The sequence below is a fragment of the Penicillium soppii genome, assembly GCF_028829465.1.
Source record: "Penicillium soppii strain IBT 18220 chromosome Unknown utg000002l, whole genome shotgun sequence".
Taxonomy (NCBI): domain Eukaryota; kingdom Fungi; phylum Ascomycota; class Eurotiomycetes; order Eurotiales; family Aspergillaceae; genus Penicillium; species Penicillium soppii.
In genome coordinates, this window is record NW_026643232.1 from 702908 (window position 1) to 1792474 (window position 1089567).

Genomic DNA, 1089567 nt, shown 5'->3' on the forward strand with positions numbered 1-1089567 from the left:
TAATGAATAGACCACTAAGCAAGATTTGAAAATCCGTGATTTATTCAACGCCATTCCAAAGCATTGCTTTCGGTCATCTTATTTTGTCTCATTCAGCTACTTACTGAGGAATATTCTGGGTTCTGTAGCCCTAGCAGCTTTGGCAATACTCGCATTCCCCTACATCCACAACAGCTATCTATATGCAATATCATGGTGTCTCTATGGGTTCACACAGGGTCTGTTTGGTACAGGCTTATGGATATTAGGCCATGAATGCGGTCATGGTGCACTTTTCCCAAGCCAAAAACTGAATGATATAGTCGGGTGGTTTCTACATTCGGTTCTATTTACCCCGTACTTATCATGGAAGTCAACCCATCGCCAACATCATATATATGCGAACCATATGGGAAGAGATCGCCATCATGTCCCAGACCGTCGTGATATCTATGCTGCCAAGCTTGGAGTCGACCACAGCGCCTTGGAAGAACTGACATCTGATGCTCCTGGAATCACCATGTTCCACCTACTCACTCAACAACTTCTTGGGTGGCCTTTGTACCTTATGTTCAATCTGACTTCGGGATCAGAAAGTACGCAGTCAAAGAAGCCTAGACGATGGTGGCAGAACAGCCATTTTGACCCCAAAAGTCCATTGTTTAGCGCCAGTGATTTCTCATCCGTGGTGATATCAGATATTGGTATAGGTTTGACTGCTGCTGCACTCTGGCATTTGGGACAAATTTTTGGGTCTAAAATCGTGATATTACTATACATTGGCCCATGGCTCTGGGTGAACCACTGGATAGGTAAGCTAATGATTGAGCGTAGAGTCATATTAAATCGACACTACTAAGAACGTTTAGTTGCTATCACATATCTACAACATACTCACCCGTCGCTTCCGAAATATGAGCGAAATTCATGGACTTTCCTTAAAGGTTCTCTTGCCACAGTTGATCGTGACTTTGGCTGGGCGGGCAGGTTCTTTTTCCACAATGTTGTTGATTACCATGTCATTCACCACCTTTTTCCGTAAGAGGAACCTCTGCTCCATGCCTTTTATGGTCTCACTAACGGATGGCTGCTGTGCACTTTTTAGTCAAATTCCTTTTTATCACACAGAAAAAGCCACGAATGCTATTATTCCTCTCTTGGGGTCTCAATATCACCAAGAGAAAGACTCTTCCTTCCTCAAAGATCTTTGGAAGACATTCATTGAATGCCAATGGGTGCAACCTGAGGAAGGGGGACCCGATGGAGAGTTAAAGTTCCAAAAGGGACCGTCTCCTTCTGCAAAACATATGATTCGCAAGTTACAAGGCGTAATATGAAATGTGGAGCCGATTCATTCAGGGTAAGAGTATTGAATACTGATGAATTTTGTTGAGATATTTTTCTGGATTTCATGAGGTGGTGGGATTTTATAAGTAAGAACAATAAGACCAGAATATCAGATCTAAGTGCATAGAAACCTGAGTTATCTGATACTTGGAGATAGAGGTCAGTTTAGTGCAGATGAAAATAATATGACCTACTGCATCGACAATCCACGCAATGCATATTAGCTTCATCGATCCTTCTGATTGAATACCATTTTATGGAGTGCTTCAAGTGTAACTAGAAAATTTGTCGGATGGAATCAGGAACTAACTAGCATTGACAGTAACTGAGGATTTCAAATCACGTAGGTTGTGTTACAGAGTTGGAGGAGTATTTTTGCACCTCGCCAAACGCGGATTCGCTTGAATTTTCGCTTCTATTGAGACTGATGGCCAATCGACACTATTTGACGTATTCGGTAAGTAAGCGACGCAGCCCGGAATCCGACAGTAAGTGCGATATTTTCTACATTTTTATCTCAACAACAATAGCGTATTATCCTGTTTTATTGCTGATCGATAACTATTTATAAGGCTTGTGAATATTCTATATCAATTGGAAAGCTGCATCGTTATGGTATCGAAAACCGCCTTGCTCGGAACTAGGAATATATTATATTTCTGCTTAACCATTAGATTATGAAAATTCTTGAAAGTTGACGGAAACCAGTGACCAATATTGTATGTGTCCCAGGATGGTAACATCAAACTCTCTATATACTAAAATTATGAAATTGACAATTTTGTAGGACATGCTGACAAAGAGTAATATGCACTTTTATGTGGGGTGTCTGATATTGGTGTCGTAAGATATTCTGGGTAAATACCCAGAAATCCACATGCAGATCCACCATATTTCTGACAAAAGTACCCAAGGAAGCTAGATATTACCTAAAAGATAGTATGCTACAAGGGAAAGCCCTTACTGTTGAATTGCTGCCGGTTCGAAGTATAGATAATAAAGTATGTAATGGAGTTTGTACAGTCGTTCTCGAAATCGGCTTGACAGATACACTCTTGATCACTCTTTTCCGACCCCACTACCAAGGCCTAGCGCAGATCAATTATTGAGCGGGCCTCATCAAATTGATGGACATCATTAAAGGCAACAAGTATGATACCGTATCCAGGTATATAGATTACGGAACGCTTACGAGAATAAAGTGGAATTCTATAATGGGGCTCTGTAAATCATGCAGGAGGTTGCCTAGCAACTAGTTCCTGGACTTTCTGCTAGGTGACTTTTGCGATATCCGTCAATTTGCTAATGAAGCTTTAGAACAAACAAGTTCGCGAACTTCGAATCGAATCTGCCAAAAGTTCGACTCGATATTTGTGCGGAGCGGTACGTGAAATTGGCCTCAGAAAGGGTTTCATGTGGTTGAGAGGTGATGGATTCGCCATATGCCATAGTGGGAATTGTCGCATAAAAAAAACGCCTGTTTTCGTGACCGCTAGGCCAAAAAGGTGCACACCTCCTTAGCTAGGCTTAAGTAAGGTGTATTTACGCGTATTCTTGCTTTGACGGAATTTTCTTTCATCTGATGCATTTGTAAAAAATGGTTGGGTGAACTTCACTTTCACAAGTGATCATAGAAATAGTTATGCTGACAAAATAATCAAGGACGCCCTGCTAATATAATATTATATTTGCCCTGCAGACTCAAAGACTAGAGATTTCCGTTAGCTTTATATACGTACAACTGGCAGCAGGGATGCCCAAGGAGAGCTACCATCATCCACCTTGCATAATATGATGTCGGTGAGCCAGTGTACGTCTGCCTTATATGACCCCAAAACCTTGGTCATGAACATGTGAGTCACCACTGCAGGATATGCTTCCAAATACCAAAGATTCCATGCCATGAAATCTCTATCTACAGGGTTGAAGTCCAATCTTGATTGTTTAGCTCCAGCGCCTGAGCAAGATATAAATGTGTGGTCTCCCGCAGTTGCTTAACTCTAAATTCTCCAACAACAGCCCTTCGAGGACAATACACCTTTTCTACAAACCCCCAATGCCCACCATGCGGACGTTTGAGCCATATGTCTTGACACCGTTGGATCATTTATTACCACCAGCGCACATGTTTACTTTCTTTACATTCGAGCTTGAACGTCCCTCAGAAAGCATTCAAATTCTGCAAGAAGCTCTCTCGCGGTTGCTGGTAGCCCTTCCATTCTTGAGCGGCAATGTAGCCATGTCAAGCCAAATAAAAGACAAAGTGAACCTGCAAGAGGTAAGACCAGCAGATGGACCAACAATGCTTCAGTTCCCAATGCTTCAAGTTCAGCATCACCGAAATAAAGTTTGTGCCATCGACTGGGATGCGATCTTCAACCAAAATTACATTCCACTCCCTCTTGTGATGTCATCTTCATTGCCAATTCCAGTGGCCCGATTCCAAGCCAATGTTATGAAAGATGCAGTTGTCGTTTGTATGGCCTCCCACCACATGGCGATGGATGGTCTCGGCGCCATGGCCGTATTAGAATCATTGGCAGCGTGCTGTCGAAATGCTGCACCCATTACCAGCATGATTCTTCAAGCGGAGGTAAGGAAGCAGATTGCGGCAGCAACGAGCGCTAAGCCTGTAGACCATCACGATGGGTATGGTCAGCCACCTCACCTTACCGCAATCCCTATTAGTCGCAATTTCACCTTATCTGCGGAAAAAATACGCAAACTCAAAGAGACCTGCAATTCCATCATCCTTGGGGGAGCTGAAGACAAAGCTTACCCTACCTTGTCCAGCAATGACATAGTTACGGCCTTGATATGGATATGCGTGATGCGAGCACGCCAAGCAAACTCAATGCTTGTTCCAGGAAAATTGACTTCGTCATTGAACCTAGGAGTTAGTGTACGCACGATTCTACAGCCTGGGATTCCGAAGAGCTACATTGGAAACGCTGTTCTCGTGGCCCCATGCTCATTTCCACTGAAGGCAATGGAAGGTCGGGGCAAATATTGGGCCCAAGACTTGTGCCTCTTATGTGATGTTGCGCAAGCAGTAAGAAGTGAAGTCCAAGCTATCACAAATGAGCATGTTCGCAAAATTGTGTCTCACATCACCCAGTCGAGCAACTGGGGGTCCTTCCAGATACAGTATCCTGACTTGGTAGTCAGCAATCTTCGCCAATCTGATATCTATCAATGGGACTTTGGGTCTGTTCTGGGAAGAGTATCCAACGTAGACATCCCTGATCCTCGTTTTGATGGCTTGTGTTGGATCAGACCGGCCAATCCAATCCTTACGTCAAATCCACAGGCCGGTAGGGATCAATCACCTCCTTGGGACTTAAGAGTGGTACTAGAGGAATCTGTCATGCAATGCCTACAGGAGGAATCTTTCTTTCGTTGGATGCAATCCTCGCTGCCTACTCCTGAGAGCATTGTTTCAAGCCAGAGCCCCGAAAATTTTACGATGTATGGGGGAGGGTCAAAGTTATGAAGGTTTTCTGAGATGGGCGTTGATTCTTGACGGTCTGCTCTTGACGGCCTGCTCTTGACGGCGGAGGGACATTAATATAAAGATACTTGGACTCTTCACTGGTATTGATTCCTTGAGCGTCTCTGATTAAATTGAATAGAGAATGTGTTTAGCAATGTGCGAATCTCTGTTTCGCCGCAACCTTTGTTTTTTATAGATTGCATGATAGTGCATATTTACTTCTTTTTCTAGATTATTCGTATACGTGATTTATACCTCTTTATTACCCCTAAGATACTTATAGAGTAGGCGAACCGGGCTCTTGTATATACTAGTTTAAATTATAAAGTTAGTAAGATATAGGCGTATCGTTTCGAGAAAAGACTCCTACTATACCTTATATTAGGCCTTATAATATAAAGAACGAAGGATAAGAAACGTCTTAAAGTAGAAGATATAGGATACTTATAGTATAAGTATAGTTAGCTTACTAACGTACTTAAAGCTCTTCGATTATATTTAATTTATGACTTCGATAAATACGGCTTTTAACCCGGCTAAGGAAGGGCTCGGTGTTACGGACATGCCAGTCACCAATCACAGGTGGGGACTGCGACCTACAGAAGGGCCACCGAGAGCTAACCGATCAGTATGTCTAAGACCCCGTTACGAGGGTCTTGGGACTTAGGTGGATTCGGGCAATAGAATGGAGAAAGCAGTAGACAGGTTCAATGCTGAACTAATCGCTGGAGTCCAAGACTCCAGCCCCTGAACTGTTTATATACAAATGTGGGGTCATGTGAGGTCATGAGCCCTCGCATTGCGGGTCTCAGCCCTGGGTCCAGTTCGCACCTGCGAACTGGCCATCTCGCAGTCTCACATAGACTGCGAGATATAGATCGTCAGACCTGCTTAGTACTTGGGTCCTGATAGTGACTTAGATGATAGATAAATCAATTAGCTCTCGGTAGCCTATTAGTAGTTACGGTCTCTATATATGATTAATGACTAGTATGTCCGTAATATTACCTCCCCCTCTCCTAGGAGTTTCGTCCCCGAGACTTATAAAGCTACGGTTTCCCCCTTAGGTAGGTGATGTTTTTTCCTTTTCCTAATATTGTTTTCTTACTATACCCGTTTCTAACGAAGTGCGTAAAAGGAATAGATTACGTTAATATAATACTATTCTATCGGCGGGTTCGGTTATCGATACTCCGTATGAATATTATTCTAATAACTTTCTTAATTATATAATAGATTTAAAAAGCTAAAATTATACGGAGTGTACTCGTCGTAGTCGGAAATATATGAAACGTTTCTATAACGATCGCGAGTGGGAGTCGTTAGAGCGGGATCGCTAAAAGGTGGCGTAGGAGTTAGAGTAAGCCTAAAAACAATAGCTTAAGTATTCTTAACAAATAAATTAAGCGATATCAAAAATACTTCGCCTTTAGAAACATTAACAGTTTCTAAAAGATCGTAGTGTTACGCACAGCTAACTGGTCACAGTTATGTTAGATAGAATCGGGAGATACTTCTCTGATTTCCTGCAGACTTCCAACCTCAACGATCTGTCTCTTAACCTTACCGTTGCCTAGCAGGCCTTACTGTGGGATGAGTCCTGTCGAGGGTATCGAGGAACGATGCCAGGTAGTGCGCCGAATAGATCTATACCGGAGTATTGGTCTATTCGTAGTGTGTGTCAAGTTATAATCAAGTAGGAGTCTCAAAGGTATTCAAAAGTAACAATGTATGAATGAAGACGAAGAACTAAACTAGATACATGAAATGAGTGTCCTTATATATCCCTGAGTTCTTCCTGAGTAGAAGTGTAGATGGTAGATAAGTAGATCGTAGATACTCTTCTACCGTCGACTGTTCTACTGCTTGCATGATCACGTGAGGCTAACCGTCTCATGGTGTATTGTGGTAGTATTAGAGACGGTGAGTCGGAGGCCGGAAATGGCCTTCTCGCGGTAAGCCCTGGTTGTTTGCGAGTATAGTTCGTAATTACCAACAGGGGGCTAGAAACGGCTCCCAAGTCGAAGTATTTCTCTGACTCGTACTAGGGATGTCCCAGTATAGGATCTTACACGTGATCTGCATAACAGATTGATCGATTGGCTCTCGGTGGCCCATCTGTAGGTCGCAGTCCCCACCTGTGATTGGTGACTGGTATGTCCGTAACACGTAGTAGTTAGATATTAAATTATAACTCCGTGGTTATAGAGTAGTTAGATGCTAAGGATCCTCTTAATATTAAGGATCTTATTAAGCTAGATCGCCTCGCCGATAAGCGCGACACTTAGATTCTTACCGCTACGTTAGAGAATCCTACTTTAACCTAGATATTTAGTCCCTTATCCCCTTCCGTCTTAGAGGGGATAGACTTGTCTTTCCTGACTAGCGATTTGTTACGGACATACTAGTCACTAATCACATGTGGAGACCGCAGATCGGAATCTCACTTTGCTGCACCATGGAGATATGTGATAGGGTAAATGGTTGCATGATGGCATGATGGTTTCTAGATACTACTTAACCGATTGTAATTCTCCAGCTACCCCTTGCTTAGTTGTCCAGCAATATGGTACCCGAACCGAGTCTGCTCCAGCGAGAGTATCAATTGAGTCCCCTTTCAGAAAAATGTGTGTGACGTGGGTCTATCCTACGCAGGGTCCACCTTGATGTATGGCTCATCATAATGCGAAGAAAAAGCAAGAAATATACATGCATGGTTTTTCCTTCATCAGGCAGACCACCTGTGGGTGCTGTATATAATTAGCAAATTCGATCACCCTGACATTATGCAAATGATTGTCATCCTAGTCTTGCGTTGCGTCTGGCTCAAGGAGATAATCAATATTGCTTTTGTGTACGGACACCTCAGCTATATGCAAGATTGTAATTGGGCCATAAAGATCTGCATACAGCCACCAAAAGCTACACGGCGCTCTTGTGCCCCCTATTCTCAGCCCATCAAGCCACTCCACCACATCCCCTGTAGGCCTGCTACACATATTTCATCGATAAGATCACCCCACATAATCCCTTGCTTCTATCGAAAGAATATGACTATCGGAAGAGCATGACTGGAGACAGTTTTCTATTCAATCGATTTTAATCGACGGTGCCACTACATCAGCTAGCCTTGAGAAAGTTTCTCGGGGGCGGATGGTACATTGCTCAGCGATATTCACAGGCCTGTTGACAGATTTCCATCGATAGCTGTTGGGTCCCGATACTTCAGCCAGGAATTGCTTCTGCCGCAACTTGGATCCTAATTTGTATCTCCAAAATAACTCAACAAGACGAGATGAGAATACTGTGTCTTCATGGCTACGGGACAAGCCCCAATGTCATGAAATACCAGATGTCAGCCTTGATGAAACTATGCGATTCTAGCTGGAATTTCTACTATCTGGCAGGGAACTTAAACTGCCCAGTAACTCCAGGTGAGTGGATTGTTTCCAAATTCTTCTGAGTCATGTTGTGTTAATATTAACAAAATCATATTTATTGTAGGTTTCGCACCCGCCATTCCTGGCCCCTACCTCTGCTACTCAGCAGAATTTGATCCTGTCAGCATGAGGGCCGCTCATGCTTTGGTCAAAGAGACCTTGGCCAGCCAAGGACCCTTCGACGGAGTGTTTGGCTTTAGCCAAGGGGCCGCGGTACTACTTGCTTACCTGCTCGAGCAGAGGGCCATATATCCAGGAAAGCGTCTTCCCGTTCGATTTGGGATTTTCTGCTCGCCGGTAACATTAATTGCGACAGACCCAGCTTACTACGGATCCGTGCTTGGCCCGCTCTCTCTGGAGGATGAGAACCGTCTTCGATCCGCTCGAGATGACCAGCTTGAACAACTCACAGGATCGGCCCGAGTTGCGATCAAAGCGCTAGTCGGGGTCCTTGATGCAGTGGAGCCAGTCACCCGTCGACCACGTACAAGCTTTCTAAATCGCCCGCCTTTAGAAGTCCCGTGCGTGCTAGACCCAGCTCTTTTCAAGGCACGTCTACCTATTCCAACCCTTCATGTTCGCGGGAGAAATGATCCGCCGGCGTTAAGAGATTGCTCATTGTCGGGCGAGTCTTTTTGTCTCCCAAAGTGGCGACGAACTTTCGAGCATAGTGCCATACATGATTTTCCACGTTCTATGGCAGAGATGAAGGAGATGGTGTCTGCCATGAGATCGGTGATTGAAAGTAGTCAACAATCGAAGTTATAACAACCATCAGTCTCACATTCGCAAGCAATATAGATATTCTGGTAATCTCAGCATATTATTTTGTCGCCTTTTGTTGTGATTTTCTAGTCAAAGAAGGTTAAAGCTGCTTGGCTCGTTTACATCGAAATGAATTAAATACTCCGGTATTTCCACATTGAGGGTTCACAATTGCGCAAATTGCATAATTCAAAGGAAACCACTGCCGGCAGTGGTTCAGAGCTGGGATGAAATCTTGCTCTGAGCCTCTGACCAATTAAACATTGAACAACCATTCCAGTGGTGATTCACGGGTTTCTCATTGGGCCACCTGAGGTCAGCTGGGTGATACGTTCCCCTAATCTTCTGAACAATCAAACACGATACTGTTGCTACTGGTCCCAGATCCCTGATCTCCTGTGTGACTTTTTAAGCCAAACTATTTACATGAAGTGAAAAGCAGCGAAGTCGGTAAAAACAAACTCTAATCATTTGCATGATTTAGCGCTATTTTGCACTCGCTCTACGTATTTTCGCATAGCCCTAGCGAGCATCACGATTCGGAGGGCATTGAATCCTGCACTCGCTAAGGCTGTGGAAGGGAGTACCTGGGAAAAATTCACGAATCCAACAACAGGACGAAGAAAGACGGCTTTCCCGAAGAGTCCGGCAGATCAAGAACGCTTCGGAGTTAGATGGGACCTCGGGGTTAGATGGGACTACGATAGAGGGGTGACCGATGCGGATATAGTTTACCACAAGTTCCAGATGCAGGCGAACAGTGGAAGAGTCCCCTCTGCAATCAAAAGTTGGAGAGAAAGTCATGGCGGAACGCACGGTCTCATGGCCACTGCCTTAGTTGAAAAGGACGGTACGAAGGAATTCTATGCACATTGATCATGATTCGCCGCCTCCTTTGCATTTTGTCGTCTGCGTTGGAAAGATAGGTCTTGATTGGAAAGCGAAAGCAATTTAAGGGACATTCGTCCGGATGTGTTGCGATACAAGTAATATTCTCCGCTGCTTGGATATGCTCAGAATCAGGGCAGTCATGGTCGCTCAGGATAGCGGGATCGATGGCTTCATTGCCTGGAAGGTCTCCAGTCCGGATCTGGTTTCCAGAATTGACAGCTTAAGGGTGCTGACTAGCAAGAACGGCAGAGTCTAAGTCGCACGGCCCGAAACCGGGTGATCGATGCTCAGCACCCTGACAAACACTATCGGGTTTTATTGACACGACTGATATCGAGAACAGGAGCCTCAGATATGTCCTTCAGTCAAGGGGGCGGATATTGACTTCTAGGATAAAAAATTACAGTGGCATCGATGTCCATAGCCTGCAGGGTTCTACGTAGGGATGGTAAAAGAGTTGGCAAGGGAGATCCTCTAGAGAGAGAATCCTACCTACAGGGCAGTTAAATCATGACAATGCCCTTGACAAAGTAGAATAAGTACAGTTCTTGGCAGATATTTAGGTTATAATGACGTCTACCAACATGGTTTAGTGCAGAATATGCATCACATGCGCCAAAGAAATTTCGTCGCTTCCCGCAACCCATGCATTGTGTAAAATACTACCTGCGCAGTCTACGCTTTTTTTATTGTGTTAATATCTTTAATACCCTCTTGAGAACAACCGGTGAAAGCTATTTACAAGCTGTGCCAAAAAGACAGATGAAGAGGGTCAGTTTAAGAGAGGGCGCGAATAGGCGGAAGACGGGTATGTTCGGGGACTTCTTATTGATATTGACACTGATGAGGCTAGACAAATTTGACCGGATGGTAAGCTTGCCGTTAATCTGGTAGATCAACTCATGTCCCAAATAGAATATCTTATGTCAGTACTCGCTGCAGGGCAAGTCATACCAAATGTGCTGAAATACACCCTCGTTGTGGTCGGTGTAAAAGATTGAGTCTCGAATGTGAGCGGGGTGATTTCATCATTCCATCGAGTTGGAGTGCCCCGACTCCGAGGACAGCTGCCCCGATATAAGATCGCCCAAGCCCTGCATCTGCTTGGGAAATGTTCAACAATTCGGTCACTCCGCTCCGCAATGTGGACTTACCCAGGCCACAACTATCACCTGCTGCGCCATCGTCTATTGACGCCGAAAAGGTTCATTTGATTCAAGAAGATCAACATGGCATTGGAACATGGGTGGGCCTATTCGATGACGATTTGAAATTCCAAAAGACTCTCGTGAAATGGGCTCTTGAATCTCTAATGCTGATGAATGCAATTTGTGCCCTTACGGCGAGACAAATGAGCATTGTTAGTCGTGGAGCAATATGGAAGTCTGCTACAGTTCGCTACTACGGAGAGAGCCTTCATCAATTGATCAAAACGCTGCAGGGTCGATCATATTTTCCAGACGACACGCTTGCGACGACCGTTTTGCTGAGCAGTTATGAGCTACTCTTTGCCCCAGGTCTGGATCACCTTCGTCATGTATATAGCTCTTTGACCCTGATAAGGACTCACACATGTAAAGCCGGCTCAAAAGGAGTTGTGGGAGCGGCTTTTTGGGTATATGTATGTCGCGCTGTTTATGGTGCAGGAACATCCCACAATGCTTCCGCCGGAGGAATGGGTTGTGTTTTGGGCCAATCAGGAGACGGTGGAGGACAGGTTGGGAAATAAAATCATTTGGATCTTGACTTAAGTCATAGCCTACACATTCAAGAGAGCAGACGATCCCGCTGCCCAATCATTATCCTATGACAGAACCAGCGTGGCTAATGAGCTCGATGCTTGGTTTGAGTCCCTACCCGCGTCATTTAGTGGGACAGCATTTGGGGAACTTTCTCAAGCGGGGTTCTGAGGTTTTGCCAATACAGCCCGTAACTCTAGATTGTAAATTTTGATTGACATCTTCGCGCTCCGTGTCGACCTCATCTAAGGAACCCACAGGTGGGGAAGACGAGGAGGCCAAATTTTGTGTACAGCCACTATCGGTAAAGGCTGAATCATCCTAAGCTCAACGTTAATAAGTATGAGCAGGCTCCCTATAGAACCTTAAGTATCACGGGAAATTTCTATCACTTGAAGTATACTGCATCCCTCCTGTCCGGACTTACGAATGGTCTGTACAACTCCCGGAGACAAGCTATCGGCGGACTCCTTCGGGTGATGAATTAACATTTTGGTATCTGTAAAAGTATTGAGGATGGTCCAATTATACCTGATTGCCTCCGATTCCACTTTTTGTGAGGGTTTTATCGAAATAGGCCGTTAATCTTGATGAAAGAAGCAGCTATAGTTACGCATTTTCGCCTTTACTGAACGCTTGAGCAACTTTATCAAGCAAAATCTCAGAAGAATCGATTTTCTCTTTGGTTTGTCTAAGTATGAACTTTCTCCTTCGATCTTGATTTTGGTCAAACACACATACAGTACCTACTTTGACATATTTCACACATGGCTGATCTCCTTGGCAGTAGATATTGCCTTCACGATTTGCTCTCTTCAAGTCATGCATCTTAATTCACCTTTGATCTCTTTTTCTTGTAAGCTTGACATGCGGTAGTGCGCCTCCTTAGCTGAGGTGACGGGGTTAACGTTGCTCGTTGCTCGTCCTTGTCAGCCAGAGTAGGGGCGTGAAGCTGTCTATGGCCTGCTGTGTCCATGACTGTACTCTTTCCAATAGAGCAAGATATGAGAGAGCAATAAGCTATTTCGTTAAAGAAGTGACCACCAGTGAACCCTCACTGTTGCATGTTCTTGATTTTGATTAACTTATGAAATTGTCCTTGCCCTCCTTCGTCCAAGAATTAGGACTCGATATTTAACAAAATAGCATCTCTCCATTCCCGACGTAAAAAGCGATCATATTTACATAAAGAGACTCGTGAGCAAGTCCCTCTATGATCATAGGTCAGATCCTCATTGTTTTACAGCTGCTTTTCCCAATCGATTTCCAATGGGGTCCGAGGGCCATTTGGGGGTGCGTTCTATCCCAGTGTTACTGTACCATCTAGTCAGCGACAGTCCCTGTCGCTTTTCTGAAAGAAGAGACCCATAACAAGCAAAACGATGGGCAGCAAAAGCAGGGTATCAAGCTAGTGCAATAAAGTTAATCATAGAATGCAATGGTTTTTTTACACGCAGACGACCAACCGATCGTCATCGCCGCAGAGAATGGACACACGGCACTCGTTAAATTGTTTCTAGAGCACAGCTTCTCGAACGATAGTACCGAAAAGGAAAATGAAGATGAAGCCGTCATCTTTAGAAAAGCAGTAACGAATGGATGGCTCTTGGTGGCCCGACGGAGGTTGCGGCCCCTTAGTTTTTTGAGGTCCAAAACAGATAAAACTTTTTCACATTTGAACGAAGGGTGGCTTTTTCGAAAAAAGAAAATAAATCAGTTTTACATAAATTTTACATAAAATTCAACTAAACATCATTATTGACCAATAAATTAATTCACTCATATTGACAATCTACTACCTACTGTATTCGCCTTCGCAGAAATAGATTCGTGGCAGAATAAATGTTGCAATATTCAGGATCAAGTCGCTTTGTTTAAGACACAAAAAAAATTGATTCATTTAATCGGATTAAAGTCGCAAACGCCATCATAGATTCTATGAAGGGAAGACTCAACCAGGTGCCCCGGTTTATCAATATTTGAGAAAAGAAAAAACGACGTCGCTGAGACAGGAGCTAGAAAATGCGTATTGTAGAATATCCATCTGTTCGAGCTTCAAATCCTTAGGGGAACAGGGATTTAGACGACTGCTTTACCAGTTTAAATGAATGGTCACGAAAATAGACCGATCTAACCGCAATTAAATTATAAAATCGTAGGGAGATGAAATTAATGGTTCACCATTAACGCGACAAGTGTGAGGAAAATTGGCGGGCGGTGAAACTGTGACCGATTGTTCAGTCAACCAGGCATCTTATAGAGGGCGTGCAAAAGTGGTGGTTGAAGTACAGTACAAGTTTGGCTTCTATATGATTTGCACTCTTTTGCTTTTTCCCAGCGCCACTCTCGGGAGCTAGTCTATTATGGGCTTAGGCCATTGTCTTAGTATTTTACCGTCGTTTGTGACGGGGCAATACAATGACACTGTATAAAATCTGTTCTATGAACATCCTTCTTTCGAGAAAGTTCGCTGCAAACCAGGCAAACTGTAACCGAACTGTGCCAAGAACATTCAGCAAGGCGTCTTCTTCCCTCCTCAGGATCCTTTCTGAGACGGGATCGGTAACAGAATGTGTAATATGCCTTTCGAGACTAGCATTCAAAAGTGGCGCTAAGAAAGAGCGAAAGAGTGTAAATCTTATAGCAGTCTCCCTTTCTGATTGGTATATAGGAAAATCCGCGAAACCCCTACGTAAACATGCATAGTGCTGTGCAACCCTCAGTCCCGCACGGTGCGGGCCAGCAAGCAGCCGATTCAAAAAAAAAACATGTATCAATCAACACCTCACACGCGAACGTATTCTGCGCCCCCTCCCGAACCCCCGATTTCGCATGCATTTAGTGTGATATGTCCAAAGTAGCGATCTATTTCTGTTCATTCATATGTGAAGGGGACTAATGCCAAGAGAAGGAAGATGAGGAGGCGAGAGATAGAAAGAAAAAAGAGAAAGCATCTGGTTACATCTTTTACGACGCCTTGCGGTATGTTCACTCACCTGCCTTCTCTCCTTCCACTTCCTTTCCCTTCCTGGAACAATGATATATATATATATATATATATATTTGTAGGCTTTATCGCCTTTAATGATTGATACTGTTACACATACGCACACATTGCTTCATGCAGATGACTGACTGGACCTTCGCCTTTTGAGCACTAACTTAGGAAATGAAGTCCACATTGACTGTGAATAGATTGTGGATGGTGGATAAATAGATTGATGTGATATTATAATGAAGTATCAATGAGCCAGTTATCAGACGAGGAAGGCTACCGCCTTCCTTCCCTTTATAATTATTGCATCTAGTTGAATTGCCATAGCTTGCACCAAAGGAGAAGTTTGCCGTGGAAATTTTCTCCTTAGACGTGATATTTAGACCTAGGTAATAGATACTCTAATCTCATTTTTGAATTACACTCACACCATTTTATCTATATAGATGAATCTGAATGTGATAAAAAGATCGATTTCGGGCGAACAATTTGGTCTCCACTACGTACTGTACCAGCTCAAGTGTCGACATCCCATGGCGATTAACGATATCAGATACTGCGGGCGTATGCCCGAGATGGTATGTACTGTTTTTTATCGAATGCTCTGAAGCTTCGCTGATAGGTTCGTCTTTGGGGGGCTTGTTGGGCAGCTTCTCCTGCCTTGGCTGAGCTGGAGTATATGTAGAGTATGAACAATGCGTCCTTTCACCACTTCGACCAAATAGAACAAATGCGTTCAGAAGCCAGATTAATATCGGCAAAATTGTAATCAGCCCCTTGCTCCAAGGCCGGGAGCGGATATAATTCGTAGTAAGGGGCGGGAGACACAAATAGGAATCACATTGATTGACTGTATGTTCCTGTTACACATCAGAAACCGCCCGAATCAATAAAACCCAGGTCTATTGTAACCGCGGCTCCAAGACGGACCTCAATTTTTTTTCACGGCTGGGCCCTCGAAACACGTTCAATCTGCCCTGATGGTGATGACGAGCATGATATAATGATACATCACTTTGTTGAAGCAAGAGACTTGAGAGCAAGATACATCCGGTGCGATACCTTGCAGGACCAGGGGGTTGATGTCCACCAATGATGAGAACACGCTGGTCTTCGTGCAGCATAGAAGGGCCGTAGGATTTCAGTTCCAGATCTACCAGCCATATCAGTACCGGTTCTCTTTCTTATCTGATACATTCACAACGACGTGATTTCGGTCTAAGTTGCGGATAGAAAGGGGGCCATCGGTGCACCTACACAAATATCTCTCTCGAGCTTTCTCCTTGATCTTTTTTAGTAGTAACATTTCCCGTGACACAATATGACCATCACTCAGAAACGCTGGCGTCGGCTAAATGTGGGCATCGTGGGGGGAGGAATCGGTACCGTCTTTCCGTCTCCGCCTTTTTAAGCTAAACACAGCCTCTAAATAGTAACGATACCAGGTGGCCTGGCAGCGGCCATCTCCCTTCGTCGTGCCGGGCACACAGTCACCGTGTATGAGAGAGCAAACTCTACGCGAGACGCAGGAGCATCTATCAGCTGCCCTGCCAACGGTTCCAAATGGCTCGCGCAGTGGGGGGTGAATATCAGCCGTGGGGAGCCCGTCCGCATACTGAAACAGATTCGACGCGATCTCGAGACCGGCGAGGTGGTTGATGTGTTGAATCTGTCCAGCTATGCAGATCTATGGGGATATGTAAGAGATCCTCAAGATTAAAATCTATCGCCACGCCCGCTAAATTTCGGACCGCCGGCGACCCAGGACTACTATAACTTCTACCGGGTTGATATGCACCGAATGCTCCATGAAACCGCCACTGTCATCCACGGGAAAGGAGAACCAGTTGCAGTCAAAATGAACCATGTCTCCGAGGCCGTCGACCTTGAAACCGGCTGGATCACCTTCAGCCATGAAGCGCCAGTTCGGCATGACCTTGTCATTGGTGCCGACGGAGTCGGAGCAAGTCATCGACCATCTCTTGTGAAAGATAATATGAACCCACACTGACAATATCCATTAGTCCTGCGTCCGGCGCTCACTCGGAATCGAACCGAATCGCATCAGAGCGACCTCCTCCTGCATCCACTGCGTGATAAACACTTCCGACGTGCACCGACTTGGATTGCCAGAGATGGCACGCAGCGATGCCCTTGAATACTGGGGGCAAGGGCTGCACAAGATCGTCTATTCGGCGTGTCGCGGGGGCAGCGTGCAGTCATTCTATCTCTTCTTTCCACTGTCGAGTGGGGACAGGGAGGAGGATGCTGAGACCTGGCTCGATGGGGGCACCGCTGAACAGGCCCTGCGACCATATCCGACTTTGGACCCGAAGCTCCGCACGATCCTCACTCATTCTGTAGACATCCGGCCCTGGCGTTTGTTTGAACATTCACCGTATGCCACCTGGCAGCAGGGCTGCACGTGCATCATGGGCGATGCCGCCCATCCCATGCTGCCGGACCAGAGTCAAGGCGCGTGCCAGGCCATTGAGGATGCAGCCGCCCTAGGGATCATCTTTTCGTTGGAGTATACATTTACCGATGACATCAGAGCCGGGCTCCAGCTGTATGAACAGATACGCAAGCCCAGAGCGAGCAAAGTTCAAGCGGCAAGCGCCCGGGCTCGCAAGAACCTCTCGGAGCGGATTGGCTTCTCGAGTAAAATGGATAGTTCGCTGTACCGGGTGTCAGATGAGAGCCAGAAGCTAACCATTGAGGAAATCAACAGGTTTGTTGTCGGTTTCATTTGTGGGGGTGCGTTTGGTCCATCTCAGCTGACAAAACGTTCAGGTACAGTATGCAAGAACATATCGCATCCCAAGTGGACCCGGCATATCGCAGCCTTGGGCCGGTTCCTAAAAATTATTCGTGACCTCATTCGCAACTTCAATGCACTATAGATCAAGCATCTTTTTACACGGGCCATGGACCTGGACGAAGACTGTTTGGACGGTGGGCAATATATGTCTCTGGCAGGTGTAAAATGCAACAACCACCTGTGAAAAACATAGAAACCTACCTTAGAACAACGTGGACTAGTCGGTTGCTACATTCAGCGGGAATTTGTATTTGTAATGGTGACTCTGTCTTTGTAAGACACGTTGTTTGATGATGGTCATGAGCCGAAGGAGGTGATTGGTAGGTGTGCCATGCCATAGGACACACCACCATAACATGTGTTTCCATGACAATATAGTATTCGGCTTGCTTGCTCATCATCAATTTGCGAAATGATATCTATATCGAGGTTGGCGTAGCACCAGAGTTGTCATATCACAAGCAGGATCCACATCGTGGTTATCAACAGAAGTTCAATAGTGCCTAGCTAGAAGCATCGCTATGCTAAAGTAAGTGCAAACTAAGGATGCCAACTTCAAATGCTGTAATTTTTCCAATATTCTCCATTGCATGTATACATGATCACTGCAGTACCCGGTGTTATCTATAGCCCATAAAACTCCACAGTTTCTAGCAACTGCATCATTTATACTGACCCAACGGTTCCGCTACAAAAATAAAATCACTCCGGAGGCCTGATTCCAAGAATGGAGACTTGGCTGCGGCATAACCAGACCTTCTTTAGCACGAGACCAGGGTCTTCCAAAGGGCTCGCTCCCTTGGCCTCCAACGCGCAGTGCATTGGGGATGCGATGGCACAAACGTAGAAAACTTTGTGGACACTTCAAATGATGAAATTGATGATTTATAGCGATACCAGCATCGTTTTGCAGTTGCAGCGGGTCATGTGAGCATGGTATAATACACTTTGCGTACAATAACAGTCCTTAATGCGTAGCATCGCAATATAGATGACTAAAGAAAAATTTCAGGATTCTAGATTTTTATTCCCGCAATCGCAGTGTTTGTATACGCCGTTGAGTAGCTGCAGGGTTTCCACATGATGGCCTGTAAGCTACATATGAGATAATATTACACTTCCTTGAAATCCACTACGGAATTAATGTAGTCGATTGCAAATCTTCTTGTCATGAATGTTGACCGCTATTTCAGAAGACTAATAGGGGTGCATTCTCTTCTTTGCTTGTCAACTCCTCCTGTGATACATCACGTTAGTATTGTCGCAGCAGAGGCTAGGCAGCAAACACCGATAGAGATCTTGGCGCTTGAAGAGAATTGCATCCTGTCTAGCCTGTATCAGCCACATTAATAGTGTTGGAATCTTTATGGGTGGTATTACCATGTTTACCTGGATGACATTACTTCTGCATGTAGGAGTCATAGCACATTTTTGTAGTCAAAAGGTATTCTCCACAAACAGTTCTGATTCGCCTCGCTGGTGGGCAGTCTGCATCCAAGCAAAAAAGAGTAGTCCAACTGGACTTGCAGTTTGAAACAGGATCTAGAGTAGGAGGAGACTGAATAATAGAAGTTAGATGACCTATATACTGTATCACTCCTAGATGAGATAAGCATGGTTCTTGGTGTTGTTCCGAGCCCGTCTGCAACCCTCCCCACTAATGTACGAAAACCCATTTCTTTGAGTCAAGGTGAAGGAGAATTATCTGGATATATTTAGATGGATTTTCAATGTGGTCATCCGACTTTGGACAATGATACATAATGGGTCCTTGGCGGGCGGCCCAAAGGACATCGGCTCCTGGCTATGCAGAAGTCTATACCTGATCATATTGCTTACGTCCAAGCTTGGAAAATTGGGTTCAGTGTACAAGGAGGATCGGAATCAGTTTCACCATTTACACACAGAGATTCTTTCTCGAACCCTGTCCCAGAACACACTATACCTGTTACAGTTACGCTGCCCTTGAACCCCTTTCTTGGCAGTATTCTAGTACAGTCGTCGATAATAGCTTAAAAATAGCTTTTGTATCAGACTCGTATGGTCTCCAGGATTTCTAGAACATTGAGCATGCAAACAGGCCTAACAGACGGATGCCTGCTCATTTGGAGACCCGGCAGGAATTCGAATCCTTAATCTGCCAACCACTTGCACTCGAGTGACAACTGCGGACAGTCGACTTGTTTAGAGTTAGTACTAGCGGGTAATTTTTCTTTGCTTATTATAATAAGCTAAGCCTCCTCATAGGGGACTAGCATTTGCTGAACTGAATGATCTTGATCATGCTAACGTTAAATCCGTTTGAGCCTTGAACGATGACGATGACTGCTAATTCGTATCCTAATGACCGTGATTATTGGCTGTTAAGTGAGTGAATATCTCACCGGTCGATCAAGCTACACATGATGCAGCTTGAAGGTGCGGAAGGTGTATAAAGGCGTTAATATAGACTTTAACGTAATCCACTACCGAGCTGAACACCTGAAAACACCATACTAAATGCGATAAATTACGTCTTAATATCTCAATATCAGTGGCCTATAGGGACTTTTATATATATGGTCCGCTGTAGGCTTACCCGTCGCTGGCTTACTCACTTGGACGATAGTGAAATGTATGTCGCTGTTGTATCCGATATCATTTGGCGGTGGAGGGTGCTTGATCTAAGGCCATTCATATTGTGACGATGTCGTTGGAAGTGCTTCGTATATTTAATTGCGGAGTATCTAAAGAATACACCAGCTGTATCGATCCCGATACTTTCGAACCTTATGATCCAGTTTTTCTTTGGATACTTGTTTCAACAAGAACAGGAGTGGCAATCTTCTTTCCAATATTGGAAGATCGATGCAGACAATCAATGATTCGAAGATACTCAAATGAAGAGAGGTACAGAGAGTGTGTGTAATTCATTTTAGTCTGACCCCTAACAGAGCGGTTATTCATGCTACAGCGTCTTGGAGATCAGAGTCTAAAGCCGCGTCTGATGCCGATTCGGTCAAAGTAGTGAGCTATTGGTCACAAATAAACCGCGAAGAGCTAGGTATGAAGAAAGGACATAGAAGAGAGCGGTGCCTCTGGAGACATAGCGAACGCATTTGCCGTATCGATCAGGCTTTTTGCCAGCAATCCAGCTTGTTCCGAGTCCATGATTCTGTTTGATGTGAGAACTTGAACCTGCAATTTTCCTTTCCCTGGAATAGCCCGGATCAAAAGCTGATCCTGTAAATCGATCCGACCCATGGCAAAAGAATCCGAAATAATGCCACCTCCCTTTAAAGGCAGGGAACTATTATCACCCTCACCTAGGTGGTTCAAGATGCATCCTAATTTGGTATCCGAAGGCCAATCCGTACTCTTGGCAAGTATGTCGGAAAACTCGATGTGACAAAATTGCTGAGATTGTGCGTATTGGTCGCGTAACAGCCTGCACAAGTCGATGACCGACCAGACCTGCGCGAGGCGAGCTCGAAGTGGGTTGTGATTGATACAGGGCCCGAGAATTGTATGTACCCGAGGCAATGGAATGGCACGCGTATTCGTCACCACTCCAAACACAACATCGTCCTTCTTGGTCAAACTAGCCAAGACGAAGGAGAAAGCTGCGTTAATCAACGTGGGGATTGTGATATCCTCCAAGGCGCTGGGGAGGTCTCCGAACGCGATCTCGTGGATATCCGCGGAAACTTGATTTGCTTGCAGATCTGAACATGGAAGCATTGTCATCACTGAGCCTTGCAGATAGTCCTTCCAAAAGTTAAATGCACATTTGGAGCGGTTGCTAGCACAGAAATACACGTAGTCAGGAAAGGTTGCACAAACTGGGCCAGAGTGAATGTCTTGGTTGTAAGCAGTCACAAGATCGCGAAGAATAATTGGCCTCGATGAGCCATCATACTGGGCATGTGATAGCCGGACAGTGAAGATGTGTTCTGTCTCTGACCGCGAGATAAGTGTGAATTTAACTAGCGGCTCGCCCGATAGGACATCCTTGTTCGAATCGACCTTACAGATGGACCTCCAAACCGGCTCGAGAGATTCCTTGGTGTGAATATAACGCAATGGAACATTGATGGACTTTAAAACAACCTGGAACAGCTTGCCCTGGTTTTTGATGAAAACTGTGCGCATGATAGAATGGGTCTGTACGATGGAATGACAAGCTAAGCGTAGCCGATCGAGGTCAACTATCCCTTGAATTGAGAAGGAAAGGCAGCTTAGAGACCACTGGGTCAAAAAAAAAAATGAGAATTTGTGACAGGCATGATATCAAGTTTTGTGTCGTTGGTAAGAGTGCGCGGTCGTGAGTTTAAGAGAACAGACTTTTGTTGAGGATCCAGAAGCGAGAAGGGTTTGACGTTCGTGCTCGCCTCGACGTTCTCGCTTTTGACAAGGACTGCAGCCAGAGTACTCAACTGTCGTAGCGCAAAGATATACGAGACAGATAGGTCTAAGCCTTGAGACCTTGCTAAAATGGCAAGGTGCATTGCCGAAATTGAGTCGCCGCCCAGGCGGAAGAAGCTGTCGTCCGCACCAATTGAGTCAGGCGTGATTTGCAGGACCTGTGCCCATAGTTGCTGGAGCGTCCGCTCCGCGGCTGTGGTTGGTCGGCGCTTGGTTGGCGTAGGGCTACAGTAGGCCTGGGTCCCAGCTCGGGTAAGAGTGGCCGCGCGATCGCGGAGCCGGCTACGATCAGTCTTGCCGTTGGCGGTCAGAGGCACAGCCACCAGGGGCAGGAACACCGCCGGCACCATGTACGCCGGCACAGAGTCGTGGAGTGTAAACTCAGCGGCCAGGACTGCCGCGTGGAAGGCGTCGGTGGGCGCCGCCAGTATGTCATTGATGTCGTCCGCCCTGTCATCCTCGTTACACTTGTCTTCCTTGGTCTGGTTGTCGACGGAGACGAAAGCCACCAGCATCGGCGCCCGCCCAGCCTCCACCGGCGTCACGACATCTGCCACCACTTCGCGTGCGCCCGGGAAGCTCCGGCGCGTGTGGTGCTCGACCTCTCCCAGCTCGATGCGCTGGCCGCGGAGCTTGACCTGCGTGTCCTTGCGCTCCACAAACCGCAGTGACCCATCCGTTGCGTACTGAACCAGGTCTCCTGTCTTGTATAGCCGTCCGATGCTGCTGCCGCTCCGGAATTGTTGCAGCCAGGCTGGAGGCGCGACAAACGCTGCCGCCGTCCGTTGCGGGTCATTCAGGTACCCGCGCCCGACGATTGGGCCCTCGATCAGCAGCTCGCCCACCGCCCCGATCGGCACTAGCCGTTCGTGGTCCGCCGGGTCCACCACCCAGCAGACGCAGCCGGCCCCATAGCCAATATTCTGTGGGTCAGACCCGGCCTTAATATCTGTTCGGAGTGTACTAATCACCGAGCATTCTGCTGGCCCATAAGAGTTGATAAGTCGAACGCGGGAACTCCATTTCTGAATATCTGCCCTTGTCATGGGCTCTCCGATGAGAGCCAAGACTTGGAGTTCAGATCGCGTTTGTAGCAGTAACAGTCTTCCCACGGACGGAGTAAGGTGAGTCCAATTACTCCGATATGTATGTAATGTCTGAGATAGGTCGCTGTTACATTCATTGGCGGATGGCACACATATACAGGCACCGGTGAGAAGGGTGGTGAGTGTATCAGATATGCTGACATCGAAGCTATAGGAAGCAAATTGGAGGATCCTAGACTGCGAAGTCACACCGAGACGTGTGCTATGTGCGCGAGCGCTCGAACAAAACGCAGCATGGTGGACCACCACGCCCTTCGGGCTGCCCGTGGAACCCGAGGTGAAGACAGCGTAGAGGGCATTGTCCGGGGCCACAGCAGATCCCGTCCAGGTTTGGGTAGGGCTACGCCACGCCGGCACATCGTCGCCCACCACGACCACCACCGCCGCTAGCTCAGCCGCCAGTACGCGGTTCGCCGCCGAGGACACTACCAGCGGCGCCGAGATGGTCCGGCACACTGCTTCTAGCCGCGCCCAGGGGTGTGATGGGTCCAGCAGCACGAACGCTCCGCCAGCCTTCATCACCCCGAACATCGCCACTGTCGTCCACCGCGACTTCTCGAAGCACAGAGGCACAAACACCTCGGGCCCCACCCCGCGCTCGGCCAGGTGCGCGGCCAGTGTCGATGACAGCGCGTCCAGCTCGCCATAGGTAAAATCGCCGTCCCAGGCGCAGACGGCGGGCGCGGCGGGCTGCACGCGGCACCGCTCCTCCACCAGCGTGTGCACGCACCGGTCCACCCGCGCCGGCACCGAGCCATTCCACTGCGCCAGCTGCCTCAGATCCTCCTGACTCACCCCGCACATATCCTTGACCATCAGGGGTGGCGAGCTCTCCGCACACATCTGCCGTAGCACGTGCTCCAGCTGCTGCGCCATCCGCTGCACCTGCAGTCTCTCCACCACCTGGCTATCGAAGCTGATCCGTAGCTTTATGCCTTCCGCTCCTAGCTGGCATTCCGCTAGTATCGCATACGTGTTGAATGCATTCAGCCCTCCATCACTATCCTTTCCAGCGTCATTTCTAGCTCGGAATAGCTTGTTGCTCTCTGGATCATTATCCCGCGCGGCAGGCTGCACCACAACGAGAGTTTGGAACTGACTTGCTTGCTCTATGTCAGGTCTGATCCGCCGGATATGCTGTAGTCCGGTCTGCTCGTATTGCATCATACCAACAGCCTGGGTCTGTACCTGTCGCAGTAAATCCAGCACGCCCATCTCCCAGTTGAGCTTGACCCGTATGGGCACTGTTGCGATAGTGGGACCTGCCATACGCTCTACGCCTGGAACTGGTACTTGCCGTCCGGTCACCGTGGCTCCAAAGATCACATCCGATGAATTCGTGTATTGGCCTTGCAAAATCGCCCATGCCGCTCGGACTGTCGTCGATGCGGTAATATCGCTCCGTGGCCACTGCAGGCCCGTGATTGGATGCTGTAGCGCGTCATCCGCCTGGGGATGGTAATCGGGCGATGGTAGACTAGGGAATGGCACCGCCTCGGACCCGCCGAGTTGACCCTGCCAGTACTCGCAGGTACCGCCGCTGCTCTGTAGGATATGTTTGATGAATCCCTGGAACGGAACTAGGTGGTCTCGGGTATGGCCGTAGTATGCCTGTTCCACTTGTTTGAGCACTAGTGGCATCGTCCACCCATCAAAGAGTGCATGGTGTACTGTCCACACCAGCAGGCGCTGGTCGCTGCAGGTGTGTATTATCGCAAATCGGGTAAGGGGCGCCCCCAACCCCATAGGTTCCTGTTTATCCGCTTTTAAATAAGTTCCGAGGTCCTCGCAGGCTGTGAACGAGCCCTGTCCTGCAATCACAACCTGGACCAGCCCTTGTCCCTCCAGATTTACGATCCTTGTCCGCAAAATCGGCATCGTCGCAACAACCTCCCTCCAAGATTGTTTCAAGCGCTCGGTTTCGATGTCGATCCGAATCTGAAACAAAATCTGGCTGGCATAAGCACCGGATCGCTTGGCTGTCATGGCAAGCATCCCTTCCTGCAGCGGCGTGCATGGGAAGACATCATCCACTAGGTCTGTGTCCACCCCACACTGGGCCGCTGCTTGGGCCCGAGCAAAACCTACGTCGATCCTCGGCTGCAGGAGAGAGAACGGCACAGGACTCTCTTCGACATAGCTTTCTGCCTTGACAACATGTGCCATCTGGCTGAGGCGCGGCGTGTTGAGGACGTCGGCCACGCTCAGTGAAAGACCCTCCTCCCGGGCAGCCGCAACGAGATGCACGGCAGCAATGGAGTCGCCGCCGAGGCGGAAGAAGCTGTCATCGGCCCGGACTCTGTCGGCCGGCAGGTTGAGCACGTGGACCCACAGCCCCTGCAATCGCTTCTCCATTCCTGTTGCTGGTTCCCGGAGTGCACCACGGCACGGCTGCATCTCTATCACCTGCTCCAGAGTCAGCGCCCTGCCCATCTCACGGAGCCGCCTCCGATCCGTCTTTCCCGTCGCCGTCATTGGGATTGTGTCCACCGCAAGGTATGCGCTCGGTACCATGTACCGCGGTACCTGCTCCATCAACCGTTCCTCTACACCTTCCGTCCATCTGTCCAGTGTCGCTCGCACACGCTCTGGGCTCTCGTTCGCTCCTTCGCCGATTGCAAGATATGCCATCAGCATCGGGTGGTTGCTGCCACGCGGCGTCACCACCTCAGCCACAACTAGCGGACTGGTGTCACCTACCAGGCTCTGCTGGACATGATGCTCAACCTCGCCTAGTTCCACCCGTTGGCCGCGAATCTTGACCTGCGTGTCCTTTCGCCCGACCAATGTAAGGCTGCCATCCACGTGGAACTGGACCAGATCACCCGTCTTGTACATTCGACCATCACGTCTTGACGGTTTGCTGTACCTCTCACAAAACGCTGAGAACCAATTCGGAGCCTCAATGAAAGCTTCGGTGGTCTTTTTTGCATCATTCAGATAACCTCGTGCTAGAATTGGTCCTTCCACAAGCAACTCTCCAACGGCGCCTAGCGGTACCAGCTTGTGGTGATTGTCCGGCTCAACGACCCATCCAACACTTCCCGTCATCTTGCCTATCAGTTGTGGGCTGGAGAGTGTTCCCATGTTTTGAGTGGCGGCACAGCACACAGTCTCGGCGGAGCCATACGCTATAGTCACTTGAACATGGTCTGGCCACGCTGTGATGTCGTTCCTTACTGGCGTCTCCCCCGAAAGAATAACATTTTTCAAGTTTGACATGTCGTCGTGCCGCACTTTTCTTAAGACGGAGGGCGTAAAAGCGGCCCAGTTGGCTCTAAACCTGCGTACTGCGGCAGCGATGTTGTCACGACAATCGGAGTCTGACGGAACACAAACACATCCACCAACCATCAAAGTCGTGACCATTTGCACAATGCCAACAGCGAACGCGTACGATGCGAGCTGTAGGACGCGGGAATCTTTGTTAAGCTGTGCAGCGTTGCTATGAGCCAAGGCGTTGGTGCAATATGCCGAATGCTCAACCACAACGACTTTAGGTATTCCCGTAGATCCAGAAGTAAAGCTGGCATAAATAGCGTGATGAGGCTGCGCGAGGGTTGTGGCTCTATAATCATGTAGGTTGCACGATGAAAAGATTCCCACGGTACTGCTCAGCACAACCACAGTGTCCGCCAGCTCTTTACTGCGACTCTCGTTTGTCGGAGAAGACAGGACAAGCGTGGCCTTCACGGCAGCACATAACTCTTTCAACCGCAGTAGCGGCTGGCTAGGATCCAACAGCATAAAAGCCCCGCCGGCTTTCATAACCGCCACCATTGCCACCGTCGTCCACCGCGACTTCTCGAAGCACAGCGGCACAAATACTTCGGGCCCCACGCCGCGCTCGGTCAGGCGTGCTGCCAGCGCTGACGAAAGCGCGTCCAGCTCAGCGTACGTGAAGTTTCCGTCCCACGCGCACACGGCAGGTGCATCAGGCTGAGCCCGGCACCACTCCGTGATCAGCTCGTGCACGCACCGGTCTACCTTCTCCGGCACCACGCGGTTCCATTCCTCCAGCTTAAGCATGTCGGCCTTGCTAAGCAGGCACACTTCATCCACCTTCTTCTTTCCCAGGGGGAAAACTCTAACCTCTTCTTCGTTCTTCTTGTCAAGCACCCCGAGATTTTTCAGGCCATCGCCAGTGGTTCCTTGCGTCATCACACACGTGCCATTTGTCATAGTAGCATCAAGTACCGGGGAGACACACAACTTATTTGCAACTTTAACGGTGCTTAGTGAATACTCTTCTTCTCGAAATGGGTGGGCACTACCTTGAATACCAAGTTTACCCGTCATTTTACGATTTATTTGTCTTCTTTGCAATCGGTTGTTGCCAGTATTGAAGATCTGATAGTAGGAAATAGTTAATGGCGAAAAGTCTTGCGCGAGATTATTAAACTCCCCACCCTTTTGACCGCTATTTCTGTTGCCAGGATCACCATCCGATATTCTAAGGAACATACGCCTACTACAGAAATGGCACCCCTCGCCTCATGCAATGCATCCCCGTGAAGCAACGTGCCGACAGTGCATAATATTAACCGCCATACCCTTTCCATACCTTCACCAAATCAGCATTACGGTGATTTTCGTAAAATGGTGACTTAGCTGCAGAAGACTGCAATGAGGTGATTAATGAATCTAGGTGCCGGGCTTGGGTATCAAGTTTCCACGATACTTTACTTGTGATGCAATGGTCATTGTCTATTATTAGGTAGGCTCAGGGGTGTCACTGTACACACAAGAGCCCCTCCGTGCTCCCATTCTACTCATCTACATACCAATATCCCAACAGAAAGCGAAGATCCTCAAGCTAAAAATATGGACTCAGCAGGAGCCCCGTAAGTTTCGAGTTCCGATGCTTCATGGTGAGATCAAAATCCATAAACAATTCCGTCAATCTCCAGTAAGGATGACATATTTGATCAGGATTTGCTGCAAACGGATCTCAATTCGGCGCAAAAGCAAGTCGCATATCGGGCCGAATCACTAAGCTGCTTACCCCGGAGATTGAGTCGGAATTTCCAGGAGGCATTGAGTTCTTGCACCCCGATGCGCCTGTGATTCTCGAACACCCAATTGGACTCGGGGTAAACAGCGAGGACAGCAAAGAAAATATGGAAAGTGAAAGACAACAAATTCTACCCCTGGCCTATGAAGAGGAGAGTTTTAATTTTCTTGGCTGATGGTACGGTCAGGATAACGTGAGTCGGTACAGGGGTATTGAGGCCTCGCTCTCCTATTTGGCCACGTACATCCACGGGAGACCTATTCATGGCATCCTTGGACTTTCACAGGGGGGCGCCGTAGCGGGGATGGTTTCGTCGCTGCTTAAATGCAGCGACAACCCCGAAAAGATTGCTGCCATCCGTGTGCAAGGTCTTCCCGTGGACGATTTCCTAATAGCTTCCTGCTCGGAAGCCTTTGAGGTGCTGCATTGGCATTGTGGGATACCTGGGCACAGTGAAGTACTACGGGAGTCTCTACCAGTGGCCAATACAGACACCGAGTATTCACACACTGGCTAGCATGGACGCCGTCGTTGAGCACTATGAGACCATGAAACTGGCTGAGAGTTTCTCTTCATACGAAATTGTCCAATATCACGGTTCTCACTTCTGTCCTAGGGATTGTGTCACTGTAGAGGCCCTGGCTGACTTTGTGCTGAGAAACTGTTGTGGGAGTTCCGCTGCGCCTGTGCTATCTCAATCCGTCAATATGTGTGAAGATAAAGATTGGAGTGATTATGAGCGAAGCGACTCTGGGCCGAGTCATTAGAGAGGAAATTATTCTGTACGATCCGATAAGTCTGCAGCAAATTCAACAATCTGGAGACGGCACAGAAAGACTTATGTTACCCAGGGCCGATGCACACCAGCTAGACCCCACAGACCCATTCCGGCATTTGCTTAGTCCCATCTGCAGCCATGAAACTAGGCAATTTACCTAAGAGAGTATCTGGATCTGGTATTAGATCGGGCATTTGTCAGCATCTTGAGTTGACTGGTGCTATGGAAAATTATCCTTTTCTTATCATTCTTTGTGTTGCTTTTTACTTCGTTTTTTTGGAATTCAACTAATCAGTCTATATATTCGCTCATCAACGCATTCGGTTATTTTTCATTTTTTCAATTCAGTTGTTTTGTTGGTTACAATGTGCGTTCGTATTTCCAGATAATTCTGGCGGAAATAATACTGTCATGCAAGTTCTGCTAATGCGTGACTGTTAGGCAATCATATGGAAGTACCGAGTACTGTAATAAAATTTTTAAATTATAAGATGATATAATAATAGCCTTTCAAGCACGATTATCAGCATTGTACGTTGTTCAATCAGATAGCCTTGCCTAATCTTCTCTTCAAGTGTGGCCTTTCTCGGACCGTCCGATGTTTCACATCCCACGGCAGACCATATTTTTTCCAGTAGACTTACAACCCTTCTCTCAAAGGGCGCAGATGTCAAAGTCCAAAACCCGTGGTCTTTAGACGTGATCCGACGATCGATTTATTCGTGGGAATATCTAGGCGTGTGCTGAAACCGTGGTCTTTCCTACGATAGACCTGATCCGACGATACAATACTCCGAGGTGGAGAAAGGAGTCTCAGAGAACCCACATCTTGGATCCTTACTTAGCGCTTGCTTTATTATTGCCTCCATAATATTTACCTAGATAATTTTAGCCTTATGAATAAGTATGACAAGGCTAATATTGTATCTTTGTAAATTTAAAGCTCGCCAATTTTCAAAGATAGCTAAGATTACGGTGCCATCAGTCGCGACATTAATGCACTTTCAAAAATTTCAGGTCTTTTTGTTGTGCAATTAATCAATGCACCTCGGTTAGCCATTTCAACAGATCCATCGAATCCTATACAGAAGGTAGCTTGGTACGCCAATTAAGCACTACATTTTTGTATGCTATTCGACCGACTCACTCACTTTTGGCAGAACGGCCGTTAAATTTTTGATCGAATTTCTGAGTCTTCAAGACGTTATGGATCAATAGATTCAATACAGTACATATAGCACGATGGTTAAATCAACGACAACACGTCTAGTTTCGGCGCAACACAATATTAAAATAGTCGTGGCAATAAGTTGCCGCTCTCGTGCCGTGACCTAAAGGCCTGATGAATTTCCACGCATTACCTGCTAGTTGCGTCGCTTCAGATATTCACCCACGAATTGAAACAGCATGGTAGCTTTTGTCTAGTTCTTCGCCACGCTTTTAGCTCAAAAAGCTGTGGCCTACTACATGTTCAAAACCGCCATTACACTTTTGCGCTTTTGCGCTTTTTGCACTTTCATAACGTTTGACATTCTTTGAAAGCTACTCTCTAGCCAACGAGTCTACGAATATAAGAGGACCCACTTCCTTATTTCTTAACTCTACTTTCCAGCAAATCTGATTCTAGAGTCCCAAGGCATATTTCAGGCTACAAACTAGCAGATGGCGAGTACAGGCCCTCTTTCAAATAGCTCTTCTTCGAAAAGAAAATCAATGCGTCAGAAACAAGGTCGTCGCAAATCCAATTTGATGAAAAAGGCACGCAAATGTAGTAGGATATGTGAAGCAGACGTCTGCGTCGGGATTCGCCTTCGGGAAACGGGCCAAGTTTTTATCCTATCGGCGGATGTCTCGGGATTTTGGGGATTTCTTAGGTTACAACTATGAGAGAGGGCATTATGGGTTTTATGACTGAGGTCACATAGGGGCAACTGCCCAATTATCATTAGCAGAACATCAATATTTTTATCCTTAGCATAGCCGTGAGAAATCTATCAACTTAACCAACCCATTCGTACTGTTTCATATTTATTGACCTTCTCGTTCCTGTTTCATAGTGAACTGCTCGCTGAGAAAGAACAAGAGCGTCTGTGTCGCTGAACAAGAGTGTCGAGAAGTAGTCAGATTCGGAGGGTAGATCGGGGGGTCCGGTCGAGGGTTTAGATTGGCTCAGGTTATAGCTAGGAATCCACGTCAGGCCAGCATCGTCTCCCTTAGATATTTTGGTGGTTCTAGAGCGGGGCTACTAAGACTGATAGCGAGAACTCTTGTATACGCTAATAGTCGAGACTTGTTTAGAAGCGGGTGTTAAATAAATAGCCAATAAAGTTCTAATCTATAGTAACGCCTCTATTAAGATTATTATCGCCGGTCAGAGAAAGACTAATCAGTCTAATTAAACCTTTTACGTCGAGAGAGTCGATCTAGGAGGCTTATAAGCTGTCTACCGGGTCGAAGCCGGGTTATTTTACCGAGTACGCAACTACTGAGGTAATCGAGGCCGCACGCTAAGCTTTAGTAGGAGCTATTATTACCGAACGTTCTAGTGACGAAGGCGTTATATCGGCTAAGCCATCTCTAGTGACTTCCCTATCGAGGCGGTTACCTAATACCGACTATAGATAAGAACAACAGAATTATCAACTTTTATCTACTTACCTATTAAAAGACCTTATTTCCTTACTACCTACAGCATTTAGTGAACTTTCGGCTAGTCTTCGTGACACCTATTCCGAAGAGTATATCGTATACTTAGGGATTATCGGGTAACGGGACGATAGAAAGATATAACCATCATTAGATTTATTATTAAAGAAAGAGATTAATCTGGTCACAGTTATGTTGGATAGAGCCGGGAGATACTTCTCTGATTTCCTGCAGACTTCCAACCTTAACGATCTGTCTCTCAGCCTTACCGTTGCCTAACAGGCCTTACTGCGGTGCGGGTCCTTTCGAGGGTATCTAGGAACGATACCAGGTAGTGCGCCGAATAGATCTATACCGAAGTATTGGTCTAGACGTAGTGGTTGTCAAGTTATAATCAAGTAAAGAGTCTCTGAAGTTCCAAAGGTATTTATAAGTAATAATGTGTAATTGAAGACGAAGAACTAAACTAGATACATGAAATGAGTGTCCTTATATATCCCTGAGTTCTTCCTGAGTAGAAGTGTAGATGGTAGATGAGTAGATCGTGGGTACTCTTCTACCGTCGACTGTTCTACTACTTGCATGATCACGTGAGGCTAACCGTGTCCTAGTGTATTGCGGTAGTATTAGAGACGGTGAGTCGGAGGCCGGAAATGGCCTTCTCGCGGTAAGCCCTGGTTGTGTGCTAGTATAGTTCGTGATTACCAACAGGGGGCCAGAAACAGCTCCCAAGTCGAAGTATCTCTCTGACTCGCACTGGGGATGTCCCAGTATAGGATGTTGCACGTGATCTGCATAACAGATTGATCGATTGGCTCTCGGTGGCCCATCTGTAGGTCGCAGTCCCCACCTGTGATTGGTGACTGGCATGTCCGTAACATTTATACACTAAGTAAGTAAATAGAAATTCGAAAGAAGATTGAAGAAAAGAGAAAAGTAGCTTTGATTTGATATCAAATATAAAGCAAACAAAATAATAATAAGAGATCTATTCTCAAATTTCTATTCACTCTTAAAAATGTACGTACTCCCTTCGAAAATAGATATATATTTCAAGCACTTTATATTTCAAAGATACCTAAATTGATTTTAAATCACGATAATATCATAAATATTGATATTTATTAGTAATTAATATAATTTAAAGCGCTTCAACCTTCGATTTATGTTAATTTCATAAAATTTCCTACTTATTTTGGCGATAGTATAGCAATGTTCAGTTGATAAACCTGAACATATGTAAAAAGACAGTCATTTATTATGATGATTCAGCAGCTTTATGAACGCTAAGACTGGTATTTTGTGTAATAATGGGCTTTCGTGGGGGCCTAGTGGGGGCCCACGATGGGCCGGGGGTTGGGCTTTGGGCCCGGGGTCCAGGCCCAAATTTGGGCTTTGCGGAAGCCTAGGAAATAGTGCCGCTTCAAACTCTACGCCCTCCTAGGGTTAGTAAGATGCAGAAATTCGTCCTTTTCATTATATCAGGGATGCCACAGAGAATAGAAAATGTAAGAGATACTTACTTTTGCTATGCTTTCCGCGGTTGTGTCTTCCTTACTTTTTTGCTGACAAAATGATGGAAGAGAAGACAGAACCGTATAGGATAATATCCCTAAGTCAATTCTAAGTAGCAATAATGCCAGTCCCAGCTCCCACCTTGCGTGTATTCCCGCAAATTTTCAGCTCCTCGAGGGGCCGCCAGCCATTCACTGCGCCAATCCTCTCCAATGGCCGAAGCAGGTAAAAGGCAACTCCAAGGGAGTTCCAAATGGCGAGTCGGCGAAAGCGTACCGCCAACGACGCAGAATTTTGGGGCGATATACTTGATACGATGCAAATTCTGGACTAAGTAATTAGCCTTAATTATTAGAATTAAACACAGGCCTACTGAAAATTGGCTACGCATTGATTAAGAGCAATCATTCGATGTGGCATGGAAAGTGGAAGCTCCATTGGCTCTTATCACATTATAGACATACCCTAGTCACCAAGAGAACTAAAGCATGTTGACTTGTGCGCTTGCCAGATTCGCACAACCACCGACGCGTGCTAATGTCATGTCAGACAAGGGTTGCTTTATGCGGTGCTTGCTTGTAGTTACAGGACAAGAGAATCACCATCCCCTTCGATTATATAGGTCTATCAGATGAGCGACATCGTCATCTAAAGGACTCATTCGGCTTCAACTGTAATTGCCGCATCTACTCCAGGAAGCCTAATGAAGTGCAACAGAGTGGCCTGCGAGGCCGCTCAATTCAACGCCTCGATACTGCGATCCGTAATAGGCTCCAGGTCATGCGTATCCCTAAGGACTGCCTCAAATACTGCGAAGTCCGTCTCCAGATTCTTAAAGAAGAGTATGTAAGTAGTCTAGGGGGCCAATCTTGCTAGGCTCTACTATCATGCTTTCCAGATCATTATCGTGCATAGCGATCAGGCGCGGGCTGTTGCTTTTGCGGAGCGGTCGTATAGAGCATGAGTGGCGTGTGAGGGAGATGATAACCAGGAAACAAAAAGGATCCCGAAACTATTGGACGATTCAACAAGACATGCAAATTTTAAATTATCAAGGAAATAGAAGTGTCTAAAGAACTAGATGCCTCGAGGGTTAGGCTCGGATGAATTTGAAAAGTGGTTGTGGAGGCAGGGCAAATAGACGATTGTACAGCTCCTAAGTCGCATTGTTCTATATGCCGATATAAGGAAGTTATTTTTGGGTAGCTACAAGTGAAGAGGACTGCGGGATTACGCGAACATGTGGTTAGAAACGGTCGTTCGTTGCGCAGAAGAGGAGTTTAATCGATTAGTACCGGGATTTTATCGATGTTTAACTTAAGTAGGTTCACTCAAAACCCTTACCAACCCGACGGTGCTGATGCGCCAAACTTTCGTAGGTTGGCTCCATTCCTAGCGATGGTTGCAAGTCGAAGGTGGTAAGAAGGCTATCACAGGACTGAGTAGATTAGTGAATTAATTCTTAGAATAGCAGGAGAATCAGGGGAGGGCGAGAAAGCTCTCGAATTAACTAAGAATCAACTAGAAGCCCGGGATAAATATTAAGCTGTCGAGAGAAAATATATGGTCCAACTGGTTCCTGCAACGCACTATAACTCAAATTTGGCGAAATGACAATTTTGTCACTATGAAATCTTTATTCAACATATACATACAGGCATAAGATAGTGAACATACTGAATAGACAGGAAGAAAAGTAAGAGCTAGTCCTAGATATCACCACAGCCAAAAGAGCCAACTCTTGTCAGTGATGAAGTGCATTGGCCTAAGAGAGTCAGAGAGGACTAAATCGAAAATACTGCTAAATATCAGATGTGTTATTTCGCATAATATCTAACATATTAGAAGTGTCCAGCAAGGCCAGTTACATGTATATCATGATATCAATTAGCATGAGTTCGCTCAGGAGACAAATACTTCGATTTGTCATCCTTTTTCAGATAACTTACATATTGAAGATATAAGATAGAATAAGATAATCAAAATTTTAGATTGAAAGTGATGTTAAATTTTATAGATCGACTAGCCAGGCTGTCCGTACACCAAAGTATGTTACAACTAATGTAATTTCCCTTTCCTATGTCCAACAAAATTCAAATTACTCACCATAGTTGATTTCTATCCTATGAAAAAAGAGTATTAGACAAATACTAGACAAATACTAAACGAATCACTCACATGAACGATTCTGTGAGCTGAAGTGGGTTTCCCGAGCTCCGTTCACCGCCATCGCCACAAGGTGGCTTGTGTGCTTCTCCTCACCTTCTCCAGGGCTTTCTCTGAGAGAAACCCATCAACGTTACCTCGCTCCTCATCTTTTTCTTGACTCTACAAATTACCCATCACCACTTCGATCCCTTTTCTGCCGTTTCGTTTAAACCTTGACTAATGAACGACTCATCACCGCTCTGAACCAAGACCACACAACCTTTTAAGCCGTCATGGCGCGACGGTACGAGATCGATGAGCTATTATGGCTCCGCGGCTCGCCCCTCATCGCAAAACCTTCCGGTCTGCCTCCAATTGAAGAATGGATGTATGTTGACTCCACCATCTCTAATTGCTTCGTTGTCCCGCATTATCAATGGAGACTGACCGCATCACTTAGGCCTCAACCCGATCCCACAACCACACAACGCAAACAACAAACCCCCCGTGACCCTACAAACCCATCTGAACCTGGCACAGCCAGAAGGTCCAGTATATTTGAAGCCAAGCATATCCCCCGTGGATCCAATTCTGGTACAGTTCTCCTCTTCCGTCGATCACTAGATCTGACATTCTGAGTGATTCAATTCGGAATTTGCTGATAGTGGTTACTGGTAACTATAGAGGACATTGTGCTTGGACCTCCGAAAACTGCCTTTGCCTCATCTCGCATCGGCGGTAAAGGGTCATTCGATTCGACCGACCGAACCCCGCAGCCAACCGGCTCAGATGAAACGAAGAACGACCGATTCAACTTCCGAGATAAGTTTTTGAAGGACAGGGATCCTAATGATAAGGACTTGGAGCGACGCGAGGGCAAACCGGTGCCGCTGAATGGTCGGCGTATCGAGAAAGAAGATTGGAATGCCGGGCGCCCCCGTCGCACATTCGGCCCTGATGATCAGGAGCGAAAACCTAGACGAAATGGTGAATTTGACCGATGGGAAAACAAAGAAGGACCTCGCGACCCCAATGCGGAACGTGGACTCCAAAACAAAGAGGGCCGATTCCCCGCTCGGAAAGAGGGACCACCACGGTCCAAATTTGAAGGAAGCTGGTTCCGCGATGAGCACGGCCAGGACGGCGTAGAGGCCGATGATGATAAACCAGCGCCGCGCAACCGAGAATGGCGCCAGAACCAACCCAGACATGGTACCGAGCGTGAGTGGAACAGGGGTGCCAAATTTGAACAGGATCCCGAATGGATGGATGCCAACGACCGAGACGAGCCACGACGAGCACATACACAGGAAGACTTTGAGCGCTGGAAAGAGCGCATGAAGGCTGGATCTGGGACTGGCTCTGCGCAAACTACGGCACCTGCCGAAGACAAGAGAGAAGCCCCTGTGGAAGAGCAAAAGCCTGAGACTCGCCGTACCGACGGTGAGATCTTCAGCAGCTCTGGCACCCAGTTCATGTCAGACAATTCAATGGATCGATTCTTTGGCATGCTGGGTGATTCCAAGCCTCAGACCCAGACGCCAGAGGTCAGCACACCAAACCCAGTCGATCCAACTCCAAAGCAGGACCCATTCCCATTCTCTGGCAAGCCAGGAAAATCTTCTCGCTTCGCAGGCTTGTTCAGCCCCATGCCAGAGAGTCCTGCCAGAGAACCTGAACCTCTTCCCTATCTCAATGCGCAGCCCCCACCCCAGCACCAACCTCAGCATCAACCTCAGCATCCGCCTCAGCCTCAGCACCAGCATCAACCCCCGCCGATTCCCGAGGGTCTTCCCTTCCCATCCCACAGTGCCGATCAAGAAGGATTCCAGCGCATTTTGCAGATGCTTGGTGGACAGCGGTCGCAAAATGGGACGCCCAATGAGGCAGCTTTGCCCCAGCAACAACGTCCTTCGATGATGATGCAAGCAGATCAGCGCGCTTTGTCATCACCCTCTAGGGAGCCCCCTCATCGACCGGAATATATGGGTCTAGGGCCCGAGAATCCGATGGCCCACCCTGGCGTTAAGGATCAGTCAATGGACAGAGCAAACTTGCTCCGTTTAATGCAGCAAGTTCGCGTCGGCCCATCACCGGGCGGTAACCCACAATCTCCCGGTGCCGGCATTGCTCCTCCTCCGGGATTGATGCCAGAAGGCATGCCTCGTCCTCCACCAGGGCTTTCCGCTCAGAAGACACCCGCTTTCCTCGATGATCCCGCTATCGCGAACATGCAGCGACCAGATAATGAACAGCTCCGTCGCCGGCCAGGTAATGGCCCACCTATGGGATACTTCGACGACATGCCTTTCCCTCAGGGCAATCAAGGTCCCATGACCCCAGGTGGGCCTATGACACCGGGCGGTTCTCGGCCCCCGCAAGGCCCGAACCAACCTCACATGCCCCTTCAGAGACCTCCGGGTCTGGAGCATCTGCCTCCTCCCGGTTGGACGGGCCAACCTGTGCACCAACAAGGCAATGTACAGAGCCCTATGGGTCCTCCGCCCGGAATCTCCGCCCCGGGTCGTGGCATGAACCCCAATTTCCCTCCCGGCATGCTCCCAATGCCCGGCAACCCACCTCCCACCAACGAGCGCCAACCCTTCCCTCGTGGCCCTCCAGGCATGATTCCTCCTCATCAGGTTTTCATGAACGGGAACGGCCCTCCCCCCGGATTCGCTCCTATGCTTCCCATGCCCCCCAATCCCGAGGCTATGATGGGTCTCGGCCCGGGTGCTCAGGGTCCCTTTGGCCCAGGCAATCATGGCCCCCAAGGTCCACCTTCCTCCCGCCACCTTCTAGAAATGTTCGGCCAGCCCAACGGTGATCCACGCGGTGGCATGGTTGGCCCCGGTCAGTTCAGATAATCGGAGATTGAAAGCGAAACTTTCGTGTTCTCGGCATTTGCAATTTATCACTGCCCAATGACCGTTTATGATTATCTACGCAACTTCTGGTGGTCTTGATGTATAGGGGCCGATCTCCGTTCTCATCCATGTCACAATGCCGCTTTCTTGAGAGATCAAAATACCCTCTTCCTTTTTATACGTCCGTGCTTCCCTTTTTCCAATGTACTTGCTGCCCTTTCGGCACACCCGTGTTCGATAACCGCTGTACGCTGCGTTCGGCCTTATGCTGGGATTTTGCTGCATTTCTCACCGGGCCTTTCTTTTTTTCCTTTCTTACGGTGTGAAGTCTCTCAAGAGGTGGTGCATTGTGCATCTGGTTCTGGATTTGGTTTTGAATCGGTATATCCGTAACATGGGGATGAGGATATGTATCGATGGCGTCGATGGATTCCGCTTGCCTCTGTGATTTTGCCCTGAGTCACTGCCATCAACTGTGGACTGGTGACTCTATGATTGTCCATACTTGGCTTGTGGTTCTCAAATACATCCATTACTTGGTCGAAATCATGATCGTCGTAAATTTAATGACTCCTTTGCTCAATTTACGCTACCTCTCGCTGGTCTTTGTCTAGTAGTCAAATATCTTGCATGCCCCTGTGTTGGCCGTCTTGTTTATCCAATTAAATTAGCTCACTTATTCAGACATGGCTCTCGTTTACCTGACAGATGATGTACGCAATTTAAATCTGCCATCTATAGCTGTGATTGGTGGATGTGACTGATGAGGCAAAGTTATGAGTGGTGGAGAGGACGAGCCGACTTTGTTTCAACCAATTGGCAAATCTTCTGAACTATTGTATTTCTCGCGCACAATAATCCTAGAGATAAACCGTAGACATTGATAATATCTACGCATGTTATGGAAGCTTGGAAATACGTACGAGGGCCTCATGTCACATGAAGTCGTCAGAATCACGTCGCTTGTCAATCAATGTCTTGTGTGTTTTATTAGCCTAGGATATTCTTTCATATAGTCTTGTGGACAAGATCACTTTGCATTTAGTCAAGTGATGAAGAAAGCCACCGAAAATTGGTCTACAAAGGAACATACATAGGTAGCCATACATTCTCTGGCCTGTACTTGTATCAATCTCACATCTGTGACATTTCTAAACACTACATGTGCAATCAAAAACTCAATGACCAAGCTCCCAATACAGATTCAGTCAGGCAAAAAAATTATTCACTCAGCGCGCTGTAACATCCCTTCGTAGTATTAAAGAGATAATCCGTTTTTGCAGATTGTATATCCGATCTAGTCTCAAAAGAACGTACATCAAAGTGCATCTAGAATTCTCCGCAAAAAATACCCTACCTTAATATAAGAGCGAGCATTTTCGATATTTAGTATCTAAACTAATCCTATCTATGCAATCTTCCTAAAATCGTTGTTTACATGACGACTCACGCGCCACGTGATGCACCACGTGATGGGAGCTTGCCCCAATTCCATCCATATATGACGCCCAAAACAACCACAACCTGTTAGTGTGGAGATGTTCATATGAAACACAGATCGAACATCTTAATTAGCCTGCTTGATATGCTCGATATTTGCTCGCACTCTTGTCTCAGTATCCTCTACGCCAGAAGCACAATCTAACTCGTTAATAGCCGCCAAGTGGAGGAGTAGAACCAAGTGCAAATCGATACGACTCATCGTAATTATCGTATGACGATGCGAATTGTAATGCTCATTAACACGCCGTAATATGAAGTGCAGTAGTCCATTTGACTGAAGACCTGCGCCTCCTCGTTTCGAACTTGACCTCGTCGTCGCCCCGCCAAACCGCTTTGCGTACTTCATACCGAATCATCGCAAACAACCAGCCTTCGAGCGTTGGCAAACGGTGTACTGTCAATCCTCTGGGTCGTTTTATCTGTTTTATCCAAATCTACCAGGCAAGTCTCATTTTTTTCATCCTGTCCGCCTTGATGGGCGTTGATTGCATCTCGTTCTAACAATCTTGGTACACAGCCTTCGACCCTGGTAGATTCCCAATTCCAATCTCCCTGGTAACAGTCGAGTTAAATAAAAGGTTTGAAGGTTAATGAGTAACATTGTGTCGAGATGGAGGGCGATAAGAAGGATTTTTGGCTCCCGGTCAACCACGATAATGTGAGTATATGTATTTGCATCTATATGTATTTGGTACAAGTCTAACGCTTTTTACTACGCAGGACGCGCAAGATTCATCTGATGGAAGTACCAACGACTTCGCGCCTTCCCTTGTCAAGCCAATTACCCAAGAAGGCTGGGTTTCTAAAGATCCTGCTGATCATGTGGATGGTCTTGCCGGCACTGAGGAAACCTCAACTGTTCAGTCCGACTCTCTTCCTTCTGTGCGCTCTTCAGCCCACACCCCAACCTTCCACCCTTCTCCAATTCGTCCACCAGTCCGGCATTCTCTTATCGAGTTGCTCTGTGAAGAAGATCCATACCACCTAGGAATCGATTCCGACGACGCGCTGGCCAGAATGCCTTATAACAGGCCGCGTCGTCCGATGAGAGATTCTCAGCACGAGCAGGAAAACTTGCATCCCGCCGTTTCCTCTCTTTCCTCGTCGACTCTGTCTACCACGAGTGAGACCATCCCGTTACCGGAAAGCAATGCGTCAAGCAACGTCAATGCAAACCAGGGTACGTCAGCTTTTGATTTGATATTTGCGTCCTTCCCAACGATTGACTAAATAATTCCTCCCAATCTAGAAAATATGAGAGAAGTTGAAGACACCAACAACAAGGGAATATTCCATGGCGCTTTTCCCGTGACTGAGCAAGACTTGATGGAGCTGCCTACTAGCCCGTCTTACACCGGCAATCGAGTTTGGGGCCGATCCAACCGTCCCGGTAGCTTCGAATTCACCATCTATGAAGACCCACCGAAGGAAGACGCTATCCTCAGCGTGCCTTGCCCTCTTGCTGAAGGCTTCCACTCCGTGGAGGAGGACAAGGAGAACCTGTTGGTTAGTCCTTTCGAGCACGTCTCTTCCTCCTCGGATGAGGAAGTCCAGCCATTTATCAACTGGACCGAGAGCGCCCATCGTCCCCGTGATGCCTTTGGCGGCCCATTCGAGTACACGAGCCTTCCAAGAACCAATCATACCTTTCTTGACACCGAGGGTGTTTACTTCCGCCGTGGCCGACACGTCCTGGCGCCCCTCGCGATCCCAGATGCCGAGGATTATGGCAACGAAGATACTCGTGTGGGTAACACTGAGTTCCGGGCTACCGAAGAGTTTGGGGAGAGTGACCAAACTGTCGAGGAGCAGATTTAATAAGAGAGGAGAGTGTCCCATTCTTTGGTCTCTGGTTCTCTTATTGCTGCGGCGATACGATTCATTTCTTCGCTCGGTCTTTATGGAGATTCTTTCAACTTCTTCAAGGTTCACGACATGTACGATTAGATGAATACCGTCAATGAACTTTTCAACTTAATGAAAACCGGTACTTTTCACTTTTTCTTTCTTGTTTTTAGGGAAAAAAAATAGTAAGAAGAGACACTTGCTCGGGGATACAGTCCTTTATAAAGAGGTTATCGCGATAGAGATAGTGGAAATACCCCTATTTATTTAGTATAGCTGTCGCTCTCGCTGTCGCTGTCGATATAACTTATATAGAATAGACTAGTATATGCTCTTGATAAAAGTCCCTACTATGCCTCGATCCGTTAATTATTAACAATCTTACCGTATAGGTAACAGTCGTTGATCTTCACCGTTAGGTCTGCTATTTTGCGAAGCTTATATTGTGTATTAGTAAGAAGCCTAGTCTTAGTGCCTCGATTAGACCGGATCTTCCTTAGTTAAACCCCTCTATTATCCGTAAAGGCTTTTAAGCACTGACTCAAAACGCTAATCGAAGTGCGAGCACTTAGCCCGATATATACCTAAATAATATATCGAGAGTAGCTATTAATTGTAGTATAGATCTCTATACTAAAAGGTTCAAGCTTTATATGCCTATTAATATACTAAACATTATTCAGTCCCGGTGATACGTAATTGATTCGTGGTCTCCGTTGATGTCAGGACCCAAGTACTAAGCAGGTCTGACGATATATATCTCGCAGTCTGTGTGAGACTGCGAGATGGCCAGTTCGCACCTGCGAACTAGACCCAGGGCTGAGACCCGCAATGCGAGGGCTCATGACCTCACATGACCCCACATTTGTATATAAACAGTTCAGAGGCTGGAGTCTTGGACTCCAGCGATTAGTTCAGCATTGAACCTGTCTACTGCTTTCTCCATTCTATTGCCCGAATCCACCTAAGTCCCAAGACCCTCGTAACGGGGTCTCACAGTTGACTAGGGAGTCGACCGTTAATAGCATTAGGACGAAGGAGTCGATAGACGTTAGCGATTTGCTTCCTATTAATAAATTAAAAGATATAATATTAGCACTATAGAAGAATATATAGTAGGCTTTAGTACTTAGTGTAAAATAATCCTATTATACGGAGATAACGGTAAAGAGTTAGGCGGCCAAAGTCCTTAATATCGCTAATAATATTCTCACTAATAAGGATAGCTTTAATATCATAGACCTGTTACTGTCGCTTAAAAGGTGAAAGACGCATCTTGATCTTATGATCCTCCCGGATTCTACGCACAGTGCATATTAAAGAAGGTGTACCATCTTTATTAAGGATCGCGAGAATCTTACTTATGTTATAAACAGGCAGAAGCTCTAGGACTCGATCCTGTATATCGAATCGCCGGGTAAAGGTAGAGGTAGGAGTAGGATATGTAGAGTGCCATTCTCGGAGGCGATTCTTCAGGCCTGACCGGCTGATTTTAATGTGGTGTTTGTCTTGTAAGAGGGTGCGAATAGCTTTATGTGTGATTTTTTCAGAGAGAAGAGTAAGAATATCGTCTTTATAAGGGTTTAAATCGATGAATGGAGGCATTTAATGATTAGGAATAGCTTCATATCAATGATGAGAGATGGGAATAGCTTCATTTACAATACATGGTATGGAGCGGTCAAAAAGGCGGTCTGAGATCAGGCACCATAGTGAAGCCTCAGGCATAAATACTGGGAATATATTACATTTGACCCGAGGACCCTATGCACCTTCGTAAACTGTCTGTAAGACCGTTACCGGAGTTCCGAATCTGACTTCCGAGGTGACTAATTACACCAGCAATTTCGAGGTCGTCATGACGTGGTCGCATTCGCTTGGCCACATATATTCCTACTTTGACAAGCTGGTAATCACTACTCAACCTTCAATGTCTCCCCGTCTTATACCCAAGTCAGGCAACGCTCCCAACGTCCGTCGCGACGCTAAAGAGACCTATAACACTCTTAAACGTGGAGGAGTTGTCATCATCCCAACTGATGTCGGCTACGCACTCTTGACCAGCACACAGGCGGGAATCCAGCGGATTTTCTCAGCCAAAGACCGCCGGGAGGGCCACAACATAGGCATCATCGGGACATACAAACAACATCGAGATATTCATGTGCTCTCCGAGGCCAAGTTTGAGATGACACGGGTCCTGACAGAAGATATGGCGATGATAGTCGGGATAATTGCCAAATACGATACCGAAAACCTTCACCCGCGTTTGGCAACACTCGATCCCGCTACGCTATCCCAGGTCACCAAGGGTGATACGGTCAGTATCGCAGTTCCTGAAGGTCCATTTCTGCGGGAGCTCGGTCACCTTTGCGATGAGGACCCCGAGGGCATGTTAACATTCGGAACTTCGGCCAATTTGACCGGCCAGGGGCAACGATTCCGAGTTGAAGATATTGAGCCGAGGGTGATTGACGCGATAGACTTGGTGGTGGATTACGGTCTACAGAAATGGCAGGCGTATAGGCGCGGTGGCGTAAATTTCGATGCAGAGAACATGAAGGTGCTGCGGAGGGGAGCCGGATACGAGGTCTTTCGCGACAGAATGCTAAGATGGTTTCCTCATTTACTGGAGGAGGCCGGTGTAAGCATTGAGGAGGATCCGGAATACAAAACTAGCGAGCCAGGATTTTATGCGAAATAAATCAAAGTCTTCCGCAGTTTGATGCTGCACATGAAGCTTCCTCTGCTCTTTTTGAGATTCGTAGTATTCGTCGACAGCTCTTCAAAATGATGTATGATTAATTGCAACGTAAAAATTTTGCCTACTAGACATTAGATTGAAGATATGCCGAGCTGGAGCATAATGTACCAGTACTAGTACCAATCACTGGAGCTGGCAGTGGGATAAAAAAGCAGTCAATAATCTATAGAGGTAATTATACCGAAAGAAAAGAAAAAGGAAAGGCTGAAGCCTTGATGAAATATCAAATCTAGCGGAGACCAGTGGACGCGGACGGCTTCAGTCTCGAAGGGAGATGATCTTCCTGACAGGCCGTGCCAACTTTGAATCTTCTATATGTCGAAGTGGTATGCAGCAAGCGCGGTTGAAACCATGGCCTGTTGTGCGGATCCAATATAGCCAATAAAGGGACTGGCCTTGCGGTGTGTTGGTTAGTCCGCATATGGGCTCCAAGAACGCAGTTTTCTGCCGTACTATATCATAATAATTAGCAAATAATTATACACCAAGTTTAACCCAACGGAAAGCAGTCCTAGCAGCATACTCACTCGTTGCAAAATGAAAGGTAAGGGCACCATGGCAACAGAAATGAAGCCCAGTATGCTCGAGGCCCATCCAATTCCAAGTGAATTTAACATGCGTGGTGCAGCCAGCGGCAGTGCTCCTCCAAACGAGCTTCGGAAGAAGGTGTTACCGGCAAATACGCTTGCCACATAGCGCGGATAGGATTCGCCTAGGTAATTGAGGATGGATTGAAAAGTGAGGTAGAAGCCCGGCGCAAAGAATGCTGTTCCAACGACCGGGACGATCCAGTGTACGCTGTATCCAGGAGGTGAGTATTCTCCTGCTAGAATCAATTGACTCAAGTGGCTAGCTTACCTTGCTCGGGATGTCCATGCAAAGATGAAAAGACAAATTGGAATACAAACAGCTCCTACTTGCCCTGGGACCAGGCGAGCCTCTGGCTCGACAACGACACTCACATTTGCCAATCGTGGCTGGTAGGAAAAGTATAACCATAGAACGTATGCAATGACCGAAACCGCTGCTCCAACGAGGATACCGAAGAAGGCAACTGAAGGGGAATCGTTGTTAGCACAGTCTTTTGTGCAAAAGTCAGCCGAGGGAAACTCACGACCTTGCTGGATTGCAGTGAAATGATAAATGCCGTCAAAGACTATATGATCACTCTGTCAGTATAACGTGGGCAAAATGCATCGAGGAGAGCTTATCCTACCGAATGGGAAGAACTCAAACCAAAGGTACAGGACACCGTAAACTAGCATCGTATGCATGTTAACAAATAGAATGACTGGGTCCAGGAAGGCAAGTTTAAGATCGTTGCCCATGTCCTTGACAATGCGCACAGCGAGATTTTCGCTTGGTGATTGGATTTCAGCTTCACTCTGGTAGGCAAGATTGCCCGTCTGCGCGCGAAGACGTTCTGCTCGCCGTAGAAGGATATTCGAGGATAATGTCTCAGGTAAAAAGAAGAAAATAGATACGGTCGTGAAAGCAGTGATGCCGGAAAGGAGCCAGAGCGTTGCTCTCCAGGAGTTCCAACGCTTTCTGTCCGATAATTGTTAGTGTCATGTAGTATTCAGCAATCAATAAGACCGATGACAAACATTACAAGGGTTCCAAAAATCTGTTTTTGTCAAGATTAGTAAGAAGCCACGAATGTCTAGATGGATGTGGACTGGCATACCGGTCCCACAATAGGCCCACAAACTCCACTGACTGCGTACAATGCAATTGCGTAGGGGACCTCAGTTGGCTTGTAAATTTCCATCAGCGAGGCGCCACCGACGCTAATAGGTGTGCTTCCGATGAAGCCACCCAAAAAGCGCAGTACTAAAACGGTTTGTAAATTTTTTGCCAGAGCCGTTCCGATGTTGAATAAGCAAAAAGCAAGGCAGCCAAGGACATATACCGGCGAACGCCCGAGTGTTGGCAGGCTCGACAGAGGAGAAAGCTGGCGAATATGCATGGTTAGTACGATACTTGTACTGATGGTCTTCTGGAAGCGCAGACATACAATTAGAGGACCGATTCCGTACGCAATAACAAAGAGCGATAGCCCCAATGTGCCCTCGGCAGTGGTAGCTCCAAATGTTTCCTCGATACCCTCGATACTCGGCGTAAAGATAGCCGATGCTGCATAGAAGCTGAAGTTCAAGAGCATTACATTGAGCCCAGCGACCGTCCTTGCCAGCGTGGGCCAGTTTCGAGGGATATCTGGATCATCAGGGCCAACGAAGCCTACTATGATCCGCCGCTGGGGGTCTGGGGTGGGGAGGTCTTCATCTTTGAGGGTTTTAGATCCATTGTAAGAGAAAAATCGGCCCTTCGACGTATAGTTGAGCATCCGACCGAATAGGCTGTCACGAAGCAAAATGTTCAGGCTTTCCATGATCTAAGTTTGATAGGGGCACTATACTCGCTCTTTCTGAGGGGGTCGATGGTATTAAATATATAGGAAAGTGCGTCGAAGCCGGTTACGACGTCGAGGAATTTGCTGCTTCGGGTAGCGGATTCGGGATACCGGAATTCCGCGCAGAGCGACGTGGTACGAAAGCACGCTGCTCAGAAACTGCCTGAGGCTAGGCTGCCAGACAAAGACTTGGGCAGCAAACGAATTTTCGATACAAAATGTATCAATAGTATAACACTGCGAATCGTATTACTATATGCTGAACAACTAAAGATATAGCCATAATAATTCCCCCGGACCTACACAATACTCTACGCATTATGTTTGATTTCGGAGTTCCGAGCTTGCACCCCGATGTTTGGTGGCGCTAGCATGACGTCTCTCCGAGGCGATCGGAGTTGATGACCAGATGGAATACTTTTCCGAGAACTGTATAAATATGCCTTCTTGAGTTTGCCATCCGCTCATCAGCTAAATAATATATTGACTGTGCGATACAGCGAGCCAAGGCCACGCTAACAACGCCCAGAAAGAACCCTCGTCCTTCATGCAAAAAGCCTGCAGCAGCTGTGCGAGGTCCAAAGTCTGGTGCAGTCTAGAAAATTCGGGATGTTCGCGGTGCAGATTGACAGACCGAAATTGCGTTTATGAGACGATGGCTTCAGCATTGGAGCAATAGGGTATATCCTCCTTCTCTAATTAAAATTATTTACAATAACGAGGGCAAATTTTATAATAGGCTTGAATGGGAGACCTACAGCCGAGAGTCTCTCTAATAGACTCTCTACGGAACCCAAATACAACTGTAACACCGCCTAGAGTGGCTCCAAACTCTTAAGCCAACCAGATCTCTATATTTCTTCTACCTGATTGATCTACAAATGATCGCTTATGCTATCCTTAATCAAGTTTATAACGCGGACGTCTATCGTGACGGATAGAAGGAAATCACTGTCCGAATGTCTAGACACGAAATAAAATATGATCTATGGCTACGCGACCTTAAAAGGCCATATAATTTTATAACCGTAAATGGCATATTTCGAGCGGAAGCGCTATCTTAGGACCAGTTGTCTCTTGCTTTAAACTACTTTAGCTCAAAAATCATCCTGCATAAGCCCTGCTAGGCTCCCTTAAGATTACGGGACGCTGAAAATCAACTTCCACCGTCCATTTATCGCTAAAAAGGGGCTTTGTCTTGTTTGCGCGCTGCTTTAGCGGTAATATCTATATTGCCCGAGAAGCCTAACATAGAGTGGCTATACAGAATGAGGCCGTGGTTAAACATTTTGGATTTTATAGTATAGGTAGTTGCTGTGCTTCTTGTTCATATTACTATGACAGGCTCCTGGGAAAGGACCACCGTTGGCCCTAATTGCCCAGAGAATAAGACGGGGGGATCTTTGGAGCCCATAATCACCGAAACCTTCGCCGGACTTAAAAAGGCCATGTGTTGGCTTGTGGCAAAGGCCAATAAGTATTGCAGCGATTAACGTGCCCTTAACATTTGCACAAAGGTCGTTTATCAGTTTAACCCAACTAATAGCTAGGGCCTTACTGATGGGCATTACCTTCCACGGCCAAACATCGAAGGCGGGGCTTCTGCTAGCTTACATTCTTTGTTTCTAATCTTAACAAAACAATGTTCAAGTACTGAATGGGGCTCTGATAGGGAGAAGTATAAGTCTGCAGGAGAGGAAACACCTTTATTGTCACTAGACCCGATGTTATTGGCTACCTCCTACCTTGATCTGAACATGATATGATTAAGACGCAAAGAATCTGAAGAGGTAGCCTCAAACACGAAAATACTATTAGGTTGCGGCTTCGACGTGAAAGAACTCTCCACATGTTGCGAAATAATTACGATTCATAAGTCTCAAAGATAATACTGAATACAGCATTTGAAACCCGTTTTGTCTCGCTCTGATAGACCCATGTCGAGGCAGTTTATGGTGCATCTACCTTTTTTTGTTATCATGTTTTGTCTCGAGTTTTTGGGATAAATCAGTCTCGTTTCGCCAATATACTACGAGCTCCACGACTGACTACATCATATGGCTAAGCGTAAGGAATGTTTTGCAGATCTGACTAAAGATATTGCAAGTGCTGTTGGTGGGAGTATCAAGAAATATATCAAGTACTATACTTTTATGGATGCCTCATCTATACTATACTGGACTAGTCTTGGATCCTTGCAAATACAGAGAACCGATCCTCGGTCAAAGTATGGTAAACATAAGCGGTGCTGGCTTTCACGCCTTTCACAGTGGTGTTTTGAGATGGGGAAAGGAAGAGTGGTTGCCGGACTGTTTAGGCACAAGTCCGCTACAAGTTGTCTTGCTTACAACGAAATTTCTGGAAGGAGAGATTTTAGGATATCTATAGAACAGATTATATATGGTGTTTATTATATAGTGCTGTCACAGACGACAAGTAAATTACTTAGGATCATGTGTTAAGTCGTATGCTTGATAAATACAAAGAAAGAGCTTCAATACCCCACGTTTTAATTTGATCGGTGATTTTTTGCTTCCTAGAGTGATTAAACGACCTTCCGCAATCCGTAAACTGTCAATCTATTTCTACATCAACATACAGCCCCCTTTTCCAGGTTTGTAGGGCTTTCAAAAAAAATGTTCAGCCATCCAGTGGGGCTACGCTCCTCTTCTGCTTGCTTTCGCTGTTCTTCTCTCAACGCCTGCTGTTCTTATGCATGTCTTCTCTCTTCCTCCGCCTGCGTCCGACGCCTTATTTCCCTTTCAAAAAGTTCCTTGTAATCTGGTAAGCTGCTTTGGTCCATGCCTTTCGCAACAGAAAATTTCGGGAATGTTGAAAATGGTTTTGGCTGCGCTCCATCGAGAAGAGTTTCCGAAGAGGTCCCGATATTGTTTCCTCGAAGATTCACGGTGGCTTTGATAGCGGTGTGCGGATAGCATGTGGCAGAATTGTCATTCGTTGCAACCCCGCTGCCGGAATGTCATCGATCCCAGTTCGAAACCCCGGTGCTTACTTTCTCTACCTTCACCTGTTCCAAAGTGGGACTTATTCTGAGGCGCAGAAAGAAAAAGATCAAATGGTCGGTTTTTTTCTATTAAAACAATCCAACCCAATTACAGAAAAAATGATAAAACATTGAATTTATAAATCGAACGTTTCAATTTCCAATTGTTTGTTAAAAACGTCCCGAGAAAAAATGTAGCCAAGACAAGACCAAAGAGTTGTGACTGCAACAACGCGCTATGAGAAAAAATCAATATGGGAGGGGAGGGACACGTCAGCGATTCAGGGGCGTGCAGGATATTCAGGTGCAGAATAGTGGCGTTCAGGGCATTCAGGTGAATGGGCTGAACGGGCTGAAGAATAGGGCGGCAAGAAAGGATTTCCCAACGAATCCAAAAAAACGGGTGAACAAAAACATACAACAGTGAGGATTCGCTGGTGGTCACCCACCCAACTACTAACTCACCGGCGTGTGGCTTAAGTACGGCTGAGCGGACGGGAAGCCCTGTTTTCCACACCCTATGGTCGTATGTGCTAGAATATTCGTTAAATACAATGATAGCCAATTTGGCAGTTATAAACGTGTGAATGGGGTTGATAATCTTGGACTTGGAACTCGTCGATGCATCGTATTTGTCAAAGGTGGTACTGTCCTGAATTATAGAAATATATATTGATTCTCTTGTCAGTGTCGAGATAGCAATACCTATAGTCCACGGAGTTTATAGGTGTTTATTGACCTACTCCTATAATCACTAGCAAAAAGTGCCGATTTTAGGCGATAGGAGTGGGTAACTACTTATTGACGGGGCGTGTATGTGTGTACATGACATAACGTTATATTTAGGAGTGTTTCAAGACTACTTTGATGTGATTCATGTGACGAGTTTATGAGTTAACTATCTTTTAGCCGTTCTGTAAGGAACAGGGCTGCGAAAAAGAGACTAGGCATCAACCGGAACTCATATCAAGACGCTTGGAAGAACAATTGGAAAGGAAAAAGAAGACACTACAAACGCAGCTAGCAAAGACCCATAAGCCAACTATGAATTGACCAACAAATTGAATATAATAGTCAGTAAATATCATTCAAGTCCTATCAAACAAAGACACAACTAAACGGATATCATCACTCATAACCCCTTGCTCCATGTATGTAAACCATTGAAAATGCCCAAGGTAGTCCAGCCCGAAAGACAGACGAAAGAGAAAAAACAACAATGACCGACTCGAACCAACCACATCACATGTCATCGATGTTGCAGTTGGGATGCAAAACGTAAAGAATCTTGTTATCTTGCTGGACCTCTCCGGAGCCTTCTGTGAGACCGCTTCCGGAAATACGGAGAACAATGTTGTCCTGTGGATTTTTGTTAGTAATAATGTAAAGAAATATGCTCGTACTTAGAGGTAACATACCTTGGTCATGGTTTTCAGCACCATCTTTGCAAGCTTACGCTCACGAACGTAATCATCTTCGTTGTCAAGCTCGCCTTCGATCTGCTCCAGATACCAGAGGATAAGATCTTCCTGCTCGACACCCTCGGCTGAGGTCTTTTCATCCTCAATCAAGCGCCTGACAAGGTGGTTCAGGACGCTGTGGTATTTGTCGTATGTGACCTTAATCTTATTGCCTTCACGCTTTCTGCCAGCGGGCGCAGGATCTTCAGCGTCACCCATCCGGTCGTCTCCCTCAGCATCGTCGTTAGCCATAGCCTGGTCCTCTTCGGTTTCAGGAACAGGACCCTCCTCGTCAATCTCAACATCGTCCTTCTCCACAGTCACGATACTCTGGCGGAGAAGATTGAATGCCTCGATGACAAATTTGGGAATAACTTCCTCAACACAGTTCGCCTTGGCTACGGCCTCGGACAGACGAATCAACGACTCCAGCTGACGGACGGTGATACGATATGAAGAACGGCCAATACCGCCCTGGGCATCGTTAGAACGCAGCTCCTTATACTTCTCGACCAGAAGAGTTTTGGCCTCCTCGGTGAAAACGGGGCGGAAGGTGCGAGCGAACCGAATGTAGCGCTGCAGCTGTTCCGTTGTGAGCTCTGGCTTAACGGCCTCATCGCGGTTCATGTGCACGTTGACAATGTGCTCTGCCAAACTGCGGTCGACAGACTCCTTGGGGTCATCGCGAATGACGAAAAAGACATCGAAACGACTCATGATGGGAGCGCTGAAGTTGAGGTTATTGCGGAGTGTTTGCTTCGGGTCGTAGCGGCCATTCACAGGGTTTGCGGCTGCAAGAATGGATGCACGGGCATTCAGGGTGGTGTGAATACCAGCCTTGGCAATGGAAATCGTCTGCTGTTCCATAGCTTCGTGAATGGCGACTTGATCGGCGATGTCCATCTTGTCAAACTCGTCGATGGCACAGATACCACCACCATTTGCAAGCATGAGAGCACCGGCTTCAATGGTGAACTCGCCTGTCTCGGGGTCCTTCACCACCGACGCGGTCAAACCAGCTGCGGAGGAAGCTTTTCCACTGGTGTAGACTGCACGAGGGTGCAGAGAGCAAATGTACTTCAAGAACTGACTCTTACTGGTTGAGGGGTCACCAACAATACAGATGTTGATATCACCACGCAACTTCAGGCTCTCTGCCGAGGTGGACTTGCCAACACCACCAATCAACTGCAGCAAGAGACCCTTCTTGATCTGTTCATGGCCATAGATCATGGGTGCGATGGAATCGACAAGCCGGGAATAGATGTAATCAGAGTGCACTAATTGCTTCAGGTCCTGAACCTCAGCTGGGGTGAGACTCTGGAGGAACGCCTCCTGAGCCGAGTCATCGCCACTATCCTCCTCCTGGTTCTGGTTCAAAGATGCCAGGATGTTATTCGACTGGCCGCTAAGCTGTTGTTCGGGCTTCTGGCCAGGGGTCGTTGTGTCTGGGGTTACCATGCAAGAGAGGAACGCTAATCGATAGGCCAAATCGCGCACACCCAAAGACTTCAAGCCAGTGACTCCAGCAGAGCCGACCTCGGTGCCTCGGAAGGAGTTGTTGTCGCGGACAGCTTCGGGGCGCACACCGGGAAGACCCAGTTGACTGACATCAGGAACGACAATCAAGGTACCAGTGAACACGCAACGCTCACCGGCCTTGGCGCGGTCAACCATCTCACCGCGCAGGATCACATCCATTGTGCGGGGCATGCTACCAGTTGGGATCTCGTGCGATGATTCTTGAAGTTTGATCTTTTGCCAATCGATGAATGTACTCTTGCCGATATCAAGACGCCACCCGACACGGTTGCCGCAGTTTTTGTTGGGGCACTCCGCGGGCTCTGTGTATTTGAACGTCTGCTCGACATTCGGGACCACAGTCTTGCAGCCCTCGCAGATGAAGGTTCCGAGCGACAATTCTGGGCGAACTTCGGAAGTTCTTGTCACGGTTCCGGAGACAGACAGCAATTTTCCGATCTGGTTGGTCCGAAGTTGTCGAAGTCTGGAAACCAAAGGAAGGTTATAGAATGCAAGCGCAAATAGCTTGTCTGTTTGCTGGTGACGGGTCTTTTCGCGGATATGGCGGTCCAGATCGGGGTTGTCGGTAGCGCTACCATATGCTGAAGCAGTGGAGGTAGCTGCTTCCGATGTGTTGGATGTCAATCTGTGGGAGACGAAATATTCCGGTTCGTACTTGGCGATAAGGTTGTGCAGCGCGGTGGTAAGGAAGGGGAGGAATCGGTAGTATTGAGTGGCAACAGCGTCTGCGAGAATAGGATTTCTCCAGGCTGCAAGGTGTGTAAAATCAACGTAAAGAGTCGACAACTCAAATTTTTTCATTCCCTTGATCTGAGCGATATAATACCTATCACTAAGAACCTCTCCGGAAGAAATGGGTGCAGAAGACGATGGTTCATCCATGTATTCCTCAAGCATGTCTTCAAATGCGCTCCGGACTTGCTCTCCTGCATCATCGACCACTTGCGGGGGGCCAGGGGTATACGGGTTTCGCAGACGGCTAATTGTCGAGCTTCCTCCCGTTACCATTTGGTCATCAGCGTAGGCATTCATATCACTCATGGGCCCATTGCTCTCAGAACGTCGAGAACTAGGGAGCTGATCGGATCGCAGGTTCTCATGAGCGGGCCCTGAGCCCAATTCGGACTGAATCACGGCATCAAAAAGGGAAGACATTGCAGAGTTTGAACGGCCTTAAGGTGGCCAATTAACTGGGGTTTCAAGCTCTCAAGAGAAAAAAAGGAATGTGGAGAGTAATATGATGCAGAGTACTCCGTACCCAAGTGGGATTGCTATCTTAGTTTTTCGTGGGTCTTTCAGGTCTCCTTGGGCAACGCGACGCGAACGCGTTCTTCGGTGAAGATATAATCCGATTCCGAGTACTGGGACGCGTTAAGTGGTTTATTATGTAATGTATTATGTCATCGTATGTTTGTAAGCCGGGGAGCATGACACGCTAGTCCAATCTAGGTAATTGGTCGAGTTCTGAGGCTCCACCACGTTTGACCAATCAAGGTGCAAGTAAACACTTCGATTCCGACTTAAACGCAATTTGTGAATAGGTAAAACCTTCAACTTTAGCGTATTGTTGTTCAACACAGCCCCTCACTTTGGGATATTTACATATTTGTTTCAAAGGTAGGGAATGTCCTATTCTAAAGAGACGAAAACATATGAATTTGACCTGTTTACTCTTTTTCTTTTTTAAAAAAGAAGAAAGTTACTTTGCGAGAGTCTGGGCTAATATGATATATAGGTTTTTCGACGCTATCACTATTTGTCTTTCGGTGAGTGAAATGGAGAGAGAGTCTGCGTGGCATATGTTTTGAGGCCCAACCCAAAATGATATAGTGATGCCTATATATGTACATGCAACGTGCGTACATATGTATATGTTACATACGTGCATAATGTACCCAAATTACGATTATGATGCATTTAACTGGATCGCTCATACTGGAGTCAGTGAGCTTTTAGGTTATAGATTTTCCATGTAAAGGCCTTCTATGGATATATCCCTGTGAAATGGGTTGGAGAGATCAGAAATAATGAATTTAAGCAGTAGTATACTATTTACCTAGTTGGGCATACTGCATGGCAAAAACGGGAAGTCTGTCCCCTCTTACACCCTAAAAAAAACATCTAAGAACACATACACTACGATATCGTCCAATAATTGTATTCAAAGTCATTAATTACCGAAATTATCGAGTGGATTCATTAGATCAGGGTTACAAGCCTGATACTTGGCGCTTATATAATGGAATGGTCCTCCCCGGGCTGCCCGGATTCCTCTTGAAACTCCCATTATTTCCTCTCGGGGACTTATATCCTCGCAATGCATCTGCATCTATAATTAATCGATTTGTTGTCCTCTGTGCTGACCTATCACATCACTTCCTTGCGATGGTTTTATTCAAATCCAGAGTCCTTGGCTGGAGGAATCTCGGTGATCGGGGGCTCTGACTCTGATTGCTACATCTATCTGCTCGACATGTCTGAGAACGAACGTCAGCTAGTATCTTCACTGACCAAGCCATGCGCTGTCCCTCTGACGGGCTCGTCACATGCGGATACTTCGGGTACGCTCCCACAATCTTTGTCAAGCTAACATCTGCACCTTTCATGTACAAAGCAGCTAAACTCTGCCATCATTTAGTACCTGTTGATGATGGCCCTCAACCTTCTAAACCCGCAAAGCCCGCAAAGCGGCGCCGCGCCGCCGAATCAAAGAATAAAGCGCCGAAGAATCAACACTTCTATTTTGTTGATCAGAACTCCTCTTCCAAGGAAAAGCGAGCCCATGTGATGCGCCATCATGTACAAGAGAAAATGAAACAGCGTAAAATGACGCGCGGGCGTGTTTCCGCTGCGCCTGGGGTGGGAATTGCCCAGGATATTCAACCGGGTCCATCTTTGGTAGCCACGCAACCCGCCTCCAATATGGAGACTTCGGTATGGGAATCACTCCTTCTAGTAATGGACCTCGGCCCACAGTCACGATTGAGGCTGCCCCGTAGAGTTCACTACTGGAATTCTGAATTTTGAATGCTGATTATGACATGGACTGCAGCTCCAAATCAGGTTCTCAAATATGAAGCCACAGCCTCACCCTTCGCTATCGCAACATATTGGCTCGCCAATCACAATACTCGATGCATCTAGGAAAGATCCGTTCTATAGTTTGCCAATTGACTACGACACTCGGGACGTCGAATTGGCCGACCACTGGAGGAACAAATTGACCTACTGGTCCGGACAGAACTTCCACGTTAAAAATCAAATCTTCCGCACGGCCATGAGCCACCCTCTCGCATTCAAGGCAGTGGTTTTATCCTACTGTGCGCGATGGGAAGCACATCTACACGACATGTCCGACACTTACGAGATTCAACGCCATGTCGTGAGAGCGGCGCAACTCATCGAAGAGGCCACCGCCGGCATCGCGCTAGTCAAGCCGGACGACCTCATAATGGCACTAGGCGGATTGGCCCTGCAGGAAGAACGATTCGGAAACAAACACCAGGCCCATGTCTATGTTGACCAGGCCGTCCAATTCATGCGCCCGCGAACAGGATTCAATCGATCGGTCGAAACATTCATCCACTACGTCCGATACCTCATGGTGCCCCAAGTCCGATCCTTTTCCCGAGCTGAACAACAATGGCTCCTCACCTTCCTCCGCGGCGCCAGAGACCTCATGCGCCAACACAGCGACCCAAACTACCTCCTCAAGGCACCCCACCGTCGCAAAGCCTTCGCCATGGAATGTCCCCTCTTCTCCCTCCTGTCCAGCGGTCCCCGACCCTCCCAAGTCCCACAAGAGTCGCGCGTCTACGTCGTGGGCCACTCGCAGACCCAAGAGCTCAGCCGAACTGCCTCCCTCATCTATATCACCACGGTACTATGGGATCACCAAAGATCGCCCAGTCAAACCGACCGATACCTTCAGCATCTCTGCGCTATGGTGAAACTGCATCATCTTGATCGGGACCCAGCTTGCGAAACTCTACTGTGGTTGTTATTGGAGGAAGATCATGATTTTGATTTACAAGATCCTCGGCGGGGATGGTCCACGGGAGATTTGCTTAAAGCGCATCAACAGCTCCGACCAGACCTTCAATTTAATTTTAACGAGATTCTTATGAGTTTTCTGGCATTTCAAACGCCTATTCGTGGGATTGAGGCTTTTGAAGAGGAGCTTTTGCATGGTTCGCCTTGTCCATAGTGAGATATATGAAATATTTCAAACAATATATATATGCATTCACGATATCATCATCCGGTCAATATATATCAAGAGAACTACTCAAACTACATACGCTATGCAATCCAACCTTGGAATGTATATATCCAGATATGTCTTAGCTCACGTCTTGGCAGGACCTAAGTACCAGGAATGTAATCGTCATTGAATCTTCCAGTGGAGACAAACCCAGGTTCCAACGAATTGAACAAAATTGATGTCAGGTGGAAAAACCCAAATCAATGATTCGTACGTTTGCGGTCAATTCACAGCCCTAACCACAGTGGATGGACCGAGGGCGGATTACCGACCACATGTAACTCCGAAGTACCTGCCCACCGAAATCGACACACGACCTACACACCAGGTACCCACGCCCACCGGAACCACAATAAGATCGCCGATCGCCATAAAGCGCCTGACTACGTGTAGCTCGGAATTCGTCCAGGGTTACGATCCTGCATCTTTCTTTGATTGGATCGATCAATCACTATCTGTGGCTCTTTGTGGCTCGTGCTATAGCTCCGTCTCACAGTCTCACACAAATTAATATTGTTCTCGTATAGCTCTCTATCTGTGGCGCAGAAATGGGGGAAAACCCCTGCACTTCGTGTGCGTTGTACATTTGAATCTAATTGAATAGAATATACTATGTGAATAATATCTCAAGTGGCGAATCTTATCTAGGCGCTTGCAACGCAAGACTCTCGAACTTTGTTGTTGAATGTAAATCTCGGCTCAGATCCTAGTCAATAGCGCAGCCCACTAGTAGAATTAGCGGGCCCATTGGGTGTATTGACTTTGGATATGTAGTTTGTCGAGACTGATTTGACGATCTCTCGGGATTTGGCATGCGCGTACTTGCATGATAGCACGTTCAATGTTTTACTATTGATTCTTAACTTTTGAACAAAGGAGAAAAAAAGAAGAAAAAAGTAATGTGAAAGACCTCGTGTAGAAAAAAAAGAGGGCTTGGGATCAGTTACCTCATGTGGAGACATAATTTAGAGTACCCCTGGATTCTCCAAGGGCCAGAAAACTGAGAAATATGGTGTGTTTCATCCCGAGTATGTGCGACAGCAACAACATTGTACGATATTAGACTATATTGGACCATATTGGACAATATTTTATGATGGGGAGAAGTTTGTTGTTTCTCAACATCCCTTGCGCAAATCAACACCCCTGCTCACTGAACGTCATGATCGTCGGATAGAGTAGCCCCGGGAGTGTAGAAGTGGCTGGGTGTGGCGGTGGTCGGCCTTCTCCGTTTCAGCTCCTTTTTTGGTTGTTTTTCTTGCCATGTGAAGATCCAATTTCACCGGAAGAGAACTGATGGAGTCATCGATTGTGAGAGAACCAAGGAACTTCCGAGGAACCAGAGGAACCAGAGGAACCCAGCCGATCGGAGTGTTGTATATCTGTGAACCATTGTTGGTAAGAGTCTGGACCGAAGATTGACTGGAGGAGCTTATGGTAAGTGGATTAGTTCTTTATTAGGGGACTGACCAAACAAGGAGTGACGCTAGAGTAATTAGGTCGTCAGTAGTACAACTTCTTGTGCTTGAATTTTTTTAAAAGAAAAAATGTGGGAAATTCAGAAAAAAGCCAATTACCTGAACCAAAAGTAATTAAACCGAGAAAAAAAAGAGAAAATGATGATCCAATTACGTATGGACTGAGATCGTAGATCGTGGTAGCCCCTCTCTTTTTCCTTTAAGCTTCTTTTTTCTCTTCTCCTCTTCTCTTCTCCCCTTCTCAATAATAACGAGGGGACATTCACCCCCAACGACTAATTGTTGGAATATATCAATTTGGAAAATACATACTGCATTAGCAGGCTCTCATCACAATGGTGTTCGAAAAACACCCTCTGGTCGCGCGAGCGGTAAGCTCCCTGAATCTTCAAATGGTTGTTTACATACTGACAAGAAACAGAGCGACGACAACAACTCGCCTTCGCTGTCCAGCTTGCTCACCGTCCTGATCCCCTCTTTTGTCATTGCAGCGGTAATGGTGCTTGCCTTCATCATCCTGCGTAAGCGTTTCCGCAGAATGTATATGCCCCGAACCTACATTGGATACCTCAAGCCCTGGCAACGTACCCCCGACTCGCCCACCGGCGCATGGAACTGGATCAAGGCCATGTACAAACTTCCCGATACTTACGTCCTGCAACACCACTCAATGGATGCCTACCTGCTGCTGCGCTTCCTGAAGCTCTGCTCCGTCATTTTGTTCGTCGGCTGCTGTATCACTTTCCCCATCCTGTGGCCGGTCAATGCTACCGGTGGTGGTGGTCAGGTGCAGCTGAACTTGCTGAGTATCTCCAATATCGCCAAGACCCAGTACGCTCGCTACTTTGCGCATTGCTTCGTCGCTTGGATCTTTGTCTCCTTCGTCTTCTTTATGATCACCCGTGAACACCTCTTCTACATCAACCTGCGCCAGGCATACCTCTTCTCGCCTGCCTATGCTAGCCGCATCTCTTCCCGCACCGTGCTCTTCACCGCGGTCACTCCCGATCTGCTCGAGAAGGAGAAGGTTCGCACCATGTTCGGTCGCGACAAGGTCAAGAACGTCTGGATTGCGACTGATACCAAGGAACTCGAGGAGAAGGTTAAAGAGCGCGATAGTGCCGCGATGAAGCTCGAGGGTGCCGAGACCAAGCTTATCGTCATGGCTAACAAGGCGCGCAACAAGGCGCTGAAGAAGCAGGGTTCGGCTGAGAACCCCGAGACCGACATTGGTGATGGTCAATTCGATGACGAGTCTGGCTCTGTCGCTGCTCGCTGGGTCGAGGCTAAGAAGCGTCCTACCCACCGTCTGAAGATGCTTATTGGCAAGAAGGTCGACACTATCAACTGGGCCCGTTCTGAGATTGAGCGTCTTACTCCCGAGATCGCGGAACTGCAGGCCAAGCACCGCGCCGGTGAGACTAAGCTCGTGTCCTCTATCTTCGTCGAGTTCTACCGTCAGTCCGATGCCCAGTCTTCTTTCCAGTCTGTGGCACACAACCTGCCTCTCCACATGAGCCCTCGCTACATCGGTCTTGACCCCACTCAGGTTATCTGGGCCAACCTTCGCATCAAGTGGTGGGAGCGCCTCGGTCGCCATGCTGCCACCATCGGTTTCATTTGTGCTCTGATCATCTTCTGGGCCATTCCCACCGCTGTCGTCGGTGCCATCTCCAACATTGACTCCTTGACCGACAGGGTTCACTTCCTGAGGTTTATTGACTCCGTTCCTAGCTGGATTAAGGGTGTCATCACCGGTCTTTTGCCCACCGTCCTGATGTCTGTCCTGATAGCCTTGGTGCCTATCATCATGCGTCTGATGGCCAAGTGGGGTGGCGCGCCTAGCTTGGCTGCCGTTGAATTGACCGTGCAGAACTGGTTCTTCGCTTTCCAGGTCATTCAGGTTTTCCTGGTTGTCACACTCGCTTCCGCAGCTACCAGTGTCGTTACTAAAATCATTTCGAACCCTTCTTCGGCTGCTTCCCTGCTCGCCGAGAAGATTCCTCTCGCGTCTAATTTCTACATTTCCTATATCATTCTACAGGGTCTGTCTTTCAGCGCCGGTGCTCTTCTCCAAATTGCCGGTCTTATTGTTGGAAAGATCCTTGGTACACTCTTCGATACCACTCCCCGTAAGATGTACAAACGCTGGTCGAGCTTGGCCGGTCTCGGCTGGGGAACTGTTTACCCTGTGTTCACGCTGTTGACTGTTGTCGGTAAGTTGATACCGAACCAGACATTCGCCTCATCATTCTAACGTCTTCTAGCCATTACCTACTCTTGCATTGCGCCCCTCGTCATGGGCTTTGGTACCATTGGTCTCTACCTGTTCTACTTCGCCTACCGGTACAATGTGCTGTACGTGTCCAACGCCACCATTGACACCCAGGGTAGATGCTACACCCGTGGTTTGCAGCACCTCACTGTCGGCTGCTACCTCTCCATCGTCTGTCTGATCGGCCTATTCGCCATCGGCTCCGGCGCCGACCAGATCGCCGTCGGCCCCTTGGTCCTGATGATCATCTTCCTGGTCTTCGTTATCCTGTACCACATCTCGTTGAACAGTGCCATGGAGCCCCTCCTCAACTACCTTCCCAAGAACCTCGAAGCCGAAGAGGAAGCCCTCCTGGCTGCCGAGCGCAACAGCCTCTCCAAGTCCCCCTCCGACGATCTCTCTGCCCCTACTGGCTCCACCGTCGCCCCCCGCGATAGCGGTGTGAACATGGACAACGGCGTCGACTCCGCGGAGAAGGGGCTGACCGCTTCCCCCGCCGAGCCCAAGCCCAACTTCCTCACCAAGTTCCTCCGTCCAGACAAGTACGCCAGCTACCACCACCTGCGCAAGCTCGTCCCCTCCGCCGACCCAACCACCTACGTGGCCGAGACCGAGCGCGACGCCTACTGCCATCCCGCCATCACCTCGGAGCCCCCACTCCTCTGGATCCCGCGCGACCCGCTCGGCGTGTCCTCTCAGGAAATCGCACACACCTCGCGCGTTATCTCCATCACCGACGAGGACGCCTATCTCGACGAGAATTGCAAGATCAAATGGAACGAAGAGAAGGGCGAGCCCCCCATCTACGAGGAGAAGCCCGCTTACTAGACTCGCACGCGTCGCTTTGGTCTACCTCTACTGTGATACCCGGTCGGGCGGTCTGCTCGGCTCCGATATGGGCTTTTGTCAGGATCAGAGCTCTGACTTAATTGCTCTGGTTCGATCTTAGTTTCCTTTCTATAATTTTAAATGTAATTGGTGGTTTATGCTCACGCGTCATGTCGTTATGTATGCGAGGATTTTGACCATGAATTTGGAATCTGGCCTTTTTTTTTTAACCATACACGATTTGTTATGTATTATATTTTGGGTTGTGAACAGATGAATTTATCATTCGCCTTTGACTTCGTTTGACGCTGTGTTGTAGCTGTAGTCTGGTGCTTTCTATCAATGTTCATGTACGGAGTAAATTGGTACCAGTCCCAACCTTAGAACAGTGCAGTCCAGTCTTTACCGCTTTCGCTGTTTGATATAAATCATGGCTGCAGCGAGATAGCAAAGTAGCAGGTGTTCCTCTGACACTCGTAGCACAGCCTCCGCGGATTGCTCTTTCAAGATGTGACGTGATCTGTTCAACTGGCATCATCAAGCGAAGAAGATCCACCACTGCAGGGGCGCGGGCATCATTCAATCCCACGTGTCTTGCCTCACATGTGATCTGGGTGGACCTCAGTAAGCTCTGCATTGATGGTCCAATGTTTTGCGGCTCGCTGGGAAGTATTAGGTTTTCTGCGGGAGGTCAATTTTGTGATGACCTATCTAGACACAGTACACGGTCAAAGCAGGTTGGCTGAGCCGCGAGCGTGCAGCAAAGCTCTTTGTACTGTCGCCAGATTGCAGTATCTTTTCCAAAGCTCTGCGAATGAGTTCGCGCGTTGGCTCATTGGCTTTCAGAAGCCAGTCAGGTCCTAAAGAAGGTAGTAGACGGCATATACGTCCAAGATAGAGACGACTGTATAACATTAATGGTGCGGTCATGAGAATAATTCTTACAAAGACACATTTGATGCAAAAATCACCGTGATGTATTGTCTGGTCATCAAAGAGTAGGGTTTCATAACCCGATGGACTACGAATGTAGTGATAGCTAAGGAACCTTGGAAAAGAGTCAGAAATTGGTTCAAGAAGGCCTTTTCCATAATGCCATCTATGTATGCATCATCAAAGCACGTTGATAAATCTCACAAATAAGCTAGGGCCCCGGGCTCAATTCCAAATATCAGAGTGGAAGATGGACCTCTATCCAAATTGAAAGATAAATTCCAAATGCCGATGATCATAATGACAAATTATCAAATTATCGAGGAGAACATGGAACAAGATAGGGATGAAATTATTTAATGAGATGAAGCATAATGCTCAAGGGAATATGCATCCGAAGCTAGAGAACATATAATCAAACATACACTCTGTCTTTATTTACGTTTACGCGGGTCCTAAAATACGCGTAAATAATGAACTCCTTGAAATACACATATGGTACGCACAAACTATCGTTCGTTCCACCACAAGCTTTTATTCCAAGTTTGCTTTATGTTTTCTAAACCTTCACATTGAAGTTTATATGTACAACATACACTTTAAATATCATCCAGATCGAGATACGAGGTTCGTACCTTTTCTTACCTAGGTACATTATTGATCATATGTTCGATTTGTAAATCCCCCTGAAAATAACCGTACAATATTGCAGTCGTCATCTGCAATAACGGAAAAGAACATAACCCATGTAAAGACCTATTTAGCATGCTATCCTGGTCATTACCGGCAGACACAGGCCCACCGTCATGAATCGGGGGATTGTGGCTTGCATCCCTTGACACCTGTCAATTCTAGTTAGCGGGGGTGGGGTCATCAATGTTATAAATTACTTTTAATTACATGTATTTTCGCTTTGTTTTGTTATTGGTTTTTTATTCTCGGCACATACAATGTACTATAATTTTCTAAGTATAATTCTTTAAGTAGTAAGTACAAACGACGCAGTGATAGTAATTATATCGTATAAGTCACATACATTTAACTACATCTAGTTATACTATATCTAGTCTGCGCTTGGCCTGAAGACAAAGTGCCATTTCTACATACATATTTGTACGTTGTACTCCGCACATTATAGAAAAAAGGAAAAATATTGAGAGAATTCTCCGCAAAAACAAAGGAAGCAAAAGACTCCACCGGTATCCAAGGGAACGTTAGGCTGGTAATTATTCCATTTTCAGTGGTCACTTGACTAACTCATATTTAATCTATTTCAAGTTCTAGTGCTTCCTACAACACAATAATGGAACATTAGGTCAAGATTGCCATATGGTAATAACACTAAAGCTGAGACACCTAGTTTATAGCCGCACCGCCTACGTAATGGAGTAAAAAAGTACAAGCGTAGTCTCCAGCCATTTCAACAACCCTGCATAAGTGGAGAGCCACACTATGAAAATCCTGATCGACCGAATACACTATTGTAGGTCTAGATCTAGGCCATGCCACTGTCACGTTTGCTCCATGGCCGATCTGCCCGCAAGTTGCACGGCGCACCTCGCGCTGTGGCGAAAATAGAAAAAAAGAAACCATGCTTCGTGTTGGACATATATGCACGTCGTACCACATGGGGGTGTGTGCCCTCTGCATGAGCAGGACACGTACCAGCATAGCCAAATCTACTTACTCCGATAGAAGGGTTGCCTACGCGGCCTTGCAGGGCTGCCCACAAGAGAGTTCTGTTTTTGCGAGATGCCTCTTTACTACAGCGTATATCCCCGAGGCAGGGTCAAGCGTTTAGTTGATTAGGAAGGTTGGGTATCAATCGTTCAATGATGGCTGCCGTAAAGACTCCACAGCGGAAAGTCTATGAGCTTGGCGAATTATCGAAGGATTTGATTCGAAACGAGACGGGAACTGCAACGGTTGTACCTTTGGGGGCCGACTCTAGGCGGTTTACAGGGAAGCTGAACACCAATGAGAAAAAAATGAGAATATATTGTACAATATTATAGAAGACATTACGGATGTCGGGGCCATTACGCCTCCATGGAAGTCTCAAAGACTACTGCATCCATTGAGTAAGCTCAAGTCAAATTTCAGAATATTTACTGCGAATGAGGGAAACCCCGCAGAACAAAAAGAAAGGAGAAAATAAACACGCCAATGCCAACGCCGTGCTCTACTTCGGATGAGTCATGAGCTGATGCAAGAGACAGACAGGATATAGATCTCCCAAACAAGATAGAACAAAAATGAGATCAAAGATGGTGTTCGGTGTAGACAGCGCAACAGAAAAAGAAAGGAAATGAGTGGCGGATTGTATACATCCGAAACCGTAAATCGATCACAACGAACTATGCAAGGCAGAAAGGCCGAAAGAAAATGGTATCCCCAACTAATCAAGGTATGAACAATGCTTTTGCTGGAAGTGTTTCAAAACGCTGAATCGCTAAGAGGTCAAGTACTGGCAATGTTTACACTCGGATCCGCGAGGACCGGAATGCAGAGAGGTCGATGGACTCGGCCGATAGAGATGAGTTGTCATCGACTTCGATGGTGCCCGCAATGGTGGTGGTTGGCTTGTTAGCAATGGCAGCCACTCTAGCGAGTCGCGCCGCGGACGGCGTAGGGGGAGGTTTGAGAGGTCCGTCGTCCGCTGTCCCATTCTGTTGCTGTTGCTCGTGCTCTTCCTGCTGTTTCTTTTCTGCGTTGAGACGGTCGACCTCGTTGATAGTGGCTTCGAGCAGCATTTTAAATTTCTCTTCTACGCCGTCCAGTTCGGTGCCACAGTCGCCTGATCGGAGAACCTGGTAGGCTGCTGTTTCGCAAAGCGCATGTGCAAGCTCTAATTGTTTGTCGGCAAAATCAGAAGGGGAATCCTGGCGGAGTGGGCTGGTCCCTGTGACGCCGACAACTCCGGATGTGGTGCGAGTGCTTCGGACGACAGAGAGTGGCGATGCTTGACCGCCTATGCCCTTATTCAATAAACCAGCGCGCAATCCCGTTCGTGGCATCATTGCCATTTTCGCACGTCGAAGATTGTTCCTTGCCATTCCGATATCCCGTACAATTTCCTCGAGCGACTTCTGTGTATGGCCATCATAATCGATAATGACATTGTGTCGTGTGCTAACAAACGCGTATTCTTCATGTGAGTCGACTGACGGGGCTTCATCCGAGCTGCGCTTACGACCAGAGCGTTGACCTTGCTCGGACGCGTGCGCTGTCTCCACCGTTGTGGGATCTGGACTGGGGCTTTTGCGTTGTGCGATCGGGACAAGGTCGTCGGCGTGAACGGAAGCAATGGAGCTGTTCTTTCGTCGGCGGGGCTTGAAATTTGCGTGGCGTCTGTAGGCTTCGGTGTAATCGTTGTGTTTCTTGTGGGTGTGTGTGGCGAGATCGGAAACGCGACTAATCCATGCGGGAAGGTTGTCTTTCAAGTGGGTGAATGCCCCGAGTGCATCCATTGATGCCGAGGCCATAATAACAGAAGAGTTTCGAGTCCTCCTGGATTATCACTGTTCCACTGGGCTCAAAAATGATAAATTCCTGGAGATTACAAGTTGCTATTTATCAAGTGTTCTTGTTCGTTTTCGTCGTAAAATCGTAAGTTTGGTCAAGAGCGCAAGGGTCGGTAGGTGTCAAAAAGGATGCGGTTTTCAGTACCCCGGAGGAGAGACAGGATTTGATCTTGATTAACCCCTCAAAAAGCTTTATGATCTGCAAAAGAGGCAAGTGACGGTGAAGCAGAGAGTATTGGGAGGGGAAAGTGACAAGGAGAGAATAATATGAACATTTGGAGAATTAAAGAAAGATCGAGAATATGAGAAATGCCCTGGTACATGTAAATACACGTACACTACCCGTATGGTACTTTATTCGTTACCAATTTGTATGGCCCTAGGCCGTTTCAGTACGGGAAAGAAAGGGCTGCCCCTGATCTATTTGATATTTGGATTCTCATTCTCGCACATCCCAAGGCTAACTGCATCTATTATCCAAATAGTTAGTTAAGTGTATATTAATTATTGTATCAGAAGTTGAGTACTCGAGAAGCGGTGAACTGGTTTGCATGTGTCATGTTATGCAAGTCTAAGATAGTAAGGATACGGATTTATACTTTAGCTCTACGGGGTTATTCCTTGGGTGTGTGCACCTGCGGGCATCGTCCCTAAGATGTGATGATCTTGAAAATCTTCGGATAGTAAGTTCTCAACATCCTCAAGATCCATTTCCAAGTTCTTTGGGAAAGTGGAAGTAAAGTATCCCGGCAATCGTGTGTGCGACCGAATCCTATAGAACGCAAGAACATTTGGGGAGTACAGAGTACGATATACTTGGCTACGGTATCCTGATAATGTACTCCGTACAATGTAGAAAATGAAAACCACCGAGACTAACTAGGTAGATCCCTATAGAATCATAATGAAGCATATAGTCTAAGCGGGTACCTTTCCTAAGAGAGGCATGACACGTAACGGTCGCTTTTTATCCTTGTAATACGATCGGGGACCAAAAACCGGGGACTCGGGGATCAAGGGGACCTCAAATCCACTAGAGAAATGTGAAATGCATATTGATAGACAAGAATGGGGACCTGATACTAACTTAGGATCCCGGAAGGACCGGGATAGCCCGTGGTTGGGGCCCGAGGTCCCGCGGTGGCCCCCCGCCGCGATGGGTGAACCTGATTGGCTGATCGCATTAGATCGATTGTGTATTCTTAACCTTGGCGGTATCGTAAACTTCTTTGAATGCACATTGGCTAATACTGAGGTATTGTACTGCGTACTTCAACTATATTGTGTATCTATATCAAATCACTATATATGTATCATATTGATTTTAGATAGAAGCTGGCAAAGACGGATACGTATGACCTTTTGGACAGAATTATCTTTGAGTCAATATGCTATTTTAGCCGTAATCCATATATCCAACGTACTCCGAAGAATTCTATGGATCTCTTCAAAGTTGGTCTTGATAAACTTTAGAAGCTCTATGTTTACTTGATTTTAGATGCTAAAAGATGAATTGAGAAACAACCAATGATATATCAAAGAACCTGTTGAATCAATGTCTTAAAACGACCGCTTAATTAGTATTCACAGGAAGAGATTCCGATCCTTGTATCGATATCAAAATAAGCGACGAAGGAATGCCCAGCATGGCTTTATTCGAAAGAAACCGCATACCCACATAATCTAGTGATTCAGACTGGATCCAATGGGCCATTGTCATAATTTACATCAGTGACAAGGAAAGAAAAATTGGAAAAGAACCATGAATTAGGCGTTGAAGAACGCTGCTATGTAAACAACGAGATAACTCCATGGATGACCAGGCACGTGCAAGGATCTCACGTGATGGTGCAGCTTGGTCAAAATCATTCCCATTATCCGATACCAAATTCCTCCGTATGAGCAAGTGAACCCTCCATTTTCAATGAACTAAAAACCCCAAGTACCAGAGCCGAAAGAAGAGCTAGAACAAAGCACTGCGGCGTAGGTATGAATATTGAACCTAACGACCAGAAGTCCAAGCCTCAATCCAGCCATTGACAGCGCGTTGAACGGCCTTGGCAGATGTCATGGTAGCACGGTGAGCCTGCTGGCTAGCTCGGAAGTTCATATCAAACTCCTGGAGACGAGTCTGTAGCTCGCGGGCAAAAACCTTGTGGACGGACAACGCAGAGGCAGCTTCCATGGGGTCGGTGGGGAGCTCTGGGATTTCAAGGATTGGGTTGGGGACGATGGTCTTGAAAGGACGGCCTCGCTTGGGGCGCTTCACGACGATGGGCTTCTCTTCCTCCTCGTCGGACTGGGATGCTAGGGATCGAAAGGAGGACAGCTCGTCACTGGAGTCAGCCGGAACGGGGCTATCAACCTCCTGTTTTGATAAGTCAGCTAGATGAGAGTGCACGGTGAGGGTGGGTTATGTTATTTTCAACTCACCTCGCTGTCGTTAGCAACCCGGCGTCGACCTTTGGGGGCAGGAGCCTTTGGCTGAGACTGAGACTCAGTGGTGGCGTCGGTCTCCTCCAGACGGTGTGGGCAACGCTTCTTCTTCAACTTGCAAGGTTTGCAAGCGGGGCGTCCGTCGGGCATCTCGTCTTCAGAAGACACTGATTGTGTCTGATCAGTAAGAGTACTAAAATGTCTTGAGTGACAATCAGGATTCAGGAGACACACTTTGGCTTTTGAGCTCAGTTGTTTAAGAGTGGGTTGTTGTGAATACGCGTATATTGTCGCCGTATTGTCGCGATTGTTGTGAAGATAGAAAAAATACGCGAGGAAGTGATGGACAAAAAGAAGCCGGGATTGCTACCAACCTTGGGGAGAGGAGACGCAAATACACAGCTTTTGCCTGCTACCCCAAGATCCTTCTTTGTATACCCACTGGCTCCTAAAGACTATTATGTTAATCTAGGTCTAGGGAGTTTGAATATATGCATGATTTCCACATGAGAATGAGAGCTGTCCAGATGAATATTGATATACTAGAACAGCACAGCGAGAAAATAGATCACGGCCACACCTCAATCTCATTCCACAAATCAGTGCCATCATCCCTGTCTCCTGCAAGTTTCCAATTTCTTCTCTTGCAATTCTCTTGATCTGTCAGATCTAGTTCCTCGACTTCTTCGGGACGAATGATGACCACACGGAAGTTAGCTCGGGCCACGGGATCGTGGAGATCTGTGACCTTTTGGCCCAACTTCAGATCTGGGTTATTGGGGTAATCAGACCTAGACTGTCCAGGTGGAGGATTCCGGAAAGAACCTACAGTTTTCAGTCAGCATAAGTTTTTGAAATTGCACACAGGCAAGCAAGACAGCAGTAAGTCTCATAAGACCGCACCAAATTGGGGGATACTAACCTCTTGCAACGGGAGAGTGGTTTGCAAAGTACTTTGTGACTGCTTTTTCCCACGTCCATTTCGAGATATCACTCTCATCGCCTTTCAACCTCAAAGCCCTTTGAACCTCCGCTCGGGAGTTTCCTTCTTCTGCGTCTTCTCCCTGTGGATTTCCAATTGCATAAGCTGTCCCCTTGATGCGCCATTGGGTCATCACATCCTTCAGCCAGAACATGGCCTCGATGGCATGCCCAGAAGATTCTAACTGAGGAAGCTTTTCCATTCGAACATCAGTCGTAAAAGTGAGCATATCACTCTCGAAAATTGATGGATTGGCACCACCCTCAACCTGCTGATCCATAGCTTCTTGTCCCTTGGGATGGAGTTCAAGCTCCGGGAAGAAGCCACGGCAACCGCAGGTCCGTAAGCGAGGCACAGGGCGTTGCTGAGCGTCGTAGCCAATTGTTGCGATTGTAAACTCATAGCCTGGTGTTTGCTTGAGATGTGAGTCAAGTCGATCACGCCATGGGGCGCGCTGGGCCTTCTCAGATGACACGCTCATTGTTGCGGCTCCTACTGAGATGGATGAGCTCAAAGAACGTGTGGAAAAGCCACTGTTTGCTCTGATTGAGGTGAGTCGCTGGAGCGCCACTTGTAGTGAGGTTTGGTTGACAGTAAAGGGAGCTGACATATATCACTACAAAGACGATGTCTTTAATACCTATTAACAAGAACAAATGGAGTAGAAATAGAGATAAGCGTAAAAAGAAGAATTGACATGGACCGCGGTTGGTGACATCAGTAGTGGCCCGTGCGCTTTTAGGGTCCTGCAATTGCCAAATCAGATCCTTACTAAGGAGTGTTTTTCTACAGCAATCGCAATGCATCAAATTCAAAGAACATGCATGCGGAAATGGCAGATTAGTTTGCGGCTGCTCGGAGTACCTAGTTCACCTATCAACCGGTTAATTTCCTCGACCTATTGTGATCCAACGAATAATGCAGCCAGACAGTACGCGACAGCACCAAATGCCCCCTGCAAGATTCCACCTAGTCAGCTGGAAGCAAAAAAACATCATTTAGGATGGGAGATAATTCAAGCCCAGGTTGAGCCATATTTCAACCACAATTGGAGGTTTGCGAGCGAGAGTAAGAGAAAGGGATTCCTTGCGCTTGGATTGTCACGCGCCTTCAGCAACTTTTTTCCATTGACACTCGATGACCGGATTGGAGTCACATGCAAGATGCTGTACTTGTCACTGCTGATCGATGGTAAGTGTTTATGTTGAGGGCGTCGGCATGGGCAATTATTGACGATTGAGATAGACCAACTGGAGAAAATGAGCTTTGCGCAAATGCTAGCTTATCGACACCGAGCCATGGAAATTGCTTTTGGAACAGTGAACCCAGATATGAGTGTCAGCCATGAATGGATGCTTTATGATACATTGCAAACCATGCGCATCAAAGATGAGGTTTTGGCAATGGATGTTACTCAAGGATTTTGTCAGCTGCTGAAGGCTATGACATCCCAGGAGCGAGGCTCAATATCAACTCTCGGTTCATATCTCGAATTCAGGGAGGTAGACGTTGGGAGAACGTAAGTGACTTTGTCTCACAATTGGACTTATTTGGACAACGAGAGAAAGCTAATCGCCAATTCAGATTCTACACTGCTCTCATGAGATTTGGCGCCAAGTTTCATCTCACTGAAGGCCAGTTGGTAAAAACACAAAGTTTGGAAAGTACCGCGTTTCGTCACGTCAGTGTCATAAATGATATATATAGCTGGGAGCGGGAATGGAAAGTATCACAAACCGACCAGACCGATGGAGCTCGACCATTCTCGGCTGTTTATATCCTCTCGACGGAGACAGGCCTGCCATTTTCAGCTTGCAAACGATTGCTATATAGCTACTGCCGGGAGTTGGAGCTTGTTTTCAAGCAGGCCGTGCATGAGATTCGACACGACAGCTCTAGTGACTTGACACCCGAATTTGAAAAGTACCTTCAGGGCTTGGAGTACTTCATGAGTGGCATTGAGACATGGAGTCAGTGGACTCCTCGATATCGCCAGTGATGTTACCCATTAGAACTATCTGAATCACACCCCACCTAGAACACCTGGCGACATTATTCAGTATCACCGTATCGTCATACCACAATGCCCTTTGTCCTGATAACTTTCAGCTTATTTGCGGAAGCTCGTACTCTTTAAACTCCATGGTGGTAGATGAGAATGGAGTTGTGTGAGGTTGATCAGTGTCATGAAATAATCGGAAATCCCAAAAGGAGTGGAGGAAATAGTAGATATGAGCCTCCAGAGAGACAAATAACAGTCAAACTTCAGTGCAGCGAACAAGAGTACGTGCCTGACTTGAACAGACAATGGCCAGACTAACGTACTAAAGAATAGTCGATAAAAAAAGAAAAATGGTATTTGAACAAAATACAAGACAGTAGCTCACAAATATATATAACAATCAAGAAGTTTCATCAGAGCTGGATGCAGCAGCAGCCTGAACCTCATTTTGCTTCCTGGTCTGCTTGATGCCAGACATTCCATAGACAGTAATGAAAGCCATACCCAAGAAAGCAGAAACACAAGAGAACACCATGGCAACAATACCCTTGGCAGTGAAACCAGCAGGCAACCAATTCACCTGCTTGTTTTGACCGGTGAGATCAAGATAATCAGTATTTCCCGCAGCATTACCCTCATATTTCACACCCGCAGCATCACAAACATCATAATGACTCTCTGGAATCGACAATCGCTCCTGGATTTGCTCAGGGGCTTCGATCAAGGTCAAGGCCAGACCTTGCGACAAATGCCAGTCAATATGACAATGGAAGAGCCAAACACCTGGGGTGTCGGCAACAAAGCGGACAACAAAGTAGCCCTGCGGCGGGAGGACCAGGGTATCTCGTCTGGCTGGGTACTCGGGGAAACTGGAATGGTTCGATGGGTCATATGTGACAGGGTCACCGTCGGCGTAGTCATAAAAGTGCTCTCCGTATGAGGGGAATCGTTCAATGACCTGGAACTGGTGACCATGGAGATGGAATGGGTGGGATCCTGTATCTCCGTTGTTGAGGACAATGTCTACAACCTGATTGTGACCGAGAACGAAGGGGTGTGTATATTCTCCGTAGACTTCGGCGTTTGTGGAGAGATTGCCGGACGAGAGTACAGAATAGAGAGTGGGGACCTTGGGCTTTGTGTAAGAGATGTTGTTAAAGAAAGCGTAACTGGCGCCGTTGCCAAGGTTGTCCATGATGACTGTGAGATCAATTGTCATATCGGCATCTGGTAGAAGGGGTTTCTTGTCGTATGGTACGAGAGTGAAATCGTCATATGGAGTGAGGTCTGAAGCGACATCCACTGTCATGATGGCTTGGGGATGGGATGCAGCGGCATTGTATTCTAGCCAGTTGGTGTTGTTAAGCTGAAGGTTTGCTGGAATTGTATCGAGAAGAACGGAATCGGCGACCGTCACGATAGGATAGTTCTTCTCTGTCGAGTTTTTCATCGTCACGAGAATTGAATAGCGCTGCGCAACGGCAATATAGAGGATGTCGGCCTCAGTAGGCTCCGTATACACCCCGTCAATCTCAACGATGCGGAATGTATGATCTTCAATATAGAAATATTGTGCGACGAAGGCTCCAATATTAATCAACCGGAATAGATAAGTTTTGCCTGCTTCCACGGGGATACTACTGTTCATGGTATCGTTGAAGAGGAAAGACTGGGGAATAGGTTCCGCACCAGTTGGATTGGCGAGGTTGATGAATGACGGCGCAATGTCCTCCATAAGTTCATGGTACCAATCACTCATAGTTAACGTGTACTCGTCATCGTACATGTCGTTAAAGTATGAGTTGCTATCATGCACAATCAAGGCCTGGCGGTATCCATCCGGGTAGCAATAATCGGTATGACAGTGGTACCAGTAGGTTCCATTTTGGTTCACGGTAAAATTGTACGTGAATGAAGCACCCGGTGGAATTGGGCATTGGGTCACCATTGACGGTCCGTCCATATCGTTCGTTCCATTTTGGTACATACCATGCCAGTGAATTGAGGTGGACTTGTCACCCAGAGCATTGTAGGTGTTGACAATGAGCTGATCACCCTTGTCAACCTCAATCACAGGCAATGGCCATTGCCCATTGATGCCGACCACCTTTCTTTCCGCCAGGCCATCGGGGTTTGCATTTACCCATGTGACATTGAAATCAAGGGTGACGGTTTTGGCCTGGCAAGATTGAACGAAAAAGCACAGAAATGCGAGTCGCAGAATCAGACTCGGCGTCAGATTCCTCATTTTGAAGAGTTCAGGTTCTGAGGAATGAACAATTGAACAAGCGACAAGGCGAGTGAGAAAAATTGCTTGCCATATGCTTGGCGGTTAGACTGCAAGAAGATTGATAATTTTTTTGAAAAAGAGAAAAAAAAAGACACCACGGTAACTCCCGAGTCTGACCACACACCGTGATAAGATTATCGATCTTACCATACGGTGGGTGGAGACAGGGAAGCGCCACGAAACTTTAGCCATGGGTTGGGCCTCTTATGAAAAAGTCCAGCTGTGTAAAGTGGAGTGACTTTCCGTTGGAATGCTGGACGGGAGAATACAGCAGCCTGGGGCGGCTAGCATAAGAGTGATATGCAGCCAACGGGTCTACAATAATTCCCAGCCTTCCTTTCAGGGCCTTCCGATGCGGAGCAAAAACATATGTTGTATGTGTTAGGGAAAATTTAGCCGAGAGGTGATCCCTAGTGCGAGTAAAAAATAAAAACACGAGGGATAATCTGATCCCACATGAGATGTTGATTGGATAATATCCAAATCAATTAAGCTTTGCTAAGACATGCGCTAAATGGTCATCCATGGATTACTTCGTATTATTTTAGCGCTAGTGATTGGCTCACCAGACAGACCCTTGTTTGTTAAAAATACAACGTTTTGCAAACCTGGTATTATTCACATTGTTTCAAATTGTCATCTTTAATAATTCCCATGCTATTCTAAAGTTGAAATTTTTTTCTCGAGGTCACTGTACTGCCCATATATTCTTATACAAATGTCCAATATTCTCCAAAAGACAGATCTTCCTTAAGTCGGCATCCACTGTAACAATCAAGCTTCCGCCGGCTTGACAACAGTAGAAACGCCAGCCCCAGCACTTTTCTCATTCGCTGTAACAGTGTGATCAATGGCCCCGCTAGCCTGAGCAGTGTCAGGCTCTTCAAGAGGGCGACGTAGGACAAATGCCCTAGTTCTCGCTTTGTAGTTTGCAACCTTGCGCATCACAGGATCGATGACTGGGAGAGCTCCACGGCGCTCGCGGTAGAACATCAACCCATAACCAACCATAACACAGATCCAGTATAGGTTGTAAGAGATCACAGAGCCATATGTGGCGGAGTTTGTCCATCCAAGCAAGGCATTGAAGATACCCCAGCCTCCACCGCCACCAATTTCAGGATTGCAGCAGTTAACATGCCATACGCTTTGCTCTATGTTGTAAGAACCCGCACCAGAACCAGTCTCGGAAGCATCGCCTCCGATCCTCTTGTTCCACGCATTGTTCTGAAAGTACCAAACGCCGCGCGAGAATAGACCACCCGCAACGAGGTACAGGAAGCATGTGGAAATAATCAGGAAAATTTGCATCGAAGTCTCTCGACCACCCCTTCAAAGAATGGTTAGACATTAAGCTCTTGTACTGAACAGGTCGAAGGGAAGGGGGAAGGGGGGGGGGGGAAACGTTACCGGTAAATCAGATATCCGACCAAAAATCCAGCTGCAAGACCACAGACCACAGCCAAAGGGAACGAGGTAGCAGGCAGGCCTAGTCCAACACCACCAACATAAACGACAGCTTCCAAGCCTTCGCGCAGCACTGTCACAAAAGGCAGGATGAACATGACGTATTTCTCAAGCCACCTCTTTACCCGGCCTTTGCGCGATTCATTGGGGTTATTTTGATGCGCAAGGGCCTTGGCCAACTTGAGACGCCACTTTTCTTGCAGTTTGGAAACACGCAGGAGAGCGGCGCCCATGATAGTGATTATCAACGAGGCAATAATACCAAGGACACCCTCCCAGATATCCTCCGTACTGGAGAAAGTATCAGTGCCGAGGCCATAGAAAGCACCGATCATGCCACCGCCGACTGCAAGACAGAGCACGAGTCCCGCTGCACACCCTGCCCAGACCTGTTGAATTGTTAGCAGGCAAATTGGCAACGGAACCAAGCATGTTGCATACTTGTCGCACAAGCCTTTTATGGGTAGCGCGATCCTCCTCTGCGCCTAGAGTCTGCTTCAAGAATGCGAGCAAAACAGACACGACGACTGTTGTCTCCAGACATTCTCGAAAACAGATAAAGAACACTGAAATTGTCGCATTGGTCTCAGAATTGATCCTTCAATGGAAGCAAAGGACAAACCCACCTGTAACAGCAAAGACCGGATTATTGCCCATATTGACGACCAGCACCTAGGTTACTGAACAAGTGAAGATAACTTCCGAAAAAGAAAAGTGAACAAAGTGGGAAAATCGATAAATGGAAATGCATTGTATTGAAAATTACTAGCGGTATCCACTGTCGCTATCTGATCAAACCATGTCCGGAAATTCGAACGCGAAAAAGTGCCGATTCCCCTCCGACACGGGATGCAAATTTTCCTTTTCCTTTCCTTTTCCTTTTGTGTGGAGATACGCTATGGATATCGCAGCTGAGCAATATAAAGTAAAATAACGATGATCACCCAGCGTATCGGATTAATCGTGGGATAACAGGGAGTGTGCCCAATTGCCGAACATGGACTGGACTGTGCAGGAAACACAAGCGTGCGGTGCGCTTTTAGCGCCTTGAAAATCCTTCCCCGCTGGAACTGGCCATTGATGATCTTATAGGCTCCCACGTGTTAAGAGTGGACTGATGTTGGATCCTCATTTTCCTTTTTGCACTGCCTCCAGGAGCTTTCTTTTTGGAAATCAATAGAGACTTGCAGGAAGTAAATTTCAAGTAAGTAAAAGCAGTCAAAATATTATCTGATTGATAATCTTCACGGGATTATGGGACCAATTAAGGCTAATGAACCTAATTAGGAAGCTTAGATTAATAACTCAATATGGAAGGTGGCAATTGGTTACTTCTTCTAAACAACATTGACCTGAGACACTGTAAGACAGTGACTCAGAGTTTTGGTCTCCATGACCAAAATATTAAAAATTATATACATACTGAAAGGGCACTTATTCTCCAGATTCTTCCGACTTCATCTTTTCAGACTGACTTTCGGCTCGATAGCCCTTGAAAGTATAGATAGCGCTGAGGAACATTCCCAGCCCACCAAGCCCAATGGCCATATATAAGGCACCCCTGTATCCTTTCAAAATATCGTCTGGCGTAGTGCCGCCATTGTTGACATGAACCTCCACCGTTCCGGCAAATCCCAAGCTCAGCGAGATGCTGTAGTTGACGATGGTAGTCACCAGTGATGCACCGACACCTTGATGTTTCCGCTCAACCGCATTTGAAAGCCTCAGAGTAGCCGCCGGGAACGACATATCCATACCCCAAGGGATCACCAGCAAGCAAACGAATGTGAGCGCCCAGTAAGTCTGCTGCACAGGTGCGATGGCCATCAAGACATTGCCTAGCGTGAACGCACTCATCGACAGTACCATGATCCATCCAGGACGCATGTGACTCATCAGCCATCCAGTAACAACACATGCGATGATTCCCATCGGCCCAACAGGGACGAACTCGGCAGATGCTAGGAGAGGTGTCGCCTGTCGAAATTTCTCCTCAAATCGCCAGAAGTAGTATATCCAGATTCCAAATGAGCCCCAACCACAGGCAACACAGCCAAGGACAAAGGAAACGTCGCGACTGAAGGCGTGGAATGGGATGAGAGGGTGCTCGGCGACACGGAATTCAACGTAAAAGAACGCAGCAATCAGCAAAACACCGATGATCAGAATTACATAAACGTATGGCTCACTCCACCCCACGATGGGTGCTTGGTTCCATGCTACGTTCACGAGAACCAGCCCACCAATCCCGCAAAATCCACCAAGCGCATCGAGTGCTTTGAGCAGACCCAAGAAAGTCTTCTCAGAGTGAGTATTATGATGGATGGATGGAATGACAGCAAGACCTAGTGCAGCGCAACCAAGAGAGATCAGAGCTTGTGACCAGTATGTCCAGGGCCACCAAGCTAACTGGGAGAAGAGTGCGCCAAAGACGGTCCCTAAAAGGGCGCTATTGGGTGCGGCGGCACCAAAGATGGCGAAGATCATATTCTTTCGCTTGCCGGGATGGTAGGTTGCTCCGAGTAGCGCGAGTGCGTTTGGTAGCAGCATCGCACCACCGATGCCCTGAAGAACTCGCGCAAAAATGAACAAAATATGATTTGAGTAGACACTGAGCCCGGCAACCAGAGACCAGAGCGAGAGCCAACAGAATCCGGAGATGAACATCAGTCGATATCCGAAAAGATCACCGCATCGTCCAGACACCAAGATAAATGTGCCCACGGTAAGAGAGTATCCGGCCATAAACCAGCTGAGAACACCTGGATCGTTGATTCCAAAACTATCGCCAACAATATCTAGTGGCGAAAGGCATACTCCAATATTGGTTTGAGTCATGAATTGACCCATGCAGACAACGGCAACGAAAAGGACCTCTTGAACAGTTGAAAAGGTCGAAGCAAGTGATTGCGCCGACTCAACCGGCTTCAGATTATTGCTTTCTTCCATGCTGAATTAACTGATCCCCTTCCTCCCCAAGTCTTCAGAAAAGGAGTGAATTATGAGGAGGAGAAATTTTGAAATATCGGTAGTTCTTCAACTCATGGCCCGCTAGGGCCAAGAAGGTTGTGATTCTCAGTGGCGGAAGATGAAAAATACCTGGCAGCTAATTGTTTGTTTGGCCCGTAAAAAAACAGATTGAGGACCGTTTTGTGGGCCTCATTGTCGGTTTGGTCCACCGAGTCAGCATCCTTGGTCGGCCTCGGAGTGTGAACAAGACTTGAATGCTGGTCTGTGAGATGTCATTTTGGCAATTATTGTACTTCAGACTATACATAGAAGGTCAGTTATTCCAAGAATAACTTTCTTTGCAAATGAAAAACGTTCCAGAGCAAAGTATCATTGTCTCAATAATGTACCTGGAATCTTTCTAAAAGTCTTTATCCGAAACTTCGGATATCCGGATATACGCTCCTAGCACCAAAATGAGATATCCGCCAATTTCTGTTTCTGTCCACAATGTAGTGCTTGATCTACAATAGAGAAGTAGAATGATGTACAAGATAGTGAACTGTTTATTTGGTTCGAAAAAATGGTCTGTACGAGCAAAGATTTATATTTTTGAAGTCGAACAGCCAATCTTCAAAATAGTGAGAAATCTTGGATACTTTGATCTCAAATGGTCTTCCTACAGGTCTGGATTCATCAAAAAGGATAGAAAACCTTGAACCGAGAAGAAGGAGGCTGCTACGTGGCGCCAAAGAAAAAAAACACACCCCTGTCTACTCCATCGTGGGAGTATCGATTCAAAATTTAAACGTATCACAATCCCGAATGGCCGCCTTATTGACGACTCAGAATACTGACCATGACCTCGCGAAGCTTCGAAGCACACTGAATCTCATCACGGAGTACTACCTCGCATCTCCAAGCGACAAAGCGATCAGGTCGTACAAGAACACATCCAGTTTCATCTACGCCCCGAACGCGGGCCCAGTCAAAGTAGACGTCTTCATAGTCCTGTCGGAATCCAATAGAGTAGGCCTTGATATCCATGCCCAGACCAGAGCTGACTTTGGTGGCTGCCGATTTCCAAGCTTCACCACCAATACCCGTCAGAATGGTGAACGTTCCATGTCCAGCCAGATCAATGCTTGAGATACGCTCCACTGGGACAGCATCATTGAGCCAGACATGAGGTAGGCGGCATCCGGGATATGTACTCCGTGTCAAATAGAGATCGGCATCTTGGGCGACAACTTCGGGGCTGTAAAATGGTTCCTTTTCATCTGCGGTGTATATTGCGGAACTTTGATAATACTGGCCCATCTCTGTACCAAGAGCGTGATACTCGTGCTCTGTCTCTTCGATGGCAGCTTGTAGTCTGCTGCGACGAGCACGACCTTTCTCAGTTGGTAGAGTCAACTCGTGCAGAGCTTCCATTCTCAGTTCTGGGGTCGAAAGTAATACTCCCAGTGCTTCCCATACGGGGCCATGGTGACGGAACGAGGAGTTTGCGCGCGTGACAACACCACGACCGACGGGTTGACGTTCGTCTGTGTAAGTTTCCAGAATAGAAGACGACGCATATCCTAGATAGTGGATTAGCTGTGCTTTGTCCAGTATCAAATAGCTTCACTCACCTTTCAGGACATGGGCAACCTTCCATGCCAGGTTATAGGCATCCTGGATGCATGTGTTGGAGCCAAGACCGTTAGATGGTGGATGTCGGTGAACAGCATCTCCCAGACAAAATCTAGAACAGGGTGAGCTTGGTACACAAAGACGAGAATCATGTCTTACACTCTGCCCTTGGAGAACTTCTTCGCAACCACATCATTGATTCGCCATTTCGACACTCCCAGAATCTCAGTAGAGATCGAATCGTCTCCAATAAATTCTTTCATCCGTTGCTCCCACTGCTCATTGGAAGGATTGGTTTCCAACTCTTTCCCTCGTTCAGGAAGGACAATAAAAAGCCACTCGTCCCAAGGCCTAACCATTCTTGCTATACATGCCCAACCAAAGAGGGGGTGCTCCTTGTCTGGCTGTAGCAACCAGTGAAGATTACCGGTACGATATCGCATGTAACTGGATAGGTCTGCCTTGAGGTGCACGTTGTAAGCGACACCTTGGTCAGGCCGGACATCTAATGGAAGCTCTAATTGACGGAAGACTTCACTGCGAGCACCATCTGCACCAAACAAATACTTCGAGCGGATCTGATATAAAGCACCCGAAATGTTGTCTTTTAATGTTGATAGAACGCCTTCCTCATCTTGCGTGAAGCTAACAAAGGTGGTATCGAAGCGGCAATTGAAGCCGTTGAGTGTTGCGTTACGCACAAGGATCGGCTCGAGGAGAGTTTGAGGGAGGTCCACAGGATCGCAGGGGCTGGCGGTTTCGTAGTCTCCCTATTGATCCGCGTCAGATCTTGCTGCACCATTCTTTAGATTCAAATTTGTTACCTTTCTCTTTGGATCATGTCCCCATGAATGAATTCTTGCATATTCCTCTCCTGCCATACTATACGCCCACCGAGTATGCATCATGTTCATGCCATTGGTGGCAAGACGGTTGCATTCCACATCCAGACCCAAGTCGCGGAGACACTCTTTGGTTCAAACTGTTAGAGTGCAATTTGGCAATGATCATAAACAATAGAACTAACCCATAGCAGCCATATTTGTGATGTGAGCTCTCGGGGTATCTGCATTAGTTGGTGATGCGCTGATCATAACTCCACGAATTCCTTTGATCTTGTCAGCACCCTTTCCCAAGGACCTCTCAGATCGAGCATACCATAGTTGGCAAGAAAAGCTGCTAAAGCTGCACCGGCTGGTCCAGTGCCAACAATAAGTACGTCAATTGAAGTGACGGGCACCGTATGACCGCTATCACTGTTGGCCAAATGATATATCGCCATTGTCAAAATGAAATATTGGGAACTAAACAAGAGTTGGTTATTATCTGGAAATAACACAGAGTAAATGCCATACGCTTTCCAAATTAAATTGAACGCGACCGAGACTCGGAGCTTTTACTATGTGGGTAGGAAGGGGCCCACTGGTTTTATGTTTGTTACGAAGTTAATTAGGTTTCAAAACAAAGCACTGACGGCTCAGAAGACTCAAGGTGCAGGGGCCTCAATCTCCATAAAATATTGGAGTTGCAGAATTTTTACTATTCAATTTGAGTCGGATCTTTGAATTGATTAACCCGTGTGCCAACGTGTCCGATATCCTAAAAGCGCATTTCTTCGGGTGATTAGGATCGCCACTGGCGGCGAAGCTTAGATCGTCCATCTTATCAGATGAAGCCAGCGGGTACTCACTTCGGTTAAGCAATATTAAATTGATTTAATCACGCATGTAGCCTACCCTACGTATGCCTTCCTGCCCCTCCAAGGTTTCCACCTCCGCTCCGCTGACTCACCCTTCATGATATTCATCAGCTTCCACGATCTACACACACTATACTCTCAATTATCGCACCACTAACCCATTATCCCCACCTTTATGATGTCGTTGTCGGCAAACTGATCTAAAATTTGGTAACTCTATCCTGTAGCTTGACGTGTATCCTTGTGTAACAGATGGTCTATGAACGATGGGTGTACTTTAAAAATGCTTATATTCAAATATTCCACCCCAGACCCTAACTCTAAATAGGCCATTGAAAACCAGCCTATCTTCCTCTCAACTTAACATTCTCATTTCGAAAGCAATGTTTGATTCCAAAATTGGCCTTATCATCGCCCAGCGTACCCACTCCGAGAAGGTGTGTACAATGTATCTCGATAATGAAGACAATGCTCACATGCTGACGATCTAAAGCCTTCTTCAGCTACGTCGCCGCCATCTAGCCCGATAGACACCAAGGACACCGAGTCCCACAAATTTCCATCGACTGAAAGGCTTCCGGAGCGACCACATGCAGTTTCCGCATTGAAAATGCCCCAGGTCATCTTCCCAGACATATTCAAAGCGGGTGGTATTACGGGGTTGAGACAGCATGACTAGAGACAAGCAAGCATTGGAATACGGGAATGTCCATGCTATGAATTATGACAGAGAGATATCCATGTATATAGTGCGAACAGAAAGCTTTAGGCTTAAGAAATTAATCGAAGTTAAAGTGATAGAAGTTGAAGTGATTGAACAAGAAAATGCTAAGCAATAGTGGCACTCTAGTAGTATCTTGTACCCCCGCATCGTTCAGTCTCCCAAAACCCACCAAAACCCTTTTTTCGAGAAGCCGTCGGATTATTCCGATGTATCATTATATAAGATTGATCTGTCCCGTGTATTGCAAAGAAATTATGCCTAGGAAGTGATCAGCGTGAAGACATTGTCTAGTGACGTAGGTATATGTTTGACCTTTGACTAAAATTGCACATCTTCTCACAGGGGAGACTGCAGTTTGCCGAATCTCACTTTGTACAATGTGATAGGTTCATTGAGAAAGGCGCGTCGGAATACTATATAATTGGGCCGCCAATCGCGATATTCATGGGTTCAGGCCTCCAAACAAGCTTTGAAAAAACCTTGAGGGGAATTGAATTCTCAGGTACCCATATCCACAAGCTGACGCCACTCGGGAGAGTTATCTCCAGTACAATATCGAATGCAGCAATGATGGACCTAAGAAATACGCCTCGGAGAACAAGGAAGAACCTTATTCTCCACGACGGGATATTTATCTTATCTGATCAAAGGGAAAAACCCTGTAATATTGTAACCAGAACATCCTGCGAAATTTTGCCATTTATGTAAGTAAAATAGGTCAGAATAATTGCAAGTCAATATCCACTTGTCTCCTTAAGGGTTTCTTGGCAATGCACAGCCTATTGTCGCGGGTATATCACTGACAGCTAAAAATAATGGACTTCGTCCCTATTCTAGAACCCGGTGAACACGGAGTCCGACTTTCCCTGCATGTTAGCTTATACTCTAGGCATGCCGAGTGTAGAGAGATACGGGATCTCCGGCAATTTTCCCATCCCGACAAAGATCGGCATGCCATTATTAAGCGTAACGGTGTTTTAAATTAATTTTTGTTCCTGACTAAAGATGTGTAAGATGTATTTGCGGATCATCGTGGTGAGATATAAGACTGCTAAGATGTGCCAATGTTACTCTTTAGATCCACTTCCAAAGGGTCTTCTATCCCATTTGGTTAATTCACCCCGTTTGGGTCCTTGGCTGTTCTATCCGATGTCGGTACAATCCGGATGTCCGTAGTTAATTCGTTTATGATTGTCGTCTTTTAATTTAAAGTGGATTAGAAATAAACTCACGGTATACTTTGAGGTGCTATTATTCCATTACTGTCTATCACGTATACTACCTTTTGGGAATAGTCAGGTCTGACAAACTGTTTCGTCAGGCTCCCTGAAACGAAAAGGAAGGTGGATCATGATGCTTGGAAATCTCAGACTATGTGACCCAAACGAAAAGTATAAAGCATTCTGTGTAGCGTTGCGAAAATCCCCTCGACCTCAGTAATATATCCATCGGGTTGCCCAAGTTTTGGAGCCTCCTCATAAAAACGAAATTATATTCACCATGCGCAACCTCATCGGACTTGCTCTGCTTCCCCTAGCAGCTGCAGTCCCTCATGCTCGCCGCTCGGACTCAAACTATGACTACATCATTGTTGGCGGTGGTACCAGTGGTTTGGTCGTCGCCAACCGACTATCCGAGCAAGAGAACATCAATGTTCTTGTCATCGAAGCCGGCGGTTCTGTATACAATAACCCGAATGTGACTGACACTCTGGGATATGGCAAGGCCTTTGGCACCGAAATTGACTGGGCCTACAAGACAACGGACCAAAAATATGGTGGTGGATACGCGCAAACGGTGCGTGCTGGAAAGGCACTCGGAGGAACATCCACCATCAACGGCATGGTGTACCTCCGTGCCCAGACTGCCCAGATCGACGCTTGGGAGACTGTCGGCAACAAGGGCTGGAACTGGAAGAACTTGTTCCCTTATTTCAAGAAGGGCGAGCAATTCCAAGATCCCGACCAGTACTCTTTCCTGGATGGATCCGGTGTCACCTATGATCCCGCCTACCACGGCTTCACTGGCCCCTTGAAGGTTGGCTGGTCTTCAACACAGTTGAATGATGGTCTTGCTCAGAAGATGAATGCTACATACCAGAACCTCGATGTTCCAGTTCAGTTTAACGAGGACCCCAACGGTGGAAATATGATCGGATACAGTCTTTACCCCAAGACGGTCGACTCGGTGTTGAACATTCGTGAGGATGCTGCTCGCGCCTATTATTATCCTTACCAGAACCGGACCAACCTCCATGTCTGGCTCAACACCCACGCCAACAAGCTGACTTGGAAGGATGGTGAAAATGTCACTGCTGATGGCGTCGAGGTCACCCTCTCCAATGGTACTACCACCGTCGTGAAGGCTTCTCGTGAAGTGATCCTCGCCGCTGGCGCACTGAAGTCACCCGTTCTCCTTGAACTTTCCGGGGTTGGAAACCCAGAGTAAGTAAACTTTGAAGTTTATCAACGGATACAACCAGCCTAATGATTATTTTCCAATCAGCATTCTCTCCAAGTACGGAATCGACACCAAGCTCAATATCCCAACCGTGGGCGAGAACCTCCAGGACCAAATGAACAACGGACTCCAGTTTGACTCAAAGACAAGCTACAACATGAGCGCCGACTACGTCTCATATCCTTCAGCGGCCCAGCTCTTCCCTAACCACACTGCTGTCGGAAAGGCTCTCCTCCACAAGCTCCCCGCCTACGCAGCCCAGGTCGCCTCTGCCAACGGTAACATCACCAAGGCGCGTGACATACAACGGTTCTTCAAGATCCAGTGGGATCTCATTTTCAAGGCTGGAATCCCTGTTGCCGAGGTTTTGCTCGAGCCCTCTGGAAACACCTATGACATCGAGTACTGGGGCTCTGTTCCTTTCTCTCGCGGAAACGTTCATCTATCCTCTGCCGATCCCACGGATGCGGCGATCATTGACCCCAAGTACTTCATGCTGGACTTTGACCTCCACGCCCAGGTCCAGGCTGCACGCTTCATTCGTCAGATCTTCAAGACCGAGCCTTTTGCTGATATGGCTGGTGCTGAGACTAGCCCTGGCTTGTCTACTATTGCTGCTACTGCTGGTGATGAAGGATGGTCTGACTTCATCAAGAACAACTGTAAGTTTCTTGCCTCTTTGTCTTTTGGTTGAAATGACTTCCCTTGAAAAGATCCGAATGTTAATATTTAACCAGACCGTTCCAACTTCCACCCCATCAGCACAACTGCTATGATGCCCAAGGAAGTCGGTGGCGTCGTCGACACCTCCCTCAAGGTTTACGGAACCACGAACGTCCGTGTTGTCGATGCTTCCATTATCCCCTTCCAGGTCTGCGGTCACCTCCAGAGCACGATCTACGCGGTCGCTGAGCGTGCGGCCGACATTATCAAGGGTCAGCTGTAATGTGACAAAAGCTATAACAGAGAATACCTAGGTAGCACGTGCTCATTTATGTAAAAACTATCACTTCAGGCTTTTCTCCTGTAGGTACTAAATCCATTATCTGAGGTTTTACATAGATTTTAGTCAACTTGAGGGCTTTTAATTTATTTCATGAGCATCAATGAATTATAGAAAGGGAATATGCAAATTATGCTGGTCGGCACTCGGTACCTGGGGAGTAAGGAACGTTTACTAAGAAAGGCGGGATGACCATTCCATTATACGAGATATATTGTGTGGTAGATTCAATCAATGTGGCGACAATCCATGGATGAGGCAAAAAGCTCTTAATGATCACGAGCACCCAGTACCAACCAGACCACATGATATCATGAGTTTTTTAGTAGGTCAACTTTATATATAGTGCTTCCGTCAACGAGAGGCCAGTCCTCCCAAAGACATCACGGAATATTCACGAACCACTCGGGTCAATTTATTCGGGTAATTTGAACTCCACAATGTCAGACTTCTTCCGCAGAGCATCCGATGCGCTCAATCACCGCGAGCGTCAAGACTCGACGGCCTCGACGAGCTCGACGGATGCACCGACCTCCCCCAACGCAGCAAAGCCTCCCAGCCAAGAGCCGATGAAAAAGTCTGAGTCTGCTCCGGCTGGCTCCCAGACCAAAGACAGCCTTTTTGGCACAGCAACTAGTATGATCGTACCGTTCCTATCATGGAACATCCGAATCGGATATACACTAACAAGACTGTATAGATGATCTTGACCAGCTGAAGCATCGCCGCCATTGGAGCTGGGGAAAACAACAGGAAAAAGGCGCCGAAACAAAACAGCAGCCTAGCCAAGGGTTGAGAGATAATGACTGGATTTTTGGATCGTAGGAAAATGCTCATACTGAGCGGACTGACCGGGGAGATGATGGGTATGAATTTGACTTTGCTTTCTTTTTGGCACAAACAAGTTTTGATCTTAGTACTCTAGTGAAAATTGTAATTTACTAAGGGATTGAACATACTCAATGTAGAGGAAAGTCGTAAAAAAGTAATCCAATAGGCTAGAGGTGAAATATCAGTGAACCTGGCTGTCACGTTAGTGCTTCCTCCATACGAACTTTATACAACTTCTATCTCTCGTTTTAGCAGCCTTTCCTTTTTGGAACTTTTCTACCATCTCTTGGAGTATAGCAGCTTGCTATCCCCCAAGGATGTTACACTAGAATATTTTGAATCACTAAGGACGAAATGTGAAATGTTGTGGGACAAATGAGCCGCGGGACGAGGTCATCGGAAGTGGCATGGAAGTCTTGTGGACCGGCTTAACGTACCCTCTCCTCAGGGTAAGAAGACATCTCCTCAAGAAACGCCGCTCCGAACAAAGACCACGCGAAGCATACGACCAGGCCTCCTCATCAGGGCTCGCTGCTGTCTCAACAACCAAGTCTCGTTGAGTGCCTATTTTGTGGGCGATAGTCAAAGTTGATAACATTTACTCAAAAAGGCGGGTGGGAATACAACCTCTGCGGACCGACTGTACGTAAGAATGACTCGACGATCGCCCAGTCGCATCAATTTTTCGTATGCTCATTAAACACTGCCCAGTGATCCATTACCAAGTAAATGTTTCTTCAATGAGACTCGTCCCACCCCGTGCCCAATTATACCTTATTTTTATCTCTCTCCCCTGTCCATACTGAGGAGTAAAAGAGCTGAGCCGAGCATCTTCACCTATGTCCGAGCACGTATAACGAACGCCAGGTTGGATACCAGCTGCTGCTTCCTCAATTGCAGCAATTCGTCTCGTCACACGCCCAGCAAGTTCCGAATCCCACAACCCTTCGCGACGCTGACAAGTGGAAAGTATATCGATGGCTCGATGCCTGATAGAGGAATCCCGACATCGGGTCGCACATAGGAACAACGGTGTGACGATCCCAAGGGATATCGAGAATGTCGACACCAGTGTCTTAGACGGCCTAGGACGAAGAGTCGGCAGAGATGACCCCGCCTTGTCCATCAACGGGGGAGTTGGATCTCGTGAAAGGGAGCCGGAATCCGTTTTAGGAGATGGTGGAAGACCAAGAAAATCCGAAACAAAAGAGATCATCAGTGCGAAATCGTCCAGGTGCTGGTCCCACGAGAGTTCGGAATGCGGCAACTCTAGCCGTAGCGTGATAGAGATGAGCACCTTCCAAATTTTGAGGATGAGAACGCTATGTGGCTGTTCGCTATGTTCTGCGCCTCCGGCATCAAGCCAGGATTCAAAAACGAGGATCCATGCTTCTAGATCAGCGCGCACTTGAAAATGTTTTTCTTGGAGATGCTGGATGTGAGCGATAAATTCAAATTCCTGGCCATCGAGCTGTTCCCTGAGCGCTTCGCATGTATTTTCAAAGCGAGTGAATTTGTTGTAGAGGAGTTCAAGCCAAGTTTCCATTTCCTCAATATTTGACGGCGGATGAAAGGGGCTGAAGGCCGGAGTATGAAATGACGAAAAGAACACCGGTCGCAACTCATCAGCGAAGGAGACTTCTCCTTCTATTTCCAGGATTTGACTCTCTAACATGGCAAAGAGCAGTGCCACGGTCTCTCGAGGCATGTATCTCGGGAAATTTTGACCAGTTGCCAGCATTTGCTGCTGCTTGATGATTCTCAAACCCGAAGTTCCATGCTGCACGGCAGATCTGTAGTGTCCCTGAAGACACTCGAAGCAATAAAATAGAATGCAAGCAATTAAAAAAGTGTCGTTTGCCTGAGGGGAATGCTGAGAATCGATTGCTACCAACTTTCGAATCGCTTTATTATAATGTTGCAGAGTAAATCGTGTTTGCTCGCGGGTTGTCAACAACCCTTTATCGTTGTGCACGAAAGAGCGATGCAGAGAGCCAATTGCCACGGCTATAGTTCGGATAATCGGTTCATGGTATGCTGCTTGTAAAAGATATAGCCCGATATCTCTTCCGAAGCAAAGTGTGGTATGAAGCTGGAAGAATTCCAGCGATCGATATTCCGGCTCTTGTATAAATTGGTCTGACTGCGGCATCTTCCACATTTGCATTGGCTGTGAAATACCAGGGAGGTGATGAACCATCTGTAAATCTTGCGAGTCGGATTTCACAGGATCGACATAGTCGCATTTTCGACCGGTGGAGTGGCATTTCTGACAGGTAGGTTTTGCCTCGTCGCATTTGACTCTGCGGATTCTATAGAGCTAGCTGATCAGTTATCCGAAATGGCTCAGACCCAGGGAACAACACTGGAACACTGAAGAAGGTGACGTACCTGCAGGTCAAGCACCCGCTCCGGGATCGTCCTCGTGAGATACGGCGGTTGGGGCCGATCATGCCGAGAGAAATCAGGATTTTGCTTTTTGACAAAAGAGCTCGTTCCCAGCTTGGTGGAGTCGAGGCTCAAGGTGAGAAAAATAGAGTCACACGGCCCAGTAAGCTGTTGCCTCAGCTGCTGGCACTAATCCATTTCTGATTAGCGTATACGAGGGGACTTCTTTGACTGGTGATAGATGATTTTGTCTTCATCAACAAGCCGGATTCAATTTTGTTTCTTTTTTTAACTTCATCAGCTTTAATTTCCTTGGTGGAGTTGGCGCTGTTTTGCCGCTTTGCGTATGATTTATTTGGGATAGTATATACGAATGAACCAGTTGACAACAGTTCCGTTCTTGGCCCCCACGACCGAAACTGAAGGACAAAGAATGTGGGTAGGTGTCAAGGTGGAAATCGTGATGTGATACACCTTATCATAAGTACGGAGTAAGGAGGTATGTATTGGTAGCCTAGCGGTGAAATCTGATTCATCTGCCCACAGCGGAGAACTTGCTTAAGAAGAAATATAAAAAAATCGAGAGTCCCCCAAATTCTTGTGCAATAGTCTCAAGAATCTTGAAACCTTCGAAAATGTTGCCCAGATCTTGTCTTATCGCCCTTGGGCTTGCGCCCGTGTATTTAGCCTCGCCCCTACAGGTTCCTTCGCATATCGATTTAGTCCAACGTGCGACCTCAGGATTCAAAGCCAAACCTGGCACGGAAACTATATTCCCATCAGATGTGAGTCAATCCTCACCGTCAAAGCCGATTGTACTCATCCGAAGTTAGAACTTTTGGTTCGGTTCTTTCAATGTTGGAAAATCCAAGAACCTCACGTTGTTGATTGATACGGGCTCTGCCGATTTGATTATCAATTCCGGTCTTTACAAGCCAGGACCTCAATCCGTCAACACCAACAACACCTTTAGCAATACCTACGGCTCGACTAATAGTGATGGATCCGGAAGTGGAACGGCAAGCGCAATCAATTAACAAAAGCTGAGATGGAACAAGCCCAGCTAAAGAAATCTTAACAGGTCACGGGCGGCATATACAATGACACTGTCAAGTTTGGCTTGTTGAGTGCACACCAAACAATTGGTTCAGCTAATCCACAAGCGGACGGGTCAGACCTGATCCCTGGTGATGGAATCATTGGATTCGGAGATAACTCCCTGGCTAGCCTTGACGGTGCTTCGCCCTTTTTCCATTCTCTGTGCGCCCAGCACAAAGTATCAGAGTGTCGATTTGGCCTTGTACTGGGATGCGATAGAGGCACTCAAGTATTAGGAAGACTTGACAAATCGCTCTTTGAAGGAGAGCTCACCACGACATCTATTGTACAGGAGTGGATCATCTTTGCCGATTTGGCTTTCAACGGAAATGTGTTCAGAAAAGATGTGCTAGTTGAACTAGATTCTGGAACTGGAACTATTATTGCGTGAGTCTGTCAGAATTCCACAAACCAGATATGCACTATAAACTAACACTACATCAGACCTGTTGCCGAAGTTGTCGCTGTATTTGAGGAGATGAAGATGCAATATGTTGTGCAGAAATCTGGAGATGTCACCAGTGTCAAAGGTTACTTCCCATGCGACCAACCGCCATCCTTGGGGTTCAGCATTCCGTCTCAGTCGAACGTAACTGCTGCTGCAAAGGAGCACTCGAATTTGATCAGCCACAAGTCTTCAACTTTCAATATTCCACATGACCAATGGATTGCTGCAGACAATGGAAACAACAATTGCACTGCCGTCTTGTCTGGAACAAGCGAGATCAAATATCCTGGCCTGTGGGTGGTTGGCCAACGTGAGTTATCTCCTTCGGAACCTCTTTGGCTGTGCTGTGGCTAACAATTTCTAGCATTCTTCCATGATATCTACATCGATCACAACATCGCCAATCAAACTGTTGGATTTGCAAAAGCTCGGTCTTGATAAATATTAGCTAAAGATTGTAAATATAGCCAATTACGCTAGATCCGTGCAGTACAAGGAAGGGTCACTGTATTAATATACCTAAGTGCATGCTATTTGTCGCTCATCATTTACCAATGCATGTTTACCACACATATCGGAACTCTCTATCTTGCTTGTCCGTTAGATCAGTTTGTGGTAATCCATTCTCATCCAGCTCCACATGCTGGTCCACGCCAATTGAACCCGAGTTTGCTGCCTGCTCATCACGCTGTTTGTTATCCCACATGCATAAGAGACGGAACAGAATCACGACAACGAAAAGAAGACACCATGTCACAATAGATGTGATCACACCTTCTGTATAGCGAGGACTATGAGTCCACAGCTGAGGTGAGGCAATACAGGCAGCACAGTAGCCAATGAAAAACATGCCGTTGACTACAGCACGCTTGGTGTTTCCTTTAAAGTTCGATGCTGCTAGCGAAAGGAGGATTGTCATCGTTGCGGTGATACAAGAAGCCTATCAATTTTTGTTAGCAAAAATAAAAAATCAAGGTACAGCGGACAGAAACACACTAGCCACGACGCAACAATAAGCCCCCATTGAGCAGTCACATCCAACTTCATCAGAAAAACGGTTCCAATCAGAGGCGGAATAATTAGAGCCAGAACAATCAGAATCCGCTGATTTGGGAAGATATATACGAGACCTGCTCCGATCCATAGCAATGCAATTTGCACAGCCCCCGATGGAGCCGTGTACAGCATCGTCTCGAGCTTAGTATACCCGATCGATTTGATAACAAGGGAAGCAAAAGTCAAAACAGGTGACTGCATGCAGACTAAAACACCAAACCAAAAGACAACCCACGCTTTGGGGTCCATGAGTGCCTCTTTGAGTTGGGAAATGGAGAAAGAAGTCTTATCACCGCCATCGCGGTCCTGAGCCATGCGTAATGATAGAACCTCTCTCTCGCGAGCGTTGAGAAACCATGCATCCTTCGGCCCATTAGGCATGAGAACGAAGAATCCCACGCCCGCAGCGACGGTTATAGCACCACAAATGATGAACAACACACGCCAGGGGGCGATGGAAAGTGATGTATTCTTGCCAATGCCATACATCAAGAAACAACCGATGACCTGGGCTAGGCCGTTCATGGAAATCCACAACGCAGTGCGGACATTGTGCTCTTTCTTTCGATACCATATGCTTGTTATTGTCACGAAGGCTGGTGAGACGGCCCCTTCACTGAATCCGAGAAGGAATCGCACCGCAGCGAACCCGGCAAAGTTCTGTGGTGCTGCTAAACACATACAAATGATGCCCCAAACAATTCTATATTGGGAATGTTAGCATGAAGCGAACGAGACAGATCTTGTGGGGGAGAAAAACTTACACAGTCGCACCGACAAACTTTGTCAGTGGAAGTCGACTCATCAGATAGATGAAGGGGTATTCGGAAACAAGTTGGCCAACGTAGAAGATCGAGCTTGACCATGAGTACTGCGAACTGGTCATGTTCAGATCTTCAATTAGACCGAAGACACCAGCGTAGCTTAGACTTTGCTTGTCGAGATATTGTAGGAAGAAGACAAAGCACATCTGGTGGCCAACATCATCAGCTATTATTGAATTGTAAGAAAGACATGATGTGAGCTACTCACAAAAGGCAAGATGACCATATCAATTTTGCGTAACACCGCTTTTTCTTCCTCTGCAGTGTAACTGCCTCTAACTTCTAGCATCTCGCCGCTCAGTGTATCGGCATTGTCGCTACTTGCGACATTTTCCTTTAAGATATCCATAAATAAAGGTGGCTGTGATCCTCACCCCTTGATATCTCAATTTTGAGACTAGTCGAGATCTTCGATCGATCTTAGACCGACTCTTCACAAGATGATAAACAGCAATTGATGCAATGCAAAGTGTAGTTCATAGGAAGAAGAAGTACGAAACAACACCATTGACCCCGGATTTCCCGTCAAATATAAAAAGAGGATCCTTATCTCCAACTAATCCGGAAAAGATCACCATGCGGAGTCGACGTCGGACCGATGATGTCGGCAATCTGTCGTCCAACTTGCCGACAATTTCGAGATACGATAATCCCCGCATATTGCTTCTTTTTGGGCATACTTAAACAGCCCAGGTGGTGTATCTTGGCTGATCAACATTGCTTCCCTCATTTTTCTCTATCTCATTACTTCACGATGTCAAACCTTCCCGGTTCGGATATCAAGCCATGGACCCGCCCCGCACCGAAGGGATACAAGTTCATTAAAGCGAACATTGTCGATGTCACATCTGGCACAATTAAAGAAAATTCGACTTTGCTTATTGTGGAAGGCAAAATCGCCTATGTCGGCCCAGAATCATCAGCACCAGCTTCACCAACAGGACTAGAAACCGTGGACTGCCAAGGCAAATACCTGAGTCCGGGCCTGTTCGACGCCCACGTCCATTTATGTGCAGTCCCAGGCTTTAGCGACTTATCTAAAGCTTTTGGAAATCCAAACGATGTGCATCTCTTGCGCCAACCCTATACCGCTTCACAGATGTTACACCGTGGCTTCACCAGCATCCGCGACTGCGGCGGTGCACAGCTCGCTCTGAAAGAGGCAATCGAAGACGGTGTGTTTCCCGGTCCACGAGTCTTTATCTCCGGCCATGCATTATCTCAATTTGGAGGCCATGGTGATCTTCGCGGGCCGCACGAGCCTACGGAATGCTGTGGTGGTACTCACAGCAACAACCATCTCGGTCGGATGTGTAACGGTGTGCCAGAATGTATGGCGGCTGTGCGAGAGGAGATCCGTTGCGGTGCTGATTTCATTAAAATCATGGGCTCGGGCGGGGTCGCATCTCCCACTGATAAACTCGAACATCTCCAGTTCACATCTGCTGAGATCCAAGCTATGGTTGAATGCGCGGATAACGCGGGCACTTTCGTTACTGCACATGCATACACCGTCAAGGCTATTCGGCATTGCATTGATAATGGTGTGCGCGGTATAGAGCATGGCAACTTTGTGGACCCGCCCACGGCCAAGCTCATGGCTGAGAAGGGCGTATACTTGACTCCGACGCTTATCACTTATGCGCAGATGGCGTCTGAGAAATGGAAGAATTTCCTCCCTATTGAGTCGCAGATTAAGAATACAACCGTGCTCAAGTCTGGTCTTGAAGCTCTGCGGATTGCGTCTGAGGCGGGTGTCACGATGTGCTATGGGTCTGATTTGCTTGGTCCGCTGGGATCTGCGCAAACTCATGAGTTCGCCTTGCGCGCGCAAGTTTTGACTTCGCTTGAGGTTTTGCGAAGCGCAACCATTAACCCGGCCAAGATGATGGGCTGTGTGAGTGAGCTTGGGCAGATTAAGGAGGGATTCAGGGCTGATGTCGTAGTTTTGAATAAGAATCCGCTTGAGGATGTGACTGTCTTTGACAGGCCTGATGAGCATGTCCTAGGGGTAATGAAAGACGGTCGCATTTACAAGAGCCGATGGCTCGATTTGGTTGAAGACGGGCATATTCCTGTGAAAGTACAATGATATTATGATATTAGGGATTGCATTGCATGCCGGTTGGTGTTTGTGTGTGTTGCTCAATTGAAGATATATCGACTTACCAATGAAGATAAATGAGTCGCAACCTTTCAATTTTTACTGCACCTTCACCTAAATATGTGTCTACCTCTTCCTGCTCTTCTTTTCTCCCATTGCCCTCCTCTGGAACTGGAGTATAGCATTTTGGAAGCTTGTTGTTGGCTGTGAGATAATCTCCTATAATGCCGGTAGGAAGTTGTACAAACGGGTGAGAACCACCTCGGATCTTGATAAAATATAGCAATTACCAAGGTATGCTTGCCTAGAGGATTGCGACCTTATGCGAGGTTATCAATTTCTAAAGTTGTACCAAGACAAATATATCCCTGTCATGTCTGTCGCTCGGCACGTCACATCCTCGCATCCAGGATTGGGGGGTTTGTATCATTTCTTTGATCTCCTAATAGATAGATAATATGTGGTCATAGCTAGCGGTCATTCGCCTCCGGAATCTATTTGTTTGCGATTTTCTGCAAGTGAAACCAGGGACGTACAAACAGCTAGAGAATCAGGCTCGTTAGCGCCATAACAAGAGTAGTAAAAGACGGGTTGGTGCATAATCGCCAAGGTACCTCCCACGACCAATACTATCATGAATTAAGAGCTGACAGTGAAGCCAGACTTTGCAGACAGAGTACACCCGAAGAGAGAAGACTCAGAACACACATCGCCCAGAGCAAAACAACAATGATACAACAAAGAGAAGGAGAGAGGTCGAAACAAAACATATTTTCTTAAGAATGTTAAGGTATCAGGACCGTGGGAGTTCATCATATCATGTCATGTAATCCCAGAGAAATCCAGTAAATCAAGCCCAGTCAAGCCCATAAGAAAGGTCGGGTCATCACTCTGTAGTACTAAAGAAAAGTCATCTTCGGGGTATGCAATGTCTTGTGCGATAGGCAAGGAGTGTGAGAGCAGATTTTCTTCCAACCCAAACTGTTCATTCGCAGTGCGCCAACTGGACATGGTTTCGATATTCGCTGCAGCTGATTGTAGACAGGTCTGTGATGATGGTATATCGTTCTCCGCCCTACTAACTTCCCCGGGGACTGGCAATTGCTCTTGTATATGGTAGCGTTCTTGATTAGTGAACCATTCAGCCCACCGATTATAATCAGAGACGGAGACCGAGGTCGAGGGTTGAAGTTCTCGGGGTTCAGTCACAATAGGAGCAGCCTGATGAAGCTTATCCCTAGCCTCCTCCGTGATTGTTTGGACCGCTTCGACAAATGTGACTCCCATTTTCGCTGTCGTGTTTCCGATCGCCATATTTCGGAGACAGGCCAATCCAAAGGCTACCCGGGCAGTGTATCCGGAATCACGATCCGTGATTCCAGATACCAGTGTCACGATGGTTGCGATGCTGCACCCCTGGAAGTCTGTGAAGGAAAAACGAGCGATCATCTGGTTGCGTGTCACTGTTTCAAAAAGAAAGAGGATTTTTCTGGCCGCTTTCGCGCAAGATCGGGATTGTCTTAGAACAACCTGGCTCGGCTCGGGTAGTTGCGACATGGGATCGATGTGTCTTTGGAGATTTGTTCGAGCAACGGTGACAAGGGCCACCTTGCCCATGGTTATCCATGCATAATAATAATTGAGATAGAGATGAAAGATCGAACGGTATCTTGAATCCTTGGGGTCCATGCTATCAATCTTGAAGTCGACGGGCAGAGCCTTTTTCCATTCCTGAAGATCGGATTCCCAGCTTTCGAATCGAGAATCCTCTTCCCATTCAGAGGAATTTTTTCTAGGAGAAATCCATACAAGTCAATAAATCTGTGTTCAAAGGCGAAATAGCTTCACTTACCCCGACTCGGCTATTTGATCCAAAATCTTGATCAACTGGGTGTAGGCCATCTGAAACTGAATATTGTTGTATCTTTGTCGGCAATCTAACACCGGTAGGGGTGATGGATGTGCCGTCTTTATTATATCAATGCTGATAGATCGAGGTCTGTTGAGCTTGATGGTGGTACATCTGACTCGATCAGCCATATTGACATCCAAATGGCAGTGTTCTCGCCCCTACCTTTCAAGGGTATAGATTGACCACCAGAGCCGACGCCGGATCTCGTTTTCTTTTTCATCAACTGTTCCGTCATCTGAAATTAAATGAAGGTCGAAAGCTAGTGCTTTCCGCAGAGCCAGACCCATATAGACATATGACGACCCAATTGCATTTGCTGGCATCAGATATACACCTAGTAAGAAGGGGGCTTGAATAGATCGAAGACACGATCGGTCAATTATATCTGGGATAAGGGTTTTCGCGTGAGTATAGAAAACCCGACCCAGGTCATCAGTGTCACGGTTCAAGTTAACAGCGGATCCCTCTGGTCTTTCTAAAGCTGTCCATTGACTCCCTAGGGCGAAGGTCGCGAGTAAAAGACAGACAAAGCCAAAATCAAATCTCAGGGGGCAGTTGACATCTTTGTAGAACTGATCAATCTCTGTTAAAATTTGATCTTGGTCGAAGTAAAAGAATAAATCTGTTGCATGCTTTATGAAGACGGAAAGCAGAAAGTCGGCTATGGAACGCGGGGGAAATGCTTCTATCGCTGCATTCAACCGTGCAATCTCCGATGGTTGAATAGCTTTCGGGCGGGTCAAATGCTTTGATGTGTTACCTCACGTGCCCTCATCATGTGCCGGGTGTGGCTTACTGCTTGCATGGCGACCATGTTCCTTTCTTCGTGGGCAGTGTTTGGATCTAGCGAGAAAGCCTCTCGGAGACCAGACAGGATGTTTGGCCACGGAGTCTTTTTTGACTGGCCCGCAACGACATGCTCTGCGAGTCTTTGCGATAAAACCGATGCTGGCGAGAGTAATCCATCATGATTTATAAGGTCATCTCGTGGGTTAGGCACTCGGTGATTGATTGTAGCTGACAGACCAGATCCGGGGATATTACCAGGAGTTGTTGAAGAATATGACTCTGCAGGTGGAATAGAAAGCTCTCTATCTCTTGTTAACATGAACATGATGCATGCTTCGTGTGGATCATTCGTCTACCTTTCAAATTTGCAGACCAAGTTGCCAGACAAGCACCGCAGGCAATTTCCGGGGGTTGACTCCACACACTTGCTTTTTCTTGCCTTGCAGCGATCGCATCTGGGGTACTTGTTAGTGGGAACTTCAACTGCCGAACGGATGATGCATACGCGCGCGCTGCCCTTTTGCGATTCGCGTCGGCAACCCGTCTTCTTCGACGACGTGTCGCGGCTGAGTCCATTGAAGCTAGATAGTAGACGGCAACATGTCTTGCTATACCTAGATATGGTCGTGACCAGCGTAGAGGAGTGACAAGGACTAAATGACATATTCCCGACGACGGCTAAATGGCTCGGTAGTGTGTTATCTTTTACCCCACACTCGACCGTGACAAACTTAAAGTTGTCAAACATGCTGGTATGTATAGTAAATACATATGTGCAAATGTCGCAAGCATTCTGTACGTGGAATCGCAGATGGTGGATTTCATGCGCTTTCTCAAGCCTGACTTAAACGTTGAAAGAGTTGGGAATTTGTGAAACTTGTGCAGAGGTTCATGAGTCAGACCCCAAAAAGGAAAGAAACACGGATACGAGTACGCGTATCCAGGTTGGTGCCCCTGACACTACTAACTGAATCAAAGCTGCAGATCTGATATGCTTTCCTTCGTACTCGCGTTCTTTACTGTATCTTCCGCTTCATCCGATCCAAATATAACTTGATCTTGGCCACAGTCTAGGGCCATGGAAATGAGCATCATATTCGACTCCTTAATTAGCCTGGGTTGCAATACAAAAGCAACACCTGCCGCCGTGTCCCAAGTGTTGATGAAAAATCGATAAACTCAGATATATTTATCGAACACCGCAAGATGCGTTGGACGTTTTCTGTTTTCACTGGCGCAATTGCCCTTTCCTTAACTGGAAGCTCTCCAGCACCCCCGGAGCCAGAACAAATTGAGGTGGTTGAATTGCCTCTACCACCAGTCGCCCCAAGCAACGAAATCGGCGCATGTACAATCTCAATCAATCCACAACGCACTGGCTGCATTTGCAAAGCCTCAAGTTTTTTCCAAGCTGGCGACTTTTCTCCAGATGGAAACCATATTGCGTTGACTGTGGAATTTGTCGGTGCTCCATCAGCACCAGATCCTGCCAGCATATACACCGGCGAGCAGCTGATTCTTGTGAAGACAGACGGCACAAACTTCACGACTGGGACCCCTGGAAATGCTTAAGCTGCGGTGTACCCCCGGAGAACGCACAATCTCTCGATGTTACGAGAGACTACCCCCATTTTGCTAGAAATGGCCATCAGGCACTTTGGGGCCACAATATACTGGATTGCAGTGGTATTCCTTTGGTGAGTGACCGGTGTACGCCCAACCTAACACATATCTACCCGATATACTGGCCAACTTCTATCAACAAATCGGGTTCGCCACGGGAGATGCGTATGCATCCTGATGATACCCACATGGGCTGGAACTCCTTCACTTCCGGCGGACAAAACACTTTCTACGGCAGACTGCAGTTTAATGAAAGCCCAAAGAGTGGGACACTCCGTGTCCCACGATATGACCTGGTGGATGTGAACCTCCTGATGAAGCCAAACGGAACTGCGCCAATTATGGTGGAAGGATCTGAGTTAAAATTGCATGATCAGGCTATCACAATTGGAGAACTGCGAGGATTCAGCGGTGCTGGCGATGAGATCTTGTATCTTGGCACGACACGTGAGGCGAATAACATTGATCTATTTGCTGTGCATATCATTACTGGTGTCGTCCGTCGTCTCACCAGTCATCCCGAGTACGCTGATCCGATATCATTTTCGCACGATAACCAATGGTTCGTGACTATGGACACCAGAGGATCGAACCGCCAAATGTGGATGTCGGGACTGCGTCACATACCCCCATTGATCGATATCGTCGCTACCACTGCTGCTGCATCGACGCGTAACAATGGTGCCCGGCGCTTCTTTCAACCTATATTGATTGACCGTTACGGTGATCGCGGGGACTATTTTGGCCAGCGGGTAAATTATGAAGGCGATGGTACCGACGGTAGTGTCAATGATGACAACTGGAATGGCAAGGCCGATCCTGCATTTTCGCCCGACGGTACTCGCATCGTTTATTGGCAAAGTTTGGTCGTTTCCCCTGCATGCGGAGGAGATAACCTTCTGCCTTGTCCACATTCCACGGCCCAAGGGGGGCGAACTTATCGGGTGATGTTGGCCCGTCTTCCCAATCGCAACTCCACTGCTCCAGCCCCAGTCTTGAATGCCCCAGACATAATTCCATGGGCGACTCCATTCCCGCTTGAGGCAACCGTTCCGACTCCCTACAGTCTACCGGCTGGGAACTTTACGTTACAGGGAGAAGCGAGTGGGTTTGCCATGGTTGGATTGATCAAAGATTCCGCCCTCGGTACTTTCAAAACTGTCAATGTCAATTATTCCAACTTTTCCGATGATGGGATGCACTTCATCAATGGCTATGAGTCTGTGACTGTCACAATACCAGTCTCAAACCCCTGGCTCAACCATCTCGACTGGTACTCTGATATTGTGCAAACTGGAGAGGAAAAGGGAACCAAGAAAACTGGTCCCGGAGGCTTCCACCTGACCATCAATGCCATGGAGAATCTGTTCGAGGCAAATGGGACGCTGACTACGATTGTAAATGGTGTAACCTATGACCAACCCCTTAATGGAGCTTGAATTGAGGGATACGTGGGTATATTGATAGACCTGAAAGACATGCCTCCTGTTCATATGCCAACTTTTAAGAACTTCAATTATCTCAAAGAGTACGGGATTGGCCTGACAAAAGTGAATGAAAAGACTTTGATAAGCACTGCTAGACTTTTGAGGCCTGATGTACACATGAGTTTATTGCACAATCAGCCCATGGGAGAGTAGTATTCCCCATCACTATCCTTTAGAATTCCATTCATTCCCGTGAAATCCTTATACCACAGCCAGAACTGGTCTTGCTCCTCCAGCTTCAAATTAAAAAACTGCCCTTGAAGTCGCTCCTCCGCATCGGCTCGCAATCCAAGTAGCTCTCGTTCTTCCTTGCGATTTTCTATTATCAGCCAGTTCAGAGTGGACCCGAAAACCAATCCATTTATCGTCGCGACGATACCACGTACTCGGGCGAGCTTTCGATGAGCGCTTTCGGTCTCGTAAAGTGAGATCTGGGCATTCTCATACTCTTCAGAGACATCCCCCAGAAGGTCCAAAGGTACCATTATCTTTAGGTAGTACTCAAGATCTTCTCCATAATGGACCATCATACTCCGCTGTTCTTCTTGTGATAACGTTTTGAAGACAGTTCGGGCTTCTTCTGTAGCTTTCAAACATGCCACTTTTTGGTCTTGGTAGCCCTGTTCAACGGTATTGACCGCGTTTTGTATCTCCATAGGCTTCTCTGTGAGATCTGGAAACGAGTCCAAGAATTCGACGGTTGTTTTGAATGTGTTCACAGTATGAATGGCGGCTCTCAGGCTGTCCAGGGTCTGACGAATCTCCCAAGAGAGAGTCAGCTCTTCCTCGGTGAGCGAGGGCGGTTCTGAGGATGATCGTAAGGGTAGCTTTGACGATATCTCCGAGTGGGGCTTTGAGGATGTGACTGATATAGAGTCATCCTGAGATAGCGAGAATGGTTCGTATTCCGGGGAGGACGTTTCGTGGTCTTCGTTCGGCTGGTTGGAAGAGTTGTTAGTCCTATTAATAAATTTGGAGAGACAGATGGATTAGCAACCTCCATCGTTTGTTAATGTGAACTCAAAAGCGGCAATATAAAGTTCATGGATGAGGAGATGAAGCATCAAGTTCTTTTCTGAAAGGAAACTGTTTTCAAGTTGCCATGATGTTTTCACGGTGTTGAGATGATATCCTGCCGATAGGAGAGAAACTTGAAACCAAAGAAGTACAAGAGATAGGCCTCTCCAAGAGCCTCTTCAAGAATTAGTTTTCTTCATATACCATTTTGTATAATCTGAATATCAAGGTCATCAAGTAATAACTTTGTAGGTCCAATCTAACTATATCCTGCTTGTCAATTCTGGTTTTGATCACCTTTCTATGTACTTTCTCAAGACTTTTGCAATTTTCCCATTTGTATCTCTTTCCTGATGGGCTTTCCAGGTTGTTCCCATCTACGCAGAGCCCATAATCTGGAACAGTTCATTATCCTGTGAAATAAACTGCCATACTCAATTTTGGATGGTTCCAGACACATCAGGAACTATGTATTTACCTCTCTTTTGATATGGTTGATCCCAGCCTAAGATCATTAAGATATATCGTAAACATGTAAACATGTAAACATGTAGACATGTAGACATGTAGACATGGTGGTACTCCTGCGCCTGTGGTCTGTGCGCTGTTGCCTCAGTACTATGTAAAAATATCGTCATTCTTCTAAAACCTCTTTAGTTTCTATTTTCCTTTTGTTTCATCATTTGTCAACTCTCAACTACAAAGGCGAAAAATGGGGTCAGTTCATTCATTGATTATGATCTCTACATCACTGACACCTCACAGGTACACCCACTACTGGAGTCTCGGTGACTGGGATTCCCCCAAATGGCAGGAGGCATGGCCTCTACTCGTCGATGACGTTCCCAAGATTATCAGAGCAGCCAACGTTGACCTTAGCGGCCCAACCGATGACCCGGACGTTATGACACCTGTGCTCGTGGATATCGAAAAGGGAATCCATCTCAACGGAGTAGAATATGATTCCTATGAGTCTTTCATAATCTCCAAAAAAGATACCGGTGAGTTTAATTTCTGCAAGACGGCAAGACGGCCCTATGATATTGTCGTCACATGCATTCTTTTGAGAGCCTGGATGCTGGCGCCAGATGATTTCCGTCCCAGGCGAGTTTCATCCCCGTTTAAATGCACGTGAAAGTCAATTTTAACAGCTTACAGCTCCGATGGTGATACGGAGGAGTGGGGCCCGGCGCGTGACCTTCATAAAAGCCTTTGGCCTGAGGATTATGTCGATGAGCCTTGGACAAAAGAAGATGCAGAGTGAAGACACAAAGGAGAAGTTGGCCTAAGCACCTCAAGACTTTAACTTGCTATTAAGTCACTTTTCTATATTTCTAAAGCTTGGCTATCTACACGCCAGGATTAAACACTCTAACGCACATCGGATCGATTAGTTCTTATCATTGCTTAGCTTCAATCCACATCGTCCAACACAAAGGAATGTCTATAAATGATCTCCAGCTCCAGCTCAACTGTCCCAAATAGCCCCAAACGCAGGGATGCCCTTCCTTTCTAGCTCCCCAACGACTAAACGGGTCACGGTCTCATTTGAGATAATCACCACAGCTTCCGCTTCTATCTCTTTCAACACATCACAAGCAAGCTGGACCAAGTCAGGACGACCTTTTTCTCTCGTGTCCCATACTAAAGCATTAGGATCTGCTTCATAGACAGAGTCCATAATACCCTGGCCGAATGTTTCTTTCGGGGTCGGGGTCGACCAAATCAACCGCAGTTGATTGGAGGGTATGTGTCCTAACAGCGGACCAATGCCCGACCCCGTTCCAATGAGAACCACGCTTCGAAACAGCGAAGCAACTCGCATAACGCCCATAGCTAAACCCCTGTCAGAAACTCGTATTGGAGGGCTCATCTGAAAAAAGAAGCTTACTTGGAACACCTCGAACCCATAATTTAGTCGGAGGCTTGCTAATTTGACGACTAGTCCAGTCACCTGCCCGAGACACTATGACCGAACAGCCTTTGGTATGCTGTTCTTTGCTAGTTGCAGCTGGTATCGTCGCGAAAGAATGCCACTCTAGCAATGGCCGCTCGGAGACCCTGAGAAAGCCTCCTCGGACGGCATTTGTGTATTGAAAGTGCAACCGTATCGCATGTTGAGAGAGAATTTCAGTGTCGACAGGTACTCGCTTGAGGTATACCCAAGAAGCGGCGATGCTGACAGTAATTATAAGAAGAAGCCACAGATCTGGAGAACGGACGGAAGCATCTCCTAGCGACGTGTGAGGAGCCTTCTTGTCTTTTATCGATAATATGACCTGGGTCCACACAAGAACAAGTACAGTCCAACCAAACAGACGGTGGACTACCTCAAATGAGTTGTGATATATTTTGCGGAATTTCGGGTGTGCAGACACAATCATTGCAAGAAGCATGAAAAGTGCAATCGCAGAGAGACATATGGTTGCAATTGAGGGAACAAATGGCAGGGAACCGGTCAATTTTTCCCTCAAACTGTAGGCAAATGATCCAGCAAACCAGCACACAGCTGCTGTTGCACAGCCCGAATGGATCCCACCCAGGTGATACACTTGAGCCATTCGGCGTCTGATGGGCAGTGGCCAAGACAGAGGAACGGAGCAGCAAACAGTGTAAATCAAGTTGACCACAAAGTCTTGCCGTATTACAACTGCGATCGTCAAATTGATCAATGCAATCGTTGTCAACCATTTCCGGTCGATGGCTGGAATCGCTAGAATCACAACCAGGATAGCGATGTTTATAAGCCAAATTATAGAGAATAGTCTGCGGTAGACAATCCAAATCCGGTATCGTAATTCTTGAAATACACGGGTGAATAATGGCTGAACCGCCGAGGTAGCTTGCTTTGATTCAGACATGAGGAATAGATATCCAGATCGCATTAAAATGTCGATAGTGCCTTTCTTGCTTTGCCCGCATCGTTGTTGCTTTATATTCTGACATTCAATTCAGTATATTCTGGTTTATCTTCAGACTCTGCAAGGAATATCTGGTTCGGTAACCCGTCGGCGATTTACAAGAAAGGTGTGGTAGCCCTAACTAGATCCAGAATAAGCCTAAGCCACCTCATGCAAGAAAAACATGGTAGTCACCCGGTTATCTCCTCTAAATAAATGTCACAATAAACAGTCAATGTGCAACATCATGTTTCAAATATAATACAATTGTCAAAAAGTATCGAACAGTATGATGTCGAACCTAAATACCAACTAGGGGGCCTTGGTGAACAAACAAGGCCTCCTATGTGCAAACCCATTCAATTTTCATACAATTCTGAGCTAAGATAATTGAGGTGACAATGCAGCGCTTGGCAGAGAATAAGTGAGCTAAGGAATTTGCAATCTCCACTTAATTATTTTTTAATATGTGGTGAGGCTTGCTCTAGTGCACATCAGCATGAACGTTAGATGTAAGTATGAAGCCTTAAGGCTCCTGGGATTGCTTGAAATTAGACTTCACTAAGCAGACTACAGTCATCTAGCTTTTGAGTCATAGGCTCATCTTTGCTAATGATTAGACATTGAGCATCAAACGTCTATCGTAGTTGTAAAAGCTGTGCTTGAAAAGTGTCTTTCTATCTCTGCATAACAACCCCTGTAGTTGTTATCTTGACCAAGAGATGATCTTCATATCACGTCTGTTATTGACGGAGCCCCGGTACGGGCCGTTATGAAGCCAGCCCCTAGGCTTTTGAAGATATGAGGATATCTCGGCAAATACCAAATTCTAGTTTCGGATAACACCACCTTGTTCTTGACATTTGACTGGCGGTTGTGAGACTATATAAAGTAGAAACCTTATTTTTGCACATTTTAGGCAATGCAAGATACCAGATCAACATATTTTCGACCACCGACTTTCACATGAATTGATTAATCGTGTGAATTATAGCCTGCCATGACGATACTACGGCGAAACCCAACTAGTGCTTATGATCAACTTGGAATACGCATAATGGCGTTCAATTTAGTCACTTGTTCTACCGAGGCCACCTGGAAGTGTATCTGTAAGGCGATCCCTTGTGATTATGGCGTACAGCGAGCCTTTCGGTGGCCTTACGGGTTGCTTTGAACTCAGTAGCATGAACTATTCACAGATTCAATCACAGCTTACTCAAGCATTGAGATGCTCAGAGAAACATAAACATCCCGGCTACATGGTGTCTCAAGGATATACCGCTATAAATCTACAATGGACATTCAGTTAAGAAGGGTCTTCAAAGACCGAGATAAAGACGTATTGAGAACGGATAAGATATCATCGTATCTTCATATCGCCAGAAGTTATGATTGGAAGTGTCTTCTTTTGCGCCTTTTTATGCACTTTCACGTGAACCAGAGCCTAGGTCTCATTTCATACAGTTTGAATTCTTCTTATAGACATAAGCGTAAATTTGCATACGAACTCAATGATGTAGTAAGAGATTCCCATTCCGATTCGATCGCGGCGACCAACATCACAACATAGCATCACCTTCGAGTAGACTATAGCTGAGCCTTGGCAAATTGAATGGCCACTGAACTTGGGTTCCGAGTTCCTTAAAGACTCCTGTTTTAGACCGTGCGATCGGGGCGGAGAAGAATAAAGTGCCATGAATTCCTATCCGTGCTGACTCCCTACACATAAGTATCTAGCGAATGTGCTCGCCTCTTGCGTTCTTGGTTTATTGCTTTATATGTTAATGAGTATTCAAGTTATAAGTTAAGTCACAACCACTTACCCATATATGCGAGGCATTGTAGCACTCCCGTACTCAGCGTTGCGGCGCTCTTCGCTTCAACCATGGCCATATTTGAGGCATGGTTATTATGTTGACCATACCACAGAGATTAATCAACAACTCCCTCGATAACAACGAGCTCAGTATCCAAAGTCCATCCAAGTCTCATTGAGAACTTATATTGTAAATGGAATGGCTTTACCGTACTGATTGAGGATGTTAAGGGAGAGAAACTCATGTAGATGAAATGTGATAATACGTAGTGATGAGAGATGAACCTAATGGTGATATTCAGAATAATTTGATGCGGACGGACGAAGGAAAGAGGAAAGAAAGAGAGAGAGGAAAACCTTGAAACCCAATTAGACTTCGAATTTCCTTGGATTGTCTTCAATTGTTTCTCACTTCTGCTTTAGAATTGCTTTAATTGATCGAATCATTATTCATGACTGAATAGTAATAGATTTGAACGCTAGTTGTTTTGCCACAGCAAGGCATGGCAGAGATGTATATTGACAGCGGTCTATAATAGGGCTATAATTAGGTATGAGCTAGCATCTATACACCTTCGTAGACAAGCCCTTAAGAAAGTATCACCCAGCTGAAACACCCTCCTCTTCCAGAATTATTTGATTATCTTCAGATTCTCTATATACAAACCACCCAGGTTCCACAAAGGACCTTCCAACTTATGCGAACGGTATTTAGTAAACCTTGAAGCCACCAGGCATCAAAGTCTGGAAAACCGCATGAGGATCATACTTCTGCGCAACATCGATGAGCTTCTGGTGGTTTTTCGCGCCATAGCCAGGGAAGATAGACTGGAATCCAGCAGCGTCGCCCATGTAGTTAAAAGCGTCGTATAGACCCGCCTTCTGGGTAGCGTTGTTGATCTTGTAGGTGGTGTTCTCCAACCATTCAGCGACAATGTCATCATAGGCGGATCCAATCCACTCAACAACCTCGGCATAGCACAGGTACACCTGCGACGAGTCAAGACCCAGGGCGTTTCCGCCGCGAGCCTCGGAGGCCTTCATCCAGTCTGCGCCGATGGGCTGCCAGTCGAGCTGGATGGTGGAGATGTTGGCGGTGGGAACTTGCGAGTACAGTTTGGGGAGCTCGTTGAAGAAAGTTTGGTTGATGATGGTGATACCCTCCATGAGCTCCTTATAGGTTGTGCCCTTGACGGTGCCGGCGACGAAGACATCGCTGTCATTGGTTAGCAATGGAACGGACGATTCAGAGCCTATAATCTTACTTAATTCCGTCGATGACCATTGTACCGGTCTCGGTAGTAAACTCGCTGACAGTCTTGAAGTCAAGAGTGCTGCTGATAGCCGGGATATCGGTGAACGGCTTGAAGATCTCGGGGTAGCTAGTGTTGTCACTGTCGTAGAACAGGATTACCGAGGCGAGGGTAGTTTCACCGGGCACGAGGGCCGGCACGACGTGAGTCTTGGGGTCGTAGATATCCGATGCGTAAGTAGCAGCGGCCTAACAAATGGGTTAGTAAAAAATAATGGTCATTGACAGGGATATTTTCATACAGCCAGGAATTGGTCGATGTACTCGGCGGACACGGTATGAGTACCGGCCCAGACCTTGGGCGACTTGATGGTCTCCAGATCAAACCGGGTGACGATACCAAAGTTGCTGCTTCCACCCTTCAGAGCCCAGAACAGATCCGGGTTGCTGGTCTTGTTGGCTTCAACAATCGAGCCATCGGCCAGAACAACCTCGTAATTAACAACGGTATCACAACCGAAGCCGACCTGGTTGCCGTAGAAGTTGACACCACCAGCCAGGAGCAATCCCGGAACACCGACGGGACCGAGACGGCCACCAGCTGCGGAAAGTCCGAACCCCTGCAAGTATGTGTAGACATCGGCCCATCTAGACAAAAGTAAGTAAAGCGAATCATCGCCAGTGCAATAAACCCAAAACGAACCGGTGAGAAGGACCAACAGACAGAAGCGAACGATCTGTGTTCAGTTCCAAAGTCGTCAAATTAGACATCACAATCAAAACACCATCATTGATATTGTTTGATCCCTGCGACCGTCAGCATCAAATTGAAATAACTATTGCCCAAACCTACCCGAATACCCATATGTCCACCACCCCGAACGGCAAACTCCGCACCTGCACCAACCAACGCCTTAATACCATTCGCCAGCTGCGCACTAGACTGAGGCCGGAATACACAACCCGGAGCCATCAGCTCGGTGTTAGACCAAAAGTTCGCTGCCTCATACTTGTACACACTACTGCTCTTGAAAAACAGCGAATCCCCAAGGGGCGCGCGCAGCGCTTGGCAGCCTGCCGAGACGTTCGGTGATGCTGTGCCGGCCGGAGCCGAAAACGAGGCTGTTGATGCAGCGGCAGCGCTGGCTAGAGAGAGTACAGATGTAACACGCATTGTGTTGTACAAATTCACCCTTGGTACGTTCAAGGGAAGGGTAAAACGTGAGGGAGAGCTTCTCTTTTTACCCGGATCATCGGATCTCTTCACGGGGTAGAACCTTGATTTGGGATGTTTCGCGTGGTTCTGAAGCTTTTTTAGCTTCTTTAGCCTCTCTAGCTCATTCTTCAGTCGAATGCCGGTGCTAGAGGTCTGAATCATGTAGCCTGGTGGGTCTCACCCACTTGGCGCGATTTATTGTGGACACTCTGCGGAAATTGGGATAACCGTTCGCTTGCACAGCATTGCATGGAACCACTGAAGAGAGTGAATTAGTTGCAGATCATGGCTCATTTGAAATGATGTGTTTCAAAGGGCGTTTATACATTTTCTGAAGAGGCTGAAGATGTGGGTGCATGATCCAGGGGAAGTCAACGTACTGTAGGATTCGTAGTCGGTCCCACCGCAGCCCTCGGACTATGCCGAATGTAAACAATGCCAATTATTGGGTTGAGTGTTGTTCTGAACTAACCTGATGAATTCCTTGATTAATTTGTTATTGACTGATTCTGGTCTAGAATAGAATTAGTTGACTAGTGTTTACTTCTACTCTGTACTAATTCTTGAGTCTCACTGAATACATTCTTATGTTCATACTTCGTTTAATATTTATGCGGACTAGTTTGCCCGTACCTTTTTGCTCGATACGTTTTCTATATCGAACTCTACTGTCCGGATGATTCCATCCTCTTTCCCTAAGCTCGGTCCAGTGGACAATATGTGTTCTTCACTTTCGTTGTCCGGAGCTTTACTGTGGGTGGTCAGCGTCGCAGAGTATTGGTTATTGCTGCGTCCCGTGAAATCCGGTCGGCTGCTATGAGGGTACGACCCAAGCTGATGACCATATTTACGAGACTTGGAAGTGTTGTCCGAGGAAGAAAGACCCAGTAGACGAGGGAAGTATCGTCGAACAAATGGTCTGATGGCAGTTACGCAGCCGCCGAAGATGCCCAGATTCAACTCAATGGCACACCACATTAGGGCATTAGTAGTTGCCCCTATTAACCAGTTAGTAATAGCTTGCAGGTGAGAGTTTTAGCTCTCTTACATGTAAGATCGGGGCTGGTCAAAAGGGTGTAGAGGGATGCGAGCCGAATGCAGCTCACAACTCCAACGCTGAGTCCTGACGTCAGTACTTCGAGTCCAGATGGCTGAGAAACATCAGTATCACTCACAAGCAGCCCATAGCTAATATGGCGCTCACGGCAATTTTCTGTCGCATGGGCATTTGCAATCTCCGCAGCCATGGTCTGTTAAAGCAAATTAGCGGTGTAGGACTCATCCAACTTGTTGCAACATACATCGGAACAATAACCGTAGCAAAATCGGTGAAGATTCCCAGTCCAGCGTTCGCAAAGTAAAACACCGGTCGATTCATGCAGTGTCCAGTCGTAATGTTCGCATCCCACGACTTTGCAACTGGTGTGCAGCTGAAAATATTGGCGAGGACACTAGCCAAGCTGTATCCCACGGCGATAAACACAATGGCCCAGACGGCCATGTGGAAGTTCCGGCTCGGGAAAATACGAAGGTAGAATACAAGGACGGAACATTTGGTGAAGCCCGTCGCGGCGCAGTAAACTATGGCGGAGACGAGGTTCATCTATACGAGTTTGGGATTAGTTAACTATACAAGGGAGATGTTCGAGCCTTAGTTACAAACCTTTGCGAACATTGGCGACAGATATGTCGCTGGAACATCCCACATGTGTTTCCCAAGACCCCAATTGAGCACTAATGATATGTGTCAGCGAATTCACGGTCTTTTAGAGATTGGGCGTAGCTTACTGTTCAAAGTAACAGCAGTGAGAACGCATGATAGAAGCTATGTTGATAGACAGAATGTCAATAATGGGTCCAGATAAAGATGATCGAACAGTACAATAGACCTACGAGGGCAAATATCATCAAATCTAAAACTAGTCAGCGCGGCCATCCCTTGATTCGCGACATCCACTCACAATCATCAAAACGAAAGCTCCGGACAATGAATAACCGAGTCCATGTCCTCACAGCTAACGCAATAACAGCTAATGGCAGGAATACACAATTAACAACCAAAAATCTGGTGCCAATATAGGGCGGGTCGACGAAGTTGGATGTCTGACCCGCCGGCGGCGGCATGGCCGGCACAATGGAAGAAGCCATAACGCTCGGAATGATCCATCCGTTCCACGAATCCAAGTGGAAACGGGGTATATATAAGAAAGCAAGATGACAGTGACAGGAAAAGGAGAACGGACAGCTCCGAAACGTCAATTCAACCAAAAATCAAGTGCATTCCAAGGTTTTTGGAATTGCTTGCTTTACATCGAGGATCTTCAAATTTGTTCTCCATACACTTGGTGGGGTCTGCATCCACATTTGAGGGCGTGCGTTCTACAACTCGTCCTAGATCTGCGTCGATTGGTCTGTTCACCGTTCTTATTGAACTTACAATAATGTACTATGATACATTGAGGACTCAATATGATCTTCAGGGCCAAAACGGTAGAAGAGAAACTGTAATTTGCCGACTGGGAGCCCATGTCCGTCCAATGAACAATGAACAATCTAATGCCAATATCTTCTGCATTTGAACATAATCAAAGTTCATATACAAAGCGGAGACAGTAGCGGACTTCACTCTCCGTGTGGTTTAGTAAATTTAGTGAATTTAGTCAACTGGAGCCCCTCGTTCATGCCAAAGAAACAACCACGACAAGTCTCGATCTGCAGCCCTAAATTGGTAGGGATCTTCGGCTCGATAAACAGATTTGTTTCGTCTGAAGTCTAGCTAAACCCAATTGCCCATAAAACCAGATCCCTAAAACCAGATCCCTAAAGCCAGATCCCTATAACCACTAGGGCATTAGCTCTCGCTTCCGGACTCAATCCGTTCTTGTTTCACTGGGTTTGATGGACAACTGCATTGGAGTTGAGATCGAAATTGTAGTCTACATTTTCATGTGTTCCTGGCTATGCAAGGGGCTAGCAGATTGCAGGTTGAATTACAAGGCAATAGATCACACGATACCTGCCTACATATACGGAGTACATTGTTCTATACAACACAAGCGCACCTCCGCTCCGCTGAGTTCCGCTTTCCGGTATCTCAGCCTGCGAAGGCTTGGTGAATATATAACTAGTCAATAATTAATTATTGAAGTAGATAGACACGCCAAGTAATATGATTTACATACTATTGTCGTCTAATATGTAAATGAATTACTCAATGTTTCATAATTAGCAGATTCCTACGGAGTACACTAGTGACCCTTTGAAGCGACTAGCAACCCGGAAATCCCGTATTGTAGACTTCAACAAATTCAATAATGTACGTATAGTATATACATTTATAATTGACATCTTCTGACGCCACCCTTGAAATAGTTGATCGACATCCTACGGTATTCTCTATTTGATACCTTCTAGAAATTGCCAAGTGATCCTTTCTCCCCGGTTCACTAGCGCGGAGGCGCTTGTCAATCGTTATATCCTATACGATGTGAGACCCATGGATCGCGAATTAGCCCTGTCCACCGAGGTCTAAGCAGACCGTCCATCGCCAAACTATGGGGGTGGCGCTGGAGTAGGCCTAAAGCAGAAATTGGGCACTCGAGCATAATGGCTGGGTCACGAATTTGCCTACCCGAATCAAAATGTCAGTTATCCAGAAGAGCTACGGCGCATGTTCAGAACACATTGTAGAGATAATATTTATTTGATTCGATATGCTCGAGTCTCTGGGATTCTCCCAAGCCAGCATATGCAAAACCCTCGCTGAACCCCAGGAATTGAAGCCAGGTATATGAGATCGGACCAGAAAAAAAAACCATAATCTAACCCTCATGAGAAGAAACCAAACGCATGTGTTCATTCCACAAGGGCTCACATCTGCATTTCCTGATCGCCATCCGCATCGCCAATCGCACCACCGGGTATCCGTCCCTCATTAAGCTCCTTCTCCAACCTTGTAATCTCCTGCAGACTCTTCGCTTCGCGAATCATTTTCTCCACGCGCTTGCGCTCGGCATCGGTTAATTGTACACGAATGCCCTTTTCGGCGGGGGCGGATGCAGCAGCTGAGACGTCGAAGGTGCTCGATTTCACGCCTAAGATCTTAGATGCGAGGGAGGAGGGCTCTTCAATAGTGCCAAAGAGTTCGGCAGCTTTGGCGCGCTCGGCGTCTTTCACTTTTTGGTAGTCAAGGAACCGGACTGAGGGGATGCGCCAGATGACCCAGTAACGGTAGTTCTGGAGAATATATATATTAGTTTAGGATATTCGTGGTGGGAGCTCGTCTAGGTGTACCACGCACCTCTTTCCGTGTCACAGGGTTCTCTAGCAGGCTCAGGTGTGTCAGACGGTCGAGGTTGCGCAGCGGATCCAGATCCGCTAGCTCGGACAGGTTGTTCGCTGTCAAGACAAGGTTCTTCAGACCTGGAATTGACGTTGCGAGTGTAGGTTGAATGTGAGTGATGCGGTTGCGGGCTAGGAGGAGAGTGCGGAGGCGGGGGAAGAAGGGGAAGTTTCCTAGAGAGGAAAGGTCGTTGTCGGTGAAGTCGATTGCATCTTGATCCTGAAAGCTATTAGAATGACCGCACAATTGAGGTGGAGCTTCCTTCCATGGGTTCGGCTGGATCAAACGTGGTCCGATCCATCTCAGTATCAGAACAGTACTTACTTTGGCAATACCCAAGTTCTCAATTGCGGGGATTTTGTGCCCTATTCACGCCAAAAGACGATATCAATCCAGCCCCCGTAAATTGTAGTATCTGTCCTTTTCAGGCAGGTGTTTAGTACGCACCTCGGAGATCCAGCTCGCGGTCTGTGAGAGGATTAATGTATGATAGCGAATTTTGGATGAGATCGACGGTCAGACGCATTGTGGCGGTCGCGGCTGTTGCCGAGGTTTAGAGGTCGAGTGATAATGTGCGATTTATTGCGACGGCATAGGCGGACAATTGATAATGATTGAATTGTGCGACAAGCTTCGGAATGAATAACGAATGGATCGGAAGCTGGTCGCGCCAGTTTCTCATTGCTATCGAAGCCCTTTTTGCCAAAGCGGTGAGTAATATATCACGTGTCTTTGAGCCTGATTTAGGTGGCATCAACATGAACCACCTGAATACGCCTGGGAGTTCTCATGGTGTACTAATTATTACAGTGCAAGGGACGTAGCAGTCTTGAGTCATAATTAATCTATATTCAGGAATAGAATCTCAACCCCTAATGGTACACAGCTCATTATGTTTAAACAACCGCCTCAGATCGAAAGCACCGCGCAACTAAATCAAAAAGGTACTCCAGAGCACAGGGTCGAAATATGATATGAAGAATCGAAATCAAAGTGCCACGAAACCAGCATCGTAGAAATGACGAGAACTCCCTTTATGAAAACAGGACAAAACCCGACGATCCAGCGTATGTCAAATGAAACTCCCAAGATGCGATGCGTGAATGATTATGCATTAATTCGGAACGGGAGCGTTAGTCGTCGGCGAGGGGTGTCATGCTAGGTGATTTTTGGTGGAGGGATCTTGTCGGACTGCCCGCTCGAGATCGTCGACCGTTGGTGGTGGGTCCTAGAGCAACTGGGGCCAGATGGTCCCTGCTCTCAGTCCTGACTACCAGGCCTGCTCGATCCATTGCTATGCCCGAGCCTCCACCACTGATCCCAAGGCCAATCGTCCCAGTCGAACTGTTGTCTAACGCGTATTTGAAGCTTGGAGTGTTGCTGTTGCTTCCCCAGCTGGATGCTCGCTTCGGGGGTCCCAGTCTGGCTGAGTCGGCTTCAGAGAGCCGTCCGCCATCTTCGCTTCCGTCAGAATCAGTCACACCAAGTTCGAAGTCTTGGGCACCGTCCTCGAGGACACGCTCATAGGAGGGAGCACTGCGGCTGAGGAACGGTAACATCGCCTTGAGTCCCTTTCTTTTCTTCGGATGGTTGGGGTGCGATGGTCCACCGCGGCGTAGCGCATTACCGACCCGGTTGAAAATACGTGAACGGCGGCTGCGTCCACATAAGAAGAATCCGACCATGACAATAATCAGCATGAAGAGGATGAATCCTGGGACCCGACGCGGCGAGTCACCGTCGAATAGCGCATCATGCCAATGTTCGCTGTGGAAGCCGTCAGAGTCCGGCAGAAGCTGGACACTAGGGAATTGGAAGTCGTTGGGAACACCGGGAACATTGCTACCAAAGCCCACCGGAAGGGCCTCTTCAACTTCCAAAGGCACCTGGGAAGATGCATACAAGACGATCTTGCCCAGGGTCCAGCTCACTTCAGTCGAGTCAATCTTGTTGACTGCCTGGAAGGCGTCCAGATATCCCTTCTCTTTTCCGTGAGCCAGTACTTCTTTAGTGCCATTGTGCGAGGAGCTTGTTGTATCCTCCAGTCCCACACGAGGTACTCCAATCCCATCATGTAGCATGTTGATGATCCATGATGCCTTGAAGCAAACTTCGTAGGCCTTTTGTTGATCAACTTTCTTTCCCCACTTTTGTGCTTCGAGACCATGCTCGATGGAGTCCCAGTCTTGTGAACAAAACAACTGAACTCGTTCTTGGTAGGTGTTGAAATCGTAAGCCTTATCCTTGAATCCCATTTCGAAAATTTCGTGAGTGGTGTGCCAGTACTCGCTGATTCCGATAAAGTGGTTCACATCAAAGTCGATAGCTGGAACATGCATTCCGTGTAACAGACACGGCTCATCTGCACACGGAGCGTCCTTGTCCAGCAAAGGGTACGTTTGACGCAAACATTCGTCGAATTTGCCTGTTCCAAGTAGATAAGGATCCGCCTCGCTTTGCAATGCCATCTCCTTTCCATCCAGAGTAGTGCGCAATCCACTGGGAAGACAGGGGTCAGGTAATTCTAAAATTCCCGGTCCTGTGGCAGTCTGCAAAGCTTCCAGGTAGCGTCTCCGGGCTTCATGCACGCCAAACTCCAACCACGAAGTGACAAACACCCTGTGCTCCTGAGCGGATCCATCAATATTGCGCAATCGTAGCAATTTGAGGTCATTGGCGTGTTTCTCTGTCTCGGTAGAATTCGGGGCGAATGCAATCTGAGCAGATGCGCCACCCATATCGAGAAACCCGTAGGTGTGGTGTCCCTTCCCATGGTCATGTTTCTCCGGTGCGTCAAAAGCCCCCATCAAATAGTTGGTCGCAATCCATCCGTAAAGTCCTTCGGTCACACCCGGAATCACCTGAATATGCACACCGCAGTCGGGAAGCAGGAAATCCGTATTGTCGCGGGCATATGAGCAGATCTTGTCAAGTAGTACTTGTCGCTCGAGGTTTCCTACCAGTCGCATACCCGCAGTCGCGAGGAGAAAGATGGGGGTATCCTTGGCGTCTTCGGCGGGGATGATTCCCTTGGCATGTTCCAAAAGTTCGGCAAGATGATCAGTTCCAACCAATTCGGGCTTGTCGGCGAACGAAGATACACCTTTTTCGCAGATAGATTAGCGGCCGATGCTTGGGGTGGCATTGGCAGGAGCAGGGCTCACCTGGGCGTATCTTCTTGGTCCATTCTTCCTTCGTTTTAACCTCCGGTAGTGATTTCAACTCCTCCGCGTCGGCTTTCTTCCGTGCAGCGGCATTTCGTAGCCATCGATAAACGTGTACGCGAGTCCCCTACACAGTTAGTGGGATGATCGGAGCATGCGCAGTTACATCGACATACAGACGAGCCTGCGTCCAGGACGACACCATAACGCCCTAATGGGGGAGGTTAGTTGTGGAATTGCCGGGGAGTGGGACCACATACATTTGCCCATTGGACTCGATTTGATTATTCGCTATGCGCAGATCATGACAAACTGGTTTAAAAGGAAGCAGATAGCAGAGGACAATGTCCTTGTCAATTATCGGAGCGCAAACAAAAAAGCTGTAAAACGAATGACAGGAAGCAACGAAGTCTTAAAAGAGAGGAGAGAGAGGAGAGAGGGCCAAGAGAGATAAGGGAGACCCAGAAACGGGCTGACGCGACGGCTTCGGGGCGATACCAAGCGTAACAAACAATACGAGGCCGTTGAGTGGCAAAAATGGCTCTAGATCTTATCCGCATTAGGACAAGAGTGGTAATTTTACCGTATGTGACAGATATCGTTTTTTTTGCTTTACTTTTTTTTTCCAAATGCCAACTGCGTACTCCGTACACAGTACATTTAGTTAACTATAATTAGTTACCTAGTAATTATACTTATATGTATGTTTATATGGAGTCACTTGAATTCAAAAACGATTCAAATCTATAGGTATACACTATTTGAAATACACAACTTATTCGCCCTGCATATAAGTAACAGGTCTCACTGCAGTGGTTCCACCTTTAAATTCTTATATTCTCAACCTACATTTTCCTACACATTATTGTATATTGTACCTACATATGTAGACCTATATGTAGGTCTTTGTTACATATATTGTATTCTATACAATCTATACAATATTATACTACAATCATACCCTCCGACGTCTAGGAATGTATACACGCTAATTGTCTTAGCGAGAGGGGCCGGGCATAAAGCGTACGTCAGCTACGGCCTCAAGGGCCGACTGGCTGCGTCACTTTGTTCCAGGGTCTGACAGGGGTCCATTCTACCATATATACATGTTGAGATATTATTATTTCTTCAGGATTTTTTTGGGTTTTATTTGGGGTACGTATGCTGTATATCGGTACGGAGTAGATCTTTACAATAATATTGCATACAATATTGAATATAGTACGTTCATACAGAGTACAGCCGTCGAGATCGGCAATTGACAAAGATAGTGTAATTCCAACGGGTTTCACCCGAGATGTTGGTAATTCCCTTGTCTGATGTGAGACAGAGTCCGGAGTAAAAGGTCACATATAGTCATAAGGCTGTGACCCAATTGTTCAATTCAAGCCTATCTCTTGACTTCCCCAGCCACCGTAGGAACATCCGAGACACTCGCATCAGCGGGTGATGACCCATAGAGATCGCCAAGCAGCGCCCGCTCTCCAATCCGTTCATCAATAAACTGCGAGCGATCTAGACCAACCATTTCCGCCTCCTCGTGCACGCGCAGCTGCATGCCCGGGATAAACTTCAAAATGTAAAGCAAAATACACGATACCGTGAAAGAGTATACCGAAATCGCACACACCTCCGCCAATTGTTTCCCAACTTGGATCCCGTTGCCGTCAATGCCCCCCGTAGCCTTTGTTGTGCCGTCCAACGCTGCAATAGACCCCGACGCAAAAATTCCTGTTAGAAAGGCCCCCACCATTCCACCAATACCGTGCAGCTTAAATACATCCATACCCTCATCGATGTGGAGCCACTCGTTGATGTCTTGTAGGAGTGCACAAATGACGCTGGTTATGAACCCTATTACTGCAGCCAGCCAGACCGACACGAAACCTGCTGCTGGGGTGATCCCAACTAGCCCGGCGATTGCGCCTTCGCAGGCTCCGACCACGGAGAACTTGCCGCGATGCTTGATGCAGTCGACTAGTACCCATCCGAGCACTCCTGTGCAGGCTGCAGTATTGGTGTTGAATGCTGCTAGCATTGCACGTACACTGGCGTTGAGAGCCGAGCCGCCCTAGAAAAGAAAAGGTTAGACTAAATCCAACAGGGGAACAAGTCACATACATTGAAGCCAAACCATCCAAACCAGATCAATACAGTCCCCAGGAAAACCAAGGTCGTGTTATGAGGCTTTGGGTGGGAAGGTTGATCAATATTCTTTCGCTTCCCCAGCACAAAAGCATAAGCCAAAGCGGACCATCCAGACGCGATATGGACTGGGCCACCGCCGGCGAAATCCAATGAGGGAAGGTTATACAGCCATCCGTTGCTGTTCCATGTCCAACAGGCCAGCGGACAATAAACAACGGTCGCCCAACAGAAACTAAAAATCAGCGAGGGAATCATGTTGCCTCGTTCGAAGGCTCCGCCCACCACAATCATAACCTAACATTTGTCAATTTTATTCCACAAGACGAGTTGTGTCGCTTACCGTGCACGCGCAGAACAAAAGTTGATAAAAACAAAACACGATCTCAGGCAAATTATCGGATCCAGGAGATGGCGCCGCCATCACGTCTTTCAACCCAAAGTTCTTCAGCGTTCCGATGAATGGACTGGCATCTCGCGCATAGGCTAGTGAATAGCCCCAGAACATCCACTGGACTGTTGTTCTAGATAGCTTGTCAGTGCGATGCTTAACTATTAAGAGGCTGAACATACACAGCCACGACCATAAAGGACTGGAAGAGCAACGCTAATGCGGATTTCCTTCTCGCAAGACCACTGTACAAAAGACCGATGCCGGGAATGATTAGCCACACTATGAAACCGCAGAAGACGATGTAGACATAGTTCCACTCCACGCCGGCGTATTGGGCGTTGACGTCGACTTTGAGTGGATCACCGCCTGATGGGGTAGATGCATTGTATACTGGCTGTAACTATGTTAGAAATGTGTGGGTGTGTTGTCGATTTGGTCAGTATACTTACGGCATCGGCCATGGTGATAGCCTAGAGAAATTTGTTTCATAGATTCATAGCTTCGGTCCACTTCATATATCTACTCTAGGTCGTGGTGGGCCTCATAATAGCTAACGGGACTACCAAGACTCTTATCTTTATTCTGACAAAAGCCAAGAGCTAGGGCAGTAAACCTATACGAAGACTTCTTGTCAAGAAAATATAATGAACGCCTATATTATGACTATATTGACTGCCAGAGTCATGATAGGAGAGCTTGCTCGGATCCGATAAGAATCAATGTTGTCTCACTATCCAATGGCATTCCGTGTTGAAGTTGACCCCGGATCTTACATCCATCTACGGTTTAGGCTGTGAACTAGTACATACATGTATGTATCCATCTACTTCTTGGCATCATTTGGTTAGCCCCCGTACAATGTACCCATATTGATAACTAATTAATAGCGAAGATATTCACCACCTTCCGATCGTCCATAGACTTAACGCATTGAAAGCGAAATCGCTCAATATCTTCCGCTGGCAAATTAAGGCCCAAACCTTTGCTTGACAAGCCAGGTGGTCCTCAGAGAATCCCTTTGTATCACCGCGGATGTTCTTCATCATCGCCTCAGTCGCACCCGTACATTTCCACACATCCCCACTTGTCTCGGTGCATTGCAGTCCTTTGGTTCATCTAACCACACCGACCGCCTCATCCACACCCGCATCCACCATCAGATGACAGGTCATCCACATATCCTCCGTATTCGAGTCTTTTTCATTTGCCTTCTTGATGTACTAAACCAGGTAGCGAGTCTTGTCCCTATTCTTTGGCTGCGGCCTCTGCTTAGGCTTGGGTGCCACGGGCTTGGGTTTCACGGGCTTGGGTTTCACGGGCCCGTCCCTCGAACAGCTCTCGGTTTTCATGTCGTATTTCACCAGTTGGCCCATGAAATCTCCGATGCAGGCCACCTTGAACATTGATACAGATCCTTTGCACTGCAGTTAGGTCCGATCACACTCTTGGGACAGTGAAGCGGTCGCAGCTTTGAGAGCTGCATCCTTTCCAATCGCTTGGGGTGCAATCTCCCTCACAGTCGGACCCGAAAGGCTGTTTCTTCGCTTCCAGGAAAAATTTTTTAAATCCATCGCTGGTGTTGGATTGGTCGCTGCCAGTGGTGTAGAAGTTGACATAACCGGGATATCCAACTCACTGCAGCAGGAGACTGTTCATATATCGTATATATACCTTTCGTCTTCGTCCCATTATTTCCTGCTCAGAATTTTTTACCCCTGACATCACAATAATCGTCAAATAAGGGCCATGATCCAGAAGCTGAAGTTCATATTGGTGAAAGTGATGTAGTACAAGGAGCAATTAGATCTGCAGCCCTATATGGGATCATCGATGATGTAAGGGGTCTCGGTTCTCGGATCGGGCCTTGATACATATCAGTCACCTAGCTCCACATCCCCTTGTACTACCCTAAAACTTCTTTCAATTCCACAGCCATTGAAGACACTGGGAACATTATGCCACATCCGAAACATGATGCATAGCTCATCCTTACATGGTCGATGGTCAATATCGAAAGACGGAGATACGTCGATAACTCACAATATACGTCATATATTGTTCTTTCCAGACTGTCTAGGTACCTTCATATACTAATTCACCTTCCACTGGTGTTTGTACTAGGAAGGAGTACTCCGTACCACAGTCGTCCTACTCCCTACTACATGAAACATTCACATAAAGCTCCTGGATATATAGCCAAAAGTTTTGAAAAATTTCTCGGGAGGTCATTACTTAAAAGCAACACGCATACATATTGGACACGTGTATGTTATGGATGTTGGAAGACATTAGATTCTTAAACTCTAATCACATGTTTTCCATAGGAACAAACCTAGGAACAAACCTTAGAACCCGCCAGAATCCATGGATGTGATTATGATCTTACAAGGTACCCTTAGAATTTATATATATCTCTCTTCTCACTTAGCTCTCACTTAACTAGTGAGATCATAGCTATATATTAACAATATGACCAAAGCGGAGACATTAATGCGGGGTGAATCTGAGACATGCGATAATGGTTTGTTTTTACCTCGAGGTACCGCTTACTTTAATTACCCTTTATATAGATTCACTTTGTCAGCCCTGGAATAGTTATTCTTAGTATAAGCAATTAGCTGTAAGCCGTCTCTCCTCCCTAAGTAGGTTTTCCGAGCTGTACTAACTCCTTTATTCCGTCCAAGAATACCCAAGCATTCACGAAAATGTGTTTCTAAACCCCCACTACCCACAGATAAACCTATCCTTTGTAGATGCAGAGAAATAAAAATAACAGAAGCATTAGCCTTGATCCGTGTGGATCGCGGTCACATCAGTAAATCCCGAAGCAGTGGCTGTGCAGATCACCAAAGAACTGAAGTCACTGGCGGGGTTTGGTGGATCAGAAATGGAGTACTCCGTCACTACTCCAGATTCAAGGTCTTTTGGAGAGGTCAATGCTGAAATTCTCTTCGAATTCATTGGGGCTCCGTTTCATTCTCATGCTTTCAGCCCTATAGATCTTCAGCCGTCTTGGAGGCTTAGTAGGATAAGAATAGAAATTGGATCGTTGTGGCTGGGCTGGGGGCGGTTATATTGTCGGCCATGTTGGCAATGCAAGTAATGCATGCAATGTTAATCAAGGACATAATTCACAGCCACAAGGGCAAGTTGAAACACTGTTTTTAGATTTTGAAATGAGCCTCGTCCGTACATGCATACATAGTCCTTATTTTTAAGTCTAGCGTAGATGCATTAAGGTTGTAGATGGAGTAAGAAAAAGATCATACCATGATTACTGAGGCTAAACTTGAAGCTGACTATTGTGGAACCATTTTCACATCCCTGACTAGTCCTCTAATTTCATTAAAATCACTCAAATCATTCCTGTTATTTATCACATTAATTTCATTCTAATTTGGATGTGCATATGAATATTCCAAGTGGGTGCGCCCGGCGCTTGTTCACTTCCCCTTCCCGACAACTCTTCGCTAATACTTTTTGATCGTCGGTCTTTCCCCCCCCCAATCTTTTTTATTTTCTTACACTTCTCTAATCTTTCCCATTAATTCATTTAAATAGGTCTTCAGCCTAATATATAGTACTGGAGGTACAACTATTTTGTTTAAAGAAAGGAGACACCCCCCCCCCACATCTAACTCAATGAGTACCTGATCGACCCTACCTATCAAAGTCTCGGACCTTTGGTTTTGTGTTCGCGGGGAGGCTCAACAACGAACACACGAACATGTCGCCCACTTCGAGCGTTCAGAGGCACGCTCTTCCATGTGCCCCGGATCCCTATCTCTCAACTACATCTGATCCAGAAGAACTTTCCTTTCAAGCCAGCGCGATTCGTCTTACACCTGTCGGAAGTCCACACAGTAGGCCGGGTTCATCCCCTCACGCTATTGACCCCACAGTTCAGCCGAGCTATTTGGACCTCAACACGTGTACCTCCCCTCTCTCCGAGCGAGTTTTTATTAAACCAGAGGATATCGAGCTGGGCAATCCGAGCAGGTGGAGAGATGACAGCTATTCATCACACAAGAGTGAGGCCAGTGCGACTGTTGATCCCATTTGGTCTTCACCCATGGCGCCAAGCGCCTTCCCGTGGCACGGAATGAGCTCCGAAAATCCAAATTCATCCTCTACATTGACAGGCCTGGAGTCCCATGGTAATCACGTGCCAACCGTTCATAATGTAGAACCATCCCGATTTGCGCCTTCAGTCCAGGAGTCGGACGTGCTGAATTCAGGTGAAACTAGAGGGAGAAGCCCAGTTATCAAATTTACCAAGTTCTCTCGAGGCGATTCCCCCAACGAACGCAACATACACCAAAAGCGAATCAGTCAGTCATCGGGACATTTACTTGTGGACCCCGACGAGTCGGGAGACGACCATGATGGCCGATCAACCTCACCGGCGCCCTTGAAACGATCCAATGACGGCACGTGGCCTGAAGATTCATCCAAACACCACCCATCGGGCATTGAACCGGGTTCCCGCGATGATCAATACGTGCCAAGTCCGAACGACATCCACCTCCACAGAGTAAAAGAAGAGAGAGATGGGGACATCAAATCCTGGTCTGTCTGTGTGAGTGAAGCTAACAGTGACGCGGGAGGCTCGCCTAGGCCCCCGCGCCCTCGGCTACATGTCCCGAGGAGAGTGCGAGCAAGAAGCACTGGAGATAATCCCCTGGCACGAGAGGATTATTTCACCCTCAACTCTCACACTGGAGACCGATCGTATCCTGGACCGGGTATCTTGGTCTATGAAAGCAGTGACAGCCTGAGCGAAGACGAAGAGAGTATCGGCACATATTCGGACGAGACGTCAGCGGAGGTTGACGATCCTGAAAGATATGATCGCAGCACACCTGAAGTTTACTCATCGTTCTCGCCAACCAAAGCAGATGAGAGTATCCGTCTGTATCCCTGGCATGATCCCCCACGCGACCCAACACCCAGATCGCACGCCATGCAGCCGGATAGCTCCACCGACGCTATGATAGCCTTTGAGAGGCGCGTACGAGACCTCGAGACGGCGTCTCTCGCAGCAACAGTCGATAACAACAGCATTTTCAATGTGACCACTTCCCTCGAGAACTTCTCTTTGGACAGCAGGGATCAACCGAGAAAGCGAACGAGTCTTCTCAGGCGTCCTTTCCTGCAAGCTTCTTCGATGTTGAAGCGGCAAGCGTCCGACTTGTCGATCGGTCATGGCAGCACTTACCCTGGACTTCAGCGCGATACCGAGGACCCCCAGGTGAAACAAAGTCACTCACCGCGTAACCCATTCTCGAACCGTCGCCATTCGCGATCGCCAAGCTTGAGCAACGCGCTGATGGCAATGACTAGTCAGATAGCCAGTGTTGGTGGTAGCCAGCCTGTCCGAGCAGTCCCGCCTGCACCATCTCCACCAGAGCGGAGTTCTACGAAGCTCCACCAGTTCACCGGCCGAGGTCGAAGCAGAAGCGAAATCCCTCGACCAAGTAGCCCGGGCCTGATCAACCTGATGACTGCCCACGGGGGACCACCAGTTCCAAATATTTCGTCTCCTCGTGCCAGTCACGAGGCGGCTCAGACACCTACCAGTACACTTCTAGACCCGAATACCGGAGGACCGGAGGACGAGCATGACATTGACATGAGCGACATGAAAGGGGTGGCCATGGATTTCCCTGCCATCCAGAGTCTCCCCGTTCCAACTTTTGAAGGGTTCAGATCACAGATCATGCAAATGAACCCCAGGCTGGAACCGGCTCTTATTCACCGTCTCGCAAATGAGCAAGATCGCCGATACAGACTTCTGGTTGGCTTGCAACAGCACCACGCACACGCGGCTGCCAACCGGTCGTGTAAATCTGCAGATTTCTGTTTTGCTCAGGGTGGCCAAGAATCATTATTGCAGGACCCCACGGCCTCGGCCGAGACCGAGGCCGCACAGATTCAGTTCCGCGTGAGCAACTTCACCGACGGCCACGAGCAAGTATATGCGATCGGGGAGGATGCGGGAACCGCGGCTCAATTTCCCCCTGGAGTCCCCTCTCCGCCAGTCAAACGTCTCCCCGCCCGCTTCGAATGTCCGATCTGTTTCCAAGTGAAATCGTTTAAGAAACCATCCGACTGGTCTAAGCATGTCCAGGAAGATGTGCAACCTTTCACCTGCACATTCCCCAATTGTAATGAGCCCAAGTCCTTCAAGCGTAAAGCAGACTGGGTGAGACATGAGAATGAGAGACATCGACACTTGGAGTGGTGGACCTGTGCATTCCACGAGTGCAATCATATTTGCTATCGTAAAGACAACTTCGTGCAACATTTGGTTCGAGAACACAAAATGCCCGAACCAAACAACAAGAAAAAAGGCAGTACGACCGAAGAGAGGCCGAGTAGCCGAAGGGAGCAAGACCTTGAGCGATTATGGCAAATGGTCGAAGAATGTCGGCATGAGACTGACCGATCCCCCCAATCAGAGCCGTGTCGCTTCTGCGGGAATGTCTGTAACGAGTGGAGAAAGTTGTCAGTCCACCTTGGCAAGCACCTGGAACAGCTAGCCATGCCTGTCCTCCGATTATCAAAACCTAGTGCCCCGATCCCTGTCGTCCCTGTCAACAATCTAGTGGGGCGATCGGCAACACCCCTCGCTCCATACTCAACACACGAAACGTCTCTGCAGCCGCAGTATGCGCCTCCAAACGTTAGCAACCCCCTCAACCCGCTTGACTACTCCATCTCTGGCACCGAACTTTCTATGGAACCAGACTCTATGTCAGAAGAGTCCCTTGATTATCGGTATCTTGGTTTCCAGGGTCCACATCCGGCTCAGGAGCAGGCCCAGACCCAGACCCATCCCCTGCATCAAAACTCGACATATCCACCGCTTTTTAACGCCGTTCCGCGCCCGAGTTCCCCGGAATTGAGTGCTATTCACTCATATCCTGTTCCTCAATTTCGGGTCTTCCCCGCGGACTACTACCAGCCCGTGGAGGCGAATATTCCTTACACAGCCACTTATTCTTCTGGATAATTCTCGGTTCATTAGCCCTCTTTTGTCTTTCTTATTTATTTTCCCTTGCTTATTCCCCCCTTTCTTTTTGCATCAGCTTTCATCGCAATAGATGGCGCAATGTTGGAGAGTTATGCGAGACCACTTATTTAGCTATGATACAACACATTCTCATTTTGGCCCCATTTTCTGTACTGCGTAATTTACCAATACATTTTGCGGGATTTCCGTGTTCTCTCAAGCACAGCGTGCTAAATGTGCATGGCATATGAGAGATCAGATTATGTTTTGACTTTACCTTTTCCGTACTAGTGTCCCGGGCTAGGATCACACGGTTCCACGGTTCGTACTATCAACTCGAACTATAAGAACTCGATTATTTTTCCGTATACTCCCTCCAAGATAGTAACTTGAAACTTGAAACTTGAAACTTGAGATTGGAGGACCTTTAATCAAACATGTCTAATTCCGAAACGTGATAGATCTCGTATAACGTGCACATTTCATCCCTTGCACCATGCCGATCGTCTACTGTCATAGCCAGATCCATAAGTCCTTGCTTCCGCCTCCCTTTTGGAATATTGTCATGCATGCCTCGTGCAGGAACGGCTTAGCTGTGTGATTGTGATACGTGTGTGCGTGGTAAGAACCTGAACCCGGGTGATGAGATCGGGGATCCGGGAGGTGGGGGTGATCTACTTTTGGTGGTTCTTTCTTGTAAGACCATACCGTACAATATTTGATGATCTTGATCACTAGTCAATATTCGCGCAGCACTGATATCGTCATAATTATCATATTTTGAATCCCTGTTACTGCAATATGGTGGTCGAATAAAGCATTAAGCATCAACCGTAAAGCATATTTATGGGGGCTGTGCAATCAAGGGATGACATGTTGCATTCCACGCTTACAACGCTTACACGCGAGGGCACGCGAGGGTGAACTTAGTCTCTTGCGCTTTTAGTATAATGTATTCCATTTTTATAATTATGCCTCGCATTCTAACCCTTGACTCGCTATCGCGTGGTGAAGTCGGCTCGGGGCGAAGTGGAGCTTGCGTGTCTCTCGCGTGTGGTGCTTTTTTGTGCGTGCGTAGGTTTTGGCATTTGCATTACGTTGTAAGCTGTTCAATTCTTTAATAATGCCCCTCCCGCTGATTCTGAGGTGTGTGCGTTTCACTACTTTTGACTTTCTTTACTTCACTCATTATGGAGGTTCGTTAACTAGTGCTTACCAACTTCCCACTAATAGAAACCAAGTCTAACTCCACCAGGACCCTCAAGATTGGACTGACTCCACTGATGTCCTTCAAGGCATCATGTTTCATGATAATGATGTCAAATCTTCCTTTGAAGGAAATATAGATTTGCAACTTGGCTCTCTCGACCCTTCCAACTCCTTCTGGTCTTCAAATCAATATTATTCATACTCCCGAACAAGCGATCAAGATGCTTGGAATCCGTTGCTGGTCACTGGTGTTCCTACCTCGTCGATTCCGCATATGAGCATGCCCGTACCCGACCAAGACTGCTGCTACTCTCAACATCACTATAGCGAACCCTCCGAAAATGGCAGCCAATATGTGGACAACTACCACTCTGCCGACTCGGGTTATGGAGGAGCCAGCTGTGCGACACAGTCGGTCGTCACTTCTAGCTATGGTGTTGAGTCGAGCCCACATAAGGATGCGTCGGAGGCCACTTGCGATCCTCACTTCGGCTCCGGGTCCTCGTATACGTCCGAATTTGTCGGGTCGCCGTCTATGTATGACACATCTGTGCGGTGTGATCATGCTACGTGCTCTTGGGTTGGTAAATGTCCTTCGGATAAGAGGTATGTTCTTTGATTTCTTTGTTGGAGGTGACTGCAAAAGACTGACATTTGCAGGAAACACGAGGCCCGTCATCGCAAGCTTTTCGTATGCGATGAGCCGAATTGCCCGCGCAAAGAAGGGTTCGGAACTATCAATGACCTCGCTCGTCATAAGAAGTGTGTACACAACAAGGAACCGGAGCGCGGTCCCAAGATGATGTACATGTGTTTTGGAACAAACTGCCCGCGTCCAAACAAGCGGTGGCCACGCTTGGATAACTTCAAGCAACATCTGAACCGAATGCATCACGACGAAGATGGAGGCTCACTATTAAAGATGTGAGTTCACTATGTGTACTCAGTCCTGGGAAATACTAATCCGCAAGCAGGTCTATGGACTGGTATGAGAAGGTCATCGGTCGATCCGGACAGAACTTCGACGACCACACCTCGCACGATGAATCGGTATTCGAAACACAGGAAGACATGGCCACTGTTCACCCAAGCATCGAGCTCGAGCCAGAGAATCTCATGTCCCAACAAAGAACCGATATCTTCACATTTGGCACTATCACACCCACACCCACACCTCAATACAGCACCTCAGCGCCAGGCTCCGATGCATCTCAATTTCCAGCTTTTGGCTCATTGGGTCTAACAGAGCAGGAGGCCTCGACGGACCGCAGCGCAAAGCCAGAAGGATCCATCACAGATGCAGCCGACAACCTGATCAATGCCATGACGAAAATGATGCACAACCGCGGGCGGAAGTCAACTCAAAATTTGGATGAGGGCATTGATCTCGATTCAGATGCTCACCTCTCCCAACCCCAACGCCAAATGCTACAAAAGGTCCTCTCGGTCGCTCTAGAGCGCCTGTCCGACGATAATGAATCCACCCACGACCCAAGCGAAAAGCAAGGCTGGTTCCAATGCGACGCATGTCCAAAGCGAACCCGATTGCGCTGCGAAATGAAGTAAGCCATCCATCCACCACTCTCTCAAGTATCACTCCTAACGTATAACAGAAAACATCAGAAACGCCACGAACGTCCTTACGGCTGCACCTTTCCCCACTGCGCAAAGTCCTTCGGCAGCAAAGCCGACTGGAAGCGTCACGAGAGTTCCCAGCATCTCGCCGTCCCCAGCTGGCTCTGCACGGTCCACGATCCGCGCAAAGGAGCAAATTGCGAGCGCCTCTTTTACCGGCCGGAAGTATATACCCAGCACGTGCGACAACATGGAATACCAGAATATCAAGTTATCGCTTCGGTGACGAATAATCGGCTTGATTTGGCTGGCCAGTCAGATTTCTGGTGCGGGTTTTGTAATCGTCGGATTCCATTGAGTCATGGGCCCGCGGCTTCGGATGAACGGTTCAATCATATTGATATTGAGCATTTCAAGAAAGGGGAGAGGGGACAGGATTGGTCTTCGCCTTTGCTTGAGATGGATTGCGGGGAATTGGACCGCAAGGCTCCTGGGCGAAAGCGCAAATTTGCGGCTGCATGACGGGTTGGACTATTATAGAGCTCCTTTGCATGGTTTTTGGATAGCGATTTTCTTCCCTTGCGATTGCAGGTTGATCTTATTATACGGGGCTTTGACGAACATAATATACAGGTTTTCTTTTTTTTTCCCCTTTATTTCTTAGTCTCGGTAATTTCCCGAACCTCTTTCTCTAGCACGGCAACTTTCTCTGGGAAGACATTAGTAAAGTTGATAACAAATTGAATTCATCCTTTTAGTTCTCACCATTCTTCTCCACCTTGGTCTCGTCCATCTCCAATTTCAACCAGGTCCAATAAAGGACTTGGTAGACGAACACGCCGCCCAGGAAGACCTTGGCAAAGGGGCCGGCGAAGGATCGATATTGGTTCATCTAATCAATTAGCAAATTTGAATTTTACAGAGCGAAGATTAAGTTATAGATTTACCCCTTCCTTGTAGGCACTTGGCTTTGCAGATGAAGATGTGTTGAATGTGGCTGTGGAGGCGAAGGAGCGCCGGGTGATGGGTGCCCGGATAGACTGAAGAGATACCATTGCCGGTGTAAACCGACGAACTGATTGTGAAAACATGATTATTTTGAATTGCTGTATAACTTGCTGAAGTTGATCAAAAGAAGAAACCAAAGGGTGATTGATGTCGAACTTCGCGGTCCATTTCGGGTATAGCGTACTTGGCATTGATGCCTGGGGTGTCTATTGCTCTCTTGTCATACTGAGATGTTTTTGTATACTTGGCCAGATACATTGGCAGTATGTCATGCTATCCTTGATCAATTGCGTAATGGATCAAATTCCGATTCTTGTACTATGTATTCATTGTGTTTATCAAAAAAAAAACTATGGGCACTCTTCGGAATCTCGGAAATCCCCACATTCAGTAGTAGATAAGCATATCTAGGTAGATTATCACACGAACATGGTTATCTATTACTAGTGGAATTCATGTGTGAATGGCTTGTGGCAAACCGGGCATCGGAATACTCAGTTGGAGACAATGGCATAAATATGGAGGTAAGTTGTCGTTAACTTACGCTGTTTGATTCCGGCCTATTCCAGCATTGGTTCATACAACTTGCAATGGACAGCAACGCCAAGAAGAAGACTGAAAATGTCAGCCTATCTGCCTATCAGGATGAAGGCGAAGGCGATGTCAGTGAGCTATTGCTGAAGGTAAATTAGTGATGGATCATCAAGAAGCAAATATCTTGATCTGACCGTCCCCCGCGAGCAGCAAAACTACTCGCCTTTGACAATATTGTCAATGGCTGCAGTACTGATGGCAACATGGGAAGCATTGTCAAGGTAGGATATTCACAGATCGTTACACCGAATAGTGCCGATGCTGATCCAACGGTGGATAGTACAATGGTGTCGGGGCTGGTTAGCGGAGGACCAGTATCTCTATTCTATGGATTTATCGGTAAGTTTGAAGACTCTTCGGCTTTGGCCTATTTTAACTTTGCTCCACAGTCGCTTTCATCGGCTCTGTATCGACAGCGGCATCGTTGGGCGAAATGACCTCAATGTTAGTAGTATACTATAGTGCTGTTCCATCGAAAGGCCAGGGTATCATCAACTAAATGTCTTAGGTACCCTACTGCCGGTGGACAGTATCACTTTATTGCAAAACTTGCTCCGACCGGTTGGCAATATGTACTCAGCTGGTTTACAGGCTGGATAGGTATGATTGAACATATTTCTGCAGGTTGAAAGATAGATACCACATTTCGGTTGAGCTAACTACTGCGTTAAACCCTAGGAACCTTTGGCTGGGTCGCATTTACAGCCAGTGCCCCCTTTTTAGCAGCAACCATGGTCCAAGGCCTTATAACCCTAAATGTCGAATCTTATATTTCCCACCGTTGGCACGGAACATTGATATACTGGGCCCTTCTGCTAGCGTCAAGCGGGATGAACATTTGGGGGACTAGACTGATGGCTCTGGTTGAGAACGCTTCTCTCATCATCCACGTGGTCGCTTTTGCTGTGATCTTCGTGGTGATGTGGGTTTGTTCCCCGAGCAAGCACACTACAAGTTTTGTTTTCACTCTGTTCCAGAATAACTCCGGGTGGGAAAGTGATGGCGTGTCATGGAGTATCGGGATGCTTTCAAGTTGCTATGTTCTAGCTGGTAAGTAACCGTCATGCTTCGATGGAATGCGCGTTGACTTGGCGATAAGGATACGATGGTGCGATCCATCTGTGCGAGGAAGTGCGGACGCCAGAGATTTCTGTTCCTTGGTGTATGCTAGGCTCGCTTGGAATCAACGGTATCTTGGGTTTCGCCTTTCTTTTGGCAATCCTCTTTTGCATGGGAGATATGGATGCCGCACTCAACTCCACTACCGGATTCCCGATTATTGAGATCTTTCACAGTATCACCGGTAGTTCTGCTGCTGCCACCGCTATGACCTGTACTCTCATTCTCACGGCAGGATTGGCTACAATTCCGCTAATGGCATCTACATCCCGAATGCTTTGGTGCTTGGCTCGAGACAAAGGTCGGTCTTTTTTTTCTTCATACGTATGATGCATTCTGCTTACCGTGATCATAAACATATGCAGCCTTTCCCTTCTCAAATCTACTTTCAAGAGTAAGCGAAAGAGACAGAGTCCCAATATGGTCTGTGGCAGTTGTTTCGGCCTTCCTCGTCATTCTCGGTTTGGTCAACATTGGCTCAACTACGGCTTTCAACGCGATTCTCTCCCTGGCCGTATTCGGACTTCATATTTCTTATTTACTCCCGGTTGGATTTATGCTATGGCGCCGTTTGTGTACACCGGAAGTTTTGAGCTATGGGCCATGGAGGCTTAAGGGATTTGGTGTGATTGCCAACACTATCTCTGTTGTTTATTTGTGTTTTACGTGCATTTTCATGCTTTTCCCATCATACCAACCCGTTACAGCCATGAACATGAACTACGCATCTCTGATCTTTGGAGCAGTTCTGATTTTCAGTTTGATTTACTGGGCCTGGAAAGGTCGCAAGGTATACAAAGGGCCAATTATGGAGAACTCCCTCTAGGTGGAAAAGAATTGGAAGTAATATGCTGCACGTGGCTGTGTGATGTACTCTTGACAATCAACGCACAAGCGCGGAGTGATTTGATTCGAATTTTTGCCAGACTAAGATACAGATTTAGTTGGATGCAAGGGCTTTCAGTTTTCACTTTCCTATGACTGTCGCTTGTCTTGAAATTTAACAACAAAGACAACAAAACCAATCAAGTAAGAGACTTAATCATGCTTCAAAATTTTTGAAAGGAGGCGGTCGCACGCAGTAAGACTAGACGGGACTTTAACTCTTTCTCCAAGATATACGACTATCCATTGACATAAGGTCTCACTGAATACAAGTCTTTGCGAAGTAAAAAATTCTAGATCTGAAGGCTCTTCATCACGCACTATAGAAAACTGCATCTAATCAGTCACAATAATCAGAGCTTCTGCAGCTACATAACGCTCCTAACATTGCATCTTTACTTTACAAGCTATTGTAAAAAGAACACTTGAAGCTCACAAATATACTCAAGTCCTAAAATACACCCGTCGCCCTTTCTGATGCTGGACAGCGAAAAAAGAAGAAAGCTTGCGTCTAATCGGTCATCACAACAAGAGCTTGCCCAGATTGCAGAACAGCCAGAGCTCAGCATTTTAGACAGCACATTTCCTGTTTCTGCCGAAGAAGCTTCAACGTCCCAGATGTCATCGAGCCGACAGTCCCTTCAGCAGCCGCCACACGAGAAAATGTTCAAGAAGCACGAGAAGAATGATGCAGAACAAAATTCTCTAGTTGAATGCTGGCTGGTGGGGAAAGAGTAGGGAAATGGCCGAAACAATGGCAGAATGGGAGGATGTGAATTCGAAAATGAAATTATGAAATACTAATCATTCTCATACAATACTATGGTTCTCTGAATGGTATCGACAGCAATTCAAAGAAGCATGGAAATTTACATAGGGTTGTAGAGGAGTGGAAAAACAAATAGGTATAACTCATTTTCATAAAGGGCGGCAGCAATGTCAGGGCAATTCACTACATAGATACCAATTTTCGGGTCTAGAAGCAAACAATTTTGGTGTTGATTATGGGTATTCTCGTTGCTGAAGCGTTCAATCCGATATATATCAAGATATAAAAGCCCACGTTCATTCCAAGATTATAGATAAGATCGGCCCCACGCGCCACGCTGAGTCAGCGGCACATGATATCAGGTTCAAAGTGCCAAAGGAAAAAAAGGAACGGCGAAACCGCGAGAGGCCAAAAATAACAAAGTGCCTTATTCTCGTCTTCTTCATGTCCCTGATCGCTCTTTAACGTCGACTGTCATCCCAACGTTCTATTCATATTTTGCCCCCTCTGTCGCTGTTTTGAGCAGAATTGGGGTTTAAAAATGACAAAAATGATCGATTCAATAATTTTTCAAGGTCAACAAATCCTTTCAATAGCTCTGATTCATGGGGAACATTATTGACGTGAATGGAGAGAATGGGGTATTGAAGCAATTCAATGAGTGGCCCGTGCGCTTTGTTGACTAATGGGGGGCCAGCCACACAGTGGCTGATGCATTCAGATGAGCGCGAGTCCTTTGCCGCCCTTCTTCACCTGAAAAGAGACTGAAAGACATTGAAACATTCGAGGTCCCCATCGTTTGCTACATTTGTCAATTGCTCTTTGTACGTTGGTCTGGGTTGATTGCCCTTTGTCTTTGTTTTCCCACGCGTTCCCGAGTCCGTGAGACCTTTCCATCTCTGATTGCGCTCCACCGTGCCGTCTCCGCTAACCTATTGATCAGCAATTGTCCGGAGGCTTCAAAGTCATTATTGTGTTAGGCAGTCTATTTTTCTTTGATCGGGTGGTCCAGCAGTTGCTGGCAACAACTGAGCCATTTGTAAGTGTTGACCCTGCCCGCATCACGCATCCCAAGGTTCATCTTTTTCTGCCTCTTTGTCTCTTGCTTCCTATCTCGGTCTCTGCTGTCATTCAATTATCCTTCACTGTGGCTCTCATGATGGATTTCTTGTGCTAACTGTACCATTCTGAAGTGATCCCCCTATCAACCAACACTGCGCCATGGCTCGTAGTTCAAAACGCACCCTTGAGGAGGTCGTGAACAAGTCCGACTCCGATGACGAGGACTACAACGATCGCGCCCATTACTCACGTTCGACCGGCCGGAAGTCCAAGTCAAGCCCCAAGAAAAAGTCGCGCCCGCCCGCCAAGAAGAGACGACGCGATTCTGACGACGGTCTCACCTCTGATGAGGAAGAGTTATCCGAAGATCTGTCTTTTGACGAGGCGGAAGAAGATTCGAGCGATCCTGATGTCCCACGAAATGCTAGAGGAACGCGTCGGCGAACCACTCAAAGCCACCGACCAACATACGAGGAACCCGATTCGGAGGAGGTACTCGAGGATGACGCCGAGGAGGCTCAAGCTACGCCTCCACGCAAGAGCAATGTCCTCAGGTTGAGATTGCCGCGTGGTGCTTTGCAACAACCAGCGCAATACCTGGAATACAAAAAACGTGTAACCCGCGGCACGCGTGACGCCTCAGAAGACATCTACGCCCTCACCAACTCTGGTCGTCACGTGGAAACCGTCCAGCGAGGTACAGTTAGCCCAGAAGCTGATATGCCATTGCGCCGCGCTTCCCGGACTGGCCGTCTGGCTAAGCGTACAGTGATCGACGAAGAAGATGAAGATGAAGAAGCCGAAGCCGAAGCCGAAGAGGTTATCAACGAAACTACTTTGAAGGATTCAATGGAGGCCGTGGATAGCGATCTACTCCATGGCGGCGAAGGCGATACATTGCAGATAAACGATGCTGAGCATGACTTGGTGGACGAGGAAATGGCTTACGAAGAAGTTGTCGTCCCCGAATCGGAAAACGGCGATGCAAGAAACAGCCATACTGAACCAACCGATGAAGCCCCAACTTCCCGGCTTCGAGGCAGATCCCTCCAGGCGCAATCTCACGAAGAAGTCACTGAAGACACAGAGGCAAATGAAGAAGCTCAATTACGTAGATCTAGCCGAAAACAGCCATCTCGGAGCTCTCAACGCAAAACCAATAATGAGGAAAGTGATTTTGAACCGGAGGAAGAGGCATCGAATGATGAAGAAGAGGACTCAGATCCCGAACAACATGAATCTCCCCGCAAACAGAGCCGAAATCGCGAAGAAGCCGAAGATAGCTCTACCAGCCGCCGCCCTGGCCTGCGCAAAAGGAACTTCCAATCCCGCGCCCCCTCCGAAGAAGCAGATGAGATCGCCGAAGAACTGGAAGACCTTCGCCCTGGTCGTCGTGCCCGTCGTCGTGCCAACCAACCGGTTGTGTACGAGAAGCCACGTCGCAACCGGAAAGATGTTGATTATCGCATTATTCGACCCGAACTACAGCCTAACGAAGACTCTGACCACGAAGTGGTTGGCTCTCCATCACGCCGAGGTCGCGGAGGTGGAGGTTGGCAACGTACTTTATTTTCAACCACTGGTCCATTCGGTGGTGGTGGAAATTCGGCAATCCTCGGTGGTCCTGGTGGCCCCGCTGCAGCCGGAGGAGTGGACAGCGATAGCAGTGATGATGAAGGCATGCAACAACCAACCCGCACTGGTCTTGGTCCCAATGGTGCAGTTGCTGCTACACACAACCAGTCGGCCGACACGGCTCAGGCCGCATCTGGCACGCCTGCCAACCTAGGCAAGTTCAATAACAAGCAGGCTTTGGCCGATGCAGATCCCCTGGGGGTGGACATGAATGTCAACTTTGACCATGTCGGTGGTTTGCAAGGACACATTGACCAATTGAAAGAAATGGTGTCATTGCCTTTGCTATACCCGGAGATCTTCCAAAGATTCAAGATAACGCCTCCTCGCGGTGTCCTGTTCCACGGTCCCCCTGGTACTGGTAAGACCCTCATGGCTCGCGCTTTGGCGAACAGCGTTAGTTCGGAAGGACGAAAGGTCACCTTCTACATGAGAAAGGGCGCGGATGCACTGAGCAAATGGGTCGGTGAGGCCGAGCGACAACTTCGACTTCTTTTTGAAGAAGCCCGCAAGAACCAGCCTAGTATCATCTTCTTTGATGAGATTGATGGTAAGTTAGACTCCTCTGAATATGTCGTCTTTTCCATCACTAATAAATTATGTTAGGACTGGCACCGGTAAGATCCAGTAAACAGGAACAGATCCATGCCTCGATCGTCTCAACCCTTCTTGCGTTGATGGATGGCATGGATGGCCGAGGTCAAGTTGTTGTGATTGGTGCTACCAATCGACCCGACTCTGTAGACCCTGCTCTTCGTCGCCCTGGCCGTTTCGACCGTGAATTCTACTTCGCACTGCCCAACCTTGAGGCCCGACGGGCTATTCTTGACATCCACACTAAAGAATGGGATCCTCCGCTCCCAGGAACTATCAAGGATCAGCTCGCGGATATGACAAAGGGCTATGGCGGTGCCGATTTGCGAGCGCTTTGCACAGAAGCTGCAATCAATGCCGTGCAGCGAAGATACCCTCAAATCTACAAATCCGACCAAAAACTCATTATTGACCCCAAGACAATCGATGTTGCCCCCAAAGACTTCATGCTGGCAATCAAAAAAATGGTGCCTTCTTCAGAGCGGTCTACCTCATCTGGTGCGACTGCGCTCCCTCCAAACATCGAACCTCTCCTCCGCCAGCCATTATCTGAAATCAAGTCTTTGCTATCACAAATTCTGCCCCAGCGAAAGAAGCTTACTGCTCTTGAGGAAGCTCAATTTGAAGAGCCAAACGATGGTGAAAGTTTCAGCCGAGAGCTCCTTTTGCAGGAGTTTGATCGTTCACGTGTGTTCCGACCCCGGTTGTTGCTCCGCGGCTCTCACGGCATGGGTCAACAATATCTCGCAGCCGCCTTGTTGCATGTTTTTGAGGGTCTGCACGTGCAAGCATTCGATCTGCCCACCTTGTTGAGTGACTCCACTCGCTCACCCGAGGCCGCTGTCATTCAGCTCTTCACAGAGGTCAAGAGACACAAGCCAAGCGTGATTTACATTCCAAACATCCATTTATGGTCTCAAACAGTCGGACCTGCTGTGATTTCTACCTTTATGGGTCTTCTGCGGTCCGTGCCACCTTCTGACCCTGTTCTCTTGCTCGGAATTCTTGAATCGCAACAAGAGGAGGTTGACGAGGTTTTGTTGAAGAACATGTTTGGATTCTCCAAGAGGAACTTGTTTGATCTACCTGCTCCGAGCCATGAGGCACGACATGAATTCTTCGCAAAAATCATTGAATTCGTCAAAACTCCCCCGAAAGGATTCCCTAACCCAGACAACCGCAAACTTCGTCAATTGGAAGAATTGGAAGTTGCACCCCCGCCTCCCAAGCCTGAGGTTACACTCACCAAGGAGGAACTGAAGGCTCAGAAACGCAAGGATTATCACACCTTGAATCTTCTGAAAATCCGAATTCAACCCATTATGGATCAGGTCAAGAAGTACAAGCGGTTCAGGTCGGGTGTAATTGACGAAGCTCAAATTCGGTACTTGTGGGAAGAGGACAATCCTGATATCATAACCAGCGATCTTCCCCCAGACCAACAAAACATGTTCCGGCCTTATGAGAAAGCGCTTGACAAACACGGTGTGCTGGGTCTTCGTGAAACCTCGACTGGAAAATTCTTCTACAACCTGGAGATTGTGACGATTGAAAAACGTCTCTCAAATGGGTATTACAAACGTCCCATCGACTTTGTGGCGGACATCAAGCGCATGGTCAAAGACAATCGCCAAACCGGTGATCATGAACGCACCCTGCGGTCCAATGAGCTTCTCTCTAATGTGGAGGTTGACATTGCCGGTATTGTTGCAGCTGATCCAGCTCTTATGGCAGAATGCGAACAGGTCTACTTGCGTGAGTTAGAACGCGAGAAAGAGGCAGCAGAGCGTGCTGCACGTGCCCATGAAGAGCGCGTCCAAGAGGAGCGTGCTGAAGAGGAACGTGCCCAGGAAGGAGATGGAGCTGTTTCTGTTCCCGTTCCTGGGTCTACGGATGCACTGCAAAACAACACCGAACAGAATCCAAGTGGCCCAGATCATGCTGTTGATTTATTCCCTGCCAATGGTAATGAGGTTGATGAAAAGAAATCCATATCTCGCCCTTCGACACCTACGAACCAATCGAACTTGAGTTTCGTCAATGGTGTTCATAAAGCCGGTAGCTCAGATACCAAACAGCCTGGTTCCCATGCTGCCGGTGTGAGCAACGGAACAAATGGTGAAGCAGGAGACGGAGACGCCGATGGCGATATCTTCATGTCCAATTCTGATGATCACTCGGGTAGCAAGGACACACAGGGTAGCTCATTCGGACCATCCGCGCAACCAAAGCCTCCATACTCTCACACTGCACCTTCGCAGCAGGTTCGCCGAGAATCTGGGCTCTCTAGCTTCTCTCAGCGAGGCCCCATGACTCCAATGGCTCCTGGTTCCCAGCCTGCCGATTACACCAACGAAGCATCCACTACTCAGACGACTTCTGACAAAAAGTCCTCGGAGCATCTGTCAAATCAACAATATAACACCCAAAGTCCTCATGTCGCAAGAATTGAATTCCCCGACCTCACCTTATACCCAGACCGTGTGACCCAAGAAGACCACTTGCCTGATACTCAACCAAGCCAGAATTCTCCCCGACTCCGGGACAACGCAGACACTCAGGAGAACAGCCTCCTCAATGGCAGCCAATCGCAAGCAAAGCCGCAACCTCCGCTGTTCGATGCGCCGAACTTGTCAGCGGGCAATTCTATCAATCTGCAACCAATCGTCCAAGAAGAACCCCATGAGCCATTCGTCCTTGATCTCGATGTTGTTGAGCGGCTACATGAACAGCTCACCTTGTCGACCAGTGGTTTCTCCGTGGAGCAATTGGAACAGGTCAACACCAATCTAATGGATTACGTGTGGCACATGCGTGGAGAATGGAACCGAACGGTTGTTGCTGACGGTCTTGGAAAAACCTACAATGATGTCCTCGAAGATATGCAGGCGATGCAGGAGATCGGACCCATCAGTCAAACAACCAAGGACATACTAGCCAATCTGAGCTTCTTCCCTTGACAGCTTAAAAGTGGTTTTTCCCTTCTATACCTCTCTTTTTTTCCCTCCCTTTTATTACTCTGTCAATATGTTGACGTGAACTCAATATTCCCCTTTGATCGATGGTTTCCTTTGTGGCGAGATGGATGGATGGAGCAATATGTCTACTACCCAATTTTTTATTGTTTTTTTCTTTCTTTCTTGTTTGTATGATTTCAGTAAGCGCTTCATTTGCAATGTATGTAGACTACGAAAATAATGGTCACAAAGTTCCTCTCTTGAATATTTTGAATATTTTCTAAGTACATATGTAGTTAGGTATTGTAGAAGTCCATCGACAATTCTCATTTCTTGGCTAAACTATTAATGTAACTGCAAGATCCCATATATAAAAAGAGCGAAGAAGTCGAAAGTCGAAAAAAGAAGTATAAATAAGGAAAGGGAAACATGTGACGTGACCCACTAAAACACCCTGGCCTTTCGAGCTTGACCCGCGACTCTCTTTCGCCCTTCCACATACACCACCACATTATACCTTTTAGAATTGGGGATTGCTTTGAATATTGGAATTAGACCTTTATTCAATATCTCCCTAATCCTTATACCAAAAAAAATACAAAAAACAAAAACAACGACAGAATGTTCGACGTAGACTGGCTCAGTCTCGCCGTCCCACTCGCCTATCTAGGCATCCTCTTGGGATCACTCGCCACATTTTCCTCTCTCTACCGCAAGCGCAAGGCCCGTACGTGAATAGCTCTGCGCCTTTTTGAAAGGCTCAATCTTCTCCCTTCCCCTGAACATTGATACCGCATCAGCGTGTCCAATTGCCAATCTTGAAGACTAACGCATCATTCTGAACTTCTATAGAGAAGGCCGCGTCCCTGGAACCATGGTTCCCCGCCCATATTCAGCGCGATATCTACTTCTCTCTCATGCACCTTGAACCAACATCCACACAAGAAAAGAAGGCCCCCGCCATCCCCGACTCCATCTTCAAGGCTGCTCTCCTCCGTCGCGCAGCAGAGGACATCCGTCGCATCATGGCCCTTCGCAGCCAAAAGCAGGCTCTTTCTACATTACTGCAGCGTGGTAGTGTGGGCGATGATTTGTGGCAGCGATTCCAGCGTGCGGAGAAGGAAATGGAAGATGAGGTTAAAGATGTTGTTTCCGAGGTATGATTCTGTCCGGCAGAATGTGAGTCATTGAACATACTAACTTTAAAAAGGCAAATGCCTACGTCGCCGGTTGGGGCCAGACCATCTTCCAGTCCGCTAACGAGATGATGAACAACGATATTTACCGCAAGCGCATGGAAGAGCAAGCTTCAAAGGTGGCCGAGGAACGCAAGTGGTGGGACAAGAAGAAGTCCAGCATTCAGGAGGGTTTCATGAAGGAGTTGGAGGGAAATTCTTCCACAGCGACTAAGACTACCTCTGCTTCAACGACTACTAAGGACTTCGATAGTGCGCCCACGACCTCTGCTGCCCCTGGGGCTTCTGTCCAGGGGAGTGATGACGATGCGGTTCTCGTTGAGGCTGAGACTTCGCCCAATACACCTGCTTCTCCGCCGAGTGCGAAGAAAAAGAAGGGCAAGAGCAAGAAATAGAGGTATTGTTTTGTACTTTTTATTTGAGTTTTGGAACACGTCTGCGAGGTTTGAGATATGGGTCTTGCATTACGAGGAATTACTTTATTATATACCATTTCATCTTCTTGCCTCGGTGTTTGAAATATCATGGGTTTCCTTTTTTTCTTTTTCCATCTGTCGTGGATAAAGTAGAGTAAAGTATGTAATTGGATATAATAATATACATAGCTCCAGTTTTGAGCGTGAAACAAAGCCCTAAACGCCGTTCATGCTTTCAGACTGTCACAACACAAATCAATGTGACAGACATGATTAATTACAGAAGCTTGCTATCGTGCAACCCCAAAGGTGACCCCAAGTCGATCTGCTGAGACAACATCTCCTTCGCCGCGACCTCGAGTTTACCCTCGATTTGGGCAGGGTCCAAGTCATCTGTTTTGCTCAACACAACACGTAGTAGGCTGGCCATGATCTCCATTTGATATTGCTTCATTTCATCTGGATCCAACTGCTCAATACTCAATCCCTGCACGCGCAGGCTTTCGGCTTTGCGGTCACTCAGCAGCTTCAGCAAACGGGTAACTTGGCCGATATTCTCCTTGCTTCGCGGGGTGGAAGACAAGCGGCGGAGACGCCGCTTCGGGGTATCGGCTGGTACACCAGCCAGGCGCGCAACCTGAAGCACGATCATGCGGACCGTGGTTTCGTCAGGTGCAAAACCAAAGACGGATCGCATTGAGTGGATGGCGACGAGTGTGCCAGAGACGTCTTTCGAGAGACAGAAGCATCTTACAATCTGGTCATATAGATTCTTGGACATCTGTTCTTGTGTGGCTTTCTGGTTGGCGGGGGATAACTTCGAGTACCAGGACATCATGTTGGCATATAATTGCCGTGCGGATGGGAAACCAATGTCAAAGGCAGTGCGCCCGCGATCGAATTGGATTTTGGCGCAGTCCCAAAGGCAGGCATATGTTTCCAAGTCGGGCCGGATGGCGACAGACATGTTCTGATATTTGGACCAGAGGGCTCGCACATTTTGTTTTCGGAGTTCGGCGAATAGAAGATGGTTCATGAAGTAGGAATTGGGTCTAATCTGGGCATCTCCAAGGCATTTGACCAGGTATTTGACCATGTCATCATCGCCGCGGCGTGTATAATGTAGAAGGAGAATGGAAAATGTCTCGATGCTTGCAGGTGGAACATCTCTCTGCATGAAACGAGGCATTCGGGATTCTGCCTCATGTGTAACTTGAAGCTTGGGAGAAATCTCGGTTGGTTGGAAACGCTTCCATACTGCATCGATGCGGTGTTGGATCATGGCCCATGCGAGGCGCTCTGCCTTATCGCGCGCAAGTTTGTTTCCTTCGCGGAGCCAGCCCGCAATGAGTCCATTCAAGTGCTTGCTATCCGGCTTGACACCGCGCTCATACATGAGCTCAATGACTAGCGCGGCAGAGTCGACTTCACCCATACCAATAAGCTTCTTCATCCAGCTGGCATAGAAGAACCGGTTCTGGAACCGACGAGGTAAGACCTTAAGTGCAGACAATGAAACTTTGTTTACAGCATGTTCGTCAATGCTCGATGCGTGAAGGTTCCCCGCCAGGCCGAGGGCAGCTTTGTACAAAGCAGTAGAATCATTGGCCGGGTCTTGTCCTGTCACCATCATATCTTTGAAGATTGCAACAGCAGTATCCAATCGGCCCGCCGTAAGAAGGCCAATGCTGACCTGGTCGTAATCTTCCATGGTCATTTCTGAGCCCAAGAATATCTTCAATTGCAGATAAAGGGCCCAGGCTTTTACTTCGGCCTCCTTCCCGGCCAACCTTCCCCATGCTATGATGACTGGGATAAGCACCCGCGGTTGGCGGGTCCGGTCGTTTGCCAGAAAGGCCAGGGCAATATCCTGCGCTCTCTGCGGGTTGTTATCCGCGGCAAACAACCTCACTCCAAGTTTCCAGTATTCTTCTAAGTCCTCTTTCTTTTGAGAGAGCTCGGCCTGGTATGCCTCCCATTGCTCCAAGGCAAGGCTGGTGGCACTGGCGTCATGTAGAGATGCGATATAAAATAAGATTTGGGGCGTAGTGAGTTCTTGTCCGAGTGATTTGGCATCTTGGACTAGAATTTGCAGATGCGTTGATCGTAGAGCCTGATCAGACTCTCCAATTGCTTGCGTATTCCACAACGCTTCCAGTGCCCTCTCGGGCATAATGGTCAAAAAGTCAGGAACGGTCTGCTTGCACCTTCGGTACCATTTCCACAAATCTTGTCGAGACCGCTCGTCGGACATCTTCTCTTGGAATTGTCGTAAAGAATTGTTGAATTTGAGAGCATATGGGTGTAGATCTGCGCCCGCCTTCCTCGCTGCGGCAGACCGTTTTGCTGTGATCATTCTCCTTTGTTTGACGCCATCCTCCCAGTTCTCTTGTTCCATCGCGAGGCCTTCGAATTCTTCCCGTAGCATATCATCAAGCTCTTTGTCGAAAACCTGATCCAACCCAGGTTGGTCCTCGGGATCGGGATTTTCCTCGTCGAACTTTCGAAGAGCTTCTAAAGCAATTTTCCTATCCTCCTCTGGCAGACTCTTGATGAAGGGGCTGTTGGGAGCGAAAGGCCCCTCCTCCAAAACCTTCAATTCCTCCTCAAGCTTCGTAAGCTCTTTTTCGACCCCCTCTCGCTCTTCGTTATCCTCGGCCTCAGGGTCAACCTTCCGCCTTTTTTTGCTGTCGAGCGATTCCTGTTCGTAGAATGTCACTTTGTCGTTGGGTCCGCCATAATCAAGACGCCGCGGAGGTGCGGCGGAAAAGGCCCGGCGTGGAGCGCGTGTCGCAGGGCTGCGGGCGACATGCTGACACCATCGGGCTCCTTGAATAGCCTGGCGCAGCATGAAGTCTATAATCAATCGGTCATTGAACTCGAAAGAGCAGAAGTGGTGATGAAGTGCAGAAGTTGAGATTCGGAAGAGAACCAATTACCGCCTGATTGGGTTTAGCGTGTATCGCGCTTCCGCCCTTGAAGTCATCCCCAGTTGCGACAAGTTTCTCTTTTACAAAGCAACATGGACCAAATTGGGTTTGATGGTGCCTTGGGCTTGTCGAATGACAAGTCTCAGAATTTGGTACGTCTTAGGATCCTGAACTGCAGTGCCGCGCTAACAAAATTTCCCAGGGTGCTTACGTCTACCAACCACCAAAACACGGAAAAGCAGCAGGCGAGCGACCCTCAAAGCGTCGCAAAGTTTCCTCGGGGGCCACCTTGGACGAGAAACGAAATGCACAACGTTTTGTATTGCTTTTAGACGGAGAAGAGAATTCCGAGTCTGTTCAATTGCGATACAATACCTATAAGAAGCTATGGTCAAAGCAGGAGAACAAGATCCAGGTCAGTTGGTCAAATGAAGGAAACTCATGGTACTCAGAGACTTACATAGTCTCCAGGCTATTCTTGAGGATGTTGATGCTGGAGTTTTGACAGACGTCTTGTCCTTTGTTAGAGAAACCTCACCTCAGACGTATGTTCATATTCCAAACGAAACCCACGAATGCATGCTAACGGGGAGTACAGTTGCAATGGATGCATCCCCACGGCGTTGGTTACGGTTGGGTCCAATGTGTCTTCACTTAGCAGACTGCTATCACGGCTTAATGACCAATTGATATCGACAGAAGAGGGCAGTGTGGTGGTACTGGAATCAGGTGATGCTCCTAACTTGAAAACAACATTGAAGAACATCATCCGGGCTACCGTCACCAATACGGATGGCAATGACGGCTACCAAAAGTTCCTCACAGACCGTGCCGTAAGTTTTCATATCACGAAACTCGCGTCAGCTCAATAATTAATTAATAACGAATAGGGACCTCGACTACTCGGTTATGATCTTGACCTTCTCCACGACTATGTACAAAGAAAGGGGACTAAGAAACTGGTTCTCGCTCTTCGGGATTCCGAAGCTTTTGATCCTGGACTTTTGACGGACCTATTGTCCCTCTTCAAGTACGATTGGCATTCACATCCCACTATAATTTTTCTTGCTGACTCTTCACTAGATCATGGCTCGATCGCATCCCATTCACTGTCTTGCTTGGTATTTCAACCTCGGTGGAGCTCTTCGAAGGTAGACTGCCTCGCTCGTGTGTTGCTTTATTACGAGGAAAGCATTTTGAGGTCCAAGAGGCCGGAAACTGCGTGGACCGGATATATGAGTCTCTACAAACTGACACAAATACCCAATTATGGCTGGGTCGCAATATTACCAGCACTCTCTTCGAAAACACAAGCGATTATTTCCAAAGTCCGGAGGCATTTAGTCGCATGGTCAAGGTATGAGCCTTTTCAACTGGCATCCAACCTCAATATTCTAACATGTACAGTATTCGTACATGTCTCATTTCTTCGCAAACCCTCTGGCGGTATTATTTGCCAACCCGGCTCCTACGGCTCTCACTCAAAGCAAGCTTTGTGAAGCCATCAGAAATTTGCCCTCATTCCGAATGTAAGCATATCCAAATCTTGACTCAATACGCACCAGCTGATACTCCCTCAGGTTCTGTGAGGATCTAGTGGAAGAAGGATCTGGCAAGCAAGTACGAGACATGATTGAAAATGACGAATATCTGATCCAACAAACGATCAAGTCCGTCGATGCCGGCCAGCAAATAATGCGAAAACTCTTTCAAACAGTTCGTGTCGTACATGCCTGTCTTCAATATACACAAACTGGGAAGAAGATCAATGTGTCTGACCTTTCTGTGCGTGCGCTCTGTGGTGAGCTCTACGAGTCCAATGTTATGGAAGAAATGATGGCCACTACGAAGACGTTGGACTCCGACAAACTGCTTGAACTCATTTCGCGTTTGCGCCAGATTATACACAGCCCAGAAGCAGAGCAAATCCTGCAAGATCTCGGAACTCTATTGGAATCATCCCCAGATTCTGGTCCGCTGCGCAGTGGATACAATATTAATAGCACTGTCACCAAAACCACTGTGGTTCAACAGCGTATCCAGCTAACCAAGGGGATAGCTGAACAATCGGAACAGGACTTTGAATACACCACGATTGTTGACCGACTGGTTGCGCTTCTGCAAGAACATCTGACGGAAACTTTGATCAACCCCCAAGATTTGTTCCTACACGAGGCCTTCTTGTTTGATTTGAGGAGTCCATTGAAGGAAACATTTGGTCCTCGCCCCCGCTTTGCAATCGAACGTGCGCTTGCCACTCCGTTTGACTACCTGCTTTCCTCGACGATTGACACTACCACCAAAGTTTCAGCCAAACAGCCTGCCACGGCGATTCTATATCAACTATATCTCGATTCAGGCGCCATGGTGAACGTTCATGATCTCTGGCAGGCTTTCCTTGGCGTGTTCGAAACCGATCAGGGTAAATCCTGCGATGACCGAGTTGTGATGTCTTTGTTCTATAGTGCTCTCTCAGAGCTCAAGGCATTTGGTGTAGTCAAGAACAGTCGGAAGAAGACTGATCATTTGGCTAAATGTGCGTGGATGGGACTCTAGTTCGACATTGGCATCCAAATAGAATTCATGGCATATCATATTTCTGAAATAGGGGTATCACGGACATAAAAATACAAGCTAGTTGGAGTTGATTGAGTCTGCAGAGAATCCCAGCGTCTCGCAGACACGCAAAGATTTCAGTTCTCAATCAATAGGTCGCTGAATGATGTCGTCGCTGCCAATCGGCTGTCCACTATCGCTAAAGACCATAGCTTCTCTCCTTCGTCGGCGCTGTGCTTGATCTTCAGCACTTCCTTCTTGCGGTCGACGGGGACTTCGACCAAATGTACCTCCTGCCTCATCTGCATCTACCATCCATATATCACTGTCGGCATCATCATCATCCTCCTCGTCATGGTCATTTTCTTCTATCATGCTGCCCATCAACCCATGCTTGCGCAACTGCTTGACCCCATCCGGATGTGAGGAAAGTATGCTGAATATCGAACTCATGACTGCATCATCTGACCACCAGGTTTTCATGAGAATCACCACGTCCCGTCGGCGAGAAGGCTCGGCCAACGCACATGGGAAAGGATACCTGCAGAGCCACCGGCTGATGATCCCCGCTTCCAACGCATCGGGTACGTTCTCCGGCAACAATAGGTTCAAGATATTGAGCGCCTTTTTTTCTCCCATAGGTCTTGTCTTTGGTAGGATGGGCGAGTTTGTCGTTGTGGTCTTTTCAACATGTTCTTCTAGGAAATTGCAGAGGCAATTGATTAGAGCGGTAAAGGTGGGAAGGTCGGCAAGTCGCCCACAAATCGAAGTACGAGTGACTGTAAAGCTTTAGAATCACTCAAATAGTTCCCAGATAGGCAAGCTTAATGACATACGGGCTCGATTGGACACTAGAAAGTTCAATGCATTCAAAGCTCGAGCTTGTTGGACTTTGTTTCTGGATGCCAGTTCCTCCAAGAGCAAGTCACGAGTGTCTCCCTTGGTGGATCTTTCTGAAATAATGCGCAAGGCCCTGAAAGATATTAGTCGATTTGATAACGAGATTGGGATGATGTTTTTATAGCGTACGCAGCCCGGAGGTCATGGCTCGTGCTTTGAGAAAGCTTTAAGAGTGTATTTAAATTGAGAGCTTCGTGGCGTGTTAGCAGGGCGACGCATATGCGACAGATTTTCTCACACCTTCTTCTGTCCCTTCGCTAATGATCTTGTCTTCCTTTTCAACATGTTTGATTTCTGTCAGATCAACGACTTGACGGAGGTCTGTAGCGATGCCACGGACGGCGAAGAATAATGAGATACCTGTGAGAGTCAATATCGTGTAACTAAATCAATCCAAAGCGAATAAATTCCATACCTAGGCAGAGCCATAGCACACCGTCCCCAGAGAAGGGAGCCATGGTGATTGAGGAAGTTGGAGATGCGGAGAACACAACCGGCAGAATCTTAATCGGCGCAAGCCGCGGAGGCGGTGAACCTAATTTTTTTGATGAGAATCACGACAGGGAAAAAACTACTACCAACTCTCAAATCCAAGACCACACAATGCCACCTTCTCAGCTAAAGCAGCTGAAGGCCTCACTCCGTGATAACGGAGTGCTTGGTCCCCAGAAGTCCAAGAAAGAAAAACGCCAAAATGCAAAAACCGGCGTCGGTGCGAAGAATCGCAACCAGCGTGAGGTCGCCTTGCAAGCCATTCGCGATCGATTCAACCCGTTCGAGATCAAATCAATCAACAAATCGAGCAAGTTCGATGTCACAACTCGAGATGGAAACACAACTGCTGGAGGGGGTGCTCGTCCAGGTGTTACCAAATCTTTAGGTGAAGAAAGAGTATGCCGATCTAACTCCCTCAAGCGCTGTAGGCATAAATCTGACTCTATTTTGTTTAGCGCCGCGCCACTCTTTTGAAAGAGATGAACAGTCGCAACAAGATCGGCGGTCTTGTCGATCGCCGATTCGGTGAAAACGATCCCACCATGACTCCCGAGGAACGGGCCGCCGAGAGATTTGCTCGCGAGAGCCAGCGCAAGATGCGCAAGGAATCCATGTTCAACCTCGAGGACGACGAGGAAGAGATGCAGCTTACTCACATGGGTCAGTCTTTGACGTTTGACGGGCCCAACCAAGATGACTTCGATGCGGGAGACTTGGAGGAAGAGCAATCCGACGATGAGGCCTCGCGCAAGCGGAAGCGATTCCCCGACGGAGAGGAAGGTCAGGACGAAGACCAGGAAGACTTCATCGACTATGAGGATGGAGAAGAGCAACCGGGGCGCAAGAAGACCAAGGCCGAGGTCATGAAGGAAGTCATTGCCAAGTCCAAATTCTACAAGGCAGAGCGACAACAGCTGAAGGACGATGATGAAGATTTGCGAGAGGCGCTTGATAAGGAACTTCCCGATCTCTTTGACGCCCTGCGCGGCATGAAGGCTCCTTCTAAGGCAGAGGCCCCCAAGCAAGACTTCTCGGAGATGAACCCAGAGCGAGCTGCCATGCTGGAGCAGTCGCAAAATAAGGATCCAGAGAAGGAGTACGACCAGCGCCTCAGACAGATGACATTCGATCAGCGATCAAAGCCCACGGATCGCACCAAGACCGAAGAGGAGAAGGCGGAGGAAGAGGCTGAGCGACTCAAAAAGCTGGAGAGCGACCGTCTCCGCAGAATGCGCGGAGAGCAACTCACTGACGACGAGGATGAAAATATGGACATGGATGAACTTCCGGAAGATGACGACGAGTCAGAGATCGACGATGCTACGCATTTCGGCCTTCCGGCCTTCTCTGCTGATCCTCGTCCGGAAATGGCTGTTGAAGATGAGGATGATTTCATCATTGATGACGATCTGGTCGAAACAAATTCCAATGCCAGTCTCGAAATTGGCGAGAGTGACATTGAGGAAGACTCATCAGACGACGAGTCTGAAGGGCCAGATGGAGAGGACGAGCTCATTAACGGCATGACGCTACCAACAGATGCTTTCGCTACTGCTTCGACTGCTATTGAAGTCAACAAGGAATCGAACGGAAAGCTCGCGTTCACCTATCCTTGTCCCAAGGACCATGACAGCTTCCTGGCTATCGTTAAAAACGTGCCTGTCGAGGAAATCCCCACAGTCATTCAACGCATTCGTGCCCTGCACCACCCTCGCCTCAAGCCCGGCAACAAGGACAAGCTTGGTCGATTCGCTGAGGTACTTGTTGAGCATGTCTCCTACATGGCGAACGAGGATGAACAACCTCCATTTGCCATCCTTGAAAACATCATCCGTCACATCCATTCTTTGGCTAAGATGCATCCTTTGAACGTGACCATCGCGTGTCGAGCCCGCCTTCGTGAAATTGGCAAGGAACGTCCACTCAACCTTCTTCCTGGCGACCTCATTCTGCTTACCGCTGTCTCAACCATCTTCCCTACATCCGATCACTTCCACTCAACGGTCACACCCGCCCATCTCTGCCTAGCTCGATACCTGGGCCAGTGCTCTATAACCTCCCTCGTAGATCTTGCGCATGGTGCATACGCGTCCAGTCTGTGCCTCCAATACCAGACCATCTCCAAGAGATACATGCCCGAGTTTATCAACTATACTCTGAATGCGATCTCCAACCTGGCCCCAACAGAGATTGCCACCAAGTCCGGAGCCTTCCCTTACAGGAAGTCACAGGAATCCGTACAGCTTGTGTCCTCCAAAAAGGCCACACCCCGCAAGCTGCAATTCCGTGATTTGACCACCTCTTCCTCCGATCATCAGGCCCAGGAAGACCTCAAGATCTCCCTCCTAAACACCTTCGTGTCCCTCCTCGGTTCCGCATCCGACACCTGGGCCGAGAAATCCGCCTTCATCGAGATCTTCACGCCAGTTCGCACTGTCCTAAAACAGCTCCGCTCATCTCTCAAGAGCAAGGTCTACGCGGCAACCCGCGACATCATCCAAAGCGTCTTGAACAAGATCGATGCCCAGCTCGCACAAGCACGTCTCGTCCGCCGCCCTCTCTTCCTGCACAACCACAAACCCCTCGCAATCAAGACGGCCATCCCTAAATTCGAGGAGAACTTCAACCCGGACAAGCACTACGACCCGGATCGCGAGCGCGCCGAGTCCAACCGTCTCAAGAAAGAGTTCAAGCGCGAGAAGAAGGGCGCTATGCGCGAGCTCCGCAAGGATGCCAGCTTTATTGCTCGCGAGAAATTGCGCGAGAAGAAAGAGCGCGATGCAGAGTACGAGACCAAGTACCGTCGTCTCGTTGCAGAGATCCAGAGCCAGGAGGGCCGTGCTGCAAACGAATACGAGCGCGCGCGTGGCAGGAAGTAAGCTGGGGGTTTTGTTCTTTTATATATCACACTTTGCACATTTGGGCTGGTATATACTTCATTTATCTGGCGTAAGGCTGGGAATAAAAGTCATGTTCGTGAGATAATATATCATCGGTTGGTCCCGTAGAAGCAGATCTTGCAGAGGCTACGTAGGGGTTCTTTCATAATTAAGGCGTGGGACATGTCCACGCAAGTTAAGGGACCATTGCTTGTAGCTTATGATCGCCATATATGCTACTAGACACCTAAGCGCTACTGCTTTAAATCCACACCAATCGAAGTCAAATAACGACAACGAACGCGCTGTTCCTGCGAAACAGACTCCATCTTAGTCTCACCCGTGCGGAAGAAAATTCGACGATAAGCATCGGCGCCCTGCCCCCAAGTCTTCCATTCCGGACTCGACCCAAGACGACGTGTATTCGGATCCAGCGATACAATGAAACTTGTCCAGTAAGCCTGCATCACTGGAACGATAGCCGCATTAGTAGTATAGTACGAGGCTGGAGCACCGCCGCCGGTATTCTCAGGGCCCCAGATTGAGTTCACTTCGACTGTGTGATACGTGCCACACCCCGAGGCTTCGTTGGCCTGATCTTGGACTGCATAGTGGTAGTTCCAGCTTGAAATACCGGCTGCAGCATAGATGGAGGATAGGTCAATTCCAGGACAGATGTAGCGTATCTCGCCGTATGCTGTGCTTGCAGGACGCCAATAGGGGCCTGCGTCGGGAAATGCCATTGTTTGGTTTGGAGTGAGATAGATGCTGTTGATTTTGGATAATTGAGCTTGAGTGATGAATGGAAATTGGTTCTGGATGAATCTATCGGCTGCGTCGACGCTGGCGACACTTTTGGTAACGAACTTGGTTCCTTCGTTTGTGTCGTCACCGAAGATCACTGGTACTTTGATGAACTTGCCTTCGTGAAAGAGCCTGTATGTGTAGTCGGGCACCAGATCTTCGTCAATTGTTGGGCCGTAGAGAAATAGTGGTGGGCCTTTTGCCCCTGGGTAGGGTCGGTTGATGTTCTTCCTTTGTAAGGCACTGACATCCAGGTTCCGCAGGCAAGTGAGTGTATCTTGGCTGTTGCTGCATCCAGTGGCAGTCACCAGCTCATTGTATCCAAATTGAGCTTCAGTTACGTTTAGCATCAAGCCAAAGCTTTGGGATTCGGCGGCTGCCGCGACAAAGAGACCTTCGTCTTTGCCTCCGTATGCTGATAGCATGAGAGTTATCGAGGCAGCACCTGCGCTATCACCACCAATGACAACATGGTCGGGATTTCCACCAAACTAGAGAGCAGTGTCAAACAAATGTTCAGAGAACTGATTAGAATATGGGCTCGGGCAAGTGAAGAGTGACAACTCGACCTACCTTGCTGATGTGCTTATGAACCCACTCAAGTGCCTTGCGCTGATCTTTCAACCCATTGTTTAGACTTGCTCTGGTCTCAATTTCCTTTCCTGCGAGGAAGCCGTACGGCCCTACCCGGTAGTTGAAAGTGACCACCACGATATTGTCTCCCGACGCCTTGATCAAGCCAGTGCCATTATAGTTAGCATTCGAGTTCTGTGCAAAGCCCCCTCCCTGGATCCAAAAGAAAACTGGCAGTTTCTTTGAGCCTGCTGCGCCCGCGGGGGCAAAGACATCTAGGAACAGACAGTCCTCCGAGGTCCCTGAAGGGACGGTCAGGTCTTCGCTCGCTGCTGTAGGAATGCAAATATTTCTATGCTATAGCAGAATCAGCAAAGGTTCTTCTCTCACTTGACTAATTCATGTATACCTGGTTTGCCTGTTGAACTCCTTGTACAGGCAGAGGATCGTGAGGCGCCGCAAACCGCAACGGTCCTATGGGAGGAGCAGCATAGCGCATGCCTAGCCACTGTGTGACTCCAGATAATGTACGACCCTCATAGCTAGTGTAGCCAAGGTTAACTGTAGAAGCCGATGCTAGGGATAGCAAAGAAAAAAATGACCAGAAAATAGCCATAGTGACCTAGGTCCGATTCTGAACCGGTCGACTCCATGACTTTAAAAGGGACTTCGGGCCTAGAAGAAGACCCGATCCCTGTCAAACAAAAGTTACGGTGACAACGCAGATGTCTCATGGCGACAAAGCTGATCGTTACTGTAAGCTGACGGTTGCAGGCAATAAAATTGGATAGGTGCATATGATTGCATACGATTGATGTTTGTAAACAGTAAGCAGTAAGGGAGAGAGTGGGGGCGGTTTCCCCGCAAAACCCTAATTCGGCTTTTTTCTCTGTCCGCCTTCGGCCTTACTGTTCTCCTTCTCTCTTCTTTTGCTTCTGGACCTTTGACCCTTGTCTAGACCATTCTTAATCTTGGTAATCATGTCTTCCGATGAGGATGATTACATGAATATGGTCATCGAGGAACCAACTCAAAAAGAAACTTTTACACAAAAAAAGCGCCGTGAGCAACGAGAGGTACTGTCCCCATTCTACCAAACACTGTCATATTGCTTTCAGCACAGATCTCAATACACCCGGCCTCCAGCCCCTAGCTAATCATACTATTTCCCAAAAGGCCGAAGCCCGAGGTCGAGTCCTTTCCAAAGCAGAACGCGCCGCCCAAGAAGCCGCCCGCCGCGATGAAGCTCTCGCAACCAGCACCCTCAACCCAACCAACAAGGGATTCCAAATGATGGCCAAGCTAGGCTTCAAACCCGGCGAAGCACTAGGCAAACGCACACCCGTCACCGACACCGACACCGACACCGAATCCAAAATACGCTCCGAGCCCCTCAACCTCATCTTTAAAGAGAACCGCGGCGGAATTGGTCTGGACACGGAGAAAAAGCGCAAAATACGCGAGGAGGCTGAAGAGGCTTCGAAGAAGATTAAGTACGAGGAGGGAACGTATCGCGATCGTGTGCGCGAGGAGCGGGAATTAAAACGGACGGAGGCGCAAGTGCGCGCTGCGCAGAAGGTTGCTGAGCGGTTGGATGCCGAGGAAGAGACTGAGGCCATGGAAAATTCGGACGAGTCTTCTAAACCTGATGGTGCAGACGGATCGGCGAAGCGCAAGCCGGTTAAACTCACGTCACAAGTCAATATTCTTTACCGTGGTCTTGTTCGCGAGCGCGAAAAGCATGATAATGACCGGCAAGCGCGCCACGCTATGCAATCCTCGTTGCCGTCGTCTTTCTTCCCGAAAGCGAATTTACCGGAATACGATGACCCAACTCTGGAACGGGATGATAAGAAGGCTCTAGGACAACTTGATCAGCACACATCGGCGCTGGAGATCGAGCTCGAAGAAGAAGATGAAGAGCTTGATGCATTCAATGCGCTTGATCCATCTGAGCGGCTGCACAAGCTGGTTTTGTATTTACGCGAGAAACATCGGTACTGTTTCTGGTGTAAGTACGCTTATGAGTCGGCGGAGGAGTTGGAGGGATGTCCCGGTCTTACGGAGGAAGATCACGATTGATCTAGGTATCTTATGTTACGAGAATCGATGATGAAATCGCAAAAGGTATATCTTCATTATAAACATTCAGCTTGGGGTCCTCCGGTTAAAACCATAATATACACGAGGTCCTTGGTATCATAAAACAAATCACTAACAATCGCAACAGGAATCAATGTGTATGTCAAATGCACATACTCAAAAAGCAGAAACAGAACAAAACGATGCTTAGAGGCAGCTATGCAGATATGCATAGATGTATATGTCGTATACATTCTCAAGCAACCCGATCCACAAGCTCCTCCACCGAGCGATTCTTGCACTTCTGCAACATCTGATAACACCCCTCACAAACCCGCAGACAACAGAACACGCACCGATGCCGAATCTCGGTGTCAAACTTCTGACAGGTCATGCACGGCATTGGGCACCACGTGTTCTGCGCCACCGGCATCGCGCGGTGCTCCTGGTAGCAGGTCAAGTGAATCTTGTTCAGCTCCGGTGCGACAGGTTCAACCTCCGGCAGGACAAAGGGGGACGGTGCCTCCTCACGCGCAGATGGGATCTGGGGTGGATCCGCGCTATCCGGGGTTGGGATGAAATCTTCCAATTGAGGACTTGGATCGTTCACAATTTGAGGCACAGTTTGAGGCACTGGTGCGGGGGAAGACTCCAATGGCGGGGATGGTTCCTGGACTCTCAGATCGGGCTGAGAGATCTTGGAGCGCATTCCTCTTGTTCGGGGGGAGGGCGCGGAAGCTGGGGCTGGGGCGGGCACGGGAACGGGAACCCGCTGGACTGGGCGCCTCTCTGGGACATCATGAATTGGGGGAAAGTAGGGGTTGTCTGTGAGTTGGGATGGAGCTGGAATTGCGGGGAGGCCTTGGGGAGGCGCGGGGAGTTCCTTGTTTGGCGGTGGTGGGAGCTTTGGTAGTGGGACTGGTTTGACGGTTGGGGTTGAATCGTCGGGCACAGATTCCGTGGATTTCTTGCTGTGGAAAGAGAATTGTGATTTGGCTGCAGATGACTTCATTGCTGTCAGGGATGGGACGCGAAGGCCGCGGGGGCGCTTCTCCGAGTCAAAAATTGCCATTTTTGTTTTTTTTTGTTTTTTGTTTTTCGTGAATATGTGGTTTGTATATAAGATAACGACGCCACCGATTAGGGCTATATGAGAATCAGAGATAGTCCCTAACAAGAATCGAGAATAATAGAGGGCAGGCAAATATAATCAAGAGAGAGAGAAGAAGAAGAACAAGAAAAGAAAGAGATGAGATGAAAAGAAAAGAAAGAGATGAGATGAAAAGAAAAGAGAGAAAAAAGTCGACACCGATGCGGACCAATGTTAATCTCCAGATGCAGCAGGTTTCGCTGTTTAGATTATTATCCACTATCGCTTTCCTAGGTACGAGTTCGTACCTAATGAGAGGTATAGCTATCTAGTAAATATCTCTGATGTTTGCAGTGAATATTCTATTAAATCATACGAGTCGATCTTACATTCCGATGTGTTCAGCGGCGTAGAATAATATGATTGTCGAAGTGTTCACCTTCAATTAAAACTCATATCTTGTTTCAGCCTTCAGTGGGGGCGTAAGAAGGCGCTAAGGAAAATAGATCTATCCATATTCATTTCTTATCCTTGGAAGATGATAATTTAGTTATTTCTGTGTAACCAATGATTTCTTATGTATGTGTGTATGTGTTTCTGATGTGAATGAAATACCCCCTGAACCCGGAATCGGACTCACAACATTCTTGCGTTCTGTGATCCTGATTTCTCTACAATAATCTAAAATTACTTACTCCGTAGCAGGAGCATGTATCGAAAATGAAAATCGACCTCCGTCTTCAGCCATTGAGTATCTAGTGGCTTGATGTCGATCTCGAGTTCTCAATGTCATCATTCACCCCTATACGGCCGATCCTTCTACTTTGTACAACAAAGTACGCGTTGTACAAAGTACGGAGTACTATCATGCGATGTACAACTCCAACAAATATGGTAGACAAATACTTTTAGGGTATATTTTAACTGATAAGCAAATATTTTGTCCATTCAGCGATCCTCAGAGACAGGTATGTACGACCTGCGTTCTCGCGCAGCCTATAACGAATGGTCAGTGCTTGGTCTGCAACCTACAATATTGTACTACAACCACTCTTGTAGCCTGATCAACCTACCTCAACATATCGCTCAATCCAAGGCTTGCAGGCAGCCCAAGCCAATAATCCTCCCGTAGCAAATATAAATATAAACACTACCGCCTCATCCTTCCGCGAGTCTCGTTCTATTTTGGTCAGCGCATGCCTTCAATTCGTCCGAAACACATGACACATACGGAAGCAGGTGGTATACACATCGTCCTCTTTCGCACCCTTACACGTCGGCAGCTCATAGTCTAGACAGAACTTGCGATTGCAGTCATTGCAGCTGAGCGATCGGTACTTTTGCGCGCGCTTGATGTATTCATCCGTGTGTTCAAGCTCCGAGCTCGCAAAGGTTCGTTCGTAGAAGTGGAGGACGTGTTCGATTCCACTGGAAGTTTCGGATTTGCTTGGATTGAGGGGGATAATGGTACTATTGGAGAAACAGGTGCATTTGCAGAAGGAGGTGGGTGCTATTTGGGTCTTGGGTTAGCTATGCGAAGTGGTTTGGATTCGCGTTTGTTGCACTTACTCGATGCCACGGTCAGTGATGTGAGTGATAAAAAGGTAAAGAGTAGCAGCAACAGCTGCATACTGCGCTGAAAGGACCAGGCTGGAGACATCCTGGGTTTAGCTGTTAACGAGACGGGCTTTCATCTCGATGGCTTGGATGACGAAGCCCGGTCACATGACTGATATGCAAAGTCGCGACATTGTATACAAATTGATGAGTAGAAGTATTTTGGAATACGTACATATATAAAGAATATTGACAGGTGCCACCGTTGACATTGTTCCTCTACATGATCAACCTTGGAAGAAGTTTCAAATTACATGTATTTGCTGGTGTTGATGTTGTATGTAAACCCAGAGGTTCATATGTCCACGGGTATAGGCTATGCTGGATATTAAGATAGATACAAGACTCAACGTTTACATTCATGACCTTCCCTTCAATCCCTTCTTGCGGTTATCTCTTTGTCTCTGTTCCTTGGCCGCATCACGTCGTCTCTTCTTCCATGCGCGATTGTTCTCACCCCGATTCTCCCAGAACCACTGGGCGAATTCGGTTTCGTCTTTCTCCCCGCCGATACGAGTTTTAGCTACAGGACTGTCGATAGAACTTTCATCTGAGTCTTCGATCTCGTTGAACTTGGTGTGGCGGATGGCACCGGCAGTGTCCGGGGTGGGAGCTGCACTGCGCTGGCCTCGATTTTGGAGATCGTTCTTAGTGAATGGAGTGAACGGTGTCTGCGGCTCAGCGAGCTCCTCATCCTCTGACTCGATGTCATTGCCGAAGAAGCTGAAACCTGCCTCGGTTTCAGGTGCTGGCTGGTTTTCCAAAGCTGTTGGAGCAGCACGCTTGAAAAGAGCTTCCAGAGGATGGACTTCCTTGGCAAGCAAGTTCCCCGCCTCTGCGGCCTCGGTTGTTGCCTCGTTGGAGTCTGATTGAATTGACTCGGCTTCGGCTTCGCTGGTCTCCGGGGCCTTTGCAGATTCTTCTTGGGGAGCTTGCGGAGTGACATCCTCCTCATCGGAAGATTCAGATGAATCATCGGCGCCTTGAGGCGTTTCATCTGCTTCACTCTCCGAGTCACTGCTATCCTCGGCAGATGATCCACTTGACGAGGTATAATCTTCAGACTCCGAGGATTCCTCTGGGGTCTTCTCTTTTCGGGAGCGGTTCTTCTTGTCTGTGGACTTGGTGGCTCGGTACTTCTCTTTGGCACCTGCGACCTGTCCAGGCTGCTTATTAGACTTTTTGATCTTGTCGCTTGCGGCTTCTCTCAAGTTGCCGTCGGCATCTACCCAGCCTTTCCCTTCTTCAAATGTAGCCGTAGGCGGTGCGCTCTCTTCGGCAGTACGAAGGAAGCTGGGCTGGGTCACATTTTTGGTAAACTCATGGATGACATTATCCTTTGGTGACTTCTTCTTCTTAGCCTTCTTATCATCGGATGCTGCCTCAGATGCTCGGTTGGGTGGGATCGTTGCTCGGAACAGGCATTCGGATTTGTCGGTGTACTTGGACTTGGGCTGCAATTTCTCCTCTTTGTCCTTTTTAGATTTCTTCTCCAACTTCTTTTCCGATTTGCGTCTTTCCTGCTTGGCCTCACTGGACTCGGTCCAGCCTCTCTTCACTTTTCGGTCTGAGGGCAGCTCGAAGCCCTCCAGTACTCCATCCTCCGACTCTTCCTTCTTGGACTTCTTGGACTTCTTGGACTTCTTTTTGGTGCTAGAAGAGACCTCGGGAATCACGTCCTCCTCCTCTCGGTGTCTCTTCTGAGGGCGGGCAGCCTCAACCTTGAACTTCTTGCCCTTAAGCATTGAACCATTCAGCTTCTTCTTGATCTTTTCGGCTTCCATATTCGGCAAGGTTACGTATCCGTAACTGTTCTCTGGGAAAGTGGCGATTTCGTGGAACGAGATGTCCGTGGCTACGTTGCGAATAGATGCAGGTAGCACAGATGGAAGGATGTCTGGGGTGAGAGGTGAAATATGGAGTCTGGTTGTTTCGGTTGCTTCAGTCATTGCTGAGGAATTTTTCGTGTGAGCATGTGACTATCAACGATGCATGGTGCAAAATGAGAAAAACAAATGTATCGAGTTCGAGGTAAAAATAATCCAACAATTTCCACTCTTCTCCAACTTTTTTTTTGGCAAAAATAATTGTACAGACCGCGTTGTGCCACCGCCTTCTGTAAGTGGAAGTCTACCACGATCGAATATTGGCCTTGTTGCCTTGTTGCCTTGTTGCCTCATGATATTGCTACATAGTACATATGTACATACTTCTTCCGTTATTTCTTATAAGCTTCTTTCCATAATTCAATTTTTAATACTTCAATAGCTGCAATCTTTTAACTTTTGATAATATAGCTACAACGTATATATCCAAGTTGTACAATAATATAGAAAATAGGATCGAGATCTTCATAACAGCCCTACACTATAGGAGTACGTAGTTTAGCAATTACTCCGTAGTGGAGTCCTTGTTCCCTGGTATGACTTGACCATGACGATGGATCAATCTGATCTCTACCGAGCTATAGTCTAATATATTGCGGTGTTACCATGATAATATACCAAGATATCAGTCCTTTTGAAATAAAAAGTTCTGCCTATATTCAGTTCTTAACCCTGTTTAATTTGTTATATGCATGCCTAGACCACTAAGGCTGTGTGGATACTAAATCTGTCAATCTATGTAAATCTCCAAGTTTCCAAGTACTACGGAGTAGATGCTGGTCCAATAAGAATATATAATTTGAACGAAAGAAGAAGAAGAAAATAAACCGATTAGCACATATATCTATATATATATTTAGTTACTCACATAGTAGGTGTAGTAAATATTGATAATCCGCCACATCCGTCTCGGCTTCATGGTTTTCCCTCCACCGATCTCTCACTTCCCCAGTTACTCCGGACAGATCGCAACCCCCGCTCCTTAACTCTCCCTCCACACCTTAGCCTTTTCTCTTTTTTTTTTGACTTTTGATAATTCTTTTATCCCATCTGCATTCCCCCCACACCATACCCCCCTTGGGGGCCCTTGCCGCATCCTTTCGGAGTTACCGTGCGTCCCGCGATAACCGGACATTCGCCCATCTCCTCATCCCCTCTTTTATGATCACAACATGGGAAACTCCCAAACCAAAGAGTCGCGTTCAGCGGATCCACGTCGCCGAAGTCATCAATTGTCTCCCGGTGCTTCCGATGCCTCCAGTCGACCGTACCAGGGCTCTCGATCGGCAAGAGGCAGTCGCCCCGATCTTTCGATCTTGGGAATCGGCAGCAGTCATGATCGCGATGTGGCCACACTGGAACATAGGCGGGAGACAAAGCAGGAACGCGAGGCTCGTCGATTGGAGAAGGAGCGAGTTGCCCGCCTCAAGGAGAGAGAGCGCAGTATGAGGGATGAGCATGTTGATGGAGGTTACCTGGTCACACAGGGCGTCTACGTGGGGACAGAAGACTACAGTAAGGCTGTAGTGCGGCAATTGATGGTAGACACACCCCGGGAAACCTCTCGATGCGAAATGGCCTCGGCTAACAGGTGATTAGATTGAACGCCGACTGGCTCCTTTCTGGCGAGGTCTAGATGATTTCTCGGAGTCATGGGCCGAACATCAGCTTATGGCCGCCGCGCGAGGGATGCCTATTCCTCAACCCGACGAAATCCCGCCCGAGTTGGAGTACAAATTGCCCAAGACCGGGGACAAAGCGCCTGTCGATACAGCAAACATTCAGCATCTGACGGTGCCGATCGGGTCCAGATCGCAATCCTTTAATTCAGACGCTTCTCAAAACTCCAACCCGCCTCAGTCGCTGCCTTCCACATCGCCAATCGCATCTGGGACATCCACCTCCCCTTTTTTCCGAACCAGAGCGAAGACATTAGCGGCTCTGACCACTTCATCCAAGCATAATTCACAAACAGATCTATCTTCGCGGGAAATACAGCTTCCAAAAGACCCATTTGTTAATGGCCAACCCATTGAAGTTAACTTGTACAAAGACGCAAGTGAATGTCCCATCTGTTTCCTCTACTACCCCCGTACCTCAACCGCACACGATGCTGTGACCAACCTATCTGTTCTGAGTGCTTCGTTCAGATCAAGCGTCCGGACCCGCACCCTCCGGAGCATGGAGAACCCGACGCGAATGCTCCGGTCGAAGGCGAGCAGACAGAAGCCACCGAATCGCAATTGGTCTCCGAGCCCTCTGCTTGTCCCTTCTGTGTCCAGCCCGAGTTCGGAGTTACGTACGCACCGCCCACGTTCCGCCGGGGCCTGACTTACGCAGTTGACCTCGGTGCCCGACTTTCACCCAATTTCACCTCTCCTGTATCATCCACGTCATCCTTGGCGTCTGCCTCTGCCGTGCCTGGTCGCCGGCGTGCCACGTCATTATCTGCCACTGATCCAACGGTCGTCACGACCGACAAGATTCGGCCCGATTGGGCCACCAAGTTGTCGAATGCCCGAGCTCACGCGGCACGTCGATCGGCGGCGGCAACGGCCTTGCACACTGCGGCCTACCTAATCAACCCTGCATCTGGTAGTGACTCACGAGGTTTTGGTATTGGGCGGCGTGGAATGCGCAGAGCCACTGGTGGGGAAAGCGGCCGGACCGCGTCACCCGCTCTGAATGCCTTGGCTTTCTTGACCGAGCGCACCGGTGTTGATCGAACACCTCCCCGGGGAACAGGACAGGACAACGATTCTGCGTCTGCCGAAGAGAGCTCGGGTAACTTGACAGCTCCGCGCTCGAGCTCGAGGCGCAATCGAATTGATGATCTCGAGGAAATGATGATGATGGAAGCTATCCGGCTGAGCTTGGCTAGTGAGGATGAGCGCCTCAAACGGGAGGAGAAGGAAGCGCGGAAAGAGGCTAAGAAGAGGGAGAAGGAGAAAGAGAAGGAGGCCAAGAAGGCGGATAAAGTGGCTCGCAAGACTGGCTTGTATAGCAATAACGCTAGTACCTCCGCCTTGGATGTCCCTGGCGAGCCCAGTTTAGGTAAAGTGGTAAGTAGCTCATCCTCCGTCATTGGCGAGGATCCAGTTGGAGAAGAACTCGCTGCTGGCAGCAAAGGCAAGGGAGTCGACCGTGCGCCTTCGACTCCTGAGCACTCGGGCTCCAATAACCTTGACCCTGCATCTGCCGCGACTCCGGCTGATCAATCCGAGCTACTACGACCATCTCACCTACGACACGTCTCTAGTGCGTCTTCGTCTTTCTCATCCCTCATGGAAACCACTCCCGAGGAGCGTACAGGTCACTCGGTAGAAGGTAGCACCAACTCTGAACCAATGTTCAATTTCCGCAGTCTGGCTGCCGTGATTGGAGACGAAGAGAAGGGGGATGATTCTGTGGAGCACGTCGAGGATACTTCGAACAAACCTCAGCCTGAGGGATCCTCGAGCGCTGCGCCATCAGTTCATCAGCCTTCTATAGACGCCCCTGAAACAACGCCTGTCATTGAATCTCATACCGAGGCACACGATGCTGCAGGTAGTCTACCAAAGGAACTCGAAACTCGCTCTGTGGAAATCCCCAGTTCTCCCACACATCCGGGCGCTGCTTGATACGCTCCCTTTGCTTTACTGTTTTTTCTTTTTTCTTTTCGTTTGTTTAAATATGATCCGGAGCGCATAGCAGTGGATTAGCCGGCGCAGGAGGCTGTTGGGGTATGGCATTTGCTTTTTGTTTGTTTTGCTCGGACTAGCATCATTTGATAGAAATCCTTAAACACGCTTATCACCACATCGGGATTTATACGTTGTATGTACTCCGTACCTGGTGGGGTTTTTACTTTCGAGCTAAGGTAGCTAGTGCATCCATAAACGGCGCTTCTATGGCTTGTGATTGGCCAAGAATAGTTTAAGGACGGTGGGGACTAGAACTCGGCTTGTCCGTTATAACTATTTGTGTTGTAATTGTTATTACGTAGTAGTTGCGCTGTTACTACATACATACATGTATCTAGTAATCTCAGTATCCAGATACTCTTTGTTGACAAGCGCAAAGGGCCCAAAAACAGGCCACAAAACAATTATAAAAAGGCACGGAAACAAAAGGCTGCCAGAAATACATCTGGTAAATCTAATGTTTTTATATGTTGTAATTGTATAACAATCTCTACCCTTTTCTGGCTCTTAGGGTACCTAGGTATTGACCAGTTATATGTATGTATCCTGTTCGCCACCCGAAGAGTTTTAAGGGGACTGTGCCTGACCCACCCCTAACGGTTATTTGAATAACATATGGAATAATATCAAGAACAATCATTTATATATCACTAATATCTAATACTATGTGTGGTAAACAATATGCAATAGCCCCTACATTGTTTTCGTTGAAAATAAAAGTGTGATGTATATAGGAATGTAGAAAAAGTAGACGGTTAGGGTAAGGTTTTGCCCGTTCTTGGTTGTGAATAATGGAAAGAAAAAAAAACTAACCTCTTCTTCTAAGGTTCCCTTTCTCACCTTCTTCTCCTTCACTTCTTTCATTTCCAAGTATCTTGAAATTGTCCAGATTCTTTTAATTCTCCGGGGAAAACCCCCCTCCCCACCTTCAATACATCTCGTCGCGGCAATACTCTATCTCGCTACTCTCACGGTCCATATAGCTTCGCAGTGGGAACCCCACTCCACACTGCGGGCGGCTGCCGTAAGATCATTGCTATTTCTTCAGAACAATGGTATTAACACAGCAGAGATCCCCATCCCCCGATAGTTTCCCCACAGTCCAGCTCTTCCTCCTAGGTATGTTTATCCGTCTTCCTCCGTTCCCGGTCAAGTCCACCACTAACCCAGAATAGCAATATGTCGTGTCGCAGAGCCAATCGCCTTGACATCCATCTTTCCATACTCCTGGGTGATGGTTAAGGACTTCCACATGGGTGATGGCAATGCCTCTTTCTATGCTGGTATCTTGATTTCGGCCTTTTCACTTGCTGAGGCTCTCACGGGTATGTTCTGGGGTGGGCTTTCGGATCGTTTGGGTCGAAAACCTGTCCTCATCTCTGGATGCATCGGCACGATGCTTTCTTTAATCATGGTTGGGCTGGCCCCGAACTTTTGGGTTGCGCTCGCTGGTCGCGCCCTTGGAGGTGCTTTGAATGGCAACATCGGGGTTATCCAGACCATGGTCGGCGAGCTTGTCAAGCGACCGGAACATGAACGTGAGTTTTGGGTACTTTTTCTTGGCTTGGGGTTGGGGCTAACTTTCTATTGTAGCTCGGGCGTACACTATCATGCCTTTTGTTTGGTCAATTGGGACAATTATCGGGCCTGGTGATTATATTCTTCTCAGTTTGATGTCATTATTGGTGCTAACTTGCTACAGCTATTGGAGGTTTACTTGCAAAGCCAGTTGAGAGCTATCCTTCGCTGTTCCCAGCAGATGGTATCTTTGGAAAATTTCCTTACCTTCTGCCCAATCTTGTATGCTCTGTCTTGCTTATTTTTAGCATCAGTGGCAGTTGGCTGTTCTTGCAAGAAACTCATCCAGACATGCAACCTGGTGAGGCTCATGGATATTTTGACCACGCCGCCGAACAACCTCTCCTCGTCACCTCCGGTGCAACCGCCAACGCGACTGTAGACCTTCGGGCGGAGTCTTACGGGACCTTCAATCAGGTTCATTTGCACAATGATGAGAATTGGAATGTACAAGCTGATGGATCCTCGCCTTCGTGGAAGACGTTGCCAAAGCCCAAGGCTTTCACTGGACAAGTCGTCATGCTTGTACTGGCATTGACCATCTTCACGTATCACTCAATGACATACGACCATCTACTACCTATTTTCTTGCAGGACAAGAATGCCCATGGTTCAGGTTCGCTTACCTCGGTCTTCGATATCCCAGGTGGAGTTGGTCTCTCCACTCGGACGGTGGGTGTGATCATGTCAACAGACGGCATCATTGCCCTCATGATTCAGAGCATCGTATTCCCCGTGCTGGCACATTACCTGGGGATATGGCGACTTTTCGTTGCCGTCACAGTCCTTCATCCAATCGCATACTTCATGGTACCTTTTTTAGTCTTCCTACCGGGCCAATTCGTCTATGGTGGTATCTACGCTTGTTTAATAACTCGCAACATTCTATCCATCATCGACTATCCCGTCCTCTTGATCCTCATCAAGCAAGCCAGTCCCTCGGACTCTGTCATGGGCAAAATCAACGGCCTTGCTGCTTCCGCGGGAGCCGCTGCTCGTACTTTTGCCCCTCCAATTGCGGGTTTTCTGTACAGCACTGGGTCAGAAATGGGCTGTACTGCCATCGCATGGTGGGGAAGTACTCTTGTCGCTTTAATTGGGGCTTTGCAGCTGTGGTTCATTCGGCGTAACCGTCATTCGTCGGCGACTGTGCACCCCGCAGAGCCTTTTCATTATTTTGCTCTTCCAGAACAGCCACATGATGATGTCGTTCATATCATCGTCCACAATCTCGATGATTCATGCGAACAACCAGCAGCTTTGCGATGAAAGCCAGAGTTTCCCCCCCCCCCCCCTGGCCACTGTATCTAGATTCCAATTAGACTAATCTATTGGATGGCTCAGAGCCTTCTTGTATAAAGCATATATATTGTTATGGAGCGCATTATATCGAAAGCTTCTGGTTAGTAAACAATGATCACAAGATCATATTACAATATTGTACTCCGTATATAGTGTCGTCCCTTGCGATTAGAATTGATATAGTTTGTATGCACCTTTCCCAATCGGGATTAGCTTTGTTTACCCGTCAACACGGCAACTCGAAAATTGACGACAGGATTATTCTTTTATTATACACAAGCACCCGTGATTGAGGTTACTCGAGTTTTGAAGAGGATATAAACCTCTACCTCTGCCCACTGTTGTCCTTCGTTTACTTTCATCATGTCAAATCCTCTCTCGCCCCTCTCATCCTCCTACCAGAACGCGCGCGCTCAATCACAAATGGCGAACTCCTCGCCATTCCTACACAAGACTGCGGACCAAGTGGAAATTTCTAATACTTCAAGCCCATTAAAGAGAGAATGGACTAGTCACAACGCGCCCAACCCGAATGCCTATGATGAAAACGAAAATTACTACCCTAACGAACCTGACAACGAGAACTTGCATGAGAATGACGATATCAACGATGCCGAATCATATCAAGGCGGTGCCAGTTCGCCGTTCCAGTACGAGGGACGTGAGGACACTGCCAATTTCCAAAATTTACGCCAGATGCAACAGACGTCCCATTCATACCCACAACTCGAACCACTAGACGAGGAGAGCCCTGCAAGCTCTCCATTCCGACCGAATGCTGCAGAAGATACAGTGGGTTTTCAGAGGTTACGCGAGGTAGATCCCATGTCGCCTGGCTTGGATAAGCGGCTGGCTCTGGAGGAGCCAATGAGTTCCCCATTCCGCCCTCATGCTGCCGAGGATACAATGGACTTGCACAATATGCAAGATGAGCCACAGTCATCGCCTCTGGCACGCCCGCAGCTTCACTCATTGCAGGAGGAGAGTCCGCAAAGTTCTCCATTCCGCCCTCATGCCCGAGAAGAGTCCGGGGATTTCCAAAAGCTGCGTGAGGTGCAGCCAATGTCGCCTGGTTTGGGGAAGCGATTGACTTTGAATGATCCTGAAAGTTCCCCGTTCCGTCCTGATGCCCGTGATGAGACGGTTGACTTCGATCGTTTGCGAGAGATGCAGAACCAATCGCCAATTCATGAAGCGCAGCTGGCCAGTTCGCCTTTCCGCCATCAAGCTCGAAAGGCGCCATTTGAATCCCCAGAACCACTCGAGATGCAGGAAGACTCACTGGTAGCTCCCAAACAATCATCTCCTGCTGTGGTTCCGAGCTCGTCTCTCCGACCTGAGGCACCAGAGGAAGGGGACTACCCGGAACAGGACGATGTGCAACCAGAGCTATTGAAAGCACCTGAATATTCTTCCCCTGTTCCAGCTCATTCATCCTTCCGGTCAAGCACCAAGGTATCAGACAATTTTGATTCGCCCAAGCCACGTGAGAAGCAACAAACACCACCGGCAGAATCTCACTACTCTTCTCCTGTCCCAGAACCTGTGTCGACATTCCAACCGAGCCCAAAGGAGCATAATCTTGATATCCAAAAGACACGTCGAATTTCGCGCGTATCGCTTGGGCTAAATGCTCAGCGTCCTGTGGCCACAACTCCCCGGAAAAGGTCTTACGACCAAACCCCTCAGGACCAGGAGGATGATCTGCAGGTGCATACGAGTCACAAGAAAGGCATGATGAGCCGGCCAGAGGCACCGGCTATTCACATTGATGCCGAAGAAGAATCTAGTGTCGTCCACGACCAGAGCATGCTTTCTGCTTTGAGTGCTGCGCAGGACCGGTCAGCGATTGGCCATAGCATGATGGAGGACAGACGCAACGAGGGAATGAGCACAGTGGTGCATGAAGATGGTGACAAAGAGAATGTTTCCCGCGAATCAAACGAAAACTCGATGGTTGACGACTCAATTGATGACACTTGCTTGAGCACTTTCTCTGCCGTGCCGGACATGACCACCTTTGCGAAGCTCCGCGCTCAGTCGCCGATGAAGTCAACCCGAAATTCCATCGCGCCCAGGCCTGCCGTGGATGGCAATCGACGTGGTGCTGAGCCGACCACTCCAGGGACAGGGCGCAGAGCCCACAGAGCAAGCGCCTACTTGGAAGGGAACTCGCCTGCAGGATCACCCACTCCAAGACCTCGAGGCCCCCGAGACATGGTCAACCCGGTTGACTCTGCCAACTTGCTTGATTTCAGTGATTCAATGAACTTCCACCCACGCCAATCTATGCAGAGTAATCGTTTCTCTCCCTCGCGGCGCTCGCCTATGCGGTCTGCTCGCCAGTCCATTCGATCTCCTGGGAAGATGTCTTCGCTGTTGGACTTTGACATCCCACCTGCTCCAACCCCTCGATCCATCCCCACAGTCACACCACGTGAATTGGAGTCATTGAAGTCTGGCTTCATGTCGGAAATCTCCTCGCTCAAAGCCACTCTCAGTGGGAAAGAGGCTGAGGTTGCCAGCTTGAAGCAGGCAGTAACTGACGCGGAGAGACGTGTTGGTGAAGCTTTGGAAGAGGTGCGCAACGAAGCCGCTGGCAGAGAAGTGCTAGAGATGGAACAAGCTGAATGGGTCCGTCGGGGCAAGGAAATGGAAGCCGATTTGCTGTCTCTCCGAACTGAAATGGTCGATGGAGAGCGCGAGCGGGATCGCCTGTCTTGGAGGGCCGAAGAAGCCGAAAAGGGCAAGGAGAGGTTGAAAGGCAAAATCGTCGAGCTTGAAAGCCAGCTTTCTGCTGCCCGTGCTGCTGCATCATCCACTAGCAATGCTGCTGCATCTCATTCTTCCTCCCATTCGGCTGAAAATACTGCCCGAGAGGTTCAGGATGCGGTTGAAAAGGTGGCTCGGGAACTACACACCCTCTACAAGGGCAAGCATGAGACCAAGGTCGCCGCTCTGAAGAAGAGCTACGAGACTCGCTGGGAGAAGCGCCTGCGCGAGTCCGAGAAGAAGCTCGCTGCTGTCCGTGAAGAAAACGAGCATCTCCGCCTTGAACGCGACGCTGCCCATTCTGATTCGATGGCCGGCGGCAACACCACTCTCTTTGCTCGCGAAAACGAACAGCACGAGGCTGAGAAGCGTGTCATGGAAGCTCAGATTACAGGCATGCAGAAAGAGATGGCTTCACTCAAAGAAGACACCGAGCGCATTCGTTCAGAGCTTGAGTCCGAACGTGCAGAGAAGGGCGAGCTTGTTGCTGCCGTGGATGAATGGCTAGCCATGCAGCAGCCTCCGGCTGCACCTCAGCGAGAGCGCGAGGCATCTGTTGCTTCCTCAATGCATGACCACGTCGAAGACCCTCGGCCGTCTCGTGAAGCCACTCCCGATGGCTTCCGTCACAGTGTGACTCGTTCTGGCTCGGGAAACATTCGTCCCCCTGCTACTGCTGAGAAGCGGATTCCTCGGTTCGGTGCTCCCGGACATTCGCGTGGTAACAGTGGCGGCAAATCTGGTATTGCGATGCCTACTCCTGGTAGAGGAATTATGGGATCGATTGAGAGGATGGGTCGTGGGGGTGTTTAGTTTGGATTCACTGAGTTTCTGGTTATGTTCTGGGCTTTGTTCTGGGTTTTGATTCCCCTACAGTTATGATCTCTGTCTACCCTTTTATGATGTTTATGTCTTTATTAACATTGCAGAGATGAAATGTAATGATTTGCATGTCTTTTGGTTGTTGTTGTTGTTTTTTTGCTTCTCGGTACATACAAATTCATTAGGTCTATATAACTATTGACATCTCCACGTCTTGGACTCACTTTGCTTAAGTTTATATATGTACAACCATGTACAACGCATCCCCGATATGAATCCCTGCGTCCTCTGAGCTACTTCCTTTTCCTTTTACTTGATTAGTTCTATCTATGAATTCGCTGGCTTTTGAAATTTACACAAATGTAGGTAGTAGGGGTCAGCATATATAGTGTCCATATGTATTGGGTTGATCAGAAGTGGCAAACTAGAAGCCGAGTGTGTTCCGTAGCCCCGGTCAAACCCCAATACCGAAAGATATATACGGAGAAAAACCATAAATCGGGATTCGCCATGCCGATTTGCCGCTGGAGCCCCCTGCTCTGGTTGTGGTCACGCGCGTCGGCAGTATGAGGGATTTATTGCGTTAGGACCTACCAAGGTCTTAGTTATATATGTACTCCGTACATATCTATTTTATTCCTTATTAGCGCACCATTCGAGCTTAGGAGGGGTATATGGAGGGGTTCTACGCCATGACCTCTGTCTAGTGTTTGAGAAAAGTGTCGTCGCGGTTAAGCTACGACATTGAACTAGGTGAGTTCTGTCAAGTCTAGGCTTAGTCTAGTCTAGGGGCTTCTTCCCAGACTCGGCTTTCCCCCGGATTTACAAGAAAATAAAGAAAGGAAAAAAAAAACGTGGGGGGAATATGCCGGACTGCCGTCTTGGTACCCCATTTTCTGCTGCTTCTTGCTTTCTATTTGATTTGTACGATGACAGAGATCTGTCTCGAGTTGTATTGAATCTCGAGTCATTCATTTCCTTCCATGTCCGAGAGTGGGGGTCACACTCCGCTATCCTGCAGCTGTCTGACAATCTGTGTAGGTAACAATATCATCACTCATTTTGCATTTGCATAATCAAGTTTGGAAAATACAGGTTGACGCTCTGATTTCGATTTTCGAGTGTTCAAGGGGTATCCGATTTATATACTACGTCTATGTATGCATACATATGTGGATATATATAAGTAGACATGAACAAGGAGATTTATAGCGTCAGAGAGCAATGTGAGATTGATCTGCTTTATATGATACCCTTGACAAGTCTACCGTATTATCTGTTCTCTAACTATTGCATACACACTGAAGTACGTATGCACAATATGGTAACTATCCGAAAATTGATCCGACTCGGATGCTAGAGTCGGCAATTGATGTCATTTTCGAAATCTGATATTATCGTCCTACCTAGATATCTCAATATCTTCGTCTGAGTCGTGAGATCTCAATTGATCGGCTCAATCTCTTCAGTTCCAATTTTGCATAATTCCCCAGGTAATTTGGAAAGTTCTACCCCGGAATTCTGGGCGTTTTGGTACGGAACATTCCGGGGCAAAGGAGAAGTCCGGTAATGAGAATACACTATGATTACCCCGTTACAGCATATTACACTGTTAGGTACAGGATTGAAAACATATACGTTGTATAATGCAACGAAAGGGATTGGAGTCCCACAACGATCCGCTCTGAATCTCGTGAGAAGCTGAATTCTTTGAGGCATTTATGGAGATGGCGTCATCTCTTCTACTGATAATGTACAATGATCATTATGAGTAGATAAGATATAGCCAACTACAGATGTACATATATATGACTCGTATATGCACATGCCAGTAGAAGTGCAGCAGTCAGAAATTGTACATGTGAAAACATCAACATTCTTCCGGATATCGGCAATTCGCACGTGAGGTTCGGCAGGCCGGATTGATTTCTGCGGGATATAATTTTAATGCATTGTCTGGACCGTTCAGGGGCCGCATTTCCGGATTTTCTTTTATGGTTTGTGGGGAGGAGTCGAGGAGTCGAGGATGCGAGCATTAATTCGTATTCCGCTTATACTGTGTATACCATGGTAGGACGGCGACTAGTCCGATATTCAAATCTAGTATATACATTTGAATATACGTTGTATTTATGCGCTGCTAAATGCTATTTGATTATATCCATAGTTGTGGTTTGTGGTTTGTGAATATTCCACCCCCAAGCCTGGACTCGTATTAATAATGTAAATAATAGACTGGAACAAGAATTGCAACGCGCACAGGGCCGGAGCCTTTAGGGCCAATTACATGTAGTGTTATTATAGCCGTTATGCAATTACACCACGAAGTACGGAGTACAACTAGCAGAATAATGCAATCTGATTTCATCTCTGCAAACGGCAATGGATGTTTCTTTAGTAGGGTTGGATCCACGGATCTGCCTTGCATCTATAAAGTCATTTGCACATACTTGTTTTCATAAGTAACAATACTGTCGTGTATGAACTGAAAGAAGAGCACAAAAAAGAAAGACATCCACTCACGCTGATCACATTATTCATCTACCAACGTAGACAGCGCCCAAAGAGGTAAGTTTACGGGCTCCGCTCTTCGGAGACTGGAGAAAGTCTCCAGTTTTTTCCGCTAAAAACCACAAGTCTGGAACCGTCGAGAGTGTGGGAAAATAAATCCTGGCATTTCGTCCCCCTTGTCCCCTTTTTTGTTTCGATTCGACCCGCATTTTAGGATCTTCATGAGGGTTTGCACTTTGGGATACTTTTTTCTTTTCTGACTCTTTTTACTCTTTATTTCATATTTCTCGCCGGTGTTTTTCGGGGTTTGGGGCCCACTCTGATATAAGTAAGAAGTAATAATGTTGAGAATAATATTCAAAAGGTAAGCAATTAAATAATAAAGAGAACTTTCAAGTACTGATTATAGAATCCAACTTAAAACCCCAACAATTCTCCCTATGCTTTGCGTTGAATACAGTTTAGGGCTTGGCATTAGCATATAGCCGTCTGGAGAGTAAACGGAGTACTACTTACTAGACGCGTGACTACATACCACGGCAATATAATATAGACGATTCTATAACCTATGAATTAACATAACTGACACGATATCACTAAGTTCTAGTTATTCTAGAATTCACATGAAAATGTCTCTCTCCCTCTCTTCTACGGAGTACTAACTACATGAGTACTATAAGATGTAACGTGACCGGGCCGAGGGAACAGCACGGGGCCGGAGAACTAAGCCATTTTGGGATTAAATGACGTTATGTTCTTTTACTTACTTTTTTTTTAATTCAGGTATGGTCATTATAACCGTATTCTATGGTATAGTCTGTGTAATTTGTGTAATGTGGAGGTGTAATTTATTTCCCCCATCTTAAAACAACGTATATTCGATTCATTGGTTGAAATTGAAGAACTAATGGAGTACACACGAGAAACTCTGGGGCATACTTAAAACCTTCACTTCCCCCCAAAGCGCGCGAGTCCTTCTTTCTGTGAAAATACGAAAATCTAAAAAAGATCTTTCTCTCTCTCCACTCCTGTTTCGTTTTTGTTCAACTCGCACGTGCGTTCACACGTTGTGGTATTATCGACTCACATGCCATAAATCGATTCACATACATTCTCTCCCACAATGACCGATACCGAATCTGGGAAACGAAAGGCCTCAAGTGCTGGAATATCCGGCAATAGCCGTCCCGTGAAAAGGCGTGCCTCTAAAGCTTGCTGCTGCTGTCGCGCCCGTAAAGTGCGCTGCGATGTCGTGGAGAATGGTTCCCCATGCACCAATTGTCGATTAGACCAAGTCGAATGTGTGGTGACGGAGAGTAAACGCAGAAAGTGCGTATGAATCTAGGTGGATATTCCGTAAAATAAGAAATAAAACTGACATGGTGCAGGAAATCTCGCGTCGAGGTAGAGAATCACTCCGAATCCCCCGAGGCTTCAGAGGAGAACCATTTCCATGGCCGACTCAGTGACCTTTCGGGGTTGGCTGATTTTGTGCCAACTTCTCCATCACAGGCCTCGGTGGATTTGGATCAGGGCCAACATATGCCTCATTTGCTGTGTGAGTCAACTAGCAATTGAGTCTCGAGTACGAAGTGTGCAATGTGGCAATGTGGCTAATGATATACAGACCAAAATCAGGCTTCACGAATCGGCTCCGATGACCGCTATCGACGCCGCATGGCCTCAAACCCAGCAGTTCCCGCCTCCATGCCCTTGGCCAATGTCACCTCGCAGATTCAGCAACTATTAGATCCCAACTTTGGCAATCCCCGAGCCAGTGGCTTTCTCCCAGATTACATCCGGGGACTGCCTGCACGACTGCAAAAAGAGGATATCGACTATTTGGCTGTCAAGGGTGCCTTGACGATTCCCGATGCTACCCTGCGCAACGAACTGCTCAAGAGTTATATCCACTATGTTCACACATACATGCCCCTGCTTGACTTGGAAGAGTTCTTGCAGACCATAGTCCAGAATGATGGTATTCACCGAATCAGTCTGTTGCTGTTCCAGGCGGTCATGTTCGCCGGTGTGGCTTTCATCGATATGGAACATCTACAGGCCGCGGGCTACCAAACCCGCAAGGCGGCCCGGAAAGTCTTCTTCCAGCGTGCCCGTCTTCTGTATGACTTTGACTACGAGGTGGATCGCATCTCCTTGGTGCAGTCCCTTTTGCTCATGACCTACTGGTACGAGACCCCCGATGACCAGAAGGACACCTGGCATTGGATGGGTGTCAGTTTGTCTTTGGCCCACACTATCGGTCTGCACCGGGATCCCGGAAACTCGCGGATGGACGTGCGTCGTCAACAGATGTGGAAACGCATCTGGTGGAGCACCTATACCCGTGACCGACTGATTGCCCTCGGTATGCGTCGACCCATGCGTGTCAAGGATGACGACTGTGACGTGCCCATGCTGAGTCTTGAGGACTTTGAATTTCGCCCTTTCTCGCCAGAGATTGTGGCCATGGTGGGCAATTCGGAGATCCTACAGAATGTCAGCCACCAGCGTGAGCTGGCGTTGATGTTTATCGAAAAGGCCAAGCTCTGTCTCTGCGTCAGCCACGTCCTGTCGGCCCAGTACTCAGTTTTGAGCCACAAATTCGGCGGCACCATGGAAACAACCATGATGCTCGTTCCAAAGAAATCAACCGCAGAAACATTCGAGGTCCGAAGCTGTGACCAAGAGCTGGAGGACTGGCTGGCCAACCTCCCCCTCGAAACCCAATACACAGCATCGAACGGTTCCAAACTTTCCGAGGCAGACGAGGTTCTTCACTCCCACCGTGCCCTTTTAAAGATGGTCTACCTCACCACCTCAAGCGCCCTGCACCGCCCCCAGGTTCTCCCCGCAGTCCCCTATCCCTCAACAGACGCCGAACTCCAAGATATCTCCCGCAACAAGGTCCGATTCGCCGCAGTTGAAATCACTGCCATTGCGCAGGATCTTCACTGCCTAGACCTCACCCGCTACTACCCAACAACTGGCGTCACAGTCCTCCTTCCAGCAGTCATCATCCACCTCCTCGACATCAAATCAACAGACCCAAGCATCCGCATGACAAGCCTCCAACGCTTCTATCAATGCATGCGAATCCTCCAACGTCTCCGCGAAATTTACGCCTCTGCAGACTTTGCCACCTCCTTCCTTGAAGCAGCCATCCGAAAAGCTGGCATCCAACTCACCGTCTCTCCCCAAGACGTCTCCCGTCCCCGCACATCGACTACAGACTTCGAAAAACCAACCCGCCATACCCTCACACCCCCACCCGATTCTCTCGCCCAAAAGATCCCTGACCTCACCTATCCTCAAAATGCCCCTGTCGCGCGCTCATCAGACCTCTTCGCCTCGACACCGCCTCAATCCGATGGAAGTGAGAATGGAAGCACGAATAATCTCAACCCGGTGAAGGATGCTTTCGCCATGCCTTCGGAGATGAGTCTGACCGAGCTTATGGATCTGGCGAATGATGCCGAGGTCACGCAGAATGATTTCGATGCCTTGATTAATTTTGATGATCCCGCGAACAATGATTTCTTTGAAGAGCAGAATGCAGAGAAGTTCGATTTCGGCGACAATGTCAATATGCTGTTTGATTCAGAGCCTAAGGTGGTGGATTTCGCTTTGGATCATGCCGAGCTGAAGGTTTCGGAATGAATCAGCGATGGACATTTTGCGGTCTCTCTTTCTGAGACCGATATTGACATGATTAATGATTGGCGTTCTCGAGCCCGGTATATGTGAGGCACAATGGCCTACCTAAAATTCGTGCATGTACAAGGTTCTTTTTTCTTCTTTGTTATATACAGTACATATTTATAATGATGATGATTATGACTGCGGATTTTGTTCCTCCATGAAAATAGGGTCCCAGAAATTGGTCGGCAGCGATATATCTAGGAAATCCCCAAACAGTGTGTCTATATCTGCGAATCCGTCCTGCATATCCAGGTCCAGTGGTGCAGGTAGTGTATCTAGTGGAATTTCAGGCGGTGGCACTACTCCATGGCTGTCAGTGCAATGTCTCTTGGCTGGAAAGGAGTCATCGTGAGGTGCGTCGTGGATTGTCTCCAATTCTGATGCACTGTCAACCTGTTTGGGAGGCTCGTTTCGTGGACGCGAGGGGCGATCTCCAGATGTCTGTGGCTGACCTTGGATCTGGTGCAGTGCTTTTTGTCCGAGTCGGGCCATTGCTTCGGCCGAGTACCAGTATGTGCTTAGATTTTCTAACAGTGAGCAGCATGCTTCGAGGCTAGCTTTTGCTCGATCGAGGTGCGTGATGAGTTTGCTTGAGCGGAGTTGGCGATACGAGACACCCATTGAGAGGGTGATTGAATATGGTACGATTGGGAGGGGTGGGAGGTCATCTGCGCATTCTGATGCAACGAGGGAATGGATGCGGACGGCGGCTAGTCCTTGTCTGACGGATGATAGTCTGCTGCTGTCGATGTTCTCGGTTGGTTTATACCGACAGGAAAGGATAGCAACAGAATGATAATATAGTTCCAAGAAACCTGTCCGCTGTCAGTCTATATTTCATTCATAGAAGTGCTGAAAACCTTACCTAGAGTAGAAAAGTCTAGGTCTTCCTGTGTGTCTTCCCCTACGATATCTTCAAATGCAGGGAATCCCTCTTCCCAACCACTGGTAGGATCCGCGGCGGGCCGATAAAAAGATATCACAGTCGCCAGTAAGTCCGAAATAGCGAGCCATACCTCGAACGCACCTCGTGATCTTTGAGCGTTGACGTTAGGTTTCACAACCCCGATATCACGGTCGGCAAAGAGAACTGGCCGGCCGCCAATACTTGCATGCATCTTGTCTAATGTCCATAGACACCAGAATAACTTGGTCAGGGAATCTGTGGATGATTGGTTTGGGCGTCCGAGGTGCAATCCTACTGTCTGAGCTTGATGTATAGCTTGACAAAGGTGTAGAGATGCCGCCTCGGCACCTTCATATCCCTCACAGTGCAAAGACATCAAAGCAAGAATGCGGATCCGCGTCAATCGATCTGGCTCCAGCTCTGCATCCATGGCGACAACGAGTTCTTTGTAAATCTCAGAACAGAATTGGCGCGATCGTAGAAGTGGGCCGTACGGCACCAATGTTAAATATGGACTGGCTGCACGGGTCTTTGCGGCAGCGAGACACATGGCTTTTTCAAGGAATACAGATACCGAGCCATCGACTTGTTCCTGGATGAATCTTTGATCCACTATTGGTATGATGTGATTGACCTTGCTGAAGTAGATAGCAATCAAAGGCTCGCGCGTGGACGAGGGTAACTGTTGGCACGCCTGCATCCCAGCAGAAAATCGCTGCTGAAGCAATGACCTAGTATCCTGTCCATCGTTGACTGCTTTTGGCGCATTGGATGTAAATTCTGTGGGTTGTCCTATGTTCGCCCTCCGCGGCTTCACCTTTTGCGCGGCAGGAGAGTTGATCCAGAGCCCAATGCGATCCCGCAGAGGGTTTCCCGTTGGCTCATTCAATCTTTCCCGGATCAAAGACTCTGGATTGAGGTCTCCCACAAATCGCTCTGTGGCAGGGACGGACGATGAAGCTGGGTTATCAGTTGCCGTCCGTGCTCGGTCTAAGCGTGAGGAGGGAGGTTGACGACTCTGGCTTTCTCTGGGTCTGGGCTGAGAGATACTATAGCCATTTTCTTGGGGTAGCTGTTGGTGCGGGTCATTGGAAGGATCCCATTTGGGAATCAGATGTCGGCATCGTTTCTGCTGCGGTTAGAGAGAGATCTTAAAGAACGCTCCACTACTCGCACCTTTGATCGCTGGCAAGTGGGACAAGCTCGTACAGCTCGAGTACGACTCCGCGACTGAGGTATATCTGGTAGCCAAGTTAACTCCATATCAAAGAACCGAAGTGGTTTTAAACAGACAAGGAAATAATTGAAGAGAAGCGGAGTGGAATATGTTCTTATCGATAAGGAGCTCCGCGTTGCATGCATGCAAAACCTTACCTACACATGTACGGATTACATATTACTGTATACCTCCGAGCACTTTTTCTTGGGGTCTTTTTCTTGGGGTCTTTTTCTTGGGGTCTTTTTGATTTCTCTTCAACATGTTTCCTGGAATTCAACTACCTAAATACTAACTATTCAGAAAGTGTTCAATCGCACATACAAAACAAAATATAATTCGCTGGAACCAAGTACCCCCCGAAAACTCCTTTTGACTTGCAATCTAAACCGGACTCGAGCAAGCCTCGGCCTCCACGAGAGCTTCAATGGCATCATCGTCATCGAACTCATCAACCGCCTCAGCTTTGACCTCATCCTTTGCAGATTGGGATTCAATTAGCGCCTGGTTGGCTGAGGCGTTCGAATTCTCCTTGTCGGAAATACAAGCCACTGCAGCCTTTTTACTCGGTACTAAACTCCAATCAATGATTTGGTCTTCTCCATAACGCGAAGCAAGCCAGTTGTTGCATTTCTTGAAGTGTCCATTTTGGAACTAAATGTATAATTAGTAATCTTTCGGATATGATCAAAAGAGGTTGACCTACAAATCCATGATGCGCACTGAGAGGACTGGGATGCACGGATTGCAAGATGCAGTGCTTTTCCTTGTTGATTTTTGCAACTCTCATCCCGGCAGGCCGGCCCCAGGCAAGGAACACCACGCCATTGGTTCGAACTCGAGCCACGAGATCAATGACCTTCTGTGTGAATTTCTCCCAGCCCTTGTTGGAATGACTATTTGCCTGGTGGGCGCGAACAGTAAGGCATGTATTTAGCATGAGAACACCGCGCTCAGCCCAAGGGATCAGTAGTCCTCCCTTATCGGGTGGCGCCTCGAAATCGGGATAATCGACCTTGATGCCCTTGTAGATGTTGACCAATGATGGTGGGGCTCGTACGGGAGCACGGACAGAGAAGCACAGCCCATGAGCTTGGTTGTGATTGTGGTAGGGATCTTGGCCGATGATGACCACTTTAACGCTGTGCAAAGGTGTGTGTCGGGACCTGATATGGATCAGCACCATGGCAGTCATATGGAGAATCAAGCTTACCAGGAGTAGACATCCTCCTCAGGTGGAAAGACCTTGACATTGGTGTCTTTTTCCTTCTTCAAAAATCGTTTCAAATTCAAAAAATCGGTGGTCACCACTTCGTCCTTCAGATGAGCTAGCCAGCTCTCGTCCAGAGTATCGATTTCTAATTGGAGCAGCTCCTTCTGTTCTGGTGTCAAGGAAGCCACCCATTTCTCCTTATTGAAGTTGCTTGGTCGTGGGGTTGCGGTACGTCCTGACTCTGTGTTGACGGGCTTAGGCTGGGGAGCTCCAAAGAATGCGGTGATGCTTCCACCTTTGGGCTTTTTTGCGTCCGGTGCAGAGACATGCTCAGATTTTCGCTTGACGCTAGGAGACGCCATGATGAAGTTGAGAAAAAAAAGTAGAGAGAAATAATAAGAAAGAAGTAATACGAGAAAGGGTGCCCAGATGGAATTGGCCACAAGTTGCCCCGGAAGTTGAGTCTTCGCGATAAGAGAGATTCGACGCGTCACAACGCGTGAATCCGCGAAGAATCAACTTTGATAAATTTACAAATGTATGTAAGTATTATAACTATAGTACGGAGTACAGAGTAGAATATTATTCGACGATTTCATATACAGTATCATGTAAGTTAGCTATTTATTACTCATTGATTTATCTGGAAATCGGATTTTACGGCTGAAATATAGATCAATTTCGAGTAATGAATACATCTCACATCGAGTTACATATTAAGAAAAAAGACCTTGACAAGCTTAAAGCTCATCGTGACCGTCAACGTTGTCAGCATCCTCAGTGGCCTTAGGAGCAGGGGACGAAGTAATGTCACCACCCTCCTCGGGCTTCTTAGCGCCGTTAGCAAGACCATCAATCTGGTACTTGCCGTTCTCCTTAATGAAGGTAACAAGATCCTCAACGGTACGAGAACCAGCGTACTCAATAGGGGAATCCTTAGCACCAGCGGGGTAGATCTTGATGGTGGGGAAGCCAGTGATGGAATCGGGCACATCGTTGGCAGTGGCGTCGACCTTGGCGACGGTGACTTTCTCGTTGAACTCGGGAACGTCGGCGTACAGAGCAGCGAGCTCCTCGTACTTGGGGGCAAGAGACTTGCAGTGTCCACACCAAGGAGCGTAGAACTCAACCAGGACATCCTTCTCATTGTCAATGACAACCTCCTGGAAGTTGCGGCCGACAATGACGGTGACAGGGCCTTCTTGGGTCTCGGGAATAGGCTCAGACTTGACACTGGGTTCAACTTTGCCCTCAAGGACGTTCTTGATGAATTTGCCGATCTCCTTGGCATCAACCTTCTTGGTCTGATCGTAGGGGTACTTAGCGTTCTTGGTAACGTCTTGGATAGCGAAAGCGGGGAAGTTCTCGGGTTCGAGGTTCAGGTTACCGGCGTGGGCACCAAAGAGCTTAGCATCGAGAGTGACGATGTTGATGTCTCCACGGTGCTTCTCAGCGATAGGGCGGAAGTCAGCAGCGAACTGCTCACGCTCCTCTGGGGTCTCGGCAAAAATGTAAGCCAGGGGGATACCGGCCTAAGTATCAAAGTCAGTTTATGTTCTCTCTAGGGTATACAAAAGACGGGGAAGAGCTAGGACATACCGCCATGTACTTGGAGTAGGTCTCGGGACCGAGCTCGCCAACAAGAGGAGTGCTAGCGGTTTTGACCCAGTTGAGGATGGCCTCATCCTCAAGCTTGCCATCGTAAATAGCCTTCTTCTCGTCGAAGTCCTTGTAGAGAACGATGGAAGGTTGCTTAACACCTTCAGTCTTAGCAAGAGCAGCGTCGTTGGATGCGGCGAAAAGGAAGTTGTCACGCTGGGACTCGGCGAAGGAAGTAAAGCTCTCGTTGGCGGTCTTGTCATCGGAGGCGACGTAGCCAATGATCACAATCTTGTCCAGGGCTTTGAATTCCTCCAGGTTCTCCTCGTTCACGCTTGAGACGGCGGGCATTGACTGCTTGGTCATGTATGAGACGATTCTATCGAAAAAGCGCGCGGTCAGTCTTCATATAATGCATCATGAGGAAATGCACTTCTCGACTTACGCGTCCGTCTTACGGGCACCGGCGTAGGGCTTGTGAGAATCGGGGCCACGGAAAACCTTGAGGGTAGGGTAGCCATCAACCTCGTAGGTACGGCATAGATCCTCCTCTACGGTACAGTCAATCTTAGCCAAGGGAATATCCTTGGCCTTGAGCTCGGTGGCAGCCTCCTCATACTTGGGGGCAAGAGCCTTGCAGTGACCGCACCAAGGCGCGTAGAACTCAGCGAGCACCAAAGGGTGCTCCTTGACGAAGTCGTCAAAGGTATCGGTTGTCAATGTGACGACATTGGCATCGGCGTCGGCAACTTCAGCGGGCTCTGAAGCATGGACAGCCGCAGTAGCCCCGAGAAGGCTTAGTACTAGGGGAGCGAAAGACCTCATAATGGCGATATGTCTATAATAAATTTATAAAAAAGTGGATGAGCTCAAATACTCCGAATGTTTTCAATTCAACAAAATTGTGAGGAGGATCTTACCAATATGTAGGAGGATGATGAAAAAGACCAAACTCCAGAAGGGAATGTTATTTATGTTTTAAAGGGAAGAGGACAGTTTGTTCAGAGCTGAGAGTGGAGCTTCAATATGACTGGGCTATGCAGGGTTACGAAAGGGCGGTTCCTTAGGTACCCGTGGTAAAGTACCCAGTACCTCCACTAACTGCTATTTTATGGGGAACGTTTGAGTTGTTGGCACCTTCAACCCTTGTCATCAAGGAAGAGATGTGCCCTTTTTATGTACATATGTATGCACTATATAGCCCCTGGGTCTGCTTTGGGTACGGACATCTTTTCTATTTTGTATTGGGTTACACACTTCGAATTGTTGACAAGTGGCCTTTGATTCTTGGCGGATTGGAGTTATTTATAATCATATGCATTCCCAGTGCATCATTCCAATATTACTTCTGCAAATATCAAAAGGAGTCAAGTCTAATGCACAGGTAAAGTAAGTACAAGCTAAGTAGGTAGCAACAAAAGCAATTATTCAGACATATCACAAACAAATCACTCTTGAGTTGGTTCGGAGGTCTGAACAGAAATGGCCCCATAATCAGATGATCTCTCGGAGATGCCATCCAATTCAGCCCCGAGCGCTAAAGCATCTCTTTTCCCACGATCAACATTCACTGAAAGCATGAGTGGCAATGGCACGATAATCAAGATAGCCAGAAACCCAAAAGCGGGTCGAATTTCTCCATATCGATCGGTGATGGAACCGACAATGGCTGGTCCAAAAATGCTGGACCCTTTGTCGGTAATTGCGTAGAGTGCATAAAAGGCCGCTTCGTAACCGGGAGGAATGAGTTCTCCGAAGAAACTTCGACAGTATGACGACAGCCCGCCCATAACAAGGCCATAAACTGCTCCCAAAGGATACATTTCCCAAGGTTGGTGAAGACCAAGTCCTGCACGTTGCACAGCCGGAATAAATCCCAGAAGACCATACAACGGAATGAGCTCAAAGAGGATAATACACGCAATGATGGTCTGTGAAGCTCGTAATTCGAAGTAATTCGACACGTAGCTCCAAGAGAATGCACCAAATACCCCTGCAAGCATGACAATCACATTGATCAGTCCCAGGGCTGCTGGCTTCATGTCCAGTTGGGTTTTTGCGAATAGTACAGCAGTACCGCTGACGGTTGCAATCCCATCACTTAGGAGAAACCATGCGGCAAGAAAGATCGCGATATCTTTCAAACGTCGGGCCCGCATCACAGTCTTGCCGAGCGATTTCCAGGCGTAAGCCATGTATGCAACCCATGAATGGAGCGGTTTACCGTCACTTCCTAACAAAGGCGGGCCGGGCCGAGTGCGCAGCCACAAGGCGGCCGGGATAGTAAACATAAACCACCATAGTCCGATCAAGAAAAGCACAAAACGTAATGAGAACGTTGGGGGGCGCACGACCACAACAACCAAAATGGAAAGCACCTGTAGAATCACCGCACCGATATAACCTATGCCGATGCCATTGGACGAGATTCTGGTGGAAAGTTTGAGTTCTAGAGAAGTATTCGCAGTGGATGCTTCTGATGCTTTGCTTCCTGGTCTCAGTAGTGGGGTAGATTCATCCAGTTGTGTTTGGTCAATGTTACCAGCCGAAGAAGACAGAATGTCTTCACTGGAGGCGGTCGCAACATCACTTGGAGGCGTCGCCTCTTCTCTCCCCTTAACCAAGGATGGATGATGGCGAACCAAAACAGGTAGGAACGAATTCAGAAGGACGAAAGACGCACCAAAGCAAGTATTTGAAATAATTGCAAGGAGTCCACCTAGCAGGTATAATTTGGGGACAATAGTCAAGAACAACATTGTTGCAATTGAACCAACGAGGGCAAAAATGACCAAAAGTTTCTTGCGATAAGTTCCATGGTCAGCGGCACCTGACATTGAAATGATCAGGATTGCTTGGACCAAGACACTCAATGAAAAGGTGTATAAAGCAAAGCTTGCTGTGTTAATCTCAGCACCGAGAAAGTAGATGATACACTGGCCACTATCCGACATTTGAGGGAGATACTCTGATCCATGTGTGTCTGGTGGCAGAGAGGGACTCCAGGTCGCGCTGCATGGCGTTGTCTTGTCTGATAGTAGAACACCTCGATCTCGAGCCATTTGTTCCAATGTGATGGGAAGAAAGGAACCTATCCCAGGTTAGATATGTAATGATCAGAGTATAGGCAATATTGAGAAGGAATCAAATCAAAAAGTCCCGAAGAAGTCCCATAAAAAGAGGCACAGAAATTCTGTAAAAAAACACTTACCCATGGCACATACTACAAAAACCTCAGCAGCCCAGCCATAGCAATACCAACCAGCCAGCTCCTTCTTGCTGGTCGGCCTGGTGTCCTCGCCAGGATATTGAGGGAGAGACTCAACATTATGGGTACTCATGGTATCCCAGACTCATGGTCATAGGTAAATCCAATTCATCAAATACAAAGTAGAACTCAAGGTATAAACTTGGGAAGGTTGTGATGTGCAAATATTCAAAGAAAGAGAAGTGAAGTCATGAGAGCTCAGGTATGTAAGATCCCAAGACCCAGTACATGGTATGAGCTCCGTTTGAAGTACTGGGACCTCTATGCTAAGGAAATTTTGTATTGTAATAGATGTATCAATACTTTCAGTAATTACGTTTTTTTTGATACCAATACAAGTCACGGGATAGGTGTGTTAAGGCATCAAGGCCTCAAAGGCGGTAGGTCAATGCATGCAAGCGCATCGCGCTTTCAATCATCATTTTTTGGGCTTGAGATTATTGACTGGCAGTCTACTCGCCTTTATTCTCTCCTCTACAAGAACCTAATTATCTAGTGGATCTAACTTCACCTTTCAATCATTTGCTTAGAGACTTCTTCGTTCTTTTCTTCCCAGATTGTTTCGCCTCGTTCCTCGCATTGCGACAACCCTGCTATCACCAAAATATCTAGATTCCCGACCACGACCCCTCCTTAAAGCCAGTCGCTAGTTTGATAACGATCAAATCCTGTGATTTCCGAGTGTTTCATTGCCCAACCCAACCTGATTACACATCGCCCCGAGCCTCGACCAACCGTTGAAGGCCCATCCGAGTTCTAAGCAGTGCGCCAAGCTCCACCGATTATGAGCGAGGCCCTCTATTCACACGGCCCGTGAATCGAATGGCAACGCCTTGAGATCCTACTCATTGCCTCATTTTTGATCTTGGCTTCCCTTCCTATTCCAGTGCCGACTGGACCGATCCTGGAACAGCGCCTGTGTCGCTTGTTCTGCGCCGTGCATAGGGCCAAGGAGGGGAAAGCTTCCACAAAGCAATCACATTGCAGTAGGTTGTGCGTAAAGAAATGCCCGGTGTCATTATGGACAATGTCAACGTCGAGGAATCTATCCGGCGACCAGGCCATGGTGATACCAGAAACGGCGCATCCAATACTTTTGAAAATGCCGACAAATCTGGTCATAATCCTGGCATGAACGGATCGACACACGTGAACGGCACATTGCAACATACACAGACACTTTCAGATAAGGCAGGGGACATCATGCCAGCGGCACCATTCGAACTACCACATATCACCCAAGGGTTCTTTCCGTTCGGTACACTGGTCAATCGCTCGGTGCAGCAATGCTGGATTGAACTTTCGGAAGTCATCACAGAACTGGCTGCTATAGAAGTGCCAACAGCCAATGGAAAACCGGGCGGCAACCAGTCAGCGGAGAATTTACACAAGAAATCACGACTTTTGGAATTTGCCCATGACAAGAGAGCTGAATTCATCAAACTCCTTGTTCTCTCACAATGGAGCAGACAGGCTGCAGATGTGAGCAGACTCATTGATATCCAGGGGTTCATTCGCACCCGGCATCAGTCATACGATTCTGCTCTCCAGTACGTTGGCGAGGTGAAAAGAGACCTTGTTCGAGCACAGGTCGCCAACCCGGACTTGAAAACGGCCCTGGAGGTTCTTTCAAAAGGACGGGTAGCCTCATTGCCGGATGTAAGCACACTCATACTCCCTTTCATTTCCAAAATGCTAACATTCTAAACAGCTTGGCTACAAACCCCCTACTCCACTGACAGCACGGGCGACTCTCAAGAAGTTGCTAAAACTCAACCGAATCATCAGCGTGCGACTGGTATTGCATGATTCAGTACCATCTCCACTGCGCAATTATCGCGTCCATGATGGCCGGGTCACATTCACAATTCCTGGCGAATTTGAACTTGACCTTTCTGTCGCAGAGGAGTCAAGCGCATCCCAGTTCTTCTTTGTGGATATTCGCTTTCTTTTTACTCCATCATCGCCTATTCCAAAAGGTCGAATCTTCAATGAACTTGACGGCAAAATCAACGAGGTACTCCGGGCCGATGGTTTGATGGGCTGTTTCCATTTCCTGCATGGACTTGTTCTTACAAACAAAATCAACATCTTGTTCAAGCAAGCTACAGAGCTTGCACGGGGTCTCTGGGCGAACGCGTTGCATATCGAACTACTACATCGAACACTCGTCGTCCAGTATTGGCCTCAAAGATCGGGACCCAAGAGCTGGCTTGAGATTGGAATAAAGAGTGGCCATCGCACTAGCGGTTCTAATGATTCAAAGTCCGGAATCTCTCATCTCGGCTTCCGATGGGTCCGCGACGGCCAGCAAGTCAGCAGCGATTCCATTAAGTTCAACTCAAATGACCTCTCCATGGAGCGTATCCTCAGAAGCGCCATTGCATTACACACATCCCATCTTATCTCTACCGCATTCGCCACCCTCAAAAAGCACCTTCTTTTCTCCACCCACACACTATCGCTACAAGCTCAATTATCATCCACTGAGCCTGGAGATTGTCGCCTTGACGTTCAACTCACAGCCTCGCGTTCTCTTAGAGTTTCCATAGAACCTATGTCTGGCTCCATTACCCTATGTGGGGTGCCAAACATGTTGGAGCGTCTTGACGGCGATCGAACTGTTTTCAAATCGACGATAGAAGAGATTTTATCTCGCGTCTCCCGATTGCGTTGTCTTACCGCAGTGGATGAGATCGAATCCGCTACAAGAGCTCTTGGCCTCGAGCCCGTGAGCCAGAGAGTACTCGGGACTGACCCTCGAAGGTTATTCCCTCCTGGTGTAGTGCGGACCGCATTGTTCACCCATCGTCTTTGGAACAAACACTGGGTTGCTGCAGCGACAAGCAGTATGGATGGTGACCACTGGTGGCTTGTTCAACTTCGGCCACTTCAGTCGGCTAAGGAAGCGAAGGCGGCGCCATTGCATCACATTGGCAATGACAACCCGAATCTTCCGCGAGCCCATATCGTTAGTGAAAGTCTGGTTCCCCCAAAGACACGACTCGACTTCACGACTTGCGCGACACTGGTTGATGGGCTCACCGGAATACTGGCAATGCATGCCAACGCACGCTATCTGGCGGACCTATCGAACATTCATTTCTGGCCATCGTTGAAGGAATTGCACTTGGAACCAAATATGACAGTCCCTGAACTCTTGTTCAACTACAATTCGTCCATATTACCCTCTGCCTTTCGGGTGGCGCAACCCTCCGGGGTGAATACAAAGCCACGGTTCAAAGAGATGGTTCGACTTGTGTTCCATGGAATTGACCGCCAAAGCCACTCTGCTATAATAGTGGCACGTGGTACCTTCAAAGTTCGCATGAAATGTTTGGCCTCGCTTGTCTCAAAGACGGACCCTTCATTGATCATTGAAGACAGCGGTACTGGTTTTGCACTTCGTTTGCTTGTTCCAGCTGGACATTCCGTCATTGTTTCCGTCTTTGAGCGCTTGCAACGACTCGAGTGTGTTCTTTCTATCTTCGAACCTTTGATAAGGAAGGGAATGGAGGCTCGATCTTTGTCTCTGTCTCAGGTTGCCTTTTTATACGGGCCCGACAAACAATACTCTGCTTCTTTCGATATTGGGGTCCGAGGCCCTTCCTTGTCTGATTACGTTGACGTTACTGGTGCCGTCTCAAAAACTAAGCCCATTTTCCAGCTGGACTTGGGCATCAAGTTCGACAGCTCCAGTCCTCATCGCCGGATCCAAGAGGCCCTGAGCGTGAACTTGAACAATCCATCCTCTGGAACGGGCGTTGATAAGACACTCGGACTCTTGAATATCACGCTTCCCTTGTTGCGTTCTTTGGATCAAATCACTGATCCTTCGAGTTCCATGCATCGGTCCATTGTGCACATCACCGTGCGCAAACCGACTGAATACCAGCTTCACTATCCCCGACTGAAGTCTCGCTTCCAGTTGAACTTAACATTGCATCAAGATATGTGGATCTGGGTATTGAAGGATTCCAACAGTATGGACCAGCCAGGTCGTAACCAGGTCATTACTGCAACAAGAGAGAAAATATACCAATCCAGAGGTGAGGGTTGGCAAGGCCTTGCAGACGGCGCAAAAGCGAGTTCCACTAAGATAGGAAACCTCATCCTCGTGTTGCATGAGTGCATGAATGCTCCCAATCTTGAACTTGAGAAAGTCGAAGCGAAACCCGAACAATTTTCAGAACAAACTCGCATCAAAGGCGCGACATCAGCCCCTTCACGGCAACCCATTGGACTGGGAAATACCGATGTCATCACGATTGACTAAATACAAATGATGTCTGCCTCAACAGAGCTCAATATCCATTGTATTCCCTTTCCCACTTTAATGCAAGAGTAACTACAATGTTCTCTTCACGATGTATTCTTAGACTTTGAAATGACACGGCATTTAAATGTATTTGTGTTCATGATGCGTGAGAATTATTAAATCGTTCATACAAGTAAATTAACAACGCTCTTCCCTGATCTTTCCCCGGTTGCGTAGCACATCGTATTCAATCCACCTAGCCATCGGGGCACCACCTTCGGGGAGCAGACGTCCAGGGTTCATGACATGGCAGCCTTCATATGTTATGCAGAAAGGTGCAGCCTCAGGATCTGCAAGCACCAGCGCGGTTGGTAATGGGTACAATTGTAAAGCGGAGGCATGATCCCACAAGATGGGCCGCAATGGCAAAGGGAATGGAGAAACCGTCCCTTGATCCAAAAGTGTCTTAACGAGTCTGCGAGCCATTGATGCGCCAGACAACGCAGCGACCTTGGTACCTTCTTCTTGACCCAAGTCATCTATTTGGCTATCGCCGGTACCGAAAGCACCGGCAGCACTGCCGGATGGTTCCTGCATTGTGACATCTGGGTCCTCGTTGTCGAGGGTAGTGTTTACAGCGCTGCGTCTTAGTCTTGCCGACATATCATCGCGGAACACAGCGATGTCATGCACAGGCCCAAACCATGAGAGGCGTGCCGGATTCGATGTCCAGATTGCATCGCCGGCCGGTTCCGTATCATGGGCTCCAAGCTCTGAGTTCGCTGTTGCAAATGCACGTTTGACTCGAGAGGTAAACAAATCTGGAATCGGTTGTCGTGGGACTGTTGAGGCTGCACCGGCAGAGAAGGCCGAGGCCCATGGATCATTGTCACCTGGCACAAAGACAAAAGTCGAGTGTTGGAGCAATGCTGGGAAGTCCGATAGCACGAGCGCCAACGAATCGAAATATTCCTTGTATTCAATACTTCCGGCTCGACCACCTCCGCTGATGACAGCTCTCTGCACGAAGTTGCCGAGCAACACAAAGGCTTGTGGGCGTTCGGGAAGAGCGAGATCATTGTAGATACTGAAGACCTTTTTCAAGGCGTCCAATGTCTTCATGTTGTCCAAATTGATCTCACTCATGACTGCGACTTTGAGTCTAATTGATGTTTCGGGGGTTTCAGGATCATTTCGTAGACTTTTTTCCTGGATTCTTCTCATCCGCGCACCTTGAGCACGCTCACTTCCTAATCCGAGAAAGTCGACCCAGCCGAAGCCACCACTGGAGCTCATTTGTCCACTGCCTTGGCGGTTGCTTGTTCCTAATGAGATATCCCGTCGTTCACATGGAGGTCCACAAATTGATATACCCACAAATTGGCCACCAATTGCACCTCCAATGCCTGTGTTTCCTCCTAACGCAGCACCTTTGACCATTTCTTCCTCTTCGTAGATACCATCGACAAGCACGATCATACCTGGCGCAAACCATGCGCCATCTTCGGGTATCATTCGAGCATGACTCAAGTCCAATGCCACACTTCCAGTCAAGTCTACAAGGGACAATTCCCCGGTATGGGAGATTGAAAGCAACCCGAGGAGTAGATGTGAGGTTCCTGTTCTACCCAGCAAATTGGCAATTGGCGTTAATTTATAGGATTGTCGATGTGCAAGATTGGACGATGAACGCTGCAATGAGGGTACACCAGCGGTACCCAATGAGCTCTGGAAGGACTCATTGCGTAGCAATCGCTGATAGACGAGATTGTAGCGGTCTCGGAAGAGTGCAGTCTTGTGAGCTGGGGACGGGAACAAAGATGGCTTGGACTGGACGACCTCAAAGTACTTCTTGTCGACATTGTACGTCAAGCGTGGGAGATCAAACGCATTAATTACTTTGAGCCAATTTCTGGGATGAAGTGACAATTGCGCATCTTCTTCTTCGGTTCTTCCTGGTTTTGCAAAGGACCCCGAGGAATCGGTTGTTTCCATCGGCCCATCATACATGCCAAGAGCTGATGGCTTTGAACCATCCTTACCAGCGATGACCCTTCCACCAATCATACTTCCCTCAAGAGTCTGCAGTATCGTCTTCAGAGATGCGCCTTTTCCTTCCTCGACAATCACCCCTCCGCCGGCTCTTTTCCATATCTTGGCTATTTCGTCGAGAACTCGCTCTGCTAGGCCCTCCTCGCGCCATCCCGAGCCACAGTTTTTTCCCACAAACACAGCAAGTGTTTGAAGTGCCGAGGACGATATTGTGAGGTTATGTTTGCGGGTGAAGGTTCGAAAGGCCACTGGACGCAGTGTTGACGGAGGGAGTAAGATTGGTAGAATGGAAGTTTTAGAAGGCGCATTTCCCTTTGGCAATCGAAATGGACGCGCTGGTGTTCCAAATGCAGGTGAAGATGAAGGTATTGCGTCCTTGAACCGATCTGGATGTCGCGGTGTCGAGTCCATCTTGTAGATTTCCAATGACAGAAAATCCTGATTGACTGAAATAGGTGGAAATTCGGGGCTTTTGTAAGATTAAGAATCCTCAAAATACTTGAAACTCTTCAAAATCCACCAAAAATGGTGAGAATCGAGTTAATGAAGAGGGTTGAAGTTCAGAAATCAATTAAATTCGAGACGCGTGACGCGCGCCGCGCCGGAGCTAAGCTGCTGCTTCTTCGCCTTCGTCTTCTCTTTTTCTTTTTCTTCCATTCCGATTCACTTCACTCTTCTCTATACTCTGTACTCTCTTTTCTATTTAATTTGACTTCAATTTTCTACTCTTGTCCTACAATCTTTTTCTTTCTCTCTCCAACACAATGGCCGAAACAGATATTCAATCCCCCGAACTCTCGGAGCAGGAAAAGCGAACCGAACTCAAAGACTTGATTGAACGCGCCGCTGCAAAAGATGCGACCAAAGATCATGACTCTGCTTCTGAGCTCTATTCCCAAGCTACCGAGCTTCAAGCCGAACTGAACGGTGAATTATCCCCAGAAAATGCCGATTTGCTCTACGCCTACGGAAAATCACTCTACAATGTCGCAGTGAGCAAGAGCGATGTCCTTGGCTCCAAGGTAGCCGGTGAGCCGGAGTCTGGTACCGCTTCCTCGACAAATTCTTCTTCCGCCAAGTCGAAATCCGCAAGCGGCGGCCTTGTCAAAGGCGCCATTGCAAACTCGGCGCAAACTTCATCTAAGCACGCAAAGAAAGAATCAGAGCCTACAGGATCGAAACCATTGTTCCAATTTACGGGTGATGAGAACTTTGTCGACTCCGAGTCTGAGGATGAAGAGACTGGCGACCAAGACGAAGACGAGGATGAAGATGATGATTTCGCTAATGCTTTTGAGGTCTTGGATTTGGCTCGGGTTCTGTATCTCAAAAAATTGGAGGCTGCAGAAGAAATTGACGGTGGTAAAGGAAAATCCACAGAAGTATCTACAGACACAAAGCACCTTATGGAGCGACTCGCAGATACACATGATCTTCAAGCCGAAATTTCACTGGAGGCAGAGAGATTCAGCGATGCAGTTGCTGATTTGAGAACTGTTCTTGAATTGAGAAACTCGCTATATTCTCTTGAGGATCCCTCAGTCGCTGAGTGCCATTACAAGCTCTCCCTCGCCTTGGAATTTGCATCCGTCCAGCAAGGTGACGAAGAAAATGATAAGAAGCCCAAGGTTAATGAGGAGATGAGAAAAGAGGCTGCTACCGAAATGGAACGTGCTATTGAAAGTTGCAAGATCCGAATGGCTCAAGAAGAAAAGAAGCTCGAGGCTGAAAAAGATGAGGATGAGGATAAGGCAAATGCGACAAAAAGAAAGATCGCAAACGTGAAAGAAATCGTCACTGACATGGAGCAACGGGTAATTTACCTCCGTGGATAGTATTTTGGGTTATTCTCAGGGCTCTTTGCTAACGTGAATTGCAGCTTGCTGACCTCCGCCGGCCACCTGTCTCGATCGAACAAAATGACCAGTCCAACGAAGCTATGTTGAAGGGAGTCCTGGGTCAGATCATCGGCCAGTCGGCAATGGATCAGAAAGCTCAACTTGACGCAGCCAGCAAGGGAGCTACAGATCTATCTGCATTTGTCAAGCGCAAGCCCGCAAAAGACCCAGCTCAAAAGGCTGAGACGACCTCCAAACGACCTGCCGAAGAAGAACATGCTACGGAGAGTGGCTCGAAACGGTCTCGCACCGACCATGCGTCCTCTTGAAAATGATGACTCGGGGCTTCTTCTTTTATACATCCCAACCCCCATTTAGTACGGGTAATACTAGAATATCTATGAAATCAATTCCGCGCATTTTGCCGGTTGGTTTGACAGTTTTAATATTGTGATTTGTGATTGACTGGTTGACTGCTATGGTAGTAAAGTTGTATGCAATGGATGGCACAACGGCGAGGTATCATAATTAATAAAAGGGTATCATTTCATGTCATGCAATAGCCTCGTTCCAGAACCTCCTCAAAAGATTGATCATCTCATGAGATGCCGAAAATGGCAGGTCGGCGTTCAATCTTGCGATTCCTTCGTCTCGCAGCAAGCCCGGGGCTCCAAATACCAGCAAACAAGTCCTCGCATTCATCTTCGTCATGGCTGTCAAATTCCACGTTTGCTGAGCCTGGCTCGGGCCGTTCAGATTGTTGTTCAGCTTCCACAGACGAGGGGACATCGGGCGGAGACTCCCAGCATGAAGAAGTGGTGATCTTCTTTGTTTCAAGAATAAACTTGCCGACCTTGTACCGCTGTGATTCTTCCTCGGCTGCGACGTACTTCCAGCCTAGTACATTGTCACAAAATGTGCAGCTCACATCACTGACCGTATGTGCACCTGTAACGAGCTGGCGAGGTACCGGGCGTTGTAGTATGGTATTAGGTAGTGTGGTTATAGGCGATGATGATGCGCTAACCGATACGGCAGTGGCTACGGGCTCTGCTGAGACTAAATATGCACGGCCATGACGACCTGTAAACCCTTTGCTGATGATTTGAGAAGTCAAGCAAAGGTGCGATGCGCAGCCAGCGCAGCGCAGATAGGAGGTATGACCGTCAAGGTACTTTGATGAGTCCGTTGAAAGCCCCGCATCTCGTTTGGGAAAGAGGGACGGAATTAGGAACTTGGGAAACTGAAGGGATTTGCTTTCTTTGGACATTGTAAGAGGTGCTCTCAGTGATGCAGATCAAGCAGAAACTATAAATTAGACAGAGAAGGAAAGAAATCCTGCAAGTCAGACAAGGGATGATATAAGTGAGGTCATAAGCTTATCTTATCTTATCCAATCTGTCAATGTTTTTTTTTGTTCCTCGGGATAGTTACTTGTTTCTTGACTTCGAAAACCACCTGGGCATTCTAGATTATCTAGAAGATCTCTCTCATATGTGAATGTTGAAAAAAGATTATTCAATTTGAAATAATACTAGAATAGAAGCGGATCAAACACATCCCATGACTCCTGAACCCATTTGATATTGACGGTCACTAGACTTCAGCGACCAAGAAAAGCCATTCATTGCTTAAGCAGCCTTGATCACTGTTGGACATCCATGGCTCTAGAGTGGTGAGACTAAACCCACACCAACCGAGGCTTCGGACAAGCTCCATTTCATCGGCGCGCTGGGAGCGAGTGACACAGGCAACGATTTGGGAACACCCAAATGTCGCAATCTCGGCCAATTCGAATAGTGCGATTAGGCTGAAAGAAGGTCAGCGATTCGGCTAAGCCAAACTGGGAGAGTGCCTAGCATCAAAAGGGGGAAGAAGCCCTTGAGGGTGTCCAAGGGAATACAAGTGAGTTTACATACCCGGATTTAAGGCCGTCCAGCGCAGGGTCCTCGAAGAAGACAAACAAAGTCCGCTCCTTGTTGTTTTCCACCACAAATCCACGATAAATAGCATCTCCAGAATAGTCCCATACTTCGATCCATTGTTGAATACGACCATGCTGTCCGGTTTGATTTGGCTGAATGTTTCGGAACGCACCCATTCCCAGCGACTCCTGTTGCACGAAACTCCCCTCACCAAGGAAAATCATGGACAGTTTGTCACAGAAGAGTCTCTCACACTCTTCCGGAATGGTATGCGTTGCCTCCCCCTTGTACTCTGGCCATTGATTTTCGGGCCAGGTTCGCTCACCGGGAGCGGGGATATCGTGGGGAGGTCTTATTAGAGACGATTTAGGCCCCGAAGGGACCTCAGGGATACCACTGTACTCCTACAAGGCAAAATTAGAGAGATTATTCAATAGATTCGGTGGAATTACATACCGGCACCCAGGGTAGTGTAGTAGTGGAAGCCGTGGACCTTGGCGGTCGACGACTCCACACTGTAGCAAGTGGCGAGGGCAGTCTGGGATTCTTGGTCGAGAAACCGCTGCATTTGATTGGAATTACTACTGTGGTTATTCATGTATTTCGCCATGATAGTCGATCGTTTCGGATAATTGTGGGGATGACGAATTAAAGATCACAAAGGTTAAAGGTCAAGGGATTGAAGTGGGTCGAGTGTTGAGATTAAAAAGTAGCGAAGACACGATGAAGACGATGATGGAATATATTGAGAAGTAGAAATCGAAGTGCTGTGGTCTGATTGTTGGGCAACGAAAGCCCGAGGGGGGACGAGCGTCTTCGTTTTTCTGACCGTCAGTCACCTGACCATCTCTCTATACACTTTACTTCACACCGTCTCTTTGCATTATTTGGAGATTATACTATTTACATTTACATATTCGATTATGTGAATATATCTAATGATTGATTACATATACATGTATATACATATACATATACAATATACATATATAACTGTGATAGCTACTGTCGACCTCTCATGTTCATATTTACACCTGGGCAACAGTTTAGACATGTGTAGTCACAACCGGCGCCTACTAAATAAAATGTTTTTTTTTGATACTGTTGATTGCAACTAATAATATTACACACCTGTGATAGTAGAAAGAGATTGATGTAAGATAATAAGATGTGTCGAAGAAAGCCGCTTTAAATCATATGCATATTCACAAGGTCCTTGAGGACTACAACGCCAGATAATCCCTAAACACTCAAAGTTCTCGATAATCACTGGGTCGAACTCTTCTGTTTCTTGCTTGGTGACGTTGGGGATTCACGGGCTGTCGGAAATAGGGGGAATCTTCTTCTCTGGAGTAAGGGGTACTGAAAGTGGTTCGTTGTTGGTTGGAAAAATTATTCATCCCAGGCTGCCCTTGGAATCCATTCTGCATTGGGAACATCATCGATGGATCACCATTGAACATATTGGGGAATCCGTTGGTCATTCCACTGCCCTGGTCGAACATCCCAGCTTGTAGAGGGTTGAAGGGCATGTTCATTGGGTTCCATCCCGGACCCATGCTATTGGGGAACCCATTGGGAGCTGCCATGGCCATTGGGTTCATGAACCCCATAGCATCATTGCCAAATCCAGGACCGGAGAAAGGCATCATGGGCATACCCTGCATTGGTCCAAAACCATTGAAAGGCATCTCGGAATTGAAGTTGGCTGGGGCGGCCGGAGTGCCATCTTTGGCAATATTGTCTTGGTCTGGAGTGTCGGTTTGCTCGTCGGCCTTTTGTTTCTTTGCCACATTACCGGGCTCTGAGCCGCTTTCATCTTGATTAGCCGGTTCATCCTCAGCGGGTCGCTTCTTCGATTGCGTGGGCAGATTCTCTTGGGATTGATTGGCTGGGCTCTGTTCTTTGTTCACTGGGACTTTGGGCTCTGATTCAGAGGTTTCTGGCACAGGCGTGCCATCCAGCCCGCTGGGGTTCTTTTCCTTTTCCTTTTTGGCTTCCGCCTTCTCGGCTTCATATACCTTAATTTTGGAAGCAGATTCATCATCCGGGGTAAGGTTATCCAGTAAAACACCCTCTGTGGAACATCCAGGGCAAACAAAGTCACTTTCAATCAGAGCATTGGAAATACAATCATTGCAATACGTCCGCTGGCAACACGGTGTCTTTGTTGGCTCTAGGAACATCCTCTTGTCAATTGGGCATTCCAAACCTCGAGCTTGTAACGCCTTGCTCTCCTCAGCAGCAGCTGCTTCGGCCGCCGCGGCCGCCGATGCCTTGGCCTTTTCTTGGTACAACTCCCAGGCTGCCTTATCCGGTTTTGCAATAACAAAGTCACCATCAGCATTCACCATGACACCTGTGTTCCTTGAATCTTCGGTAGAGCCATCGGGCGCCAAGGATTCCGGTTTGTCGACTTTGGTTTGGAGTGAACGTGGAATACCAGTTGATCGCTTCACTCTGTATTTGCCATCGAACTTGGGGTCATTGTTCGTTGGGCATGCTTGAATCCAATGACCTATGAGCGAATGTTAGCGTTCTGAGCCAGTAATGAAATCACCGAACTGTACATACCCTTTTCCCGGCAACGATAGCAGAGATATCCGGGTGGCGGCGGATGATCGGGTACATTGACAGGTTTGCCCCTGCCACGGCCAAACGGCACGGGTGTTGCGCTAGATGAAGTCAGTATCTTCTCCGACAATATCAGACACAGGGACAGGGTCCTCTTACTTTGCCATTTCTTGCTGTTGTTCCTGCCATTGACTCGCCTGCAGGTTGAAGAGGGCATTGATCTTCTCTTCTTCTGTCTGCGCATTGTTGAGTTCGAGGACATTGTTGTTCACCGATTGTCCAGTCCCGGGCAGCACTCTGGTCGTCGAGGTTTCGTTGCGGGGGGCAATACGGGCATTGATTGGCATCTTGCCTGAGACATAACGAGCGGCACCGCCCTTGCCAGGGCGCGCGGCGGGCAATCTGCGAGCAATCACCGATGTGGACCGAGGGATAATGGTGGTGTCATCGTCGTATTCTGTTGGACAAATGTCGGAATTAGTTTATTTGTACCGCGAAGGAAACATGTTAAAATCAAGCAACGTACCCTCTCTAGTGTCTTCATTGTAGATTGATAGCTCAAAGTCACTCCCATCGCCCAATCTACTTTGGCTGATAATCTCTCTTTTGAGTTCAAAGACCGAAATACCAGTGCCATCAAAGGTGACCCTTGAGGGCTCTTTCTGGGACTTGAATTTGAAATGAACAGATGAAGACATTGTATTCAATATGGGGTGCAACAAAGATGGTCGTATTTGTATGGAGACCCGAGTTTAGGAGGCACCGCCGCCGTGTACAATGAGCAATAAGGGGGAAACAGAGAGAAGAGGAAGGCTTGGAACGGAGTGAATTGGGTGTAATCACCAGTCACAGCGGAGACAAAAAGGGTCAAGCAACAGATAATACCTGTTTGGGCGACCAAGAAAGAAAGATATTTTAAAAAGGATAGACCAGTTGTCTATCGACTGGGGATGGTGAGGACAATAGTATGAATGAAATCTTTTGAATGCTGAATGCTGAGTGTTCAGGTCACTGCATACAAATGTAGCTCAAAGAAATGATGAATACGATGGGTCGAAGAAGCACTGGGGTTGGAAGAAAAAAGGTGGTATTCAAGAGATTTGATGGTCTGCCCTGTCCTTCAAGTGATTCGCAGAGCCACCCTAGCACCCTGACATGCAATCGGATCTGTCCAGATATCCTTAGCAGAAAACAACTCCAGTTATGAAGAGACCTGTTAGAGGTGAGCAGTTTAGTTTTGGAACCGACGGGTTATCGCTGGTCGTTCGGGTCTGGATATGATCACGCGCGTGATAATGAGTTCAAAGGATGAAAGGGAAAAAAAGTAGAAGCAAAAGAGAGAAAAGCTAGTCATCAATGGATCGTAGCAGGAAACAGAAACCAGGCAGAAATGGGGTAATGAGAAATGAGTCCGCACGTTGGACCGTTGACCGTTGACTACGGGGAGAGGAGGAGGCGAAGTGGCAAGTGAGGAAAAGTCAGATGATCTAATTAATCTACACCGCCTTTGACACCGCTTTGGGTAAGGTCATTTAAACTATGTGCCTGATAATTCAGGCCTGTATTTATTGAGTGTGCTTTGTAACTATAGACAGAAAACCTTATATAACTATATATCTCACTATTGGAGCTTCGACTTTTGTTGCTTCAACCATTTAGTTTGTGAATGTCCCCCGTGACCTCATTCATATAAGAAGAAGAAAAAAATACATAAGAATGGGGGGAAAATGTCTACCAGAAAATAACACAAGCCTTCTATTTGGTCAGTCCTTCAAATTTCAGCCTCAAATTGACGAACCAAGAATCCCTCTGTCTTGAGATGGTCCTTCACCTGAGTCACAGTATATTCACCACGGTGGAACTGGAACATAGTCAGTGTGTCTGATATCAAAAAGGCAAGGAGATAAAACTTACCATTCCTGCTCCCAATGCTGCATCAGTCGTGGTCTTGTTGAAAACTTCGGCAAAGTGCGCTGGCACACCAGCTCCACTTGAAGCAATGACTGGAATCTTGATCGCGGCTTTGACGTCGTTGATCAACTCTAAATCAAATCCACTGTTGCTTCCATCCTTATCAATGCAATTCAAAAGAATTTCACCGGCACCCATGGCCTCGACGGCACGAACGAGTTGCCAGACATCAATGTCGCGGGTTTCACGGCCACCCATTACGGTACATTGGTACCAGCAGTAGCTTTGGCCGTTTGCGTTGGGGAACTGAGTCTTGAACGTGTGGTGGTGGGTATCCTCTGGCTTATCCACATAGACCCGCTTTGGATCAACGCTCACTACAACAGCCTGCTTGCCATAGGCCTGTGATATCGTCTCAATGGCAGTTTTGCCACTCAGTTTCTCGCCGGCATTGTAATAATCCTCAGCGGCAAAGACAGAGTCAGACCCAACGCTGACTTTGTCAGCTCCGGACTTGAAATACATCGTTGCCACATCTAATGCAGGAATGCGGGTGCCGTCGGTGTCAACAGTGTCTTTGATTCCACCACCAATTGTCAAAGGCACAAAGACTGTTTTGGATGTTTGTCGCAGAATCTCGAGCATTGGAGTGTCGGCGACTGGGCAGTTTCGGAAAGAGGTGATGTTCAAAAATGTCACTTCATCCGCCCCTTGTTCATAGTATTTCTTAGCCATCTCAACCGGCTTTCCAAGATTGCGAACATTTCCACCGGCGTCTCCGCTCTTCTCGCGGACATCGTATTGGTCGCCCTTTGTGACAACCAAGTCACCGGAGTCATTTGTCCGAACGTCAAGGCAGGCAATAACTCGGCGAGTGAGTCCATTTTCTTTGCCGGAAGCAAGATCCCCCGAAAGAGACTGGAACTGATCGCCGTCCAAAAATGCACGGATGGCCCGCAGTCCGGCGACACCACTCTTCTCTGGGTGGAATTGTGCACCAAAGACGTTACCCCGACTGATAGCGCCAATGAACTCTTCCTCCCCATATGTTGCTGTGGCTACGGACCAGCCGTCCTTCTCCAAGGCTCCCGGTGTGTATGGGGCCGCATAGGAGTGGACGTAATAATACTTGCTGGTCGGCCGCAATCCAAAGAAGCTTGTATCGGATTCAGTATTTATCGCGGAGTTCCATCCAATATGAGGTACACTCTTCGAGGTGTCGTTGAACTTCTGAATGCGCATGGGGATGACGCCGAGTCCAAGGACATCCGAATCCTCATCTGAGCCCTGGAAAAGGGCTTGTAGACCAACGCAAATTCCCATGAAGGGCTTTCCGGCCTTTATGTGCTGTCTGATGGGCTCCAAAAACCCTCCTTTGTCCAATTGGGAAAGGCAGTGGCCGAAGTGGCCCACGCCGGGAAGGATCAGTTTCTATAATGTCAGTGTTAGCACCGCCGTGCCAATAAGCAAGGTATGGTCGAGTTGGCGCTAGACAATTGACTTACGTCTGCGTTTATCACATCCTCTGGAGATCTAATCCATTCGACCTCATATCCGACTTGATTGATCGCATTGACCAGTGAACGAATGTTCCCCGCAACGTAATCTAGCAAGTGCACAGTAGGCATGGCGTTCAAAATTCGGGCCAAGAAGCACCGGTGATTTCAGCGATCAGTTTTGAATTCAAACAGCCAGCACAAAGAAGAAACGAAGGCATTCAAAGATTCACGGAGGGGGGTTCCTTGAAGGCCCCGCCAAAAACCACGGGCTGAGTCATAACTTCTGTTTTTCTGCCAGACAAAAGAAGGTACTTTTGAGATACCTACTTCACAGTATTGGAGTGCACTATAAGTTAGGTTTCTCTAGGTAACTAACCACTTATAAGGTAAGTGAGTCATGTATAGAAAAATGTCAGCTACAAACATTGACAGTGATATGTTCCTTGGATGTCTACATATGCACTTGATTAAATTGCTTCGAATTAGAGTATGATTATGCTGGATAAGAACATAGGTTTGAATAGTGCTGCAAATCGAGAGTATACTACGTTCATCGACATCAAGTCGCTATGTTTTTTTTTAAAAAAAAAACTCTGGGCTGTTTACCTTCATTTGTAGAGGGAATACATATTTATTGCGACAAAATTGAACGTAAGATTATATTTTCTCAAATCAATGCAGTTCTTACATGGATTGTCGTTCTTCTGTCATGGATAGAATGCTTGTTAGTCTTGGGGCTCGGCTGGGTTCTCAGATGCCTGGAGGTAAATAAGTCCATTTGAAGGCTGCATGTCTATGGTCAGTAATGCACACAATGGAATGGGTGAGACAAAAGAATAATTAGCTACCGGGTGGAATTGTCGTAGTCGTACGCCTGCCTCTTGCAGAATAGCAGCACTCTGTTGGAAAAGTTAGGCACTAGAGCTCTCAATACAGACATGTATTGACTTACATCGCTGTCCATGTTGTATCCTTGTGAATAGACAACCTCTGAGATGCCGACCTGAGCGATCTTAACAGTGCATGTCAAGCAAGGACATCTGCAATAGATTAGACTTTGTCTAATGCGCAGTTCTAGAATGTAATGGCGTGATCTTACGTGTCACAGTAGAGGATTGCTCCTTCTCGAATCCGCTCTCGACCTGCTTCCAACAAGGCATTCTCTTCCGCGTGAAGGCAAAGGCAGGTTGAAAGGCCGACTCCGCCTCCGTCTCCGCGATTGCATCGTGGGCCTGTATTTTATTGAGTCAGCAAGTGAACAACTGTATCGTTTGCATTGGTTGGCTCTGGTTAATATCGTACAGCCACCTTGATTGCAGTTCTGGAGATGTCGTGGTGTGCCATTATACCCTGTGCTGATGACACGGCTCTCTCGGACAAGAACACATCCCACTCTTCTTTTCATGCAGTTGCTTCTCTGGGCGGCAAGGGAGGCTAGTTGCATAAAATACTGGTCCCAAGTAGGCCTGAGCCGTTGTTCATCCGCCAGATTGAGTGTCTTCAGAGCTGAGTGTAGCTCTTCGAGAGACGATGAGGGGTTGAACAGGCGAACCTGAGCTTTGTCGGTCAAGTAGACACGTCCAATATCCTTGTTATATAGATTATTGTCATTCCACTGGACGAATTTCTCAAGGTCGGGCGGATCTAGTTGTCTTCGCCAGCATCTTTTTGAGGAAACAATCAGTCCTTGTGGTTCAGGTATCATTTTATCTTGTATGTTTTATCACGAACCTGTCGGCAAATCGCTTCCACCGGAGGCTGACTGGGGCGTCAACACTCACTAGAAGAAAGAAGGGACGCAGAAGGAATCGATCCAGGGTAGTCGCATCTGCAATGTCTGTGGTGATCCAGCGTTCTTGCCATCTTTTGGTGGTGAAATCAAGCAGACTGTCGGCATTTTGAAACGTAAACTCTGAAGATTGAGATTCTACTTTCTTTCTGATCTCTGAGGCTTGCAGCAGTAGGTCATCTCCCGAGTCAGTAGACCGAGAGTGATGTTTGCCCGTGAGTTCAAGGAGCTGGAATCCTTGATGTTGAATCAGATACTCGGCAATGGCATGTTTGCCGGCGCAAATTCCTAGACAATATTAGTTTGTTTCACTCAGTTGAGGTGACCTGCTGACCTCCACATAAACCGATGAGCATTTCCGGTTTTAGCTATATGGGTGAGTGGAAAATGTGTAGAGAAGAAGCCGAAGTCAGTGGGGCAATTAATATCTTATCGCTCCTCCGTACCGCGCTGCCTGATAGACCCAAAACATTGGGCTGTTATAGTACTTTTTGATATGTCGAGATCCTTGTATTTTTTTCGAATCAGTGCTATGTACTCCGTAGATCATATACTAATCATTAAAATTAGTAACTAAGTTGGACTTCTACCCATTCTTCATACCCAAATCACGAGGATATGGATCTATACGATAGTCATTGTCAGGTGCTACAGAACTAACACGAGAAGTGTACATGTGAACAAAAAAAATAAAATGTAATGATTATAAATTAAATTCGAATATGAATCATTTGTCTAGATATGTATACATAAACAGAACTAAAGATGTAGTTAATTATATATGTGAGGATAGAAAAGACGGATAAATACCTAACTAAACATTACCCATCACACCCCCTCCCCGCCCTTCGTGACATCAGGCCTTACCTACTTACCTCTTCCAAATATCTTCACTTTGATCTCAAGATGCAATACACACCATTCGCTTCTGATATTGAACTGCCCTTCTATACCTCCTTGGCTTCACACAAGATTAATCATGATAAGTTGGATGACTCTGCTCGGGCCGTTCTAGGTCTATATGAGATCCGTCCCTCTGACCCCGAAGCTGCATCATGTCGAATCCAAATTCATGGAAATGCCCTCACTGGCAGCGAGTAAGATTAGTATCATCCCAAAAATTCCCACAGTGTTAATAAATCCTAGTGCACCAGCCAGCTACTATAGAGCAGAAGGAATGATTAAGAATGTCAATACTATCGAAGAATATCGAAACTTGAACAGATCTAAGATGCTCCACCAGGCTGCACAAACGGTAAAAAAAAAATAATATGTCAGTCTTTCTGGAATAAAATGGCTAATTTTTCCTCAGGTCTGGGATGCTATCCATGATGGAACGATATTCTCATGTCCCTCCCTGCTCTCCAGTTTCTTGATTGTATCTTTTGCCGATTTGAAGAAATACAAGTTTCAATACTGGTTTGCATTTCCAGCAATACATTCAGATCCTTCTTGGACTCCAGTTCAGGGTACCAATCAAATATCTGAATCAGACCAAAGCCAACAAAATGACAACGTCAAAGGGACACACCTATCCCCAGACGAGAGCACTGCCCTGGTTGATGCTGTGAAGACATGGTCATATACCGTGGATCAGCGGCAGCGAGGGTTCTTTCTAGCTCGCAAGGTAAGAAAAAGTCCTGGAAGCAGATCCTTAGTCAACTACGCGGCCAAGGGAACCCAAACACAGGCTAGTACATCAGAGAGCGACTGGCAAATAGCATCCCTCTCTGAATATGAGAACGGGTTCTTCCGAAATGTGGCTTCCGAGAACCGATTTATCTGTTTTGCAGACCCATCGAATTATGAACAGGCCCCAGGGTGGATGCTACGGAATCTACTAGTTTTGGTCAAGCAGCGATGGGGCCTCGAGCGAGTGCAAATTCTGCGTTACCGCGATATCCATTCAAGCCGTGATCAGGGCCGCAGTGTAGTCTTCCAGCTGGAGTCAAGATCACAGCCTCAGATCCCCAAATTACCTCCAAACCAAGGGCCACTGCCGAAGGTCACTGGCTGGGAGCGCAATCCAGCCGGAAAACTATCAGGAAGGATTGTCAACTTGACGGAGTATATGGATCCTCAAAGGCATGCCACATCGACACCTGCAGACTTTTTACAAACTAACCTTTCTTGCAGATTAGCAGACCAATCAGTTGATCTTAACCTCAAACTCATTAAATGGCGCATTAGCCCAACGCTCAACCTCGAGAAAATCAAGAACACCAAATGTCTATTGCTCGGAGCTGGTACTTTGGGGAGTTACGTTTCCCGGAACCTACTGGTTTGTTTACCTCAGCACTCTATAAGGACCATTTCTAACCACCTTTCTTGTAGGGATGGGGCGTGCGGAATATCACTTTTGTGGACAACGGGACCGTTTCATTCTCCAATCCTGTCCGACAACCACTATTCACTTTCGAGGATTGTTTGAATGGCGGAACTCAGAAGGCACATCGGGCATCGGAAGCCCTGACCCAGATTTACCCGGGCGTACAGACAGCAGGCCATGCGTTCTCTGTGCCTATGGCGGGTCATCCCATCGTGGATGAAGCAGCGACAAAGGCGGATTTCGAAAAACTGAAAAAGCTGGTTGATGAACACGATGCTATTTTCCTTCTCATGGACACCCGAGAATCAAGATGGTTGCCCACTGTTATGGGTAAAGCAGCCGGGAAGATTGTGATGAACGCAGCCCTAGGATTTGATACATTTGTGGTGATGCGCCATGGTATCAACGAAGATGAACATGTTCCAGCCGAGCTTGGGTGCTATTTTTGCAACGATGTTGTAGCACCGGCCAATGTAAGGACATAATCATACCAAGGACTTATATGTACAGAACTAACTGCAGGGTATAGTCTATCAAGGATCAAACTCTCGACCAACAGTGCACAGTCACCCGTCCTGGAGTGGCTCCTATCGCTTCTGCACTTTTGGTGGAGCTGTTTGTGTCGCTTCTTCAGCACCCCCAAGGCGCCGCAGCACCGGCCCCTATAACCCGAAGTGTCGATCGTGATGAGCATCCTCTGGGAGTCGTTCCCCACCAAATCCGCGGTTTCCTCTCCACGTTTGAAAATTTATCTGTCGCCGGGAAGAGTTATCCAAGCTGCAGTGCATGCTCGGAGAGAGTGGTAGGAACGTATCGTGAACAGGGTTGGGACTTCGTAAAAAGAGCCCTCAATGAACAGGGCTATGTCGAAGAATTGAGTGGACTTAAAGAGGTCAGTGAATTGCCCGGAAGCCCGAGTCCACAATTCCTTGTGACACTGACACACACGTTAGGTCCACGAGAAGGCGGAAGCAGCTCTCGCAAGCATCGATTGGGAAGAAGGATCCGACAATGAAGAGATCGAAATACTTTGACCAACATGCTTCAACTTTCCGTGATATGCCTCAGATTTTAGGGCTTTCGCTCCAAGCCAACGAAAAACGACTCCTTGGATTCCTATTAATCGCTTTAGTCATTGGGAGTTTTGGAAGTTTGGATAAGCAAACTGTACACTGCGAGATGACTCAGGCTTTAATCGATGAACCTTTTTGAATAACCCTTTGAGTTGCATCTCTAGCTCTTTATCCTCGGCGCCTTGGTAGAACTTGCAGATGAAATGGCCGCCTGTCTTGAGGACATCCGAGCTAAAGCGCAAAGCCGCGTTGCAGAGATCCTTTGTAGAGTCAGAAGTATTCAAATCAATTGCAAGTGGGAGGAAATCGTACCATACTTCCAGCATGGTCCCTAAAACTAACACCGCTGGTGTTCATCATCCTGTTATAAGGAGCACTTAGACTTCGTTTCCAAAAACCGGACGTCTGGTGCCAGGGAGCAGACATATCACTGAGAACAACATCCACCGTTCTTTCAAGTATTTTATCATCCTCTTTATCCTTCCCTGCGATTTTGATCGTGCTCTCGGGATCTGTATTCGACTCCAGCAAGCTGGTATTGGTGTCACCTAACAGGCCGGGTTGGCGCGGCCTGCCTCTGTCCGGGGTGCGGAGGAAGTCCCGGATGTACGTTTGGATTTCGGGTGCGAGGAAATTGCCCTGGATCGTAGACACTCCTTTCGGGGGTTGAGCTGGGATAATATCGACACCGAGAACTCGACCATGGGGTTGGGTACGATTTGCAGCAACCTACTTCAACGATTAATTCGAGTACAATTTAGGGGGCAAATTCAAAACCCAGCAGAGAGAAAAAGAATCGACAACACACCTGCGACCATGATCCCGGAGCATAACCCTAAAATGCAAGTTAATATATTCAATCACTGATCCCTGGGTCAAGAAGAAGACTGTACCAAGTCAACCACTGTCTGCCCACCCTTGAATATCCGATATTTTTCATCGATCTACCAAAATGGCAATATAAGAGTGAGATTCATTGAAACAGTGCCACCCATGATATAACTACCTGCAACAATTTGAAAGCAGCTCGACTTTTGAGGCCTTGCACAGCTGCCTCTTTGGTGAACTGATCCTTTTGCTGTCGAGCTTGCCAGCGCTTGGATGAGGCCTGTCTTACTTGACCAAATGCTTGTAGATAGGCAGTCCGATAAAATCGAAGTGAAGGTAAGGGAAGCATGGTCAAATAAAGTGAGTGACTTGACATGTGCTGAAAATACCAGTAGCTATAATAGCTTTGAGCTTTTGAATTTCTGCCGGCAAAATTGAAACACCGCTGAAACCCCAAGTCGGACAACTCTTATCAGTTCTACTACATCTCTACACTTTTTCTTACTGCTTACGTACATACATGTAAATAACATACATTATGGATGTATGCAAGTGTAATTTAGGTACAATCTAGCAACAAATCTAGGGATAGATCTGTTGAAACCCCCAGAGACAAAGCGATAACCTCAAGTGTATTGCATTTTAACCCAATCTAAAATCAGAGTCTTTTGCGATCTCGCTTCAATGGAGAGAATCCCATAGGTGCACCAAACCCAAGTGCACTAGCCGAAGCAATAGGCTTCTGCAAACCACTACCGAGGGCAAGTTTTCGTCCAAGCTTCTTGTTTTGGCGAGGTTCTTCTTCTTCTTGTTCTTCATCTGCCTCAAACAAGCTACGGTCCCGCTGACCACCAAGTTTGCGTTTCTTTGGTTTGCCTTGGTCGTGTTCAGCAAAATGGTCATAGAGTTCCTCAGCCTCAGGGGATTCCATGCCATAGCGGTTGATGGTTTTTTTGGCCTCTTTTGGTGCCGAGCCCACTGCAGCCCCCTCGTGGGCCTTGGGTTTGGGTTTGGTGCTTTTTGCAATCGGATTGCGCTCTTGGGTTGGAGAGATCTGACGCCGTAAAGCTGAACCAAACCGTTTTGGTTCGACGATCTTGCTCCCCCTGGGAAATGCCTCAAGAGGGGTATGGGCATCGTCACCCATCACTGAGCTCATTGGGGAATCCGATGGTGCACCTGTGCGGTTGAGGAAAGGTGTAATAGAAAATGCCGATTTATCACCAGGCAAGGCTGAATCTCTCTTTAACTTTCCTTGCACACGGACAGCCCCAGGAGTTGCAATCTCCAGGCCAGAATGATCACTGGACCCAGGCCTTTTAAGCGGGACAGTTCGCGAACCGGCTTCAGACCCATTCATAGCATATGTTTTCACACTAGCGCTCTGGAGTCCAGCTTGAGCTTTCTGTAGCTCGGCTTTGGTTGCACGCAATTGCTTGCTGAGCGATTCGACCTTCCCTTCAAGGATTGTCTGATGACGATCCCAGTCTGAGTTTTGTTGGTGACTGTCTCGGTCTTGTTGCTGTTTCGCGTGTGATTCTGCTAGCTGGGTTTGCAATTTTTCAACTCGGGCAGAAAGCTTGGTAAGCTCTGTTGTTTGCTGTTCAAATTTGGCTTGTGTCCGATGGTTGGAAAGCTTTTCATTTTCAAGCTCACTCCCTAGGGTGTTAAGTTCCCCAACTAGAAATTCGTTTTGCTCTTCTAGCTTATGTTTTTCGGCCACGATGGTCCGATATGAAACGTCTTGAGTCTTGAGTCGCTCAACTTCCGACTGAAGAGCAGTAAAATCCCGAGAGAGTTGGGCCTTCTCTGCCAGAACAGTATTGTAGCTAGTCGAATGACTCTTCCGTGCTAAGAGCTCTTCCTATAGCAAGTCAATATAAGGGGCTTCGATACAATCTTACAAAGATCGAGGACCTACTTTCAGTCGACTGATCTCATTCAAGGAGGTTTGTGCTTCTGACTCCAAGCGATCAATTTCTTGACAAGCGTCCTGAAGTTGAATACATGCTTCAGAATCAGCCCTTGAGAATCCCAACAGGTGTCCATTTGACTCCTCTAGTTGCAAGCGGAGGGCCTCATTTTCAAATTGCAGGAACAGGTGCTCCATGCGTCGCAGGCGATCTCTCTCGCCATCCAGAAGACGCGCTGAGTCCGAGAGAGTCTTCTCATACTGCTTCTCTAGACGAGCAGTCCTCATTGCCATTTCAGACTGTTCGATCAAGTCAGCAAAGAATCCACAATCAATTTGGCAGAGCCACTTACATCCATGGCGGATGCCTCTTGGTCCATAGCCATGATAACGTCCAAAATCAGACAACAATAATGAGGGAAGGTAATATGTTGAGAATTAAGTAATGTGGGGTTAAAGAAGAAGAGATAAAATATAGTTGATACGCCTTTCAAAAGTATACTAAGTATACAAAGTGTATAAAGTGTACAGGATGTACAGATATAATGAATTATCGTCGCCAAACGACGCGTCGGTGTTTGGGAGATATGAGATTAGGTAAGCCTGCGATTACGTTGTACGTTGATAGTGGACACCTGGACTCATTGCTACCAACGTATTCAATCCTAATCTTCAATTGCAACCAATTGGACTTTTAATCGATTGAAGTTCCTTTTGAAAGCTGTCCAGCTCCTTGTTTTGCCAACATGAAGCTCTGGACGGCCCTCTTTTTCTTATTCTCGGTCGTGTGCAGTGTCTTGTCTGCATCAACTCCGGACAAGTTTGCCAAATACCAAAGCTTGTCTCGTTCAGGACCTGTTGATCTGGACAGCGCTTCTTATGAAGATCTGACGTCTACACCCCGCGACTACTATGCCGTGGTTATTTTGACCGCCACCGATTCCCGCTTCGGCTGCCTTCTCTGTCGTGACTTCGAACCTGAATGGGATCTGATTGCACGGAGCTGGAATAAGGGTCCCAAACAAGATGAGCTCAAAGTGATTTTTGGTACACTTGATTTCGATAATGGCAAGGCTGTTTTCCAGAAGGTAGGCATTGTTGTTACCCAAGCGGAGCTAGAAAACATTGACTTACCCCCGAATAGCTTATGCTTCAAACTGCACCTGTTTTACTTGTGTTCCCTCCTACTATCGGTCCATTTGCCAAGGTTGACGGCAATCCCATACGATTTGATTTCACTGGGTAAGTCCTCGAGTTCTCAAGCAAGGTCCTTTTGGCGCATTACGCAAAGCACCCCTCACTGACATATCGACTGCAACAGCCCGATCTCAGCTGATCAAGTCTACTCGTGGATCGGACGCAACCTCCCCGATGGTCCCAAGCCTGAACTTGTTCGACCGGTCAACTACATGCGGATTGTGTCAGGCATCACCATTCTGATGGCTGCTGTGACTGCATTCGCGGTGCTGTCTCCTTACTTGCTGCCAATTCTCCAAAACCGAAATCTCTGGGCTGCAATTAGCTTGATCGCTATTCTTCTGTTCACCAGTGGTCAGATGTTTAACCACATCCGCAAGGTTCCTTATGTCGCTGGTGACGGCCATGGTGGCATTAGCTACTTTGCGGGTGGGTTCCAAAACCAATTTGGAATGGAGACTCAAATTGTGGCTGCTATCTGTAAGTGTTGATTGCGAGGCCTGTCCCTATTGGACCTCGAAACCTGTACCGTTTGTCCCATCCTAACATCTCTTTCTCTCCACAGATGCCGTTCTTTCTTTTGCGACTATTGCACTCGCAGTGAAGGTTCCTCGAATGGAAGATGTCAAGGGTCAACAGCTGGCTGTCTTGATCTGGGCGACCGTCCTTTTTGCTACATACAGCTTCCTCCTCAGTGTCTTCAAAACCAAGAACGGTGGTTATCCGTTCTACTTGCCCCCGTTTTAAACACGATTGAATCGATAGTTTTGTAGGGGCAAGTAGGGGCAAGTAGGGGCAACAAATTATTTGATCAACATTCAAGTTTGTGTGTCTAGATCTCTGTATATGATGAAACAGAACACGCCATTTTCTCCTCAGCAGGAAAATCTTGAGCAATGGTGATTATACCATGGAATTCAAAATCACCATTGGAGTTTGAATACAAAATTCATTCAGACTAAATGTATTCAGGTCTCCTGAAGCCATGTAAAAATGATATGATAGTCCAAATGAAAGAACACGTAAGCAAGTACAGGGCACCTTCGAGGGCAAAAGAAAATTGTAGAAAGCCTGAACTCTTTACATGTATATATTAACATTCTTGAAATTCAATTATATTTGATTAACACTGAATTTATTGAAGTTCTTCGAATATCAAAGACGTTGTCTTTTGGTGTTATCTGATCTGCTAACTCCCGAAAGTCCCTACCCGCCAACGCCAACGTTAAACTACACCTTCTCCTCAGCTGGATTTATAGCCCTTTGCTTGGACTTGTTTTCAACATGGTCAAACTTGGCGATGCCCGTATGGGCAAGATTCTGGCATCGTCAGCCACAGGCACAAGCTTCCTGATTATGATTCAATTGGCTTCCAGGATCTTCACATTTGCTTCAAACCAATTGATCCTGCGCACCCTTTCACCGGTCGTGCTAGGAATAGCGGCACAGCTTGAGCTCTTTCAGGTTTCAATACTGTATTTTTCAAGAGAAAGCATCCGAATGGCCATCCAAAGACAGCCAATTTCACCGGCATCAGAACAGCCGTCTGATGAAACAGATGATGCGACAAAAGAAACGCAATCAGTATCATCTCAGGCAGTGGTGAATGTTTCTTACTTGGGCCTCGTTCTTGGGGTTCCTGCGAGTCTCATGTTCACTATGATGTACCAACGACTAGCTCCCGGGGAGGCATCAAAGACCGCTTTCTTTAATTATAGTGTGATGATCACCGGGGCAGCATCCTTGTTGGAGCTAAGTATTGAGCCTTTCTTTGCAATCGTGCAGCAACACATGCTGTATGAGAAACGTGCCGCGGTTGAGATGCCAGCGGCATTTCTGAGAAGTGCTGTCACATCCTCTGTCTTCATATATGCCTCTCAGGTCAATTATCACCTCGGGGTGTTACCTTTTGCCCTCGGTCACCTCAGCTACTCGCTTGCTCTCATTTGTGGCTACTCCTGGGCCTTACTGAAAGGCTCTAAGCTAGAAGGATTTTCTTTCTTATTGGTGCGTGTAAAAGCCAGGTAAGCTGTAAACTGTCAATTCGCCATATAACGTGCTTGGCATACTAACGAGTCGCAGCAATCCATCCAACTATTTTCTGGGATTATTCTCACGCCAAGTAACGTCACTTGCTATCAATGTCTTTTTCCAGTCCCTAGTGAAACATCTACTCACTCAAGGCGATACCATGATGCTAGCTGCCCTCTCTGGACTAGAAGACCAGGGTATATATTCCCTTGCATCAAATTATGGCGGTCTCATCGCTCGCATCATATTCCAACCCTTGGAAGAAAGCAGCCGGAACTTGTTTTCAGCTCTGCTGAGTCCAGATGAAAACGGAAACCTGAATGACATTCATGTTCGCACCACCAAGGGTCACCTCATTGACATCTTACGTGCCTACCAGTTGCTCTCTGTATTAATCTTCCCGTTGGGTCCGATCATGGTACCCCAGTTGTTGCATATTCTTGGAGGTCGTCAATGGGCTTCTCCAAAGGTTGGGGACCTGCTCTCCGTTTATTGCTATTATATCCCATTCTTGGCCTTCAATGGAATCACCGAAGCCTTCGTGTCATCTGCTGCTAGCCCGCAACAGATACGCAAGCAAACGGTTTGGATGGGAGTTTTTTCTGCCTGTTATGCCTTGGCAGCCTATATGTTCCTGGAGGTGGGAAACCTAGGCGCCTATGGACTAGTTCTCGCCAACATTGTGAACATGATCGTTCGGACAATTTGGAGTTACGGTTTCATCAAGGAATATCTCCACCGGAATGGGTGCAGTTTCTACACGAGCGAGGTGGCCATTCAACCAGCTAGCTTCACCCTCTGTGCTGCGGCAAGCGTGCTCATGAGTGGGCATGGATTTGGCAGCCAGAATTTAGGGATCATTCAAGCATGTGCTTTGAGTGCAAGCTACGGCCTTTTAATGTGAGTGTTTGTTCTTCTGATACATCGCTTTTTGATTGTTATTAACGCCTAACCAAACCAATAGAGTCTACATAGAAAAAGAGTATCTGATGGGCCAACTGACAAGGCTTCGTCATATATTATCCAGGGCCAAAGATAAAGTGGACAAGTCGGATTAGACGAATCAATCGTCAAATGTGATCTTTGTTGCCTTTGCATCCAGATCAACATCCTTGAAGAAGGCACCGTAGGCGTCGTGCTGCTTCTTCTTGACGGTGGTACCAAACTTCAATAGATCCTCTGGCACATCTTGCTTAGCGGCCTTGAGCACATTGATCAATCTGTTTTGTATTAGTACTTTGTCATGATATAAAGAGTAAAGATCAGTCACGTACCCGCCAGACAGTCCTTTGTCTGTTTCAGTAAACATGGTAATGGCATGACCCTCGGCACCAGCACGTCCAGTTCTTCCAATACGATGCACGTAATCCTCGACGGTAAGAGGGAAGGTAACGTTAATTACCAACATCACAGCTGGAATATCAAGACCACGCGCAGCCACATCGGTCGCAACAAGAACAGTCGCGGCTCCCTTTTTGAAGGCGTCAAGATTGCGGAATCTATCTGACTGATTCAAGTCACCGTGGATACCAGCAACTTTGAAGCCCTTGTTTCGGATAAGATTCTCGATTCTCATAGCCTCCTTCTTGTAGAGACAGAAAACCAAAACCTTCTCGGGATTCTGACCCCGCTGGGACTTGCTGAGAAGCTGGATAAGTCGGCCCTCCTTCTCTCTGGGGTCCATGACTTCAACGACTTGCTTGATCCTGGTGTTGGCTCGGGGATCGGCAGATGGATCTCCGCCAATGGTGACAGTCACCGGTGATTTCATGAAGGTTGCCGCAAGGTCACGAACGGACCGAGGCCATGTAGCCGTAAACATGACAGTCTGTCTTCTGGAGACTGGCATTGGCTTGACAATGTCCTTGATGTCCTGCTCAAATCCTTTGTCAAGCATGCGATCCGCCTCATCCAATACAAGGTAATTGACCTTGCCAAGATCGATGGAACCATCATTTTGAAGATCCTTGAGACGTCCAGGTGTGGCAACCACAATAGCTGCCTTTTGAAGGGCACGACGCTGCTCATCCTTTCCAACACCTCCGTAAATACATGTGACCTGGGTCTTCTCGGTACCACCGAATTTGACAAGCTGATCATAGATCTGCATCGCAAGCTCGCGGGTTGGGGAGATAATCACGGCCTTCGGCTGACAAGGCTTCTTGCTTGAATTGGAATCAAGCAATTTCTTGAGGCATGGCAAACCAAAGCCCAAGGTCTTGCCACTTCCAGTCTCTGCAATACCGATAACGTCACGGCCAGCAAAAAGAAGGGGCCAAGTAGTGGATTGAATCGGCGTGGGCGCGGGGAAGGCCTTCAATTCAGCGTACAGACCATCCAGGCTATCGTTGCCTTCGGGGAGGTGATCAAACGAAAGGAGTGGGCGGAAATTAGGTGCATCGGGCGAAGGATCGGTGACTTTGATCACATTGGCAGCCAGGAAAGTATCGATTTCAGACTGAGGCAATTGGGTGAGAGCAGGAGATTCAGAGTAGGATGTCTTCTCCGCCTTTTCTTCCTTGGTTTTGGAAGCTTTCGGTGGCTTTTCGGACTTCGACTTTTTGGTCGGCCTCTGCTCAGCTGACTCGTGACTTCGTTTTCCCATGATGAACTGTAAAGAAATAAATCAATTGGGAGACGAAAGAAAATTTTGAACCAAGGTAAATAAATCCCTAAAGCTCAAAAGGAATCGCAAATTCTCTGCTCAAGATTGTTCCAGCCCCAAAAAACGATAAAAAAAAAAAAAAAAGCAGGCCGGGGTATTATTGCCAGAAAACTCCGCCTCCGGTATCTGACCGCCTCACAGAAGTGTATGATCTACCGACTACTCCGTACATCTATACATCTATACATCTATGAACGACATACCTTTGAGTACACACAAGACTGGTGTTTGAAATGAACATATGGAGACTAACGGCATCAAATTTTACATTCAAACGTCAACTAGAAACTCCAGCATGAGATAATAGATCGTCTTGAACAAAAGAAAACAACATAAAAGGTACAGTTGAACGTTGTTGCAAGGTTCCTAGTACAGTTAGATATGATAAAGATAGCACCGGACTCCAAAGGTTCCGTTCATGTTTTTCTACTGGAGGTTGTAGGAGTTGATGAGATTGGTGAGGCGAGAAGCTTCTTCCGAGTAATTTATCGGTTGGCAAGATGAGACCTGGTAGCGCACACTATATCGCAAAATGTTAGCATGAGGTTCGCCCCAATTCGAACATCTGTTAATCTTACCGTTGTTGATCACCGAAGTTGTCAATCTTAGCTCGACACCTAAAGCTCCAGGTTTGACAATTGGCTCCTTGGAAGACTTCACCGACAGCAGCTTGATCGTCTTCGCGGAGTTGCATCAGCTGATCGGCGGTTGTACCCATGATAGTTCTTCCAGTGTCATCAAAGCAGCTCAGCCAAAGCTGGCCAGTATGATCACTGACACTTATAGGCATGATGAAACGATATTCCGGCTTGGGATGGGTCTTGTCGCACATTTCGCATCGCCATTGACCAGGATCAATTTCAGTGACTTTCTTGTTGCAATTCTCAGAAAGACAGGCTGGATAGCACCAGGTGGAATCTTGTTTGATGTAGATCACGGTTGCTTTGAGAGAGAAGTAATCGGGCTTCTCAGACATGCCAAGCTGTTCTTCCCGGACCTGTGCGATAGTTTTGAATTGATCATTCTTGGTGGAAGAGTTGGTTGCGCCTGACAATGAAGCGTGGGACGTGAAGTTCTCCGACCTGCCTTGGGCATCATACCAGCCTCTGAGTTTGTGAGCCTCACCAATATCAGGGTCAACGGTCATTGAGCCCGAGCTCAAAAGACTCAGGCTCCTTCCACCAAAGTCAGAAACCTTGACTCCCTTGAAAGCAACGACGGACTCGGGCGCCACGTTGAAGTTATTCGCAGTGGCACCCCAAATTGTCAAACGGACAGAGAATCCTGTGTTGTCGACCAGGGTGATTTCGCGCTTGTCATAAGGTTTTCCTGTGCTTTTAGATGTAATCTGGGATGTCTCCCCAACATCCTTCAGCACGCCAATAACATCAGTGGTCGTGTCTTTCTCGACAGTTTGTAAATCAGCAACAGTGGTGAAGTTGAAACGGATTTGAGGGACATCGTTTTGCTCCTCGGCCTGTCATGACGTGTGAGCGATACTTTCAACGCGAAGGTGACATGAGATACGGGTTCGAAATGAGTTGATATAATCAACAAAGGGGGGAACAAACCTTCTGGACGATGGTATCTCTCTCAAAAGTGAGCTCGTAGTCGTTGTTGAGGTTTGAGAATTGCTTCTTGGCAATTTGAACGCGACAGGGACTCGAAATGTAATAAACACTGCCCTCTTGGAAGAGCTCATAGAGCATATCACACTGTTCATTGAAGCCAGTTGCACGAATTTCACCGCTGTCATCCAATAAGTTTACACTGAACAGTTTACCTTCACCATTCTTGTTGTGCCATGTTTTTATCTGCGACTTGTTCGTGCATCTCGCTTTCATCGTCCATTTGTTGGAATAAGGGGAGATGGCTTCGATCGGATAAATTGTGGCATGAGCGGAGGTAGGCGCACGAGTAGGCATTGGCTGAGCTCGACTTGTTGGCCCAACTTGTGGGCTTTCCATCTTGGAGCCATAAAACCCATTGCTGGAGATCGTTGTAGATTGAGCAGCTTCCTCTTCTCTAGCTTTGACTTCAAGTGGCTTGGGTTCGCCAATTTTTTCGGCCTCGCCCAGTTCCTTTAGAACTTCAAGCTCCAAGATGATGAGAATGCTGTGATGGATTAGTATAAGGCTAGCTCAACTGATAGAAGATATCCATCTTACTTCTTGCCCTTGACAGAATTTGATTGAAAAGACTTGAGTCGCACAAAGCAACCCTTGCGGAGAGACCCATCTACCACCAAAGGATTGGCCTCTTGAAGTAAAACGTCAGTAAACACGAACTATTATAAGAAAGGTATAAGTTAAAGCGAGCATACTAGTAGCAAGCATTGTTTGAACATAGTTTGCAATATCACTGAACACGGCTCGATACCGATCTGCTTGCCCTGGTTGAGCTGGCAAAGCCTTGATCTGGACACATTGAACAATCGGCTCCCGCACTTGAGGTTTGCTTTGATCAAAAATGGCACTGTTCAAAGCATTGTCAATTTATGCCTTATCAGGACAAATATCGTCCAGGGTGGAGGTGACGGGACAGAGGGACATACCTAAGAGCACCAATAGTGACTTGAGACGCGGCTTCGGAAGCCATGATATTATGACTTGTATGTGGAGAAGAAAGGAACAAGGGAATGCAATGAAATTCTGTCTTCTTTGAAAGAAAAGAACGAAGTTGATAAGATAACACGAGATGGAGAGACGTGAAGCTAGAGTCCAAGTCAACTCCAAAGTGGGATATCAGAAAGCTCACGACGCGTGTTGAGAAAAATGACGCGTTAATTGGCCAACGACGTCACATGACTTCACACCCAATATTGATAAGAGGCGGGGACTGCGGGCAAAAAACGCGATTAGAGCACGTGTAGGCGGTGAGGGGTCATTTTCCAAGCTTCTTGAGATCATCTATCTCGCTCTCTGTTGTTGTTGTTGTTTCTCCATCTTTACTTTCAATCGAATATTTTCCACCGCTTTGAGATACCGACAACAAATTACAATTCCCTTGGTGTTTTCCTGAGTCCCCGAGGTTTACTTCCACTCAACATGGCCTCTTGTATTCACTCCGGTGCCGCGGGTACGTGACATCACTACTGAAAAGTCATGAATAAAATAAGCTAATGAGTGTTGCCACTTAGATCTGATACCACCTGGATCATCCCAAGCTGTCTATCGAGAAGATTGTACTCAGTGCTTCGATTCCATTGTATGCCCGCCTTGATTTTTATATTACCCCACATTTGGTCTGACTTTGGCTTCTGAAGGATAACGATGCTGGTCTGAATGTTTGCCTTCATTGTTTTAATGGTGGGTGCGCAGGAGATAGAGACCATGCCCTACTTCATTACAAACGGTTTGGTCACTCATTGGCGCTGAACATCCGAAGAACACCGAAGAAAGTGCAGGTACGATCTCAGATCCTTTATCAAGATGACAGTCACTTTTGCTAATCAGCTCTATTATAGCGCGATGAGCCTCCACCAAAAATATCCAAACTTGCAATTGCTGCTGAAACAGATGAGGATAGATATGATGTTGCTACGTCGGTGGTATGCTATGCGTGCTCTCAGGACAATGTTGACAAAAACAATGGCAACCTCGCTGCAATCATCGAAGGTGTCATGACGGCAATGACTTTCTCGAAAAAGGAGGAAGTCAAAGCTTGGGAGCAAGAGTTTGTTCCTTGCGAGCATACCCTCTGTCTCGTTCAACAGGACGTTGTGCAAGCTGCCTCCTCAGGTATCAGTTCCGTGTAGATTCAACCCATGTCGACGCTAACAGATAATCACAGATTCGGGTCATTGCACGGAATGTGACCTGACAGAGAACCTCTGGCTATGTCTAGAATGCGGGAACAAGGGCTGTGGGCGAAGCCAATTTGGTGGAAGCCAGGGCAACTCACACGGCCTTACTCATGCAGACTCAACTTCACATGCCGTTGCTGTTAAGCTCGGCTCTATCACAGCGGAGGGTTCCGCTGACGTTTACTGCTACAAGTGCAACGAGGAGAGGGTGGATCCAGAGCTGGCCGCGCATCTTGCCCATTGGGGAATATACCTGGCCGGACGTGAGAAGACGGAAAAGAGCTTGATGGAGATGCAAGTTGAACACAATCTTAAATGGGAATTTTCTATGAAAACCGAAGACGGTCGAGAGCTGACCCCAATCTTTGGGCCTGGTTTAACGGGCCTGGCCAATCTTGGAAACAGCTGTTATCTCTCCAGTGTCATGCAGAGCATCTTTTCTGTTGCCGCATTTCGAAATCGATACTACCATCCGTCGGAAGAGCCACCACTATGCCAGGCTCCAGCGCAAGATCTTGAGACTCAATTACGCAAGCTCGCAGATGGGTTACTCTCTGGTCGATACTCTCAACCTGATTCCCGTACCGTTTCGTCTGTGGATGCAACGGAAGTCGCTCACCAGAAAGGGCTGGCACCAGCAATGTTCAAATATCTTGTTGGTCAAGGTCATGAAGAGTTTGCAACAATGAGACAGCAGGACGCATTTGAATTTCTTCTCCATTTGTTCAAATCTGTGAGCTTATCCACACATTCAAATGGGCAATCCAACCCGGTACATGACTTCCGCTTCCAAGTTGAGCAGCGTCTACAATGTTTGCATTGCAAGAAAGTACGTTATAGGGTGGATGAGCAAGACAACATCTCGGTAGCAGTTCCCGCGCGCCCTGTTACTACTTCTGATGAAACAGGGACTCCGTATAAGTCTGTAACTCTCTCCGAGTGCCTTGACATCTTTACTTCGCCGGAGATTGTTGAGTTGACCTGTCCGGGCTGTGGAACTCAGGATGGATTCTCGAAACGGTCGTTCTTCAAAACTTTGCCACAGGAGTTGGTGGTCAATGCTCGCCGCTTTGAGCTTGTGAACTGGGTTCCCACGAAACTGGATATTCCTGTGTTGGTTGACGACAAGGAACTCGATTTCAGCTCTTACCTTGCCGGTGAGCGCGATCCAAGTGAGGAACAACTTCCGGAGGTTGAGGAATCCACTGCTTTCGTCCCGAATGCGGAAGCCCTCGATCAGCTTTTGGGCATGGGCTTCCCTTCTACGAGATGCCAAAAGGCTCTCCATGCCACTGGTAACATGGATTCGGAAACTGCCATGAATTGGCTATTTGCCCATATGGAAGACCCAGATATCGATGAACCACTGGTCTTGTCTCAGCCAGGGAATGGATCGGGTGTCACTGAACAGGATCCGATAAAGATTGATCAGCTCGGAGATATGGGCATCGAACCTTCTCGTGCCCGGCGAGCGTTGGCTGCAACTGACGGAGATGTCAATCGCGCATTGGATTGGGTTTTCAGTCATCCCGATGAGGAGGTTCACCCAAGTGCTGACGAACACACTGCACAACCGCGAGGTGACACAGTTGGGCTTACCAACACGCCAGCTCGGTATCAGTTACGGTCAATTGTGTGCCACAAGGGCACTTCGGTTCATGCAGGGTAAGTCGGTTTACATGTATTCATTTGAGTTACACTAACAAACATTAGACATTATGTTGCCTTGGTTCGCAAACCGTTGCCGGGTCAAGATGAGCTCTCGTGGGTGATGTTCAACGATGAAAAAGTCGTTAAGTTTGAGGATGCTGAAGCGATGAAGAAGACCGCATATCTTTATTTCTTTTCACGGGTCTAGAAGGCAATTTCATTCCTGCGGTCTCAAATATTAGCATACAATGAGAAAAAGATATGTTTCTATGATAATGTAACCTGATCCCCTCTCTTGTCAGCTTATGGCTAAGCTCGACTTCTGAGTAACACTGCATATAGCCCTAAAACACACATGGATGTTTCCCCAACACCATGTGTCTTACGTGGGACTCCGAGATCCAGTCAATGTTCCCAGACAGTTCGCAGAAAGTTTGAAGTTCAAAAACACGATACTAGGGCTTAGCACCACAACATCAGGTGATAGAGGCGTAAACATGCCCATTTTTGTATATATAATGTGTTAAGTCCTCACATCAGAGAATCTTTCCTCTTTCTTGGTCTCGTTCTATTTCGTTCTATCTCTATTCTAACACTTTGATCTACGGTTATCAGTATGCTTGTACCTATTCTCCTATGTATCATGTCTGTCTTGGGGCAGAAAACTGAAATACCTAAGTTTGCTTCATCTTCTATGGCCGTCGCATCTAGTCAACTGGATCAACTTGCCCAGCACGCACTTGATGTGACAAAAATCATGATTGACCACTCCCAGGGGAACTGTACTCTGGAAAGTCTGCAGGTTCGACGTGACTGGAGAGCCTTCTCTACAAGTCAAAAGAAAGCATACCTTGAATCTGTCCTATGCCTGCAAGCACTGCCCGCTCGTACGCCTTTAGATTTGGCTCCAGGGGTTAGGAGTCGATATGATGACTTTGTGGCCACTCATATCAACCAAACCCTCATGATTCACCGCACGGTAAGGAATTATGATGCAATGTCAATCGAATATTCTGACTTTGTATATATTATACAGGGAACATTCCTGGGCTGGCATCGATACTTTATTCATGAATTCCACGCTGCTCTGCGAGATGAGTGTGGCTATATTGGTGACTACCCGTGAGTTGAGTGTCTCAGCCAGATAACATCCTACTGAACCATTATAGCTATTGGGATTGGGGTGCTGATGCCAGTTCCATGGAAAAATCAGAAGTTTTTGATGGCAGTGACACCTCTTTATCTGGAAATGGAGTTTTTATTCCAAATCAGTTAGATATCAAGGTACTCACAGGAAACTATACGCCTTCGGTATTTCCAACTGGTTCAGGTGGAGGCTGTGTCACGAGTGGCCCATTTAAGAATTACGTCGTCAATATGGGACCTTCATTTCTATCTACACCGGGTGGTAATGTAACTGGCATGTCAAATCCCCTCGACTATAACCCGCGTTGTTTTACGCGAGACCTGACCACCAGCATTTTACAACAATTCAATAACTACACATCGATTGTCCATTTGATCCTTAACAATCATAATGTTTGGGATTTTCAAACGGACCTACAAGGATTACCTGGAACGGGGCTTTTGGGCGTTCATGGCGGCGGTCATTACGCCATGGGTGGTGATCCTGGTCGTGACGCTGATGTGAGCCCGGGGGATCCTGGCTTCTGGCATCACCATGGAATGATAGATCGAGTCTGGTGGATATGGCAATCTCTTGACCTTAGAACACGGCAGTACGCAATTTCCGGAACTGGTACGTTCTTGAACCAGCCTGCCTCTCCAAACACCACCCTGGAAACTGTGATTGATATTGGACATGCCAATTCCGGTCCTATCGCCATGGGAGACCTAATGAGTACCATAGAGGGGCCATTCTGCTATGTGTATATATAAATCTAGTTCTATTCCATGTGGTTCTCACCTATAATCATTACCTACTAGCTTTGCGTGTCTCATCTTTTTTGAATGTATGGAATCACCATCTAGGCCTACAAGTCATTTGTCTAAGTAATGATGATGGCCAATTTTCCTTCACGCACTCCTCTGATAGCTCAGCTGGAAGAGCGCCAGACTGTAATTGACGTTGTCATCTGGATGTCCCTGGTTCGATCCCGGGTCAGAGGAATTTTTACTTTTTGTGCAATTAATTTTTGGCTTTCGTAACAATGAAAACTAATGTCCATGTAAGATCGTTTTGGCTTACATGTGAAAGACTTGGTTTTGCTGCTAAAATCAACTAAGGTTTGAACTTGCTGCAAGGCATTCTCGGGCGATCGATATTTTGGGGCAATCGAATTTATATGATCTTGGCATAGGATAGAAACCGGAGGACCCCTTTATTGGCTTTTGAACTTGCACATTTTGATAACCAAACTGAATAAATATAACAAGACGGTTCTATCTCTAGATAATTTTTTATATAGAAAATATCATCATAATAATAATAGGAGTATAGGGATATAGGAATAATTTTAATAGATAAAGTGAATTGTTAATTACTCCCCCCAAAAAGCCTCAGAACACGCACTCCCTACCTGAAAATTCCAGCACCAATATTACCGCCTTCCATAAGTCTGACCGCTTTCCTGGCCGCTTTCTTCATCATGTCTGTAAAATAATATACGTAAGGGTACCTACCTCCTTTCACTATGTGAATTTCTAACAAATTTATGTACCTTAACGCACTACCTTTTGGCACATAGTAAAGACGAAAATTGAAAAAAAAAACTTATAACTAAGCCCAATTTTCAACTCAATAAGACAATCTTGGTTTGCACTGTTAAATCTCGCCTTTCTTCATTACTTCCTACATCATTTCTTTCGCATTCTGTCTGCAATTCCAACCCTATTTACCACGAAATGGCCTCCCTAGTGTTACGCACAGCTAACTGTACACATTTATGTTAGATAGAATGGGGCGATACTTCTCTTATCGTTCTATGAACTTCTGTCCTCAAGGATCTGTCTCTTAACCTTTCCGTTATATAGTAGGCCTTACTGCGAGATAACTCCTTTCGAGGGTATCGAGAAACGATGCTAGGTAGTGTGCCGAATGGATCTATACCTTTCAGAGTTATAACAAAGAATAAAATTTAGGAAGGAAATCAGAATAATAAATGAAGTTAGAATAAAGATCGAAGGTAGTTAAAAATCTTTTTAAAGAAGGATTCTAGTAGTAATATCTTTTTTTGTAAAAGTTTGATTATCAAAATCATGATTATAGGTTTTTTCATCCTTCTTTTATATTAGAATATATAGCAACTAAATGTTTACTATCAATCCCTAGTTTTAAATAGTGGCGAATATATGGGTACATAATTATTACTAGAGTTTTTATTATTGATATCGGTATATAAACATCTATCCTTACTATTATAATAACGGCAAATAAACACCGACTATTAATTATTGCTATTCAGAAAAATAGCGAATAAATATTTTGTTATTATAAAATAGTAATATCAAAAAATAGTGATACCGCAAGATAGTGATACTATAAAATAGTATTATCCTATTTTTTACTATTATTTAGATTGGTTATATATTATTTAGGTATTTTTTTTTGTAGTGGAAAATCCATTCAATAGTACACCAATTATATCTCGGATACCGGGTCAGTTGACCCTTGGTAGTATATAGTGGAAACTCTGGTATGACAATCGATCAGATTGTCATAAGTGGTCCTTTTTTTCCAATGCGCCATTGAGAATATTCCTTGTTTGATAATTAATTCCAGGGCCTTGGTTTCCCGTACATTCTTAAACTCGCTGACTCTATAAATTTAGTGTGTTTTATATGTAAAGTAGATAGAATTTTAGTTAAAAAGTCTGCTTATTTAGTATAAGTAAGAATATAAATTAGTTCGATTACATTATTTAGAATAGCTTCTGTTATAGAATAGTTGTCACGAAGAATTCAGGATCAATGATCCTGAACCGATTCTGCCGTGTTCCACCGCCTTTTGTAATTCGTGTTTTACATCGTTTGATTTGATGCCTTAGGCATCGCTACCTTAATTGTTTCAGCGTATTGTTTCTTTCTCTCTTTCTTTCTTTCTTTCCCCATGTTTAGTATTCTAGTTGAATGCACTCTTTTTCATCAAGACTTGGCTCGTAACATAAGTGAGCTATTTTGGTATATTTGGTTCTTCTATAGAATTCAGGATTTTTACCTATTTTTTTAGCAGATAGATTATCTACTAATGTTTTAGGAAGATTAGGGGTATAATTTAATTTTACTTGATTATTCAAATATGTAAAATGGCTTTCTAGATATAAAGCTTCTTTAGTCGCTTCTCTAAGCGCTATATATCTTGCCTTCTATATTGCTTAAACTACTTTTTTTTATAGCTGACTATTCTAGAAAATTTTATTATTAATCCCTATATCAGAGAGTAGGCTAAAAATATATCTAGATATAGAGGTTTAGTATCTAAATCATTTGCCTAATCGGAATCATAGTATCCCTTTAGGAATAAAATATCTCCGGAGCAGTTATAAAATAAGCCTAGCTTTTCTATATTTTATAAAGAGTATTATAATTCTTAATGTCTAGACTACTTATATATGTAAAGTAAGAAGTTACTATAAAAATTATACCTAGTCTAGTTTTTGATAATAGATATCATAAGGAGCTAGTTTCCTATTGAAATTTATTAATATTATTATAAGAAGGGTTAACATTGTTCTGATATAATCTAATTCTAGGTTCTACTAAGATTCTCTAAGGCTTTGATTTATTTTTATTATATAGCTATTAAAATTATTTAGAATCTATTCTATATAATATAATTAATTTTTAAACAGATTTTAAATTTTTTAATAATAATCTTATTTCTTAGAAATATTAATACCGGGCCCATCTCTTTTATTTTAATATTGGCCCTTAATTTACCTATCACATCCTTTATGTAGATAACATCTAAATAGATAACTAGAGTATTATTAATATCATACATTAGAATAGACTATATTTCTTCTTTTATATAAACGCCTTTTTTTCTTAAACGTATCTTCCTATTATAGGGGTAATATTATTTAGAATGTTTTATATAATATAGATTTGCAAATTTTCCAATTATCTAACCTGTTCTAGGTATGCTTTATACTATAGTTATATTTGAAATCTAATTATTATCTATCTCTTTATTAGGATTTTATATATTAGATTTTAAATTTATAAAATTTATTTTCGTAAATAGATATATCTCTAGACTACAAAGCATTCTTTGTATTAAGGTCCTATATTTCATAGCATTTAGCGTCATTATATGCTATTAGTATGCCTTTTTTTGTCTTAGATTAAGTTTTAATTTTATAGGTATCTATAATAGAAGGTAACTAATCACTATATTTTATTAGCATTTAGGAAAGATTTCTTAAAATATATAATTTTAACAGAGTTAAATTTCAAAGATTATGATAAATAGTATATAAATATATATAAAAGCTTTTAAAGCTTTATTTAAAGATAACCAGGAGTTTTAGATTCAATTAAAACAGCCCATACTCAATTTATTAAAGTTGAGTCAATTCTTTTAATGAGACTATTTAGTTCCGTGGTATAGGTAGGACTATATTTATATTTTATTCGTGTATTTATATTATTTTCTATCTAGTTTTTGATCTTTTAGAGCAATTATAAGCTTCGCTTTGATAATTTAATAGGAATACCTAGATAAATTAAGTCCTTTTATCTAAAAAGGTAATACAATATCTTTTATAAATGTATATATTTAGTAAAAGACCCCCTAAATTACTATAAATTCTTTCTAATTTATCGAATTCTTATAAATTAGAGCTTTCTTTACTAGTCTATATCTTATTGTATATAAAAGGCATAATTTATAATAAACAATAAATAATCAACATTCCTCTTTATTAATTTTAATATTAAATTCTCCTTTTAAATTAATTTTTAAAGGCTTATAAAAATATACACTAGGCGCTTATACTATTGTTTGACATATAAATTCTCTATTTTATTAGTGAGGAAGATTAGATTTTTATTTTTATCTTCTTATAAAGATAAGAATTTAGTAATGTATAAGTTATCTTTCATTTTTATAATTCTAAAAGTATTACACTTTCTTTTATAAGAACAGTAGTAGTATAGTAATTTCATCTAATTTATTAAAACTTAATAGATTTATTCCTAGTTCTAGAATATAATAAACATTCTCTAAAAGTTAATTAAAGCTAGTATTAGTTTTTATTAAAATATTTCCTCTGAGTTTTATAGCTAATTAATTAATTCTTATTTTACTTTTATTATTAGAGTTTTTATATTAATGAAAATAAATTATATAATAGTAGCTACTATATTTAATAAAAGTACAAATATTAAACCTAAATAATAGTTCTTTTCGAGAATTAAATCTGTTTTTTAATTACTAATATTTATTTTATAATCTAGTATAAGGATATATACTTCTTTAACGTTATTGAAATCATCGTTTAGTAATTTCCTAAAACTAGGGAGATTTATATCCTATTTATTTTTGAGTTTTCTTAATAAGATTAATATATTTTCTCTCTTTTTAGTTATATTTTTAGGCTTAACTTATTTAATCTTATAGCCTTTTATATTTATTGAATATTTTTCCCGACGGCGATATTACTAGCCCTTGGGGTCTTTACCTTAGAATAAGAACTTGCATTAATTAGTTAAATAAGTAGATAATTTCTAATTCATATAATATACCAATTTAAATGGTTTCTTTTTTTAGTTGTTCTTTATCTTAGATTTAATGATAAATAGTCTATTCTTAGGAACCTAAGAGTTCCCCAATAATTAGTCTCTATACTATTTATATAATACACTTATTCCTAAAATATCTTCGTCTTACCTAATTAATAGCCCCTCTCTTATAAACACTAAAAAGCCCTTATACTTTATAATTCCAATTTTTCATCTTTAACTACCTAATATTAAAGATACCTCTTAGAGGAACGATAACAATACGCTCATTAGTCGCTTAGGAATCCCTTACGTATTAACCTTCATTATTAAGTGCCTTTCTTATTACAGTTTAAGATAACGGAACCCCTTTAGACGGCTCCGAAACCCTTATAGCTTAAATTAATAACTATCTCGCTGAGGTTAAGCGCCTCGAAAAACTTTACCCCTTAAAAATTTAAAAAAAGGTGCTCGAAGACTTTGTCTAATATATAACTAATAACCCGATGGCGAATTATTAGTAACGCTTCTCTTCCATATTATTAGATTAAAAGTAATATAATAAGGAGATTAGGGTTGAAGTATCTACCTTGAAGGCCTATTATAATATATAATGACGATAAGCTTAGCTTTATGATCTATAAGATATATTCGCGGGTATATTTAATAAATATAGATTGAAGGATAATATAAATAGACTTATTTTAACAAAATATCCTTAAGCTTAGATAAGGTCTAAAGTAAAAACTTCTGAAATAAAGCTATAATCGAAATCTAAATATAAAACTATATTTAAATTAATAAAGATTTAGTATAAATCTATAAAACCGATAGTAAAACGATAATATATTCCTAGTAATTTAGATTAGGTATTTTATCTATAGATTAATAGACTATTAGAATATAGATTATTTATAGACTTCTTATAAAGTATGATTAATAATAACTAAATCGGATAAAGGTAAAAGGTTAGCGTAAAATCTAAAACGCCGACCCTTTAAGATTAAATTAGAATTATTATTTATCTATATATTAAGATCTTTATATATAATAATATGAAAACGTATATAGATCTTAATAATAGCGCCGAAGTTAACCTTACTAATTATTAGTTCGCTTAAAAATCTAGATTTTATTAAGTATTATTTATTAATATAATTATTTTAACTATTAATGAAAGATTAACGCTTATATATAAAGTCTAAGTAGTCCCTATCATAATACAGACTTAAATGGAACTACATAAGTGATACCTTTTAAAGGTATCACTTAGTTATTAAACATAATCCTTATCTTAATCGAAGCCTTTTTATAGCGAAAAGTTAATATATTTATTATATTTAATTATTTAATTTATTAAGAACTATAGAAACTACGCGTATATTTATATAATAATAAGACTTGAAAAGAAATATAGCTTCTGGGTAATAATCAAAGAGACCCCGCTTAAAGTAAGTGGCTATTTAGCGAATTATAAGAATACTAAGATCCTTCCTTTATAAAATTTAATAGATTATATAATTAAGTTAAAAGATAGTAAATCTTATTATATAGCCTAATTTATCCTTTATTTTAGATAGACCTTTAAGAGTTATATAGTCTTATTTAGATAAGAATCTCGAAAATATTTAGATTTAACCTTTAAAAAGCCTTATAAAGGTCTTTATTTTATTTATACTAAAGAAGGATAGTAGTCTATATCTTTATATAGATTATTAAGGTCTTAAAAAGATCTTAGTAAAAAACTAACACCCTCTTTTTTCATTCTAGAGAATCTTAATTAACTTATTAACGCAAATTTCTTCAATAAGATTAATATATAAGATATATATTATTGAATCCGAATTTACGAAAGCGAAGAGTAAAAGACCGCTTTTTGTACTTAATATAGTTATTTCGAATATATAATATTATGATTTGCTTAACTAATATATTAGTATTTTTTTGAAACTATGGTTATATAACATTAAAAACAATTCTTAATATTATTTATATAGCGTACCTTAATAATACTTTAATCTTCTTATTAGATCGCGAATCTTATACTAAATAGATCTATTATTAAGAAAAAAAGAAAAAGTCGGAACTTATAATATCTAAGGATAACGTTTCGATAAATAAATAATAACATATTGATATGATTATTTTATTAAAGATCTTAAAGAGTTTATTATAATATCTAAATTTTCCTTAGATTCTATAATTTTTATTAACGTTTTATTTAAGTATATAATCTAATTTTATCATTACTAATTTCTCTTCTTTAAGGAAGTAAGAATAATAAAAAACTTGGAAATATTATTCATTTAAATAAAGATATATAAGTATTTTATTAGTTTCTTAATACTTCGACTTATAAAGATATATTCATATTTAATTAAATGTATTAAATTTAAGTATAGCTAAAATACTATCTTAATAAGATAACAATAAGAAATAGCGTCTTATAGTCTTTTAAAAAAAATCAATAAAGCTAAACTTAACTACTTAATATTAGATTAAGAGCCTTTCGCTATTATTAACTTAAGTAATAAAGACATTACTTATATAATAACTAAAGTTTGAGAAAAAGTGTAAAATGATTATTATTCCTAACTTTATTTAAGTTTATTTTTAAGTACTATATAAGAAAGACTAATCTGATAAATAGCCTATTAAAGAAACTAAATATTGGTTAGGTTGCGCTTATAGCTAAGCTTATAGCCCTAATTCAGAAGTATTTCGCTAATAAATTAGAGGCGTAAATCTAATAAATCGTTATAATACGAAGAAATACTAATTAAAAAGAGCTTATAACTAAAATCACGAATATCAATTAAGATAAGCTTATAGCTAAGGATAATAAGCCTAAGACGCCGAAGCTTATAAAGAAAAAGAGAGATAGCTATCAAGTATCTTTATATTATTAAATACTATATTATTGAGCGTTAAAAGAGAGAGAGAAACACTATTAAGCTTTTTTATATTGTTAAGTATTTTTTACATAGTTTTACCCCTAAGTCTTTAAAAAAGACGTTATAATAGTTCGTATTACTAAAAAATGATCTAAGTCAGTAAGAGGTTAAATACGCCTATATAGTTTAAAAAAGTCTATAGATTAGACCTTATAGTAAAATTAAAGTCCTTAATTAGATATTTATAAGATAAAGATCTAAAAATACACTAATACATCTCCGACGTAAGAACAGAGTAGCGTAAAAGCTATAGATAATTCATAGACTAAGAAGGTCTTTTAAGATACTAAGATTATTTGTATATCTTTATAAGAAATAACTTATATTAAAAATTATTAAATACATATTATAATAACCCCTTTATAGGATATTTTAGCCGAACTTATATTACTAGGCTAGTAAAACCTAAATCCTATTAGGTTAATTTATAAAAAGATATTAACTAATTATATTAAATTAGATGTGTTATATTAAAATATTATTATATTAAGATATTAACTATATAATAAGCTAAAATCGTTATTAAAACCTTAGTAATTTTTTAGCGATTTATTAATAGATTTTATTACTTATTTGTTATAAATAATTTATAAAGGTAAAATCGTAGATATTATGTTGGTTATTATAAGTCGATTCTTAGAATACGTAGTATTCTTACTTATATTATCTATAATTAAGACTATCTAGCTAACTAAGTTATTTTATAAAGCGATTAAGCTTTAGCTTAGAATACTAAATAGTATGATATCGGATCAAGAATCGATCTTTATTAATAAGTTTTAGTTAAAACTATCTTATTATTTTTATTTTAAACTTAGATCTTTAATAGCGTTTTATCTATAAACTAGGTATTAGAAAGCTACTTTCGATGCTTTTTTTAATATGAAATAAATAAGTTAGCCTATACTCTTATTGATAATATAGTTTATTTTTAGAATTAGTATAAATTTTACAATAAGGATAACGCTTTTCCAAGTATTATAAACTAGATTTTTGATTATATACTAAGGATAGTACTCTAAAAAGCTTTACGAACTCCACTAAAGACTATATAAAATATAATAAAAAGTAAGCGGATTAGAAGCGAAATAGTTTAGAAAGGGACAATTAGTCGTACTTTCAATTAGAAACGTCCGACTTGAATCCTTCTTAAAGAAGCTTATGCTTAATATTATTAGATCTTTTAGAACCTTTAATAAAATCGGATGATAAGCTTATAGGCTAATATTAATTGAATAATATATATAAATTTATAATATCTTTTTAGTATCTTTACTTAAAGAATAATATTAACGGAGTAATAGTAAAATATTATTTACACTAGAGTTAGAAGATAATAATAAGTAAGAGATTAAAAAGACTCGCGATAAAAAGAAGTTCTAAAATAAACTATATTACCTAGTAAAACAAAAAGAGTAGCCTTCTAAACATAATTAATAAGTCTTTACTTAGAATATAAAGAATATAAGAGGAATAATTTCTAAGTTTTCAAAGTATAAGAACAAGTTAAGTAATTAAAGACTATTCTAAAAGGTATTAATATAATTCTAAAATATTATAAAAATATAATAAGACTATTAGCTTACCTTAATAAAAAGGCTATCTTTATAACTCAGACAAAAAACAAAAAGAAAATCAATCTTCAAAAAGATAATGAAGCGCTAAAGGATTAATAGTTAGATAAAGTAGTCCTTAATAAGGAAATATTTTATAACCTTAGTATTAAGTCCGTTAAGTTAATAGTTAGAAAGGTTATTATACTTATCTTAATCTATAATAATAGTATAAACATAAGTATAGAAGGTACGGATAGCGAAGGCCTAAATATAGTAATTATCATCAAAAAGACGCATACTAAAATACGTAAAACTTTTAGGGGAAAGACGGTAAAGCGCTATTATATTAATAGTGACGGGAGTAAAAGAGTTAATAATTTATAATAATAATTTATAATAGCTTTATAAGTTATATATAGATAGTTTAGGGGCTAGAGTCTTAGACTCTAGCGATTAGTTTAGCATTAAACCGTATTACCACTTTCCTTTATTCTATTTCCCGAATCTACCTAAGTCTCTAAGACCCTTATAATAAGGTATTATAGTTCTAATCGCTTAGACACTCTAGATTTACCTAATAGAAGGACCTTCGTAACTATATCGTATCCTTTCTATACCAGCTTTTAGGTAAGAAGCTATAACTTAAGCCTAACTATTAATGAAGATGACGTCTTATTAATCGATATTAATATACCTACCTAATAAGGTAGACCTACGTAGTATAATACTTCCTTAAAGGAAGATACCGCGTACGATATGATAGATATAGAGGTCGATTACGAGAATCTAACCTTAGAAGAGCTTAAGAGGGAGCTTATTATAAAAGAAGTAAAAAAAAAGAAATAAGAGATTATCTAAAAACTTAAAGGATTAAATAATCTCTTATAGGAGAGGATTATAATAAGAACCTTAATTTCAAGACTCTTATATTATAATATATTAAGGCTAACTAGATTTACGTATCTTATAAGGATACTTATACTAAGATATTTTATAACCGCTCGACCTAAGAATATAATATATTCTAAAATAGATCATACAAACTACCTCTATACCTACCTTATTTGGTTTATATACTTACTATATAAGGCACTTATAGCTTTATGGTACCTTTTAGATAATAGACATAATAAGTAATAACCTTATATTAAGAAGCTTACTTACTAGCCTATTTAAGAAGAATTCTAAGACTTTTATTTACGTTTTATTAAGAATCTTAAAAGTATTTATCGCGAGATTATATAAAATTACTATTAAGTTTACTAAAAGCTGACCTAAAGTATTCGTAAATTTATAATATAGCTAAATAGTATTCATCAAAACTTATAAGTATTCTTTATAATATATATCCTTACACAGGTGTTATTAGTCAAAATATAAGAATAAGTATAATCTAAGTTCTTAAAATACTTAAGATAGTTAGAAACCTATAATAATTATAATATATATCTTTATCTTATTGAATTATAAACTCCCAAAAGAAAGTAAATAATAGAAAATAATATAACTAAGTCCAAAGGTATAAACAATACTAATCTTTGTTCGCGAATTATTAATAATAATTTAGATATCTATTAAAATTATTAACAGAAAAGACATTATATATATAACTATCTAAATCCTTACTTATAGACTAGAGTCTGAAGATAAAAGTAGTTAAGACTAATATATAAGTTTGCTATAGTATTAAGCTTGAAAATAAAAAGGCGAAGTAAATAGGCCTTTAAGTATAAGATTAAAGTATTAACTTATAATAGAACTAAACTTATTAAAGCGTTAATTAATAATAAAGCTTAGCGAAGCTTCGTTTACTAACATTAAGCTAAATAAAACTACGAAGATAGTACTATACACCCTTAACTTACTATAATAATAAATAGAATAACCTCTAGTTATATAATGCATATAATCTTAAGCTGAGATATATAATAGTATAAATATAATACGAAACTATAAATTAAACCATAAGACTATTAATATATTGGGCTTCGATATAATCATTAATATAGACTAATTGATGGATATTAATCTAAAGATCATTAATAAACACCTACCTAATATTATTATACTTTATATTAAAGAATAAAAAGGATAACTATAACCGCCTATATAATAGATATCTTCTTTGAAATAAATATATTAATAGTATATCCTCGTTACCTCACTAAAAAGAAGTCGATTCTATTCTTTACCATAATAATTAGTAAAAAAGCGCTTTTTATATAATATATAGAGTTCGAGGATATAGTTAATCTCATAAACGTAGAATAACTACCCAAGAATATAATAAATTATAATTATTTAATTATTATCCAAGAAATATATATCCTTTATATAAGCTAATTTACCTTTTATCTATAAAAGAGCTTATAATCCTAAGAGGATATATAGATAAATATTTATAACAAGGCTAGATTAGGCTTTCTTAGAGTTTAGCTAAAGTACTTATTATCTTTATTTTAAAGAAAGATAACTTACTTTAATTATATATTGATTACTAAGGGTTAAATAAACTAATAATAAAGAATTATTTAACTAGTATTCTTGATTAGCGTAATGATAGATTATCTTATAGGTATAAAGATCTATATATATCTAGATCTCAAGGACTTTTATTATCGGATTTATATTCGCGAAAGTAATAAGTAGAAAATAACGTTTAGTACTTATTATAAATATTTCAAATATATAATTATACTATTTAGGCTAGCTAACGTACTTACGACCTTTTAGTTATATATTAATTATATCCTAAATAACTTACTTAAATTTATTATATTATTTATCTTAATAAGATTCTTATATATTTATAGATTAAAGAAGAGTATGCTTAATATATGAAAATAATACTAAAAAAGCTCCATACGTTCAAAGTATATATGTTGTATAAAGTTTATTAATTTCCTACGATTTATAATATCGCCTAAGAGGGTAGCTATAGAACTTATACGTATTTAAAATATTCTAAAATAACTAGAGCTAAAGTCTATTTTTAATATATAGGTATTTCTAAGTTTTAAGAATTTCTATTAGAATTTATCGAAGGATATTCGCTTATTATAGCGTTATTATCTATATTGATTAAGAAAACTAAAGATATAAAAGGCTTGAATAAGCGTATATAAGGATTTTAGTTAAAACTAAAGGTAAAAAAAGCCTTTAAAGAGCTAAAGCGGCGCTTGACGTACGTATTTATCTTTGTATACTTTGATCTTAATAAGTTAATTCGAATTAAACTTAATATTTTAGGATTCGTAATTATAGGGATAATAAGCTAATAAGACTATAAAGGTCGTTAATATCTTATTATATATTTCTTAAGGAAGATATTAAGGACGGAAATTTACTATAAAACGTACGATTTAGAGTTAGTTATAATCATTAAATTATTTAAGTATTAAAGATACTATTTAAAATAGAGTAAGTTTTTTATTATAGTATTATTTAACTATACTAACCTATACTATCCTATAACGATAAAAAAGTTAAATAAGCGTTAGGTAAGATAGGTTGAAAATTAGTAGTCTTTAATTTTATAATCAAATATCACTTAGATAATAATAACCTTATAGATACGCTAAGTCGTCGATCAGACTATATATTTAAAGGAAAGGGAGTTTTTAGAAAGCTTACTACTACCGATATTATAAGAGAAGCTATCAAGTAGCCTAAAGAAAGAATCTGTTAAGAATATAATTATGATTATAATGTTAATGTAGAAGGGATAGCTAAAGGTATACTTAGTAACTAGTATTATTAGATTATTATTACGTACGTTATAATTGAACACGGATATATATATAAACATTTTAACAATAAGGACTATAAAGAGAGAATCCTTATAGGCCTGATAGAACTATTATTGTAATACTATAACCTAAAGGTACGTATATAAAAAATTATAGCGATAAAGGGGGCAAAGGTAATAACCTTACTAACCTAGGCTTATTATTATAGATAAGACTTCTTAAATATAATAAGAATACGTTTTAATAATATCATTATAGTTTAAGACATTATTTATAAACCATTAGAATATTATAAATCTATTAAGCGAATCTAATAGAAACCTTACTAGATATCTAACTTAATAAAGAACCTTACTTTAGTTATTTATTATAAGTAAATTTGATTTCTAATAGTCTATGTCAAAACGTAGTCTATTACTTAGTTTCTTAACTATTAAGATTAAAGAAATAAATAACACTAAACTTAGTATAATAAAACTTTTATTAAGGTTTATTATAGTATATCTATTTCTTTACTTTTTATAATTTGTAAGTAAAAGTTTATATAATAAATAATACTTTGGCTATACTTTTACTTTAAGTATAATATTATAATCAATACCTTTTTAGTATAAAGATAATAGTTTATCTAATTTTCTTTTTAAGAAAACTTCTACTAATTCTTAATATTTTATAAATAATATAGTTTAAATCTTATATATCTTTAGATCTAATAATAATAATAATAATAATATAATATTAAGGATATAATATTTTTAGTCAGCGATATAAGGACTTCAATATATTTATCAAAATAAATCTCATTTGTAATCTTTAATATATTATAATACTAATGAAACTAACATCTATTAGATAATTAAGTTTAGATATATTTAATAATAGTAGGTTATCATTTATTAGGTTTTTCTATTATTGCTTATCTAAATTTTTTATTAACAAAAGATTAATACAAGAATTAATATCTTGTTTAAATAACTATTTTATTAATTTTTATTCACTTAATATATATTAGTAACACGTATTATAATAAGCTTCTTAAATATAGTAATTAAAGTAAAAAGGGAAACTTATTTATATATTTCTTTGATTAAGGTTTGTTTATGTAGCTGAATTATTTAATAATAGCGATAATTATGCATAATATTATATTATACTAATTATAATCGTCTAAGTATTAAGTCATAACTTCTAAGGTTTATTATTGCTAATATTAATACTTATTTATAGATATATCTTTTAAAATATTTTAAAAGAATAATTATATAAGTAAGAGGCCTAGCTAGCTTAATATTAAATCTATATATTAAGTATTATCTTTTTATTATCTGAAATTATAGATCTTATCGTTAGTATAATAAAGCTATTAAGACTATATTAATAAAAACTAAATTATTTACTTTAGTATTATATAATACTAAAATACAAAGAATATTTACTGATTATTAGCTTTATATTAAACACTAAACTATTATATAGACTTTTAAATATCTTTTGTAAATTTAAGATATAAGATAAGACTTCTTTTCTACTTAAAAGGGAGACTTTGCCTAGATAAGTATTTTTCTTAAATCTTAATTTTTTAAATTCTTTTAACTTAATGATATGAAACGTAAGATTATAAATAAGAAGAATTTAAATAACTATTATGATAATTTACTAGATCTATCTTTTTAAGATAATTATAGATTATATAGCCTTACTTTTTTTATAGTTAAAATAATATCTTTTTTTTATATTTTTTCTAAAAAAAAATAATGAGGTAAATCTTAGGTTTTTCTTAATTTAAGTTATAGAGAATAAATTTATTAATGATAAGATAAGGTTATTTTTAAAACTTAGAATTTATACTTAATTATTAGATTAAGATTCTTATTGGACGTGAATATTATAAGATAAGCTAGTATAAATTTAGATAAATTTATTAAAATTTATTATATTCTAATTTTTTTTAGAGTATTACCTAGGTTTACAATAAACATAAAGTATAAGATAAAGATCTTACTTATAGTTTTTAATTAGAATATATCCTTTTATAATAAGCTATATAAAGCTATCTAGAAAATTAATCAAGCTCTTCTTTAATATTTTTTTAGGTATATAAGAATATCATCTATATTAATATAATAAGTAACTAACTTAGGATTTATTTATGATATAATATCTAGTTATATCTTTCTTTTATAATAGCTTTAGATATATATTATTTATTAGATTTAATTAAAAAGTCTATACTAATAAATAGCTCTTATTAGATTATTATTTACTAAGTTTCGGACTAAATTTCTTTATTATCATTTAATATAAGAGAATTAAATATCAATCGCTTTTTAAGTATAAGAAATTATGGTTATAGCCGTTATAATTGGTATACTATATTAATAGTTTCTTAAGTATAATAATAACTATATTATCTGATTTTTAGTATTTATTAATATTTTTTCTTTATCTTTCATAATCAGTAAGTAATCGCTTCTTAATATTCTTTATTAGCCTATTATCGGACTATAATACTTTCTTTAACTCTTTAATTAATAGTATTCTTCTGAGTTTCTAACTTATTATATTTAGCTTTAAGCTCTTTATACTTTTAAACAATTATTTCGAAATACTCATATATATCTTATAAATAAGGATATTATATATAATTAATAAGTCTAGATATAAATAAACTAGACTATTGCTAATACTTTAGCTTTATCCTTATATTAGTGTTAATCAGTCGGAGGAAGGAAGGTTCAGTTAATTTAGACTGTATATAGTCGTTTCTTTTTTATTATTACTATTAGCGCGGCTTATTTACTAGTTATAAGTTACGCGGGAGTCTTCTTCTTTAGATTGGCTATTCTTACTACTAATCAGTAGGGTTATATCGATCTATTTACTTCGGTTCGGAGGTCTTAGCTCTACGATACTAAGAAACGGGAATTAGGGGTAAGCGGGACTAAAACTAATTATAATAATAGTTTATATAGTCGTGTTACTTACTAAGATATTGTAGTGACATTTAGTAGCATATTATAGCTAAATTTATCTGTATACTACACTAAGCCCTATTAGGTTATTACATAATAGCCATATATACCTTATATTTTAAAGGGTAATCCTACGTCCCTGTTTCTATAGTAATAAGAGCACCTACGTTTCATCAACAATACTACTACTAATTCTACCACTAATTCCCTATATTTAGCCTCTATTTTACTATATCCTAAGCAGGCTATTAGGGTATTACGGGCGGCCTCGTAAGCATCTTAGGTAGGGGGGTAAGGGGGGTATCGTAGGCATCGGCGGCATCAGCGGTAAGGGGGTAGGGTAAGAAGCTACGTAGGATAAAGGGCTAAGAAGATTAGGCTAGGCGCTTAGGCTAGGCGCTTAGGCTAAAAAGGAGAAGAACGGACGAGATAACTATTATTATAAGGATTACTAAGAAATAGGAACGCACGATTACCATTTAGAATATAAGGTATATCTAGCTATTATATCATAGCTTAATAAGGTACTAATTAGTATACCAATAAATCTAACCTATGTTATAGGCTAAATCTTAAAAAAAGAGGGTATATTTAACTAAAATACTAGATATAGGGAAAAAAAGAAAGAAGAAGAAAGAAATAACGCGCTAAAATAATTAAGATAGTGATGCCTAAGGCATCTAATTAAATAATATAAACTATATTCCTTCGAAGGGCGGTATAATACGGCAGAACCGGTTCCGGATCATTAATCCTAATTCCTCCGAGATAGGTATCTTATAAGATAAGAAATTATATATTCTTTAAATAATTGTTATCTATAATAACTTATTATTACAAACTTGATATAGAGTTTTATCACTATTTATTAACAATACTATTATATAAGAGAGTAAGTATATTTATTGAATAATATAAGATAATATACTTATTTTTTAGTATAGTTCAAATTTTAAAATAATCTAATAAAATTGGGTACTAATTTCTTCTTATACTTAGACTATAAGTTATTAACAATATAATAAGTTCTTCGACTCTTTATAATATAGGTTAATGATATTAATTATAATAGTTTATTTATAACTTAGTAGCTTTTTATCTTAAATCATTAGAGCTTCGCGTTTAGTAACTTTTTTTTAGTATATCCAAATATTAGGATTATACATATTATGAAATTCTTTACATTATTTATTATAATTAAATTAGCTATTTATAATAATAATAACTTTCGGTCGAGGTTTTCACTAATCAAGTGTTATAAGTAAGCTTCTAAAGTTTAATTTGTTCTTTCTATTTATTGGTTTAGGAATAAAATGCTATCTAAAATTTATTCTTAATATCTAATAAATAATATAGTCTTAACTAAAATCTATTATAGTTAGAACCAAGGTAAAAAGCAAAAGAATAGTTTATAATAACTGAGGTAATATTTATAATCTACCTTTTTTAGATCAATATAAGTAATTTAGTAATAAAATCTATAAATAATTCGGTAAAGGACTAATATAGATATATATAGAAGCGATTAAAGTTTCTTATATAGTTTATTAATAAATTATATATTACTTTCTAATTCGGATCTAACACGCTTATTTCTTAGTATATAGACTCTTAATTCTTTTCTTATAACTTATAATTCTATATAAGTGATCGAGTCGTCGAATGTAACCATTAGGCGGTTTCCAGGTCTACGGGTATAGCCTTAAACCGACTATAAACTTATCTCTATTAATTTAAATACCTTATTTATCAAATTTAAACAGCTTTACCTTCTATATTAATATAACAAATATTATAAATCTATTCCTAAGGCCTCGTATTATTATAATCTAACCTAATTACCCCTTTATTATTAACTTCTCTATCTTTAATTACACTTGAAATTACTTCCTCCCGCTAGGCCTTCTTAAAACGGTTAAGTACTTATAGTCTTTATTAGTCAGTAGGTTTATTAACACGCTTTCTATGATATTTAACCAAATAAGGGCCTATCTATTTAAGCCTTCGCTTAGATTTATAGATATTAAACTACTTTCTACGTTGTGAAATATATATATTATTGTCCGTGAGTTAAGCCTTTATTTTTCGCGAATACTAGACTACCCGCCAATATCTAAGAAAGGCTTTCTTATATATTCGGTAGAATTATCGAGTTTTTTTTATATATTTTATAACCTTAGTACTTATGTTTCTTAGCTATTATACGGTCGTTAACAGGGCATTAAGTAATAAGCTTAATGATAATAGTAGTATAATTCCGGAATTAATATAATAAATAATAAATATAGGTATATTAGATAGATTATTATTATCAGTCGAAAGGCCTAGTTTTATTGAGCCTTTATTAGAATTTATAAGCCAAAGACCGGTTTCTCAGAATCTATATCGAATAGTACGTATAATTAATACTAATATTCGTATATTATATATTTCCGCGAGAAAGTTAGCCTTTAACTATATGTTATTACCTTAGAAAAGCCTCTTTATTAATATACTTCTTATATTAATACTTTAGCACTTAAGAGGGTGTACTATTCAATAATTCGTAACTATATATTATATATAAGATAAAATAAAAAGGAAAAATTCGTTTTCTTTTAAAAGATTTAATAAAATTATAGATTAGATTTAAACTATAATTATCGATAGAAATTCGTCTAAGACCTAATTTTAAGTGAAATTAATTATCTTATCGGTCTAATTATGTAGGGTTAGCTATATATAGTATAGTCGCTTAGTAAATTGGTATTAATAAACTAACTTTCTATATAGAATTAACCCTTAACTAGGAACTAAGGTAGTATAACCTAACTATTAGCTAAGATAGATTTAATACTAATAAGCGACTTATATAATTATCTATTAATATTATTTTTAGTATTTTCTTCGGCTAAAATAATATTCTAGGCCTTCCTTTCGCTAATTCGAAACCTAGTCTCGTCGAAACTATATAAGTTCTTCGGAGTAATTCTATAGGTTATAAACGTAATTTAAAGGCGATAATATTAGAAAGATAATATAAATAGGCTTATAGACCTTATACTATATTTTTTCTATTAGCTTTGTATTAATAGTTTTAAGACGTAGAGATAGACGGGCGATCAATCGTACGCCTAGTTCTTTTCTTAGGTTCTAAGACGGTTTATAACGTTCGATAATTTATAGAGTAGTAACTTAAATACACCTTACGGTTAAGGGAGAGAAGGCCTAATCTAATGTATTAATCTATAGAATTAATACTTTCTCTTACTTAGGTTCTACCCGGTCCGTGCTGCGACCCAATGCCACAGTGTAATACAATTTTTATCCAACGCAGTCAATATTTTTGCATTTTTCTCACCCCCCTTCAGCTCAATACTTACAAAATTAAAACCATATATACTACCACAACAGACCTGCCTCTGTATCAAAAATCACACCATTCGCACGGGGTGATAGGGTAGGAGATCCATTCTCATTGATCGTGGGTAAACCCCGTTTCTTACGCCGTTTATTTTCAGCGGCCATCTCTTTAGATTCGCGCGCTCGGATCATTCTACCAGCATCGCCAGCAATCATAGGGCCCCCTATATTAATCTGCCGTTTGGTTATTCGAGCATTTGATTCTTTATGGCGGCGTAACAGAGTCGAATTGTCCAATTGTAACTGATCCGTAAGCTAGGTCGCTTGCCGCGCAGTCTGGCATAATCGCTTCGCACGCTTTTTAATTCGTGAATAAAGCTCATCGTCTAGTAATTCGATATCGGCTTCAAGCTTCTGTGTTACTTTCCAGGTCCGAAGGGCTCCTTTAGGCGGGGAATTGGTGATTGAAGACGGAAATTCCATCAGTATCCACTTGATCGAATATTATCAAGTCATCCCCTTGATTGATTTTTTTCCCAGCGGGAGCAACATAATAGAGGGATTAAATGGTACGATGCCACATTTTTGAAACCCAGATCGAACAATTCGTGGAGTAATGGCGCTGCGAATATGTTGGATCTCGCGGAAAAAGAAAAATTCCACTTTACGCTCGACACTTCCACCCCCTTGAACAACCTTATTATTGTGACTTTTAAAAAAGCTTTTGAGGGTCTGAAACGGCGAAGAATCTAATGGCTGCGATAGATGTGTCGTATGCGGAATAAAGAAGTATGGAATGATGTTATTATCGGTTGCAGTCTTGATGAACTCCGGTGTGTAATGCGAATGATGATTATCCATAATCAATAAGCGTTTTTGACCCCTTTGAACTCGAAATTGCGATGCCTTTTCAAATCCTCGAAGCTATTGAACCCCAATCTTATCAGTGGTATAGCCAGTAGGTGTTGTAGCGATTGTGTACTCCGGTGGAAGATTAGTCGTTTTGTACCAATTTTTCATATAAAATTTCCCTTTAACTAAATACCACGGCGACATCTTCCAACCATCGGCTGCAATACATTCAATAACAGTAATAGATTCAGAAATGCCTCTATTTGGTGTGTATGCAGTTGGACTTTTTGATAACACTCGTTGTGGCTTGCCCTGTCCAATTTGATACTCGGTCTCATCCATGTTATAGATTTGTTCAGGTGTAAGTTTATTCGCAGTAACGAACACCTCAAAGCGATCATACCAAGCTGTAATTAAGCTTATATCTTCGGCGGCCATTCTTTTTGATTCTTTAGGCTTTTGTACAATCCAATTAAGGCTGTGTTGTGGCGGAATCCGGCGTAGAAAATGGTAGATCCAGTTTTTGTTTAATGGGGTGGTTCGCGATGGATCGCGCGAGACTAACATTGAATTTGCAACATGTTGAATAGTCTTCGCAGTTGGTGGACACCCGGCATCGTCTAGCACAGTGATATAGCTAAGTAATGCTTCTTCTTGATCTTTATCAAGTGCTCTGGCTGTTGAGATACGGCTTTTGCGAGATGTGCGACCGTGGGGTCGTCCATACAGTATACTATATGAAACGTCGAATTCCTGGGCTAGAGGTTTGATTTTGGGCTTTCCGCGGTCATGATAAGCCTGAATAGCCAATTATAATTGTATCTCCAAATTATTGGGTTTATCCGGCATGGTGGTAGGTAATGGTGAATAGTTGAAGAAGGTGTGTTGGATAAAAATTGTATTACACTGTGGATTGTATTACACTGTGGCGACCCAACAACCCCCAGGGGGGTTGGGTCGCAGCACGGACCGGGTAGTACTTTATTATTCGGAGTACGCTTATTTAAGACTTAGAACCTTTAAGACGGCTCGCTCCTTAGTATATAATATAATATATTGAATTACTAAGCGATCGCTTTAACGTTAGGTTTCTTAGTAGTACGGTATAGTATTAAAGTATTAGTGATACGGTCTTCTAATTATCAAGGTATAATATAAAGAAATAGGGGTATATCTAATTTAGTTTTCTTACTAATAGGTTAGATCTTTATAATTTTAGTATTATCGAAGTTAGCCTTAAAACTAAATCCTTTATATAGATCTTATTTATTAATATATTTTAATGAATAATTTATATTAGTATCTTAATAAGTATGACGATTATTATTAATCAGTATATCTAGGTCTTCGATCTAATTAAGGCTCTTAGTATCTTAATAAATTAATTAATCTTAAATTATAATTAATAGCTCTGTCTTAGTTAAAACTACCGTAGGATTTAGTATTTACGATGATTTATTTTTAAGGTTAATTTTTCCCGACTTATATATAATAATAATATTATATAAAGTAAGATATATATATATACTATTATATTAATTAATTATTTAGCTTATATTGAAATATAAAAGTATATAGATGCGCGTAATCTCTCAATACGTTAAGAAGATAATAACTATAGACATCTTATATTAGATTATAATAAATTTTTAATTATACTTTTATTTGATATGGTTATCTCTAATCGAAATAGGTCCTTAAGGTTAGCATATTCTAAATATCTTAATAAACTTGCTAATGAGAAGGCTCTTTTTGGCCTTAATATATTATCATTTACGTTAAATTTAAAACGTTTAGGTTTTCGATTATTTTAACTATTCTTTAATATCTATATAAACGGCTATATAATTTTTAAATAGTTTTTCAATAAAATATTAATTAAAATTATAAAATCCTAGAAATACTTTTTATAATACGTAATAGGTTCTCATCAATCTGAGATAGCTTTTATTTTACTCTTATTTATTCTAGCGCCTTCTTTATTCACGCCTTCTTTATTCATAAACTATTTATATAATCTCTTATTTTATTTTGAATTAAAGTCTTAAATTTTTATAATTAAAAATATCTTAATATAGCTTACTTTAGATAGAATAATATTTTCTAAAGTCCCTTAATCTTTATTTCTTCTAAATAATTATATATATTCAGTACACAAGTTAAGATATATATATAAGCTTTATTTACCGCCTTGTTGGCGATTTAATAAAAATATAGTAATTTAGATTTTTTAGCTTTAGATTATCATTCTAAGCTTTTAAGATAAGGATAATATTTATGTAGGATGGTTTAGGAAAGAAATAAAAGAATTTTAGTAAGGTCTCGGTTAATCCTTATATAAGGACGTTTAAAGGATGTTTTAATTTTTGATTAAGAGATAGGCTCTTAAATAAAGCTTTAATAAGCTTATACTAAATAGTAGATAACCTGTTTATTATATCTACCTGTATATTAAATATAATTATAGTATCTTATAATTAATTTATTTAGTATACTTATATAAATCTTTATCCTTACGCCGCTTACGATCTCTTTAGGGACGTGCTTAATTTAGTATAATAAGTAATAGATATAGTACTAAGTTAATATCTAAGTCCTTAGCGGCCTCTTAGTCTATATTAATTTCTTTTACTTTATTTAAGTTATTACCGTCTTTGTCCTCGCTAATTACCTTAAGTATATACTTGGGATATCCCGCCTCCTTTACTTTATTATCTTTAGTCCTTTGGTCCTAACTTAAGGTAGCCTTAGGTTAGAAATCCTCTTTAGTCTAATATTAAATCTTAGATTATTTCTTCATTTAATAAGCCTTATCAATAATAGTCGATATCGCGAGTAATACTAAATAAGCGCTTAATACCCGCGTTAGTAACTAGAATTTAGTAACTAGAATAAAAAGATATCTTATACGATTATTATAAGTATTAGAAATCTATACTTATCCTTCTTTTAGAAATAATATAAGTTTATTACGCTTCGTTCTATATATAATTAGTGTAGTTAATTTATAATTATTATTATCTAAATATACTAATATTAAGATATCCTTTAAATTCTTTTTATTACTCAATCTTTACTTATAGTAATAGCTTTATTTAATCCTCTTTAAAAAAGCTTATTATTATATCTATATTATAAAAGAAGGAATTCATCTTTATAAGTAGTTACTTTTTAGGCTTAAGTCTAAAGTAATCTTTTAAATAATTTGAAATTTGAAATGCCTCCTCGTCGGTAAAAAGATCTTTTATATATATTATACTAAAAGGAATCTATATTATCAACTTTACTTATTTACTTTAGTCTTTCAAAGAACTTAAGCTTATATTAAGGTATAAAAATTTTGTTAATTACATATAAGCTATTATATACCTACTTAGTTACTTTATAGTATATTGAGAGTTTCTTATTTTTAGGTGTAAGAGCCTTAAGTATAGCTTTTTTTAAAGTACTTTCTTACTCCGAAGTTAGGCGTAAGCCTATCCAAAACAAGTAAATAATCGATTATAAATCTAGAATATATTATACATATTGTTTATTACCTTAATGTTCAATAAGCTAATTATCTATTTATAAGATAGCTTTATAATATAGAGTAGATGTTTGATTTACCGTTATTCGCTTTTACTAAGCTAGAATTCTAAGCGTTAATACTTTACGTAATATTTTTAATAGCTAACTAAAAGGCGATTAATATATCAAAGTATAAATAGTTATTCTAAAGAAAATATAAGTAATTTAAGGATAAGGTTTCTTATAATGTAGGAATTAACTATATTTTATCATAATCTTTATTGAATTTCTACTTTTAAATAATATATAAAAAATAACGTATAGCACCTATATATATATAAATAGATATTTTACTTAACTAATTCCTTCTAATACTTTATTTAAATCTCTTTTATACTTATAAGCTACTACAACCTAGTATATAAAGTTTTTTTACTAAAATTTAATACTTTTAAGTATAAATTTAAATTATTTATTAAATCTATTATAGACTATATTATATAAAAAAACCATATTATTAGATAACAAAAGTAAGGAGACCCATACGCCTATAAATTATAGTATTTTATCTAATTACTTTATAGTTTTATATAGCTGAAATAGGGAATCAAGAGTATAATTATACTAGCGTAGGACTATATAGGAGTCCTATAACTCTTATAGGACTCTTATAGGACTCTTATAGGACTACTAGGGTAACAGGACCGGATTTCCTTTAGTCCTATAGGAGTGAGTAAGGTCTAATTAATTATTTTCTTACGTCTTACGAATCTATAAGTATATATCCTCCTTAATTCCACTTCTAACGGCTAAGATCTTTACACTTTTAGCGTAATCGAAGTTAGCCTTATTACTAAGCTTTCTATATAGATCCTTTTATTTAACTTATCTTAATAAATAGTCTATACCGGCGTCCTGATAAGTACTATATAAACGAACTTAACTACATAATAAACCTTCCGTCTTCTATTCTATATAGCGCTCAACCTTAACTAAAGTTCTTAGCTCCTTCTTTAATATTTAATCTTAAAGTGTAATATAGAAGTCTATAAATTCGCGTAATCCGTTAATACTTTGATAAGATATTAACTTTTATCTAAATCATAAGACTAATACTAAAAAGAACAGATAATTATATATAACCTTTAGAAATTATATAATTTAACTGTACTAAAAAGAATTTCCGGAACTAGAACGATAGAGGATAATACAGAACTCTTATATTAGGCTAAGATATAATTCTAGTTATACCTTTATTTAATATATCTATTTCTAATCAAACTAGGCTTTTAAGAATAAAATATCTCAATAGACTTATTAATTAAAAGGCTCTTCAAGTGTAATAGATAGCTTATTCTAATAGTACACTAAGTATATCTCGGATGCCGGGTTAGGTGACCCTGAGTAGTATATTATAGGAACTCTAGTATAATAATCTAATCGATTATTGTTAGTAGTCTTTTTAGTAAATGCGCTATTAAGAGTATTCCTTATCTAATAATTAAGTCTAAAGCCTTAGTTACCCTTACATTTAGTCGTTAATACGCTACCCTTCCGTTTTAACGATAATTAAAACTTCTAGGGTTTCGACTATTATCAATATCCTTTAATGTTAATATAAGCGGCTATATAATCTATAATCACACTTTTACAAAACGTTAAATAAAATTTATTAAATCCTAGGAACCCTTCAAATGATAGTACATAGTAGATTCTTCTTGATCCTAAAAACTTTAAGTTATTATAATAGAATATAATAGAATAAATATATACTTGGATAGTTTAATATCGAGCTTAGCCTTTCTAGATTATTTCAATATAAAGTATAGTATCTTTATATAAGTCTTTTAATTAAAAAAAGACTAAGATATTATTTAGATATACTATATATGTAATATTAATTAGTCCATTGAGTATATTATATATATAGCTTTATAATATGACTAGGCATTTAATAATTTAAATAATCTAGCTATATATATAAAATATTTATAATAAATTCTAAAATTAGGTTTATATTTGTTTATTTTCTTTGAACATAAATCTAATATAATAATAATAAGCTGTCTTTGATATTAAACTTATAGAAAATAATTTTTATCCCTTCTTTTTTAATCTCCTATAATTTTATAATGGTTAGGAACCGACTTCGTGATATTTAGCGAACTAAATCATATAATAATACTGAAAAGGCTAAAAATCGTACTACTTCAATGGCTAGACCAAACGTCTAGCTAAAGATTGTTTTGATTTTAAAAGTAAGATATTAAATATAGGATCTTTATAAAGTTATAAGCCCTTTTATAAAACGTTCTTATCAAATAATATATTAATAGCTCGCTAATAAGATTCCTAAGTTATTAAAATATACTACCTTAAGCTTTTTTTAAAAAGGATAAGAAAGACTAAGATACTAACAATAATAAGCGAATATAAGATAGGACCGAATTAAACCTAAAATATAAGTCTAATGATACAAATAATAATAGTAAAAGATATATTAAAAAATCTTTACGCTAAAGTTAAAGACGTATTACCTCAGGCCGCATCTATAAAGGAGGATCTTATAATATATAGTAAGATAACTTTAGGAAGTCTCTAAAACGTAAAAGAGATAAGAAAGATAACTTTAATATTAATTATTTTCGGTATTAAGAAAAAAGGGCATTATATAAATGAATACCCTAAAAATGACGAAACTATTATGTTATCTATCTAATAATTAAGAAAGATAAAGATTAATAGGTTTATTAATAATAATGATGATATAAAGAAAGAAAAGGGGTCTAAACAGATATTCTTAATACTCTGACTCTATATCTCTTCAGTAATAGTATTATGGGCCTTTTATATATTAGTACGTTATAGCGATATTTAGACACATATAGATTTAAATACTACCGTGGAGATAGATATAATATATAGGTCGTTTACTACTTAATATAAGCTTATTAAAGTTTAAATAAAAGCTTATCCCTTAAAGTTAGTTATATTGATAAAATACCTCCGAACCTATAGTTTTTATTAAGTACCTCTTACTATTACTAATCCCTAAGGGATTATAATATCCTTTAATTTTAATTATATTGAGATCAATCAAGACCTTACTAAAAGTCCTATACTTCTTTCCTAAACTATATCAAACGAATTGAATATTATTATTTATCCTAAGACCTTTAGAATAATAGTTTAGAGCTAATAAGTTTAAACTACTTAATCCCTATAAATTTACCAAAAAGCCGAGAGATTAGGGGTTTATTTAAAATCCGATCAAAATATTAGAATATATGTAGTTTCTTAATAGAAATAAGGAATAAGAAGCCCTAGAAAATAAAATTCTGTCTAAATTCAAGGCGTATCGGGATATTTTTAATTATAAAAAAAGGACTATGAGACTATATAGCCTTATTTATCTAACTTTTAAAAGTGAGCTTAAAGAGCTATATACTTAGTTAGCTAATAATATAAAAAAAAGCGAATTTAACTATTCAAGTCTAATTCTCTTTGTCGTGATGAAAAATAATAGTCTTTATATATATAGACTATAAAAGAATAAACTAGACCTTAGAAATATACTTATAATATTTCATTAGTAAGAACCTCGAATAACAATACATATTATTATTAGTAGCTATATGTACTTACAATAAATAGAAATGATATTATGATAAATATGAGCCTGTTTTAGACCCTTTTTGAGTATAATCCTAATTTTTAAATACACTTAAATAGCGTTACTAAACGCGAAGTTCTAATTTATCACTAAATATAGATAAGAAAAACCCTAAAAGCTATAAGACAAGCATTAGGAATATTGATAAACAGATACTAAGTTATAGAATAAATATAATAACGAAGGCTATTAGCCTATATTATTCAAAGTTAGAGATTTTATTATATTGTCTACTAAGTAAGAAATTAATATCAAAGTTTACTAGTCTTTTCAAATTTTAAACTACGTTAGAAATAGGCGTATTATCTTATATTATCTAATAAATATACTCCTTTGTATGATACACTCCTTATCTTACTCTTATAAAAAATAGAATAATATTATTAACATTCAATATTGAATACTTATACTAAAGCTTAAAACGATGATAAATAATAAATCAAAAAAGTTTAGAATAACTAATTTATCCAGAACTATACCTTTATTCTTAAATAATAAAGAAAAAATGACCTTAGAAAGCTGATATATTGGTATAAAGAAAATACAAAGGTATTGTTTAATTCTACAGAATTACTCCGAAGTTAGGTTAATAATAAAACTATTAACTGAGGAGGCTAAGAAAAAGTATGTATTTTCCTTTAAATATTATTAATAGCTTAAGAAAAGCGCGCGATCTTTCTTATAGATAATACTGTTTACCTATGTCATTGAGGGAATATAGAACTTAGGTTTATATTTAGCTATTTAAGACATATAATTAATGATCTTATTAGCTTATAAGGAACATTATTAATAAAATATCTAAGAATAAAAGTAGCTCTTTCTTAGTTTATATTAAGCTTTATAAAAGTTACTAAGAGGAAAAAAAGTATAAGATAGGAATGGGGGTAGTTAATAAAATAAGAAAGAAGTAGTGGTATTTTTTTAATAGTTTTAGAGTTAAAAATTCATCATCACAAGTTTTTTCAATCTTCTTTCATATTAAAATAGCGGCAAGTAAATATTGATCATCCATTCTTATTATTTAAAATAGTGCCGAATAAATATTTTATCATAAAGTAATGATATCGTATTATTAAATATTATTGTATATATATGTATAATCAAACATGATAAGCTTAGCTATGTTAATTTTAGTATCACTCTGATAACTTAGAAAAAGCATTTATAATATTATGAATCTGTTCTGTTAAGTAGCGTAGGAAATATCTTCAAAATTAGCGAGCTATATAAGAATAGTAAATCGCTTAAACTAAAATTTAATAAAACCAATATAAACTTTCAAAAAGAGTTAGTAAAAAGCTAAATCTAAAGAATAAGCGAAATATAACTGAATATAAACATTTTTATACTTGAAATAATCTATATTTCTATAAGACTAATTAATAACTTATTTATACTAGGAGGTAAATAAACCTAAGAAACTGATCAACCTATATATAGTAAACTAATTAGTAACATATATATATATATAAAAGTAACTATTATACGATATCTTAATACAAATAATCAGTAGTAAAATTTGATAGTAGTACTTAGGAGCGACTTAAGCCCGATTTAGAGTAGACTTGGTGTGATTCCGCTCAAAAGTAAAACTAAGCGAGGATATCAATATAATAATATTAACGCGATTTAAGAGAATCAGACGCGTTATTAAAAGTATTGATAAGTGAAATAATAATAAAAATTGGTAATAAAACGACTATAAGTCGTTTCAGTTTCTCTAAAAAAAATCGTAGAATTAAAAAATAATAATAGCTATGTAGTCTTTTGCTAATTAAACTAAATAATTGAAACCTACCTTATCACTCAAATATTAATCGTAAAGATTAATTTGAGAATTATTGATAAAGTGTAGATATAAAATAAAAAAAGGAAGATAATAAAAAAAGTTTTTTTGTTAAAGAAGTGAGAAATGAAGAAACAAAGAAAAGCCCTTAATAACTTTGATGGTCTTTATTATCCTCAAGTAATCATTATTTCTAAGTACGTTACCCTTAGCTTTTAGATAATCCTAAGGGAATAATCTATTATAAAGTACTTATTATTCGTTTATTATATATTTATAAATCTCAAACAAATTAGTCTTTACCTAAGTCTATACAATATATCTTAGGTTGTTAATATAAAGATAACGGGCTTACTCCACCTTTAAGTCTCATTAAATCACTAAACATATAATAAAATAAGTCCAAAGAAAGCGATTTAGATTATTTTATTAATATCGATAAATTAATTTTCAATTAAGTTCTTTCCTCCTTTTCTTAGCTTATTATCGGAATTAAAATAAAATGCATATAACTTAGAATAAATTAGTCTATATCGATTAACTATATAAGTATTCTAATAAGTAATATACGTATGATACATACGCTCGAAAATATAATCTAAGCGTAGTATAGCCTTACTTATTGTAAAGAGAATAATAATTTTAATTGAGGAAATCTTGATTAAATCTAGAGTTATCTAAGAGCTTAAAATTATTATTTTAAAACTTTTTCATTTATTTAAATGCCTTACACAGATTAGAAATATTATTAGCTATATATTTCAAAGAGGATTATAATTATCCTTTTACTTTATATATTACTTATCTAATACTGATACTTTATCAATAAGTCGGTAATTAATCTTTATCGTAAAGTAAAGACCCGCTTTTATAAGAAAAGTAAAGACCCGCGTTTATAAGAAAATGTAGTATAGCATATCGAAGGTAAGGTATATATTATTAAAAATATTTTAAAACTATAATATAAAAGAAGTACGTTAAGTCTGTTTTAGTTAATAATGATATTATAGAATAGTGATACCATAAAATATTATTACCTCCCTACTTATTGTAAACTAGCAGACTTTTTAACTAAAAGTCTGCCTAAAAAGTCTGCCTACTGTAGAATAGATTATATTTATAAAACTAGCGAGTTTAAAAATCAGACCTAAATAATATACAACTAACCTAAACAATAAAATGATATTTAGGTTGAGGGGGGATATTATATTTGATTATATATATATATTGTTTATCTATTAATATATATAAATAAAGACAATAATATAAAATAATTATGTTTCAAATAGTTTCTCTTATAAATAGTAAGCTATTTTAATATATTTGATTCTTATATAGAATTCAGGATTTTTACCTACCTTTTTAGTAGATAGATTATCTATTGATATTTTAGGGATGTTGGAGGTATAGTTCAATTTTACTTTGTTATTTGAATATTAAGTAAAAAAGCTATCTAGATATAAAGCTTCTTTAGTCGCTTCTCTTATCGGTATATATTTAGCTTCTATACTGCTTAATACTATTACTTTTTATAGCCAACTGTTCTGGGAAATTATATTATCAATCCCTATATCAGAAGATGGGCTATATCTATATCTATATATAGATTTTCTACTATCTAGATTATTTGACCAATCGGAATCATAGTATCCCTTAGGAATAAATAATCTCCGGAATAGTTATTAAATAAGCTTAGCTTTTCTATATTTAATAAGTATTTCTTTATGTTATCAAGAGCATCAAATCGCTTAATATCTAGATTACTTATATATCTAGAGTGATAAATTACTATAAAAGTTATATCTAGTCTAGTTTGGAATACTAGATATTACAAGGAGCTAATTTCGTTTTGAATTTCATTTACGTTATTATAATAAGCTTTAGATTTATTCTTTTATATTTTATAATTCGAGGTTCTCCTAGGGTTTTTTAAAACTAAAACTTATTGTTATTGTAGATGTTAAAATTACTTTTTTTCTATGTATTTGAACTAATTTATAAACAGATATTTATCTTTAATAACAAGTTTATTTGATAGAAATATTAAGACTGGGCCTATTTCTTATATTTTGATATTAGTCCCTAACTTATATATTGAATACATTATATAAATAGTATCGGAATAGACAACTAAAATATCATCAATGAATAAAGTAAAATATATTATATTTCTTCGTTTATTCAAATGCTTTTGTCACATAGTAGTACACTAAAACCGAATTTATATAAGGCTTTGTTTTAGATAATCAATCGCATTTTTTAATAGTAGCAACTATTAGTATCATTATATAATTCTATTTCTTTATCAGCGTAAATGAATGAATTTCTAATATTATTGTCACGTAGAATTCACGATCATGGATCGTGAACTAGTTCTACCTTCTCCTACCGCCCTTTATAGAACGTGGTTTGTATTATTTGATTGATTAATACCTTAAGCATCACTATCTTAATTATTTTAGTGCATTATTTCTTTCTTCTTCCTCTTTCCTTCTTTCCCTATGTTCAGTATTCTGGTTAAATGCATTATTTTTTTATCAAGACTTAGCTCGTAATATTATTTTCGTAAAACGATCTCTCTTTAGACTATAAAGTAGTCTTTATATTGAGGTCCTATGTTTTATGGTATCTATCTTTATTATATTCTATTGCTATACCTTTCTTTTGGGTTCTAGTTTAGTTCTATAAGTAATCAAATAATAAAATGTAGCTAGTCCTTACATTTTAATATTATTAAGAGAGAGTTTCTTATAATTATATAGAGTCTCAAAATTTAAGATCTATAAGGAGTCTTACTATATAGAAATATAGAAGCTTTTAAAGCTTCTTACTATAGATAAACGGGAGTTTTAGATATAATAATTAGCCTTTGCCTTATTTATTAGAGTTAAGTAAATTCTCTTAATTAAATAATCTAATTTATTAGTATATATAGGTAGGACTTGAATTTATTCAAAATACTATATTTTATTAATGCTATTTTAAAGTAGTTATACGTCTCGCTTTTCTTATTTAATAAGAATACCTAGATCATTATATTTAACATATAACAATAAATAATAAGATAATACTATTTTTTAATAATAGATTATCTATTCGGCACTATTTTAAATACTAAGGTTTATAGTAAATTTTTATTCGTTATATCTTCCTTCTAATATAAAAGAAGGGTAAAAAAACTCATGTATTAAGAATTAACCTTAAAACTATTCATAAAAAATACTATTATTAAAAATTGTTCTTTAGAAGAATTCTAAGCTACCTTCTTACTTTATTAATTATTCCTATTCCCTTCCTATACTTATGTTTTTTTGTAACTATCTCTATAGGTAAATCGAGTCATTTTATCTAGAAGGGTAATATAAAATTATCTATAATATTAATCGGGTCGTCGAACGCGGCCACCAGGCGGTGTCCGGGTTCCCGGGCGTAATCTCAACCCGGGCGTAATCTCAACCCGGGCGTAATCTCAACCCGGGCGTAATCTCACTTTTCTCCATTCCACCTTCTTCATTGATTCACTACACCCCCAATTCTCTATATCATGTCTCAAGAATTAGAAGAACGTATCTCCAATGCCTTATCAGCATGCTCTGCTACCCAGAGACCTAACGTTTCAGCGATCGCCCGGGAATTTGGCATTACATCTAGCATACTGAGGGGCCGCCTCAAAGGTCATAAGTCTAGAAACGATCGCATCCCAACCAACAAAGCATTAGACCCCGAGCAAGAGAAGGCATTAATTCTATGGATTGATACCTTAGACCAGGCCTATTCTCCCCCGACCGCAGGGCAAATTTAGGCTGCTGCTCTACAAATTGTTCGACGTCATGAACCCGCCCGCACGCTCGGAAAAAACTGGGCGTACGACTTTATCGCCCGTCTACCTTCACGCTTTGAGACTATTAAGCAAAAGCCGATGGAAAAAGCACGATACGAAGTCTGTGAACCTGGTTATATTGTTTCTTGGTACGATCGCCTACAAATTACGCTCAAAACCTACGGAATTGCACAGAAGAATCTATATAATTTCGACGAAACTGGGTTTCGAATTGGCGAAGGCAAGGCCCAGAACGTTATTTCAGCCCGGGGAAATTCCAAAAATAATACCGGCGGACAAGCTGAATCCCTTACTGGTATCGAATGCGTCTCGGCCGATGGTTGGGTTATGCCACCGTGGTTTTTAGTTAAGGGTCAATTCCATATGGAGAGTTGGTTTATCAACACTAACTTACCCGACGACTATACTATATGGCCAACCCCGAACGGCTGGACCGATGAGATTATTAGTTTTGCCTGGATTCAGGTCTTCGACGAATTTACATCGTTCCGTGTTAAAAAAGGGGAATATCGTCTTCTTTTAATGGATAATCATAGTTCACACTTGACCTATGATTTCATTGAATTTTGTTGGAGAAAACGAATTATCCCCTATTGTTTTATCCCACACACAACACATGGCTGCCAACCGCTCGATGATACACCATTTCAAGTGCTAAAGCATTATTATAAGAAGTATAATAATGAGGAAGCCTTTTGGGGTGGTGATGCGCGGTCAAAGGCAAATTTCTTCGCGGGAATCCACGATGTCCGGACGTCGGCACTTACAACGCGCACTATTCGACATGGATTCCGCGAAACTGGTATTTGGCCTGTGGATTCTAATAAAGGCCTCACAAAACTTGGTATTTCGACCGAGGATAATGATCTACCTATGATGCCCAGTTTTATTATTCATAATATTACTTCCGGAACTACACCACCACCACTATCAAGCTCATTGCCTAATACCCCGCCCGAGACAGTACAAAAATTGAGAAAGGCAAGCACTAAGGTTATAAAGCATATTCAAAATGACTCGACAATCTCCCCGAAGGTGCGACAAAGCCTCTCTTAGATACTAGCGGGTGGCCTCGTTCTCGCTGAGGTCGGGGCTCAGTTTGCGGAAGACAACGTGCGAATTCTACGGCGCAAGAAGCGGTCTGATACGGCTAAGACTAAGCGAAGGCTTCCGGAAATAGGCCCTCGTTTGGTTAAGGATCGTAAAAAGCACATAAATGACCGGGTTGATAAAGAAAGGCTACAATCATTCAATCGTTCGAAGAAAGCCTGGCGGGATGCAGCTATTTTAAAAGCAATTGCCGACGGAGAAATCGAGGATATAGGGCAAATTGAGTCAGATCATGATGAAGAGAGGCCTCGGGAATGGATTGATGATCTTTATTGTATTGATTTGGAAGGTGATGCTATTTAAATTCAATGAATTATTTGGTGGAATGGAGAAAAGTGAGATTACGCCCGGGTTGAGATTACGCCCGGGAACCCGGACACCGCCAGGTGGCCGCGTTCGACGACCCGATTATATATTTAGTAAAGGGCCCCCTGAATTACTATAAATCCTTTCTATTTTCTTAAAATCTTATATGTTAGAGCTTTCTTTATTAATATATCTATTGTATTTAGATAAAAAGCATACTTTATAGATTAAAATTTCTTATAATTAATTATCTCTTAATTTTAATATTAAAGTATGTTTTATTGGAATAAATTTTAAAAGTTTATAAGAAATATACACTAGGTGCTTGAACTATTATTTTATATATAAACTCTTTATTTCATTAGTTAGGAAGATTTTATTTTCATTTCTATCTTCTTATAGAGATAAGAATTTCGTAATATATAAGTTATTTTTCATAATTAAAATCAATCTAAATTTATATAATTCTAATGTATTACTTTTTCTATTAGAAACGTAGTCACGGTATTTTTATCTAATTTATTAATAATTAATAGATTTATTCTTAAATCTAGAATATAACAAACATTTTCTAAAAGGAAAATAAATCTATTATTAGTTTTATTAAAACCTTTCTTTTAAGTTTTATATTTAAATTAATTAATCTTTATATTAAATAAAATAAAATAAAATGTAAATTATATAAATAGTAGCTACTATATCTAATATAAATTTAAATATTCAACCTAAATAATAGTTCTTTTCGAGGATTAAAACTATTTTTTATCTATAATATTAATTTCATACTTTATTATAGGGACATACACTTCTTTAGCGATATTAAAACCATCATTTAATAATTTCCTAAAATTAGGGAGAATTATATCCTCTTTACTTTAATTTTCTTACTATAAAAAATTAATATATTTTCTCTCTTTTTAGTTATATTATTAGGCTTAATTTTTAATCTTGTAGCCTTTTAGTTTTATTAAATATTCTTCCCGATGGCGAGGCTTCTAGCCCTTAGGGTCTTTGCCTTGAAATAATAACTAGAATTTACTAGTTAAGTAGGTAGATAATTTTTAATTTATATAATATACCGATTCAAATGGTTTCTTTTTTTTAGATATTCTCTATTTTAGATTTAAAAAAATAAGTTTATTGCCCTTAATACCCCAAGTTTCATTAATCAGACTTAACAACAGAGTCTCTATAATGTATGATTTCGGATCTCTCCGAAGAGATTAGACGATATTTTTATATTAATTTTTTTAATTTGTCATTAAGGCATTTAGTACCTATGAAATAACTGATGATTTTAGTAGAATTATTTCCTTACTACAGAAATTATCATTAAGGGTATTAACTTCATTTGAATATCACCTATGGTCTAAAATCATATTAGGACGTGTCTAAGAATTCTTTAAAAATTAAAAATTTTATTACAAATCCCTTTACACCTGGTGATAAGACTCTTCGAGTGTTTTTTACACTAGCTTAGTACTTTTAATATCTTTAATAAATAGTAATAAGCTATTATTATATATTAGCTAAATCATAAAGAGAGCCCTATTATCCTTTATACTAGTAATGGGAAAATTACCAAGAGTAGCGATTAATTCTTCCTTTATTAAGATAGCCTTTACTCTTATTACCTGAGTAGAGTAATTTTGCTACGTAACTTTGGAATTTATACTCTTTTAAGAAAGGCTATAATGCTATATACTTTAGAATCAAAGGATATACTAAGTTGTAATTCAGCGGTCCGGTAGGGATCGATGTTCATACTATTTTAGTATAGAAAGAACTCTCAATCATTCTATATGAAACATTAAACCTAGATATATGCAGAGTATTTTAATTATATCAATAGACGTTTTGTGTATATATATTCTTTTTCTACATAAATCTTTTTATGTATAAGTACATATATGTTTTGTGTAACATATATTAATAACTCGAGACTGACCTCGGGCTCATAATCTATCAGAGCTATAAAGAGGAATGATGAGCATAGGAAGGGAATAGGAATAGTTAATAAAGTAAGAAGGTAGTTGAGAATTTTATTTTAAAGAAGAATTCTTAGTAATGGTATCTTATGGATAGTGAAAGTGTTATTGTTATTATTATTATTATAAGATTTTTTACCCTTCTTTTATATTAAAATATGTGGCGAAAAAATATTTTGTTATTATAAAACAGTGATATCATAAACTACTATTATCCCATTATTTATTATTATGTATATAGCTAAATATGATAATCTTATAGGTAGGTCGGTAGTAACATACAGGTCGACTTTTTTCTTCTTTTATCACTTAGGGGTAGTCGTCTCTAGGGCTTTCCGGTAGTGTCTAACGATTCGAATTGGAAGATTAATATATATCAAAGGGCTGGCTAGTATACTATTTATATTAATCTTAAAGAAAGGAACTATCTAACGTAGGGTTCACTATAAAAACCCTAGCTATAGGTCACGCGATAGCACGTGATATCTAATGAGCTTTGGCCCGTGATAAGACCTTTATTATATGAATATCCGAATTGTAAAAATTGATATAGGAACTTCTAATAATAAAGAACATTTAGGCAAAATCCTGAATAAAAATCTATTTTAGTAGTGGCAGGAGAATTTTCAAAAGTAGGGGGTTGACTTACAACTTGAAATAAGGGAATAGCTTCATTGATTTTAGGGGGTAAGGGGATTTATAATGAGGGGGAGTGCATAAATCAAAGTGGGGGGACCATTAGAGATTATGCACTACGGACTTTTAGGCGTCTATAGAAGATCACATGATGGAGAGATTTCATGTCTAAATCTATTTGAATAGGGCAAGGGTAAGGTCAAGGTGCTTGTATAATTTGAGAGGGTGCGTTTTATAATTCTGTAAAATGCAATCCCATTCAAATCTACTATATATCATAGTTCAATTTCCATGATAATAATCTCCGTAGTTTCAAATTTGATAAAATTGACTTGTTCTGATAAGAACCTTGGTCCATAGATAGAAATAAGTCACCTTGAATTATTCATTCCCTCTGATAGCTCAGCTGGAAGAGCGCCAGACTGTAATTGAGTTTGTCATCTGGATGTCCCTGGTTCGATCCCGGGTCAGAGGAATTTTTGCTTTTCTTTTATGCACCATATATTATGATTGACAGGGTAGATAGCAGGTAGAACCATGCTCGGGAAAATGATAGAGAAATAAAATATTGAATACATAATGGGAGAGAACTAGTCGATATGAGCCCGTGAGTGGCGTAAGTAACCAGATCGTTCGTTGTTGGTCTTATGTCACACAACATGCATTGTGTAACTAAAGATGGAGCACCTAGTCGTTTAAAGCACTAAGGGATGGCCTATTTAGCCAGTCATTACTTTCGGAACGGCGTAAGAATAGGTTCTCCGGTGCCAGATAGGGCGCACCGACCTACATAGCAAAGTCGACGCTAGGAAGAGCTGCAACAGGAATAAGAATCAATTAATCAACTAGGTATTATGAAAACATGACGATAATGGTCAATAATATAAACAGAAAGATACCAAAACTGATAATAAAAAGTTGTTCCTACCTGGATTTTATAGTAGCAACTAATTCGAGGTGTTTTCTTGTATAGGACTTTTACTACAATCTTACTTATCAAAACTTATATTGTGTTTTTGGGCAAAGTATTTCCTCTATGTTATATTCAAGATTTCAATTGAGAGCGGACAGAAACTCAAGGTCTAGTTTTGATTTAGACAAGGGAGAATATAATCCTAAGACTTGATCGTATTATTTAAACTACACCGCAGGCTTGAGCACGGCACCGAGCGTAAACGTACTTTATATTTATATCCTGTTTACTACCAAGTCGGTTACCTGACTACCATATATTTCTCTATCAATCTTGGCATATGTACATCCCTTTAGGTGGTCTCATGAAAAGTGGCGCCTTTCTCCTCAATTTGTGAGACATCGGCACTGTTACTCGAGTTGCTAGGTTTAGTCTCGTCAACAGCACCAAATCCATACTGAATGGCGACACGTTCAACGTCTTCATCCGAAAGATATGGTAGCTCCCTGGCCGCACGTACGTAGCCAATGTTCTCTGAAAATCCTTTGGCAAAAATTAAATCGATTTCTTCGAGAGATCGACGGGCAGTCTCGGGGTAGAAGAAATAGATGACGGGCAAGAAACAAGCATTCATAGCCGCAAAAAAGAGGTATGTTCCCCACTTGATATTGGAGATCATGATTGGGGTAACCATGACGATCAAGAAATTGAAAAGCCAATTGGAACAAGTTGAAAGTGCGTTGGCCTTGGCACGGGTCTTGATCGGGCTGATTTCAGCAGGGTATAGCCTAAGAAAGAAAGAAAAGGAAACGATGAGCATCCAGTATGCAGCAAGCATTATCACGATAAGCGCAGGGCCAGTATCACTTACCAGGGCAGAGGTAACCAAGTTGCACCGAAACTAGCAATGTAGGTGAAAAGACCGAAGGCAGCACCTTTAGCAGGACCAGGCTTGTCAGGAACCAAGCAAGCGAATGTAATCAGCATTGAGACCATTTGACCAACGGTTCCGTAAAGAAATAGTTTGCGGCGACCGACTCTCTCAATCAAGAACCAGGAAGCGGTGGCAAAGATGGAGTATACAATCATGTTCACACCGCCGAGAATTGACGGAAGCTTTCCATCTAGCTTAATTGAGTCTCGGAACAAAATGGGTAGGTAATAGATGACAGCGTTGCATCCCCCAATCTGCTGCATCAATTGGGATGAAGCACCGAGAAGCATTCGACGGAAGTGCTGAGTCTTTCCACCAGTGAAGACGGCAGACATCGGGGTGGTCTTACCCATCTGACCAGAGGCACGGATGGAATCCATGATAATATTCTTTTGTAGAATTACATCATGGGAGTCGATCTCGGCACCCAATAGTGCAGCGATGACCTTCTCACCCTCTTCGTGACGCTCACGAGTGAACAGCCAACGAGGAGACTCGGGGAGAAGAAGCATACCGACAATAATGAACACGCCAAAGACGCACTGGAAGGCAATGGGGAAACGCCAAATCACGTCGGGTGGACCGTAAGAGGCACCAAAGTCGATCCAGTAGGCAATGAGGGTACCAAAGGCAATCGTACCGCCCTCGATACAGATTAAGAGACCGCGGTTTGAGGTTCGGGAGCATTCTGGACATCGTACATTAGTAGTTGGATCATTGGAATTCTGATAACAATACCTACCGGCCTGATAGGTTGGAATCGTGGATGTATTCATTCCATTGCCCACCCCGGTGACGATACGGCCAATAGTAAACTGCGCAAGAGGTTGCTTGCCGGCATAAGAGGTAACTTGAACAATCACACCAAGAATCATGATGATAGCTCCACTGATGATACCCCTGCGACGACCGAGCCAATCACCCCAAATGAGCATGAAGATAGCACCAAACAGACAACCTATAATTTTTCAATTAGCACTCTTCTCGAGACTGGTGTTTGCAAATATTAACCGACCAATTTCATACAAGGCAGTAACAGTACCCTGCATCGTTGAGTTACCTCTCAGCTCAGTCAGGACATCAGTAAAATCCGGAGCGTCAATGATACTACTCATCACACCCTCTATCAAAGATCTGGTCAGTGTCAGGCTCCCAGGCCACATGTGGAGTACATACGATCATAACCAAACAGCAAAAAGCCCATCGTTGCAGTTGTGGTGACTGCACGCGACAGCAGCTTGCCGGACATGCCGGCAAAGGTAGGAACAACCATGTTTTGAAGACTCAGAGTGAGAATGGATTACATCTATTGTCTCGGTCTGGAACCGGGTTATAGGTATTCGAAAATCGGATGGAATATAGGTGAGAATCCCCCGTAGCCACGTATAAGAAAAGAAAAGGTTCCAGAATCAGGGGCATAACAGTTATATACGACTTTCTGGGACCATTTGGGGGGGGGGCCTCATGCTGGGGTGTTTTTAAAACAAATAAAATGCCCGAAAATGTTTAAAAAATAAGAAAAACAGATAAGTCTTCAGCCACAGTAGAAGAGGAAAGTAAACCGTTCGAACACTAATCTTACTTGCGGGGAACTAGCTTATTGGTTCAATGTTTAGACTACATGAGAGTAAAGTAAGACTAGGCACGACTAAGTAGGACTAAGTAAGCCTCAACAAGCCAGGGCTAAGCCGAATCCAAGAGTATTGGCAATTGCTTTTTTTTTCCCTTCTTCTTTCGTTCCTTTTTTGTCTTGGAAACTAAAAGTCAAATTTTTTTTCTTTCTGGAAAATATAGAGATTGTACCATTGGACTCCCATCGTGCTGTGTATGTGGTGTACGTTCATGGGCAGTGTGGAGTATTTCCTACCTAATGTAACACTGTTTTATCCTACATATGTAGGTAAATTCAAGACAATCCAATTCTGGGGAAAGAATCCCCGGATTTATGGGTTTTTACCTCTTCCATGAGATCTCGTCAGTCATTGCGACTTGCTAAAAAGGGCCAACTAAGGGATTCGGCTTGGCAAATGTCCTTCGAACATTGGCTTGTGATATTGAGGTTCAAAGGGAAACTCAGCCGGCATTAATTGCACATGTGTGTAAGATTTTACCTCGAAATTCACCCGCAGTGGGTCGATCCCGCGTCTGGGGGCTGCATGATGTAGTATTGCGGCCATCCACTTAAAAAACGAGCTATTTCTACTTTGGGGGTGTGTGTTGTTCTTTTTTGTAAAGGAAATAGTAATTTCGGCGAAACTGGCCGATTTTTCCCGTTAGTGTTTAGTGATTTGCCTGTATAGGTAGACACAGATTGAGAGCACACGGCTACACCTAATACCAGTAGAGTCATTTAGTATGCTCTACATATTTTTTTTTTGTCTTTTCTACTATCCTTCTACTTGATCATAATATCTCGGGTAAGAACTATAACCACATACATACACATGTATGTATGTAGTCCATTCTAAATTTTCAATCTGATAGATCTGCAGATCGACAGGAGATCGGATATATTCCCCATATACTAGCTAACTAGAGTTGGAATCGCCTTACGACCATCGTTTGAAATACCGTTATCCGATTTTCTCACACCCCTCGGGCATTGACGAAATGAAACTTAATGGCCAGTGCCATATAATGTAGGCAACAGGCCCTAATCACAGCTCCCAAACTCCCCAGACCCCAAGCCACAGCTTTAGAGAAAACAACCTTAGAACAGACCCCAGAACACGTAAGCACCTTAAAATCTGTACATGATCGTTCGAGTCGAAAGTCTGGCCTCTGGCCTTTCTTGGGAAGATTGGCACCGCGGAACATGGTCCATCAGTCTGTAATTCTTTTTCTTCTTAATAGAAGGAACAGATCCGGCTGATGGGTGAAAGAGGACAATGGGAGTAGCTAGAGAATCACATGATACACATGCTACGTTTGGATGACCACCCCTTTGCGTCCTATCGCTTCTTCTAAATGAAATCCAAAAACGAACCGGTAAAGGTCTCGGAGCCAGGAGTACTGGCCATGATGTAGCATAGCTTGACAAGCATGAGCAACATCGATGGCTCCAACCCGGGCCTGCAAGCCAACATTCCTGAATGACGACGGATCGGAGGCCACCACCTTCTTAAAGTTCTTTAACAAGGACGCTTGCCATGACAAGGAGCCAAACGCATCTGAAGGGAGGGATTTCACAAATGACAAAAGACTCTGATTCCCCCCTCGTTGGAAGCCACTGTCCATAGCGGCTCTAATAATCAAAATCTTTAGCCGGGTGAGGTTAGGATCCTCTGAGATGGTGGTCACAGTATTAGCCGACGAAGCCGTGTGTCCCGATGATAGAGAATTTTCTGATATACTAGAGGCGTTGGATGACCACCTATTGTGAGATTTCAGGCGTCCTTTGTCATACCCTGTTAGAAAGATATTGGGGACGAGACCTTCGTCGGGTGAGATGTTTGCCGTATCTTCGAATATAGTCGTGGGTGTTTCGGGCAGCCCGAGTTGGCTCAATGGGTCATCACCGAAATCCATCTCTGATTGCTGAGACGCTTGATAAAATGCCTGCGAGAATGTGGGTTGACTAGGTCGTGGTGTTCCGCGGTCCGAATTGCGCAGGTTATGCTGTGTCCATCCTTCACGGAACAGATCACAAAGCTCCCAGCATGCTTGAACTGCAGATCCCAACAATCCTTCATCCAGGAGTGTCCCCTCTTTTTTACTCTGGCGAATACTGAATAGCATCTCGGCTAACGTCCAGCACGCACTCACAAGAGAGTCTATCTCCGTGATGCAGGTTCGTTGCTTCATAAGCCGGTGACACAATGTGATATAGAAATCCAAGGTTCGTTCGCGAAAAGCATCTGGAAGATTTCGATCGTACGTATTGTACAGATGATTGTTTAATTCGAAACTCACTCGTAGGACCGAGTCAGAGACGTCAGTGTCACGAATTCGGGCTTCAAAGAGCGCCTGGCAGAAGTCCCGACAGAGATCCAGAGTTGGGTGAACCTGGGTAGCATAGTCATCATCGCGCGTATCATAAAGCTTTCGGCAGAGTCTCCAACAAGATCTCCATGCATCCTCTTGCATGTCATCACTGTGAGATTTGTGAAGGCGTTCCCGATGGATATAGCTGAGATTAGCGAGTGTATTGCATAGGGTCCAGCATTCGTCCAGAGCATCCTTCAGAGCCTTAATTTCGGCTTCTTTACTGGTCAACGCTGGCATGGGGTCAGTCTCGTCAGCACAGAATCATGATTGATTGAATATACCTTCAGGAATATCTTGAGAGCGGTTAGCAAGGACAGGCACAGATTACGGCGTGACCTAGGGAATCAAATATACCTTCTAAGCTGCTTGAGCGAGTGCGTCGCTCAAATTCCTCGAATTCATGTCTGGTTTGTGCACGAGGCGTTGCTCGCTCAGAAAAATCACTGGCCAAGCTGAGTGATGTCTTCAACGGAGGAGGTGATATTGGACTTTTGCCAAACTGGATGGAAACATTAGCGAAAATTGTCACAAAGAGTTGGAGTCAATTTACATTTGTTGTGCTTGTAGTTACGCTTATTGAATCAACCTGCTCATCTGAGCTAATTGACGGCGACTGTGATTCCTCTATTCCTTCCAAAGTGGGCTGCATTGGTGCCTTTTGAATACATCAGTCAATGTGCGACAATAGCTGAAATGGAACCCGTACAAAATCTCCAAAACCGGGCGGAGCATGTATCACCGACTGGGGTTCGTCTTCATCCGATTTTGTACCAAGTCCAATGTGATTTGGGTGAGAGGTTTGAATCTGTATCATTGTTAGACGGAAGAGCTTCTTCAAGATTAAAGAGAGAGGGAGATGAATACTGTAAGTCCTGACGGGGATGTTCCCACAGGTATTTGGGAGCTATGCTCGATGGAGTCCGTCTCTCCCAGTTTGTTTTCATTTTGGGTCAAGTTATCAATCTCCGAGAAGGGGGGGTCCTCATCGTCCTCGTTCCCCTCATTCCCCTCCTTCCCCTCGTTTATCGATCCGTGCAGGGACCTGTTGTCATCAGTCAAATTATTATTAAATCCATATTCATTCACATACATCGATAGGTAAGCTGGATTTGTAGAGTCGCGGAATGGTAGAACAGACACCGGTGACCTGACGGCCATGGCCAGAATTTATATAGGGAAATAGAGCTTAAATGGGCATTGAGGGAGGGAAAATAACAAAGATGGAGAAAAGAGAGTGAGTCTTGGAGCTGAGCCCCCGGGGCTGGTCCTTATGCTTACCTAGCGTATACTACACGTGATACATACATACATGTACATATGTAAGTATACCAGGACTATGGTTCGAATCAAGGTACATATGCTAGCAGTTTGTGAGGCTGTGATGGTTGAATACACTTATTCGAATTCCAAGGATATTCTCTATCCTTCTGATATATAAATAGATAGTTATCCTCATTTTCAAAAGTGAAGTGATTGTATTCGTTTCCATTGCATCAATAACCTCTGATTGGTTGTCAAAGACAGAAGCGCTTTTGTCCCCCATGCGGTATAGTCCTATTTAGCTCCACATGATGTGAGTGGTCAACGGAGGTTTGGAATGCATGTTCATCACGGCGCCTAAGCTCGGTTATCGAATGTGTTTTTTTTAGAGAGGGTTTGGACTTGTGTTCCCCCTTGATCGGCGCCTAATACTAGATGTTATATGAACCCGAACAGCGCATGCGCATATCAATTGAGTTAGGAATATCTCTACTTTTGGTATGTCGCAGACGTGTCGCAGACATGCTACAGATATAGAACTGCAGAGTTTGAGAATGTGTTTTAAATGCTGAGTGCATTTTACCAAGAGAAATTTACCAATGTATTATATCAATGGATTTCCTAGCGCCAGAATGCGAATCGGAACTACATTGACGGTAAAGCAGTATCGAAGTCGAGTAACCTGAACCTCAACATAGACTGACATACAATCATTGAATGAACAGACAACCCGGTATTGCCAGAATTAGACTACGAAGGGAGTGGGCGTGGCCCCCATATGCGGGGATCAGACCGTAAGCTGTTGTGGGTAAATTTCATTGAATATAAGGAATATCAAAACGCAAATGCCTCCCTTGACGCCATATCCCAGTGTGTGTGGAGTGCAACGCCACCCTAAATGCATATCCCAGAACCAACAAAGGGGTTTGGGAATCTTTGTTCATCTCAGCCTGCGTCGCCTGTCGCATCAAAAGCCAATGCACCGGAGGGGAATTCCAAGGCCATCAAATCTGGAGCTCGGCCAAGATTAACGTTTGACGAACATGTCTAAGCTTGAGGGGGTTTTTTTGGTTCGTATTCTCTTGCAAACACATCCAACTTGCCGTTGATGTCCCTGAACGACACAGTGGACAGAGCGGGTCAGAAGGTTCCGACTCGAGCATGGAGAGAAAATTGGAGATTTGAATTAAGTCCTCAGAGAAAAGGTTCGGTTGAGGTCGGTGACAGGTTGACTCGATTAAGAATATTGGTTGGCTTATACTTGAGCCTTGGAGCGGTCTTTCTCGGCGGAATTGTAGCTGTGTGATATCAGCAACCAATGACCGACATAATAAATTGAAAAGTGGGAGAATAGTCTCTTGAACATACCGAAGGAGCTTCTCAATCAAATCAACATGGGTCATGATCATTCGCCGACAGCAGTAGCGTCTGCAGCCAAGCTGGTCCATAGCGTCACTAAGAGTAGATTTGGTTAGCTAGGACTTGCTGTAACAGTTCAATTGCTACCATACCCGTCAGCCACACCATCGTCCAAAAGCTGCAGGTAACGTTCCCAGAGGTCACCGACGACCTACACACGTTCAGTAATCATACATCACATATTGAGAACGGTAGCTTACCTTGCCGCAGGAGAAACAACGAACTGGAATAATCATGTCGGCGGTTCAAACTAGCAGATAACTCTGAGAGAAAGAGCGAGAAATGATCAAACGGCAAAGGTTAATGGAGTGAAATGATGTCGGCTTTGAACCAGACTTTTTTTCCCGTGAACATCGCAAAGTCCGATCTAACCCAATTAGGCAAAATGCGATTTTCTGCCACTAATCCCCGCCTGGATTTTGCCTTGGGAAAAAAAAAGTAGTATCCGCCATGAAGATCCCCAGAGTTCAAGTGTCTGCAACTATTCACCAATTTTGCAAGTTATGACTGTCTGAACTGCATCATCTACAAGTATACCACTCCTCTTTACTCTTGCACCTGATTCATCCGCAAAAATGGCGGCCAGTCAGTCTGCACGACAGCAAAAACGATCCCGGCTCAGTGATGCGACTTCCGAGAAGCCTGCCAGAGCGAACGACGAGCGTTCCAAGAGGCGCCGAGTGTCCGGAGCTAATGAGCAGAACCAACCCATCGAATCTACCAAGGCAGTGACGGTCTCCAGCAGCCATGTCCAAACTCAAGATGCTGAGACCAAGCAAAAAAACCCCGCGCCATGGTCATTCTCTCGCCCCATTGGCGGTCGTTACACCAACTTGGATCCTATTCTGACTCAGGATGAAACGTGAGAACTATCCTTTTAGCCCGACAAGGTCACTGCTGACCCTTCCATCCCATTACAGATCTCTCTTGGTTGGACTTGACACGGCAGTTCAAGTAATCGCAACTTCAACCTCTCGAATTTCACGTACCTTGCAATTGGAGACCGGCCAAAAAATCATCGGGTTTAGCATTTGCCCACAAGACCAAGATAACCTCTATATCTTCACTTCCATAGGCTCCATCAGCAAGTGGAACTGGAGCACCGGAAAGCGGATTGCGCGCTGGGAAACCACTTGCACAACCATTTCGACAAGCTTAGCTTCCATTGGCAAGGAAGAAACCCGATCTTCCTTGTGCTTTTCCATTCTTGCGCCCAAGGGTGGGAAACGACAAATTTCAGTCGGCGCTCTGGGAGACAAGAAAACCCAAGGTACTACCATTCTCGAGACCACCCAGAAGCTCAATTTCGTCAAGGTGACCAGCAATGGTCGTGTGGTCCTGGCAAGCGATGGAAAACATATGTTTATGGGCACTACCCACGGCGCGGAACTTGAAAATCTCGAGACTGTTCAGTACACCTGGCGCGAGGTGGTCCTTCCTACTCAGGCTGCATGCTTTGACATCCAGGGCTCAGACTCGATTGACCTGGCAGTAGGAACAACCAGTGGCTATATACTGGTCTATCAGAATGTTTTGGATACCCTCTTTGGCAAGGATAGCAGCGACAAAAAGTCATCGCCTAGGAAACTGCACTGGCACAGAGAAGCCTGTAACACTTTGCGTTGGTCTAAAGATGGTATATATACACCCGCATGAACAAGACTTTGAGAGAATATCGCTGATCAATTTGTCAGGAAACTATATCATTTCAGGTGGTAACGAGTCAGTCATGGTTCTGTGGCAATTGGACACTGGCCGCAAGTCTTTCCTCCCCCATCTTTCTTCCCCGATCTGCAACCTTGTTGTCTCTGCAAGCGGCAGTTCCTATGTGGTCAAGTTGGCCGACAACTCAGTCATGGTTTTGTCGACGAGAGAGTTGCAGCCTCTTAGCTCCATCACAGGGTTGCAGCTTTCCCCAGATGCCGGGGCTTCTGTGGATCCCACGAAAGGATCTGTCGTGGCAAAGTTGCACCCGCAACAACCCGAGCGACTGATTGTCTCTGTCCCAGCCTCTCACCAATTTACTCAAGCCCAGCATGGCTCTCAGCCTGCAAATGCGGCTGTGCTTCAGACATATGACATTCGCGCCAACTCCAACATCTCCCGTCAAGCTCTTGCCCGCACCAATGCGACCACACTGACCATTAGCCCGGAAGGAACTCATGTCATCGCACCTGATGTCAAGCATCTGGATATTGTTCATGACGCCAAGTGGTTGGCCACAGTTGATTCCTGGGCCCCACACCCTCAGGATGTGGAGGCCCTTGACCGCAAGGCCGCCGCTCTTCATCCCGAGGTTTTCTTGAAGTTCTGGAAGTGGGATGCTTCGTCAGATACATGGGAACTCGTTACACGTGTTGACGGTCCTCATTTCGCCGCGAACCACCACTCAGCTGTTCTTGGCCTGGCGTCCCGTCCAGGAGCTCACGAGTTTGCAACCCTTGGTGCAGACTCGACCCTTCGCTTCTGGTGTCCGACTGTGAAACACCGCAGTGGCTTGAAGGCCAAGGATCAACCAGAGCAACCCATGAACACATGGAAGTGCCGTGGCATCGTTGATCTCAAGGGTTGTCTCGATACTACCCAAGATTCGCCATTGAAGTCGGCTTGTATGACTTTCTCCGAGGATGGCTCGGTACTTGCTGTTTGTCTGCCATCGACATCGGCTGCAAATGATGGCCTTGTTCTGTTGATCGATGCACGAGCTTGCGCCGTGCATTATCGACGAACCGGCGTTTTCCTGGGCAATCCCTGCTCTACAAGTTTCTTAGGAAGCCACTTGATCGTCGCTTCTACTCACTCTATTGCTGCCTGGAACACAGTTGATGATGTCGTCCGGACTATCCAGTCATCTGACTCCGTCGATTCGCATGGTACTGGAAACTCGATGATTGCCGTGAATGCTAGAACTAAATCATTGGCCATCACATCGGCTACGGCGCACAAGAAGAAGAACAAGGCTCGATTTGAAATCAAGATTTACGACGTCCCGTCCTTTGAAGTTGTTTTCCAAGAATCTCTCAAGAGCGCACCGGTTTCACTGCTCGCTGATGTTTATTCTGGCGATTACATCGTCATTGATACCGCAGCCACTGTCCAGCGACTTGGCTGCCTGGACAAGGCATCCCAGAAGAGCCAGAACAACCAGTCCCGTGATGTGACCGGCCAGATTGACAGTGGTTTATCGACTCTTTTCTCTCGGGGAGCAGAGAGGCAACATATTCAAGCTGACGATGTGACTGAATCATCATCCCAAACCAAGGGACTGGCTAGTGTTTTCGGTGACACTCCTTCTTTCTCTTTGCCTGCCATCGGGGTCCTTTTCAGGAACGTGGTTCAAACCCTCAGCAGCAAATAAGTTATGCAGGCAGGGTTCAGGATGTTTCTCTTTTGGTGCACGGGTGTAGCGGTTGGGAATTGTTTGTATTTTTTAAACATTGGACATTGTGAACAGCGAACAATGTATACATATATGTATGTATATGGTTACCTCGGTATACCAAAAATATCACGATTTTATCATTCAACTCAGTCCGTATCTCAACTCTACTTCATCTCTTACTCTACACCCAAGTACGAGAGTAATGATGTTCGATTTTGATACAATAGGTTTCATCAAAATAATGAACAAGGCTATGAAAATTAAGGTAACACGTCGAACCAGTATCAGATCTGGTTCAAGAAAAAGACAAGCAACGCCTTCCTTCCGTGCACGTGGGTCAAGTATGCATCCAATTCGTGATCTTCGTCAATTGAGAACGGGATCTCATGCCCGTCATCATTCCTATCAATACCCTCAATTCTGGCAATGATCGAGTATGGATACCTGGCTCCGATCAACTGCCGGAGCTCTTCCACCGTCCGCGTCGCTAACTTCTCGAGCCAAGGTTTTGTTGTCTCCTGCGATTGACTCGAAGGACCAAGCTGGAAGTATACAGGGGTGTTTAACAACCCCGAACTGAGCATCGGGTCCACATATTCAAATGCATTGCTAGTGTTGTGGTGAGGGTTGGTTGAGAAAGATGGATCATTAGCAGCTTGAAGTAGAGAAGGATCGATTTGCATATCCCCAATCTCATTGGCTGTGATGGGCGCACTAGCCAGCGCCTGAGAGGCTAGCGTGCTGATTCCATTGCTGATCTCATTACCCAACATGTTGCCCATAGAGGTGCTAGTGGGGGTTGGATTGCGAGATTCAGCACGTGCTGAGGATCTCTTGCGTGCCGGATCACGCTTAGTTTGATCATCTCGGAGTCTCTTCATGACATCGCGGCACAATACTTCCAAGGCCTTCAGTTTGTTGGCGTGATCCGGATTAGCCTGCCCGGGAGCTAGGATTCGCTGGAGCAGCTCCGAGTTCGCAATCCACTGATCCTTCAACTCACGCCAGTGATCGTCTCCGGCCTCTAATTTGCTCGTGAAATGATCCAGCTTCAATGTGTCATAGAACGCATTACGAATCTGTCGACTTTCCTCAGGATTGATTCCTAAGGCATTCTTTGCTTCTGCGATGGTCATCCGTCTCTCCAGCGTCCGCATGCGTTTAGTGACATCGGTACACACGACATCGAGCGCGAGTGCCTTCGCGTCACGTTGGGCAGGATCAATGCCAAAGACCTGCTGAAGGTGAGGGGATTCTTGAATCAATTTGTCCTTCGCAGCTTGCCATCTCTCCGGGCCAGCTGCCGTTTTCTTGATAAACCCAGCTTCTTCGCAGATTCGCTGGAAATGATCTCTGGTCTGACGGTACATGGTGTTGTCGAGGTTGAGATACTGTTTACTCTCATCGATAGTTGTCTCCGAGGGAAAGCGTGGAGGCCCCGGAGGGTCAGCTGGTAATCCGGCCCAGCCTCGAGTGCGACGACGACGTTTTCGAGACGCCCAACGCTCTGCACTTTCGGTCTTGAGGCGGTCCAGCCGCTCTTGTCGTTTTGCGATGACTTCGGGTGATAGAGCGGGGGACTCGGAGGTCGGCCGCTCAGAATTAGGCTCAGTTTGGAGGGTGTCCGGATCGTCAAGTGCGCTTTCGACCTTATAGACTTCCTGCTGCAAGGCTAGGAGTCCTTCATCTTCGGGGTTGACTGCCTGGGCCTCAGCGTTCGGGTGTGACTTCATTCCATTGGGGACTCGCAGCAGCCAACGATTCTTCGCGCGCACACGCATCAATTCTCTCTCTTTAATCTCAAAGCCTTCCTCGTTCAAGATACGAAGCATATCCCGCTGGCTTGTGTTCTTCTCCCAAAGGTGTTTCACACGTACGACGAGGTCAGCATTTTTGTGTGCTGGGTTTTGTTTTGACGGGAATTCCCATCGCTTGAACTGAGTCTGAAAAGCGCGTTTACTACAAAGGTGAGATCAATTGGTGACCAACAAATAAAAGTTCGCGTATAAGAGTAAACCCGTACCTAGGCGCGAACTGATAGGCGGTTCGCATATATTCCATGATTTCTTCCAAGGGCTTCTTCTCCTGGATGTACATCTGGTAGCAGATTTCCCGCTTCCCAGCCCAATCGTACACCATGGTGGGCGCTCCCTCCGCAGAGGTGCGTAGGAGAAATAATAGATTGGAGAAAAGTGTGGAGCTTATCAGATGGGGGTTATCGTCTATTGTCGCTGCTGTGCGCCGTAGAGGAGAAAAGAGAGACTGCGAAAAGTGACAGGTGTGCAATTTGGTCACGTGTGATAAGTGGGTAGCTATACAAAGGGGTTTATCTACATCCATGAATGTATGTCATGTATTCTCTACTCCATCCCTTCTGTACATCCTCTACATTTCAAGGGTTGATATGATATTGGGATAATTGTATGTTTCAATTCATAAAGTCACTTAACATTGTGGGATCCAGGTCACCACATTTCTCATTTCCATGCATCAAATGCTCTGGGAAATGCCCATGTCTCCATCTCTAGGAGAGTCATCGACCTGCGATTCCCTAGAGAAAATAAAACGCATGCGCTGCAAGAGCAACAGTCCGTACGCCGTGTATCAAGCCCATATCGAGCGATGTTCCCATAAAAGTGCATAAAAACTCCCATATCAAATGATAAGTGGAACCATCAAATCGCTCGCTCATTGGTATGAACCGGAAAGGGGAAAAAAGGGAAAAAAGAGGGAGAACATAAGAAAAAACACAAGGAAAAAAAAGACGAAAGGTTGAAATTCAATGCTTTCGGATCTTTCGCTTCAGTTTGAAAATCCGAGTACGAAGCCATGTCATGAAAAGCACCCATGTGCTTTTGGATTGTGACTTCCATGAGACGGAAGGTTTCTCACTCTCATGTACAGTGGATCTTCGGGGCTTCTCGGAAATATCTTCTCTGGAATTCACAACGGGAGATTCGGGGCTCTCCGAGGTGTGTCGCTTCAAGCGGCGTCGACTACCTCTCTCTTCGGCTTTGAGTTGTTGCTTTTCCAGTCGTCGGTTCTTGGCGGCTTCTTTCTCCTCAAATGCCTGGCGGGCTGCTTGTACAGTGGCCGCACGAGAGATTGGATCGGTACTTGTCCGAGTTCGGGATCGGAACACAAAATCGAGAGAAGTTCGGGACATTGGAGATGTAGTACCATCCATATCCCGCGAGTATCCAAAGGAAGGCCGGCTGGTCACGTTCGTCTGCGAAATTGACGGGAGACGCGTGAACGAATCATCTTGAATTTGCAATGACAGTCGAGGTGGTGCTTGGACTGAAGAAGCATACGATTCTGGCAAGTCGGCGGGTTCTGACTCGGGGGTCTCATCAAGCTCCTCGCTATCGTTCGACTCTTGATAGGACTGGCCGAGTGGTGGAGTGTATGCTCGGGGGGTTTGTCGCATAGGGTGCACATACTGTGACCCAGGCTTACCTCCACTGGAACCTGAGCCATTCGAGAATTGAGAGGTTCCACTGGTGGATCGATTGTGCAGACCGGAAGGCGTCCTTTTGTATGTGACACCGGTCAAGGACCCGCTGTGTGCCCGTTCCCGCTCGAAGTTCATGTATATGCCTAATCCTTCTTGCTCCGTCGAAGAACGATTGAGATCAATGGAGGTGGAGGGCGCATCATCTCGAGACATTTTCCGCAGGATAGGTTTGATATGGACTTTCGGCTTGCCATATTTGCTCTTATAAGATCGAGAGTCGAGACCTTCTGAGGAGGTGTTTTGGTCGGAAGCACTCATCAACTGATGTGATTCAGCATTCGCGGTATGTTCAGTTTCGGTTGATGCATCGTGGGCGAAGCTTGAGGCCATGGAGCCACGCTTTCGGCGGTGGACAGGGGAATGCGAATTGTCGGAAACATCAGGAAAAGGGATTTTTTGGTCTGGGTTTTGAGACGGAAAGATATTGTAGGAGGCAGTCCGTCGACCTTCCATGTTGGGTCGCGCCTTCTGGGGACGCTGGAGCGAACCAGTTTCACCGGTGAGTCGGTTTCTCGAAACCGGTAAAACCGACTCACGGGAGTTTTCAACTTCCGCGTGAGCCATGGTCGAAACCACTCAAGCTCAATGTAGCAAATGCTCTTTAGTTGTAGATCGCGTGATGCATGGCTGTCAATGATTTTTAGCGCGGAGAGAAGAAGATCTGCAAGATTGGCGCAGATCTAGTAAGGCGTACGGAGTAGAAATCGGTGGACTCAGGTGATTTGAGGCAAGTCTTTCGAGAGGAAGAGGGGAGAGAACATCAGCGGGGGAAAGACGCAAAGACTCTCAGATAAGCGCTTATGCGCAAAAGTGAGCAATGAACCGATCTTACTTTAGCATATCGGGGGCTAGAATAACCGATGCTATAAGAAGAAAAAGCGTAGATTTCAGAGAATGAAGACTTTCTTTTTATTTTCTTAGAAAAAAAGAAAGAAATCGTTTGTACTCTAGTAATCTTTATGAGGAGAGAGAAAAGAGCGAGAAAGAAAAAAAGGGGACGGCGGTGAAGTCGGAGATATACGGATCGAGACCGCATGCGGCTTTTGTTGATTCTATACGGAGTACTCCTTTTTCTTCTCTCTCCTTTTCTTTTGCTATACATAATTGCCCACTTGACTCCTATTCCACTCCTATTCCCAATTTCACTCCTATGTTCTCTGATTGATTTCCTATTTATATCTCGTCATCTCCTATTCTCCTATTTCGCACTATTTCTTCTTCAATCTCATTTTAATATCTATAGTGGAAATTAATAGCTCACTATACTTCTAATCCCCTATCTCTCCTGACTGGTTCCTACTTTCTTTTTTTCTTTCTATTAGATATATCTCATACCATTAAACAATTATGCACATGAACATGCATATGTATAAATTCGTACATCATACATGTAATTCGCCAAGACAGCGCCAAGTAAAGCTGAAAAGCCAAGAGCGCGTATCAAATCCCCCACCTTGACTTGTTGTTTGACACATGTACATAGTGGGGGTTTGACATCTTCATCGGTTCCTCTTTTTCTTCGCTTCCATCCTTGGGACTTTGAGGTTATATTGTACTTATTCTTCGTTATGGGTCTGTCTCTACAGAACCTAGGGTTATCCCTATTGATCCTGGTCGTTTTCTCTGGCCAGGTACATGCTTTTGGTGCTGGGAACATCGCATCTCTTTCCAAGCTGGAAGGTCAAAATTGGCGTCATGGCGATATCGAAGATACTCTTTTGGCTCTTTTTTTGGCCAGAGTGGCTGGTGGTAAGAAGTTTGGCAAGCTGGATGTGAAGCGTGTTTACTTCGGCAACTGGTTGCGTGATTATAGTCAGGCTGTTGATGTCGGTACTGTTAAGTATGTCAGTGCGGAGGCTATCCGTATCCTGATTTGGGTGCTTGGCTTCATGAGCTTTGGGTAAGATGTTCGAGTAGGCTTGTTGTCTGGTATGTATTCACTAAGACTCTTTTGAAGATACGGCACCAAAGAATTCGAAGTCACAACCGAACGTCTGGGATGTTACCAACCTACCGAGCATATCGATAATCCACTAGGATACGCTGAGGGTGAGGATGCACGGAACTATGACCACCGACTGCGTGGTCCCGTCGACGAAGAGCAAGAGCTTTCTATTGACCCGCGTACTGGTATGAAGTCCATTCCATGATTGAGTGAACGTGAGAATGGCCGTATTAATTTTTCGATTCGTGGTATCCAGGCTTGAAGCATTACATCGCAACGGAGGATATGGGTATCGACACCTCGGCTGCACTCATTCGTCGTGTTCTTGGCCGCTCAATTAGACTTGGCCGCCAATATGGCCGGTCCGGAAACAAAGACGATTTCTATGAAGCTCTTCGACTCCTGGGCACTGGTCTGCACTGTCTGGAAGACTATGCTGCTCACTCGAACTACACGGAACTCAGTCTGATTGAACTTGGAGAGCATGATGTATTCCCTCATGTTGGACGTGACACCAAAGTGGAAGTTGAGGGCGCCGGAGAGGTCTACCCGATTGTGACCGGTACCTTTGGCGGTGTTGACTTCTTCCATTCTGTGCTTGGAGAGTTGTCTGATAAGACAATGCAGTCCGAACTGCAGTCGTTGGAAAACGCCATCACCGAATCCGACAACCAGGACGCTTCCGAGAGCTTTCTGCAAAACCTACTGAGCAAGATCCCAGAGGGACTGCTGGGTGACAGCAATGACCAGACTGACAAAATGGATGACTTCAAGTCTAAGGCTGATGATGCTAGACATGAAAGCCAGGAGGTCAACCCGCGTGAACCCGAGGAGTGGACTATGTACCTGAACAATGTTCAGAGGCAGATCTACCCTGTCCTTGAGTGGCACGACAACCTTCTGAAAAGAATCAATGAAGCCATCGAAAAGATCCCAGTCTTGCCAGATCTGATTGAGCAGCTTCAGGACCAGATCACTGTCTTCGTTTTTTCTATCCTGGCTCCTTATGTTCTTCCCATCATCAAACAGGTCAAGTCCGAACTGGAAACAGGCTCTTCCGAGGTGATCCAGAGCAGCCGAGAGCAGCAGCACGTCGTGTTCAACGACGATAGCTGCTCTAATCCGACCCACTCCATGCTCTCCAAGGACCACTTCTCCAACATTTTGAACGAGCCAGCTGGCCGCATTGCCTCTGAGGTTGTCAAGTGGTCTGTCCCTCAACTCATGCAATGCTGGGACCACGAGGATGCCGATGTCGACCGAACCCTCGACAGAATCATCTCTGGTGTCTTCCACCATCCGGCTCTGCGCGAGAATGGCCGTGACGGCGCCTCCGATATCCGTCAAACCATGTTCTCCACAGTTGAGAAGTGGTGGAGGGAGAAGGACGACGAGGAGCGCGACATCCTCCGCGACCAACTTAGCCGCGATGGTGTTCTGGAAGGCCGGAACCACAAGGATGGAGTGCAGGACTGCGGACACGGATGTGGCAAACCCCTTGCTCTTCCCAAGGCCCAAGGCAGCTCCGGAGGCCAAAACTCCGGGAACTCCGCCATCGAGAACATCGCCTCTGAGGCCATGGGAGGAGGAGCGTTGGGTGGTCTGCTCGGCGGACTTGTGGGAGGCATGGGTTCCATGCTTCTCAACAACGACAGCTCGAGGCCTGATCGGCAGAGTCCAGAGCCCCAGCGCTACGAAAGCAGTTATGACCACCAGAGCCGTCCCCAATATGACGGCCAGCAATATGGAGGGGACTCGTACGGTCAAGTGCAGCCTCCTCGCCCCAGTGGATATGGCTATCAGGGTGGATCAGGCTATGAAGCGCCCCCTGTTCACCATGAAGAGTACCGTCCTACCCCGGGTGGATACGAGTATCAAAGCGAAACAACATGGGGTCAGCCTCCTCCCCGTCGTGATGAATACTCTGGCTATGCGCCCCCGGCAGAGAACTTCCAACGCCAGGAGTACTATTCAAGCCACTCGGAAAGTCAGGGCTACTACCAGGAGGAACAACGAGAGACCTATCAGTCTGGCCACTCTGAATATCAGCACACGCAGCGCGTTGAATACGGAGGACCACCTCCCCCCAGAGATTTCGGATATGGTGGACCTCCACCCCGTCAAGAGTTTGAAGAGTAAGCTAATTTGCATTATCTGGTATGGGCCAATTTGGATATTGACGATATATACAGCGAGTCCTCTGGCTATGGAAGACGCCAACCTGGCTACAATGAATTCGAAAACTCCGGCGGCTATAGGGCCCACGAGGAATATGGTCAGCGTGCTGAGGGCGGGGATGGATACCAACGATATGATGAAGAGCGCTCGGGCTCTCGAAGTGGCAGCGAGGAGCGTCACCGACGACACCACCACCATCATCACCACCATGAACGGTCTGGATCGGACTCGGATTAGGTAGCCCCAGGATCAATTCACCTCTAGAGTTTTGGACTAAGAGTCGCGGTGCATTAGGTGGATGAAGACATCTACCATTCCTTGACTTCTCCAGCTGCCGGCTGCTCGGTGCGGACAACCTTGTCGCAGTTGAGGAGGCGGAGGGGATCAAGGGCCAACTTCAGCTAAAATGCAGACATGGTGTTAGCGTTTGTGCTTTATGGGTGTAGGCAAAGTAGATCTTAGTTCAGGACAAGGGGGGCATGAAGACTTACCCGGCGCATAGTATCCACTGTAGATTCACCCAATTCGTGTTCAAGGTAGTCTCGCTTGACAAGACCAACACCGTGCTCACCAGTGACAGTGCCCTCCATCTCAACAGCGCGCTTCACCATACGGTGGACAACGCCCTCTGCCTTTTTCTTCTCGTTGTCATTGAATAGAATAATTGCTAGATTTTGTTAGAAACTGTCGAACACATCGATGTACCTCAATTCCATTTAGCTTACCGTGGAAGTTTCCATCTCCAACGTGGCCACAAATGCCAGCCAACAAGCCATTCTTGGTCATATCATCTTTAGTGGCCTCCATAATATCAGGCAGCTTGCTTATCGGGACGGCCACATCGGTCGTCCAGACGTGGTCATCCGGGGTTCTCTTCATTGCCATGACACTCCACAGTGCCTGCTTGCGGGCACTCCAGAGTTCGGTCATTTCCTCTTCACCGCGGGCAAACTCGAAAGACTTGCCCGAGGTGTTAGAGACAATCTTTTGCACCATGCTAATCTGCTCCTTGATACCAGCGGCTGTTCCGGTGAACTTGAAGAACAGGGTAGGAGACTCTTTCCACTGGCGGCTAGTAGTCTTACTAGCATTGATACACTTCATCTGGATATCATCCAGAATCTCAACACCAGCGACAGGAATACCAGCCTCAACCACGTTGGTCACACACTCAGCTGCGTGTTGAATGGACTCAAAGCTGGCCACTGCCACATTCTGACTCTTAGGCTTGACGGTCAGCTTCAGAGTGGCCTCCGTTACCAGACCAAGCGTGCCTTCACTTCCAATGAAGAGTTTAGTGAGATCATAACCAGCACTGGACTTACGAGGCCGTTGCCGAGTCTTGATCACGGTACCATCAGCAAGAACAACAGTGAGCGAGAGCACCCACTCGCGCATAGTTCCGTAGCGGTAGGCGTTGGTTCCCGAGCATCCAGTTCCAACCATACCACCGATCATTGCACCAGGACCCGGGTCAGGCGGGAAGAAGAGTCCATCCTGGCCAATCACTTCATTCAAATCCTCCCATCCAACAGCCGGCTGGACAACGACATCCAAGTCTCGCTTATGAAGCTGCAAAATCTTATCCATCCGGCGGAAATCGATACAAACTCCACCTCTCGTGGAAGCAAAGTGACCCTCTAGACTCGTTCCGCCAGAGTACGGAGTCACAGGAATCACCCGCTGGTGGCAGACCTTCATAATCTGCGAGACTTCCTCGGTCGAAGACGGGTAGACAATCAAGAAGGGCTTCTCGCCCTCCTTGGCCGAATAAGAAGACCAATCCGAGCCCGAATGCAAGGCCAAATCACCTGCGGCAGTCGAAACATTCTCCTTGCCTATTATCTCGACGAAATCCGCCCACGCCGCCTGCAGATTGGAAGGAGTGACATTGTGTTTGGGAGCATCAATTTCAGAAAGAGGCGTTGTTGAGGAAGAAGGGAGAGCAGCTGGCTTCAAGGATCCGAGGTAGTAGGCACCTGTTGAGAAGAAAACGAGAGCTATCACTCGTCGTTAACTCGAGAACAGAACGATAGCAAAATTTGTTTCACGTACCGAATACTAGAGCCGCGGAACGACCAGCGGGAGATTGGGTCTGTAATTGCGCGAATTTCTCTTGCTCAGCGCGCTCGCGCTTCAGACGCTGTTGGGTGCTTTCGTAGAGTTGACTTTTGAATGACTGGTTTTCTTTGGGTTTGGTTGCTGATGCACTGAATTGGCGGGTGCGAATGGGTACCGATCGAGTTCGGAGATTGCGCACTAATGCGAGCGCATTTAATCGGACCATATTGTGTTAATGGTGAAGGTCACGATGTCGAGCATTATCCTCGTAGCATCTAGAGCATTTGGTGAGAGGTCGGACCGAGCCCCGGGCTTGGCGGTCTATTACATACTCACAATGATATCAATGATAACTACGGCGTACATATGCAGTTACATACATACGCATGTGTACATATTTTTGAATGCAATTATCATGCACAGCCATGTAGTTATATGTATATATTAACTATTTTCAATTGAGCTTTTCGGTTGATATCTTGGATTTAGATCAACACTTACACATATAGTATATATTGTAGACAGTCTCAAATAATATATTGTACTATACTACACCATAGTTAATAACTATAATGTGAAACCGAGTACATGTACAACCAACTATAGTGAGCTAAGAACTAATTATGGTCACTTGACAAGGTCACATGGCCCATTTTGCCTCTTACGTTCATCGCGAGGAAAGATAATCCCGCGAGACGAGAACACTTTTAGTCGAGAACTTGACCGGTTAATATCTGCGGCTAAAAGACCGATCCACATTCACATACAGTGGAACACTTCATATTCTTGCGGAGCTATCGGTGTGCGCTGTCGGTTCATTCAATTCAATTCTTCCGGGGTATATTGCTATATAACTATCTGGTCCTACCCGCTCAAAAAAGACTGCGATCGATTATTCTTCTGTTTATCATTACTACTGTCATCGTACTTCTATATCTCATATCCCCCGCATTGCTCTCCCCGGACTTAAATTGCCCCTCCATATACGATGTCCACAGCTCAGGTGGGATTCACCGTCTGCACACAGGGAGAAGATAACAATCTAACATGAACCAGAACCTCTCCTTCGTCCTCGAGGGCATTCACAAGGTCAAATTTGAAGATCGACCAGTGCCCGAAATCCAAAACCCCCACGATGTGATCATCAACGTCAAGTTCACCGGTATCTGCGGCAGTGATGTATGTATGTGCATTTCGCATCAACAACGGATGAGAAAGACTAACCATTACCAGGTTCACTACTGGGAACACGGTGCCATTGGTAACTTCATCGTCAAAGACCCCATGGTCCTCGGACACGAATCAGCAGGTATCATTAGCAAAGTTGGATCAGCCGTCAAGAGCCTGAAGGTCGGCGACCGAGTCGCCATGGAGCCCGGTATCTCATGCCGTCGCTGCGAACCCTGCAAGGCTGGCAAGTACAACCTTTGCGAAAACATGCAGTTCGCCGCCACCCCACCCTACGACGGAACCCTCGCCAAGTACTACGTTCTGCCCGAAGACTTTTGCTACAAGCTGCCCGAGAACCTCACTTTGCAGGAGGGTGCCTTGATGGAGCCGCTCAGCGTTGCAGTGCATATTGTCCGCCAGGCTGGTGTCACTCCCGGGCAGTCGGTGGTCGTCTTCGGCGCTGGCCCCGTTGGCCTGCTGTGCTGTGCGGTCGCGACTGCATTCGGCGCCTCCAAGGTCATTGCGGTGGATATCCAGCAGCAACGTCTGGACTTTGCAAAGGAATATGCCACCACCTCCACTTTTATGCCCGGCAAGGTCAGCGCAATTGAGAATGCCGAGCGCCTGAGGTCTGAGAATGGTCTGAGCGCTGGCGCTGATGTGGCGATTGATGCTTCGGGTGCCGAGCCCTCGGTGCACACCGGCATTCACGTCCTCCGCAACGGAGGTACCTATGTCCAGGGTGGCATGGGTCGCAGCGAGATCCAGTTCCCCATCATGGCGGCTTGCTCCAAGGAGTTGAACATCAAGGGTAGCTTCCGCTATGGAAGTGGAGACTACAAGCTTGCTGTGAACTTGGTGGCATCTGGCAAGGTGGATGTGAAGAAGCTGATCACTGGCACAGTCAAGTTCGAGGAGGCTGAGGAGGCCTTCACGCAAGTTAAGGCTGGCAAGGGAATCAAGACTCTGATTGCTGGCATTGATGAGTAAATGTGTAAACCATGTTAGGGGCGTTGTGTGAATTAGCAGAGAGAATCAAAAGTTTTCAAATAATGTCTAGAATGATTAGATACTCGCATGAAAGATGTCAATGGGTATCGTGCAGAGTAAACGAAAGACCAAAATAACAACAGAAATAAAAGCAAAAAAACAAAATAAAGCATCGCCTGAAAGCAAAATCGACATGATACTAACAACACCCTTGATTCCTGTGGCTGCCAGAGCCCAAGCGGAAGACATCCTCCCATTCTCTCATCCCACTCTTCCACCCATGGCCCGAGGGAGGTTTTCCTTTTCGCTTTCTTCTCAGCGGCACAGAATTCTCATCCAATGTTGCCCGACTCCTCACACTGGAAGCATCACTCCCATGATAGAGTCCCCCATCACCATACTGAATCCCACTCTGCGGATCATCAGGATCGATCTCCCCGAGCTCGATCTTGGTCAAGATAATCCGCGCCAGGCGATTAAAGACCTCTTCCACCCCATCACCGGTCAAAGCACTAATCTCAACCGCAACGGGTATGTTCGACATCGCAGCCCACTGTGACGTCTCCTCGACACTCACCTCCCGCCCCTCCGATCCACGCGTAGCAGTCAGCCTCGTCCCAACCAAGTGACTCGACCGAATAGACCCATTTGCATCCCATGGTATAGAAGACTGCAAACTCGAAGCGCTGGATGGGGTCGGCGGCGGTTGTTCCTCGTCATCCGCTGCCAGGTCAGCTTTATTACCCGCCAGGATCACGGATAGGTTCGGCGAAGCGAGAGCGCGCGCATCCATCAGGAAGGTCGGGAGGGAAGAGAATGAGGCGTAGGAGGCGACGTCATAGATCAGGATTGCGCCTGCTGCGCCGCGATAGTAGGATCTCGACACGGAGCGGAAACGCTCAGTACCTGCTGTGTCCCAAAGCTGGAGTTTGATTCTTCGACGACGGGAGCCGGTGCCTAGTTTAACGATACGGGAGGCGAATTCCACACCGATGGTTTGGGAGGAAAGGACGCGCCCTAGGAGGAATTAATGAGGGTTGGAGAAAGGGTCGGGGAGGGGAGTCGTACATTCTTCCTTTACGAATCGGTGTAGCACACAAGACCTGAGAAGTCAGCAAATGTGTACATTTGCATCCTGTGAGCCGAGAGACTTGAATGACTCACTTTCCAGCACCACTGGGTCCTAGGAGGATGATTTTGGCCAAGTAGTCGTACATACTCCCCAACTCCTGGCGGTTGTTAGATTGGGTTCTTTGAATGGGTACATTATTGTGGTTTGCTTTGGATACCTGGTCTGGAGCTGAGGAGATGGAAGAGGCATTTGAAAGTCCTCTTTGTCGTGGCATAATAATTGATGCACCTTGGGGGTGATTCCCCAAGGTGAAGGGAAAAAGAAGACGTTAGGTGCCCGACCGAGTGTTTCCCACTATTTACTTACTATCAACACACTAATGAACTACCAGAAGTCTAACTACTACAATCTTTTATTTCACTTCACTTATTTTGAATCATTACTCCGTACAGTCCCTTCGATTGTCATTTCCAAAATCTCCATCGTCATCGACTCTCGCGAAGATCGACTTCCTCGCTTACCCTAAGCGCTTGAGGCGCAGGAACTGAGCCTCAACAAAGAAAAAGAACTAGCTACATTCTAGTGGGACCAACAAACCAACATTGGTCAAGGCTGGCATGACTAGCAAGGCTCAATAGACACGACTCACTGAAGTGGGTAATTTGATGGGCTAATACGGAGTATAGCGAGGCGATATAAGCCTTGTTCTAGTGAGGCGAAGCATACCTGTGCCCTGTTGGCGGTTGAAATTATGGCCTTTTAGAGTAATAATATTCATGATATTCATGATACTTATGATACAAAGTAGCGCGTAAAGACAAAAGGAGGACCAATAGTTATACCTTGTATTGTATGACCAGCTGCAGACTCCACACATATGTATCAATTTACACCAGTAGATGTCAGTGGTCAGAATTGATTTGAACAGGGATCTATACATTTGTTTATGATAAGCTATGGAGTAAAGGCACATACATATAACTAACTACCTCAGTACCGATGTTTGTGTTATACTCCTATACTACTAGTTATAATGCCTCGAAGTAATGAGCCTTCGTATTCGCTCAGACCGCCAAAAGGGGGTCCAAGGGTCCCGGTTATTTGGTGAAAACGCCTGTGTTAGGTTTCTTGTTTCTTATTTCTCGTGTTATTTCTCGTTTTGGGTTGGAATTTTTCTATTTCGGCTTCTTTCATTTCTTTGAACTTCTTTACTGTGAACTATTTAGGGGCGCCGCTGTCCTTTGATGAGTCGGAGCCAAGACTATTCAACTATTTCGTCATTGAAACTCTTTAGCCGACAACTTCCTCACTTTTTGCCTCTCTCTCGCCCTCTCTCTATACACCTTTTCAGACTCCTTCAGCATACAAAGCAGAATGAAATTCACGTGGGCGACAACGCTCTTATTACTCTCTACCAGAGTCACTGCCTTGACGATTCCCCAGTATGAGCTCGCCGAAAACACAGACATCACGGAACGAGATGTCGTGTTCCCAGAGTCCACAGATACCTCTGGCTACTGGGAATTTGTGAAGAAACTCGGAAAACGCCGAGGGGGCGGCGGCGGCGGCCGTGGTGGCAGCTCTGGTGGTAGCTCTGGTGGTAGCTCTGGAAGTAGCTCTGGAAGTAGCTCTGGAAGTAGCTCTGGTGGTAGCTCTGGTGGCAGCTCTGGAGGCCGCAGCGGATCTAGCAGCTCCAGCGGCTCCAGCGGTTCCAGCAGCTCCTCCAGTTCCGGCAGTAATAGAGGCGGCACTACCAGCTCCGGCTCCGGCACACGCGCCAGCTACGGCGGAGGCAGGTATTATGCCGGCGGTGCAACAGTCCCCTATTCAGCTGGCTCCAAGTCTAAAACCGGCATCGCTCCCTACGTGATAGGAGGTGCTGCCCTGGCCTTTTTCCCTGGGATCTGGTTGTACAGCGTCTATGCTTACCCCTACGCCCACAACTACTACTACTACAACCAAAACGCCCATAAGAATGAGTCCTACCCGGTCGTGTGTGTCTGTCAGGAACACTCGGAGTGTGGATGCGACGATAACAACAATAGCACCTACTACGAGTCTCTGTTCAATGGCACTGAGCCTAAGAACTCGAGTGTGGTGCGTGTGGTGAAGGAGAATGGCACCGAGACCATTTACATCAACGGTACCCTGCCTAATGGCACCACTGCTGCAGGTGGCTCAACCTCTGCCGCACCTGGCTCCTTTGTCACAACGCTGCAGCATGCGACTGGGTTCTGGGTGCCTGTTGCTCTAATGGTGACCGCCGTTTGGGGGGTTGGATTCTAATCGATACCCTTTGATTTTGCTGTTGCTTTATGTCGGGTACCTTGGCTCAGACCTGGCTTGTGAATGTGAGCTTCAATGAGATGACACGAGATGATTGGATTGGTGTTTTGCTACTTTAATACCCCGATTTGGGGCCTTGCCCTGTATATATACTATGTCTTTAACTAGCTATCTATGTCCAGTGAAATGGATTTGCTTAATTCATAACCAAAATATAAAACAAGTCTACTAGAGGTCAAATAGAATAATATCAGGTAAGTATAAATCTATAAAGAAACAACAGAATTGAAGAGATCGAATCCACATTCCTACAGGTTGCTGTGGTGAGATGGTGAAGGGAGATTACGTAGGCATCTGACAGCTAGCGTGGTCCTTTTCATTTCCGAAACTTACGATAATTCGAACTTCTCTCTCGCAACTCATTCACTCACTCTCTCCTGTTTATCAAACAGTGTCGCTCTTTTTTATTCCTCCAGACACGGGCTGTCCTTCATTTCTTAGCTCCATTCACTCTTTTCAGTTAGAAAAACAAACGAACCCGGTTTCAATTTTACACAAACAAACCCCAACCATCAACAATCAGAATGCAGATCAAAGCTCTTCTGTTCCTCTCGGCCTTTGCGCCTGTCGCATTCGGTGCTGTCGCAGCTGAAGCTGCCACCACCCCAGCCAGCACCAAGACCCTAACTCTTGTGCCCTCCGGCTACACTCCTCCCCCTTCGTCAACCCCGACACCCACCTCGACACCCACGCCGACCTCCACCTCCACTGTGACTCCCACCTCCACCTCAACTCCCTCATCTACCTGGACTCCCAAGTCCACCAGCACTCCTCTCTCCAGTGCAACTCTGTCAAAGGTCGCCAGCACCTCGACTCCTCTCATCAAGGCCACTAGCGTCATTGTCGCTACTGAGACCGCCGAGACCGGCACAGCCACTTCCACTCCTACTACCGGTGCTGCCGCTCACCAACTCCCTGGTGCCATGGCTGGTGTCTTCGCCATTGCGGGTCTCCTTTTGATCTAAACTCGTTAAGTTCTGACTGAGTTCTGACCGAGTGAATGGAGCTATTTTGGTCTTGACGATCTCGATCTCGACATTTGTCGCATTCCAGTCTTGCTGGGCCAACCATCTAGCATGGTTTTTGGACCTTTCCCAGGTCTTCTTTTTGGGATTTCTTTTCTTCTTACATATTCCTTTTCCACCGTACCGCTTTTTAAGCTTCTACTTTTATTTTATTTTTTTGGTTACGGTGACCTTGACCTTGACGTGTCCGATTTGATGCCTATACCCTTTTTCTTTCGATATTCCCTTTTTGATGTCATCCAAGCATTTCTCTTTTGAATGCTTTCTATCTTGGTTGACGGTTTCTTTCTTTGCATTGGTGCATGCATCGTTGCCCTTGGATGTCATACTACTGTTATTTGACGAGTGTAGGACTTACGAGTTTACAATTTCAACATAATTCACTGGCTATGATTCTTTTCTTTGTAAAAGGATAGGATAAATAACTTGAAGAGAGGACTGAAATGTTCATATCTACTACAGCGGCCCTCTGACAGGAACCGGAAATCAATATCGTACAGAACGGAGAGCGAACTACCTACTCCTCTTTGATGAAACTCGCCTCATATCTATAATCATAGTTAGCACAGTCCAAGAATCAAGACTGAGGAGAGAAACAAAAACATACCTCTTTCCACGGAAAGCCCACAATCCCCAGTTTCCACACGAAACATCGTGAGGATCCTGATCGTTCAAATCCCACCGCAAACTGCGGAAGATATTCTCACCGGGCTCAAGAAGCACATCAAACTCACCCCCACACTTCTCATGAACCCAGTTGATATCCCTCTCAAGATCCCACTGCGTATATCCTGTACACAGAATAGGCACCTTAGTCTCCAACAACTGCGGCAACGTCTCCTCCCACTCATGCGAGCTAGCTGGGTGTCCCAGTCCGGGATGGAACAGCATAAAGCAATCCAGGTAAGGATCAAACGGCCCAAAGTACTGCGCCTTGTTCATGGTATGGAAGTAATCCACATAAGTAGTGATCTTCATCTGTCCACCGAGACGGTCCTCGACAATTCCGCCGAAAGGATTCTCGGGTGTGCGCTCTGGAAGCGGGTACTCGCCGTCCCGATTCGCCATACTCTCCGGCCCGATGAAGATCAGGTGCAGGAGAGCGCGCGGGTACATGTATTGGAGTTGGAGCCAGACGTCGCGGGGAAGCGAGGACTCAGCGCGGGCGCCGAGGATGAAGATTCGCACTGGGGGCGCTTTCAGGCGGAGACCTTTGATGTCTGTGCTTTCACCTGCTTTCGGGGGGTGCAGGGAGTAGCGAAGGGCTAATAATGTTAGTTGATTCGGGGAAGCCTGTTTGGAACTTGAAACCTACCACTCAGACTCTTTAATCCTTCCGCCGTAAGACGACCGCCGGAGCGGACACTGTACGGGCTCAACTCGTGCAGGACACTGCCGATAGTCTGCGGGTAAGTGAGCATGCGAGTAACCTGGCGCATGGAGCGATCGTCGTTGATAGCCTCGAATTCACGGGTGTACAGGTACGTATCCCAGTTGGTCATGTTGATGACAAAATTATCATCCTGAGGACCGGGGTAATTGAACTCCGGGAAGAAGCGACCAGAATGCAAGTCATGGTCATCCTCATTGATCTGGCGAAGGGTATCACAGATCTCCAGGTGGGCCTCGAAGTCATCCATCCAGTGGCCCTCGGAGCAGTAGACGGGAACACCGCAGTCAGGACACTCGAAATGCGAATGAGCCGGGGGAGCTGCGTCCACAGCATCCTTTCTGGCTTCGGGGTCATGCGGTGAGACCGGGGCGCGAGTCTGCTGGTGGCTTGGGTGTGGACAGAAAGCATTTTGCTTGATGAACTCGGCACGTTGGCGAATAGCTGGCGAGGGTGAGTCCGTGAAAGAGTGGAACAGGTTGGTTGGTTTCAGGGCCACGCGGGTGTTGACGGAGGGGCCTGTTGCTGTGTGCGCTGCTCGCTGGAGAGGCGAGGGTTTAGGGACACAGCAGGATTGTCCGTGGACGTGTTTCTGCTTGGCTTCGGTGCTGGAGGCTAGTGATTTGCGTTGCGTACCGAAGCTTCGGATTAGAGGGGGCATTGCTCTCCGGCGGGTGAGACTCTGGAGGCGAGCTTGGGGCGCTGAGGCCCTGGCTCCCTGTCGGAGGACCTGGAGGCACTGGACACAGGTGTATCCTGCCATTGCGATATCAATTGGGATGTGGAGGGGAATGAATCAGACCACGGAATTGTTCTGGAGATGTTTTGCGGCACGTGACTGATAAGATCACTGAGATTATCAAGTGTTCGGCTTCAAATTATTCTACAACTATCACATAGTTATGTAGACCATGAATCTATTGGCCTATCGATTCCTACACTCCAATTTATATCACTTAACCGGGATGGATTGTTAAAAAATTATGCAAAGTGGATTCACCACAAAAACTCTTGTACAAAAAGGCATGGCAAAATGCTTCGTGAAATGAAATATGCAAACTTATTCTTCCTCCTTTTTCTTCTATCAGAAGATATCCTCTGATTTGCTCCAATCTTTCGCATCTCGCGACTCCCAGTACTTTCCATTATGGGCCCAGAATTCCTCACCAGTGACAGCACACTTGTCACGAGTGAACCATTGCGGCGAGTAGATTTCGCCGTTGGTGTCACGATCTCTGCGCTTAGAACGCTGTTTCTCTTCAACGCGGTGCTTCTCATCAGCAGCGAGTGTGTATTCACCATCTTCCATGGCACGCTGATCGGGTCGCAGTCTGGTATCCGTGGGAGGTAACCATTCCTTCAAGCCGTCGGGCAGAGCGTTAAGGGTGATGACGAAGGGGGTCAAATTGAAAGGAATGCCGGTAGGACGTTCATGAGCTTGCCAGACCAGGAATGTCTTGGCGGACTCAGGGTCTTGACCGGAGACCGGCGCCTCGAAGCCGGGGGTGTGACGGGCGTAGATCTTGTCGTTCCAGCGGCCACCAATACTCCATTTCGGGGAGCCTTCGCTGTCGACGACCTTACCTGTCACCTGGTAGGCGGATGAGGCTTTCCAGCCTCGCGGCTTGAAGTCGAGATAGCAGACTTCGCCGGTGGTCCAGTTCTTGATTTCCATCAAACCATAATTGTCTACGGTAGGGTTACCAGTGATGATACCGATGACAGACGAGGTAACCTTCTTCCAAGTGTAGAGTTCTTCGCCACCAGAGGAAGGGCGCAGCTTTAGGAACCATGTACCCAGCAGGTTGATGTCGAATGATTTGCCGTAGAATTTGGACTTGAGAGAAGATTCGCCCTGAAATAAAAACGATTAGCTATTGTACAGAGAGAAGCCTGAAAGCAATCGAACTTACCCAGTAGTCCCATTTAGGCGACTCAGCCCACGCCGCACCAATAGGTGGGTGGTGGCTGACCTGTTCCACAAAGAATCGGTACCCCTTGTCTGGGCGCACGTACTCAAAGGTCTCACCCAAAAGAGGATTGAAAGGCTTAGCCACACGACCGATGGTCGAGGCATACTCACTTGCGGCGTACGAGGCGACATATACCAGACGTTCCATTGAATCGGTCCGATCGGCAGCGATATCAAGGAGATCGGTGTACTCAAGATCTTCGGCCACACGTTGAAGAAGCGAGGTCGGTTCGTTGAAGGACACCGGAAGGGTCATCTTCGTCATATCCTTTCCGATCATGGATTTCAGAATACCCTGGCAAAGTTAGCAATGAAAAAGAGACAAGTGAGCAAACAGATATTTACCCATAGGGAAATCTTGGGCCGGTCGTCGGCGTCCATCTTAAGTCGCTGCCTCACTGGCTCCTCGTAGCCCTTGAAGGAGGGTGAAATGATGGTAGACTTGACAGCTCGGAGCTCAGCACTTTCATCTCTCGGTTCTGCCGTCTTATTGTCTTCAAATTTATTGAAGTCCTCCACCTCAATTTCACCAGCATCAATGGCATCGAAGAATTCCTCTCCATCCGACTCTGAATCACAAAGGCTGCTGATTTTAGAATAGGTGGATGGGTTGCGACTGAGAGCCGGCTTTGTGGATGGCTGTTGAACAAGCTGCTCTGTTCCGTCACCAGTCTCAGGAGCCTCGATTCCAGTTTGGCTGGCTTCCAGGCTCTGGTTCTCTGTTGGCGCTTGAGATGGCCCAGCACCGATGGAGCGACTACTTCCAGTTGCACTCTCCAAGGCCTCCTTGAGAGCCTTCTTGGTTCGCTTCCGTTTCTCCTCAGATTCGCCCATCTTGGATTGCAGTTCCTCATGCTCGCGAGCCACACGGGCCATGCTCTCTTCCCACATCTGGCGAATTGACTCTTCTCTTCCAAGACGAGATTGCCAATAAGAGTCTCGGTCTCGTGAGATCTTGAGCAGGTTCTGCACCAGACCCTTAAGACTGCTGACTGCAGCTTCATAGGCGCCCAGGGCTTGCTCGAGGGCCGGATCCGCGATAGTCATTTCGGGATTCTTGGCTTTCTCGTTTTGCAAAGAGGCAGCGACATTTGCAAGGAGATCCAACTGGAGCTTCGCAGACTGAGCGGTGATATTCATAGCATCCTTATCAGTGGCAGGTATTTCGTTTTCATGACTTGAACCATAGTCGACAAATTCATCTTCTTCGCCCTCTCCATCGGGCGCAGTCGTCACTTGACTAATTACTCGATTCATGTCGTTAGGGGTACTACTCGGGTCATAGGAACCGCCATATGCGGAGCTGTCCTCGTCTCCAGTTGGTATATCAAGAGTGGTGCGGGATGCATATGTGCTCAGCCTTGTGCCAGAGCTGCTGGCACCACCCAGAGATGGGGGAGCCAGGCCCTTGGTGCTGAGCCTGTGAGAAAGTCCAGATTCTGATGGCGTATCCGCAGGACGTCCTTCTGTTTGATCGATCTTAGCCTGACGGAGCACTTCTGCGTTCTTTGACCGTTGCCTCTCTTCTTCCTTGGCTTCGTCCTTGGACCACTGGATAGCATTGTTGAGCGACCAGAACCACCGCTTAGCCTCCACAACATGGTTGGCTTTGAGATGGTACTTGACAGATGATTTGCCGTGGATTTCAAAGCGCGTTTTGTCCTGAGCATCCATGTTAAGTCTAGCAATTTTCATGTTGATCGCTCCGCGACAGGCAGATCCTGCATCGTCTGTGGCAATCGTCAGTAGGATTACATGGAGATAAAATCCATCTGAGCTTACCTTGGTGCTTGTAATAACTCAAAACTCCATCTTCCAAGACAAACCAGCGCAGCTTGTACCCAGTAGTATAATTGGTCCACTTCTTGAGATACCCTCTCATTTCACGGGCATCCTTGCCGGCCAAAGGCGCATCACCAATCGACACGCGGCCGGAAAGTCCTTGAGCATTGCTATTACCAAGAATAGCCTTCTCCTGGATTCCACGCTGAGCAATAGCAGCAGCGGGAGATCTCTTTAAGAGAGCCCGGATCTTGTCATCTTTAGTAACATCCTGTGGAAGCTTCCCTTTCTTATCGCGACGGAAAGGATCTGCGCCATGCGTCAAAAGAATCTCAATAAGCTGCGCATCTTTATTTCTTGCTCCCTCATGAAGAAGGGTACCCCCAGACTGGGAGGTCGTCTGGTCGGTGACAAGCTCGTAGCTATTCACGTCCATAATCCCCTCGACGCGGGGCTCTTCCAATAAAGCCTCCAAGTTTTTGTAATCCGCGTTCGAGATCAGGTTCTGGATTTCCTGATTCTTGCTATCGATGAAGAGGGACCGCGCAAGCTGAAGCTGTTGGAAGATTTCAGGGGTACGGGCCATATCGAGCGCCGTCTGGCCGCGATAGTTGACAATAGAATCATTGATAGACGGCCTGTTCAGCAATTCGCGAACCAACGGACCCCGACCCAGCTGGGCCGCAATGTGCAGTGGCGTATTTCCATCCCGGTCCCGTGAGTTGATGTCTTCTTCCTCCGCGGCCGACAGTACATATTCGACGATCTGGGGCTCGGCACACTGCAGCGCCAGGTGGAGGATGGTCGTGCCGCTGAGGGCACTTGCGCCCTGCGGGTTATTAGTGTCCTTTATAGCCTTGGAGATGGCGGTGGTATCCCCGCTGCGCAGGATCTCGAAAAGACGAAAGGTGCGGACGGACTGTTCAAGCGACATGCTGCCAGTCTCCATTTGGGAGAGAGAAGGCAGTTCGCCCAGTGTATCCATGTTCTCAGTGTGTTCCTCGATGACTGGGGGTGGGCTCGGGTCTTGGGTTTGTTTGCGACGGTTGAGGCGGCTGCTGCTGCTGCGGGCGTGTCTCAAGGAGGTTCCATTCGAGGAGGCGGCCGAGCTGTTATCGTTGTCGTCTTCTTTGTCCTCGGTTTTAGACTTATCGCGGTGGAGGAGGGAAAGTGCTATGGCACTTTTAGAGCGTTTGTGCCTGAATGATGATGGCATATTAGTATGGTCATTCACATGTGAATACGCCCACGGTCCGTGGGCAAATCAAGCCAAGTCTCGAATACAAGATTGTAGACACTGGGTAACCGAAGAAGCAGGAATATCCAGGGCATATAAGCCACTGACGAAGAAGGTGCAGTTCCCTTTCCCAAATGCCACAGTCATGGCGCAACTTGAACCATGGGTTCAATTGTTATAGACTCACCCTTCTGGTCGATCCGACATTCTGATGCCTCAGTACCAGTACTCTTGTGTGTATTAATTCTGTACTCTGTACTCCGCACTCAAGTTAGAACTTGCTCAGAACTTGTGTTCAGAACTGTTCGAAAAAGGTGGGAAGAATTTGGGGAGGTCCTCGGGCCTTCTTTGGGGGGCAAATGATGATGATCTCCGCCTTGGCGAGGGTTCGATCGATCGCGATAATTTTTGGTGACGCAGGGAGTCAGTTCAAACATAATGGTGTAATACATGCCTTTGCAAGCAAAGGTCAGACCTGTTAAGGTCATCTAGATCTATGATACAGCAATATACAAATGGGGCGTTATCTATCTAGTCTCTCCACTGACCAGAACCACAACACTACCCAATTGACGTTTCAAGTCCTCCTTGCCAACATCGTGGGTGTCTTCAACTTCACCCCACATGTTGGTCTGCCAGGTCACCTCCAAGCTCGACGCCTCAGCTGCCTCTTCGATACCAAACTTCTTCGTCCCAGGTCGTTGAATGTGACGGAAGTTCTCACTCCACTCCACCAACAGCCGAACTGCGATAAGAAGACTCTTGGAAGCAAGGATTCCGCGCTCAAGGCCAGCCAAGTCATGTGCCGACAGCTCAGAGACCCAGGTGCAGATGCTATCCTTAGTGGCCTTGGGCTGAGATAGGGGCAGGATACTCTGAGTGTCCAAGATAGGAATGATCTCGAGACCAGGCCAGACCTTTGTAGACAAGTGGCTCATGATATTCTGGGCGATTCTCGTCTGAATCTCGCGCAGAGTCTCAGTGGGTGTTCCGTCGGACTTTCGATCCAAGGCGTGGACTTCCCGCTCCGGTTCCCAGCAGAGTAGAGTGTCGGTGTCCAAGTAGCGCATGGCAGTCTTGATAATCTGGTCTCGGGTGGTAGTGTCGCCCTTGGCATCTTCGAGAGCGATATCTGTGGCGCGGGCGGCGAGGGAGGTCATGGGGATGAGATGGCTTTTGAGGGCCTGCTGGGCGGAGGTCATCACGTCCCATTCCAATGCGACGGCATGGGCGAGGTGAGGCTTTGTAGAGGGGATGGATAGAATGTCTTTGGTGGGTGTTCTCACGGGTCGCTTGTCAAGCAGGACCTGGTATTCACCTGGATGACCCGGATACGAATTAGCTCATTTTGTTATCTCCAAAAGGCAAAGCTTTAACAAGAGCGGCAGTCAACCCTCAATCCAATCATACCTTCCTTTCCGTGTACATGAACATCCTTCCAAAAGCGCTTCTTGAGCGCATCGGTGAGCTTGGGGGTGGTTCGTGGTAATTCAGCCTCGGAAGCTGTAGAGTTTACGTCTTTTGACTCTGAGGGCTGCTTGGACTCTGGTGCAACGGGGGCCTTGGGAGGAGGGCCTTGGGCAGTGATGGGGTGCGCAACCGCGGATCTGAAGGGAGATGAATGAATGTGTCGACATAGTGAGACGGAGCGACGGGAGAGCTGCGGTAGTGCAGCACGGAAAGACATTGCTTAGTGTTTTCGTAGCAGTATGTATTATGAAAAAGAGGGAAGCAAAACAAGAAAAGAAAGATGGAAGATGGTGGTTCCTGGATGCAGCACAATTAATTGTTGAACCTGGAACTTTTTGGCCGAATGTCTTGGCTCGGCCCCCATGCGCCACATCGATTTGTTCTTATCGACACGATATAATTCTATAGATCTACTTTACTTGACTATAATTTATTTGCAGATCAAATTGCATTGACTCTCGCTTTTTCCCTCCTTCTTTTCTTTTCTTGCAATTGAAGCCCTGTCCTTGTTTTAGGCCGAATCCTCTGCACTATTGCATCACACCAGAAGGATTATTGCTTAAGCATGTTGAACGTATCCCTGATATTGCGTGAATTCCAATCAATTAGCGATTATCTGCATTTTGGAAACAATGAAAACATTAAAACCAACAAAGCCTCGATCAAAATACCGCCCTTGCATCTAAAAGACTTTCAAAACAAACCCAGGGGAATCAAACCAAGTGAATTCAAGAGACGCAAAGAACAAAACGAGCAAAACGACGATATCCGCCCATGCTTTGTAATTTACAATAAGAAAGAGGAAATGGCCTCGATTAAGGCTGGTCATTGACCGGATCACAAAAAAAAAGAAAAAGGAAGAAAAGAAAAAAACACGCCAAAAGGTCGAATCTGTCGGTATGGTTGGTATTGGGATCTCAAGATTCACAATTGCAGTATCAATATACCACTTGAATCACACAAAGGCACATCTATAAAATAGAGGATTGTCGTCACGGCATTTCATCATGAATATAAGCCAGTCAAATCAATGGACGGCAGAGTCCTGTTCCCAGGACTGTGGTAGCGAGACCACCGGGTTTAACTCATTTAATGAGATATTGGGGGTAATACGGTTGCTTCATTCGATCAGCATCCGTTCGCTTCTTCATACGCTCGGCGTCATAATCGTCAGCGCCGTCACGGCTACCCCATGTGGTCTAGAAAGAAAAGTCAGCGCAGCTCTCGGACTTGAAAAGTAGAAGGCAACCATATCGAAAGAGAAATCGAGATAAAAAAAACGTAAAAAAAAGGGAAAGGTTCGCACGGAACAATAGTGGGTAACGGGCTGTAAGAAGAAGAAATCGAGATCAAAGCGTTGTGATGCTGGATTCTCATAGGTAAAAGAGGAAAATACGGGGGAAGGAGGGGCTGCGCTTGGATGCACATGCATTGGACCCGCAGATAAGAAATCAAAATTGGGAAAACGAGTAGAAGAGAAAGAAGACGAAGGAGAGGAAGAAGATGAGATTGAATACATACCACATTCAATGTCATAACGGCATACATCTTAATTGCCCCGTGGAAATATCCAAATAGAATCGATACTGGCAGCAACAGTACATCCACGGGATATCGAAGATAATGTCCCAACAGCTTAATCCACTTGCTGGTAAAGATCCAAATGTAAAGGGCAGTCATGGAATGATCATGTAGAGATTCTCCCCACGATCCAGTAGCCTTGTGGCACAACCAAACAAGTAGCAAGTCACCCAGCAGAGCCGGTGGTGACAAGGTGGTCAAATGAACCGCATAGGCACTCCAAGGCTGACGACTAGGTAAGAAAAAGAAAATGTTAGCCGCTGCAGATGGATTTCTTTTTGTGTGTCTTTCTGTCTTGGTTTCCTAATTAGGCCTGAAGCCTATAAAATTCGGACCCAATCAAAGGTTGACTTTTTGATCCGATCAAAAAGCCGAAGCATGAAGACGTGTGGGGGAATAGACAACAGAGGCCAATAGCCTAATAGACCAATCGGACAGAGCAAAGAAAGAAACCAAAGAAATTGTTGCACTTACTACCAAATGTGCTTCTCGTGAAACATGGAAGTCAGATTACTCCGCCAATTGCTTCTCGACCAGCGGGCGCATTGCTTCAAGAACCGAGGGTTATCCTCCAAAGTAGTCAGTACCTCCGCCTCCGGGTGGTACTGCATATAAGTTTCCCAACCATGCGAAACCATCCAGCGAGTGATAAAGTTATCATCGTCGGCGTTAAGTTGGTACTTCCTAAACCACCATTCCTCATTGGTGAAAGCGTACGTGAAGCCCTCGTCCTGTAGAATTCGCGTGCGATACGCAACCGTCCGTCCCGACATGCAGGGAAGTCCACCGTCGATATGGGTCGTTGCGCCGCAGTCGAAGTTGCGACGTTCCAGGTACAGTGCACCAAGGAAGCCCCAGAGTCGCTGTGAGAGGGACAGTTCAACGGCACGACGCAGTCGCTGGCAGGTGACTACACCGCCATATTTCTCGTCCTTTTCGAAGGGGGCCAGAATCCAAGGGAGGAGAGTCCGAGGCCAACTCACGTCGTCATCGGCTAGAAGCGTGATGGCGGTTCGGACCTCGGGAATAGCTCGGGTCATTTGACGACGCTTATTGGGGTGCATGACTGTGAAGAGACGGATTCGGGACTTAAATGCTGGCATCGCACTTAACATTTGTTCGGCCTTCTTGCGATTGGCCTCGATGGTCACCAGGAGCAATTCGAAGGGTTTATTGTCGAGAATTGTCCGTATCGTCTCCACCAGTTCATCACCACAGCCATCTAACGATGGGATAATCACGGTAACGTCTTGGGATGTCAATTTGGGGTTTTCTGGAGGTGGAATTGGTTTGAATGTCCAAAAGGAGAAGAGGTTCAGCACGAGGCGGGTGTAGCGATAGACACTTTTTGATTCAGTTAGCTCTCCACGAGGTCAATTCACCCTCATTCCCAATACTAACAAGAGTGCGATGAATGCTCGCAGAAACGGGAATGCCATGATTGGATTTGGTTTTTTATTATATAACTCTCAATTCCCCTAACTCGTTTTATACCCCAGTTTGTTCAATTGGGTTCCCGGAGCTATTGCTTCGGGATTTTTCAAGGGTAAAAACGAATGTCAAGGAGGCAAAGCTTCCAATCCAAGGGGAAAAAAGGAAAGAAAGGAAAAAAGAAAAGAAAAGGTAATTCGATCTGATTGAAGGGAACGAGAGGTTAAAGTAGGAAGAGAGAAAAGGCAGCACATGCGAACTAAAAAAAAATATATACCTAGATTGTAATATAAAAAAGAATTAATATCAAAAATCATAATAAAAAAAAACAGATATAAAAATGAAGAAAAATGAAAATAAAAAATGAAAATAAAAAAAACCACCAGCAAGCTCTCCATTGTCGTTTCGAGAGTGCTGCATGGTAGTTTTGCCTCGTGCGTCAGAGACCCTGGATCTAGATGAAGGTCAGTCGTAAAGTGGAGAGCGGGATTAGCAGCGGCCCATGCTGATGATTATGACTAGTATATATGGTATGGTATTGAATGGATATTCTCTATTTTCTATTCTGTCTTCTCACTGCTATAGTTTACACATATTCATTGACATTCGATATGTTGAATTCATTCGCCAGGTGATAGGTATACATCTATGTGTGTAGATTAATATGTGCTTACACAGTAGCTATCTTGGGTATGCAATGCCGATGAGGGAATACAATGCCGATGGAGGCAACTAGGGGTTTGCGTATCGCGTAGGAGTTCTCGTTAGGTTGGATCATTTTCTTGTTTTTGAAAAAATCTACTTTTACTTTTACCTGTGCTTAGAATGTTAAAGATAATATTATTACTATATAATATTACTATATGATACATTCTACGAGACCACGGGCAAATTTAGGTTGAGAGGAGCAGCGATAGATACCTGCTGACAAGGTTCTTCGAAGCGATAAATGCTTCGGGGGATACTTCGGTTGCAGGTACTATGCATCTACCTTATACTAGATTCGTACTGTATTAGAGCGTTATGCTGACTATAATCCATGTCAATGTGCATATAAATACAAAGCCTTCCTATATTGTATTTATATTATTATCTCCGGCAAAAAAAGGCAGGAGAACATATCCGATCATGCACGCGAGGATAGTTCCATTACTGGTGCCCGGGCAAACCGGCCGTTAGCCGAACGTGTGGCTAGCCTGCCTGGCCTAGGTATTTTGGTATGCTTTGTTTTCTGAGACATTGATGTTCATATTAATGTTCATATGTATTTTGATACGAAGGCATATTATCCATTTCCATCAGCTTCTATATATGCTTTTCTATTATCTTCCTGTCGCTTTGGATTCATCCTAGCTAATGATTTGTGGAACAAATGATTGCGACACACTTTGCAGCCCACACTCTTTAGCGTGCAAAAGTACGTGAAATAAATGAAACTCTTATTAATTCTGCGAATATCAAATCATGCACATTGGTCGGAAGAAACTACCTGTAACTTGACGGTTAGTCAGAATCTAGTAGTCCCGTACCCGATGGTACAGACCATAACGGTAGGGTATTATACTAGTCATACAAGGTACGTTAGTCTACTCCATACCAACATTTATCCTAACCAAGAAACCGAGTAATCCTAGTGGCGATCAAGTGTAACAGCTTAGGTGGGGCAGACAATAATGCGATAATAGATTGCCTGATCGCGCGCGGTTAGAGGTGGCGTGCGAATGTAAATCCCGATCACGAGTCATTCAGGAATGTAGATCAAAGCGTTTGGATGATATGCTAGGGAAGGCAGTTATTGGATTTTACGATTTGTCTCGCTATATCCTAGTACCTTGTATACTAGTATACTGATTACTGACTATAAATGCCGCCTATAGCTACATACGTACCTCTATACATATGTACGGAGTACATGTGGGTATAAATAGTCGGCATATATCTATATTCAGAGCCTAGACACCACAGACTATGTCGTCTACTCTTTTCAGACATCTACAGCCAACAGGGGTCATGATTGGTAAGGGCCATTTATCATCTTCCTTTCAGAGAACCGGCGCCAGCGTCGCTTTGGCGTCTAAGTATCTCCATTTATCCAGGCATACACTCATTAGTAATGCGCTAAGTACCATATAGTATCTCACTCCCTCTATATGTATGTGTATGTATACTAGTCGCATACTAACAGGATACAGTTTTAGGTGGAGCACGGCTGAAGTATCCATGGGAATGCAGCTGCAGAAGGCCGAATGTGGATATTTGACCTGAACTCACATACAACGGACGCGACGAGGGTACTCCGTCGGTACTTTAACCTTTTTACAATATTGCTCCTCTACCTACATTTGTATCTCTATTATTGGTATACTATCATCTTACATGGAGCTTAGACCGTGAGTCCTCACATTTACCCATACATCCATTTCTCTCTTATGATACGATTTGCCGGCCGATTCGACCGGATCACGTCTTGGGGTGAAACGGACGCGTTATCTCGGGCTGCACGGACTTCCAGGGCCCATAACCCGCTTGCTCCACCGAGACCAGGAATGGGCGGAGTTTTGTCTTTTTGTCTTTGAAAGAAACAAGGACAGTGCGCTCAGAGGGCATGTGTTCAGAATCAAAAGGATTATACACCCAAACTCGGTTACTGGCTATATTCACCGGGAAAGTGGAATGGAAGTGGAGCGACAATTTAAAACACTGATGTGGACGGAGTGGATAGATACTCCCCCCAGTCCACACAAATGCAGTCGAACAATACTAACCATCAAATATCAGAGAAACTGGTTGGGGGCCAAACGGGAATCGTCTGTCACGGGAAAAAGGGGCGATGACATGCAGGTCGATCCAGTTCCCCTCTTCGAATGAAAACTCACTACCCATATTAATTGTATGTAGTATTCCACTAGTGACGGAGTATATAGTACACTAAGATCAAAAAGGATTCATTTGCATTTATTAAGCCATCCTTTCTATTGCCTTTTTCAGTCAACAGAAATACAGATCGGCCGCTCTAACTTTGGGTGGATCCCACAAAGGTACACTTCAGACAAACCTATCGTTATACTACGGAGTCCAATATGATTCTTGGCTGATCAGGGTGAAATCACATTACCAGAGTGCATTGCATACACTGCACAATATAGGCAATTATGATCCTCCAGCCGCCACGGGAAAGGTCAGCGTACACGTTGTCCACATCCACTTGATCCACCATCAATGCACGATCTGGCAACGGCTGCAACGACCATGTATAGTATCCAATGGACCGAGTACAGACGTATACTCCTGAGTACAGAAACTACCTAAAGGACTGTGAATATCCCAGATGGGTAAAGGTATTACTCTAGCCGCTCTCTGATGGGTTAGTTGCAGCACAGGGCTTTGGTGGCTTGGCTTCTACTGCAACCATCGCTGGTAGCCTCGGGATAATCACCGAGTTCTCCACTTCGACGGGTGCGTAATTCCGATACTGTATTGATATTTATTTTTCTATTCTGTATCGGAAAACCGAGAAGCGGCTTCTCCATTTAGAGAATGTATAACCAGATCGTGCTGTGGGAGGTAGAGCAACGTTGGAATGAGCCCTGGAGTGATGACTTTCCAACCAATTCCTATAGGAATGACAAAACCTGATTCAAATGACTCGGGCCTCTCCTGCGGCTCTAACAGCTTCCAACAATACGAACTTGTAGGTAGACGCATCGCTTACGGGCTTATAGCATCTAAAAAAAGGAGCTACTGAGCGCAGGCTTATCTGGTACTTTCATGGCTTGCCGTCAGTGCGTTTTCGGTGCATCCGAGGCAATGAATCTGTCCTTTTGGTTAGCCTTCTTTCTCTTTCGTTCTTTCTTAGCAGAGACGGATATTACCCGTGAGAATGTCAGTCCGAGAACAATCCATGCCAATACGCCCCCAATATCCATAAAACTCGAAACACGTACGTTGTTCATATGCATCACGACCAACATTGCAATGCTCTCGGCGCAGCCTGACGTCAACGCAAACCGATTCTCGCACGTTCATGCACTTCATGCACTTCGGGGTAGACGGAACCCTACGGAAAAAGGCAGAGGTCCAACCAGAACTGTAGCAACCGTCGTCGCAGCGGAAATGCATCTCGTGCTTCCCCCCGGGCCACTAATGCACTGCAGTTACTAGGCATAGGGTGGATGCGGCCGAAAACGGATGTGCCAAATTATACCTTTTCTAGAACCCCATGCTCGTGCTACTCGTTTACGCCATGCATGTGCCTCCGTGGACTCAGGCTTTCGCCGTTGAAATAGGCTGTGCCGTGTATAGTTACAACGTAGTATTCTCATAGTGTCTTTCGAATTTCGAATTCTAGTTTTCAATTTCTGGCGTCTTGGCTTTATATGCCTTTTTAGGGGTTATGGTGATAGAACAAAGCCCTAGTTATACCCGAAGGACATGTGAATACAAAAGATACTTGATATCACCCATCTTTCATGGCCAGTTCGATATCTACATAAGTGACCTTCGATTTATTTCAATATTGAAGAGTTCAGAGCACGAAAAAGCAAACATAAAAGCTATACTACCAAGCCACCCATCAACATGAAACATAAACTCAGCCCTATCACATATCGACTTGGAAATTTGATATGAAGTCAACCCGCATTCAAACAAGCCTATTGGGGCCTCCAGAGCCAACCTGCAGGGTCAAAACAAGCCTCAAATTTGACGCCACCGAACAGCCCAACTGCCGCATAGAGGTCATAGTCCCCTTCCAATCCCTCGACACCCCCATCTTCCCCATCGACCTCCTCATGCAGGTTCCACCCAGACTGTTCAACACCTTGTCGAGTAAAGAAGACATCCACGTTACATTTATCTTTGTTGCTATAGCCAATCTCAAACCTCATCCCAATTCCAACCGTCTCCCCGACCTGAATCGGACGCGTAAAGTCCTTACCCCCATAGGAATCATTTACAAAGCGACACCCATCATCTGAAAACACCCCCAAACCCCCACGCTCCCAACCAGGCGATCTCCAACTCGGATAAGGCTGCGCAACAAACCCAAGCGAAATGCCCGCTGGATCCCCTCCAAGCCCACCCCGCAACTCCTCCACCTTAACCTCAAAGTAAATAGTCTTCTTGACCTCAGTCACTAGCGGTGAATCCTTCATAGCAAAGTAAACAGGTAACTGCGACAGAACCACACAGTCCGTGTTCGCGTCATGGCTACGTGCTTTCCAGCGGCCGCACGAGACCGCCTGGACCTCGCCGTTCAGCTCGCGCGGGTGCACAGGGCGTAGGTCGTGAATTTGGACGCTGTGGTAGACTGCATCTGAGGGTATGGTGGGGAGCCAGAGGGGAATTTGATTGCAGAAGTCGTGGGCGCGCTCGGCGTCGTCTGCGGAGGCATTCCCCGTGCCAGAGGTTAGATAGCCGGTTATTGGGGGTGGGGGAAGTGGGTTGTGTCTGGGACGGCCTCTTGCCAGTTGTGGTATGGGGGTGGTTGTCCTTGTCCCGAATGTAATGATTCTGATGCGTCATAACTTGGCGGGAGATCTTGGGTCATGATGGACTGACGCGTTTTTGTTTTATGTTGTGATACCCCGGTTTTTTGTTAGATAGTGGATCGCAGATGGTTTGATTGCTGGTGTCTGGTGTGAAGTGAAGTGACTCGAAGTAAGTGTAAGCATGATGGAAGTTAGAGCACTGGCAGTTCAGCCTTGGCAATTAGCCGCTTGGTTTCAGATGCACGATACATTTGGAATTTGACTATATTTTGATTTGATTCGAGAGTTGGACCTGAATCTTATTAGCATGGAAGTATTTGTTTTGATCTATAGATCTACAGCTCTGATATGCTTATATGTACACATATATGTATAGGAGTATATAACTACATATGTAGTGATGCCCACAGTAAACACATCACAAACCTAAGAATAGGAAAATATGCAGGTTTCAGTCGCAACTGTTCACTTAGTGGCGGATTTTGGAATTCGCTTCAATTCTCGACTGTTTCTGTGTTCGCTTTTGCTTTTTCTTTGCTTTTTGACACTTCATTCAGGCCTTTGGGCTTTTTTGTCCTTCGCTTTCAATTCTTTTTTTCCTTCACGCTTTATATGCTCAATGTTTCACGATTTACCCACTGGACTACAATAGAGTCGAGTCCAATGCCATTCGCTTGATCTCAGCTCTACCTTGCATTCGTTTATTTCATCTTTCTTCATCTCACATTCGTTAAGCACTGGGTCGCATATTAATTTTTCCAAATGTCGGTCGATCCGCCCCGCAGACGACGTCGATCCTCGATTTCTGAGCACATTCAACGAGTGTTCAAGTCCGATGTATGTGCACCCATCCCCCTTTCATAAGGAGCTTGAAGTAATCCTCGAAGAAACGAAATACCCAGTTATATGGCGAATTCATTCCTCCAATCCCTGTCGTGGCCCGGGAGGCTCCAGGTCAGGGGGCGGATAATTCCAATACGAGGCACTCCTTATACAATGAGAGCCCCAGCTCAGTTTCCTACTCTCCCATGAACTCACGTTTACCCTCCACTGGTACACCCGGCTCTAGTCTATCGGTTGCGCCCAGGCCCGTGGGAGAGGACACCCCCACAAAAATGACATCCTTAGCAGGCCACGAGGCTGAGATTAAATCTCTAACGCCGGGCAAAACGCACAAAAAAGAGAAGCGGGTGACTAGGCGGCTGGAGGCCGAGAGAAAAGAGCTCGAGAAGCGTTTGCTCGCACTCGAGGATGCCCAGAGCAAGACTGACCCCAGAGCCCATGAAAGGGACTCGCGCCGTCTTACCAAGAAACAGCCGGTGAGCACCTCGAGTAGATCCTCCAGCGCGAATGCGGAGCGACCCAAGTCGTCAAGTGGATTTTCCTCCATCTTCAGGCGCTCGCGTCGCAATTCAGCTTCGAGCGACTTCGACTTTCAATCCGCCGAATTCAACAAGCTTCGAACAGACACAAACCCGCCATCGTTGCCTTTGACTCTACCTGAAAGGTTTGGGACAGCCATCACCAGGGAGCTCCAATCCAAGCATGGTACGGCACTGAACCTATCTGCTACCAGCAAGATGGCCAACCCGGCGCAGAGTCGTCTACTCCATGCTACGGCCAAGTCCGATGATCTCCGCGAGAACTGGAAGATGGCTGAAGCTTGGAAGGCAAAGGATGGCCGGGAGGGGCATCGATCGGTGTCTGAACAGCTGAGTGGTCGGTCCACGATAATCGCTCGAAATAGCGAGACAGCAACCAGCTCAGCCACGGATGATCTGGACCGCGAGCTATTTTCGGCTGCTCTCAAGCATGACAGGAAAAGCCTCCCTGCGCCAGAACTTTCTTATGATCGTGTGAATCGTGACCGCGCCACCAGGGCTACTAGTATGCCGATCTCGCAAAACCAGGCTGGCTTTTATCAATCGTTCAATCCTGAGTCAACCCCAAGTCTTACCACACGTCAACCGGAGGTAGCCGCTTCAGAACCCCCAGGTAGTGTGATCATTTCGCCTGTCGCCAGGACTTGCCAGCCGCTCAACCCAACTCATTCGAGCCCGACAGGCAATCTTGCTAGAAGAAGCCGAGTGGACCCCTACCCACGAACATATAAGTCATCTCCTCTTGCATTGAACCCTGCAGTCGAGCATGGGTTGGCCCAAAAGGATAAGGAAACCAATATTTCCAAGCCATTGACGTTGCATAACCCCAACCAACAAACCCAATTGCAATCTCAATCATCTGCTCTACCTCATGCTGAAGATCGAGGAAGAAGCCGACTGCCCGTTGCATCGTCGAATGGCGCTCCGCGGACTTCGAGCCGGTTCAAAGAAAACTTCCAAGATTCGCCTAAACTCGAGCCACCCGAGATCCCTGTCAAGAGCGATCGACGAAGCCAAGAGAACTGGAGAACTTCGACCATGTCTACCGATACGCTCAGGGACACCCCATCATCTTCACTCCAAGTGGGAGTCCGATCTCCTTTCCACGCCGGCAGCACATCGCCGGACGCACGGAGCAGCCGAACATCCAGAGACATGTCTGATTCCACATACGCTGTTCCTCAGCGGTCTCCCCAGCGAGCCCCCCGCGCTTCACAGGACACACCAGGCAACATACGAGGACCGGGAGGATTTATCCCCAGCCACAGCCACAGCCGCACCCCATCCCACAACTCTTCTCACGACGGCCAATCCAACTACGACACCGCTGACGAAGAAACACCTGAATCTCCAAGTTTCCCACGTGAACCAATGCCACCATCAAACCCCAACCCTTCACCCCTGGAAGCGCCCATCCAAGAACCGGAACTTCCCATCAGCCGACCCATGCAACCCAACCTCCCTGACCAAACCCGCAACCCAATAACCATTCTCAAGCGGCGCTCCCAAAAATCAAAATCAAGCCGCAAACCCCCCATCGCCAAAATCTTCGTTATCTGCTGCCGCTGCAAATACTGGCATGACCTCCCCTCAGAAGTCTACGCGCGTCTCGCCTACCCCGAGCGCCTCAATGAATCCAAACCCAGCCCGCGGAGGAACAACGACCGCAAACCTGCTGGCTCCCGATCCTTGTCCTTCGGCCAGCTCCCAGCTGCGCATGCTGCGCATGGCTCGGACGGACTGGATCTCCGGCCTGCGCCACTTTTGCCGAGGAAGGTTTCTTGTTGTTGGTGTGGTCATAACATGAGTCGGACTTGTTGTGAGGGTTGGACTGCTGTTGTTGAGCTGCGGGAGCGACATCATTGATTTGAGTCTGATTCTATTGGTCGGTGGTTATGAATACAGATCGACTTGGTTGATATGATGTTATGAGTATTTTTTTGAGCTTTGGATATCATTCATAGCTGATTTTTGTTGAATGAAATGTAACGAGTATCATGTCATACCAAATGTTCTCCATCATTATCGGGTAGAATGATCTCTCTTGCCTCTCGATACCAATTATTATATCCCTATTTCTCCCTCTTAGAGATGTGTTGAGAGTTGTATAGTTCCAATTTCCACCATCTAGGGCTCCCAGGCCTGGAAAGTGGCTGACTAAGATTACACGGGACCCTCTAATATTTTTCTTCGAAATATTTTTCTTCTTCCTTTTCCACTTTCACCTCTTTGGACATTCACAGCACACAGAATCTTAATGTTGGATTCTTGTTTTCAAAATCAAAACCAGGGCTTTGGGCCATACTAACAACAGTCATCGATACAAATCCCCCTCCTTCGCAACTTCGCAATCCAGCTGTCCCGGTCCAATTGGATACACTCAAGGGCTCTCCTCGGAGAACAGTCACCACAGCGCCGCGTCTTGTGGCCGTGACCGACTGGAGCTGGATTGTGAGTCGGGTTCTCTTCGGGGTTCTCGTGTTTTATACAAGTTGCCAGAGCAATAAAGGGCCTTCATAGTTCATGTTATACTTGCTCGAGTCTTTCCTTCGGGAATTTCACTTTGTCTACGAGAGCATGACTCCTTGCGCACTACATTCTCTTATATATTTATATATATACATACATTGTGTATATGAATCGAAATCTATTCAACGTACAATATGTTCAGACTCACAGCTTACTCTTCGCCTCTCCAATGACATTCACAACCACCTTGCCCCAAGTCTCTCTGCCACCAAGGGCCTTCAAAGCCCGAGGCACACTCTCCAAACCAACAAAGTTCTCATCCTTGAACGCCGTACCCTTAAATTTGCCCTGACGAACAAGATCAAAGATCCCGCCCCAAACCTCCCCAACAGTCTCCGTCTCAAACTTCGCATATTGCCCCCAATGCAAGCCGACAATACTCACATTCTTAAGCAGCACCCGATTCAACGCAACCTTCTCAATCTTGCCAGCCGCAAACCCAATAACCAGCAACCGCGCATTCCACGCAACACACTTCAAACTCGCCTCAATCATCCCAACGGGATCATAAACGATATCCACTCCAGCAGCACCATTTCCCGTCCTCTTCTCCTTACACAGCTTCTTGACAATCTCAGGCCAATTCTTATCCCCATAATCAACCACATAATCCGCCCCGAACTCCTTGGCAACCTCCCTTTTCCTCTCCGTCCCAGCAGTAGCAATAACAGTCGCCCCCATAGCCTTAGCAATCTGCACAGCAGCAAGCCCCACTCCACCCGCAGCAGCATGCACAAGAACCCAATCACCAGCCTTAACCCCAGCACGGGTAACAAGGCCACCGTAAGAGGTGGGCGCGGTAACGAACAACCCAGCCGCATCTTCGAAGCTCCATCCCTGCGGCACGGGGAGCAGGGTCTGTTCAGCGGCTAGGACGTGCGTAGCGTAGGCGCCCTGTGTTGCGCCGAAGACGCGGTCACCGACTTTGAAGCGCGGGTTGGGCGTGCTGGGGGTTGCAGTGATTGTGCCTGCAAACTCGGCGCCGCCGATCCATGGGAGGGGCGGTTGGTGTTGGTATTTGCCTTGGATTTGGAGGATGTCGAAGAAGTTTGTGCCCGCGGAGTGGATCTCGATGAGGTATTTGTCGGCTGGCGGGGTTGGGGTTGGGACTTCGGTTACTTTTAGGTCCATGGGGCCCTAGGATTGGGTTAGTTTGGGATTCTGGAAGGTGGTTGTGTAGGGGTCGTACTTTGACGTATTCGGTGATTTGGACGGCACGCATTTTGGCGGATGGGGGTGTCGGTAGATGTAACGAAGGAAGTGGAAATGGAATTATGATAGACTCAAGAATCAATTAAGCAATTCGAGGAACGTCAACAGTGTCAAGACTAACGAGTGAAAGTGGAAGATGAACAGCTATATGAGGTTTCCCCGCAAGATGCCGAGGTTCCTTTTCGGATAACTCAATGCTTGGCGAACACTGAGGATTAGGTACATACATCGTTATGTATGTTGTAGTCTACAAATCTATGTTATCTAAATATCTGTGTTTCAAAATATAGTAAAGCCTGCATGGTTCTATAAAGTACAGATTATCAAATTGAAGATATCAATATATACAGTTTCCTTTTCATCCAGACTCCCCCAAAAAGCAAACACCGGGTATGACAAACAAAACAACCACCCATATTTCACACAAAATCAAAAGGTATCACAGGTATTTATAGTATATAGAAACAAGAAAAGAGAGAAAAGAAAAATGGGAGGCTTAATAGCCAATGCCAGGAGGTTTCTGATCATAGTTATGACCCATATAAGGCATGATAGGAGCACACATCACAGGACGAGAACCAGACTGAGTTGAAGAAGACACCATAGGATGCATCTTCCTGTCTTCCCGACCAGGAACCGGATGACCATGCATGTCATATTGCAAGGACATAGCCCGACGCCAGTTCTTGTCATAATGGTACTCTCCGTCTGGGTAAGGGTACTGAGTCTGGTAACCCTGTCCAAGAGGAAGGTAACCATTGATTGAAGGGTTCATGGGAGCAGCGGACCCCTGCACACCAGAAGGAGGGGTGATGGCCTCAAAAGGCAACGAGTACCACTGAGCCGGGTTGAGGCCGTAATCAGCGGAGACGGAGCGAGGGGGCCAGGCGATGCCGGCAGTTGTCGTGCCGGGGCTGGGGAGACAGGATTCTGGTGAAAGTGGGTAGGCGGAATTGCTGTATGGGGCTACTGAGGAAGTGTTGAGAATGAGACCTTCACCGACGGGAGAGGTGTGACCAGGTTGCTCGAAAGAGGTGGTTGTTGGGCTTTGGTCTGGGTAGATGGAGCGGTCTGCGGCGACGACGTGCTCGCCGGAGGGACTTGGGGTGAGTTGTTGGACCATTGGGGAAGACCATTTCCTGTCTTCTGGAAGGCCGTAGATGGATTGAACGGGCCAGTCGTGACGGGGTTCTCTTTGCAATGAAGGGAGTGGTCTTTGGATTGAAGGCTTTCGCTTCATGTCTTCTGGCTCGTCGCTTGAAGAAGCGTGGCTCTTCTTTCTACTTTGACGAGATGGCTTTGTTACTCGCCATTTCTTCAGTCTGCTTCGTAGTTGGGTTTCACTGTCTAGGTGTTAGTTCAAGATCAATATGTCCGATATCGATATTCCCATCAACTCACCTTGGGTTGAAATCATCGGAACGAATCTGTTTGATGACCTGTTTCAATGGCCATTCTTCTTCCATATACAACTTTGCGATCAAGGCTTTCTTCTTTTCCCATACGTCTGATGAGATGGAAGTCTTCATATCCAGATAATATTGGGACTGTATGATACAGTGCCAGACCGTTTCAAGACAAGGGTAGGTAGAGTCGATGTATGATAGAATCAACTATCCAATGTATGATTAGAAGCAAGAAGGAAAATCAGAAGACAGGAATCGGGCGAGACCAGTTATAAGTAAAGAATAAGAGAGTGGAGAATAGATAGTTGCAGTGAGAAGAGAGAGAGAGAGCGAACAGGTCCGGGGAGGAGGGTAAATTATAATAAGAGTTGTTTAATCCGGACTATCTCCATTGTCCACCACTCATTTCCTCCACTTCCACCTTTTCCCACCTTTCCACTTTCCACCGCCTAGCGTGGCGTCCGTCGATCATGAACGAGATTTGCAGCGATGGAGAGATACTTTGGAAAAAGTGGATATAATTTGGCGATCCTCTCAGTCATTTTTTACTCCAAGTGGATCTCCAATTGACACTTGGGTGGAATAACGCTACAATCTGCCAACAGGTCTCACTATTCCAAGTCCAGTGCTTGGCGCAGACAAAGCACATTGGATTGGATTGATCACCTCTGAGTCTGTATGACAGCTTATCGTTTCTTGCGTTGCTTTCTTCTTTCGTTGCTTTTTTGGTTGTTGCTCTGTTGCTCGCTCTACACAATAATTTCCAACTAACCCCAATTATAGTTGTAACATATCATCGGTCTTTCTTCCTTGACTGGAATTATATCCTTTCCGGTTCAGGTCCAACCAAACCCGGAAGGAACCCGGGCCCAACACGACAGTCATACGGAAACACATGGCTTATGCAGTTAGAGTGATTTCCTTTGCATAGGGTCCAGCCTAGCCCTAGCCTTACCCATACAACCGTTTTCCGAACCAGATAAGCCGGATGTGTGGACTCCTCTCGTCCGCGGAGGTACAGATCTCTCTCTATGGCCGCCGATCCTGCTCGGGGATTGAGGGGATGAGGCGGTTCCTTCACCGGACATCTTCCCAAAAGAAGCAGAACCGTTGAGAATTCCAAACTCTTTCCAATGGAGAAAGAGAAAACCACATGTGTAAATTGCGATCACATCATGTGGCCATCTAACACTATCGACCGAGGCGCCCAAATGGCTGGGATTAGAAAAACACACCTTTTATTATTATTATTATTATTTTCTTTTTCTTTTTCTTTTTCTTTTTCTTTTCTTTTTCTTGTCTCCAGACCCAGACCGGAGCAAGGACCATCTAGGATTAGGACCCAGGACATAGGACCACAAGGCACCGAGACCGAACTGAATCCGCTAAGGCAGATGGTGTTTGAGCTAGTGATGGCCTCCTCTTGGCTCAAACCAATAATATCAACCCCCGTGGAGAACCAGTTCGTGTGAGCGCCAACCGATCTCGCAAATTGATCGCCAACGATCTGCCCGGGTCCTCAATAGTGGATATTATCAAACTCCACGGTTGATTTCCGGAGACACTCCCTAACGTGTCTGGTTTTAGTACTCCGTACGGAGTCTACAATATTGTATGGAGTAGCAATATGGTACAATCATATTTTCCCTACAATGCACGGTCCCGCAATTGTCCATGTCCTTGCACCTTTTCTCCACGAGCCTCTGCCAATCACTCCTCCACAAAATGTGTTTCGCCCTGCATATGTCACATCTTTTTTGAAACTGCAGAACGTGCCAATTGCCTTGTTTTTTTTTTACAGTATTTTGTGAATTTTCGGCTTTGGCTCTAGGATCTGAGATATCTTCATCTGAACGCATGAACCATGGGTGACAATCTTCACGCCACTTTGCGGGAAATGAGAATTTGGAGAAATGCCGACCTCGCACGTTTTTTGATCTATTGAATTTCTATGTAAGTGTCATTTCCTGGTTGTGGATCCGAAAATTATCTCTTTGTTTTTATTTCGAACTGATTAATTAATATTTTATGACCCGGGCGGGTTGACCTTTGAAAGCTGAACCTGAGACAGGGATGGCATTCGACTTCTACATCCGCGTGCCTCTGGTGAAGCTTAGTTCCCTTGACATCTTATTAACATGTATACAGCCGCCACAAAGAAACAGCTATGATTTGGAATGGACAAGGTCTCTACTCCGTACTGAGGTCTTTCATGAGTCAGTTCTGGCCCATGCTCGAAGAAAATATGGAGTCGTTATTCTCCATATCAACTTGACCATCATTTATATTTTTATTTGCTTTTCTTCCACTCATTTGGCATATCTCCGACCCTGACGATTTTCAAAGTTTACTTTATTAAAAGAATTCGAAAAACCTGGTCAATCAGCGATCCCGGCGGCTCGACCCGGAAAACAGAGCATCATCATGTCCAGTCTACGGAGTAAAGGCTAGAGAGATCTCCGGATCACCATGGCTCTACTGCAACTCATGGAGATTGGCCGAAAACAAAGCTTAATAGCCCGGGCATTTCACCAAATTGGGTATACATTCTGCAACAAGCCCAACAAGAGCTAAATACCGAACTATTCCAAGTCGAGTGGCACAATTGGAGATCAGTGGAGAACTGTGACTCCAACAACCAAATCATCGCCCAGATCCGGCGATTGCTCGGTGACATTGGTGCATCCCCCTCATGTCTTCCCCATACACTACCAAGACGAACCACTCGTAGCGTCTGTTGCCTTTCCCTATCCGTCCTGGCGTGAGATCATGTGCGATTCTGTCGTATACTCGTCGTATCCTCAGTCGGAGCGCGCTCGGCGGTCTCCCGATCTCCACCTCGCGTGGCTCCAGGCTCACAGGCCAGTTAGTCTCCTGCTCGGAGCCAAGTTGCCGAGGTAGTGGGAATTGGGTTTTGGGGGAGATCGACCCGGGCCACGGGTCTCATTGGAGACATTTCCAGTGAAGAATAGGGGAAAGCCTCCCGAGAGGATCGACCGCCATCATGATTGTCCTCAACTTGATACATTGGACCTCCGTGGGTGCATATTTCTGACCGTTTCAATGTCAAAGTTAAGTTTATTGGGGGTTTTACCATGTATCTTCTTGTCCTTCGATTTGTTGAATTTCCTGTGGATTTCTTGAATTCGAGACATTCTATCTGTACCTCCATGTACACACTCTTGATAGATTCAAGTACATGCGAACCATGCTAACCATACTAATCCTAAGTACTACGGAGTACTAACTCTATACTAACCAACAGAGGGATCGGTACTATCAATCGGCATCTAAATTAAAATCGTCACGTTGCACCAGATACGAGTTCCACCTCTCTGCACTCCACATTAATCTATTCTCAGAGCCTAGTGTTTCCGAATTCTCAACAATAACAGGTACAACGTAAAAATAATGTCAAAACACCTGCAGTTCTCGCCATGGAAAAGACCGTGCCGTTAGCTGAAGATCAAGGGTCTATTTTCCGACTTGCTCGAAGATAACTAAGATCCACAGGAATGAGCAAAAGAGTATAATCTCCGAGGTTAAGTTTAAAGTACGAAACTATTGGATACTAAATATTGTATATTGCATACTGCATACTGCATTTGTCAATTGAATAACGGTGGACAGAATTAGGACTAGTTACTCCATAGTTGCCTAGGGTAGAACTAGAGTGAGCACCTTAACCATAATAGGTAATGGTACTCCAAAGCCGAGAAAGTATAAATATGGCCTTCGAGTGTTCGGATGTCGTTTCGGCTGTTTATTCCTTCTCCACAATGGCTCTTTGACCTCTTAATATACTGGAAATAGACTATAGGTTATAGGTTGGGGTCGGGAATTAGGGTTGACGTAGGGTTGGGGTAGACTCAAGAGAGAATTAGTTACTATACATTGTAGGAGATAGATTGTATGACACAGAAACAGAAAAGAACAGAACAGAACACAGTAAGAATAAAACGGCTTAATTCGAACATTATACTAATACATTGTACCCTGAAACTCTCGGAATCAAGGGGTATATTTGGAAACTGAAGGATTGGAGAATGATGAAACGGTTGTGGAGTCACCTCGTGATCTCAACGCCTCCTCTTAAGATGATGCTCCTTACCCTTTTTGGATTTCTTCTTGCTTTTATCTGGGGGTAGAACCAGGGGCTCATCCTTCATGTTCCACTCCATGAATCGCAACAAATAGTCATCGATGTGACCAGGCTCGTCCACGTGTTCTGGAATTGCCGAACTGCCCCCTGGAGTTTCGGCCGGTGCAGGGGTCTCACGGGAGGCGCTATGTTCTTCGAAGTCGCCATCGTCAGCATGCTCTTGTTCCTTCTGTGCGTTTTTCGCTGCATCCAGATCCTCTTTGTCCTCGGCTGCCTCGAACACACGGGTACCGCCTCCGACCCGATTGCCGAGGACACGGTCCATGGCCGCACTCGCCTCGTCTTGGCCATCACGCTCGTCGCTTTCCGCGATGGCTTCGGTGTCCAATTTGGTAAAGTAGTCCGTGGTGAATTCACCTTCTTGGATGATGACGTCGTCAAGCATGCGCTTTTGATTGGCCTTGCGGAGGATGTTGGATTCAATGGTATACTCCGAGACGAAACGGTAGATGTGCACGTCGCGGGTCTGGCCGATACGATGGCAACGGTCTTGACATTGTTTGTCCATAGCCGGGTTCCAGTCCAAATCGTAGAAGATGACGGTGTCAGCGCCCGTAAGATTGATTCCCAGACCACCGGATCGACTCGATAAGATGAACGCCAGGATACGGGGATCGCTGTTGAATCGCTCTGTGAGCATCTGGCGCGCCTCGACCTTTGTAGTACCGTCAAGGCGGAGATAGCGGTGGCCGTGGATATTGAGGAACTGTTCCAGGATATCCAGCATCTTGGTCATCTGAGTGAAAATCAAGGCTCGATGACCACCGGCTTTGAGGTCACGCAGGAGTTTGTCCAGGCGCTGGAGTTTGCCGCAGTCGTATTGAAGTAGTCTCTTATCTGGGAACGCGATCGAGAGACGCATCCGCGCTTCGTGGAAGGGGTCGTATGGTTGGTCTCGGCGAGTATTCGTCAAGAGCCTGGTTTCAACAGGAGTCAAGGCGGCTTCATTCATGCCCGCAGCAACAGCAGCAGGTGTGACGCAGGCGAATCGCTGAACATAGCCGTCCATTTCAAGGCCACGTTCGTCGATGGTCAAAATCATTGAGGCGAGGACCGAGGAGCGGCTGGACAACCAGTCAGCCATTGAGCGCTTCCGCAAGGGTGCGTTGGATAGCGCGTGTTCCTTGGTCCCTGCTCTGATGAACTCGATCAAACTGCTTCCGTATACCGGTCGGCGCCCGTGGCGCTTGGATTCAAAGTAGAGACAACGCTCTAACTCTGCCATGCGTCTTTTCCGGCAAGCATTCTCCAAGGATTCCATGATGGTTGTCATATTTGATCCATCAAAGTCCATGTCCCAGTTAGTGCGGTTGTACTGGCGTTCTCGGAGTTTCTTGAACGGTCCAATGGCCATGAGTCTGATACTGTCGTCGGCCAGCCGGCGTGAGATATCTTCTCGCGACACCGGTGCGAGATTGAGGAAATCCAAATCGATCTTGGTGAGAGGGTGTTCGAAGAGTAGTCTCCGTCGGACGAGAGATTCTTTGACATTGAAGTCCATGGGCACAGACCGAGGCATTGCAAAGGAGGTGGAGATAGGGCGGGTTTCGAAGAGATCAGGATGGTTGCACACTTTTCGAAGCTGCATGAGACAGTGAATAATGGAAAGAAAGTTTCCGGACGCGAGCGTCTCCTTGGTTTGAGCCATTGACATGAACCCATCGTAGAGATATCGCTGTCGCTTGGAAAGCCTACAATAGACCACATGTTCGTATTTTCCAGGCATTTGCTTTTCGACGTCGGCCTTGAGTCGACGAAGGAGATACGGACGAAGCACGGTATGAAGCTTGGTGATCACACCCTTGGCCTCTTCGTCCATGGTCTCTCTGCCATGCTCCAGGATTTGCTCAACGGGACGTCTGAACCATTCGGAGAAGTCCTTTAGATCAGCGAACCCTTCAACACCACCACTTTGACCGTCTGATGGCATCAAAAAGAACAGAAGAGACCACAGTTCAGTGAGGTTGTTTTGGAGAGGGGTACCTGTGAGCAGAAGTCGAGCACGGGACTTGAAGGTGAGGAGAGCTTGCCACCTCTGTGAGCGGAAATTCTTGATGTTGTGAGCTTCGTCGAGAATCATGTACTGCCAGTTCCTTCGCTTGAGAGACTGTTGATCCTGAAGCACCAGCTGATACGATGTGATCAACACGTTCCAGGCGTTATCATCCGTCCAGCCGCGGCGTTTCTGCTTGCGTTCTTCTTGGTTACCATAGTAAGTCATGATCTTGAAGCCCGGGCACCATTTCTTGAATTCCATTTCCCAGTTGAGTATGACACTGGTGGGAACGACTACCAGATGCGGGCCCCAGATACCATGATCCACGGCAAGATGAGCGAGGAGAGCGATTGTCTGAATCGTTTTACCTAATCCCATCTCATCCGCCAAGATGCCGTTGATGTGATTATTGTAGAGACCAGCAAGCCAATCCAATCCGTAGTGTTGATATTCACGCAGCGTGCCACGCAGAAGGTGTGGTACTCGCGTCTGGAGACCGAGTGCAGGCGAGTGGCTTATTTGCAATGCCTTATCGATGGCAGGCTCGAGTGAAGATACTGACTCGGGCTCGGATGGTTTGGTTGCGAAGGTTCCTGGTGAGGCCTCGCTAGAAAGTTCTCCAGTTGGTCGAGTTTCATGGACATGATCGATCTCCATGGCCTCGGGTTCATCAACATTGTGTTCGACAGCGGTAGGAGTAGCCTCTGCCAGCTCTAATTCGGTGGGCTCATCTTCCATTGGAGTATCAACAGCGGATGTTTCGGCAGTGGGAATTTCAACGATAGGCGTCTCTCCGCCAGTGGCAGGGGAGGCTTCAGAAGCATCAGCGGCCTGCAAAGGCGTGCCCTCTGCTGAAGTACCCTCACTGGCAGTTCGTCCAATTGGAACAAGAGAAACTTCATCCGGATCTTCGAAGTCAATGTCATCCTCGCCCTCTGATGTGGACTTGACCTCTGCATCGCCATGTTCGTGATCAATGCCTTCAGCTTCGTCACCCTGTTCACCATCCTTTGGCACGGATATATCCTTCTTGGAGAAGAAACCCATCAAGCCTCTGTCTTCGCCCTCGTCATCCGACCCATCCTCTTCTTCGCTTGACTCTTCCTCCTCTTCGTCACTATCGCCCATATCGTCGTCCATATCTGTGGATGCATCGCTATCGTCCATCAGAACAGAATCCACATCGTCCAGTTGATTATCATCGGGGGTAGCATGTGAATCGATATCATCAAGAGCAACTTCTGGGTCCATGGCTTCATCAGGGTTAGTTATGGCATCACTGCCAGAAACCACAGACATTCGGTCGGTATAATCTTCGGTCGGGAGGTTGGCATACTTCAGCCGGAGCTCTTCCTCAGTCAGTTTTGCATCGTCATCCACATTGGTCTCGTCGTCGGTCGCGGATTCAGAACCTGACATGTTGCTCTCGTCTTCTTCGTCTGAGCCCGATTCAGAGCCGGATTCAAGGTCATCATCGCTTGTCCCTTGCGCGTCGCTAGGAACTTCGCCGAGGATTTCGGCCCTGCGCTTCTCAAAAAGCATGGTAGACTTTGTGATAGCACGATCAAGAGCTTTCTGGTCTTCCACTTTCCGCTCCTCCTCCCAGCGAGCTAGACGGCTCCGATCGATGTCCGCACGGGTCAGGTCGAACATTTTCTGAAGATCTTTGGATAGCTGCTTGCGCTTCCCTCGCATTTCCTCCTGTTGTTCACGAAGAATATCCTCAGGATCCTTGTGACGTTTGCGATACGCGTCGGCGCACCATTGTGCGAATAGTTTGGCCGTTTGTCGGTGTCGCTTGTGTTCCTTATCGAGGAGCTTCTGGAAGTAGAGCGCGTGGGCTACTAAATGGTCTTGATGCGAGTATTGTGGAGGCGGTTCCTCTTGCTGGTCGGTGATATATGCAGAACAAACTTGAGAGCTCAGAGGTCCACCGGGCTCTGCGGCAGCCATGACCTCCTGCCGTTTGCGCGCTTCCGCAATAGCATCATCTTGCGACAGTATATTCGTGCTATCATCTTGGTACACCCATTCCCTGAATGATGTATGTTTCTTTTGTGGTATGTGGCCGGGGTGTCGGATGGGAAGGACAGGTCTCGTGATTTTGAGGCGCAATCGAGGAACTTTGAGTGAGCCTTGTTCAGGTCCCTCGTCATCCAGGTTGGAATTTTTAGTGTCCGCATTGGCCTCTGGTGATACATTTGCAAGGGAATGGCGATCGCGGAGTGTGCGGGAACCGGTGCCGTTGGTGTTGGGGGATGGGCGAGGGAGGGTAGCGGAACTGCGAGATCGCGCGCGTGAATGACTTGGTTTAGATACTGGTGTCTGTAAGATGCGCTGGGACTTGCTGGCCCCAGTTCGGGATGGGGGCGCTCTGGGCGATCCATTCGCCGTAGACTTTCCACCTAACTTCCCATTGACATCGGCGCGTGACTGCGTCACCGATAGCGGCGAGGATGTGGCCGGCTTAGTTCCATCCCGAGCAGACTTGCCAAGGTTCTTGTTCTGAGCCCCTCGTGTGTGCCTTTTATCCGACGCGGGATGCAGTTCGATGGGAACCGCGTTTGTCCGCGAAGACCTGCGCTTGCCTTCTGAAAGGAATGATGTCGGCCCCTCAAAGCCAGCATTCTTCCAAGGTGGGGATGGTGGTCGAGGAGTTGATCGTTGCGATGAGGACTCTGTTAGTCTTCGCTTCTTGGATGGTGGCTCGTCAGGTTGGGCAGTTTCAACATCTTTCGGTTCGGCAGGGAGAGAATCGCGGGGAGAATCCGATGGTTCTGCGTCAACAGATCCGTTTAGGGGAATCGAATTTGGCGCCGGTGATACGTCTTCATCTTGGGATGATGGGCCGTTGGGGCTGCCGTTTTGCATGACTTGTAGCCGCAGACGACAGGGGCCGTCAATGGCAGGTGACCCCAGTTATCCCAATAATGGCGCAATGAAAATAAAAAAATTTAGCATCAGCGAATAGGGCAAATTGAATAGAGGCACCACCAGAAGTTTGGCATGCTTATCGGCGTTGTGTGGGGATGAGGACGGAAAAACAACGGAGATGATGAGAATACGTGGAGAGTGGTTTTTTCGTCCGGGCGAGCGCTTTGAGTCGCGACCCGCGCGTGGTTGCCTGATCCCGTGACTTTAAGCCTGAGGCCACCATTCAAACCTCGTTCATCATCATCGATATTCAAACCCCCTCTACCCAATTGGCTGTCTTGCTTTACTTTGACACTCTTTTGTACCTTGTCTTTCAGCACAATCGTGAGTCCACCCTCTAGCTCCACTATACCTCTAGTTTGTTACCCGCAGTATTTTTGACGTCCAATTCCTTTCAGATGCTGGCTCAGCGGATCTTGGCCCGGCGCCTGCCCCAGGTTGCCTCTCGAGCAATTGCTCCTCGTGCAGCTTTCTCCCAGATGCCAGCCCTCCGCGCTGCTGAGATTGATGATCCTCTACAGGTATAGCATCTATATGGCATATATGTCACATTTCCGCTTGACGACGGTATCTAATTCCCGACACAGAACAACAACTACCCCAACCCTCCCGCCGTGAAGCGAGCCCACAGAGATCCCCATGGAGGCTGGTGGGATGCGCAAGAGAAGCGCAACTTCGGCGAGCCTGTGCACGAGGATAACGAAATTCTCGGTGTGTTCAGTCCCGAGCAATACACCCATGTCTCGGCTGGCAAGGGTTTCTTCCACCTTGGATGCTTCGTTGTGGCTTTCCTCGGTCTGGTTGGCGTTGTCAGCCTTAACTACCCTGACAAGCCTAGTGTCCCCAAGACCTATGCCGACGGTTTGGAGAAGGAACTGGGAGGTCCCAATGCTTTGCCGGTATGTATTACTTCTATATAAGGGGAGCCTTTAATAAGTGCCCTTACACAAGAAATGAGCTGACCATCCGTTTTAGGCTCGTAAGTCCGGTGAGGATAAGTGGTGATTGACATCTGGTTTCTTTTTGTTGTTGTGTAAATACCAGTACGATTTTTTATCTTCGGCGTCCTTTGGCTGGTCGATTCACCGACAGCCCCGTGTTTCATCAAAGAAAAACCCGATTGCATGCTCGGAATGAATTTGGATTAAAAACTACCATTGTCTTTGTAGGTTTTGTTACATTTTCCAATGTGATGTGCCGCATCTTTACATACACGTGTGTATGTATGGAAAGTCAACTTCTTTGATGCATAGTAAAACCCTTCCACCTTCAAGGTTGAAATGGACAAAGGGCACCTTGTCACAGGTCTGTCTCGGTCTTTGGATATATTCTGTCAACGATATACTACATTCATGGGGTCAACAAATAGCTGCCCAACCCTTGCAGCTTTTGTCAATCGGACGATCACCTCGGTAGTGTGTTTATCTCCTATGAATACAGGGAGAAACAAGGATCAGATCTCCTTTAGACAAACAATATGAAATCCTCCTTTAAAAATACCAGTTGTAGAAGTAAATCGGGTAAATGGGATGTACATCTATCTACATACATAATTACAACACTACAGATGTACATATATAAATAACATTGTTTTGAATGGGCGCCTACGTCAGTTGGTTCGCTATCTTTTTTTGTTTCACCCTCCCCCCCCTCTCCCTTCCCTACAACAATTCGTCCCTCAAGCTTTGTGACAGGCTTTTTCTATTTACTTTGGATCGAAAGAATCATAATTTTTGAACAGGCATTCTATTTCCTCCGTTGTGGGTGGTGGTCTGCAACTCCCTTAATGGTCCCGCATTCCGCTATCTTTTGACACGATTTGAATTCAACACACCCATGTCGACGGCATCTACTCAGTCCCGAGGAGTAAACCGACGGATTAACAGTATTCAGAATGAAGGCCGCCATTCGCGCAACGCCTCCGCATCGCGGCGCCGTCCTCTGAGTGCCAACGTGGCATACAGCCATGCCCTCCGAGTCGCCTATCTTGCCTATCTCCTTAACCCTCGCTCTCGTCGCATCCAAAATGCCCCCGTCGCGCCGGCGCGACCAAAACGGTCATCTACCTCGATCCATGATTTGATGAGCGACTTCTCGTTAGTCAGGGACTCCAAAAGCACAAGGGTTCCCCATGGATTCGTCTCCGAGCTGGAGAAGCGGTTGACCGCCGTGTTGATGGGAAAGGAGAAGAGGAAGGAATATCAAGACCATCTGGTGGTGCGAACATTCGCTGTCTTCCTCAATGTGTTGAAAGAGGACTCTTTCCGCAAGCGCATGGAGAAAGACCGGCGAGCTGAAGACTTACTCCTGATTTTCTACTCCAATGCGATCAAAGAGCTAGGAAAGGGCAAGGAACATGACGATGATAGCTGGAAACTCATGGTGGATCGACACGTTGCACTATTTGTCCGACTCCTGGCACTTACACTGAAAGACCACGACTGGTCTAAGGACCGCCCCGAGTTGGCTAATCGATTAACGGTATTGGAAAACAAACTTCTCTTGCAAGATAAAGACCTTATGGAAACGAATGGACCTGCGTCTGCGACGGAATTCCCTGCTTCATTGAGCTATAAAGTTAAGGACATGCCCCTGGTGCAACATGTGGCCAAAGTATTTGGCATGACAAACTCCGAAGCGCAATCCGAGATCGATAAGCAAAAGTCCGTCTGGACCGAGCAGGCTGCTTTGAAGGATCTGAAAACATACCAAGCACACCTGAGTCTTCAGACCCACAAGACACTGTCAAGGGCCGACTTTGAGTCTGACGAGGGGTACGAGGCTTGGAAAAAGAGCGAGAGTCCTGACCTCTCCCAAATGATACTCGCCATCATACAATCAAATCCTGAGCTCGCCAAAAGCACCCCGGGATCTCTTCCTCAATTCAACCCGAATGAGAACCCCGACTTGTCGAGAACAATCTCCGGCCGGACTGATAGGACTTCTTATGCCAGTGACCAATCTGTTGACCTTAGTGGTCTTTCTCTAGGAGACTCGGATGAATCTGATACCTACACCTTCATACCGTCTGACCCCAGGTCTGTGTACCGATACATTCTGTCCCAAACCTTGAGCCATGATCTGCGAGACCGAGAAATTGAAGCTACACAGGCGACGTCTGATGTCCCTTCAACCATGCTGTTATCGAAACAGTCTTCTGAATTGCTAAATGAAATTTGTCTCCGCTGGCGGATTCCCACCTTCTCCCGGGTCGTGCTTTTCCTTGAGGTGGCACAGACTAAATTTGTTGACAATGAAATTGATCTTGATACTGTCGGCTCAGCATTTACTTTTGTGAAGGAAATGCCTCAAGGCGAGAACCGCAAGCGCAGTAGCTTTGTGGCATCTTCGGTGTTTGATCGACAACGATGGACTGTTCAAGATCTTCAAACAATGCAAATGCTTTTGTCCAAACTTCATGAAGCTTTGTTGCGAGAGCTGTACGAGGCCATGATGGATTGTTTTGAGGCCAAGCCACGGCCCCTTGGACCAGTCATGTACATTCTCGAATCCCACGTTCGGGCAGATCCAAACTATATCGAAGACCCCGAGGACGTCGATCGATTCAGCACATATGTGCAAGAAGGACTCGCTCAAAAAGCGACAACCAAGTATCAAACACTTCTTGGCCAGTTAATCCCAGTTGACTCGGAGTCTTGGGAGGCCGATCATGTCATTCAGCTCGGAGATGCGATCTCAAAGCTTGCACTGAAAATCCAGAAACGATACCGGAATAATCCAGAAATTATGGGTGTAAACCCGTACACCACGTTGTGTTCCAATGTACTTCCCTTGTTTGCTGAGGATGCACATGAGATGGTGATAAGGATCCTAGAACAAGCCAAGGTTCGGGGCGAGGAGATTCCTATTGAAGATGGCTTCGATCTATATAAGAAGCTTGCTACTGTCAGACGTTTGTTCCATAATACCCACGAAGATGCTCAATTCCCGTTCCACGTGGAGAGTTTACTCCAAGAATTCGTCTGGCGTTGGCTTCGTCTGACTGACCGCAAGGTCATGGAATGGGTCAGCCAAGCTACTAGACAGGATGCGTTCTCCGTTCGTGCCGACGACGTGGACCTTGCACCTGAAGATGATCGACACAGTGTGTCGGTGATTGATATATTCCGATCCTTCAACCAGGTAGTTGAAAACCTGGCGGGACTTGAATGGGACGACGATTTCCAGTACGCGAAATTCATGACGCACCTCTCTAACTCAATCGGTAAAGGAGTGGCGACATACTGTGACTCTTTGGAGAAGATGTTTGCCCGAGAGATGGATCGTCTCACTCCCGAACAAGAGGCGGCATTGAATCAAACCACGCAGGAAAAATGGATGCAATTCGCCAAGGATACCTGGACGAATAAGGACAAGATCGAGCCCTTCCAGTTCTCATCCGAAGTATGTATGACCGTTCCACCTGTCAATGACCACATCTAATATTTCTGCAGTCCTTGGTGAAATTGAACAATATCGAGTACGCCCTCGTCCAACTTGACAAGCTTGAGAACGACATCAATGTCGACGGGTGCGCCGAGGTTATAGCGAGAAACACTCCCCCGCAGCTCAAGAAAGTCCGCAAGTCTACTACTTATGTTTTCACAATCAAGATCGTCGAGGCAGAAGACTTGAAAGCATGCGACATTGGTGGTGGCAGCGATCCGTACGTTGTTTTAACGGACGAATATCAAAAGCGTATTGCCAAAACCCGCACTATTTACAATAATCTTAATCCTCGGTGGGAAGATGCAGTGGATCTCACAACCCAAGGTCCTTTGAATATCATCGCTACTATCTGGGATTGGGATGCAGTGGGCGATCATGACTACGTTGGCCGTACGTCGATTAAATTGGATCCAGTTCACTTCAGCGATTTCTTGCCTAGGGAATATTGGCTAGACCTGGATACCCAAGGCCGGCTTTTGCTCCGAGTTAGCATGGAAGGCGAGCGGGATGACATCCAGTTCTACTTCGGTAAGGCTTTCCGTACACTCAAGCGAACCGAGAGGGACATGACTCGCAAGATCACAGAGAAACTTTCAGCATACATCAATCATTGTTTGTCTCGTCGAACATTGAAATCTCTGCTCTCTCGGGGCATCAGTATGTCCACCGTGTCGAGTTTCTTGAATCGCAACCGAGCCCCGGCAGCTCCCTCTGGTCCCACCTCGGCCGATGTCGAGAATGCACTCACACCTCTGTTCAACTACTTCAACGACAACTTTGCCATCATGAACAAGACACTCACCCCAGAAGCCATGAAGATGGTGATGGCTCGTCTATGGAAGGAAGTTCTCGCTACCATCGAGAGCCTGCTCGTCCCACCCCTGTCCGACAAGCCCTCCCACCAAAAGCCTCTCACCATCCAAGAAGTGGACATCGTATCACGCTGGCTCGTGCTACTCCTCAACTTCTTCCACGCGGTTGACGACGAAACCGGCGAAGCCAACGGCGTTCCAATCGACATCCTGAAATCACCTAAATACCATGAAATCCAGTCTCTGAATTTCTTCTACTTCGAACCAACAGAGAACCTCATCCGTACCTCAGAGCGCATGGCCTCCGCAACCGTCAACCGCCAACAAGCAGCCCGCAACCGCACTTCCGCGCCCACCCTCGGCGCCACAGGTCCCGGCAGTCTCGGTCTTCCTGCTGCTCGTCGCGCCAAGAGTATCATGCTCTCCCGCAACTTGGGCACCATGAAAAAAGCCAAGGAAGAAAAGCGACGAGAAGCACAGGCCGATCCGAACGATGATATGATCTTGCGCATTCTCCGTATGCGTCCTGAAGCGGCTGGTTACCTGCGCGATCGCAGCAGACAGAAGGAAAGACTTGCTGCGGCCGCTGCGGCCGATGCTATTGTGAAACAGAGTTTGATGGCCGGTGCAGGAAGCCGCATGAGCGGTATGATCCCTCGTGTCCGGTGAACCGATATAACTGTCTAAGCCATTGTGACTTTTTTTCATTTCTATACAACCATTGATGTTTTCGTTCTATCTTGCATTTTGTCTCACGCGTGAACTTGACCTTATGATTCCCAATTTGGCATCTATTTGTATTGCATGCGGAACTGGAAATACTCTTAATCAAGGACGAAACCCACTTGTACGTAACATGAACTCGTATGGATTTTATTTTTTATTTATTCTGTATACTTCCTGATTTGTAGATTTGATTGTGTATATCATCACAATCAAATTTACTCAAGAGCAATACACTCAATCTCAACAGGCACACCCTTAGGCAGCTGGTGAACAGCAACACAGCTACGAGCAGGCTTGTGAACGAAGAACTTCTCGTAGGTGGCGTTCATTTCAGCGAAGTTGGCCATATCAGTGAGGAAGACCTAGAATCAACATTAGCCATTCAGTTCTCTAGATCTCAAATCATCGTGATCTTTCGCAGGTCACGACTTACGTTAACCTTGACGATCTTCGACACGCTGGAGCCAGCGGCGGTCAGAATAGCCTCAATGTTGTTGCAGCAGATCTGGGTCTTCTCGCCGATGGTGCCCTCGATCAGGGTGGCGGAGGCATCAGCGGGGATCTGGCCGGAGACGAAGATCTGACCATTGGCACGGATGGCCTGGGACTGTGGATTGTTAGTCTTCCTTTACATGTATGTGTTTCGTGTATTTGGGTGCGGGGCATCTCTGGGAGATGAGGTGGGGACCCTGGAGGGGGCGAGGGACGTACGTAAGGGCCGGCAGCTATTAGAGCAAGAGGTTAGCAATGATCTATGATATGTAATGGTTGATTGTGATTGAGATTGAGAAGGTAGTGTTTGGAAAGGGAATTGGGTGGAAATTGAGTAGTGTATAGGTAGACAATAGCTGGACTTACGAGGGCAAGCATCCTTAGCGGAGATGATGGACATGTTGGCAGACATTATGGGGAATTGAGGTCTAAGAAGAGGACGGGTAGGAATAGCAAGAGTTCGAGAAAGAGACAAGAGACGAGAAGTAGTTCGCAACATCGGGGAAGAAGAAGAAGATATAAGGGTCGCGATAATGAAGTGCCCCGCTCTGCAAGTTTCCCTCGGAGAGCGTCGATGCTCCCCGATGAAGTAGTAATTTTACTTTATGACAACAGACCTACAGTACCTACTCCGTACATATGTAGCTAATGATGTTGATAGTACTCGTGTATTTGTATTTATTCAAAACTTTGTTGATGGTAGTATTAATTGCTTATCCAATTGTGCTAAATTTCAAGTCGTGTCGTCGTAATCATTAAGCGCCTTCCAGGAACATATTATTATACAAAGATTCCTCAAGAACCTGTATTCCCCATGTTCAGGTTTCCCAAATTCCCGATCTGCTGCATCAAGCTGGCTACTTGCTCGGGGGAGTATCCGAAGAATACAGGTCCATTGAAGGTGACGGTGGAAGGATTAGAGAATGTCGAAGAGACACCGGGTTTGGTGTTTGGATCCTCGCTCCCAGCAGTCGGGGCAATTGGAGCATCCTTGGCAGTTTGATCCCGAGACCCCTCTTTAGGCCAATCACTTGGAATTTCGGACTCTGGCTTCGGAGCTGCCTTTTTGTCATGACCGAACGGACAACCGGGTTTCTCTGGTGTGGTCTCTGGTGTGATCTTCGGCGCAGCCTTTTCCTCCTTGGGCCAATCCTTCGGCCAGTTCCCGCTCCATTGTGTTGTGGGCTCGGGCTTGAGAGCTTGTGCCTTTGGTTTATCGTGGCCGAAAGGACAACCGCCGGTGGGTTTTGCGGGAGCGGCATTGGGTTTCGGTTTGTCGGTTGGATGGTCAGGGGATATGGGACCAGACGCCGATCTGGAGAACGGGGCTGATGCGGGAGGTAGGTCTGTGACAGGGACTGAGATGCCCCAAGGCCGGCTCGGGGATTCGCCCACGCGGACCTCGCGAAGGGGACGGTCAAAGTGACTCTGGCGGTTATCGTCTTCGTTCAGAATGTCATCCTTGTTCTCAACGATAGGCGTGGTCGGGTCGACATTTTCAGCCCATTTCTCAACACCGACACGCTGGGTAGACACTGAGTTTGATGACTTGCCTTCACCATTTTGGCAGTCCGGTAGGAAGGCTTGGTGCTTGACACCCAGGCCGGCGATCATGCTAGTCAAGCCGCCGTATTTCGCGTCGAGGTGTCGCATATTTTGAGGATTCTTCTGGTAGCGATTGACGCAGATGGCATGACTCCGGGGGATCTCGTGTTTGTGTCGTTCGACGTATTCGGCGATTTCTTCCGGAGAGTGTTGATCCAGGAATCGTATCGGGCATCTCGAGACGGGGCATGCTCCTTTGGAGGATGGGGCGGATGGCGTGTGGCTGGAGCGTCGTTCGTCCAACTCGGCCTTGATGGGATCCAGATGTTCATGACCGCAGGCGTCTTCGATCTGGACCTTTGGGGCAGAGTTTTTCCCACTTGGGACCTCACTTCCATTTTGGCTTCGCATTTTATTCGGTTTGGAGAATGGACAATGTAGACTTCCCTGGGTGCCATTCGTAGTGAAGTCCTTCTCCAGCGTAACTGCTGGAACCGGTGCTTGCGCGAGGATGCACGAGGAGGATATTTGGGAAAGACCATCCTGAGAACGGAGTAAAGACTTACAGCCTTTCACCCCGTCCTTGATGGCCGAGAAAGTATTTTCGTCTACATTTTGATGTGCAACGAGGGTTTTGATTACATCCATGGAATTCAGCGGTTGTTCATCAATTTGAGGTTTGCTGTGTACGAGGCCCTGGCGATATTCCTCCTGCTGCGCGAGCAGTTGAGATTGAATTTCCAGTGCACGAGGTCTATCTTGGGGAGGCAAAGTTTCTATCACGTCTTTGTACTGCAAGATGTTTAGTTAGCAACGATCATCTTGTAAATTGCATATAAATCGCAAGGCAGTCAAAGGTCTCATTCAGATAATACATGTTAATCCGTCATTGCCACAATGTGGCTCCTGATCTAGAGCTTTTCGTCGTCATGCGAGACCCAGATGCGGAAGCAAACAAAAAAAAGAAAAACAAGGAATGTTCTTACCTCCTTGAAGACAGTATCCATGTGCTGAAACAGCTCATTTTGTCTGTGAGTCAGCCGGAACACGGTTAGTAGTAAGGCATCGAAGGCTTTGCCCACAGCCTCGAGCTGATCATTGTGCAGATCCGGCTGCATCTCGGCAATCGCGGCAGGTGACATAAAGTTATTACAAGATATCAGAAAACATTCATCTGAGGAAGAGGCCTACAGAGAGGCACAAACTTCATAAACTTGACAGGTTGAGAAAAGAAAAAACAGGTCGCTTTATACGGAACAGCGGATCATCGGAAAAAACGGAAAAACTGTGAAGCGAGGTGGCCTGTGCTGGATCATGTGAGAGACTAGTCTGTTTTGGGTTTATTGGGCCGAGAACGTGTTATGCATTACCTAGATCTACCTTTTTTATTATTGAACTATGTACCTATATGCAGGTACATGCATGTATTGTGGTAATATAGCAAGGGATTCTCGGAAGATATGATAATATGTGGGCACATCTTCTATGAGCGTAACTTTCAATTTGACACAACTGTTTCCTGTCTTTCCTGCTCACCTACGAAGAACAGGGCGTTCGATTCGTCACTTGCACCCACATGTTTGAGATCGCGAAAAGCCCAAGGTAGTTCTGCACATCCCAGGGATGCGTCGGGTTGATAAACGCCAAGTCGAAGTTGCGCAAGAGCTGTATGTGGTGAGAAACAAGACGATATTAGACATGCTATGTTTTTTTCCTCCTACTCACCTCAAATACCAACTTTCCAATCTCAATTTGAGCAACAACCTTGCCTAAACATTGGAATTTTCCGTGACCAAACATAAGGTCGCTGGTCCGAACCATTTCAGCCAGCATGGCACGATCCGATGTGAGCCAGCGCTCGGGTCGGAACGCGTCTGCATCCTTACCATAAACTTTCTCGCTCCGGTGCATACCATACGCCGAGTACCCGATACTGGCGCCACCTGGTAGGAATACGCTCTCACCGTCGACGACAAGAGTGTCGCCACCTGCCGGGACATCGCGCGAGAAGATGTTTGCAACGGGGGGACAGACCCGTAGACCTTCTCGGATTACAGCCTGAAGATACGGGAGCTGCTTAGCCTGCGCGGCAGTAATCAGGCCTTCGCCGGCACTTGAAACCTCGCCACGGCGCACGGCCTCGTCGATCTCGCGTTGCAGCTTGAGGTAGACGCGTGGATTCGTCAGGATGTGCAGAAGGATACCACGAATAGCAGCCGAGGTAGTGTCAGAGCCTGCAAGGATCTGTTCTAGGGCCTCGGTGCGCAGCTCATCATCATGCAAGCCATGACGTATGAAAGAGGCCAGCATATCGGATCGTTCGTCGGTGGAGCTCGCAGCGCGCTCGTCGACAAGATGGAAGCAGGCGTTCATCATCCTACCGAAGCCGTTGTTGTCTTTCGGGGAGGGTGCAATAAACCTACCGACAAACGGCGCCTGAGCGAGCCAGCTGAAGCCCAAGGCGAGAGCGGTATTGGCCATTTCAAGTCCCTCCTCGGTCGATTGGAGATAGTTTTCCACGTCATGGTCACTTTGTAGCATACCGAATGCCTTGCCGAGACCAACGCTGCTGATTACGTCGAGGGTAAAATACTGAACCTTCTTTGATAGGTCCATTGGTACGACTTGATCTGAGGAGACATATTTGGACCGGACGAGAGTCAGCAACTCTTGAACTCGCTCATCTATAGTACCCTCGAGGTTGGGATTCTCCCGCCCGGAATACTTTATGAAAGATCACTGGTTCAGACGTTGCCATGAATGAATGGAAAGGAAGTCGGAGAGAAAGAAAAAACGGCTGTCATACCCCTGGAGCCATCTGCTTCCTCCGTTGCTCGTGTTTTGCATTGTCCGTCTGACTAAAGACATTATCTTTCCGATACTCGATCCGCGTGGCGTTGTAGTACCAATCGGAGCGTTTATAGCCAGGCTTGTTGTTTACATGCATCCATACATCGGGGGAGGACGTAATGAGCACACCGGGAGCTACACGGGCGATAGGACCTAAGTCGAGCCGAGACCGTTAGCTGTAGCTACACCTTCGTAGAGGTTCAAGGCACAAAGCACTCTCAGTGCCTGCTAAGATGCGCACCATGTTTATTGTTGACTTCTGCATACCACTCGTGGCAATTTCCCCGAAGTATCGCTATGCTATGAGGCCAGTTTGAGATGCCAGTCCATGAAGGACCTCGAAATTTCCTCAATTTTGCATAAACTGTGGTTATCCTGAAGATATAGAGGGCCAGCAGACCACAGATGAGTGTCACACCCTGTCCGTATAAGGTATCTACGCCCATGGTGAAAGAAACAAGATTTGATCGATGAAGAACCAGATTAGAAGTTCCCAAGGCCCTCACTTCTCTGGATATTTTATCTTGGGGGAGTGCGGGGTGCTACGTAATATCTTACTTCCATAATACTATTGGACGTGAGACACGCATGGGGGAGTGGGGAGAGCCTGGTTGAGTTGCATATGTTGACAATTGGTATTGTTTGCCTGTCAGACTGACGCCCTAAAGTCCCTGGGAATTCCCAGGGCTAAGTGGAAGCAAAAAAAAAGAGCTCGTATTTGTTCAATACGCTGCAGTCCCGTCACATCCACGATGTTTTGAGGACACCAATCATCCCTATAACTATGTCACTTAATATGAGGTAGGATTTTGAGGAGGCTCACATTGCATATAATATTCCCTGTGTGACTTAAAGGGCGAAATGTAGGATTAAATCGAAGATTTATATTTTGTACAATCCCGAGAGAGATAAAATGATCCAATTAGTACCCCCCGTCCTTCGGTCCATTATTCCAGCCAATCAAAGCTGAATTGAAGAATGGTCAAGTCGAAGTAGAGAAGAAGTGTATGCGCAAGAGATGCCTCGAGGTCTAAGTTTGGCCCGGAGTTATTTTACATACGTATGTTCCCAGGTGGCCAATCCGTCCAAAATGGTACTTGAAAGATTCCGGAAAAGTGGCGAGATTCCAGTATCCCGCTTTCCGGCCAGAGTAGAATTTATGTGCGTCATTTTCGGCATTAGTTTCGTGGCGATCTTCAAGTCAAGTTACATGCTATCAGGTTCCAAGCAAGATTAAGAAATTTATTCTATATAGTATACAGCAGTACATTGTTCAGTACATACGACCATAGGGTGTGGAAAACAGGGCTTCCCGTCCGCTCAGCCGTACTTAAGCCACACGCCGGTGAGTTAGTAGTTGGGTGGGTGACCACCAGCGAATCCTCACTGTTGTATGTTTTTTTTCAAGTGAATTTACGTTTTGTTTGCTATCGTGAAAATATACACTATGTATAGAACTAACTAGCTGCGAAGGATCATCAGAACTCCGCAGTACGGCATACGAGCTTCGTTAATGGCCTAGCGGATGGCTTTACTTAGCGCAATATTCAGGATCTAGAGAGCATTCCCAGATTGTATAAATGTAACGCCTCCTGCTTGCCCACGTCTAGCACCGTATATGAAATATTCTCACTGGACATAAGCTTCAGACAGCTAGTGAGGCCGTTTCGGCGCTTCTGTGTGCCGTTATGGGACCCGCTAGCTTGGGAATTAAGTAGCAGTAGCAGAGGATTCGCATCCACCAGATTGGATATAGAGCATGAGGCTGGGGGAAAGAAGAGGGGGGAAGAGGAAAGTGGTGACTTGCTAAAACGGGAAGTATATAAACTAGTGGGTCCACCTGAACAGTAAGTAGAATCTTTTACGGAGCTATACAAATCAGTACCATATGGATAGATGATATTTCTAGAGGTGATATCCCACATAGGTAGGACGTATGACTATACTCGATAACGCTAGCAGTATTATGTGCCTAGGTGTACTTAATCTATTGGAAATTTCTCTCTCACTTTATTTCTTACTTATCCTTCCACTTACCTCCCGATGTCTCACTTACTGCTTACTTCATCTCTTAGTTAGCTCTCACTTTATTTTCATTTCACCATCTAGATTTTCATATGGTGTCACTGGGATCTACGTTATCTGACTGGAAGCCTTCTACTTCAAACACACCTAACAGACCATGCACAACCATCTCTATTCCGGACATAGTTTCGAGGGTTGTTTCTGACCCTAGAACGAAATCGGTGGATAAAAATCCTGCATGCAGAGTTGGCCGTAGAAGAAATACTAGCGGAGCTAGCAGAGCTACATGTAAAAGGCAGGTAGGCTTGTAGAGTTGAGTGGAAATTCGCTCATCAGACGCTCAGACTAAGTGATCAACATGCCACAATAAGTGACTTCAATTAACCAGGTGGGTGTAGATGTCATCGTCTGGAGGAAATTGGGCGCGGAAGATTTAGCCACCACATAGCTAGTCCAAGGCATTTACATTACCCAGCCGGATGAGGTGGGCGCATAAGAATCGCTAGCATAATTGCTTGAAGGCCAGACAAAGCGAGAGAGACCTTTTGGTGGGCTGACTATGGAGTTACAATGCATGGGTAATGGCAAGGCTAATAGGTCTTTTAGCAATCACACTTCCGAAACAGCTTTCGTGCGAGGGACACTGTTTGCGCAGACACCAACAACCGCCCCCTTTCCCCCGGTGGTTATAACTTCCGACCACAATACCTAAATCCGGAAGCCGCTCCCCCTTCCAGCCAGCTCACATAATGCAACCGAACCCATTACAGACGCTACATTGGCGATTCTAGCCCTGCGGCCGAGATCGGAGATGGTGGCCTATACTCTCCTTGAGATGGTCGGTGTACCTGTCACATCCGGGATTCTTAGATCATGGTCGAATCAATCAGGCGATTGATTCAAGCATTGGCCTCTTACTGTTCTCTTTCTATCTGTTCCCGGTCGTATCTCTTTCTGTTGCGGGTAATGTGATTCAATGGTTGAGGTAATGTTTTGGGGTTGATCAAGTGGATTACCATGAGCAAATATATATCACACGCATAACGGTGAGACTTACGCCACAACCATTTGTTTGACATTGAAATAGAAACCAGGGTGACTAGTAAAAAGAAAGCACCTTCAAGACCACTCATTAAAACTGATGTATCAAGCTTCGACTATAACTAAACTCGATATACAGGCGACGGGTAATATTTTTGGTTTATAAAGCATTATTGGCTGAACTTTTCTAACAGCCCAGGCCGGGCTAGCTCAATCGGTAGAGCGTAAGACTCTTAATCTTAAGGCTGCGGGTTCGACCCCCGCGTTCGGCTCTTCCTAAAAACCAACAGGTCTTTAAGATTACTTTTTTTTTGCTGTTTATTTTTGCTCAAGCAATTGATAATATCATAGGTTCTACAGCGAAACTATCATGGAAAACAAGTTGTGAGCTGTATTGTTTTTTCTGCTGTGTTTGTTCTTTTCCAAACGAGGGGTAGGATTACGGACCACTCTCTCGGTATCTGCACAACAGACATCCTGGTCTGCAGTAAGTACCCTGAACGTTTCAATAAAGCCACTCTAATGAGTTTCAGATCACGGAGTGGGATAAGATATCCCATTGGTCCGGCCTCCAGTGCCCAGTGTGACTATTGGCTGTACGTGTCAAGGGTATATATGTGGTCTGACCCAGCATATCGAATATTCCCGGTCTGGATGCAGTGAGTCATTTATGTTACACCAGTACCTCACATACCGAGAAATCAAAGCTTGGAAAGATCCAGACTTTCTTACACAAAGGAAGGTGAACGAGTCGGATGGAGTTGATGACCCTGATTCGTGTACCCTGAGAGGACTGAGCGCTAATCACTTCGCAGATCATGACGAACCCGCAGCGGGTCAGATACACAGTTTACTAGTTTGATATACTACGATTATTCCGTAACTAGATACTTAGATACTTAAGTCAGATACTAGGTGTTCTAGATTATGCATTGCGTGATACGCCTGTAATTTATAGTAACGCCATGAATGTGACCGTAGGATACAGTATACTTATCATGAATTGTGTAGATTTATATATAGTACTTTATAGAATATCAATATGAATATGATCAGAGATATCATTCTATAAATACCCACCTACATAGCATACATATACATATCAAGGTCCAGATAAGCATGAAATAAAGTAAAATAAAGATCTAGACCTATATTACCCCCGGGGGCCATTACCGTAAAATTGTAGTAGGTAAATATAGAGGGGCAAAATCACTATCTTATCGAAAACCCTAGCGTAATTTTCAACTTTCAATTTTCCCCTCGACGGGTTTTTTTTTTTTTTTTGTCTTTTTTAGTTTTCTACTTCTTCTACCCATTTCCCCTCTTCTCTCCCTCCTTCTCTCTCATCATGTCCTCCACCCTTCCAGATGCCTCCCCAGTTGCCGAAAAGGCCGGACAGCCCGGAAATCACGATGCCGCCAGCACCGCCGAACTCGCCAGTCTTAAGGTAAAGCTGCGCGGTGCCCTGCGCCAATTCCCGGACTTCCCCTCTCCGGGAATTTTGTTCGAGGATATTATGCCCATCTTCGCCGATCACACTCTGCATGAGGCCCTCATTCGCTCCCTGGAGCTGCACATTCTCGCCAACCACGGTGGCCAGAAGCCCGATGTCATTGTCGGCCTTGAGGCTCGTGGCTTCCTGATGGGTCCCAGCCTGGCCCTGCGTCTCGGTGCCAGCTTCGTTCCCGTGCGCAAGCAGGGCAAGCTTCCCGGTCCTTGCGAGACCGTTGGCTACGAGAAGGAGTACGGCCAGGACTTCTTCCAGATGCAGGCTGACTCCATCAAGCCCGGCCAGAAGGTCCTTATCATTGACGACATTATCGCTACTGGTATGTGACGAGCATTGATATCCAACACACATATACAAGAACAAGTACTGATTTCGATAGGTGGCTCTGCCTACGCTGGTGCTGAGCTCATCCAGAAGATGGGCGGCGAACTTATGGGCTTCATCTTCCTCCTCGAGCTTGAGTTCCTCCACGGCCGCGACAAGCTCCCCGCCCCCGTCTACACTCTCCTTTCCGGCCAGGCCTAATTTATACCACTGCCCAAAAAAACCCCCCCACCTCTTTCTGCGATCACAACCGGTAATAATGACCAAAAGCCCGACCCCGATCCTGCGGTGCGCATCTCGGACCCAATCGAACCTACTCGACTCGAGATTCAACGGAGCATGCTTGGAGCCTTGTTTCGCTGGTCGACGGCACCCGCCTCAGTTGGCTGGACCAAAGCTGCCCAGATTATCATCCTATATAGAATAGCTTCTTCAAATACAACTGATACGTGAATAGAACAATGACTTACACGTAGTTCTTCAAACTTTTACCAGTCTAATCTGTCTACCCGAGGTATACGTATGTATGCAACAGCTATTCCTCAGGGATGAATTTCCTTATAACCTCGTCTACCCAGCTTTGCGGCATCCCCAGCTCCACAGACTCCCGAATCCCCCGATTCATCCGCGCAATATACTCAAACTTGGGCTTAGACACCGTAACGCAGTTCTCATCAACATAAACCAAAACTTTCACTTCCCCATGCTCCCCATCATCCAACCACTTCACCACCTCCGCCTCAACAAACCACTTATTATAGCTCCCATCCCCCTGCTCCCTCGGCCGAACATCAACATCAACAAACCGCCCATCCGCATCCCCGGCATGCGTATCAATCCCCTCATACCCATCCAGAATTCTCTCATCCGCAATAACCATCTCATAAAGAACCCCATAAACCGCATCTTCAACCCCCGAAACCGGGATCTGTGGCGCAGCATCATCCTGACCGGGAACCCGCAGTCCAGCCGGCGGCAGGACATTCGCATATCCCGCTTCGCAGATTAGCCAGCGCCAGTGGGAGAGTTTGGCTATTGCAAGGGGTTTGCTGGATGAAGGGTCTGTAATGCAGCGCATGGCCATCTGCGCTGGGGAGAGGTTCGAGCCATAGGCGAAGTAGAGGTATTTTGGTCTTGTAGTTGGGGTGGTTGTTGGTGCGGGGATTGGGGAAGTTGCGGTGTGTCTTTCTGTTTCTGCTTCGTAGCTGGCTGGGGCTGGGCCTGTAGATGGGGTTAAGGAGATGTTTGGCATTGTTGGATTGAGGGTTGTTGTTATTGGATATTGGAGATTTTATATTGGCGATGGAGAAGGAAGAGGAAGAAGAGGAGGTGGAGGAGTATAAATAGTGGGATGCGAACTAGAGTGCGGAGTATAATAGGCTCGAGCTCTTTGCGTTCCTGGAATGAGTAATATTTCGAAATGCACTCTACTATGCTATACTATACTGATCCTATACTATACCATAGGAATATAGGAATATAGAAATACATTCCTCTAATATCTTAAATTTCAATCTTTGATAATAAGATACTACCGTTAAATTGTACACAAAAACAAGAAACAAAAACCAACAACAACAACGCACGTCATCGATGTAGGAGATTGCATATCAAATAAGAGTCACTTTAGTAATGTTGGAATACTATGACTGAGTTCGGCTGACCTCCGAAACCCTAAAGAGAGGCGGCTTGACTTGATGACTTCTCTCATCTGCCCCTTCATTTCCACCTTCATTTTTAACTATTTTGATCACTGGCAAAATGATCATAAAAGGGCGCAAACAAAAGCAAAAGATCCTTCAAACTTATGATCTCCCTAAGATACTCAAGTTCCCAGCAGAGATACTTGACTTCATCTTCGACAATCTCACAGCGGTAGACCAACTTTGTTTCGCATTAACCAGCAAGCGTCTATACGCCCATTTAACCTCCAAAAATAGGCACCAGTCTCTCCCTAAATTCCCCAGGAAGGGCCGTCGCCCCTGGCTGATTGTAAAGGCCAAGGTTGAAGAACAAGACAGGACGAAGCTCCTCCGCCGCCTAGAAGATAAGCGTTGGAAACTATGTCTTGAATGCTCTAAGCTACATCCAAATTCGGCCTGGAAACGCCCAAAAAAGAGAAAGCAGGATTGTGCTCATTGCGCTAAGCCCCTGGTGAATCGATGTATGCCATACGAAAGCCTCGTTGATTTGTGCCCTTGTACGAGCATCGCATTGAGCCACCGAGAACACGTACTCGATATGATCCAGAACTACAAAAGCGCCACGAGCACTGACAGATATGCGAAGCGATTACCCGGATTCATTTACAAAAGGCCCACACAGTGTTTAAACCATAAATGTAAATTCACCAGGCACGGTACGACCGTGATAACTCAAATCGAGCTCTATAATCTCAACAAAAACACTGTCCGGGACAAAGATTCGCTTCGAGTGTCCAATTTTTACGTGGTTGACTTTACAGAGAGTGAAGTTGCGATGAGACGTTGCCCAAACAAGGATGCCATTAAATGGCTTGAAGAATTCTTTGGCGAGTCTCATTCGTTGAATGGCTTCATGGACTGGACCAAGTGGTACAATAGATGGAGGTGGGTTGAAGTGACCGAGAAAAACCTCCATTCCGTCAAAATCAGGGTGGTCAGGAATCTGGGGTCTTGTAGATGGGGGTCTTCTAAACAGCCGCCTCATATAAGGCCAATATTAGAGATATTGTAATGGCCGTAAAATGGCTGTTCTCAGTTCGTACTGGTCAGAGGTTTCAATCACCACCACCCTTGCTTTTCCTGACGGCGTTAAAAATAATCAATTATCGAGATATTTGTTATCAACATCGTTTTTTTTCTCCTTTTTAAGTCGAAGTCAGATCTTCTCATCAAATGTTATACAAAATGAAGCAAGAGACAGAGCGTGTGATCGATGTAGGGAATTGCTCTTTGAATATGAGCTACTTTGATGTCAATTTTCTCAGATGCGTTTCTATCTGTAGAGCTCATCATAAGTTGCTCGTACTATAGACCTGGACTTTGCCATGATGTCAGTGCTAAAGAGCATAGGGTCTGATTGATTATGGGAAACCTCCGACGCCCTAGGTAGGAGCGGCTCAGAGCCCGATGACTTAACCGCCATAAATACATATGTATTTATTGCAGTTCCTAATGCACTTCAATTCCCCTTGAATTTGCTCAGTTTACCTTCAAATATCTGGCATTTCCGTTGAGAAATAAACGCAACGATTCAGCAACCTCACAAATATCACAAACATGAATGAGACAGCTGAGCTTCATAAGATCCCTGGGCCATACAAAATCCCAACAGAGATACTAGACCTCATATGCAATAGCCTCATAACTCCAGATGACGTTTGCCTTGCACTGACCAACAAAGGTCTTTACGCTCATTTCAAGTCCCTACTCAAGACCAAAAACCTGACTTTCAAGGAACTTCTACCACGAGGCAATTGCTTGTCGCTGGGCAATCGATTCTGGCTGCGCAAATTCCATGAGGAAAGTTACTTCAGGGATAGGCTACTTTATCGCCTGCAAGATTCACGTTGGAGATACTGCGCTGATTGTTCTATGCTCCACCCACCTTCGGCTTGGATCTGTCCAGCACAGAAGGACTCTGCCAATTGGGTGCAAGGGAAACAATGTGCGCCATATGCAGGCTTTATTGATGGTTGCGTTTATTCGTACACCAATTTGACCACCCGAGAGCGTCTAATCGATGTCCTTTGCAAGTCAGCAGAGACCGGGAGAACCCACGAAGATCTCTGAAGTATCAGCTCAAAAATCGGTATAGTTATTTCAAACGGCGTTTATATCACGAATGCAGCCAGGATGGTCCGGGTACGACCTTCAAAGCCTGAACCGAGGTTTTAATTTCCGTGAAAGAGCTAACTACCTTGAAGGAGCGGGGCGGTTATTCACTTAGAATGCACAACAGCTATGATTTCGATTTCCCATAAAAGGAAGATCTAGACACAGCGCTCGATTATGCGGACGAATGTAACTCCAGATTCTTTCGAGATGTTTGCCCGTTCAACTGTCTCCCGGCTGGGTACGACGAGGGTTATCACTACTCTGCGGTTGGAGGATACACAAGTGCCACCATTTCACTCGTCTCAGAATTGGGGTTTGGCGTATGGCCCAATAGAAAGAACACTCCCGATCGCGATTGAGCTGCTGTGTGCCCCAGCCACAACTTTGCTATTAAATGTGATGACCATGACCCTCACTCTTGCTATATGAACACAATGTCGAATCAAACAAGCGGGCCTCTTGCTGTTCCTTTTTAAGAATGTATAGCTTAGCTATATTCTTATTATTCTGGCTATCCCTACCTTCTATCACAAGTCTCTGAATGACAGCAGTTGTAGTATAATCAAATACACCCAATTCCTCAACAAGAGAGATAAATCAACTGCAAGAAACAATTGTATCAAAGCCTGCCTACTCCGGGACAAATTAGCGACTGAACCAATCAAATCCAGCATTCCCTGCGTTCTCCATATATTTACTCCATAATAACTAATATTGGGAGACCCAATGTCATATCGCTTTCGCATAATATACACAATCGAAATCTCCTTCTACACATATTCTCATTGTGCGAAAACCCCCAAACCACAGTGTGATCTATATCCAAGATGGGCCCCAACGAGAGACAAGACCATGGGATAGAAACATTATCAATCGACTCCCCAACCCACATCGCCCTCGAATACCCCGAAGGCGGCCTAGCCGCGTGGATCGTGGTCGCCGGCGCATCAATGATGCTAGCCTGCACATTCGGCATGATGAGCACAGTGGGGGTGCTGCAATCGCACTGGGAAACGCACCAGCTAGAAGGCTACAGCTCAAGCACAATAGGATGGATACCGTCTGTTTTCATATTCCTGAACCTAGTGCTAGGCCTACAGATCGGGCCGATGTTTGATCGGTACGGGCCGCGATGGATTATGCTCGTTGGCTCTGTCCTCTATACGCTCTCTATATTTCTTCTTGGGTCTTGTGAGAAGTATTACCAGTTTATGCTATGCTTAGGTGTGCTTGGGGGAGGGGGCAGTGCGCTTGTTTCGACGCCTGGCATGGCGATTTTGTCGCATTGGTTTTGTCGATGACGGGGCACTGCTACCGGGGTCGCTATGGCGGGGTCGAGTCTGGGGGGGATTACTTTTCCTTTGATTTTGAGGGCTGCGCTGAAGGGGCTGGGGTGGGGGTGGGCATTGAGGATTCTAGGGTTTATCTTCTTGGTTTTTTTTTCTATCGGAAACGTTTGTGTTAGGAGTCGGTTACCTATGAAGCGGAGAAAGGGGATTGTTGATGTGCGGTGTTTTGGGGATTCGAGGTTTATCTGGACTACTGTCGGTGCTTTCTGTATGTGATACTTGAGCAAATACCGTTGGATGAATGAATGGATGCTCACATTCGTACAGTCAGTGAGATTGTGCTATTTACATCATTGGGGTTGATACCGACATATGCATTATCTCAAGGCTTTGGTTCCGAGACTGGTGTTTACCTCTTGGTGGTGTTGAATGCGTGAGTCTATACCTACTCTCTCTTCTCTGTCTTTCAATGCTAACACAGCTCAGCGGATCTGCCTTTGGTCGATGGCTCTCAGGAACAGCTTCCGACTACTGGGGACGCTTCAACACCATGACTGTAATGATGGCGATAACCACGATGTTCATCTTTATTCTGTGGTATCCCTTTGGCCATTACATCGGTGTCCTTTATCCTTTCGCATTCCTTCTTGGGTTTGGAACTGGAAGCATCCTCAGCTTAACTCCCGTCTGCGTCGGTCAAATCTGTAGAACTGAAGAATTCGGGCAATGGTTTGGAATGTGTTATTTTGTTGCCAGTTTTGGGTAAGTCGTGTCGTGCTGTATTATATCCTGGTGATTGAACACATCTGACACTTGGATAGTACTTTGATTGGAATTCCTATTGGCGGACAACTACTCCAGGTAGCTGGGCCTTCCAGGTTGGTTGCTTTTCTTGGTGGTATACTCGGGCTGGCCTTTACGAGCTTTGTTGTGGCTCGTTGGGCATGTTTGGAGTATCACTGGAATTGGCAGGTGAAAATTTGGGCCAAAAACAGAAACTGCTCACTATTTTTCTCAAAAGCGTTGTGGTTCAGTGTATATAAACCTCTTGAGAGTGAAAGAGGGTTACCCCGGATTCATAGTTCCAACCGATTGACGATCACTATTTTTCGGTGATCAAAGACCGAAATACTCCACTCCACACTCAGGAACATCAAGTCCACATTGAAGACATCATCGAATGGATTGAATTGCGGGGTGAAACTCATACCGGAAACCGAATTCCGCATTGGGAAATATATCAACTTCAACTCAAGCAACAAGATCTAGATTCCAACAATGCTCTACAAAATGGCGTCCAACAAACTAGCAATCTCCAGTATCTCCATCAGCCAATACCCAGGCCATCTATTAGACCATCGGATCCGTGCCGCCGCAGCAGGCGGCTTCGCCGGCATCGAAATCGTCTACAACGACCTAGCAACCTACGGCCAAGCCCAAAACATCCCAATCCAAACCGCAGCCCAAAAGATCCGCAGCCTCTGCCAAACACTGGACTTCAAAGTCCTCTCCCTAGCCCCCTTTGAAAACTATGAAGGCGCATCAAGCCCCCTATCCCAAAGACTCGCCCTAGCGCAGCACTGGATGGACATCGCCCGCATCCTGGAAGCACCCTACCTCCAAGTCCCCTCGATCTTCGCTAGCGACTGCAGCCGCGACGAAACCATCATCGTCAGCGACCTCCAGCGTCTCGCGGACCTCGGCGCCTCAGCCAAACCAACCATCTCAATCGCCTACGAAGCCCTATCCTGGGGCGTGAACTGCTCGACATGGGAATCCGCGCTAGATCTAGTGAATCGTGTCGACCGGCCGAATTTCGGACTCTGCATGGACACGTTCCACGAAGGGACGCGGATCTGGGGCGACAATGCCTCGCCGAACGGTAAGCAGATGGACGCGGATTTACGGCTGCGGGAGTCTCTTGCGCGGTTTGTGCGCGATTGTCCTGTCGAGAAGATCTTCTATGTGCAGCTTTCTGATGCGGAGCGGTTCGATCCGCCTTATTCGGCTGAACATCCGTGGGCGGTGGTCGGGGAGGCGAAGGAGTTTACGTGGTCGCGACATGCGCGACCTTTTCCGCTTGAGCGGGAGTTGGGTGGGTATTTGCCTGTTGCGCAGATTGCTCGGGCGTGGATTGTTGAGAAGGGGTTTAGGGGGTGGGTTTCTATGGAGGTTTTTGATCGGGCGATGAGGGATGGGAGTGTTACTCCTGAGGCTGCGGCGAGGAGGGGCGTTGAGTCTTGGAAGAAGCTTCAGGTTGAGATGGGGGATCGGTCGAGGTTGTAGAGTAGAGCTCTGCTAGATATAATATAGGTTCTAGATGATGAAATGAAATGAACATGAATTGATGAATGCGAAGTTTCTTGACTATATTCAAGTCTAGACTTATGTACAGCAAAAGACTCGAACATGATGAGTATTGTTCCAAAGGGTATATATTATGAAAATCAAACAATATGCAGATTCGTGATGGGGACACCACGCGAACGCATCGTATATCGTCTCTTGACTCCGATACCGCCGGCATGACGGAGGAGCTGGTATGTCTCGTCGCCACCGCCAACCATCACCATGCTAATGAGATAGTTGCGTGGGATTCCACTGGCAGTCATCTGGGCCTCGTCTAGGTGGGGGCGGATGAGGGTGGACTCGGCCCGAACAGCAGCGAGAGAAGACCGAGTGCCCTGTGGTTCTGTGTTGGGCATGTCGTTGTCGTATGAAACCACAACTATTAACTTCAGCGCGTTGCGCGTTGGCCGGTATGCGGGGATATTGCGGAGTTTTTCGGAGAAGGTGCATCCGCCGCGTTTTATGACGAGGACCTCGTGGTGCTGGGCGATTTCGCGCGGGAAGCTCTCATTGCAGAGGTCATCTGCGAAGTATATATTTGACCATGTGAGAGGTTTGGTGGATTGGCTGCCGAATAGCGATGTGGTGATGGCCTCTTCAATATCGGGTAGCATGGCGGATCCAACACCTGTGGAGATGGCGGCGGGGAGACTCAGACGCAGTGGAGCTGGTTCAGTCGGTTCGTCGCGGAGTAAAGACGAGACCGAGTTAACCAGAGACGACAGCATGGCTTTTACAGTTGAGTCTGGGGAGTCGATTGCGGCATCAACAGCGGAGGCGGGTCTGTGGCCGACGGAGTCTGGCGATTGCGGATACTCTGTTTGAGATTGTTCATCTCGCGGAGGAGCCGAAGCATTACGTCGGCGAGAGGGCTCTGGGAGAACGTCAATGACGAGGTCAAGCATGGTATTGTCGCGAACACGGGTGAAGTTCGGATCATACGGATCGACGACATCAAAGGTGATCTGGCGAGAGAGATATACCTTCTCATCTTTGCCCAACGGCACATTGTTGATCACTTGTACCCGGTATCCGTCTTCTTCCTCCCCGGTCGTGGGCGTCGGATCTCCTAGTCTTACATCCTGCACCATACTCAGACGAAGTCCTCCGATGGTTTTGACAAGGATCCCGTCTCGCACTCGCTCCAGTGCTCCTGGTCCTAGGTTGACACCGCCTGGGAGCGATGGGAATGAGATGTCAAGCGTGGGTCGAACAGCCATGGGGGCACTGGTGGCATTATATGGCACCAGCTGCGGAGGTAACGTCCATGGGTAAAATGTGTAGTTCGTTGGGGACGAAAGATCGGCCACAAAGACGCTTTGATGTTCGGGCGAGCCTTTCAGAATGGGACCCTGGGTTGCTTTGCGATCAGGCATCAGTTCCAAACGTGCCAATGTGGCAGCGTGGAAAATATCTGAGCGGGACGCAGTCGAGGATACACCGAAGAACAGCGGGGGTGTGATTTGACATACCCCCGGTGGGATGCGCTGTTCGTTGGACGGCGAGCGCTGGCGAGGCGGCGATGTTTTCTTTTTTGGGATTATGAGAGGGTGACCTTCAGTATTGAAAACCCACGGGGCATCGATCTTGTTGAGCGGGTGATTCTGGTCGAACAAAAGATAGAGGTATTTGGCTGTTTCACCGGTAAAAAAGCTCTCCATGCGATCAATCAGCTCACCAGTCAAAACATTCCGAATTCCAGCCCAGCCACACTTGGTCCAGCATCGTCGCTTGAGGTCGCTGAGAACCATTTCTCCAACATGCAGATACCAGGGATCTTGAGTTGCGCGATAAATATAGTAGTTGGACTCAATGAACTCTGGCCGGCCTCCATACCACGGCATACCATTGTCAATGTCACCAGTAGCCACGTTCCACCGCTCAGGGATGCCCGAGTAGCGGGTCCAGATGGCAGTAGGCAGCAGATGGATCTGGATTGCCTCTTCCACCTTTCCATCCAAGGCGAGGACACCTGGATAGAAGGCGCTCAAGCTATCGATCCAGAATGCTCTCGTGGCACCGGTGACCACATCACCCACAATGAGATGGGGATGCTGATATCCCTCACCTCGGAAAAGATGGCGATTGATAGCCGTGTGCGATTCTTCCCAGACCTGCCGGAAGGCCTCAGAAGTGTGCTGGTAGTCCGTCAAAGGCACTTGTGCATAATGAGAGTCCATTGCCGCCCAGGGGCTTTCAAGATCAAAAGGCACACGCTCCCCTTCAGAAAGGAGGACGGGAACCTTGACAGCATATTCGTAGAAACTGTCAATGCCCGCGCCTATTCCAGTCCATGGACCAACCCAATTGCCAGACTCCACATTGATACCGAATCCAAGTAATCCGATGTCACTCCGGCGGTCCCAGACTGCCCAGAAAGCTCTTTTACCGAGGTCTTCGTACCGCCCATCCCCAGTCAATCGACTGAGAACGGTCAGTTCGAGAACCAGACTGCCCGCACCGGCACTGCAGTTCTCTGCCGGTTCGCTCGACGAAGATTTATCTTTGCGCTTATTCTCCCCTCTTCGGGCATTGGCGTTCAACGGCGCATTCTCATAAAAAGGTATTCCGTGACGCAAATTAACCCTAGGGTAGGGAAGGCCGGTCTCCGTGTAGAAGGCAGGAAGCAAGCGATGTGCCAGGTCAACGGCCAGTCGAAGCAGTTGACCATCATATATAAAGCCATTCTTCCACGGAATGCCATGATCCTCCTTTCCAAAATTGGTTTTGTCCCACGCGCTTGCGAAAGCCGTTTCTCGTTCCGCGGGCTCGTATCCAGTGATAGGCAATTCGCCAACGGCAAAAAGATGGGCGCTTAGCAATCCACCTAAACCAAATTAGTATGAGACATAGTATAGTCATAACCCGCCCCTGGTGGAAGTGAACAATAGAAAAACATACCGAGTCCCCGAATCACAGTCTCAAATAACTGGACTTTGCTATCCAAATCAAATCCCCTAGATCTCTCGCCCTGACCAGCAGGGCCATCGGATCCATCACCATAAAGCCTAACGAAGTCCTGAATGCCATCCTGAAACTGGGCCAGTGCCCGCTCGCCGCTATCGGGACTCGAAGAGAGAATTGCCAACGTCGACAAACTGTCAATCAAAGTCAAGGAGTAATTCCCCAGCACGTCGTTATTTTCGGGGTTTTTCTCGTCGCGCACGAGGGGGCCGCAGGTCAGCGCGCGCAGTTCGTCTTCGGGGAACGCGTAGTGGAGGTAATTATCGAAGCCATGGAAGAACATGCGCTCTGTTTCTTGTCTGAGCAGCATTAGCACACATTATCATATAAATGTAATAATAGGTACTGGGCAAGGTACATACCTGAGTTCGTTGACTTGACTGTCTCGCATGCCATGGGCAAGGGTTAGCCATAGCGAGAGGAGGATGGCCCAGAGTACCATCGTCCCGGAGAGGTTGAACATTAGGCTCCGTGGACTTCATGGACTTCACGGAGCGATAATCAGCGTAGGGTCATGAATGGGCGCCGACTGGCAGGAACCTTGCAGCCCTCGGGAATGTAGAAACGAGGTGGAGATGGGAGATTCGGCCAGATAAGCCCTTTTTTTTTGCCGCTGATTGCATCATACGGTCTTTTGTTTTTTATGTGGCATATTGTATATTTATTTTCAGTTATTGTTCTAGTCGATTTTGTATTTGAATCAAGAATCTACAAATTCCAATAAAGATCAATGAAATTCAAATTCATTTTAGCAAAGAGCGTAGTGGAGTAATCATAGATGGCTTACAATCTGATTAGACCTGGGCATATTGATAGAAAACAAAACGCCCAGCGAGCTTTAGAATTAGAAAACGATATAGCAGACCTTGTACCCCAATCTGCAAACCGCGAAAACAATGGACACACCCCTCGATTTGTGAATAGTTCAGCTATTGTATTGAAATATCCTGCTGCTGCGGCAGCAATATGCTGAAACCCAGTATCATGGGCTTTCGAGTTCACTTCGGCAGGGGAGTCTTCTCCTCAAACACGGTAGGCATTGGTGGAAGAATGACTGTGACAGGCACATCCCTGATGATATCGCAACCTCGACCGAGCTTCGTTCCACGTCGTTCGGCTTGTTTTGCTTTCCAATCACCTCGAATGGCGCGCCAGAAGCAATAAATTTGAACACAAAGCAAAAGAGCCGAAAGCAGAGCGAGTGTAAAGCTCACGGTAGTAGGGGACTGCATGTATTTGTCTGCCAGGAGTTAGCAAAGAGGGTCTAAAGAAACAGATATTGGAAGTGATTTACTGGTTTCGTTGATCATCCAGGCAAGCACAGCGCAGTGGTAAACGCGTGGCGTCCATGTTTCCCCCTGTGGTCGAACGTTCGGGCGCAGCTTGATGCGTCGAAAGATGGCTGTGTTATCATTGATGAATTCGACCTCAGAGTTATAAGGAACACCAAAGGCAATCTTTGGACAAGTAGACATGTTCGGTTATTCCAAAAAAGTTGATGACATGCAAGGTTGGCACTTGAAAACTTGGAGCTAGTACAAGAAGCGAAGAAGTGAAGAAGCGAAGAGTTGAAAAGGTGAAGAGGTGATGTAAAGTATAAAGGGAAGAATGAAAGAAGTCAGAATTGCGCCTTCCAATCTTGAGAACTTCACAAGTGTTCCCAAAGTATCTTCACACCCGTCGAGGCAACATAGTGAAATCAAGGACACCAAAGTCAAGAGATGGGATGGATTTAGTGCGTAGGAGATGGCCTAAAGAGAGAATAAATTGATTAGTCTTCAGTTCCTTCGGGTGTTGGAAAGTCGATGTCTTGGATATGAAGTAGTTCGCTGCTCAACTTTCACGGTTGAAAGAGACCAAATAAAGTGAAAAAAGTCCCGAATACAAAAGAGAAAGGCTTGGACAGCGTACCTGGATATGACATGTTGCTAGACTTGCCTTCGCGGGATGTATTTTGATTCCCCTAGACGCACCACGGCAGCTATATTGATTGGCAATGAACACGGGGTAAATAGTCATCATAACGTACCAGGCAGTGGGGGAAAAGCTTCGACCTCATCCCACATCATTGTACCAACATCTTCCTCGTTTATAGCCCGATATTCAAGTATCTGCGTGCTCTCGGGAACAAAATCATGACCGGCGCTATCCATGAGCTTCTTGGGCCTCGAGCCGCAAAGCGTTTGAAACAAAGAGATCTCTGAGTTGCGAGATATTCGCAACGCGCAGAAAAGCTCCAATACGAAGAAGAAAAGCCAAATAGCGATGAAACCATTGGCTGAGCCGGTGGGGAGTTTGATACCCCCAGCATATATGAAGTAAAGCCCTATTGGAATTAGCAACGAGTGAAAATCATGGCAAGCCCAGTAGACATACAACAAGAACCGATAGAGGCGTTAATGGTTGAAACGATGTGGAAGCATTGTTCCCATATCTTCCATGGCGGCTTTTGATGGGGAACCAGTCGGCCACTTGTATATTTGACGACGTTATTACCGACCTTTTCATCTTGGTAATAGGCAATTTTGATGGAGGATGCCATAGCGAATTGACGACACCAAAGAGAGACGATGATAACTGAGTGGCTTGGTGATGGTCCTGAGGGGGTGCAGTTGATTCGGAAAGGAAAGTTCGATGTCGTGGATGTGACATGGCTCAAAAGTCAAGAGTTTGGAAACAACGGGTATATTCTATCCAAAGGACTATACACCAACATAGTAAGTATGCAGCAACCCCAGAAAGAGCATAGGAATATGGCAAGTGACTCAGTTCTCGACTCACAGGAAGGAATGCAGTCAGAGGTGCTTAGCCTAAAATGATGCTTTTATCTAGCATAATGCTGTACCTCTGAATGAACCATCTCTTCTCCTTCCTCTTTTATCCCCGTTACAAAGGGGGTACCAAATCTGTAAGAGAATAGTGCTCGTCGAAAGCAAAAAAACTGGAAGTAAGAGCACAGCTCCTGCGTTGCAAATTTCTTAGTGTACAATTCATTCCATATGTGGGATAAGGCACAGCTCAGAGGATACTCCGACTGTTAGCTATATATTTTTTTTTCTCGAGACCAAGCTAATCGAGTGACTTGGTATGTCAGGTTTGAAAAGATGAAATTGACGCCCGCTTATCTTCATTATAACATTATTATTTATGCTCACTTGCCCAGCTCTCCAAGCATCAGGTTCCTATCAGATGAGCAAGAAACAACTGTGAACATGGTTAGATATGGTTGTTTTCTATCAGAGGGGATAAACTCACTGATTGGCTCATCGTTGGGGGAGAAGCGGACGTCATTGACAGTTCCCTTGTGCCCGGGAAGCTTGTACAGCAATTTCGCAGTCTTAGCATCCCAGACAACCACACTTCGATCACCGCTGCCTGCGGCAATCTTCTCACCCTTGGGATCCCAACTGGCGCGGATGAGGTTCTTCTCCAGGCCGACAGGAGCGCCATCGAAGGTTTTCACTTGTCGGTTAGTCGGTGCGAAAGGACGGATGTCCCATGTGCGAACGGTCGAGTCGTGTGAGTTGGACAACAGAGTTTGTGAGTCGGGAGAAATTTGTAGAGATGTGACCGTATCTGTGTGACCGGTCATGGAGTAGACAATGGCCTTCTTGCGAAGATCCCACGCGTGGATAGTGTTATCAATACCGCCGCTGTAAATTTCGTTACCTGCCTCGGACAAGGCTACTGCGGTGATGGGGAGCTCAGTCTGAAGGTAGTCCAGAGCATCCTTCTGCCGAGGGTCCCAAATACCAATGTAGCCGTCATCACTACCACTGACCAGCAGTTCCTGGCCTCGTTTGCTGATATCAAGACAGTTGATAATCTCTTCGTGACCCACGTGACGGCGCACTCGCTCTCCGGTTTCAACGTCCCAGCTTCCCAGCGTCATATCTGCGGAGGCGGAGAACAAAGCCCGCGAATCGCGCGACCATTGAAGGTCCAGCACGGCGCCTCGGTGGCCGTTCAATTGGCCGTAGTTTTCGCATTGTCCGTATGTGTTCCAAAGTACTATTTGCGGCCTTGATCAGCAGGTATTCGAGGCCGTTTTCATGAAAGGTCAGACATACAAATTGAACGGTCCATGGAACCAGATGCAATGTGCTGGGCAGTGGGATCAAACCGAGTTGCAAAGATTTCACCGGAATGTCCTGGTAGAGCCTCAATGTTAGCGCGTGTATAGAAATTGATTGGCGATAGCATCTCACCTGTGAGCTCCATGATGGGAGCATCTAGCCCACTTGTACGAGGGACCTGCGAGATCAAGTTAGCGACTGTTAATCACATCAAAAATCTCGAGCTTGATGTGTCCCATTGGCGCATACAGATTGAATCAGAGCTCCATTCTGCGCGGAGCCTTTGACCAGAGCGGTTCCTCCATTAACGGCATCGGCCTTGTTTCGCTTGACCACAAGCTCGTGGGAGGACCCGAAGGCATCGGTGGCAGGGCGCTTTTCTCCAGACATGATCAAAGCAGGCGCGCGGAGAGATTGTAAAAAGGATTGGGTGTTGACCAATCGCGACTTCGAGCGAAAGTGGTGGAGAGCAAAAGTTGGCGAGAGCTACGGGAAGAACGATAATCCCACTCTCGGCGGTGAGTGGATTGTTTGTACAGTCAACTCCAACAATCAACTGACTCCCCGCAATCACTGATCAACTGTTGAGTTATCGTATTTGCTTGTGCTTTTCTGCAAGCTATTTCGTTCTTGAGTGTTATCACCAAAAAGCTCTCTCGGAGCCGGATCTTACAATGTCGTCAAACAAAACCTCAAGGATAGGAGAAGAGTAGGTTCGGGCATCTTAGCTTATGAACTTTATGCTAACTTATAACTTTCCTGCAGAATTTGGAAGTCAGTTAACCCAAGCATCCTATCACTGGAATTGAGAGGCTATTGTCAATTGACCTGGCTGTGTTGCCATCCTCGAACCGAAACTAACCAACGCCTTTCACCTGCATAGAACAAGAGTCGATAAAGTCAATGCGGAATTGGTCACATTAACCTACGGAACGATCGTTGCGCAATTATGCCAAGATTACGACAGCAACTACCAGGATGTCAACAAGCAGTTGGACAAGATGGGATACAACATCGGAATGCGATTGATTGAAGACTTCCTAGCGAAGTCAGGCGTTGGTCGATGCGCCAATTTCCGAGACACCGCCGATATGATTGCCAAGGTGGGTGTGGCTCTATACGAATATAAGGGGCTCTATGACTGACATTCCGCAGGTTGGCTTTAAGATTTTCCTAAACGTCACCCCAACGGTGACGAATTGGACCAGTGACAACACCCAGTTCTCTCTTATCTTCGAAGACAACCCTCTAGCCGACTTTGTGGAGCTTCCAGATGATGGGCGGGCCCAAGATGAGCTCTGGTTCTCCAATATTCTATGCGGCGTTCTCCGCGGATCACTGGAGATGGTAAGTTCCCCGATCAATTGAGTTAGGCTCCCTTGTTCTGGGTCCGATCACTAACCCGGATTCCAGGTTCAAATGCAGATCGAGGCACACTTTGTTAGTGACGTACTGCGCGGAGACGATACTACCGAGATGCGGGTCTCACTCGTACGATATATCGAAGATGAGATGCCACCAGAGGAAGAGTGATATGCGCATTGACTACATGATTGGCGTTTTGGTGGTTATTTATTTTTTTTCCAGGGGAATCAACTTTTTTCTCACTTGTAGGTAATTAGTCTTTATGATGTATCCTCGCGCTGAACCACGCGATTTATTACTGGCATACAATAAGTTCTCCATAAGCACAAATTTGATTTCTAGATCAGGGATCTATCTAGTTACTTACATATGTAGGCAATAATATTCGGGAGTTACCTGCTTAGTTGATGATCATTCCATATACAATGTAAATTGAGATTGTATATAAATTGCATGATTATCCTTTTTTATACACGTAGATCTCGGCGACACTGCCGGAGTTTGGTCTGTATGGTAATAACAGAACATGTATTGCCTTTGGACTGTATAGCTCAGTCATGTATATATCATTGTAGTGACTAGCTTAATCTATAGAAAAAGCGGTTAAGGGAACATCCACAGAACAGTATTTAGTATGTATTGTAAATTACAAACATTCATACCAAGTCTGTACCACTATCTCCGCCCCTCAACTTCTTGACATATCAAATTTCCTCTTCGCCTCTTCCCATCTCTTTTTTTCCTTTTTTTACCCCCTCAGCTGTTTCAAGACTTGCTGCACTCCAATTGATCCTCCTATCGATTTGTTTTATCCCCTGGGATCGTTCGATCTTCTACTCAGTGGAAAAAAAAAAGGTAGTGGCTTTACCCTACTTTTTAGACTCCCGCTGGGATCCATCGCAGGGCCCATCACAGGTATCATATCAGACTTTCCCTTGTCTCTTCGTTTTTCTCAACATCTTTTCTTTCTTTATAAATGTTTTTACTTGACTTTTCTTTCTCTAATATTTCTCTCAGTCTTGTTTCCCTTTTTTTGTTGCAAATTCTCATATTCAATGGTTATCAGATCGGTGCATTCCCAGAAATACGCTTGACAGCGCCATCCCCAGCCCCAACTTCGGATCTAGTTGATCCGCTCCGAACAAGCGATTCTCCCGCAGAGCGCAGCGCCTGTCGCCGTACAGTCCCTCCCCCGGCTCCCTCTCACTGAATCCGTCCTCTTTTACTGTGAGATCCACATCTCTTGGACTCCCCTATCCTATTCCTAATCTGTTCGTTTGCCCCCTTGTCTTTGGGTATTTTTGTTCCTCTCTTTCTTTGTATAACTTTGCCTGGTGTTCTCCTGTGATTCTGCCCGATCGGGTGTCTGGCGCCGCCCTCCCCCCCCATACCAACCACCTCACTTGTGCGCTATTTCCGCCTCCTTGTACATCCTGTCATCGTCACCATTTAGACTGCGCACCTTTTCCATTACACTTGATCGTTGTTGAATCTTCTGGCAAGTGCTCACCAATTTCTCCAGCCAGAGACGTCGAGCGCACTTCTGCGCCTCCGAGCCTCGATCCTCTCGTTTTCCATCCCGTCGCGTTTTTAAAAAACGCCGCCAGTGAATCCAAAATTCCCATCGCCTGCCGTCTCATCTGGCAAATATACAACCGGTCGGGTTGCGCAGTCACGCACACGCGTCACTGAGCCTTCTATAAACCGGAAGCGTCGTCACCGGTTCATTCCAGTATATTTTCCCTCGCGTTGCATCTATAACCCCGCGTTAAGGCTTCATAGCCTGAAACGGTGGTCGCGCGTCGGAAGCTACACAGATTAGATTTGAACACCTCACGATACAGGCAAGGGTGGCTGCAGTTCCACCGTTCGCCATGAACCAGATGAATGCCGGGATGAACCCGGGGGTTGGGGGCCCTGTCGGTGGAGTTCCAATGATGAACAATGGATCTACGGCTTCTCGTAACGACAGTGCTATGACCAACCCTGAACTCATGATCAACAATCTCAACACGTATATCTATGATTACTTTTTGAAGCGTGGCTACCACGACTGCGCTCGCGCACTCGTGCAGGATGAATCCGTCAAACTCAACACGGATCCCAGCCCTAAGACAAGTCCCGGAAGTCGACGTGATGATGTCAATGGCATGGATACCGACGGCATGATGACTGATGGAAAGGATGAGAAGATGAAGATCCCCCATGATCTCCCTCGCCCAAATCTTCCTAATGAAATTCCATCTTCATTTCTGCTTGATTGGTTCAGCCTCTTTTGGGATTTCTTTTGGGCCCAACGCAAGAAGACAAATGGCGGTGATATCAGGCAATACCTCCAGCACAACCAGGTGCGTGAACGCTTCGTCCCATCAAGGGCGCAGACCAACGACTAATTATGGTGCTTTTTAGCAATTCATGCGTATGCGAGAACAGCAGCATAACCAGTTCATGCGCCAGCAACCCATGATGCCGGCCGCCCAAATGAACCAGTTGCGGAGGCAGAATGGCATGGTGCCTCCTAACCTGCAGAAAACAGTGCTGCAGAATAACACCCCTGGGCTGTATGCTACATTTGAATATTCTTTCCCATGCGGAATCTAGGATAGGGGTGGACATGCTAATGGGTTTGTCTATAGTACGCCACAACAACAACAGATGGCACAGTTCCAAAAGACCCAGCAGATGCAAATGATGCAACAGTTGCAACGCGAGCAATCTGAAATGGACATGGGCGGACATCGCCCACAGTCACCAGCATCTGCAGACAATGCCCCTTCGCCGTCGAAACGCCCTCGCCTTGAAGGCGCTGCCAACGGGCAGCAGCTGGCACCGAACGGACGCGGACAAGGACAAGGAATGCCCGGACAACCCCATCAGGCGATGATGATGCAGAATGGCATGCAGGGACGGATGAGCCAGGCGCAGCAGTTCCAGCAGCTCCAGCAGTCGGGACAAGCGCAACAGAAATCTATGCAGGTATATGCTCAAAACTTGGCCCTTCATCACTCTCGCTCAGCATCGAATTCCCAGGGTATCCCGAATGGTGGTATGATGAATCCCGGTGTTATGGCCAACCAGGCAGATCTGGTGCCGATGCCCGATGGCCAAGGAATGTACCCCCTACCTGGCGGTCCTGAGTACTACAATGCTGCCAACGGTCAGATGAACCAGGTCCGACCCGGTGGTATGCAGACTCCTGGACCTCAGCAAGGTAATCATGCTCTTCAAGATTATCAAATGCAGCTTATGCTGCTTGAACAGCAGAATAAGCGGCGTTTGATGATGGCCCGTCAAGAGCAGGACACCATGTCCCGCGGTGAGGGCCAGATGCCTGGACCAGGTATGCCTGGCGCTTCCCCAGGCAGCAGAACGGGTACATCTCCCATCCCCGACCAAATGAAACGTGGTACGCCCAAGATGAACCAAACTGGACTTCCCGGATCGCCTAGTGCCGGCGACATGTCCCAGCGCGGATCACCTGGATCCATGAACCTTAACGGTGGGCCAATGCCTCCGGAGATGGCTGCTCAATTCTTCTCTGGCCCCCCCAACATGCGACCCCCCAGTTCTAACCCTGCCTTCACTGGACCTCAAATGGGCCAACCGATTCCGGCCAACGCCGGCCAGCGTATGCCTAGTGGGCAATGGCAGCCAGGACAACCGCAGATGGCTCCGCAGCATTCGCCTGCGAACCAGACACAAGCTGGAACTCCGCAAGAACGAAGCGCGATGCCTCCGCCCTCGGCGCCAACTGCAGGCCCCAACGCTGGCCGCGGCCAGCCAGCATCCCCCAGACGGCTGGCAACGCGCCACCAACGCCCAACCAGACTAACAAGCCTGCTCCAAAGGGCAAAAAGGACGCCAAGGATACTCGCAAGGTTTGCATTAACCCCGATGTTGCTTATGCAATGCAAGTTTGCTGACTTCATACTAAGCGACCTACCAAGAAGGCCGCCGCCGCAGCTGCCGCAGCAGGCGCCACTCCATCCACCGAGGCCGCAGATATGGCGACTCCATCGACTCCCGTCACACCCCACGCTCCCGCCAACGCCTTCAAGAATGGAGCCAATGGAGCGAACGGGCCTGTACAAGCTCAGTCCCAGGCACCAGGTCCTCAGACTATGGTCCCGCCCTCTGACCCGAGCCAGCAACCCTTTACCGACCTCAGCATCCCCGATGTATGTCATGTCTTCTATCTTGTATCTGTTGTTTTCACACATACTGACCTTCTACAGGCTTCCGCTTTCAACCTTGACTTCAGCGCACTGGAAAACCCAGACATTCTGGAGAACTTCGACTTTGACACGTTCCTCAACACGGACGCCGATGCCACGGGCTTCGGATTCGACCCTAGTATATCTTACTCGGCCGACGGTGTTGAGACAGGAGCCGGCGACGGCCTGTGAACGTGTAAAAGTCTTAACGGTCCTTCAGGTGCTTCACCTCCGATATACCCTTGTTTGTACATTTGATCATTGCTCTAGTGCGTTTTCGCGGATACTCGACCTGTTCTGTTTTTCTCTCCCTGGATCTGTGTGTTTTCTCTTTTCGCGCATGTGGTTGAGATAGGCGTTGGGTGTACCTCACATCTCCCATTCCCTTTTGCTCGTCCTGTCCATCTCTCCCTGGGACTTGGACCGAGACTTTCTGTATTCGAAATTAGTGCACTGTGACCTACGAGTTTTCTTGGCTTTTTTTCTTTTCCTTTCTTTCTATTATTACTATTATTACTTGTGGATGTGGTTACTTAATTCCTTGCCTTGTCTGCATGGGCAGTTGATACTCAGTATGAAGTCCAGTTGCCTACGATCCAGTGCACTTTCTTTCTTTGATATCTTTTTTTTCTTTCCTTTTCTGTCCACTCTGCTCTCTTTTTCGACTTACAAATGCCGGCCGTTTCCTTTTTTTCTCTTTTGTCTACCAGCTTTTTGCTGGTCTTTGCTGTGATTTTCTTTCATTTGCACTATTGGATCATGGATCTCGGATCAGACCTTGGGAATTGAGGTATAAAAGGGGAGAAATGAACCATGAATCTTGCTTGGTGTTTGGATTTGGATATTCCCCTAGCAGACTAGGAGTTCGACGTCGTTATGCTTATGGTCTCATATGATCGGATTCATATTTCAATTCAAGTAATTCACGTCATTCAAGTCGATTGTAGTTTGTATTCTGATATTATTGTATTTTATTGCCCTGGTTCACCCTTTGCTATTTTTTCTCAAGCTTGGTGCTTTCGATCCATTTGCGACTCACTTCTCTTTCTTCTTCTTCCCCTTGAGTGTAATATCCTGTAGAGACCTCTCTGAGCGTTTCATGAGTGCTGAGATAACCTTCCAAGTCAACACCTACTGTTGTGTGTAGAAAGTCTGGAAAAAGTAGGGTTAAGGCTACTAGCTGTATCATTAGTAGACTGCCACGTGCTAACACCCTAAAGCGAGACCAGCAAGATACCTCGAAGGATATCTAGCAACATGGAAAAAGACATGAAAAAAGGCAGATGGCATGATGCTTGGAAGGACTCGCAGTTCTATATCACCATTTGCCTAATAGATCAGGCTTTCAATTATCTTCTTCGGTGTACGGCATCCTTCCATCTTTCTTATTTGCTCATTGTTTCCAAGGCTTCTCCGTCTCTTCCATCTACCTATCTGACGTGACTGCCACAAAACATGGCAAGGTCAAACACAGACAATGCTTTTTTTCTGGCGCGCTTCCTCCAATCCACCACGAGCCTGGCATCGACTGCGAGAGCCTGACACTCCTTTCTTAGTCGAGCCTACAGAAACAAGATATCTGGAGCAGCTGATCTTTCGCAAAAACCTTGTTTCTTCAAATGAGCCGTCAAATTTGGAAGATACTGAAGAGGAACTGCATGGTGAACCGGGCGATCTGAGCCCCCCAACAACACACCAAAGCAAAGCGGCGTCGGATCAGTTGACGCCCTGTCAGGTTTGCCATCCATTCTTGGCACTTCTACGGCTTTCTTGCCTAGTTTAGTTCCGTTCTATTTACTCCTAACAGCTCGCCGTTAAAACCTGTTAGGCCTTGTCCAGTCATGAAGAAAATACATTTCTTACATCCATGGAAACAGACAGATAGAAGAAATGCGTAGAATATGTATAGGAGGATGACAATAGAGCGACATTAAAGGATGTTGCCAGACTTCCTAGACGCGATATACTCTCAGTTCTACATGATGCACGCATATCGCGGATATCAGTTAATGGGAAGAACCAGAAATCAATGAAAGGAGACTCAGATTGAACAAGCATGCTATGAGGGTACGACCGATTCAGTCAGAAAATCACCATACCACGCCCAAAGCGCTCAATCTCCGGAACTCCATAATAAATGAAAATATCAACTGCACAACGAGATCAAACTCAAGCAGAAGAGCAATTTGGCAAGATTCAAATAACGAAATCTCAGCACAAGACCGACTCTTTCAAGAGAAAGATTAATAAGAAAGGACCCCGGATGGCCGACTCTGGCGATCCAAACAATCCTTCGTCTCACCTTCGATGCGATGTAGCCCACTCAGCTGGTCCTTGTACGTCTTATCAGAGACGTTAGCATCCTCCTTGGCCATCCTGAGCATATGCAGAATGACATGCTTGACGGCGATCTCTTCGGCGATCTCAGGATCGGGGTTCTCGACGTCAGTGAGCTTGATTGGGCTTGCGCGGCTGAGGTATGGGTGACTACTGTCGAATTTGGCGAACATCTGGTAGACGTGAGGGTGGTTGCCGGGTTTCTTTTCACGGATGACTCTGGGGTAGTTTGCTCCCAGGACGTCGCAGATTTCTATATGGTTTGTTAGGGATGAGGGTTTTGGGGAGGGTTTTGGCTTACTCTCCATGATCCGACGGAACGATGCGCGAGTACTCAGCAAATTGAGCTCATTTTCCACACTCTTCAACTTTGCCAAAGGGTCTTCGGTTGGCTTTTCGGTCTCACGGAGTGGTGCCAGTCGACTGTTCGCCAATGGAATCATGTTCGAAGCGCGGGCGACGAAAGGAGGCGGACTTGGAGGGGGCAGGCGATTTGCGGGCTGGGGCTGGGGATGAGACTGGGTTTGGGGCTTTGGATGATACTGATGCTGATTCTGATTTTGATTCTCGGCTTCCCGTTGTCGCAAGTTTGCATTGAACCTTTTTCTAGCTCGCTTAGACATCACAGGTGGAGGAACGGATTTGGTCACGCCTGCATACCCACGAGCTGCCTTCTTCGGCTGGAGGGGCTTTCCCGAGCGCAGAATCTGGGTACACTGCTTCTGAATTGATTCCTGTACCGGCTTTGGCGTGCTAGCTGTGACAGTAGTCGAAAAGATTGCAGAAACAACAGGGAAAGAGCCAGGGAGAACATCCTCTGACTCGATCACCATCAGCTGATACAGTGCGGTGTGCGCAGCGGTATTCTGCGCCTCTCCCAGACTACGGCATTCTCGGACAGTGCGGAAAAGCTTGTCTTTGACGGAGGTGTCACAGTGCCAAAGATTTCCGTTACTGCTGGGTCGGTACAGAGGCTGAGGCCAGGCTCGCTCCATGCAGTAGTCTAGATGCTTAATTAGCCCCAGCTCTGGTCTCATGGAGAATTACAGCAGCCAGGCCAGTAGCAAAATCAATAGAAAGGCAAAGAGATATACACAAAACAAAACTTGGAAAAAAGATCACTCACCATTCAGCATCCAGATCCAATTCCAATCAGGAGTCGTGGGCCCATCAATAGGCTGGGGAGGAACCAGCCACTCAGGATTAGTTTTTGAGATCATCTCCAAAGCCCGACGACATGCAGCGATGTTTGCTTCGGCAACGGAGCTTTGAGACGGGGCAATGACCACAGTGTGGCCCCATAGAGTGAGCTTGACCCCGATCTTTGTTAAATTCTCGCCATCACGTTTGAAGATAAACTCAGGCCTCAAACGAGCCATGATAGAGAGGACATGAAAGATGAACAGCACCTGGTGGCTCGAAAGCAGCTCCACGGCAATCTTTTCCATCTTCAACTAAGAATCAGTACGTATCAGTCCAATTCACACAAGAACGACCAGGATTAGAACCACAAGCTGGTACTAAATAGGCACCATACATGGCCATCACTTACAGGCTCAGAAGAACTCCCTGGGCTTTGGGTGTTGACTTTACTCAGCGAGTCATCGATACTGCTGTATCTGTTTGGATCCACGGCCTCACCAGGTTCCAACAGGTCGAGAGGTGGATTACCCAAGAAAACCTGGGAAAATCCTCCATTGTTGGAGGAGCCTTTGGAACTGCCAAAATTGGTTTGCTCGCGAACATCCGAAAGAGATGCCGAGTAGGGTGCAAATTGGCTCCAAACTTTTGCTGACAAGTCAGAGTCATTTCCACCCGCGACAACATTCCCCAAAGGGGCAGGAGAACATTTCTCAGGCTTCACCTCGCTCTTAGAAGCGGGGAGATGCCTAAGGAAAGGCACAGCAGGTACAATCCGCCGGCCTTTTCCTGCAATAGGCAGACCAAATGGATTCCTCTCGCGCGTAGGCTCTGAGCCCTCATATCCCTGACCTGAATACTGAGGGCCTTGACATGGGGCGGCGGGCAAGCCATGTATTACCTGCATACCAAAAGCAGACTTCTTCCTGGGCTCAGATTGGAAGTTTTCGGCTTCTGATGTAGTAGCAAAACCAAAAATAGGCTTCTTGGGGAGGTTAGGGGTAGCAGCACCAGGGACAAGCCCTGAAGTGCTGCAAGTAACAGCAGGACCAGGAATGGTCTGCTCGTTCACGTTAATGGGCTGCTGCTGAACATTATCCACGACAGTGTTGCTTAAACCATGTTCAATGGCCCAAGGTTGACCATCTTGACTTTCAGGCCAAACATAGCCGCCAGTAGCAGAAAGTCCAGGCGGAGGTACACGAGGAATCGGCTGCTGGTTCAATTTTTGGCTTGTTGAAGCAAAGCTATCCCCAACAGTGAGACTGGTCAAATCTTTGTCTTCGCCGAGGAGCTGGCTCGTAGCTTGGCGACTGGGCAACGGCTGATTGGGGCTCAAAACACGTTGCTGGGCAGCAGGAAAACCGGACGGGACTTGTCCAGCACCGAAAGGCTGCTGGTACGGCCCTGCGAAGGAATGTAGATGTGGGAACTGGCTGAGATCCCGCTGATACTTGCACACTTGATCGCCCTGGACATGGGTCAAGGGAGATCCACTGGTAATAGTCGAAGAAGACACCGCCTGCTGAAGAGGCGAAGAAGAAACATCGCCTCTCATGGGGACATCGGCCGAAGACTGCTGGGCCGTGGGCTGCTGACTCGAACCCTGATAATGCATAGACAACAATTGACCACTCTGGTCATATACCAAAGTAGAATCACGATCAAGATCCATGCTAGACAGCTGCTGACCCAAAGGAACAGCAGTCTGACTCTGGCTAGGGCTAGGCGAAAGCAAGAAGCTGGGGCCTGACACCGGCTGCCGAGAATCCTCATTTCCAGCAGCGTGATTAGGATCCATCACATACACGATTTCATAAGTCTGACCAGTATACTGCTGGCTGAAGGCCTGCTGATCCTGAACAACATAAGGAGAAGGCTGGATATAATCCGGGGCCTGGGAAAATCCAGCAGACCAGTTGTTCTGGTTATCAGCCATGCGGCCCATCAAGAGGTTCAGACCAGGCAGCGGTGCACTCTGAGGCATGACACGCATGGCATCCTGACCAAGCGGCTGCACAGAAGCAGCTCGCTGATGGCCAAGGTGCTGATTGAAGGGTTGGGCCGTGTTGGGGTCACAAGCATCCGAGAGACCAGACATGAGCTGGTGGCTCGGGGTATCGGGAGCCATGGCAGACTGAGAAGGGTGTTGGCTTCGGAGATGAGGATTTTCAGGAAGAGCAGGTTGGATGATGGGGACGTCAACAGTAGCAGGGAAAGTTGCAAACTGCTGGGTTGGTTGATGCTCGACTGCCTCGGTGATATCTCCATCTGTCTCTACTGCCAAACCGCTGGGAGCTGTCACGCTAGTAGGTAAAGTTGAACTTGACACGTCCACAGACGAACCCGAAATAGTTGTTGGGTCCGTAGTGGGCAAGGACACAACATTTGACGACATTGTCATAGATAGAAAATGAGATGCAGGAACAAAGAACACGCTAAATACGCAGAATATTGAGGGGTGGGAAGAGGAGGAAGAAAAAAGAAGAGAAAAGAGTTGGGATGGGGGAAATAATAAACAACGTGAAGCTTTTCAAATGGGGAAGGAACCCTACAACCTACAATTGCTTTGAAGTACACATACACACATTTTATTTACGATGGGTACTTAATCGTTCGGGCCTCATTCCAAGATTACATATGTAACTACTTCAATCTACTACATTCAAGATGACTGTCCAACGTGGAGAAAAATGCAATTCGAGCCATCCATTGTGATAAGAGATATTAGAAGTGGAAGCAATGATAAGTATACAGTTGCGAAGCTGGGTCTGTTCGCCGTTTACAACTCTTCATTCAACCTGAATCTCCTCCTGAATTTCCTTCTCGGTCTCTTTTCGAATCTCCTTCTGACCCTCCTTCTGGTTGTCATCTTGGACCACCTTGAGAACTTCCTTGCTAGTCCGTCGCTTTGGATTCTTCTTGGACTCCTTGCTGTGCTTCTTTTCAGAATTTGTTTTGCCATCCTTGTCGGAGTTTAGAGACAACAAACTAATGCTAGATCCCGAGACGTCTCGAGTATCAGGCTGACTAGGCTGTGAGCCATCCGTAAAACCTGAGGTTCGTCGAGACCGGACGTATCTTGCAACCCGCGCCTCGGCAGCCGCCGATGGCTTTGGGGGAGGCATGATAACAGAAGGGGTATGAGAGGGTGCTCTGGTTCCAACCGTCGGTGCAGCTTTGGTGGGGGTCAGAGATTGAATCAGCTGATTGTACTGTTCATCATCCATGCAAGCAGTGATGCTGGGTTGTCTGCTGTGCTCGAAGCTGAACCCAGTCATACTAGAAACAGGACGACTGCTGCTCGAGTTTGAGACATAATCAGGCATTGGAACATCTTCACGTGAGGGTCGGGCACCCCGTTGGCGCCATGCTGCATCATCAACGAAGGAATCCATTCCGGCCTCCATGATGTATACATCCTGCGGCTCCCATCGGGGCTCTTGAGTATAATTCCATTGTGTTGCAGGGATGGGAAAGCCACGATGAGGGGCCCAGGCATTGTAGGCTGATAAAGAACTACCACTGAAAGTGGCGGTGTTGCTGCTCGACGGGCTGGTTGGATAGGCTGCAATGGTTGCGACATGAAAATCAGGTCTTATCTTGCTCGGCGAGTGACCATGGTCATCATATTCCTTTGACATCCCGTAGGGTGATATCGCCGTCATATAACGTGGGACATTCGGCACTGGCAACCACATCTTATGGTTAGGCCACGCGATTTCGGAGTGCTCAAGAGCATCTGATAATTGAGTTAGCAATACAACTATATAAGCCACCCCTCATTCTCCCTCTCTCTGTTTCTTTCTTTCTTTTCTTCTTTCTTTCTTCTGTCTTGCTTGAATGGCAAACTTACGTATAGGGGCATGTTGGAAAGAAAACGCAAGGACATCCCTGTAGCGTTCAAAAGGAGGTGAGCGGTTTGGACGAGAAAATCCTTCTGCAATGAGAACTCGAATTCGGCCCTTGTGATCTCCTGCATCCCAAGTCCTCTGTTGAAGTATTTCGCTGTGAAAATGCGGGAAGTGGAGGGAGTCCGGATTGCCTTCTCGATTGAAATCTGGCCATGTCAGCTTTGGATATGAAGAAAGAGAGAGTATCTCATACGAATACTCAAGTCTGTCGAAGGAGTCAGTATAATCGGATCAATTTCAAAAGCGATAACCACTCACCTATGATTTGCGGCCAACCTACTCTTTGTGAGTAAATCTTGCCACTGCAAAATGTTAATTCAAGCCCACAATATCAAATGTAAAGCAGGATAAGCTCACGCAGAAAAGACACCATCAATATAGACACGAGCCTCAAAAAGGACAGTGTCTTCCGGTCCCATATTGTTTTCGATCTGGATGCTAGGACGTGGAATCTCCCAGCTGTGTACAGAGACTTGAAAAGGGCTGTCAGGGGGTTGACTCGGAATGAAGGCCGTCAGTGTCGGTAGCTGATTGAAAACGCCCTCATGATATACATTAGGGCCCAAATGAACGGCATGCAAAAAGGGGGCATGCTTGTCTTTCGTCACGAAGCACTGAGTCTTGAACTCCTGAATAGGGACCTTAGATTCCGCAGGAAACAAAAGGACGTCCCAGTTTCGGTACCGCATATTGAACGTGAAGAGGTGCAAAATTGAAAACAGTATGAGACACTTAGTTGTCACCCGGCTGGAAGGTGCATCTATTTCGGGCAGGAACATCGTGAACAAAGAAGGAACTACACAAGTCTAACGTCACTTTGGCCTCACTTTGGCGTTACTTGAAGAAATTTTACGCGATCAAGATAGTGAGAGGCTATAAAAGAGTATTAAGAGAGACTTGAAACAGACCGGTAAAAAGGGATGAGTAGGAAGGAAACTGTGTATAGAGAACATATAGAGAACGCATAGAGAACGCAATAGAAGATGATAATGCAACCCTCTAAAGAGCTTTTATCAGATACAAATACATTAAAAGATATACAAAAAGATAGCTAGAAAGATGTCTTTTTCTAAAAAATACATGGTCAGGTAGATGACAATGAAATGACGCTCTAGACCTAAAATAGCCCTAATTCTTCACACTTTACGCATGCAATATCCAACCGGGATCAACATGAGTGAAGATCACAGAAAGAAAGATCCGTCTTCAATCAAGTGTCAAATGGAGCAGATGCATTCCAATCTAAAGACTACACATGATGCCTAACCCAACCCCAAACTACAACATCTAACATCGAATCGGAACCAGCCACAAGACGATGAAGAAGGAAAATAAATAGTAAAGACCCACTAGCCGAACGCCAGCCGTACAAGAATGCAGCGACATTATTGCAGACCAGAAAGCTTTCAACGCTGAGGCGCACGAAACAGGGTGTTGTACAAGCGGAGGTCGTTCTAACAAACAAAGGGGGATCAAACAAAAAAAAAAAACATTCCTCGAAGCGAACATAATTCAATTTAGCTGCTTGAAGAAAAAAAGAAAAAAAAAGTGACACAAAGGAAATAAGGTGTAGCGTAGGGAAATGGAACTTTTCGCAGAATGCCTGCCCAAGGAGTATAAGGGAAAAGAAGCGCATGAACAATTCGGACTTCCGTTACACGCAGACAAAGACCCAGGGCGGAGAAAAAAATTCCGATAGCATAAGGGCAGAGTAGACATCGAAAAATAGTTAAAAAAGGGAGGATACGAAAGAGCGCAAAGAGGGATAAAAAAGAGAAAGAGATACATAAGAACAAGACAGATTGAAAGGGGAGAAAGCTCAGATCTTGCTAAGGTAATAGCGCTCACGTAAAAAGGAAATGCGTAGCACAGGAGACAAATGCTCATCAAGAGCTATAGCCTTGGCAGAAACCAGGGGAATCACGGATATGACACAATAGACCCATTGTTGGAATGACGCAGACAACTCCTGGTGGTGCTTTCAATCAAAGGAAACGCTTACTGGAGAGTAGTCAGCCGACCGCCTGCTTCAAATTTGATCCGGGATCGGGCTGCCAGGGTGGTGGTGATCGCTCACCTTCATAGGGGCAAAACCGCCATACCCGTGGGCCGGGGGCATGCCCATGGAGGGGTACATGGGAGGAGGCGGGGGAGCAGGGCGGTAAGGGCTGCCGGCGGGGCCGGAGTTGTTCTGGGAGCGACCCCAGGACAGACGAACGCGGGAGTTACCGATGGGGTAGCCCTGCATCTGGTTGATGGCCATCTCGGCGGCGTGGCGCTGGACGAACTGGACGAAACCGCAACCCTTTCCAGGGGGAATCTTGACGTAGGTGATTTCTCCGAAGCCCTGGAAGAACGAACGGAGCTCATCCTCGGTGACGTAGCCGGAAAGGCCACCGACGAACACAGTGGTGTTGTTGGGGTCGGTAAACTGGTTCATGGGCTGGGGAGCACCGTAGAAGGGCATGGGAGGGCCACCCATGGGAGGGTACATGCCAGCGGGGCCGGGCATACCCATGCCACCGCCGTTGCCGCCAACACCGGGACCCTTGTTCTTAGGGGTAGCGGTGGAGATGCGCATGGGGCGGTTGCCGCAGTAGACACCCTGCATCTCGGTGAGAGCACGCTGCTGGTCGTTCTCATCGGAGAAGCGAACGAAGCCGTAACCGCGGGACATGCCGGAGATGGGGTCGGTCATGATCTTGGCGGACTTGCACGAGGGGAAGCGGCTCTGGAAGAGGGAGACGAGAACGTATTCGTTAACCTCAGGGCCGAGGTCACCAACGAAGATGGAGTACTCGGGGCCACGGTCATCACGGCTGGAGAACAGAAGTCTTATTAGTACTATAACGAGACAAAACAAAAAACAAAGGCCATCAAGGATAACCCAAAGTTATAGCTTACCTGCGATCAGCCAGACCGCCGCCGGTAGCCCAGTTGAGCTTGAAGACACGGTTGGTGTTGGGCATAGGAGTGCCGTTCAGGGAAAGGGCCTTGGCAGCGGCGGCAGGGGAGGCGAAGTCGACGAAGCAGTAGCCAGCATTGCTCCTACTACCAACATTAGAAACAATCTTCCAAGCGATAATTCACGCCAAAGAAAAAGACCAAACAAGGACAGTGTCTTACCCAGAGAACTTGTCACGGATCATCTTGACGTTGACCTGCTCACCCATCTGGAACCAAAGGTTGCGGATGAAGTTCTCATCAATCCAGGGCTCGAGCTCACCCATCCAGAGGGTGGTCTTGCCATCGGCGCCCTGCTGGGGACCGGAGGCGGAGTTGGCATCACCAGGGACGGGGCCCTGGAACTGAGCGGCGGAGGGATCAGCCTGGCCAGTCATGTTGGTGTCAACGGGAGCCGGAGCGCCAGCGGCGGCGGGGTCCTGTTGAGGGAAGTTTTCGAAGTTGTTGTAAGACATTGCAAAGCTCAAAGTTCGAAAGTCGACGTAAGAATATAGAAAGGCTGAACGACTAGAACTTTCGTGGAGTCGTTAAAGAAAGACCGGCGTGAGATCAAGTTCGTAACGAAGCCAGGCAAAGACGTTAAAGCTTGCTAAATAAATAACGGATTAGAACTTTTTTGAAGCGAAAATGTAAAAGGCGAACCGAGATATACGCAGCGAAAGCGAAAGTGATTGATCAAACGAAGCGAAGCAAATGAGAACAAAAAGTGAATGGGGAGACCAAGCGATTGCTTTTGCGCAAATAGGAATTTCAGCCTCAAGCCGGGAATCGGGAATCGCCAAGACCAGAGCTTCGGGTAGCAACGAGAGAAGCGAATATTGAAAAGTGGATCAAACGGAGACGGAGGACGAAGAGAATATGGAATTTGCGCGCGACGAAAATGGCTCATTTCCATTTGGTGGATCATGCGCCGGCCGTTTCCGTCTTCAAAGTCCAAATGCGACCGCCCAATCCGTCCATTCCCATATCCATATCGAGGCGCGACCGGTAGAAAATCGAGACACCAAAGCACTGGTCAAGGCGAAGTCGAGTATAATCATAGAGGCATAAAATCATGTAAAGAAGCGAGAGATGATATGTTGCACTTCGAGTGTTCCCAGGGTTTTGCGCGGTATAATGATGAAAGAGGCTGATAATGCGAAATAGCAGAACTCACCTAGATATGATGATATCTAACGAAAAACTGGAAATGCGCGAGGCAAACAAAAAAAGTATTGCAACAAGGGAAAGCAGAACTCCCAACAAGAAAAAATCGAAACCGAAATCTTATCCGAACAATAAGGAAAAGAGAGGGGAAGTAGAGGGGAAGAAGAAAATGAAGAATTGAAATCTCATGAGGGAGGGGAAGTGGGAAACGAGTTACGTGACCAGGTATGGTGGTATTGGTATTTCGGGTATTGGTATTTTTACAAGTAATATAAGATTACCCAACGTTATTTGTTTTTATATTGTCCATAGCTATATAACTTGCATGGTTATGTAGTTATCGTATGAGTTAATAGTAACTAATAGTATGAATAGCAGTATAGTAGTCATGTATTTAGGCAGGTAGTAACAATAACCACCCAATTTATTTCTAACCTACTGCACCTTACCTCGAACTTAATCCCTTTTAAGCCCCATGTAAGTACATGTTGATATATTGCTTAATACCCCCGGAATTCCTGTCAAATGCACTGCATCAATATGCGGGGCTTGCTGGATTCTCCGTCCAGGATCCCGGGAAGCCCGGGAGATTCAGCTGATACATCACGTATAAGACCGAGGTAGAGTTGCCGATCGATTAAATCCTTCCGCTCGATCCGCATGCGAACATACAACATATGTACAAACAAGATCAAGGGAAACAAAAACAGTAGTGGTAGTAACTACGGTAAAAACATACAATATTGTTCAACAAGGGGCACGGAAAGCCCCAACGCATGAAATCTGCAAGGACCTGTCGCTGTCCTCGCAATGTGACTTGTCCAGGTGGACCTTCTTATCGTCATATGCTGAGGTAATTTCCGCCTGAGTCTGGCTGAAGTCTTGGTGAATCGTTTGTTTACAATTGGATGTGATTCTGTATATTCAACGCTGCCTAGATGTAGATGAGATACATATACTATAGAGATGTTCCACATAAATGCGCATATAAACTACATACACAGTTACTCTGTACATGTGTAACTATAACTAGCTATAGCTACATGTAGTATAAATCACTTTCCTCCATATGTACGTATCATCAGAGCCAAGGAACGCACCCAAGCACAGAACCATGGAACTCACATTACAGTAATCTATATGTAATTTTCCATACCCTCTCCCCTGCATCCCATCTACTAGCTGCAGCCCTGGGCTCAAGCTCTTTTCAAAGCAAGGTTGTTCAATGTAAATATACAAGCAAGGATCCTTCACACCTTATTCCAAAGACAGGCTACATCTGCCGACATTCCAGGAAATTTTGGTTACACAATACGTCACCCGCCTACCTACATATACGCATAAAACAAAGAACGAAGAAAAAAATTCCAGAACCATGGAAGAGTAATAGTTTGCCTATTGGTCGGGTTTGCTGGGCCGCTCGTATTGAAATTACCATTACCATCTGGAGGTGCTTGGCGGGTGATGTACACGGTACGCGACGCGTTTTTACTTACTTTATACTGTTGAAGCTGGTTACTATATTATACTTTATGTCTATATGGACATAATGAATGTACTATAAATATATTCAAGGTCAGTTTACAACGTATATTGTATACAATGTTGTAGGGGTTTGCAAGGGATGTTGGAGGTCTGATATCATATGGATCTAAGAAATAAGCTAATTCAGCCCTTGCATAGTGAGACACGGGAATTGTAAGAGGGCCAGGGTCCTTGTACATCGCAAGCTACAATGTATCTGGGGTATTATAGTTCATAACTAGTACATATAGTCTGTATGCTTTGTTAAGATTAAATGTAGGGCATACCCTCAGCTCCAGTCCCAGACCCAGTTCCAGTAAGTATGAATAACCATCCAGTAATCAATGTAATATAAATCCCAACCACGGCAGCACACTATATAATAAAGAACCAACATATAAAACCTCCCAGAAACAAGATCTTTCCTAGATTGTATTGTTCAGGATTCAAGTGGAAAGTCAAAGCACTCCAGTAGTCACTTCAGAGCTACGACTGGCTCATTCACCTGAGCGAGGCTGAGCACCAGACACAAACAGTCCCCACTTTCAGGGCTCACATCCACTTAGTTCGCTCAGTTCTGTCCACACAGAATCCCAAAGCGCTTTGTGACTGTTACCTGAATTCAAGGTACGGGCACGCTTACTGTATACTCCATTACAAACCTCAGCTCTGCATGTCTTTGCTCCACATCTAATTTTTTTTCCCTTCGGGCTTTGCGAGGGTTCTAGAGAAGTTTCTAGAATGTTTCATATATTTTTTTAGAATTCATTACAATCTCAATGTAGATTAAAAATTGTATGCAAACTGGTGTGTCCACCGTGTGGGTGCTATTATGTCACTGCCTAAATCTAAGTCCGATGGCCTAAGCGTTTTTGCTGCATACTAAAGATAAGTGCATTCTAAAAATATCATAGATCCATCTTCCTTTTTACATTGTACTTCTAACATTGTACATACATAGTCAACGTCGAATCTCAAGATACTTCAAGAACAAACAAAACAAATGAAAAAAAAGCCTAACAACTAAACTCCACCTCAACATTATCCTGCTCAGCAAGCAACATAAGACACTTCTCATAAACCTTCGTAGCCTCCAACATCCAGGGCTCATTAAATTCATACACTTCCTCCTCATCCCCATCAAACCCAGCAGAAGTACTACTCGAAGACCCCAAACACGAAAAAACCCGATACCTGGTGCTCTCCGCCAAACTCCGAATCCGAACTTTCTGCGTCTCCGTGGCAAGAGACTGGCCAAGCACTGCACCCGGCAGCGCAGCCCCGGTAATCGGGTGCGTACCGGTGCACAAAGCGGCAAATATACTGTCCAGCTTGTGCAGGATTGAGAGGGTCGGTTGAACCGAGAAGGGGAACGAGGGAAGGGAGGACTCAATTAGTCCGGCTAGGGTTATGAGGGCTTCTGTTTGGATTGCCGCTGTGGATGTTAACTCGCCTGATAGACATAGAGACTAAACGTGCGGGGAACGCTTATGAGGGGGATCCATGTATGCGCTTACGTGTAGCAGATACCCAAAGCATATCAATTAGATCCTCCACGTCAGCTGCTAGCTGGGCGAAGGACTCGTATCTGCGCTGGGCGTGGGGCGTATCGGGTGCGTCCATGCCCATGTCGGATTTCATTTTGCGGTAGTTGACTCGTTCGAGTCCTGTGCTTATCTGACCGCGGAGTTGGGTTTCTTCGTCTGAGCCTGAGGGGATGGGCGAGGCTCGTTGAGGTGGAAGTGAGAGGGTCGGTGTCCATGTTGGTGGGCGGAGAACAATGGGAATGTCCGCATCTGCATCTGCATCTGTGTCTGCGTGGGCGATTGGGACATCTTCGAATTCCACGTTGGAGTCGGAGTCCGAGTCGGAGTTTGGTTCTTTGATCTTGCCTGGGGCCATTTTGGGTTTGACTTTGAGCTTGTTTGTGTTGAAGGGGATCTGATGGTTCGGTATAGTTGGAATTAATTCAATATTGATTTGGGGGGGTTGATATTTTTGATGCTTTTGATGATGTTCTGGAAGACGTGTAGCTTATGCGCAAGACGTGAACTTGCAAAATATATAACGAAAGCTTTTGTCTCAGGCCGTGTGATGATGCGATTTTTCCCTAGGATAGTTTCCATATGTTACCCCAAGCAGTTCTAGGGTTCCCCCATCTTAAATATTTGCATAGATCCGTACATACGTTGTATATAGATGGACTTGATTTTCCGTGGCGGGTGGGGTTTTCCTATTCGAGCTGCCGCCGCTTTATTAAGGGCGCTCAGACTCACGCTCTCAGAGTAGATATCAGCACGAGCTCAAACCAGTCACGTGAATGATGACTGATACTTTGTACTGTAGATGCTCTTGGGCGCTTACTGAGTACTCGATGGTACTTTATGACTAATCAGTGGACAACTCTAGACAACCTCTAAACATCTACCTAAGAGGGTGATAAGTACCTGGTAGACCTTGACATGTCCCGTGGGGCTCCCGCCACAGGACTCCCCTGTCACTACGGAGTAGATTTTGGTCCCATGAAAGTGGGTCTGGCAGGACTGTGGGAGTTTCTTTGCAGCTTAACAATGCAAACACTAGCTAACTCGTGACTTAAAAGAGGCAAGCGATATTTAGGAAGTGCGAAACTAGAGCGACCGCCAGAAATATTTAAACGATCCTATTTTCCTCTTCATGTTGGGAGCTACATGCAGGATGGATAGAAATCAGTTTCACCGAAGTGTTCATTCAGAATAATCTGCTCCATTGAATCTTCAATGAAACTTGCGGCGGCTCTCAAAGCTTGGTGCACTGAATGTGATACACAGCCAAAATGTTGCGAACAACCCCATTGAGATACTGAGCGGTACTGAAGCATTTTGAAGATCGCCATGGTGCCCCCATTTGAATAACCACGCGAAAAAAAAGTAAAATGACGGTACCAAGGAAGCGAAGCTCCATAATAGCAACATCCGGGTCGATCGCTTCTCGATAATGTAAAGGCCCCAGAAGATCTCGTGTGAAGGGTCTCGTTCCTCTAGAGTGCTATCACGCTTTGGAAGCCTTTGAGTGACAAAAACGTCATCGAATGGCTCATCCCATGACGATGTAGTCGAGAACCTCTTGGCAATTCTTCGAAGGATCCTGAAATACCAAGTATAGGATTCAAACCAGTGTTCAAACTGATGTGGATCAACAGGTGGTTCAGGGTGGATAGGTCTTGGGAAGAAATGATATGATGATTGCTGTGTATCAGGGTACTCCGGACACAAAGGAGTGTATGCAGCCTGGGAAAACCTTTCAAACTATAAAGGTATATATTTAGTTGTTTCGAACAAGATACGTATAAGACGCCGACCGCTTGACGTACCTTAAAGAACTCACAGTGGGAATACCTATAGACACTAAAGCAATTTGAGAAGAATCCTCGATGACGATAATACGTGGCCCTGACCCAAGAAAAAAAGGCTTTGTCGGTCATGGATTTTGTTGTTGTCTGAGCTAGACGATAATAGGAGCTTCTCAGTAGTGAAGAGTGTAATGTGACAAGGAAGACATGAAGATCTGGGTTGTTTCTCTCCCAAGACTTGGCTTTGAGATTTGGACCCATCGGCATATGAGCTGGACCTTGACCCAGAATATGGCTCTGCTTGGCCGGTCCTTGGCGGGAATCCCCTGGGGCTGCTGCATTGGGTGGTTGGGAATCAGGCGCTATCTGGTTTTGGCCCCCTTGTGAGATATATGACGGGGCAAGTTTCTTCCCAGAAGCGCCCGTGACTGTTTTTGCGAAGGATAGAGGGACTTCAGCCCATCTAGACCTGCCGCAAGTCTAGTTGTAAAGAAAGGTCAAACTCAGTGGCAGAAAGTTATGGGTTTGGTTCATCAACTTACACAATTCCAATGTAAACGAGCTTCGCCCCTCGCCAGGGGGCGCATGTATGGAGCTAGTGGCCACCAGTCCCATGTCTCTCCCGTAAACCTCTCCCACCTGCCTTTGATTTTGTTTACTGCGGAGGACGTGTCTTGCAAACTGAAAGAAATTCGATCAGGAGTGATATGTTGCAGTTCGCTAACTATCGCCTCGAGGTTCTGGAGCTGCTTTTGTGTGAAGGCTCCAGATCCACGCTGCTTTGAAATCCAGCGCATCATGATGGAGCGGAATGAAGGGAAAACAAAATCAAAAAATTCTCTTTCCATGGTTGGGAACGCGGTCGTTCTGAACAAAAATTCCTCAACAATATGAAAGTTATCTCCAATCGTCTGGTCTTGAGCTTCTTGTTCATCCAGTCCATCAAGGCTCGAATACTCATCCGAGTCGGACTCGGCCCGTTCAACACCTCGAGGTTCGGGTAAAGGATTGGCGCTTGAGCGCTCCTCTGAAGTTTGCTGGTTGGAGGCGAGCCCGACCTGATTTCGCTGTGACTTGAAGTACTCGTCTATCCTAGCCTTCGCGGTTTCCTGCGAAAGCTGGCTAAGGTTAGATTCCTTGAGTCCAGAAGGGCCAACGATCTCAGGGCTTTGCAATATTCGGCTTGCAATGTGGAATGATGCTCGTTGCACAAATTGAATGACATTCATATGGTCTTTTGCTTGTGTCTCTCGACCCAAATGAGATGAAAAAAGCCGGAGAAGTTTCGTTAGGTTTCTGTGAACCTTGGCTCTTGGATATCGCTTCTCCAGGAGCGCAGATTTGCAGAGTTCTTGAAAATGGGTATTTCTTAACAGTGAGGCAGAAAGTATATCCACACCACTGATAAATATTGGTTGATCGAACGATGAATTGGAAGAGGCACCGCCGGCAAGCGAGAAAGTAGTAATGATGGATCCTGAATCTGAAAGGTCCGAGTCTGAGTCTTCGTAGTCGGATGTCTTATTCGAAGTTCTCTTTTGGGAGAATTTACCAAGGAGGTCAATCGCTTTTGTTGTGTCTGGGTGTCGTTCTCCAAATATTTTCACTCGAATTTGTTTCACCTTTCTCTCAAGGTTTTCAGCCTCCTCCCGCTGGCCCTTATCAAAAAGAAGCAACGCCAGATCTTCCATGCTATTCAGCGTGTCAGGATGCTCCGGACCCAGGGTTCTCTGACGAGCATGCATGACCATCAGTTGCATTTGTTCGGCATCATCGATCTTGCCTTGACTTCTGTGGTTAACTGCCAGAGCATTCATGTTCGAAAGCACACTTGGGTGATCTGGTCCGAGTACTTCCCGGCCCATTTGAAGAGTTTCAGTCAACAACGATTCAGCGTCCTTCCACCGGGATTGGTCAAAGAAGATTGAAGCCAAATTTCCCATAGCGAAAAGCGTGTCTGGATGCTTTCTGCCAAGTTGTATTGTCTGAGATTCTGTGACTTGCAGCAGAATTTCCACCGCCTCGTTCAGTCTCCCCTGGTCTTTGTAGATCAATGCTAGATCGTTCTGGGACATAAGCACATCCGGATGCATAGGCCCCAATATTCTCTGACTTTTCTCAAGCACGCGCAGTTGTAAGGCTTCAGCCTCGCCCCAACGACCTTGGTTGCGATATACTGCTGCCAAGTTGGCCATACTGTTCAAGGTATCGGGGTGATCCAGGCCCAATACTTTCTCGTGAGACTTCAGAACTTGTTTTTGAAGTGCTTCTGCTTCGCTCCATCGACCTTGGTTTCGATAGTCTGATGCAAGGTTATTCATGCTACCGAGGGTATTCTGATGCTCCCGCCCTTGGAGATGCTGGTATGTCTCAAGGACCTGTACGGACAAGGATTCAGCTTCTGCCAGACGGCCTTGGTTGCGGTAGACCGAAGCGAGATTATTCATGCTAGTCAAAGTGTCTGCGTGCTCTCGTCCTAACAAACGAATGCGGATATCAAGGACATCCTTTCCCAATATCTCCGCATCGTGCCATCTTCCCTGGTTCCAGTATGTTGTTGCGAGGTTACTCATGCTGGTAAGAGTATCTGGATGATTGGGGCCAAGCACCTTCCTTCGGATCTCGAGCACTCGAGAGTGTAGCAATGCCGCTTCCTGCCACCGACCTTGGTTCCAGTGTGTTAAAGCTAGATTACTTAAACTCGTCACGGTATCCAAGTGCTCTTCACCAAGGATTCGCTCTTGTATCTTGAGTACTTTCAAATTCAGTAGCTCTGCCTCCTGCCATCGGCCTTGATACCAGTAGGTCAAGGCCAGATAGGTTGTCACTTTGAGCATGACGGGATGCTCCTCTCCAAGTAGGTGGCTATAATCCGATACCAGTCGCTTCGCTAGCTCCTCTGCTTTATTCCATTGACTCTCAAGTATATACGCTCGAGTGATTGTCATCGCGGAGTCCATAGTCTCCAGGTCATCTGAGCCCAGTAATTCCACCCTCGCCTCGAATGCTTTCTCGGCCATCTGCCTCATATCTACCGTACTCCCAATCATGCTTGAATACAGGGCCCCTTTCTGAAGAAGTGTAGCCCACTTTAGCCGAGATGAGTCGATGGTAGGACGCTGGGACATTGCCACTTTCACATGGGGAAATAAGGATTGCGATTTCTCCCAGCTGTCGAAGTCTTCTAGTGAGAATTCGCGGCACAAATTGTCGATAAATTTCGTCTTCCAAATCTCAGACTGGTTTTGGTTTCTAAGCCAGGTCTTCACTGCAAGTTGAATCAACCTGTGCATGGTAAATATTTTACCGCTTGCCTGAATTGAAACGAGTGAGTAATCTCGTAGTAAAAACAGATCTTTCTCGAATGACCAGTAATAAAGGTCATGATCATCTGAATCACTGTCTTTCCTAGTTTCAAAACTGCTCTGATTTTCGTCGGATTGACTTCGGAGCAAGTTTTCGGTGAATCCATCCGGGTCAAAAAAGCTCATCAGAGACAATAGTTCCACAGCCGATGGGGCTATCTGTTGTAGATAGTCAAAGGTGATTTGCCATGTCGTTAAGACTGATTTACTTTGATCCCAGTCACGGTGCAAAAAGCCAGCTTCTTGACTAAGTAGTTCGGTCTGTTCGTGCTCGCTTTTCTGGAAAAGTTCTAGATACTTCGATATGCTCATCAGAGGTGATTGAGTCCGAATGTAGCTAGCGGCTTGAGCGATTGCAAGTGGATGATGGCCTAATTGTTGTAAAAGAATTATGGCTTCTTCATCTTTTGTCTTTGAGCCTAGCATGTTTTTTAGGAGAGTATGTGCCGCTGATTGTTTCATTTCTCCGATTAGAATGATATTGCGATACTCTGTAGTCCTCAATGCCGCGCGCATGCTGCGTGTAGTTATAATGATCGATCCATAATCACTAGAAGGAATGTATGCTTCAAGCGGCGTTTTTGAAGCGTCGAATTCATCGACCACATTATCCTCTTGGTTTTTTCCCGATAAAGGGTAGAGGGTATCGTCGTCAACATTGTCCAAAACGAGGATCCATCTCTCCTGTTTGTCGCTGATCCAGTCGTGTACTAATTTAAAGATATTTGCATCAGGGTCAGCGCGGTGGGGAATCCTGTTGTAACCGGCAAGTTCCCGATAGCTCTGTTGAAAACGGGCTGCGCTGCTCGCATGGACCCAGAACACCGATGTGTCTGGCGATTGATCTCGGACTCGATAGCAGTACTCAAGAGCAACCTGTGTCTTTCTTCTCGGTATTAGCGGTTCAAAGCCGGAACTTATTTCGAATACCGAACCTACCCAATACCTCCCAACCCAACAAGTGCTGTTCGAGATCCTGGCGTGGAAAGCTTCTGGATTTGATCCAAGATTTCCTCGTCGGCGACGAAGTTGGAATTACGGCTAAAAGGAACCATATAAAATTGTCTGAGAGCTCCTTCGGATACCTCTTGATCTGGTAAATCTTAATCAACGCAGACGAGTTTGGTGCTCATCTTTTCAACCTACCTCGGAAAGAGTTCAAAATCGTCCCATGATTGACACCAACCTGGAATCCAGAATTGGCACCTCCGAATGAGATAAATGAGCTATCGGAGGCCATTTTATTATGTGTTAGCTACACAAACTGTGGTGTTGGAGTTGCTTGTATAGAGACACGGGGTGGCTCCGGCTCAGCCCACCTCCAGGTGAACTCAGCCCCTCAGCTCTTCATCAGGTGACTTGAATGTGCCTAGTCATTTAGTCACAGGAATACACTCAAGTTTGCTACTTGCAGATTGTCCTTCCAATTGTAAGTATTCTTCTTTGATCTTATGAATCGGCAATTAGAGGCAATCATACTGCCGGGACAAAAATCCCAGTATGAGACATCATTATCAAACAAGCCTCTTTCATCACCCAGTGGTACTCTCTAAGATAGTCTACAGGTGTATTTGAATTTTGGTGTCTTAGCTAGGCCCCTGGTAACTCATAGCAGCCTTGGTATCGACACTACAAATATTGGGCAGGGCAGAGGAAGCATCCGGTCTCACTCCGTCGACTGTACGCTCACCTTCTTCGGCCCAGGTATCAAGGCGCTGAAGCTCCAATGAACTCAAGATTACCCAGGTACAGCAACCTCGCAGTGAGGATCGAAAAAGAAACCAAAAGGTTCAGATATTAAGTCATCAGATAAATAGATACAATATTCCTAAAGGCTAAGCTCAACGCAACTACTGAGCAGCGTCACAACCACAGTAATCAAACCCAGCGACGTCGCAACAGGGGCCTCGACAACCCCAGTGTGCTTCTTCTCATCCTTCCCACAGTATACAGTCTGATTTACAGTGTGATCATTCTGATCTGAGAAAACCCATGTCCCAGCAGTCCAGTCATCCTGGTGATACGGACAAAATCATACCGTAGGACATCATCATCATAAGTATAGTGGAGGGCAACGGCAGCTCGAGCCATAAAGTCACCAATAAAAAATGCTGTCGCTTGGCTGTGTGCAGAGACCAAAAGATCAGTGTTTCGGAGTCAGCAGCCATATCCAAAAACGTATCACCATAGCCAAGCTGAGCGGCCAGCCCGACCCCCGGTCGCGCGACCGTAAAGCGGCGCTCACCTAGGAAACTGCTAGCAGTAACGCGTGACATAGTCTACGTAGCTTCATTGGTATTCATGAGCAGGCTATAACAATTGGTGGGGTTTCTCGAAGCCCCGTCAACGATAGCGGGTAATTAGCTCAGATGATTGGATATTTGGACAGAGTGGGTGGGTCTCCGCACCAATAATGCCGTAGTCGGGGATCAGCAAGGCGCGGGCCCGTCACGTTGAAGTTCTTTACGAACTGGTTGAGGTTGAAAGTAAAGAGGCCGATGCAGCGCGGAGTATCTGATATACACTTTGCTGTTATTGAAACCCTTCTCTCGCACGGTAGCAGTGACATGATATCTCCATTCGCAATAACAAAGGGCAAACACTGCTATACCCTACCGGTGGTACGAAGCAAGCTGAAATTGGTTTACCGTAGGATATTCTGTAGAAAAATTCTTACTTTTGACGATTGAGTGGTCTTCGATGTAATATCCGCCCTTGGGTTTCTGCGGCTGTTGTTGAACCATGACACGATTCGATCGAGCCATAGGCCCTTGTTCTGATGACTGTAGTGCAAAACTTGCTGTTATCACTGGAGGCGGCATGTCTGCGCATATTGTGCAGCCAGTGTTGTCATAGCCATGTTGACTAAGCACTACTTGCCAGTCGAGCCTTTCGGCCATTGACCAATATTCCTCACTGCTGTACATAAAAGCATTGGGTTTTTTTCAGACAGAAACATGGCTTAGGATAGAATACGGTATAGTTAAGAGACAGATCGTTGATAATTGGCAGTCTGCGGGACATCTGAGAAGTATCTCCCGGTTTTAGCTAACCTAGCGACGACCCCTTAGTCGTGCATAACATATAGAGCCCTGACTAGAATAATCTTTCTTTTAAAAGGAAATATAATTTCAAATATAGCTTACTTAATTCGTTTGATTTCTACTCTGAGCCTACTCTGTGAGCGAGTCAGTGTGTTCAGAGGCGTGCTCAATTTAACTCTGATATCAAAAAGCAGCAAGAAGTGAGCACTAAAATGGAAGAAGAAAGGTCTCGAGAGCTAGCCATTCTCCGGTACATATGTAGACATTGAAGCAACTTAAGTGCTAGAGGTGGGATGTCATGCCAAGCCTTGGTCTGTGCGGAGACATAAACGTCTACAAGCTTCAATACATCTATACATTAATTGTGTACATTTATAGCTACATGTACATATATGACTACATGAAATAAGTATATACTGAATCAAGAATTGATATTTAGCTATCATGTATGTATTCATCTAATCGATTATTAGCAAATGCGAAACTAACAAGCGCGATAACAATTTCAACAAGATCTCCAATTCAGAAGGTGAGAAGATTGTAGTAATGCTGGTGGTTGCAGACATGGCAGACAGCGAACGAAGCGCGTCTTACTACTATGGCCCCAGCGTGCTCATCAGGGAGACAAAGCCAAAGAAGAAGGAAAAGAAAAAAAAGACAAAGACCAACTCACATGTACATTGGACGCCACGGTCCTTTTATCCTGCACCCAAAACGCCACGCTCCATACAAAAGCTCACTCAGGCTATCAAAAAAGTCAGCAAATCCCAAGAAACCAAGAACCCGAGAAACCGAAAACTCACCCGAATCTTGCCCCTCCGAGCCTTAATATCCGCCAACTTCTTCTTATCCTCATCGAACCTCTTAAGCAACCGATTCTGCCTCTCCTTTCTCTTCTCCCTAGACTGGAATCGATAAAAGTCCTCAAGACCCTCCCTCTTCTTCTTCTCCTTCTCAACGAGCTCACGCAACTCCTCCTCCCTAGCAACAGAGTTCAACTTCGGCCCATGCTGCACAGTAACGAAACCATCCTCATCCGGCTCCGCAAAGCGCTTATGATCTTCGCGCTTGCGCGCCTCCGAAACAGCACTGAAGGTAGTCATGAACTCGTTCACGGCGCGGAGCAGCGTCCCACGCTCGGGGTACTGCAAGCGCTCGTGAGCGACGTATCTGTTTAAACCGAGCGCGGGGATCCGGTTAGCAGGCAGGTTCTCTGCCCAGACGATGGAGGAGCCGCGCTTGGCGGCCTTGGCGGATGCTTTTAGGCTGGAGTCCATGCTGGCTTTGTCGGCGAAGATGACGATGGCGTGGGCGCCGCTCTTTTGCAGTTTGCGGTCCCAGGTTGAGGGAAGGGAGATGGATTCGAGGTGGTGCTCGAATTCGTCGGCTGTTACGCGCTTGCGCTTCTTTTTCGAGGTGTTGGTTTCTGTGCTTGTTGCTGCTGTGCGCTTTTTGGTCGGGACATCTTCGAATTGGACGCGCTCGACGCGGCCGGCAGATAGTTGCGTGCCGAATAGGTGGCGGATGTGGGCTTCTGTTGTGTCGATTGGGATGTTGACGATGAAGAGGGAGCGGGTGGAATCTGGGTCTGGGATTCGGGGCTCGTGGGGGCGGATGTAGAGGTAGTGGGTGGCGGGTTTGGGGAATAGGGGTGTTGTGGGGAGCTGCACCGGTAGGGTGGTGTACCCTGGTACCTCCACTGATTCTCCCTTCATTTTGAATATGAGGTTGATGCTGGATTGTTGCGTTGATTGAGCTGAACTTTTTCTGCGGTTTTTTTCTTGGCATGGAATTTTGCCGGTTTGCCAGAGCGGCGGTCCAGGCGGTGACCCTTCACTTAGGGCTTCTACATCCATTGCAACGACTCGACTTTCAAATGGCATCTTAACAATATAATTTAGAATATGAGCTGTAATATACTTGACTTATTAATGAAGTTTCCCATCCAGCTTTCATCGATATAGAAATTCTTGGAAATCGTCGTCACAACCAATTCAGTCACCATACCTCTCCAGCTTCAAACCTTGTCAGGATCATTGATACCACCATTGGTAATGACATAGATAGCCTCACGCTCAGCACAGTCTTTCAAAAGTCAGTACAGCAGCACACACCAAAGCAAAGCAACATACCTGGCGAATCCTGAATCTTCGCAACCCGCTCATCACCACGGCCCTTCCTCAGCAGCACACGAGTAGTCGAGGCATGTGCAAGAACATGACCACCAACAGGCTTGCGCCCATCAGCACCAGCAAAAAGCGCACTAGCGCCAGGGTCACTCTGAACCTGATTTGTCTGCAAAGGCAAAACATAAGTCCCCATGCCAACACACAAGGACACCATTGACACTCACTATCAAGACACAAACATTGAACTCTTCGCGAATCAGCAAAAGCCTGAACCCAAGAGCAAAACACAACAAAATCTCACCTTCAGCCATATGCGCCAACCTCATAAGAAACTGATTCAATTTTTGCTGCCGATCCGCCAACTCGCCACGCCCACTGTAATCCACCCGAAAACAATTCATAATGCTATCAATAATGAGCAAACGGAACTCGCCGCCAGCGAACTCACGACTGAGTGAGTTCAGCAGTTCGAGCTGGTGCTCGCTGTTGAGGGCGCGCGCATATGCAATGTTCTCCTGCGCGGTATCGGGATCTATGCCGAATCGCTCTGCTATCTGGGCGATGCGCTCGGGGCGGAAAGTTCCTTCTGTGTCGATGTAGGCTACCTTACTGTCTGCGCCGCCGAGGTCGCGGGGTAGCTGGGCTATCACAGACATGGTGTGGCTGAGTTGGGTTTTGCCGCAGCGGAATTCGCCGTAGACTTCGCTTATGGACATGCTTTGGAAGCCGCTGGGTTTGTTAGAGTGTGTTGGTATTGGGGGTTTGAGATATTGGGGGAACGGAGGAGAGGGAGAGGAAGGTACGGTACCCGTTGAGAATTGAGTCGAACTGTTTACTTCCTGTAGAGATGCGGACTACTTTTTTGCGTTGGTGGTGGAGTTCCATGGCGGTGATGAAGCCTGTCGCTGATGGGAGGCATTTCTGGATTGCTTCTTTTACTTTTTCGACTTTGACTTCGCTGAAGCCTTTGATTTTGAGGAGGGTTTTACGGGTTGCGCCGTGGACGGACTGGTGAGTTGTTAGATATGATGCATGGCAGGACAGGATGAGTACTGACGGCAACGGTGTGGAAGCCATTGGCTTTCAGCTTGGTGATATCAGCTGCATTGATGCCATGGGCTTGAATGCTGTCGATTTCTACGATGAAGGCCTGCTGATGGTCAGATGGGTGTCAAGTCATCAGTCTTGGGTGTGGAGGGAACTTGTACATCTTCATCGTTGAACTCCTCACTTCCCATCGAGCCTGGCATTTTGACTGAAATGGAATGATTATGGTGAGATGAATGATGGAAAGGAAAGACGAACAAAAGGTGGGAGAACTCGACGTGTTTGAAGTCACGGGTTCAGACAACACCAGGACAAGTCTCTGTTCTATAAATCAAACACAATCTACGCAAAGAAAATAAATAAATAGGTGAAATGTCTTTTTTGGACTCTCGAAATACTTACTCTCCACGACTCTTCCCATCACACATTGCAACGATCTCCCTCTCAACTCATCTCAGCCACTGCATCATCTCTTGGGAAACCCGCAATCAAGAGTCAACCGACATAACCAGAAGATGAGAATAGACAACAGACGCCAATCGTAAGAGTGGGTGAAAAAAACAAAAATTCAGGAAACTTTTTCTGTTTCATACATAGGGGTGATAAAATAAAGGAAAAAAACACGCAGCTGTTTTTGTCGCCGGACCAAAAACCCTTCCTAACGAGGGCGTGATTCAAATATATGCAAAGGAAGAGGAGAGAAAGGGCCCAAATCGAGGTTTAGGGGGAAGAATGACCATGCAGATTCAAAAATTCCCATTATAGGGCAAATATATGGAGAGTTCAAGAGACCTATGCGGCAGCAGTTGTAGGAGCCGCAGCAGGGGCAGGAGCAGGCACAGCCTCCTCAACAGCCACAGCAGCGACAGGGACAGGCGCAGCAACGGGCGCGTCCTCAGTCTCGGCAGCGGCAACAGCCACGGCAGCCGGGGCAGGAACGGGAGCACCCTCGTTGGTGGGGCACTCGCGGGAGATGTGGCCCGCCTGAGCACACTTGTAACAGACCTTACCAGCAGAGCTGAGCGGGCCGCCGTTGGGAGCGGTGCAGTCGCGAGAGATGTGACCGAGCTTGCCGCAGGCGTAGCACTTCATGGCCTGAGCCTGGCAGTCACGGGCGAAGTGGTTGGGGCCGCCGCACTTGTAGCAGGTCGCGGCGCGGGGGTAGCCCTGGAAGCCACCGCGGAAACCGCCTTGGAAGCCACCACGGCCGCCGCGGGTAGCGGCGGGGCCGGTGGGAGCTCCGGTTCCGGCGCCGGGGGCAGTAGCGGCGGCGGGATTGGTGCAGTTGCGCTGGGATTTGTTAAAGTGGGTTTTTGCTATGCTGGAGGGCGCGAACTTACGGCAAGGTGGCCGGGTTGGCTGCAGTTGTAGCAGCGGCCGTTGGATCCGCCGTTCAGGCGGAGGGTGGGGCAGTCAGCCTGGACGTGACCGACACCCTGGCAGTTGTAGCACTGCTTGGCTGGGTGGTGTTAGTTCTGTGTTTGTGGTGGTTGGTGTTGAGAATCGCTTACTCTCGGTGGTACGGGGAAGAGGGCAGGCGCTGGACTCGTGGCCTGGACGCGTTAGGAGCTTGTTTTTAGTTCGAGATCGGACATGGGCATACCGGGCTGCTTGCCTGTGAGGTCAAAGGTATTAACAATTGGTGCGTATGAAGTGTGGAGGGGATTTTCACATACAGTTGTAGCAGAGACGCTCGGTGGAAGAGCAGACCTCTAGGATCCGGGTTAATTTTTGCGCGGCAATGCCATTCATTCTACTAACCAGCATAGTGGCCAATAGTACCACACTTGTAGCATGCACGACGAGACAGCATCATCTTGGCGGTATTCTATGGCGAGTCAGTCGGTGCCGAGGTCATGGTATATAGCTCCGATAAGCCACGTCTTCTTCCCCTCCATTGCGATCGAGGAGGGCAACTCGGATGGAAATAATTGTGGTCAAGTTGCTTGCGCATGCCAATTTCACATATCCACCAGTCCCAGTATATCCATATCCCAAGCTTATCGGGTTGCGATGCGATCTCAAATTTTCAGCGGAAGGAGGGGGAAAAGACGTGTAGATCGGCATTGCCGGCGGGGAAGCACGAGGTCGAAAAGCGAAAACGAATGAAAAACTCACGCTCACAATAACTTCTTCAAAAATGTCAAAGTTCTCTATCCAATATAAATATGCACCTTGTTAGTGAGAATCTCTTTTGGAGGGGATGTTGAAACAGCCCACTTTTGGGAAAATCGAAAAGTGGGACACACAAAGAACAGAATAAAAAAAAGCCACAGGAACAACAGGAATGTTCAACTCACTCAACAACTTCGAATCTCTATCTCTCTCAACCGTCAACAACTCCTAAAGAATTCTCGAAACGAAGAAAGGAAAAGTGGAAAAAGAACTGCAAACTCGTCAAACGCTTGACAGCTTAGCTCCCGGGCTTTTCCGTATTGCGTAAGGTTGCTGATTCATTTATTTACTTTGTATACTTAACAATGCATATAGCAGTGTATATAGCAGTGTATATAACAAGGGATATAGGATTCTATATTATATACTCTATACCGTGAGAAGAAATTCCCGCCCTACATTCTACAGAAGATCCATTCCTAAACCAAAAAGAAAACTATATTCATTTCATCGTTCCAAAAAAGACCTTTTCTATTCTACTCCTCTCGTTCCAGAATAGCAGGTGCTTTAATTTCTCTCCCCTTGAGGAATTCCAAGTTTTCACCACCCTGTAAAACAGTTAGTATCAAAAGTATCGTTAGAATCAAAAGAGAAAGACATACGTAGCTAATGAGAGGTGAAACCTCAACACCCTTCGCCTCACCCTCAGTAATGACAATACCACCCGCAGCCTCCACCCAGCGTTGACCCTGCGCCATAATATCATCACGGCTAGTATCCGGGTCATCCTCGCCGGTACCACGAGCATTCTTTAAGGGCGAGAACTCATCCTCGCGACGAACCTCAATACTGGCAAACTTGTCCAGCGGCGTCATAGGGAAAACGTCGAAAACGAACTGCTCCAGCTTCACACCATTAGGCTTCTCGGGCTTAACGAATTCACCCGTCTCAGCATCTGTGAAGGGAATCTTCTTGCGAGCAACGTGGTGAGGAAGCTGGTGTGCCCAGTTCTCAATCGACTCCAAGAATCGGAAGGAGTAGTAGTGGTTGACGATGTTGGCAGCGCGGTACATGAGCACATCGGGCTGCTTGGGGTCCTTTGCCTCGGCAGTCGCGGTGTCGATCTCGGAGTACTCGACGACATCGGGCTTTCCGTTCTTGAGCAGGATCAAACCGACAGACTCGGTGGCGTTACGCTTGCGCACGACCTTGGTCGCGATGTCGACGTCCTTAGAGGCCGAGAAACCAATGAAGACCGGGTCGGCGACCTTCACGAGACAGTTGTCCACGCCGTAGAGGTGGATGTGCTGAATGCCGCGCTTGCGCATGTCCTCGCGGACGCCAGAGACAACGAGGGCCTGGTAAATACCGCCGTTTCCGTCCGGGGCGACGGCAGCCTTGGCCTTGGTCTCGAGCAGGATCTTGCCATCGTTGGAGATGCAGGGGAGAACGCCCTGTTCGAAGATCATAACGTTGGCCTTGGCCAGGCCGAAGTAGTTGTTCTTTTCGAAGAACTCTTCTGTGGGCTTGCGAGTAGGGCCGCTGGTCATGATGTACCAGGGAATGATGGTGCTGCCACCGGCCATGGACTGCAGCTTTGCGATGCGCTGGGCCTGCAATTGGAAGAGGGACTTCTCGCTGAGAAGCCCGATGTCGAAGCAGCCCTTAGGGGCGGAGCTGCCGAGACGAGTTCCCTGGCCGCCGGCCATGAGGACGACGGCGACCTTGTTCTCGGCGACGAGCTTCAGACCTTCGTCGTTCCATTTTTGGATGTCGGCGGCGCTGGAGTCGATGATGGATGCTGTGGCGGATTCGGGGAGAGGCTCGAGAACTACGGGACCGGTTGAAGCGGGGGGAGGGTTGAGGGCTTTGTCGGCCAACTCATTAATGCGGGCGGGATTGAAGTTGGAGAGCTGGTGGAAGAGTTGAGATTTTTCGATGGTGGTCAATTCCTCGGCAAAGGCGAAGACATGGCCTTGTCCGGCCTCGTTGTACTTCTGTACTAGTGATTGGAACTCTTCGGTTGAAGGTTCACGAGGAACCTCTGGGGTTGTGCCTTGAAGTTTTCCGAGAACGTTGGAAACGGCATCTTTAATAACACCAGCCATTGTGAATGTGAATTATAGGATGAAAGTAGAATTGAGGGGGAAAGTGGCGGAGAAAAGTAAATAAATGGGGGTGAAGCTCGAGCTGAGTAAGTACTCACCGTAGAACACCTCACACTAAAAACACTATTTATCTGTAACCCACAGTTATTTTTAGTCACTTTTTTTAGACAGGTTTCAAGATCTACATACTATATAACAATAATGTAGGCGAATTATAGCGAGCGCCATGAAAACGAAAGTGACTAACGAATTGCCGAGTGAGACCTACTGGAACTAGTGGCGGGGCTTTCCAAGGGGCGAAGTACAATATTGTACAATACTACCTATGTAGGTGTGACTACGTTGGAGGTCTACATTGTGTTTACAATTTATATGCAATATGTTATGTCATCAATTGGTGTTATGCTTGAGTAGTCATGGATGCCTTGTTTAAATATGATGGTACATCGGCTTTTGACTGGGTATATCCTAGTATCTCCGATCATCACGGTAATCTCGTTCTCGGTCTCGGTCTCTCCGTGAATCTCTGCGGGGACTGCGACTATAAGAACGACGACGGTATCGATCATCATTTCGCCTGGGGCTTCGACTCCCTCTGTCGCGACGGGACCCACGATTTCGATCTGAGGATTCACGTGGAGGGTTGACCGGAGCATCCTTCTTCTTGTTTTTGTCAAATACCATCCTGTATCTGGCGTCATCTTCGTCCACAGGAGCGTCGACAACCTCTCGGTACTGGCGTTTCTCTTCCAGATCATCAACACCACCGAAACCACCTCTCGGTCGGCGCTTGGTGACAGCTGAGTTGCGCCAGGATTCGGATAGCTTAGAAACCTATGGATGAATTAGCATGTATGGGTCTCTATGCGTCGCGATGGACTTACACTCTGTGAGAAATCCACATGAATGCGGTGGTCATCAAGTAGAACACCCTGCATCTTGAAGTAGGCCTGTTCACAGTCCTTTTGTTGGTCGAACTCGATAAAGGCATATTGTAGACTCTCATTGGTACGCTTGTCTCGAATGACCTCGCAAGACAAGATCTTCCCAAACCGACTGAAGATCAAATTCAGATCGTCATCTAGTAGAGATGAGCAAAAGTCCACACAGCACATGGGGAACATGACATACCTTGTGTGACCGGGTTCAATTTGCAAACGAAAAGGATATTCTCTGGCGGCCTGACATCGGCAAAAGGCAGATCCCCCACCATCTCCAATGTCAAGGCCTGCGCGCGAGCCTCCCGTTCTCGTCGTAGCTTGTCCATCGCTTCTTCGTCCATATTGTCATCCAGGTCCTCATCGTCCGCAATCCTGACAGTCGCCAATTGCGCCTTGGAAGGCATGGGGCTTTCCGCGGGCTCAATCAATGTGGGCGGGTCATCGAAAGGGTCATCCAGGACAATTGTGTGACGAATTCGGATATCCTTCAACGGTCGACCGCGATCATCGATGAAAGATTCATTGATTTTATCCAAGACCTCGAAGCCCTCGACCACCTTACCAAAGATCGCAGCCTTCCCATCCAGATAATCCAGATTCTCTCCTAGTGTGATAATGAATTGACTAGCCGCCAGTCGTTGGTCGGGATCATTCGTAGCAGGAACCGTTGCCATGCTCACGGTGCCACGCTCCAAGTGTTTCAATTTCCGCGGCACCTCGATCGGGAAAGTCCTCTTGGAGGGTCCGTCCAACAGACCCCATACTGATGATCCTCCATCACTTTCCGGGGCGTCAGGACCGAGTGGGTCTCCGGTTTGGAAGGTAAAATTCTTTTGAACGCTGTGAATGGGCGAAAAATTGTAATACTTGAGCTTGCACAGCTTCAAGAAGCTATAGCAAACAAATTAGTTTCAGTTTCAGCACCGCCAACCAAGTGACAGCCACTTACTTGTTACACGCTTTGGGCGCGTCTTCGACCAACAGGTCTATGACAATGTCGCCTAGGGATGTTTCTAAAAGCGCGCTCATTGGAGAAGTTGATTGGTTCAGAAATTAAGAAGTTGAAGGAGGAAACGGAATGAGGAGAGGTTGTTCGGAGCTTTGACCAATCACCACCTACCGGGAGCGCCAGCCGGAGAAGAACTAACTGAGCCTCTTGCAGTTTCATCTTTTCTATCTCTTGTCTCTGTTCTCTTTCTTTGCTTTTCTTTGCGTTTCTTTTCTTTCTTTGCTTTTGCTTGTTATTCTCCTATTTTTATTCTTTCTGCATAGGAGGATTTTAACATGATCGACCTTGTACAACGATAACTTACCAATCGAGCGGCATATCTTCCGAGTGTCCCCGTTGGATACATTACGTTCTTGAGATCGACGTGCAGCGGATCTTATTAAGGGCCTTGATCGACCCTGGGATTGAGCTGTTTGTGCTTATATCCCTCACCGGTTTATGCACTAAGCAGGCTCTACCAAAAGAATCGGGATTTTCAACCTCTTGGCATTGTCTCTGGTTTACTTTTCCCAGTTTTCCTTCTTGTGTTGACTCTGATTTGACTTCTACCTTGAGCTCTGAAATCAGTATGACATCCACGTTCACGGTCCTCTCCTCCTCCAGTCTATGACCTGTTTCACGGCAGAAACGTTGGAAACGGCCGGCCTCCTGCAGGATTTTAACGGGTATCATGACACTGGCAAGAGCCACACATACACACGTGGGAGGGACAATAAGCAAGCCTCTCAAGTCTGCTTCTTACGCCTCTTGAAGGTCAGCCCTAGACTTCTTCTCTTCAGTCCAACAGGGGGGTTGCCTCCGTATCGCCTGCAACAAGGGCCAGTCTCAATCCCAATATGTTCCTGGCGAGTCAAAAAAAGTCTGCTTAAATTGGTCATGAATCTCAACTTTTACTTCCCCCCGAATGTCGTGCATCGTCAAACCCTTGGCGTGGAGACGATACTTCCAGGCTCAGAATGTTATTTGACACTAGGTAATCTCAGAGCTCTCTTTTATTTTGCTCGTGTCCTGACACAGCTAGTGTACAGTGACCTTTTATAATTTCTCTGATACTAACCGACTACCATATACTGCCATACTACCAAACTATCATACTATTATACGATATCTTACTACCATGTTTCTATACTCTCACCTTCTAGCCTCCTAACTCACTAACACTAACACCATTCCTTATCCCATCACGTATCCAATGTCATGTAACGCGAAACCAATGAACCTTGCAAGTATCCCAGAAGTTCATGCATCTCCATGGTCATCTCTATATTCCCCTTTTTAGCTTTGGGCGTCGATCGTGATCGAGATCCTCTACACCAAGTGAGTACAAAATAGATTCATCTCATTTAGACACCTATCCACTTTGGCCAAGTACCCACGTCTGCTTCATTTTAGTGCGAATTGCTTTTTTTCCTATTTCCACTTCAATCCAGTTGCGCTGGCGCTAAAGACCCTTGTTGTCGATCACTCTTTTTTACAATCATTGATCCCTGCGGTAATCAATAATTTTTTTTCCTTGTTCTTCTAGAGCTTGGTTCGGAGGAGGCTCGCTCGTGCTCGTGCTCGTCAAAGTGACAGGTGTCAGGCTTTTTCTTGTTTTTTTTTTAAAGCTGAAAATTCTCCATTGAGACATTTGAGCGTTCGTTGTCTTTTATTATGTTTAATTTGGTGTTTAATTCTTCTTTCTTTTTTTTTCTTCCCATTGCCCTCTATTTACTCTGGAGATCAGGGCGTTTGCCAGAGAAAATACCCTAGGTATATACCTCCAGATATATACATCTAGGCCTCAGAAGGCCTTTGGTAAGTTCCCTCGACAATGACCAAGTTCAGAACTGTTTGATGCAGATGCAGCCACACCAATCGGTTGAACTATTGAAGCAAACATTTTCCAGGCCTTCATCGGATGTCGGTTATTCTCCCCCGCCGGATCTGCAAACAGTACACGGCAGTTGCCCGTTTTGCCATTATTCTGGATTTCCAAGGGTTGTGTGGGCCTTCTGACTAGGAAGATCTCTTGATATGTATGTTTTTCTCTGGGGGAGGTCGTGAGTGATGACCCTGAACTGATTGTGCCCTAACTCGTTTATTGCCACAATACAGTGTCAAATCAACTGAAACATTGCCCTCCGGAGCACTCTTCTATGGCAATTCGTGTGACGTTACGTTGTGAAACCTCATTTGATAAAAGGCCTACTAAGGTCTTTCATCATACTATGGCATCTGAACCGGAACAGTGCATATCATTTCCCCTTGAATAAAAATCGGAAATATACGAAACGGTTAAAAAGAATTTAGAGCATTTTCCAGGAAAAAGAAACAATTGGTACTTTTGACGTATATGTCTTCATCTGAAGCCTCTAGAAAAATAAACAGGGGCATACATAGTCGATCACACCGATTGTTACCAAAATATGGCTTAAATCTAGCCCTATCTCCCAGAGACATCTTTCTCCTTTCTCCTTTCTCATTTATAGCACGGTGAACTTCCGTTTTATCTTTCACATTCTTTGAAAATACTTTCTATAGTTCACCATGGATCATTCCTATGACAGTTTGGACATGGATGTCCGGAACGATAACCTCTCTGCTCGTTCAATGCGCGTGGTCAAGCAAGAGCGCACTGTTGTCATTGACCGGGATGAAAAGTCCCGGAAACAGAGAAAGAGAGCTCTAGTTGCAGTAAGGTGACCTTGATATAAAGTATTGAAACCCTCCAGCCTCTGACTTCACCTAGTGCAATCGATGCCGGAAAAGAAAGATCAAGTGCAACGGTGATCTCAACACCGGCCTGGCCTGTACAAGCTGCCGTACTGTGGGAGCTACCGAATGCCAGTACTCAAGAGTAAGCCCCTCAACCTCCTACCTCATTATCACTTCCAATCTAATTTACCACGCAGGTCAACTCTCTATCTCCGGAAGAGGTAGCAAGATGCTTCGTAAAATCAACAAACGGGAGATCAACCCTTCTCTCCATGGGCTCTCCTCAAATACGGGCTCCATACCAACGAGAAGAGTACGACATGGATCATTCCCAGTCCAACTTCTCACGACAACCCGTCATGGACTCTCTGAACTATGATGATCAATCATCAACCTATCCCCATCCATCAAACTACCTGCTCTCCAACAACCCAGCAGACTACCCATGGGCCAACCGCTGGGATCCAGCCCTAAGACCCGCAACCAGCGAGTTCTTCGAAGAGCCCATGCCCCAAGCCTACAACTTCGTCCTACCCCAATCCCAACCCCAGGCCCAAGTCCAAGTCCCCCAAGTCATCTCAACCGACGCACCAACAACCTACCCGGACACAGACCGCACCCTTCCAACCCCAACATCCCGCCCAAGCCCCCCAGACCTCCTCATGACCGACACCAAACCCTTCTGGCCCCGCTACCCAGAAAGAATGCCCTATCAACAAACTCAGCCCCAACCGCACTCGCAACCACGCATCAAATCCGACGACCCAGACCTAGTCTTCAACTACATCCCGATGGCAACAACCGACGAGCCAACCCCCATCCCAGCACCAACCCCCTACCTCGAGGAACTAGACTACAGCACTGACCGGCGCTACCGCGACGCAGGGCAGCGCGTGCTGGCCCTCTCATCAGACTGCACCCCAGACGTGTACGGGTACAGCAGCGGGCGGAAGAACGAGCGCGCAACCCTCATGAACGGCCTTGCGTATACGCGCGTCCGACATCCGGACTCGTATTCTTTTTTGCCGGATTCCATGGCTGACTATGGGCGTCTTGATGTGCATCGTGCGCCTACTTTGCCGCTCGGTCATCAGGACGCTTACTGATTGCGTTGGCTTTGCTTGCTTGGGTTGGGTTTGCTCCTGTTGGTTGGTTCTTTCATACAAAAGAGATACCCGAATGGTTCTTATGTCTGCCCTTCTGTAATGGATTGTTTTTTTGCCTGTTTATCTTGCTTCTTGCTTTGCTTTGCTTTTCTATTGTTTTTCTATTGTTTTTCTGCGATTCTGCCTTCTGCTTCAAATAATCCAAATCCCATGGGAAGGTTGTCTGGTATAACGTGGTCCATCCTGTCATACTGGTCTTGCCATAATCCCCTAATACTCCAATATATGTGGTGATTTATATCTATTTCGTGTCTTCCAATATTGGCTTGTTTTGTTTTTTTGATCATGTTTTAGTCGTTGGTGGGAAAGCTTTTCTGTTTTCGTTTACTGCCGAGAGACTCCTGTGATATCTTGTGTCCGCAACATATATCTAGGCGACGTTGGGCTCTTTGGTTTTGTGTAGTATGTGGAAGGTCATTATCTTGTGTTTCCTATTCTTATCACATTTGCGCCGTCGCTATATCTGAAGTGGTGCCTGATAATATATTGACTAATCATCATTACTGTCCTTGCAATATTCGATATATCGATGTAGTGTTAGAGCAGCCACGAGACCTCTTAAATCATCAACCCCAGTACCCTGTAGAATGGTCACGAACACCATGTGTCCGATGCATCCAGCGAGTGTCCTGCCTAATAGGGAAATATATGACGCATCACCCAGACACGTCGACGCCTACCACCCTACCATCTCAATTACCCTGCAAGTAAATCTCACAGTAGCAGAGCACCAGGTGACCCAAAGGCACATGTCGATATGTGACAGCTTTGAACTCGGACAATCAAAACCAATTAAACAAAGGAATAGAATATAATGATGAATATGTTTAGGTTGTGTGATTGTAAAACCCGTCACACGATCGAAGACAATGTGCCTGCATCTCTCACGCGGATTGCAGACCTCGGAGTCTTTCGATGGTGTTACCTATATGTTCGTTGGATTGCCGATATAGTTCTTTGCTATGGCGGATCGTATCTTCGAGTGCAATTGGTGCATCGGATGTTCTGAATCGACCCGGGTGGTACAGGGTGCTTCCGGGAAATGAGATCGACTTTGGCGGAGAGTTCGTATCAATGCTTGTATAGGTACCTAGTTAGTTGGTTGTGAGGTGGTTGATTGTACGGGGTTGATGGGAGAAGTCGATCAGCACGAACAAGCAGTATAGACGATCTGGATCGCTACATAACTATTATGCATGCATGGGATAGTGGACACTTCACGCAAGCCACATATCAAATGTACAAAGGTCCTAGACTACTTCCCGTCTACAGGAGAATCACCTACAGAGCCCGAGTGAAGAGAAACAAGTAAAATGTAATTTCATCCCGGGCAAACAGCCGAAGCCCGGATTCTCATAACCCTGTGGAAACCGATGACCCCCAAAAAAATACACACAAAGAACCTCGACACAGACGCCCTGCTTACTGACGGGTCATCTGGCCTTTTTTTTTTCTCAACGGGAATCACCGGCATCAGGAACAGGAAGAAAAGAGTTTCCACGATCTTCACCAATCAACGGGCATCATTTTGGGTTTTAGTCTGATGTTCGCTGAAAAGGAAGATAAACCACCCCCACACACGACCGACCGCACCTGTCTCCATATAGAAGCTATAGAAGCCAGGCGGGAAACTCCAGAGCCAAAGCCGCAACCATCCTCGCCAATCGTATCAGTCCATGATTCGTGCGAGAGATTGATGACACGCTTAATCCTTGCTCTTCTTGGGGCCCTTGACCTTGGCGACACCGCGGAACTTCTTGGAGCGGTTCTTCCGTTGCTTGCCTGTAAAAGAGGATTATGATTAGTGGGGGTGCTTCGGGAATTGAATTGACGGTGATGGTGGCACATACGCTGCTGGCGGGAAGCCTTCTCGATCTTGGAGGCGGCACCGATGCGAACGAGACGGTAGTGGGGCTCGAACTTCTTGAGGGCCTCGGCGGAGTCGTAGACGAGGGCAAAGCCGGTGCTCTTACCGCCACCGTACTGTGTGCGGAAACCGAAGACGGAGACCTGGTCCTTGTTGGACTTGTACAGGTCGGCCAACTTCTCACGGAGCTCGTCCTTGGAGACGTTGGGGCGGTTGGGGTGGAGGACGTCCCTAGATTCGCGAAAATATGTCAGATCGATGTTTTCTGGTTGTTGATATGGTTTCTGTGTGCGTTGTGTGTATTCCGATTGTGGCTTCTTTTTTTTTTTTTCTTTCTCGAGGGTGTGTCGTCCGATTTCAATATGCGCGCACTCGATATGTATTTTCCACCACACACAGATTCCAAGGGGAAAAATTCAGGGGGTTCTTACACGACCATCTGCTTGCGGGCAAGCAGAGGGTTGCGGATGAACTTGCGAGTCCGCAGAGTGACGGGAGTGTCGGCCATTTTGGTGTGTGCGTTGGATGGAGGAAGTGTCGACGGGGTCACTGAGGATGTCCAACTTTCAATTTTCGTGTGGTGTGGGCTCGGCTAGGGGAGACGCTAGCCTGTTTGGGAAAGTTTGCCATGATGCCTCAGGCAATGACTAAGTCCGCCTTTCTGCCTGAGGTTGTTAGCGGTTACTCAGCGCTGATTATGTCACTTCTGACTCATCTCCCCACTCTCCAATGATATCGCATTGATCTGCAATATAATTTTGATTCTATGCTTCATTTTCGATGTTTGAATATGAATTCCATTCATAAATTAGCAGCTCAGTACTTCCAACTGGTGGAACTACACCATCTGGATATCCCGCCAGGCTCAGTGCTTGTCCAACCAGATGTACAAACAGCATTATACGAGTACATGTTCGACGAAACTATCTTTCCCATTCCACCAAACAGCTACCGAAGCCGAGTTCTGAAACAGATTATCTCACGAATCGAGGAATCAATCACTGACCCAGAGCAGGATGTATGCAAACCCCAAGATCAATCATTCCTATTCCAACCCCAATTCCTAACACTAATCATGACATCCATGCAAAATATGCAAAAACCCCCAATTATACCTGATCTAATACATAATCCAGGAATTAAACGACAATCTCATGGAGTGCTGGAGCACCCTACTTTCCCAGCCAAAACCCTCATCTCTTGAACAAGCCCAACAACTCTCTTTAGTAAAATATACAGCACCCAACAAGCCCACGCTCACAGTAACGACCTCCGAATCACGAGGTCTTATTCTCTCCGGCGGCACGACGGGCAACCGAACCTGGGAAGCAGCGCTGCATCTCGGCTCATTTCTTGCCTCTGAGGCCGGCGAGACACTGCGCGGCAAGAGGGTTATCGAGCTCGGCGCTGGGACGGGATTCCTTGCTCTTTTCTGTGCGCGCCATCTTGGTGTTGAGAGTGTTGTTGTTACGGACCGGGAGCCCTTCTTGATTGATAATATTCGTGCTTGTGTGCGGTATAATCTCGATGGGAGAGAGGGCATTCCAATCTACCCGGCTGTTTGGGAGTGGGGAACGCCGTTGGAAAGGACTGGGGAGCTAGATGGTGTTGCTGGTGACGGGTTGAAATTTGATATTGCGCTTGGAGCTGATTTGGTGGGTTTTTTGGTGGGCGATTGAATGGTGCATTTGCTGATATTTCCAGATCTATGATTCCGATCTCGTTCCCTTGTTGCTGTCTACTGTGCGGGATCTTTTCGAGAATTATGGTGTTCAGCAATTTATCATTGCTGCGACGTTGCGCAACGAGGATACGTTCCGGACTTTCTTGAATGGATGTGGTGAGTATCTTTTGCGGATGGATTGAGTGCCTCGCTGACTTGACAGAAACAAACACTTTCGCCGTTGAGACTCTTCCCTTCGAGTCTACACCTTCAAAAGACCAAACAGGGTTCTTCCACTCGACCAGCATTCCAATCAGGACATATCGGATCTCGCGGACAAAATAAGCACACACCAATGTCTACGTTACGAGGTAACGAGTATGAATATAGAGCATGATAGAAAAGGATTGACAATATTGATTGATATTGCAACATTTGACCAAAGTACACTCTTCTACGAAGTTTGGCGACATTCTAAATACCACTCAATTTAGTTTCATTTCTCCGCAGGTCTTTTTGAGGACTAGCTCAACATTTTTGGCCATTTGATTATGTATTTATAGCAGCAGAGTAGCCTCAATATTACTACAGTGTATTGACTTTGATATAAGCTGCTTCCAATATTTGAGACTCAATTCAATGTCTAAATCAAAGCTAATTGTTTGACGAGACAAATATGATATTGGAATACTCATGAAGCATCAAGTCTAGCGACCAACAACCAAAAAAAGAAAGAGAGTATCAGCTAGACAAGTCGAGCAAAGCAAAGACAAATCCATGGGTATCAAGTTCGCAATCGCACACGCCATCGAAACCGAGACCGAGACCAGAAAATGCAATCAAAACGTAATACCAGAATGCAAGGTATGAAAAAGGGGAGTAAATGCAAGAGCAAGATGAGTGTACGCTAAAAGAAAAACAGCAGAGAATCTGCATCTGCATCCAACGCAAAGAATCTAGCTACTATTCGGCCAAACTCTCCCGCAGCAAATCCTCATCTAGTCCTGTCGGATGGAGAGAAACCGGCGCAGCAGGTGGCGGTCGCAAGCCCATTATCGGGCCTTTCTGGTTCACGCCTGGGTATCTGAAGCGGAGAGCCAGAGGGTCTGGTTTGAGAACGGGGGTCGTTGTAGAAGGGGAAGAGGCGACAGATGTATTGGGCGAGTCTGCTGGATCATGTGGGTCACCGGAGACAGGTGCCATGCCCCACCTGCCTAGGACCCAGCCTCCGACGCGGCGGCCTAATGTGGCTTTGCGGCCTGTGGTTGTTGAGGCTGTGCTGGTGCTGTCTGAGGATACGACGGAGGCCGTATCAGATTTGGTTCCTACGGCCATCGAAGCGAGGAGTGATTGGGATGTGTATGTTGAGCTTGTGGCGCGGTCTGCTTGGATGGAGGGGGCGGAGATGATTGGGGGTGTTGAGACTAATTCGACGCTGGGGGATAGAATGCGTCGAGGGATTTTCATGCCGGGGTGCCAGTCGCCCATTCGCAGGTGGCGGGTTTGGGGCGTGTGGATGTCCATCCCTGCAACGGAGAGTAAACTGTCGTGTGAAGAGGATCTGCGTATTCCTGAGGGCTGTACGTGCATGTTACAAATGTCATCGTCGGGGACTGGGCGAGGGGCCTGTACGGATGTGTCAAAGTAGGCCACAGATGGCGATGACTCGGATTCTTCTGGGATGGCGGGTTGTCTATTATTGTCGCCTGGATTGTGGAAATCTCGGCTGTAGATATCATCTTCGAAAGGCATAGACTCGGGATCGTTATCATCAAAGCCACCCATCGGACGGAAAGACATATCAAGACCCTTCAAGTTCCGTACTCCCATCAAAGGAGAGGAAAACACAGTACTTTCGGGGCTGGTAGGTTGCGAGAATTCAGAACAACGTTCAACGCGGTCAAATATTGACGATGGTCGAAACGCGGACTGTGGAGAGCTTGCCAGTGAGTCTGGCGCATGTGATTGTAATGACCAGCGGCGGGACGATTGAGGTGGGATGGAGACAGAAGTGTGGGACAGGATAGTTGACATCGATGAACCGGAAGACTGAGAACGATGGAGGACTCTTCGAGGCGACTGGGATCGGACGGCAGAGTGCATTGCAACCGGGCTTCCCAGAGCAGGACGGCGTTTCTTGACACGGCGATTCAGCGGAGCTTTCTCTTTCTTTGCAGCTTGCGTTGGTGTATGGTAGTGGTGGTGTATATGGAATTCCTGGGACACGCGGCGTTCTTCTTTTGCTTCAAGCTCCTCGCTCAGAGTTGTGGAAGACCTGGGCTGCGCATTTTCTTCATCGACGCCGGCCAGCGGCTGATGAGACATGACCTGTTCCCGTAGATTTTTCACTTCTTCGTTCGAGTTGTCAAGTAATTCGCGTAGCTCTATGATCCCAACTTGCAGATTGGCGTTGTCCTGTAGTATATCCTTGACAAAGCGGGACACCACGTTGGTGCCACCAGCGTTGCGATTTAATTCGGAGGCTGCAGCGGCGCCCTTGAGACGCCCAGCTGCATTATCCAGCTCGCGCTCGACGGCCCTCTTCCGCTCCATGCGCTCTACCAGCTCGGTATGTCGTTCGCTCTCTTCGCGTGCTTCTTTTTCGATGCGGTCGACTTGATCATGAAGGTCACGCACGTTGCACTCTGCTTGCCTCCACCGCTGGAGGGCCGATTTCTCGTCTTCGCGCGCGGAAGTAAGGCTTTCCTGGAGTTTCGACTGCTCGGTCTCCATGAGAGCTAACTGCGCCTCAAGCTCTGCAGCGCGCGTCGCAGCCACCGTCAATCTTCGCAGCTCACACTCGGTGCTTTCTAACGTGTTGGTGAGGGACTTGACATGGTCGTCAGACTCGGCGACGGCTCTATTGAGGGCGTCGAGTTGCTCCAACAAGCTGCGATTTTCTTCGATAATGCGCGCGTTTTCCGCCTGCACTTCTTTCTTTTCGCGCTCTAGATCGTCAATGCTGGTGACCAAGCGGTGACGGTCCTCTTCCGCCTCAGCCATGTAACTTTCATGACGATGGAGCAAGGCCTGTAAAGAAAAAGTCAGCGAGGACGGCCCCAAACATCCTGCCTCGGCAGTATAATCGTGAAAGGTAGCCATGACGGACGCCAACGCAATGTGAAAGAATGGGAGATCGATATTTGGCGGCCATGAGAGTATGAAATTAAGACTGATACACTGACGTGCGCAGTCTGAAAGGAACAAATTAAAAACAACAAAAAGTAAACCACAAAAGAGGAATCAAAGTAGTGTTTGTGAGGAATGACGGAAATGATATATCAGATATCAAACATGCATGGCTGAGCTGAGCAGAGGAGCTGGCGGCTAGTCCTACCCAACCAAACTGCATCGCAAAAATTGGGCTGATATTTAATGATACGTACCTGACCGAGTCTTGCCGCTGTCTCAAGATCTTTTTCCAGACCCTCAAGCGCTATATTGTTATGCTCAAGCAAAGCGCAATCATTGCGGCCACAGCAGCAACGAAGGGTGGTAGAAGTGCTTGAATAGGTCGGAATGCTGAGAGCTCCCGAGCTATGCGGGTGGGAATCCATGCTGAGAATGTGCCCCTTAGGAGCTAGGTGTGGAGAGAAAGCTCTCAATCATCAGAGAAGCCCACAGGTCAAGTAACACGGGGGATGCATCTGCAGGTTGTCTTTTTTGGAGAGCGGAGATGCCCAACTTCGCTGGCGGAGATGAATAAGCAGTTCCTGGATTATGTAAGGCAGCATAAGGTTTGACGGCTCCACGGTTTCACAGACGCTGAGCCCTATGTGGAATTCGGCATGGTACGTTGGATATAAGAGTCTACGTGATTATCGTGAGATTCAAACGGACTCGATGTCTACTTGGGCACATACTAGGGATAAAGCGATGAAGATGTGCCTCTGGCATACTGCCAAGACTCGCCCCACTGTACCTCCACCTATCAGGTAAAAATTCAATACACTTTGGATCGTGGGACGGATAGACCAATGATATATAACGGCTATGGTCGAGATGCAATGAAAGGAAAATACGGTGACTTAGTTCCTGCAGGGGATAGAAATATCGGTATATTGCTTTTGTGAATACCAAATTACTATACTCGAAATATGAGATCCGGATACACCACAATCCAAATGAGATCAAACACGAAGGCAACGTCTTACTACATAGAACCTAGCCTGGTATATCACTTTGACTCATCTATTATATATAGAATTATTTGAACAAACTCTTTGAAACCTGTTGACCAACTAAATAGGTAGCAGCTAATAGTATCTTCGAGCAGACCTAACCTAGTCAACCGGTGAAACCCCAACACTCTTTCTTACCAACTAATACTCCAAATAACCAACAAACCATACCTGTTTCATACAGAACCAATTCACATGATTCAAATCCCCCTGTTTTTTATATGGTCTTGGAAATGAGACCAAGAACAGAATCCAGGGAATTATTAAAAAGAACAAAAGGGTCCAAGGAACAACGTAACACTCGAAATCCAATCGAGTTTGAATGCAACCTAATGCTCGATAAAAGATACGAAGAACCACACGTGACAAGACCAAGACAGCAAGTGAGGAAATCAAAAACCCACCACAGACAGCGACTTGGCCCAGAAATGAACAACAAAGAGGAATAAGAAAAGAAAAAGAAAAAGCCCAAGCCAAGCGCCCATCAAAGCAAAACATCATTCCGCACATTAATGAACGCCCCAGCGCCGCCGTCTTCACTGATTTCATTAACCAACACCTCTGTCTGCTGGTATAACCTTTCCAACGCCGCAGCAGAGGACTTGCCCAACGACACTGTAACCGCAACCATTAGCACCAAATCAACCACCAAGGGAAAAAAAAGAAACATACCCAGAATCGCCGAGTTCAACTCCTCAGCCACAGCCACCCGCCCCTTCGTTTCAAGATAATGCCCATTAACTGATTTCTTGGGATCCGGATACGCGACGAGCGAGAAGATATCATCGAGTAGTTTCTTATCGCCACCGTTCTCATCATTAGGATAATCGGCGCGTAGCTGCTGGCCGTACTGCACGGCTTCTGTAAGCAGGGCGTTGAAAGCAGATGAGTCAGTGTCGTCGTCGAGTTCCATCTCGTGATCGAAGACGGCGTGTTCGTTGGAGTGTGCTGATGATGGACGATTACTGAGTTCGTTAGAGCGACGCATCATTTCGAGGAATTTGCGGCAGCGCAGCTTGAAGTGGATCTGGGGATTTTCGTCGAGTACGTTTGTGTAGTAGGCTTTTGTGTGTTTGAGCGCTTTGTCGATGTCGCCGTCTAGGATTGCGGAGCGGATTTCTGGGGTTGTTAAGTTTCTCTCTATAGGTATGAGGTATGGATGAGGCGAAGGGGACGTACTGTTCCTGTTGATGGCTTCGTGGTCTTCTTCTACTTCATATTTCTTTAATGGCTCGTTGCGGCCGTTTTGTAGAGCCATAGTTTCTGTGGCGACTTCTTCGGCAAAGGCACGTGCTGTCTCTACGTAGCCGTCGTGGGCGAGGAACTGAGCCACTAGTTCTTGTAGGAGGGTTGATTCGTCCAGTGGTGGTTGGAGATTCGTTGTTGATGTGGCATTAATCTCATTTTGGATGGCCAGTCTCTCTTGCTGGTGGAGATTAGTATAATTCGCTGAAACTGGGGTTGTCCACCACATACCCTGACCATGCTATCGATATCAAAAACGAAAGGCTCCTGTCCAAAGTTCGCTTTGAGATGTACGGGTGGCAATTTCTTCATTCCTACAGAAGGATAAAGCTTCACGTTTCGCAGTTCGTGGAACGCATTCCCTGTTCTCGTCAGCTTCATTCACGTCCCCCATAGTCCGAGACATACCCAAGAAAATGCCGTTCTTAGTGAAGAACGCGGACCCCGTAGAAAAGTTCACTCCACAGCCCACGGTATCACCAACCCCAAAAGTCGGTCCATACGCCCGTCCTTGGCCCTGACTCTCTCCGAAAAACGACTTCCCGTCATCCCCATGATAAGCCCAGGATTCCTGCTCCCAGCCGGGAAGCCTTTCTACAGACGCCTTTGGACTGGAGAATCCAATACCGATCATCCTGCGCTACGTCAGCGAAATCCAACCACCCAGAACAGACAGACCACATACCCTTCCTTCGGCTTAGACTCAACTTTGACTTCAAAGTAGTAGATCCCACACTGCGGCGGCATGGGGTGGTCCGCGCGTAAAGCAGCAGCCTCATGGTCATGCTTGTGAACGGGACCGGTGTACCGCACATCGAAATTATCATTACTCAATTCCAAGCCGGCGTATTTGTCCGCGACGCTCCACTGGCTGGGCAGCGGGGAGAGGGGATCCGCGACAGGCGGTTCCTTCTCTATGATATCGTAAGTCATGCCTCGGTGCGACGGGGCCATGCGAGGGAGATGAACATTGCTTGAGGAAGCGGACAGAGGCGGGTTTGCATCCTTTGTTTGTTTCGCTCCGTGGGCGGACTCGAGGCGGGCGATGTAGCGGGAGTTGCGGAGGTAGGAGGGGATCAGGAATGGGGGGTCGATGAGGGCTGGGATGTCAGATTGGAGGAATCCGGCATATTTGCGGGAATAGGGCGGCAGGGATTCTTCCGTGTTTCTCCAGGCGGAGTTCATTTGCATGTCGGCATCCACGCTGAATGGAGTCCTTGGGACTCCGTGTGGGTAGAGGGAGTTGAGGTTGGAGAGGGAAAATGCGTTGCCGGAAACTACTGAGGCGTAGGAGGAGCGTCGTGGGATGGAGGAGATGGGGTATGGAGCTCGAGCTCCACCGGATGGGGGAAAGGATCGCTCATGGTCGTTCGCGGGTCGCCCCCCAAATTATCAGCCACGTTCCGGTCTTTTTGGAGTCTTCCGTTTTCGGGTATGTCTGTGTAATAGGTAAGTAAATTTGATATTGGTAGAAAAAGGTTAAGTGCGCATCGATATCGACGGGAACATGCGTGGAATTAAGCAAGGATCAGTAGAGGTGCGTGGATGAGAGTTATGCGAGTGCGTGTGAATACACGAGGGCAAATGCAAGAAAACAACGGGTGATCGAGTTGTCGCAAGTGGTACTCCGTAAAACAGATCAGATCAAAGAAAACAGAAAGTTGTCTGATCGCGACAAAGAACAGGAAACATATAGCGGGGAAGAAGTGAGAAGTATACATAGTCCATGTACTTAGGTCTAAGTGTACATAGACAAGGTATATGTCACGAGCCCCTCTTGCTTCGGACAAGACAAGGCCTTTGTCTACATATGTTGGCTATATTTTATCCTAATATAGGCCTGGAGATATGTTCCCATGGCATGACATGTTAGCATGTCCATTGCCCTATGATGTATCCGCATATACAAATCTCGAACAGATTAGAAGAAAAAAGGACGCTCATCCGAGCAAACATTTCAGATACCACCAAAAATTATGATACAAACCCCCGATCCCAGCCAGCGCCAAACCCATAAACCCATAAAATCTATGATACAAAAAACTCAAGCCATAATCGCCGGCGACGAAGGCTCAATCAGCGCAGGGGTCACATCCCCATCCCCACTCTTCTCACTGGGCACAGCACTGCTAAGCTCCGGTAGCATCTTGCTCTCACTGGAATCCATATCCTTGGACAAACCCGGGGTGCGCCATGAAGGCAGCTGCCACATGATCCCGGTGAAGCTGCGGAGCTGTAGGGGCTTGCGTTCCCATTTGCGGCATGCGGCACCAGTGCGGTCGAGGGCGCGCAGACCCGCGTTTATGGCGCCGGTGTTGGCTTTTGGTCCAAGGCGCTGGGCGGCGGGGAGTTTGTCGCCTTCTTCACTGGTGGGGTGTTAGCTGTGATCAACAGGTGGGGGATTGAGTTTGATTGAGAGTAGAATGGAGATTGGGGTTGGAATTGCTTACAGCTTGGGCTTCTTCTTGGGACCTGGTCGTCCGCGCGACTTGGAGTCTGTTTGACCGTTTGGGCGCTTGTTGCCTGGTTTGGGGCCCGGGACCCCTTTCCGACGCGGTGTGTCGCCTGGTGTTGCCCCCGTGGCGGGAGTGGAATTTGCGTCGTCGGAGCCGTTGTCGGCAGATGATGGGCGAACTTGGTGGTCGGAGGAGGCTGGCGACGAGCGGTCTTTTTGTTCTGGGGTTTGGACGAACTGGGCGAGGGAGCTGGATGATAGCTTGAGGACGATTGTCAAGGAGGAATTCTTTCCTCGGCGACTATTTGGTGTACTAGCAGGCATGATGTAGTAATATTAAAGAAGTTTGTTAAATGTCACGACCGTAGCCTGTTTCCCCGTCAGGGTTGTTGATGGGATGTGGTTGATGAAGAGATCATAGTATGAGGGATGGGGGGAAGAGAAAAGTGAAATGGAAGGGGGGGCGAAGTAAAAGAGGGCGTCGTGGATCCCATGGTTTTTTTTAATTCGAAAAGAATGAAGCACAGGGGGTCATTCAGTGAAAAAGGGCATTTCTCTTTCCTTCGGTTTGGTAAGGACTTTTCGTATTTTACCATCAACAACTACTTGTATGGAGTATCATACACGGGGTTATGACCATACCTATACTTCTTTTTCTTCTCCTCTATCACTCTTGACTAGTGATGGTCTTAATTCTATCTGTATATGTTATTCATCATATCGATCTCAATAGTCGAAAGTCTCATCGTCAAGAAGCGATCTTCAACGGTACAAAGTTTCTTACTCGATGGATCTCATTCTAAACCCGCTGTGTCCCGAAAATCGCTCAAACTGACCGCATGATGTCTCGCACTCTTACCAATTACACTGGACACTAACTGTGAAATGACGCCAAAAAAGTCACCACGGTGGAAGTCCTGCCATACCCAAATTACGCACGACGTACATACGTATACACACGTATCTCCTACAATTTACCCGCTTGACCGGGGACACAACCACTTCACCCGCCAAGCTCCGTTAGTCATTCTGTTCAATCTTGGAACGCTCGGAAGGTTTAGGGCTGGAAGTTAAGGGAAACATTACCGAGTCTACAATGGTACAAAATGCCGAGAATGGCCCTTGCGTCTACTCGCTGTTCCTCTTGAAATTCGGTGAATTGTATGGCGCCAAGTTTCACGTCCACGTTTTGTTGGACAGATTTTGGTTCGACCTCGAGCTCTTTGTCGTCTGATTTCCACTTGGGCACATCCCAGCAAAATAGCGAAACATACATATGCAGCCAATGAAGCTTCGACCGAGGCCTCTCGATTATCGAGCGTCTTCGAATAATCGACTAACCCCATGATATCACCATGCAGTTCAAAAGGAGCTCAAGACCCAGGTCTTGGGATCTGTCCCCACCCACGGCGCCTACTCGGGGATCTACAGTGAGCCACATTATGCCCTCAAAAGGCCGTCATTATCAACAAAGCAATGGACCCTTGACTTCGAGACTATATTCTCAGGCGCACAGAAATCGAAGCCACATCGAGTAAGGACATGTTTGAACGGACGAATACAAGAAGAGTAGTTCACATGCGCATGACTGTCCAAGGATTGACCTCAGCTTCGTCGAGGACTCGCGATATTCGCACCGAGTATAGCAGCCCCGCGAAAATTACATGTTGGTCTCATATCAACGAATGCTTGATACTTGGTATACAAGTTCAATGTAAGTATATGGATTGATGTAGCTCTCTCTCCTTTTCTCATAGCCCCCATCCGCTTGTGTAGCTTTCACTCCAATCATCGATAGCAATATATGTCTTCATGCTCTCACTATGGACCGGAAAGATGTCATACGCTCGATAACGGACGTTGCCTCTGCGTCTCAACCTTAACGTATCATCTCATGGTCATCGACACATCGTTGTCCTTGTCGCTGGCTGTCTCTCATCTTCTATACCTAGTAGCATCTATCACAACCAACACAATACTAGCGTCTTCTTGCATCTGATGGTCTCACGGTAGCACTCATTTTAGGTCCATGAAGAATTCGCGTAGAAGACAGCGACTTGGACTATCCCGAACGGATAAGCTCATTCACTCCACGAATAGCCTCACAGTATTCCCACTGCACTGGCTCATCTATCTACTGTATGATTAGGTGAGCACGTGCCTCAAATGTTTTATCCCGGATGTTGTGTCACGACTTGAAACCCGGCACGCTGAACGACTGGAATCTGCAAAATTTTTCGTCCCCGACACCCACCGCACCTCAAATCTCGAAACAAACGAATCATTTCTTCATGCAAACTTGGCCGTGATGATCGACTGCGTGGAAGACGAAGCTGCACTGGACTTGAACGCTGTTGGTATGGTCTCCAGGGAGTTCGAGGCCGAGAAGAAACAGCTTTGCGCTTGGCTAAGGTATCTAGGGACATATTGGTCGTTGGATCCGTCTTTGGCGTTGCCTACGGGACTACGGGTTCGTCTACGGTTGGATGCCTGCAGGCTTGCACTGGGATATGTGGTGCCTGAGTTAGGACTGACGGACTCGAAGACAGCACGCATTCTCCCCAAGACACTGGAATATCTGCTTCTCTAGTATGCCCCAGAGCTTGACGGCAAAGAAAACCTCATGTAGATAGTCTTGAGGCGTTGGGAATCAAGAAGACTGGCCTACATTTCGATCGTGGACTTTCTAAGCTCAATGTGCTGATGCTTCAATACGGAATGCGCGTATCTGGTGGCAATGGACTTTTCAAGCTGTGCTGCTACTATTTTATCAGGGTGCTGACTCTAAACTACATCTCCGAAAGTCTTGGGGGAACCTTCCAATTGTTGGCGGGGTGATGCAGTGGCCATGAGGAAGGTACTCTGGAAGTCACTGTTCTAGTGATCTGTAAGAGTCAAGACATGGGAGTACTTTCCTTCCCATTCAGAAAACAACCTGGAGCTCCCAAACCTATAAATAGCCCCTTCTTCTCCTTTCTTCTCTTCTTCTCTTCTTCCTTCTTACATCTCCCCAACTTCGTCATCTTTGTTCATCCTAACTTCCATCAGCCTCTTGGTGGTTTATCCACTTCATGCTTGACCAACTTCATCATGGTTCATCAACATCATGTCTCACCACACATTGACAAGCACGTCCCATCAACAACATGGTGCCTGATCAACATCATGTTGTCTGATCAACGTTGTTACGTCTCAACAACACATTTCATTCGTCTTTCATGACATTCTCTTTGCTGTCAACATCATCATAGCACATCAAATTGATAGCTGACCTACGTTATGTCTAGTCTACTTCATATTTCCTCAACATCACGTCTCAATAACACGTTGACACCACGTCTTATCAACAACATGGTGTCTGATCAACGCCATGTTGTTGATAAGACTTGTTCTGACGAAGCTTGCTGACAGACCAAATTGTGACCGTGGCGGGTTCTCTGAACTTCAGGACAATCGGCACAGTTTGGCAATCTTCCACCGATTCGATACCCACAACCATAATCCCATTGCAACCAACTGTGACCGTGGCGGGTTCGATAACCTCAGCACAATCGGCATAATGGGCTCTGAGGTGGGAGGATTCATGGGAGGGTTGATGGGGATGAAATTCCGACTGCAGAGGGTTTGAAGCTTTATGGGTTTTGTCAAAGTGTGAGGCATTGTTCCTTGTATCAGTGGCAATTTTTATGAGACCGGATTCCTTCAATACCTTCTTTAAGCTTCCCAGTTTAACAACTAGTAGAGTAACCAAGCCGTAAGGGTCGATTGTACAAGAGTATAGAATTTCATGTGGGCTCATAGCGTTCAACAGAAAACCGGATCGTTATCAACAATAATATACATTTCTACTCAACTCAATAGTATTTTAAGTAGTCTATCAGTCATGCTTGTTCTCAGCCTTCCGTAGTTCCATGACATTTGCCACAGCCTGCTGTACCACAGGACTAGACCTCACTCCAGCGAGGATCAGCCCTTCCTTCATACCCCTTCGGAGGGTCGAGACACTCTCACGGTCACCGCGGAAAGGAGCCAGTCCCATCTGCATGATTCTAGTGGCCTCGGCATCAGTGGCGCGGCTCAACTGCACCAACTGGCCCATTTTCTGCATGGTCTGCGGAGAGATTTTATCTCCAGTTCCAGTCGCAGCTGTTTTGGCGGAGGGAGGGGCAGCCTGCGAGATGAAGATGTGCAGCATGATCGATGCGCGGCGGGCAAGTGTCAGGATCTGAAAGGGGAGGAGATAAAAAGAGTTTTTGGGGAGGTAGGCTTGTATTATGTCAGGGAGGTAAGTGGTTGGCATGAATACTGCTTGGGGGTGTGTGATCAGGCCCAGTTCGAGGGTGAGGAGGGCGCCGAATGTGATAAATCGCCACTGGATCAATGTTAGATTTGGAAATTGGAAATCTGAGTTTGGTGGTTGTACTCACGTAGCGTCCCCAATTCGCCCACCACAGCCAGTTCAGGAGCATCATCGTGACAAATCCGCCGATATACTGTGGCACAATTGACTTGGTTAATGAGGTCATCAAGTAATCGCGCATGGTCTTCTGCTCGCCCCAGTTGAGCATATCTGTTCCAAATCTATCATATGCGAAGCGCTTCACTGGATCCACCAGTGTCTCCTGGGCCCGTCGAATGTACAAGAAGTAAGACTCGGCGCCGCTGTCGATTCCGACTTTGTCAGGATGGTATTGGGCAGCAAGTCTGCGGAACCGCGACTTGATTGCTCGTTCATCGGCGAATGGTGACACGCCTAGCGCTTGGTAATAGTCACCCGCCAGCTGGACTTGGTAGAATGTCTCATAGAGCGTGTAGAGGAGGTAACTGGTGATCACGAAAATAAAGATGCGGCGGCGATGACGCTCATACCGTTCTGACTGAGGTGCTGGCTTTGGGTCCCCTGCACGTATGGTCATACCATAATAGACACTTTGAAGGAAAGACGTGGCATACTATGCTTTGTATATTAGCTCCGGTTCCGTTGTTGACTTTGTAACAGTGCACACTCACGTTAGGAAGAACGGCCCACCCAATAAAGGGCAACAGTGATGATGCCATTGTAAATACTCAGATTCCCCTGAATCCCAAAATCACCATATCAAACAAAAGATCAAAGGAAGCGCCGAGTGTTCGACCCCAAAATAGTAGTCTGGGGCCATCTGGCGCCCACCGACACCGCTCATCCGACCGCCTTCCCAAAATGGTATACCAAAAGCCAAAAGAAAAAAAAAGAAAAAAGTTCTCGACTTCAAGAAGCACTCAATCCCTCCACATCGAACGCTCCGTGGAGCGCCCAATTGCGACAATGGCAGTCGATGCAATGGATATCGACGCCCTGCCCCTGCGCACCGCAGAAGCAGAGCGCAAGCGCAAATCCAAGACAACCGCCTCATCACCAACAAAAAAGCGCAAGCAAGCTGCTACTGCTACTGCAACTGCTGCTGCTCCTGTTACCCCGGAGTCTCCCTTTTCCCTTAAAAAAGCAACCCTCTACCTCCCTCTCTCGCCAATCTCGATCTCCCCAACTCATGCCCTAGCCTCTCTGCTAGCAGAGCACCTCTCCCCCCTCCTGCTCACCTACTACCCACCACTGAAAGGCGTGGTGATGGCGTACTCCAACGCCTCAATCTCAAGCAAGCCGCCCTCACCCACGTCCACACCATCCGAGAACCCGCAGCCTCTCACCCTCGCCAGGACAGCCGACGAGTACGGCGTGCTATACGTCTACCTGACTGCTACATTCCTGGTCTTCAAGCCGGAGCGCGGCCAGATCCTCGACGGCTGGGTCAACGTTCAGTCCGATGGTTTCCTCGGCGCGGTAGTCTTCAACTTGTTCTCCGTTGGCATTGAGCGCAAGCGCCTGCCGTCGAACTGGAAGTGGGTTCCTCCTGGTGAGGAGGCCGAGGCTACGGCCACGGACGAGGACTCCGCGTCCGATAAGGATATGGCGGATTTCGACGCCGAGAAGGAGGGCTTCCAGCCTGCTGCGCTGGATGAGGAGGAGATGCCGCTCGAGGGCGAGGAGGAGGAGTCTGCGCATTCAGGCTATTTCCAGTCTGTTTCGGGCCATCGGGTGCGCGGCTCCGTGCGCTTCCGTGTTGTCGATGTCGATGTTATTCCTGGGTCTGAGAGGGATCGTGGGTTCCTCAGTATTGAGGGAACTATGTTGGGTGATGAGGAGGAGGCGCGGCTGAGCGAGGCCGAGCGACAGGGACAGTCTCTGCCGCATTCGTACTTTGATGAGCCAGTGAATGCTTCCATTCCTGTGGCTGTGTCGGCCGTTGAGGCGGTCGAGGAGCCTGAGACTGTCGACGTGCACGTTGAGAGTCCGAAGAAGGAGAAGAAGGTGAAGAAAGAAAAGAAGGACAAATCCGAGAAGAAGGAGAAGAAGTCCAAGTCTTCCAAAAAGAAGGAATAAACCGCTCTATGAGCCCTGATATCTGATATATCATATCACTGTTGACTACATCTGGGGCGTTCAGGTTCTACTTTTTTCTTTTCCATGTGTATATGCCAATTGAACATTCAACTTCATACCAAACTCAATCGCTACCTAGATCAATCCAAAAATTCATAACCAACAATCAAACAATCTTAACATCCAAAACATTCCCCCCAGCAACAACCTCCTTCTTCCCCAACATCCGCCCAGCCCTCATCAACTCCGCACTCTGCACCATGACCGGATCCACCCCCATAGTAGCAACAGCAACAACCGTCTCCCCCTCCGTATAATACGCAACAAACTTACCCTCTCCCTTCTCCTGCAAAACAACATCATCAAAGGACCCGGCATACCCACAATACCGCAGCTGCGCCCCAAGCGCCGACCAAAACACAGGGATGAACCGCTTAGGAGCAACCTTGATGCCGCGGTGCGCATAGACTATCGCGCGCGCAGCAGCCCGCCCAGCATTCTGCGCTACGTTCCAGTGCTCGATGCGAACGGGGGATCCGTTGCCACCGGGTCCGTGGTACGGGTATGTTGCGATGTCGCCGACGGCGTAGACGGAGTCGAGGCCTTTCACGGCGAAGTGCTCGTCTGTTGCTACCGAGGCGTCTTTTTCAAGGGTTACCGACTTGTTTTGTTTAAGGTAGTCGGTTGCTGGGCGGACGCCGACGCCTAGGACGACGAGGTCGGCTGGTAGGGCTGTGCCGTCTTTTAGGTGAACGGAGCCGACAGATGAGGAGTCTTTGCCTGGGGAGGCGTGGCTGACGCTTGCGGAGAGCTTGAACTGGATGCCGTTTTTGGCGAGGTTGGATTGGAAGATGCGGCCGACTTGGGGGCCCATTACTCGTTCCATGGGGGCGGATTCCATGCCTACTATTGTGACGTTGTGGTCTTTTGAGAGGGCGTTGCCGACTTCCATTCCTATGAAGGAACTGCCGATTACGACGATGTTCTTTTTGTCTTTTGCGGCGGCGAGGATGGCCTGCACGTCTTGGATTGTGCGTAGGGTGAAGATGTTAGATAGTTCGCCTTTGAAGCCTGGGAGGGGCAGGGTGCGTGGGATGCCGCCTGTTGCGAGGACAAGCTTAGTGTAGGTGATTTTCTTGCCGGAAGCGGTAGTGATGGATTTGGTTGGGAAGTCCACGGCTGTTACTTCATCTGTTAAGGTCTCGATGGAGGCTGAGTGGTACCATTCTCGGGGACGCCATTGGATTTTGGCGGGATCTGTGATGAGTGCTTTGGAGAGCTTAGTTCGGTCGATGATCAGATCGGGTTCCTTGGAGATTATGGTGATTTGGCCGGGGTATTTGAGTTCGCGGAGGGCTTGGACGAGGCCCAGGGTTCCGCTTCCGCTGTTTGGAGTTAGTGAGGGTTGATATGTATGGTTGTAAGGCAGTGAAAAAGAGCTGATAGAGCAACAGGCAAGTAAAATGTTGCGGTATGAAGTGTAGGCATCAAGAAGGGATATCATAGGACAGCCAGGAGCATATAAACCCTTATAGGTATAGCAGGGCATATATCAAAGTGCACAACCAGGTGTACATCAGGACGTTTGATATGAACTTACCCGCCAACAACCACCACCCTCTCATCCGGCTTCTCCACGCTGCATTTGTCGACGGGATTCCGCTGTCCGGACTTGATATCTTCTTCTTTGGCATTGATGTAGACAGCACCGTCTCGCTCGAAGAGCTCGTACTTGTTTAGGGCGTTGGGAGCGGGTGCGTCTTCAACGTCGCCAGTTGATATGTTGAAGCAGGCTGGATATAGCATTAGCTTCTTCTTCTGATTTCAATATTGGAGGTTCCGTTTCATGACAACAGCGACATTAAAATGAATAAACACTAACCTCCATGCCAGGGACAAGTAATCCTGCCCTCGGCCGTAACGACGCCATTCTTCAGTGGCGCACCATAATGCGTGCAGCGCGGACTGATGGCGTGGACTTTATCGTTTGCATTGACGAGGAGGACTTTTCCTTCTTCTATGCCTTCGACCTCGACCTCAATTTTGTCGAGGGGGGAGAGGGCTGATAGAGAGGTGATATCTTTTAGTTTGTATTCCTGGGCCATTTTTGATGATGTTGATAGATAACTGGGGGATACTGGGATTGAAGATGGAGATACTGGAGGTGAGAATGAAGAACGAAAAAGAGAAGCAGGTAAAATGGTTCTGGAGCGGGGAATAAGTGATGACGAGATGCAGCGTAGAGGGTTGCTACACCGACTCAATTGAGTTGGGTTCAGGCGCAGCTTGTTCATGGGGAGATTGGGATATATTTGCTGGGGAATTTTGAATGTAGCTGTACAATATACTGATCTCTTTTTGCTTTAAATGATTGAATTGAGTGGACTGGCTGAACTGATCGAAGGGATTGTTGAAGGAATGTCTGGAGTATACAAATGACATCACTCAGCCAATTCCACCAATCAACTGTTGGATTTTGTCACCAAATCTTGATCGACTCTATACAAAAAGTACTTGGGTACTTAGGCCCTTGAGAGATGTTATTTACTGACACATATGGATGAATCTAAGAATGAAGAAAAGAATGAAGAATTTATATTGATATTCACCGAAATATCCAAAAGAATGTGTTCCTAACGCCATCGCTTCATATGTAGATGTCCGATAGCTAATAAAATGTACATCAGAACTTTCTTGAACTACGTCGCTTCTTCCTTTGAGACTGCGAAGGACTAACGCTGACCCCCACCATCTTCTGGACTTTGCTTGTCGAAGCACGCAAAGGACCAGATCGAGGAGAGTTCTTGTCGGCTCCAAAAAGGGCAGACTTGGCGCGCCGAGACGGAGTCGAAGTGTGTTCTGGCTCGGGGCTGCCCACTGGGCTGGTGGTCAGATCAATCACTGCTGATGCTTGGGAAGCTGGGATCTGGGAGGTAGGGAGTTGTGGTCTGGAGTTGTGGTCGACGGATTCGCGCGCTCGCTTTGATTTTTTGGAGCGGGTAGAGGCGGCAGGGGAGAAGAAGTCGACGAGGTGGGTGCCGTCTGTGGTTGCGGGGTCTTTCTGGGCGCTTGTTGGTGGTTGCGGAGAGGGCGAAGGCGAGGAAGAGGGTGAGTTGGAACCGGATTTCTCGGAGGCCGACGCTGAGTGTGACGAGTGATTGTCCCCATTGCTGTGTTCTGACTCCGGCTCCAGCTCCGGGGATCCTCCAGAGGCCCCATCATCATCGCTGATAGCGAGCAAACGATCTGGATCAGACTCTCCGTTTCCGAGTCTGCTGAGGAGATCCGTCCACGACTCCGACCGGGACGAGCTTGTCGGGGCGGTGTTGCGCTTCTCCTTCTTGGATTCCTTCTTAGCGGGCTGTGATCCAGATGCGCCGTCGCCGCGAATCGTCGAAAGAAGTGAGCCAGATTGGGGGCCACTCCCGCCGGATTCAGGGGGCGGAAGACTTTCCACGACTTGACGCTCGTGGTGGTCAGGGGTTTCACCAGCATCGTCGAAGGATTGGTTGGCCGACGTATAAGAAAGCATGGAAGGGCCTTCGTCGTGGTTTATCACTACGGATGGGGTTTCGCCTCCGACGAGAGTATGGCCCTCAAGGTTGTTTTCTTGGTTGGGGCCTGGAGTGCGTTGCTGCCAGGACCGCGCGGAGTGAAAGCCCGTGAAAGTAGGGGATGGAATGGGAGGTGTGACACTTCGTTCCGCGGATCCAATCTGGACCTGTATCTGCGGCACTGGTGCAGGGCCGATGGAATCACGAGGAGACTCAAGATGGCTGACTTCATTTCCGATGGTGACAAAAGTGGTTTCATCAAGGTCCATCTCTGGCGCAGGCTGGACGTTCGGTACGGATTCCTCGACTACGGAGACACTTAGAAATAGTAAGTATGGATCAAAAACCAAAGTTTATTTCACTGACATGCTGCTACCTTCTCGAGTTTTTTGCTCGTCGCCTGATGCAGGTTGAAGAAGCTTTGGGTCGCTTATTTCCGCAAACGCAAGCTCACGGTATCCATCGTCCTCTTCTTCGTCATTCGCTAGATCGGGTACTTCGAACTTGCTGAACTGACGGAGCTCATCGTCCCCCCTAGCCGATAATTGCTTTCGGTCTCGCTTTGCTAGTAGTACATTAACCACACCGTGCTCTTTGACAGACCGCACTTCTGCCACTCTGTACTCGGACATCTGAGGCTGCCAGTTCGTAGCTTTGGACATGTCAAGTTGGCGGAAAGCAATGATTGCTCCGACCTTTAGTTCGCTCTCACTCAAATCAGGAACAGAGCCCATATCACTGGGCGGAAGAGGCAGATCATCGGTGGCATTGGCAGTTGGCTCAGGTTCGGGGCCTTCGTCGTAATTGAGTTGACCCTCACCTTCAGCCTCGCCTGCATAGTGGCCTTGATAATAGGGATCGGCGGCGGCTTCGTAATAGCCTTGATCATCTCCTTGGTAATAATCATCACCATACCAATTTCCGTTCTCGTCGTATCCCTCCTCCTCTTCCGCCTCCTCATTGTTGTAGACTTGGATCCGTTGCTTTCTCTTCCGCTTCTTGCTGGTGCCCTTTTTCTCGCGAATCAAAGCGTTAGCTTCCTTGTCCCAGCGTTGAACGAAGGGATAAGGAGGTGCGGTCAATTCAATCTCAGGATAGACACACTCGACGGCACGAATGACTAGCTTGTTCATCCAATCGCCACCATCGTCAGATTCATCTTCGGCCTCGTCCATCTGATCGGGCTCTTCATGGGCAACCTGCGAAACGTGCTTTTTGGGCCCACACGCACTGGCTTTGGCAGCCAGCTTTCGGCGAGTTTCCTCTTCGTCCTCCTTGGTCTTCGGAGTTCGCATACCAAGAGAGCCAAACAGCATGCGCCTTGAGCTGGCGACATCCAACGTCCGTCGGTGAGAAGCTTCTTTGGAAGATTCCTTCTCTGGTTGCTCCTCCTCAGGCACTTTATCTGCAGGAGATTCAGCAGCAGATTTGCGAGGCGGGTGGTTTTCCTTCTCTGATGTTTCGTCTACATCAACACCATTGCCCATCGCGAGAGCATGGAGCAGCTTCTGTCGTTTGGCTTCGAACTCTTTCTGCTCCTGTTCCTTCTTGTCTTTCTTTTGCTGCTTGGCAGACTTCTCGGATGACTGCCCTGGTTGCTCTGATTGAATAGGCACTTCCAAGTTGAAGGATTGTTCAGGGTTGAACCAGCCATTATTCTTCTGTTCCCATGCGCGGAGCGCATCGAAGTCCGCTTCATCAGGGAGAGCGCCGAGCTCCTTTAATTTGGAAAGACGACGGCGCATTTTGAGGCGGTTGTTGCTTTTCTTAGTACGGATAGATCCAGCACCAGGTGCGCTGATAACAGACGGTGGCTGGGTCTTTGGAGCAGGCGGAGCTTCGTCTTCGGACTCGGAATCAGAAGAATCAGAAGAATCAGAGCTATCAGAGCTATCAGAACTGGCATCTGAGTCGGAAGAAACAGCCTCCTTAGCCGGCTCCACCTCGCTCGAAGAGGCATCATCGGAGTCGGAATCAGAGTCACTCTCCGAGGCAGAGGAATCTGATGAGGAAGAATCAGAAGATTGCGCAATGCTCTCTCCAGCCTGAAGCTCAGGGACACCTTCTTCTCCTTTATTGAATCTCACGGCCTTTGAAGTCCTCGGAGAGTCATCTGCCCGAGACCGCTTGCTAGAAAGCGAAGACGCAGCCGCAAGTGATCCTTTGGAGGTTGGTCGCTTGCCTATAGAAGCAGCGCGTAGTGGATGTCCAGTAGAATTCCGAGTCTGACTCCGAATATCCACAAACTGGGATGGTTCTTCGAAATCCTCCTTGAGAGCTTGGAGCTCGCTCTCCAGCTCATTCTCATCCACCTCCATGTCCGAAACATCTCCTTCGCTTTCAGACTCGAGGTGATTAATGGGATGGCGAATCACAGTTCCCATGGACTCTTCATGCTCAGCCGGCATGATGGAAAGCTCTTTTCCGAACCCGGTTTCTGGAGGCGGCATCCATTCTCCGTCGCCTTCTTCATCGACAGGCGCGTCGAGGGCATCTTCAGCTGTAAAATCCGGACCCCGCTCCCAGCCCGAAAAAACAGTGCGCCGTTTCTTTCTGGGCGGGATTGTAATTGCCGGTCGTGTAGATGTCGTCCTTTTCAAGAATGGTGAACCAAATGCCACACCGTCGATCAGATGCTTGCCTTCGGCGGTGATTTGGTGACGACCACAGAGTCGTCTGGTGCGAAGATCTGCCAGCTGGAGGGCACGGATACTATATTCAGCAACGGTCAGCAATCCACATCTACTAGCACAATATCTAGAGATACATACACGACTTCATCGCCATCCCGAAGCAACCCATCAACTTCCATGAAATGCAAGCATTCCGAGCCGGCAACCTCAACGACATAGTCTTCCAATCCCCACTGCCCACTAAGCTCCGCATCAAAGACCTGAGGCTCAGTTTCTAGCGGGACAACCTCATTGACATCCTCGAGCAGTTGCGCGACGGTGTATCCACCATTCGAGAAGGCGATATTGGGGGCCCGCGACGATGCGACAGCGGCTGCTGATGCCGGGCGATGAGCGCCATATTCGCCTGCTGACACTGCCGCGGTTGTCCAGAGGATTCGCGTGACCGGCAGGCCGTGTCGCGAGATAACAAGGTGGAGACGCATGTTGGCCAGTCGTGAATCAAATCATTGACGCGGTCGAGTTTTCTTCGAGCTTTGAGATTTCACGGTGGGGGGTTGGACATGTGTTTGCTTTGGAATATGTGGTAGTGGGTATACGTCGGTCGGATGAAATATAGTAGCCAAGAGTGAGTGTTATGGCCAGTGCCATGCGCGGGGTTTGGACTGCGTGAAAAAGAACTGAGAAGCTCAATTCGTGGAGAGTGCGCTAGTCTCTTTTCGGATTAGTGTTCTTCCTATAGTAGATCCCCTATGCCTGTTTCGATCTACGCTCGTCCGAGGTGTAAACAAACGCGTAGATTCTACATGATTGGTGCAAATATCATAAATATGTCATATGAAAGGTTTAGAGATTGGAAAAAGTGAGGTTATCAAGAATCTTGGTGAGATTTGTGGAACTTTGGATCCACACACTTGTACTACGGAGTAGAGATACCAAGTTGGAGCATAATGTAAAGAATAAGAGTGTAAAAATAAATATTCTTAGACCAACGCCTCAAATTATGCAATTCAATAATGAATAAAGCTATTTCCAATATAGGAATTTGATGGGTATCGAATATGGCAGCAATGAAGCAGTTCCATGGACATGCTATATGCCATAATATCCACAGGAGCATAATAAGCTGCAATGCAATTCACAACCCGTCGTTAGACGTGAAAAATGACCAAGGAAAAGATTAAGAAAAGGACCATGATCAATGACCGCGATTAGCCGGACTGCCTGGTACAGGTTTCCGATTCGGAACACCCAGATTCATAGGCCGAGAATTACTCCCGGAAGCCTGACGCTGCGCGGCCGGAGGAGCCTGAGAGCTAGTGACGGGCTCGTACTGCGGTGGACTTTCATCGTCAACGGGATTGTGCGAAATCTTCATCATGCTTCCTGGTCGTAGCACCGGGGACTCCGAGCGAGGCGAAGGGGATTCTGGCGGCGTGGTAGGTAACATATCGAAGGACTCCGAGGAAGCGCGGTTATTGCGACGGCGGGGCGCCGAAGATCCCTCTGCCGCGGGCCCGTCACCCTGCTGGGCTGCGGACTTGGCATCAGTTCCAGATTCCATGGGATGGGAGGCGTCTGGTGGGTGATACTCGCGGCGGGGCCCGTCTACTGGGCTTAGATGGTCTGCCATGGCATCCTCGTAGCTGGGCGGGGCCTCCTCAGTGTCGTAAGCGTCACCTGAGTTGACGGGGACGGGCTCGCCGCTGGGTCGGGGTGGCATGGGTGGTCGGATGTTTTCGTTTTCTGCTGGAATGCTGGCTTCGGGTTTTAGTTTGCCTGGGTGGAGGGATGCTGCGGCCATTGCGTCTAGGAGGGCCTGTGGGGGTGCGATTCCTGAGAACACCTTGACTGGCATTCGGAGGGGAAGAACGATGAGTTGGGGCTGTGGTTCGGTTAGCCAAAGGGTAGGTTATAAGGATAAATAGACACATACCTTCATCTCTCGGGTATTCCCATGTGTCAGACCTACGCGGACCTCCAGCTCGTAAGATCTTTCGATGTTACATGTTTCAAAAGAAGGTGCCACCGAGTTAGGTAGGGGATACCGATTCCAGAGGCCTGGGTCAATAGTCCAATCAGTGCCTATGGGATCTTCGGGCTTGCCTAACGGTATATTCATGTTGCTGCGACTCATAACAACCCAGGAGCCGCTTTCGGTGCGCGTGAGATCTTGGGCCAAAATTTTGGTGTAAGAAATTAGCTCCACCTGTAACATTTGAAGGAAGATGATGTCGGGTCCGTTGTTCAGTCTTTTAGCAAGGAGACGAAGCGGAACGGGTTCATTGCAAGTGAGAATAGACGGGTTTGGAAGTCGAGCATCGACGGATACTCTGGGAGGCTCTGCTGTGGGGTGGTCAGATGCCCGTGAGAATAAACTTTTCTTCTTGGGCCCAGCCTGAATTTTAGAGAATTGGTGCTGTCGCCTGGCGTAGGTTTCCTCGTTGGGGTTTCCAATCCTTGGCGGTTCAATCGGGAGAAATTTTAGAGGCACAATCTGCATTCGGTCAGTTGTTGAGTCGGAACATAGACCGTCATACCACGTACAGATCTGATGTTTTCTTTGTAAAATTGTGGCCGAATAACGGTGGCCTTGACGAAGTATTTGATATCTGCTTCGCCTGGGAATCCACTCAACGATGGCGGGAGGGTCTTTCTGACATGTCGGTTGGTGTCTTTGGCTACTTCGACTTTCAACCCAGAGAAGTTTAGATTGGTGAGCATGCTGTTGGTGCTGTTGCATGAATTATTAAAGGGGAACTATTAGAACACCGTTAATATATTTGCAATAACCATAGCAAATTAGTGATAGCTACCTTGAATTGAAATGGATATTCGTAACTCCCTGCCGCAAAAGTATATGAAGGTGCAGGAGACCCATTCTGCATCACACCCGGCGTGGGAAAGACGGTAGCAACCTTGTAGAGTATCTGGAAATTCCATTAACCAATGCTCCAACCAACCATAGCCACCCGTCCAAAGCATTGGGATATCCTCTCACCTTGTGAACCTCAAGCTCGGTCCTCTTTTTATCCGAGTGCACATTCTGGGGGTTCTTAGGCCCAGATAGACGAGTGCGACTCTCACACTCCAATTTGACCTGGATCCCCCCGATAGCCGCTTCAGTCGGGAGCTGAAGCACCACCTTTCCCGTCAAAAAGTCCAAGTTTGTGTAATGGGTATGGCGGCTGTCCAAAACGATATTTGCGGACATGGCGGCGGAGCGCCCGAGCCCTGGCGGGGCTTCTTTGAGCTAACAGTTGAATTTTAGGGTGGAATGCGGTCGCGTGATATCTGGAAAAGAACGCGACAACGATCAGGTTCTCGAAAAGGGCGGATCAAGAGGTTGGTGGGTGAGAGAAGTTGAGGTGGGGGAAGCAGATTATATTATAAGATCCCGGAATGACGTTGTGAGCGTTCGTAGATCAAGTGATCGCCAAGCAACGTTTTAACTATCAATCAATATGCATGTTCGAAAGGATGTAGGAATATAAAACATATTTTATTAAAACTTGAATCAGTTACATGCTGCGCCTCAATAAGATCACAGCCACAATGTCTTTTTTTCCATGGAAAAAAGGGTCTCGGTCTCGGTGTTTGAACTCTACTAGTATAACGGTTGAATACTCTTCCCCCTACACTCATGATATAGCTACATACAACTTGAATTGGCAAAAAAAATCCTAGATATATTGGCCTATCTCTTACAAAGTGTCAAAGACGAGAATATATACATGCAAATACATTGCCCTTCGTACAACATAAAACGAATTAGAAAGTGACTTGAAACTCCAGGCACCAGAATTCCGACAGAGCCGGATTCCGCGACCCACAGGGCTGAGAAAAATCCAAATATATCCACTTCGCGGTTAGTTCTCAGAGGCCCTCTTTGGCCAACATGTCTAGGTATGTCAGTCTATGTTGTAGTTTCGGGTGATCCAACACAACCCTGACACATACCTGCAATGTCCAAATAAAAAGCGATGGCGTTAAACCTGCAAAAGGATCAGCCTAGCCCTTGGAAATACAATATTCCATGATGCTTACTTCCGTTTGTTACCTGTTATCTCCCCAGCTAGCCACTTGAGTCGATTGGTCCAGTTGATTAGGTCGAGATGGCTCACGCCCATCAAGGTTCCTTTGTATCCTGCTTCACCTCCCCAGCGACTGCTGGCAACACTGACTAGGCCGTCATTTGGGCCTTCGTACTGTTCGAGGATTCGATGGGATAGTCGGAATGCGGAGAAGAAACTTGGTTGGACTGCTGCACCGTAGGAAAAATATCTGGCGGGTTAGTAGTGGAGAATAAGAGGGTGGAGATGAATTTACCTGACGTCTTCCACGTCTGGGGTATTCGGGTTGAAGCTTTCAATCATATATTTGCGAGTTAATTGTGAGAATGCGCCTGTCTCAACTCTCATTCGATTCAGGGCGTAGTAGATCTGCGGTAGGACATCGGCTGTAACGAGGTAGGTTAGACTTTCACCTAGCAATAGTCGGGAAGTCTTGACGAACCCCCAATTTGATCAAATACATAGTCCGCCACAGATGAGCCTGTCATATAGTCAGCAAGAAATTCAATACAAGCAGAGATATGTCAGACCTCGATGCGGTGTTGCAATAGTAGTCAATGACAAAACTTTGAATTTCTCTGGTCTAATGCGACTAATCATGTATCGCGAATCAAGACCACTTGACTCGTTATTAGCGTGAGTCCGAGCGTTTTTTTTTTCTTTTTCGATATTCGACAGGTTGGCTCACCCCTATTAAAAATAAGCATTGACACCGTAAATCGATTGAGAATTCTCACCATGCTATGTCTGCAAATCAGTTAGAAAATGAAGAAAACTCCAATCAGATAGGAACATACGCAATAATATTAACATCCTTTCCTCGTGCGCCCGCTTCGATATCTCGAGCTAGTTCTTTTGCTCGATCCTCGATGGTACCAGAAGGGGGAACTGTAGCTATAATAACTTCGATCCCCCGTGCCATCAAAGCTTCTTTGATACCACGCCAGTACTGAACACCCGGAAGATACGGGCCCCCAAGGCGCAATTCGTCGAACCCGAGTAAACCATGGGCGAGAACGACAGGGTGTTTGGGAGCAGCTGATCGCGGGTTAGCAACAATCAATGGAGACTCGGTGAAAAGAGCATACAATAGTGATCCCGGACAATTGAGTATTCATCGCGAATGACTCTCCCATGGTCCTCTAGTCGCGGCTCGAGGAGGGGTCTGAATCTGCATGATGATACATGATATCCTCTGCTTATAACGCGGTATGTGGGCAGACTGTATGGTGAGCACGCTATTGAAATTTTTAATGCGTTTGACGCAGGTATCCCATAATTCATCGTCGTCGAGGGTTGTCAATTGAGCGCCAGGGCCCGTCGCGGAATGACGCAACAGGAAAACAGGTGTGGACGCCTCAGGCAGAAACGAACTATATAACTAACAATTGGACACATACATATGTTGCCTCTACTGCTTCTCTCTTCAAGTTGGTGCATGTTAGGCGCTTGGCAACTGAATCACTTCAATTTTCATGTACTATAGAGGGGCAAACCTTGATTTTATGTGTAAACTTTTCAAAAATGGCGATGTATATTCAGTCAGTCAGCCACAGGTGTGTATACAAAGAGCTGGAGCAACTAACTTTTAGATCTCAAGCAAACATAGATTCTGAACTACTTCCAGCATCTATACCTATGGATTAGATTCACTATATTGCTTACTGCAAGACGTTACCAGTGTCAAATTCGCGACGTCCATCGGGATGAATCCAATACCAATAGCCACCTGAGCTCTTCTGAGGCTTTGGAACCACCCTAATGATATTAATAACATCATCGAGACTAATGGCATGATGATCCCGCTTGAAATCCCAGAACATGTGTTTCCACCCATCCGGATGCTTAACAGTTATCTTAATACCTGGGGTGCGCCGGGAAAAGAACATATTAGTATCTGTAAAGAGAAGAGTATTATTGGCTATAACCATACATTTTTTCTCGTATCTCGTAAGGACAACCTCGTAGTCTACAGGTTAGGATGACTACTTTTTTTTTGCTTTTTTCTTTTTCTTTTCCCTTCAAGAATGAAAACAAATAGCCGGTGGCCGTCGATACTCAAGGCCCCAATCCGACCCATTGCGCATCGTAGTGGAGGCTACAATTTGCGCTCGATCATAGTGAACCTTCATCCAGCCCACATCTTGCTGCGTACACCCGTATAATGGCTCGTACCCATCATCATCTTCTTCCCATTCAACAAGCTCCGGCACCCACCGCCTATTGATCATCACCACAAACCCAGTCGTATTTAACTCATTCAATTGCTTCTCCGGTATCTCTAACACAGACTGTACCGCTTCCTCGTTAGCTATGATACAAAGCCGATATCGGGCTCCATACGCCCATTCTGCGCGCTCATACGTCACCCCTTGCTCCGTCTCACAGGCCGTCATCGCCCACTCCTTAAAAGCGTCTCGTATCTGAGCGGGTGTCGCTCCGTCAAACCGACTCTTATCATCCATCACCGTAGGACGGAACGAATCCCACATGTCGAGACCTTCGTAGTATTCTAGTGTCTCGCGGACCTGGCCGAGGAACCGGCGGAGGAACTCTTCCCAGTCCGACTCGCTTGTATAAGTGGTTCGGTAGATCACGATACCCCAGTACCAGAACCCGTCGTCTCGCATATTTCTCTCGATGAGGTCGGCTTCGTTAAAGTTGACTAGGTACCCTGGGGTTCTTTTGGAATCTTCGATAACCATGGTTGGTGATGTAGACGAAAATGACCGAACGAGTAATTGAATTTGAAGCGGAAGATTTTGTTGGAGCCTTCTTTTAATGCCGGGTCGTGCTGCTGTGTTATGCCGTGATGCGAGAGTGTGATATCCGGTGGTAGATAAAGGTAAGGAGGCGATGCTTGAAAGGCTCCTGGGGGCGCTAGATTGATATGTTGGGCTTTTCAGGAGGCTTCTGACTCGGGCGGAGATTAGTGACGACATTGCATGATTTTTAGCCGTTGTAAGAATTAATCAAGATGCAGTAACCGAGAAAATCGCGGTTCAGATTTAGATTGTTATACTGGCCTTACTGCCTGACTGCCTTAGGGTTTCACTTTGATCTGCGAAACAAAGATTCGAACCATCATCGGTCTAGGCCTTGTATCGTAAATACCGGACATTTGTATTATCCTTTGGTTCATATACTCCACCTAGGGTATGATGTGTGGTCTGAAGGGACGGGGCCAGGGATAGTGTGTAGGCCATGGCTTGTGCAGAGCACTAACGGGAGTGCTGCAGCCTTAGGGGCACTCTAGTGCGATGTCAATGGTTCACTGTCATTCATTTGCTTGTAGATTGGGGACATAATCCATGACTCACATGTTCCGGTGGCCAAGACTAGGGACGAAGAGACGGCAAAGGGTGGTGGCTCTTGCGCTCGTGCACTGTGGTCGAATTTTCTCGGTTCTGTCAAATCGCATCGTCTTCAGGGTCAGTGAGACAGGTCAGGCTAAGATTCACATATCTCGACGTGGATATTCGCGCTTTGTTGGGTTACACATAGGGGCTGTATAGCAGATCAGCTCAGTCGGCTGCTGTGGCGGAGACCCTGTCGCACAAACACTTGGACCAGCCAGCCTAAGTCTTGTCTCTTGGTCGGCTGGCTGGTTGGCACAGTGAACGGGGAACAATATCTTTACAGAGATTTGATTTTTCGGTGGGACTATGGTCTCGGATGCTAAAATTTTGTTTGATGCTTGGTTACCCCTTGAATCTCGACATGTAACATGCTTGACAGGGCTTAGGGGGTTCGAACACGGGCTGAGGATAATTACGCCGACGGAGCAGCGTATGCACCGTGAGACGCAGAAGTTCCCTCTGCATTGGGGCTAACATGTCGGTGATAGCTTCGAATATACCGAGGTAATCTAGACGATATATAAGCGAGAAAGAACGGATGTAATGGTTATTGATAATCGGAGAAATCGGCGTCTCTGTACCTCTAATGGCACGCAAGGCAGACATTCTCTTACTACAACAAGAGAAGTAGTCAAGCTCAAACTAGTGTTCCAAGTGGCGCGGCAAGGTGTACGTACCAACCAACAGTGCCACAGTACAACATGACTTCAATGACTCGGGGTTTCTGGGGTTCTACTTATCTCCAGAATATTGGCGCCTGATCAGAGAGAAAGTTGGATCAGCATGCGACTCCGATTTGCGCAGATGAACTCGATCTAGTTCCAGCGGTATGTTAGTGTGATCTGTTTCGAAGGATCTTTTGAATAAGCCGAATATGAAAGCCTATAATTGGTTGTGCCAAGTATGGATGTGATGAGCAGAGAGGCTGGAATCATTCAGTGTGATAAGTAGCCTTGAGAAACACGGCCAGCTTCAAGCAATAGCCGGAGGAACAATAAAACCAGGAAGCAGAATATTCCACAAAAGTATAGGGAATGCACCCTATAGCACCAAGAGGTTCGATGAAGCAAAAAGAATTGATATTGTCCGTAAAATGGATATCGATGAACAGCACGCAAGCGCATCATCCCGCAAGCAAAGAAAAGATGTACTGGAATATCTAAATTATGCCTTAATCTTCTCAGGCACCTCGGGCTTCACGTCGGTCGTCACACGGATCAGCTCGTCCACCACCTTGTCGCCGTGCGACTTGCCAGCTTCCTTGATTTCCTGGAGCTTGACATCGGCTTCCTTGTTGGATTCGCCTTCGGCGACCTTGTACCCGCTCGAGTGCTAGCAGAACCGATAATTAGCACCGCATTCATGCTTGCAATGACCTTGCAGTTGTGTCTCACCTCGCCCTCGAACTTCTTGTACTCCTCTTCCTTCTGCTTCTTGTAATCCTCGATTTCTTTCTGAGCCTCTGACTTGGCGTCTCTTATGCGCTTGGTGCGGTCTGCATCGTTGCGAAATTAGTTCAACCAGCGAATAATGATTGGGTCCGAATAGCGTACATTCTCTGGCTGAACGTGGTGTGACGTATTAGTACCTATTTATAACGACAACGACGAGGGTGCAAGTAGATCAATCATACCTTGCTGCACAATCTTTTGAGCCTCTCTCTCGGCCTAGCAAATTCATGGTAAATATCTCCCCACGCTCAGGATACAACTAACACCTACATCGAGGAGGGTCTGAATGCCCGCGGAGTTCTGAGCCGACTGTTGTTGACCGTTAGCAGCTAGCCACCAATTCCAAGAGATATCACCCACCATATTTTCTGGAGACCTCTCAGCTGTAGGAAAAGGAAAGAGGAGAAATGAGGCTGACAGGGACGATTTAACGGCTAGTCTGGAGCTCCGAGTCCAGGTCGATCGGAGCCACGCATCGCCCCCCAGAGCGGTGGGGGTTCTGCCATCCCCACCGCCCGATCGATAAACTGATAATCCCCGACTCGTTTTCAACGTCTATTCAATCTTTGTTTGTGGCCATTATTTGCTGAAGATTTGTGCTGAGACGTGATATTTCCTCTCCTGCCATGTCTCGCGCATCGAAATTCACATTGGCAGCCACCGGCCTCGGCACAATGGGCATCGTCTGGTTCGTCCACTGGGCGCAAGAAGCAGACAGGGCGGTATGACACGACTTCAATTCTGTTCTGTTGGATTTTACTGACTTTGCGTCCTACAGGCTATGCACAAAGGCGTCGAACGAGACATGGAGAAGCAGCGTATCCGACTAGAGCGCCAGGCCGAGTTCGAAATGCAAAAGGCCCTCGAGCAGGAGTACCTCAAGCTCCAAACCGTACACAGCACGACCGGTGATCCAAGCACAGCCGGCCAGAAAACGAGTCCGGGGTCATGAGGCAACATATAGAGCATGGGGTCGCGCTGTGTCTTTCTGCGCGGTCTGTTCCGCATTTGTCTGAGTTCGCCTAGAATCTACCGGGAATGGTTACGACGAGCCGGTCGGCGATGCATGGGTGCCAGGAGTTTAACTTGTTTGATTATGCATGCGTTGTTGTACAAATATTCCGAAATGAGGTGTATTATATACCCGATCTGTACTATAACTTGAATTCACCTAACTCTCTACTACTATAAGTGATGTTCCTGTTCGAAAACCTCAGAATTGTGCTATATCATTGCAAATATGCAAAATTTTTAGGTATTCCAAGTCTCCAAAACGAAACAGGCATTCTTATATGAATTTGGACTCTAAAGTGGGGTCAAATATATATAGCAGATCAATGTAGGATGGATTGTAGATGAAACACGCGACGACAGGATCTCTAAACACATTAACAAATGCAGACTTGATGTTTTCTATTTTCGAATCCGTGAATTGAATCTGGTTGGCTGGCAACTAAATGTGTTGTGGTTGATATTCCGAAAACGGCAACATTCCCAATGCGGAAGTATGAATTCATACAACACCAACCTTATTAACTCTAAATCAGAAAATATCTTAGCTGTTCAACTGCCGAGAAACCTTTTCTCTCCATACCCTCACGTACGATGAAAAGACCAGCACCTACACGGTGATGCTGGCCATGATACCACACCCGATGACCTTCAAGCAGCGGCCCTTACACAATATCCTGATAGTGTTATCAGTGATATGTTTCGTTTGGGTCACCTTGAAATCCTACCAAATCTTCTCTCATCCAGAGCCAGACTACCCACCCAGCAACAAGCTGCAGCGAATCGCCAAAGTATCCATGCTCTATGGAGAAACGAACCATATGTACGAGAGAGCATTGCAGAGCCATGCACGCCACGGAAAAAGATGGGGATACCCTATGCATGTCCTGCGAGAGGATATTTCAGTTGGATTTTGGAATAAACCGAGTTATCTCATATCCTTGGTGATCAACGAGCTGGCCAAGCCAGCGGGCGAGAGGATGGAATGGTTGATGTATGTATTGTGCCCTTGTCTGAAGGAACTCCACTAACTGGACCAGGTGGGTGGATGCAGATTCTATAATCTTGAACAACGATATTCCCGTGGAAGTCTTTCTTCCCCCGTCCGATCTCAAAGATATCCACTTGGTGGCAGCCCAGGACCAAAACGGCCTCAACACAGGAATAATGTTCCTGCATGTCCACCCGTGGACGATTAGCTTTCTTACCGAGACCATGGGATACCCATTATATCTCCCCAGCATTGACCTTGGTCGATCCGCCGACCAAGAAGGCATGAGGCGGGTTCTTAACAAGACAACTGGGGGACCAAACGGACGGGGATATGCTGATGGAGTCGCTTATCTGCCCAGACCATGGATCAATACCTATGAATGGGACTGGGCGTATGAAGGCAAGAAAGGAGATTTGCTTGTCCATTTCCCTGGTCTGGAGGAGCGGCGGTGGCCGCACATGGCCAAGTGGTTGGATATTGTTGAGATGACGCCTCATGAGTGGGACATGCCACTTGCAGAGACTGGCTATCCAAACAGAACTGCCGCGTATTGGTCGCAATTGCGGAATGCGAAAGAGGGTATCAAGTTGGCTGAGAAGAAAATGCAGTCTGGGGAAACTGTATCTGAAGATACAAAGGTGGCAGTCAATGCTCTCAAACACGCATTGCGGGAGGAGTCAGATAATATGGATCTGATTCAAGAGCGACTGCAAGGTCTTAATGTTTTGGTGGGTAGGATATAGTACATGTAGATTTTTATATTCAATGCCAGAAGAACCGTTCAAGATTCAACAATGTCGAGATCATGTGAATTAGGCACAATCAAGTTCGTGTATGAAGACTCTTACCCATAGTTCTCTACCGTATTATCTGCCCAGGTTTATCCATGGTTTCATATTTCTAGATCTCGCATGAAGCCCTAAGACGAAATAACTAGGTAATTCTGGGATGGACCTCATCAACATGATGTCATGTTTGTTGACTTCCCCATACTAAGATCCTATTGATTCTGAATGTAAATCATTCAAAATACTAGGTTTGTCCCGCTTACGCCGTCGCTGCCAGAAAGCTAATTACCGAAATTTCTTCATCCCTATTGTTCCTTTGTTGCTACCATATGGAATAGGGTATACTTTGGTCGCGTGGATCCTCACTAGGGTTGAGCATACACCGCAGTAAGAGCCAATTTAAAGCAAAAGCCTATATAAGCGCTGACAGATGTAGTAAACACCCCGGATGGACTTTTCAAAAGACTTCAACATCCCCAACGGTTCATAGTCTGTTCGACTCTTACATTCAGGTCATCACGTACACCAATTTTTTTTTCGGTTGCACAGGGAACTGATTTTGGCTTCCAAAACTGTTGAGGCTCACTGAGCCTCTGGGGAAAATAATTCTCATTCTTGATGCCGACAGTCGATCCCGCGATGGACCGAAGGGTATTTCAAGCAAAGTCCCGCTGAATGTGAACGAACTCCACCCAGAAACAAGCGGTAGACTGAATCATTCCATGTATGATACGTTTCTACCCACATTGTATGCTTTGCTTCAAGCTTATACTAACAATTGTAGCAATAATCCACGGCTACGACTATCGACTAGTCCAAAATCCCAAGACCATCTGACAATTCGGAACATGGACAAAAGTGACCGCGAGAAAGAAAGCCCTGGAGCATTACGAATACGTTGTATTCCTAGAAGCAGACGCCATGATCTTGTACCCGAATCTCGCCATGGAATGGCTATTCAGCTACTGGGATATCACCTCAGATACTCTACTCGCCCGAGCGCTCGACTCAGATGACCCGCACAATCGCGATTGGAACGGCGATACGATGCTGAACACTGGCTTAATGATTGCTCAAGAAAGCCCTCGTGCCCGCGAACTGTTCGAGGCGTGGGAATCTTGTCCCAATGAGACAAGATATCCAAGCTGTGCCAAGTGTAGTGGCGAATGGATCATTTTCGGTATGACTTTGATAGATCCGAGGATATTAAGATTTGCCTTGTGCTGAGGCGAATGGGTGTCCTGAGGTCGCGACTACAGGGTGGGTTGGGGAGTTGATTAGGCATTATTGGGGGAATAAGAAGTCGTTGACGGCTACTGCGGGAGATGTTGTGCAGTACTTTTTGCCGCAGTTGCATGGGCTTTTCTATCAGAATTTGGAGACAGTTGTGGTTAATATGACTGAAGGTGATTTTGTATGACAATTTTTGAGAAATTTGCTCTATTACTTTACGATCTAAACGGAGAGAACTCCATTTGATACATTATTTCATCCCTATGCTTTCCAGCTTCCATCCATATCGTCAATAAGTAAAGAAATGGTTTTTTGTCTCAACAGCAGATGCTCATTTATTTAATATGTGTAAATTATGGTCAGTTTGAATGATCAGCTGAGCTGAAAAAGAGGAGAACGTCTAACAAGCATGAATCCCTACTGTAGTACTAATGTTAGCCCCATATCAAACGTACCCAATCCAACTGAGATCGGTTAGTATCGGAGGCCGGTAGCATTCCGGCCTCCGAACGCTAGGAAAGTCAAAAATGTGCTTATCAGCCAATCAGAAAGCGGGATCATCAAGATACAGTCTTGGCAACACATGGAGTATAGAGCATACATCATGACTTGAACACACCCTTTGGGCATTTATCCGTAATAGATGGCCACTAAATGGTCAATCTCTTCGTTATAAGCATTTTTAGTACCATGTGTAGCATCTTCCACCGTATATTTCCAACAAATACCAGTCGAAGGACATAAGCCGCCTTTTAGAGCCGCTGCTGTATTAGGCCTAGCGTCACCCCGTGACCGCCGTCTGCCCTCTCTCACTGGGCAGTTGTATACTTCATCTGGAAAGAAAGATGGAAGGTAAAATATCGTGTTTTGCTCAAATCTGCCCATATAATGTGCTAGAATGAGCTCAGGATACGAATGGAGCCTATTTACTTCCTGCAGCATCGGACGTCACCCGTTCCACGCTATCTCTATCTCTTTCGTAATGGTGGACTTGAGGCCGGAATTGTTACCGGCCTCAAAGTATTATAAGAATCTGCTCCTCACCCGCCCAAATCCCACAAGATCCAAGTCTCTTCTCATCTTTTACAGTCTTCTGACTTCTTCCTACGCTTTTTTTACCCAATATTTCCACTCTATTGGTTCTTGACTTAGTCTTTGGCTTTTGTCCTTTGACTTCTACCTCTACATAGTAGCACCTGCCCATACTTCACTTCCCTTCATTGCTTATTCTATAATATACCAAAGGGTCTTTGCCTTTCACTCATACATCCTTCATTGCACTTCATCATGACCCGAACCCAAGTCCAGTACCCTTCCCCTGCTACCCTGAAGCGGTTCCCTCACATCCATGATGAACCCTCAGCTCTCTCCCACTCTCTTGACCCCTTCACCATCACCACTAAGACAGGTTTCCTGCCTTATGAGACTGCTCCCACTGAGCTCCCAGAGGCCTTCAGTGCCCTGTTGTCCCTTGTGAACCGTCTCCCCGTCGTCAAGATTGATGGCACCCCCGGCCTACTGGCTACCTATGAGCTTGGCCCGGCTGTAGAGGCTGAGCTCACTGACCTCACCCACGAGGTCGAGAAACTGGTCCTAGCCGATGGCACTTATGACCGCTTCACTATCGCTGCTGTCTTCCGTGACTATACCTTCCTGGCCTCGTCCTACTTGCTCGAGCCTTGCTGGGAGCACTGGAACAAGGATCCCGAAGGTGGCTATGGGCTTGGTCGTGATGTGCTGCCTATCTCCATTGCCCGTCCTATGTACCGCTGTGCTGAAATGTAAGTTTCATTTCTTCATCCTTCTTCTCTTACTTGGTCAAGTATATAACCTTGTCACATTACAACAAATAGCTGACCAACTCCAGTCTGAACCTCCCGCCTTTCATGTCTTATGCTGCTTCTTATGCTTTGTTCAACTATACCGTTGCCGACCCTGCCAAGGGTCTCAGTGAGTACTCGAACCTTCGTCTGATCCGATCCTTCGAAAGGGGTCTTGACCCCAAGAGCTCCGAGGCTGGCTTTATCCTGACCCATGTTGACATGGTTAAGGAGACTGGCCCTCTCATTGCCGGTGCTTTGAAGGTTGTCGACTCTCTTGAGCAGCATGGCTCTCGCCAGGAAATCAATGATGGATTCCGCGAGATCTTGAAGTCGATGGAGAAGATCGAGGCTTCTATGGAAGGTAAGCCACCAGAATTTGCACCATCACTATCCCATATACCGCCCAGTATCGGAGAATTGAGAGAATACCCACTAACAATATGATAGATATGTGGGGCAACTCCAAGCCATCGGAGTACCTCTCATTCCGCGTCTTCATCTTCGGAATTACCAACCAGTCCATGTTCCCCAACGGTGTAGTTTATGAAGGCTGCGAAGACAACAAGCCCCTGCACTTCCGTGGCGAGAGTGGTGCCAACGACAGCATCGTAAGCAGTTTTCTCCCAAACCTTTAAAGCAAACCACCACTAACACCCTCAGATTCCCCTTCTTGATCATCTCTGCGAAATTCCCATGCCCGAAACCCCCCTCACCAAAATTCTCCACGAATTCCGCGCCTACCGCCCTCTTCCCCACCGCGAGTTCCTCACCTACATCCGGGAGAAGTCCGAAGAAATCGGCGTTCAGAAATACGCCGTCTCAGACTCCGAGACTGCAGTCCTCTTCCTGCGAACTCTCAACCACATCCGCAGCTTCCGCTGGCGCCACTGGCTCTTTGCCCGTGAATACATCATTCGTCGCACCCCCCACCCCACCGCTACCGGTGGCAGCCCCATCGTTACTGTAAGTCAATATATCAACAGTGCCAATCTGGAACTCAAGACACTAATGAATATTTGCAGTGGTTGCCCAACCAGCTCTCAGCTGTCATGGAGCTTATGGTTAAGATCTATGACGAGCATCTCGCGCCCAAAGAAGGTACCGCTGTTAGAGGCAACGAAGACCTCATTGCCTCGCACAGGAAACAGGTTGAGCCTATGATGGAACTTGTTCGGGATCAGAAGGAGAAGCTTGCTAGGGAGGTGGAGCGGTGGTGCCAGGAGCGTGGTGTTTAAATAGTGCGCTTTCATATTTGATTCTTGTTTTGCATTGTTTAGATTGCGAAATTTCACTTTTGTTTCAACTCGGCCGCTCGGGACGAGTGATCTTATTTTGATGTGAGTTCTTGTAGTACTGTGTAGCAAGCTTCGGGTGATTAAATACCTCTTATCTTCTGTTCTCGTGTGTGTAACTATACTGATTCCCGAAGCTCTCATGTTATCTGAGTGCCGATCCAAAGCGAGGTGTCACCGTTCTAAGATTACGCACCGAAGTACTTGTGTCAGTTCAGCTCTGCTTATACGCAATCCTGATTTTCAAGACAATAGTAATGGCGCATTAATGTATTTTTGTGACAGTCTCAGTCCGCTCTACGTACCCGAAGTGATCAGATCTTCTATCCCTCGACTGATCACTCCTCGATCTTGTTGCATTTCCCTTCCATATAAAGCCAAAGCAAATCAAAAGTAAAGCCCGTTGCAAGGTTAGTTCACCGCCAGGATCGGACTTCCTAATATGTACCGGACAATGCCTGGCACTCGAAACCTTTCCCCTTCCCATTTAGTGCCCACGTCTTGACACTTGTTGGTCTTAGAGCAAAATTGAGCACGCCTCTGAACACTTTGACCAGCCCACAGATCATTACATAAGTTCATCAAGCATCATCTGATTGCCATATGATCGACCTAATTCGCTCACAGAGTAAGGTCAGAGTAGAGGTTAACTGAAATGAGTAAGCTACATCAATAAAATGCAGTATGGTAGTTTTATAATGTGCACTCTATTTTTCTAAACCGCCCCGCCCCTATAATTCTATTGAAAAAGACTTGCATCGTTAAAGTGACAGTTCGCTATAATGATCTCTTCCTATTTAAATAGTAAATAATAGTGTAACCTGTTAACCTATCTTCTAGTCCAACCTTTACTCCTAGGATTCCTTCGTTTATTAGCCTCCAATATCCTAATAAAGCTTTGAACTTATACTAGAGCGAGTACGAGTAGTCGGGTTTATATGATATCTCTAGGCTCCTAGTAAATAGGTTTGTTTGACATGGGTTATCAAAACCTGCGCTTTAGACGCCTCGAAGCATAAACAAGGACGCTGGCATCCTGTGCAGCACGTGATGCCGCCCATCTTCTAATAGGGACTATTGTACAGGATAATTCCCTATGAGGAATAAAAGAGGGGAAAGGCCGCACCCTATTTATCTTAGCATTCCTAATTTCAGTTCTGGGTTCATGGTCTCTTGCAAAACATGGTCTCTTGCAAAAGTTTCATCTGAGTGACTTTTGCCCGAGATTTAATACTCCTGAAAGAAAAATGTTCCAGTCACATTTCTTTGAACCATATGTTCTGACACCATTAGACCATTCAACTGCGCCAGTTCATTTCTCGTTCTTTGTTAGTTTTCTCTGCCAAGATCCCACCCTGGGATTATCAGTATTGGAAAAAGGTGTCCAACGCCTAATTACTCTGCTTCCATTTTTATTAGGCAACCTTGTTCAATCCCTTCAATTAAAGGGCACAAAGAATGTCTTCGAGGTGCAGCCGACAGATCCATCCCATTTGAGCAAGCTACCCATGCTCAAGATAAAGCAGCATGCGCAGTGTATCTCACCCTATAATGTTGATATGAACACCCGTGCTTTATCATCCGATGATCTTTTCAATTCTCACTATATACCTCTCCCATTTTGTATACCTGCCTCCGAACCGCAGCCGCTTTTACGACTACAGGCGAATCTTATGGCCGATGGCATTATTCTCTGTCTGTCCTTCCATCACTTTGCCATTGATGGGCTTGGAATATCATCACTTATGCAGGCTCTTTCTGAATGCTGCCGCAATCCTGACCAACCGCCTGAAATATTGTCGACTTCTCCGGAAAGTGAGGCGCAAAGCAGGACGAGAATATTTCAGAGCACAAATGAAAGTCGCCTGGCCATGTACGACGTCTATGGGTCCTACATTTGGAAGGCAGCACCAAGCTCTGACCTTAGCGCCCCAATCAGCCGCCGCTTTTGCCTCGACGCTGAAAAGATCAGAAGGCTTCGAGAAGCCTGTACTACAACCATTAATGCCGGAAATTACCAGGCGCACCGAACTAATCCGTCGAGCCCTGAACATGATGCTAACTGGCAAGGCTTTTCCAACAATGAGGTCGTAACAGCTTTGATCTGGCTTTGCGGAATGCGTGCACGGTCTCGTGCGACATCGATAGAAAAGGATAGGTCTTCATTGGCTGACCGAAATTCTTCTCTCTTGTTTGCGGTTGATGTTCGTGGGATTCTCAACATTCCAAGTACATATATGGGCAATGCAGTTGTCACTCCTACAGCCACGTACGATTTTAAAGGTACCGAGTTAGGTGCGGTAGACCCTTTGGTGTTCGATTCAAACACTAGTGACTTGCACGAATTTGACCCAAACGACATTACTCTTCTTACCAACCTTGCTCTATCAGTCCAAACAACATTCCAGTCTGTCAACCCCAACTATGTCCAGAATGTTATTTCGCATATTATGGCGAGTAAAGATTGGCACCTTCCAGCCAAGCCTGGGGACTTGTCAGTCAGTAGCTTGCGTCGCGTACGGGTATATGATATGGATTTTGGCCCATGTTTGGGTTCCCCTTGTGACTTTGATGTACCGGATAACAGAACGGGTGGACTTAGCTGGATTACACCTCCACGTTCTGACTCTAGTGCTCGCTTAATGGGCTATCCAAGTCGGGGATTCTGGGAGGTTCGACTTTCACTAAACCCAGTTGCAATGAATTCCTTCATAAGCGACAGGCTTTGGCGGCAGGCCACCTTGGAGATAGCTACTGCAGAATAGACTTTATCCCAAACAAGTGAAAGAAGTTGACGATGAGATCTGTTATAGTGGTATACATATACATGGCCTTTTGTTCAGGAAATAAAAATGGGGAGTGAGCTCTTGCAGGAGCCTAATTAAAGTCATGTGTATTATCTAGATTTTATGGCAATATCCTGTAACGGAGCCTAGAAGAGTCTGGGTACAGTGGCGACCGTTATTGCCTTCCATGCGAGGATCATAGGGATAATTTTCCAGACCTTAATTACATCGGCAGACTTTCCGCAGTTGACATGTACTATGCGGAACAAGTACTTCCGTAATTTACCATATCAGTTACAGTGACGGTCCATAAGTTTCAGCACGCCTGTTCTGCTGGCCTAATTTGACCAACCAAAAGCCTAAATCTTTGAGCGGTATGACTGTCCAAGTAGGCGGTGTGATTATATAGAAAGGCGGTAGCTTAGAGAGTGCTGAAACTTATGTACCGTCATCATACACCTAACCTACTCCGCATTGATCTCCGCATTAACCTTTCTCAGTGTTGATGTCATAGTACCCCGAAACTGAAGGGCGGGTGTAAATAAAATGGGTTGTGGTAAAAAAAAGTTAAATGTGCTTTCACCCACCTAAATTAACAAGGGGGTTCCTAAATCTAGCCTTTGCAAAGTCTTCTACATTTAGGTACATAGTTAAATCTGAAGATATTATGCAAAGCACGGAAGTTGCAGGTATATCGGGCGAGAGTCTGTTCCTAGTTACCCTCTTTTGACGCTGCAGTCATGGGAAATATAAAGAAAATACGACCGTGTTCGCTGTGATCGCCGTATGGGACTTCTTTAAAAGTAAACTTTCCTATTACATGTGATAAAATTGGCAAGTATGCACTGATTCTTTAGTTCTTGCTGTTCGTACTTATCTTACTACCCCATCGCGGAGGCATAGGCAGTATTACTGGATGATTGAAATCGGGGTCAAGAATAGTAATAGTTGATTGTTCCAATTTTCATTAACGACAACAGGGTTTTAGTTCACTTTTATAATGCCTTAGGACTCCAGGCAACACCTAGACGAGATCCCACTTCATATTGGGTCCCTTATCGCTATTTCCCACTATAACAATTAAGCGTGATTAGTGTAGCAGAAAATGGTATTAAGAGGGCCAGTCTGTTCAGTTGCATTAGCTAGCCATCTAAGAAGAAATGCGAGAGGGGCAAAGCGTACTTGAGTATTAGAAGCTGAGCAGCATATGCCGTGAGGCTGAGAAGAAGCCGCGTTGCAGCTTTCAGTGAGAGAAATTTCCTCTGCGAATGTGGGGTAAGTAACCAACACCCTAGCATTCAAGAAATGATCCAACTTACTACACCCTAGACCGTACACAAAAAGATACAGGTTAGGCAGAATTTCTTTATCCGGGACTTCTTCCACAGAACAGCAGAATTGTCTGCCACCAGGTGAACAGGATCTTTTCTGCAACACACCCGCAGATGTCACGCTTGCCATAGTGCTTGTAAGAGTGAGAATTGTTAGCAGAGCTTTGTACTGCATATTGAAAGATGATTTTAAAAAGAATTTATGATCAATATGTTACAATTTCAACATTTGAATGAGAGGGCAATCTAAATGCGCATTATAAGTTAATGAAGAACGAATTAAAGTTTAAGTAATTTAGCTCTCTAGGTCATAAGCTTAACACAATGTTCGATGCGAACGGAAAAGCAATCGCCAAGTAGAGATTAGGTTCACATTATCTTCGGAAGCTAGACCAGGCCAGACCAGGCCAGACTGACAATAGCACTTACCTACGTTTTACGTAGACTGACTTAAGTATATATAGGAAATAGGGCAAAGTACTCCATTATTGGGGTCTTTAGCAGCGGATATAATCAGACTGAACAGAAGATAGGTCAATCGCATTTGGAACGCCTATCGTATATTTTCCATGCTCCGTGCATAACCATACTTGGATGATAGCTGAAAGTTGATCGGGTGATGAGTGACGAAAATATGTGATCATTACCTACTGCTCAAGCATGATTGCAATGTAATGACGCGCATTTTGGAACAGCAAACTAGCCTGTTATTGAGGTAAATTTGTGGCCTGGTCGGCGGGTCTTCCTCTTTTTCTTAAAAAATAAGGACTATTCTTTTATAATATGATAGCATTCATGACTACGTGGGCTATACTGATGCTCAGGAGAGTAGAGAACTTACATGACGCAGATCGTGTGGATATATCCAGTCATTAGATAGCTCCTTGCGTCAGCTTATAACCAATCTTAGATGACATTACAATCCTCTATATTGCTTGGATTCTAAGTCTGGTGTACTGTGCTCTATGATCCCGGCATGGAAGGCGATGTCGAACGCCACTGTACAGTACTTTCGGAAATCGGGGTCACCACCTACATTATTGGATCGTCAACCAAACCCTATCGGCAATACCACTAGTGCTGATTGATTTTATTTCCGGACGAATAATGTTCCTGGACATACTTCGTTCAGTACTCTGATGTGAGTTGCGTAACGTCAATTTGGCACACCGGCCAAGCTTGATATTTGATACTCATGAGGAATGCAGGGAAGACCAATGGAAGTGAATGTATTCCCAATGATGAAACTTTGGGAAAAGAACATAGGGATAGTCTCCAGTGGATGAGATAGATGGATAGATCGCTCCTTCTCTCTCCGTCCACAATTTAATATTTCATTCTTCATAGTTCATTGCCCATTGTATGATATTCATAAAAGGCCCCGGTGAGGTACTTGCAAATTGCTCGTCGTAGGATGACACTCCATCTAGCTCGTTATCCTCACTGCATTTTCCACACATGGAGATTAAACATCATGAGATTTTATATGATTGGAATATATTTAGTATAGATCATCTACCGACTTGAAAGGTGCTTCCGGTCTGGTATATGAAGAAGCAGAAACCGCACTGGTATTTAGTGGGTAGAGAAAGCGTTAGAACTTGTTTCTATTGCAGTTTGAGAGCTCGACTTTAACATTATTCTGTGCCCATTTTGGCCCCTTAGCATGCATTGATATCAAATCAACGCTCGGCGTTCACGTCGGCACCTCGATCTAGTAGCATTTGAACCACCTCTCTGTGACCCTCGCTTGACGCGGCTTGAAGTGCATTGCCATAGACTCTACCCTGGGTGCTCACATCGGCACCTTGATTTAACAGTGTTTGGACCACCTCTTTGTGACCTCCGGATGATGCCGCTTGCAGTGCGTTGCTATAGAGTCCACCTTGGGCGTTCACATCGAGATCTTGATATAACATCATTTGAACCACCTCTTTGTCGCCTCCAAGTGATGCGGCTTGAAGTGCATTGCCATACTCTCCACCCCGATGCGGTTCGGAGAGCCCGACTCGTGCTTGATACAGTTATTGGGCAACATAGACTCCCATCCTTTGAGGACATGTTCAACCTACCTTTCACAATGGCATTTGTGAAAGAAGTGCTCCGATGGCGACCGGTAGTTACTGCGGGAGCTCTTCATCTGGCTGAGCAAGGTGATGAATACATGAGATATCACATTCCGATAGCCTCTGTTGTTGTTGCAAAGCACTGGTCGCTGGATCTTGATGATGATGATGATGATATGTTTGAAGATGCCAACTCATTTAGTCCAGAGCGGTAGATCCATAATGCCAATCTACCACTAAGCGCCTTTAGGTTTGGGCGGAGAGTTTGTGTAGGCAAGTACCTTACTATGAATTCTCTTAGCATGGTTATCGCTAGGTTGCTGTGGGCATATAACATTATGCCCGAGAAAAGTGGTAATGGAATTGAGTCGGTGGATCCAATTAGGATGAAGCAATTTGGCCTGATATCAAGGCCAATGCCACTCACATGTTATTTCAGGTATGGTCACCCAGCGCAGAGGGGGTGATACGAAATATAGGAGCGAGTTTCCTGGAGGCACCTGATGAGGTTATGAATCGTATCCAAGCCAGGGTCGCTGGTGCTAAATTTATCTAGCTGCTGAGCCTGATTTACTGTATTATTGCCTAACAGTCCCCTTTGTTCTGCTGATTAGAACAAGAACAAATTCCTGCCCCGAGCAGTTAATTCAGAATATAGCTCAATACCGCAACAGATTCAAGCCCCTATGATACTCAAGTACCCTGACCGCTGTGCCAGCGGAAAAATTTGCAAGCCGGATTGTATAAAATATAATATAAATGCCTGTAGCATTCTGTTGCAATCACATGAGCTATGGCGACGCAAAATTAAACCGCATGTTGAGCTCTCTTATTGTATCTGGATTCAATTACTGGCATGGTATCCATTAGATATGTATACGTCGACATTATTTTATCATTACTTAGCAGTGAGCTCCAGATACCTCTCTATATAATAGTGTGCGTGTATCCAATGAATTAACCCGCCTGCTCATTCTTCCCGAACTCGCTCTTGGAATTAATTGTCCGTGAAATATTCCACAGGCCAAGTATGTGTTTAAGGAATACTCGGGAATGCCCCCGAGCGGCTCACCCAGCCCAAAGGGTGGTAAAATGAGACCAGACCTTGGTGTGCTTCAAGCTAGGGCGCTGTTCCGACCAAAAATCCTGCCGGTGCTAGATATTCCGGCGTAATCCGAGTCCTCTTGGGCTTCGGTGACTTCTGCTGTGCCATCCGAGATGCACTCAATTTCTGTTTCGCGTTGTGCAACAAGCCAACAAACTTTGCTTGGAATATTCCTTCATATATGAAAAGCTGAGGTGGTAAATACATATTGAAGACCACTAGCGATGATAATATGCCAATATATAAATAGGCTACAAGACAATTTATACAGACCCGTGAGACAAACGTTTCAGCCGAAAGTCATCCATACCACAATGAATCTCATCTGGCTCATTGCAGTTTCACATTCGATGGTCAACGCTGTCTTGGCTTGAGTCCGTGACCGGGGCTCCCAGTGTGGTCATATGATCATCCGTCGTGGTATATTGATGTATAGGAAGACCTAGAGTGTTTTTTAGCGGTACCAACAAAGCCTAGATGACAGTGATTATTGAGTCCAGTTGTTGAAAAAAGCGGAAATAGAGACCGGACGACAAGGACTAAATCCCACAAGGGATCTATTCTACTGTTGGAGTAATGGCCAGGTCAGATTCGAAAAGCATTGTCCTGGTCGATGCTCGTGCTAAAACAAAATCTCACTATCTAGGATGAAACGGAGTCACAGTAATTACTCGAAGAGTTCAAGGAGATGGTCGAGGTGCTTATGTTTCTTGCCACTCCGCTCTTGATCAAATACCTAAGCCAGTAATTGGACAGATGGTCAGATGAATGATGACGGATAATGACAGAAGGTTGCAGAGCATAAGTATGCTTCGGAATAATAATGCAGTGTAACATTATGGTCATAGTTCCAAGCTTGTAAGGAGAATTGGTAAATAGTTAATAAGATATTAACTACCAAGTCTTCCCTGTCTACACCTTTATTTTCACTATTCCTACCAGTTCAAATTTTTTTCTTCAGAATATAGACTATTCTATCCTACCCTACAACACTCTTACTAGTATATTTCTTGTTCACATTTGAACAGAGTCCTACGTTGTTTCTCTATTCATCGAGCCTTTTGTCTGCTCAAGGTGACTATCAATAGAAACATGACAGGTATCTACAAGCAGACAGAGGAAATTCTTCGAACTTGGTTACATAATGTTGGATTTGACCTTCAGCAGGCAGTCCGACCATTTCACACAAAACTTTACGCAGAGCTCGAAGAGTGGATCATTTCTCAGGATCTCCAGGAGCACCAATTGAGCCGCATTTGGATGCTCTTGCCAGCATCTACCAGCGCCGCAGACAAGTGGTATCCTCAAGCTAGTTACCAGTTGAAACGATATATTGCACTCTTCACCACTTTTCTTCTCTATGTGGACGATAAAGCAGAACAGGACCTTGAACATATCCTGCCCGATCTTCAGAGAGTTTCATCTGGTGCCTGCAATGGACTCCATGCTCTCAAGTGTGATGATACTGTTTTCAATATGTGGTTAGAGCTCGTTGCTACTGAAACCGGAACTTTCTATGGCTCATATTCAACTGGGGTCATCACCAAAGGCCTAGTCGACTTCATGCTGGGGAATACTGTTGAATCAAATGTTGCTGCAGGCCTGAAGGTTCCAGCAAAGTTTGGACAACGAGGATCCAAATTTGTACGTGACAAAACCGGAGCTGGGGAAGTTTACGCCCATTTTATATTTCCTGAGCACCTTGCAGAAGAAAATCGGCACTTGCCGACCTATGTGCCCTTCATCGCATGTATGCTTGACATCATTGATGATGTAAATGATATTCTATCGTTCTTTAAGGAGTCCGTGGTTGGAACTGAGATGAACACAAATATCATGAACAGAGCTCGTACCTCATGTTGCAGTCCTCATGATGTACTAAAGCAAATTTGCAGCGAAACAGTTGAGGCTATGCATGTTGTCAGTCATGCATTTGAAGAAAAAGGTGTTGTTGGGAAGCTTTGGAAGGATTTTATCAATGGCTATATTATGTGGCACATTTGTGAGGACCGGTATCGGCTGAAGGAAATTGGACTCGCAATGAGACTTGGACAAGACAGGGTCTAGTGTTATTGAATAGTTCATTGATCATACAAATATGCCAGATTGTATTAGAGCAGTGGATTTGATGTTATAAGTTATCAATTTCTTGTTCCTTTTTCCTCGATATAGTTCTCTATTAGTCGTATGCCTCCACAAAATATATCCTCTCCTACATACCGGAATGATTGAATGAAATACTGGGAAGTGAGCTTTTAATTCGCGTTGTATAGCAGAGAATTATTTGGATGTGAACAATACTAGCCACTTATTGAACCATTTTGTGCGATGTGTAGCGTGTGAGCGCTAATATTCCCCAAATCTCTATAGGCACCGAAAAGTTTAGCAACGCATTCGGTCCCGGAATGACCTCTAAATCACCGCTCGCTCCGTTAAAGGACGGTTCTCCGGAATCCGCGAATACGAAAGAGCTCCGAGATCCAAGGTTTTGAACGCACCGTACACAATCAACTCTGCCACAGCGCGACCACAAGCCGGTGCCTGTTGACTTCCATGCCCAGAAAAGCCGACACAAAAGTGAAAGTTTTTCACAGTATCGTGTGCTCCAACGATGGCATTGTGGTCGAACGTGTTGAACTCGTAATGGCCCATCCAGGAATCAGTAACCCGTGCGGTATTGAACTGAGGAATTCGGCGAGTAATGATTGGCAAGACCTTCTCATCCCAAGCATTTTCCGCAAAACTGAAATCATCGACATCCACCGCGACGTCAGGACCAATTGGTGGGCAACCAACGAGATAATCTTTTGATCCGTAAGACCGGAGATGGACGCCCGTAGGATCAATAGTTAGAGGGAGATCTTGAGGCAGTGGGTCGTCAACTGAGAAGATATAAGTATAGCGTCTTCGAGCCTCAATTGGTAACTCGATGCCCGCCAGCCTTGAAACTTGGGCAGCGCGAGTACCGGCAGCGTTGACGACGGTGTTGACTGAGATACTCTCGCCACTGCGTAGCTTGACACTCTGAATTCGGGGTCCGTCTGTAACCATCTCGACGACTTCGTTGTTGATGTAGTCGACGCCGCTTTCCTGCGCCGACTTTCGCATCCATTCAACCATACCAATAGCATTGAAGGCCCCTTCATCTTTGGTGTTCAAGCTTCCAGCATCGAGGTCACCAGTGAAGAAAAATGGATATTTCCGCTTGACATCCTCCGCAGAGATAATTTCGGTTCCTGCACCACAACCAGCCTGGAGCTGTTGGTCCTTTTGGAGAACCTCTGTGAATGACTGGGAATCAGACAGGTAAAGATAGCCGAAGTTTCGAATCGGGTCGTCTGGCACACACGGATCGTAACCAAAGTTGGATCCATATCGCTTGACAAATGCAGCAGCATACTGGGCGATTTCCACATTGATCTTGGTAGCAAACTGCTGCCGCATACAATTGTTGCTTGCTTTTGTTGCAGAGAACTGCAATGATGGGTCACGCTCAACGACGAGGATGGAGCCGTGGAAGCCCGCATTGGTTTGTAAGTGCCAGGCAATAGACGAGCCACTGGTAGCACCCCCGACAATAACCACATCATAGTGACCAAGGCGTGGTGTTGTTGGAAATTTTGTTGAGAATTTTGGGGTCGACATCGTTGTCAATTATACGTTGCTGAGGGAGGCTAATAAAAGAGAAGAGCGTACAGAGTATCTATCACATTCCTGACCAATGCGAGATTTCCGCGCTTTATATATTGCTCTTCAACATCATTCATGGTTTATTTTCTCCTCAGCCCCGACAAATGGAGCCAACTTCCTCTTCCGGGTCCCCCATTGCCTCATTAATTTTCCAAGATAGTATTTCAAGGTGTATGTGTTTACGTCAAAATTGGGGGTATAAGATTCCTTTTGGAGTGGGTGGGTACTATCCGCTTTTCTGGGCTCCACTCGACTTCGGCTTATCAATCCTTTATTTAGGAAAGGCAGGATATAGCGATTACATAAGAGAAGCCGACTCGATGATGATCTACCTAACCTATCATAGGGGACTATCAATCCATAATTTGAAAAAAAAAGCAGGATATACCGATTACATAAGAGAAGCCGTTTCGACGGCAACCTACAGTCAGTGGACATGAGTAATTACAACCCCAGCCGAGCTAGGTGGGGCCAAAGGGATATAATTACTTATGTCCAGTCACTATATCATAATCTATTATAAGGGACTGGTATAAGAATCCGTGTTTCTTTCGATCGAACATTTTCTGGTTGTGCTTCTCTCTATATTGATTTTGTCTTGAGCTGTTTTAACGTTGGAGAAGAACTTACCGAAAACATGACTCGCATTTTCATGTATGAGCCCCGCTAGACTTAACACTCAAATGAGCGTTCATGGACAATTATACTTACGCGCTCTGAAGAACAGGTGTTTCTGGCTACATTGGCGGCGATGTTCTCAACGGTATCATTAAAGCGCGACTTGCTTCAAGAGTTGTGGCTTTAGTGCGAAATGAGTCTCGTGCAGCACGAATTACTGAAAAATACCCATCTATCACCCCGTTGATTGGTGACTTGGATTCTATTACTGCAATTCAAAATGAGGTCTCCCGGGCCGATGTTGTCCTCCGTAAGTTGCGCGAGACTTTTACATTGAGCGCGGTATTTAGATTGTACTAACTATGAACAATAGATCTGGCTAGCTCCAACCATATTCCTAGTGCGAGAGCTATTGTAGACGGTCTTTCGAAAACGCAGCGACAAAACCCAGGTACCAAATCCGAAATGCATCCTCAACACACTAAAGTCTAACATCAGTTAGTTTGGATTCAGATTTCCGGGGCTAGTCTTCTTTCTGGGCCCGAGATCGTGGATAACAGCTTTGGCGAAGCCCGCTCTAAGGTTTATAACGACCTAGCAGGAATTTCTGAAGTCCGAGATATCATCAACTCTTCCCCCAAAAGGGTTGTAGACCAGCTTGTTACCAGCCTGTCTACCAGTCAACCTTCCGTCCGGACAGCGATTGTATATGGGCCTATGATTTACGGCTTGGGAAGGGGCCCTGTCAACCAACGAAGCATCCAAATCCCGGACTTAGCAAAGGCAACTTTGAAGCATGGGCAAGGCCTCCACGTCGGGAGGGGCCTGAGCACTTGGAGCCATGTTCATATCTCAGACATCACGCGTCTGATCGTGTCGCTGGTCTCAAAGGCTTCCTGTGTGACCGATCAACCACTGTGGAATGAGAACGGAATCTATTTCCCCGAGGCGGGAGGAATGGTAGGCCACTAAGAGCGTATGCTGACATACAAAGCACTTGGCTAACCTCTGCTGTCATTCTTCGATTAGCCGTATCGTGATATTGCGAAGAAGATGTCCTCTTTTGCTTATTCGAAGGGACTCATTAAGTCGCCCCATACCCGGGAAATCGATGCTGAGACAGCAGACCGGCTCACTGCGCACGGTTCTGTTCTTTGGGGTACAAATGCTCGAATATCAGGCGATCGCGCCCGTCAGTTGCTCGGGTGGAGCCCTCAGGGCCCGAGTCTGGAGGAGGAGATTCGACGAGCGATACTGGCGGAGGAAGCTGTCTCTGGCGATGAGTTCTCGAAAATGCTGGCATGATCTCATGAATGTGAGATAGAAATTTGGGGGTATTTGTATAAATTGATATGCTACTAGGTCAAGCGCCATGGGTCTTGATCGTAAGCAATCCAATTGTATTGATTCGGTTATTGGTCTTTATCAAGTGTGCTAGCTGGTCAAATTGTTTGGCCCACTATCCATAAATGATTGAGCTCAGAAGCATGAAAGCCTCTTTGATGCTATCGCCGTAAGCTTTTATCAGGAAATTCATTAAGTAGAAGGTGGGAATTTGGCTCTTCGCGCTCAGGAATACTGCGAGGAGAGTTGGTAGTGGGGATGCTGAATTTCGTCGATACAAGTGCCGCATAGCTCTCATCACAACAGTAAGTTAAAATGACAGAGTTCTCATTACCATTGGTTGTACTATACATTAGGAACCAGGGTAGTGACAGGAATTGCCCCCGTATGACTAATCGTTCTGCCCTGCCCTTTTGGGACCTTCCCGGTTTCCCTCTTGACCATCGTCTCATTTAGGCCACTCAACGACGAATGGCTGAACCATGATACCACGCATTCGCAGTTTCACAGGCTGCGGCACGTGCCGATCTCGACATTTGAAATGCGATGAGACTCGTCCCGGTTGCCAGATGTGTCTCACACTAGATGTGCCCTGTCCTGGTTACCAAGGTCAGCTGAAATGGATCCAGTATGCTCACTTACAGTCGGAATCGCAACAGAAGGAGGAACCTCAGGAACGTGTGTTTCGGCGTCCGTTATTCGCACGTAGGTTTTCTTTCCAGCCTTGCGCGGAATTGCATGTAACAAGAACGACAGAGAAGGAACAAAAATTAATGGCTCAAATGACCGTCAAAAGTCTTCGAAGCCAGACTGCGAATGAGGCCCTTGAAATATTGAATCGAGAAATCAGTTCCCAAAATACCGACTCGTCGGAGAGCTTGTTTCAGGGTCCCTTCGGTGTTTTTAATGTCACACTAGATAAGGCCCCGCCAAACGACTTCACGGAATCCAGCCCGCGTCCAGCAAGGCCCCAAAAGCCGCAGCCAGCAGTGCCATGGCAATCTCCAGAGGCAACACCGGTTAATGAGGCACGACCTGATCTTTGGACGCCGGAGTCTTCTATCTCTAGTTCTCATAATCATGCCTTGGTTTCCTCGCCAAATGAAAGCTCCAATCCGGGAATCGGGACCTTGGTTCATTTCAGTAACTATCAAGAGGACAGTGCTTCTTATCCACCTTCTCTGGGAAATATTCCCTCCCCAATCTTACCGTTTTCGCCTTTTGTACCACCCGCTTCCCACGTCATTCCGGAACGAGCACCGCAGCTTTTGCGTTATTTCAAAAATCAAATTGTCTCGCTTTCGTTCCCTCTCAAGGGCAGCAAAAAATGTCCTTGGCAGAATATTCATCTCCCCAGAGCTGAGAAAGTGTATGCGGAACTTTTACTTCATCAAACTGCTAGCAACACAGGCTTGTCTTTGTTCTATTCTCTCCTGGCTGCCAGTTGTCTCCATATTTCTTCGAAAAACGACACTACCTTAGATTGGGACAAGCTCGGAAAGCAATACAAGCAGATTTCCAGGCATCATCTCGAGCTTAGCATCCAACAAGAGATAGCCTCGGACACGCGAGTAAAATATAAGGAGTTACTAATGGCTTTATTATCAACAGTGATGCTCGAGGTGCCATCGACCCAAATTCCTGGCATGCCACTGGCTTTTGATGCTAATATTCTGTGTATCAGATCACCTGTGGAAATTATACCGATTCCCAGAATCTTTTGGTAGAATCGGAATGCCTAATTCGGAAAAGAGGCCTACCAAAAGTTCACCAATCCCTCAAAGTTCGCACTCTCCATCACGTCTACACTTATATACGCATAATGGCCGAAAGCACATGTGGCTGTGCTCTTCTGGATATATGTCCTGCACGACCCAGCACCAGGCTCGTCTCTAACGAAGCGGCCTTTCATTCCTTGCGAAGTTTCCGTGTGGCAGATGATAGCGCGATATCTGATCTAAATGCATCTGTGGAAAAGGCCCTCGATATTGGATATAATGACATTCATTTGGAGGTACTGGGGGTCTGGAAAGATTCCCTCTTCCAAGAGATTTACGGCCTGCCAGAGTCTTTGGTGGGTCTTTTATCCCAGACCATCCGTTTAGCAAATGAACAAGAGCTGCTACATCGCGATACGAGCCCTGACCTTGATATTGTCATGACCCTGAGCGAAAGGACGAAGATTCTGGAGTATCAGGTTCTCTCTTGGAAGCGAGATATGGAAATTCCAGGTACTCAAGAAGCCAGTTCGTCGACGTCGGGTCGTGAACACGCGAAGGCAAGATCAGGCTACTACTTGAGTTTAGCTGTGCATCAGGGTCTGATTCTGTTTTACTATCGACGAATGCACAACATCAATGCTTTGATTCTTCAGGACACAGTCCTAAAGGTGCTTGACTTTATCAAGAAAAGCGAGGAGTCTGCCATGGCAGATGAACATTACAGAGCCTCTCTACTTTGGCCCGCCTTCATTGCAGCATGCGAAGCCTTGGATCCGAATTTGCAGCGAAGTCTACTCGATTGGATTACTTCTACTGGGCTTCGTACTTCCATTTCCGCATTTATCGCCGCTGCCAATGTTGTTCAGCGGGTGTGGAAAATGCGACAAGAGAGGATGGACTACACAATAAGCTGGTTCAATGTCATGGATCATGATCGCTGTCCGATCATTGCTGTCTGATACCCTTTGTCTCATTATTATCTCCAATATGTAAATGCCCACCATACATGGTACATGATATAATTTCCACATGGATAAAAATGACTGATTTAACTTCGCAGGATAGTCACGTTCTGCTGGATCAATTTCTAGGAGCCAGGAAAGGCAATTCGAAGCTTACATACCACATGAAAGTAAATTCTTGAGACTCAAACATAGTATCAGTTCTAGACACCACATCCAGAGACTCATGGCGAAATTCAGATGTAATAACCGATGTATATGAACCAAAACGGTATGTAGGTTGCTATAGCTGCAGAAGTTCTGAACAAAATCAGATATGTACTTCATGCTATGGTCCCAGGCAAGTGCTCAGCGAGTTCGAGCTTGCTCAAAAGCGACTTTTACTCATGCTGAGGTGGGGATAGAGGGCGTTTCCGCGGCACTGAACTTACCCACTCAATAGCCGCGGGAACTCCAGCTGAAGTAGATTGCTGAAGAGACAACTTAAAAGAATCAATAATAAACCATAAATGAAGATCTCACAAGCACGCCTATCAAAGTCTTCTCGCTCTCAATCATCAAACAGAGCAACTCTATTCAACCATGGCTGACGAAGATCTTGTTCGCCTTGAAATCAACGGCATTTTTGCCCTCATCACGCTGAACAACCCAACAAAGTTCAACGCCTTGACACAGAGTCTGTATTACCGCCTTGCAAACTTGCTTCGAGAGGCCGAAGAAAACCCAGAGGTCTATGTTACTGTCTTGATCGGTGAAGGCCCCTTCTTCTCGGCGTAAGTTCTCTTCCCCTTGGCGCGAAAAGATGGAAGGTGCGAAGAGATGCTGATGCAGATTCAAGAGGGGCTGACCTCAAAGGGAGACCCCCATCTATGGAGGAGACTTTATCTCGCCATTACTGGCTTCCCAAATTGGTTAACAACAACGTTGATGTGGCGAGAGCGCCCTACAGCCATTCGAAGATCCTGGTCACTGCGCTGAACGGGCCTGTTATTGGACTTTCTGCAGCCTTGATATCTCACTCGGACTTTATCTACGCGGTATCCGATGCTTATTTGATGACTCCTTTCACCTCTCTCGGCCTTGTTGCCGAAGGCGGCTCCAGTGTTGCATTTGTGCAGCGAATGGGTCAGGGCAAGGCAAACGAAGCACTCCTTCTTCCAGCGAACGATTTCGAGTGCGTGGTCCGCTGGAAAGTCAGGCTAAAGAGCTGTCCGCTCTTGCTTTCTATATAGATCGAGGTCTTGCATACATCCCTGCGGAGCATAGTGGGTACGAGTTGCTAGACGCAAGTGCTTATACCATTTTGGATTTTGCTCGGCGGATATTCAGGCCACAAATCACCCTAAAGAATTGGCATGTCTCAGAACAGCGAACTTCTGTTGCAAACAATGCCAGGGCTTCTAGTGAGGGGCAAGAATGAAAATGGTATTCTCATTGCCAGCATGACCCAGCAAACTATTCTGCGTCCTAAAACTGGGTTTGTACCGCGGATCTGATTGTCAATTTTATTCGCAAATACAAGCCTCATCCTTCTGGTCCGATTAGACATCCGCTTAGGTCAGCCTAGTTGAGCATACGCCTTTTATTTCAAGCCATGCTTGAGTTTATGTGTCTTGGCCGTTCATCCCTGTTTACCCACTAGTCTCTGGTTCCCCATGTCTCTTGTCTCTCTCTTTCGGTCTCTCTTTCTAGAATACGTGTCTGGTTCTCTCGATATTCATTAAAAGGCTGCCGCAATTCTTTGCAAAGGCCTGGCACCTCCGTGTATTGCCCCGAAGGTCCCAGGGCTGTTTTTGAAACACACTTGGTCCTTTTCTGTTATTCTGAAATGCATAGGACCTATATAATTATCTTTGATACTAAGTCTAGTACATATGACCACAGGGTATGGAGAACAGGGCTTCCGTTCGCTCAGCCGTACTTAAGCCACACGCCGGCAAGTAATAGTTAGATGTGTGACCACCAGCGAATCTTTACTGTTGTATGTTTTTACTTTAAATCTTTGTTTTCAGTTTTTGTAAATCATCTCAGGTGTTCCAGAACGGAGCGAAGCAAGGGAACGGACGCGAATATTGGCAAAAGAAATTTGATGAGCTCACATGACCCAAGTGCCTCAGTGTTTATCAGCGCGTCCCTTTCTTTCTCTCTTTTTTCCTGCACAGCCAACCTCGTTCCTTCCCGGGGGGTTTGTCCAGCTGCCAGACCTCGGGAGGAGCTACCATCAATATCCAATGCGCAGGACGCCCCACAGTCCTCTATGTCCAATTAGGATGTATGTCGTCCAGAAAATTGATTAATGATTGTTGATTATAAAGATTGGATCTGCTACTAATTCATGGAGATTTCCGTCTAGTACGAAAATGAACTCAGCAATGGGTCAGGATGGTGAATTGCACTAACACAGAGGCAGCAGCTAGAGTCTAAACAAAACAAAGTCCTCCATTTGCATTCACCGTGCTTCCCGTCGACCAGCGACTGCCCTCCTCAGACAAGAAAGCAACAATTTGCGCAATGTCATCAACCTCAGCGATCCTCGCCCCAGCAGGAATTTCTTTCATCTTCGTCTCCCACTCATCAAGAACCTCTTGCTCGGTGTCTCGTAACCACATATCCGTCTTGACCGGCCCAGGGTTAACGCAGTTTACAGTAGCCCCATATTTCTGTCCCAATTCCTGCGCCCAAACTTTGGTCACTCCTTCCAATGCCGCCTTAGTTGCGCAATATGCCGTGCTGTACGAGCCTCCCATACGTGCAATGACGCTGGAGATGTTGACGATACGAGGTGCCGTCCCGAAGTGCGGTACCGCTTCCTTGACCAGGAATGTTGGGAACCGCAGATTGCAGTCGAGGATCTTGTCCCATAGCTCGTATGTTAGGTCGCATAATAGGGAGTCGTCGCCGGCGCCGGCGTTGTTGATAATAATGTCGATGTGACTCCAAGCTTCAACGGCTTTAGCGACGATTCGCCGAGGGGAATCACGGTCACTGCCACTGGCTTGCACACCTTCTGCTTCGACGCCGAGTTCTTTCAGCTGGTTGATGACTGATGTCGCTTGTGTGCTGGACTGGTTGTATGTGATGAGCACGTTCGCGCCGCGCTTGGCCAGTTCGAGGGCGACTCCGGCTCCGATACCGCGGGATCCGCCGGTGACGATTGCAACGCGGCCTTGAAGAGACTTTAAAGTTGAGCTCATTTTTAAAATAGAAAAGAGATTGATTCCTTGCGCTGGCTCGGATGAACTTGAGGGTTGGAGACGTGATATATATGAGCAAACAAGAGATCGAGACGATCGAATCAATGGTAAGAATAAATATTTAATCAAGGACTTCGTATATTATTTGGAGATCGGCCCTCATATAACTTTGATGCTTAGATGTTATCGCAGCATTCCCAGCGTTATAGTTCTCGAATAAAGGGGCTCGCTGTGGATTACTTCTCACATGCAGCCTCCGCGCAGAATACGGTTGTCCTCGAGCCCCACCTTCAAATGTCCGCCACTCTGGCTCGAATCTGATAGACAGGCGATAGGTAAGTACTCTGCATCGAGCACGGGTTGGATATACGTCATTTGATCATGTCTTCTTGATGATTTTGTCGCTGTTAACTTCCAATCCTATGATCTTATCTAAAGTTGGAAATGGCGAACTTGACACTATCCACTGCTGCTGGCTGCTCGGAATATCAGGATATCCTGGCCAAATTTCAGAGATTGCATCCAAGTCTAGGTCGCTGTCAATTTCCAATGCATAGTATGCGCCAAATGATTCGATGCCGCTTGGGCCTTCTAAGGTTTGAACTTGTTTGATCTATTCGCGACATGCTAGACCCTGGATAGAATCATCAAGATATAAGGAGGTTCATGGTCCCATTTTGACAATGAAAAAAATCCAATCACTCTTGGAATTTTGAATCTACTTTCTTCATCTTCCACCAATCACCAAGCACATTTTATTTGCGCCTCAACCATGACTGTCGAGACCAGACTATTAGTTCCGGTGGTGAAGGCCACGGCATCAGTTGACGAGATCGTCGCCAACCTCAAACTGGCCGGAGGTGTGATTATTCGCAATGCAGTGGGACAGGCAGCGCTCGACCAGATTGAGTAAGCAAGACCCTTCCCCAATTTTATTGAGAACACAAACTAACCTATCAAAGGGTTGACGTACGCCCCGGTCTCGAGCAGGACACAGCATGGAGCGGCTCATTCTTTCCATCCCAAACCCGACGGACAACTGCGGCGCTTCAAAAGTCCCCAACCTATGCGCGCGAAATTGTCATGCACCCACTGTTCCAAGGGGCATCGAACCGTATGCTGACGGAAAAACAATGGTTCTGGTCTGGAAACGAAAAGCAATGGACCGTCTCCCGTCCCCAGCTCTCGAACACGATCGTCTTCAGTATCGGCGCCGGCGCATCGGCACAGCCTCTGCATCGCGACGACTCAATCCACCAGCGATATGCTCATTTCGCAGATGTGTATCCGTCCGGTCGCGAAGGCAATTTGCGGGACAGCAGCATTGGATTTTTTGTCGCCGGTAAGAAAGTGAACAAAGCCAATGGCGCCACCCGTTTCATCCCTGGAAGTCATCTGTGGGATCAGAACACCCCACCAAACGAGGATCTTTGCGAGTTTGCGGAGATGGAGCGCGGAGATGCGTTCATGATGCTTGCTTCTTGTTTCCATGGCGGGTCGGCGAATACCACTACTGATGAGGAGAGGCTTATTTTCTCAACTTTCATGACAAAGGGATATTTGAGGCAAGAGGAGAACATGTATCTTTCTGTGGATATGGATGTCATGAAGAAATATCCCGTCGATATTCAGAAGATTGCTGGATATAGTTTGAGTGAGCCTTTCCTCGGATGGGTGGACTCGACTGATCCCAGAAAACTTTTGGATCCCAGTATTCCCGACAACACCGATATGTGGACTGGAGCGGAGGAGCCTGCTGATCCTTGGATTTAGTTGTAGCTTACTGTGTAGTTTTTGCTTCATGAAATACGGCAGATTTTAATCTGTTTCTCGTTTCTCGTCATTTTTAGTTCATTTAATTTCGGATTTCCCCATTTACTGTTCATTCGTAAATCTAAAAGTTCTTCACCTGCCAGTGGGTAAATACTCTGTCTTTAAATTGCATCGGATGGGAAGGAACCCTTCAAATCTTTACCTGGAAAATAACTTCATGGGCTCTTTCATTCTATGTACACTACCATCCTAGATTCATATTCGAAGTCCACCAAAAAAAGAGCGTAGGCATAATGAAGTGAGCAAGATATTAACAGTGGTCGTTATTTAGCTGGATAGTTTTAGCCTGCTAGGAAGTTTACGTTTGAATTATCGTTTGATGACACCTGGGTTTTCGGGTATACCGAAGAGATAAGTTTCAACCTCTTTGTATGGATCTTGAAACATGAAACTCAGTTTTCGCATGTATCAACCAATTGATTCCGCTGATCAAAAGGACAACAGCACAAGCGAGGACCGCCCAATTCATGTTATCCATCGTCACTGGGAGATATAAAGGAAAGCAAAGCCAGACGAACACAAAAATGATCCATACGACCGAGATCAGATTTAACGCTGTACCAAGCGCCTTTCCCAAATTGAAATAATGAGGCCTTTCAAAGGCCGATCGTTTGCTCATCAGAGAGCAAGCAATTGGAATGGCGTAGGAGAAAAAGATGCAGAGAACGGCGGATCCCAAAATTGCATTCAGTGCTGTTGCAGAGCCGAGTTCAAGAAGACCAATCAGAGAGCAGGCAACGACAGAGAAAATTATGCTGTTGATTGGTAGTTGCGACGAGTCACTGATCCTAGCCATGAATTTGGAGAAAGGAACACCGCCTTCACGCGCTAGAGACCACCAAATTCGGGTGAACGTCGTCAACAACGTGATGCTGGCGCAGGCAAAACAAATAATGAAAATCAGGGTTCCGATGATGGAAAGCGGAAGCGAGTGGAGGGAGTCAACCATCAGCTGGACGATGGGTTGGCCACCCAGGGGATCCAGGAGATTTGCGGGGTTCGTAATGCAAAACATGTAAACCAAGATCATCGGTAGTCCAGCAATAGTACTGGCCACTGCGCTGATGAACATGACTTGTGGAACCTGCCGGGAAGGTTCGGACATTTCTTCAGCCATATGTGCGGCACTGTCGAACCCGTTGATGGCTGTGAGGCCCGGTAGCAGACCGATGAAGAACACGACCGCATTCGATGACCAACCGGTTTGGTTCACGAAGTCCTTGAATACGTATTCGCTCGTTTGTTTGGGACTTGACCGAACAAGTAGCAGGACAAGGATGAACAGGCTGCCGAGGTTGATGTAGACCACCAGGCCTTGCAGAAATAGAGGATACCATTTGAAGAATACCGTGTTCGGCAACAGGGCCCAAAGGCCAATAGCAAAATAACACATATAGTAGTGCCATGCCAGAGGAGTAAAGTGGGAATGGCAGATTTGGACTAATGCGAATATCAACTCAGAGGTGATGAGGAAGGTGGCTGCTGTCCAGAAGAAGTATCCAGCCGCTGTTAGCCAGCCGACGAGGTAACTGAGGCCACGAGCATATCGCTGGGGTGCCAATTGGGACGTCCAGTATAACTGGCCTGCAAATAATCCGTCAAAAGGCCGAAAAAGGTGTCAAGAAAATATGAGTATCTAGTTACCTGAGGAGTGCGGGAACACAGCAGCAAGTTCTGCTAAGGAAGCACAGATACACAAATTGAAGATAACAGAAACGACGTATCCAAAGAAGTATACTGGACTACCACCAACGCCAACACTGACTGAAAGATAGGTCCCAATCGCCAAGGGCACTGATGTAACAGAAAACGAGATTCCTAGTGCGCTCCAGAGATGGAATGACTTTTGAAGTCCGACGGCCTGGACATCACCGATACCGATCTCATGGCCAGAATCATCTTCTGCGCTGGTGCTTAAAGTCTTCATATCATGTTCCCCTTTCCCAGAGATGTCGGACATATTAAAATCGATCAATGGCGAACTAAACAGAGAAACATCATAATCATCATATTGCTCGAGCCGAACAACAGTTATATACAAGCCAGATTTCTCCTATCGGGTCTAGATTTGGAGAAAGACTATAATTCAACTGAGTTTGTACCTATCTGTAACAGGCATGAGCTTGGAGATACGATAATTGCCACAGATGTGAGATGTGAAGATGTGAGGAGGATAAGTGGTGTTTAATCTTGAGGAAGACCCTCCTTATCTTTTGATAGCAGATAAGCGACCTGACAGGCTGAGAGTCAAGGAATGGCGAATCGCGATAGTCAATTGCACCAGTCAAAACCCACCAATAACCTGGATAGGATTCAGGAAACTCATAGCGAGATGTGGGGCGGTGATGAATCATCAAACAAATTGGTATTCGCGTTAACTTACGAGCCGCTTATGGTTTAGTTCCCGGTTAATCCCCGACGATAAGGCTCCACTAGGTTCTACCCGGCCTTCGCCATTTGATTGTCTCTTTGTCACTTGCCATCTGGAATCCAATATCATGCCCCGACGAAGGCCTAGGGAAGCTGTCAAGCGATCAAAGACTTTCACAGGCTGCTGGACTTGCCGATCCCGAGGAGTTAAATGCGGTGAGGAGAAACCGGTCTGTGCCAGATGCAGTAAAGGGTCCTTCCATTGTGAGGGCTATGGAGTTAAGCTCGTTTGGCCAGATGAATACAGCAATAATCCCTCGGGCGCCCAGAGGCGCTTGTTCACCCAATTGCAGAAGACCAGTGGACCCACCCTCAGTGAGCTAGAACTTGATATCTCTCTCTCGACGTTGGATGCAGCGATTGTCGTCGATCAAGAGCAAGATGGCCTTTTCTCGGTTTTTAGGCTGCCATCCTCCGAAGCAGATGATTTTCAGGAGATCTCAATATCACGCAGTGAAACTTCACGATATTGTGTTGATGGTGGGTTCTCCAATCAGTCCGTCGTGGAAAATGGGAGTTCGCTCTTTGCAGCCTCGTCTTCTAAAGACTCATCGATCTCAACCATACTGGAGGAATCAGGTGAAGATGATGTTGTGCACTATAATAAAGACGAAAACTTGGATGTTCCGATTTATAGATGCCGTTCTCCATCCCGTTCGCAGCACAATATGGCATTTCATTGGGAACCCTGGGTGGAAGATGCTATGGATCCTTTTGGGCCACTGGAATATTTCACACCTCTCAATGACCCGGGACCCCGAGAAGAACGAGAGTTAATGCATTACTGGGTGACGCATCTGAGCGATCTTATGATATCAGCGGGCTTGGCAGACAATCCTTACCGTACCGTCTGGATTCCCATGGCTCTGGAATCCACGGCAGGCAAAGATATCTTGCTTGAGAACTCCGCTCTTCTTCATGCAATCTATGCGTTGTCGGCCTTCAACAAATTCCAGCGCGTAGGCTCCAGTAGCCTGCCTTACTCCATCAGCGCCATCAAACACTATCAATTGAGTCTCGAGTATCTCCGACAGGCATCAATGCAGCAACGCGAAGCGCAGCTGGAAGTTGTGCTGGCTACCATCAGTGCTCTATCACTCATGGAGGTTATCAATGGCAACTTCTCATTCTGGCGCAAACATCTAAAAGGTGGCCGTGCATGGCTTCGGTCCATTGAGCGAGGGAAATGGACTCGTTTGCAAAAGTCGGCGACTTATCAATTCTTCCTGTGTGCTGAAGCTATTGGATCCTTCCTTCCAAGGGCTGCCGAGAATGCGCCCTTGGAAAATATCTATGCATGTGCCGTTGGCGACTCAGACTACGTCCATGATTCAACCTTTGGTGTTACGAACATTTCTCTAGACGTAGACTACGTTCTTGATCGATACTTCGGTATTACGAAACCAATTTTGGAGGCCATCACACATATTAATCATATTCTCGCATCTCCCTACCGTCCCTCTAAGACCGAACTGGAAGGACTTGAGATTAAAATTCTGCTCAACAGACCGATATCTATATCGAACAGACGAGCAAACTTTGATCCCGAAAGCCAGGCACTTGTGGATTACAAAATGATGTTCTATTATGCCTGCCATATTCATTTCAAACACAACCTACTGCATACCACTTCGGAGGACCTCCAAGGGATAGTACGTCACTCTCTCTTACATTTACAAAACATCGAAATCCACGAAACAACCTATGGGTGCTGTGGGATTTTATGGCCAATCTTTTTGATCGCCTGCGAATCTGACGAACGCAAGTCGCGCAACGCATTCCTTAGATGGTTTTCCACGAAGGCGAGATTGGGCATTGGAAGTCTGGCCTTGGCTTTGGCTGTAGTTATTGAAGTTTGGCGCAGGAGGGATGCCGCAAGGTCCCGTGATCATGGCAGCTGCTTTGTGAGCTGGGAGAAAGTTATGGCAGAAATGGGATTGGATTTGTTTATTATTTAGACATTCACCATACTGTTTCATTCCGATGAATATATATATGTGCAGCACGAACTCCATTGAAAGAGCTATCTATTCCCACCACAATCAACTATTTCAGCTCAATTTTACAGCCCCATATAGTCACCAATCTCCTTGTAATCAATCTGCCACAGCCCTGGACTTCCTTTAGGATATTGACTTCGGAACCCGATCATTTTCTGTGCTCGTGGGCTCATTTCCTTCACTAGTTCCATCTGGACTAAAAACGGATAAGCCTCTTCCGGTGTTAGATAACCCGGTTGAAAAGTGAAAGCAAGGCCTCGACGTTTGATATCCACCGATCGATTAGCGCCACCACCATGAACCACTTTCCCAGAGATCAAAAGTACATCACCCGCCTTCATCTCTGCTGGGATGGTCATCTCGGGCGTTCCACGGTTGTTGAAGTCAGACCAGTGGTTGCTGCCAGGTATGACTCTCGTAGCCCCGTTCTCCTCGGTGAAATCCGAAAGCGCAATTAAAAAGTTGAGGGAGACCTCCGGACCCGTGGGTCCCATGGCGATGAAAGGGTGAGTGTTTTCCAAATCGCGATGGAGAGGTTGCGCGTCATTTCCGGGACTGATCTCAATCACCTGCGCAGTGCTCATCCAATAGCTTTGGGACTCCTCCCAGAAGGCTCGCTCGGCAATGACATGCACCAATTCGCTATCTAGTAGCGTATCGCGGAATGTTTGGCTTATCGTCACAAGATTGGTGATTCGTTTGGTCTTCGCGCCGTGGAATTTTGAGATGAATTCATCGCTGTGTGTTGAACCAAAGTTCGCTTCCGCCACCGCGGCGTCGATTTCGTTGTTCAGACCCTGGAGTTGATCCAGGGTCATGAAGTTTTCAATGATGACTCCCCCATCGGCTTTGATAATTGCTAATATTTGCTCAGAGCTGCTAGTGTTTGGTACTCTTTGTAATGATGGAGTCTGGCTGGTGTTCGACATGACGTGAAATACGTTCTTTGAAGGACCGGGAATGAGAAATATGGGAATGAAATGTTTTGGTTTTGTGGAAAGGACGCGTTTGTCCTTTTATCATGCGTTTTGCTTAAGCAGTAATTGACAGCGAGGATCACTTTTCTTCTTTATGCTGTACAACGCTGTCAACCGGTTACTTAATCGATTCTTTTAAGGTGTACTACTATTACTATCGAATGTGAATACATTAAGGCGGCGGATAATGGACAAGATTTTGATTGGCTCCCGAGAAATTCATATTGATGCCACTGGGCTCCACCGGACCCACATGAATGGAAGGCGAGGGCGAGCCCCAAGTAGATCCATCCAGGTGTATTGATCACGGTATCTAGATAATGGTTACTAATAAATACTGATAGTGCCAATCGTGAATTTCAAGGCTGGCAGAGCATCTTTAGCCTAGATTATGCACAAGCCTTTATTTGAAATCTAATTTCTAGTTTTTGCTAGCTTGAACGAATGTCCACCAATCCTCTTGATAATCACTCAAAATTTGATATTGCCTTTTGAAAATTCTCCCCTCAGCATACATCCCCCTTTCAAAATCGCCATGCGTATCGCAATAGCCGGTGCCGGCGACCTAGCCAAATACCTCGTCGAAGAGCTCCTTGCCGCCTCCCATGAAGTCGTCGTGCTAAGCCGAAGCTTAAAACCCTGGTTCGAACGCCGTGACATCTCTTTCCGCCCAACCGACTACTCCGTCCCATCGTTGGTCGTAGCTCTAGAAGACTGCGACGGTTTGATCTCCGCGCTACTCGACTACTCGCTAGGCAGCGTCATCGCCCACCTCGCCCTCTTGGAAGCCTGTCAGAAAAGCCCAAAATGCAAGCGCTTTATGCCTTCCGAATACGGTGGTAACGTCGATCTCTACCCCGAGTCACCAGAGTTTTACTACGCCAACCATGAGCCCGTGCGGCAGGCGTTACGCGCCCAGAAGGATGTCATGTGGACTCTTTTCAATATGGGCTGGTTATCTGACTATTTTGTGTCGGCGGGCTCGCGGTATATCAAGGATATTGGTGATTTCCACCCCGTCAACTTTGAGACGGGCGTGATGACCATCCCGGGAACGGGCGAGGAGTCGATTTCTTTCACTGCCGCGCGTGATGCGGCGGCGGCGATGGCGCGCCTGATTGACCAAGATAATTGGGAGGCGACTACCTTTGTATGCGGCGAAACGACCACTTGGAACGGCGTTGCAAAGTTGCTGGCCAGGCACGGAAGGGACTTGAAGGTCCGTTATGTATCCCTTGATAGTCTGCAGGATTGCATCAAGCACGGCCGATCGGGTGACGATGATGTCATTGCGGCGCAATATGCCGAGTTCTCTTTGACTGGTGGAGCTATCTTGCCGCAGGAAAAGGTAGAACGTCAAAAGGAGCAATATTTCAAGGGCGTGAAGATTCGATCAGTGGAGGAAGTGGTACTGGCAGCAGAACAGAGCCCGTGGACTATTGTCTAGGGATGTGCGATATGTTCGATTGTACTTAGAATCAGATATTCAATCAAAATTGCATTATACCTACATAATTCAATCAATTGATGGTATAAAGGTAAATAATGCACATTGGTTCCGAATTGGCATCTCCCCCTAGTCATCTCGCAATAAAGCAGTATCGACTTAGATTTCTGGGTGCGACGCTCAATAAGGAATGAGTCCTCTGCTTATTTACGATTTGTTTTTCACCTCCGCAGTGTCCAATATCCTAGGCCAAAGTTCGGCCGATAAGCCAGAGGATTAGCAATCAAAATTCGTGTCACTAGATTAAAAATTGAGAAAGGAATTCGGGTAGCTCGCTATGGCTTTCCCATGCTGGATCTCTTCTCAGGCTTAAAATCCACAACAAAGTGCTTCGACCTGTATATAAAACCTCCGACGAAGACCGTTAAAGTAAGATCGCAAGACATACCATAAATCTAGTCCCTAAGATCGCGTATCATTCCCTCTGAAAAACTCCAGCCATCGTGCATCGATCAATCTTCCCTCCCGCAACCAAGAAAATGTCCGAGGAATACAAATCCCCCCTCAACGCTCACGGCATTAGATGCTTCAATTCAGCCGGCATGGGCACAAAGCTTTCATCCCTCTTGCACATTTCCTCCGCAGTCGTTCTTCCGCCAAATACCCGCCAGGTCGTGACATCTGGTCAGACCGGCATGCGCGAAGACCTCAGCTACCCGTCTTCGCTAGTCGAGCAGTTTGACCTAGCCTTCGCAAATGTGGAGGCATCTCTCGCTGCCGCCGGTGTGCAGGATGGGTTTTATGCTGTTTACCAGATGACATCGTATCATGTTGGGGGTTTGAGTGGTGGTGAGGTGGACGAGGCTATGGAGTTCGTGGTACAGAAGTACTTCGGCAAAAATCGGCCTGCTTGGACTGGGGTTGGGGTGACCGAGCTATATGGAGAAGCGAAGGTTGAAATTACAGCCTATGCTACGCTGGTGGATTGAGAGTGCTGGGAATTCTTTCGGGGAAGATTTTGTGAATTACTCATTGTTCGCTGTGGTGACTCGTGGCCCAATGATGCCCTCGTAGGGTGAGTTACATTGGTCGCGCAGGCCCAAAGGCTTTTCGTTAAATTTCTTTACTTGGCTTCTTGGTAAAAAGTGCTATATAACCTTAATCAATAGATCATCCAATATATACGACCATGGGGTGTGGAGAACAGGGCTTCCTGTCCGCGCAGCCGTATTGAAACCATACGCTGGGTGACCACATTGGAATCCTGACTAATGTATGTTTTTTCTTTCACCGTAGTAGCGCCTCGTTGAAGTGCTTGACAATTTGAAACAATCGTGAAAACCAACTGCCGCACTCATTCGGCGGCCGCGATCTTTCAGTCATTGCCCACGTAGAGCGTGGCCTTTAGGTAGTATCAAAAGATATCGTGGTCTTTTGGATGTTGTAAGATCGAATCTAAATCATGGCGCTTTCGTAGAATTTGCAACTATTTGGCTCTCGCTGCTACAGAACCCTTGGTTCGTTGCACCACTACTGGTGTCAACCAAGAAACTCGGGTGAGGCTTGGAAAAGTCGAGTGGGGCACTAACCGGGCCTTACATTTTTTACTAAAAAATACCAGACACTCCAAAGGAGGGTCCGACACCCAAACCAACATACTACCCAATAAAAACTTTCACCAATTTCAACTTACCATCTTCAACCAACAATATCTATATCACCATGCCTAAAGACAACGCCAAAATTGAAATCCAAATTGCTAAGGCAATGGATATTCTATCACAGTAATCTAAGCCTAATATCTCTAAAACTGCGCGTGAATTCAACGTATCTTACAACCGGCTTCGGAATCGCTGGGCAGGTGGAAAATCCCTATTTCAACGACAACCCAATGGTTGCAAGCTCAATTCTGCACAAGAATCTGCTTTATGCCAGTTCATTGATTACTTCGATAAAGCGGGCGCTGCGATAAACCAGTCACAAATCGCAATTGCAGCGAATTCAATTCTCGAAGAACCGCATACCGATCCCGCAATCCCACCACCTAAGATCGGCGAGCACTGGACTCGCCGGTTCTTAAAACGCAATCCTCAATATTACCGACGTCGCCGACGAGCCCTCGATATCGAACGAAGCCGAGCGATGGATAAAGGGGTTGTGGAAAAGTGGTTCGATAAATATACCCGGATCGTCAAGGAAAATGGCATTTTACCCGGCGATATCTACAATTTTGAAGAGACTGGCTTTCAAATTGGTGTTGGTAAAGATCAATGGATTATTACCCGAGAACCGAAGCGCAAAATATTCAACGGTTCTGTCACAAATCGTGAATCCGTAACGGTTATTAAAGCAGTTTCGGCGGATGGTTTTGTCTGTCTACCACTTATCATTTTAAGTAGTAAACAGATGATGCTACGATGGTTTGAGGCTATTCAAACTATTAAATACCTCGCTTTATCCGATTCTGGATATATGACCGATGTTTTAGCATTCCAATGGATTCAAAAATTCCATGAATGGACATTTCGTCAAACTCAGGGTGTTAAGCGACTAGTTTTATGCGACCGATTTGGATCGCATTTTACACGACAATTCGGTGAATTTTGTGAGAATAATGACATCATTCTTTTCTTTTATTGCCGTATTCAAGCCACTTCCTACAGCCTCTCGATGTCGGTGTATTTAGTGCTTATTAACATTGGCATAGTGAGGCTGTCGAATCTGCGACAATAACTGGATGTCAAAAGTTCACTAAAGATGAAATATTTCATACGATAACCTCGATCCGGGAAAAAACCTTTCGTCTACGTACAATCAAACTCGGCTTTAGATTAACAGGTCTTTGGCCAATTAATTCTAAATTAATTACTGAGGATTTGGTTGACTACGATCCTTACCAACGACCACGGCCATCAACACCAGCAACCAATAGCTCAGTCTATACAGACTTCAGCACCCCCAAAACCACTGAGAAAGTGCAAAAATTAAGCTTAGCGCTTAAAGAGAGTGAAGTCCATTCCGCCCGCTACAAAAACGCACTTGCAAAGATCACAAAAAGTGCTGAAATGCACACTGCTTTAGTGCATGCATTACAGTCCAAATTAGATACGTCTTCAGCTATCATGGCTGCCCGCCACGCAAGAGATAATGTTAGCCGGGCGAGGGCTCATACTAGTGACATTGTTAATGCTAGTGGAATGAGAAGTACTTAATATAAAGCATTTAAATGGACTGAGGCTGAGGATATTTCCAAACGGAAGCGGAAATGGGCTAAGGTCAACACACAGATCAGAAGGCATGGACGCATGCAAAAAAAATGGGGGCGGGTCGTGGCTATTGAATCTATGTAATTTAATAGATTTTGTATTTAATTCTTATTCTAAATGAAGTTCCTTGATATATATGGTTGAAATGGGGGTTTAAATTAGATATGGTGGATCATTTTCAGTTTGGGTAGTATGTTGGTTTGGGTGTCGGACCCTGCAAAGGAGGGTCTGGTATTTTTTTAATAAAAAGTGTAAGGCCCGGTAAGTTTATGCTCTCGTGCCCTCTTCGCCGCACGATCTAGTTATATCCGAGCGTCAAACCTTGTATACGGAATTCCCCCAGTTATATCGATCTCGGAGATACCCCATACCCCTTTTGCGTCTCTCGTAAACCTATATCCTTTGATTACCCCGGTGGCGGGAATCAGGAAGTTTTCATTCGTTCGTCGTCGGATAACCAAGACTCCCGAGGGGTATTCCCGACACTACGATCTTCTACTATACGCTGTAACAACGGGGAATCCACTCGAGGCAAAGACCCCCTCCCTCACTACCTATTTTCCCCACCCCCAACCCCAACTTCAGGGAGTTCACGTCAGCTGCCTTGAGTAGTGGATAAGAATTATTTCCTGCGAGGATTTACGGATCTAATGGGCTTCTCACTCAATAGGTTCACTGTATGAATGTTAGAGAATTGTGGCAAAAGTGAGGTTCTATATCCGACAAAATGATTGACATAGGAGTCCCCGTCATCTTTGGTCGAAAGGCGCTTTTTCCTGGATCCAGATCTTTGAGAGCAGCTTGGTGGGGCTGTTCCTATATACGAGAGACAATCTGATACTTGCCGTGTCTGGAATGCTTGCCTGGCTGATACGGGGGAATCCCGACAAACCTGGCTATGAACCAGTAGCCGTGAACGCAAAGCGTCAACCTGCGATAGTACACGGTAATATATGTTTGATCATACCCGTGAGACCGCAATTGCCATGGCATACCTCTGGGGCTGCTTAGGTATTTATATCTTCTTGCTTGTCCGACTAGTAGCCAAAAGAAATTCCAGGACTCAACGGCTCTGCTTGCCTTTTTCTTTCTTGCCTTATCTCACAAATCCAATCTTTCAAGACAGCCAAGCATAAACAAACATGAACGGTACAGCTCGTGCTTCGAAGGGCATCATCACGCCGTTGGATGCGCAGCCGGTAGAAGAGGGAATGGCACCACGAACCAGATGTATCGTTGAAGAACGATCTGTGGATGAAGTTCGTCCTCTAAGGATTGTCATCATCGGAGCTGGCATTTCTGGAATCCTCGCGTGCATTCGGCTTATGCAGAGAATCCCAAATCTGCAACTCTGCATTTATGACAAGAACCCCGACATTGGGGGAACTTGGTTTGAGAACCGTTATCCCGGATGCGCCTGTGGCATGTATCCCCCTCCGATCACTATATGGATACTTTCTCACTGGCAGCGGTGGCACACAGATATCCCAGCTCATACCTACCAAGCCTCTTTCGAGCCCAATAAGGAATGGTCAACCTTCTACGCCAAGTCTCCTGAGATCCACAAGTACTGGACGCGCGTAGTCGAAAAATATGGATGCAGAAAGTATATGAAATTGAAGCACCGTGTGGCCAATGCTATTTGGGATGAAAGTATCTCAAAGTGGAAACTACAAGTGAGTGGATTCTTGCCAGGTCAGGAGTGAAATGTTGACTTGTCTATTTATAGATTGAAGCTATCGATACGGGCTCCGTGTTGAACGATCAGTGCGAGGTTGTGATTCAGGCAACGGGTGCCTTGAATGATTGGAAGTGGCCGCAGATCCCCGGGCTTCATGACTTCAAGGGTAAACTGATGCACAGTGCATCTTGGGACGAAAGTTATGACTACAAAGTATGCACTTGAATATACACATTGTCTGATGGCGACAAATAACATTCTATATAGGATCAGCGAGTCGCAGTCATTGGAAACGGATCAAGCGGCATCCAGATTGTCCCTGGAATCTTGCCCGATGTGCAACATATAGATCACTATGTTCGCAGCCGCACTTGGGTGTCTCCCTCTTTTGCACGGAAGCATATTGAAAGACGTGGTAACGGATTAGAGAACTGTGAGTATAACTAATAGGCGCCTCTAGACTTATTCTTCTAACCACGAACGTATAGTCACTTTCAGCCAAGCGGACATTGAACTTTTCAAACGGGATCACGAATCATATCAGAAATTCCGCAAAGGTAATTCGCAAACCGCATTTCCTATATGTGTTTTGCCTAACACAGTTACAGAGGTCGAGCTAGAGCTGCAATCTGTCCACGGATCTACTATCGAAGGCACGGAGATGCAAATTCGCGCCAGAGAGGAATTTGTGAAGAACATGAAACGACGACTTATAGCGAAACCGGAGCTGATCGATGATCTCATTCCTTCCTTCCCGCCTGCGTGTCGTCGCCTGACCCCAGGGCCCGGTTACTTGGAGGCATTGACAAATGATAAGGTCGATGTCGTCACGTCAAGCATAATGAAAATTGACGAAACCGGTATTATCACCACAGATGGACAGCACAAACCTGTGGATGTCATTATCTGCGCAACTGGGTTCGATACCTCTTATACTCCCCGGTTCAAGGTGAAGGGGCGGGAAGGACTCACGTTGGCTGAGCATTGGAACGAAACGCCCAAGACCTACCTGTCAATTGCTACTGATGGATTTCCAAATTACTTTATATGTTTGGGGCCCAACGCCGGGCTAGGTGAGGGCAATCTTTTGACTCTGATTGAGAAAGAGGTGGATTATTTTACAGAATGCGTACGCAAGATTCAGCGCGACAATATACGCGCAATGAGTGTGCGACCTGATGCTGTCAGTCGCTTCACTCAGTTCTGCGATCAATATTTCTCGCGGACCGTGTTCAGCAGCAAGTGCCGCAGTTGGTATAAGGGCGGGACTGAAGATGGCCGCGTTATAGCCCTCTGGCCTGGTAGGTGATGTATTTATGTTGTAACTTCCTTTACTGCACTAGCTGACCGGTTTAGGATCATCATTGCACTCGATGGCTGTGTTTGAGCACCCCCGCTGGGAAGACTTTGAGTACGAGTACGTTGGAGACAGCCCCATGGGCTGGCTCGGAGATGGGTGGACGGAGAATGAGAAGTACAACAAAATCAATGTTGATTATCTAGATGATGAGCAGATTGACTTTCCACAGCCGATCAAGGCTGTCTAGAAGGGGCTTAATTAATTTGTTCATTTCCTCGGAGGCAAAAGACGAAAAAGACGAAAAAGTAAAATACCCATCGTATATTACCATATGAATACCGGATATACACGAAGTTTACAAGTCTCCACCGTAAAAGACGACACCCGGCCAATACCCAAGGCATTTTCTTTTCCCCTCCCACCCTACTACCCCGGATTTTTATCGTTCCCGTCCATCATGAATCTAGATAAACACATACGGTGCGAAATATGCCAGCAAGGCTTCACGCGCAGTGATCACTTGAAAAGGCACTATCTGCGCCGTATGCAAACCACCCTGCCTACTCCTGTTTCAAAATTAACCCTCGTTCAGATACTGGTAAGAAGCCATACTTCTGTATATTTTGCAATAAAGCCTTTGCGCGATGGTGAGCTTGAAATCTGGGCCCCCGTACACTCGATTTTATCCTGATATTTACTCTACAGTGATGGTCTTCGCAACCACTATCCAGATTGCGCCAAACGTGGAGAAAACCAGATCCCTGAAAATCGACAGAGAGGCAGAAAGCGACACGCTTGCCAATCGGTAAGGGTTATAGCCTAGGGCATCTAGGAATCAGAATATGCTAACGGGCTCACTGCATGCAGTGTACCTTGTTAAAACTTCGTTGCGACGGGAAGCATCCATGCGACTCGTGTGACAAGAAAGGTATAGATTGTAATAACAACAGAGCCTCATACCCGGAGAATCCCACTTCTCCAATTGGTATGGGCCAATCCAGGCTGCGTTACGAAAAATCCACTGCCAAAGTAGGGTCGTCGTTAATGAGCCAAGAGCCTTACAACCAACCATCAGACCGCGGGTCAGTAAAATTCTTACTCGACGGCGGGACAGACAGCTTCACAGAGAAATTCAGACACCCCCCCCGTGATGACCGGACCCGGGGAATGGCATATCATTACCAGACAGTTCTGCGGAATGAGGAGCTTAAGAGCATCCTTCAGCATGTTGGAAGCAAAAGTCCGGACCACACCTTATTGTGTGTAGATTCCAGTGTTTCTGAACTACCCCAAGTTGCATTTTTCGACTTATTGAATGACCCTTTCGGCAGTGGATACTCAGAAGATTTGTATGTTAGTGGAAATGGTGTTCACTCACAATTATCTGAGCAAGGTCCCGATCTCTCTGCACTTTGGGGAGATATAATTCTTGAACCTGAGCCGCCATTCGTGTTGGCCTTGATTGAAGCTATCTTGGCACAAGGTTGGACCGTTTTAAAAGACGCTAAATCCCAGAAAGACCTCTCCACCAACCTTACATTTCTCCTGACAAGCGCACGTATCCGGAAGTTCATCGCTCTTTATTTCAAATACTGGCATCCAAGCTGCCCGATGGTGCACGAGCCTACCTTCAAGCCTGAAACAACATCTGTGCCGTTATTAGCTTCTATGGTCTTTATGGGGGCGATGTATACCATTGACCAGAAGGAAGTCCATGCTGCAAAGAGAGTGATCGATTTCGTGGAGCTTTATATCTTTTCTAATGATATCTTCTCACCGGAGAGTGGGATTGAGGCTATGTTCTCCGGCAACAGGTGCTACGAGGATGAAGTGGACGATTGGGTCAAATTCCAAAACTTCCAGGCAGGACTATTGATTACTGTGGTACAATACTGGGCAGGGAGTTGGGTCTCTCGAGACCGTGCGATAGAGGCCCGATTTAGTGAGATTGTCAAGGTAAGTGTACATACCCATTCCCTCATCGATATAGCGAGACTAACAGTATTGGACTAGGTTGCTCGGGGGATTGACCTAGTTAAATCTCGACACCAACCTCCAGACTATGTCTCGGAGGATTTGTGGATCAAAAAAGAATGCCGTATCCGGTTCGTAGTTAACAGTTTTTGAGAGAGCTTGCCCAACTGACATCCAACAGAACCATTGCGATTGTATCTTTGCTTGATTGCGCGTTTTCCTTCTACCAAAATTACCCCTGTCGTCTAACAGCTGCCGAGATGGAATTCGAACTTCCTTGCGAACAATCAGTTTTCCAGGCGGAGTATCCATTCGCCGAGCCTCATTTTCGATTTTCGCGCAACATCACGGTTCTCAGGGCTTTCCAGGGCCTTTTCATTGATAATAATCAAAGGGGTTCTCCGCAGCGTTCTCCCGACACTATCCATATAGACTTGACAACATTGGACATGTTCATTTTGATTCACTGTATGGTCCCCCTGCAATCCTTCTTGGCTTTTCCTTTTTCGCTAACCCTTCCATATAGTACTATACGTCTTTATTAACATGAATATGTCTCCCTTGGGCCCATTCGCACACCAAACCCATTATGACCGGAATGTGCAGGCTAGTAGGAGTGACGGTTCGGGCATAAGTCTCAATTCAAGTGACTCGGTTCTCGACGCGATCCGTAAAGCTTTGTCCCGCTGGCGTGATAATTGGGTTACACTTCATAGCCAAGTTTCTCATGACGAATGGAACTCGTTGGGCTTCTACAAGAATGGATACAATTTCTGGCTTGTCTCGCAGCTGTTGATCACAAAAAGCGACGCCGTTGATGTGGTCATGCACATGAGCGTAAAATGTGACGACAAATTAAAGGAGCTAAGTGTACTATTGCTTGATGAAGAGGAATGAAAATGAGGAGCGAATTTTCAACCAATAATCAGCTGTCCACCTCTATCAGAAGCCCTCCGCCTTCTGAGATAGTTACTATATAGTTACTATAGGTTGATTAAGAATTGGCATAAATTAATTTATAAAGGAGGTGCAGTACGCCTGTAGCGATCATAATGCATATATCCGATAAATCGGGGTTTTCCCAATAAAATTGCCGGATTCTGCAATTCCCCGAAAGCGAACCTTCGGCTCTCGGACCGGACATACCCCATGATGATTGATCGATAGGAACTGACTACCAGGGGCTATCTTCGCTCCGATATTACACAAGAATGTTAAATTTCTCCTGCTGTGAGTGCCGAGAGAAAAGCCGTCATTTATGTCATAGATCAAAGAAATTTGCAATGATCTAAGCTCATGGAGCCAGGACCGGTGTATAAAATGGCTCTAATTACACTTATATTATTTCGACTGCTTGACTGGATTTAGTAAACTTCTTATCTTCGACGAATTCACTACAAAGGAAATGGAACCCCAGTCGGATGCTTTCCACCCACAGGATATAGAGCAATCCAGGCCCTCACAAGCCTGCACTGCTGATATGCCCGACGAGAAGGAGAGAAACCTCGTCGACTGGGATGGCCCCAATGACCCGAAGAATCCTCACAACTGGCCCAATTGGAAGAAAGCCCTGTGCACAATCTCCATGGGTACATTAAATTTCTGTGTGACCTTCTCTTCCAGTGTGATGACTTCAACTGTCAAGCCATTGTCGGAGCTGTTCGATGTCTCAGAAACCGTTGCGACCCTTGCGACCTCCCTCTTCGTCTTGGTAAGTTTCCACCACATCCACGGTGGCCCATCCCTCTGCCACCATCCAGCTGACGAAATGGAATATAGGGGTTTGCTGTTGGGCCCATAGTATGGGGACCGCTGTCTGAACATTTCGGACGTCGGACTCCTATGCTCTTCGGCTTTTTTGGATTCGCTGTATTTCAAATCCCGGTTGCCGTCGCGCAGAATTTATACACCATCATGATCTGTCGTTTTTTTGGTTGCCTGTTTGGCTCGGCCACCCTTGCTATCGGGGGTGGCGCCCTAGCGGATTTCTGGGCTCCTGTGGATAGAGGGGTAGCTGTATGCGTCGTATTTGCAGCTACTTTTGGTGGTCCAGTTGCCGGCCCCATCGTTGGTGGCTTCATCACGCAGTCATTTCTTGGATGGCGGTGGACACAATGGATTACTCTCATTATGAGTGCATTCTTTGGGATTTTGGCCAACTTCCTGATTCCGGAAACCGCGGCTCCCATTCTCTTACAATCCCGAGCAAGAAAAATCCGCCACAGCACTCAAAATTGGGCCATGCATTCAAAAAGTGAAGAGGCATCGATCACTATGAGTACCATAGCCTATAATGTTGGCATTCGGCCGATTATCATGTGCGCCCAAGAGCCGATTCTGTTGTTGGTGAACATCTATATTGCACTCGTCTACGGTATCCTTTACCTCTTCTTTGAGGCATTTCCGGTCTCGTTTGAGGAGCAACGCGGTTGGAATCTGGGTGTGAGTGCGCTCCCTTTCCTTGGCATTCTCATCGGTGTCCTTCTCGGGGTTACTTTCATTATAACCTACACCAAGACACGGTTTGCGCGCAGTTTTAAGCAGCACGGCAAAGTCATTCCAGAAGAGCGTCTTCTACCTATGATCGTCGGTGGAGTCATGCTACCCATTGGTCTATTTTGGTTTGCGTGGACATCTTCCCCGCATATTAACTGGATACCACAAGTCATCTCAACTATTCCAATCGGTATGGGGCTGATGATGATCTTCCTGCAAGGACTGACTTATATCATTGATGTGTATCTATGGTATGCTAACTCCGCTCTTGTGTCCAATACAATCATGCGGTCTCTGATTGGTGCTGGGTTTCCCTTGTTCGCGACGGGGATGTTTCACAACTTGGGTGTGCCATGGGCATCTAGTCTACTAGCGTTTTTATGCATAGCGTTGGTTCCAGTGCCCGTTGTGTTCTTTATTTATGGGGCCCGGATTCGGAACCTTTCGAAATTCAGTACTGCTACGTAAAGACAACTGGGAACCTTCGAAGCTGCTTCAAATATACCACTCTTTTATCAATTAACTCATTATGGTTTTTCGAATGATGAAGCTTCTCGGCTTTGATCGCTTGCGCATGTTAGTGGTATTGCAGATTGCCTGAGAACATTTACCCAATGGGCCAAACAAAACGGAAGTGGGGTGCCGTCATTCAACTACTCCCGAGACGTCTGTTGCTTGACTCCCGGATAACGATCGTGAGGAATCGACCGTCTTTTAACTTTGCCTAGATGCTATGCCCCCCAGAAACTTGACAGTACTTGGGAACATACTCAGTAAATGGCGGAAGGCCATAGATCATCTCCAGAGAAACTGCTTGGAGACGACCCAATCGAAAAGTGCGTACAAGGAAGCTATTTTGTATTCGATCTGCTCTTCTTTTAGTTATGCAGTCGAATGTTTCATCTTTCGCCGTTAAGTTATCTCATCTATCTTGTCCCCTATCTAGTCAAAGCCAGCCCTGACTCGAGAAGGCGGGCAAGGAATTATAACCGAACAAAACTGATAGGAGGAGACTCAAGTTATCTAAGGATCTCTATATTTTCTTTATTTTAGGAACTCTTAGAGAGTTTTTCAGGATTCAGCCATCGAATCATAGATGATATATAAGTGTATACTAGAATTACCGTTGACATTGAAACCTTGCGACTTCTGTGGGGTATTCCCGAGCTCGTCGACCAGGAACATGTATAGAAATTGTATGACACATAGGACTCTGATGCCGAGAGGAAGTGCTGTGTAGGCCTGATAGGTAAAGGTCACAGAGAGCTTAAGCGTTCGCTGGACTGACTTTTCCATCTTCTGTCCTAGATTTAGGCCTTTGAAATAATGCCACACAGCGACGTCCATTTGATGGTCCTTGATGAAAGGGCTGCTGCTGTCAAACTTGATGTCTTCAAGAAAGATTCTAATCACAGATTTCACTTGGTCAGTCTGAGGCATTCCTTTGATAACACCAGTCTCATTGTTGCCAGCGGACTTGGTTCGAAGACCATGATAGGAAAGATTACTCTCCGCGTGGATAGGGTCCATTTCAATTGAAAGTAGACAGATACCCGAGAATCGAGGCGAAAGGAAGTTGATGGTAAGAGGTGTTCTGCGACAATCTGCTGAAAGACAGCAACTTATACTACTTCTTGCATTCTTCTTTTTTCGCACCTCCTTTTGCAATATAGGGGATACAAAGTCAGCCATGACGTTGTTGCAAAACTCATCACATGTAATGCAAGTTGTGCATAATTCCCTAGCTGTTGCGAGGTCCATTCACTATGATGTCTCATACCTTTTTTGGGGCAGTTTTGCAGAAAAGCCTATCGCAAATTCGAAGCCTGAAAAATGGGCAAGCATGAAAACTGCCGAGGTTATCGGACTCTTCCGCTCCACTTAAGATCAGCCAGCCTCCATATGAGCAATACTGCCATGCTCGCTCCCATTCGCTCTTGGCCCCCTTGTGGTTGCCCCCTTGTGGCTGCCTTCTTCAGACTGGCCTGTTTGGCTTTAGGGTCGTACGGATTTACCTGCACATATCTGCATGTTTCACCTCTATGATTGCTCCATTTCCTGCACTTGGTCTATCTAATTGCCGCAGTGAATCTGTTGTATGTTGCCACCGATGCCTCCACTGACTCGTGTTCCTCGGTATACTCCCCTGCCCCAATAACATCTGACCACCGTGGTGCCCCGCTTCTCTATTACAAGTTTGCCCCCTTGGCTTGACATGCGCTCCTGGGTTGCGCTGCCGTATTCAAATGTCCGTTCCCTCACCCGATCTACGCTGTGCCGGTTGTCAATCTGCACGGGATTTAAATTCCTCTAATTTCTCAACCTCTTCTATTTTGGCAGTGAAAAGACTTGTCTGCTAGGGCTGACGGTCTGTTGTTTTGATTGCAGGTCTAGGTAGAAGTTAGAAAAAGCAGTACTACTATTGGGCAATTGGAATTTCAAAGTCTGATTCTACAATATTCCCTGCTTTCCATTTTGTATTGTTGTCATAATCACAGAACTCAATATCAATGTAGGGACATTTGATCTTAGTGCATTTCCCTTGCTAGATTTTCGCTTGTGTTAGGTAGGTAACTTGTCCAGAGTGTGATACAAAGCAATATTGCAAGGAACCACTCACTAAAAAAGTAGACTAGGCTAAAATTCATTCTAAACCGACTACCCTGCCCGGAGACGGGTCCACTCGCGACCAGTGCACAAATACATCTCTATGCAAGCACTGATATACGTACTGACATCAAAGGGGGCATATCAAATACAGCAATTGACAAACTATATGTCATATAACACACGTTCCAGCACATAGATATATCATAGGATGACGTTTACTTATTTGGTATTTGACGCTAATACTGCATGCATATGTTTGGTCCTTATGACGGTATAGGGTTGGGCAGCAAAAGCATACCACATCGAAGCTACGAGGTAAGTTTCGAGACCCACGTACATGATTATATCAATTGCGCATTAGTCGTGATGTCCTGAAAGAAGCTACTTTGCTGAGCAAAACAATTATTGCATTATACGTTCTTCTGAATCATCAACTCAACACTAGATTTACCTAGCAGATCACATCCTTTTACGCCAAGTTTTACAATCATGACGCAGTGAGCGAAATATGTCTTAGGCCGAGGTGTTGGAGAATCAGTTAGGTGAGCTTGATCCTATATAATTAGACCTATCTGTGCCTTTAAGTGCCCCCCACCGCCTTCGGGATGGGGGTGCACCACACCGGAAACCCGATTTCGAAGCCATTCATCTTCTTGAATTTATTCCCACCCACCATCATGCCAAAAGCACCTAAAATAGACGAATTCCGTGTAATTGAGGCCTGCGAAGCCGCCCAGCGCGAACAAAAACCGAATCTTGCGAAGATCGCGCGGGAATATGGCGTTTCGTATGAGATACTGCGCGGTCGCGTTCGCCGGGGACAACAGGCTCGTAACGCCTATACACCTCAGAATAAAGCCCTTAATGAGTATCAGGAGAAAACTTTAGTCCAATAGATTGTCCGTATGCGTGATTTACATCTCCCCGTTACCCTAAGATGCTCACGGAGTGAGCGAACCGGGCTCTCGTGCGTGCTGGTTCAAATCATGAAGTCAGTAAGATGTGGGCGTATCGTTTCGAGAAAAGACTCCCAGCACACCTTGTGTTAGGCCCTGTGATACAGAGAACAAAGGATAAGAAACGTCTTAAAGCAAAGGATGTAGGATACCTACAGCACTGGTATAATCAGCTTGCGAATATACTTAAAGGTCTCCCATCACACTTGATCTATAACTTTAACGAATATGGCTTCTAACCTGGCTAGGGAAAGGCTCGAAAGGCTATTAGGACGAAGGGAAGATGCCCTGATCTCGCTAAGTTCGATCATGCTAAGAATATCACGGCGATCGAGTGTATCGCTGCTGATAGGTGGATCATGGAGCCGCTAATCATCTTCAAAGGCGAGAAGTTCATGGAAAGTTAGTATAACCACCCTAATCTACCACACTTTTGGACGGCTGTATCTCCGAAGGGATATATCAACGACTTTCTTACTATTGGATGGCTTCAAAAATTTCATAAAGCTATAAAAGAGCGGGTAAAAAAGGGTGAAAAACGTGTGTTAATATTCGATAGTCATAAGTCCCATAAGACCGTCGAATTTCTTCTGCAACTCTGCGAGGATTTCAATATTATTCCTTTTTGCTTTCGGCCTTATATAACCTATATCTGCCAGCCTCTTGATAGTAAGCCTTTTCTTACTTATAAACAACATTTTCGTACGCAAAATAACCTCATCTCTCAGTGGGGCGGGATCCCCGCGGGGAAGGCGGATTTCCTTAAGGATATCGTGAGTGTCCGAAACAAGACCTTCAACCAAAGAATTATCCGCAATTCTTTAAAATAGCGTGGTATATACCCTCCAAATAGCGATGCTATTATTCAAAAACTTCAAGATGCACTTCCACCGATACCAGATCTCTTCGTGCCCGATCTTCGTGCATATAGTGAATCAACACCTCCCCTAAATATCTCTTCTTCCAGAGTGGAAAACACCCCTTCAAGGAGTGCCTAAGACCTCGAGAAGAATCAAAAAAAGCTTTCGAAGGTATTTACTACAGCGGGCCTCACACTGAAGCTCAAACGAGGCCTACAACGTGCGTTCTACCATCATAAACGTACGGCAGAAGAGCTTGCGATGATGAGCGATACAGTCAGTCGAATAAGAGAGATATAGGCCCCTCGAAGGCAAAAAACCACTAAGAGAGAGATTCGTAAGATCTGAGACTCTGGTATACTCATTAAAAAAGATGCCAATCTATCAATGAAGGCTAGAAGAGAGAAAGAAGCTATACAAGAGAAGAAGAGATTGCAGAAGCAGTGGACAAAATTGTACGGCCAACCGCCACCAAAGTCACCTACTAGGGAGAGAACTATATTGCCAGATACAGTGATGGCAGCGCAGCAGGGAGGGGAGTCTTTTTGGATAGATACTCAGGATGAAAAGCAGTAGTTAATGTGAATGGCTTCAAAATTGGGTTTCTGGTGTGAATTGGATTTCCGGTGTGGTGCACCCCCATCCCGAAGGCGGTGGGGGGGGCACTGGAAGGCACAGATATGGTAGACTGTTCGAAACTATGAGAATATTACGGGAGCTACATAGAAAACATGTCATTTTATTCTCAACGAGAATTCCCAACAGGCAGTGTACGGCCGTTAGAATGATGTCTCTGATCACACGTTCTGGAGATGCTTAAATTGAGTGCATGCGTTTAAAGCTTTTCGTCATGATTGCATAGCTGGTACAGCCAGAAAAGACGGTAGGTTGACTAGCGACCAGGTTCACTTTGATTTCTAGGTAGCTACAAAACAAATTGTCGTGCGTATTGTCTGTATGCAGTCCGCCACTCCGGCTCAGCTAACGGGGGAGTGTCTCCCATCTTCTCTTTCAGCCGCGCCACATATGTCGTGATTTCTCCTCAGCTTGGCAGGAAATTCCTCAATGGGACAGGTAGAGCAAGCTACATAACGATTATCATACTTCAGCTTCGGCAGCTTGTCTAAACATTCGTACGTTCTGGGCGAGCCTAGCCTTCTCATGATCGCTAAATGGCGATATTAGCTTCATATAACTAACATTAACCAGTAGCACTGTTACAATTTTACTAAGACGTACGAGAATCCTGACTACTCAGAAGTCTGATGAACGGCTTCCTTTCTTGCTGGGATTGTCTGTGGTTTTTTGCGATAGCCTATCACTACTTTCAACACCATTCTTACAACTGTTAGGATCATCTTTAGGCAAATCTTTCTACGTTCTTAATAAATTCGGACATACATCTTCGTACATGGATCTGGCCAAACGGCTGGCCATGCACTACTACTAGTACTCCGGTGAGTCTACACTTAAGAAGTTCTAAGAACACAAGCGTCACTGACCGAACCGAATAGGTAGGCTCTATCGTGCCACCTATCGTGCTAACCCTAGTAAGTTTGGTATAGAAATGGGTTTATAAGTCAATTTTAGTCAATTGTACATAAATTACTCTTGTCGTTTATTCTCTGGCCGACACAACCGCTGTAATTTCTAATGAGCCGGTTGTGTTTACGGTAGAAGAGTTATAACCCTGCGACTTAAAACAGCAGAAGGATAACATGTAGATAGTGCTTAATCTAACAATAGTAGCAATGAGATTCTCTCTCTTCTTCATGATGATGCTGATAAGTGATCAAACTTTATAAACAATTTTGGGGTTATGTCTATTCTTATCTATGGTTTTCGCCGGGATCCGTTGGTTACCAGCATATGAAAGCATCTTTTCTTTTATGATACAACGCGATACCTACGTACCTAGAGCTGCTACGTCTTAAACCCTTCCCCCTCTAATTGCCATACCTTAACTCTTCGGAAAGACGGTAGTCATCACTACTGCCGTGCTATTCGCTATCACTAGCGCAATCTTAAGTGGGATAGGAGCAAGTGATCGGGATGCTTGTATCAATATCAAGATAACCAGCATCTTTGGGACTATCTATATAGGGATTGGTGTTTTTCTGGCCGCTTTCGCCAGTTATCCTCTATGATAACATGTGTTTAGCCGGCGTTAAGTGTCAATGACATCACATCCTAATTGATTGCCTAGAGTTAGAGAGAACCAAACCGCTTACGGCATTGGCTTTCGAAGCAGTCTCGCATCCGATACCTCCAATCATCTCCCAAATGCCAGCAACCGTTATCGCGAAAATAGCTCGTTTCGAATGAGAGATTCCTCGTATCGAACGAAAAACAAGAGTATATCAGCAACAAGCGTGGAGCAGAAGGTTAAGAGACCACGTCGGGGTTCGAGGTTATCGAGATGGCATTCGCAATGATTCTTCCAGGAATCTACGTCAAGAAAGAGTTCGGCGTAAAGGTAGCAAAATTGAACAAAGCTGCGCTGCACACGTCGATGGGCGCGCTTATCGTTCTTGTAGCGCTGCTGCTATTGTGCACCATTCAGGGACTTTCTTCGATACTGTAGAATATTTTTGGCTCTTGCAGTGCAATGCTGTCATTTTGTCAATATTCAAAACTCTCCAGGTACACTCACTCTAGTATAGACTTATTGCATATTGAACAGCGGCCTTTCTCGGGGGGGCATGCCGGGATAATGAATAACACGTTCTGTCGACTTGCAAATAGAAACTGAACAAATTTACTTACAGTCGATCTTGTTTGCAACGCCTCCTCGAATTTCATGCACACGCAACTGGTCTTTGAATCCGTCGCGCCGGGCCAAGCTAGTGAAGTTATGGTGCAATGAGGAGAAGGTCAATGCCTTTGTTGATTTGGGTCCTTGAGAAGTGACCATCCTAAAGAATTGAAGATCCTTCGCAGCTTCATTCCATTCAAGGGTCCATAATTCTCTTCCATTAGGTGTCTTTGTGGCTAGAACTTCTGCCACAGTAGGTTTCCATTCAATGGTACCGTCCACGATCCCATAAACGATTGCCCACAAAACGAAATTCATTCCAAGAACCGGATGCTCCCTGATCCAATTCTTTGGCTTCTGCTTTCTATGTTAGCTTTTCCAAATAGTACAATCCTAGCTCTCAAGGCTCACAAGCTAGTATCGTCTCGATAACGCCAGTATTCCTAGAATTCAGGATCAATTGTCACCCAACGCATTAGAAACCTCTTTTCTTTGCTCCATTTGAGATGAAATGGAAGGTGATTATAATAATTGGTCAGTCATTGATTTAATAAGGGATTGTAATCATCTAAGTACAAACCCTATAAAATAAGCATTCATTCGAGTCGCGATAAGCACTTGATTCGATGACAGCCCCTGCGCTTGCAGCCGAGCTGGAAAAGAATGAGAGAGCTTTCGGTCTGCACGCGTGCTCTCTCATGTAAATAATCGTGACAGTCATCCACAAGCAGGTGTTGAAGCAGGTAATCTATGTCCTTTCTGTTGACCAGGAACCGCGCTCTAGGCTTAGTAGGGAACTTGTATTTCACTGTCAGGTTAGTGGTCAATTCGTCAGGTATCTAGTCCCCCTTCCATTCTTATAGATATCCGGAGGAAGGATAGGGTATATATTGCTTATGTTGATTCGAACATAACATTCGCACATATCTATATAACTAATAGATTGAAAATTTCGAATGGTTGTTCCTAATTTGTACAAAAGAGTATAAGAAGTGGATTTCATTGGTCTTCTCACAACCTCCACTAGCAGGCAATCTAGCCAGTCAATTATCATGTGTCTAATTGACTAGAGTAACACGAACGGCGATCGCGCGACCTGTATGATTATCACCCCGATTCTCACCCCTTCTATTACGCACTCACCCTTCTCACCCTTGGTCGCGCGACCGCAAAGCGGCGACCGGTTGTTTCCCCACTAGGCTAGACCAAATGATTGGCCCGCATGGCCATTCAGCGTGTGGCTTAAGTACAGCTGAGCGGACGGGAAGCCCTGTTTTCCACACCCTATGGTCGTATGTGCTAGATTCAGTGTGGAAGGAAACTATGAACTATTAGCGGCTGGAAGGTTGAGTGCGCTATATAGGGTGACGATATAGCTATACCCGGAAACTCCAAGTATCCGACCTTCTGCGAATGAATTCCAAAGGCTGCTCAAATGGCTCAGTGATAGATATGGATATCTTAAGATTTATGTCACGGAGAACAGAACTACTGTTTTGGATGAGAGTTATATGGAGCTGGAGCTGGATGAGTTGCTCAATGATGAGTCTGGGGTGCAGTATCTCCGGGATGATATTGGTGCTATGGCTGATGAGTATACCTTGGACTCGGGCATTGGGTCGTACGTACCGGGTAGGCCAAGACGTTCAGCTACCGCGACAATGATCAATGTGTGTGCGGCGCGCAAGAAACAGTCACCCACGTGCTGGTGGACTGCCTAAATCTGAGGGAGATTCGACGGAAGTTAAGGAATGAAGCTGGGGACGCGTTTAACAGCGTATCGAGTCTTCCGGGAGGCTTAACAGAAGGTGAAAGAGGTAACCCAGACACCGTCTCACGGGTCAGGACAGTCCAGGCCGTGCTGGACTTCGCCGAAGCGTCACAACGATTTCGCAGTCGCGCGCCGCTAGGGCAGCCTAACAATGGGAGCGGCAATAAGACCACGGCAGGCCTTGACGAGCCCCTAAGTTCGTTTCCAGGAAGTGGGTCATTCTCTATGTACGTACTGTGCAACAAAATACTAGGCATTTGAACGAGACTGTTTAAATCTACCCCATGAAGGGAGTATCTCTGCACCTATCTACAGTCTGAAGGACAACAAGCGAGGGCCCTATGAAGATTCTCCAACTTTTTGCAGTGGGTATTTACCCACTGCGGCCCTAATGAGATTGGCGTATGAAACTGATCAGATGATGCCTCCGGCGGTTAGCCTTGAGGACCTCATATAACAACATGTACATGGTTATGTATAGTTGCGGTAGCCTGTATATCGCTTTTCATTGCAAGAGGTCAGAATGGAAGACAACACACGTACTCACTTCCTGTACTGATAACAAGACCAGCCTCACCATAGAATGCGATCTTAGCGACTTCCTAAAAAACTGCCAATACTTTTCTCAGGCAAGCAGGAACTGAGCTTTTCATCGGGAATTTATCTAGTGGTCAGAACACGACTCGGTGACAGAGTATGAGTATTGTAGATCATCACCTAGTTGTTCCACGGTGGCAAGATGAACAAGGCAAGTTTAAAGGCCTTGAGCGGAAAAAAGGATAGGTAATCGTTGAGCCTTTGAACATTTTCTATATGTCATTGAGCACTTTGGGGTGCTTGTCTGTAAAAAAAATTAAAAAAAGCTGTACGTCCTGTACGCCACCTCCTGCCACGTCCCACACAGTGCCCCGCTCCAAGACAGGAATATTCTGTTTCGAGCCCCTACTTCCGTTAGCACGCTTACAACAATATATTTTCTGTCATAAGCGACCCATAGAGGAGCTAATTAAAGGTGGTCATCACGTCTAGTGTCTTAGCTCTTATCGGCTAATCTTGCCCGTGCTCTGTAAAAGGTAAATGGTTAATTTTCCTTGTCTCAGTTGTCACCGAGAGTCATGGATAGCTAACTATGCCATTGGCTAGTGCTGATCAGATGGTTGATTCAAAATTGACTTGATGGGATGGGACGTATCATTGCTAACTCAGCCGATATCAATGGCCGGGATTTTATCCTAATTCTTACCTATATTAGAGATCGATTTTCTATATAAGCCTGGTGTCCCCAATGCTCAGCCAAATCCACCCACTACAAACCGTCCGAAAGACTTAGGTCAATATACACATTTGGAACTACAAAAAGTCTGTTTTCTATGCTTGTCTAGTTATCGAAATCAGCTAACATGAAGTAAGAAACGAAAATCTATCTATATACAGACATGAAGCTTTTAGGGAACCTAGCCCTGTTCGTTTGCCTCACGGCAGGTGTCAGTGCCCTCCCAAAACCTTACGATAAATCGACTGATACCGTCCCCACCCACGACTGGAAGCGCGGCGATGAATCGATTGATACTGTCCCCACCCATGACTGGAAGCGCGGCGATGAATCGACTGATACTGTCCCTACCCACGACTGGAAGCGCGGCGATGAATCAACTGATACTGTCCCCACCCATGACTGGAAGCGCGGCGATGAATCAACTGATACTGTCCCCACCCATGACTGGAAGCGCGGCGATGAATCGACTGATACTGTCCCTACCCACGACTGGAAGCGCGGCGATGAATCAACTGATACTGTCCCTACCCACGACTGGAAGCGCGGCGATGAATCGACTGATACTGTCCCCACCCATGACTGGAAGCGCGGCGATGAATCGACTGATACTGTCCCCACCCACGATTGGAAGCGCGGAAACTAATTGAACAATGCCGCTAGCTGTGTAGCCTTTGACTATTATACAATGGGAACCGAGAGATGGGATCTTGTCTAGCTATTTTGCTAATCAATCATGAAGATCAAATGCTCATCCCTTCTCCTTATAAGTGATGATCAGACAGCATATAAGGCCTGTGACGGATTAAACTGACAGTAGTCCCTCGACAAACTATTACATAACTACTTCGTCTCGCTAGTTAGCTCACTCTGTCTTTATTCATACCTATAATAAGCTCTCGGTTCGCTTAGGCTCTATGACCATGAACGTAGAATTTTTATGGCAATCAGGGTCATGACTAGTTACAAAATTTGAGTCCTTACACAGGGGTGATTGGGCAAAGTTGCACAAAAGAGAATTTCCATTTCTCCGAGCAGCCTTGGACTTCGCGACGGCCAGGTGTTGTTGCGGTGATTAAGTAAAGACATGGTTTCAAATACTTCTCGCGCGCAGCACGTTGATTGGCGGGAGGTAACAGGCATTATTTCGAATAATGCGAGGTATGATATTTTGATTGGGGATCTCGATACAATGTATGGTCGCCATATCACTGTGATCACCTGAAAGTGCCTATCACATTCGAAATATGTCTCCAACTCTTGTCTCCGGTCGCCCGGTAAGCTTCGTTCGTTCCGAAATTAGTAAGTTGCAATAAAATGAGAAACCACTTCGGATCAAACATTGATCCAGACAAGTATGACAAAATCCTTCTCATGGGCGATGACAACATTTTCAACTTGGCAATATTGCCTGTGTGGATGAGCCCAGCAAGGGCTGGCAACAGAGAGGTTGCAATAATCTCGAAGTGATACATCGACTTGATAAGCCGGCTCGAAGACCTTTTCTTTGTTACTGTTCTGCTTGATGCGGTGCAGGTGATATGTGAAAATTTGCTGAGCCTGAGCCCTGGATCATACGAAGCGCATGTAAGAAATGAGGATATAGCAGTTGCTGCACTTTACATGTTCAAGGCAAGGAGGTGTTGAGGGGATTGAATATTCAAGCCAGGGCGAAGACGTCAAAAATGTTGATGAGTCAGATCAACCTTGGTCACTATTATACCAGCTCATTTTGTCTTGATCTCTTGACGGCTGAGACGGGTATTGAAATAATCACCGAATCGCCGATCGACCCGACAGTGTATGATGGTCCTGGGATCGAGCCAGCCCCCGGATATAGAGAATCTGGAGAATGAGGGAATAGACTATTCGAGCCTCACAACTCTGCATATCTCATGGATTCCAGGGCCATAGGAATCGAGAGTTTATACGGCCTTAACGCCTGGAATTCACACGATACGCAGTTTTGTGAGGCGCGAACAGCTTCATCAGGACCTTAATGTGGCTTCCGCACGGGCGGCTAACAACCATTGTTTCGTATTCTGATTAGCAGACATATATAATCGAGTTTTTACCAGCAAAACATAGCTAAGCAACAAGCGTTATCTCGTTAATGCTTCGAAAAATTACGTCCACTTCTTCTACGGCAATAAGAAATACGCTCGTGCCATATAAGTGATATGGGCCGGGTTTTGGTCGTTCATCTTCGTCACAAATATGTCGAATCTATCCTCTTTCTGCCGCTCAGTATACTCGAAGCCACGATCATACGAGCAACATCCACAGGAAGGCGTACAGTGACCAGCGCCTTTCACCCTTTCTGTTTCATTATGGCGACGCCGACAGCATCCACACTGTCGAGCATAGCAACCGCCTCTCTTCACACAATCGTCGATGAGGTCCTTTCGTAGATACCAGGCAGGATTTCGGCGCAACACATTATATGATTTTTCCAACGGTCCAAGTAGAAGATCATTTTCGGCCAGGTAAAGCTCGTACTCAGCGTCACTGTATTTTCGCAGTAGGCCCTTGAGCTCGGTCTCGCATTGCGCTTTGGCCTTTTGGTCGGCAAGCTTTCTCGACACTTTGGCTTTTTCCTAAAGATATTCCTCTTGTTGGACAATTTCTCGAAGACGATATTCGGCCTTGATGATGTTCACAAAGACATTGGTTTTGATGACGTCTTTTCTGCCATATCGAAGTTCATGTGATTCCCAGTAAGCAATTGGCGAGTAATCCTTGACGGGTTCTAATTGTTTTTTAGAACATTTTGTAAACTAAGTTCTCGTTGAAGAGTGTGATGATTGAAGGATTAAGAAGTCAAGAAGAACCTTAGAAGATACAAACATGGATATGATTACGATAATGTCCGTCATAGAGAACCAACTATGACAGGACAAGAGCCGCGTCCGAATCGAGTATACTTCCGATTAATATATGTAAGTAGTAAGTCAATCTCACAGTTCTAATAGATCAGCTTTTACAATATGTGCAGTATATACAAATTCCAATCACAGCTTCGCCTGATCAGGCCCATTCTCGAGAACATAGCGATACCTCGCCTTTCCATCATGCATGTCCCCAAGGGCAGCATTGACATCTCTCATATCTCTCCTCTCAACCCAAGGCAAAACTCTCTTTTCAGCAGCAACCCTCAACATATCGCGAATATCCGCCGGAGACCCAATATTCGACCCCGTCACCTTGACACTCTTCTGAATAAGACTCCAAGCCATAAGCGGCGGCAACGCATCCTCCGGCGCCCCAACCTGCACAAATGTCCCATCCCGCTTCAATAACCGCAAATACTCCGCAAAAGGCATATCATGCGCAGAAACAGTGCAAAGTATCACATCAAGCGTTCGCGAGTTCTTCTTCGCCCACCCCTTCTCCCCAGTCGCAATAAACCCATCAGCCCCGAGCCCCCCAACAGCATCACCCTTCTTTCCCGAAGACCGCGAAATTGCAACAACCCGATCAGCACCAAGCGCCTTCGCAAAGAGTATCCCCATATGCCCTAACCCCCCAATTCCAATAACGCCGACGCTCTTCCCAGGCCCCACGCCGTATTTCCGCAGCGGCGCAAAAACAGTAACGCCCCCACAAAGCAGCGGCGCCGCCTGCGCAGACGGCAAACTCTCCGGAATCAAGAAAACGAAATGGCCCGGTCCCCGCCACGTCTCCGCGAACCCACCGAATGACTTCGACCGCGCACTATCCAAATACCGCCCGTTATACGTGCCCGTCATGCGCGCGCAGTAGCTCTCCTGTCCGTCTGCGCAGGCCTCGCAGTCAGCTTGCAGACAGGATCCGCTCTGTGCGCCGACACCGACGCGGTCGCCGACTTTGATCTTCTCTGGGTTGAGCGTGCGCTGGCCGATGCGCGTTGCTATGCCGATGATCTCGTGCCCCACGACGCAGGGATAGTCTGTTGGGCCCCAGCCTGAGCGAAGGGTGTGGATGTCGGTGCCGCAGATGCCGCAGTGGGTGATGCGGATTTCAACGTCGGATTCTGTCCACGGTTTCGGTGTGAAGGTTGTGTAGGTGAGGGGGGATTTGGAGTTGTGGGCGACCCATCCTTTGAAGGGCTGTGCCATTTTGGGGGATTGAATTGATTGTGAGCTTTTTGCGATTTGGTATTTGGAGCAATTGGTGTAGAGGAACAATTTTAAATACGATGTTCAATTGAGTGGACTTTCCATATGATGCGGAGAAGCCGAGAGAAAGTTACCGAGGTCCGTTTCGAGGTTCTTAGCTCCGAAGTTCATGATAAATTTTGAAAACCAACTCCGTATTTACATATTATGTACATTATTATGGGGTATCAATTGATCACCGGGCCTTGCCCATCAACTCGTCAAGCTCATCAGTAGTAAGTGTACTTCTGCGCCGGTTGGGCGGCCTGGACGCCTTCTCTGGACGACTTCTCTTGCGCGATTCGCGCTCTTTGCGCTCGTTCTGAGCTGCCCGTGCTTCGTCTTCGGCCGCTGCTAGCTTTTGGTGTACGCTTAATGATTCCTTGTTGGACAAAGAATGGGTTAGTCTGCGGGTTTTCTTGGGGGATCGTCATCGTGGCATACCTGGGGATCTTCTTTTGTTTCGGTCTTTCGCCTCGGGGGTTTGCGGGTAATAGTCTCTGTCTTGGAGGTCTTGATATCAAGGGTTTCGTCGCCAACATTCTCCACAGCTGGTGAGCCTTGGAGACCTGGAGTGAATGAAACCTTCCGGGGACGCTTTGACATTGGGTTATCACTGCGTTCTCTCAGCGCGCGATCGGATCTCCCGGGTACTTTGCGAATTTTGGACCTTGTCTGGGGATTGATGACTTCAGGCTCTTGTGCCTTCGGATCGGCATCACTGTTATTGTCCTCTTCATCCTGGTCTTCGAGGATTGTTGGAATGGAGTTGGACTCCTCGCTTTGCATGCTCACATCCTCGCCGGGGTTGATACTGAGATCGAGGTTCATGCCACGCTTCAACTCTTCCGCTTGGATGGAGTCTCCGCCGTGTGCAAGGCGCTGCTGCCAGCCACCCATCAGAGTGACTGCTTGCTTCCACCGACTTTCCATCTTCACCCAACCTTCCCGCAGTCGCTTGATCTCTTCGTCTCTCACCTCGACTTCTTCAAGGGGGACAAATGAGGGGTTAGTGAGCAATGTCCGGAGATGATCCAGCACGGCTTCCATGTGAATTGATAATTCTTCACAAGAAGTTGGCAACGAAGTGACCGGCCCCGACTTCTGCGCCACACTTGCAGCCATGACCGCCTGTTCGGTCTCATTTGTATTTTCTGCCTGCGGCAATCCCTGCAAATCCTTCAAAGTATGAACAGTGTTTCGCGCAAGCTCAATCAATGTATCATTCTCGTCACTAAGATTCTGACACAACTCCGTCAAAAAGTCCGTTGTCTCCTGCTTCAAGCTATATCCAGGATCATTGATTCGGTCTCCTCCACTGGCCATGAGTCGTGATCGGTCCGCCGCAGGGTTGATGTTGATAGTCGTGACACTCAAGCCTTCGCGCTTGCCTCGTTGTCTGTCAGCCAGATGGGATTTGAGCTTCTGCATTTCCAAATCGCGTTTACGAATATCGTTGGCGCATTGCGCGCGAACTTGTTGCACTGTACTTTTCATGCGCTGGATTTGTTCTTTGAATCCACGAATGCTCGCTTCAGCGCTGGACATATTCGATTTCAGGGTGCGCTCTTGCGCCTCTGCAAGAGCCACCGAGCGTGTCAATTCGGATGTTTTCGTTTTTAGTTTCCCCTACACGAGTAAAACGCGATTAGCGCGGCGCCAAGTTCGTTTTCAATAGCACATACAATCTCCGCAGTTTGCTCCGTCTCGGTAGCCTGCAGCATCCGAATAGTCGAGGACAAGCTTTCGCGGTGTTCGGCTTCGCGCTGCAAATTGTTAGTCCCAAGCCCAGTCGCATCGCAGCACATAGTACGCACGTCTCGTCTCAACACCAAATCGTTGACCAAGTTGATCACACGAGCCATTGTTCCATCGATTCCTCCATCTTCATTTTCGGGGTCTGCAAAGTCGATCGCGCGACCACCTTTCAGCAGACCCCTGGCAAGCAGTATATTATTAACATAGGTCGAAGCTGCCTGCAGATTTTGCGACTCCATGGCGACAATGGAGGTTTACGATGGTCAACTCCAAATACCCGATGGGGAAGAAAGTAAACACGGGAGGTACGGAATGCCGGTTGTGCCAGGTATGCAGGACGGTGAGAAGAGGGGGTGAGGTTCTGCCGGTTTTACTGCGGAGTTTGTTGCTATAAATGCGCGGGAAACTGACTCGACTTGTCTTTATGCCGAATTGTTTACGGAATGAGTTGTTTGAGCAAAAGTCGTCTTAAAGAGAGAATAGCACTCTGAACCTGCATCTTGACGGATTTCGATGGCTTGCTCAATTGTGCATATGGCGCAGAGACGTAGTGCGTGGTGATATATACTACACCGTGGAGCTAAACCATCACCCAATCCACAGGTTGAATCTGTCCCTTGCGTGGCTATAACCGTCTCATCTCCACTCCACTCCGCATGTCTTCGCCAACTGTCCAGACAACTATTCTGCACTATGGCGTCAAGGTTAAATCCGCGTGTAATGCGCGGACCAATGTCCAAAAAAAAGGTGAATACAGAGGAAGTCGCGAGATTACAACGAGCTGGCCAAAATGCCTACAAAGCGGGCAATCTTCAAGCCGCCATTGAATCCTTCACTCAGGTACGCTCTAGCTTGTTTATGTCGCCGTGAATCAGATTGACCATCTCAATCTAGGCATTGACTGAGAACAATGAGGATATTGGTGTTCTCGACAATCGAGCTGCTACTTATTGCGGACTGAAGCAGTATAGCCAGGCGCGAGCTGATGCTAGAAATATGGTGAAGCTTGCACCTAACGATGATCGTGTGAGTATCGATTTCAATGCAGTTTGCGCTTGAAAACTATGCTACCTTTTACATGCCTTGCACTCGCCATTTTTCCTCCCCGAAGTTTCCCACTGACTGGACCAAGGGGTATCTACGCCTCGCAAAGGTGTTATGTCTTGATGGCAGCTTCGACAAGGCTCGAGATATCTACGAGTACGCTCTTCAGAAGCTTCCAGCTGGCCACAAAGGTCGTGATGTAAGTGCTTTTCTCTCTGTTGATTTGCCGTAAATACCCTCACTTGACGATTATCCTGCTTTTACATTATGGTCTCAGTATCAAGAACCTGATGTTTCCTCTGTCGCTTCTGCTGCTGCTACTTCCCTGTTTCCTATATTCGCTCGCTCGCATTATCTCACTCCACAGTCATGGACACCCTGACACGTACCTCACTGACTTCACCAAGCTCATCTCTCAGCTTCTGAAGAGACTTCGAGACAAGCTAGCGGGAGGAACTCGGCGCGACCCATTCACAGCCTTGCCCCTTGAAATAGCCCATCTAACCCTTGGGCTGTTTACCTTTAAGCAGATCGCGTGCGTAAACTTTATTTTGAGATTGGAATGTAGCTAACTATTGTGGCAGAGCAATCTTGCGTGTCTCAAAAGGATGGAATAAATTTCTTACCGAACTCTCTAACCTATGGATGCATGTTGATCTTACAGGAGCCAGATCTCGCGTACCTTGGACGTCTGTTCGGAGCTATATTCATCGATCGCGAGTGCAATTGACCGCTGCAACAATTGTGAATATTGTTCCATCATCTACGCCCAAGGTACTTGATATGTTGAGCAGATGTCCCAAACTTGAAAATCTGGCGTTGATGGCCGCCCACGAGCAGCCCCCCGATTTCTATGCCAAGATAATAGAGTTCCGGCATTTGAAGAGTATCACTTGCGGACCAGATATCATGTTATCTCATGGTTGTGTCGGCGGCATTCTCTCCAAGCTTCCTCGGCTCGAAAAGGCTGCATTCTACCATGTTTGGGATTCTCCCTCAAGGGCGGACCGGGCTGAGTCCTGGCCTTTAAATCATCCGAATATCAAGAGTCTTGTGATCGGATCTTCGCAAGAAGATCGGACTGGCCTCACTTTCCCACTTGTCGTTCCGGGCCTTGGTGGAGTAAGCTTCCTTGATTCTGCTCTTTATTTCCCTGCTGACAACTCTATCCAGACAACTGATCATTCATATCCTAACTTAGAGGAGCTGCGCCTCATATGGAACCCAGCCCGATCATGCTCCTACCGCTTCAACCCAGTGCAGGACGGCGAGACTCTCCCACCATTGCGCATACTAGAGCTGCGAGGCGCCGCAGTCCAACAAAATTTCTACACTATTCTCCCGACCACCCTTGAAACTCTCCGCTTCTTTTCAGGCTCTATCGAAAACGCTCTAGTTGGAGGCTTCGGTGGGAATTTTCTCACACCGAGTGGGAATGAACTACCGAACTTGAGCACTCTCATCTTCAACGATACGCCCTGGGTCAACCTCAACACCTTATCAGTCTTCCTTCTCCAATCCAAAGCCCCACTCCGATCCCTCCATGTCAACCTCTGCCACAACATAAAGGGCCAGGAGTTTCTCAAAATAATCTCCGATCCAGAGAAAGCAAACCCCGAACTTGCAAATATCACTGACTTGGGTGTTGCTTGTATGACCGATATAGATGACACCAGTGTTGGGCATCTGTGGGCTACTCTGCCGCATCTGACAGTCCTTGATTTGTCTCAGACTAAGATTACGGGTTGCACTGTCCGTATGCTTGCAGATACACGGAACGAGGATGCTGCTTCTGCAAAGCTTGAAGTTCTCACAATCAAGGGTTGTGATGGTGTTTCTCGTGATGCGATCGATTATGGCCGGAACATGGGACTCAAGATCTTGACTTGAGTGCATCATCAGCACTGTGGTATTTCTAGCTCGGTGCTGGAATTCACTTGTACGATAACGAATAGCATGAAAATTCTTGAAACATACCTGTCTTGACTTGATTAGAACGATACTTCTTGGAGATGCTCGAACAGAAAGCGACTGATATCAATGTTATTGCATGGCTTGGTCTTTGACCCCTCGTACAAGATGCCTCACATGCTGTGTTCCAATCTTTCGATAGCACAACCGTCTGGTCCACCAATTATTCCAAACTGCTCAAGAAAAAGCACCGCAAGTACCTGTACCTGAAGTGGTCTATTCCTGGGTGGATGGAAATCGCTCATTCTTGGTGTTGAAAAGAGTCCCAGGTACAACGCTGAGAGACGCTTGGGGAACTATGTCTGCTACCCAGCAAGATTCTATCTTAGAGGAGGTTGTTCATATGTGCGATATACTTGCTTCTATCACTTCGGAGCGACTCCAGAATGTATATGGAGGTCCAGTGTTGGAACCTTACCTTGCTCACTCGGAAAGAGATTCATTGGAGCTGCTGAGTGTGTGTGAGAGCAAGAAATATTTCTTTCGCGAGGATCTTCATCAGAACCCGGAGATTGAAGAGCGGTTCCATCTCTATCATTCTGATCTAGGGCCAGGAAACATAATTGTTTCGAATTCGAAGCTGTCGGCGATCATCGACTGGGAGTGCGCTGGATTTTACCCACGTTTCTGGATCTCAACCAAACCTTCTGTCTCTCCGGGACTGAACTTTCATCCACCAATTTCAGGTATTGATGAGACTGAATGGAGAAAAAGACTCAGGATGAGACTTGAAGAATCATGGAATGGAGGAGGACAAAGTCTAGATAGTGAATCAAGGAAAGTTCTTGTATGCTCAGGAATGTTTTGAGCGTTGCCTGCGTGATGGTGACCCCAGTTATCGCCATATTCAATTTCACCTTGTTGACATCTACTGTCAGTTGGGATGTGCCGAGTTGGCGAAAGATCTGCTCCTAGATGACGTGGAACGGCTGAGGCACACGCAAAGCCAGCAATTGAAAGTATTCAGGCGTCTGGTACTCCCGATAACCGAGGTTCACATCAATTTGAGACAGCTGAACGCTGCAAGATACACCTTGGAGGAGGTACTCCAGGTTTACAAGAGCATGAAGCACCTTGATGTGACTGACAAACTGGGCCATGTTCGCACGATGATTAGCCTAGCACGAGTGGATTGGTATAGAGGCATGTACTCAGATGCTGACGAAAGGCTCAAGCGTGTAACAGCGCTCGTTGAGAGTTATTCAACATTCATCACCCTCTTTCACTCTGTTGTGAAGAGAGCCCTGGATAGTGACATCCTCTCAAAGGTATCACGTGGCTATTTCATGGCAGGAAACGGAACGTATTGTCTCAAAGAAATTTCCTCCAGTGCCTGAACGTGTGTTTCTAGCTATAATAGGGAACTCTCTTCAGTTCCCTTCGGTCTCAATAATTCTCAATGCACCGCTCACTAAATGCAAGCTTCCTGTTATCAAAGCGTGTGCCAACGTAGAAGTTCGACCAATTATACGAGCCCTCTCCAGGGCACCTTCAATTGTCTCTTCAATATATACCGTACTACTAGGTCTGTATGCTCTCCAAGCACAGGCGTACACTTGTAACTTTTCCACTGAAGATCGGGCCTTGAAATTTCTGTCTAGGACAAGATCAGCACACTATCTATGTTTTTCACGTGATCTTTTGACATGCATACCGATCATTGCCTGCCTGTCCTTTCTTTCAGCGTACGTAGTGAATATCATGTGCTCTATTTCGAGACCTTCACTATCGAGGGATTCCTTAATAATGCGTAAAAGTTCCATGCCATCACGGTCTGAAAAATGGCTGAAGATGACCGTTCTCAAGGGGTGAATGTTGAGACTATCGACATAAGCACCATGCTATCGCGGAGTATCTGTAGGTGATTACTCCTACCTTTGTGATTCGCTCATCTCAGCAAACCACGATACCGCAGTGGGTAGCCCTAATTTGTTGTGAGCACCGTCAAGGAACCAGCTGTGATTGCCTTCTTCTATCTGCTGGTAGCGGCCAGGCCAATCAAACTTTTCAATGCCAAGGTCAATAAATTTACTCAGGTTCGTCAATCTATCGGGCTCCCTGAGTGATATCCATGTCTGGGCTACTGCTTTGGCAAGTGAGCAATTTTCCTTCTGAAATCTCGTTACTTGCAGTGATGAATCAGGTTCAACAAATAACAGCGTCACATCTTTCTCGTTTGCACGTTGTTCAAGCACCTTAGCAACATTTAAATCTTGGGGTGATGAGATAGCCGGACAACGAGGCTTGAATATCCCCGCCTTGTGCCAAGCGATGTTTTCAATAGTGGGTCCGAGGAGTTTGACATGGTCTTCTGCAATTCGAGTCACCGCTGTCACGACGGGCGATGATACGACATTCGTCGCATCGAACTCGCCACCCATGTGTGGCTCATAGACTGCAACGTCAACCTTTTCCTTGAAAAAGACATGGAAAGAAAGAAGGGTCAAAAGCTGGAGGTATCGGGGGATATCCGTGTCGGCACTAGCCTCACGTGGTAGTTTATACCATATTTCGAAAAAAGCATTCGCAAAGGCGTCTTCCTCTATCGGCTTGCCATTGATCCGAATTCTCTCACGGATGCTGAGAAGATGTGGTGAGGTATAGAGTCCCACCTTGCACCCGGAGCTCTGGAGTATGGATGAGATATATGCGCAGGTGCTTCCTTTCCCATTGGTGCCGGCTACATGTATGGCGTTTAACGTCCCTAGGTGGGTTTGCTGGTGCTATGTTAGAAGCTGCACTTCTTGGTGATATTTGGCCTTGCCATACAGAATAACCAAGTCATCCCAACCATTTTTTCATATCGTCCGAGCCTCTCATTTGCTCCAGACTCGGCTGCGCACTGGCACGTCTGGAATTGAGAAGCTCGATAGCATCCTGCGACATTTACAAGGTGTGACATCACAAGTCGATGGATAAACTCACTTTATACTGCATGGTCATCATAGTGATCATCACTCGAGGACATAGATATGTTCGTGCGATGCGGGGTTGCGGGTTGAATGTCACCTGATCTACATCCTCCACAAGCTCACATACTCCGTAAGCTCTTACAAGAGCAAATTAATTTGGAAGACATGGAGAGATCCGTCCAATGTTTAACAAGCACAAAGGCTAAGCAAAAAATGAAAAAAATTGAAACTGGGGCCCACTATTTGCCGAGTTACTAGATACTATTTCACTTAAATTCTCAGGAGGAGCTGTTCCTGTAATAGGCAATAGTTTCGGCACCAAGAAATCCTTTGTTGGCTGATTCCCTATCAGCACCATCAATTGTTTCTCCTTATCTAAGAGGGGAGACGTTGCCTCGCTTGGGCTGTGTGGTTGCTCTGTTTTCTTTTGGCGGAGCCGCTCCCTGAATTCTGAAGCATCTCTCAACCTTTGGAGGAGACTCCCAGTCGGTCCATGATCCAGCGTCTGTGCTGTTTGAAACTGAAGTAAATTGCCAAATCGAAGAACTAGATTTGTCAACAAAAGTAGGAATAACAACATAACGAGAAAGAAGTCTATAGAGAGTACTTCACCACGTATGCATGCGCGTCTCCAATCCCGAATTCGCCAAATCGGCAACGAGCGAACACTCCGGACTCTTACGAAGCGTCTCACATCCCACAAACATCTCTGTCAGGGTAGCAAGATCCGGGTTCCGATTTGTTATGTTTTCAATCGCCGCTCGGAGAGCATTGCACAATACCACCACATCCTGAACTCCATTGTTGAATCCGAGCTTGAGATGGGTTGTGAATTTATGACAGGAATCTCCGACAAGCACGATCCGCCCTAGACTCCAGTGTTTCAAGATGCCCTCTTCTAGATGTGTCAGACCGGCTGCTGACATGTTCGGTCAGACATCTTTGACTTTCATAGTGCGGTTCAGTTGGAAATCTGCGAATTCTTTAGCTAGTCTCTCAACTTCGATCTCTGTATACCGAGTGCTTTCGATGGTCGACACCGACAGTTTGTCATATAAAGTGAACGTAAGATTTTCCCGATTTTCCCGAGGACTCGATGTCTTACCCTTGGCAAGGCGGGGAAGCTGGTGGGAATGTGCATGTGCCATAGAGCAGTCTGAGGGTGGACATTTATAGCTGTTCTGGATCCCATTCGCGTTGCGGATCCTCTTTCAGTGCGATGTCACGCATTAAATGCCGAGTTCTGCTGTTTCCGCCGACTGCGTCTATGGCCGTAGACCCCTGATAGATACTCCCGTCGGTGCATCTGACTGTAACGCCGTCATCGGTACTTTCTATGCTATCCAGTCCTTTGCCAGTGAGGACTTTTGATCTAGCAGCATCAGGTAGACTTTTGTACATGGCTTCGACGAGCTCAGCTCAATAGAAGATGACGGGTTATTAATCCTGACTACTTTGGTCATATGAAAGAGGTGAAAAAGTCATCCGATATCAACTTACCTCTCTTTGGTCTTGCTGTAACTTGGACTTTCATTGAATGTAATTCCGTCTTTGGTAAACAACAACTGATCGTCAAGTTCGGTTCCTAATGGAAGTAAAGACTCTAGAAAACCGAGCTGATGCATGACCCTAACTGTCTGAGGGTAAACTACAATACTGGCACCTTCATCCTCAACAATTGAAAATCTGCACTCTAGAAGAAGGAAGTCGATATTGGCGCGGTGGAGCGCATGAGGTGCGATGAGACCAATTGGACCTCCGCCCACAACAATGACCTTGAAATTACTGTCCATAATAGCAAACCGGTGCTTGTTGGTTGTGACACGAGAAATGATTGGTAACTACAAAGAAAGAACTGGTTGCAGCTCATCGGTTCATCAGATCATGCCCATGCTAACCTTTACTAGGCTAGTGCTTATCCGATGTGAAGCTGGAGTGCCACGAAGAATCGCTTTGTCCTCTACGACAACGTTTTTTTGGAAACTAGAGCCGCATCGACTGGGCCAATTATACCGACACACAGTGTAATCTGACCTGTCATTATTATAAGTAGAGGTTGCAGAGCATCAACTAGATTCATTGTTGATCGACGCGAGGGTTCTGCGTCTGATCCTTGATTGCTTGCGGTTTTCGATGACGGGAAGGCGACTTAAATTTAGCTATATGCCCCATAAAATACTTTATGTATACTAATAGGTTCAACTGTCCGGGCTCTGTGTTTTTGCGTGTAACCTCACGCGGAAATGCAATTTTGCAGCCTAGTCGTCTCTGGAGGACGGAAGCCCGGCGGCTTACGATATTGAGGCTCCGAATGTTACAATCACACCCAATCGGCGGCCCTTGTACATGTTACGCATAGCACGGACCGAGAATCCGAAGGGGCCATTCATAGCTCGTGTATATTTGATGCGGCAATTAGACATTTGTTGGTATTGTTTCATTTCTTTGCCTTGAAAACCATTGCAAATGAACCCTAAAGGTTTTCCAAAGACTCTCGAAGTGCAATAATAAAGCAGCAGAGGAACAGCTCTATTGTGGCATAAATTATAGCTACATAGGCGTGCCGATGCGATTAGATCTAGAACAAAATAGGTAGCATCTTGAACGTTAGGCACACCATTTCCGCGTTTCAATACCACCTGGTTGTGATTATGGGGGTCTTTTGGCATCACCTTTTGATAAATAGAGAAATAGCACTCGCTCCAAGCGGTGGTTGTGTTGGAAACTTCAGTCTCAACTCTAAGGCTATGTATCACCTATCTTTCTTTCACCTGACCTTCTTACCAAACTGTTCTGTTATTTCCCAGACTTGGTGGCAGACTTTCTCCCACCGCTACAAGCTACCATAAAGCCCATTGTCATGGTAATTCCCTCCGTCAGCGGGGTTTTGTAACTAAATGCATGATTTGCAAGGCCTCACGGCATTGGGACCAAATAATGATGGATCAACTCTTCGCCTCACAAGGTGATACAGCCCATCCCCAACCCTTTGACAGCAATATTAATCACAGTGTTCCCAGATCACTAGTCACTCGTGCACATGTTTGTGGCAGGTGAGACGATCGGAATAGAAGGAACCAATCAGTTACCATCCGGTTCAGTTGAGACGAGGAGTTGACCTTTTTCCTCTTTCGTTCTCCAAGATATCTAAGTGAGGGAAACCTAGGGTATAAGACAGAGAGATTGACTTCCTACAAGAGAACCATTCAATTTCAACTAGCCTCGCCTCAACAGCTAAGCTCCAAGCCTTAACACTCTATTCTTGACTTTATTGTTGTAAGAGTGACTCCCGTGTTCTGCTCTGTGAAATGAGTTATCTAGCTAAGACAATGACAGTTAAGCAAGCAAAAATGAACTGGACATATATTGTTGGAGTCATTAGTGTGGCTCTGACTGCTTTGGCTAACCCACTACCTCAAATTGAGTCAGGCAGTAAGTCTGATGTGTCAAACTATGTTTGGAATATTTATTAATCGTATATATCATAGACAGTATCGGAAGTGGTAACACCTGCGTTTCAAATGGTGGCAGTACCAATTGCTATTGAAAGGACACCAGTGTCGTCAGGCATGATAGAGGGTTCTCGAAGCCCTCATTTAACGGAGGTATCAACTGTGGAAACGTCAAAATACAGCTTCAAGATAGCGACGTGGGTCGTACGCAGTCCCATAGCGTTACTACCAATCAATGTGGAGGTCCCATCCTGAAGCAGTTCATATCCCATTCATTACATATATAGGATTTGGTCGTAGTAGTAATCACATGAACAGGAGAATATTTGTCCGAGTAATATAACATATTTTGATGGGTATCTAACTGCAAGGCGGGCACTATATTGGTTTTATCTGAAAACCCTAAAAGTGTTTCTGCTAGCATTGATCTTTGACTTACCTACCACAGTATTCCGGCGACGAGATTAACCATCAGTGGGTCAATTTTAGCTTGACTGAGATTAGGAAGCACTGCTCACTGCTGGGGTTCTTATGTTCCAATTGATCGCTCGATTTATGCTGGTATACCATCTCCACTGTTGGTAATAATATGATCAATTTAGACACTATTGAAACAGTGGTGACCTGAAGCAAGCTTCTGCTGCAGCTAAGCTGCAATAGTGGCCAGATCAGTTGCATTACTGCCCTTCGTGGACCATGTTTTCCTCACCGAAAAGACAAATATAGCACGAAACTGGGGCAAATTGGCAAACGAAGAAACCTATAACTACCTTTACCGATGAGCTCTAGCTTGCAGAATAGGCAAAGTTACCTTTCGGATAAGTGGTACTTGTCTTGTCAAGGCTCAATCGCTTATGAATGGTGCTGGATGGGGAGACGTGGATACAAATATATTTATAAGCAATATAATGAAGAATAACAGAGCTTATCCTCTTCGTCTCGATAGGAATCAATAGTACTGCGAGCTATTCACTCGCCTTTTGGTACCCACAAACTGGTCCACATCTACTGTGTGGTCCAATCAAGCGATCTTCGTTCCGTCCGGCTTCCGCGACTTTCCCGGTCTCCTCGGTAGAATCGAACTGTGAAGATCTCTTTTCAGGCTACTTATCATTACCTAGAGACTCCTCTGTATACAAGATAGCTAGTGCAATACAGTTTATGAAACGAACCCACATGCTTTCCCGCTTGTCCTGAAACATCCTGAAACAAGAATTCTATTCTATATTAATGTATTTTGCACCGAGAAGAATAGTGATTAGACTGGTTTCAGACATTCTCTCTTCATCAGGGTGCTTATAAGTTGAATTTAGGATGAAGGATCATACTTGAACCTTTTCTGATGATCGCTCTTTTCATTCTGTCTTGCTTGCATTCTTTTTTTTACGGTAACTGACGTTGAAGTGTTTTGAGTCCAATTGCGATTATGAATATCCAATTCAGCTGCATTTATTTAAAACTTAATAGAAAATAAAGCAAAAAGACATTAAAACAAAAAAGCGCGAAGCAGAGATGTATGCCAATGCTGATGTTTCTTTGCTTCATCATATTACAACCCAAATTGTGATGTCCTCCATTTCACCTTGTTTTCACGGTGTCTCTCTCAATATCAAAGTCTTTTGGAGGCGCAAAGGCATTGCCTTTTTCTCCCAGCATGGCGTGAAATGGACATCCGTTAGCCTCTTTCTTGTGTCGTTTGATGAACCAGGGCGCAAAGGCAGAGTCAAGGGTCCGATAACCGGAGATTTCCTGCTTTTTCTCAACCTTCGACATCTTCTCCTGCTGCTGCCAATAGGATTCAGTTGGGTCTGGCAAAACCGTCTTCAGAAACCAGAGGAAGGTGCCAAAAACCAGAGTAATGAGGTAACTCAACAAGGGATTAACGGGCTCAATGCGACAAGCTTGCAAGGTCGTAGGCAAGGATAGGCAGATGGGGATTGCACGGCCGAGCCAGCGCAAGCCGGGCGGGAAGAATCGAAAAGCGAATTGGTCAAAGCAACCTTCTGCAACCAGATTCGCACGTTCAGGTGCTATCCCCATGCTGGACTCGATTTTCTCGTTGTACTTCTCAATCTCATCCCAGCTGTCAGGGAAGCTGTGAATCGCCTTCCCTCCGCAATGGAAGAGCTTGGCCATCTCTCTCCAAAAGATAGCCGCGGCCACTTTCTGCTTCTCGCTAAAGCCGGGTAGACCGAGTCGAAGGTTCAACCGGTGCATGGTTGTTGCGGTATAGGTCAGGGTATATATATAATCATCATTATGCTCAAAATCTCCCGGGAATTGTTTATTGTAGTAGACATGGATATCGTTGATGTGATCTACCGACTTCTTCGTAATCGGAGAATGGGGCCCATACCACCACCAGATTGCGTTGTTGTTGGCCGTCTGTTCGACTCGTTGGGTGGCTTTGTAGACAATCTTTCCGCCATCTGACCGCCAGACTGCGCGGGATCCTTGCTCAGTGGCGATGAAATTTGGGAAGGTGATTGCGTAAACCAAATTCAGCAGAAAAGGTGTCAGCCCGTAGCCAGCAGAGAGCCGCCAGATTTCCTCGTAGTCTTTCTCTGGGTCCAAAGATTCAATTCTCTGCTGGATCCATTTGCGAGGCTTTTGTTGTTCGACGGCCATGTTCGAAAGCTGATCATTTACACAATATGATGATATCTTGGAAAAAGGCTTGTCAGAGTAGAATTTAGATTGCTGGCTGTTTCTTCCAGGGAGGGGGTTTTATTTGGCAAGATGGATCGAATTAACTAATTCCACTGCAGTAGATTATCAATATTTACTTCCACGAAGCGGATCTTCCATGGCCGCCACTTCCGCTTAGTCATGGTGCCAGAGAAAACAGTCCGTATCACCCAGCCCGAAAATTTGTTTTCAACACGTATGGTGGACTATCTAACGAGATCACCAGTGAACTGTAGATAGCAATTTTGGTGAGATCTGCCTGCGTTGCTCCGCTGAGGAAGAGGTCGTCTATATGACTAACTAGTCGGCAAGATTGATCGTCTGTCGGGGCTCCACTCAGCTTGATGATAGCGGCTTAGTCAGCGGAACCAATTCTAACAAGTCTGCACTGAGCCGGGAGCCCTACCCGCTCTCTCTCCCGGTCAACCCTTTTCACAGCGGAGTTCTAGATTCCCCTGTTAACTTGTGTCCTTTGATGGTGGCAATCGATTGATGAGGTGGGCCTCAAATGTTTTGATGCCACGCAATCATAGTGGGCCTTATCCGTAGTCTGCACTGAAGGTCATGAATAAATCGTGTGATAGGACGCTAGCATCATCTTTAGGTATGAAGCGCTATAGCCTAGCCATTCTATAAGATTTATTAATGAAGTAAAGAGACACCTTTATCTACTGTTATACCCGGTCCCTTCAAAGGTCGGCTACGACGCCCAGAAGTCGAAAGAAACCCAATGAAATCCAATCCATCTCTCGCAATGAGCTTGATTGGTTTGTTTATACTAGTAGTTTTCCTCACCAACTGCCGAGTCGGACTGCCGAGTCGGACTGCCGGGTCGGACTGCCGAGTCGGAGAGAAATTTGATAATAGGAGTCTTGGAATAAGGTGTCACGAGTATTTCGGCGTTGTGATTCCTACAACTTATTCAAAAGGGGTCATGTAAGTTGAAGCTTAGATCCCAATTATTCATGGATAATCACGTCATTCCCCGACCTAGGGACTTCGTGGCTTACTGCAAATAATTCATCAAGATGATTTTGGCGTTAAGCGAATGATGGACGATCCTGCTTCGTTCTATGGTCGTTGTGGAATTAATTTTCGCTTGTGACCTGAGTTTAAGTGTCATTGCTTCTAGGTGTTCTAGAACATGACATTGTTGAGCTGAGTTGGAAAAATTTGCTTTATGTCAAACATAACAGGCCATGAATGAAGAATCAATCGTATGATTCGTAGGTCTACAGTATAAAAGAGATATCTCAAAATTGAGTGGTTGGCTCGGCCAAGGCCCATGATGGGTACTCCTTCCCTGTCCACATTTCGTCTACACATTCATCACCTCGATCGTATCATGCTTGTGATGCTTTCTCCGTAATCTTATCATGGCTGCGGTCGTTGAGTGTGTTCGTTTATCGTGAAATATTCAACCTCCGAGGTGCCCGCTTGTCGCTATTCAGACTTTACTCCAATTGTTGAAACACGTCCCTGCTTGGGCTGCCTGGTTCCAATTCCCGCTCGTGCGCCAAAGTCAAATTGCGCCAATTATCAAGCCGCCGATGCTGTGATACCTTCTTATGTTGTTCCTTGCTTTGGGCTGTCAGTACCCTTGCATACTTTCAGTCTTGAGGGGATATTGCATACCAGTACAAGGCCGCCAGAGAGAGAGCGGTGTGCATGGAATCAGTACCCATCCCAGCTAGGTTAAAGCTGCATTTGCGAAACCCTTGCTACACAAGAGCCAATCAATCGGCATAGAAGTATTTGATGTCGAGTGTATTAGATAAATTATAGAGGCAAAGTATGAAAGAAAAGGTGCATTACATATCAACTACAGCTACTGCAAAGCTTATTTGGAAATTGACTTATGTGATGACACCGATTATTTATTTCCATCTCCATGCGGGTTCATTTGAGTTCTTGTGCCTCCTAACCGGCTCTTTACTTTCTGAATTACGAACATTAAAGACCCTCGCATAGCACATGGCTAGTTTACCTAAGACGCCAGTAGGACCGGCTCAACCCGGCAATTTAGAACCTACCTAGCCGCGCTAGAAAGCGCCTTAAAGCATACACCAATGCAAGGGCTATATCTATCTGATATGAAAAAAGCGTTCGTATTTGTATCTTCGAGAAGATGACCTAGTGCGGGTGACTATTTGTGTTACCTCGAAGGCGATTAGTAGGTCTGTTTGCATTTTCTTTCACCGCAGACATACTACGGTTGGATCTCTCAGAATCGATCCATATCTCTCTGCAAATTTGCCTCAACTTGAGTATGAATGAGGGACAAATCAACCCTGCGCAGAGAGTAATACATATCAGATCCGAACAAGCGCCAACAGAAACACAGAAAGAGAACATGAACGATGATGCCATGCATTTCAATGAATCTGATGCCCCTGAGCTACAAAAGATTCGTCAGGTAGTCCAAGAAGCCATCATACTCGCTGGTAGTGCGACTGCTGTCTTATTGCAAGTAGCTGAACCTGGCGTTGCCAAAGGGGTTGATCGACACAGCAATTTTGCACATCGACCATTGAACCGCCTTCGTACCAGCGTGACATACATCTACTGCATGACATTTGGCACCCCAGAGGAGAAAAAGTCTATCATAGAGTTGGTCCATCGTGCTCATGCTACAGTAAAAGGACGGAGTTACTCTGCCGATGATCCAAAGCTCCAATTATGGGTGGCTGCAACGCTCTATGCAGTGAGCATCGAGCTTTATCAGCAGGTCTTCGGCTTCATGGACGACATGACCGCCGAGACAACCTATAAAGAGTACTGGATACTTGCAGAATCTCTTCGTGTCCCTTTGGGAATGTGCCCGCTGATAGTAAGGCATTCTGGGCGTATTGGGACCACCAGCTTGCAACAATGCAGATTACTGATCACGCCAGGAGTGTTGCTCAAGACCTCCTTTACAATACCAAAGCCCCCCTTCAAATCCGTGTTGTCCTCCCTCTGGTACGCCTGGCAACTGTCCAGATGCTACCTGCGAGGATTCGCGAAGCCTACGGGCTGAAATCAAATAAGCTTCGAAGGGGTGCATATCGAGTCATTGTGGTGCTCACTAAATTTATTTATCCTTATCTTCCTGAGACTATGCGTACTTACCCCATGCGTTACTACTTGGGGGAAATGCGGCAGCGCCTTCAGAAGGAGGTTTAACACTCACGCGTCAAGATACCCTTGGCACCAAGCATCTAAACAATAATGACTTAGCCTAACTTGGCAATCTTGTAAAACGACATTGTCTTTGAGTGGTGATTATTACCGTCCATTGGAATGAATATTAAGCCGGTACGAGCCGAGAAACGAAGTGTGTCTGCCTGAGGGGTAAACTGTTTCAAATTCTACTATAGCCCAAACTTGTCCACCATCGAAGACACGGAATATGTGGCGTGCTGTAGCTCGAAGTATGACATAATACTATTTATCGAATAGTATCCCTGAAATTACTTGGTGAAAGAAGAGCCAATTTGGGAGAAGTTGCATTGTGCCGGTCGATGAAAACAAACATCCAACAACGCAATCACGGCCTATCTGTAGTTCAAGGCCAAGTGCAAAAGTTGCTTTGCTCATTCAGGTGTCTGATTTAGAGCTTGAGTATATCTATATGCCCACTAGATTTGAGGTTTAAGTTTTGGTCTCCAAAGTCTTTTATGTCACCTTGTGTTCTTTCTCGCCGAAGGAGATGAGATACCCTGTTCTTTCTTCACACAGTTCAGATGTATCAGTCCTAAAGTGGAATGAAAGAAATCTCTTTATGACCATTATTAAACAAACCCGCAGCTTTGGAAACAAACTTCTCAGCACGGTTCAAGGCATCCAAATCCTGATATCGCCAATGGACTTGAGCTGAACATCTGAGATAGAAGTTTCCAGGGGCGACAGCTGATATTGAGAAAGAGGTAATTAGAGTTGATACATATGGCTGATATATATGGCTGAGCCGACACATGATGAGATGAAAAATACAGGAGAATATCGCTGAAAGAAACGACCATCTGGATGCAAAACGACATGACTGGGGTTGCATATGCTTCCATCGCCAATAGAGCCAGTCTGTAACCATTTTCTGTCACGTGAACCCAGTCGCACCGGCGTCTTGAAAACGAAGGTTATTCCCATAGCCACCATTCACTGATCGCCTTGTCTTCTCCCTCAGAACAAGCGCAGTGATGAGAGCCATCAAAACGAAGCTGTCCCCAAAATCAGCATAGAGAAGCAATGCGCCATCCGGCTTCAGCCTGGCGCCACCAGGCAAGAAAGATGCGATGACCTCGTTTGCCTCATTGACCAGCTTGTGGCTCCCAAGAGGTCCAAAATTATCATTCAACTCGGTATTCTTCCAAGCAAATGTTCGCATCTGGCGATCGACTTCCATCTGGAAGACATGGCGCGTTGCCATGAAACCCTTCTTGCTTAGCTTAGCCGAGGTCACCGTTTTGGGAAGATCGGGATCTCCCAGGATTATTTGAATATTGGATGAAAAGCTGATGTATTTGCCGGACCCTACGATCGGACTGTCTGCGCTATCTCCGGCGTAGAAGGTGAGGTAAGGCTTGTCTGGCGTGGAACTTGTATTTGTCACATGGTAGAGCGTGGTGCCGTCCAGCACTACTTGGTATTCAGCGTTCCAGGAGCCGCCGGTGATGGTATATTCAGTCGCGCTTGGTAATTTATTTGAGAACTCCATCTTTATTGTGGGCTGAGTTTGAAATGTTTATACGTCGATGTGCAATTGGTGTCCAGCTGGGTGTAAAAGGTTCTGTTCCCCTTATATGTTCAGAGAGCGAGGCAGTGCTACCACATGGTGCGGACGTGGGCGCCCCCGCATAATAAACACAGTATTTGTTGGGCTGTGTCCTATCCGCCCCCACACAGCCCTGTACCTCGTATCCCCGACCTCGGGATCAAGCCACATCTGTTCCTAACCCATTTAGCAATAGCAATTCTACGCGATTTTATTGTGCAACCTAGTATTGCAAGAATGACTGGAAGGGCATAAAATGGTCATTTGTGTTGCTCTCAGTACACAACGAGTCTAAGACCGTGTGTCAGATATGGTGGACAGCACTGTGTTATTTATTTAAGGAAATTTAATGTACTGATACTACTTATACAAGAACATTAATATTCCGGGGCTGATCCTATTATGGATTAGCAGATCTTGGAAGTGGGGCTGGAAAATCAATTTAAGAGTGTAGGTGGTCGCACCAGTTTCGAGACGAACTGTACTCCACAGTCCAAATGCAGACCACAGTCTTTGACAGGGCTTGTGCCTTAGAGCTTCTGCAATTTAACAATCCTTTCCTTGAGGAAAAGGGAATTTCTACACACTCATGGACCAACTTTCCCAACCCTGTCAACTTCACTCCACTCCTTAGGGTGTGGGACAAGAACTCGGGTAGTCACCCAGATTCGTCGAATAGAATGCTGGCTCGCCTGCCCCGACAACGATTGGGCTCGCGAGAGAGCCGAGAAAGGTCACTAGCCACACATGCTGACTATCAGAAATGGAACCCGACGCCCTTCATATCATTCACTACATCAGTATCTGGTCTGCAAATATTTCTGTCTAGGAGAAAGGGGGCAAGCTTCCCTAGAACACTTACCGTTATCAACCCAAATGTCCGCATTGCCAGCGGCCTACCCATGCTCGAAATGGAGTCAGAATTGATATATTATGAAGTACCTGACCCATATCAGAAGGCATATTCGTATTATAAAGATGAACATCTTTGTCTCTGGGAGATTACGCCTGAGGAGATTATAGGTTACATAGACTGGGACCTTCTCATCGAGAACGCTGATTGATACGAAGACGAAATATTACCTGCTTTCAAAGAGCATAACGATGACTTCTTACGCAGGAGTCAGACTGAGGCGACCTTTAACATGTCAACACTACAAAGTGCTTTGCCCAGAACAATCTCTGTCTCAGTCAACAGACACGAAATCGATAGGTCAGACTTGAACTATTCTAACAACTCATTATCTATTTGAAAATTGGGATTCTTCAGGTGAGGAGGATTGGCAGATTGGAAGTGAGACTTACTGGGACACGGACGATGAAGCGGAGGAGAACAATGCAATCGATGATATGTATAAGATTCTGGAAGGCGACTGGTGAAAGATGGCCGGGCTAGAGCAAGCAATGCTCTGTTCCGGACAAGAAAGGCGATAACGGTCGCCGTTACAAGTATAGTATTTGTGTTCTATGGTACCAGACATTGAGAACCGGTTCAAGTTCTGTAGGCTTGTTGTCTCTTTAAAGCCGAGTGTCGAAATTAACCTCTAGCACTCTCTTTCTTTGCGCCTACTGTGTCGATACACCATGCAAGCAAAATATTAAACCCTTGATCAGGATCCACTTGGTAGTAACTCCCGTTACGTTTGAAAAAGCTTTTCAGCTCAGCAAAAAGCTCCTCGATCAGATTCCACTCAGGTGAGTAAGGAGGCATATATACTATGAACGAGACTACACTCTTGAAGAAGGCGTGATGAAAAAGCTAGGCTGACAAATTCTGGATTTTACTCGGACTTTTGCGAATAGAACTAACAGTCTACTCATCTCGAAGATCAATTAAGTTCAAGCCCCAGCACCCATATCGTTCTATAATGGCCCTGAATGCAGAATCTCGCAAACATCCTATTGCGGTTGGCTGTTTTGCTGGGGGGTAGATAAAGACTTTCGACATAATAGATTACCCGTCTTGCCGCTTAACCAGATCAGCATTACGACGGAAATAAGCAATTCTCGAAGCAAGGTCATCATCTAGTTTGGAGGCTGTGACAATTTTACCATGAATCAAGTCCGCAGAAGTGTATATAAAGACCTTTCCACTGCTTAGGTAGCGGGCCTAAGCATTCAACCATGCCACTCACAACTCCGCCCTCGAGAAATGTAGGAAATGGACGAATTCTTAGGTAGAGCAAAAATAAAATAGCTATATAGTTCTTTATATCACAAGCAAAGCCTAGTTCTTTTCTATGAAGTCGATCTAAAGGGCAATAATGCATCGGTGGGTATCCATGTTCAGTAGTGACCTCGGTTGCCAATTTTCTGAGCTAACCCAACGTCACAGCGATAGTATCCTTCTATGCGAAGGTCTTTCGGAAATTTGATAGCGCTCATACGCTCGCCCTTTTTCCAGAGATCGATAAATGGCATTCTTTGCTTCAACGGCCGACCAAATAATTCACACTTAGTGCTTCTGCTAATTCCATTGATAGGAGGAAATATGACACGAACCGGATTAACAGCCGATCGCCAAAGTAGTTGCAGATTCAACAAAAAGAGAGGGATTAATCGGTCGATATTCAGCAGGTAACCACATGAGGTTGAATCCTGTCATAGGTTATCCAGGAACAGTCAGAACTTAAGCCATACCGATATTGTTCTGGCGAGGATGACGAAGAGTAAGAAGTGGATGGGACATAAATACAGAATATGGAAGACAGATGAAACGGAATATCTTCGAGGGTAAACACCAGTCAGAATGTTGGGGTTATTATCACCAGGTTGCTGCGATCCAAGATGGATGTTCCAAGGTTATGTGTAAAATGTGCGACCATGTTCTGAGCCACCCCACAGACCGCCACCGTGGAACATCGCCTATGAATAAACAGTATTCATCAGGAGTGAATTGTCGGAGACTAGTGCCTCGCGGGCAAGATATCAAGTGTCTATTACGCAATGGGGTATATTTTACATGTGCCAACGTTTGAAATTGAAAATTACTGAGAAAAAGGATTCTGCCCGTACCGTATCAACCCCACCTACTTTTAACCGGGTCTCTTTGTCTCTCTGTCTTTTCCCCAATCTCTCTCTTTCCCTAATTATTCTTAACTTCCCTATTTCGCCCCATACCTTTCATAAATTACGCTATGGATCCTGAGCTTAAATCAAATATCAGATTCTTTCAGCATGACAGACCGTGAGATTCTCCATACCTGTCCATTGTTCCATATTAACAAATCTCCTAGTCCAAACACGCCCAGACTTTCCATGGAGGTTGAGCCCACAATCCCAGTTATGTCTCTAGCTAAACCGGGAGGGTTCATCATCACTATCCGTCGGGCAGAGGATGACTGTGACAAGCCTTGTATCTTCCGCTGGAACTTCCTGTGTGATGGATGGGGTCCTTCTGGCTTCGTGCTCTTCCAACACACGCCAGATGGTCTAAAAAGGGTTGAGATAGTGCCTAAGCCGCCACCTCCCTAGACTGTCAAGCTTACAGGATATCAAGCTGAGATGGAAGAACTTCAACCTGGCCAAACTCTCAGAAGAAATATAGGCGCCCCGGATTCCTTTCTGGACCATATGGTCGCTGGCGAGAGATATGAGCTATTCTGGCCCGGGGCTAAATATGCCTTGTGGGCTTGGGGGACCTTACGTGAGAATTGGGATCAAGAAATTGGGGTTAACTCGGGGCTACCCCCTGTTGTTATCCCGGGGGGACCCTACTGCTCTTTTCCCTGCGTAGAGGTGGAAGAAACTCCGGAGCCTGAGCCGTACGACGACCCTCGGGTAGAGAAATCGGAACGAATGTAAGTAACCCTCTAATATGATTTGCGTCTTTATCCTAACTGAAACACTTCTTATAGCTTTGGAACCCCTTACATAAGTGTGTTTCTAGAAGGCCCATCGGAAATGTCTAAAACGGAAATTTTTTTTATTACAGTAAAGATCACCTATAATGGTCTGACGAATGAGGAACACGAGGCTATCTATACTGATCCAAAGCCGATCATCATACACGATTACCCTTTTACTCATGATCATTTTCGACTTCAACGCCGCTGCCTTGATTACGATGCGTTGAAGAATTCTGACGAGGATCCTACACAGTGGAAGACTTATTTTGACGACGAAAGAAATCCGGGTTGGAGGATTGTAGATGAGCCCGACATTGAGGTCAACGTCACGGATCCCCAATTTTTCCGCAGCCTAAAACCAGGGGAAACTTTTGTCAAAAACCATTCCTTTAACTTTCTCGACTTGCATCCCCATACAGTGGTCGGCGACACATATCGATATCGGTACTGGGGTGGCTGCGTTGACTGGTGGATTTGGGGTGATCGCGAAGAGCATGCGAATACAGTAGTGAAATTACCATGTTGGCTGCATGATTATGTCGTCGACCCCGCTGATAATGATGGAAGGCCGGTTATAATGATCCCGTCATCCAATTTTGTCGAATTTACTGTTGTTGATTGACACGAATGGGTTCTCTTTGGTTCAAGTCTTGACCTCAAACTTAGGAACCGGGATAGACATGTATTCGAAATGTACTTTTTTTAATGATGGAAAAAAATTTCGTAATGTACAAGCATCCGGCGTCGACTTCACAGGGCCTCATATTCTACAGTAATTTTCAAATTCAAATGTGAGCTAAAAGCTAAAATCAAAATGTGGTATATGTATCACCCCAAAAGCGGCTGTCTTTCTACCTCCTCCGCAGATTTAATCTGTCGCATAGATAACCATAACAAAATTCCTTGCCCCAGAGCAAAGAATGCATCGTTGACAGCGACAAACCCAACCATGCGGTACCATGCATTGATTATCAGAATGATCGGGTGTCCACCATCTAGGTATAGATCCCATGGAACAGAGACTCTAGGAACCCAGGAAACGGCTGAGAGAGTGAAAGCCGCTGTTTGAAGCTTTAGTCCAGTCAGACTTTGAGTTTGCAACGGCATACGGGCTTGCCTGAATATTCCTATAACAAGTGGTATAGTCGTAAAAAATGGCAGAAGTATAATACTATGAAGGCCCTGGAAGAGAGCGATTGGGTCTCGCTCATGCTCAAGGCAGTTTGGATGGTGTGGAGGACAAAAGATGTCAGACACTGCATCTGTTATGACAGGGACCATGGATATAATGAGAAAGCCGAAATAACTGACTACCGTCAAAGCCTTACGAAGGCGACTAGTAGGTCTATAGTAGAGGTTAAGACCTAATCTGGAAATTTTGGTCAGTCTCTGGTCTCTTTACAATTACTAGAAAGTGCAATGTTTTAAGCTCACAGGATATTCCATAATACCCATACACCCACACTTGGACAAAATTAACCCAGTCAAGTGCATTACATGGATGGTGAGTCCAGTAGCTTGTCTCAATAGGGAGATTGATAGTGTAAAACAAGACCAAAAGTAGATGCTCTGTAGAACAAATGACATAATAAAGTAGGTAGAGCAATGAAATGTCTCTAGTACCCTTATTGAGCCAAGTGTGGTGTATGTGAGGAGCGAAGGCGGTAAAGACCAAAACAAGGATAATGCTGTTTGCTTATTATGGTTTCTGGAAAATCTATAGTTCTAGCTTCAGAGAGGAATACTCACAAGCTAATAGTGGCTAATAGCATACTGTGCGATCATAATTAGGACTTAGGAGGGATAAGGTGAGTGAATGAGATATAATGAAATATAGGAGGGACGTGGAAAGTGAAGGGAGGCGCAGGACGAGGTGCTAAAAGAAAGTAAATCAACAAGTAGCTCGGATAAAGAGCCGACTATTCTCTAGCGAGAGTAGGAATATCAGTTTTTTCTAATGGCATGCTTTCGAATAGCAGTACGGAGTACCGATTATGGTATGTAACCCGTTGCCAAGACATACTAGCAAGATTCAGAAAGGCTTTATGTGGTCCAAGGTCGCCGCATCGTTACATTCGTCTTATCGGTAATAGAACCAAGCAAGCGGCTAGGAGATTAGACATGAGCTTGAGGGCAACTATGGTTCAGTCTACTTCAAATCTCTAATAGACCCATTCGCTTAAGAGGAGCCTATAATACACGGCAAAAAAATAAACTTTAGCTAGGGCCGAAAATCATCGTCGCCATTTGCCGAGATCTACTAGTTCAGTAGTTCAGTAAAGGAACCAGGGACTAATTTATCCCACTATCGCCGGGCACGATACGACTAAATCGAGTGAAGAAAGCAGAGATTTTAACATCCGGTATAGAGATAATAATGAGTCATAACGGCCCTCAACCAAGTTAGACAATCGCTGAGCGTCTCCAGCCTTATAAAGATCCACCTTCGTTGGTTTTTCTTCTCTTTTCTTTCTTTCTTCGCCTAAGCACCTCAAACGGTTAAGTCTATGGAGTCCCGATCTAAGACAAGACTATACACATTTGTCCTTAGTGCCCAAACAATCACAGTCGGGCCGCGCAAGGGCCGCGCCGGCATCAACCGTAGTGGGCCGCTAAACTCTCCCGGGCTAGTTCCACCCGCTCTTATGGCCCCTGCCCTAGAAAATCCACGGTCTGCTGATTACTGTTAGTGTCCCTTAATTGTGTCGTCTCATGATAACTTCGCTTATGGTTTGCCCCGCCGATGCTCACTTAGCTGTCAAGCTATCACGATTTAATAGAATAATTGGACAGAAATGTATCTAGTATGTGTCTTTATACCGTTTGTTATAAACCTATAGGAAGGCAGACAATACCAATAGCTATATTGAATCCTGCAATAAAAAGCAACATCTAGGTATAGATATCAGTCCACGGGTGTACTCAATTTCTCGAATTCACCGTATGGTACCTAGTTATTGATCATATCCGGAGGAATAGGGCTCCCTGGAACTACTTGACGCTAGAATGAATGTTACCATCTAGTCCAATTTCGAGACTACTAGAAATACTACCTCATATACTGTAACTTCCGCTCTACATATCTAGTGTCGGAATATAAGCGAGGCTATAGCTCTTTACGGCAAGGTAGACTTGTATAGCGGAAAATTTCCACCTACTCCAAATGTCCTGCCCCGTTGGTGTGAGGCGATTAGGGCTTGATCCAAAAATTATAAAAGCACTGTAGTTATTTCGTAGCGGTCTTTTCCATTACTTTCCCTTCACCCACAATTGCCACAGTCCATGAAAAATGGAATCTTCAGATATGATGATATGTTGAGATTGATGCAGGATCTATCGTTGTCAACTCTCGTATAGTACTCAACCAATTGGAGATATCAATGACTCTGTATTGTATTACCCCTAGTTCACGCTATTTATTGTTGGATTGGTGCAGATAGTTGTTTCTCTCTCGCTCTATCTCTCTCTTTTTCCTTCTCTCCTCTGTCCGCGATACAATATTTATATCTTCATATTCCATTGCCCCTTTATGATCTCCATGACTTTGAAACCTTTGGGATATATTTACAAAATCCTATGACAGCGTTCACTGTCTTCACACACGAGGCAGAATCAGGCTTACCTCTTTTTCCTTCCACAGGACCTCCTCACAGGGTGGATATGTTCCCAAATAGATCGCCTACCCTCGCTTGAAGCTCTCGTCTCAACCCTCTCAGATTCGTACAATCCAACAAAACGTGAGTGAGTGATGCTATCTCGCTCACCGCAGACGCAGAGGTCATCCTTGCAGAAGCAGAACACCTTCGCATAGGTGGCTAATCAGCAGTGTCCCGTCCGCATTTGTGTCAGCAAATAGGCTCGATTCATCTCTAGCAGTCCATAAAGCCGCCTCGTGTCAACGAAATACTGAAGATAGGGAAAAGAAGGAAAGAGAGAGAGAAGAAGAGCTCCCAGAACTATCTACACCCCACTCAACCTGACAAATCAGGCATTCCTGTATCCACGAAATCCCTTATAAGCATGTACTTGGGTCTGGACAAATATCGAATGCATTTTATTAGGATCTCCACCAGGGAGCACTGTGCGATGTATTGGGTTACGAGTGAAAAACATAAGATAATTCCTTGAGCCACAAAATGTGTATTTGCATTGTATTCAGACTAATCACTGGTTCTTAGTGGGAGGTATCTACGTGGAGTTATCTACGGATTGTGGGGTCTATTCCGAATTATCTACCATATGCACATACAGTATGCATGAAGGCAAAGTGAAATTGGAGGATCTCTTTTGCAGGCTATAGGCCATGTCGTATTTCTCCCTAATGTAGCACCTAGTATTCATCTTCTCTGATCTCATCAGCCAGTCTCGCAGCAGCTATTTGAGCACTTCTAACTTGTTTGGAGTCATCGTAGTAGGCTAGAATGATCCATTCGTTTGCTTTAGCAAGCCAGATCCCGCTCTGGCGCTCGCTCTAGTAATGTGTTTTTTAGTCTGTAGCAATACCTGGGAGCACCCATATCGAAAGCTTTACCTGTTTATTCCCACAGATAGAGTTTTCGTCAGCGCTGACGTTGATATACTTAACACCGTTTACCAAAAAGACCCCTGTTGGGGTGGATTTGGGGCTCTTGAAGAGAGATATAATATCCATAGACTGTCCATCCTTGATCCGTTTGTCTCATAAGTCACAGTGGACCAAAAAAGGACCCATATTAGTAGTGAAGTCAACATACACTATAACAAGGTGTCATAGCCTCAATTACGTCGTCCTTGGCACCTATCAAGGCAGAATGTGTTGCATCACCATTGGAAATAAAAGTAGAGCAGCGGTGGGTAATTAGTACTCAAGAACTGATGCGCAATAGGTAGGGGAAACGGTATGTCTCCACCAAGTAACCTATGGCTAATGTTAGGTGTTTCTAAAGGGTAATCTGGCTTATATGACTTACTCTGCCAGTCCATGATAAGCAAATGACTACTGAATGTTGTTTAGGAAGCGCTGTTGATAGATAATATTCTTTGGGACTATTCAGCTTCTGAAATCCTTTGTCGCTTTATACCCGTGTGAAGCTACAGCGAATCATCTCCCATGGGATTTGTGAAATTATCCTGAAATCCGCAGCTACAGGATTTAGTGTCACTCTCCACTCTTTGCAAGATCCGGCCTTACTGTGAGACAGGAAAATGCCGATCTTGCTTTTACATGCATAAACCAGATGCGTATCCCTCTCCTTAGCGCCCAATAAGAGTTTAGAGCATAGCGGTGAAGATTCCGTGATTAGTTGTAGATTACAGAGTACACTTCCTGGCCTTGAGGCGATATAAAATGTATACTAGGGATGAACAATAAACTTATACCAGATAGCTTACAATCACTACTAGTAAGTAGTCTTGAAGCGATTGAGGCACAGACATTAAGATTTGCCACCCATCGATTGTACGACTGATCGAGATCGAGCAAGTTGGCAAGGTACAAAGGTATATGTAACTCCTTCGTAGATATGTATCAATAAGAGTGATAAAGTAAGAATCTGAATGATATTTGATACCTCGAAACGTCTATCCACTGTTTATTTGCAATTCCTCTGTGATGTTGAAAACCCTATAAATTGCCAGAACCAGGCTAAATCAAGCACAAAATTTTCATACATTCTCATGGATTAGGCCCAGATAGGATTCTGACAAGAGGACTAGTATTGCTTGTAGTAAGTGGTGCCTCAGGCCTACTTCTGCCTCAGGCTCTGCTTACACACCAGAGCCTAGAAACCTCAGGGGATCAAAACCACAACAATCATGTATCTAGTTTCTTCTTCTTCGTGCCAGTGAAAGTCATCGTTTGCTGTATTCAGTTCTGTAAGTGGTCATCTTCTCTACTCGTCCAGTTGAATATCATACCAATCCGTGCATTTCCAGTGAACTAGGTGGAACAGGAGGTGTCCCACGGTCGGGTGGTGTCGTCTGGTCGTAGGGCACGATCAGTGGAAACGCATCGATTGCGACCAGTGGAGCGATTCTCGCGCAGCAACCATATAGGCTGGAACATTAAACACCCCTGATCTCTGTTACATATCTTCGAGTAAGATCAAGATCTGAAGGAACAGACATAATGCCGTCGTTACTTGACCTCCCCTTGGAGCTCCTAGTGCAAATTGTTGAAGAAACGATCCCGGTGGATTTTGAAGCGACAGCCCTGTCCTGTAGAACTCTGTTTGCTGCCAGCACCCCCTTCCGAGTGCAATATGCTACGCGAAGGAAACGCTTTCGGAACTTCTCATTTTCGCGAATTGTTCAACGAACTCCAGAAGGGGCAGAGGTATCCGACTCAGACGAATGTTGGGATGAAGTTACCCAAGCAACAGGCAACCGGATCTTGACTACGCGAGGGTTGTTGGAATATATCGCGTTGGATCCCTCTGTGGCGCAATACATACAATCCATTGACCTGAGAAACCACTGGGATATAGAGGAAGACGAGGAGATGATAGAATCGCTGCATGCCGAGGTACCTGAGACTTTAAAGAGTTTGGTGCGTACATCGCCCTTCATTGAAGTCTTTTCAGGGACCCCGGAGGATTGGATTGAAAAAATCCGATTGTCAGAAGTACATGCAGATGTCTTTCTTCTGACGCTGCTATCGCAAGTACAAAAGCTGAATTTGCACTCACGTTGGGATGAACTAGATCGTTTGAACAACGTCAGAAGTCTGGCCAACCAACAACTGTGGCCGGTACTCGACATGATTACGGACCGGGCCAATCGTGTCAAGGAATTTCCTAATGCGCCATTGTCTATGCTCTCCGTCGTGCAGCCATCCCGTGATAACGGCTACGATGAGAGATCCCCATTGACACCATATGTACCATTCCTCAAAATCGATTCCGTCTGCGAAGCCACGTTGACGAGCTGCATCTTCATAGATGATGGGTATACTGGATACGCGTTTGACCCGTCGGTGATTTTATGCGCCGGCAAAAACTTGCGAAAACTGACTTTGGAGTCATGTATCGCTGGCCCGAAGGAGCTATCGCAATTACTCTCGTCAATTCCGAACCTGGAGATCTTTGAGTTCTCTCATGAGACTAAGTGGCATGGCTGTGGTCATAACTGGAATGCTGGTGCATTCCTAGATACAGTGCAGGATGCCTGCGGAAGGACGCTCAAGGAATTGTCGGTCACAATATCCACTCTGTATGGTGGTGATTTAGGAGCCACTCTAGTGGATATGACTTGGTTCCAAAAATTGGCTGTGCTCGAATTAGACATCGATATGCTGTGTGGTCCTGCATATGATCCGTCGATGAGAGATTTGGAAGCGGACGAACTTGATGGCAGTCCAGCCTGGCCCAAATTAAGTGACATGTTGCCAGCAACCATTGAAAGGCTCAACTTGTGTCTTAACACATTTAGTGATGATCATCTGAAGTGTATCACTCATTTGGTTGAGGGCCTTCCAGATGCTCGGGTCAAGAAGCTGCCCCGTTTAGAGAAGTTGAGCATTTCTGTGCGGATGGATTTCAGCCCGACGATTCCGGACGTGGCACTTGAGTCTTTAAATGTTGCGAAGAGAAGTGGTTTCTCAATACTGCGGCTGGGTACATCCATTACTCTTCTATAGATGTCATTTTTGTGAATTATTAGACGATAGATGATGTGGCTATCGCCATAACCTTTCAATATGCTAGCCACCCTTGAATCAAGCTTTGGGCAAATAAATAAATTGAGCAGCTCATTCTTACTGAGATGACTAAGATAAGAATTTCGGTCCCATCATGCTGGAGTTGGAAACAAAGAAGCAAAGATATACAACACCATGTTTGATGTTGTGGTCACCTAGCGCCCACAGATCGGGCGTAGGCGGCTTGCCGCTCTAATCAGCCCTCTTCAGGGCATTCCGGGTGGACCTTCTTCCACCTGAATGTTGTTCACTGGTATATTCAGCCCGCACAGCAAAAGATAGATTTTCCCATTTTGAATGAAAAAGCTACTAGTACCCTTTCTTTCTTTTTCTTCCCTTTCTATTCCCATATCCCTGCTTCATCAAGAAAGCATGATACTCACTAAACATGATCCAATATTACGTGAGTAATGTGGTGGATTTTGGGGAGTAGAGTAAAGATGAAATCTAGCGGGCGGTGCTTCTATGAATAGAATCTGTTTATGGGGACTAATCTTTTTTAAAAAATAAGTCACATCTATAAGAGTAGAGAAGTGGCTCAATTGTGATCCTGTCACTAGATTTATCAATTAAACCTGTAGGCCATACCCCACCAGATTTGAGGATATACAGGTCTTTTCTTGAGTGGATTTCTAAGGGAATGATTAGCTAGACTGAAGAAAAGCCTATAGTCAAGATAATTTAGGGCCTCTTTAGGCAATTTGCCACTGGAATAAATAGACAAAGAAACTTTGAATTCCTCGAAGCCAGCTAGAATGCTTTTAGTTAATAAAGTATATATAACTGCTTTTATATAGATATTAGGGCTAATAATTCCTAGTATATTGTGGGAGAACTAAAGTTAAAGATCTCTCTCTGAACTAAGTAGTTGAATGAAGATAGTAGTATATCTGTCATGGACCAGTAGCTGGGAAGACCGGAGAGCCGGGTCAGAAGGCCAGACGGTAGAGGAACGATGAGGCCTAAGGCCTTGAACGTATGTGTCAGAGGCAGACTAGACCGGATCAGGGCTGGCGCAGGTGCTGCGCTCACTTATAGCTTTCTTGTTGTTGTTTTTTGTTCCTCTTCTTCTCTTTTCCCTAGATTCCATATCTTGATCAAGTGAACCTTTTTCTTCTGACCCTGATTCTCTCGTCCCAGTTGCCTGGAATGCCATGTGTGTTTGCTGCAAGCTGGGAGAGAGACAGGGCGGTGAGCTTCTCACATGTATGCAATATCATTATAGTGAAAGCCAACTTTCTCATATATTCAAGGACAATGGTGCGCTATGAAGTGCAATCTCGTAGGTGATGTATAGCTCCTACATATTGTAAGGGGAGATAAAAAGACTGGAAGCGTGACGATCTAAGTAGCACCTGACTTGAGAGACCCAAACTCTTTATACTTATCTATTCCTAGTGACGCGACTGAAGTAACTCCGCGAGCTGCTTTTCTAGGTGCTTTTTCACTCTCGTGACTTTCCTATCTCGCCTCGGAAGCCACGGTCATTTTTATGAAGGCGCTCAAAGCCATGTTCGCTAATCATAATGGGTTGCTTCGTGATAAAAGAAACCATTTCAAAGTCAAATTCGAAATTGATTTGAATTCATTCAACTACTTCTGAGATATGAACAAGGAAGCACGAGTGAATTGAAGTCAATAAACCATTAAAAGAGAAGGCAAAAAGTCTGGACACACGCAGAATAACACGAATAAGAATGCTATAAGAAAATATTGATCAAAGGAGTGGACGAGACCCATAGAGTCTCAAGCTTTAGCCAAAGCCTTCAAGCACGGACCTAAAATCGAGTCATGTTAGCAAGCGTTTGTCAATATTCTACAAGTTCATCGCCCCCTTACATTAGGATCGGAGCCTCTTGTAGAAATCAGAATTGCGGGTCGTGATGAGAGCATCCAGATTCGCCTCTTTGAATTCGTTTACAACAGGGGTGGAAAGGGACTTGGCAGAAAACTCCATGGCAGGGGCAAGGTTTTCAGTGACACTCACCTCCAGAGCAGAACCGGGGTTGTAAGCCGCATTAATATCAGCAAAGGATCGTTGCTTTCTGACGAGCGCTGGTGGCGGCGAGAGACCATCGTTTTTCGAAGATAATCCCGCAATCTTCTTACCCAAGGCATCTGCCGCGATCGGCAAAAGAGTGCTGATCACCTTCGGGGCGGCCTTGGACACGGCACTCCCAATGACCTGGACCATAGACTTGATGCCGTCGAAGAACCCTTCGGGGCCAAACAGTGACTCCGTCTGGGACTGAGAGGCGCGGTCAAAGTCATTCTTGTCAAGCTTCATGACGGCGCGCAGGGCAGCCTCGGCTATAACAGCCCGCTTGGTGAGCAAGGTGGCAGCAACCAGATCATCTTTGTCCTCAGGCTGGGTTTGGGACACACTTTCCTCCCCAGATGGTGCCAATGCGTTGTTCAGAAGCTGCAAACCGATCTTGGCACCCTTGAGAGCGAAAGGTGCTGCCTTCGTCACGGCCTTGCCAATGAAAGATCCAAGTCCATCGAAGAAACCTTCCTCGCCATCGACAGGTCTGGTTGCTTCCAGCAGACCTTCGACAAATGGAGCTTGAATCGCATCAACAGCTGACACAGATTCTGTTTCATTTCTGATACCCCTGCGAGCGCTAAGCTTCACATTGTCGCTCTTCCTCATGTAGTCCTGGGTGACAGCAATTCTCAGGGCGGAATCCTTCAGCAAAGGAGTCATCTTGGGGGCAAGGTTGGTGACATGCGGAGCCAGCTCGGAGTAAGTAACTTGCATGTCGCGGAGGAGTTTCTCTGTCAGCTCCGGGTCTTGGATTCTGAGGACAGACTGCAGTGTTGCCTCGGCGAGAACAGCACGCTCCGTTGCTCCCTGGGTTGCTTGTGGGATGCTCACGGTAGTAGACTCGGCGCCAGCGGCATTGGCGACAGCCGACAGGGCAGCACCAGCAACAGCGGAGAGGGGCCCACCGAGAGGCCCGAGCAGAGGAGAGGCAATTGGGAGAGCGACTTTTCCTACCCGAGCAACAACACCAACGACAGACTTGAGAGCATCGAAGAAGCCCTCCTCTCCTTCAACTACGAGATCTGGGGACGGGGCTTCACGACCTGGGAGAGTGGGAGCTGCGGTGGTGGTAGACAGAGCGTTGGGCTTGACAAGGTTGACGCCCGCAATAGATGTGACCGTTGGATAGGATGTAGTCAAGGCCGAGATGTAGGCGTTGTAGTCATTCCCGTACTGACCTCCGATGGGGCTGGCAGAATTCTTGTCAGCTCCACCGTAGCAGTGGGCTCCAATAGACACCTGAGGGGTCTTCTTGCGGAGAACAGGAGATCCAGACTGGCCTATATTTACCCAAAGAGTTTCGTCAGTTAGCTATTCTTACCAAAGAGGTTGTAGCATCACAAGTCATGAACTTACCACCAAAGGTAGAAAGGCGGTATTGCAGCATCTTCAAAGCGTTATCTTCCAGGTTGTACTTGATGTCCTGGAACAACTCATACATCTGAGCGCCAATTTCATCAATCCCATCGCTATCCTCGAGGTGCATATCACCCGGATATCCAACAACACCGATCATCTCGGCTCCCTTCATCGGAGTTGGCGCAAATGAAAAAGTGCGAAGGTTGCCGGTGAATGGTGCATCAAGCTGCACAAAGGCAACGTCGCGATGACGGTTGTCTCGGCTATCGATCCACTCGCCAGTGGTCACGATCTTCTTCGCAAATCGAGTCTGCACAGACGAATCTTTCAAGGAGTCGCGACCATTATATCCAATGTGGCACTGCATGATGCTAACTCGGCCAAATCCTTGTCCATCGTTTCCGGCGTGGTCGTAAACACAGTGTCCAGCAGTCACGAGGATGTCCGGGCGGATAAGCCAGCCAGTACCCATGGATGCCATCTCAGCTCCGGGAGGCATACCCTCGTAGGACATTTCCAGCTTGACAATGGCTAATGGTAGAGTGTGAGCTCTCACATAATTTATACCCATGGCACGGTATGATACTCACAGCGATACTTCCCGCCATCCTTGTAATCAGTTTGATCAACCCTGGCCCGGTGGTCAGGCTGGAAGACAGCTTCGGGGTTTCCTCCGCCCGGGAGTAAGATGATACTCTCAGTCGGGGGAGCCTTTCCTGTTTCTAAGGTCCAGGTCGCGGCTAGGCCAGCATATTGAGAAGGAGCTGCCATTGTGGTGACTGTTGAGCTGAGATGAAGTTATAAGTAATAATTTGAAGACAGAGGGGATTGCTTGGGTTTGTTTGAGTGTTGATGATGATAGAACCAGACATGAAGGAGTAGGGCTTTTTATACCTATCTTATTCTGGAGACCTGACTTTGTCAAGTGCCATCTCGATCCTCGATCGGCTAAACTGGCCAACAATTCGTCCTTTTTCGGCCAAGTTTGACTTCACAAAAGTAGTCATATGCCCAGTCTCATTCTCAGCTCGTCACATTCGGCCCTGTTGCACCGACTCGGTGACACCGACTGGATCATTCCCCGCTAGCTTGTTTGAAAGAGTAATGTGAACTTGGTGCACTTCAAATGATGAGCTCATCAGTGGAGAATTGGACCAAAAAGCCGAACTAAAGAATTCATCAAGGCTTTGAGATGTCTCGTAGATAACAGAAACAACCAATGACAAGGATACGGTGCCATATGCACACAATAAAGAATCCCCGGATGATCGATTCGCCAGAGGGGTACACCGAAACCATCGGATTCTGTGCAAAACAGCTAGTAGAAGCGAACAAACGTGCAATATACATGTACTTTGGCCTTAGTCTAGGGTCCATATGTCAGGTACAGGGACCGTGCGAACAGTTCACAGCTCGCCGTAAGCCCACATGTGCTCTGTTCAACATTGGAACCCATGTGGTGTGACTAGTAATGGCGCCAATAGCTCAGTTCTGGGCCCTGTCATCTGCGGGGCTTATTCTTCAGGAAGGGCAGCCGACCGAGGATCCAGTGGGGTACGGAGAATTCCGATTGTGGGGTGTGAAGAACAGAACAAATGACAAACTATATTTTGCCGGTTAGTCTTGCCGATGATTGCTATTCGGGCCTAGTGTCGTCCATTGATGAACTTTGCAGAATGAATTTGTGAGAGAAAACCAATGAGCGCTTGAGCTCATAGGGGAAACGACGACATATTTAACAACAACAATTTGTATCGTTCTATCTAAATTGCGTTCGGGTAACATACTAATAGACAATGCAAGGTACGGCTCCTTAGCAAATTGGCACTGCGCACAGTCCTTGCTTTTTGATCGTAGAAGCCACATAGTCGACAGGGCCAAGAACACCCTCAGGCAGCCTCAGTCACCACAGTTGTGAGACTTTCCACGGTTATATTGTCAAGTTTGGCAAAAAAACACCGGACGGATCGGGCCGTTTCAAGCCACGAACCAATCGGCAATCATTGCCATGTTCCACTCCACTAGAGTCTAGATATTCATGCTGCAGGTCAATCAACCGGATAGCTCGTTGGGGTAATTATATCCTGAGTGGTCTCTCACAACAAAAGATATAGCCCCTATCGACTGGATATCGCTTCTGGTCGGCCTCTTCCTTAGCAGATCAGACTTTTATGTCCTGAATGTTGAAAATTTCGTTCTTCTGATAAATTTGCACCCAGGGAAATTAGCCAAGATAGGGATATCGATATAAGCTTGTTTCATATTATTGGCGATACACTGGTCTGGGAAGCAAGCCTCAAATCTATTGAAGAACGCCATAGTAGATAGAAAGCCAGTGTAAAGTAGATTAGAAATAGTTAAGATCCTAATTTAAATGGGACGTTGGATTGCGGGATGCTACGGTACTTCAACCCTGGATGGAATCGAATGTAGGTTGTCGTGATAGATGTCCACTCAATCAGCGTACTGACAGAACTCAAGTTCCTGATCCAGAAGACCTCGGCCGAGCTGGGCTTGGCACGCCTACATATCTTCTTTACACGTTCACTCGAGCCTTTTAGAGAGTATATAATATAGGGAGATCGCTCTAGAAGACGACTAGCTAATGAATCAACCAGGTTTTGTAAGGGTATCTGATTGCAATTTCACTTTATGTCTTGACAGATCTGGTGGGTACGTTAACGTCATGAAGATTCTGAACCTCTTGGGTGCGCTCCTCCCGACGCTCCCAACGATAGACCAACAGACAAAAAGAAAACATAGGTTGAGGAAGAACAGAAAGTAAATATGTAAATAGCACGTGTTAGCTACACAGACGACGCGACAGCATTTGAGATATAGAAAGTGAAAGGCGAGAAGAGAAAATATGAAAGTGATGGTATGAGTTTATCAGTCAAAATAATCAAAGAGAAGAAGCCAGTTATATCAATCACTAGGTGAAAATATAAATCAAGCTAACATGAGCAGATGTTTGTAGAATCCAAGCTTTTGCATGAGTCGCTCTGGAAGGCCAAGATAAAGGTAAGCTTTCCATTGTTGCTGAGTCAACCTGAAGGGAGAATTTGGAAGAGTTTTCGGGTCCATCTCTTATCCCAATTTAGAAAAGTGTTAGCGGTAATGAGTGTAGAAAACGTAAGAGGGTAAAGGATATGAGGGCAATTGGAGAAGATTGTAGGCAGAATACAAGATAGTCAACAGAGACTTTGGCCGCTCGATTAGCTAACACTACAGTGACTGGACATAAGTAATTGCACCCACCTTGCCCCACCTGGTTCACCACCAACACTGCCTTCCCTAAACGCGTAGCATAAAAGCTGACTTTTCGTGAAAAGGGAAGTATCAAGTCCTTCTGAGATCTCTAAAACTACTGCTTTTACTACATCTTACCTTCTTTCCCCCTCGATATGCCACGTTCGAAACAGCTCAGTTAAATATTTTAGTATTTTGACTAACAATTTATGATTGAAAATCCTGAACCGCCAATCGCTAGTACGCCAATTATGCTCAGTTTAGTGGGTCGTATACGTAGTCGCATTTATAATTACGTAGCGTACTTCAGATGAGGCAACCTTCTCGGTATAACTGTTCACCTACATAGCATATACCAGTGACCACACCTTCTGTGCGAAGTGCATAGAAAATTCTGACATTCAGGAGTAACCGAAACGTACTCATGTTCCATTGGCCTGTCCAAGTGAGACAAGCATATCTGAATTCAAATGGGCAGAAATATGGACTGTACACATGCACCATTCTGGGAATTGAACCCAGAGAGAATTTGATAGGAGGACAATTCTCAACAGAGTCGAAATATGCTTTCATTCCTGATGGACGATCTCATCGAGAACATACCCTTTCAATGACGGATTTTGTACTCCGAATTGAAATGAAGGAACGCCAATGACCCTAAATCATCCCTTGAATAGCAATTTGCAACAATGTTTAGAGTCAAATGTCTGTAATTGGTCATAAATGGCTAGCCACAGTCAATCTGCCGAGAACAACATTTTTCACGGGCACTTTCTGGCTTGCTGGTCCACAGTGTACTGTATAAATGTCAGTAAAGTGGACATATCGGTGGGAAGAACTTATCAAGTGCTTTAGACGCAAATCTGCTCGACCTTGCAGATTCGAGTGAATGAACCGTAGAGCATTTTGCCAGGGGTAGAGGACATATCAATAGGCATCTCAGCTTCTGTCACTTACAAGCTTGAGAGGAAGTGTTGAAGCACATCTATCCTTAATGAGGGCTGTCGAAACCCATGTCTTCTTTTTACCGCAACTATTTGCGGCGAGCTCTTTTGCCTTTGGATGCTCAGCGATAGAAATGAGTAAAAGCAGTATTGAGAGGAAGGGATGCTGAGTCGATCAAGAAACGTTGGCTGACTATTGAATCCTTCACGGCCCTGTTATATTGAGGCTTTGTGGGAGATATGCAAACCGCAATGACGGGCTCATATTTCCTGTTTTGATCGCCTCATCTGTGAGCAACTCAACGTTGAATCACCGAAAAGCGCCTACAATTTTATACCGAGAAGTTGTAGATTTTTTCCCCTAGCCTCGCTTTAGTGTTGTGTTGGTTTTGTCTGAGAAGTGAGTCTGTCCGTCTGGACTGCAGAAAGCGTTACGGTCGCGTGCGCGGGTACTCGACCCGTCAACCCGTTGAAGCTTGGCCACACGTTGACTCAATTTTTGAACTTGTGACCATCAATGTACATTGGGTTTCTGTTATATTGGGCTTTTTTTTGGTTTTCTTTTTGATGGCTGTAAATTCTAAAATGTCTTGTTTATCGAGTTTCTGAGACTTTCAACGAAAGGGAAAGAGGTGTCTGACTTGAATATAGATTTCTCACGATGAGGCTAATATTTGTCTGCTCGGGGCTTTTCTCTGATGCATTTAGGTTTTATTGTCTCAGCTGCCTGAAAAAACGTCCTGGTGTGCTCCGAAATAACTCCAATTCGCTGATCCTCGGGTCTCCCCCACCAAGCATTGGCAGTGACCATGATAATTGAAGAAATGTCTCTCCTATCCTTTTCGAAGACGATCACTTCTGTAATACCACCTGGTGTACCTCATAGCCAAAATGTCTAACCTCTATCCATGGGAGGCGACGATCTTGCTCGCCGCCACAAGTGGACAGACTGCAAAAATTCAACAGCAACTAGAAAATGGCGTGCATGTTGACACCCGGGACATGGAGCACGGACGGACTTGTTTATCTTGGGCAGTTGAGCAGAGATATGCTGATGCTGTACATCTGCTCCTTCGGTGGAAAGCCGATCCCAATGTTCAAGATGGATTGGGCCGCACACCCCTTTTACAAGCAATTGAGAACGGCAACGAAGATATCGTCAAGCAACTACTGGACGCTGGCGCAAGTCTTGAGCTAGCTGATTTTCAGGGCCAGTCACCGTTGATTGTGGCAGCTAAAGAGGGGTTTGAATCTTTGGTCAACATTTTGCTCAATGCTGGAGCTAATCCCGACTCGCGAGACTGGCACTACGGCGGGACGCCTTTATCATGGTCGGCAAGAAAAGGATATGCGAACATCGTACAGGTCTTGCTAGATCACAATGCCACGGTGGATGCGAAAGATGAAAGCAACCGGACTCCGTTGGCCTGGGCAGCAAGAAAAGGTCATGCGCAAATTGTCAAATTGCTCTTGTCACAAGATGCTCGCACAGATGTCCAAGATTGCGATAAGAATACCGCTTTCGAATCTGCGTTTGAGCGTGGGCATGATGCTATTGTTCAGCACCTGACAGGAAAGTCCATTCAAGAGATCAATGACAACTTAGCTTCACAGTCCCCGGCTGTCAAGTTAGAAAACCTGCGCGAGTTGTTCAAAAGATCAGTTAAGCCGAAATTTGATCTTCACAACCCTGAAGACGGCGAAGTCCTGGTATGGGCCATTCAAAACAACCGCGAAGAGGACGCACTTCTCCTGATTGAACAAGGAACAGACCTAAATTACCGAGACGAAAAAGGAACAACCGCTCTTAGTTCGGCTTCAAGCTGTGGTCTCTTAGACGTGGTGAAGTCTTTGCTAGAAGCCAATGTCAATCCAGACTCGGTGGATCAGGATGGTTGGACTCCGCTCATGGCAGCCGCTGAAAGAGGTCATTCTCAGGTGGTCCGGTTTCTTTTAGAGAAGCAAGCCGATGTGAACTGGAGAAGCCACGACGAAATGACACCTATACTATGTGCATCAGGTGAAGCGGTCGCGGCGCTGCTTTTGGATGCGGGGGCAGACCCAAATGACGCGGACATGAATTGCAGGACTCCAATCACGTATGCTGCTGAGAATGGAGATGAATCGTTGGTCTTACTGTTGTTGGAAAGAGGCGCCTTGCTAGATGAAGGCCAGGAGTGTTCGCCTTTGATGACTGCTATTAGCCAACACAATGAGGCTTTTGTGAGACTGCTCCTCGAAAAGGGAGCGGATCCGTACTCTGATGAGTATAGCTGCTGCGAATATCCTCCCATCAGATATGCAGCGGATCTTAACCAGCTTGAGATAACAAAGCTTCTCTTGGAGAAAGATGCTGCATCCGCTGATATGAAAAAAGATCATATTCTCCGAGCTATCGATTCCGCCTGTGAGAACAACAGTAACGACATGGTTGATTTGTTAATAAATCAACTTTCCTCCGGTTGCAAAGGTGATGATGGTCTGAAAAAGGAGCTACTGGAGCTTGCTGAGAACGTCTTCGAACAATATGGATATGACCGACTCATCAATTGGCTCAACACGAGCATGAAGAAGCTTCAGTTGGAACCTAATGAGCACTGAACAGGACCAATCGGAGAGCCCAGAGGGCCTCCCGCATGATTGTCGAGCTTCACTATACAGTTTATGTGTGTGGGTGTGATTTGTATAGTGTCTCAGTAACCTACTAGCCTGTGAACCTAGAGACCATGTTAGGATCTAAATGGAAATCTGCACGCCAAGTAGATGAGCCACCTGCCAAAAAAAAATTAATAACCACTTAGGTGTTAAACTTCAAGAAGGTTGGATATCATTTGACCGAAATAAGGTGCACTAAGCTTAGGGACAAGAAATGTGGTATTATAGCGATACCAGACCTTTAACATTTTGATCTCCTATTTGCCAGTCGTTGAAATGAATTGTTATTAAGGTTTTCTACCAGATATTTACCGAAAACTTTTCTCAAGCTCCTAAGCTTCAAGAAGCTTAGGTTCTAAACCAAAATTCTAATTATCAATTAATGACTCTGAAGCACGATGCTTAGCGGCAGTTTCGGGAAGCCAGCAGTGATAAGGGGCTTCTTTGTCGTATGAAAAAACTCCCCCAAAACATATACTCAGAACACTCTTTCCAGCGCTCACGAATACAGCTTTGAATTAAAGTCACATCTTCTATACACTAAACCCGATAGCTTCCACGTCAATGTAATAGAATAGCCGATGTTCCATCAGTCTAAATCACATTCTTCCAATCCTCCTCCAGTGTCCAGTGTCGATGTGTAAGGCACCAGGCTAGTCGTTCTATGCGCATACGAGCTATTAAGCCAGGTTTGCGTGTCGAATTTGTTTTTGAAACCTGGTTGTTCAGAATTTGCCAGATCGAGATAATTGATATGCTAATATTCATCTCAGCACTAATTTCACCGGCAATATCAGCACATGGTTTCTCTCGGCCGTAGCGATCGCGACGAATATTAGCTAATGCTATAGCTGATACCTCAGATGTTTGTTTTTTTGGACGACCAGAGCGTGGTGCGTCAATCACATATGCATCCGTAATCATTAAAGGTTGCCGTCTAGGGTCAAACCCACGTTCAATTGCGCGATTCCAGATGGTGTTTATGGTGACCGTAGGGATATCCGTGATATCAGAGATCTGCCGAGGTTCCATACCAAGCGTTTTCATAGTCAGCACGAGGGTGCGCTGGGCAATATCGCATTTACCCATTGTGTATGCGTGAAAGGGAGAGAGGAGGAGAGCGGGGAGAGAGAGGTTGGGTGTATGGCCCATGACCGCGCTAGTATTATTCAATATTCCAAAAAAAAAGCAAGCATAAAAAAAAGACTTTTGAAATGGCATTCGGTACATTGCATATTATGAATACAATAAAAGTAGGTCGTTGTGTAATCATGTATACGTCTCTTTCCAGTCACCTTGATATCACACCTGATTATCAAAAGTACAAGGTCCTTCATTGGTGGGATCAGCTGACAATGCAGATTCTGAGAAATCAGAATCTTGTGGCTTGCAGTTAAAGGTGACAGGTTACATTTGACTTAATTTTATGTCAATATTACCCCTTACACATACGGAGTTGTGAGACGCGTGGTATTAAACCATCTTTCCTGATTCAAATACTAGTCCATGTACAAAAGGAAATCCCTAAGGGCAACCAAGATACCACTATAGTAGCCTTATCTTGAGAGGTCATCCTCGTGACTATCGGATCACCAACGTCGGATCCTGGTTCACTGGTGCCCATATCTTGACTACCTTGCAAGAAATTGGACCCTCCATCCGTGCGGCTGTGTCAAAGAACTCAATTCTGATATCTGATAATGATCTTTCTCCTATCAGATGACTACTTGACTGACGCATAATTACATGATGGGTGAAAACATTCACGGGACCTGATTTGGGGTTGATCAATAATATCGATCATTCAATTATAGTAAGATTGATGTAGCCACTACACTCAACACACCTCCTGTATTCTCCGTGTTCTAATGGATTGTTTTGGTAACTTTAGTAATGCAGTCTCTTTGCTTCGCATCTACATACAGATCAATTAGTGTATACGAAGTCTTACAGACTTAAATCGATTTTATAGATGCTAGGAAGATCGCCACGAAATTCCTCCAGACGCCCTTTGCGATGGTCTAATTTCTTGATTTCCCCGCCGCACAAAAGAGTTTAATTCCCAAAGTAAATTAAGACTGCATCAAAAATAGGAAATAGGTAGCCTACTTCTGTATTGCGATTATGATGAAGGATAGATATGTTAATTTACAGAATTCTGCAAGGTTCTTTCTTCTAATCGGTCTTCTTTAGTTTGTACATTTTCCAGGTGGGCTTAAGAATTGCCAGTATTTCAGCAAACATATTGCGCAACACTGGCTCTTAGGGCCATCAAGTAAAAGCTCATTCGATTGCCAATAATCCCGCAGTCTGATCATACATTCAAAGAAAAGAGCATATTAGAGCTTGGGCTATATATAATAGTTCGAACAAAATCGAGTTCTAGGTCTATAGCGATGACGGTGTGATAATAAGAGCTTGACACGGCTGCTAAGAGCAATAATGATCATGGATTGTCAGTATCCTCTTCTTATCTGCCATCTCAGAAATTTCAGTGGTATCACAGATTTTTGTTTTTGCTCTGCACAGACTTTAACGAGAGAATCATGATATGTCAAGCTGCATGCATGAATATCGTTTTTATTACACATCATATTATGTATAGGGTTGAATATAGTCTTCAATACCTTAACACAGAACAAAACCCAAATTTTAACTAAACGGGCTTCTGGTCAACTTTTTACGCTTCATTGTCCCATCATATGATATATTGGCTGCGTAAATCACACATTATACGCGTGTAACAAATGGATTGTGACCAAAAGCTTTGTGCTTGAATATCAGATTATGACAAACCATTCAGCATCTCAGACTCATACTTGACATTAGCTCAATCGATGTATGTTACCTAAAGCTACGCTGCAGACCAAGTACCATATATTCAAAATCATTTTGTATATCATTGGAGTTGATACTCGTTGCAACGGGCGCAACTTCATCTGGGTCTACAGGTATCGACTTACGGAGGTCTTTTGGAGTGTTTTGAGACCCTTCATGTAGCTATTTATTTATATTCTATATCAGTACAAATTATAGTGCTATTGAATTCCTCCGTCAAGGTCTATCGATCTCCCTCTCAAAAAAGCAATCAAAACCTGTTGTACTGATAGGGCGGTTGAATCTGGAGGTACACAAAGCTTTGGGCAAATGCGTTCTTCAAGGTGTAGCGGTGAGAACAGCGGTATAATGGCACACTTCTACTTGGAAAATGATGACCGAATCTCCAGCTGAAGTTCCTTATGAGCAAAAAGCTCTTAATAAGGCCTGCTTGGATATTTTTTCGGGCGCCATACCCGCATTTATACGAGTCATCCCTGATCACCACCACATTGGTGGCGCGCCCGGCCTGGATCCGCAAATAACACCCGACCTTTCCAGACTCGACTTTATCAATCCCTGGATCTCATACTATACCTGGATAAAGAGGGCTAAAAGAGCCCATCACTGTGCTAACCCTTATCTCGCCCTCCTGAAACAATAATTGAAATCTCCATATTATAAGGCACGTCATTGAATAATCACTTGCTCAGTTCCTTGGATATACAAAATCTGACCAAAGTGATCCTTCAGACCTCAAACCATCGATTTTGCCGACCTCTGCCCCGTTCCTCGCGCATTGGTCACCCTTGTATCCGGCTGCTGATCCTTTTCAAAGTTCACGCACTGAGATCCTGCACTGAGTTCCTTGATACATTGTGTTTTTTCCGGTTATGGGATTCCATGTACTCACAGGTGTAAGGAGTTGATTGACTTCAGAGCTATTAGCGAGGGTGTGGTATGTTACGGGTGCAGCCGAGTCTATCCCAAACTTGAAGCTGTATTGTAATTCAACTTAATAAACTACTTGTCATGGTAAAAATTCAATGAGCAGAATAAAGATTTGAACAAATCAACAGGGTAAGACTTGAAACAATCACGTCGCTGTATTTTTAGTATCTAACGCAGAAAACAGTCATGTTATAATGTAAGACCAGGTATTGGGATGCAGCATGCCAAGTTGTCAGTGCATGATCTTTTGCTTCCTAACAACCAAGGTATTTGAAGAACAGATCTGCCCCGGGAAGTAGGATCGTGATCCTTTTTGGTCAATTTAACTTCCACACCATACCAGGACTAACAAGCCATAATGAAGATAACCGGGCTTATTTGCCTCGTGAGCTTTTCACTCGTCGGATTGGTAACATGCCAGCGGATTAGATGTGGCGCCAATGGGACATACGACTATGTCGTAGTTGGTGGGGGTAATGCCGGGAGCGTTGTTGGCACTCGTTTAGCGGAAGCTGGATTTAGTGTGTTGATCCTGGAAGCTGGAGGAAACTACCAAACCTATTTACCCGCGTTGGAAGTCCCCATCAATCTGGGCCTCGCGGGTGGAACAGGGATCGAGGGAATTGATAAGAACGTTGACTGGGGCTTTGTGACGCAGCCTCAACCTGGCACAAATAATCGCGAACTTCACTATGCTCGGGGCAAGTGCTTAGGGGGATCGTAAGTCTCTTACATGTGTTGTGTTGCGAACGTTGGAACAGAAAATTAATGACAAGCCTCTTATACAGGACCGCATTGAATGGCCTAATCTATCAGAGGTGTGTTTGGGATAATATTTGAATGATTCTGAGCTAACATGAAAAGGGGAACCAAGGAGTCGTACAAAAGATGGGCCGATATGGTTCATGACTTCAGCTTCGAGTGGGACAATATACTTCATTACTTCGAGCGCAGCGTTCGTTTTACACCACCGAATCAATCCAAGCGCCTTCAAAATGCGACCACCTCGTTCAATGATCAAGTGTTTGCGAAAGACTCTAGTCCGTCATTGATCGATGTGTCATATCTTAACTTCGTGGCACCATTCTCCACTTGGTTTATCAAGGCCATGCAAGCAGCAGGGATTAAAGAGATCCAAGACTTTAATAGTGGTCAGCTTTTGGGGACTCAATATTTGAGCTCAACCGTTTCTCCCAGTACTGAGCAACGAAGTAGTGCCGACTTCATTCTTGCGGGCGCGCAAACCAGCACACTCAAAATCTGCGCCCATACTATGGCCCAACAAGTGTTGTTCGACGATGCCAAAAACGCAATTGGTGTGCAAGCTGAATACAAAAATCTCTCATTTACTGCAATTGCAAGAAAAGAGATTATTGTCTCTGCCGGTGCTTTTCAATCTCCGCAGCTATTGATGATATCTGGCATTGGGCCGAAAGACACCCTGGACTCTATGCTGATTCCCATTGTTGCCGAGTCTCCTGGAGTTGGGCAAAACCTGTGGGATCACATTTTCTTTAGCGTCTCGTACCCGGTCTCAGTAGACACATTCACTCGATATTTTACGGATCTCGAATACCAAACAAATCAGACTTTACAGTATCTGGCCACCCAAGCCGGCGCTCTCTCCGGAGGTCTCGACCTCATTGGTTGGGAAAAAGTACCCAGGAAGTATCGATCTGATTTTCCTCAATCAACACTTGATGATTTGGCACAGTTCCCAGCTGACTGGCCGGAGGTTGAGGTAAGTTACACGATTGGCTTGATGTTGGTTTAATTTTAATCCCACTTCATATCTGACTAGGCTCTATGTTAGTTGCTTTCGGGAAACTTTTTCATCAGTAATTACAGCAATGTGGCCTCCCAACAACCTAAGGATGGACGCCAATATGCATCAATCTTGGGAGCGCTGGTGGCTCCCACATCCCGCGGAAACATCAGCATACTCTCGTCTAGTATTTATGACCAGCCCAAGATCCATCCCAACTGGCTAGCCACTGAGACGGACCAACAAGTCGCAGTGGCAGCTTTCAAGCGGATCCGGGATATGTGGCAGAAAGATCCCCTTCGGGAAATCGTTGCGGGAAATGAAGCCTATCCTGGAGCAGAAGTAGTTTCTGACGAGCAGATTCTCAATGCAATTCGAGAGTCAGTTGTTCCGGTCTGGCATGCGTCGGGCACTTGTAAGATGGGCTCACATGATGACGCCCTGGCTGTTCTGGATAGCCAGAGTCGCGTTCGTGGTGTCAATCGGCTTAGGGTTGTGGATGCTAGTGCATTCCCATTGTTGCCACCCGGGCATCCTCAGAGCACTGTTTGTGAGTCAAATGACTATGAATCAAAAAGCTTTAGCACTAACTCTTGCAGATATGCTGGCAGAGAAAATTGCGGACAATATTCTAGCAGGCATATAATCCAGCGGTGTAATTGAAAGAAGAGTGTGAAGGGCGATGAGAGAACTACACTGCTTCTATTGTTTTTAGTGTTGAAGATGTGATGTCGAGGAAAAATAGAACCCGGATTTGCTGCTTAGGAGCTTTCATTGACTGATATTTGAACATTGAAGAATTCCGAAAAAAAGTTTGGTTAGCCCCTTGCAGATTATCAGGCGCAAACACTCATTTGTCTTCCGATAGAAAATTGCCCCAAACACAAAACCCACTATTGCTACTCCTGCGTACGATTACTGGGGTATCGCTATGGATTTGAGGTACACATTAGCACCAGCTCGCAGACGGTCAAATGGTCGGACAGCTATAGGCTGTAATATTTCCACTCTGTTCATAATTTACTACCTAGGTATAGGTGCTTTCGAATGCCCCCCATCCCGAAAGGCGGTGGGGGCACTGGAAGGCAATTATATATATATGTCAATCCTCTAATCGATTACCTATCCTACAAAACTTGCAACGTATATTAAGAAGTAAAGGATCGTAATAACTAGTAAGGTCCTGAACTAAGTAAGTATAAATACTTTTACTATCTTTCGATGTCGGGTAGATCATTGTGAAAACATTGGAAATGCTCTCGGTAGTTTGATGAGTGCCGCCAGGCTAACCCCGCAGTATTGTGCACGACCCTGGACTCAAACCGACCTCAACAATTATCCGATATCGGTGTTCAACGTCAACTTCGCCGATTCCCGATCTTACCATCAGACACATTCAATACATACAAGAAGAAACCATGGAATCACTTCCATTCAATCCTCTACAGCCTATCGGCGAAAATATCCATTTCTTCCACCCTCTAGAACCACATGTAACGAGCAGTCCCGCTCTCATCGTACTCTGTACTTGGCTCGGCGGCGCAACGCCTCAACGCATCCAGAAATACATAGCTGGCTATCGGACTCTGTACGCCAATTCCGCAGTCCTTCTGATCACTACGCGCATACTGGAAATCAGCGCACTCCCCTTCAGTGTTCTCCACACGCGTTTGGCCCCCGCCCGCGATGTGATTCAGCGATTTATCGGCTCTGCCACCGGGGAAGAACGCGCTGACTCTATTCTGTTACATATTTTCTCACATGGCGGGTGCAATACTGCCATCCAGCTGGCTCTCTCATTACGGACCGATCCCACTCATCCGGTTTTAGAATTTGGGAAGTATCTCGGTGGTATTATCTTTGATTGCTGCCCTGGCGATACATCCTTTGGGCGCGCATACCAGGCGGCTGCACATTCTTTGCCTCGTTCTCTGCCGGCTCAAACAGTTGGAAAGGTTTTACTCTACCCTGTCATCGGCATTATCAATGGTCTCCAGCAGACGGGGTGGATGGGTTCTGTTCGAGACCTGCGCGCACAACTAAATGACCCTAGCGTTTTTGGGACGACAGCTGCGCGATTATACTTGTACTCTATGGCGGATCAAATGGTTGGATGGGAGGATGTGGTGTCCCATCAGAAAGAAGCTAAATCTGAGCTGGGATGTACGGTTCAAGGGGTTGCTTTTCCGAACGGGCCACACTGCGGCTTGGTGAGAGATCATCATGATCAATACTGGGATGAGATTCAAAAGTTCTGGAAGGAAAGGGGGACCGCGACACTTCCTGGGCTAATAGACTCTGCGTCAGGCGATAAGCCCCGGAGTCGGCTCTGATAAAATTGATCCATCGTGAGGCGACCCAGAATATGCAAGCACACAATAGCACCATTCACATCAAATTTCATTCATTGAGATTTCTGAAAGCTGTTCAAATTATTAATATCATAATGTATTATAGAATCAGGAACCCTGATACGTGCTCGTTCTAGCTACGACTAGAAAAATGAATCTGCTTCGGGGAGGAAGTTTATTCTACAATAATGAAATACACTTCAAGCGTTTCCGATACTGAATTTAACCAGTACTTGCGTGTTGTATCCAGTAGGAAAAATCGAATATCACTGTACTGCGAGATATGGAGAACAGTAGATGTGTCTATCAATTGTGATCTGCTTTTATACTAGGGTTATTTTCTCGCACCTCGTGCATAAAACCTTGCTCCGTTTCATGATTCTGGTTCATGTCAAACTCTTTGATGAAAATGCTCAGGATCAGATTGAGGCCTGCAAAGCCACACATCACCATCCATATCACCTGGAATGATTCTACCAGAGCCTGCCGGATCATGATCGCCTCGGAAGAGTCAGCCGGTAGCTTTTTCAATATTTCTACCAGTGTAACGGCATTCAACGATTGCGCCTGCGATTCATTCGCAGCTCCCTTCGCCACCGCATCAGACATGTGCTTTTGGAGCTGGTTGTCGAGAATCACACCTCCGATAGCGACACCAATCGCCTGTCCCATGGACCTGAAAAACAAGACTAATGTCGCCGCCATGCTGACTTGGCGCTGTGGCACAGAGGATTGGATCGCGAGAGCGATGGATGGAAAGAGCAGCCCAATTCCTAGACCGGAGACAGCCTCCAGGAAAATCCACTGCACAACGGTGGTGTTGGAATCGAGCAAAATGAGCAGGCCCACACCGAAGCAGGTCAGGAGCCAGCCTAGCCAGACGGCCCAGCGGTACCGACCTGTGAAGCCGACTACTACTCCTACCATTATGGCACAGGGCACGACAGTCACTGTCTGCGGGAGTGCAGCCACACCAGCAATCACAGGGCTGTATCCCTTGACAGACTGGAAGTATTCAGGCATATAGTAGACCAAACTGTACAGGATGAGGCCGTGGAATGTGCTGCCCGCGTAAAGAATACCCACTGTCCAGTTGGGCAGGACTTCAGGTGGGATAAGAAGAGGCCTTTTGGTGACCGCAGCTGATCGTGCAATCCAGAACTCGTAAATAACAAAGGCGATGAGCCCGGCAGCACCGAGGATCAGTGGCACAATAGTATGCCAGCTGGACCAAGCATACTGAACACCACCCCAAGTGACAGGAATCAAAAAGGCGGTGATAGAAGCAATAAACAAGAATGACCCAGTATAGTCAAACAAGCGTAGCTTTTCCGAGAACGAACGAGAGCGACGGCTCAGCCGTAAGAAAAGCCCAATCCCAACAACCCCAACAGCGATAATTGGCAGGTTAATCCAAAAGATCCAGCGCCACGACCCTGATTGCGCCAGCGCACCTCCGATTATTGGTCCTGTGGCACTCCCCAATGCCCAGATCACACTGACAAGTGCATAGAAGCGAGCTCGATCGCGTAGTGGTACCAAATCGGTGATCAAAACAGTCGTCAAGGCAATGAGACCTCCACCACCGAGGCCTTGGATTGTGCGACCAGCAAGCATGGTGGGCCAATTATGTGACACGGCGCAGACGATAGCTCCGACGGCGAACACGAGCAGCGCGGTGAGCATGATTGGGCGCCGACCGAATGCATCGCTGAGTGTTACCCATATCAGCATCAAGATAGTACAGGCGAGCAGGTAGGACGTTCCGGCCCAGAAGGCTTCGGTCGTTGACCCGCCCAAATCGGCGGCGATGATCTAAGTTGAGATATCTCGTTAGCTTCGATTAATCACGGTATAGATCTATCTATATCGGGGGAGGTAATCGATACTGGGAGGGCGACGGATAATGTCGTTGAATCGAAAGAGGCAGCGAGGTTTGTAAATGCGATTGCCCAGAATGCGAGCCAAAATTTAATACCGAGACTCTTTCTTTCGGTTTCTGGTGGTTGTGTGTTGATGATGTTTTGCCCTCCTTCAGTTGAGGGCTCAACCCGTGTAGGGTGGACTCCATCTCGGGCACTGGACATCGCGCGTTCACACAGGTTGAAGGGAGTGCCACCAGTAGAGATTAAAAAGCTTAAAATAAAACAAGTAAGCCAAGTGATGTGATAACAAAACAAGAGCAAAGATGAATTGAGACAACGGCGTCCTTGTTACAGGATTCGGTAGTCGGATCTCCGAGTGCCGAATACTATCTTTGTTTGCTCAACGTCTGGGGTGTGGCGGCAAACGTCGATATTTACCGCGTGCCTATATTTGCTGCTGATTGATTTCCATCAACTAACAACCTACTATAGCTTGTGAAATGGCTTATACTTTAACGTCGATAGTTCTGGGGGTTGTGGTATTTGGCCTCACACGAATTATTTGGGGGTCCATATCCTGGAATTTGCGGTATCGGAGATTCCACAGCAGTGATGGATGCCAACGGCTTCGTTCAGCACCGTCAAAAGATCCCATATTGGGTTTGGATCACTTCTTCCGTCTGGGCAAAGCAGCCCACAACAGCAGATATCTCGAAGCATTTCAAGAATGGTTTCAAGCAGTCGGATCCACCTTTGGCGTCAATCTGATGGGTGACTATGTGATCTTCACCAACGAACCAAAAAATGTGCAGGCTGTGTTGGTCACAAAATTCAAAGATTTTGAGATCGGCCAGCGGCGTCGCGACAACTCTGCTGAGCTGTTGGGAATTGGCGTCTTTAATGCGGACGGCCAGACATGGGAGCATGGTCGAGCCTTGGTACGGCCGAACTTTACGCGGAAACAGGTCGCCGACTTGGGTCTCTTCGAAAAGCATGTCCAGCGTCTCTTTGAGGCGCTTCCGAAAGATGGGACCGCGGTGGATATTCAAGAATGGGTATTTCGATTTGTGTGTCCATTGGCCTTTCCTCGTATACATCATCCCCACTCAGCTAACTCAATTTGCTCTTGTCTAGACTTTGGACACCGGAACAGACGTTTTGTTCAGTGAGTCGAGCGATGTGCTCTTGCCCAGCGCCACCGAGGTAGCTCGCAAGTTTGCATGGGCATTTAACCGTGGCATTGACGGGATTGCACAACGCATTCGATTGGGCCGGTTCGCCCGATTCTACTATGATCCGCAGTATACAGCTGCCTGCAAATTTGTCCACGACTATGTTGATGAGATTGTTGCCAAGGCAGTTTATCGTGCTAAAGAGTGGCATGCGGAAAAGAAAGACAAACCAGTACCACCAGATGACGCAGAGGAGGAACGGTATACCTTTTTAAATGCCCTTGCTCGAGAAGGAGTGGAGCCCAAGCAGATTCGGGACCAGATATTAAATATCTGTAAGTGCCATAATCGCTTCCTAGCAATTCGTGTAGAGCCGGCTGACAACTCGCCCTCAATTCTCAGTGGTTGCTGCCCGCGATACATCCGCCTGCCTCATGAGTGCGGCGGTATTTGAGCTTGCCCGCAGACCCGAGTACCAAGTACAACTTCGACGGGAAATCGCCGAGAAATTAAGTGGACGCCAACCCACATTCGAAGATCTTAAAGATCTCACCTTCCTGAATCATTTTGTCAAAGAAACTCTACGCATGTACCCCCCAGTGCCGCTCAACGCACGGGTAGCGAAGAATGACACAGTTCTACCCCGTGGGGGTGGCTCGGATGGCATGGCCCCAATTTTTGTGCCCCGAGGGCAGCTCGTCGTGTATCAGGTTTATTCCATGCACAGGCGAGAAGATCTGTGGGGTTCGGATGCGCACATATTCCGCCCTCAGCGATGGGAAACGACACGGCCTACTTTTGAGTATCTGCCATTCAATGCAGGACCGCGCATTTGCCCTGGTACGTTATGGTCATGTCTAACCTACTTTTTACAAAATTATTGTGTCATCTTCATGGTTCAAATACACAGCTAATAATTCTGTGATTCTGTTCTAGGCCAGCAATTCGCCTTGGTAGAGACAAGCTACGTCTTGGTCCGTTTGCTCCAGGAATATTCGAACATTGAGGCCCGTGGCAACAGTGCACCGTGGAGGGAGCATCTGACCCTTACTTGCTCGGTTGGTCAAGGTGTGTGGGTGAGTCTGGTCAAATGAAGATCTTTGATGGTGAAATTTGTTGCAAAGAGCGTACGTAAGCTCGCAGTTTTCTTTTTGTTTTCTAGATAACATACTATACTCCATAGGCCTGGAAATATTTCAGTTTTTCCATCATCGTCATCATCATTAGAAGCAGCATTTAATGCCTAAAGGTGCTCGTTGGTAGCCTCAATAGAATTGGTACTTCACCCCAAAAATCTCCCATGGTGTAGCTTTCATCCGCTGGCTTCCCTGACCATTCGCCAGACAGGGGTGACTGGATCTAGAGCCAATTCATTGAAGCTCTTGTTGAAGCAGCGACCACTACGTGAGCCGCTTCTGCGAGGGCGGTAATGCAGCAACCTCGCCGGACCTTCTCGCCAGCACAATTGAACAATCAACCCACCGCGTTGAAGCGAACTTTCTACAGACCGTGGGAAGAGTTGTGGACGACGATCTGCGCTGCGACCATTGCAAGGAAGGGCTCGGGCTATTCTGATTTTGTGTAGTCCTGGATACCTCAGGGCAAACCAAGGATTGCAGAAACTGCCTTAAAGACCAGATCAACTGCACTCTGTACGGGCCCCTCCTATCTCCGTTGGTAGCTCCATACCCTTTTGCGCTGGCCGGGATCGACACCCCTTACGCCGTTATATCTCCAGGCTTATGGGCTATCATTTGCAACAGTTTCTACGCGTGAGGAGCGTCGCTGGTGGACTATTCAACACCTTGTTTATACAGTCGAGCGACTTTATGCTAACGAGTACACCTTTTACTACCATAAAGTCGAAACGCCTAGCAAACTTCATCCACCACGATGTCGTAACGTGGGCAGACTACGTAATAGCGCTATTTTGTGAGGTACGCCACGAGGTGCGACCCGCCTTTCTGACGGTTCAGAACATCACCGGCAACTTAAATAGTTGGTCGGCTTTGTTTCAATAGGTTCGTGGTTAGGTCTTCGGGCAACGGGGGCATGTTGAGAGATGCCTTAACTAAGGTTTTGGCCCCCATCTCGGTGCTGATCTCACCATAACCACACAGGACGGATCACCGATTGACCGACGACCGACGTCCGATGGCCGATCGCCGTAGAGAGATGGATCCAGGCTTGCTTAGTATAGCCTGTGCCGAGAATGGAAATCTCACATTCATCGATTTCGAATTCCACAAACCACCCCTAAGCCGGATTCAACCATCCAGAGCTGCCAAGCAAAAGATATTCCAGATACCAATTACACTGTGACTCCTAGTCCACCATGATTGGCTTCTATTTGCATCTCATCACCGAGACTCCCGCCATCTTCAGCTTCCTCTTCTCGCCCTCCATGACTCTGGCACAACCCCAGCCCTACGCTTCCCCGGTCATCAGGCAATATGGGGTTTTGCTAGCAGTGACCAGCCTTATTCTGATTAGCGTCATGATTGATATTGAACACCGCGCCAAAATGACCAACGACGATCCCTATGCTCAAATTTTGAGACAGCGGATGGCGGGAGCGCTCGCGGTCTATCATCTTGCACCTACCTTTAGAGCCATTGGACGGTTGGGTGTTCATTTCCGATCTCCATTTTGGGTTGGTTTGGAACCGAGTTCAAAGGAGGTTCGCGGAAGGACTGTGGAAAAAGGATTATCCAAAGCTATACTTTCGTCTCCCTTGGTGCATTTGATGTTGCATGGAGTGTGTTGTGCGCTGCTGGTTGACATGGCCCTCGGAAGAAGCTCTTTGTATTAAAGGAAGTCAAATCGCAAAGTGCTGCTGTGGTTTACTCTGGAAACTCCAAGGATTATTGATAGACTAAAGAAGCAGCTTACAGGAGTGAATTGAGCACACAAATATCCTATATTGCCAAACATGGGAGTACCCATCACGGAAACCTTTCCAACAATCTTAGTCCTCATCCACCTCGCATCTCCTCAACATAGCCATTTCAATTGCTAGTCCAGGACCAAATGATGTCGCGACAACATACTCCCTCTTTCCCAACGACCGAAGCCGATCAAGAACAATCAGGACCGTCGCACTCGATGAATTACCCCGAGTACGGTATATTTCCCGACTTGCCTGCAGCTGATCTTCGGTCAATCCCAGAACCTGTTTTGCGCCCTCTATAATAGCTTCTCCGCCAGGGTGGAGGGCCCAGTCAAAATCACTGACGCCTAGCGACTTTGCTACTTCCCCTACTCCCTCTCCGGAGCTAGATTGAATCTGGCTCTGATAAGAGGGAAGAAGTTTCTCGAACATTGGACCGATCGCGTGCTTAGTGTATTGCGGAACATCACGAGTGAGAACAGTCCGGTAACCTACGCAGGAGCGAATGGTTAGTGCATATCCCGATCTCAGCAAAGAATCAACGAACCATCAACATCTGCAAAAAAGGCCATATGCTCAACCGTATCCGGGATCAAGGAATTGCCCCACTCGAGAAGTTGAAACAGAGGTGTGATCTCCGTTTCAGCCATGGCATACTCGTTACAAAGAACGAATGCAGCGGCAGCATCTGAGAATAAAGCCCCTGCAATGCTAATGTTTTCCGCATTGGGAGCCTTCTCCGCAAATGCCAGATCATGGCGGACATTGGGAGTACACAGCTCACATGCGAAGGCGAGGATGCGGACCGGCTTCCGTCGCATACTAGCACCGCAGGCTATCTGTGCTGCAGCTCGCATAATAGCTAGTCCACCTGCACAACCAACACCATGGAGAAGCATACGATCAACATTGGCTGATAAACCAAGTTTACGATTCACAAGTAGGTCGAATCCCGGGTTACCTTGATTGGTGCAAGTGACCCCGATAGTGTGGGTGACATGTTGAGGACTAATCTGAGACTCCCGCAGAGCTTTCTTACAAGCTTGAGTGGTGAGGTCGACTCCGGCTTGATGATAGAATTCAGCAAGCTCACTGATCGTTGGCGCCTCGGGCCGAGTTGCAAATCCGCTTTCGTAGGACCGAATAGCAGATCTTGTCTCGATGCCAGAGGAGCGGTTGATTTGCAAGAGCTTTTTGAGTCTACATAAACTGAATTAGGAGATTCATGCTGTGAAGACAGTTAAAGAAGCGATATCGCATACCCTGGACTCTCTACATCGTAGAAGCGTGCCGCGAATTCCTCGAGCTTTTCTGGTCCCAAAAGATATGGCGGGTATTGGGACCCCAGTCCAGTGATGTACAGGCCTGGCGGTGGTGAGTGGTTGAGCACCATAGTATTCTGTATAAATTAAGCTCGTGATGAACACTGCAGCGCAAAACGTAGATGAAAGCAAGAGAAAAGAAGAAAAAAAAACCTGGGGGCTGGGCTTTTTTGCAGTCGCTGGAAGACCGGCTGTCCGAATGGTATTCGGATTACCGAACGTCGGCCCCGTCAGCACGACGGCCTTTCCAAGATCAAGCTGAAGGGCCATGGGGGCCATTTTTGTTGTATATATAAACTCGGATTCTTTAAGAACTGATGAATCAATTTACTTCTTCTCTCTTTTTCTATCTCAACCCAAAAGTCTTGTGGCTGCCTAGCAGCTCTTCATTCGCAAATACTTTCACCTAGATCAAGGACGCCGTTGTGTTTGCAACCCTTCGATTTTATAGAAAACATTTCAGCAATATGCTTGCACAAGATGTCGAATTCGTGGACCTTCCTCCACCCGAAGCCACTGCTGGGGCCGCTACAACGGACAATGAAACATCTTCCTTCAATTCAAATCCCGTGCCAACCCCCAGCGAGGCGAGCTCGATAGGTCCTCCCCATCAACTCCCTGTTCCCGTTCCCGACGGTGATCAACCGCCATTGGTGGAGCCTATGGCCATTTGCGGCATGGCAATGCGTCTTCCGGGAGGCATCCGCGATGCGGAAGGCTTCTGGGATCTATTATACAACAAGCGGAGTGGGAGATGTCGCGTCCCGAAAGACCGTTATAACGTCGAGAACTGGTTTGGACCGGGAAAGATTGGGCACGTCGCCAGTGAGTACGGCTACTTCTTGGATGATGTAGACCTGCGAAATGCGGATGCTTCTTTTTGGTCGATGACCAAACAAGAGATTGAGGCGATGGACCCTCAGCAGCGACTTTCCCTGGAGGTCACGTATGAGTGTCTTCAAAACGCTGGACAGCGGCCTGAAGAACTTCGCGGCCGCAAAATCGGTGTTTATCTCGGCACCTTTGAGGGAGACTGGCTGGAACTCGATGGGAGAGATCCTCAGCACTATCATATGTACCGTCTCACCGGATATGGAGATTATATGTCTGCCAATCGCATTCACTACGAGTTCGGATTTATGGGTCCCAGGTAACTTCATAACTATGTTGATACCGAAGAACACTATTGATCGTTGGAAATTGCAGTGTAACAATTCGAACCGCCTGCTCCTCTTCTCTCACCGGTCTGTATGATGCCTGTCATGCTATCTCCGCTGGGGACTGCGACTCCGCCATCGTGGCATGTGCAAATATTATCTACTCTCCCCGAACCTCTATTACCATGCAAGAACAGGGTGTCATATCGCCGAGCGGATTCTGCAAGACTTTTGATGCAAATGCCGACGGATATGCACGTGGTGAGGCAGTTTCGGCTGTGTACGTGAAAAAGCTCAGCGATGCTATTCGTGATGGAGATCCCATTCGCTCTGTTATCCGATCAACATGCATCAACGCCGGCGGCAAAGCGTCAACTCTTACAGCCCCAAATACTGCTGCACACGAGACATTGATCCGTCGTGGTCACGAGTTGGCCGGTGTCACGGATTTCTCCAAGACCGCTATGATAGAATGCCATGGTACAGGAACAGCGGTGGGTCTATTACCATTATCAATTGCGATGTCTTGCTTTTTGGTGATCATACTAAATCTTATCTAGGTCGGCGATCCCATCGAGACAGCGGCTGTAGCTAATGTGTTTGGAGAGCACGGCATTTATATTGGATCGGTGAGCGACGGGCAGATATCTTCGACTCAATCGAAAGATTCTAATACCCCTTCAGGTCAAAACCAATCTGGGACATAGCGAAGGTGCATCAGGCTTGTCTAGTATCATTAAAATGACCCTGGCGCTTGAACACAAAATAATTCCGCCCAACATCAACTTCACGACTCCCAACCCCAAGAGTGCGTATCGCAACCCGAACTTTTGCTGGTAATTTGTGAACTAACGACTTAATCCTAGTTCCATTTGAACGATGCAAGCTGAAAGTACCCACAGAGCCACTTCCCTGGCCCAAAGACCGCGCTGAGCTGGTAGGAGTCAACTCCTTCGGTATAGGTGGGTCAAACGCCCATGTGAGTATATACCATAGAGTACAGAACTACTCTGCAAGTGACTATGTGACTGACATAGACTTAAGGTTCTGTTGGGATCCGCTGCCTCCTTTGGAATAGGGTCAGTACAGCAGAAGATTATTGCTAGTGAACAATCTGCAGAGGTTGCAATGACCGAGCTGACACCACGCTTGTTGCTATTTTCCGCTAAGCATCAACAATCGTTGGAGCGAATGGTCGCTAACCACCAAGCGTATTTCCTGTCCCACCCCGAGTCTCTTGATGATATGGCCTATTCTCTTGCCCTCAAGCGAGAAGAGCTTTCCCATCGCAGCTTCTGTGTCACAAATGGCGAAGATGACTGGGTCCCTTCGAGGACTCACCGCACCAGTGGTAGAGCACCTCCCATGTTGATATTCACCTTCACCGGTCAGGGTGCCCAGTGGGCACAGATGGGTAAAGCACTTATCGACCAAGTGCCTCGTTTCCGACGCAGTATCGAGAAGCTGGATCAAGTACTTCAAGCTCTTCCAACTCCTCCTCGATGGAAACTGATAGGTAAGTCAATCAGCGTTCTGGTTCCTCATCAATTGGACTCTTCTATAATTGGAGTCTTTGTTTCTCACGCAACGCATAGATGAAATTCGAGCTTCGAAGAAGAAAAGTCGTCTTTCCGAGGCAGAGCTTTCACAGCCCTGCTGTACAGCAATTCAAATCGCTCTGGTCGATATTTTGGAACATTACGGAATCCACCCAGACGCCGTAATAGGCCACTCCAGTGGTGAGATTGGTGCCGCTTATGCCTCTCACGCCATCAGTGGAGCAGATGCAATTCAAATCGCATTTTATCGAGGCTTAGTGATGTGCAGTTTGAATCCAGCGGAGCGTCCTGGGGGCATGGCAGCCGTTGGTCTTGGGGCTGAAGAGCTCACACCTTACTTGCGACCAGGAGTTCGCGTGGGATGTGAAAATAGTCCCAACAGTACAACTCTAACAGGCGATAAAGTATCATTAGAGGAGACCATGAAAGCCATCAAGGAGGCCAACCCCGACGTCTTTGTCAGAGCACTCCAGGTGGACCGAGCCTATCACTCGCGTATGTCATGTGATTGTAATGGATGGACTGAAAATGCTAATAGCGTTGTTTGTAGACCATATGGAGACCGTGGCTCCTGAATATGTCGAACTTCTCACCAACCAGAGGGTCCAAGCCATGGATCCCTCAGTCAAATTCTTTTCCAGCGTTACTGGCCGTCAAGTGGATCAAAGCAAAGAGCTCGGCCCCTTGTATTGGGCCAAAAACCTTGTCTCTCCAGTCCGCTTCTCGACGGCCATGGAGGAATTGGTGCAGTCTCTGATTGGACCTAAGGTCTTCCTGGAAATTGGACCTCATTCTGCGCTGGCTGGGCCTATTCGGCAGATCCTCCAGCATCATAAATCAACCGATGAGTATTTCAACACATTGACTCGGGGCAGTGACTCCCACAAGGATCTGCTGAAGGCAGTTGGTGAAATGTGGCTGCAGAATATCCCAGTGAATCTGACTGCAGTCTTGGGTGAAGGTCGCTTCCTGCCAGACTTGCCTCTCTACCCTTGGCACTATGAGGAGCCTCTCTGGTGCGAAAGTCGTCTCTCCAAGGAATGGCGCTTAAGGGAATTCCCTCATCATGACATCCTCGGATCAAGGGTCCTCGAAAGCACCGATCAGAATCCTAGCTGGCGTAATATTCTCCGTCTCGATGTGGTGCCATGGATCAAGGAACACGAAGTAGCCGGTGAAATTGTCTTCCCGGGTGTTGGTTACATATGCATGGCTGGAGAAGCCATTCGTCAACTTACTGGAGAGACTGGGTTCACAGCCCGCCGCGTTCACATCAAGGCTGCGCTGGTCATGCATCAGGGTCAAGACGTGGAAGTGATCACTCAATTGCAGAGAATTCCACTTACCAATGCGGCCGACTCAAAGTGGTACAACTTCACTGTTCATTCCTATAATAAGGGAATCTGGGTTAAGCACATCTTTGGCCAAGTGTGCGCAGGGTCAGATCGAGAGCACCAAGCTCCTTCATTGGAGTCTTTGCCACGACAGTTGTCGCGGCGTGGGTGGTATCGTAAGATGAAAGAAATGGGACTGGAATATGGGTCGCGATTCATGGGCCTGACTGACATGACTGCTCATCCCATTGAGCGCAAGACCATCGCCACTGTGGTTAATGATATTCGTGAGGGAGAGTCCAAATATGCGGTACACCCTGTCTCTCTGGACTGTTTGCTTCAAGCCATTGTTCCTGCAACCTTCAATGGACTGACAAGACGATTCCAACATCTCGGAATCCCTACCTACATGGAAGAGATCTATGTATGCCCTCCGCTACAGCCAGAGATGATTATTGAAGCTTGTGCCGACGAGCAACCCACAGCTGCTCTCTCGGGAAGTATCATCGCAGTCTCAAATGGACATGTTACAATTGACATCAGGGGCCTGCAGATGTCTGCAATTGGTGATGCAGCCGATGCCTCTGGGCAAGATCCACATGCCGCGGTTGAATTGGAGTGGCGTGAAGATATCAATCTCATCAGTGATGCTGCCAAACTGATCCACCCAGCGAAGGACCGAACCGATCTACACCACTTGCTGGATAGGTTTGCCTCGGCCTCCATGATGGATACATCTACCCGCCTTCGAGGGGTTGAGCCAATCCGATCGCATTTGACTCATTACCAGAAGTGGATTGAATCGACCGCAGATCTAATAAAGCTCGGCAAATACCCTGGCCTTCAGCCTGAGGATGAGATTGTCGAAGTCTCGGACGCGGAGCGGGTAAACATCATCGAGAGTCTGTATCTTTCTCTCTTGGAAACAGATGCGGCTGCGACCGCGACAGCCATCTATCGAATCTGGAAAGAGTGTCAGGGCATCTTCACAGGTGAAACCGATGAACTTGAGCTCCTTCTAGAGGGTGAGGTTCTCCATTCGTTGTATGACTTCATGCAAAACTCAGAGTACCGGGTGTTCCTCGAGCTTCTCGCACACCGGAAGCCAAACCTCCGGGTTTTGGAGATCGGTGCCGGCACAGGAGGCACTACTGCGACGGTACTTCCTGCCTTGAAATCTCTTTATGGAGAGCGAATGTACCATTCATACACGTATACCGATATTAGTGCCGGATTTTTCCCACAGGCAAAGAAGCGATTTGAGAATTACCCTGGATTAGAATTTGCGACGTTGGATATTTCGCAGGATCCGCTTTCACAGGGCTTCGAGGCAGAGTCCTTTGATTTGATTATTGCCTGCAATGTGAGCTCATCAAATCAACATGTCTGAGATATTCTGCTAACAGAAAACTAAAGGTGCTCCATGCGACTTCAACTCTTCAGGACACGCTTACGAATGTCCGCAGGTTGCTCCATCCTCAGGGTCGGCTCTTCCTTCAAGAATTATCGCCAGGTAAGTGCAATATGTTTTTCTCCCATTCATGGATATGAACGAAATTAATATCTAATTTGTTCCACTAGCCACAAAATGGATCAACTATGTCATGGGTGTTCTTCCAGGATGGTGGTTGGGGGAGCAAGACGGCCGATACCCAGAGCCTTATATCGGCATCGACCAGTGGGACGCCCTGCTTAGCCAGAGCGGCTTCTCGGGCATTAATTTGGTGAGCCACGATGGATACCTGAACAACAACATCGTTGCCAGGCCGGCGGCAGACACACAAAGACAAAAGCGAATCACCCTACTTCACTCGTGTGAAGACAGCGCTTCTGTCACAACTTCAATAAGCCAACTTCTCTCCTCAGCTGGATTTGGAATCGATCTCTATGCAATTGAGAATGCGAACATACCAACCCCCACGCAGCAGGATATCGTGTCCATTTTGGATCTTGACAGGCCATTCTTCCATGACCTCCACGAATCCTTGTTTGAGAACCTGAAGGGTCTGCTTTCACAGCTGCGAGATACGGACAGCGGAATTCTTTGGGTTACCAGAGCAAGCCAGGTAGGCTGCAAGGATCCTAGGTATGCGATGGTCAACGGAGTTGCTCGTGTTATTCGCACCGAGCTGAACATAGACTTTGCGACACTGGAGCTGGAGGATTTTGAGCAGGAAACCCTGGCTCTTATACCGCAGGTGCTGGGAGAGTTCCAGCAACGTATCTCTGAGCCGAACATCAACACGACTACAGAGTGGGCCGTTGTGGGACAAAAGCCACTGATCAGCAGATACCACTACATTCAAGTTGCCGAGGAGCTGAAGAACAACGCGGTCGCTGATAGCTCCACTGTCAAGAAGTTGGAACAGAGCAGGCCCGGTCTTGTTGATACCTTGTGCTGGAAGAGCATGCCGATTTCACATGCGTTGGATGAAAATGACGTTCTGGTTCAAGTCAAATGTGTTGGGATGAACTTCAAGGTATGCACAGATAGAGACGTTTCGGTGGTTGAGGGACGCTGGCTAACGCTTTACACTTAGGATGTTCTGATCAGCACCGGAGTGATCACAGAGAAATCCTCGATTGGCCGGGGACTAGGATACGAAGGAAGTGGTCTAGTGCTCCAAGTGGGGTCGGCCGTGCACAAGCTTTCAGTGGGAGATCGAGTTATTATGAGCTCAAGTGGATCTCTCACCACCACACAGCAGCTTGACCAACGCCTATGTGTTAAAATGCCGGACTCCATGACATACGAAGAGGGTGCTACTATGTCCGCGGTCTATTGCACCGCGATTCACTGCCTCCTAGATGTTGGTGGATTGCGCAAGGGACAGTCCGTCTTGATTCATTCCGCCAGTGGAGGTGTCGGTATTGCAGCCATGTACATTGCGCAGATGGTAGGCGCGGAGGTAAGTCTTTATCGGAACCTGTCGAGTGAGCATTAGATCGATTTAGCTGACGGAACATCTCTTAGGTATATGCTACAGTCGGGAGTGAGGAGAAAACTCAATCACTCATGTCCACTTTCAATATTCCGCGCAATCGTATATTCAACTCTCGCACCAGTGAGTTCCTTCCGCGCATAATGGAAGAGACGAATGGTATGGGAGTGGACGTGGTGCTCAACTCACTTTCGGGTGAGCTTTTGCACGCTTCTTGGAAATGCACAGCAGAATTCGGTACTTTCGTCGAGATTGGACGACGTGATTTCGTCGGCCAGGGCTTGCTTGACATGCAACCATTCGAGCCTAACAGAAGCTTTGTCGGGTTTGATCTTCTTCTTTTCTCCAACAAGCGACCGAAAAGGATTGAAAGGTATGTTAGATGATTCATTTCTGCTTCGTTGAAACAATGGGAGACTAAATCATTTCTTATAGTATCATGACTCGTGCGATGGACTATTACCGAGCCGGTTTCATTCAACCCATTAAGCCCATGACAATGTTTGATGCTGTTTCCATTGTTGATGCCATTCGCTACATGCAGCGCGGGCAGCACATAGGCAAGATTGTCATCACAATGCCAGAAAACAGTACCGAGTTGTCAGCTGAACCACCCCGGCAAGAACTGGCTCTGCGTCAAGATCGAGCCTACCTATTTGTCGGTGGACTGGGTGGCTTGGGTCGTTCGATCGCAACCTGGCTTGTCGAGCATGGAGCCCGCCATCTCGTGTTCTTGTCACGATCGGCGGGTAATGTTCCTGATGACGATCCATTTGTTCAAGAGCTAGCAGTCCTCGGATGCACCACTACCAGGATATCCGGTGATGTGTCTAAGCTTGATGATGTTCTTCTGGCTATCCGGGCATCTGGAAAGCCTGTTGGAGGTGTTCTACAATCTTCCATGGTACTTCGGGTAAGTCATACGCGTTCATAACCACATATCCCTCGTTTCATCCCCTTTAGCAACATGCTGACAAACTCCATCGCAGGACAACTCATTTGTGGATATGAATTGGGATGAGTGGCTGGGTGCAGTGCAGCCTAAGGTTCTAGGAACATGGAATCTGCACAACGCTCTCCTCAGCGAGCAGCCGGAAGAAGCCCTCGACTTCTTCTTCTTATTCAGCTCAGCCGGCGCAATGAGTGGCCAATGGGGACAAGCCAACTACAATGCTGGCAACACATTCCTGGACGCTTTTGTAGCCTATCGCCATTCTCTGGGGCTTCCTGCTTCCACAGTCAATATTGGCGTGATCCAAGACATCGGATACGTTAGCCAGAACCCAGAGATCCTGGACTCACTACGTTCAACAGCGCAGTACCTCATGCGTGAGCCTGAGCTGCTTGAGTCAATCGAGCTCATGCTCCACAGGTCTTCGCCCGCTGAATCAGTTGTCGACCACGCTGTAGGCCGGTATGTTACGCGGTCGCAGATCGGCATCGGCATGCGGTCCACGGTCCCCATGGACGCCCCGAGCAATCGAACCATTTGGAGAAAAGATCCCCGTATGCTGGTCTATAGGAACCTTGAAGTCCAATCCGGGCCAGTGTCGTCTTCTACCGGGTCCGATCAAGTTCTCACCCAGTTCCTCCGCGAGATCGGCTCCAATATGACGATGTTGAAAGCCCCCGAGACGGCTGAACTACTGGCCGGTGAGATTGGTCGTACTTTGTTTGGATTCTTGATGCGGGCGGATACTGAAGTGGTTGATCTTGATGCTCCACTTGCTAGTGTTGGAATTGACTCGCTCATCAGCATCGAGCTACGCAACTGGATTCGCCGAAAGATTGGTGTAGAAGTTACTGTGTTGGAGATTGTGCGGGCAGACAGTGTGAGGGATTTGGGTGTGCTTGCTCAAAAGAAATTGGCGGAAAAGTATGAAGCTCGTATGTAGATCTGCTGTCCCCTACAGATATCGACAGTACCACTACCAAATGGAAATGATCTACAATAATATATCCATTCGCTATTGCTGTAACTAAACCATGACTCCGACCTTTATGACGAAAAAAACCACATTAATTACCCTCAATTAAATTTCATATTGACCTAACGTTCTCATGCGAATGGCTTCAAGGACCATCGACTATATCTCTCGCGCTGTGCTTGTTGAGTTTTTGTCACAAACGTGAGAACTTTTGGTTGGCCCTCTTATTGATCTTTAGAGCTAATTATTTATACAGCTTCTTTCAATACTTTTATCACATTTAACGCCGTTGAGTTAATATCACGAATAGTTGTTTCCCAGATTTGCGCCACTTCACTCACACCACCCTGGGTTGACGACGGTCTTTCGCCCGGCTGCCCTAAAAAGCAACCAACAAGACTTTCTGGCGTTTTCCTCGGAGGTGCATCCACCTTCTTCTCCAAAAAAGCGTTTTTCATACTCATTTGGAGCTCATTCAAGGTATTTTCAGCCGAATTCAAGATCATTGCTAAGTCAAATCGGGGATTGGCGCATAGAGTCACATCGCCCATTTGGATACGTGGAAGTAATGACTGGATATATCGTACAGCACAATTCTGCGAGCTCTCGTTGTGGGAGCTTCTAATAATCCGGTGAAAGCACTCGAACACTGAGCAGAATGAGCCCAGCAGCCTTGTATAGCATGAGAAAAGAAGGAAAAGATTTGCCTTGTCTGCAAAATATACGACTGACTTGAGACCCAGTTCGTCACTTTTTCCAGTGACAAAAGAATTTTCGAACTGCATAAAGGTGTTTTCTGCTCTGTTTGCGTCGTCTGTTGGTTTTGAAACTTTGCCGATAAGTAGAAGCAGTTGCATTGACAGGTCAAATATCTTTTCAAACGGACAAGTAGGCTTGGCCCGAGGCTTTGTAAGCTCTGCGCTAGAATTGGACTGAATAGACGATGGTGATGATTCATAACCTGCAAAACCCGCCAGGCATGTTTCAACGAAATTCAATGTCGATCTTTCATGTTGACCCAATTTTGCATGGAGACAAAACAGCGCTTCAAGCCAATCACAGTTTCGGTCTTCCTCGGTGTTTCTCTGATAGGATCTGTCGTCACCACTGCCGTGGCTCGAATCTTGCTGATTGCTCCATTCTTCGACCATTTCCATGGGCAATGATCCCGTATTCAGCACGGTGCTTTGATTATCCACGGAGTTCATCCCTGATAATGATGATGATGCGATCACTGAATCCCAGTGAAGCTCTCCAGGTGAGCAAAGCCCACTCTCTGCTGTCGGTAAAGAAATATGATGATCGCCATCCAAATTCTCCCATGAGGGCATACACTCAAAACCACTGAAATCGTGGCTGTGCGCTAAAATGTTCTATCAGTATGTACCAATTTTTTATTCTATATTTAAACTTACCATGAGTGGATAATTCCGAGGCTAATTCCGAGGCTGATGCCTTTGATCCGTGACTGCTGTTGCACGCTGAAAGGGCCTCGGACGATACTCGCTCTTTCCTCGTTGCCGTAGACTTGCCCTGTCGAACTCGCTTTGACGGCCTTGTCACACAAACTGCTCCCACTCGACTGCAGCGGACACAGTCATTTTGTCCTCGAGCCTGGACGCATCGGAGTTTCTGGGAATGGCAGCGATAACATGCCGACCGCGGAGTATTCTCGGACTCTACATCCATCATCTTGGTTTCGAATACAATAAACAGCAGCCAGCGAACAAGGGTAGGGAAGTATGAGTTAATTAAGCGAGTCAGAAGTACTAAGCGAGAAGTTGTTGGGATGGCCCCCAAGAATGCAAGGCTGCAGAATTGGGAGCGAAGCCATATTGAGCAGTAAAGATCGAAGTCCCCAGTGGGGCCTGCATAGGCAGAGCGGATTCGCGGGTACTCGCGACCTTTCTTAATCATTGAAACCTCGAGATGCCGCCAAGAAGTAAGTGGATCAATACAATTTTGGGGCGAAAGGGGCCGTCTGATTTAATCTTTCCTCAAGAGGCAGGTGCAGAATTCGCTTATGCCCAAGTGATTCTTGATTTGGCACGGATAGGTGAATGTTGCGATAATCATACGCAAGCAGGGATTTTCCACCAGTATCAAAGCCACCAATACCGAGCACTAGTTCAAGTCGTCCCAAGTCTAGTGTGTCATCAATATGACATGCATGTAAGAAGATAGCTCCGCTGAGTACGTTGGGTTGAAAGCATAATGCATTAAAAACTCCGTGAATTCAAAATGCGACCGCTTATTTTCTCTGTAGCTCGTTCAATTCCGCTATCTCCCTGGTAATAACGCCTCGTATCGTGTTTGGACCCCAATCAACTGCAATTGTTTGGAGCAGTGGCTCGTGGGGAGCCACGGTGGCCGGCTTACGACTTCGTGGAGTTCTTCCACGAGGCTTGGAAGTTACAAAGGCCCACTTCTTTGCGGCAGCTACGGGTACGGCACGCCTATACTTCGATCTCCTTAACCAATGAACGTCTCATCAGTATTCCGCGGAGTAGATCGACTCACTCTATTCGATCGATCCAGTATTGAAGATGATGTGAGAAAGTTGGGGCCAAGGACTCTAGCGATTATTTCTCGGATGCGACAACCTTAGATAGCCCCAAAGGCCCCCCTCGTTCGCTCCAGAGGATCTGGACCTCAAGTAACGCCAATCCCAAGGCCCTCCTTAATCTGCTCTGGAGGATCTGGGCCTCAAGTACAGGCTTTTAGGTTGAAGTCGCTTGGACGGCATTCGAATCAATGACCGCCACACGATCTTGGGTTCATGCTAGGCAAAACCAACAGGGGATGTCTCGTTAAGCATACATTTCGTTCGTTCAAAGCATGAAGATATTCGTGGCCACAGTCCTTCAGTGTGAATAATAATTAGCGGACAGTGAGATTGTGAATCTGGGTCGAGTGACGGTGATGTAATGAACACATTTCTCCGCGTAATCAACAGGTCCGTGCATTTCCTGGTACACTTGAACCGCCCAGGTCTCTAGCAAGAAATCGTTGCAACCTACTCACGAGGTTAACTTAGTATTGTCCATTATATTCTGAGCCCTCGGGCTGGATTGGACCACTCAATAGCAATTATTGATACTCTTCTACCCCTTCAATTCTTATATTTAGGTGACTGGCTCTATCCAGTTATTCAGTACCATCGCGACCAGAAACTCCACGCACCCCTCTATCAATCGTTCCTTTCCGCCGTGACCCATATTTCTTCGATCATGGCAGCTTGATCAAATATACGGAAATTGTCTGCGCCAGGAGCCTGGGTAGCGCTTGTTGGACTTGGTGATGTCGGGTAAGTGAATATGAAGATGGATCAGCAGAATGGTTAAGGGTACCGGGCGGGAACTAACGGCGGAACCATGGGGGCGCCCGAACTCTCTCCCATGGACACGCAAAGATCGGAACACTATCTGATTCGGCGATCCACGCGAGAGGTGCAGGGCCTCAGCAGCAATAGCCTGTCCTAAATGATTTGGTTTTATCACGCGGCTGAAGCAATATACCGCGATTGACAGAATATTCCAGCAAACTGCTATTACCATGAATCGGTGATCTTGAGGCTTTGCAATGGATTATCCCTAAGGTTTGTCATCGCCAATTCATTCCAGGCCTTTTAAGCAACTAGTCCATGGTATCCCATGATCCTGGGTCTAGGAACTTTCAAATATTGAGATTTCAAGCTGAACTCCAGCGTGAATACCTAGGTCCCTGAGCCGCTGCCTCATGTCAGGGCCCCATTCATCGAACCCCTCATCTACCCACTCCATGGAAATGCCCCAAAGATGCGGCGTCCATGTTTTCCATTCCTTCAGCCATGATTGAAGCAAGCTCAAAAAAGCGTGATCCTCCCACTCCCATGCAGGCCATTGTGGTTCCATTTGATCACAATTTTGTATGCACAAGTCGTTGGTGATGGTTAAAAATTCGATATTTTGTGGAATTACATCTTGCAATCGTTTCGTCGTGTCTTGTGCGAACCCCACTAAAAAGGCCCAAGGGATGTGGAGTCTCTTAAGCATAACAAAATTAACCATCACACGCAACGACCCCTCAGTCTTGAGACCAGGAAGGTTTAACTCAAATTTTCCGTAATCAACCTCGGCTAAGATGGTCAAATCCGTTAGAGTACCTCGAACATGAGACATCGCATCAGCAATCTGATCAAGATCGATGATAGGCGAGTTGAAGTCATCCCTAAGCCATGCATCGTAATACAAATTCCAGCGAAGTGTTTTGAGCTTCGGAGTGATTGATATAATACACCAAGAGATGCCTCCCTAACACAGGACAATTCAAGCGATCTTATATTCAACGGTACGGGTATCTGTGCTGCAGGCCATTTAGATGTAATTGGGTTATGGATCGAAGCCGCCAAACGTTGAAGACTCGGTAAATAAAAGAATGGCAAGACATCCGCTGTATTTTGGACCCTGTTATCGGGCAAGCTGTATTTTTGATCGGCCCAGCAGAGGAAAGATACGTCTTGGAGGTGCCGAAAGTCGGGTAGCCTGTATTCCATAGGAGCGCCCAGAGCTGAACGGAGAAACATGCCGATAATTACACTGTGTTCGGTAAAAGTAGGGCCAAGGTATAAACATCTCAAATTGGAGAGTTGTGCTAAAAGGAGAGCAACAAAAGCGTCCGTTTCGCCTTGGGACAATCCTTCTATCCAAATGTTGATATAAGGGACTTTGGTCTCCCGGATGAATGCAATTAGTCCATCCATCTCGGCACCTGAGACGGAAATGTTGGCACGTTGTCGCCTAAACAAATGTTGCGAGAGTTTATCGTGGTCGAAGTGAATGTTTTGATGTAAGCACCCAGCTGAGGCCTACATAAAATTGTCCGTAGGAGTTGAGCGATTGGGGGAGGATGTTCAGGATCTTTCCAGGTCCACTCGACTTTTGAGTAGAGATATAGCTCCGTGATTGTGCGGAAACTTTTGTTTACAAGGCATAATTCACGGAGTTCAGCAGGCGATAGTAACTTGAAAACCAAGTACAAGATATCTTCCGGGCACCTATCAAAACCAGATGCCGCTTGGTTTTTCTAGTAACATTAGCAAATTACGTTGAAACCACTCGTATTGACCACATACAGGTCCGTTTTCCAGTGGCAGCATAGATGGAGATTCACTATTCTTCGTTTATACGCGCGTAAGTCACGATTTCTGAGCTGCACGGTCCTTGGATATTGGACTGCGGGACTGCCTGGAGGGACTAAGAGGTGGGGATTGATAGAAATTTGCGAAGCGAGAAATATTTCCGTTAGCCTCAACGGTAGCCGCCTAACTTTTAGACTAGGAACCTAGCTCATTAACTTCAGTCGAGCCGAATTTGCCTAGTATTTCCGAGGGAGTATTGGTATTTTCACTTGCATGAGAGTTTTGTTACGCAGAAAAATGTATAGCTAGTAGCTGTCTTGTTCTCTTCCCTTTTCTCTGCTCCGCTCTTCAGTGTGATCTCGTTTGATGAGTCATCCTAAGGTCAGGCAAGGCATCAATCCAACATAAACATTCAATTTGACCCCTGGCCGCTCTACACCGGTACTCATCTGTGACCCGACTTAATCTCTTTCCTTGAAAAGTTGTTTTCGTGAGCCTCTAAGCGGGGTTAAAGGTAAAAACTTAATTATAAATTTAAAGGGATTCACTTTCAATTGCTAGCCTGTGATATCGAATGAAGCGCGTGAGATCTCGGACACGACGTAAATGGGCCGGTGGGCTGTGCGATCCTGTTGCATTGTTGCGTAATTAGAAGGGAAGCCACGATGCGTACGAGCCGAGCAACCACTCACCTGAATTAAGCCATCAAGTTTTAGCATCGCTGCTATTTCACGAGATAGGCTTCTTAGAACGTTTGAAGCAGTTCGTCATGATTCAAGCTCTGATAAGAGAATGCAGAAGCCGCTGGGAATCAAAGTTGAAAATGAGCACCCGTCCCGAGTCACAACCAATAGAGATAGTCGACGGCCCCACGGCAACAGCAGAGGGCCGGTACACCGGCGGTAACCATAGCATATTCTGCGAGTTCCAAGTGATCCATGTACAATCGGGACTAACACCATATCCTTGAAATCGCAGTATCTTAGGCTCGGGTTTTGTTGGTCCTTGACTTGAATCTAATGATAAGTGAATGGTGCCGAGGTCAATTTCAAGCACTGATTTGGTAGCGTCTAGCGACTTTACAGAGACAACTATTTCAAAGCTTAAAGTCTGCAGACACTGGGCATTACTTGTATCCCAGACCTTTACGGTCTTATCGTTTGAAGCCGAGGCAAGGAGCTTGGAATCGTGAGAGAAGATGACCGAAGTGATTGAGCTGCGATGACTCTTAAGCGTCTGTAGGCATTTTCCGTTACTTGTATCCCAGGTCTTTATGGTTTTATCGTCTGATGCTGAGGCGAGCACCTTTGAATCATGGGAGAAAACGACCGAAGTCACGGAGCGGCTATGGCCCTTGAGTGTCTGTGGACACTGGCTGTGATTTATATCCCAGACTTTAAAGGTCTTATTAGCCAAATTATCACCTAGGCCGGCTGCGAGGAGCCTAGAATCATGGGAGAAGATGACCGAGATGACCGAGATCGCCGGGCTACTGTAAGCCTCGAAAGTCTGTAGACAGTTCCCATTTCTTTTATCCCAGACCTTAACGGAGCTATTGGATAAAACCAAGGCGAGTAGCGTAGAATCGCGCGAGAAGACGATCGAAGTGACTGGGCGGCTGTGGCCCATAAGTGTCTGGAGGCATTGTCCATTGCTTATATTCCATATTTTGACCGTTTTATCGTTTAATTCCGAGGCGAGCATCTTCAAATCGTGGGAGAAGGTGACAGTCCATGAGTCGCTATAGCGTGAGTAGCTGTAACCCTCAAGCGTTCGCACGCACTGGCCATTGCTTACATCCCATATTTTGACCGTGTTATCGTTTGAAGCCAAGGCGAGCATCTTAAAATCGTGCGAGAAGATGACCGAAGTCACTGATTTGCTATGACCCTCGAATCTTCGAGGGAGTATTGGTATTTTCGTTTTGTATGAGAGTCTTGATAGCAAGTAGCTTTCTTTTTCTCTTCCCTTTTCTCTTCTCCGCTCTTCAGTGTAATCTCGTTTGATGAGTCACCTCCCTGTCACCCAGGTGCATATGGAGATTCTACATTCTTAGACCCTTGATATCGTACCCTCGGCATTCTGATCAGCGCCACCCTTAACTACCCTTTAAATTCAACGACATTCGTGGATTTTCGCAATAAAGCTCGGATTGCTTTTATTTCCTAATTAGGAACCGCTACTGACGTCCAAAAATGCTTCTACTTCTCTAGCCTAGGAACAAATATAATTGAATATGATGTGCTTACTAGCAATAAATACATGAGCTGTCACTCGTCAAGTGCCTTAGGGTATATCATGTACGGAATTTGGTTTTATTTTGACATTCTTCATCTTATTGGTGCGGTAGACTCCATCAATTGAACACGCTACCCCCGCCAGGAATGCTGGAGAGTCATTTGTGGCTATGCCAATGACCCCCCGATCGGTATACTCGCTCTCAGCTATATTGGCAGTAATGCACAATGGTCTTGCAAGGACCAGCTTGGATTGCAAAATCTCACATAGTAATATTTCAGTCTCGGCGGTTGTATGAACACGCTATTTTGGGGACTCAGCCTCGACAAATATAGTCCAAGGCTTCCGTATGGACCAGTCTATACAGAGATCTTCTTAAGCCATACGAGAACAAATTCCTAGATATAAAACCATCAGATCACCCATTGTCCTGAAACTTCGGTCCATCATAGACAGGCACACAACTCTGGTTACACAGAGAATTACTTCGATTTAGTACGACTGATTGTGATTGGACCACCCATTTCATTACAAACCTCGACCAAAGTCTGCATACATCAATCGAACATGAAGTCGGCCTATATTTGTCTTAGCCTTTCCTTGGCCATCCTGGTTGTTGCTGCTCCAACCCCGCAGATTGGTAGGTAAATTTTGAAATGATGGTGTCGTCGAAAGCCCACTGACATGACTTAATACACTTAGGAAATGACAACTGTTGTACAGCCACCGAAGGTGCAACTTGTATCTCGGAACTGATTTGCTCTTCGTTGACTGGTAGCGTTGTCATCAATGTCACTCCTGAGGAGATCAGAGGGAACTGTGACATCGTGAATGATGGGGAGAATTAATATTGAACAATCTTTTGCTTTCGTTAGAAGTCCCTTTGTCTTCAGCTCGAAACTATGTGTGGTGGGGTGGGAGGTGTTCATGACCAATTTTGAACATTGGAAGTTCGGGAATTTCGCAGAAGTCTTTTATATCTCGTCGTTGAATCATTGTCTCTTTATTACCAGCATAGATCTATTGTTTAATGTTGCAATACTCGTCGTTCAATTTTTGCGTGTCGGCAAGGAGGATGGGATACCAGGAAAGAAAATATTAAATTCTGTAGAGGAGCTCCTCCGGTACCTAGATTGGTTTCGGAAGGCATGTATACTGGCTCTCTACTAATTGCATGGATTTCAGGTCATAACCATGGATGGAAATTGGGAAAGTCACACGCATGGTCTACCGTTTTGAACTCGATAGACTTGAACATTACAAATGTTATTACGCTGTAAATACCATCTTTTTCACAACAACATGTCAACTCATGCATTACAGTATCCTTCGCCCGGCTCAGCGAGTCACCGGTCCTTTATCCCACCGCCAGATAGCCCTCATATGTCTCCTTCAAGGCAACCTTACACTCCATATAGCTACAATTCTTGTCAACTGCTCAGGCAACCCTGGAATCTTATCAATAGACCAAAATAATGAGAATGGATTACATATGCTAACGAGGAGCCGGTCCCCGCCTAATAGAAATGCAAAACACGTAGCAACACACACGCGCAAACAAAAGAGACGCCCTTCATGCATGATATCATCATCATTCATTGACCAGCATCACACATCCCCAGTTTCAATATAATCACACACGTCACTCATTCCGCCTGCCGACGCGATCAATTCAACACCCGGTCGAATAAATTGCGCAGATGAATCGACATCCAGCACACTCGCCCACCAGGAGCATATCACGGCCAAGTCACAGACCCAAGTCGTAGAATTCATAACACAGTTCAATCTGCACGGCAACAACCAGTATTGCCAGAGCATTGCGGGTCTTTGAAAAGCCCCGCAATGCACAAGAATGCACCCAATGGCCCAGCCAAAAATCACCGACAAGACCCCTTCTCACTCGAATAACCTGAATCCGGCCAGCGGGGCGACGTCGATGCCCGCGAGTGCCGGTCACAGACGTACCCGACGAGAACGGTCTTTTCCTGCACACTGTGGCCGCGCTGGCCATAAGCTTGGCAGGGGTCGATTGAGTGTTCGAAATAGAGACATTTGCAGACGGAGTAGCGCTCAACGACTTTGTAGCACATTTTGATATAGGCAAGGGTGTGTGGTGTGTGGTGTACAAGGGGAAGTTTCTTATTGGCTGTGGTGAAGAGAAGAGAAGAGAAGGAAGGAATGAATGTGGAATTCGAGCCAGCCCGGTATTAGAGTATTGGAGTAATGAGTGGAGAGAAGTGATAAGTAGAAGTAGTGATTGAAATATTCCGGACAAGGATTCCAAGTCCGAGTCCGAGTTATATAACAGCTATTACGGGGTACAGAGAGAAATAATGCACGATGTAGATCGAATCAGCCCTATGGGAATCGTGGCCCCAGGCAGAAACCGAACGGAGTGGCCGACGGGGCGCGCCCAATTAGGGACGACGATTGCCGTGACGATAGTATTATAATGCATCTCATATTCTAGGATATGGCTTGAATGGAATATCTTTAGTGGACCGTTTTACCCCTCTAAGTGGGTAGGGCGTATGGTGGGATTGGATAGTCTAGCTCTCGTCTATGGACTTCAGCTGGGTTGAGCAGTATGACTCGAGATAAGCCTCACTATTTCTGAATGCAGTAATATGGAATGAAATACCAACAACAATAAATCTAGAAATATGTAAAGACGGTGAAGACCTACTGAAGAATGTACCCCGCGACGAACGTTTTGGTGTAGCGAGTCGGTGAGCCAAGGCTGAGTCCGAGTCTGGGCGTTTTTAGTGCTTTTAGTGCTTTGTTTGGGTTTTTCTGATTGGTCGGTGTGATGTGGTCACTGGAGTCCCCATGTATATTTAGTTTATGTGAACTCTATGACTCGCCGGGCGCAACTCGGCCTCTTGAGGCTCTGTCTTCACATCTTAGGGCTGTGTACATCTATGTACCATATAGATTATTGCTTATTATTTGATATGCAGGATATTCACACCGCATATCCGTCGAGCATTTACTGTACAAGTTCGTCAATCACTGCTGAATCCCATCTTTCATAGCGGTGACTCGATTTGTCTGTGGGACTAGGCTCCCGCATTTAGACGACGCTAAGAGGCCAACAGGACAGGATTAGCAATTTCTCAAGGTATAACCGGTTTGAATTTCACTAAGGTAGGTGCTTAGACCCATGCACATTGTATGGGTCATGAGGACCTTGCTGTCATTCCGTAGGGCTGAGGCGCGACAGGGTCCACTTGGGCGATGGATTGTCCGTTCGGGCAATCGGACTGGGTTGGCACATTGGGTATGTGTGCGCGAAGTAATGGCAAGGGTAGTATAGTATACATATAAGGCGTAGATACTGATTGGCCATGAATGAAATAATGCATTGCTATCGTACAACTATTGCACAGTGGAAAATATACTCCATCCCACATTGTATCCAGTTCCACTGCAAATACGTTCCCGCATTGATGTCATTGAGCCTAAACTGCACCAAGCGCACCACAACTTAACCCTCTAGCCAATCCAAGGCGCAGCATTCGCAGAATGTCCTCGCCCCGGGCGTCTTCTGCCAAACCGGCGCGCCAATCCCATCCCCGATCCGCATCACCACTGACAATAACAGCCGAGTCGCCGGCAGACGCAGATCCATTGCCTGAGCGCGTGCGCGCAGACTCGAGAATATCGTTCCCAATGATTGAGAAGGTGGATGCGTTGAAGTTGACGGATTTCTTGAGGAGGGATCGGGGTGAGGGGCGGTCAGATTCGCCGCGCATGGAGGAGTGGTATTCTAGGAGTGTTGAGCGGAAGCATTCTTCGCACTGGGCGTAGACGCGAGGGGTGACAGTTTCGAGGTCTTCAATTGCGGAGAGGATGGTGAATTGTTGGGAGACGGTTAGGACGGCCGTTGGTTCTGTTCTTGTTAGTATGTTTTAGTTCTAAAAAGTGTTGTGAGACTCACGCTTCACAAATGCCAGTGCTTCGCCAAGCAGTGCGAGCAAACCATCGACTTGTACGGCCGAGTCGCGGTCCGGGTCGAACAGGCCACCGTAAATGTTATCGGCAGCACTGCCGATGACGGCGGCGAGGGCTTGGGCAGCAGCGCGACGACGGGCCAGGGGCTTGTAGCGTGGCTGCTGGCCTTCTTCTAGCTCGAACTCTTCGTCGCGAATCTCGTAGAAGCGGCGGAGGGTCGCGTAGCCACTGAGGTAGAACTGGAGAATGCGGGCGGCTTCCTCGTCGATTTGGGCGATCGAGGAGAGACATGCCTTCGGTTCTTTCATGAGGGAACGGAGTTGTTCATCGAGGTCGGCTGTGGCAGGATACGCGCGGGATTGGACCAAGCTATAGGAAATCAAAAGGTCGACAACTGATTTCACCTTGCGGCGGTTCTGGGCGCGGGCGTAGCACACTAGGGCCAAACCGAAATTCTCGGATTTCGAGGTCAACATGTCGCCGAATCGCTGTATAAATTAGCATTTTGGTTCAGTCGTGGTTGATTGCTTGCGTTGCTCACCTCAGAGACTCTACGTCCTTGGTCATCCAACTCAAGTTCCGAGCAGAGAACAACCAGTCGGTCCAACTGCTCGGGGGTTTCCAAAGGAAGTTTATCCACGATTTCGGAGACAGCCTTCTTCATCTCGCGTGCATCGTCAAAGCGGTTCAAAACCTCAAGCGACAATTCCCAGCCCTCCCGTGAGCCGTTCTGATCCTGAATGACGTCCAGGTCATAAAGTCCAAAAGCATAGTTGCGGAGGATGTCATCCTTCCGCAAGGTTGTGGAGGATTTAGGATCCTGTCCATAGGAGAGAACCATGAGATCGATCTCGGATAAACCAGGTTGCTGCTTCTGCGTTGCCCCAGACTCAAACCAACCACCCTGACTAGCAATTTCTGCGACAGCAGCAGCCAGACACAGAGACCAAGTCTGCACCAATTCCAGAACACCCTGTACATTGCCTTCGAAGACAGATGCGAGACCAACTTCCACACTGTTCATGGTATTGGGACGGAAATCCGCGCTATCGGAGGCATCTGTAGTAGTGTGGCTGAGAGCTTGTTCAAGGCGATTGAGATAGGCCTCACGCATGTTACGATCAACAGCGCGAACCTGGTTCTTGGGCCCACGCGAGCGCAAGAAATCTTGGAAATGATCGCCTTCGCTGGCGCCAAAGTCCAACCCCGCTCCATCGTCCTCGCCGTCCCACCACGCTGTCAAAGTAATTGTGGCTTCGACCCAATCCTGAGACTTACCCTTGATAGCGGACGGGTCGCCGAGAATGATTCGGTAAATAGATCTCAAGCTTTGGTAAATTGACCACGGAACGCGGCTTTCAGCCATGCGAGCAGACTGGGCGAATGAAACCGGGTTCGGGTTGAAGTTTTGGTTGAAAGTGGACATGCCAAAATTGACGGCCTGGAAACGGTTTTCCTTGACAGGGACAATCGATTCATCGCGCTCTTCTCCCTCGGCAAAGTCTTCCAGGTCATTGACGGCAGAAAGAACGCGCTTGCGGTACTGGGACCACTCGTTGCCAGTAACCTCCCAATCGTCGGACTGGGCAGAAGGGCATGATTCGAGAATCTGAAGTGCCTTGTTGACACAGCGCTGGATGTTCTGCAACTGCGCACCACGGTAGCCTGGCTGCGGAAGTCCATCTTCCAGTGCAGATCGGGCGTAGTTGAAATCCGCCGAACGGAGAACCTCGGCTGCATCGCTCAAGCGGCCGCGCAGAACGGATGCAATGATGATGTCCCAGAAATTTGTAGACGCTGTCGGGTTGGGTTCCACATATTTCAGTGCTTGGAGATCCTTCTTTTGCGATGCGTGGTTATCACTGAGCCATTCCAGCAACACCCGTGGCAGTGTCTTCGGGACAGCAGGTCGCCCCACAGCTTTCACCAAGCCAGCGGTGCGCATGGGGTTGATTCCTGCGACAGAAGGAACTTCACGAGGAGGGTGGTGGATCTGGAGAAGAAGTGAGGCTAGGAAAGTTGCTTTCACGAGATCGGGAGCTTGCGGCGCGGGCCCAATACCAGTATGGGCTCCGTGAGGCCGGTCACTCCCAATCTCGTCGGCAGCGGCTTGCCAGGTCTCGACCAATTCCTTAGAGACATTGGCCAGGACAGCATCGAAATCGACATGTCTGAACTCCGCAGCCTTGAGCTCATCGGAGAGCTTTCCGAGAGAGTCCTCCGTGCTTAGAATGAGTTCGCTAGTCTCGTGAACAGCGGGAATGCGCGAGCGGGAAGCGAAGGTGTGTAGAATGGAAGGCATCGCGGACGACTTCTTGGGTTTGAGGTTTTTGCGAATCGGAGACTTGCTGCTCCAGTGTTCGTCGAGCTTAGGTCGCTTTGCATCGCTTGGGTTTGTGTAGATGGGCTTGCGGTGGGCACCGAGGGACGGCTCGGATTGGAAGGGGTTGCCGAAAGCTGAATCCAAAAAGTTGAATTTCTTAGACGGGTCCTGCATGCTTGTGTCCATTTCCTCGGTCTCTTCCTCTTGATCTTCTTCCATCTCTTCCTCTTCTAGTTGGTCTTCCTCGGGGTGTTTTCCCTGCTCCATCTCGTCCTCGTCATGGTAATCCGACATTTGCGACACTCCAAACCCATTGGACTGGCCGAAATTCAACGAATCGCCAAATGTGCTCTCGTTTGTCGTACCAAAACGAAGACTGGATTTTCCTAAGGGTTTGGAGGAGGGTGCTTTGGTCTGTTTGGGCATGGAGTAATCGGTCGACCCAAAGGACGATCCAAAAATGCTGTCATTTGTGTTGATGTTGCCGGACTTGGTAAAGACGGAGTTGTTGAATTCGTTGTTCCTTGAAAACGAATTTTGATTTGTGGAAAATGAGTTCTCGTTTCGGGAAAAGGAGTTGATGCGCGAGCCTCCATTGATGTTGGAAGTAGGTTGCGCGAATGATCCTACAGTGGAGGGCGGCGGGCCGGCAGGAGTTGTCGATATATTACTCCAGAGGCTGCGAGAGCGATCTTTGTCTGGTGTCCCAGGCGGACTGGACTCGTAGGGGACTTGGAAGGACATGGCTGGAGTTGATCAAGATGCGAAGAGATGGATTGACGGCATCAGAGGACGCAAGTTTTGGGCCGCAATAGCTCTGTTCGATCAGAGAACAATCAGAGAATGGAATTGATTATGATTGATTATGGCAAAAAGTAATAAAGATGCCCGGATGATGCTGTAGTTTGTTTGCCAGAGGAGATCCCTCTTGAGGTTTCACTTGTTTTTCTTGAGCTTCATTTTCTCGACGCGACAAAGTTTCAGGCATTCAGGCGCCGAGGTTTCGACTCACGTGATAGAAGCCTAGTCACGTGCACGTATACACCATGTGTATTTCCCGTATAGCTTCAAATATTGCTTGCTTATCCTTCATTTTCTTTTATCTCGATTCCGATAATGTGATCATTATACTCGATGGTTTAGACTCTTAGACAAGTTTTGCGTCACAACATGTGAAAATCGAGGTCTACACCAAACTAAATTCATTCGCAAGATGCGATACCCACAGAACATCAAATTTACGTTCAGTTCAGAAGTATGTTTCGCCAATAAATTCCATCCACCACCTGTTTTCATCCATGTCTATGCCCAAAACCTCATTCTACAGATTAGTTGTGCAATATATACTTTGCCACTATGCCTTGCAAAGATCCCAGCGTAGTCAGCATTGTCTGTTGATCCTTTCCCCTGCTGAATTAGCGCATAGCCTCATCGACCCCAGGTTTCCTCCGAATCAACTTCTTTCAAGAGCGATCATGACGTCCAAGGAGAACAGCAACTTCTTCATTTGGATTGAATTTTGCATATCCTGGGGCCTAAATCACGTGGCCGCCATGTGTGCCCCCTTTTGTCTTGGGGGCCGCAACTCTGATTGGTTTGTTGCCCTGCCTTCTGCACTGCCAACATCCCAAGGCTCAGTCACCGGTTGGGGCCAAATTTGATCAATTTGGCTGCCCCGAATGGCTTCAGCCCTGTCGAAACAAATTGGATCATAGCAGGGCTGAGAGGTCTATAGCAGATCCGAGCAAAGTATATATAAAGTATGATAAAACCACGGAGTTTAATAATTTCAGACTACGAATCCAAAAGTTATCAAAGAATCACACTCCCAACCCAAAACCACACATCATGAACGTAAGCGCCAAGTACATCGTCACGCACAGCTTCTGGCGCCATAACTACGACATTAGCACCCCAAGCAAAAACCACCTCTACCACGTCTCGAACTCAAGCCTGACACCAGGAAAACCGGATCTTACTTTCCACACGAGCACCGACAGCAACGGGCCGATCGCGGGAGTCTGCAAGTTCCGCCATTTCTCCTCGGACGCGGAGATAGGCCTTGGCAATCCTTCCACACCAAATAAGATGGAATGGGGTTATCTGCACAAGCAAGGCTTTACTAAACGCCAATTTTGGTTCCGTATGCACCTCGACGATGGTTCCAGGCAGACTTTTACTTGGAAACGAACCCACTCCCTTGGCAGCGGCTATGAAAATTATAAACTTGTCGAGGAGAGTAACAAGACGGTTGTTGCAGTCTTTTCGTCTGGGAGTGTGTTTTCCAAAACGACCGGTACATTGGATATATATTTCGATTATGGGAGGAGGTTTCACCTTATGACGCTCATTTCCGCAATTACGGTTGTTGAACGGGCGAGAAGATCTAAGGCTGCCGCCTCGGCTGGCAGTACTGGTGGTGCAGCCGGGGCTGCCGGTGGGGGCTGTTGAGCCAAGACTTGGGGTTTCATTTTTGGCGTTTCTGAATCACGAAGTTACGAGATACATGCAGTTCCAATGTTACTCCGTAAATGGAGATTTAGATCTTCGATCCGAGATCTGAAATTTTACAATTTGCTAATTTCTTAATTTTAATAATGTCAATCTCAATTCCTTTGTGAACTGACCTCTCGGCACAACTGCCAAGTTCCGTTAAGCATGATTTCTATGTGGGTTTAATTTCTTAATGTATTTAAGCGAATAGACTAAATCAATCGATCAAATCAAATGTCTCGAAAATAAAAGTGCCCAGTCCCTGAGGCAGTGCAGCAGAGACAATGTTTCAGATTAGACAAGCCTTTTTTTCGATGTTTGATCGACAGGGTTCCGTTACATAATCCTATACTAGTTATATCAAATCCTGTTGCCTGCCCAGTCATCAAACAAAAATTTCCAGCCCTTGAGAGCCTCAATCCTTACATCGTAATATGGCTACAATTGCATGACATGGTGCTCCGACGACCACATCGGAAATCCCGCCACGGCTGCGTGGAATGCAAGAGGCGACGAGTGAAGGTATGAAAAACTACCATCCACACCCCGTCACCGTACCTGTACCTGATTTAGAGACCAGTGCGACGAGGCCCGCCCATCCTGCACCAACTGCGCCAAGCGCCATTCCGAATGTGAGTACGGCTCATCAACATCGCTCCTGTGGTCAAATGACGACGACACCGATTTCGCCTCAAGCGCAGGCGCAAGCGCAAGCGCAAGTACTGGCGCAGTGCCAGGCGCACCCGACTCCACTGAAAATTCAAACCCTCTCAACCTCCACGATCTGGAGCTCATGATGCAATGGTGTAACTCGACGTTCCGGACGCTGTCGCGCGACGAGCGCACAGATCCCATCTGGCGAAATATCGTCCCGGAAGAAGCCCTCGCCCACCCGTTCTTGATGCATGGGATTCTGGCGCTGTCGTCGCTGCATCTTGCGCGCGTGGGCGCTGATACGTCGCGGCGCACCTCATACCTCAACCGTGCAGTTGCGCATCAGAATCAAGCGCTGGCGCTGTTTCGCGGCTTGTTGGGCGATGTCAATGAGGGGAATGCGAAGGCTATGTTTGCTTTTGCAGGGATTGTGGTTATCTACACTTTTGCATTCCCGAATACGCCTGATGAGCAGGATCATTGGGCTTGTGTCGATGATTTGTATCAGGTCCTTGTTTTGACTCGTGGTGTCCAGCAGGTTATTTATTCGCCTAGGGATTTTCGGGATTTTTTGTGGAACAGTGATTTCGGTCCTATCTTGCAAATTGAGGAGGTGACTGGTATAATCCCTGATGAGGCGGTCATTGCTTTACGGAGATTGCATGAGGCCAATGGGAACTCTGATCACGACTTTCAGGTCTATAAAGGGGCTATCGAAAATCTGCAGGAAATGTTGAGTTGGGTTTATGGTGGGATGAGAGCGAACACGATTGCCGGTCGATGGGCGATTAAATTGCCCGGTAGATTTATGGAATTGCTGCGTGAACGCGAACCCTTGGCCCTCGTCATGTTAGCGCATTATGGCGTGCTTTTGAATTGTCTTCAGCATCGCTGGTGTTTTGATGAATGGTGTGTTCGTCTCGCCAAGGCCGTGTGGGCCATTCTGGATGACCAGTGGAAGCCTCTTGTTCACTGGGCTATGACAGAGATTCTCGGTGAAAATTATCGGGAGCTTGTGATTTGACTTGATTTGCATATACCCTTGAGCGAAATGTTTGTAAAAAAAAACACCAAAATGTTTATCCGAAACTCCTTGCCAAATTCATCATAATTATATTTCAAACCATCGCAGCGTCTTTCACCTTCAATCCACCCATAGCCGTGATGGCTCGTCCCCTTCCGAGGTGGTAGTTCACCTCACTGGGGTGAATGGCAATGAAAATAGCCATCAGCGCAAACATCAACAACCCATCGAAAACATAAATAAATGCCTCATGACTCATCAAATACCCGTACGTCCCCTGGGCATACTCAACAACACGAACAACAGACCGAATCAGCACAAGAATACTGGACGAGTGCAAAGCCCACATATGCTTGTTCCAGGGATATTCACTGGCAACCGCAGCAGCATAGGGATGAACAGCAACCCGGCGTTGGAGAACGACCGCGCTGACTAGGAAGAATCCAAAAAAGACAATCTGTACAATCAAGCCACCGATAATGACATTCTGGCCCGTACTCATTGAACTCTCCGAGCCAGAAACCATGATTCCCGCGCCGGATGCTTGCATCAGGAAACTGAGTACGTCGCCCGCGACAAAGATCTTGGTCATCCAGGTAACGCGCACAAGAGAGAAATGCTCGCCTTTCACCATGAGGATGATCCGGCCAAGTTCCATGTAGATGCTTGCTGCGAAGAGAGCAGGCGCGACGAGGAGGAGCGTGCTTTGCATGACGTACGGACCGATTGTCCAGTTCGGGGATTCTTTTGAGGACATGGCGCGGCCGATGTAGCCGACTAGTTCGACTGGGTTTTGTTAGTTCGAGAATAGGACGAGGTTGGTTCGAGATGGTACGTACAGTATCCGCCTATCATCAAGGGGATGAAGAACCATGTTCGTGTGCGGAAGAGATGAAATGTGTGTAGAAGTGTGATGATTGCAAAAAGGATGATAAATAATACTGCTGCTCCCATGGAGGGGGTGTATGTGTATGCCACCCAGTTTTCGAAAGACATTTTGGAGGATGAGAGTGTAGGTTTGCCGCACTTGAGAGTATTATTGAATGAACAGATTGATTGACTTGGATATAAAACTAAATATCTGCAATCATACCCCCCTTATATACATCTTAGCCCTCTGAATTTTCACAAAAAAAAACGAAACCAGTATCAAAGGAGTGGAGTTCGTATACAAGCATGTTCGTTCAATTATCCTAATTGGGTTTAGTCTGTAAATAAGAAAGGAACAGGCTAGTCCCAATAGGGATAAGTGAACGAGGGCTGCGCTTAGTCTAACCCCGATATGGAAAAGAGTACGAGGATGCGAATGTCGATCTCCAATTTTAGACAACAACAGTACGCGTTGTACGAATGGGTCCGAGATGGTCCACGGGTCCGATTATGGATTTGTGGCGCATTCTTACTCTAAACTTGGTCTGATCTCGCTCAGAGCCTAGACCTCGGGACCGTTTATAAAGAGGCTGGAATTCTTGATCTAGGCAGTTAGATAGACTCACGGATCCTTTGATACGATACCATATGAAGATATATATTGTGAATGAATAGAATGTGTATATCGCGTGAATTGTGATGCGCAGTTGCCATATTGTTAAAAAGGATGGTCGAGAGGATGCAAGATGCTCCTACGTTTAGCGGTATGAGCATACCGATATGTGATGCGTATTCAGAGATAGAATTCACCCGGGCAGTGAATAGACTAGCAAGAATTCCATGTGTTAGACATATGCCCCCCATCGGATGGGCGGAAGTTGGCTGAGTGGTCTAGTCTGGGTAATTTGGAGCTCACATTTAAAGATCACCAAATTCTGACCCCGCAAAGGTGCGGGGCTCTTCCGGCCATAGAACCCTAGCTCCAGACAAACCGATTCCAGGGTGATAGGCCGCCAAAAAGAAAAGAGAACTCTTCCCAGGACCCCCGCCGACGTCTCCGCGGTCACTTACGTAGCCGTGGAGAATGCACATCTAGGTGCTGGACCCCTTATCCCCCTAATGTGGGGCCATTTGGTCCGATGTTGGCAGATCGCTTCAGCGTGATGTCTTTTTTTCCCCCAGCCTCAGTCATCTGGCAGTCCCGCCGCTTATCTGTGCATCTTTCGTCATTATACTATCATACTTAGGCTTCGAACAATTCTCATCCAGTCATTCAGCTCTTAGCAATATCATTTTTGCATAATGGCCCAAAATACACAGCTCTAGGGTGCAGCTAGCACAGCCATATACAGCCTCCTTACCTTGGAATACTACGATATTGGGTTCTCGGTTTATCGAAAGGTTATTCCTAGTGCTGCCCAGCCAGGGCCGTCTAACTTCCTTTTTTTCAAACAGCTCATGCGCGAAAGGCATCTAAATATCGGGCCTGCAAGCAGCCATTACTCACAAAAGCTGAGACCTCCAAGAAAGCCCAAGTGATATTCAGGGACTTGAATCTGCATTCTCTGAGCTACGCTAAACAGCGCCTTGGAAGACCCGATACTCGAACTATTCAGGCGGATGTCACAGTCACTGCCGTTGGCGATGGCTCTATCTCCATCTTCTCCGTTTTTCATTGTCTGCCTAGTCCACTGGAGCAAAATGTGGTCCTGTTTCCGAAATTAGATCCATGTCTTGCGGAAAATAGAATAATTTATGGAACTGCGGTTCTTGGAAAGTACATCAGACATACTATCTTTGGGAAGACTTTGATAGATCTGCACAATCGTCGAGGTGTCCTTTCAAACTGTGATAATTGAGAGGTGGAAATCCGGGAGGCACTTTGGAAGGATATCACCAATTCTGACGTGTGTCGTTGGACGGGCTTTGATGTTACGGCTTCGCAATCCAGGTTCCCATAAGCCCTTGGGCAGTAATTCAAAATTCACACAAGGGCGATAAATTCAGAATCAAACAGAAGGCGCTTAACAGGGGGTATCGACACTTAGTACACAAAAAGACTCGAGCATGCGGAAATATCTAGAATGTAGTTTCCCTACGAGGAGATACTCACCTCAACACTACCACTAATAAGAATCACGCGGCTGCTGCTGCACGCTACTCGACGAATAGGTGCCCGGGGGCAATGAAGTCGGATCCAAAGTAGCGGCGGCAGGGCGAGACAGAGGAAGCATTCGCACAGATGAACTGGGCTCCGTAGGTTGGAAGGGGGTAGCAATCCTCCAAAGGGACGAACTTAGGACAGCATTCTGTTTCGCAGTTCAGCCGCATATGGCAATCGATCATTTCACCGCAAGCACCGCAGGAATATGGCAGAATGAGGGACTTGGTCTGTTTAGTATAAACTCATATGGGCTCGTCAGGTTCGTGAACTCAAACCTTTCGCGGTGTGTTTGTGATGTTGAAGATATTGGTAGCCAATGGGCTTGGGCTCCCACATGAAACAGCTGTCAGTCTTCTGGCGCCTGGATGTACGCTCGTTGCCAGACGGGGTGGTAGCTATAGTTTGCTGAGTCAAAAGGCCGCATAGGTTCTAGGTCTCTAGGTTGACAGTACCTATAGAAGAGTTTGGCGAATATAGGAGCTGACTGACCAAGCGTTAAGGCAAAATTCAGGACGAGTGTAGGAGAACGAGCGAGTCAATTTTAGAACCCAGATGATAAATGAGTTCGTTAAACTAGTTCATAGTACCTCTCCATTCGTAATATTTGAGAAATTGCCGTGTTGAAATTATTGACAAATATGCAATAAATTACTTAAAGTACTCGCTCATTAGATAGTGGCTTCTCTGTGCTCGAATTACTCCGTAGGATCATGGAATTTCAGTACTTCCTACATATTCTATTTTCTTCAAAGAGGCGTATTGATGGAGTTGAGGTGTGGGGCCTTTGGTAACTGTTGATATCATTGGTTACATGTTTCAATTGACTTCCAAGACCCACCTCGCAGGATACTAATTCCGGGGAACACCACGTGACCTTAGACGTCTGGCTATATTTGTTGTCATTTTGGCAGCCTCTCTATAATTCTGACAGTGAGTGGAGATCAAATTGATACCGTCCATAATTTTCACAAATTTCCCTGTCGTGTCGCACTGGTTTTTGCTCCTCTGTTCTCCAGCCTTCGTTTGTGGAGAGCAGTAAATGCGATTTGGGAAGAATTAACCCACAACTTCACAACATGTTCGCGTCACACTGGCTACCAGCCGCCCGGCTGAACATCAAGCAAGCACGGTCATTTTCTTTGCTTTCTACCCACGCGTCCTTCCCGGCGACAATGTACCGATTCCAACTGAGCAAAAAGGCTACGCTTTACGATGCCAATCAAGAGGAGACCCGTTACAGAAAAGACGGAATCAGAGTCTCTGAAGATGGTTTGGTTCATGCTAACATCTCCAAGTCCAGCCCATGTTCGTCAGCTCGAGTCGAGTCGGGTCTTATGCGACGTTCTCTGAGCTAACTTTATGCAGACTCCAACGGGCCAATTTTCATGCCTAATTCTCGCCTTTTGCAGCAAATGCTCAAGTTTGACTTTGACCATTATCAAGAGGAAACCAATGACGGGAAGTGTCCTATGGACCCTAGTGTTATCTGCGTGGAACGAGGTATGAATATGCTCCGAGCGAAGCGAAATAGAGGCCACAGCTCATATAATCAGGTACTTCCATTCCCTCGGAGCTAGTGATGTGGAGAGAAGGTATCTCCCGCTTCTCTTTGCAACCTTCGAAGCCCACAGAAATTGAAAGTGAGTAAATTGGTCAGCTTACCGCTCTACCACGTCGCATTAACCGCTTTTCAGAGCTCAACGACCTGCTCAGTGAATTCTATGAGAAGTCTGCGACGATTGTCGGTGCAGAGGAATGGATTGAGAAACACCCGTACCACGAAAGCTTCCCAGACCAGAATGAGGAAGGCTGGATGAATGCATAGATACTCTGTTCTATGTGGAGGCTTTGTATATGGCAATTGTATGAGTAACAGTAAGCAGGCCTCGTTGACAACAATCCGGCATGATCGTTGATCTGAGAAATCATTTGAGAGTTTACGATATCAATCTTTACCTCGTAGGGTAGTTAAAAAGACGGAAATCAGCGATAGATGGATTTCGACATATGTGTGATTTTGACAAAATTATCGACATCAAGTTTCAAAACATTTGGAAATATCGCCACAATGTAAAAGGGATCCCTTTATCAAACAGGAGTCAATGACAGACTGAGCCGGTCCCCGTTGAAGTATGTTCAAACCTGAGGGAAGCTGCTGGAAATTGAACGCAGTCTGTGCCGTCCAGTAGACGAGAATTCATCGCCGTATTCTTGAACGCACACATATCGAAGAGCGCCCTTGAATTCATCCTTTGCCTCCGCCCAGTTGTTATATCCAGGGTCTCCCTCACGCAAACGCAGCAGCCTCTCGGGGTTGAATCGGGCCCAGTCACTGCCAGTGATCGCATCGATGGGAGGGGTGCAACTACGCAAAGCAGCGCGGCGACCAGCGAGGAAGCTTCGGTATTCTTCGAAATCGTTCTGTTTGAAGATTAAAGATTGTCCTTTTGGAAATAGAAGGAATCGAGACTCACATCTTGCTCCGAGCTTGGGTACTCATCATAATCGACTTCGGTCAGCATGTGATAGCGGCGATGTTCCAGCTCGGCTTCCTCAAAGCCCCGACAGAGGTCCCTGGATGCTCGGCAAACGGCCAGACGGAAGTTCTGAGACCAGGTGAAGCTATCGGCTCGAGACCAAAAGCGGGTAGTCCAAGCAAGGATAGTGCAAAGATCCTTGACATCTCCCTGCACACCCATAGCGGGCTGGTATAGTCGGTTAGTCAAATTTTTTTTGGGTAAATGTAATGAGGTGAACACGTGCCGATTCGCAGATGCCAATACGTTCGAAGCACTGATCGCACGGGGTCTCTCCGTCCCCGATAGTACATTGAATGGTCATGGGACGGGTTCGGCAAGGATCATACCGCACGATGCTAGCGTGGAAGCAGCTCATGCACCAGTTGCGGAAGAGATCCTCCATTGTTGCAGATGGCCTTGTCGGTGATGAGGGGGAAGCCTGAGGGAACATAGAATACACGTGAATGAAAAAAATCAAATCGATCAAAGCATTTTTCACGTGAGCCGTTTGATTTCCCCATACACAATTGGGATGGAAGGTGCGATTGATTTCGTGTTTGCGAATTAGGCAGGCACGACCCATGTTGAATTTCAAAAATCGTATATATGACTTCTCTAAGGTTTGCTGTGACTGGTGGCCGGTGTTTTCATTCTTTCGAAATGTTCGACATAATATACCCAGTGTGCACCTGCGTGGGATTGTATAGTAAACTCATAATAAAAGCGAATCTGATATTTTAGCAGATGCAAGGCAACAAATTGAATGCTCCCGCTCATACACTTAATATATATAATGTTCTTTGTTCTATTATTCCAAGATTCGGCTAAAACATCATAACGATGCGATTGGAATATAGGTTCGTATTAAACCTAATTTATTAAATGTGAATAGGATAAACGGTGGTGGAGTAGTGTATGGTTTTGTCGATATGTATATTTGAGAATGACGGATAAACATGCGGGTGGGTACATACTTTCCGACAGGGTGTGTATATAGATTTCTTAATCAAAACAGCTCGCAACCGCTCTTCTTTCCAAGGTTGTCGACAGGCTTGTAACATAAGCATGCACTAGTTGCAGCACCACCGTTACGGTGCCAGAATTCTCGATTATTATCATTTACTAGGGGTACTTGTCACTTAGCCAAATCGGGTTTCATGCATACGATATCAACTACACGGTAGCGCTCGCGGTGTTAACTGCACATACGCAACTTCAGGAAATTTTTTCTTGATGCCCTAGTCTCGTCAAATATTTCTGTATACTTTAATTCTGTCTAGACAGATTTTGTCTCAACTAAATTGCCGTGAATAAGTTCAGCACTCTATGCGATTGTCCATAGAATAGTGCCTTCCGAAGAAAAGCATCAATATATCCAGTTTCAGGACTACAAAGTAGGAAATTTCATTCATTTTCTCTCATACATCTGTAACAGTTATCCTTGTCCCTGGATAAAATTGCTACTTTAGATCTTATTAATATTGCCCGTCTTTATAATACACTAGCCCTCCAAGGCTCGTTAATTTATTATTGTCAGATTGTTATCTAGGCTTAGCCATAAGAATGTGTGAAAACTGTGTTTTCATTACCCCGGTTCTGGCAATTTATAGGGTTTCTAACATGTGTAAGAAATTACAAACAAACAGTGGATACTCTCGGGCAGTTCAAGGACAATTATCACAAGCACGATTTCATTTCTGCAACATGGCCTATGTTCGATTCATAAAACCTCGGTCCATCGCCCTATCTGTTGCCTTGAATGTATATTATTCCAAATGCATTTTTCTGTCATTTGGCAGAGATCGATCTCAACTTTTCCAACGGGAGACTTAGGTAACTGAGAGTGTTTACACATGGAACTACATAGTCTACATCGTTTGTCATTGCTGGATAATTTTGGGGCCGTCAGGATTGCGGGTTTGGCCCGATTGCTGTCTAGTAAACAATAAGCCAATGGCAATAACTACGGATATCTATATGCTGATGGGCCTAAAATTAAAGGGCCCATGCCCTGCATTGTGCAATCTCGTAGATGACTGGTCTCCGGGCGGAATCACGCCGAAATATACGAAAGGCTTAAACCTAAATCTTGCCGAATAAATAGGATCTAGTGCTTCTTATTCACTTGATCTTAAGCGTTTGGGACAAAGCAGTCATTCTCCGAGGCCCAGGCTCAACACTCGCTCAAAGACTAACCGAAAAGGTTGCCTGATCTCTCTCTAGCATCAACAAGGGTGCAGCGGTTGTGGATATTCCAAGACAATGAGCGCACATCTACAACCCAAGTAGACCACCTGCATGCAACACTAATTGCTAGCATGACTCGAAGGATTCAGTGGGGAAGAAGGAAACCCCTCATTACCTAAATTTAGGTCCTAGATACTGTGGTATAGTGTCGGTTCAGTTCACTGCGATGCCCTTTAATCCGTACAGCATTACTTCGAGCAAGTTCCCTTCTCAACTATCTATACCGCCTTCAATTCTCAATTATCTTTGTATCTTTATCAAGAAATACCTATATCCAGAAGTTTAGCAGAGCACTCGCCAATCACAACCTCATAATTGAAGAATATGGCCACCCATTCTGAGCCCCTCCATCCCGAGATTTACATCGGGGATCCAGAATTCACCTCTCTATTCCTTCCTTGTATACATAAATAAGCGGTAATCTCCGACCATGCGTCAGTTCAGTGCCAGCTAGATCTTTATGGCAGTGACAGTGTTGGGTCGAAGTTCGGCTGCATCAACGCCCACGCAGGCAATTTCACTTCGCTATGTGCACCGAACTGCTTGCCCGAGAGGCTCGCTCTTATCTGTTACACCATTGATTACGGATTCATCCATGATGGTACGGGAGCAAGGAAAATTAAATTTGCTAGTTTGGACGAGTACCTCGCATTTAGGGTCGTTGATGTTGGTGCAATGTATGCCGCTCTTTTGTGAGTGAAAATATCTCAACCGCCGAATTTGATTTATTTATAGTTGGACGCTTGCGCTCATTCGATGGGGAACCGGAATCTATCTCACCCCCGAGGAATAACGGATTGCCGGACCCATGAACTACGTCGCATATGCTGCTTTGTCTCTCACAAATGACTATTTCTCGTGGGAGAAAGAACAGAAAGCTCATATCATGAGCATTGGACGTATACCATTAGTCAACGCGGTGCAGATTGTCATGGTCTCCAAAATGTCAACAGAGAGCAAGGCCAAAGAAGCCATCCGAGCGGAAGTCAGAACACACGAAGAGAGGTTCTGCCCGCTAAAGAAGCAGTACCAGGCTACTTCTAATTCATCGGGATCTATTCTTAGCTTACTCAATCTGCTGGAAGACACAATGGCTGGCAATTTTGCTTGGAGCCTTCGGGTCTCGCGCTACTGGAAGATTGATCGCAACCCTTATCACGATCACCTAGGAGCCTTTGGCAGCGACGAAGTCCGAGTTATTAAAACGCTTGCTCAGGTCCACGACGACGCATTGGTCGACGATACGGTTATGGTTGATCTCGTTGATCCCGAGGGCGTCAAAATGTCAAATGCGTATAGGTACCATTTGGTTCTGGCTGATCTTTTGACGAGACCAGCGATTTTGTGTAATGCTAAACGTGATATCGTGATAGAACTTGAAGAAAAGATCTTGATGAAGTGTTCTCCGAGTACTTCGCTCAAGGAGGAGGTAAGTCTCAGTCCATTAAAATAGGATGGCAAAGGCAATGGCTAACCATTATACTACAAGCTCGTGTTGAATCCATACGCTTACATCAATTCGTTGCCCTCTAAGAATGTGCGGCAAATACTCATATCGGCTTTGAATTCTTGGCATAAAGTGCCCGAAGAATCCCTGTCAATTATAGGTGACGCAATAAATTATCTGCACAACTCATCATTGTTGTATGTGTATAGAATCATATTGAATTTGTATCTTTACTGACCAAGACCAAGACTTGACGATATTCAGGATGGAAGTTCACTACGACGTGGCAATCCGGTCGCGCACCAAATCTTCGGCGTTGGCCAGACAATCAACGCGGCTACGTACTTGATGAATGAAGCTTGTGTCTTATGCAGAAGCTCTCTCAATCCGCAGTTTCCATTTACTCGGGTATGGCAACATCAATCTACTTGTTTGGATAAAACGAGGCTAATGCGAGTAGATGAAATGCGCAACCTCCATCTCGGACAAGGTCATGATCTCCATTGGAGCCATCATACCCATGTTCCCAGCCTGGAAAAATTCATCAGCATGATTGACGGCAGTGAGTTCCGCTATCGAGTTTCTAGTTTTTTGCTCTACTAAGCAACTGATAGAGACCGGTGGCCTATTTCGTCTTATTAGCCGATTGATGAAGTCAGAGGCCCCAGAAAATAGGTAGTTGATTCCTACCTCGCAATTAATCACATTATCAGCTAACATGGGCTTGGGGCCTTGATCTGAATCACTTTTCCACTTTGCTGGGGAGAAATTTTCAGATCCGTGACGATTACACCAAAACCTCAAAAATCCTGATGTACTAGTCCGCCTCCTGTCCCGTCTTACTCGAGTATATACCCAAGCTAACACTACTATCGCATCTTTTAGTACGCACAGAATAAGGGCTTTTGTGAAGACTTCGACGAAGGAAAAATTTCATTTCCATTGATATTGTCGATGCAGTCCCGGAACTTCTCCATTATAGCGCTTTCTAGCATCTTCAAAAGCTAGCATCTTCAAAAGCCTCCATGAGCATCGACCTCTGTCCCTGGAGCTAAAGCATTATATGTTGGAGCAAGTGGCCGCTGGAGGGGTGCTCAAGCAAACGAGGTCTGTGTTGCAGAAACTGCATCTTCGAATCTTGCATCTACTTGCGAATACCGAGCGAGAAGCTGGTGGCTCAGAGAATTGGGCACTAAGATTGATGATTTTCAAACTCGATGTTGGTAATGACGGGGCAAAGGATATTGAAGAAAGCGATTCACCTTGGGCAGTGAATCAACAACCAGCGTGTGTAGGCTGCGAAGAGAATTCACGTCCTGTCGATCTGTTTGTTTCTTCGGGGTCAAGCGAGACTTATTGAGGCTAAAGGCAGAGAGATCCACCGGGATTTTAATTATGGCGAACTTAGTTGTCAATTTTGACTCTTTTTTGTTCCTTCTAGGAGCAGTTTTTGATTTGATTATCTGACTGTGATCTTTCATGAAGTTTTGAGTCCTCTTGAATGAATGAATGGGAAACATCTTCCGTGCAGTACTCGCTGTCTTCGAGAATTTCTATTTGTCACATTTTCATGCATATCGAATCACAGCGCTGGCCAAAATATTTCATTGACTACATTCTATAACCACATCTACTGCCAAACACGAAACGCACAAATCAAGTTCAATTCGACCAGAACCAAGTTTCCAAGACTCACATGTTCACTCCTCATGCACCATCGAAGAATAAAAGACTTTGGAGGCCCACTCCACCAAATCCGGATTGGCGCATCTGTAGCTTGTATCCTGATTTCCTGATATAAGTAGCTTCATTGAAATAAGTAATAATTGAAACCGCAAGATGAATAGAATGCCCAAACAAAGAGATCCAAATATACAATGTTCAGAACTGCATGGGTCAGCATTCCAAAGCTTTGCCTTATCCCTCTTCTCTCAATCCTCAACGGCTTGCAGACTCCTCTTCTGCATATCATCATTATTTATCTGCAGTGTCTCCTGTCACGCTAGATTCCCAGCATAGCCATCAAGACTCTTCAAGACCCGCTCATACACCTCCTCCTCTATAGGAGAAGTTCGGTTACACGGCAGTTAAAAGTAACCCATCATCCGAACCTTAGGCATTGGAATCTGTATAATTAGTGTCCCAGACATATGCAAGGTGTATGCATGGCTTGGACATTGGGATTTGTACGTCAGTTACCTAATTAGATACAAAGTGCATACATGCCTGGGGCTCTGCGTTCCAGTGAATCTCAGACTGGCGTGTCTACGTTAGGCATCCTGATAGTTTGTACTCCCTGCACTGAAGGAAACAGGAAAACTGATTTATTATTGACATCAATAACACTTGGGCAAGTCCAAGTGCCATGTTCTACACAGATCTACATGCTGCGGGGACCTGGGCTTTGTACATCTTGTGGTTTCGCTTTTGCTTTGCTGTTTGAAATTTATTTTCTGTTTGGAATTTCATTTGTTTTATTCACTTCTATGATCAGGTATAAGTGCCCTTCATGTCGCTTGGGTGAGTGTGACACAGAATGCAGGCTTTTTGTCTTCCGTATTGTTACACGGCCGAATAGAATCGGCACGCATGTGCATATCGTGGAAGGAAGGTTTGCGTGCGGTACCAAATCACGTTTACTGCATCATCTTAAGGGATAACTCAAGCGGTCAATATTGCATGACGTATGTGGTAAAATATAGCTGCCCTTTCCAAACTGTTATAACCTGGCATTAGCTTACTCCTATTCGATCGCTCTTCATCCTTTCCCCTTCTCGTTTGATACCGAGACGTCTAGCCACGCGTAACTTGTACTACTCTAAACGATACCTAAGTGGAGTGTAGACTTGGAAAACTTTCGCGCCGATCAAAAGTAGGACTGCGTAAGCGATCTATCCTCAAGATTGTTTCTCGGGCGCAGATGGTTGATCTTTCAGTCGGCCGATCGCTCACCAATATTAAGTGGTCTGTCAAAATATTTAATACCACGCCACCATGCTTCTACTAGAAAGTTATACAGGGGCGCAAATTATATCACGTATTTCTTATCCAAAAGTATTATACTAGACAGCATGAAGATACTCTGCCTCCATGGCTACGGGACAAGCCCCGATGGCATGAAACATCAGATGTCAGCGTTGATGAAAGCATGTGATCCCACCTGGGATTTTCATTTCCTGGCAGGGAAAGTAATTTGTCCACCTGCTCCAGGTATGTTATTTGTGCCTAATGGTTCTGGCTTGCGCGGACAATAACAAATCCGCATCCATGGCAGGCATCGAACACGCAGTTCCTGGTCCTTACCTTTGTTATTCGACAGAGCTCGATCCTGTCAGCATGAGGGCCGCTCTTGTTTTGGTTAAAGAAACATTTGACAGCGAAGGGCCCTTCGACGGAGTATTTGGGTTTAGCCAGGGGGCCGGGGTTTTACTTGCTTATCTGCTCGAGCAGATGGATAGATATCCAGAAAAACCTCTTCCCGTTCAATTTGGGATTTTCTGCTCCGCCATACCAATGATTGCGACAGACCAAATCTACTACCGCTCGGTGTTTGGCTCGCTCTCTACAGAGGACGAACAGCGTCTTCGCTCTGGTCAAGACGACCAATTATTCCATCTCGCGGAACCAGCTCGAACAGTAATCAAGCCATTGGTCGGGGTTTTGGATGTAATGGAACCAGTTCTTCGCAGACCACGTACGAGCTTCCTAGATCGCCAGCCGCTAGAAGTCCCGTGTGTGCTGAAACCAGAGCTATACAAGGCGCGTCTACCTATTCCAACACTTCATGTTCGCGCGAGAAATGACCCACAAGCCTTGAAAGAGTGCTCGATGTTGGCTGAGTCATTCTGCCTCCCTAAATGGCGACGATCTTTTGAACATAGCGCCGTGCATAGCCTCCCACGTTCTATGAATGATGTGCAGAATATGGTATCTGCTATGCGATGGGTTATTGCACAAGGCCAACGACCGAAGTTATAGCAAGTTGTGGAGTTGCTCAGTAACTTTATTGGCGAGCTTCTCAACACGTTGAATAGTGTCGGGTGGGGAACCAGCCTCTAAAACCGGGAAGTCTGTGGTAGGTGTAGAAGTATTATAAATGCGAAGTTGCGTCCCCTTAAATTACCGATGGTTCAAAAGAAGGCACTCTTTCGGCCAACACTTTCACCCCTCCATCCAACCTCGAGATTTGCACATTCAAAATACTATTCGAGGATTTGAAAAGCCTGGTCATCAAGCAGTTGTCAAAGATGAAACTTTTGAGGTGAAATGTAGTATGTAACAATGGAGAACTCGTTTCGTATGTTGGTGGCGATTCGCCTGGTTTGAAGGCATAGTACTCGTAGAAGTCTTCTTTGCAATCGGTTTGAACAAAACTAGCGCGGCCGCTGGTCACGCTACGACCACCTGCTCGGTTTTCTAAAGCCATGGCTGTAGCATGAGCACCATTCTTGTAAATGTTGACGTCGACAGAGAGAGTGGGGTGTAGAATTCCCGTTTCGCTGGCACCGGCGGTTTCGATTTCGGCACGGCCTTTGAGAGAAGACAAGATGGACAGGGTTTAGGATTGGATGCAGCCGTGCGGTAGCTTTGGGGTTCGAAAACATATAAAGATAGAGATCAGCGATCAGGTCCAGAAAGCGCGAGGTCTCATAACCTAACGGGGAAACAGAGGATGAAGCAGTACAAATAAATCAGTATGTACTGCGAGAGACGAGCAGGGGAAGAAGAAAGAGAGATCGGGAAAATCATATCAATCCTTCCTGTGGTACGCAATCTTAGTTTGATGTGCAGTGCGTGGGCAGTGGAAACCTTCTCCATGATGTTTAGCTAGTGGAAGAATGTACACGTTCTCTGTTCAGCTGAGAACAAATTTTCATTGTAAGTAACACAAGGCCATCAGCTCCGTGGAAATAAATTTTTACCGAGGATGACATAGCTCGATAAAATGACAAGCTGTCTTGTAATCAGGGGCTGGAATTCTAAAACACTCATTGCATTCGTTCTATATCTCTCATTTGCCACAAAGAAAACCAAATACTCACTGAATTAAAGCCTGGAATTATTACTAGCCTTGGCAACTAGCATTTGACCAATGCGGGCATCAACATTGCTGAACATATCAATGACAGCCTCTCTGAGCTCAACGGGGACATCTTCTAATGTTTCCGACACATTGGCAATCCACTGCCGTTTCTCATTTTCATCAAAGATCCTGTTCCATAGCTCTCGGGGTTGAATATAGTCCTCGCCATCAACAGCAATCTCGTTTTGCGCGAGGATAGCATTGTGGGCGACAGGCTCAGTGTGTCTCACGTTGGAAACGAGCTGGCTTGGTACACCGGGGCTCAGTGAGCTGCGCACATAGTTCGGGTCACCACCATAGTTTCGGCCTATGGTTCCCATTCCGTCGCGCTCGAAGGGAGCATAGACGGGGCAGATTGCTCGGTTGGAAGGGAGCTGGGTGTAGTTCACTCCCAGGCGGTATCGTTGAGCGTCGGGGTAGGCGAACATGCGGGCTTGCAGCACTGTAATATGAATGGTGGTTAGAATCTGGTCGAAAAGTGAAAGGAGTTGCAGGCTGTACTGACTTGGATCGGGGGTCATGGCGATTCCGGGCACCATGTTCGATGGGGAGAATGCGGCTTGCTCGATTTCGGCGAAGTAATTCCGGGGCTGAATCTCTGATTAGCGATTGCTCATCGTCCCCGCCGGAGATATCGTACGTTTTCGTTCAGAGTCATTCTACCGACTTCAATCAAAGGGAATTCCTTGTGGGGCCAGACTTTGGTGATATCGAACAGTCCGCGGCCGTATGTCTCAGCCTGCGCTGGTTCCATGATCTGCACATACAGTTTCCACACCGGGAAATTTCCACGAGCGATGGCATCCCACAAGTCCTGGTTGTGGAAGTCGGGGTTCGCACCAGCCATTCGGGAACCATCTGCGCCAGAGAAATGCGTGATTTCGAGACTCGGCCGGAAGTGAAACTTGCAGTAGCGGAATTCGCCATCGGCTGTCACCAATTTGAAGGTGTGGACTCCGAAACCTGTGACTCGACGGATAGAGGATGGGATACCTCGGGATCCAAAAAGATGCATCAAGGCGTGGACACTTTCCGGTTGATTGGTGTGGAAATCCCAGAACTGCATAATTAGCTTTCTTGGCCAAATCAATATAAAATGCCACTCACCATATTCCAATCTGGTCGATTGGTGGCTGGGTGTTTCTTGTGGCTTCTGTTCAAAGAAGGAAACCTCATTGGATCCCGCACAAAAAACACGGGCTAGATAACAGTCAGGATAAGATATTGAAATTGCGAAACGGCACATGTCTCAGACTCACAATATGGTTTCCAACAATGTCATGGTTGCCATCTTCCGTATAGAACTTCACGGAGAATCCGCGCACATCGCGAACAGTGTCTGCACTGCCTTTTTCACCGCCTGTTCCACTGAGACGAAAGAGAACTGGTGTTTTCTTGCCGACGCCGTTGAGAAACTTTGCTGACGTGAGAGCCGCAATGTCATTGGTGACCTCAAATTCACCCCATGCACCGGCAGCCTTGGCGTGAACCACTCTATCTTGTGTCAGATCGCCTAATACATCGGCCACACAGATGCGGGTAAATTGATGAAAGGGCTTCACACCTTTCAGGAATACGTTCACGGTTAAAATGAGTAAGGGTCTCAATGAGAAGCGTGTCGCCGAGTGTCGTATAACCGCCGCCACCAAAAGTTGGCAGAGTCGTACTAACAGACGGGTCTGAAATTGGTTGGCCTGCTAGATGTTAGAAGGACAGTAGTTCCGCAGGGTGATGTTCAGATATGGAGGATCCTACCCTCTGCCAAGGTGAAGCTAGGCTTTGACATTTTGATTGATTGTTTCACTTTGTCAAATTGATGGTTTGCTGATGTTCTCTCTCTCTCGGGGGAGGACATGGCTTTTATGAGTTTGCATCTTGATGCTATGACATCCAGTAGTTCTCCAATTTCTTCTTGCTAAATCGGTATCCGAGATAAGTCCGGTCGAACTCGTCATGGATAAGAAAGCAGTTACGCCCGAAAAGCCTCTATACATATTTCAATGCCGAGATACCGGTCGGGCGCATCTCCAATATAATATGATATGAGGGGAAGAATGTGTGTCAAACGGATGAAGGGTAAGATTTGCAAGTCAACGGCTGAGACAAGGCGTATTCAAATTAAGTTCTCTGATTGGCCGAAATCTCAGATTCGGCACCGACGGGCCGAGGCTCAGACCCACTTGGTGACGGCCAAATTGTCTCCGGCAGAACACCGAGTGTTTGCCGAGTATTTGCCATTTCCGACATGCTATTTGTATCACAACCGTTGAAGAGGCTGTCACTTTGATTCGCTGTAACATCTAGGGGGTTCGTGCGGGGGGCTTTTTTCCCCTCATGAGGAGTAAATCGGAGCTGTGCAAAGCTTGACAGCCACTATCGTCACGTCTGGAACCAGCCCTATGGAGAATGCAGATACACATTTTTTTTACTGCAATGCAGGGTTCCCAACTAGCCGCATTGAGCATCACTGACAGTCTCAATCGTTGAGTATCGCCGTCATGACGCCCGGGATCCGGCACAACGCGCTATTTACCATGGTCGCTGCCTTGAAGATGTGAATATAAAACGAGTGCCATATCCCATCATTTTCTCCATCACACATCAACACACATCGAGTCATCTCGACAACAAACAATCCTCACTCTCAACTTTCCTCTTTGAAAGATTTCATCTCAAGCAATGGCATTCGTATCCAACGGATCTGAGTACGACTTCGTCGTTGTCGGCGGTGGTACCGCAGGCAATGCAATTGCCGGTCGCCTCGCTGAGAACCCCGACGTCCGCATTCTGGTCGTCGAGGCCGGTATCCCAAACCCCGACCAAATTGACCAGATCACCACTCCCTCCAAGGCTTTCACTCTTCGCGGCAGCAAATACGACTGGTCCTACAAGACGACCATGATCAAGCGAGAAGACTATGAGCGAGTCGAAAAGCCCAACACCCGTGGAAAGGCCCTCGGTGGATCTTCCTGCGCCAATTACTTCACCTGGATTCCTGGCTCCAAGCCCACATTCGATGACTGGGAGGCTTTCGGTGGCCGCGACTGGAACTGGGATAACTGTGTCGACTACCTGCGCAAGTGCGCCACTTATCACGACGATGAAAAGCTTTATCCCACTGATCTTGCCAAGATTGGCACCGGTGGCCCTGTGCAGATCTCCCATGCCGACTTGGTTCCGGAGATGAAGCCTTTCCGCGATGCGCTTACTGAAGCTTGGGTCTCCAAGGGCCAGCCCCTTAGCGAAGACATCTACTCTGGAGAAATGAAGGGTCTCACTCACTGTGTTGACACTATCTACCAGGGTGAGCGCCAGGGCAGCTTCCTCTACCTGAAGAACAAGCCCAATGTCACCATTCTCTACGGTGTTCAATCCAAGAAGCTGATCATCGATCCTACTACCCATGTCTGCTCCGGTGTCACTGTCATCAGCGACGAGTACAATACCGAGCTCAGCGTCTACGCCAGCCGCGAAGTCATCCTGTCCCAGGGTGTGTTCGAGACACCCAAGCTCCTGATGCTGAGCGGTGTCGGACCCGCTGATGAGCTTGCCAAGCACGGCATCACACCGATTGTCGAGTCCCCTCACGTCGGCCAGCATCTCCTCGACCACCCAATTGTGCCTTTCGTTCTCGAAGTCAAGGAAGGATACAGTCTCGATGACCATATCCTCCGCACCGGTCCCCTCAACGACCAAGCCATTTCCACCTATCAAAAGGACAAGACTGGCCCTGCCAGCTCCGGATTCCTCGAGCTCGTCGGTTTCCCCCGTATCGACGAGCGCCTGCAGAAATACCCCGCCTACCGCGAGGCCAAGGCTGCGAACGGTGGACTCGATCCCTTCGGACCCGCTGGTCAGCCTCACTTCGAGCTCGACTTCGTTGGCCTGTTCAGCACCGCATTCCAATGGCACTACCCATTGCCCCCGAAGGGTCACTACATGACCGTTATCGTTGATTTGCTCCGACCTCTTTCCGAGGGCGAGGTCACTCTCAACAACGCAAACCCCCAGGTTCAACCCAACATCAACCTCAACTTCTTCGGCAACGATCTTGATATCCTGGCCATGCGCGAAGGTGTCCGCTGGACATACGATGTTTTGACCAAGGGCTCTGGCTTCAAGGATATCGTTGTCTCCGAGTATCCCTGGAAGATGCCCCTTGAATCTGACGAGGACATGAACCGGGCTGTTCTCGATCGCAGCCAGACTGGATTCCGTAAGATTATCCCTTATAATTATTTGAAACAACGCTAACACTCACGCAGACCCATGCGGTACTGCCCGTCTCTCCAAGAGCATCCACCAAGGTGTTGTTGACTCCAAGCTTCGAGTCCACGGAGTTCGCAACCTCCGTATTGCGGACGCTTCGGTCATCCCTGTCATTCCTGACTGTCGTATTCAAAACTCGGTTTACATGATCGGCGAGAAGGTTAGTTCCAGTCTTTCTGATGGATTTCTTGGCAACGCTAACAAAAGTTCCAGGGTGCGGATATCATCAAGGCTGAGCACAAGGATCTCTATGCGGCTAAGAATATTCCTCTTCTTGTCTCTAGCAAACTGTGAGACACTCCTGTCAGGACATCAATGTCTACAAGCATCTTTTAGAATTCTCTTGTTTATATACAGCTTTTTGTTATTTAATTACTGTCGCGGTCATTTCGTTTTTGTTTTGCGATCCTGAAAAATCGAATTTCTCTCTCCTTATCTTACTCTCCATCATATTATTGTAAACTGTGTGATAGAAATTTAGATTGTTCTAGCCTAGAACAAAGTTCGGCAATGTCATTCAGCCAATGGCCACGGCTCCGAGAGAACCACAAATCTCGGCAAATGGTAGCCAATGATAGACTCAGATTAACATGTCAGAGACAGAACGAAGTTCCAAGTCATTAATCATGTACCTCGTATTCAAGCTGTACCTACCTTCAATGAATATGATCAGGTGCGCTTTGCACGGGAATTTGCTAATGACTTGGAATTTCATTTGGAGCATTCAAAGCTTTAAGTATATCCGGGAATACCTTTTACAAACCAATGAACAAACTCAACCTCACATACTTCTTCAAATTGATCTTGAATCGACACCACCAAATACTTTATTACCAAAATGCCTACGGGATCGTGTCTATGCCGCAGTCTCAGATATGAGTTTACCGCGGAGCCAATAATGAAGGCAAATGAAATGATCATGTATCAACTGTTCTAAGCTGATCTATACAGGCAATATGTCACTGTCTGTCCTGTCGCAAGATCACCGGTGGAACAAATTCAGTAAATTTGCTACTCCCAGGGGACAAGCTTCGTGTCACCTATGGCTCTGCCAAGCAATACACTGAGATGCACGAGAGTGGCATGGAATTGACGATCAACTTTTGTCCTAATTGTGGATGTATGATCTACAAGACGCATGAGTTGTTTCCTGGGAAGGTTGTTGTCTTTGCTGGGACGCTTGATGACCCGGATGGACTTGAAAACTCGAAGCCAGAGGCGGAGTTGTTTTCTAAACGTCGTGTTAGATGGTTGCCTGGTCTTAGTTGGGCGGAGCAAAAGGAAGAATTTTGAGTTGGGGAGATTTGTTGGTCGGTCCTTTCTGCTCATTTCTTCTCTCCTTCTTGCTTCATCCTTGCGATGATGAAATCATGCGTTTGGTCTATTGGTGTGAGTTGGTGGCACTTAAGTGAAAGTGAAATGGAGAGTAATATCATGAAAAGGGCCACAAAAAAAAGCTGATGGGGGCTGGCTACATTTACGGAGTCTGTTTTGCTTGTTGATTTGTTTATATCAATTGCATCTTTGCCCCGGCTAAGGAATATCTCTAGTACAGTCTTACACTTTACTGGGTTGACCTCAAAATGGGTTTCCGATACATTTTCACAAACTATAATCTGCGCTTTAAGTCGGTTGAAATGGTAATTGACATTTTATCGGGATAATAAAAGGCCCATTGAACGCCGTTCAGTCCCCCTATAGCTCTGAATTCTCCAAAATTTTGAAATAGCATGAAACTCTTACTTCCCTGGCATTTGCTGCTGCTGTTTTAGGTGAATATCTTGACCCGTCCTATAAATACAAGTCGCCATTTCCAGTCCAGGCTGATCATCCAGAAGAGTTACGTTACAATCTTAAATGTCGAAACATCTTCTTATTATCCTATTCGTCACAATCAGAAGCCTCCTCGAATTGTTGAAGTGCCGTTTGATACTCCTGCTTGTCCTGGATCTTGGCAATTGTCACTTTGTCGAAGGTGAAGGTCCAAAAAGTTCAAAAAGCCCGCAAAAGGTAGGAAGTAAGTAAAATTCCAGTCGCTGTCATCGAACATAAGTGATTCTTCGTGATTTTTCCCTGGATCACGACCATCCCGCTTCCCCATAACATTAGCCCCATATCAATCGAAAGCATGCTTCGTTCTCCCGCAATTTTGGAGAATCACAGTAAAATGAATTCCAAATAATTCAAATAATTGGATGTTTTGGAAAAATTCTGGTAGAACCTAACCAAGAACTTCGGACATTCGGTTATGATCGGGCAAGCTGTTGATGGGCAATTCTACCCCGATGAAGAAGATCTTGGATTGCTACAAATGCAAATATTGTCAGGACGACCGAGCATTCATCGAAAGACTCTATACGTACCTTCTGGGGGAGGTCCGACAGGCTCACCCACTGGAACTTTAGGGTATTTGATAGACTCGGGTGGAATCGGAATCTGTTTTAAAGTTGGGCCATAGGCACAACTATCAGGGACATGCGAACTTACATTGTTAGCTTCAAGATCCGCATGGACCAAGTCTGCTGTCCTCTGGATATTTTTCAACAGGCTCTGCAAATCTGACGTTTGCGACGAGACTGAAAGTAGCGGCACTCGGTATTTTGCGAATATCTTCTTCCAGCTATACCACTTGATGGACGTCGCTAGAACAGTGTAGTTATTTTTTGCAAGCCAAGACACCAACTCCATATGTGTGTAGGCGAGAAATAGACCTCGGTTGACACATTGAGGATCTTGTCTCGAGGCATTCATTAGTCGGCCATCGGATGAAGCGCGGGCAGCGTAGTCGCAAAGCAATGTTTGTAGAGACTTTCTGTCGAGTCTGTTGGCTTTGAGATTATCTGCGATCGTTTGAATTGTATTTCCTAAATTCTCAAGTAATTCAACGGCGGTGGCAGCTTCCTCAGGCATGATGAATATGAAACTTGAGGGTAGTACCTCAGAATATTCTCAGATAGAAATCGTGCGGGGGGAGGTTGATAACAATGAATCATTGAGTTCTTTTCTAAATCAGCCAATAATTTGGCACATGACCTACTGATATTGTCAAGAAGGTGGTGGCAAATATTGTGTCCAACCAAAACACCGGACCTCGTTAGAGAATAGAACAAATGGTAACATTGTTGCCTATACGACCAACCAAAGCTATACTTAATTTCTTGCTTTTTTCTCTTGTTAGATAGCTACGTGGTAAGATCTCTAGACCATGGACGACAAATCACCATTTCCGGATCCGGATCCGTCGACTCTGACGCCCCAAAAAATAAAGACCAGCCGCAAATGGTGGCTGACTTGCTGAGCCACAGTAGTAAGTATACCATCAATAGAGATTTCTTTGTGCAATAAGCACTGTAATCTGTTGAGTTCTAGATAATTCTGGAGTAAGCTAGGTTGTTGATGGGTCCAAAATACAGAATAACTGACCCTATGATCTGTTATAATTTGAAGCCAGGTTTGAAGAGCAGAGCCCAAATTTATCTCAATGATATGAACAGTGATATACTAGTAAATTAGTCACATGTATAGTTATCGTATCATTTTTTATCGAGATTGCGAGGAAGCTCAACCAAGCTATTTGCTCCCTTGACCCCGATCTTCGTATCTTAGGTAGCCATTCCAACACGCTGAAACAGTTTCACAAAGGATTGTTCTTGAAATACAATCAAAGAAATTACCTCGGAGGATATACCCCGCTTTTCTGCGTTTCAATTGTGAAGATTCTACGTCTGCATTTCCCCGCGGCTATGTGGCCATCTAATGGGACTATTTGCTGAGACTGAGCAAACCTGAAAACATGTTCTGTCATTAAACAAAACCCTTAAATCCCACGGTATTTTATCATGCCAGCATATATTTTCCAAAATTGATATGCAAACGGAAACATGAACGAGTAAAGTAGACATCCGCTAACTCGCCCTCGAAGCATTGCTAGCCAGAACTCAAGTCCTCATTCGAGATAGTAGGAACTGCGAAGCACGCAACTCTTTTTGACAGATCACTGCTTGTGTTACTCTGTTCATTGGCTATCAGGAAAGGTGCCTGCTATAGGGCGGGGGAATATTTCCTCAATCAGGATGAAATCATGTTTCTTGCTGATTGAGCCTCTCATTCTTCATTCCTGGAGACGACTTTGGCGACCGACATAAATTTAGCAAATGCACACTTCTTGATTTGATACAATTCAGTCCTTACAATAATGCTAGCTTATTGATAGAGATCAGAGTGACCCGCGGGCTTTACTAGAATGCCCATTTTCCGAGAAGTGTTAACCTCCTAGTTTGGTTCGGGCTCTGATCATCCACCCCTTGAGCCCTATTGGGTTTATATTGGCATATAGAGAAATTTAATATCATAAAAGTATTACATCTAGCTAGTTATTGAATACCTAGCATTCAGAGATAACAAGATAAAAAGATAAAAGGTATGAAGAAAAGAGACCCATAACCATGCGTCAACTGGTGACCCGATCAGCAAATTCAACCCAATGGATTGCAACTCTCTATAGATCAAAATTTTCCATTATGTCACTACAGACTCATCGGAGTTTCGGGCTCACATGTGGGCATTGTAAATATCAACTTGTGCCAAGTACATTTATCCGTGTAGTGATGCCCAAACTACTGTTGCGTAACACATTCGCATGATTAATTACGGATGTTTCTGCCACTCGAGTTTCTACTGAATGACATGCACACCGTAATTTTACGCGAGGTCACACAGTGTATCATGATCTTATGCAGAAGGATGATCTGCATGCATGAGTATGAAAGGAGTCTTAATGGACTATGTGGCCGCTGATAACATGACAACATTGACAACATTCAAGAACTTACTTAAGGCACGAAATTCCAGCCATTTGACCGTTTTATTCAAATTTCCAATTGGATCTCGAGCACCTAGATAATTTCAAGATGGCCCCGATTATCGATCTCGCACCTGTGATGTGCCACCTGGGTGCATATCTAACCATCATTCTTTATCACACTCGACGCCAGATTCGGATCTATAGCAAGATATTCTCTAAACACAGAGCATCTCTTATCCTTCATATTATCACCGGCATTACAGAATTGTCTCGATACCACATCACCAAAACACGACTTGGCCACGATAATATCCTTCCTGAACCCCTAGACGTGATGTCTTGCATTATCTGGGGCTGTACCAGCGTGGTCCTTGTAAGGACACTCCGTCGCGGCGATCCAATTACCACCCGGCCACCCTATCAAGTCGGTGCAATACTACGCCCTGTCCTCTCTATCACATCATATCTGCTCAAACTGCCTGACCTACACAAAGTATCTATATCTGCACTAGATAGTTTCCTTTACGCACGACTAGGGATCTTCTTCTTTACCTACACGCCGTATCTACGTGGATACTCCTCCAGCGCGATTTATTCGCTCTCCATCCCCTTGGCCGCTGTTTTCTCTATCCATGAAAGTTGTGTTCCTGGCGCCTCCTTGGTGTTTATCCTTGCGGTGGCCGGCGTTGCAAAAGTCAACGAGTGGGTCACGCATCGATCAAGAATTTTGGAAAAGTAAGTTGGCGCAATTCACTCTACTTTTCTTCTTATATGTTCTAATTTCATTGTTACAAAGATGCGGACCCAAGTCACAGATGGATATGCTCGAAGGATATGTACTCTCGGGGCTACTCTATCTTGGGTTTGCGGATCTAGACAGGTTGCGAGAAGTCTCCAAAAACAACGCACTGACGAAACCTCTTGCGGATGAATACGTTCCAAAAAAAGAATCTCTCACTTGACTTTGAATATCACGGTTGGGTTTGGAAGGAGACACCCATTGAATATCTGTCGCGACTCGCTGGTCAGTTTTCTGTGTCCCGCTATGGCGATGTGGTTGAACGCATCAAACTGGGTATTAGTTAGGGAATTTTGAATTGGGAAATTACGTCCCATGAGAAGCTCTAGAATTCTGGGAACTGGGTCAGAAGCAATCTCGGATGTTTTTCATTTGCCTTTGGAGATAGATCATGATAGATTATGTGTACACCGGCTTCCGTGTTGCTTATGTTTCTTTCAACTTTTTTCTTTCCTTTGTATAATTGAATACTTTTGTTCTTCTGGTACTAGAAATATATAAGAAGATTTATGTCGGGATAGTTTACATACAATACGAGTGAACGATTTAATAATCCTCTACTTTATCACGGTCTAGCTATACCCTACAATTCGCATCGACTCTCAAGGCCAGGCTCTTTAAGACTCAGCAACTATTGGCAAAGGTGGAAGTAGATATTGCATGAAAAACATTCCTGGGTGTGATGGGATCTCAGAACACCCGTTTGGGGCACTCTCAAAAGACCCCTCCGTCTATTGAGAGCGCCCGGGCATTGTTAAAGAGAAAAGCGCCTTTTGATAATGTAAGGAGGGTGGGGGCTATGTCTTTGAAGTGGTGCAGTAGTTGTAGGCATGATTCAATTGGCCATATTTAATATTCATGTGGCGGATCGCACATTTCCCTTTAAGGCAATGTTTGTATATGTTTAGAAATTATTTAATGGCGAAGGGCTTCCTCACTTATATATTATTGTGGTTCTCAATGTGTTTTCATGGTATCGTGGCCCATAAAGCGTAAGATACAAAAGAAAAATGCAAAAAAATGCTCACACTCGGAGTCGAACCGAGGATCTCATCATTACTAGTGATGCGCTTTACCACTAAGCCATGCGAGCTTCTTATTGGACAATGCAGCATTGTTTGCTCACATAAAGCTAAGGCAAGGTAAAAAGCCATGAAATCAAGAGTATCTTGAATAGAATGTTGATGGAGTATATGTAATAATTTGATTTTAAATATACCCTCCAAGATCTGGATCTCGGTTGCATTAATCAGCACATATAAAACTATATTATCTAAATATGGAGGTATGATATCCGTGTGCCGGTGGACTGATAATTCCTAATTCCGCGACAATACTGTGATTTTGTGATTACACATGGACAACAGTACTAATGAAAACCGGCTCTTAGCTCTCTATGTCTCTCTCTAATCTCAATATCTCTTTCTCTTTCTTTAATCTCTCCCCTTCATCATCTCTCCCTTTCGTTCTCCTTCTCTCTCTATCTTTCCCTCTTTCTGTCTTTAGTAACCAATCCACCATCATACTCTGCTAGCTTCCATTGCGAGTCACCTTGATTTTCATGACTTGGGGTCTTCTTTGTTTCTGATACCGTCACCTTGCGTCACTGGCCTACGAGATAGATTTCCTTCTCTACCGCACTCATCATACTCTACTAACTTCCATAGCTGAATTTCGCAATTTGAAATCTTCAGCTTTGCTCCTCACACTGTGTCATAGCCTCAAGTATCATGCCTCCTCGTCGTGGTCAAAGTCAGGGGAAGTTTGCGAAGGCACCGAAATCCAAAGAAGAGAAAGAAGAAAACAGGGACGAGAGAAAAACATACTGCCAACACTGCAGGTAATTCGAGTTAATAGATCATCCATGCTTTCCAATTTGTCGAGCATGCGGTGAAAGGTTTGCTGGCGGGACTGGATGTGATGCCTTTCCTTGCTGCGGTTGCTGTATCTCCTGGTCTCCCCATCAATAGTCTGCCCTTAATGAGGTCGATTATCCATTCTCAAATGTGATGATACAATACAGCTACTCAACTATACATGCTAATACCCATTCTTCTAGGTCACATTCCCTATTTGAAACTCATTATGGCCCGACTTAGCGACTTCCTTCTATCGTAGAATTCTTTAGAGTCGAAACTGGATCGCAAGCCCTATCGAGCCATCTTTCAAATATCCAGTGGTCGGGACGCTTTCGCTGATATGGCTTACAAGACAATTCTTCCGGATATTAAGGATTTACAGCATAAAGTGATCACCCTGGAGACTTTACATGTCGTTCGACGAGAACAAACAGAAATCAAACAGCTAGGGATCTGGTATGACAAGTAGCTTGATTTCTTAGTCTCATGACTTTCCAGCAACCTCAACTATTTTTGTCACCAGCAAGTTCCTGCTCACCTGACCTCATTTTGAGAGTACAAAGTAATATCTTTGCAATCTCCATCGATGGCAGCAGTGGCAGCGATGGTACATTGGCTAGCGATCCGTGTAGTCAAGGCAGCATAATTTCCTCGAGAAGTCTAGCTAGTCGCGCTGAGAACTTATTAAGGAGATTGAATCTTCTTCGAAGCCAGATGGCTAGTATTAAAAAAACCACATGCAGAAAGATATTATCTTCGTATCTCTTACACTACTTTTTAGACCTATTGCCCACTTTTCTTCCTTCTCATCCTTTTTTCACTTTTCCGTGTGTTCCTTTTTCCATCATTCATCCCACAACGCTCCTCATCAAAGAGACCTGACGAAGGCTATATCATCATGTAATTATTTATTGATATATTAAAACCTCTTAGCCTTCTATATAATCATTCCAGGAATATCATCATATACCACAGGAGTTAGGGGTGGCACACCTATAATATCATTCACTTGTGTTCATCCGTGAGTTCAGTGTTACAAAACGTAGCAGTCCAAGATAGCATTGCAAACTTTGGGTAGGACTAGGGATATGGCCTAGTAAGGCATTACATAGTGAAAACTCCAATAAAACAACCTGATTGAGGTATTCTTCGTAAAGGCTGATTTACTTCGTCGATTGCATACATAGTCTTCCACAGGTATGTTCAAGGGCCTATGCCCAGACGGTCGAATAGCTATAGACTGCAGCACCGGATTCATGTGTTTATCTACGATATAGGTTGAAGTAAGTCACTAGCTAGCAAAAAGATAACTAGGTAGCAGGGGACAATATCAAAGAAAAAGTCTTATTTATATGAAAAACATATGTTAAAAAACATCAAAAAATGCTCACACTCGGAGTCGAACCGAGGATCTCATCATTACTAGTGATGCGCTTTACCACTAAGCCATGCGAGCAATTGATGGAAGGTGACGGTGTTTTTTTGAACTATAAAGCAAAATTACAATATTGGAATTTCTTTTTTTAACAAAAATGCATCATGACCACATGTACGTGTAGTGCCCAGGTGATGCGCTAGGCTTACCACTAATCTTAGAAGCCATACGAGCATGTTATTGGTTACCTTTTTGACGTCATGTTCTATTCCACCAAAACATAACATTGAAAATTACAAAAATAAAAATAAAAATTTCAACACTGTAGTATCAAAACCTTTTCAAGGTCAAAATTACAAAAAGAAATGTGCATCATCCGTGAATCGAACACGGGCCTCGTCGATGGCAACGACGAATTCTACCACTAGACCAATGATGCTAGTTGATTGTGATTTGCTCCACTATAATGGATGAGCACTTAAGTGCACTTTACCTCAAACAAAACATTCAAGAACATCACTATTAATTATCAATCATCTTAGTTCTCAGAAAAACAGTATTGGAGACACATTCTTAGTAGATTCCAATTTATTCAGCAATTCCTAATATCACTAAATATTTTGAGATTCAATTTCTGGTTGAAGTTTTGATGGGCGACGCTACACCATCCATGGGGTGAAATATATATATTTGAGAGGCAATGTCGAACAGGAAATGTGAGGACTTTATACCTCAGACGACAGGCTATCTACTCCTCGCCATTGTGTAGATTTCGACCCGGGGAAGGCAATAGATACTGTAATTTTTGATCTATCATAATGATCAAACATAGGATATGTGCTATTCATCTGCGAGGTATACCAGAACAAAAGTATCTAACTCCACTCAGAACACAAATAGCCCCGTTAGAAGATGTACTACGTCACGAAGATGTAAAGTAGCAGATTGTAGGGATGCAGTGCCGGCGCAAAGAGGCACAACGATAACGAGCAGAGAAGTAACGCCAAAGTAGAAGAGTAATGGCAACGGGAAGAGGAACGAGAACTACACTAGGAGGAACACCGACTATACAAGGAGGAGCGACTATTATACGCAAATAGAATAAGGAACGACGCGAAGTATTCAGGGTTTTCGTGCTGCGCTACTCAAACCTTGGAAGACATGCTTTCACCACACGTGTACACAGTATCCACAAAATGTACCACATCGGAATTGAAGTAACCATATACCAGAGGTTTGATTCTATCTAGGACATGGATATTCTTATCTACCTCAGAAGCACTAGTTTGACCTACATATATAGCTACGATGGCGTCTGATACCTCGAGCATCAAATACCGTTGAGCCCTGGTGGCCAGTCTCCCAATAGAGCAATGATGACTGCAAATCGAAAATGTCTGAGATGTCATGCTCGAGTTTGAGATGTAGTCAATAGAGCGTTGAATGGCAGTGACTGTCTCAAGAGAAGGATAGGATGTAGAAAACTCCACCCCATCTCACTCGTATATAAAGAGAGAACTGCGTTACAAGTACCCTACTAGCCCTAGAAATAGGCTCAATTGAGAAGCAACTGTGTATCTAGGTAACCATTCAATTGCCAACAGGTCCTAATCTTACATGTTATGTCACACTAAAATGTAAGAACAATGTCCTATTAAAATTCGAAGTGGGCGATGCCCTCGTTATTTTTTCTCCAATAGAATCGATGAAGGCGCTATATATCCTACTGCCTTGAATTGATTTTCTCACCTATGGATGGTATAGTCGAAATATTACTGTTTTTTTCAACTTAGCGAGAAGCATTCATAAAGAACTAATTAATTAGGCTAGGGATCATATTCGAGATAAAAATGTACGCTAGTATATGAAAACATAACTAATGTTCTTAGAAGCTTGACCTTTTATAGTCAGGTGGAGCCTGAGCTCAGATTACCATGTACTTACCTCGGTGCACCTTATTTTTGACACACAGGTTCATGTAGCCAAAATTAAATGCCCCAAATATAAGCTCGCATGGCTTAGTGGTAAAGCGCATCACTAGTAATGATGAGATCCTCGGTTCGACTCCGAGTGTGAGCATTTTTTGCTATTCATTTTTTTTCTCGATCCTTATAAAAAAGATATCGATCTTGCGCACTACAGTATATGCATTGCATATATATACCTGTGGACTAGACAGAACAGGCTTTTTCCATGATCCCTAGTTCCAGGAGCAAGCAGACCCATCAATGCTCAATTGCTATGATACCTGAACAGAACAGGCTTTTTCCATGATCCCTAGTTCCAGGAGCAAGCAGACCCATCAATGCTCAATTGCTATGATACCTGAACGCCCCACATCCATAATGCCTCGGCATCATGATCTACGATGCATAGCATAGGGCTGAACGAATCTCCAAATTCAAAATCAAATACTATGGTGTAAGTCGAGGTGACGATGGAAAAAAGCCGCGATTTTGCGTGCTTATATCAAACAAAATCGTGGTGTTTCCACATAGCCAGCGGCAAGATATGGGAACTCGAGAACTAGACGAAAAGTGGTTCAGCTCATTTATGCCTACATGCGCTAGGAGTTACCTACAATGTAGGAAGATAAAAAAAACACAAAAACATACAACAGTGAGGATTCGCTGGTGGTCACCCACCCAACTACTAACTCACCGGCGTGTGGCTTAAGTACGGCTGAGCGGACGGGAAGCCCTGTTTTCCACACCCTATGGTCGTATGTATTTGACAAAGTATTTGAAGAGATTCTATAGGCAGCATTCAGCGCCCGGCGCGGCTCTATCATGAGCAAAACATGAAACCCACCACAGTTATAATATAATAAAAGAGGAGCTTCGTACTTCGCAAAATGCTCTTTTCTCCAATCGACTACCCTTCAACATCTTGCTACGAAGATGCCACGAAAGTTACCGGATGACTAGTCCGCCTTCCTGAAGTTTATACGATACTTCCGGATGTATTACGCGAGAAGATGGAAAGCGAGTGTCCCTTCAAGCTAGGACGACAACTAACAAAGGTTAGAGCAAATCCATTTTACTCATACAGATTGTTAACTGATAAGATGGTGGCCATAACACTCACTGTTGAGTACGATCTGGATAAAAGCGGGAAAACACAGCCACCCGTGAACATCGACGATGTACTGTTTATCACGTATAATCTACTCGCCCAGTGTGATATAGCATTCCCTACATCCCGAGCTCTTTTTCAATTAAATACATTGAGAAAAATTATGACTTCAACGTCTGCTCGGCCTGGAACTTTAATCGAGTTTTCCGGACACATGAGAGCTAATGATGCTCTGAAGTGGAAAGATATCGAATTGTACATTCCGATGATCCACCGTCTCAAGTTCTTCTGATGAGGGTAACACACCGGCTTGTCAAAGGAAGGAGAAATCAAGGAGTTGCGTAGGTGTTTTCTATGCCGAAGGAATCATCTTCTGACAGAATCTAGACCGATCTTTACATACATTGAAAGAAACGATAAACTAGGACTCTGCGTCATCCAGGACATACTTATGTATGCATTCCTTGATGATGCATTCGAGAGCCCATTCATCAAACGCCCCAGAGAAATTTGGGAACTTATAAATGTACCTGGACATCGCCACAGTACGCCGATCCATTTCAAGAAAAGCATGAAGGATGTTCCTATCCTTAGACGTGCAACCCGAAACAAAGATCGCATTTTTGTTACAGATCCGGAAAAAGCCCTTCTTTATATCCAAGTACGGGAGTGGGAGGAGGATTCTAGCGCATTAGCTGGGTTGCGGGAGCGAGGGTCTCTCTACAAATATAGGAAGAGAGCGGCTGCAAACCTAAACTCCTATAGACGGGAATCTAACTTATTGCAGTAGGAACTTTGGATGAAAATTCAAGGAACATTACCACATTTGCCAATCATGTCTCTGTGAGGGATGATACCCAACCTGTGTTCATGGAGACACCAACTAGCGATTCTTTACTCAATCTCGCGAGCAATGCAAGTGACACGTGATGCCTCAGTGCCAGTTCATCTTTCAGCCAAGAAGGAGTCTCTCGGAGCGGATCCTGAAATTGTTCAACTAAGGCGAGACTGCAATTCTCTTCGGAATGACATTATTGCTGAATTCCATCAGTTGAAGAAGGCAAAAAAAGCTAGCGACAAACGTTACCACGAGTTTACAGCACTGCGGACTCAGACCAGGACGCGTCGAAAGAAGCTTTATACGTTTGTCAGGGAAGAACTTCGTGAGGGGTTCTTTGATGGAATTGGTAATCAGATCTTTGAGCATGATTGCCACGGGAATCCGATAACTTTCATACCAGATACCTCTCGAATACAGCCGGAGAGAAAGAGTTTGGCTGACCTCGAGTTCAAGAATAGAGATGTTGATACCATCAGCGATGAGGAGTTGGTTGGGGACCTCATTAAATCCCTGGAGTTGAGGTTGGAACTCCACAGGATTCAGATACCAAAGCCTTTGACGAAGCATCTGAAACTCAACCAGAGCACCACAGAGTTGAAAGCTGCTTTACTTTGTTTCTTGAAAAGTGAAAGTGGCCTCGGATGCCCTGTATGCCCAAGTTGTCCTGATTTACATTCACAAGCAAAATTATATGTGTATTCACGAAAAGATGCTCTCCAGGCTTATTTCAAAACCCACAAACTGCCGAAATAATTTGCTGGCAAAGGTCGCCTATGTGATATTCCTAGATGCGAAGGTGTTTTGATGTCTCTTTCGTGATACAATGGTCATATGGCAAAGTGCCCTAATATCTTTGTTTGACGAGCTGAGAAATGAATGAGGAATTTTGGGTTCTGATATATTCTTTAATATCTTGCTCTTCGCTTTGCTTTGACTGGTCTTTGTTTGCCATTTGCAACATCTAGTTACTTGAATTAATGGGCTTTGAATATAATAAATGTAGGTAAAAAACGATGATCAAGATTATATGGAGAAGTTCACTAGACAACTGGAAGACAGGGAACCCTGGCTGCATTCGTCAGAAAGTGGGGGAGCAGAATAAGGATCTACAGGAATGTTACTTTTATAATTTGTCCGAGTTTCGGTCATACCATCTAGTATACATTGACGAGTCGGGCTGTGATGGACGGGTTAGTTTCTGGAGGACAAGTTGGTCACCACTCGGTACTACAGTATCCAAATTTCACCGGGACCAACGCTAGAGTATAAGGCTTGATTCCTTTCAGATTCATATTTATTTGCATATGTCCAAATCTAGCTGTTGAACGATCAACTTAGCATTGAGGTGAGCTTGGACAAGCGGTCAAGCAACCTATGTTGATTTCATATCAGTCAGTCTTGTAAGAAATATGATAAGGCATGACTTCCCAGTCAGCAATACTTAATTCACTCACCAAGTGCACAGGCTCCTCCTGCTGGGTTTGATAGTCCACAATAGTTCACGTAGCATTCGTCTCTACTTCTGCAGCAAGTATCGATGTTACAACACGGGCTCAAAAAGTCGCAGCAGCGCCTAGTGAGCTTCCCGTCGTGCCCCTCGGTAGCGGCGACACGGGAGACGACGTCTTCGTAGGCAGCGAGTTCTTCGGGAGTTTTCAGAAGCTCTATTATTTAGTCAGTGGGAATGATGGACTTGTGCGGGCAGAATTGAAGCTTACCATGGATATCAAAGGTCTGTGCAGCGCTGATAGCAGCTAAAATAGTCATGGGAATGATGAAGCGCATGTTGAAAGATGAGGGAGAACGTCGTGGTAGCTTAGTTGTTCTATGGGTCTAGTTGAGGGGAGGACATATCTTTTTATATTGTTTTCTAATGTAACACCATTCGGACCCCGCAAGCCTAATGCAACCCTTAGCATTGTTCCTTGGTGTATCTCGCCTCTGGCGGGACAGAGATCAAAATTGAGGCACAGTTAGAGCGCCAGAACGACTATCTTATTAATATGGAATCGCTTAGGCAGAAAGTCACTCTAAGTGGTATTTGTTAAGTGGGTACCGACTGGGAGTCAAAGTTACTGGTTGGGAGTTTGGTCCATAGCCGATATTGAACTGGACCAAATGGCTAGTCCTCTCTAGCGGTAAAATAAGATGAATCAAGGACCGTCTTCTCCTGTCGGCCCTTCAAATCTCCAGATCCCGGTCGAACCATCAGGGTAGGGGATAACAAAAGTATAGTCTGAGAAAGCTGTATTACGCTTTGTTACGTTGCAAGTTCCCAGGGCAAGACCTAGTTCTCGCCGGTAAGTATACGCCCTAACGTACTGCCATTGACCAGAGTTAAGCCTAATTTCAGGCTCAATGGATGAAAATATAAGGCTAAATCATGCTACATCTTGGCCTCGAAGCGGTCAGCAGTCAGAGCAGCAGCTGTACTATCCTGCCAGAGGTGGCACGGCGTCGCTATGATTGGCTCGTAGATTGGCACTAAGTCTCGTGGAAAAGGCCCGAAGGATCTCGAACGATTGCTCTTGGTTTCCCCGCACAAAGCGAGCACCGAAGCTACTGCTAAAAGCTATCACTGCTATTGGTAGCTTGCTTTCCCTAAGTCCATTCAAGAAAGGAGCCAGGGCCGATGGCTACTTTGGAATATCAGCTCCAGCCTTGTGGAAGAGATGATCCGTGCACGACTGGCCGATCGCCCGGGGTTGGCTTCACCGAAACCGAACCCAGATTCTTGTTCGCTCAGGCCCAAAGATGCAAGTGAGACCACAAGCGGTTTGTCTGATGAAGATAGCCTCTATTTCTCGCTAATTCTACTGTGTGGTTACACCGACTTGATTTGATGTTACGCCATGAGAATATCCGTCCCTCGGATCACCAGACATTCATCCAGTGGGCTGGCGAGGCCAAGCGGTGGCAATTCGAGAGACACAGCCTGTCTCTATCCGTTAGCGAAGCGAGACGTCGACGGCCGTGGAAAAATCACTAGGACTGCACAGGACACCCTGAGCATCCGTGTTCTCTCGCGCAATCATGGGCGAGGGCGAACGAAGGGGTCTTGACCTTAGCCGTGCCTGAACGGTCCGTTCCGACACGTGGCGACTCCTCGTGGCGCGTATTCAAAAAATCACTGATGACTACTGGAAGATTCCCAAGCCTCACTCACAGCCAAAATTTTTGCCGAAGGAGGGTGACGACGAGATAACAATATCCACTTCACCGTAGACTCATGGATCATCAAGGACCCTTTCTCAGAGCTGAGACGTATTTCATTTCCAAGGAATGATGCGTTCGAGAAACATGTACTTTTATCCCAGCCTGTGGCTTGAGCTTGTTTCATCTCAACGCTCGGATGCAATCTGCTGGCCAACAGCCCGTCACTCAGTAGTACGATGTCCAGCAACTGGCATTTTTATACAATCTTCTGAAAACTCAAGGGCACAAGAACTTGAGCTGGCCTGATATGGAGGCATTTACTAATTTGATGGCGATTCTCATATAGTCGTTGGGTCTCGGCCAAGGAATGCTACCTACTGACATTATAGCTAAGGCTAGCCCTGTTTTGTTAGATGGAGCTTGTCTGCTAGCACCCGCAGTCGCGCCCGCTAGGTCGATGCCAAAAGTGATCATAAGGAAGGTAGATGTGAATAAGTAAGCTAATGATGAGTCTCTGAGAAATATAAATATCATCTCCACTCGAGACTCCAGATAGATACCAATCCATTAGAAAAAATTCCCCAACTCGTCGCATTTCCACATCTTCACAAGTACGTGCGTACATCTCCCCACATCCCATGTTCAATCTCAGGTGAACCCATACTGAGCCTCCTATAGTAAAGATGAAACTCTCCTCCCTATCAGCCCTCTGTCTCACGGGCCTCGTCACAACGGCCTCGGCGCAAGGCAGAGTTTGGGCAAAACCCTGCTACTCCTCGGACTCATGCGAACAATACGAATACGTCGATGGAGTCCTCTGGGAGAAGGGCGAGTGTGTGAGCTTCGCGCGAGGGATGGCGTCGTATGCGATGTGGGGGTTCGGTGGTTGCCAGTTCTTTAACGAAGGGAGCTGCGCGGGTCGTTCCAAGACGGATTATGCGCCGAATGTGTGGTATAACTCTGATATCAGCTGGATCTGGTCATTCAGGTGTACTTAGTCTATTTGATCATAAGGAGTATAGTGAGGCACTAGAGACCAATGTATGCAAGGGCAGATTGGATTATATGATGGATATCATATGAGCAGTTGCCTCAATACCCACCTATTCTCGGCATCAGAACCAGAGCCAACCCATGTTCCATATCTAATCTACATCTCAACAACATACATCGATCCTTTCCTCGGTAGAGAGGCATCACTGCCACTCTAATGCCCTATCTAACTCGGAATTATACACCCCTAGCGTGATCAGTCGCTGCTGACCCCCCGTCAAGGCTGACTGATACCGCACATTCTGAGCATGCACAATGACCCGACAATTCTCCCCAATGCAGCGCGGTCCATCCCCCGAGTCGATCCGGAGTCGCCCGCCCGCATTCAGCTCCACATTCTCCATATGCACCAGCACCACCCCGTCTGGGCTTCGATCGGTGAGCCTGATGGTGATGTCGCCGCTGGCCGTGATCGAGGTGTTCCGAACGAAGATCGCCTGGCCAGTTTTTTGATCGTTGCCGGGAGTAGTGGAGTCTGGGTCCTTGCCGACAGTCAGGCAGAAGTTCCGGCCAGCCGTGACGTGCAGGTCGTTGAAGTTGCAGACGTTCGTGCAGACACGGCCGGCCGCTTCCGTGGCCGGGGAGCAGATCTCGATGCATTCGGGGTCGATGGTGCAGACGTCGGTGCAGGTGTCTGTAGTGCCTGGGTCCTCGGGGTCGGTTTGGCGTTTTGTGAGGGAGAGGAGGTTTTGGCTGAGGGGGTTGGGGATGGCGAGGGCCGGCAGGGCCGTGAAAAGGATGCAGATGAGCTTGAGCTGCATTGTGGTTGATAGAGAGGGAATACGAGACGAGAATAGGAAGAGTATACGGAAGACGGCCCCTTTGGGGGTAACGGCTGAGTCGACATTATAAGTGCCGCCGCTGAGCGGGAATACGGGTTTTTTTCCGCTTGATTATCATCTTGGGGTTCAGGTTCAGCTCTCCGCTAGTCCGCTAGCCTCCACCAGGGATGTAAGAGAACAAGCATTGTCATATATGAACGGGAGGAGAATATTCTACAGCTGAAATTTAGTGGAGCCGCTAGTCCGCTAGCCTCCACCAGGGATGTAAGAGAACAAGCATTGTCATATATGAACGGGAGGGGAATATTCTACAGCTTGTATTTAGTGGAGCCGCTAGTCCGCAGGACTACATCGCCATGACTCAACAAAGGGAATAAGAGCCGATACCATAGTTGCTCGATAGTATAGAACGCAAGATACTGAGTTCATATAAGTCCAGCCGCTCCCACGCTGAATCCCAGTGGATCTAGTCTTTTGCTCTCCGTCTTCACGGCAACCTCACTCAGGATCAACGCCGACATGGTCAAGTTGTCTCTCCTCCAGGCGCTTTACGGCGTGGCAGTGACGGCCAATGCAGCCATATTTGCAGGTCTTCAGGAGCTCATTCCCACGGTGTCCACTGTCCTGTCCGCCCCATTGCCAGATCCTACCTCCATGATCCCATTCCAGAACGCCACCTTGGCCACACGACAGACATCAGACGATCCCTACTGCCCCGAGGGGCTCATTTGCGACCTGGAACGCTGTTCTTCGGAATGTCCTGAAGGCCAATATTGCTTGGCCGTTGGGGAGAATGCTGATTACTGTATTTCGGAGGCAGCAACCTTCTGCAGATTTGACCCTACGACGCGCACGGCTTGGGGATGTTCTCGATCAGGCGTCGAGTGCTGGTACGTCTATTATTTCCTGCTTCATATGTTATGCGGATTGTTGCGGGGAGGGTACCTGCTAACAGCAAGGGCCATAGTCATGGGAACTGTTTGAATCCAGGAAAAGAATGCTGTGATTTTTTCGATGCCTCCTGTGACCTTACGCTGCAGGACTGTGGGCAGTGTGCGGTTGGGAGTTGTGGAGCGAGTGGTTGTCTCTCGTCTTCGTCCACCACCACCACCACTACTACTACTACTACCACTAGTAGTAGTAGTAGTAGTAGTAGTAGTAGTAGTAGTAGTAGTGGAACTACCTCGATAACCAAGAGTGCGAGCACGACTAAAAGCACTTCAACAAGCAACACAACAAGCAGCTCAACAAGCACCATAACAAGCACCACAACAAGCACCATAACAAGCACCACAACAAGCACCACAACAAGCACCACAACAAGCACCACAACAAGCACCACAACAAGCACCACAACAAGCACCACAACAAGTATCACCACAAGTATCCCCAGTACTACGGTGCCAAGTACAACCGCGACGACCTCAACATCAACGACAACGACAACCCCACCCACCCCGACCATCATCCCCGGAGTCGGAACATTCGTGTATAGGAGCTGTCTGGTCGACATCTGGGACGCACGGGTCTTGGTTGCCGACTCCGATGACTCCCAGAGCATGAGCGTGCAACGATGCGTCGAGGTCGCGCAAGCCGGCTACTGGCGATACGCAGGTGTCGAATTCGGCACGTAAGTATATCCTCATATCCATGTTCAGTGGTCGATCGACTGATCGATGTCCAGGCAATGCTACGTCGGAAACACACTCCATGGCCCTGATCAGTTCCCGGACAGCGACTGCTCGCAAGCCTGTGCCGGCGACGGTACACAAGCCTGCGGTGAGGCAGGCCGAATCCAGGTCTACGAAGATCTTACCTGGAAGAATCCGACAATCGATGAACTGGCCGCGGCCGTGGAGCGGTACAACGCTACCATGGAGGATGCGCGGGCAGTGATTGCCAGCTACCAAGGACATGTCAACGAGCTTGAAGAACTCCTCCAGTCTCAGTCTTCTCGCAAACGGCAAGCGCAGCAACTTGAGGAACTCGAAATGAAAGTCAGGAAAGACTACAGTGACGTGGAAGCCGTCCGGGCCCGGGAAGGTAGCTATGTCACGATACGGATATTCCCCACCAAATAGGCCCCCTAGCTAATCGGACATTATGTTTAGAGAGTGACCGGGAGGCCGGAAATGAGGCCCTAACTCATAGCCTCCAACGGGACACACTCGGGACGGCCAACACGCCAGCACCACTGCCCGAAGATCTCTTCGAAGAGTGGGGCATCACGGGCGAGAATTTGAGTCGATACCTTGGTCAAATTCGAACCCGAATCTCTGGGTGGCTGGATGAATTCCAACGCGCGCAGCAGGCCGGCAGTTCCCCACAGATTGATACTGCGGCGGCAGCTGCCGAAGTAGAAGTAGCGCTGCAAGCGATTGGGACTGCTTTCACGGTGGCGCTTACCACTGGCTTCTGTAAGTCGGACCCCTTCACAAACACAGAAGAAAAGTAGCGCGTTAACGAGGGGTCCCATCAGTCCTTGTCCTGGATAGTATTGTTTCCTTCTTCAAGGGACTCTTCTCTGGTGGGGGTGATGGGGATGGTGGGGAGCAGACCAGCACAACTACCACAACAGGTCCGACCAAGACGACCTCCACAACGACAACTACGACATCGACGTGCACTGCAACTGCCACAACCACCCCGGTTGCCATCTTCGCTGCTTCAGGCGCCAGCACTGATGATTTCAATGCGTTGATCGACACTCTGCCTGACGACCCGGGGAGTCTCACCCTCACCGAGTCCTGGATGCCAACTGTGAGTTTCCATGCTTACAGTCCACCTTCTTTGCTTTCCATGATACAGGTACTAATGTTCATACAGTACCTCTACACGGGATATGTGGACGGATGTTCCCTCGAGAAGCTGGCCAAGGACCCGATCGTCTCGTCTTGGCTTATCACCCAGGGCTCGCAGGCTATCTGGCAATTTGACCGCGAAGGAAGTCTGAGTTGTACGTTTTCATCTACCTAGGCAATTGGATTCATCATAGTTCCCTTGCATATGCCGTGGATAATATACTTGCAATTCACTCCCTCCTTAAAACTCTGAATCAAACCCCAAATCATAGATGAGACACAATACATAGAACCTCAATCAATCCCTCTTCTAAACAAAAGCTACAAGAAAGTCAGGATGAGACATCCTATTATACCAAACTGGCCGCGCACTCTACCATCGACGGCTGTATATTCTTCCCATATATGGAATTGATAATTCGAGTACATGCTTTACCTATATCCTGTGCAGTCACTGCAGTAGATCTGGTCGAGCGCGTATTTGGGCATATAATCCATTTGCTTAGAGTACAAAGAGATTTGTGGACGACACTAAACGTTTGATTGGATTTCACCGAAATATCTTGGATCCAGGAAAGGGAATGGTTATGTCCGGCGTGTGAGGATCTAAGCCTCACCCCGCAGTCTTCAGTTTGAAGAAGTGGATTGGGCTCCTTTATCATGAGATGAGGGAGCAAACACGTCACAGAAATAGGTCGATAGTACTCACATCGTATACTTGTCCATGCGAATGACAGTAGAAATTATTATGAAATTGAAAAGAAGATATCCACTCCGGAGAATTTGACACATTATGAAAATCCGATCTTTGCCAAGCCTGCCAAGCAGCAACTGGCGCTAAGCATACCGGTATAATGATGAGATCTTGTATTTTTGCTGCAGCTGCGGGGCCGCTAGTCCGCTAGTCCGCATTGGAATTGCCTCTTTTTGATTATACATGTATGAACAAGGGTCAAGTGCGTTGAATCTGTGACTTTCGGGATCCGCACATTGTTAATTGACCAAAATTTCTCTAATCATAGTTAAAACCTTAACACTGAACGGATATCACTTCATATCCAGCCAGATTCTGATGGCACCCAGTTAGTTTTGACTTCTGCAGAACGACCTGGGTATTCCGTTGTCCCTATTTGAATTCAAGACTTTGCATCGTCTTATGTACAAATTTGCTGTCGTATAGGATGGTGGCACATACTGCTCTCTCGCTCTTATACCACTGTGGGTTAGCTCGTAAGCCGTTCCGATGGCGTAAAATATCCCGATTCGCTTGGCAAGGTGGGCCGGTCGTTGCTGCATGGAAGCGACTTACTTCTTGGGCAAACAGCTACCTCTCATTCGTGTCGAGCATGCCAAATGCGGCTGCTATTTGATCATGGAGCTGTTCTATGGAATCAAATTGAATCCTGCTTATCATAAAGGCGTGGAAGGACGTATTATGCATTATCGATTCTAGCATACGCAGAAATGAACCGAATAGTAGTTGTGTATCATTACATACAGGATGCGCTACAACAAAATGCTTTTTGGCGTAGTTAGAGGCGCTAGGTAGGGGCTGAAATTAGTGCTTAGTAGCATCGGCACACTAGCGGGCTAGCGATAATGGCGCTACTCCTCCGTAGTCTCATGGATATAGTGGGATTACTCGCGGTGTTTATGCCGCACGTGAATACGGCTTCTCCAGTGTCTATGATCACAAGGTTTCCGCTTACCTTATTGCCAGGAGTTCTTTGCTTTCCGAAATGTCCTTATAATATACCTTGAAAAAGTACCAAACGCCCACATTATTGTGGCTAAATGGATGATTTTGTCGTGGCAGTGTTCTATATACAAAAAACAGATGTAGGTATTCCGTATATGGGAATGCTTGAAAGTAAGTATAGCGCGAGGCTAACGGGACTGAAAAATACAAGTTACGGCACAAATAGAGGGCGTAATATGATGGTACCACCAGGGTACCAGAGGGCCCATTCACACGACCCTGTTCCTGGAAATTCTGAGACAAGAGATATTTAAGTCAGCTCCTTTTCGCTCCTGGGATAGACATAAAATCCACCCAAACATTCTTTTCTGCAAAGTCTCCCGCTATTTCAACCGTAGAAACAATGTACATTCCTCTTTTGCGTGGCAGTTCACCCATACACTTCTTCATGGCTGACGAAGAACAATAGACCCCCAAAATGAAGACTACCAATCTCGCAACCTTGTGTGCATTGTTTGCGGCGGCTACACTGGCCCTGCCAGCCGGAGATCTTGAAGCCCGAGTTCTACAACCCCAAGTTTATGGCCGGACCTGCTACTGCGGCGATAATTGTAACACGGTCAGCTGGCTATACGCTTGGGAATGGGCTGACGGGTCATGCTTCAACTTTTATACGGGCATGGCGGCCGCGTGGATTGATGCCGGATCAGCGTGCACCTTCTACAATGCGCCTAATTGTCAGGGCTCCTACATGGGTTCCTCGAGCAAGTGTACCAATTCAGATGTTGGCTGGCTTTGGTCTGCAACGTGCCATCGGTGATAGTCGGAACCGTGCCAGCTTAACATCATGATATGCTGAATACAATGTTTTGCCTTCTTATTCCGGTAGTTCCAAATCTCTGTTCCTCAAAATCTCTTTCTACGCTTATCCAAATATATGGCAATTTAGTGATAGTTTTAACGTTATGAATCTCAACACTGTGCATTTTGACAAGGCTTTTATTTATATCTTCACTTTATTCATAGATTCTAGGGCTTCAAAGGTACCAGTCCAGACATATAAATCAGTTGGCCATGCAAGAATTTGAACTTACGCTGGAGTACAAAATTGACAAATTCCAAAAGCAACCATGACTGAGGTATCAAAAAATATCAATGGAGTAAAGGCGTTTTGTAGATCCGTCTTGTTGACCAAAGTGAGCCAAAGTGAAACAAACACAAAGCCAAAAAACTTGGGTGACAATAAATCAAGATATTATTTTCAAACCAGACCATCCTTGTACAGCGTGCAAGCCCTATCCTTCTGTGCCCATGGTGTTCTGAAGTGAAGGCGGTATTCTTTTCTTTGGTATCAGCTGGAGAATTTCTATCGTACCAATGCTCTGCTTTGGGTCCCTGAGACCATTCGTTATAGAGTCTCTTGCTATGGCCATGCGTACGTCTTCGGGCTCAAGCTTTTCGAAGTCATACCATGCATTCCTCGAGAGGGGAAGCTCGGTTAGATCGGAATGGACATGACTGTTACGTACTTTGTAGAACTAGGCTATAAGCTATTGTGTCATTTTGTATAAGCGTTCTGTTTATTTACCTTGATGAACTTAATTGAAGTGCAGGTTTTCCAAGAAAAGAAGTGGTGTTTGAGATATCCACGTTTTCTGATATATTCAGCCTTGAGCTTCTGGTAGAACTCGGTATTAGCTCGGATATTTTCGGAATAAGGAAGCATAGAAAGCATAGTCTGTCTGAGCCGAGTCCAAGGCCTGTCAACGCACCAATATATTCCGTTTGAGTAACCACGGTTCTTTTGGAATGTTGTATCTCGTAAAAAGGTCCTGCTAAGGCGCGTCCCTTCCTAGTTCCTGCTTGAGGAGGAAGGTTTGAACCTGAACAAGCGAAGTCCTTAAATAAGTCACTATCTTGATGTCTCCTAGCATTTGAATGTTGAGTATCTTGCTGATGTCGCGGCAGAGTTGGCTCCGAATCACCTCCATGACGAATCGGTATCGGCATGCAACTAACTTTGACGATATCGATCTGCTTCTTCCAAAGACAAATGGCGAAAGAGCTCTTTCGATCCACACTTCAACGAAAGTTAGGCTTAACCATACAAGGTAGTTTTCAAACTTACCATCCATTTAACCGTCAGATATCCAGGTGGACATAGATTATTAGGCTGACGCAATGGCCACCAATCTATAGATTCCGTAGTAAAATTTTGTATGCCTATTTTGATTTGATCGATGATTGAGGGGGCGGTATGTCAGAGAAGCAAATTTCACGAATGCCATCAAAGAAGTGCTGCCTGATTTTACACGAAGGCTGTAGGAAATTGAAGCAAAGGGTAGAAGTGGTCCCCGTTGAAAAGGGTTTCTGGCCGTCATTGTCCTGGGTCTTGGCGTCGGCACCGTGGTTAAGTAGTGTTCTTATACTTTATCCTGAACCGGCCTGGGCGGCGAAATGAAGAGGTGTACGACCGTCTTTGTCCTGGATGTTGACGTCTGTACCTTTGAACAACAGTGCCGATATACAGTCCTCTGAACTAGACTAGACGGCTGAGTGAAGAGGCGTGCGACCGTCTTTGTCCTGAATAATGACGTTTGTACCGTGGTTAACTAGTGCTCTTATACTGTCCTGTGAACTGGACTGGGCGGCGAATTGAAGAGGCGTGCGACTTTCTTTATCCTGGGTCTCGGCATCCGCACAGTTCTTAAGCAGTGTCGTTATACTGTCCTCTGAACCAGACTGGGCGGCGAGGTAAAGAGGTGTACGACCGTCTTTGTCTTGAAACTTGACGTCTGCACCATGGCTGATAAACTCGGAAAGAGCCGGTAAAGACCCGGACTCTGCTGCGAAGTGAATTTCTGTTCGACCTCATTTACTTTTTATCCCGATTTTAGCACCAATCTGGATCAATGTCGTTATGACTGTGACAGCGTCTAGTTTAGCCGCTTCCTGTCATAAGGTATGGCCTTCACTTAAGTAAGTATTAACCAAACCTGAGTACTTCAAGACTTCGTGAAATTCTTTCCAATTCTCATCCAAAGCATGCTTTCGAAGGCTTTTCCGGAATTCAATATACTCCTCTTCCACACTCTTAACGAAATCAAACAGCTTTGACTGGCCCCACTGCTTTGCCCGCTCTGATGCCGATATTCCTCGAGCGTCAATATCCTTTGAGCTGGCGCCGGCGAGTATCAATAACCTTATGCAAGGTTCGGATTTTGCCCATATTGCTAAATGAAGAGAAGGGTCTCCATACTGGCATCTTTCGGGGAGGTTTTCTCCTTCTTTGAGTGCGTTGTCTACGGCCTTCTCATCGCCTTCCTTGTCAGCGAAGTGGATTCCATGATAAGTGGACAAACTAAACTAGAAATCGTAATTCATCGTACCCGTCCGATATGATATATCTAGTTTCTTGGCCACATTGCGTCATTGGAGGGCCTTGCCCATGTAGGCATTTATCTCCGAGATGAGATAAATGAATTGCGCGTTCAAAATGATACTAGGTTTATTTTGATAGGCGCGCATGTCTTTCCTACAAAAACTATGACCAGTGTCCCGAGCCAGATATTATTAGTGGAATGTGGGGTATGTAGTGATCAAGGATAGCACCCGAAATTCACGTACCTATGTATATTGCGGGACTTGTGAATACAAACAAATTCTATCTTTGCTTTACAAATAATCAGATATACAATAAATAGTCAAGATAAAGAAATACAAACCAAGAGAAGCTGTTGAATTGAAGTGAACATAGATAAGTAGAAGTCAGATGCAAACAGAACAAACGGCTATCGGCATATCGGCGTTGTTCCCCGCGGTCGATTGTGCAAGGAAAAAGAAGAAAAAACACAGAAAAAGCCAGCAATCCTCCCTGCATATCTTTCAACTTTGCGCCAATCACTTTTTGCGATCTCAGCACTTTCATTGACCCAACATTGACAGACCGAAACCTCTGGTTAACCATCAATATGGTCCAAGGCGTAGCCCCGCAGGGCATCGTCTCCCTCTTAGACACGGATCTGTACAAGCTGACCATGCAATGCGCGGTCCTCAAGTACTTCCCGGATGTTTGTAAGTAGCTATAGACTGGGAAGTGGGACTTGGACTGACATCAGTGCAGCTGTGACCTACAGCTTCACGAATCGGACCCCGCACATGAAATTGCATCGCGCGGCTTACAAATGGCTACTGAAACAGTTGGATTGTGAGTGGATTAATACACGATGATCCCGGATCACATCTAACTATTCTGTCATAGATCTGGCTGAAATCCGCGTCACTGCCGAGGAGCGCGAATTCCTCCGCCAAAAGTGCCCCTACCTAAATGACGCATACCTCTCCTTCCTAGAGACCTTCCAGCTCAAGCCTTCCGAGCATGTTGAGGTCAAGTTTACTCCGACACAAGATACGGGCAGCGACGATGACGAGGGCAACGTGGAATACGTCATCAAGGGACTCTGGCTCGACACGATCCTGTATGAGATTCCTCTGCTTGCGCTGACCAGCCAGGCGTATTTCATGTTCAGTGATACGGACTGGGATTACGAGAACCAGGAAGAGAAGGCATACCAGAAGGGCTGTACTTTGCTGGAGAATGGATGCGTGTTCTCCGAATTTGGCTCCCGACGCCGGCGAGACTACCACACACAAGACTTAGTCATGAATGGACTTTGTCGCGCCGCGGAGGAAGGAAAGAAGCAGGGCTGGTCGGGTGTTATGGCCGGAACGAGCAATGTGCACTTTGCCATGAAATACAATAAGGCTGCAGTTGGTACTGTGGCGCATGAATGGTACATGACCATTGCGGCTATCACGGATGACTATGAGAACGCCAATGAGCTGGCGCTGAGCTACTGGCTCGGATGCTTTGGGGAGGGAGTATGTTATTTCTTTTATTTTCAACTTCGGCAGTAGGAGATCCAGCTAACCAGAAACTGGCAGGTCCTTGGAATCGCGCTTACCGATACCTTTGGCACGCCGGCTTTCCTTGATGCGTTCAGCAAGCCCGTTTCTGGGCCAAATGAGAAGGCTGGTGCCCGCTCAACTATGACTTACGCTCAGAGCTATACCGGTGTCCGCCAAGACTCAGGAGACCCAGCACACTTTGTCCAGATGGTCCGAGAATTCTATGACCGTCAGGGTATTACCGACAAGAAGACCATAGTTTTCTCGGACTCACTGGACATTGAGCACTGTCTGGAGTACAAGGCCATTGCCGAAGAGGCTGGATTCAACCCTACCTTCGGAGTAGGAACCTTCTTTACCAGTAAGTCAGAGAATTTGGCGCTTGATTTTCACCCATACTGATATTATGCTAGATGACTACACGCAAAAAACCACTGGGGAAAAGTCCAGGCCTCTCAACATTGTTATCAAGATCGCCACTGCAAATGGAAGTCCTGCAGTCAAGCTCAGTGACAACCTGGGAAAGAACACAGGCGATCACGCCAAGGTTCAGGAAGTTAAGAAGAAGCTGGGATATGTCGAGTACTCGTGGGAAGAGGGCGATGAGAGCCGTCGTTGGACAAAGCAAGCTTAATCAGCCGTGCCTTGCAGGATATTCCCAAAATATGAGCCATGATCACATCGAAGAAATTGGTGGTGGATTTTCATAGACATAATGTGTCACCACAATAGAGCATAAGAATAGATTTTAGTTGCTATCACTATGAGAGAAAGCACATCGACTGTATTTGAAAGGGATCTTTAGAGCCTTGTCTGTATCCGGATATGAGTTTCGCTGCATTGTAATTTGTATAAATTTTACTTAATCGGGTTGTCATCATCCCAAGGCTTCACAGTACGTTCTGAATGGATATAGCTGTTCAAAGTGGGCCACTATATCGACGTAAGAGGATCGTTGGCCGCTGTATTTTTACATCTTAAGCCATCAGGGCTCAGGAAGGAGCTTCGGAGCATAACGCAATAACAACAGCTGATAGGAAACGGCCGATGAAAACACCCATAGAAAGTGCGGTGTATGGTGACTGCCAATAGAGTGACATCTATGCAGGCAGTTAGGAGAATTGACCAGGAGTTACCTTTACTAAACGCGTCGAGTGTGTTCATGGCAGCTCTAACTGTCCAGATCAGTCAGACCATTCTTGATTCACTTAATCGGCACAATTGACATGGCTGAGATCATCTCTCCGAGTACCCAAGGGGAACCAATTGACCTCACAACCCCGAACACCCAATTGGAAAGTGTAAGCACCCTCTATTCCATTCAGCCACAGCAGCATACTCACTCCCAACAGGAAAACGACACAGAAACCTCAGACCACACAAGAGCAACAAGCCCCCACTCAATCGTCAGCGACATATCCAATCCCTCCCAATATCGACCCCGAGGCGTGAAAAAGATAATCTCCCAAGGCCACTGCCTAATCGGTCTGCTGGACGACAAATCTGTTCTCAAATACGCCAGCGACCCAAACAACAAAGAATACCAAAAAAGCATCAGAGTAGAATCCGCCTTGCTGCAGCTCCTCGGACCACACCCGCACATCATCGAATGGCAAGGCCTCTACGAAGAAGCCCTCAAGCTCAAATTCTACCCCCAAGGCACCCTCCGCAAATACCTCACGATGAACCCGCACGTCGAAATCAGAAAAAGACTCAAATGGTGCAGGCAGCTCGCTGAAACAATCGAGTTTGTACATTCAAAACGTGTCATCCACTGCGATATCTGTCTCCATAATGTCCTGCTGGACGATGATCTGAATGTCGTGCTTGCTGATTTCCAGGGCGTTTTCAAATCAATTACCGGGGCTGCGCTGCTCGATGGGTTAACGCGTGAATGTTCAAAGGCTTATATGCCAAGGTCAGATATTCACTATGCGAGTACGGGTAGCGATTTGTTTGCGCTTGGTTCGGCGATTTATCATATTATGGTGGGTCATGAGGTGTTTCCGGAGCTGAGCAGTCTTAGAGATGCGGAGGAGATCAACCGTAGGTTTGAGAGTCAGCTTTTTCCAGGTGATAATTATGTGGCTAGCCATATTGTGGAGAAATGCTGGAAAGGGGAGTATAGGGTTGCGGCTGAGATTACCGCTGAACTTGATGATCTGGAATTACTGGCTCAGGCTGTAGAAGCGGAGGGAGCCTTTGGAGTTGGGTAGATTGAATTAGATAGGTCATGGAGAAGGTTAGAAATCGGAGTTTGCAAGGTTTTGTATCATTAGGTCTCAAGAGTCCAAATTTAGTACTATTTCTACCTTTCAAAATTTTCAAGGCCCTGGATTTAGTAATTCACAGTAGCTATATGCAGCTGTCAACGAAGCGTGACGGGATCAGTATCAGCTGTTTCCAGACTTTTACACCTTCAGTAATATCACACAGCATAATGCTTGGGTGCTTGGATAATCGACCCGTGGACCGCAAGGTAGCAGAAACTGGATAGCAAGCTTAGTCTCCATTAGCACATTCCAGGACCGATATGCAACATGACATAAATCCTGCAAATGACGCATATTCGAGTGCATTGGCTCGTAAATTTGATATATACACATGTAGAAGAAGTATACATAACACAACCACCTTCATATTACACTAAAACATATCATCTCCAGATTGGAATCCCAGATCTTTGTCCAAATCACCAGTAATTTCCGGCCTTGTGTCGTTCACAGGTTGGTGCTGAGAGTGACCCCCAGGGGTAATATCATTTGCATCTTTCATAAAGGAAAAGAGATCGTCGTCTTGGACTTGTTGTGACTCATTTGTCCTCTGAAGCCCACTGAAAGTTTCGGCATGACTGAACTGGTGCATGTCTGTGTCCCGGAAGAGCTCCTGTGTCCAGTCGACGGCATCTGGGTCTTGGGCGTGTGGAGAGATGTTCATTTCATCGGGGTTGTTGCGATTCGAGTTTTGAGGTGTGGGTATATCGGGGAAGGAGTCAATGTCGATGGAGAGGAAGTTGAAGGGGTTGTTGTCGACGCTGTTGGGGTCGTCGAATTGATCGAAGTCGTCTGGGAATAAAGGTAGATCGGTTTCTCGTGTGGTTTGGGGAGTGAAGGCTTTTTGACTAGTGCCCTCTTGGCCTGATGAAGCTGGTGGCCTCGAAATCGGAGTCTCAATTCGAGTGACTGGCTTCTCGGGTAATAATGTGTTGGCTTGAGGCGTAGAACCAGATTCTGCGCTTGGTTTCCTAGTCGTCAATGAGGTGGCCGGGGCATCGAGGTTGTATTGCATCACCTCGAAGAATGTGCTTGATGCGCCGGACTGCATCTTTATGGCAGCTTCGATGTTGGCAAACTCTTGGTCGGCCGCTGGGTAGATATCCTTAAGACAATGGAGGACTTGAATACAGCGGTGGAAATTGTAGACACTGCTTTCACGGACGGCTGGATTGTCGGACATGGTGTTGGATAAGTGTGCCACAGCAGCAGGTAGAATCACAGTCACGCCAGACTGTGGTAGGAAACGCGTCAGATTGAGTTGATTTAAGCCTTGAATGATATGTGTAATGCCTCCAGCTGCATCATGCATCTTCGTGCGAGCAGTATTCCGCCAATTATTACGTGATTGAGACTGGTCGTTCGAGGCTATCGCCCATGGCCTGTGGAGTGCACTGCTGGTTGCATGGTAGAGCATGCGGAGCATTGCGCCATGTAGCAAAAGCACATCTTCACCATCACGGAAATTGGTCCTTGTCTTTGGTACGAACTGTGCGTCTTTAGGAAGTGCACTAAGCCATGAGTCGAGTTTCTGACCACACCGCGCAAACTCAGACTCAGAGGCCTGACGGGGAACGATTGTGACTGTGGTGCGATTTGTGGCTCCGAACTGGCGCTGTGACGGTGTATACTGAGCAAATAGCACTCTACCGATACACTGACAAAGCTTCATCTTCTCAATGAACATAATAGCGAGGCGCTTCTGATGCGATACGTCTTCAAGTTGGCGACATCGGAAACTTGCCACCACAGATGGTGAGAAGGGTTCAAAATCGAAGTCGTCTAGCCGGAGCATTGGAACACTACTTGTTCCCTCGTTGACTTGTAGTGGGCGGCGCATGCCCATGGCAATAAGTCGATCTCGAGAGAATAGACACCACCAAAGCCGAGAGCGTAGTCGTCGAGTCTGTAAATCCATTTCGCCCGATGCAGGGTCCCTATTCAGCCCAATTGAATGTGCTTGTGTGTTACAAACTCCGATCCAGTCCCAGATATCCCGCTGCGGGCTATTCTCTGGATCAGACCAGTAGGTCATCAATAATAATGTTTGTAGAATCACAATGCGATCCTCTTCACAATCAAGAGAGTATAGTAGCTATGAGCAGGTTATTGAGTTAGCTGAGTAATCCAAGAAAAGGAGGGCTCGAGAGAACACAAACCCTTAGGCGAGTGAAAAAAGCATTACGTGCGCTCTTCCGGGTTGAATACCCAGCGTCCTGCAAGTGTTTGAGATCGACGAAAGCAGTACCGACAAACATGACTGCTTGGAACAACAAAATACTAACATTCCCCTCTGGGTCATTCTCAGCCACACACCGCAAGAACTCTTGCAAATTCAAGACTGGCATAAAACTGTGCACCCATTGGATATAACAGCGCAGCAATTCGTCTCGAAGCCCGCTCTCCGGAAGAGACAGCGCGCCACGGAATCGCAGAAACTCCAAGTCCTCAGGTGCAATACGAGCGGGCAACGGCTTCAAAAATTGAGGCTCATCATCCAGCATCGCGGTTAGCGGATCAAAGTCGGGGTCTATCAGGTCCTGTACGGCAGACACCATGTTTGCCAAAGGCATGGAGTGTTGCACATCGGGGTTTCCGGCCCTTCGCCATCCATTTGCAGGTTTAGACTCGTATAGCCATGGTACTTGAGGGTCATATTGAAGGCTGTGTCGCTTGGCTGTAGGGTCGAGGCGAGTGTCTGGCGACTTGCGCTTCAGAGTGTGCGCCTGGCTATCAGGCGTTGACGACATGACCTTGCATCTAGGGTATATCAAGTGGGTCTTAGATACATTGAGTTTCCGCGTTGCGAATTGATCGACGTGTCAAGAAGTTGGTGGTTGAAGCCGTAAGAAAGCGGTGTTCGGAGTCGGGGAAAAGTGTGGGGGCGTGCGGAGAATCTTGGCGGGAAGATCGCCACTACCTGCAAAGGTGTGTAGCGGCCAACGGTCGGATTGAATTATCTGCAGATGCTTGACTTAAGTTTGACAATAAACTAAGATACTTGAATTACTATACTAAAGGCTATAGAAAAAAAAAGGGGTGAACAAGAGGTGAAAAGAGTTCTAAGAGTTGTCAATTTGATAATGTATAGAAAGTGAATCTGACCCCTGGCCGCTATGCATTTTCCCGCTATGATAAGATCCAGAATGTGATCGAGGAAGCCGATAAGGAGGTGATGCCAACGAGGATCGGCCAAGATAGCGATGGCCAGGAAGCTCCGTACAGCCCTAGGTATCGTAAAGGTAATCCCATCGAGATGATGGAAGAGCAAAACGACTTGCCAGACAGAGATGCCACCGATACAATGATAGAAGGACAAAGCGACTTGCTAGAAATAATTCCCATCGACACAGTGATAGAAGGGACTGAGGATATTAATCGAGAGTCTAGAAAGCCTACTTAACAAGCAGATAAGATCTGGAACAGGATAGAGCAAGCCGATGAGATTATATCACCAGGCATCGGCCAGAATGACGATGGCCAGGAAGCTCCGTATAGCTTAGAGGAACTGGAGCTGCACCGGATTTTCAAATTTTTGTGAAAACACCGGCACAAGATACAGTGCAGCCATTGCCATCAAGCTGCTAGTACCGTACAAAAGTGGCAAAGTTTGATTTCTGGCATCCGCCACGCTTCTGTCCACCGTCTTTCACAAGATCGCGATTCTCTCGTCCAGATAAATAGTGCCGCCATTGAGTACTTTATTTATATCGGTGGATTTCCAAGCATAGAGAAGCTTTGCCGTCTCTTGAAGTTCCTGGAGCGTAGACTCCCAAAGTCAGAGCGTCGTCTAGCGCAGCCAAGACGGAAGTTTAAGCACTTAGCTTCTTTGCCAAGTTTGCGCTATGAGCATCTGAAAGACCGATTCCTGTTGCTGCCAAAGCCCCCCCCCGGGAGTTCTTGACTGGATTGAGGAAATTTACAATTCGAAATGGTTCCTGCAAGCTGCATTCCGATGAAGCCGATGCACTACTTAGTATTAGTTTCTTCCGATCCGGTAAAGACGTCGAACTACAAAGTTTTGTTGATGTGTATCTCGCAAGAAGCAATGTGAAATGATTCGTAGGGTGGTCATTAACACCAAGGAGTGTGGACCGACGAATGAAATCTCAACGACTACCCCCGGTACTGTAGATCAAGGGGGCTCATTTGTGACCTGGGGAAGGATTGCAAGGGTGTGCAAATGTCGGGACACGATCTATAAGCCTAGACTTGACGGGCCATCAGCGTACGGATGGAACATGATTTTGTTGCTTAGGAGGTATGGTTGGGGCAGGTGGTCGTGTCCTCCTAGTTGCTCTCGCAAGAGAGTGGTTGGTTCTCCATCGAATGGAAAGTTGCTGCTTTGTCTTTCTAGTCTAGAGCGTTCTGGAAGCGATGCATCTTCTCCTGTATCAACCTTCCCCTCAATCAATATACTCTCTTCGAACCCGACACTTCCTCTACCTATCTGCTCCAATTCTACGGCCAGCCTGCCCACTCTAGCAGATAGCCTTTTGGAATTAATGTTAATTTTGGACGGGCAAAATGGTAGATCTAAACAAAGTCTCCGGTTTTTGCACTAGAGGCCGAGAAACCGATTGGGTCCCGGCCGACCCACAAAGTTTGTTTCAAACACCCATCGCATCTCGCGCCCGTACCTTCTGGCGGCGTCTACGGGCAGGCGCTCGGGCAAGATAGCCCCACGAGGGGCACCAGCAATACAAATATGAAGGCCGTCGTCATAGAAAGCTATCTAACGACCTTGGGTCCCTAAAAAACGCGATTGCCTAGAATAGGTTAAGATTGTTTCAACCCCAGAGCCTCTAATCATTCGTTATACCTCATGACACTGAATTCGCGTCACTGCTATCCTGAGGGAAAATGGTTTGATTAGTCTTTAGCACCTATACCCAAATTTGATGATCGATACGCACGTCAGAACCGCTACGAGCCTCCACCAGAGTTTCCTCTGGCTTCGCCCTATTCAAGGATAGTTCACCATTTTCGGTCCCAAGTGCTTCACTATGGGTTATTTCTCTTTCTATCAATCATGCTTTCTTTTTTCCCATCGCTCTTCCGACCTTGCGCCCTTGCTGACTATTTATCTCGGATTTAGGGCATGTACATATTGATATGATACGGTCGCAGTGTCATCCAAAGATTACCTATGATACTCTGAGTAGAGAGCAGTTTGATTGATACCAACAATTCAACCTTCTCATGGCATTTCAGATATAATGGCTCAATAAGACACAATAGAACGGGTAGACTCCAGATGTTACGATGGTCGGGTGAACATACGTCTTAATGGAAAGAGTTAAGAGATATATAATTGGCAATGGCTGGGTAAAGCGAAGTGAAGACTCAAAAGCGAAAATTGTTTTACAACTAGCGGAAAACGTGCGCAAGATACAAGAGTTTCAGCACTCAGAAGGCACTCAAATTGCTTCTGCTGATACAGATCACCTTATGACTGTCGTGTTCCAGGCCCTTATTTGCGCTTCGGTCCTTTTGATATCGTCAAGGACTTTCATTGGTATTTACGCAGCGGGATGGAATTTAACTCCAAGTTTGACCCTGAGTTCCAGGAATTTTTCAAACGAGACAGCAGGTCTTGGCCGTTGGTACCTAGGTATTTACCCACGGTGAGCTTAGCAGCCTTAGTATTCTTGCTAGCAGGGATAGTATCTCTGGTATCATTTACGGGGAACCGCTAGTTGGTATCCATCATATTGGGAATATACTACTGCCTATCAAGTCAACCAACAGAACTCTTTTTGGGTCCATGAGATTGACAAATTCTTACAACCAATGCCCGAAGAACTAGCGATAGACCGTGGTCGTCAAAAATCTTTGGAGATATTTGAGTAATCCTGGCTTGTGTGATCAACTAAAGGACCCTCCCATGAAAATAAAACAATTATTTATACTTCTATAACAACCTTGCAGATACTTGTACTTATTGGATCTATTTCAACCGTCGTTGTTCACGCGGGGATAGTCTAGGTAGACATTGTTTAATTGATTACAGCATCTGTACACGTTATATTATTCCTAGTAATAACTAAAGCTTTTCCCAACTGAGTCAATACTCACCGTCGCTAATAACGTTCTATAGTAAAAGAGAAAGGTTTGGAGTAAGCCACGAGTGTTTGACAATAGCACGCGGCAAAATTCCTGATATTCATGAACTTGAAACTGGAGTCATCATGCGGGATATTGCATGTCCTCCAAATAATATATTGTACAAATTATCCCATCCCAAAACCGCCGAGCGAAAAAATATCTATGCATCATGTGTTTTCCGTTGACCGACGCCGATATGCTTCCACTGCTCCAAGGGAGATCCGAGTCGTGTCACGGGAGGTATCAAAGGCATGGTGGTATTACATACTGCCTCAAGTTAGTATTTGTTAGGATAAATACCGTCGTTAACGATGGATTCGAGTCAGGGTCGACTTACGGAGGAAGGAGGAACTCTCCGAGGCTGGAGGAAAGGAACGCAATACCGGCCTAAGTAGCCATTCGTTAGTTATATGGAATGCAGGAAGAATCCAGACTGATATGATGAAACATACACCGAAGACAATGATACTGCGGACAATTGTCTTGTTCTCGGGGTTGGTGGCCTCATTGTAGGCAGTGCTGAAGAAGCTCTTCTGGGGGCGCGAGCCGGAGGGAATGATGCGCTGGTTGGGAGCCATTTTGTGTGATGTAATGAGACGATGGAAGACGGAGATTGATGTTGTTGGTTGGAAGTGATGGTCGGATCTTCGAGAAATCTGCGGCTTCGGAACATTTGGCGTCACTGCGCCACTAGCTCCTACCGGTGACCGTATCTTTTGCCCGCGCATTGAAGGACGATGCGACAACATCTGCGACAACCTTTTTCTTTGCTTTATGTATCTTGTCTTTGGCGATTTTTTGAGCTTTGAGTTGATATCGCTGTTTTGGGTTTAACTGACAACACATCGGTGCACCAAACGCTTTTCACGGTATCAGTGACCCAGCCGTCGCAACCATGAATGTCGACGAGCTCTTCAAGGTTAGTTCCACGGTGTTTCTTGCTGTCTCGCATTGCTCAAACAAGTCTGACTGTATAGAAATCATCCTCCACTGGAGGTGCTAAGCGCAAGTTCGAGCCTCTCCAAGACCCAAGTACGCCCTTCCCCCGCAAACGCATTAGTCGGACTTTCCTAACATAAATACAAAGATGAGGTGTACAAATCAGCAAAGATCGATTCAAATGGTGATGTGAGGTCGAAAGGGAAGGCCCCCATGGTTGAGGATGAGGACGACGGGGAAGCTGGACCTGAGCTCCCTCCGGACATGGAAGAGGATCTCCCAGATGACGAGGAGGGCCGCTTCTTCGGCGGTGGAATGGAGCAGAAGACAGCGCAAGCGATGGAATACATTGACCAATATGAGGAAGAAGAGGCTGCGGTATGGAATATTCAAAGGAATCTGAAGGTTGTCTGGTGCTGACATTCACATCTACTAGCCCGAGAACTTCGACTCCGCGTGGGTACGTCGCTTCGCATTGAGTTTCGAAAAGAAGATTTCCAAGAACGCCGAGCTACGAGCAAAATTTGAGAGTGACCCAACAAAGTACGTGGGTCGGAACGATTGGTGATTTCAGATGCTGATATGGTCACAGATTCATGGTCTCTGAGGCCGATCTCGATAGTGAGATCAAGGGCCTATCGATTCTGTCCGAACACTCTGAGCTATATGAGGAATTTGCAAAGATGGGATGCGTGGGATCTCTGATCTCCCTGCTCGCACACGAAAATGCAGACATCGCAATCGATGTCATCCAGATTATAAGCGAATTGACAGACGAGGATGTGGAGGCGGAGCAAGAACAATGGGATGCCCTCGTTAATGCGATGGTATGTTGAAATTGCCAATTTGGGAAATAGAAAATGCTCACAATGCTTAGATGGAAGCCGGTCTTATTGAGTTGTTGACACAAAACCTCTCCAGACTAGATGAAGGATCTGAAACCGACAGGGCGGGAGTGTATTATGTGCTAGGTGAGTACACACAGGCGAGAAAACCGAGGGAAACATACTTATTGAAAACAGGCGTATTGGAAAATCTTGCCTCCCAGACATCACACGCGGAGACAATTGGACAAGACGCGGCGATCCTGCCATGGATTTTGTCACGCATTCAGCAGAAAGAAGCAGTCGTCACTCAGAACAAGCAATATGCAGCAGAAATATTGGCGATTCTATTACAGTCATCCTCAAAGAATCGTGGAAAGTTCATTGACCTTGACGGTATCGATGCCATTCTTCAGTTGCTTAGCTTGTACCGCAAAAGAGACCCGGCCAAAGACTCGGACGAAGAAGAATTTGTCGAAAACCTGTTTGACTCACTCATTTGCTTGGTCGAAGAAAATTCCGGGAAAGACAAGTTCGTTGAGGCCGAGGGAATTGAATTAGCACTGATCATGCTCAAGGAGGGCAAGTTTAGCAAGCCTCGCGCGTTGAGGGTACTTGACCATGCCTTGGGTGGCGTCGGAGGTGCGCCGGCATGTGAGAGACTGGTAGAGGCGGCTGGTTTGAAGACTGTCTTCGGCATGTTCCTGAAGAAGGTAGGTTGGAGTTCACCAGCAGAACCGAGCGAAACTAACACCCATATAGCAAGAGGGCCAGAATATCGAACACTTCCTGGGGATCTTTGCTTCCCTTCTCCGACTCCTCCCTGGGGGCTCTGCGCCACGAATCCGGACATTAGCCAAATTCATGGAAAAGGACTATGCAAGAATCGAGAAGCTTATCACTTTGAGACGAGAGTATGCCGCGCGTGTCTCGCCAGTGGAACAAGCCATTGCAAAGGAGCGCAGAACTTTCGATGAGGAGGAACAAGAACTTATGGCCGGGGAATGGTTGTCCAGGCGGCTCGACGCTGGCCTGTTCTCATTACAGGCAAGTCTTGCCCTCAAAAGATTTGAATTGTCACTAACAGCCCTAGACCATCGATGTTATTCTGGCATGGCTTCTTGCCGAAGACGATGGAGCAAAGAAGAAGATCGTGTCGCTTCTTGCGGATCGTGATGAAGATTTGTCTTTGGTCCGCGGCACGTTGAAAGGTAAGACACATATGACACTACGATATTTCTAATCTAACTGAAATAGAACAACTCGAGGGACTCGGTGAGGAGGAACCAGGCCATAAAGACTTCAAAGACATGCTCAGCACTCTTTTGCAGTTTGTGTGAGCAAAATACACACCGAAATCAATTGTACTATATTAAAAACAAGATCATCCTCCAGATTCATCAATATCATGGCGCTAAGCGTAATGATTGTATTTTATTCAATGACATTCAAGATCAATAAAGAGTGACTAGATGCCATTGGATACTTCGAGTGAACCCTTTGGGCGGTGAGATCCTGGTCACATGATAACTTCTTAATTGGGACTAGTGCAAATCCAGCGGGCTCAGAAGCATCAATCGTCTGAAGATCAGTCCCTTCATCGCATCATTGACGGGGAGTTCCTCATTCATCTCCGCCAGTTTGTCAGACCTTTTTAACTAGCCGCTCTGACTCTCTGACTCTTGAATCTCCCCTCCCTCGGCGATCGACAGGTGGTTGCTCCAGCGCGTTGAGCGTTTCTCGCGGAGACCTGCACAGGCCGACGCGCCTCTTGCGCTTTTTCTTCCCACAACTTAGCCCTCCTACCTTCGTTATCCGACAAAAGAGTTCGACCTAGATACCCCGCCATCATGGCCGACTACGATGAAACATACGAGGAGGAGTTCTACGATGAGGCCGACGAGGGCATCACCTCCGAGGATTGTTGGACGGTGATTTCGTCCTTTTTCGACTCAAAGGGTCTCGTCTCTCAGCAGCTTGACTCTTTCGACGAGTTTATATCCTCTACCATGCAGGAGCTTGTCGAAGAGCAAGGTCAGGTGGTCCTCGATCAAACCCTCCCCCCTCCGAAGATGAAGTAAATCCTGTTGTTGTGCGCCGCTATGAGCTCAAGTTCGGCACTGTCATGCTTTCGCGTCCATCGGTGACAGAAGGCGATGGTGCGACTACCATCATGTTGCCGCAGGAAGCCCGACTCCGAAACCTCACCTACGCCTCCCCACTCTATCTCGGTGTCACAAAGAAAATTGTGGAAGGTCGCGAGAAGCCCGCCAGGGACGATGAAGATGAGGAAGAGGGTGACCAAAAGTCTAAATCATACGGAGGCCTTGATTGGAAGGAAAAGATGCTACCTCAGGAACAAAGCAAGGAGGAGACCGTTTTCATTGGAAAGATGCCCATCATGCTGAAATCCAAATACTGTATCCTGAAGGATCTCAATGAGTCCTCACTCTATGCTTGGAACGAGTGTCCTTATGACTCTGGTGGTTACTTCGTCATCAACGGTAGCGAGAAGGTTTTGATCGCACAGGAGCGCAGTGCCGGCAACATCGTCCAAGTCTTCAAGAAGGCACCCCCAGCCCCACACCTTACATCGCCGAAATCCGAAGTGCAGTCGAGAAGGGTTCCCGAATGCTCTCCTCGCTTACCCTCAAGCTATTCGCAAAGGGTGACAGTGCCAAGGGAGGATTTGGCCCGACCATTCGATCGACGCTTCCATATGTCAAGGCCGATATTCCAATCGTCGTCGTTTTCCGTGCGCTGGGCGTCGTTTCTGACGAAGATATCCTAAATCACATTTGTTACGACAGGAACGATACCCCAATGCTGGAGATGCTCAAGCCGTGTATTGAGGAGGGCTTTGTCATTCAAGACCGTGAGGTCGCCCTGGACTTCATTGCCAAGCGTGGCTCTTCACAGTCAAATCTGAACCACGACCGCCGTGTGCGCTATGCCCGCGACATCATGCAGAAGGAATTGCTACCTCACATTTCGCAGAGCGAGGGCAGTGAAACTCGCAAAGCTTTCTTCCTTGGATACATGGTCCACCGTCTCCTCCAGTGTGCTCTTGGTCGCCGCGATGTCGACGATCGTGACCACTTCGGAAAGAAGCGACTTGATTTGGCTGGTCCCCTTTTGGCCAGTCTGTTCCGAACTCTTTTCACCAGAGTTACCAAGGATCTTCAGCGCTACGTGCAGCGCTGCGTTGACGGCGGTCGCGAGATTTATCTCAATGTTGGTCTCAAGGCCGCAACACTCACTGGTGGTTTGAAGTACGCTCTTGCCACTGGTAATTGGGGTGAGCAGAAGAAGGCAGCTAGCGCCAAGGCTGGTGTGTCCCAGGTGCTGAGTCGTTATACTTTCGCCTCGTCTTTGTCCCATCTTCGCCGCACGAACACACCAATTGGTAGAGATGGAAAGATCGCCAAGCCGCGTCAGCTGCACAACACCCATTGGGGTCTGGTCTGCCCGGCCGAGACCCCCGAAGGACAGGCTTGTGGTTTGGTCAAAAATTTGGCACTGATGTGTTACATCACTGTCGGTACGCCGGCTGAGCCCATTATCGATTTCATGATTCAACGAAACATGGAAGTGTTGGAGGAGTTCGAGCCTCAAGTTACTCCCAACGCCACGAAGGTCTTCGTTAACGGTGTTTGGGTGGGTATTCATCGTGATCCCTCGCACCTTGTCAACACCATGCAAAACTTGCGTCGTCGAAACATGATCTCCCACGAAGTCAGTCTCATTCGTGACATCCGTGAGCGTGAGTTCAAGATTTTCACCGATACTGGACGTGTCTGCCGACCGCTCTTCGTTATCGACAACGACCCTAAGAGTGAAAACTCTGGTGGATTGATTCTCAACAAAGAGCACATTCGCAAGCTCGAGCACGACAAGGATTTGCCCCTGGACATGACTCCGGAAGAGCGCCGTGAGCAATACTTTGGTTGGGATGGTTTGGTACGCTCTGGTGCCGTTGAGTATGTCGATGCTGAAGAGGAAGAGACAATCATGATTGTCATGACCCCAGAAGACTTGGAAATCTCCAGACAACTCCAAGCTGGTTACGCCTTGCCAGAGGATGAGACCAACGATCCCAACAAGCGTGTTCGCTCGATTCTCAGCCAGCGCGCACATACCTGGACGCATTGCGAGATCCATCCCAGTATGATCTTGGGTGTTTGCGCCAGTATCATTCCGTTCCCCGATCACAACCAGTCTCCCCGTAATACCTACCAGTCCGCCATGGGTAAACAAGCCATGGGTGTCTTCTTGACGAACTACGCGCAACGTATGGAAACTATGGCCAACATTCTTTACTACCCCCAGAAGCCTCTGGCCACCACTCGGTCGATGGAATTCTTGCGTTTCCGCGAACTGCCCGCCGGTCAGAACGCTATTGTCGCTATTGCTACATACTCCGGATACAACCAGGAAGATTCCGTTATTATGAACCAGAGCAGTATCGATCGTGGTTTGTTCCGCAGTTTGTTCTACCGTACTTATACGGACACCGAGAAGATGGTCGGCCTTCAGGTCGTCGAGCGATTCGAGAAGCCCATGCGCGCCGACACTCTCGGCATGCGCAAGGGTACTTACGACAAGTTGGATGAGGATGGTATCGTTGCTCCTGGTGTCCGTGTTTCAGGAGAAGATATTATCATTGGAAAGACTGCTCCCTTAGCTGCCGACGCAGAGGAGCTCGGTCAGCGTACCAAGGCACACACGAAGATCGATGTGTCGACACCACTGCGGAGTACCGAGAACGGTATCGTTGACCAGGTGCTTATCTCCACTGGTAACGACGACCTCAAGTTCGTGAAGGTCCGCATGCGTACCACCAAGATTCCCCAAATTGGTGACAAGTTCGCTTCTCGTCACGGTCAGAAGGGTACCATTGGTATCACCTACCGCCAGGAAGATATGCCTTTCACCCGAGAAGGTGTGGTTCCTGATTTGATTATCAACCCCCACGCCATTCCGTCCCGTATGACCATTGCCCATTTGATCGAGTGTCAATTGAGTAAGGTTTCCGCCCTGCGTGGCTTCGAGGGTGACGCCACCCCCTTCACCGATGTTACTGTTGACTCCGTCTCTCGATTGCTGCGCGAGCACGGCTACCAGTCCCGTGGTTTCGAGGTCATGTTCAACGGCCACACTGGTCGCAAGATGGTGGCTCAAGTGTTCCTCGGTCCCACATACTACCAGCGTCTCCGTCACATGGTGGATGACAAGATTCACGCTCGTGCCCGTGGTCCCACCCAGATTCTGACCCGCCAGCCCGTCGAGGGTCGTGCCCGTGACGGTGGTCTGCGTTTCGGAGAGATGGAGCGTGATTGTATGATCGCTCACGGTGCCAGTGCCTTCTTGAAGGAACGTCTCTTCGATGTTTCTGATCCCTTCCGTGTCCACATTTGTGATGATTGCGGTCTCATGACTCCAGTTGCGTAAGTTTAGATTCATCTTTGCCCTTTCGTCGCACAATGCTAACAAACTGTTCTAGAAAACTGAAGAAGGGTCTCTTCGAATGCCGTCTCTGCAACAACAAGCATCGCATCTCGCAAGTGCACATCCCCTACGCCGCGAAGCTGCTATTCCAAGAGCTGGCCTCTATGAACATTGCCGCTCGGATGTTCACCGATCGCTCTGGGGTGTCTGTGCGTTGATCTCGATCTCTAGTCTCAATTTTCTCTACATTGTATTTTAATGATCTCGCTGCAAAAATGCGCATCTGCTTGGCCTTGTTTCGCGGCGTCTGGGAGGGTTGGCCTATGCATTTGAACGGCCATACATAGTTAAATCGCTTTTCTGTGCAGCACTTCTCTTTGTAAAATAAAAAAAACCTCAATACAGCAGAATGGTAGACTGAATTACTATCCGAACTCGGATGCTCTTCCATTTAGCTCGGCTCCCGGATATCCCGAGATCCCCAGCTTTGGGATTTCCATCCCCGCCATGTTCCCGGAAATATAAATACTTTAGCACCTTCACCTGTCCTCTGAAACTGATACATATATTAAGCGCAAAAATGTCTCTCGAAGACCCCATAACAGTACTCTACAAAGAGATCAATGGCAGCAAGATCACAACAGACCTCTACCTCCCCACCTCTTCATCTGCACAGAAATATCCCGTTGGTGAGCTCTTGCCAAACAGTCCAATCCCATTTAAAAACACTATATGTTAAAGACAAATTACTAACAATCCCAGTAATCGACATCCATGGCGGCGCCTTCATGCTCGGTCACTCGCGCATGGTATCCCTCCCACAAGTAAACGACTGCCTAATGCGCGGCTGGATAGTCCTCGTCCCAAACCACCGGCTCTGTCCAGCTGTGAACCTCCTCGAAGGCCCAATGCAAGATATCCGCGATCTCCTAGCCTGGATCCACGCCGGCCATCTAGACAAAGTCCTGCCAGCAGGCTACAGCGCCGATCTGGAAAAAATTGCTGCATTCGGGACCTCATCCGGTGGAACTTTGGCATTGGCATTGGTAACTACGATCCCGAGACAGAAAATACTCGTAAAAATTAAGAATATATCAAATGCTGATCCCCGCAGGGCTTCGACGTCCCAAGACCCGTTGCCGCCATCCTATCTCTCTACGGTGCAGTGCATTTCACAGATCCAGCGTGGAAAACGCCCCTCCAGCACGTCGCTGCAAAATTGCCGTCTAATCTATCCGATGATTTCCTGAACGGGGTCTACGACGAGTATCCCGTTCCGACGGATAGCTCGGTTTCATTGGAAGGGCAGACGGAGTCGGGCGTTAGCAAGGGACCTGATTTTTCGAAGCCGAGGGATGCGTTTGCCTTTACGCGGATTGCGTCGGGGAAGGTGATTGAGGCCATTTATTCGTCCGTGGAAGATCCGGAGATGAGGCGCGTTGATCCTGTTTTGAATGTTGGATCTGGGTTCCCGCCTACGTATATTGTTCATGGTATGGCTGATACTATGGTGCCTATTGGGCTTAGTCGGGTCTTGTTGGAGAGATTGAAGATTTGTGGGGTCAGGTGCGGAATGACGGAGGTTCCTGGGGAGGAACATACTTTTGCTGCTATGATGGAAGTTGGGTCGAAGACTTGGTGGTTGCAGAGAGAAGGGTTTGATTTCTTAGAGAGAGTTATTGGGAAGGGTCCTGGATTTTAAATTGCATTAAGAGATAAAGATGTCGAGAGATTAAGAAATTAAAATACTGTATATACTTACTGGTGCATGTTTATGAGCCTGGACTTCACAGAGAAATACCTAGGTACTTGATGTCCTCTGCCACTTCTTGGCCTTCCCTTTCCGTTTTAGTGCTCAGACCTTGCTTTTTATCGGGTGGGGAGCTGGCTGATTATCGCGTCAATGTTTCAGCGCCGTAGATTCACCTTATTTGATAGTGAACCTTAGATTTCTACCCTGCGCGTGATGAGCGAAATAGCGGCCCCCTCTACGGCTAACTTGTCTACATCTTTAGGCCCATCAACACGATGGTCTATAGTGCTATAGTGGCATCTTTGGTCGTAGATGTACTCTGTAAAGGGACAAAACCTGCACCATACTAAAACATCTCGAATGTTGGATCACGAATTTCGCATTAGAAGGCTCTAATATGGTTATCGTCTAAAATATCAATCTTAATACCTGATTGTAGATGAAATAACCACCGGGCTGCCCAGGGATAGGTGACAACAGAAATGTCGATGTGAAAGCAAACGGTTTATCAAACGCGTTATCGATCTGTTTAGCTCATGGCCATGTATCAGTTTGTGTCGAAACCGGGAGGAAATATGCGCTACGTACAACCAAGTTTCCAGTCACAACCACTAGAACACCGTTGTCAACAGAGGGAGAGGGGTCAGTTGTGTTGATCTTAGTCTTCACGGTCTTCATTTCGGGTTTCTGAAGATGGAGTGAAAGTCAGACATAGGTCATACCTCATGTAGTCACCTCGCTACACGTGGACATCACTCACGATCAATTGTGCTATGATATCCTGGGCACCTTGGAATTCTTGGCCTTCCCATCTCAGCTTTGACTCAGGACGCTATTCAAAAGTCAACTCTTTCTCGCATATAAATCTCTAGGTCTTCAGGTCGACACTTACGTAGAGGGAAGCCAAAGAGCTCCTGGCTTCATAATTGTCGAACGTTCTATAGAAGTGTTCTACAAACGCCCCTAGACAAAGTCAATAATAATTCATCGGAGAGACGGGGCCAAGAGATGAGAAGTTGTTAAATGTAAATAAGGGAAGAAGTTAAAACGACATACTGGCAATTCCGTGGTAATCCCCCATTTTGGCTGAACGTAAGGTATATTAGCAAAATTGACGATCATTAGTAGCTGCAAGCACAATTAGCGGCACATACAGATGTATCTTGTAATGTAGAAAAAGTTGGATTGATCTAAAATTGAGTAGAATGGCTACAAGGTCCTAGCAATATATATAGCTGGGACGCGGGACGGCCCCACCTTCCCCTCCGCCCCAACTATCTACGTAGGCACAAAGCATAAAGTAGATGCATTATACTACATGAAGTTACACTGAGACCCATACTTGGAATCGACATATTTGACCGCTGTTTCCTCTGACGTAGAAAGTAAATTAAAGGATAGATAGATCAGATTACTTGCCGATTGATACCTTCTTCAAGCTAGCGCGATCGTGCGTTCAGATAGATTAGCCAATAAGAGAAACCGAGATACATCTCTTACATGAGTAGTGAGGTAACCAAGACGATCCTTCGGATTTAGATGGATCGGAGCACTCAGCTGAGGGGGTGTATAAAATTCATGATTATATAATTTTATTGTTCCTTGCAGACTTTTCTTACTCGTCCAAGTACATCCCAGGCTTCTTATGAAGATGAACACATACGGCCTCTAGCATCGAAGGGGTGACACTCCGTCGTCGTCTAACACGAGTTAGAGGTGCTCTGACGTTTCCGAATCGGTGAAGGTTGTTACGGAGATTAATGATCGAAAGTTTATCGCATTCAGCTGCTTTGACGATCTGTGGTTTGTTTAGGGACTCGCCAAGTATCATATCACGGGTCATTTCGAGCTTCGATGGAGGGAGCTGTGGCACCATTTTGCGGAATGACGGTGTAAGGTCTAGGTTGTAGATGGTGAAACCCTGACAATTTACCGATAGGAGTTCTTGGGGCACCATAGGAAGATACCTGTGTTCTTCCTCTATGCTTATCTCTGCGTAGCCTTCTTCTTAGTGAGCAGACGAAATGATTGTTGATTGAAGGTAGGGGGGATAGTGGGGTATTAAGAAAGCTCTGGGATGTTGGGTATCTCTGAAATCCCATTTGAAAACTGCGTTTTTACTGGTAATGATCGACAATAAAGAAAAATCGACCTATGTAGCATTTAAGAGATTAGTATGGAGTTTTTAACCCATCTAGGGTCAAGAACGACCCTACCAAGCATAAGAATAGGATCTAGATTGAGTAAGCTCGTTAATAGCAAATGTCGGTGAGAAAAACAATATGTATAATGTATCTCATAGTCATTAGTGTAAACACTTCCTTAGCGACAGACAGCCCCGAATTTAGACCTGCAGATCAACATTATTGCTGTGTTGTCTCGTTGTCTCGCCCCACGGTAAATCCACATCAATGAACAATCACATAGCGCCAGTCAGAAAGGGCTAGGTAAGAACAGTGAGAAGCCAGAGAACAACAAAGAACGAGGATTAGATGTACTAAAAGCGCCGAAGGCTAAGAATTACCTAAGAAAATAATATTTAAGTACTCGAGCAACAATCCTTCGAGTTGAAAAATGGCTGGCTAAGCATACGGATCATGGAAATTGGCCTCTACAATGCTCCACTTCCGTCCGTAATTGATCTGCAGTCATCCACTTAAACATGTAAGGGGAGATAGGACGAGCCTAAGTGTGAATTTTGCTCTTCAGCGCTAGTGTCAAAACATATGAATCTTGTTCTATCCCCATCTCTCTGTCCACTTCAAGTTTCTTCGCTGAATTCCTCCTACCTCTTTTGAAATCAAAAATCAACAGCCCTTACTATAACCAGCAAGTCATCATGAAACTTATCTTCCATCTTATGTTCGCTCTTATCCCGACCCTACTGGTTGGTGCAACTCCACTCGAGTCCGAACGTTGTCGTCGTATTTGAACCCTAGCCTATACGAACGATAGCACTAAAAATTCTTACCCCATCTACAGCACAAGGCTCAATCGTCGACTTTTGCGATGTTTGCTGTTCTGGCCAGTGCAAAGAAGTTAATTATTGGCCCGCACCGTGTGCATGATCATTGGTATAGATTCTTCCTAAACATATTAGGACCCACGCTGATTGATTCTAATGAGGTTTAGTAGACTTATACCACAGAATACGTCAGGCCTAGCAAATAGCTATACTATCATTAAGCTTAGTCAAGCAGTAGTGACGTATTAATATGAGATTCTTTCTGTTCTAGGTTATCTTTGTTCATGAATTTAGCGATGGAATTGCACCAGGACACTAGGATATCTCCCGGTCGTCAGTGGTTTATTTCTACTTTACTTTGCCCACTTACGGAATGAGCTATTATGTGACTATAGTTCTGTCCCACTTAGAGCCCAGAGTTTGTTTCGTTATATGATATTATAGATGCTAGGATTGCAATCAAGCAAGGAACAGAACCACTCGTTCGGATTTCAGGCACCTCGTTCACTCGAAGAGGCAAGACCTCTACCTTTGTTTATTGAGTTTTCATACTTCGATTTTGCGTGAACCCAGCCAGGATTTATTTTGCTGCCTCCGTGAGAAAGAATGCTTCCATGTCAAGACTGGTAAGGGTATTAATTGTGTGAGTATTTCCCGCGGTTTACAGAGCAGCCCATCATGTGATTCACAATCAAAGAGAACAAAGTGGTGAAACTGATTTCGAGCGCGTCTGTAGTGGTTTGACACCGATTTCCGGAAGTACTGTACTGTTTTTGAACCGATGCTATACTGTAGGAAGGACTGTTTGTCACTTTATTAGAGGTTGAATTGACGAAATTACAATCAATCCCCAATCCTAAGGACTAGGCTCATCCTTAATTACCACAATCTCCGCCCTTCCCCCATTGACCTCAATCTCCTCATCCGTCGCCCTCCGCCCCCAAACTCTCCTGGCTCGCTGCCACATATGCAAGCGCGGATCATTCAGCTCCGCCCTAACCTTTGCAACAAGAACGTGCACCTCATCTTTAGTCCACGGACTCGGCACCCCCCACCGCGTAAGATGGTACATCGCCCACCCCTCCATTCCATGCCGCCACTGGTGATGATGCAGCCGACCTGCCTCTTTCAGCGTCGCGTCGCGCGCCCACGGCCCAATCGGCCACTTGTACGTTTTCTCGTGAATTTCGATGAACCCCGCTCGCGCCATCGCGGATCGCATCGTGTTCGCTGTGGTCATGGGATGGTTGTAGTTCGTTGCGGCTTGGATCACCGCTGCGGAGTACTGTATCGTGCTGCTGTTTGGCGGGAGGCTGGAGTCTGTGCAGAGGATTACTGGGTCGACTTCTATCTGCTCAATCCACCCGCCTGGTTTGAGGTTGCTGGGTGTATTAGCTGTGTGTGGGTGTGCATGTTGTGAGGCCACGGGTGGTGCTTTGCTTACTTGTGGCAATGTGTGTAGACTTGGTCCCATTCTTCGGGTGTGAATGCGCCTATCATTTGGCGGAGGTGGATTAGGTCGAAGGGTGTGCGCCATGTCCACTCTTGAAGGATGTCGTCTACTTCCATTATGCAGTTTGGGGGAATCCAGTCCAGAGGTGGGGGGAATAGATCTACGCCTCGGACGGTGGCTGGATTGTTAGATTCTGTGGGGGGATGGGGATTTGGACTCACCCGCTGGGAACATATCTGCTACATCGCTGCGATTAGAAGATATAAGTTTGGTTCTTGGTGGGTTGGGTGGTACTACTTACACTGCCCAATTCCCTCGGCCTGTCCCAATGTCTAAAATGTCCTTTCTTTTGGTCAGTGCCTTGTGTGACTCGATGGATATGGTCGAGTCATACTTTTGGATTTCGTACTGGAGCTTGGAAAAGTGGGTTTGCCGTGTTGGAGTCCAGGAATGTACAGAGAAGGTGGCTATTTGAGTGAGTTTTGGATTTCGATATTGAGATTCACAAACGCACCACGCCTGCAAGCTTTCGAATTGTTGCTCATCGCATGGACACCTATACTGATATAAGGATGGATTTTTGACTCGAACATCATGAGAGCGTACCAATATTGGCCCTCCTTGAGACTCTGATAGCTAACAGCCCGTCAGCTAGGTTCGATAAGGATCTCCGACCTGCATACCGTCTTCCATTTTCATAGACACCTCTGCATATCGACGATGCTATTGACGTTGTTTCACTGTGGATGTTAATCCGGACATTCCGAGTCTTCCGTCGGTCTGTCTGTTCGCTATGCGACTCACGAGGAAATGTTATTCATTATATACTCGGTATGTCCGAGATCATAGATGTCGGGGTCCTGCATGCATGGGTTAATGTGGATGATCATACAATTTCTGTTTCAGGTTCTAACTTACGACTTCAATTTGAACTTCCGCCATGGCGATCGTTTATAAAAGATGACTTTGTAATTACATATGGAATTCTGATCCGAGGACTCTGTGGAGTTGTTCCGCCCGTGACTATTTCGACGAACACCCACCGCCCTCGACCATTCTACGACCCGCACAGCACGGTTAGTCATCATGTTGTTCACCTTCAACGGCTGTTCCTCTCCTCTCCACGCTACAAATGACTCTCCTCCCCCGCTCAGCCTGATCGCGTGTAATATAAAAGAATGCGACATATTCCTGAGAAAGACTGATAGTTGCTGCAGAAACATTTTGATTTTTTTTGAACGCAGTTTTATCATTTCAATCAATAGAAAACAATAAAAGAACATATAATGTGTGGGGTGCGGCGACACGATCAGCAAACGGAAAGGAATTTGGTCAAACAGGCCCCCATGTAGCATGCTCTTCCGAAACAAGGGAGTCCACAGGTTGCATGTTGGCGGTAATTGTCCATATAGAGTAAATTTGCCATTTGTATAAGTTTACGTGTTGAATGGAAGAACCAATTTCTCGAGATTGGAGCCGAAAACTATATTCTTAGTTGATTGTCATATCATCTTTCTATCCAACGAAAATTTTATCGCGTCGCCGGACGTAGATTAAACTAGACTTCTGAGGAATGCCAATACCTAACACATCGAATTCGGCAGTATAAAAAGGAAACAGTGTATTGAAGTTCCTTGAAAATGATACTAGCGAGTGCTTGACTTGAAATTCGGCTCACAGTACGTTTAGTGTCAAAATAATAATAAGATTGATTATGGTCAAACTAACATGCCAGCAACTTATACAGAAGTCGGAATTATATCATTTCCCAGTAATCTCCCATTATCCAAAAGTGAACTGTGTGTTGCACATGTTGGTAAGTTCCCAGTCCTCGGCCCCGAATTCAACAGGAGTGTCCTGGTCTTCAGCATCACCAACTAACCCCCCTACGAACATTGCGCTCACAATATGATCATCGGTGGCATGCGTATCCCGGTATTTTGGAATTTTCATCAACATGGTGAGACTCTTCCTAAGCAACGGACCTGACGCTTTGGTCATTGCATCTTCGAATTCCTGACGAAAGTCTAAAGTCCAGTTACCACGCGGGGATTCCATCGCAAACTTGGTGCCATCTTTACAGATGAGCTAGAAGTTAGCCACTCAAAGGTAGGAAAGATCGTTCAAATACGTCCAGTTGATTTTAGCGCCGGTTCACGGTGGGGGAGGACGTGCTCAGAACGTTGGCCTCTCCACACTTTCCCCCCCGCCCCGAGTTAGAACACCTCATTTAGTAAGGGGCAATATAGGCTTTTCCACCTTTCTCTCCGATAGTAAAATCTTTTATAATTGGGTTCGTTAACTCAAAGTCCCACTCAGAAAGTCACAGGACTCTACCATTTTATTAGACAATTTGCTTCTTCTTCTCGGAATTAAGCAAACAATGAAAGTCTGCCCGAAAAACGGTTCCATAGTTACTAATAGACTAAGTATTATTCTCAACGCAGGACTTAGTTTCAAAATAATGACTAGTAGTGCATTAATCAGGTAGTGGATTCTGTCGTGTTCATAAGTACAGAATAAAGCGATCTCCTACTGATGATAAGAATGATAGTGGTGAGTTTATTTGCCTAATCTAGCTCACTTTATATATGATACACAGACAGTCCTTCACCCTGTCCTAGATGTTCGCTGCAGCTAACCGTAGCAATCAAGAAGATAGGGGGGTTGAGCTACAAGACGCCTCGCGAATCACGACGGTGGATCCTACATCATCTGCTTGTAGGGAGGATTATAGCAACCTGGCTTTGATCCACGGCCGCCGTCCTCTCCGTTTTCTTTTTTCCTTCGAGGTTTTGTCCTCGTCTACTTCTTACATGACGAAGGCTGTACTGCTGCTGTAGAGGATTGACCCTGATAGGTCAGTATGGTTCTCTTTTGTATTTCACATGGCTCCTGCTCTTTATGCTCTCTACTTTCGCTTCTAATTGTTCTGGTGTCTGCCTACAAATGGCAACGCCGCTGTACGCTGATACAGATCTCCAGGCCTTATATCGTGGGTAGATATGAGCGACAGCCCGTATTACGGCGACTACATATCTCAGTTCCAACAGCTCGAACCGTGAGCACAAGACTCAAAATATTTCCCAACCCCAGAATGGTTCCGCGGTCACTACACGACCCTTACGTAGTCCCTTCCCATCTATCTCTCTGGACGATGAGACCAACTTCGCAAGCCGACTTTGAACAAATACTATCCCACTGCTCCTGCTCCAGTCATCCGATTTGAAGGAGGGCAGGACTTACGACGAGGATCCACTAAGCTACATCCACTGCTGGTACATGAAGAAAATGAAAATACAGAAGAAAATACAATGAATTGAGATCCTACACTAGGGAAGATAAAGAGGAACAGAAAGAGTCACGATCATCCACTGTCTCTCCAGTCCTCCCGCTCATCTTCAAACTCCTCAATTTCTTTCTCACAGACAGTCGACAGACTCCTCAACTTAGTAAAGACCCTGTCAATATGAGACCCGCTCGCATCATAAAACACACCGCGGTTCAGCGCCTCGCTCTGTTCTAGCAACAAGTTCATCTTCACGAGCAATTGTGCCAGCTGGCTCACGATCATGTTTAGCTCCTGTTTATCAAACACCGGAGGCGAAGCTTGCAACTCTTCTAAGACGGTCCCCAGACTGAACACCCAAGCTACGATGTCAGTCTGCTCGCCATTATTCGTAACTATCCGTGAGGCTACGGGTACTTGTAACGTCTGGAATATATGCTCAATTTGGTGGCTGAGCTGTTGGATGGAATCGACGCTCTTGCTGGCTGTAAGGTGTTGTCTCTTGTGTTGTTGTTGGGCTGATGCCGATGATTTCGCGTCTAGTTGCCTCCGACGCGCTTCGAGTTCTTTGGCCCCGATGATCTTCCTCGCCTCGTTAACGGTTTGGATCCTCTTGGGGAGATGAAAGGATTGCTCGTCTGGCCAGACTGATGGCGCTGGCGACGGCAGTGCTCGGGGGAGAGGTCCCCCTTCTTGCGCTCGCTCTAGTCGTAGAGGGATTGTCGTAACTGCCGCGCTGAATGACTCGATGGTCTTATTGTTATTGTGGTGCTGAAAGTGGTGCTGAGACGTCAAAGGTGCTCTATTGTTGGCAAGCAGACACTGCACTAGCTGGGATACGTTGCTGTTGATTTGCGAAGCTTGCTGCACAATATTGTCTAGCCTTTGCTGATGAACGGAACTATTTTCTCGATGCGATTCGTTGAGGACCTAACCATATTGTTTTAGCACCGGATATTACTTGCGTATATGAAAGGGGTAAAACTCAACAGGCAGGCCTTGGAACTCACCATATAAAAGTACTGAGAAGAATGTTGATTGAATCCGTATGGGCCTGGAGCTTTTGCCGGTACTTGGCTAAGGAGTCGCCTCGGAGGTCCCACACGACTCTCCTCATCTGAACCTTGACCTGGGTCCGAAGGGCGCCTATGCCCTGAGCAAAGGGCGGTGCGCTGGGAGGGTCGTCTGCAGCCTCTCGGTACTTGACTGTGGCATTGTTAAGCTGCTCGAGAGTCGTCCGGCAGGAGTTGATCATCGATCCGAGGTGCTGCACAGCACCATTCCCGGGCTGAGACGTAGTATTGATCAAGATAGACTCATGCTCGCGTTGGAGATGGTCGAGGGCGCAGCATAGACCAAACAGCACGTCCTCGAGCTCTTTGAGGTCTCGGGGCGCGTTTTTGCGTCCGTCAGTCACGGATGAGAAGAGGCGGTGGGCTATCTGGGCGCAGAGGATTATATCGCCGATGGAGAACCCAAATGACATGATGATTTCTGAAGCAGCGTTGTGTTGCGATTGAAAACGGTTTAAGTAAAGAGGTGTATAGAGAATATTAAGAGATGGGTGGGTATATGGCCCAGAAGGAAGAAGAAGACCCTCCCAGAAATTCGCAGAATGAAAGTCAAGGGCTCGCGAGGCTGTGTAGGATTGACTAGGGTTGTCAAGGAATGAGGGAAATTATAGCGAACTGGAAAGAGACGATGAGCCTAGTTGGGTGGCTGCGCGCAAAGACGAAAGATGTATGTTCCCCTCTTTGATCTGGATAAATATTTCCATCTACAGTGGCGGAGCCGCAGCAGAGTGCGGGATAACCCAAACCCGTAAGCTTTCGGCGCTGCGCCTCGTATTCGTGTGAGATTGCCCAGGTGAAATCGATATGTCGTCGAAAATGCCATAGGCTAACGGGCCGGGCCCTCATAAACCCATGGGTCAGCACTCTCGTTTTCAACAAATCAGTGCTCAAAAATTTCGCATCAACAATTATACATCAAAATGACTACTATGCGTGAGGGCCCGTTTTCCATAGCAGTGCAGAAATTGAGAAAGCGCGAGGGAGAGGACGACAAGACCGAAGAAGCTGTTCTCGAGTTCACCGGTGATACTCCGCTCCAGCGCATCTGGGAAGAACTGGAAAGTATGTTCTCTCCACCCGATTTTCCTCCAAAAGGAAGTGCTAAAGTAAACACAGAACTAGGATACGAAGCTCCAGATACGATCATCGAGAACGGAAAGACTTGGTACAAGTCTTCTAGACAGCGTGTGTTCCACCCGTTCAAAGAGGTAGAGGTGGTCTCCGACAAAGCGGCCGTTGACGAAACCCATATTCATATTGACGAGCCACTCTATGTGTGCTCCAACCGACGCGAAGAGGTCAAGTTTGAGATTCTTCATGACAACATGGGTACCTATGCAGAGCGCCGCATGAACTCGCTGCGTATCGATGATGATCTCACCATCATTTTCCACCGAACCGTCCGCATGCCAGATGATGACCGTCTTCATGCTCTTCCTGCATCAGTGGGCAGTTTCCCTCTTTATAATACCGAGGACTATACAGACAAATTGCCCGACAATATACTTGAGAAAGGAGGCGTATTCTTGCCGATGTGGCAGCGCGAAGCGCTGTGGATTGAATTTCATACTACAAGCGAGAGTTTATACAGTGGCAATCATATGAAATCATACGCTATCAGAGTGTATATTGGCCAAATCAATGCAGTCACGGGAAGAAACATGATGGAAGAAAGAGCCGGGACTAGCTGGGTACAGGATTACATTGTTGTTCCCGATCAGAAATGGATCGACGGTGTCTGTGTCGCCCCTGGAGTTGTTCGGCAGTTTGTTGCCATGCCATGTCAGTTGCGGACATCTCAAAAAAAGCTGAACACGTACTAATGGGTACCATAGTAGGATCTGGATACACAGTCGAAGGCCAGAAGACCGGCGAGGAAAAGCACGGAGGTCTCCAGATTGAAGTCATTCCTGCATACCAGAAGAAGGTCGCCAGTTGGCTCGTAGCCACAGAAGAGGAAGCTTTGCGAGATACGTACTTGCATCTCGACGAGGCAAGGACTCCGGCTGAGCTGGGACTCGCAACTGGAGCGAAAATCCGGTCCTATCCCCCCGAATCCACATATCAGAGACCGGCCATCTTGAGCGACATGATAAAGAGGCTTGGTGGCGCTCCAGAAGCGAGTCGACTATCGGTTGAAGTAAGTCAGTGTTTGTTGTACGGCCTTGAGACAGGCTAACACGGATCCAACAGGCATTTTATTATACCTTTTCGGATGAGTCTGAATGGGAAAGGTATCGTGGCCGGCGATCTTATCGTCTGGGTCTATTACCTAGAATCGCAATGGAAGCCAATAGCAGGGGTACTTCGAATACCTCATTCTATTCAGGCTCTCCAAGCTTCATGACTGAAGTCAGCGAAAAAGAGGCTCTTCTCAACCGCCCGCCGTTTTCTAGTGAAACAAAAGGCATCACCCGGCGCGCAAAGGAGACTATAGAGAGAGTACAAGAGGCTGGGATTGCAGTTGCACGTCAGCCGCTGAGCGTTCAGGCCATGGGTTTGGCGGCAGGAGGAAAGCTGAGTATGTACCTCTCATGGAGTGTTAAGAAAGCACCATATAAGTTCCACCATGTTTTGAGTCCCAAATACTGACGGTAGACAAACACAAAGTTCAGGATATTGTTTCGGACTCTAACCCTCCGTCCATGTGGAATGTCGACGCGGCTCGTGTGATCCATGTGCACATTTTCGACCCCGTCAGCTTTGAGTCCGTCACTCACATTGTCCCTCCACCTATTCCCATGAGCGCCTACCAGGCTGTGGCAGCTGACATGCCGTTCTTTCTGGTCGAAGAACAGGTGGATGACCGTGTTGAAGGTGGTGGTTTTGATGATGTCAAGTCCGTCAGCCAGATGGACAAGAAGGGGATCGCGGCGGAACCATCGTTCGACCCAGCCCACCCTACTATGTGCAAAAGATGTGAGAAGAGGCTCTGTGATTGCATGTAAGTGATGAGTTCCCCCTGTCCTTTCAAGGTAATATGTGCTAATGTGCATTTATCAATGGGGGCAGTGTTCGGCCGTGTGACCACCAATTTTGCAATGTCTGCATCCGAGTCTTAAAAGACACTCACGAGGCTGATATGAGTGATTCACGTTGTCCTCAGTGCCATGTGAACATCACCCGAGTGGCAGGCTTCTCTGCCCCGATGAACCTGCCTGGCGAGGAGTCTGTCCGAACCAAAATGCCGGTGCGCATCCTCACCGTCAATGACGGACGCGTCAAATTTCAGTCTATCAGGCACACCAGAATCTGATTGGGATTTTTACTTTCTATTCTTTTGGTTTTACATCCTTCTTTCGCCGTTTCGCCTGCTGAAAGATTGACATGTCCCCTTTACATACTTTAGCTCTTTCCTGTTGACGGACCTGTAACTTAAGAAAAGCTCGCCTCTCTAATGCTATCCTCGTACGGTACAGGTGCCTTAGTAGTTATAGCGTTCCCGAAAAGCAAGGCGACCACTCGCAATGGCTTCTATAAACTCAACCCGATCTAACTCCTCCTTGAGGAGAAAATTGATGCGCCAAAATCAACGCCGTCCCAAGACAACCCCATATATCATCATGTCATAGCACAGTCCGCGGGTTTCGTTAAGCCTGAGAAAAATGCTTCAAATTGTGTGACTAGTAGCATGGAGGACTGGAGTTGGCGCTCTAGCTTGTAGAGCCACAGTCAGATTTAGCCACCCGTGGTTACTTGATAGACTCCCCAATTAGATGTTCAACTTGACAGCCTTCCCTTCCTTTAACCTGACTTCTCTCCTCCCTCTATCCTCCGCTCCCGATTCACAAAGCCATGACACATATGCTGCCTGAAGTCACACATTCCGATCGAAGTCACTTGTGTGATGTTATATCGTCACAAGATGTAATTTTTGTTGTCCTGGTGCAACGATTCAGACTTTAAGAGATTAGAAGTACGAGCATGGTTACAGGTGAACTTCACAAAGACTGTTTTCGAGCTGAAATTTCCTCTGTCAAGAATCTGATCTAAACGCTATACACATAAACCCAATGTCTAAACTGACCCACGTATCAAAACCCAGCCTCTAGTCGGTGCTTGGCTCTAATATGGCGCTGGAGATTAACTTGTCGCATCGGCCCTTTCCTTCCGTTCGCATGATAGTCGCAACGAGGATGAGGACAATAGGCCATGAAGTGCCCAGTGAACCCTTGGTCCTTATGAACTGATTGCATGTGTCGCGTCAGGTCTTTTTGGATTGCAAAACCTATGACACATCCGTTTATGGGACACTTGCAAGGACGTGTATGTGTTTTTATGTGTTTGCTTTTAGATAATCAGAACAATGTTGGTACCATGATGAAGTATGTGCAAGAGAACAAAACATACTTTAGCTGTCCACGGCTTGGGAATACCCTTTGGCAGTGTTCACACTGCAGAGAAGAGAAGTTGGCTGCTATGGAAGATGAGGTTTGCCGTTCAGATTTTGATGAGGTAGAAACCACGTCGGAAACACCATCGTGTTCAATTTGTTCATGTTGAAAATATTCTTCTGGCTGTTGCGAAGTGACCTGCTGCTGATACTGTTTTCCATCCTGTGTTGTAGAGTCAGGAAACCGGGGTTGGGATGTGGACACGGAATATGCACGGGGACCAGAATTGTCCGACCCGTGTAGCCACGCTGGAACGACATGTCCAGATTCAAGAAGAGAAAGCTGTTTTTGTTGTTCAAGGAAATTGGACTGCCGGTTGTTGACTTCTGGTGGAGCTTCTGGTATGTGTGTTCGCCGCGAAAAAAGGTGGACTAAATAGCTTCACCCTTTTAAACCCCAGATATCTAGACTAACCGCAATTTGGATGTTGTAAAGAGGATAGGTTGGAAGCCTAGCCTCTTGATCAAAGCAGCACAGAGAAGAATATTCTTTTCAAAGAACGATTGAAGGAGAGATTAAAAAAGCAGATTCAAAGCGCGCAAAAGGAATGGCAGTGGCAGCGGGTGAAGTAAAGAGCGAGGATGACAGGCCCGCTGCCCCTAAAAAAGAAAGAGAAAAGAAGAAAACCACAAGAGGATAGGGAATCACTAGCCCTTTATACTTTTCGAGTGGTGTGTTCAAATTGATCGGGTAGTCTCGAGTATGTACCTCTAGTTAGCAACTAATAACTACCCCGGGATGGTCTCAGTCAGAAGTGGGGGACCGTGCGAGGGAGGCCTCAAAATGTAGAGTTCTGATAGGCGAGATTCAGCTATGTCGTACGCCAGCCGGACTATTGAGCTGCAATATCGAGCTGGAATACCACTATCGGCCTAGACATATTGGATCGGGGAGTTTTGAATTGGGCATCGACAGAGCCGATCAGAAGGGGGCCTCAAAATGGAGAACTACGATTGAACGATCAGCCCGCCGAATACAACATCAATTGACAAATTGCCGGATTAGAATATGCACATGATTGTCAATCATGTCTAGGTTGCTACAGCTTTTCTCAGAATCAAGCTCCTGGATAAAAGACGAATTCGAATCAAGGGGATGAAACCAATTTGAAGGGCATATAAAGACCATCATTCCCCTCCAGCAGAGATGTTTTCATGATTATTTAAAAGGCAACAATACCTCAACTAAGGAATCACTCTCTAGCAATGTCTTCAATTTTTTGTTGCTCTTCTATGTCCCCTTATCGACCTGCCTATCTAACGCATGAGGCCAAGTTTGACCCATTCATTGCTTGGGCCAAAGGATCTGAATCATGCCCCTCTGCCGTTTCAGCTTCGTTTTTTCAGGATCCTGATAGTCCGCCACCTTACGCGATTCAGTTTGTTCGACAAGTCAATTTCGGTGCTGTCGAGGCTAAGAGATATTTCATCCCTGACCCCGAAGCAAGTGGAGTCCGGGTTGAATTCGTGGAGATTACCGAGCAAGATTTGATCGCTGGGAATTTCCAGAAGCTCAATTCGTATGTTCGCTGAATCATAATATCTATTGAGAAGTACAGAAAGCTCATTTAACATAGGTACAAAAACTTCAAGTGTGCAACGCACAACAAGTTCTTCGAAGTCAATCTGTACCAAAAGGACCCAGTTAATCGGCACCACTGGCGAATGAACATTGCTCGGCCAGCTAGCGATATCGATCTTTAGATCAGTGTATGGTGGAGAACGCGGACTATTGAAAATACGAATTCTTTGTAGTTTCAAGCATGAGGACAATGTTCAATATCAGTGTTATATTTGGAACCATGGCGTATCTTTGAAACAACTAGGTCATGGGCCACGACGTAGACAAGTACTTTGTGTTGCAGAAAATTGCAACTACGCAACAACTTTAAATATCAGCCGAAATTTCTACTGTTTACCCACACAATCCCCAGTTCCCATCACAGACCAATCACGGATGCACTCTAAAGGCAGCCTAAAACTGGAACAAATATGCAGTCTAGTTCTGTAGTATTATCCTGCAATCTTCAGTTAGATCCTACCTTTCGGTTTTGACACGCGAGATAACGCGACTGTCTTAAGTAGGTCCGTATGCGGCGTTTGACGAGAACTCTTGTTTACTTGGGCAAATATTCAAGTATTCATAAATATATTTATTTGTCTCCACTGCCATATATTCCAGAGATATAGCGCTCGTTAATCTATTCAATTCAACTGACCTCACAACGAACCGCAGCCCACCAATCATTGGCGCTTAGATCCTCGGGAAACTGAAGGCGGGGCCACGACCAATGGATGATCCAACTGGCCATGTCAAATAGTGGAAGAAGTTTATCTCCGTATTGTCTTTGGTCACCAACATTGTCCACGTAGACCGAGGTAACTTGCCGTTCACGTCGCTGTTATGTGAATAATCCCCAGGAAAACCGGGTTGGCAATCGTCTAGCAAGGAGCGCTTCCATTTGATGTGGCGTTCCTCCTGCCTCTTCCAGGCTTCCCTGAGTTTGCTTTCTGTCGAATTCTTGCTGCCACACAAACGAGTAAAGTCGTCTCTCGGAACCCAGGAATAACAGTCACAGTTGGGTCGCATGAGGACATATACGCTGCAACAGGGTCATCTCCATCTGGCTTTCACCAATAATCATACATTTCAAAGCTGAGAGGTTGGAAATAGTGTGTGAGTTGTATGTCCGCTCCGCGGTCAACCTGGCGGTGGACGATTTCGTCTCGTCTAAGATGGCACACAGTCATAAGCAAAGTATATTCTAGGTGTTCTATCTCATCAATTCTGGCCCCAGCGCTAGGAAGCATATTCACAATGGTCGAAGATGAGGTTTGATAGCATAGTCAAATGGAGTGTTTTGGGTATTGTCGCGCCGATTAGCAAATCTCTATTGTTTCAAGCTCCGGCTTTTTATGGCCATACTTACAATTTCCTAGAAAAAATCTTGAGCAAGCTTAAGGGTAGGGATGTGTGAAGGCGTCACGTGGAGAAATGTTCATATCGAATAGCTCGTGAGAACTTTTACGCAAATACCGACAAGCCACCGCTTCAACTCCAAGCTTAAGACCACTGTGCACCACTGACTGCTTAGATCTAACTGATACTAGTATGATATCCCGGATATACGCTTTTGGCCAATGGCTATCTTCGAATAACTGCACAAGTGCCCTAAGATTTTTCAATATAAGTTGTTCGAATATGGCGCAGATCTGGACGATATTTCGAATCCATTTCTTTGGTCACTTTTCTTTCTTGAACAATGTGACGAAAACGCCAAGGCTTTCTAGTGATGGCCTTGCCTTGCTTCAAGGAAGCCAATCGGAGCTTGAAAACGATCACATCGATAAAATGCGAGTGAGACTAGATAATCACAGCGACTCAGTCCGGAGTGCAAGTATCTTTGCGGGGAAGTGCGCTCATGGAGTCACCTAGGCTCGTTTTGATACTGGGTTGGAGACTCTCCTGGTTTTCGAGTTTGCGTAAGTCTGGGTGACGATGAAAAAGACACGATTGTGCGTAGTCTTTGGGCCACCAAACCGTGGTGTTCTCGATCGGGTGAATTTCCAGAGAGTATCCACTATCTACCTTGGTCGTTGCCACTTATTGGTCATGTTTAGACCCCTCCAAAGCTTTGCTTATGTCGTGCGTGGTAAGTGAGATCATGCTGCTCGGTGAGCAAAGAGCAGCGGGAGGTGAGCACTAACACGACAAGAGAACGCCAAGAAATGGCAAAGGAAATCCACCACTTACACAGGTAGTAATGGGTACAGAGATAGCCGGTTATTAGGGCTTCCCTGTTCTTTCCCTGTTCTACAATATTGTATCATTATTCCTCGCTTTGTATTTCTCTATACTTTGACCACTTACCATATTCTATGAAGTACATATCTACATATGTAGATAAGAAAGAAAAATAGAAAAAATCAAGAATTGACAAACTCTCTCCTCACTTCGGATCCGAACAGCGTCAAGTCCACTATGCTGATTGGCTGTAAGCACCAACACAGCACATCACTGCATCGTGCATGAAACCAACCACCAACTGCAATTACGCGCCAGAAGAATGATTAACCTTTCTGCAGGTGACATCGTGAGACATCCATTCTGCTTAAAAGAAACCTATGGCCCCAAACCCAAATCTTCTTTTTCTTTTTCTTTCTTCAGCGAGCGTTTGTTGTGTGAGATCTGCCCTAATTCGAGTTATCCTGAGCACTGGTTGCCTGGATCTTTTTTCTTTCTTTCTATTCTTACTATCTTAATATTTTTCAATCTTTTCATCACTCATACGAGCTGTGCTCTGTGAGTCGATTTCCTCTTTGCTTCGGACTTACTCGAATTATTCAACTTTATTAACAGTTCTCTCATTGTCGCCGGTCGACTCTTGATACTGTTCAACAGATCTAATACAACAAACCCCATCTTAATTTAATCTCGCTCGATTATTTTCCTTCATTTGTCGTGGACTGGTTTCCCGTCAAGATCCAACAAGAGTCTATACATTTCAACGAACTCTCAATTCAAGCAATCCAAACTCTGGTAGTTTCGATTGTTCATTCTATACGATACTCTTTACAGCATCTTATCCACGACAATATTTATTCTTCGATTTTATTTATTTGATCCATAATGGCCGCCGTTCAACTCCAGTTCTCTCTCCGGACCTCCTCCAACGTCAAGACCGTCCACCTCGTCGGATCATGGGACAACTACAAGCGCCAGATTCCCCTCTCCGCCGATGACAAGCCCGGCGCCTGGTTCGGCAAGTTCCGCTTCCAAACCTCCATGCTTCAACTCGGCGCCCGCTACTGGTACTACTACATCATGGACGGCCACCACGTCTCCCACGACCCAGCAGCTGAGTACACCGTCGAGCCCACCACCGGCCGCAAGCTCAACATCCTCGATGTCCCGGGCAAGTCCTCCCGCTCCTCCAAGCCATCCCGCGACATCCCCACCGGCCGCGCTCTGTCCCCCTCGCGCATCCAACACCCAAAGCCAACAAAGAACTACGCCTCCCGCCATCTCCGCGAGGCCGAATTCGCCCCAACCGTTGACGACCTGACCCGCCGCTTTGCCGGCTCCCGTCTCTCAGACGACTACTCCTTCAACGGACCTCCCAGCTCCGCGGGCTCTTCCCTATCTTCCCGCTCCTCGGGCAGCACCTCTCCCTCGTCCCTCTCATCTTTGAGCGACCGCCCCGTCCAATGCCGCTGCGAACGCTACGGCATCACCCGCAAGGGCGACCGCGTCAAGCTCGACTGTGGTGGTTCCCGCTGCGCAGGCTACGACTCTTCCGACGACTGCTGCTCCGACTCCGAGTACGACAGTGATGAGGAGTACTCCCGCGCTCGCAACGCTGTCCGTCGCCAGGGGATCTTTGTTCGCCGCTAATAGGATCGCAAGCTTGGCCCTGATCTGCTTCTGCTATTTGTCTTGCGCTGGCTTGTCCTCCCCTGGATTTGGCCATTGCTATTTGAGTTGAAAGAAAAGAAAAGAAAAAAGAAAAAAAAGATACTGGTGTTTTGGGGGTGAAAGTGCCTTTCATGGTATCTTCACCGTCAATTATATTCACCCCGGACGTGTCCTCGTGGGTGTTGATAAGCTTATTTCGGACTGTCAGAATCGCATTGACTGGTTCGAACCATAAGAGAGAAGATCTGCTCCGGGCTGCCTGTTTACCGTACGGTACAGTGTACGATGGGTGGCTTGGCCTGGTGGAAAAATGAACGCGACATCTCGTCTGCTGAAGAACATCTTTGATGTCATGGCTTCGCGCCGCCTTCGGCTTAGGTCGTACTCTGAGATCTCATGATTAATGTGATATGACCTGCATCTTTGTTTCATGGTAGATTGTATGTTGTAGACTATAGACTGTAGACTAGTAAACTGGCTCTGGCTGAATGCGAGTAAGAAACATAGAAGAATGGACTCACGCAGCCACTATGAAAAAGACTTGCTGAGCTGGACATCAGCACCTTTGCTCCTCTTTGATATCGGCAATCATCCTTTCAATGGCGTTGGAATACATTTCGAAAGCGAATAGAAAAATTAAGTATTGCGACTCTCTGCTTTTGTCCATCGCCCACATACATGTCCATCCTCTCCATGTCCATCTGCTTCCCCCACATCTCGACCACGACCACGACGGCGTCGATATGAATGGCAGCAGCGAAAGTTGCCGACTCTGGCTGAAAGACAGAAAAACTCGTCAATTATGACCCGTACGACAAATCCCATTTTGAAGAGCCCACCGCTAAATCCAACGAAGTCTTTGAGTGGGTTCCTTACGACAAAGTTATTCCCGCGATCAAGACTGTCAGTCAGGAGACTTTCCCTCGGGCGCTGCCTAATGACGACTCCGGGTTAGAGTAGCTCAGCCTTGTATTCAACGAAGGCTGTGAGTGTGGCCCTTGCGACAAAGTTATTGCCCAGAAAATCTTCGAGACTCTCACAGACACAGCCCGTGGTGATGAAAACGAAATATGAGCTAAGCCTCCGCCGAGGCTAATTTGTATGGCTTGTAGATTGTTATGACCTTGTAAAAGGATGCATCTAGGGGTAAGTGGGTATTTATATCAGTATCTTGGCATAAACTCCTGGTGCTTTGGAATAATATCAAATGCCGACAATGCTGAAAGCATAATGAACGTAAGGTGTGAGAATATACATCTACAATGTTCAAAAATTGGAAAAGAATGGGTAATCTTCCATGAGTACAGATTATATAAGATGTTAGATCAGGATAATAGTCATCTTGATTTAGTGAAATTGGTATATGCAAAGTGTTCAGCTTAAACTAGAAAGAATGGACATTTCCACCGTTGTATACTTCGGGGCTCCGGAGCTCCAGGGCTTCGGGCTTCGGCAAGATCAGTCAGCAATTAGTCATCATCCAACTTCGGCCAAATGGTCTCCCTACGATGGATGTCCATTTATTGACGCGACAGAAGGCCAGGCGTTCATCTGGTCATCAAAATTCCGACAAAGGAAATCGACAATAGAGACAGATACTCAGCCGAGTAGCCAAAACCCGCGCCTCAGAATCCCGACAGGACCCAACAACGTCCCGCGCTGCGACCGACGAAAATGGCACACGGAGCGGAGGACTGCGCAACTGTCCTGGAGCAGTTCGTTCACGATGTTGCGAACCTCCCGGCCGAGATCAACCACCTGATGGAAGAAATCCAGGCCAAGGACAAGATCATGCAAGAGTGTCGCTCAACCATCAACTCCCGCGACAGCAGCATTCAGAAATTCATCAAACTGAACGGCAGTCTGGCGCCAAACCCCAAAGAGGAGCAATATGGCAAGACCATCCTAGAAAACATGGATAAATCGCACGAACTACAGACGGAGAAGATCCAACTCAGCGAGAAGGCCTGCGTCCTCCTCGATCGCCAAATCAAGCGCCTAGACGTGCGCATTCGCGATCTAGTCAACGAGGGCCTTCTCACAAACGACCCTCCCCTACCATCCCTCTTCGACTCAAAGAACAAATACCGCAACCCACCCAAAGTCTTCTTCCCAGACTCAACACCCTCCGAATCCCCAGCCTACTCAACCCCTCTCCACCAAACCTCTGGCAACGCAAACCCAATCCTAGCAGCCGCCCAACGCCTCAACCAATCCACAACACCACGCCCACAAGGCTCAGCAGCCCAGCTCGCTCAATCTACAGCCCGCAGCTCCGCACCCGCCACCCCCGCCGCTGCCGCAGTCGTCCACCTCCAACAACGCCAGCGCGAATCCTCAGCAGGCGCAGTGGACTCCAAGCGCCGCCGCCTGAACCCAGCACTCGGCACTCTCCCCGCCGCATCCTCAAACCTGCGCCAATCATCTCTCGGCCCTGGAACACCCAAACCAGGCACGCCGGCCGGTAGTCGCGCGGGGAGTGTACCGCGCTCTAGCGCCGTGATCAAGAAGGCGTTGACGAAGAAGATCGCGCCCCACCAGCAGGTCAAGAAGCTTAAGACTTCAAATGGGAAGTTGATTAAGCGGTCTTCGAGTAGTGGACGCATCAAGGCTTCGAAGAAATCGCCTAACGGCGAGGGTGACGAGGATGATGATTCCATGCTTAGTAGTGCTGATACCTCCGATTCGGATAAGAGTGATGGTGGTGCGGATGAGGATGTCGATGATGAGGAGGAGGATGAGGGAAATGAGGATTCGAAGGTCTATTGTACTTGTCGGACGGTCAGCCATGGGGACATGGTTGCTTGCGATAATGATGAATGTCCTTACGAGTGGTTCCATTGGAAGTGTGTTGGGTTGACGAGGGAGCCTGTGGGAACGTGGTATTGTGATGAATGTCGGCGAACTCTGGGCAAATAGGTTTGTGTTTATTCTTATTCTTTGCAAGGTTGCATGGTTGATATACCCATGGCGTTTATGGATTGGTGGCGACTGGATTGGATTATGTTTGGATTCTTACATCAGTACAATCAATTACAATATACTGCTTAATGACTCTTTGAATTGAGTAAATTTCTCATATTCGTCTATGTCTAGACAAGACCAGCTCCATGCCGACGGCAAGAGGAATTGAAGGGAGTCCGGCGACGTTTTCTCCCTTACCTCCCAGCATATGTCCAAGCCGCAAAACCAGCCCCAAATCCAATGGTGGCCAGCGCCTAAGCAAATCAAGATATAACGCCATCGCTATGCACACGTATTTTCCTTTTTTTGTTCCATGCAAACGTGTTGGCACACAGGAACGTTCAGTGCGCCTAAAATCAAATGTTGGGTGTTAATGTCAACCCATTTAGAAGCCAAGTCCGCTGTTCAGCCACGGGTCGAAATACTCGCATGTCTCGGGACTGACTGTGCCTCCAGGCGAGCACAGTTTGAAGACAGGACACTGGCCACAGGGCGCTTCGGTCATGCCGTTTTTCACGAGATGCTTGTTTGCAAGGGCGAGGTCGTCGCCTTCGACGGGCGCCTTGCGCGCTTGCTTTTCTTTGACTGCGTCTGGGCTCTTGAGAGATCGGTAGACCTCGCCTGTACCGATTGAGACGAGCTTGTTGTCGTAGCAGAGCATTTCGAGGAGTTGGACCACGCTCTCTTCGCCCAGGCGGACAGGTGTGATGCCGCTCTCGTTGACGGCGGCGGTGATCATTTCCACGGTGGGGTAGCCTTTGTAGCCGTGGGGGTAGGGAAGGTAAGTTTTCTCCTCTTTGACGTCTGCTTTGCCGGAGGCGGTCTTGAGGCGTTTGTTTTTCCGCTCAGAGGCGGGCACTTCGTACCAGCTTTTTCGGCTCACGGTGTATTCGATGTAGCCGGCCACGCTGTTGATGAAGTTTGCATCGAGAACGCCGTCGGTGAACCAGGCTCCTCCAGTGACTTCTTCGCTTGGAGCCAGGCCTGCCAGCATGTACATCTTGCGGCTGGGGTATTTGACATTGTGCAGAGATTTGATGTAGGTTTTGCTTTCGAGTGATTTGAGGCAGCGGTCCAGGATGGACTTGTGCAGGTTTGTACGGTTTCCGATATGGCGGACCCAGATGCCTGTTCGTCCGGTGGAGTGGATGACATTGTAGACCATGGCCTCGTCGGGGGTGAGATTGCGGAGTCTGATGGGAGGAGAGGTTAGTTGAGGGGTCCATTGGCCGGGGTAACACTTCTAGTGCCTACTTTTCAGCATCCTCGCGGTCAATGAGTCGCCATGTTAGTTTTCCATCCTTGGTGAGAAGCCGGAACAGATTTTGATCGACGAGACTCTGAGCGCATTCTAGCAGAAGTGCGACATCATTGTCGGGGATGACTTTCAGGTCGAGAAAGTCGTTTTGGAAGAAAAGGTGATCGGGATCGAACTCGCTGGTGCATGCATCGTAAAGCTTAGATGCAAGCTCGGCCACTTTGGACCCCGCGGAGGCCATTATTGGAGATGCGACAGAGATATCAGGAGGCTAAATCAAGGTTCATTCGAGTGGGTTCGTGGTTTTTCATATTCAAACGAGTATGTTAGAACCGAGTGAGGAAGTTAGAGAGGCATGGTGCGCTAGTGTTGGTAAATTTGAGTCACAAATGAACACACGAGATGTTTTTTTGGCGACTTTTTCTCGGCGGGGGAGTGACTTGGGCCTAGAAGAGTTTAGCGCTTCGGAGCTTGTGAGCGCAGTGGCCTCAGGTGTCCATGCCTAAGGCGCTGAAATGCACTGCTGCCTGAGGCCTTGGATAGCAACGGAAATTTCGAGAAGCTCCGGCCGACTGAGCTCATAACCGCAGATTGCTCAGTTTCTTGTGATCTCATTCTTGATCTGCAAATTACTTTCTGTTGAGCCATTTTTTTATAACATAATATTAACAGCATGGCTGACGCTTTGAAGGCAGAAGGCAACAAGGCCTTCTCTGCTAAGGATTATCCTACTGCTATGTACACGCTACCCCACCTTTGACATTGACTCCAGAGCAGAACTGATAGAGACCAGCGAGAAATTCACCGAGGCTCTTGCCATCGAACCCGAAAACCACATCCTCTTCTCCAACCGCTCCGCCGTCTACACCGCACAGAACGAATACCAAAAAGCTCTTGAAGATGCCGAGAAGGCCATCGAGATCAAGCCCGACTGGTCCAAGGGCCATGTCCGTAAGGGAGCAGCTTACCGTGGCCTCGGAGATCTCTGTATGTGATATCGTGCCGGAGGAGTGGGAGCACCTACATTAGAATCTTATGCTAACCAACGGCAGTGGCTGCTTTCGACGCCTACCAGGAGGCTCTGAAGATTGAGCCCGGTAACGCACAGGCCAAGTCCGGCCTGGATGCCACCCAGCGTGCCATCAATGCTGAGGCTACAGCCGACGGTGTCACCGGTGACCCCACAGGAGGTCTCGGAGGCATGTTCAACGACCCGGCCCTGTTCCAAAAGCTTGCCAACAACCCCAAGACCGCTTCCCTCCTCGGCGATGCCGAGTTCATGGCCAAGCTGCAGAAGATCCAGCAGAACCCCAACAGTGTTGGAGAGGAGATTCGCGACCCTCGCTTCCTGCAGGTCATGAGCGTGCTTCTCGGTATTGATATGAACTTTGGTGGCGAGGGTGCCGAGCCCCCCATGCCCGAGTCCAAGCCCAGCGCTTCGCAACCCAAGAAGGCACCTACACCAGAGCCAGAGCCCGTGGACGAGGAGGCCATCGCCAAGAAGCAGGCCAAGGAGGCGGGTGACGCCGAGAAGCAGATTGGTAACGAGTTCTACAAGAAGAAGCAGTTCGATGAAGCTATTGAGCACTACTCCAAGGCTTGGGACCTCAACAAGGACATCACTTACTTGAACAACATTGGTGCTGCCAAGTTCGAGAAGGGCGACTACCAGGGCACCATCGAGACCTGCCAAAAGGCCATCGAGGAGGGCCGCGACTTGCGCGCTGACTTCAAGCTGATGGCCAAGGCCTACACTCGTATTGGTTCCGCCTACGAGAAGCTCAACGACCTCGCCCAGGCCATTGAGTACTACAACAAGTCTCTCATGGAGCACCGCACCCCCGATACTCTCACTAAGCTCCGCAACGCCGAGAAGACCAAGAGCACCGCCGAGAAGAACGCCTACATCGACCCGGCCGAGGCTGAGAAAGCCCGCGAGCTCGGTCAGCAGAAGTTCCAGGAGGGTGACTGGCCCGGTGCCGTCGAGGCCTTCACCGAGATGACCAAGCGCGCCCCCACTGACCCCCGTGGTTACTCCAACCGCGCCGCGGCCCTCATCAAGCTGATGGCTTTCCCCGGTGCCGTGCAGGACTGCGACGAGGCCATCAAGCTCGACCCTAAGTTCATCCGCGCTTACATGCGCAAGGGTGCAGCTCTCATCGCTATGAAGGAGTTCAACCGTGCTCTGGACACTTTCACCGAAGCTGCCGAGCACGACGATGGCAAGCACGCCCGTGAAATCGAGCAGCAGCAGCAGAAGTGCCTGGATGCTCAGTTCAGTGCCCGTGCTGGTGAGACTGAGGAGCAGACTATGGCCCGTATTCAGAATGACCCCGAGGTATGTTTCCTTTCCGCTTGAAGTATCGCTTGACACTTTTATACTAACAATGATTCAGATCATGTCTGTTCTGCAGGACCCCGTTATGCAGAGCATCCTTCAGCAGGCCAAGAGTGATCCCGCTGCGCTGCAGGAGCACATGAAGAACCCGCAGGTGCGGATGAAGATCCAGAAGCTGATGGCTGCTGGTGTTATCCGTATGGGACGGTAAATGTTTGGGATTTGAGGTTGCTGGATACGAATTGACACGAGATATCTTTTGACATATTTTTATTTCCCTAAAATTCCACTGCTTAGCTTGCATACACGTTCGTCCTTTGTTTACCCTTCCAACACTACTCCGTACAAATGTCGTATATTGAATTTCGGTCTCGGCGGCAAACACGTAAATATATGCATACAATTTTGTTAATCTTTCAATGTTGTTTATTTCATGTGCCACGCTTCGACCTTCGGCCGACATTTCCACAAAGAACTATCCCAGCCTCTTCGACCCACCGAGATTTAACGAGTGGGGGTTTAAAAAATTAAAAAAAAAGGATTTCACCGAACACCCTATCGTACCAATCATTTGCAAAGGAACCTCGGTGATTTCGATCTTTTCTTCAATATTGTGTGTGGTTGTCTTGTGCTCTGTTATTATTGTACGCTGTAGGGTAACACGAGCTGCAGTGGAATTAACCTCTTCAGCCCGGGTAACAGGTCACAGGGCATCTAGACGGGATGTGATGTGATAGATCAATTCCAGCACACGACATCGCAGAGCTGCAGCTGAAAAGAAAGACAGAGTTTACCTCGGGTATATCTCTTCTAATATATTATAATATCCATGGATGGCAGGGGGTGGATGCACTTTAGCCCTGGCCGATCAACCACATCGGGGTTAGATATGCGCTTGGATCGATAGTGTGCCTTTGACAGGGTTTTATTGATTTCAATGTTGAGTGTTTTCATTCTGTGCTGTATGCCACGTGTACAAGGGCAACTGAATGAAAAAAGGTACTCCGTACGAAGCACTCCTTACGTGTGAATGTCGTGGAGGATAATCGACTGTGCCAAGTGGTGGTACCTTGGTACAGTCGCTGCCTAATTAGCTATGTAGGGCTGTGCTAACAGCTAGTTGAGTTAGTCAAGTCAATCAAGTCAATCACGTTCGAATCAAACTTCGCTGCTCACTCCACTATCCACCGAATAACCCTGAATTATCGAATATTGTGGATTGTGGCGGTGCGTCGGGTCAACCGCAATAGTCGCTTTTAGTTGTGTTGCACAGGGGAAGGGTGCAATGTGCCATGGAGGGAGTAGGAGTGGTATATTCGGTCTCTGTTTGAATATGTTGTTTAAATATAGAGTTGAAGAGCAATAGAAATCAATTCCAATGGAATTACACATTGTCAACAGTTGAGCTGAGACCCGAGATCGTCGAACAAAGTACGTCACTGATCTCCGATCGAACTTCGGAGCTTCACGATCTCCTTTTTTTTCTTCTTTCTTCGTATATTATATGATATATGATATCAGTTATAGCATTATAGTCATAATAAATAGAAATATTATATTCTTGTGTCTTATTATATAATATAATATAAATAAACGACGTGAACGTAATCATTCCAGCCACACTTCCCCTTGACGCAAGCGGCTGGGCAATCTGAGCTGCCTGAATTGGCCCACATCTTCTCCTCTTTCTTCTCTTCGGACCTTTTTGTGCCTGTAACGCAGCTTTCTTTCACGACACTCCATGCCCTAATACCCTATACCGGACACCTGAAACCCTACAACTACTCTGCCTACCATTCGACAAGGCGTAAGCAAGCTTCCCCTCTTCCCCTCACATTCAACCTGACAATTCCCCCAGACCTGAACACAACCGGCGACATGGCGTCCGCCGACGCGGAGAAGACTGAGAACAAGATTGAGGGCACCATCGAAGCCGCCCAAGAATTACAAGAAGACCCTCAATCCCATGTCAACCCAGATACAATCGAGAAAAAGGTCGTCGAAGAAGCCCGAGAAGCTGGTTCGGCAGCATACCAATTCGACCCCGATGCTTCACCAGAAGACAAGGCCAATGCCGCCAAGGGGGTACGTAGAACAGTCGCCCGCGCGATCGCATATACAAACGTTAACCCATTGCCTGTGTTTAGCGACTGCCGCCTGATTTCCACCACCCACATAAGCCGCAGGGCATTGCGGTGGTCACAGATAAGGTAAGAGGAGCCCAGTCGCGATCGCAAAACCATACACTAATCCTGTGCAGACCGATGGAAAAGCAGACTATGACCTCCCTGCGCCGCAATCTGTGAATGCTATTATGGCCGAAGACGCGACGAGAGCGGAGGAGGGAAAGCCGATCGATGAAGATCTCCGATGGGCGCGCGATCGCACAGGTTGGGCACCCAAGTTTGTCACGGAAAAGCCTGATGGGCTTGATGAGGAGGGCACTTTGCTCGATCATCAGGATTTTCTCGAAGGTCGGATTCCTGATAAGTTCTTTGGCGATTGGTATCACAATGCGGCGATTATCGTCTTTGCCTGCTTGTCTTCTTGGCTGATTGCCGTGCTGGGCGGTGGTATCGGATGGGTGCTCATGATTATGGCCGCTTGCAGTACCTACTACCGGACCTCGATTCGTCGCGTGCGCCGCAACTTCCGTGATGATATTAGTCGGGAAATGTCCAAGCAGCGCCTCGAGACTGATACCGAGAGCTTGGAGTGGATTAACAGCTTCCTCGTCAAGTTCTGGCCTATCTACGCCCCCGTTCTCTGTGATACTATTATCAACTCGGTCGACCAGGTCCTGAGTACCTCTACCCCCGCTTTCTTGGATAGCTTGCGTCTCAAGACTTTCGTCCTCGGTACCAAGCCTCCTCGTCTCGAGCATGTCAAGACATACCCCAAGACAGAGCCGGATACCGTTATCATGGACTGGAAGTTCAGCTTCACTCCTAATGATACCATGGATTTGACTGCCCGCCAGTTGAAAGATAAGATCAACCCCAAGGTCGTGCTGGAGGTACGTGTCGGAAAGGGCATGGTCAGCAAAGGTCTCGACGTGATTGTCGAGGACATGGCTTGCTCTGGTCTTATGCGCGTCAAGGTCAAGCTCCAAATTCCCTTCCCCCACATCGAGCGCGTGGACGTCTGCTTCTTGGATAAGCCCGAACTCGACTACGTCTGCAAGCCTCTTGGTGGTGACCACCTTGGATTCGACATCAACTTCATCCCCGGTCTGGAGCACTTCATCAAGGACCAGATTCACGCCAATCTGCAACCCATGATGTACGACCCTAACGTGTTCCCCATTGAAATCGCGAAGATGCTTGCTGGAAACCCTGTTGACCAGGCTATTGGTGTGGTGGCTATCACTCTGCACGGCGCTCACCAGCTCAAGAACCCGGACAAGTTCTCTGGTACTCCTGACCCATATGCCGTGGTTTCTTTGAACAACCGCACCGAGCTTGGCCGCACTAAGATTATCCACGACACCGACAGTCCCCGCTGGAATGAGACCATCTATGTAATTATTACTTCCTTCTCCGATGCTTTGTCTATCGCCGCCTACGACTGGAATGAATACCGCAAGGACAAGGAAATGGGTACTGCCAGCTTCGCATTGGACAAGCTCGAACAAGAGCCTTCTCACGAGGGTATTTATCTGGAAGTGCAGGCCAGTGGCCGCCACCGCGGTGCGATTCAAGCCGACATCCGCTTCTTCCCCGTTCTCGAGGGACGCAAGGATGAGGCTGGCGTGGCTGAGCCTGCACCCGAACTCAACACCGGTATCGCGCAGTTCACTATCGAGCAGGCTAAGGACCTTGACGGAAGCAAGAGTCTGGTGGGCAAGCTTAACCCCTACGCTGTTCTGCTCCTCAACGGAAAGGAAATTCACATTACGAACAAGCTCAAGCGGACCAACAACCCTATCTTCCAGAATGCCTCCAAGGAGTTCCTTGTCACAGACCGCAAAAACGCCAAACTCGGCCTTATCCTCAAGGATGACCGCGATATCATGCAGGATCCCATCATCGGCCGCTACCAGATCAAGATGAATGACATGATCAAGATGATGGAGCGTGGCCAGCAGTGGTTCCATCTCCACGGCGCGAAGGACGGCCGTGCTAAGATGACCCTTCAGTGGAAGCCCGTTGCTCTGGGCGGCATCGGTAGCGCCGGTTACGTTGATCCCATCGGTGTCATGCGCTTCCACTTCAAGCGTGCGTCTAACCTGCGCAACCTCGAGGCCATGGGCAAGTCTGACCCCTACGCTCGCGTGCTTCTTTCGGGCATAACTCGCGGCCGCACTGTCACTTTCCGAAACAATCTCAACCCCGAATGGGACGAGGTTGTCTACGTGCCTATCCGCAGCGCTCGTGAGAAGTTGACTGTTGAGGTTATGGACGAGGAAACTATCAACAAGGACCGAACGCTTGGTTGGTGTGATCTTAATGCTTCGGACTTCGTTCGTGAGTCTGAGAGCGGCGAGTTTGAGATCGACGATGAGAAGCAGGCTATTACTAGCCCTTTGAAGATCAGTGGTGGTGTTGCCAAGGGTGAACTCCACTACACGGTTTCCTTCTACCCCACTGTGCCTGTCGTCAACCCCGAGGACGAGGAAGAGGAAGAAGAGGAGGTTCCAGGTACTCCTGGTCCTGACTCTGAGTTCCGCAAGAGTATCGACTCCCGGCCTAAGACTTTGCACACCAAGTCTGCTAGTGTGGACTCGAAGGCTTCCAAGGCCTCCAAGGCCTCCAAGGCTTTGTCTAATGGCACTACTCCTAACGGAACTAACGGTACCGGCGAGCCGGCTACCAACGGCCGCACCAGTCTGGAGACTAATGGGTCGCGCCCAATGACTGGTCCCCAGTCTGAGACTGCGTCTCTCCGGTCGATCAAGTCGATTCCCCGCACTTTCGTCAGCGTGGAGGATCTGGCGAAATATGGTATGTTTTGTTCACTGAAATGTGTCAGTCGCTCAAGCTAATCAATCACCTCTAGAATCCGGCTTCATTGTGTTCAAGTTCCACGAGGGCCAGCTGGCTCACCAACATGTCCAGCTGGAGGTTTTGATGGACGACTACATGTTCCCCGCCTATGTCTCATCCAAGATTCACACCACGACCGCGAAGTTCACCGACGTCGGAGAGGCCTTCGTCCGCGAACTCGAGTTCTCCAAGATCACCCTCCGTCTCGTCAACAAGGATGACCCCAAGGATTCTAGCGAGGAGCACACCGTCGCCAAGCTTACTGGTGACACCCTGCCCACCCTCATGCGCATGCTGTACACGCCCACCGAGCTTGTCCTCCGCTCCAACGCCGGCGAGGTCAGCAAGGTCACCGTCAGCGCCCGCTTCATCCCCACTCAGATGAAGCTCGACCCAGTGGAAAGCATCAACAACATGGGTACCCTCCGTGTGGACGTTCTCGACGCCGCTGAGCTGCCCGCTGCCGACCGAAATGGTTTCTCTGACCCATACTGCAAATTCCGTCTGGCCGACGAGACCATCTTCAAGACCAAGGTCCAGAAGAAGACCCTCCACCCGGCCTGGAACGAGTTCTTCGAAACACCAATCAAATCTCGTATCGGTGCTAACTTCCACGTCGACGTGTATGACTGGGATTTCGGCGACAAAGCAGACTGGCTGGGCGCAACTCCGATCGACCTTGAAGACCTGGAGCCCTTCACTCCCAAGGAAATCACCCTCCCTCTGGACGGAAAATCAGGCGTCATCCGCCTCAAGCTTCTGTTCAAGCCAAGCTACGTCGTTCGCTCCCGTCAAGGATCCTCCACTTTCTCAGGAACCTTTGCGGTACCCGGCAAGATCGTCGGCGCACCCGTCAAGGGCGTAGGCTTTGTCGGTGGCAACGTAGTCCGCGGAGCCTCCTTCGTCAAGCACGGTCTCATGTCCCGTTTCAACAAAGACAAGAATAACGAAGACGCCAGCTCCATCATCGAGGAGGACAAGGACCGTCTCACGCCCTCTGCCTCCATCGCCGACGGCGCTTCGTCCCCCAACACCCCTCAAAAGGAACACTCGCGCAACCGCAGCACAGCCTCGCAATTCGGTGACCGCCTCAGCGTCATCGGCGGCGTCGGTGCCGGCGACAAAGGAACAGCAAACATCACCCTCGTCTCCGCAGCCAACTTCCCCACAAACGCCAACCTGCGCATCCACGTCCGCATCATCGGCTCCAAGGGCGCAAAGGAAGTCCACAAGTCCAAGGCCCACAAGAACACCGCCGGAACAGTCAACTACGACGACTCCTTCCGCGTCAACACCACCGCCGACGCCCAGTACCAGATCCGTGTCGTCGACCACGCCACCTTCGGCTCTGACGATGTCCTCGGCGAAGCGCTGTTCTTCATTGACGACCAGGGCTCCGTCGCCGGCCAAGATAAGCTCGTTACCGTTGGCGACGGCGTCGTTACGATCCGCTCTAGCTTTGCGCCTGCTGAGGGTGCCCTCCGGCCTACGACTAGTGGGTCTACAGCTGCTGAGGAGGATGTCTCTGGGAGTCCGGATTCGAGGAAGTTGCCCAGGAGGAGCTTTTTGACTAAGAGGAGTGTTAGTGGAGTTTGATTGGATTGGATGAGGGTTTTACTTGAAGTCGAGTGGCGATTTGTCGGGATGAAAATATGCTTTTTTTGTTACGATATCCTTTATGAATTGTTGATTATAGCTGAATTAATTATATCTTGAGTTGCGGTGTGCTACTTACTGTAAGTTCGTAAATTGTACCTATAACATGGGTTTAAAATTAAAAATAGGAGAATCAATAGTTACGCCACTCGACTTGACCCAAGACCCATGTCTCACCTAGGTGAATCTGAAAGGGGCAAAAACGAGGCTATACGGTGTACTCCGACTATTGTACCTTGTACATTGCGGATTGTTATTCTGATTCTGGGATTTTGACAGGTTCTGTAAATCGAAACTGGAATTGTAAATTAACTGTAAATCCTATCACATTTCAAAACTCTGTTGTCTGCACAGCCCAGTTGATGATCAGTTTTGCGTGAAGCTTAGGCCGCTTCAGTGAGGGGGCGGGGTGCTGTCAGTGCCTGTGCTTACAGATTGTAACTCCGGTGCGGTTAATGGTGTTAATTTTTGGCTTCTGGAAGATATTCAAATTGATTCACCATTATTGGAATTGTAGAATATTGGCGCTCTTATTTTTAGAACCCCGTACTAGTACAACGCTCATAGAACCGTGGGTTCATGTTAAGGGATTTTGATTTCGGTGGAGTGCTGATTTCGGCAGTTCCACCCCCGGGGCCTTGGGTGGTATAGTTTCAGTTCAGAAATAATTTGTTGAGTTTATGATAGTGTAACTCCGAAGTAGAAATAGGAGTAGTGGCGTTATTACTCCGTACTATATTGTAGGTAGGGCTGGAAAGGAGACATGAGTAATTAGGGTTAAGACATGATCACCCTACAATGTTTCCTTACAACAGTGTTATTTAACTACATATACAACGCATATATACATACAATCGTATGTATGGATGCTGATAACGGGTGGTACATTCAGTCAGGTGAACACTGCAAGTCAAGCACTATTCGAAATCAGATCTTTCTGAATCTCGACATACCACAGCATGGCTGGCATTCCGGTAGCAAATCAGTCCCGAACGTGGTCGGGCCGATCGCGGGTATAATTAAATAATAATTTAGTGATTCGGAGTCGTTAACTCGTTAACTATATTATGGTACCTATATCCACGGCAATAATTAAACGGTATAATTAAATATATTATGTGAAACCTCCGAACCATTGAAAACTGAAACCCTACCGAATCTCCCGATGAAGGGTCAAGAGGATAAATCGGAGCTTCCCATAGCTAGTGGGGGTAGTACTAAATACGAACTTGGCTAGGTGTGGTGGGATAATACTAAGTGGGCTGGAAAAAAGGGGGCGGACGGTCTGGATTGCGTCCTAATGCAGTCTCAACGGTTAGGTGTACTCCGGATGCGGGTATTTGTAGGGGAATCAGGGGATGCTTATGTTTGCAATTTGGTTACCAGTAGATGGTATTAACTTTGGATACGATATGAATATACAACGTAGTGATATTAGTATGTATAGATACATATGTAAGTCGCATACTAGTTGGTTGTGTTGCTAATAGCTAGCTGGTAGCTGTTAGCTCCCGTATGTCAGTGGCGGGCAGCTGACGACATATCTAGACTGTACGAGCTAAGATCAGAATCAAAATCAGAAGTCAGAAAGTAATTATCGCTGATATATCATAGTATATGTAGGTAATGCTAGGTAATAGAGGTTAAAGTACCCCGTAACTATCAGTACCAAGTACTAGATACTTCGTATGTCTTATATCCCAAGTATTAAGTAAAGTACTCCATACCTAAAAGCAGAATAAAAATAATATAACATGGGGACCCCCACTCCAGAGATCGGCCTCTGCTCCCTTTTTTCCTTGTTTCTGTTCAACTTCTTCTTTTTTTTCCCCTCTCTTTTTTCTCTCTGCATCAATTTGCATTTGGTGAGTGAAATACCTTATAATGACGCTCGGTCATTAGTGGCAATTCCGAAATTCTCCTATAAGAGGTGCCACCGTTTCCCTTTCTGCCACTGACCTCATTTTTCTCTCAGAACATCCCTACAACATAATTCATAATGGCCTCCAAGGCACTTCCTACCCACCTTCAGGCTCCTGCTGGTGAGAGCTTCGGTGGAAAGCACCATGGCAAGACCCAATCTCATATGGTAAGTTGTTGGCGGTGAATCCTTCCTTCCCTGTTGCCGTACCTGCCGAAAGCTATTTGTTTATTGGGGGTTGCGAAGCGTCGTGAACTTCCACTTCCCTCTGAAATTGTGCTTTTCCTCCCAACACATTCATTACTGTATTCTCGGAAACTACCTCACATCCCTTTTTTTTGTGTCACTATGTCTACCTTAAAACCAAACTTTGGTCCTGAACTGACTCGTTTTACCTCCCATCAGGCATTTGAAAATGCTTCCACTAGCGTCGCCGCTTCCCAGATGCGCAATGCCCTCAACGCCCTGGGTGACACTGTCACCGACCCCAACGAGAAGAAGCGTTTTGAGACTGAGATGGACAACTTTTTCGCTCTGTTCCGCCGTTTCTTGAACGATAAGGCCAAGGGCAACGCCGTCAACTGGGATCGCATTGCCCCTCCCCAGCCTTCCCAGGTCGTTGGCTACGACGAGCTCGGTGCTGAAGCCTCCGTCGAGTTCCTGAACAAATTGGCCGTTGTCAAGCTCAATGGTGGTCTCGGTACCTCCATGGGTTGTGTCGGCCCCAAGTCCGTCATCGAGGTCCGTGAGGGCATGTCCTTCCTCGATCTTTCCGTGCGCCAGATTGAGCACCTCAACCGCACTTTCGATGTCAACGTTCCTTTCGTTCTCATGAACTCCTTCAACACCGATCAGGACACCCAGTCTATCATTAAGAAGTACGAGGGCCACAATGTCGACATCATCACCTTCAACCAGTCCCGCTACCCCCGTATCATTAAGGACTCTCTCCTCCCCGCCCCCAAGAGCTTCGACTCTCCCCTTCAGGACTGGTACCCTCCCGGTCACGGTGACGTCTTCGAGTCCCTGTACAACTCCGGCACCCTCGACAAGCTGATCGAGCGCGGCATCGAGTACATCTTCTTGTCCAACGCCGACAACCTCGGCGCTGTCGTCGATCTGCGCATCCTGCAGCACATGGCTGACTCGCAGGCCGAGTACATCATGGAATTGACTGATAAGACCAAGGCTGACGTCAAGGGTGGTACCATCATTGACTCCGACGGCAAGGTCCGCCTGCTCGAGATTGCCCAGGTCCCCAAGGAGCACGTCAACGAATTCAAGTCTATCAAGAAGTTCAAGTACTTCAACACCAACAACATCTGGCTGAACGTCCAGGCCATCAAGCGTGTTGTCGAGGAGAACGAGCTCGAGATGGAGATCATTCCCAACGAGAAGTCCATCCCCGCCGATAAGAAGGGCGAGGCCGACCAGGCCATCTACCAGCTGGAGACCGCCGTCGGTGCCGCCATCCGCCACTTCAAGAACGCCCACGGTGTCAACGTGCCCCGTCGCCGCTTCTTGCCCGTCAAGACCTGCTCCGACCTGATGGTTGTCAAGTCCGACCTGTACCGTCTCGAGCACGGCCAGCTGGTCATGGACCCCAACCGTTTCGGCGGTGTCCCCGTCATCAAGCTGGGTTCCGACTTCAAGAAGGTCTCCGACTTCCAGAAGCGCATTGCTAGCATTCCCCGCATTGTCGAGCTGGACCACCTCACTGTCACTGGACCCGTCAACCTCGGCCGCAACGTCACCCTTAAGGGAACTGTTATCATTGTCGCCTCCGAGGGTAGCACCATTGATATCCCCCCAGGATCCGTGCTCGAGAACTGCGTTGTGCAGGGTAGTCTGAGAATCCTGGAGCACTAGAAGTTGTCTGATTCTTGTTTTTTGCTAGATCTTTGCAGGTTTCAGGGTGCATCCGTTGGATTCGGGTTGCAAAAGAAGTACTTGTATTACATTACAATAATCCAGCGTCTTTTTTTCTTTCTTCATCTGGTTTGGTCATAGACCTTTTTTGATTTCCCAAGTTCTGTACTCCGAATCGAGCAATGCACTTTTATGAATACTCAATCGACGTAAACTAGGCTAGCCTACATACATATAGATGTAGATTCTGTTTGTATCTATAAGGTGGGTATCAGTTCTCGATCAACAGCAACAGTACGAAGTAAATAACCTTCACCAACCGTAACATTCGACAATTTCAAACACAGCTGTATGCTTCCGTATGACAAGACTTACCCCATGCAACTCAGAGGTTAAAAATCCAAATACTCCCAATTGATAGGCGGGCATAACTTCCCCATGATCGCAGCCAACGTCATTGGACAAACAAGCCCAGTATACGCTAGGAAAAGTATCAATTCCTCGATTACAAAAGAATTAAAGATTTACTCTCGAATCCGACATGTATTGATCCTGTATAGCTCACTCCGTCGACTTCGTTTTCTCTTTGTCCCTGTTCCGCTTCCTGTATATCTGTTCGTCTGGAGTACATATATATCGTGGCTGTCGCCTCTCGCCTCTTACATATTTCTTTTTTCATCTCGTTCTTTTCTTTTACATATCCATCTCTACATATTTTGAACTTTCAAGTGTCTGATTATACATACATACACATACATATATACATACTACAAAAGTTGTTGTGATTGTTGCAAATGTCTGAATCGAGCATGTCCGACTACCGCCGCCTTGTTCCCGGTCCGTCGCCCCCCTCTGATGATGGCGACGAGCATGAGCTCGAGCAAAGCCGCCCGGAGAAGGGGACTTGGAAGAAGAGAGTTTCGACAGCTTGTTTGGCGTGTAAGAAGTCCAAGAGGAAGGTTAGTTTCATTTTCCATGCATCTATTCTCATTCTATAAACAATATCACTCCTACTATATACCAGAACAACCCTAACACCCCCCAGTGCAGCGGCACATCTCCCTGCAAAAACTGCCAATCCTTCAAAAGAGTCTGCATATTCGACGAATCGCTCGACCAACGCCGCCGCGTCGCCGCAAAGCGTACAGCAACAGAACTCTCCTACCACCGCGACCTCCTAACAGACCTCTTCAAGCTAATCCGCGAAGCAAACGAACCACACGCTCTCCACCTCCTAACCCTAATCCGGCACAATGCCTCCCCCGATGAGATCCGCGCTTACATAGACTCCACCCTCGCACAGCTGGAAGACCCGCACACCCAGACCGTCGCCAAGCTGGAGGATATGCGCCAGCTTATTAATCTCGAGGGATCGACGCCTGTCTTTAGAAGAAAGGTTATGGATATTCATTATCTTTGTGATGATGCTCCTTGTGCGGTGCCTGCTGAGCCTTGGACGAGGGTTACCGCGGATGCGGATCTGGTGTCGCATCTTGTGTCGTTGTATTTTGCTTGGGATTGGCCGTTTAGTGCGTTTTTGGATAAGGAGGTGTTTTTGAAACATATGAAAAGGGCAGACGTTGCGAGTGAGTTCTGTAGTCCGTTTTTGGTTAATGCGGTGCTCAGTAATGCTTGTGTGAGTTGGTTTCTTTCGGTTTGGTCTCGCTGGGCGATATGGGCTGACGGTTTGCAGTATTTCTCGGAGTTCTCCGAGGCTTATGTTGTTCCTGGTGATATCTCTTCTAAGGGAAGTGATTTCCTGGCGGAAGCGGTGAGATTGAAGAATGAGGGACCCAGTCAGCCTAGTTTGGCTGGCTTGCAGGGGACGTTGCTTATGTATGAACGGTGAGTAAACAGCTGTGGGTCGATGTTAATGTTTGTGTAAGTGTGATATGACTCTGACACAGAGGTAGATACGCCATGTCTCGCGAAGATGACCTGGGCTATATCATGCTTCATCAGGCTATTCGCATGGGCGAGTCACTAGGTCTAGTCGGTAGCACAGGACCCCGAATGGCATCTGGTGAGCTATCCCAGGATATGGATATCTCTTGCAAACGAACAGCATGGGGTCTTTTCAACGTCGACACGTAAGTAGACCCCGATAAAAGCATACTTCACCTCTTGACACCAGCCAGAATGGTCCACACGGGCTTTCTCCGACCCAGTCTAATCGACCACGTCAACATGGCCCGTATGGATCGGACCCTTCCAGAAGACCAAGCACTTTGGTGTCCGTACCCGACACATCGCGATGCTCGCCCCTCATTCTACACATCGTACTTTGGCGAGGCATGTGACTTGTCCACTATCGCCCGCGACATCTCCCGCAGTATGTTCGCAGACCACCACGTGAGTACGGCTTTGGGACACATCCATCGACAGAGTCGTGAAGCTCTGTACGATCGCCTCCGGGGCTGGCATGAGTTACTCCCCGAGGACTTTGATGAGCGGCATAGACCTGCTCCGCACGTCATTCTACTAAAGTACTGCCTCCCGAAACTCAAGCCCAACGACAAACAAAAACAGAACAAGAAAGAAAAGAGAGAAAAAACTAACTTACCACCAGGATGCGCTACAACACCCTCATCATTAACCTCTTCAGCTGTATCTCCGACGATCCATCTCTATCCTTCGGGCCCAAAACCCCAGAAAGTCCACCCCGCCAATCCCCACCGCCAAAATACAACGCATGGGAAGTAACTAGCGCCGCGGCCCACTCAATCGCCTCCCTGACCCGTCTCCACAGACGGGAATTCGGACTCAGCCGCGCGCACCATTTTGCCATGTACGCAATTAACCTGGCTCTCTTTACTCTGCTGGAGCAGGAGACCTTCGACGTTCTCGACGAGGACTTCCTCGTAATGGCAAGTGCTTTCTCGGTCGTTGCGAGCCGGTCCGCGCTGGGCAGGAATCTATTCCATATTTTCCGACAGTCAGTTCGCGGCAAGGCGCAGGGATACCGTATTCGCGGTAGTTCGGAGGTTCCGGATGAATTAAAGGATCTATTTGATGAGAAGAGTACTAGTCGGGGGTGTCGGCGGTTTGATGAGTATGCGGATGGATTGGAGAAGCTGAATAAGAAGGATAAGTATCATGGGATTGGGATTGCGGATGGGGGGTTGCAGGGTTATCCTGGACTGGGACTTTCGGATATGTTGGATCGTTATGAAAGTCTGAGTTTGGGGAAGGATGACGTTCTTGCTGAGCGGTATCGACTTGGCGGTGGTTGATATGCATTGTATGTTCAAGTATTATATACATTGTTTCGTTGTCTTGAGGTACAGTATGTGTGGCGTCGGTGATCTCATATATATAGATCGGCTGGTTTGCCTCCTTTGAATCTTGGAAAATGGATCCGCTCACGGCAATTCCTTGGTCGGAGGGTATAATTGACGCAAATCAATTCATTGCAGTTTGATTGGAGAATATACACGGGTAAGTAAGATGATGTGAACAAAAACCGAATGAAGAAGAGACAGAATTAGTCTGACGTCAAAGCAGAACTTCATCTCTTGGCGACTTTTCCCTCCACCGCGTCATAGCATACTGTTGACCCGCATTCGACATTTTGCATTTTACATTTCGCATGTCATCTGTATATGCCATTTAATCCTTCTTAACCATATTCATGTCGACTCTTAAGACATGGATAATCCTTCACAACCGACTGAAAAGCTGAGGAGTTTTGCCGGCGACAATGAAGCCCATTTACATCCCTATCCAACGCCGAACCCATTCTCACCACAGACAGTGGCGGTTGGGAAACCCCAGTCGCAACCATATCAATCAACCACATCATCCTCATCATCTGTGCAGGGTTCGGTTCCACCTGCAGCCGTGTCAAAAGTACCCATCCCTCGACTAGCCACAGGCGATGTTTCATACAGGCGCCGCCGTTCAGCACGCGCATGCGAGCCCTGTCGCCAGCGCAAGATCAAATGCGACGGTATACGACCGGTGTGTTCGCAATGTATTCACCACAACCACCAATGCACCTTCGAAGATGTGAAACGAGTACGCGACCAGAAACGATTGGGCTCGCTGGCGAAGCGCGTGGAAGCGTATGAAGCTCTGCTGAGAGAGCTCGAGGGCGAGGTAGATCTCCCTACCGCGAGAAAAATAAGGAAAGCTATGAAGGTATGTTCGGAAACGTCAGGCTCCGTCTCACCCGAGTCTAGGATCGAATGATTTGGGAACCGAGATCAGGCTTTTGACGTTTTTCTATTTCGAAGAATTCGGGGAATTCCCGAAAACCCGACGACGACGGATCCGATTCTTCGACGTCTATGGGTTCGCTCGAGGCGATCGATCAGGTTGATGAGGATCTGAACCGCAGTGAGCGCACCCGTGCTGCTGGTTTTTTTGGGAAAAATTCCGAGGTTCAGTGGATGCGCAAGTTAGAAACTGGCGTGAGTATGAAAAGTCCCTCCAGATATGGAGGTAGTGGTGGTGCGTTGAACTCTCTCCATTCGGATAGTCACCAGGACGCATCATTCATCCAGAAGCGACAGTTATCGGAGAAGGACATCTCGACTTCCACAATGGACTACCACCTTGATAACCTGGATATTCCGTTGATTGAACCGTGCGATCCATTCGTTGTGCCCCCGCGTGAACTCGCGGATCGCTATCTCCACGCCTTTTTGACCTATGTTCATCCGACGTTCAGCGCTATTCGGAAGAATACCTTTACCTTGCAGTACCAGCAGTTTTTCAACAATGCATTGTCTCCACCACAGAAATGGCTGGCCATTCTGAACATGATATTTGCCATTGGCTGCCGTTTCTCGAGACTCATAGATGATCCCCAATCAAGCGAGGAGGACCTCCTCTACTTGACCCGTGCTCGGCTTCTCGGTCTGCATAGCAAAATTCTCTTTGAGCACACCGATCTCCAGCAGATCCAATTGGAAATGCTCGTGGCGATATACCTCCTCTGTCTAGGACAGGTCAACAGGCAAGTTCCCACCCCCAACACCAACCCAATCTCCCCTCCTAACTCTTTACCCCAAACAGAGCCCACGCATTCTCCAACATGGCGCTCCGTTCTGCCCTCTCCCTAGGCATCAACCTACGCCTTACAGACAACCGCACAGAAGACGGCGCAAAAGAAGCGCGCGGCCGTCTCTGGTGGTCCATCTACTCAATGGAACACCTCTTAACCTCAATGACCGGCCGAGCCTCCTGCGTAAGCGAAGGTCTCTGCTCCGTCCCACTCCCGCTCCCCTGCGACGAAGAAGCCTTCGACCACCCGGAAGCAAAGCGTCTCTTCCAAGACTCGGCTCTGCGCGAGTCCGAACTTCGCCCAACCCTCTTTGAATTACACACCCAATCCCCCACCCAATCCCCCTCCCAATCCTGTATCTCAACCTGGCCCCCCTCCCCCTCCCTCTTCTCAACCTTCCTCGTTGACCTAACCCTCGTCACCCATGCCATAATGAACAAAGTCTACTCAATCGAAGGCCTCCGCAAAGGCGCCTCTCAAATCGAATACCGCATTCAAAAATTCGACCTCAAAATCGACCGCTGGAGAACAAAACTCCCATCTTTCTACCAATTCACCCTCCCAAACGCTGGCCCCTGGCACCTCAACCACCCCCAGCTAGAAGATCTCTCGGCCCCCTTCGTCCGCGAACGCGTCTGCCTAGCCATGAACTATTACTCTGCAAGAATAATTCTCTACAGACCCTGTCTAAACATCCACCCCCAGTCCGACTCAGATGCCTCCCCGCGCAACAGACTCCGCGCAGACATGGCAACAAACTGCCTTCAAGCTGCCTGTGCCATGATCGCAATCCTCCCCGAGTCGCCGGACGTGTCCTGGCTCGCCCGCGCTGCGCCCTGGTGGAGCGTCCTGCATTACCTCATGCAAGCTACCACCGCGCTGCTGCTGGGCTTGTCGTTCTCCTCGTACCCTGGCGCTCCGAATCCCTCGAAGGATTGGAAAACAGGCAGTGCAGAGCGGATCTCTAACCCGCTTACGCCTATCTCGAACATGTACCCGCCTCTCCTGGAGACGGATCTGAGGACTGCGGTTGAGTCAGCGCGGAAGGCGCTCTGGTGGCTCCATAAGACGGCTGAAGTGGATGTTGCTGCTAAAAAGGCTTTTGAGCTTTGTCGGAGGATTGTGGGGAGGATTGCGCCTGGTTTGGGGATTGAGTTGGATGATTGGCCTGATGGGGGGTCGTATGTTGAGGCTGTTAAGGGTAGGAGGGAGGGTGGGAATGGGAGTGTTAATGGAAGTGTGAATGGACATGATATTGTGAGTGGCATGGAGGCTTTTGAGGAGTTGATTGATTTTGAAGGGGGTGTGTTCTAGCTGTGATTATTGTCTTACTGCGTTTAGCCATATAGTCATATTGGTTCAAAACTAGCATTTAGGAATATGGAGACCTGATGACCACGATGTCGAATGCCACATGTGTATCTTGGAAGGCTATGTAGTGGATGTACATGTACATGATTTTAACAGAGTGAGATTAGAAACTATATACTTGATCGACAACATTAATATGTAAACAAAAACCACCGGCTAAGTAAACAGGAAAGAGATGCCAGTATGCCATACACGTAACGCCAAGACCCAAGACTTGACACGAGACTTCATAGACGATAACGCATGCAAACGTTAACAATATAAACACCGATCTTTGAGAATTGCATGAACAGACAATATTGATCACAACATGATATCAAGGTTGGGAGGACACCCCAGATTCAGCTAGGTGGGTTGTGGCTGCATCTGGATTTGGAAAGTGTGCTGGTGTTCGTGTTGAGGTGCAGGCGGGGGAGGTGCCTGCGTCCGTTGGGGGATTGGAGCTCGGCGCTGTTGTCCTTGCATCCCGTGGGGCGACTCGGATTGCATCGGATGCTGCATTTGCTGTTGCATTGGTGACTGGATATATGGCTGCTGGTGGGGGAGGGGGCGCGAATGGTGCACGGGAGAATGGTGGTGCATTTGCATGTGCGGCATTGACAGCTGCTGAGCTGTCTGCTGGGGCAAAGATTGGCCATGCGACATGTGGCCGGGTTGCGGGGAGATATGTTGCTGTTGATGCATGTGCTGAACCTGTTGACCCAGGTGTTGGCTTGACTGCTGCTGCATCGGTTGGCTTTGCATGGCTTGGTTCTGCTGTTGAGCTTGCTGGAACATGTGGTGGTTCTGTTGTGGCATGGTTTGACCTGACATGACTTGACCCTGCATGGATTGTCCTGCCATCGACTGGCCGGGGAGGGCTTGTCCCTGATGCATCTGAGGTGGGGTCGGGCAGGGCCGTTTACGAGACTCCTCGTCCACGGCAGAGGTGGCACGTTTCAGCGCTGCCGTCGCATCTGTGCCCTCAGGTAATTGGGAGTTGCCATCGGCTTGGGTTTGATCTCCGGCGGCGGCGGCAGCAGCAGCAGCAGCGGCCGCAGCCGCAGCCGCCACGTCGGCCTTGCGAGGTCTTCCTCGTGGCCGACCGGTGCCAGGTGGCTTGGGCTTAGCTGAAGATGGCTTCCTGGGTTTGGGCGGAGGCAGAGGTTGACCCGTTGCTTTCGCCCAGGCGATTTGATCAGCCTTGCGTGGACGTCCACGTTTCCGCTTCATAGGAGTCCCGTCTGGTCCCAAGATAGTGGTCGCTTTGGAAGCGGAGGTCGGTACACCGCCTGTCGGTGTCATATTCGCTGTAAATGAGGCCTGGCCTGTTTGAGACATCCCTGGGATAGGCTCGCCGTTCGCAGCAGCCTGAGCAGCCTGCGCTGCAAGTCTGGCAGCGACCTCCTCTTTACGTGGGCGGCCACGACGACGCTTGGGGGTCGGAGTAACCTGCTCGCCACCGGTTGCTGCCACAGCGGGCATGTGCGCTTGTCCGTTGGCCTGAGTTGGAGTCACAGTAGGAGCACCCATGGAGGCATTCATGTGGGGTTGGGGTTGGGGTTGGGGTTGGGGTTGGGCTTGGTGTGGGACCTGAGATTGAAGCTGAGGCTGTCCCGGTTGAGGCTGACCATGAGAAACCTTTTTAGGTTTGGCCTTCTTCTTCGGCACGGAGCTTGGCTCTTCTGTCTTCATCACCGGGCTCTCCGTGGCTGTGGAGATAGCCGGCGCAGTTGACTGAGATGATGGGACCCCTGAGTGTGTCGGTTGATAGTGCTGGAACTGAGCCTGGTGGGGAGATGGCTGGAACTGATTTTGCGAAGGGAATTGAGCCTGGTGTTGAGCATACTGATGTTGAGACTGAGCTTGTTGCTGCTGATATTGGTGGAACGGAGGCTGAGTGTGTTGAGGGAATGGTGATTGTTGTTGGTAAGGGTTTTGCGCCTGGGTTTGCTGGTGCAATTTCTGCAACCTCTGTTGTTCCAGCTGCTTCTGTTGTTGTTCAAGTCGCTGCTGCTCGATCCTTTGCTTCTCCTGTTGTTCTTCCAACTTCTGTTGTTCCAGGACCTTCTGCTTCTGCTGCTCAAGTTGCTGCTGTTCAAGACGTTGTTTCTCCAATCGCTGCTGCCGAAGTTGCATCTGCTGATGTTGGAACTGTTGTTGCTGGTGAATCTGCTGCTGCTGTTGCTGCTGCAGTTGCTGATGCGTTTGCTGAGGGGATTGGGGCTGCGACTGGGGCTGCGCTTGTCGCTGGTTCATCGCAAACATAGACGGGGTCATAGATGGACTGGCTGAAGGGTGTTCTCTTTGATGTATGCCCGCATGGGGCAGTCTGTTCATGGTCTGCTGCGGCGAGGGGACATTCATGGGATGCATGCCAGCGGAGGTACCCATTCCCGGCTGGGGACGCAAATGCGCCATTGGATTGAAGCCGCGCTGAAGGTTCTGCAACGCCATAGGGTCCGGGTTGCGCGGCATCAAATCCGGCGAGCTCTGTGTCCCGAATTGTCCAGAAAACTGAGGAAAACTATTGGCGGTCGGGTATCCACCTAATGAGCCCGACGTCGGTGTCATTTTGCGTAAATCCGGGGATTGCGACGCTGCGAAGTTTTGCTGGGACGGTTGGCGAAACATTGACTTATTGCTCGGGAATGGACTGTGTTGCGGAAGCGCGGGCCCCGCGCCTAGCAGTGGCGACTGGGCATGCTGCCGTTGAGGCTGTGGACCCAACGGATGTTGCGGCTGAACATTTTGATGCTGTTGTTGCTGTTGCTGTTGAGGCGCCTGTTGATTAAACGGGTGACCACCGTAGTTCATCATTTTGCCCTCGAATTCAGAGCGCGCAGGCACTTGCCGGAAGCGGCAGATGATAAGAGTAATCCCTTCAAACGCGAGGCATGCAAGGGCGCAATAGTCGAGATCAGTCGCAAACTAGCGTGGGAGAAAGAGAATGTGGGATAAGGATAACGATTATCTTCCCAGGAATTGTTCAGTTATCGCGCCGCCAGCGCCGCCGACCAAATTCTTAATACGGGAAAATCGTCTGAGTCGCGAGGCGTGTTTTGTTGTTCTATTTCGGCCTGAGGCCACAAGGCAATAAGGCAGAAAGAGGAGGCAACCGTGAGCTGACCCAAAAGGGGTTTAGTGGCTACGGAGACCGAGTAATACCAGTCAGCGCAGTTTCGAGAGTTGCGACGGTCGCGCACTGAAAGAGAAATCAGGGGTGGGGGAAGAGACCCCAGCTGGGATAGGACCAGAGGGCTAGCGAAAGTGAACCAAATCTACTTACTGAAGCCCGTTACAGATGCAAGGGCATAACAGTAAAAGTAGATTGGAGATGAGAAAGTGGATGACACTGGGCTGGAATCCTCGATGGACGAAGGAAAAAAATATTAAAAAAATAAAAAATAAAAGATTAAATTTGCAATTTGCAATTTTGCATTTCTCTCCACGTCACGTGACTCTCGGCGTAGATTGGCTGTCTCTACTGTATACTTAGGTACTTATGTATGTATGAATATATGACAGATACCTAGGTAGATATATAGATATATAGGTAGATATAATAAGTAAATTCATATATAACATCCATCTAAGTCATAGAACACTACCATCCAAGTACAAAAAAAAAGAATAATCATTATCTTCCGCAATCCTAGTAAACTATACACTTCCCCCATAGTACAACCAGTACAACAAGTACGTGTCACCCTCAATTAATCATACTTAAGTATCACGCTGTCTTGCCCGCATCCTTGTCTTCTACCCGTAGGTCGGCCAAACAAGGTGCAACAAAAAGTTTCCCTGAAACGACCCCTTTCAGTGTTCCAATACTCACGATGATCCACAATATCACGACAAAAATAGATAGGATCTGCAACATATTAACTTAGATTAGCCAAGCTTCAGATCGTGTAACTGGAATGTCATACCGTTCCAATAATATTAAAGAATTCAGATGGGAGTTCTCTACCCATTTGACAGGTGGTGGTGGCAAATACTCCCAAAGGAAACGTAAATCCCCACCACCCAATGTTGAAAGGAAATGTCTTGTTGCGAGCGATCGAGGCGATTGCAAAGAAAAGCCAAACAAGTCCAAAGGACCATAAAATTAATCCAACAAGAAAACCGAGCGCATAGAATGTTGATCCAGAGGTTTGTTCGAGGGTTTGTGTTTCGGGGAAAATATCTCGCGCACATTGTCCCAGTTTCATCGCCCTAAGAACGTCATCAGTATTGTCTCTTCCACTTGGTTTTAATTATATTTAGTTAAAGATATTGTACTCACCCATACCCGCCCTGCCCTAATGGACCCAGCGGAAGAAAAACACTGACAATCACCGCTTTAGGTGGCAATTTATGAAGCGCAAGTCGTGCAAGATAGATCACCATTACCATTAACGCAAGGGGGAGTCCTATACCCCACAGAACATAGCTGGTGATTACCGTCCACAGAGCATACTGGGGGTTCGGAAGAACCTCCGCCACAATGGCGCCAGAGGAGGCGGCGACGATACAGCTGACGATTGGGAGAAGCCACACAGCTGTCATCGAAGATAGGTGGGTCTGTTCGCCATGGGCCATGCTGGAAGAGTTAGTACATAAGGACGTGTATCTAGGTACGGTGCGTTTGGGATGGCGATCTCACAGTATGAACGGCAAGGACAGTGCTACCGTCACCGATATTGCCGCGTCAAATATCCACAGTCCCCAGGCAAAATAACTGACCCATTGGCCCCATTGAGGGACACATACGAGGCAGATCATATTGATGATCGTTGCAAGGCCCATGGGGAAGGTGCCGATGAACATCGACTGAACCGGGTGTTTGATCATTGCGAGAAAGATCTCCGGATATAAGGTGTAGCGAAGAACAGTGATCACAGACCCGGCGAGGAAGAGAAGTACGTTCAGTAGGAAAATCGCGATGGAAAGCCAGTACAGCCATATCCCATTGTATGGTAGATTGTGAAGCAAGAGAGAAACAATCCCCGTGCCCATAGAGACAGAGAACCATCTCGCGTGGGTTAGCCAGGTTCCAGATTTGATGACTGAGACAGATACTTACGATGGGGTGAAATTACGAACTACTCTTCTCCACCCTTGCTCGTGCTTTGTGTGTTGTTCCATCCTCGAGAATTGAGGTTGTGGAGGGGTGACGGAGTTGGGAGTTGTGTTAGTGGCCATTTTGATAGTTCTTTCCAATTTCCTTCCTTCCGAATCCCTTTGGCTTTCGAAGTTGAATAGTTTCAAATTATATCAATGGATATTTTCCTTGACATTCAAAATCTATGAGTAATAACGTGGTATGACTCTACCAAGATTTCGGCCGAGATGATGTGCTCCACATTCTCCCTTCCCGCAGAAGCTTTATTTTAGCATTGTTGCGAGTTGTTTCTCAGAACACTTAATTAACTCGTTAAGTCAAGAGGATTGCAATTCTTTCGCTTAATATTTGTCAACACTAACTCCTTGACAGTGAGCAGGGTTTCACTGATGCTGATGCCGATGCCGATGAGCAATTTGCGTGTCCGTAGATCAATAAAGATGGATGCGAGCTTTTCTAAACACATAGTGCAGAAAGCTTAAGCTTCAGACTTAGCACCTAGGTAGCTAAAACTATGGCATAATGGCGAAGTGATTGTTCTCCGCGGCAGCTCCTAATCTAATCGCAAACGAACCCTTCCGGCTATAATTTTCAATACACTCTTCTGATCAGATTACGGAGTATGCCAACAAAATCATGACTAAACTACTCCGCTGCGATTATATTGCTCGAAGACAACAATATGAAGCTCAAATATCTTGGGAGCAGATCATCATACATCCAACTTCGTTGAGCCGAGGATCCTACTCCTCGCTGAGTTCCCCACACTATTAGCTACTAGAATAGTTCGGATATAAAAGTGCATTCCGATCGGAAGAAATTTCTGGATATTGAACTGAAATTATATGGAGAAGCGGATATCTGGGCAAGTATGACGAAGTTAGCAGACTGCGTAATTGAGACGTGATATATAAGTAAGGTGATACATAGGTTTGGAAAACTCCCTTGTTTGGTTTTTCATTCCGCTTCAAATCGCCAAATCTCAGCTATGACCCGCACTACCAGCGCATTGGTGGTTGAATCTGCTGGAGCCGAGCCTCAGCTTGCTCTGGTTACATTGGACTCGCTTCGAGTAAATGGGGTACTTGTTGAGATGTATGTTACGGGAGTCTGTCATACAGACCTAGGTTGTATGGAAGGGTATTTGCCTGTCCAGTTTCCTAATGTGTTTGGCCACGAGGGTAGGAATTAGAATCAATCGAGATCCCCAAACTCACACATCTAACACACGGTAGGTGCCGGAGTAGTCTTGGAAACGGGAAACGGCGTCACTGACTTATAAGTAGGAGATAAAGTGCTTCTTGGATATAAATTTTGCAATGAATGTGGTCAATCCCGCTCTGGATGTCCATTCTACTGTGAGAATATATTACAGCTGAATTTCAGCGGCAAAAGAAAAGATGGGTCCAGCACAATCCACGTCAACGAAAAGTGGCATTAGCGAGTCTTCTATTGTTCGGGTTCCCCCCCACCTCCGATCTCCAGCTGTTAGCCCCACTCGTATGCGGAATGCAGACTGGTGCCGGCGCAATCTTAAACACCCTCAATGTGAGCACCGGAAGCTCTGCGACGATCTTCGGAAGAGGCTGCCTTGGCCTTAGCGCGGTGATGGCGGCCAGAATTGGAGGTGCTCAAATCATTATCGCGGTCGATCTGTAGCCCGAGAGATTTGGCTTTGGCCCGAGAATTAAGATCCATCTAGGGCTACTAATACCTTCTGTGGGGACGACCCTGATATATATTCGAAAGCAGATTACAGATCTTTGTGGGTCATCTCTTGGAGTGGATTTTGCGTTAGATTGCTCAGGGGCTATTCTTGTGATCGAAACTATGATCGCGACTCTTGGCATTCGTGGGAAGGGCGCGAGTGTCGGTGCACCTGCACCTGGAAAAAAGGTCGGTGTGGAGGCTTTCACTCATCTGACTATGGTCGACACTATCTTGGTTGTCACTAGGGAGATAGTATTGCAAAAGAGGTATGGTCTCTTTGACATCATCTCAGACGGGTATCTGACGTAAGGTTTAGATGACTCCATACCTGATGGAGGCACAGTCAGAGGGCAAGTTCCCTTTGGGAAGACTTCTCAAGATACATGATTCCAAGGATTTTCACGAAGCCTCTTGTGATATGAGAGAGGGCAAAGTGCTCAAGCCCGTCCTGCGGTGGATGTGAGACAGCAGCAGGTAAGAAGCCGGTCTATATAATGTTACAACCAATAGAGACAAAGGAGAGGGGTCAAAAGTACTGTAGACATATATTTTAGGCGAAACATGATGTTTCAAACGACGGACATGAAACGAACGCGGCGTGGAAATTCAACTGTGAGATCCCAAACGCCAAGGTCCACTGAAAAAGCAAAGCTACACTTAATCCTTGAGCTTCGATGGGCTAGCATTCTTAAGACGACCCTCGGGAGCACTCTGATAAAAATCCATAGATGCCTGAAAATCATTATGCTTGTCTACATCCCCTGAAGGGATGGTTTCGTATATAAATGGTAAATGTCGGCCAACAAATCATGTGATGGTGCTATGGTCAAGTGGTTACGACGTCTGATTGTGGCTCACCACATTCAATAACTCAGGAATCCTCGGTTCGATTCCGGGTAGCGCCAATTTTTTTGTTTTCGGGTGAATTGCCCTGCAAGGATAAACATTCATGCTATTTTAAATTTTTTATCTTCAAAGGAAGTAAAGTAAGCAAGTACAGTCAGTTGGGGAATTACAGAATAAACATAGACACAACTGTATCGAGCATAATACACCAATTTCCATAACCAGTCCCAAAACAAGTCAAAATATCATGGCACGATGTATATCTCGCGCACGCAGCGTTTGCCGGAATCAATATAACCTGTACCGACCTCAACGCGCGCTAGGCTCCACGACGATGGGAGACACTTACGCAGCTGGCTGTTGACATCCACAGGCCAGAAAAAGAACATGGGTCAACTTTCAGCTAAAATCAAAGATTACGGCGAGTTTGGAGCTCCTGGAAATCGTGGTTGAGCTAGAATTGGAACCCAGAGGAAACACTACTGCGACAATCTCAAATTGCCGAACTAGCCGGGCCTAGCAATCGTGTTCTTTCCACCTACCGCGAGTATATCTTCAAAGGGCCAGCTGAAAATGTCCCCGTTTACCACCGGCCCCGATTATAGATGGAAGAACCAAGGATATGCTTAAAGAAGCGGACGATATAGGCGCCTTCCGAAAGCCGGAAGGAGATATTCTCTCAAAGCTTCTCCAAGATTACTGGCCTTTCAGACAACACAAGGCGATTGATCCCGTTGATCATACGACAATCTACAAGGGACCAAATATCGTAAAAATAGTCGCGGTGATCAGTATTTCATCGGCCGCAGTTCTCTTAGTTGCTGCCATTATCAATCTTTACGTTGTTCGTGACCCAACTATGAAACTGGGGCTGGTAGTCGCGTACACGCTTCTCTTTGCTTTGAGCATTGCGGTATTAACAAATACTAGGAGGGCAGACATGTATGGTGCTGCGGCCGCATTTGCCGCAATATTAGTCGTGTTTATCTCGGGCAATCTAGAAGAAGCAACAGTACAAGATATGGTACAATGGAGGCCATACGACCAAATGGTAATCATAGAGGAAAGTCTAGTTAGCGATCCACCTCACCACTGAGATAAAAAGACAACAGTGTCCCTCATTATCAAAGCAGGCCACATTGTGCTTATATTAGTATGGAGACGTTAATCGTTCGAGTCCATGATGCAATCATCTGACGAAAAGATAAAGCTATTGAAATTGATTGATAATCACGGATTGATTCCGTAGGCATCCAATGGTTATGGACATCGTTGGATAACGAGACACTAGTAACGCATGGCAAATTCGGAGCGTAGTATGGCGTGCGATGCCTTCAACCGACCAGCCCAGACCAGCCAGAATATTTAATATATGCTTTCCCGGTACACAGAAGCTTGAAGTGTTGAAAAAAAGAATCTCTGGCACAATTTTTGTTGAAAAAAATGGTCGGGCAAGCATTGACTTCCGTTGCCATTGTTGGTGGTGGCCCTGGAGGACTCGGCACTGCAATCGCCCTTTCCAAACTACCGTTTTTGCGAGTAACACTTTACGAAAAGAACCCAGAGCCACGAGAAGCCGGTGCTGGGATTAGTCTTAGCACAAATGCGTGGAAAGTTTTGGATTTGCTCGGAGCAAGTGATGGGGTTAAGGGGGGGTCCAAGTCGAACACACACCAGAGGTGAGTGGTGGAGTTTTGCTGAAATGAACATTTGGATACTAACATATGAAAGGAATGCATACACAGGAAAGGTCCTGAGTGTTGTTCAAAATCCGGAGAATTCGGAAGCACATCATCGCGGTGCGATCCGTGCTCGCAGGACCCGGCTGCAGTCAGCTCTCTTGGCAAAGGTGCCTGAAGGTATAATCAAATACGGCAAAAAGCTTGTGTTTTTGGAAGATTTGCCGGGACATGGTGTTCGCTTGGTCTTCGAGGATGACTCGGAAGTTATACCGGATATTGTCGTCGGGGCTGACGGACTCCATTCTGTTCGTCAAACGCTTTTACACAGTTTGACTGCCGACTGATTCAAAGTAGATTATTCGGAAAGCTTTGTTCAAGGACCACCAGCTTCACTTTACTGGAAACAGCGCTTTTCGTGTCCTTGTTCCGAGATCGAAACTCTCTCATATACCAGACATCACGTCCACAACGGCATGGTGGTGGGGCGAAGCTGGTCATGTATATCTGTCTGATGTGGATGACGAGGATGAAAGTGCCGATCCGCTTTTTGAAATAACTGTTAGATCCTACCGTGAACCTGATATTCCAGGCAAGACAGTATTTTGGGGGATCCCAGCTACCAATCAGAAAGTGGGGTCTCGTGTTGAGGTGCGACTCATTTTCTTTTTTCCATAAGGCCTGATGAGTATTCGCTGATTTTTCGCAGAATTTCGACCAGAGATTGAAAGATGCCATCAGAGCAGTCCCTGAAGGTGAATGGAGGGAATTTGCTACATTCGCAGGACCCCGTCTGGACAAAATTATCGGCTGGGATAAGATTGCTCTTATTGGGGACGCCAGTCATCCTCTCTCGGGTCAGTCTAATTTCAGGCTCGGGAAAGACACACAGCTTGCTAAACAGATGTATGTGTAGGCGCATTTGGTTCTGGTGCGACATTTGCTATGGAGGACGGTTGGATTCTTGCTCGAGCACTTGAGCTTACCCATTCGGCTGGGCTCCCCGCACAAGAGGCCCTTGAGATTTTTGACCATATTCGGTCTCCCTATTATGCCAAGATGTGAGTAGCGGGACTTATAAAACGATGATGAAACTAGTTGTGACTGATGATTTATTTCCCACGATAAAAAGGTACCGCAATCTGGATGAAACTAAAGCCAAGATGCAGCAATTCAAAGTGGAAAACACGGAGTTTGATGCTTTCCTCAAAGCTAAAATCGATACATTCCTCTATGGCGACAAGGATTTTATCCACAAAAACGATATCGAGAAAGTTTGGAAAGATTATCTTCTCACACAGGTGAGATCGAAGTAAGACTCGAGCACATGTTTGTCACGATAGTGGGAAGGGAACAATACACGGGCATTATTTCAGAAGATTCGATAGAAATCTCAATTTTCAACCGTAACTTGATTATATTACCTTCTCGTGCAGCCAACGGCTTCTAAGTAATTCAGACTATCGTCCAATCGCGAAAGAAGTGGCAGCATCTCATATCAAACGCAGGGAAATGACACCAGTTACCCCAACTATCATCAATTCAATGACTTTCTTTGAGCGGGGTCGCAAACATTGTTATCTTCTCAGCAAGAAGACTGGCAGAAAATCATACTATATACCTAATCAGCGGCAGCTATGGCACCAACGGGGAAATGACCATAATCGTCGATGATACGTTATCACGATGATATGTCGTGATAGACCAAGGATTATTATGAGATTGACCCTCAAGAAAAATATATAAAGGTATGTTACCGAAAGACACTCGAAAGACCGTGTTACATAGCGAAAATAGGAAAAAGAACACAAGGCCGAAGGTCAAGATGGGAAATCCAACGCCCCCTCCAACAACGAAGCAAGTTGATCACGCGACCACTGTCATCAAACCGAACACTGAAGATGGAGAACTTTCAACTTATCAGTCACCAAAAAGGTCTTTTCGTTCCTTTATTTGGGATACAGATACGCATTTGAAGTCCTCCGAAGAGAGACGTCTTCTCCTCAAGCTAGATGCGGCGATTCTCAGTATTGGCTGTCTAGGGTTCTTCATGAAATACCTAGACCAGGGTAATCTTTCTAACGCATATGTCTCAGGCTTACAAGAAGCCCTTTCAATGTACGGCAACGAGTACACATATGCCCAAACGGTTTATACTGTTGCATACGCTGCGATGCAAATCCCCAGCACGCTTATCATTCAGCGTGTTCGGCCCAGTGTCTGGCTTGCATCCATGGAACTGGGCTGGGCCATTTTCACTTTTGCGCAAGCCGGTATGCATAATGTTGGCGAGTTATATGCATTTAGGTTTCTGGTTGGTTTCTTTGAAAGCTCGTTTTTTCCCGTTCTGCTTTACGTGCTTGGAAGCTGGTATACGAAGACGGAGTTGGCGAAGAGAATTGCATTGTTTCATATGACTGCACCGTTGGGGTCTGCTTTTGGTGGATATTTGCAGGCTGCTGTGTACAAGAATATGAATGGGGCTCATGGTCTTGCTGGGTGGAGATGGCTGTATCTCATTTGTGGGGTGAGTCGATGTATGTCGATTTCAAAGGCTGAACTAATAAAAACTCTGCAGTGTATGACGCTTCCCGTTGGACTTGCTACATACTTCTTGCTTCCTGATACACCATATACCACCCGTGTATGGTTCCTCTCCAAAAGTGAACGGGAACTTGCAAAAGACCGTGTTCTGAAAGCCGGCAAGGCAGCACCAGTGAAGATAACCTTAGGAACATTCAAAAAAATTCTTGGCTCGTGGAAGTGGTATGCGTTTGTCCTAGGATATGTGGTAAGATTTCTACACCTGCTGCCTGAGATTATATGGAGTCATTTCTCACATTTCTAGCTTTACGGATCTTCATGTGGAGCAAGTAGTTATTTCGCCATTTGGCTCAAGTCTGAGGGCTTCTCTGTTGTTGACAGAAACCTCATTCCCACCGGAACCTCTCTTATTTCAGCGGCTTGCGTCGTACTTTGGGGATTTCTTTCGGATTATACGGGAAGTCGTTTTTCTTGGGTCCTAATTCCTTTGGTAAGATATCAAGCAAAATTCTCAATCTTAGACCCGGGTAACCGTTGCTCATGAAAACATGACGACTCAGATCTTTGGACTCTTGCCAAATGGAATTCTTGCATTTTGGCCCGCAAGTGTGCCATTAAAAGAGTTCGCTTTCCTAACGGCAAACGTCCAGCTCATGACTGCTGTATTGTAAGTTATGTCCCAGAAGACCTCGAGTTTGCCTAAGGCAATGTGCACTGATTGAACCCTAACTTCATAGTTACACCTGGGCGAACGAGGTGTGTGCCGGCGATAACGAAGAACGAGCCGTGGTTGTCAGTAGCATGAATGGCTTCCAATATGCCGTAGCCGCTTGGTTACCTATTCTCATTTTCCCGCAGACCATGGCTCCAACATTCCGTAAGTGAAAGACTACCAGTCAACTTGGTTCCCTTATATTGACGATGAACTAGGTTACGGATTCCCGACAACATTCGGGCTGGTTATTGCCGCGATTGTCAGCGTCATAGGGATACAGGCGCTAGTATTGAGGGAGAGGAGAAGAACCAAAGAGATGGAAGTACCGGCCGACCAGCTGAGCGAAGAGCATGTTTGACTGTGATGCCACAAACAACCTGGACAAAATATGACCCAATTCTATTGCACCCTGGATCGACAAAACCAGGATATAAACAAAAATTGTCACCCAGTGTTTCGTTTTGCCCAGGCTTACTATATAATCAATTAGTTAGTCAACTAACCTTTAATTCGAACCTCAAAACTTCAGGCAAATATACGAGCAAATATCCTCAAAATCCGGGGAAACACACTAGCCCAAACCAGGAAAATGGCTGACCAGTCAACGGGCTAGAATCGCTCGTCAAACGACGGAACATCTCCTCTGAACCAATCGCTTCAAAACTCTCAGTTGACTTTATTAAAACCCTTTCTTCTCCACGGCTGTTACCCCGGCTTTAAAGTGGAATCTACCAGTCACGGGAAAGTGTCACAGACTCTTTTTGTACTTCGCTTCCCATTTATCCAGAGCCTAGCCTCTTTAAGCCTTGCTCATGGGTGTTGCTTGCTAGTCTTCTGCCGCGCCGGTATCTCACACTGCCCAGAGTCCAAGAGTGCTTGACTAACCCACCACGGAGCTTGACTCTGCTTGGCTCGTCGAATAGCCAATATGCCTCATCTTTGGGGTGGCGTTTCTATGGCGTTTCCTTTTTATCCTATTTTGCCGTTAGGATAAACCCATATTCAGCTTTTGGATTGATTAATTTACCCCTCCGACTATAATACCCCCATGCAACCGCAGAGATGGATTCCCGATCCTCAACTGCGTCTCAACCGGGCTGTCGCACCATTTATTGAATTTCTTTTTTGAACATTGCACCATGGGAAAAGATACTTTCCAACTGGGAGGCCAGGAATGGCCGAAGGTAACATGGTGGAAAATGAAGGGCATGCGCTTCGTTTATATGACCCTATGGGCGGCCATGATTACATCTGCCACTAACGGTGAGTTTCACCTCTACATACCTGAATACTGTTGCTGACCAAGTTCCAGGCTACGATGGGTCTTTGATGAATGGATTGGAGGCTATGCCCTCGTGGAATGCCTGTGAGTTGAAACATTACCAAACAAATTTGAACAATGCTCACGCGGCTTTCTTGCTTAGCATACAATCATCCTCAAGGATCTACACTTGGTCTACTTGCAGCGTCCATGGCAATCGGCTCCATGCTTTCAATTCCAATTGTACCCTACGTCGCAGATGTCATGGGACGACGAGCTGGTGTCGTCGTAGGCTGTTGTATCATGCTTTGCGGTGTTGCCATGGTGTCTATTGGGTACCATATTGCTTTATTTGTCGTTGGACGAATTATCCTCGGCTTTGGTCTTGGAATTTCGCAGGAATGTTCGCCACTTCTTGTGACTGAACTTGTCCATCCACAGCACCGTGCTGTTTACAGTAGTATCTACAATTCTCTGTGGTATGTCGGAAGTTTGATCGGTGCCTGTGTTGCCTTGGGTATGTTACTCTTCCACACCATATCGAGAAGCATTTGCTCATTCGGAACGTTTAGGTACAAACCATATTCACGGTGAATGGGGGTGGCGTGTTCCGTGTCTCTTGCAGGGAATTCCTTCTTTATGTCAATTAGTATTTATTTGGTACGTCAATTCGCGTACTCACCGAGCTCATCCGACCTAACTTTCTCGATAGGACTGTGCCCGAATCACCCCGCTGGCTCATCTCAAAGGGCAAGTTCGAGCAAGCCAAAAAGATCCTCGCATATGTCCACGCCCAAGGAGATGAGAACGACGCACTGGTCAACGTTGAATTTGATGAGATCCAGCAGACAATTGCGCTGGAGAAACAATTTGAGGGCAATAACTGGTCCGAATTCTGGTCGACAGCTGGAAACCGTCATCGATCCATCATTCTGATTTCCATCGGCTTCTTCTCTCAATGGTCCGGAAACGGCATCGTCTCATACTTCCTGCCGCAGGTCCTCAATCTCATCGGCATCACCGACAGCAACACAGTCCTGACTATCAATCTCATCCTCAGTGCTGTCAACGTTGTTTCGGCAACGGGTATCTGCTTTTGGGTGGACTACTTTGGACGCCGCAAGCTGTTCCTTACATCCAGCATTAGTATGCTTGTTTGCTTTATCTCAACGACGATTGCTTTGGCGCGATTTGCCAATGGGCCCGAGGGCAACGATAACGCCGCGCATGCTGTCATTGCATTCATCTTCCTCTTCTATATCGCCTACAACATCGGATTTAGTGGAATGCTTGTGTCATACTCTTCTGAAATTCTACCATACCGTCTCCGCGCCAAGGGTCTTACTTTGATGTTCTTCTGTGTCGACCTGAGTCTCTGGTTCAACCAATACGTCAACCCGATCGCCCTTCTAAACATTCAATGGAAGTACTACATTGTTTACTGTGTGTTCTTGGCGTTTGAGATTTTCGTGGTGTGGAAGTACTACATCGAGACCAAGGAGACTCCTTTGGAGGAAATTGTCAAGTTCTTTGATGGTGAAAACGCAATCTTGGGTGGAACCGCTCCTTCCGAGAAGATCGTTGAGCTCACTGCTCGCGATGGGCAATCCATTCAGGTTGATGGCGAGAAAGCTATCACCACCCAGGTCGAGGTTAGGGCCTAGATGGGCGGTGTGGTAGATTGATTATTCTCAGTCAGGATCAGTGACCGTTCTCTTATGGCCCTCGTACTATATTGCCATGGCCGAAGAATTTAATAGGCAATAACCCCCAGATAATTAGCCAATGAGATAGTGAATAAATGAGCGAAATCATTCAACAAATTTAATTAATGATGCATCAATGCAAGACTTTTGATTTTGTAAAATCTTGGGCGACTGAATTTGCCTGAGGCCACAAGGCTACAAAAGATTGTTTACTCTCATCGTTTAAATTATCTTCTTCCATCTGACAACACTACACATTCATCTCATATGCCCACTATTAAGCCCGTTTTATTGCTTTATGATATGCCTGACAGTGTCTAAAAATGCGCCGATTAGCGGAGGCGAAGAATGAATGGCCATTTCGGGACAGAGCAAAAACTGCACCTGATGCGGGCTCAGTTTGACTTGAAAAGGACAATTTGAGTGGCAATTTGCTTGAAGGCAAAATCTCACTTTCGTCGCAGCCACGCCCACAAGGGAATGATCCATGTGGTTTTGGGGTGAAGGCAAAAAGTACTTTTGTCGAAAGTCACTAACAGAGCCCACATCGTCGCTACGAGCAGTGCCAGTGGTGATTTGGCGCAAAGGCGAAAGGTTATGTCTCCATAGACCAAGTTTCGCTTGAAAACGACAGTTTTGGTACACGGCACGTGGGCGCTATCTTGCCTGACTTCGTTGAATTATAATCGCACTACAGCCGATCCCTATATCCGGCTAAATTGAACATGTGGCTTACTGAAAATTGATTTTACCCAACATGACAGTGTCTAGTCTATCTCTTCAGCGTTCAATCAGAACGGCGGCTCACTTTTGGCGTTACAGCAAGCCCACACTTTATGTCGAAATGCCGGCAGTCGATATGGACACAGCCTAATTCCCCGCATTTACCCCAGAAACCCTTGTGCAGCGAACCAGCCGGAAGATTTACAGCTTCATCCTGAGCTGCCCGCAATCGAGCTTGACCAAGCTAGTTTAGCTGTGAATTTGAGAGAGGGGTACTCGGCCAAATTGATCGGCAATTGTTCCATTTAAAATGGCGCACTCCTCTCGAGATGTGAAGGAGTATTTCTACCATTTGACTTGTTGAAAAATCTACGAGATGGTGTCTTTCATCGCAATCACAGCTCTGCTTGCTAGTCTTGTCAATGCCGCACCTCATTCCAAGGATCGTACTAGCGTCGGGCTAAATGCCCTTGCCCAGGGTCGAGGCAAACAATGGTTTGGCAGTGCGGCTGATATCCCTGGAACAGCGGAGACGACAGACACCGCATACTTAAAGATCTTGCACCATGAGTTTGGCGAGTTGACTCCAGCCAATGCCCTGAAGGTGTGTTCGCTCAACCACTCCCACGATTTGATCCATCCTCTGACCCACAGCCTCGCACCAGTTCATGTATACCGAACCCGAGCAGAATGTGTTCAATTTTACCGAAGGGGACGAGTTCATGCGCCTCGCCGAGAGATACCAGTCTAAGGTGCGCTGTCACAACCTCGTGTGGGCTAGCCAAGTCTCGGACTTTGTCACTTCAAATACCTGGACCGCCGAGGAGCTTAAGGCAGTCATGAAAAACCACATTTTCAAGACGGTACAGCATTTCGGAAAGCGTTGCTATTCTTGGGATGTCGTCAATGAAGCCCTCAACAGCGATGGCACCTTCTCCTCTAGCGTTTGGTATGATACTATCGGAGAGGAATACTTCTACCTCGCATTCCAATACGCGCAGCAGGCTCTTGCTCAAATCGGTGCTCAGAATGTCAAGCTCTATTACAACGACTATGGTATTGAGAATCCCGGAACTAAGGTGGATGCTGTACTGGGACTTGTGAAAAACCTACGCAAGCGGGGAATTCGAATTGACGGCGTTGGTCTTGAGTCCCACTTTATTGTTGGCGAGACGCCCTCTCTCACCGACCAGGTTGCCACCAAAAGGGCTTACATTAATGCTGATTTGGATGTGGTTGTCACGGAACTCGACATTCGTTTCGCTGCGGAGCCTTACTACTCCGCTGATGCGCAGAACCAGCAAGCTGCGGATTACTACACCAGCGTTGAAAGCTGTCTTCAAGTCGGTCGCCGTTGTCTTGGTGTTGTTGTTTGGGATTTTGATGATGCGTACTCTTGGGTTCCTAGCGCCTTTGCTGGACAGGGAGGCGCAACTCTGTTCAATGATACACTTGAAGCCAAGCCGGCGTATTATGCTGTCTCGGAGGCCCTCCAGGGAAAGAAATGTACTGTGTGCTAGATTTTGGCTTGCAAAGCATGTTGGACCAGCAAACGCAAACATTGTTGTTCGTGAGATTGATAAATATTCAATTGATACTTTCAAGTGCACATGAGTTTTGGATGCCTCGGACTCTAGCTTTGGTAATTTTGCTAGGAGCAGCTGGCATAATCACACCTTCGGGCGATTGAAATTTTCGATTTGAATTCATTACACTTGTTCAAGGTTCACCTAAAAATCTACTGGCTGTGATCTGCTATTAGCAAGTAAACTCATATTTCCTTTATTATTCTCTTCTCATAAAAAAGCCACGTCTACGAACAACCTCTGGCAGCTCAGGTGGCCTGCGTCTGCCTTCATCACTCGATATCCACAGAAGCTGTGCCTGTTCACACCATCGAAAATGTTCCACAAAGCCGTTTCGTGCATATTCTTTATCTCGAGCATCAAATGCCCATCGTCCAACCACTATATCTTTTTCAATCGCAAGTTGACACCCGCCACATGAGATTCCGTCTTCGATGTTGCCAGTCCCTCTATCGTAATAAGGAAGTGCACATGACCCCATAAAATTGTATTTTGTTTCAATTTGCGTGCTGGCTCGTCGAACTTGCATCGGTTCATGATATGGGCCGTGGGAAGCCAGTGCAACCTGGTGGGCCGAAACAATCGTAATGCGACGTTTGAACACAGATTCTTCCATTGTGTATATTCCAGGCAATGTTTTGAACGAAACTAGTTGCATTTGGGTTAATTTGGCTTTAGTCAAGTGAAATTGCTTTCTAGCAGCGGCAAGACTCTGCACTTGCGTTTCCGGAGCTTCTTGAAGGCATTTAAAGCAGCATCGCGTCCAGGTAAGGAAAGATACGAATCCGCCAAATTGGCCGCAGATATCACAGTTTTTTGTACAGAGGGATTTATAAAAGTCTGATAGAGAGATGATTCGGGCAAGCCGTGTTCGCAGCAAAGCGCAGAAAAGATCCAACCCATGCGCGGCTACTAGTTGATACTCATTGAGTGAATCCACCATATGCCTTGCCATTCGATTGGTTTGTCGAAACTTAAATAGAGAATTCATGTCCAGACATAAGAAAGTGTGATATAAGAGCTCGAGGGGTAACCGATCGAAGACACCGATTCCAACATCCAAAGTCTGCTCGAAGGGCGTCGCTATTGAGGTACGAATACTGGCGTGTTCACGAGGGTGAAACCAGATGACAGAAAGACCGTAGTCTCTGCGATGGTAGGCTGTGGTTCGAATAATGGCATCGACCTGTTCCTCTCTGAAACAGTATTCAGTGGTGGAGCGATACCTAGGGGGCGCAAGAGCAGACATCTAGGCTCGTTCGTACGCGTACTTGAAAATTATCGAACTCAGTAGCGTTCATGACTCTCGAGTTCGTCCCTATGAACAGTCTTAGGAGACACGTCAATAAAATATTGCGAAATCAAAACAAGATTTCCGGTAGTAACCGGAAAAAGGCACTGCCGGCCCCGGGGTAGCCTGCAGATCTACCGGTGAAGTCCTGCGGGTGCTCCTGGTCATCCATCCACGGGGAAGAGACGACGATCGGGATACACGATATGGAGGCAAATGAAGTTGGATGAGAAAACGTAACCTTAATCTCTTCATCGAAAGGAGATATCTTAGCATTTTAGCTTGACGGCCAATATGCGGATGAAAGTGAATACAAGGGCAGATGATCTAGAGTGATAGGGGTGAACCTGCTGTATAAAAATCAGTATTAAAAGACGTGTTATGTTAGGTGATTATTACCATTCTATCTTTGAGCTATGACACAATATCTTGAGGTGGCATATGTCGGACAGCTGGAGTCAGCTAATGAATGGGGATAACGCTTCACAATAAAATTTTACGGGGAAATGAACCTTGAAATGTTCGAGAAAAGTGTATCAGCAGACAGTAAATTAGTCATAGCTTTGATCGTTCTAGCTATGAGCTGTATGCTCGTGAAATGTAAAAACTGAGGGGGGTTGGGCTGGAATGTCGTACAAAGGGAGGCTTTGAATATAAAATCCTCCCATGATAGCCCCGTACGAATTCCATGTGTAGCACCAATTTATCATGTTTGAATCAAAGATACATAACTCGGTCAAAATGCCAGGTCCGGAAGGAAACGTTGGTGAAAGTATGACGTATACAGACCATGAAGCAGAAAGATCATAAGTGAAGAAAAGCGATTTCATTGTGCTTCCGATACTTTGTCTGGTAGGTTGTATAGTCGATTTGAAGAATGAAATTGATATGGCTGACGTTGCCAAATTGCGATGACTTAATAGATGTACTTCTTTGACTGCATGGATCGGGTAAGTGTTTGCTTTCTGTCCTGGTAATACGGGGATATTAACAATGGCAGAGTAATTTGGCAAATGCCAAGACAGCTGGACTTGATACAGACTTGAACCTGAGAGGGAATGAATACTCCTTATTGATACTTCTCTTCTATATTCCATTCGGTCTGTTTGATCTGCCATGGAATCTTCTAATAAAGCGGTTCTCGGGCAGACTGATGCTCTCTTTTAGTAAGTCTGTTTTGATTCAAGCTCCACTACTGTCAAAAATTGACTCCTCGTGACTAGTGTCAGTTACTTGGGGTGTTCTAGCACTATGCCAATGTGCTGCCAAAGACTTCGGTTCCCTTTTGGTAATAAGGATTATTCTCGGAGTTTTCGGGGCAGGGTTCTTTGCAGGTGCAACATTCTACCTGACCTTATTCTACCCTCGTGGAGAAATGGGTTTTCGACTAGCGATCATGCAATCCTTCGCCGTTCTGGCGTCTGCATTCAGTGGACTCATCTCGTTCGGGGTTTTTCAAATAAATGATCCAACAGTCAAAGGATGGCTATGGTTATTCATCGTTGAAGGAGCGATGACTTTGATCACTGCGGTTGTTGGTTTCTTCCTATTGCCGGATAGCGCACCGAAAGCGTGGTTCTTGGATGACAGGGAGAAATCGGCAGCCATAGCACGTCTTCTTCGAGATAACTTATCGGAACTTGATACTGGATTTAATCTTAAGGCTTGCTTTGAGACTTGGCACGATTGGAAATTCCCAGTGTGGTGCTTGATCACATTCACATATCCGGTTGCATATGCCACCGTAATGAACTTTTTCCCTTTGGTGTGTTCTAAGTTCACAGCCTTTGAGACTCGTCTAACAATCGCAGATCGTACAGAGGCTAGGATACTCCGTCATCAAGACAAATCTTTGGACAGTCGCGCCAAATTTAGTCGGCGCCATATTTTTACGGTGCGTGGCCAAATCTTCAGACTATTTTCGCGAGCGAACATTCCATATCGCATTCTCGTTGAAAATTTCGTTGGTCGGGATGGTCGTGCTCGCCACCATTGATGTTGAGGCCAACAAATCCGTGGCATACTTCGCCTGCTTTCTTATGGCAGCAGGATCATATATCCCGTCATGCTTGGTGCATGCATGGCACAACAATAACAACATGCACGAAAATTCACGGGCAGCAAACACGGGCTTCTTCGTAGGCCTGGGTAATTTGGCAGGTATCCTAAGCGCCGGAACATTTCGAACCCAATATGCACCAAAGTAAGAAACCTGTTTACATGGACTGTTGTGGAAAAATGGCTTGCTTACTAGATAGATATCTTTCAACTTTGATTGCTACGTGCTGCTGCAATGTCGTCTGCATTGTGCTTGTTCTTGGCTTGGGGAGCTGGATGCGATTGGAAAATATTCGTCGGGACAGGAAGCAGGGCCACACAATCAGACAACATCAAAATGATACTAGTCAATTCAAGGAGGGCGAACAGAGCCCGGAGTGGAGGTATTTCCCTTGATCTTTTTATCACGCATTTTAGCCAGGACCAACATGTTGAACCGGGTGGAAGCTGTAGCGAGCTTCTGCAGAGGTGTCTGGGGTCGTTGAAATAATGAAGTGAAAGTGGGTGAAGATGGAAGAAAAGATGGAGAAAGTTGTGAGAGGCAACCCAGGAAGAGATGATAAGCAAGTGAAAGATCAGATGAAATGATAAGAAAATATTGCGTAAGTAAATGAACTATATGTATAACAATATCATCGAAGTTAACAAGAGTAAGCAACGAAAGAGACCGTTTGTGACTTCAACCAGAGACATTGGCAGGCCTCTGGCAATGACATGAAACTAGTTTTAGGTCTAGGAATAACAAGTTCTCTTATCGAGAACCACTTTACTCAAAGACAGGAATCTTTATCGCAAACGCCAATAGTATCTAGCAGACCATGAAAGAAAAGTAATCTTCAAAGCATTTCCACTCGATGTCTGCCTGGGCAAACTCCCACTTATTAATCCCACCGATATATCCGTCTGGTCTTACGATAGCAACGCCAATCCTCTCCGTACCCAACTCACCAAACCACTTTGTAGTACAGCTAGGTATTTGACAATTATCAATATACAAACTCCACCGACTCTTTTGAAGCATATCTGGCAATTGTGAAATTTCGAATTCAGACCGGGAGGATTGTGTGATCAGCGCGAAAGTAAAAGCTTCGGACACAGCAGTGTATCGTTGAAATTGATGGAAGTCATCCGAAAGGGAGTGCCTGCGCGCATGCTCCTCATATGACCAGTTGGCCAGAAGGGTGATTCTTGTAAGTGAAGTCTTAAGCAATTGACAAAGATGTCCCAAAGCATTTTTGGAAGAGCAAACATCCGGTACGAAAATGTATATCTTGAATTGACCCAATAAAGGGATATCCAACTGAATGTCCACAGGGTTGGCATCTATGTAGCGGGTAACCCTTGCTGGCAACTGGAGCATACCGGGCAGAAGACCAGATACACTCGAACATGAACGAGTGAGTACACCGGGAGAGTATTCAGCTCCAATTCCGGAGATGAACCGAATATTGTCGTCAAAGTTCTTCACTAAAGCCGTTTCGCCTTCTGAAAACGCTTTGCAATGCTCAACATCAAACTGGATTAGATCATAGGCTATCTTGCGTCTTTCCTCTTCATAAGTATGTAATAGAGATGGTTTTCCCAGTCCTCGAATGACAAGATTGAGCTTCCATGCAAGGTTGAAGCTATCGTGCATACCAGTATTGGCACCTTGTGCAGCGAGGGCAGAGTGGCAATGTGCAGCCTGCAGAGCGTTAGATGGCCGTTAACAACGATTCTTTTTGAGCCGAGACCGTACATCACCCGCGATGAATATTCTTGCGTTGCGATCCATAAAGTGCTTCGCAACTCGTTGGCCCACAACATATGTTCCGAACCATTCTACCTTTTTCCACTCCAGTTTAAATGGATGCATTGCTTCCCTTGCTTGTTGCATAACATGTTCGGGTGTGGTTTTGGTCTTGTCAATTCGCTCTCCATCGGTCGAGCTCAGCTCGACATAAAGTCGCGTCATTCCTTTTTCGCGTGGGATCCACAAAATTGATCCAACAGAATGAGATCGCAGGGCTACTTTGCTCCACAAGTCCGGAAAGTCGGTATCAACAACGCCTAAGCTATCAGTCGATACCCTCTGCTAGAGACTGAACGGACATACCGTCAAGTACACCCCAAGCGGCGTTGGTGATTTCGCCCTCAAGATCGGCATCTGGAAGAAACTCCCTGACCTTCGACCTGACTCCATCGCATCCAACCAAGTAGTCCGCTCTGATTGTATGAGAAGCGTTTGTCAAAGTATTGTCATAGACAATATCCAGATTCTTATCTCCATTCACCGAACATGAGGTGAATCGACTATTGCGAGTGACAAACACACCCCTTGATTCCATGTCATGTATCATGACTTCTTCAACTATGCCTTGATGTGCCAAAAGAATATATGGGTCGGATGCACCAACAAGATGTTCGGGATAATGCGTTTTGCGTCCGGTCCGTCGAAGACCTTCGTCGGCGGTTGACTCCTGTGAGTTTGTTAGTGAAGTTCAAATAACAGAAGCATAATTTGTACCCAGAAGGAGATATCATAAACACGAGCACCATGTTTCAACAAAGGATCCGCCAGGCGAAGTTGCTTGAATGTCTCGATGGTCTTGGGTTGCATGCCGTCGGCTTTTCCTGTGGAGGTTTTGTCGGGGCGATCGTCAAGAATCACGAGTTGGATGCCGAAGCGCACAAGATTACATCTGAAAGGACGTCAGTTATTTTACTTTGGAGAGGCCCTTCAACATACGCAAGCATCAGGCCTGAGGGGCCGGCGCCCACCACCACGACGGTAGTTGAAGAGCCCACGGGCCCAACTGGATATCCTTGATCTGCACTTGGTGACATTCTGACAAACGGTTGTTGCTTGACACTTATCCTGATCATGTATCACTTCCGTTCATCGAAAATCCCACTCCACACGCAATGCGGGGAGACCTCCCATCTTGTCGTTCTCTTGCCACCGTGTCACCCTACCGTCCACAACGATGTACGAGCTTGCGTCACTTCCGACAAAATAATACGGCTCTCGTAACACTTTCTGGCTTGGTAAGTCGGCTTCTCGTGACTTCTGATTTCCAGCACTCGAGCAGGTGCAGGAATTGGTTATCGGCAGAGATTTTGAAGAAGGGTTTGCACGAACTTACAGATGCGCACTTATTTACTTGTGGAATGCCGTTTGAACGCCATAAAACCAGAGTCCTTCTTGATTGCATAGAATCATTTATCCAGTGAGACAATATGCAAAAAAACTACGTTTGCATGTGGTTCAGAAATCCCTCCAGCAGATGCCAATCTTCAATCGCGAGTGCCACCTGTCACGAGCGCGTTTCGCCCATGGAGAGTGAACTCAACCAGTAAGCCAGTACTCGAAACCTGCTGAGGAAGATAATTTTGAATTAGTCTAACTTGTTTATGTGACCACTTTGCTGTGTGGCGAACGAGTTTGCTCTCAGATATCACGGCCTTTTAACATCTAGGGCACCCGGACTGTTGATTTGAGCCAACCCCCATCTTTGATACAAATCTGCATATACTGACCTTAGCAGAACAGTCTCTACAAGGCACTATCTATAATAATCAGTCCCTCCAATCAAAGTCGCAACTGTTTGTCTGGTTACACACACTCGTCAGCATGGCCCCTCCCATTCAAATTAAGCAACAAGAAATCCGCCCCCAATCATGCCAGCTCAAAGTTATCATCGTCGGAGCAGGGCTCGCAGGCTTAGGTTCCTCTATAAGCTGTGCACTCGCCGGACACCTCGTTCACGTCCTCGAAGCAGCGCACGAAATCAAAGAAGTCGGCGCTGGAATCCAAATCCTGCCGAATAGCTCCCGCGTACTCCAACACTGGGGCTTAGAAAAGTCACTGACTCCCCACATGACTATTCCGCGTGTTTGCAATTTCTTAGGATGGAAGGGAAATTTTATTTCGTCTATGAACTTCCGCGAATCAGAGAAGAATTATCCTGGAACTTGGTATCGCGATTTTCACCGCGCTGATCTTCAGCAATGTTTGCTTGACAGGGCAGTTGAGCTGGGCGTTGGACTTACCTGCAATGCCCGCATTACGGATGTGTCTGTTAGTGGAGATGGTACTACAGCTACGGCAACATCGTTTGATGGAAGACGATGGACTGGTGATTTGATCATCGGTGCCGATGGGGTGTTTGGAAAACTAACGGAGGAATTGTTGGGGCGGGTTGATTCGCCTGTGAAAACGGGCGATCTTGCATTTCGTGTTATGCTGTCCACTGAGGAGATGCAAAAAGATCCCGAATTGGTCGAGTTTGTTACTGATCCTCAAGTCAACTACTGGCTAGGTCCAGATGCCCATGCTGGTATGTAGTGACCTCAAATTTTTGTACACCAGTTGGCTAATTGTAAATTGAGTAAATTACGTGCTCCGCAATGGTAAATTGTTCAACATGGTACTCATTGTTCCCGATGATATCCCCGAGGAGTCTCTAGCACCAACCATTGAGGGCAATGTTGAAGAAATGTGCGCGTGGTTTAAAGACTGGGATCCTCGGTGAAGTAATATCCCCCCGCCTGTAGATTGTTGACTAATTGTGATAGAATCCCCAAACTTCTTAAACTATGTCAATCTGTACAGAAATGGCGCCTGTGTATTCGATTCGGAGATTTCGATTGGACTCATCCATCCGGGGCCTTTGTCATGCTCGGAGATGCCGTTCATGCCGCATTGCCATATCTCGCATCTGGGTATGAATCGTCCACACGGTGCAATTGATAGCAACCTTGTCTCTTTTTACCTTCTTTGGGCTTATGATTCTAGGGCCGGAATGTCATTTGAAGATGGTGCTGTTCTAGGTGAATGTCTTTCTCGACTACCGAATCGTCCCGATATATCCAAGACCTCGACCGAGTTCCTCAATGCCAAGCAACATGCGCTTTTCGTGTTCCAGAAGTGTCGCAAGCAGCGAACGAAGATGGTTGTCGAACGCGGAAATATTCAACAGTATCTATATCACTACCATGACGGACCGGAACAACAAGAGAGAGATCGCAAGATGCAAATGGTGCCAACGCCTGAAGGCGAGGCATTGGCTTGGCGAGATCCTGGGCTCGCAGCACAATTACTGGGGTACGATCATATTGCGGATGTAAGTTATGTTCCGTGTTATGTTGTTCCCGCCTAATGGCATCAGGTTGATCGTCGTTGGAGTGAAGCATCCGGGAGGGCCGCGGCGGAGTCTAGACTGTAGTGCTCTAGATACGATAGGTAGAGAGAGAGAGTCTAACTAGTATTCCCTTGTTCTCGGCGTGGAAGGTGCATGATCCATCTCTCACGTTCAATGAAACCTCAAAACATCCGTTGTCACGTTTTCTCGGTTTTTATTGAGATTTAAAGGTAGCTGAAATTCTCTTCCATTTAGATTTCACCTGGCGACTGGTCTTATATTCTACCGCAGACATCAATTGAGATACGAAACACGCTCGAATTGTTTCAGATTTGAAGCTTTTCAAATTGAGTTTGCGCTGACGCGGTTAATAGAAGTTCGCTTTTCCATCATCTACAAATATTGTGATTGATACTTCACCTTCTTCATCATCTTCTCTTGTATCTACTCAATTTCCTTACTCTCTTATAGCTTCACCGACCGAGATAACTCACCTCTCAAAACTACTTTCTTTGCCATCCGTTTCACCCAAACTCCAAACCACTCAGATCACCGCTGAACCACACACACCAGGAGGAATTGAAAGACATCACCAATGTAAGACCAGCCTATCCATCAAACCTCCAAACTTACTGGGAAACAGCATGAGTGATACTGAGAGCACCGCTAACTTGCATTTACCACTTGATTATGACGGAGATTCTACCCTTGGCCCGTTGGCTGCCCGGGCTATGGCCTTCCGTGGCCCTGTGCCATGGCTAAACAGGGACTCCTTCTAAGCATGTCCAAGATGATGCCGAAGAGAGAGCCCTGGGTAGTCAAGGGCAGATTCGTGGATGGAAATTATTTTGATTACCTCATCGGTCTAAGCATTGAGAATGTTGAAGCCATTCTTGCCCAAACTATGGGTGATCAATCTGACGATAAGTGCACAAATTGCCATTATGGGGAGACTCCTTTCAAAGTGTGTGTTCAGGTCCCTGGGATGGCAGCTTGTGCACCTTGTCACTGGGGAGGGCTCGGATTTTGTTGCAGTTTCAACTCAGAAAAAGACATAAGGAAAGCCTGCAACGAAAGAGTCATTTTATACCAAAACAAATTTGGAATATCGAGCAATCTCAACGATGTGAAAATGGAAATCACCAGTGCTTGTCAAAAGCATGATGAGGAGATGAATCAGTTGGGTGGGTTGATCGACTCGGCGGAGATGCTGAGAGCAACGATGGCCGTTCTTCATAAGGAGCACACGAGGACAGCCAATTTGGCGGACAAAATTGATAACGCCCATGATATCTTGCTTCAATCTACTAGGTGCGTTCTTGATACGATGAAAAAGAAGCCTGCGCGTCTCGAACAGTACATCGAAGAATGCAAGGACCTCTCTGATAAGGTCGTTTAGCTTGAGGAGGAAATGAGAATCAGGAAAATTATACATCAGGAAGATTGAGTTATTCAAGCTGCTCGAGCTGAAAGGGGAATCAGGATGAGGGGAAAGCATAAAGTTTCTCGGTGGAAGAAAAGAAGAAATACCAAAAACAGGGGATTTCTGCGAGATCATTATCTGCTCATCAGCTATTTGATGAACTTGCAATGGCCAGGGAATCAAAAGGTGAATTGTCACCGTCAAAGAAAAGGAGAAAAGCAGAAAATCCAAAAACAGGGGAGGGGATGTCTACAAAAAATACTTGGGCTTTTGCTAGCCAGCCCATCTGGTGGTCACCCATGATAGTGGAGTCTGATGGAGAATTGACAAGATCTATGCTATTCAACAGCAATACGAAAGTGCTGGCGGATGATATTGAGCAAGATAATGACCGGAAATCATTGAAGAAAATAAAGAAAACAGACAGAATAGTTTACAAAACTCAAGATACAAAAGCCATTCAAAATATCATCATTTCATAAATCCCAATACCAAATCCTTGACTTATTGATTCAGTCCCAACGGATTCTCGGCAGTCTGCTTCTGACCCCCAATACTCGAAACTCCATTCTGAACACCTTGTCCCGCGCTCTTCGTTGTGTTGCCCAGTCCCTCCGTAGCTCCTGAAACAGTCTTCCCAAGGCCTGACGTGGCATCGCCAACGGTTGATCCGAGGCCACCGACTGTGCTGCCTAGAGTGTCTGTGAGACCGCCGACGGTTTTACCTAGTGTGTCGCCTAGGCCGCCGAGAAGACCGGCTTATTTGTTAGTTTGGTATTGGTTGGTATTAGTGGGTGAGCGGTAGCTTACGGTTCTGGTCGTTGGACATTGTGTGGAAGGTGTGGATTTTTTGAGTGTGTTTCGGGTTGTGGTTTATGGTGTAGAAGTGCGTATGGTTTCAAGTAGATGCAGGACTTGTGTTTGGGTTATGTCTGCCAGAGTGTTGATTCTTGCCAATATATATGCACCCGCCACGCGCTCAAAACCGGTTACAGGACATGATATAATGGCTACGACGTTGTAAGCCACAGGCCTGTCATATGGAAGTATGGAAATTATCAGCCAATCAGGTACGCGTAATCCATGTTGACACACTACGATCGGGGTCAATTATTTCCTATGCATCGATCTGACGTATGATTGTACTTCATTTCTCCGCTGGGTGTGTGTGTAACGGGACTTTGATTGGATGGTTTCTTGTGAGTTCTAGAAAGTAATTTAGATTAAGTTGTGGCAATTGGTTGAGTGGATGGGGTTATTTGTATAGAATGATGTCATAGAATTTTTATATTAACTGCCCTGTTCACGGGATGATCTCATGATTGGTTCACAACTTCTGAAGAGATTCTTGAAAGTACTGTTCAATTAGATTTGCTTTATCAAGCCAATCAAAGATTAAAGACTCGCTTTGCCTCGAGATTCAAACGGCATGAGGAGCACAAGAAGTCCGGCCGCGACGAACAATGCACCGCTCACATAGACTGGCGCGGCGGTATTAAGATCGGCAAACATGGCAATAATAGGCGCCATGATACCAAATACTCGATTCGCAGACGCGGTCAGTGCATTTCCTGTGCCACGATCTTTTGTCAGGAAGATCTCAGGTGTGTACGCGTAGAGCACGGCATACATGAGACTGCTCATGAAGTTGAAGGCGCAGTTCCAACCAAGCAAAGCGTTAGAGCTCGTCGCTGTCGTCGAAGCAAGAAGGAAGGCACCGGTTATAACTGTTGACGTGGACAACGCTCCTTTACGACCGAAACGCGGAAGCTCGACTAGTACTCCACCCAGGAGGCAACCTGGGATTCCCATCACGGCGATAATCAGGGAGTTGCGATAAGTGATGTATGTTGAGCCATCGCCGAACTCCGCACCACGCGATTGCTGGATGAATGGGAGGAAGGCGTTGTAGAGCGGGAAGCCAAGTCCGATGAAGGCCCATATGAGGATGATTAGGGTTGTCGACCACGCCCGCTTGGGAGTATCGAATAGTGCGCGGATGTGATCCAGCCGAATTTTCTCAAGTCTCTGGCGGACGATGTTGGATGTGCTGAAGTGTTGCGTTGACCCCTGATCCAGCTCGTCCAGCTCGGCCTGTGTCAGATCTGAGGTTTTCCCATTTCTGCGCGCAACCTCGTGGACAACTTTCACAGCCTCCTCGTTCCGACCTTTCCCCATCAAATACTTGGGCGATTCGTAAATCGTGAAAAAAACAAATCGGCCGACAAACATTAGCATGGCGAGTCCGCCCATCGCGATCATGAAGTATCGCCATCCCATGTTTTCGGCTCTCGTGCACCCATCTTTAGAAGCACAAGTCCGATACCCGAGTAGTGGCCATCCAATCAAGTTGGCAAGAACTTGCGCAAAAGCCCAATCGATGGACAAAATTGTCAAAAGGTACTGGTGCGACCCAGGCAGGAATTCCAAGAAAATGGCCGAGTCAACGGGCAGATTCCCGCCCACGCCGACAGACCACAATCCGGCGAACGCGCAGATAGCGCCGAAATTGGGAGATCCTGCAGCGATAAGGCCAAACACTGCCGTGATGCCAATGGTCAAATTGAATGCCCATCGCCGACCGAAGATATCGCATCCGAAACCCCAGAACACCGCACCGATCAACAACCCGATATTTTGCGCCAGGGTCAAGACAGGAGCTTTTGAAGGATGAAACTCAGATGTAATGGCTGGGAGAATCAACGATGTAATGATAGGCCAGAGATTATCGCTCGCCCAACCAAACCCGATCACAACAAAGAGCTGCCATTGGTACCGGCCCATGCCGATATCCTGAATAGCGCGGTTGAGCACCTCAGCCTTGGCTTTGTAAATTGCGTCGCCATCTTGTTCAATTAAATCGGCTTCTGCCGTCGGTTCAGGGGATGTCTTTGCCATTCCGTATGTGTTGGTTGAGGAGTGCGGAGGGAGGACTTTATATCCCTTTATTCGGGCTGTAACCTCATGCAGAGTGGGAAAGTGCATATCGAGAGTCTCCAAATTATGTGTCAAAGTATCAAATCAAGTCCCACGCGGAAGCCCCAGATCAACTCTATTTCAGTGGGTTTGTTGATTTCTCGAGTCGCCAATTGGTCCGTTCAATGGCGTGATCGCCCGGTCGTGTTGTGTCAAGATGGCATTTACCCCTTTCAGTCAAGTCGATGGTATCACCGTATGCAATGTACACATTTGTTGGACCCTTATTTCCGAATATTGAGCTCCTGGAATAATTGCTGGAGTGTCAGTTTCCCACACCGATCTCCAACAACCATAGGTGTCTCCTCGCTGTACGTACTCGGTCGATCGGTCGGGGTTTCGATAATACGTAGGCTGTCTTTCTCGATGAGGATAGGGACGGGATCGGTTCGAGGGCAGGGCTGATTCTTATCGCGAGACTTGATTTTCTTTAGCGTCTTCTTAATGGCGTCACGCTTTGGCTCCGGGTGAAGCTTCGGGATTCGAGATGAGCCCAAGCCATTGACTCTGTGGAGCTCGCAGATTCTAGAACGAAGGGGGGAAGTAATGTCTTTTCTAACAAGTGACTTGGTCATTGTAAGATGTGGGGATTGCGAAGCGAAAGTGGATCGATCGATCATATTGCCTCGGGCGGTGGATCTCCCTCCATATATAATCTACAACGTCGAACAGTAAGTACCTTGCCATCCTTCAACACTCCTTACACAGTTAACAATGTTCAAACATATTTTCCAGATATAATAATAGATAGAATCAAGGTGGGGACTAATATGAGAGCAAAATTAAACAAAATTAGAAAGAAGGCACTCTGGCCTGGAATCGAACGGGGTGGCCCTCGGCCTCCTGGGCAGGCTCGTCGGAGCTTATGTATACCTTTCATTTCCTATGGACTCCTGTGGACCCCAAAGTCAAAAAACCACCAGAACTTCCTTGGAGTGTTGGAATATCTACTCCTTTTGCATGAGTTAGTCCGTGTTACAAGTGTTGCGGGTTCATCAGACGCAGGAGGGGGAGCGCGTTAGAAGTTAGCGATGTACTGAATGAGTCTAACTTCGCGGCTGCCTGGACATCTTGTTGGGCATGTCAGGTGACATCCAACATTGGGATAGTCTCCCATGGAGTAGATAGATAGATAGATATCTCTCGCTCTCTCTCTCTCTCTCTCCTTCTCTCCTCCGTCCGCAATACAATATTCATATCTTCATATTCCATTGCCCTTGTATGATCTCCACGACATCTTCTTAAGTAGATCCTCTCATTTTCTGTGAAGTTTTATGTAGTTAATTGTCTCCTACCTGTACAATTGTTTTCGTAATCAGTTATAAAGTAATATTCGAAATCAGATTTACCTCTACATTCTTTGACTTTCATTCCCGAACCCTAGCTTGAAATACGCTAGTCTGACTTTAGCCATTTCACAGTAGTCGCTGTCAGTCTGTATTGTATTTACTGGTAACTATAGAGATGAGTCATTGTTGCAATATTTACCATATTTCTCTTGGAATTTGATAAAAATTTTCAAGCAAAGAGACCAAACAAAGGGAAGAAACCCGAACAAGGTGCTAAGATCATTGCAGTGATATCCGAAATCGGAGATACACTAGTAAGAGTAGAGAGTCATAGCTGATTTCGAAAACCATGTTCCGAAGCGCATTGTACCTGTTCTCACCTCTTCGGTTCCCAGACACAGAAATAGGTAATATGATAACATATCTTTGGGTTCCGTGGTAATTGGTCCGAACTATTTGCAAACAAGTCAATCAGACCAGGGGAGATGTGGCCAGCGTTCTACCTTTGCTTCCAACTTCCGTCAGACAAGCCACGATGAACAGCGCGGAATCCCTATATCAAAGTTGTGTCCTTGATATCCCACCAACTGACGGAGACGTGATCAATGACTTCGGCTTTAATCGAACCCCATCACCTATCGATAGGGCTTGCCTCTTTGGACTCTACAAAGGTCTGGTCTTCGGCGGACTCACTCCTGAGGACATCCATAAGTTACGAGTCGGAGGCTCTCTGGTCCCCGATATTATAAATGTCTTATACGAATTACCCAAGGAATGTCGAACAAAAGACATCCCTTGGCTTTTGAACCAAGCCTATACTCTGGAAAGGCTATCGTTGCAGGAGATTAAGATACCATCAACACAAAAGGGAACTGGCGGGAATGAATCCTTCGTGTATTGGGCCTCTGCATGCTTTTTTTCTTCTCTGCGTGTTCTTATATGCTTTTGGTTCTAACGATCATGATCTACCTATGAAACAAGAATGAACCGACTCGTGGGTTCTCCATTTGGCGAGACTTTGCACATCAATTTGCAAGACATGTTATCCAGACTGGGTAGTTACACAACCTTTGTCAGAATGAGTACCAGAGTTGCAGTTTGAGAAACCATATACGCCATGTGGGGCACTGAGGTAGATGTAGAGTGTCTGGCTCTTTAATATATCTCGAATTAAATACAGCTTTAAGAGGAGGAGGGAAGTCTCGGAGCTATATTATTAGCCTAAAGAGTAGTGGCGCTTGGGGGGTAATAGCTTATATAAAGGAAGAATCCTATCACTAGGGGGCAAAGGGAACGGTAGAGTAGCATCAAGTGTATAGCAGTCTCTTGTGAATTACATACAGCTAGGTTCCGCCCGCGTCTTGTAAAATCCAATTTCTATTCTAGGAAGCGGGGAATGGACCGGAATACTATATCTAGATTGGCGTGTTTCAAATCAAAATTCGGGTGTCAAGTTCTAGGAGTGTGGCGGTAAATCTGATTTCGAATACAGTACAATCTGACGCTAGAATATCTTCTTGTTGGAACAAGCGCTTACAACTTTTCATTCATGACTCGCTTATCAACCCCTGCTTAGAGCTGGAATGTAGAGTCCTGTGGTTGGCAGATATTAGGCTCGAGGAGGCCCTCTTGTATCTGGAAAACCACCCTAAGTTTTCACTTCTTCCACCCCCAATTTCACTTGCTCAGTGTTTTGTTCCAATATTATAAGTTTTTTTTTCGTGAATTGCAAAATCAATCGCTCGAACCGAACTATTTCACTTACTTGGCTATGCCTATTTTGAATCATTTACCCGGGGACCTCATCGCCGGAGGCAGTAAGATTCTCCAAGCGGGGTTGGAGGGCGGAAAGCTCGCCGTTGCTTATGGAAAGCCTGCCCTCGAAAAGTCCGTGGACGTGACCGTCCAGGTTAGTATACAGCTCCTTACTCATAGAGAGTTTCTCTATGCTAAGATTTAATAGGTAGCAGGATGGAGCACTCAGAACCCTGTTCTAGCTGCATGTGTGGTCGTGGGCGCTAGCGGTGCTGTGGTTTTCGCTGCTCCTGGTCTCGCAACGACCCCGATTTTATCGAGTGTTGGATTCACAACAGGCGGAATTCACGCAGGTATGGACAAAGTCACAGGAATCAACATATTGAATCTCGTTTCCCGCGCGCCGAAGCTCGAATAACCTTTCATGTCTAGGTTCAGCAGCAGCAGCCGCTCACGGTATGATCGGAAATATCGCAACGGGGAGCGCGATGGCCATAGGACAGAGCGCTGGTGCAGGAGGAAGTGGCCTTGTGATTGTCAACGGAGCTGCACAATTGGGGGGAGCTGCGATGACTGTGGGAAGTGTTGGTCTAGCGTGGATCAAAGCCAAACTATGAACATACCCTATATAACGTAAGACCGGTATTCAAGCTACTCGCATGGGGCCATTCGTTTGTTTTCAGTCGGGTAGTCTCTTTATATTGAAACTGGGTTTGGGCGCGTATGGGAACATTTACTTCCCAATCAGAAAGTACAAAGCCTAGTGGCTCTCTATGATATAATCAGATTAACCCTAGAGTATGATGTCATATGTCATGTCTCATCATGTAGAGAAACAGCTCTAGTATATATATTCCGCTATATATGGACAATTACAAGCATAGAACCTAGAGAAAAGCCAGTTTTTCTTCTAAGTGAAATAGGAGATCAACTCTGACTCTGTGACATCCCAGATCCTGACTTTTATGACTTCTTTCATGGCAGACTAAATTCAAATATCAAAGCATTTGTGTCTATTTGACCAATTTTCATTGACCAAATGAGACCTCGAGTCAAACTGTATCCATTCCAGGCTAGACCCTTAAGCATACAATTTTTTCTCTTAGCTATGCAAACCGTTAACATTCCCCTCAGCCTGCGCACCAGCACTCCTCATCTCAAACCGGACCACACCACTATGAACTCCCTGCCGCAGCGCATCCAAGCTCTTAACACCAATATCCTGAAGCGAGTGCTGCACCGCAGCAATAAGATAAGGCAAAAACTTAGTAACAGACCCCCGATCAACAACAGATCCAGCAACATCCTGCGCAACCTTCACCTTGTCATTCTCAGAAAAATACCGCGACGCCCCGGCAATGCTTCCAGTCTTCTTATCCTCCATCACGGCAATACTGCCAATACCTCGGTACGCCTTCACCAACTGTCCATCCTTACTGACCAAAAACTCCCCAGGAGACTCGGTCATACCAGCAAGCAATCCCCCCATCATAACATCCGACGCACCAAGCGCCAGCCCCTTCACAATATGCCCGAGATTCTGCCCCCCCCCCCCCCCCCCTCCCGCCATCAGCGATACACAGAAAACCGAACCGCGACGCAAACGATCACATGCTTCGCATGGCTGCAGCCTGCGGCCGCCCAACTGCCATCACTTCTTGCGTGATGCATGCGCTGCCGCTGCCCATCCCGATCCGCAGTCCGTCTGCGCCAGCCACGATCAGTGCGGCGGCTTGCTCGCGCGTCACGATATTTCCCGCTATCACGTCTACCCGTGGGAACTGATGCTTGATGTATTTGATCATGTCGATCTGGTACATGCTGTTGCCTTGGCTGCTGTCCACGACGACGATGTCGAGCCCTGCGTCGATGAGATGTTGCAGGCGCTGCTTGTCGGCTTCGTGGGTGCTCACGGCTGCGGCGCAGAGGAGTTGCCTGGACTCTAGCTTTGAGGCTAGGGGATAGTGAATGATTTTCATTAAGTCGCTTCGGGACAGCAATGAGATAAGGTGTCCGTTTTTGTCCACTATTGAAAGCTCTTCTTTCTTTGATCTGCGCAGGATATTGTTAGCTTCTGCGAGGGTGGTTCCTGCGGGTGCAGTGCTGAATCTGTTGACATGATTGCTGTCACTAGGTCGTTGGGGTGGCTGTGGAACTGGATGTCTCTGCTGGTGACTATTTCGAGGAGCTTGGAATGGAGGGTTCCATGTTATGTATATGCGTCGAGGCAACAGCCAGCACAACTGCAAATGAAATTCCAAAGATATGCGGAATCAACTTACCATCACAGGGAATCCTCCAAATCCCCACTTGAATTTCAACTTCTTTGCATCTTCGACCGTCGCAGTGGGGGACAACACAGCTGGATTGAGAATGAATCCATTTTCATACCGCTTAACTTTGCGCACCATCTCAGCTTGATCTTCTGGCGAGCAATTCTTGTGGATAACCCCCAGTCCACCCAGTAGAGACATATGGATAGCCATATTGTGTTCGGTCACCGTGTCCATTGGTGAAGATAGGAGTGGGGCCTTCAAGGCAAACCGCCTGGTGATTTCGATGTCCAGATTAACATCCGATGCTAGAAAGGCTATTTCAAGGGCTAGTAACAGGAAGAGAGGTAACGCTGTAATGAGATTCTTACTGATCGAGCCAGGCAATATCAGAAAGTCATTGTAAGTCAAAACTCCATGCTTCTCTAATTCAAGCAACGAATCAATATGAAGACCATCCGCAGATGGATACTCCTTGAGTAAGTCGAGGGGTATAATCTTCGATTTTGACCATTTTGGGAATGATGTTGAGACGATATGGGATGGGAATGAGTAATCCTTGAATTCCACATTGAAGGGGTCGCTGGATGGGAGATATAAAAGGGAGATATAAATGGGATGCTCTCACGGCCACCAAAATACTAGATACATCCAAGTTCTACGCTATGATGATGTGGGTTTCTACTATGACACAAACAAGAAAAGAAGAGCGATTTTCATAGATCTAGAGCTGACCTCGAGAAGTTGATTGGTCGAGAGAGCGCGTATACACAACCAGGTCCGTGCTCCCGGCTCCATTTGCTTTCAGGGTTCTTAATTGATGCGGTCAACGCTTGGTCAATCCGGTTGATAGATACATGGACATCAAAGACGTCGGCCACCTCCATCTGGATCACCAATATAGAGTTCCTCAAGCTCCGACGAGAAAAGCGACGGTGAAAGAGAACAAATAGACGATGAACGGCTCCGTGCGGATATCCGCAGGGCCAACTCGCCAAGAGAATCAATGAACCACTTCCGGACTCAGCCTCTCTCAGCTCCTACGGTTTCCAAAGAACAGTCACCGAAAGGTCAAGAAAAGGAGGCCCTGGGTTTAAAGCCATGATGACCGCGACCATGAACCTTGAAAACACTAGCCTCGCCATAAACACACTCGTTATGGCTTCATTCTCACCGATCAGGAATTTGTCGCAATTCGACGCCTGGACAGAAACGAAAACCTGAAGCTCTCTGTTTTCATTCTATGGACTGCGAATGGTACATCTGGAAAAACCTGCTCTGACCCTTCTTCTTGGATTGTGATATCTGAGCTTACTCGCGGCTCAAGAGGATTGTTATCTTGATAGAGTGGGCTTAGGGTATCTCTTAGGCCATTTTTATCAACTTTTGCTTCTGATGCCTATATCAAAGTTTTCACTAATTAAAGCAATTCAGAAGCTCGAGTGAGGGTCAACTGAAGGGAATCCGAAGCTGGAAGGACAGATTGCTTAGAAATTCCAAGCAGTATATGAGGCTAGATTAAGTCATTTGATCCTGGCGTCTATATACTTGGTATGTGTGCAATTCATTCATGTAATTGTTAAACGCCATTTCAAGCTTGTTTGAGGCGCTAGCTAAGTGTCTTTCGCAATCTAGTAGCAAATCTCAACAATGGAGCCGACATCTAGTATGAAGATAGCATACAACACCACACCATATGCCATTGGCTCTCACCATCACCACCGGTTCATCTAAGAGGAAGTAGCCTGAGCTCCAGCAAGTGCACTAACAGGAGTAGCACCAGGGTAGAACGAGGTCGGAATAGCAGGAATAGGAATAGGCGATTTAGTACCGAACGCAGTCGCCAAATCAGAAGCCATCGTAGCAGCAGAGTATCCAGACGGCGCAGACTTAACAGTCTGAGTAGTCGTGTACGCAGAATAATCATCTCCATCCTTCAAACACGCACCGGAGCCGTACGCACTCTCACAGCTGTACCACTGGGAAGAACCCGACTCGGTCCACATGGCGAAGTCCTCGATCGTCACGTCCGTGCAGGGCGCGCCATCTGCACACTTCACTCTGATGGGACCGCGCTGGGCGCCGTTGGCTTCCGTTCCCTTCCAGTTCTTGACCGTGATGTTCGTGAGTTGCACGCCGTCGCCGGACACTTTGCTCATGCTGCTCCAGGCGCCGTCGATGTCGAGGGAGTAGGCGTTGCCGTGGCCTGCGGGAAAGAATTTCTTAGAATTCATCCTTTATAATGATTTTTAGTTAGTGCTTACCGATGAAGTTCTCAAGAAGGAGATTCTCGACGTTGCCACTGCCTCCGTTGCTCTTGACCATGTACATCTGGTTGGACTTCCAGGTGTAGACGTTGCGGTAGGTGATGTCACTGATGTCGACGTCGGTGCTCAAGGATCCCATGGCACAGCCGCCACTCCAGTTGCAGTAGATGTTCTCGACGAGAATGTTCTTGGCAGGACTCTGTGATTATGTTAGTGACTGTTTGAGAATAGTAGCTCAATATCATACCTTGACAGTAACACACTCATCCTTGTTGGTGACCTCGACCTATTTGCAGTTAGCACGACATTCCCGACTACAGATGAGAGAACTCACGTCGTGAATCCAGATGTTAGTGGACCAAACATCAATTCCATCCAGACCACCCTTATCACCACCCCGAATAGCAAGATTGTAAACCTCACCATTTTCGCAGGTATCCAGAGAGAAGTGGAAAGCGGGCGCATCGACCAGAGCAATATCATGGACCGAAAAATCAGTCACATCATACAGCCGGAGGATTCGCGCTCCATTGGTCGATCCCTTCTTATGGTACTCATACCCATATCCCTGGATCGCACCCTTGGAAGTAGAGCTGAAAAGCTCGAAGTCCTTGGTATGCTTAACCATAATCATATTTCCACCATCAGTACCAGTCCGATAGAGAATACCGTCCAACTGAATGGCGCAGCTACTACCACCTGACAAAGTCACCCAGGATTTAAAAGCGTAATCACCAGACGGGATGTAGACAACACCGCCGTTCTTGCAATCCGCCCAGGCGGAAGTAATGGCTGCGCCAATATCGGTCGACTTGTCCGCCTTAGCGCCGTAGTCCAGTACATTACAGATTTTGTTGCTGGACTTGGTGGCGAGGGAGGTTGTTGGACCGACTGAGCCGCTCAGGTAGGCGTTTGCGAGCAATGGCGCCAGGCCGATTGCGATCACTGAAGAAAAGTACATGTTGAAAAGAATGAATTATACAAAAAAAGAAAGACAGCAAGAAAGGAACGAATGAATGTTTGAAGAAAATCCAATGCAAATAGGCTTCGAACTGACTATATAGAACCCCTGAGTGAACTACCCTGCACTATATCCAAAACATCCTTACAGTGTGGGCTATCATTCCAAACCCCTAGCCAAGCTGTGCTGGCGTCTGTCGTGGAGCTTGGCATCCTCGAAACGAGCCATGGACAAACAGCGAACTGTTTAGCATACCTGGTGGGGTCTACATTAAGCCCAGCCGGATAGGCGGGTGAGGATCGTATGAAAACGTGCGGTTGAAGCTGAGGTGGAGCTTATTTCGGCTGTGGGAGTTATTGCAGGGCAGCAATGCCGGTAGAACGTTTTGCGTTGAGTGATCGGCGCTGAAACGTATGCTCTTAATTAAAAGTGGGCGCTAACGGTCATTCTCAAACACTCTCTTTCCTTTTTGTGTTTAGCATCAATGGAATTTTCATCGCTTAAACACACAGAAGCAACCCCTGGCCCTAATTCATCTATACAATCTATACACTAGGATTGTTAGAAGAACATAATCCGTACAGATGTATAAGATTGCTCCGATGGTGCCTTGGGCGCGAGATAGTGACGCCAACTACAAAGCTCGGTAATGTTGTATTTCCAAACTTTATGGACTGCTTAGCCCTGTTCTTCGCGTCGCCTCAAACCATGCCATGCTCCGACTGCGCGGACTCATATTCAAAGATCGACAATTAGCTCGCTTTTCAGGGGGAGCATTCGTTCACCGTGGAAAATCATTGACAGTCATCGGCAATTACAACTGCCTAGACCAACCTACGTCGGGACACCAACTTGCTACGGCTACACAGATTAAGCGAGCACATCGATCATCTTGCCACAACAGCAAACTACGACTTCAATCCAAAAATTTCAAGCATCTGAATTGTCCTATATAAGATTGCAAGCAAAACCTAGCTTCCAAGTCTACCTAGGTAAACAGAAAGTTTGGCAGTCCAAGCGCAGAAGTCCTCCCGTTATAGAAGAATTCCGTTCCCAGATCTGCCAGCTATGTCGCAGCTTCTTTCCGAGTCAATCCAATTCCGGCAACGTATAGAAGCTTAGACCATGAGTCTCTCGACCTTGTTCTTCATCTGGCGGATCTGAGCGGTCAGGTCACTGGCCTCGTTGGTGGTGATGCAGCAAGCAACGACGGGGCGGGAAACACCGTTGGCACGGCCAAGAGCGATCTTGCTGGGGACAAAGACGTAAGGAACCTGGTTTGACGTTAGTTTCGTTGTGGGATCGTGATTTGTGGCAGATTTGACTCACGTTCTTGTCCTCAGCGAGGAGAGGCAGGTGGAGGACGATGGCCACTGCGAAATTGTTAGAATCGAGTTGTGGAAAGGTTGTAGCTCATTAACTCACAGGGGGAGGTATCGGCGGCCATGATGATCAGCTCACAGGTACCACGGTTGACGGACTTGGTGGCCTCGTTGGCGCCCTTCTTGGTCTGTCTGTAGTGGGTGGCCTGCTGCACAAGGTCGAGGAGCTCGGTGCTGAGGGCCTCATCGGCGAGGGGGAAAGCCGCGGAAGTGTCGTCGGACATTGTTGCGAGTATTATTGGAAATTGAAGAACTAGGTTTCGGTTGCAGTAGGGAATTCAAACACCAGATCTTGAAAAGAAATGGCTCACTCGAGGATCACGGCCGTGTAGTATAACGGAAAAAAGGAGGATAAAAAGGTTGTTGGAGATGAAGTTCGTGATGCCTGGGCCCGCAACCAGAGATTTATTGTTTCACCGCCTAGAAAACTGTTTGAAGATTTCTGCTGCCAGACACTCACCGCCTTTTCGTAATTGACCAATCACGATAAATTGCTTATAGTTGGTGCCTTGTTGCCAGTTTTACCAGGCAACAATTTCGAAAGTGTTAGAAAGTTTTTCCAATTGATGCAGGAGTTTAGCAGGAGTTCTTAAATTGATGATGATTGTCGCTAAAATGCCATGGGGTTTCAACCCCTCTTTCTATATTCATGAAAACATATGCACCGGAGCGCCAATATCGCAGGAAATGCAAAATTTAGTCAGAGCCATTGACAGTGGCACTGGCAAGTCTGGAGCGTGCGCGCAGCGCAGGACCAAACTTGAACAAGATGAAAGGAATAAAAGTTAACAAAGTTGCGACAAGAGCCAGCAGCAGTCCAGCATACTGGCTGCCCAAGTTGTGGAAGAACTGGGAGGCGAACAAGGGAGACACGGCACCGAGGGTGTTACGCATGAACCCTTGTCCGGCAATGGCGGAAGAAGAGTGATCACCATAGCAGTCGGCAGTGTAACTGTAGCATGACTCGAAGATAAAGAAGATACCGATGGCGATCAGGGCAAGTCCGATCACCGGGCCGATCCAAGGGAGTCCCTTGTACTGGGTGAAGCTATAGATGAAAAGACCAATAGGCAGCCAGACAGCACCGCAAAGAGCACCGTACAGACGAGCTTCTGGTGACACCTCCACGTTCGGGTCCTTGGTAAGGGACTTGTACTTGCGGATTTGCAGGAAGTTCAGGGCGAAACCGATGGTGGTACCGAGGCAGAGGGAGATGTAGGGTAATCCGGAGACACCCTCGCTCCATCCGCGCTTCTCCTGGAAAGTGATGGGGATGACTGAGAGGAAGAGGAAGGTCAGGAACCAGGCGAAGGAAATCCACAGGCCGAAGGCGAACACTACGGGCTCGGTGAAGAGCATCTTCACGGCCTTGACGGAGGAGTTGTGGAGCATGTGCTTGATGCCCGGGGCTTCGATATCGTTGTGGGTCACGAAACGATCATCGCCGGTGGCCTGGCGGATCAGCTTGGCGCGCTTACCGAGGCAAACACTGCCGCGGGTCTCGGGGAGACAGATGAAGATGACAATACCCAGGGGAATGTTTGCAAGACCCTGGATACCCTCGAGCCAGCGCCAGCCAAGGGCCTGGTCGATGAAACCGGCGTAGATGGGGGCACCGACTGTACCGAGAATGGCAATGAAGGAGAAGCAGGCCATGGGGATGGCACGGTGCTCGGGTGTGTACATATCACCGAAAGTACCACCGACAAGAATAGTGCCAACACAACCAAACAGACCAAGCAGGGCACGACAGACGAGAATGGTGGCGATGTTCTTGCCCAGGGCAAGGCCGATGAACATCAAACAGAAACAGATGTAGGCACCGACGTAGATGACACGGCGACCTGCCAATTCACAGAACGGAGCGAGGAAAAGAGGAGCCAAAGCGCAGGTGAAGTTGAAGGCGAACAGACCAATCTGACCAACCTCAGTTGATGTTCCAAGCTCGGCAACCATCTTCGTGATGCCAGAGCTGTATGCTGTTGTGGCGAGACCAATGAACAATGTCATCAGACAAAGCTGGGTAGCAATGAATGCCTTTCTGCCGGAACTCCAGTTGAATGGGTTCTCCTTGTCTCCTTCCACAAATTCGAGCACAATGAAGTGGCCAGCATCGTTTTGTTGAGGTTTCGTAACGGTAAGAGGAAGGTCCACGTCGACTTCTTGTAGTAGGCTGCTGTCATATTCTTGGGATTGTTCATCGGAAAGTGCATCGCGGAATTTTCCACCGACGATGAGACCCTTCTTGGTGCGCTCTCGGTATGTTGGAATACTGTCGGATGAAGGGATATTCTCGTTGTGAGAAGCCGAGACCGGCTGGGGGTTTTTATTGGCCTTCATGTTATAAACAATATACAAATATGAGGAGGATGAAGAAGGATGGAATAAGACAGACTCTGGTTTATATGCGAGGAGCCGGGTCTACATATATTATTTTTTCACCAGTTTAGCCCTTGCCGAGTATCCGTACGTCATGCTCCGGACTCTCCAGAGTCTGATGAGAACTGGGGGCTGCGGGACTATACGGAGAGTGGGGAGAGGCACTCCAAGGTACATAATGATCGATTACTTTTCGAGAACAGTGCCCGAGAAAAGATCTTTCGATCAATCAGTGAGTTGGAGTACAGAAAAAGTGGATAGGGAGAGCCATACAATTCGTCTCGTGCCTGAACGTTGTTTTACGCCTTCCTATAGAAGTAATCAATTCCAAGAAAATATCACGACCCCTTCATTGCTCTAACTCTGCTTGTTATTCCCGTAGTTTCTTAGTTCAGACTCGTCCTGCACGATATGGGGTTGCTCAGGCCCCCGTAGAGAATTCTCACACCAAGTAGTATGTGGAGCATGAGAAATTGAAACGAATTGTTTTCAGGAACAACAACGCCACGAATGAACCAAAGGATACATTTTTCGGAGGATATCCGCAGACAAGATTTGCACTGAGGTATTTCCGACGAGGGCCCGAGGATCTTCCCGAGCCGACTCGTCATGATTGGTCGGTGGGTCCACTGTCGAACTACAGAGTCGGCATGCCGTATTGCACTCGGCTTTTCAGATTTGAAGGGAACCGAGACAAGAAGATTGTGAAATATATAGCAGATGACAAGAAGTAGTGAACCATTCAATCGCACAAGATCACCTGCTGAAAGAGCTCGTTGGTGAAGTGTAAGCCCATGCACAACGGAGAAATAGACTTTCCATCGGCCCACTCGGCCAGCAGAGCATCCCTTGCAAAGTAACCGGTGAGAAACCGAGTGCAGCAGAAACCCCGAGATTCACCCCGAAGTTGATCCCGACGCTATGATTCGTTGGCTGATCTTCGGCGCTCCATATCAACATGAACGATCACTTCCAATAATATCTTGTCCCTGGATCGGTATTTTGAACGTCCTTTTTCGACCTTCCCAACAGTGCTATATCCCACGTCGTGTTGTTTGGGATCCCCGACAGTTACTGATCTAGTGCAGTCCACTAGACATTCTCCTCCACTGTTAGCTGCCGATGTGTGTGCCCATGGGGAGGGAGTATTCCAGGCTCATATCTATCGACCAATAAGAATATGCACGTTACTGGCTGTGTGTTTATTGGCCTTGTGAGCTGCTCGGCCGACCCAGTTATATTATCGGCGTTCATTCTCTTTTTGATATTATCAACGTGTCTTGCCCCCAGTCTAGTCTCGTGAGATGTCCCAACATTTCCCCCGGCTTGTCCCGTTCTTGCATGATCACACGGTCAAGCCGGCTTTTTGTTTTCCCCATATATGATGCGCTTGAGGCATTTAATGCCTGGTAATATGTCATTTTATGCAAGCAGCACAATTGCCAACGAGTCATCATTCTCGCCACCCAGTACCAAAATCTGCTTCTTGCACAGTGCAATTGTAGATCTGACGTTTCGCAATTGTGGATATACACACGAAAAGAGCATCCCACGTCTAAAATACCGCAGTCAACTGCCAAAATAAACAAACCCTAACTCTGTTTACTCTGGTTCTGGTTCTGTCTCTTACCTTTCTCTACCAAGTCTCCATTGATGAACGTCGGTACAGTGAGCTCGTCCCCACTTTCACCCAACACCCATTGATGGACTCAATTTATTTTCGCGACCAGTCCACAAGTCCCGCACCATTGAGCACGTAGTATGAAATGTCTTTTTGGTGATCAAGTTTACTGGTGCTTCCAGTCTATCCACTACGAGCCCTTGTCGAGGCTTTGACACATGTTGTAGTCCTGGTAGCGCGTAGACAACGTTTGAAATTTCTGTTAAGATCGCCCGCCGCATTTCGGGAAGACTGAATAAGAACCCATTGTCAGCGTCATTCAGAGCACATAGTGGATTACAGCATGCATTCACCGCTAGCTTTTCGAGTTTGATTTGGAACACCTCGGTGTAGCTGTAGGCTGTGGGGTATAGCCATGGGGACAGGGAAAGGTTTTCTTGGTTGTCATTATTCAAGTACGGAACCAATCCAAGCGATGTCGCTGCAAAACCGGGGTGCTTTGTATCGAAGGAGATGCGAAGCGCGATGCCATGTGAGATGACACTGTTGATATATTCCAGGCGCTCGGGGGGACGGGGGAAAGAGGCGCATGTTGACCTCGTCGATGTCGATCATCCTACAGCTTTTGGGAGAAAAAGGACTGTGGATCACGGGGTGAGTCGGTGCCGCAACTTTTGAAGCGCAGACACTGTCTGCGTTCCTTTCACAGCTACAATGAGATTCCCAATGGTGCTCGTTTCTGCAGAGGTATTGCTGGTTTGTTCTGCACTCCAGTGCCAGTGTCCACCCTGAAGACCCTCCAGGTCTTATCCCTTGTAATTGACCTTCCGGCCCTCTCTCGTCTCAAGCGAGATCTGGACTCCATTGTTGCGACATGAGTTGACGAGGGATGGACGGCGGCAGAGCAGGGCCACGGACGGGGGATGTGGAATTTCGGATATTGAATGCGCAGTAAATGTGCCAATTGACCTAGGAAGTGAGCTCGGGGTCTTTTACCAGACTCATTGGCACAATTGGTCAATGGGCATGTAGATACCGACATGGTGCAATGTACAATGAATGTATCAAGAGCTTGTGTTCGATAAGGCGTCCTTACGTGTCAACTTTGATGCCAAGTTTACCATGATTGGCCAATGTGATCCCGATGACTGCCACTCCCAGCAGGACTACTTTGAGGTGGTCAAGGTCGCCGGCCAAAAAGACGCCTGGGCTCACAAATACTTGGTTGGCGTGGATGGTAATGCTTTCAGCGGTCGGTTTTACGTGTTTTTCCTCTGCACCAGCTTTATATACAAGATTTCTCACTTCCGCGAGAAGCACGAGGTGGATCAAGCCTTGGCTGCATTATGTGCCGCTCGGCTTGAATGGCAACGGATACACGGAGACCATGCGCTATCTCCAAAATTCACCAAGAAGAAGAAGGCAAGAAGACGGCCTATCCGATTGCAACTTCAGGCCAGCAGTAGGAACCAAAAGTGTTGCGGAATAACGACTTGGAAGTTTGGTTCTTCCATTTACTTCTGGATTAAATTTGCCTCGACCCTATTTCTCTATTTTTACTTTTGCTAACTATCAAATTCATAGATACAGACATTTCGTGGATGACAATCGCGAACAATTAGGCTTCTTCCTTTGAACCCCCTCGGCCATCTTATGAACACTGCATATGTATATACCCTAATTTTTCTATCTTTCCCGACGACATTGTGGTCTCTTTTACCTTGCCCCTTTTTTTAGTTTCCACCCCCTATATCTGCGTTGCTACGCATTCGCCTTTCCCAGTCTGTGTCAATACCCTTCCCATGTTGCTCGATGGTGGGCTGAATTTGGTGCCGCGTTGATACCATCCCTCTAGCTGCATATGAAAAATGGGATTGGCATTCTTTTGGACTCTCGCTATATCCCATGCTGTACTAGAAAGTGAATTCTATCTCTAGAAGATTGGTTTCAAACGGACTCAACTCGAAATTTCAGATTTGGTATAATCAAATTATAGAGCATTCATAGTTGTATTAGACCATTTCATATAGGAAACTTACTTAGGAATTACTACTTTTACCCTAATTTGAACAAAAGAAAACACAGAGAGCCATACATGTCCTGAACCCCGAAGATCAAAAGAACGAACCAAAAGGCAAAAAAAAGGTATCACTTGCGAGAATTGTCAATCAAAAGCCGAACTCCCTCCGGCCAGCCGGAGGCCTCCGCCATATCCAGAACCGTCTGGCCCGTCTCATCCTTTCTCTCAAGATCAACAGAACCACCCTTCTCAATCAACAGGCGCAACAACTTCAGATCCCGATCTTCAATAGCCTGCATGATAGCATTCCAATCACGATAACATTTATTCGGATCAGCACCTTTCTCAAGGAGTAATTCAATCATGGAAAAATCCCCATCATCGCACCGGCGTATCGCCTTAACAAGAGGAAGATGTTCGCCAGGAGCATTTGGATCAGCATGACCCTCACCGAGAAGAAAACGAACAATATCCGCATGTCGTTCACGCAGCGCCGTTGTCAACGGAGAAAACACACCACCATTCTTCCACTCTATATTCGCGCCGGCTTCTAGGAGGAGTTTGACGTTCTCGAGATGATTCGCCTGAACCGCTTTCTCCATGACACCCTTGTGCGCACCTAAATCTTTGATTCTCGGCAAGAGCAGCCGTAATAGGGCTGACGACTGAACGGCCATGTATATGGGCCAGTCTTGGCCGCGGATGTTCGGATCCGCGCCGTGCGCTAGCAGCCATTCTAGGACTTCGGGTCGGTTATCGCGGATCGCTGTTGTTACGGCTGTGTGGCCCTGCGCATTGCGGTCATTTGGGTTGGCGCCGCCTTCTTCGATAAGCCAGCGCATGGCGGCTGAATTGTTGAGTTGGACCGCGCATTCGACTATGCCTGGGGGATTGCGCAGATCAGCGCCTGCTGCTATCAGCTCTGGGAGGAATCTGAGGCGGTTATGAGTGATGCATTTCCATGCTGGGTACTCTGATGCCATTAGATTTGGATCGGCGCCGTGACTGAGGAGGAGGGTGATTATATCTGGGCGATCGTCGCGGATGGCGGAGCATAGCGGGGTGTAGATTCCGTCCTTTTTGGAATTGGGGTCTATGCCAGCTTCGAGTAAAACGCGGACTGCGTCGATGTTGTTGACGCTTGTAGCCTGCTCCATGATCCCTGGGGCTTTGCGAACGTCGGCGCCGCGGGCGAGAAGGATGCGTAGACAGGCTGGACGATGCACAGCGGGCCAGAGGGCATGTTCGGGACCCGGTAGATTTGGGTTTGCGTGGTGATCTAGTAGGATTGTCACGGTTGCTGGTAGATCGTCATGCACAGCTTCGCAGAGCGCTGTCTTGCCGTGATTGTCTTTGCGATCGGGATCGCAGCCGGCTTCAAGCAGGATTTCAATTAGTTGTTCCGGGGCATGCTTGCGGATTAGATCAATTAATAATGTTGTTCCGCTGGGCGTTTCTTCATTTGGATTTCCACCATGAGAGAGCATGAACCGTGCGAGCTTGATGTTTCTTTTATTGATGCACAAGTTCAGAGGTGATTCTAGCTTCTCGTCCGCGCGATAGTTTGAATCAGCACCATGTTCCAGCAAAAACATGGCTCCGTCCACGAATCCCTGTTCCACAGCCAGGAGGAGGGGTGTCTTTCCCTGTGGATTGGCAATATTGGGATTGGCTTCGAAGGCTAGTAATAACCGCAGGCTTTCCATATCACGTTGGTTCACGGCCTCGTGGAGTGGATAGAAGTCGCCCTCCTTATCTGGCGACACCCCACTATTCAAGAGTTGCTCAATTGATGTGAGATCGCGCTCCCTCATTGCAGAAGACAGATTATTCCGAATGGTCGATGTACTTCCACCCGTCCTTTTGCTGGATAACCGGGGCGGCAGGGTATCTGATTCACCCTCATATTGTATACTGACCTCCGCGACGGAAGCTGGAGCGCTTGTCTTAGCCGGTCGATATGGCATCGATCGTTGTTCGTGAGGAGCAATTGTTTGAGGTTCGCGTTCGGGTTGAGAGCTCAGGAACTGATTGAGAGAGAGAATGGAGGATACATCGTCTCCGTAACTGCCGCGCTTCTGTCGGGGAGAAGTCCCTTGGCTAATTTCTTCAGGCTGGAACTCCTTAGGTGCTCCCCGCAGGAACGACACGTCTTTTGAGGGCACAGATGGCGTAGAACCATCGGACTCAAGCGATTCACTTCGTAGAGATGATCCATCAATATGCGCAACTTTGTTTATGCCCATGATCGAGCGGCCTTTCGAGATACGGTCCAGCGCAGCGGCCAGACTAGCGTACCCAATGCCCACCGATTCCTCCGGCTGTACCTCTCTCAGTGACCAATGGAATGCCATGCCACTGATCTGGAGGGTTTCATTTGTCTTCTTCAAGGACTCGTGGATGCGCTTCAGCTCGTAAGCTGGGCGATGCCACCCTCGCTGGAGTTTCCCCAGTGTTCCGCGATGTTCATATTGGACGAGTTTCAATATGACTTTGTCCAACTGTTGAAATTCACGATATGCGACAACGAATTTCTTTTCCACTTCGTCGATGATGATGTCTGGCAAGGCTCGGTTCGCGGCGGTCAATTCAGTCACTCCAGTCTCAATGGCCCACAGAGTGCGACAGGTGTCAAGGAAAGTGTGCGACAGTTCGCGAAAGCCATCTGGTAACTGCTGGGTGATGGTGAGATAGTTCAGCATGTGCACCGAAATTTGGTTGCCGAGTTGGGTGGCCGAAGCCGAAATGGTGCGAATTGCATCCTCCGCCTGCGAAGGCATAGCGATGGCAATAGACGAAAGAAGTGCTATTGAGGCAGGGCAAGTGGGATTAAGATGTAGAGGAGAAGAGATAAATCTAGCAGGATCACACTACTGCTTGAATGTGAAACATTGGGGTCTAGAACGGTGGGTCTGAGGCCAATCAATGTACTTCTCGATGATAGGACTGCTGGCCTTGACCTAGTCAAAACAACAAAACGTGTCATCTACAATTGTTCCCAGACCATATAATCAAGTAGACAGATGAGATATATGAATAGAATGATCGACTTATGAGCCCTAAATAGAAGTCATTTGGCAACTTTTTCAAAAGAGAAGCTGAAATTTGTGATTGTAGTGAACGTTCGCAAGTCGGTAGGAATGATCGATTTCGGGACCACGAAATGCCCCACTTCAAAGTTTAAGATCTCTTTGAAACCCCCCGGGGCGCAGTAAATCCTCCTAAGAGCACGTAATTTCTCCGTTAGTGCCTAGCCTCGGCAGATGGGGTGATTGGTTGGAGCCTTTTAGGGAGCCTCTCTGTGTTAGTTTTACTGGATCCTCCCAGAATCCTGTCGGCTGATTTGCCATGACCCATGTGAGCTCGAATAATCGGTTTTGTGGGAGACCTAATCTGATATCTGCATATAGGATGTACGGAGTACCCATTCAATCGATCAAGGTTTATGGCCTAGACAGAACCCCATTGTCTTGGGTCGATTAGACGGGTCTGATTGGATTGGCTATCAGGGACTATACTATACCACTTGAGTTAGCCAAGGCTTCCCAGCTCCCGAATCTTGAACTTAGAGACTTGAAATTCAGTTTTTCGCCCTGAAACATTTCAGACTCGCAGATTTGCAGATAGCAGTGCTGGTAGAAAGAGGACAAGATACTCTGTACAAAACACAGAATACATTCGAGCATAAGTCAATTGAGAACAGAGAACCATCGATCCACCGCCATGTGGCGTGGGGCGAATGATGGAAATGCTCTGAACTTACAGAGCCAATTCGGCCAATTCGGCCAATCCGATACCATAGTGAGTGTCTTGGCAATCTGAAACATCATTCCTATTCCCGAATCGACGATCGGCAGAATTGATATGACTTTGTTCTTCCTATCGACCAGTTCGGAGAGAAAAACCCGCCTTTAGTTCTCGCGCGGCTCCACTGTAACATCGAAAGGCTCGAAGCGGGCAGGGGTGAGATGGGGGCGAAACAAGGGTCCAAAACACAGGCACGTGTCTTCATCTGTTAGAGAAGATGCTCCAGAATTTTCAAGTTACAGACACGCGCTTCAATCCAAACTAGATACTCTCTCAAACTTACTCAAAACAGCACAAGCACCTCCCAAGTCCTATGGAGAACGCGCTAATCCAAAGTGGAGAAAGGAAAGACATCGAACCAACTATATAAGTCAATATGGGTCCATGGTGCGGTCCTAAATACTTTGTAAAAAGACCATAGACTAGATAGTCCAGTCCCAGTCAATGCCGAGGTATAGTTCTGCATACATACAAGAACTCAGGGGCTTGCTTCTTAGTAAGCTCCTTTTCTATGGATCCTCTCTGAATTGGGCACTAGTGGTAATCTACCACTGACAATTAATATTTGTAACTTCTGGCTGTGCTTTTTTCCATTCGCATGAGGTCTAGTTCAATTGTTGCATTTGGCTGCGGTGTTGATGTAACAAAGCGGAAAGCAATGTATGTATGCTTATGTAGTGTAGTATATCGGTTCCGAGAGATGTAGTATGCACTAGTACTAGAATTAACCAATGAGGCCATTTCACAATACTTGAGATGTGTCTTTCTACATATAAAATTCTGATAGCAAATTAAAGGGGCTCCCATATGCTGATTCAGCATCTGATGCCTTGGAAATCAGGAAGCAGTGGGTGTTGAGTGAAACAAACTGCGCTAGTAAGATTCCTCTCCAATTTTACCGACCGTAATACGCCACCGATCTTGCAGATCCGCAACGTGTTCTCTTGAATGAGGGTGAGCCTGCAGGATATGAGATTCAAGGGATTTCTTTGATCGAATGCTTTTTGCGCTCCAATCACGACAATCCTCGGTCTTCAAGTGGACGGGCCTATATCCCCTGTTCAACTCTACTCAGGCTAGCAACATGTAGGGCTCCGAAAGGAACAAAGGAATGCGAACATGAATATATGAATTTTTTATTCGCATTCATATTATTCATAATGTGAGATTTCTCCGCATCAATACTTTGTCTGGTACAGCGGTTATCTGTGATGAAACCTGGATTAGTTGAGAATCGGTTGAAAGTCCAGCAAGATTTTTCACTTACTGAGGCCTCATAAACTGTGCTAGACGCATGGATAAAACACAAAATAACGGCGACCCTCATTTGTGCTCAAATTACCTTCATTCATAACATTTGGTAGCAAAACACAGGAGTCTATTTGTTTGGGTCCTCCTCCTAAGTCTTGTGAACAGCAATTTGGTTGAAATACGAGATCTTCATTCCGCTGTTTTGTATCCAGTCAATTTTATGCGTGGCCTCCCGTGCAGTTCACGTCACTTCCTTATTCAAAGTACCAATTTACGCCGAAGACAAGACATTGTTTCAAAGGCAACATATCCTGGAAAAGACCAATTAATGCTGTACATAGGCAGCCATCTTCCTATCTAATGCATGTTTATGGTCGATCGGCAGACCATCTGGTGGGGCAGCCTTGGTGATAATCATCCCCGGTGATTCATTTGATACTTAATATCGGTCACAAAGTACGATAGAGCCCAGCTTTACATTTGCTTCCGCGTATTAGATCTCTCTAGGCTTCGTATCATACAAACTCATAGGAATGATTCTCTTGGTGCGCGTGACATATAGTGTCATCAGCGCGCATATAACCATGCTACCAAGCATGCCATCTAGAATTCGAGTTGAGATCTCGTTTTGCACGAGATATTTTCTTCCATCGTGGAAGTTTTCTGTATAGATAGGTGCTTCCATGGTGGCGGGTTCAACAAAGTATGTCGCATTAAAAGGATCATTGAAAGATTCCCTTGCGCCGGTGTTGATTGATTGGGCCATGAGAACTCCCCAAACCGTGTTGACGCGATCGGCCAGTACATCAGGGTCGAAAACATCACTTAACTGGACACCGTTAACGCCCTTCGTAATCGTTTCTAGGAAGGCATTACTGTAACTAGGGTCGGGTCTCAAGAGGAGACTTGATACCTCCGCAAATAAGAGAGAGGAATTGCCATATGTCGCGAACGGTGTGCGAGTAGAGCACTCGACTACCCGAGGAGGGGTGTCGGGGTCGATCAATAGCGAAGGAATTTGGAGTTCTGTATCGATATCTACCTCTTCGATGGTGGCGTCGCAGTATATGTAATGATAAATGGTGGAAGTGCGATTCTGACTCTTTTTGGCGTATAGTATAGCATGTGTGGGATCATTTGGAGGTGGAGCGCCTATAATTCTGGTCGGAAATCTAAGAAAACAGTCTTTGTCTGTTGCGGTGGCATCGGCATACACTTCCCCGAAGAGGCAACTGGAGTCAGACCCACACCACAGCCCTTGACTTTCTCTTTGGGTGCAGCTACCGTTAGTCGGATCTGGCGCACAAGTGAGGCGACTACGCAGAGCGGGAATCCGCACATCAATGATTCCCGTGTCTGGTAGCAAGTGGTCACTGCTAGTTAGCGCGACTTGCGGGAAGGCCAGGTTGTTATGTGTCCATTGTGGATCAGAGAGGTTGATGTTGAGAATGAGACCAGCTGTGTGGTCGAAATCGAAATCTTGTGGCTCCTAGTGTCTCATCACGCGATCGGCAGAGGCAGGGTCCCCTAAGTTCCAACGGGTGATCTGCGTGAGATTCATAGAGGTGGGCCCCGAGGTCTTAGAAGCAAAGAGACCTGACACAATGATAGGGTTAATAGCCGCGAAAAGGAGTGAGATAGAGGCCGCAGTTAGCGCCCACTGTTTCTTTCGGAGTGTGTCAAACACGGCATAGGGGGCGATATTGCGGGGTTGGTTCTCGAAGATGCTTGTCTCTGGAGGAGCAAGGCCCTCGCGGAGGCGGGAATAGGGCTGTATAATGCGTGTGCTAAATTCGATAGATGTGAAAAGACATCGAACGATAAACATAATCTTGCCGGGATATATGCCTAGATATAGTGAATATAAGGTGATTTCCCATCAACCAGGGTAATCCCACGTCGACTAGTAGAGATACGATAGACGACTTCGAGGCCAATAATCACAGTGATAGAAAGAACGACCACAGCAATTCGAATGAACCAAGTGGATGCGAACGGTTGCTACCAAACTGGTGAACAGGGTTCACTAGGCTCGACAGGTTAGGGCGTACATTGATCCCGAGGAAGAAGCATAAAGGCTCCCTTTATATCACTTAGGGCACTATACTGTGTCTGGCCCGGCGTAGACTCCGCCATCTTTGCTTCTGGTTCGAACTGTGTTCCGCCAAAAGCGGCCATAAACTCCGGGCTTTGGGAAAGTATAGAAGCGACCCCTCCAATAGACCCTGTGTCTTGTGGGCACACAGTGACGGGAACAAAAAGCAAATAATATCGACGACAAGAGCAATCAACACGATCAATAGGACTACCATCAGCCAGAACGACATTTGACGCACAAATAGCCGGTCCTCAAATGATTGCTCTATTCCCTCTACATAATGCAAGTCGTCCTTCAGGAGCTTGTTTTTCGCCATCTGCTGCATCAGACATAAGAAAGAATCAGGGATAGAATCAATAGACAATACCATATCTGCCCAAAGCAGTTCCCGCCAAGTATCATTCGCTGCAAAGGTGTACTCAGACCCCACTGGTTGGTTAGATGATTGATCTATTCCCTTCGATGCCATTGAATATCCACCGAAACTGCGTCTTCCCCAGCCTCACGCCAGAGTCTCACAGGGCCCTGGTATGCAGTAAAGCGGGGCTTGCACGCAACAACATGGATTGGGTGCTAATACCAGTCCATGAAGTTTTGTCTGTTTTGGAGAAAACAGCAATTTATTATAGAATCACCGCGTCTTTCTATGACTCCTTTTTAATATCTTTGGTAAAATACTTCTAGGGCGCAGGGTATCCCTGCCCTTTTCCCGAGGCTGTCAACCCTCGACGCCGAGCACTACTGGCAGGAGTTCGCTCCACGCCCTACGCTTTGGACCCACAATTCCCGAACATGCGAGAGGTTTTGGTTTGCATAGCCTTCTTTGTATTTGTGAGGTCGAAACAATACCGATGGCAAGATTGGGGATCCAGATCTAACGTTCAATACTCAACTTGTTCTTTTCCGGCTGTGCACGAAAAGGAACAATTGAACCTTGGCTCACGGCAGATCTAGGACCCGCATCCACGCCCTAGGGTGTAAACCTTACTTTCAGCGCCACAGATCTGATGTTCGCCACAATATGAGATCATATCAAATTGATTAATTGTCCGGTTGGTTTGGTCCAAAAAATCTATTCAGGCTCAGCTTCGGTCCCTGGCACTGGCTGACAATGCAATCGCCGGAAAGCGGAGAGCCATTGGCCGTTATCTGCGACAGTTTGGTTCCAGCTATCCTCGCAGTCATACAGTAGTCGTCTAGACTCCTGTTGGAACATATCATCAGTAGGAACGATGCCCTTTTTCATCTGATCCTGGGCGTAGCGACTCAAGTGCATTGTCAAAACTTGGGTAAAGGAGCTGATCTCCGATTGCGATGAAAAGTTCTCTGGGAAAGCCTGGAGTGGCTGAGTCTCTGTTGGTCCATGTTTCATTCCCGCATTCGATGAGATCTGGAAAAAGTGGTCTCGGGTATTCGAGTCCGTTGCGGAAAATGGCACCATGCTCACTGATTCGGTCCCTATCAGATAGGGCGGTAAAGCATGTGTTACTTGGGCGGCGATAGAAGGTGGAAAGTCATGTTCACCGTGCCAGTCACTCATTGTTGACCCTTGTTTGTAATGAGTGGCGATGTGATCTGTTCGTTCATCCCAGCTGTTCAATTTCTGGCCGCATATTCCACAACGGGACGTGAAGGGGGGTATTTCCATTTTCCATTCATCAATCAAAGGCATAATTTCGAGATCGTGCACCAGTCGCAGATGTTGAACAAGATGATCCTTTCGACGGAACACGCGGGGCTCTGTCGAATCTCTGTGGCAACTCTGATGGTTGTGCGATTCAAGATGTTCGGCGTTTGGTTCAAGGGCGTGACAATAGGCACAGTGTGGCCTTCCAGTGGCCGTAGAAAAAGCCGACCCTCCAAATGGAGCGCATATCCATGCTTCGAGATTCAAATGTAATGATTTTTCATGTCGCGTCCAGTCGTACTTGCTTTTGAAGCGGTCGCAACAGAATGTGCAGCAAAATATGCGCCGCTCTTCTTTTCCATTTTTGTTTTGTCGCGGCTTTGTAACGCGTCCTCGAGATTTGCGAGAAAGCAATGTAGAAGAGTTTCTAGATGATCCCGAACCAGATCTCTCCGATTGTACCGAGTTTCGCGAAGATTTACTAGCACCGCTTTCGCCACTGGTAGACGAGGCAGCATTCTGGTAACCTCGGAATGCCTCGCCGGAGTGCCCAGAAACGTCACTACCTGATTTCTGGTAATCCGCGGGGCTGGACCCTTCACTAGACCTTACAGCATGTATGATGGCTGACATGGACGCTGGCTCATCTTCTGGTGGGGAATCCTGCCATCGCTGCATTGGGTCAGGAGTATCGTGAGTTCTGCGTCTTGGAGAAATAACAAGTGGAGGAGTTTGCTGTCCCAATCGTCTGGTTGAGTAGCGACTTCGCTGTCTAGGCAAACTTGAAAGATTATGTCTTATCCTCGATCTATTTCTGGATGACGAATTATTCCCTCCAGGGCTGGAAACCGCTGACTGGCCCGCGCTGGATAAAGCCGGTTGGCTGTCCAGCGGTTCTCGCAAGGGCCAAAAGCCACCGGAATCGAGGGGGCTATCAAACACTCCAAGCTGAGCACCAAACCTCGGCCCTCCATTGATTGAAACAATTGATGCCGCTGCGCCCATAGGGTCAGTGTTTGAAGATGAGTCATGTATGATTGAGCTATTCTGCTCAGGGGCAAACACCATGTCAGGAGCTGCCATGGATGAATCGAATGCATTAGTCTGAAACTCCGAAGGGAAATTATCGAGCCACTTCCACTCAGCATCCATGTTGACTGCCAATTTGAGTCAGGAAAGTACAATCCATACATGGATCAAGGCGATACCTACACTGGGTCCCCGTGTCCTCCAATGCATAGAGCGCGTCGGGCGACGTTGATTCGAGATCCCCCATTTGGCTGGTATTTTATTGAGTACCAGCCCTGATGTCACTTAGTATAATTTCTAGCTGTAAATCGAATGTGAACCCAGATCCAGATTAGTGCGCAGGCGAAATGGCGGCAAAGCTGATTATGTAACCACCTCGTATCGCTTCAAAATGAGGCGACTTTTCTCGTTGCGACGACTCCTCGATGATAGTATATCATAGATTCCTTAGAATGGTCTTTCCAGTGAGACTCTAGCCGTATGAATCCTTCTTTGTGTACGTGAAAATTGACAATATACAGAAACATTGCTTGCATCCATGTACTTGTCTGGGCAAACTTGATGAATATGTCTTAAAGCTCCTATCCTTCCATTCTCTACTAAAAAGAGTCAATCTAGATGTTTTAAACAGTGTGATTGAAAATGTGCGAATTTTGCCAGTATCTTTCGAGTTCATGGCATGGTTCAATATATAGGCGAGTTAGGTATTTAGCTACTATGTATATTTAGACAGTGCAAGCCTACCTTAGCAGTAATTATTCGAAGTATACTTACGTATGTAGCTGTATGTACCAGATTTTAGGCTGCGGATGCAAATTTCTTAATCGGTGCAAAGCAATTTTCGATATCACAACAATGTAGGTTTTCAAATTCCTTAAGATTGATATATAGTTCATAAGCTCTATCACAAGCTATCGACAAATTATTCTCAGACTTAGGAAACATTTTAGGTCGCTTTCTTTTCGGAGACCTGATCCCCGACCGGAAATGCCTTCCAATTCCGGCGGCTGAAGTCGCAGTAGAGAGATTGTTTAGCCGTGATAGGGAGATGTTAGGGGTACGTCGACGTTCTCTTAAAGGTGAGACAATACGGGAAATGAGATATACAGTAAGACCTGTTTAGTACGATACAGTTGGTTTGGATATTTTCTATCGTACTAACTTGGTATCGCACCATAGTAGAATATGTATATTTCGTGTTTACATACAAAGTTCTATAGGAAATAACCCCTTATATCCTTCTGCTTTTGTGCATTCAATCTCCTATCCTGTATTGACCTCTGATGTTTATACAGGCTAGTTATTAAATGCGTTTCGCCCCGATCCTGCTGCTCTTCATATAAAAGAAGCGTCTCTAATGCATGAATAGCATCATTTATTGGAACCAGGGGGGTTTCAGGTATGGTTTCTGCATCTGCATCATCATCATTATCATCCTCTCTGGTAAACTGGGCTAGCACTATATCATCTATAGTCTCAATGCCATCTTGCACTACCTCATCCATAGGATTAAGGAAGTTCTCAATGCTCATTGGGTCTAGTAATAAAGGCCTTAGCATTTTCAAACCAGCATTGAGTTCATTCATTAGCTGCTGCTGTACTTGATAGTCTTCGCCATCTATCAATGCCTTATTGAAGCAATTGGCAATAGTTTGAGCGGAAATATCAAATTCCCAGGCCTGAATCCCCCATTTTAGTGCTTGAAGCACATTCATGGTTTGAACAGGATCACGACCTGCGTCACATTCAGCTGCTATAAACCTTACCCACTGGCGTTTCCAGTAGGCCTTCCAGGTTCTGATGATACCCTGATCTAATGGTTGAAACCGGTTCGTTGAATTAGCCGGAAGCCAAATGATCAAGGTGTTTTGAAGCGGTGAAGGACTATTATTAATAGCCTTTACTGCGATTTCATGCGCAGAGAAATTGTCCATAAGAAGCACTACCTTCCTATCAACCATCTGGCTATCAAACCATCGAAGCCACTCTTCAAAGATCTTGCCAACCATCCATGCTCTTAAATTCGATCTCCATTGAAGATTGAAATTCTTAATATTGATGTGAGCGGCGGCAAAGGCGCGGGGATTTTGAGTTGTTCCAATAAACCAGGGAATCAATTTCTCAGAACCGTCGGAGTTACAGCAAAATAATGCTGTGATCTTTGATTTTGTTGCCCTTTTCCCGATAAATTTTTAGTAGCAAGGCTTCGATCAGGGGTTCGTCTCCAATAAAGTCCAGTCTCATCACAATTGAAGATATCTCTTGGATGATATACTTCGAGTGCATGTCGGATAGGAATCATGGCTTCACTTGCGGACAGCGGTGTGCTTCCGTCTTCACTAGCGTGTAGCCGATTCCGAATTGATTCCCGGCTTTGGAAGGCATCCAGCCAACCATTACTGAATGTTGGCATCGATTGACCTTCGTATGTTGGTATTTGGGTCCAGAAGAACCGTACTTTTTCCCGAATAACGTCTTGCGTTATTGTGATCTTCTCTTGCGCGAGAACGATCCAATGTATAGGTGCGGCTTCGAGGTCTGGCCCACTTCGCAGTGCAGCACCGCTTCGCGTTTATCGTATGCTCGGTCGGATCGGTATCGAGATATCGATATTTAGGGGAGAAGATAGTGGATAGGGTGGACTGGGTAGGGCGATGGTCATAGGTCTCATTGAACCAGTGAGCAAGCTGAGTTTGGGTAGCCGAAGGGTGCTTGCGGTGCTGCTCTCTGACAGCGATCTTTTGCTGGTTCTTGACGGGGCGTTTAAATTGGTTTTAATTGGTTGAATATTAGGTAATTAGGTGAATAATGACCTGGATAGTACGATAATTGTAAGGGGGCCCTGGGAAAGTTGCGATATTTGTATGGGAAACCAAATTTTCGGTGAAAAATTATCGTACTAACCCGGGTATCGCACTGACCCAGAATCGTACTAAACAGGTTTTACTGTATATAGTTTAGAGAAACACCCAGTGAAAAGTCCTAGAGCGTTTTGCTGGTATTCCCTAACCGGCCGCTACTTTGATTCGAAGGATCTAGTAGTATAAGCCTCTGCGGATCATTGCTCGCAAGGCACGGAACATCGAGGGAAGTCTCGTCACTTGGTCTATGACTGCTCACTAATTACAATTTTGCCACGTGACCAAACTTGCGAATTTTCGTTATTCGTGCCGACCTCTAGGATAAAAGATGTAGTTGGAGTGGCAAAAATGTGGAAAGTCGCCTTGTGGATATATACAATCTCGCTCGGCGTTCTGGATCAACCTTTCCTGTCACCAAACTATACACTTACCGATAAGGAATCGCTGAATGTAATCACGAAACTTTTGTAAACTTTATCGAACCCTAAGTTACGGTGCTTGCACTTCTAGAATATAGTTTGTTTGAAAAATGTTTCCTACTTCTGCTTGGCTACAGTACATCCCGAAACTGGTGCGACCACCTACACTCTTCGATTGATTCTCCAGCCCCAACGCCAAGAGACGCCAGCCTATATTAGGAGTTTTTACGGAGTACCCCTGTTAGTTGGACGTGTATTGCTTCTTATGTAGATTACATAGTACTTGGATTTGCTTGTAAATGCAATTCATCCGACACCTCCATACCCCCCCACCTTTGAAACTGCCTCCCGAGGGAGGGGTCTCTTAACAATCAACCACTTAGTTTTAGGGTGGTCAACCCTATAGAGTCGAGAGAACGGGTGGGTAAATGCATCTCTGATCAAAAGTTGCACGAAAGAAAACCCTCAAAATATTTGCCTTATGTCTTTATCTAAAATCGTTCTATCGCCCTTATATCACCACCCTCGTTCTATTAAAAGGCCATTTTAGGTAGTAACATTGGAGGAAAGAGGTAGGCAAGATAAAGGCTAAAGTGTAAATTCAACCGAAAAACATTCGTGTCCAAGTACTGGTTCGTTACAATTGTGAAGCCTATTTTATTGTTTTTTCTCAGCGACTGCTAGCAAATGGTCCGCATTCCCTATTAGTGCCTCATCATCTGTAAACTGCATCACAACATCCACCCAAAGCTCGTAGTCTTTTTGTGGCAAGGCCACTAGCTTTGAGGATAGCCCTCCACCTAGAAACCCTTCGCAAGGCACAATCCTGTTTAAAGAAATTCCCACTGTATGCTGAGCTGCGCAGAGCCCACTAACCATTTTAAAAAGCTCCTTAATCTCGCTGACATGCGTATGGTGCATTGCACGAGATGGATTTCTTGTATATTTGCCCGACAAGAGATACTCTCTGTAAAAGCTGTAGTACTCCATCGCAAGACGCGCCGGGTCCCGTTGAGCAATATGTCTTAGATGCGCGTATTGAGTGACAAATGCGACGAGAAGAAATCCTCCGGGATGGAGTAGGGTGGTGCAAGTGTAAAGGACTTTGGAACGTTCAGACTCTTTAAGAAGGTGATACATTGGACCCTGGCAGAGGATCAGATCATATGATGACGTGGTGCTTTAGGATCGTCCTTATCTGGATGTAGCTGTATGGCTCGCGCATCAGCCCGGACAATGGCATCTATAGTTACGCCGGACTCGGTAGCGAAGGACTTTGCCATGTCGAGCTCTGACTGCGATATATCGACGAGAGTAACAGATTGGCCATTTCGCGCAAGCTCGACAGCTTGACATATCGACTCTCATTAATAGGGATTATCGCTAAACCAAACATATCTCCGGCACTTACCATATCGGCCGGTGCCTCCTCCCAGATCTAAGATCCTTAATGGTTTCTGTAGACGTTGTCCCAGTCGTTCTAGACATTGATTAATTACCCTCATTGAAATCGAAAATTCAAGACGACAGGCATTAAGTCGATCGTGCTCCAGAGCGGCATTGTGGTTATACCAATCCATAACGCGTTGTGGGTTAGTCATTTTAGTGAGGTATATTGGTTGTTGTTGTATTAGAAGTTTAGAGGCATTATGAGTTATTTAAACACGGCTAGAATCAATAATACACATGGTAGCGTTGCATTTAGAATCAGTTAGCTATTGTATTTTGGCTCGTATTCGCCTAGATGCTCGTGTCTCCCGATTAAATGCCTCATATTATTAGCAGGATGTTGACAATACAGCCCCACTGTCTGTTGCCCGATGCATCCCTTTACCTCGTGGGATCCTCTCTTGTCTATGCTGGAGAGAATGAATAGCATACATCTAGAAAGTGTCCCAAGAAAGATGTTCAATACATGTTATGAGGAAGTAATGCCAGTGCAGTTTAGGTTAGATGCCAGAAAACCTCTCTAGATAAATGTGGAAATAGGAACTAGGACAACGATAATAAATTATTGCATGCGTGTCAACCTTAAAGAAGGTATTGTACACAGATGAAGCTAGCGGGTGCACTTTATTGGGGGGTCGGCTTAGGTCGCTCATCCCACTGTATCAGAGATCTCTTTTAATATAATAATGATTCTTCAATGGCGTCCGCATCGCTTACCTGTAACGGGAATATTGCATTTCTAGCTCTATTCCTAATACAGACTAGCGGGCCTTAGCATTGCGGCTTGAGAAACAATGAAAGAGTGTAGGTGATGGCACCAGTTTCGAGACGCACTGTAAGGCCTCAATGGCACTTGAGATATATAATTCCAAGGTTTGACTGATAGAAACGTCTATTTCGGTAACACAAAACCCGGGGAAACGGAAGAAATATTAATACGCACATGCATCATATGAATAATATGAACGCGAATATGAATAATGCGCTTATTCGGGCGAATACTAACTTCATTTGTTCATAGTGACATTCATTTTTGTGTTTCAGAGCCCTAGGCCTCGGAGGAGCCGCGAGCTTCGTCTGATTGGCTTCCGCGAGCAGCGACAGCTACGCTTGGTGGCAGTCCGATCAAGAGCGGTCTGCCTAGTGTTTAGCCCGCTAGTTGACCCGAGCATATCTCATCTCTCGATACGTATTATGGTTTCATCTTAAATTGACTGTCTGACTTGTTCCATTTCATCAACAACCTTTTACTCCAGCGTCCACCATTTTTCCCCATGGTTTCTCCATGAGATAGGTCATGCCCGACTACCCGACTTTCGTCTCTACGATGTTATATCGTCTTTCTACAGGACCCGGTGCCCAGTCATATGTCATAGATTCTTGTATGTAGGATCAGGGCATTATCCTTGTCTTCTTCGAATATTCGAGAATTCAAGAAATGTATCAATACGAAGTGAGAAATTAATCCCGAACCTCGACTAGCAGACGTGATATTAGGGTATACAGTAGGAGTGAAACATGGAAGATTAAATAATACCGAGGAGTGAGAGCAATAGATTATTTTGGCGATAAATTAGAGACTAGGTCTTGAACATAGCGATGGGACTTGCCAAATAGTGTCTGTAGGACTGTATGCATGTGAGAGACGACCCGATCGGGCGACAGAATTGAAGCTCGCACCATGGTATTCAAGAATCTCCACAACAGCAACAACAACGTAAACTGCATTTAACGCATCAGTCGCATCCATCGCATCAATTACAGTCACAGCGTTGAAAGCATTGAATCGTCTTCAGAGGACCAATTTGAGAAGCAAAATCGAAGGTAGCGGTCCAAGTTGTAGCAATGCTTGAAAAGGCAATGCGCGGCGGGTGGGTTCATCATCTTGAGACTGTAGTTTGTAGCCCATAGCTTCGATCGAAGCATGTAATTCTCGGCACTACAAATCGAGTGTAATCACGTTGAAACTTCGACCTGCTTCTTAAAAAAAATTCCTATAACTACAATCATATTTATGTATTCTTATTGGAATCATGTTAACCAAAAACAGAAGATCATAAGCGTGCTGACAGCTAATAATTTCAGCTATAAGGTGTCTGCAGTGGTAGTGATACGTGGCTTTGAGAAAGAGAGAAGTGAAAAACGAGACAAGTGTGCCTTGGGATTGTCCAACAGTAAAGCAAACCTCTGATATCAAGTAGAATTTTTTATGATATTGTAATGAAGCCTACAGCGCGTATGAACAAAGAAACTGTACTCAGAAAAAGCTTAAGAAAAGTCACATAAGTCTTGGAGGTGTACGTAAAAGTTAGCCTCTAGTAACCTGTTTAAGACATAATTCCTAATTTCGTTTGAAACAATTCGAAAGGTGATATACCTGTGAGAACTATAGTATGCAGTGAGAAAAGGAGGTTAAACTCAAAGTCTGGTTGGTATATTGCTTTTTCTGTCATCCTGTGGGTCTTAACGCGCCTTCCAGGACCCCTGACTATATGCGCAGCAGTATGTACGTTTCTTTGGCTACTTGTCGTGATCAAACAGACAAATATCATGGTATTATACATGCCTACAATGCTAGAGAAACAACCCGAAAAAATAGGTGCGTAGTGCTATTGAGTACATTTACTAGTGTAATTGAATGACATTGAGACTAGGCTCAAATAGAGAGACGTGTTGCCAATAAGGAGAGAAAGCCCTTGAGAAAAGAATGTGACAAAAAAGACCCTAACGAGTATACAATGCATACACAATATGAGTATTAAGTAGACAACAAGAATTACCGACACAAATGATTATACGGTCTGAAGAAAATTCCAATTGGACCAATGTAAAACCGAAAGATACCATTCTGTAAGTCTATGAGGTCTAGCGATATCATAGAGCATCAATTACTCGTCAAACATCAACTCCGCTACTTTGTGCCAATAACACTAAGGGAGACCAGTTGTAGATAGACCCTGTGTTCTGCAAAGACAACTGATATAGAGCCAACTCTTGTTCGGTGATCGAAAGTAGCATTTCATGCGAGAGTATTCTCTTGATACCCTGTATGATTTCACGGAGAGCCATCAAATAAGTGTTTGTGCAGAGTTGCACTAGCTCAGGCTTGAAATATCCAGTTTCCGACTCGATGATCTCAAAGTTCTGCTTTCGCAAACTGTTTGGCAGGTTCGAGACCCAGCTATAGCACCCAAAATATCAGTAGCTAAAGCTTTATCACCGTCTAGTAGAAAAACACTTACCTGTAGTCAAGCCCGACTTTTTTGAAAATCTCGTTTATGTTTCGCTCAAACTTTTCCGCTTCTGCACCTTTGATACGTTGGTGTACCAAATCGGCATCTTCCCATTGTATATACCCTCCGGGCTCTAACCTCTCCTACGTTAGCTTTATATTAATTTGCATTAGTCTGCACGAGTGGTCATACTCAAGAGGTGCTTCACGTGGCTAGTCAATGTTGATATATCACTTTCCCGCAGATTGCTCGCCCACATCCGCAGATGCACCACATCATATTGACCAGAAAGAGACGAAGGCGGATCAACCAAAGAGTCCAGAACCCCTAGCGTAACATTTTGGGGCCATAGTCCCTTTTCCGGGAATTGACTTTCGGATATGTCAAAACCGTGTAGCTGAACTGTCGGTGGAAGCTGTCTTGCAAGGTCAAATATCCAAACCCTATTAAAAATGCAGAGTCAATATAAGGCCGGAAATGTAGACAAATGGAAGGGAGGCTAGAAACTTACGCCGTCCCTGTTCCAAGCTCAGCAATCTTCATATACTCAGTTACAGGGATATGGGGATGTAGCTCATAGCCTCTATGGAGTTTCCAGAGAAGGTGCTGTGCATCTAGCCTGTTATTCATTAGGTCTCTTATATGCCAAAGAAAAACATAGGTCAAGCTACCTAACCGAGTCCATAATACCTCGGCCTAAAACATAATCGTCGTTCTGAGTCATGATTTTATTCCTTAATGAAAAGAAAAATGATGTCGATAATGCTTCGATTGAGTTTCAAAGAATGTAGAATCTAACGGGAGTCTGGCTTAAGGTAGTGGTTGCTGTCTAATTTTCAGATACCATAAGTGTCTCATGAGTTTATATAGCCAGACATTGCTCTAGGCCTTACTAGGGATTTGCTGCTTGATTGGTACGTAATATAACACATGAATAACTGCAAGACTTCAATTTTGGAAATCCATGACAGCATGGTGACACTATTCTTGGTTTTTTACAAGATGATTATCAACCGGTATCACACGACATCCTGTGATATACTAGATGATCAACCGATAATGCTAAATCGGGGTAGTCATTAACTTGGCTGGAATGCAGATCGATATTGAACTGGTCGTGAAAACTATCTTATCTACCTCTTTGGTATTATGAACTGTGGGAGTGCCCGATATAACACAAACTGGGTTAGTACCCGAGATAACACAAACTGGGTAGTGCTCGAGATAAATTTCATTGCAGATATACAGGTTTTTGGCCACCATAGCCATTTGTGCACTACCAATAGCCTTCCTCAAATGGCTTGGAACATATCTCCGAGATCGACTCGCATTACGCTACATCATGCTGCCTTGTAAAAAGTCAAACCACGCCACCAATATGTCGGAAACATTCATTAGACTTTGGTTTATACAAACAGAAGCACGAGCAGTTCGCGAAGACGCGTCCTTGCTTGGAATTAAAACTGGAAACCATGAAAATTGAAATTCGATCAACCAAAAATGAAAGAGCTGAATGTTAATACAATCAAAGTATATGTATGCTATATGCTCCAGAGAGGTAAATGTTGCATAATTCTAACCTGCGTTAACCCTGAAGTATGGCTGAACACGGTAAGAAATATGTTTATCAGAAATCCTGCCGCGAATCCACTTCTCCCACGGATCTCGCCAATAAATCCAGTAGATTGTTTCTCGGCTTATAGTGAATCCATTCTCTCTAGTCTAATGAAACATTAGAAGGAGGAGAGATTTGACGATCAACCTGCGGGCGCCCCTAATCGGAAATACATCGAGACTGCTATCTAGTACGCAACCTTTCGCAGCGGTGTACTCATTAATCTGAGAGGGGGTTCAATAAGGAATTGATCAACGATAGACTGGGAGCTTGGTTGTTGTAAAGGTATGATAACACACATGATTAGAACATCAATTTGTTAGAGAGGGGGGGAAAGGTATAAATATGTTGTTCTACCCAGGTAATGTCAATTTAATATTCGACAACTCAAACTCCTCTATATCTGAAAATCAATCAACAAACAATTTCTATTCAATTAACAGACATACACAATGTCTTGTTATAAAATGTCTGTTACCTTCATCAGTCAAGCCCACGCTTTAGAGACCGTCGTCTCGGTTCTAGCGAGGCACAAAACCGATGATTACTACGCATATGAACGAGGGGAAAATTGGTTTATAGGCATTGGAAATCAAGCATCGTTGATTTTTGACTCCAAGGGAGAGACTGTCACCATCGATAAAGAATCCAGTCAAACATCACGTCCATTGGATGGATCTTCTATCACTGATGTTGCAAGGGAATTTGTCTCCGATAACAGTAAGAGCGGTTGCAGAATATTCGGCCAAGCTGGGTTTAATTATGCTGCACATGTTCGTGGACAACAATTTACACCTGGAAATTGGCCTCTTCTAGCCCTGCTAGTTCCCCGAATCGAGTTGCTACTTATTGGACATACCATTACTCTAAAGGGAATTGAGGAAGAAGAGGTGAAGAGCTTATATGAGTTCGTCCGGTATCACAGTGCTAGTCTTTGTCTTACCTGTCATCAGAGTGTCCAACATATTGACACGCAAGACATCGAAGGCAACTACACTGCTAGGGTCGAAAAGGCTCTCCTTGATATAGCTCAAGGCCAGTACGTGAAAGTCATTCCGTCACGCATCTTAGAAATCGAGTATAAGATAGACATGCCGGCTACTCTTCTTGCCGGCCGGCGTTCTAACAATCCTGCACGAACATTCTCCCTAAGTCATGCAGGCTACCAGGCTACAGGATTTAGCCCGGAGCTAGTGTTTTCGGTGGATAATGGAAGGGTGATAACTGAGCCGTTGGCTGGAACGCGATCAGCCAAAGGAACAGAAGAAGAAGTGAAGAAACTGCGACATGAGCTTTTGAATGATCCGAAGGAAATTGTAGAACATGTCATATCAGTGAGGGAAGCAATCGAAGAGCTTCGGCAGCTGTGTCCACCAGATACGATCAAGGTGGAAGATCTGATGTCAAGCAGAGCACGCGGCTCTGTTCAACATTTAGGGTCTAGTGTTGCTGGGACATTATTGCCCGAAAAAGATATGTGGGATGCGTTTAATGTCCTTTTTCCGTCAATTACGGCATCCGGTATACCAAAGAATGCAGCCATGGAAGCCATACAACTCCTAGAGGACAAGCCGCGAGAGCTCTACTCTGGAGCCGTGTTTATGATTGAAAATTCAAAATCTTTTGAGGCAGCACTGGTCTTGCGCACTGTGTTTCAGGATGAGAATCGTGGTTGGATCCAAGCCGGGGCGGGCGTCATCTCTCAATCTAACCCGCAACGGGAGCTGGAGGAAACTCGCGAGAAGCTGGCAAGCATCGCACCATTCGTGATTCCGGACATGCCAACATGAAGGGAAATTGGGATTGGAAGTTCAACCCTGCGTTGGAGACTATCACTAGGGAAGGAAGATTTGCCAAATTTACGAAGGATATTGTTAGGGGCTGTTTATTGTCGTTTTACACACTATCTACGACCCTTCGATAGACTTTGACAGACTTAGATAGTTAATTTTCGGTAACACTATGTTAGGACTGTTACGAATAAAGTTGCGAATATAATTCGTAGCAAATGTGGAATGTGAATGATTTATTCGCAATTTACTTTATACAGTCAATAACAAATGATACATCTCTCTCACTCTTATGTTAGCTTACACTTGACTTATAGAAAAGCTGTATAACAAGAGAAACCTGAAACTATGCCTGTTCTGCATTATTTAGTTGGACACATAACGACCTCTTTGAGCCCATTCTGGGCTCCAAAGCCATAGACACAACAAGCTCTGGGGACTCGTTGATCTCCGAACCGCAGCCATTCGAAGGGACGGCTTTCAAGACCTAAGAGCCTGAGGCCCGTGAGCTTCTCTAACTCTATGCGCCTGATTCCGATACAAGCAGCGATTGGGAGCTCGAGAAACCCGAATACTGGAATATGGGGAATCCACAAGGTTTAGAATTGGCCAGAATCAGGCAGTCTAATGCGAGAACCCTACAGCGAGTGCCTACCATCATGAAGAACAAGACCGAAATATTGCTTTTAAGGTAGAACGGGAGCAGCAAATCTGTCGGCCCCCACCGTATTAACCATTGAGATATAGTGTTCGCTCAGACGTTCGCTATCTCGAAATTCCCATATTCGGTTAACTGGGTTCTATTTATAGGTCATATAACAATAAAATCAGGGTCGCTGGTAGACAATTCGTGTGGTGAGATGCGTGAAATTGGCCCTGAAGTGCGTTTTAATTATGAATACATAATGACCTACTGGATGCTCAAAAAGTCCCTGACTGCTTTTCGCTCGGCCAGAGATGTTGGAGATGTTTCAACTGTGGATTTTGATCAGGAGCCTTTTCTTTGATCCACCTACATGAGGTCCAGTCCCTGCGACCGCAGCGGTGGCTCTCGTTCTGGTCATGAATGACCCGTTGGAATGCCGCAATCATGTTATCTGTTTGGCATGTTGAAATTGTGCCGCAAAAGTCAATAGTCAAGTTAGGATCCTAGAGAAGAGTCGCAAGATCAGACGCATTTAGACGATCCACCCTCCGCTTGGAGCAGACAAATTCTTCTGGCAGCCACTCGGCAATTTTACCGCCTGGTATTCCCGGAGCCTGTTCAAAGACTTCGTCCTCCTCTCCAACTAACATCAAGCCAACCGCGACTCCAGATAGCCAAGCTAGGACCATGCCCTCTCCCTGGAAGCCTGCTGAAATCCATTCTGCCGGTGGTTTTGCATCTTTGCTCGAGCGCGAAGTTCGGACTTTTCGTTGGGTGATTCTCTGGTCCAGAACGCCAACATAAGGCAGCAGGTCCGGCGTGAATCCCATACAGCCAGTCCAGGCCATTTTCACCCTGGCACCGTTATCAGCCCCCCAGTTGTGCGCCCCAAATATCGTGGGCAAGAGACCATCCAGATAGGCCTGGACAGCGTAGCTGCTTCGGTCATCTCGCCAAATGCCGAATTCATCCAATCCCTTTTCTGGTGATTGAACCACGCCACCGCCTGCCATAAGCTCACCCGTTCCTGGAAGTTGACTGATATAGTCGAAACCGCGCTTGTGGACGAAGCTCCATGACCTAGCACCGCCAAGCTTGGGAAATAGAGTTCCTGGCTCTTGCGCCGTCATGTGTCCTCGCACGGGGAATATTTTGCCCTTCAATCCAGGAATAAGGTTCGCTGCGAATGCGTCTGTGGCATGGATAATATGGGTTGCAGTTATCTCTCCACGAGGTGTATGAACAGTGAATGGCCTCATAGGATTATCTGGATTGACTTGGATATCAGTTGCAGGAGTGTTGGTCTCAATGGAGAAGGTATCGCTATATGTCGAGAGAAGCGATGCATAGAGAGCTGTAACGAAGCGATATGGCCAAAGTGCTCCAGCCTTGTAAGTTATGATGCCATAGCAATGCTGTGGGTCGATTTTAAGTTCCTATATTATTAGTAAGTTATCAAGTAGAGAAAGAATTTTTGAATCTCACTTCACACGCTTCGGTGCCGTCATGAACCACGATATCTTCAGCCATGCCAGGGGCATCCTGTCTCAGCTCCTGCACCATTTTTATCGCTTTATTCCACATCGTTTTGTCGGTAAAAACATCCACAGTCTGTACTTCTCGAGCCCCGCTAATTTTCAGGTCTTCATTTTGTTGCACGAAATCAAGTATAACGGCCAAATGTCGACGCTGAAAATTGAGTATTTTCTTCGCATGCTCCACCCCAAATCTCGCTTTGAGTGTCGCATATTCCACATACGGCGAGCATTTGATATGGCCACCATTTCTTCCAGTTGCGCCACTACAAAGATTTCGCGCTTCTAAAACGACAATTTTCAGAGAAGTCCCACGTTTGTGCGACTGGTTGAGGATTGAATATGCCACACTTGCGCTGGAAATACCGGAGCCAATGATGACAACATCGGCTGTAGTTGGCAAATCGGGAGACTGGGCGTCAACTAAGTTTGGAAATGGCGGATCTTCTTGCCAATACGATTTGGATGGATTTGGGACTGGAAGTGTGACAATGGAGAGACGAGCAAGGAGCGAATCAAAAGAGTGTTTAGTTTGACTGAGCTCGGAGATGACGGCGCTCAGATCAAGGTAGACCCGGTAGATGCTAGAGAAAATGGCCCCCATCGCGTTCCAAAGTCAAAATCTGTTCTGTTTGAAGCCAGCAGCAGCTTGAGCTGGGCTTATGTGAGCAGGACGTGAGATGAACACGTCGGGCTCGGGAAGTCAGACATAGCGTAGCCGGCCTTTCATAATCTACTATAAATAACTACGAGACATCAATCACGTGATAATCTATGGGGTTAAGTGATCCCGAAGGTTTGCTATGTCATCAGAGCCTGAGGCAGTATGTAGGCCTGAGGCTTCAATGCCTAAGGTAAGTTACCAATTGCTACACGTAAAATTGGGTTTTCACGAAGCGAATGTCTTCACATTATTGCTCAAGTAAGCCAATTGGAGTGTTTAGGTCACGCTTAATTAGTGGGATCAAGCTGTCAGGTAAAGCTCAGTAAGCAAGCCATCTAGCTTGCTAAATAATCAGGTCATTTAACTAACTAAGTGAGTGGGTGAGGATTACGTAGTACACTAAAGGGACGTGCTCAATTTGACTTAGTGAGCAAAAAGCGGCAATGGGTGGGCACTAAAGCGGAAAGCGAAAGCCATGTGGCGTGGCCTAAAGTCCGGTGCATACGTAGGGTAGATCTACCCTGCGTCACTCTGATGTAATGAGTTATCGTATGTTGCCAATGATATAGAAATATGTATATAAATATCCCGTCGCCAAGAAGATTGTCACTGTCAAGCTTTTGAGGTTAATTCACTTGGCATCTTTCCCTTAATTGCACATCTTCTCATACAATGGCTCACAGTAGTTCTTCTCACCATCTCCACCAGTAAGTAACAACACCATCCACCCAATCCCAAGCCACTAACATCCCCAGTGTCGGCAATTGGATGCCAGCAGACCACAAAGCCCACAAAGAATGGCTAGGCGGTATAATCCAAGAAGTCGACGACAACGCACCCCTGCACCCCGTCCTCCAGGAGTTCCAAACCCTAATTGAAACAAACACCCGCATCTACATGCTCCTCACATCAATGTTCAAAGAGGTCCCCCGTCGAAAACGTTACGGCCACGACCCAACCGGAAACCCCGAAATCAGAGACTACCCCCACTTCCTCCAGGTCCTCAATCACCTCCTCACCACCGCCCCCTCATGGACTGATAAATCCCACCGCGTCGGCTTGGTCGGTTTACCCATTAACGCGGTCCTCGATTGGCCAATGGGCACACCGAGCGGGTATGCGGCATTCCTTGATCCGGACATCAACCGCATGATTAAGAAGATTTTGAACGTCTGGGGTGACTTCCTGCGCTCGCCTGCGTCGGCTTATGTGCTTGGATCTTCGGAACATGGATGGTTCGGTGAGATGGGGAGGCGTGATCTCACGGCCGTTGCGCGCATCGGCCCCGTCGCTGCTACTAATATGCAGTTTGGGGACATGTTCGAGTGTGATCCCGACGCGGAGAACCATGGGTTCACTTCTTGGGATCATTTCTTTACTCGTGTTTTCAGGGAAGGCATCCGGCCTGTTGCTGACCCCGAGGATGGGAAGGTCATTGCCAATGCGTGTGAGTCGAGACCGTTCCGACTGGTTCATCATGTGAATGCTCGCGATAAGTTCTGGATAAAGAGTCAGCCTTATTCTGTTCTTGATATGCTAGGTCACGACTCTCTCGCGTCGCAGTTTGTTGGCGGGACTATCTATCAGGCGTTTTTGAGTGCATTGTCCTATCACCGCTGGCATGCGCCTGTGAGCGGTAAGATTGTCAAGGCCTATGTTGTTGATGGAACATATTATTCTGAGCCTTTGTTTGAGGGCGTCGGGGATCCTCATGGCGAAGCTAAGGAAATCGATATGGCGGGCCAAGTTACTTCGCAGGGATACATTACCTCCACTGCAACACGTGCATTGATCTTTATTGAAGCGGACGAGCCCGCTATCGGCTTGATGGCTTTCATCGGAGTTGGGATGGCAGAAGTTTCAACTTGTGAAATTACTGTGAAGGAGGGACAAAGAGTTAACAAGGGTGATCAAATTGGCATGTTCCACTTTGGTGGCTCGACTCATTGTCTTCTCTTCCGAAAGGGTGTTAATGTCTCTGGATTCCCAGAGCCTGGTATGGAAGAGAATGTGCCGGTTCGAAGCAGACTGGCAGTTGTGTCTTAAGATGAAATCTGCATCATGGGTCAAGCAACTCTTTGTATAGAATTAACATTGATAAATACAATATATTTCCTTCTCACTGTGGCTTTTCCGGTTGGAATGACACAGACACTTCAGACATCACCGAGACATCTACCACCGGGCAGCCAGATTGGTCCACTTTTCCACTTCATCGCCACCTTCTTCTTCTCCATACACACCGCGACGGCGGCGGTAATATCTTCCCCTGCTATTATCAGAAGCCCGTTGTGTCGTAGCCAATCTCTTAGCAACCTCATTTGCCTCGAAAAGACTAACAAGTCTTCTCTTCGCTGGACTTTGTCGTGCCTTTTCCTGGCATACACGCAACATAATTTCAACGCTCTCTTCGCGGTCGCTAGGGTCTTCGTAGCCTTCAATGAAGTATTGAGGCTGTCGTTCAAGCACATTTGCCCATGCAGGTGAGTCTTGGGATTCTGCATGACGGGAAGGTGGAGATGTTGTGTGGTTGACCCAGGCGTCCACAGCCATTTCGAGCGGAGTGGTTCCAGTCGAGTTCTCACGGTAGAGAAGATCAGGGCGGCGTTCAAGCAACTGACTCAGGACTTGAGGGTAGTTTTGTCTCACTGCAATGTGCGCTGGAGTGTTGCCCGCTCCATCGAAGAGCTCGAGGTGCTTCTGGTTAGTTGGAGCAGCCAAATCGAGAATAGCGTTTGTAATGGAAGTCACAATATAATTGTGAGATTGTGACACAACCACGGGCTGGATATTTCCGAATGAACTTGGGTTATTGATCGGCGAGCTTCCTTCTTGTGGATGGAACAGTTGGTATGAATCCAGCCAGTGTGTGAACGGCGTGTGGGCGTTGTCTCCAGCACGTTGCGCCAGTAGTGTGGGTATCAGCTGTTGATCCAATAGACCAACAAACTCGCTGAATGTTGCCGCATTCTTGCAAATTTCAACTTCATTTGTATTAAGAAGCATGTGAAGAAGGTTGTTCGCTTGGCTATCCCTAGTGGCCTGGTTGGCCCCCGCTGCTATCAATATGCGAGCGCAGTTGACCCGGCGAAGGGAGAAGGCCAAGGCCAGTGGAGTCTTTCCATTCTCTGACTGGAATTCCAAGCATTCAGGGTGATGGTCGACGAGGTATTGAACCAGGCGCTCTGACTCCTCGCTGGGCTTTGACATCACTGCGCAGTGGAGAACAAGATTGTCTATACACGTGTCAGTCCAGATAGTCCAAAGATAAAACTTGTGAGCGGCTTACTCCTTGTCTGTAGCCAGTTCAAAATAGAGGCCTCGAGTCCTAGTTTCGACTTGGCGATCCTCTTGATTTCCTTCCTTTCCACGTGAGAGTTGACGTACTCAAGGTAATACCGACCAGGGGCCGTACCAAGGAAGAACTCTGTGCTGGCAAGATTTCCTTGGAAGGCAGCAATCAAAAGAGGATTAAACATGTCAGAAGGGCTCACTGTCTCATTGCGACCAGCATTTGCCCAGTCAGAACGCTTTGCTCCCCGAATTGACAATCCTTGGTAGTACTTAGATTCCTTCGGAGCTTCGACTCCAGAATCAGCGCTCAATTTAGCCAGTGGGAGGCCAACTGCACTGTGTTGAATGAGCTTGACCAGACAATCCGTCCGCCCAAGGGAGATTGCAAACTCAAAGTCCATCTCTCTTGTCCAGTACAGACCCTCACCGGATGAATCCTCGCGTGCATAATTCTTCTCGGCTTCCAGAAGGAAATCCAAAAGAGCAATATCATGTTTGTAGACGGCATATTTAAGGAGATTGTCAATCTTGTTAGAAGATAAATCTTGGCTCGAGTAATGAAAGACTATCTCAGAAGGGGTGCAGTAGGTGGCTTGTTTGGAAGAATTTTGATCCAGGAACAGGGAAGCATTGAAGTTCGCTCGCAAAGCTGAGAGAGGGTGAACAGTGCTCTCGACTTGGGTAACAATCTCTCCAACATTTTCATGCGTGAAGGTATCATCAATTGTCTCACCAACGATATTGAGTGCATCATCGTCATCTGACTCGTCATCCGAGCCAAGCTCAAAACGAGTTTGACCACGAGATTCCTTTGGCTTGTATTGCTGGCGAAGGATTTGCAAAATTGACTTTGCAACATCGAGATGCCCACGCATAATGGAGATCGAAAGACATGAGAGCGAATAATGGCCAGTTACTGCGATCTCAAGGGGGGTTTCATCTGCAGCCGGTCCCCACATGCCAAGAGTTAAAGACTTAATGGTTTCAAGATCACCTTTCCAAGCGGCCTCAAAACTGCGATCATGATGTTAGCTTAGTTCGATCATGGAGGGTAAAAGGAGTATCATACAGTTGCAGATATCCATCGCGACGAATGTCATTCAGACCAGGGACGTTGAATTTGAACTGGATGTTGAACGTCTTTTTAGCAACCTCTTGGTGGTAAGCCCGATGAGGCAAGTGCTTGGTTTGATGCGTTTCTTCGGGATGAAGTTCTGGCCATGTCTTTGCGCCTCTTACCAGAAGTTGCGCTTCAAGGTTCTCATAATCACAAATCAAACTGACCACAGCCTCTCTTTTCGAGGAAATACCGGATGCATCGAGATAGTCTTTCTGCTCCTTTGCAATTCTCTCTTCAGCTTCTTGGCTAGCCTTGCGCGAGTCTTTCAAAGAAGTCTTCGCAACAAGTCTCTGGTAACTGTCAATGGGAAACCTAGCCAAGTAATAATCATCGTCTCCATCAAACTGCATAGGCTGTCCGCGAATTTGCTGCGAGCCAGGGCGTTCATCCAAGTAATTGCGAAGCCTTTCCAGATTCTCGCGCGTAGAATCTAGTAAGCTTTGACCATTATTGCCGTATCTAGCCTTGAATGTTGTGTTTGGATTGACACCGCGATCAAGAAGGTCGATTGCAACCAGAGGCAGATCATTAGAGACAGCCAACATGATTGGCTGCGTAAAACTGTCACCAAGGCGGTCTTCGAGATTCCAGGGATGCCTGTCATCTGGATTAGCAGCTTTGTAAGCCTTCACGACCTCGCCAAGCTCAATCTCTGGCTTTGCACCCGCGCTCAGCAATTTGTGCGCCATTGCGGGCATCTTTCTTTTCAGAGCTTGCATAAGGGGAGAGGTGAAGGAGGGTGACCATTGATGCTCACTGACGGCAAAGTGGTTGATTGCCCGCTTCACGGCTGGCATGTCGTGCTCAAAGTACATGTCAAGCATATCACTCCTCCTCTCGTGGACACTGTAGTACAGCGCGGTCTTTTGTTTCAAGTCAGCCTGGGCCACCGAAGCGCCAAGGCCCAAAAGTGTATGCGTCATCTCAATTGCCTTTTCCAATGGAAGGGAGAAGGCAAGAACTAAATTGAGAATTGCTGCTTCGGGCTTTCTGTTATAGTCGTTCAAGATCTTAACTGGGAGCATAACATCAGCCCCGAAGGAGGAAACTAGCTCCTTGACGACATCGGTATGGCCGTTGAGCATAGCAAGATGCAAGGGTGAAGCGCGACTATCCCATGCGACCACATTCACATCGTAAACATCGGGCTCCAGGTCATTCTCTTCGATCGTGTCGTATGTGATGAGCGGGGGCTCTTGTTCAACCTTGACGTACGAGGCAGAGGTGCGAGAAGCATCGTCATCACTGTCATCATCTCTCTCATTATCTTCTTGATCGGTAGAGGGATCTTTTTCAATTTCCGTTTCTTTGTCCCTTTTCAAAGCATCCTGTTTGTTGGCCTCTTCCTGTTCGTTCTCACAACTCTTTGTGAGCAGAATCCGAACGATATCGAGGTTTCCGCGCGAGGCAGCAAGATGAAGTGCCGTTTTCCCGTCTGCCATGCGTGGAATCATCCGAGCGCCACGATCAACAAGCGCTTGAACGATCTCGGGAGTTGAAGAAATGCAGGCAAGTTGAAGTGGTGTTCTACCGGTGTAGTCACGGCGATCCGGATTGGATCCTTCCTCTGCAAGGCAAGCTTCCACAGCGTTCAAATCGTCCGCGACGATTGCCTTGCACAATCGCTCGGTGCGACCCACGTAAGCCATTTCTATCAAATAGCATTAGTCCCAAAAAAGTCGATGTTATAAAGCGAATGATAGTTCTCTCACCAGTCCAGTCGGTTTCGGTTATTGGATTGAAACTTCCAATTTCCTGGCGGCCAGGGTCATCCTTGAGGAAGCTGATGTCACCAGAAACGTAGATCTTGCTCTCTTCTTCGGCAATCTTCCGTTCTTCCTCGGTGATAGGCGTAGGGCAGAAGCCACAACAATCATGAACGACGTGCTCAGCCTCACCAAAAAACGCAGGATGACGATGAAGATACACCTCGCGGTCTTTGCCCTGATTCCACTGGGCGTTCAGAAGCAAGTCCTTGGTATACAACATCTTTTCAATCTTTTTGGCGTTAAAATTCCTGCCATATGGAATAGTCTATTTGATTGTCAGCAAATAAAAAATTGGCAGACTGAAAGTAGTGGTGCGAACAAAGGTGTGATAATCGGACACTTGGTCTGCCTCCTGCCACTCAGGAACTTCATCTTCCCAGTCATCCTTGATGTTTCCATGCAACTCTCTGCCTTGCCGGCGTCGCATGTAGATATTGAGAGCAGGGCGTCCGCGCTCTTCACGTCTCTTCCGTAGATATTCATCTCTATCATCTGACTTGGGAAGCTTTTCCAGGACGAGAAGTCGTGCAAGACCCACGGTTCTATTAAAACTTCGCTCGAAGATAGTCTGCCACTGTTAGTAAAAGGATTTCGGGGTTCAAAATGCCGGGTAATTTGGATGTCCTCACCGGATCAATTCTCGATCGGTCGAGCCCAGCCCAGAATACTTCGAAACCACGATGGGAATACTTTGACAACCGATTCTCATACGACGGGGAGCGGCGGCTCAGATCGACTTGATTGATCTGTGTGACATATGCGGCAATTGCGCGTGGTGAAGCATAGACCTGGCGACCGTCAAATGCAGCGCACGAAACATCAACATCGAAGCCGGTGAGGATCTCAGCTACCGAGCGGTAGATGCGAAGCACAATCTGCACATGTCGATTAGGGTATTGCGAAGCAATCGTGATAGTATTCTTTGTTCGGACTGTTGTGGTCTCATAAAGAATGGCGTTCTTGATCTGATCTTCGATATACTTGATTTTCTCAATTGCTTGTTCCTCGTTCAAGCCGTACAGGAAAAGATCTACATCAGATGCCGGTGCAAACTTCTCATGGTAATATTGGCGAAGACCACGCTTCGAATTGCGGTATTCTGCCGGAACTGGTAGTAAAGATGTGACAACAGCACTACCAGCGACAACCACGTTCGACCAGTCGATATCACTCAGACTGCCTTCGGTGAAGAGGGTGAAGTTGTTTCGGAATTCATCAAGAGTGGGAACAACTGCCGGTGACCCATTTGGCTTGCGATCTTTGTCACTCAAGGGCAGGACATACTTCGCCTGTTGCTCGGGTGTTTCGGATTCAAGGTCACGGGCCCGAATGCGAAGATCGTTGCAGCCGGCCTGGTCATACATTGGTACAATGTTGACAAGGTTATCTGTGACTAGAGGGCTCTCGGGCTCTTGGGCAAATGTCTTGCGCAGGACTGCATCGAATTCATTGTAGGGCTGGACCAAATCTTTGATGGGGGTGTTTGGTTGAGACTGAACGTAGTTCACAAATTCATTGTGTTTCACTGGGATAGAGGGTAAAGACGAAGCCATTGTTTCAGCTCTAATTGAGTAATTGAGTATAATAGTCAATCTTAGAAGAGATCAAAAGATTAACGATCAAACTACACAGAAATGTATAAGGTTTAAGTAGTGACTGTTTGACTTCATCCAACTTCGGTTAGTCTCAGAGGAACAGGCATCCTTAGGCAACAGAACCCACTTAGAATTCACATTGACCAATCAAAATAGCCTAATACATTTGCCAAGCATCACAGCAGGCATCAGACCTCAGTTGCCTAACATCTCCAGTTTCTCTAATTGATTTAAGACTTCATAGTGACATTTATTGATTGAGAGATACCTAAAGGAAATCTGAAAAATATCAAAGGCTAACTTGCGGCAGTAGCGCATCTGCCAAATTGCATCAACGCATCCGACCTGGCGTCTGTACACCTTTTTACGGTATCGAGTTTTGTGTGTGTTTTGGCCAGTAGCCATCTTTTCACTTTTGGCCTTTGATAATAGTAAAACCAATACACCCGATCTCATCTCGCTTACACTAAGTCAAAACCGCGTCTTACTTCTTACCTTTTCTTCAATCGCCAATTAAATCTATGCGGAACTGCGTTCAAACATCGTCTCGAGCCCTCTCCCAATGTTGAATATTGGGCCTAACCATACCAGCTCCAGTGCAACCCCTAGCCTCCTCTACACAGGGGACATAAAATAGTGGGCACACTGTCACCAAAGCGTGGCTGCCAACTACCTTGTGCCGAGAGGAGGGCCGCGCACTGCTCAACTGAGTCCATATTAGTGACGAGACACGAGCGGCGATTTTCTCGGGAAAGTGACTATCCCAACATTTTTAAAATCGTCGGCCTCTAGGATCCTTTTGACTCAACAGATATCAAGCTAGTTGGCGAACTCAAGGTCCCGTGGGTTACTGCGCACAACCTTAGGCCCTACGGAAGAACTATGATGAGCTACGATAAATGATAGCACAAATACTGCGTGATATGCAGATTGTTAGGGTCGGAATATGGATTTATCTAAACAAACGAGAATACTATCTTTCTGAGACAGTATCAGATACAGGCCCCTTCCCCTATGGACCTTTGGTGGTTTGTCGCCATGAATGCATCGTTAGATTTCGGAGCAAAGCCCTAATGGAGCCTCTAACGCATCGGCCAATTCCCTCACGGCTCCCCAATTCTGTGTTCTGTTGCCCTCGATCATCAGACTTAACCGGTTCCACTTCGATATGACTCAGGTGTTATTTCCCGAGATCGAGCGGCTAGCTTAAGATTATCACAACGCCAGAACTCACTGCGGGCATTTTCGAGACGGACCCGGAGAGATTAGGGACTCTGCCACTACGCGACTTCTGCAGAGGGGGCATCACGACAGATAGACTTTTCAACGTGATCACCTTAAGAAAGAGATAGGCACATCCATTCTAGGATTATGTCAATTGCGCATTCTTATAAGCTGACTCACAATGCACCTAATTTTTTCCGGAACGGGGTTAATATCACGACCGACGACCTAGAGTCAGGGCCACTGTCTTCTATGAAATTTTTACAGATGAGATGGAACTTGTCGCGCATCGCCGACCTGCAAGGAAGTGCTGATTACGAAGATGAAGACGAAGAAGAATCTGGCGGAGACACTGATTTTGACTATTAGCTGTATGGGAGCTTCCTACCGACGTGATCGTTATGTTACGGCGTTGCTATCTATCATAGCTAGCTGAATCGATCACTGTTACATATTCCGTTATTTCCACAGGAAAAAAGAGTAAGAGCTTTGACAACAATTGCCAGCCCCGCGTGGGGTTTAACACGGCAACTGTTCCCGGCGATTGATTTCGGGGTCTGATCTTGACCTGTGATTGGTCAGTCCTCAACTACTCCGGCTGTGGATCGGCATACAAGAAATTTGATATTTTCGCTCGTCGGAAATTTTCCTATTGAATATATTCATATTTCGACATTCACAATGGACGTTCCACCAGATGGAGGGTATGGTTGGGTGGTTGTTGGTGCGATATTCTGGAATAATGCACACCACTGGGGTCTTGTCTCGGTATGTCTTTCGGAGTGACCCATATATTGTTCTGAATTAATTGTGTCCAGAGCTATGGTGTTTTCCTCGCATATTTCTTGTCTCACTCTCACTTTACTGAGGCGACAAGCCTGGATTATGCTTTTATTGGTGGACTGTCTGCATCGCAGGCTTTGCTGATGGCTCCATTTGCTTCGGTCATCAATCGACGATATGGGCTGAAAGTTGCTATGAGCTTGGGTGTTCTACTTGAAACTGCAGCACTTCTTGGGGCATCCTTTAGTACCAAGATTTGGCAATTGTATCTGAGCCAGGGTGTGTGTTTCGGCTGGGGATTGGGCCTTCAATATGTTTCCACTATTCCAATCATTCCGCAATGGTTCGCCAAGCGAAGAAGTCTTGCTGCAGGACTAGCTGCTGCCGGTAGTGGTACTGGGGGATTGATATATTCCCTGGGAGTAAATGCAATGCTTACGCGGTTTGGGTATGGCTGGACGTATCGCATTCTCGCTATTGTGCAGTGTGTTGTGAATGGTGTTTGTTTGATGATCATTCGAGACCGCAATAAAATGACAGGAACTAAGACTTTCAACCTCAAATTCGCAGATGTTGTTAAGCGGCCTGAGCTGTGGTTGTTCTGGGGGTGGAGCTTTTTGAGCGTGATGGGCTTTATGGTTATTTGGTACTCGCTAAGTGATTTTGCACGAAGCCTTGGCCTCACCTCCCATCAGGGGTCCATTGTAGCTGCAATTATGAACTTGGGCACAATCATCGGTCGTTCCGGCACGGGGTATGTCAGTGATATACTTGGGAGAATGAACACAGCATCCTTCGCCACGTTCGTCACTGGTGTGTTATGTCTCGTCCTTTGGACTTTGGCTCGATCCTATGCGGCCACTCTTTGTTTCGCTTTCTTTGGTGGACTGGTATTCGGAACCTTTTGGATGGTGAGCTTGAAGAAACCTTAGAGTGTGCGGTCCAGGGCTAACCTTAATCGTAGGCCGTGGCTCCTCTAGCAACAGAGGTAGTGGGACTGAGATATTTGCCTTCGTGTCTCACTATCACTTGGGTTATCTGCGTTATTCCAGCTACTTGTAAGTATAGAGCTTCAGCTCTACTTCACCCAAACACATGCTAATGGTCTGCAGTTGGCGAAGCCATCGGTCTCAAACTCCGGACCCAAGGAGATCGAGAGTATCTCCACGTTCAGTTGTTCACGGGGTTTATGTATATTGGAGCCTCAATTTGCGTGTTTTTCCTTCGCATGTGGAAGTTATCCACGAATGAAAATATGACCAGCCAGCCGACCTCGACGGTCGCAGATTCGAAGGATGCTGCTATTACATCCGTTGAGGAGTGTCGAGAGGGATCCTCAATTAAAACGTGGATCAAGGTGACTAAAGTATAAAAGTCATAGAGATACGTTTGGTGCATCTTACAATAGTCATCAACTTTATGAACGAATATGCCAACATCTTCCAAACCGAGGCTTATATACCCGCTAACCCAATCAAGCAATTCTTGAGAGATCGGTCACTTCGCCAAACTCATCAAGTTTATAGTGCAAATGCTCACAACCCAGTTGTAATAATTAATGTCGGCTTCTATTCCCACTCCGGCACCAATTGCCAAGTTACGAGCTCTCGTTCGCACAGACAACGCCACGTCGTTCTCCCCGCGCTTCAGCCTGCCTAGCGTCTCCCCGCAAAGCAGTTGCTTGGCGTCAATGGCCAAATCAAGAAATATCATATCCGGAGACCCGCTGGCATCCGGGGACTCCGTGATGTCTGTAAGCGATTCGTTTCCCTGTATCCTGGAACTGCAGGGGATACTTAAAATGATGGTTTCCTCTTGTTTGATCATTTTAGGCATTTGGGGACCCTTCATGCAACATGAGATACCAGGTTTTATTGACTGCTTTGCTTTGCAGTCAGGCATCAGCGGCTCCATCCGCTAAACCAGACAGTCATCCTTCTGCGGCCTCCCTCGGTTCTCTCCGTGTCTTGCATCATAACAACCTCGGCCCTCAGAATAATGGAACTTCAGCTATTCTCATCCATGATAAATTGAATTTTGCAGATGCTACATCTAAGTGCGCCGCCATCGGCGAAAAGGTTCACCACTGGATTTCCGGAAAATGCGACAGCCAAACGGAGCTACAGTACCAATTGGACTATCTAGTATTCGCAAAGGAGCTTCGAGATGATGATTTTGTTTGGATTGCCACCAATGAGCTGGGCGCATATTGCTCTGCGTTCTCCCTTTCCCATAGAAAGGTGGTCCATAAGTCCTGCAAAGAAAAGCTACCAACTCTCTGCAACTCATCGCCGCCCCCCACCAGCGATCTCGATCCAACGGCCAGGAACTCAACAAAGCTTACTGTCAAATCAAAGGATTATACCCTGACCGGTTATCGTGATGCGCGCTCTTTCCGCTTCCTCGGCGTACCATTCGCCAATCCCCCAATCAATAATTTGCGCTTTGCCCCACCCCAAGCGTACACAGGGCACAAGAAACTTGATGCAACTGCCATGAAAGACTCATGTATCCAGGCGGTCTCGAGTTTCGGGACCTTGGGTACGGGCGGTATCTCCGAAGACTGTCTATACCTGAACGTGTATACACCATTCATACCCGCAGAGGTCACGAATAAAACCTCGCTTCGTCCCGTAGCAGTCTACCTCTACGGAGGCGCTTTCACGAGTGGCAGCGCAGGGATGATCGACTACGACGGTGGCAATTTTGCCAGTCGCAGTGACGTCGTTGTTGTCACGCTCAACTACCGTGTCGGAGCTTTGGGATATCTTTCTACCGGAAAACTGACGACCGGAAGCTATGGCATTTATGATCAAATCATGGCGCTGAAGTGGGTGCAAAAACACATCGCTGCTTTCGGTGGCAATTCTTCACACGTCACGGTCTTTGGTCAATCGGCCGGTGGCCAGAGTACCGTAGCCCTTCTGTCCTCAACCGCCGCAAAGGGTCTCTTCTCCGGAGCCTTGGTCCAATCGGCACCCCTCGACCTCCCCTGGTTCCCACGGTCGCTATACTCTGGCTATATTGCCCCGGCAGTGGGAAAAGCAGTCGGATGCAATAACACCAGTTCCGAAAAGGACTTCCTGAAATGTCTCCGATCCGCCCCAGCATCAAAGTACCTCGGCAACTCGACCAACTTCCAAACCGCAACGAAAGCAATCGTGTCAAGCATCTCAACCCACTATTTCAACAACACAGAGCTGCTCTCCGCAACAGAACCCTTCATGCCAATGGTCGACGACTCAAACTCAGGGGTAATAGACGACCAATTCCATACTCTCCTGGAAAAAGATGCCCTCCCCGTCCACGTACCAACAATGTTCACCACCGTGCGCGACGAATCAAGTCTCTTCACAGGATCCGAAGTCCCAAATCTCGGCTCAACACAGCTGGCCCTCGACTCCCTACTAAAAGCTACATTCGGAAGCGCCCTCGGTCCAAAAATGATCTCTTCTTCGGCTTTCAAAGTGAATACCTCCGATCCCGATGGTGTACGAAACGCAGTCTCTGATGCTCTGACACATAGCGAGTGGACCTGCGCGCAAGGGTATCTTCTTAATATCTCCTCTACTGCCTTTCCATCGCTGTACGAAATCGAGATTGTGGATGGTCATATCCAGACGAATGTTAGCGTTCCTGCTATCTGTTCGCCGAATAATGACTACAATGCTTCGTGTCATGCGTCAGATGTGCTACTCGCGTGGGGAACCTTGAATTCCAAGTCGAAGAATGTGGCTCCGTATTATGATGATAAGGATATATTGCATTCGCAGCTTATTCACGATGTTTGGGGCGCATTTTTCCGGACTAGAAATCCTAATCCGGATCCGGGGTTCTTGAAGGTTCGTGGGCCGGCTTATGCGAGTACGCTTGGGATCTTTGCTGAGGGGAAGATTGGACAGCGAGAGAATGGGAAACAGAGGGGGGCTGGGTATGCTATTGAGCAATATCGGGCTTTGGAGCGGAATATCACGCTTTTGGGAATGCCGCCGTCCACGACCGATAATTTTGAAAATGAAGATAAGTGTGCTATCTTTAGGGACTACGGGTTCACCTTCCAGAGGGCGCAGTTTACTGGCTAAGTATATTGGATTGAAAATAGTATAAGGAGTAGTAATTAGTCAATTGCTTATTTCAGGATCCATATTAACCTTTATAGCTCTACACATATCAAAATCATCTGGGCTTCTTGATTAGTTTGACCTTCGCCATCGTGACATTGATATCAGCCCTTTCGTATAAACATTCCCTTCTTTCAGGGATTTTCACAGCTAGCTTGCTCTGCCGGACTCAAAGGAGTCAATTCCTGAATTAACGTCGTATTTTGAGACACCAACTGCGTGAAAGACGCCGACGAAGCGGTGGGAACAAGTTTCCAGCTTTGTCGCGACGGTCAAAATGAAAATATGAAAAAATCACAAATGAAAAACAAAAAACATCATGGTGACCGTAGTCAAGTCAGCTTCTGGTATTGAAAATCAGTAATAAGTGAATACTGCGTTGGTTGTAGACTATGGTGCTTTGACAAAATTGAGTGGATGCCCGGGGTTCTTCATCTTTGCAGCGACATGCATAGAGCGTGAACACCTCCCTGGGCAGACCAAAGCCCTTGAATGCATGAAACAGGAAATGATTTTGACAGGCTATCGACTGTCTTAGCTAAAGCAAGCTTCTATACATTTACATTCATATCCTTCCACATGACTCCCAGGCTGTTATTTCTGGAATTAGTCGCCGTGGTCAATGCCGACCTTTGAATATCGTGATCCACTGAAGATCGTTGTAGCTTGCACAATAGTTCAGAAGGATCTGAAATTGTCATAAGCTCGGTGCAGTCTCTATGGGGCAGTCATGAGAGATCGCTCTTGCTTCCTGAGGACTGTGCACGATCTAGAGACAGCTATTGTGAATTGCGGCAACTGCCCTTAAGCAAGGGGGAATTAATGAGCAATTCAGACACTTGGAGGTTTTCTTGAGATAATTGATAATTTTTGTGAGATGTGAAGAGGACAATTCTGAACATAAAAAACTAGGAAATGTATGTATGATTCTATCTATGTAGGCAATGTAAATATAGAACGCAAAGAAATGTACGTAGGGTACTAATACAAAACTGAATGATAGAAACCCCTCAGAGTGCCAATCCACAATTCTATCCGACTAACAGGATATCTCCATTCGATCACTCAGCCTTCTTTGAGGCTTTGGTCCGCAGCTTCATCAACAGGTAAACCATACCATACGAGCTGACAACGAAAATGGCAACAATGCCGACGTCGCGCCAGCCGTAATAGTACTCCTTCAGGTTGAGGTTGTAAAGGTAGTCGCTTCCGTGAGTGTACTGACATACCTTGCAAGATTCTGTCGCAAGGGGATTGACCAGGTTCATGCGCGACCCTGTGGTCTCCATGTAAGACTTGAGGTAGTCTCCGCAAGTGGTTCCGTTGGCAGGATTGAAGACGGCGAACTCCTCCTCCTTGCAGTTCACCTCAGTGTCCCAGACATTGAATACGAGAAGGCCACCCATGAGGTAGTTGAAGGGATTCATCCAATAAATCCAATACCTCCAAAATGCTTGGATCTGGGTGTAGGGAACCAGGACACCACAGAAGGAAACAAGAGTACCGATGAGTAAGGGATTGACCAGAGAGGCGAAAGTAGCGTTCGGGGCGTAAGCAGCAACAAATTGGCCAATGCCAGTGTAGACGAACTCGTAGAGGAGCATCATGAAGAAGGTCGAGCCGGACTTGGAGGCAGCGGTGACTCCACCAATGGTCCAGTACCAGCACACGAAGTACAACACAGCGCAAATGCAGAGATAGGGGATCTCGGACACCACAAGGGCAGTCACAAACGCCCACCATGAATACATCTTGGACTTCTTCTCACGCTGCTCATAGATAGCACGACGCTCCAAGAAGAGAGGTTGCAACTGGTTGATGACACCGGGGGCGACAAAGATAAAGTTGAAGATAGTGAAGAGGCGCAGTTGCATAGCACTAACGCTATCACCGATCATCCAGAAAGAGAATCCGTTGAACAAGGCAGAGGAAATGTGAAGAGCGAACTTGTTGTTAACGTAGTCGGTGTTACGGAAGAGAGCAGTGCTCATGCGGAGTGTCACAAGCTTAGTCTGCTCTACAATAGTAGTGGCAAACTCGCAGCCGTCATCGGTGGTGCCGGGGGGATTGGATGCAGCAGTGTTGACAATCTCATCAAGCTCCTCGAGTGCCTTGTGGTGCTCTGGTGATTCAAGCCAAACCTGGTTCCAGTCTTTGCCTTGGCTAAGGTGTCCAGAGACGACGTCAATCATGTGTTCAGCGGGGTTGATTTCGCTAGGGCAAGGAGCGCCGTAGCGTTGGAAGTAGCCCTTGACTGTCTGCGCATTGTCGCCAATATCACCGAAATAGACAGTCTTACCCCCCCTGGTGAGCAAAAGAAGAGTATCGAATTCAGCAAACAGTTGAGCGGACGGCTGGTGAATAGTAACCAAAACAGCCTGGCCGACATCCGCAAGCTTCCGTAGGAATCGGACGGTATTATAAGCAGACTGTCCATCAAGACCGGAAGTGGGTTCGTCCAGGAATATCAGAATGCTAGGTTTGGAAACAAGCTCAACACCGATAGTGACACGCTTACGCTGCTCAACACTCAAACCAGCGCCGACGTAACCGATCAGAGTATCGGCCAAATCGTGCAGCTCTAGAAGATCAATAATAGTCTCGACATATTTCAGCTTCTCCTCGCGAGGAACATTCCCGGCCTGGCGGAGCAGAGCCGAGAACTCCAAAGATTCACGGACTGTGGCGAAAGGCTCAAGAACATCGAGTTGCTCACAATATCCAGCAGAGCGCTGGAAGGAAATAGGAAGCTCACGACCATCAACCAGAATAGAACCATTGATAACACCATCGGTTTTGCGTTGCGCCAAAACATCAAGTAGAGTGGTCTTTCCAGCACCGGATGAACCCATCAAGGCGCCCAGCATACCAGGCTTCACCCACCCAAAAACGTCATCGAGGAGAATACGGTCACCGGTAGGGGTCTTCACAGTATATTTTAGATTCTTCCAGGTGAAAACAGAGGTGTTCCGAACAAGCTGCTGGTTAATCTCGCTGTGCTCGACGGCACCGGAACCGGAGGGTCTTTTTGACTTTTCCCGGACCTGAGACTCCTCGTCGGGTTTGACAACCTGAGTGTGCTTCTCGAGGCATTCACGAGGAATAACCAGAGAGCTTCCACTCTCGCTGGGGGATTTCCATTTGTTCGTAGCGATGATTGTGACAACGACGAAGAGCACCCACCACGCCCAGTTGATCCCGAAATTGCGCCAGAGGTGGGAGTGGCTGTAAGAAAGCGAGGACAGGTACTGGTCGCCTGTGACGTAAGTACTTCCCTGGATGGCGCCGCCAACACCAGCACAAGACTGATGAGCGGGATCATCATAGCCAGTACCTGATGGGACGAGGTTAGTACCAGCACAAGGAATGACCTTGCCGTGGAATTCATTGGAGAGAAGAGCCTCAAAGCCGTAAGCCAGGGGGTCGATCCAAAAAATCCATCCTAGCCAGGGATGCATCTCCGGCTTCGCAATCATATAACCGGTATACATGACCAGGGCTGAGATAAAGAATCCAGACACCTTTGAAGCTCCATCAAATGTGGAGAAAAGGGCACCGATGGCACGGAAGAGAGAAGTCATACACTTTGGAAATGGTTTAGCCAATTTGTTTCATTCTGGGATAGATTTCAATCTTACCATTGTTGTTGCAAACACCAAGATCCAGTATGTAAAGAAGGCGCCGGCCGACATCGTCAGGCCAACCATGAAGTAGACCACGAGGCCGAACATGCTAATTTGAAATAGCAAAACGGGGATATCAGCTGCTATTTGCGCAAAACAGAAAGCCGCGGGATGGAAGTATGCAAAGCCCTTGTGCTTGATCAAGACGGGACGGCCGCTAAACGAATCTGTAACTTCAGACATCGCAAGCAGACTATTGTATAGCAAAGAGAAAAAGATGGCACCGGATTTGATAAACAGACCACTTGAGTTGTCAGCAGCGCTGTAAAATAGCGAACCGGCAACCAATGCCTGTATCAATGTGGCGACTTGCTTGATAACGAAAGTGGCCTTGTCTCCCCAAATGATTTGATACTGTCGAGATACACAGGCCTTGACCTGCTCAACAAAGTTGACGGTCAGAGGGCTGTTTTTCGGAAGCTGCTTAGCTGTCTCAAAGGCGACACCGTCCTTAAAGACTTGGGTTCGGTCGCGGGCCTCATCGGTGTTCGGGTAGTCGTACTCAGTGATCATCTGGGCGTGAATGGCGGATTTTTCATACACCTCCCGCAGGGCATCTTTGTTGCGGGGGAAGCGGTTTTCAAAGCCGTCGCGAATACGGCGTTCCGTGGGCACGGTAATACCAGTGAGGAAATCACCAACGTTAGATCCTTCACGGCAAACAAAGCCAATCTCTTCCATAAAAGGCCGAGCCTGTTCTCGGGGACCGTAGTAGATCTGCTCGCCCTCGTCGAGAACGAGAACCTTGTCGAAGAGATCGTAAATTCCGTTACCGGCTTGGTATAGGGTGACGATTGTCGAGAGACCGAGAACATCGGTCATAGCGCGAATAGCCTTAGTCCATTCCAAAGCAGTGCTGGCATCCAGTCCTCGGGTGGAGTTATCCCAGCAGAAAACGGAGCCTCGGGTGGCGAGGCATTCGATAATGGACACACGTTTGCGCTCACCACCGGAGACACCTCGAACGTATTCGTTACCGACCTTGGTATCCTCAGTGTGAGAAATGTTCATTGACTCGAGTAGAAACCTTTTAGTTTCTTGGCGATAAGCATCGGCAGATTCGACACCATTTGGTAGCTGAAATGGAACCTTGAGGCGAGTCGCAAAGTCCATAGTCTGGCCGACGGTCAAGGTGGGGAAGAAGACTTCTTCTTCGGTGTTCATCACGAGCTGGCCACGGTATTGAGAAGCTTCTTCGGGAGCCAGCGAGCCGAATCGCACATCTCCTTCCACTGACTTGTAGCCAGCTCGGCGGTTTGATAGCAGCTTCAGTAGAGTTGTGCAACCCGAGCCTGGTCGACCCAGGACAAGGAGCATCTCGCCCGGCTTGACACAACCATGGCTGTTGTTCAGAATAGTTCGAAGCGCGGCTTTGTTGCGTGAATCTTTAATTTGCTGGGCCATGTTGAACTGTGACAGAACATTTTCGTTGACGGCAGCTTCAGAGCTGATGACATCGACACTGAGGTTTTGCCAAGTGACACCAAGTTCCTGTCGCTTGAAGCCGGATGCCAAGTCTCGTTCGTGTTGCTCCTGAAAGCGGGATAGCAACTTCCAGTCATTGCGCAGACTAGGCTCGGGGCTAGTGTTCTTGAAAGGGGTCTCATCGCCGAGAACAGTGGCGGCACTTGCGCTTTCAATCTTGATATCGACCGACCCTCCCTGCGAGGACGAGGGTCTGGGTGTACCATCCATGGTGAAATGAGTTGGAAATGGGGTTATCAGCTCGCTCCCATGAGCAGGAGAGTGAATGCTTTATACTGGGCTAAGAACACTCGAATGGCCTCAGTGGGGCCTCACCAGTGCCCAATCGGAATCCATCGCAAGAAGATTTGCGAGATTCACAGGCTTTATGTGTATGGCGTCCATATCGTTGTGTCTCGGAATCCCCTTTTGTCAAAATCCCGCCTATGCTGTTGGTCGGAACTCTATAGACTTACAAAGTGTGGAGCCCCGGGATGATCCTCAGAAAACAAGACGGAAGAAAGATCAGCTACTCTTCCGCTGAGTCATCACCGTCAAAAAGTAGATGTCTCAATAACAAATTCAACAAATTCAACAAATTCCCTCTATCTACTATCTAGTATATTGGGTATTGAGTATATAATAAATTCTATATGAGATTTCAAGGTCAATCCGATAACTATCCCGTTCTGTTTCAATGGATTACATTGCAATTGAAAGACTTAAGCTAAAAATATAGAACAAGTTGCCGTATAGCTAACTATAGCAATCACGCCTCTTTAATTTGATAGGGCCTCAGTATGGCGCTATTGTATTTCATAAGCGGAAGAGGCCGCGAATACGCATTCCCTGCAGCAACCCTCGATTTACTTCCGGGTGCGACTCACACACGTGCACCGAATTGCTCAGTGGGACTCTATTTCTTAATTAGGCTGCTTTACTGACCCCGTACTAGCAGTATCGATAAAATCTCGTATTCAATATATGTTCAGGAGACAAAAAGTGGAAAGCGGCCTTGTGATCACTAAGATGGAGCCAGCGTGTATAATAAGTTATGACTTGAGAGGGTCTCATGATCGATAGAGTCTGTTGATTTCCATTCAAGAGAATAAAGCTTCTAAAGAAAGATCGACCTCTCTTTCTCCTGTTCGCTTTTTCTTCATCGAACTTTTGCCCAGCTCTTGACCCTAAGGCCCACGTCCAACCGCCGACCCTCCTTACAAACTTAATGGCCACTCGGCTAATTATTTTTCGGGAGTTTCATCACTCATTTGATTATCTGGATGACGACTGATCCCGAAAGTGGTAGCAAAATATTTAATATTCATTTTATATTATCTCTGTGTGGCATAAGGGCTCCATCCAACCGACTTTGTTTCTCCGATTACCGAGTCTAAACAAAAGGCGGCTTACACAAGCTTAATGTCAGCCTTTCGTGTTTGCACGCAAGCTGGTACTCTCTGCTCTCTCATTTGAAAAGCACTACACATATAACACCAGCTTATGGTCATGGTAGTGCGCCAAAAACCCCAACTCCTGGACATTGGGAAGCGGATAGTAATGTCCGCAAGAGGGTGTGCAAAGCATATGATCGGTGTCGTTAAAGAAATCCAAGGTACAGCTTGGCAAGTGAGTTATAATCTTCCCTGGAAAAACTGATTTCTTCGATAGTGTGACGGATCTAGTCTTTGTTTGCGATGTCGGGGAGACAATGCTATCTGTTTTTCGGACAACGGTAGAAGGCCCATTGCAGAGCATACCCAATGAGGTGAGTTCGAGTGTATGTTTATTTTCTTTTCTTAAATATTCTCTTTAACTGACCTTATCTTGCTTGAAATAGATATGTTGAGGTGCTCGAGCAACAGCACGATTGGCTAGTTTACGGTCTTCAAGAACTGCACCAACAAAGTGAATTGTCATAGACAAGCAATTAGGGGATTTCTGAGAAATCGGTATCATTAACATGCAAAGGGTATACATTTTCACATTCTTATTATTGGAAAACGAACCTGTTTCTTGAAGCCAGTTCAGGAGGGCGAGTCGATTTTCAGCGTCTTCGGTTCGCTTTGCACCCGGTGAATGCAGCCAGTCAACAGCAGCTGAATTGGAAATTTGTTTCATTGACTCTTCGGTCTCAAAATTGAGCCAGAGAATTGCACGGGAGGTGGACGTATGTTGATGAGCAAAGTGCAAAGCAATCTGCGTCTTGTCTATCCCGGCTAGCCCATGCAATGTCACGGAGAACAGTCTAATGACAACAGGGTCCACGTCAAGGCGCAGCGAGCTCTTTAATCCTGCAAGGTGAGATTCACGACCAGAAAAGTCAAAGTTCGGAGCCGCCGGTAAGTTATGGCATGCTCATTAGGCAAAGTATTCAAAACTTGGAAATTGGAGTCGCCTTCTGCCCTCTGTGACCTCGCATGACTCCACTGAAGATCCAACTCTTGAAATTGCTTGTTGGTCAAAAGAATCTATGAGATTTTCAAGAAATTTTCCCCAGTATCTTTGATGTTTTGGACTATCGTATCACTGCTCTGCTCGATTGGCTTCCAATCTTTCTCCTCGATTCTTCCTATTTTTATTAGCATGTAGTAATTCGAGATAGGCCGTACAAAGCACATGACTGGGTAAGGTGGCATACTTGGTTGTCTAAAAAGAGATATGATGTTTAACCAGAGCACCATCATCTCATTTTGAACTTGAACTGAATCTTCTAGGATCTTCTCTGCAGCAGGGCTTTCACAGATCTCACTCAAGGAGTTCAGGTTTGTTCCGATTGCCCTCGAAAGCCTACTTACCCGTCTTAACCAGTCATTTCATCTCAAAGAATACTGCTATAAGGTTAGCTCAAAAGCGTGAAGAATCAAGAACACGAATCATTACCTGTATCACCAAGTATAATAGTCCCTACATCAGCGATATGTCGATATCTCTTTTCATCTTGTTCACAAAAAATAGTAGAATACGGTCAATAATTCGGCAAGAATGGTCTTGTGAGACTACGCGGGGAGCAGTGGGCCGATTGGGTCTCCTTTGTTTAAAATGTTGTGGCCCAAGCCACAGTTATTAACAGCTCCCCCCCGGCCGATCTGCCGAACACAAACCCCCTCCTTTCCGCCTTCGACGGGTAGCAATGAAAGCATTTCGCAAGCTCTGGCTAATTCCCAGTCTTTCCAGTCGTTTTTCTCTGGCGGAACTGCAACGGTCTCTTGGATCTATTTAGCCTCAAACTCGTATGTTCTTGTCCAAATCCACCTTCTCTGCGATCATGGGCGCTGGTGAAAGCAAACACACATTCCCTTCCTCGCTCGATCTTCTCACCCTCGATGCTATTGAACTGCAGTCCTTGTTAGCCGCACAGAAACTCACTAGTGCTCAGCTAGTCAAAGCATGTCTGGAGCAGATTCGAAGCCAAGACCACAAGGGGCTGGAGTTACATGCGATGATCGCAACTCCACCAGAGCAAGACTTGATCAAGATTGCAGATACTCTTGACAATGAGAGAAAAGCAGGTCTCATCCGTGGACCTCTTCATGGTATCCCAATCATTGTGAAGGTGCGGGACCGAAGCAAGGAGTTTCTTGTGGAAACTGACGCATACTCCACCATCTCTTAGGATGCTATCGCAACTGACCCGCAGTTCAAAATGAAGACGACATGCGGATCTCATGCTTTGGCTAGCTCTATTGTATCTGGAGATGCGCGTGTCGTTGAGAAGGTAAAAACTTCCCATTGCGCCATTCTAGGTATATTTCTGATACACAAGATAGCTTCGGAAAGCCGGTGTGATTATTCTAGGAAAGTCAAATTTGACGGTAGGTTCCTTGATTCAACGTGCCTTCGCGAAAAGCTAACAGAAAGTTAGGAATTTTGCCAAATGAAGTAAAGTAGCTCTCTAAAGATTGGGCTCAACTATACTAAATGCCGAATTAGAGGAGACAATATCACCAATGGTTGGTCCGCAGTTGGCGGCCAAACCGTATCACCCTATATTAGAGGCGGCATTCGCCATGATCAAGGCTCTGGGGGTCCATCTGTAAGTTTCCTCATTTCATTCGTCGAAATACCCCACATGCTAAATGGAGAAGATTCCTGGGGGCTCATCGACGGGATCTGCCGTTGGTGTAGCCGCTGGATACAGTCCATTGGCCTTAGGAACGGAAACGGACGGTTCTACTATTCAGCCAGCCAACCGAGCAGCTCTATTTGCTATAAAGCCCACGCACGGGATTGTGTCTGTTGATGGCATCTGGCAGCTATCGACCAGTTTCGATGTCATTGGTTCCATGGCCAAGTCGGCAAGTGACCTAGCCAACCTACTCCACATTCTCGTTGAAGACGAAGCTGCAGACTACCCACGGTTTTTGACTAGATCATTCGCCGACTTGAGGTTGGGTTTCGCAGATCCTGACATGTGGCGGTTCCCTGACAGCTATTCCCATCCAGACGAGGGAGTGCGAGAGCAGATGGTGAGCGCATAACCAAATCCTTGTCAGATAATATTTCTAACTTCTATCAAGAAAGCAGTATACCTTGATGCTCTTTCAAAGATTCAACCGTTGGCTGCTAAAGTGGAATATCCAGTTGAAATCGTCCAGCCGGAGGAGCTTGATATACATGGAAAATCCAGCTTCTTCACCGTTATCAGTTTGTTGTGACTATCCAATTAATTTCTACGAAAACTAACTGGTCAAAGGATATGAATACGGCCCTCTTGCAGACAGTTACCTGAACAATTTGGTTGAGAGTGAAGTGCGAAGTCTAGATGAGCTTATCAAATGGAACGAGGCACATCCTGAGCTTGAGCTTCCTAAAGGTATTTTCAAACTGTCTTTGCCTCGATAAGACAGGACAAGTCTTAATAACAGAATTAGATTACCCTAGCCAGTCGCGTCTTATAGCGGCGCGGGATCAGGTGCCTTCTACTGCTGATTATAACGCAGTCATATCTCATCTTGAGAAAGTGACAGTCGAACTAGGTGCTATTTTTGACAGTCATGATATTGATTTGATTGTGGTACCGACAGATTCGCGCATTTGCTCATTGGCATCAGCATCCGGTAGGTCCTATAACAACGCAAAGTAGTATTCCGTCCACTGACTCAACTGAGGCTTTCCAATCGGTACCATGCCACTTGGTTATCTTGATTACAATGGTAAGCCATTTGGCTTAGCTGTTGTAGGAAAGTCTGGACAGGATGGTCGACTTCTCGAATTCATGAGTGCTTTTGAGGCAACCTTTCCCAAAAGAACTCATCCCCAGCCACTGATCGAGCAATTGACTGGGAATCATGGAAATTTCTCGAAGAGCATGATTTAGGTAAAAATGAGGCTAGATCACAATGATAAGCATTGAAGTTTCGCAATAAATTGTCCCTTTATATCTCCTCTCCCACCGTATTTACATTTTGTTCCCTGAATCGCATCTCAAGTTTTCACCCTATTTTCACAAGTGCCAATGATGTAGCTATGTATGCAGCCTCCTCTCTCCGGGTTAGAACTTCTTTCTCAGAACAGGCCCTGTAGGACACACTTACGCTGCTCAGGAAAAAGGGTAGACCTAACCCCATGTTGCTAATTCTCAGTCCATATATCCATGCCAAATTGATCAACAGTCTACCAAGAGCAGATCCTAAGAATTCCACCGTTCCCCCAAGACTGTACAACTGAGCATTCTGTTGTTCACGGGCGAGTCCGATCCAATTGGGGCAGATACGGAAGCCACCTTTAGATGAGTAAGATTGAATATGAACAACCCGGATCCGTGTATCAACCACTAATTCTTTTTTTCAGCTGTTAGAGATAGCACGTCCTCAAGAAGAGAAAGAAGAAACGGGCAAGCTTTTCACACCGCGGCGCTAAGAAGTGGCTGTTTTGGTCGACATGTTTTTCATTATTTTGTTTTTTCTAGTGTTCATGTCCCTTATTTCGGTATTTGTTTAGTGCCTCGAGTGGCTTTAGGTTGAACAACTAATCACAAAATTGTTACTATAGTAAGTTTTGGAGGAGGGGGTTTCTGAAACCCTAGAGCTTCTACCCTTGATCATGCATCAGTGGGTCCACCGATGTGCGAATCGCACCCGAAAGTCAAAATTAAAACCTTACCCGTTGTGGAGAACGCGAGCTTCGCCTCCTCTTCCGCTTCCGCTTAGGTAACACAGGACCCAAAGAATGGGGAAGAGACCAGACCTTAACATCAGGCTGACCCCCACTTTATGATGGTCAAGGGTAGATCCCCGGGGCTCGTTGGCTCTCCCAGAGTCATCAATGTCCAAATAGCCCTTCAAGATTTTGCGGGGTTGTAACAATGTTGACCGTGGTGAAGCGGTGGAGCGGTGGCTGGAGCTAGACCGTGCGAATTGTATGGTTCCGATTGGCTCGCTGCAATAATTGAGATGATGAGACGGAATGTGCGATGTGGATTGCTCCGATTGACTAGCTGTCGACTGGGATCTGTCACCTGTGTACTAAAATGGAAATCACAGCCTATAATGCGCAGTCCGTAAATGATAAGAAACCGTCCACAACGTTCAAGATTTCTTCTGATCATTGACAGAGAATTATCTTCAAGTTCATTTTTTCCAAAAGATCATCTGAACGATGATGCCCAATACGCAGTCGTGTCCTTTCGAAATGGGCTTCGTGGATGTGGTAATTGTCGGAGCCGGAATTTCCGGCATCAACTTCGCTCGACGTCTCCAAGAATCACACCCATCACTCTCCTTTGTCATTTTGGAGGGTCGCAATTCGATAGGTGGAACATGGGATTTCTTCAAATACCCCGGCATACGATCTGACTCAGACTTATACACCTTCGGCTTTTCATGGTATCCATGGAGAGAAGATCGCGCCATCGCTGACGCTATGAGCATTAAACGGTACCTAACCGAGGCAATCAATTTTGCAAATCTCGATGCACATATTCAATTGTTGCATAAGGTGGTGAAAGCGGATTTTAGCGAAGAGAGCGCACAGTGGGAATTAAAAATCGAGAATGATAGACATGCGAAGGTTAGTGACGAGAAAGTGGTGCATTCAGCATACAAAATGAGACCTACGAACTGCGACCTAATCTGTGAACAGTCACTCCGTTGCCGTTACACCATCTTTGGTACTGGTTACTACGACTATGAGCAAGCCATGCCTGCCACAATCCCGGGTCTGGGCAATTTCAAGAAAAAAATTATACACCCTCAATTCTGGCCTGAGGACCTAGATTATAGGAACAAAAATGTTGTGATCATCGGATCCGGTGCAACCGCAGTGACATTACTCCCTAGCCTCGCCAAAAAGGCCAAGCACGTTACCATGCTCCAGCGCAGTCCGGGCTATATCGCGTGTATGGATAACACTACTCCGCCCATCCTCAAGATGCTTATGCCTGACAAGCTACTCTATGTCTTTCTGCGATGGTGGTTCCTGACGTCCTTGTTCATGCATTATCAATTTTGCCGAGCCTTTCCAGCGCTAGCCAAGCGGAATTTGAAGGAGACAATGGAACACAAGTTGCCACCAAGTATCCCAGTTGACCCTCATTTCTCCCCAAGGTATAATCCTTGGGAACAACGCCTCTGTCTTAGTCCAGACGGTGATTTCTTTGACTGTCTTCGAGCTGGAACTGCCTCTATCTCAACTGGACAGATCAAAGGCTTTACAGAAAAAGGAATTTGTCTGCAAAGCGGTGAAACCATCGATGATGTGGATATCGTCGTGACGGCAACCGGACTGAGACTGGTGTTTGCGGGAAAGATTGAGATCTCCGTGAATGGTCAAAATGTTGATGTATCGGAAAAGATCTTGTGGCGAGGTTGCATGCTGGAGGACGTACCGAACGCGTGTTTCATCATGGGATACACCAATGCATCCTGGACATTGGGTGCTGATGCATCGGCTGTTTTATTTTGCCGTTTAATGTCTAACATGGCTTGCTCACAACAGTCTAGTGCCACACCACGCTTTGAGGGAACTGCAAAAGAAAGAGCGGCAATGAAGACGAGCTCATTCTTGAATCTCAATAGCACCTATGTGCAAAAGGCCACAGACAGCCTGCCAAAAACAGGTGACACTGGCCCATGGAAGATGCGGCGGAACTATTATTTCGATATCTGCACTGCACGATGGGCCAACCTGTCTGACGGTATCTTATACAGAAAAACTCTTACTGAGAAGAAGAATCTTTAAGTTTTATCTTACAGTCCATTTTAAAAAGTCGGTTTCAAATTATTTGTGAGCGGCCTGAGACCTGCCTGCTTGAAGGGCCTTCTGTGTGGGTGTAGTCTTTGTCTCTTCTCCCTCTGTCCTTATGATCAGATAGTCAAACTTCATGCTTCTTCCTCTGTTTTCCTCTTCCTCATATAAATCATAGAGTTCGCAAAACCTCAATTGGTCAATGAACCCCAGAGATGTAGGCATTTCGTCTCGGTTGGCGAGATTCATTGCCAAAAGGCTCTTTTACTTAAAGGCTTAACGTATATGATTATCAACGATAATTCTCTGATAACCATTATTAGAAGCCTACAAGCCATCAATGGTAGATAGAGCGAGGGTCTAGTGCTATAAAGGAATCGGGTGTATGCCGAACCAAACCAGACAGTCTATGTTGGTCCCATCAGAATACAGAGAAGTGGCACAGAGTAGCTAGGGTCTGGGCCCCTTTCCAAAAAACCAAATTGCCGCTACTAATGCATGCGACTATCGATGCCCATTTTTAGTCGACTAGTGTCTGTGGTAAAAATATCTACCCACACAGATCTCGGCCGTTCCGTCTCAGTCAAGCCCATAGTTAGCGGCCTCCACTTTGATAAACTAGCCTCGTGAAAATTCTCAAGATTTACTACTCGCAATTCCTCTCTGCGACGGTACTTTTAGTTTTTCTTATGCATCTTTCAACCTTTTAACAACTCTCGCTGCCAATAGTCCTGGGTTTTATCCCAGACACTCTCTATTTGGTCTCGTTGTTCTTTACTCAGTGCATCTTTCTTTGACACTTCAAACGGACCCATCCTAAACGGACCAGAAAAACCAGAATGGAGGGCAAGATGGCATCCAAATTAGCTTTCTTGTTAGCTACAAGGGAATGCGACGGCGATGCAAGCATGTCTAGTTGCGAAAAGCCCACCAGCAAAGTCCTCACTATCGGTATACCAGCCGCAATAACGGGCGTGTAAGTCGCCTTCCAGGCAGACTCGCTTTGATACTAAGGTTCTAGGATTGTGGCTGTCGCCATCATTGTTTGTGGCACCATTTACTACAGACGCCACAAAAGAGATCAGCTTGCAGATCTCGAGGATGTTTCACCGGCCCAGAGGCTCTATGCCTACGATAATTCGACCAGAATAAACCGGCGACCAGGGCATGCGCCAACTAATGATGGCCCAGGTGGATACAATGGACCGCTAAATATGCCAAATCACACGTCACGATCAAGATATAACTCCGAATCACCGTTTTCAGACTTATACGAATCTCGAAACGAGCACGCCTTGTCGACCTTTGAATATTCTGGAGGGACACCTCACCAGCGTGAAGATGGAACACGTATCTTGGTTGGTGGGAAAATTGCCCGAGGTTATCCTTAGTGACTTGGTCTCGCTTTTAGTATTTTCGAGATGTGAAGCATCCCGTTGTACATTCAGCTCACTCTGTCTTCTGTCAATCTAAAATACGCTCAATTGGATCTACCTCAATACTCATGGGTTATTTGTTATTATTTTTCGACATTAACAGCAATGAATTAAGCTTATCGTTGAGTTTGCTCTTTAGACATGGATTCAGAGAAAGAAAGCTGTGACCATTTCAACGTAAGAGCAAAATATATATACAAAAAATATGAATCCATGAACTACCATGTTTCTAATGCCCAAAAACTCCTTCATACTTCAGAACTATCATGAGAAATTATTATCGAATACGCGTACAACGCGAGTCTAGGATATATTGGGGGAAAAGGAGGAAACCTTTGTTATAGCCTGCCGCTGACTAAGCGGGAAAAAATCAACCTTGGAACAGGCGCCCAGCTGGAGCAGTCCTTCGGCCCATAGACTTTCCCGCATCCACCAGCATCCAAGTTACCTTGGAGCTCGGCACTTGGGCACGTGACACGCTGACCCGTGGGGAAAGAAATTGAAAACCATTGCGTCACATCACAACTAACTTGTTCGATTGCCCCTTTTCACAGATCAAATGGTGACTGAGATGGGTGCCCAGAATCATGCCCACCCTATGAAGGCCTGGAGTTCAGGTCGTGTGCTGACAAGCGCGCAAAGAGCGCGCAAACAGAGGATGGATCGAATCTCGAAACAACAGCTCCATCAACGACAGCAAGACCATCTGCGCATGCTCGAAAGTAAAATCTTGGGCTTGGAGATTAGTATTTCGAAGGCTATTGGTTAGTTATCACCACTAGGAAAACCTCACTTATATCTAGCCCTGAAGAACAACCCTGCTGACTCGCGATCTCTACAGAACCACTTTCCCTCATAGATGGCCATACTGCGGATTCGAATGATGAGTTACCTCTCTCTTCACTTGAAGAAGCCTATCAGGCAAGCCCCATTTCATACGGTCTCTGGGATTGCACTTCGGCCTCCCATTTCCAAGCACCAAGCATCACACCGGGAACGGATAAGCAATCGGTGGGATCACACTGTATAAGTGACATGAACTGTGTACTCACAAATCTGAGCGAAGAACGCGGTGGGAAGGTCATGAACTATTCCCGCCAGGCTGTTCAGATTCTTGGCTCTGTACACACTCTTGATCCGTCCCGTGTCTGCACAGATGATCAAAAGAATCAAAATATACTGATTCGCGCCATCCTGGAAGGATGGCATATACTACAATATAAAAATAACGTATGTCCTCTCTGGGTTATCATCCGAGAGATAGACGTAAGTATCAACATACGCAGTGGGCTTGCGACTAGACTTACCATGTTGCGCGGAATTCATCAACTTCTACTTGTACATGTTCCTTCTCTGTTATAAGATCCAAAAGCTTACAGCCACAGTGTATCGTACTTCCAAACCTTGTTGGAGCTCTACCAGCTTGGTATCGACCAAGGCGGGTTCCCATTCTGCCTCCTCCAATACTTTTCGCTCTCTAACCGTTTCCCACAGGCCAGCTCAGCTTCTACACTCTCATGAAATCGTGCTGGACTATTTTGCCTGGTAAGCAACAATATCTTTTTTCTTTCCAACTAGCCCCTCTGTGAGACACATCTGTCACTCCCAACCGCGCAGGACGCACAAAAAAGCAGAAGCGAATGCTGGATTAATGGCCATAGCCGAAGATTAATTACTAAAATTGACAACGTCTAACGATATTATGCTAGGCCGGGCTTCCGTGAGCGATTGGTACTGCTCCAAGAACCGCAGCTGGATGATAATTTTTGGGACCAATTTGCGAGGTCGTTTTATTTTGTATGGCCGCATCCCTTTTCGAATGCCTATGAATATGATGCCGCACATGACAGGTATGGCTTTTCGACTTTCTTTCATGAGTGCACGCGCGACCTCTGGAGATATAGGATGGATTCTCAATTTTTTATCGCTTATCCTGAGACTTATGACGACATATATTGAATGCGATATGGAATATGGTCCACTGGGTTGGGCTCTCAAATCGCAGCGACGGGAAATGGTTATTCTGGTGGATATAACCTTGACCCCTCTCTTTTCTGGTGTATATATATATCCCGAACTTCGGCATTTTCTGGTGCCTAGAAGAATTCCTTGAGAAAATCGAGCTGTACTTTGATGTTCTCCTCAAATGGTGCGTCATAGTACGGATCGAAATGACCGGCACCTTTTATAATATGAAGCCTCTTGGGTTCTGGTGCCTCATTGTAAACCTGCAGCTGTGTATCAGATGGAATGGTTGAATCATGTTCAGCAATCACGAAGAGGATAGGGCGAGGAGTAATGCGCTTGATAGCCACCCGGGGTTCATGGCCAATTGCATGGAAAAAGGTCTGCAAAGTGGCCATCTTCTCATACGCATATCCTCTTCTTTCCATCTCCTTTATGAACTGCACAGCATTAACATCATTCAGCATGGATTCGCTCTTGCCGCTCAAAGCTTCTTCCTCAGATTCGGGCATGACGGGAGCCATAATCGCATGCTTGCCGCTAGCAACGTTGGCTCGATCCTCAAGCAGGATGTCACAGAAGAGTGCAGCTGGGGTGCTGAGGACCTCCCCCGTCACAAATGGAACTTGGACAATGACCGCCCTGACAGATTTGTTGACTGCTGCAGCGACGATGGCGTTGCCGCCGGACATGCTGCTGCCCCAGTATATGATATTTTCTGGGTCAACATCTGGCAACGTTTTCACATAGTTGAAAGCATCGTAGTAATCACGCGTTTGCAGAATTGGATCGACATTGTTTCGCGGTGTACCCTCGCTATCGCCCCAGCAGCGGTTGTCATAAGTGAACGTGGTGAACCCCTCGGCAACGAATCGCTCGGCAAAGTCGGGAAGAAACTGATTTCTCAGTCCGGAAAACTTGGGAGCTGTCAGCAAATCATTCTGAATCACAACTCAAGCGCACAAAGCGTCTGTGACGTACCCCTTGGGTCATGACAATTGAAGGTCGTTTCTCGCCAGCACTATATACAGTGCCGGCCAACTTCACACCATCATAGGTGGTAAAAGTGACATCACGACGAGACATTTCTGATTTAAGTAATGGGGGATTTATCTTTTTCTCTGTTGTGGCTCTTTTATGGCGACACTTTCTTGGAATATGGCTCTTTTTATGGTGCCCGATGTCAGACTTCCGTAGAATTCAAAGTCGTTCGATTAGTGATTAAGCAGTGCCGAGGTCGGATCCATTAATCCTGTCTGTTTGAACTAGCTTCATAATTTTCTGCATTGGAAGGCTGTTGCTAAATTCTCAGTGGGAACTAGTGAAACAGGCTGACCAGTAGTCGAATCCTCTGCTCATCCACCATCGGGTCCACAAGAGTGCGAGTCGCACCCGAAAGTCTAATTTGGAGCTAACAGTGGAGATCGTCTAACTACGTAGGTACCTATATGTAGTTTCGCCGCCTCCGAAGGTCTTCCGCTTAGATAACACAATACCCGAGCACAGAAAAGACAACTTGACATCAATCTGACCCCAACATTATGATGGCTACCGGAGCTGGGGGGCTTGAGTTACCCCAGATACGAACAGACTGATCCACCATGCAGGTGAACCGATAAGTGGAGCCGATGAATTCATAGAAAGGTATTTATACAGTCCTGAAAAGAAAGCGAGAACTCCCGGTGGAATTAGGTAAATTAGTTTGGCTTATTTTTTACCATCATCTTTCTTCGACAGGCAACTTGTCTGAGCCCGGTCTGATCAAATACTATTATCGCTGCAAGACATCATGGCGTCTTTTCAAACAGTCCTAGAGACAATGCAGAGAAACCTTCCAACATTGATCGGCTTCAAAGGCTCCAGACAAATAGGGGCAGCCTTTTCATTTCTGGTCGGTGTATTTCTGTTGAACAAAGCCAGCAACAAGCTCTCTTTGTGCGCGCACAACAACTACAAGTCGGACAAGACTTGGGACTGGGAAAAGGAGTTGGTCATTATAACCGGCGGTTGTGGCGGAATTGGGGCCCAAATTGCTTCCAAGTTGGCTGCAAAAAATATCAAAGTTGTGATATTTGACATTGTTGAGCCAAAGGGCAAACTAGGTGAATAAAACACCTGTAGCTATTAAGTTCTATTCACTTACTTCATCTCCAGATGCGAATTGCTTTTTCTACAAAGTTGATATAACTTCAAGCGAGGAAATCCATGCCGCTGCGAAGGAGATTCGCGCGGAACTGGGCGAGCCCACAGTCCTGGTTAACAACGCTGGCTTCGGTTCCGCGACCCCGCTGCTTCAGGTTCCGGAGGATGTCGTCCGAAAGGTGTTCAATGTCAATATCATTTCCCACTTCCTGTTGGTGAAGGAATTTCTGCCGGCCATGGTGAATCGAAACCATGGCCATATCGTTACAGTTGCGAGTATGGCAAGCTTCCTGACGCAGGCATCGAACGTGGACTACGGTTGTACCAAAGCGGCAGCATTGGCTTTGCACGAAGGTCTCACTCAGGAATTGAAGATTCTCTACAATGCTCCATTAGTCCGGACGACGTAAGTCAAACCCGGGGCTTTTTCTTTGGGCTCCATACTTTAACACTTCTCGAAACTTGCCCCACTGACTCATCTATGATCACAATCAGCGTCGTCCATCCAAGTTGGGTACGCACTCCAATGATTAGCAAACTCAGCAGCAATCCAGCATTCAAAGACAACATTTTGGAGCCAGAAGATGTGGCAAATGCAATTGTCAGCCAGTTATATTCTGGATACGGAGGGCAGGTTGTTCTTCCGGAGAGTGGTTCCTGGGTTTCTATCGTTCGAGGTTTCCCATTGTGGCTACAGGAAATCCTCCGCACCGAAGTTTCAATCGTTTTACAGAAGTGCTTATAAAGTGTCGATACCATTTTTTCCCGAAAGACCGAGTTACCCCCAAAATCTCCTCGAGAGCGAGACAATTGCTCGAGTGTGAAATTTAGGTGTAACTGACAAGACAAGGGTTGACTAGGCTATGGGTAGTGGACATTCAACATGATAAGAACTTAATGTGCGGACTTTATGCGCTCCATGTTCTGTTGTAGTGTACCGCGAGTGCAGCACACCTGATAGTATGCAGAAATATTGAACCAAAAGCGTCAAGAGAAAGCAATGTCGCGCGGCCTAATTCCCAGTGTATATGTACTCCTACTTCTTAAAGACAGGAGAGTCAATAACTTTGTTCATTTGGAAATTCTCAACTAACTAATAAGCAATGAAAAGAACACCGAGGAAAAAACATGACTGCATGAATGTATGAATACCTAACAAGCTCGCTAACCATCAAGAATACTCCACAACCGATAATCAACTAAAAGCGCAAAAATGCAATACTGTCGTGATAGAGATGAGATAAGATGCAAATGCAACCTGCAGAATAGAAAACCAGCAAATATTCAAAGAAAGGAATTCCCACCCAAAACAAAAAAATTCGCACAAAATATAATCGTCATTCGTAAATTGTTGCCCGCCTGGAGTATCCTCGATCCCCAGGAACAGAAGGAGGTGTATACCTCTTCGCTGCAGACGACTTTTCATTGCGTGGACTAGCCCACCCTTTAGGCCGACGGCTACCAGCATTACTATATGACCGAGGCCGCTCGGATCCACTCCCTCCACTACTGGGTCGGCTCGGCGTGCTACCCCCACTATAGCTTCCCCGTCTCATATCCTCTGCAGCATAGGGACCGAGATGTCTGGGGACTGCCCGTGGTGGAGGCGGGGTGGAGGGTCTGTACAAGGGTGGATCTGGGGCTACTGGTGTTGGGATTCGGTCTCCAAAGATGAATTCGCGAAACTTGACGCCTGGTGTTCTTGAACGAGAGCGCTCTCTATACTTTGGTGATATTTCGGGGTGGGATCTGCTGTAGCCTGATTTGTGAGTTTCGTGGCTGTGGTGTTGTCGCTCAGGGCCTGGGGAGCGATCGCGGAAAGGTCGGCGCATGTATGCTTCGTGAGAGTGGCGTCTGGCGTGATTGTTTGAGGGGGGGGGAGAGGTTCCGCTTTTCATAGTGGCGGTGGGAATTTGATCGTTCTGGGGGTTGGGGCAACTCTTCTTCTTCTGATGATGCATCAAAGATACCTGGCTCTTTGGCCCCTGGGCTTTCGGGGCGGCCATAAGCGGCTGATTGGTCTCGGCCTCCTGAGCGCGGCGGGTGCTCACCCCATGCGGGTGGGGATGAAACTCTGGGTGTTGAGTAGCCAGATCGAGTCTTCAACGGCCGGCGCCCAGAAACGGGAGGATAGTCACCGCTGTGGTGTCGGCGGTGGTGACGGTTCCCGCTAGGCCGATCAGGTTCAGCATGGCTGTGTCGTTTGGACGCCATGCGAGGCGGTGGGCGGTCAAACTCAGCATACTCTTCTGGTAGAGGGTCCTTCATGCTATGGCGATGCCCGCTAGAAGGCCCAGGCTCTGCATTGCCGTGGCGACTTGATGCTTTGCGACGTGATCGGCCACTAAACTGATCATCTTCTTCCGGTAGAGGGTCTTTCCCGCTGAAGTGATAGTGATATGTACCAAAATCGGTCGGTGAAGCACGCTTCGCGTGTCTTGCCACATAGTCATGCTCCAATCGCCGACTCACGCCTTCATGCCACTCTAGCATTTCCTTGTCTGGCTTTGCTGGAAATGCATCTCGGGGGATCGTCTTGGGGAATGGATGTCCATCTGAATCTGCCAAATCCCATAGGCTCATGGCATTTTGTAAATACACCGAGTGTTCGTCTGGGTCCATCAGCAGCTGTATTGTCTGCCAGCGCACGAAGCCATTTGGAAGTAATGAGGGGATAGATGGCGGTTCATATGGATTGGGAGAGGGCTGGAGGCTATGGAAACATCCAAGCGACTGGTAGATGAATGACAAGGCTTGTGTCTTGGTCTCGAGAAATAACGAATCATAATTTCCACCAACTTTCTGGTAAAAGGTAGCGAGTCTGTCTGGGGTAATATCAGTAGTGCCATTTTTGTCAAATGTCGGCTAAAGAGACGTCAGTTATTGTCACAGTGAAGTGGGCTGAGAACTCACAATCAACTGGGCGATCGCCAAACACAACTGTACAAGCAGCGGGGCTGGACTCTTGTCTGAATTGATCAGCGTCCCCCAGGTATTCTCTGCAGAAGACATGAGACCGAAGTAAGTGGTCTGCAAGCAGATGCATCAACATTTCATCAAGTTAAAGCGCGCAGAGAGAAAGAGAGAGACAGACTCGAAGAGCGGTCAGGCACGAACTGCGGACCCACTGCGGGGGGACGGAACCAAACAATGCGATCTATGGAAATTCAACGTCAATCTTGATTTTTATATATTGAACTCTTTTTGTAGAAAATTTCGTTAATGATGGTAGAATTATATTCATGCTACAACTTATCATATACTATGAGGCATCTGATTCAATCTATATATATGTGACTTATTTACTAAAGTTTGAATCTGATACGTTGCGTGCAAAGCCTAATGTGGCGCAGTGTGACCCAATCGGCTACAAAAGGACAACCTGACTGCATGTCATGCAATCATGTCTTGCTACCTAAATCTCACTCTGCTTCAGGGCTGATTTTGCCTGCCACGTTACTACTGTTACACACGACATCTGTCATGTTACGAGGCTGGAAGTGGATCGCGTTTTGTTGTCTGGGCAGAAACAACGTATTTATTTCCTTGTCTTTATTAAAAAATTTATCCAGTCCACAAGGAAAGATTGGGCCACGAATAAACACCATCTGTCATCGAGGGGTCAAGCAAATCAAAGTCGACGTCAGGTTGCGCCAGAAATTCTTCCATGCTTTCACCCAGGAAAGCCATGTCATTGGTCAACCCCCCTGCTGTTGTATCCATGCAAAAGGCACCAGGCGCAAATATCCCCGACTGACTAGACGGAACCAAAGGAAGAGTCTCGGTCGTATCCTCAGCAACGTGGACAGATCTAGTCCGAACAGTGACTGCTCCTTCTGATTGTCTGTTTTGATTTAAACACTGCTGCACACACTCGAGATTGTCATAAAACTCGGTCGCAGCGAGATTTCCATGATCGCTCATTGCTCGGAGAATTTCAAACGCTGATTCAAATAATGCGAAATCGTTGCTGTTCTCTGGATATACCAGGCTAGATATTACCATCACCAATGCCGAAGAGAACAGGTAGTGGGCATAGAAATATCCGAAGATCGGGAGCGATCCGTTGGTCCACTCTTCCACTATTAGTGAGTGGGAATGTCTCGCAGCATGGATACATGCCTCACTGAGAGTTTTGAGTGTCTGTCGGATGTTGGCATGAGAGTCGTCTTCGTTGGGCTTTGGGCATTTGGTTTGAATGAGCGCGTGCAGAAGTATTGGACGACTTGCTAACATGATACACTATATTCCATCAGTCAACTGTCCCCGGTCTAAGTACGAAATAAATTATGGGCTCACCTGATTAAATTGAAGATGCAGGGAAATCACGTTCTTCGGAACCGGCCCGTCCCGATTGAGTCGTATCTGCGGAGGAAGAGCGAAACACCATTCCTTAAGCGCAATTAGCAGCTTCTGCTCCCGCTGCAAGAACGAATCTGCGAATTTCTTGCGGCTATACACCTGCTCAATGATTTGGCCAGTGATTTTGGCTAGTTCCACGCTAGCGACTAGAAACTCCGTATCCGAGCCATGATCATCATGAATATCGCCAGGTACTTTTGATGGCATTTCAACGTGGATATCATCGTCGGCAATCTGTATCGGCCAACCAACCTTTGACCCGTACATTCGGTCAAACACATATATTGCCCACCAAAGTCTCGTCCGATGCTGCCGATCTACGGGATCCGGACACTTGCATTGCGGAATGTCATGGTTAAGACCCAAAGTCAGACCCAAGCGCATGGCACTCCCGACAAGCAAGAAAGCCGAGTGCCGTCTGTTCAAGAAGAATGAATATAGCGACTGAACATGTTAGCATATGAATCATGCAATCGGAATAACAGGTCTCACCAAAAGCAAAAGAGATTCGACATGCGCCAGACTCGGTCTCTCGGGCAAGATCGGTATTAACATAAGCGCATTAACATAATAGGCCACCCCAGGAACCTTGCATTCAAGACTCGAGTTCGATCGCGCAGAATATACCTCCCCAAGAGCAAATAAAGCAAAGAATTTACAAGTCAAAACTGGATCATCAAAATCTCCCTTCCGATAAGCATCTTCCAGCTGATCCAGCGTTGCTTTCCGAAGAACTAAATGATACACCCGAGTTACCTGACTGAAAACGACCTGGATCAACAATCGAGCTTGGGGAAGACTCGGCCATTGAATTGCCGGATTGCGCATGCTCATTAATGTCGTTTCGCCTGTATATTGCGTCCGGGCTATGTGCGAGGTTGTCTCGCACTTGCTGAGGACTCGACGGAGTCGAGTCGCGAATGCCGTGCATGCTGCTTCGCAGATGTGGATTGGTGGTAGGGATGGGTCGTAGGGTTGAAACCAGGCCCTGTCGCCGAGCATGGGGTTTTGAACATGCGTGTCACCAGGAACATCTACGGGTGTGAGTTGGAGTGCCGTGATTTAGGCGAGGGACATACCTTGGTCTGAGACATGGTCTTCTCTCGGTGTGAGGAAGCTAGGCGATTGCGATAATTGTTCCCGAAGCCGTCGGTTTTCGGCTGCTAGTTCGTCGATGTAACTGGTATGATTAGCCCTGCGTGAGAGCAAGCTCGTGCATTGGTCATACCTCTCATGAACTTTTACTTGGCGGTCTCGATTTACATAGTGGCATTCGGTAGGACAGCCGGACTGTCGGCATTTTTGACAAGGTTGGCCTCCACTACATTTGATTTTGTGCGAATGGCATCTCTGACAGCTGCATGCCACATTAGCGACCTGGGTTTATAGTGGGTCTTCGGCACTCACGCGATCGACTTCTTTTTCTGCTTCCTTATGGCAGCGTCGCTCTTGGGCTTCATCTCGGCGAATTGTCAATAATGCGGTATTCTACAGATGAAGGGGGAATATCGCAATTTTGCCGATGTCCTGTTGCAGGTGGCGTTGCATGATCGGTGAAAATTCAAGTTGCCGAGTCCTGGAGTGGCGAATCACGGTCTACCACAGCCCTCAACTTGGATCATATCCGAATTATCAGCATTAACAGTCTGCGAACGAAGGATTCATCAAATTAGATTGCAATATCACTAGTAAGATTAATAGACTAAAAGAGGTTGCAAATATAAGAAGCCAATGAGATACGTTCTGTTCAAGGGAAGAATATAACTGGCCACTTCACTCAACTATTCAGACCTGGCATATAATATGAATTTCAGGAAATTCCCCAAGTGCGTATGTGAAAGCGCATATATGTCTTTTAGTGGAACTTCAATATCCGAAGTACTAAACTGACCTTTGCTTTGTGGCATTGTATTCGGGAAGGGGAAGATGTAGATGTAGATGTTCGGTTAAAGCACATTTTGCCGGCACATACTCGGAGAGTTGAGTCGTACTTAAACCAACAGACAACAATGGAGTTGCAAGTTTAATATCAAAATTATCAAAATGAAGGTCCCAAAGGTTCAATTTACAGTGAACGGCCTGTCTGATGCTCCGGCATTTAGAACTCACGACATAATCGATGGCCATGTCTTATTTACACCCCACCAAGAAACTCACATGGAAGATATAAGCATTTCATTCGTGGGTAAGTTAGAACCAACGTGAACTGAGATTCAATATATTGTTCGAGATATTGACATAACAAACAGGCGCGACACGAACAGAGGTCGAAAATATGCACACACATCTTCCTCTTTCTCCCCCTCAACTATTAAAAGAATTCCTTCGTATGGAACTACCAATCTACGGTTTCTCGTGGGAAGCCACTATACTCAAACCGGGCAAAACATACCGAATTCCTTTCAAATTTGTGGTTCCCGAGGCACTCCCCGTCCAAGCCTGTCACCACCAATGCTCCCATTACCAAATCCAACAACAACACTTGCAACTACCAGCATCTCTCGGCAACCAAACAAAAGGGTTGGATAGAGCTCATGACATGTCACCTGAAACCGCACAGGTCTTGTACAGCATCAACTTCGCGATCTGGCATAGAAGCGGCAAGGCAGACAGAGCAAAGAAAGTCCAGGAATCAACACATCCAGTTCAAATCATCCCAATTCGAGATGAAAACGCTCCAATTCTCGTGCCGCCCAAGAACCGACATTATCAACTACATTCAGAAAAGACCTTGTCCAAGGGCGTAATGCGACATAAGGTGGGCAAAATTACCGCGTACTCCGCCCAGCCTCCAGCAATCCAGATACACAACCTCCAGACGCAGAATGAGACAGCAACTGTGTTAAAGATCAACCTTCGATTCGACCCTTTCCAGCCAGGCGAATCGCCGCCGATTATTCTATCGTCTCAATTTCAGCTCCGTGCCATGACCTTCTTTGGTCTAGATCCGTGGCAGGATTCTCCTGATTTGTCGGACGTCTCCACGTGGGGCCCTCGGCAAGGCTTCTGGTCTGATTGTTTATCTTTGACCCCGGATAAGAATGTGGAGGTCGAGTGGAAAGCTGGCGAGGAAGATGATCGAACGACTTTCACCGCGTCGGTTGAAGCGCGCGTTTCACTGCCAAGTCATCGACAATATCCACCTACCTTCCATTCGTGTTTGGTGTCTCGGGTGTATGCGCTGAAAGCAATATTGTTTTATCGTGCGCATGGGAAGAGTCGGGGTAGTTCGAGCATCGCACTTTCTGTTCCGGTTGAGATATGTGCGCTGTGATCTGATTTTGGCAGAGAGCCTGGTCACCTTGTATACACCTGTGGCGATCATGCGCTTAGACTAGGAGTATTCCAATCATATAATCTCTAATGCACCATAAGGTTTTGAATCGAGTTCCCGTACATTTCAAGGTCCGCGATCGATCTCCCGTCGAACTGTAATGAATAGCAGATCAAGTCCATGTTTTGCTAGAACTTACAACGCCACTCAATATTGTATGCTTTGTATGAATAGACAATGAATTCTCTACAGAATCCACGAATACCATCTCCAAAGCGAACCTTGGCCCACATTCCTTGGACACCCACCAATCTAATCCCTTGAATGTCAGCCCCAAATAATCTACCGCGAATAAACTTCCCGTTGAGGTATTCACATTCCACGATCGACATGCCATCCTGGCAATGGCATTCGACACAATAACAACCAATCCCAACCCCAAATGCCATCGGGCAGTATTTTCCAAACCTGATTGCCTCGCTTATGGCATGGCCCGGGTACTTTCACCCATATCAACACCTGGCAGGCAGCTGATCTTGCCTGAATTAGTCTCCCAGCCTTGTGTGCTGACTCGAATTCCACACGCGGCATGTCTTTGCTGAGGCCCCCCTCTAGCTGTGCAATAAGTGCAGCCGTTGCCCATATCTAATCTGCTCCGGATTTGTCTTTTGCTCCTCCCTGTCAATGATCACGGTCTTCTTTTCGAACTATTTTCCTCCTGTCAGCTGGTGGTCATTGCATTTGCCTTGATCTCGATCTCTATTTCACTTCCAAGTTCAATCCATCATCCTACTCTACATCCGAACTCGCTGTCTCAGCCGGTCGATTGGCCATCCCTTGATACAATCGACCACAACAAACGACTTTCTTAACCTTAACCACCACCACATCTCATCACAATGGCTCTGGTGCGAGACCCATTCTTCTGGAAGCGTTTCTCAACTGCAGTCCACTTGGACGAGGAGTCCAAAGCCGTCGATCTGGAATCGAAAGCACAAAAAGCACAAGACACGTGAGGCTCACCAACTCCTTCCAAACAAACAAAAAACAACTAACACTCAATAGACAATCATGGCTTGCTCGTCAACGCCGAAAGCGCAAGCGCTCCATAATCTGGGGCTTTGTGATCTTCTTCAGCATCGTGTTTGCCATCATCGCCGGCATCGTGATCTGGTGGCTTGCTAAGAACAACTGGCTCCAACCCGGACCGGATGTGACTGAATGAGCGCATCATGAAAAGTTGCTTCGGTGGTTTCGCATCTAATTGGAGATTTGATATACCCGCCGCTTCTCCAGCGGCATGGCGTTTGCATTGGCATTGGCATTGGCATTGGCATTAGCATCAGCACTTTTACTTAGCTTTATATAGAATCGCATATCATCAATACATACTATCATTACACTGTCGTTCTTTTACTTGTAATTGACTAGTCATTGCTATCTCGTTTATCATATCGAGCGCATCTACCTGCCATACTAGGTATAGTGGAGGCCTTATCATTGTTCTATGAAGAGCCGGCCAGATTGCCGATGTCTTGACATTACGAACATTGTGAACAATCATTTGCCAATATGTTGTGACACATACAAATTGGAGTAAATGCATTTGAACTGTATTTTACTAGTGTCACCAATCAACTACCTAGGTAATATGCTTCTAAACAAACCATCCTTGTCAGGAATTGGAGAACGGCTAACCTCGGCCCTGGGGTTATCGCTTATCGCCCCGTTTCCCCGCAAACTCGTATAAGTACCCCGACTCTCCCTTGTTCTTCTGTATTACACCGCTATCATGTTACCCCCATTCGATTACTTTACCTACCGTCGCATACGGTGAGTCTTGCGCCCTTTACTATACATTTCTAGGCATATCTACATACTAATCTACTTCACTATTTAGGAACCAAAAACAGAAAGAGCGGACACTCCGCTTTTCATCTCTCCCCTTCGAGTACACCCTCCACATCACCAAGAAGGACAGGAATATCATCGACCAGCCCATTGAGGAGCTGGTCCACGATGTACAGGACTCCGCTGTATCTCCTCTCGATGTCCTCCGCACCTATGGAAAGGTAGCCAAGAGAGCCCAGGAGCGTACCAACTGTATCACGGAGCTCCTGCTCCCCGAAGCGGAGACATGGCTGGGCTCCGAGATCAATCTTAAGGGTCCTCTGGCTGGAATCCCTGTCTCGCTGAAGGATTCAATTCATGTCAAGGGCTTCGATGCTACCGTGGGATATGCCTCGAAAGCCAACCAGCCTCTTTTGGACGATGGGCCTATGGTGAAGCTTCTCAAGGATGCCGGTAGGATGTCACGATAAGATATAATGCTCACGTACTAATGGCCTCTAGGCGCGGTTCCATATGCTAAAACTGCACTGCCCATTACCCTCCTCTCCTTCGAGTCCGCCAACGGGCTCTGGGGTACATGCCGTAACCCGCACGTTCCATCCTATTCTCCCGGTGGCTCGACCGGCGGAGAGGCTGCACTTCTGGCCCAGGGTGGCCGCATCGGAATTGGATCTGATGTAGCTGGCTCGGTTCGGGTCCCTGCCGCCTGGAGCGGTATCTACTCTCTCCGCTGCTCGACTGGTCGCTGGCCTAAGGCCGGCGTGAGCACCAGTATGCCAGGCCAAGAAGGTATTCCCAGTGTTTTCAGCCCCATGGCGCGTACCCTGGATGATCTTACCTACTTCACTCGTGCCATTATCGGCATGCAGCCCTGGAAGTATGACCACTCGGTGCACCCGATCGCCTGGCGCAGCGAGCTTGAGACTGTGCCTCAGGATAAAGCTCTTCGCATCGGTCTCATGAGCTCTGATGGTATGTTGAACATTACATTATTGTTTCAGGAGTAATAACTAACAAACCAGGTGTCGTCCCCCCAACACCCGCCATCGAGCGCGCTCTCCAAACAACCGTCACTGCTCTCCTTGAAGCGGGCCACACCGTGGAAGAAATCACACCCCCGCCCACCGCAAACCCCTTCACGGGCCTTAATCTCGCTTCCCAACTCCTCAACGCAGATGGCTGCCACCACTTCAACGCCCCTCTCAAGTCCTTTGAGCCTTCAGATCCAGGCGCCATCCAACTCTCCCGCATCGCCCACCTTTCCCGCCCCCTCCGCTACCTCTATTACCTCTACGTGCGCTACATCCGCCGGGACACCGTCACCGCGGATCTTCTCCGCAACTTCGGCCCCAAGTCCTCCGCCCAACTATGGACCCTCACGGCAGCCCGTGAAGCCTTCCGCGCCGCCTGGCACAACTGGTGGGATTCCGATTCCCAGCAATTCGACTTCATTCTCTGTCCTGTAAACGCAACCCCCGCCCTCCCTCATACCGCCATGCGCGATGCTGTCTCGTCGTGCGGCTATACCTTCCTCTGGAATCTGCTCGACTACTCCGCCGGAGTTATTCCGGTCGGCCACGTCAATCCCATCCGCGATGCACTGTCCTCTCCATACAAAACTGCTCTGAAACGCCTTGGGGCGGATAATGGTATTGCCCGCGGTGCGTGGAAACATTACGACTCGGCCAAAATGGCCGGTCTCCCCACTGCCGTGCAGATTGTTGGGCGGCGTTGGCAGGAGGAGCAGGTCCTTGGGTACATGGCGGTTGTGGAGAAGGCATTGGAATCCTACGTTGATCCGCAGACTGGTACCAATTGTCGGTATCCCCTTTTGGAAATTGACTAGTGGTTGCGTGTTACACAATGACCTAGTGTTGATTTCGTATCATTTGAACGGAGGTGTTCCGGTGATCCAGTTCCAGTTGCATACGTAGGTGCGTGCATGTACATGGCCCAATGTGGCTAGATGTGCGGCATGGTTTGTGATAGGGCTAACTGTGCCGAACCAATCGAGGCCTTTCGGGTTTTGTATCGTAATTTCATCACGGATTAACTAGTCACTGCAGTGTAACCTGGCGATGCGTGGCATTAGGGTTCAAATGTTGTTCTTCCATAGTTCACCGTGTACGGAGTAGGAGTAGTGGAACTCGATTATGGTCTGATCGACCCACGCAGTTCTCCCACAATTGCTGGGCCGATCGAAACTCTGTATGAAACTCTGTATAAATCTACCGATCACAACTGAACTCTGTATAAATCTAATAGCATTGTCTAGACTCGCCTATTAGGTTTTAGGGATCATCTGCGACTTGTTCGGCCATGTTTTGTTTATTAGCCGTAGGGGCTCGAGCTTTCGGAATATTCATAATTCGTCCAGGGCTCGGAAACGGCTGTTTCGTACGTACTGGAGTAATATATGGGGTATTAATATAAAAAGATAATGTTCGACATAGACCATCAGTAATACATACATGTAGTCAATTATATGAACCAAAGTGAATGTGTCCGACACAACGATCGACAGGGTCCACCTGTCAGATGTCAGAAGAAGCTAGTGGCCAAAGGGTTTTACTCTTAGCACAGTGCTCGAACCCCTTCATTGGCTTGTTTCAGGGGTTCGGGATGATCAGATTTGTCAGGGGTGTTTATTTCATCATACGGGGATTATCGGCTGGCTATACGAGATAGAGCAGTATCCCCGGAATCTTAATGAGTATTCAGTAGCTCATGGATAGCTGTAGAGCCAGTAGGCTACTAACGAGAACGGTTTGAACTAGTACGCTTTAAAGGGTTTCCCCTACTACAGTGGGCCGTCGCGAAGGCTGTAAACAGTCTTAGTATGCAGCGACTGACATATGTGGAGAACCACAGCGAAAAGAAAAATCAAGTCTGGACTGATTAGGCAAAATAAAGAAGCGTATAAACGATCGGCAGTCACGGGGGCTTAGCTTCAATTCGTTTTTACTCTTTTTGACTCTTCATATTATCTCCCCCACCTGAGGACCGAGATTCAAAACATCTCTTTTCTTTGCGGATCTGTGAAAAGAATGCAGTCCAATACATGATAATTGACAAATGGCGTCAAGAAGAAAACAACCAAGAAATAAGGATGGAATCCACTTCGTCAACGCCAGACCTTCTACCGAAACAGAAAAACTGAAAGCTCAACGCATGGTACGCGCCCATGTAGGACGCTGGATCTCAGACCAAACAAAAGACCGCTCCAAATTTCACCGCGCAATCCCCTCCAGCTCCTCGACTTCCCAACAACAACCCTCCCACCCTCTTCTTGCCCGTGTCCGCCCAATCCCAGGCCCCACTCGCGCCCCCGATCGCACCTCGCCATTCCCGCCCTCCAACGCGTTCGATTCAAGCGACAGCAGCAGCGATGAGAGTAATTCCGATACCCGGATCCGCGACCCCCGCGTTCTCGATCGCTGGTACAAGCTCCCGGCCCTGGCACGTCTCGAGCGCAATGTCTCCAGCATGTTCGATCCCTTCGTGACATACCCCGCGCCCCGCGCTTTCGAGCCCGAGATGATCGATATGTCCGAGCGGTATATCACCGGCGTGGTGTGGCCTGGTCTCACCCCGCGCCCGGACCATATCAAGACGCCTGGGAATAAGTCGTGGTTCCAGATGTCCATGGCGAACCCGGAATTGTTCACGGCGTTTATGTTCGGCTCGTTGTGTCACCTTCGCGTGCAGTGGCAGAATAATTGGATCCCCGGGACGACCTTCGGCCCTAGGCAGCGGCGTGCCTTGCAGATTTGCGAAATGGAAGCTATCAAGTTGATTAATCAGGCTGTGAGGAATCCGAATCCTAAGCGCGCTGTGAGTGACGCGGTGCTTTTGGCGGTTATTTGTATGGCGCATCATCAGGCTGAGGAGGGCCTGGTACACCAGCACCGCAAAACGCCGTTCAATCCGCCTTTTCCGCGACTGCAGTGGATCGATGTCTATGGGTGTCTGCCGCCGAATATGGTTCATATCAAAGGACTGGTGCAGTTGATCAAGCTACGGGGTGGCTTGACGAATATCCCAACAGAGGGTCTAGCGGCGACGATATCTTTGTATGTTTTGGCAATTCTCAACCCCCATATAATCTGCATACTAACACACTTTAGCTCGGACATCCTGACGTGCAGCGTTTTCTGCGTCCATCCATGCTTTGAATTCTGGCCCCTAACCGAATCTCGCATGGGAATGTCCATCCAAGAAATGCTCGGCTTCACCCAAAGAGACATCGACCAGGGCTTCGGCCGTCTCCAAGAAATAGGAGCAACCAGCCAAATGGCAGAAGCCTTCCAAGCAGTCCACGCCTACATCTCAATGATCAAAGCGAATCCAACCTCCGTCCGCGACGTCTCCCTCCCTAGCCGACCAACGCAACCTCACCCAGCACACCCTCCTCTCTCTCGCCCCAGCCGCAGACCTCCACACCTTTTTCTCCCTCTCCCACGCAGCCACATACGAAGCCTGCCGTCTGGCAGCTCTCATATTTGGCGTCGGCGTGCTGTTCCCCATCCCCGCCCAAAACACACCCCTCAATAACATCGCCCGTCTCATCCAAGCCGTCCTCCTCCAGCCAACCGCTTCAGAACTCTGGTCCACCCCTGCTACCCGCATCCCCCTCCTCTGGATCTTGACTCTGGGCGGCATCGCAGCGAGCGAGACGCCCGAGCGCGCGTGGTTCGTCTCCGCCCTGGAGGATATCATGTCCAAAATGGGTATCCACACTTGGCCCAGCTTGAAGACTCTGCTCGTGTCCATGATCTGGTACGATGCCGCTTGTGATATGGCTGCGGAGGCGCTTTGGTTCGAGTGCCAGTCGCAGGCTAGACATGGCTATGTTATTGAGTCGTGAAGTCGTTGCGTTTGGGGCCATTTCCCTTGCAGACTTTCTGTCTGCCCTGCATATCCCGCTTTCTTGGCCCGAGTGTCAAATTCCCTCTTTTCCCGCTTACCTCCGCATCGCCACTTGCATATACCTGTGCTGAACCAGATATCTGTTGTATAAAGAGGCGAGGCAATTGGCTGGAATACTTCACTTCCCGCTTCACTCTCCATGAAATGGACACTTGGATATAATTGGATATACCTGTGCTGAACCAGAAACACGTTGTACAAAGAGGCGGAGCAGGAAGGTGTGTGGGCTCTACCTAGATCTGGAGAATCAGGTTTTGAGCATGGATTGGCGAGGACCTTCCACCCGCCACGGAGTTTGTGTGATCTTTTTTCTTTTGGGGGGACACACGTTAATACTCTTTCTTGGCTTGAGAGATAATACATCAACTCCATGTATATGCCGTCGACATAGTCTTGTTCGTTGTTATATTTATATACGCAGTCTACATACGTTCAAATACCCACTTCGTTTGATATATCTCTTTTCCCCAGCATAGCACAAACGGAACGATATTGAGCTTACCGACTTGATCATCCTTGTCGGAGTTTACGTCCTCTTGTTCTGAACAACGAACTAGTACGCGCATTATAGCACACTCCGACACGTCTTCCATGGCACCATGTTTTATGGAAGCGTTCTTTTCTCAGCATCGCATCTTGCATCATGTTCGTCATCAACGAAGAGCTTAGCACAACTTGTCTCAAAGACCGATTCACAAGGAGCGGATTCCTAGAACTTGGTTTCTTCCGTGCTATATATCGTGTGATGTTTGGGGCATGGAACTAGATCGGATGAGGGTTGTGGGATTTCATGGATGCCTGATTGTCAGGTTGTGTGGGGAGCTCTTCTCTCTCTCTTTCCTTTCTTCCCCATCTTCAGTGTCTTGTCGAATAGGATCAGTTCTTTTTAATTTGACTTGCGCATTTATTCTGCCTAGTACAGTGATTCTCGAAATCGGCTTGACAGATACACTCTTGATCACTCTTTTCTGGCCCCACCGCCAAGACCTTAGCGCAGATCAAATATTGAGCGGATTGCATCGAATTGATGGGCATCGTAAAAGTCACCTACAGTGGCAGCGCTAACTTCAGCGGTGCCACTGTAACACCCGCTTAGTCATCTCCCTAATCTAAGTCAAGCCATAATATAACCTCGCAACCCAAGCTCATTTGGGGGTGACAGCAGCAATCAGCCATCCTTCCCCCTCCCGAGTTACTCCGATGGCTGCTACTGTGCGTGGAAACGGCAACGGACTAACACCGATTGCCCCAACTTCCATAGCAAATGGTGCGCGGGGCTTGGGTTATGAAAATGCTTCGGTGTCACTAATGCCGCAGGCTTGTCAAACATGCGCGAAACGCAAAGTCAAATGCGACAAGGTGGCACCCACTTGCTCCAGATGCCGCAAGGGTGGGCTCGAGTGCCTTTACCAGACAACCCAGCCGCGATCACGGAAAAGAAAAATCAGCGATGAGGCGCTGGAAAAGCTCGCTCGATATGAGCGCATCCTTAAAGAGAACGGGCTTTTGGATGCTGAGATCCCAGTCTCTACTGGAAACACGCACTGCGAAGCGTCTCAGCTTGTCGATCCTGACCACCAGTTAGGGACCTCAAAAACGGGTAAACTCCTGACTGTTCGAGGCAAATCGCGATACGTCGATAGTCACACCTGGTACAATCTCTTAAATGATGAGATCCACCACATTTCCGATGACGATGAAGAAGATGAAGCGACCCCCTACAGTTCTAGTCTCTCGAGGAATGTCACCTCATACTCAGACCCATTAACCGGGGCGCTCCTTGGAGGACATCAAAATCTTACTCAATATCACCCAACCCATGCTAATGCTATGGTGTTGTGGAAGAGATATGTTGATAACGTGGAGCCTATTTGCAAAGTCCTACACGTTCCGTCAACAACTCAGATGGTGGACTCGGCATCGCAACGCCCTGAAACGGCCTCAAAATCTGAGGAGTGTCTCTTGTTTTCGATTTACCATGCCGCAGTATTTTCTATGCCAGAAGAAGACTGTGCAAAGTATCTTAACCAGAAGCGTGGTGCAACAATGCAGCAGTACCACCATGCTGCAAGGCAAGCCCTTGTGAACGCGTCTTTCTTAAGAACAACAGAGTTATCGGTCCTCCAAGCGCTCTTTCTTTTTCTTCTGCCCACCCGCTACTCATATGACCCGCATACCTACTGGATCTTGACCGGTATCGCATCCCGCATAGGACAACGGATTGGGCTTCACCGGGACGGAAACAAGCTCGGGCTACCTCCTTTCGAGGTTGAAATGCGACGACGGCTCTTCTGTCAAGTATTCCCGCTCGACTTTAGAGCAGGTCAATCTGTTGGTACCGATTTTATGGGTTTGCCCGATTTCTGGGATTCTCGGCCTCCCCTTAATATCAATGATGACCAAATTTGGCCTGGAATGGCCAAACCTCCAACAGAGCAAAAAGGCGCCACAGATATGATTTTTTGTTTGTCGCGCGCATATTTGGGTAAGAACTTGAGTCGGGCGGGAAATCCAATCAACGGTGCTGCGCCCTGGAAATTTTCAAACTATCACGAAGCGGACAAAGTTATTAGCGCCGCAGAAAGCGAAGTGGAGGAGAAGTTTATACGATACTGCGACGTTGTTGATCCACTGCATTTCCTCACTATTGGACTTTCTCGGTCGGGATTGACTGCTATGAGGCTTAGGGTCCGACTTTCTCGGATCAGGGAGCCGAGCGCTACGGACGAAGAGAGGAAGGAGGCGTTTAATCTTGCACAGAAAACGCTGGGTATTGATGGAGCCGTTCATGCTCATAGCGGCATCAGCAAGTTCCAATGGCACACCCGGCCTTTCTTTCTGTGGGGTACACGAGAGGCATTCATCTTTACTCTTACAGTTTTATCAAAAAGGCGCGATTTGCTGACTACTGAAGAGACGACAACTGCCTGGAACAGCGTTGCGGAACTGTACAAAAACCATGGAGAGCTCTTTGATGGCAAACAAGCTTGGCATGTGGGACTTCGAAGACTGACTCTCAAGGCCTGGGACTCCTCTCAGTCAGATAATGTCGCTGCAGAGCCAGAATTCATTCGGACCCTTGGGCATCTACGAGACAAAAGGGGGACACCACACAATCAATGCCAGGGCGAGAAAGCAGAGACAGTATCAATGGAAGCCAACGTCATGGGCTTCGCAATGAGCACTGATTATGAATTTGATGTGGATGACTGGGTTTTCTGGGACCAAATAATCCAAGACCGTTAAAGCCAAGGTTGAATACATCGTTGTGATTGGCTCAGAGCTCGGATCATTGTGGCCGAGCTACTATCCGAGACCGAGGGTTTGGCCAATCAGCGAGCTTACCTCCTCGGGTTAACTTGTCCGCCAGTTAGTATATAATCTGATTGAGTGCATAGGATCATATTACCCAGGCCTACTGCTATCATGTCCAATTTGAGGATTCTCGTCGTGGGGGCATCCATTGCCGGACCAACAGCAGCTTACTGGTTCGCTAAGATTGGCGCGAAAGTCACAGTTATCGAACGATTTCCACAATTGCGATCCGGTGGTCAGAATGTCGACATTCGGACAGCCGGTGTATCGGTAATGCGAAAAATGCCTGGGATGGAAGACGCTGTGCGAGCCAGTCTAGTGCCGGTGGAAGGTATCAGCCTTGTGCGCGAAGACGGTCAATCATATGGGATCATGAAGGCTTCTGGAGACTCTGAACAACAGTCTCTCATCTCTGAATACGAGGTCCTCCGGGGCGACCTCTCGCGGATCATTTATGGCTTGACCAAGGACCATCCAAATGTCGAGTATGCCTTCGGCGAGCAAGTTGCATCGATCCACCAAGAACAAGATGATGGGCCGGCAAGAGTCGAGTTCATGAACGGGCGTACGACTTCGGAATACGATCTTGTTGTCGCATGTGATGGTGCTGCTTCAAGAACTCGTGCTATAGGTCTTGGCTGTGGTGTCAGAGACCATATCTCACCGATCAACTCCTGGGTGGTGTATTTCACCACCAAGGAAGATCTTCTAAACGGAAGTCAAATTGTCCAAGCACATAGTGCCCCAGCCGGACGATTTTTCGTCGTCGGACCTGAACCCTCTGGTAACAATCGTGCCGTGATGATGGGCATCAACCCTAGAAACGGACCCGACGCCGTCCAAGCCTTCCGTGAAGCCAATAAACTCGGCCCTACAGCATTGAAGAAGTATGTGGCGCAGTATTTCAAAGGAGCTGGCTGGAAATCTGAAGCAATCATCCGGAATATGATAGAAAGCGACGACCTATACGGTAGCGAGATGATTCAAGTTAAACTCCCGACACTACACCGGGGAAGATTCGTCACGGTTGGCGACGCTGGATACGCCACTGGTCCCACCGGCACGGGAACTAGTCTTGCCCTCGCAGGCGCTTATGTTCTGGCTGGAGAAATTGGAAAACATCCCCACGATCTGGCAGCCGGTTTGAAAGGTTATGAACAGCAGATGCGACCACTAATTGATGAGATGCAAAAGATCCCACCGTTAGTGCCTGCAATCATGGGGCCTCAAAGTGCTTGGGGAATTTGGCTCCGGAACAATGTATTCGCTTTCATCTGCTGGAGTAACCTTCCAAAATTGATGCACAAGCTCTTTGGCGGCGCCTCTGCCCACACTAATGATATCCGTCTGCCTGAGTACAAATGGGCCGCTTGATCGTGGGAATTATTTTCAGTGTCAATTTTCTTTGTACTTTACTCACACCAATATCTTCATTGTTCGAAAGAAGAAGAACCTGTTTTAAATCTCAACTTGTATTGATACTCCCCTGACTTTCAAAAGACTACTCAAATATCCACTATTTGGTGGCAGTTGATATACCTGACGCACCTGTTTAGAGCATTTTTGGCATTCTTGAGTCTGCTATTGATAAAAATGCGAGACTTGCTGTGTATCAAGATGCAGAATTTCATATCCGGCCAGTTTAAGTGCTTTTGCTCCCATGCCTGTTGAGTTTATCCTGCCATCTCGAGATTTGGGCTTTGGAACTTTGTCCAGCACCATTGTTCCTTTTGGAGGCAGCTTCCTCTTTGTGAGGCTCACCATCTCTGGGTCCAGCTGGCTGGAGGGGGTGGCGTTTGGATTTCGGCTTCGGCTCGGGATTAGCAACGATATTATGAAGGAACGCCAACTGTGCCACGTCATTTCATTGGTATTACTTTCCCACCGTATCTGGTGCTACTATTTGATATGCACTTCCGACCGTGTAACCGTCGTGGGAGAGAGGAGTTCTACTTGCTCGATGCTGTTCCATAATGAACTAGCTGAAAAACAGGTATGAAGACTGCTATCCAGGAGTACTCCAAATTATGTCTAAGCGCTGACTAGGATGGATGTGAATAGGATGTAAGTAATGGCCGTTGGCTGAAGAGCGATGACTTTGAGCATATAGCGCTGACTGGGATGGACGTGGAAGGGATGTAAGTGATGACATCTGACTAAGGAGCGATGACTTCAAGTATATGACGTTGACTGGGATGGATGTGAATAGGATCTAAGTGATGACCGTTGACTGAAGAGCGATGGCTTGAAGGGTATAGTGCTGACTTGAAGTCACTTTTAGTAAGGCAACTGTAAGAAACTCCGATCAAAGTACACAGCCCTTTGAAATGCTTTTCTTCTGTCAGTATTCGAAACGATCTCATGGTATTTGTTCTATCGATATTTGATTTGAGATCTGATTCTGTCTGTAGTGCGGACTCTACTATGGACTCATTTGTTGTTGTTCTCTTTCGGCCTTGGTAAAGGCTTGCCCTGATTCAGATTTTCCTGTACTATTATGCAAATGCAAAGGCTTTGTTTTCCTAAATCTTCATCTATATTTCCCTTCTTATCCACGTAGTACAACATACTGAATAATGTCATACCTTAAATACGAGGGTGTTTACAGCACATCTTGAAGGTTTATAGGTTAGCATTCTCCTCGATCGAAGTAGCACGAGTTGTTAGGACTCGTCTCTATTGGCGAAGGTTGATAACTGGACGCTTCCTGCATCCAGCGGCGTGGGCAGCTTGGATTATATTAGGCAGCTTGCTGAGTGTCAGGTTATGAATCCAATTAAGCTCCAATAATGGAAGAATAAAGTCATGAGTATCCGTTGTATGAGCATCTCGTGTAGTCTACGCATATATATTGTCGTACGAAACCTTTCGACAACTTGGAACACACTTGACCGAGAGTATATTAGCGTGGTTCAAACAAGGGTTCGAAAAGAAATCAAAGGGAATCAAGTGGTGAAACTGATTTCCATCCATCATGTACATGCAGACTGCCTAGGTATAAACCCATATCATATCACATCTCAAACCCCATACCTCCTCCCCTCCCCATCCAACAACGGCTCCCTCTCCCCCCGTCTCCCACCCTCCCTCTCCCAACTCTTCAAAGCCACAAACCCAACAAGACCCGCTCCAACCCCAGCAACCAAAACCGTAAGGCTGACGTTAACCGGCACCGGATTCCCCCTCCAAATCTTTAACGTCAGCGCATCAAGACCCGCCTGCGCGAAGTTCCCAACCCCAGCCAAACAAATGACAAGCCCGTAGACCTTCCCGAACGTCGCAAACCCAAAGACCTTCGCCGCGTAATCAGACACAGCAGTATAGTAGAATGGCCGGTACAGCACGAAAAGAATGATATTCGCGTATGCCGCGCCGACGTGCGGGATACAGCCTAGGACGCCGATGGCGGTCGCGGTGAGGACGAGGAGGGCGAGGACGGTGCGGGTTTGGAAAATGTCTAGGAAGGTGCCGATGAAGGGGACGGAGACGAGGCCGCCGATTGGGAGGAGGATATCGAAGGCGGTGTTTATTGTTGCCGCTGTGTGCGCGCTGAGGAGGTATGTGTATTGCGAGCGTAGGGTTGCGACGAAGTAGTTGATTCGCAGCATCATTAGCACTGTGAAGGCGGCTATGAGAGTGAACCATGGTGTGCGGATTTGGGATAGCGCACTGCGCCCGTGTAGGACGCCCCAGACGCCGGTGGGTTTGGGGGTGGGCATGGTTTGGGTTGGATTGGTTGGGTTTTGTTGCATGGCGTTGTCGATGGAGACTATGGAGGTGGTGTCGCCTAGGAGGTCTTGGGTGTGGTTGATGATGCTTTCTCGGCGGAGCCGTCTGTCTTTGCGTTGGCGCTCGCTTTCGTTTGGGTCCAGGCTGTCGTCTGGTCGGTCTTGGATCTCGTCTGCGACTTGGGCTTCGGCTTGTTGCACGAGCTCGCCGGCTGTTTTGTAGGATTTGGCGGGCATGATGAAGATTTGCGCGGCGATGATAAATACCGGGACGATGAGGTAGACAGCGAAGAAGTTGTTGATTGATACGAAACTCGTGTGCTCGTTCAGCAGTCTGAAGAGCAGGAATAGAGCGCTCGAGGCGTCAAATGCCCCGGTCAGCATTGATAGGATTAGGCCGGAGCGTTTGGGGAATGTATTGGATAGATGAAACGAGGGAATGAATACAAAGGGTCCGCCCAGTGCGAGGAACAGGTATCCGGGGATGTATCCATCAAAGGGGAGCTTGCTGGCGGTCCCAAAGAGCACAGCTCCTAGGGCCAAACAAATGCTGCCAATTATGCCGCTGACTCGGGGGCCATACGCGTCAAGGATAGTTCCTACGGGTAGGGCTGAGACATTTGTCACTACGGCGGCAATGGTGAACATCAGGTTGAGCCTGTTGGAGTTAACAATGAGCGTGACTTGTTAGAAATGATCGTATACCTAATTTCTTGTCCGTCGCAGACATCGACATTTTCCTCAAGCTCCGCCCGGGAGCAGAGGTTACGATATACGTTTTCGCGGATGAGAACAGGTTTTAGTGCCGCAAAGCCAAAGACCACCCCAGCAGCGAGAAAGCAGTATACAACCGCCGTGCATATCTGGACTGCGAGGAGTTTAGTAAACTCAAAACGAACAATTATTTTCCAAAAGTAATTGAATGCACCTACCGATCCTTCTCACGGCACTAACTTCGTAAGCGCCCGTCGTCTGGGCCCACGGCGCATCTACCTCCAGCACGGGTCTCTCGAATACAGGCGAATCAGCACGTCCCTCGCGGGTAGCCGTCGGCGATAGTCCGAGAAATAAGGGGCCAAGGAACGAAGACCGATCGTCATGTAGATCATCTGGATTCTCGTTCCAACCTGGCCCCGCGTAGGGGTTGAAGTTCAGTCTGCTGTAGGTGGATGGGAAGGATGAAGCCACCGATCCTTCGGGAAGATCCTGGTATTCATCTGTGTCTGAGTCTGCGCCTGATTCTGGGTGGAGCAAGGCGGCAGTGCGCTCCCATCCATCTAGGAAGGAGATGCGGTTTAGGGACATGGCATTACAATGTGGAGGGGATGGTGGTTAGAGTTAGATGGTAAAGGTAGAGTTTGGATGCACGAGGAATAGAGATAGTAGTGATTGAATTGAGATAACTCGACTAGTATCAATAGTAGATCCGACCTCGCAGAGGTTGGAAGATAAGAAGTCAAGAGCAACGAAGTTGTTACCAAAGCTCTTCGTTATCTCGACTTCCCTGCATGTTGTCCTGATTTGTGAGGCACCAAGGTGTCAAGTCAGGTGCCAAGTCAGGTGTCAAGTCAGGTGTCAAATGCGTCATTGACCAGAGGTAGGGCATCAAGGTGTCAAGGTGTCCAGGCACCAAAACAGCCAGGAACCAGGCACCAATATCAGGCACCAATATCATTCGACTCCGATTTGAAGTTTTCCTCCAAGGTTTGAACGGCACCTAAGTTCGCCATGATTGATGAAATGATCAAAAATCCACAGGGGAAAGAAGCGGCTTTTGTTCTTTTCTTCCCTTCTTCCTTTTCTTCTCGGGGACATGCCGAAAGAGGCAGCTGTTAAAAGGAAGGCGCACTCCCCACATAGAACCGCACACACCAATCTCTGGACCAGGCTTTAACTTTATAACTGGACTAAAAAGGTACCAAATGCAATATCGGGAAGTCAGGTTGTGCGGTCTCGAATCATATCTTCGGCTTCACACGCCTTCGGACCTTCGGGGACGAAGGATCGACAGGGTTCGACGGATCCCCGTAGACTATCCACGGCTCAGATGAAATTAATACAAGAAATGCCGACAAATCCCTAAACCCCCACCACACTTGCGGGATTTGTCAAGTCGATCTCCGGCGTCGCCGGTCCAATGGTCAGTGGTCATCTAGCGAAAACGAAGGATCTAAGTTTTTAAGTCCATCTGGCTCTCTGCCGGGTCTTCTGGGGGAGGAGGTCCAAGCACGTATTCCCTCTCTCGGTGAGTTGGTAAAAGGCAAGTGGAGGCCATCATTTCCAAACTGTGGAAATGAATTAGCGTATCAGCCTTGTTGCGTGTGTTTGAGTTATATCTACTGGATGTACGTTGTGGTATGTAGATATTGTATGTCCCGACACACCTGGGCAACCGCCACAGATTTATACCAACCAAATTTGCCTGGTGATGGAGAACCTCCCATCCCTTTTCATTGGCCGATTTATACCGTCTGACGCATCCTTTCAAGCGACAATTTGCCCCATAGTTAGGTAAATATATATAAATATATATGGGAACGATTGTATTAATAAGAAGAAAAGGAGAAAACGACCAGAAGGGATAAAGGACATCTCGGCCATGTTCCTGCACCAATTTACCTATTCCACTATTCCACTGTTAATTTACTACTTCGTCCCCTTATTCCACCATGTTCCGAGATTCCGACACACAGATCTATTATTTTTTTTTTTCTTTGGATCAAAACCCTTCGATCGAGCAAAAGGTAAGAAACTTTAGTGGGGAGACCTTAACCAACCAGATGCCCTGTACACCCCTGTGCCTAGCACATTAGTAGTTAGTACCTACAGTATAGGTATAGTGGGGGAGTTGTAACCCTGGGGCACTGAACGTTTTTCCCGTTCGGGTTATCATCCAGAGATTCTTTCCCAAGTCGAGTTTTTGTTTTTTATGCATTTGACCCATTTCTAAGCTAATCTCCAACGGTAGGTGAACTAGCCCCTGGTTTATACCATCATACCCCAACACAACATAACTCAACATATCACCACAATTAAGAAGAAGAAAAAGAAGAAAAAAATCGGAAAAAAAAGAAAGATAAAAAAGACATACGCAATCCCATGATCTACCAATTCTCAATTCTCCCCCACTCTCTTCTCCGTATCTGGTTCAAAGTCTCTCCAATTACCTATTAACCAGTGACACTTTTATACTTAGAGCTCCTGATTTATCTCGAAATCTTCGGCGCATTCCGAGTATGCTTACTTTCTGGAAGCCTTCCCTATTTGTGATTGTACTTTTGACTGCGTAATGAGGGGATGGTGAGTATTCTCTGTTGTGCTAGGTCCTCTAATTCGTTGAATTGGTTCTGATTCATCTAACTCCTTTTAGCCTCACATGTCGTCTGCGCCATCTGAAATGTATGTCATTGTGACCGTTGTGGTTACCTTTTTACATCTTGAAATGACTCCTTGAATCATAAACATCTACTAACATCAATAGGTGACAAATCTGGCTTGAAATGTCTGCGTTGCCAAAGATCTGGCCGCGAATGTGTGCCGGCTCCCGGCAAATCTGAAGAGGTTTCGTTTCGCCATGGCCAGAATCCGTCCTTACGAGGAAAGGGGCCCCCGAGGTATGGCGAGAGTGACCTCGCTTTCCCCGATGATCAAGTTTGGGTTGAAACATCTTGCGACTGTACGTTTCGTCCTTCATTCATGCATTCATGCATGTATGAATGCATCGCTATGATGATCCTCCCCAACTAACCTTCCTCAGTCGACTTCAAGGATGAAACAGATCAGACGGCAGCTGAATATCATGTTGTACCGGTGACAAGGCAACTGTCAGATGCAAGATCATCCTCAGAAGATTCCACTCCCTCGTCCACGACGATGGATTCTTCTCTGACGACTCCAAATCTCACGATTCCTCGCACAAGCTATTTCGACTCGAGATCTAATTCAGGCACTCCGCGCTCTGCGACCACCCCTATCGGTCAAGCCAGAGTAACTAATGTCAGCGAAGCATATTTGCTTCGCCATTTCCAAAAGTACCTTGCTCCTTGGGTGAGTAATGTGTGTATTCGTTCTACCAAAGACCCCAACCCCTGATCCATCAATCCAGCTCGACGCATGCGACCCCGGCCGCCACTTCTCAACAGATGCCGTCCAGCGCGCAACTCACTCCCCACTACTCCTCTACGCATGCCTAGCAGTCTCGGCATGCCACTTATCCAGAACAACAAATTCCATCTCCCCAGATGTCGCCCACGCCTACCACGACCGCTGCATCTCAATTATGCTCCCAGTCCTCGACAAGCCCGAATCAGACATCGGCATCGACATCCTGCTCCCGTCGACCGTCATTCTCCGATTCTTTGAATCAATCTCCAGTACGCGTGCCTCGACTCTCATCTTTCTTCTGTTTCTTGCTTTCCCCCCATCAAAATGAATAATAATGCTAATCCCCACCAGCCCACAGCCCCCCTACGACGTCCAGCGCCACCTCCTAGCCGGCTCCGTCTACATCAGCGCGCATGTAGACTGCGCAATCTCAGGCGGTCTGGCCTCCGCCTCGTTTTGGGTCTTCGTCATCCAAGATATTCAATTCGCCTTAACGTACCAGAAATGCCTGCGGATTACCTTCGCCCCCTTCGACGAGAGCCTGCGCCGCTGGTGGGGCGCTAAGACTGTTCTCTCCGACGGTGACTGGACTAATCGTGCTATCTGGCTGCTCGCTGAGACTATTGACTTCTGCTATAATATCTCTGGCCGTAGCCATGATGGTCGGTTAGGGAGTCTGGGCGAGAGCGCGCTGAGGAGGCGGATTCTTGATTGGGAGCTTGGGAGGCCGGATTCTTTTGCGCCATTGCATTTGTCGGCTCCGGATCCTGGGAGGGGGAAGCCTTTTCCTGTTGCATGGTATACGAGTTTGTGGCATGGTAGGTCTTCGGAACTTGTCGGTCTGTTGTTGGTTTGTTTGCTGATTGTGGTTATGTAGCGACTGCTATTCAGCAAATCTGCATGGCTAAGGCGCTGATGCTGATTCGCGAGTTGGAGTTCTATGATCGGAGCCTGCTGCATTTGGAGCAGCCGATGCAGCTGAAGGTTGGTCTTTACTACTTTTGCATCGTGTGACGCAAACCCCTGCTAACTGATAACCCTGCCAGGCCGATCTCGCCGAGAATCTCAACTTCATGTTCGGCATTGCTGTATCTGCCGAGGATGAACCTTCACTGCGTATCACAGCCTGCCATGCGCTCTTTGCTTGTAAGTTGGCCCCAACCCTCTAAGGCAGCTTCCGCTAATATGTATAGGTATCTCGTGGGTTGAAGATCCCCTTGTGCAGAGTCAGCTGTTTGATCTGCTTCGTCGCACAGAACGGGAAAACGGCTGGCCGTGGGGTTATGTGCAAGAGCAAGTCATGCGGGCTTGGAGACCGGTGTAGGATATACCCTTATAGATCAAAATACCTCATGATATAAACGAATCAAAGTGCCTTTGGGCAATCTGTATAACACGGTCTGGATTCAACGAATTCAGCATACCTTATCTATGGGAAATTTACCAAAGCAATTCAATCTTAGAAACGCCTCGAGCGAGGTAAGTTTGCATGGAAAATATGTTATAATTAATATAAACAAGGGTATATAGTAGAGAGGAGAACAAGCAACAAAGGACAGGCTAGAAAAGCCCAAAATTCCCGTCAAACGAAAGAGGGAAGGTGAACAATCCCTCATCCATCATATTCCCAAGCGTGAACCAAGGATCGCCGAAATTAGGATCCATGCCCATCTCGGGCGCCATTCCCATCGGCGGCGCAGGTTGCATCCCAGCGCCTGACATGTCCGGGTATCCCGGCTGGGTCGGCGCCACACTCGATTGGAGATCGGGGTAGTTTTGTGATGGGCCCGCAGGGAAGGGCTGGTAGTAACCTCTTGTCTCTGAGCCAGGGAGTGTGGTTGGGTAGGATGGGCCGGATGACCAGTTGGTTTGCGGGCTTGGTTTCGTTACTGAGAGGTTGGATAGCGAGGGGTCTCCGTAACTGGATGGTCCGGGTGTTGTCATTGGATTGGCTGGCCCGGGGCTTGCGGAGGAGTAAATTTGTCCGGGTATTTGACGGGCAGTGGTGGGGTTGTTCGCTCGGTGGGCTGGGTCGCCCATGGCTACTTCGCTGAGGAAATGGAGAGGCGTCATGCACTGTGACATCGGCATTGGTGGCTTTGCAGAGGTGGGGCTATTGGTTTTGCGATCGGATCCTTCTTTGTTATTTGAGAAGACCTCATTCAGCTCGCGGCCTTGGTCGCCCTGGTCTCGCTTTTTGACAAACCAATTGCGCAACAGAACCATGATATTACCGAATTTGGCGGCCGCACGACCACCATCGCGCCCTGCGGCTGTGCGATAATGCGCAATGACTTTGTCCAGATAATAGTCTAGTTTAAGACTCTGCACATCGAGAATTTGCCCGATGCGACTGTCGGGCGTCATGAAGAGCGAATATATCTTGATCAGACTGACCACGGGGTATGAGGAACGAGCTAGGGATGTCGTCGGTAGAGAGATGAGCCGGTCGATCTCAATACTGCAGATTACATCGATACTCTGGTGGATGCAGCGGATGGCCGTATTCAGTGCATCGATTACTGCAGCCATAGATGAGTTGTGCAAGTTGTCGCGAGAAGGAGAATTATCACTGGTGTTATAATTAACACTCATGGCCGATTCGTGCACGAACAGGTTCAAGACGTGTTCTGTGTGAATCATAGGGCCTGGGATAGACGTCAGCAAAAGGATATACTTGTTCTATCTAAATATCAGAACTTACCTGTATAGATATCTTGCGGGATTTCCGCTCTCCACTTCGCAATTCGGTCCTCAAATATTTGCATATCGTACCACACCTTGCTGTCCGCAAAAGTGGAAATAGAACCAGGTTCCTCAGTGGAGAAGTGATTTCCGGCATCCTCCATGATTAGCCCAAGTTTTGCCCACCATTTCAATCTACGATCCGAGGGAAGCGCATCAGGGTGAGTTTCCAAAATCTCAAGGCACTCGTCCATGTACGGTTGCCAGGTGACCAGGTGTACTCGTCTCAAAGCCGCCGACATTTGCGCAGCCAAATAGTAACATCCGACCCAGGTTCGCCTCGCCTCTGGTCCCTCGGGATCGAAGGCAGGCCCAGTGGGCTTTTTGATGATCAACTCACGAATCATGTTGAAACTCCGCCTGGTCTCGGATAGCCGACGGTTAAGACCCAGCTCCATGCTCAAAATCGCGGCCAAGTGGGTTAATGAATAGAATTTGAGCTCCTCGAAGTTGTCTGGTGGAATGTACCAGATGGCAGAGACCATGATAGTCTGAACAAGCTCGAGTGACTTTTGCCCTTTGACAATGACATGCTCGGCGATTGTTCGGTAGACCTCATTGATTAGAATTGGCTGTGCCTCAGGATTGAAGACGCCAATTGAAACAGCGATGATGGCCAGGAACAAGAAAGGCTTATTGCGCCGGACCTCGCCCATAGTTGTCCCCGGCGGGAAAACAACGAATGGCAGCTCCGGCGACATCTGGTAGATGTACCGCTGAAAGGCTAGTTCGGCAGTTTCGTATTTTATAAGACCTCGATCTATCATGTCGGCAAACTCATTGCTGGCCTCTGGCTTCGCCAGCAGCGCAGGCTCACCAGCACCAGCCTTCCGCCATTGCCTCGACGCTGGAGGAATTTGTTCCGCAGATGGACTGCCAGGGCGCGAATATCGCGGCGCTAACAATCCACCCGCTGCCTTAATCTCACCAGTAGCCTGCCGCTTACTCCCAGCGATTTTAGACTCCCCAGTCCATCTCCGACCAGCAGGCTCAGCACGCGGCGACGGCTGACCCTGACTGCCAGGAATCAATTCACCAGTATAATTTCCCTGCAGCGTAGCCGTCAAGGCATCGATCTTGCGCTCCAGCTCCGCAACTCGGCTATCGGTCTTTTTCTGGCGCTTGCGCGTGGGCGCCGTGACTATGCATGTACGTCGCGCCTTGGCGCATCGCTTACATGAGCCTTCTGGGTGGTCGGGGTCCGGGTCACAGCGGACTTTCAGTTGGCGACAGGGCTCGCACGCGCGTGATCGTTTGGCGTCGTGGCTGTCGGGATCGGGGGACGGGTTGCCATGCGCCGGGCCCATGAGGGGTTGCGCTTGCGTTTGCGCCGGCGCCGTCTCTCCGGAGTCCCGGCTTTGATACGGGTGAATGGTGTGGGACGGTGGCTCCGGGTATTCCGGGTTTGTGAGGGTCGGTCGGGTCGGCATGTACACAGGCCGTTGGTCCCCGTCTGGGTGTAATTGAGGATCGATGTCCATACAGTGTGGGGATAATCGGCCAATACCGATTCAGCAAGTGCACGGCTGTCACATATTAGTTTCAATGTCCATGTTCAAGGATGCCATTGGTGTTGCTTCGTCGCTATTCACCGTCAAAATCGCCAACAGCGGGCCCGCGGAGAACGGTGATCGCAAACACCGACCACCGATATGTGGAATGTGGACGATCAACATGGACTCCCGCTATATAGTGCACGTGGATATGGAATAAGTAAACATAACTAAAGTAACTCTCACCTTTCTTTCAAATGCTTTCAGTCAAGCCTGACTCCTCAATCACTTTGAGTTAAGAAGTGGATGAAGTTTTCACTTGGCTCTGGTATTTCGGGGTGGCACGTGATCGACTGATGGCCTGATTTCATGCTACGTGAGTTGTACATATTATTGATTCTAAGTTGAATTGATATGATTCGAAATTATTGAATTAATCATTGATCTCAAATGAGATCTCTCGCTCATCGGGGAATCACACAACACTTAAACAAAAGAAAAAAAAAAGCGAACGGCTAATGACAAAATATTGAATAGCATTCTTAAGATATGCATCACATTTAGGAAAGCTTGTGCACCGGGCACTCGCTCTTCCTCTCAAACCAGACCACAATGCAGTGCTTGTGGAACTTACACAGGCACTCGAGGCGGGCCAGGGTCTGCCCAACCTCGTAATCCTCCATGCAGATCGTGCACTCCGCTGCCTGCCCGTCCTCGCCGAGGCAGTCCTTCTCCGTAGCCACGAAGGGCAGCATGCGAGCTGAGGGCGGAGGAGGGGGCAACGGAGGACTCTGTTGCACGGACGATGGGTGGGGTGGGGTCGGTCTCAGATAGTTCTCAATGCAGTCCCGGGTGTGGGCTTGGCGGGCCTCGATGGGCTGCTCGGTGCTGAGGGGGGGAAATCTGCGCCGGCAGACAGGGCAGAAGTCGCCCTCTTCGAGGGGTTGGCGGCCATCCCGGCTGGACAGTGCACGACGTTGGCGGGTGCCGCTTGGTTGCGAGCTCAGATGATGCAGAAATTGTGGTCGATCATTTGCGCCCACAGTGCGTCGTTCCTGGCGCGCCTCAGGGTTCTGAGTCTCACCCTGCAGGTTGGTATTAGTCAATAGCCAGGATGCAGAAATTGTAGTAGAACTAACCGGCAAAACGTAAGGATTGACCATCGTAGATGAAAGTGAATGTGTAGATCGGTGGCCATGTGCCCGAACGGTGGTGTAATCGACAGGATTCGGGTTGGGGTCAGGCACACAAGGATTACAAAGTCGTACTTCTTCGCCTCCGCCGAGAGCAGGGTTCATAGTTGATAGTGGAACAGGATCGTCGCCTGTGAGGTCGACCACCTGTGGGGAGCGGGATGGAGTTGGGGATGAGCCAGTAGGGTTGTCAGCAGTGTCAGGCGGCCGGACAATGAACTGTCTGGGGATCGTGATGCGATGGGGGGAGCAGGCAGCACACACGACTCTACCACATTTGCGACAATGATGTTTGCGGTACCAGAAGCTAAACATTGTCCCACAGATCGGACATTCGGAGACATCTGAGTCGGCCTGCCATTTGGGAAGAGACATTTCCATAACCGGTGAGTGACGGTTGGTGTGTTGAGATGGAACGGTGCGGGGTGGACTGGTATAGGGCGTTGGATTCTCGCGTCGAGGACGACGCAACAATTGTTCACCAGGGAAAGTGCGAGTAGTTGTAGGAACAGGGGAATCTAAATCAATGGCGGTTGCAATTGAGGAGCCAGGTGTCGCCGAAATAGAAGTTCGTGTTCGAGAGGAGGGCAACACCATAGAAACAGATCTATGTGGCAGAACACTTCTGACAGCTCCGCCATTCTCTCGGGCCGGTCCAGCGGTACCCTCAGAACGTCCCCACTGCTGCGTCCTCGCATCCTCGCCAGTACTAGTCAACCGTCGTTTGCGATCTACTCCGGGGCGAAGAGGAAATTCTCTTTGTCTTGAATTTGCTCCATCTTGGGCTCTGTCATACCCGCGATAACTTCCAGGGCGATAACTTCCAGGCTGAGTTGCCCCATGGGTCTCTAGTCCTTCGACTGGTCTGATGTCTTCATCTTCCCGCACCAACCCCGGCGGTGGGCTTGACCCAGACGAACTAGATGATGCTGTGCTTGAAGCCATTATATAATGTATGGTTGGGCCGGTTCAATTTATCGAATTCCCCAGATATGTTCAACGCAGGCAACGAGATCGACCTCGGCCGTTAGAGCGACAGTTCTTCATGAACCAAGTGGCAATTTTAAGGTGGACGGCAATCAAACAGATTGGAGATGGCGACGTGGAAGATAAACAGTCCTTTCGTGCAATCTGGGGCTCAGCTTCAATGACGTGGACGCTTTTTGCCGAAGATTGCATCCAGGAGTGAGAGGATGATGCTGATCATGGAGCCAAGACTGGTCGGAGTTAGATGATAAATGAGGCTGAGTGTCTCGTGACTATGCTCTCAGATGTGAGCACAGCGATTTGGACGCCAGTTTCTGATGGAAACAATCCTCAGAAACCAGCGGAGGGACAAAATGATTTGATTGTATTCAGGAAAGAAGGAAACTAAACAAAGATGGATGATGCAAGTGTCCAGAGATACGGCGGTTATCGCGGGGGGGCGGTGAAAACGGTGGCGATTGGCAAATTCGGCCCGATCCCGGATACCCTAGGCGGTGCATCTATACCACCTGCTCCAGCTATCAAACTATCGAACTATCGAACTATGACTCTGGCCGGTATTTTTTTTCTTTTCCAAAATCATTAGGAAAATGAGGAGAAATCAATGGACTATCCTCGTTATCTCCAAGAAAATGATCAGCATACGTGACGGAGATTTTTCAATGCATAGCCGCGAGGATCCTTGCATGATATTGCTACTAGGCTGCAAGCCATGCTTGGCCCCAGTCTGATCTTAAACGCTGTCGGTGGTCTTGGAGGTCATTTCACAATAGCAAACAAAGCTAAGGCCATTGCGGACGTAATAGCATTGTGCACTGCACTGTAAATCTCAGTGCTAGAATGATATATAAATATATGGATGCGGGCTTTTTGATCATCAATTTTGCGGTCTTTTTTGAGCGGTTCCGATCCAATGTTGCCCTATGGGACACTGGAGTTGTAAACAGGAACAGCAGCTTCGTGGTCTGAATTAGGCTTTCTGTATAAGAAAATTGAAGCCAGAACCTTGGAATCAGCCAGTTCTTGTATAGGATAATACCTGTGAGTCATGCACTTGGAGAGACCTTCCACTACGTTCTACTAATAGAATACGAAGATCCCAACGACCAGATAGAGAAATATTTCCTGACTATTAGACCTAACCGACTATGTCCTAGATTAATACAAGAAGAAAAGAAGCCAAAAGGAAATCACCCAGAAACAGAACGGCCTAAACTAACTCAGCCAAAGATGTGACAGGAAAGACAAAAGAGAGGCTAATGCTACTAGTCCCCATTAAGTGTACTCGGGATCGAAGAGTGAACGCCATCGCAGCAATTTTAGGTAACAAACAGGGAAGTGCAAGGAGATTCGTGACATGGCGTTACTGAGCCAGGAATTTGAGTAGGTAAGTCACGGATCTTATATCCGTTGACAAGAGATAAGATGGAAGATATGGGAGATAGAAAGGGAAGGTGGATATAGTTTCAAAATACAGGCTTTTGCTTTTTGCGTCTAGTGGTCGCGTTCACCGTGCATGGCGGCTTCGTCGACCAGTTCTGCCGAACTGCCGGCAAACGAAGGCTCGTCTGGACTTGCTTCGTGGATGTTGTCGTGGGCTCTATGTTGGGGGACGTAGCCCATGCTTGATGGTCGTTCGGTTCGTTGGCCGTTCTGGTGGCTTGAGGCATTCGACCGGGATCTTGAGGTTGACGTTATTGAGAGACCGCGTTCGCGAGACGGCGAGCTGTTTCCACTCAGAGGGAAGCGTGCTGCGTTTTCAGGTTGCAGGTGGTGTTCTGAGTGGATGGAGTTTTGACCTGCACCAGTTTCATGTGATAGGGGTTCTCTCACAAGTGGTAGGCCGGCCCCTGGGTCGCTGTCTTGTTCCCCGGCTACTTGTGTGTGGCGAGAGCCTGTGCGACTGGGTAGCTCGATGCCACCGCCAACTGACGTGTTGATTAAGGGTAGGATGGGTGGATGGGTCTCGCTTGACCGCCCGGGTGTGTGGTCACCGTCTGGGTCGTCGTATGGAACATTGCCCGTGGATACATTACGAGAGTGGCTACCTGATGGCGCTTCTGGATCGTCTTGGTAATGTTCGTTATAGCTCCCTCGTGGGAACATGCCTGGGGGAGGTGCGCGAGCGCTTCGGACGACTTCGAATCCTTTAGCCTTATCCTTCGTTTTCCCTTGAAGCAAACCTCGGAACCACCCTGTTGCAGAGGATACTGGACCTGTGGGGTCTGCTGGGCCAGTCTTCAGCTTTCGGGTGCCGCTGTGGGACAGCGGTGGACCTCGGACTCCGTAGTAGAAATCGACCTCACGGACAGCGTAATCCTTTGGCTGGAGCGGCGCATCGAGTTCCATGTCATCCTTGGGAGCTGACAGATATGCTGGTACAGGGGTAGCCCGTCCAGACATTGGCCCTCCCTCTCCGTCCTCATCATATTTAACCGCCCGCCGGCTTGACTTCGACTTCAAGAAGCCTCTCGACGGACTCTTTCCCTTCTCAAAGGACACACTACCTTGAGGTGTTCTTCGACCAGGTCGGGGAGGTCGATAGTATGGATCACGAGGATGCATTCCGACCATCGGGCTGTTCGGTGCACTGGGGAAGCCAGCTCCTTGGTAAGCCGTTGATGTTGGCGTGGGGAACCCTCCGCTTGCAGCGCGACTATGGGTGCCACCCTGCGAGCTGGCATAGTCAAGGATGGCACTAGCCCGACCCTCACTAGCTGTTGCGCGGTTTAAAAGCAGAGCAGAGCTACCAGAGAAGCTGCGCGGCCGCGACCCATCAAACTGTGAAGACATGCGATCGTCGGTATGGCCGAGCATGGCAGCTTCGGAGCCCATGCTCTGGCGAGCAATACCACTTCGAGCAGTGCGCCTGGCTAGTTGGCGCATACCCAGCACCTTGTTCAAACCACCACGTGTAGCACCACCAGCACCGGCCAGGCGTGCTAGAACCTCGATCAATGTTTGCATTGCGTTGAGGAAGAACCCAAAGATCAGTACCATGGCGTGCAAGATAAGTATTAAGTACCCAATCCAGCCCCGGGCAGCGTCTGAGACTGTCAATGAGGGGACGAAGACCACGCTCAGAATGACAGTCAAGAAACGCACGACGGAGAAGAGACAGTGGTACAAATTCATATGGATAGGTCCCGGGAAAGGTCGGAAGGCTAGCAGGGTCAGGACAGAAACAACTTCACAAATGGCCAACAATACGACCTGAGCAATACCAGAGGGCTGCAAAGCACCGACCGCGACTCCACGGGCGATGTTAAGTATGATCGGCACGATGGCGAAGGCTGCAGCATCATCACAGTAAGTGTTGTATAGAGGGCCATAAACCAGGACGGTGGGCAAATCGTCGAAAAGGTGAGACTTCGGTCGGGTGGAAACGATCACTCGGATGACCCAAAGTGAAAAGCACACCAGTACCACGAGTACTACAGCCGCCAAAGCAACACAGTAGGCAGCCGATGAACCGGCGAGAACCAACTGGAAGAACGAAAGAGCGACTATGGGAAGAAGTAGAAAATTGAAAACTATGCGGATGAGATTGCCCAGAGTGAATGGCAAGTTTCTCGCCCGCAAGTCCTGATCGGTGTTGTTGGCCAGTTCACGGTGTAGCCATCGGAGCGCGAAAGCGATCTGGAAGATCACTGTCACGCAAGCCAGGATCACCAACGTCCATATCATCATACCGGGCCAGATATCCTGAGATGAAGCCATGCCAACGTACTGATTCAGTCTGTCCAGGCCATAGTCTCCCTTAACTGCATAAATGCCATCCACAACAGGGTCACGGCCAATGCCAGGATTTATGAAACTTTGGTTGAACATGAGAGCCGACCACGCACCCTGACTCACCGCGGGCTGGTAGAAACCTGGGTAGTCCAAAGAAAGTGCGCCTGTCAAAACCACGAACTGGAGATACTGAAGACAGTCTGAGAACCCAGGTGTCACCAGACGGAGAACGTCTTCGTCCCGACCGTAGTTGCTTGTCCATCGGAAAAGATCCGTTGTGCCCCATGGACTATACATAGCGGCTGTGATGGTGGCGATACCGACCAAGATTAGAATAACCAGAGGCACGTAGGCAATGGCATTTTTCAGAGACGCTCCAAAGTCGGGTGTGATTTTCACAGTGATACAGCTCAGATCCGTCGCGGAGGCATCTCCAGAGCGGACCAACAATTGCGGTATGATCGTTCCAAAGCGGTACGTGGAAAGCATATCATGCTGAACGGAGAACGCTAACAACGTGCTCAAATCACTCCTGTGTAGATGAAGGTTGGTTAGAAAAACCTCATCGTTGGCTCTAGGGAATAACTTACATGTTATACTTGAAAACCGGAGCCAATGGGAAGGTGCCTTGCGTGACCGAGTCGCGGAACCGGGAGGCATTGTTGAAGGGGGTGAAACTAAGCACATCGAACACAGTAAACAACGTACTGTATTTGTTGTTCGAAGTGCTTACGTCCTCGATCTTCCCATCAGTCCAATTATCGTTAGTCCAATCTGGAGAGTCCAGCGCCGGATAGTTCGCAGTTCGCGACACAGTGCCTGACACATTGCCGTAAACCGTCACGCTGAGCGGGTTAAGGGGATTGGTAAGGTTGAACTGGACGGAGACATTGGTGGGGACGAATTGCAGTTGTAAGGGGTCGGATTCGAGGATAGTTTTGGATAAACAGTTGTCAAAGTCCAGTAAAACGGCAGCGGTTGGCGACGCTAAGGTCACTAGACAGACCAAAACAATCCACCACGAGGAACTCCATCGGCGTTTCGAGGTGTCGCGCCATGATCGACCTTGGGTATTATGCAATCCGCTGCGTCGCGGCCTTGATGTTTTGTGGAATGGGGATCCGTCCAGCTCGATCTCCGCCGAGTCGTACATGTCCGCTTCGGGATCCGGGATGACCTCCTCGGGGAGGTCAACCCCCGTAAATGATCTAATCCACGTTGTGTTGAGAATATTTGCTGGGGTCTCGCGATCGGCACTCCTTTCCAGGGTCGGTAGCCACTCGAGTTTGATGGGAAACGCAGGGAAAGCTGGTTCGCGTGTGGGTGGTTCGCGAAGATGGGCCGGTGCCTGGAGGTACGTAGTGTGTAGTGAGTGTCTACCGCTAAAGTCGTCAAACGCGGCACATCCCGGGAGAAGATCCAAATAAAACCGAGTAACCAGTCTAGGAGTGGAAAAGAAAAGCGACTTTTTTTTTTCTTTCTCTAGTGGGTGTGTTGTGTTGTTACTGCGCCTTGTTTGGTCTGGCCCCGGTGGAGTTTGACGGCTGACTACTCGACTAGTCTAATAATAGGCCTGCAATGTTGTAGGTGGTTATATCTTTCGGCTTAGCTTCGTAATTGATTCTTTTATTATAATCACTTAGGAATTAATTTTTCTAGATTGTAAACAGCTCATAGTTATGTTATGAATTATATTCTAATATGTTCACTAGGCGTAGCTGAAACTACCAAAATAGTAACAGTTGCGCGCCTTGCATTTACAATTTCTTACCCCCGCGCGTAAGTACGTATGAACATAGGGCATACGTATGCAAGTACGTGCGAGGATATTCAATATCTTAATCAAATACGAAGATAAAGATACGCCTTTATATTTTTCCACGTGGTGGAAAAAGTGGAAAAAAAAATAATATCACCTCTGTCTCAGCTCGCCCTAAATAGTAGCTGACAGTGGATTGTCTCACCTGTTGATCGGCTTTCGAAGAAAAGACTTTCATAGTTGACGATCAGAGTAATTGGAGGCAATACATTGTGTCAACTATGCCTTGGGAGTGGTAACGCAAATTCGAACTGTATATCCATCATTTGGTCCTTGTATCCGGGCAGCGTGTTTGGAAGTGCCATGGTGGATGGGGCAGAACTAGTGATGTTTGAGACCAATTGAAGGACCTTTGTTGGGCAATAGTGTGCATGGAGATGTTAGCCACAATTGCAGGGTCCAATGCCCTGCGTTAATGGTTCAACTCCACCGGGCTGTCGGCATTTGGGGTTTTATGGTGAGACAAGCGCAATGGTATGGTCACCTGTAGATAGGACAGTCTTGTTTTTGTAGGCCAAAGATTTTCGACTGTCTTATCGTTTGTGAATTGCGATGAGACAAGCCATATGGACAATCGTGGATACCCATAGAAGTATATCGAACATTGAATGACTGATGTAGAGCAATAGCCGAATGTTTCACTCTTCGACCAATACCAGGACAAAGTGATTATTTGACTAATAATCCCTTTTACTACCAGACCTGCTTCATGTTCATCAAGTCTACCAATAGTACCTATCGCTACACCAATACCTAGGAGGCCGAAATCAAACCTGAATTACCAAAGACCACCTCCTCGTCCCTCTCTCGATCCGCCGAATACCCCCCATAATCCGAAGAACCCGTTATTACTTAGTCCCACACTGTATTATCATGCCAGAAGATTGAATCGGAAGTAAAGCTTTCTTCCTTTCTTCTCTCTCGTTCTTTATCAAGGTCGGCTTCGTCGGATTCGCCATCGTGAACAAATCTGCAAGACACCGAACCGATCAAGCCGAGCCTTTGACTTTGACAACAGCAAGTGTTTCATATTCGTGTATTCCCTAATAAAGGTATCAGTGCTTCATTTGCTAGAGAATATATCTGCTGTGTATGATCCCATCCTGAGGAACAAAGCTACAGAGATTTTGCCATGGGCATGGCGCCTACGATTTCCGCCTTCTACCCAGCATTAATCTCAGGATGGTAGGGTCTCTTCTTGTTGGGCCTTGACAAATTCTTACCGGTAGCTCCTAGAGACACAGACACAGCAGATCCAATTATTCAAACTGTGCTGTCGTGCAGTTGATACCTACCTAAGTACTGTTCACCTTTCACATAAATATCAAAAAAGGTCAGAACCCTACTCTTGAGATGTGCAAAATAGCTAACACTTCACTACTCAGTGCTCGACATCCTTCCAATAGATCCTTGCGCATAAACGAAACCTTTTCCCGCCCGATATCACAAACAAACTAGTCCACATCAAAACCAAATATCCGTGCTGGCGAAGTCCGCCCCGCAATATATATACCCGGTCAGAAGTCACATCGCCAGTACCAGGCTCTGTGGCCTTATCATCCGATGGATCGATGGGTAATCTGTATTAGAAGCCAGCTTGGGAAGATTACACAAGACTACACCAGCGCCAACGCCAGAACATATCTGGTCTGGCAATAATTCCCACTGACTTGCACACATTCACTGTGCAGCGGGCTGTGGTGGCTATCTTATATACTGTGCTGCAGAGGCTCATGTGGATATCATATGTTACGGTGATGGAGATAGATTAACTCGCTGGTTTGCACGCGGCTTTGCTGCCTTTACGCGTCTTTGCCGAGAGTGCTACAGGTCCGAGAGTGAGCGTCATGGTTACTAAACTCTGCTGAAATTTAGGCTAGTACGTGGGTGTTGTGGCTTCATATGGCCTTCTTTGTCTCCGCGGAAGCGAGATTTGGGTTGTTCTGTGCTGTCGGTATCATTGATCGGTAAGTTTATACTATAGATGGGTGTACAGCCTAGGTTGAGGCCATGATGATTTGGTGGGGGGTATTTATAGTCTGTCTTGTTGAAGAGCATGGTTTGCTCAGTGATGTCTATAATTACGCCCAGCTACCCTTTCCTCAATAATCCGACTGGCAGTATCAACTTCACCACTTTGCGCCCTTTTAGATGGATGGTTTGTCCAATAAATTACGTAGTGATTTGACGTCTTCGGTCAAGAAACTCAGATGATCATTCGAACGCCACGGTTGAACCGCCGCCCCTCATAACGGTAATAGCTGCCTACATTTGACTTGCCTTCCAAGGTTGGTGCTCTATTTTCTTTTCTTTCCTTCTCTCCTCTGCTCTTCTCTTCTCTTCCTCATCCAACATTCTGTCCCCATCGAGACAGCACCCGTGATCGCCTTTGCTTCTTTTGCCTCCTCAAGTATTCTTACCACACAACCTTTTTTTCCTATTTGAGCCGATCAGTTTGAAACCTCAGATATCAAGTGAAGCATAGCTAGGGGTAGATACCTTTCGCAACCAGGATGGTCATCACGCGAAACCCAATAGTACTTCCACTTGAGCTGTTGTGGATGATCTCTGAGCACTTACCACCAGTCGACCTTGCTTGCCTGGCATTGGGTAACCATAACCTGCTGTCTTCCCTTGCTGGGACTGCTTTTCAAAACTTCTCAACCGGACGCACCGGAAACCCCATCGATGACGCGCGTATCAAGCTGTTATCTCGGCTTTCTTACGATTTACCGCAGTACTATCTCTGCTTTATTTGCCTCCGACTTCATTTATGGAAAAGCACTGAGCTACCAGGCTACTCTTCTATCAATGTCAATCACTGCTCAAATACCTTAGACATGAAAGATCAGTGCCTCCAAAGACCTCTACCCCTCTGTCACTACCCATCATATACCTTTTATCCATTCCATTTCGTTCACATTCAGCTTGCTATGAGAAGCTTTTACTATGGACCGGGTTTTGGAATCCCTGTTGAGGCTTTACTGTATACAGAGATAGGAGCTAGTCGAATTGTATCTAAAGCCCCACCCTTGCTACAATCTTCCGTCAACAACATATCAGAAGAAGATCCCCAAAAGGATCGTATGATGACAATATTCTCTACCGAAGCTCGAATTTGCTCTGAGCCTCCCGGTCTATGCTTACAGACAAAAGAAATAGCGGTGGTGGCACGGCAGAACGTACCACGGATGTGGCCATGCCGCGAAAATGGACCTGTGATCGTCTGCAAACATCTCAGCACTCAATCCTCGGACTGGGTCGACATCTTTACCTCTTATATTGAGCGTTATTGCTCTAGCACAAGCCCAACAAAACCAGCCGACCAAGGGAGTTGTGAGAAATGCAATACCTCTTGGAAGTTAGAGATGCGAACCCTGGATGAAGATCATGCAAGTCTCACTCTTACCCGGTGGATGGATTTGGGGCCGGGGCTGGGCCCAGATGATGCTCAGTGGAGGTGTCGCTTTGATAATGAACTACTGATAAATTCGGCAAATCATGAAATTGTGGACTCCCGCCTGCGGTTTGAGAGGGACTCTATTCAGGCTGGCTCTTCAAATGCATTATCTGAAGATGCAACGTATTGCCGGAACGTTTCTTTGCTACAAGGGAGGACATATCAAAGGTTGATGACTCCAATGCACTCTGGATTCTACATATTGCACGGAGAAGCAAAGACAAGTTCTTCTTACTGTATCATTCTCTGAAGAAAGCACCATAGGGTGTCCAATAGGTAATATGATCACTATGGGTTCACCCATGTTCGTTTCTTCTCTGTTGATGAAAAAAGTTGAGAATGCATAGTGCAAACCAGAATGGTCTTGATATTTTTTTTTATATCTTTACTATGTACTAGAAGGTAGTGCTTAAAGGTGCTTACTTTTGTTAGGGATCTACACAGTGATAGGGGGTACTTTAGGTATGATAAGTTCACATAGTGATGATCATAAAAGCGGTCAGGGAAGCGGTCATAAGATATCCAAGGAATTAGGCATGATCAGAAATAAACGCTGAATATACAGGCAAGGGAGGAGGTTTCGCTCTACCAACACCTTAGTCATATGGCCTACAAGGTTGACAAGTCAGATTTCCTAAGCAAGATTTCCGATGAGGGCGAACAACGGCGGACGAGACCTCGACGAGGAAGACGAACGCGAACAAGAACTATCGGAAGGGACAGCTGAAGGCGAACAAGACCTCGAAGAGGCATTCGGAGACGAACAGGGACTGTCGGAGAGGCATTAGAGGGCAAACGACGACTATCATGAAGGCAGTCAAAGGCTAGCAAGGACTCGAAAGCTACTCCTTCTTCGGCCAAGAGGTGGCGGATGGAAAGAGCTATCAAAATCAATCGCAGCTCCTACAATATGTTTCAAAGTGAGGTGGTAAGGTAAATGGCAGGTATATTAGTTTGGCCGCCAATTCCGAGGAAGACTGAATCCATTGAACAAAGCAAGTGTTCAGAACGTTGGTGCTTATGGAAGAAATACGAAAATGCGCTGTTTATGCTGGAATGTAGGGCTAAGATTTGTAACCTTGGAAGTGGCTTCCCCAAGCCCTGAAACCCGCCGCTATGATATGTTTAAAGCTTAGTTCGTGTAAGTGGGGAATCGAGATGAAACCAACAATATATTGACTAGGGGACTTCTACACGTGAGTACGACTACTGTATATACGCAGCTCTGCACTTCCGGGCTGATCTACACAACCCCGACGGATGAACGGGTCTGACAGGGTTCTATGAATGACATGCGGGGTGGTCCGAGCTTGTGATCTCCAAATATTTTTTTCTTTCATTTCCTTCTTTTTTGTTTAAGTGAAACCTTGGAAGGACTTTTTTGCAGTAAGACATTGGATAAAGGTTTGTGGGGTCGGTGAAGAAAAGAGGCTCAGCGGATCTAAGACATGTAGCGGTGACAATTACAATATTGTAGGATATTGTAGAGAACGTTAGAGTCGCGTACGTGCATATGTCGTATAATAATATGAAGTTCGAGTCCGTACATATTCAAGGGGAGATTAGAGCAACAAATAAGATAAGTCAGGGAAAGCAGGGATCTGGTATGCCAGGTGCACATCCCGGAAGGACCAAAGGGGGAAGCCGATTAATCAAAAGAATTTTGGGGACGCAAAAAAGGGCATTGGATCAAGTGCCAAATTAAGCCACAGTTGGATAAAGTGTCTTAGCCACGAGGGTCTTTTCCAAGGTTAGGGCAATTTTAGTAGATTTAGTATAAAATTTCGGGCGCTAACAGGGTCCTAGATAAGGTTGCCAAGAGGTCAATTAAAATTGGTCGTATTGCATGATGTTGAGTATGAATGGTAAGGGAATAAGAACATTGAATATGTATAAAAATATTCACAATTCGAACACTTCACTACTAAGAGAAGTTGATATAAAAAGAAGTAAAGCCCGCGTGTCCAACGGCGACAAACCTCGTCAGCGGCGGGTCTATCAAATCTCGATTGGGATTAGCGTAAGTTTCATTCTGAGACGAGCGGGTTGTCTGTGCTGATTGGTCCGGGGTTGTTTTATATATCTGATACCCTACAGTAACTAACTAGTACTGTACGGAGTAGTATGCATATTAATACTCGGGGAATCTATATTGTATGATCTATAATCAATTAAATATTTAAATATTTATCACCTAAATCCTCATTCCTATTAATATCTTGAGTACCACGCTGTGCGACTTATAATAGGCGGAGGAAAGAATAATACTACTACTCCCCAGAGACTTACACTAGACAGTGCTCCACCACGGCAATCCTGGTACCTGCGGAGTATCCCCCTGATAGAAGGACATTCTTAATATTACTCTCACACACGTCTCAGGCTGCTGGTCCAGCTTCATTAACAATTTTCACTGTAAGTCAGAATCATTCTGGAGAATATTGTTTATACCTGTTTGTTGTTGTTTTTGCTTTTGACCTTTTACCAATACAGGCGACATTCGGACTAATTTCTTTAGTTTGCTTTTCGATCTTATAGAGCACGGGCGCTACTTGGTTGCACCCCTCCTTCCTTACGTTGGACACTTATCTCCCCCATTTGAACTCTTCAACTCTCCAAATACTCAACTCGCCCCAAGTCATCAACTCATCAACTCACCCCAACCCACCAACCCGAGTCCCTCCCTACTCCCGACGACTTCCCGCTATTCGAATACCGTCATCAGGCCCGAAGCCCCTGTCGATCCTTCAGAACCGTACAGGGGGAGGGGAATCCATACCTGGTATTCTTATTGCCTTATCTAGGTCGTGCGATGTGGACAGAGTCTACTCGCGATCTTGTTCGATATGCCCGCCGATGACCCGTTCTCGTTTCTGCCCGAGCAGCCCCAACCACAAGCCAAACCAAAGAAGCGCGATTGGCGAGAGAAGCTATTCTCCAAGGATAAAAGCAAAATTGCATCGCAGACAAATCAAGAGATCGCGGATTTCTTGGGCACGCGGGCTCCGGTATCAGCGCCAGCGCCAGCGCCCCCGCCTGTCGACCCGAGATATGTACCTCCACAGAACAGCCACATTCCTTCCCTAGGCCACTCCGCTTTCCCCCAGTCTAAACCGGCCCCATCAGTACCAGCGCCAGTGCCACATCGCGAAAACTATGCCGCCTTCGATTTCTCAGACCACCAGCCTTCTTCCGCTCCTGCCCCCGCTCCTCTCCCCCGTCACTGTTGAACCCCATAGTCGGAAAGGCAAAGGACTACGAGTGGGCTTCAGCAACCAGATACCAGATGTGATTGGAGAGGGCGGTGATGAGTCGGAACAACCAACAATTGAAATCTCATCGGCCCGCCAAAAATCGCTGAGCCAAACAGCTCAGTCCGGCAAAATCCCGACCTCATCACAAAACCCCTCGCGCTCTAATCTACCGAACCTACGAGTCGATACATCGCTGGGCGATGGCGAGTCACGATCTCAGCGAGCTGGCTCTTCGCCTCGGCGTGACGACTGGAAACCGTCGCTCATGCAAAACACGCGGGATGCGGATTTCCTCCAAACTCTACCTCTGCATAAGAGTGGCTCTAGGCTGTCTTTCCGTGGAGACACCGAAGAGTCCTTGTTTGCGCAACGCGTCCGTGATAAGATGCAGGCAGAGGAAGGTCGGGCATTCCACCATCGTTATGATGATGACACCCCGTCTCCCGGGGCGGAAGACGAGGAGCTGTCTACCCCCCGAGTCCGCCCAGCCCCGAAATGCCTTTGAAAGGCCACCACGATCCCCATGATCCTGATTTAGCTTACGAAACTGCTCCGACCACGGTTAAGCCTCAATCACCGTCGGTTTCCTTGTCAATGAGGTCGATTGTAGACTCGATCCGGAATCCCCCTAGTCCCGCAGTACACCGCGCACCCCCAACTGCGAACCTGAGTCCCATTGATCCCCGAATGCCCCCAAATCTCATCCCCGGTAGCCCTGGCAGGGCTTCACCCACTCATGCCAAACCTTCACCCCCGGGTCTGCCTGCTTCGAAACCCGTCACACCTCCCAGTCGCGAAGGCCGAGAGCCCGCCCGGAGCCCCCAACCGCCCAAATTTTCTATCCGCAACATTGCCAACCAAGTTAACGATACCTCATTTTCTGAGTTTAAGGAGTATAATCAGCGTTATGAGAGCCTGATCCAACTCGCCGCAGAGAGTGTCAAACCATTGATGGAAACATCCCTAGCAGAATGGATCCGCGCTGCAGTGTGGTGGTTCCTGCGAGGCAAGACTCGCTTAGAAGCCTACGCTCGTTCGCGTGCAACATTATCGCCCAGCTTCGCCAAGCAGGCCGTCATTGATCTTGGAAAGGCCTTGTGGATTAACGAAAATATTGTGCCTAGCCATCCTGAGCTGGCCCGCTACGGAGCCATGAGCGTTGACGCTCTCCACGCCGTTGCAAGCACCACAGGCGATAAGGAAACGGTTGATTTACTTAGTTTACATCAAACTACCCTCAACCATCTTCGCTCGCTTTCCATGTCCATCAAACGCAACAATATTATTACCTCGATTGTCTCAGATGAAGGTTCTCCTACTCAGCTGGACACTAGTATCTGGCTGCGCTATCCTTTCTATGCGCCCGACGTATCGGCCGTTTTGTCTGGCGCAGCAACGAGATCAATGTTGGTCGACAATGCGGGCAAAACACCAAGCCTGGTTCACATGATGCCTTTGGGCGACACCAGTCGCTACTTCAGCTATGGTAGCATGTTTGTGCAAGTCTGCGTGAGCTCCAGTGACGATGACGGACAACAGCAATATGCCATGCCCTGCGCATTGACGATCGTCCGTGAACGAGTGGATTGGTATGTCTTTGCGGCTATCACCAGCCAAAGTCAGCTAGTCAACATCTTGATTCAATCCGATCGCAAACAGGGTCCCACGTGGGAGGATGTGGACTGGCAAGTTCGGTCCCATTCTATGCGAGTCAAGCTTCCCAGGGGATTCGAGTTGGATGTCATGTTTAAAGAAGATGATTTCAAGACTCTTTGGAATATTGTCAAATATACCCAGAAGTCGGAGAACAGTCTTCATCCCGAGGCAGGTGAAAGCCTTGTCTTCGAGAACACAGTCAAGGTCTTCCAATACATGGATCCTAGTACACAAAAGGCATTCCCTCCCGACCCCGTGGAAAGATGTCGCGTGCGCTTATTCGAGCGCTCCGTTACCGTCACAGAAGGAACAGGGACCCGCAACGCCCACCGTGGATTCCGATTGGCAGTTCTTACCAATCCTAGAGTGAAGACTCTGAGTAGTATTCGCCATATTCTAGGCAACGGGTCGCCGGTTGTGTTTGGTCTTTTGCGAGGCGAGGACGGTGCCCCTGCTCTTCTTCTCAAAGTTACTGAGGACGGCCGTACAAGGTCAATGCTCATGACTTTCCATGAGATCGAAGAGCGCACGCAAATGCACTCCGTATTGCTTGGCATGGCTCCACGCAATGGCGAAATTAAGTCGCCCGAGTTTGCCCTTAAATCCTACTGTATTGAACAGCCTGAAGATCACTTCAGTGGCCGGCCGCCTGTCAAGCATCTAGAGTTCCCGGCTGGAAGTGTGTTTGTCATTGACCAAGAGCATGACTATGTTGATCATGGCTATGGTCCGACGATTCTTTCGGAGAATTTGAGGGCATTTGTCTCGACTGAGTGGGGCTCTGTTACCGATCGTATCAACTTGGGTGAGTTCTAGGTTTTCATTTGGGTTTTAATTGAATGCTAATTTTGTTTAGGGCCTGGTGAATTGAAAGTCGGCTTGGACGTTCACCGTTCAACTAGCATGAGCTTGTTCCGCGGCGCGCAGCAGGATTTGACTCTTTCACTTGCGGATAACCTCATTGCCCCCGAGCTCCCAGGAAAGTTGGCAGGCTTCCTTGAGAAGATCACAGCTAAGCCCATGGTTCGCCGACTGGAGTTCCCCACAATGCAGGGTGTGTCTGCTTTCTGATTCTGGGCGCATACATGACTAACTCTCTTGTAGATCTGCATGCATTCGAGGCTGCCGTCACAGGCTTCCAGGTGTTGTATGATGGGTAAGTGGAACCCAGCCTTGTGGTCAATTCCCTGCTGACAAACCTAGCGTGGCTACGTCTTTCACTATTTCCCGTCGACGCAGCATGGTTCCCATATATAAAAAATGGGAAGCATCCCAAGCTCGAGTGCAGATCGTGCGACAAGAAAAAGTCGTTCAATTGCTTGCTTTCTTCGGGGAATTCCAGCACGGTACCTGCATGAACTTTGTCCTCAAGGGCACTGATATTATGGAGTCATTTGGCCGGTCTGGCAAGTTTGGCATCCGTATGGTCGATGCCAAATTTGCTCTCCCAAAGAAGGATGACGACCCTGCCTCCAACTTTGTGTGCCTTGATATGCCGGAGTATCCAATTGAACACGATGATATTACCATCACGTTCGATTCTGAAGCTAGTAAGTTCTCCTGAATAGCGAATAAAGAGCTTTGACTAACCACAGCCAGCCCGTGCGATTTTCAAGGCAGCTCTGCCTGGATCAGTGCGAGAGCCATCTCGCATGGGCTCCATTCGCCGATAATCCCCGCGATATTTTCCCCACATCATGTGATCACTTACGTGAGCGCCGATTACGTGATTGCGTGTTTTCCCCTCCCCGAGGTCGGACGGTGTAATTATATTTGAGACTTTTCTCTTGTACATTCGTGATAGCACAATTAGCCATGTCTTCCACTGGCGCTTCTACGCGCTCCTTGCATGCCGATGATGCCCTCAACCTTGTTACCGATGTCGCACCTCCTATGCATCTCTCCACCACATTTCGTTACTCAAATGATCCCTCCAAGCTAGTCCCGGCTGCTGATGCCACTGTATGAACCAATACCTACTGACTACGAATCCTGTCTAATGAGTGTAGCCCGACAATCCCTCCACAAACCATATCTACTCGCGCATGTCCGCGCCCAATCCAACCCGCTTTGAAACAATCCTCTCCTCTCTCCTCCACGGCCACACGATAAGCTACTCCTCAGGCCTCTCAGCCCTCCACGCAGCCCTCACCCTCCTCAATCCCCGCAACATCTCCGTAGGTGAAGGCTACCACGGCTGCCACGGCGTCATAGCCCTCTTCACCCGCCTAACAGGCCTAACCAAACACCCCCTCGACTGCCCTCCAGAAGCTCTCCAGAAAGGAGACGTCATCCTCCTAGAAACGCCAGTCAATCCCCAAGGAACAGCCTTCGACATAGCCTCCTACGCCGCAAAAGCTCATGCCCGCGGCGCCTTCCTCATCGTCGACTCGACCTTCGCCCCGCCAGGTCTCCAAGAACCCTTCGATTTCGGCGCCGACATCATCATGCATTCCGGCACCAAGTACTTCGGCGGCCACTCAGATCTCCTATCCGGTGTTCTGGCGACCAAGAACGACACCTGGGCTGCGCAGCTCAAACAAGACCGTCTATTCATCGGCTCCGTAATGGGCAATATGGAGTCTTGGCTCGGCGTCCGCAGCCTGAGGACTCTTGAAATCCGCGTCCAGCGCCAGAGTTCAAACGCAACAAATTTGGTCTCTTGGTTGGATTCTTCTCTGCGCGCAGAAAATCCCGCCCCGGACTCGGACGAGGCTGCTGTTCAGGCTGTGCTGGGGAGTATTCTGCATGCTTCGTTGCAGGATAAGAGTGATTGGTTGGCGAAGCAGATGCCGAATGGGTTCGGGCCTGTTTTCGCGATCAATATGAAGGAAGAGCGGTTTGCGAGGAATCTGCCTGCTTTGTTGCATTTCTTTCAACATGCTACTAGTCTTGGTGGGGTTGAGACGCTTATTGAGTGGAGAACGATGTCGGATGCTACTGTTGATCGGAGGTTGTTGAGAATTAGTGTTGGATTGGAGAATTGGGAGGATTTGAAGGAGGATTTGGTGGGTGCATTTAGGGTGCTTGCGAAGGATGCCTAGAGATTTAGAGATTTAGACAGAGAATTGTGCAAGGCTACACATGAAAACTACATAGTAATTGGATATCAAATTTTCCACTTCTATACAATTGTTGTATGAGACTCGCTTTTATACATCGGAGTATGCCGCTTTACCCCGCTGTGTTATCTGAGCTGATAGGAAGCCCTACTGGTCTTCTCAACTACACATCTCTCTTCAACACATCCATGTCCTCATTACACTGCAATTGATCAATCGCAACATGTCGCAAACATTCACAATCCACTATTTTGCAACAGCAGCGCAGTATACTTCGAAAAATACTGAATCTCTACCCGCCCCACTGAAACTGTCTTCCCTCTATGGTGAACTCGAAAAGCGGTACCCTGGGATCATCGAGAAGGTCCTCTCAAGTTGCGGTGTTAGTTTGGATGGAGAGTACGTTGATATTGAGGAGGATGTGGATGTTTTGATACAGGCTGGTGGGGAAGTGGCTGTTATTCCACCTGTGAGCTCGGGGTGAAGGGGCTCGTTGATATAAATTGATTCTGTGAACCTTTGGTCTACTTTTGACTTGTTCTATCTGATTGGTAAACGCATCAATTGATTAGAAAAAAAGACTATTAGTGCACACGCTATAACAATAAAAATGAAGGATAGATATCTGTCAACCCATCCGCCTTGTTTCTCGATTTAAGCAACTCTCCGTCCGCTTGCCGTCGTATTCGATATAATCGCAGCCCCAATGCCACTCAATTACTCAATTACTCTGCACTCTTTGCAGCAAGAAGCTTCTTCTTCTGCCGCCACAATAAGCCGCTAGAAATAGTCGAAAAGAAAAACAGAACACTTGAATGAAATCAGCATACTCCAAACAAAAGCCAGGTACGGAAACAACTTACCAAAGCGCAATACTCAACCCCCAGATAGCCTTTGTTTCAAGACAAATTGCCTTCGAAGCCCCAATAAATGCAACGTAGTCGATCTTCCCGCTGATATGGGCAATATAGCTCGACAACCGTGAAGCAAATGCATAAATGGTTGCGTCGGAATCACCCAACTCCGCCAGTGTTGAACACTTCAAGTACGAGAGTGGCTTGCCGACGATGACAGCGACAACAATTAGTGCGATGAGCAGGAGTAGGTCCAAAACTGAGATTATAAAGAATGGTAGGATGTCATCCATGTATAGGATTGCTGTGATGATGCAGTAGATTACAGCAATAGATGTCTGTGAATGAGGGAGGCGGTCAGTGGGATCTTTATGTCGAGGCTTGAAGTTAGACTGTAGGTCAATAAGAGGAGTGGACATACCACGCTGATTGTGCCGATTAGGATATTGGGTGGGGTGCCGTTGTTGGAGACGATCACGCTGATGAATTTGGCCGTCATGCCGACTACGGCGATCAAGGAGCAGGTTTGGAATAGGCGGGCAATTTGAAAGGTTGCGCCTAGAGCTCCGTAGCGAGGCATTTTGATGGGGATGTAGTTGAAAGAAATCTATAGTCGAAAGAGTGGTGGTGGTTTTCGGGTTATTATTTGTAGATAAGTCGATATTCGAATCTCAAGGAGTGATGCGGTAGATAGATATAGTCGAGAGAAAAGCTTTTGAAGACTTGAACAAAAGAGAAGAAGAAGAAAAAGAACAAAGAGAGTGTGTTCTGAATGAAAGTGAAGTTGATTGTCAGATTGAAGACCAGGCCGGTACGGCTTCTTTATAGAACCAACAAAGCAGCTGGTTTAACAATGACCTCAGATCTCCGAAATCTAGACCAGATTAAATTAGCACTTGCGAGTCTAGATCCTGCTTTCCGTTTACTCCTAAGACGGGCTATTCTTTGTGCGTTACAGATTGTCTGGGGAACAAGCGCCCAATAGACTCGTGGCTTTGAGCTGTCTGCCGAATCCAGCGATCGGCATGAATAGTGAAGATATTGTGGACCTGTAAGAGCTATAGCTCTTTGACACTGGAGATATTATCGAGGCGATAATAATAACAATAGAGCAATCGAGATCTATGGATGAAAATAGTGGTTCCACCTTGATGCATCTGGGCGCTTGGAACGAAACCCTAACTTCCTCCGGGCGCCTCTCAGCCACCCGTTCCCTCAACACATGGAAGTCTGAAGCAGGCGCTTAGTACCAATGAGGGGACTCGGGCTATGCATAGTAGATCTTGTTTCATCACTATTTTATTGAGCCTCTGAGATTAGAGTGTTTATCTTCAGAGCCGCTTCTTCACAGTCAACAATATGTGGGCGGATAGCTTGCGATACATCTATTTTCAACATTTTCTTCTGATCGACTCGGAATTAATAGATAGATTAAGTCTTAGTAAACACAATTATAACAATAGATGCATATATACTTGAAGCAGAGCGATTACTCATTCAGTCTCCAGCCGCCGCTGGTCCGTTTCTGGAAGAACCCATCGGGGTCGTAACGCTTTCTTGTCTGAAGAGCCAGTTCTTTGGAGGCTGGACTGATGCGACCCCAGTAATCCTGACGGTAATAGGCGTCGTTCATAAACAACGGTCGGTACACATCGGGGAGAAGACCATTGTTGATGTTTTTCTGCACAAGATTGTCCAATCCCTGGTAGAGTTCAATATTAGCTGCGTCGATCTTTCCATCGTCAATGGATAGTCCGTAGGAGAAGTCAAGTTCGATGAAGATGTAAGGTTGATCGGCGGGAACGTCGAGAAGGTCCTGGTATTTGTTAATTGACTGTACTTGGTATTTTTAGGTTGTGTGTCTTACTCCGCCGCGGTCCTTGGCCTTTTGTGAGAATGTTCTGGGCACAGGCTGGAAAGCAATTGAGCCTATGACACCGGTAACTCCAATGACTGATTGGGTCACGTTGAACCAGTGGTCGTAGTACTCTTGAAGCACCCCTGAGCCCACGGTCTTGTTGGGCAGAGGGGTGGTCTCGGTGGCGATAGTGTAGCGTTGTCCACTAATTACCAGTTAGCTCGGGGATCTATATCAAGTACTCGCGTTGCTTACTGGAGAATAAATTGGTCGTTGTTCTTGAGTAGGTCGTAGTAGGTGTCCCAGGTTTTAGCAGTGGAGGTATGTTTAATGGCAGTGAACTCGTCGAAAACCCCGGCGGGCGGCTCGGGGCCATCGTAGAAGACGAACATAATCCAGAGATCAACGAGCAGGCCGTGCTCCGAAGTCAAAATAATGGCTGCCTTGTCATCAGGGTACTCGTCGACAAAGTTGCGCAGCGCTGTGAGGAGCTGGGGAGTTTTGTCGGATGTGAAGATGTAGTTGCCACCCCAGACCTTGTGGTCCTGAGGGTGAGTCTGCATGGTGTATGCAGTCACGACTCCGAAGTTGTTACCTCCGCCTTTCAGACTTGCAAAGAGGTCTTTCGAATGTTAGAAGTAATTCCAATATAGACGTAGCTTTACTTACCTGTGTTTTCTGTCTCGGTTGCGTGAACAATAGTGCCGTTGGCGAGAACGACTTCATAATCAACGACATTGTTGGCAGCCCAACCGTATTGAGTGCTGAGGAAACTCATGCCGCCTGCAAATCATTAGATCAAAATTCAGATCTCGAGACTGAGTCAATCATACCGCCGAGCATATATCCACCAATTCCAACTCCACCAAGACGTCCTCCAACAACACAGCGACCAGTACCATCGAGGCCCTTTTGAGCCTCTTCCCATGAAAGACCAGGGCCAATGATGGCAGTCTGATCTTCGGGATTATAATCAACTTGATCTAAGTTCTTAGTCGAGACCAACAGCCCATCTTGGATACTAGCAAATCCATTGTTAGGCATGTGACCTCCACTCTTGACTGCGCTTCATAGTATTAGCTTTAATTCTCACTTTGAAGGAGGGAAACACAAACAAGAGAGTTTCCACATTGTGCAAGTTCTTTATGACTTGTGCCATCTCTGCTGCGCTGGACGGAGCTGCAATGCATGTCGGCTTGAGGTCGCCACATGCTGCGGACCAGTACTTTGTCAGATCGCTGGTGTAGTCCAGTGTGAGAGGGTACTCGATGTCGATTCCGCCTTGTTTGAGAGTGGAGCAGATATCCGCCAACGCCTGTGGTGCGAAGGCGAGGGATAGCGCTAGAGCGCGCCATCCATTGCTTCCGAGCATCTTGCGGGGGAGATGAAAGTTATTATATATATGATATGCAAAGAAACAAAATAAATGAAAGATACACAAGGTCGGCGAAGTAATGTAGGAACACAAGCCCTGACAGATATGGGATGAGGAATTCAAAGTGCGGGACTCTCGGTATATAACCCTAAATAGCTACAGTATAGCCTAGCTCAGGAGACTTCACAATCAGGGTATCCTTCAGGCCACCCCTCTTGGATCCTCTGGGATGGTGGACCCAACAGTAGATAGATCCACCATATTGAGAAAACAATCTTCCGCAGAACCACTCTTCCGCCATCCAACCGAGCCGGGCCCACCGATCTAGCCTGGTTGGGTAGGACCCCGATTGCTTACTCCGAGCTCGATTGAACATTGAAGGAGTTCATCGCTATGGTCACTACCGTGTGGGGGTTCGGCAATGTAGAGTCTGTAAATAGGAGGCACATGGTAATTGAAAGATGAAACCTCGGATATTCCATGAGTGCTGAATAATGGCAATCCAGTGAGGTTTGCGCTCAGATCAGACTTCTGCGTAGCCGAATGCCAATCTTGCGCCGATCTGCAGGGATTTGGGGTAATCCTAACGGCAGACAAGGGGTAAATGGGATATCGCGTGCAACGACAGGCCTAATAACCAGGAAATTTGAAAAAGAATCCGAGGTGTCAATGCTTTAGCGACACCAAGCTGCGCATTTTGAGTATATGCTGGTGATCGTCAGATCATCCCTATGGCTTTTGACTTTAGACAGGAACTGACATGCTAACCGATATTACTCTGTATAGTTAAATTGGCTGTACGGAGTAATTCCGGGACAAAGGATCTGTAATAGTTCAGCCACAGTGCGAAAAAAAGGAATAGCTCGAAAACTTTTACAGAATCAGCTCACCCGTATCCATCGCGCCGAGAAATCCAGTGGAGCAAAGTGAGACAATCCAACAGATCGACAAGTTGGATTTCGGGCCACTCTGAATTGAGTCGAAAAAGTGGAACTTGCGGGGGATTTTGCTTGAAAGGTTCCTGTTCCTGCTGCTGTGAGAAAAAAAAAGTACTTCAAGCTTAGACCAGCTCGCTTAGACGGACGAGGAAATGATAATCCTGATCTATCAAGTTTCTTGTTCTTTAGATTCTTAAAAATTGTATGCTCCTATGCGTTGTGTGATCTTCCTGCTATCAATTAGTCAAACATGCCATCACATGAGTTTCGCCCTTCGCTCCGAATGAACTCTTGGCCGAGGTGGGCCTTTATACGATAATTAGTGATTACAAACGATTGCGAATACGTGATTTGTCCCTTTCTTTTAGAACTTTGAGGAATCCGTCGTGATCTTCGCTAACAACACTTCCGTTAGAAAAAAAATAGTGTAATGATGAAGATCTGGGGAGTTGGATCGACAGGGTCATTTTGCTGAACCCACCCAACGTCCATAGTTATACAATACATATAATACTGAAATAATAATAATAATGATGATGATAATGATAATGATATTGAAACCTCCAAGATAGTACAGAAGCAGGCTATAGCGCATAAGCCATCCACGGATCTTGCGTCAGAATTCCAGTTCCACAGAATGTACTAAGTGCACTGGTGCACGAGTCGCGGACTAAATCCTTGTCTGCAAATCGCCGATGTTTCGGAGCAGTTCGTCGGGATTGTATGTAGTTACGTAAGCCCCAGGGTTTGGGGTCCAGGGATTGTTGTTTCTTGACAGGTCTGTGGGCATGAGATTGTATATTGTAGCTAATAGACCGACCACTAACTACACTACAATCCATTGGTAAATAAAACTTATTTTATCCATTCTTTGTGATCACTTTGTCCCACTTTTTCTATCAATCTATGATATGAAGAATGTTACACCTAGCACTTCCTCTTTGACCTGTTCAGTGAGGTGCTTTTGTCAGGAAGGCTCTAACCCCGGGTGAATCCCGTCGCGGCATCGAAAAAAGGAGTCCATGAACTGGGATGACATCGTCTTCGTTAGTTTTGTAGAGATGGATCTTGGGCGCTCCTGGGCGATGGAGGTGCGCAATGGCACGATATAATTCCATCCAGGCCAAGCTAAATGCCGACATTGTTCGAGGGTCAGAGATGGTACAGCTTGGTGTGAAGAAGATTGCGAGTTCCAAACTTACTGTTGTCCGAGGCACGGTCTGGAGCCTTTTGCGAACGGAACGAACTGTGTTTTCATCTCCTGCAGCTTGTCGGGGGAAGAATTGAGCCAGCGGTCCGGTTCGAATGAATATGGATCAGTGAAGACTGATGGGTCCATGTGCATCCAGTAAGTAGTCATAGACACGGCTGTCTATGTTGGATTGTCAGATCACAGAATAGAACACGCATTATAGTTTTGTTGTACTAACTCCTTTGGGAATCCTCCATTGATTGTAGTATAACTCTTGGTCTGAGACCCGCGGGGCTCGGAGCATATTACCAATTGCTAGTCTATGGAGATCGTTAGCAAAACGAGACAATGGACGAAAAGAAGACAAAAAACAAAGAAGAGGAGGAGGAGGAGGATCCCACCGTAGACCTTCCTTAATACAAGCAGAAAGACACGGAATTTTCTCGAGTTCTCTCCATGTCACGGAATCGCTCCGTGCAAATACCGGACGCAGGGCCTCGCACAGAGTGTTTCGCTTGTCGTCATCTAGGCAGAGGAAAGCAACAATAGTCTCGATGGTTCGACCCGAATTGTATGTTCCCACTTGTTGAATAAGCTAAGGCAAGTAAGATTAACCACTCGTTGTCAGATGTCGGGGGCAAACTGTTTTACCTGTGCCACTCGGCTGCATGACTCGATCCCGTACGGCGTATCAGTACGATCGCTGTGAACAAGATGATCGAATACCGTTGTATCTGCCCGGTTTCTTGCTTCCCCGGCTGGGCGTGATTTCGAGTTCAAAACTTCTCGTCTTGCTTTCTGCTCATAGTCAGCTAAGAGATCGAGAGTTGTAGTCCCTTAAACATATTTACATCATCCCAGATCCTCCATTCAGTCGTTCGTTCCATGATAAACCTTATCAATGGAACTGTCATTGATCTATCATTAGTTAGTCCGTGGGATGTCCGGTCAACTGCTTGATGAAGGAGCGAGCCTAACTTACCTTGCTAGCCATGGAAGGTGGGCAAAGAGTGGAATAGCCAACAGACCTCGTTTAACATTTTCATACCTATATCCTTCATTAGTGTCTTCTACTGACTCTCGTAATGGAACCTTACCAAGGGGCGTTGAATTCAGGATCATTTAAAAAGTCGCTTGGATCTTCGAATAGAATTGACGAGATAACATCTAGACGAAAAATCTCATCAGACACAAGCCATGATGTGTAAATAGTGGCTTTTCAAGATGATACCCCTTACCATTTGTGTATGAATTAAAGGCGTGCGTCAAGTTTACAATGACTGGACTTTTCGGTTCGGTATTGACGCTGGCCAGCTCTTCCAGTTTCTGACCAAGCTTGAGGACACATGCGTCGACTCTAGATTCGACCCGTGTGATACCAGCGTGGGAGAAGAACGGCTTCAAAGGTGCTATGCTAGCTCGATGCATGTCATGATCTATTGCGAGAGCAGTCATATCTGGGAGTAGTTTAGCAGGGCGATAAGACGCAGATGCGAGATCGAAAGTCAAGTTGTCTTGCCTTCAAAACCAGTTCCCCGACAGAAGCGGTGGTAGCCATGACTCTTCCTGACTGCAGTTGAGACATAAAGTTGGTCATAAAATGATGCATCGTCGATATGGAGTTCATCTGGGGAGATGCGAACAATTGGTCCTAACCGCTATCAGTTAGAACGGTAGGCGCTGATTTATTCCAACTATATGAACGCACCATATTCATCATGTAGTTCTTTGATACGTTGATAGTATTTCCCAGTCAAAATCCAGTCGTAGTAGAACTCATACCAGAATGTAACTGCCGCGAGTTTGGGACCGGGGAATGCGGCAATTGGGCTGAGCCATAGGCGGATAAAAGCCAAAGAAACAGTACATAACAGTCCCAAGAAAATGAAGATAGTGATTATGTCGGTGTATGCGATAGCTGGATATCCCAAAAAGGAAATACTGCCGAAGATAGAGTCAGACATTGTGAGTGGGTGATGGGTAGGGTAGCCAGATACCAAGTAGGATCGCGTGTTTTCTTATATACCTCTGGTTTTAGATTACAACAGTTACGTAGTATCTACTATTGTCTCAACATTAGGCGGCTTGTTCTAGGATCAATTGCACAATGGCCACTGCTATAGAACACGAGAGATATTGACTTTTTGTCTATGACGATCATGATCAATGTCAATATTAAGTTCAATTCCGAACTACGAGGTGTTCTTATCAAGTATCTAGAAAGATCTGCCATTTTTGTAACACAATAGGAAGTAAGGTGAGTTGTAACTCGATTTTATGTCTGGTGATATGCAAGGGATAGTGATAGATGCACCAGGAAAACATGACCCGTCCACATTTAAACTACTTAGTAAGCACCTTGGGCAGATGTGACCAGCCAGTGCTTACTGCATTTCATTGATTCTAAGCATGAAGGAGGGAGAAAGAAGCGAGGGATCAAGGCAAGAAATGTGGCGCATTTGGGGGTGAGAATAATGGTTGTTCAATATGAAGCGAAATCTGGTTGATGGATAATTACAAGCACAATAGCGATATGGGAGTATGTTATTCTAGATTTAGACCCTTTGATATCAGCATTGGGGTCAAGTGCCGGATCACATGTTGCGGCAATGGCCAAGCTGCAGCTCTCAACCACTGGCATTGCTGGTTCAATCCGTCATAAATTTAACCCGATCAGGCAAGGAAATACAGCAGCACCAATTGAAGTCGCAACTCCAATGTCTATGGGCGAATACCCATGTTCATACACATTCTGCGAAGGGTCTCTTTGCATAGTTGTGTCATATGCATCAATTTATTGTAAATCGTAAATAGACTCTCTGAGACAAGCCAATGAAGAACAGCCAACGTCACAATGAGTGGTCCTGCATAGCAGTGTGGCTGGCTGAGCTAAAATGAGACCTAACCTCAGGAAGCTGATGAGAACATTGGGCGGAGAGATTGGGATTCAGTCCACAACTTTGATCGTCCCGTGTGAAGGAAAGGGTAGGAAAGATCAGCTTGAACCCCTCTTAGTGAGTATGCACAGAAGCCTGGGGGCGCAAAGAGAGCCCAATCACATCACCAATTGGATCAGTGGACAGCGATGTGACATTTTATAGCGCTTTGATATTTTATTTATGCCATAGGTCTTGGTTTATAAGTGACTTTAGACAAAGCATAGCTCGTAATCCCACGATATAGCGGTTTGCATACCATGTTTGATTGCGGCTGAGATACCAAAATATGGGTCTGGCGTAGCATCATGCAGAGCACAGTCTAGTTTTGACCCCTACGTAATCCCCCTCATACCGATAACCTTCCTTCTGTTAGCAGTATATAGATATATAAGCTAAACAAAAAAACAGCGTCGGTCTGAAATGTAGACCTGAAGATTATAAATTGAATTACACAAGGCGACACAACTAGCAATCAATTATAATATACGATTCGAAGTGGTTTTTGATGCAGGGACATATTACGCTCTCCGGACCTTGTTCCGCGTGAAATTGATGGTAGACATTTACAATATTGCAGAAAACTAGTGTGTTCATGCTTTTATATACTTCTCAACTAGATTATGATTGGTCAGACCATTTTCAGACCACGTGACGATAGCAAAATACCGCCCTAGGCGGTATCATAATTGCAGGCAGAATTGACCAGTTTTACATCGATTCGAACAATTGTCCCGGATAATGCGATAAGTCTGGCCATGTCACTTATGGGGATAAGGGCTTTGCAGAAGCTGCCAACTGCATATAGATCTCCTGCGCTCTGCAAATGGCCGCAGGTGCGCGCAAGATGTCTTCTCAACGCGCCCGCCACTCCCTCGACCTTGTCTTGGGGGCGACGCTCGTTGAATACAACGAAAACGTACAGGGCGAACGAAGCTACTCCCGCCGACAATGAGGTATGTAGGACTACAGGGAAACCTGAGCCACTGGTTAACCTCTTTCCAGTCGCAGGAGCAACCGAACGATCTGGAAAACCCCCAGGAAAATCCCATTCGCTCTACTATCGATAGCAACTTGCTTCTCAGAAATGAATTCGAAACGCATGGGGACATCAGAGAATATTTACGCGGATGGCAGAAAGTCAACCCCAACATCCTGGACCCTGTCCGCAAAACAAGCCCCGGTCAATTGACGCAACTACCGCCTCAATCTGTTGGCACCATGCCAAACGGCCAAGATGGTGCGGATGTCTGGGGTGACTCGAACAGACCAAACCGGGAGAGCTTGGACAAGGAAGACTTCGAAGGCGATCATCTGGAGCCCGGCGATCTCGTTGCCAGACTGGGTTCGGATGGAGTATTCAATTACGCGATCTACGTGCGGTCCGTTCACAAGCAGAAACAATTCTACAGTGCCACTGGCAATTGGCGCATTTGCTCGCCATTGGAGCTGGATTATGCCATCAAAGGTTTCGCTCCGCCTGAATTGCTCGAACCTTTGAAGCCTTGGTTCCCGGATACTGAAGCTATTGTCAGCACAGAATTCCAGCTGGCTCCTGAAGGTGGCCTGCCGCGCCCGCTGGGTGCCCCTCTGTTGAATATGATGAACAACTTCAAGACCCATATTTTGGCATTTTATAGGGAGAACTCCAAGGTTCTGGATGATCTTCACAATCTGGTAGCAGATGATTCAGAAGTTCTGTGCTTGACCATTGAACAGCTGACAATGAATGTCCTTGGCATCGAGGAATCGGAGTTGACCAGCGTCAACCTGTTTGCTGTTCACCAGGCCGTTCGTCGACAACCTTTCCTCATCGAAAAAGACACGAGCTCTTTGTTTAGCCGGATGTATCTGGTGCAACCGAAAAGGATTTCTAACATTGTCACGCAAGTTGTCGACTGGACCCATGAACACCAGGAACATTGTGTTCGCAATATCATGGCGAAAGGCTCGCAAAAGTCGATGAACGAGCACCCGATGCAGCAGTTCATCGCCAAGGCACAGCGGTTGATCCGTCTTAGCAGAAGGATCCGGTCGCCCACCATCATGTCCAGTGTTGGCCCATCCTCTCAAAGGTTCCTGCCTGGCCAGGACGGAAATCCAATGGTGTACCGTGAGATGCCTACTGAAAAGTTCAATGCCAATGATCAGATGATTATTGAGTATTTGCAGCTGTACGCAATTCCTACCACCATCATGCCGTCTGGCACCCTGAGATCAACTGCAACTCACATCATGCGATCAACGGGCATGTACAATACTCTTGGTTTGAGTGAGGCCTCAACGCGGCTGCTGCTTCAAGAGCTTGGTGTTATCGCACCTTGGGAGAACATGTTCCCCCTTAGCCAATATCTGATGCTTCCAGGCCACGGCGTATCACTCCAGAAAGATCTGGAGTTAGAGGAGATCGAGCAGACATGTCGTAACCTCAGTGCTGAGCAACTGCCAGATTCCATGCAAGACTTGAGAAAGGACTGGGGTGATCTACCTGTGTATTGTGTAGACGATATAACCGCGCAAGAAATTGATGATGGTATATCACTGGAGCCAATTCCAGGTTCAAACAATACATTCTGGATACATGTCCACGTTGCCAATCCAACAGCTTTCATCAAGCATGATGATCCCATTATTCAATACGCAGGCTCGCGGCTGTTCACTTCCTACCTCCCAGAACGAACTTACCCTATGCTTCCGAACGATCTCACGGAGCCTCACTTCAGTTTGGCTGCTGGTCGACCAGTGCTCACGTTCAGTGCCAAGATGAACTTCCGAGGTCAGATCTTGGACACCAAAATCCAAAACGGAACGATCCGGAATGTCATCAATCTTACGCATAAGACACTGCGTGACTTCCTCGGTTCTGATTCAGACGAAATCATAAAGCCGTTGGTTGTAGGCGGCGAGTACTCAAGCCCACAGGCACCTGCAGACAAAACAGTCCGAGAGCATCTGCGCCTAGAGGAGAAAGAGAATTTCCACATCTTGCGTCAGCTCATGCTTGCATTCCACAAAGCCCGCAAGGCCAACGGCGCTATGAACTCCACCCCTCTCGCCCCAGCACTCTCCGTCTCGGTCCAGGCAGGCACAGACAAAATGCAACCTTACGAGCTGCAAGCCCAAGAAGGAAGGTACTATCTTGGTGACCCAATCATCCGCCTCGACGTCCATGACGAGTATGATCCGTACGAAGTTCGCGATGAATCCAGAGATAATTTGATCGCCCTAGTCATGAACCTGGCCGGACACGTTGCTGGCGAGTTCTGTGCCGCCCGCAATATCCCCGCTATCTACGATGGAACTTGGTACGACCCCGAATACGGACGTGTCACCAACAAGAACATCAATACTTTCGGCGGCGAGGGCTTCTTCGAACTTAGTGCCCCATTGGCTCACTCCTCTACCACCCCGATTTACCACCACCCTCTAGGTCTGCAGACCTACCTCAAGAGCACGAGTCCGCTGCGCCGGTACACTGATATCATCGCGCACTACCAGATCGAAGCCGCGCTGCGCTTTGAACACGAGCACGGCAGGAAGTTCGACGCTCTCAAGGACAGTCCCGACCCCGAGATTGATCTCGCGCAGAGCGAGTCCGATCCTGATCTATCCATCGACACCCCCTCCACTCCACCTTCTATCCTCCCCTTCTCCAAATCCGCCCTCGACGCCTACCTCTTCCAAATACAACCTCTCCGCGCGCACCTCCGCTACCTAGACAGCTACTCTTCCCAGCATTGGGCCTGCATGCTTCTTTTCCGCGCTTACTATTTCGCGGAATGTCCTCTCCCAGCCACGTTCCCCTGTCTGCTACGCACACCCCGTGCCAAACCCAGACATCTGGATCCAGAGTATGCCGGTGTCATCACCAACCTTGGTGTGAATTGCGCCGTTACCATCCCGGCGGACTTCCCGGATAAAGACAAATTGGACATTTTCTGTCTAGTTGAGGCTCGTATCACGGCGGTTGATATGGCTACTTACCAGGTTACGCTTGAGGCGACCCGGTTTGTTAAGCCGTTCGAGAGAACGGGTGAGTGGGCTTGAGCCTGCTTGCCTTGTACAATACTGTATTATATGCATCTCCCAAAGGCGCGAACTTGTATAATTGAAAAATCAAAACTATAACTGGACTTTCAGGCATGCAATGAAGCTCAATCGAATCCTCGGCTGTGCTGAATGAAGAATAGGAATGGAAATAGTTCAAGTCCTGTCCATCACACCTGCAGACTGGAGGTTCTGCTCCAGCTGCTCGGGCCCATTCTTTCTTTCCTGCATTGAGGTGTCGTTCCTCGGTATGTAGAGGTACAAAACTTCAAGCACCAGTGCACCAAACGTAGTAAAGCTACATATGTATGCAATCAGCTATGATCATGACCCGCCATGCCACATCAGGAGTTCGACTTACAAGGCAATGAAGCTGAATGCTTCGGCAGCATACTTTCGACTGCAAACCGTCTCCCCGTTCCAGCGGTGAACCCTACAACTAGTTTGGTTGAAATTCTGAGCCAGGAAGATGAACGAAGTGAGCCACCTAGAGCGGTGAACGTTAGCATTAATTCTATACTTCCCAGGGTGGAAGATTGGAATCAGTTCAGATGACAATGCTTACAGGTAAGAAATCACTGCATCGGTCAATAGCAGAGGGAGAACGTGCCATCTACGACGATTGGCGACACAGCTTGTAGTCAACGTTATGCCGTAGACGATTGGAGTTAGGACGCCCTAGTTTGGTCAGATTGGTCAAATGGGTATTTCGAAAACTGCACGACACGTACTATCACTAGGGAAAAGATCACAGTGAGGGTTTTGGTGTGAGTGACTGCCCAGCCTGTGATGCCGATGACGATGATCGAGCTCACGCATTGGATTATATGTGCGATGGTTGATACCGTGCCACAGGGGTGTTCATAGAAGCTTGCCATTGGAAAAGTTATAATAATAATAATTCAGTTTGAAGAAGTAGGAATTCTGTTTATGGGAATAGCCGGGTATTTATTGTATAAATCTCGGAAATGGATGATATCACCACTTCTACTCGAAGCTGGCCAGGTTCATTTTTTGCGAACAGTATTTCATTGGTCGAATAGTAATATTATGTATTTTGTAAATTAAAATAAATGTGTAGTAAATAATAAATCTAAAATCTATATGACTAGAAGTCAATGGGACGGTTCCCCGTCACACTACCAGGGGTACTAGTACCAGGCCACAAATACTTTTCGCCCTGGGGAACACGTTTCTTAGTCCGGACAGAGGGCAGCAAGTCAATAACAAAGGAAAAGACAAAGAAAGCGAAGATAAGTGCAGCAACTGCTTCGGTTAGCCTGGGTCAATGCGGGAAACCTGGATAGAACTGAACATACCCCATTCCAAAACAGCAGATACATTCTTTCTGTTCTTGGTTTTGGCGCCCATGCATACACCAAATCCAATTGCGACGCCGATTTCACCAACGATAAAGAGTGCTTTGATGGCAAAGCTGACGAGCAAGATTCGGGCTTGGGGATGGTAGAATCGGCCGATTTGCAAGTATTCCAGACATACCAGGATGGCGCAGATCACGTAGCTCACGCTGAAAACAGTCAGTGGTGTTCTTTTTCTCTTCCTTTTTTTGGCTTTCGGGGAGATAACAAGCAACATACATGAACATAATTAAAAACCCGTAGTGTTCGTGTTGGTGATGTTTCGTGTCGAAGATAGACAGCAAGATTAACCCCAGAGCTCCAGTGATAGAGAACGCAATAGATCCAATGGCACAGGCTTTGTCGAATCGTCCCTTATTCCTAGCTAATTGGCCAGCGTGTCGAAGCCAACGCTCCGACAAGAGAGACAGATCCATGAAGACAACTGTCACTGCACTACCGGCAATAAACAGCGGCTTGATCCCTTCGGCACCTATATGCGAAATGTACCTGCTCGGCTTAGTCGCGTTGTCGGGAACATTATAATGTAGCGATACTCACGGAATAGTCTCCCCAGCACTCATGGTGGAATAATGCGGCTTTCCATCTGCCGCCCATGCTCCAAGCATGGCAATCAACGTGGCTACAGTCTTGTTAGTCGTCGTATATATACAGCCGTGGAAGATCTCTGAGATCCGTACCTAACCACACGCATCCTGAGATGACGGGGAATACCCAGAAAGAAAGAATCCACATGGCTACTATGCGACCCCCGGGTGCCTGAAATCTTCAAATCGAGAACAATCTTGGACTGGGGAAAGAGATTGCTTTATTTGCAAGGGATGAGATTCAGATTCGATCCTGTGCAAGATTCTCAGGTACAAAAAGCCAGGGGCCGCAAGTAAGGGGAGGACCACACCAATATCCCTACTTCGTGCTTAGTTTAGATTAGAGGTGATACCAAAGATCGGGTTGTACTAACTTTGTGGGCCTTTGGCTGCGAAAGGGAGACCGCCTTGGGAATCACCGAGCCCTTGAGAGCCTCCGATCGACGCGGAAGTGTCGGATGTTGATGACATCAGCATAACAGTGGGCCTCACAATCTTTATTCTTCGAGTTCTATGCACTTAATTCTATAGAACAGTATACTTGGTGTATTTAATTAAGTATATACTGATGCAGTATTCATGCAAGACATGAAAATCATCAAGTCATAGCTTTTAGTTCCCGCAACGCCACAAAATGTTAAAAATCACAAACTGTAAGAACACGAAGATACGAAGACGCCAAAAACTTCACAGATTCTCCATCGCCCGAATAAGAGACTCCAACGTCTGTCCACTAACAGCAGTAGCAGTAGCGGTAGCAGGATCAGAAGAAGGAGAAGGACTAACACTCCTAGCAACCCTCTGCACAACATAATCCGCCGAAAGCGAAGCACTATCCTTCGCCGACCAAAGATCACTATTCAAATGCTTAAAAATAGCAACCACCCTCAAAGGAATAAGAGTCGGGTCGGGATCATGGGATTTGAGGACGAGTTCGATCGTTCGCAGAAACGCTTTGCATAGTCTGCCCCAGCCGAGACTCATGTGCCACAGGCCCACGACGCAGCTTTCGAGGACGAGCGTCCATTTCGGCTCGTGGGTCGAAAGTCGGGATGTTGCGTGTACGCCGCCGAGACAGAAGTAGTGGAGCATTACGATTGGGATAGATTTCCAGCCGTGGCGGTGTTTGAAGAGCAGGATTAGCGAGCCGATTGTTTCCATTGCGTTTTCTTTGATGCTTTCGAAGTCTGTGTGGGAGGTGCTGGTTGATTCGAGGGGTGGGTGGGTGGTCATTATTGTGCTTAGGGATATTAAGGTTGCTTGGTAGTAGAGGCTGAGATTGTGAGAACTAGGAGTTAAAACTTGGAGAATAATGCCGACTCGACTTACTGTAGACAGAGGATATGTGGGGTAGTATTATGCTCTGGCTTGACGGATTTCGGCAAGCTGATATTCCAGTTGACGAGCCGTTGATATATCTGGCAGCAATAATCTTGATCATCATCGCTCATGGAAGGTCCCTGGAATTGCAGGGAGAAGAAAGCAATCTCGTTCACAATGGCTGTCAGTGCACTTCGGAACTGGAGAGTAGTATAATAGTTCGGTCGAGACGTAGGTGACTCGAAAGGATATGGGGACCATTCAATATGCTCATCAAGTCTTGCTGCCTGTTCTGGCGAACAGCGCAGGGGCGGAGGTGTTAGCCAGGGGGACACTTTTCGGTACACCTGGGAGGCCAGTCTATTTTGCGGTCAGCATGGTCAATAATTCCATAGAAAGTGAAGCAGATTTCTTACGTCTGGACATCGAATATCGCCCAAGACACCATCTCTTGGGACAATTCTGATGGCGACAGATCATTTTTATCGTCATTGTTCCCATTTGATCGGGATAGGTCGGATGGCATATGTAGACCCTGTTGAGAATAGGATTTTGCCCCATTCATGATAAATTGTGTACCCAGTCGATCAACACCAAAGGTACAGGATAGTAACCCTAGCAGAATCCCGGATTGGATGGTAGGAAGGTCCCGCTTCCCCTTCTCGGTTTCCCAGAGCGGTTTGATTTGATCGTAGAGCTTTTGCCCGAGCACCTTTTCCTCCCTTCTATCGGTGATCTGGTTCAATTTATACGAAAAGCTCTAAGAAGAGTTAGAATCAGAATAGGGAATGCCAGGTCAGTGTCAGAAACCTACTATTCCAAAAAAGAGCAAAACATGCACTAGCAAACGAGAACAATGGCTTCCATTGTGGGTTTCCAAGTCCTGGAGAAACGTGTCCTGGTCAATCAAATTCCACGTTGGGTTTTCCCATGTGAAATAGAATGACAGCAGATGACTTGCGGTGTCGTTTGCCATGAGGGAAGTCCAGTATTCGATGGAGTTCACTTTGATAGGAGGTTCCTTGAGAATTGGTCGCAATAACTTGGCATCTGCCGACATGGAATCAAAGAACATATGCCCCAATGAGATCCTTGATCTTGGTATTGGAATATGATGCCTCTTCAAAGACTCCGAAGCAAGGAAGTCCCTAAAAGTCTCTGGCGATCTCTCAAAATGATTCTGTTGACGATTCGCTTAGCCAGAGAAGGCGGAATTTATCTCAGTTCGGTGGCAAACCTTGAAAATATCATTAATTGATATATTCGCATGCATAGTAGCTTCTGATATAATATCGCCGAGCAATGCTTCATAGAGTTGAGCTTTTTGCTGCAGACTTTGAAGCTGCAACCGCTGCTTGTCTCGTTTTGGGGTTGTGTAGGCGCAAACCCGGTTCATTCGGTGACAGGTCTGGCACCTTGGGCGTTTACCATTACATTTGGCCTTCTTCGCCCGACACATAACACATGCGCTTGGAGTGCGCAATAAGTTTATCTCAGCAGGTCCATTGAGTAAACGGGGGATAGCAACCTTGCCCGTCCCTTCCGTGGGGGTGAGACTTGACGGGCTGTCAGAAGGATCCGAGGAGCAGCTCATCTGTCCAATATGTCTGAAATCAAATGACTATGAAGGTGCACCGGATAAGCGAGTTCCGCCTTTCTGTTAGTCGTTCATTGAAAGGTGGCACACAATCGTGGTCTTTTCGAGATTTGCTCTTAGCGGGCCCTTCTACATATTGAGTTGCCAAGGCCGGCGAGATGCAGTCACGTGCCATATTGACAAATGCAGACATGATAGTGTACATGCTCATGTTATGAAAGACTTCGAGTATTAAGAAAGGAGGAAGCTTGGACATCATGAGAAGTGAGAAAGGGGTGATATATAATCTTGAGCCTAGAAGCAACATCAAGTATGGTGTCAGGTGATACGCGCTATTGAGCTCTATCCAATACAATACTTGCAAGTGTATATATATTATATGTTTCTAATGTTTTTAGAATATTTCTTTTGAAATTATTGGCTGGAAATTAGTAGTTATACCTAGTTATCCATTTAGCTCTACTTAGCTCTGGTATAGAAAAGTGGATATCAAGGCTCCGGATGATCTTCATGCCTTTCCTATATATACACCATAAGTGACATACTACTACTGTATACAGAAATAATGTGAAACTTACACAAGTACAGCATTTGACATACTATTAGCCACAATGATCTCATTGTGGAATATACTAGTTGGATATAAAAACAACATATAGAAATTGACCAGGATATGCGAGAATACATGGCATATTCCTTGGCATCATGACGTAGTGGCTTTTTATATCTTCAATTCAGTTGAACTTGACTCGAATAATCCTGTTTCTGCCTATGTTGTAACTAGCTTTCCTCTCAGCGACAGAACCTGATTTACATCGGAAGTGGCTGAAGGGAAATGCATCCGTGTACCAATGGCAAACAATGATCTGCGTACAATTTCGGGATGTGTACCTCATCTCATGGTATGTTACGAGGTATACGTATACCTTGTTACGTCGTACAAATCTGTTAGCTATAGTACACCCTTTTCAGAATCAGAACGTCATTTGTGAACTCGTGATGTTTATGCTTTAGAACTTTTATAAATATCCCTCTTCTTTCCCCTCTCTCCACATATTCTCTCCACAACTTTGACCCCCCCCCCCCCCCACACAATATCTCCATCTGCACTCCACCTATCTTGATATCTTTTCATCATGCAATTCGTACGCAAGGCCGAAGAAGCCTTGACTGGCAAGAAGGATGAGTCGCATGAATCAACTCAGTCCTCTAACCATGGTCCTCACTCATCAAATCTGGCCAACAAGCTTGATCCCCGTGTCGACAGTGATCGTGGTATGCATCCTCATCTCACTTGACATAAAATTAAGTGCTGACCAGTTATAGACAACCGTGCTGACCCCACTATCAATGACCAACCCCTGGGTGCTTCTAAGGACTATGGCACTGGCACTGGCACTGGAACAACTGCTGCCGGAACAACCACTACCGGAACTACCAGCACCACTGGCCCCCACAAGTCCAGCATCCTGAACAAGTTGGATCCTCGCGTCGACTCGAGTGCTACCCATGCCGAGCACTCGTCGACCACTCACAGCACTGGTACAGCCCACACTAGCACCCATGGTCTTGGAGGAACTACCACTAGCCCTCACAGCTCGACTCTCAGCTCAGAAATGCACGGCAGTCAGCCTCTGACGGACTCCCCTGGAACTACAACTCACGGTAGCAGCAGCACCAACGCTGGTCCTCACAGCTCCAACATCGCCAACAAAGTCGACCCTCGCGTGGACTCTGATCGTGATAACCGTGCCCGCCACGAGACCGTCACTGGCGCCGGTACCGGTCTTGGAACAACTCACGGAACCAGCACCAGTACCAGCACCAACGCCGGTCCCCACGATTCCAACATCGCCAACAAAGTCGACCCTCGCGTGGACTCTGATCGCGACAACCGCGCCCTTTACTCCGGCGCAGGAACTGCCCCTACAAGCTCAACCCTGGGCTCTAGCACCGGTCACGCCCAGCCTCTGACCGGTTCCACTCACGGTACTGCTGGACCGCACGACTCTAATATCGCCAACAAGCTCGATCCCCGTGTTGACTCAGACCTCGATAGTCAGCCTCTTTCGGGCACCGGTGTTGGCACGACTACCCATGGCTCTCACACTCGGGAACTGGACCATGGTCTTGCGGGTAGTAGTTACAATACTCCTGTTGGAACTTCGGGTCGGGCTTCTGGAACAGCTGCTACTGCTGGACCACAGGATTCGAGTGTTGCGGGCAAGTTGGATCCTCTGGCTGGGTCGGACATTGGTGCTCAGCGGACCATCTAGGTTCAATCCTTTGGATTGGATCTTGGGATCTTGAATTGAGGAATTTTCACGATGACACGATTTTGAAATTAAGCAAAGCAACACTGGCAATTTAGTTTAATACCAAATTGACGTATCTGAAACTTTTTATTGTACATTATGAGTAGAGAGTTGGAAACATACCTCTTTTATCTACAGTATAAAATATAACACGTCTTTCTCAAACATCAAAGACCTCCTTGATGAGTGCTTTCTTGTTTACTATATCAGAATAGAGTCAGCTTCCAAGTCAGCCAGAAAGAAAGGAAGGAAGAAAGTAACTCACCCTTTCCCATCGCATTCCTCGGAATAGCATCCAATACCTTCATCTCCTGCGGAATCTTATACGAAGCAAGACAATTCTTCAAAGCACGTCTCATATCCATCGGTCCCCAGGACCGTCCACTCTTCCCACTTACAGCAGCATCATCACTGAGAACAACCACCGCAGCAACTTTCTGTCCCCACTGCTCGGAGGGCAGTCCCACAACCGCCGCTTCAACAACCTGAGGTCTGTATACATCGTCAGCTGAAAACTCCATACATCAAAAAAGGGAAAAAAAGAACACATACAAAGAAAGCAGCTCCCTCTCAACCTCCAACGCACTAACCTTCTCCGCCCCAGTCTTGATAATATCCACACTCTTCCGTCCCTGAATAAAATACATCCCCCCTCGAGCCCACTCCCCACTCCTCCCACTGCCTGCCCCCTCAACAACCCGCCGACTAGCAACATCCCCCGTGCAGAACCAGCCATCAACAAAAGCCTCCCGCGTAGCGTCCTCGTTGCCCCAATACTCGCTGAAAATTGTATCGCCGCGCAACTGGATCTCGCCTTCTGCTGAGGACGTCTCGGGGATAACTTTCCCCGTCTCGGTGTCGACCAGCCGCGCTTCAACGCCCGGTAGCGGCCAGCCTACGCTGCCGTCGACGCGGTCTGCATTGTCTAGGCCACAGCTTATTGCCATGCCAACTTCGGTCATGCCGAAGCGTTCTAGGAGAATATTGCCTTTGCTGAGGGATGTCCATTTTGTTTTTGTGGGTGTTGGGAGAGCGGCGGAGCCGGAGATGTTCAGCCGGAGGTTTGAGGGAGAGATTCCTTCTTTGCTGGCTTTCTGGAGGGTTGGGTCCAGACTGGGGAATGTGGTCATTAGTCTGTTGTAGACTGTTGGGACGGCGGTTAGGAATGTTATTGGTGATTTTGATGGGGTTGGGAGGAATGGCGCGCCGAGTCGCTTCCAGACTTGTTCTGGGTTGAACGGGTACATGAACTCGATAGAAGAGCCTGCTATGATTGGTGCTACGATCGCGTTTACCACGCCGTGGATGTGGTGCAGTGGTAGGAGGTGGAGGAGTCGGTCAGATGGACTGTACTTCCACGCTTCTAGCAGGGAAGATGCCTGTGCTGCTAATGCAGATTGTGGGATGAGAACGCCTTTCTGCCACTTGTTAGTTCATGTTTTTGTGGTTACATTCAGAATGCGTTTACCGGTCGGTTCGTTGTGCCCGAGGTATATAGCATCATTCCGCCCATGGAAGGCTGTTCCAGGTCTTTCAGGACAACGGAGTCGCCGCTCGTGCCCTGGAGCTTATTGCGAACATTGAAGATAGGTTCGTGCTCCAATCCCTCTCGCAGGACCTCCATGGCCTTGTCGGCATACTTTTCAGTAGCAAGCAACATCTTAGCTTGCGAATTGTCGAGGATATACTTCAACTCCCCAGTTGGGAACGCCGGGGAGAGAGGCAGAGCAATAGCATCGCTAGCAAAGATCGCTAGCATAGTCACTATACACCAATTAGTATGTGGTTTTCCCCATAATGCAAGATCGAGAGTACAGTACCTACGTAGTCATAGCTGTTCTCCGCAAGAAACGCAACCCGCTCGCCGGCCAATGAACCCTGTGCTTTTGCGGCCTTGCGCTCGAGGTCATCTCGGGCCCGAACAACGTCACCAATTAGACTTCCGTATGTGAATGACCGCTCCGACACGCTATGGATCACCGCCAAGCTGTCCGGGTCGTGGTTTTGCAGTGCGCGGAAGATATGCGTGTTCGGTAGTGTTGACAGGAGTCTAGCGAAAGGCATTCGCCGGGCTTGGAATGCGCGCACTCGCGATCGCGATATAACAGACAGTAGAGACATAATGGACAAATTGTTAGAATATAAAAATCAGCATTGTCGACTTTTCAACTTCGTAAGAGTTGAGACGAAAGGCGGAAGTCAAATTGACATCATGTCATGAGAAGTTCCGCGGAAATCAAAAACATCCCGTCCGATTGGCGACTTCGGATCTTCACTCTTCGCTCGACAACTGCGCCAAATGATTCCTCGCGTTCTTCCTCGTCTGACTTCCCGTCTGTTCTCTGTTTCTACAAAGATGTCTTCAATGACTCCGTTGGAGGATGCGATGCGCGATAAGGTGGGCCCATTACACTACTCAACGAGTATTGATCGAGCTAATATCGTCCCTGCTGAACAGATCGCACACGCCTTTACACCCTCGTCCCTCGTTATTCGGAACGATTCGCACCGCCATGCTCACCATGCTGCGATGGAGGGGTCGACCTCCAAGGAGACGCATTTCCAGTTCGTGCAACCGCCCATACTCGATGCAAGTGATTCTAATAGTTCGCAGCGTGACGATCGTCTCCGACGCCTTCGAGTCTAAAATGCAGCCTGCGAGACACCGTATGGTTTACGCTTTATTTAAGGAAGAGATGGCGAGGGAGGGTGGACTCCACGCGCTGCAATTGAAGACAAAGACGCCGGCCGAGGCACAGCGTGAGAAGGAGAGGGAGGAGCAGGCATAAATCAGTTGAATGCTTCTGCAAATTGTTGATTCGAATACCCCATACAATAAATATGCATATTACATTGGATTTCAATGACTCCAGGCTTGGAAACATGCGCATGAATTGATTATTAGACGGTATTACATAGATTCTAGCGCCAAACAGGGCCGACAGAAAGAAACAATCTAATATATACATCAATGCACCGCGACATACGAGTCCCGAGCAGACACAATCATCACGGGCGTATGGCGGTGAGCGGAGCGGTACACAGCGCAGGTACAGCTAGGAAACAAAGACGCAAGGAGAACGACGATTGAAAAGGCATTGCTTTTACACAAGAGCGAGGAAAATGCGAAAGGGTGGTATAACAACGAGGGGTAACAAGCGACAAAACAAAAAAAACGAAGGAGATGATGCGTAGATCTGGAGGTCGTACAGAGAATTTACTTGGAGCTCTTGTTGGCCTCGGTGACACCGACAGCCACACCGACGACAATAGCGATAATAATAACTGGGAGTAGGTTAGCGAGTAGCTCTAACGTAAATGAGAAAGAAGACAATAACTCACTGACGATGATCAGCGCATACCACTTCCAGCGCCGAGCGTTCTTTGCGCTTTGAATGGCGCTGTCAAGTTTGGTGTTGGCCTGCTCTACATTGCGGTGGGTCTCCTCGGCTCCCTGGTTGATCTGCGTGACTGCAGGCTCCTGCTGGTGCACCAGCTCGGCAACCTCGTTGTACAGGTGGCTCAGTTCAATCAGATCCTGCTCGATCTTGCGGATGGCGGCGGAACGCTGAAGGGTAGCCTGGCGGGCATCGTTGGCCTGGCGGGATCGAGTTCCGGGAACCTATTCTTTGAGTTAGATGACTGGGTCAAAGTTCCGACGCGCGTAGTACATACCACGAAGCTCTGTTCTTGGCCCATCAGGACATTCTGCACACCTTGTTCCAACTCCTCCGGGGAGGCATCGGGGTTGGCAATCTCGTATCGGCGGCGCACTTGCTCCTCCAGGCGCTTCCGGAAGTCACTTTGTGTGCGCTGGTACTGCTCAATCTCACGGCGCAGGTTGCGGCTGACGTTCTCAACCTGACCGCTGACGCGCTGATCGCCGGATCCCGGAGTTTCCTTGACGCGCTTGAATTGATCACGCAGGTAGCGCAGCGCAGTGTTGATTTCATCCTCAATGTAGTCGAGAGTCTGGCGCGAGGAGGTGTCCTCCTTTCCGGTGCTCGAGTCCAGAAGGGCCTTTTGGGCGGAGGCCAACTGTCCCTCGCGCTTCCTGGTCAACTCGGTGATACCTTCATTGATTTCCTTGCACTTGTTCAAAATCGAGGCAGGTCCACCAGAAGAACCCTGGTTGACGTTGGACATCTCTGCCAAACGATTAGCGCCATTAGGTGAGGTAAACTCATCATAGTATCAACATACCATAACTCCCATATCCGGCTTCTGCATCACCACCTCCGTAGCCATAGTTCTGTTGCTGGCTAGCATAAGGGTTGCTTTGCTGCTGACCTCCGTACGGGTTGTACTGGCCGTAGCCGCCTTGATTGTTATCCCCCAAGCTCTGGTACTAGGGAAATTCACGTCAGAAAGCAGATTCAGATTAAGGGAATCGCATTCAATCACTCACACTCATGATGATACAATAATATTCAGATTCTTGGGAAAAGTGTCAAATCACAAAGGGGAGATGAAGGAGGGAAGGGTGAGACGGGAAGAGTGGAGGTGCGGCAGAAGCGCTGGCGGTGTCCCTTTAAAGGAGGAAGGAGAACCAATAACGTCAAGCAATTGAGTCGCGCTGAATTGGCGGTATTAGGTATTAATTTGGTGCACTTATAAGTGTGTAATGTTCTATAGGTAAAAAGCAAAAAGAGTATTTAATTTAAATTTTGAGGGGGGATTCCCCCTATTTTTGAAGGTTTTTCTGACACAGTGGACAGTGCACTAACAGTTAGTCAATTACGGTGTTCCTGCAGAGACATGTACAGCCTCCTTACGAGGGACCGTTGTAGTGGAGTCACCAGAAATTGAGCTGTGTGGCTGATGTGTTGTTCTATTTATGACTCAAACTGTTGTTATTCGATGGCTATAAGAGATCGGCAGTGGGATATCTAAGCCAAGGTACTAAGTACTTGGCTTTTCGTAGCTCACTCCACTCTGAACTAAGTACAATGTACCTAAGAACAGGGTCTGCCTGGTGGCAACCAGTCTGCACGTCATGATCATGTACATAGCAACCTCTTAACTATACCGTTTAAGGGGATGGATGCGATCCTTGATAGATACAGTATTTAATTAAAAATAGATTTAGGGCATACAGTACTCTATGTATACAATGTAAACTACTGCCTTGTGGTCCAAGTCGGAAATAGAATGCGCTTCAGAACCTTGGAGCTGAATATGACACTCAGCCAATCAACGCTAATTGTTGCCAACTTCAGCCTCATCAGGCATCATCTATAAAACACAAGCATTGAGTATCCTTTTTTGAAACAAACAAACACGCATAATGCTGCAGCCTTGTTAGCTGGAGTGATATCGTCGTAAATGAAGAAGAAGACCGGGATTTCACACCGGCCTCGAATATATAACCGAGAGGAAAGACCAACAACTCTCATGTCCATCTAACTTGTTTACAACGGTATGCACTCCACAAAAGTTGGCCCCAAAAGACGAGTGTATATATGTAACTCTACTACCTATGGTCTCTGCGATAGTAATTTAAGTATGTTGATTTTCTGAATACCACCCCATTATCTCAACGCCTGTCAGTACCAAAGGAAGTAATTTGATGATGGCAAATCCTACACAAGAGGTGCTGAAGAAGGCGGGCTGGCCGGCACCGTCTGGACGGGATATTTTGTCTTTCCTCTTGGAAAGAATGATATAAATGTAGGGCCATCTACATAGCGATAGGATGGGCATAAGATAGTGACTGGTTGGCATGCGTTGAGTAAGTGTGAGATAGGCAACAATACAAAATACGTCGCGAAACTTCAAGTACCATTCATCATATTGAAAACTTTGTTTATTCAAACAATATACAAAAATTTTATTCAAAAGCTATGGAGGCTGCCGGAACTCTCGTCACAGAATGAACGAAAATACACAATCAAGTTTGCGGAAGTGCCCTCAGAATCCTCTTCATAGGACACAAACAAGCAACCTTCAGAATACCTAGGTACTCTTCAGGCAGTTTCTGGGAGTATCCTTCACAAGAAAACCTCTCGGAAAGCCCACAAATTCTCAGAAATCTCTTCACAGGATAAAAGATAGTCCTCGGAATCGTATTCTTCACAAGACTGTATCCCCTTATAGAACGCCAGGACGTAGCCGGGGTCGAGGGCCCGAAGGCGTAACCTCTATCCAGGCAGTGGAACCACAACCAGGCTTCCAGGACCGTAGCAAAGTCTGTAAGCGGGAAGTGTGGTCACACCGGAGTGTGGTTGCTCATCAGGAATTCCTTCGCGGAACGGGACAATGGAGACATGGTCGTGCCTTCACTGTATCGGAAGAGGTTGAGGCATAGGGTAAACACATTTACCCCAACTTACTTCGTGCCGAAACTGTATCAAAAGCGTGGCAAAGTCCTTGGGGAGAAAAAGGAAGGAGAGTTTGGAATGGAGAGGAGCTTTATATGCTGGGGGTGATTTCCTATTGTGAAGTCACCACCTGCGTTCTTTCCTTTCATGTAAAGGAATTCAACTTGTATATGGTACTTATGTAGACTCGGTGACTTCCATACTTGATGGGGTATATGTACCTGTACACTCCTAAAGATCATTGACGTGTACAAGTACATGTGTAAATCAAGAGGCTACGATACCTGGAGTGGTATATGGCACCAACTCTATTCAGAGCCAACCAGCAGTGCAGAGCCATGATATACCTATTAATCGGCTGCTAAGCATTATCATTGCAGTATCCTACATTGTACATCAATATTGAGTCCAGACATTCACTTCAAAACATTTATCTCTATTATACAAGGCGAATGCAGATCCCTTATGATATCATTACAATGGAAGAACGTATTCAATATTTGTTGTATTCTTATTTATATTCATAGTCTTAATCTTATTTATATTCATATTATACCGCGTCCATCAAGGATCGGCCTCATCTCATACACTATACACATACAAGCCCAACAGTCTACTCGACCTTCGACTCGTGTTGGGAAGCGCGACGCGCCTCAACAACAGGCGCATCAGGCATATAATCATCCGCATCGAGCGCATTCATATCATCTTCCTGTGCGTTGAGGTGGTAGAACACAGCGTAGAAGATGAGACCGCAGATGAAGGAAGCGATGGCCAGACCGGCGAACATCCACATGATGGCCGGGTCGAAGGCCGCGGGAGTGAGGGCTTCGGCGATGGCGGAGCCGAACGCGTTTGTGAGAAGGTACATCGACTGCACGAAGGACTTCATGCTAGGTGGGGCCTTGGTGTAGGCGTATTCGAGACCGGAGACAGAGGCGAAAATCTCAGACAAGCCGATGAAGACGTATGCGGGTGTCTGGATCGCGATGTGCACGTGGTTGCCGTAGGCGGTGCCGTCAACCTTGGAGGCATCGCAAAGCGGGTTGCCGTAGCAGGGCCCGGCGGAGTAGATGAGGTGCTGGACGATCGCGGCGTACATCATTGCCAGGGAGGCGACGACGAAGCCGAGGGCGATACGGGTGATGGGGCGGAAGGGGATCTTGAGACGTCGCATGATGGGGTACACGCAGGTTTCGAGGACGGGGATGAAGACGATGATGGAGATGGGATCGAAGTTCTGCATCAGGTCGTTGGGGATACCGTGGGCTTCCATCTGGCCGGCTTGGGTGACGAAGTTGCTGGAGAACTGGCCGTAGACGACCCAGTAGATGGGGTAGAAGGCGAAGACGCGGCAAGCGACGAGGGCACGCTTGAGTTCGTCGATGAAGTGGTCGTCCCAGGTGACGGCGCTGGAGCCGTGGTGCTCAGTCTGCCATGAGGGCTTGGGGGCGTCCATATCGCGGTTCTTGATCATCATGAAAAGCGCGCGGAAGGCGTCAGTGATGATGGAGCCCTGAGGAGGACGGACGACGTAGAACTTGCGGCCGAGAATCACCACCAGGGTGCCGACCATGAACATGCAAAGACATAGGAGGTAGGCGGACCAGAAGCCGATGTACTTCTCCATGTAGGGGGTAGCGAGCAGAGACAGCGAACCGATGTTGATACATCCGTAGAAGATCATGTAGATACGCTGGATGGTCAGGGCAGGATCGATGACAACCCGCTCACCCTTCTTGGTAGTGGAGATCGCCATCTTCTTGCGCTTGTACTGATCCGCAATCAAGGGTGCCACGTTACTCTTGATACCACCGGTTCCCAGACCGATGATCAAAATCGAGACGATGAAGCCTCCCAGACCAGAGCCGTGTTCCAGGGCAGAGGGAATGGAAGTGCAGACCAAGATGAGCAGACCAACCATGTAGACGATACAGAAGAGCACAATAGTCTTGTACTTGCCGAGGTACTGATCGGCAACGATGGCACCAATGATGGGAGTAACGTAGCACCAGAACTGGAAGAAGGTTGTGAGACCAGTGGCACCCTGGTGAGCCATACCGAGAGCACCACGTCCCTGGCTACCGTCCAGAGGGCGCTGGACGTAGTTCTGGAACAGACCCGACATTCCGTAGTAGGTGAAACGCTCGCACAGCTCGACCACAGCCACCAACCAGGCGGAGATGGGCAGGTTCTCTGCGACGTGACGCAGAGAAGTCTTCTCCGAGAGTGTGGGTTCGCCGCCATCGGGGGTGATCTGGTTCTCCTTGTCGAGATCGGCATCCATCTCAGCCTTCTCATTCAGCACGACCTGGTGGGTGACATGTTCGGGTTCATCATAGACTGGAGGTCTTGAAGGTAGGGTTAGTCGCGTGCCTCGGCAAACTTTGCAGGTGTCATATTGGGAGGAAAGACATACTGAGTCCCTTGAGTAGGCTCAATCTCACGTTCGGTCGACATGACTGATACTAGACCAAAGGATGCCTTCTCTACGAGAGGGCTGTGTGAAAATTGATCAGAGAAGTAAAGGAAGAAGACCAGAAAAAAACAGCGAAGATTGAGCTTGTACTATATATGCAATTTTCATTACTCAACATCCGAGGGAGCAGTGGAGTATACCAACAGTCTTATCGGCGCAAGAACCGAAAAACAAATAAAAACGAATAAAAAGAAATAAAAAAGCCGCCAAAAAATTTAAGCTAATCAAAGAGCTTTTTGCACTAAGGCACTCTGAGAAGGTCGGAAGTGGCCATTGTTCGCAGCTCGACCGTGGATGCGATCGGCAGCGGTTATCGACCAACGGCGAATGGCTGCAGACCGGGCTTGACCCACGGATGTAACCCCAGAACGGCTCAGACGGAAGCGAACGAAGTCAAGATGTGACAAGCAATAAGGCCGAAGTATGCGCGAAGTGGGCGAAGAGGGGGCGAACTTGACTGATCATTGATCAATCAGCGTGGGTAAGATGGAGGCCCTAACGCTGTACGGTTTGGCATCTGGGGATTTCTGGAAGGGCCAGTCCGACTCTCCACTCTTATCATGAACGAATCATGTTAGTATATACTGTCGGAGATTTCCGGTGAAGGTGAAAATTCCCATTTGAGTCGTATGTTTTCGGCAGTCCCTTGCGGGTTTGCCCTCGTGGCGAAACATATTTTTTTGTGTGTGGATTTTTTTTTTCGATTCTTGCGGAGTCTTACCTTTACTCCGCGCATGCTTGAGGAGGATCGGGATATATTCGGGATCTCGTATTTTGACCGAACAGTTGAATTTGAAAGGCGTAGAAAAAAATGAAAAGAAAGGGTACGCCGTAAAATGCCTTCGGCAGTGTGAGACGGGACAGCATTCCGCAAGGAGTCGCTTGGACCACCAGACACACCACAGATACGTAGACGTTTTCGGGGATTGATTGCGTCGGACGTCCTTTTGCTGATAAAACCTAGGCTGAGAGTAATTGTTAATTCGAGTTAATCATGATATGATTGACCATTATCCCCGGACCATCTCAAAACGGGATCCGCATATAATGCAACGTTGGGGATCTTCCCCGCGCTGCTTGTCCATTGTATCCCAATAGATTGTGTTCGATTGTATTTTAGTACTCCGTTGATGCGTTGAGTTTCGGGTATGTGTCATGGCCTCTCTGATCTCTGTGCTACCCCAGAGTGTGGGAGCCTGGCCTTGTTTTTTTGCGCGGGGAATGTTGCGACTAGAGTAGCCGGTAATAGCCAGCCAATGTCCTTCATTGTGATTCATTGCGATGACCTGAGAGAAACGTTTTTGGTCTTTCTGTCCTTTCGGTTCTGGTTCCATGATTTCCGGGGTAATTAATCTCTCGTAAAAGTGTTGCCGCGTAGAGAAGAGGATGTGAAGGGTGGATCTGTGTCTTGCCAAGCAATGATAAGATGTTAGTGTTGGTCATGGTCAGTAGTCAGAGACAATTGGTATAAATATTGGAATGATTATAATATCATCACAGTGAATTGAGAACAAAACAAAAAAACACCATGATGTACAATCATTGAAAGTGAAAGTCAAAAAGAAAAGAAAAGAGAAAAGTGATGATCATCCCGGGAGGTGTCCGCATAAATAAACCAACACCAAGAAAACACCAAGAAACCCCCAAGAGTCATCACGCCCTTCGAGCTCCGACTTCGCTCACATGATAGCGTATAGTTGACACCAACAGGAAGAGCTTATCGTCACCATTCGCCCAAACAAGTCCCCGTCTTAACCCAAATAAGTCCTCGTTCCCCTTATGGCGCACGTTTCCAAGCCCTTTGGCTCTGCCGCCTATTGCCAAGCCGGTCGCGTGAATGAGAAAGAGAGTTCACCAAGACGCCAAAGATATTGGCATTATCCGACACCGGGGGAGTCCGGAATTATATCATTTAAAGGGAGTGTGAAGATGGACACGCGCGTCGAGCCCCAGAGCCCCATGAATGTCTCGGATGTGATTTATCAGATCCATCGGGCTGCGTAGGGTTGGGATTCTTGCTAGGCAGCTCCTTCTCGACACTTCTATACATTTGACAGGAAAGTATCACTACAATGGATCTCACATGGACCCTGAAAATCTGCCTATTGGTCTTCTCGAGCTACTAGCAAGCTCAACACTGCTATTGATTACTTATTCCCGACGCGAAGCTCTCGCCATTGGACCAAATATGACCGAAGCTCAGGCTAACGAACATCAATTATGCTTCATCCCGGCGTGTCTGACCCAATATGAGAGCACCACCGTTCCGACATCGCACGCAGTCGGTCTCTATCCGACGAGGAGAGGTGAGATCTGATATTGCGACATCAACAGCCACTCAGAGCTAGGAGGTGGATCTCCGTAGATTGTTGGGCTGTTTGAATGGCCGTAAATCCGACGAGAAGCAATATAATATGAACAGAATACCTTTGATTAGAAGATGAACACAAGAGTATTGTATGAACCATCTCAATCAGATAATTGAACAGTCATATCCAAGTTGCTTGGGCTCTGAGTCACTGTCCTGTTTAGGGAATTCGGCCGAGACTTGAATATATCAGCGAAAGATCTGACTGTTGGTGTCCGGAAATTCGTCGGAGAAAAACACTTTGCTTAGCTCTCTCAAAACAACGATCTCTCATTGGCTCCGTGATGAAACTCTGCCCCTTCTTGCATAGGGTCTTTGTACTATGCTCAGTTGACTGAAGTGATTCTTGAATGACTCTCTCGCTACGTGCATCTTACATGATCCATAAGGCTTCAATTGTAGGGCCTATATGTCATATATGGGCTTCAGATCAGGAAATTAATGGCCATTCTACCAATTAGACAATAACATAATTGTGAACTGACAGCCATTTGCGCATATGATTGCCCAGGTGTTCTGATATTCTTATTAATCATCATGCTCCAGTGACCACATCGTATCACTCCGCATTGCTTGTGGTCCGTTCCATTAGAGGAGGCATTCAATAGACGACGGATCAACTCCTTTTTGCAACATCAGGTCCATAAGGTCCGTTTAGTCTCTGTAATCCGCGCCCTCAAGTGCACTGCCTTAATGTGCTCCGCACATGACGTCGGCTCTTCAATTTGTAAGAGCTGCACAGTCTGCGTAAGGCCCTTGAAGCATGCGGCTTGAAGTAGGTTGCAATACCAACCATCACATCCACGGCCACCTGAATTTCAGGAGCAGTAGCAGAGGCATACTTCCGCCCCAGTCATTCTTTAACCGCACATTCCCCTGATCACAATACATGGGGCATGATTAAAGCCAGCTGCTTCTGCTCGCGCTATTGGTCGGAATTTGCCTTCAACAAATCATACCAGGCCACTCCTCCAGACTGTTCTTGCGTCTGACTAACAAAACATCGCGAATCGGACATTGATGCCATTTAGGTTGAGAAATCCTACCTCCAATCCCCACTAAGAACCCAATTCTTGTTTGAGAAAGAGGCGACAGTAATTCGACGCTGTAGTAGCAGGCGAGGCCATTCCGTACACTCCTGCAGGAAGCGATGCGATCGCAAGGCTGTGCTCGCATATTCTGCTCCAGGTATAGGAGCTCGTGTTGGCCTGGTGTTAGACTATTACGGTTGGTTTATAGTCGGGCTCATCAACCATTGCAGTCGCTGCAGTATGCTCGATCGGAAGAGCTGCAACCCATTTCATTGGATACAGATCAGAACTGTCCCAATCGTAAACAGTCGACAGCATTTCAGACCTCGGTGTGATTTTGAGTTAGTGGGCCTCTAGTTGTCTTATGACAACCTTTCCTCTCTGTGTCAGAGATAAGGCGTGATCGATCGGCAGTCACCCAGGCTGAAGAGGCTGGGATGCACAATAGCACCCAATAAACTAAATCGAACAGGTGTATGAGATGAATGTGTCTGGATACAGACTATATCTGTATAAGTGCCTTCGCATCGCGATTCAGGTATGTTCAATAAAGCATTCATAGAGCAGGTGCAAGGAACATCGGGTGAGCAGATGGACAGCTCATCCGACTGGATGGGGCTCTTCAGTCGAGGAGCCAATCAATAGCATGATCCACCAAGGCCTTGCTAGTCACTTGCTGATCCTGCAGCAGGTCTGACAGACCATGAGCCCCGGTGCCTATTTGCGTTGAGTTATTTGCCTGAGCGGGTCCGGGCAAATTTTTGCCTTGAAGATTTGTATGCCCAATTTTGGTATTAGGTCCAAGCTTCGAAGCCTCAGATGATTGTAAAACGGGCATTTGGCGCTCAGAGATATCAGATGAATGTTCCGTCAAAAAGCGGACCATCCAATTATCCAATAAAAACGGATCTGACATTGAATCTTGACACGAATTCTGGAACTTCCGTAGTCGAGCCAGCTGCATATGTTAGCGCGTTCCCATAAGTCCGAAGGACACCTCAGGACTTACCGAGTAATCGACTACAGGCCAGTAAGACTTGATATCCATCAGATACTCAAAATTAGAGACTAGCCGTTTTCGAGCCATGGAAAGCTCGTCGCGATCACCACTGAAGAGCAGAGCGTGAAGATGAACACAAGAACTTATTACGGCGATATGGCCATAGATAAAGTAATTCAGATCGCATCCATCCATCTCAGTGCTGTGCTGTATGATCTCGGAGACCGTGTTGGCACTCCTTTTGCACTGAGTCGCTCTATGTGCAAGTTTGGGAGTATCGCGGTTCCCGCGCGCATCTAAGAATGGGAAAAATAGCATTTGCCGGAAATGGTGTGGGCCGATGTGCATGGCTAGAAAAGTTCGACCTAGTCCCTGCTTGACTAGAGATCTAATGTTGGTTTGAGTGTATTCAAGGCCCGGTGGTAAGCTCTTCTCCCACTCATCAAGAGCGTTTTCTAGCGCAGATGCCTCTGTGCAGTAATCGTTGAATTCAATTTGGCCTTGGCTCAGTCGTCGTAAAACAGCGCTAGTCCTGTTGAAAAGATCAAGTGTCTTCGCCATATAAGCCCACATGTTGCATGGCGATGAAATGTTCTTTTCTTGTAGTTGTTCCGGGTCGAGGCTGTGGAATATTATATCATCTACCTCTGGAGAAACAATGTCTGGACCATATACAAGCAGCACAGGGTCGATGGACATGTCGCTCGCCGTCCAATAGCTGGCAATATGAACGGAAAGCCAGGTTCGGCGGTATTCTTCTTGGCGCATCGGGATGGCGTCTTTGGGGATATCGGGAAATGACAGAGCTTCTGCATGCAGTCTGGCAAGCCCACTGTAGATGTGTTTTGCCTTGGTGTCACCTTCTCCGCCATAGAAGTAACCGATCAAGATCAGACCTTGTATCGTTTCCAAGCTTGGAGCGATAAGTGACTGTTGGGCGAGATGCTCGGCTTCAGAGATATACATCTTCCCTCGCGCTCCACGAGGTACCTTGTGGAAGTGAGAGCTGTCGGAAAATCTGGCAGCGAGTGCACACATTGCGTAGACTTGGATCATTGACGCCCGGCCATCTTGTAGACGACGTCGGAAGCTTGCTTCATGGATCATCGTGTGGGCAACATTGTGAATGTAACGAAAGTACAATGGAACAAGCTCATGGCTTATGTCACGGTTAGTTCGAAAGTCGATTCTTTTGGGGCCATTTGGCGGCCCATATGCTTCGGGGGGCTCATTGGGACATGGTGTGGAGAGTGACTTGCACAATTTACAGCCACGTCCGTCATCTGCTGGAACACACCGTCTTTTACGGACCCTAGGGTAGTCGTAAGTATTTCTCCGGTGAAAAAAATGAGGCAATATCTGTCGGCTTACCGACAATTGACGCAGGCACCTGCTCTAGGTCTTTTCAAGTTGTCAGGCATAATGGCAGAGGGGAGACAGATAGAAGGTTCGGCTCGCTATTCTATGCTGCCCCTGGACATTCGGCGCAAATTCCACATCATCTCCAATCCATTGGCAAGGAATATGGCCAGATGCCTCGATATGTTTGGCAGCTATGTGATAGAGTGTGGAGTCTGAAGAGTTGAAGACGGAGAATTTGAGTGGAGGCCGCTAATCGGAGAATGCGGAGCAAGCGCGGAGTTGAAGAAAAAGACACACTCTGGCAGTACTACCTAGCAATATTCCTGGGTGTATTATTTGAGCTTTGAGCTTTATAGATGTGCTATTTTCCTAGAGCTTCGCGTGGTTCAGACTCCGCGGCTTGATTGACAGGGTGTAAAGCTCGAATGTGCGCCTGGGCACGATATATATCCAGGACAGCACGGCACCTACTCTGAAGAAAAGTATGCTACCTAGTAGCCATTATTGCCCTAAAAAGCTGCTACCATGCAATCAAATGACACATCAGTGTATAAACAAGCGAACATAGTGGGAACAAGCCATTTAGCAACTAAAGAGTCCACAGGCCATAGCTGCCCAGGTGGAATAACTGAAGTATATAACGTCAACTTGTTGGTTACACCACCCACATCTCCAATACCTGAATTTGATCGGAAAAAAAAAAATCAATATCTTACAAACTTGGTAACATGCACGGGAATATTTACATCGAAGGGGTAGGCCCATAGTAATTTATCCTCTACATAGGTATCAAAAGCTACTTTGTGGTAAATCTTTGGCCCAGGACGATTACCTACATGTAGACACATGAACAAGAATCTATCAATCCTCCCAAAAGCAGTATGAGATCAATACCAAAGTTCCCATCCTTCTTCAACCTCATGGCCTCAAATGACTATCCACCGAGGCTCGGCTCGCAGACTAGGCAGTCCGACATCTAAAGTCGGATGCATTGAAGAACGGGTCATATTTGTTTAGAATAATGTAAGGAAAATACCATGATATAGCCCGAGGCAGTACCTAGAACCCCACGGCATAAGCTAAAATGTGTTTGGTAGAGTAAGATACAAGTCGCAAGCAATCAGGTTGGTCCTGCAAAATTATGCGGATGGGGTTATCAAAGAGGCACTCTGTATGTGAATCACTCCGTTCCCACCGCATCTCGAGTCGAGTTCGATCCCCCTCGATTCGTTTCGGTCCATAATCGTGGAATCGCATCTTCACCCTCTCTCCCTCCAATTTTTTTTCTTCGTTTTCGATCGTCGGGTTGTGAATTGTCAAGTTTCACCTCAAACAGTGTACTTGGCCTTGGCGCGTGTGCTGCCACTGTGTGCGCTGTCGGTGTGGCCTGAGAATTCCACCACATCGGCCAAGTTGAGACGCAGAACGTCCTTGAATCGCTGTCCGATCGCTTCGAGGATCTCCTTGCCCTGTGCGGGTGTGCGAGTAGTCTTGTCACCTTGGATGCTCTTGCCGACGGTGCGTGTCCATAGACCGACACGGTAGAAGCCCTTGCGCACGTTCACGACCACTCCCATAACTTCGTTGTCGGCGTCGCCTTCGAGGGTCTCACCGATCGCGGCCAGCTGCGCGTGCAGCCAAAGTTCATCGATGGGGACGGAGCGCTTGTCCTTGAATTGGTATGACCATTTGCCACCGTGCTTGTTCTGGGGGTCCTCCCACTCGGGCCGTACGCCCTTTTTGAAGAGGTGGTAGTCGGCCTTGAGTCCGAGCTCGGAGGTAGGTGTGATGTTGTTCTAGTAGTACCGATATCTGTCAGTGGGATGATTGAAGGTCATTTCTAATTGAACTTACGTAGATTCCCCAGAACTCCTCGACGGAGCTGAAAGTGACGACTTCCTTGAGCAGATCGTTCCAGTTGTCACCCTATAGTTCAGTAAGTAATCCGATTCCGTAATCCCATATCATCTATCAAGGTCCCATACCTTGCCACTGGGAGGCTTGGTGAACCAGAGGGTCCATTCGTGCATCAGAGGGTGCTTCACATTGAAGTCCTCGGGGTTGTGGAAGACGGTGACAGCATCACCAGTCTGAGTATTGGTAGCGGGAGCGGAGTTCTCATCAGCCACAGCCGGAGCGCCATTCTCTGCGACAGCAGCCATATTTAAGATGTTGTTGCGGAGGGGAAGACGAGACGAGATGAATCGGAAAGGCGGAGGGGTTGGATTTTCAAGGAAGGCGCAAATGGGATTTTCACACAAAGAGAGAGTGACCCGTGAATAAGTCGAGTCAGCAGATGTATTCTGCTCCAGGCAGTGTGAAGTGAAAGTGGAGGTGAATGACAATTGTCAAGCGTGGAAGTTTTGAAGTTCGAGCCACAAAAAACTGCCTTGCCTGTTTGGGTTCTTCCGTAAATCACTATCTCCGACTTCACCTTTACTTTTCTATACTTGGATTCTTCTCCGCCCTCACTTTTGTCTCAATTCTTATTCTTATATATTGATTTGTTTGGATATGAATGATTATTGATTGATAATTAATTCCATTCTATCCAGATAAATCTATCTTGGGAGAAATACAAAAATTTCCCCTAATTGCCTAAAAATGACCCGAAATCACAAATCTTTTTGATATGACACCTAGGCACGCCAATGTGAAAAGCCAGAGCTAACGATGAATGAAACTTGAATGGGTATCTCAAAAACAAGCCTTCCACCTTTACTTCTTTGCACTGTTCATCATACTAAGGAAGCAGTTCCAGCCTATTGGGTTGGTCAGCAGCGTTAACACAAATCTCAAACCAGCACCTAGGTACTCACCCAAGCTGACCACGTTGACAACAAGCACACGCAGTTCCAGAGGAACAAAAGTAAAGTTGACCGCCTGTACGAACGGCCAGACCGCCAAGTTGGCCTTGTAGGCAGGACCAAAGGCATTCTTCCACTTCTCCACCGGATCAGAACCTTCCATGATGGCCATGGAGGACAGGAAACATGTGAGCTGGATCGGGGCGAACACAAGTTGATCGGCGGCTACTCGAGCAGCAGTGGTGGTTGCGACACTTCCGAGGACGACGTGACGCTGGAGGATACCGAACCATTTCGTAGCGATGGGACCAAAGACGGCTAGGAGATACACATCAGCATTGTAAATGGATTTGGACATGCGCAGAACATACCGCCACCGTACAAGGCCATGCGGCTGGTACGGGCGAAGTCGTGCTTTGCGAGACCTCTGCGGTCAACCGCTTGTTGTGCTAGGACATCTCCGCTGCCGAAAAGGACCTGGAAGGAATTAGGGGGTGGACACATCGACAGGACCAAGGTTTCGTACAGCGCTGGTGATGCTTGCAGTGAGGATGGGCCTCTTGGCCAACTTGGATTGGTACCTGTTTAATGCTTTTAGCTTTGCTTCGAGATCATCCTAACAAGGGGCACTTACCAGCGCAACATGATAGCGATAGAGCGAATGAACAGTAAAAGCAGATATGCGATATAATACAGAAATAATGCAAAAGAATAAATCAAACGAAAGCAGAGAGGAGGCGCTGAATGAACGTAGGTTGGGGGGTCTTTAAATTGCGGAGTCGAACTGCCTGGAGAGAGATTGCCCTGTCGCATTACCTGTTTAGGAAATGCATCCGCCGAACAAGATTTTCGAGTGACGTAGAATGTTATGCATAGTGTGTAGTCAACTTGAGCAGATCAATTATTACTTCGAAAAACTAGTTCAATTGCGAATATATGTTTACTTCTAATTACAATATGTATACCCTTCATCTATGTTTATACAGTTCAATTGCCTTCAGGAAAATGGGACCTCCGATCTATGAAGGTCAGGTGACATCCGCCCTGGAAAACCTTAAGTGCACGTGCCACTTACCCGTTTCAGAAATTAGGGCATAGGGTGCCCACTAGGGTTGGCTACTCGCTTAACCCACCCGCGCAAATTTCGGGCCCAACAGTACCAGAGCGCCGTGATCCTCGACGACCAACCTCAATTCGCCAACCTCACCCCTCCGTCAATACAACATCAAAATGGCTGACGCTGCTCCCCGTGGACGTGGTGGATTCGCATCGCGCGGTGGCGACCGTGGTGACCGTGGTGGTGCCCGTGGCCGTGGTGCCCGTCGTGGCCGTCGCGGCCCCAAGCAGGAGGAGAAGGAATGGCAGCCCGTGACCAAGCTCGGTCGTCTCGTTAAGGCCGGCAAGATCACTTCCATGGAGCAGATCTACCTTCACTCTCTGCCCGTTAAGGAGTACCAGATTGTGGACTTCTTCCTCCCCAAGCTCAAGGATGAGGTTATGAAGGTACGGATCGACTCTGGATATTTTTACCGGTTCGCGGTGGAGGATTGAGCGGGTTTCGAATGGATGCGACTTTTTGTCAACCGACTGGCAATTGCGCAGTGAAAGCTCGAGCGAAAACAAACGTCAAATCACCCAGAAACCAGAAAACTAACGACGATTTCAACCTACAGATCAAGCCCGTCCAGAAGCAGACCCGTGCCGGTCAGCGTACCCGTTTCAAGGCCATTGTCCTCATCGGTGACGGCGAGGGTCACATCGGTCTCGGCATCAAGACCTCCAAGGAAGTTGCCACCGCTATCCGTGCCGCTATCACCATCGCCAAGCTCGCTGTCCTCCCCGTCCGTCGCGGTTACTGGGGTACCAACCTTGGTGAGCCCCACTCTCTGCCCGTTAAGCAGAGTGGAAAGTGTGGTTCCGTCTCCGTCCGTGTAAGTATCTCGCAAGGGTCAATTTGGACCTAATTCCGTGAATTGTCTTTTTTGGGAGGAAATCGGTTTTTCTAATCATTTTTGAACTATAGCTCATTCCCGCTCCCCGCGGTACCGGCCTTGTTGCCTCCCCCGCCGTCAAGCGTCTGCTCCAGCTCGCCGGTGTCCAGGACGCTTACACTTCCTCCTCCGGTTCCACCAAGACCCTTGAGAACACCCTCAAGGCCACCTTCGTTGCCGTTGTCAACACCTACGGTTTCCTCACCCCCAACCTCTGGGCTGAGAACAAGCTCATTCGCTCTCCCCTCGAGGAGTTCGGTGATGTCCTCCGTCAGGGCAAGAAGTACTAGGTTATGGATGATGCATGATATCTTTTCGACAATTCCAATGGGTTTCTTTTAAAAAAATCTTCTCCCTCTGTGCTTGGCGAGTAGAGGTGGTTCGTGTGCGAGAGAAACCTCCGCATCAATCTGTATTTACGGGAAGAGACGCAAAATAGCGAAGTCCACGGGCCATTTGCCAGCCAGATCGTGTTCACCTGTAAGCTGTAATTTGGGGTAGATCCGAACCAATCTGAGGCCTAGACTCTGCCTCACAAAACCCGTGAATCCGCTCGGGAACATGCATGTGTTATCTTCTGGAGGGACCTTGCAATGCGAGTATGGATGCCCAAACATACATGTTTCTTTGTCTCTTTAACCCAGCTTCCATCAAGCGTTCTACGTTCTGATTGATAAATTTATATCATCCCAACTCACTAACATTTGATTGACCATGAACATGTGAAGACGATTTTCGCTTTCAAAAAGGTTTATTGTAATAAAGAGACTTAGACATGCAATTTAATATCTAACTAAATACTCATCTAATGACAGTAGAAAGTGTTACAAGCCCCAGGTCCGGGACTTAAGCAAGGCCTAGCAACCCCACACAGAAACGGTTCTTCCTCATCGATCGGAATGAACATCTTAACTTTCTCAACTTTACATTCCCCTCAAACAACATCCTACGCTCTATTAGGGCCCTTCATCTTCATAGATGTTTCCTAAATCCATCTCTATAGAGCCCTGGAGAGCTTCAATGCTGACTAAAGGCGTGCTCTGACCAGGTGGGACTGCGGGAGCTAAGTATACTGTCTGCAACGCTGATTGGCTCGTTATACTTCCGCATCAAATATTCATTTTATATTATCAAAATATCGTAATTAGACCTTTTTAGCATCGACGCAGGCATTATATTATATAGATAGAATCAAATGACTAGTTATATGAAGTTGTATGGAATAATTAAATGATTGAATTGTTTGGTTGCGTCTGAGGTACAATGAGTTGGCGTTGTTTAACGTGTGGTCGCCCGCGGTAACTTCTTGTTGAGCAGGTAACTCTTCCTCACCCTCCAAACTGTCCTCTCAAGTTTATCTTCTGATCCTATTCATCTTAACTTCGTGACTGCCTTCATCCTGCCAATCATTACCGCCTTTTTCCTATTCACGATGGCTTCTGGCATTCGAGAGGAAATAGAATTATTTTGTGACGATTGGGAGAATGGTGATCATGGACGGCATTACTGGGTAGCAAGATTAGAACGGTGTGCTGAAATCAGGACCAGACAGGTTGAGCAAGGTGAGTCTATCCAACAGATCTTATACTTGATTATACTTGGGCATCTAACGTGATCGTGTTCAGCCCTAATGTACGAAGAGCGACTCTCACGCCTTGAACGAGCACATGTCTCCTATTGCGAGCCTCCTTCTTTTCGATGGAGGGCTGACTCCGGGGAATTGGTTGAACAAGGTGAGTCCATCCAGCGAATGTTGTACTTGATTATACTGCGGTATCTAACGTGATCGTATTTAGCCCTAATGTATGAAGACCGACTCTCACGCCTTGAACGAGCACATATCTCCTATTTCGAGCCTGAGCCTTCTGTTCGGCACAGCTCTGATTCCGAGGAATGTCTCACTGGAGTTGATACTCAACACAGACCTGAGGAGGTAATTACCAACATTGCCAACCAGGATGGTGAAGAGGACACCCGTCAGACTAGTGAACAAGGCGGACAAGGTGAAGCTGCAAGTCCCAAGCGCATCCCCAGACTTGGTTCACCCTTCCAATTCAAAGACACCCATCAGACCAGCGAAAAACACCAACAACTTGAAGACCCAAGTCCTAAGATGCGCGTCGCTAAACTTGGTTCACCATCTAAATCAGATACCCACCACACCAGCGGAATGGACGAACAAGGTGAAGACTCAAGTCCTAAGAAACTCTTTGCTAAACTTGGTTCGCCATTCAAACTCAAGCCTTTGCGAAATGCAGTTCGTGCCTCTACATCTGCAGTCCGTTCTTTCGGGGCTTCTGTCAAAGCTTCCGTCAAAGCTTCTCTCAAAGGTCAACCTCGAGCCACCCCCACCACGGTCAATCCCTACGATCCTGCATCTTGGTCGTATTATTTTCCTTCCCCTCGCTCATCAGCTCCTTCATGGCAGAAGAATCTTCCCCCTCCAGATTGGGTGATTCCGCCTTTCGGTAACTCCCCGACCATCACCTTCATTTACAGGAACCCAAATCCTGGTCCTCCCCGATCTCCATCTCGTGGCGCTTTCGACACTCTTGACCGTTTTCCATCCAATGAATCTCCGTACATGCGTCCTAGCTGTTTTCCCAGGATGCATTCCGGTAAATGTTTGTCTCAGAAAGTATTTGAAGGTCCGGATGATTCACCGGCCCGTGTTGGTCCGTACGAAAGTTCTGCTTTTGCTTCCTCCTTTGCTTCCTCCGATGATATCATTTGTAGCGCACCTGTTGAGTCTCCCTTCGAGCGTCCTGGCTGCTATCCCAGGGGACCTCAAGTAGAAGACTTCTCCCCGGTCCCTCCCAACGCGCCACGTCTGGCATTTACAACGCTCTACAGAGAGCCTGGGCTCACCACGGATGGTAAGCCAAAGACACCCGAGTGAGGGCTGGAGAATCGATGACTAAAGCCATGTGTACTGAGGATTTCTCATTTTCAAAACGTTAGGTAGCCAGTAATGAAATTATTCTTTCCACCATTCGCGAGGAATTCAATCCCATTTCTAGTTCATCGTATTCTGTAACTGTATTTCGTCTTGTCATTTTTTTTCTCTGTCCAGTTGCGTGGTGGAGCGAGCGCCAGCGAGCTCACCATTGCGTCTGGAGAACGTGCGATCTGCTGAGTGGATACAGAACTCGGCGTGAGAGGAACCGAATTGGCTCGCCGAAGGTGTCAACGAGGAATCTTTTGGGTCCATTTGTCACGTCTCCACTCCCTCAGACCGAGGATCGAGGTCGTGACTCTTTGTCTGCATCACCCACCTCCGGGGCACCGCAGACATCCAATGTAAGTAGAAGTATTCGTAGTAAGTAAGAGATCTATAAGAAGAGCTAGACGTGAAGGATATTCAAAAGCAAACTGAATAAGAAGTAAAAGAAGAGTAATTCATTTTCCTGATACACATAAATACAAGTCAAAGCAGTAAACCGATAAACTAAATGATTCATTAACTCACGTTGACATATGCAGAGAAAATCCCTGTATCAAAACTTGAGTATCAATTTCTCGAATGTAACGAAATTCCAACAAGGCATGAGAGTCTGACCAGAATTCATCAAGAAAGTCAATTTTCGATGAAGAAAGCAGAAACATTCGCTGAATATTCCAGATCATAATCAGGAGGCAATCACCTAGGCACCCTCCTCATCGGCGATGCGGATAGTGCCCTCGTTACCGATTCCATGAGACCAGAAACCATCCAGGTAGAGCGAACTATATCAATTAGTATATTATCATGCGAATTAGAACAGATACTCACATTCCAGCCGCGTTATCATGAGCCAAAAGAAGGAAGTATCCCAGGATACCCTGCGTGAAGATATCCTGCACAGCGAAGAGAATTGTCTCGGTATCAACACTCAGCCGGAGAGCGAGAGCACCGGCGCCAAGGGAACTGAAACGATTAGAATAACTACAGCCAAATTTGAAGGTGAATTCAAGAAACTCACATAGGGAAGAGAGCCAAGGCAACAAGTGCCGACCCAGCAACAGACCCGAAGAACTTCTTTGTCTGCGCATCCTTGCTACTCGCCGCGCGCATAGCATTGAATCCGATATGTTGAGCGACAACCAAGTAGGAGATGCATGAAATGGCCAACCAAACCCAGCGCTCACGACCGTGGCCAGCGAATGAGCCCAGTAAACCGGTCGCTAGCATGAACAGGTTTGCGACGATGGCGATGAGCAGGTGTGCGCCTGGCAGACCGGAGATGAGGGCAAAGTTGATGAACACAAGCGGTGTTGTTAGAGCCCAGTTGAGGTATCGCAGCCAGAGAATTTGGCGCGAGTAATCTGTGTGGGTGTTTGGGACGTGCTTGTGGTATTCTTCGATGCGGACATGTTTGGTGGTTATTCCTTGGCCGGTTGAGAGGGCAAGGTAGGTGATGAAAGAGATTGTTGTTATTAGGGAGGTCAGGATGTGGAAGATTCGCTTTGGCTGGAGGAGTGTTAGTTAATTTTTTCTTATGCAGATCATTCTGGGGTATTGCAAATCCGGGGTAAGACACTTACTAGTGGCGCTCGGGCTGCAAGAGTGTAGAACACCAATGAGGAGATGCCCATCAACACAGTGACAACCCTTTTATTAAGTTAGCATTGAACAACTACAAAAAGAAGAAAAAGTGTCTAAACATACCACAAGGTCCGCTTTCCGACGTCATGGAGTTCTTGGAAAACTTCGGAGCCTGGAAGGACTGTCGGGATAGGCGCCACCGAGGAGGTTGTGGCGGGGGCCGTCAGTGACGGAAAGAAATCAGCGTCAATCATGATGAAATGGATTAGTTCAGTGATTCGAGATTTAAGAGGGTCGAAATGTAGAAATAATTAAGAAAGTAGAAGGGAGAGAGCGGAATTGTCAAGTATAAGAATGAATGGGGAGGGGGCGTCATCGATGTTGGTTGTCGTCATAAGCTTACATACTTGTTTTTCTCGTACTATACTACTATGACTCAGGCGGCTATTGGTTGTTATTTGTTAAACTACTCAGTACTTATTAATACCTCTTAATCAATATAACTTGCTTTAATGCTCTAGAACTTGTTTGTGGGAGATCGAGTTACACTACATCAATGCATGCAGCTAAACATCCAATCATAAACACCAAATCCGGGATCAACAGGAGAGAGATGTGAGAGATCATATAATACAACTATTGTACAAGTCTTATATTTATTTATGTCTGTGTCTGTTCATGTACCACTGTATCACACCGGTCGCAGATAGCGTCTTCCTTTGCCACCGGAAGAGCATACCGCCAGCATCGGGGGCATTTGAATGCCTGTGGTGCATACACGTGCACCTGAGCCTGGCCACCTAGCTCAAAGGTCTCTGAGTATTGCCATTCAGCATCAGCAATTTTAGTGGGGAGCGGATCGGTGGGTGAGGCGAGGGTGACAGATGATACAACAAAGAGGTCGGGCAATTCGGACAGGTATTGGTGGAAAGTGTCGGTCGGAAGAACGAGGTGAACAAATGATTGTAGTGATGAACCAAGTTGCTTCTTGCTCCGGGCTTGCTCCTGGAGGTTCTTGATCGCAGAGTGCACTACGGTCAGCTCCTGGTAGCTGTGGTCCAGGGATGGATCCTGCCATTCCGAGGCGGGAGCGGAGATCATGCGCTGCAAGGGGTGCTCTGTTTCAGAGCGGATACTTTCGGGGGTATGTTCCCAGGTCTCCTCTACCAACATGGGAGTGATGGGAGCGAGTGCCTCTTGGAGATGACGGAAGACGTAGAACAAAGTTGTCTGCGCAGCCCGCCGACTAGTGCTGTTTTCACCTAGAGTGTAGAGTCGGTCTTTGATGGCTTCCATGTAAAAAGCCGAGAACTCCAGGTTGGCCCACCTGTTCAGCGTGCTCACGGCCTTGTAGAATTCGAAGTTGTCACATGTTTTTTGAGTGGTGAGCACCATATCAGAGAGATGCTTCAATGCAATTCTGTCCACCAGCTGCAGCTGCCCATATGGGACAATGTGATCGGGGTGGAAATCGGAGAGTGCGCCCAGCAACAACTTGAAGGTGACACGAAACTTGTGGAGACTGGTATTGACAGTCTGAAGTACCTGTTTACCAATCACCACATCGCGCGTGTAGTCACTGCTTGCCGCCCACATGCGAAGAGCATCGGGGCCAAGTGCATCGTAAACTGGCTCAGGATTCTCAGGCTGCTTCTTTCCCTTCACCTTGCGAGGCTTGAGAGGAGGCAACAGGGTTCCGTCCATGATGGTTTGGGGATCGATAACGTTCCCGATGGATTTGCTCATTTTGCGCCCATCCTCATCCAAGGTAAAGCCGTGGGTGATGAGGTTCTTGAACGGCGCATGAGGAGTTGAGGGTTGACCCAAGGCAAGTTGGTGTGAGATATACGTGAGGAGGCCGGACTGGAACCAGCCACGGTGCTGGTCGGAACCTTCGAAATACACGTCGGCTGGGTGACTCCGTCCTTCGGTGGGGACATCGATTTCTGCCCAACTGGTACCACTGTCGAACCAAACGTCCATCGTGTCAGTTCCACGTCGATACCCCGCTCCAGACTCCTCACGCAAGGACGGAGGAATCCATGCAGCATCGTCCGCACTGTCGGTCCACCAGGCATCGATGCCCCGCTCTTCAATCGTGGCCATGATGTGTGAGACACTGTCCTTGGTCAGGACAGCCTCCCCTGTGGTCCGGTGATAGATTGCAGGAATGGGAACACCCCATGCACGTTGTCGCGAGATACACCATTCACTTCGGTTCTTGACAAAGTTTTCCAGTCGCTGTCTTCCGGCTTCGGGGACAAATCGAACATCTTCCAATGCTCGAAGGGCGCTGCCCCGGATGTCAGCCACATCGGCGAACCACTGCTCGGTTGCCCGAACAATGATCGGAAGCTTCGATCGCCAATCGTAAGGGTACTTGTGCTCATACTTATGCTGTGCGAGCAACTGATGACACGACTCAGCCCATTCCAACACTGCAGTGTTACCTTCTCCCAAGACAGGCTTTCCGGCGAGTCTTGTTGGGTCGAGGGGCATGGCTTTGCTAGTAAACTCGCCTTTGTCGTTGACAGGAGCAAATACAGGAATGCCACGCGAAAGACACGCTTCATAGTCGTCCATTCCGTGGCCAGGCGCGCAGTGAACCATGCCAGAACCAGAATCAGCGGTGACAAAATCCGCAGCGATGATAGGCTGCGGTTGACCTTCCGGTCCCTTGAACAGAGGCCGATAAGTAGTTTTCTCCGCCAGCTCGGAACCTAAGATAGAGGGAACAACGATAGACAGTTCCTCTTTCAGCATGCTTTGAAGGTACTCAAACCGGGACTGAGCGATGAGAAGATAGCCATGTTTTTCAGACTGGACAATGGTGTATTCCAACGACTCATGAACTGCAATGGCAGCATTGGCCGGCAGAGTCCAAGGCGTAGTTGTCCAAATCACAGCACTCAAATCTTTTCCGCAAAGCAGGGGGTTCTCAGCAAGATGTTTTGGTACGTCGACAAGAGGGAATTTGACCAATGCAGCGGTCGACACATGATTCTCATTGTATTCCAATTCCGCTTCCGCAAGAGCCGTGCCTGTTGAGGGAGACCAGTAAACAGGTTTGAACTTCCGATAGATCAAACCCCGATCAACCATTTCCCTGAAGACACCCAACTGTCGCATCTCGAATTGCTTGTCCATTGTTTTCCAGTGATTCTCCCAGTCCGCCATGACTGCGAAGCCGCGAAATCCCTTCATCTGGCTCTTCACCGTCTGTCGCGCCAATTGCCGCGCCAATTTGCGAATCACCGCCGCGCTGACCGATCCATTCTCGACGTCCAACTCGCGTAGGTTTTGCAGCGCCTTGAGCTCGATGGGAAGTCCATGACAGTCCCAGCCTGGCACGTACCGTACCCTCTTGCCCCGGCCCAGTTGAACGCGACAAATAATATCCTTTATGATCTTGTTCAGGGCATGTCCGACGTGTAGATCGCCATTCGCGTATGGTGGACCATCGTGTAGAACGAATGGTTGGTCGGCTGGTCTTTCGCGTTGCTGCCAGGTGTAGAGATCATCGGTGCATCGTTTGAGGTATTTCGTCCGATCGACAGTGGAGACTCGTGGGGGGAATGTAGACTTAGGAAGCTTTAACGTTGAAGTCCAGGAGCGGGGAATTGACCGCGCCAGTTCCGGCATTGTCCATGTCTCTGAAGTTAAGAAAGTCGTCGGAGGGAAACTGATATTGCACCACATTCTTCACCGCCGCTGTCTCCGCCCTGTTGAGGCCATCCATACCACGAAGGCTTTTCTTTTCTTCACGCCTATTCTGTCATTTATATTTCAAGTGAATGCAGCTCTTTAAATAAAAAACTATTCCCAACCTAATGTCCTCATCATCTGCTGATTAAAGGAAACCCATCTCCAAAGGCTTGGAAGAGTTGTGCCAGAAGAGATTTAATTAAGAGAGTAAAGCATTATCCTAGTCCGGTCCGAAAATACGTCCAAAGCCACACAGCAAGAAACAGAAAATAAAATACAATTTCTTGAAACTAATATGCAGGAGCATATCAAACTTATGAAGAGAAGTCAAGACGAAACTCTTCAGCGTAAGAACGAACTCGAAAGCCCAGAGCATAAAGATGACGACGACGACGGCGGTGGAGCTCAGCGAACTCTAGCCATTCAAGAGATCGAAGAGCAATCACGCGTACTGGAATTCGACCAAACGGCCTCTGGGGCTATATCCCAAATACTTTCGAAATTGTCCGCCTCGCAGGTCGCCAACACATACAATACTGATTTTTCGGGTAGCCACAATACGGACTTCGAGCTCGGTCACAGCGCCGGTACGATCAATTGGACCAGTGGTCCCGTCGGAGTCGAGCATGGGGCCTATGGGATAGGATCTTACAATTCTGCCATTCATATTTCACCCAACATTCAAGGTCGACCCGTTGTTTCCACGGGAGGGCCAAACCAGGATTTGATTCAACAACTGCAAGTTTGTTTGCCGTTGACCCCTCATCTTTCACCACTATGGGCCTTGTACTACTCATCGACGATGTGTCTATTCTCGTTTATTCTATTGATTGTCGTGGAAAATATCGTTGATGTTGATTGTGCTTTCGGTCAACTCCCAACCGTTGGTTGCATGTTATTGTTCATCAACGTCATGTCTCTTCAAACAGTGTCTTTGTGCTTTGCCCGCGTTTTAATTTGCATTTCAATATTGATTATCCAGACCAAATCCCGCTTTTTTTTTTATCTCGCGAGTGAGACCCTCACATTTCTGGGTTTATATTCGATCCCAAAATCCATGGCATGGTCCTAGGCACGCTCTTGGCCGCTCACAGGAGGAACTGCCATGGTCCCAGAGGACCCATAGCTCCCGGCGTGGACTGTATAGCACCGGGGAATGAGAGGTGATACCCTGGGAGCGTTGGTTACGATCAATAGCGTGCCTGGGAGCATGGAATCTGGGATCAGATATTGTCTGGCACTGATTTAGACCTCCCTGAATTCTTAGATCAAGAAGGCGAGCCAAACGTCACCCCTGTAGGAGTCGTAAGAACATATATGTAATTCCGCTACGATAATCCATATACCATACTCTCGGCCGTCTGTAGGGTCGAATTTGTCTTTCCCACCAATTGCTTTGCATATAGATTTGTGTTACGACAGTTATGCATTTTTATTTATTCCACCGAAATAGTTTAGCTACTCAAAGGTGGAGAAAGGAGTAACGGTGGGATAATCACAGTGTAGAAAGAAATAGGACGGATTGAAAACTATGTAGATAACATTCTATATACCAGAACCTATTTCAACCCTCCAGTCAGAAGGAAACTTTGGCCCGTCATGTACCCAGTCTTGACCAGCATGGTAACAACATTCGCTGTTTTTCTGCTGGGATTCCTAGCCGCTTTAGAGGAATACTTGCTGCCACTTCTGGGAATACTGCGGCAGAAGAAAGCATGCCTGTATCACCGATCATAGCTGGAGCGACGTCGTTGACACTAATGTTATACTCTGCTAGTCGGGTTGAAAGGTTCTTCATCATACCGGTAAGACCACCCTTGGAGGCTGCGTAGTCAAGAATGCGAAATTGAATCAGAAACCGCCTTGAAAGAGCAAAATAAAAGGCTAACACATCAAGGACAGTGAATTGGCTTACGACAGCCATTAATGCCTCCGCCTTGGGCGGCGATGGAAGACATAAAGATGATCCGTCCCCACCTCTGGGCCTTCATGTGCTCTACTACGCCTTTGACAAGAATGAAGGTAGCTCGCAGATTGATGTTCATAGTGTAATCAAACTCTTCAACCGAGATATCCGACACATCAAGAATTCGCTTGCCATATCTGGCGTTTGATATAAGAATATCTGGGCGTTGGCCGTGCTCCAAATCGATTTGTTGAGATATAAACTCGATTTGATCGCTATAACCCCCATCAACCTGGTGGATTGAGATGCGAAGGCTCTGCGTGACATTTTTGGAGCGTGTATCTGCGACAATTTTGTTCAAGGATGCCATATTGGTCGAGTAGGTCAAGGCGAGATTAACTCCAGGATGTACAAGTTGACGGGCGCAAGCTGCACCGATTTTGAAGTCAGAGAATGTCGTGACTTAGCTTCATGTCATTGTATAAACGGTAGATGTCATGCTTACCCGCCCGATATGCCAGTGGTCACGGCCAATTTACCTCGAATGTCGTTCAATGCCATTTTTATACGTATAAGAAATGCAAGTATATTGATTCAGCAGAGAGATTAATGATTCTATGATAAAGATATTGAGCATTGTAGAACCTCATTATTACCCCGTTGGCGTTAGATGTTCCCCGCTATCGGAAGCTGTTTCTGATAGTTCAACTGCAGGCCACATTGCCACGTAAAATGCGGAATGCGGAGTATATTGCTCCTCCCAACGATCACAATAACCCTAGAGATATAACGCAGATAGTCACTAGGTTATTCAAAGGCAATCTCGTTATCTGTCCGGCGCAGCGATCCTGAGTCTCACCTTTATTCCAATATGTTTTATTTTCGCGAAGATAGTCGCGTTCATAGGAAAAGGGGGTTCACCAGGTCGCCGGGCTGTGGTAATTACTAGTAGGTCATAGCTGTTCCTAAAGGTTACCACCAACTAACTAGTGAGGCAAATTGTCTGAACTGTTAAGCACTTCAGTAGGTCACTATGTTATACCTGAGGTTGATACTAGTAGCCACGCCTAGAATCTGCTAGTAAAGACTAAAGGACTATAGTAGTGACCGCTTCCACCTTCCATGTTTTAGACATAGAAAGGCTCCTTCGAACCCTAATCACACGATGCGTGATTCCAGATGTGGATAGCGCGTGAATAATCCGTCCTGTACCTGACCAGGTAATAAATACGGGAACTTTAAAATACCAGTGTAGAACAACAATGAAAGAGGCTTACAGTAGTCGTACTCTAGTTGGACTAGTCTTGATATAGGTTATATTCCTGTACTTATAGAATCTCATTTTAAGAGACATCCTCTAGTCGCTTTTACCTCGCAGTTTTTGAAGATAACTCGCCACTCTGCGAAGCAGTTACACTTGTGATTAGCTGAAACTACCATGTTATTTCTTCCTCTTTTGATCCTCGGAGTGATTACTGTCGTAATACTAGTACTTGTTACCGAGAAGATCTAACAAAGCAAGGCAAAAAGCCTAGCCTTATGTGGGAGCGCTTATCACCAAGATAATATAACCCTAAATACTACTGTGGGATTATGTGAGACCATGCGACCTCTCACTGCGAGGCCCTAGGTCAGTGACCTGTTCATACCTGCGGACCAGGAATTCTTCTGTGTGTGGCGGACCCTCGTTAGGCGAGGGTCTGTATAATGTAACAAAATGTAAGGGGCGGTTACTCGTTATCGGGACTATTGACTAGTCTTACTGTACTTTCTGAAATTGCACTAATGATAATCATGATCGAAGAAGTTGTAAGAGGGGTCTGTTTCTATCGTGTTCTGATCCACCTAAAGTAGGCAGAATCAGCCACTAGTCAACTAACGCGCTAATTAGGTGCTCTCGTGTTGACGGCACTGTTGACTCCTCGTATCAAACCTCGTTCCAGCCGAAAGCATCCGGCCGAATGGCTCCTCCAGTAAGAACAATAAAGCAGTTTTGGCCAAAAGATTCCCAGGCACGAGCAGTGTCTCCTTTGTGGTATTCGGCCCACCACTCCTCGGTTGCTTTCTCACCTGCTACCTCTTCTTCCCTGTCTAAAGCTTGATAAGCCTTTTCTCTTTCATGCAGAGGCGCAAGCAAACAGAAGATAAGACCCTCAGTCATCGAAATTTCATCACAAACCAGTTGAAGCTGATCTGCGATCTTTTTTAAACAACCAATTTTCGCATCTTCGTCTGCTGTCTCATCCACTTTCGGCCTTTGCTCATTGATCACATTTTCAAGTTCAATGAAAGCTTCGCGGATTTTGAAAAAGCCCCACTTCTTCAAATCACCGTCCTTCCTGCCCCAGACTTTCGCAGTCCAGGCGAGGTTTTCCATATCATGATTCGCACTACGTGGCCAAGTAACGATTTGTTAGTAAATCACATCCTTATACATCGAGACAGCTGGAGAGAAATTACAGATATTCTTTGAAATCTCCTTCGCCAGTCATCTTGCGACGGACCATAGTAAAGTAGCGATTGATCAAGTACTCTGTGGAGGATTCGCGCCCATATCCCTCAAAATTCTGAGTTTTTTGTTCCGAGGTTTCAGCAATCGGTGCATTCATTGAGATCAGGTAAACCACCAAGCGGCTGCTTAAGAACTTGGTACCTTTTGGAGAGCATCAACATCCACATGTTTCTTCAAGTCCTCCGAATCGAAATCTAATTCAGGGTATTGTGAATCGAAATAATAGTCCCAATTATCTTCCGCAGTATGTTCGGACATGGCGTAGAACGATATCACGATATAAGTCGATGGATATAGGTTCCTACTAGTAGATGTAGGAACGTAGTAAGGAAAATTCTAGAAAAAAGCAAGGTGCGTATATACAGGTGTTATGTCTAGGACACAGGATGGAAATATATTCCAGTCGTAGTAGTAGAAACGCGTCATCGACCCTCTGTGGATGCATCTCATACTTTTGCCCAGATGGGTGGGTATCATTCAGCTATTCAGCCCACTTAGGCAGCCCCAATGGTTGATCAACACCTATCGTGAAATAGCTAGTTCCGTATCGACAAACCGGAGGGTCCAAAAAAAATGCAGAGCCCAATGAAACTTCCAGTCTGAAAATGACGAAGAGGCTAAGGAGGGGGTCAAAAAACAAGTTCTAGTTGCTAACAGGATCCAAAGCCACGGCATGACGAACACTTTCGGAGGTTAAGAATAAGTCTTCCTGTCACTATTGCGTATCAACTTGACCCTAGACGGACTGCTAGAAAGCACCGGACTCTCTCAGAAGGGGATACAGGTTGTCTTTTCGAAGAAAGCCATGTTTACTGAGTTTGCATTGAACCTTCCAGACGAAAAGATCGAAGACTGTGTATCTTCTATACTGGTATTTTAAACTTCTCGAATTTATTACTTGGTCAGGTACAAATCGGATTATTTACGCGCTATGCACATCGGGAATAGCGCATCATGTGATTAGGGTTTGAAAGAGCCTTTCTATATTTGAAAAATGGAAGGCGGAAGCGGTCGCTACATACTGTAACAAATACCCGATGGGTTGGGCCGTGATCTGCCTTATCCGCCCCGGTCTTCCTATCTCCACCCACACTAACTTAGTGGCTAAGGTTGTGCAAGTACACCTTCGCAGTCCATGTTTCGTTCACATATCTCAAGTGAATACTTCAAATCTGAGCAAATCTGGGAGTCAGTATGAACTCGCGGACTCATACTATAGATTCAGACGGCGAAGTGATCATAACATTGCGCAATGCGGACAGTCCGTTTGTACAACTGGCTGAAAAGCCATTTACTAGTAGGGAATCTGGCATCTTTCCATGATCTTTTTGGTGATACCAGAAGCTCTCGTGAGATGACAAAAGTTTTGATTTTTCGTCTCAAACTGCTAGAAATCTCAAGCAATAGAGCAGGGAACAGAAGAAGAAGAACTTCGCTGAGTTACCGGTTCACAATCGCTTACATATTCAGGTGCCTGCTAAGCATTTGACGTTTGCTTCTATTGACTGGAGATTAGAAAGAAAGCATTACTTACTTTTAAAAAAGCTCAGTCGAGGTCACAGTAGAAAGCTAGGATACTGAAATGCCGATGATACTACTTCGGGCTATTCATGGACAATATTATCGTATACTTTGGAAGCTGGCTCTGGAGTTGCTCACCAAAATTGCTGTCATAGCAGACAACTATAAGTGCAGGGAGGCTTAGTATTTTCTGACAGATATGCGGATCAATCATGTAGTGAAAAAGGGTCCTGCGGCGGTTTCTCAGGATTTGGTTTTATAGCTATGGATTGCCTGATTTTTCACAATTCAAATTATCGACTTCTACTATGTCATAGGGCGACGGCCGGATGGTAATTTGGGACTTCCGATCCCAGACAATCTCATAAATGAGGGTAGACAGATTCTGCTAAATTCATTCAGTACACATGGTATTTACATCAAAGGAATTCGCCCATTATCTGCCCTGCCTTTCGTGCAACTTGCTGGGCATCTGGGCTGATATCCTCGTATTCTGCCATAAACAAGAACCGTTCCTTCCACAGCTGCCATCTCCCCTCCGTAAAACCGTGGCTTCCATCCCAAAGGTCTGTTTTACTGGGTAGAACTTGTTGAATGTACTCAGAACTGTCGGGTCGATCATCCTTCCACATCAACCTTCCAGCATGGATTATCCATTGTGCAGCGGCGCATACATTGGCTGCTAGTAATTCTGATACATTCATCTTGTACCATGGTGACTGTCTCTGAAGCGCGGACTGTGCCTGACGTCTTTCCTCCTTGTACTTCGTCGGGTCCACCTCCAAACACTTCTTCAATAAGCTCAAGCCCAAAGCACGAAGCTTTTTTCTTTACTAAAAGAACTTGTAGCCAGCAGTCTTGCTGAGAAGGTATTCATATTAATCCATCTAGCAGTTGACTTAGATGCGCACACTGTCCATCCTGATGATGCATGGGGTGAGATCATATCCCAATTGTCGCGCCACATGCTCCCGAAGCATCCCAACCATTTCCGTGGTATGTCTTTGGGTTCCGACTCAGATAGCTGTGAATCGAGTTTTTCGGCTTTAACCAAGAGGGCCAGCAATGAGGAATGGCTCGAAGGAAAGTCGGCAGCGGCCTCATAGATTAACTCCCAGAGAGCCCATGGCGTATCATCATTTTTAAAATCGAGTAAGCTCAGTTCTTTGATTGCGGTGGCTGAATCAATCTTGTTTGAGAATAGTTGCCGTAGGACCTCTGCATGAGGGCGTGCAGTGCGGTATTCAGGGTCTTCAGTTGTCTGGAGCCAGGATTCGTAACCACTTGTCGACATGATGGAGTTGATGTAGGTGCTACTACTAAGGACGGCTGTTGACAGGACTTAAGTATAGAATGATTTGACTCCTAGTACCTGGTTGCCTAAAAAAGAGTGTTGACAAAAACCGGCTGGCAGGTTGGGTGTATGTCTCTTCGCCCCTTCAACCGTGACATCATAGCTAGACTAGTCACAGTGATTTGTATTGTTCAGTCGGGCCAAAAGTACTTTTAATACTCTAGTCATAGCCCTGGGTATTAAACCTAAGGCACAGATCCTCATATTATAGTCGTAAATAGTGTGAATGGGATTGCCCTAGAGATGCGTAGGAGTTTTTTTTACGAAGCTATTGATGACAGGCAGCTCAATCACTGGCTGGGTGTGTTGATACATACCAATTGGCATATGTCGATAAAAGCAATGTCGACTCGTGCATTGCAAAGTACCGGACTATAACGTGGTGCGCTTCCAGAGCACATCCAGCACAAGGGATGCACTCTGGGCCGAACATTGGTCTGGAACCAGGAGCTAGTGGCATGGTTCAATCGACGAGGGTTAGCATTGAAAGGCGCAGGACTTCGTCGGGCACAACTGTGAATTGACCCTAATTGGTTTCATAAATGTTGCTGGCTATTTGAGCCCAGAATTGCTATATGATGGTATCCTTTATGAGTAGATGTTCCGTCTTACCATTAAATAATTGGCTCTACACAAATAGAAAACGTGGATCCATCGCTGTATTGCAGTCAGGTGGGACACGTACATCAAGAGCCCATGTTATACCCCGGCACTCATGGTAGCACCGACTGAAATTACATTAATGGCTTCTGACCAACATCTTTTAGACGGAGCAACAAGTACATCGGATGTGCAAGATTCGCTGATATGGCACCCGGGCATTTATTAATGTTATAAAGCGGAGGAAGTCAGAACACCGTGTAGACCCCGACCTAGGTTTATTTCCACAACCCTAGATATTATAATACAAGAGTCAAAAGACGATTAGATCAATACGATCTTAACCAAGCTCTAGGTAGAGTACGATATACAATAGCCGTCTTACCATGACTAATGAACTCGGCCCATTAGTCTGTCTCGCCTTCCTGAATTTCATTATTTTATTACATCTTCATTTAGTCATTTCTCCATACATTGTTATTTAACATAGGGGTCATAGGCATAGGGCTTCTTCCAGAAGCCATTGACCTTGCTTGAAATGCTTACTCGTCATTATCCCTTTCCAATTGGGCAGCTCGCTCGGCGATCAGGGGTTGTTCATGCCGAGCAGCTTGACGAATGCGCCTGCGGGAATCCTCATTTCTCCTCGCATTGATCGAATTTTGGGCAGTAGCTGGACCCAACGGGGTGCGGTTCAATGAGCGTACCGCTCTTCTGTTTTTTGGCCCGTTTGCCCTAGCTATATCGAACATAACCTTCTTCAATTCCGACTCTGTTTGTTCAATTCTTTGACACAATAGCACATTTGCATCCATACCGCGTTTCAAATGCTTTTGCAATCTTTTTGATAGCTTTTCAAAGCTTTCAGCATCTTTAGCAATGCTTCTGTTTAATTTGGCAACCCGGGCCGCTGTGTTGGGTGGTGAATTGGTCGCCGAGCTCGAGGGTTCGGGGGAGGGGGTATCAAAAACCGCAAGATCAAGGTTCTGCTCGTTCAATTCTTCCAACAAAGGTTCAATCACTAATTTCGCATTCACAGGGTAAATACCCCTTGATTTGAACGAGGATCTAATAGTTCGTTGCGTAAATGAGCGCCGGCGAACATCACCAATAATCCGGAAAAAATCCCGCTTTTGGCATGCACTTCCATCCCACATAACTTCTTCATTATTGGTGCTTTCAAACCAATGTTTGAGAGTTTGAAACACCTGCCCATCGAGGGGTTGAATGAGGTGAGAAGTGTTTGGAATAAAATAGCACGGAATGATGGAATTTGCGTTGCAGTAATCCATGAACTCGATCGTACAATGCGAAGGATGGTTATCCATCAACAAAAGCCTCGGTCGGCCCTTTTGAATTAGATTTTTCGAGGCTTCGTTAAAGGAAACAAGCCATTCCAATGCAACAGTGTCGTCGGTCCAACCGTCATCGGTAGGTCGAATTCGAAAACCATCAATATCAGTTGATGTATACCAGTCTTCTTGGTGTCGGGCCCCCTTAACTAAAAACCATGGTAACATTGACCAACCACTTGCCGATACACAGTCAATGCAAGTAATTGATTCAGCTTGACCACCATTCGGTGATTCCGCCGTTGGATCCTTTGAAATAGCCTTATGAGGCTTTCCCTGTTCAATAACGAAGCCAGTCACATCCCAATTGAAGATTTCGTGCGGAAGAAAGTGGTGCTTTTCCAACAGTCCTTCGTAAGGATCGAACCAGTCACTGATTTCGCCAGTATGTCCACTCTCAATGCGCCTTTTCTCCTTGGGTTTATGTGTGATATAGTGATATTCGGGGGGTAGTTATTGGATCCAGCGATAGACCCAGGAATGGCCGACGACCCGATCTTCACCCGACCGTTGTAGAATAGCATTTGCAGTGCGCTTAATCATCCCCGAATTGGGATTAATATATGCATTTTGTAGTGCATCGATCCATCCCATTAATGCCTTTTCTTGAATTGCATCTAATGCTCTGTTCGGTTGCTGACCAGCGGTTGCGCTATTGCCGCCCTTAACCCGAGCGTACAATGTAGAATAATTAACATCGAATTCACGGCTAATAGATTTGATGTTGGGTTTTGTTTCTGCATGGCATTTAGCTAATGCATCAAGAATTGCTTCTTCGCAAATTGGCGTTCTTTTAGGCATTTTTGGTTTAGATAATTGTATATGAAGATGATGGTAATGGTAAATAATTCAGAATGGTGGGACAGACTAATGGGCGGGTGTCATTAGTCATGATCAGACGGCTACTGTCGATCAACTCTACAAGATGGGCACCCAGCTGAGCGGGACCACAGAAGACTTGAGTGGGACCACAAAAAATCTTACCTAATTTCTAGTCCCCTTCAGCTTCTGACCTGCGGGGGTCTAACTAACGTGATCCACGGTCGCCCGAGCGACCCCATCAAAAACCTACTTCAATAATAATATATCTATTTTAACCACAACAAAAACGCCACCTCAACGCTCTGATAAAAAAGCAAAATTGATACAGCAAGAGGGTCGCCTTTTATTAGCTATCAAAGCTATAAAAGATGGTAGATATCTCTCTGCTGCAGCTGCTGCACGATCTTTTGAGATACCTGTCTCAACTTTGAAGGCCCGGATCAATGGGCGCGAATCTGCTGCTGAAAAGAGGGCATCTGGTCATATCTTCACCCAAGTCGAGGAGCAATCGATAGAGAATTGGGTAATTGATATGGATTCAAGAGGAGCAGCTCTTACTTTGCCTATGTTGCGAGATATGGCCAATCTTCTACTTAGTGCAAAGAAAAACACACCATCTACCACTGGTATTAATTGGCCTTCTCAATTTATCAAACGACACCCAAATCTCTCTACTCGACTCTCTCGCAAATATGACTATCAGAGAGCTCTTTCAGAAGACCCTCGAATCATTAAACCATGGTTTGATTTGGTTCAAAAGACAATTGAAAAGTGGGGTATTGTTTCAGACGATATCTTTAACTTTGATGAGAGTGGTTTTGCTATGGGTATTGGCACAACACAAAAAATTATCACTTCAGCGGAATATCACGGAAAAAGAGCTCTTTTACAAGCCGGAAATCGTGAGTGGGTAACTGCGATTGAGTGTATTCGAGCTTCTGGAAGTGTTATACCTCCGCTCTTCATTTTTAAGGGAAAAAAGTTTCCAGAGCATCTACGCCCCTATCTTCTTTCGAATCAAAAAGGAGCACGTCTTACTATGAGCGAAAATGGCTGGACTACTAATACAATTGGTTTATGGTGGTTGAAACATCTTTTAATCCCAAATATTGGGATAAGAGTGGGAAAATATTGCCTACTAGTCCTCGATGGTCATGGGAGTCATTTAACCCCTGAATTTGACCAGCTTTGTGAAGAAAACCAAATTATCGCAATTTGTATGCCTCCTCATGCTTCTCACCTTTTACAGCCTTTAGATGTGGGCTGTTTCTCGGTTTTGAAGAGGCTTTATGGAGGAGCGGTTTCAACTTCGATGCGGAACGGAGTCAACTCTATTGATAAGGAGGATTTCCTTGAAATGATCGCAGATGCGAGAATTGGTGCTTTTAAGACTTCTACTATACAAAATAGCTTTTTAGCTACTGGATTAGCACCCTTTGATGCTAATAAAGTCTTGGAAAAGCTCAATGTGCGCCTGGATTCTCTTCCTCCTCTCGAGATCATCTCTCAGCGACCACTCTCTTCCGGCAGTGATAGTGATCCAAATACTCTCTGGACTCTCTCAAAATTCGCAAAATCGCAATCTCGGATCAAACAAGGTCTAGAATCTTCTTCTTCAATCCTTTCTTCACCTACAAAAAGGGAGATTGAAAAGACCTACAACATGACCATCAAAGTCGTCCACCACCATATCTTTCTCCAGAATCGCTGTGCCCAATTAGAGGCTACCAATAAGAAACAGATCAAAAAACGAGAGACTATACATAAGTTCACTACCCAGAAAGGTATCTTTGGGGGTCTAGAGGGTGGTGAAGATGACATGGTTTATGTGGATGAAGATACAAGTAAAGATATATCTTTGCCAGAGGTACCTACAAATGCGGTTGTTGAGCCTACTTTACCTTCTATGCCCTCGGTTCGGCGGCATGTGACATGTTCTGGGTGCGGGATAAGAGGTCATACATATTCTAGATGCCCTGAACGTAATTAATAGCAAAATTCAAGTTATGCCATGGTTTTAGTGGTAGTAAAAAATTACTGATTTTTCGAGGTTTGGTGGGGTCGCTCGCGCGGCCGTGTCGCTCGGGCGACCGTGGATCACGTTAGTCCCGGTCAAGTCTTCTGTGGTCCCGCACAGCTGGAACCCGCTACAAGATCCGGGGCAGCTGAGGGGGTCTAGAAATGACTTGGCGGGGACTAGGAATAACAGCTTACGTAATTCATAGTCCCTTCACTCACTCAACCATCCGGTTATCATTAACGGAGACCTGTCCACTGTTTATAGCCTGACCATCTCCAACCTACTTAGTGGAGATATGACTTCCAATAGGACAACAATGCGCCTAAGAAGTGCTTCCTTAACGAACGTGGACCCCTCCAAAATTCATATCATCAGCGATATTACGTGCTCTGATGCGTCTCCAATATTTGAGATAGAACTGGATGGACAAAAGTGTGCATTGAAGCTTTTCCACGACAACGGCGATCCTGGATATACCGAAAAAGGTCGTGATTTGAACCGAGTTCGCTGCGAATTAAATGCGTACCTGTATAAAAAGCTGTTCACTTCTGGTGTCTGTGCGCATGGCTTCGACCCAAAATTGTGCGGCTACATCAATCGAATGGATCCCGCAGCATTCTATAACAGGATGAGTGAGTTAATTGGAGTTTGGAGCAGGGCTGTTTTGCTGAATTTTATCTCATTATAATAAAAATGTAATCCTCAAGGGTCACTCTCGCCGCTAGTTGGATCCTGTCTTAACGAAACTGTCTTCGCTACAATCCTCGTCCAAAATGATCTCGTAGTTGGATGTTTTCTGTCAGACCGCAGACATACTCCGGGTTCGAAACTTTGGGGAAAGACTAGAAATTAGTAAGATTTTTTTCTAGTCCCCGCCAAGTCTTTTCTAGACCCTCAACTAGGCCCCTACAGATCTCCAAGTTGAGTGGATCCTAATGAGTCCTATCAATTGGCTGATTGGTGGGAAGATTGTTTACGCCTTGGACATTTAGGGGCCAAAATCATCTTTTGTGACTTTTAGGGCGCAGCATGACTTTTGGCATGAAATATGATCCTACTGGCGCGTCATGGTGAGGAGCTTTCAAGCTGAGTGTTAAAATCATATATCTTAAATTATGTTGTGGGAAGTCTCAAGTACCAAATCGAATGAGTCAATCTACGATCATGTGCTGACTCGGAATCGCTTGAGTCGCAAATCAGAGCATGTTGTAGCATCTAGGTCTGGGGTAGTCTGCCTAGCGTCTGTTAGTCATAGCTATGAGTCCCTCGATATAAGTATCTCTTTTTCCCCCATTTTTCTTTTTCCTTCTACAACTCTCTCCGTCCAATATGGCACACGGCTGTTTTTACCGACTGGCCAATAGTAACCAGTCAGCGTTGAAGTACCTGCCCCAAATTGGGCTTGACGCGCATGCAACTATTCTCGCTACCAACTCGCGGACTCTCATTACGCAGACCTTTATAAACCCTTCTGCTACAGAGGCTATCTCCGAAGTCTTCTACTCGTTCCCTTTATATGAAAGTTCAAGCATCGTTGGCTTCACTTGCCGTTTGGGCGATACTGTAATTGAAGGAGTAGTTCAACCCAAAGAGAAAGCAAAGCAGACATACCAAGAGGCAAAGTCCAAGGGCAAAACCGCTGCTATCCTCCATCAGTCCCTTGGTGCAGCCGATGTATTCAGCACGCGCCTAGGAAATGTCCCTGCCGGGGGTACTGTTCTCGTCGAGATCACCCTTATTCAGGAGTTATCCCAGGATGCTAAAACTGATGGGATTCGATACACGATACCCGTCACTATTGGACCTCGATATGGACGTGGAGATGGTAGCGCGGGTGTGCCCGAGGGTGTTGTAGTTAAAACCGCAATCAAGGTGGACGTCGTCATGGAAAAAGGATCTAATATCCGCAACATTCGGTCACCAAGCCATCCCATTCAGGTGGACTTGGGCCGAACATCCGATATGCCGCAGTCAATCTTTGAGTCGTACTATGCTTCAATCCAGCTTGAGGATAATGTGGCCATCGATGAAGACTTTGTTCTCACTGTCAACGCGGACAAACAAGATCTCCCATTTGCCTTCTTAGAGGCACACCCTACGTTGCCAAATCAAAGGGCACTGATGGTCTCCCTGGTACCAAAGTTTAGTTTACCACCGGATTCATCTGAGATCGTGTTTGTCATTGATCGCAGTGGAAGTATGGAGGATAAGATTCCTACTCTCCGATCCGCTCTTGAGTTATTTCTTAAATCGCTGCCGCTGGGTGTACCCTTTAATCTTGTATCATTTGGCACCTCGCATGAAACTCTCTGGCCCCGAAGCAAGGTAAGTAGCACGGAGAGCTTAAAAGAGGCACTTACGTATACAAAGAAGATCCGGGCCGACCTAGGTGGGACAGAGATGATGTCCGGCCTTCAGGCAGCTGTGGAAAATCGCTACCAAGACAAGGTCCTTGAGGTGTTAGTCCTCACTGATGGAGAGGTTTGGAATCAGCATCGAGTCTTTGACCTTGTCAACCGGGCGAACCAGGAGAACTCTGCCCGGTTCTTCACTCTCGGCCTTGGGAACTCTGTGTCCCATTCGCTCATCAATGGAATCGCTAGAGCGGGCAAAGGGTTTTCCCAGACGGTTCTGAATAATGAGGATTTGAATAAGACTGTGATCCGCATGTTGAAGGGCGCTTTGATGCCGCGACTACATAACAGCAAGCTGGATGTGAACATTCCCGAGTTCAAAGAAGACTACGTGGAAGTTGAACCTGCGCGCAGTGATAGATCAGACACAGAGCCTCTAGTTCAGCCAATTTCTCTATTTGAGCAAGACCACAAAGAAGAGGAAATCGTTGGTGATGTTCGTGGGCCTCTGCCAAAACTTGCTGTTCCTAGTATTCTACAAGCACCAGCGGATCTTCCAGCTCTGTTCCCCTTCATTCGCTCAAATATCTACCTACTATTCTCACAGCCCACTGACTCGGTCCCGGAAACCATCACCCTTCGCGCCAACAGCAAACATGGTCCCTTGAGTCTGGACATCCCCGTACAAGATATTGGCAAGGGGCAAACTCTTCATCAGCTTGCAGCTAAGAAGACAATCACTGAACTTGAGGAGTCTCGCGGCTGGATCTACTCCGCCAGGGATACTGAGGGCGAGCTAGTTAGGTCCAAATGGGAGAGTCGGATTGATGAACTAGTTCAGAAAGAGTGCGAGCGTCTGGGGGTGATGTTCCAAATCGCAGGCAAACACTGTTCATTTGTTGCCGTAAACGACAACACCCCGGTAGAGTATGAAAAGGATCCAGGGAGAAAATTCGCTGTTATGCGGACAATTACCGAACGTCAGGCCGCCTGCAGAATGCAGATCGTATGTCATATCTCACTTCATATACCTTATATCTACATATACTAATTTATTTCTCAAGGATTCCGCATTCAACCTAGATTTCAGCGCACAAGAAAATCCCGAGATCCTGGAGAACTTCGACTTTAACACATTCCTCAACAGTGACGCCGACGCCTCAGGCTTCGGGTTTGTTCCCAATGCGACTCCGTCCCCCAAGAGAAAAAAGGCCAAAAGATCTTGGATATTGGATTCGTGTGCAGAATCATATTCCCCGATGGCTTCGTTTGGTAGCGCTACGAGCCCGAATTACATCCCTACCAGTCCTACCTTGGTTCCCACAGCCACTTTCAGTCCCACGGGCACTTGCAGTGGGTACGTTCCAACTGCTACAACTCCAAGCTTTTCTCCTACAAGCCCAGGCTACAGCCCGGTTGCCTTCGGTGTTGCAGTGAGCTCTACACGCCCACTTACGAACCCTAGCTTCTCACCTGACTCACCCTCCAATAACGAGGAAGACGACGATGAAGGCACGGGCTCAACACCAGCCCTTCCATTAAATAAACTCATCCATCTTCAGACCTTTGAAGGATTTTGGGAGATAAGCGATGCGCTGTTCCGGATTGTGGGCCTCGATCCAAGCACTACCCGTACCAAGATACAAAGCGACTATGAGTCCCTTGCAGAAAACAACACAAATCAGACGCCTGTTGATGAGAAATGGTCTCGTTTAATTGCCACGTGCCTGGTGTGCCAGTTCTTGGAGATGAAGGAAACCGCGTCTAAAGATGTGTGGGAATTGGTGAAGACCAAGGCAGATGGTTGGGTGCAGGCTGAGACTGATGCATTGGAAACTGCAGATCGAGAAGTCATTGTGAAGCTCCTCGATGGACTAGGCTCTTTCTTCTGACATCGTAACGACAGTAAATCAGGTTGCTTTCCATTGTATGTGTTTCAATTATGATTTTGTTACTCATCTTTACTTGCTCGCGAGCTATGAGATTGTGGTGAAGTGCGATGTGACAATTCTGGATAAATTCCCTGACCTGAGATTAATTTACCCAAATACATATGTGCACCTCGGTACTCTTAAATTCATGACACTTGTGAAATTCTGGAAATTACTGCCTGGTACCACCAGCCTTATAGTGCTGCTGTTCATCATCAGAGCCACAGTTCCTGGAGAACCGACCTAGATACAGGTTGGCTTGGATTGAGGAGTTAGGGCATCATGTATGCCCACTATAATTCGGTCCGTCTTGAGTAATTTCTCTAAATACGATATCATAATGGGCAGTCTGTCCAATTTGAATAGGTTTGGCTCCTAGTCATCATCTGAATGACCAGCTTTCGTTTCGGTTTCCAAGGTTCAGGACTCGTAAACATCTATTCTGAGGAATGATGCTGAGTATAAGTAACGGACTAGGATGGTCCTTTTATACCCCCAATTGTATCCGCTAACCAATTTTCAGCGATTAATTTCTCATAAAATTGCCTATTTTTGCATAAATGCAACAAGTTTCTGACCCTTTGTTTTCGAATTGAAGCCCCGAGAGTATACCCGACAGATGGAGAGATATAATTGATCCCATTTTCTTGCGGAAGAAACAACATCAATTGCTCGTTATGTGGACAGTTTTAGTTCCTGACACAAGCTGAAATCGGTGTTTCTATCCATCGATTATCAATTTCAAGCTGGAATGTGTGTTGTTTTGGGCATAGTTATGGACTCGGAAGGGTCGCCGATCATGAATCCCTATGCATACATATATGAAGAGGAATTTGAAGGAACAGTAGAAAGTGTCACCCGTAGACTAGGCTGTCGAGATTTAACGTATTTACAAGTGCAAAAACCAACAAGAGGCAGAATCACAAATTATCCCTGTCATGATTCATAATGCATTCAAGTGTATGTAAAACCAAGAGCAAAGATCCCAGCCTCCAATCAGTACACGGTCAAACAGCTCACGGCGCCATTCTTCAAAACCTCAAAAAGAAGACCTGGAAAACCAAACATTTCGGTATTGCCCAATCCTCCATCCTGGCCATCGACACTTGTACGATGGCCTTTGGACGTGGTTTCCTCCCACCCACCGAGGAACTCAACACTGCTTTCAGGGCTGTCGCCCCAGCCACGGTTCAGCACCATTGGCCGCTGCAAAGCACGTTCTTCAGTAGAATTTGCATAAGATCCTTTCCAGATTGCCCGCAGCCGCTCTGATATTTCATCGTAGGGAGATTCTGAATTCAAATGGTCACTGGAATCATTCAAAGGGATTGTCCAGCGGCTTCGGCGGTGGCGGTTGAACGGGTAGGACCCTGGAACATTTCCATGCAGGATGATCTTGGTTACTGTCAGCTGGGAGGATGAGGGCTGGGGCAACGGGTCTGGAAGACCAGAATTTGGGAAGGCGGGACCAGGTGGGGCTGGATAGGAGATGAAGGCATCGAAACCATGGTGGAAATAGTTCAAGAAACACTCTGCTGGTAATGAAGTCGGATCGCCGATATTAAAGGCAGCCATCTCCTCATCTGAGTCATCAGTTACGCTGTTATTAGATGAGTGGTCGGCATCCGGAATACTGCCTGGAGAAGGACTCAGGTGTATGTCTCCGCCGCCTGCGGCACGATGGATGGAGATCCGGCGGTCATTCTTACGATAGATCGCATCTGGTGGGCCAAAGTCTGCAATCAGGTCTTGAGGAGTGGTCTCTCCCAGTGTTATGACCAAGGGGAAACCTGTCCTGCGGAACACTTCAAGCTTTCCGGCACCCAGAACTTGCCACTCCTCGATCTCATCTGCGAGAGACTCTCGAGACTTGCCAATCAAGGCCGATGAGCGTGGATACTGGGGTTGCTGTGTGAAAATTCTGGCTCGGACCTCTGGCCATGATGAACCTTGATATATGGACATGGATGTGGCCGGCAGGGCGGCGGATGAAGATAACAGAGCTACGAAATCACACTGGTCGGACCAGGCTGAATGCTGAAGAGGAAACGAGAAGGCGATCCCAGGATATGACAGCACGTAGGTCCCATATGGAGACTTATCTGCCGGCGGTACGTATTCTCCTGGGTATGAAGGACCAAACAGGCGATTATAGACATGCCGGAAGCTCGGACCCTGTGAGGACGGGGTTTGTTCTGCAGACTTTCCACCCTTAAGCACCTCCTGATTCTTGTATACCAGGTTTACTCGGGAGAAATCAAGTATTTCGATTAACCGGAGCCTTTGGTCAGGACCGTCGAATCGAAGCCGTAAGCCGTTTGAAGGTAGCTGGAGTACCACGGGCTTCCGAAGCGGGTCCGCGGGGGAATATGCAAGGTCGATAGCGGGGTATGTTTGAGGATAGGACTTCACCCGGGTAAGAACATTATGCAAAGAAGCACCCAGGGCTATTATGTTATTAGCTTGAGATATACAAGTTAAGGCTAAATCGGAACGTACTAATAAACCCAAGTCCTTTCCCGGGGAAGATCTGCGCCTGTGTTGAAGTAGTAGAAGTAGTCATGTCGGTTTTCAAAGCCCGTTGACTATGAGCCTGCGATAGTCCATGCGATCAAGAAACCTTGAAAGTTATAAGCCAAAGAGAGTGTCAACTTGTTTAAAAGCAGAAGGGAAAGTTCCGTGAGGGGGGAATACTTGGGAGACCGATAAGGGATGACGATAGCAGCCGATACAGTCATGTGAGGGGAATGAAGGGTCACGTGCGTTTGTTTATGTTTTCCCAAATGAATCAAAGGACTCCACTGATATACACAACTTGGAAAAAAAAGGGTAACTCCTCATAATTATTCTCTTGATTCGATTCATTGTCAATTTTTAATTGCCAAATCTTCATTATGCCTGGCCCACCAAGGCCTCCCTCTACCCTCCCTACTACGAGGAGGTCAGGTTTGCGGCAACCTGTTCGACGAGCGGGCTCGGCAGCTCCAGAACGCCATGCGTCGCCCGCGGTATCTGCGCTGTCTACGCCATCAGTTCGATCGTCTACGTTAAGCTCAGCCCGCGCGCCACCACGAAGTCCAGAAAAGTCAAATCCAGCGGTTAAGCGCAAGGAGAAGGACTTCGAGAGGGAGATCAGTGATGACACAAGCATACACGTGGTAGTCCGTTGTCGCGGTCGAAGTGATCGCGAGGTCAAAGAAAACAATGGTGTTGTACTATCGACACCAGAAGGCGTGAAGGGCAAGACCCTGGATCTTTCAATGGGACCGAACGCGGTCTCAAACAAGACATACGCCTTCGACAAAGTCTTCTCACCAGCGGCTGACCAGACCATTGTTTTCGAAGATGTGGTTACCCCCATTTTGAGCGAGGTGAGTGAATCAGCAGTGTGTGCATTACAATGGCTGTGCTAATTTCTAGCAGATGCTAGCAGGTTACAATTGCACAGTGTTCGCATATGGACAAACAGGAACAGGAAAGACATACACCATGTCAGGAGACATGACCGATACACTAGGCATATTATCTGATGATGCGGGTATTATTCCGCGCACTCTTTACTCTCTGTTTCAGAAGCTCGAGGGCACAGAGAGCACAGTGAAATGCTCTTTCATCGAACTTTATAACGAAGAACTCCGAGATCTATTGTCCTACGACGATAGCACGAAACTGAAAATTTTCGAAAACGAGAAGAAAGGAGGACACAGCACAATGGTCCAAGGGATGGAAGAGACCTATATTGACTCTGCGTCCTCAGGTATCAGACTGCTGCAATCCGGCAGTCACAAACGCCAGGTTGCAGCGACAAAATGTAATGATCTGAGTTCGCGAAGTCATACAATCTTTACAATGACCGTTCTCACAAATCGCACAACTGACTCTGGTGAGAATTACGTTACCTCTGGCAAGTTGAATTTGGTCGATTTGGCTGGAAGTGAAAATATCGGACGAAGCGGTGCAGAAAACAAACGCGCGACGGAAGCTGGTCTCATCAATAAGAGTCTGCTCACTCTCGGTCGGGTCATTAACGCACTTGTTGATAAGAGCTCGCATATTCCTTACCGGGAGTCTAAGCTCACACGGCTCCTGCAAGATTCGCTTGGAGGGCGAACAAAAACCTGCATCATTGCCACAGTCTCCCCCGTACGCAACAATCTTGAAGAAACTATCTCTACCCTTGACTATGCCTTCCGGGCAAAGAACATCCGCAACAAGCCCCAGATCAACTCAACTATATCCAAAGACAAGCTTCTACGAGATATAGGAATGGAAATTCAAAAGCTCAAGAGCGAGTTGATTGCCACGCGGCATCGCAATGGTGTCTATATGACGCCTGACGCGCACGATGAACTGACCATGGAAAGTGAATCACGTCGCATTGTCAACGAAGAGCAACGCGCCAAGATCGAGTCCATGGAAGGCAGTCTCCGACACAAAGTTCAAGAACTGCTCTCCATTACCGGAAATTTCAACTCGCTGAAACAGGACAATGAGGAGACACGGTCCAAGTTGAACGAAACCAAAGAAGTTCTCAACGAGACTGAGAAATTCTGGAAAGAAACTCAGGAGAAGTTGGACGAAGAGAAGGCTGTGCGCAAGGCCCACCAAAACACGGAAAAGCAGCTCAGGGACATTGGTGCTGGGCTTGTCTCAACTCTGAATGGTACCGTTCAAGATGTGAATGGATTGCATGCGAAGTTGGATCGCAAGGATAGCTTGGAGGCAGACAACCGCCAAACGTGGCAGAATTCGACTGGTGAGGTCTCTGATGTGACACAGCAAATTGATGCTCGCATGGAGATCTTCCAGACCCAGCATGCTAAGCTATTGCAGGAAATGTCTGGCAAGATTCATCAATTCGTAGATCACGAACTGGATACTGTGAAGTCTACTCGCTCCACCCTGCGGGATCTTGGTACCTCCTTTGACAAGGTCGAGGCAGAAGCCAAGAACAATACCTCCAGTGCTCACAGCGCGATGAACGAAGTTCTGGAGGAGATCAAGGATCTACGTGAAGAGGTTAAATCCAAGGTTGGCGAGGGTCTGAATGGATTGTCTGCTGCTGCTGCTCGGATCTCCAAGGAGGTCATCGGGGAGTTCTCGGAGTTCCATTCCCAGCTTCACTCATCATACAGCACACTCGGCAAAGACTTCAAGTCCATGTTCGAGAGCATGGCAAAGCACCTCGAGGAGCAAAAGTGGGAGGTCAACAGATTACGCCTAGAGCTGCAGGCAGCTAACCGCCAAACGGTGGAGGCTAATAGAAAGGCTTCCTCCAACCTCGCACAGGTCCTGGATGAGGAGCATGCGAGTGCACAAGCCGAGCGTGAAACTCTTATGTCTCACATTCGAGGGCTCCTTGAGGACTCAAACCAACGACAGAATAACCGCCTCAAAGGCAAATTCGACATACTCCGCACAGACATCTCGGCATCAGGCGATTCGCTTGAGCATGCCACCGCACAACACGATAGACACATTGATGAATGGATTTTCAAGGAAGAACAGTTTGCCAAAGACATTACTGCATCCAAGGATGAAATCAAGACTCGCATGCAGAACGATTGGGAGGTAAGAATGACCAATATTGCTGTTTGGACTGTAACTAACATCAATAGACCTTTGACCAGCGCAACGCCTCGATTCAGCGGGCAACCGAGTCCGTGCATCAAGAGACTGTTCGTATCGTGGATGCTCAAATGAGCGACATGGGCACACAAATGGAAGCATTGGATGATTTTGTCGCCAAAGCTCGCTCGCAAAATGGCCGTTTCCACGAATCACACATTGGCAGCTTGAATGCCATGTCCGAAAATGTTCGCGAGTCCCGGTCAAATGTCCACGGTCAACTCGATGGACTCACTGGACGTGTGGAGCAGCTTCAGGAAGATGTCAATACTCATACAGCAAACTTAGAGCAAATTATCGCGCCTTTGCATGCTGAAGTCCGCCAGCCTCTCTCGACCATACGCTCTAACATCCAGTCTCATCCCATGAAGGAATACGTCCCAACAGGTGTAACACCTCAAAAACGTCGATATGAGTATCCTTCCGAACTGCCACAGACCGAACCCCATGATGGACTGCGCTCTCGACACCGTACATCCAAGCAGTTTACTGCTCTCCCATTCAACGAAGAGGATCAACAGGACTCCCCTGCTCCCACTTCCCCTCAAATGGTGGCTTCCCCGGCTAAGAAATTTGTCTATAACGATACCCCGGAAGAGGTAGGCCACCCTCTTCCATCCGCTACCTCATCTTCCAACACTGGCCTTAGAGAAGTCGACCTAAACGTCGCCAGACCGGTCGTGTCTGATGCCGACGACGCACCCTCCAACAAACCCGAAACTCCCGCTTTACCATCTTCCATGGACCTAGACGAAACACCTGAAAAGGAAGAACCTGAACCACAGCCTTCCCGGAAGCGCCGTCGCTCAAATTCTAATAACAATCCTGAGAGCAAGCTTCCTAAGACAATGCTCACGAAGAAGATGGCTGGTGTGATGGAGGGTCGTGAGAACATGCCTCCCGCGGCTGTTGGCGGTCGGAGATTCAGAAATCGCACCTCTGACTAGCCATGATCTTGTCTGTCTTTGCTTTTTCTTCTTTCTTTTCTTTTCATTCCTTTTCTCTCATCCTGCTTTTGACTATTTTGATACCCAATGTCGCTGGGCTTTTCACTCTGGGTTGGAGTTTCTGGCTGAGAAAACAGTGCTGGGTCATTCCTATCTCTTTTGTCTGAGCCCTAGAAAGGCGACTACTTGGCGTTGGTGGTTTTGTCTGCATATTCCATATTCCTATAGGGACGTCCCTGATCTTAATAACAACTATTGATCTCCCTTGTTATTGTTTTAATGTAGATTACTATTCATTCATAAAGCCCATCACGGGCCTGGCAGACTACCTAACGCCTGTGCTTAGCGCCAAAAGCAAAAATATCTAATCACAACTGCTCCACTCCTGTGCTGGGATCTTCCTCCCCTTGGGCGGTTTCATCGACCACATCAGGAGGAACATGATGTTCTTCTTCTGCCTCCGCATGCGCTTTGGGACCCGCTGCCTCCGCTGCATCAATCACTGCCTGCAACTCACTCATCCGTTTGGCGAACTGGTCCATCATTTCCTCTAGTCTCTGTCCTCTGCCCTCCCCGTCTTTCCCCTTCTGGTCGGGCAGACCGGCAGTTCCACGAATCTTCAACATCAATCCATGAGCCGGTGACTCGCCGGGATTGCTATTCTCGAATGTCGGTGCTGGCACGATCTCCGTATTGAGGACTTGCCATGTGGACGAGAAACTCTGCGCTGCGGTCACGCGGTACTGAGGCTGGCCTTCGTGCGGTATGGCGGACTGGTTTGCCGGTGAAGAGGATAAAGACTTTGTGTCGCCTTTGCCTGGTGCGAGTTGTTCGGGAAACGGGTCCTGTGCCTCTGAGACCGGGGAGGGCTCTACGTCAAGAATGATATAATTCTCCCGTACACCTGGCACTGGAGGTGGAAGGAGACTTGTCTTGGCCGGGACCGAATCGGAGGGGTCTTTGATCTCATCTTGGGGAGAGGTGTGGATGTGCGCGATCTGGTCCTTTTTGGAATCGGAGAGGGCTTCTTGTTGTGCAGATAAGCTGCGCAGTGCTGCTTCCGTCACGATATCGCTGTCATCGTCGGAGAATATGTAGTGTACCGTTGGGTGGTGGTAATCGGAGGTGTGGGCGTCTTCGATCAAGGTAAAGAAGGGCTGGAATGCAGGGTGGGATGAATGGTGGTCTTGGCCTTCTTCTGGATGGTCTTCGATTTCATTCACGGTTGCATCTTGGTAAGGAGATGCGACTGTTACTGGTGATTGATGGCTTTCGTCTGTAGATCGCGGCTCTGGCGGTTGCCCTCTGGAGTGGGGATCACCTGGCCGCGCCGAGGCGGTTCCTGGTCTGGAGGCGTCCTTGCGAAGAGACTGCCGTGATGAGGAAGAGGATAGAGGGTAAGGAGAATTGTTCGGCGACATCTCCATAAGCCGAGGCTACATCATTCTGGAGAAACTATAGGATGATGTTCTGTATTGACGTGCGGAGAAAGCCTCTTATCGATAGCGCCACGTGATGCAGGCCTCGAACGCGGCGGATGTACTCCGTATGTATATTGTCGCTTTATTACATAGCTCAATATATTCTTCCATTCTTTTAGGAGAAACATTTGTAATGTAATTTGAGTACTCTGAGTACTCATCTCAGGTCATTATTAAGCTGTGTTGTGGTTGGAGTCTTCTATCCATGGATACTAGGTATGTCTTGCTTACGTCTACAATATATATATACATCCGCAATGTATGTTCTATAGGCAATGATGTCAGGATTTGAAGCTTCATTTCCAAGTTTGCAACTTAATTGAGATATTCTTTTCCCTATTATAAACATTCATCCAGATTTTAGAATAACAGTATGATTTACTTGAAGGAGAATCTAACCATCAATTAGCTAGATCTGTAATCCTCGGAGGGTGATTTGATATGTCTATGCCAATATCAATATACCGGTACTGTGAATATGTAAGAAGTTGTATGCAAAGCAATGATTTTGATCAGGACGGCCTCAAGTTGAGTATCGAGTTATACTTATTATTCAGTCTGGCGTGACCATCCGATCAGGCCAATAGCCAACCATGCGTGTTTATGTCTAGCAACAAGATCCAGCTTGTCCTCTAACATAGGTTTGTTTGCAGCAAAGAACTGCAAAGGGGTATCTCAAATTGTCCCACAACGCCTTGATAAACATGGGAGAAAAGAGAAAACATAGATAAGCTCGTTATTCCTTCTCCTTCCATTCGAATTCTGGAGATGATTTAGCTCGATATTCACAGAAGTAACAGGGCAGAACCTTACTTTGCCGACACATTGGGCACAGCCCCTTGGAAGTCTCTAGGTCAATCCAGGTCATTAAACAATGCTGGATGGCGTTAGTGCAGTTCCCTCAATCCATCCAAGCAGTTCCTACCATATGAAACGCATGATTACATCTTCCTTGCACTGCAACCATCAGTCAGCATATAGGAGAGGACGATATAGAAAAGAAGTGAACTCACCAAGTGCGCAGTCGTCGCCGGGAAATTTGCAGGTTGGACAAGTGCCATCGAACTGGACACGACAGATACCACAGACTTCATCTTCAGGGATATCCCAGTGCCAAGTAGCAATAGCATTCCATTCTTTAATGGCGACCTTCATGGTTAAGCGAAAGAAGTTGAGACCTTTGGGAGGTTGGTGAAGTAGAAAAAGGAAAAGGGAAAACATTGAAATTGATAACAAACACGATAAGATCATTATCACGAGACCCCCCAAATGGCTGTTTCTCCGCACTAACGCAATAGTACTCCTCTTATTGCTCTTATTGCTTCTCTTTGCTTCTTTTAACTACTTTCAGTTCACTACTTAGTGTTTACTGGTTATTGCTTTGACCTCGTTATGTAAATTGGAGATTTCTCTATTGTCCCTCTAAATCATGACTTTCTCCGCCATTCGATCCTCGCTCATTCGCTTCCGTACAATGTCCACCACCTCCCCACTCCAGACTCAGTCGCGCAATGTCTCTTTTTCTTCATATTTAGTGACTCCAAAGCAATTGAATGAGGCTTTGAAGAAGAACCCTCCTGATGGAACCAAAATCTCAACTTCCCCACGCGTCATTCCTCTCAACGCAGCATGGTTCATGCCGAATGACCCAGAGGGCCGCAAGGGAATTGACTCGTTCCGCAACTCGCGCATTCCCCAGGCCCGATTCTTCGATCTGGACACTATCAAAGATCCTGATTCACCTTACCCACATATGCTTCCTACGTGCGAGACTTTCGCCGAGGCTATGAGTGAACTTGGGATTCGTCGCGACGACGAGGTCGTTGTCTACGACACTGCCGAGTTGGGCATCTTCAGCGCGCCCCGTGTTGGCTGGACGCTGCGTGTCTTCGGTCATCCCAATGTGCATGTTTTGAATAATTATCGCCTCTGGGTTCAGGAAGGGTTTCCGACTGAGAGCGGGGAACCCGCGCCGGTGGAAAAGTCCAAATACTCTGTGCCAACTTACGACTCCCGACTAGTGATTTCTTTCCGGGAAATGAAGGAGCTGGCTCTGGACTATGGCAAGGAAGGAGCGGAGGAAATTGAGATCCTAGATGCACGCTCTTACGGTCGCTGGGCCGGGACTGATCCGGAGCCGCGCCCTGGTCTGTCATCAGGCCATCTTCCTGGCTCCAAGAGCTTGCCTTTCCAGAAATTGTTGGATCCGGAGACAAAGACATATCTCCCAGCTGAAGACCTGCGTAAGGTCTTTGAGGAGCACAAAGTGGATCCAAATCAAACGATTATCAGCTCTTGCGGTACAGGTGTGACTGCTTCGGTTATTGAAACAGCTCTGGCTGTTGCAGAATACGGTGACCCTCATCTCCGTCGGGTGTATGACGGTAGTTGGACGTGAGTACATCCTCCGACTTCCCTTTTACCTTCCAAGGTACTTTACCTTGGCATACGCTAATATGAAAAAGTGAATGGGCGCAACGAGTGAAGGAATCAGATGGCCTAATTAAGAAGGTCAAGTCATAGGATATTGGCTTCACAATGGTTTCTATGAGTCTATATCTCTATCTCTGTTTTCTCTTGTCTCTGGTCTCTCTACTCTTTAGATTGTATTGAATATAGAATCTCTCTTCCCTTTTCTGTCGCCGCTTAGTCATCAATATTTTTACCCATTCGCATCATTTCTCATTTCTCATTTCTTTAACCAGAATCAGAGAAAGATATTTCAACGTACGAAGATGCTCCAGATGCAAACCTGTCAACTGGCTTCTCATCGTGAGTGATTAGCCCTTTTACGCGCCACCCCACATTCAAACCTCCTTCAGGCCCGTGCTGAGCGGCTCCCAGTGGTCTATTCTCTACCGATTTAGGGTCTCTGCCCTGGATCTCTTTTCGAACATCCCCCTCAGTCATGTCGACCGGACGTAAGGTCTTCCACTGCGCCGTGGATGAGACAGCTTTGTCTGCCAATATTTCCGAAATCAAGAAATGGACTACCCACGGCGCTATCGACCTCGTGGTCCCCCTCTACAGTGAGTATTGGCGTTCAGGCCTCGGCCCAGCGCTGCCTTGTTTCTAACTTTTACTCTCCGTTCAGCCCTTGAACGACTCCATGCGCTGAAGCGGGCCGGATCCCAGGTCGCTATCAACGCCCGCGAGGCTGTCCGCTTCCTCGATCGTGTCACCTCCGGCAAGGACCATATCACCGCCGACCGCGTCATCCTCCAGGGTCCCATGGAACAGTACGATCGCTGGGAGGAGGCCGAGAAATTCTTCCTGCCGGAATTCGAGGAGGAGCCCGAAGCCATCGATGACAGTTTTGCCAATGCTGAACCTGCGACCGATCCCGCGACCGATCCCGCAATCGATGCCTTGGCTAAGAGCGAGTCGGACGATCTGTCGCAGATGCTCCTTTCCAAGCTGAATTTCAAGAAGGATCCTGAGGCTACATCGATCACTTCCGTTGGCACACCCAGTGGACCGGGCTCGCGCACGTCCTCTCGGAGCTCTCGTACCAGCCCGGAGTGCGCCCAACACGACAGCAATGGTTCCAAGAACGACAAGTGCAAATCCAAGTCCAACCACCAGCGCAGCATCTCCGGCTCCGTTATACCGACTGCGCCTCCCGCCCTGCGCCCATTGCTGAGTGCCCTCCTCTGGCGTCTGCACAACGGCCCCGATGCAGAAAACTCGGCCAAGACCTGTATCCTCATCACCAACGACCGCGACACTCAGGTCTGGGCTCAGAAATTCGGAATCGGCGTCAAGAATATCCTCCAGCTTCGTACCGCTATCCAGTACGAGGAGCGCGAATACAAGAACCGTTGCAAATATGTTGAGAAAACTCAGACTCAGCCTCAGAATCAGCCTCGGGCTGCTGAGCCTAAGACCCTCCTTTCCTACGAAGAAGAAAGCGACGAGGATGAGTTGGTATTCGTCCCGCGCGGTCGTGGTAAAGGTCCTCCCCCCGCGGTGCTTCGCGTGGTGGCTCGCGCAAGGCTCCCCCCAAGCCTGTGCCTGCTCCCGTCGAACCTACGGTTACCGTCGAAGTTCCTACCCAACCCATTGACCCGGACTCGTTTAGTCGGTCGCTGGGTGGCGCTACCAAAACTCCCCCTGTGGACTTGACTGTACAGCAAACTCCTCGTGGTAACTCGGGAGCCTCGCGTCGCTCATCGAACGGTCGTCGTGGTGCTTCCCGTGGTGCCCGAGGCAATGGTCGTGGTCGGGGTAAGCTCTGGGTTCCTTGATTCGCACGGGAAAAGCGATCTACTTCAATCATTCGATGGTAGATCGGAGTGTTTCGAACCAACGCCAGAACCGGACAGGGGTGTCTGCAAGAATATACAAACCCACGATCTCGGGATCTGGATCTGTGTGCACAATGTGTTTCTTCCCCCCAGGCTTTATGATCAATCATAATCCCAGACCCCATGATCCTCAGACATGAATCCGGACATGAATCCCTTGGTGGATTCAATCCGCGGCTGTGATGCGCTGCTTGGATTTGTCTGGAAGTCCCTTTTCCCCGCTCTTCGAGATGGGAGGACGTGTTTTCTCTTTTTTTCTTTTGGGAGGCAGTATGGAAATTATTTCATCTACTAGCATGTGTACCCAATCCAATTCAATTCGCTATATTCTTGTATGAAATTGCTATAAAGAGTGTAGGGATACGGGTAGACAGATGTGTACATTTGTAGATACATATTAGTTATGTAAATTTATGTAGAGTCGAGATGTGCAATTGTTGGCATAGTATGATGACGATGTCCACGGGGAGTACTTCCCCGCATGATCAAATCATTCGACACTCTTGTCTGTTTCATCTTCTCCATATATCCTTACATCTCACTGAACTCCTATCAATCATTAACAACTTCAAATCATCATGTCTTCTATCGAACAGAATATTCCTTCAACTCACGAGCGTCGCAACTCCCTCGAGAAGCACCTCCAAACCCGCCCGGACATGCAGGACCTCAAGAACCGCCATATCCTACTGGACACTAATGTAGCTCCGTGAGTGCTTGAATTCTCTTCCAACATGAGTTCTGGTAACTAACAAACCCCAGAGCCCTTCAGTCCGCTCGTCAGGAGCTTGATCGCCAGCGTGCTTCGGATAACTTGAAGAAGCACCTCGAGAAGAGACCTGAGAAGGATGAGCTGGTTGAGCGTATGTTTCCCTTTTACTTACAAAAAAACTACATTCAAACCTTATCCTATTTCTCTACACCGAGTATCCTTTCCATACTTCGATTTCCTCATTTCTCCGTTTCTCCATTTACCCAGAATCTACAAGACCGCTAACATCGCCAAGGCAACATCCTCCCCGCAACCTCCGCCGCCCCAGCTCTGCAAGCCCACGCTCGCGAACTCGAGAAGCACATGCTGGCTGATAATCTCGAGCACAAGATTCAGAACCGTCCTCAACCTGAAGAGTTGATTTCCCAGGGCATTCTGTCTGAAGATGAGAACCCGCGCTCGCCTGTCTGAGTGGTTTCCACTTATACACATGGTTTGCACACTTTGGTCATACGAGAAATGGGGTTATGGAATTATGGGATATGATCGTTATGTCTTTCCGAATGGCTTTTTTCTTTCTGCGCATTGCACGACTTTTTGGACTCTGTACTGTCTTTACCGAAATGGTGATGTCACCGTTATGTATAGCAATGCCAATACGAACATCTTGGTAGATTTGGGATATTCCATAGAGAAACAAATATATAGACACACAAGAGAGAAAAGGAGAGAGAGAAACGTGGTAGAAGAGTCTGAGATTACTGTGATCAGGTTGATGGTCTAGATCAGGGACACCAATTTGCCAAATAACGGTATATGCTGGGTTTGTATTCAGTGCGATTCAACCTCCACAGCTGCAGAAAGATCAGGCGTCCATCCAATAGGTCTCTCACTCCCCCGGACCAGAATTCCATAAGCAGCCCGTTCAACTTTCTCAACACTAGCCTGCATAACCTCCATCTTCTTTTGTAGATCCTTCAACATGAAATGTCTCCGCGGCACACTCAACGCCTCGAACCCAGCACGCATCGCGCGCAGATCAACAACAATGTCACTCTGCGATGAAGCAAGCGTTGGTCGCTCACTGCTCTCCCCGCCCTCGGGCTGTGTCGCTGCCGCGTTTCCGGAGCTCAGTGATAGCACCGCGAATCGCATCATCTCACCCGTTAGATCGAAGAGTCCCATGAGGTAGTCATCTTCTGAGAGAAGAATATCCGCTGGCATGCGGGCTTGGCATTCTGCATGTGAAATGAGGGTTTGTGTTCGGACGTAGTGGTCGAAGGAGACTGCTTCGATGTATTCTTGGATTCCGCCGCTGATCTGTCGTTGGTAGCGCCAGCCTTTTATGCCCAATTGTTCGGGGACGACCTCTTCAAATAGCGCTTGGATTTGGTCGAAGCGCGTTTGGTTCTCGGCAGCGATTTTGGGTGGGAGGGGTTGGTTGGTTGCGCGGACTCGTTGGAGGGCGAAGATGCTGATAGATGTTAGTTTAAGACGAAATGGTGAGTGTATATAGATCGCACATTTTCTTGCTCAGTGCTGTGATGTCACGGCTTTTCTTGATGATGCGTTCGCGGCGATCATGGTGCTCATCGAGCTCGTCGCGGAAGTTCTCAAAGATTGAGAGAATAGATGAGGGTTGTGCCTCTGTCTCTGCATCGGCCATATCTGTATCGGTATTGGTCTTAGGATTTAGCTCAAGTGGCTGTCCTTCCCAGGATCGTTTTGTACCCATTCAGCAAAGAATAGTTTGTAAGTGGAAGTTGTCAAAGGTTCAGAGCTCCGATAAGATATGATTGCTGGTCCCGCTGTTTTTTCTTTTCTTGGCAAATCTGCTCTGCTCTGCTTCTGCTTCACTTTAAACACTTTGTAGTTATAACATTTATTCTTCTACATTTTATTCAATTGTGGTATCTAACTCGATTTCATTGCAATGAGCTATGTGTTTACTCTTTCTAGCAACCTGCAATCGCCACTATGGAACAGTCTCACAAGACTCCTGTCCTAGGTAGCGATACCTCAAAGGCTTGTTGCCAAGGCCAATCACTTTGACAGTCTGCTCGTCACCCGGTGCAATGTCAAGCGCATTGTCCTCAAGCTGCACACCCTCCTGCTCCTCAAAAACAAGACATTTGACTGGCTTGCGCGCATTGATCACCAAGATCGTCTCGCCTGCTTCCCCAGACTTCCGTTGGATATCTAGCTGTCGGTCTGAGAGATTGAGATACTTGAATGGTTGAGGCCAGTCAATATCCCGAGCTACAATCTCATTATCTACCCACAGCCGCACAGCGAGGACATGTGGTTCTGGTTCAGCGATGTGGTCAATTACCCCGTCAACAATGTTATCCGTAGTGCCATTGGCGGTGATAGCGATGTTGTTGCACTCGATCGGCGCTCGCAATTCTAGACCTGTGGTGACGGATATAAACCGCAGCTCGATTCTGCCTTGGAGGGCCTCTGCTTTGTTGCTTGCGATCCAAACATCGTACTTGCTGGTCTTGGGTGGTTGTGCGTGTGCCACGCTCCAGTCATGGTGTTCGCGGCGCACTCCGACGGCAATTGGATTGAGAACTCGCTTGACGGCGTAGTATGCTGGTTTTGGCTTAAGGAAATAGTCCACGATTGCCCAGGAAATTGTCGGCCAGCAGTCGTTCAGTTGCCAGAGTAGTGCACCGCCGCAGTGCCGCTCATCGCCCCATTGTCGGCGCCAGCCTCTGTAGCCAAACATCATTGTTTCGGCCTGTACAACTTGGGTAAGATAGATGTATGTCTGGGAAATGTTAGCAACTTCACTGGAAGGCACAGCGGCATACTTACTTCGAGATCTGTAGCGGTCCGCAGATTCTCTACAAGGTATGTTGCCAGCCTTCGCTCATGGCCATCAGCCTTGTTATGGAAATCAATCACATGAGATTGAGGGAACATGTCCTCGGGTTTCTCGACGAAGTATTCAATTGTAGAGATATGAGGGAATGCCTCCATACCAAACTCGCTGTTGAATCTTCCGCCGAGAGTATCGAAGATCTGATATTTCTCCTGTGTTCCATGCCAGACTGTATTGCCTATTAGTAGGGAATCAACCAGAGTCTCGAAAAACTGACCATTCCATTGATGCATATCGCCAACAGTGGTATCCGATGAGATCTTGCCATCTCCCCACGGACTTCCAGGGTGGTAGAATGTACTGGGCGAGTGTTCAGCCACCACCTCTGGAAGGAGTTTCTCGTAAATGTATCGTGCAGGGAAATCCGTCCTAAGCCAGCTCTCGGGGTCTTTGTCCTCATAGTTGTAGGTCAGGCCCTCCGACTCTGCGACCTGGTAGTCCTCATTGTTGCCGGCGTAGATCACGATGGATGGATGGTGGCGCATGCGCTGCAGATTATAGACTGTCTCCTGGCGTACAGATTCGAGCATCTCAGGCCATGTGGGATAGTTGCCACATCCAAACATAAAGTCTTGCCAGACTAGCACTCCTAACTCATCGCAGGCTTCATAGAAGGCGTCGTCTTCATAAATACCACCACCCCAAACACTTTTAAATCAGCATAAGCTCACACAAGAAAATTGAACAAACATACCGAATCATTACTTGCCTCCCGGCCACCATGAGCTCAATCCACTTGCGGTATCGCTCAGCACTGACAGCAGGGAGAAGACTGTCAGCTGGAATCCAACATGAACCACCACAGAAAATATCCCTTCCGTTGATTCGGAAGAAGAAAGATTTGCCATGCTTGTCCAGTTGTTGAACTACCTCGGCAGTACGAATGCCAAACTTTTTGGATGTATGGTCGACTTTTTCACCACCGAGAAGCAGGGACACTGATACCTCGTACAGAGTCTGCTCCCCATATCCATGAGGCCACCACAGGGCTGGCTGATTGACTCTGAATGTGACTTGTGTGCTCTTACCAGATATCGGAATACTTTGGCGTGCAATCTCGCTCCCTTTCAAGCTTAAAGTAAACTCGGCTGTATAGTCACCATCAACGATGCTTTCTACATCAACAACGGCGGTCACCCCAGCCGTCTGGTGGTCTGCAGCGAGCTCAACCTGGGGCCACAGATTAGCTACGCGAGCATTGTACACTTCAAGCCGCACAGCACGCCATATACCCGCAGTCATCAGCACTGGGCCCCAGTCCCAGCCCCAGTGGTATTGGGCTTTCCGTACAGCCATTCGGGCGGGGTCACCATTGAACCCGACCCATTTGTGCTTGGTATGTTGGGCTCGGAGCTCCCGTGCCTTGAGAAGTGCACAGTCAAATTCAACCTCAAGGGTATGGTCGCCTTCACTCTCCAATGCTTTGGTTACGTCCACCCGGTATCCCAGAAACATGTTGTCACTTTCAAGAATCGTCTGGCCGTCGAGCTTGACCTTGGCAAATGTGTCCAGACCATCGAATACCAGAACTATTGCGGCACCTGCAGGTGCCTCTGGCTTCTTGAACACATTTCGGTAGACCCAAGACTTCTCATTGACCCAGCGAGCATCCAACTCTTTGAATCCGATGTATGGATCATCAAGCCTAAAAGAAAGCCCCTAGGTCAGTCAATGAGCGTGGAGTGAGAAGAAGCAGCTTACTTCTTGTTGGCAATGAGATCTTGCTGTACAACCGACGGAACCGAAGCAACTGGTAACCATTCTTCGGCGTCACGGTCCCTGAAAGACCAGCCAGAAGACAGAGCTTGAACAATAGCCATTTTGAGAGACAATTGGCAACTGAAAATTGACGGAAGATTGGAACTTCACCTGGAGTAGATTTATACAGACCGTTGTTATCGATAAGACACTTCCCCACAGGAAAGGCGGGGATCCCGTGATGAATACGGACTAGCGTGGCACATGATGTGTATTTTTGCAATTCGTGTTGTTCAAATACATCGAAAATACACCAACAAAGCGAAAAAAACCATCCCCAGAATCATCCAACTCTGAGACCTGGGAAGACTACGCCACTTCAGTTCATGCATTCCACAACCCGTATTCCTGTGTATCCACTCTACCCACTTAAGACCTCTGTTAGCCACGGAAAACACCCCGTCAAGCTTAAAATGCCGTGCATTATTCACAACTATGGAACCCTTTTCCATATTTTTTCATAGAGACTCACGTCACCTGTGCAGGCTCACCGGGCATATGAGCTAGGCACCTGAATATCATATGCACTGCGCACAAATCTTCTTTGGGCCATGCGCATCGATCGTTTAATTTATTCAAATTAGCCTGACTCGTAACCGAGCCAATGAACGATCTCGGCAGACAACGGGCGTGCAGGCTTCGGCTCCCTTTCATCCACACTTAGCGTGCCCACTCCAAATTATTGTACGAAATGAACATCAAACGTGGAGTGTGAAGATGAGATTGACCTTTCTGAATGAGTCTGGCATCTTTCTTCGACTTTGTTTGCACCGACTTTCTATTCTTCATTTTCCCCTGGTTTGGAGGACCGACTGCGCACAAGAGTGATCCCCTAGCCGCCGTCCCCATCTCGGGCCCTTGACTAGAAAGAGACATGGCGCCCGCGAAAGTCTCGGCGCTGAACCCCTCCCAGTGGCAAGTTGCGAACCAGGTACACTGTCCCTCCTGATACACGGGGTAAGCAAAAGCCCCTTTTTGAAATTCCCTCACTGCTTCGAACCTGGTCTACAGCCCAAAGGCATGTGCGTCGATCTCAGAAAAACCCTATTGATTGGTGAGATGGCATGTTGAAAATCTTGCTCGAAACAAACCGCAATCTGCAGTTGTCGGCCGTAATTTCCCGACGCCGTGGATGAGATACTGGATTGTATATCAGTCAGCTTGCCATGTCATCTTCCCCAGACGATCGTCTCTCATCTGCAGGGTTTGCTCCATATCTCCCAAACCAAGTCCGGGGAAATGGCCCCTCTCTTGGAGAACCCATGCAGCCCAACTGCGGTGCTATGCTGCCTTGGTGGCGCGTGAATCCCGGAAGCGAGATTGCCCATGAATGGCACTTCTGCACCCCTGCCCATGTCGGCGCGTGGCATTTCCCGGCTAGACCAGTAAAATGCAGGTCTCGGGACTGGCTAAACGTTGTGAAATCCAGTATCCTGGTTTTTATATGCCGGGAGTTATGTTGATGACGCGGATAATCTTGACCAGGGTCTCCGTTAACCCGAGAGATGTTGAGTGCGGGCATTTTTTTCTTCATGTGTTTCAACATATTAGTCGAAGTAACTAGTTGCCGGAGATCACCAACATATGATATTCTAATTAATTCTAACTAATTCTAATTCCAACCAATCAGTCCTGTGCGGGTGAACCGGACTCAATATTACAGAATGCGGGGATCTTAAGCGGATCAGGCTAATTCTTTGACTATTTTCCTTTTGGTTTAGTTCCTTTTGGCCCTTTTTTTCTTCTTAATCTGTTTCATTCTTATGACCTGCCACATCTCAGTAATACTCCACTTTGCATCTATCTTACAGATAACCACCATATATTTCTTCATGTTACCTGTTCAGTGACCACCGAGTGGTCAGGCTATGCAATCCTATCGACTATTACAATTCATATACAATGTTTCACACATTCGAAGGGTTTGAGAACCCAACAACAACTCCGGCCCGTAACAGGGCTACCAGTGAAAGGCGCGAATCCATCAGTCGCCGTGTGACGACTCTCCGCGCTTGCACATCTTGTCGCCATCGTAAAATCAAATGTGATGGCGAAAAACCGTGCGAGGCGTGTCGATGGTATAAAAAGTCAGACCAGTGTCACTATTCTGATCCGCGGCCCTCGCGAAGGTGAGTCAACACTTTGCTTTGCTTTTTTCTTGGCCTCAACCAATCTAATCTGCAAGTCAATTTAGGCATGTGGAGAAGTTGTCTACCACCTTAGAAGAGTACAGGAGTATCTTGGGGAAATTGTTTCCTAATATCTCACCGGAATCTCTCACAAATCTCTCGCGTGAAAAACTGCTCGAGCTTACAACTGCCTCCTCGGGATCCCATATTCAGACTGTTCCGCATCATGCCGAATCACCAGCTACTTCGGCGTCAATGGATGCTCATGTCTCCCCTTTATCAAATGATGACGACAATCTCGAGTCTCTGCAGAGTATGCCTGAGGAACTACCTAACAGCCGCAACACCAGCTCGACAGACCTAGTAGAAGGCGTGTCAGACGATGTTAATGCGCTGTCACTCTCTACCCGACAACCTTCATCTTACCTGGGTGTCTCATCCATCCAGGCAGTCATTAAAGTCATTGTCTGGCTGGACCCGGGCTGTGCTTCATATTTCTCTCGAACTCCAGCCACAGACCAAGATAACCCGACAGGATGGCCGCATTGCGCGCCTATCACACCCCCACAGCCGTGCATTCCGCCGTCAGAGATGCAGATGCTCGACGCTTATTTCCTTTACTTCCAATCATTTGCGCCGATGATTGATGAGCGATCTTTTCGAGAAACTTACTGTGCCGGCCGCCGCAGAGATGATCCTTGGCTTGCGCTGCTAAATATTGTTCTCGCTTTGGGTAGCATTGCCGCTACAGGCCCTGATGATACGACGCATCAGACATACTTCTTGCGTTGCAAAAATCACTTGAGCATAAGTTCGCTAGGGAGCTCCCACATCGAGATTATCCAGGCATTGGGCCTGATGGGTGGCTGGTACTGTCACTATATCAGCCAACCGAACCTGGCATATTCTTTGATGGGTACCGCGCTACGAATGGCCGCTGCCTTGGGTCTGCACAAAGAGTTTGCAGAGACCCGACAGCTTCCTAGTCCTGCCAAACTCGCCTCGATGGACCTGAAACGGCGTGTCTGGTGGTCTCTGTACTGCATGGACACTTGGACAGGGATGACACTAGGTCGGCCCAGTATGGGACGCATAGGCTCAACCATCACTGTCAAGCCTCCTCTGTGCCGAGATAAGGTAGATCATTCATTTTCTCGGAACTATCAGAATAATATTTGCTAACAACTTCATAGGAAAATGTCCTCGAAATCCTCCCTCTAGTTGAAAACATTCGTTTCGCCAAGATCTCAACCCAAGTCCAAGAATCTCTCGCGGCAGCACCGCTAGTCAAGCATCAAGAAATGTCGCACGCTGACACCCAGCTCCTCGAATGGTGGGACAACCTTCCATCTGTTTTGAAAGATCACGAACCATGCTCAGAGTCAATAAATACCGTCCGAACAGTTATGCGCTGGCGCTACTACAACCAACGAATACTTCTATATCGACCCACATTACTCAACTACGCCATGCGTCGTGTACCTTATATCGCACTGCGCTCAGAAGAGCGCACGGCTATTGAAAAATGCCGCGAGGTCGCTGAGCTGGCTATCCAGAATATCGCTGCTACGGCTCAGCTCAACCAACTGTGTGGCTGGAATGCTGTCTGGTGGACATTTCAGGCTTCTATGGTTCCCCTGGTGGGGCTGTTTCTGAACGATCCAACTGTCGATGACCCCCGTGCTTCGGTTGAGTCCTGCCAGGCGCAAGTTGAGATGGCTATGATGACACTGGCTCGTATGCAATCTTTTGGGCATACGGCGAAACGCTCATTGGATGCTGTTACGCGCATCTATGAAGCTAGCAAGCGTGGACAGGACCTTGCCGACACAGATTCTGCAGCTGGGATCCTGGGTACATCGTATCCCGCTGGTCGGGATATGTCGCTCTTCTTCTCATCGCCTCCTGAGCCTGGTCATGGCAATATGAATGCCACGATAGCGGACAATGGGTTCCTTGACCCTCTCGCTACTCAATTTATGGATGATTCTGGTGGCCAGTATCTTTGGGAATATCTGAGCTGGAGTGATAACAATCTTTGGCCGGGAATTGTTAAAGATCTTGATGGGCGGAACGACGCAATGGCTTTGTTAACTCCCGATCATGAAAAAGGCCCCAAATTTGGAGAACAACAGCCGTATTTTGACCCCATGCCGGAATCTGGGTACTTCGTCAATGGTGGAATTTACTATTAAACATTGCCTTTTTTATATTCTTTGTGATGCATTGGTCTTTACTCGCTTCAGCATGTTAGCATAGGGCATTATCTGGAAATGAATGTATGACGGGACTTCAACTTCTCTACTGTTTGTACTTTTATCAATGAATTATACGATCTACTATATGCTCGTGGAGAAGGCATTGTCTTATTGATAGACCGTGATAAGTGACTGAGAAAGTAGGGCGCTTAACAAATTCAAACGAGGCGTTCCCGACCTCGAACCGGTTTCGAGTCTAGAAAATGGGGGAAATCGACGCTGATCAATTCTCGCGATCGACACATATCATGGGGTAGAAAGGGAAGATCTTCATCCACTGTTAACAGCTCAGCCACCGAATTGCCCTTCAGACACCGTCTTTTCACTAGAACCTGTTGCAAACACTAATCTCCCAATAGGTAGGCTATGAATATTCTGCAGCCAGTCTCTGTATAAGATAACCCAGGCGTTTAAATCAACTCATTGCCAAAGGTATCATTAAATTCAAATTAATCATAAAGCTGTTCATAAGGAGGCATAATATGTCGCTAGTGAATCTATCACTGCATCTCGTCTTTCGGGGCTTTCATCCTCAAAGATCTTTTGGATATGTGTGTTCTGTTTCAGACTGGTCACCTGCCTGAATGCGTCGCGTCCGTATCCACCTGGACCGTCTAGGAGAACGGGACCTCGTCTACGCTTATCGTCGATCAGACCGGATAGGGCGCCTGTCAGATTTAAACCTCCATTGGAGCCTAGGTACTTCAGTGTGTTTTGAAGGACGTCACCGATGCCCACATTTGCTACCAAGGGCAATGATCCCAGGATTTTAGTATAGTATGGGATCAAAGTGCCGTTCGAAAGAATTGTTCGTGTCACGGCTGTGAGGGATAAGTCGCCTGTTCTAATTGCGGTGCTTTGTGAAGCAAGGACTTCAGCCAGATTCGCCAGCACCCCTTTAAGATCGAGCACGCCTCTCAGTGGGAATGTATTGTTTCCTGGACGCAGGATAACATCCTTGACCGTCGCGTTTCCAATGATCAAATTCGTATCGCCACTCTTTAAGTCAAGTGTAATGGTGCCCACTTGGAAGGTGAGGGCAGTCGGGTTTGGGAGCGTAAGATTGGCGATCAGGTTGGCTCCGTCATCTTCTGCTGGTAAGACGAGTGTGCTGTCTGCTATGAAGAATCCTTCGAACTTGTTCAGAGCTATACGAAAACATGAGCATAGAAGCTATATGAAATGACGGCTTAGAAAGGCAAAACTCACTTGGTATAATCACATCTTTATTCAGTGTGACGTGGGATTTCAACACTCCAAGATACGCATCAGTAACTCCATAAAGTGATAGTGCTGTTTCCTTCTGGAAGACAGTCTGGTTCACAAAAGCAGTCCATGTAGTCAGATTGAGAAGTGGTGTGTGTTGATTGTTGACTGCAAGCGTATAATTTCCTTTGATGGTTTGCCCAGGTATATCGATTCCTCCCCAAGGGCTTTCATGGCCATATGAGCGCACAAATGTATAGAACACCACAGGATCGAGTCGAACTCCCAGAGCAAGCTTGAGATCAACTTTTGCTGCTAGTGTCATTTCCACTGTAGTTGGTGTTGGGTTCATGACCTCTGCGTTGACGATTACTAGATCTGATTTATTGACAACGAGTTGCGCGATAGCAGGAATCACAACTAGAAAGCTTGATGGACATATTTAGCGCTTGGAAATTACCGGGGAAGTTGTAAGGATGAGAAGGACATACAAGATCGGTAAAAGTATAGCCAAAAAGATGACATTGGCGATGAGATATATGCACCAGAATCGCCTGCAATGTCTGCGAAATCTATTTTTCTTGGTATTCGAGCTCACAGAAGACTCAACTTTCTCGAGTTTTGCAAGGTCATCGGGCTCTGGGTTAATGAGCCCTCGATTGCCCCCGATGATGTACTTTGTCCCTTTTGGCATGATGGAGTCTCTTCACATTTGGAGGGAGAGAAAAGTGAGAGGATCTCTCTATATAATCAAACGCCGAACTCCAAGATATTATCATATGTTTAAAAAAGATGCCGAGGACTAAGATACAATTAACTTTATGATTTATATAGAACTTTGTATTTTATTGCTTTTGCGGGGGATCGCCGCTCACTTGCAGGCATATCAAATATCAGATAAATAACATAGAGGAATTTGTCTTACATTACTTAGAGAACGAACAATTTCCTCTCAAACTAGTTATATTCCGATTGAATACATGACTATTTCATATTGCTTTTTTTGGTACACAAGCATCTCTTATCACAAAGAACCTTTTTGGCCTATCAGATACCTTGTCCCCAAATTGCCCGGGCAGGTTCCAAAGGGAATCATCGCACTCTACGCGAGAGGCTTGATGAGTTCAATGCAGGCCCAAGCTGTGTAACGCAGCTTGCCCAGCCAGACAGTGTGCTTGCATCTACACTAGCGCTGCACGGGCCTTACAAGAATAGCCTCGTTCTCCTCGGTGCCTCGGTGGAGTTCATCAACTTTTTAGAGTGTGATTAAATTTTGGGTTTTGAGTAAGAGTCCAGAAGCCCCGGTCGCCCTGGTTAATTTTTAGCGGGAGGGTGAGATGTGGGAATATCATCATCACGACAATCTGCCCATCTATCTTGACCGATTTACTGCTGTCTGAAATTGATTTTCAGAACTTCATTTTCCTAATATTCAAAGTAAGCCAACTGGTAAAAGAGTGGTTTCCTCGCCTAGACTTTTGTAGCATGATAATTCAATATTGAAACACACTGGTAGATACTAATCGCGTGTAATAACTACCTACGCATGAAACATCGATTGTCGGGCAGTCAACTTTTCACATGGGGACTTAGCTCGGTTCTTCTTCAAAGATATAAGGAATAATAAGAGAGCTGAGGCAAAAGCCAATGTTAAAGGGAGGGTTCCTGATGCATCAAGCGACACCCCCTCAGTGGCGTATCAGCTGCAGTAGCCATAAATGCGACTTGACTGGATCGCTTGGATAATTTGCAACGATATAAACCTATCATACCTCGTGCTCAGATACATGACATCACATCGAGTAGGTAAACCATTGTAAAAGACGTTGACAGTTAGTAGGTTAGTACCCCGTACACTATTGTAGGTCAATCCCCGCAATTCGATGCTTTCCCCGCATTTTCACTTGATCTGAGCATAATGAAGTTCACATACGTACATATATGTAGGGATTCTTGATTGGATATGTCATATGTGACTGTGGAGTTGGATGCATTTTGAGATCAGAATTTATCTTTTTGAATAAATCTGCCCAAGCTAAAACTTCCGTGAAAGCCATAAGAGCCTATCACAGGAGCATTATTGATATGGTAACCAGGTCAGCGCATAAACATAAGAAAAGAAAAGAAGAAGATGATCGTAACCTTAGAATATACTGCCAACTAAAATTCCCCACGGAGTCCTCATCGGTCTACAGAGAGTGTGCAGAGTTCAAATCTCGAAAGTCGACTGACTCTGTATACTTCGTTTCCTAATTAGGCAATTACAAGGTTGATCGATATGCTGACTCATGCTGACTCATGCCAATTCATGGCGGTGGCAGAAGTTGTGGATGGCTTCAACGTTCCACGTAAACATCCCAAGTGTCAAGTATTGACATTGCCAATGGAGTTGATGTGAATCAAATTACAAACACTGTCATTACAGGCTTGAGAAGTGAAAGTTGGTCGAAAATTCGGTGGGGTTTATATCTCCTGAATCCGGTTTGATCCAAGACTAGGGGTTCAACGAATTAATTATGCGAGCTTGTCGACAATCGACCCATTCTTAATTTCTTGAATTCCATCTAGTCGAAATAAGCGAGCAAAAAGAATATGGCTCTCTTCGACTCGGCTCCGCGGGTATTTCTCGCCGCTACAGCCCTCCGCCTCATTCTCCTTATTTACGGAGGTTGGCAGGATGCCCACTCTGCTGTGAAATACACTGATATCGATTACATGGTGTTCACTGATGCTGCGCGCTATGTTGCGAAAGGTGAATCACCGTATGCCCGCGACACTTACCGCTACACGCCGCTTTTGGCTTGGATGTTGGTACCGACGGCATGGGAGGGTTCCGCGCCTTGGCCAACGCTCACTTTCGCATTTGGCAAGGTTCTTTTTGCTCTCTCTGATGTTCTGGCAGGATGGCTCGTTGTGCAGCTTTTGACTCGCTGCTATCGATTTCCTGCTGAGCGTGCCTTGCGCTATGTTGCTGCTGTTTGGTTGTGGAATCCCATGGTTGCCAATATTAGCACAAGGGGTAGCTCGGAGGGACTGCTTGGTGTGCTTGTTGCGGCCCTTCTGTGGGCCACTTTGACTAGGAAGCCTATTCTGGCTGGTTTGATCTTGGGCCTTGCTGTGCATTTCAAGATCTATCCGTTCATCTATGGCGTGTCCATTCTCTGGTGGTGGGATGCGGAGCGTGACGGTTCTTCTTCAACTAGTTCGGGTTTGCTGTCCAAGGCTGTGAACTTCCTCACCCCATCCCGGCTTAAGTTTACTGCGTCAGCACTGGTCAGCTTCGTGGCCCTGAACCTGGTCATGTATTTTCAGTACGGCCAACCGTTCCTTCAGCACACATTCCTTCACCATCTCACTCGTATCGACCACCGCCACAACTTCTCCCCCTACAGTACCTTGCTGTATCTGTCCGCTGCCGGTGGCGTGGAGACTCACTTCGAAGCGCTGGCGTTTATCCCTCAGCTGGTTCTTGTGGTTGTTGGCCTTCCTCTTGTTCTGGCAAAGAAAAGTTTGACGACCGCTATGTTAGCGCAGACCTTTGCCTTTGTAACTTTCAACAAAGTGTGCACAAGTCAAGTAAGTGATTGCGCGTCGAGTTCACCATGTTGATTACTAACCTTTTTAGTACTTCTTGTGGTACCTCATACTCCTCCCATTCTATCTTCCTTCTTCGTCCCTTATTCGCAAACCAAGACTCGGGGCTTCAGTCGCCCTTTTATGGGTTCTTGGACAGGTATGTAGTGTCTTGTTGCCCTGTTATGTCGTCGTGATGCCAGCAAGATCATGAAAGCTAACGGCCAACTAGGCTCTCTGGTTGCACCAAGGATACAACCTTGAGTTCCTTGGGCTAACCTCATTTGTGCCTGGGTTGTTCCTCGCCGGGCTGTTCTTTTTCTCCGTCAACGTGTGGATCCTGGGTATTATCATTCGGGACGGAGGCGATGGGGCCGGTGAGATTGAAACAATCGCCGAAACCCTCAAGGCGGATTAGACATGTTGTAAAAACTGTTTGTTCATTTGTTAATCTTTGTATAAACATTAGAAGAAAAGAAAATGACTAGAGATCATTGTTCAAAGCAGTTTAGTTTATTGGAAGCAAATACACCACACATTCTAGGGCCGACCCGAACCGAACGGCAAAAAAAAAAAAATGGATGAACAGGAAACTCAATATTCAGACTCGTGGGGAATCCTGCGCTCCGAAATGATCAAGTATCTCTTTGCCTCTGTTCCAAAAGGATGAGCAGTGGGATGGACAGCACTCACGACTCGCCCCCTTTGGATATTGGGCTCAACACTATGACTTTGCTAGATAAACTATGCGACGGCTCGGGCCTTTTTTTTAGAGCAGCCAGAATGGGCCACTCCACAAACCAATGCACCTGTTGCTGCGGTTCAAAGCAGGGGCTCAAGAGAGGATCCCACGCTTTCGGATCCACAAAGCGGATGCGAAGATGCTGCAGGTTTGGCAGGAAGGCCGGAGCTTACACGGCCTCAACAACCATTGCGTGAAAGATGCAGTTAAATGTCATGAGTTTTTTGCCCACTCAATCCATAGCTGATGGAGGGGGATGAGGTGTTTGGCCTTGCATTGTAACAACCTGACTTGACTGTCAGATCCATTGGTATGACAGGAAGAGGTGACTTCATTGTTGTAGCACCAGTCTTCATTTTACGAAAGAGATCTGCACGTCTGTAGGATTAGGCTTGCTCTCTTAAATGGGTGAGCCAAGCCAATACCTCGGTATTGAACGAGTTCTGTGACTTTGGAATCGTCCTGTATTTGTGGCATCTATCTACATGACTTGGATATATCGAGAGAGAACAAGTAAATTCGAGGGTATCGATACAGAATAGACGCTATAAAACCATACACATATTGAAACACAATGCTAGCGCTTACGTCTAAATCGGAACCGAGTTCCATCATCACTATCAGAGTCACGGGACTCACGAGGCCTCTTCTGACGACGAGCTGGGGCTGGATCTGGGGTGGGCTCGGTTGAGACTCGCGCAGCGGCTGACGGCTCGGATCGCGACGGGGCGACATCTTCCATACTGTCCCGGTCGTCGGGCTCGACTCGAGTGTTGTTTGAAGGGGACTTGCTGCTCCAGTAGTGATCACCGATTCCATATTCTTTTCGGGTGACTTCTTCGAGGGGAACAATTACGGTTTGGACGCGAGCACGATGACGCGGCTCGCCCTTTCGTCGGAATCTCTTGAAGTTTTTGCGTCCATTCCATTGCTCATCCCATCGATCTGTGTTTTCTTTTTCGCGAGCTGGAAGTTTTCGGACGGGCATCTCCATTTCTTCCACGATGGCTAAGTTCTTTAGTTGATCTATTTCAAGGTCATCAACGTCGGGGTGTGCCTCTTGCTCAGCCTTGCGTTGTTGCTCCTCTTCCTCGCGATGCTTGCGTGCAGCTTCTAACAAGTCAAGCTTGGGTCGCTTGCGCTTTGGTGCCTCGGCTTCGTGGGCTGGGGGGTTGCTTTGGGGGTTGCCCTCTGCGTGATGGCGAGTCATCTCCGCGCGGCGACGCTTCATTGCACGAGCACCAGGAAGAAGTTCGGATGCCGCGTCTTCTTCCGGCTCTTCTTTTACTGTGTCAAGGGGCTTCGTTGTCTGGGAAGCTGCTTGGGTATCCACATCCATGGCTTGAGTGTCGACAATTGTATCACCCTCTTCGGGTGCATACATTGGAACCGACTCCATGTCGAAGCCATCGTCAAACGTTTTCATTTTACTGACGTATGCACGAGCACGAGTGGATTTAGCGCGACCTTTAGAAGGCTGACTTGGCTCGGGCTCGGGCTCGGGCTCAGCAGACCGAGCCAATGTGAATGTAGTAGGTCTTTCCTCTGGAGTCGGCGGAGCGGGCACAGGTGGCGATGCTAGAGTCGGGCTTAAGCCTTCCTCCGTCGGTAAAGAGCGGCATAGAGGGGATGCATCATTTGCCAAAATAGCGTCAAGGAACTCCCGTTGCTCAATCACACGTTGGTCTGTCATGAGGGCCACTTCGTTGCCTACTTCTATGGCCCATGACTCAAATTCCCCTTTACATCGAAAGCGAACAAGAACTACACCACCGGGGCTGTGTCGCTCGCTGCCAACGCCTTTGCGCCCTGATGCCCTTTTCATGAACCGGACAATATCCGTAGCAGTTGTAGTTCCCTCTTCAAGTTGGAAAAAAAGTGCCTTTCCCTGACCATTGTTGATCGGCCCTTGTAGATTGTCAAATTGGGATTGATCACAGAAAACGAATGTGTATTGATAAAAGATATTGAGACGGGCGGGATTTGGAGCGAAAGCAATAGAAGGACGGTCGATGTTCTCCTTGCCCGGAGCTGGAAGATGTTCGTTCGCATTGGGCCATTCCGATTCAAAGTCGGTTTCAAGAGGGCACAAAGACTCCAAGTTCTCAAGATCGCTGGGTGTAGCCGCATAGACGAGTGCGTCGATAAATGAATCATCAACAATGTACTTTCCATTCACCAGTGCCTGAAGACCCTTGGCCGTATTTCGCTTGCTTGAAACCACGTGTGTCGTGTTATCGACGATGTAATCGATGATTGTCTTGACATCGAGATCCTCCAGACGTGAACGGACATGGGCTAGAGGATCTGCGCCTCGCATCTCCTTCGAGGAGAGTGAAAAGCTGAGTACCACTGGCTCCCATTTTATTCTGTCAATCGAAATCAGCTTGATATCACCGTTTTGAATATAGTCATACGTACCGAAGCGCATGCTCGTATTTAGCCAATTGAATAGCATGTTCATCGCTTTTGTTCAACTTGAATTCTCCTTGAATTCTAGCTCCATCGACGACTGTTCCTTTCTTTGAATCCAAATCGGTAATTATAATTTCGGACCGTGCTCGAGGGGACAACTGTGTCTTCTATCAGCAAAAGTGAACGATAATCATCGCGGGGTTGTGGGCGTACCCCATCTTTCGGTTTGACCGGGGAGATTTCAATGGTCATGTGTTTCCGAGAGATTGAGTTATGATTGACGGCATGGCGAACTGTTCATAGACTGTCAGTTCACTCGTAAGCCCTATTGATTTTATTGCTGTTCATACCTTCTTCTCGCTGGAATCGACCGAAGAGATACTTCTTCCCGGGCCGCAACCATATGCGCTTCCCTTGAAAATATTAGCAAACGATTGAATATCACCAGATTGATTTATCTCACCTTGTAGAAAGTCACCTGTCGAATCGAGAACCCACATCACGAATAGCCATATTGGGGAAAATTGGTCATAAGTTGAGACTCAGCTTTAGGCATCAGCGCGCAAATTGAAACGCGTGTTCACGTGACTCCGCGTTCCGCCTTCACTTCTTATTCTTCTTTTTCTGCTTCTTCTTACTAATTATTAAATGGAACGGTTGAATTATGGAGTCCTCGGGCGACAAGCCTGTCACCAGCAAGCCTCAGTCACCCCCGGATGAGGACTATGAGACTTTGAAATATCAACTCCTCGGCCCTTCTCTGACCAAAGCGGGTCAAGATTCGGTTGACCAGCAAAAGGTGGGCTTAGTGATGCTATCATGTTCAAAAATGTATTGGGAGTCAATAGCTTATCTCCATTTCTAGGTGTCAGAAATTATCTACAATGCCTCCAAGGGCTCTAAATTCTTTAATCATGAACAAGATCGAGATCGAAATCTCACAATCAAGATTGAACGCATTTTGAAAGAAAAGGCTCGGCTTGAAAAATTAGATCTTAGCCATGAGTTACGACGAGCCGATGAATATCTTGCCGAGCTGGAGATAAGTCGAGACCTCTCGCAGCACGTCATACATGTGGACTGTGATGCGTTCTTTGCCGCTGTCGAGGAGCTGGACCGACCAGAATTGAAGACTGTACCTATGGCAGTTGGTAAAGGTGTGCTAACAACCTGCAATTACTTGGCAAGAAAATTTGGAGTTCGAAGTGGCATGGCTTCATTTGTTGCGAAGAAACTTTGCCCGCAACTAGTTCTTCTACCACAGAACTATGAAAAATACACAGAGAAAGCGAAGGAAATTCGCGCTATTATGGCAGAATACGACCCTTTATTCGAGAGTGCGAGCATTGATGAAGCCTATCTGAACATCACCGCATACTGCGATGAAAACCAGCTAGATCCCGAAGAGGTTGTCCAGCGGATGCGTGCAGAGATCTTAGAGACCACTAAAATTTCCGTATCCGCCGGAATTGCTGCCAATGCCAAAATCGCAAAGATTTGTTCCAATATAAACAAGCCTAATGGTCAATTTCGGGTCCCAAATGAACGCCAGGCCATCATGGGATTCATGCGTGAACTCCCAGTGCGCAAAGTCAATGGGGTTGGTCGAGTCTTCGAGCGAGAGCTGGAATCAATAGGCGTGAGAAAGTGCGGTGATATTTTCCCACATCGCGCTCTGTTGACCAAACTTTTTGGCGAAAAGGCCTTCCAATTCCTGGCACAGTGTTACCTTGGTTTAGGACGCACAAAGATTGAACCGGTTGAAACCCACGAGCGCAAAAGTGTGAGCACAGAGACCACCTTCCATGCGATTGGCGACAAGGAGGAGCTTCGAGCCAAGCTTTGGTGGGCCGCACAGGAGCTTGAAAAAGATCTCTCTCGGACTCAGTTCAAAGGGCGCACACTTGCCTTGAAAGTGAAACTTCATACATTTGAAGTGCTAACCCGCCAGACAGCCCCATCGCGTGCGGTCTGTCTAGCGAAAGATTTGTATTCATTTGCCCTTCCTCTGTTGACAAAGCTCGAGAAAGATATTCCTGGACTCAAATTACGTCTACTTGGTCTGCGGTGCTCGAATTTGGTCAGCACCAAGAAAGCTGGATTGAATTTCTTCGGCGTTGCTCCACCCGCCAACACCGCTTCTGCGTCCACTCCTGTGTCGAATGCTGGCGGAAATACAGACCATGAGATTGACGCCGAGGAGGCTTTCGAGACAGCCGCTCGCCAGGAAGTTCAAGATGAAATGAATGATCTGGAAATGCTGAGCCAAGACACCCCCAATGTATCTTCCCCTCGCGAGTCAGAGGAGCCGGTTGTTCCAACGACAGTTGAAGAACCACCTTTATGGGACTGTCCCATTTGTGGACGGCCGCAGATTGCCGATGACCGGACATTCAATGAACATGTGGATTTTTGTCTCTCTAAACAAACAATCCGAGAAGTGGTTCAGGATACTGAAGACACAGTCTCGATACCTCCTGGCACCAGGAAAAGGAAAACACCCTCTCAGCCCAGCATTCCCGAAACCGATCCCAAGCAGAAGCGGCTTTTTTTCCAATAATACTATATGACCATGAATCACTTTTGATCACTATATTTGATCAGCAAAGCTCAGCAATGACTAGCTCTCTCGCCTTTGCAACCTGGAGATTGGATTCGCATATCCAGGGGTCCTTTTCTCATTGCCCATTCCTTGATACCCCTCCCACAATACCAATACAAATCACCCGACATGATCTCAATGTTGCAAACGCCTGAACTCCGAGGATGCAGCAATGTTGTTTTATTGCAGGGTCCCCTTACTTCGACTTTTGACAGCCACTAGATACATATCCTTGAAGCGGGATATCTTTGCAGGCATGTCAAGATGGTATTCTGCACCTGATACTCTACAATCGAAGCATAACAATAAAACTCATTAAGACATTCAATGTGAATATCATCAGTCAATAATCACATCTCTTAGAGCAAAAAGAAAATATGTACCTGATAGACATCTACACCGAATTTTAGGCTGTTATCGAATTAAGTGCTTATCGCGACTCGAGTAATTGCTCATATTATAGGGTTTTTAGTAAAGGAAAGTATATGTACAGTCTAGTTTAGTCATCCCCTGACAATGAAAAAGCTGCCAGCGAATATTGGCACCTCAATCCCTTCCACTCCCTCTTCCATAATGAATTCACACCCATACTTCACTCGTTTCTAGCATAAGGCCTCATTGTTGGGCCTTGCCACTTATGCCTTCCGCGAACAACCCAATCCCCACAGGCAAACAACATAACAAACCCAAGGACAGGCCCGGCATAGTTCATGTTATCCGCGGTAACCGGCACTGTCGCGGGGAAGGGAAGGAAGATAACGAAATAGGTAGCGAAGAGAATGGCAATAAGATTCATGGGGAGGCCGAGTTTCCCCAGACTGAATGTTCCCTGCGGGATATCCTGGGGCGCCGTGAAGCGCTTCAAGACAAGGAGGATGAGAGGGATAAGATAGGAAATATAGAGACCGAGCGTGCTGAGCGAAAGAATAGCGTTGAACGCAGCCGTAGACCCGATCTGGATGAACGAGAGCACGAAGATGCATGATGCAACTAGGAGCAAAGCACGGAGGGGGATCTTGTAGGTTGGGTCGACGCGGGCAAAGAACTCAGAGAAGGGGAGTCCGTTGTCTCGAGCGAAAGCCCAGGTGAGACGAGTGACGGAGGCGAGGCCGTTGAAGAGGGCGATCCAGCCGGGGAGCATACCTAGTGCCATAAGGACGAAGGTGGCTGCCTTGGATCCGGTTGCTTGGTAGGCAATTGTGATGATGGGGTAGCCTGTTGGGCTGGTGAGGGCTTCGGTGTAGTCGCCCATGCAGTAGAGGATCGCGATCAGGTAGCAGAATGCGAGAGTTCCGTTGATTAAGGTGCCGTAAATCATGGAGCGGGGGACGACAACTTTGGCGTTTTTGATTTCTTCGGCCATGTGGATGATGCCATCGACGCCTGTTGGTATGGATTAGATTGTTAAACATTCTGATAGTGGAGGGACGTACCAGCCAGGGGAGTAATGACACCAAGAAGACCGACGGAGAATACAACTCCGGAATCCTTCCAGCCACTCAAGCCGCCGACAAAGGTGTCCCAGACAAACGAGTCGGGATTCCGAGGGGCAAGGATAACGAAGACGGCGATGGTGACGGGCAGGAAGACGACATGCATGATACCTGCCGCAACCTCGATGGCTCCCAGAACGCGACGCGCAAATACGTTAATGATGACCGGGATGATTGCGACTGCCCACATGAGCAGCGTACCGCGCCACTTCACAAGCTCATATTCAGGGTGCGCCAGCACAACCATACCCTGGATTTGGGTTCCGATGAAGTATGGCGCGATGCAAACGAGAGCGGACCAGGAGAAGACAGTGACCCAACCTAATTATGTTGAGCATGCGACTAGAAACGAAGGAAAAGGGCCATTTATGCGCTCACCCTGGAAGAAACTGATGAATCGACGACCACGAGGCGCGAGGAAATAGCTCCAGTGATATTGAGCACCTGCAGTTGGGTGTCTGTCAATCTTAAGGTCAGCACTGGCGCATTTCATTCAGTCATTTGCGGACACATACAGAGAGGCCAGCTCGGCTAAGGAGCATGCGATAGCCAGATTACCCAAGGTGCTCAAGATAATCCCATAAACAATCGCTGCAGGGCCGCCATTGTACAGCCCCGAGAGCAAACTACCACCAGCAGATTCCCATGTGGCAAGCAGGCACGCGGAGAATGCGACAGATGAGAAGAAGTTGAGATATCTCTGGTGAAAGATTAGTGTCTCTGCAGGTTTATCGAACACCAGGTGATGTTTACCTCCAGTTGTTGTTTCTGGCCCGATGTCACGCTCTCATAGGCACCATTCCCATTCCCTGCTGGCCCTGAACGCACAAAGCTCTCACTCTTCAGTTCTATCTCGTCCTGCATATTGAAAATTAGATGAGGGTAGAAAAGTCGGAGAAAATAGTCGACAAAAAATAGAGCATACGGCCTGAAGACGGCAAGAAGTACTTGAATCTATCTTGGCCTCCTATGTCTCTTCATTTCCGTAAACGGGGCCCAGACAGGGATCTATATTGCGCAATGAATGCGAAACAAATAGTCGACACCTCGCATGCGAGTTGTTGCGCCGCGTTGAAACGGTCCTGTTCGCTTCGGCGCAAACCCTTGTCGTTCGCATTCTAGTAATGAGACTGGTGCTGTTTAGTGCTGTTTAGTGTGGTCTAGTGCTGTTTAGTGCGGTCTGGTGCTGTTTAGTGTGGTCTAGTGCGGTCTAGTGCTGGATCGGGACTCTCTGGAGATATTCCGCGGGGCTTGTTGATCCTACGTGAATTTGGCTACCACGATTCTGGAGGTTTTCTAGACCAGGTAGACAATGCAATTGATGGAAAAGAATCTCGGACCCATCTGAAGGTTAGATTAAACCGGGGTACCCACAGGTTCACAGGATTCGCATCCTTGCATCGGAGAAGATGCAATGGCGCCACCAATCCAAATTAACCGCCACCTCATGCGGCGCCTAGCAGTGAGTAGGGCCTCGGGCTCAAGAAACAACAGGGGTTGTCAATTTCCCAAGCGAAAAACACTGAATGATCAGGGATGTGAAAAGGCCAGTTTTTCTTATATGCTGGCACCCATCCCTGCAAGCTCTCCAAACTGTTGAAGACGATGTCATGGTGCGATGGTCGACCAAAAGAATGCCTTCCAGGCCCTTGCAAGCGATAATCGCGGTACAATTATCACTTTGACCTCGGTGTCCTTTCTGATTGTGGCCATCATCTTTGTGCTCGCTAAGCTCGGTTCGGTGATTTATTTCAAACAACGACGGACAGCGGTCAATACTCCCATCTGGGTGGCTTTGATTCTTGCAATTGTTCAAGTCGTTGTATTACAGAAGGCGGTTTACCATGGACTGGGAAGGCACCAGTACCGGCTGAGCGAAGGCGATGTCCAAGCCTGGAGCAAGTTCGCCTTCGCTGCTCACATTCTGCTCATCGTTGTCTTGGCGCTTTCAAAAATGTCGACCATTCTGCTGGTTTGGAAGTTAACGCCGAGCAAGAGCCTGCGTCGCAGCTGTGCGATCACCGCTGGTATAGTTCTCGCATGGTCGATATTCGCCGTGCTGAGTATAGCTTTCCAGTGTGGATTGCCCGATCCGTGGCTATACTCTCCCGAGCGATGTGCTGGAGAGGTCAGTATAAACCAGGGTACCGGGCTACAATTGACTGAACATTTCATCTAATCCCGAACAGGGAGCCCTATTCTACCCGATCGCAGTCATCAACATCCTCACAGAGATTATCATTGTTATCCAACCGTTCATGATGATGCGCAATGTCCAGATGGCCTTGAACCAGCGGGTGAAGATCCTGTGCTCCTTCTGTTCGCGTCTAAGGTATCTCAGCAACAAATCCAGGACTTTTCCACTGACTTCAACAACTCACTGACTAACCCGTCACAGTATCGTCGGCCTCGGCATTGCCCATCTCGCCCTCCTACCTTCATTCATCCACTCAACCGACGTCTCCTGTATGTGACACCCTATTCCCCGTCCAACTCCCTTCAACGCCTCATGAGATTGATCTGACAAGTACATAGGGGATATAGTGGACTGGAGCACAGTCGGCCAGGCAATGATGCTAACAACCGTCACAATCGCCTGCGTTCCAACCCTCTACCACATCTTCGCCGGCCTACACTCTGGCCTGACCACAACCCAGATTCCTGAAGGGATCAGGCTCGAGCTCCCGCAGACCAAGGTTAGCGGGTATATCAACCAATCCTCCTCGGGATCAAGCCAGCGCCATTCGCGGTTGCAGTCGAGCGGACGGTCGAGGAAGAATGGACGGTCACTGTTTGATGGGTGGGGAGGTGAGACCGGTGTTATCACTGAGGTTTCGTCGGGTCGGGATCCGAATCAGAATTATGAGGGTGGTAGGCAGTCTAGTTCGAGCGAGGGGACAGAGAGTACGCGACATTTGACGCAAGAACATCAAGGAAAGGGGGCTGTGCTAAGGACGGTAGATGTTACGGTGGAGGTTGAGGAGCACTATCATCAAGATCGGCTTTGAGCGCTACGTATAAAATGGGGCTTTGGTAGCCCGATGGAGCAGATCAATGTCAATCATGGATATAGAGGCCGATCAGACTAAAGATATGTAAAAGTACACTGGTAGAGGGACACCTATATATCGTTATAGTATAATCTATAGTCATTCATTAAGGGAGGCGTATGTAAGACCCTACAAGTAGAGCTCAAGACTTGATGGATTCGAGCAATAGAAGGGAGAACGCAGTAATCTGGTTCATTGCTAAACTAATCGCTGGAGTCGAAGACTCCAGCTCTGGAACCGACTGAATACTACTGTAGTGCATGTGACATTCATGTGCCCTTAGACTCCCGCAGAAGTACAAGCATGTCCCGGAAAATCACCTAATTGGGTAATTCGCCTAGGGAGGGTCCCTTGAGCGGGGTAGACTGCTGATTTAGGCAATTTACATGTGATACCGCAAGGTGCGCTTGAATCGTGGCTTTAAACCCTGGGAGTATTTGTCACTACTTCTGAGAGCAAGCAATAGCACTAATCTACACCTGACTAAAGATTTTTCGATCAATAAGGCGAGCCAAACGCCACCTAAGGACATTAGCGGCCTAAGGCCACCACAACATACCCGTTCAGAGCCAGCAAGCGGAGACAATTCCACATCCCTCCCTCATGGGTATATTGCCCTCCTATCCTTCGGAACGGAAGCTTGTTTTACAATAGAAACATCGCCAATAAGCTCAATTCGGGACCTCTGAGCGCTCAATCCAGCCCTCAGCGCTGGGGAAGTGCGTGCCCATATTATCATTCTCATTGGTTTTCGCTAGTTTTATCAATTTCATCACCATTGTGCACCTGCATCCCCATATCGTTGAGGGCCTTAGCCATCATGTAGGTCCGGAGAAGCTTGAATTTGTTAAAAACCAGTGGCTTATTCAGGGCATGGCGACGTTATCTCAGAGACGGAACCAGCGATTGAGTCCTCATTGAAAACGTCTAACTTGACATGAAACGGTTCTATTCTAGAAAAATGCTTGTTCAGGTCCGAAGAGACTCATGAAGCACCTTCAAATTTGAGATTCACGACGGCAAGTCTTCTTACACCGTGCTTGGCGAAAGAGAGCGCAGTTGCCTTTGCAATTCCTATGTCTTGATCCAGCGGGCTAGATAGAGGTATTGGGCGGCCAGGTCCTGCGCATCACAGAACATTATTTCTCGTATTTGGAACCACTTTTCACATCATCCAGGTCAAAGTTCCACGCCTTTGCCATCCGACTATCTGGCCAATATGGGGAATGACATTCCCATTCCAGGGTAATCTGGTCGGCCTTCTGCTGAAGATAGAAGGTAAAGTTATAAACGCTTTCCACTTCAATCTTCATGTTCTTCAAACGAGGCATGCGTTGGGCCGCATAGCCGAGAGATATGAGAAGTCGATGGAAATGTTCTTCAGTCCGTAACTCCGGCCCACCCCATCCCGCTTCCACATCGCATATCATGTCTTCCCAATTTTCAATCTCGTCGATTTCGGTCTGGTCTTCCGGCGTGTTATGATAAGTTGGTTATCCTTTTTGATTCGTTTGTTATTGAACACCTTGGATATACTCCACAATTTTCTTTCTTTGTTGCTTTCTTGTTCTAGGAGAGACCGATCTCTTACCTGAAGGAAGCCAAGGTGGTACAGACTCAAGCTCTAATATCTCTAAGCAGGGCCAGTTCAAGTGCAAGGAACCTGGTTCAGGCTGGCCTTGTTTACCTAAAGGACATAAAAAGTCATATGCGATAGTAATGTTCACCAACTTCAATTGCTGAAGGTTAACACTGAGATCTCGTAAATCAGAGATCACACTATCAACCCCAGAAGAGATAACATGGAGTGGGGACATAGCCGGTTTTCACGGGGCATCCTTATGTTCTTAAAAGAGTAACACTCTTAGGCTTTTTGGAATAGAACTGATCAGAGAAGATAACGCTATATAGCAATTAGTAAAAAAAATGCCAAGGGTTAATGAAAGCTTATATAAAAAAAGGTATATAGCTCACCTTCGCGACGTGCCTATATGTATTCTAAGTGGTCTGGGCGGACGAATTCCTTGAGATCTAGCTCTTAACTTAACAATTTTCGTATAACGTGTTACGAGCCAAGTCTTGATGAGAAAGATTGCCTTCAACTAAATTACTAAACATAGGGAAAGAAAGAAAAAAGAAGAAGAAAGAAACAACGTGCTGAAACATTAAGGCAGTGATGCCTGAGGTATCGAATCAAATAACGCAAACCACGCAGGATTATTGATCCTGAATTCTTCGTGACAGATAGTATTTATAGTCCCATCATATGAAAGAAGCCTTTGCATTCGCATAACAGTGAAGGGAAATCTAACTAAATAGGGAAAACCATAATTAAGACATATCAAACCCCCTATCGAATCCAAAACGCCACGACAAATTCCTAAGCCATCTCTCCAGTAAACGGGTCAGGAGCTTACTTATCTTTTTTCAACTAGGTCTTTACCTTGAATATCGGCTTGCGAAGGTCCTGCTAGCGCAAAAGCGGTATAGATGACCATAGAGAGAATAGCCAAGAACTTCATATTGACATGCGTCTTTCGAGATTGGCTCGGAAACCAGATTTTGGAAAAGATTGTTGAAGACTTTAGATAATGGAATTTAGCGGAAGCAGAGGACTCTTATATATATATTAAGATGATCACCCTAGTCAATCGAAAAGCCCAGCTGAATAAAGTTGTAGATCGATACTTTCTCTTGATTTTGTTTGATGAGCACTCTCATATTTATGCGGTATTTCAGCTACGCCACAAAAATGGTAGTTAGCATATCGTATGTGTAGTGGGTGCTAAGCCGACTTTGGTAGATGGCTGCAGCTATTTCGTATTAGCTAGGTTTCTATAAGACCTATCTAGCATATAGTATTATACAGCGGAATCTAACTAGCTACAATAACAAGATCGCCATACTTAATTCAAGATTTTGCAGAATGGCTATTAGGTTATGCCACCACAGGGTAGGTGCTAAAGCGGGTACTTAGGCGAACGTGTTGATCATTCAGCTAGCCACATGGTCATACATCAATAGATCGAAGCAAGGTGTTATAAGATTGTTGACCGCAACTCAGGGGGTGCATCCAGTTATGTCACTATACTTGCACCGCGACGAGACAAGATAGAAACCGTGATATGCGACTGCTGGGATAAGATAATGCAGTGTGATATATCTTGCTCTGTAATACTGTGGAGATATATGATTAGAAAGCGTTGACCATATCTTTAAAGGCTGTCCCATATTCGGAGATTGGCGTATTGTATGTTAATAACATCCTGGAGATGAATGGATGCTCTTAGGTGAAGAGTTTTGTGTTACAAACTCCCCCTCTCGCGGTGCAAAGGACAACCTTGGAAGCCATATTCAGGTAACGGGGATATTTTCAAGTCTCAACATCAACGGTAGCATAAGGGCGGAGCTGCCCAAGCAGAGAACTATTTCGGTCAGTTCTTTATCCGTGTTTTCTGGGTATAAAATGAATTATCTCACATGTGACCACTGGGAAGCTTTCAAGAAAGCTGGTTCGAATATACATTTGAACCTTCGTGGGGAGCGAGGTACCGAAGCGATTATTCTGGAGTACCTTTTCAATGATCTTGACGTTATTAGCACAAGTTTGGATTATTTGACGTTATGGATGTGAACTAACTTGCTGCGCTGTTGTCGAATCTCCAAGATGATAAAAAAGCCGGTTTTTGAAGGCGATTCGGGCGAAGCCCGTCGTGCAAGCTGTCCCGAGGACTGTTCCAATCTGTTGACAAAGATGGTAGCTTGTGACGATGCTCGCAGAGGGCTCTCGCAACCTCACCGAGAGTGCGACAAATTGTGTCGAGTAAAGAGCTGAGATCCCCATTGCGGATAAGAGAATATAAATTACTTCCCAGTTGTGCACATCAGTACGCCAACGTGCTGCAATCAGGGAACAGCTGAAAACTAATCCAGATAGCGCACAATTGGTCAGTTTGTTGCAATTTTTGTACCTGGAGACCGAACGGAGGGAGAATTAGCGAGTGGGCATTGAGATTTGATTGGTCTGACAAACCACTTTAGCAAATACCCAAAGCTGAGGGCTCCAATCATAGCTCCCAGCGCGCGGAGAGCTGATAAGAGTCCCACAATACTGTTCTGCGCGTTTTGAGTACGAATGACAAAGTCTGCAAAGTTTGAGACGAGCTGTGTATGTGTTTCGTTAGTTCTGAGGATATTTGGAAGCAAGACAATGGGGGCTTTCTCACTCCATATTGACAAAATACAAGACAGATTTGCCCGAGGCAAATCAAGCCGGTTCCATTATTGACCATCAACCGTAAGGGAACGACCGGATGCTTCTTGGTGTATAGTTCAACTAGAATGAAAATAACAGCGGAGAGCACACAGACAACCGACAGTGCAATGATGAGGGGTATGTCTTCAGTCCGCATTTCTCCAACCAAATGGAGGGCAACCATTGAGCAACCAAGGGCAACAAAAAGCAGGATGTAGCCACAAAAGTCAAAGCTCATGGCTGAATGGTCATCTTTGGATCTTCTTGGGGAATCAGAAGGCAGCTTTTTGGCCGTAACAGCAGCACAAACGAGCGCCGCAGGGACAAGACAGAGAAAGGACCTAGGAATTCAGTGTCAGTCATGTCAAACGTTTTCTTTTGGGGTTTAAAATGTAGATACCATCTCCATCCAACAGTGTCTGTGAGAACTCCGCCAAGGGGAGGACCACAGCTGACCCCCAGGGTGATTCCAAGAGACAGATAGCCACGCAGGGGTCCAACCTCTGATGGCAAGGTCATTTTACAGAGTATAATCGAGACCAAGTCCATCATCCCCGCCCCTCCAGTTCCAGTGACAAATCTTCCCACTATAGCCATTGGCATAGATGTCGCACATCCACTGCCTATTTTCAGCTCCAAGTTCATTATGTTTTCATCCCATATCACGAACTTGAACTCACGTCATAATACAGCCGACGCTGAAAGCGCCATACGCAAGTAGTAGTAATTTCTTACATCCGTATTTATCAGTGAGATTCCCGTACTTTGTTTCCGTCAGACTGATTGAGTGAAGTAATTTAAGAGCTCACAGTAACTAACCAAAGGTAGCATCATGCTATATCCCATGCCATATGCTGTTAACAGCCAAGGTCCCATCCACAGATTGTTGAAAAAGGAAGCGATTTCTCCGTGGGTTGCCGTGACAAAGGATTCGCAGGCCATAGACAGAAACACGCCGAATATTATCACAATCAGGATAACCGTTCCTACCCTTGAATCCCTGATATGGCTATCTCCGGAGACATTTGTTTCATCTTGCCCTGGAAGCAGGGGCTCCTGTTCAGGGCCCGGCGCCATTTTCAACAGTCGAATGAAGAGGACACAAGGTGACAATAATCTGAATAGGAGCTCCTTCTTTCAGTAAGAGTACTTCTTAGCTACCTTTCCTACCACTTTCGACGGCAAAGAGTGATAGCAGGAAGGTGGAGCTATCTGCGAAGAGGTAGAATGCTGCGTCCACAACCTTGAAAATTATGGGGACGCATGAGTAACATGGGCGACAGGTTAAAAAGTCATCCCTGCATTTGGGAAAATCGGCGACTCCTTACCTTATGCAAATGGGGCTTGAAAATAAAATTTATTCGTCGCTTTCGGCCGACCCACTCTTTTTAGAGTGGCGGGGGTTGCCGGTGATAGGATGATGGGACGGCCCGGAAGCGAGCTGAGCGCTGTCCCTATTTCTTGTAGTTCCTTATGTTTCAAAGTTACTGTAGTATGAACTATTTTCCTATTGCATTCTCTCCCCAGGAATATACACAGATGATTCAAGTACACACGCGCGTCGTCGGAAAACTATGCGAAGCAGGAGCAGCATTCCTTACTCCTTTGTTTGGACATCATAATAGCATTACGTTGTATTCAGTAAATTTGCATGAGATTGATCGACACTGGCAACCATCATTGAATAATGGAATAAATGAATGATACCCAAGTTTGTATCCTCAAATGCTAGCTAATATGTACCGATAAGGTACTTGTGTTTTTCTTCATCTGTCATTTTTTGAAACATCTCCAATTCTCCCCGCTTGAAAGGAACGTAAAAATTCACGATTGCATCTCCAACAAGATCACAGAGGGTGCGGTCGGCTTCAAGGGCACCAAGGCTTTCAGAAAGCGACTTAGGCAGCATGACTTTGATTCCAAGTTCTTCTCTTTCCGAGTGCGACAGTTTCGCGGCGGAAAAAGATGATTTTGCTGTAAGATGAAGATTCTTCCTCATCCCATCTATTCCGGCTGCCAAGATTCCACAGAGCGCGAGATATGGGTTTGCCAAAGCGTCCAGCGACTTTATTTCAAATCGATTGATCGCGACACGGCGCAAAGGTGCATCTTTGTTTTCCCAGCCCCAGCAGACGTATTCTCCACCACTCATCACCCCGCTCGCAACACGACTGTAGCTTGCCTCTTGAGAGAAGCTAAAGGCCATTACCGCAGGCAAGTGCTCTAAAATGCCGGCAAAGAAAGCTTCGCTGTCTTTCACATCTCGACCAAAAACTGCATTCATCGACAAGTGGACATGCATCCCATTACCGGGATGCTGGCAGGATGGCCTAGGACACATGGTTGCCTTTAGATCGTATTGTTCAGCCACCTCATAAATGATACTGCGTGCTTTGAGAAGCATATCAACTGCATCAACAGGGGCTCCGGGTGGTAAGACAAATTCCCATTGGCCGGGAGCATGTTCTGAGTGGAATTTGTCTATCGCAATTCCTGCTTTTAACATTGCTCGGGCTGTAGCCTCGATCATCGGCAGTTGATTCCAGTCATCGTTCGTCATACTGTAAAGTGAATGGGGCTCATCCATGATTTCATAGTTCACCAATTTGCCATTCTGTCGTATTCGCCGCATATACATGACTTCCACCTCAAACCCAACAAGAGGGTAAAAACTAGTCTCTTCCTTCACTAGATCTGATAAAATTCCTAAGTGTGAGCGTGGGCACTCTTCCATTGGGCGTCCATTTTCGTCAAAAGAGGATGCGTTTATTACCGCACGGTGGGCATTGGGAGCGACGTGGCAGTAAGCAGTCGACACATCAGGTCGAAGGTAGCAAACTCCGCCAGGTTTACTGCCCGCTGGTCTATGAGCAAATGGCAGGAGAAATAGAGCGGTCCTGGTTAGTGCGACTGGCTGATCTTCATAGACCAATTTTGTAAAACCTGCGACAGGCAGGACTTGGACGAGAAAGGTTGCTCTGAAAGAGTGGTACTGGACCCAGACAAACTCTATTTGCGGGTTTTCCTCAAGGAATTTGTCCCAAAGTGCGGCTTGTTTGATGAGATGCATCGTGGACTTCAGGCTGACCGAAGTTCCACAGCAAGAAAGACCTGTGTGTGAGAGAGAGGAAGAGAGGCTTACCTAGATCTGCATAAGTATACCCAGAGCAGCTGGTCACCTGATAAGCCTAAAGTCCGTGGACACGTAGTGTGTAACCTGAAGTATAGTGCAGTACAACATTAGTATCCGCAGATCCACCTGTGCATGGATGTATCATATACCCAGGGCCATCTCAAGCTGCTCCTTGAATTAATCATTTTGTGGCTAGCTGATATGTATCAACAAGTCCATAAAAACAGCCCCTTACTTGAGAAATTTTAGTAGATCTTTCCACACTTCTGCAGATATTTAAACCAATTAAGTTTTACTCATACTTTTATTTCCAAGCTCTCCCACCGCTGTCTGTAAGTACGGCACCTCGTAGGTAGACCTGAATTTGACCAGCGGGTCATCCTCCCGACCCTCGGACCTCTTGACTATCACGGTAGCTGAAGCTATACTTCCGCAGAACCCTGCTTTCATCTGGTGAATCCTATGAAATGTACCTAATTTGTGAAGCAACAATCACCCTTCCATCCCCTAAATCCTGGGACGACCGAATGAGTTTTCCTTGGGAGCTTTATAAGCGTCTGCGAAAAAACAATCCTGCCAGATTCAGCGCCTATGCGCGGCTAGGGAACGTCAAGATCGCGAGCAGTAGTCCTGAATGTTTCCTAAACTGGGATCGTGAAAGCATTTTAGAGATGAAGCCAATGAAAGGCACTGTCCCGGAGTCTCCCGAAATGACACTCAAAAAGGCAAAAGAGATTCTTCGAACGACAAAGGAGATGGCGGAGAATCTGATGATAGCCGATATGGTTCGCCATGATCTTTACGGCGTCTGTGGCCCTGGTCAAGTTCACGTGGAAAAGCTTCTGAAAGTGGAAGACCATGCCAAGTTTTATCAGATGATCACCCCTGTGAAAGGAAAAATCGATCAGAAACAGTCTGGTTTTGCACCGCTTCCCCAGTTACCCTCTTCCCATATGTCAGGATGAGGACTCATAGCACTGCAGCATTGCCTGCCACCAGGTTCAATGACTGGGGCTCCTAAAGAGCGCTCTTGTATGCACCTTTCTTCGATAGAAACCGAAAACGTGGGATTTACTCTGGAGTCATGGGATTTCTAGACTTGGGAGGTGGTGGCAGTTTCTCCGTTCTCATCCGCACTGCATTCAGCTACTCGGACGATCAGGAAGAATCTCAAAAATGGCGAATAGGCGCAGGTGGTGCCGTGACTGTTCTGAGTAGTACTCAAGGCGAATGGCAGGAGATGTTTGCGAAGCTGAGTACCGTGAGTGCTATTTTCAAGCCAAGACCCGTGTCATAAGTGATGGACATACAAGTTTGCTAGACTCAGGGGGGACATGCAACTTGAGGAAATGGGGTAGATTTTCCCTCTCTACTAGATCGATCACTTCTCTTCCATCTTAGATAAAATGCAAAGTCTCTCTGATATTGTCTTCAAGTTTACTCCACAGGATTCTGACAAAGAGAATCGACGGATACTTGAAGTTTAGAAAATCACTCCATCAACGGAGTTCTGTTTGAACTATGGAATCCAATAGTGTGCCTCGTCTGTGCCTTCATTCACCATGTCGTGGAACATGCCGTTGATGAATGGGTCATCCTTGAACTTTTCACTGCTCAACTAAGGAAAAGAGTATGGTTAGATTCGGCGTCCGATTCTTGAATGGGAAATGATATGGCATAATATTGGTCATGGCTTTGTTGGTGAATGGAATTTTCACACCGGCTATGCTGGCACCGTCGGATCCTTTGGCTCTCGGAATATGATGATGCTCCGGAAGGCCATCGTGAAAAGCAGTGACCACTTAGTCTCCGAGGTTTATCATGTCTCCGGTGATGCCCAGAAGACCTGATCCTGACTCTTGCTTGTTACAAGTTTCCTCCTTCTTACGTGCGTTGACCTTGTGGATAGCGGCGAAATCTGGTAAGGTTTTGTTGGATGAAGCAATGACTTCATCCGCGAGCTTCTGCAGTCCAGGTTGGAAAGGAGCAGGATTGTTGATGGTGAATAAGATAAGATTCTCATATCTTTGGACAAGCCAGGCCTAAATCAAGGTCAGCACCAAAGTTTATCCTTGTTTCCAGGTCCTAAATCCGATGAGACGTCTCCATGTATGTTGTCCAGATCAAATTCGGAGAAGGATCCAATTTGTGCTGGTAGTGATCTCTTGAATATAACTCCAGGTTGAGGTATAAGAAAGAAGGTAATTTGAGTCTCCATGCAGGCAAATTTTAGAGTTTGATTTACTGTGGGGCTGGCTACATCTGCAACCAGCCCCATCTCACAACTAACGAAGTCTGGTACATTAGCAAATTAATTGAAAGCGATGTGACTGCAGAGTATTCTTTGCACTCATGCTATCCAGGGTTTGATTCCCAGTCCCTCTCTAGCGCATTCCCACTCTGTTGCCGATGTTGCAAGTTAATCCAAGATAATGCCACCGTTTTTTTTTTTTTTTTTGCGAGGAGCAGTTTATCGTAGAAAGATCGATAGTGTGGATGAAATGCCCCCCAAAAAGAGGTAGTTGTGGAGAGAAAATATTCTCCGGCCGAACACAGCTATTAGGATTACTGAAGATTTTAGTAGCCACCAGTACCATCAAGCCTCCAGTTTCCTGAAGGGAAATGAGCTAAACACCAATTTAAGAATGCTCATTGGCGATAATTCACGGTTTTTTGTATCCTGGTGGCTTGCCCTAAGGCCTGGATCGTGACATGGAATCCGGACATGGCATTCAAGTCCACCTCTGCCTTAGAACTTCCATTTCCGGGACAACCCCAGTAATCACGTATGAATGACCATCGTTACTGTAGCAGGTCGTATAAAGTTATATTCGAGTGACTGATAGCCTATTTTAGCTTTTGAAACTAGTATCCTAGCAGGCCTAACAATAACCCGATGACTTTGACCCACTACATTCTAAGGGTTCCACTTCCGGATTGGCATTGCACCAGTCCTTCGCTCCGGGCCGCGCACCTTAAAAAATTGGGTGGAGCAGATTCCTTGCCCAGATCAATACACTACTAGATATAGTGATTGAGTTACCCGCGCCCGATGTGTTTCTGCACGCTCTTTCCGGGCGTATGATACCTGAGGCAAGCATTTCTTCTTTGTGTTACGTGCTTCTACAGTTTTTAACAAACATAGAGATGCTATTCCCTGGTACATTCTGGGTATTGCATCTACGCTGAATATCTATTTCTCATATTGACATTCCCAGTTCAACGATGAAAGACGTCAGCTACGTCCCTTGCATACCTCGCTATGCTCGGGTAGTAGCCTGCCAATGCGTGGCGTATTGACATGAGAGACTTATCGAGCTTCACGTCTTTAGAATGGTTCGTTCAAAAACATAAATTACTCCCCTCCCCATAATCACGACCACATTATTCTTTCCTCGAGCGCTGTTCGCTTAGGCTGATCTCTGTCTGCTGTGACAACATACAACACACTTGCATCTCAAGATGAGACTTGATTGGCGTGCGGCGATATTTCTCCTTGGGACCACAAGGGCCCGAGAGACATCCGAGCTTGAGAGGATTTACAGAGAGGGGAAAACACCAGACACTAGGAACATTGATGGAACCGAAGTTCCCTCACTCTCACAGCCGCTTGCAAAGGGCCGTGAGGTTCCCCGCACTCTAGACCTCGCATGACCCCACAGTTATATATAAACAGCTCAGGGGCTGGAGTCTTGGACTCCAGCGATTAGTTCAGCATTGAACCATACTACTGCTTTCCTCCATTCTATCTCCCGAATCCACTCAAATCCCACTTTTAAAATTTTAGAGAGAAAGTTTACGTTGCCGCTCTTCTTTGCGCTCATCGTCACTATAGATAGCTAGGTTAGAGTAGATGAGGGGCTTAAAAGCCGCCTACTATAAGCGACAAACAGAAGTGCACGGAACTAGAGAAGTTGTATCATTTTGCAGAAGGGTCGCGATCTGGAATAACAGTTCCGGTGGTAGTGTTGCCGTCATTAGGCTGGCCAGGTATTTCGACAGAACATAAACCTGCGGAGCCAATTGGATCCTCTGGGAGATACAGATAGGGAGCAAGAATCAGAGACGACTGCATGAGTTGCGATATTTGTAGAAACGCAGACAGCGAGAGAGAAGAGAAAAGGAGGAAGAGATGAAGAGAGGCTGAGGCCAGATTAAGTATCTGATCACGTCCCTGAGGTCACCTGAGCCCCTACAGAACCAGGCCACCGGGATATGATGGACTGAATTTTTGTTGGGATCAGGCGGAGAAAAGAAGAGCTTGGCCTCAGAGCCCCACATTATGCTCCACGTACTCATATTGAAACTCTTCCAGGGAATGGACTGCTCTGCTCTCGAATTTGTTAAATGCATGGTCCACCCACATCTTCGCATCTTCCAACTCACTGCAGGTGACATACCAACTTTCAATGGCTTCACCGGCCCCATCCGGGATGGCGACACAAAGGCCGTGGGTTTCTCGTTTCCCCCTTGAAAAGATTTCATTGATTGTGTCCTTCTTGCCGAACAACAAACCCGCCTCCCAAAAACCCATGCTCTTTATCCACTGCCGGCTTTAGCGTACTATTCGCCGAACAGGTGATGATGTAGTAAACCTTGAAAACCTCTTGTTGAAAAATATGCTTCAATCACGCATCAGGCCATGTCCGAAATCCCTGCAATTTCCGAAAATAACCTTATTTTCAAGGTTGATATGCAAGAGAATTTATGAATCAAATCTACTTTCGCTTTCAAGGCAAGAGAACACTGCCTATTTAGTGGGTCGCCAAAGGAGAGCAAACTATTCTACGAACATGAGAAAGCCAAATTTCTGGTTTATTCACATTTGTTTGCAGACATCTACGAAGGTGTATAGACGCCAAAGGTCAAATGCTTTTTTATATAGTTTTAATGCCTCAAGATGCCTGAATATGCCTCAGGATGCCTCATTCTAGACCGCTTTTCGATACCGCTCTGTACAGTGTATTGTAAATGAAGCTATTCCCATCTCTAGCTATCTCCAGCCATCGCCCCTCGCAATCCCATCACCACCCGCACCCGTAATCACAAAAATACCAGTGCGCAAGCGAGGTCGCTCGCCGACACAGGAGGCAATTACTCCGCCACGTCGGAGCCAGCGGAGGAGGATTCGGAGGTGAATAATTGCGTGGTGGGAATAGCCTCAGCGCCAGGTCTGGGGAGTGCATGATATGTTATATGGTGCGAATAGCTTCAGATTCATTGAAATGCGACACTATAAAACCTACAACAATGCTGCCCTCTCATTGTTTGAGCCAGAATAGAGTAAACATCGAGAGTGGTTTGGGAATGGTCTCAACGCCAGGTTTTGATGGTCCATGTAATCTTGTATGGTGGGAATAGCTTTATTGAATTTAAACACTCAGGCAATTTAGATACTTTGCTTAATAAGGCGCGTATCATAGTAATTCATGTATCCCAATTTTCTGCCAGTTTTAAATAGAGCACTAATAGGCATTTTCAGGCATCAAAATTGCACAAAAAAAAAACGCATTTGACCTTTGGCGTCTATACACCTTCTTACCTAAATGTTGTTTTGTGCGACTCAAGCTCCATAATAGCAAAATCTACCTCCGACCGTGCCAGTGGCCATTTATAGCTCGAAGGCCCTATTTGCTCGTCTGTTTCTGCGTCGTTTCCGGATTGATTCTTTCTTTCAAATTTGTAAGTGCTAAGGAGCATTTGGCAATATTGTCGACTAGGTCTTGCGTAGCAGTAAGTTTGTTGCCATCAGATCCACGGATCAGCTCATCGAGAGAGTGAAGGACTTGTGAAAGGGCGGCGACCTTCTCTTGGAAACGCTGGATATCCTGCTTCGCGCTCTTGACGTTATTAAGATATTTTCCACATATTTGTAAGATAACTCCGGTTAACTTGATAACTGCGATAACACTTGCTGCACGCGAAAGTGGATCCATTTTTAACAAGCCTTCCACGGTATTAATGATATCAAAAGTAAAAGTAAGATGTCGCGAAGGATGATAGACAAAATTGGAGCTTACGCCCCTCAAAGAGGGGTAGGCATCGAAGTGAGGCTAAGAGCAAAAGTGGACCCTGATTGGCGCTTGTCCGATCGGTTAAGCCACGCAACTACCACAAGGGGTCGTTCGTTTCTGTCCAAGTGGAAACTCTTGCAACTATTGGCTGCACCCAGTACAACTGGGTTCGAAATGGCATCAATAGAATGTTACGAATCAGGGACATTTGGGAGAGTGAGAAGATCGGTCGGGGGGCCTGTGAGTGTGTATTGGGGATTGATGATTTGCAGAGACCTGCTATCAGCTTCCACAGAAAGAGTGACGAAGAGTATACAGTGCCGACCGTTATTGCCTTCCATATCTGGAAACACAGATATACTCTTTCAAACCCTAATCACATGATATGCTAACCCAACATGGGTTTAGCGTAAATTACAAGATTTTTTTATAAGAAATAACTAAAGGCCTGTATATCACACGTTCAAACTACGACCCTAATCCAGCACGGGTATAGAGCGCTTGGACAAGGTACCCAGGCTGGGGGACAAACGAATATAAACAACGTGGACATAACGCGTCGCGTGCATTGCCAATGAAGTCCGAAATCAACGAGATCCCTTGACAAAGTGGGCACGTCGCCTCAAGTTCGAGAAGACTCGGATATTCAGTCGTGTAAGTGCGGAGTTTCTCTTCCACTTTTGCGTCGTAGGCTGCGCGCTCGCTTGGAGTTAGGTCGCTTTCGTGCCAAAAAACATCATAAAAGCGCACAGATGCCAACCTGTCCCGCTCGTCCATCTCGAGTACTGCGGGACTCTGTACTCGAAAACCCCCATTTATGCCCCAGTCGCTGCCCCATGAATTTAGGAATGATAAGGAGTGTGGTTCACAGGCGTATAAGACGACAGCGTGTCCACCATCATCGCGACCATTGCGGTGCGGTCGCATGTCGGCCTTGGTAAGAATTGATCTATGGGTCTGTGGTTGACTAAAATGTTGGGAGAATTTCGCCCAACCTCCCTTTGTGAGGCGAAATGAGGTGAGCACTGGGCGCCGATGCAGTACTGCCTGTCGAGCCCCCATCTCGTCCACTACCTCGTACCGAAGGCGATACCACCGGGCTGCTTGGCTTAGTACCTCTTCGATAGCACGTCCGTGATCATCAGGGGGGAATACACGGAGGATTTTTTCTCGAATTATTTCAATAGTCGGACAGGGGTCCTTGCGCTCTATGCGCAACAGCGCCATGTGTATTACCGCAGCGGTCGCATGTGCATAGCAGGTTGCAGAGCTGCCCTGGTCTGATGGGTTATTGCAAGTAATAACATGGCTATCATTGATATACTCGTCAAGCCGTAGTCGGCCAATGATGTCTAGCAGCGCGTCCGTAGACCCGAGATGCGCCGATACCAGCAGCGAGCAAAATTCCTCAACTGCGGTCTCAGTACAAACGGAGACATACAAGGCAACCTCTCCAGAGCACGGAGCCTGCCAGCCCACCGACATTAGCACTGGGATGGGGTGCTTGCTGGCAGACACTTTGGACGCTATGTTGAAAAGTGTACACTGACCCTTTCCCTGAAGGTCGCCTGGATTATCGTATAGGCGTCGTTGAGGAATATCCTGGTCGCTCGCAAGGTACACACCCGCCACAACGACGCCCTCAGAATGCAGATTAGAAGCGATTTGGCTAGGATCACCATCAGTCCCGTGGCCGTCTGACATTAGCACGAGAATTCGCTGGCTAAAGTTGCGATGTGCGCAGAAAGCGGACAAAGAACGGCTCAAGGCGTCACACATTGGTGTGTCGCCGTACATAAATTCCTTTACCGTTTCAAATAAACACCTACTTGCTCCTGTAGAACGCCGCTGAAGGTCTTGTAGCAGTTGTACCACGTCACTCACTGGGCGAGGTCTGAAGTCGACGAAGTCTTGAAACCACTCTCTGCAAATGCGACGAGCTAGCCGAAGACCCTCTGAGGAGTCTACCGCCTGATCCTCGCATTCATCGACGACAATCTTTGCCGCAGCTCCTCCAGCAGCTGCTCCCAAAACTCCGCCCCCAGTTACCGCAAGTCCCGCAAAAAGACCAAGTGGCCCTATCAAAGGAGTAAGCAGCAAAGGAGTAGCAAGGGCCAACGCAGTGCCCATCAGGGCGCCTCCACCAAGTGTTGCTCTATTCTTCGTCCCCCGCAAGTTCCGGGCTTCATCTGCACTTGGTAATGCGTCAATGAATTCAGAAATCCGCTCCGGACGTTGACGAAGGCACCTGTGGACAATGCGCGCTTCAATATCTGTAAGCTTGCTCCGGATGTACTCCGTTATATGAGCTAGGTTGCGCTCATTTGCGATCTCGATGAGCAGCTCATGGCCGCTGCGATGATCTCGATCGTCGTCTCTAGAGAGAGCTTCAGCAATGCCGCAGAGGTCTACAGTTGGAGGATATCCAGCCTGGCGATTAAGTCCAAACGCTCCCACAAACATTTCGGCCTTGGCGTCATGCTGTTGCTCCCTTCGCGCAATGTTCAGCGCCGCACCGAGCACGACATGGAAGCGATCAATCGCTCTCCCATCTGAACGGCCTGTGTCAAACACCTCCCGCATCGACCCCGACACATCGAGAAGACACCCGACCAGTGTGGATGATTCTTGGTTCGCCATGGGATAATAGCTAGCTAATTTGAGTTTGAGTTTGTGGTACGTGTTCTGATGTTGAGATGGCTATTGATGAAATGGAACGGCTTTTAACGAATTGTATCAGTTAACTTTCGCAATGAAAAGGCATCTGCAGGTCTTAAAATGCGGGAATTGCGGGGTATAGATGGCGCAAGCGCTTAGGAAGATCAAGTTGAAACGGGTGTCCTGCCCCGTGGGTTTGAAAATAGAACGGCACGGCATACAGGAAAACCCAATTAGGGTCCACAAATAGCTGCCCGCAGGGCTCGAAATGTTTTGCATTAACGATCTGTCGTTTGCGCTACAGTCATTCTCGAAATCGCCTTGACCAGTACACACTGAGGGTGTGAACGAATGACGTCATGGTGAGTGGGGTGATTATTTTTGGATATGTAAGAATACATAGTGTCGGTGAATTGCCAGCAAGTAACGTGGATCCTGGTCGTTCCGGCACCCCATCAAAACTTCATATTTTCTACACTTTTTAAACTCCAATTAAACAACCAAAACACCATTAAAATGACAATTTAGACCTTTTCGGGCATGTAGTATACCTATGCCCTTTCCCTCTGCATAATGAACATGTAGTTTGCTGGCGTACAGGGGCCAAAACAGGAAGTGTAGGTTCAACCTGGGGTTCTGGAGCAGGTGTAGGGTTAGATATATACCTCACACTAACACTTTCCTCACCACCCACATTGGTAGTAGGGTCCGGAAGCTCTGTTAAACTACCCATGTTATGTATCTGCTTCTTTGATTTCTCCCTTTTTTTCATCTGTTTTCTATTCCCCTCCCGTAAACGCTTAATCTCATCCCGCATTAAGATGTGCTCGTGAACTAGCTTAACCGACATATTTATTGTAAAACCGTTGAAGATCACGTTTTGTAGGCGAAGAGATCTTATCAGCAGCTGAGCTTAGACCAGAATTGAGCCTAGATTTGCCTTTTTCTAGCTGCTTAGTCGTCTGGAGGGATACCGGTAGAGATATTACTGCCTGATGTTGAACCTTGTGAAACTGGTCGATCTGGTAGAGGCGGAGATTGAAGGCGAATATTGAGTTTTGATAGTACCCGATCAGGATCTAATGGCACTAAACCAGTAGCTGCGAAGGCACTTTGAACGATAGACACTTTGAATGAATCGTTACGAGCCGCTGGAAAGATATTAAGGAAGTCATCTTTCTCGATAGAATCGATGCCTAATCGGGTATATTCTGCAACCCGCCTTCCGTAAGAGCGCTTTAACACAGCTATCGGTTTCAGAACTGATAGATCACCGTCATTTCCTGAAATACGCCCGGAGGCTATCTATCATCTGTATCAACGATCATAGGCTTTCAAACACAGAAGAACAAGAGCTCCGTTGGAGTTTGGAAGGCTGCAAGTTAGGTCACTGTCGCAACTATCGACAGGCCAGGGCCAGGGCCACAAGAGACAATTTCTTAGAGTCTCATTTAACGGAACCAAATTTGTTCCACGTTCAGGGAACATCCATCCTCCGCGGAACTAGCTCTTATCGCGAAAGAGACTGGGCACCACTAGCTACCCTCATTGCTCGTCTTTCCCATCTAGAAACCCTAGATTTTGACGTGAAGAATGACTTCCCTGCCCCTTTGCTGGAAGCCATTTCGCAACACCATCCACATTGTCGAATCAATATTTGGTATCTCCAGCACGTGGCTTACGGTGTGCCAACTTTTAATAAAGATATCCATCATTGCCAATCAAACTTGGGCATTGATTTTGATGTTCTCCGTCTACCATGCTTCAACGTGCTATCTATCGCCCTTCCTGAAGATAAAAACCCTACATTTGGTCCGGCGTATCTTGACGAGATGCTGCCCTTTCTTTTTCAGGTTCCAACATTGAAACATATTGTCTTATAACCCGCATTTTCAGCCCCTGATATTCCATTGGCAACGTTAAAGCATGAATGGCACGCCCTCGCTAAAAGCGCGCCTCCTATAACATCGGTGTCTATGTTAGAATCGATTTCAACGAGAGAATCCGGGCCAGACGAGAGTGTCTTCCTCAAGCTATCGGATGTCGTGGATCTATCTTGACTTCGGTCACTTGAGATAGGGAATTTCTACAGCCCATTTACACTCTCACGGGTAGCTGTGCGGTTACCTAACCTTGAGCGACTGTTCATCTCCGCGTTTCCGGGAAAATGGGGTCCTGGGGATGTCGGGTACTTGGATCTCAATTCTGACAATGAAGATGCAGTCGCTGCGATTCAAGCTTTCAATGCCCTCAAATACCTACACATCTCCGGTATCCGAGCTGCTTCTTCCCTCAATCAAATCATACAACACCACGGACCAACTTTGAAGAGCCTTGTTATTGAAGCGTGTAAAAGATTCCGAATGAGGACTGGCAAGGGAGATTATGGCTATAGATATCCAGAAATGGATAGTTGTGGTATACGCCAGCTAGCCCAGTCTTGTCCCCAGTTAGAGGAGCTACGTCTTCCAATCAAAAGATCCTTGGGTAACCAGTCGGAATGCGAAATGTACAAGGCCGTGGGTTATTTTGCAAATCTTCACAGCCTCGTGCTAGATCTTCATTTTGACACCAGACCACTACCACTGGGTCGTCAACGCCATGAAACCGAAATTTCGAGACTTCGAGAGATTATCGCTAATGCAGCCACAGATGAAAATCTTGTCCTTGGTATCTGGAACTTGGTTTCCGCTAACCAGGCTTCTCGGAATTTAAGAAACCTGCGCATCATGCCTTTCGGAGATGATATGTTTTTGGGAGATGAGAATATGGTCCTTGACTGCTTTGCTCGATCATTCTTGGTCACACGTAATGCTCAGGGCGAGCCGAATATGAGCCAGCTTGGAAAAAGGGAAAGAGAGATACGGCACGAGTGGATGTCTTTTAATAGCGACGAAGAATTTCCCGAAAGGCTTGATCGTCTTCTTTGGGAGATTTGGCCATCTGGGCCTAAGGGAAACAGCTGGCTATCACTGGGTGGACAGACCAGCTTTCCTTTGCACCCAGATGGTGCTTCAGTTGAATGAAACTTTCTTTCATCACCGTAAAGTATCTTGTCCTAATTCGTAAGTCTAAGACCCGCTGACCATAATTTTACGCACAGCTAACTGGTCACTGTTATGTTAGATATAATCGGGAGATACTTCTCTGAATTCCTGCAGACTTCCAACCTCAACGATCTGTCTCTCAACCTTACCGTTGCCTCGCAGGCCTTACTACGGGATGAGTCCTTTCGAGGGTATCGAGGAAAGATGCCAGGTAGTGCGCCAAATAGACTCATACCGAAGTATTGGTCCATCCGTAATGTTTGTCAAGTTATAGTCAAGTAAAAGAGTCTCCGAAGTTCCATAAATTTGATACCAAAAGGAGATTTTAGCAGTTGAAGACCACTCCACCAGTAAAAGAGGGACAGTTTACATGAAAGAAGGCTCCACAAGGAACAGGGTCCGCATCCTATCCGCCTCATTTGCCTCCTCCTTTAGAACCTTCAGTCTCAGCCTCAGCAATCTCCTCCCGCAAACTCTCCTCATCGGTTAGCTCGCGCTCCCTTCCAACAGAGCACTGAATCGTCTCCCTCGAGAATACGACAGTCTCGGATTTCTCGAACGCCTTAGCAAAAGCCTTTATCACCGTTGGGTCGTACGACCCCTCGTGCGGCGGGTAGGTGCCACCACCCCTGCTGTCGGGGCTGGGCTCGTAGGGCGGGACGTAAGCGGACCAGTAGATGCGCGTAAGGCCGAAGCGGCCAAAGTAGAGGTCAGGACTCTGTGTTAGGGTTATGAAGAAGTGGCCCATTCTCAGGGTAGTCTTTTGGGATTTTCGCGGGACCTGTTGCTCTTTTAGTGATGATATGGTAAAGGGGGATAGAGATACGAACGTTATAACAAATATACGAGTCCCCGCCCATCCTATGATGCATTTTGAAGGCGGTGACGCCTCCGTTTACGGGCGGCTGGCAGAGGAGCATCTTTCGCCAGCTAGCTTCTTTTCTCATATAGGCGGTTTTCTTTTGAGGGGATGAGAGCATTTCGAGGGGTTTGAAGGAGAAGGGGTTCTTCTTCTTTTTCTCTTCCCTTCCGTGTTCAGTCTCAATCTCAGGGTCAATTTCATTTGCTTTTCATCGTTGTCGTGGATAGGGGGGTATTCATGGACTGAGGGAAAGAATGGTCGGAAGGCTTGTACTAAGAGCGGATTATAGATTGGGGAGGGTGTGGGCATTCGTATCCATTTGTGCTTTCCTGGCCGAGTTGTGTGTCTTTTTCTTTGGGCGATGGAAGGATAGAGTTCCAGATTGATTTTGCGTGCCATTTGCCCTTTTCTAGATTAGATTTAGGTGTGGTTTGTTGGAAGAAGAGCGCTTGTTGAATTGCGGGCGAGCTCTGAATGAGAACTGTCCAGGTTCGGCATACCCGCTGGGCCGAGACGAGGAGTGTGCGGGTGTCTAGGTGGAGGAGGATAATTTCAAGGAGTTTGGGGGTGGTGAGGACCTTGGTTTGGGGTTGCTCTTGCTCTTGCATTTTGGTGCTTCATGTTACAGTACTCGTGAGTATACTTTGGGCTTGGGGTTGTCGGTTGGAATAAGTCCATGCGCCCGCGGTGGGTTGATAGGATGGAACAGCAGATAGTCGATTAGTGCTAGTGAGGAACGCGGGGAACACGTTCAAAAGACAAGATGTCTGGCCCACTTGGTTCTGGCCCACGCTCAGCCTTGTAGTGGAGCATGAGTCAAATTGCGCCCCGCTTATCATCACATCGTTTACTTTAAATAGCAATTCTATTTTTATATATCGGTATGCGCCACTGACTAATGTTACACAAATCTATTAGCTCGTCAATTCTCGGTACAGGTACACCCGTCTGTAGGAGGCTAATACTGCCCACCAATCTGACTTGACACCTAATAGTACATTACTTCCACGGTTCCACCTAGTGCAGAAATGCCTTCGGAGCTTTTTGGGGTGAAAATATGAGCTGTTCTAACGAAGCGACGATTCTTCCTCTACTCAAACTAGACCAATCGGGCTCCTAAGCTCCCTATAAATAGATTTGCTTCTCGCAATCTTTCGGGAGCTTTCCGTGCCTGGCCCAACAACTGGGCTTGATGTGCATCATGGCTTCTTGACGGCATCACTGCTAGACAATGAATAACCTTGAAAGGTGTGAAATGAAAATTACCCGCCCCATCAGCGCACCAGCCATTTCTACTGAGCCCCAGTACACTGTTATTGGAGTGTCGCGAGTCCACAGGTTCTAGCGGGCCCAACATACGTGATGGTTTTCGCGGCATTTCACCAGAACCGAGGAAGATCCTCATCCAACCGATAATTTTACCTAATATCTAAACTCTGTACAAAGTACTTGGATGGCTAGGCCCAAGTCGACGCTATGACAATCCTGTACGCTGCTTCGAAAATGTAGAAGCACTCTGGGATGATGCAAGTAACCCTCGATGGGACTTTGCGCTCTTCTCTTGAACTAGAACGTCGCTGGTTTGCTTTGACGTGTGGTCTTGCTGTCAAATATATAAATAGTGCCTCTTCAGCAAGTCCAAATAACTTGACACAATTCCTTTTTCCATTGAGGCTTCGCAGTAAAAAGTGATACCCAGGCCTTATCGTCATATCCTCACGATGAAATCAATGTTGCTACTTGCGCTCGCATTTGATGTCCTTCAAAGCAATGGTAAGCATATTTATACATCAACCTAACTACCCAAACGCGGTCCTAACTTTGATCTTTTCACAAGCGTTCCGAATCAACTACCCTCAAAATGGCGATCTTGTGAATGTTCGCAACGGCCTTACCACAGATTGGTCTTACGAGTCTCACGACTCGATATTGCTCCCTCTCTCAATTCAATATGTCGCGGCTTCCCACCAAGAAGAGCCTCCGACATACATCAAGGAAGATCTCAATGTCACCTTAGGTAGATTTACGATTGATATCAGATTTGGTCTCGCCGACTATCATTTTCTGCGATTTATCTACGGCAGTCATGAATATGAGACTGGGCACTTTGACATCACTACATCAATACAATCAAAAAATGCCAGCCATACATCAAGTAAGTTCTGCCAGTCGCCTCGTTCAGTCGAGTCCTCTCCTGAGTGTCTCAAACTTACCTGCTGCAGAGTCTACCACCACAGAAACCAGTTCTCAGGTGCAAGGAACAAACAGCCCTTCGGACTGAGAGGCAGCTGCAGCTGCAACTGAAATCCCAAACATCGATGAGAACAACGATGATGGTCAAAATGTGGAGTGAATTGCTGAAAAAGCCCCAAAATGTTTGTGTTCTTTATGTCATTTTAGTCAGCCGCAAACCCCATACAAATTGCTAGAAACTAGGGGTAATAAAAGACAGAGTTGTCATATATTTCTATTGGCTGGTTAGAATCACAATTCAATAGTAGCTAATTTTAGACCATGAGCATATCGGACTCCATATGCAATGGAGTCATGACAAGAAGAAACTATTTCGCTGGGTGTAATTTGATTCTGAGTTTTTGAAAGGCTTGCGAAATATGAGTAACAAGCGCATGCGAGTTGCATCATGGCCATCTCATCCCACCTACTGACTGTATTACCCAGACTAATAGACTGGGTGAACCAGCGATCTATGTTCGAAGTACATTTTGTCGCTTAAATATTTGTCGACACCCTAGCAGATGGTGCTTCCAAACGTTGTAGAGCCCTCAACGCCGTTCTCGAAATCAAGCCACCCGGACAGAGCACTTCAGTCACTGTCGAATGAATATAGGAGGCTTTAGAACGATTATTCTTCGGAGCGGCCACGGTGTAATGCCTAGATCTGGAAAAGACTTGACATTTTGTTCTCTCAGGCATAAATTTACAAGGTTGGCAGGATGAGATAGCTTCATCTGTCGTGAGTTTTGGGCGTGTCATTGTTAACGCTGCAGTTGTTATGTGACACTGTACTTTTGTAATATACTTTCTCGCAGTGTCACCTCGCTGTACCATGTTGTTCTTCGGGTTGCAGTGCATATATTGTCAGGAAACATAGTTTCAGCCGTGCTCTGTGTGTAGCTTTACATCAGGTCGACATGGCAGACATCCCCATATGCGATGCTACCTGACATCCCAACAGGTTTGGATAGCATGCAGCGCTGACTGGCTGTCGTAGAGGATCGTCGCCTTCATCGCCCTTAAGCTTGCTGTCTGGGGGTTTTGATTTGCTAACTTGAGCATCAAGTTGATGGCGTGGAAAATATCTATCAACTTAGCTACATAGACCGACCATCCATCGGTCCCACTTGAACCTGTTGGGATCCAAAAATCTCTAGATAGTCATCGAGAGCCACGATCACGGCACATAAATGGCCCTAGCTTCCGGAGATATTTGATAACACGATAATGCCGGCCGTGGACCGGACGGCCTCGGCCCGTTCCATTGCCGTTTCTCGGTCTAGCTGGATCTCAATTTCAGTGAAAGGCTCTGCTCTCCACGGTCGCAGTGGTCAGAGGACAATCGTCTTGAGCTCATCTTATGTTTTCAAGTTCATGGTCTCCATCACTTTTGCATGTGGAAAACGAGCATACGTTCCTATATTGTTCCTGCGCTTCCGGGCTCCTAATAGTGTATACTAGGTGGGGTGATCACAGGGCAGAGTGTGGAGTCGTGCGATGGTGTTCTGGGCTCGGTGGCGAAGATGGAGGTGTGTTGGAAGTACGTGTGCTTCCACGTGATGGCTAAAATAGCACCAACAAAATTCGCTTCCAAAATCTATCGAGGTTTAGTATGGTCTTCCCAACTTGTATTAGTACTGTACTTGATCCTGCGGAATAACAGAATGGTTGTGATGCGGCAAGTCAAAAGTGAAAAAAAAGAAGTGGTCCTATTCGACAAGATACTGGAGATGGGAGAATAAGGAAAGAGAGAGAGGAGGAGGAGAGCTCCCCAAAACTAGTTATTGACACCCTACACACCTGACAAAACAGGCACCCACGAAATCCTGCACCCCCCATCTGACTTATCTCGATGCCCCAAACATCACAGTGGTGACTGAATCACTCTCGTAATTTTGCAGAATCGAAGATTCAGAATGATCATTGAATCACTAAATTACTCTAGGTAATGAAGAACAAAACAGTACAAACACCAAGTTTACAGGATTCCCAAGAGCTTTCAAATTAATCTTGATACCTAATTTTGGGCTGTTGCCTGAATCACCTGCATTGGGGCCGAAAATATTAGCACTAAAATCTACAAACCTGTCTATCAACGTACTACGAATTTCGTGTTGCAAGGCTGCCTATTTCTGGATCTTTAGTCATGTACAAATATCGAAATGAGCTGTGGATCTTAGAGCTATCACCACAATCCTCAACGATCAACATCATGCTACTCCAAAATCTCCTCACTATCGTGGCTGGCCTACTAGTACCTGCAGGTGCCAGAAGCATACAGCGATCCACAAGTAAAACATCCCCTCTCATAGCAACGCAGTATGGAACTGTTTTTGATGCTCCAGTCACAATCGGAAACCAGACCTTCATGCTCCTTGTGGACACCGGCAGCAGTGACACCTATGTGATGCAAACCGGATACAAATGCGTCAACAGCACCGACAACCTCGTCATACCAGAAAGGGATTGCCTCTACGCAAATAAGACATATCACATATCCAAAACATATCGCCATGTCCGCAACGAGATGTTCGGCGTGGAGTACGGCGCAGGACTCGCGAGCGGTCTCATGGCCTATGAAGAAGTGTCTATGAGCGGCGTCACCGTCAACACGCAGAAGATAGCTATCTCAAATAACTCCAATCCCATGGGTGATGGAGTGAATAGCGGGTTACTCGGTCTGGGGTACCCATCTATCACCTCCGCACACCCTGCTAATCACACATCCAACAGTACATATTGGCACGATCGTCTAGTTTACAGCCCTGTGCTGTTTACAATGTATGAACAGGGCATGATCGATCCATACTTCAGCCTCGCGCTCGCACATACCCCCCAGAATCAATCGACTTCTTTTGGAGGATACATGACGCTTGGTGGGCTTCCACCCGTCAATCACAGTTCCCACTTCTCCGCAGTCCCTGTCGAGGTCACGGACAACATTCCGCTGTGGTATACATCAGGGAAAAGTGTCCGATCTTACTGGACAACCACTGTTCGCAATATCACTTACGGTCTATCCCGGAATAACCTGACTACCAATACAACCTCGTTTCAAGCATTCGTCGACTCAGGGAACTATATTTCGTACCTTCCATCCGCGATCGTTGATTCGATCAATGCTCTCTTTTCGCCTCCTGCAACTTATGACTCTGACCTTGGTTTGTATATTATTGATTGCTCGGCCAAAGCACCGGAATTCGGCCTATCGCTTGGGGACCAGACATTCTACCATGATGGCTCCGATCTTATCTACCAGACCTCCGAGGGAGTTTGCGTGTCTAGTCTGGCTTCGTCTGCGGAAGTCTCTCTCGGTGATGTCACACTGAACATTATTGGCGTTCCGTTCTTGAAAAACGTCGTGGCTGTGTTTGACTTTGGGAAGAATGAGATGCGGTTCGCTAGGAAGATAGGCTCGGGGAATACTACCTCTACACTTCCTGTTTCTCGTGCACTAGTGCGATATCATAGCCAGTACGGTGCCTTGATTGCTTTGTTCTTGGCGTTGACTACTTCACTGATGGTATAAGACCCGGATAAGCTATGATTCTATGTTTGTATCTTATTATTGTATCTGGCTTTGTTCAAGTTTCAGCATTTTCAAAGCTTCCTCTAATCCACCATCTAAATTCACAATTCCAGAGCCCACATCTTTTAGCTTAAAATCCATCTCGGGCTTTTCGAGAAACAAGATCAATTTTAAAGAGAATATGACCATACATTTTCCTTATTAAAGCTTTTGCATCATTAAGTCGAGCAAAAAAACCAACTGAGTCTATCTTGCAGTTATGTCAATCTCCGAACTTAAGGTATGTCTAGATGTAGTAGCAACTCGATAAAGCTTCATTGGTTGATGATGTCGGCGTTATCGCGCTATTTCTAGGCCCAATAAACAGGGGGCAGCGATGTTTTTAGAGCTGAGCCCATAATTAAGTAGCTCATCGTGTCATGTAAGCGGGCAATGCGCATCTTGGGCAATTTTGGTAAGCAGAACACCTCTCTGATTCGTCGGGCCCTTCCTTGGCGCTCTTGTGATAATTGGGGGCGGGAATCGATCGGCATACTTTCCCCTAACGCGACCTTGGCTCAGCCTCCATTGCCTTTTTATGCATATGTACTCCGTACCCATTATTACTATTTTGTATACACCCCACCCAGAACACATAAATATACAAGTATATCTGTACTTCCATAGATGACTTCCAAATTATTGTTTGATGCTTTTGGTGAGGTTTAGGGTCACATTTCGGTTCTTGCTCAGGTCGAACTAAGTTCTTGTGGACCTCGGAAGGGTTTCGTAAGGACATCTTGGAAAAACGGGGGCCAAATTCAATTACTGTGAGTTCAACGATAACCGACCTTGAAATGACACCAGTAATATACCTTTTCATGTTGATTGTCAGCAGCGGCGCTTGTTAGCGTCAAACACAACGAAATAAAAGCGATCGCCGACTGTAGTATTCAGTCCTTGTAACGATTATCACTATCGCGGTTGGTCCTATTGCGTAACTAGTCTCATCGAAGTGAGAAATGGCGTTAGGATCGTTACTGTAATGAAGTCTAGTGTTTTGCACAAGATTGAACCCTTCACTAATGATATTCGCGCACTCGTAATTATATCGCTTTGAAAACGGCTTAAAAGTTCGGGATGCCATGTTACAAGATTATGAACCCATTTTTCGCCGACTGTTTGGACTAGGGTAATTTCGCGGGCCTCAAGAAGAATATTCGTAGTTTCTCGTAAAGTGGTCGGCCGAGGCGCTGCTCTGCGATCATGAAGTGAGAAAATTCATTTTCCAAGTGATTCATCTTCCCTTTCGGTTAATCTATACGGGTCGGCGCGAGAGATCGCGCGGTTCGGTCGACCGAGTGTCCGATTTTGCAACGTTGACTGGGTTACATTATAAACCCGCGCTGCTTCTCGAATAGAGTTGATTTCGTGGTTCTTCAACAGCCTGATTTGCCAATAAGATCCTGACCTCCTGCTTGGTTGAATTAATTAAGTGCTGATTCAGGGATGCGTTTTGGTTGGGGTGGCCAACTCGCTTACCAGCTACGTTAGTCATCAATCGTCTGCTGGCCACTTTAATACCTTTTTACTGTTGATTTGTGGTCCTGGTAACCCCAAAGCTTCCGCTAAAATCTCTAAGGTGTTCACGCCAAGAAGTGGCAGTACCAGCAAGTGGCTTATGAAGCACAGATTCCTGAGAAAATTCAATAGAAAAAGCACAAAAATGTATGATTGATTCAAAGAAAGTAAATACGTATGCGAGAAGGTTCAGTTCGCTCTCTGGTGCTGGAAATACTCTCAAGTATAACCTCATGAGCAGGGGGATCGGCTTGTATAAGCTGCGCTGATAGCCGGTAGAGGACCTGAAACCCCTCGATTTCTACAACATCCAGGCAATGATATTCTACCATTTCAGAAATATGTTGGGTTGTTGAATTCTCCCTTTATTGCAATTCCCTAGAACTTTGTTAGTAAACTTGCTGCATAGACCGTTCTGGGCAATCTCAGACTCACAGGTCTTGGTGAAATCCTTTCATCTAACACAAATGCGTGGCAGGGAAATCGCCTTGCATCGCAGAAACACCCAGGTGTCCTCGCCATGTGCCTCTTCCATGCCTCATTGTCAGGCAGAGCGCCGAAATGCTTCCCAGACCATCCCATGCGTCGTCAAGAGCATGCACAATCGTCTGAATTTCAGCGGTGGTATCACAGTTTCTCCCCGAGGCGTAGTAGTAATAGGTAATGCTCACTCCGTTGGAGTCTGATACGGTACCTGAAATGCCTGCGCAGCTTCCGGCTTTGCTTAGCGAATACATCTTGCCCGAAATTTCGGCAATGACCGCCTGGGATTTGTCGGAGGGGCTGAACTTGGTGCTTCCCGACTTCACTTCGGACTCAGAGACGGAAATTGATGTCCTTTTTACAAGTCCGTCTTCATTTCTCTTCGTGGTGCTCCCTCCTTCGATTTCAGCAGTGCTGTTTCCTTCGAGCTCAAGAAACCCAGTGTTTCCTCTTTTGGCGCCTGCGTGATGGCCGTCGCAAGCAGTTTGTGGGTTTTTTCCTGAAGACTTCGTCGCCAAACCAAGCACTCCGTGCCATGTACCGTGGTGATCAAAATCGAGACACACCGCGGAGGCTCCCTGAGAATGCAAGTCATCGAATGCATCGGAGAGCTTCTTGGTGATGGTCTTTGTTCGCTGGGTGCTGTCACAGCTGTTGCCGGTTGTGTATGAATACACGTAATATTCGTAGTCCACTCCATCTTCCGTGACGGAGATGATCGCTGATTTTCCACAAATCTTTTCCGGGTCTGGTCGGTTGCCATACCAACTGACAATTATACCAACAGTTCCAGTAATCACAAGGCCAACTCCCGAAGCCTTTCCGATAATGTCACCACCGTTCCATTTGTGTACGATGGTATATTCATCGCTTGTCCGGGCAGTGAGCTCCTTCTCTTCACTCGCGTTGGTTTCATTCAGAGTCCGGTTGGTCTCAACTGCAAGTGCTGAGCAAATACCCTGCATCGATAGAAAAGCCACGAGGATGGATCCAAATCGATCCGAGATGCTCTTGAACATGATAAAGATTGTTGTAGCACTTCTGTATTCTTGAGATATGAATGGTATCTACTTTTTGTTAGTAAAACCGCGGAGTAAAGCCAAACGAGGGCAGGGTCTATACTGGTAAGAATATGAATGCAAATTCCAAAGAAACAAGAATGAATATGGCAAAGATGATCGACTTTTCGAGTGCCTCTGTTGTGTTTTTTGGAGGACTGGAAGTGTGATGCCTTTTATATGTCCAGGATCCGTCGATCAAAAGATGACTTGATTGCTTTCCAGATGCGAATTGGTGCTGGAGATGCAATCTAGGGTCCAAATTTGGTATTTCAGAAGGACCCTGATCTTCTATTTTGGACAGTGACTCGATCTAGTGCCAGTTCCCGATACCGAGCTGGCATCTGATTTTCTATTCATGGAAGTGGCTCGATCTAGTGCCAGTTTCCGATACCGAGCGGGCATTTGTATACAGTCCTGTCTGTACTAGCAAAATTACCTAGAACCTGGGGCCAATACCTAGGTATTCTGATATGGCAACTTGAAGGGGCTGTGAGTTTGCTGCCCCCATATTCTGCGCTTGGACAAGACCCACAGAATCTCACATTCGCGTGGCTCATTTTCCTTGTGTGTGCTGAATGGCCGTACATCGCCGTCTCCGACTTTTTCGCCTCATTTTACTGGTATCTGATATGAACCAAGTGCTGTTTCCTCGTCTATCAAGTACTTAGTTGTCTGTATGAGTCTATATGACGTAATTGCTTTAATTTTGTAGCACTATCTTCCTATCCGATTCCACAGAAATAGACCTTCATTCGGTCGAAGGATGGGTCCCAAGTCGTTCCCTTCCCCACCACCGGTAGACTAATTGCGAAACTTGTTTCAACTACCTTACAAGTTGGGGGCGAAAAATGAACAATGTAAATGTCTGTTCTCAGGGTGCATATTGAGAAATCCTCACCGAGAATAGATTGGATAGGGAATAGGCACACTACCGAGACCATCCTAAGACTGAATGATGGTTCATGTAGCATCTATTCTTTTCACAAGCCGCAGTTTAGGTAAAAGGTGCAAGTATACCGGTCGAAGCTCCGCCGCTGCTCCGAAGCCTCTCTTCCTTGATGAAAACCCGAAAACATGAAGGGTAGAACAAGTATCTAATCCCCGTAGAAGAGAAAAAAGGCACAGTGGAGCCCGGCTATTCCCTGATTTCCTAGCTTCAAGCATCTCTTACTGGGGCTGATGATTGTATCTGCAGAATTTGGGGCCATGTCATACACTAGTTGATAAGAACCGATAACCAATGTACTTGATATGATATTGGTCAATCTTCAAGGCACAAATTAACCCTACGAGGCGCTAAATCGATCATTAGGACTAGTATTATCAACTTTGAGCTAACAGGCGCTTTCTAGAGCGCACATCAATACCTTTCAACTAGGCCTTCCATCAAGGTCCTTTCGCCCGTACCATGAGGGGCCAAATAATTAGAGCATACTATGTATTCTGAATGTGACATATCGCAGAGTCCAGTCATATTTGGTTCTTTGTTACTATCACGCCTCACATAGACCTAAAGTACACGCACATGGCATCATTAACTAAATCATGCTGGGTATGGAGCAGGAAATCCTCACCGCTAGAGAGTATGCGCTAGTTTTGAAACCTGATCTTCAGGTGGTCAGTCCCACTCAACGATTTTCGAGTTCCTTCCGCCCCCATGTAACATCTATATTTGAGACATGATGGGGCCAAAAGGTGTTGGCGATCGTCATCAGGCGCTATTTAGCGTTGCTTGTATTGGGGGCCAAAAACCTTTATTCATATTTCTGAGTAAGCCAGATACCCCCCCCCCCCAAAGACAATGAGATAGCGTGCGATTTTTTTCTTTTCTATAAATACAGTTTTTAGAGAAGACACCAGCTATCGCAAGTGGTGAGCTCTTCATATTGTCGGATGTTCGCATCACACACGCAATTTGGGAATGCAAGTTGCAGAGTAAAAGTAGTTTTACTAAGAAATTCTTCATCTTCAATTTTCTTCCGGTTTATCATTTGCGAGTGTCACAGGTTCACCATTCTCAAACTCTGGTATCAAATCTCAAGTGCGCAACGTGCAAGACTCGGCAAGACGTCGGCAAACCCTAAAACATTCCCATTGGATTGGAATGAAGCCGGGAATATTGGCAATATGTGCTAGAGGCGATTTGAATTCATGCTTTTGGTGTAGTAGGTGCAGTCTAGTGTTCCAGATCCTATCCGTTGGTGCAAGCCATCCCAACGTGGAGTTGTCTTTTCTTGTGTGTTCTGCGGTTCAACTGATGCCATTGTGTACGACTTTACCGCAAAGCTTGTTCGGCACTGCAAAATATGTCCGGGTCCCAAATCTGTTCGAGTTATGGACAAATGTGCAGTGGCTCAGCTGAGTAGTCCAGCTAGCAATCGCGTTATTTCGGAGAAATTGTTGTTGTGTACCGAGCGGACAGCGGACCCACATGCGGGTGCTCCCGAGCCCCCTCGCACAACCGCGCCAGGAACGACCACGATCGAAGTGTTAGACAGCCTTAACTCGACCAGCGCGCCTTGGACAAGAAGACATGCCCGGCCTAGTGATGGCCACGCCGCGGTAGTGCCCCCCGAGACCCTGAGTTCCGGAGACAACCATGATAGCAACGGACAAAACACCTTTGGGCGATATCTTCTAGAGGAGATCGCGAACACCCATTCTCGCACGGCGCTGTCGAACGAACCGTCCACACGAGAAGCCTAAGTATCGGGGGTGGGCACCCCTAAAGTCAGGTATCTCATCCGGTTCAAGGACATAGAGTCGGCGGAAGCAGCTCGCAACAATGTGAAGTGGCCGCACAAGTTAGAAAATAATACGAAACTTGGTAAGGCGCGGTTCGGTGTCGTGGTACACCAGTTCCTGATGAAGGACTTTGACATAGCGAACGCAAACGCACAGGCAATCGAAAAAATAATGAAAGAGAACGACATAAACGAGCGAGGACTCCGGGTCGAGGACATTGCTCAGCTAATAAAGAAGGACCAAACACTGGGAGATCACGCATCTCTCGGCATCTGGTTCGATAATGCGGAAGGCGTTGACTATATTCTAGGCACGGGCTTTCTGGTTGGCCAGAGATACATCGGCAGTGTGAAGCTCTACCAGTTAAAAAGAAAGAGACGCTTCCGGTGGCAACGATTTGGGCACTTCGCATGGCCATGCAAGGAAACGCCTCGATTTTGCCAATGGATATGTAAGCACATTCCGAAGCAGCACTTGTCAAGGGCGCATAAAATCCACAATTTTAGTCGGGAAAAGCAAAATGGTTTTGCCATAACGAGGAAAAGCATTCAAACTGAGAGACTGATTGTGGACAATGACTAGACGGCTTAAATACTTGGGAGCCTTTTCGATACGTACATCAAAGAATCAAGCTCCTTGTGGCTGATGGCGCTCACATTAGGTTCTTTAACGATTAAGTGCCGGCCCCAACACTGAGCATAGGTTTTGATCTGGTTCTGTAATTGGTGTGACTACTTGGGGCGATCGGCACTCGGTAAAGGTTGAGGAGATGAAAGAAGAATGCTAGGTGGGGCAGTGAGGGGCCGGCACGTGTAGGTACATTGTCATTGAAGAGCCTCATGTACACGTTAACCAACGAAACAACTAATTAGCCAAGGATAAATATCTTCAATAAGAGAATTGATAGGAGCGCTCTCGATTTCGTTCCAGACACTTCTGATTATGCAAACCGACATCAAAATTGAAGGTTTGAAAAGGCCTCTTTTAAATCATCTTTTCCGTCGTATAAGCTTCATAACATTCGGCATTGCCTATCCTACGCATACCATTTGAACATACGACATGTTTAACATGGCCATCATATCTTCACAAGGGGTGAATGAAGTTTACGACCGCCCTTGCAACTTACGATTGCTACAGCCGGTGAAGAAGATGTATCAAGCGCTTTTCAATCTCTGGTTTTTTTGCCTTTTGCCTTTTGCTTTTTATTTTGTAAACGGCGGACCTGTGAATTACTGTATCCGGTTAGTCTTGCCTTTTTGGGTTTAGCGCTCCAATACGCTGTCACGTAACCTACCTTCAATCCCCTCCGACATAAAAGACCTGTCTTCGCTGCTCTTCTTCCCTTTCTCTCACTTTTCCATTATTCTGCCACTCTATCTTGCACTCATCGCCGCCCCCTTTCTGTTACTCTGGCCCCCACCGACTAATGCACATTCGCTTTCAACCCGACGCACTGCCCCCTTTCATTTTACCAGAGATGCCGCTCCATCCGACGCCCAGCTCGTTATGGCCGGCATGAGCTGCCATACCAGTCGCCCAGGAGCAGAACCCTTGGGATGATCCAACCCGCAGCCGCATCGATCGGTTTCGTGTCGATACTCCCTCCTTATCTTTTCCGGGAGTGTGACAGTACACCGTGCTACGAAGCTATCTAGGTCGCCTTCTTGCTAGAACGCCTTGCTCGTTGAGCGTCACTCATACCACCGGCCTCCATTGCATCTGCAAAGTTCCGCCATACTATCCTCGATGCCGCATGCCCCGCCCCATCCGCCTCATCTGAGGTTACATTTGCACAGCCCCTGATGTTGCAGAACGACTGTCCGTTGCCTTGTCGCGAATCCCGTGGCGCCCAGTTGTCGTCATCGTAAGATTCTCTCAAAACCAAATCTTCCCAGAAATGAGTCGGAGGCAGGATGTAATATGAAGATCATACGTATAGTAGTAGTGGATTTCATTTACTCCGGGTCTCGTCAACAATGTACTAGTTACATAATAGGTAGTTATTTACTGCAAAGGAAGCCTAGCTGCAACTTAAATTTGATTTCCGAGAAGGCCTATCAAAAAGTGAGCCACGTTGGAGTCAGGCCTTACTGTGTGTAATGAATGGTACGCTTGCAGATTATTTATATTTGAACAAGAAACTCTGAGCAGAGTACAGAGAAACGCTAACCGCTTTCAGCTCATCATGTCCAACATCAGTCCCTCTCATTCACAGTCGATAACAAAGCTAGACCGTCATGGCTTTTCGCCATGAAATCACTTAAAGAAAAATTTCGGAAACCTCTATTGCTCTATGTCCTCAAACCAACCGGCAAGCGACTAAAACAATCATTCATGGACTTGAAAATGAGCGGCGCCACAAAAGGCGATTCGGGAAATTAATTAAGCCGAAGTCTGGCTGACGTGATGTGATCGGCTTCTCTCGCACCATCGTTCAGAGCGCCACTAGTCTGAATCAGGTTACTAGAGCAACGAAGATGTTTTTGGGGGCCTATGATGAACTTGCATATCGCTTTGCGAGGGGTCAATGTAAATGAATACCACTACTACTACTACTACTACTACTACTACTACTACTACTACTACTATGATAAACTTGATGGTTGATGCAGCAACAGCTATTAAACAAATGTCATACAATTAGATTGAAACAAGCATAAGCAAGATATATAAGTAAAAAATTCCTGATCTCTGTTCGTTACTTGCTTCACAATCACCAATGACCTCCGGGGGACGACTAAGCTAGTTGGCATTTGACTAGCTTCATACTCTGCTGCTATGCACAGCTTCTGCGAGCCCACAACAAAGCCTTAAATTAGTTGCAAGAAAAGTCCTTGATTCGTTGGATCGAGCTGCTTAATTCAGTGTATACACCACCGACTCCTTTGGATATTGAGGGTGCTGCAAATCGCATTTTAAAGCACTGCGGTTCCGACCGGGAAGTTAGTAAAATGTATGGCTACCATTTCATTGCACGCCTACCACCACATATCACCCTTCGTACGCAAAAACCTATGGAAAAAGCGAGAATTGAGTCCGAATCAATCACATATTGAATTAATTCATTGGTATAAGGTTTTTGGCCAATTCCCCCGAAAGAACGAGATCCAGGCCCACGAGCTATACAACTGGGATGAAACTGGCTTTCAGTTAGGCATTGGACATAAGGAAAAGGTCGCTTCGACCCGCGATGAAGATACTATTGCGACCGGTGGAATTGGCCAAAATACCACTGGTATTGAGTGTAGTTCAGCCGACGGTTGGGTTATGCATCCATGGTTTTTAATCCGTGGTTCTGAACAAATGGAAGATTGGTACGACGGCGACAAAGATCCTTCTGATTACCGAGTCATTAAGCCAATAATCAAAGGCTGGACAGACCATAAAACTGCGGTTCAATGGCTACTAGATTTCCATTATGCTACTCGAAAACGAGTCGCTAAACATAGACCTAGGGTCTTGTTAATAGATAACCATGGTTCCCATGGAACCCCGGAATTCGAACACATTTGCCAAACCTACAACATTATACCTTGGTGGTTTATTCCGAAGATAACCAATTGCAGGTAATTCGAGGGTTTCTCGGCGCTGTACAATGGAATCAAAGATGGATATTCGGCGAGAGAGTGGCGATGCAAGGATTCGAGACTACTGGCACCGGGCCAACCAAGCTCTTAAAGAAAAAGAAGAGGCACTAGGTGGTAGATATTATATTGATGTTGATGACAAGCTATTTAAATTTGTAAATACTGATGGTTTAGTGGTGGAAAAATAGGCTTGAAATTGAAAGTATGAATTTTTTGGTTTTTTGCATTGGTTTGGGTTTTTGCATTGGCTCACCTACACACGGGAACGGGTGTAGGTGAATTGCTTAGTCACAATAATCTGTCAACAATTCAACAATTCGCATCTCCACTGCAAAAAGCTGATTGGTTGTGAGAGTATTATGTCTTAGCCTCACCTCTTACTCTCATGAACTCTGGAATTCATTCCCCAGACCTGGGCTCCGTAATATCTTTGTTTGTCTTAAATTTCCCACAAAATCACAATTGGCTATTAAGTCTTAAAATCCAACCAGTATATATACCATCATGGCAGCTAGGGCCTCTCTGTCCCATAACGATTACACGATCGGATGGATATACGCTTTACCCGTAGAGATGGCAGCCGCAAAGCTTATATTGGACGCAATACACTCGAGTCTACTGTGCCCGCCCACAGATCAAAATACGTACATTCTGGGAACTATCGGGGATCACAACGTCGTTATTGTCTGTTTACCAAGTGGCGCATATAGCAATATGTCAGCTGCAACGATAGCAATACAGTTGCTCTCGAGCTTCCTCTCCATCCGGTTCGGTCTGATAGTCGGTGGAGGTTGAGGTGTACCAAGCAGTAGCGCAGACATTTGACTAGGCCATATTATGGTGAGCCAGCCAGCGGACACATCTGGAGGCGTGATCCAATACGACCTCGGTAAAGCGTTAAGTGGCGGTCAATTCCAGCGGATAGGGATGCTTAATCGGACGCCTAAGGTCCTTCTAACTGCCCTCACTAAACTTCAAGCCCACGACTTCACAGAAGATAGTCGGGTTCTTAAATTTATCTCTGAAGTCCAAGTCAAAACATGATCTTGTAGTGACACGGGCCAAAGTGGCCTCGGTGGCCGAGATGGTTAAAGCGGATGCCCTAAGAAGGGCAATATCTGATACTAATCAACCTTCAGATATAGTTCTTATAATCGGCCGAGATTTAAGTCTATAGTCTCATCGCTTTGGTGGCCTTCTTTTAATGAACACGTGCTGAACTTCGGCTTCGATCCTCTCGGGTCATAAGACTATTTTCGTAGAACCTTCATGGTTCCAGGACCCCTAGCCGCGCAATCATCATTTTTTTTTCGGACCTCAGATGCTCGTCTTTTTGAAGATGGCAGCTGCATGTGACGCATAATTCAAAGTTTCGGTGAATTCGTCTCATCAGATTGTTACAATTCCATTCTGACGCACGGATGATATGCAGCTGAATTCAGCCTAGGCAATTTCATCGTCGCCTTGGCATTAAGGATTGGGAGAGTTTCTCGGCGTAAAAGGTGGAAGCTAATTTCGAATTTAGCGGTAAAATTACACGCTGCAGACAAGAACTCCGTTAAATTCTATGGAAGCCGATAGTGGATCTATACAATCATGCGGAGAGAGCCGCTTCGCATCTGGTTCCTGGACGATCTGCTAGGTGACTAGACCTTTTGGAATATTCCACAAGCGGGATAGAGCCATATAAGTTGCCCTCTTCTCCTTAGCCTTTCTCGTAACCAGGCATTGTAGCTGTATCCTTTCGAGGGGGATTATTGCGGTTGAATTGACTGCGGAAGTGTATAATCCGATTCCCTGAGCTAGGATGTAAGAATAGTGCCCGTGGAGGTGGAAAGGGTGATAGGCGTTGAAAAGAGATCAAAATGTAGAAAAACAGCAGAAGCATGATTGATTCACATTTATAAATGAAACCCAACAAAGGAAATCCGCCCTGATGCGTGTCCTAGCGCTAGTAAATTACCATTTATCTTGAAACAGCTGGGCCGAGACTCGACAGGAAGCCAAAGAACCTTTTTGCCCTTCAATGTTATCAATTGATTGTGTTGAATAGAGATATCCAGATTCGCACAAGTCATGCGATACGTAGGACTATCACAGCTGGATTGATTGTCGAAGGCACCGAAGTTAGTGTATAGATATAAACCGTCGTGGGAAAATTCGAGCGTATTGACTATTTGTTCAACATTCCGAGGTTGTCTATGGCCTTCCAGGGTCTGAGTGAGCGCGCCCATTGTCAGGCCCCAGAGGCGCACTGTCTTATCATAAGAGCCAGAGGCTAGCAGGCGGCTATCAGGCGAAAAGGCCACCGAATGAACCCAACCTGAATGGTCTTTGAGGGTCTGGGTGAGCGCGCCCGTCGCCAGGTCCCAGAGGCGCACTGTCTTATCATAAGAGCCAGAGGCTATCAAACGGCTGTCGGGCGAAAAGGCCACCGAATGAACCCAACTTGGATGGCCTTCGAGGGTCTGGGTGAGCCTGACCTTCTTCGGGTCCCAGAGGCGCACTATTTTATCACGGGAACCAGACGCCAGTACCCGGCCGTCGGGCGAGAAGGCCACCGAATGAACCGAACCCGAATGGCCTTTGAGGGTCTGAGTGAGTGCGCCCGTCGCCGGGTCCCATAGGCGCACTGTCGTATCCTCAGAGCTGGACGCTAGTAGGCGGCCATCCGGCGAAAAGGCTACCGAATGAACCCAACCTGAATGGCCTTCGAGGGTCTGTAGTTCTGCGCCCCATCTCTCCTCAACTTGTGGTAATTGGCATATTCAAGTAGGAAGCTCGTGTTTGAACTGTCTACGGATGATTGCCGTTCGGGGTGCAAATATGAGCCCTGCACAATAAACCTGAAGAGGCGCTTGATCAATTATCTGGCGGTTTTTTAGAATAAATCTCTTAGCATCGTGAAGAAAATCCGAAGTTGAGGAAGAGTCGTTGCCCTAGGTCTGTCAGTGTGAAACATATATAACTACCTTCGCAACTTACCAATATGGCCGTTTGGAGGCGATCAAGAATACCGAGTATTTCCGACGTAAGGTCGAGTAGGCTCATTGCTTCCACCCAGTGTAGAAAATGGTTTCGCAGGAAATGCCTCTGGAGAAACAAAAGCGCACTATACATCATATTTTTCGAGCCCGTGCATTTAACTAGATGAAATGCCCAGTATCGACAGGCGTACTGCAACTTCGAAGGAAGGCAGGCATCGACAGTCCGACGATCAACTTCTGCACGTTGGGTTCCGTCACTTGACAGTCCACAGATATTTTTCCGAAGATTCTGACACATCAGTAGGCATTGTGTAGCCAACCTATAGTGCATCTCTAGCTCATTCATCCCAAAAGGGGTCTTCTTGCGGGTTTTCGGATCGAAAATAAAGTCCCGAAACGATAGGTGAAAGAGCCGTACAGGGTCTGCTTCACTGTCTGGCACTCTTAGTACTGAGTGCAGTGGATTAAGTCGCAGATATATAAGGCTTTCGGGAAGGTCTAGAAGCTTTGAGAGTGAATTGACTGAGAGCGGACTCTCTAGTATCACGATAGCTCCGATCACTTGCTGAAACTCTGAGACCAGTTTTTCTTTCTGCGTCTCCTGCTGTCTGCCAAAAAGACGATCAAGAACCGGAAGATATGTCCCATCTAGCTTAGATTGGTCGTTTTGATGTGTAAGTATCTCGGTGGGACTCTCCGTTGGGTCCCAATCCGGGTCTTCAAATATGCGACAGATCGTGGCGGCGAAAATAAATAATGGAACGGACAATGCCACTAGCCTTCGAAGATCTCTCCCGCCCGGCCATTGTGGAGGTAAGAAGCGTTCTGCTCTAATCTCTGCAAGTCGATGATCAAAGAATAATGATATATCGTGCTCGATCACTTCCATTGGGATGTCATGGAGAACAAAGTCCCTATAGTCATCGTTTGCAATCTTTGAAAATCCGAGACGAATTGGTAGATCGGGCCTACTAGTCAAAAATACCTCATCCAATCGGGTCTAAATCATAAGCGCCCGTCTCTTGTGTGATGGGACGGGGTGAAAGGCTCGATACCGTCGTCCAGCTGGCATCACAGTGGGTCCAGAAGCTAGCTAGCCAATCAACAACGTCCAGGCCCGTCCTCTTAACAAACATTTCGTGGCACTGGATTCACGGAAGAAACTCTAGGGTATGGAGGATTATTGAGAATACTAAAAGCTGCATGCCTTATTCTCATCTCCTTACGGCCAATTGAGTCTGTTTGCCGCCGGCAGTTCATGGAAGAGGGCTCCGTCGGGATAGATTCCTTCGGGCCTGGTTGACCAAACATTGTGTCTTTTTGGCCATCTGTCTTAACGTTACAACCTGAATTCCTAGTCAGCGGAACATGCAATATCCGAGACCATTTTAGCTCTCAAGCACTGGTCATCAGCCTACAGGAATTGCCAAAATTGTGATAAATGTTTTCATTGAAGACGAACAAATTGAGGGTCCTAGACCTGAGCATTTATGCTCCTTTCTTGTCGTTGGCAAGAAAAAGTATCTCCTAAACTAAAGGCAATTGCACACCTCAGACCGTATCAATGTCCGATCCTGATTCTTCTTTTGCGTAGTAATTGCGATTAGTGACAAGACGGTGAACATCCTCTGCGTGCCTACGAAGATGCATTTCATGGCCGAGCAACAAGAGATCATATACGCAGGAAGAGACTCGACTTTGATAAGTCTTGCTTTCAATCTCCTTTTCAACTTGAAAGAATTGGTATTGGCTTTTTGTGAAAGAAAGCGCGACGAGGATCGGGAGAGTGATTACCACCAGGTCTCGGGTATGAGAGAACCAAAAGTCTTATGAGCACCATATTCAGGTGGTATTGGCAGCTTTAAAGGATCGCAGCGTGACTTTAAAGGTCATACAGCCCACCGGTTTGAAAGCGAGGTCTTCTTGGCTATCCAATCAAGACTCACAGCCGTCGGATCTATTTCAAGTGGCCAGAGTGTGAGGGTATTGCCGAAAGGTTTCATCAGAAGGGATCAATACAAAGCCACGGAATGTTGTCGAGCGGTTGGGCCTGGACGATGTTGACTGGCTAGCTAGCCGCTGGACCCACTGTGATGACCCTCCTATGTGGATGACGGCCATTCGTTGTCTATCGAGTAAGATCTGGGATCATACCAGGCCCCAGGACCTATAGTAAGGCAATGCATCTGAGGGTCTCACGTATACGTAGAGGTGGATAGTGTCTTTAGATAAATAATCAATATGGAGAAAAAGCTATAGTTGACTCTAGATACAAGATTTAGCGCGAGGAAGCAAAGGAGACAGGACCCAGATGCGCCATGTGGGTCCCGCAGATCATATCTTCATTCATCCTGTATAATCATGTATATTCCTGAAAATGCACGTAGTCGCCCCCAGCAGTAAAATTTGTAGTTCCTAGAGGACATACAGATACTTGGAGTGAATAATATAGCTCTGGGGAGCGAGATCAGTGCCACGCGACTATGCAACCTGGGGATGTCAAAAGCAACTCTAGGAGCATTGTATCTCCTGGGAATTCCAACCTAGCTCCTGGGATCTTTTCTTTATTCCAGGAAACCAAATTCTATCCCTGGGATCATCAACCGATGTTCCTGAAAGACTACGAAATTGGGGTTTGGAAACGCATCGGCTGGACATAGAAGCCGTTGCACTCCTGGCACCTTACTTCTGGATCCTGAAACAATCTTCTGCCACCCAGGATACAGTATCATCTCACATTACACCTTCACCAGGCCTACGCACAAATCTGAATCATTATATAACTCCCAGAAGGCTAAGCCACAGTCCCGGGAACTACACTAAAGGTTCCAGGAGTCAATACAACGATCACCAGGAATATGAAGCTGGTTCCCCGGGGTACAGGTATAAGGTCCCAGAAGCTACGTCTGGTCTCCTTGGGACTATATGGCTCCTAGAAATGGCGTATATGCTCCCAAAAACGGAACCAGAGCCTCTAGGGGCAAGAGAACTCTCAGAGCCGAGACTTGTGTTCCCAGGGTTGGTTGATAGGGCTATCTGAGATTTGGCAAATCGATAAGATCACAGTTTGCAAGGCGGCGAAGGCGTTGTGCTCGCAGCAATTTTGATCCAGAAAGTGCATGCCACATCATGCATTGTGCATCATGCAGGTGATCTGGCAAGAAGCACGTAATGCGTGCGTGAACCCGCAGTCTACATAGGTACCCGTTTTTGAATGAGGCTGCAGCCTCAGGCTCCAAACGAGCCAGAGGCGGTTACTGTAGCGTTTCTCTTCACGTTTTCTCAGAGTGACGCTTGGCTCAAGCACCGACAATCGGCTGAGAACAATCTTGTAAGAGCTTTGTGAAAAATTTATCGCTGGTAGTCGTGGGAGTGGGCAGGGTATTAGGGAATGCACGGACATCAAAGCAAGTGGAGACAAATAAGCCAATAACATCTAATAAACACCATCCTTCCTTTTCTGCTAAGGTGGTGATCAATTTAATTAATTAAACAATATGATTTCCTCGAACAAGTAAAACACTCACCAAGAACTTCCTTCACGTTTGACATGCGCATAAAGGACAAGGACCGTGAGAACTAACACTGCCGTAAATAACAGCTGACTTCCTATTCACTCAACGTTTATCAGGTTCGTGGTGTGCAATGGTCAACACACGTCCAGAATCAATCAATCCACCCGATTTCCACAATGACAATTCCTGAAGCGCATCCGTTTCCTTACTCTACTATAATGAGAGCTCAAAAACGTTGAATCGGCCTCTAACGCCATCAAAAATGAGCGGCGTCTCAATTCTTCACGCCGCCGCACTTAATTGCGTTTGCCTGTCTTGTTCTGGTCTAAACCCAGCTAGCTGTGTTTCTGAATAATCTACGATACGCTGAGTCAGGGGGCTATACTCAATCATTCCTCCTAGGATCATGCTCACGGCCTCTGGGAGCTAAATGTCCTCTAGGAACTGTACCTGTCACTCCTGGGAGCGAGACAGATCGTTCCTGGGCTCTCTACCTTGGATCCTGGAACCACACCCGTCCGTTCACGGGGAGCGTTGATTACTTCTGGATCAATTGTTTTGCTGCCCGCAATGATTGCCCACGTTTTAGACCCCGCTTATTATCTCGCAAGACCCACGTTCCTAGGATCATATCCGGCCCTAGGATCCATAGAATGGCTCCTAGGCACGCTCTTGGTCGCTCCCAGGAGCCAGACTCATAGTTCCCAGAGGGCCTACAGCTCCTGGGAGTGAACTGTATAGCCCCGGGGAACTAGAGTGGGTTCCTTGGGCTTTAGCGTTTAGCAAGATCGGTGCCAGTGGATCAGTGGGGTCACCCACACGTTTGACATCTGTTCCCGAGTACGAATCCCGGGATCACGAGGGCTCCCTAGAATTAACAAATAAATCTTAGTGGCGGGGCATTAGGAATCTAGGAATACAAATCTAGATCCTAGGAGCAACTAGGGCTTGTGTGAGTCTCACGTATACATAGAGGTAGATAGCGTCTTGAGATAAATGATCAATATAAAGAACAACTACAGTAGCGCGAGGAAGCAAATGAGATAGGCCTCTCGCGTTCAGGGGAACCCACATGCACCATGTGGGTCCCGCAGGACATATCTCCATTCATCCTGTATGCTTCATGTTCTGTGACGGATCGCGGGTGCTTGGGTTGTACCACTACGCCAGCTGGCCAAAAAGGCACAATGTTTGGTCAGCGACCAAACACCCAAGCTACTATATATGCTCGATCTCTGACTTTATTTCCTTGACAGCTAGGAATAATTTATGTCTTTCCTGGAACTTGCAAAGAGAAGATGACTTGCGTAAGAACACACCGGGGAGTAAGGACACACCGGAAAGTTGGGATACACCGGAGAGTAGTGACACACCGGAGAGTAGTGACACACTGGAGAGTAGGGACACACCGGAGAGTAGGGACACACCGGAGAGTAAGGATAAACTGCAGAGTAGTGACTCACTGGAAAACCCGGGTGGGGCAATGAGCGTGACACTAAAAATTATAGGAGAGACAAACCTCACAGGGTTTCAATCTTGTGAAGAGCGTAGTCTGAAGATTTTGAGCCTCTATAGTCACTGGGCTGTCGCAGCCGTCAGTCAATAGACCTGGAGCCCAGCTAATAGACCTGGAGCCCAGCTAGACCTAGAGCTGTGGACGTACGTCCCGCTTGGACTCAAATCCACAGCCCGAAAGACTTGGCCCCAGATCGGCTGCTCTGGGCCCTTGCCTATGGAGCCACAGCCCTCCCACCATAGCTCCTCGGCATTGGACGTGCGTCACTCGACCACTGGCTTGCCCAGATACTGGGCCCTAAACCGCAGTCACTGTTCACAAGGCTATGGCCCATAGTCCCAGGCGGCTCACGAGCCACGGACCATGGGCCAGTATCCCAACTGGCGACTTGGTTGCTAAACACATGATGCACAGCAAACAATTCAATTATGAGTACTACCACATGACCGGTCTGGTACATACTAGGGAGCGTAGCTTCTAGGTAATGATACCGAGATTTGCATAAAATTCATATAGAAGATAAAGTGAACCTGGCGCTAAGCAGGATAATTTCAATGGCAAGACTGGGCGACGGAATTTCTGATCTACCTGCTTGGTGTAAAATTTATTAGACTATGGGGATGTCCTGCGACCTCTGAATATACGTGTACCAAATTCCAAGTCCTGAGAGGGTTCAAGTCAGAATCAAGCATGTGGACCCTGTCTCAAGGCCAGCAGAGGTGTTGGACCAGAACATCAGATCTCGGGGAGTAACATGGACGATGTCTAAGGGACAATGATTTACTACCAAGAACTGAAATTTAGCAGCCTAAGGCCAATTACTTGGGTTTAGTGATTGCAAACCGAAGGCAGAGGACCCGATATCAGGGACCCAACGGGTCTTGAGACCCCGGTCTCAAGACCTGGCAGGCCACCCGACTTCCAACTGGCGCCCTCAACGGTTTCAGAACTCGCACAGTCGCAAATCCTAGCGTCAGAGACAGCTGATGTCTTGAGGCTAAGAAAAAGACGCTACATTCGAGATCAGAATTTTCCTCGATATTCCATCTTGTTATCTCTGTTACATCGATGTATCCAGCATTTTGGAACATTTCATAGTTGTTGAGCAATCTACTGTAATACCTCTGCACCCTGAATCTTAATGTTAATTCATGGGCTAGGTATTCAGTAGCTATTTCAACATCGATCTATATATCTATCAAACCTCACCGGGTCTTGAGTCTTTTTTGTAGAAGTTGTGCTACAACCTGAGAGGCAGAGACCATGGCAACATTCCGATTGGGGCATCCCTGAATATCAACCAATTTCTCGTCGTCCACCCAGACCGCACAGCAGAAGGGCTTGTCTGGCGCGGGTATGGTATAGCCTTGGTAGAAGATCTTTGTTCCCGGATGCAGCTTCTGTAAGAGGATTTTGGGATGGTCTGTGACTACGCTATCGCGAAGAAATTGCTTGACACGAGGGAGAATACCCATCCTGTCGGCCAGATGCCGGCAGTCCCGCAGGTTGGCTTGAGAATCCAGGAACACCGCCCCCAACACGCTTTTTACAATATCACCCAGGACAGAGTGGCCGCCCATCGCGGCTAGCTCAACCCAAGGGTATTGCGTCTTCCTCAGAAAAGCCAGTTGAGTCCTCCAGCAGTTGCGCCGGGACGTCGATCGAAACTTGGCCAAGGCAGTGGTAAGCTCAATGCTGTGCGAACGCAGACAGGTCCACAGATAAACCTCGTCCAGAGTCTCCTCCGTACGGCTGAGGGTTGGCTGGGTAGCATCTCCGACATGGGTTTCAACTTCCATGTGGAACATCAAACACAGAAACACCAAGAACAGATTATTAGTCACGGCGGTTCGCAGACTTTGCAAACGGTCCACATCCAGAGTCCGGTTAGGAGCGTGGAGCAGAGTCTGGGTCACCACCAGCTCGAGCACAGCATCCCCCAGGAAGGACAATCGCCCGTAGGCAGCGGTCCGAAGCATTCCGGATGCATAGTGGGAAGGATGCGTCAATGCCTCCACCAGCAGGCTGCGATCCGTAAATTTGTACCCGAGCAATTGTTCCATCTCGCCCAGCGTTGAAAAGCACGAGATCACGGGGCTTGGCCGAGTCTGCTCAAAGCTACCGTCACTCAGCGCTGCAGCATACCAAGTCTTGATTGCCGGCACAAGAGTCGCGGCACAGGTCGCCGCTTGCTTGCTGCCGCCGTCCATATAGGCCGCGCCCACGATTGCTCTTACCATCTCGGCCAGCGTCCTAGCGCTGATTTTCCGTGGCTCCATAGAGCCCGGCAGTGACAGAAAACTGGAAATCCATGCGGGCTTCCATTTCCGGCCGCTGAATCGTCTGGTGATGAGGAATTCCCCCAGCTTGCACATCCTGGCTGCCTGGGCCAGCCCCTGGTCTGAGACAACAGTCTCCTTCAGCTTAGATAGTAGGCCTTGATGCCAGGTGGGGTGGTGCAGAAACAATTGCTCGCTGGTGATGAATTTCAGAAAGGTGGCCCCCACAAAGGCCAACGACCGGAAGCGATCAGGTCTCTCGGAGCAGGTTGGTCGAATTGCCAGGGAAAGGAGACCCATCCGGCGGAAGGCCATGCCTAATAAGACTTGCTCCCGTAGTCGTTCGGCAACCATACATATACCAATTTCATGGGTGATACTGGGAATATACAGAGCTGCCAGGGCCCATGGAAGGGGTAGTCGATCTATGGTAAGCTCCTGGCCCTTTGAGAACGTCTTCCGGCCTTTATGGTCTGTCGCCGGATTTCCCGGTTTCAAACCTCCGGGAGGGCAGCGAGATAGAAAGTTTCGCCTCCGGGGTAGAGGGTAGATGTGTGCCCGAAGGCGTTGGAGGCTGCATGGGAGTTCTAAGTGCCATGGATTTATGATCCACGGGCAGGAGGGCCATGTAGGGCTACGCAGAAGGCCTGGTGCCCGCGTGTGTTTTTCGCTCTTCAAAGCCTCGTCGAGGGGGAGCCTGCCAGAGCATGTCTCCAGGAAAAGTTGCATCGCAGCTGGTGCAGCATCTGGAACAAAAAGGGCAACAAAGTCCCTTCGATCCTGAGTCTGTAGCAGATACCCATGCACAGATTGGAGGATCAGATGCGTGACCCGACGGTAGAGCAAGGTATTTTGATGGTCAGTGGCGACTAGTGAGCCTGGCCACAGGCGGACAATAATGGTGGTCTCGTCATGCAAGAATAGGGGAAACCTGATCTGCTTGTGGATCTGCAGAGGGATGATCATCATCAGCTCGAGACTGTTCCTTCCCGGGATTTGGATCTCCAGACGATGGGCGTACAGGCTCCCCCCGCTGGTATTCCACTGAGCAGCCGCCTCAGCCCAAGGATTGAATGGTTCCGGTAGAAGATGGAAGGCTTTGCAAGAAAGTAAGGCCGGCTTGATGAGGTCGGAGGGCTTAGTTGGTAGTAGATGGTCATTTACCAAACCTGCCGCCCGCAAAGCCTTGTATGCTTGCAGTGCAGTGTCGGCTTTCGCATGTTTTCTACTGGACCACCAGCACGAGCCCTCAATTTCTTGAAGAGACGGATGGAGAGCACTAGGTAAGAGGACTGTGGCTCGAACCCGGCCATCGGGACTCTCCTGGTAATGATATAGGGGCCGATTGATGACATATGGCTGTCGCAGCAGTTTTGCACAAAAGGTGTTCAAATGGCTCACAGCATCCAGCATGCCCAGTCGAGCGCTATCATATATTAGTTAAAACATCCTTTCATGCTCTTTTTTTCCTTTTTTGCAGTCATATATACCCTGTGTCCTTCACCTCTAGTGACAAATAAGAGTCTGCCTCACACGGTGGGTCGGGAACAGCTCGTGTGCCATCTCGGTAGGTCTGCACCAGCTTGTCTTCTAATTCTCTCAGTTTCCTCAACTCTTCCTCTTCCTGCTTGTTATTAGCGAAAATGATGAAGGTGGATTGTTTTTGGCGAGCCCTTCCGCGTCTTTGGACGAAGGACCTGAGACTGAGAGGTCGGTCGAAGCTGATGATAGTATTGCAGGCTGGTATGTCGATTCCCTCTTCCAGTGCATTAGTGGTGATGATTAAATCCAGGTCTTTCATACGGAACTTGGTCAGTGTCTCTTCCTGCCCACAGATGTTATCGTGCCACTTCCCAAGGTCTGTCAGGCCCTGCATTTTTGACATGCCGACAAAAGCGCCGCAGCGGAAATTGTCTTTGGTATCAGGATGATTCTCGATCAGTGACTTTAGTATCATCACCGCCGCTCGTCGAACCACAAATATCAGCCCCCGAAAGTCTCGATTTACCAGTCGGGACAGGGTTTCAAGAAGCCCCCGGCATTTTGGGGAGAGATCAGCAGGTTTGGTAGGCGATTTGGGATGCTGCTCCAGCGGGCCGAGCTCGCAGAGCGTCTTCATAGTGAAGTCTTTGACAGCATTAGTGCACCATTCTGTCTCGGCATGCGAGCGTTGGTGCTCTTTGAAGTGCCTGATGGACGTGGACATGTACTCGGTCGCCGCCCAGCTGCCGAGCTCGTGATAAAGGGCTTCAGAAGTTTGGACAAGTTGGCGAAGCTGCGCGGTCCTCGACTGATGATGATACTTCTCTTCATGATCGATAATGCCACGTAGCCAACTCAACAGCCGGGGTTCGGCACTAATGCGGAGTCCATCATCATCTAAGAAACGATAAATGCACACCTCAGGACGATTGGTTGAATCCAACAGCTGCTGATAGTATCGATTCGGGCCCATGCACCTGCTGTCGAGATCACTCTCCAGCTTCCTGTCATATGGGCTATTAGCGCTTCCTCCTTTCCCACCCTCTCACTCTCAATTGCAGACCTACTCGAGGCTAGATACATCCGAATGGGCTGGAGAGGCCGACAGACCTAGGATCCGAGGTAAGATGTTCGGTATCGTTTCTTTGTAGGGATGGTAGAAGTTTTTCATGATTCTGTTCGCCGGGCTGTTTCCAGTGCAATGATGAGCTAGTTGCGATGGCAATTAATTTCTAAACAGCCGAGGTTCTAAATATTCCCATTTACCTTCGTCAAATACCAGTAATGAGAATTGATCAATTCTCGTGAACCCGTGCGTTAGGGCGTCCAACAGGACCTGATAGGTTGAGACTGCGACTCGTACGCCGAACAGAGCGGCATCCCAAACGGCCTTTTCTCCCCAGTGGTCGACTTGATCCTTGCCGGTGAAGGATCGAGGGCGGCTGTAGGGAAGGTGGGACCGGAGAACATCGACTTGCTGCTCACACAGCGCAATAGTAGGGCAAAGAAACCAGACAAGCTTTATGTTGGGTGAGCCCCCACCCCCACACGATTGCTAGAGGCAATGGAAGAGGGGATACAAAATTGGATTACCTTATCTGGATTAATGTTCAGTGCTTCCCGGATTCGGAGAACCGCTCTGGAGCATCGGTCAGTGCTTTGAGAAGGAGGTCAACCCATATAAAAGACCAACATGAGAGTTTTCCCAGTCCCGGTGCCCATCTGGATTGCCCTATTCAGCATTATTGTCCAATCATTTCCACGGAATGTTCTCCAATCTTACCGAGACAATAATGTTTTGCTGAAGACTAGCTCGTAACATTTCCGCTTGGTAGGCTCGTTCCCGTATTGGCCGCTTCTCCCTATCGTTAAGGATCATGCTGGGGATTGATGGATCTGCGGTTCTTAAATATTTCAAAAAGTAAAAAAGGAAAATAGCGTAGCGGGGGGGGGGGGAAATTGCGGGAGATAAACCAACTTTGTTTTTTATTTTTATTTGCTTTCGAATAGAGCAGGTTTCCTCCAATGAAAGTCCAACACGCACGTTTGCTTATCTATCTCAATTCATTTTTGATGATTCATATGCCTGGTAGCTAGAGAGGCTGCCAATCAATCTAGCCTTTACTTTTAGTAATGAGTCTGCCAATTGCCCATAAGGTCCTTGATTCATACATACCTAAAATCATATACCAGATCGTCTACTTTCTTTCTCTGATCATTGAGCTGAGCTTCAGCCTTTCAAGTATTCTCTATTGTAGTGGGGAAAATAGCAACGCAAAGAAATCGCGAGAGCTGGGAGGTCGAGTAAGCACAATAAGCGATCTTTATGAAATATGCTGCTTATCGAGAACCTTTCTGCAAATGGCCTCTGCTTCCTCTTCTCTATCAGCGCGGATTCCTGCTTTCTAAGGCGCACAGTCATTACTGGTGCTTCATTTCTTATGTTTTGGACAAAGACAGACACTTCCTACAGACATCTGCCAGATTGATCGATTTATTGAATATACGCTCTTATTGACCTCATGCTCTTTCTGTGATATCTGCTGCTTTCCCACTGCTACAGATCGTTGCTGAGTGTGCGATTCCTTGTCTACTAGACTCGTTGTCAGACTGCCATTGAGCATCTCCCTCTTCACTATTCAGTCTAATAATATGGTTTCATTCAATTGGCGGCAAATTTCCTTGGCGCCCAAGTGCGCAGCTTCTTTCTTTGTTCGAGCCCTACCAGAGCAGGTGACATTTCCATACTGGACAATTACCTTGAACAAAGGCGGATCCAGTGTGATTGTCTGCTCCTCAATTCGCTGAAGTCTCTTGTTTTCTCTCTGGCCCCTCTCATGCAACGCGGAGGTGTATCGATGGAGAGCGACTGCATGAGCAGTAGTTCGTCCAGGTTGCGAGTGACCTGGACTGGGGGGCTCGATAAGGATGTTTCCACACTCGTCATTACATGGCTGCCACGATGGGCTTTCCCGGGAACAATTGGAGAGAATATGTCGGCGAGGTTCCATAAAAGCGGAAGTCTTTCCGGCTCAGGGCAGAGTCTATAGGTCTGCCCTAGCAGGGCGACTACGAGGTCCCGGGCACTGCTCTCTTCTCCGATAGCTGTTTGCGGGTCTTCGGCGATTTTGAGAGATCCCTTTGTTCCCGTCCAATTAAACGTTTGAAAAGCATGGTTGCAATAATCCTGTATCTGCGTGAGTCTAACAGCCGGCGAGACTGAAATAGCGGGCTAACCTCAGTCTCCTTGCGCGACATTTCAGAGCTGGCGAGGGACGAGATAACTGATATTTGAAAGAGAAGGGTGCCGATGAGAAGATCTATAAACCATGTGACGTTAGTTTGGATGCAGATGGGAGACAGATGGCCATTAGACTTGCCCTCAGAACTAGTGGGTTGACTGTGGTCTTGCAGACTGGCCATGCTAATGGTTCGGATTGATAGCAAAGCAGTGTCTTGGGTTTTCGAGGTTGGAAAATTATTGAACTCCATGTATGGTCTCCCCACTCCCCTTATTTTGAGATGGTTCCCACAAAAGCATGAAACCAGTACAACATGGAAAATCTCCCAACTGTGACTCACCGTAAGGCTCTAGCATGTAGACGTGGCGTCTCGTTCATCCATTTACAGGCCCTCAAAGGAATTACACGAGGAAGTGATGTAGAGCGTGACGTGTCATCTTTTTGAAAATGTGTTGTCCATGCGGGGTCGGCCGTACCGTCAGCTATTTTCCGTGGCAGACACAAGTTCATTTTACTCCGCAAAAGTACAAAGATACGCATGCATGGCTAACATGAACTCCCGACCTTGACACTGCAGCAGGAGTATGTCTGTGTACAGCATAGTAACATCGAGGCTTGCACGACGATGGACGCAGTGTGACATGGCTTCAATCTGGCTTGCGTCATGTGGCGAGTGAGAGAAACCGAAAGACAGGGATACACATTGGCAGCCGCAGAAAAATGACAGGGGGAAAAACAATTGGAAAGCAAAAAAAAGGGAGCGAAAGAGAAACAAGGTAATGGTTAGCGTTGGGCAGCAAAGATAAATGATGAGATTGCCAGGGCGCAGTGAGTCAGAAGAAGTGCAATGGGGCTGAGAGGATGAACTTTAGAGTATATACATCAAGCTCGCGGCGGGCATCTTCACAGATAAAGAACACTTGGTATATCTGTGATCATCATTCTGCAAACTTTCTCGAGCAGGACGCAATGAGCGGAGGATATTCGGAGGCGTCGCTGATCTCCCATCAGCCTAAAAGATTGCGGTTGCTCTATGAGCCTCTCTGCTTGCTCCACACTCTAAGCGAAGTCCGAGGGGATCGAATCAAGCCCGGTGATATATCCCCCGAAGGCCCGGGGCTGACTGCCCCCAGATGCTATCGATCCTTTGTGGACGCCATCGCCTATATATGTGCGTACCGGAAGAAGCCTGGCTACGTCACCGCGGCGGCCCTAGAAGAGGCCCCCGATGCGATAGTGGTTCTGCTGGCTGCCAACAATGGCATTGATACGGCGGTAGTCACTCTTCTGGAGAAGGTTCTCATGATTCTTTCATGGATCATCGATAATCCTACGGTTCGACTGGACACGAATGAGGGCCGAGGGGTGATGAAAATTTTGACTGCCCACGTGCTGGACCTCAACACCCCCAAAATCTTCGAGTACTATCAGCAGGTGAACAAACTGGTCTCGTTGGTGATGGGGCGATTGAATGCCGAGTCTGGATTGAAAGGTACGCAGCCCTGTCTGTAAGGAGAGCGGCTCTTGCTGGACATCAAAGCTGATGAAGCGTTACCACCACGAGCAGATCATGACAGCATCATCAACCTCCGCAACTGGATTGCAAAGCACCTTTCAAAGAGCAGTATGCAGCTTCAGGAAAGCGACATGCCAAGTCTGGCCCTCTCCAGCTACAGGGACCGGGAGGTGTTCAAGGCCTTGCATCACACCACCGGGAGCCTTGAGCTATCCCGTAACTTTGAGCGACTCCATAAGCTGCTCTACAAACTGGGGAAGCACGTGGCTCAGTGTAAGCGACTGATCGAGGCCACTATCAGGCTTCGCTTAGAGTTATCGCGAGGCTTGCGCATCGAGACGATAGGGGGGTCACGGGAGAACCGGATCCCTCTTTTGGCCCGTACTTGCAATATTCAGAACATTAGTCATCGTATTTTCTCTGATCCGGCGAAGCAAGATATATTCCTACGGCAGTTGCAGCAAATATACGCGGAGAAGGAACTGGACCGGGTGCTGTCCAAGGATCTCTGTAAAGGCAAAACGCGCGTGCATGCGGAACTTTTGGTCCTCGATCACTTTGAGCAGACGGGTGGCAGATTCCTCGACGAGAGGGACAGGTACATTGGATGCAGCAAGCCAGCCTGCTATCTCTGCCACCTGTTCATTTCTTGCCATCCGAGAGGCTATGCGAGCCCCCCTTCCCACCAGAAGCTCTACCTGAACTGGCGGCTTCCTGATGTCCGCACGGACGAACAGAATGCCGCGACGCGCTTTCAGCATCAACAGGGTGTTCTGTTTCGCATGATCGACACCGTCAGGAGGGATTTAACAAACGATATCGCTACCAGTGTCGGTAAGCGGATGGGCTTCGCGGACTCGACAGCGGGAGGCACCTCAACCATTATTGACATCGAAACCGACCTCAGTCCGTCCATGGCTAGTCTCTCCCTTGACGAACTACGAAAGACGCTTGATCGTCAAGATGGGGCCGGCCGTGGTCCTCGAGAACCTCACATGGACCCGAAGTTCAACCCTTGTGGCGTTCCCTATTTTCCCAGTGAGACCGGCGTAGAGGCTGAGAGTGATGATTCCGCCACTGGTGGGGTGGGGATTTAACAGCTCATGCTCTTGCTCACTGAGGATGATTTGGTTTCTCTTTTCACTTAATATGCCTGGCTTAGGATGCTGCACGTGACAATATTGCAGTTGACTTGGTGCCTGGGTATTAGTAACTGCGCGTGATTTGGAGTGGAGGCTATTGAATGACCAATAATATTTAATAAGCACCCTACTTCTTTTTGAAAATGGATTAATGAATTCTTTTGTATTCTTTTCGGCCATAGACTTAGGATAATCACCGGACGTAAGTTTGCTTGACCGTAGCCCTTATGATCATTAGGGCTGTTGCGAATACGAATATTCGTCAGAATCCGTTATATTCGTTATTCGTACTCGCAATGGTGGACTTAGCTTTTTACGCCGATTGGAAAAAACTCAACCGCAAAAGGAGAGCTAAAAGAATAAGCAAGCTTGAGACAATGGGTCTTCCAATTCCAAACGAGGATGGTGTCGTTTCAATCTTTATGGCTTTAACATAGGAGCTTGGAGCTTGTTAGGCTTTGATATCCGAATCTATCCCAACATTTTGAATGGATATAGTTGCAGGAATTTGCTGAGTACTCTTTCCCACCTTTCTTTTATAGCGTTCGTAAATCAGCAGAACAAGGTGATTGATGCATATATGGCCAATGAGGGTCATCAATTATCTCAAGTTGGAGTAAAGAGTCGCAGTGAAGCAATCATTTCTGTACTTTGTTTCCTCTCAAGAAGATTCTCTCAAAGCCAGTTCCTCTCGGAGGGAAGTTCGTGGTCGTTGCATTTCATGTATAGTCCCTCTGAGATACTCGATCTGGAACGACCTCACTGTTAACATCTGTCGAATAAAATGGGTCTTACATAACTAGCGTGCTCGACTTTTACAGCACCCACTTGCTGACTGAAGGAAGTCAACTTCCTGAGGCATCTACATGCTTATTAAGTCCACAATGGGTTAAATATTCGCTTCATTAGACAGTTTAGTGAAGTACACTCAATATATGTTATGGAACCTACCATTGGTCCTTTCGTATACTAGCGCGTACCGTATTCTCTTGGAATCGACAACATCTTCTTGCCACCTCACGAGAAGCTTTACATAGTCCAACGGTAGACACTGAACGCTTACCGAAAACGTTATGTAACCAGTCAACTACTTGGTCATTTAACTAGCTGATCTTGAATATGTGGCAGAAAGTCAACTGACGACAGAGGACTAAACGATTTCACGCAGCAAACACTGGGATGTGTTAGGGTATTAGGAGATACACGTGATGTATGCGGGGCTCATCGAAGGAGGGTAATCACGTTTTATTCGGCCAATGGCAGTAAGTACCTGATTGTCTGAACGGCGGCATCCTTTTCTCACCGGTCATCGTTTATCTCGTTTCACCATATTCATGTTCAACATGATTTGTGCCAGCCTCTATCAATCCAATTTTAATTGTTGAACCGTTGACTCAAAAGGCATTTACGAATTGATTCAACTGGGATAGGCCCTCACCCATCCTGGACACACACGAAACGATCATTTTAACATGTCGAATCGAGCCTCGATTTCTGCAAAAAGTGAGCCCCCTCACTATAACCGACCGTATCACACATGATAGGAACATTGTTTATCGTGCACTCTGATGCAGCGCCCATTCATTCTTGCTTTCCGTGTGTCGGCGCATCGAGAACAGCCCCATGCTAAGAATAAAATGTGCGGAGAGTTGCTTGGCGGATATGATCCAGAAATAGAGGGTATACTAGATGGGCTGTTGATATCTATCCTGAAGGTGATGGATTTCTTAACGTAGTTTTTGGTTTGATGTATTTGCTCTTTGGTGTGCGATGGCTCTTGTAGCCAGTACAAAGGGGTCTGGTTGAGACTATTTTGTGAGCTTTCTCTTGTGATTGATTTAATTGGCTCACTTCCCACCACAAAAGGGCGATCGTTGCTCCGAACGTTCTAGAAGAGATTCTGTCTTCATTGACAAAGGAAGCAGATTTTAGTGTTTGGCCATCATCATCGCCCGCTATGGATGCCATTTTGAGCCTGACAGCCCAGAAGATACGAGAGCTATTTCACCATTTGCGGCATTGAGGACAGCGAGGAACATCTTAATCTGGTTATCGCCCACGCTGCCGATCATGGTAAGTCAGCCCCGCCAACGTCTGAGAGAATGGATCATTGACATTTGCTTAGTTCACAAAGCTCGACTCGTGACTGCTAGAGGTGTGCTCGAGCCTATCTCTGAGCCTAAGGAAGCGACTATAGAAACCCCTCCGACTTCACCATATGAGCGTGGGTCATATCGACTTATTAAACAGACAGGGAAGGATGGCCCTACAACCTACAACGATATGGCCAGCACAGAGAAGAAGAAGAAGAGGAAAAAGAGGAAAAGAAACGAGAGCTTCAAGCGAATGGATGAGCCGCCCGGGGCGTCTGTGGATTATGGTAATGGAGGGACCAAAGAGAAGGCCCTCCAGGAATTACTTTCGTTAGAATCCCGGCCAATGGTAGGATATCACTGCTTCAGATTGATAATTTACCTATGTGAGAAAGGTCTAATGGATTAATGATTTATGTTTAGTCCGAAGTCGATAACGCTCAATCTTTGTGTATGCAGGATGCCCGTAATAGCTCTTTGCCATTATATCTAGACTCAGCCTACGAGATGAAGATCATGATAAAAATCCTGATGCAATGTGTCAAATCCAACTCTGACATCGCACAATATGGGCAGCGCAACTGCATGCCCATGACAACAACTAAGCTCGAGAAGATGCGGCAGTTTGTTAAAGAGTTCTCTCGATACAGTTATGAGCAGGCCATCCACGCCATTCGAAGAGACAATGCTTTAATTACTGTTATGGCAATGCAGAAAAGATATAATGAAACTACTTTCTGGCCAATCATTCTCAAGTGCGCTGCGCTGATCGATCCCGCCACGCTACCACCCGCTAAAGGCCCCCCGGATGGATTTACAGTAGCGGAAAAAGCTGCCACGAAGAAGTTCATGGAAGACACCGGGTATAGCTTAGGTGCAGAAAACCAACGACAATACCGCATATTCTGGAAGAACATATTTCACATGCGTGAGGCTGGCGTTGACAAAATTCTCTTCTATCGCACGAAAGAATTCGACAGTTTCTGCAGAGGTTATTCCAAAACATCGGAAACTCCACTTGTGGATAAGGTTTTAAGGTGGGAGAACGAGTATTGGTCTCATATCGAACAACTGGAACCACGGATTACCAAACTGAAGACGGGAGACTCAAAGCGTCTTAGCTACCTCAGCAATCCCCAGGCGCTAGAACGACTGAAAGTGCCAGAAGTCTCGTGGAATAATGCTTCGAACGAGTGGGCCGTCAATGCCGAAGAAGAAAGTTTCAGGCAATGCGGCTTAAAGTCCATCTCGCCTGATATTTTAGGCATACCACACGATTATGAGTCGATCTACGAAGGTGGGACAGACAAGTCCGTATTCATCACTCTTCTGCCTTAAGATGACAAGTCTCTGTTCGTCTCTTCTATTGTGCCTGTCTGTGAAAGAGACTTCCTGGGCATATTTGCCGGCACTTTCCATTTTTCGGGGGACTTTAGTCTCACCCATGGTATCCCTGGTCCCGCCGAAAATCTGTGGCTAGACTATTCTCAGGTGACTGGCGCGCTGAATCAAATGCAGGTATCTGAACCTGGTGGTCACGCAAACGTGTGCCTTCGTTGGGCCATATTTCATGACGATACTACGATAGAGCGGCGCATTTTATGGCGAGTCTCCGTTAAAGCCACCAAGGACATCATTCCTTTTGATCCTATCGTTCGCGCAGCTGCTCAGCAAGAGCAATACGATATGCACCTATCGCCTGATAGTGCAAAAAGAGGCTTTCTCGAAACCTGTTCCTAAATACTCGTCGGCTGTTGGAGCCTCTAGCCCCATTCAATGAATCTTAGATTCGTTACGTTTGAGGGTGACCTAGGAAGTACGAACTGAGGAGTCCAGTCAGTAACAAAGTGCATGCGTAGTACAGTGTAGTAGTAGTAGTAGAATTCATTTACACTGACCCCTCGCAAAGCGATATGCAGTATACGACAACTATATATCCGAGTATGTACTTTTAGAATGATCCACTTTCTGACAGGAACTTAGAGCCTCGTCACGGCCTACCCTGGCCCATTGCCGTTCCCATTGTTAGGCTGCCTTCATGGCGCGGCTGCTGTGAAATCTCAAGTGAGACGGATAGCGACTGTCCGGATTTGGCTGCATTTCTGATAGGAACCGCGAGAATGCGGGCAATGCTGAGTGTAAGAATCTGGCTAAAGAATGTGTTGCCGAAGCTGGTTTGTTGCGGGCTCGATTAGCCGGATGTTTCCTGGTTTTCTTGTCGTCCTTGAACGGTGGCGGTTTATTGTGAAAACGACGATGAAGATCTTCGATTGTGAGTGTGAATTTGAGGGTAGGTGCGGGTTGGTGAGTTTTAGGTGTCGGTTGCGCTAAAGATGTGGGTGCATGTTGGATGACCGAGGCGTAGGTCGGTTTTTGGAGTTGAGGTGGAGAAGTAGCAGTCTGTGCCAATTGGAGAGGGTGAGGAGAGCCGGCTTGCTGCGACGGTAGCGGTTGAGGTAGCGGGGTTGGTGGGGGTCTGGTAAGAGTAGTAGGACCGGCCGCTGGAGATTTCTCGTACTGTATGCTGAGGTTCGAAATGGTTGTCTTCGGGGGTAATCTGTTGGAGGGAAGGTGGTGGTGCGTAGGTGTTGATTTGGCCGAAGTATTTGTTGACTGGGACACTGGGTCGGGGTTTTCGAAATGTGATTTTATTTCGCGATAGATGATCTGCCACATGCAATTCTCTGTGTGAAGTCGCGGTATTTCTTCGATGGGGGCTCGCAAGAATGTGGTTAAAGGGGTTGTCGTTCCACAGGCAAAGCAGCATGCAGCTCGGTTGTTCGGCCCTAGTGGCTTTCAATACAGGCCATTCTGTGCTAGTTGGAGAGGGGTGACGCCGCTTAGGAGCTGTCCATGAAATGAGACAGCCCTGGCGGCGATGGTGCCGTGGGTGGTCGAGATACGGTCATAAGGCTGATCGGCGTGATGCGGGGCGGTTTGTGCGGGTAGAGTAGTGGGGTAGGCGGGTTTGAGGAGAGAAGATGGGGGACGAAGGACAGGGAAAGGTCTCCTGCCCTTTTTACCCTTTTCCATGGCGGAGTCGTCCATTCGAGCCTCTGGGCTTACGTTCGCGTGCGTAGTACAGTGGAATTCCGCGTAGTGCAGTGGTATGCGAAATCAATTTCAATTTTAAACTCTTACAAATTTAATTCCCGGACCCTAAGTAGAGACACGCTAATCTAATTTTAGCTCTTCCCCGGTTGATCCATGTATGCCTGTATGTATTCACTGGTAACCAAAATGGGTCATTGTTATAGTACCGTAATTTATTTAGAAACCGATGGAATCCATCGTGCAAACAGATCAAATAAAGAGAGAATCTGGCAAAATCTTCTTTCATTCTCTCATATCTTGGTCTATTTGTCACGCGCAGCCTTCTCTTTTGCATCTAAAAGAAGGCTGTAATGACGCCGTAAAGAACTTATCCTGGTACGCAACTTGTTTCTCTATAGCTTTGGCCTCTGTGATCCACTGCGATTCTCATTCGTTACCAAGTCCTAAGGAAATCCGTCACTTGGGGAAGCTGACATGGACCCTCCCAGGACAGCCATCGTACTGTAGAGATGACACAGAGCCCATATTAATCTTGTTCAAAAGTCACGATTTAATTGTTTTAGAGACGTCTATCTCCCTGTGCCGTTCATCATAGAATGAAAAGTACTCCGGTACTGCGCGACGTGGCGAAGAGTGATTCGTGTCAATGTTGTCGGCAGTATGAGAACCATGTATCGGTCAGATTCCCGCGCTCGTGTTAGATGGTGATTGTCAGCTATTAACGTGGCTGGGTCTCGACTGTTTGGACCAAGCCTAGGAGAACAGCACGCACATTTGAGATGTGTTCGATGGGGATAGTGTGGAGATGATCCTGCACTCTTACATCTGGTCATCAAGTCAGCAGTATAAGACTTTCGGCCATTGAAGATTTATCTCCGTGCGTTCTCAGTAGGATATTCAAAGAGATACTTCACAAGCTGCATTTTTACAATGTCTGGTAAGTATGTCATCTGGCCGCAGCCGATGTATTTGGGCGTATCATTAACTTCTATAGCTTCCGAAACGTCACCTGCTAGGCGTCCAGACCCCGTATCTTTAGGCAGGCGCACCGTTGAAGAGATTTTAGGAAGTCCATCTCTCGAGGCCTCCCTCAAAAGACTCGATCTTAAGACCGGCCGGGGTCCCGAATTTGTGGATACCGAAGCTAAGCTTGCGAGTCTGGTTGGGAAACTGCAAGACTTACCTACCAACCCGCCGTCTCTTTATATTGATCTTGAAGGGGTCAATATATCAAGACACGGTAGCATTTCGGTCCTTCAAATCTACGTTCTTCCGCTTGACGAAACCTATCTGGTCGATATATACACTCTTAAGGAGAAGGCTTTCTTGCAGCCGGCTTATAACAATGACCAGACCCTACTAGGTATATTGGAATCACCCTATATCTCTAAGGTCTTCTTCGATGTCCGAAACGACTCAGATGCACTATTTAAATCATTTTAATGTCAAACTTGCCGGGGTTATTGATCTTCAATTGATGGAATTGGCAACCCGGTATTACTCGAAGAAATACGTCAGCGGACTGGCAAAATGCATCGATAGGGATGCTCCTCTCACGACTGATGAAATGCGAACTTGGAAGGCATCAAAGTAAAAAGGGCTGAAGCTCTTCGCTCCAGAGCGTGGGGGCAGCTATGATGTGTTCAACGTCCGCCCTCTTCCAGATGATATCAAGGAATATTGTGTGCAAGACGTTCAGTTCCTACCTAAGCTATGGGTCCAGTACCAGGGGAAGATATCGTCGTCTTGGACCAAAAGGGTTATGAGGAGAGCGCGAATAGAGTAATGCTCTCTCAAACAGCCACATACGACGGAAAGGAAAAAGATGAAGCTCTAGCGCCTGTAGGCTGGTGGTGATTCTGCGATTGCTGCTATGGTCTTTCCTACTATTTGGTCGGACAAGTTTGGCTACATCCATTGTAGTTTCAGCGGAGTCTGCTTGATTGAAAGGTACAAATTGCACACGAACACGTTTTTCGTCTGCTGTCTCTTCTTGATATAGAGACTGTTCGTTTGCACAACCTTTTGAAAATACCGCCACTGGTAAAGCCTCTGACATACCACTGGAGATACATAATGGCCTTCGAAGCACTGTGACATTGTTCAACTTTTCGACTTTCCGTTTCGAACTGCCAGAGCAGAGTCAGCCGCCTACCGAAGAGAAAGCAATGAATAGTAAGGAGAAGAGGAAGAAAAGGAAGAAGGAGAGGAAATATGGAGAGGCTCAGACCGCTCTTGAGGAACATGCTGCCGAAGAGCCTGCGGTCGAAGAATCCGCTGCCGAAGAACCTGCTGCTGAAGAGTCCGCTGCTGAATTTGGCACACTGAATTACGTCCGCATTCAAGTATCTGCGAAGCATTTAATGTTTGCCTCCTCGATTTTCAAGAAATTATTGACTGGGGGTTGGAAAGAAAGCATTACTTACTTGCAGAAGGGCTCAGTGGAAATCACTGCAGAAAGCTGGGATACTGAAGCATTTTTGATTTTACTCCGTGCCATTCATGGTCAATACTACTATATACCGCGGAAGCTGACTCTCGCCAAGGTTTCTGTGATAGCAGACTACTATGAATGCAAGACGGCTTTATATATCATGAAAGATATTTGGATCGATAATATGGAGGAGAACATAGCTCCGACAGTTTCTCGAGATTTGATTCCATGGCTATGGAATACCTAGTTTTTTCAACTTCACACTCAGTTCAAAAGACCAACTTTGCTTGCGATGTCAAGAAGTGACGACCGGGTTGTTAGCTTTGGACTTCCGATCCTTACAAATGTCATTGGTAAGAGCGGGTCATTTCTGAAAGCACTTCATCTCTAACTGAATGGTAGTTTCAATAAACAAATCTAGGGAGAATGCCATCCACAACTTGGTAATTACCCTTCATGAAACACGGGGTGCCTTCTTAGACGGCACTCGGGGCTGTTATTTTGAGTGTCGCTCGTTCATGTATGGGACTCTAACTATGCAGATGCAGTCCAGTAATCTGCTTTCACCAAATCCCAAGGCTCCCTTCTTGAATTTGAATTACATGATCTGGTGCAAACTGTACTGGCCTTCAAATCCCCACGATCGTATGGCTCGAACATAAGTTATTCGAGTTATAGGTCCAGCAATTTCCACGATTGCCCCGACGCATCCTTCGCATCATTCTTCGCGATACTGAAAGATCCTCTCGAGGGCTTGGATCTTCAAGATTTCACGGGATCATCATTGGAGAACCTTTCCCATGGTGCCATCTGCATGCATTATTGAACTTAACTTGGTGCTATTCATTGTGACGGAGAAATGAGGACATGAATGAGGCCAGCCAGCTGTAATTCATCGATTCGATCATCGCGAATATTTGTTCAGCTGATCCCGGACGTATCAATCGATCTCAAAGGGATCATGGAAATATAAATTGATTGTCTTCTTGTTGCTACGATTCTAATGCTGCAATTGTCGGTTCTTGATACAGTGAAGGAAGTTTCAGCATCCATTCGTCATCAGCGGGTAGCTCCGGCGCAGAGGTAGATCAGACTGGTGGTTAGTCTATACCAAGCAGGCCGTTTTATGATACTCATGGGGCAAAAATTATAGTTTTCTTTCGAGTCCGAAAACTTGATCGGCCTTCAGTTTCTGTAATAGAAGACAGGACTTCTATATTCGTGATTATCTCACAAACGCGTTCACTCCACGTACATCAGAAGCCACCAAACCGAGACTCATGATGAGGGGAAGAAACAGTGAGGCGGTTTGTGCATGCAAGTGCAGGGTAGTTTGCGACGTGTTGGCGAGTTTGTGGTCGTCAATAACGCGAGTCATGGCAAGCAGATGCAGAATTTCCAAGCCATTACGTGTCATTCAGACCATGATCGCATCACTGGGGCTGCTTCAAAGCTTGGAGATTATATTGCGAGGCCTAAACAGGCGATTCTTGGCATGGGCCTGTGAGACCGAGAAAATTACCCAAAGGGGAGATTCTTGGCATTTGATGCCATATACTGGCTTGATCACCTGCAATATGAGTCAAAGCGGGGTTACTTCTTGTTTAAATGCAGTAGTCGCCGACTGCGCCCACATGTCGTCGCTTTATCCTCTTATGCTAACGTTAGAATAACCATCACTCGCTATCGACTTAATAAGAACATTCAAATGGCTCAGAACAAGTTTCAAGTCTCGCGATATGAGATGGGGGAATTCAAGGACAATCAGTGGTACTGCGGGTGCGGCGACCCAGCCAGCCATCTCACCTCAAAAACGGACCAGACCAGGGGCGATACATGTAAGTTAGCATTTGTGCCTATGAGAACGATCTCTAATCACGAGGATAGTTCTGCGATGTCACAATACAGAAGGTTGTGGGTTTTTCCTTTGGGAAAAGGATGAACCCACAGCAAGGGTATCGAAGTCCTCACCCCGGACCCCTCAACAAAATCGAAGACGAACCCTAGGCTTCCTTACTCCGGTGTCCGGGCATGATACTCAGGGAAGACGTCAAACCTTGAATTTTGAATCGTCACTTATCTCTCCAACACCAAAACGACGTCTTGACCACGTGGAAGTGCCGGATCAGCCACTTTTAGCTGAAATTCTCGGACTTTTGAAATCTGCGAATATTGAGATGAAAGTTTCCACAGATTCGCAACTACGACATTTAGTCAACCTGGGAGTGGCAGTATATGAAACCAAAATACGCACGTGCGAGGCCACCATCAATGAACTCCGAAGCAAGTTGGTAGAAATGGAGAGCTAAAGGATAACATGCATTAGGAAGGTAGTTGCGATGATGAAATGAGAATTTACAATACAATGTTTTTTGCTGAGTCTGGCGAGGCCACTTTTCCATACAGGGTGTGTGTGTGTGTGTTAAATCATTTGCCCCGACCCATCGCTGAGCGATATGCAGGCTACCGCAACTATCTGTATCCTTGTATGTACATGTAGGGCGTACCACTGCCTGACAACGAACTTAGAGCCTCGTCAAGGCCTGCCCTGGCCAATTGCCGTTCTTGCTATTAGGCTGTCCTCATGACGCGCGACTTTGAAACCGCTGTGACGCCTCCGCAAAGTCTAGTACAGCTTCAACTGTGGTGGCTCGCGTGGCAGTATTTTGCTTACCATGCTTACCATCTTCACTACCACCCAGAAGAATCGAAACGCTGTTGAACGCGTCGCCGACTTTCCTCCGTAGCTCCTGCGCAGGGTTCTCAACTTCGGGCAGTCCACCAGCACGTGAACCACAGTTTCTTGTTTCCATACAGGGAGGATCGAAATTAGTTTCACCACTTTGCGCACAGAGATTATTTCTCGAACCCGAAACACGCTATACCTATTACGGATACTCTGCCCTTGAACCCCTTTCTTGGTAGTATTCTAGTACAGGTGTAACAGCTTAAAAATAGCTTATGTATTAGACTCGTAAGGTCTCCGGAGTTTCTAGAACGTTGGACCAGCAGACAAGCCAGCTCGTTCGGAGACGTGGCAGGAATTCGAACCCTGTCCAGAACTTGCCATCTACAGTGACCACTACGAGTGAGCCAGTTGTATAGAGACAGTACTAGTGGGTAATGTTTCTTTGCATCATGTAGCAGGCTTGGCCTTCTCATAGGAGGCCTGCTCACCTTTGCCCACCCCTCTGTTCAGAGGGCAGATGAAGATTTGGTTTGGACATACAAGGTCTGGGGCATGCTGGGTATTAGGAAATGCACGTGATTTGGTGATCTTGCAGTTTTTGGGAGCTTGGTGGCCCATCTGAAAGTTGAGGACCTCAAAACATGGCGGTTGCAAGGACCGGAGCATCCTGTGCTAGCTTGACCATGGCAACAACCAGAATGTGATCCTTTATTGCTTATACTGTGCATTTGAGATAGCTACTATAGAATTTCAATGTCAAAGCGCACTCTTTGTATCTGGAGGATCTGGCTGTTTATCGCGTGCTGCGCTTGATCTGGGTTTTCTGGCTCGGGTCGATCTGATCCATGGGAAAAGGGCCACCTCACCCCACACAGGGCCAACAGAAGGCTCGAGTTGGGCTGTCTGCCAATCTTATTCCCTGTCCTAGCGCCCGGAGTCACCTGATGGTGAGCCCGAGGATGTGCCCCTCCTTCAGCTGAGAGTCAGACAGATAAAATAACGGCCCTTCAAGAACTACAAACGAGGCACATTTATTTGATCATGACATCGGTATCATTCTGTGGCAATAATCATGGGCTTCAGTTTGGAGATAACAGCGGCTACATCAATGCAGAGTTCCATCTGCCTCTCGGTAAGTCAGAGGAACGGAGCAATGTCCAGGCCGGCCGACCCTGACTGCCGCTTCCCTCTAGAGCGACCAGAAACTCCACCCAGCCCTTTGTCAACGGTGCCATTCACGCGCGATCCAGATTTTGTCCGGCGCGACACACTGCTTGATCAGATCTATAGTAAAAGCTCGGTCGCGGGGTCGAGAATAGCGCTTGTTGGCCTTGGCGGTGTTGGGTAAATTTATTGCGGCTCTTACGTGGTCTATTGCTCACAAGTCGAGAAAAATCGCAACTTGCGATCGAACACTCCTATCAAGTCCGATCCAAGTCCCCGGAAACATGGGTTTTTTGGGTTCATGTGAGTAATGAAGCCCGGTTCGAGCAAAGTTTCTGGGACATCGCGGACCAGGTTAAAATCCCGGGTCGTCAAAATCCCAAAGTTAACATTTTCAAATTGGTCGAAAACTGGCTTCGGGATGGCAAGATAGGAAAATGGGCATGTAACATTGATGACGATCAGCTTCTTTGTTCGGTTCCGGTGGCAGGCAAGGGAGATTCGATGAGAGGCCCAACGACCGCCTCGACAAAACCACTGTTAGAATATGTCCCTAGAAGCTGAAATGGATCTATCATTATCACGAGTCGGACTAGGGAGGCTGCATTGAAGATAGTCGATCGCAAGGGCCTTATCGAGGTTAAACCCATGGAAAGGTCCGAAGCACTAGAGCTCCTCCAAAAAAAAGCTTGAACAACCAAAGGAAAGCGAACAAAGTCAACAGTTGGTGAACGCGTTAGATGTTATGCCGCTAGCGATCGTACAGGCCGCTAGCTATATTCGAAATCGGGCGCCTCGTTGTTCGGTGTCGTAATACCTGAGAGATTTCCAAAGGAGTGACCGTGAGGCGATAAAGAAAACAGCACTTCCTTTTCGATGCATCGGCTGGTGCAACTGACTACGCGCGCGTGGTTGAAATCTCATGGACAAATTGACAAATGGAAGGATAAAGTCATTAGCATCCTGTTCGACGAATTTCCCACCGGTGAATACGAAAATTGGGAGAGATGTAGGCCACTTTTCCCTCATGTCAAATCCGCAATGTTGCAGCGGCCTGAATCACGTCGTTGTCTACAACAATGGGCTACGTTGCTTTATAGAGGTGCATGGCATGCGTGGCAGAGTGGCAACATCGTGGATATAAGAGAAATGGCAAGAAAGTCAAGAGGTCAAAGGATGATTTTATTTGACGAAGACCATGAAGATGTTCTTGATACTGCAGCCATGCTCGCAACGGCATACTGGCTTGAGGGCTTATGGGAGGAGGCCCAGCAGCTCCAGGTGCAGGTCATGGAGACTCGCAAGACGAAACTCGGCATGGACCATCCCTCTACGCTGACGAGCATGGCCAACCTGGCATCGACATATAGGGACCAGGGTCGATGGGAAGAGGCAGAGCAGCTCGACGTGCAGGTCATGAAGACGAGCAAGACGAAACTCGGCGTGGACCATCCCGACACGCTGACGAGCATGGCCAACCTTGCCTTCACCTGGAAGTCTTCAGGTCATGATACCCAAGCCCTCGGTTTACTACGAGATTGTCTATCCAAGCAAAACCAAATACTGGGTCTCAATCATCACCGCACCGTATCTACTTCTGAAGTTTTGCTGGTGTGGGAAACAGAGATGTTGAATATTGAACGTAGATGAGTAAGGTACTTGAATATGATGTATTTGCTGTGCATCGAGCCCCACTTCATAGTGTCATTTTGATAGTACATTTAATTAGATAGTCTTCTAATCATAGAAGGATTTTGTGCCGGATTCGCGAAAAAGCGTATCCTTATCATTCTGGCTTGGCTAGCATTGCTGCCAAATTTGAACGTATTCATGGTCAGGGTATTACCGGTATTTTATGTAACCTCATATCACCTGATTTTCTCCTTCCATACGATTCGACATTGGAAATACAGCTATTCCAGGATTGGCCTAGCGTGTCTGAAGCTAGGGTTGGTTCGAGAAGGAATTTGTGTGAGTAAAGTGGTGAATCTGATTTCGATCCATCCTGTAAAATAGAACTGTTCGCGTCGTTGTTTTGCTGCTCGTGGTCGCTGAAGAGTTCGCCAACATTTTCAGAGTAGAGCGATGAAAGTCGATGATCAATTTGCTGATCCCCAGGTGTCGTTTGAGGAGGAGGATCGCTAAGATCACAGATTGCGAGGCGGCGAAGGCGCTGCGCTTGCAGCGATTTTGATCCAGAAAGTGCATGCCACATCATGCATTGTGCATCATGCAGGTGATCTGGCAAGAAGCACGTAATGCATGCGTGAACCCTTGCAGTCTGCATAGGTACCCGTTTTTGAATGAGGCTGCAGCCTCAGGCTTCATACGAGCCAGAGGCGGTTAGCGTTTCTCTTCACATTTGCTCAAAGTGACGCTTGACCCAATTAAGATACTAACCAGAAGGCCATGCGAGATTTGTTTCTACAGAAAAGAGCCTGGGATTAAGAACTACGATTAGCTGCCGCCAAATTTACGTACAATCCTTCGCCGCTAATGCTGAGATCTTGGAATAGGGAGGCTTATTCTCGACTCGCATTTGGGACTATTCGTGCTCTTTGGATTGTAGAGGAACAGCCATATGGTGGCTTGAGCAAGTCATCAAAGCGCTCGGTCAAATGCGGTGAAAGCGAAAAGGGTAGCAGGAGATAGCGGGTGGGGCAATGAGTGCGACACAGAAAGCGACACGTCATATGAATTGGCTCTTCGTACCACTTCTCTTCTAGTCCAATAATTCTAGGCCTACATAAGTCTTGAGATAGTCCAAAGGCGATCAAGCTCTTCTGGCAGGGCATTCCATTTTTGGACTAGTGTTACTCTGAACTCCGGAAACAGAGACGTTATATAGTTCGTCGACGAATGATAAGATTGTTGACAAACAGACAGCAATCAAAACAGACCAGCTATAGTATATAGAAATTATAGGGGAGACTAAACTCACAGGATTTCAATCTCGTGAAGAGTGTAGTCAGAAGATTTTGAGCCACTACAGTCATTGGGCTGTCGCGGCCGTCAGTCAATGGACCTGGAGCCCAGCTAGACCTAGAGCCGTGGACGTACGTCCAGCTTGGACTCAAATCCACAGCCCGAAGTACTTGGCCCCAGATCGGCTGCTCTGGGCCCTTGTCTATGGAACCACAGCCCTCCCACTATAGCTCCTCGGCATTGGACGTGCGTCACTGGACCACTGGCCCCAAAACCGCAGTCATTGTTCCCAAGGCAATGGCCCATGGTCGGTGGCTCGTGAGCCACCTGGGACTATGGGCCAGCTGGGCTCAGTATCCATCAACTGGCGACTCGGTTGGATTACTAACCTGGATGGCCTGGTATCGAGTACTAATATGTTATATTAAATACCTCTGGCCAATAGTCGGCCACCTCTAGCCACTTTGTCCCGGGTTACTTTAAGTTTCTGCCCGAGGTTCATAGATATTGTCGCCCTTCCTCTCTTTATCGGGTCTAGCTCTGACGGACCTGATCCAGTATACATTCAAAACACACCTGACGATCCCTAATTTAGAAAGTTTTTGGTTTCTTTATTCTCAGTCTGTTGATTACCACTCTCCCGAAATCCAGGGCCTTCTCAACGGCTTCTTGGTGAATACAGTGAAAGAACTGGCGTGTTTATTGAAACTATTGGCCAAACAGCAGCCCCACACCACGCCCATTTCCTAATACCCAGGCGACCCCCAAGTCTACTACAGGAATCATTTCAGCCTGTTTCAGTGATATACATGAAGCATACAGGATGTTTGGAGATATGATCTGCGGGACCCCCATGGTGCATATCGGTTCCCCTGAACGCGAAGAAGCTACCTTTCTTTTGCTTCCTCGCGCTACGTCTTGTATCTAGAGTCGACTACAGCTTTATTTAATATTGATCACTGATCTGAATATGCTGTCCCTATCTACGGATACGTTCAGCATTATGGAATCCGACGCGAGTCCAGTGTGTAGTAAGGACAGCCAACTACTCGAGGCTAGAGGGCAGTGCTAGAACTACGCCACCGTAATTTATGGACTATCAAATGCTGTAACTTCTTGATTGGACGCCGTTCGGGTGCTCTCTTCCCCTCCGTTCTCGACTAAGCACTAACGCTCTGGCACGCCAGCTCATTTATGAGTTGGCAGTTAATACCCTATGCCGGCTACCCACGGACTGGCCCTCCTCTCTCCCACGCTGCTTTTGAGGTATAAATCCAAACTCTTAATCCCGTTTTCTTTTCTTGGCTGACTTAAAACCAAAACCCTCGCATATCAGTTCTTCACAACAACTCAATTCAGCCATGGCCCCACAAGCATTTTACTATGCGGTTTATAAAGGTCGAGTTGACAAGCCTGCTATATATTGTTCTTGGTAAATGAGATCAAATCCGGAAAAGTGGCGCTTTTTTCGCTGATGTCCTATCTGTCTAGGAGCCAAGCGCATCCAAGAGTGACAGGATGCGAAGGCGCTGATCATGAAAAGTTGAAAACACTCGAGGCCGCCTGCAATGGAATGTTCCAAAGAGGAATCAAAGATTTTGATATGCCCATCAAAAATTCCGCCAAACAAAATACCATGCCAGTGAATATGGGCAAACATTGGGCTGTAGCTGGTGGCAGGGCTACTGGCATTTTCACCGACTGGAAGTAAGTTTCATTCCTTTCGTATGCAAAGTCAATATCTAATTAGAATAGGAGTGCAGAAAATGCCACCAAAGGGACAAAAGCCTGCTATGAGGCTTTTAGCTCCCAAGAAGAAGCAGAAGATTTTATTGCAAGTTGGAAAGATGCCTTCGCTGACGTATCGCGACTGGCCATCAGACAAGCATTAGAGAATGGATGGAAGCCTCGTAATATGAAGTTTAATGTTGAGTCATTTTTAATTAGAGACAATGAGAATATGATGGGGAAAAACGACAAAGAGATCAAGTTGTGTGGGATTGAAAAAGAGGAAAACCTTAACCTTCTAAACTTTGAAAAGTTGGCTATCAAAGAAGAACATAAGATATGAAGCTTCGTTTACTGGACCCTGGATCTACAATCAATCTATTGATACGTTCTGAAATGCACCCGAATGTACAAATAAAAAGAATTATTACCAAGGCCATAAATCACCGAGCTCGTAATCGCTTTGACCGACGCGGCGTATATTTGATAGTGGACGCATTCATTTTGCCTGATCGTCCTTTACCCCTCTGCGACCCCCCAAGCTGCTCTTCTGGGCGCCCTCTTTTTCGAGACGAGCGCGTCGCATGCTGTGATGAAGATTCCAGCCTAGGACCAGGTTCTGGATATGCCGCCTGTGTGGCTCCCCTCTTCACTCGCCTTGTAGAAATCTCCGCCAACTTTGAATCGGTGCTCGTTGTTTGACATCCAGAAGAGACGGAAATGTCGATTCTTTACAGGCAGGTTGATGGCTTGACGACAATGATAGGGCCGGGTCTCATCAATCGAGGATCAATATTTGTCATATCAAAATCGACAGAGGAGGCGGGAGTTTCAGTGCCTTGCCGATTCTCAGATTCCATAGAGGTTTCCCTAGAAAAACCGTCGCCGTGGCTAACCCGTGGCCTTTCGGTGAGATGACATAGTTTAATATTGACATCATATTTGTGTTCATTATTAGCATGGGCTAAGAATTCGGTGATTTTGGCAAACTTGGGAAGATCGAGACAGGCTTCCCAGTTACAGCTGATCCCGTCGTGTGCATGAAGCAGATGAGAGTCGATGAGATGACGACGAAGTGAGTCCGGTCGCTTGGAAGGAAATTTATGTGGAGGAGGGTTCGACGCCGAGCGACCAGATTCACCAAAGCAGATGATGCAAATATCTGTTGGACATATTTGTGTATTATCATCAGACGCCAGTTGCTTGGGCTGTTCGATAGGTATGTTTCCCTCTTCATCGAGATCCCAATTGACACGGTTGCCTCGCCTGCTCGGCTCGCAAAGCAGTAAAAGCGCAACCATGTCCTTGGTAACCTGGATGCGTCGAATAAGTAATTTGTCCTCATGGAAGTCTTCTGCGTCAGGACCGTAAAAGTTCTCCACAAGCCGAGCTCGTTCAGGAAATACGTAGTCCGGGATAGGGAGCTCCCAGTCTTCTTCAGCGGAACTATCAGCATCGCGTTCCTCAACATCAGATTCGCCGAGAAGCATTTGCTTGATCTGTCGGTCAACTTCAAGCACGGGGGCATTATTAAAATAGTCCTTTCTGGCTGTCTCGCGAGTTTCGATCGCCAATGATTTCCGAAGTTTGGCCAGATCTTTCTTGACGGTCTCATGCCTTTGGAAGAGGCGTGGAAAGGTGTCACGGGCGTTCTTGATTGTGCCAGTCACGGACCGCATCTCCGCCATAAGCTCTCTTTTCTCGCGTCTCAGTTGCAGAATTTCAGAGTTTTGGCAAATAGCACGTTTATGAGCTTCGGTAAGATCAGATGGTGCCGATAAATCTCTCTTCCTAAGCATGCTCCCAGCGAAGCGTACCAGACCTTCTTGGGAGGGCCGAAGAAGAACGACATGCTGAAGGTCGCGCGCAATAAATTGTGATTGGTAATGCTTTTCAAACACCGCGTCACCAGACTGCCCGAGCACCCTTTGTCGCTCCTGGCTGGTAAAATTTTCTGCGAGTAGATAGTCAGCTCCGTTGCGAGAGATCCCATTATCATAGCGAAAACGAATCCATCATATCGCGCTCAGCAAGTGACATGCTGTTGACTTCATTTGCCGTCCAGCGGCGAAAATTGTAATGCCCAATATCGTCTTCGAATCTAGCATCTCGACCCAACTCCTTGAGCGCCTGCCGACCTGAATCATAGGTCATTGGCAAAGACCCATCGAGTCCGTAGCCGTATGGAGTGCGTCCAAGACGTCGAAGGAGAGGCACATTAAGAACCTCGGGCTTCTACCGGAGGGGAAGAGATGAACTGCCTCTTGGAACTCGTAGCCGCCAAATGAGCTCTGGGGTGAGGTCGGCATTGGCAAAAGCTCCATCGCGGAAAGCGAACGCAATGATCTGAGCTATCGGGCAATATGCCAGTTGATAATCGCCGTACATGAAGAATTTGGTTCTGTTGGCAAGGATCAGTATCGAGGTTGGTTCATGAGAAATTCGACTCAAAATTTCAGCTTACCCATCAGCGCCTTCCGGTCGACCTTTGAGATTGCGAAACTCGATGATGGCACAGAGGACATCACGTTTACTTTGAAGGTCTTTCAGGTAGAAAAGTTCGATATCGCGATAGCAGACCGAGTCCGGAAGATCTTTCAAGGAAATGTGCTTTGGAAGATCACTCTGGAAGGTGTCATCCCGTTTGCGTTTGCCCAAAACTGGATTGCCAGGCGACGAGGTGTCTTGAGGAAGCAAGACGCCAGGTCGCGTGCCTGTAATGGCGGACCAGAGCTGGACTGTAGCAAACTGAATAATCATGCTCCCGTGACGAAAGAATCTCGAATGGACCCAGTGATGCCGGTAAATCACACCAAAAGCATCCACATCTAGAGTATTTTTGTCCTTTGTTCGTCGGGGAATTTTGCGCTCGGCTGGGAATACACCTTCGAGAAACTTTCCAAAGGTAAGCATACGCTATTAGGAACAGACAGGATATGACTTACTCGTCGCATCTGTTGACGGGCATCCTCACCGACGCGGCGACGGGCGAATAGCTCGAAGTATTGACAAAGGCGTCGCCAGTATTCATCATATGACTGAAGCAGTTTCTTTCGTGATGTTTTGAACATCCAATCAAACAAGTTCATGTAGATCGTCGGGTCTTCCAAAAGAATAAAGTCCACATAATCCTCGTTCGATTGAATGCAATATCTATTCCCGTGTTAGTTTCAGTCACAAGACTTTTCCCGACCAAGAGAGCACTCACTTTCGCCAATAACGTTCGACGACAGCGATGCCTTCTAAGGTCTTTGGCTTAAAGTTTGGAGGGAGCTATCCAAGACTGCGAAAATGTTCCAGTCTTGCTCGAGTTTCCTCGCAAAGAATGGGATCGGTCCAGTATTGGTGCTCATCGGTTTGAGCCGGATGTACAGGCGTAGGTGCCATGGAGGAGAACAGAACAAAGACTGAGGTGGGAAATTTATGTTGTGGGAAACGACAAAGTCGAGGTCGTCTCGAGGCGTGGGCAACGAGGATGAGAGAATGGGAGGTGCAAGGACACCGGAGGGGAGGGAAGGCGAAGCATCTTATAGGCGCTCAAATGGACCGGGCGAAAAGGGAGGGAACTTGAATTCAGCTGAAAGGGAGCCATTTTCGGCGTCGTTTTGGTCGCCAGTGGAAACGAGGGGAATAACCGTGTAAGTCGAGCGTCAACATCAGGACTGGAGGATGACTAACATTGCTGGGCGGGTGCAGAATAGTGGTGTTATGGGCAGTGGGCGGTCAAGGGGCGGCTGGACGTCCAAAGTTACGGGTGGAAAGGCAGCCGTTTCTGGCCTCAAAAGCGGTCATTTTCGGCATCAATCCCACAGGTCCTCATATTCTAGTTGTGATTCTTACTGTAGTACACGATCGGCAGTTCGTCCTCATCTGCTACCAATAGTGCAGAGTTTTTCTTTTGGAATGGTATGCCAGCATATATAGCCAAGTTTGTTTACATATAAATACATGAAACTGCCAAGACCTTCTAAAGTAGTATCATTTACACATGCTTATGAAACAAATAGGTCGGAGTTGAGTTACCCGGTGATTGGCAATGCCAAAATTAAGTCGAAAGCATCGCTCGTCTTCGAGCAAAGCCACTACAGAACGAGGAAGCGAGATGGAGCCGCTCTTAGGGCATCTGGCGCAGGAACAGACGTCCAGCTATCATTAGATGTTTCAAATTCGCAATATATTTGTATCGCTATCTCATTCAACTATTGTAAACTCGATCCAGTTACTAGCCGGCACCACAAGTTCAGGCTGGCGTCCATTATTTTGCGAATAAAGGACCCTGCCATTAGCCCAAACCACAGTATCTTTATGATCATGTAAATTTTCTCAATCCCACCAGTCAATTGAAGCTCCCTTGAACCCGTATCGAACCTTATCACCGGGGGCTATATTTTGCGAGAAGTCACTCACCTCCCGCGTAAATGACCACGAATCTCCAGGCATCAGGGCCACGACATCATTCTGGTCGTTACGGCTAAATTTTACCGGAGTGGTAGTCGAAAATCTGTACTCGTGGAGCGTAAACAGGTCCCTAAGTTCATGTGGACTCCAGTCATCCTTGTCTTTCTCTCCAAAGTAGAGCCAAAACCCGTCTTGGCGGCGATCAATATCTTTGAACTTGAACGTATGAAATGTAACCGGTTTTCTGTCAAAGGCAACCGGGGCTGTATCATACGAGAGTGTGGCTGTGACAGGATAACGAAGTCTACCCACTGGAGTGCGATCTTTCATCGATTTCGTAGCAGGTCCGGAAATGCTAAGGCTAAAATATGGGGCGCAGCTCATTCTAGCAAATGCTAAAATAGGTCCGGGCGAAGGTGGCAATGGGCCCACATCTTCTATATCGCTTTCCTCGGCGACAATGACCAGTGACTGTTGTGACCCGCCGGCTAGTACCACTGCAGGGGGCTTAGGGCCGAATCTGCGGTTACTGTACTCCCCTAATGTGCCCCAGTCCCACAAAGGAAATTGGCCGCCTGACCAAAATATATCGTAAAACTGTCCTGCTCGGAACAAATCGAAGTAGACAGATGTTAAGGCTTCCTCCTAGAGAACGCTGCTACCTGGGTTAAATTTTTTGAAGCACGAATCTAACGTGTTCACTTCTCGTGGGTGGAAGGATTTTGCCTGCAACTGCTCTATGCCGGCTTGAAGGGGTTGCAGATTTTCCGTGTAGGGAAAATTAGAACGGAGGAGCATCATACCCGGCTGACTAAATCCATCCTTGATAGGGTTCCAGTGGATGATGCATGGTTATCTTTGAGGATCATCTGCATCTCGCGTGATTATGATGGTGATAGAACACCGCGCCTCAACCTCGATATCTAGATCCCGTTTCGCTTCGAGAGTAAGGATGAGGCAAGGAGTTTCAGATCTATTTGGCTTAGTAATTGATTTTCTTTTAGGGTAGCTTGTCAGGGAGCATCGTACGGTCTGTCCGCGTCAGAATCTCTAACGAAGGGTGAAAACTTACCCATTCCGGAGTCATATGAAGTTCTGGAGGTGGGAAGTTGCAAGGTGGAAAAAATGAGGGCAGCAGGTAGGCAGAATTACATTCGGTGAGACACCCAATTCATTGGCTGTAATTAGTTGTCTCGGAAATTTAATGACAGCTTGGTAATAAGGACTGACAAACTAAGGGAGCGGTCAATTACCGCTATGACCTTTTGAGATAGGCTTGTTCACCACTCGAATACGGTACCATAACATGCCAGAGCACGAATTTTGCAGCCCCCAGAGATCGTTCAACCGATCTCTACACCCTCAATCAATCATTGATTTCTATTGGACATGTTCAGTACTAGCCACTAACCGTGAAAAACTCTCACTCTCCCCACCCGTACTTCGGGTTCGATAGTTGTGCAGTTTGAACATTGATGTAGATGGTGTTCTAACTTGGGCTCATCTTCTGCATCTTCGGAGATCCGGCGCGGCCTCTTTGCCGGCCGGTCATTTGGGGAAGGCAAAATGGGATGGTCCATCGTGGTCTTTGGGGAATGAAATGTAAGAGACATTGTACTGAAGAGTCTTTTATAGTCCGGCAGTCATACTGAGGCTGCTGTTATTGCAACCTACGACCGTCCCGGCCTGAGTTCGACCGCCTTTGAAAGAGTTAGTGGACGGTCAATTCAACTATTGACGCTCAATTTCACCTGCTGCTCACCCCGAATTACTCAATTTAACGCTTAAATGAGCAACCAATAAATCCTTAAAACAAAAAACTTGCAGAAACTACTTTTCAATGGTAGTTTCCAATGTAACCCTTTTGCATTGAATGCTGCTTAATGAGTAAAAATCGTTGGAGTTCAAATGTGACGTTATTATGACTGAAACCTATTCGAAGCCTAGAGGTGTAGCTAATTAGTCTGAGCATTAATATTAACTGACACTGAAAACAGTCAATCAATCATCAATATGGCGTTATATAACAAGAGCTGTTTAAAGTAGCTATCTCTAGCTCTTATATACTATGCAACCCTTAACCTCGCAGACCGCTTCAGCGATGTTTAAGAAGTGTTGTCTTCTTCTATTCTGATTCGGATGCCCGCTTAGATATAATCGTTCCTTGCAAGATCTAGAAATCTCTTCAAAGGGAAGTATTTCAGTCTAGGATCCAGAATAAGTGCATTAATGATTGAAAGATGAGATCGACAGCCCCATAATAATCCACCGGGCCATGAGATGTTATCTCCGGCGAAAATATTGTTCTCAGATACCAAGCAGCAATGATATCATTTCGTTGAACCCTAGTTAGAGGATAACAAGATCTTGAGAATTATCAGCTGAGGGGTTCATGTCTCAGCTCCAGCGTAATAAGCATCCCAGGAAAACCAATCGAACATGTTTCCTGAAATTCTTCTTATTTGGCTAACACCAATGCACGCAGGCTCGTGTTGATCACCTGGTTGTGTAGTAATCGTGGGGTTTATCTCCGTAGGCAGCCATTCAAGGTAATTGGCAACGTTCACATTTCGAATGTCAAGATCAATCAGGTCGTTACAATGTTGCCCATGATCTATCGGTGCTTTGAGCTTTTTGTGCGTAGGTTCAATAGAAAGTCGACGAGAAACATGGTTCTGTGCTAGTTGAAGGTAGACAGAAGATGTGTGCTGCAATCTTGAACACACTGTTGCTAACAATCTCATCTGAGATCTCATCTCTGCGAAGTAGCTTACTGTCGCGGACAGTAATGATAGATCATTGTTTATAGTAGTTGAAGGCGAGTTCTTGTTGCCAAGAATGTGTTCAAATATCACAAAGAATGGGGTGAACGGGCAGTAGAGCAATTGCCTTCACAATACGTATTAGCGAGTTTCATAGTAAAGCTAAGAGAGGGAGATTACCAAACAACACCATTGTAGACGGAACTCCAGTTAGAGACGATAGAGTTTAAGATGGCAATAGCTTCACGAGCAGACGAGAGACGAACATCATAGGAGGCTGAGTCGCCTTTGAGTAAGAGGATGAGAGAATGTAAGTACTGGAACTTGATAGTGCTTATTCCCAAAGACATCTCTCTGACTTGGCTAGCATTCGCGAAGCGGCTTTCGTCGTTCAGGATTTGTGTAAGAGCCTTTAATATATGATCGGTCAGTGTCAATATGGGCACTTCATTGGCAGGGCACAAACCTGGTTCGTATCCGAAAACCAACCCTCAAGTTTTGATCTTATCTCTCCCTTTGCAAGAATAGACCCGCCTGTTGCCAAGATCTCCCCAAGAGAGCCCCCTAGCTTTGCCCATTCAATCGATCGGGTAACAAGTTCAGCACCAAATTGAGATCCCTGGGCGCAGCTTTGGTAATTCACAAATGCAGCACGTTCATGTGGATTGAAATTCAGTAAGGAAGACCTGTGAGGTAAAGGGACATTCTTGTACACGGCCGTTGGAAGGAAAGCCGGTCGCCCAAATGCAAGCGAGCAGGATTTGTCGATCATAAATAGGAGCCAGAAGAGGCAAAGGCGCTGTTGTCCTGCTTTCTCGTCGCGTTGACTAGTAGAATGGAGTCCTAACGCCTCTGCTTGTCTGCAGGCATGTCCTAAGAGCATCCAAGATAGATTTGGTGAGGCGTAGTCTTCGCCATGCATTGCCAGGAAACACAAGGCCTGAACATTAGCATAACGCGGCTCGAGAAATATTCGGCTGTCATCAAGCGCAAGTTGAACATTGCGACGGAATTGATTTGTGTCTTCACTTTCCCCACTCTCATTAGAAGCGATCGAAAGCATCATATAGTTGAAGTAGATGACCCATGCCTTCTCTCGGACTTGATGTGGTTCAAAAACCACTTCCCTTATGAGATCATCGGATGGGGATGTAAAGAATGGCTCACCGAGCTCACAATACTCCAGGAATCCTAGTTCATTGGTTCAGATGTCATTCAAAATGCGTGTTTGAGGCGAAGTGGCACCTTACGGCCAATCAGGCGGTAGCCCGCCGGTTTGGTTGGTAGATGATACTCAGCAGAGCTTCTCAAAGCTTGTTTTCCCACTTCGGCAGTGGTTAATCTACTGGACAAATATTGAAACTCCGTTCGGGCTCTCTGTCGAATGGTATCTCCTGGTACTTGAGGAATTGTATCAACATTAGCTGAAGTGTCCTTCAAGAAAGAGAATGAAGTTGATGGGCCGATATAGAGTTTTGCATGATCGCCGCTATTTTCTGGACCGACGCAGGGTATATATGAGGCTTCCGTCTGCTTGTTTTCATGTTGACGTGAAAAATCGAGGTTCTGCAGTACTCGATCAATTGATTGTGTCAACAATTGGACTGTTTGCTCGAGTTGGCCCAGTCGAGTCTCAAAGGGTTGCTCTGTGCTGGGCTCGATAGAGCTGATATGGTCAGTTCACCCTTCATTCCATTTTCCTTTCGAGGAATATAATATGATACGGGGGCTCACGCGCGATTAGGAACTTGATTAACGGGAGTGGACTCGTCACGCAGGTATTCGCAGCTACCAGGCCATGGCTTGCAATTGGCGCATTTCGGAAGCTCTCGTGAGCATCTTGCACTTTTTAAACAAAAATTTCACCCTGCTTAGGTTCGAAAATAACATACTTTACTTTTTTCTGCCTGCAAAACCCACACTGCTCCAGTCAGATTAATCATAACGACGCCCGCGTATGTCAACGGATTCACCCACTGAGAATCTAGCCAACTTAGCCTCCATAATTTGAAAAGGAGCAATATTCCTGAACTCAAATCAACGGCAGAAATTTTGCTGGTTGAAGAAAAAGTGAGGGAGAACGCGGTGTTGATCGGGATTGTTGTCCGAAAAGGGGAGCTCTGATTGGTGAAGTTCGGAGCTTCCGAGCTCAACCAATCAACATGCGACTCTTCGGACTTTTCTCCTTTGATATTCTTGTTTGCGCCTAAATTAAAGAATACTCTCTCGGAACAATTCCGGCACTGTCCAATGAGCTTTCTTCAGCTAAGAGCGCATCTATAATCTCAGAATTTATAGGACGTCATTCTCGAATATCAAATTCAATGCACTGACATGGCAACTTTCATTATAAAAAGGGCCGTCCGCCAAGTATCACTCACAAATATATGGACAACATCGATCCGACCTGTTATATATCTCGGCTTAGTCCTCAATTCACTTCACTACTATTCGACGGCAATAAGAATGGCGCCATCCACAATTGCCATCATTGGCGGCGGACCGAGCGGTCTTGTTCTCGCCCGACTCCTCGAAGTGAACGGCATCACCGACTATGTTGTCTTCGAGCGTGATGAATCTTCCACACCAGGGCCCAACCAACAGGGAGGCACATTGGACCTGCATGAATCCTCGGGTCAGCTGGCACTCAAAAAAGCCGGTTTGTTTGACAAGTTCAGCAAAGAGCTTGCCCGCTGGGATGCTGCCTGCCTCTGTCTACTTGACTCTGCTGGCGACACGATTGCCAAATTCAGTGATGTTGGAGCTCGTCCAGAAATCGATCGTGTGCAGCTGCGCCGCCTGTTGCTTGACTCGATTCCTCCGGAAAAAATTCGCTGGGGTCATGGTGTCCAATCCGTTGAGAAGGGCTCTAGTGACGAGAATACCGTCGGCAACGGTTGTGTGATAAATTTCACCAACGGCACCTCAGCCAGTGGATTCCGCCTTGTGGTGGGTGCTGATGGTGTTTGGAGCAAAGTCCGTTCTCTGGTGAGCGAATATAATCCTAATACCCCATGCTAATTTGAATCCTCCACTAATAAAAATCCTCTTCTTCTCTCCCAGATCTCCCCAGCCAAGCCTATCTATTCAGGCAAGCTATATATAGAGGGCAGACTGTCGCATGATAACCCGAGCTATTCAAGTGCGCATGAGTTGGCTGGGCCAGGAAACATGATGGTATTGGGCGACGAAAAGATGCTAGCCGTGCAACAGCTTTCGGATGGCCATTATAGGGTCTATTTCGGACTCGTCGTGCCGGAAGATTTTTATCAACGCGAGAGCGCAAGCAAGATTGACCCAAATGCCAAAGCAGCCATCATTCGCTCCCTGCTCACATCATCCGAAGAACTTTTCGCTGACTGGGCCCCCGAAGTCAAGGCATTTATCCAGAATGCAGAAGGACCATTCCGGCCATGGCCGCTCTTTTTCATCCCACCGGAAAGTCTCGGCTGGGAACGCGGTGTGGCTCCAGGTGTAACCTTGATGGGCGATGCTGCGCATGCTTCCTTGCCATTTGTTGGTGAAGGTGTCAACTGTAGCATGCATGATGCTGTCGTGTTGGCGGAATGCCTTGTTAAGCATTGCGGAGGAAACAGAGCGTTTGCCAGTGTACAAGAATCATCATTAGAGGCGGCATTGGGCGAGTACGAAAATGACATGTATATCCGTGGCCAGGATTTGATCAAGCGAAGCGCTGAGAGCGGGAGACGATTGTTCTCGAACAACGCCGGTCCACTGCTTCTCGAGATGTTCAGCGGTGCTGATGAGACGGCTTCTGGGAACTGAAAGCAATAACTGCATCGATCCGAAATCGGAGAATCGAATACGTTTACGTATTATGGTGATATGGTATAGATACATTGTCCATCGATGTTTAGAGAGTCTAGCTACACTCTTCGTTGATACTTTTATTGCTTTCTTCTTGGGCCCCTTCTACATGTATGTCAACTTCACTCATCTTTCAAACTTCTTTTGGATCTTCTTAAACACCGTGGATATGCAGCAGCTTGCAATATTCATGGATGTAGATGAATCCTTGTTTCTCCTGTATAAATTACGGATTAAATATTCAGAATTGAATTTATTTCGTATGTCTCTAATCTATTTATAATATAATTATTAGGTTCATTTGTTCTCAGCGCTTACATGTACCTCTCAATCCCATGGAGATCATACAAGGGGCAATGTAATATGAAGATATGAATATTGTATTGCGGACGGAGAAGAGAAAGAGAGAGAGAGAGAGAGAGAGCGAGCGAGAGAGTTCTATCTATCTACTCATCCATCGGACACTATCCCCGTGTGGGATGTCACCTGACATCCCCAACAGATTTCCGGACTCCAAACACCGTTATTGCTCCGACAACACTTGAAAGAATTGGTCCTGGATCGAAGCTCTGGGCTCGCTACACAAAAATGGATAAAACCCAATTCAATGAATGGTAGCGAAATACTGAGGGTGCCTAACCACACGCTACACGACGCAAAGTGAACTTCGAAGCGAACTATACATCACCAAACTGGGAACACTTCGACCAAGTTGCACACTATCAGACTGGGTAGCTGATGGCTCTTTGTCGATGATGTGGATAGATGATTCCCCATCCATCACAATTGGAGGGTCTATATTCCTTGAAAAAGCACCGCGAGAGCAAGTCCTGTCAGCAGGGTGACATGAGTTCTTCTGTTCAGCAGACACTAAGACAATCGCTACTGTTTGTGGTAATATATACTATTATAATTTCTACACTGAAGATAGGGAACGAATTCAAATTAATTTGATCACTATGGGCCTGCTCCCATTCGAGTACCTTGCACACCCGGAGATCTTCGAATTTGTTCGGTTGACTCGGCTCTCAAAAGGTATACCTCCGATACGGCATCGATTGAAATAGAAAGGCAGGCGTATCGCTCTTGATTTCAACTTATGATTTGGTGATTCATGTACCAGAAGCCATAGACCAATGGCTGTAGGATTACTTATAGAAGATAAAAAAAAAACGCAAATCGTTTTGGAGTTATGATTGAATGAAGAACGAGCCAACCAACTAGAACGCCAACATCATTCCAGACAATTGGATATATCCCGGTGCCCCACAGATAAAAGAAGACTTCATTTCATCAAAGCCATAGTAAATATCCGATGACAACATGTTTTCCGTTGTATCAATGTTGAATGATCATTTCTGGGCTATCGAGGTGACCTGAGCCCATTTTCTGACAGACTCCCGAACCTCTAATTGTTTATGAAATTCTAGTACCTCAGCGTACCTGAAACAAAGTCAGCATTTTAATAGTCAAATGTAGGTTCGAACATACAGTTTCTGCTTCCAGGAGCCGTTAGAACAGTGATCACCGTTGAACGTCTCATCGAATGTTTCTCTAGCAACAGGTTCATCTGTGGGATCATGATAGGATACAAGATACGGAGCGTTAAGAGCGCCAGATGCAGAAATCCTGCCGCATGGGTCGAAGACGAGCATTTGTTTGAGGAGATAGAGTGCTGAAATTTGTAAACAAACAGTCCGCTAACACAGGCATGAAACATACCTTTTGGGTCGCCACCAGAGAACACACTTAAGACACCTGCAGCTTCGCGATGAGGGAGTGATTGAAGGAAGTTCATGGTCTGCCACAGCTTCAACAGTCAGCACTTTGCTAATCAATTATTTGATGCCGCAGGTAGATTTTCATATAAACTGACACTTTTTGAGGTTGTCCTGGCCAGAATATTCTCATCAGGTGTTCCAAGCAACTCTGTAATGGCACAGAGCTGATCCATGTGGTCCCTCCCTGTGAAAAGAGGCTTCCCTTGTAGCATTTCAGCAAGGATGCATCCTACGCTCCAGATATCGACCTGTTCACTATAGCTCTGGCAAGTCAACATGATTTCTGGAGCCCGGTAGTATCTACTTGAAACCCAGCCCGTCATCTGAGGTTCATGGACTCGAGTCAATCCGAAATCGCATATCTTGAGATCACAGTCCTCATTGATTAGGATGTTCTCGGGTTTAAGATCGCGGTGTATCACGCCCGCTGAGTGTACGTATTTCAGTCCTCTCTAGACATATAATCAGTAACAATTATTTATGAAGGACGAGGGGTAGGCGAACCATAATCTGGTATAAGAAGAACTGAACAAACTCATGGTCAATGAATTTCGTATTCATAACCGTTCGCAGATCGGTCTGCATGAGGTCTGTGACTAGATATCTGCCGAAATCAACAAATAGCACTTAAATTTACAATTGCATTGAATTTTCGCACATATCTTCTGTGGGAGATATGAATATGTCAAGCGGACGGAGGACCTGTGACTCAATTAGCTTGGATTGCGGAAAAATTGTTGTTCACGTAACGCACATTTTCATGTTGCAAGTGCTTCAGCAGTTTAATCTCTCTGAAAATATATTGTGTAGTAGCGGGCGTTCTGAACGGCTCCAGTATCTTTTTCACCGCAACATATTGCTGTCTTATTTGATCCCACGAAGAGCTGATGTAGAAACAAGCTGTCAGTGACTCGCAACGGATGCTTTTTGTATACGAAAATAAACGGTGGGGACAGACCACACAAGTCCAGAAACACCAATTTTCAGACTTTTGTGCCTAGTATATCTGAGTTACAGGCCAAATAAGTAGGTGACCTCTGTGTGAAATCGAAAGCTAGTGTCAAGATATATGCACCTATCTGGTGTCTCAATAATGCCACCCAGAACCGTACTTCGGACAGACTGCGCCATGGCGTGGAGGAAGGAAGCGATTAGCACCTCTGGAATGATGTTCGTCAGATGACGAGAAAACGGTCGATGATAATGAAATCGAGCGTTGGAAGTTTCAGATATAGGAGTTCGAGCAAAATGAACAATAAGCCTGTTGAACTAAACTACGAGCGATCCAACCATATCTAACCGATAATCGTAATAGAATGAGGCACTTCCAAGATTTTGATATAGCTGCCGCAGATTTCGCCTCCGAAACTACGACGGGGGGAGCGAGCCTCGTCGATCTTTGCGCCAGTAGCTTATTAAACTGGAGGGTGCAAAGAAAAACTTGTCTCATAGTCTGTAGATCGTTAGGTTCCAGATCAGGTTTTTTTTAGTAGAGTCGAGTGAAAGCGGTCGACGCTGGTATTCAGTATCTTTCCGTTTTGCCTTTGCCTAAAGGTTGTATAATTGTGTATCGCCATACAGTATTTTTCGATCCAGGGCAAGGACCAAAGATCGGTAAAAATATCCAGCCAATTGGAGCAAGACGGCTGCTAACTCCGTATCGAAGATCCCTCCTGATTGACCGGCTACTAGTTCCGGACTTTTGGTATTTTCGTAGCTGTGAGATATCGAACTGGTGCTTCAACCCCATTCTTTTGCTCAATTCTCAACAAATCACTAACTCATCAGATTGGCTGTATCTTGAACGTCGGAATTATTCTTTCACTGTATTAAAAACCGTTGTTGCCAGCCTACCTGTAGTTATTAGCACTGGGACCGAGTTTCATCTAACGGGCTAAGAATGACGTGTGAACTTGCATTGTTTTGCCGGGCCGCGACGCTTTAGTATATTTCCAGGACAATCAAGTATGATGCGATACACAAAACTTTCAAATCAGTAGACGTAGTCCTCATATATTACAATGCACGGTTGAGCGACGTTAATTTATTTAATCAACATAGACTTAGTCCGATCATAACATCTTATTAGAGAATTGATTTGCATAATCCTTACCTACTCGGAATGGAGCCTTAGGAACCAGCAGAACCCCGACACCAAAAAAAGAAGGCGTATGACCCCGCAGACTGGGACAATTTTAGCGACGAAGTACTTCGACAGATAAGACCATTGGATAATGTGAAAACCAGACCGGCGCTAGATGATCTAGTCGAAAGGCTCACGAAGGCGACTGCCACGGCAATGGATAGATATACCCCCAACCTGCGACCAACACCGTACTCTAAACGCTGGTTCACGCCGGACCAGAATGGCTCTTGAGGGTCTGTCGCTCTTGACATGTTGTCGTATCCCATAGCCTGATTGTGTTGTCGCCCGAGCCTGAGGCTAGTGTGTGCCCGTCGGGTGAGAAGACCATTGATGTAATCACATCACAATGTCTCTCGAGGATCTGTCACTCTTGACACGTTGGATTTCCCAGGGGATACACGGCTTCTAGACATGCTTTTGAGCTTTTCAGGGTCAATATATCAGTTGCCAGAGCCAAATAAACGATCAGTTGATTTAATCGAAGCAGAAGTAATTCCAGAACTACCAGCTGACAATTGTCTGGTGTAGAGCGATCTTTGATTTCTCCATCGACATCACCAATTGCAGCTTATTATCCCATGGAAGTTGGTTTCCCCAGGTCATCCTCACCGTGCCGAATGTAAACTTACGACTGAAGGTATTCATGTAGGTGGAATGGGGCTCGTACTCGGTTTCCTTTCACCCATCGAGCTATTGACCGCACATAAGCCACACGCCGGTAGATTAGTAGTATAATGGGTGACCACATGCGAATCTCTGCTGTTGTATGTCCGCATTCACCCGTTTTTTTGGATTCGTTGGGAAATCCCATCTTACCGCCCTACTCTTCAGCCCGTTCAGCCCATTCACCTGAATGCTCTGAACGCCACTATTCTGCACCTGAATATCCTGCATGCCCCTGAACCGCTGATGTGTCGTTCCCCTCCCATACTGATATTTTCTCACAGCGTGTGGTTACAGTCACAACTCTTTGGTCTGGTCTTGGCTACAAAATTTCCCAAGAAATCGTAACATTATTAACACTTGGAAATTGAAACGGTCTATTGATAACTTCAATGTTTTGTCGCTTCTCTATAATTTGATCGCATCATTCTACCCATGAAAAACCGAGTATATAATCTTCTTCTTTCCGCGCCATAGAATAAGTCCAACTTCGGAAAGGTGTTGCTCGAGACAAATTCGCCCGCGATCCACATCGTTTTCCCAATCTAACTTCTACAGCCATTATTTATCTATGCCAGACCAAAAAGAAGACGTCAAATGGGAAGTCGAAGAAATCAAGTGCCACAAGATGAACTTCATTAAATCAAAAACATCAATGGACATGAATCTACCCCGAATCACACCTCCTTATTGGCCAAAACACACACACACCAGTCCTCTCAATTGGAGAGGCTATGAAAAAGCTCCTACTCATTCGACGAGGAGTCGATCTCCATATCACCGACGAGGTAGTCCTCGCCGCCGCGAAAAATGGGGGAAGTGGAGCGGCTGTGAGGTGGCTTATACTCGACTGGCAGCGAGATAACTTCCAAATCTTTAAGATGGCCTATAGGGTTTTTATATTGGCCTTTATATTTGAGGTTAGCTGTCTAGAAAATAGGGGAATAAGCCTCTCGTTTCCTGTTTTGTATCTATAAACTTATACAACCAGCCTATCATTCCGGTGGCATTTTTCGTGGAGATCATACAATAGAATATGAATGTAGATGAAATATTGTATTGTGGACGGAGGAGAGAAGGAGAGAGAGAGAGAGAGCGAGAGATATCTATCTATCTACTCCATGGGAGACTATCCCAATATGGGATGTCACCTGACATCCCCAACAATTTTAAAGTTATCCATTCCTGGTAATTTGCAGTGTATCACTCTCAAATCCTTCAACCTCCCTGAACTATCTCCAAGGTCCGTATTTTACTCAACGAGAGTAATTCCGCGTCATATAGTTGAATTATGATGCAATTGGGATTAAAAATCGAGGCACTTATCAATGATCCTGAGAGCTAAGATCTAGATGTTCTGTTGATCCAGGAGCCATCCATTAGTAAGTATCACACGCTTGTCAACTACAGCGCCTGGCGACTTTGTCGACCTACGCTTGATGATTGTTGAATGGTGGGATCAGAGAAAGGACTCGTACATCTCTCACCTGGCCCACCAAGTGAAACTCGCCACGGCCTAGGATATTACAATGACATTACTTAGCCGGGTAGATAGTATTAACAACTATAGGTAGAACCAGTCTCCAACTAGTACTACCACATGTTGACTGCAAGGCCATTATTTAGGGTTCCACTTTTTATAAGGCTCGAATCGTTATATTCAACAGAACAGAGAGACATTTTCTGGGTTGGTGGGTAGGGAAGCAGATATGCTTGAGACCAGAATGAGTCAAAGGGAGCAAATGTCGCCCACCTCGGCGCCCTTCTGAAGCAGCAACTCCACCACCTCTTTGTGGCCTCCAGATGAAGCCGCCTGGAGTGCATTGCTGTGTTCACCGCCCTCCACATTGACTTCGGCGCCCTCCTGAAGCAGTAACTCTACCACATTTTTGTGGCCTCCATATGAAGCCGCCTGAAGTGCATTGCCGTAGAAACCGCCTTTCGCGTTAACCTCGGCGCCGTTATGAAGGAGTAACACCACCACCTCTTTGTGGCCTTCAAATGAAGCAGCGTGGAGTGCATTGCCGTAGGAACCGCCCTTCGCGTTGACCTTAGCGCCGTTCTGAAGTAGCAACTCCACCACCTCTTTATGGCCTCTAGATGAAGCTGCCTGGAGTGTATTGCCGTGTTTACCGCCTTCCGCGTTGACCTCGGCGCCACCCTCTTCTATCAAAAGTCGAATTATACGTAGAAGACCTGTCAGAGATGCGTAGTATAACGGACTCGCCATGTCTCCTCTATTTAGATGCTGTTGTCGTTTCCAAAGCTGATCTCGCACGAAGAGCTTACCCCACACTGTATATGCTTGACCTTGCTCGAAGAAAAACTTCTAGACAGCTTCTATCACGTCCCTCACTATCTCTGTAGGCTGTGTATGAACCATCAGGTAAGAAGCGGAATACTGCGCCAGCGGAAACTCGCTCCTGATTTCCCGGGTCGGTTTTCCCTCATCAATATACGACAAGTATGACAAACATAGTAATGCCATCTCCACATATGATTGTGTCATGTTAAACCGTCCTTTCCACTTTCCTCTTAGGGGCTTCACTAGAAACTCCCTGGCTCTCTAGTGGATAAAAAACAGCTTCCCCTCGTGAACGTGGATAAACAGGCCATATAGATTTTTGACTCTAACCTCGAAATTCTTGGCTGGCTATAAATTTTCCTTTAGATCAGCATAGGAACTGAATTTCCGCTTTTCTAAAGCTATAGTCAGGGCTATATTGGCTTTATCAAGCGACAGTGGCCTTGCTGTAGCCAAAACAAGTTGAAGAAGAGTTGCCGTTATAAAGTCATCCTGGCTCTGGTTAAGGATCTTTTCGTATGCGTCTAGAACCTCGGAAGGTAGACTAGAAAGAAGTGCTTCCACATCAGATCGCCGACCATATTTACTCCGACTTTGCTTAATGATATCGAACGTAAGGTGTAACCAGAGGTATGTGCGATTCTCTATACTTTTAAGCCGCTCGGAAATCTTTTTGCGGTCGCTCTCCTGAACATCTCCCCCTATTTTATCTACCTTAAAATCAATGACAAGATTAATATCTTTGCTGATTTCGACGGACTTTTCAGTCCCGTTAAAGTGAACATATCCACATATTCTGGAGAATTTTCCGAAGGATGCTTCTAGGCGATCATATGGGCGATTTGTGATCAAAAACTTGAGTTTCGATGTGGAAGATGAATAAAGGGGCCGAGAATAGAATTCTCTTAAACTGTTAATTAACAACTCCCAGCCCTCTTTACATTCATCTAAGGCATCAAGAACACATACAATTTCCCTACTCTCTAGCGAGCTAGCGCATCGTATAAGGATCCGCCAGAGCTCAGAAAAATTCGTTGTTAAGTCTTTCCCGCTTGTTCTATAGCTTGAAATCGCGTGCTGGATTAGGGCAACGGCTGAATTCTGTGTAAATAGCTGATGGAGTATTGCACACAAAGCATTCGTGGTAGATATGCGGCGCTTGTCTCCGTCTTTAAAAAAAAAGTAGCAGATAGTGGATGTTGTAACATTTGTAGATAGCCTGTCTTTATCAATGAGAGCCCTTGATAAGACTGACTTTCCACAGCCAGGATCAGCAGATATCTAGAGCAGACGAGACTCGTCGCTGTCACGCTAATCCCGAAGTCTGTGGTCTTTAAAGAACCACTTATATATGCCTACGACTCTCTCTGGGTTGAAATTCTTGTCGTCTTTATAGCCAGAGGCGAGGGCTTGAAGGAGATCTCGTTCTTTCTGGTCTTCGTAATTCCTCTGGGTCTGTATCATATCCGCTTCCAAGGTCGTCCGAATCTCGTTAAGGACTTTCTGAGACTCCCGCATCGTCTAGAGCTGATCGTCCTTAATTTTGCGAATTTCTTCTGCCTTAAGAGGAGGAATGCAGCCACTATAAACCTCGCTTAGTCTTTTAATCTCTGTCATCATTAAAACCTAATCGCTTCTACCAGCCGTATTCTCCTATGCACGGGAGAGTTGAGCTTTGGAAAGATGGCATATTGAACGCGCCTGGTACTCGATGATACTGTAATAGAGCTTGATCAAAGGCTTTATAAGGGCTTGATACTCGATTCTATGCTTGGCGCGAAGATAGTTCTTCTCGCAGATATTCCAGTACACGAGAGCATCGTCAATTCTATTGAACCCTTCAAGCATCGCCATATTGACTGTTGTGCTATTTAGGAGTAGCTATCTGAGTTAGTGCCGTTTTAACAGTCGGGGTGTTTATCTCAACCTACTGGTAGAAGTAACGAGACTCTAGCCTATACTAACGCTGCATATAGTTGTGTGCTGACCGCGCTCTTGATAATAGGGTCGGCCTAGAGAAGGAACTTGGTCAGTTTCTCAATTTGCTCTCGCATCTTCACATCTTTTCCGAAGAATAAGAATCGCCACTGCTTCTTCTCTCGATCTTTCAGCAACAATTCCACAACTAACTGCACTGACTGCGGATTTAAGAAAATCGCGTCTACGGGCTTGTCGTGTGGCACTGAGCCTAAGTGCTTCCTATAGTCTTCTATCAACTCGGGCTCTTGATTCTATAATAATTCATATACGCTAGCCTAAAGATTGCGGTCGTTACTTGGTGAGATAAGAGTGTTCAGAGTGAACAGAGCAGAGTTAGCTTGCTCGGGAGGCTCTTCCGTAGAGCCGAAGACCAGAGTAGGATTAGAAGTCACCGCTGGAGCAGACATGGTTTGCCTAGACTGCTCCGAAGGCTATGCGGTAATCACAGCAAGTGAGGGAGATTCGGCGAGGCCTAGGACCGAGCCAGTATTTGAAGTCACTGAAGCTAGCTTGACTTGCTCGGAAGGCATTTCAGCAACATAAGAAGGCTGTTCAGGGCTTGTTATCTTCGAGGAGGATTTAGCAGGGCTAGGCGTATGTAGCTCTGCGGTCGGAGAATGGAGTACGCCATCTCTATTATCTCCATCAGACGTTTTCTTTTTGGTGAATCTCCATTTGGCGAAGCAGCCCATGTTCCGTTTCTGAAGATATTGAGACAGTAGGTACGAAGAGGTTATCAGATAAAATCTATCATGAGGTGTTCGTCATAGATCGCTGTATAGGTGCTTCCACAGCTACACGTGTCAACAGTTGGTTTTTCAGATGTGACTGCTTGTGCATTAGTCAAGCACACTATCGAGACTAGCCCCGAACTAGTGCCCCCCTATGCAACGAATTGCGCCGATATTGGTTACTAAAAGAACCTCATTAATGGCACTCCTGGCTAGATTGGTCGCTGTTTCTTAGGGGCCGTTCCTCGAGCCGCGATTGTTTGTCAACAGATAAGAATTTGCTACGCCGCATATGCGCTTCTCCCTCTAGTGATATTTCTATTCTCGCAAGATGTGCCGCCTTCTCAACCTTCCTCTCGAGATTTTCGTCTGCGTATTTGAGTCGCTTGATAATATAGACGACGCTGTAAATCTTGCTGTAAATATGTCTTTACTATTTTCGATGCGACTAGCGTTCGATTGAAGATTTTTAGATCCATCATCGTAAGAACACCACTTCTTTAAGCATGATATTGTCTGACAGTGAAATAGTCACATGCCTCTTGGCACCAGCATGATCTTGATTTCAATTAAGCGGTGCATATACATAGCCATTATTCATCTGAATTTTACAGCACACTATCAATTCCCGGAAATGCCGACCGTCCCAGATGACATCTCAACATGCTGGAACCTTTAGGATACGGCAAAGATATACCAGATAAGGTTGTTTGGGATATAGTGTCTCGATAGCATAGAATGCGTCTTCTCTTTGCTCTTTACCTGGATACAGCCATACAGAAAGCCTATATGAATTCGACTTTCCCACATACGTCCGGTGTGAATAGACCGAACACCACAGGGGCATCGGCTAGTGAAGGGGAAATGTCGAAGCCATCTCAAATTCCCGATTTATGCGTGGAAGGAATGACTCCAGATGACAGAAAAAGCGGCTATAAGCGATTCTATAAGGCTTTGACAGCGTAATAGGTGGCTATTGAAAAGCTCTGGAGGGTCAGAAGTCAGGTTTATACTGTTGACCGAGAGGCCGTAAATTGCCCCCGACGCGACTAAATTACTCCTCACTGCGGTAGTTGGCTGCAGGTCCACATGCCGGCAGCCACCGGTAACCGCAGCCAGACGGACTGGGGGTGAGATTCCCAGTTTGCATCGGCACTTCCTGCATCGGAACTCTGCATGAATCCCGCCCCTCTGCCAATCTCATTCTATTCTCATTCAACACCACTCACGTGATCACAAATTCAAGGTTACCAATGGTGCATAACTTTGGTGTGGCCCGTATAAACCTGCACAATATGTCAATCACAAGCTTGCCTTTAGAGCTATTGACTCGTATTTGTGAGTATCTTGAGCCTCAAGACTGGGGCGCGCTCAGGATCACTTGCCGCCAGATACACGGCAACACACTCGAAGCCTATACAACGCGATACTTCAAGAGAATCTCGCTTCTTCTCACCCGTGAAGGTCTTGACCGCCTGGATAATATTTCAACCAGTAAAACTCTTCGTGGCTCGGTTGAAGAAATTTGGATCATCCCGAACTTGTTCGAAGGCTGGACCCATTTGGACAAGGCAAAGTTTACAACGGTGGACACTAGGAAACATTTGGTGAGATGGGGACGCCGTCCAACAATGGAAGAATCGAATGAAATTCAGGCTGAGCTTGAGGCTCTATTTGCCGTCTTCGAAGCTACAATGAAAGAACACCGTGTCATTCTCGAATCCTCAGGACTCTTTGGTACCCTTGAAAAATGCCTGCCGCGCCTCGAAAACGCTGTCACCATTGGGTTGCGGTTTTACGCAACACATTTCCTCCTCAATATAGCAAAGCATACTGGCTTTACCTGTCTGGGCTTACGTGAATTGAAGAGCAAGTTCAATTACAAGACTTTTCCAATGTATCATCAGAGATTGCCGTTCATGCCTTACGATTTGGCGTTCTCACAACTGCTGAACGCCATAATCAAATCCAGTCGAAAAGTCCAAGCCCTCCACACGTGCAGCTATGTCTTTCGCGGCTATGACTTGTGCGGCATGAAGTTAAAATCTTCTCAACTGCCGGAGTCACAGTATCAATTACTGCTTCCACTCTTAAAAGATCTGACGACTCTACATATGTGCATTCGCCTTAAAGATCACGAACAAGAAACTTTCGATGAAGGGACCTTTAAACGTCTTCTTAATGTTCTGGTCACAGTTGCACCGGCACTTAAAACCCTGACCTTTGCGCAATGGAGTCCCATAGAAGAATTATCTCCTCTCTACTTTAAGAATCTCTCTCGGAGAATTCGGTTTTCCCAGCTAGAGGAGCTTCATCTTCATTCGATCGAGGTGACGGTGAATAGCCTCGAGGAATTTCTACGGACAGCAGCCCCAACCTTGAAACGACTGCGTCTGGAGTTTGTCAGTTTAGTTGATGGAATAACATCAGCACCAGATCCAGGACCCCTGACTGAAAACAGTCGTAGTTGGGTCTCTTCATTATCCGTCGAAGTCAAAAATGGCATGCAGGAGCTCTGGAAGCGCGTTTTTAAATCTTGGGCAGATCATCTCAAGCTGCAATACGTCGAACTGTCCAACCTTGGGTATCGGGGAAGATATATAAAGTTGCAAGATCACTTGTATACGGACCGCGGGCAGCCGGATGCACAGCCTTCTCCTGGCTTGAACCCCTCAAGCTTCTATTTTGATGCTAAGAGGGCGAATATACCCTTCAAGGAGTGGGTCACGCAGCTTCAGATAGAGATGTGGCATCGGACATACTTTGGAGGTCCCACGCTCCCAGGGACCAGCGGCATCCAGGTACGCCAACCAGGCCCGGGATTTAGTAATATGGTTTCTTCGGTATGCATCAACCCAATAAGAGGTTAGAATCGTGTCGTTTTAAAGGGGGGTCATTGTATTAAGTTATCTAGTGGTGTATCCAAGTATATAGAATACGGAAAGCTTACGAGAATAAAATGAAGTTCCGTGGAATTCTATAGTGAGGCTCTGTAAATCATGCGGGAGGTTGCCTAGCAACTGGTTCCTGGACTTTCTGCTAGATGACTTGCAGAATTTCTTCTCACCTTTATAAAGCATGGATTTATTCTCCTTAGGTGACTTTTACGATATCCATCAATTTGATGCGGCCCGCTCAATAATTGACCTGCGCCAAGGCCTTGGCGGTGGGGGCAGAAAAGAGTGCGAAGAGTGTATCTGTCAAGCCGATTTCAAGAACGACTATACAGCCTTCTAGTAGACATTTCGGGGTGGAATGTAACAGCTTCTTTACGGGCTAAAGTGGAAACGAGCACGTGTATCCCTTAGCCTACAGTCTTGCATCGCCAGGCAAGACTAGGGTTTCTCTGAATTCAAATAGGTATCCTTATACATGTATCCATTGTGCTCAAATCAACTTGCTTGCATCTCATTTCTACTTCGACAAGACTAATTGCGCACGAATGAAAGAAAACAAGAGTGTCTGTGTAAGATCAGTTGGCCCAAATTCTCGCCGCAGTGCTTTGCAGCTGCCCCAACTATGATCCTCCTCTGATGTACGTACAGTACTGATATAAAACAATATCGGCTTGTTCTACAAACAAACAAACAATTCATTAACGCCCGGCGGCTGAGCCGAAAGGGCAACTATCACTGATCTACTGTACATGTCCATCTGTGTATGCTGTGTCTCCTGAAAGCCCATACATAGAACCTTATAACATATAACATTTCCAGAAAGCAGTATCGCAGCGAGTTTCTCGTGGGTTAGTAAGTGGGTTAGTAGGCTGGCTTGAAGGTGCTTCTCCAAGTGTTCAACATCCTATCTTCGGCAGTTGAAGCGCGTCTACCATGTGTAGCACGAGGTGGTGGGTAAGTAGGGTCGGAAGAAGGGGTGGGGGTTATGTTGGTCGATATGTTCAAGTGGCCTCGAGTCGGCCCGTCGCAATGGCGAAACGTATGGAGGCCTGTACTGCCTCTAGGTTTGGCGTCCACTGTTGATCATCAGAAGGCTGTCTTCCGCCCAGGAAGAAGGATATGTTTCCTCGGTGAGTCTGCGTGCATTGTAACAGTTCCGTCCGGTGTACAGTCCACTTCCGACATCGGAAGAGGAAGTGCTCCACGGTCTCTCTTGCTTGTCCGCAATCGCATTGATCCGTCTCTGCTACATTGATCTGATTGAGATACCCATTGAGCCTAGCCATGCCGGTTCGGAGTTGGGCCAGTACGCTCGCTTCTTTCCACGTTAGGCGATCATACAGCTGCCGGGTGTGTTTGCCTGGCAGTGCGGCATCTACTCGTTTTGCGTGTCTTCCTATGTTCACTGGTAGCTCACTGCTGGGGACTGCTTGGGACCGTGCGATGTTCAATGTTGTGGACTTCATCCTCGAGACGTGTTCTTGTGGGAGAGCATCTTCTTGTGTTGCAGTTCTGGCCTGTTCTTTAGCCAGACCTAACAGCTTGTTGTCCTCGGTAGTAGGGATCCAGTGGAATATGATGCGATTTCCATTCCTCCGCGACCTTCTCATCAGCTTGTACATCTGACAAACAAACTCCTGGCCAGACGGTCGTCGGGGGTTCCTTAGCGTGAGCACCGCCGCTTTGTTGCTTGTGAGCAACGTAATCCTGTAGTCCTTGATTCCCACTATCATTTTCAACACATGTGCCATGGCTGCCAGCTCCGCAGAGAACGGGTTCTGCTCTGCCCTCGCGCCCAATGTGATAGAAAACGTTTTGAGCTTCAACTTTCGATTTCGAGGTGGCTGTTTCTCGATCGCGACTCCAAATCCCACTAGCTCGTTCCGTGCCGAGCTGCTGACCGCGATCTGCATCAACCCGCCCGCTTCAGTCTGAGGTTCATATTGTCCGTCAATATTGGCCTGTATGCGTTCGTCCCAAGGGGCCAACGTGAACGGGTCAATTGTTTCCAGTCTCTCCATGTCAACGTGCCTAAGCGCATCTGCCACTTGGTACAGCGGCGAGCGATGATATCGTCTGAACTTTCTGATCCGGTCTGTACCTCTGCGGAGCGGGTTTGTTTTAGGAAGGGTATGCATGTCCGTCCACATCTTCACGGCCCGTCTCCAGAATCGGTTCCGCGCGGTGGCAATGTGGGCCTCCGCCTCCGCTACGCTGGTCGCGACCGTGAGGAATGTCCCCACAATGGCTTGTGCTCCAACTCTTTGGACTCGATTGATCGGCCCCATGGCTTTGTCCTTACACGCGTGCATCCAGACATTGGAGGCGTAGTCCACAACTGGCGCCACCGTTGATGTAAATAACTGCCGCGCCGTTGCTGGGGAAAGGCCGCGAAGTCGCCGAAGCTCCATCGCTGCCTCCAGGCCCTTAGACGCGGCCCTCGCCATATGTTCCTTGTATTTCAGTCTCGTGTCCATCAAGACACCCAGGATCTTGACGTGGCTTTTGGGTACAACCGTCTGTCCCTTGATAATAAACGACTCATGGTCCGATTTACGCATCTTGGGAGCAAAGTGTATGATAGCTGTCTTTTCCGCCTCAAAAGTTGCTCCACTTCTCCTTTCCCAATCGAGCGCCTCATTGATAATTGCCTCGATTCCTTGCCGGTTACTCTGCGCGGTTGGCCCGGTCACCCATGCGGTAAAATCATCCACAAAAGCGACCGCTCCTCCTTGGCTGTCGATCTGTCTTTGCACGAGGTCTGCGTTGAAGAAAAGGAATAGGATCGGAGATAGGGGTGAGCCCTGAGGCAGGCCAGCTTGGGGCAATCTTCGGGCCTCAGAAAGCTGCCCGTTGATCTGGATGGTGGCCGTTCGCTCTGAGCAGAATGCCTCGACCCACCGGAGCAAGTCATCTGGTATGCCTCGCGCTTTCATCCTCTGGAGCAGTCGTTCTTTGCACACTCCGTTGTAGGCACCTTTCACATCGAAACTGATCAGACTCAACACCCGTCGGCCACGCCACGCGGTGTAGATCTGCTCTTGCAATAGCACAAGCGCCTGCTCCGCGGATCGCTGCTTTCGGGCGCCGAAGTGGCTGGTCGGGAGCAAGCCGTGTGTCTCCACAGCGTGCGAGATCCTTTCCGCAACCACCGATTCCAGTATCTTACCCAGCGTCGCGAGGAGCGAGATTGGCCTCCATGCCTTTGCAATGGTGTAATTTTCTTTATTCGGCTTCTTGAGCGGTATGATCTTCGCGTGTCTCCATTGCGTCGGTAACGCGCCTTCTCCCAGTGACGCCTGGAATAAATCGAGAACCCTGTGCTTGACAGTCGGCCATGTCATCTTCCAGACTATCGCCGGTAGACCGTCTTCACCCGGTGCCTTCCATGATTTAGCAGCAAAAAGCTGTCTTTCGATCTCTTCCATGCCAACCGTAGGCATCCTCACTGGCTCTCTCTGTGGTCTCGTCCCTTCGTCTTCAATCACGTCCGGTAGAGGGGGAAAGAATTTGGACAACAGCTCTTCTGCTTGCTCCTTATGGTCAGCGGTGGTAGTCCCATCTGCTCTGACGAGTTGTGGTAGCTTCCCGAATGCCGCGTCTTCTCCCGATTCCAGGTACTTAGCGGCTTTCCAGATATTGTCGTTGTCTGCGAGAAACTCATTCCAGTGCTTCTTCTTTTGCCTGCGGATGGCGTCATGGTATTGTTTTGCCGCATCCTGGGCCATCTTTTCGAGCTGAGGTATTTTTCGCCCCGCCCGTCGCTCCGAGCGAGCGCGATTGCGCCAGTGTGTGTATATGTAACGGAGTTGTGTCAGGTCGGTTGTCCACCACCGCTTCGCGTGTGGCGATGGTTTCGCTCTTGGAGTTAAAGTATGCACTGCATCCGAGACTGCGGACATCAGTCGGTCGGTTTTCTGCTGCACTGTGCCTTCCAACGGAGTGGTGGCCAGGGTGCTCGCGATTCTAGCATTAATCTCTTTCCATGGCGCGTTCTTCAGAAGAAGTCGTTCCTGATGCTTCGGGGCTGACCACGGTGCATCGAACACCGTCTCAATCGTCCGGTGATCCGAGCCGTGCTCAGTCCCGTGTATTACACATTTGGTCATCAGGTCTGCCAAATTGTCGGAGGCCAGGACGAGGTCAATTGTGGACTCGCAGTCCCCATACTGTCCTTCGCCATGCCATGTTTTCGTGCCTCGTTTGAGCAAGCTACTAAGAGCAAATTCACTCATGAGGCCAATGATTGGATCCGCTTCGCCTTGTCTTCCCAAGGACACCTCGTCTCCGCCCCAGAGTTGGTCATGGCGGTTGAAGTCTCCCATAATCATGATGTCCACCACGGCGCCCGTGTCTCGCCGCACCTTTGAGATTGCCTTTCTGACGTGATCGCATGCGTCGTCTAGCACCGTGGCGTCTCCCCCTTCGACGTAGACCGATGCTATAAAGATCAGCCGTTCGGGTAGTCGGATGACCGCTGCCGTCAGATCCGGGGACTCAATGGCCACTTGCTCCGCTTCTACATCTTTGTTGACCCAAAGCATGCTCCGGATCGCCCGTCTGCCTTCCCTCCAGGTGGAGGGTACCATCTTCGTCCATTTGTGATGTCCCATTGGGGTGGTCAAGAGTCGTCCCTGAATCCTCCTCGCCTGGGGTTCCTGAATCGCTAACGCCACTGCGTCCTTGGTTTGTTCGTCATTCATTAAGCTTTCATGCACGGCACCCTGCTTCCTCACATTCAATTGGATTATTCGAAGTGTCTTATTCATGACGTGGTGGGTAGAGCTTCCGGCAATTCTTGCTAAACGACTCATGTGGCCCACCGCATGGAACACACTTTGGAACCTCTTGATCGCAGCGACTGTGGTGATGACCCTCCGAGGCGCACTTTGCGCACTTCTGGGTCTTGCGGCATTGGAATGCCTTGTGACCAATCTCCTGGCAGTTATAACATTGCATCGGTCGTGGCCGATATTCAAAGACGCTGGTTGTCCCGGATTCCCCTCCAACGTGGAAGTATCCGTCGGCCAGGAGCCTCCGCGCGTCGGAGCCTTTAGTGAGGTACACGACCATCGAGCCATATGGCTTCGCGGCTTCCTTGCTGCTAAGCCACGTCATCTTGGCGACTGTACTTTCGTTTTCTTCACTCAGTGCTACGGTTGCTCCAGCCAGAATGGCATGGTTGTCATCCAGCACCGCAGCCCTCTTAACGCCGTCGACCTTGATCGGGTAGAGCTCGTCCCGGAGCACCCGGGATCCTGTTCCGATCTTTTCTTCCGCCACTTTCTTGACCAGCTGGTGCTCGGCTTCATCACGACACGCAATCCTGATCCGATTGGGGTCTCTTGGACTCACGGTGACCGCGCGGCAGCGCCAGTGGGTGTGATCATCCATCGTTCGGATCTCTTTCTCGATTGCGGCCCTGATTGAGCCCGCGGATATCTTCTCATTTTCATTTTCGGTCATCTTCGAGGTGTCTATCGTACAGTACAAAGTTTCGGTAAAGGTGGTCGGTGTCGTGCCTAGCGTTAACAGTGTCCGTATGTTGCTTGGGTAGCTGGTTGGAGGAGTGCGCGCGACATCTGCATAGGATGGGGAACTCGTGGGAGCGGGGACGCTGATTTCTTCGCGCAAGGATTGAATCTCGCGGAGAATCGCATCATGGTTGTTCTGAGAGCATGCCTTAGAGTGGCATTGCGGTGTCAAGGGTCTATCAGTCAGGTTCTGTAGCTCGTGTCGGACCTCGGCGAGAGCCGCACCAAACTCTGCTTGGGCTTTTAGTAATTCTTCCTTATGTATCTCATCGCGGAGTCTGATCTCCCTCCTGAGTTTGGCGATCTCTTGCACCAGATTGCTGACATCGAGGTCGTCGCCCTCGGTCGCGGAGTCGTCCGAAGTTCCCACGTCAGGCTGGTCTTCGGGTTCGATTCTCTTCTTTGGTAGCGGTCGCGTCTTCCTCTGCTCGTTGTCGATCTCTTGCTCTCGAGCATAGTTTTTCGGTGGTTTGGTGGTGCGCTTCGGTCTCGACAGTCGCGGTGGCGAATCCTCGCGTTCATCGCGGTCGGGCGGTTCAGGGGTTCGCATCGCGGCCCGTCCCGTCATTACTCACTCGATACGGGAGGTCGGTATTTTCGCCACGTGGCACAAAAAGGCTATCACTGGGCAGTCGCTCCTCGGTCTACTCGCCCTTCAGATGTCACTACAGTAAGAGTCGAAAACAGATTCCATATATGGGTACAGTATTTCCGGAAATCGGTCGGCTTGTTCTACAGTCGGTAGCGAAAACAGCTTCCACCCTAGACAATCACTTTCAATTCCCGCGCCCCATTGCCAAGACGCTAGCGCTATTTTTAAAATCATTAGACCTATAAACTGGTTGACTCCTGAAGGCATTGCTTGGTATTTGACCGTATCAATACGGTTTATATATTTACAACGTATCGTAATGAATTTTACTAACGAGCAGAATCGGATTTGTTTCGCTCTACAGTAGCTCACGGATAAACAAGTGCGTGCATTTTTGGTGTATATGTTTTCATCAAAGCGTTGTGCTGGACTGCGCGACCGTCCACGGCAGGCCTCTCTTAAACCATATCATGGAGATCATACAAGGGCAATAGAATATGAAGATGTGAATATTGCATTGCGGACGGAGGAGAGAAGGAGAAAGAGAGAGAGAGCGAGAGATATCTATCTATCTATCTACTCCATGGGAGACTATCCCAATGTGGGATGTCACCTGACATCCCCAACACTAATCTACAGACGATTCAATTACACCGTATTCAACTTGATTATTAAATCATACTTTTGTGCCAGGCGCAAGAATCTTGTTATCAGAGTGTCCATCCATTGATAATTGGTCAAATATTCCCAATTGGTCCAGTATTAATGCCCCATGGCTCATGACACACCGCAGCGCCTACTGGTGGTACAATCTTGAACTACGCTTCCAGCATGACGAAGACAATCTTTCCTCGAGATAGTATATTGGCAAGCGTCAAACCTGCGACTGAACTCGTCCACCAGGACCGACGAGTGCAGCATCCCGGGCAAACCTCTCGCCAAATATACACGAAGTGGGTCCAATCACATCTCTGCGAGAAACGGCATTGACTGGCCTGTATCTTCGACAACTTCCCAATTCATCAGTCAGAGATTCAGTCGGAAATCTCCCGCAGAGCGAAAAGTGTGGACAGATATGCAATAGTCTTTACTTTGTCAATCACAGTGTCATGCTATGTCGACTGGAGACGATAAGGGGCTTGTGGTGTCCGTGGGGCTGTTCTGCAAGTTTCGTCTTCCTTGGTAAACCAGGCAACGACTGGCAGACCATAAAGGAATTGCCACCGACGAGGCGACTTGGTTCCTGATCTGCCCCAGCCTCATATCACAACAACAATCAATCCCCCCCCCCCCCCGGAGATCCAGGTAAACCAAATTGGCAATTGATCACAGTGACCTAGATATCACCACCATGAAACAATGTGAGCATGCCCTTAGCAGCGTGCTCTCCAAGTGCATCAAGAGTGCCCATTCCCATCATTTCAAGCACGGTGATATCAAAATGGAAAGTCGTCTTCCACCACTGTCTCACCTCAATCGCCACGAGGGAATCCATTCCCAGGTCAGACAAAGAGCACCACGTGTGCAAGTCTTCTTCTGGCTTCAGCAAGAAGCTGAACATCTTCTTGCCGATCTCGACGGCCAGCAAATGAGCAGACTCAGGCTGACCCAGTAAAGCCGCATTGCGTTTGGCGGTGGCGATGAAGGAATTCAGGCCGTCACTGGAGGCAGGACCTGACATCCTGTGAGTCTCTCCAACGTTATGAAAGACGGCCATTTGCGCGTTTTTCTTCCAAAGGGAACGATTTTCAGGATCGCTCAGGGGCACGCCGGAGCGAATTCCAAGGCAGAAGTTGTGTGAGGCGAATGGTTGTGATTTACTCCACGTCGATCTCATGGCTCCCTCCAACGCCCCAAAAAGCTCGCACTCCGAGACCCTACCCCCCAAGTTACCGGTTGCCTTGAGCTTCTGCATAATGGACTCGTTCTCAGCGACGTAGCCGATCCCGTCGACGGGACCAATTCCGATGGCACAGGCGGGTAGTCCTAGATTTAATCGGTACTGAGAGAATGCGTCCAGGAAAGTGTTGGCACCAGCATAATTGGTTTGACCGGGCTGTCCAGCGATACCAGAAAGAGAACTGAAAAGAATGAAAAAGTCAAGGTCCGAGTTGGCAGATATGGAAGCACTATGGAGATTCCATGTTCCCTTGACCTTAGGATCAACAGCCATGTTCCACTCTTCCAAGGTCATGCGGGCGAAGCCTTGATCGGAAAGCACCATGGACATCTGCAAGATACCTTTAAGCCGACCTTGAGCGCGTGTGACGGCCTTGATCACATCTTCAAGCCTAGAAACGCTCCCTTGAACAAATTCGGCGCGGCATCCCATGCTGGCAAGTTCTTGAGCAAAGTATTGATGCCTCTTATGTGTACCCGCGTTTCGGGAAAGATAAATAAGGTGACGGGCTCCGCGTTGCACCATCCACGTTGAGATCGACCGACCCAGACCTCCGAGGCCACCGACAAGCAGGTATGCGACGGAGTTATCGAAGCAGATGGGTTTCTTTCGAGGCTGAACATATCCTTCTAGTTTGATCTGGCCAGCAGCATCGCGCATTGAAATGACAATCTTGCCCAGGTGGACACCTTGCTGCATATAACGGAAAGCGTCAAGGATAACATGAGAGTTGAAAACCTTTATGGGTCGAATGGGATGAATATGGCGCTCCCTAAGTAAGTCGGCAATTCTTTCAAGTAGCCTTCACGGTGATTTAGTCCTTAATTACCATATAGAGGCCCCGTCAGTAGTACTTACTGCTTTGCAATAGTCGGTCTTTTGAGACAAATCTGATCTAAGTCAACGCAGCAGTAGTTACGGTTGGCGATGAAAGGACTCATGTCAAGTTTACCAGAGCCAATCAGGTCTCGCTTGCCAATCTCGACCATTTTGCCAAACTCTGCAATACACTTCCAAGTGGCATGCAACAACTCGCCAGACAGTGAGTTCAGTGCCAAATCGACGCCCTCACCATTTGTCTCCCTCATGACCTCCTCGACAAACGAGGTGTCACGAGAGTTGAAGATCCTGTTTCGGGGTAGGCTAAATGTGTCCATGAGATACTTGACCTTCTCCTCATTACCGACTGTTGTATAAATCTCGGCACCAACCATCTGGGCAAGCTGGATTGTAGCGAGGCCAACTCCACCGCAGGCACTGTGAATTAGGATGGACTACAGAAAGTGTTAACAGCCTGATAGGGGGGTAGAAAGTGGACGGAGAACAAACCTGTCCCTTTTTCAGCTTTCCAACGTTGAAGATTGAGTAGATCGATGTAGCAAACACGCAAGGCATGGTAGCCGCGTCCTCGAAGCTTAATCCACCTGGAATCCTCTCACAGAGGTTCTCAGAGACAGTCACTTGTGTCCCAAAAGTGCTGTTTCCAATGAGCATAACGCGGTCGCCAGAACTCAGGCTATCAACTTTTGGACCCGTGCGACGGACAATGCCAGCGGCTTCAAGACCGAAGCCGTTTTCTGAGGCTTCAACAATGCCCATGGCGCACAAAACATCCTGGTCAATTTAACATCAGCATTTTGGATTTTCCTCTAGTGCCTTTTTGACGCACCCTGAAGTTCAGGCCGGTGGCATGTATTTCGACTTCAATATCGTCACCCTTCGGCGCTTTACTCTCCTGTCGAGTCCAGTGTAAAGCAGTAAGGCGGCCAGGCCTACTACTACAAAGAGCAATGCCATCACTTGAATCCGACGTCAAAAGCTCATTCTGAATGGAGAACGAATGAATTCGTCCAACGTGGACAGTATTTTCGACAACGGCATATTCAAACTCAGGCTTGAGAGTGTGGTCCTCTTGACGAATCTGGAATTTCTCAAGCACGTCAATGATTCTGTCTACCGAGGAAACGACATGATCAACCTCGCAAGTTGCAAAGTCGACCAGCATTTCAGAGCGAAGTGTCCTGGCGATACCGTTAATTTGTCCAAATCTTGGGTCCTGGCACTGGATCTGCGAAAGAGGGGTTACCCAGAGAATGCCGTAGCCTTTCAAGTTTTCTACCAAATTTTTGAAAGATCTAAATCGCTGATCATCCATGTTTTCAAAAAAGGGACCATCATCGTCAAGCAAGCTGATCACATCTTGGCCTTCGGGCAAGGGAATGTCCTGCAGTCCGCAACGGTGAACGGCGTACCCCCTGTTCCCCAGACCCTGCAAGATACAGTCCACGTGTTCTGACTCAGGGAGAGTGAGAAGCGTAACGCGTTTGTCTGAATCATTGCCTATCGCTGGTCTCGCCAAGATCATGGCGTTCAGTTGATTTGGTTCCGCTGAATCAAGAACTGCAGCCTCAGGAGCGCAGAATCCAGCAACCTTTAACTCTGTCGTCCAGCGTTCGACGGTAACGTATGGCTCGTCTGCCCGGCCGTCTGCCTCACCATACCACCATCCAGCTAGAGTTCCCCAGACGTAGTTAACCCATTTGGAAGTCGGGGTCAGTTCGTGGAGTAGAAACCGGCCGTCTTGATGGAGCAGTTCCCGTACATTGCTCAAACTTTCATTGAGAGACCTGGTGGCATGGATGACGTTGGTCGCCATGATGAGATCGTACTTACGACCATCAAAACCCTGCTCAAAGAGATCCTTGCTAATATCGAGAGTAGCGTATTCCATGTTTGAATACGCACTGAAGCGCTCCTTAGCAGAAACGAAGAAGCCAGACGAAATATCAGTGAAGGTGTAGTTCGAGTATAGGGTTCTGTCACCAGGTGTCAACAGTTTCAGAAAATTGGCAGTGCCTCCACCTGTTCCGGCACCAATCTCGAGGACACGCAGATTGGGCTTGCTGTGAGTTAGATGCTTGACGAACTGTGACAAATCGGCCTGATCCGTAGAGAGGTAAAGATTTGTCAATGTATCATCTGACAGAAGGAGGTCTAGAGCTTCCACATCACCGGTGAAGATACTTTTGGCGTTGCCAAGAACCTTTTGTATGGCTATGGCAGGATGAGCACCTAAGGTTCGCGACAGTTCGTGCACAATGCGCTCGACTCGCTCTTCAATACTAGTATTATCAAGGATTTCGAGATGCCTAACATCGACAGACCGAAGGTGGTGATCGATCCATGATCGGTATTTGTGCATGTGGCTTATTGAAGTTTTCAAATCTGCAATGATACGCTGTGTATGAATCATACACATGTGAGACAGCTCCGTCAAGAGGGGCATATGGTCGCTGCGGTCAACTAATGGCTTGATAAGAGTTTTCGAATCCAGAAAATCAATATGGGGACCCCACTCTATGCGAGCAGTGGCTTCCTCGGTTTTACCGGATTGCTGATCATCTAGAACGGAAAGTCTTATTCCAGAGCTGCGCAATACAATTTTGCCATTGGCGATAAACTGTGCATTACCAACGATGGAACCATTTGGCGTGTAGGATGCGGACGCCTGGGCCTGTACATCCTCATAACAGCGATAGATGCAAATTTCTTCAATGTTGGTAGGAACCACTATCTTCGTTGCTGGCTCAGCATAGCCCTTAGATGCAGCAACACTAAGCAGCTGTAGTGAAGCATCAATAATCGTCGGATGAAGATGGTAGTCCTTGCCATCGGTATTCTTTGCAACAACCTCTGATGTCGCATTTTGACTAACAGTGTCTGAGCGAACATCATCAAGACGTTGGAAGGTTGGCCCATAATTGAGACTAGACTTAGCTAGAGACTCGTAGCAACGCCGGGTGCCGACCTTGCGCACGAGTGGGGCATTCTTCTTGGCATCTCCCAAGTCCTGGCAATGTGATCTGGCCTCGCCAGAGCAGTGCTTAGTCCAAATTGTTCCGTTGTGAGATGCGATAGCAAATTCCCACCATTCACTATCGAGTGAATCGGTCAATCGATGGCGACGTGGTGTAGTCATTATTTCGACTGGCGGGCCGTCGTTCAAAACAAGAGCAGTGCTAATGCTGACGTTGCGCATTATGAATGCCTCATTGACTCCGGTAATCTGTCGCACAGCCTCACCGATCATCCCAGCATAGCCGGCAAAAGGGAAGACAATATCGCCGCGGACTCTGTGGTCACGAATCCATGGTGTGTTGTCTAAGTGGAAGAGATTTCGGAAAAGAACGTCAAAGTCGAGACTTTCCGTGACCCGAACACCCAAAAGATCGTGATACCTGTGTTGGCGGTTTCTCCACTCCTTGCTTAGCCTAGATTCATACCAAAACCTCTTTGAGTGATCCCATGGGTATCTTGGGAGATCTGGCAGAGTAGAGCCCTCGGTAATGACCTTTCTCAAATTGGGAACAGCGTTGAGAACATAAAGCTGTCCGATGGCTTTTAGGAACGATTCCACATCGTTTTGATTACGGATAAATGCTGAGGCATAAGGCGAAGAGTTGGAAAGCTGAGCCTGGGTTTGTCGCAAGGGCCCCGCAAGGGCCGAGTCAGGGCCAAGCTCAAGGAATACCATATTCTTTCCAATATTATGATGAATAATGGATGTGATAGCCGAATGGAAGAGCACCGGGGACTCTAGGTTTTTCTGCCAGTATTTTGGGCCAAAGCTGGACTGTTCAGTAAACAGTTTATGCTCCACACTGCTGAAGAAAAGCTTTGTCGGGGTCCTGGCAAACACTTCATGTTCAATTAAAGCATAGTAGTTGTCACCTATCTCAGCCATATGGTGAGAATGGTACGCCTTATCGACCTGCAGCTGTCTTGCCAGGACATTGGGGCGGGTCTCTTTAATCCTAGCAACCACGAAACCAACTGCCTCAGTGTCACCAGCTATAGTAACACTCTTAGGCGAGTTTTCACAGGCTAGAATCACTCCAGGCTGTAGATATTCCTGGACATCCTCGGAGCCCATACCAATAGCTGCCATGGCCCCAGGCTTAGTTTGCAGTTTGGTGATCTGGCCACGGTAGAAAGCAATCGTGATGGCTTCATTGGCCGTGATGGCACCGGCAGCATAAGCAGCAGCCACCTCGCCGCTAGAGTGACCTACGACAGCAGCGGGCTGAACTCCAACAGAAGCGAAGGTATCGACCAGAGCAAGTTGAAGTGCCGTACATAGAGGCTGAGAAAGCTCGGCCGAGCTCAGCCTGCTAGTCTCGGGTCCCTTCAAGAGCTCTTCTTCAATGTTCCATTCTGGAGTATGTTTGAGAGTTTTTAGATGTGCGTCGAGAGATCGGATGGTCTTCTTAAATGCAGGATAGCAGGAGCTATGGATCATGAACCCACCCATTTGCGGCCATTGAGCACCCTGGCCGGTGAATACCATCACGATGTTGGGTGCTTCGCCAGATTTTGAGGGCGCCGAAGACGTAAGCATACCAAGTTGGTTTCTCACAGCGAATGCGCGATAGGGCAAGGATTCTCTTCTGTTGCCTAGAGTGAACGCTAGGTCACTAACCCTGTCTGGATTCTTCTGGATATAGGCTTTGTATGTGGTGATCATTCTTTTCAAAGACTCGGCATTGTTGGCCGAGTAGACAAGCAGTTGCGGCGACGCGGTACGCCGTTCGGGAATGGTAGAGATGCCAAAGCTATGAGCGGAATCCAGAATGACGTGGGCGTTGGTACCTCCGATACCAAAGGAGTTCACACTAATTCGTTCCCCCCGATACTCAGGCCAAGGTATCGGCTCCGTGGGAACGGATAATTTACAGGAATTCCACGGGATATCGGGATTTGGCTCATTGAATTTGATGTTCGGAGGGATCATACGGTGTTCCAAGGAGAGTACTGACTTGATAAGCGACGTGAGGCCTGAAGCACCTTCGGAGTGGCCAACGTTAGGCTTGACAGACCCGATGTGAACTCCGCCAGAGGGGCCGAAGACACGGCCGACTGCTCTGGCTTCAATAGGATCTCCGATTGACGTGCCTGTGCCATGGCACTCGACAAATGCGGTCTTGGAGTAATCTGTGATGCCCGCCAGCTCATATGCGCGTCTGATCATAGCTTCTTGGACAATATCATTAGGAACTGAGATACCACTAGCAGTACCCTTTCCGTCGTTCATTGATGCTGTCGCCCGGATAACAGCTCGAACCGGGTTGCCATCATCAATGGCATCGGCCAGAGGCTTGATGAAAATAGCGGAAATTGCTTCGCCCCGAGCGTAGCCATTAGCATCGGCAGAGAAGGTTTTGCAAGAGCCATCAGGTGAAAGAACACCCTTTTCCGTCATGGCAGTGGTCATGCCTGGGCTCATTATCAAGTTGGCGCCGCCAACAATGGCTCCCTCGCAGTCACCTCTGGATATTGCCAAACATGCTTCGTGCAGTGCAACAAGGCCTGCTGAGCAGCCAGTACGAGCCACCATGCTTTTCACATTGGTCAGCAAATGACATAAATTGGGAGAAACATCGATTGACTAACCTTGGCCCTATCAAGTCCATCTCGTACGAGACGCGGTCGGACAACATGAAGTCTCCGTATCCGGTTACACGGTGCAAACCATACTGCTGGTTCTCTTTGGCAAAGATCTCAACCCAATCTTCGCCAAAGCTGCCCATGTAGCAGCCGATTGGCCGTCCTTTCCAACTGGTTTGACCAGCGTCTTCCATACACTCCCTAGCAACTTCCAGCATTTGCCGCTGCTGCGGGTCCATCCGTTCCACCTCTGACTTTCCCACAGTGAAGAAAGAGGTGTCGACGGTAGCAATATCAATGCTTTCATCGAGGAAGTATCCATATTCGGTATTGATGCTGCCGGGTTTCGCTATGTCGGAGTAGTAGGCAGTAGCATTGTATCTGGACTTAGGCACTGGGCCACGTGCATCGCCTTTGGCAACCAAGAAGTCCCACAATTGTTGTGGTGAGTGGAGGCCTCCAGGAAGGCGTATCGACATGCCACAAATGGCTATGGGCTTCGGGGAAGCAAATTTTGCCTGTGTTTCAGTGGCAGAAGCTTCCTTGCCACTGATCACAGTATGGGAACCGTTCCGCAATGTATCAATCATACTAGCATCGTCATTTCGGTATCCGTTCATGTCGATTCCAGTCTTGGTCTCATTAGAGGAATCCGCATTCGCACCGTCAATATCAACACTCAATGAAGCCATTGCGTTTGTCTGAAGCCAGGTCTATTCGAAATGACGAGATTCCAAGTCAAATAAAATATGATGAGCAACAGGAATGAGAAACAGGACCAGGTGGCTTTTCTATTACCATACTTTGTAGTTTTATTCATAGCTGCAGATCAATAAAGATCTGCTCACCTGTTGTGAAACCTCTAGGTGCTTCAAAAAGCTTGCATTACTTGTTTCTGTTCCTTTAAGACCAATAAAATGATGAATGTTGTAAATATCCTGTCTCCATCTTTTGTTGCCCTCTTTCCAATAACAAAATGATACTTGGCTATTCCAGATATCCTAATGCGCGAGGTTCGGAAAATGGACCACCTTCTAACAGGAAGTCTCTTCATGTCACACGGTGCCCAAGGCTCGTATGCACTTCGTATCTGTTTTGGCAACAGATTCTACAGATCTTAATGCTCAAGCCTCGGAGAATGTGCCACGTTCTTGCCGAGCATCCCTAATGTCATATAGTGCCCAAGGTACATATGCACGCTGTCTCTGTTTGTGTAACAGGTTCTACAGATTCCGACGCTCAAACCTCGGAGGAGCGGTCATCTCTTGCATGTTGTATAACCAAATAAACACTATTTCTTCTAGTGCTCTATCTCACAGGGTTGACTGGGCTACGGTAGGCCCACTTTCTCAAGCAAGATGTCTACTCTGGTCCACAACTCGCCCGACTGAGCCGTCACGGCAATTGAGCCACTGACCTGAAGCGATAACTTTGCGACTTGGAAACGTCTCATGACCTCCTACCTGAAAACAAGGAAGGTCTGGGACGTCGTGTCAGGCGACCTCTAGCGTCCCGACTGTTGGAGCACCTGCTTTGATGGTATGGTTCTGTCATCCTGATACGCACTCCTAAGAGCTGATATTCTGCACGCCCTTAAAGCAATGTATGACCGGTTCCCAGGCTGACGTTTTTTAGTTAACCGTCTTACTTGTTCCATGGCGCTGGGGTGCGGGCCGATCGGCCCGACCTATTGAATTTAAATGCAATCAAACAACATTAGACTAATTCAACTAACTACTTCATCTACCTTGGCATGTTTCCCTCCTATGCCCTGGTAACCTGCATATTCCACATCCACGTGGGGGCCGCGTGCGTGGCTGAATAGCCGATTCTCCAGGTATGTTAGTACTGGGGAGAGGTGCTACAATTGCTTCCTCTGGCTGCATAATTGATGCCGAGGCTTCCAAAACTGAGTGGCCCTCGGCCGAAGGCATCTGCCTTCGAACTCTAGCCCGCTTCGGCTCCATTTTTCCGTTTTCGGCGCGTAAATCACTATTTTCTTTCGCTAAAATTACAGCGCCTTGTAACGCGAGTAGGCAGCCTTTGATAAGTTGGTTTATCGCACGATTAAGGGGACTCAGAGAGCTCCCGGATCTCGTACGAAGCAATACTTCCATTGATGAAGCCAGCTTTAGTAATTGTGCATCGTTCAAAGGCGTTCTTGGCTCCCACTCGCTATCCCGGCTCGAGGTGGGCATCGGGGTTCGAAGGCGAATGTCAAGCTCGGAGATGAACCGATCGGGAGAAAAAGGCACTAGACCGGCTGCTGCGAGGCTATTTTTGATAGTCTCAGATTTGAATGCCTCGATTCGAGCGCACGGGTATGCCTCGAGGAAATCAAGTTTGTCGATATGGGTAAACCCGAGTCGCATCTTCTTTTCGACAAATCGACCGTACGAGCGTTTTAACACCGCAAAACAACCGATATGGAGCGGCTGTAAAAGGTGAGACGATTGGGGAGGGATACGGATTGGAATGATATCGTGTTTTTCGCAGATGTCGTCGAACTTCGTGTTTGAATGACTTGCGTGTCCGTCAAGTAACAAAAGTCGATACCGACCCTTTACCCTTGAAGAAGTCGACGGAATAAAGAGATTTTCGAGCCATCGAAGTCCGATTTCGTTGGAGGTCATTCCATTCGGACTAATCTCGAATCGCCAATCGCCGGGGAGGTCATCGAACCAAGATTCGATGTAGACTTTGCCTTTGAAAATCACGCACGGAGGAAGCGCCCACCCCGAGGCATTGATACACTCCATCGTAGTCACCCACTCGCGATTTCCGGGTTGTAAAAGCGATCGCCGACCGTAGTATCCACTCCTCGCAATAACCTTCGCGGTTGCCGTTGATCCTATCGTAAAAGCGGTCTCGTCGAAGTTATAAATGTCTTCGGGGTCGATCCCGAATTGGAGGATAGTTTTTTGAACGAGATTAAACCACTCTCCGATGATTTTTGGGTCTTCGCATTTTTCGCGCCCGTGGTTATACATTTTTGAGGAAGGAAAGGAAAGGAGAGGATGCCGTTTCATAAAATGTGCAACCCAATTTTGGCCGACCGAAACAATCGGGGTAGTTCCGCGTTGGTGAGGGAGAAGATCCGCCATTTCTCGTACGGAAATGGGCCGAAGGGCTGCTTCACGAGAGTCCATAGAGAGATTCCATTTTTGAAGAGATCTCTCATCAATCTCTGATGATTTATGTGAATTAGCGCCAGAACTCGCGCGGTCTTGAATACGACTTAGGCGGCGGCGAAGAGTTGAAGGTGGCACGTTAAAAGTGCGAGCAGCGAGAGAAATAGTGGCTATTTCTTGTTTTTCGATAGCCTGTATAGCTAATAAGAGCCTGCTCTCTTGCTCTGCTGAGTTTCTCAAAGTTTGGGAGCGAATTGGTGGCATAGTAGCTGGCTAACTGAGTTGAGTGCTCATTCATGGACGCGTTTTGGGTGGGGCCCCGGGGTAGCCACTCGCTTATGAAATACGTTGGTCGGACCCACTATGTAATATCTAGGTACGTATAACTGTTGTTGCTATTCAGGCCTGGCCAATAAGAAAATGCGAAAATTCTATATTTCATTATTCCAGGTTCCGGCAATCTATAGGGTTAAAATGGCTAAAGAATTTCAAATCAATAGTAGATACTCTCTGGAAATTCACCCGACAAAACCGTCTAACCGACATAACCATTGTCATCAGTGTCGGTATAGGGATTACAAATATTCCGGCGCTGGTGGACAGCGATGAGAGTATTACAGCCCCGAAACCTCTGCATCAAAGGCCACCTCGAGAATTCTGAACCAAAATGGAACTGCGCGGAAAAGAGGAAGAACGTTCTGCACCATCTCCAGGTTTCTTGGACGCTCTTTTACGGTTCGCGAACAAATTCATCAACTAATGGCTAGAAAGTGCTGTGGCTAGGCTTACGAATTATTAGGTGTCAAAAATCCGGCGTTTTCACAGATCTAGCTTTGGTCTGTGAGGGAGAAAGGATCAACGTACATAAAGTTGTGGTTTGCGCTCAATCTGATGTACTTCATGCCGCCTGTACTGGCAACTTCAAAGTCAGTAACTTACCATAGCACTACCCATGACAAGCTCTGATTCTTCTAGGAGGCGTCATCTGCCGTCTATGAGTTTTTGGACGATTCAAAAATTGTTGTTGGAAAGCTGGTCAGCTTCTTTTACACGGAAAACTATAGCGACACAATACGTGCCTCTGAGACGGAGCCGCCGTCGCCATGTTCTGCTCTTCAACTCCATGCCCGAGTCTTTGTTTTGGCTGACAGATACATCGTCAAAATTTTATTCGCGTTATGTGTTGAGAAGTACCAGAGGAGTCTTCAATATCTATCCGATCCCATCGAATTCATTGAATCCATTCCGGAGGTATACGCTTTACCTCCTACATCACCCAGAATGTTGAAAGAGATTGTAACACGCTTTGCGCGAATCAACATTTCGAATTATCTCCAGGAGGAGACTGTTCGGATGGCCTACAACAGTATTGTCCAGAGCGTGCCCGAATTTGTCAAAGATCTTCTCGACTTGTATATCGAAGCACCATTGCTTGGAAACTGTGGGAATTGCGGACAGCACGTACCGATATCAGCTTTGCAAGGGAGATGTCGACGTGGCACGGCAGCGATTTCTGGGTGTGTTTAGTCTGATGGACCCGAACCTTTTTGCTGCACTATCAGCCGTCCTTCGTTTAAACACCGGGAAAGAGATAGTCCTCCATATAAGTCTCATATAAAGCATGGGTGTGAATATCTTTTGCCTTCTTCCTCCAATGCCCATTCAGACGCAGAGATACAAAAGACAGCCAAATCCCGCGATGGTGAATATTACTAGGGAAGAGTGAGCCAAATGTACAGCCAAGTACTAACCCCTGTCTCATTCACTTAGATGTAAAGCGCTTTATGCAGTGCAATCACGTCCCAGACTCTGGAGCAACCTCAGCCGTTTAATTTAGAGATTGTGGATTTTAAGTAATTCTTTGCAAAGGTGCATGCGCACGTAACAAAGTGGGTCGATTCCGCGGACGAGAAGCAGCTGTGGACCTGTCGAATAGGTGTGTTCTCGAGGGCATGTGCAAGGACGGTGCTTGTTCAATTTGTCGAATCTCCCTTCGGGGAATGATCCCGGGAGTGGTCTTGTAACTAGAGATACTGTCTGGCAGAATGGCCTGTGAAGACTGTGCCGGAGTAGCTTGTCGTACTTGTTGAATTGTTGGCTGAGGATATGCATCCTGTGGTTTTGCTTGCTCGCTTGAGTCAATGAATGAAGTTTGATAGATTCCTGCATTTCCAGGATCGTTGGGAGCCTTCGGAGGGCCAGGGGGCATTGATACAGCCCCTGTTTCACCGTTGTCATGGTCATCACTAGGTTTGTGGAAAGTAACATCACGAGATCTCTTCATCTCCTGGTTCACGGGATCCCAGATCTGGTAAACATGACCGCCATCCCCCTCATAGCCAATGAGGTAGCCCTTCCAGGCGCGGGGTGCGGCCTTCCAAGATTGCACTCGCTTGTCTTTCGGAATATGCACATAGGCGGTGGATCCCCATGGCCGTAGATGCTTGAGAGTTGGTTTGGTGTTTTGAATGTGAAGAAGCTCACGCCAGAGGGTGATTGGTGATTTACCGGTCTCGCCGTTTGCAAGACGGTTCACAATGTAAATAGCAGTTTGGTGAGCAAATGGCCAGAGCGTTTCATCGAGTCCTAATTCAATGATCATGGTCCTTCCGATCTCATTGATGTAGCCACCATACCATTCGGCGGTGCCGTTTGGTTCTGCAGTGTACGGAGGAGTGAGCTCAAAGACGAACTCATGTTTCTTTCCCCACGTAATAAATCTTTTGAATTCGGTGCCATTGTCGAGGCGCCAAATACCGGGGTATCTACCTGTTAGTAGCTTTATCTCCTCGCAGAATTTAATCATGCGGGTAGATATTTCTTCCTTTGTCTTTGTGAAGATGCCCCTGCCCATCCTGGTAGCATCGTCAACGATTGGAACCCAGTACTTCTCTCCAGTTAGACCAGGTGGAGACATGGTGTGTGTATCGATGTGGAATTTCCAAGCGGCGTCCTGGACTCGAACCTGGGGTTCTCGGGAGACCTTCCTTCTCGATTTGGCAAGTAGGCAGGCTTCGCAATCGACATCTAAACAACTAGGCATTTCAAGGTCTTCAACCATGATAGCATCCTTAATTGTTACAGACATCTTGGCCGAGACGGCGGTGAATCTCCATTGCGGAGAGCGCTCGGAATGCAATTCCATCATTTTCATTTGTGTCTTCTTCGTCACTGGACTCCTGATGACAGATAGATCGGTTGGCTCTCGGTGGCCCAATAGTAAGTTGTGACGGGAGGATCGTCTCGCTGCCTGGTGCCGTGTAGGTAGATCCTCAATCTCACTAATCACGTCCGCACCTGAGACGATTCTCCACCCGCGTGGCAATTCCACGATCTAATTCTCCGAGACTTTACTTGGATGGAGAATTGATGAGTGGAGATGTAATTGATGATAAAATTGATCTTATGGGCGCGGAGAGAGAGAGGAGAGAGAAGGAAACTATGGATACAAATGGAAATGTGATCCCCCAAGGTTTCCAGGTTCTGCTGACATACCAGAACCTGAGGATGGATGTCGGAAGCCTGAGAAAGCAGGCCCACTTGTTTGTCGTGTTTGTTCATTATTCAGCAAGTAAATTACACCTATATATAAATTGCCAGAATTAGGGGTAATGGAAACCAGAGTTATTGACATCACCTGATTGGCCAGCACCAAGTTGTATTTCATAGTTATGAGCCCGAATAGCCATTTCTGAACCAGAAAAACACATCGATTACAGCAATCAGATCATCTGATAACCATAAATCGACCACTTGCTGGTTCAGAACCCCTTTTGAACCACCGATTGTGCATCTTCTGCAACGCCAACACACCCATACCCCATCCTCGCTAGCAAGCGATACAGCAAGTGATCACCACACTTCAGCAAGCATGGATGCGTCAACACTCTCCGCCATGAAGGGCGATAAACTTCGTGAACCAGCTCAATGGAGCACTTGGTATGCAAAAACCAGGCGCTTCGCACAACTGCGCGCGGTTTGGGAGCTATGCAATCCAGAAGTCAATGAGGATGCACTCCCTAAGCGCAGTACGGAGCCGGTAGAACCAGAATACCCAGAAGACGGAGATGATAAGGAGACCCGCAAGTGGCGAGACCGCTTCGATGTCTATAAGCTTGCTCTCTCGAAGTATGAGAAGCAGACCAAGGGATTGAATGATGTATACGAATATATCTTTGCCACCCTTGACAGCAAGTATCATCGCTCCGTCATCACCAAAGAAACCCCGTATGATGTGCTTGTAGCGCTGAAAACACGGTTCGCAAGAAGCAACTCTTATAAGGAAGAGCTGCGCGACAAATGGGAGCAACTTGCATCGCAGAAACCCGGGAAGGATGTCGACCAATGGATCGACAAGTGGGACACACTGCGGCAAGAAGTCATTAGCGTCGGCATCAGGGTTGATGATGAAGATGCAGTACGTTACTTCATCAAGGCTGTGAAGGAAGTCCTGCCAATGTGGTGGCAAGCGGAATACACTGCTGTCATCCTTAATGAAGAGAAGCGTGATATCAATCAGCTTATCGAGTCCTTTCGCAGTATCTACCGCGAAACAGGTGCTAAACCATCACTGTCAGCACCAAAGGCCTCCTTCTCAACCTGGCAAGGGCATGAGGAAGCTTCACAGCAAGTGGCAACAATCTCTGCTGCAAAGTCTAAGAAGCCAAAGCAGACTGCAGAGACCCCGTTTCACGAACGGTACTGCCCATGTGGAAACACACACCCACGTCATAGAGTAGCAACTTGCTACTACATACGCCCTGATCTGATACCTTCGGACTTCACTATCAGGGAAGCCACGAAGAAAAGAATTGAGAAGCTTCTTACCGCAGAGCCAGAATGGCGCAAGTGGATTAACGAGGAAGTAAGGAAGGACAAAGAACGTTCAACGCCTAAGGAAACGGCGGATTTCACAACGGTACAGCCTGACGTTAGCGCTCATCCACCAATAGTAACACTTGCAACCATACAAGTGCCCTCAGCAGAGAGCAACCGGGTGCAGCAAGTCCATACTGGCAAACCAGCAGAAAGAACTCCTATCTACCATGTCAAGCCAGTCGATAAGAGAATTGAGCAAATGCCTGATCTTAAAGACCGATGGATCCTTGACTGTGGATCAAGTGTGCATGTGTGCAACAACAAGGGCTGGTTCGAAACTATAACCCCATACCAAACAGAGTTAGCAACTGGCAACTCAATCACCAAGGGTGAGGGGATTGGAACAGCAAGACTTGCTGCAAGAGATCCACAAACCGGCAAGCAACGAATCATACGTCTTACCAACGCCTTGTATGTCCCAGGGTGCCATACCAACCTAGTTTCATATGCAAAAATGAGGCGACTTGGTGTGAAATGGTGTCAAGATACAGATACCATCGTCGACCCAAACAACCTGCAAATCGCGAAATTGCAGCTAGTGGACCTAGATCTGTGGGTATTCGACTTGCCAAGCCACAACAGTGTCAATGCAATAACCAGAAAGTCAGAGAGACCACAGAAAGCGAAAGGATCTATGGAACTATGGCATCGCCGTCTAGCGCACATCAACACAGATGCGATTAAGCAAGCTAAGCAAATGGTAGATGGCATCGAGATCACAGAGGATAACAAGGATGAAGAAGTCAACTCACCTTGCCGAGTCTGCAACCTAGCAAGAGCACCTCGACAAATCTCTCGCCGACCAATTGGACGCACGTTTGGAAGATTTGGAAGAATTCATTTCGACCTAATACAGATCCAGCCAGCAGAAAACAGACATAGATGGATGTCACACTTCTATATCGAGGGAGTGCGATTTCACTGGATCATGACACATGAACTAAAGCCAGAGTGTCAGCTTGCTATCGACAAGTTCGTGGCACTTGCTAAGAATTGGTGGAACTTGCCAATCAAGGTGTTTATGTATGACAACGAGACTTCGGCAGGAAGCACCGCCGAACGATCCATCTCCAAAGAGGGCATCATTATCCATCACTCTCCCCCGGGACATCCAGAGATGAATGGATACAGCGAGCGTGCAGGTGGAACAATCATCACACGTATGCGTATGCTCATCGTCGAGGGCCAGTTGCCCAAAGGTCTCTGGCCAGAGGCAGCAAGTGCTGCAGTATGGTTGCTGAACCGTACACCCACCTTCGTGAACGATGAGAAACGCTGGATTGTGCCGTGGGAAGAGGTTCGACGCGAATTCGCGGGCAACGAGATGCCGAGAATCAACCTAGCAAACGTTAAATTGTATGGCAGTTTGACTTACTGTCGGATACAGAAGCAAGTGCAATCTGATAAGATGGCACCGAGAGCCGAGATTGGCTTTCTAGTAGGCTTCGTGGCATCAAATATCTGGAAAATCTGGTTCCCACATACTGGAAGAGTGCAGGTTATTAGAGATGCGGTGTTTGACGAGAGCCGCAAGTACACACCTAGGTTCGAGCGATATCAACAATTGCCAATGCCAATTATCCAGGAACCATATGTGCTTGATGCAGATGAAACCCTCAAGCTTTACCAGCGGATATCGACAGCAAGAAGTCAGGAGGAGCATCAGGAGCCAGAGGAAACGCATCGGGAGCAGCATACAACAACTGAAAACCATCAGCAAGCTGCTCAAACCGCAGATTCTCACCAAGACCAACACCAGCAAGTCGAGCTACCACGTAGCAACCCGCAGGAGGATGAAATCAATACTCCTCAGCAGGTAGAAACCCCACCACAACAAATGGAACGCCATAAAGATATGGCAAGAACCCCATCGCCGACGCCAGAAAGGCGGATTGCATCAGCAAGTCCCACAGAAATCCCAGGTGCTTTCCCAGAAGATGTGCCACTCCCACCAACACCACCAAACGAGGTTTTTGGGTCAGATCAGGGGGTGGAGACGCAGCAGGAAACGCAGCAAGTAGGGGATCAGACCCCTGAAACCGTGGAAACGTCGCAGAATGATGGAGCAAGTGACGATGAAGTCGCACAACAGCTGCAAAGCGAGCTACTGCAGCCCACACAAGAGATCTTTGGTGACGTTGATACTACCAATATCATGAGCGGCAAAAGAACCAGGCGAGCAAGGCAAGACAATGACTATGCTGCTTACTCTACGATACAGCAAGAGCCACCAGCAATGCTACATGCCTTCGCAGCAGGGCTGTATGCCGAGAAGCCAGAACATCGACGACACCGCGATGACCTCCCTCCTATACCAAGAAACTACAAAGAGGCCATAAACCACCAGTTCTCTGAAGGTTTTATCGCAGCGATGAAACGAGAGCTAGACAACTTGCGCTCAAAGGCAACGTATGAGGTGATAGACCGGCCAAAAGACATCAGCAAGCAAGTGCTTCCTCTCTTATGGATTTATGCATACAAATTTGACCAGGATGGCCACTTAATCAAGTTAAAAGCACGCATCTGCGTCCGCGGCGACTTAGAAACCATCACCCAAGAAGAGAAGCGAGCAGCGACACTTGCTGCAAGGACAGCACGCATGATCTTCTCCCTCATCGCCGCATACGATCTCGACGTTAGGCAGCGCGACGCTGTTACCGCATTCCTGAACTCGCGTTTGGATAAGGAGACATACACACAGATGCCAGAAGGTTTTGGGATACCGGGCAAGTCATGGAAACTACAGCGAGCTCTATACGGTCTACGAATTTCGCCACGCTTATGGCAACAAGAAGCAGCAAGTGTACTGCGAAAGTTAGGTCTCCAGCAAGTGCCGGAGGACCCATGTGTGTTCGTTGGCACCGGAATCATTGTATTCTTCTATGTCGACGACATACTTATTGCTTGCCATCGCACAGCGAGAGCAAGAGCAAAACAATTAGAAAAATCACTTGAAGAGCACTGGGAACTGACTGATCACGGAGAAGCAGAGTGGTTTCTTAATATCCGGATCATCAGGGACCGTGCACAGAAGAAGTTGTGGCTTTGTCAAGACAGTTACATCGCAAGCATTGCAGCGAGATATAACTTGACAGAGCGAGCGCCTGTTCTTACACCCTTACCGGTGGAAGAACTACGCAAGTACGAGGGCGTTGCTACACCAAGAGAAACACATCTGTATCAGCAGAAAGTGGGCTCAGCAGGTTATGCAACGACCATTACTAGGGTTGACGCAGCAAAGGCTACTGCTAAGCTCGCGCAATTCCTAATGAACCCAGGACCACAGCACCAGCAAGCTGTCGACAGGGTGATCTGCTACCTTTACTCCACCCGGTTTCTTGCCATTGAATATGCCGCAGGAATCGAAGATATGGAGTCGATCCAGATAGCAAGTGACGCGTCGTATGGGGATCATGAGGATCGGAAGAGTTCTGCTGGATATATCTGCCAAGTGTTCGGCGGGCCAGTAGACTGGAAAGCCAGCAAGCAGCCAACGGTAACGACATCTACTACCGAGGCCGAGCTGCTGGGACTTTCTGAGGCTGGCAAGCATCTCCAATGGTGGAGAAGACTGCTGCAGAATGTTGGCCTTAAGTTATCCCACCCCATCACCATCGACTGCGACAATGAGCGCACGGTTGCACTCATTAACAAGGAGGATGCGGCGTTCGATACGAAGCTTCGACATGTCGATATTCACTATCACTGGGTTAGGCAGGAAGCGCAAGCAGGAAGGATCACCGTCAGATGGGTGCCAACGGCACAGATGGTCGCTGACGGGCTCACCAAGTGCCTGACTCGCCAGAAGCATGAAAATTTCATTCGCTTGCTTAGAATGGCTGATGTAGGTCACCTGATCACCTAGGCCCAGAAGGGAAACAGAGGCTGTTTCTGTGTCTATTACAGAAATGGGCGTTTCAAGGGTCATCTTGCCCAATCTGCGCAAGATGAGGGGGTGTGTCGGAAGCCTGAGAAAGCAGGCCCACTTGTTTGTCGTGTTTGTTCATTATTCAGCAAGTAAATTACACCTATATATAAATTGCCAGAATTAGGGGTAATGGAAACCAGAGTTATTGACATCACCTGATTGGCCAGCACCAAGTTGTATTTCATAATGGAAGTGGGCCTAAGGCATTCTGATGCCTCAGGCACCACTTGCAACAAGTAAAACTAGGTGCCGGTGAATTGCCAGCAAGTATCCACTATTATTTGTAATTACTTAGTCATGTCAGAAACCCCATAACGTGGATCCTGGTCGTTCCGGCACCCCACCAAAACTTCATATTTTCTACACTTTTTAAACTCCAATTGAACAACCGAAACACCATTAAATTGACTAATCAAACCTTTTCGGGCATGTAGTATACCTATGCCCTTTCCCCATGCATAATGAACATGTAGTTTGCTGGCGTACAGGGGCCAAAACAGGAAGTGTAGGTTCAACCTGGGGTTCTGGAGCAGGTGTAGGGTCAGATATATATCTCACACTGACATCTTCCTCGCCACCCATATTGGCAGTAGGGTCCGGAAGCTCTGTTAAACTACCTATGTTAGGTATCTGCTTCTTTGATTTCTCCCTTTTTTCCATCTGTTTTCTATTTTCCTCCCGTAAACGCTTAATCTCATCCCGCATTAAGATGTGCTCGTGAACTAGCTTAACCGACATATTGTAAAACCGTTGAAGATCACGTTTTGTAGGCGAAGAGATCTTATCAGCAGCCGAGCTTAGACCAGAATTGAGCCTAAATTTGCGTTTTTCTAGCTGCTTAGTCGTCCGAGGGATACCGGTAGAGATATTACTGCCTGATGTTGAACCTTGTGAAAGTGGTCGATCTGGTAGAGGCGGAGATTGAAGGCGAATATTGAGTTTTGATAGTACCCGATCAGGATCTAATGGCACGAAACCAGTAGCTGCGAAGGCACTTTAAACGATAGACTCTTTGAATGAATCGTTATGGGCCGCTGGAAAGATATCAAGGAAGTCATCTTTCTCGATAGAATCGATGCCTAATCGGGTATATTCTGCAACCCGCCTTCCGTAAGAGCGCTTTAACACAGCAAAACAGCCAACATCAAGAGGCTGTAAAAGATGAGAGGCATGCGGAGGTATACATATTGGTATAATGTTGTTTTCCTGGCAAATCTTATCGAATGTCGCTGTAAGATGACTGTCGTGGCCATCAAGGACTAAAAGACAATGTTTCCCTTTTATCTAACTTTTTGTATGCGGAATAAAGTGTTTTTGGAGCCAACTAACGCCAATTTCATTACTCGTCTAGCTATTTGGACTAACGTTAAGAGCCCAATGTTTTGTAAGGTCGTCGAACCATCGTTCCATAAAGTCTTTGCCTTTAAAGATAACGTATGGTGGGAGCGCTCGCCCGGAGGCGCAAATTGTTTCAATAACAGTCACCCATTCGCGATTACCAGCCTGTAAAACCCCCCTCCGACCGGTATAAAATGACTGTGTGATAATCTTCGTTGTTGCACTGACTCCCATCGCAAATCCCGATTTGTCAAAGTTGTAGATATCATCGGAAGTGATACCATATTAAGCAATCGTTTTTTCAACAAGCTTGAACCACTTAACAATGATATTTAGATCTTCTATTAAGGCGCGTTTGTAGTCATATTTGCGAGAGAATCGACTAGAAAGCTCGGGATGTCGTTCAATGTATTGTGTTGGCCAATTCTTACTAACGGTCTGGGGGGTATGATCTCCACGGTTTTTGAGTTGTAAAATGGCTATATCTCTTAACATAGCGATCGTAAGAGCAGCACCTCTATGACCTATAGAAATCAACCAATCCTGGATTGATTCCTCTTCCAATTGGGTGAATTTATGGCCTATAGCCCTTATGTCAGACTAACTAGTTACCCCTTTCATCCGGTCTTGTAACGTAGATCGTGGGACTTCGAAAGAGCGAGCAGCAGCAGCAACGGAGGTAAACCGGCCATTTTTGATAGCCTTAATTGCTAGTAGAACTCTGCCTTCCTGCTCAACTGATTTTTGAGCTTTTTGACCGCGGATTGGAGGCATGGTAGGTGTTTAAAAATAGGAGGTTTGGTGAGGGGAAGCAAAATTGAAGTGCCTGCCGGAACGACCAGGATCCACGTTAACTAGTTATAAATTGCCAGAACCAGGGGTAATAACAGACAGAGCATTCATACATTCTTATTGGCCAGGACAAGTAGGCATTCCGACACTAGGTTTTCTCACTAAGCGGTGCCTTGGCATTATTATGTAATTCACTATTATATACTTGGTGCCTCGGGCATCCAATGAAAACCATCAAAGTATCACAGAAATAACGTCCGTGGGTCACATGACGACCCCATGACTTGGAATCCCTCGCCGTTCATGATCAGCCTGTATAGTTGCGGCCCCATATTCAATTGGTGTATGTTATGTCCGTAACATTCGAGGTATAATTGGAGAACATGTCCCTGCGTGGCGGCGTGTAGCTATTAGCATTAGCGCCCGCGTCTAGCAGCTGCCGCGCGACCGCCTCATGCCCGTACTGGGCCGCCTTATGTAGCGGCGTGCAATTTTTCGAGTCTTGGGCATCCTTATCGACGCCCGCGTCTAGCAGCTGCCGCGCGACCGCCTTATGCCCGCCCTGGGCCGCCCAGTGTAGCGGCGTATAGCTATTCGAGTCTTTAGCGTCCTTGTCGGCGCCCACGTCGAGTAGCTGCCGCGCGACCGCCTTATGCCCGTACTGGGCCGCCTTATGTAGCGGCGTGCAGTTTCTCGAGTCTTGGGCATCCTTATCGACGCCCGCATCTAGCAGCTGCCGCCCGACCGCCTTATGCCCGCCCTGGGCCGCCCAGTGTAGCGGCGTATAGCTATTCGAGTCTTTAGCGTCCTTGTCGGCGCCCACGTCGAGTAGCTGCCGCGCGACCGCCTTATGCCCGTACTGGGCCGCCTTATGTAGCGGCGTGCAGTTTCTCGAGTCTTGGGCATCCTTATCGACGCCCGCGTCTAGCAGCTGCCACACGACCTCCTCGTCCCCGCCCTGGGCCGCCCAGTGTAGCGGCGTATAGCTATTCGAGTCTTTAGCGTCCTTGTCAGCGCCCACGTCGAGTAGCTGCCGCGTGACCGACTCGCGCCCATACTGGGCCGCCTTATGTAGCGGCGTGCAGTTTCTCGAGTCTTGGGCATCCTTATCGACGCCCGCGTCTAGCAGCTGCCGCGCGACCGCCTTATGCCCGCCCTGGGCCGCCCAGTGTAGCGGCGTCTGGCTATTCGAGTCTTTAGCGTCCTTATCGACGCCCGCGTCTAGCAGCTGCCGCGCGACCGCCTCGTACCCGCCCTCGGCGGCCCTATGTAGCGGCGTCTGGCTATTCGAGTCTTTAGCGTCCTTGTCGGCGCCTACGTTGAGTAGCTGCCGCGTGACCGCCTCGCGCCCACCCTGGGCCGCCCAGTGTAGCGGCGTATAGCTATTCGAGTCTTTAGCGTCCTTATTAGCGCCCGCGTCTAGTAGCTGCCGCGCGACCGCCTCGCGCCCGTACTGGGCCGCCCAGTGTAGCGGCGTCTGGCTATTCGAGTCTTTAGCGTCCTCTAGACTGCGGCAACATCCTCAATATCCATGGATATCCACATATCCTCTCCGCAGATTGCGGATATAGTATATCACCCAATATCCGCAATCCTCAATTTTGTGGATATGGTATACCACCTAATATCCTCTGGATATTTGAGGATATCCAGTGGATATCAAACAGGCCAAACATGCCTAGCCTCACGACTCTTTTAAGTATGTATAATTTATGCAGTTTCCTACGTATTTTTAATGTAATCATAGTGTAATCATTAACTTTCAAGATTTCAATTTAGTAAATAAAATTCCGTTATCTCCATATAATATCAACTACCTTAAATCAATCTGAAATCCATCAGGTAACCTAGGCTGCTTTCGAATTCGTCCTGACCGTCCCAGCATGCTCTCATCTATTGGCATTTCTGGAAGGTCATCGTCATCTTCATCAAGAGATTCAGATAATCGTTTCTTTGATCGCTTACGCTGCACTTGCTTACTTTGATCATTATTCCTCTCATCATCTGAATCATCATTGCAGCTCCTCTTCTGTTGTGTGTCCTGTATGCTAGGCTCTTGATCCTCCTCTTCGTTGTCACTAATTGGCTCAAGAGTTTCAAGATGGAGCATTGGTTTCCGAGCTTGGTCTAATAACGCAGCTTCCCCAATAGAGAGATACTCCTTAATAACCTCTATCTCCTTCTGCTCAACGTCAAAATTAGTGGCGAATTGATGGAGCATTAATCCTCGGATGGTACTTGGTTTCAATTGACCGCGACGATAGTGGCAGATATCGCGAGCGCAATTGAATAATCGCTCAACGCCTGCACCACTAGCTGGGATCGAGAGAATATCCCGTGCTATCCTCGCAAGGATAGGAAACTCAAGCTCATGGTCTTTCCAGAATGCTCTTGGCTTCTGAATCTCAATCCCGCGGGCAAGATACCTCGCGATCTCATCATCTTCAGGCTTTGAGAGCTCATCCTGGGGCTGGTTTTGAGATGCACAAGCAGCATCTAGATCACCATATTCATCATCCGGGGCCTCTCTCGTGGTATCTTGTAAGACTGTATTATCTGAATCACGGTGAAGTATCTCTTTATATCGTTGAAACTCTCGCTTGAGAACTCCATGATAGTGATTAATATAGTCAATATCACCTTGCCAGTCTGACGATGCGAAATATCGAAGTTTCTTTGATGGGCAAAGGATTGTCGCGAGTGCATAGATATCGCCATATGATTCATAATCAGTCGCAGTGTAGTACTTTGAGAGCTTCCGCTTAGCAGTCTGAAGAGCCTGGAGCATATGCTTCTTCCAGACAACACCTTTATTCTTCAACTTACACTCAGCTTCATCTAGATGAGAGAAAAGCTTGTTATAAATACTATAGATGTTGTGTGTGGTAACATCCCTAGTCTTTGATAACATAGTGGTGAAGTCAAAGAAAGGCTTTGTGAGAAGAAGAAGATATTCAATCTGTCGCCACTCTTCTTGATCAAGTTTAAAGTGTAGATACTGATGATCTATACAATACTGGTCATAGAATGGTTGTAACCTTTTAGCACGATTGAGCATTATGAAGGTTGAGTTCCATCGGGTTTGGACATCCTGAATAGGAACCAAACGAGGCTCATTAGTTTGAAGAGCCATAAATGACTCCCGGCGTTGTGGGCTCGCATTAATAAAGACCGCAAGACCTCGGATCTTAGACTTTCTTATTAGAATAAACTCAGAAGCCTAAGGGAGATAGAGGACTGACCTTCTTTAAGGTATCTGCAATTTGCCGACTTGAGCCAGATTGTTTAGTCTGGAATGAATGTGTTCGCTCGTCAGGCCACTCTAGTTCAATCTCTTTATTAGGTGGCGTCACTTTCAGCTTCCCAAGAAGCTCATTTAAGCTTAATTGGATCACATGCGCAATACACGGAACTCGGAAGATTAAGGTATCTGGTTGGCTCTGCGACTGAATAGTCTCTTGGATGTTCATCACCAAGGTATTGTTGTTAGTTGCGTTATCTGTTGTCACAGATAAGACACGATTGGTGATTCCATGATTGTTCAAGAGCTGAGTAACGGTCTTACTTAGATTTTCACCAGTATGAGACCCATAAAGATGCTCAAATCCAAGAAGAACTTCACAATAATTCCAATCCTGATCAAGAAAGTAGCCTGTGATAGCCATGAAAGCTTGCTGAAATGGCGATGTCCAGCAATCAAGCGCTAGTGAAAGGCGACTCCCATCTGGAAGTCTTCCAAGAATCTCCTTCTGGTCATTTTTGACTGCAGAATCAAGATAACGTCGTATGCTTCGCGCGGATGGTATATCGATCTTGCTTTGAGCTTGTTGAATGACCTCTACTAGGTCCTTGAATTGGGTATGCTCCACGATTCGGAAGGGTAGGTGAGCCGCTGAGATAAAGTCTAGGATCGCTTTAACGAGACGCTCCTGGGAGAAAGGTTGGTGTTTTGGGATCGATGGCTTTAGGATAATTATCAAGATTAGCAAAAGAGATATTAAAAATCTTAATAATAGAGTAATATACCATCTTTCTTAGTAGCTGATCAACCCTCTGAGTAACTGGCTTCCGAGTACAGGTGCCTGCCTTAATATGTGCATTCATCGGTGATGACCCAGCACGGCGATATCTTGGATGAACAAGGGTACAGAGGCATGATATGCACATAACCTTTGGCTTGCCAGTCTTCTCATGTGCAACCTGATTGAAATTGTCCCAGACACTTGAAGTCTTTTTCCCATCCCAACGGATAGAGTCTTGTATATCAGGTGTTGATCCAGACTCTGTAGTTAACCACCAACTTATAAAGCGCTTACGAGATTCTTCCATCTCGCTACTAGGCTCAGAGGAATAGAGGACCCAATACTGCTGAAGAGGGAGGCCAACACGCGTAAGCGAGAGGGGTGCAATCGGAGATGAAATTTGAGACGTAGATGTCAATGGAGTTTGGCTGCTAATAAGCTCAGAGATATCATCTGAATAAAGAAGGTCGGTATTTAGACCTAGATCTGAATCAGCGCAGAAGGAGTAGTGGGATTGAGATGCTTGTGAGTAAGACATGGTGTACTTGATCACTATGTCAGAGAGAGAGAGAAACTTACATATAGAACGAGCTGAAAATATCAGAATTATGGCAAATATGCTGTAACTCGTAAGTTGCGGGTGCGTACTTGACATCTCTTACTTTTGATGGCGATGATTGGCTATTACTAATCACTGGTGTGGATATTTGAGGATAATTGAGGATATATTGTGGATATCCGCATGGATATCCTTGGATATCCTCAACCTTGCCGCCATATTCACCAAGTCCGCTGTCAACAACATTGGAGCTTCCGACCGGTAATCTTCGAGAGAATCTATTTAGAATCATTATATACTTGAAAGTTAGGCTTAGATCATTAATTTAAAGCTAAATTAACTAAATTTGACCGGGAAATGGCGAGTTTGGTCAAATATACTTAGTTCAGCTGAGAGATGCTATACTTCTTCCATGAGTAAATATATATTTCCATGGTAAAGTAAAGTGAAATAACAAAAAATCATGGTTTCCCCCTAATACACTTTGAAAATAAAGATTGATGCTATAAGTAATAATGAAGCTAATAAATATTGGTTAATACATAGGTATTACTTAATATTTCATTGGGAAATAGGATAAATAAGGGTAGTAGTATGGTCAGGACCAAACCTGTGTATCTTTTGTTCTGAAAAATAAATTAATAAGCTGTATAAGAGGCACATGACGACCCCTAAGTAGATAATCAAGCGAGAGTTATGCTAGTGCGGATATCCGCAGAATATCCTCATATCCTCGCGGATATCCATGGATATCCTCATTGAGGATATGGTATGAAAGTAATATCCATTATCCTCAATTTGCGGATATGGTATTGAGCCTAATATCCAATGGAGAGGATATGCCGCAGTCTAGCGTCCTCATAGGCGCCCGCGTTAAGTAGCTGCCGCGTGACCTTCTCGTCCCCGTACTGGGCCGCGTTATGTAGCGGCATATAGCCATGCGAGCCTTGAGCCTCCTTATTAGCGCCCGCGTCGAGTAGTTGCCGCGTGACCACCTCGTGCCCGCCCTGGGCCGCCTTATGCAGCGGCGTCCAGCTATTCGAGTCTTGAGCCTCCTTATTAGCGCCCGCGTCGAGGAGCTGCCGCGCGACCGCCTCGTGCCCACCCTGGGCCGCCTTATGCAGCGGCGTGCAATTTTTCGAGTCTTGAGCCTCCTTATTAGCGCCCGCGTCTAATAGCTGCCGTGTGACCGCCTTGTGCCCGCCCTGGGCTGCCCAGTGTAGCGGCGTATAGCTAAACGAGTCTTTAGCGTCTTTGTCAACGCCCGCGCTAAGTAGCTGCCTCGTGAACGCCTTATACCCTTGCCTGGCGGCCCAGTGCAGCGGCATCTGTCCATAAATTGCCATGAAATCGGCGCCCATCTCGAGTAGCCGCCGGATGGTAGTTCCGAGCTCGTTCTCTACCGCAAATTGTAGTGGTGTCCAACCCTCATCCTTGTGGGTCAAATAGACGTCAGCACCATCATGGACCAATAGCTTGACTATTCCCCGTTCGTGGTTTATCGCCTTGCAGTGCAGCGGTGTCCAATAGTCCTTGTTTGTAGAGATAGCTTCAGCGCCCTTACTTTCTTTGCTGTAAAGCAGCTCAACTACCTCCTCATGCCCATTGATTTCCGCAAATTGTCGTGGTATCCAATCATATTTGTCTTTGGCATCTCTATTGGCGCGCCCCACGAGCAATAGATCGACGACCGCTCTGTTTCCGCTTATCGCCGCGAGATGTAGGGGTGTCCAACCGACCAGGTCGTCTTCTGCATTGACTGCCGCGCCGAGCTCGATCAAAAATTTGACTAAGTCTCGGTCGCCGTTCTCGGCTGCATAATGTAACGGAGTCCAACCAATCTTGTTGTCCTTAGCTTCAATGTTGGCACCTACGAGCAATTCCGCCACTGTTGTGTGCCCGTTTATCGCCGCGAGATGTAGAGGGGTCAGATTATTACAGCTATTCACATTGACATCGCTTTTCTCGATAAGAAGTTTGGCAACGGGCGCAAACCCCATCTGTGCTGCTATGTGCAATGCAGTGTTCCCATCCTTGTCCTTTGCGATTGCATCGCTTCCATTTTGCAAGAGTTCCTTCACAACAGCAGCGGACCCTCCCCAAGCAGCGCGATGCAACGCAGTTTGCCCATAACTGCACCTAAGATTCAAGTCAACGAGAGGTAGTAAATCTCGGACCATATCTTTATTCCCTCTTTCAGCTGCAAGGTGTAGTGGCCAACGTCCTAGACTGTCCGGTTCGTTTGGGATCTGGGGTTGGATGAGCTTCTTGAAAGATTTGTAATCTCCTCGCCATATCGCACATCGTAATCTCTTGTCATCAGAAGCACAATTTGACCGATTCTCATTGTCGATTTCTGAGTGGGCCGCATCTCCCGTGTTTCCTGTTATTCTTTTGCCCAAAAAATGAAACGTCGCTTCTTCTTCTTCTTCTTCTTCTTCGTCGCCTTGGTAACTCGATATGACCACCCTTGTTTTCGTGCAAGACCAGTTTCCCCCGTCTTTTTCTTGCCCCTGGAAGAAACGTAACGTACCAATGTATTGATAGCGAGAGGGCTTTTTCGTTTCCTTCACAAGCAAAGCCCTTCTTACTGGGTCAGATTCTTGCCCCGGGTAGCACTCGGCTAAGAGCTGAAGCGCTTGAGGTCTTCTCAGAGCATCTTGAAGTCGCCGTTTTATCAAAGGATGCATGCTATCCCACCAGCAGTTCTTTTCAAGTCCGGCCTCTACAGGAATGACGCGCCACTCCCCTTGGATGTCGCCATTTTCGGAAACCGTGAGGGAAGCGTCGGAAGTGTCCAAGGGCAGGTCAAAAAGACTAGTCGGACACCAGCTGAAACCTTTGGACATGGCCCCAGCATTATGGAAGAGGTGTCCGGGGGCGAGCCGGCCGAATTTCTTCAAAATATTCTTATAGGTGTCCTGCTGCAGGTCCTCTCGAGCGACGCCCACTATTAGTGCGGAAATAGTGGCCATGTCTTTAGGCCAAGACGTATAGCGCGAGGCCAACACAGTCAAAAGGCCATTGAGTGTCGTAATCCCCCCCCGGAGATTCCGGATAATCCGGGAAGCTTCTTGACGGCGGCTGTCGCGCTCGTTTTCTTTTGCGAGAATCTCTTCGTCAAGATCTTTAATAACAATGCCAGAGGGTCCTTTGAACACCACCTTTACTTTGCGCGACTTGGTCAATTCTAAGGCGGTCCACCCTCGACTAAACCAGGGCGACATCAAAATGGCGAAACATGCAGTTTTAGGATCCCAAGTCCAGTTCCGAAGGAAGCAATCGTGCACCAAAGTGATACGGGCATCCTCGTAACTGCTCTGGATCTTTTGGATGGCTTTATTACGGGCAGCTTTTTCGCGAGGAATGCAAAGTGTGTCCCACCAGATTCCGTCGCATTGGAACTGTTTCGCAATGTCGTGGAAAAATGCATATAAGCACTCGTTGACTTCTCCGTCTTTCCAAGCTCCGGTCCCAGTTCCGTCCGACCAGACGTGAGAAATAGCCATATATGGCCGAGGAGGCTCGAGCATAGACTCTCCGTCTAGATCCCACACTGTCGGCTTTCCATTACGTGCAGCTCTATTCAATATGTCCCTCCGGAATTGATCTCGCACTTGCATACATTGGTTCTCTTTACACTCGTGGCGCTGTTGAACCGCTGTGAAATCACGTTGAGAGTGTTCGCAGAAATCGGGGGTGCAATCGTTATGATCGTTATAGTTTTCACGCTCGTCAATCTTATCTCTTGCGCTTTGGGTCGAGCTGAAAACTGGCAGTAGATTAGGTAAGTTCTCCCCTGCAACAGCCCATACGCGGTTTGGACAGAGGTTGAGGTTTTTCGCTTCTTGGAATGCTTCCAGGAGTCCATTGTTGTTTGGATTCATGGTTTTTACTTGTTTATCTAGAAAGGTTGGTAAGGAGAAGAACATACTACACATTATTTCACTTACAAGAGAGCTCTGAGGGTCATCGACCCCGCTTCACTAGCAGCAAATGGTCAGTAACACCTCACAGCGGTAGCTGCGCGCAGATGCCAAGACACCGAGTGTTTTTAGGCGCCTACACTATCCAATAACGATGTTCTATCATAGTTCAGCTGAGGGCCCACAGTGACAATCCTGCCATCGAGGGTATTCCCCCCGACTTCTCGCCCTCCCTATTGCGCACCCTTCTCAGCCCTGAGTATATTTCTAAGAGGCACAGCTACCACATGCAGTAGACTGCTTATGACAGGTCATCTACAGCGACTTGAAATTACACCCGAAACTACCGGCACACCTACCCCCTTAACCAACGCAACCCCACTCCCTAGATAGTCAACTCCTCGCCACTCTTTTTCTTCGAATAACACACCCCTAAAGAAAACTTTCACAAACGCTAGCACACAGACACCAACCCAACCAACCCCAACAGTGTCCGCTGCTATAGAAGAACCTTCGAACACTAACATCGACTCCTACACTCAACCACCCTCTGCTACAACCGACCTAGAACCACAAATAGCTTCACCGACCTACACTCCCCAGTCTCCTCAACCAATAGCGCCTATTACCTCCCCGTCCCAGAACCAACAGACGATCTATTCTTCTGTCCTCTCTAGCAATCTATCATACCCGTATCACAATCGACTCCTCCAACGCAAGAATCTGTCCTTCCCTCCAAATCTACACTCACAATCGAAGATCTTCACCGCCATTCTCACAACAAACCGTCACCTTTCCTGTTCGAGAATCAGCCAAGCCGACGCGCGACTAAGCGAGCTAGGAACAAGGCCACGACAGGCCTTGCTAGGTGAGGCTCAAGGTTCACCGTTCAGGTAGTTTGGCCCAATCCCAAGGATCAACTTAGATGCATTTAGAACGTTGCTGTAGCCTGTATATCGTTCGCGAAGTTGATTTCCCAACTAGACTAAAATACGAATCCGTACCCAGTGTCACGAAGAATCTACGATCATGGATCTGGAAGCGGTTCTGCCGTGTTCCACCGCCCTCTGTAGAACGTGGTTTTGCATTGTTTGATTTGATGCCTCAGGCATCACTACCTTAATTGCTTCAGCGTGTTGTTTACTTCTTCTTTCTTTCTTTCTTTCTTTCTTTCTTTCTTTCCTCATGTTTAGTATTCTAGCTGAATGCACTCTTTTTCATCAAGACTTGGCTCGTCACATTCTTAACATGTTCTTCAGAGGTACTTAATTTAGATAGAGATTGAAGTAACTATTGAGTGGAGGTACCATTATATAGTTTTGAGGATGTGGTATATCCACATGATTTTCTACAATCAAGGCATAACAATAAAATCCATTAACACATTGAATAAGTGAATTTCATCAATCAATAATTTCCTCCCTCGAAATGAAAAATACATATATCTGTACATAACAAATGTAAGTATCGTATTATTGTAAAGGATGTAAGGACGTAAGGAATTCCACGTTGCGGTGAAGCGGCGCCCTAAACCTAATTGGGCGTGAATGTTTTCGTCACTTTCTCTTGTCTTTGGACATTTTACTTCCTCATAATCAGGCCACAAGGGAACTTCCTGATTTGCTGAAAAATAAAACAAACAGGTGATTCTCTTGGTGTCATCATGCTTATGGATTGTGGCACACAATGCCGTAAGCATTTACCTGCGCAACTATGACCTACGATAAACAAAACAATGGCCATCTAGCCAAACCGTTTACGCCGACTTTGAGTGCTGCTTTTCACAGAAGCAATAAGGCCCCTCTGACACCAAAACTTGCAAGTCCAAGTCCAGCTCCAGTGTTTCCTGCCCGCCGACTTGCACAACCCGAAAACCCCTATTCCACCCCCTCCAAAGACGATTCCCCCGCCATCCCTCCGACCTTCCTAAGTGCCAATGTCACTCCACGATCTGGCCCTCGAACTACCCGCAGAGATGGTAGTACATCCTCCCCGACAAATACACCGCCTACTCCTTCTCCGCATGCACCTTATTCCCAATCAACAATCGGCTATGGCCGCCGAGACCGTAGCCCGGCTCGCGGGGTCAAACCGGAGCAATCAAGAAGCTTGAGGGCGAAGACCCTCACAACGGAGAACCAGCCCTTATCACGCCCGACCTCATTTTCTGATTTAGCAGCTGGGACCCCTTTGTTTTTCCACGCATCCGACGCGCGATCATCACACCCCTCCGAGCCGCCAACTGCCCCTCGGCCGCGGCCTCAGGGGCAGATTTCCCCAGCGTCAAGCTTCGTATATGCGAATGGAGACCAAGAGCGGAACTCCTTGGGAGATCAGTCAAGCGTTACGTCCACCGCCTCAAAACGTCGATCAGGGGGCCTAGGTCCTCCTCGCCCCTTGCCTGCTGGTAGACCCACAGCTTCGCCATCCTCGCGCTTGAGTTGTCCAAGACTTTCCGATGCCACTTCCCCTCCATTGGAGGAAACGAGACTTCCGTTCCTAGGTGGCTTTGATAATGGCTTGGGCATCGTTCCTCGTCTTCACTCGCCGTCCAGTACGATTGGCGATGAAACACAGCGTCCACCAACCCGGCATACCAAATCCTCCAGTGTCGACTCAAACCCACATTTCACTCCGCCACAGGACAATTTGCGAGCAAGCCCGATCATTATTTCTGGAAACAACTTCAACGATGGTACAGCGCCAGTGATGTCGGAGAACATACCCCCCCTTCGCCCTCGGATCTTCAGCAATGGTTCCTCTATTTCGACCGATACATATCCACCTGCGCCTCTAAGCCCTGGGAAGTCCGATGCCCCCAGCGAGGTAGCTCTTAATGCGCGCACCGAGCGTAAGATCATGGACCTTGAAATCAGCAATTCGTCATTACTTGCCATCAACCGGACACTAGAGCGAGAGATGCGACAACAAAAGGCTGAGCTTCGACGATTCAGGCGTTTGAGTCGAGCTGGACGCATCTCAATGGCACCCTCTACCCGTTCATTCTCCGGGGTGGCTCTCTCGGCTACGAGTGAGATGGATGAGGGTGACAGTGAATACTCCATACGGTCACCGGATGACATGTCCGAGATCAGCGACGAAGATTCAATTGTTGATGAAGGTATTCTGAGTCCGGGTTCTTTGGCCGAGCATGATGCTAAACACCGTGCCCATGATGAAAAACGGGTGATGCTTGACTTGGCAAAACACCAAGAAGTCCTAGCGGACAGCCAGAAGATGAATCAGAGTCTCAAACGCTGCCTAGGGTGGACCGATGAGCTCATCAAAGAGGGACGGCGGGCCCTTGCATATAATGTCCATGTCCAAGACGTTGAATTGGGCGGACGAGTCCTTTCGCCTGAAGAATTGGGCGAGATTGGCGAGAGCGGTCGGGGGCTGCTAAGCCCTTCAACTGAATACGACGGTGTCTTCTCGCCTGTCGACTCATCTGCCGAAGTGTCATTTGTCGAATCATCATATCTTGAACCCACGTCTACCACGCCATCTATTGCCGCTGAACCGAGTATATGATCCCATTTTTGCCCTCGTCTCCTGGTGGGATGATCCATTCTTTTCTTGCTTGCTCATATATTTTGCACAATACCCCTTTCCATGCCTTTTTTTCATTCTGAACTCTTTCTTTCATTTTTCGTTTGATACTGGCTATTTTCTCACTCTTTCGGGTGCGACTTGTACTATGAGACTTTGGACTTTCTGCCTTTCGTTGGTTGCGTTCACTATTGCCGCTTTACTAGATGGTCAATATTCGACACCTATACCCGACCATGTCATACTCAAACTTGAACACCTTTTCTGGCTACTTTGATAGATACCCGAGGTGCAATTATTGTTTGCCTGTGTTTCATTCCGCTGTTTCGATTTCTTACTATGTACGCCTGATACGCTGAATAATAGACAACACAAGCTATAATGAACCCGAACACTCGATAATGATAGACTTTTGGTTAACTTCGTTTCTTACTTGTTTCCTCTTTGGTTTCATTTTTCACTTGTCCTTGGGGCTCCTTGGGAAAGGTCAGAGCGCGTGATGATTACTACTGTGATCATAGGATTCATCCACCACCATTGAATCCCTTTGCTCAGGACTTGCAAAATGTCATTAAGACAGGACCTATGGAATTCCCAGTCTCGCCTCTATTCTCAACCTCTCAAGGGAATGGACACTGCCCCTTTCGCTCCCGATGAAGTGTCTCCCTGATGACTTCCAATTCCTTGCGCCCTTTACCTTCGAAATACTTCGGTCCCAGGTCAGGGGTATAATACCCTTGCGGGTAATACTTGTCACCCTCATCTCCAGGCAAAGGCTGCCCGAGTGCCCACTTTAACCATGCCACCGGTCCCCAGCGATTCCAAACAGTCGGCTGCACATAGAATGGCGCGCCTTCATATATAATCACCCAGTTGCGACCGTACTTGTTTGGTTTCTCGGTGAAAACGTCCAGGCGCATGAAGTTCGGTCGTGGAAGGGCCAAGTATCGAAGGTATATCTTGCGCAGCTTGAACATGGAGGCAAATATATGCTTGAAGATTGGTGGCGGTGATTGCATCCTGATGAAGTAAATGTTAGCATTGAAAGTGGTCACCGTCTCAGACAACATACAGCATTGCGCTCCGCAAACGATCATCCATAAGATATGATACGAAGTATAGACCCAGAGGCTTCATAAACCTGGGCAAATTATACACGATAACATCGATCGTTTTATCTGCGATCTCCTTATTGCGAAGATGCGGTTTCATGTGCTGGATCTCGTATTCATGACTCCATGTACCGATCTCCTCCAACCATTGTAATCCATCTTCAAAGCCGGTCTTTCCGGATGGCAAGGCATCATAGCTAATGCCTAATGCATCACCAAGACTCTTCCAGTATGTTCCCACGGCGCATCGTTCCATCTCAGTCATCTCACGCCACTCGAACAGTTTCACAAACCGGATTGGCTCGATGGCAAACAGGCTCAGTGTATAGAGCATGTCAGCTTCGAGGATCTTTCCGCTAGCTCGGTAGCCCTTATGCAAGAATTTTGTTCGTGCGATTGCAGTTTGTGCTCGGTCAGAGCTCGGATCGAAGGCCATGAACTCACCGATTAAGGTACCTGTGTCGGCGTACCGTTTAAATGAAGTTGATGAGTCCGAGAACTGAGATGTTTTCAAGAGCAGGGTGGATATACTTGGGATGCCATATGTCTGAACTTGTCAGCTTTGAGTTTAGCCCTTGGAGGGAATTGTCATACGCGAAAGAGGGCAAACTGTAGCGACTTCAGAACTATGAAAGGAAATTCGGTTTGCATGATGGTCTTTTGGATGGCCCAAGCATCTTGATCGGTCATCTTTCCCATAGATTCCCTGGTTGCATAGTAGCTGTATTTCTTGTGTAGGGATCGTCGTCGCTGAAAGCGCAGTGAAGATACCAACGACAGATAGGTGGCTAGTCCAAGTAAGACAAACAATAACTGCTGTTGTGGAGAAGCATGTAATAGGATTGCCAGGGGATGCTTTCCCCCAAGGGCCTCAGACGTAACAACCGATGCCATCTTGAACAATGTATCAGGATGGATATCTCTTTGTGATGATGTTTGGTTTTCAAATCGCAGATTCATATTCAACTCAAATTATTCTGCCCTTATATACATTTTCAAATCCGTTATGTCCACTGTATTGCTCATGTCAATGTGGAATATGCACTTCTGCGGACCGAGGAAAACTCATCGCGGGGAAACCCCGCCATCATGTTGATATTCCAACAATTTTGATCATTGCTAAATGAGCAAAATGAACAATTAAAAGTTTGATTTCATACATAACCGAGGTTTGCAATCGAATTCGAATCATTCGACCCTCAGAACAGTCATTCCGGGCTGATGAGGTTACTTGATCCAATCAGATACAGTACCAATGAGCATAAAGACTGCATAAGGACTTAACATACTCGGTAAAATCAGTTGGAATGGGGCTAGCCGATGTCATACGACCTTCAAGATGCAAAGAAAGCAGAAAAAGTTGTCGGATCATGAAGATTCCGGATCGCTGACGCTACGACCTTCGGGCAGACTATGGTTGGCCAAAAGTCGCTAGAGATCTGCATCACATGGAGGCAAAAGCGATTCATGGAGATAGGATTATGAAAATGCTCTATTATAATATACATGGTGTTCGAAAGTCTAGCGACAACTTGAATCAAAGATATCTGGCTACAACAAGATTGAAGATTGAAGGATAGTCAGCCCCTAAAGAATATTATGAGATCCATGGAGAATCCATGTGAAGGTCTCAGTAATGTGATATGTAAAAATGTAGCCAGACAATCTAAACGACATATATCATTCAAGAAGAATTTGTATAATACGCACTGAGGTACCTCTCACCTCGTAAAATCTATTAGAAGCCTAGACTCGACACAGGGCCTGATGCTGGAGGGTATTGTTATGCATCAGTACTCAGTAACACCATACTCCCTTTCAAGGCTTGATGGGTTGGCCATTCCCAACCTGACCGGTGATGTTGTAATCCCCGAAACATGCCTCTTGGTACATCGCCTCTTTGTTTAATTTTGGAATAGCACTGAGGAACTTGTCGACCTTGCAGAACCCGTTCACCGAGCCATCGCATGCACTTAGTCCATCAAGAGGCAATGGAGCATTGTTAAGCACAAGGCGGATATAATCCGTGGTATCGGACTTGGACGAGAGATCCGGGTTCTTGTACTTTTGTGGCTGCAAGTGTTTCAACGAGGCATCCTTGGGACATGTCCAAATTTCAGAGAACAAGCGAGCGCCGAATGGGGTCATATGGTTCAAAATGAAGTTTCGGTGGGGGGCATGGGCAACTGAAACAGGAAGGCCATGAGAACCGGCTTTGAAGTAATCCAAACCCAGGGCTGTCAATACAGAGACAATTATGTCGTCATGTGACATGTCCATGTACAATGGCTGATCGAGCGGGAAACTCTTCGTGTTGTCATCGTACGTGTAGTTGATACTACTTTCGCTGCTCATGATGAGCCTGGATTGCAGACGGGCAGCTAACTCCTGGACATAGCCGATGCCCTGCGCACGACCACTGGCGGCTCCGAAACCGTACCGCCCATAGAATTGAAGGTCGATGAAGTATTCAAAGTCTCGCCACTCCTGTTCAGTGAATAGCGCACAGAAAGACGACTGACCCAGAGTCGCATACTCATATGGGCACATGTTGAACATTGCCACGATATCAAGTGTATCCAGCTCAAGATCTTCTGGTAGATGCGCCGCAAATCGCTTACGGGCGTTTTTGACTAAAGACGATGAAGCGAAGGCTCCACCAGCAGCATCACCTGCTTCCATACCCTCCGTGCAGGAACTGGTCGATGACAGGGTGTTATTAAAGTCATCGACCTCGGGGATAATCGTCAAATCATATTCGGCGTACGAGCTGTTGGCTCCCGTGTTTCCAAAGAAACCACTGAGCCACCACCGAGCGCTCTCCAGGATGCGAGGGTATGAGGTCGTGCGAAAAGTTGGCTTCGGTCGGGCCGTGCCGTTTGGATACACGTTCAATGATGAGTTCCAGGCGGCCTCGCCGGCCTCTGCACGGTATAGCAGCCGGCCGTATTGGCTCCAAAATAGCGCACCAGAAGTGACTTCAGTGGCGGCACCTGTGGGAAGAAGCGTGTTCAGGCCAAGGATATACTCCCAGTCATTCAAGAAGGCCAGAGGACCGGAACCAATTTTCTTGTCTGGATGTTTCTTAGAGTAATTGACCAGCTTTTGTGCAAAACTCTCCATACCCTCCCCATCCAAGGGGTAGTACGTCGGATATCGCTGGGCATGGCGGTGAAGAATATGCACCTGAGACAATTCACACTCTGAGGGAAAGCCCTTTGAAACATTGAAACCAGTTGCATCAACATAGGGACTGAGGTGTGCCCAGCTGGTTTTCATATCAAAACCCGATGGGTATGAAAGTCCAGTAGGTCCGGCTGAGGCCGAAGAGCTCGTGGGTGCTGCAGCAACCCCTCCCGCGAGGGCAAGCAGGGCGAGTGAGGAAAGAGACGCCATTATCAAAATATAGCTGAGCACGCGACTAATTTCCTTAAAGAGCGAGAAATGGCCGATGTTATACCCTGTAGAGGGGGAAAGGGATCGACAGCATTTATTCCTAGTATGGAACACCGGAGCCTCCGTTCACCATTCTCGCCATCCTCCCCGCACGAAACGATGTCACATCAAATGACGTATCATGATCAAGTAGGGAGAATATCAACCATGCATAGCCTATTTTACAACATGTGGCCGACTAACGCAAGGATGCAAAGACAAGAAGTGTGGGGAAACGCTTGAGCGGAGAACGCCAGAGCCCATATTGCGGGAGGCCCTCTTCCACCGATCCGATCGAATAGAGCGACAGTCATAACGTGAATGAATTGTTGGTCTTGGCCCCGGGGGTAACATCATAGATTTTGATTATGAAAATTTTTGTAAATATGTACCATATCGAGCTACGTGACTTCGATTCAACAGCTTCAAAGCTCCAATAGCGGCTACATTTACAGGGTGTGTGTGTGTGTGTGAAATCATTTACCCTGTCCCCTCGCGAACGATATGCAGGATACAACAACTATATATCCATGTACGTACAAATAGAGTGATCCACTTCCTGACATTAACTTAGAGCCTCGTCACGGCCTATCGTGGCCCATTGCCATTCCCATTGTTAGGCTGTCCTTATGACGCGCGACTGCGAAACCTCTGTGACGCCTCGGCGAAGTCCAGTACAGCTCGTACTATCTTGGCTCGCGAGACGGTGTCTGGTTTACCTTTCTCACCTTCATTTGAGCCTCCCAGCAGACTCGATACGCTGTTCAGCGCGTCCTCGACTTGTCTTCTCAATTCCTCCCGCGGCTCTCGTAGCCTCGGGCATTCCATCAAGACGTGGGTGACTGTCTCCTCTGCTCCGCACCCGCACCGATCATCATCACTGTAGCCAATCTTCTTTCTGTAGCTAGATAGCCAGTTGTGGCCCGTGCGTAGCTGTGTCAGCAGATACGCGCGGTTCCTGGGTAAATTCCCATAGAGTTTCCTGGTATATCGCGCCGGGAGCGTGTCGTCAATCTTCCGTAGGTGCGAGCCCTTGGTGTTTGACTTCCATTCTTGCCCCCATTGAGCCTGAATCTTATCGCGGATAGATGCGTTCTCCCTTGACAGCAGCGGCCGAAAAGGATGGGTTTTGCCCGGTTGTGCAGCTTCCTTAGCAAGTCGATCCGCCAAATCGTTCCCGGCGTTTTCACAATGCCCTGGCATCCACTGGAGGCGGAGCGTTATGGGTATTGTTTGAACCTCAGTGGCTGCATAGAGGGTTGCATGGACGATTCGCTGGCCTGATTTATTTCTCGCGTTTTGAATTGCCTGCAGAGCCGATTTGCTATCACAGAGAATAGTGGCGGTTGCGTGCCTACTGTTTCCGATGATCGAGCGTTGGTGAGCTAACTTGAACACTATGTTAACCGCGTAGAAGATGCCAATGAGTTCCGCTACATGAACCGACCAACGGTCCATCGATCCCACCTGGATCTGTTGAGACTCGGTCACCTCATCGTCGTCATTCAGTGCAACAATGGCAGCCCCCAGATGACCCTCACGTCCGGAGGCGTCCGAGTAGACGACAATATCCGATGTGTTCCTCACAGCCTCTGCTCTTTCTCTCGCTATTTCCCGGTCGTGTTCGAGCTCGATCTCCGTAAAGGCGTCCGAACGCCACGGGGGCAACGGGCGTGGGTCAATTATTTCCAATTCGTTGAGCCTGTCGACATCCATAGTTTTCATGGCTTCCGCTAGGGGGAAGCGGGCGTATGATCCCACATTGTTTCTACGATTCTGAGCTCTCGCTAGGGCATTCCAGATAGGATGGTCACGTGGTAGAGTGTGAAGTCTCGCTATGGTGCGCTGCGCTCGGTAGCGAAGGCGGAGATGCGTGGGGAGTATGTGGGCTTCGACTTCCAGTGTTGCGGTTGCTACTGTTCTGAACGCTGATAGGATCCTGATCAACACGGTTCTCTGCACTGTGTTCAAGTGTCGGAGGTGAACTTTGTCCCGGAGCGGGTCGTGCCAGACCGTCGATGCGTAGTCTACAATAGGCGCGACACATGCTTGGTAGAGCTGTCGCATCTGTTCTGGGCGCAAATGCCGTAGCCCACTTAGTGCGATAGTCGTCTTGGTGGCGCGTTTGATGGCCTGCTGAACGTGTTCTTTCCAACGAAGTCCCTGGTCGAATATCACTCCTAGCAGCTTGGCTGTAGGTGATGGCTTGACATCGGTTCCATCGAAGGTGATTTGTCCTTGAAGGTGCACTCCCCTCTTCCTGGTGATGTGGATGAGTTCAGTCTTCTCCGCAGCGAAGCAGGATCCGGTTCGCTGTGCCCACTCCTCAATGCGAGGGACATCCTCGGACTGTATCTTGGCTAGATTTTCCTCGGGTGAGCTGCCCACTCTCCATCGAAAGTAGTCGTCAATGAATGCCGACGCGCCTCCGTGGGAGTTGACGGGCTGGTCGACCAGATCGGCATTGAAGAATGCAAACAAGATAGGAGAGAGCGGCGAGCCTTGCGCTAGACCCGCATGTACTAGTAGCTCTGTCTCGGTACGGAAATCGTCGAATCCGATGTTGGCGTGCCGGTCACTCATAAAGCTTGCAATCCATTTCCTAGCAACCATCGGGATCCGTCTCGCCCGCAACGACGCATCTAGGCCCAAAAGACATTAAGTAGCTTCGACAGGTCTACTTGCATAGACCACTACCCCAGTTTTTCGCCCGATAAATGAGGCTTCTGGTCTTTTGAGGTTCACCACGCCTCTCACCCTGGGTGTCTCTCAGTTTGCTCCTTAAGCATACATCACGGGCAAGCCAACTAGGACGACACCGCTTCAACCGACCAAGGTCGATTTCAGGTCCCCAGTGCGAGTGGGGTAGTTGACTCCCGGCTTTTTGTACACCGACACGCGCATCCGTCCTCTCGGGCTATACAGACAGTCTCTTGACAGGCCCCGACCCTGCCGCAGTGGCTGCCATTGTACACCACGCCCCGCGACAGCTTTCGCTCTCGTTTCGCGTTACCTGAAGAGGTCTCCCTCCGCCAGGTCGACCGTGTCTTGCAGAAAGTCCTCCATACGCTCCATCCGGCAGTATATGTTGGTTGCTCTCCACTAACCAAGCTTGGTCCCCGATGTCTGAACAGGATCGACGAGTTGCCCGTGGCAAAGCCTTAACGAGTTCCGCTGACTGCCACCAGCCAAATACCAATATTTTTCAGATTGCCCGTGTGTCTCCTAAGAGGATGCCCGTGTCTCGGTGGTGCCCGTGTCCTGAAGAGCAGTCGCCCTGAAGCTTGCCCGTGGCTGAGCCTTAACGAGGTCTCCAGCGAGCGATGTCTCCGAGCCTTAACGAGTTCGAGTCTTAACGAGGCCTCTAGGCCGTGAACGAGGTCTGTCCGATATCAGCTTGATTGCCTGTGTCACCGGTTCACTACTACCTCGCCGCATCTCGCACGATGCGATCCCAGACCGTATGCAAGCTCAGGGGTGTCCTGTCTTCTCCTTAGGCGACACCACTTCCACTGGTAATGCAAGACCAGTATCGGGCCCGAGTGCGAGTCGGGTAAGAAGAAGTCGGATGGTTTTCATATGCCGTTATCCCCTGATTTTGGTGTGGTTGTGTGGTCGTGCCCCGCGCCAACCGCGCCGGGCCGGACCGCACAACCACGGCGGATTCACTTTGGTCTCCCCAACGGGGATTAACACCGGACACCACGAGAAGGTAAGAATCCATTGTCCCAACAGCCTGGCTAGGACTGCTGCCCAGTGCGAGCTCACTGGGGGCTAAAAACTGGTAGCTTCTCTTTGATTGAGCGTGTCATCCTTAGTGCAGGGGCCATGCTAATCTTCTCTGTATATTTTCATTTGACCAAATGCCCCGAAGGGCTACATTTACAGGGAGGATCGAAATCAGTTTCACCGCTTGCACACACATTGTTTGGCGAACCCTCTTCCAAAACACACTATGCCTGTTACAGTTACACTTCTCCTGAGCCCATGTCTTGGTAGTAACCTAACACAGCTGAGAATAACAGCATAACAATAGCTTCTGTATAAGATTGTCCTGTATCGCAGAAAGAACAAAGGGTAAAGAATTCAAATCAAAAAGCTAAAGAGCTGGTCTTGAATGAACATGTGCCGAGGTGGTCAAGGCAACCTTGTACCTACGTAGCAGCAGCAGTACCTACGTAGCAGCAGCAGTACCTACGTAGCAGCAGCAGTACCTACGTAGCAGCAGCAGTCACATCATAACGCACCGTTCCCACCACCACGAGTCGCTTGCTTGGGTTTCCGTCTGCACATGATCTTCATGCACAGAGCCAGCTGGCAAATAATTTTCCTGCGCGGAGAGAGCACGCTCAAATGCTGTCTTGACAGCCAGATACTCAGGGCGCACATCCGGTCCGTCCATCTCCAACATCTCCTCTTGTTCTCCAACCCCAAGGTCAACGAACACCTCGACAGGCGTATCTGATCCACCTGAAATTTGATCTTCAGAGTCATGGTCTGCCTCAAAGTTTGCTGCTTGAGAAGATCAGGGTTTGAGATAGGGACCTTGAATTCTATATCCAACAATGAACCTCAGCCCTCCGGGAAGTGTCAGTAAGACTTCAACACCATAGCCTGTAAAGCGAGGGAGAGACACAGTAATTGTCGTCGAAGGCATCAAACTTATAATGGCAGTCTTGAGTGCAGCGACAAGATTCCAGAGCGCTGTCAGAAAAGCAGTAACTTTGTCCAATGGAAATTTGATTGCAGCAACTATCGCCCCAAACCAATCAAATCCTTCTGGATGACTCTGCGGCACTAGGTTCTGAGAAATACTACTTCGCCGAGTATCGGTGGTCGCAATCCTCAGACCAGTCGCGCCAAGATACCTTCCAGCTGTTGTATCCTCCAGTAGAGTTTTCGCTCTCAGCTCTTGAATGATCAGAGGGGCGGCATAGTTTTTCTCCAGTGGAATTAAACGTGAAATTGCTTCTCTCGCGTATCTTTGTCGAACCTCTGGCTTTCACTGAGACTGAGGGCCTCAAGTGTTGCCATGTCCCTTTCGTAAACTCTGCCGTGGTGATATAAATTCGCTCCCCTGTCCAGAAAAGATGACCGTTTAGTCCTTGCCATTTCGCACACCAACTCGTCTTGTTCTTCTATATTATTCGGACTGATTCGGTCCCACATGGTGACGACAAAAGTAATGGAAGGAAAATATGACGGGCCGCAGAATGCATTCAGAAACAGTAGGCTCTGTTTCGCTTCACCCGAGAATTGCAAAGTAGCCGGGTGTACATAAAGAACATCGGCATATGTCACGGAGTCCTTGGTAATCTCGAGTAGCTTCGCAATCTCACGCAGAATATCAGCATTAGAGATCTCGGGGTCGTTAAGTCCTAGGTTATCAACAAAAAGGTAGAGCTTTCCGTTGATATTCGTGGAGCAGATTTGGTACTCTTTAGTCACTGTCATTCGTAGAAATTAGTGGGCGAGGGGACATATCATATGCGACAAAACTTCGATCACCTGAGTCAATACCCTTCTTTGAATGACCTGTTGAGCCGGTCAGGGATTCAAAAAGACTTGATTTCCCGGATCTCAAATGCCCAACTATGAAATCAAGAGTATAGGTGATACGATATTTGAGGCGTGGAGCTAGATCGGATTGGGATGGGGGGGGGGGGGGGGGGGGGGGGTGCAGGACTTCATGGATGTAGGGAGACCGGATGAAGCTGTCAAAAATTATGGCACGAATGTTGGAGACAACAACTTAAAGCCTCAATTTCGGCAGAAGTGCAACCTGGAGTTAGCAAATGGCTAGTGTGTTAACTTTCCGCTATGTTACCAGAACATCTCAAAGTTCGATAGTCATCGTGTCCCGTGGAGCATATTAAAAGCTAAACACCTATGATTTCTTGATCGACCGTTCCCTACGACTCATCAAGATCTTCCGAGTCGCTTTCATCCGATTCTATATCCAGCCATCTTATTTTCTTGCCCGACCTTCTGCGGGCTTTCATCTCCTCTGCTTGGAAATCAACATCTAAGCCATGCTCTCGATACGCCTGAATAATTTCCATCTCAGTCGTCTTAACGCCACTAAGACTACGCCCGAAACCCATCCCGCACTGGATTACCTGCTCGGTATGTAGAACCAGACCTACTTGACCAAGCATTTGATGAAATGCGTCTTTGATTGGTTCTTCTCTCGAATGGAAATCAATCGGCTCATCTGCTGACCAATACAGACGTGCACTCTCGAACATTCCAATTCGAATAGACGAATCGAATAGCAAGATCTCAAAGAGTCTTCCCATTCGAAGGCCCTCGTCTCCGTTTTTTTGCTTCGTCGAATTCGCCTAAACACACCGTGTCAGCCGGGAGATCCCAATTTTAAATGGATTACAAGACTAACGGGTATAACAACGCAGAGAGCGTTATCGCCACCCCTGCCGGAATCAATATGGAAAAGGCCAAACTCCCATAGAGGAGGTTGCTGCACGAGCATCTTGCGCCAGCTAGCATCTTTCTGGACAAAATGATCTAAACTTGTGGGACCTTTGGCCATCGCGCAATCGGAAAAGTGAAAATCTCGCTTGTATGGGTCGCCCTTGGCAGGAAAAATGGTAGGGAACATCTCTGCTAGCAGCGGATTAAGGAGCTTTTCTCCCGCGCCCCATTCGGGTTCTTTGATTGGAGTGAAGAAGAGGGATTTCTGAATCGATGGTGACGTGGTGATCAGATTATGCCAGTCTCGACAGACTCGTTGGCAAGATGTCAGAAGAGTGCGCATATCGGTCTGAACCAGAATCAATTCTAGAACCTCGGGTGTTGTCAGAACTGGAGGAGTCGAGATCAAAGAAGTATAGGCCTTCCTGGCCGCTCTTCTCGTGACTGGTGCCATTTTACGATGTAGAACGGATAGTATCAACGGATGATCGAGAACTGTGGGAGAGCTCTGAGGGGCAACTGCATGGAGGCGTCAACAACGGAGGCTCAGGGAGTGATGACCGCAATGAGACAAATTTGCTACCGGACACTTTCGCGCGAAGTTCAGTTTAGCTTAAAATAAAGCGGGGGTTTACCGCTAGACCAAAAATGCTAATGACGCTGATGGTCGGTAATCGTACTAGTGAAATCACCCCGACAGATTATTATCCGCATTAGCTTGTGTTTAAGAATTATTGCTTCACTTCCATCTAGGCGAAAAGAACTATATCAAGTTTTCCTATAGCTTTATCTATTTCGTAAAGAAACCAGGACGCTAACGTTACCATATTTCTATCTGTATTAGAAATATACCCGCAATTAATACATAAGAGTATATTTACTACGTTAGTATTGCCTAGAGGAATTTAATCGCGAGGGATCAAATCATCCCAAGCTTCTCTGGACTGAGTTCTTGCATCCATAATCTCTGACTCCTGATTTCTACAAGAAGCAACCGCTGTCCGTAATATTCGAGCATGACCCGAGCTTTGTTCCATGAACTCGGGTAGAACTTAGTGTTTTAATCTGTTCTCGCTTGGGCATTCAGTTTTATTCGGGCTAGATACCCGCCACCAGATCAGCGTAGGGTCTTATTAGGTCTATCAACGGCTTTGTTCCTTTCCTAATACTTATCAGGGAATTGAAACCCACTTGGCGACGTCCGTGCTAAAGGTCCATCGCTGATTGGCTTTTGTGGTCCGTTTGGTCTGCTAGAAGTACCAATAGCCCACGCTGAACCAGGTATAGGTTTCTGGGACACGACGGATGCGCTGTGCCTGAGTCTCTGTTTGACGCTTGTCCACTGTGTAGGGTGATTCTTGCAATTCTTGTTGTTTCACCCAGTCGTCTTCAAATCATTAGCGGAGAGACGGATTCATCTGGACTCAGTATCGACATCCCTTACAAGTCACGTCCGGTGTACTTGTTGCTGAGTACGAGATGAAACAGCTCGTGATATAAATTTGCACTTCGAGGAAGGATTGAAGCAATTTGCAAACCTTTTGGTTCTTTGTCCCCAATATACTTACGTATATTCCGATAACAATATTTTTCCCTAATACCATATTGAGCTATGTGAGTCCGCTTCAACAGCTTCAAACCTCCATTAGCATGTGCATTTACTAAGAAGCAAGGGACGTTAAGCCCATCCATGGATGATCCATGGATGAAGACAAGACGATAGATTGCATCCAATTAAATCCACAACAGAGTATCTTTGTTGTTTTATTCTTTGATGATTGCAAGTAATTGTGGAGAAATAGAAGAGGGAATCTGTTTCAATATGTGGCTTCCAATGTTGCTTATCAATTAAGGTTCTGCCCAGGTGGTACCCACTACTTGAGAAACTGTGGCAGCCGAGAGAAATATATATCTCAGTGTCAACATTTCAATTTGCACAATATTTCAAGCTATTGGAAAAAGAAAACCATAAACCAAGAAGGCCCATCCTTGGTCAAACAATATTGCTATGTCCAAGTGTATAGGTAGGGTCAAGTCTTAGTGCCTTGATTTACCTCCAGGGCTAACAAAAAAGAAAAGTCACAAGTAAGAGATAGAAATGATGGAACTTGGAATGGCACTTGTGGTATTGAAATTTTGCATCCACTTCTTTCTGACATCCATAGCGAATATTATGTATTTATATTGTTCTATAGGTTCCAAGATTGTATTCTTGATGTACCTAGGTATTGAGACAGGGACCGATCCTATGAAAAATTCAACCAAAAAAGGGTTACTTAGGCTTAAAATCCAACCTTATTTATTCGTTTTATTGGAGGCTCTTAATATATTATCGGAGAATCGGGGAATTACGCATATTGAGTCCTATTTAGGAAAAAGTGGGCGGCTCTCCCAATAAAGGTGTAAACAGTGCCGATCAAGCCGATCCGGGTTCTCTACACGAGAGCTATACTAGTATGAAGTACGGAGTAGGGTAGACACATCGATTGTTTATCCTTGATAATATTAATCGACTTTTTCAAGCTCTCGTATCTAAATCCAAAGTCTTATACGCCAAACTAGGGATCAAAGTGATGAGTGTAAATTCAACCTGTCGCTTCCATCGACTGGTCACACCTGCATATAGTAGCGCCAATAAATTGCTGACAGGATTCTTGCCTGAGCCCTTACAGCTTCTTTAATTTTCAGCTGAACATTATTTTCTGATCCGAAACATTCACTCGCTAAACTTGGTACTAATTAGGTACAGCGCGACGCCTTGTCGTTGTCGGTGCTCGTATCCGACACGAGTGACTGCAGTTTACACTTTTCGTGGCACCGAGCGCCCTATCGACTGGTTCTTAAGCTCTAAATAAGGCTAATCCTGCATGATTTCCGATTACGAGCTTTTCCTTTCTCCAAGAGCCGCACGTGGAACACTAGCATAAAGTGGAAGGGAGCCCACTTAGGGTTCTTGGGTGAATGTTGGATTTTCCCTTGATTTGGATCTTTTCCTTTCTAGAATCCTAGCTATAACAGCTTCAACATGTTTGCTCTCAATATTGTCTTGTATTCCCTTTTGGGCACGTCGCTGCTCTTTGCGATCGTGGAGCTGGGTCTTTCGGCCTTTGTTGTTTCGGCCTTTGAAAACACCACGCAAGAATATTCCACTTGGGCGGGATATGTTGATGTCAAAGTGAAAGCTCCGGCCATTGTAGACTTTATGGTCTTTTCTTCGCTCTGGACTATCCTTCTCACCGTTGCTGCTGTGCTGCTGCCCTGGCACTACACCCGTAAGGGTTCCGTGACCTCAAAGCTCAACACCGCTCTTGCTGCTTCTTTCGTGGCCGGTTACTTTGTCACGATGGTGTTTTGGTTGGCTGCCTTCGCCGACTTGGCTACGTATCTCGATGTCATAGCCGACTCGTACTACAGCGCGTTGATTGCCTTTGCCGTGCTTCTCTGGTATGTCCCTTGAACCCCAAGACAATCTCTATATAGATGGTGCTAATATATGATTTCACCGTGTGCAGGCTTCTTTTCGTTGCTCTCCTCGTCTTCACTATTCTTGCCATGTGTGGTGTCATGACCTCCGACTGGGCGGGATACCAGTCCTTGAGAAAAGACAAGGTGACGGCGCCCAGTGCTGCGCCTGCTCACGATAATCCGATGAGTATGAATCCTGTGACTCCCATGGCTCCCTTCGAGCTGTCATCTCATGATGCTGAGGGTCTACATAACCAGCCGAACAACCAATCGCCTAGTCCCTCATTGCCTTCAGCCGTCCACAATGTCGAACCAAATGGTGATAATAATGTCCAACGCGAGCACCATACGGGTCCCCATGAAGTCAGCCCAGCTTGATCCACATATCGAATGCGATGGTTGTTCATTGGGGTTTGTCTCAAGCTAAAAGGTCAGGCTAGCCAAGGGTTGTGTCTTTTTCCATGTTTTCTCAAATATTATACCACTTACGATACTGATAAGTCTTGTTCAATAATTGAATTGTGATTCTCACGCACATCTATGTCCATACCAGTTGCATTATGCTTTAGTGCGCTGCTGCGACTAATCAGAGGGAATGAGAGGTATCAAGGCCAATCTATCGCTTGAACAAACTGTGCTCATGCCGCAGCGTGTAACTATCCAGTCGCTGTAAAAAAATGGAATCGCCAAGCCCGAGAATGGTAAAAAAAAGGAAACCAACATGTATGTCCAGGATATAAAAAGCCGGCTACGAAAAAAAAGACCATGCACAAATGTGACTCGAAACAAATTAAAAGACACCAATAGAAGGGCGATCAAGCAGTGGTCTCTTCCACGGGCTCCTTTCTATCGTGGGTCTTATCGTGGGTCTCATCGTGGTCATGCTTGGACTTCTTCTTCTTCTTGTCCTTCTCATCCTTGCCCTTCTTGCTCATGGCCTCAGCCATGAGCTGCTCAAAGGCCATGTAGTCACCTTCTTCTTCGGGGTCACGAGCAGCCTAGAAGCTGCTTGTCAATACTATATTCACTAGATTGATTGAGTGTATACATACCTTCGCGTAGATGTTACCGGCAATCACCAAAGCATGCGCACGCTCAACACGCTTCTCGAGTCGAGTCCGCTTGTCATTGAGAATCTGATCACAGACATCACGAAGAACACTTTGGATCTCGAACTTGCTGCCACGCCACGCCGCTGCGAGGATCTTACCAGTGACTCTCTTCTCGTATTCAGCTTTCTTCTCGTCCGTCCAATCCTCGCCGCCGCGCTCCTCCATCTTGGCCATCTCTTCCATGGTCATTTGGGCATCAATAGCGGTGGAGATGGTGGTCCAGGTCTCCTTGGCCAGAGTACCCTTATCCTTCAAGCGGGAGAAAAAGCCGGAGATACCGAGGAACTTCTGGGACTTCAAGAACGATGTACCCTTTTGAACATATGTTTGACCAACGGCGTGTAGGATCTCAAGACCAAAGGATTCCATCTTCAAGTTCTCAACCTCCAATCGGATCTTCTCTTCAAAAGCATGAGAGACATCCTTACCCTTGTCTGTCTCGGTCCATACGCTCAATCGGTCGATCAATTTGTTCGCGAGTGTGTTTACTCGATCTTCGCGGGCCTTTTTGCGCTCCTCCTCGAAAGCAGTAAGACGCTCCTGCTGCTCCTTGGACAGGCCCTTCTTCTTCTCCTTCTTGCGCAACTCCTTCTCTTCCTGAGACAGACCGGCTGCCTCCATGCGAGCTTCCTCTTCAGACTTGTCCATAAGGGCCTGTTGGCCGAAGTTTCGTCGAGGGGTACTGGTGCCGGAGCTCTGACCGGAAGTTGGCTTCTCGGAAGAACCGGCAGCGGCAGCTGCAGCTGCGGGTGCAGCACCGGTCGTGGGGTCATGAATTTCGGAAGCGGTAGCCGGATGGCCACCTGCAGCCTTGATCTCTTCGTCGTGGATGTTGAGTTTCTCCTCCGCGGACTGGGCCAGTTCTTCCTCCTCCATTTCTTGCATCGTGATGTCCATAGTCGCGGTTAAGTCCTTCATGAGAGAGATTTCGCCAATGAGATCAACAAAGGCCTCGCCACCAAAGATCATGCTAAAGAACTCAGAGGGATCCTCTGTGCACGAGAAGTCAGAAATGTTATGTTGAGCACTAGTTTCCGCATGATAGACCTACCAAAGCCACCACCAGGCACCGACTCCTCCTTTCCGAACTTGTCATATCGCTTTCGTAGATCTTCATTGCTCAGAACCTGGTAGGCTTCACCGATCTAAACAAGGACGTATCAGTCTTCCGTCATGTTCATAATTATTGGAGGGAGTTGTAAGCATACAGCTTGAAAGCGTTCGTGTGCGGTTTCATCTCCGGGGTTCTTGTCTATATCAAAGAATTAGTGAACATGTCAAGGCCAAGAAAAGAGTCCATTAGTTCATACCCGGGTGAGTGACGATGGCCAACTTTCGGTAAGCCTTCTTGATTTCTAGTTCAGTAGCCGTCGGTGGCACACCGAGGGCATCGTAATAAGCAGTATCGGCAACCATGATTGCCCGAGTATAGTTCAAAGAAATCGATCAGAGATCAAATCCAAGAGTTAGGCAGAACCCGAATATATTTTTCGAAAGTTGGCGCTGATATCATGTGGGGGGTGTATGCATCGTTTGCTTTAATAGTCACGTGCCAGGCTAACTCTGCTTTTAATCTCGTCTGCGTTGGTTCCCCTTTTCCTCTGCATCCGCCCCCAGGTTTTGATTGTTTTCTGAAACTTCATTCTAGGTGTTTTCATTAATATCTTCATTTTCTTCTTTATTGTTTTCCCTTTTGGACCTCGCCCTTGTACCTTGTGTGAGCTTTGGACGTGCGCGCATCTTCCCCGCCCATCATGGGTCTCATCGGCAATGCTCTCTATTACTCCTTCCACCCTATGCAGTTAAGGTCAATTATCCAATGGTATGTCCTTTGATGCGCCGTTCCAATTCATAAAAAAGAAAATCTAACCATTCGCCCTCTCATAGGAAAGTTTGGCACAACCCGCCCCATGAGCGAAACGAGAAGAACGAGACCGAGAACCAAAAGCTCTGCTTTAAATTTTTGGACAAGACGAGTCGCAGTTTCAGTGCTGTGATCAAGGAGCTCCATCCCGAGCTGTTGATCCCTATTTGCATCTTCTACTTGGTCCTCCGTGGACTGGATACCATCGAGGATGACACTTCCATTCCCCTAGTCACTAAGGAGCCCCTTCTCCGGGACTTCAAGAATATCTTGACACAAGATGGCTGGACTTTCACCGGAAACCGACCGGAGGAGAAAGACCGTGAGCTGCTGGTTCAGTTCAACCACGTCATCACTGAGTTCATGAATATGAAGCCTGAATACCAAGCTATCATCAAGGACATCACCGAGAAGATGGGCAATGGAATGGCCGACTATGCCGTGAAGGCGGAGAACGATGATGCTAGCGTGAAGACCAAGGAGGAGTACGACCTGTACTGCTACTACGTTGCTGGCTTGGTCGGCGAGGGCCTTACCCGCCTCTTTGTGGAGGCGCAATTCGGTAACCCCGCTTTGCTGAAGCGCCCCAGACTCCACAAGTCGATGGGTCTCTTCCTCCAGAAGACCAACATCATCCGTGACATCCGGGAGGACTTTGATGACAACCGCCGATTCTGGCCCCAGGAGATCTGGTCCAAGCACGTCGACAACTTTGAGGATCTTTTCAAGCCCGAGCACCTCGATGCCGCTCTCAACTGCAGTTCCGAGATGGTGTTGAATGCCCTGGAGCATGCCGAGGAATGTCTTTTCTACTTGGCTGGCCTCCGCGAGCAGAGTGTGTTCAACTTCTGCGCAATCCCGCAGTCTATGGCCATTGCGACCATGGAGTTGTGTTTCCGCAACCCCGACATCTTTAAAAAGAACATCAAGATCACCAAGGGCGATGCGTGTGAGCTCATGCACAAGTCGACTCAGAACCTCAGTGTCCTGTGTGAAAGCTTCCGTGTCTACACCCGCAAGATCCACAAGAAGAACACCCCCAAGGATCCCAACTTCCTGAAGATCAGCATTGTTTGTGGACAGATTGAAAAATTCATTGAGACTATCTTCCCCACACAAAGTGCCGAGGCCGCTCAACGCAAGGTGACTGGTGAGCTCACTGCCGCCGAGATCCAGAGAAAGAAGGAAGACGCCGAGAACAAGGATGATGTCTGGTTCATGATGGCCTTGATGGGTGTCATTATTGTCATCGTTGCTGGCCTCATGATCTTTGCGGCTTGGATGATGGGTGCCCGATTTGATCTTGCCTTCAAGGAGCTTTCTCAAGGCAACTTCCGCCCGCCTAAGAAGCTCGAACGTACCGAGCTTTGATTTGTCTTCGATCACATCCACGGCGTTACGACCTTTTAACTGTTTAATTTTCGATTCCCCCTTCCGGCGGCACACTGTCTTACTATTTTCTCACCCGGTGCCTCCGACGTGTATTGATAATAACATACAATTTTCTCCCTCTTCGCCCGTGTACACTATTACTTTCCCCCCCAATCCCACCAATTTTTTCCAGCACGGATGTCAAATTGCGATCCGGCCCTTTCATGGCCGAGGTCGTGCCGAAGAAGTGCTTATATCGAAATGGAGATACGTCTCCCTAGCCAGTGAGTACTAGATTTTTGTCCAACGGTTCGCCCGAGGTGGCAAACATCCATTGAAGATCTGGAACATTCCGTATGTGTAGATTTGTATACGGAGATGATTTGACAGATGAAATAAATTATTGATATCTTGCAATGTTCGAACCAAATTGAATACAAGAATCTAGATCTTATATATGCTGTCTAACTACGGAGTAGTGCCCTTGTCAAACTTGCATCAAATCAAATGCGATTGATTTATGGAGCAATCCCGCCCTTAGCGATTCCATCGAATCAGAAATCTCTGCTTTCTCATCATATCTCCAGATTGACCTGACCAATGAACTACTTAGTCAATTATTATTCTTTGATATCAATTTCTCAATTTCATTTGCATTAGGTATCTTTCTCGGCAATAATCCATTCCCAACTGCCGTCTCATGTGTGGTCTTCGATTCCCTGTGCGCCCACCTTATTCATTATTGCGAACACAATCTATCTCTCCGATTTATCTCTCTTCAAGACTCTCCATTTATCCCATGGGTGCCAAGAAGATGTCAACCTCGGACTCGGGCGAGCCTCTGCCACCCTTGTCAGCGAGTGATTTCCGCACCTATAACCGCATGTCGGAGCAAATGGAAGCATTCGTAAGCCACAAGCTCTTTTAATGTTACACTTGATCAAAGACAGCTGATATCTATCTAGCATAGCCATTTTCGGTTGACATGGAATCAACTTTGGGAGGCCTGCGAAAGCAGTGGGAAGCGAGCACTTTCAGCCCGTCAAATGATCATGATGGGTCTTCAGTTTTGCTCGCAGTTGGATTTCCACCATTCCATAGAAGAGCAACACATTTTCCCCGTCTTAGCGAAAAAGATGCCGGAATTCAGAAAAGAGCTCGAGCTTCTGAGTCAACACAGGCAGATTCATGCTGGACTTGAGAAACTCGAAAAATATCTCGAGAAATGCCGCTCCGGCGAGGAAGACATGCGCCGTGAAGAGGTGAAGCGATTGATGGATGGATTTGGAAAGGTGCTATGGACGCATCTGGATCAAGAGGTCAAAACTCTTGAAGCAGCCAACATGCGCAAGTTCTGGTCGCTTGACGAGATGCGTCGCCTTCCTATGTGATCACGAACATTGAGGCAAGGGATGGACCCTGGGGGTGACGGGATACGTCACTTCAAACAAAGAATTGATGAGTTCAATATTGTTTTAAAGTTTTAAGTGCCGTGTGTTGTGTGTATATACTTGGGTTTTGTTTTACTTTGGAGTACTCTACCTTCTTGTCGATTCTTTATTCTGGATGTTTACCAATTTTCAACAATCATCCTATCTAGACCGAAGATTTGGTTTGCCATTTGACCCTTACAAGAATAATGACCTCATTTTTCTTTGCAGCTGACGGATCTGATCATACTTCCAAGGATATTCAACACCCTGCGCCATGCGACACAGGTTAACCGAATCACGCACAGCATTCATCCAGGGATCGACCTTCTCATGCGGCAACCAAAGACCCCGACGTATTGATCAGCAGATGCAAGATTGACTTTGACGGACTACGCTTATCTTCCCCAAGTCTGCGCCTACGGGTTGTAGTATATGCTTTGGTAGCTAATGCACGATGACAGCTGGGATGAGGCGAGACAATTGCTGCTAACGGAGTATGCTGTTCGCGGATCTGGATGCTGACGGCTGACCAATCAGAGCCAACCCTGGTACAATGAGGAATGCGAAACCATCCCATCCCTTGGCTGGTATGTATGCTAGCCGCATCGCCTGGAGGACGTTGATGAACGCACGCCTCCGTGAGTCTTAGTGTGGAAGAAAGTTTATTCAATGCTAGTTACCTAAATCATGCCGAAAATTTTTGATTTCGTAAATATCGGATTCTGTGTTTCCATAAATGTTGTCGACCGAGAATTGTTTATTGTCAGGGTATACAGTGTGGACCCCACAATGCCCACGCAGGTAGGTGAACAAGCCAAATCCACGTAAGTTGGACATGGAAACAATGAGCATTGTCTGATACACTTGAGACTGCAAATTTGGGTGAATCTCGTGGCTCATAGATACGTCGAGGGCTGGCGCAGATCTTCTTCTGATCCGTCGCTGTCAGATGTTTTTGTCCCCGGGAATGCTTCTGCCACTGAGGCACGCAATCTCGGCTTACCTGCTCCACTGAACTAGATCTATATGATGATAACGGAAGGGCAAATTCGGATGTGAAAACATGAGCCAACCAGAGTGGAAGGGAGAGGATCAGCACGAGTCAAATTATCAAGTTCTCAAAAACAGCCATGGTTCCCCAGAAACATTTGCTATATGGCTGTGTAAAATTGGTTTTTCTTTGATTTCTGAATTTTTACCTCTCCACTCTGGCGGGCCCACGGTCATGTCTCAGCTGGTGCCTGGGGTCACAACTACAATGCCACGAGCTCCATTTCCCCATGCGGGTTGATGATAATAGTGTACCGCATGCGACTTACATGAGATACAGTATATAAGTATCTCCGGGGTCAATTCAAGAACATGCCAAGTTTCTTTCATCTCAATTCTGTTTCTCTGCCCTATACATCTCGAGGGGTTCCGCAATCCGTACCTTCAAACGCCAACATGAAGTTCACTACCACCATTCTGACCACTGCAATGCTGGCCGGCAGCTCTCTTGCCGCCCCTCGCAGCGGTCTTGCTGAGCGTCTGCAGGCTCGTGGTGTCTTATCACGCCAGCTCATTCCAGCCGAGAAAAACGGTGTTTTGCTGAAGGATGGATCTGACGGTGCAAATGTCGAATACAGCAAGAACTGGGCTGGAGTAGTGCGCGAGAAGCCTCCCCCAAGCGCTACATATACCGCTGTGTCGGCAACCTTCACCGTCCCAACGCCAAAGGCCACCGACAATTCCAATGATATGCAAGCCGTGTCCGCTTGGGTCGGCATCGATGGAGACACCTACACACAGGCGATCTTGCAAACTGGTGTTGACGCCTATATCCAGAATGGCGAACAGACCTTCGATGCTTGGTACGAATGGTACCCCAAGAACGCGGAGAATTTCGACTTAGCTTTGACCGCGGGCGATGTCATCGTTGCCAAAGTGGAATCTTCTTCACCTAGCAAGGGAGTTGCCATCATTGAAAACAAGTCTAGCGGACAGAGTGTCACCAAGACTCTGGACGCACCCTCCACATCCGCCACTCTGGCAGGTCAAAATGCTGAGTGGATTGTCGAGGACTTCAACTCCGGTAGAAATATGGTTCCCTTGGTCAGTTTCGGCAAGATTGACTTTACCGGTGCTCAAGCCAATGCCAATGGTGCGTCATATGGTGTTAACGATGCCGCTCTGCTGGACATGCAACAGAACGGCCAGGTGAAGGCCCATGTTGAGGTTTCAAGTGATACCGAGTTCACCGTCACGTACCAATGATTTTGATGTGCCATATGTGCAATATATCCAGGGGGGGCCTTTTGTTTTTTGGAGTTTGGGTTTTGGCGTGACATGGATGGAATGGGTAGACCTGATCCTGTATCTTAATCAAGAAAGTGTGGTACTATTGTTTGACTCAATGCATTGAAAGCTTTCCATAAAATTGTTGATTCATCGCACTTGCACCAAAGCAAGCTTGAAGACATTATCGGGGTCATATTGACGCTTGATGCGCTTCAGAGTTTCAAACTTCTCTCCGTATATTCCTTTCATGTTGACTTTGCTTGGTTCAGTGAGTGGAAGGTATGTGGACGTCAGGATGTTAGCAGAATCTGTTCTCAGCAACGCGTCGTAAAATCCGTGAGCCCAGACAAGTGCGGCATTCAGCAATGCGACGTCCTGGACAGTGGGCAATAACTCCAACACGAAATGATGACAGCGAGTGTCTATCACCGTACTCAATGAAGGCTGTGGGGCGCAAGCGCGCAGCTCATGCATCCCAAACATGGTGGCCGGACTATTAGGCTGCAATATCGCGTGCTTGCTCATGACATCCACCACTTCAGAAGTGAGATCCCGGAGGCTGATAGTCAGAGATCTTCCATAAACCATCGTGGGAACAATCGTCTTTGTGCTTTCGTTAAATGCAGACATCGTGGTGGGTAAAACAGTGCTTGTAGCTACAGGTGACCATGCGAGCAGTTTGGATATCCATTTTTGCCCCTCTTTCAGGTTGGATGACGCCCAAACGAACAGAACTGCCAGTACCTTACTACCCGAGCTATTGATAACAGATTGGAACGTATTGAGTTCTTTTGGAAATCCTTCCTCTGTTTGCCGACGATAAGCATCATTGTATCGTTTGATGGTAGTTGACAGGTCGGTGGAGTCATATATAATGAAACCCGCAAGTATCTAATGAACTGCTTAGTGTACTTGATCTGGTTTATGAAACGTGTTTGTTCCAGCATACCTGAGACAAAGGATAGACCTTGATAGTTAGCTCGACGATGACACCCAGTGTTCCGCCTCCCCCTCGGATTGCAGTCAACATATCTTCATCTGCATCACGAACCACTGCGTTGGCGTCAACCAACTTAGCCTGGAGGATTTGATCAGCTCCCATGCCGTATTCAGCGCTGAGGAGACCGTAGCCACCATGGGTTGCCCAGCCAACAAATCCAACGCTTGAAATCACAGGATGTGGCACAACCATGCCATGTTGATCCAGCTCCTGGAGTAAATCTTTGACGAGCACACCACCACCAATGCGGGCCGTCTGGCTATCTCGGTCGACGTGGATATAATGTATCTCCCTTAGGTCGATAGTGATGGCGTCTTTCACTTGGAACCGGCCAAACATATCATGTCCACCGACTCGAATGGAGAATGGTAGATCGTTTGCTTTCAGAACAGAGACCAGACTGGCAACATCGGCACCCGAACGAGGTCGCACTACCATTGCTGGTATCGTGTCATTGATCACATAACCCCGGCGTAAATTGTCGAAGTCTGGAGAAGAAAGGGTAGAATAGTGAATGTGAGGGTGACGAGCGAGGAAATTCACTAGTTGATCCATGATCGTTGAATATCCTGCTATTGCAGTCTTTCTGTATGTTAGGTGTGCGAGGAATTTGAGGGTTTTCAAACTGTTAAACAGCAGATCACATCTGTCTTAAAAATCCGGTGGAAGTGAAATATTACACGCGAATTTTCGATCTGCGCCTAATTTCAGGCGAAGTTCGCGTGTTCGTAAAGAAAATCTGACATCGATGCGCACAACGCATCAATAGTGGTTCGTATTGGTTCCTAATCCTTCCTGACTCGCTGCACAGGGCCCACTTGGAGTAATCTCGCTTTTGGAGACAAGATTGTTGACAACCCGACATCCAGTCATTTATTGTCTGGGCGCGCCTCGTGGGTGCTGAAATCAGGATGAAATCGGATTGAGACGCAGATTTGATCAGATTTGGATCATCTGGAACTTCAAGTTCAAGGTATCGACCGACCGTACACGATGAAATTGAATGGGAGGATTGCTTACGCTGTCGACTTGCCCGGACATTGCATTAACTCCTTGCCTTGGCAGTGGATCTCATATTTCTAAGCAGGGGAGGTTGCCCAGGCGTTAGCATTGTACTTAAATAATTAAAATATCACCGAGGAATAATCCACAATCAGAACAAGTCTCGACAATCCGTAAATATGGCAACTAAGAATATTCTTGTCATTGGTGCTGGAGAACTAGGCAACGAAGTGCTACGATTCTTGACCCAGCATCCACTTCAGGATGCAACGGTGGCCGCTCTATTGCGCCCTAGCAGTATTATATCAAACGACCCCACCAAACGGAAAGAGCTTCAGACATTGAAAAATCTTGGAGTATGTTTAGTACCCGGGGACATCGTACAAGATCAAGAACCGGCCTTGACCTCAATATTCGCTGGATTCGACACGATCATCGGTTGCACAGGCTTTGTAGCCGGGAAGGGCACTCAGACCAAACTCGCGCGCGCTGTCCTCGCCGCGGGAATTCCTCGATACATCCCTTGGCAATTTGGTGTTGACTACGACGTTATCGGGCGCGGATCAGCTCAAGACCTTTTCGATGAACAATTAGATGTTCGCGATATGCTGCGATCGCAGAGTACCACCCGTTGGGCGATTATTTCCACTGGCATGTTTACCAGTTTTTTGTTCGAGCCGTTCTTTGGGGTTGTCGATTTCCAAAACGCCACCTTCTGTGCCCTTGGGAGCTGGGACAATCGTGTCACCATCACCACACCACGAGATATTGGAAGGTTCACAGCTGATATCGTACTTGGAAGAGACTCTGAGGAACTCTTTGCCAATCAACCAATTTTTGTAGGCGGAGATACCATTAGTTATCGAGAGCTGTGTGAGTTGGTGGAAACGCTCGCGGGGAAGCCGTTCCAAAAGAAAGTCCTTTCGGTAGCCGAAGCCGAATCAGCACTTGTGCAAGACCCAAACAACGCATTGTTGAAATATCAAGTTGTGTTTGGTCAAGGACGTGGAGTGGCATGGGATGTGAAAAAGACGTGGAATTATCAACAAGGCATTGCGGGTATGACTGCACAAGAATGGGCTGAGAATAATCTGATATAGATTGAAAAAATCGAAAAACTTTGAATATCGAATTTATTGTAGTCTAAAGTATTAAATTGTGAATGGCACGACAGGTTGAGGGAGTTAGTTGTTGATCCCAATTTCGAAGCCATCACAGTTTCTGAGTCATCGCCTCACTTCTCCTGAAATCGGGTGGTTCTTTCACTTCGTTGTATATTCATCTATTCACCTATTCTTCCTTGTTTTTAACACTCTTTTCTTCTCTGTCATGGCAATCCATATAGCGCCGGCGCAATTCCCCCAAGATGCCGAATCTATCCTGTCCTTGTTTTCTGGCTACGCAACATCACTCGGTATCGACCTCACATTTCAATCATTCCAAGAGGAGCTTGATTCCCTCCCTGGAAAATATGACGAATCCCAAGGAGGCGCTCTTTTGATAGCAAAACGAGAGACTATTGACCAAAATGGAAACACTCGACGCGACTCAACAATTCCCCCTCTTGCCCCGCAGACCCATATTGCGCTTGGATGTGTAGCGCTGCGTCGCAGCTCCGATGGTTGGTGTGAGATGAAACGCCTTTACGTTCTTAAAGAAGCCCGTGGAGAGCGTTTAGGGGATCGACTTGTCGAATCTATCCTTGCACAAGCCAGAGCATTGGGATACCGAGGGATTCGCTTGGATACACTGCCCGAAATGACCGCAGCGCAAAGGCTATATCGCAAACATGGCTTTGTGGATATCGCACCATACTATGAAACCCCGATTCAACGGACAGTATTCATGTGTTGTGAGTTTTTGCATCCATAATCTCGAATTATTCTGGGGGAATTTGTGACAGATGAGGCTTTCATCTTTGGGCCAAATGTCGTTCACATAGATAGCCGACAAAAGCCTTGGAAAGCATTGGGCTTCTATAAGTTGATTCCTCTGTTCAAGCCCGACAGGATAGATCGCCCAAACCGAATATTGCAGCAATAAAAAGCAGGATGCAGGCCGATCATCCAATCAGCCCAATAAGACTTTATGCCAAGCTGTGCCGTACCCCTCTTGTAGCATTTCCGTTGACTTCCGACTGCCCCTCAATAACTCACAGATCTTCAAATCAATATCGCAAAGCTGATTTCGTCGAACAAAGTACCCCTGGAGCTCCACAGGTGAGCATCATTCACCCTTTGTCAGCGGCTCGGAGATAAGCCATCGGAGTTGTTCAGATTAGGCGATTTGATGGGAGACGGATGCACATATAAAACACTGCCGTCTATCGATGCTCTTTTGTCTTTTTTTAGGATAAAGAGTACTCTATACCCTTCACCATGACTGTCGGTCGGCCTCTAGATGTCCTTGTGATCGGTGCCGGCATCGCTGGGCTGTCGGCGGCTATTGCCCTCGGGAAGCAAGGGCATCGCGTTGTGGTATGTTCGTACTACCGAATTGATGCAGATCGGAGATGTCGATTAATGATCCCTCTCAGATTTTGGAAAAGTCGGCATTTTTGAGAGAGGCCGGTGCGGCAATTCATTTGCCGCCCAATTGTACTGCATTGCTCCGCTGGATGGATATCGATCCGACTGATTTTGGGGGCACGTTGCTTAATGAGGTCAGCTTTGAACATCCTCATGTAGCTGACTCAAGATCGCTGATGTGTTTATTTGAAGATGCATCGGTACGGATTCGACGGTGAATTGAAGTACAAGAAAGAATTCGCAGATGTTCGTCACATCTGGCAAGCAGTAAGTCAGTACCAAGGATATTACGGCAAACTGTCTAAAATGAATGAATTTAGGAGTGGTATCTAGTACATCGAATTGATCTACACAAGCATTTGAAGGAACGTGCCATCGAGACTGCGACGCTGCATACAAATTGTCAGATTGACAAGATAAATTTGGAAGGGCCACGTCCATCAGTCTCACTCCATGATGGCCGCGTTTTCGACTGCGATCTGCTCCTCGGAGCAGACGGGCTTCACGTATGTATTCAATATGAACTTATCGATAATTATTCATTTGGGATATGTACTGATTCTCTGCAGTCCCGAGTTCGGTCGAGTATTGTCCCGGATGCTCCCCTTCCATATACTGTCGGGAAGTCATGCTTTCGCTGGCTTCTAACAACAGACCAGGTGAGGCAGAATGAGAGCATGAGTGAATTTGTTCAAAATCCGGGTGTGTTCATTGAGTGGGCTTCTGAGGATCGACGACTGGTAGCATACCCTTGCTCCGATAGCAAAGTATTTAGTCTTTGCGCTTTCATGCCTTCCAGCGAAGCGCAGAAAGACACATGCGACGATAGTAAGAGGTATTCCGCAACTTTTTTCTGAGGATTTGGCTGAATGATATCCTCAAATAGGCTGGCAAGCAACTGGAGACAGAAAAACCCTTGCTAAAGCGTTTTCGAATTATTCACCTGGTGTACAAGCACTTATCCAAAGCGCAAAGGAAAAGCTTAAGGTGTGGGAACTATATGATATGCAACAGCTCCCAACCTGGACCCGAGGTCATGCTGCTGTTATCGGAGACGCAGCACACCCCTTCCAGCCATGTAAGTACAATGATAACTTTGACACCATCCTGCCTTGGTTTGATATGATATACTAAATGAAGTGTAAGTCATGGGGCAGGGAGCAGCTATGGCAATCGAGGACGCCATCAGTATCGCCACCTTGCTTCCCCGTGGCACCGTACCGGAAAATATACCCATTCGGCTTGAGATGTATCAACAATCTCGTCGGCCACGAGTTGAGTTAGTTCTTCACTTCACTCGGATGAACGGGCGAGATGAGAATGACGTGGCCAGGGCCAGAATAGATGGTATTTTTTTGCGTTCCTGATCCCCTCATTTTGCAAAGATCAAAGCTGACATTTATAGCTGCCGAGATGGTTAAATTTATGGGTATCTGTTTCTCCCACAACGAAATCGAACATTCCACGAAAATTCTCCAGGGTTAAAAAGAGAGTAAATATATAGGAATATCACCAGACTTTCTGATCATACCTAGGTAGCTTGCATCTTCATATATGTCCTTCTCTCTCTCCTGTGTTTCCAAGTATGTGAATTCAGGCACCAACTACAGCCTGAGGCCACAGTGGAAGCTCGGACCAATCAAACCGCCAACCTTCCGCAGTGTGCGAATTGGCCACTTCCCCCCTTTCTTTCATGTACTATATATATTACATTTGGGGTTTCGGTTTCTTCTAGTGGGTATGGATCCTGCATATTTGAAGCCGGATGTTCCAGACTCACTTCGCATCAAGCGTAAGCCGGTGTCAAATCCGAACTTACGAGCTACGGCGCGTGCCGATCAGCGGGAAGCCACGGCTACTGCCAATACTACAAGTTTGATGCCACCTTCATTATCACGACCGCCTTCTTATACAGATCTTTATGGACCACCGCCAAAAACTCCAAGGTCCGCCTCTTTACCTAGACCTCGGACAGCAGGGCCGAGTGCATCGCCAGCTCCTCCACCACCAACATCTGCCCAAAAGGCATACAGCGAAGCTCGGCATTTTCTTGGGGGTTTAATTACTCATCCCACAGAATCAAACAAACATGTCACTATCTTGCGACATTCCCATGGTCTGGTGTTTTATCGTGGAAATACAACATCTGTGACAATATCCATTTTCTCCGATGCCCCTCTACCACCTGATCGTACGTTGTGGTTACAAAGCAAAGGTTGGTCAGGTAAAACTGGCATGCAGATCAAATCCTTACTTCGACTCCGAGATAGCTGGTTGGATGTGACCCCAGAGATGCCGTTGAGAGCCGACCAGGTGCCTCCAAATGATGAGCGAGCTTGGCAACGCGACATCAAGAAATTTCGAAAGAAGGCGCCTGCCCGCCCGCGAAATCCACATCAATTACGGGAGACATCGACAGTTCGGATTCCTGCTGAGGCAGGCGACGGTTATTTCCAACTGGTGCTCTGCCAAGGGATCAAGAAAAAGGTCCTAGGCAACAGCCCAGTGTTCCGTGTGATCTCTACATCCACTGCCCCCAGTTCAATCCGTGGTGCGAGCTTAAGTACTCTGCCTCTGGAGGTTGGGGCCATGATCGTGAGCGTTTATGCTCACACTGCAGCGCGAACTGCAGCAGGTCCTGCCGCTGTGGCTATTCAAGCTAGAGTCGATCGAATGGCCCCATCCTGGGTGACTAAAACCGCGGCCCAGACAGTCTACACCAAAAGTGGAATTCAGAATCGAGTCGGCGGTATCATAAATGGGCCCCGTGGTCCCGTTGGACAATTCCAGCCAACCACGGCAAGCCCGGAAATCATTGGAAATACCGCGGCCTCTATTGATGTCGGTCCCCAACTACCTTTTCCTATGTCATTTAAAGCTCGCTGTCAGTTTGGTCAAGTACAGTCACCCAACCAGGATGAAGACCCCCTAAGAATGAATTTGATCAAAATACCCGCCTGGGTGACTGATCAGTTGAGAGGTTACTTTTTTGGCTGGGCTCGATTCGAAGAACTGTCCAACAAGGGATCCTCGACTGGCATGTGGTGTCCGGCGATTCTGTCCGTAAGGGCTTTGGATCCCCTGCAGACCGCGAGAGTAAACCTAGCGCAGATTGCGAAACGCACGGTCGCACTTCGTCTTCTCGACGAAGTTCCCTACCAAACTACTAGCGTTGAGGTCCGTGTTATGGGATACCTTCGCGCCGAGATCCCTCCACCTACCGGATGCACGACTCAACAGCTTGCCGAAGCGCAAGCGACATCCACAGAAGCAGCGATGCTAGCTGATGTATACGATGCAGCCATTGTGCAGGAGACTCTGGTTCATCCAGCATGGGCTGCAGAACATCCGACCTTGGAACTTGAGCAGAATTTGAGTTGGATGGACCGGACTCAAGAGGGATTTACTAATATCATTATGCGTGGACAAAAGTTCGTGGAGCAGGTTCCATTGCATAAGATTGGAGTTCGTTCCGTTACCGATGAGATCAGAGAAAGCCAGGTGGCCGTGAATGGCTTTTTTATTGTTCGGTGAGCTTGATCCTAACACTTTCGAAAATTGCGAATTCATGGCCGCATTGCACATGTACAACATTTAATATATCATAATTTATTCTGAGCGAGATTCATGAAATCATTCGCCAAACTACCTGAAAAGGCCGGATTAATACAAAGATCATCCAAATACACTATACACAATCAGATACTCAGCACAATATCACAAGGAGAAAGAATCAAGGTCCGACTGGAGGGTCGGAGGCTGCCAGGTTGCATTGGCGGAACAACCGCACTTCGTCTGGCTTGAACGCACCCACGACCGAATGCAGAACACCGCGGTTATTGAACAAAACCAAGTCATCTTCTGCCCAGTCATGCGGATACACATATTGGGGACTGATGGCCGGTCGCTGCAACTTGTAAACAATCTCCCGCACACGGGCCAAGTCATCGATCGTGGTTCCGTCGGCGCAGTGAATCCGGCGAATGGCAGACGGGTGGATCTGCAAAGCCAACTTGCCAGTCACGGGATTCTTCCAGGTCATGGGGAAGACCATGATTTTGCTAGGGTCAATGGGTGGGAGCTCGGAGTCTGGCAGCTCGAGACCTTCTGAGTGCATGCCTAGTCCAGTAGAGCGGGAACGGGCTGGACTCATCCAAATGTATCTACCGGTATGGTTAGCTTGTTGGCAAAGCGTTGATCAACGAGAGGTCTTACGGGTGAGGAGCATATTCTATCTTGCTCGTCTTGACAAATTCTTTGTCTTCCGGCGACAGGAGCTCGAACATTCGTTCACCACTAACGAACGCTGTTGTGCCAAGTGGAACGTCCATTGTTTCCCCAGTTCCGTCATCATATAGAAGTGTTTGGCGGCGACCCTTGGGCACGTTGACGGCCAAAAGTGTCGTCACCTGGGGCGGGTATAGATCATAAAGAGCGGCATCAATATGCCACCGGTAAAACCGCGTGAAATCGTAATCTTTCTCATCGGGGATATGATCTTGATGGAATGTTCGATGGTGAGGGTGGCGCAGCTGAATATCTTTCAGGCCTTCATATGAATCAACATGTCCATTTCCAATCACCTGCACTTGTGGTTGATGTGGAACGGTCTTGAGATCGGGATGCAAAATGCTTCTCTTGGCGTCGATTGTCTTGCCGTGTCCATAGTTTTCTGAGACCGGGTCGAAGCGCTTGGTCAATTCATATTGAGCTTTGGGTGAAAGACCTTTCTGGTTCTTGAAGACAACAACATGGTGCTCGTAGAGAGCCTTTCGAATCGTTGCAAATTCCTCATCTATCGCACATTAGCTTGTACGATATGAATCAGATATTGAATCTATCACGAACCACCCAAATTTTCAAGGTCGACTCCTCGAATTTCAGCACCAAAATCAATACAAGAGCCAGGCGGAGGCTGTAACGGAGTGACGGTAAGTGGTAACACGGCCATGATTTCGGGATTTTAGATGTTTCGGAACCTGAATCCTCGGCTTAGGATACGGGCCGGCTCTTTTTATAGAGTTCTGAGCCGAGAGATAACTAACAGTTGTTGTTTTTAGATCAAATCGTTTGAAGTGTGTGTCGGTAGACGGCGCGCACCGAATATAAAAGAAAACAGGTGGAGTAGGATAAAACAATAGAGGGATGTGTGATTTGCCACTTGGTCAATCTACTCGAATGTGGATAATTGAAATAGCGGAGTGAAAATGGCGAAGTAATGGAATTTATTGGACCTTGACATGATAGAGATATTGATAAGGCGGATGAGTCTGAACAACTCACCCGCTCTGATCCTATGATTTCCACTTCTTTACAGAAGGCGAATCAATCCATTGCAACTAAATTCGATTTACCAGAATTTCCACCATGGTCCACGTGGTCTGGGTGGTTGCTCGGCAGCAATTATTTCCTCCAATCCAGTGTGCATGTCAACCTCTTCAGGTCGCCACACCCACGGGTCACTCCAGAATAGCGCACGATGTCCAAAATAAAGCATCAAGAAAGCCGGAATTCCGATATATGCGGTGAAAAAGTTGCTCACAGACCATTCTGATGGGAAGAATACCGTGAACCCATTGATGAGCATCATGAGTGTCGCACCCGCAAGACCAAAATAAGCTCCATATGGCTGGATCCTTGATCTGTAAGGCTGTTCAATGCCTTGTGCTTTCACGGCTTTGCGGAATCGAAAGAACACAACGCAGCAGCAGATCCACGAAATGAAGCCGGAAGTGTTGGTGAAATTGACAAACCAGTTAAAAACAATCGAGCTGGAATTCCCAACGGCGAGGTAGGCGAGTGCCGAGAAGCATGCTGAAGCTGAGACAGCCCAGTATGGGACACCCCATCGATTGCATGCCTTGAACACGCTGGGGGCATTCCCTGACATGGCCAGTGAATAGAGCGACCGCGACGACATGTACAGAAAAGAATTCCCTGCCGACCAGGCCGATGTCAGGACAGCAGCATTGACTATGTGATCCAGAACGGGTATACCGGCGTTTTGAATACCGATCACGAAGGGAGATGAGTTCACTGTACCATCGCCCTTGGTAAGACGACTCGCATTCGAGGGACAGATAACGCCAATAGCCAAGACGCCGAAGATGTAAAAGAAGACCAAACGGTAAATGTACCGTCTGGCAGCCCGAGGGACATTGCGTCGAGGGGATTCCATTTCACCACCACTGATCACAATCAACTCCGGCGCGAAAATGAAGGCAATGGCACTGGATACTGTGCACTTCAAAAGTCCGACGAATCGGCCCGTGTCTCCTGTCACGATGTACTCGTTGAACGGACGTGGATCCTTCCAATAATGAAATCCCAACCGCTGGCGATTCGGCCCACCGCCCCAAAATAAGATGAACGAGACCATGAGCAGGCCGATGAGAGTGATGATTTTGATCCCAGCGAACCAGAACTCGGACTCGCCATAGACTCGAACAGGCATGAAGTTGAGAGCGATAATGACAACCATCATGATCGTTATCCAGACTGCAATATTGACTGATCCACTTTGATCCCAGTAACCAATGACCAACCCAGCAGCCGTGATCTCGTATGGTACTAGGATCCCAAGAGAGTACCAGTAGAGATAACCCATCGCAAAGCCAAGACTCCGTGATACGTAGCGGAATCCATGATAACTCATCGTGCCACCATGTACTG

General features: G+C 46.9%; 402 protein-coding genes across 402 annotated transcripts in view; 195 read left to right on the plus strand and 207 right to left on the minus strand.

Annotated features, from left to right (window-relative positions):
- Positions 1–3391: 3391 nt before the first annotated feature.
- Positions 3392–4819, plus strand: N7529_001618 (uncharacterized protein; the record flags this gene model as incomplete). Its single annotated transcript, XM_057237149.1, has 1 exon — positions 3392–4819. One exon carries the CDS (start codon positions 3392–3394, stop codon positions 4817–4819), a length of 1428 nt encoding a protein of 475 aa, XP_057101836.1.
- Positions 4820–8114: 3295 nt separating this feature from the next.
- N7529_001619 (uncharacterized protein) lies at positions 8115–9027 on the plus strand (the record flags this gene model as incomplete). The annotated part of the gene is made up of 2 exons (XM_057237150.1): positions 8115–8253; positions 8324–9027. The coding sequence occupies 2 exons, from the start codon at positions 8115–8117 to the stop codon at positions 9025–9027; spliced, it is 843 nt and encodes a 280-aa protein (XP_057101837.1).
- A 6943-nt stretch (positions 9028–15970) lies between these two features.
- N7529_001620 (uncharacterized protein) lies at positions 15971–17552 on the plus strand (the record flags this gene model as incomplete). The annotated part of the gene is made up of 4 exons (XM_057237151.1): positions 15971–16031; positions 16083–16348; positions 16415–16633; positions 16674–17552. The coding sequence occupies 4 exons, from the start codon at positions 15971–15973 to the stop codon at positions 17550–17552; spliced, it is 1425 nt and encodes a 474-aa protein (XP_057101838.1).
- A 2957-nt stretch (positions 17553–20509) lies between these two features.
- N7529_001621 (uncharacterized protein) lies at positions 20510–21601 on the minus strand (the record flags this gene model as incomplete). Its single annotated transcript, XM_057237152.1, has 1 exon — positions 20510–21601. One exon carries the CDS (start codon positions 21599–21601, stop codon positions 20510–20512), a length of 1092 nt encoding a protein of 363 aa, XP_057101839.1.
- Positions 21602–21702: 101 nt separating this feature from the next.
- N7529_001622 (uncharacterized protein) lies at positions 21703–27162 on the minus strand (the record flags this gene model as incomplete). The annotated part of the gene is made up of 1 exon (XM_057237153.1): positions 21703–27162. One exon carries the CDS (start codon positions 27160–27162, stop codon positions 21703–21705), a length of 5460 nt encoding a protein of 1819 aa, XP_057101840.1.
- Positions 27163–35374: 8212 nt separating this feature from the next.
- Positions 35375–37948, plus strand: N7529_001623 (uncharacterized protein; the record flags this gene model as incomplete). Its single annotated transcript, XM_057237154.1, has 3 exons — positions 35375–35469; positions 35542–35675; positions 35766–37948. The coding sequence occupies 3 exons, from the start codon at positions 35375–35377 to the stop codon at positions 37946–37948; spliced, it is 2412 nt and encodes an 803-aa protein (XP_057101841.1).
- Positions 37949–40061: 2113 nt separating this feature from the next.
- On the plus strand, positions 40062–41269 carry N7529_001624 (uncharacterized protein; the record flags this gene model as incomplete). The annotated part of the gene is made up of 3 exons (XM_057237155.1): positions 40062–40109; positions 40172–40631; positions 40701–41269. The coding sequence occupies 3 exons, from the start codon at positions 40062–40064 to the stop codon at positions 41267–41269; spliced, it is 1077 nt and encodes a 358-aa protein (XP_057101842.1).
- Positions 41270–43226: 1957 nt separating this feature from the next.
- Positions 43227–44000, plus strand: N7529_001625 (uncharacterized protein; the record flags this gene model as incomplete). The annotated part of the gene is made up of 1 exon (XM_057237156.1): positions 43227–44000. One exon carries the CDS (start codon positions 43227–43229, stop codon positions 43998–44000), a length of 774 nt encoding a protein of 257 aa, XP_057101843.1.
- Positions 44001–44470: 470 nt separating this feature from the next.
- On the minus strand, positions 44471–46452 carry N7529_001626 (MFS transporter; the record flags this gene model as incomplete). Its single annotated transcript, XM_057237157.1, has 7 exons — positions 44471–44512; positions 44588–44858; positions 44919–45216; positions 45277–45608; positions 45668–45687; positions 45748–46014; positions 46078–46452. The coding sequence occupies 7 exons, from the start codon at positions 46450–46452 to the stop codon at positions 44471–44473; spliced, it is 1605 nt and encodes a 534-aa protein (XP_057101844.1).
- Positions 46453–50719: 4267 nt separating this feature from the next.
- On the minus strand, positions 50720–53634 carry N7529_001627 (MCM DNA helicase complex subunit MCM6; the record flags this gene model as incomplete). The annotated part of the gene is made up of 2 exons (XM_057237158.1): positions 50720–50836; positions 50896–53634. The coding sequence occupies 2 exons, from the start codon at positions 53632–53634 to the stop codon at positions 50720–50722; spliced, it is 2856 nt and encodes a 951-aa protein (XP_057101845.1).
- Positions 53635–54952: 1318 nt separating this feature from the next.
- On the plus strand, positions 54953–56686 carry N7529_001628 (uncharacterized protein; the record flags this gene model as incomplete). The annotated part of the gene is made up of 3 exons (XM_057237159.1): positions 54953–55040; positions 55118–55413; positions 55532–56686. The coding sequence occupies 3 exons, from the start codon at positions 54953–54955 to the stop codon at positions 56684–56686; spliced, it is 1539 nt and encodes a 512-aa protein (XP_057101846.1).
- A 1870-nt stretch (positions 56687–58556) lies between these two features.
- Positions 58557–61324, plus strand: N7529_001629 (uncharacterized protein; the record flags this gene model as incomplete). Its single annotated transcript, XM_057237160.1, has 3 exons — positions 58557–58592; positions 58643–60437; positions 60489–61324. 3 exons carry the CDS (start codon positions 58557–58559, stop codon positions 61322–61324), a joined length of 2667 nt encoding a protein of 888 aa, XP_057101847.1.
- A 3410-nt stretch (positions 61325–64734) lies between these two features.
- Positions 64735–65742, minus strand: N7529_001630 (uncharacterized protein; the record flags this gene model as incomplete). Its single annotated transcript, XM_057237161.1, has 1 exon — positions 64735–65742. The coding sequence occupies one exon, from the start codon at positions 65740–65742 to the stop codon at positions 64735–64737; it is 1008 nt and encodes a 335-aa protein (XP_057101848.1).
- Positions 65743–67783: 2041 nt separating this feature from the next.
- On the minus strand, positions 67784–68367 carry N7529_001631 (uncharacterized protein; the record flags this gene model as incomplete). Its single annotated transcript, XM_057237162.1, has 2 exons — positions 67784–68149; positions 68215–68367. The coding sequence occupies 2 exons, from the start codon at positions 68365–68367 to the stop codon at positions 67784–67786; spliced, it is 519 nt and encodes a 172-aa protein (XP_057101849.1).
- A 418-nt stretch (positions 68368–68785) lies between these two features.
- N7529_001632 (uncharacterized protein) lies at positions 68786–69680 on the minus strand (the record flags this gene model as incomplete). The annotated part of the gene is made up of 2 exons (XM_057237163.1): positions 68786–69042; positions 69140–69680. 2 exons carry the CDS (start codon positions 69678–69680, stop codon positions 68786–68788), a joined length of 798 nt encoding a protein of 265 aa, XP_057101850.1.
- Positions 69681–69999: 319 nt separating this feature from the next.
- On the plus strand, positions 70000–71198 carry N7529_001633 (uncharacterized protein; the record flags this gene model as incomplete). Its single annotated transcript, XM_057237164.1, is given in 3 exon segments — positions 70000–70390; positions 70409–70718; positions 70784–71198. The coding sequence occupies 3 exon segments, from the start codon at positions 70000–70002 to the stop codon at positions 71196–71198; spliced, it is 1116 nt and encodes a 371-aa protein (XP_057101851.1).
- Positions 71199–71601: 403 nt separating this feature from the next.
- Positions 71602–73449, minus strand: N7529_001634 (multicopper oxidase; the record flags this gene model as incomplete). The annotated part of the gene is made up of 1 exon (XM_057237165.1): positions 71602–73449. The coding sequence occupies one exon, from the start codon at positions 73447–73449 to the stop codon at positions 71602–71604; it is 1848 nt and encodes a 615-aa protein (XP_057101852.1).
- Positions 73450–74265: 816 nt separating this feature from the next.
- Positions 74266–75615, minus strand: N7529_001635 (FTR1 family protein; the record flags this gene model as incomplete). Its single annotated transcript, XM_057237166.1, has 4 exons — positions 74266–74821; positions 74902–75347; positions 75400–75524; positions 75585–75615. 4 exons carry the CDS (start codon positions 75613–75615, stop codon positions 74266–74268), a joined length of 1158 nt encoding a protein of 385 aa, XP_057101853.1.
- A 777-nt stretch (positions 75616–76392) lies between these two features.
- On the minus strand, positions 76393–77907 carry N7529_001636 (MFS transporter; the record flags this gene model as incomplete). Its single annotated transcript, XM_057237167.1, has 1 exon — positions 76393–77907. One exon carries the CDS (start codon positions 77905–77907, stop codon positions 76393–76395), a length of 1515 nt encoding a protein of 504 aa, XP_057101854.1.
- Positions 77908–78741: 834 nt separating this feature from the next.
- On the minus strand, positions 78742–80824 carry N7529_001637 (uncharacterized protein; the record flags this gene model as incomplete). Its single annotated transcript, XM_057237168.1, has 6 exons — positions 78742–79490; positions 79542–79654; positions 79702–80312; positions 80367–80512; positions 80570–80650; positions 80701–80824. 6 exons carry the CDS (start codon positions 80822–80824, stop codon positions 78742–78744), a joined length of 1824 nt encoding a protein of 607 aa, XP_057101855.1.
- An 800-nt stretch (positions 80825–81624) lies between these two features.
- Positions 81625–81920, plus strand: N7529_001638 (uncharacterized protein; the record flags this gene model as incomplete). Its single annotated transcript, XM_057237169.1, has 2 exons — positions 81625–81678; positions 81735–81920. 2 exons carry the CDS (start codon positions 81625–81627, stop codon positions 81918–81920), a joined length of 240 nt encoding a protein of 79 aa, XP_057101856.1.
- A 1545-nt stretch (positions 81921–83465) lies between these two features.
- N7529_001639 (GMC family oxidoreductase) lies at positions 83466–85371 on the plus strand (the record flags this gene model as incomplete). The annotated part of the gene is made up of 3 exons (XM_057237170.1): positions 83466–84409; positions 84471–85087; positions 85163–85371. 3 exons carry the CDS (start codon positions 83466–83468, stop codon positions 85369–85371), a joined length of 1770 nt encoding a protein of 589 aa, XP_057101857.1.
- A 497-nt stretch (positions 85372–85868) lies between these two features.
- N7529_001640 (uncharacterized protein) lies at positions 85869–86253 on the plus strand (the record flags this gene model as incomplete). Its single annotated transcript, XM_057237171.1, has 2 exons — positions 85869–86064; positions 86129–86253. 2 exons carry the CDS (start codon positions 85869–85871, stop codon positions 86251–86253), a joined length of 321 nt encoding a protein of 106 aa, XP_057101858.1.
- Positions 86254–86977: 724 nt separating this feature from the next.
- On the minus strand, positions 86978–88712 carry N7529_001641 (Zn(II)2Cys6 transcription factor domain-containing protein; the record flags this gene model as incomplete). Its single annotated transcript, XM_057237172.1, has 2 exons — positions 86978–88571; positions 88651–88712. The coding sequence occupies 2 exons, from the start codon at positions 88710–88712 to the stop codon at positions 86978–86980; spliced, it is 1656 nt and encodes a 551-aa protein (XP_057101859.1).
- Positions 88713–89282: 570 nt separating this feature from the next.
- N7529_001642 (pepsin-like aspartic protease) lies at positions 89283–90631 on the plus strand (the record flags this gene model as incomplete). Its single annotated transcript, XM_057237173.1, has 4 exons — positions 89283–89432; positions 89729–90132; positions 90190–90503; positions 90558–90631. The coding sequence occupies 4 exons, from the start codon at positions 89283–89285 to the stop codon at positions 90629–90631; spliced, it is 942 nt and encodes a 313-aa protein (XP_057101860.1).
- A 124-nt stretch (positions 90632–90755) lies between these two features.
- N7529_001643 (uncharacterized protein) lies at positions 90756–92422 on the minus strand (the record flags this gene model as incomplete). Its single annotated transcript, XM_057237174.1, has 4 exons — positions 90756–91133; positions 91190–91952; positions 92014–92219; positions 92282–92422. 4 exons carry the CDS (start codon positions 92420–92422, stop codon positions 90756–90758), a joined length of 1488 nt encoding a protein of 495 aa, XP_057101861.1.
- A 405-nt stretch (positions 92423–92827) lies between these two features.
- On the plus strand, positions 92828–94165 carry N7529_001644 (metal-dependent hydrolase family protein; the record flags this gene model as incomplete). The annotated part of the gene is made up of 1 exon (XM_057237175.1): positions 92828–94165. One exon carries the CDS (start codon positions 92828–92830, stop codon positions 94163–94165), a length of 1338 nt encoding a protein of 445 aa, XP_057101862.1.
- An 834-nt stretch (positions 94166–94999) lies between these two features.
- Positions 95000–96079, minus strand: N7529_001645 (fungal specific transcription factor domain-containing protein; the record flags this gene model as incomplete). Its single annotated transcript, XM_057237176.1, has 2 exons — positions 95000–95969; positions 96030–96079. 2 exons carry the CDS (start codon positions 96077–96079, stop codon positions 95000–95002), a joined length of 1020 nt encoding a protein of 339 aa, XP_057101863.1.
- A 2005-nt stretch (positions 96080–98084) lies between these two features.
- N7529_001646 (uncharacterized protein) lies at positions 98085–98450 on the plus strand (the record flags this gene model as incomplete). The annotated part of the gene is made up of 1 exon (XM_057237177.1): positions 98085–98450. One exon carries the CDS (start codon positions 98085–98087, stop codon positions 98448–98450), a length of 366 nt encoding a protein of 121 aa, XP_057101864.1.
- Positions 98451–98689: 239 nt separating this feature from the next.
- On the plus strand, positions 98690–99940 carry N7529_001647 (uncharacterized protein; the record flags this gene model as incomplete). Its single annotated transcript, XM_057237178.1, has 1 exon — positions 98690–99940. The coding sequence occupies one exon, from the start codon at positions 98690–98692 to the stop codon at positions 99938–99940; it is 1251 nt and encodes a 416-aa protein (XP_057101865.1).
- A 182-nt stretch (positions 99941–100122) lies between these two features.
- N7529_001648 (uncharacterized protein) lies at positions 100123–100991 on the minus strand (the record flags this gene model as incomplete). Its single annotated transcript, XM_057237179.1, has 2 exons — positions 100123–100926; positions 100986–100991. The coding sequence occupies 2 exons, from the start codon at positions 100989–100991 to the stop codon at positions 100123–100125; spliced, it is 810 nt and encodes a 269-aa protein (XP_057101866.1).
- A 750-nt stretch (positions 100992–101741) lies between these two features.
- N7529_001649 (uncharacterized protein) lies at positions 101742–102269 on the plus strand (the record flags this gene model as incomplete). The annotated part of the gene is made up of 2 exons (XM_057237180.1): positions 101742–102136; positions 102164–102269. 2 exons carry the CDS (start codon positions 101742–101744, stop codon positions 102267–102269), a joined length of 501 nt encoding a protein of 166 aa, XP_057101867.1.
- A 204-nt stretch (positions 102270–102473) lies between these two features.
- Positions 102474–103866, minus strand: N7529_001650 (NRPS-like enzyme; the record flags this gene model as incomplete). Its single annotated transcript, XM_057237181.1, has 2 exons — positions 102474–102841; positions 102897–103866. The coding sequence occupies 2 exons, from the start codon at positions 103864–103866 to the stop codon at positions 102474–102476; spliced, it is 1338 nt and encodes a 445-aa protein (XP_057101868.1).
- A 2566-nt stretch (positions 103867–106432) lies between these two features.
- Positions 106433–108147, minus strand: N7529_001651 (FAD-binding oxidoreductase; the record flags this gene model as incomplete). Its single annotated transcript, XM_057237182.1, has 5 exons — positions 106433–106937; positions 106987–107222; positions 107276–107621; positions 107677–107780; positions 107827–108147. 5 exons carry the CDS (start codon positions 108145–108147, stop codon positions 106433–106435), a joined length of 1512 nt encoding a protein of 503 aa, XP_057101869.1.
- A 675-nt stretch (positions 108148–108822) lies between these two features.
- On the minus strand, positions 108823–110337 carry N7529_001652 (uncharacterized protein; the record flags this gene model as incomplete). Its single annotated transcript, XM_057237183.1, has 7 exons — positions 108823–109187; positions 109238–109439; positions 109487–109792; positions 109853–109923; positions 109978–110014; positions 110083–110102; positions 110151–110337. Coding segments are annotated over 7 exons (1188 nt in total), but the record flags the coding sequence as incomplete, so codon positions are not given.
- Positions 110338–112059: 1722 nt separating this feature from the next.
- lea1 (U2 snRNP complex subunit LEA1) lies at positions 112060–113057 on the minus strand (the record flags this gene model as incomplete). Its single annotated transcript, XM_057237184.1, has 4 exons — positions 112060–112425; positions 112490–112750; positions 112856–112896; positions 112979–113057. The coding sequence occupies 4 exons, from the start codon at positions 113055–113057 to the stop codon at positions 112060–112062; spliced, it is 747 nt and encodes a 248-aa protein (XP_057101871.1).
- A 607-nt stretch (positions 113058–113664) lies between these two features.
- N7529_001654 (putative nucleoside diphosphatase (Ynd1)) lies at positions 113665–115965 on the minus strand (the record flags this gene model as incomplete). The annotated part of the gene is made up of 4 exons (XM_057237185.1): positions 113665–115634; positions 115696–115822; positions 115872–115906; positions 115956–115965. The coding sequence occupies 4 exons, from the start codon at positions 115963–115965 to the stop codon at positions 113665–113667; spliced, it is 2142 nt and encodes a 713-aa protein (XP_057101872.1).
- A 1120-nt stretch (positions 115966–117085) lies between these two features.
- N7529_001655 (ammonium transporter) lies at positions 117086–118695 on the minus strand (the record flags this gene model as incomplete). Its single annotated transcript, XM_057237186.1, has 5 exons — positions 117086–117766; positions 117817–118137; positions 118184–118364; positions 118414–118628; positions 118684–118695. 5 exons carry the CDS (start codon positions 118693–118695, stop codon positions 117086–117088), a joined length of 1410 nt encoding a protein of 469 aa, XP_057101873.1.
- Positions 118696–119454: 759 nt separating this feature from the next.
- N7529_001656 (uncharacterized protein) lies at positions 119455–119637 on the minus strand (the record flags this gene model as incomplete). Its single annotated transcript, XM_057237187.1, has 1 exon — positions 119455–119637. One exon carries the CDS (start codon positions 119635–119637, stop codon positions 119455–119457), a length of 183 nt encoding a protein of 60 aa, XP_057101874.1.
- Positions 119638–121961: 2324 nt separating this feature from the next.
- N7529_001657 (putative C2H2 finger domain protein) lies at positions 121962–125249 on the plus strand (the record flags this gene model as incomplete). The annotated part of the gene is made up of 1 exon (XM_057237188.1): positions 121962–125249. The coding sequence occupies one exon, from the start codon at positions 121962–121964 to the stop codon at positions 125247–125249; it is 3288 nt and encodes a 1095-aa protein (XP_057101875.1).
- A 1190-nt stretch (positions 125250–126439) lies between these two features.
- Positions 126440–128555, plus strand: N7529_001658 (putative C2H2 finger domain protein; the record flags this gene model as incomplete). The annotated part of the gene is made up of 5 exons (XM_057237189.1): positions 126440–126445; positions 126505–127064; positions 127119–127382; positions 127433–128020; positions 128072–128555. The coding sequence occupies 5 exons, from the start codon at positions 126440–126442 to the stop codon at positions 128553–128555; spliced, it is 1902 nt and encodes a 633-aa protein (XP_057101876.1).
- A 131-nt stretch (positions 128556–128686) lies between these two features.
- N7529_001659 (uncharacterized protein) lies at positions 128687–129124 on the minus strand (the record flags this gene model as incomplete). The annotated part of the gene is made up of 3 exons (XM_057237190.1): positions 128687–128742; positions 128799–128925; positions 128981–129124. The coding sequence occupies 3 exons, from the start codon at positions 129122–129124 to the stop codon at positions 128687–128689; spliced, it is 327 nt and encodes a 108-aa protein (XP_057101877.1).
- Positions 129125–129631: 507 nt separating this feature from the next.
- On the plus strand, positions 129632–131580 carry N7529_001660 (uncharacterized protein; the record flags this gene model as incomplete). The annotated part of the gene is made up of 8 exons (XM_057237191.1): positions 129632–129707; positions 129786–129974; positions 130025–130079; positions 130144–130235; positions 130314–130561; positions 130613–130685; positions 130735–131055; positions 131189–131580. 8 exons carry the CDS (start codon positions 129632–129634, stop codon positions 131578–131580), a joined length of 1446 nt encoding a protein of 481 aa, XP_057101878.1.
- A 536-nt stretch (positions 131581–132116) lies between these two features.
- Positions 132117–132377, plus strand: N7529_001661 (uncharacterized protein; the record flags this gene model as incomplete). The annotated part of the gene is made up of 1 exon (XM_057237192.1): positions 132117–132377. The coding sequence occupies one exon, from the start codon at positions 132117–132119 to the stop codon at positions 132375–132377; it is 261 nt and encodes an 86-aa protein (XP_057101879.1).
- A 1252-nt stretch (positions 132378–133629) lies between these two features.
- On the plus strand, positions 133630–138659 carry N7529_001662 (chromatin segregase YTA7; the record flags this gene model as incomplete). The annotated part of the gene is made up of 2 exons (XM_057237193.1): positions 133630–135655; positions 135712–138659. 2 exons carry the CDS (start codon positions 133630–133632, stop codon positions 138657–138659), a joined length of 4974 nt encoding a protein of 1657 aa, XP_057101880.1.
- Positions 138660–139277: 618 nt separating this feature from the next.
- Positions 139278–140247, plus strand: N7529_001663 (Sec63 complex subunit SEC66; the record flags this gene model as incomplete). The annotated part of the gene is made up of 3 exons (XM_057237194.1): positions 139278–139383; positions 139509–139813; positions 139867–140247. 3 exons carry the CDS (start codon positions 139278–139280, stop codon positions 140245–140247), a joined length of 792 nt encoding a protein of 263 aa, XP_057101881.1.
- A 298-nt stretch (positions 140248–140545) lies between these two features.
- On the minus strand, positions 140546–143119 carry N7529_001664 (pentatricopeptide repeat protein; the record flags this gene model as incomplete). The annotated part of the gene is made up of 1 exon (XM_057237195.1): positions 140546–143119. The coding sequence occupies one exon, from the start codon at positions 143117–143119 to the stop codon at positions 140546–140548; it is 2574 nt and encodes an 857-aa protein (XP_057101882.1).
- A 171-nt stretch (positions 143120–143290) lies between these two features.
- N7529_001665 (uncharacterized protein) lies at positions 143291–145754 on the plus strand (the record flags this gene model as incomplete). The annotated part of the gene is made up of 8 exons (XM_057237196.1): positions 143291–143350; positions 143401–143613; positions 143670–143743; positions 143797–144031; positions 144089–144228; positions 144282–144555; positions 144606–144727; positions 144779–145754. 8 exons carry the CDS (start codon positions 143291–143293, stop codon positions 145752–145754), a joined length of 2094 nt encoding a protein of 697 aa, XP_057101883.1.
- A 144-nt stretch (positions 145755–145898) lies between these two features.
- N7529_001666 (uncharacterized protein) lies at positions 145899–147112 on the minus strand (the record flags this gene model as incomplete). Its single annotated transcript, XM_057237197.1, has 5 exons — positions 145899–146533; positions 146591–146727; positions 146784–146844; positions 146895–147014; positions 147070–147112. The coding sequence occupies 5 exons, from the start codon at positions 147110–147112 to the stop codon at positions 145899–145901; spliced, it is 996 nt and encodes a 331-aa protein (XP_057101884.1).
- Positions 147113–147257: 145 nt separating this feature from the next.
- N7529_001667 (snoRNA-binding rRNA-processing protein NOP14) lies at positions 147258–150028 on the plus strand (the record flags this gene model as incomplete). Its single annotated transcript, XM_057237198.1, has 2 exons — positions 147258–147545; positions 147605–150028. The coding sequence occupies 2 exons, from the start codon at positions 147258–147260 to the stop codon at positions 150026–150028; spliced, it is 2712 nt and encodes a 903-aa protein (XP_057101885.1).
- A 254-nt stretch (positions 150029–150282) lies between these two features.
- Positions 150283–152021, minus strand: N7529_001668 (uncharacterized protein; the record flags this gene model as incomplete). Its single annotated transcript, XM_057237199.1, has 3 exons — positions 150283–151323; positions 151406–151762; positions 151815–152021. The coding sequence occupies 3 exons, from the start codon at positions 152019–152021 to the stop codon at positions 150283–150285; spliced, it is 1605 nt and encodes a 534-aa protein (XP_057101886.1).
- A 364-nt stretch (positions 152022–152385) lies between these two features.
- Positions 152386–153487, plus strand: N7529_001669 (putative G-patch domain protein; the record flags this gene model as incomplete). Its single annotated transcript, XM_057237200.1, has 2 exons — positions 152386–152467; positions 152529–153487. 2 exons carry the CDS (start codon positions 152386–152388, stop codon positions 153485–153487), a joined length of 1041 nt encoding a protein of 346 aa, XP_057101887.1.
- Positions 153488–153743: 256 nt separating this feature from the next.
- N7529_001670 (uncharacterized protein) lies at positions 153744–154559 on the minus strand (the record flags this gene model as incomplete). The annotated part of the gene is made up of 1 exon (XM_057237201.1): positions 153744–154559. One exon carries the CDS (start codon positions 154557–154559, stop codon positions 153744–153746), a length of 816 nt encoding a protein of 271 aa, XP_057101888.1.
- Positions 154560–155525: 966 nt separating this feature from the next.
- On the minus strand, positions 155526–156207 carry N7529_001671 (uncharacterized protein; the record flags this gene model as incomplete). Its single annotated transcript, XM_057237202.1, has 4 exons — positions 155526–155573; positions 155651–155757; positions 155809–156087; positions 156147–156207. The coding sequence occupies 4 exons, from the start codon at positions 156205–156207 to the stop codon at positions 155526–155528; spliced, it is 495 nt and encodes a 164-aa protein (XP_057101889.1).
- Positions 156208–156553: 346 nt separating this feature from the next.
- N7529_001672 (uncharacterized protein) lies at positions 156554–158143 on the minus strand (the record flags this gene model as incomplete). The annotated part of the gene is made up of 1 exon (XM_057237203.1): positions 156554–158143. One exon carries the CDS (start codon positions 158141–158143, stop codon positions 156554–156556), a length of 1590 nt encoding a protein of 529 aa, XP_057101890.1.
- A 1109-nt stretch (positions 158144–159252) lies between these two features.
- Positions 159253–161703, plus strand: sip5 (Sip5p; the record flags this gene model as incomplete). The annotated part of the gene is made up of 3 exons (XM_057237204.1): positions 159253–159621; positions 159680–160195; positions 160237–161703. 3 exons carry the CDS (start codon positions 159253–159255, stop codon positions 161701–161703), a joined length of 2352 nt encoding a protein of 783 aa, XP_057101891.1.
- A 1115-nt stretch (positions 161704–162818) lies between these two features.
- N7529_001674 (MFS transporter) lies at positions 162819–164613 on the plus strand (the record flags this gene model as incomplete). The annotated part of the gene is made up of 4 exons (XM_057237205.1): positions 162819–162885; positions 162942–163304; positions 163360–163416; positions 163469–164613. 4 exons carry the CDS (start codon positions 162819–162821, stop codon positions 164611–164613), a joined length of 1632 nt encoding a protein of 543 aa, XP_057101892.1.
- Positions 164614–165009: 396 nt separating this feature from the next.
- Positions 165010–168231, plus strand: N7529_001675 (uncharacterized protein; the record flags this gene model as incomplete). The annotated part of the gene is made up of 1 exon (XM_057237206.1): positions 165010–168231. The coding sequence occupies one exon, from the start codon at positions 165010–165012 to the stop codon at positions 168229–168231; it is 3222 nt and encodes a 1073-aa protein (XP_057101893.1).
- A 3643-nt stretch (positions 168232–171874) lies between these two features.
- On the plus strand, positions 171875–174411 carry farB1 (putative C6 transcription factor (Ctf1B); the record flags this gene model as incomplete). Its single annotated transcript, XM_057237207.1, has 3 exons — positions 171875–172080; positions 172140–172309; positions 172379–174411. 3 exons carry the CDS (start codon positions 171875–171877, stop codon positions 174409–174411), a joined length of 2409 nt encoding a protein of 802 aa, XP_057101894.1.
- A 174-nt stretch (positions 174412–174585) lies between these two features.
- N7529_001677 (transcription factor domain-containing protein) lies at positions 174586–178151 on the minus strand (the record flags this gene model as incomplete). Its single annotated transcript, XM_057237208.1, has 5 exons — positions 174586–175268; positions 175319–176489; positions 176967–177230; positions 177283–177742; positions 177790–178151. The coding sequence occupies 5 exons, from the start codon at positions 178149–178151 to the stop codon at positions 174586–174588; spliced, it is 2940 nt and encodes a 979-aa protein (XP_057101895.1).
- Positions 178152–178529: 378 nt separating this feature from the next.
- Positions 178530–180213, minus strand: pdiA (protein disulfide isomerase PDI1; the record flags this gene model as incomplete). Its single annotated transcript, XM_057237209.1, has 3 exons — positions 178530–179321; positions 179389–179767; positions 179834–180213. 3 exons carry the CDS (start codon positions 180211–180213, stop codon positions 178530–178532), a joined length of 1551 nt encoding a protein of 516 aa, XP_057101896.1.
- A 623-nt stretch (positions 180214–180836) lies between these two features.
- On the minus strand, positions 180837–182729 carry atg22-1 (putative autophagy protein Atg22; the record flags this gene model as incomplete). The annotated part of the gene is made up of 2 exons (XM_057237210.1): positions 180837–182479; positions 182600–182729. 2 exons carry the CDS (start codon positions 182727–182729, stop codon positions 180837–180839), a joined length of 1773 nt encoding a protein of 590 aa, XP_057101897.1.
- Positions 182730–183661: 932 nt separating this feature from the next.
- N7529_001680 (mediator of RNA polymerase II transcription subunit 14) lies at positions 183662–186932 on the plus strand (the record flags this gene model as incomplete). The annotated part of the gene is made up of 2 exons (XM_057237211.1): positions 183662–184315; positions 184368–186932. The coding sequence occupies 2 exons, from the start codon at positions 183662–183664 to the stop codon at positions 186930–186932; spliced, it is 3219 nt and encodes a 1072-aa protein (XP_057101898.1).
- Positions 186933–187112: 180 nt separating this feature from the next.
- N7529_001681 (DNA polymerase epsilon noncatalytic subunit) lies at positions 187113–189377 on the minus strand (the record flags this gene model as incomplete). Its single annotated transcript, XM_057237212.1, has 1 exon — positions 187113–189377. One exon carries the CDS (start codon positions 189375–189377, stop codon positions 187113–187115), a length of 2265 nt encoding a protein of 754 aa, XP_057101899.1.
- A 353-nt stretch (positions 189378–189730) lies between these two features.
- Positions 189731–191133, plus strand: N7529_001682 (SHNi-TPR domain-containing protein; the record flags this gene model as incomplete). Its single annotated transcript, XM_057237213.1, has 2 exons — positions 189731–190780; positions 190846–191133. The coding sequence occupies 2 exons, from the start codon at positions 189731–189733 to the stop codon at positions 191131–191133; spliced, it is 1338 nt and encodes a 445-aa protein (XP_057101900.1).
- Positions 191134–191402: 269 nt separating this feature from the next.
- On the minus strand, positions 191403–192074 carry N7529_001683 (yippee/mis18 family protein; the record flags this gene model as incomplete). Its single annotated transcript, XM_057237214.1, has 1 exon — positions 191403–192074. One exon carries the CDS (start codon positions 192072–192074, stop codon positions 191403–191405), a length of 672 nt encoding a protein of 223 aa, XP_057101901.1.
- A 326-nt stretch (positions 192075–192400) lies between these two features.
- On the minus strand, positions 192401–193339 carry N7529_001684 (ornithine decarboxylase antizyme; the record flags this gene model as incomplete). Its single annotated transcript, XM_057237215.1, has 3 exons — positions 192401–192614; positions 192724–193021; positions 193186–193339. 3 exons carry the CDS (start codon positions 193337–193339, stop codon positions 192401–192403), a joined length of 666 nt encoding a protein of 221 aa, XP_057101902.1.
- Positions 193340–193979: 640 nt separating this feature from the next.
- On the minus strand, positions 193980–196001 carry N7529_001685 (cleavage polyadenylation factor subunit MPE1; the record flags this gene model as incomplete). The annotated part of the gene is made up of 4 exons (XM_057237216.1): positions 193980–195247; positions 195304–195404; positions 195463–195760; positions 195830–196001. 4 exons carry the CDS (start codon positions 195999–196001, stop codon positions 193980–193982), a joined length of 1839 nt encoding a protein of 612 aa, XP_057101903.1.
- Positions 196002–197074: 1073 nt separating this feature from the next.
- N7529_001686 (histidine biosynthesis bifunctional protein hisB) lies at positions 197075–200858 on the minus strand (the record flags this gene model as incomplete). The annotated part of the gene is made up of 10 exons (XM_057237217.1): positions 197075–197164; positions 197218–198645; positions 198720–198820; positions 199562–199610; positions 199666–199753; positions 199813–199945; positions 200016–200265; positions 200290–200377; positions 200445–200790; positions 200837–200858. 10 exons carry the CDS (start codon positions 200856–200858, stop codon positions 197075–197077), a joined length of 2595 nt encoding a protein of 864 aa, XP_057101904.1.
- Positions 200859–201408: 550 nt separating this feature from the next.
- Positions 201409–203865, plus strand: N7529_001687 (putative autophagy ubiquitin-activating enzyme ApgG; the record flags this gene model as incomplete). Its single annotated transcript, XM_057237218.1, has 6 exons — positions 201409–201599; positions 201649–201757; positions 201815–202783; positions 202837–203304; positions 203361–203723; positions 203785–203865. 6 exons carry the CDS (start codon positions 201409–201411, stop codon positions 203863–203865), a joined length of 2181 nt encoding a protein of 726 aa, XP_057101905.1.
- Positions 203866–203902: 37 nt separating this feature from the next.
- On the minus strand, positions 203903–205108 carry N7529_001688 (uncharacterized protein; the record flags this gene model as incomplete). Its single annotated transcript, XM_057237219.1, has 6 exons — positions 203903–203947; positions 204003–204164; positions 204217–204633; positions 204713–204739; positions 204798–204848; positions 204911–205108. 6 exons carry the CDS (start codon positions 205106–205108, stop codon positions 203903–203905), a joined length of 900 nt encoding a protein of 299 aa, XP_057101906.1.
- A 282-nt stretch (positions 205109–205390) lies between these two features.
- Positions 205391–207030, minus strand: N7529_001689 (uncharacterized protein; the record flags this gene model as incomplete). Its single annotated transcript, XM_057237220.1, has 3 exons — positions 205391–206596; positions 206654–206944; positions 206998–207030. The coding sequence occupies 3 exons, from the start codon at positions 207028–207030 to the stop codon at positions 205391–205393; spliced, it is 1530 nt and encodes a 509-aa protein (XP_057101907.1).
- Positions 207031–207390: 360 nt separating this feature from the next.
- On the plus strand, positions 207391–208588 carry N7529_001690 (OST3/OST6 family protein; the record flags this gene model as incomplete). The annotated part of the gene is made up of 4 exons (XM_057237221.1): positions 207391–207732; positions 207789–207886; positions 207966–208321; positions 208407–208588. The coding sequence occupies 4 exons, from the start codon at positions 207391–207393 to the stop codon at positions 208586–208588; spliced, it is 978 nt and encodes a 325-aa protein (XP_057101908.1).
- A 537-nt stretch (positions 208589–209125) lies between these two features.
- Positions 209126–210776, plus strand: N7529_001691 (oligosaccharide translocation protein RFT1; the record flags this gene model as incomplete). Its single annotated transcript, XM_057237222.1, has 2 exons — positions 209126–209865; positions 209924–210776. The coding sequence occupies 2 exons, from the start codon at positions 209126–209128 to the stop codon at positions 210774–210776; spliced, it is 1593 nt and encodes a 530-aa protein (XP_057101909.1).
- Positions 210777–210935: 159 nt separating this feature from the next.
- N7529_001692 (replication factor A subunit protein RFA1) lies at positions 210936–215135 on the minus strand (the record flags this gene model as incomplete). Its single annotated transcript, XM_057237223.1, is given in 10 exon segments — positions 210936–211092; positions 211147–211375; positions 211394–212483; positions 212968–213044; positions 213129–214014; positions 214109–214652; positions 214706–214796; positions 214861–214954; positions 214970–215012; positions 215092–215135. The coding sequence occupies 10 exon segments, from the start codon at positions 215133–215135 to the stop codon at positions 210936–210938; spliced, it is 3255 nt and encodes a 1084-aa protein (XP_057101910.1).
- A 449-nt stretch (positions 215136–215584) lies between these two features.
- Positions 215585–218200, plus strand: N7529_001693 (ubiquitin-specific protease UBP14; the record flags this gene model as incomplete). The annotated part of the gene is made up of 6 exons (XM_057237224.1): positions 215585–215615; positions 215677–215744; positions 215803–215943; positions 216004–216277; positions 216330–218007; positions 218056–218200. 6 exons carry the CDS (start codon positions 215585–215587, stop codon positions 218198–218200), a joined length of 2337 nt encoding a protein of 778 aa, XP_057101911.1.
- A 486-nt stretch (positions 218201–218686) lies between these two features.
- N7529_001694 (tyrosinase family protein) lies at positions 218687–219891 on the plus strand (the record flags this gene model as incomplete). The annotated part of the gene is made up of 3 exons (XM_057237225.1): positions 218687–218971; positions 219029–219114; positions 219162–219891. The coding sequence occupies 3 exons, from the start codon at positions 218687–218689 to the stop codon at positions 219889–219891; spliced, it is 1101 nt and encodes a 366-aa protein (XP_057101912.1).
- Positions 219892–258219: 38328 nt separating this feature from the next.
- N7529_001695 (Major facilitator superfamily domain general substrate transporter) lies at positions 258220–260074 on the minus strand (the record flags this gene model as incomplete). Its single annotated transcript, XM_057237226.1, has 5 exons — positions 258220–258655; positions 258739–259489; positions 259544–259759; positions 259817–259924; positions 259978–260074. 5 exons carry the CDS (start codon positions 260072–260074, stop codon positions 258220–258222), a joined length of 1608 nt encoding a protein of 535 aa, XP_057101913.1.
- Positions 260075–261723: 1649 nt separating this feature from the next.
- N7529_001696 (uncharacterized protein) lies at positions 261724–263946 on the minus strand (the record flags this gene model as incomplete). Its single annotated transcript, XM_057237227.1, has 7 exons — positions 261724–263018; positions 263070–263081; positions 263143–263287; positions 263339–263443; positions 263495–263593; positions 263653–263830; positions 263879–263946. 7 exons carry the CDS (start codon positions 263944–263946, stop codon positions 261724–261726), a joined length of 1902 nt encoding a protein of 633 aa, XP_057101914.1.
- A 1357-nt stretch (positions 263947–265303) lies between these two features.
- On the minus strand, positions 265304–265703 carry N7529_001697 (DNA-directed RNA polymerase core subunit RPB10; the record flags this gene model as incomplete). The annotated part of the gene is made up of 4 exons (XM_057237228.1): positions 265304–265346; positions 265417–265503; positions 265560–265618; positions 265668–265703. The coding sequence occupies 4 exons, from the start codon at positions 265701–265703 to the stop codon at positions 265304–265306; spliced, it is 225 nt and encodes a 74-aa protein (XP_057101915.1).
- A 339-nt stretch (positions 265704–266042) lies between these two features.
- On the plus strand, positions 266043–268825 carry N7529_001698 (WD repeat protein; the record flags this gene model as incomplete). The annotated part of the gene is made up of 3 exons (XM_057237229.1): positions 266043–266329; positions 266388–267103; positions 267162–268825. 3 exons carry the CDS (start codon positions 266043–266045, stop codon positions 268823–268825), a joined length of 2667 nt encoding a protein of 888 aa, XP_057101916.1.
- Positions 268826–269133: 308 nt separating this feature from the next.
- N7529_001699 (Clr5 domain-containing protein) lies at positions 269134–270988 on the minus strand (the record flags this gene model as incomplete). Its single annotated transcript, XM_057237230.1, has 2 exons — positions 269134–270808; positions 270873–270988. The coding sequence occupies 2 exons, from the start codon at positions 270986–270988 to the stop codon at positions 269134–269136; spliced, it is 1791 nt and encodes a 596-aa protein (XP_057101917.1).
- A 640-nt stretch (positions 270989–271628) lies between these two features.
- Positions 271629–272930, minus strand: N7529_001700 (uncharacterized protein; the record flags this gene model as incomplete). The annotated part of the gene is made up of 1 exon (XM_057237231.1): positions 271629–272930. One exon carries the CDS (start codon positions 272928–272930, stop codon positions 271629–271631), a length of 1302 nt encoding a protein of 433 aa, XP_057101918.1.
- Positions 272931–273934: 1004 nt separating this feature from the next.
- Positions 273935–276726, plus strand: N7529_001701 (Het-C domain-containing protein; the record flags this gene model as incomplete). The annotated part of the gene is made up of 4 exons (XM_057237232.1): positions 273935–274266; positions 274324–274496; positions 274568–276446; positions 276504–276726. The coding sequence occupies 4 exons, from the start codon at positions 273935–273937 to the stop codon at positions 276724–276726; spliced, it is 2607 nt and encodes an 868-aa protein (XP_057101919.1).
- A 71-nt stretch (positions 276727–276797) lies between these two features.
- On the minus strand, positions 276798–278776 carry N7529_001702 (Vanillyl-alcohol oxidase C-terminal subdomain 2; the record flags this gene model as incomplete). The annotated part of the gene is made up of 4 exons (XM_057237233.1): positions 276798–276890; positions 276981–277156; positions 277215–278489; positions 278545–278776. 4 exons carry the CDS (start codon positions 278774–278776, stop codon positions 276798–276800), a joined length of 1776 nt encoding a protein of 591 aa, XP_057101920.1.
- A 762-nt stretch (positions 278777–279538) lies between these two features.
- On the plus strand, positions 279539–280710 carry N7529_001703 (NAD(P)-dependent alcohol dehydrogenase; the record flags this gene model as incomplete). The annotated part of the gene is made up of 3 exons (XM_057237234.1): positions 279539–279553; positions 279607–279729; positions 279784–280710. 3 exons carry the CDS (start codon positions 279539–279541, stop codon positions 280708–280710), a joined length of 1065 nt encoding a protein of 354 aa, XP_057101921.1.
- A 199-nt stretch (positions 280711–280909) lies between these two features.
- Positions 280910–282056, minus strand: N7529_001704 (putative Ras family GTPase (Rab4b); the record flags this gene model as incomplete). The annotated part of the gene is made up of 3 exons (XM_057237235.1): positions 280910–281727; positions 281779–281813; positions 281875–282056. 3 exons carry the CDS (start codon positions 282054–282056, stop codon positions 280910–280912), a joined length of 1035 nt encoding a protein of 344 aa, XP_057101922.1.
- A 1100-nt stretch (positions 282057–283156) lies between these two features.
- Positions 283157–284068, plus strand: N7529_001705 (uncharacterized protein; the record flags this gene model as incomplete). Its single annotated transcript, XM_057237236.1, has 1 exon — positions 283157–284068. One exon carries the CDS (start codon positions 283157–283159, stop codon positions 284066–284068), a length of 912 nt encoding a protein of 303 aa, XP_057101923.1.
- Positions 284069–284652: 584 nt separating this feature from the next.
- Positions 284653–285093, plus strand: N7529_001706 (uncharacterized protein; the record flags this gene model as incomplete). The annotated part of the gene is made up of 1 exon (XM_057237237.1): positions 284653–285093. One exon carries the CDS (start codon positions 284653–284655, stop codon positions 285091–285093), a length of 441 nt encoding a protein of 146 aa, XP_057101924.1.
- Positions 285094–285670: 577 nt separating this feature from the next.
- On the minus strand, positions 285671–287306 carry N7529_001707 (putative mRNA processing protein (Mss51); the record flags this gene model as incomplete). Its single annotated transcript, XM_057237238.1, has 3 exons — positions 285671–285701; positions 285761–286418; positions 286469–287306. 3 exons carry the CDS (start codon positions 287304–287306, stop codon positions 285671–285673), a joined length of 1527 nt encoding a protein of 508 aa, XP_057101925.1.
- A 321-nt stretch (positions 287307–287627) lies between these two features.
- Positions 287628–293221, minus strand: N7529_001708 (ATP12 ATPase F1F0-assembly protein; the record flags this gene model as incomplete). Its single annotated transcript, XM_057237239.1, has 7 exons — positions 287628–288398; positions 288457–288810; positions 288861–290245; positions 290298–291470; positions 291722–291764; positions 292083–292852; positions 292945–293221. The coding sequence occupies 7 exons, from the start codon at positions 293219–293221 to the stop codon at positions 287628–287630; spliced, it is 4773 nt and encodes a 1590-aa protein (XP_057101926.1).
- Positions 293222–294089: 868 nt separating this feature from the next.
- Positions 294090–296024, minus strand: N7529_001709 (glycosyltransferase family 2 protein; the record flags this gene model as incomplete). Its single annotated transcript, XM_057237240.1, has 4 exons — positions 294090–294203; positions 294526–294817; positions 295060–295929; positions 295987–296024. 4 exons carry the CDS (start codon positions 296022–296024, stop codon positions 294090–294092), a joined length of 1314 nt encoding a protein of 437 aa, XP_057101927.1.
- Positions 296025–300668: 4644 nt separating this feature from the next.
- On the minus strand, positions 300669–301688 carry N7529_001710 (SSH4 family protein; the record flags this gene model as incomplete). Its single annotated transcript, XM_057237241.1, has 2 exons — positions 300669–301474; positions 301601–301688. 2 exons carry the CDS (start codon positions 301686–301688, stop codon positions 300669–300671), a joined length of 894 nt encoding a protein of 297 aa, XP_057101928.1.
- A 579-nt stretch (positions 301689–302267) lies between these two features.
- N7529_001711 (uncharacterized protein) lies at positions 302268–304753 on the plus strand (the record flags this gene model as incomplete). The annotated part of the gene is made up of 2 exons (XM_057237242.1): positions 302268–302342; positions 302408–304753. The coding sequence occupies 2 exons, from the start codon at positions 302268–302270 to the stop codon at positions 304751–304753; spliced, it is 2421 nt and encodes an 806-aa protein (XP_057101929.1).
- An 807-nt stretch (positions 304754–305560) lies between these two features.
- On the minus strand, positions 305561–306638 carry N7529_001712 (NADPH:quinone oxidoreductase family protein; the record flags this gene model as incomplete). Its single annotated transcript, XM_057237243.1, has 2 exons — positions 305561–306553; positions 306606–306638. 2 exons carry the CDS (start codon positions 306636–306638, stop codon positions 305561–305563), a joined length of 1026 nt encoding a protein of 341 aa, XP_057101930.1.
- Positions 306639–307124: 486 nt separating this feature from the next.
- N7529_001713 (Clr5 domain-containing protein) lies at positions 307125–308157 on the minus strand (the record flags this gene model as incomplete). Its single annotated transcript, XM_057237244.1, has 2 exons — positions 307125–307971; positions 308030–308157. The coding sequence occupies 2 exons, from the start codon at positions 308155–308157 to the stop codon at positions 307125–307127; spliced, it is 975 nt and encodes a 324-aa protein (XP_057101931.1).
- Positions 308158–312113: 3956 nt separating this feature from the next.
- swr1 (putative SNF2 family helicase/ATPase (Swr1)) lies at positions 312114–317063 on the minus strand (the record flags this gene model as incomplete). Its single annotated transcript, XM_057237245.1, has 1 exon — positions 312114–317063. The coding sequence occupies one exon, from the start codon at positions 317061–317063 to the stop codon at positions 312114–312116; it is 4950 nt and encodes a 1649-aa protein (XP_057101932.1).
- A 461-nt stretch (positions 317064–317524) lies between these two features.
- On the plus strand, positions 317525–318131 carry N7529_001715 (uncharacterized protein; the record flags this gene model as incomplete). The annotated part of the gene is made up of 3 exons (XM_057237246.1): positions 317525–317647; positions 317714–318025; positions 318102–318131. 3 exons carry the CDS (start codon positions 317525–317527, stop codon positions 318129–318131), a joined length of 465 nt encoding a protein of 154 aa, XP_057101933.1.
- Positions 318132–318962: 831 nt separating this feature from the next.
- Positions 318963–323056, plus strand: N7529_001716 (C2 domain protein; the record flags this gene model as incomplete). The annotated part of the gene is made up of 2 exons (XM_057237247.1): positions 318963–321530; positions 321581–323056. 2 exons carry the CDS (start codon positions 318963–318965, stop codon positions 323054–323056), a joined length of 4044 nt encoding a protein of 1347 aa, XP_057101934.1.
- A 272-nt stretch (positions 323057–323328) lies between these two features.
- N7529_001717 (YjgF/Yer057p/UK114 family) lies at positions 323329–324017 on the minus strand (the record flags this gene model as incomplete). The annotated part of the gene is made up of 4 exons (XM_057237248.1): positions 323329–323475; positions 323547–323720; positions 323825–323838; positions 323972–324017. The coding sequence occupies 4 exons, from the start codon at positions 324015–324017 to the stop codon at positions 323329–323331; spliced, it is 381 nt and encodes a 126-aa protein (XP_057101935.1).
- Positions 324018–324400: 383 nt separating this feature from the next.
- Positions 324401–326292, minus strand: N7529_001718 (uncharacterized protein; the record flags this gene model as incomplete). Its single annotated transcript, XM_057237249.1, has 2 exons — positions 324401–325942; positions 326137–326292. The coding sequence occupies 2 exons, from the start codon at positions 326290–326292 to the stop codon at positions 324401–324403; spliced, it is 1698 nt and encodes a 565-aa protein (XP_057101936.1).
- Positions 326293–326686: 394 nt separating this feature from the next.
- On the minus strand, positions 326687–328446 carry N7529_001719 (cytochrome P450; the record flags this gene model as incomplete). Its single annotated transcript, XM_057237250.1, has 4 exons — positions 326687–326815; positions 326876–327874; positions 327957–328153; positions 328242–328446. The coding sequence occupies 4 exons, from the start codon at positions 328444–328446 to the stop codon at positions 326687–326689; spliced, it is 1530 nt and encodes a 509-aa protein (XP_057101937.1).
- A 3968-nt stretch (positions 328447–332414) lies between these two features.
- Positions 332415–333101, plus strand: N7529_001720 (adenine phosphoribosyltransferase APT1; the record flags this gene model as incomplete). The annotated part of the gene is made up of 2 exons (XM_057237251.1): positions 332415–332895; positions 332956–333101. 2 exons carry the CDS (start codon positions 332415–332417, stop codon positions 333099–333101), a joined length of 627 nt encoding a protein of 208 aa, XP_057101938.1.
- Positions 333102–333435: 334 nt separating this feature from the next.
- Positions 333436–334152, minus strand: N7529_001721 (gamma-glutamylcyclotransferase family protein; the record flags this gene model as incomplete). The annotated part of the gene is made up of 1 exon (XM_057237252.1): positions 333436–334152. One exon carries the CDS (start codon positions 334150–334152, stop codon positions 333436–333438), a length of 717 nt encoding a protein of 238 aa, XP_057101939.1.
- Positions 334153–336160: 2008 nt separating this feature from the next.
- Positions 336161–336673, plus strand: N7529_001722 (uncharacterized protein; the record flags this gene model as incomplete). Its single annotated transcript, XM_057237253.1, has 1 exon — positions 336161–336673. The coding sequence occupies one exon, from the start codon at positions 336161–336163 to the stop codon at positions 336671–336673; it is 513 nt and encodes a 170-aa protein (XP_057101940.1).
- An 872-nt stretch (positions 336674–337545) lies between these two features.
- Positions 337546–338019, plus strand: N7529_001723 (uncharacterized protein; the record flags this gene model as incomplete). The annotated part of the gene is made up of 1 exon (XM_057237254.1): positions 337546–338019. The coding sequence occupies one exon, from the start codon at positions 337546–337548 to the stop codon at positions 338017–338019; it is 474 nt and encodes a 157-aa protein (XP_057101941.1).
- A 1266-nt stretch (positions 338020–339285) lies between these two features.
- Positions 339286–340293, plus strand: N7529_001724 (sugar phosphate isomerase/epimerase family protein; the record flags this gene model as incomplete). Its single annotated transcript, XM_057237255.1, has 1 exon — positions 339286–340293. One exon carries the CDS (start codon positions 339286–339288, stop codon positions 340291–340293), a length of 1008 nt encoding a protein of 335 aa, XP_057101942.1.
- A 161-nt stretch (positions 340294–340454) lies between these two features.
- Positions 340455–343795, minus strand: N7529_001725 (uncharacterized protein; the record flags this gene model as incomplete). Its single annotated transcript, XM_057237256.1, has 3 exons — positions 340455–343183; positions 343258–343619; positions 343683–343795. Coding segments are annotated over 3 exons (3204 nt in total), but the record flags the coding sequence as incomplete, so codon positions are not given.
- A 523-nt stretch (positions 343796–344318) lies between these two features.
- On the minus strand, positions 344319–345862 carry N7529_001726 (uncharacterized protein; the record flags this gene model as incomplete). The annotated part of the gene is made up of 5 exons (XM_057237257.1): positions 344319–344560; positions 344615–344777; positions 344998–345071; positions 345350–345646; positions 345697–345862. The coding sequence occupies 5 exons, from the start codon at positions 345860–345862 to the stop codon at positions 344319–344321; spliced, it is 942 nt and encodes a 313-aa protein (XP_057101944.1).
- A 609-nt stretch (positions 345863–346471) lies between these two features.
- N7529_001727 (WD40 repeat domain-containing protein) lies at positions 346472–347786 on the minus strand (the record flags this gene model as incomplete). The annotated part of the gene is made up of 4 exons (XM_057237258.1): positions 346472–346524; positions 346576–347331; positions 347391–347574; positions 347646–347786. 4 exons carry the CDS (start codon positions 347784–347786, stop codon positions 346472–346474), a joined length of 1134 nt encoding a protein of 377 aa, XP_057101945.1.
- Positions 347787–348070: 284 nt separating this feature from the next.
- Positions 348071–348929, plus strand: N7529_001728 (TRAPP complex core subunit BET3; the record flags this gene model as incomplete). Its single annotated transcript, XM_057237259.1, has 5 exons — positions 348071–348105; positions 348162–348170; positions 348280–348499; positions 348552–348743; positions 348810–348929. 5 exons carry the CDS (start codon positions 348071–348073, stop codon positions 348927–348929), a joined length of 576 nt encoding a protein of 191 aa, XP_057101946.1.
- Positions 348930–349242: 313 nt separating this feature from the next.
- On the plus strand, positions 349243–349971 carry N7529_001729 (uncharacterized protein; the record flags this gene model as incomplete). Its single annotated transcript, XM_057237260.1, has 3 exons — positions 349243–349269; positions 349428–349676; positions 349828–349971. Coding segments are annotated over 3 exons (420 nt in total), but the record flags the coding sequence as incomplete, so codon positions are not given.
- Positions 349972–350635: 664 nt separating this feature from the next.
- On the plus strand, positions 350636–353167 carry somA (putative cAMP-dependent protein kinase pathway protein (Som1); the record flags this gene model as incomplete). Its single annotated transcript, XM_057237261.1, has 6 exons — positions 350636–351109; positions 351171–351322; positions 351398–352389; positions 352440–352639; positions 352697–352939; positions 352997–353167. 6 exons carry the CDS (start codon positions 350636–350638, stop codon positions 353165–353167), a joined length of 2232 nt encoding a protein of 743 aa, XP_057101948.1.
- A 2051-nt stretch (positions 353168–355218) lies between these two features.
- On the minus strand, positions 355219–358850 carry N7529_001731 (uncharacterized protein; the record flags this gene model as incomplete). Its single annotated transcript, XM_057237262.1, has 5 exons — positions 355219–355565; positions 355614–356315; positions 356439–356766; positions 356865–358750; positions 358799–358850. The coding sequence occupies 5 exons, from the start codon at positions 358848–358850 to the stop codon at positions 355219–355221; spliced, it is 3315 nt and encodes a 1104-aa protein (XP_057101949.1).
- Positions 358851–359244: 394 nt separating this feature from the next.
- On the minus strand, positions 359245–361055 carry N7529_001732 (uncharacterized protein; the record flags this gene model as incomplete). Its single annotated transcript, XM_057237263.1, has 5 exons — positions 359245–360194; positions 360309–360512; positions 360560–360571; positions 360625–360668; positions 360724–361055. 5 exons carry the CDS (start codon positions 361053–361055, stop codon positions 359245–359247), a joined length of 1542 nt encoding a protein of 513 aa, XP_057101950.1.
- A 1340-nt stretch (positions 361056–362395) lies between these two features.
- Positions 362396–363785, minus strand: N7529_001733 (RNA-binding protein; the record flags this gene model as incomplete). Its single annotated transcript, XM_057237264.1, has 3 exons — positions 362396–363185; positions 363271–363414; positions 363493–363785. 3 exons carry the CDS (start codon positions 363783–363785, stop codon positions 362396–362398), a joined length of 1227 nt encoding a protein of 408 aa, XP_057101951.1.
- Positions 363786–367016: 3231 nt separating this feature from the next.
- N7529_001734 (general transcription factor IIH subunit TFB6 family) lies at positions 367017–367902 on the minus strand (the record flags this gene model as incomplete). Its single annotated transcript, XM_057237265.1, has 2 exons — positions 367017–367435; positions 367518–367902. The coding sequence occupies 2 exons, from the start codon at positions 367900–367902 to the stop codon at positions 367017–367019; spliced, it is 804 nt and encodes a 267-aa protein (XP_057101952.1).
- A 1962-nt stretch (positions 367903–369864) lies between these two features.
- Positions 369865–373936, minus strand: N7529_001735 (tetratricopeptide repeat protein; the record flags this gene model as incomplete). Its single annotated transcript, XM_057237266.1, has 3 exons — positions 369865–373582; positions 373636–373789; positions 373843–373936. The coding sequence occupies 3 exons, from the start codon at positions 373934–373936 to the stop codon at positions 369865–369867; spliced, it is 3966 nt and encodes a 1321-aa protein (XP_057101953.1).
- Positions 373937–375308: 1372 nt separating this feature from the next.
- On the minus strand, positions 375309–375518 carry N7529_001736 (uncharacterized protein; the record flags this gene model as incomplete). Its single annotated transcript, XM_057237267.1, is given in 2 exon segments — positions 375309–375355; positions 375374–375518. The coding sequence occupies 2 exon segments, from the start codon at positions 375516–375518 to the stop codon at positions 375309–375311; spliced, it is 192 nt and encodes a 63-aa protein (XP_057101954.1).
- Positions 375519–376476: 958 nt separating this feature from the next.
- Positions 376477–377455, minus strand: N7529_001737 (putative ribosomal small subunit assembly protein; the record flags this gene model as incomplete). Its single annotated transcript, XM_057237268.1, has 2 exons — positions 376477–376485; positions 376544–377455. 2 exons carry the CDS (start codon positions 377453–377455, stop codon positions 376477–376479), a joined length of 921 nt encoding a protein of 306 aa, XP_057101955.1.
- Positions 377456–377757: 302 nt separating this feature from the next.
- On the minus strand, positions 377758–379119 carry N7529_001738 (recombinase DMC1; the record flags this gene model as incomplete). Its single annotated transcript, XM_057237269.1, has 6 exons — positions 377758–377825; positions 377873–378035; positions 378094–378598; positions 378678–378877; positions 378927–379019; positions 379078–379119. The coding sequence occupies 6 exons, from the start codon at positions 379117–379119 to the stop codon at positions 377758–377760; spliced, it is 1071 nt and encodes a 356-aa protein (XP_057101956.1).
- A 589-nt stretch (positions 379120–379708) lies between these two features.
- On the minus strand, positions 379709–380732 carry gisB (putative zinc knuckle nucleic acid binding protein; the record flags this gene model as incomplete). The annotated part of the gene is made up of 6 exons (XM_057237270.1): positions 379709–380206; positions 380257–380375; positions 380428–380469; positions 380520–380531; positions 380593–380628; positions 380678–380732. 6 exons carry the CDS (start codon positions 380730–380732, stop codon positions 379709–379711), a joined length of 762 nt encoding a protein of 253 aa, XP_057101957.1.
- Positions 380733–381567: 835 nt separating this feature from the next.
- Positions 381568–383139, minus strand: N7529_001740 (UDP-N-acetylglucosamine diphosphorylase; the record flags this gene model as incomplete). The annotated part of the gene is made up of 2 exons (XM_057237271.1): positions 381568–381639; positions 381694–383139. 2 exons carry the CDS (start codon positions 383137–383139, stop codon positions 381568–381570), a joined length of 1518 nt encoding a protein of 505 aa, XP_057101958.1.
- Positions 383140–383607: 468 nt separating this feature from the next.
- On the minus strand, positions 383608–385109 carry N7529_001741 (PPIL4 family peptidylprolyl isomerase; the record flags this gene model as incomplete). Its single annotated transcript, XM_057237272.1, has 4 exons — positions 383608–383973; positions 384024–384220; positions 384271–384971; positions 385030–385109. The coding sequence occupies 4 exons, from the start codon at positions 385107–385109 to the stop codon at positions 383608–383610; spliced, it is 1344 nt and encodes a 447-aa protein (XP_057101959.1).
- Positions 385110–387618: 2509 nt separating this feature from the next.
- N7529_001742 (uncharacterized protein) lies at positions 387619–388892 on the plus strand (the record flags this gene model as incomplete). Its single annotated transcript, XM_057237273.1, has 3 exons — positions 387619–387765; positions 387821–387928; positions 387984–388892. The coding sequence occupies 3 exons, from the start codon at positions 387619–387621 to the stop codon at positions 388890–388892; spliced, it is 1164 nt and encodes a 387-aa protein (XP_057101960.1).
- Positions 388893–390657: 1765 nt separating this feature from the next.
- Positions 390658–391327, minus strand: N7529_001743 (40S ribosomal protein eS24; the record flags this gene model as incomplete). The annotated part of the gene is made up of 3 exons (XM_057237274.1): positions 390658–390734; positions 390803–391050; positions 391251–391327. 3 exons carry the CDS (start codon positions 391325–391327, stop codon positions 390658–390660), a joined length of 402 nt encoding a protein of 133 aa, XP_057101961.1.
- Positions 391328–391609: 282 nt separating this feature from the next.
- On the plus strand, positions 391610–392827 carry N7529_001744 (protein-lysine N-methyltransferase; the record flags this gene model as incomplete). Its single annotated transcript, XM_057237275.1, has 4 exons — positions 391610–391837; positions 391956–392474; positions 392524–392659; positions 392706–392827. The coding sequence occupies 4 exons, from the start codon at positions 391610–391612 to the stop codon at positions 392825–392827; spliced, it is 1005 nt and encodes a 334-aa protein (XP_057101962.1).
- Positions 392828–393445: 618 nt separating this feature from the next.
- On the minus strand, positions 393446–396039 carry N7529_001745 (uncharacterized protein; the record flags this gene model as incomplete). Its single annotated transcript, XM_057237276.1, has 2 exons — positions 393446–395676; positions 395820–396039. 2 exons carry the CDS (start codon positions 396037–396039, stop codon positions 393446–393448), a joined length of 2451 nt encoding a protein of 816 aa, XP_057101963.1.
- A 1108-nt stretch (positions 396040–397147) lies between these two features.
- N7529_001746 (uncharacterized protein) lies at positions 397148–399099 on the minus strand (the record flags this gene model as incomplete). The annotated part of the gene is made up of 6 exons (XM_057237277.1): positions 397148–397278; positions 397336–397782; positions 397843–398089; positions 398140–398270; positions 398317–398543; positions 398594–399099. The coding sequence occupies 6 exons, from the start codon at positions 399097–399099 to the stop codon at positions 397148–397150; spliced, it is 1689 nt and encodes a 562-aa protein (XP_057101964.1).
- Positions 399100–399952: 853 nt separating this feature from the next.
- On the minus strand, positions 399953–400687 carry N7529_001747 (uncharacterized protein; the record flags this gene model as incomplete). The annotated part of the gene is made up of 2 exons (XM_057237278.1): positions 399953–400274; positions 400359–400687. 2 exons carry the CDS (start codon positions 400685–400687, stop codon positions 399953–399955), a joined length of 651 nt encoding a protein of 216 aa, XP_057101965.1.
- A 1984-nt stretch (positions 400688–402671) lies between these two features.
- On the plus strand, positions 402672–402953 carry N7529_001748 (uncharacterized protein; the record flags this gene model as incomplete). Its single annotated transcript, XM_057237279.1, has 1 exon — positions 402672–402953. The coding sequence occupies one exon, from the start codon at positions 402672–402674 to the stop codon at positions 402951–402953; it is 282 nt and encodes a 93-aa protein (XP_057101966.1).
- A 780-nt stretch (positions 402954–403733) lies between these two features.
- Positions 403734–403991, plus strand: N7529_001749 (uncharacterized protein; the record flags this gene model as incomplete). The annotated part of the gene is made up of 1 exon (XM_057237280.1): positions 403734–403991. One exon carries the CDS (start codon positions 403734–403736, stop codon positions 403989–403991), a length of 258 nt encoding a protein of 85 aa, XP_057101967.1.
- Positions 403992–404240: 249 nt separating this feature from the next.
- N7529_001750 (J domain-containing protein) lies at positions 404241–405421 on the minus strand (the record flags this gene model as incomplete). Its single annotated transcript, XM_057237281.1, has 3 exons — positions 404241–404735; positions 404791–405315; positions 405374–405421. 3 exons carry the CDS (start codon positions 405419–405421, stop codon positions 404241–404243), a joined length of 1068 nt encoding a protein of 355 aa, XP_057101968.1.
- Positions 405422–405668: 247 nt separating this feature from the next.
- N7529_001751 (DNA-directed RNA polymerase I subunit RPA43) lies at positions 405669–406781 on the plus strand (the record flags this gene model as incomplete). The annotated part of the gene is made up of 1 exon (XM_057237282.1): positions 405669–406781. One exon carries the CDS (start codon positions 405669–405671, stop codon positions 406779–406781), a length of 1113 nt encoding a protein of 370 aa, XP_057101969.1.
- Positions 406782–406947: 166 nt separating this feature from the next.
- On the minus strand, positions 406948–408886 carry nfr1 (putative AIF-like mitochondrial oxidoreductase (Nfrl); the record flags this gene model as incomplete). Its single annotated transcript, XM_057237283.1, has 3 exons — positions 406948–408166; positions 408382–408574; positions 408664–408886. The coding sequence occupies 3 exons, from the start codon at positions 408884–408886 to the stop codon at positions 406948–406950; spliced, it is 1635 nt and encodes a 544-aa protein (XP_057101970.1).
- A 578-nt stretch (positions 408887–409464) lies between these two features.
- N7529_001753 (uncharacterized protein) lies at positions 409465–413453 on the minus strand (the record flags this gene model as incomplete). Its single annotated transcript, XM_057237284.1, has 3 exons — positions 409465–410653; positions 410702–413047; positions 413107–413453. The coding sequence occupies 3 exons, from the start codon at positions 413451–413453 to the stop codon at positions 409465–409467; spliced, it is 3882 nt and encodes a 1293-aa protein (XP_057101971.1).
- Positions 413454–414166: 713 nt separating this feature from the next.
- On the minus strand, positions 414167–418325 carry N7529_001754 (arrestin (or S-antigen), N-terminal domain protein; the record flags this gene model as incomplete). Its single annotated transcript, XM_057237285.1, has 12 exons — positions 414167–414853; positions 414905–415465; positions 415516–415728; positions 415785–415898; positions 415970–416221; positions 416912–416963; positions 417016–417252; positions 417298–417427; positions 417484–417522; positions 417572–417665; positions 417835–418079; positions 418130–418325. The coding sequence occupies 12 exons, from the start codon at positions 418323–418325 to the stop codon at positions 414167–414169; spliced, it is 2820 nt and encodes a 939-aa protein (XP_057101972.1).
- A 333-nt stretch (positions 418326–418658) lies between these two features.
- N7529_001755 (uncharacterized protein) lies at positions 418659–418930 on the minus strand (the record flags this gene model as incomplete). Its single annotated transcript, XM_057237286.1, has 2 exons — positions 418659–418671; positions 418707–418930. 2 exons carry the CDS (start codon positions 418928–418930, stop codon positions 418659–418661), a joined length of 237 nt encoding a protein of 78 aa, XP_057101973.1.
- A 132-nt stretch (positions 418931–419062) lies between these two features.
- On the minus strand, positions 419063–419746 carry N7529_001756 (uncharacterized protein; the record flags this gene model as incomplete). Its single annotated transcript, XM_057237287.1, has 1 exon — positions 419063–419746. One exon carries the CDS (start codon positions 419744–419746, stop codon positions 419063–419065), a length of 684 nt encoding a protein of 227 aa, XP_057101974.1.
- Positions 419747–421564: 1818 nt separating this feature from the next.
- On the minus strand, positions 421565–422214 carry N7529_001757 (uncharacterized protein; the record flags this gene model as incomplete). Its single annotated transcript, XM_057237288.1, has 5 exons — positions 421565–421732; positions 421795–421895; positions 422034–422067; positions 422122–422160; positions 422212–422214. The coding sequence occupies 5 exons, from the start codon at positions 422212–422214 to the stop codon at positions 421565–421567; spliced, it is 345 nt and encodes a 114-aa protein (XP_057101975.1).
- Positions 422215–422477: 263 nt separating this feature from the next.
- On the plus strand, positions 422478–422803 carry N7529_001758 (protein PET117; the record flags this gene model as incomplete). The annotated part of the gene is made up of 2 exons (XM_057237289.1): positions 422478–422573; positions 422630–422803. 2 exons carry the CDS (start codon positions 422478–422480, stop codon positions 422801–422803), a joined length of 270 nt encoding a protein of 89 aa, XP_057101976.1.
- Positions 422804–423506: 703 nt separating this feature from the next.
- N7529_001759 (glycosyltransferase family 34 protein) lies at positions 423507–424599 on the plus strand (the record flags this gene model as incomplete). The annotated part of the gene is made up of 2 exons (XM_057237290.1): positions 423507–423856; positions 423903–424599. 2 exons carry the CDS (start codon positions 423507–423509, stop codon positions 424597–424599), a joined length of 1047 nt encoding a protein of 348 aa, XP_057101977.1.
- A 990-nt stretch (positions 424600–425589) lies between these two features.
- On the plus strand, positions 425590–426064 carry N7529_001760 (uncharacterized protein; the record flags this gene model as incomplete). The annotated part of the gene is made up of 2 exons (XM_057237291.1): positions 425590–425824; positions 425856–426064. 2 exons carry the CDS (start codon positions 425590–425592, stop codon positions 426062–426064), a joined length of 444 nt encoding a protein of 147 aa, XP_057101978.1.
- Positions 426065–427164: 1100 nt separating this feature from the next.
- Positions 427165–428935, plus strand: N7529_001761 (indoleamine 2,3-dioxygenase family protein; the record flags this gene model as incomplete). Its single annotated transcript, XM_057237292.1, has 5 exons — positions 427165–427658; positions 427745–428061; positions 428148–428308; positions 428361–428663; positions 428723–428935. The coding sequence occupies 5 exons, from the start codon at positions 427165–427167 to the stop codon at positions 428933–428935; spliced, it is 1488 nt and encodes a 495-aa protein (XP_057101979.1).
- A 1565-nt stretch (positions 428936–430500) lies between these two features.
- N7529_001762 (transferase family-domain-containing protein) lies at positions 430501–431757 on the plus strand (the record flags this gene model as incomplete). The annotated part of the gene is made up of 1 exon (XM_057237293.1): positions 430501–431757. The coding sequence occupies one exon, from the start codon at positions 430501–430503 to the stop codon at positions 431755–431757; it is 1257 nt and encodes a 418-aa protein (XP_057101980.1).
- A 3034-nt stretch (positions 431758–434791) lies between these two features.
- N7529_001763 (ankyrin repeat domain-containing protein) lies at positions 434792–435028 on the minus strand (the record flags this gene model as incomplete). The annotated part of the gene is made up of 1 exon (XM_057237294.1): positions 434792–435028. One exon carries the CDS (start codon positions 435026–435028, stop codon positions 434792–434794), a length of 237 nt encoding a protein of 78 aa, XP_057101981.1.
- A 161-nt stretch (positions 435029–435189) lies between these two features.
- N7529_001764 (cytochrome P450) lies at positions 435190–435390 on the plus strand (the record flags this gene model as incomplete). Its single annotated transcript, XM_057237295.1, has 1 exon — positions 435190–435390. The coding sequence occupies one exon, from the start codon at positions 435190–435192 to the stop codon at positions 435388–435390; it is 201 nt and encodes a 66-aa protein (XP_057101982.1).
- Positions 435391–437372: 1982 nt separating this feature from the next.
- On the plus strand, positions 437373–438347 carry N7529_001765 (isoprenoid synthase domain-containing protein; the record flags this gene model as incomplete). Its single annotated transcript, XM_057237296.1, has 1 exon — positions 437373–438347. One exon carries the CDS (start codon positions 437373–437375, stop codon positions 438345–438347), a length of 975 nt encoding a protein of 324 aa, XP_057101983.1.
- Positions 438348–438692: 345 nt separating this feature from the next.
- N7529_001766 (NAD(P)/FAD-dependent oxidoreductase) lies at positions 438693–439925 on the minus strand (the record flags this gene model as incomplete). Its single annotated transcript, XM_057237297.1, has 1 exon — positions 438693–439925. One exon carries the CDS (start codon positions 439923–439925, stop codon positions 438693–438695), a length of 1233 nt encoding a protein of 410 aa, XP_057101984.1.
- Positions 439926–440607: 682 nt separating this feature from the next.
- On the plus strand, positions 440608–441560 carry N7529_001767 (NAD-dependent epimerase/dehydratase family protein; the record flags this gene model as incomplete). Its single annotated transcript, XM_057237298.1, has 4 exons — positions 440608–440624; positions 440693–440898; positions 440962–441039; positions 441091–441560. 4 exons carry the CDS (start codon positions 440608–440610, stop codon positions 441558–441560), a joined length of 771 nt encoding a protein of 256 aa, XP_057101985.1.
- Positions 441561–441641: 81 nt separating this feature from the next.
- On the plus strand, positions 441642–441893 carry N7529_001768 (NAD(P)-binding protein; the record flags this gene model as incomplete). The annotated part of the gene is made up of 1 exon (XM_057237299.1): positions 441642–441893. The coding sequence occupies one exon, from the start codon at positions 441642–441644 to the stop codon at positions 441891–441893; it is 252 nt and encodes an 83-aa protein (XP_057101986.1).
- Positions 441894–442414: 521 nt separating this feature from the next.
- Positions 442415–443659, plus strand: N7529_001769 (Zn(II)2Cys6 transcription factor domain-containing protein; the record flags this gene model as incomplete). The annotated part of the gene is made up of 1 exon (XM_057237300.1): positions 442415–443659. The coding sequence occupies one exon, from the start codon at positions 442415–442417 to the stop codon at positions 443657–443659; it is 1245 nt and encodes a 414-aa protein (XP_057101987.1).
- Positions 443660–443754: 95 nt separating this feature from the next.
- On the plus strand, positions 443755–444612 carry N7529_001770 (Zn(II)2Cys6 transcription factor; the record flags this gene model as incomplete). Its single annotated transcript, XM_057237301.1, has 1 exon — positions 443755–444612. The coding sequence occupies one exon, from the start codon at positions 443755–443757 to the stop codon at positions 444610–444612; it is 858 nt and encodes a 285-aa protein (XP_057101988.1).
- Positions 444613–445197: 585 nt separating this feature from the next.
- N7529_001771 (enoyl-CoA hydratase/isomerase family protein) lies at positions 445198–445847 on the plus strand (the record flags this gene model as incomplete). Its single annotated transcript, XM_057237302.1, has 2 exons — positions 445198–445388; positions 445454–445847. 2 exons carry the CDS (start codon positions 445198–445200, stop codon positions 445845–445847), a joined length of 585 nt encoding a protein of 194 aa, XP_057101989.1.
- Positions 445848–447035: 1188 nt separating this feature from the next.
- N7529_001772 (SDR family NAD(P)-dependent oxidoreductase) lies at positions 447036–447809 on the minus strand (the record flags this gene model as incomplete). The annotated part of the gene is made up of 1 exon (XM_057237303.1): positions 447036–447809. One exon carries the CDS (start codon positions 447807–447809, stop codon positions 447036–447038), a length of 774 nt encoding a protein of 257 aa, XP_057101990.1.
- A 772-nt stretch (positions 447810–448581) lies between these two features.
- N7529_001773 (phytanoyl-CoA dioxygenase family protein) lies at positions 448582–449582 on the plus strand (the record flags this gene model as incomplete). The annotated part of the gene is made up of 2 exons (XM_057237304.1): positions 448582–448718; positions 448772–449582. 2 exons carry the CDS (start codon positions 448582–448584, stop codon positions 449580–449582), a joined length of 948 nt encoding a protein of 315 aa, XP_057101991.1.
- A 418-nt stretch (positions 449583–450000) lies between these two features.
- Positions 450001–451602, minus strand: N7529_001774 (uncharacterized protein; the record flags this gene model as incomplete). The annotated part of the gene is made up of 2 exons (XM_057237305.1): positions 450001–451226; positions 451287–451602. The coding sequence occupies 2 exons, from the start codon at positions 451600–451602 to the stop codon at positions 450001–450003; spliced, it is 1542 nt and encodes a 513-aa protein (XP_057101992.1).
- Positions 451603–452140: 538 nt separating this feature from the next.
- Positions 452141–454030, plus strand: N7529_001775 (Zn(II)2Cys6 transcription factor; the record flags this gene model as incomplete). The annotated part of the gene is made up of 1 exon (XM_057237306.1): positions 452141–454030. The coding sequence occupies one exon, from the start codon at positions 452141–452143 to the stop codon at positions 454028–454030; it is 1890 nt and encodes a 629-aa protein (XP_057101993.1).
- Positions 454031–454134: 104 nt separating this feature from the next.
- On the minus strand, positions 454135–455001 carry N7529_001776 (phytanoyl-CoA dioxygenase family protein; the record flags this gene model as incomplete). Its single annotated transcript, XM_057237307.1, has 1 exon — positions 454135–455001. One exon carries the CDS (start codon positions 454999–455001, stop codon positions 454135–454137), a length of 867 nt encoding a protein of 288 aa, XP_057101994.1.
- A 583-nt stretch (positions 455002–455584) lies between these two features.
- N7529_001777 (uncharacterized protein) lies at positions 455585–456496 on the plus strand (the record flags this gene model as incomplete). The annotated part of the gene is made up of 1 exon (XM_057237308.1): positions 455585–456496. One exon carries the CDS (start codon positions 455585–455587, stop codon positions 456494–456496), a length of 912 nt encoding a protein of 303 aa, XP_057101995.1.
- A 539-nt stretch (positions 456497–457035) lies between these two features.
- On the plus strand, positions 457036–457485 carry N7529_001778 (uncharacterized protein; the record flags this gene model as incomplete). The annotated part of the gene is made up of 1 exon (XM_057237309.1): positions 457036–457485. The coding sequence occupies one exon, from the start codon at positions 457036–457038 to the stop codon at positions 457483–457485; it is 450 nt and encodes a 149-aa protein (XP_057101996.1).
- A 3419-nt stretch (positions 457486–460904) lies between these two features.
- N7529_001779 (flavin-containing monooxygenase) lies at positions 460905–462990 on the plus strand (the record flags this gene model as incomplete). Its single annotated transcript, XM_057237310.1, has 6 exons — positions 460905–461438; positions 461492–461656; positions 461711–461876; positions 461932–462000; positions 462052–462744; positions 462800–462990. 6 exons carry the CDS (start codon positions 460905–460907, stop codon positions 462988–462990), a joined length of 1818 nt encoding a protein of 605 aa, XP_057101997.1.
- A 210-nt stretch (positions 462991–463200) lies between these two features.
- Positions 463201–465614, plus strand: N7529_001780 (C2H2 finger domain protein (Zms1); the record flags this gene model as incomplete). Its single annotated transcript, XM_057237311.1, has 7 exons — positions 463201–463390; positions 463449–463548; positions 463576–463659; positions 463694–464699; positions 464757–464841; positions 464970–465185; positions 465244–465614. The coding sequence occupies 7 exons, from the start codon at positions 463201–463203 to the stop codon at positions 465612–465614; spliced, it is 2052 nt and encodes a 683-aa protein (XP_057101998.1).
- A 508-nt stretch (positions 465615–466122) lies between these two features.
- N7529_001781 (MFS transporter) lies at positions 466123–467681 on the plus strand (the record flags this gene model as incomplete). The annotated part of the gene is made up of 2 exons (XM_057237312.1): positions 466123–466428; positions 466497–467681. The coding sequence occupies 2 exons, from the start codon at positions 466123–466125 to the stop codon at positions 467679–467681; spliced, it is 1491 nt and encodes a 496-aa protein (XP_057101999.1).
- Positions 467682–468284: 603 nt separating this feature from the next.
- N7529_001782 (Trichodiene synthase) lies at positions 468285–468743 on the minus strand (the record flags this gene model as incomplete). Its single annotated transcript, XM_057237313.1, has 1 exon — positions 468285–468743. The coding sequence occupies one exon, from the start codon at positions 468741–468743 to the stop codon at positions 468285–468287; it is 459 nt and encodes a 152-aa protein (XP_057102000.1).
- Positions 468744–470500: 1757 nt separating this feature from the next.
- On the plus strand, positions 470501–470719 carry N7529_001783 (transcriptional regulator family: Centromere protein B DNA-binding region; the record flags this gene model as incomplete). The annotated part of the gene is made up of 1 exon (XM_057237314.1): positions 470501–470719. The coding sequence occupies one exon, from the start codon at positions 470501–470503 to the stop codon at positions 470717–470719; it is 219 nt and encodes a 72-aa protein (XP_057102001.1).
- A 3585-nt stretch (positions 470720–474304) lies between these two features.
- On the minus strand, positions 474305–474712 carry N7529_001784 (uncharacterized protein; the record flags this gene model as incomplete). Its single annotated transcript, XM_057237315.1, is given in 2 exon segments — positions 474305–474387; positions 474406–474712. 2 exon segments carry the CDS (start codon positions 474710–474712, stop codon positions 474305–474307), a joined length of 390 nt encoding a protein of 129 aa, XP_057102002.1.
- Positions 474713–475905: 1193 nt separating this feature from the next.
- N7529_001785 (uncharacterized protein) lies at positions 475906–476426 on the plus strand (the record flags this gene model as incomplete). Its single annotated transcript, XM_057237316.1, has 2 exons — positions 475906–476015; positions 476045–476426. The coding sequence occupies 2 exons, from the start codon at positions 475906–475908 to the stop codon at positions 476424–476426; spliced, it is 492 nt and encodes a 163-aa protein (XP_057102003.1).
- A 1175-nt stretch (positions 476427–477601) lies between these two features.
- N7529_001786 (uncharacterized protein) lies at positions 477602–478084 on the plus strand (the record flags this gene model as incomplete). Its single annotated transcript, XM_057237317.1, has 1 exon — positions 477602–478084. One exon carries the CDS (start codon positions 477602–477604, stop codon positions 478082–478084), a length of 483 nt encoding a protein of 160 aa, XP_057102004.1.
- Positions 478085–480449: 2365 nt separating this feature from the next.
- N7529_001787 (NAD(P)-dependent alcohol dehydrogenase) lies at positions 480450–481535 on the minus strand (the record flags this gene model as incomplete). The annotated part of the gene is made up of 1 exon (XM_057237318.1): positions 480450–481535. One exon carries the CDS (start codon positions 481533–481535, stop codon positions 480450–480452), a length of 1086 nt encoding a protein of 361 aa, XP_057102005.1.
- Positions 481536–481770: 235 nt separating this feature from the next.
- Positions 481771–483571, minus strand: N7529_001788 (uncharacterized protein; the record flags this gene model as incomplete). The annotated part of the gene is made up of 4 exons (XM_057237319.1): positions 481771–481956; positions 482019–483203; positions 483260–483340; positions 483392–483571. The coding sequence occupies 4 exons, from the start codon at positions 483569–483571 to the stop codon at positions 481771–481773; spliced, it is 1632 nt and encodes a 543-aa protein (XP_057102006.1).
- Positions 483572–484064: 493 nt separating this feature from the next.
- Positions 484065–486266, plus strand: N7529_001789 (Leucine Rich Repeat domain protein; the record flags this gene model as incomplete). The annotated part of the gene is made up of 6 exons (XM_057237320.1): positions 484065–484172; positions 484227–484358; positions 484465–484575; positions 484784–484911; positions 484961–485498; positions 485550–486266. The coding sequence occupies 6 exons, from the start codon at positions 484065–484067 to the stop codon at positions 486264–486266; spliced, it is 1734 nt and encodes a 577-aa protein (XP_057102007.1).
- A 992-nt stretch (positions 486267–487258) lies between these two features.
- Positions 487259–487447, minus strand: N7529_001790 (uncharacterized protein; the record flags this gene model as incomplete). Its single annotated transcript, XM_057237321.1, has 1 exon — positions 487259–487447. One exon carries the CDS (start codon positions 487445–487447, stop codon positions 487259–487261), a length of 189 nt encoding a protein of 62 aa, XP_057102008.1.
- A 286-nt stretch (positions 487448–487733) lies between these two features.
- Positions 487734–489302, minus strand: N7529_001791 (bifunctional folylpolyglutamate synthase/dihydrofolate synthase; the record flags this gene model as incomplete). The annotated part of the gene is made up of 5 exons (XM_057237322.1): positions 487734–487773; positions 487902–487944; positions 488002–488168; positions 488223–489064; positions 489273–489302. 5 exons carry the CDS (start codon positions 489300–489302, stop codon positions 487734–487736), a joined length of 1122 nt encoding a protein of 373 aa, XP_057102009.1.
- Positions 489303–489867: 565 nt separating this feature from the next.
- On the minus strand, positions 489868–490185 carry N7529_001792 (Monooxygenase FAD-binding; the record flags this gene model as incomplete). The annotated part of the gene is made up of 1 exon (XM_057237323.1): positions 489868–490185. One exon carries the CDS (start codon positions 490183–490185, stop codon positions 489868–489870), a length of 318 nt encoding a protein of 105 aa, XP_057102010.1.
- A 244-nt stretch (positions 490186–490429) lies between these two features.
- On the minus strand, positions 490430–491100 carry N7529_001793 (FAD-dependent oxidoreductase; the record flags this gene model as incomplete). Its single annotated transcript, XM_057237324.1, has 2 exons — positions 490430–490631; positions 490760–491100. Coding segments are annotated over 2 exons (543 nt in total), but the record flags the coding sequence as incomplete, so codon positions are not given.
- Positions 491101–494289: 3189 nt separating this feature from the next.
- On the minus strand, positions 494290–495339 carry N7529_001794 (uncharacterized protein; the record flags this gene model as incomplete). The annotated part of the gene is made up of 1 exon (XM_057237325.1): positions 494290–495339. The coding sequence occupies one exon, from the start codon at positions 495337–495339 to the stop codon at positions 494290–494292; it is 1050 nt and encodes a 349-aa protein (XP_057102012.1).
- A 2329-nt stretch (positions 495340–497668) lies between these two features.
- Positions 497669–498564, plus strand: N7529_001795 (oxygenase MpaB family protein; the record flags this gene model as incomplete). Its single annotated transcript, XM_057237326.1, has 2 exons — positions 497669–498229; positions 498277–498564. The coding sequence occupies 2 exons, from the start codon at positions 497669–497671 to the stop codon at positions 498562–498564; spliced, it is 849 nt and encodes a 282-aa protein (XP_057102013.1).
- A 913-nt stretch (positions 498565–499477) lies between these two features.
- N7529_001796 (uncharacterized protein) lies at positions 499478–500095 on the minus strand (the record flags this gene model as incomplete). Its single annotated transcript, XM_057237327.1, has 1 exon — positions 499478–500095. One exon carries the CDS (start codon positions 500093–500095, stop codon positions 499478–499480), a length of 618 nt encoding a protein of 205 aa, XP_057102014.1.
- A 2716-nt stretch (positions 500096–502811) lies between these two features.
- Positions 502812–503130, plus strand: N7529_001797 (uncharacterized protein; the record flags this gene model as incomplete). Its single annotated transcript, XM_057237328.1, has 2 exons — positions 502812–502821; positions 502850–503130. 2 exons carry the CDS (start codon positions 502812–502814, stop codon positions 503128–503130), a joined length of 291 nt encoding a protein of 96 aa, XP_057102015.1.
- Positions 503131–503329: 199 nt separating this feature from the next.
- On the plus strand, positions 503330–503626 carry N7529_001798 (uncharacterized protein; the record flags this gene model as incomplete). The annotated part of the gene is made up of 1 exon (XM_057237329.1): positions 503330–503626. One exon carries the CDS (start codon positions 503330–503332, stop codon positions 503624–503626), a length of 297 nt encoding a protein of 98 aa, XP_057102016.1.
- A 30-nt stretch (positions 503627–503656) lies between these two features.
- N7529_001799 (uncharacterized protein) lies at positions 503657–504622 on the plus strand (the record flags this gene model as incomplete). The annotated part of the gene is made up of 2 exons (XM_057237330.1): positions 503657–503952; positions 504010–504622. 2 exons carry the CDS (start codon positions 503657–503659, stop codon positions 504620–504622), a joined length of 909 nt encoding a protein of 302 aa, XP_057102017.1.
- Positions 504623–508330: 3708 nt separating this feature from the next.
- On the minus strand, positions 508331–508962 carry N7529_001800 (uncharacterized protein; the record flags this gene model as incomplete). Its single annotated transcript, XM_057237331.1, has 3 exons — positions 508331–508471; positions 508734–508777; positions 508950–508962. The coding sequence occupies 3 exons, from the start codon at positions 508960–508962 to the stop codon at positions 508331–508333; spliced, it is 198 nt and encodes a 65-aa protein (XP_057102018.1).
- Positions 508963–510106: 1144 nt separating this feature from the next.
- On the plus strand, positions 510107–511615 carry N7529_001801 (uncharacterized protein; the record flags this gene model as incomplete). Its single annotated transcript, XM_057237332.1, has 1 exon — positions 510107–511615. The coding sequence occupies one exon, from the start codon at positions 510107–510109 to the stop codon at positions 511613–511615; it is 1509 nt and encodes a 502-aa protein (XP_057102019.1).
- Positions 511616–513515: 1900 nt separating this feature from the next.
- Positions 513516–515595, minus strand: N7529_001802 (trypsin-like serine peptidase; the record flags this gene model as incomplete). The annotated part of the gene is made up of 2 exons (XM_057237333.1): positions 513516–515002; positions 515079–515595. 2 exons carry the CDS (start codon positions 515593–515595, stop codon positions 513516–513518), a joined length of 2004 nt encoding a protein of 667 aa, XP_057102020.1.
- A 47-nt stretch (positions 515596–515642) lies between these two features.
- N7529_001803 (uncharacterized protein) lies at positions 515643–515852 on the minus strand (the record flags this gene model as incomplete). The annotated part of the gene is made up of 1 exon (XM_057237334.1): positions 515643–515852. The coding sequence occupies one exon, from the start codon at positions 515850–515852 to the stop codon at positions 515643–515645; it is 210 nt and encodes a 69-aa protein (XP_057102021.1).
- A 4313-nt stretch (positions 515853–520165) lies between these two features.
- On the plus strand, positions 520166–521875 carry N7529_001804 (ankyrin repeat domain-containing protein; the record flags this gene model as incomplete). Its single annotated transcript, XM_057237335.1, has 1 exon — positions 520166–521875. The coding sequence occupies one exon, from the start codon at positions 520166–520168 to the stop codon at positions 521873–521875; it is 1710 nt and encodes a 569-aa protein (XP_057102022.1).
- A 648-nt stretch (positions 521876–522523) lies between these two features.
- Positions 522524–523081, minus strand: N7529_001805 (uncharacterized protein; the record flags this gene model as incomplete). The annotated part of the gene is made up of 1 exon (XM_057237336.1): positions 522524–523081. One exon carries the CDS (start codon positions 523079–523081, stop codon positions 522524–522526), a length of 558 nt encoding a protein of 185 aa, XP_057102023.1.
- Positions 523082–526055: 2974 nt separating this feature from the next.
- N7529_001806 (GMC family oxidoreductase) lies at positions 526056–528108 on the plus strand (the record flags this gene model as incomplete). Its single annotated transcript, XM_057237337.1, has 5 exons — positions 526056–526417; positions 526486–526515; positions 526562–527438; positions 527511–528012; positions 528062–528108. 5 exons carry the CDS (start codon positions 526056–526058, stop codon positions 528106–528108), a joined length of 1818 nt encoding a protein of 605 aa, XP_057102024.1.
- A 772-nt stretch (positions 528109–528880) lies between these two features.
- N7529_001807 (TMEM53 family protein) lies at positions 528881–529795 on the plus strand (the record flags this gene model as incomplete). Its single annotated transcript, XM_057237338.1, has 1 exon — positions 528881–529795. One exon carries the CDS (start codon positions 528881–528883, stop codon positions 529793–529795), a length of 915 nt encoding a protein of 304 aa, XP_057102025.1.
- Positions 529796–530119: 324 nt separating this feature from the next.
- On the minus strand, positions 530120–531900 carry N7529_001808 (uncharacterized protein; the record flags this gene model as incomplete). The annotated part of the gene is made up of 2 exons (XM_057237339.1): positions 530120–531628; positions 531703–531900. The coding sequence occupies 2 exons, from the start codon at positions 531898–531900 to the stop codon at positions 530120–530122; spliced, it is 1707 nt and encodes a 568-aa protein (XP_057102026.1).
- A 545-nt stretch (positions 531901–532445) lies between these two features.
- Positions 532446–533944, plus strand: N7529_001809 (cytochrome P450; the record flags this gene model as incomplete). Its single annotated transcript, XM_057237340.1, has 4 exons — positions 532446–532733; positions 532813–533185; positions 533253–533690; positions 533787–533944. 4 exons carry the CDS (start codon positions 532446–532448, stop codon positions 533942–533944), a joined length of 1257 nt encoding a protein of 418 aa, XP_057102027.1.
- Positions 533945–535185: 1241 nt separating this feature from the next.
- N7529_001810 (uncharacterized protein) lies at positions 535186–535662 on the plus strand (the record flags this gene model as incomplete). The annotated part of the gene is made up of 1 exon (XM_057237341.1): positions 535186–535662. The coding sequence occupies one exon, from the start codon at positions 535186–535188 to the stop codon at positions 535660–535662; it is 477 nt and encodes a 158-aa protein (XP_057102028.1).
- Positions 535663–535818: 156 nt separating this feature from the next.
- Positions 535819–537133, minus strand: N7529_001811 (uncharacterized protein; the record flags this gene model as incomplete). Its single annotated transcript, XM_057237342.1, has 3 exons — positions 535819–536231; positions 536288–536949; positions 537003–537133. 3 exons carry the CDS (start codon positions 537131–537133, stop codon positions 535819–535821), a joined length of 1206 nt encoding a protein of 401 aa, XP_057102029.1.
- Positions 537134–537529: 396 nt separating this feature from the next.
- N7529_001812 (type I polyketide synthase) lies at positions 537530–545949 on the plus strand (the record flags this gene model as incomplete). Its single annotated transcript, XM_057237343.1, has 14 exons — positions 537530–538212; positions 538269–538713; positions 538780–538848; positions 538904–539027; positions 539086–539198; positions 539264–539735; positions 539815–540273; positions 540329–542475; positions 542529–542625; positions 542694–543592; positions 543653–544021; positions 544087–544427; positions 544490–544967; positions 545044–545949. 14 exons carry the CDS (start codon positions 537530–537532, stop codon positions 545947–545949), a joined length of 7602 nt encoding a protein of 2533 aa, XP_057102030.1.
- Positions 545950–551875: 5926 nt separating this feature from the next.
- Positions 551876–552943, minus strand: N7529_001813 (WD40 repeat domain-containing protein; the record flags this gene model as incomplete). The annotated part of the gene is made up of 1 exon (XM_057237344.1): positions 551876–552943. The coding sequence occupies one exon, from the start codon at positions 552941–552943 to the stop codon at positions 551876–551878; it is 1068 nt and encodes a 355-aa protein (XP_057102031.1).
- Positions 552944–553906: 963 nt separating this feature from the next.
- Positions 553907–554187, plus strand: N7529_001814 (uncharacterized protein; the record flags this gene model as incomplete). The annotated part of the gene is made up of 2 exons (XM_057237345.1): positions 553907–553979; positions 554063–554187. The coding sequence occupies 2 exons, from the start codon at positions 553907–553909 to the stop codon at positions 554185–554187; spliced, it is 198 nt and encodes a 65-aa protein (XP_057102032.1).
- A 1032-nt stretch (positions 554188–555219) lies between these two features.
- On the minus strand, positions 555220–555432 carry N7529_001815 (uncharacterized protein; the record flags this gene model as incomplete). Its single annotated transcript, XM_057237346.1, has 1 exon — positions 555220–555432. The coding sequence occupies one exon, from the start codon at positions 555430–555432 to the stop codon at positions 555220–555222; it is 213 nt and encodes a 70-aa protein (XP_057102033.1).
- Positions 555433–556803: 1371 nt separating this feature from the next.
- N7529_001816 (putative nuclear pore complex subunit Nup85) lies at positions 556804–560363 on the minus strand (the record flags this gene model as incomplete). Its single annotated transcript, XM_057237347.1, has 3 exons — positions 556804–557234; positions 557283–557784; positions 557838–560363. 3 exons carry the CDS (start codon positions 560361–560363, stop codon positions 556804–556806), a joined length of 3459 nt encoding a protein of 1152 aa, XP_057102034.1.
- A 1104-nt stretch (positions 560364–561467) lies between these two features.
- On the plus strand, positions 561468–562070 carry N7529_001817 (uncharacterized protein; the record flags this gene model as incomplete). Its single annotated transcript, XM_057237348.1, has 1 exon — positions 561468–562070. The coding sequence occupies one exon, from the start codon at positions 561468–561470 to the stop codon at positions 562068–562070; it is 603 nt and encodes a 200-aa protein (XP_057102035.1).
- Positions 562071–562565: 495 nt separating this feature from the next.
- On the plus strand, positions 562566–563790 carry N7529_001818 (Zn(II)2Cys6 transcription factor domain-containing protein; the record flags this gene model as incomplete). Its single annotated transcript, XM_057237349.1, has 2 exons — positions 562566–562634; positions 562693–563790. The coding sequence occupies 2 exons, from the start codon at positions 562566–562568 to the stop codon at positions 563788–563790; spliced, it is 1167 nt and encodes a 388-aa protein (XP_057102036.1).
- A 94-nt stretch (positions 563791–563884) lies between these two features.
- On the minus strand, positions 563885–564786 carry N7529_001819 (RTA1 domain-containing protein; the record flags this gene model as incomplete). The annotated part of the gene is made up of 2 exons (XM_057237350.1): positions 563885–564576; positions 564630–564786. The coding sequence occupies 2 exons, from the start codon at positions 564784–564786 to the stop codon at positions 563885–563887; spliced, it is 849 nt and encodes a 282-aa protein (XP_057102037.1).
- Positions 564787–567900: 3114 nt separating this feature from the next.
- On the plus strand, positions 567901–568649 carry N7529_001820 (uncharacterized protein; the record flags this gene model as incomplete). Its single annotated transcript, XM_057237351.1, has 4 exons — positions 567901–568129; positions 568190–568324; positions 568378–568464; positions 568519–568649. 4 exons carry the CDS (start codon positions 567901–567903, stop codon positions 568647–568649), a joined length of 582 nt encoding a protein of 193 aa, XP_057102038.1.
- A 311-nt stretch (positions 568650–568960) lies between these two features.
- On the minus strand, positions 568961–569746 carry N7529_001821 (uncharacterized protein; the record flags this gene model as incomplete). Its single annotated transcript, XM_057237352.1, has 3 exons — positions 568961–569245; positions 569299–569529; positions 569582–569746. The coding sequence occupies 3 exons, from the start codon at positions 569744–569746 to the stop codon at positions 568961–568963; spliced, it is 681 nt and encodes a 226-aa protein (XP_057102039.1).
- A 2168-nt stretch (positions 569747–571914) lies between these two features.
- N7529_001822 (terpene synthase family protein) lies at positions 571915–572383 on the plus strand (the record flags this gene model as incomplete). Its single annotated transcript, XM_057237353.1, is given in 3 exon segments — positions 571915–571990; positions 572006–572267; positions 572326–572383. The coding sequence occupies 3 exon segments, from the start codon at positions 571915–571917 to the stop codon at positions 572381–572383; spliced, it is 396 nt and encodes a 131-aa protein (XP_057102040.1).
- Positions 572384–572398: 15 nt separating this feature from the next.
- N7529_001823 (Terpenoid synthase) lies at positions 572399–574397 on the plus strand (the record flags this gene model as incomplete). The annotated part of the gene is made up of 4 exons (XM_057237354.1): positions 572399–572889; positions 573280–573445; positions 573859–573921; positions 574020–574397. The coding sequence occupies 4 exons, from the start codon at positions 572399–572401 to the stop codon at positions 574395–574397; spliced, it is 1098 nt and encodes a 365-aa protein (XP_057102041.1).
- A 1711-nt stretch (positions 574398–576108) lies between these two features.
- N7529_001824 (uncharacterized protein) lies at positions 576109–577015 on the plus strand (the record flags this gene model as incomplete). Its single annotated transcript, XM_057237355.1, has 2 exons — positions 576109–576247; positions 576312–577015. The coding sequence occupies 2 exons, from the start codon at positions 576109–576111 to the stop codon at positions 577013–577015; spliced, it is 843 nt and encodes a 280-aa protein (XP_057102042.1).
- A 1068-nt stretch (positions 577016–578083) lies between these two features.
- On the minus strand, positions 578084–579906 carry N7529_001825 (catalase; the record flags this gene model as incomplete). The annotated part of the gene is made up of 6 exons (XM_057237356.1): positions 578084–578710; positions 578761–579180; positions 579228–579320; positions 579380–579614; positions 579685–579814; positions 579876–579906. The coding sequence occupies 6 exons, from the start codon at positions 579904–579906 to the stop codon at positions 578084–578086; spliced, it is 1536 nt and encodes a 511-aa protein (XP_057102043.1).
- Positions 579907–580799: 893 nt separating this feature from the next.
- Positions 580800–582683, plus strand: N7529_001826 (GMC family oxidoreductase; the record flags this gene model as incomplete). The annotated part of the gene is made up of 3 exons (XM_057237357.1): positions 580800–582336; positions 582386–582549; positions 582603–582683. 3 exons carry the CDS (start codon positions 580800–580802, stop codon positions 582681–582683), a joined length of 1782 nt encoding a protein of 593 aa, XP_057102044.1.
- A 471-nt stretch (positions 582684–583154) lies between these two features.
- On the plus strand, positions 583155–583682 carry N7529_001827 (GFA family protein; the record flags this gene model as incomplete). Its single annotated transcript, XM_057237358.1, has 2 exons — positions 583155–583241; positions 583341–583682. The coding sequence occupies 2 exons, from the start codon at positions 583155–583157 to the stop codon at positions 583680–583682; spliced, it is 429 nt and encodes a 142-aa protein (XP_057102045.1).
- Positions 583683–584729: 1047 nt separating this feature from the next.
- On the minus strand, positions 584730–585299 carry N7529_001828 (glyoxalase family protein; the record flags this gene model as incomplete). The annotated part of the gene is made up of 1 exon (XM_057237359.1): positions 584730–585299. The coding sequence occupies one exon, from the start codon at positions 585297–585299 to the stop codon at positions 584730–584732; it is 570 nt and encodes a 189-aa protein (XP_057102046.1).
- Positions 585300–587299: 2000 nt separating this feature from the next.
- N7529_001829 (uncharacterized protein) lies at positions 587300–588155 on the plus strand (the record flags this gene model as incomplete). Its single annotated transcript, XM_057237360.1, has 2 exons — positions 587300–587928; positions 587990–588155. 2 exons carry the CDS (start codon positions 587300–587302, stop codon positions 588153–588155), a joined length of 795 nt encoding a protein of 264 aa, XP_057102047.1.
- A 7059-nt stretch (positions 588156–595214) lies between these two features.
- N7529_001830 (uncharacterized protein) lies at positions 595215–596900 on the plus strand (the record flags this gene model as incomplete). The annotated part of the gene is made up of 2 exons (XM_057237361.1): positions 595215–595755; positions 596710–596900. 2 exons carry the CDS (start codon positions 595215–595217, stop codon positions 596898–596900), a joined length of 732 nt encoding a protein of 243 aa, XP_057102048.1.
- Positions 596901–598981: 2081 nt separating this feature from the next.
- N7529_001831 (uncharacterized protein) lies at positions 598982–599296 on the plus strand (the record flags this gene model as incomplete). The annotated part of the gene is made up of 1 exon (XM_057237362.1): positions 598982–599296. The coding sequence occupies one exon, from the start codon at positions 598982–598984 to the stop codon at positions 599294–599296; it is 315 nt and encodes a 104-aa protein (XP_057102049.1).
- Positions 599297–599599: 303 nt separating this feature from the next.
- Positions 599600–600121, plus strand: N7529_001832 (uncharacterized protein; the record flags this gene model as incomplete). Its single annotated transcript, XM_057237363.1, has 1 exon — positions 599600–600121. One exon carries the CDS (start codon positions 599600–599602, stop codon positions 600119–600121), a length of 522 nt encoding a protein of 173 aa, XP_057102050.1.
- A 531-nt stretch (positions 600122–600652) lies between these two features.
- N7529_001833 (WSC-domain-containing protein) lies at positions 600653–603109 on the plus strand (the record flags this gene model as incomplete). Its single annotated transcript, XM_057237364.1, has 6 exons — positions 600653–601023; positions 601377–601763; positions 601818–602176; positions 602245–602550; positions 602613–602893; positions 602960–603109. The coding sequence occupies 6 exons, from the start codon at positions 600653–600655 to the stop codon at positions 603107–603109; spliced, it is 1854 nt and encodes a 617-aa protein (XP_057102051.1).
- Positions 603110–605111: 2002 nt separating this feature from the next.
- Positions 605112–605453, plus strand: N7529_001834 (uncharacterized protein; the record flags this gene model as incomplete). The annotated part of the gene is made up of 1 exon (XM_057237365.1): positions 605112–605453. The coding sequence occupies one exon, from the start codon at positions 605112–605114 to the stop codon at positions 605451–605453; it is 342 nt and encodes a 113-aa protein (XP_057102052.1).
- Positions 605454–607177: 1724 nt separating this feature from the next.
- Positions 607178–607862, minus strand: N7529_001835 (ankyrin repeat domain-containing protein; the record flags this gene model as incomplete). Its single annotated transcript, XM_057237366.1, has 3 exons — positions 607178–607494; positions 607630–607804; positions 607836–607862. 3 exons carry the CDS (start codon positions 607860–607862, stop codon positions 607178–607180), a joined length of 519 nt encoding a protein of 172 aa, XP_057102053.1.
- A 742-nt stretch (positions 607863–608604) lies between these two features.
- Positions 608605–610175, plus strand: N7529_001836 (nicotinate phosphoribosyltransferase; the record flags this gene model as incomplete). Its single annotated transcript, XM_057237367.1, has 5 exons — positions 608605–608707; positions 608757–608840; positions 608895–609514; positions 609578–609902; positions 609955–610175. 5 exons carry the CDS (start codon positions 608605–608607, stop codon positions 610173–610175), a joined length of 1353 nt encoding a protein of 450 aa, XP_057102054.1.
- Positions 610176–610767: 592 nt separating this feature from the next.
- On the plus strand, positions 610768–611757 carry N7529_001837 (protein kinase family protein; the record flags this gene model as incomplete). The annotated part of the gene is made up of 2 exons (XM_057237368.1): positions 610768–610842; positions 610867–611757. The coding sequence occupies 2 exons, from the start codon at positions 610768–610770 to the stop codon at positions 611755–611757; spliced, it is 966 nt and encodes a 321-aa protein (XP_057102055.1).
- A 430-nt stretch (positions 611758–612187) lies between these two features.
- N7529_001838 (transcription factor domain-containing protein) lies at positions 612188–614564 on the minus strand (the record flags this gene model as incomplete). Its single annotated transcript, XM_057237369.1, has 2 exons — positions 612188–613909; positions 613974–614564. 2 exons carry the CDS (start codon positions 614562–614564, stop codon positions 612188–612190), a joined length of 2313 nt encoding a protein of 770 aa, XP_057102056.1.
- Positions 614565–618082: 3518 nt separating this feature from the next.
- N7529_001839 (uncharacterized protein) lies at positions 618083–618500 on the minus strand (the record flags this gene model as incomplete). The annotated part of the gene is made up of 3 exons (XM_057237370.1): positions 618083–618193; positions 618260–618309; positions 618377–618500. The coding sequence occupies 3 exons, from the start codon at positions 618498–618500 to the stop codon at positions 618083–618085; spliced, it is 285 nt and encodes a 94-aa protein (XP_057102057.1).
- A 317-nt stretch (positions 618501–618817) lies between these two features.
- N7529_001840 (beta-catenin-like protein 1) lies at positions 618818–621025 on the plus strand (the record flags this gene model as incomplete). The annotated part of the gene is made up of 10 exons (XM_057237371.1): positions 618818–618841; positions 618900–618954; positions 619010–619239; positions 619298–619404; positions 619454–619688; positions 619739–619832; positions 619884–620398; positions 620448–620732; positions 620779–620896; positions 620943–621025. 10 exons carry the CDS (start codon positions 618818–618820, stop codon positions 621023–621025), a joined length of 1746 nt encoding a protein of 581 aa, XP_057102058.1.
- Positions 621026–621535: 510 nt separating this feature from the next.
- N7529_001841 (DNA-directed RNA polymerase II subunit RPB2) lies at positions 621536–625351 on the plus strand (the record flags this gene model as incomplete). The annotated part of the gene is made up of 4 exons (XM_057237372.1): positions 621536–621719; positions 621758–622293; positions 622341–625132; positions 625189–625351. The coding sequence occupies 4 exons, from the start codon at positions 621536–621538 to the stop codon at positions 625349–625351; spliced, it is 3675 nt and encodes a 1224-aa protein (XP_057102059.1).
- Positions 625352–625713: 362 nt separating this feature from the next.
- N7529_001842 (uncharacterized protein) lies at positions 625714–626835 on the plus strand (the record flags this gene model as incomplete). The annotated part of the gene is made up of 3 exons (XM_057237373.1): positions 625714–625822; positions 625896–626179; positions 626248–626835. 3 exons carry the CDS (start codon positions 625714–625716, stop codon positions 626833–626835), a joined length of 981 nt encoding a protein of 326 aa, XP_057102060.1.
- Positions 626836–627136: 301 nt separating this feature from the next.
- Positions 627137–627967, minus strand: N7529_001843 (nuclear transport factor 2 family protein; the record flags this gene model as incomplete). The annotated part of the gene is made up of 6 exons (XM_057237374.1): positions 627137–627166; positions 627316–627411; positions 627475–627573; positions 627647–627718; positions 627779–627849; positions 627943–627967. 6 exons carry the CDS (start codon positions 627965–627967, stop codon positions 627137–627139), a joined length of 393 nt encoding a protein of 130 aa, XP_057102061.1.
- Positions 627968–628501: 534 nt separating this feature from the next.
- N7529_001844 (uncharacterized protein) lies at positions 628502–628762 on the minus strand (the record flags this gene model as incomplete). The annotated part of the gene is made up of 1 exon (XM_057237375.1): positions 628502–628762. One exon carries the CDS (start codon positions 628760–628762, stop codon positions 628502–628504), a length of 261 nt encoding a protein of 86 aa, XP_057102062.1.
- A 1945-nt stretch (positions 628763–630707) lies between these two features.
- Positions 630708–632246, minus strand: N7529_001845 (class I SAM-dependent methyltransferase; the record flags this gene model as incomplete). The annotated part of the gene is made up of 8 exons (XM_057237376.1): positions 630708–631233; positions 631296–631482; positions 631526–631551; positions 631606–631771; positions 631819–631940; positions 631988–632044; positions 632109–632164; positions 632223–632246. The coding sequence occupies 8 exons, from the start codon at positions 632244–632246 to the stop codon at positions 630708–630710; spliced, it is 1164 nt and encodes a 387-aa protein (XP_057102063.1).
- Positions 632247–633086: 840 nt separating this feature from the next.
- N7529_001846 (catalytic LigB subunit of aromatic ring-opening dioxygenase) lies at positions 633087–633379 on the minus strand (the record flags this gene model as incomplete). Its single annotated transcript, XM_057237377.1, has 2 exons — positions 633087–633320; positions 633347–633379. 2 exons carry the CDS (start codon positions 633377–633379, stop codon positions 633087–633089), a joined length of 267 nt encoding a protein of 88 aa, XP_057102064.1.
- A 1292-nt stretch (positions 633380–634671) lies between these two features.
- N7529_001847 (uncharacterized protein) lies at positions 634672–636079 on the minus strand (the record flags this gene model as incomplete). The annotated part of the gene is made up of 2 exons (XM_057237378.1): positions 634672–635476; positions 635604–636079. The coding sequence occupies 2 exons, from the start codon at positions 636077–636079 to the stop codon at positions 634672–634674; spliced, it is 1281 nt and encodes a 426-aa protein (XP_057102065.1).
- A 507-nt stretch (positions 636080–636586) lies between these two features.
- On the plus strand, positions 636587–638614 carry N7529_001848 (uncharacterized protein; the record flags this gene model as incomplete). The annotated part of the gene is made up of 4 exons (XM_057237379.1): positions 636587–637448; positions 637502–637806; positions 637860–638207; positions 638282–638614. The coding sequence occupies 4 exons, from the start codon at positions 636587–636589 to the stop codon at positions 638612–638614; spliced, it is 1848 nt and encodes a 615-aa protein (XP_057102066.1).
- Positions 638615–641292: 2678 nt separating this feature from the next.
- Positions 641293–641763, plus strand: N7529_001849 (uncharacterized protein; the record flags this gene model as incomplete). Its single annotated transcript, XM_057237380.1, has 2 exons — positions 641293–641579; positions 641637–641763. The coding sequence occupies 2 exons, from the start codon at positions 641293–641295 to the stop codon at positions 641761–641763; spliced, it is 414 nt and encodes a 137-aa protein (XP_057102067.1).
- A 2926-nt stretch (positions 641764–644689) lies between these two features.
- esdC (GTP-binding protein EsdC) lies at positions 644690–645454 on the plus strand (the record flags this gene model as incomplete). The annotated part of the gene is made up of 1 exon (XM_057237381.1): positions 644690–645454. The coding sequence occupies one exon, from the start codon at positions 644690–644692 to the stop codon at positions 645452–645454; it is 765 nt and encodes a 254-aa protein (XP_057102068.1).
- Positions 645455–647149: 1695 nt separating this feature from the next.
- On the plus strand, positions 647150–648394 carry N7529_001851 (putative PHD finger domain protein; the record flags this gene model as incomplete). The annotated part of the gene is made up of 1 exon (XM_057237382.1): positions 647150–648394. The coding sequence occupies one exon, from the start codon at positions 647150–647152 to the stop codon at positions 648392–648394; it is 1245 nt and encodes a 414-aa protein (XP_057102069.1).
- Positions 648395–648824: 430 nt separating this feature from the next.
- Positions 648825–649938, minus strand: N7529_001852 (RPC34 RNA polymerase subunit family protein; the record flags this gene model as incomplete). Its single annotated transcript, XM_057237383.1, has 2 exons — positions 648825–649632; positions 649694–649938. The coding sequence occupies 2 exons, from the start codon at positions 649936–649938 to the stop codon at positions 648825–648827; spliced, it is 1053 nt and encodes a 350-aa protein (XP_057102070.1).
- Positions 649939–650370: 432 nt separating this feature from the next.
- Positions 650371–652246, plus strand: sti1 (Hsp90 cochaperone STI1; the record flags this gene model as incomplete). Its single annotated transcript, XM_057237384.1, has 4 exons — positions 650371–650435; positions 650491–650684; positions 650750–652035; positions 652094–652246. The coding sequence occupies 4 exons, from the start codon at positions 650371–650373 to the stop codon at positions 652244–652246; spliced, it is 1698 nt and encodes a 565-aa protein (XP_057102071.1).
- A 1667-nt stretch (positions 652247–653913) lies between these two features.
- On the plus strand, positions 653914–658616 carry N7529_001854 (uncharacterized protein; the record flags this gene model as incomplete). Its single annotated transcript, XM_057237385.1, has 4 exons — positions 653914–654120; positions 654183–654245; positions 654296–656978; positions 657034–658616. The coding sequence occupies 4 exons, from the start codon at positions 653914–653916 to the stop codon at positions 658614–658616; spliced, it is 4536 nt and encodes a 1511-aa protein (XP_057102072.1).
- A 2059-nt stretch (positions 658617–660675) lies between these two features.
- On the plus strand, positions 660676–662466 carry ugp1 (UTP glucose-1-phosphate uridylyltransferase; the record flags this gene model as incomplete). Its single annotated transcript, XM_057237386.1, has 2 exons — positions 660676–660765; positions 661003–662466. 2 exons carry the CDS (start codon positions 660676–660678, stop codon positions 662464–662466), a joined length of 1554 nt encoding a protein of 517 aa, XP_057102073.1.
- A 794-nt stretch (positions 662467–663260) lies between these two features.
- N7529_001856 (uncharacterized protein) lies at positions 663261–665699 on the plus strand (the record flags this gene model as incomplete). Its single annotated transcript, XM_057237387.1, has 6 exons — positions 663261–663425; positions 663512–664102; positions 664160–664311; positions 664380–664556; positions 664605–664952; positions 665036–665699. The coding sequence occupies 6 exons, from the start codon at positions 663261–663263 to the stop codon at positions 665697–665699; spliced, it is 2097 nt and encodes a 698-aa protein (XP_057102074.1).
- A 415-nt stretch (positions 665700–666114) lies between these two features.
- On the plus strand, positions 666115–668788 carry N7529_001857 (Zn(II)2Cys6 transcription factor; the record flags this gene model as incomplete). Its single annotated transcript, XM_057237388.1, has 3 exons — positions 666115–666606; positions 666702–667426; positions 667486–668788. 3 exons carry the CDS (start codon positions 666115–666117, stop codon positions 668786–668788), a joined length of 2520 nt encoding a protein of 839 aa, XP_057102075.1.
- A 402-nt stretch (positions 668789–669190) lies between these two features.
- N7529_001858 (uncharacterized protein) lies at positions 669191–671644 on the minus strand (the record flags this gene model as incomplete). Its single annotated transcript, XM_057237389.1, has 1 exon — positions 669191–671644. One exon carries the CDS (start codon positions 671642–671644, stop codon positions 669191–669193), a length of 2454 nt encoding a protein of 817 aa, XP_057102076.1.
- A 913-nt stretch (positions 671645–672557) lies between these two features.
- Positions 672558–674011, minus strand: N7529_001859 (TDT family transporter; the record flags this gene model as incomplete). The annotated part of the gene is made up of 5 exons (XM_057237390.1): positions 672558–672698; positions 672757–673042; positions 673113–673409; positions 673473–673841; positions 673893–674011. 5 exons carry the CDS (start codon positions 674009–674011, stop codon positions 672558–672560), a joined length of 1212 nt encoding a protein of 403 aa, XP_057102077.1.
- A 908-nt stretch (positions 674012–674919) lies between these two features.
- Positions 674920–675213, plus strand: N7529_001860 (uncharacterized protein; the record flags this gene model as incomplete). The annotated part of the gene is made up of 2 exons (XM_057237391.1): positions 674920–675112; positions 675167–675213. The coding sequence occupies 2 exons, from the start codon at positions 674920–674922 to the stop codon at positions 675211–675213; spliced, it is 240 nt and encodes a 79-aa protein (XP_057102078.1).
- A 37-nt stretch (positions 675214–675250) lies between these two features.
- On the plus strand, positions 675251–675950 carry N7529_001861 (uncharacterized protein; the record flags this gene model as incomplete). The annotated part of the gene is given in 3 exon segments (XM_057237392.1): positions 675251–675289; positions 675318–675578; positions 675591–675950. 3 exon segments carry the CDS (start codon positions 675251–675253, stop codon positions 675948–675950), a joined length of 660 nt encoding a protein of 219 aa, XP_057102079.1.
- A 1980-nt stretch (positions 675951–677930) lies between these two features.
- N7529_001862 (FAD-binding monooxygenase) lies at positions 677931–679482 on the plus strand (the record flags this gene model as incomplete). Its single annotated transcript, XM_057237393.1, has 6 exons — positions 677931–678166; positions 678219–678474; positions 678524–678817; positions 678876–679023; positions 679083–679227; positions 679299–679482. 6 exons carry the CDS (start codon positions 677931–677933, stop codon positions 679480–679482), a joined length of 1263 nt encoding a protein of 420 aa, XP_057102080.1.
- Positions 679483–679991: 509 nt separating this feature from the next.
- Positions 679992–681014, plus strand: N7529_001863 (uncharacterized protein; the record flags this gene model as incomplete). Its single annotated transcript, XM_057237394.1, has 1 exon — positions 679992–681014. One exon carries the CDS (start codon positions 679992–679994, stop codon positions 681012–681014), a length of 1023 nt encoding a protein of 340 aa, XP_057102081.1.
- A 244-nt stretch (positions 681015–681258) lies between these two features.
- N7529_001864 (Pantothenate transporter liz1) lies at positions 681259–681595 on the plus strand (the record flags this gene model as incomplete). Its single annotated transcript, XM_057237395.1, has 2 exons — positions 681259–681377; positions 681448–681595. The coding sequence occupies 2 exons, from the start codon at positions 681259–681261 to the stop codon at positions 681593–681595; spliced, it is 267 nt and encodes an 88-aa protein (XP_057102082.1).
- Positions 681596–682564: 969 nt separating this feature from the next.
- On the plus strand, positions 682565–684350 carry N7529_001865 (uncharacterized protein; the record flags this gene model as incomplete). The annotated part of the gene is made up of 5 exons (XM_057237396.1): positions 682565–682688; positions 682738–682791; positions 682850–683203; positions 683259–683346; positions 683399–684350. 5 exons carry the CDS (start codon positions 682565–682567, stop codon positions 684348–684350), a joined length of 1572 nt encoding a protein of 523 aa, XP_057102083.1.
- Positions 684351–685491: 1141 nt separating this feature from the next.
- Positions 685492–686635, plus strand: N7529_001866 (Glycoside hydrolase superfamily; the record flags this gene model as incomplete). The annotated part of the gene is made up of 2 exons (XM_057237397.1): positions 685492–685719; positions 685781–686635. The coding sequence occupies 2 exons, from the start codon at positions 685492–685494 to the stop codon at positions 686633–686635; spliced, it is 1083 nt and encodes a 360-aa protein (XP_057102084.1).
- Positions 686636–688733: 2098 nt separating this feature from the next.
- On the plus strand, positions 688734–690199 carry N7529_001867 (uncharacterized protein; the record flags this gene model as incomplete). Its single annotated transcript, XM_057237398.1, has 5 exons — positions 688734–688764; positions 688804–688844; positions 688993–689158; positions 689216–689757; positions 689804–690199. The coding sequence occupies 5 exons, from the start codon at positions 688734–688736 to the stop codon at positions 690197–690199; spliced, it is 1176 nt and encodes a 391-aa protein (XP_057102085.1).
- A 31-nt stretch (positions 690200–690230) lies between these two features.
- On the plus strand, positions 690231–690535 carry N7529_001868 (uncharacterized protein; the record flags this gene model as incomplete). Its single annotated transcript, XM_057237399.1, has 2 exons — positions 690231–690433; positions 690472–690535. The coding sequence occupies 2 exons, from the start codon at positions 690231–690233 to the stop codon at positions 690533–690535; spliced, it is 267 nt and encodes an 88-aa protein (XP_057102086.1).
- Positions 690536–690858: 323 nt separating this feature from the next.
- On the minus strand, positions 690859–692876 carry N7529_001869 (Monooxygenase FAD-binding; the record flags this gene model as incomplete). Its single annotated transcript, XM_057237400.1, has 5 exons — positions 690859–691734; positions 691789–692099; positions 692146–692509; positions 692557–692731; positions 692779–692876. 5 exons carry the CDS (start codon positions 692874–692876, stop codon positions 690859–690861), a joined length of 1824 nt encoding a protein of 607 aa, XP_057102087.1.
- Positions 692877–693663: 787 nt separating this feature from the next.
- Positions 693664–695257, plus strand: N7529_001870 (Monooxygenase FAD-binding; the record flags this gene model as incomplete). The annotated part of the gene is made up of 5 exons (XM_057237401.1): positions 693664–694369; positions 694422–694560; positions 694608–694754; positions 694828–695155; positions 695201–695257. 5 exons carry the CDS (start codon positions 693664–693666, stop codon positions 695255–695257), a joined length of 1377 nt encoding a protein of 458 aa, XP_057102088.1.
- Positions 695258–695963: 706 nt separating this feature from the next.
- On the plus strand, positions 695964–696572 carry N7529_001871 (DUF3716 domain-containing protein; the record flags this gene model as incomplete). Its single annotated transcript, XM_057237402.1, has 1 exon — positions 695964–696572. One exon carries the CDS (start codon positions 695964–695966, stop codon positions 696570–696572), a length of 609 nt encoding a protein of 202 aa, XP_057102089.1.
- A 528-nt stretch (positions 696573–697100) lies between these two features.
- Positions 697101–697425, minus strand: N7529_001872 (uncharacterized protein; the record flags this gene model as incomplete). The annotated part of the gene is made up of 2 exons (XM_057237403.1): positions 697101–697354; positions 697407–697425. The coding sequence occupies 2 exons, from the start codon at positions 697423–697425 to the stop codon at positions 697101–697103; spliced, it is 273 nt and encodes a 90-aa protein (XP_057102090.1).
- Positions 697426–697991: 566 nt separating this feature from the next.
- Positions 697992–699494, minus strand: N7529_001873 (putative sugar transporter; the record flags this gene model as incomplete). Its single annotated transcript, XM_057237404.1, has 1 exon — positions 697992–699494. One exon carries the CDS (start codon positions 699492–699494, stop codon positions 697992–697994), a length of 1503 nt encoding a protein of 500 aa, XP_057102091.1.
- Positions 699495–699796: 302 nt separating this feature from the next.
- N7529_001874 (uncharacterized protein) lies at positions 699797–700147 on the minus strand (the record flags this gene model as incomplete). The annotated part of the gene is made up of 1 exon (XM_057237405.1): positions 699797–700147. The coding sequence occupies one exon, from the start codon at positions 700145–700147 to the stop codon at positions 699797–699799; it is 351 nt and encodes a 116-aa protein (XP_057102092.1).
- A 2485-nt stretch (positions 700148–702632) lies between these two features.
- N7529_001875 (uncharacterized protein) lies at positions 702633–703233 on the plus strand (the record flags this gene model as incomplete). The annotated part of the gene is made up of 3 exons (XM_057237406.1): positions 702633–702770; positions 702825–702969; positions 703049–703233. The coding sequence occupies 3 exons, from the start codon at positions 702633–702635 to the stop codon at positions 703231–703233; spliced, it is 468 nt and encodes a 155-aa protein (XP_057102093.1).
- A 485-nt stretch (positions 703234–703718) lies between these two features.
- On the minus strand, positions 703719–704186 carry N7529_001876 (uncharacterized protein; the record flags this gene model as incomplete). The annotated part of the gene is made up of 1 exon (XM_057237407.1): positions 703719–704186. The coding sequence occupies one exon, from the start codon at positions 704184–704186 to the stop codon at positions 703719–703721; it is 468 nt and encodes a 155-aa protein (XP_057102094.1).
- Positions 704187–704223: 37 nt separating this feature from the next.
- On the minus strand, positions 704224–705126 carry N7529_001877 (Aldolase-type TIM barrel; the record flags this gene model as incomplete). Its single annotated transcript, XM_057237408.1, has 2 exons — positions 704224–704763; positions 704899–705126. The coding sequence occupies 2 exons, from the start codon at positions 705124–705126 to the stop codon at positions 704224–704226; spliced, it is 768 nt and encodes a 255-aa protein (XP_057102095.1).
- A 1493-nt stretch (positions 705127–706619) lies between these two features.
- rhgB (putative extracellular rhamnogalacturonase) lies at positions 706620–708117 on the minus strand (the record flags this gene model as incomplete). Its single annotated transcript, XM_057237409.1, has 4 exons — positions 706620–707095; positions 707154–707355; positions 707404–707442; positions 707491–708117. 4 exons carry the CDS (start codon positions 708115–708117, stop codon positions 706620–706622), a joined length of 1344 nt encoding a protein of 447 aa, XP_057102096.1.
- A 1118-nt stretch (positions 708118–709235) lies between these two features.
- On the minus strand, positions 709236–709723 carry N7529_001879 (uncharacterized protein; the record flags this gene model as incomplete). Its single annotated transcript, XM_057237410.1, has 3 exons — positions 709236–709391; positions 709447–709490; positions 709543–709723. The coding sequence occupies 3 exons, from the start codon at positions 709721–709723 to the stop codon at positions 709236–709238; spliced, it is 381 nt and encodes a 126-aa protein (XP_057102097.1).
- Positions 709724–710195: 472 nt separating this feature from the next.
- N7529_001880 (uncharacterized protein) lies at positions 710196–711839 on the minus strand (the record flags this gene model as incomplete). The annotated part of the gene is made up of 1 exon (XM_057237411.1): positions 710196–711839. One exon carries the CDS (start codon positions 711837–711839, stop codon positions 710196–710198), a length of 1644 nt encoding a protein of 547 aa, XP_057102098.1.
- A 2264-nt stretch (positions 711840–714103) lies between these two features.
- On the plus strand, positions 714104–714377 carry N7529_001881 (uncharacterized protein; the record flags this gene model as incomplete). The annotated part of the gene is made up of 2 exons (XM_057237412.1): positions 714104–714153; positions 714209–714377. 2 exons carry the CDS (start codon positions 714104–714106, stop codon positions 714375–714377), a joined length of 219 nt encoding a protein of 72 aa, XP_057102099.1.
- Positions 714378–714558: 181 nt separating this feature from the next.
- Positions 714559–715121, plus strand: N7529_001882 (uncharacterized protein; the record flags this gene model as incomplete). The annotated part of the gene is made up of 2 exons (XM_057237413.1): positions 714559–714961; positions 715084–715121. The coding sequence occupies 2 exons, from the start codon at positions 714559–714561 to the stop codon at positions 715119–715121; spliced, it is 441 nt and encodes a 146-aa protein (XP_057102100.1).
- Positions 715122–715647: 526 nt separating this feature from the next.
- Positions 715648–718299, minus strand: N7529_001883 (uncharacterized protein; the record flags this gene model as incomplete). The annotated part of the gene is made up of 1 exon (XM_057237414.1): positions 715648–718299. One exon carries the CDS (start codon positions 718297–718299, stop codon positions 715648–715650), a length of 2652 nt encoding a protein of 883 aa, XP_057102101.1.
- Positions 718300–721070: 2771 nt separating this feature from the next.
- On the minus strand, positions 721071–722405 carry N7529_001884 (DUF3433 domain-containing protein; the record flags this gene model as incomplete). The annotated part of the gene is given in 2 exon segments (XM_057237415.1): positions 721071–722066; positions 722082–722405. The coding sequence occupies 2 exon segments, from the start codon at positions 722403–722405 to the stop codon at positions 721071–721073; spliced, it is 1320 nt and encodes a 439-aa protein (XP_057102102.1).
- Positions 722406–722425: 20 nt separating this feature from the next.
- N7529_001885 (uncharacterized protein) lies at positions 722426–723144 on the minus strand (the record flags this gene model as incomplete). The annotated part of the gene is made up of 2 exons (XM_057237416.1): positions 722426–722578; positions 722680–723144. The coding sequence occupies 2 exons, from the start codon at positions 723142–723144 to the stop codon at positions 722426–722428; spliced, it is 618 nt and encodes a 205-aa protein (XP_057102103.1).
- Positions 723145–723747: 603 nt separating this feature from the next.
- On the minus strand, positions 723748–725454 carry N7529_001886 (uncharacterized protein; the record flags this gene model as incomplete). Its single annotated transcript, XM_057237417.1, has 1 exon — positions 723748–725454. One exon carries the CDS (start codon positions 725452–725454, stop codon positions 723748–723750), a length of 1707 nt encoding a protein of 568 aa, XP_057102104.1.
- Positions 725455–729768: 4314 nt separating this feature from the next.
- N7529_001887 (uncharacterized protein) lies at positions 729769–730212 on the minus strand (the record flags this gene model as incomplete). The annotated part of the gene is made up of 3 exons (XM_057237418.1): positions 729769–729972; positions 730023–730049; positions 730111–730212. 3 exons carry the CDS (start codon positions 730210–730212, stop codon positions 729769–729771), a joined length of 333 nt encoding a protein of 110 aa, XP_057102105.1.
- Positions 730213–732955: 2743 nt separating this feature from the next.
- Positions 732956–734017, minus strand: N7529_001888 (class I SAM-dependent methyltransferase; the record flags this gene model as incomplete). Its single annotated transcript, XM_057237419.1, has 5 exons — positions 732956–733241; positions 733303–733426; positions 733486–733736; positions 733805–733912; positions 733965–734017. 5 exons carry the CDS (start codon positions 734015–734017, stop codon positions 732956–732958), a joined length of 822 nt encoding a protein of 273 aa, XP_057102106.1.
- A 1358-nt stretch (positions 734018–735375) lies between these two features.
- On the plus strand, positions 735376–736698 carry N7529_001889 (putative salicylate synthetase; the record flags this gene model as incomplete). Its single annotated transcript, XM_057237420.1, has 1 exon — positions 735376–736698. One exon carries the CDS (start codon positions 735376–735378, stop codon positions 736696–736698), a length of 1323 nt encoding a protein of 440 aa, XP_057102107.1.
- A 1149-nt stretch (positions 736699–737847) lies between these two features.
- N7529_001890 (NAD(P)/FAD-dependent oxidoreductase) lies at positions 737848–739483 on the minus strand (the record flags this gene model as incomplete). Its single annotated transcript, XM_057237421.1, has 2 exons — positions 737848–738780; positions 738830–739483. 2 exons carry the CDS (start codon positions 739481–739483, stop codon positions 737848–737850), a joined length of 1587 nt encoding a protein of 528 aa, XP_057102108.1.
- Positions 739484–740215: 732 nt separating this feature from the next.
- N7529_001891 (uncharacterized protein) lies at positions 740216–741589 on the plus strand (the record flags this gene model as incomplete). Its single annotated transcript, XM_057237422.1, has 2 exons — positions 740216–740250; positions 740299–741589. The coding sequence occupies 2 exons, from the start codon at positions 740216–740218 to the stop codon at positions 741587–741589; spliced, it is 1326 nt and encodes a 441-aa protein (XP_057102109.1).
- Positions 741590–741718: 129 nt separating this feature from the next.
- On the minus strand, positions 741719–747279 carry N7529_001892 (uncharacterized protein; the record flags this gene model as incomplete). Its single annotated transcript, XM_057237423.1, has 6 exons — positions 741719–742779; positions 742833–743851; positions 743907–745608; positions 745670–745991; positions 746046–746294; positions 746356–747279. The coding sequence occupies 6 exons, from the start codon at positions 747277–747279 to the stop codon at positions 741719–741721; spliced, it is 5277 nt and encodes a 1758-aa protein (XP_057102110.1).
- A 1947-nt stretch (positions 747280–749226) lies between these two features.
- Positions 749227–750700, plus strand: N7529_001893 (uncharacterized protein; the record flags this gene model as incomplete). Its single annotated transcript, XM_057237424.1, has 4 exons — positions 749227–749313; positions 749364–750239; positions 750293–750386; positions 750441–750700. The coding sequence occupies 4 exons, from the start codon at positions 749227–749229 to the stop codon at positions 750698–750700; spliced, it is 1317 nt and encodes a 438-aa protein (XP_057102111.1).
- Positions 750701–751184: 484 nt separating this feature from the next.
- On the plus strand, positions 751185–753410 carry N7529_001894 (putative cholinesterase; the record flags this gene model as incomplete). The annotated part of the gene is made up of 1 exon (XM_057237425.1): positions 751185–753410. One exon carries the CDS (start codon positions 751185–751187, stop codon positions 753408–753410), a length of 2226 nt encoding a protein of 741 aa, XP_057102112.1.
- A 1100-nt stretch (positions 753411–754510) lies between these two features.
- N7529_001895 (ABC multidrug transporter atrF) lies at positions 754511–758827 on the minus strand (the record flags this gene model as incomplete). Its single annotated transcript, XM_057237426.1, has 2 exons — positions 754511–757033; positions 757088–758827. 2 exons carry the CDS (start codon positions 758825–758827, stop codon positions 754511–754513), a joined length of 4263 nt encoding a protein of 1420 aa, XP_057102113.1.
- A 3037-nt stretch (positions 758828–761864) lies between these two features.
- On the plus strand, positions 761865–763682 carry N7529_001896 (amidase signature enzyme; the record flags this gene model as incomplete). Its single annotated transcript, XM_057237427.1, has 9 exons — positions 761865–762152; positions 762213–762314; positions 762367–762411; positions 762462–762478; positions 762530–762632; positions 762685–763065; positions 763117–763243; positions 763293–763412; positions 763471–763682. The coding sequence occupies 9 exons, from the start codon at positions 761865–761867 to the stop codon at positions 763680–763682; spliced, it is 1395 nt and encodes a 464-aa protein (XP_057102114.1).
- Positions 763683–765229: 1547 nt separating this feature from the next.
- N7529_001897 (flavin-containing monooxygenase) lies at positions 765230–766777 on the plus strand (the record flags this gene model as incomplete). Its single annotated transcript, XM_057237428.1, has 1 exon — positions 765230–766777. The coding sequence occupies one exon, from the start codon at positions 765230–765232 to the stop codon at positions 766775–766777; it is 1548 nt and encodes a 515-aa protein (XP_057102115.1).
- Positions 766778–767622: 845 nt separating this feature from the next.
- Positions 767623–768174, plus strand: N7529_001898 (uncharacterized protein; the record flags this gene model as incomplete). Its single annotated transcript, XM_057237429.1, has 2 exons — positions 767623–767759; positions 767805–768174. 2 exons carry the CDS (start codon positions 767623–767625, stop codon positions 768172–768174), a joined length of 507 nt encoding a protein of 168 aa, XP_057102116.1.
- Positions 768175–768778: 604 nt separating this feature from the next.
- Positions 768779–769520, plus strand: N7529_001899 (uncharacterized protein; the record flags this gene model as incomplete). The annotated part of the gene is made up of 3 exons (XM_057237430.1): positions 768779–768983; positions 769079–769449; positions 769506–769520. The coding sequence occupies 3 exons, from the start codon at positions 768779–768781 to the stop codon at positions 769518–769520; spliced, it is 591 nt and encodes a 196-aa protein (XP_057102117.1).
- Positions 769521–770315: 795 nt separating this feature from the next.
- N7529_001900 (alpha/beta hydrolase) lies at positions 770316–771270 on the minus strand (the record flags this gene model as incomplete). The annotated part of the gene is made up of 2 exons (XM_057237431.1): positions 770316–771101; positions 771166–771270. 2 exons carry the CDS (start codon positions 771268–771270, stop codon positions 770316–770318), a joined length of 891 nt encoding a protein of 296 aa, XP_057102118.1.
- A 733-nt stretch (positions 771271–772003) lies between these two features.
- N7529_001901 (uncharacterized protein) lies at positions 772004–773071 on the plus strand (the record flags this gene model as incomplete). Its single annotated transcript, XM_057237432.1, has 3 exons — positions 772004–772286; positions 772339–772732; positions 772822–773071. 3 exons carry the CDS (start codon positions 772004–772006, stop codon positions 773069–773071), a joined length of 927 nt encoding a protein of 308 aa, XP_057102119.1.
- Positions 773072–774120: 1049 nt separating this feature from the next.
- N7529_001902 (uncharacterized protein) lies at positions 774121–775338 on the minus strand (the record flags this gene model as incomplete). The annotated part of the gene is made up of 2 exons (XM_057237433.1): positions 774121–775191; positions 775240–775338. 2 exons carry the CDS (start codon positions 775336–775338, stop codon positions 774121–774123), a joined length of 1170 nt encoding a protein of 389 aa, XP_057102120.1.
- Positions 775339–775890: 552 nt separating this feature from the next.
- On the minus strand, positions 775891–778058 carry N7529_001903 (fungal specific transcription factor domain-containing protein; the record flags this gene model as incomplete). Its single annotated transcript, XM_057237434.1, has 5 exons — positions 775891–776568; positions 776626–777132; positions 777181–777722; positions 777768–777883; positions 777952–778058. The coding sequence occupies 5 exons, from the start codon at positions 778056–778058 to the stop codon at positions 775891–775893; spliced, it is 1950 nt and encodes a 649-aa protein (XP_057102121.1).
- A 905-nt stretch (positions 778059–778963) lies between these two features.
- Positions 778964–779962, plus strand: N7529_001904 (uncharacterized protein; the record flags this gene model as incomplete). Its single annotated transcript, XM_057237435.1, has 1 exon — positions 778964–779962. The coding sequence occupies one exon, from the start codon at positions 778964–778966 to the stop codon at positions 779960–779962; it is 999 nt and encodes a 332-aa protein (XP_057102122.1).
- Positions 779963–780861: 899 nt separating this feature from the next.
- On the plus strand, positions 780862–781187 carry N7529_001905 (uncharacterized protein; the record flags this gene model as incomplete). Its single annotated transcript, XM_057237436.1, has 2 exons — positions 780862–780974; positions 781028–781187. The coding sequence occupies 2 exons, from the start codon at positions 780862–780864 to the stop codon at positions 781185–781187; spliced, it is 273 nt and encodes a 90-aa protein (XP_057102123.1).
- A 567-nt stretch (positions 781188–781754) lies between these two features.
- N7529_001906 (putative acetamidase) lies at positions 781755–783659 on the plus strand (the record flags this gene model as incomplete). The annotated part of the gene is made up of 4 exons (XM_057237437.1): positions 781755–781795; positions 781863–782266; positions 782315–782785; positions 782836–783659. 4 exons carry the CDS (start codon positions 781755–781757, stop codon positions 783657–783659), a joined length of 1740 nt encoding a protein of 579 aa, XP_057102124.1.
- A 1229-nt stretch (positions 783660–784888) lies between these two features.
- N7529_001907 (uncharacterized protein) lies at positions 784889–786680 on the plus strand (the record flags this gene model as incomplete). Its single annotated transcript, XM_057237438.1, has 3 exons — positions 784889–785886; positions 785941–786178; positions 786216–786680. The coding sequence occupies 3 exons, from the start codon at positions 784889–784891 to the stop codon at positions 786678–786680; spliced, it is 1701 nt and encodes a 566-aa protein (XP_057102125.1).
- A 1262-nt stretch (positions 786681–787942) lies between these two features.
- On the plus strand, positions 787943–789988 carry N7529_001908 (Zn(II)2Cys6 transcription factor; the record flags this gene model as incomplete). The annotated part of the gene is made up of 1 exon (XM_057237439.1): positions 787943–789988. One exon carries the CDS (start codon positions 787943–787945, stop codon positions 789986–789988), a length of 2046 nt encoding a protein of 681 aa, XP_057102126.1.
- A 180-nt stretch (positions 789989–790168) lies between these two features.
- N7529_001909 (uncharacterized protein) lies at positions 790169–791431 on the plus strand (the record flags this gene model as incomplete). Its single annotated transcript, XM_057237440.1, has 1 exon — positions 790169–791431. The coding sequence occupies one exon, from the start codon at positions 790169–790171 to the stop codon at positions 791429–791431; it is 1263 nt and encodes a 420-aa protein (XP_057102127.1).
- A 1646-nt stretch (positions 791432–793077) lies between these two features.
- On the minus strand, positions 793078–795090 carry N7529_001910 (putative MFS transporter Fmp42; the record flags this gene model as incomplete). The annotated part of the gene is made up of 3 exons (XM_057237441.1): positions 793078–794443; positions 794491–794653; positions 794718–795090. 3 exons carry the CDS (start codon positions 795088–795090, stop codon positions 793078–793080), a joined length of 1902 nt encoding a protein of 633 aa, XP_057102128.1.
- A 1984-nt stretch (positions 795091–797074) lies between these two features.
- Positions 797075–799213, plus strand: N7529_001911 (Zn(II)2Cys6 transcription factor domain-containing protein; the record flags this gene model as incomplete). Its single annotated transcript, XM_057237442.1, has 9 exons — positions 797075–797085; positions 797156–797184; positions 797267–797461; positions 797543–797832; positions 797891–798189; positions 798241–798707; positions 798767–798873; positions 798936–799035; positions 799083–799213. The coding sequence occupies 9 exons, from the start codon at positions 797075–797077 to the stop codon at positions 799211–799213; spliced, it is 1629 nt and encodes a 542-aa protein (XP_057102129.1).
- A 236-nt stretch (positions 799214–799449) lies between these two features.
- On the minus strand, positions 799450–802115 carry N7529_001912 (putative C6 transcription factor (War1); the record flags this gene model as incomplete). The annotated part of the gene is made up of 2 exons (XM_057237443.1): positions 799450–800537; positions 800594–802115. The coding sequence occupies 2 exons, from the start codon at positions 802113–802115 to the stop codon at positions 799450–799452; spliced, it is 2610 nt and encodes an 869-aa protein (XP_057102130.1).
- Positions 802116–802687: 572 nt separating this feature from the next.
- Positions 802688–804265, minus strand: N7529_001913 (phosphatidylinositol-3-phosphate-binding ubiquitin-protein ligase; the record flags this gene model as incomplete). Its single annotated transcript, XM_057237444.1, has 1 exon — positions 802688–804265. The coding sequence occupies one exon, from the start codon at positions 804263–804265 to the stop codon at positions 802688–802690; it is 1578 nt and encodes a 525-aa protein (XP_057102131.1).
- A 1536-nt stretch (positions 804266–805801) lies between these two features.
- On the minus strand, positions 805802–810039 carry N7529_001914 (uncharacterized protein; the record flags this gene model as incomplete). The annotated part of the gene is made up of 3 exons (XM_057237445.1): positions 805802–808574; positions 808633–809390; positions 810007–810039. The coding sequence occupies 3 exons, from the start codon at positions 810037–810039 to the stop codon at positions 805802–805804; spliced, it is 3564 nt and encodes a 1187-aa protein (XP_057102132.1).
- Positions 810040–816167: 6128 nt separating this feature from the next.
- N7529_001915 (Cys/Met metabolism pyridoxal phosphate-dependent enzyme) lies at positions 816168–817080 on the plus strand (the record flags this gene model as incomplete). The annotated part of the gene is made up of 2 exons (XM_057237446.1): positions 816168–816540; positions 816608–817080. The coding sequence occupies 2 exons, from the start codon at positions 816168–816170 to the stop codon at positions 817078–817080; spliced, it is 846 nt and encodes a 281-aa protein (XP_057102133.1).
- An 89-nt stretch (positions 817081–817169) lies between these two features.
- Positions 817170–819904, plus strand: N7529_001916 (uncharacterized protein; the record flags this gene model as incomplete). Its single annotated transcript, XM_057237447.1, has 5 exons — positions 817170–819036; positions 819088–819285; positions 819336–819387; positions 819435–819781; positions 819831–819904. The coding sequence occupies 5 exons, from the start codon at positions 817170–817172 to the stop codon at positions 819902–819904; spliced, it is 2538 nt and encodes an 845-aa protein (XP_057102134.1).
- A 142-nt stretch (positions 819905–820046) lies between these two features.
- On the plus strand, positions 820047–821275 carry N7529_001917 (cystathionine gamma-synthase; the record flags this gene model as incomplete). The annotated part of the gene is made up of 2 exons (XM_057237448.1): positions 820047–820193; positions 820241–821275. 2 exons carry the CDS (start codon positions 820047–820049, stop codon positions 821273–821275), a joined length of 1182 nt encoding a protein of 393 aa, XP_057102135.1.
- Positions 821276–821516: 241 nt separating this feature from the next.
- N7529_001918 (MoaD/ThiS family protein) lies at positions 821517–821777 on the plus strand (the record flags this gene model as incomplete). The annotated part of the gene is made up of 1 exon (XM_057237449.1): positions 821517–821777. One exon carries the CDS (start codon positions 821517–821519, stop codon positions 821775–821777), a length of 261 nt encoding a protein of 86 aa, XP_057102136.1.
- A 241-nt stretch (positions 821778–822018) lies between these two features.
- N7529_001919 (uncharacterized protein) lies at positions 822019–822727 on the minus strand (the record flags this gene model as incomplete). The annotated part of the gene is made up of 3 exons (XM_057237450.1): positions 822019–822103; positions 822157–822527; positions 822569–822727. The coding sequence occupies 3 exons, from the start codon at positions 822725–822727 to the stop codon at positions 822019–822021; spliced, it is 615 nt and encodes a 204-aa protein (XP_057102137.1).
- A 909-nt stretch (positions 822728–823636) lies between these two features.
- N7529_001920 (FAD-binding oxidoreductase) lies at positions 823637–825377 on the minus strand (the record flags this gene model as incomplete). The annotated part of the gene is made up of 6 exons (XM_057237451.1): positions 823637–823963; positions 824015–824210; positions 824261–824627; positions 824675–824788; positions 824839–825071; positions 825121–825377. 6 exons carry the CDS (start codon positions 825375–825377, stop codon positions 823637–823639), a joined length of 1494 nt encoding a protein of 497 aa, XP_057102138.1.
- A 3003-nt stretch (positions 825378–828380) lies between these two features.
- Positions 828381–829474, minus strand: N7529_001921 (uncharacterized protein; the record flags this gene model as incomplete). Its single annotated transcript, XM_057237452.1, has 6 exons — positions 828381–828417; positions 828493–828558; positions 828608–828677; positions 828749–828967; positions 829051–829161; positions 829219–829474. The coding sequence occupies 6 exons, from the start codon at positions 829472–829474 to the stop codon at positions 828381–828383; spliced, it is 759 nt and encodes a 252-aa protein (XP_057102139.1).
- Positions 829475–831204: 1730 nt separating this feature from the next.
- Positions 831205–834493, plus strand: N7529_001922 (exoribonuclease II; the record flags this gene model as incomplete). The annotated part of the gene is made up of 2 exons (XM_057237453.1): positions 831205–831402; positions 831452–834493. 2 exons carry the CDS (start codon positions 831205–831207, stop codon positions 834491–834493), a joined length of 3240 nt encoding a protein of 1079 aa, XP_057102140.1.
- A 156-nt stretch (positions 834494–834649) lies between these two features.
- N7529_001923 (MARVEL domain-containing protein) lies at positions 834650–835371 on the minus strand (the record flags this gene model as incomplete). Its single annotated transcript, XM_057237454.1, has 4 exons — positions 834650–834791; positions 834855–834980; positions 835059–835171; positions 835225–835371. The coding sequence occupies 4 exons, from the start codon at positions 835369–835371 to the stop codon at positions 834650–834652; spliced, it is 528 nt and encodes a 175-aa protein (XP_057102141.1).
- Positions 835372–835601: 230 nt separating this feature from the next.
- On the minus strand, positions 835602–836607 carry N7529_001924 (Frag1/DRAM/Sfk1 family protein; the record flags this gene model as incomplete). The annotated part of the gene is given in 6 exon segments (XM_057237455.1): positions 835602–835759; positions 835813–835837; positions 835871–836021; positions 836092–836361; positions 836413–836539; positions 836553–836607. 6 exon segments carry the CDS (start codon positions 836605–836607, stop codon positions 835602–835604), a joined length of 786 nt encoding a protein of 261 aa, XP_057102142.1.
- A 539-nt stretch (positions 836608–837146) lies between these two features.
- On the minus strand, positions 837147–838854 carry N7529_001925 (putative C6 transcription factor; the record flags this gene model as incomplete). The annotated part of the gene is made up of 4 exons (XM_057237456.1): positions 837147–837732; positions 837789–838139; positions 838196–838539; positions 838594–838854. 4 exons carry the CDS (start codon positions 838852–838854, stop codon positions 837147–837149), a joined length of 1542 nt encoding a protein of 513 aa, XP_057102143.1.
- A 1658-nt stretch (positions 838855–840512) lies between these two features.
- N7529_001926 (uncharacterized protein) lies at positions 840513–841652 on the plus strand (the record flags this gene model as incomplete). Its single annotated transcript, XM_057237457.1, has 2 exons — positions 840513–840651; positions 840703–841652. 2 exons carry the CDS (start codon positions 840513–840515, stop codon positions 841650–841652), a joined length of 1089 nt encoding a protein of 362 aa, XP_057102144.1.
- A 199-nt stretch (positions 841653–841851) lies between these two features.
- Positions 841852–843812, minus strand: N7529_001927 (acyl-CoA synthetase; the record flags this gene model as incomplete). Its single annotated transcript, XM_057237458.1, has 5 exons — positions 841852–841892; positions 841957–842183; positions 842244–843109; positions 843160–843455; positions 843512–843812. The coding sequence occupies 5 exons, from the start codon at positions 843810–843812 to the stop codon at positions 841852–841854; spliced, it is 1731 nt and encodes a 576-aa protein (XP_057102145.1).
- Positions 843813–843990: 178 nt separating this feature from the next.
- N7529_001928 (BolA family protein) lies at positions 843991–844480 on the plus strand (the record flags this gene model as incomplete). The annotated part of the gene is made up of 2 exons (XM_057237459.1): positions 843991–844256; positions 844306–844480. 2 exons carry the CDS (start codon positions 843991–843993, stop codon positions 844478–844480), a joined length of 441 nt encoding a protein of 146 aa, XP_057102146.1.
- Positions 844481–844908: 428 nt separating this feature from the next.
- N7529_001929 (syntaxin) lies at positions 844909–846105 on the minus strand (the record flags this gene model as incomplete). The annotated part of the gene is made up of 5 exons (XM_057237460.1): positions 844909–844976; positions 845034–845313; positions 845367–845839; positions 845895–846039; positions 846100–846105. 5 exons carry the CDS (start codon positions 846103–846105, stop codon positions 844909–844911), a joined length of 972 nt encoding a protein of 323 aa, XP_057102147.1.
- Positions 846106–848624: 2519 nt separating this feature from the next.
- On the minus strand, positions 848625–850471 carry N7529_001930 (peptide MFS transporter; the record flags this gene model as incomplete). The annotated part of the gene is made up of 2 exons (XM_057237461.1): positions 848625–850362; positions 850431–850471. 2 exons carry the CDS (start codon positions 850469–850471, stop codon positions 848625–848627), a joined length of 1779 nt encoding a protein of 592 aa, XP_057102148.1.
- A 2102-nt stretch (positions 850472–852573) lies between these two features.
- On the plus strand, positions 852574–852807 carry N7529_001931 (uncharacterized protein; the record flags this gene model as incomplete). The annotated part of the gene is made up of 1 exon (XM_057237462.1): positions 852574–852807. The coding sequence occupies one exon, from the start codon at positions 852574–852576 to the stop codon at positions 852805–852807; it is 234 nt and encodes a 77-aa protein (XP_057102149.1).
- Positions 852808–854511: 1704 nt separating this feature from the next.
- On the minus strand, positions 854512–855996 carry N7529_001932 (putative C6 transcription factor; the record flags this gene model as incomplete). Its single annotated transcript, XM_057237463.1, has 2 exons — positions 854512–854847; positions 854899–855996. 2 exons carry the CDS (start codon positions 855994–855996, stop codon positions 854512–854514), a joined length of 1434 nt encoding a protein of 477 aa, XP_057102150.1.
- Positions 855997–857579: 1583 nt separating this feature from the next.
- On the minus strand, positions 857580–858413 carry N7529_001933 (eukaryotic translation initiation factor 4E; the record flags this gene model as incomplete). The annotated part of the gene is made up of 3 exons (XM_057237464.1): positions 857580–858047; positions 858106–858177; positions 858237–858413. The coding sequence occupies 3 exons, from the start codon at positions 858411–858413 to the stop codon at positions 857580–857582; spliced, it is 717 nt and encodes a 238-aa protein (XP_057102151.1).
- A 556-nt stretch (positions 858414–858969) lies between these two features.
- N7529_001934 (Mpv17/PMP22 family protein) lies at positions 858970–859703 on the minus strand (the record flags this gene model as incomplete). Its single annotated transcript, XM_057237465.1, has 5 exons — positions 858970–859013; positions 859071–859376; positions 859430–859535; positions 859585–859639; positions 859693–859703. 5 exons carry the CDS (start codon positions 859701–859703, stop codon positions 858970–858972), a joined length of 522 nt encoding a protein of 173 aa, XP_057102152.1.
- A 585-nt stretch (positions 859704–860288) lies between these two features.
- Positions 860289–861339, plus strand: N7529_001935 (40S ribosomal protein uS5; the record flags this gene model as incomplete). Its single annotated transcript, XM_057237466.1, has 3 exons — positions 860289–860561; positions 860732–860989; positions 861082–861339. The coding sequence occupies 3 exons, from the start codon at positions 860289–860291 to the stop codon at positions 861337–861339; spliced, it is 789 nt and encodes a 262-aa protein (XP_057102153.1).
- A 1511-nt stretch (positions 861340–862850) lies between these two features.
- N7529_001936 (uncharacterized protein) lies at positions 862851–863948 on the plus strand (the record flags this gene model as incomplete). Its single annotated transcript, XM_057237467.1, has 1 exon — positions 862851–863948. The coding sequence occupies one exon, from the start codon at positions 862851–862853 to the stop codon at positions 863946–863948; it is 1098 nt and encodes a 365-aa protein (XP_057102154.1).
- A 745-nt stretch (positions 863949–864693) lies between these two features.
- Positions 864694–865828, minus strand: N7529_001937 (opsin family protein; the record flags this gene model as incomplete). The annotated part of the gene is made up of 5 exons (XM_057237468.1): positions 864694–864775; positions 864822–864956; positions 865012–865499; positions 865574–865640; positions 865698–865828. 5 exons carry the CDS (start codon positions 865826–865828, stop codon positions 864694–864696), a joined length of 903 nt encoding a protein of 300 aa, XP_057102155.1.
- Positions 865829–866234: 406 nt separating this feature from the next.
- On the minus strand, positions 866235–869216 carry N7529_001938 (isoleucine--tRNA ligase ISM1; the record flags this gene model as incomplete). The annotated part of the gene is made up of 1 exon (XM_057237469.1): positions 866235–869216. One exon carries the CDS (start codon positions 869214–869216, stop codon positions 866235–866237), a length of 2982 nt encoding a protein of 993 aa, XP_057102156.1.
- A 358-nt stretch (positions 869217–869574) lies between these two features.
- N7529_001939 (Cytochrome P450) lies at positions 869575–869923 on the plus strand (the record flags this gene model as incomplete). The annotated part of the gene is given in 2 exon segments (XM_057237470.1): positions 869575–869866; positions 869886–869923. The coding sequence occupies 2 exon segments, from the start codon at positions 869575–869577 to the stop codon at positions 869921–869923; spliced, it is 330 nt and encodes a 109-aa protein (XP_057102157.1).
- Positions 869924–870876: 953 nt separating this feature from the next.
- Positions 870877–871746, minus strand: N7529_001940 (SDR family NAD(P)-dependent oxidoreductase; the record flags this gene model as incomplete). Its single annotated transcript, XM_057237471.1, has 3 exons — positions 870877–871103; positions 871195–871647; positions 871725–871746. 3 exons carry the CDS (start codon positions 871744–871746, stop codon positions 870877–870879), a joined length of 702 nt encoding a protein of 233 aa, XP_057102158.1.
- Positions 871747–873112: 1366 nt separating this feature from the next.
- Positions 873113–873794, minus strand: N7529_001941 (uncharacterized protein; the record flags this gene model as incomplete). The annotated part of the gene is made up of 2 exons (XM_057237472.1): positions 873113–873575; positions 873646–873794. 2 exons carry the CDS (start codon positions 873792–873794, stop codon positions 873113–873115), a joined length of 612 nt encoding a protein of 203 aa, XP_057102159.1.
- Positions 873795–875637: 1843 nt separating this feature from the next.
- On the minus strand, positions 875638–876512 carry N7529_001942 (uncharacterized protein; the record flags this gene model as incomplete). Its single annotated transcript, XM_057237473.1, has 2 exons — positions 875638–876039; positions 876132–876512. The coding sequence occupies 2 exons, from the start codon at positions 876510–876512 to the stop codon at positions 875638–875640; spliced, it is 783 nt and encodes a 260-aa protein (XP_057102160.1).
- A 1202-nt stretch (positions 876513–877714) lies between these two features.
- On the minus strand, positions 877715–879325 carry N7529_001943 (DNA-binding domain-containing protein; the record flags this gene model as incomplete). The annotated part of the gene is made up of 3 exons (XM_057237474.1): positions 877715–878023; positions 878813–878938; positions 878999–879325. 3 exons carry the CDS (start codon positions 879323–879325, stop codon positions 877715–877717), a joined length of 762 nt encoding a protein of 253 aa, XP_057102161.1.
- Positions 879326–882695: 3370 nt separating this feature from the next.
- Positions 882696–885612, plus strand: N7529_001944 (VIT and vWA domain-containing protein; the record flags this gene model as incomplete). Its single annotated transcript, XM_057237475.1, has 2 exons — positions 882696–884726; positions 884785–885612. The coding sequence occupies 2 exons, from the start codon at positions 882696–882698 to the stop codon at positions 885610–885612; spliced, it is 2859 nt and encodes a 952-aa protein (XP_057102162.1).
- Positions 885613–886647: 1035 nt separating this feature from the next.
- On the minus strand, positions 886648–888214 carry N7529_001945 (UPF0183 domain protein; the record flags this gene model as incomplete). The annotated part of the gene is made up of 2 exons (XM_057237476.1): positions 886648–888098; positions 888151–888214. The coding sequence occupies 2 exons, from the start codon at positions 888212–888214 to the stop codon at positions 886648–886650; spliced, it is 1515 nt and encodes a 504-aa protein (XP_057102163.1).
- A 331-nt stretch (positions 888215–888545) lies between these two features.
- N7529_001946 (putative kinesin family protein (BimC)) lies at positions 888546–892226 on the plus strand (the record flags this gene model as incomplete). Its single annotated transcript, XM_057237477.1, has 3 exons — positions 888546–889022; positions 889075–891222; positions 891270–892226. The coding sequence occupies 3 exons, from the start codon at positions 888546–888548 to the stop codon at positions 892224–892226; spliced, it is 3582 nt and encodes a 1193-aa protein (XP_057102164.1).
- Positions 892227–892594: 368 nt separating this feature from the next.
- On the minus strand, positions 892595–893653 carry N7529_001947 (uncharacterized protein; the record flags this gene model as incomplete). The annotated part of the gene is made up of 1 exon (XM_057237478.1): positions 892595–893653. One exon carries the CDS (start codon positions 893651–893653, stop codon positions 892595–892597), a length of 1059 nt encoding a protein of 352 aa, XP_057102165.1.
- A 790-nt stretch (positions 893654–894443) lies between these two features.
- On the minus strand, positions 894444–894862 carry N7529_001948 (anaphase promoting complex subunit 11; the record flags this gene model as incomplete). The annotated part of the gene is made up of 4 exons (XM_057237479.1): positions 894444–894469; positions 894521–894584; positions 894633–894664; positions 894721–894862. The coding sequence occupies 4 exons, from the start codon at positions 894860–894862 to the stop codon at positions 894444–894446; spliced, it is 264 nt and encodes an 87-aa protein (XP_057102166.1).
- Positions 894863–895136: 274 nt separating this feature from the next.
- N7529_001949 (sulfurtransferase) lies at positions 895137–896230 on the plus strand (the record flags this gene model as incomplete). The annotated part of the gene is made up of 2 exons (XM_057237480.1): positions 895137–896101; positions 896173–896230. The coding sequence occupies 2 exons, from the start codon at positions 895137–895139 to the stop codon at positions 896228–896230; spliced, it is 1023 nt and encodes a 340-aa protein (XP_057102167.1).
- A 385-nt stretch (positions 896231–896615) lies between these two features.
- Positions 896616–897954, plus strand: N7529_001950 (uncharacterized protein; the record flags this gene model as incomplete). Its single annotated transcript, XM_057237481.1, has 3 exons — positions 896616–896736; positions 896802–897630; positions 897663–897954. 3 exons carry the CDS (start codon positions 896616–896618, stop codon positions 897952–897954), a joined length of 1242 nt encoding a protein of 413 aa, XP_057102168.1.
- Positions 897955–898592: 638 nt separating this feature from the next.
- N7529_001951 (RPEL repeat-containing protein) lies at positions 898593–899197 on the plus strand (the record flags this gene model as incomplete). Its single annotated transcript, XM_057237482.1, has 3 exons — positions 898593–898723; positions 898777–898877; positions 899022–899197. 3 exons carry the CDS (start codon positions 898593–898595, stop codon positions 899195–899197), a joined length of 408 nt encoding a protein of 135 aa, XP_057102169.1.
- Positions 899198–899557: 360 nt separating this feature from the next.
- N7529_001952 (Glycoside hydrolase family 2 immunoglobulin-like beta-sandwich) lies at positions 899558–903433 on the minus strand (the record flags this gene model as incomplete). The annotated part of the gene is made up of 7 exons (XM_057237483.1): positions 899558–900200; positions 900250–900394; positions 900719–901499; positions 901547–901782; positions 901831–902261; positions 902308–903258; positions 903315–903433. The coding sequence occupies 7 exons, from the start codon at positions 903431–903433 to the stop codon at positions 899558–899560; spliced, it is 3306 nt and encodes a 1101-aa protein (XP_057102170.1).
- A 1840-nt stretch (positions 903434–905273) lies between these two features.
- On the plus strand, positions 905274–907695 carry N7529_001953 (uncharacterized protein; the record flags this gene model as incomplete). Its single annotated transcript, XM_057237484.1, has 3 exons — positions 905274–905500; positions 905566–906637; positions 906694–907695. 3 exons carry the CDS (start codon positions 905274–905276, stop codon positions 907693–907695), a joined length of 2301 nt encoding a protein of 766 aa, XP_057102171.1.
- A 528-nt stretch (positions 907696–908223) lies between these two features.
- N7529_001954 (DUF3712 domain-containing protein) lies at positions 908224–909658 on the minus strand (the record flags this gene model as incomplete). The annotated part of the gene is made up of 3 exons (XM_057237485.1): positions 908224–908906; positions 908968–909392; positions 909456–909658. The coding sequence occupies 3 exons, from the start codon at positions 909656–909658 to the stop codon at positions 908224–908226; spliced, it is 1311 nt and encodes a 436-aa protein (XP_057102172.1).
- A 1898-nt stretch (positions 909659–911556) lies between these two features.
- Positions 911557–912955, plus strand: N7529_001955 (glycosylphosphatidylinositol-alpha 1,4 mannosyltransferase I; the record flags this gene model as incomplete). Its single annotated transcript, XM_057237486.1, has 3 exons — positions 911557–912540; positions 912590–912697; positions 912770–912955. The coding sequence occupies 3 exons, from the start codon at positions 911557–911559 to the stop codon at positions 912953–912955; spliced, it is 1278 nt and encodes a 425-aa protein (XP_057102173.1).
- A 901-nt stretch (positions 912956–913856) lies between these two features.
- Positions 913857–916194, minus strand: N7529_001956 (DNA damage response protein RcaA; the record flags this gene model as incomplete). The annotated part of the gene is made up of 5 exons (XM_057237487.1): positions 913857–915648; positions 915701–915852; positions 915908–915987; positions 916045–916107; positions 916158–916194. The coding sequence occupies 5 exons, from the start codon at positions 916192–916194 to the stop codon at positions 913857–913859; spliced, it is 2124 nt and encodes a 707-aa protein (XP_057102174.1).
- A 164-nt stretch (positions 916195–916358) lies between these two features.
- On the plus strand, positions 916359–918254 carry N7529_001957 (Y-family DNA polymerase; the record flags this gene model as incomplete). The annotated part of the gene is made up of 2 exons (XM_057237488.1): positions 916359–916493; positions 916560–918254. 2 exons carry the CDS (start codon positions 916359–916361, stop codon positions 918252–918254), a joined length of 1830 nt encoding a protein of 609 aa, XP_057102175.1.
- Positions 918255–918888: 634 nt separating this feature from the next.
- Positions 918889–920653, minus strand: N7529_001958 (putative GABA permease; the record flags this gene model as incomplete). Its single annotated transcript, XM_057237489.1, has 5 exons — positions 918889–919679; positions 919730–920110; positions 920168–920247; positions 920305–920489; positions 920543–920653. The coding sequence occupies 5 exons, from the start codon at positions 920651–920653 to the stop codon at positions 918889–918891; spliced, it is 1548 nt and encodes a 515-aa protein (XP_057102176.1).
- Positions 920654–921407: 754 nt separating this feature from the next.
- Positions 921408–922797, plus strand: N7529_001959 (uncharacterized protein; the record flags this gene model as incomplete). The annotated part of the gene is made up of 4 exons (XM_057237490.1): positions 921408–921917; positions 921979–922121; positions 922188–922255; positions 922325–922797. The coding sequence occupies 4 exons, from the start codon at positions 921408–921410 to the stop codon at positions 922795–922797; spliced, it is 1194 nt and encodes a 397-aa protein (XP_057102177.1).
- Positions 922798–923978: 1181 nt separating this feature from the next.
- On the minus strand, positions 923979–924269 carry N7529_001960 (uncharacterized protein; the record flags this gene model as incomplete). The annotated part of the gene is made up of 1 exon (XM_057237491.1): positions 923979–924269. The coding sequence occupies one exon, from the start codon at positions 924267–924269 to the stop codon at positions 923979–923981; it is 291 nt and encodes a 96-aa protein (XP_057102178.1).
- A 4557-nt stretch (positions 924270–928826) lies between these two features.
- N7529_001961 (uncharacterized protein) lies at positions 928827–930164 on the minus strand (the record flags this gene model as incomplete). The annotated part of the gene is made up of 1 exon (XM_057237492.1): positions 928827–930164. The coding sequence occupies one exon, from the start codon at positions 930162–930164 to the stop codon at positions 928827–928829; it is 1338 nt and encodes a 445-aa protein (XP_057102179.1).
- A 530-nt stretch (positions 930165–930694) lies between these two features.
- Positions 930695–931192, plus strand: N7529_001962 (para aminobenzoic acid synthetase; the record flags this gene model as incomplete). Its single annotated transcript, XM_057237493.1, has 1 exon — positions 930695–931192. One exon carries the CDS (start codon positions 930695–930697, stop codon positions 931190–931192), a length of 498 nt encoding a protein of 165 aa, XP_057102180.1.
- A 119-nt stretch (positions 931193–931311) lies between these two features.
- On the plus strand, positions 931312–931524 carry N7529_001963 (uncharacterized protein; the record flags this gene model as incomplete). The annotated part of the gene is made up of 1 exon (XM_057237494.1): positions 931312–931524. One exon carries the CDS (start codon positions 931312–931314, stop codon positions 931522–931524), a length of 213 nt encoding a protein of 70 aa, XP_057102181.1.
- A 370-nt stretch (positions 931525–931894) lies between these two features.
- Positions 931895–932077, plus strand: N7529_001964 (uncharacterized protein; the record flags this gene model as incomplete). The annotated part of the gene is made up of 1 exon (XM_057237495.1): positions 931895–932077. The coding sequence occupies one exon, from the start codon at positions 931895–931897 to the stop codon at positions 932075–932077; it is 183 nt and encodes a 60-aa protein (XP_057102182.1).
- Positions 932078–935854: 3777 nt separating this feature from the next.
- On the minus strand, positions 935855–936163 carry N7529_001965 (uncharacterized protein; the record flags this gene model as incomplete). The annotated part of the gene is made up of 1 exon (XM_057237496.1): positions 935855–936163. The coding sequence occupies one exon, from the start codon at positions 936161–936163 to the stop codon at positions 935855–935857; it is 309 nt and encodes a 102-aa protein (XP_057102183.1).
- A 546-nt stretch (positions 936164–936709) lies between these two features.
- Positions 936710–938881, minus strand: N7529_001966 (uncharacterized protein; the record flags this gene model as incomplete). The annotated part of the gene is made up of 1 exon (XM_057237497.1): positions 936710–938881. One exon carries the CDS (start codon positions 938879–938881, stop codon positions 936710–936712), a length of 2172 nt encoding a protein of 723 aa, XP_057102184.1.
- A 2525-nt stretch (positions 938882–941406) lies between these two features.
- N7529_001967 (uncharacterized protein) lies at positions 941407–941925 on the plus strand (the record flags this gene model as incomplete). The annotated part of the gene is made up of 1 exon (XM_057237498.1): positions 941407–941925. The coding sequence occupies one exon, from the start codon at positions 941407–941409 to the stop codon at positions 941923–941925; it is 519 nt and encodes a 172-aa protein (XP_057102185.1).
- Positions 941926–942361: 436 nt separating this feature from the next.
- N7529_001968 (uncharacterized protein) lies at positions 942362–942926 on the minus strand (the record flags this gene model as incomplete). The annotated part of the gene is made up of 2 exons (XM_057237499.1): positions 942362–942727; positions 942777–942926. The coding sequence occupies 2 exons, from the start codon at positions 942924–942926 to the stop codon at positions 942362–942364; spliced, it is 516 nt and encodes a 171-aa protein (XP_057102186.1).
- A 154-nt stretch (positions 942927–943080) lies between these two features.
- Positions 943081–943416, minus strand: N7529_001969 (F-box protein; the record flags this gene model as incomplete). The annotated part of the gene is made up of 1 exon (XM_057237500.1): positions 943081–943416. One exon carries the CDS (start codon positions 943414–943416, stop codon positions 943081–943083), a length of 336 nt encoding a protein of 111 aa, XP_057102187.1.
- A 1122-nt stretch (positions 943417–944538) lies between these two features.
- On the plus strand, positions 944539–945089 carry N7529_001970 (uncharacterized protein; the record flags this gene model as incomplete). The annotated part of the gene is made up of 3 exons (XM_057237501.1): positions 944539–944581; positions 944646–944963; positions 945031–945089. The coding sequence occupies 3 exons, from the start codon at positions 944539–944541 to the stop codon at positions 945087–945089; spliced, it is 420 nt and encodes a 139-aa protein (XP_057102188.1).
- A 1181-nt stretch (positions 945090–946270) lies between these two features.
- N7529_001971 (uncharacterized protein) lies at positions 946271–946504 on the plus strand (the record flags this gene model as incomplete). The annotated part of the gene is made up of 1 exon (XM_057237502.1): positions 946271–946504. The coding sequence occupies one exon, from the start codon at positions 946271–946273 to the stop codon at positions 946502–946504; it is 234 nt and encodes a 77-aa protein (XP_057102189.1).
- A 751-nt stretch (positions 946505–947255) lies between these two features.
- On the plus strand, positions 947256–948572 carry N7529_001972 (uncharacterized protein; the record flags this gene model as incomplete). The annotated part of the gene is made up of 1 exon (XM_057237503.1): positions 947256–948572. One exon carries the CDS (start codon positions 947256–947258, stop codon positions 948570–948572), a length of 1317 nt encoding a protein of 438 aa, XP_057102190.1.
- Positions 948573–950590: 2018 nt separating this feature from the next.
- N7529_001973 (uncharacterized protein) lies at positions 950591–951634 on the minus strand (the record flags this gene model as incomplete). The annotated part of the gene is made up of 1 exon (XM_057237504.1): positions 950591–951634. The coding sequence occupies one exon, from the start codon at positions 951632–951634 to the stop codon at positions 950591–950593; it is 1044 nt and encodes a 347-aa protein (XP_057102191.1).
- A 2376-nt stretch (positions 951635–954010) lies between these two features.
- N7529_001974 (uncharacterized protein) lies at positions 954011–954382 on the plus strand (the record flags this gene model as incomplete). The annotated part of the gene is made up of 1 exon (XM_057237505.1): positions 954011–954382. One exon carries the CDS (start codon positions 954011–954013, stop codon positions 954380–954382), a length of 372 nt encoding a protein of 123 aa, XP_057102192.1.
- A 5956-nt stretch (positions 954383–960338) lies between these two features.
- Positions 960339–960638, plus strand: N7529_001975 (uncharacterized protein; the record flags this gene model as incomplete). Its single annotated transcript, XM_057237506.1, has 1 exon — positions 960339–960638. One exon carries the CDS (start codon positions 960339–960341, stop codon positions 960636–960638), a length of 300 nt encoding a protein of 99 aa, XP_057102193.1.
- A 6596-nt stretch (positions 960639–967234) lies between these two features.
- Positions 967235–971669, minus strand: N7529_001976 (uncharacterized protein; the record flags this gene model as incomplete). Its single annotated transcript, XM_057237507.1, has 6 exons — positions 967235–969734; positions 969799–970794; positions 970858–970999; positions 971057–971267; positions 971484–971522; positions 971574–971669. 6 exons carry the CDS (start codon positions 971667–971669, stop codon positions 967235–967237), a joined length of 3984 nt encoding a protein of 1327 aa, XP_057102194.1.
- Positions 971670–972859: 1190 nt separating this feature from the next.
- N7529_001977 (uncharacterized protein) lies at positions 972860–973213 on the minus strand (the record flags this gene model as incomplete). Its single annotated transcript, XM_057237508.1, has 1 exon — positions 972860–973213. The coding sequence occupies one exon, from the start codon at positions 973211–973213 to the stop codon at positions 972860–972862; it is 354 nt and encodes a 117-aa protein (XP_057102195.1).
- A 788-nt stretch (positions 973214–974001) lies between these two features.
- On the plus strand, positions 974002–975645 carry N7529_001978 (nucleic acid/nucleotide deaminase domain-containing protein; the record flags this gene model as incomplete). Its single annotated transcript, XM_057237509.1, has 2 exons — positions 974002–974524; positions 974600–975645. The coding sequence occupies 2 exons, from the start codon at positions 974002–974004 to the stop codon at positions 975643–975645; spliced, it is 1569 nt and encodes a 522-aa protein (XP_057102196.1).
- A 1582-nt stretch (positions 975646–977227) lies between these two features.
- Positions 977228–979121, plus strand: N7529_001979 (uncharacterized protein; the record flags this gene model as incomplete). The annotated part of the gene is made up of 4 exons (XM_057237510.1): positions 977228–977286; positions 977678–977763; positions 977816–978132; positions 978207–979121. The coding sequence occupies 4 exons, from the start codon at positions 977228–977230 to the stop codon at positions 979119–979121; spliced, it is 1377 nt and encodes a 458-aa protein (XP_057102197.1).
- A 687-nt stretch (positions 979122–979808) lies between these two features.
- N7529_001980 (uncharacterized protein) lies at positions 979809–980459 on the minus strand (the record flags this gene model as incomplete). The annotated part of the gene is made up of 1 exon (XM_057237511.1): positions 979809–980459. One exon carries the CDS (start codon positions 980457–980459, stop codon positions 979809–979811), a length of 651 nt encoding a protein of 216 aa, XP_057102198.1.
- A 120-nt stretch (positions 980460–980579) lies between these two features.
- On the minus strand, positions 980580–980816 carry N7529_001981 (uncharacterized protein; the record flags this gene model as incomplete). Its single annotated transcript, XM_057237512.1, has 1 exon — positions 980580–980816. The coding sequence occupies one exon, from the start codon at positions 980814–980816 to the stop codon at positions 980580–980582; it is 237 nt and encodes a 78-aa protein (XP_057102199.1).
- A 951-nt stretch (positions 980817–981767) lies between these two features.
- On the plus strand, positions 981768–982280 carry N7529_001982 (uncharacterized protein; the record flags this gene model as incomplete). The annotated part of the gene is made up of 1 exon (XM_057237513.1): positions 981768–982280. One exon carries the CDS (start codon positions 981768–981770, stop codon positions 982278–982280), a length of 513 nt encoding a protein of 170 aa, XP_057102200.1.
- A 725-nt stretch (positions 982281–983005) lies between these two features.
- N7529_001983 (uncharacterized protein) lies at positions 983006–983518 on the plus strand (the record flags this gene model as incomplete). The annotated part of the gene is made up of 1 exon (XM_057237514.1): positions 983006–983518. One exon carries the CDS (start codon positions 983006–983008, stop codon positions 983516–983518), a length of 513 nt encoding a protein of 170 aa, XP_057102201.1.
- Positions 983519–983563: 45 nt separating this feature from the next.
- On the plus strand, positions 983564–984097 carry N7529_001984 (uncharacterized protein; the record flags this gene model as incomplete). The annotated part of the gene is made up of 3 exons (XM_057237515.1): positions 983564–983624; positions 983674–983890; positions 983950–984097. 3 exons carry the CDS (start codon positions 983564–983566, stop codon positions 984095–984097), a joined length of 426 nt encoding a protein of 141 aa, XP_057102202.1.
- Positions 984098–991685: 7588 nt separating this feature from the next.
- N7529_001985 (RNase H1/viroplasmin domain-containing protein) lies at positions 991686–992120 on the plus strand (the record flags this gene model as incomplete). Its single annotated transcript, XM_057237516.1, has 2 exons — positions 991686–991756; positions 991805–992120. 2 exons carry the CDS (start codon positions 991686–991688, stop codon positions 992118–992120), a joined length of 387 nt encoding a protein of 128 aa, XP_057102203.1.
- Positions 992121–992508: 388 nt separating this feature from the next.
- Positions 992509–994888, minus strand: N7529_001986 (uncharacterized protein; the record flags this gene model as incomplete). Its single annotated transcript, XM_057237517.1, has 5 exons — positions 994723–994888; positions 994242–994672; positions 994049–994178; positions 993786–994012; positions 992509–993718 (listed from the first exon to the last, which is right to left on the minus strand). The coding sequence occupies exons 1-5, from the start codon at positions 994864–994866 to the stop codon at positions 992509–992511; spliced, it is 2142 nt and encodes a 713-aa protein (XP_057102204.1). The 5' UTR covers positions 994867–994888.
- A 1212-nt stretch (positions 994889–996100) lies between these two features.
- Positions 996101–996996, minus strand: N7529_001987 (uncharacterized protein; the record flags this gene model as incomplete). The annotated part of the gene is made up of 2 exons (XM_057237518.1): positions 996101–996820; positions 996979–996996. 2 exons carry the CDS (start codon positions 996994–996996, stop codon positions 996101–996103), a joined length of 738 nt encoding a protein of 245 aa, XP_057102205.1.
- Positions 996997–998565: 1569 nt separating this feature from the next.
- Positions 998566–999092, minus strand: N7529_001988 (uncharacterized protein; the record flags this gene model as incomplete). The annotated part of the gene is given in 2 exon segments (XM_057237519.1): positions 998566–999064; positions 999076–999092. The coding sequence occupies 2 exon segments, from the start codon at positions 999090–999092 to the stop codon at positions 998566–998568; spliced, it is 516 nt and encodes a 171-aa protein (XP_057102206.1).
- Positions 999093–999113: 21 nt separating this feature from the next.
- N7529_001989 (fungal specific transcription factor domain-containing protein) lies at positions 999114–1000593 on the minus strand (the record flags this gene model as incomplete). The annotated part of the gene is made up of 3 exons (XM_057237520.1): positions 999114–999347; positions 999404–1000128; positions 1000188–1000593. Coding segments are annotated over 3 exons (1365 nt in total), but the record flags the coding sequence as incomplete, so codon positions are not given.
- An 810-nt stretch (positions 1000594–1001403) lies between these two features.
- N7529_001990 (FAD-dependent oxidoreductase) lies at positions 1001404–1002723 on the plus strand (the record flags this gene model as incomplete). Its single annotated transcript, XM_057237521.1, has 2 exons — positions 1001404–1001925; positions 1002001–1002723. The coding sequence occupies 2 exons, from the start codon at positions 1001404–1001406 to the stop codon at positions 1002721–1002723; spliced, it is 1245 nt and encodes a 414-aa protein (XP_057102208.1).
- A 1394-nt stretch (positions 1002724–1004117) lies between these two features.
- Positions 1004118–1005131, minus strand: N7529_001991 (uncharacterized protein; the record flags this gene model as incomplete). The annotated part of the gene is made up of 5 exons (XM_057237522.1): positions 1004118–1004208; positions 1004257–1004440; positions 1004488–1004575; positions 1004642–1004998; positions 1005051–1005131. The coding sequence occupies 5 exons, from the start codon at positions 1005129–1005131 to the stop codon at positions 1004118–1004120; spliced, it is 801 nt and encodes a 266-aa protein (XP_057102209.1).
- A 48-nt stretch (positions 1005132–1005179) lies between these two features.
- Positions 1005180–1005677, minus strand: N7529_001992 (uncharacterized protein; the record flags this gene model as incomplete). Its single annotated transcript, XM_057237523.1, has 3 exons — positions 1005180–1005248; positions 1005301–1005469; positions 1005622–1005677. 3 exons carry the CDS (start codon positions 1005675–1005677, stop codon positions 1005180–1005182), a joined length of 294 nt encoding a protein of 97 aa, XP_057102210.1.
- A 3407-nt stretch (positions 1005678–1009084) lies between these two features.
- N7529_001993 (ankyrin repeat domain-containing protein) lies at positions 1009085–1009585 on the minus strand (the record flags this gene model as incomplete). Its single annotated transcript, XM_057237524.1, has 1 exon — positions 1009085–1009585. One exon carries the CDS (start codon positions 1009583–1009585, stop codon positions 1009085–1009087), a length of 501 nt encoding a protein of 166 aa, XP_057102211.1.
- Positions 1009586–1011313: 1728 nt separating this feature from the next.
- On the minus strand, positions 1011314–1011632 carry N7529_001994 (uncharacterized protein; the record flags this gene model as incomplete). The annotated part of the gene is made up of 2 exons (XM_057237525.1): positions 1011314–1011519; positions 1011626–1011632. The coding sequence occupies 2 exons, from the start codon at positions 1011630–1011632 to the stop codon at positions 1011314–1011316; spliced, it is 213 nt and encodes a 70-aa protein (XP_057102212.1).
- Positions 1011633–1011915: 283 nt separating this feature from the next.
- Positions 1011916–1012332, minus strand: N7529_001995 (uncharacterized protein; the record flags this gene model as incomplete). Its single annotated transcript, XM_057237526.1, is given in 2 exon segments — positions 1011916–1012071; positions 1012087–1012332. The coding sequence occupies 2 exon segments, from the start codon at positions 1012330–1012332 to the stop codon at positions 1011916–1011918; spliced, it is 402 nt and encodes a 133-aa protein (XP_057102213.1).
- Positions 1012333–1013666: 1334 nt separating this feature from the next.
- Positions 1013667–1015241, plus strand: N7529_001996 (F-box protein; the record flags this gene model as incomplete). Its single annotated transcript, XM_057237527.1, has 1 exon — positions 1013667–1015241. One exon carries the CDS (start codon positions 1013667–1013669, stop codon positions 1015239–1015241), a length of 1575 nt encoding a protein of 524 aa, XP_057102214.1.
- Positions 1015242–1016269: 1028 nt separating this feature from the next.
- On the minus strand, positions 1016270–1021352 carry N7529_001997 (uncharacterized protein; the record flags this gene model as incomplete). The annotated part of the gene is made up of 2 exons (XM_057237528.1): positions 1016270–1020113; positions 1020166–1021352. The coding sequence occupies 2 exons, from the start codon at positions 1021350–1021352 to the stop codon at positions 1016270–1016272; spliced, it is 5031 nt and encodes a 1676-aa protein (XP_057102215.1).
- A 1378-nt stretch (positions 1021353–1022730) lies between these two features.
- Positions 1022731–1030430, minus strand: N7529_001998 (type I polyketide synthase; the record flags this gene model as incomplete). Its single annotated transcript, XM_057237529.1, has 5 exons — positions 1022731–1024096; positions 1024153–1024568; positions 1024624–1024908; positions 1024964–1029689; positions 1029745–1030430. 5 exons carry the CDS (start codon positions 1030428–1030430, stop codon positions 1022731–1022733), a joined length of 7479 nt encoding a protein of 2492 aa, XP_057102216.1.
- Positions 1030431–1034718: 4288 nt separating this feature from the next.
- Positions 1034719–1035957, minus strand: N7529_001999 (uncharacterized protein; the record flags this gene model as incomplete). Its single annotated transcript, XM_057237530.1, has 1 exon — positions 1034719–1035957. One exon carries the CDS (start codon positions 1035955–1035957, stop codon positions 1034719–1034721), a length of 1239 nt encoding a protein of 412 aa, XP_057102217.1.
- An 8182-nt stretch (positions 1035958–1044139) lies between these two features.
- N7529_002000 (ankyrin repeat domain-containing protein) lies at positions 1044140–1045915 on the minus strand (the record flags this gene model as incomplete). The annotated part of the gene is made up of 2 exons (XM_057237531.1): positions 1044140–1045286; positions 1045623–1045915. 2 exons carry the CDS (start codon positions 1045913–1045915, stop codon positions 1044140–1044142), a joined length of 1440 nt encoding a protein of 479 aa, XP_057102218.1.
- Positions 1045916–1049204: 3289 nt separating this feature from the next.
- N7529_002001 (uncharacterized protein) lies at positions 1049205–1052273 on the minus strand (the record flags this gene model as incomplete). Its single annotated transcript, XM_057237532.1, has 1 exon — positions 1049205–1052273. One exon carries the CDS (start codon positions 1052271–1052273, stop codon positions 1049205–1049207), a length of 3069 nt encoding a protein of 1022 aa, XP_057102219.1.
- Positions 1052274–1054025: 1752 nt separating this feature from the next.
- On the plus strand, positions 1054026–1055843 carry N7529_002002 (uncharacterized protein; the record flags this gene model as incomplete). Its single annotated transcript, XM_057237533.1, has 1 exon — positions 1054026–1055843. The coding sequence occupies one exon, from the start codon at positions 1054026–1054028 to the stop codon at positions 1055841–1055843; it is 1818 nt and encodes a 605-aa protein (XP_057102220.1).
- A 638-nt stretch (positions 1055844–1056481) lies between these two features.
- N7529_002003 (uncharacterized protein) lies at positions 1056482–1057867 on the minus strand (the record flags this gene model as incomplete). The annotated part of the gene is made up of 3 exons (XM_057237534.1): positions 1056482–1056881; positions 1056934–1057520; positions 1057568–1057867. The coding sequence occupies 3 exons, from the start codon at positions 1057865–1057867 to the stop codon at positions 1056482–1056484; spliced, it is 1287 nt and encodes a 428-aa protein (XP_057102221.1).
- Positions 1057868–1058791: 924 nt separating this feature from the next.
- On the minus strand, positions 1058792–1060369 carry N7529_002004 (histidine phosphatase family protein; the record flags this gene model as incomplete). Its single annotated transcript, XM_057237535.1, has 1 exon — positions 1058792–1060369. The coding sequence occupies one exon, from the start codon at positions 1060367–1060369 to the stop codon at positions 1058792–1058794; it is 1578 nt and encodes a 525-aa protein (XP_057102222.1).
- A 666-nt stretch (positions 1060370–1061035) lies between these two features.
- On the minus strand, positions 1061036–1063021 carry N7529_002005 (reverse transcriptase; the record flags this gene model as incomplete). Its single annotated transcript, XM_057237536.1, has 1 exon — positions 1061036–1063021. The coding sequence occupies one exon, from the start codon at positions 1063019–1063021 to the stop codon at positions 1061036–1061038; it is 1986 nt and encodes a 661-aa protein (XP_057102223.1).
- Positions 1063022–1063901: 880 nt separating this feature from the next.
- On the minus strand, positions 1063902–1064819 carry N7529_002006 (uncharacterized protein; the record flags this gene model as incomplete). Its single annotated transcript, XM_057237537.1, has 2 exons — positions 1063902–1064196; positions 1064656–1064819. 2 exons carry the CDS (start codon positions 1064817–1064819, stop codon positions 1063902–1063904), a joined length of 459 nt encoding a protein of 152 aa, XP_057102224.1.
- A 542-nt stretch (positions 1064820–1065361) lies between these two features.
- On the minus strand, positions 1065362–1065862 carry N7529_002007 (uncharacterized protein; the record flags this gene model as incomplete). The annotated part of the gene is made up of 1 exon (XM_057237538.1): positions 1065362–1065862. One exon carries the CDS (start codon positions 1065860–1065862, stop codon positions 1065362–1065364), a length of 501 nt encoding a protein of 166 aa, XP_057102225.1.
- A 458-nt stretch (positions 1065863–1066320) lies between these two features.
- N7529_002008 (uncharacterized protein) lies at positions 1066321–1067294 on the minus strand (the record flags this gene model as incomplete). Its single annotated transcript, XM_057237539.1, has 2 exons — positions 1066321–1066749; positions 1066806–1067294. 2 exons carry the CDS (start codon positions 1067292–1067294, stop codon positions 1066321–1066323), a joined length of 918 nt encoding a protein of 305 aa, XP_057102226.1.
- Positions 1067295–1069865: 2571 nt separating this feature from the next.
- N7529_002009 (uncharacterized protein) lies at positions 1069866–1070683 on the plus strand (the record flags this gene model as incomplete). The annotated part of the gene is made up of 2 exons (XM_057237540.1): positions 1069866–1070284; positions 1070353–1070683. The coding sequence occupies 2 exons, from the start codon at positions 1069866–1069868 to the stop codon at positions 1070681–1070683; spliced, it is 750 nt and encodes a 249-aa protein (XP_057102227.1).
- Positions 1070684–1071120: 437 nt separating this feature from the next.
- On the minus strand, positions 1071121–1072833 carry N7529_002010 (DnaJ domain protein; the record flags this gene model as incomplete). The annotated part of the gene is made up of 5 exons (XM_057237541.1): positions 1071121–1071303; positions 1071358–1072409; positions 1072469–1072562; positions 1072626–1072669; positions 1072728–1072833. The coding sequence occupies 5 exons, from the start codon at positions 1072831–1072833 to the stop codon at positions 1071121–1071123; spliced, it is 1479 nt and encodes a 492-aa protein (XP_057102228.1).
- Positions 1072834–1073171: 338 nt separating this feature from the next.
- Positions 1073172–1074652, plus strand: erg9 (bifunctional farnesyl-diphosphate farnesyltransferase/squalene synthase; the record flags this gene model as incomplete). Its single annotated transcript, XM_057237542.1, has 2 exons — positions 1073172–1073239; positions 1073305–1074652. 2 exons carry the CDS (start codon positions 1073172–1073174, stop codon positions 1074650–1074652), a joined length of 1416 nt encoding a protein of 471 aa, XP_057102229.1.
- A 799-nt stretch (positions 1074653–1075451) lies between these two features.
- Positions 1075452–1076043, plus strand: N7529_002012 (hemerythrin domain-containing protein; the record flags this gene model as incomplete). The annotated part of the gene is made up of 2 exons (XM_057237543.1): positions 1075452–1075559; positions 1075618–1076043. 2 exons carry the CDS (start codon positions 1075452–1075454, stop codon positions 1076041–1076043), a joined length of 534 nt encoding a protein of 177 aa, XP_057102230.1.
- A 1488-nt stretch (positions 1076044–1077531) lies between these two features.
- On the plus strand, positions 1077532–1078341 carry N7529_002013 (A4/G1 family peptidase; the record flags this gene model as incomplete). The annotated part of the gene is made up of 1 exon (XM_057237544.1): positions 1077532–1078341. One exon carries the CDS (start codon positions 1077532–1077534, stop codon positions 1078339–1078341), a length of 810 nt encoding a protein of 269 aa, XP_057102231.1.
- A 171-nt stretch (positions 1078342–1078512) lies between these two features.
- N7529_002014 (FAD-binding oxidoreductase) lies at positions 1078513–1079920 on the minus strand (the record flags this gene model as incomplete). Its single annotated transcript, XM_057237545.1, has 2 exons — positions 1078513–1079256; positions 1079315–1079920. The coding sequence occupies 2 exons, from the start codon at positions 1079918–1079920 to the stop codon at positions 1078513–1078515; spliced, it is 1350 nt and encodes a 449-aa protein (XP_057102232.1).
- Positions 1079921–1080546: 626 nt separating this feature from the next.
- On the plus strand, positions 1080547–1081467 carry N7529_002015 (aromatic alcohol reductase; the record flags this gene model as incomplete). Its single annotated transcript, XM_057237546.1, has 1 exon — positions 1080547–1081467. One exon carries the CDS (start codon positions 1080547–1080549, stop codon positions 1081465–1081467), a length of 921 nt encoding a protein of 306 aa, XP_057102233.1.
- Positions 1081468–1081696: 229 nt separating this feature from the next.
- Positions 1081697–1082239, plus strand: N7529_002016 (uncharacterized protein; the record flags this gene model as incomplete). The annotated part of the gene is made up of 1 exon (XM_057237547.1): positions 1081697–1082239. One exon carries the CDS (start codon positions 1081697–1081699, stop codon positions 1082237–1082239), a length of 543 nt encoding a protein of 180 aa, XP_057102234.1.
- Positions 1082240–1084635: 2396 nt separating this feature from the next.
- On the plus strand, positions 1084636–1086429 carry N7529_002017 (LipA and NB-ARC domain protein; the record flags this gene model as incomplete). Its single annotated transcript, XM_057237548.1, has 1 exon — positions 1084636–1086429. The coding sequence occupies one exon, from the start codon at positions 1084636–1084638 to the stop codon at positions 1086427–1086429; it is 1794 nt and encodes a 597-aa protein (XP_057102235.1).
- Positions 1086430–1086628: 199 nt separating this feature from the next.
- On the minus strand, positions 1086629–1087846 carry N7529_002018 (TauD/TfdA dioxygenase family protein; the record flags this gene model as incomplete). Its single annotated transcript, XM_057237549.1, has 3 exons — positions 1086629–1087058; positions 1087111–1087690; positions 1087744–1087846. The coding sequence occupies 3 exons, from the start codon at positions 1087844–1087846 to the stop codon at positions 1086629–1086631; spliced, it is 1113 nt and encodes a 370-aa protein (XP_057102236.1).
- A 399-nt stretch (positions 1087847–1088245) lies between these two features.
- N7529_002019 (proline permease PrnB) overlaps positions 1088246–1089567 on the minus strand; it is a gene marked incomplete at both ends in the record, with an annotated part of 1689 nt that continues 367 nt past the window's right edge. Inside the window, one exon of the mRNA XM_057237550.1 lies at positions 1088246–1089567. This exon is cut by the window's right edge and continues 129 nt beyond it. Coding sequence (XP_057102237.1) covers positions 1088246–1089567 — 1322 coding nt within the window.